The sequence below is a fragment of the Mastigoproctus giganteus genome, chromosome 1, assembly GCF_048544385.1.
Source record: "Mastigoproctus giganteus isolate SK-2022 chromosome 1, ASM4854438v1, whole genome shotgun sequence".
Lineage (NCBI taxonomy): Eukaryota > Metazoa > Arthropoda > Arachnida > Uropygi > Thelyphonidae > Mastigoproctus > Mastigoproctus giganteus.
The window spans coordinates 142,118,374-143,196,429 of NC_143575.1; the positions used below are offsets into that span (position 1 = coordinate 142,118,374).

The 1,078,056-nt window shown below is 38.1% G+C and overlaps 5 protein-coding genes across 7 annotated transcripts in view; 2 read left to right on the plus strand and 3 right to left on the minus strand.

The window, feature by feature from the left end:
• Nucleotides 1-2,538: 2,538 nt before the first annotated feature.
• LOC150091168 (integrin alpha-PS1-like) lies at nucleotides 2,539-555,534 on the minus strand. Its single transcript, XM_090388878.1, has 26 exons — nucleotides 555,344-555,534; nucleotides 341,297-341,424; nucleotides 325,641-325,720; nucleotides 298,910-299,092; nucleotides 289,473-289,623; nucleotides 277,509-277,713; nucleotides 267,437-267,521; nucleotides 254,792-254,891; nucleotides 241,434-241,522; nucleotides 232,680-232,822; nucleotides 223,194-223,295; nucleotides 207,115-207,346; nucleotides 177,058-177,207; nucleotides 156,400-156,479; nucleotides 134,871-135,018; nucleotides 134,382-134,462; nucleotides 112,986-113,065; nucleotides 109,343-109,423; nucleotides 108,798-108,900; nucleotides 100,906-101,025; nucleotides 97,844-97,903; nucleotides 67,969-68,094; nucleotides 44,743-44,862; nucleotides 22,249-22,350; nucleotides 9,534-9,659; nucleotides 2,539-2,610 (listed from the first exon to the last, which is right to left on the minus strand). Exons 1-26 carry the CDS (start codon nucleotides 555,532-555,534, stop codon nucleotides 2,539-2,541), a joined length of 3,138 nt encoding a protein of 1,045 aa, XP_090245004.1.
• A 50,841-nt stretch (nucleotides 555,535-606,375) lies between these two features.
• On the plus strand, nucleotides 606,376-748,246 carry Blos1 (biogenesis of lysosome-related organelles complex 1 subunit 1). The gene is made up of 5 exons (XM_090382424.1): nucleotides 606,376-606,588; nucleotides 653,825-653,897; nucleotides 687,100-687,232; nucleotides 742,457-742,541; nucleotides 747,927-748,246. Exons 1-5 carry the CDS (start codon nucleotides 606,522-606,524, stop codon nucleotides 747,938-747,940), a joined length of 372 nt encoding a protein of 123 aa, XP_090238550.1. The 5' UTR covers nucleotides 606,376-606,521; the 3' UTR covers nucleotides 747,941-748,246.
• Nucleotides 748,247-766,122: 17,876 nt separating this feature from the next.
• On the plus strand, nucleotides 766,123-767,576 carry LOC150091170 (zinc finger MYM-type protein 1-like). Its single transcript, XM_090389080.1, has 2 exons — nucleotides 766,123-766,797; nucleotides 767,280-767,576. The coding sequence occupies exons 1-2, from the start codon at nucleotides 766,123-766,125 to the stop codon at nucleotides 767,574-767,576; spliced, it is 972 nt and encodes a 323-aa protein (XP_090245206.1).
• Nucleotides 767,577-789,667: 22,091 nt separating this feature from the next.
• Pym (partner of Y14 and mago) lies at nucleotides 789,668-958,015 on the minus strand. Of its 3 annotated transcripts, none has more exons than XM_090382435.1 (3): nucleotides 957,923-958,015; nucleotides 825,093-825,186; nucleotides 789,668-790,343 (listed from the first exon to the last, which is right to left on the minus strand). In XM_090382435.1, exons 1-3 carry the CDS (start codon nucleotides 957,969-957,971, stop codon nucleotides 789,875-789,877), a joined length of 612 nt encoding a protein of 203 aa, XP_090238561.1. In that variant the 5' UTR covers nucleotides 957,972-958,015; the 3' UTR covers nucleotides 789,668-789,874. The 3 variants fall into 3 exon arrangements, with proteins under 3 accessions (XP_090238561.1, XP_090238569.1, XP_090238578.1); XM_090382443.1 differs by having other exon boundaries at nucleotides 957,821-957,960; XM_090382452.1 differs by lacking the exons at nucleotides 825,093-825,186; nucleotides 957,923-958,015 and adding an exon at nucleotides 798,419-798,560.
• Nucleotides 958,016-975,049: 17,034 nt separating this feature from the next.
• LOC150091172 (ribosome biogenesis protein WDR12 homolog) overlaps nucleotides 975,050-1,078,056 on the minus strand; it is a 257,271-nt gene continuing 154,264 nt past the window's right edge. The window contains exons 9-13 of the mRNA XM_090382466.1: nucleotides 1,061,040-1,061,180; nucleotides 1,037,885-1,037,990; nucleotides 1,010,316-1,010,448; nucleotides 998,500-998,623; nucleotides 975,050-975,206 (exon numbers count right to left, since the gene is read on the minus strand). Of these exons, the coding sequence (XP_090238592.1) occupies nucleotides 998,500-998,623; nucleotides 1,010,316-1,010,448; nucleotides 1,037,885-1,037,990; nucleotides 1,061,040-1,061,180 (504 nt within the window). The 3' untranslated portion in view covers nucleotides 975,050-975,206. The remainder of the gene's footprint in view (nucleotides 975,207-998,499; nucleotides 998,624-1,010,315; nucleotides 1,010,449-1,037,884; nucleotides 1,037,991-1,061,039; nucleotides 1,061,181-1,078,056) is intronic.

The window sequence follows — 1,078,056 nt, forward strand, 5'->3', positions numbered from 1 at the left end:
TTACTTTTGTTGATATTATATGCTTATATGTCATTTCCATTAAACCTGGAGTACCATTAATTATTTATCAATGATATTGATGAAGGTATATCAGGCTAAGCCTCAAAGTTTTCAGATGATACAAAGGTTGGCAGGGTTGTTAATGACAGCAATGGCAGTGTGTTACTGCAACAGGATCTAGAAAATTTGGGCAGATGGGCTGAGAAGTGGCAACTGAAGTTTAACATTGACAAATGTAAAGTACTGCATAAGGGTAGAAGTAACCCCAGAGAAATGTACTAACTATGTGGTACTACATTTAAGGTGATAGAAAATGAAAAATACATGGGAGTAATTGTGCAGCCAGATATAAGTTTTCTGAGCAATTCAGACAGGCGGCTATGGCAGGTCATGGGGTTTTGTCAATGATATAGAGGAATTTTGCTAACAGGGAAAAGGAGCTGATTGTCCCTCTGTATAAGGCAATGGTCAGGCCACACCTTGAGTACTGCGTACAGGTCTGGAGGCCTCATTTTAGGAAGGATGTAGATTTGCTTCAGCATATACATAGAAGGGTAACAAGACTGGTGATGGGAATGAAGGGATCCTCTTACCAAGAGAGGCTTGAGTTCAGAAAATTGCAGCGGCTGAAGATTAGGCACCTGCGAGGTGATCTGATTGGGGTGTATAAGGCCTTGAATGGGTTGAGCACGCTGAATTCTGATGGGATTCTTCCACTTTTTCAGATTACGAACCTAAGGGGGCATAAATTCAAATTGAAGAAAGACAGATGTAGAATAGATGTGCGGAAATTTGCCTTTAGCCAGTGGGTGGTGAATTGCTGGACAAACTTCCATCTGTCATGGAAGTTGATAGGTTAAATAAATTTAAGGAGGAACTGGACAAACATTTAGAGGGAACTGTTTGTAAATTTTTTTTTTTTTTGGCTGATGCTGCATAAGCTCATACACTTTCTTTCTTGCATCACATGCCACTACTACTACAAATTATCCACATGAATTGTAAATTGAGCTATAATCATTATTACCTCACAATTATGCAGTATTAACAGATTGCAACATGTGCATAAATATAAACAAAGTCTGACATTTTTATTAAGCAGTTCTAAAAAATATATCGCCTGTAACAACAACCTTGCATATTTTTGCTTTTGATTTTCCATACAGCAAACTCTACTTGAAAGAGAAACAGTGTGCCAAATTTTAAAAGGTTTGAAGTAGAAAACATAAATTCAGACTTGACTACTATATGCTTCAAGGGAGATTTAAACCAAAATCGAGAGTCCAGTTTTTGTGAATATTTTTTTAATGAGAAGCATTAAAAAAAAAAAAAAAAAAAACTTACTGAATAAGGAAAATTAAGTGAAAAGCATGATTTGCCACATACACCCATATGAAAAACAACAACAAAAATAAAAAAAAACTCTGAAAGACATGGCAGCAAAGAACTTTCACCGGATATACTGAGCACCTCATACTATGAAGAGCTACAAAATATTATTGCACAAGCAGGGCACAGCATCACTCCATATGGAACAATGGGCACTGGAGCACTGTTTTTCATTTAAATCAATCCAATAGCAAGGCAACTTGTGGTGAAGTGCCTCCACAATATGGAGATTTATGCACTAAACAGCAAACCAATTTTGCTCATTCCTACATACACAATAAGGTTATGCCTTACTTCTACATGTGAAATTGAATATCTGAAAAAATCTCCAGCCATCTTGCACTCTTTAGGATTGTAGTAGTAGTGGCATGTGATGCAAGAAAACAAGTCAAAAATGAAAGTCAAAGAAAGCAAGTCAAGCAGCCAAAAAAAAAAATTACAAAACAATTCCTTCTAAATGTTTGTCCAATTCCTCCTTAAATTTATTTAACCTATCAACTTTCACAATGACAGATGGAAGTTTGTTCCAGCAATTAATCACCCGCTGGCTAAAGGCAAATTTCTGCACATCTATTCTATGTCAGCATATTAGCTTCCTCACAACAACCCTGCTCACATACTGGGATTCAAATGAGAATCTTTGGAACACTTCCACACTAATGCTATGATTCTTGTGCTGCATTTTTATTCAAAAATCAGATTTCATGGAGTACTAAGTTTTAGAAGGTCACCACTTAAAAACCATAAAATATGCTCCCTAAATTCAAGCAAGCATTCAACTATAAGATGTCTGTATTAGTAGTTTATGCTGTAAAAGGTACATAATTCTAAATAGAAGAAAACTTGAATTTAGATATGAATTAAGTATTTCACCAATTCAGCTGCAGACATTGACTGGTTTGTTGCAGTGAGAGGATTTTTTTTTGGTCAATCAATAGGAAAATAAATTTATATCAGAATATTCCAACTAATGCCAAGAAATTTATTCTATCTCCAAACCGTATAGTTTTAAAATATATTCAAATTGTTAACAAATTATATATTCACAGTTTAAAATACTTAACACTAAGTTATATGTAGCCACTAACCCTACCCTATTTACATTCAAAATACACATATAAACCTCAATTATGTATGTATCCTAAAGCTTCAGTATTCTTTTTCTGTATCACTATTGGCTGTAAGCATGTAGCCTGGCTTCTTTCTTTTGAAAAATCCACACTACAGAGGAGGGGAAAAAAAAAAAAAGATTAACATTAAAAATGCTAAGCACCATTATGACAAAAATCCTCTAATCTATAAATATGCTGCAACCAGTTTTCCCAAAAACTAATAGAATTAAAGCTTGCTTTTTCTTTTCTTTTTTTTTGGATGCTCATAGACATATTATTAATTGACTGATCCCACATTCTTCACTACTGCCTGCAGAAACTGTGTTATTGAGTCTAATAACCCCAACAGCTACATCATTGTGTTATTGAGACTAATAACCCCAATAGCTACATCATTGTGTTATTGAGACTAATAACCCCAATAGCTACATCATTGTGTTATTGAGACTAATAACCCCAATAACCCTACTATCAAAAGATCAAAAGTACAAAATTTCATAAAAAAATTTCTGTGAATGTTGCAAAAAGGTAATTTTATTCAATGATAACTGTTTACATCCTTCAATATAATCTCCTTCTTCAACTATGCACCCATTCCATCATGCCTGTGACATATCAAAACATACTTGGAAGTCTTATTTTGTGAATGATTTTAGGCAGTCTGCTTAAAATCAATCATTCTAGGTTTTTCTGCAATAACCTTGGACACATTAGTGATGAATACAAATGTTTTCATCAAGATATTGCTACAATGGTGAAGTAGTATCAAGGAAAATGGAAGCATAGAGGGAAAAAATATATATATAAAAAAAAATAACACCATTTGTCAGAATACTTGTTAAAATTTCATTACGAATTTCAATCAAGATAAATAAAAAAACAGAGCTATGATGCTCAATGAGTTTTACATTTGTACATTAATATATAGAAATAAAGAGGAATTTACCTCAATGCTTTTTTTTTTTTTTTTTTAGAATACTTCAACATGACACACTACTCAATTCAATCGGATGTAAAATTATTTCTTAATGGCTTCCTTCCCTAATGCTCTGACGTATCTGTGAACGATAGCTAAGGTCCCCCAACCTGATCACCAACAAACAACTCTGAGTGCCAGAAGACATTATGTCTAATAGTAAAATCATTAAATGAGTTAAAATAATTCAAACCAATTTTGAACAACTCCCTTCTTAAAGCAGACCGGGGCTTTTCAATAGTGTCTTCCTAAAGACACTGTTGAAAAGCCCGTTAAATTCGTTTATTACAAAGTTTTGTTAGTATGTATTACAAAATTCTTTTTCACCCTGTGAGAAATAAATATTGTCATTTTGCATGTTTAATACAAATCTTGGCAGAGCAATCCGATTATTGTCTCCAGCCACCTGGCTCTCTACTTCCTGAAGGATGGCACTGACTTGTTAGAAATTAGTTTTGTGTAAACAAAAGCAGTTTATGGTAGCTACAACATCAAGTGCACTCTGAAGAACATCTTTCTGAAGGATGAGTTGTTAAATTACCAAAAGAATAAAAAGTTTTTCTAAGTTGTTTATGTGCACTCCCTCGCTCTCCACAGTAATAAACATCTGTTGCAATTGTTACCCCAGTTCAAAGAGTCTTTTGCTATCGTATAAACAGCAATCTATTTTTATTGCCATTTTATCTGAACTGATGTCTTTTTCAGAACTTGTGTCTTTGAATTAATTTAAAATTTGTTTATATTAAATTTTATCTAGCAGTGTTATGGCAACAAAATGTAGATGAACAGAACTAAGCCTGAAATTAAACTAAAAATTATACAAGAGGCTGATAGGATGGAAAGAAGCAAAACGGACATTGCAAAGGAATACAACATCCCTTTACCTACTTTATCTACAATACCAAGAAAGACTTGAAGAAGTGCATGACACTGGAGCAGCAATGAAAAACAGGAAACAAATATGTGGTGCAAAACACAAGGAGCTTGAAACAAAACTTTGAGTGGTACCAACAAATGCGTGCATCTAATTTGCCAATACCACGTCCAATTTTGCAAGAAAAGGCAAATTATCTAGCTCAGCAACATGGAATTAGTGACTTCAAATGCAACAGTGGCTGGCTCAAAAGATTTAAAGACAGAAATAACTTGGTTTCACGAAATGTTTGCGGTGAATCTGGATTAGTCGACAAAGAAAAGGCTACAGACTGGCTGTGTTCTGTACAGTCCATCCTTGAAAAATATGAGGCAAAAGATATTTTTAATCTTGACGAGACAGATTTATTTTATAATTTGTTGCCAAACAAAACATCTGCTGTTTGAGGAGTCTCGTCATGGTGGAAAATTTAGTAAACAAAGACTCACTGTTCTGTTATGCTGCAATTCAGATGGCAGTACAAAACTACGCCCACTTGTGATTGGTAAGTTTAACAAGCCAAGATGTTTTAAAGCAGTTAACCAACTTCCCTATGATTAGGAGGCCAACAGAAGTGCTTGGCTTATGGTCAAAATTTTTCAGTCTTGGTTATCAAAACTGGACAGAAGAATGGCTTCAAAAAAAAGGAACATTTGATGATTCTAGACTGTTGTACAGCACATTTTGCCAGGACAAATATACGGCTGTTGTTTTTACCCACCCAGTACCACCAGTTTAATGCAACCACTGGATCAAGGCATTATTTATAACCTCAAGAGCATATAGAGCCACCTGATAAGGTACTTGATCCACAACATAGGAGGGAACAATTTGCAGCCAAACTGTAATGTTTTGGATGCTATCTGTAATTTTGTTATTGCTTGGAAAAGTATTACATCACGTGTAATAATCAACTGCTTCAGAGTGACTTTGGAGAGAACATCATCGAAAAACATGGTCCAGCAGATGAATGTGATAGCAACAGTGAGGAATGGAGGAATTTCAAGGAGCATATGGATTTTGTTGGCAAATTTGAAGAGTTTGTGAAGGTGGATGATGAAGTTGCTACCACTGCAACGTCAACACCAGAAGAGCTGCTGGGTACCAAACAAAACGATGATGTTTTTGTTACCAGTGACAGCGAAAGTGAAGAAGCACACATATTACCATCTAAAAAAAGATGCCTAAAATGTATTGCACATAATAGAGAATGTGTTGGCCTGCAGTAATGTTGATAAAGAAACAACTATGGCATTTGATAACATCTGTGCTATAGTTAAAAATGCATATAGGACAAAAATTGTGCAAACAACATTGGATTCTTTCTTTAAATTAGATTAATTTATTAAAAAGTTAATGGTTTGTATGTCTCCTTTTATATTAAGATTGTAACTCTTTTTACTGTGATACTAAAATATTGTATATATCAAAATATATACTGTACAATATTTTAATTTCCGTTAATATTGCTTTTCTCTTAGTTTATCTTACAAATAAAATAAAATCTTTAAAAAATATGTTACTCCTATTACTGTATTGTTAGACAAGGCTTTTGTTTTTATTTTTATTATTTTATTTTATTAATTTATTTTTGATATTATTATGATTTATTATTATCCTTAGATATACAGTATGTACCAAAAAAAACCAAAAAAAACAGTAAAGTTTTGACACTTTTGGCACCTCGTTACTACAAACCTCATTATTACAAAATGTGAAAATTGAGGTCCCTTGAACTTTGTATTAACGAGATTCCACTGTATTAAGAATTTCAGTAAACTTAACTTGCATTTTTCTAAATCTGTGGGTGATCAGCATACAACTTGTCGAAAAGAGAGCAGTCAGGTTAATTACCCTTCTCCTATAAAGCTAAAAATGTTGTTTTTAACCCTGCACAACCACTATATCCCAGGAGTTCAAAACTAATCATTCTAATGCTGAATAAAATCATCAAATGTATTCATCAGCCACGAGTTTGAACGACAGTCACTGCAAATGCATGCGCTAATGCACTCTCGTGTTTTACCTTTCGTGTTTTCAAATCATACAGGTTACAATAACCTTTCGTATTTGGGGTTATTATTAAAAAAAAATTTAACTCCACTGCAAACAACTTTATTCCTCCACCATCCATAATTTGTATTTGGGAATGCTTAAATGAAATCAGCAGGTGTTAACCCTCCCTCTCCTAAAAAAAAATTTCCTTTGTTCCAGTATTTGTAATGGTAGTAAGTTTTTAGTTACTGGTTTTATTTTCATTTAAGCAGAAATCTATTTAAGCAAAATTTTCACATAATTGGAAATAATGCTCCAATATGAATACTTTCTTGTGAAAAGTTAGTGTCAACTCCTTATACAACTGAACAGGGAAAGCTTAAAACACATACCAACATGAATTCAGCCCATGTGAGTCTACAATAGGTGCTGCCATCTTTCAGACTACTTTTTAACCTGCCATATATTCATATATACATATACACAGGTCGACTATCACTAATCTGGCAGCGTTGGGACCTGTGGGGCGCTGGATTAGTGATTTTGCCGGATCACCGATGGTTATTTTAACACATACAGTTTACCCAACAGCTAACCACCTCCTCCAACCTTTAATTAAAACGTTGACTGCCAAGCCAGTTTAAGAAAAAATTCTCCAGGGGCCAAAAATTATTTAGCAAATAATTTGATTAGTAATTCTAAAATAAATATTGTAATGTCAGTGTTGCTGTTGTTTTGCTTAAAATATATATAAAAAAGAGACTTTTTTTTTATGTTGCATATATGTGGCCGATGTGGCCACATATATGGTTACTTTATTTCTTGAGAAGCCGTGTTGGCCACATACGTGTGATGCTATTACGGCATACATATAAAGGTCAATAAAACTAATTGAGATAAAATAAACTCTCAAACTTCACAATAAGTTTGTCAGTATTGCAGAGATTTTGTGAAAACAAGTTTGTTAGCGCACTGTATTATCCATCATATTGTGTTGTGTTTTTCTGCAAGTTTGTACAAGTGTGTTGTTAAAAAAAAAAAAAAAAAAAATCTAAAAAAGGAATGGCTAAAAGAAAATTAGTAAAATAAGAGGAACTGAGAGAAATTGCTGGAATTTACAATTGAGCACAGTTAAACTTCTCACAGGAGACACCGCTGTCGAGTTTTTTCAGAAGTTTAACTTTATCTGTTATGAACAATGTATGGTGTTTGCTCTTTACTTACTTTATGCGTTGGAACCAGGGCTGGGGCTAAATGTGAGCAGGTTATAATAATAAATGCAGAAAAAACAATTGGGAATGGCTTGCCAGTGTTTACGAGTTCACGCCAATAGCTAATGCTGCAACCACTGCCAACAAAACAGTAGTGGCAGGTCGGTGCACTGACCCAGGAAATTTCAAATTACGTTTGCGGAAATTATGTCCGAATTAGTGGTGGAGCCAGATTACTGGTGGCCGGATTAGTGATGGTCGGTGTGTTGTTGTTGTTGTTGTTTGGTTTTTAAGAGCATTAGCAACTAAGGCCATATTGCTCCGGGGATATGCGGAGGTCATTCCCTGACCTTTCTGCACCTTCCGTATTTGGTGTCATGGGCACGAACCCCCATCTAACCAAGAAGCGTGTGCTAAGCACTGCTGCTCCTGCCCACCTGGCTACGGAGGCGCCAAGGTCGGTGTGTGTGTGTGTGTGTGTGTGTGTGTGTGTGTGTGTGTGTGTGTGTGTGTGTGTGTGTGTGTGTGTGTGTGTGTGCGTGCGTGTGTGTGTGTGTGCGTGTGTGTGCGTGTGTGTGTAAACAACAGCACTTTAACCAACAATGGGAAAATATAATTACTAAATACACTGAGTGATCACTAAACTATGACCACTCCTATGAAAACTGAATGCGACCCGTTGACCACGTGAGGTACGAGAGTGCGGAGTTAGTCGACCTACATAGCATAGTTAAGATGTCAGTGGTTCAGTAGGTAGTAAAATTCCGAGCACGATGAGTAAAAGGAAGGATTTATCGGACTTTGATAAAGGAGAGATTGTGGAAGCTCAATGAGGTGATGCCTCGATTTCCCAAACGGCTGAACTGGTGGGGTGTTTGAGAGCTGCTGAAGTTAAAGTGTACCAGGACTGGCATCAAAATGGTCAAACAACGACCCAATGGCAAAACTGCAAAGGTCAGCGAAGGTTTAATGCTAGAGATAAGAGCTGGGTCTGATGAATTGTACAGGCAAACAAGCGCAGCACTGTTGAAGAGTTGACTACCCAATACAACATGGACCAACCCGGAACAATATCTGGCATAACCATATATGGGCTATACCAGCAGATGACCACTACGGCATTCTCTCCTAACCAAGGTTCATCGGCATAAAAGACTTGCCTGGTGCAAAGAGCATGCAAGTTGGACATTAGAAGACTGGAAGAAAGTGTGCTGGTTGGATTAGTCACGTTATTTGCTCCACACCGTGGATGGGTATGGATTTGGTGTCAACAACATGAGGCTCTTGATCCATCATGCATGGCATCAAAAGTGCAGGCCAGTGGAGGCAGTTGTATGGTGTGGGGCATGTTTCACTGGCAGGAACTTGGACCCCAGGTGCATGTGAAACAATGTATCAGTGGTCTCCGCTATTGTCAACTGCTTGCTGACTTGTGTACACCCTGCTAGGTTACACTTTTTCCCGAATGGTAATGGTGTCTTCCAAGATGACAATGCACAGAGCCATCGGGCACTTGTTGCAAAGGAATGGTTTGAGGAACACAGTTCTGACTTCCAGCATATCAATTTGGCCTCCAAACTCCCTCCGATATCAATCCCATAGAGCACCGATATCAATCCCATAGAGCTTCTAACATCTTGTTGAATTAATGCCACGTCGGATAGCTGCTGTACTGAGGGCAAAAGGACAAAGTATTAGGTAGGTAGTCATAATTCAGTCACTCAGGGTAAATCACGTTAACTTGATGTTAATGTCCTGCCATACAGATTTGTTATGACATCAATCAAAAAAAAAAAAAAAAAAAAACGTGAAATAATGTCTGTATTATTATTATCCAGTGTCAAAACATAAGCCCTGCTTCTTGTAAGTAATAAACATTGACAAGTACAATAAGAGCTAAAAGTTAATTACAATAAATTTTATAGGTAATTACTTACTTTCCAAAGAATTAAAATTAAGATAATCAAAAGTAGCACTCCAGCACAAACAGACAAAATAATTATCCACAGAGGTACTCCTTCTGGTGCTTTGGTGGGGATGTCAGGATAAGCCTTTGTTTCTGCCTGTAAAATCAATTAGCATTACTACAAATCATTTTTGGAACAAGAGATTCAAATAGACAACACATTTAAATAGACAGAATATTGCAGTTAAAGAAAGCAGATGCACTTTTTTGACTCTCAGATTCCTTCATTTGCTTAATTTCTGTAGTACTGTAAATTTAATTTCTAAAATTTAGTAAAAGTTATTTTCTATAAAAATAACTTTACAAAATTAATTCTTACTTTTCATAAAGTTAATTCTTGAAAGTATTTTCTCTTTGCAAGTTTAAATTCTTAAATTCAATAGTAGCTTAATTTTTTTGTTATCTACTTAATTTCTGTAATATTTTTAAAATTTAATTACTAAAATATTATCCAAATTTAATTCTGTAATATTGTGAAATTCTTAAAAATTTATTAATATAAATTCTTAAAAATAAGAATCATAAGTTAAATTCTTCTCATAAGTAAATTCTTACCTTAATAAGGGTTTGCTAGAAGATCCACTTTGCTTCATCACAGGACATTACGACTTAGATGTAAATGGCTGTGGGCAATCCCCTGTGCATCACAAGATCATTACTTGCAGTATGTATTTAAAGCTTGATCTAATAGATAATTCTAGTTCAACTGATGAATGTTTTCTATGTACTTGATGTATCAATCTAAAACTAACTTCGCACACTGCTAGATTAAAAAAATCACTGAAGAAGCAGGCAGATATCCTAGGTAATGTACTCCTAATTCTGAACTCTGGTGAAAATGATCAAGCATAGATTGCTCTTGTTCAAAGGACAGTTTTACTGGGTTATTCTATCGTTGGGGATATGAACATTATTTTTTATAAGAAAGATAGGTGGACTAAAACTAGGGTATGTTTGAACTAAAATTTAAGTTACCAGTTGGCTGTCAATTTTAAGGGGGTTGAAGAGCATTATTATTTATGTAGAAAATAATAACATTAAACTGGCAGTGGTTGCATAAAGTGACAAATAACACTCTTGTACATTAAACAGTGATTCAAGGTTAATAGCTGAACTCTCAGTACTAACGTGTTAGAGGCGCAACAAAAATAGCACCAAATCAATATTGGTGCTGATGTGCCTATGCATGGTGCAGTTTCTTGTGTCTCGCAGTGAGCATTGGTAGTACCTGAAATAGCTGTTGACTGCCATTGCCTAAATGAGCTAATGTCCAGTGTACAGTTTAGTATTAGTAATGGCCATGTGGTGCGGAAGCCTATGGCTTATGCTGCACCAACCAAAAAAATAAAATAATAAAATAATAATAATAAATAAATAAAAAATAATAATAAAATAACATAAAATAAAATAATAAGAATAAAAACAAATTAATAATAATAAAAATTAATAAGAGAAAAGGAAATAGACAACCTATGCATTTCCCTCCTCCCTTAGGTGACCAGCTGATCTTTGCATTTCCCCAGACTATCGGCCTCTACCACCCATGTAGGTAACTCATTCCAGTAATTTATAACTCGCTGGCTAAAATAAAACTTGCTGCAATTCAGTCTAAACATCTCCCCCTGTAACTTGAAATTATGGCCCCTAGTTCTAGAATCATTTATAACTGTGAAAATTTTATCCTTATTCATTTTGGTTATGCCTCTCAGAGCCTTCAACACCTCAATAAAGTCTCCTCTAAGGTGCCTAGTTTCCAATCTCTGCAACCCACATATTCAAAGTCTTTCCTCATATGGACGCCCTTTTGCTGATCTCACCAGGCAAGTTACCCGTCTTTTGACCCTTTCAAGAAGAACAATATCTTTCTTTAGGTGTGGTCTCCATACTTGAACATAGTATTCCAAGTGTGGTCTAACAATAACCTTATAGAATGGGATTATGTCTTTATCCCTACTAGTGATTGTTCAATAGGACACCATGGGGCCCTCCTTGCAACCAGTCTACAATGCGCAGAGAAATTCATATCTGACCATTTCTTCATACCCAAGTCCCCTTCCTCCACTACTGGCTTTAGTTCAACTCTGCCAAGTGTATAAGTTATTTTGGGGTTACTGTTCCCCAGGTGCAATACTTTACACTTTGTGGATTAAAGCATAGCTGCCATTTTTCTGACCATCTCTGAAGTCTATCTAGGTCATTCTGAAGAAGCTCTGCTTGGCAGCAATCATTAACTACTCTACCAATTGATGCCATTTATGAAAATCAAAAATGACAATGGTCCTAATACTGATCCTTGGGAAACCTCACTTCTTAAATCAACCCAATCTGAGGAATAACGATTCATTATAATCCCTCTGCCTCCTACCCTGAGGCCACCCTACTATCCATCTAAGGATTTTCCCTGTGATTCCAACCTGTTCCAGCTTATAAAGTAACCACTCATGTGGGACTGAGGCAAATGCTTTGCTGAAATCCAAATAAACAACATCGAAATTATTCCCTAAGTCCAGCTCTTGAGTGACCTTGTCAAAATAGCTAACCAGATTAGTTAAACATGATTTTCCCATTACAAAACCATGCTGAGTATCCTTCAGAATTCCATTTCTATCTAAGTGGTCCTGAATTCCACCCTTGTTTGTAGTCTTCATTATTTTCTCTACTACTGAAGTTAGACTAACCGGCTGGTAATTTCCCACTTCACTCTTAGAACCACCCTTATGTATGGGAGATACATTGGAACTTTTCCAATCCAACGGAATCACTCCCAAGTCCAGTGATGCTCTCATAATTAGCCTCACTTGCCGTCTCCCTTAAGATTATAGGGTAATCTTAAGGAAGATTACAAATGCTATCAACCTCAGGAGCCTTACTGGCCTGTAGGCTTGAATGTTTTTTCATTAAATAAATATGTGAAATTTCAACATCATTAATTAAATTTTTTTCCAACTTCACTCCCAGAATTTCTCATTGACGTGAAGGGTCTTTCAAGACCAGGGTATGTCTGCCAGGGGCAAAGGTTGATGACGTTTTAGAGCAGATATCATCTTTTAAGGGAACAAAAGGATATTGTTGTACACATTGGCAGTAATGATATTAAGAGTAGGAGACTGCCGGAATTACTTAACAAGTACAAGTCACTGTGAATTAAGGTTGAATTTGAAAGTGTCTGCAATTCTGCCCAGGCACGATAGGAGGGAGTATATGATGAGAGCCTTGTCGATCAATTCGGCCCTGGAGAGATTGTGCAAGGCTCAAGGGGTAGAATTTTTCTCAGCCTGGTCTGTGCTTGTTAACAGGAGAGACTGCTTCTACAGGGATGGGATACACTTAAATAGAAAGGGTGCAAGAATATTTGCTGATGCTATCGAGGCAGAGTTAGATGGGCCGGAAAACTATCCTGGCGGTTTTACAGACTAATAGATTAATAGTAGGTGCTGGCAGAGGTAAAAGTGATTCTTGCACTACTTCCATTGAAATGCAATTGAGCAGCAGCCTGGAAAGCAAGGTAATGGGGATTTCCAAGACTGCTGGGAATCATAGTGGAACAAGTAAATATGGGCTGTGTTAGGGTAACTAAGAGTAGAAACAGGTGCGTATACACCAATGCTAGGAGTATAGTTAATAAATTCAATGAGTTTGAAGTGCTAGTCAAGACATAAAAGGCAGATATTGTTGGGATATCAGAGACATGGTGTCACACAGACATAGGCAGTGCAGAACTGGAATTTGGGGAGTGCAATGTGTACAGAAAGGAAAGACAGGACAGAAAGGGAGGAGGGGTTATGCTGTTAGTTAAGAAACACAAAATATAAGGAAGTGCATCCAATTGATGTTGGTGGACAATGCAATGTTAAGACTGTTTGGTGTGACATAGGCACTGGGAAAGGAAAAATGAGAGTAGGTGTGTTATAGGCCAAATGAATTTGATGAGTATAATTAGCAATTGTGCAGAGAAATAGAGTGGGCCAGTAAATCAGAGTGTCTTATAATGGGGGATTTTAATTTCCCAGAGATTGACTGGAATTTGTGGGTTGGTCACTCACACACCAGCAAGGCTTTTGTGGATTTATTGGATGTTTGTTTTCTATAGCAGCATGTTCAGGAGGCAACTAGAGGGAGTAATACTCTTGATCTGATTATCAGTAGTGATTCTTAATGCATCAAGAATCTGCAGATTAAGGAACCACTAGGTGGCAGTGATCACAGTGTGCTGAAGTGGGATTTACTCAAAGAGGTAACTACCATCAAGGGTGGTAGGTAGTAGTGGCATGCGATGCAAGAAAGCAAGTGTATGAGCTTATGCAGCATCAGCCAAAAAAAAAAAAAAATAAAAATAAACCATAACCCCCAAATGTCTGTACAGTTCCTCCTTAAATTTATTCAACCTATCAACTTCTACGACAGATGGAAGTTTGTTCCAGCAATTAGCCACCCACTGGCTAAAGGCAAATTTCCGCACATCTATTCTACATCTGTCCTTTCTTAATTTGAATTTATGCCCCCTTAGGTTCGTAATCTGAACAAGTGGAAGGATCCCATCAGAATTCAGCGTGCTCAACCCATTCAAGGCCTTATACACCTCAATCAGATCACCGCACAGGTGCCTTGTCTCCAGTCACTGCAATTAACAGAACTTAAGCCTCTCTTGGTAAGAGGATCCTTCAATCCCTTCACCAATCATGTACAGAGAAGGGCAATCTTGTTGCCCTTCTCTGTACATGCTCAAGCAAATCTACATCCTTCCTAAAATGAGGCCTCCAGACCTGTACGCAGTACTCAAGGCATAGTCTGACCATTGCCTTATACAGAGGGACAATCACCTCCTTTTCCCTGCTAGAAAAATTCCTATATATCATTGACAAAACCCCATGACAACCTGTCTGCATTGCTCAGAAAACTTCATATCTGACTGAACAATTACTCCCAGGTCTTTTTCATTTTCTACCACCTTAAGTGTAGTACCACACAGTGGGTATGTTTCTCTGGGGTTACTTCTACTCATATGCAGTACTTTGCATTTATCAAGGTTAAACTTCAGTTGCCACTTCTTAGCCCATCTGCCCAAATTATCTAGATCCTGTTGCAGTAGCACACTGCCATTACTGTCATTAACAACCCTGCCAACCTTTGTATCATCTGCAAACTTCGACATTAAGCCTAATATACCTTCATCAATATCATTGATAAATATACAAAACAACAGTGGACTCAACACAGAACCCTGTGGGACTCCACTAATAACATTAGTCCACGAAGAGCAGCACCCATTGATTACCACCCTCTGTCTTCTCCCACTTAACCATCCTTTTATCCATTGTAGCAACTTACCTTTAATACCATTCTGCTCCAATTTGTACAATAGTCTTCCATGCGCAACAGTGTCAAAAGCTTTCCTGAAATCCAAATATATGACATCAAAATTATTTTTTTGCATCGAGTTCCTTTGTAACCGCATCATAATATCCTATCAAATTTGTCAGACAAGTCTTTCCCTTAACAAACCCATGCTGTGTCTGAATTATTGCTGCAGTCTTGTCTAGATGATCTGCAATGTATCTTTAACCAGTGACTCTATTATTTTACCCGGAACAGAAGTTAAATTAACTGGTCTATAATTACTCGTGTCACCCTTCAATCCCCCCTTTGTGAATTGGGGGATACATCTGCACATCTCTAGTCCATGGGAACCTCCCCTGAGTCCAAGGATGCTCTCATAATTATGGCTAAGGGTTTGCTTAGTTGCTTTGCCACCTCCTTTAATATAACTGGATAGATCCCATCCACCCCAGGTGCTTTTCTTATGTTTAACTTCAACAATTTCTCCTCCACTTTGCTCTCTGTTATTACAAAATCATTAAGTATCCTGCTACAAATTGATAACCTTCTGCCATTTTCAAACCTTAATAATTCCTCATGTGTGAATGTAGAAGCAAAATACTCATTCAGTTTGTTTGCTATCAACAGTCAAACCATCAATGTCAAGTGGACCAATCAGATTCATCCCCTTCCTTTTAGAGTTTATATAAGTAAAGAAATCTTTGCTGTTTTTCTTAGCATCTTTTGCCAAGGATTTCTCGTAACCTGCCTTCGCCTGCCTAACCTCCCTTGTGACCTGATTACAGATAGCTTATATCTGCCATAGGCTTCTGAGTCACTTGATAATTTATATGCATCCCATGCATTTTTCTTCTCTGTTACGAGTCTCATTAGTTCATTTGATAACCATTTAGGCCTAAACATTGAACAATATTTCTTAATAGGTATGAAAATTTTAGTAGCATCCATGATTAATTCCTTGAATGCTTCCCACTTAGAATTTACTGTTGGTAACATCGTCAGTTGATCCCACTGTACAGAATTTAAAAACGTTCTGAGACCACTGTACTCACCTTTATGGAAGCAAAAACCCTTTCCTTTACCAGGGGTAACTCTGATGGTAATTAAATCTTTTAGTAAATCCCACATCAGTACACTGTGATCACTGCCACCTAGTGGTTCCTTTATGTGCAAATTCTTAATACACGAATGATCACTGCTGATAACCAGATCAAGAGTATTACTCTCTCTGGTTGCCTCTCGAACATGCTGCTGCTGCAGAAAACAATCATCCAATAAATCCACAAAAGTCTGACTAGTGTGTGAGTGACCAACTCACAAGTTCCAGTCAATATCTGGGAAGTTAAAATCCCCCATTATAAGACATTCCGATTTACTAGCCCACTCTATTTTTCTCTGTACAATTGTTCATTGTACTCATTCGAGTCATTAGGCCTATAACACTCTTATTTTTGATTTTATGTTTTTCTTAATTAACAGCATAACACCTCCTCCCTTTCTATCCTGTCTGTCCTTTCTGTACAAATTGTACTCCCCAAATTCTAGTTCTGCATTCCTTATATCTGTGTGACACGATGTCTCTGCTATCCCAACAATATCCGCCTTTGATGTCTTAACCAGCACTTCAAATTCATCAAATTTATTTACTATACTTCTAGCATTGGTATGCATGCAAGCATACATGCTCCTATTCCTATTCCTAGTTACCCTAACACATCCCATATACCCACCTATTTCACAATGACTACCATCCATCCCTGAAACCCCCAACACCCCTCGCTCCAGGTCACTACTTATTCTAATAGAAGTTGTGCAAGAATCACCTTCCCCTCTGCCTGCGGCTACTGTTAAACTATTAATCCTTGTATCCCCCCAAACTAGCAGTTTTCCGACCCACCTAACACTGCCTCGATAGCATCAGCAAATATTCTTACACCCTTTCTATTTAAGTGTATCCCATCCCTGTAGAAGCAGTCTCTCCTGTTAACAAGTACAGACCAGGCTGAAAAAAATTCTATCCCTTGAGCCTTGCACAATCTTTCCAGGGCTGAATTGATCGACAAGGCTCTCACCATATACTCCTTTCTATCGTGTCTGGGCAGAATTGCGGACACTTTGAAATTCAACCCCAATTCCCGGCTTTTTTTCAACAGTGACCTGTACTTCTTAAGTAATTCTGCCGGTCTCCTACTCTTAATATCATTAGTGCCAATGTGTACAACTATATCATCTTTTGTGCCCTAAAAAGATGATATCCGCTCTACAACGTCATCAACCTTTGCCAATGGCAGACATACCCTGGTCCTGTTCAACCTTAAGTTAAGGGTTTTTGCTTTCGTAAAGGTGACTACATTGGTCTGAGACAGTATTTAAATTCTATATGGTGGGGACCAACTGATGATGTTACCAGCAGCAAATTCAAAATGGGAAGAATTCAAAGAATTAATCTTGGAAGCTACTAGGCTTTTCATACCGACAAAGAAATATTGTTCAAGATTTAGGCCTAAATGGAGGTCAGATGAACTAATTGGGCATGTGACAGAGAAGAAAAGTGCATGGGATACATATAAATTATCATGTGACACAGAAGCCTACGAGAGATATAAGCTGGTCTGTAACGAAGTTACAAAGGAGGTTACGCAGGCGAAGGCAGATTACGAGAAATATTTTGGCAAAGGATGCAAAGAAAAACAGCAAAGAGTTCTTTACTTATGTAAACTCTAGAAGGAAGGGGATGAATCAGACTGGTCCACTTGATACTGATGGTTCAACTGTTGATGATCCTGCTCAGGTTGCTAACAAACTAAATGAATATTTTGTATATCTACATTCACACATGAGGAGTTATTCAGGGAGGGGAATGCCAGAGGTGTATTCAACTCTGGCAGTAAGCTAGATAATCTTGTGATAACTGAGAGTAAAATGGAGGAGAAATTGTTGAAGATAAACATAGGAAAGGCACCTGGGGTGGATGGAATCTATCCAGTTATATTAAAGGAGGTGGCAAAGGAAGTAAGCAAACCCTTAGCCATAATTATGAGAGCTTCACTGGACTCAGGGGAGGTACCCATGGACTGGGGATGTGCAAATGTGACCCCAATCCACAAAGGAGGATCAAAGTGATGTTAGTTTAACTTCTGTTCCAGGAAAATTAATGGAGGCACTAGTTAAAGAAGCATTGCAGGATCATCTAGACAAGACTTCAGTTATAGCTCGGACACAGCATGGATTTGTTAAGGGGAAGTCTTGTCTGACTAATTTGATTGGATACTATGATGTAGTCACAAAGGAACTGGATGCAAAGAATAACTCTAATGTCATATATTTGGATCTTAGAAAGGGCCTTTGATACTGTTGCACATGGTAGACTGCTGCACAAATTGGAGCAGTGTGGCATTGGAGGCAAATTGCTTCTATGGATAAAGGGTTGTTATTTGGTTTTTAGGAGCATTAGCAACTAAGGCCATATTGCTCCAGGATATGCGGTGGTCATTCCTTGACCTTTCCGCATACTCCGTATTTGGTGGTGACGGGCTCGAACCCCGGTCTAATCAAGAAGCATGTGCTACGCACTGCTGCTCCTTCCCACCTGGCTACGGAGGCGCCCTGGATAAAGGGATGGTGGAGTGGGAGAAGACAGAGTGGTAATCAATGGACACTGCTCTTCGTGGACTAATGTTATTAGTGGAGTCCCTCTGAGTTCAGTGTTGGTCCATTGTTGTTTTCTGTATTTATAAATGATATTGATGATGGTATGTCAGGCTTAATGTCCAAGTTTGCAGACGATACGAAGGTTAGCAGGGTTGTTAATGACACCAATGACAGTCCACTTCTGCAACAGGATCTAGAAAAGTTGAGCAGATGGGCTGAGAGATGGCTAATGAAGTTTAAAATTGACAAAGGTAAAGTACTACATATGGGAAGCAGCAACCCCAGAGTGACGTATCAACTCTGTGGTACTATGCTGACAGTGATAGAGAATGAAAAGGACCTGGGGGTAATTGTGCAGGCAGATATGAAGTTTTCTGAGCAGTGCAGACCGTCTGCAAGAGTAGCTCATGGTATCTTGTTAATGATATACAGGAATTTTTCTATCCGGGATAAGGAAGTGATTATCCCCTTGTATAAGGCAATGGTCAGACCACACCTTGAGTACTGTATACAGGTCTGGAGGCCTCATTTTAAGAAGGATGTAGAGCTGTTGAAACGAGTACAGAGAAGGGCAACAAGATTAGTGACAGAACAAAAGGTTGCTCTTATGAAGAAAGGCATAAGTTTTGCAAATTGCAGTGTCTGGAGACTAGGCACCTGCGAGGTGATCTGATTGAGGTGTATAAAGCCTTGAATGGTTTGAGCATGCTGAATGCTGAAGAGACTCTTGCTCTTGCTCAGAATAATCGCCTGGGAGGGCATAAATTCAAATTGAGGAAAGATGGTTTTAGGATAGATGTGCGGAAGTTTGCCTTTAGCCAGCGGGTGGTTGATTGCTGGAACAAACTTCCATCTGTTGTTGTAGAAATTGATTGCTTAAATAGATTCAAGGCAGAACTTGACAAACATTTGGAGCGAGGGGATGGGTGAAATAAGTTTTTTTTTTTTTTTTTTTTGCTGATGTTGTATAAGCTTGCTTTCTTGCATCATGTGCCAATGCTAATGCTAATACAAATGAACAGATGGAACAGACATGTAGGGACACTCATTCCAATGCTTCGACACATAAGCTGTTCACAGAATCACACAATGAATGATGCAGGACAATAACATTGGGATCAATATGATGTTACAGGCGTTTGTCTACGCACAGTAGCAAATTTAGATCAGTCTGCGCCCTGTGACATAGAGTTTCACTCGCTGTCAATGTCTATTCCTATAAAATTTTGTGTATTTGTATATATATATTTCATCTTTTTGGTGCCCAAAAATACTGGAAGCTCTAGACACTTGCCCACTGATTATACAGCTGCATATTAGAAATCCTAATAACAAAAACATTCAGTACATACAGCTTTTCTGATAAGCATGAGATTACTAAAAATAGAAGCCCTCAATACAATTTCAGAGAATTAAAAATGCAAATCAAAATTTCACACATTTCCAATTAGAATATTACAAAAACACAAAGTGGGTGAATGGACGTTTGATAAAGGGGAAACTTTTGATCAAATATGGATACAATTAAGTTAAAGAATTTTCATAAAGCAGCTCAGCACCATTAATGTTTGCAAAGCTATATATCTTCTGCCATTAAACTTGCAATGCTTGGAAGAACTCAAATTGATCTGATTTTTTTTTTTTTTTTTTTTAATTTTATTATCCAATATGGTATCAGAAGTAAGAAGAAAATTTTAAAGTTCCCCATTGTCCACTATTTCTGGCATTTTATCCCAAAGAGTAATTGGTATACTTTGTCCACAAAGCATCTACCACCATTACTGTTGTGTTGTAAAGTTAGATGATTTTATAAGCCTGAAAAATGTGAAAGTGACTAATAGTTCCATGTTTATATAATCTAGCAGAAATTTCATTAAAAAAAAAGTTAAGGTTTTTTGAGAATTAATAATTATTGTGTTGTATAAAATAACATTTTTGAATTTTTCATTAAAAAATTAAAAAATATTATATTTAATAAGTACTGCAATCCATTAGTAAAAGGGCAAGCACTGATACATCCAAAAGGATTTTAAAAAAAAATAATAAATAAATCAAATAATCAGAACTAAAAGGAAATTTTGGGGTCAGTCAGCCAAGCTCCACTTTTTTTTTTTTTTTTTTTTTATTCTAAACTCTAGTGTTAACAATTACTGCTTTCCCTGCTAAGGTCATCAAAATGCACTACCTTTTACAGTGTTTCAAGTATTTCTTCCATGCTTCTCATTTCATTTTAGTATTATCTAATTCTGGCTTATGCTTTTAACCTTATGTTGTAATAATGAATTTTCAGTTTTAACCACACCCCCTAATAATGCTCTTATCTTCCTCTCTCAGAATGCAATGCACATTAACTCTGTTTTCCCTGTGGTTTGCATGACTTGACATGCAAGAAACACTCGATCTTACTGAAGTTGCGATAACACCGACAGCTGGAATTCTGTGGGTTATTATGGTGAAATGGGTTTACACTTCCATAAAATCTTCAATCATATAAAAAAATTAATTTTCAGATCTTCTCTATATTCCTATTTTTAAAGCTTTGTAACTCGTTACTCCATTCTCACTTGCGCGTATCGTGTTACTTGCAATTTGTGTGTGCCGTATTCTTTGTTATTGATTGCTTATCTTTTTACAGTTTTAAATTTAACTCCACCCACAAATGTCAGTGAATAGAAATGTCAACTAGTTAATATGTACATATTATAGTACGTATTAATTATTCCGATTATCACGTATATTCTTCCGATTTTCACGTATCATTTAGTTTTTTAATTGATAAGGTAATTAAATTTGTGCTTAATTTTATATATGCTTTGATTTTATAGCCTGTGGATAATATTCCTCCTATTTTCGCTAATTAGAATCGCTGTTTAATAGAATTAAAATTCAATTCACAAACGCGATCACAATGACCGGTGCTTACTGCACACCATATAGTGAACGGTACTTTACTATGGTGACTTCATCGTAACGTGATTTGATTGTACAGTGAACCAATTGTAAAGGGGGGGGGGGGTACATTGTATTTTTAACTATTTACGTGAAACTTTGGATAATTGGGGCAGCCACTTAATCGGGCCAAAATGCACTAGTCCCAATGTGTCCCAAATAACTGGAATGGACTGTATTTGGTAGGACAAATAAAGATTTATTTATTTATTATTAACATATTATATATGAACTAGGCAACTATGAACACAAGAAATGTGATAACCATTGGTATGCTAAAAAAATGCCCATTGGTCAAAATTCAAAAATGGAGTGGCAAATCCATAACATAGAAAAGCAATGCTTTCAACTCAGAGGGAGTTTAAAACTAGCTTTGACTAGTTATTGGAAGAAGTCACTCTTCTTTACCTAGCGAAAGAAGAGCGACTGCAGAGTTACATATGTACCAAACTAGTATTCTGCAAATTATGAAATGATGATCATAATTTGCAGGTGTATTTAAGTTATGGTGCCAAAATTAACTGGGGGAGAAAACCAGAGAAGTTTCCAGTGTACATATATAAAATAAATACACAACTTAATTACTTCATTGTTTGTAAATTAGTAGTTCTTGTACCTACTAAAAACTCAAACTGTAATAAGTGTAGCACCAACAAAAGATTGATGGTTTCAGAGGTATAAAATGAGATTTTTTTTTTTTACATTTTAACTTAAAAATATTATATTACACATTAGTACTAAATACTTACAAATGCAAAGTCATTTTCTTTATCCTGCCTAACATCAAAAGAAGGGTCGAAATTTATATGAGCCCGTGATTTAACAACAACCAGCTCAACAGTCGCATAATTCTAAATGAAATGAAACACAGATTATTTTGTATGATAATTATAGCTTACAAATTAAATGTAAAAAAATTAATTCTACATAAAAATGAATGGTGTTTTTTTGTTTTCTTCAATATACTGTATATATATATATTTAAAATATAAGTCTGACACTGCGTTTTGGGCTATGCTCATGCATATTGTGTTACAAAAATAATATTCATTTCAAAAAATATTTTCACAAAGGAATAAAGAATGAAAAATTTTTTTTTTAAATATAACATGTAATTAGCATTAGCATTACTAGAGGCATATGATGCAAGGCTTATGCGGCATCAGCCGGGGGAAAAAAAAAAAAAAAAAAAAAAAAGCACTTCTCATTTCACCTATCCATTTGCTCCAAACGTTTGTCTAGTTCTGCCTTGAATTTATTTAAGCTGTCAACTTCTACAACAACAACATATGGAAGTCTGTTCCAGCAATCAACCACCCACTGGCTAAAGGCAAATTTCCACACATCTATTCTACAACTGTCTTTCCTCAATTTGAATTTATGTCCGTTCAGGTGATTAATCTGGGCAAGAGGAAGAATCCCATTAGCACTGAGCTTGCTAAACCATTCAAGGCCTTATACACACCTCAATCAGATCACCTCGCTGGTGATCTGATTGAGGATCTGATCTTCAGACACTATAACTTGCAAAACTTAAGCCTTTCTTCGTAAGAGCAACCTTTTGGTTCATTCACTAATCTTGTTGCCCTTCTCTGTATTTGTTCCAGCAGCTCTACATCCTTCCCAAAATGAGGCCTCCAGACTTGTAATACAGTACTCAAGGTGTGGCCTGACCATTGCCGTATATGAGGGGATAATCACCTCCTTATCACTGCTAGAAAAATTCCTGTATATCATTAACAAGACACCATGAGCTACTCTTGCAGACCATCTGCACTGCTCAGAAAACTTCATATCTGACTGAACAATTACACTCAGGTCTTTTTCATTCTCTACCACCCTGGATGTAGTACCACACAGCTGATATGTTTCTCTTGGGTAACTACTACCCATATGTAGTCCTTTACATTTGTCAATGTTAAATTTCAGTTGTCACCTCTCAGTCCATCTGCTCAACTTTTCTAGATCCAGTTGCAGTAGCATACTGTCATTAGTGTCATTAACAACCCTGCCAACCTTCATATCATCTGCAAACTTAGACATTAGGCCTGATATACCTTCTTCGATATCATTGATAAATAGAAAAAAACAACAATGGACCCAACACCAAACCCTGGAGGACTCCATTAATAACATTAGTCCACGAAGAGCAGTATCCATTGATTACCACTCTCTGTCATCTCCCACTCAACCATCCCTTTATCCATTGCAGTAACTTGCCCTTAATACCAGACCACTCTAATTTGTATAGCAGTCTTCCATGTGGAAGAGTATCACAAGCCTTCCTAAGATCCAAGTATATGATATCAAAATTATTCTTTGCATCCAGTTCCTTTGTGACCACATCATAGTATCCAATCAAATTGGTCAGACAAGACTTCCCCTTAACAAAACCATGCTGTGTCTCAACTATTACTGCAGTCTTGTCCAGGTGATCCTGTATCACGTCTTTAATCAGTGACTCCATTATTTTCCTCAGAACAGAAGTTAAACTAATGGGTCTATAATTATTTGTGACCCTTTGCATCTCCTTTGTGAATTGGGAATACATTTCCACATCTCCAGTCCATGGGTACCTCCCCTGAGTCCAAATAAGCTCTCATAATTATGGCTAAGGGTTTGCTTACTTCCTTTGCTGCCTCCTTTAATATAACTGGATAGATCCAATCCACCAGAAGTGCCTCTCTTATATTTACTTTCAACAATTTCTGCTCCACTTTGTTCTCAGTTATTACAAAATCATTTAGCTCACTGCCAAAGTTTAATACGCCTCTGGCATTCCCCATCCTGAATAACTCCTAATGTGTAAATGTTGATGCAAAATACTCATTCAGTTTGTTAGCTGAACAAACAGTTGAACCATCAATATCAAATGGACGAAATTTGATTCATCCCCCTTCCTTTGAGAGTTTACATAAGTAAAGAACTCTGCTGTTTTTCTTTGCATCCTTTGACAAAGATTTCCCACAACCTTTTGCCTGCCTATCCTCCTTTCTGACTTGATTACAAACCAGTTTATATCTACCATAGGCTTCTGTGCCAGCTGTTAATTTATATGTATCCTATGCATTTTTCTTCTCTGCCACGTTTCATTAGTTTATCTGACATCCATTAGTTGGTATGAAAAGCCTAGTATCTTCCAAGATTAATGGAATTTTAATGCTTTGACTGCTTCCCATTTTGAATTTGCTGTTGGTAACATCATCAGTTGGTACCACTGTGTAGAATTTAAAAACTATCTCAGGCCACCATAGTCACCTTTACAAAAGCAAAAACTCTTCCCTTTACCCCCTATGGTAGTTACCTCTTTGAGAAAATCATCAGCACACTGTGATCACTGCCACTTAGTGGTTTCTTTATCTAAAGATTCTTAATGCATGAAGGATCACTACTGATAATCAGATCAAGCGTATTACTCCCTCTGGTTGCCTCCCGAACATGCTGCTGTAGAAAACAATCATCCAATAAATCCACAAAGGCCTTACTAGTGTGTGAATGACCAACCCACATGTTTCAGTCTATATCTGGAAAATTAAAATTCCCCATTATGAGACAATCTGATTTACTGACCCAATTTATTTCTCTGTACAGTTGTTGATTATACTCATCAGAGTCATTAGGCCTATAACACACTCCTACTCTCAATTTTGCTTTCCCAGTGCTTATGTCACACCAAACTGACTCAACACTGCACTGTCCACCCATGTCAACTGGTTGCACTTCCTTAGATTTTATGTGTTCTTAACTAATAGCATAACCCCTCCTCCCTTTCTATCCTTTCTGTACATATTGTACTCCCCAAATTCCAATTCTGCATTCTTTATATCTGTGTGACACCATGTCTCTAATATCCCAACAATATTTTCCTTTAATGTTTTGACCAACACCTCAAATTCATCAAATTTATTTACTAAACTCCTAGCATTGTGTACATGCAAGTATACATGCACCTGTTCTTATTCTTAGCTACCCCAACACAGCCCATGTATTTACTTGTTCTGTGATGATTCCCAGCAGTCTCTGAAATCCCCCCACACCTTGCTTTCCAGGCTGCAACTCATTCCAAGCAATGAAAGAATCACTTTCGCCTCTGCTAGCAGCTATTGTTAATCTTTAAGTCCATGTATGCCCCCCAAGCTAGCAGTTTCTGACCAACCTAACACTGCCTCGATAGCAACAGCAAATATTCTTGCACCCTTTCTATTTAAGTGTACCTCAACCCTGTAGAAGCAGTCTCTCCTGTTAACAAGCAGAGATGAGGCTGAGAAAAATTATTCTACCCCACGAGCCTTGCACAGTCTCTCCAGGGCTGAATTGATTGACAAGGCTCTCATAATATACACCCCCTATCATTAATATACCAACAATAGCAAAGCTTCATTGTTAAATTCTCATATGGAAAGATTAAAAAAGGAAATCAAAAAACTAGCAAAGCTTCATTGTTAAATTCTCATATGGAAAGATTAAAAAAGGAAATCAAAAAACTAGGGAACTATATAAAAGACATCACTACTTTTGAAATGCATTTCAAATAAGACTTTTGCATTTTGACTTAAAATCTAAAACTGGGGATTAAAAATGAAAGGAAAAACCCAAGGCATTGAGATTAACAAATTGCAGTGGCAAGAAGAGAACTATTCTTTTCAGAAATCCATAAAGTTATACACACAAAGAGGAATAACCTATCATATCCTTCACATAAATGGATGATCACATAAACATGGTAAGCTTGTCTCTAATTAGTTAAGAGAAATTTCACTCTGTCCAGACAAAAGATTCCTGAAACTCCTACTGATTCCTGAATCAAGCATTCAGTGTATGTTTGTGTCTATTTTCTGATTTATTTAATTAAATAGCCTGCATAAAGCAAATTATTAAATAGCCTGCATAAAGCAAAACATATATTCATTACTTAATTTAATTAGGGTTTTAGCATTTATAAAATTTCAGTATGTGAGCTATATTCCAAGAATGTATTGAAATCCTGCATGCCCCATCATGCTTCAAAGCTGTACATAGTAATATGCCTATGTATTAGAAACATCCAAGTGGCCACATCTAACCAATGTCAAACCCATATATTTAACAATTCACCTGACAACTAATCAAATAGAATGCATTGTTTACGTTGTTTATATGTTGCTAGGGTTTTTAAACGTTTACGTTGCTAGGGTTTTTAAACAAAGAATCAATTTTCGAATATGAAGAAAAAACTAGTTTTAAATTTATTCAGTATTTTTAAATATATCCCCGATTTTAGTTGCAAGAAGTGAACTATAATACAGTAAAGAAACTATTTGACTGTAATTCTGGAGTGGATTTGTCTTGCATAGTAAGATAGTTAAGTTATAACTTCATTTATTGCAGAGGGGTAAGTACTTGCATGCACAAAACAGATTTGTTTAAACTAAATAGGCAATATGAACTGTTATATAAAGAGCTGACCAGAAAGAGTGGGGTTTCTAAAAATACACATAACAAGGGATGTGCTTTGTTTGATGATGCTCAAATTTTAAAAATGTATACTATTATTGATTTCAACTTCAAGGGTGTACTTTAATCTGGGATTGAAAGCATTCAACTCCAGTAAATGTATTAAGTCAGAAGCTGGGTTCCCTCTAAGGCCTATAAGCTGTGTGCCAGTGCAGCCATTCAGTTTTGGAAGTGCCATGCAAGTATACATGCACCCTAAATTTTTAGGGTGCACACTACAAGTGAATGCAATTGAACATGGCCACACTCCTGGGTCAGCCTGCCAAAGACTCCTTCTCACGAAGGTTTGATTTGATTTGATTTGGATTTTATTGGCGCATTAGCAACTAAGGCTATAATGCGCCAAGACCAGGTAATATATAAAAATTTAACATCTCAGTGACCTAATTAATTAGGCCACCATGTCCAGATATATAATAACAAATATATAAAAAGATAAATCAATGAAAGAAATAACAATAACATATAAATTTTAAATACGATTAAAAACCTTTATTGATTTCAAAAAGCTAAAAATAGCAGACACATTATCATTGTCGGATAAAATCTGACTGAGTGTATACGGCTCAGTCAGATGGTTAAAAGCGGTAAAACGGATATTGCTAAAATCTGGACAGTCAACTAAAATGTGTCTGATGGATAAAATTGTGCCACAGAACTCACACATAGGAGGGTCATCAGCCCTCAGCAAAAAAGAATGAGTCAAATGACTATGTCCTATGCAGGTCCAGGCAAGAACAACTTCTTCCTTACGATTCCTGCGCAGACTAGACTGCGACGGTTCAATTACAGGCCTTATACGATATAATTTATTCGTAGTCTGTCTATTCCACGAATCCTGCCATTGGGAGTGTATATTTTGATGTATTATTTGCCTGTAGTCTGTATAGGGGACTGACAGGCAGCAGTTATTATTGGGAATTGCAGATTTGGCTTCTGTGTCAGCCAAATCATTTCCCCTAATCCCGACGTGGCTAGGAATCCAGCAGAAGCGGATATCATATTCACGTTCCCGAAGGAAGTGAATCTTCTGCTGAATGCTAGACAGAACTGGATGAGGATTATATCTCACAGTTATTAAAGCCTGTAACACGCTGAGAGAATCGCAATATAAAATGAACCATTGGTATAGGCATTTACTAATGTGATCCAAGGCTAACTCTATAGCATGCAGCTCTGCAGTAAATATGCTGCATTCAGAGGAAATCTGCTCCGATGTAGTGGTGTCTGTAAAGACAGCAGCAGATCTCACATACGATTCCGACTTCGAATCGTCTGTGTAAACTGGCGCGAAGTCAAAATGTTCAGCTTGGTGTGCTGAATAAAGCTGCAGGTAGACAGATGGAGTGTCCGACTTTCCCTAATTTCTAAGGGACAAGTCACATGTTGGAACATGAGCATGCCAGGGTGGAAGGGGTTGCTTTGGTGTTTGGTCAACCTTGTCTACCTTGATATTAAGTTCTTTGAGTAGCTCTTGGAGACGAATACCAAAAGGACGATTGGCAGTCTTATGGGTGTCTCACGAAGGACACGCAGGTTTCTATTACTGGAATATAAATCATGCTTTATATCTGTTAGGAACTATATGCACAAAGCAACTTGGAATAAGAACAACAACAACAACACAAACAATTCAAAGAAATTACACCTCAAGGAAAATATACCTCCTAACCCTGACTGATAAGAGGTCACATTGTCTTGCTATCAAGTAAAGCATGTATGAGAGGCATATAATAAAAATTATTTTCTAAATTTTCACTCTGTGGTTTATAAAATTTGTCAAAAATGTCAAGAATGGTTTTCTTAACATTCATACAGCTAATTTTTTTATTTGTAAAATCTATTTAATCTAACACCCAGCATAACATATGCCATATTTCTGATTATGGCATAAATAGTTTAATCTAGATTCTTCAGTCTTCACCATTCTTGTTTAGCAGTGATATAATTCTACGGCAGTCACTTGTGGGATATATGCATACGTCTCTATTTGCAGGTGGTTCCCCATGTTCTCCAACAGATATTGCAGCAACCTCTGTTTTGGACGTAAGTGCATTGTATTGTCTCTTATCTAAGTCCAGGTCTTCTATAAATGCCATGCTCACATTCATTGCTGGATTGGCCTGAGTTATTTAATGCATTTTTTTATATGACTCAGCAAATGAGTTGACTTGTTGCAGCATCTCGTCCAATTGTTGCCTTACTTCGGCCATACACCTTTGGTTTGATTGTTTTTCAAGCCATTTTGTTGTTGCTTCAGCAGAATCGAAAATATAAAATTGTCCATATCCTGGCTTATTTGCCTTGTTTGGATATAGCGGTGAGACCAAATGGTAAATCTGGCCATGTATTCTAAAACAGTATGGATCATTTCCAGGTGGTGACTTAATCTCTGCGCTCATTGATGCAAATTAAAATAATACACCTTCATTGCATATTTTTAGTTTATGTTATAATGTTAAAAGTACTATATTTCGCAATATTTTGTTTCTATGATTTTGTACTAGATATATAAACATAAACTTATCTGGTTTTCTAATTTCTTTGTAGTTATATGTACTTTATTTGTAGTTTATATAGAATTAAATTCTCTGTAGATATAAAGTTTCTTTTTCTTTGACATTTTTGTTTTGTTATATTCATTGTATTATTTAAATTATTTTATTAATAAATATATGCAAATCGTAGATCATTGGAATGGTAATTTTTATAGTTTGTTGTTTGGTTTTTAGGAGCATTAGCAACTAAGGCCATATTGCTCCGGGATATGCGGTGGTCATTCCCTGACTTTTCCGTATCCTCCGTATTTGGTGATGATGGGCTCGAACCCCGGTCTAATCAAGAAGTGTGTGCTATGCACTGCTGCTCTTTCCCACCTGACTACAGAGGCACCATAATTTTTATAAATTCATAAAGATTGCAGAGGCATAGCAAGGGGGTGCAGAGGGGGGAATTACTCCTGGACACTGAGCTTTAGGGGTGCACACTGAAGAAATCATCTATCACAATCAGGGGTGCCAGGAAGACATGTTGCCCCTAGGCATCGACAACCCTAGCTATGCTATTGAAAGATTGACTACCTGTATATAATGGGGGCATACTTACAACACTTTTGCCTCAGGTGTTGGATTGCCTAGTTCCAGCTCTGGTGGGCAGACCCATAACTAATTCCTACTGCATTTGCAATGAAATGAATTGTCACACTGAAGAAATCATCTATCACAATCAGGGGTGCCAGGAAGACATGTTGCCCCTAGGCGTCGACAACCCTAGCTATGCTATTGAAAGATTGACTACCTGTATATAATGGGGGCATACTTATAACACTTTTGCCCCAGGTGTTGGATTGCCTAGTTCCAGCTCTGGTGGGCAGACCCATAACTAATTCCTACTGCATTTGCGATGAAATGAATTGTCACAGGTCTGACACTCAGAACCAGCTGCTCAACCTTTGCAACCGTCTCACTGTCTCTGTGGATGTTGATGGCCTTCCTTCCCTTGGCTTGTCAAAGCCACTTGTATGACCGCACTGGAACTCCCATTTCCACTTTTTTACAGTGTCATAGGATGGACAATTCTGCCCATACACAGCTTTGATTTCTTCGTCAATTTCCTGAGCTTTCTTGCCCTGCAAATGCAGGAACTTGATACATTGCTCAATACTCCACTTTGTCAACCATAGCATCCTTCCTAAGATTCCGGGATCCACCTCTGGTGTACAATCACTTACGGGAATGAAATTTCACATTAGTTATTGAATATATAGACGACTTGTATTAAAAATGGCATCTTGCTACTGATGTGGTATCTAGGTCAGGATACAAACTTTTTGATACCCCCCCTCATACTTATTCAGTTTTTCAGCAACCAGAACAGGATCATCAATACTTATGGCAATCATACCTAGCCAAAGAAAGTGGTTCCCCCCCTCCTTCCTAATAATAACTTGAACAAAGAATACTTTTCTACTTTTCTTCACATTCTCAGCCAAAGAATTCTTGTAATCTGATTTAGACTGCCTAACCCCCTTCGTAACTGATAAGTGACTGCAGACTAGTTTATACTTAATGTATGTTTATGTGTCTCCTGATAATTTATAATCATTCTATGCATTTTTTTCTCTGTCGCTAATCTCATATGGCAGTTTCACATCTCTCACTTCCTAATATGATCAGGGGCAGAGTAGCAGGCAAGTTCATAGGTAGTAGTCACCTCAGTGTCACAGCCATCTGTGTTTTTGAATATCTTATTGGGACATACAAAGTTCAGGGGACAGCTTGCTGGTCATATTATTAAGGGCAAGCAGGCAAGAGTATAAATTCATCCCTTAATATGAATTCTCCACCTAAATCACATGAACTACTACAGAAGGAGCCCTCTTAATTGACTTGCTAGATTATATGATACTCCTTCACAACAGAAACAGATAGATATGAAGAACAGAATGTCAAGAAATGAACCATTCACACACTTTGTATGCCACAATAAATTATTTTAATAAATGAGCATTATGTTACAAACCCTTTATCATGTTCTTGTTCACATGCACAATGAGTCAGAACAAGGATTACAAATTGGCCTTTTTTAAACTTCTGATGCCATCTCATATGAGGAATCTCCAATCCAGCATCTTTTATTGTTCTCTCTTCAGTCTCCCCCCCCCCACCACCACAATTAAAATTCCTATCACTATATGCCTGGTGCACTGAGATCATATTCTGCCAATTTTGATTCTTTAGTGTTCTCTTTGGCCACTTACTTGTTGTGTTCATCTATGTACTATACTTTGCAGCATTTTCCTCCGTAGGCCTCCGTAGTCGAGTGGGCAGGAGTGGGAGTGCAGTAGCACACGCTCTTTGAGTAGACTGGGGTTCAAGCCCCTGACTGCTGAATACGGTCGATCCGCCAACCCGCACTGGACCACCATGGTAGATTATGGTCCATTTCCCTCAGCATGAATTGTTGAGGAGGCTTCCATCCTGCAGTGGGTTGATAATGGCTGCACTTTACTTTTTACTTTTTTTTTTTTTTATGATGTCTATTACCCTCTAGACTTGGATCTCTGAACCAGCACCCAATCTTATTATAGGTGCTACATCTTATTTTATAAACTTATTAACTAAGAGCATAACTCCCCCCCTCCTGTCCTATCTATACACACTCCCCATATTCAAATTCTGCATCTCTTATGTCTGAGTGACACCATGTCTCCAGTACAGTATCTGTATTTAATGACTTAACCAGTGGTTCAAATTCATCAAATTTATTTACTATACTCCTATAATTAGTGTACATACAAGTACAAATGCCACTTCTTATAATCTTAGTAATCTAATACAGATACCTAATAAAGTAACCTAATATATTTGCTTGTTCCATGAGGAAGGCCCCCATCTGTGGCATGCCCTGAAACTCAACACCTTGCTTTTCAGGCTGCTGGATGTTCCAATAGAAGCATTGCAAGATTTTTCCCAGCATTAGTCATTTTGTCTTCCAGTTCTTGTAAAGCCAACATCAGATTAACTTGTGGATCAACAAGTATGCCACATATCACTTTTGCATCAGGCAATTCTGGAAACAAACTATATATATGCTTGAAGGTATCAACCTTGAGGAGCCAATACTTAAAAATGTTTGACCAGTCCCTGCTTGATATAGAATGATGAAAAGAATCTTTAATATGAGCAGAATGCACAACAATAATTGATGAGTTTATATTCCAATTGCATTGTGAAGCGAAACAGCTTTCAAACTTTTGCTTGAAAAGTCTACAAAAAGATGCCACTTTCTGGACTGTGACAAAGACCAATATTTTCATACTCTTCAATCAAAGCAACACAAAAGCACATTGATTCTGCAAAAGTATAAAACCAAGAAAAAGTGATATCTTCTTTTCCTGTATGTTGAAGTCTTACAGATTCATTAGTTCCATTTTTGATTTGAAAACATCTATGGCAGTACCTACTACATTTTCGGACTGAAGTAAAACCAAATGGCAACAAAATTTTCTTACAGAAATGACGCAAATGATGTCACTTCCTATTAGGTGGCTGTTAGATTTTAAATGACACAAATGACTTCACTTCCTAAATGGGGCTAACAATGCTAACTCAGTCACTAATGTTGATTCGGCAGAGTAAGTAGCGGGTGTGAGAATAAAATGTTGCATCATTCATACTAACATATGGAAATGACATCACTTCCTAAATGATGCTAACTCAGTCACTATTTGTTAGAGTAAACCGTGGGTAGTAATATTATGCAGGAATAAATCGAGTTTTGATTTATTCTATATCTATTTCAAAGAAGCTTCTCATATTGACAAAAGAAAGAGTTCAAAAATAGAGAATGAAAAAATGCAGACTTCAATAAAATCTACTTCTCAAGATTTTGATCAACATCAACCTTCTAAGTAGCAGGAAAGATGTTTCGTCAACATTGTTCATAACTTTGGTGGCTATTAGATTTTAATAGCTGTTCAAGTAAACTGCTTAAAAATTTAATCAGTTTTAATTCAAGAACGCAACAATAAAACAATCACTTGCAGTAGTTTTTGTTATGATGTCATACTAGTCTACAAATGGATTTCGCTAACTATTGAATTGTAAAAATACCAAATCTAATTTCAGTTAATAACTTATAAGAGTATTTCAAAGATGACTAAACTCAAGATGAGCAAAATCAAGATAAGTATGCAAGAATAAAAGCTTCGAAGCCACTGAAGAAACCTCTCACGTCAACAAAAGATCAAGTTTAAAAACATAGAGAATGAAAAGAAATGCAGAGTTTAATAAAATCTGCTTCTCAAGGTTTTGATCAACATCACCCTTCTACATCGACTTCTCATCAAGAATCTGGACTGTCAACATCATGAAATTATATTCAAGAATTCCTTGAAGATTTCGATCCAGAAGATTTGAGTTCAAATGAATTACCTGAGGATTTTCAACTGATTCCTGAAACAGAGAATACTGCAACAACCAGCTTCGATTACATCATCCAAATAGAAACAAAATCATAAAACAAAATAGAATCAAAATCACGTAGAGTGTCTACAACAGGCTGAACTGCCTGTTGTAGACCCTCCACAAGTTTCAACAGTAATTGAGCATGAAATCATTTACAAGAACATCAAACATGACTGTAAGTCCTATAAAGAATTTGAACGACAATTTCTGATAAATACATTTGGAGCTGTTTGTGATATCTGTGATGAAAATGTGCACTCCAGGAAGGTACCCATTACTTCTAGAATTTCCACCCGCAGATGTAACGACTATGAAGGCTTGTAATACTTGTCAAGCATCTCTCAAAAATTATTCCATTCCAATGTTTACGAAGAGCAATGGTTTCGTTTATCCTGCTATTCCACCTTATCTGCCTTGATTGGATTTAGTGACTGAGCAACTCATTTCTCCTCGTACCATTCATGCAAATTAGAAGACTAAGACATGGTTTCGGCCAATACGGAATTTTAGGCCAAATTATAAATGTTCCTGTAAATGTTAATTCAATGGTCAATCATTTGTCCCAGAGAATGGACGATGATTATTGCATTAACATTCATATAAAATGTAATAAAATTCACAAATCAAGTTATGTAATGGACTTGGTTTGTAAACGAGATGTATGGGTTTGGTTAAAGTATCTACTTACAACTCCTTTGTATTGTCTGTATGGTATCAAGATTGACAAAGCATTCTTCGATGAAGATATGGAACACAATGATGCTCCTACACATGATGAAATGAGTGAAGTACCTATTGAAGAAAGCTAACCTAACGACTGGACTGAGAAACGCTACATCCACTCTTGCACTTCAAGCTGAAATGACCAGGTTGTTGCGTAGTCCTCTACTTACCATGCAAGATACTTTATATGAGTTCATCAGTAAACAACAAGATCTAAGATATCATGAGAGAAAATCATACTCATGTTGTTACTTCTCATATGGAAGTGATTTATCGACAAACTGTTGGAAAATCAGTGAATGTTAGACCAGTTGGAGACATTTGTGCGGCTGAATGCCTTCTTCCTGACAGTCAAATGATATTGTTGGTAGTCATTTACATTTCAACTAACCGAAAGATTGAACACATCATTGAATTCATCCATTTCATTTTATTTCCTTAATGATTGAAGGAGCTGCACTGCACAATTCATTTGAACAATTTTCTCACAAACAATGCAACCAAATACCAATGATACTTAGTAGAGATTTCAACATTTTAATTTGCAAATACTCAATCCAAACATTCGCATAGAAAATAAATTTGGACTAATGTTAAATGCTTCTAGATCTGTATTGACTGCTAATCGTGGAACTATAATTGATGCTGTGTTTCAAAGACATTTACACTCTTTATAATCTCAAGTGTGCGTATCATATTTTAGTTGTCACAAACCCATTATAAGTAAATTAACTACTGAACATGTATTGCAACCCCAAATTGATAAAACTGTTGAAAAAAAAAAAATTCTTTACAATGTTAAACATGTTCAGATTCTTTTCATTCCTAAAACCCTTTAACCTCATCCAAGCCAAGGATGTTTTCACATAAAATAAAAATCTTTTGTACGTACAGGGTACACACACTGCTTTCTTTGTATTCGCTACCCTTAGGCGTTCGAAGATAGGCTTCATATGCAATGCAAAACTTGGTGGCATCAACAATGTTATGCTTTACCTGATTCAGACCATCAGCTGCATTTTTGGAAACATACTATATGACATGAAGATACAATACTTTAACAAAGTAGTTGACCAGATTCAGCTTGATATAGAGTGGTGGAAGCAAGACTTTGTAGAAGAACCAAGGGATGGTTTACCACACTCTGTGCACCAGGCTAGAACTCAATTCTAGCAGATCATTCCCCTTCTCTTACAGGGCTGATGTACCATCTTGCATCTGCCTCCAAGAGGCAGAGGAAAGCAAAGAAACTTAGTGAAGCCTTGGACACCCAGGAGGAATTCAAACATCTTGAAGTCCCTACAACACATCCCACTTATACTGGTCACAGTTAATCTTTTCTAACATAGTTCATTTCCCTACCATTTATACTAATCATAGTTAATCTTGCTTCACACAAAATAATATTTTTAGTAATCATACCATGCACAGATGAGCTGATTAAAATTAGCATTCAAAGCAAGAAATGTGCTTTTAATGCCTAAACTTACAATTAATGTTTAGGCAGGAATACTCACAATACTTTAGGAGCTACAGCAAAAACTCTTAAGAGCACCTCCTATTAACATTTTTAGTGCAAGATTTATCTCAGATATTTGAAGCAGTGCCATTATCAATACATACAACAAACCATATGGGTTTATTTATACATGGTAGAGATCTTAATAATTTTATCGGAAATGTGAAGCAATTTTTGAATGCTCACTACAACAGCTCAAATTTAGTGTTAGCATTAGTAGTGGCATGTGTTGCGAGGAAGCAAGGTTATGCAGTATCAGGAAAAAAAAAAAAAACTTGCTATTTCACCTATCCATTCACTCCAAAAGTTTGTCCAGTTCTTCCTTGAATTTATTTAAGCTATCAGCTTCCACAAGAAGCTGATAGCTTCTTGGGAAGTACCTGGGAGTAATTGTGCAGTCAGATATGAAGTTTTCTGAGCAATGCAGACAGGCTGCCAGGGAAGGTCATGGAGTTTTGTCAATGATATATAGGAATTTTGCTATCAGGGAAAAGGAGGTGATTGTCCCTCTGTATAAGGCAATGGTCAGGCCACGCCTTGAGTACTGCGTACAGGTCTGGAGGCCTCATTTTGGAGGCCTCCAGACTGGTCTGGAGGCCTCAACAAGATTGGCGAGGGGAATGAAGGGATCCTCTTACCAAGAGAGGCTTAAGTTCTGCAAATTGCAGTGGATGGAGACTAGGCACCTGTGTGGTGATCTGATTGAGGTGTATAAGGCCTTGAATGGGTTGAGCACGCTGAATTCTGATGGGATCCTTCCACTTGTTCAGATTACGAACCTAAGGGGGCATAAATTCAAATTAAGAAAGGACAGATGTAGAATAGATGTGCGGAAATTTGCCTTTAGCCAGCGGGTGGTTAATTGCTGGAATAAACTTCCATCTGTCATTGTGGAAGTTGATAGGTTGAATAAATTTAAGGAGGAACTGGACAGGCATTTGGAGGAAATGGTGTGATTTTTTTTTTTTTTTTGGCTGATGCTGCATAAGTTCATACACTTGCTTTCTTGCATCACATTCCACTACTACTACTACTACAACAACAGACAGAAGTTTGTTCCAGCAATCCACCTACTGGCTAAAGGCAAATTTCTGCATGTCTATTCTGTAATCAGTTTTACTCAATTTGAATTTATGCTCCTTCACATGCATAATCTGAGCAAGATGAAGAATCCCTTCAGCATTGAGCTTGCTCAAATGATTCAAAGCCTAAACACCTCATCAGATCACCTCACGGGGTGCCTAGTCTCCAGACACTACAATTTGCAGAGCTGAATCCTTTTTTGGTAAGAGCACCCCTTTGTTCCCCCTCAACAATCTCACTGCCCTTCTCTGTACTCGTTCCAGCAGCTCTACTTTCTTCTTAAAATAAGGCCTCCAGACTTGTATGCAGTACTCAAGGTGTGGCGTCACCATTGCTTTATTACAAAGGAATAATCACCTCCTTATTCCTGTATATCATTGACAAAAAGGCATGAGTTGTCCTGGCAGCCTGTCTGCACTGATCAGACAGTTTTATATCTGATTGCACAGTTATCCCCAGGTCTTTTTCATTCTTGACTACTCTGAGTGTAGCACCGCACAGTTGGTATTTTATTCTGGGGTTACTGCTACCCACATGCAGTACTTTGCATTTGTCAATGTTGAACTTCAGTTGCCACTTCTCAATCCATCTGCTTAACTTTTCTAGATCCTGTTGCAATAGCGTACTGTCTTTAACAATCCTGCCAACCTTCATATCATCTGCAGACTTAGCCATTAACCCTGATATACCTTCATCAATATCATTGAGAAATACATAAAACCAACAATGGGCCCAACACCAAACCCTGGGGTATTCTACTAATAACATTAGTCCACAAAGAGCAATGTCCATTGATTACCACTCTGTCTTCTCCTACTGAACCATCCCTTTATCCATAGCAGCATCTTGCCCTTAATGCCATACTGCTCCAATTTGCACAGAAGTCTTATGTGAAACAGTATAAAAAGCTTTTCTGAAATCCAACTATATGATATCAAAATTATTTTTTACATCCAGTTCCTTTGGGACCAATCATAGTATCCAATAAAATTGGTCAGACAAGATTTCCCCTTAACAAACACATGCTATGTCTGAACTATAACTGTAGTGTTGTCTAGATTATCCTGATTATTTCTTTAATCGGTGACTCCATTATTTTCCCTGGAACAGAAGTTAAATTAACAGGTGTATAATTACTTGTGTCACCCTTTGATACCCCCCCCTTGGTGAATTGGGATACGCTTGCACTTCTCCAGTCCGTGGGAACTCCCCTGAATCCAAAGATGCTCTCATAATTATGGCTGTTGGTTTGCTTACTTCCTTTGCTGCCTCCATTAATATAATTGAATACATCCCATCCACCCAAGGTGCCTTTCTTATGTTTAAGTTCAACAATTTTTCTTCTACTTTCCTGTCAGTTATTACAAAATAATTTAACTCCCTGTTAGGGTTTAATAAACTTCCAGCCTCCACCCTAGAGAATTCCTCATGTGTGAATGTAGATGCAAAATACTCATTCAGTTTGTCAGCTGCCTGAGCAGGATCATCAACTGTCGAACCACTGATGTTAAGTGAACCAATCTGATTCATCCACTTCCTTCTTGAGTTGACATAAGTAAGGAAGTCTTTGTTGCTAAAGATTTCTTGTAACCTGCCTTCACTTGCCTAACCTCCTTTGTGACTTTTTACAGACTACCTAATATCAACCATATGCTTCTCTGTCACCTGAATTTATATGTAACCCATGCATTTTTCTTCTTTGCCATGAGTCTCATTAGTTTATCTGACATCCACTTAGGCCTAAACCTCAAACAGTATTTCTTAGTTGGTATATAAAGCCTAGTGGCTTCCATGTTTAATTTCTTGAATGCTTCCCATTTAGAATTTGCTGTTGGTAACATCATTTGGTTCCATTGTAAAAAATTTAAAAACTGTCTGAAAAAAAAAACCCACTGCAGTCCAATTTATGAAAGCAATTCCACTTCCCTTTATGCCTGATGGTAGTTACATCTTTAAGTAAATCCCACATCAATACACTGTGATCCCTGCCATCTAGTGGTTCTTTTATCTGCAGATTCTTAATTAATAAATGAATGTTGGTTACATCAGTAATTTAAATTAATTTGAACAGTGTTTAAATTCCCAAATTCCTCATGTGTGAATGTAGATGCAAAATACTCATTCAGTTTGTCAGCTACCTGAGCAGGATTATCAACAATCGAACCACAGATGTCAAGTGAACCAATTTGATTCATCCTCTTCCTTCTTGTGTTTAAAATATTCATGCATTCTTAATGCATGAATAATCACTACTGATAATCAGATCAAGAGTATTAATCCCTCTGGTGGCCTCTAGAACATGCTGTTGTAGAAAACAACCATACAATAAGTCCACGAAAGTCTTTCTGGCCAACTATTTCCTATACAGTTTTTCATTGTATTCATCAGAGTCATTAGGCTTATAATATACTCCTACTCTCAGTTTTGCTTTCCCAGCACTTACGTCACACCAAAATGACTCAACATTGCACTGGCCACCCATATCAACCTGATGCATTCATGACATCATAATCCCATTATACAAGGCTATTGTTAGACGACACTTGGAATACTGTATTGAAGTATGGAGACCACATCTAAAAAAGGACTGAGCTTCTTGGAAGTATCCAAAAACAGGTAACTCGCCTGGTGAGATTAGCAAAAGAGTATCCATATGAGGAAAGACTTTGAATATGTGGGTTGCACAGCTTGGAAACTAGGCACACCTTAGAGAAGACTTGATTAGGGTGTTTGCCTCTGAGAGATAAAAGTAAAATCAACGAGGACCAAATTTTCACAGTTGTAAATGATTCTAGAACTACGGGTCATAAATGCAAGTTATGAGGGGGGGGGGGGATGTTTAAACTGAATTGCAGGAAGTTTTATTTTAGTCAGTGAGTTATAGATTACTGGAATTAGTTACCTACATGGATTGTAGAGGCTGACAGTTTGGGGAAATTCAGAGGTCAGCTGCACCTATTGCCTATTTCCTTTTTTTTATTATTTATTTTTAATCTTAAAACTTTTTTTTTTAAAAGGTTTTGTTTTAAAACTTTCTTTTAAAACTTAAAATTTTAAAAACTTTTATTATTAATGATTATTTATTTTATTTAATTATTTTTCCTTCTTTATTTTTTTTAAGTTAAATGTTTTTTTTTTATCGGCGTTATTCTTAAAAATTTTGTTACGAAACACCATCGTGTGAAAAGCGTTACGAAAATTTATTCCACTTTAATTTATCTTCTACTGGACCAAATTTAATGAAATTTTGTACATAGCTTCATCTTAGCTCTATACTAGATGAAAAACTTTCAAACCTCTGAAATTGCATTTTTTTTCCAGGATAGTGGAAAATATGAACATGTGATCAAGGAACTTTTCTCACGTAATAAACAGGATAATGTTAGTTAGTTAGTTATTTTAGGAGCATTAGCAACTAAGGCCATATTGCTCCGGGAATATGCAGTGGTCATTCCCTGACCTTTCCGCATCCTCCGTATTTGGTGGTGACGGGCTCGAACCCCGGTCTAATCAAGAAGCATGTGCTACGCACTGCTGCTCCTTCCCACCTGGCTACAGAGGCGCCTGTACAGGATAATGTGGACATATATCATATCGTTGGAAAGCTAAGGAATTTAGAAACAAAAAAAAAAAAACTTTAGGAAACTAGGAAATGTGTTAATTCAAAAAATGCATCTGGTTTCAAGTCGCCTGGTATTTTCAGATCGAATGTAATTTTTTTCTTTACAATTAAACTCTGAAGCTGGAAAAGAGTTCTGCACATTTATGAATACATTCTTCAACTTGGACATGTCATCAGACATAATGGAACAACTATAGATGGTGTATTTAATCGTGAACTGAAATCTCTTCAATGTAAAAATTATATATCCTACTTTAGCCATCACAGACCAATACTTTCAGTAACTGATATGTAATTATTATTAATAAAATAAAAACATTGTTATATTATTATCCATCAATTTTATTAATGTAGGAAAATTAAAACATTTTTAATGCCTGCCAATGACTCTTAAATGTAAAACACATTAAATATGCTAGCAGCGGGGGCACATTATGAACCTGGTACAGATTTTTTTTTTTTTTTGCTGGTGCAGCATAAGCCTTAGGCTTCCTTGCATCATATGGCCATTCATCAAGTTTAAGCTATAGGTATTATGCTACACCACTACGTTTGCAAATTCTAAATAGTTATAATAGATAATAAATTTATCTATCTATCACCAACCTACATTATTCAAACTCTTGAGTAACCTATTCACAATACTATATCTATGCCAAATCACCAATAACTAAAAGCTCTAAGAATATTAATATCATTCGTTACTGACTAGACGATAAAGTGAGGTTATTAAAGCATATATGCATTGCCATAAATTTTAGTTTATAAGCCTCTTCTAATACTTCCCCTGTGGGTCCGTAGATCAATTCCAGGGATTCCAAGAAACAGCGATCAACCATACATATATACAGTATATGGTTGACCACCATATAAAGATATATATTATATGCATATGTTATATATAATATAACATATACCCCTATATATAATATATGCATATATTATATATAGGGGTCCACAAACTTTTTTTTTTTTTTTTTTTTTGATGGGGTCCATAGATCATAGGTTTGGGAACCACTGTTTTATATCAATATTAAAACAATGGTGGCAAAATTGTAACGTTCTTATAGATACAACACAATGCTAGCAGAAGTCAACTGTGGTTTTTTTAAGAAATTACAAAGGCCAAGTAAAGAACAAATACACCAAATTAATCAGGGAATTACAAATAAATACTACACTACTAATTTCAAATCAAAATTTAGAGAAAGAAAAAACAACTTCAAATCATTAAATAAAGTTCCACTTAGCAGCTCTCAAAAAAAAAAAAAAAAAAAAAAGGCTAGTTGGTAGCCTTGTCAGCAGATGATTTCCAAAATGGAATGGTTTCAGGGCCTCTGAAATCATCCAATATTATACTATCAGACTTTTCCCTGTGAGGACAGAAGTAGAGACTAGTTTACTTGCACAGAATGAATATGTGGAATATGATTTGGCATACATTTAATTGAAACATTTGCAACAATACAAGATATGTCTTGAGATTTTGAGTAGAATTCTTGGTGCCAAAGGGCTCAGCTAAACACTGAAACATATGGAAAACAATATGATAATCTTTTGTAAAGATTTAGATGCTGCTGAAAACAAATTAAACGTGCTCCTCACATAGTATACTTGTCTAATTTAATCTTACCCTAACCAACCATAACCAAAAGCATCTTGCTAACAAAATGTTGGTGACCATCTGCTTATAATTAAGAATTAACTTATATGTATATATCAACACATACACATTACAGGCACGCCAGTACACACACACACACAATCTTCCATAAATCCATAAAGTATCCAGACACATTCACACTGATGATGCCACTGTCATTCATTTCAATGGCATCAGCCCCCCCTCCAACTGCTATGACCCACTCTTACCCTCCTGCCAGGCTTTTCACCAAATGGAGTGCAGCAGGTATAGTCCTCCATTCCTCCAGCAGAACAGTGACTGGCTGAGTAACCAAAGTGGAACATGCTGGTGTGGCCCTCACCCAACATTCCAGTTCATCCCATTGGTGTTCAAATTGACTCTCTCCACCAGCCATTTCAACTTTTCTACTTTCAAGAAGCATCCCATACTTGCCAATCTAATTGGAATAGAGTTTAGCAAGAAACGTGTCGCTCCAAAGATCTGATATCCACTGCTCTATGGATCACTTCAGTTGTATTCTACAAATAATTTTTTCTTACAACAAGATGCCATGATCTAAAACTGCTGATCTAAAGTATAGATAACTTTTCCTTTAGCTTCTTTCTCTACACATCCAAAATCAGCATCAATTAGAGCAGAAATGAGTGGTCAGACACTAACATTTTCACACATCATTTCAACTTACTTTAATCAATTTGCAAAAACTTCCTTTATTGTCAAGGACATTTTAATATCACTATAAATGACAATATTTTTTTACCAGAGGCATATAGTGCATATTTTATGTACTTAATGAGGCACAAGCAAATTTCCTGGGAGCCTTGAGATACTATTGATTAATACCAGACATGAAATATACCAGTATCTTCTGCAAGATTACGAACTCCAAAACTGCAACAATAAATACTGATTTTGTAGTAAGAATCTAGCACTGTTAAAACTTAAAACAGAAAAGGAATAGTGTTTTGTGAATAGTTGCGAAAGTACGTATAACAGCAGTAATGATTTAAAGATAAACTATTCCAACAATTTATACATCTTGATAAATATTTTAATAAATAAACATCACATTACCACCTCTTTAACAGGTTCTCACTCCTATGCATGTGTCCATATAAAGAAAAAATGTAGTAAAAGGCTTGTAATGTGATGTATGTTGACGAAGGATTTGTAACATGGTGTGGGGATATATGCCAAGGGATTTCCATCAGATAACACCATCCCATGATATACATACCCACATTGTGACACTAATTGTCACAGCTCTGAATTCCAGTAACCAGTATTTACTAGACTATCAATAGACATTTGATGCAGTCACTGCCAAGTATGAAAATATCTCATTATTCTCAAACCACTTTTGCCCAATTATCTGGACAAATTATTTGAGAAAAACCACTTTTTTCGTTGAGAAAAAAAGTGAGCTTCTATGTTTTAACCTCCTGAAAACTATTTTTGCATAATTTTTTTCTAATTATTCTGTCAGTAATCTCACTCTAACACATTTCTAATATTTTGTTTGTTTTAAGAAGTTTCCTCACACCTTGTAGGGACACTTGTTTTTTCATCTTGAGGTGTTATTTCCCTGTGTAGCAGTTGAACCTCAATTTTTTTGTTCTTTCTTCATATATATGATTCACCTCATAAAATATAATTGATTTTTCTATGCTTAGAAGGTGACCAGTCAATTCTTTTAATTACCTTTGATGTCATTTTATCAACTTAAAAGAAATAGTTGAAATATTTTATGAATTTTACATCCTGGTAGTATCACATATAACTAATCAAACAATAATGCATCACATAAATGTAAACAATGTCTGATTGAACATTGGGAATGACAAAACACAAGCAGGCAGGATAACATAGATGTAATGGTTACCAGCCATGCATACCACAAATGTAAATTAGTAATAATAGCTGTAAATATTGACCTTAAATATATTTACACTGTATATAATTAATATTTGTCAATTAAAAAATATGAAACAATCAAAAAGTCAGAAGAATGTTTAATTATAGAATAAAGGAAGTGTCCAATGTTAAATTCATTAACACACACACAGAGAGAAAGAGAGAGAGAGAGAGAGAGAGAGAGAGAGAGAGAGAGAGAGAGAGAGAGAAATGTGGAACTTTTGAGTGAGTGAGAGAGATATTGCATACAGAGATCAAAATTTATCGCTCACTCACTTCTATAAAAGTGTTATTCCATAGTCGGGCAAATATCTTGATTATTCCAGCACGTTCTCTTTCTAAGGATGGAAAGAAACAACTGAAGCGGAAGCAAAGAGCAGTGCCATCTTCACAATCCTGACAGAAAAACAAAACAAGGTAATATGTGAGGAAATGTTCATAATGACATGAATGCACATGCAAACCTGATAATTATAAATTAAAATTTTCTGAATAAAACTGTTTTGTTCTTTGGCATCAAAGTAAGAGTGGAAAACCTTTATTAACATTTATGAATGAGTATTTTATCCTTCAGTCTCACTATTTACAAATTACTTTTCTCATTTTGACATACATTATGCATTGTCCATCCATAACAGTATAGATAACCCGTGCTTAACACTACATTGCAACATCAAGTTATATCACTATAACTATTATATTCCAAATTAATTAGAAATGGCAAATACACACACACACACACACACACACACACACACACACACACACACACACACACACACACACACACACAGTCGATTCCGGTTATTTGGGACACATTGGGACTAGTGCATTTTGGCCCCATTAAGCGGCCGCCCCAATTATCTGAAGTTTCACATAAATAGTTAAAAATACAATGTACCCCCCCTTTACAACTGATTCACTGTACAATCAAATCACGTTACAATGGAGTCACCATAGTAAAGTACCGTTCATTATACGATGTGCAGTAAGTGCCGGTCATTGTGATCACGTTTGTGAATTGAATTTTAATTCTATTAAACAGCGATTCTAATTAGTGAAAATAGGAGGAATATTATCCACAGGCTATAAAAGCAAACATATATTAAGCACAAATTTACCCTTTATTACCTTACCAATTAAAAAATTAAATGATACGTGAAAATTGGAAGAATATACGTGATAATCGGAATAATTAATACGCACTGTAATATGTACATACTAACTAAACTAAACTAGTTGACATTTCTGTTCACCAACATTTGTGGGTGGGGGTTAAAATTTAAAACAGTAAAAAGATAAGCAATCAATAACAAAGAACACGGTACACACAAATTGCAAGTAACACGATACGTGCAAGTGAGAACAGAGTAACAAATTACAAAGCTTTACAAATAGGAATGAAGAGATCTGAAAATTATTTTTTTTTATATGATTGAAGATTCCATAGAAGTGTAAACACATTTTACAATAATAACCCACAGAATTCCAGCTGTCGGTATTAGCGCAAATTCAATAAGATCGAGTTTACTATCAGTTTATGATAGATTTCACTAACAGAAAAGCCCAATAAACAGGTGACTGCTAATTGTTTTTATTGTTTTATGGTTGTGACCTCCAGAATTTTGACTGAACCACGTGGTACCGTCGGAGACAATCGTAGGGTAATCTTCAATGCTGTGGTCTCCTGCCCCGATTAAACGGCATGCTGTCCCAATTAAGCGAAGGAAACCCTGGCTATTTTCTCGATTGGTTTCTGTTTTTTAAGATTTGCCCCAAATAAACAGCTGCCCCGATTAACCAGTAGCCCAAATAACCGGAATCTACTGTATTTATTTATTTTTTTTCCTTTTTTATTTTTATGGTAACCCTAAACATGAAAGGTATGAGAACCAACAGTAGTATTTTAACATTAATTTTATCTCTTTTCTTGATTTTGGGATAAACACAAATCAAGTGGTGCCATTAAGAGTTTAACAGAGTAGTCACACTGACATATAACTCAGGGGCTCATATCTGGTGAGTATAGGCTTGACACATCTAGGGTCCTGAGCTGGATATCATCATTCTTCTCTTTCTTGGTGATTCCCTTTTACTCTTTTTCCTCTCTCTCTCTCAAGGTAACTCAAAAAAAAAAATTATTATTATTTTTTTTGGCTGGTGCAGCAAAAGCCTCAAGCTTTCCTTTCACCATATGGATAAATATAATAATAACATACACAGATAATGATATCTAGAGGTTATCTAATCACTATGGCACATGTATAAGGTTTGAGTAATGTTTTTAACCAGTTAAATACATGAAGTAATAAATGGCCCTAGTCATACCAAAATGTTAAGTATACACACAGATTTTCTTTAACAATGGCAAATCAAGAAATGCAAGTAGATCACAGAAAATTATGAATGTCCAAAGAAGATATCCTACACTTAAGAATAAAAATCAAAGTATTCTGAGGGGTATCTGCTTAAGTCATTGGTAAAAATTAGTGAATGCAGGCATGCCACTTTCTTGGCTAACAGGAGCATGATGCAACCATAAAATTACTTCATCAAAGTTTCTTGTGACGACCCACTAACTGGTTAAAATAAAAATTATATATACATAAGATAAAACAGAAATAAAATAAGATAAAAGCATTAAAATACAAGATAAAAGAGTTAAAATATATATAATAAAAGCGTTAAAATACATAGATAGTAGCTTTCAAAGCGGAGTGCCTCTTCATCAGCTAGTGTGTGAATGGTGTACTTCAGTATATATTAATGGTTACAATAGAACAAGTCAGCTGGGCATGATCATGTATCACAAGTCTGGTGTCGGTAAAGCAGAATTATGTACACGTGATGATCGCCAGTGCTCATAGCATTGCAATACAGTACATTCTATAATAGGGTGTAAGTGTACTCCCCTCATCCGATTCATAGTACTATTACTGGTGGCTATGTGTAGCGCTTCAAGCCATGAGCGCTGGCGGTAATCACGTGAACAGTCGACGATTTCAATATCCCTTTGGGGATCAAGATTATGCTGCTCAACCCAATAATGTTCAGCGACTGCGGAGCATTCAAAATTAGCGGTTCGCAGAGCCACCTCATGCTCAGAAACCAGATTTTTTAATCTTCTACCAGACTCACCTACATAATGCCCCCCACAATCCGGAGACATAATACGGTAAACAGAACCATTCCATAGGAAAGAAGGAACTGGTGTTTTCACCTTAGAAATAGTAGATTGTAATTTCCTCCCCAGAAATTGCACACATTGTATATGATGGTGATGCAAAATCTAACAAGACGTTCCAATACACCCGGATAATAGGGGATGTAGGCGGTAGAGATAAACTGATTGACGTGACGCGGGTTAGATTTCGTAACAAATTCATGAGCCTGAAGCTCACATCTAGCTAGAACATGAGGTGGATAGCCGCAATTTGAAAGCTCTGCCCTAATTTTAGAAATCTCCAACTGCCTGTCACCAGCCGAACTAGAGTGCATCCAAGCACGGGAGAATAAGGTGCGAGCAGTGCTATGTAAATGACCAGGGGTGTGCACAGAGCCATAATTGGTAAATTATGCCTGTGCACATTGGCTTCCTAAAAATGGAAGTTACTAAACGTGAATCCACACGCTGGACTATCACATCCAAAAAAGAAAGGGTATTATCAGCCTCTAGTTCAATCGTAAACTGAATGACAAGCAACAGGGAATTGAGATATTGCAGCAGCGCAGATTCTGATCCCCAGGGTACAATTGCAAAAATATTGTCAACATAACAACACCAGAGGGTGATAGGAATAGGTAAGTTCATGAAAATCTGACTCTCAAGTTCCTCCATGGCGATATTGGCCACAACAGGACTAACAGGGGCACCCATAGCTGTGCCCTGTATTTGGTGGAACAGAGAGTCATTGAAAATGATCACGCCCCCTGTTAAACACAGATTGAGAGCAGTACAAATATCATCTGTAGAGAGTGAGGTTCTATTTCCCAATGTGGTATCCCTGCTCAAAAGACGTCTCCCGCAGGCAATAACCTGTTGTACAGGAACAGAAGTGAACAGAGAAACCACATCAAAGGAGACCATAACGTCGCTCTCAGAAATAATAAAATCTTTAATAATACGCAGAAAATGCGTACTACTAGAAACAGTGTAAACAGTTTTCCCAACAAGGGGTGCTAATAACTTGGCAACATGTTTAGAAAGTTCATACGTAGGGGTATGACAACAAGAAACAATGGGTTGTAAACGAACATCACGTTTATGGATCTTTGGAAGTCCATAAAACTGCGGTAGTCGACAACCTGTCGCATGAAGCTTCCAGTGGACGTTCTTGGTAATCTTATTGGCTAAAAACCAAGAATGCACAAGTTTATTAACTTGGATTCCAACTTCTCCAGCACTTTCACAGGGGAGTCTTGCACAGTTTCATAAACCTCCCGATCCTGTAATAGAGCGAGGGATTTACGAATATACTCCGACTTGTTCAGGACAACAGTGTGCCACCCCTTATCTGCAGGCAAAACTACAATAGTGCCATTTTTGCACAAAAAAGAAAGAGCTTCCCGTTGACATCGTTTGAGGTTATAGTAACAGGCTGGATGTGCTGCAAAATCGAAGCTGTTTTAAAGTGAATTACGTTAGCAGTCTCTTCAGGTAGCTTGTTGAGAGATGCTTTTACACCCATAGCTAAATGTGTAATGGGAGGTTTACAAGGAAGGACCTCAAACTTCATGCTGAGGGTCAAGAGATCATGTTGCTCCTTAGATAATTGTTTGCTACTCAAGTTCAAAACAAACTGCAAGTTATCTCCGATATGTGTGCTAGCAGTATATGTTTCTTGTAATAAAGCATTAAATTTATTCTGCTGACGTACACGATACGCTTCAGTCACACGCATGGCTTGGGAACACAAAACATGAACCACTGTAGAAAATATAGGTAGAGGGACCAAACCTCTTAATTCTTGCATGAGCCTGGATTTGTTCATGATGATCCTTTTCAATTCTTGATGAAGGGTGTGGAAGCATCTTTCGACAAGCTACCTGAAGAGACTGCTAATGTAATTCTGCAGCTTCGATTTTGCAGCCCATCCAGCCTGTTACTAATAACCTCAGACGATGTCAATGGGACATCGTCTGAGGTTGTGCAAAGATGTCAATGGGACATCGTCTGACGATGTGCAAAGATGGCACTATTGTAGTTTTGCTTGCAGATAAGGGGTGGTGCACTGTTGTCCTGGACAAGTCTGAGTATATTCGTAAATCCCTCTCTCTATTACAGGATCAGGAGGTAGTCCCGCTAGCTAAAGGCAAATTTCTGCACATCTATTCTACAGCTGTCCTTCACAATTTGAATTTATGCCCCCTTAGTTTTGTAATCTAAGAAAGTGGAAGAATACAATCAGAATTCAGCATGCTCAACCCATTCAAGGCCTTATACATCTCAATCAGATCACCTTGCAGGTGCCTAGTCTCTAGCCACTGCAATTTGCAGACCTTAAGCCTCTCTTGGTAAAAGGATCCCTTCATTCCCCTCACCAATCTTGTTGCCCTTCACTGTACATGCTCAAGCAAATCTACATTCTTCCTAAAATGAGGCCTCCAGACCTGTATGCAGTACTCAAGGCAGGGCCTGACCATTGCCTTATACAAATGGATAATCACCTCCTTTTCCATGCTAGCAAAATTCTTGTATATCACTGACAAAACCCCATGACCTGCTCTTGCAGCTACAGAAAACACCATATCTGACTGCACAATTACTCCCAGGTCTTTTTCATTTTCTACCACCCTAAGTTTAGTACCACACAGTTGGTATGTTCCTCTGGAGTTACATCTACCTATATGCAGTACTTTGCATTTTTCAATGCCACTTCTCAGCCCAATCTGCTGAACTTTTCTAGATCCTGTTGCAGTAGTACACTGCCATTAGTGTCATTAACAACCCTGCCAACATTTGTATCATATGCAAACTTCGACACTAAGCCTGATATACCTTCATTGATATATTATTGATAAATATACAAAACAACAGTGCGCCCAACACCGAAACCCTGTGGAACTCCACTAATAACATTAGCCCAGGAAGAGCAGTGTCTATTGATTACCACCCTCTGTCTTCTCCCACTCAACCACCCTTTCATCCACTGTAGCAACTTACCCTTAATACCATTCTGCTCCAATTTGTACAGTAGTCTTCCATGCGCAACAGTGTCAAAAGCTTTCCTGAAATCCAAGTATATGATATCAAAATTATTTTTTGCACCCAGTTCCTTTGTAACCACATCATAGCATCCAATAAAATTTGTCAGAACAGACTTTCCCTTAACAAATCCATGCTGTGTCTGAATTATTGCTGCAGTCTTGTCTAGACGATCCTGCAATGCATCTTTAACCAGTGACCCCATTATTTTACCCGGAACAAAAGTTAAACTAACTGGTCTGTAATTACTCCTGTCACCCTTCGATCCCCCTTTGTAAATTGGGGATACATTTGCACATCTCCAGTCTGTGGGGACCTCCCCTGAGTCCAAGGATGCTCTCATTATTATGGCTAAGAGTTTGCTTGGTTCCTTTGCCACCTCCTTTAATATAACTGGATGGATCCCATCCATCCCAGGTGCCTTTCTTATATTTAACTTCAACAATTTCTCCTCCACTTTTCTCTCAGTTATTACAAAATCACTAAGCACCCTACTACAATTTGATAACCTTCTGGCATTTTCCTTCCTTTATAATGCCTGATGTGTGAATGTAGATGCAAAATACTTATTCAGTTTATCAGCTACCTTAGCATGATCATAAACAGTAAACCCACCTGTTAAGTGGTCCAATCTGATTCATCCCTTTCCTTCTAGAGTTTACATAAGTAAAGAACTCTTTGCCATTTTTTTTATTTTATTTTTTTATTTTTTTTGCATCCTTTATCAAGGGTTTATCGTAATATGCCTTCGCTTGCCTAATCTCTTTTGTGTCTTGATTACAGACTAGCTTATATCTGTCATAGGCTTCTGTGTTGCCTGATAATTTATATGCATCCCATGCATTTTTCTTCTCTGCCACAAGTCTCATTAGTTCATTTGACAACCATTTATGCTTAACCTTGAACAATATAGGTATGAAACGTCTAGTAGCTTGCACGATTAATTCCTTGAATGCTTCCCACTTAGAATTTGCTGTTGGTAACTTCATCAGTTGGTCCCACTGTACAGAATTTAAAAACTGTCTGAGACCACCTTTACAGAAGCAAAAACCCTTTCCTTTACCCCTGATGATAATTATATCTCTAAGTAAATCCCACATCAGTACACTGTGATTACTGCCACCTAGTGGTTCCTTTATCTGCAAATTCTTAATACACAAATGATTACTGCTGATTACCAGATCAAGAGTATAACCCTCTCTGGTTGCCTCTCGAACATACTGCTGCAGAAAACAATCATCCAATAAATCCGGAAAAGTCTTGCTAGTGTGCAAGTGACCAACCCACAAGTTCCAGTCAATATCTGGGAAGTTAAAATCCTCCATTATAAGAAATTCCGATTTACAAGCCCACTATTTCTCTGTACAATTGTTCATTGTACTCATTCGAGTCATTAGGCCTATAACACACTCCTACTCTTATTTTTGCTTTCCCAGTGCTTATGTCACACCAAACTGACTCAACATTGCACTGTTCATCTATGTCAATTGGATGTACTTCCTTTGATTTTATGTTTTTCTTAATTGCAGCATAACCCCTCCTCCCTTCCTATACACAGGTATCTAGAGGATTACTAACATTAGTTGTGTTGTTTGGATTGTCTAGTATTTTGGTAGGTAAATGCACAAGTCATCATGGATGGTGAAGAGAGTGAGAAAGAGATGCACTGTATAAGGTTCTATGCAACTATCAATCAGAAAGAAAGACCAAGTCTGGCAAGGTATAAAAGCTACCAGCAAGAGCCCTCCGTCCACCCCAAGAACTCTGTCCTATGCCCTATATTTATGGAATTGTGTTTTGGAACAGTTTCTGAACTCAGATATATATGCTGTGGTTGTCTATGCCAATGACCTTTTAGCTCTTGTAAAACCTACTCTAGAAAAGTGATTAAAGAAAGGCTGTGATTTTTAAGTTCTCAGAGCAGTTTATGGACCCTCAAATAACTAATAATATCAGCTAAGAAAACTGTTATGATGCTAGTCAATGGCAAATTTAGTAAGACCCAGCATCTCACTGTTAGAAATACAAGAAGCCATAGCATATGTCAGCAAGACCAAGTATCTAAAGTGTCATCTTTGTTGAAAGGCTGACATTTCTTGGAACAAATCAAATATCTTAAGGATAAAGAGTTAAGAAAATCCTTTTACAAGAGAGAATGATGGAGTTTAGTGAGGTCCCAGAGGGGAGCCCTGGGATTAATATATGAATGTGTCTTTTGACCAGTAATCACTTTTGCTGCCAATGCTTAACAAAGAGTGGGAAAACAGCAGTGTTCCCCACTCTGTGCATGTTGCTGAGTATCACCAGAGTATTAAGAAAAAAAATCAAAAAGTAGTTATGTGGATTTAGCATTATATGTGGGCTTCATATGCTCAAGGGTGAAATGATAAGAATTTGAACTAGAATATGGCAAAATCATGAATTCAACTCATGATTCAACTCACAACTCTTCCTTCCTGATTCAACTCAGGAAGGAAGGGTTGTTTTTATTTCTTCATTATGGTTAAAGCCAAACTCTGTGTGTGTGTGTGTGTGTGTGTGTGTGTGTGTGTGTGTGTGTGTGTGTGTGTGTGTGTGTGTGTGTGTGTGTGTGTGTGTGTGTGTGTGTGTGTGTGCACACTATGGATGTTTAAATGGAGCATGAGCTGCAGTGGCTGTAGGTCTATTCATGGGACTTGTGCCAAAAAAATTGGCAAATGTAGTAAAGTAACCATTTTATTTTGATTACAGAAACCTGCTCAGAATTGATGATTTACTCCAATTTCTTTTAGAAAACAGAAATATTCATTAATGTTTATATCAGTGCCAATAATATGCTGTAGTGTCATCAGTTCTCGAAGATTAGCCAGAATCAAAGGAATGAAGTTCTGTCCTGTTGACAGTAGCAAACTGTCAATACGATTATATTTGACTGTTAGATGTGAAGAACAGCATGGACAGAGAGGAGGATCACTGCCTGTGAGTAAGTGGAGGTAAATCCAATAGCATACCCTATTTTTGCTTTTTCACACACAACTTCCTCTCATTACACTGTCTGAATGTGGAGTGGCAAATTTTTGGATCCTTTTCAACTGATAAAGCTTATTATTGGTTTGAATGTGACACAGCTCTTTCCACTGTGCAAGGCATGCTGTTTGTATAATGAGATTAATTACAGTCAGAGGCTGGAATAGGGACTGAGGTTACTTCTAAAAGTTGATAGATTTTTAGTAGTTTTATCAGCCAATTCATTCCCCCTTATACTGGAATGCATTAGGATCCAACAAAAGTCATTGAGAAGCAAGTAAGCTAATTGTGCCCAGTATGCCTACCATGAATACTGGGCACAATTAATTAACAACTGATGGGTTAACATGTTTTTTTGCAATATTGGCATAGGTACGTTTGGGCATACTGGGCACAATTAGCTTACTTGCTTCTGAATAACTGACTTTTCAACTGTATATTTTACAAATTTTTTTCTCACTTTTCGATATCTCACATTTAGAGTATTCAAGATGATCACCTTTGCAGTTGGAGTTGATTATTTCTGTCATTGAACAATCATTTAATGTGATTGGAGGAGGCACAGTTGGACAAACTGGGCTTCTTCTGCATGTTGTTTTAGAGTGACTTTTGGCACTTATAACATCAAGAGATTAGGAATGTAGCAGTACACATGACAAAAATAGATAACCTAGTTTTACTGACAAGGATAAGTGTTTGGGGTATAGAAGGTAAGAATAACATTCCTGGTAGGTGTAAGTTTATTATCTTTTATAATTATAATTCATTTGACTTCAATTGTTGACTTCAGAGTTCTGTTCCTGAAGCAAGTTAATTCTTCCTCTATGACATTCAACAGATGCTAGATATAACACTCTTACTTGTCATTATACAGGAGATATGGAATTTCAGCAAAGTTTGTAAGTGATAAGTTTCTTAGAATGACTGTGGTTTATAGTTTCCAATAGAAGATATCTTAATTGAAGTCACTTGAACATCTTAAGAGATCCTGCAATATTTTAGAGGTGTTTCTGTATAAATAAAGGAGATGATAGCAACTTAGCCTCAGGTAACACTGCTAGTAATAGTGTTGAGTTGAAATGAAATGCAAAAGTTGCATAGGTCATTAGTAAATTGCAGAAACCTTAGCATCGTGGCCAGCTGGATCTCTACAACTAGAAAATTTAAGACAGCTGGAGTTGTTAATATTAATATTAAAATCAAAAAGAAAAATTCTCACTGTTAGGAGACTAGAGAAAGCAGAGTTTCAAAGAAAGGAAGTTAGAGTTTCAAGCAATTAGTAGAGTGAAAAATGATAGAGGAATCAGGCAAATTTTACAGAATGGGGTAAATAGATTTTAAGCCAGAGTAGATTCAAAATTACACGGAATATCAGAGCAGTCACATGCACAAGTACAATTGAAGCAAAAGGAATCACAGAGTGAATAATTATGACAAAGATGAGTTTATTGTGGTGATTAGGGTAAATGATAATTTAAATTCTGTCACTGAGTGAGACTTGGCACATTGTGAAAAGAATTAAGAAGTTTCAGTAGTATTAGTAAGACCAAATAATGCAAGAAAGTGAACTTTTTCTGCATCAGTCAAAAATAAACATTTATACTATTTCCATTCCCACAAGAAATCATGTAATTGCACTTTAAACTTAGCCAGACTCACTGCTTCCATCACATTGTAAGGCAATTTACTAGAATTTTTTGTCAACTCACTGCCCAAAAGTGAACTTATGCTATCCAATCTTCTGTTATTCTCTGAGATTTTATATTTGTGTCAAGTTCATGTCTCACCTACAAGGGAGAACAGACCTTCCTCATTCAAATTACTAAATCCCTTCCAAGCCTTACACACTTTAATTACATCTCTCCTCGGATGTCTACTTGGTAAAATTTTGCAGTCCACACCTTTTATGGCATTCTTCATGTGTGTCAATTTGCTCTTATAATTAATCTGGTCACCCTTTTCTAAGCCCTCTCCAAAAGCTGCTTTTTTTTTTTTTTTTTTTTTTTTTTTTAAAAGGTGGTCTCTGGAAATGAAGGCACCAAAAAGATACCTTTTTTTGTTAGGTTTAGATTTTTTCATGGATCAATTTGTTCTATTTATTTAACTATTCATAATGCAGGGGCTTAGAGGGGAACAGGTAGCCTGTGTGTTATCAGACACTCAGCCTAAAACACAAGTCCGGTTGGCATGCCTCCCTAAAATCCACCCATGCACACCTTCTCAATGGTAAGCCCTGTTACGTCACTTAGGTGGCAACAAACGTGTAGAGTGGTTCTCTTCAAGATGCCTGGTCAGCAGGAAGAGGAAAAAACCAAACCCTCCAGCATATGACAGCACGACAAAATAAATGGCCCTCAGTCACCAGCAGCTTTCACTCTCCCTCTTACGGCAGCAAGAGGATCAGAGTGGAAGCAGAGGGTGCTAAGAATCTCTGGGTACGACGAGGCTGCCATGCACGGAAACTGAACTTGGCCTGTTAAAACGTAAGATCACTCATCAGTGAAGACAGGATATTAGAGCTGGAAAAGGAATTAGAAAATGTGAATTGGAATATCATCAGTTTGGCTGAAACAAGAAGAAATGAATCACTTATAAGTTTATCAAGTGGAAATCTGGTGTACACCAATGGAAACGGTGAAAGGAGTGAAGGTGGAGTTGGGTTTCTGGTCCATAAAGATTTTAAAAACAACATTTTGGAATTCAAAAGTACATCACCAAGGGTGTCAAGACTAATACTCAAGATTTCTAAGAGGTACAAGCTAAAGATTATAATGATTTATGCACCAACATCGAGCCATGATGATGAAGAGGTTGAAGAAATGTACACCGAAATTGAGAGTCTTCTAGATGAGCAGAAATCCCACTACACTATTATTATGGGGGACTTCAATGCTAAGGTTGGAAAAAGACAAAACAGTGCAGAAAGAGGAACTATAGGAAATTTTGGAACTGGTGAAAGAAATGAAAGAGGTGAAAGACTTGTGGAATTTACAGAATCTCAAGGAATGTCAGTAATGAACACTTTTTTCAAGAAAAGGGTGAACAGAAAGTGGACATGGAAGAGTCCAAATGGATTAACAACTAATGAAATCGACTTCATCCTCACTAACAGAAGATATATTGTGAATGATGTTGCCGTCCTGAATAAGGTAAATGTTGGAAGTGATCACAGAATTGTAAGATGTACACTTGATATAGATGTAGGAAAGGAAAGGAAAAAACTGACTCCAGTAAATAATACAAAGGTCTTTGAGATAACAGAAGAGGAGAAAAAGCAGAACGTACTGGAACTTAAAAACAAGTTTGAGCTTCTGCTGACTGCTCAGGACCAAGATATCAACAAGGAATATTAAAACTTTCTGAAAGTGATAAAGCCCAAAAAAGCTATAGGAAAAAAGAAATCCAAAGAAGAAAAAATTAGTCAAGAAACACTTGTCATGATGAACTGAAGACGACAAACGAAAAGCAAGAAAAACACTGACAGGGAGAAAATTGAGTATACTGAGTTATGCAAAGCCAATTAGAAAGAGACTCAGAGAGGACATAGGAAGATTTAATACAAGAAAAGTAGAACAAGCATTAAGGGAAAACAAAGGATTTAAATTAGCAGCCATGAGCAGTAATACAGAAAGACAAATGATACTGAAACTGAAGAATAGCGATGGTGTACTTATAAACAGCAGAGAAGGCATAATTCAAATAGAAGAAGACTACTATAGAGAATTATACAAGGAGCAGGGGAATGATGCCAGCAGTGTGGAAGATGGATTGCAAAGTAGCAACACATACGACATACCCGATATTCTTCCTGATGAGGTAGAACATGCATTGAAGAAAATGAAGGATCAGAAAGCCCCGGAGGAAGATGAAGTTACTGTAGAGTTGTTAAAATTGGAAGCTTCCTCCCAATTTTAACAACTCTACAGACACAACACAAAAACTGGCAAGGCTCTTCACAAAGTGCATTAGAAAAGGTGTGATGCCTAAATACTGGAATAATGCAATCATAGTTTTGCTGCATAAGAAAGGAGATAAATCAGAAATTGGAAATTATAGACCAATTAGCTTGTTATCCCACATCTACAAGTTGTTCACAAGGGTCATTACAAACAGATTAGAAAGAATACTTGATGAGAATCAACCGAAAGAGCAAGCTGGCTTTAGGACAGGATTCTCAACTATGGATCATCTTCACGTAATATCACAGCTAATGGAGAAAGCAAATGAATATAAAACACCATTATGTCTGGCATTTGTGGATTATGAAAAGGCATTTGACTGCATACAGCATAAGGCAATGTTTCGGGCACTGCAAAGAGAAGGCATAGATACCCCATATATTATGATTTTGAAAAAAATATACGAGAGTGCTACCTCCTTTATTAGACTAGACAAAGACAGTAGGAAATTTAAAATCGAGAAAGGAGTTCAACAAGGAGACACAATATCTCCGAAGCTGTTTACTGCTGCCCTTGAGGAAGCTTTCAGAAGATTAGACTGGTCGCAGAAAAGAGTCAATGTGAACGGAGTGTGTACCTAAACCATTTATGATTTGCAGATGACATTGTGGTCATAAGCCACGATTCCAAAGAATTAGAGGAAAATCTTAATCAGTTATGCACAGTTAGTAAGGATTTTCGACTAAAGATGAATATGGCTAAAACAAAAGTAATGATGAAATAAGTATGCCACAGAAAGGGAAATAATGATTGAAGGAGCAGTAATTGAAAAGGTGGAGTCATATACTTATCTGGGACAAGTTATTAGCTGTAATAATGATAAATGGCTGGAAATCCAGAGAAGAATAAATTTTGGATGGATAGCATTCAGGAAATATAGTCACATACTGAAGAGCAATATCCCAGTTTGTCTGAAACGTAAAATAATGAACCAATGTATACTCCCCACCATACTTATGGAGGTGAAACTGAAACTTGGGCACTCACCAAAAGAATGGAAGAGAAGCTGAGAACTACACAGCGAAGAATGGAATGAATTATATTGGGAATCAGACTGTTAGATAAGAAGAGAAACACATGGATCAGGCAGCAAACTCAAGGGTCATTACAAACAAGTAAAGGACATTCTTATCAAAACTAAAGAACTAAAATGGTCTTGGGCAGGACACATAGCTCGAAGACATGATGACAGATGGACTAAGAAAATAACAGAATGGTATCCAAGAGGAACTAGAAGAAAACCTGGGTCATTACAAACAGATTAGAAAGAATACCTGATGAGACAAAGGCGGAGATGGATAGGTGAAATTCATGAGTTTGTGGGTAGTAAATGGATGGCCAGTGCTCAAAACAGAAGGAACTCGAAAGTTGCTGGAGAGGTCTTCATCCTTCAGTGGATTGAAAATGGCTGATGATGATGATGATGAATGCAGTGAGTACACAAGGTAAAAGTAGTAGTAGTGGAAACATGTATGAATCAACGAAATTTTTGGGTATGGCATACACAGAGCAAGAATTAGTTTAGAAATGGAAGAATTTACCTCTATAAATGTCTTGTAGAACACTTCAGTACTGATATTCTCCGTAGTTGAAAACTATACAAATAGATTACATGTATTTCACTCTCTCGTAGACAAAATCAATGATCCAATGCACCACGGAATTGGAGACCCATGGACCAAAAGCCAGACCCCAAAATACACCGAATCACCAATCCTAATCTTTGAGCAAGAGAATACAATATGTCCATAATTTAAATGCTTTGAAGTCAAATAAATAAATAATGAATCCATATTTTTAATACTTTAAAAGCTAATATTAAAACAAAAAACATTAAGAGACTAAAGAATTTTGTTACTTAAGTCTCTTTAGTTACTTTAGTCTCTTAATGTTTTAGAAGATTCTTAAATGTCTTTTTATGTTTTAATATTAGTTTTTAAAGTATTAAACATATGGATTCATTATTTATTTATTTGGCTTCAAAGCATTTAAATTGTTTTTAAATACAGACATATTGTATTCTCTCGCTCAAAGATTAGGGTTGGTGATTCAATGTATTTTGGGATCAGCTTTGGTCTACAGGTCTCCGATTCCATGGTGCATTGGATCACTGATTTTGTTTACGAGGGAGTTGTTGTTATTTGGTTTTTAGGAGCATTAGCAACTAAGGCCCTATTGCTCCTGGGGTATGTGGTGGTCATTCCCTGACCTTTCCGCATCCTCCGTATTTGGTGGTCGCAGGCTCTAACCCCGGTCTAATCAAGAAGCGTGTGCTACGCACTGCTGCTCCTGCCCACCTGGCTACAGAGGCACCACTACGAGGGAGTGGAATACATGTAATCTATTTGTATAGTTATTCAACTATGGAGAGTATCAGCGCTGAAGTGTTCTACAAGACATCATAGAGGTAATTCTTCCAATTCTAAACTAATTTATTTGTGACATAGAACATATTGAGCCTTTGCTGCTCCATTATTTATTAATTAAATACAGAGCAAGAATATACCCATTCCGTAACATAATGAGGCTTTGATGGTGATTCTTGCTTATACACTACTCAAATTTCATCCAGTAACTAGCTGGCAGAGTAGATGCAGCAATATTTATATATTAACTCATCTGGATGCCTCTTAAAAGATATCAACAGATCCAGTTGACTATCTGGCTGGCCTGCAAAAACAGTTTTAAAGCTGTAAAATGTAAGAAATATTGATTCTCGCCATGATACCTATTATAATCTCAAAACACATTTTGAGGTTATAATAGAAGGAAGCTTAAAGAGATGGAGGATTGTCAGATCCTCCATCTCTTTAAGCTTCCTTCTATTATAACCTCATTGTTAAAATTTTACTGAAATATAGGTATATTAATCATTTTTTGAATCAAGTTACTTTGTAAGAATGCCATAGTAAATAATCAAATTGGTCAGACAAGATATCCCCTTAACAAATCATGGTGTGATTTCTGCATAGCAGCATTCCTATCAAGATGTATTTCTTCTTTAATCAGCCTCCCATCAACGTGCACTGTTGCTCAACTTGCACATGGGGGGGGGGGTATACCCAGAGTTATGAACAATCCAATCATTACAAAAGTACGAGTAGAGGATGTCATTGCTGTAGAATGACTGTATGTTGCAGAAATTTATATTCAGACCTGTATGCAGTGCTCTAAATGTGGCCAAACAGTTGCCTTATGCAACAGTACTATTACACCCTTGTCCCTGCTGGCAAAATTCCTATATATCAATGATAGAACTCCAATAGCACTTGTAGCAACCTGTCTGTACTGCCAAAAAACTTCATGTTTAACCATAAGATTATCCTTAGATCTTTTTCATTCTCCACTACCTTGAGTAAAGTGTTAACCAATTGGTATGTTCCTCTGAAATTACTACAACCCAAATGAATTTATCAATGTTACACTTAATTAAAATTATCTTACAGTTATCAATGTTAAATTCCAAATGCCAATTCTTGGCCAATCTTCCTAATTTACCTCGCTCTTGTTGCAAAAGCTTACCCTCATTCCAGTCATTAACCATCTTTCCAACTTTTTTGTATCACAATAAACTTAGATATTAACCTTGATATGACTTCATCGATATCATTAATAAGTGTTGTAAACAATAATGGACCCAACACTGAACCCTGAGGATGACCCATTAATAACACCAATCCAAGGAGAGCAGTGGCCTTTAATAACCACACTCTGTCTCCTTTATCAGCCATCTCTTTATACATAGCAGTAACTTGCCCTCTAATGCCACATTGCTCCAATTTGTATAGCAGTCTTTAATGTGGAACAGTATTATCCAGTTCTTTACTAAAATCTTTAAATTTTACTGAAATCTAGGTATATTAATAATTTTTTTGAATCAAGTTAGTTTGTAAGAAAGCCATAGTAAATAATCAAATTGGTCAGAGAAGATCTCCCCTTAACAAATCATGGTGTGATTTCTGTATAGCAGCATTCCTGTCAAGATTTATTTCTTCTTTAACCATTTACTCTACTACTTTCTCTGGAAAAGAGGTGAAGCTTGCAAGTCTATAATCTTGCTTTGCCCTTTAATCCACCTTTGTGAATAGGGAGAAATATTTGTGGAGATTCTTAGCCAATTCAAGGATGCTGTCATAATTTTAGTTCAAAGTTTCTTACCTTTTCTGCTGCTTCTTTCAACATAATTGGATAGATCCCATCAGCTCCAAGTGCCTCATTTACATTTGGCTTCAGCAATTTCTCATCTACTCTCCTCTCAGTTATCACAAAATAATTTAGTTACCAGTTAGAATTTGGTATTGTTTTGGTATATTCATCATGAACAACTTCTTCAGGAGAGAATGCAGATGCAAAATATTTTTTTTGTCAGCAACCTAAAAGGATTGTCAATAGTTCTAGTATTTATATCTTTGCTACTTTTCTTCATATTCTTCACTCAGAAAATGACTTCTTTTCTGCCTTAGCTTGCCTCCCCCAACTAAGTGACCTGACTACAGACTAATTTATATTTACATGTAGGCTGTTTCCCCTAATAATTTATAATTATCCCATACTTTGTTCTTCTCTATTACTAGTCTAATCAGTTTATCTGACATTTATTTAAGTCTAAATCCACTTGATACAAAGTGTTGTATAAAAATAACATTTCACTCTCACAACTAAACCCCAAATCCTTGGAGTGGGAGGTTGGGTCTAAATGGTGAAAGATGAGGAACCAGAATAGAGTGGACAGGAAAATTTGAAGTGGGCAGATGGCTAGAAGTGAAGGTAACAATGGCTTGTACTGCATAGCATGGGTGGATCATCATCATCATCATCATCAGTCATTTTCAATCCACTGCAGGATGAAGGCCTCTCCAGCAACTTTCCAGTTCCTTCTGTTTTGAGCACTGGCCATCCATTTACTACACCAAAAACTCATGAATTTCATCTATCCATCTCCGCCTTTGTCTTCCAGGTTTTCTTCTAGCTCCTCTTGGGTACCATTCTGTTATTTTCTTAGTCCATCATATCTTCGAGCTATGTGTCCTGCCCAAGACCATTTTAGTTCTTTAGTTTTGATAAGAATGTCCTTTACTTGAGTTTGCTGCCTAATCCATGTGTTTCTCTTCTTATCTAACAGTCTGATTCCCAATATAATTCATTCCATTCTTCGCTGTTTAGTTCTCAGCTTTTCTTCCATTCTTTTGGTGAGTGCCCAAGTTTCACTTCCATAAGTCATGGTGGGGAGTATACATTGATTCATTATTTTACGTTTCAGACAAACTGGGATATTGCTCTTCAGTATGTGACTATATTTCCTGAATGCTATCCATTCAAAATTTATTCTTCTCTTGACTTCCAGCCATTTATCATTATTACAGCTAATAACTTGTCCCAGATAAGTATATGACTCCACCTTTTCAATTACTGCTCCTTCAATCATTATTTCCCTTTCTGTGGCATACATGTTCATCATTACTTTTGTTTAAGCCATATTCATCTTTAGTCCAAAATCCTTACTAACTGTGCATAACTGATTAAGATTTTCCTCTAATTCTTTGGGATCGTGGCTTATAACCACAATGTCATCTGCAAATCGTAAATGGTTTAGGTACTCTCCGTTCACATTGACTCCTTTCTGCGACCAGTCTAATCTTCTGAAAGCTTTCTCAAGGGCAGCAGTAAACAGCTTCAGAGATATTGTCTCCTTGTCGAACTCCTTTCTCGATTTTAAATTTGCTACTGTCTTTGTCTAGTCTAATAAAGGAGGTAGAACTCTCATATATTTTCTTCAAAATCATAATATATGGGGTATCTATGCCTTGATCCATAGTTGAGAATCCTGTCCTAAAGCCAGCTTGCTCTTTCGGTTGATTCTCATCAAGTATTCTTTCTAATCTGTTTGTAATGACCCTTGTGAACAACTTGTAGATGTGGGATAACAAGCTAATTGGTCTATAATTTCCAATTTCTGATTTATCTCCTTTCTTATGCAGCAAAACTATGATTGCATTATTCCAGTATTTAGGCATCACACCTTTTCTAATGCACTTTGTGAAGAGCCTTGCCAGTTTTTGTGTTATGTCTCTTCCTCCCAATTTTAACAACTCTACAGTAACTTTATCTTCCCCCAGGGCGTTCCGATTCTTCATTTTCTTCAATGCATGTTCTACCTCATCAGGAAGAATATCGGGTATGTCGTATGTGTTGCTACTTTGCAATCCATCTTCCCCACTGCTGGTATCATTCCCTCGCTCCTTGTATAATTCTCTATAGTAGTCTTCTGCTATTTGAATTATGCCTTCTTTGCTGTTTATAAGTACACCATCGCTATTCTTCAGTTTTAGTATCATTTATCTTTCTGTATTACTGCTCATGGCTGCTGATTTAAATCCTTTGTTTTCCCTTAATGCTTGTTCTAATTTTCTTGTGTTAAATCTTCTTATGTCCTCTCTGAGTCTCTTTCTAATGGCTTTGCATAACTCAGTATACTCAATTTTCTCCCTGTCAGTGTTTTTCTTGCTCTTCACTTGTCGTCTTCAGTTCATCATGACAAGTGTTTCTTGACTAATTTTTTCTTCTTTGGATTTCTGTTTCTCTATAGGTTTCTTGGGCTTTATCACTTTCAGAAAGTTCAAATATTCCTCGTCGATATCTTAGTCCTGAGCAGTCTGCAGAAGCTCAAACTTGTTCTTAAGTTACAGTACATACTGCTTTTTCTCCTTCTCTGTTATCTCAAAGACCTTTGTATTATTTACTCGAGTCAGTTTTTTTCCTTTCCTTTCCTACATCTATATCAAGTGTACATCTTATAATTCTGTGATCACTTCCAACATTTACCTTATTCAGGATGGTAACATCATTCACAATATATCTTCTGTTAGTAAGGATGAATTCGATTTCATTAGTTGTTAATCCATTTGAACTCTTCCATGTCCACTTTCTGTTCACCGTTTTCTTGAAAAAAGTGTTCATTACTGACAGTCCTTGAGATTCTGCAAATTCCTCAAGTCTTTCACCTCTTTTATTTCTTTCACCAATTCCAAAATTTCCTATAGTTCCCCTTTCTGCACTGTTTTGTCTTTTTCCAACCTTAGCATTGAAGTCCCCCATAATAATAGTGTAGTGGGTTTTCTGCTCATCTAGAAGACTCAATTTCGGTGTACATTTCTTCAACCTCTTCATCATCATGGCTCGATGTTGGTGCATAAATCATTATAATCTTTAGCTTGTACCTCTTAGAAATCTTGAGTATTAGTCTTGAAACCCTTGGTGATGTACTTTTGAATTCCAAAATGTTGCTTTTAAAATCTTTATGGACCAGAAACCCATGGGTTTCTGGCATGGGTGGATACAAGATTTAAAAAAAAAAAAAAAAAAAGTGAGCTGCCACAGACTTAATGACTTAGGAAAGTCACTAGCACTAGACAATTAAAGGCCTGGTTAATGTCACAAATCTGTAAGATAAAATTGCTTATTATAATCATTTTTTAAATTGGTTGTATTTGTAATTATTTTTTTAACCTGGTTATCTGATTTTAGCTTGTTAGTTAGTTATTTTGTTATTTTGGTTTTTAAGAAACATTAGCCACTAAGGCCACACTGCTCCGGGGATATGCGGTGGTCATTCCCTGACCTTTCCGCATCCTACGTATTTGGTGGTCATGGGCTCGAACCCCGGTCTAATCAAGAAGCGTGTGCTATGCCCTGCTGCTCCTGCCCATGGAGGTGCCATTCTGATTTTAGCATCATCATCATTCTCATTTTAGCATGCAAGAAAGCAAGCTTATGCAGCATCAGCCAAAAAAAACGCTCCCATCTCACCCCTCTGTTCGTTCGAAATACCTGTCCAGCCGAGCCTTAAATTTATTTAGGCTATCAACTTCCACAACAATGGATGGAAGTCTGTTCCACCAACCAACAACCCACTGGCTAAAGGCAAATTTCCACACATCTATCCTACATCTGTCTTTCCTCAATTTGAATTTATGCCCTCTCAGGTGATCATTCTGAGCATGAGGAAGAATCTCATCAGCATTGAGCATGCTCAAACCATTCAAGGCTTTATACACCTCTATCAAATCACCTTGCCAGTGTCTAGTCTCCAGACACTGTAATTTGCAAAACTTAAACCTTTCTTCGTAAGAGCAACTCTTTGTTCCATTCACTAATCTTGTTGCCCTTCAATGTACTCGTTCTTGCAGCTCTACATCCTTCTTGAAATGAGGCCTCCAGACCTGTATACAGTACTCAAGGTGTGGCCTGACCATTGCCTTATACAAGGGAATAATCACCTCCTTATCCCTGCTAGAAAAATTCCTGTATATCATTGATAAGACACCATGAGCTACTCTTGCAACCCGTCTGCACTGCTCAGAAAACTTCATATCTGCCGGCACAATTACCCCCAGGTCCTTTTCATGCTCTACCACTGTCAGTGTAGTACCACAGAGTTGATATGTTGCTCTGGAGTTACTGTTTCCCATATATAGTACTTTACATTTGTCAATGTTAAAATTCATTTGCCACCTCTCAGGCCATCTGCTCAACCTTTCCAGATATGCTGCTGCAACAGATCCTGTTGCAGCAGCATAGGGGCAGTAGTGTCCTTAACAACTCTGCCAACCTTTGTATCGTCTGCAAACTTGAACATTAAGCTTGATATACCATCATCAATATCATTTATAAATACAGAAAACAACAATGGACCCAACACTGAACCCTGAGGGACTCCACTAATAACATTAGTCCACAATGAGCAGTGTCCATTGATTATCGCTCTCTGTCTTCTCCCCCTTCAACCATCCCTTTATCCATAGCAGCAATTTGCCTCCAATGCCACACTGCTCCAATTTGTGCAGTGGTCTTCCAAGTGCAACAGAATCAAAAGCCTTTCTAAGATCCAAATATATAATATCAAAGTTATTCCCTGCATCCAGTTCTTTTGTGACTGCATCATAGTATCCAATCAAATTGGTTAGGCAAAACTTTCCCTTAACAAAACCATGCTGTGTCCAAGCTATAACTGAAGTCTTGTCTAGATGATCCTTGCAGTGCTTCTTTAACCAGTGCCTCCATTAATTTTCCTGGAACAGAAGTTAAACTCACAGGGCTACAATTACTTCTGTCAGCCTTTGATCCTTCTTTGTGAATTGGGGTCACATTTGCACATCTCCAGTCTACCTCCCCTGAATCCAAAGAAGCTCTCATAATTATGACTAAGGGTTTGCTTACTTTCTTTGCTGTCTCCTTTAATATAACTGGATAGATCCCATCCACCCCAGGTGCTCTTTTTATGTTTATCCTCAACAATTTCTCCTCCACTTTCCTCTTAGTTATTACAAAACCATCTAGCTCACTTCAAGAGTTTACTTCACCTCTGGCATCCCCTTCCTGAATAACTCCTCATTTGTGAATGTAGATGCAAAATACTCATTTAGTTTATTAGCCACCTGAGCAGGATCCTCAACTGTTGAACCATCAATATCCAGTGGACCAATCTGATTCATCCCTTTCCTTCTAGAGTTTACCTAGTTAAAGAACTCATTTCTGTTTTTCTTTGCATCCTTTGCCAAGGATTTCATATAATCTGCCCTTTCCTGCCTAATCTCCTTTGTGACTTGGTTACAGACCAGCTTATATCTATTATAGGCTTCCATGTCACTCGTTAATTTATATGTATCCCATGCATTTTTCTTCTGTCATATGTCTCATTAGTTCATCTGACATCCATTTAGGCCTAAACCTTGAACAATATTTCTAAGTTGGTATGTAAAGCCTAGTAGCTTCTAAGATAAATTCTTTGAATGCTTCCCATTTTGAATTTGCTGTTGGTAAGCTCATCAGTTTTGTCCCACTGTATAGAATTTAAATACTGTCTCAGACCATCGTAGTTGCCTTTACGGAAGTAAAAACCCTTCCCTTTACCCTTGATGGTAGTTACCTCTTTGAGTAAATCCCACTTCAGCACACTGTAATCACTGCCACCTAGTAGTTCCTTTATCTGCACATTCTTAATGCATGAAGAATCACTACTGATAATAAGATCAAGAGTATTACTCTCTCTAGTTGCCTCCCGAACATACTGATGTAGAAAACAATCATCCAATAAATCCACAAAAGCCTTGCTAGTGTGTGAGTGACCAACCCATAAATTCCAGTCAATATCTGGGAAATTTATCTTGTATTACACTGTTAAATTAAATGTTATTGTGCATGGTATGAATAAATTAAGTGATGAAATAGTAAGAGAAGAGAAGAAAAAAATGATTCCAGTTATATTTTTTTAAAATAATATGACTAAATAATTTTAAATAAACATTAATGACTATATGTATTTATTTATTTTACCAAGGTAACTCCATGGTACATCTTTCCATCTATTCGAAGTTCTTGGGGAGCTACCTCTCGCTTTCGCCTCTGATATGCAGTGTGTTCCAAAGAAAGTGGGCCATCTGACTGACGTTCTCTTCGGCGCTAAATGATAATGAACATAAAAAAGGTACAGGAAGATATCACACATCACTAATCAGACAAAATTTGGTAATTTGAGCATAAAAGTGATAATTCATAATTATGCATTAATGTCTGTACTGCAAAGCAAATACAATTAAACTTGCCTAGAACCTGTTTTTTTTTAAAACACAACAGCATATATTGCATAAGCACCTATTGTCTTTGCCATGTCCATCTGTCTATCACAGAGGGACTCTCAGTGGATAGATTTTAATGAAATTTTAATATGTACTTGGTTCATATAGAAAGACTTGTCAAGCCAGTACAAATTTCATTAAAATCAGACGAGCAGAAACCTAGCAGTTATTTTTACAACTGAAGAAGAGCATCTTCCATCCGAAAGCTATCGTGATTTATTACTTTTATTTTTGTTTTATTTTAATTTGTTCCAAGTTTATTAAAGGAATTTTACTTCAATCTGTTTTTATTTTATCCATTTTTCTAAGTGATACTGCATTATTGTATTTAATTTTCAATGCTAAATATATACAAATCTAGACAATTAAATCTAAACCAACTAGAATGGAAAGAAAAAGATAAATCCATTCATCCACATGGCCATCTCTCTGCTACTCATCAGGAGCTTTGAAGGGATAATATCCAAAAAAATGAATGGCTCATGCATTTCCGTTTCTGTCGTACCAATAACAAGTTTACTAATTTTAATCAATTTCATATTTAGTAAAGCCAAAAATATGTTTTATCATCATATTTTGAGACCAAATATTAATTTTTACTTTTAACAAATAATTGGTATTTACAACAAACTAGAATTGGAACCAAAAGCTATACAGGTATTATGTAATCAAGTCGCAAAGGAGGTTAGGTAGGCAAAGGCCGATTATGAGACATCTTTGGCAAAAGATGCAAAGGAAGACAGCAAAGACTTCTTTACTTATATAAATTCTAGAAGGAAGGGAATGAATCAGATTGGTCCACCTGATACTGATGGTTCAATATCAAGTGGACATAATGATCCTGCTTGGGTGGGTGAAAAACTGAATAAGTATTTTGTATCTACATTCACACAAGAGAAATTCTCTAGGGAAGTGGTGGCCAGTTATCAAACTCTAACAGGGAGCTAAATGATTTTATAATAACTGAGAGGAGAGTAGAAGAAAAATTGTTGAAGTTAACCATAAGAAAGCAACTGGGGTGGATGGGATCTAACCAGTTATAATTAAGGGAAACAGCAAATGAAGTAAGTAAACCATCAGCCATAATTATGAGAGCATCCTTGGATTCAGGGGTGGTCCTCATGGACTGCAGAAGTGCAAATGTATCCCCAATTCACAAAGGGGATCAAAGGGTGACATGAGTAAGTACAGACCTGTTAGTTTAACTTCTGTTCCAGGGAAATAAATGAAGTCACTGGTTAAAGAAGCAATGCAGGATCATCTCGACAAGACTACAAATATATCTTGGACACAGCATGGGTTTGTTAAGGGGAAATCTTCCCTGACCAATTTGATTGGATACTATGATGCAGTCATAAAGGAACTGGATGCAGGATTTCAGGAAAGCTCTTGATACTGTTGCACATAAAAGACTGCTGTACAAATTGGAGCAGTATGGCATTTAGGGGGAGTTCCTATAATGGATGAAAGAATGGCTGAGTGCAAGAGGACAGAGAGTGGTAATCAATGTACACTGCTCTTTATGGACTAATATTATTAGTGGATCCCACAGGTTCGGTGTTGGGACCATTGTTGTTTTCTATAATTGTAAATGATATTGATGAAGGTATATCAAGCTTAATGTCCGAGTTTGCAGATGATACAAAGGTTGGCAGGGCTGTTAATGATTGTAATGAGGGTACGCTATTGCAACAGGATCTAGAAAAGTTTGGCAATTGGGCTGAGAGGTGGCAACTGAAATTTAACATTGACAAATGCAAAGTACTGCATATGGCTAGCGGTACCCCAGAGTAACATACCAACTGTGCAGTACAGAGTACAGAGTATTTTTGGGTCTAATGGCACCAGGAATTTACCCCATCTCCACGTATGTTCTTTGTATAGAGGACAAAGCCCAACGGTTTAAAAGTGTGTGGGTCATGTGTTGTGTAATATGTTGTGTCCCTTGTTCATCTGGCTTGTTAGCCGACAGGCCCTTGATGGGACCTGATGTTTACGTACTCCACCACATGGAGGCCAGCCAGGTTTTCCCTTAAAGTTTGCTCTGGAAAGTCCTGTCACATACTTTCCTGAGATTTCAGTGGCTAGGACCAAAAAAAAAAAAAATTCTTCTTTTCTTTTGGGCATAGTTGGGATGGTATATTATATGCTGTTTAAAGGGGCTATAAGGGATATGCGCTGGAAGTGATAAGATTTCCTAATAGGTTGGGCATGAATTTTGGTGTTTTAAATTTGGACGTGTGGGGCAGGTGCTGTGTAAGGGGAGGCAGAAGACTAGGGGTTGGAAATTGGAAGTAAGGGGTTGATAGGGAAGATGACCCCTGTTGAAATAGTGGGGCATGCCCACGCCACAACACCAGAAGAGAAAGAGAGGTGGCAGGAGGGGGAGGAGACAGCAGGCCATCCCCCCTACCAGGGTAAGAGGAGTAAAAAGCAGGCTAGGCAGTGTCTAGTCAAGGCACTATATTACTGTATGGCATCATAAGATGCAATCTTCACCTTTGTGTTAGACCAGTGGAGGTCCGAGTCCAAGTTGCAATCTTCATCTTTGCGTTAGTCCAGTGGAGGTCCAAGTCCAGAAGTCAGATCCAGTTCATCACGTTCATGTGTTGTATCTACTTCAGGTGGTCATTAGTTCAGAGTTTTGCAGTCATTTCAGGTAATCATGTTTGTGTTTTCATAGGTTAGTGATGATGTGGCAGGGATCTTTGTCTTTCAAAGAGTTTGTGGAAAAAGATGGTGAAAGCCTGGTAATTATCTTCTTCTTGCAATATAGCAAGGAGTTGATGCGTGTGTATAGCTGACATCTGAGGTCTTCATAGTTGTCACAGTCATGGATAAGGTGTTCCCAGGTTTCCTCCTGCCTGCAGTTATAGCTTGTGTTGTCAGAGATTCTCAGCTCATGGAGTTTCCCCCCTGAAGGAGCCGTGTCCTGTAAGAAGGAAGGCGGTGTGCAAGCCAAGGGAAAACCAGGACGGGGAGATAGGATATACCCTGCTGACATCAGGTATAAATTTTTTGGTGACTTGCCCTTTTGGTAAGATTCCATCTATTTTGCCAGATAGATTGCAGATGTTCCATTAACCTCTTATTTTCTGAGGATTTGCTTTTCTGTGCATCTGTTGTGTAGTCTAGATAAGTTGTGGTTCTTCCTTTTGAATGTTGGTGCAGCAGCCCACAATCTCCAGGTCCAGGGGAAGGAAGCCTGCCAGGACCTGGAGTGAATGGGTGCTCACCGTGCAGCAGGCTCTAGTTGTTGTCAATAGTATGGATCGGTGGATCGACTCCAGCTTTTTCTTGTTGACTGCTGTGTTTGCTTTCTGATACCAGGCGCCTGCACCATGGGCCAGGATAGGGATGAAGAGAGCTTTGTATAGAAGGGAGAGCACCCTCTTCTTTAGTCCTCAGTCTCTCCTGGTGATTTTGGTTATCAGGGCCGAGAGCCTCCTTGTTTTGGTTCTGAGGTAATAGAGATGAGATGTGAAGTTCAAGTTTCGGTCTAGTATTATTCCTAAATATTTTAGTTCCTGTTTGAGTTTGATGATCACTCCATTTATTTTGATTAGTGGAGGTCTACCAGGGTCAAGAGTACCCCTGAGGAGTATTGAGTTGGGTTTTTCAGTTGAGATCATTAGAATATTCCTCTGGGCCCAATCCTGTAGCATGATTGCCTATGGCCTCCAGTTCAGCCCTGCTGTCTGCTTGAAGCATCATAATCAGATCATCAGCATATGCCTGGGGAGTACTACACTCAGGGGAGTCAAGAATGAAAATGATCTGGAGTAATTGTGCAGTCAGATATAAAGTTTTCAGAGTGGTGATGACAGGCAGCCAGAGCAGCTCATGGGGTCTTGTTAATGATATACAGAAATTTGCTAGCAGAGATGAGGTGATTATCCCCTTGTATAAGGCAATGGCCAAGCCACACCACGCCTATAGTACTGCATACAGGTGTTAAGGCCTTATTTTGGTAAGGATGCAAAGCTGCTGCAATGAGTACAGAGAAAGGCAACAAGATTGAGTATGAGGCTTTGAATGGTTTGAGTAAGTTGAATGAATGCTGATGGAATTCTTTCTATTGCTCAGATTATGCATGTACTTGAGGGGGCATAAATTCCAGTTGAGGAAAGTCAGTTATAGAACTGATGTGTGGAAATTTGCCTTTAGCCAGCAAGTGGTTGACTGCTGGAACAAGCTTCCATCTGTCATTGTGGAGGTTGATAGTTTAAATAGATTCAAGAAAAAACTGGACACACATTTGGAGTGAACGAATAAGTAAAATGTGAATGGTTTTGTTTTTGTTTTTTTTAGCTGATGCTGTATAAGCCTGCTTTCTTGCATCATATGCCAATACTAATGCTAATGCCAATAAAACATTCACATTTTAAACTAAGCTTGTGACAAGTTGCAATATGCTATGACACTATAATTTTAAGGTACAGTTAGCCCCCAAACTTTTTGATCATACCTCACATGTTCTAAATTATTTATTTATTTATTTTTTTATGAAAAGCCCAAACACAAGAGGTATTAGACTTATAATACTTAGTACTGTGCATGGGCTGAAGGTTGAGAAGATGAAAGAAGATATTTGTTGATATTAGACTTGAACTTCTGTAGATTGTAATTTTCAGGAATTACATATAAAGGAAGGCTTTTCCAGAAAACAGAATATTCTTTAATAAAAGTGTCTTGCTTATATTTTTATGTCAAGATTATGTAAAAAATTAGAGAAGTGGGGGGGGGAGATCTACAGTTAACTCCTTTGTTGCTTGGGAGAGGTAACAATTTTTGAATTGTCAAATCACAACCATAGCATGAGACCAAAATTCATAATTTAATACAAGGCTGTGCAAGATCAGGGAAAGCCACAATTCACTAATCATGCCTTTTTTTGGAGCCTTATAATTTGCCAATTATATGAGGCATGATCAAAATGTTCAGGGACTGAATCAATATTTAGGAAATGATAAAGCCTACTGGTTATTCAGGTGTATCTCCTTCAAAGTAGGTGAACGTGGCAAACTGTTACCATGCAATAATCTGGTAGATGATATTTTACTACTCTAATTTAGAAATGGTAAGTTAAAGGCAATTTTCTGAACAGACTTTGCACACTTTGTGCATATTTTTATGTAAGACTTGTGAACAGATGCACATCCCTGTAGTAAGTAATTAACCCTACAGTTACTATTGAAACTGTCTATATAAAGTCACAATAATTAGTCTGACCCCTTCTAGATTAAATAAAAATTATTAATTTTTTTAAATTTTTGGGCCAGTAACACCCACTAAACTGCCATATTATTTGTACAAAAAAACAAGCAAATGTATCCTAACAGAACAACAAATATTTCATCCCATAAATCAACGTTATCAGTCCATTATAGGGTATATGTTTTCCCAAACCAAAGTTAATTTCCAATGCATTACAGGGTTTAAAGTCATCTTGTCCGGAGGTTGTATATATGTCAATAGTTATTCCACTGGGCATAAGTTGGTGGTTGTGCTATAGAAAGTCCTTATGCCAGTCCTTGCTCCATAGGATAACATTATAAGTTCGTATTAAAATTACACCATTAATTAATTAAAAAATTAGCCATTAATCTATTGAAAAAATTGCCTCCAAATTGCCATTTCTAATTTAGAGTGGCAAACATTTAAATTAATATTATCTACCAGATTATCGTAGAGTAATAGTTCCACCAGGTGGCACCCTTGAAAAAAAATAAACAAATAATATAATCAGTGGCAAACTGAGAGTTGCTCTCTTTTCTTGCCAGGTGCCACACAGTGTGGTTTCCAAAATATCTGGTAAATACTGCATTTTACTGAACTATATAAGTATTTTTGAATTATCTGATGCATACCTGTAAAGCTTGGGATTCCAATTCCAGTTTGCATAAACACCAATTATATGTTAAAAGTAAAAATTAACACTCAGTCTCAAAATATAATCATAAAATTTATATTTTTGGCCATACTAAATATGAAATTAATTAAAATCAGAAAAACTGTTATTGGCACAACAGAAACGTGTAAGCATGAGCCATCCATCTTGTTTGGCTATCTATCCATTCAAAGCTCTTGATGAGTAGCAGAGAGATAGCCATGTGGATGAATGGATTTTTCTTACCTTTCATTTTGTAAATTCTAGGTAGTTTAGATTTAAGCTTCCAGACTAGGATATATTTAGCATCGGTGATTAAGTTCTTTTTTAAACATATGCATATATGTTGCAACTAAAAATAATAAAATTGTTAGTCAAACACCATTAGGCTAAAAATGTCTGAAATGCAACCATATTATATCTACATCCGCTCCACAAAGTCTGATTCATAATAAATTATATAAGATTCAATAAAAATGAATAAAGTCAAATCATATGCAAATAATGTATAATTGTTAATTGTACCAATAGCATTAATGCCAAATATCAATAGTAGATTCCTAACAATCCATAATAAATAGGTTTATTTTTTTGTAATAATAAAAAATAATAATCGGTTACGTTAGAACAAGAAACTAAAGTTTTATTAAGTGTTCATTAAAGTTATAATCTTAGGAATCAAGACAACTATATTTACTTTTCTTTTCAATTAATCACAGAAAAGAAAAAAAAAAAAATTCAATTAATTTTAAGAAAAAAAAATAGAATGTGCCTGGAAGTTAGGTAATGTAATGCATAGCCTTCCTCCATTCATATAAATGAAAGTATATTTCATGAATTACACTAGAATGAAAAGTCAGTTATGATTTCACAGCCCTCGTTCCACCCCACTCACAAAAATGAGCATAAATGAAAGTATGCTTTTGTGTTAATCAATAAGAAAAATGTGGACTGCTACCAAATTTAACAAATATTCCGTTGGTCCCCTAGCATGGTTCTAAGTTCACTTCTGATTTCATAGTACTCCCCCTCCAGTTTCCCTACAGAAATATCACTATAAATTTGGAACAGGAGTTCTGATCCATTTCAAGATTTCAATGTTTACTTAGAATATTTTAAGAATCTTTGTAACAAATTTTCATATTGATGGAATTGACTTATTTTGTTAAAAAATCATGAATTATTACTATTTGTTAATGAGTTAGAAATGTAATGCACTGCATACACTACTAACTTGGTTTATACGTAATTATCATTATAAAGTAGATCTGATATAGGTCCAATTATTCATTATCTTGCAAGGCAATTAATAATTTATCAGTCTTGCAGTTAGTTTTAGCAACTTTAAAAAAAAAGAAAAACTTACTGGTATTCTTTAATCAGAAAATTTCAAGAATAAGCATAATTAACACATAATAAATGATCCTGATATGTCTTAAATATCCCAAATAACCAACTTTAATTTTGACTTTAAACAAAAAAGCCTACCATTAATTAATTCAATGATTAGATCTTTCTGTTCAGTGGTGATAAAAAAAAATATATATGAAAAATTACATAAAACCACTAAAATACCTTAATCCTTTCAGCAAGGAGGGAGATTTCTGCCCATGGACTGGCTCTGTGGAGTTTGTTCATGGAATTCCAAAGTTTTGTAAAATGAAAATTTTGTGCATAAATGCTTTTAAATCAATTTGTTCTTATTTTGATTTGATTATCTAACATTATTGTGAAACGGTCAACAATCAAATCAGAATTTAAAAAATATATAATTTTAATAAAAAGTAACTCTTTTTTTATATCACTTGATTCACCTTCACCAACATCTATATCTGAATATGACAGAATTTCAGCTTTTGGCCACGAAAAAGTGAAAAACAATGGCCAACAGGCAGAATCTCCTCCTCCTTTCATGCCACTGTCTATTAAAATTATTTCTACTATTACCTGAAAAAAACAGGTAGGAGAATTTCAAAAAAGATTAAGACAATTCACACATTATTTGAAATGATCTGTGAAACATAAAAGGTGATTTTTAATTACATTCAGATAAATTTAAGGTTCTATATCTAAAATCAAGGGGGTAAAAAATTCCTATAAACATATGATCACAAATGCTTTGTTAGCAACCTATGCCAATATATATTAGCATTTGTATTAGTAGAGGCATATGATGCAAGAAAGCAAGCTTATGCAGCATCAGCCAAAAAAAAAAAAAAAAACACTTCCATTTCACCCCTCCTTTCGTTACAAATACCTATCCAGCTGAGCCTTAAATTTATTTAGGCTATCAACTTCCACAACACGGGATGGAAGTCTGCTCCACCAACCAACAACCCACTGGCTAAAGACAAATTTCCACACATCTATCCTACATCTGTCTTTCCTCAATATGAATTTATGCCCTCTCAGCTGATTATTCTGAGCAAGAGGAAGAATCTATCAGCATTGAGCCTGCTCAAACCATTCAAGACTTTATACTCGCCAGTGCCTAGTCTCCAGACACTGTAATTTGCAAAACTTAAGCCTTTCTTTGTAAGAGCAACCCTCCAGACCTATACACAGTACTCAAGGTGTAGCCTGGCCATTGCCTTATACAAGGGAATAATCACCTCCTTATCCCTGCTAGAAAAAATCCTGTATATCATTGACAAGACACCATGAACTACTCTTGCAGCCCGTCTGCACTGCTCAGAGAACTTCATATCTGCCTGCACAATTACCCCCAGGTCCTTTTCATACTCTACCACTGTCAGTGTAGTACCACAGAATTGATACATTGTTCTGGGGTTGCTGTTTCCCATATGTAGTACTTTACATTTGTCAATGCTAAACTTCATTTGCCACCTCTCAGCCCATCTGCTCAATCTTTCCAGATCCTGTTGCATCAGCAGCATAGCGTCACTAGTGTTCTTAAAACCCTGCCAATCTTTGTATCGCTATGCTACTGACGCTATGCTGCTGCAACAGATCCTGTTGCAGCAGCATAGTGTCAGTAGTGGCCTTAACAACTCTGCCAACCTTTGTATCGTCTGTAAACTTGGACATTAAGCTTGATATACCATCATCAATATCATTTATAAATACAGAAAACAACAATGGACCCAACACTGAACCCTGAGGGACTCCACTAATAACATTAGTCCATGATGAGCAGTGTCCATTGATTACCACTCTCTGTCTTCTCCCCCTCAACCATCCTTTTATCCATAGCAGCAATTTGCCTCCAATGCCACACTCCTCCAATTTGTGCAGCAGTCTTCCAAGTGCAACAGAATCAAATGCCTTTCTAAGATCCAAATATATAATATCAAAGTTATTCCCTGCATCGAGTTCTTTTGTGACTGCATTATAGTATCCAATCAAATTGGTCAGGCAAGACTTTCCCTTAACAAAATCATGCTGTGTCCGAGCTATAACTGAAGTCTTGTCTAGATGATCCTGCAGTGCTTCTTTAACCAGTGCCTCCATTAATTTTCCTGGAACCGAAGTTAAACTCACAGGTCTATAATTACTTGTGTCAGCCTTTGATCCTCCTTTGTGAATAGGGGTCACATTTGCACATCTCCAGTCTATGGGTACCTCTCCTGAATCCAAGGAAGCTCTCATAATTATGGCTAAGGGTTTACTTACCTCCTTTGCTGCCTCCTTTAATATAACTGGATAGATCGCATCCACCCCAGGTGCCTTTCTTGTGTTTGTTTATCTTCAACAATTTCTCCTCCACTTTACTCTCAGTTATTACAAGATTATCTAGCTTACTGCCAGAGTTGAATACACCTCTGGCATTCCCCTCACTGAACAACTCCTCATGTGTGAATGTCGATGCAAAATATTCATTTAGTTTGTTAGCTACATGAGCAGGATCATCAACAGTTGAACCATCGATATCAAGTGGACCAATCTGATTCATCCCCTTCCTTCTAGAGTTTACATAAGTAGAGAACTCTTTGCTGTTTTTCTTTGCATCCCTTGCCAAAGAATTCTCATAATCTGCCTTCATCTGCCTAACCTCCTTTGTAACTTGGTTACAGATCAGCTTATATCTATCATACGCTTCTGTGTCACATGTTAATTTATATGTATCCCATGCATTTTTTTCTCAGCCATATGTCTCATTAGTTCATCCAACATCCATTTAGACCTAAAGCTTAAACAATATTTCTTAGTTGGTATGTAAAACCTAGTAGTTTCCAAGATAAGTTCTTTGAATGCTTCCCATTTTGAGTTTGCTGTTGGTAACATCATCAGTTGGTCCCACTGTATAGAATTTAAATACTGTCTCAGACCATCGTAGTCGCCTTCATGAAAGCAAAAATCCTTCCCTTTACCCCTGATGGTAGTTACCTCTTTGAGTAAATCCCACTTCAGCACACTGTGATCACTACCACCTAGTGGTTCCTTTATCTGCAGATTCTTAATGCATGAAGAATCTCTATTGATAATCAGATCTAGAGTATTACTCCCTCTAGTTGCCTCCCGAACATGCTGATGTAGAAAACAATCATCCAATAAATCCACAAAAGCCTTGCTAGTGTGTGAGTGACCAACCCACAAATTATAGTCAATATCTGGGAAATTAAAATCCCCCATTATAAGACTCTCTTATTTACTGGCCCACTCTATTTCCCTGTACAGTTTATTATTATACTCATTAAGCTTATAACACACTTCTACTCTCAATTTTGATCTTTGGTTTATGTCACACCAAACTGATTCGACACTGCACTGTCTAGCGACGTCGACTGGCTTCACTTCCTTGGATGTGTTTCTTTACTAATAGCATAACCCCTCCTCCCTTCCTATCCTGTCTATCCTTTCTGTACACATTATACTCCCCAAATTCCAGTTCTGCATTCCTTATATCTGTGTGACACCACGTCTAATCGTAATATGCTTTAATCTGATAATGGGTATATTCCCACTGACACCATTTAAATGCTAATTTGTTTTAATGATTTTTTATCTTTACTAAAATTAAGAGATCAAAAGAATGGTTCCATTTGGGGGATTAAAAAAAACTGTCACAAAATAAGATTAAAAACAAATTTAAAATTAATATTTAATTTATTAAGAAAAGCTATAAAAAGCTTGCCAATATAAGATATGGAAATGTCATCTTTATACAGAAAAACTAATGAAATGAAGTCAGTTAATCCTAAATTTGGACATAATTCATATAAATTTTATGTAAGCATTTCATAAAATTTTTAAACACAAAATAGCTGTTTCCATTAATATCAGGCTTAACAAGAAATTAAAAGAATTAACTATTTTAAAATACAAACATGAATAAGAGCTTAGAAAACATATGAAGAGATAGATAAAATTATGCACCCAAATTTAGCCAGTTTGAGATTGATGATGTATAGGGTAGCTTTGGGAATTCAAGTAAAGGCAGTGATTCACTGGAACATTTTCTGGATAACTGGAACTAATTATGGCATACTACAGAATAAACCAGATATGAAAAGATAAAAGTCTAGTTGGCAAAACATTCCTTGAATTTTACATTTAAGTCAGTAAATGCCCAGCCAAAACATGACCAGAGTAACGTGTCACAAAGTATGAAACTAAATCAAAGATCAGATTTAAAATTTTCCTGCATAGACAAAAGGATGGATCATGATATTACTGGTAGATGACAATTATAAAAGTAAATTGTGACTGGTTGGTGATTAAGATAAAAACCAAGTGGAACAGAAAATTTCTTGTTAAAACATATCCATTTAGATTAAAATAAATAATAAAAGAGGCTGAGATCTGAGATAGTGCAGCTTTAGTTTTGCTTCGGTGTGCTACAGAATGACTCAAATAATGGATAAGCAGTTACACCATGTAGCTTGTAACCTCCAGAAGTACTACCATCCTTTTCTTGTGGAGTACAAATACATGGGAGGGGAGTGGAGGAGCAATTGCACGAACAATAAGGGGAGCCTCAGGGGTAATGAAAGATGAAAAACCTGAAAACAAATGAATTGGTATGTGCCAAGTAAAGTCAGCTGCTCATCCATCATTATACCGTATTTGGTCAGTCACTCCATGGAATCATGATTGTCCTCACTAAGCCAGCTCTCTATTCTGGATTTCATTCTTCAAAGATCCACATGAAAGTTTAATTAGTAGGAGTATTTTAAAAAGGCATTATTGAGGTAAGAAAAGGGATATAAATGTTTTTATGATCGAATTTGCATCTTGTGTGCTTGGGTGTTGAAATATATTCAAGTCAGTGGAAGTTTTCCATATTTTATCAGAAAGTGTGTAGTATAAAGAAAAAAAGAAAAATCAGAGATCCTGATATATTTATATTTCCAACAAAGTTCTGATGTAATAGCTATTCCATAAACTTAGTTAAATGACTGATGTACTATTTTTCTTTTTCTTTTAATAAGCACCCCAAGCATGAGAGGTAATAGAACCTATACTACTTAGTACTGTGCATAGGGTGAAGATTGAGAAGATAACAGAAGACACTTGTTGACAGACTTGAATTTCTGTAGATTGCAATTTGAAGGAAATATGTATGAAGGGAGATTGTTCCAGAAAACAGAAGTTGAATGAATAAATGAGGAAGAAGAAAGTGGTTCTGTGAGTTTAAAGTTGGACAGTAAGGATGTTGACTAGTTGCAGCACTTGTTCTGACTGGTTTGAGAGAGAGTGAGGGAGAGAGAGAGAGAGAGAGAGAGAGAGAGAGAGAGAGAGAGAGAGAGAGAGAGTGAGAGAGAGAGAGAGAGAGAATTATAGAAGACAATTTGGAAGAACAGTGCCCATGGAAGTATCCACAGAAAAGGCATGCAGCAGAAACAGAATGTCTATGAAACAGAGTGGAAAGACTTTGTTGAAGATGAGTCATTGGTTAACCTAATTGCCCTCTTGATTGGAATCTAGAAGTCTGAGAAGTTCTGGGGACACTGAACCAGGTGTGGGAACAATAATCCATGGTAGGGCAGGTTTGCAATTTGTACAGTGAACAGCTGTTTGAAAGAAAAGTAACACTGAGAGCAAAAGAGAAAACCCAGTTTTTTAGATGAAGAGGAAGCAATATGTATCATATGCTTAAGTCAAGAAAGATTAGAAGTAAGTTAATAATCCCCAATAAAAATATGTGATCTTGTCTAGAAATCAGTGTCACCAAAGACAAGCATATGAGCAGAAGAATCCTTTTTGCAAGATACAAGACAGGACTGAGTTTTAGAAAGATTGAAATCAACTAAGTTATTTTTGCCCCACTGGAGAATTAGTTGGAGATCAGCATTTAAGGAATTGGTAGAGGATATTTGAGAAGTTAAAGCTGTTTGAGCAGGACAAGGTTTCTCAAACTGGAAGGTGGAATGCAATGTGCTATTATCAGCAAAACTATGGATAGGATTTCTGGTCAATGGCAGGTCATTAATATACAAGAGGAAAAGAGTGGGAGAAAAAACCGAACCTGGGAATACCAGCATTAGTGGAAAAGTTAGAACAGAAAGCCATCTACTATTACCTGCAATGAATGATCAGAGAGAAAATTGGATATTCCAAAAAACAACTGAAAAACTATAAAACAGAAGCTTATTTAGAAGACCTTCATGCTGAACATGATCAAAAGCCTTTGAAATGTCAAGAGCAACTGCATCAGTTTGTTTCACCAAACTTGTTCCATGAATTTATCCATAGGTGGGTAACAAAAGCCAGAATATTGCCAGAAGAATGACAAGGACATGATCCATACTGGCAATCATTGATCAGATGGAAGATTTCTAGATAGTTAGAGGTGTCGATTATTGATTTCTCCATTACTATAGAAAGAGAAGAAGTAATGCAATGGTACAATAATTGCATGGGAGAGATTTGTCATCCTTTTCAGGAACTGGCTGGATATGAACAAATTTCCAAGCAGCAGGGAAAATACCTGCAGAATAAGAAAGTGAAAAAAAGCAATACAGAAAGGGGTAAGTTCAGAAGTGCAGGTTTTGAGAACAAGCAGAGAAATACCATCAGGACCTGGAGCTTTCTTAGCATCAAGATTTTTCAAAATTCTTCTGACATCCTTGTGACTGAAAACCACAGAAGGCACTGAATGGGGTGTACTGGGAATGGTAGGAGATGGTTTACCAAGATCACCAAAACATGAGTTAGAAGAAAAGTAGAATGTTAGCAGGTCAGATTTATTTTTGGCTGAAGTGGCAATAGAACCATCTGGTTTTGACAGAGTTGGGAATAGAGATGGCAGTTGCGGCCAGTAGCTTTGGCAAGAGACCAGAGTGCTCGACTAATGTTTGGAAAAGAAGCAAGTTTTCTACACTTGGCCTGATTGAAATTAGTTTGAACTCAATAATAACTGCTTTACAATTGTTGTGAGTTTTGGTGTAGGCATAAAATAAAGATGGAGATTTGCATACAAGCCAATTGCAATATTAGCATTAGCAAGAGCATATGATGCAAGAAAACAAGTTTATATAGCATCAGCCCAAACCCACCCCCCTCTCATTTCACTCATCCACCCACTCCAAATGTTTGTCTAGTTCTCCCTTCAATCTGTTTAAGCTATCCAATTCTACAACAACAGATGGAAATTTGTTCCAGCAATCAACCATCCGCTGGCTAAAGGCAAACTTCCGTACATCTATCATACAACTGTCTTTCCTCAATTTGAATTTATGCCTTCTCAGGCGATTCTTCTGAGCAAGAGGAAGAACCTCATCAGCATTAGCATGCTCAAACCATTCAAGGCTTTATACACCTCAATCAGATCACCTCGCAGGTGCCTAGTCTCCAGACACTGCAATTTGCAAAACTTAAGCCTTTCTTCATAAGAGTAATCCTTTGTTCCATTCACTAATCTTGTTGCCCTTCTCTGTACTTGTTGAACAGCTCAACATACTTCTTAAAATGAGGCCTCCAGACCTGTATACAGTACTCAAGGTGTGGCCTGACCATTGCCTTATACAAGGGGATAATATACAACATTCTGGCCGACCGGGCTAGCCGGGTGGGTAAAGTTGTTGTTATTTGGTTTTTAGGAGCATTAGCAACTAAGGCCATATTGCTCCGGAATATGCGGTGGTCATTCCCTGACCTTTCCGCATCCTCCGTATTTGGTGGTGACGGGCTCGAACCCCGGTCTAATCAAGAAGCTTGTGCTACGCACTGCTGCTCCTTCGGTGGGTAAAGTGCCTGCCTGGCAAACCAAAGGTTGCGGGTTCGAATCCCGCCTCGGGCTTGAATAAAAGTACTGCAAAAACCTTGGGAGGTGCATTATGGCCACAGAAGCCGATGCAGCAACAACTACCTACAATATTCTTATCTTGAATAGCATTAGCACATTTATTGGAAAACTAAGGTTTAGATAAAGGACAAGGTTTTAAGGTGGCATGTGGAATAAAGGATTTCATCCCTACAAAAATAATTTCACTGACATGATATGAGAAGATTTGAAATAGTAATCTGACCAAGGAAAACAAGAAAAGAAATCTCGTAGATCATCACATTTTATTCTTGTAATACCACACAACAAGAGGTTGAGAATGGCCATGAGAGAAAGGCTCCATTGTAAAAGAGGCTATCACCAAGTTGTGATCTGAGGTACCTAGAGGACCACTCATCTTGACAATATACTTAGAAGAGTTGTTTGTGAGAAAAAGATAAAGCGTGTTGGCTGTGTGGTTAGGATTATCTGGTATTCTGGCAGGTAAATGTACAATCACTAAATGACTAGAAAATGGAAGCCACCTGGAGCTGTGAACATTACAATCACCAAGGAAAATTACATCACTGTTAGGAAAGTTGGATTGGAGAGAATCAAGTTTAAAAGAGGAAGTCAAAGAGTTCCAAGTGACTGGTGGAGTTGGTGAACGACAGAGGCAATGACAGAATGTGGTACAGAGATTTAAGCCAAAGAAGAGTAAAAAGAGAAGATTCCAAATTACTGTCTCTGACAGGGATCAGAGCAGACTGATCACCTTTTGCTTCAAAGGTGATGCACAAGTATCACCTTTGAAGCAAAAGGAATCATACAGCAAATAATTTGGACAACCGACATGGGCAGAGTGGTTGAATCAACTGATAACTGGGATTCTATCAGAAAGAGTACATGGGGTTTGGCAGAATGTAAGTGGAAATGGACATCACTGAGATTGGAACTGAGACTATGCACATGAAGTGTTTGGGAGGTTTAGATCTTTTCACAGATAAGTTTGTTCTATTAGTTTGAGAATTCATGATGTATTCAGTAAGAAAAGGTGGGGGGGGGGGGCATGCTGTATGAAGTAATGAAATTCTTGGTTATGGCATACACATGGCAAGAATCAAGAATATACCCAGCTCCTTGATGTAATGTGGCGTAGACAATTTCCCCAGGCATACACACTACTCTCACTCCTCCGAGTTACTATCTGACAGAGTATAGGCAATGAGATTATACACTACTTGATCCGGAAGCCTCTTAGAGAGTTAACAATAGGTTTAGTCAGGTGGACGATCTAGCTATCAGTCTGTGGACACCATTTTAGAGCTGCTGGAAGTGAACGCGCCTCTATTACGCTCGGAGACCAATATAATAATAATATTAAGACAAGATCTTGCCAGGATGTCCAAAATAACCTCTACACATATCGATCATACTGCATATGATAGAAGAGACTGGGGGGGGTGCTGGAACTTTGCTTTGGAGACTAAAGCAAAGTAGTGGTACTGCACTGGTTAATGAGAGTCACCTACCAATAGCATTGCCTGGTAACTCAGAGGAACAGCATTCCTCCATGTGGTGTGGGCACCACACCTCAATCCCTGATTATGTTGGTTTGCACCTGGGTGGTCACTTCCAGTATACTTATTTCAGGATTTGTACATTAGGATTACTTATGTGAAAATTTTGTTTCAGATGTTTTTCTGCCTCCAGGAAAAATAAAACAGGAGGAAGTATGTGTTGAATTTATTCAGAAGACATTTTACCAGTCTATACTTGCATAAATTAAATTAATTGGAGAGAGTAGTTTGTGTAGGCACAAGATATTTAAAGAGGGTTTTTGCTATGGCATTTGAATGTAACCCTCCTGTTACTGTGGTATACATTCAAATTTTTACAGCTAGGTTAATGTTAGTTTCCAGATTGGGTATGGTAATGATGTTGGTTTAGAGATTTTTAACACTGCTACAGATATGAATGAATGAATGCCTAATTCTTTATAGTGAAAGTAAAATCTTGGGTATACAGCTATTTTTTTTGTCTCTCCCCTCCCATTTGTGAGGATGCTTCACTTGATTATTTAATTAATTTTCTTTTCTAGTGCTACTGTTCAGGGTATCACTTTGCCTTGGTTTTCGGGTCAAAAACAAGTAATAAACATGGGAAAGCCATTCGCATATTTAGTGCAAAATACATTAATCAATAGATTGTGCTTTTTTTTCTAGTGGATTTGTTACCTACCTTCCCTCCCTATTAGCGATACTCTCTATGGCAGCATTTCCCAAACTGTGTTTCGTGAGATGTAAACAAGTGTTCTGGGAAAAATGATGTTGGTTTAGAAATTTTAAAATATAAATAAATTTTGCATATTTGTAGCATACACTACGTTTGTATCATTATAATATTTAACATAATTTTTTTCGGTTATTAATATACTGGATAGCCTAATAATCAAATAAGCCACTGAACACTTTATTTTGGCAGGTTTTGCATAAAAGTAATGACACCTACGAAAAAGTAGCAATGTGGTGATCTAGTATGCAATGTAGCCTGGAGTACACAGGTTGAAGGAGAGGACGAAGTGAATCGATATCATAACTAAACTCACTTCTCAAAAATTTTTTTTTTGATAAGCATTAGTATTTTGAAATATTATTGTTAAAATATGGTCATGGAATTTTGGTTTAAAAAAGGAACTTTAAAACAAGAAGTAAAGTACTTCGAGTAGTGCAACTGTGGTCAATGAAAATGAACAGAATACTGTCACACTTCAAAGTGAGGATGAACAATTGCAGCCTTTTGTTCCCCAAAAATCCGAAGTGAAAAAACAGGAACCAACTAATAAAAGACCAAAACCAAAGTATGATGACAGTTATTTGAATTTAGGCTTTACGTGTGTTGGAAATAAAGATGCTCCTGATGCACAGTGCATCAAATGCAATAAAATATTAGCAAAGAATTCTTTGGCTCCCGCTAAACTTATGTTTCGTAAGTGTTCTGTGAATATGTTGTGAGATGAAAAATGTTTCATGACTAAAAAAAACTTTCGGAAACCCTGCTCTATGGCCACCTATACAGTTACAGTTAATAAGCAAGAAAAAAAAAAAAAGTTAATAATCCCATCTACTTTTTCTGACAGAATCTCAGTTATCAGTTGATTCAACCACTGCTCATCTCAGTTGCCCAAATTATTCACTGTATGATTCCTTTTGCCTCAAAGGTGGTACTTGTGCATATATCTGTTCCGATATTCCCTGTCAGAGACTTGGTAATTTGGAATCCCCTCTTTTCGATAGTCTCTGGCTTAAAATCCCTCTACCTCATTCTGTCAAATTCAACTGTTGTCTCTACCGTTTTCCCAATTCCACTATTCACTTGGAAATCTTTGATTTTCTCTCTTTGCAACTTGACTTTCTCCAGTGCACCTTTCCTAACAGTTAGGTAATATTCCTTAGTGATTTTAATGCTCACAACTGCAGCTGTCACACACACCCATCTGGTAGAGGTGCTGAGGCTTTTGCAATTACTAATGACCATGCACAGATTGTTCATTTACCTATCAGAATACCGGATAATCCTAGCCATATAGCCACCATGCTTGATCTTTTTCTCACAAACAACCCTTCTAAGTACACGGTCAAAGTGAGTGGTCCTTTAGGCACCTCAGATCACAACTTGGTGGTTCTCTCTTTTCCAATGGAGTCTTTATCTCATGGCTATTCCCAACCTCATGTTGTTTGGTATTAAAAGAATGCAAAATGGGATGACCCGCGAGATTTCTTTTCTTCTTTTCCTTAGTCGGATTACTGTTTCAAAACTTGTGATATCAAAGTTTGCTCAGATCGTATCAGTGAAATTATTCTTGTAAGAATTGAATCCTTTATTCTGTATACCACTTTCAAATCTTGTCCTTTACTTAAACCTTAGATTCCCAATAAATGTGCTAAGGCTGTTCAAGAGAAGAATGATGCATATCATAATTGGCTTGTTTCCAATTCTTTAGTTTCATTTTCTGCCTACACCAGAGCTCGCAACAATTGTAAAGCAGTTATAGTAGTAGTGGCATGTGATGCAAGAAAGCAAGTGTATGAACTTATGCAGCATCATCCGGAAAAAAAAAAAAAAAAAAAAACACACACCATTCCCTCCAAATGCCTGTCCAGTTCCTCCTTAAATTTATTTAATCTCTCAACTTCCACAATGACAGATGAAAGTTTGTTCCAGCAATTAACAACCCGCTGGTTAAAGGCAAATTTCTGCACATCTATTCTACATCTGTCTTTTCTTAATTTGAATTTATGCCCCCTTAGGTTCGTAATCTAAACAAGTGGAAGGATCCCATCAGAATTCAGCATGCTCAACCCATTTGAGGCCTTATACACCTCAATCAGATCACTGCGCAGGTGCCTAGTCTCCAGCCACTGCAATTTGCAGAACTTATGCCTCTCTTGGGAAGAGGATCCCTTCATTCCACACACCAATCTTGTTGCCCTTCTCTGTACATGCCCAAGTAAATCTACATCCTTCCTAAAATGAGGCCTCCAGACCTGCATGCAATAGTCAAGGCGTGGCCTGACCATTGCCTTATACAGAGGGACAATCACCTCCTTTTCCCTGCTAGCAAAATTCCTATATCATTGAAAAAACCCCATGACCTGCCCTGGCAGCCTGTCTGCATTGCTCAGAAAACTTCATATCTGACTGCACAATTTCATTTTCTACCACCTTAAATGTAGTACCACACAGCTGGTATGTTTCTCTGGGGTTACTTTTACCCATACGCAGTACTTTGCATTTGTCAATGTTAAACTTCAGTTGTTACTTCTTAGCCCATCTGCCCAAATTTTCTAGATCCTCTTGCAGTAGCACACTGCCATTACTGTCATTAACAACCCTGCCAACCTTTGTATCATCTGCAAACTTCAACGCTAAGCCTGATATACCTTCATCAATATCATTGATAAATATACAAAACAACAGTGGACCCAACACCGAACCCTGTGGGACTCCACTAATAACAGTAGTCCACGAAGAGCAGCACCCAGTGATTACCACCCTCTGTCTTCTCCTACTCAACCATCCTTTTATCCATTGTAGCAACTTACCCTAAATTCCATTCTGCTCCAATTTGTACAGTTGTCTTCCATGCGCAACAGTGTCAAAAGCTATTAATCAGTCCAAACTAGATTTTGAACAGGCTAAGAGTAGAAAACTTGCTTCTTGCACTAATGGTAGCTGAGCATTCTGGTCTCTTAGCAAAGCTATTGGCCGCAACTTTTGCCCATCTCTGCTCCCACCTCTGTCAAAACCATATGGTTCTATTGTCACTTCAGCCAAGGATAAAGCTGACCCGCTAGGGTCCCATTTTTCTTCCAACCTGTGTATTAATGATCTTGGTAAAACACCTCTCACCATTCCCAGCACACTCCATTCAATGCCTCCTGTGGTCTTCTATCAAAAGGATGTCAGAAGGATTTTGATGAATCTTGATGCTAAGAAAACTCCTGGAACTTATGATATTTCTCCACTTGTTCTCAAAACCTGCACTCCTGAACTTACTCCTTTTCTTTGCCACCTTTTTCACTTTCTTATTCCAAAGGTGTTTTTCCTTCTGCTCAGAAATTTGCTCATATCCAGCCAGTTCCTAAAAAGGGTGACAAATCACTCCCATCCAATTATCGTCCCAATACAATTCCTTCTACTCTTTCTTAAATAATGGATAAATCAATAATTAATTTATCCATTATTTATAATGGATAAATTAATTATTGTAATTATCCATTTATAAATAATGGATAAATAATGGATAAATTATCCATTATTTATCCATTATTTATAAATCAATAATGGATCATTGATCAGACAGAAACCTTCTGTCTGATCAACGATCGCTACTATGGATTCTGCCAGTGTTGATCCACTTGTGATATTCTGGCTTCTGTTACCCATTTATTGACAAATTCAATGGAAAAGTTCAGTGAAACACAAGCAGTTGCTCTTGATATATCAAAGGCTTTCGATTATGTTTGGCATAAAGGTCTTCTAAACGAGCTTCCATCTTATGGTTTTCCAACTGTTTTTTGTAATTGGTTATCCAGTTTTTCTCTCTCTGACTGCTCACTGACGGTAATGATAGATGGCTCTGTCTTCTAACTTCTCCACTAAGGCTGGTGTCCCGCAAGGTTCAGTTCCTCCCCCTTACCTTTTCCTCTTGTATATTATTGACCTTCTTCCATTGACTAGAAATCCTATTCACAGTTTTGCTGATGATAGCACATTCTATTCCACTTTCCAGTTTGAGAAACCTTGCCCTGCTCAATGAGCTTCAATTTCTCGAATATTCACTACCAATTCCTTAAATGCTGATTTGAAGGTAATTCTACAGTGGGGTAAATACAACTTAGTTGATTTCAATCCTTCTAAAACTCAGTCCTGTATCATATCTTGCAAAAACGATTCTTCTGCTCCTATGCTTATCTTTGGTGACACTTTGATTTCTAGGCAAGATGATATATCTCTTTTGGGGATTACCCTGACTCTAATCTCTCTTGGCACAAGCACATTATAAATATTGCTTCCTCTACATCTACAAAACTTGGTTTTCTCTTTCACTCTCTGCGTTACATTTCTTCCAAACAGCTGTTCACTCTGTACAAATCGCAAATCCACCCTACCATGGAATATTATTCCCACATTAGCATTAGTAGAGGCATGCGATGCAAGAAAGCAAGCTTATGCAGCATCAGCCAAAAAAAGAAAACCACTCCCATTTCACCCCTCCGTTCATTCGAAATACCTGTCCAGCTGAGCCTTAAATTTATTTAGGATATCAACTTCACAACAAGGGATGGAAGTCTGTTCCACCAACCAACAACCCACTGGCTAAAGGCAAATTTCCACACATCTATTCTACATCTGTCTTTCCTCAATTTGAATTTATGCCCTCTCAGGTGATTGTTCTGAGCAAGAGGAAGAATCCCATCAGCATTGAGCATGCTCAAACCATTCAAGGCTTTATACACCTCTATCAGATCACCTCGCCGGTGTCTAGGTTTGGAGGCCTAAATGAGGCCACCAGACCTGTATACAGTACTCTAGGTGTGGTCTGACCATTGCCTCATACAAGGGAATAATCACCTCCTTATCCCTCCTGGAAAAATTCCTGTATATCATTGACAAGACACCATGAGCTACTCTTGCAGCCCTTCTGCACTGCTCATAAAACTTCATATCTGCCTGCACAATTATCCCTAGGTCCTTTTCATTCTCTACCACTGTCAGTGTATTACCACAGAATTGATACGTTGCTCTGGGGTTACTGTTTCCCATATGTAGTATTTTACATTTTTCAATGTTACACTTACATTTGTCAATGTTAAACTTCACATCTAGGGCGATGCCCCCAAACCCTCTCTCAGGCTTCTAGATTCCATTCAGAAGAGGACAGTTAGGTTAATTAGTGACTTATCTCTAACAGTCTCTCTCCACTCTGTCTCATAGATGTACTGTTTCTGCTGCATGCCTTTTCTACATATACTTCCATGGGCACTGTTCTGAATTGTCTTCTATAATTCCAGCTCCCTCTCTCTCTGTTTCAAAACAGTCCAAACACATGCCACCACCAGCCAACATCGATTTACTGTCCAACTTCAAACTCACAGAACCAACTTTTCATCTTTCTTGTTTATTCATTCAACTGCCATTTTCTGGAACAACCTACCTTCATACGTATTTCCTGAAAATTACAGTCTACAGAAGTTAAAGTCTAATGTCAACAAATATCTTCTTTTGTCTTCCTAACCTCCAACCCACACATGATACTAAGTACTATAGGTTCTAATATATCTCGTGTTTGGGGTTTTCGTAAAAAATAAATAAGCAAGAGGGGGATGCCAAGAATTTATATTATCTCAGCTTTGTCAAAACCATGGTGGTCTCTTTCTTTGTCATTGTTATTTACAGAAAAATATTAGTTCAACTTTCAATGTTGTGCAACCTGCTCCTTTATTGCTTCTGATAAAAAATTACTTCTGTATTCACAGTTCTGTACTAAACATATACTTAGTAATAGTATTCATCATATAGTGCAAGGAAGCCACAGGCTTTTGCTACACTAGCAAAAAAAAACTCCAAGTAGATAAGAAAACACGAATTATGTGCTTCTCTCCTCACATAGTTAACTATCCAGGTGACCATTGAATTTATTCAAACTGTCAGCCTCAACTCTTGTAAAGGCAACTTGTTCCAGCAATCAATGATTCACTGGCTAAAAGAAAACTTCCTACAATCTAGTCTAAACCTCTTCCCCCATAATTTCAACTTACAGCTCCTGGTTCTGGAATTATTTACAGCAGGAAAAATTCCACCTTCATCCATTTAACCAACTCCTCTCAGAACCTTATAAATCTCAATCAGGTCGCATCTGAAATACCTGGTTGCCAAGCTCTGGAGCCCACATAATTATTATTATTATTATTATTAGCCATATGGTTGCAAGGAAGCTTGAGGCTTATGCTGCACCAGCCAAAAAAAAAAAAAAATTCTGAATAACCCTGAGAGAGAGAGAGAGAGAGAGAGAGAGAGAGAGAGAGAGAGAGAAAACAAGAGTCAGAACTAGAAGGGAATCACAAGAAAGAGAAGAATGATGATATCCAGCTCAGAACCTGGGTGTGTCAAGCCCATACTCACCAAATGTGAGCCCCTGGGGTTAGCATTAGCATTAGTAGAGGCATTTGATGCAAGAAAGCAAGCTTATGCAGCATCAGCCAAAAAAAAAAAAAAAAAAAAAAAACACTTCCACTTCACCCATCTGTTCATTCCAAATGCCTGTCCAGCTGAGCCTTAAACTTATTTAGGCTATCAACTTCCACGACAAGGGATGGAAGTCTGTTCCACCAACCAACCACCCGCTGGCTAAAGGCAAATTTCCGCACATCTATCCTACATCTGTCTTTCCTCAATTTGAATTTATGCCCTCTCAGGTGATTATTCTGAGCGAGAGGAAGAATCCCATCAGCATTGATCATGCTCAAACCATTCAAGGCTTTATACACCTCTATCAGATCACCTCGCTGGTGCCTAGTCTCCAGACACTGTAATTTGCAAAACTTAAGCCTTTCTTCCAGTCACTAATCTTGTTGCCCTTCTCTGTACTCGTTCCAGCAGCTCTACATCCTTCTTGAAATGAGGCCTCCAGACCTGTATACAGTACTCTAGGTGTGGCCTGACCATTGCCTTATACAAGGGAACAATCACCTCCTTATCCCTGCTAGAAAAATTCCTATATATCACTGACAATACACCATGAGCTACTCTTGCAGCCCGTCTGCACTGCTCAGAGAACTTCATATCTGCCTGCACAACCACCCCCAGGTCCCTTTCATTCCCTACCACTGTCAGTGTAGTACCACAGAGTTGATACGTTGCTCTGGGATTGCTGTTTCCCATGTGTAGTACTTTACATTTGTCAATGTTATACTTCATTTGCCACCTCTCAGCCCATCTGCTCAACCTTTCCAGATCCTGTTGCAGCAGCATAGTGTCAGTAGTGTCCTTGACAACCCTGCCTACCTTTGTATCGTCTGCAAACTTCGACATTAAGCTTGATATACCGTCATCAATATCATTTATGAATACAGAAAACAATAATGGATCCAACACTGAACCCTGAGGGACTCCACTAATAACATTAGTCCACGACGAACAGTGTCCATTGATTACCACTCTCTGTCTTCTCCCCCTCAGCCACCCCTTTATCCACAGCAGCAATTTGCCTCCAATGCCACACTGCTCCAATTTGTGCAGCAGTCTTCCATGTGCAACAGTATCAAAAGCCTTTCTAAGATCCAAGTATATAATATCAAAGTTATTCCCTGCATCCAGTTCCTTTGTGACTGCATCATAGTATCCAATCAAATTGGTCAGGCAAGAATTCCCCTTAACAAAACCATGCTGTGTCCGAGCTATAGCTGAAGTCTTGTCTAAATGATCCTGAAGTGCTTCTTTAACTAGTGCCTCCATTAATTTTCCTGGAAGAAGTTAAACTCACAGGTCTATAATTACTTGTGTCAGCCTTTGATCCTCCTTTGTGAATTGGGGTCACATTTGCACATCTCCAGTCTGTGGGTACCTCCCCTGAGTCCAAGGAAGCTCTCATAATTATGGCTAAGGGTTTGCTTACTTCCTTTACTGCCTCCTTTAATATAACTGGATAGATCCCATCCACCCCAGAGTTGGAGTCATCCAGTTGCCCTTTTACTGATTTTACCACACTCAGTTCTTCTAAACAGATTCTTGGCCTTCTCTTTAGATCAAGAGTTGAAAATTCATCATATATTTGTTGCATAGCTGCCAACCTCTCACTTTCAGAAAGGTAGAAAGTGTACGATTTTTATTATAAAAAAGCAGGAAGAAAAGCAATATATATATATATATATATATATATATATATATATATATATATACACTGTCATTAAACATTAACATAAGTTAAATTATAATAAAGTGAATAAATAAATAAATAATTAAGCATTCACTAGAGGCAGCGACATGCAATTCCTCCATATGAAGCTGAAATACATCCAATATTTTAAATTAAATAAAATAAAACATAAGCCAGTAGTATGGCAAAAACTGTAGAGCAAAAATTAACATAAAAATAACCCAAATAAACAAACGAACGAAAAGAAAGAATAGATATAAATAGTAGCCCAGAAACCCTTGTATAATTTTGAACTTTAAATCCAATTAACAAAAACTATACAAAATTTAGGATAATGCCAATTACGTTAGCGGTACCCCCCCTGAGAGGTACCAGTTCTGAAAGACGTGAAATATCACCAAAAGAGGGTTAAAGAAACTACCAAACGATAACAAAATCAAAATAAATTAAAATAAAATAGACTGACCATCATGCCCCATATCGACAGAGGACCATGAGGCCATGGTATCGCTGCATTTCAATCGCTATATAAATCGTCGCCGTGGTGAAAAGATCGAATTACCAATTCATCCTCCCTCCTCTGATCGATCCACCAATGCAGAGGATTTGCACGGCGGTGGTCCTTATGCAGCGAAAAATAAATTATAGAACAGACAGCACTCTAGAGCAGAGCCACACCACTGACACACTGTAAGCTGAATCAGCTTTTATAGAAGAAAAAAGGAAAATAGATGGCGGCACAGGTGTTGCTAAATTAGCACATCGACCCATTACTATTGAATTATATTAAGTGTTGACGAAAGTTAAATTATAATAAAATGAATAAATAATTAAGCATTCATTAGAGGCAGCAACTTGCAATTCCTCCATATGAAGCCGAAATATATACTATCATTAAACATTAACATAAGTTAAATTATAATAAAGTGAACAAATAAATAAATAATTAAGCATTCATTAGAGGCAGCGACATGCAATTCCTCCATTGAAGCTGAAATACATCCAATATTTTAAATTTATTCATTTTATAATAATTTAACTTTCGTCAACACTTAATATAATTCAATAGTAATGGGTCGATATGCTAATTTAGCAACACCTGTGCCGCCATCTATTTTCCTTTTTTCTTCTATATAAGCTGATTCAGCTTACAGTATGTCAGTGGTGTGGCTCTGCTCTAGAGTGCTGTCTGTTCTATAATTTATTTTTCGCTGCATAAGGACCACCGCCGTGCAAATACTCTGCATTGGTGGATCGATCGGAGGAGGGAGGGTGAATTGGTAATTCGATCTTTTCACCATGGCGACGATTTGTATAGCGATTGAAATGCAGCGATTCCATGACCATTATTGGCCTCGTGGTCCTCTGTCGATATGGGGCATGATGGTCAGGCTATTTTATTTTAATTTATTTGGATTTTGTTATCGTTTGGTAGTTCCTTTAACCCTCTTTTGGTGATATTTCACGTCTTTCGGAACTGGTACCTTTCGGGGGGGTACAGCTAAATTAATATGTAATTGGCATTATCCTAAATTTTGTATAGTTTTTGTTAATTGGATTTAAAGTTCGAAATTATACAAGGGTTTCTGGGCTCCTATTTATATCTATTCTTTCTTTTCGTTCGTTTGTTTATTTGGGTTATTTTTATGTTAATTTTCGCTCTACAGTTTTTGCCATACTACTGGCTTATGTTTTATTTTATTTTATTTAAAATATTGGAGATATATATTTTTTTTTTTTTTTTTTTGTTAAATATAGACTTTGGACTGGAAATTAATTTTTTCACTGACAACATGCAATTTTTTATTGATTAACACTTAAGTATTTTTAAAGTAATATATCATGTTCATAAGGATGGCATTTCATATATAAAGAGGTTTTGCAGATTTATAAATATACAGCATGGTCACATACCAGTATAACTCTGTGAATTTTTTTTTTTTATAGTTAACAATTCTATGGTCAAACTTAACTCTAAATTACCATATGCATAGTAGCAACAGTTAAAATTATAAAAAAAACAAAACAAAAACATTCATAATATAAACGATCATACCATAATTTATACTTCTGTAACATAACTATGAATTTAGATGCCAATGGAAATATCACAAATGCACCTTTCTTTTCATAAATGCAATAATGTAATTATACTATAAACTTTATTAAATTATTGTCCATAAATAACATGATACTTTTATGTAAAAGTGGCAGGTTTTTATCATCGATCATAATACTAATGATGGTTGTCACATTTTGAAAATTAAGTTACAGATTCAATTATTCTCATTCGAATTCTTTCAGCACTTATAATGAATCAGCACCTTTTGCAATAGCCACCCTTGCCATAGCCTTGTTATGCCTCTTATCTGTAATATGGAACACATCATTTTGCAAATACCACATACTTTATGCACAGAATAGAATGCAACTGGCAGCCAATTTCTTAACTAGAGATGTAAAATAAAATCAAGTATAAATTCACGGATTCAAAAAAATTCTGAATTTAATTGGGAAGCCATAGTTTTTTTTACTTTTTTATGAAAAACTTGGAAGAAAAACTATATTAGGATGGTGAGCACAGGAAAGAGAAAATCAATCTACAACTCTCTCTCTCTCTCTCTCTCTCTCTCTCTCTCTCTCTCTCTCTCTCTCTCTCTCTCTCTCTCTCTGTGTGTGTGTGTGTGTGTGTGTGTGTGTTCACCTACACAAAATCAGAAGAACTTGTAACACTACTTTTTAAGCTTATGCAGATGACATATTAATAATCAACTATTTAACTGCTACATTCAGTTTGATATCTCACCCTGCAGCTGACGTCTACTGATAAATCTGGGAGATAATTAATTAATTATAAATGTTTTGTTAATTAATACAAAGACTGAGACAGAGTGTTAAGTCTGTCTCAGTCTTTGTATGCTTCCATCAATGACACTATAATCTAATCCTTGAGGTTATGTAAAGATTTATACAAAGTTGGGAGCTAAAGGTCAGCCATAAATATTTCTCATCTTTTACAAGAAATATTTACAACTGACCTTTCATTTTGAAATACTACATTTTGAAGTATGTACCTGGGTTTTTAAAGTGAATCTCATACTAAAGGGTTTGTTAGTATGGAATTCTGGATCATGTAATAGTTGAATGATGAAATGACGTTGTCATATGCAATGCTGTTGTTATTTGGTTTTTAGGAGCATTAGCAACTAAGGCCATATTGCTCCGGGGATATGCGGTGGTTGCTTCCTGACCTTTCTGCATTCTCTGTATTTGGTGGTCATGGGCTCGAACCCCGGTCTAATCAAGAAGCGTGTGCTATGCACTGCTGCTCCTGCCCACCTGGCTACGGAGGCAATGTCTAGGCCCAAGTTAGGAATAAAGCTGGTAATGGTTTCGGGAACTTGTGTCAGTGAAATCAACAAGCATCAACAAGCTTCAGTTGTGGAAGACAGTGTCTCAATCTGGAAAATAATTAAATTGGCCAGGGAATTTCGTTGGTATGTGTGCGTGCATGTTTTTACACTCCTGTATTAGTATCCAAGCTGAAAAGAATGTAGAAATTAGACTTTTTTTTTTTTTTACATAACTTTATATTAGATTATGGATGATTATACCCTACAGAAGACAGACTAAAATTAATTAGCAATATATTACTACTGATTTAAAACAGGAATCTTCCACCTTTCTTCATTTATAAGCCCTCATATACCACGCCTCCTTCCAATAAATACCGTTATGTGAAAACTTGCAGCAGTTACAACACCTCAGAAGCTGCAAACAGGGACTCGCATGTGGTGAGTATGGGCTTGGCACACCTAGGGTCCTGAGCTGAATATCATCATCCTTCTCTCTCTCTCTCTCTCTCTCTCTCTCTCTCTCTCTCTCTCTCTCTCTCTCGTGCAGGGTAACTCTCAGGCTTATGCTGCACCAGCCAAAAAAACATTGCACCTATGTCTAATAATAATAACTCAATTCGTAAAAAATTCCAAATTATAGCATGAATTAAAAAAAAAAATGGTATGCAAAATAAAAATAAGATGATATATAAAATAAGTGAAATTTCTATCAAATGTTACCTCTAATTGTAATGGATTAACATCACCAGGAGTCATTCGACAATATCCATTACCAACTACCTAAAATGAATAAAAATAATGTATCAATAAATTTAGTTTAATTATAGCAACTGTATAATAATTAATCATTCTCAAAGCAGTATTATATAACATTTATATCCCATATTGCTTTTATTTTCCCGGATGTAATAATATCTGTTTTGAGGAAAAATTATTTTATTTATAAAGAATAGATGGTCAAGATATGGTCAATATATAATAGGGAATCAAGTTGGAGTCTGTGATACTGTTTACATCTGTCTAATTTCCACATTTTGGAGTCCACTAACAGTAGAGCACCTCATTTCTCACTCATTGTGGAGAGGTTTGAAGAGCTACAGGTTCAAATCCTGTTGGTGACTAGAGAAATTCTGATAGACCTTTTCAATCAAGGCTCCAGTTAATTAATCTCGGGTGGTGGAAGCAGGGGTTTCCCTGCAAGTTATTCTAGTTATTTCAGCCTCCAAAATGCAAATAATCAGCTCATGAACAGAAATATATAGACATAATATACACACACAGTGTAACATGGCTTTTGATTCTAATGTACTAATATAAACAATAATAGCTGCATTTTAAAGAAATGGTATTAGAGAAAAAGAGATATTAAAAATAGTATTTCTTTAAAATAAAATATCTGCATTTGAAACAAACTGCAGTTTGTGAATAAGGTACGAAGTGGCAGTCCACATTGCTCTGTAGTGGATTGGATCAAACTATTAAAGGATGGAATTTCTAGCAGAGCAATAGACTTGACAACCATAGTCTAGTTTGGATTGGACAAATTCTTGGCAAAGGTACAATAATGTGCTTCTCTTTATTCCCCAATAATTAGAGCAGATAGCACAGAGCACATTTAGAACTTTTGTGCATTTTGTCCTTAGCTAAAAAAAATGTTGGAGAAAAGTCAACTTTTGATCAAAAATGAGTCCTAGAAAACCCCAGGGGCTCACATCTGGTAAGTATGGGCTTAGCACACCCAGGGTCCTGAGCTGGATATCATCATTATTCTCTCTTTTGGTGATTCTCTCTCTCTTTCTCTCTCATCCCCCCCCCCAGGGTACTCAAATTTTTTTTGGCAGGTGCAGCATAAGCCTCATGCTTCCTTGTACCATATGGCTAATAATAATAATAAATACATTTTTGTCCAACACCGAATTTGAGTTGAGGGCCAGGGTGAAGATTCCATTTCTTGCAAAAATGCATACAGATGGTCTTATGAGATGAAAACATGAACCCAATGACCAGGAAGAAAGGTGGTTGATAGCTTGTTACAGTTGTTATTCAATAACTCTCATATTAATAACAGCTCCCAACAGAGATAATTCAAGAAACCAGAAACAATTCAAAACTAACCTCTCCAGACTTGAGCAAATGAAAGCATCCTTAGATTCAGGGGAAGCCCCCATGGACTGGAGATGTACAAATGTATTCACAATTCACAACGGGGGGGGGGGGGTTCAAAAGGTGACGCAAATAATTATAGAGCCGTTAGTTTAACTTCTGTTCTGGGGAAAATAATGGAGTCACTGATTAAAGAAGTGATGCAGGATTACCTAGACAAGACTGCAGTAATTGTTCAGACACAGCATGGGTTGTTAAGGACAAGTCTTGTCTGACCAATTTGATTGGATACTACAATGTGGTCACAAAGGAACTGGATACTAAAAATTTGATATCATATACTTGGATTTCAGGAAAGCTTTTGATACTGTTGCACATGGAAGACTGCTGTACAAATTGGAGCAGTTTGGTATTAAGGGCAAGTTGCTGCAATGGATAAAGGGATGGTTGAGTGGGAGATGGCAGAGAGTGGTAATAAATGGACACTGCTTTACTTGGACTAATGCTATTAGTGGAGTCCACCAGGGTTCAGTGCTGGGCCCATTGTTGTTTTGTGCATTTATCAATGATATTGATGAAGGTATATCAGGCTTAATGTCCAAGTTTGCAGACGATACAAAGGTTGGCAGGGTTGTTAATGATAGTAAAGACAGTATGCAACAGGATCTAGAAATGCTAGGCAGATGGGCTGAGAAGTGGCAACTGAAGTTTAACATTGAGAAATGCAAGGTACTATATATGGGTAGCAATAACCGAAGAAAAACCTACCAACTGTGTGGTACTATACTCAGGGAAGTGGAAAGTGATAAAGACCTGGGAGTAATTGTGCAGTCAAATATGAAGTTTGTTGAGCAGTGCAGACAGGCTCCCAGGGTAGGTCATGGAGTCTTGTCAATGATAAATAGAATTTTGCTAGCAGGGACAGGGAGGTGATTATCCCGTTGTAAAGGCAATGGTCAGGCCACATCTAGAGTATTGTGTACATGTCTGAAGGCCTCATTTTAGGAAGGATGTAGAGTTGCTACAAAGAAGGGCAACAAGATTGGTGAGGGGAACACAGGGGTGCTCTTACCAAGAAAGGCTAAAGTTTTGAAATTGCAGTGACTGGAAAGTAGGAACCTGCAAGGTGATCTGATTGGGGTGTATAAGGCCTTGAATGGGTTGAGCAAGCTGAATGCTGATGGGATTCTTCCTCTTGCTCAGATTAAGAACCTGAGGGGGCATAGATTCAAATTGAGGAAAAACAGTTATAGAATAGATGTGTGGAAGTTTGCCTTTAGCCAGCAGGTAGTTGATTGCTGGAACAGACTTCCATCTATTGTTGTGGTTGATAGCCTAAATAAATTTAAGGCTCAGCTGGACAGGTATTTGGAACAAAAGGAGGGGTGAAATGGAAGTGTGTGTTTTTTTTTTTTTTTTTGGCTGATGCTGTATCAGCTTGCTTTTTTGCATCATATGCCTCAACTAATGCTGATGACAAATTATAAATGATAATTACTGTGTTTGTTCACTACTTTATTTCCTCCATACTAAATTATCTGTCTACCATAAAAATTTATTCAACAAATGATTCAAACATTTCATTCAATGATTGAATGATTCAATCAATAAATCATTCAATTAATTATTATTAATTAATTAATTTATATATTTATATATATATATATATTTTTTTTTACCTTAGGTGTTTCTGCCATGTAGAGGAGCCATTTGCCATGCGTATATGTATTAGCTTCTTCAAGTGGCCAATCAATCACAACTTCCACATTCTTTGCTAACCAAGGACCATGGTTAATAACCTAAAAAAAAAAAAAAAAACCAATCAGTTGTTCAATACTCCTCTTAGAAAACCCAATAAATATGTATAAATGAAAGTGGAAAAATTAATGAATTTTTAATTCATGATTCTAGGAAAGTTGTATACATTCAGAAGAGTTTATCATTTTGGGACTCACATATGAAACTGGGCACACGTTTTTACACCATGAATTTGTGGTAACATGAGATTCATACATTTGAAGTATTCATGATATATGCATTCATGTTGGTATTCATGCTGTATACTAACTATGGAAAGCAAATACAGTACATTTTTAAATAGAGGATATTAAAATTACTGCTCATTATAAACTAGTAATGTTAAATTTTACTTGATAACCTCTAATTTAATTAATCTATTCAGTGCAACTCATCCTCTACAAAGTCACTTTTGCACTATGTTCTTACGTCACAGAATGAATAAAAAAAACATAAAACAATACACATTTTATATTACAGGTAAATATATCTGAAACTAAAATAAAGTTTTTACAAATTTGTACGACTAATCACAAAGATATCTTCAACAGTAAATAAACTACATATACCTAATAATACAGAATTTTTCTACGTAAACTAAAACAATGCACAAATATACACAGGAGAGATTGCTTCTACAGGGATGGGATACAATTAAATAGAAAGGGTGCAAGAATATTTACGGATGCTATCGAGGCAGTGTTAGGTGGGTCGGAGTACTGCTAGCTTTGGGGGGATACACAGACTAATAGAACAGGAGATTTCAGAGACTGCTGGGAGTCATTGCAGTACAAGGAAACACATTGGTTGTGTTAGGGTAGCTAAGAATAGGAATAGGTGCATGTATACTTACGTGTACACCAATGCTAGGAATTTGGTAAATAAATTTGATGAATTTGAGATGTTGGTCAAAACATCAAAGGCAAATATTGTTGGGATATCAGAGACGTGGTGTCACACAGATATAAGGAATGCAGAACTGGAATTTGGGGAGTGCAATGTGTATAGGAAGGATAGATAGGATAGGAAGGGAGGAGGGGTTATGCTGTTAGTTAAGAAACACATAAACATCAAACTAAATGAGTATTTAGCATCTACATTCACACATGAGGAGTTATTCAGGGAGGGGAATGCCATAGGTGAACTAAACTCTAGCAGTGAGCTAGGTGATTTTGTAATAACTGAGAGGAAAGTGGAAGAGTAATTGTTGAAGATAAACATAAGAAAGGCACCTGGGCTGGATGGGATCTATCCAGTTATATTAAAAGAGGCAGCAAAGGAAGTAAGAAAACCCTTAGCCATAATGATGAGAGCTTCCTTGGACTCAGGGGAGATACACATGGACTGGAGAAGTGCAAATGAGACCCCAATTCACAAAGGAAGATCAAAGGCTGACACAAGTAATTATAGACCTGTTAGTTTAACTTCTGTTCCAGGAAAATTAATGGAGGCACTGGTTAAAGAAGCACTGCAGGATCATCTAGACAAGACTTCAGTTATAGATTAGACAGCATGGGTTTGTTAAGGGGGAAGTCTTGTCTGACCAATTTGATTGGATACTATGATGCAAAAAATAATTTGGATCTTAGAAAGGCTTTTGATACTGTTGCACATGGAAGACTGCTGCACAATTTGGAACAGTGTGGCACTGGAGGCAAATTGCTTCTATGGATAAAGGGATGGTTGAGTGGGAGAAGACAGAGTGGTAATCAATGGAAGCTGCTCTTCGTTGACTAATGTTATTAGTGGAGTCCCCCAGGGCTCAGTGTTGGGTCCATTGTTGTTTTCTGTATTCATTAATGATATTGATGATGGTATATCAGGCTTAATGTCCAACAATACGAAGATTGGCAGGGTTGTTAATGATACCAATGACAGTACACTGCTGCAACAGGATCTAGAAAGGTTGAGCAGATGGGTTGAGAGGTGACAACTGAAGTTTAACATTGACAAATGTAAAGTACTGCATGTGGGAAGCAGTAATCCCAGAGTAATGTATAAACTGTGTGGTACTACACTGACAGTGGTAGAGAGTAAAAAGACCTGGGGGTAATTGTGCAGGCAGATCTGAAGTTTTCTGAGCAGTGCAGACGATCTGCAAGAGTAGCATGAGATCATGGTGTCTTGCCAATAATATACAGGAATTTTTCTAGCAGGGATAAGTAGGTGATTATTCCCTTGTATAAGGCAATGGTCAGGCCACATCTTGAGTACTGTATACAGGTCTGGAGGTCTCATTTTAAGAAGGATGTAGAGCTGTTGGAACAAGTACAGAGAAGGGCAACATGATTAGTGAATGAAACAAAGGGTTGCTCTTACAAAGAAAGGCTTTAATTTTTCAAATTACAGTGTCTGTAGACTAGGGACCTGCAAGGTGATCTGATTGAACTGTATAATTTCCTGAATGGTTTGAGCATGCTTAATACTGATGGGATTCTTGCTCTTGTTCAAAGTAATTGCCTGAGAGAGCATAAATTTAAATTGAGGGAAGACAGTGTAGGATAGATGTATGGAAGTTTTCCTTTATCGAGGGGTGTGTTGATGCTGGAACAAACTTCAATCTGTTGTTGTAGAAGTTGATGGCTTAAACAGAACTAGACAAACATTTGGAGTGAGTGGACTGGTGAAATGAGAAGGGGGTGTGTGTGTTGTTGTTGTTGTTTTTTTTTTTTTTTTTTTTTGGCTGATGCTATATAACTTTACTTTCTTGCATCATGTGCCCTTGCTAATGTATCCGGATGGAGGAGGCACTCAAGAATAAGCTTTATGCAAATAATCGTTTGTTTGTTTGGAAATTTTTTTAGGCTCATTGGCATCTATAGCCATAGCGCACCATGCAAACAATTCACATATACCATGTTGAAAGTATTAAAATGCTGAGAACTATATTTGCACCATTCAGGAACATATTCTTCATAGGATTGCACACCAAACATACTAAAAAGAATGAAAGCATTTCTGCAGAACTCTGTTAAAATTTTAGATCTGTTACAATTTTAATGAAATTCTGTACTCATTTTAATAAAATTTTGCATTTGTAGGTATTTAAAACTGAGTGCATAATAATGGGATAACTCACTATTTTCATGATTTTAATGTGCACATGATTGTGCATGCACACACATGATTTTAGCATATTTTTCAAAATTACCAAGTCATAGTTTAATTGGCTATACTTTTATCTGGCTTCATCTGGTTGTTTTTTTTTTTATATTTGGTCAATTCATGCAAGAAATATTTATGGATTTGGACATTAATAGTTTCAAGGCAAAGGTTTCAAGTAAGTAATGATTGATAGTTGTACTCTGTTTCCTGGAACAGAAAGGAATTTTTGTAATTATAATAATTTCAATTATCTGACCAAGTTCTGATCAGTTGTTCAAGATTAATGATGTGTCTACCCACACACCATGATGGCTACCCAGAGAATCTGTGGAAACTAATCTCTACCTCAATTTTTTTTAGTACAGTAATTGTTATTATACAGTATGTAGTGCATATCTTTCTCTCCATTGTACTCACATAATACTGCACAGCAATGAGATTTAAAGAAATAATTTTTGGAATCACTTACAAAAGTACATATAGCTTGCTGAGGTGATCTTGTTTCTAATTTGCTGCATGAGAAGTTCTTCTCATGCTTTTTTTTTACTTCTGACTTCACAGAGTATATCAAAGCTGAGTGAACAAGAGCGAGAGTGCAGTGGCACATGAGTGGACCATGGACCATGGTTCAAGTCCATGATTTCTAAATATGATTAATGATTGTATTCAATATTTATTGAAAACTCCTCTGACCTGGTGGTCATGCTAGAGTATAAACAAGAAAGAAAATACAATTGGACCTCTATATAACGAAATCGATTGTTCCCTTGAAAAAATTCGCTATACAGAAATTTCGTTATAAAGAAATATGACCTTTTCAACAATGAAAAATACTGTAAATTCAGAAATATAATAAAAGATGGGAAATAAGTGTTTGAATAAATTTTCTAACATTTTAAAACAATTTATTAATACATACATATTAAGAAATGACTACTTACATGATGCCCACAATTTATTAGCACACTTTTAAGAATTATGTCGTAAAATATTTGGTTATTTTTTGTTATACACTGGATTTCTACTGTACACTGTTCATAAAAATGTTCACATTTGTTTAAACTTTAAACACTCAAATATATTTTCTGTTACATTTTCTTCCCACTGAAGGCCTCAATGCAAAGTTTCAAATGCTGTCAACATTTGTTTGGAAGGTTTAATATTGCTCTCATTTTTAACCAACTCATCATCAATATTGTCACTAGTTCTTTAAATACTCTCCAAAATGTTGGAGTCACTTGGATATTCAGCTACTATGACTTCATTATCAACTCCTAAAAATTCGTCAAAACAATTTCTCCACTGATCAAATCTAAATTGGAACTCTTCCCCTAGATTTCTTAATGTCTTCTAGTAGTTCATCCCTCTCATCTCTGTTAATTAGCATTTTAGCAAAACCTGCTTTTGTGAAACAATTCTTAATCATTGTTTCCATCACATCTTAACTCCATGCTTTTGCCAACTCTGATATGCACATCCACAAATCTATAACAGAATCTATAGGTTGGTTGATTGGTTTCTATTCACAGTATAATTTTTTTCAGTATGCACCTTTGGTGGTGCATTTTCAAATTCTTAATAATGCCTTAGTTCATTGGCTCCAATCAAGATGAATTATTCAAAAGGAAGAAAACAAGCTTCACACTTGTAATTTTCGAAATTACTGAGTGAAGGTGGGCAGGAGCAGTTGTCGACAATCAACATGATTTTTCTGTTTTCTTTCATCATCTTTTTATCGAAATTTAAAATCCACTGCTCAAACGTTTTTCGTCATTCAAGGTTTTTTTGTTGTAGTTCAACTCTAACAACTTTACTCCTTTGAAACATCAGATTGTTTACTTTTACCTATTACCAAAAGCTTCAGTTTTTCATTTGCAACCAAGAGTGTCATTCTCTCCTTACTATTTTTACCACCTAAACGTTTATCACCTTTAAAAGTTGGTGTCTTTGTTCAGCAAACATTTAAAAATTACACGTTTCATCAACTTGTCTTTGGACTCGTAGTCCTCCATAATTTTTTTTCAAAACTGTTTCTTTTCAATGAGTATAGTCTTCTTCGATTGCAACTCCACTTTTGTCAGTAATAACTTTTTCGAGTAAGCCGTGATGCTCTTTAAATTTGTCCATCCAACCAGAACTGGCTTGTAATGTTTAATGCCCCAGAAAAGGTGCATAATACATAGCCTTTTCTTTTATTAATACCCTCAATATCAGTGTTTTGATCTCAAATCAACTTCATCCACTTAAAACCTGCTTCATCTACATCTTCCCAAAGGCATAATTTTGCACTCTTCTAACTAGGTCCCATTTCCTCAAACAGTTTGAGAGTTGAAACAGGGTTTTTCAGAATGGTTGACACACTACTAGCAGGGACATCAAATTTAAAGCAATTTCTTTTTTTTTCTTTAACGCCGTAATCTACACTACAAAGCATTTCCACTTTTTCACACTACACCCAAGGATTTCCTCTTAGACACTGTAAGGTTACTTGCACAGCAATTAAAAAAAGCTGAAATTAGGGACTACTTGTAGCTACCACTTAAACAGAAACAGGTGAAATTTAGCGAAAGTGGGGATGACTCATTTCTTCAAAACAACAGATGAATTTCCGAGATAAATGAAAATCACTCTCTCCTAATACTCTGATAGGCTGCTTAAGGTAGAAAATAGGTTGAAAACAAGCCAATGCCCGCATCGGGAACATGCCTTAATCTTTGCCAATGGCTATGGACAGCTGACTATTTGGATTCTCGGCATAGTAGTGTATAAGTTGTATAGGTTTTACAGCTGACCCACTGCTGGGCAAAGGCCTCTCCCAAACTTCCATCTTTTTCTATTCCACGCCATGGTTGGCCAGTTTCCTCCTGCAGGGTTTTACAGGCACCATTAAATTGTAAAATGTTTTAGCTCTTAACTCATGGAATTAAAGCCTTTAGCTATTAAAAGCTAAAAGGATCAATGCTTAATCCTTTTAGGTATTAATTCGTGCTTTCTACAGCATCATCTTTTTGCCTAGAGGCCAGAGGTGTGAACAACGCGTACCCAGGTCTCTCAAAATCAGTTCATTATATGGAAATTTTCTTCATTATTCGGAAACTATTTTCAATGTAATGACCACGGGGAAATCAAAAAAAGTTTGCTACATAGAAAATTTTGCTTTATAGAAGTTTGTTAAAGAGAGGTCCGACTGTATTTCATTTGGTAGTAGCTTACTAGCATAGACCCAAAGCCTTTCAAACTAGCCCTTCGGCAGGTATGATAATATGCAGCTCTGTCAGATGAAATCCTTCTTTATTCATTGTGAAGGTATTCACAATATGAGATATAACTTAAACGATGCCGCTTCTGCATATTTTTGCTAATTCAGAGTTTAGCTGTGTACTAATATGATGCATTTGCACTAACTTGTATGTTGTCTAAATCTCTCGCAGCCTGAGGCTGAAGCCCTTAACATATTTCAGTCTTAATTTATATTATACACCATCAGGCATCTCTCATATTGTGGAGTTATACTTCATAACTGTTTTGTCATCATTGCATCACTAGGCGCCTCCGTAGCCAGGTGGGCAGGAGCAGCAATGCATAGTACATGCTTCTTGATTAGACAAATTTGAATTAGCAAAAATATGCAAAAGCGGCATTGTTTAAGTTATATCTCATATTGTGAATACCTTCACAACGAGTTGCCCTGATATTGCACTACTTCGAATAAGTAACGCTTCACCAAGGAGAAGACTGTTGTTACTTATGTAGAAGCATAGTACATGCTTCTTGACTGTTGTTACTTATGTAGAAGCATAGTACATGCTTCTTGATGTTGTTGTTGTTATTTGGTTTTTAGGAGCATTAGCAACTAAGGCCATATTGCTCCGGGATATGCGGTGGTCATTCCCTGAATGACCTTTCCGCATCCTCCGTATTTGGTGGTGACGGGCTCGAACCCCGGTCTAATCAAGAAGCGTGTGCTATGCACTGCTGCTCCTTCCCACCTGGCTACGGAGGCGCCTCATGCTTCTTGATTAGACTGGGGTTTGAGCCCGTGACCACCAAATATGGAGGATGCGGAAAAGTCAGGGAATGACTACCGCATATCCCTGGAGAATATGGCCTTAGTTGCTAATGCTCCTAAAAACCAAATAACAACAACAACATCAAGAAGCATGTACTATGCTTCTACATAAGTAACAACAGCTAATGCTCCTAAAAACCAAATAACAAACAAACAAACATTGCCTCACTAGAGTAACTACTCACCTTCCGAAGAAGGGCCAAATAGTCCCGAAATGGTGCCATCTGGGTGGTGGTGGTATCCGCTGAGAATAAGTAACAACAGTCTTCTCCTTTGGTGAAGCGTTACTTATTCGAAGTAGTGCAATATCAGGGCAACTCATTGTGAAGGTATTCACAATATGAGATATAACTTAAACAATGCCGCTTTTGCATATTTTTGCTAATTCAGAGTTTAGCTACATACTAATATGATGCATTTGCACTAACCTATACATTGTCTAAATCTCTTGAAGCCTGAGGCTAAAGCCCTTAACATATTTCAGTGTAAAAATTTGTGTAAAAATAATAATCTTGTGTAAAGTATTACAATCGATATTCTAGGATAAAATAAAATAACATATTAAAAAATAAATCTAAATGCATTACAACAGTAAAATACCTCATACGTATGAACCACTTCACTTCCTACATCTTCTTGAAATTTAATATCACTTGTGACCTTCAGATCTCCTCCATAAAATACTTGTTCTGGACTTGATGCTCTGAAGATAAAAAAAAAACACACAAATTAAATCACCACATTAAAAACATCACCAACAATTACTGAAAAAAATAAATAATAAAATGTAAAAAAAAAAAACACAATTCCAGTAGTTACGGTTAATTGAAACAAAGGTAAAATAATCAGTCACTAAAATTATAAAACAGCTAATGCTATTTAGCCTTTTCAAAATTATGAAAAAGGCTGATTTTGTGTTTTCTTGTCCATATTCTTGTAGCTGACAAGATTTAAACTGTCTAGTAAATACAATAGTCCTAATGTTTGTAGCAGAAAAAAATTTACTTTACCACATTTGCTAAACTGATGCTACGAGAGTACTGGCACGAGGCCTAAGAATTTTGATCTTGTGGAAACGGACAAGTTATTTGGAAATTTTTAGCCCATTTTTGATTAATTAACATGAAAATTCTAAATAAACTTACCCTCTTATTTCTACCTCTGCTACTCTAACTATTTTAACTGTAATTGATGTGTCTTCTTGAGGTGTAATTTCCTTGCTGGTCCTACATTTACAACAGAAATAAATGTTATACTTCACATTAAAAAAAAAAAACTCAAATTAACTAATATTTTCTCAAATCTTTTCAAATTAATTTCTTCAATTTTAATGAAAAAACGTGCCTCAGAAAAACAAAAATTTCAATAATACATTTTGCCCATAATAATAATTAAAGTTTTTATTTTACCTGCTTAATTTTTATTCTGTATTTATTCTTATTTTTTCATTTAAGATAACCTGATTATATAAACATGGGAACTATATAATTAATTAAACAAGAAAACATTTTTATCTTCATTCTGATCTTTAATCTTTACTCTTTTATCTGAAATCTTTACTCTGAAATCTATCTAGCATCCTCTAATCATGTTGTGTTTAAAAAAAAAATTCATAAAAATTAGACAATAATACTATCTGCCACAGCAGATTGTGAAAAGAAAATTAGTGGGAGAGCTCTTTGCTTCCACAAAGAGAAGAAACTTTCACTATAACTGAATTCCACAATCATTCTCACACACTTTAGTACTTATTGATATCTTGTCGTGGAGCATATATGAATTGATGGAAAAATCAGTTATTGCAAGGTGCAGGATCTAATGGAATATAAAGTTTTTATTTTGGTACATAATAAAAAACTTTTGTAGTTTAAAGCAGAAAAATCACACCATAATCTTTTAAAACAGACCTTACATATAAGAAAATTAGTAGTAATTGAATATTTACTGCCACAAATTCTGTTGCTAGTTCATTAAGGATCTAGTCTTTAACTCAAAATTTCTTTTCTCTTTTCACTTCCAATGAAAAGCAATAAGTTTTTGGCTTCTGAGACAAAATTTGTTGTGTGGTTCTAATACTGCTACCCAGTGAAATACACATCAGATCCATTTACCTGTATGTTGTATAGTGCTGAAGTCTGCTTGTAACTCAAAAGGCAAATCTTAACGGGCTGTCTGTTGAATATCTGATAAAATCGATATATACATTCACTGAATTATTCATCATCACTACCCATTACAGCAGCACTACATTCTTTCTAAAATGAGGTCTGTCTGCAGATCTGCATGTAGTATTCAAGATGTGGCATGACAATTGCATTATACAATGGGATAGTTACCTCCCTTATCCCTGCTAGCAAAATTCCTATATATCATTAATAAAACCCCATGAGCTGTTTTGACAGTCTGTCCATGCTGCTTGGAGAACTTCATACCAAAATGCACAATTATACCCAGATCCTTTTCATTTTCCATTACCCTGAGGGTAGTAACCACACAGTTGATACGTTACTCTGGGATTACTGCCACCCTTATGTAGTACCTTGCATTTCTGAATGTTAATCTTCAATTGCAATTTCTCAACCCACCTGCCTAATTTTACTAGATCTTGTTGCAGCAGCATATTTTCATTAATGTCATTAACCACCCTGCTAACCTTTGTATAATCTGCAAACTTAGACATTAAGCCTGATATATCCTCATCAATATCATTAATAAATACAGAAAACAACAATAGGCCCAACACCAAACCCTGTGGACTCCACTAATATCATTACTCCACAAAGAGCAGTCTCTCTCTCTCTCTCTCTCTCTCTCTCTCTCTCTCTCTCTCTCTTTCTCTCTCTCTCTCTCTCATATGAAGGTGGAAAAACCAAAGAAACAAAGTCTTTGTTTCTTTGGTTTTTCCACCTTCATATCGTTCTACTTATTTCTGTAAGGTCATCCATGATCTGTATGTATTACTTTGTCAACATAATTTTGTACTGGCTAACTTTATTCTAAATTATATTCAAAATTTATACTAGATTTACCACGTGGTTTTTTCGCACGTGTATCCTGACATACAGAACATGTCGGAAACAGAAGTAAGAACATTGCTGTCTTTTTCATTATTTTGGTGGATGACCTCTGAAGAAGACACTAAAATTATGAATGACACCGCAATGCTATTTCCACCTTGGTCGTCTCTTCAAAATTCCATTTGGTTTATTTATTTTTTCCTTTGTTATATTTATTTTAATTTCGTTTCCTATCTCCCCCCCCCCCTTTTTCGGTCAACACATATATCGCTCCCAGGATACACCGTATTTTCATTAGTCTAATTCTAAGAATAAATATCTACTTACTATATTTTACACTAATAATAATAATCCCTTATATATATATATATATAACATTTATCATGAATTCTAGAATGATCTGAAACAGCTCTCACTGACTGAGAGCTTCCAAACCATCGCCATTCCTGAATTATGCTGAGCCTCCCCTTCCTTCCTTTCTCCCCTCCCTCTGCACCACATCAGATCAGTAAAATTTAAATTATTATTTTAATGGCACTGGACCTTGTTTCTTACATCCATTTGTGCATTTGTCTGTAGAAGTGTAGGCTATTTTGCATGTTGTGCAGACTGAAAACTGCACCATAACTCATGAGGAAAGCACTACTCCCTCTAGCTGAGATCAGTTAACTAGACTTAACTGAAGACTATAGAAATTCCTCTAGTCATCAATGGGAATCAAACCCATACCTCTCCAAACTAGTGGCAGATGGCAATGAATTGAATTACAAGAGAATCACATATTCTCTTCTCATTGCAAGGGAATGAACAAGAATATTCCTGCATCACAACTATTCTAGAGAACTTTACAACCAGTAGTCTGATATTTAAAGCATAATGAAATGTGATCAAATGACAATGATTTGCATACGTAAAAGTAAGCATTATTTTTGTACATGATGGCGAAAAGTGAATACTATGTTTGAAAATGGCAGAGAACAAATGCTATACAAAAATAAAAACACTGCAGAACTGTATAATGAATGTCCCACTGTATGAACAAGTTCTGTGATAATCATGAGTGAACAATGTACTATGTGAATTTTTTTGTAGAATGCTTTGAACTGTAGTGATAATGTAATTTTTATTATTCACATTTTTGTAAACACAAAATTCATTTCTCCCACATTACATAAAGATTCATATGAAACACTGTTTCAGTGCTATTTCATTTCTTGCATGCTACTCTTACTTCAATTAACTAGGGTTGTTTATTTTATTTTTTTATTTATTTTTGGTATTTCAATACAAGGAGCACCACAATCAAGTATGTCTCCAACTGCTGCATTATAAGTTTTTAATTGTCTCCAGGGAACTTTAATCCTAATAGGTTGAGACCATTTATAGCTGCTAAACCTAAACAGACTAGTATATAAACTGTCATATTTATAAAATGAATAGACAAGCTGTAGAAATATGCTAAAGAATACACAAAGTTTACATTGGAACCACTGGAACTGATTAAAGCGTAAATATGATATAGCATAAATGTGACCTCACATTTACAGTGTCATATTGTTACAGTTTCCAACAATACAACAAATCCAACTTCACAGTATGACACCCAGAAGCATTTTAGCTTTGATCGTTATTAATTATAGGTAAGATCATTCAGTAAGATCATTCTGTTTTATTTAATGATTATTTTTCATATGATTGATATAGGTGTAATAACTAAAAATGATATTCTATAGCTTTTAAACTATTTATTTCCATATTTTAATATACTTACGTATTTGCTTTCATGCTGAACTTCAAGATGCTCTCTTCATCTGTTACTGCTCTAGGATTAAGCCGAATTTGAACTTCAATCTAAAACCAAAATTTCTGCATATAAATAAAGTAATTTTTTTTATAAGCCTAGAAATACAACTCCTATCTAATGCAATTCTATTAAGTTATTTATACCATGTGTACACCATATCCAAATATTTCATTACTTCATACAGCATGTCCTCCCCCACCTTTTCTTACCGAATACATCAAATTGTCAAACTAATAGAGCAAACTTATTTATGAAAAGATCTAAACCTCTCGAACATTTCCTTGTTCATTTTACAAATAAACGTGGTCTTTGTTCTAATCTCAATGGTGTCCATTTCCACTTAGTCTCCCAAACCTCATGTACTTTTCCTGACAGAATTTCAATTATCGGTTGATTCAACCACTTCTCATCTCAGTTTCCGAATTATTCGCTGTATCATTCCTTTCGCTTCAAAGATGGTACTTGTGCATATGTCTACTCTGATATTCCCTGTCAGAGATTTAGTAATTTGGATTTTTCTCTTTTCGATCTTATCTGGCTTAAAATTTCTCTACAACATTCTGTCAAATTCATCTGTTGCCTCTATCGTTCTCACAACTCAACTAATCACTTGGAACTCTTTGACTTCCATTTTTTAAAACTTTACTTTCTCTGGTCCAACTTTACTTGTCACTTGACAGCGAGTTAATTTTCCTTGGTGATTTCAAGGTTCACAATTCCAGCTGGCTTCCGTTTTCCAGTCATATGGACCCAGCTGGTTGAGATGCCGAGATTTTTGCAATTACTAATGACCGCACTCAAATTGTTCATTTACCTAACAGAATACCAGACAAACCTAACCATACAGCCAACATGCTTGATGTTGGCTGTGTGGTTATTGGTAAAGTGTATTGGGTTTAAACCCAGTACACTTTACATGCATAGTAAAAATACAGTACACAATTGTAAAAAAGCTATGTACAATTTAAAAATGTTGTGCAGATGATTTCCTTTGGTACACTTTATCTGGAATGTTTTGGTGCAACATATAGCAGTATGTCTACCAACACACATTTGTTCCAGAAACCTTCATAGCAATTTTCCATTGATTTAATGTCTTGATGAAATTATTCCCCCCTCACCTGCTGGTCACTCACTATGACAAGGTTTTTGGGAAAGGAGTCTAAATATAAATGCAAGAAATGAAGTTTCAGTGACATGACATCCTATTTCTTTATCATAGGGTGATATAAAGAAATAAAATTAAATAGGATGACATATGATATCATATTTCTTTATATATATCGAGCGGTTCATGAAGTCCAGCTTTGTGCAGGAGACCTGTGGTTACCCAAAAGTTTCCACAAAGCCATTTGAATGCCTGCCATACTTTTCATTTTATATTGATGCATTTTTCAAAGGTTTCATCCTCCAGCAGCTCTCTGATTTGAGGACCCACAAAGATTCCCCTCTTTCATTTTTTAGCACTGATCTTTAAAAATTTCACACTTAAATAACGAAATCCTCTCAAATTCATTTTGTCTATATACTTTCACAATAACACTTCATTAGGCCAAGCATAATGTGAAGAGGCAAAAGGAATATCTTCACTGACTCCACTAATAGTACAGGTAACCCTCATATATCACGGTAGTTTGGTTCCTACAAAATCTCGTGTAATATGAAAGTGTTTTACGGGACTAAGAACCAGTACAAAAAAGGGATGTTACATTCCAAAAGCTAACAAAAACACACCATTTTTTTTTATAACTATCAGAAACTTAATTTTTATAGTAGTAATAACTTAATATTTTAACTTTATTTTTATAATAGTAGTAACTTAAATAGTAATAACTGAACAAATGTCTTGCCTTACAAACTGTAATACTTATATGTGAGAATGTATGTTCATTTAATTTTCTTCCTCTTCATCGCTGCTAAGCACAATCTCTTCTGCAACGTCTAGATTTTGTGTACCTTCTGCTCTCTTTAAAAGTCACAAACTGCACTCTTCGAAGTCACATTTTTTTATGGTCTCAAATAATCACAAGTTCAATAGAGCAGAATCTAACCCAAGGATCTCCCAACAAAATACAGTGGACCCCTGCTTCAAATGATACGCGAAAATTGGAAGAATATTTTCCATTTAGCAAAACATTTATTAATATGTACTGTAATATGTACATACTAACTAATCGATATTTCTGTTCACTGACTTTTTTTTTTTTTTTTTGTGTTGTTGCTGTTGTAAAATTTAAAACAGTAAAAATGATAAGCAATTAATAACAAAGAACACTGCATGCACAAGTTGCAACAAACACAATACACACATGTGAGATATGGAGTAATGAGTTTCTGAAAATGTATTTGTTTTTTCTGTGATTGGAAGGAAAAACACATTTCACCATAGTAATGTGAAAACCCACAGAATTCCAGCTATCAGTATCTATAGCAAATGCAAGAAGATCAAGTTTAATACCCGTTTATAATTGATTGCACTAACAGAAAAGCCCAATAAATCAGAAACTGCAAATTGTTTTTATTGCTTTATGATAGTGAACTCCAGAAATGTGCTTTAGAAAAATACCATGAAGACGATAACAACTAGCGAGTCAACAGCAGGGATTCACAAAAAGGAATGGAAACATTGAAAATTACATCTAACATAATAGCAGGGTTTTCCCAGCACAAAAGCTCAAAAATACCGTGTTATGCGAGATTTCCCACAATTCTCAAACCGTGTTAGAGAGAAACCTTGTTATATAAATACAGTGTTGTAATAGTAATACAATGCATGGGATGCAAGAAAGCAAGTGCATGAGCTTATGTAACATCAGCCAAAAAAAAAAATTCACACAACCATTCTCTCTAAAAGTTGGTCCAGTTCCTCCTTGAATTTATTTAACCTATCAACTTCCACAATGACAGATGGAAGTTTGTTCCAGCAATTAACCATCTGCTGGCTAAAGGCAAATTTCTGCACATCTATTCTATAACTGTCTATCCTCAATTTGAATTTATGCCCCCTTAGGTTCGTAATCTGAGAAAGTGAAAGAAACCCATCAGAATTCAGCATGCTCAACCCATTCAAGGCCTTATACACCTCAATCAGATCATCTCACAGGAGCCTAGTCTCCAGCTCTTAAGTTCTGCAATTTGCAGAACTTAAGCCTCTCTTGGTAATAGGATCCCTTCATTCCCCTCACCAATCTGGTAGCCCTTCTCTGTACATGCTCAAACAAATCTACATCCTTCCTAAAATGAGGCCTCCAGACCTGTATGCAGTACTCAAGGCATGGCCTGACCATTGCCTTATATAAAGGGATAATCACCTTTTCCCTGCTAGCAAAATTCCTCTATATCATTGACAAAACCACATGACCTGCTCTTGCAGCCTGTCTGCATTGCTCAGAAAACTTCATATCTAACTGCACAATTACCCCCAAATCTTTTTCATTCTCCACTTCCCTCCAAGGGCTGTTCAATAAAAAATTATATTCAATAATTTTTTATTGAACAGTCCTTGGAGGTAAGTGAAGTATGGTTGTTTATGAAAAATTTATAATTTTTCATAAACAACCATACTGCTTGCTATTTCTAGTTGAGCTGGAGAGTTAGCAGCCATGAAGCATAAGAAAACTTTTTAATTTTTTCCAGGTTCTATGTTAAAAAAAGTAACAGTGCATGGAAAATAAGAGTACAATGATTTTCTTATTTTTCATAGAATTGCAGCTTGGTTCCTTTGGTAGCTTGTTTGGCAAATCATGTGTAGCACCCTTTATATTACGAACTTTTTCAAAGTTCATAATATTGCGAGATAAGATCATCGTATAACAGTAAGGCAATTGGCAGAGATGTTGAGAATATAACACACACAGTATTCTCCATGACCATTCGCATGTGACATGTATTGGTTCAAGAATACTCACATCTGAGCTACAGCAAGTTCACATGGAAGTTTGTCAGGAGCTGCAAAGGATGGTTACTTAAGATGGTGAGATTCTGCACAAGGTAGTAATGGTGAATGAGATATGATGGCATCATTTAAACTCAGAGTAAGCAACAAAACTATGGAAATCTACATCGCCAACACTGAAAAAAATCAAAAGTTTTGGCTTCTGCAGGAAAGGTTATGGTCATTTTTTTTAACATTCAAGGAATGGTTTAACAGCACGTTGTGCATCATCACATCATATGACTGTTACAGCACATTACTACAGTACTGTACTGCACACTTTGCAGCATCATATTCATCTTGAACAACTGCCACTCCAGGCATAGTTGGGTGGATGCTGCATCATGACAATGTGAGACCTCACATTCCTCATACTATGTTGGAGTACTTAGTTAGCATTAATGTGAAATGTTTTCCTCATCCACTTTACATCCTTGACCTTGTACGCTTTTATTCTTTTTTTTTTTTTTTCTTTTTTTTTATTTGCAAAGTTAAAGCAGCTGTGAGGAAAATGTTTCCAGTCTTCAAGCTGTAAAGACATTGGAGACAATTCTCAAATACCTCCACTGTTTTTGAAGAATGACAGAAAGGTTGGAGTAAGAGCATTTGAAAATATGGATAATTAATAAATAAAATAAATAATTAATTGTGAAAAAAAAATTATAACCATTCTTTACTGAACAGCCCTCATAGTATTCTACACTTTCAAAGCATGGCAACAAATGTTTCAGTAATTCATTGGAACAATTCATAATATAATAGATTCAAATTATTATCACAGGCAGGTGAAATTTTCATTCTTCTACAAAAAAGGTGCTTAGTTTTAAAAAGCAAATTTCGAATTTTAATTGATTTGCTTTCCTCAGAACAGTTTAACATTACTGTTTATATTGTAACACAGGTGAGTGATAATTGTAACAATGTTTCTATTACTTCAATATTTAATTACGATTCTAGAACTATTGTAGAAAAAGTAACACTAAATACACTACAAACATAATGCACAAAGTAATCTGAAAATTGGGTTTATACATGACAAGGTACAATTCCAAAATACCAAATAAAATACCTGAATACCAAAATACCCTAACAATGCCTAGTGGACTAGCACCGTAAGCATGAAAGCTTTATAATGGTTCAGAAGAATAGTAGGGTTTTAATTGTAATAAATAAGTATTTTAAAGGTTTTAATCACTTTTTGGCATATATCTTTTGTATTTAGCTAAGGATATAACTAATTTAACACTGTGATTGTTACGGTATACCGTAACATGATAGCGTATATCTTGAACTTGATAGCTAAGATATAACATAAAATTATATAGCGAAATACATATTACTGCATTAGCTTAGTATAGTATTATATAGTCAAGTATAGTATAGTAAATTAACCAAATTTATTAACCTTATTAATTTTCATTGTTAATTAATTATATGGTATTTAAATGGAAATCATTCTCCAGACTAGAGCAGCAAAGCAACATGCACAAAGAAGTGCGAGTGCTGTGGCTTGGGGAAAACTAAAGGGGGTGATTCTCTAATGCATCACATTGATATAGATGAACAATGCACTGTTGAGTCAGTTTGGTGCGGCATAAATACGCATGAAGTGGAGCATTGAAATGAATACATACATCATGCAAGCATACTATGAAATAATCAGGTTAGAGACCGATATGACAATGTACAGATCGCGACTACATACCAAGTGGTTAGAACGATACCCAGATATTCAGATCACCGAAGAGCGATTAGCAGACCAAAGAAGGACCATCGTCATGAAGAACCTAATGGCTCCTGCCATCTTGGAAACAATCAAGCAGGATGTCAGCGATCTGCCACAAAACACAAAGAATATGGTCAATATGGAACCAGAGGAGGAATAGCTAAGCTGTACTGGGACCGCACCATAATAATGGATAGGACAATCCCACACAACAGACTGGACATAACCCTTGTGGACAAGAACGAAAAGGCTACCTACCTGACTGACATAGCGGTACTCAACACTGGCAACCTGCAGAAAACCCATGGGGAAAAAATCGGGAAGTACACGAACCTAAGACAGGAGATCAAAGAGATGTGGCATATGCAACAAGTAACGACCATCCTGATCATCGTGTCAACCACAGGTATGGTGCCAAAGACCATACATAACAGCCTAGCAGCAATATATCTCCAGGCGAACACCTGTTTGTTATTTGGTTTTTTAGGAGCATTAGCAACTAAGGCCATATTGCTCCGGGATATGCGGTGGTCATTCCCTGACCTTTCCGCATCCTCTGTATTTGGTGGTGACGGGCTCGAAGCCCGGTCTAATCAAGAAGCGTGTGCTACTCACTGCTGCTCCTTCCCACCTGGCTACGAAGGCGCCAATAGCAAACACCTACAAAGAACTCCAGGAAGTGGAAATCCTGAACATCTATAGGATAGTCGGAGAGTTCCTCGACCAACGGTAACACCAGACATAACAACAACAACAACCTTGTGTACTTGGTAGCAATACCCTTCACAAGGGTATTTCTCCCTGATTGGTGGAACCCCCAATCAGGGAGAAATAATATATGAGCAATAATAATAATAATAATAATAATAATAATAAAAGGATGGTTGTGTGGGAGAAGACAGTGTGGTACTCAATGGACACTGCTCTTCATGTCTTAATGTTATTAGTGGAGTCCCCCAGGTTTCAGTGTTGGGCCCATTGTGATTTTCTATTTTTATCAATGATATTGTTGAAGCTATATCAGCGTTAATGTCTAAGTTTGCAGGCAATACAAAGATTGGTAGAGTTGTTAATGACAGTAATGATAGTACACTACTGCAACAGGATCTGGAAAAGTTGAGCAGATGGGCTGAGAGGTGACAACTGAAGTATAACATTGACAAATGTAAAGTACTTCATATGGGTAGCAGTAACCCCAGAGTAACATACCAACTAGGTGGTACTACACTCAGGGTAGTGGAGAATGAAAAGGACCTGGTTGTAATTGTGCAGTCAGATATGTAGTTTTCTGAGCAGCGCAGACGGGCTGCAGACCAGCTCATGGGATCTTGTCAATTATATACAGGAATTTTGCTAGCATGGATAAAGAGGTGATTGTCCCTTTATATAAGGTGATTGTCCCTTTATATAGGGCCACACCTTGAGTACTGCATATAGGTCTAGAGGCCTCATTTTACGAAGGATGTAGAGCATCCTTCCTAAAATGAGGTGTGACCAATGTGCTGGAACAAGTACACAGAAGGGCAACAAGATTGGTGAGTGGAACAAAGGGTTTCTGTTACCAAGAAAGGCATTAGTTCTGAAAACTGCAGCATCTGGAGACTAGGCACCTGCAAGGTGATCTCATTGAGATGTATAAGGCCTTGAATTGTTTGAGCAAGCTGAATGCTGGTGAGATTCTTCCTCTTGCTCAGAATAATCACCTGAGGGGACATAAATTCAAATTGAGGAAAGGCAATTGTTGAATAGATGTGCGGAAATTTGCCTTTAGCCAGCGGGTGGTTGATAGTTGGAACACGCTGTTGTAGTGGAGGTCAACAACTTTAAATAAGTTCAATGCAGAACTAAACAAACATTTAGAGTGAACAAATGGATCAAATGGCAATTTTTTTTTTTTGGCTGATGCTATAAGCTTGCTTTCTTGCATCATATGCCTTTACTAATACTCATGCTAATCAAAAGAAAAAAGAAATCATAAAAATAAGAGAAAAACTGAAGTTACACTTTCTATCAGCAGCGGAAGTACATGGCTCCACTTCCAGAGACATGCCTTCACACCTACCAAAAGAAGTGCCACTTCCAGCACAAATGAAATCAAATAAAGACAGGGAACATACGGGCTCCCTTCTTTGGAGGAACTCAAGACTTGACCACTGTCTAGCAAAAGATCGATGAATGTCCATATATGATCCCAATACAGAATGAAAAGTAACAAAAACTAAACTCAAAAACATGACACATTCCATGGCCATCAACCCTCTATAGCAGGGGTCGGCAAGCTGTGGCTCTTTGAGCATGTAACTGCAGCTCTATAACTTTTAGCCCACATGAAGCACAATTTGAAGTGGAGTTAGAGGACTTAAAAATCAAGGACATGTGGAATGCAAGACTAAAATGCTTTAAAACTGAAATTGAGGATGTAAAGAGGCAAAAAAAGGCTGCACTTCTACACAAATTTGTGGCAATAGATGAGTTGAAAAAGCAAGACCAAATTGTTTTTTTATGCGTGGAGTAGCTTACCGGACACATATATAAATTTGAAATATTTGTGTTTGGACTTCTCTCAGTTTTTGGTTCGATGAATTTCTGTGGGCAAATATTTTTGAACATGAACTATATTAAAAATAAATCAAGAAACCGTCTGAACAATGCGAGTCTCTCAGCATGGGTAAAGATGAAAATTGCAACATACTCGCCTGATGTTGAGACACTCGCTCAAGAAGTTCAGCAGTAAAAGTCACATTAATTCGTACCTAATTGGTTGTTTGTTACGTTTTTTTCACTATTGATAAATAATATTTCAAATAAAACACCTTACCACTCTATTCCATTTCTTAAAAATCTACCCCCAATCTCTCCTCCCAGCTTGAGCTGAGGTGTGGTTCTTCAGATTCTCTTTTTTTTTTTTTTTTTTTTTTTTAATTAGATCAAAAATGACTCTTCACTCAAAAAAGGTTGCTGACTACTGCTCTATAGTTTAAACAAATGCATCAAACAAATTGCTAATTTAAACATTTATCCATCTAATTTAACAGGTATAAACCAGGTGGAAATATGCAAATCAACCCTAAAAACAAATCATAATAAAATTCCATTTCATAAAAATGAAATAGTGTACCTAATAAAGTAGCCACTTAGTGTACGTTAGATTTTTGAATTTAGTTCATTTACTATCTTTTTTTCTGTATTCAGATCATATAGGAACGTTCATTGATCTTTAGCTGAACTGTGACCAATGACTTAAATGCAATCAGCCTCATTTTAATCAGCTCTAGCCTGGCAATGTACGGAATGCCCCTTGTGCAAGATGAAGAGAACTGTAATGTATGGATCAAGCCAATGTAAGGAACATGGTCTAGCAGAGCTGTAGATCACAGAGCCATAGTCTAGACATGACCATATTAATATATGATACAAATGCAGTAGCATGTAACAGTCAGCTCCCCATGTTGTGACAGATAGTACACTTAAGATAAGGCAAGTAATCTGGAGCTCTTTTATATGTTCGAGGAAGGCAAGTTTTTGGTCAAGAATCACACCAAGAAAGCAGACAGTGGGATAATTTGATTTTCTCAGTGAAGTTCTGAGTCTGAAGGTAGGATGTGCTTCCTACAAAAGTGTATCCCGACAGTCTTTTGTGGCAAAAACCATTGTTTTGGGGCCACCCACTTCACAATTTTGTAGATTGCATCCTGCAACTGTCTTTCTACCATTTGCATATTAGGCGAATTACAGGAGATACTTAAGTCATACAGTGTAGTGGACACCATTTAAGGTAGATCCTGTGTTATTAAGTTAGCATTAGTAGAGGCATACAATGCAAGAAAGCAAGCTTATGCAGCATCAGCCAAAAGAAAAAAAAAAAAAGAAACCGCTCCCATTTCATCCCTCTGTTCATTCCAAATACCTGTCCAGTTCAGCCTTAAATTTATTTAGGCTATCAACTTCCACAACAAAAGATGGAAGTCTGTTCCACCAATCAACTACCCGCTGGCTAAAGGCAAACTTTCACAGATCTATCCTACAACTGTCTTTCCTCAATTTGAATTTATGCCCTCTCAGGTGATTATTCTGAGCAAGAGAAAGAATCCAATCAGCATTGAACATGCTCAAACCATTCAAGGCTTCATACACCTCAATCAGATCACCTCGCAGGTACCTAGTCTCAAAACACTGTAATCTGCAAAACTTAAGCCTTTCTTCATAAGAGCAACCCTTTGTTCCAGTCACTAATCTTGTTGCCTTTCTCTATACTCTTTCCAACAGCTCTACATCCTTCTTAAAATGAGTCCTCCAGACCTGTATACAGTACTCAAGATGTGGCCTGACCATTGCCTTCTACAAGGGAATAATCACCTCCTTATCACTACTAGAAAAATTCCTGTAAATCATTGACAAGACATCATGAGCTACACTTGCAGACCATCTGCACTGCTAAGAAAACTTCACATCTGCCTGCACAATTACTCCCAGGTCCTTTTCATTCTCTAAATTCATTATTATATTAAATAGGGTGAAATTTAGTACTGAAACTTGTGGAATCCCTTCTTCCAGAATAAAATTGGAAGGCTGTTGAATCTACAAAGAAAACAGATTAAATTGGAAGGTTGTTGACTCTAACTTGAAATGAGCAATGATGGAGGAAGTTTGATAAACTCTGTCAGTACAAACTTATTAACATTTGACCTTGAACTTAAGTCTTAACACTAATATGCAGAAGCTGCCTCTTATGCTTGGCAATCTTTCTTTATTTCTTTTGCCCCTTTTAATTTTCTTTATAAATTATTCTTTATTTAATGTGGTTGGTTGTTGTGAGCTGATTTCCTTCACATGGCTCATGCTGCCATTTATTTCCTGTTTACTTCTGATTTCTCATTTTAGACTTCACTCTCTTGTCTGTAGCTTGAACTGCTGTTGGGTAACTGCTTAAATTACTCTTCATTTCTTTAATGCATAAGGGCAACTGTTCTGCAGGTCTATTGTATAGGGAGGCTGACATTAGTTCGTCAGTTGCTGTTCATTAAGTAGATTTGTATAATTTTTGTACATTATATAATTATTATACTTTATTTTGTATAATAATGTTTAATACGCAGTAATTTCCACAACCATTGTTTTTTTGTGGCCTTCTGATAAGAGACTTAATGGTCAGCTGTTCTCTTTGGTTGTTTCATTTATGTTTCTCATTGATAGTTTACTATAACATTATCATGATATTCACATTATTTGGATGGTGTTATCAAGCAGGCTCTGGTCTAAATTTATTCTTTATTGGCTTTTAAATTTATGGTATATTTGCCATTTATTTAAAATATTCAAAATTCTTGGTACGCATTCTTTCCACATTATTCTTTTTCTCTATTTTTCCTTCATCTTTCTTTTGTTTTTCTAATTGGTTTTAGTCTTATTTGCTTTTTGCAGTGCTTTTCCTTTTTACTGTCTCACTTTAACTTAATTTACATTGTGTTCTAGGCAACATTTTGTTGGACATGCTAAAGCTGCCTTCTTATGTTTGCAATTCTTTCTTTATTTACTTTTTTTTTTCTCCTTTTCAATTTTACTTTTAATCTAATTTGCATTATATATCTTGTGTACATTTACCTTTTATTTAAATATTTGAAATTTGATACATTTTCTTTCCGTCCACTATACTTTCTAAATTTTTTTTCTTATTTTACTTCTGCCATAGTTTAAATACTTTCTTTGTCTAACTCCTTGATACAGGTGGCCCCGTTTAATGCCGATGATTTGTTCCAGAAAAACAGAGTGCTAAGTGAGTGCCGCATTCCCATAAGATAACACATGTATTTGTGAATTTCAGTCGGTGCCATAGGATATTTCCTAATCAATAATAAACGGTAGTGAAAAGATGCACAAATGTCGGTCAAAATATTTACTATTCAAATATTTGTACATATAAAATATTCTGCATTAGCATTACTAGAGGTATATGATGCAAGAAAGCAAACTTATGCAGCATCAACCAAGCCAAAAAAAAAAAAAAAAAAAAAAAAAAAACACACTCCCATTTCACCCCTCCATTCATTCCAAGTACCTGTCCAGCTCAACCTTAAATTTATTTAGGCTATCAACTTCCACAACAAAGAATAGAAGACTGTTCCACCAACCAACCACTCTCTAGCTAAATTTTTCTTCAGATCATCATATAGGCTAATCTCTCTCTCTCTCTCTCTCTCTCTCTCTCTCTCTCTCTTTTTTTTTTTTTTTTTTGTAATATTTAACTTAACTGAATTCTGAAGATAATTGAAATATTATCTTCAATAAAATTAGTTAGTCTCTCCATTTCAATCCTAATAGCCGGCCTAGCTCTAGTTACTTGCAGTGGAACAGCTGCCTTTCCTGCTGCTAAAATTAATTCTTTATAATTGTTCTTACAGTTACAATTGCCAGTCCTAAATTATGGCAAACATCCGCTTGTCATTGACCAGAATCGATTCGCTTCAAAACGTCTAATTTAATTTTAAAATTCAGTCTTTTTCTTACATTTGTAATCTTCATATTGTATCCAGACGTTTTTTCATTCTTATCTGCCATTATTAACTCTTCGAAAATGTAACCGCGTTGGTTGCATTAATTATGATACAACGTTCGAGTAAACTGTCCATTACGCACAATGTCTAATACTGTACTGAGTGATGACTAGACTTCGGATAAATGTATATAACCAGTGGTGAGCTGTAAATATTTTAACAATGGGCTCGCAGTTTTTCCAACTTTCTACCCAATAAATTTGATCGGTCACAGAAGTGACATCATCCGCAGCTTCCACTAGAGGAGCTTCCTGTGCTCGCACTACTAGTAGTGTGATTAGAGCACGTGACGCGTTTTTCATGACCGTTATATTATCTGGAGTCAGAGGTGGATTTAGGGGAGTGGACAGATGCGGCTTATTACCCCCTTAACCATGAGTATAAGTGAATGTGTAAAACATTCCTAGGTCTATCTAAAAAAAAAATAAATAAATAAAAACCTGGTCCTCATGCATCGCCTTACGATGATAACTGGATATGGTGTCTGGAGTTCTAACTTTTTAGAATTTTTGAACAGTATGACGTCACAGTCATGTTTCCTGAAGTTACTACTGCAGTAAGTATAGTTGCAACAATACAAATATTTGTCAACAATTTCTTTTTTCATCTAGCATTTTCGTTACATTCCATTGTTAGGTTCCCCTAACAGTTGCATATGTCGCTTCAACTACAATATCGGTACATCAATCGGTGCTGTTTTACAGAAATATTTAGATACGTTGCACTCACAAATATACACGAGTGACACGAGTAATTACAGACCAGTTAGTTTAACTTCTGTCCCGGGTAAAATAATGGAGTCGCTGGTTAAAAATGCATTGCAGGATCATCTAGACAAGACTGCAGCAATAATTCAGACACAGCATGGATTTGTTAAGGGAAAGTCTTGTCTGACAAATTTGATAGGATATTATGATGCGTTTACAAAGGAACTGGATGCAAAAAATAATTTTGATATCATATATTTGGATTTCAGGAAAGCTTTTGATACTGTTGCGCATGGAAGACTATTGTACAAATTGGAGCAGAATGGTATTAAGGGTAAGTTGCTACAATGGATAAAAGGATGGTTAAGTGCGAGAAGACAGAGGGTGGTAATCAATGGGTGCTGCTCTTCTTGGACTAATGTTATTAGTGGAGTCCCACAGGGTTCGGTGTTGGGTCCACTGTTGTTTTGTATATTTATCAATGATATTGATGAAGGTATATCAGGCTTAATGTCGAAGTTTGCAGATGATACAAAGGTTGGCAGGGTTGTTAATGACAGTAATGGCAGTGTGCTACTGCAACAGGATCTAGATCAGTGTTTCCCAACCTTTTTTTTACCATGCCCCACCTAAGTCTTTCTAAAATTCTGATGCCCCCTATGTAACATTGGGAAACACCGATATACATATTTTTTATATTCAAAAATTGAATTATTTCCTAAATGAAGCCTAATTACAACTTGTTCAGGACACAAAACTTAGGTTTTAGGAAGAAATCATTAGGAAATTATTAAGAAAAAAACAGTAAGTAAATTTTCAAAACATATAATGGACAACTAAAATTCAAGTACAAAATAATTTATATGAAAGATTTTTTTATAATATTTTAATTTTTAGTAATTATTATTTAATTGTTTAATAATTTCAACATTCCATGTGAAGTCACTTCTAGATGAGTGCACTAAATTTAGTGAGACCCTTGTGCTTGATGCTTGCCGCAGAGAGATTTTATATTGGGCTCCAATTTAGTCAGCTTCAGTCTCAAGTCTCCCCGTTTTGTGATATCCAGTCGATTTCTTTTCTTTAGGAACAAATCATTTATGGCACTAAATCCACATTCAGCAAAATATGAAGATGGAAACGGTAACAATAGCTCTCTTGCAAAGTTGGTTGAATTTGGGTATTTAATTTCTGTTTCATCACAAAGCCATGCCATCGCTCCTTTTATATTGAATAAAGTTTTAACTGACTCATCATTTTGCATTTCTGAGAGTTCTTCTTGGTACTGCATTGATACATCAGACAAATCCACTAACATTGGTTGCATCATCCAGGTTGGAAAATCAATTTGTTTTAAATCAGAAAACCTTTCTTTTAAATCAGCGGACAGAATTTTCAGATGATCGACAATAACAAGTACAGCGGTATCAGTCACTTCACATTTTTGCAGCCAACGAAACTGTTCAAAATTTTTGTTACAAATATATTTTTGACATAATTCAATAAATGTAATGAAACCAAATATCTTTGCTTTTGCATCGACGAGAGTTTTATTTGTTCCTTGAAGTTGTTTATTTAATATATTTAGTTTTTCAAAGATATCGGCTAAATAACTCACAAATGCTTTACCATCGACCGTTAACAGATGCTTCATTTCAGGTTTGTCACTTAAAAAGTCACTAATAGTATCAAATAGTTCCATGAATCTTTTCAAGCAGTTCCCTTTCGAGAGCCACCTTACTTCAGTGTGAAGTAAAAGTCTCACATGGTCTCCATTTTGTTCTTCACAAAAAAGCTTGAAGAGACGCTCACATTTGGCATTAGCTTTAATAGCATTGACACATTTTATAACTGATTTTAGTACTTCATGAAGAACAGGCGAAATATTTTTAGCTACCAAGTTTTCCCTATGAATAACACAATGCACAAGAAGCATTTCTGGATTCTCATCTTTCATCAATTTTAAGCAGCCATTTTTCTTGCCCATCATATTAGGAGCACCATCTGAAGCGCAAGATGTTATATTTTTCATTGGTATATTATTGTCATCTAAGTAATTTTTTAGCTTATTATATATATCTTTGGAGGTAGTGGTGCTCTCTAATGATTTACAGAATAACATTTCTTCAGCAAAATTACCTTTATCAATATATCTCACATAAGTTATCAGTACGGCTTCACTGTCTCTCAAAGTTGATTCATCCATTTGCACTGAGAATTTTCTTGTTTTCAGCTTTCCAACAAGTTGTATTTCAATATCTTCACTCATTTCATCTATTCTTCTGCTAACAGTATTGTTATTGAGTGGCATAGCTTTCACGTCTTTGTCATCTTTTTCCAGAACTGTTTTAAGAAATGCTGATATTGATGGTTTGATTAAATTCTCTCCTATAGTATGATTTTTCCCAGATTTAGCAATGAGTAAAGAAATTTCATAACTAGCCTCAAGAGTACGATTGACAGTTGCAGTATGAGCAATAAACAGAGACTTTAATGTTGCTCTTTTTTCAAAATTCTTCTTTAAAGTTTGAAAGTAATCTAAATCTGAATTTACATGAGCATTATGTTTCGCCTTCAAATGCGCCTCAAGACGACCTCGCTTCATTGATTCGTTGGTCAAGCATTGTTGGCATAAAAGACAAAAAGGTGACCTTTGATCGTGGATAGCGGGTATGAAACCAAATTTTAAGTATTCCTCTGAATACTGACGAACTTTTTTTTTACTTGCACTACTCATTTTACTGCGCAACTGAAAGAAATAAATATAAGATAAATCAAAAACTAAAAATAAACTATGCATTAAAGTTAATTTAATTTTATTTTAATATATCAAAATTAATTATTAGTACGCTTTTTGAATGAATAAATCACACGAATTACTGAATTCGGGCTATTAAATCTGTGGTCTCTGTGAACAAGCAGATAAGTCTAATTTGTCAAAAATGAGATAAGTGCACTATAATAAAGTATTTATTATTTACTATTATGTGACATGCAGCTATCTTCGTTATTGTAGTTTTAGCGTGAGTAATAAATATTTGTATATTCGAATATATGCGTGTTTATATGAGAGTGTGAAGTTTATTTTTCCTCTCCTGCAAATTCGAGTTTTTGGACTTATTTGCTTATTTACTGAGACCACAGAAATACATATATGACAAATACATACCATTGTATATCACGGTTCTTCATTAATAATAATTCTGTGCGTGGACAAAGTAATTTTTATTTTAATCTGAGATCGTCAAACCTATCCAAATGTACAGTCACGATGCCCAAACGAGCGTTTGTATGAAAGGAATTACCTATTTCATATAACATGCTGAGTTTGCGGTAGGCTACAGTAGACAACCACTTTGCTTGCACATTGCATATGCCATAAGCAATCGTCCAATACAGTATGTACTATTCCTTCACTAGGCATAGTAAGCAATACTCTCCGAGCAAACTGTAGTTGATATTACTCCAAACTTTCAAGTGCAGCTCTATAGAAAGTACAACATTTAACGAATGCTTATTTAAAATTGAGATACCAACAATTCTTCTTTTGTACAAGTTAAATCATAGTAGGCGGTTGTTTTAAACTCTAGACGAGCAATTTTTGAATTGCCCCCCTGAACAATCAAATTGCCCCCATGTGGGGCGTGGGACCCACGTTGGGAAACACTGATCTAGATAATTTGGGCAGATGGGCTAAGAAGTGGCAACTGAAGTTTAACCTTGACAAATGCAAAGTACTGCATATGGGTAGAAGTAACCCCAGAGAAACGTACCAACTCTGTGGTACTACACTTAAGGTCGTAGAAAATGAAAAAGACCTGGGAGTAATTGTGCAGGCAGATATGAAGTTTTCTGAGCAATGCAGACAGGCTGCCAGGGAAGATCATAGGGTTTTGTCAATGATATATAGGAATTTTGCTAGCAGGGAAAAGGAAGTGATTATCCCTCTGTATAAGGCAATGGTCAGGCCATGCCTTGAGTACTGCGTACAGGTCTGGAGGCCTCATTTTAGGAAGGATGTAGATTTACTTGAGCGTGTACAGAGAAGGGCAACAAGATTGGTGAGGGGAATGAAGGGATCCTCTTACCAAGAGAGGCTTAAGTTCTGCAAATTCCAGTGGCTGGAGACTAGGCACCTGCGCGGTGGTCTGATTGAGGTATATAAGGCCTTGTATGGGTTGAGCACGCTGAATTCTGATGGGATCCTTCCACTTGTTCAGATTACAAACCTAAGGGGGCATAAATTCAAATTAAGAAAGGACAGGTGTAGAATAGATGTGCGGAAATTTGCCTTTAGATAGTGGGTGGTTAATTGCTGGAACAAACTTCCATCTGTCGTTGTGGAAGTTGATAGGTTTAATAAATTTAAGGAGGAACTGGACAGGCATTTGGAGGGAATGGTGTGATTTTTTTTTTTTTTTTTTGCTGATGCTGCATAAGCTCATAGATTTGCTTTCTTGCATCACATGCCACTACTACTACTACTACTTTAGTTACCATAAATCCATTGTATCTTATCTTCCAGAAATTATGAAAATCTGCGAATGATCAATAAAATATTTACAATAAAAAAATCTCTTTTATTTCGTAATCGATATGTACAAATCAAAATATCTAAAAGAAACATGAAGGATGTTTCGCATAAACCATCTACAACTAGGGAAATATTTTTTTTCATGATAAAATTTTAATATTGTGAATAAAAAATAACGAAATATTTCCCGTATCACAAATAACATAAAAACTATCACAAAACATTCCACAATATAAAAACAAATATTACGTAAAAAAACAAACTTTCTAGAAAAAGTACACAAAAAAAAAAAAATCACTGATTACATGAAAAAAAATTATTTTACAAATATTCAAGAAAAATTTATTCTAAACATTGCCATATAAAATTTACTTCTTAATTAATATTTGTTGTCGATCTTCTGCTTTGCTCAATAGCAATGATTACAGAGGAATGATTTGACGTGATCCAGTTCAAATTGAAGCAATGGTTTTCCATACAAACCCAGGTGGACTTACATCTGGTGAGTATGGGCTTGGCACGCCCAGGATCCTGAGCTGCATATCATCACTGTTCTCTTTCTTGGTGATTTCCTTCTACGTTTGCCTCTCTCTATCTTAGGGTAACTCGGGAATTTTTTTTTTTTTTTTTTTTTTTGGCTGGTGCAGCATAAGCCTCAGGCTTCCTTACACCATATAGCTAATAATAATAATAATAATTTAGATGTTGTTGTTGTTATTTGGTTTTTAGGAGCATTAGCAACTAAGGCCATATTGCTCCGGGAATATGCGGTGGTCATTCCCTGACCTTTCCGCATCCTCTGTATTTGGTGGTGACAGGCTCGAACCCCGGTCTAATCAAGACGCGTGTGCTACGCACTGCTGCTCCTTCCCACCTGGCTACAGAGGCACCATAATTTAGATGTATGGTCATCATAATCTGCAACATGTTTAATTGTCGTAATATTATTCATTACGCTGAAAGCTGAAATCAGCTTCAGAACTGCTAATCGCAATGGTTTCAAAGATATTTCTGGCTTTTTCTTAATTGAAAAGGTAATTTCACTCGATTTTAAAGATAGACTGTCTTCGACAAAATCTCTAAAATCATTAATTTTTATTTCATATTTTATCAGAAAACTAAAATTTCTTATTTGGTTTTCACCATCTTGCCACCGAGACGAAATTTCTTTCACATTGAAGGATTTCGGGTAGCATATGTTTAAAATTTCTTTCAATGGTATCATTATTTTCTTTATTTAATTTAAAATCATCCTGTTGCATTAATAACTTAGCCTTTAAGGATAAAATAATGAATGTAATAACTTGTCACGAGGTAATTTTTTTACTTTCGATTCCTTCAAATTCTTTCCACTTCAACTCAATTTTAGCTTCATAATTTCCTTCAGAATTTTTCAAATTAGCAATAGCATTGATAGTTCAAATAATTAATTTATACGCACAGAATCACAATGGTAAAACATTGTGATTCTGTAAAGCTTCTGAAAGGTAACAGAGCTCCTGCAGGATGTCGATCATTAGTGCTAAATGGTTAAGAAATTCCAAATTAAAAGTCGATTTAATAATGCAGAATATTTAACTTCTGATTCAAAATGTTTGCACAAAGCGGGATAATTCCTCCAATCCACAACTACTGTCTGCAAGCTACAATCTACTCATCGTGGCCCGAACACCCGACCGATCTTTATAGTTTCCACATAAAGTTCTTTAGCAATCATCCTTAATTCGCACTAGTTTTGGAGATTGGTGATATAATGCTAATTATTGCCTGTATGCCATTATATTTTAGAACATTTTCTACATAGTGAAAAAAAAAAAAAAAAAAAACCGACAAAAGTTTCCAAATCTGCCAACATTTCATCTTCGTAAAGTTTATACAATATTTTAGTTGCCACAATTCCCCCCACCCTATGTTCCTACTGCCACTATTTCTTTGAATAATGTGCAAAATGTCGGAATCGCACGGGTATTCAGCTACGGTGACCAAGTAAACATAGACAGGAGAAATTTAGTGGAAGACATGGATCACTCACTTCTCCGAAAAACATATGCCCGTTTGTCGGAATAAAGAGGAACCACAACACAGGTTGACCAGAGCTATAATCCGTGTCGAGAATCTTCTTAATCCTCTGACTGGCTATGGAAAGCATATTGACTAGCATGACTTCTCGGTATTGACTGCATAGGTTTTACGGACACCACTAACATTGTGAAACAGCAAATCCCTTTCACCCTCAATTCGTACTTTCTAATTATCTAAAGTCCAGAGGCGAGAACAATGCATACAAAGTTGTCTCTCCTAATCCGTTCGTTACATGGAAATTCTTTGTTCAACAGAAACCATTTTAAATGTAATTACGAAGGGGAATCAAAAAAAAATTCGCTATAAATAAGTTCGCTAAACAGAGGTCCGACTGTAATTAAATCAAAAATGAAGCAATTTTTAAATACATAACCGATCAATTTCCCCATTAAAATGCTGGGAATGGGGCCCTGCTCGCCCCACCATAGTTTCGGCTCTGGATACTCAATAACTGCATTCAGGATTTTATTTGTAAAATAAATGATCGTCTCAACAATGGGCTCGCAAATTTTCAAAAAAAAATAACAATGGGCTCTCGCGAGCCCACTATAGCTCACCACTGTATATAAAGCAAATATTACAAGCAATATACTTGATCATTTTTTTAAAATGTTGATCTCGGAACTACATAACAAGTCACTGTACTGCAATTAAATTAGCGTGCGAGAAAATTTCACTGAGCATGGGAAAATTTCGCTTAGTCGACGTGGGAAAGGTTTTAATGCTGTTTTGCTATTCATTTTCAAGCTATAGACTCCATCAATTGAAATGATTTTGTTAAATATGCCAATCTGTAAAAGAGTGTTATAGCAATTTATGACAGCGTTATAGTCAGATACGGTTATAATATAAGAACAGCGTTATAGTGAACCAGCATAAAGCGAACAGTGTTATACTGAGGGCCTGCTGTACTTTGCTTTTTCTCTTTGCTTTCCCATTCTGCCTACCTCCTAAGTTTATTTTTTTACTTATGCAGCCTTTTGATGTTTGCCAATATTTCTTTATTTCTCCAACCCTTTTGTTATTCTTCAGAATCTACTAATTTTAATGTTTAGGTGTGTGTGTGTGTGTGTGTGTGTGTGTGTGTGTGTGTATGTGTGTGTGTGTGTTTAACATATTCATATAATAAAAAGCAGAAATATATGTGCATGAACATGTTTAAAATTTCACACACTTAATGGTCTTTTAAACTGAAAAATGGAAGAAACTTGCAGATTGGTGTTTATATTTTATGTCACAAAGATTTTTTTAGAATTAATTTTTTTAAATAAAATGTAAAAACAGTATTTTTTAAACTTTTTTATTAAAAAAAATCATGTAATAAAGTATTGCAATCCATTATGAAAAGATGAAATACTGTTATGTAGAAGCAGAATTTAAAAAAAAAAACATTGTTAAAATTCAAAATAATTTGTTTTCCATAAATCCAGAAGAAAGTTGGTTAACTGTCAAATGACTTGCCACTGTGTTTGCCACAAATGGGACACCACCAATGCTGGGTTAAATAAACCCCTCATCATATATGTGTGTGTTAATTTTTAATAAATTCTTCTTTCTTTGTAATGCAATCAATAACAAATTATTTTTTTCCTACCTAGTGCGCTTTCCAATTACCTATGTCCTTCAAGCAGAATATTTAACTTGGTTATAACCAAAGATAAGCAATATGCTTCTATTGCTACTGTTACTAAATAATTTGCAAAATAACTTTCAAAATAAATTACTAAATAACTTGTTAACTTGCAAAAAATCCTGATTATATTATAAAAATTATTTACTGTATAAAAATTAATGAAAATAACAGTATTGGTAGCAGAAAATGAACTTACTTCACCATTCTTGAATGGATTACCCAATTCACATGACACAACTGTTTTATTAAAAGGAGAACACTCCACTGTATCACCTTTCTGTGTATATAGAAAAATGGCATATTTTATCATTAATACATTTCTTAAACATGTTAATATTAAAAATAAGAAACACTTTAATTAGATAAATCTTAATTGTATTTTCAAACATATATTGAATTTCTTATTTTTCTTGAAGATTATCATTCAAGTAATATTATCTAGATTCTAGAAGGTATTATCCATCACCAAAATACTGGTATTTTTATCTCATCTTAATAAGATAATAAATGAAATTTAACTGACATTAAAAGATATCATAGGAATTAAAATAATTAATTCCAGTAGAGATACACTTAACAAAACAATGAATACTGTGTTTACTATTAACTATGGTGGACTTAACACATTGTCCCAATAGAATTTTCACAGAAAAATGAAAAAAAAAAAAAGCTTTAATTTACTTACCACAACTGTTCTTCCCACATAGCTAAGACTAATAGGATGATTAATATAAAGCATGGCATCATAAGCAGGCTCTTTACTATTTGTAACTTTTATTGACAGAACCACTTGTTTCTCTCCTAAATATAATACTGGTTTATTATCTTCATCTCTGTTAAACAGAAGAAATGATCTGTGTTAAATTCTGTAGTAACTAAAATAATAGTAGTTCTGAAACTGTCATGTCAAATATAATGTTCAGAGCAACCAAAACATTGTGATGCAATAAAAATGGTGCACTGAAGTATAAATTTTTAAATTAAATAGTTGTAATTTAATGAAGGCTGTAGATATCAACCATCTAACACAGAACTAACCCTCCCACACCCAACACAATGTGGACAGCAGCAGCAACATTACATAAGGAGTATCTTTCCATAAAGATCTGTCAACTATTATATAATAAATTTTTTTGCTGATATAATATGCACCAAGTAATATCTATTAAAGGTAAGTGGGCAAATGGAATAGATTTCACTCTGTTTAGTGGTGTAAACACCAAAAATCACCACATCTGGACAACCAAACTCATGCTGCACACCTCAAGACATGAAGGTGATCCTGCAAGGACTTTCCTCAAGATAATTTCTTCAAAGAAATTTCCTTCTCCTTATCCTGCAGGTTGTCACATAATTGCCAAACCTAAAACCCAAGGAGGTTACAAAGAAATATGGTTAGAGCTTTGTCAATTAATGCTAGACCTGATCTCTGCAAGGCTTATGGGGGATTTTTTTGCATTTCCTTCTGTTAACTGGTGCAATTAACAGAAGGAAATTGTTCAGTGATGATAATTAAAAGGAAAAGTGCAATTAAATAGGCATTCGAATTACTAGCAGACAGAAACCAGAAGGAAAACTTACATCACTATTTTTTTTTTTTTTATGTAAACCCCAAACACAAGAGGTGTTAGAACCAATAGTACTTAGTACCATGCTTGGTTTGGAGGTTGAGAAGACGAAAGAAGATATTTGTTGACATTGGACTTGAACTTCTGTAGACTGTAATTTTCAGGAAATATGTATGAATGAAGGTTGTTCCAGAAAACGGCAGTTGAATGAATAAACGAGGAATATGAAAAGTTGGTTCTGTGAGTTTGAAGTTGGACAGTAAATGAATGTTGGCTGGTGGCGGCACGTGTTCGGACTATTTTGAAATAGAGAGCAGGAATTATAGAAGCCAATTCAGAAGAACAGTGCCCGTGAAAGCATCTGTAGAAGAGGCATGCAGCAGAAACAGTATGTCTATGAGACAGCGAGTGGAGAGACCCTGTTAGAGATGAATCATTAATTAACCTAACTGCCCTCTTCTGAATGGAATCAAGAAGCCTGAGAGAGGTTTTGGGGGCACTACCCCAGATGTGGGAACAACATTCCATGGCAGGGCAGATTTGCGATTTATACAGAGTGAGCAGCTGTTTGGAAGAAAAGTAACACTGAGAGCGAAAGAGAAAACCGAGTTTTTAAGATGCAGAGGAAGCAATATTTGTAATGTGCTTGTGCCAAGAGAGATTAGAAGTCAGGGTAATCCCCAAAAGAGATATATCATTTTGCCCAGAAATCAGAGTGTCACTAAACATAAGCATAGGAGCAGAAGAATCCTTTTTTGTGAGATATAAGACAAGACTGAGTTTTAGAAGGGTTGAAATCAACTAAGTTGTCTTTGCCCCACTGGAGAATTACCTGAAGATCGGCATTTAAGGAATTGGTAGCTGATTTTCGAGAAGTTGAAGCTGATTGAACAGTGCAAGGTTTCTCAAAATGGAAAGTGGAATGCAATGTGCTATCATCGGCAAAACTATGGATAGGATTTCCAGTCAATAGAAGAAGGTCATTGATATACAAGAGGAAAAGAGTGGGGAAAAGAACTGACCCTTGGGGGACACCGGCATTAGCGGAGAAGTTAGAAGACAGAGAGCCATCTACCATCACACTCAGTGAGCGATCAGAGACAAAACTGGATAACCAATTACTAAAAACAGTTGGCAAACCATAAGATGGAATCTTGTTTTAGAAGATCTTTATGCCAAACACGATCGAAAGCCTTTGAGATGTCAAGAGCAACTACTTGTGTTTCACTGAACCTTTCCATTGAATTAGTCCATAAATGGGTAACATAAGCCAGAACATCATGAGTGGATCGACACTGATGGAATCCATACTGGCGATCATTGATCAGATGGAAGGTTTCTAGGTAGTTTAAGAGTTGGCGGTTAATTGATTTCAACATTACTTTAGAAAAAGTAGAAGTAATTGCAATGGAACGATAATTGGATAGGAGGGATTTGTCACATTTTTAGGAACTGGCTGGATAGCAAATTTCCAAGCAGAAGGAAAAACACCTTTGGAATAAGAGAGTGAAAAAAGGAAGCAAAGAATAGGAGTAAGTTCAGGAGCACAGGTTTTGAGAACAAGTGGAGAAATGCCATCGGGACCTGAAGCTTTCTTAGCATCAAGATTCATCAAAATTCTTCTGACATCCTTTTGACGGAAGACCACAGGAGGCATTGAATGGAGCATGTTGGGAATGGTGGGAGGTGTTTTACCAAGATCATTAATATATGAGTTGGAAGAAAAATGGGATGCTAGCAGGTCAGCTTTATCCTTGGCTGAAGTGACAACAGAACCATCTGGTTTGGACAGAGGTGGGAGCAGAGATGGGCAAAAGTTGCAGCCAATAGCTTTGGCAAGGGGCCAGAATGCTCGGCTACCATTAGGGCAAGAAGCAAGTTTTCTACTCTTAGCCTGTTCAAACTCTAGTTTGGACTGATTAATAACTGCTTTACAATTGGTGCAAGCTTTGGTGTAGGCAGAAAATGAAACTGAAATATTAGAAACAAACCAATTATGATATGCAACATTCTTCTCTTGAACAGCCTTAGCACATTTATTGGAAAACCAAGGTTTAGATAAAGGACGAGATTTTAAAGTGGAATGTGGGATAAAAGATTCCATTCCTGCAAGAATAATTTCACTGACACGATCTGATCAAATGTTGACATCAGAAGTTTTGAAACAGTAATCCGACCAAGGAAAAGAAGAAATGAAATCTCGTAGGTCATCCCATTTTGCATTCTTGTAATGCTAAACAATACGAGGTTGGGAACAGCCATGAGATAAAGGCTCCATTGGAGAAGAGACAATCACCAAGTTGTGATCTGAAGTGCCTGAAGAACCTCTCACTTTGACCGTGTACTTAGAAGGGTTGTTTGTGAGAAAAAGATCAAGTATTGGCTGTATGATTAGGATTGTCCGGTATTCTTGTAGGTAAATGGAAGCCAGTTGGAGTTGTGAATATTAAAATCACCAAGGAAAATTACCTCACTGTTAGGAAAATTGGAAAGAAAGAAAGTCAAGTTGCAAAGAGAGGAAGTCGAAGAGCTCCAAGTGATTAGTAAAGTTGGGAGAACGGTAGAGACAACAGATAAATTTTACACAATGAGGTAGAGAGATTTTAAGCCAGAGAACATCAAAGAGAGTAGATTCCAAATTGCCAAGTCTCTGACAGGGAATATCAGAACGGACATATGCACAAGTACCAACTTTGAAGCGAAAGGAATCATACAGCAAATAATTTGGGCATCTGAGATGAGCAGTAGTTGAATCAACTGATAACTGAGATTCTGTCAGAAAAAGTATGGGGTTTGGCAGACTGCAAGTAGAAATGGACATCGTTGAGATTAGAATTGAGACCACGTATATTTGTGAAGTGAATTAGGAAGTGCTTGGGAGGTTTAGATCTTTTCGCAGATAAGCTTGCTCTATTAGTTTGACAATTCATGGTGTATTCAATAGTAAGAAAAAGTAGGTGGGACATGCTGTATGAAGTAATGAAATTTTTGGATATGGCATACACATGGTAAGAATATACCCAGATTCTTGACATAACGTGGTCTCGACAATGCTCCCCGCATACACACTACTCGGACTCCCTTCAGTCACTATCTGGCAGAGTAGAGGTAGCAAGATTATACACTTGCTGATCCAGAAGCCTCCTAGAGAGTTACCAGTAGGTTCGGTCTGGTGTACTAACTAGTGGCCGGCCTGCGAGCACTGTTTTAGAGCTGTACCCTCGAAATGTAAGGAATATTGGATCTCGCCACGATGTTCATCATAACCTCAAAAGTCATCAATCATACTGCACGATGGAAGAGATAGGGAAGGGTTGACCAGAACTTAGCTCTAGAGACTAAACATGGGTTCCACCACTTCAAGCCTCTAATAAGCAAAGTGGTGGTATTGGACCGGTTGACGAGAGTCGTCTACCACCTAGTACTGCCTGGTAACATAGAGGGGCGGCATTCCTCCATATGGTGTGGGGGCCACACCTCGACCCCTGCTTACATTGGTTCACACCTGGGTGGTCACCCACCATGTACTTGTGCATGGAGGTTATACCCAGGATTTCTAACAGTCCCACCATCGTGTAAGTGCAAGCAGAGGATTTGGCTGTCACAGACCATCCGGACTTCACCGAAATTGGGTCCACTTGATTTGAGTGTCACCCTAATATCATTTCCATCAGCGTTTTAGACTCCCAGGTAGCAAGTGCAGCTTGTCTGGCATATCTGAGAGAATGTCTGTGACATCTGATGAATTAAAAAGTAGAGGTTGACAATATGATGACTGCAGATGCTGCAGGTTATGTATACATTTTTAAAATACTTATTGCATAAGTAAAACCGATTACAGTCATGCCTCTCAAATTTGGCAACCTTAAATGTGATCCTTACTAGGTATTGGAATTATTGCATAATTCCAATACCTAGTAAAACTAAAATTATTTGCCATTTTAATATATGCCAAACACAGTTGATGAAATAATGTCAGAGATTTCAGTCAGTCAGTTTGCCAGTGTCCTGTTGTCAGAGTTTCTGTAACAGTGCAACGTAAGTAGATTATGACCAGTGTTTTCTTTTCAAAACTCTGATCCACTTGAGTGTTTTTTGTTTTGTTTTTTTATTGGAGGCACATTTAAGGAAAAATATAAATGGACAAAAGTTGCTCTTCCTATCTTGTTTGCAAACACAAACATTTAAACATATAGTGTTCAGTTGATGGATCATGTTTGCTTAATATTTTATGTATGAATTGCAACATCCAGAAACTGAGTATCTGTTACTAATTACAAATGCTTCATTAATCTTGTTCACAAATTCTGATACACAAATATGAGAAATTGAAGAAGGGGGGGTTGATGCCCTGAAAGAAATTAAGTTGAGAGACCCATGAAGCACTTAACTTTTCAACTCAATACCGAGAGCTTATACTTTTGCAACACACCACACAGTAGCATCCCCAAAGGCAGAAAATATTCATCTCACGGGAAGTAGCTATTGTTAGGGAAACAAGAAATATATTATCCAAAAAAAGATAGGTTGAATGGGATCAGGACATGTCTGCCAGTGGCAGGAGTTGGTGATGTGGAACAGTTGTCGACTTTTGGGGGCACAAAAGGTGATACTGTTTTTTTTTTTTTTTTTCCATTTTGGTACTAATTATTTAAGAATAGGCAATCTGAGGATTTACTTAGCAGGTATAGGGCTGTATTGAGAAAAAGCCACAAGTTAGAATTAAAATTGAGTGTCTGGAATTTTGCTCAAATATGATACAACGGAGTGAATGGCAAGAGCCTTGTTATCAGTTTGATCCTTGAGAGAATATGCAAGGCTCTTGGGGTAGAATTTTTTTCAGCATAAACTATGCTTTTTAACAGGAGAGACTTTCTGGAATGGGATACACTTAAATAGAAGGGGTGTAAGAATATTTGCTGATGTTATCGAGATAGTGTTAAGTGGGTGGGAAAACTTGCTAAGCTAGGGAATACACAAACTACAAACTAATGGATTAACCGTAGCCACAAGCAGAGGTGAAACTGCTTCTCGTGCTGCTTGTATTGGGACATGCAGCATCCTTAAAAAACAAAATGCTTGTACACTAATGGGTAAAGGGAAGGGTTTTTACTTTCGTAAAGGTGACTACAGTGTTCTCAGATTTCTTACATTCTATACAGTGGGACCAACTGATGATGTTACCAACAGCAAATTCAAAATGGGAAGCATTAAAGGAAGTAATCTTGGAAGCTACTATGCTTTTTGTTCCAAATAAGAAATATTGCTATAGGTTTAGGCCCAAATGGATGTCAAATCAACTAATGAGACTTGTGGCAGAAAAGAAAAATGCATGAGATGTATATAAATTATCAGGTGACACAGAAGCCTAAGATGGATATAAGCTAATCTGTAATCAATCAAGTCACAAAGAAGATTAGGCAAGCGAAGGCAGATTATGAAAAATCTTTGGCAAAGGATGCAAAGAAAAACAGCAAAGTTTTCTTTACTTATATAAACTCTAAAAGGGAGGGAATGAATCAGATTAGTTCACTTTATATCAATGGTTTGACTGTAGATGATCATTCTCAGATAGCTGCCAAAATAAATGAGTATTTTGCATATACAGCCACTTTCCAACTTAGGTAATACTCGGCTTACGGAAATTCGACTTTACGTAAGTTTTTTGCCAGCTGGTGTAAACTTAAAAAAAATCATGGAAATGTATTTTGCATCCTGTAGGAATAAATGGGGGTATCGTGAAAATATTTCATAATGTGAACCCAATAACACATATATTTTTTTTTTTGGTAATTCGTTGCAAGACCTCGGAAGTTGAAATTTTATATATAACTAAGCTATTTATCTCTCTAAAATGTCATTTATAAAATGGACGCTACACTTTCATCATTCTCATATGTTCCGTTACAAGACTCAATTCTGAATGCCTTTCTGATATTTTTCTAAAACATTTCTGGAGATCCCTACCATAAAACAATAAAAACAATTTGCACTTTCTAGTTTATTGGGCTTTTCTGTAAATGCATCTAATTATAAAAGGGTAGTAAGGAGAAGAGGGAAAGATGTTTATAAAAATCGTAACAGAGAGCTAAATGATTTTGTAATAACTGAGAGAAAAGTGGAGGAGAGAGAAATTGTTGAAGTTAAACATTAGAAAGGCAACTGGGGTGGATGGGATCTATCCAGTTATATTAAAGGAGGTGGTAAAGGAAGTGAGCAAACCCTTAGTCATAATTATGAGAGCATCCTAAGACCCAGGGGAAGTCTCCACGGACTGGAGATGTGCAACGTATCTCTAATTCACAAAAGGGGGGGGGGGATTCAAAGGGTGACACGAGTAATTACAGACCTGTTAATTTAACTTCTGTTCCAGGGAAAATAATGGAGTCACTGGTTAAACAAGCATTGCAGGATCATCTAGACAAGACTGCAGTACTAATTCAGATAGAGCGTGGGTTTGTTAAGGGGAAGTTATCTTGTCTGACCAATTTGGTTGGATACTATGACGTGGTCACAAAGGAACTGCATGCAAAAAATTTTTATATCATATACTTGGATTTCTGCACCAACATCGAGTCATGATGATGAAGACGTTGAAGAAATGTACACCGAAATTGAGAGTCTTTTACATGAACAGAAAACTCACTACACTATCATTATGGAGGACTTCAATGCTAAGGTTGGAAAGAGACAAAACAGCGCAGAAAGGGGAACTATAGGAAATTTTGGAATTGGTGAAAGAAATGAAAGAGGTGAAAGACGTGGAATTTGCAGAATCTAGAGGAATGTCTGTAGTGAACACTTTTTTTAAGAAAAGGGTGAACAGAAAGTGGACATGGAAGAGCCAAAATGGATTAACAACTAATGAAATCAACTTCATCCTCACTAACAGAAGATATATCATGAATGATGTTACCGTCCTAAACAGGGTGAATGTTGGAAGTGATCACAGAATGGTAAGATGCACACTTGATATAGATGTAAGAAAAGAAAGGAAAAAACTGACTCGAGTAAATAATACAAACATCTTTGAGATAACAGAAGAGGATTAAAAGCAGTATGTACTGGAACTTAAGAACAAGTTTGAGCTTCTGCAGACTGTTCAGCACCAAGATATTGACGAGGAATATTACAACTTTCTTAAAGTGATAAAGCCCAAGAAACCTATAGATAAAAAAAATCCAAAGAAGAAAAAAATCAGTCAAGAAACACTTGTCATGATGAACCGGACGACAAATGAAGAGTAAGAAAAACACTGAAAGGGAGAAAATTAAGTATACTGAGTTATGCAAAGCCATTAGAAAGAGACTCAGAGAGGACATAAGAAAATTTAACACAAGAAAAGTAGAACAAGCATTAAGGGAAAACAAAGGATTTAAATCAGCAGTCTTGAGCAGTAATACGGAAAGACAAATGATACTGAAACTGAAGAATAGCGATGGTGTACTTATGAATAGCAGAGAAGGCATAATTCAAATAGCAGAATACTACTATAAAGAGTTATACATGGAGTGAGGGAATGATGCCAGCAGTGGGGAAGATGGACTGCAAATTAGTAACATATATAACATACCTGATATTCTTCCTGATGAGGTAGAACATGTGTTTAAGAAAATAAAGAATCAGAAAGCTCCGGGGGAAGATGAAGTTACTGTAGAGTTGTTAAAATTGGGAGGAAGAGACATGACATAAAAACTGGCAAGACGCTTCACAAAATGCATTAGAAAAGGTGTGGTGCCAAAGGAGTGGAATAATGCAATCATAGTTTTGCTGCATAAGAAAGGAGATAAATCAGAAAATGGAAATTATAGACCAATTAGCATGTTATCCCACATCTACAAGTTGTTCACAAGGGTCATTACTAACAGATTAGAAAGAATACTTGATGAGAATCAACCGAAAGAGCAAGCTGGCTTTCGGACAGGATTCTCAACTATGGATCACCTTCACGTAATGTCACAGCTAATGGAGAAAGCAAACGAATATAAAATACCATTATGTCTGGCATCTGTGGATTATGAAAAGGCATTTGACTCCATACACCATAAGGCACTGGAAAGACAAGGCATAGATACCCCATATATTATGATTGTGAAGAAAATATATGAGAATGCTACCTCCTTTATTAGACTAGACAAAGACAGTAATAAATTTAAAATTGAGAAAGGAGTCCGACAAGGAGACACAATATCTCCGAAGTTGTTTACTGCTGCCCTTGAGGAAGCTTTCAGAAGATTAGACTGGTCACAGAAAGGAGTCAATGTGAATGGAGAGTACTAAATCATTTACAATTTGCAGATGACATTGTGTTCATAAGCCACGATTCCAAAGAATTAGAGGAAAATCTTAATCAGTTATGCACAGTTAGTAAGGATTTTGGACTAAAGATGAATACGGCTAAAAACAAAAGTAAGGATTAATATGTCATAGGAAGGGATATAATAATCGAAGGAGCAGAAATTGAAAATGTGGATTAATATACTTATCTTGGACAAGTCATTAGCTGTAACAATGATAAATGGATGGAAGTCAAGAGAAGAATAAATTTTGCATGGATAGCATTCAGGAAATATAGTCACATACTGAGCAGCAATAGCCCAATTTGTCGGAAACGTAAAATAATGAACCAATGTATACTCCCCACCATGACTTATGGAAGTGAAACTTGGGCACTCACCAAAAGAATGGAAGAGAAGCTGAGAACTACACAGTGAAGAATGGAATGAATTATATTGGGAATCAGACTGTTAGATAAGAAGAGAAACATATGGATTAGGCAGAAAATTCAAGTAAAGGACATTCTTCTCAAAACTAAAGAACTAAAATGGTCTTGGGCAGGATGCATAGCTTGAAGACATGATGACAGATGGACTAAGAAAATAACAGAATGGTACCCAAGAGGAGCTAAGAGAAAACCTGGAAGACAACAATGGAGATAGACAGATGAAATTCATGAGTTTGTGGGTAGTAAATGGATGGTCATTGCACAAAACAGAAGGAACTGGAAAGTTGCTGTAGAGGCCTTCATACTGCAGTGGATTGAAAATTGCTGATGACGATGACTTGGATTTCAGGAAAGCTTTTGATACTGTTGCACATGGAAAACTCCTGTACAAAATGGAGCAGTATGGCAATAAGGGCCAGTTGCTATAATGGATAAAAGGATGGCTGAGTGGGATAAGACAGGGTGGTAATCAATGGACACTGCTCTTCGTGTACTAATATTATTAGTGGAGTCCCCCCCCGGGGTTCAGTGTTGGGCCATTGTTGTTTTGTATATTTATGAATGATATTGATGAAAGTATATCAAACTTATTGTCAAAGTTTGCAGATGATACAAAGGTTGGCAGGGTTGTTAATAACAGTAATGACAGTATGCTGCCGAAACAGGATCTGGCGAAGTTGGGCAGATGGTTGAAGAAGTGGCAACTGAAGTTTAACATTGACAAATACAAAGTACTGCATATGGGTAGCAGTAACCCCAGAGAAACCCCAAGTTGGTGATGTTACACTGAGGGTAGTGTAGAATGAAAGAGAGCTGGGGGTAATTGTGCAGTCAGATATGAAGTTTTCTGAGCAGTGTAGACAGGCTGCCAGGTCATGGGGTCTTGTCAATGATATACAGGAATTTTGCGAGCAGGGATACCCACCTCTTTTAAAAGAGGTGAGGTATCCCATTGTAAAACCTCACCTCTAGGACTGTGTTATCACACAAAGAGAAAGAATGTCATCTGATTCCAGTACCATCGTATTTGAGAACAGAAGTAAAGAAGAGGTTCAGTGAGTTTTTAGTTAAGTACTGTGTAACCAGTACTTAACAGGCCATATCTTAGTACTGAGTACAAGTCTGGAACCCCCATTTTAGGAAGGATGGGGAGTTGCTAGAACAAGTACAGAGAAGGGAAACAAGACTGGTGAGGGGAACAAACGTGTGCACTTATGAAGAAAGGCTTAAGTTCCGTAAATTGCAGCATCTGGGTACTAGGCACCTGCGAGCTGATCTGATTGAGGTGTATAATGCCTTGAATGGATTAAGCAGGCTTAATGCTGATGGGATTCTTCCTCTTGCTCAGATTACAAACCTGAGGGGGCATAAACTGAAATTGCGAAAAGACAAGTGTCAAACAGATGTTCAGAAATTTGCCTTTAGCCAGTGGGTAGTTGATTGCTGGAACAAACAACAAACTTCCATCTGTTGTTGAGGAAGTTGATAGCTTAAATAAATTCAAGGCAGAACTAGACAAAAATTTGGAACTAATGGATGGGTGAAATGGGAAGGATTTTTTTTTTTTTTTTTTTTTAGCTAATGCTGTATAAGCTTTCTTTCTTACATCATATGTCTCCGCTAATGCTAAATACTGTGATAAGTGACTTAGGTTTTAAAAACTAGTCTGACAAAATATTATTCAAAATGACCAATCAACTAATCAATCAAGACTTTCAACATTTCAATTTAATGAATTTCTTTCATTAAACATTGTAAAACCTCACCTCTAGGACTGTGTTATCACACAAAGAGAAACACTGTCATCTGATTCCAGTACCATCGTATTTGAGAACAGAAGTAAAAATAAAGAAGAGGATCAGTGAGTTTTTAGTTAAGTACTGTGCAACCAGTAACTGGCTAGTTGATATGTGTGTGTTCAGACTGGTTTAGATACATTTATGCCAAGAAGGGTTAGAAGGTAATCCAAAAAGAGGAATATGTTCGTATCCATTCATCACAGGAATGGAAATATCATTCCTGTGATCAAGACATATGGTCGAAAAGCCCTGTCAGCTTCAGGTAGGGAAGTGGTTCTTGCAGTAATCATTTTACATTAATTTTATATTCATTTTAATTTCTGGAGAGTGTCATATGGAAATGTTCTACGTACCATATTGAGGTAAATTTCTCGTATTTTTCTACAAATAGATACACCTATATACATCTTCAATAACGTTTTAATACTTTTTTTTTTTCCCTTTATAGGAAGTAACACTGGAGTTTAGAAGAATTTAAATTAAATATGTTCTATGCCTACAGTGAAGAATTACTTGGAGATTACTATTTAAGGAACTGGTTATCGATATTCAAATATCAAATATCAGTTGTCATTTGTCAAGGGCAAGATTTGTCAAATTGAAAGTGAAATTTGATACATTTTTTTGATTTGAATTCATTTCACAATAGATGGAAAATCCATCTTTTATTTGTCTCACAACAAATGGAGAAGAATGTGGCAAGTTGGCAACTATGCAAGAGGAAGGTATATCCAGATTTATTCCTTCTTAGAACCTTAAAAAAAGGGAGGGCAATATAAGCAAAAAAGTGGCAATATAAAACACTTTGTTTTAAATGAGAGCACTCTTTAAAAACGCATGGCATTTTATAGACTAGTCATGTAACCAGAAGAAAAGAGTGCTAAAAGCAGGACAGAGTTAAATGAAAGTGTTATAAATGGGAGTTTACTGTACTTTTAAACTTTAATTTTCATTTCAACTTACTTGACTTAAACAATTTTATTATTTTTGAACTGATGACAGTTTGTCTGATGTCACTTGCCCTTTCTCCAGTACAAGTACAAGTTTTGACTAAAACAGTAAGAAATAATATGAATGGTTCTAGGAAGCTCTACATAAATGGAGAACATATAGGAGAAAGTGGCAGCTTTATATATTTAAGCATACACATAAATTCATAAGTAAATAGGAGAAAAAGAAATAGTATCCAGTATTTTTAGTAGATTGAATAAAATGTGGCAAAACAAAGCAAATGCATCTAAAAATGAAAATAAAGCTGTTTAATACTCTAACCTGCTGTGCAAAACTTAAGGACCAGTCAGGTTTTCACGTGTAGCTTCTCATATGAGTGGTCTGGATATGGGAAAAGCATACCAAAGGACTCTCGTGAGGTACAGAAATGATGAAGGAAACAACACTGACACAACAACGGAAACAAAACTGTACAAAGGGTCTTTATTCAAAAATGGCAACGTAGCACTGGCTGCCATGATACAGATGCATCACTGCCAAAAGGCACATCCATAGCCAGGTGGGAAGGAGCAGCAGTGCGTAGCACATGCTTCTTGATTAGACTGGGGTTCGAGCCCGTCACCACCAAATACGGAGGATGCGGAAAGGTCAGGGAATTACCACCACATATTCACGGAGCAATATGGCCTTAGTTGCTAATGCTCCTTAAAAATAACAATAACAATCACTGCCAAAGATGGAACAAAGGGAAGAGGTGGTCCTCAGTAGAAGATATGGCCACCCCTAATGTCCATGCAGGCTTTGCACCGCCTGTCCATATACTTTTTTTTTTTTTTTTTTTTTTTTTTTTAATGAAAACCCCATACACGAAAGGTATCAAAACCTAACTTAGTACCGTGCATGGGTTGAAGGAGAAGTATGGGGGGGAAGGGGATGCCGGAAACTTTGCTCTAGAGACTAAACATGGGTTTCACCACTTCAAGCCTCCAATAAGCAAAGAGGTGATATTTCACCGGTTGATGAAAGTCATCTACCACTTAGGACAATGTTGCTGATAAGTTCTTGCAGCAAAATTGTCGATTGCTCTGTCAGCGCCATCTTCAGCTTGTGAACATTTTCTGGTGGATGTGGACGTGCCACTAGGCATCTCCCCAGAATGTCCCATATATGTTCGATGGGATTTAGATCGGTGGAACGGGCAGGCCAATCCATACAAACAATGTCCTCACTTTCTAAAAACATATCAACAGCTGCAGAGCGATAGGGTGTGGCGTTAGCATCCATAAACACAAATTTGGGGCCAATGGCACCTCGGAACAGATGCACATGGGGAAGGATTACCTCAGTACAGTAGCATGCACCGATTACAGTACTGCCTTCCAATATCTGGAGTTGTGTATGTCCATCCAAGATAGCGTCTCCCCCAGACGAGAACACCTCGACTGCCATATCGATCCCTTTCAGTGATATTCGCGGGGGTGATACCGTATGCCAACCTCTTGCCAGATTAGCTAACATCCAGAATCGCTGCTGAGACTGAATCTACTCTCATCAGTAAAGAGAACCTTACCCCATTGCACTGCTGTCCAGTCCTTGTGTTTGATGCACCACTGTAAACGCTGTCTACAATGGGCAGGTGTTAAAGGGACACAGCGTACTGGCCGTCAGCCAAACAGTCCACCTTTGTGGAGTCGCCTGGCCACAGTAAACTGCGATATCCTGCATCCTGTCTCCTGTGCAGCTGGTTTGCAATGGATCCTGCTGTCTGGTGTTGGTCTTTATTGGCCTGTAGGAGTATATAGCAGTCATCATTGGGCATTGATTTTTGTGGACAACCACCACTGGTCCTTCGAACAGCTATACCTGTCATTCTGAAGGCCGACCACGCACATGAGACGATGCTATGGGCAATACCAAACTCTGCAACCACACTCTTCGCACTTTGACCTTCTTCGAGCTTCCCAATTATTCAACCCTGGGTAAAGTCATCCAGATGTTGTCTACTGGCTATTTCATTGCCTGTAGCACTATATGAAACCAATCGAATGTCTGTAACAATCATGCTTACCATTAGGTAATTTGCACATAATTGCTGAACTGCTGCTTTTATGTGAGCCCTCTCATTACAATTCAAATTGTGCCATCTGAGTGGGGTATCCGCTGAGAATAAATAACAATAGTCTTCTCCACTGGTGAAGTGTTATTTATTCGAGGTAGTACAATACCATGGCAACTCGTTGTGAAGGTAGTCACAATATGAGATATAACCAAAACAATGCCAATTTAATTAATTAATTTAACTACTTTGGTAGATAGCTATGTTAAAATGATGCATTTGCACTAACCTACGTATTAGTCATTTTACCTCGTAGCATGAGGCCTTTGCCCTTAAATACTTTATAGAATATTAAATTATCATTAAATAGATTAAAGGGTTCCATAGTACACTATGGAAATGTTTATCCAGATACCTACTATCCAGAAGTTCCAAAGAACTGGCTAATTAGGCACTAGCATTAGAATATAAGTTGTCGACCCCCCCCCCATTATGACAGATGGAAGTTTGTTCCAACCATCAACCATCCGCTGGCTAAAGGCAAATATCCGCACATCTATTCTACAATTGTCTTTCCTCAATTTGAATTTGTTATTCTTCAGGTTACACAACCGAGCAAGAGGAAGAAATCCATCAGCACTGAGCTTGCTCAAACCACTCAAGGCCTTATATACCTCAATTAGATAACCTCACAGGTGCCTAATCTCCAGACACTGCAATTTGCATTACTTAAGTTTTCTTGGTAACAGACGCCCTTTGTTCCACACACCAAGCTCATTCCCTTGTCTGTACTCGTTTCAGCAACTCTACATCACTAAAATGAGGCCTCCAGAGTTGTATGCAGTATTCAAGGTGTGGCTTGACCATTGTCTTATACAAGGGGACAATCACCTCCTTATCTCTGCTAGCAAAATTCCTGTATATCATTGACAAGATCTCATGAGCTACTCTTGCAGCACATCTACACTGCTCAGAAAACTTCATATCAGACTGCACAATTACCCCAGGTCCTTTTCATTCTCCACTACCCAGGGCATTACCACCCAGTTGGTACATTACTCTGGTGTTACTGCTACCCATATGCCTACTTTACATTTGTCAATGTTAAACTTTGGTTGCCACCTCTCAGCCCATCTGCACAACTTTTCCAGATCAAGTTGCAGTAGTGTACTATCATTACTGTCATTAACTACACTGCCAACCTTCGTGTTGTCTGCAAACTTAGCCATTAACCCTGATATACCTTCATCAATATCATTATAAAATACAGAAAACAACAATGGGCCCAACACCGAACCCTGGAGGATTACACTAATAACATTAGTACATGAAGAGCAGTGTCCATTGATACACTCTGTCTTTTCCACCTCAACCATCCTTTTATCCATTGTAGCAACTTGCCCTTAATGCCATATTGCTACAATTTGTACAGTGGTCTTCCATGTGCAACAGTATCAAAAGCTTTCCTAAAATCAAAGTATATGATATCAAAATTATTTTCTGCATCCAGTTCCTTCGTGACCACATCATAGTACCCAGTCAAATTTGTCAGACAGGATTTCCCCTTAACAAATCCATGCTGTGTCTGAACTATAACTGCAGTCTTATCTAGATGATCCTGCATTGCTTATTTTACCAGCATCTCCATTAATTTCCCTGGAACAGAAGTTAAAATAACAGGTCTGTAGTTACTTGTGTGTCGCCCTTTGATCCTGCTTTGTGAATTGGGGTCACATTTGCACATCTCCAGTCCATGGGTACCTCCCCTGAGTCCAAGGAAGCTCTCATAATTATGGCTAAGGGTTTACTTACTTCCTTTGCTGCCTCCTTTAATATAACTAGATAGATCCCCTCCAACCCAGGTGCTTTTCTTATGTTTATCTTCAACAATTTCTCTTCCACTTTGCTCTTAGTTATTACAAAATCACTGCCAGAGTTTAATTCACCTATGGCATTCTGCTCCCTGAATAACTCCTCATGTGTGAATGTAGATGTAAAATACTAATTTATTTTGTTAGCTACCTAAGCAAGATCATCAACAGTTGAACCATCTATATCAAGTGGACCAATCTGATTCATCCCCTTCCCCCTCAGTTTTTGACTTTGTCATGTGAAGGAAAAGATTCCCTCAATTCTTCCCTGCATGTCTTCATGAATTTCTTTTGGCAAATTCTCTTTAAATTATGGTATTCAATGACTAAAATGTGCTCGATTCTCTCACCAGTCATTCTCTCACCAGTCATCTTCATTCACCTTCAACACTTCAACGTCCTAGGGAAAGAATAATATGGTTATAAACCTGAAATTTTCTACAAACATACAAGTCACAGCACAGACTAGCAATATTGTCATTCATGAAAACCTTTGCAATCTATAATGGGCTAAAAACCTTTCAACTCCCCCCCCCCCCCACACCTAGTTGGCTTTGCATTAGTAACACCCCCCCTTGTGTAGGAATGAACTGGTCTGTAATGCTGGTGAGGGGTGAAAGCTAGGAACAACTGATATAAGATTATAGTTCACACATGTGGTGATCAGTTTTTGAGCATCTGTGAGGAAGAATAGGTCAGCATCGAGATCCTTCTAATCTAATTTTAAATGTGGAATGATTGCAGGGGCAAGACATGCAGATTCCAGTACCTTGACAACAACCAACACTGAGTGCTCCAGTTCTGTTCTGTCATGAGTCTACTGTGACTAGCTGATCAGCGGTTGAACAACCAGCCAAAGGTCACATAGTATATAGTGTTTAGGATCAAGTGGCATCAGTGGTTTCCCACAACTGCACGATCAGTGCTCATGTGTTGAATACAGTATCCTGTGAAGGCCAAATGGTGTAAGTGAAATGTGGTTTATGTATCGTAGTGTACGGTTATGTTGTTCATCTGGCCTCTTAACCTAGGGTCCATGGAACACCACCAACCCCTAGTTACTGTACCAGGTGTGGGGGAGCCGGGCCAGGACGTAGGGAGATAATGCTCTGGCTAGGCATCCCCCAGTCACCTGTGCTTTCTGGATCAGCCCAAGTAAAATAAAATGCAAGTGAGGGAGATAGTTTAAGGGGGAGGGTTAAAGCAGGTAGGAAAACAGGAAGACAAAGGAAGGGAATGGAGAGATGAAATACCCCTGGGTTGGGGGACCCCACAATGCCATTTGAAATCCCACATCCAGAGCAGATTTCAGCAACACCTGACCACCACAACAAGGTGTGAGGTCCTACCATTACAGGTTACAGAGATCGTGCACCCCAAAGGGGGGGGATACCAACAACATCCATACAGCATCCAGTGTTTGCCAGAGAGATGGAGGAAATGAAATCTCATGCTGCAAAGGAAGCACCAGTAAATTCCATACTGGAAGACCAGTATCAGCATGAAGATGAAACCCACATCCTTGGAAGAGAGCACCAGCAGGAAATCCTGTGAGTATTCTGGAGCAATGGTGAGGACGATTCTTCCTGAGGTGCGAGCAGAAATCAGGTATTATCAGGATATGAGGTCAAGAAATTTCATTTCTTTGGAGATGAAGATTTGTTCTTCTAATGACAAAAGTGGCCTGGAGAAAACAAGAGACTTTTTTTTGTATTGAAGAATTCCTCACCACGATGAAGAGAATGGAGTTCAGAAAGTATGACACTTCTAAGTGGATAGTAGCGATGGCAGCTGTAGAGAACATGTTCCCAATCTTTGGGGGAAGCCAGAAGAGCAGAGAGGATTCTCTGGGAGTCCCAGTTTGATGAACTTAGAATTTAGAGAGCCATGTCCTGTAATTAGATATGTAGTATAAAAGACTGGTGAGTACCACAGTGGAGGGTATGGGTAGGTAATGGAGGCATTTGGAAGAAGCTTCTCAGTAACACTGCCTTTCATAGATGAATTCCAGCCGGTTTGCCAGTATTGCAGAAGGTGATTAGATATTTTCTTCTTTTCCCACTTGTAGCTGTGTGCTAGATCTAGATTATAGTCATGGCCAGGAGAATGTGCCTCTGAATAGAATCCAGTCTGCACTTATTTCTGGCAATAAGAGTCCAGTGATACCATATGCTGGCACCATAATACGCTGCAAGGAAGAAAATGGGGTATACGAGAGACAAGGTAGTAGTAGTAGTAGCAGTGCCATTTGATGCAAGAAAGCAAGTGTATGAGCTTATGCAGCATCATCCAAAAAAAAAAAAAACACACCATTCCTTCCAAATGCCTGTCCAGTTCCTCCTTAAATTTATTCAATCTATCAACTTCCACAACGACAGATGGAAGTTTGTTCCAGCAATTAACCACCCACTGGCTAAAGGCAAATTTCCGCACATCTAATCTACATCTGTCTTTTCTTAATTTGAATTTATGCCCCCCTTAGGTTCGTAATCTGAACAAGTAGAAGGATCCCATCAGAATTCAGAACCCATTCAAAGCCTTATATACCTCAAAGTGCAGCATTTGAGTCCCTAGTTGCACTCAGAAATTCTAGTTATTAATGATATGTATTTTCTAGTAAAGATCCGTTCAAACACCTTTAAATCATTTGCTAATTCACAGTCATCATCATTATCATTAATGCAGATTCTCAGAGATGATCCTAATAAAACAACTGTTTACCTTCCTAAACTGTATAAGTATATATCATAAAATATAACACCTATTACAATAAAATCAGTATTTCGTACTAACCATTTGAAAGACACAATATGGTCCTGGCAGCCTATATGTCGTAAAACTCCATCAAAACAACGAATGTATTTTCTAATCTTGGCTGCCCAGGTGGACATGGGTAAAAACTCAGCTTGGCATCGAAATGATTCTCAATTACTTGATTTCATTGACTAATTTAATGGGCGAGCTATCCAGCTTGATGGTTGGTGCTGCTCTGGTGGGACTGTGGGAGCCTTTGATTACAATGGCTTGGGTTTTTTTCTGGGGATATATGCAGTGTGTGTGTGTGTAGGTCAGACCAATCTTTGATTTGGTGTAAGGCACACTCGATCTTGCTTCAAGAAGGGCACAGCTGTTTACTCCTATCAGCATAAAGTGTAAAGTGTTTAGGGTCTAACGGCACCAAGGGTTTACCCATCTCCATGTTGTGTGCATTGTTTGCGAGACAGTACTCTGTCAAGGCCACAGATTTCAAAAAATACAAGGGTTTTGTTTTGTAGTGTAGTGTCGTGGTATGTAATTTCTCTGACCATTTAGCCATTGAGCCCCTATATGGACCCACCATTACCACACTTTCCAACGAGGAAGCCGGTCAGGTACCCAGTAGATTTTTCTTCAGTACTCTGGCAGGCCCTGCCACCTACCACCTGGTTTCCAAGAATTTCAATTAAGCCTCACAACATCACACTGGTATGAAATATTTAAAAAATGTAACAGTCTTTGTATCTTGGCAGTTGCTGGTGAAAAAAAGCATCAGCTGATTATGAAGCAGCAGAAGCATATTTGGATGAATTTTCGAAATTAACTGATGAGGTAAAGTTGTCTGCAGAACAGATGTATAATGCTGATGAGACTTCTTTAATTGGAGGTATAGTCCAAGAAAAACTATTGTTGCACCAGAAGAATCAATACCCAATGGGTTCATGGAATATGAAGACAGGTTAATAGTGTGTGCAAATGCTGCAGAATTACATAAAACCAATTGCTTGTTATTAGCAAAGGCAATAATCCAAGAGCTTTGAAAGGTGGTACAGTCTTACCAGTTATTTACAGGTCAAACATATGAGCATGAATAACCAGAGGAATCTTCCTTGACTGGTTTGACAACCATTTTGTTCCATAGGCAAAGGCACATTGCATGTCTGCTGGGCTTCCAAGTGACAGCAAGATAAATGTTAAATCTTGATAACTGGCCAGCACACCCTGCTGCTGAGCTCCTTATCAAAGATAATGTATTTGCAATGTATTTGCCACCTAACTATATGAATCTGATTCAGCCAAAGAATCAAGGAATACTGAGGTCATTCAAGTGCATCTATAAGGATGAATTCTTGCATAAAACGCTCACAGAATGTAATAAAGGAATAAAGAAATTTCAAAGAGATTTTAATATCAAGGATGCAATACGGATTGCTACAAAAGCCTGGGATAGGGTGCTAAAGTCACTTCGAAACACAGTTGGCCTTTATCTACAAACAACATCAATGTTTTTTGATAAAGAAGAAACTGATTTTACTGGATTTAGGATATCTAAAGATAAGAAAATTGTTGCTGACTTGAACTATATAGAGTTTTCAAGCCCTGAAGTTCAGCTGTTGGATGAAGATGTAGTGGAACAGTGCCTCCATATTGATGATCATGTTCCAGTTATCCTTCAGCTTGCAGATAGTGAAATATATGATATGGTAATGAACAAAAATAAAGATAAGTGATGATAATGAGAACAGTGCTACTGTTGAAGAAAGAAGCTATGTTGACAGAATGATAAGCCATACAGAAGAACCGATTCCAGGAATGAAGCAGAGAAGTTTTACTACAGAGCATCACATAATCTCTCACTCTGGCACCTCTGTAGCCAGGAGCAGCAGTGCACAGCACACGCTTCTTGATTAGACTGGGGTTCAAGCCCATGACCACCAAATAATATGGAAAGGTGAAGGAATGACCACCTCATATCCCTGGAGCAATATGGCCTTAATTGCTAATGCTCCTAAAAACGAAATAACAAACAACAATAACAATAACAATCTCTCTCTCTCTCTCTCTCTCTCTCTCTCTCTCTCTCAAATTCAGGAATTGCTTATAAAAGAAAGACCAAAACATCTAAAATGCTACACAGGCAAACCTGTACAGCATTTATTCCTGAGCCCCAGCTATCAACTACAACTTTCTCAATCAGTCAAAATATTTCTGAAGATATCCCCTCTGATGTGAATGAACTTAGGATACATTCATTTTGGAAGCAGAACAATGGAATAAATATATATTAGTTATAAATATTTAATTTTTTTATTTACCTGAATTTTTTCTTGTGTTTTGCACATTTTAAGCTTGGCTATCCAAAATTTGGAAAACCCCCATATCCAGCAACCCCCATGTCCCAGTTAAAAGGTTCTATAGTTTATATTATTAAAATGTGTAATATCTACACAAAATAATCATCATAATAATGTTCAGCTTTAATATTACCTTGCCAAGCTGATATCTGCTATAACCTCTAGGTCACTTTCACAAACTTCATTAGCACCACAGTCCTTTAAAAATTTTACCTGTAACAGATTAAACCAAAAAAAAAAAAAAATCAGCACTGGCCATTAGACTTTTTACATACAAGTCGCTAATTTGATTTGAGAATAGAATAATTTAAGTTCATGAGACATTAAAACAAATTTCTGCTGAAGAGGAGGGGAGACATTAATCAAGGAACTAAAACTGCTATTTATGAATGTATAACAGGAGTGAAGTTACACGAGTTACAAAGATTCTATATACCTGAAGTAAAAAAGCAAGGTGCTCTCAGAATAATGTGAACTGTTGACTAAAAATAATACTTTGTATTAACAAGAAGTAAAAAAAATTAATAAAAACTCACAAATAGCATATGAATATCTAAGGATTTTAATACTTTAGATCTTTCAAGAAATGTGTGCACTGTCTGTTTTTTCCTACAACAGCTATATAGGCAGTTATGCTTGGCTTTAGTAGAAAAATACCAACAATCCCTAGACACAATTCTTTAATTTCCAAAGAATTAAAGGTAAGATAATAAAAGTTCAAAATGCCTTTAAATTTACTTATAATATTTAAATAATATTTTCCTTTCTTTTTCTTCTATTTTTTTTCTCTGTTTAGCAATGCTTGCTCCCAAAACTAAAATGTTCTTGTTTATACTCTGGCACAACCACCAGGTCAGTGAAGTTTACAGTAAATTATAAATACAAACATTAATCGTATTTAGCAGTTACGGGCTTGAACCCCGGTTCACTCAAAGAGTGCGTGCTACTGCACTCGAACTCCTGACCACTCAGCTAACACTGTGAGAAATTTTAAAACCTGCAAAGTAGACTTTCTAATACTTCTTAAAATTATTGGCAATTACACTTTTTTTTATCATTTTTTGTTTAAAATTAATAATGCAGTTACTATTTTTATCTGATAAAGTGAAATGGTTTCTTACCTGGTCTCAGAAATTGCTCAAAAACTAGAGTCAAATTAGGAAAGAATTCTGCAGCCACTGTTCACCATTTATCACATTGATATAAGAAGTACACTATTTAATATTCTTACATAAAAGAATATTATTCTTTTCATATAATATAGTATTCTTTACATAAGTATTTTGGTAAAGCTCTGGATCTTGGGTACTAAGTCCATATTTCGACAAACAGACTAGAACAAAGTAGTGATTGGCAGGTGCCAATCACTACATTCCCTGCCCACTGTCCTCCTGGGTTGATATGCCTAGGGTGTTTTTCCCCCCACTTGCCGCTGTTTTTAAATTGGGAACTCACCGATTTTAAAACAGTGGGATCAGGAGATAAACACCCTACCTAAGCTAAGCACCCCCCCTTTAGGAAGCGAAACAATCGGAAAGAAAACACCTTCACAATAATCACCCAATCACAGAACTTGACCATACGATCACTCCGGTTCTACGCCCACACCCACTGCGCGGAGACAAGTGATACCCAAATAATGGAAATTAGCCAGTATTTCATATAGTATAGTATTCTTCATAGAGTAATCTTATATAAAAGAGTATGATTAACATTAGAAGTGTTTTTACTGTTAGTGTTTTTACTTAATACAAACATGATTTTATAATGTAACTGTATAACAATAAGTAATGTAATTTTATAGTATAATGCATACTATGCATTATACTATAAAATTATACTATAAAATTACCACATAACCCAGGATAGAAGACAGAGAGTGCTAATCAATGGACACTGCTCATCATGGACTAATGTTATTAGTGGAGTCCCTCAGGGTTCAGTGTTGGGTCCATTATTGTTTTCTGTATTTATAAATGATATTGATGATGGTATATCAAGCTTAATGTCCAAGTTTGCAGACGATACGAAGGTTAGCAGGGTTGTCAAGGACACTACTGACACTATGCTTCTGCAACAGGATCTGGAAAGGTTGAGCAGAGGGGCTGAGAGGTGGCAAATGAAGATTAACATTGACAAATGTTAAGTACTACATATGGGAAACAGCAACCCCAGAGCAACATATCAACTCTGTGGTACTACACTGACAGTGGTAGAGAATGAAAGGGACATGGGGGTGGTTGTGCAGGCAGATATGAAATTCTCTGAGCAGTGCAGACAGGCTGCAAGAGTAGCTTATGGTGTATTGTCAATGATATATAGGAATTTTTCTAGCAGGGATAAGGAGGTGATTATTCCCTTGTATAAGGCAATGGTCAGGCCACACCTAGAGTACTGTATACAGGTCTGGAGGCCTCATTTCAAGAAGGATGTAGAGCTGCTGGAACGAGTACAGAGAAGGGCAACAAGATTAGTGAATGGAACAAAGGGGTGCTCTTAGGAAGAAAGGCTTAAGTTTTGCAAATTACAGTGTCTGGAGACTAGGCACCAGCGAGGTGATCTGATAGAGGTGTATAAAGCCTTGAATGGTTTGAACATGCTCAATGCTGATGGGATTCTTCCTCTTGCTCAGAATAATCACCTGAGAGAGCATAAATTCAAATTGAGGGAAGACAGATGTGGGATAGACATGTGGAAATTTGCCTTTAGCCAGTGGGTGGTTGGTTGATGGAACAGACTTCCATCCCTTGTAATGGAAGTTGATAGCCTAAATAAGTTTAAGGCTCAACTGGACAGGTATTTCGAACGAACAGAGGGGTGAAGTGGAAGTGGGTTTTTTTTTTTTTTTTGGCTGATGCTGCATAAGCTTGCTTTCTTGCATCAAAATGCCTCTACTAATGCTAATTCTAGTGTAGTGTTATTATTATATTTACATATCTTAGTTTAGTATGGTATTTTTAATTGAAATTTAAGCTAAAATCATGCCTCAGATTAGAGCAGCAAAGCAAATAGCTCAAAATAGCAGGAATGCTTTGGCTCAAAGGTAAAACTGCCAAAGGCAGTTCTTCTGCAAATTATGGCTTTATACAATGTGCTACTTGTTGCTTATTTGCAAACCTCTGTTGCAACGCACAATGGCGTGTGCTGCAAGAGTGCTAGGAGGTTCAGGAGCAATTGAGAGGTTCTGACGGTTGAACATAAGACCTTAAAGAAATTAAAATGAGGGTCTCATCAGCTGGACAGTTCAACACTAGAATTCTCACTGTTGCATTAGATAACACAGTGGCATCCCTCAAGGCAGCTGGTCCAAGTGGATGTAGCTGTTGTCAGGGAAACAGGAAATATACTGTAAAAAAAAAAAAAAAGGATAACTGGAATGGGATGAGACTATGTCTGCTAGAGGCAAAAGTTAATTTTGTTGTAGAACGTTTCTTACCTTTTAAGAGCATAAAGGTGATATTGTTGTTACATTGATAGCTTAAGATCATCAAGAATATATACAAATGGTGCCTATGCTTAATGATCTGAAGAATAGGCAAGCTAAGGATTTCCTTAACAGAACAATAACAATTTTTTGTTACACCAAAGCTCGCAACAATTGTAAAGCAGTTATTAATCAGTCCAAACTAGAGTTTGAACAGGCTAAGAGTAGAAAACTTGCTTCTTGCCCTAATGGTAGCCGAGCATTCTGGTCTCTTGCCAAAGCTATTGGCTGCAACTTTTGCCCATCTCTGCTCCCACCTCTGTCCAAACCAGATGGTCCTGTTGTCACTTCAGCCAAGGATAAAGCTGACCTGCTAGCATCCCATTTTTCTTCCAGCTCATGTATTAATGATCTTGGTAAAACACCTCCCACCATTCCTAACATGGTCCACTCAATGCCTCCTGTGGTCTTCTATCACAAGGATGTCAGAAGGATTTTGACGAATCTTGATGCTAAGAAAGCTCCAGGTCCTGATGGTATTTCTCCACTTGTTCTCAAAACCTGTGCTCCTGAACTTACTCCTATTCTTTGCCACCTTTGTTCACTTTCTTATTCCAAAGGTGTTTTTCCTTCTGCTTGGAAATTTGCTCATATCCAGCCAGTTGCTAAAAAGGGTGACAAATTCCTCCCATCCAATTATGATCCCATTGCAATTACTTCTACTCTTTCTAAAGTAATTTAGAAATCAATTAACCGCCAACTCTTAAACTACCTAGAAACTTTCCGTCTGATCAACGATCGCCAGTATGGATTCCATCAGTGTCGATCCCCTGGTGATATTCTGGCTTATATTACCCATTTATGGACTAATTCAATGAAAAGGTTCGGTGAGACACAAGTAGTTGCTCTTGACATCTCAAAGGCTTTTGATCGTGTTTGGCATAAAGGTCTTCTAAACAAGCTTCCATCTTATGGTTTGCCAACTGTTTTTAGTAATTGGTTATCCAGTTTTCTCTGTGATCGCTCACTGAGGGTGATGGTAGATGGATCTCTGCCTTCTAACTTCTCCACTATTGCCGGTGTCCCCCCAAGGTTCAGTTCTTTCCCCCACTCTTTTCCTCTTGTATATCAATGACCTTCTTCCATTGACTGGAAATCCTATCCATAGTTTTGCCGATGATAGCACATTGCATTCAACTTTCCATTTTGAGAATCAGCTTGAACTTCTCGAAAATCTGTTACCAATTCCTTAAATGCCGATCTTCAGGTAATTCTCCAGTGGGGCAAAGACAACTTAGTTCATTTCAACCCTTCTAAAACTCAGTCTTGTCTTATATCTCGCAAAAAGGATTCTTCTGCTCCTATGCTTATCTTTAGTGACAATCCGATTTCTAGGCAAAATGATATATTTCTTTTGGGGATTACCCTGACTTCTAATCTCTCTTGGCACAAGCACATTACAAATATTGCTTCCTCTGCATCTAAAAAACTTGGTGTTCCCTTTCGCTCTCGGCGTTACTTTTCTTCCAAACAGCTGCTACTCTGTATAAATCGCAAATCCGCCCTGCCATGGAATATTATTCCCACATTGGGGTGGTGCCCCCAAAACCTCTCTCAGGCTTCTTGATTCCATTCAGAAGAGGGCGGTCAGGTTGGTTAATGATTCATCTCTAACAGAGTCTCTCCACTCGCTTTCTCATAGACGCACTGTTTCTGCTGCATGCCTCTTCTACAGATACTTCCATGGGCACTGTTCTTCTGAATTGGCTTTTATAATTCCCGCTCTCTCTTGCAAAACAGTCCGAACACGTGCCCCCACCAGCCAACATCCATTTGCTGTCCAACTTCAGACTCACAGAACCAACTTTTCATCTTCCTCATTTATTCATTCAACTGCCGTTTTCTGGAACAACCTTTCTTCATATGTATTTCCTGAAAATTACAGTCTACAGAAGTTCAAGTCCAATGTCAACTCATATCTTCTTTCGTCTTCTCAACCTCCAACCCAAGCACGGTACTAAGTACTATAGGTTCTAATACATCTCGTGTTTGGGGTTCACATAAAAAAAAAAAAAAAAAAAAAGGCCACATAACTTGGCAGTAGACTGCCATAGGCAATCAGACTCAAGGAGTAATGATCTCAGTAAATACATGTAGGATGCAGTTGATTAAAGAACTAAATTTGGATTTTCCATGTAGTTCCTTAATTCCTTAAGTTCCTTAAATTCAAAACAAGCAAAGCACTTTATTAAATCCAAAGGAAAAACAAGAAGACTTTTCTCACATGAAGATTAATTTACCTAGGGTAATAATCTTGCATGGCCTGTTTAGCATTCCTTGAACCAGAAGTTATTTTCCTTGAGGAGTGCATTAACTTTTCTTTTTTTCAGCTTTATTGTTGGAAGTTTAACAGTGCAACAACAGCAGAGATCAGTGTGTCAGTTCAATCTGGTAATTTTGAATGAGTACTTATCTGTTGATAAGTACTCATTCCGCTTCTCTAGGCATTTCTAAACATCATCTTTAAATAGGCTTATCTGAGGTTGCCAATGTTCTATTAATCCAGTTAAACATTTACTCAGAAGACACACCATAGTGTAACACAAGCTTCAAAATCACTTTCACTTTAATGACATGCATTAATTGAAACTGTTTCAATTTATCTTTACTTTCTGCAAGTCTTTGCAGGAAACATCCACTGAACATTCAACCACTTTCAGAGGAACATATGCAGCCTCCCCTTTTTAACCAAATTAATTATGACAAAGCATATTACCACCAAGGAGTACTATTAATACTCATGCCATACAGTTTTTTTTAAAGGACTCCTACAGACTTTACCGAATTTTTTTATTTCTTCGTTCGTAGAACGAAAAAAATTTCCATATAACGACTGCACTACGAGACTTAACTGGGTACACATCGTTCGCATGGCCTCCAAGCAAGCAATAGTGCTGTTATACGCTCGAATTAAAAGATAAAGAGATTACCATCTGCAACTCAGTAGGACCCGTAAAACCTATCTGACTACCTATCCCACATACCAAGAAGTTGAGCTGGTCAACTACTTTCTGTGTATCCATAGCCAGTGGGCAGACCAAGGCTCTCGTCAACCTTCTATTGTAAGCACCCTGTTAGGGATTTAGAAGAGAGTGGTTTTCTTTTATCCGGACAAGCGGTCATCTGTTGTTTCGTGGAAGTGAAACGGCACCGTTTCAAAGCTATTGGCCTATCATAGAGCACAATATGAGATACAGAGGAAATGTTGCCTCCCACACTACTATCGTAGTTTTTTCTTAAGAGTTATCTATGGTGTATACACACCAATATTATATAGATATAAAACTCTTACTCTTAACATATTATGCCTTGTTGCATTTAGTTATTTTAAATTATTTCACTTCATACTTTTATTGCTAACAAATTAATAAATTCATTCTGAATTTCTGGAGATAAATAATTAGTGTGGTGTTTAATATGCAATTCCAGAGCATTTTTCATACCAACGTCAAATTGGCTGACAAATTTTTATCAAGTTTAAAAATACGCCACAATTTTTTTTTCTTCGGTATTGATATTACTAGCATGTCCATGAAATGCCAAATTATTTTCAGCAAAGAGCAATATTATTTTCAATATATGACGCCATTTCAAAATTTCACTTCTTAGTGCTGTTGTGCAGCATCATCAATTAGTCCAACTTTTTTGGAAGAATCTTTTCTAATAATTTCCATTTTGTGAAATTGTTTATGTTGTACTGAATTCTCATGAAAAAGAACGTTTGGGTTTAGATGTTTTCAATCCATCTGAGCTGCAAAATGGAACATTATTTGTGACAGATACAAATAAGAGGCACTGAAAACAATACATTGCATCTTTGTTTTTGCACTAAAATAACCATTTCCTCTCTTTTTTTTTTCAATACCTTCATTTTTGAAATTATTGAAACATCGACAATTAGTGACAAAATACATAATTAAGACTATATGTTCGGGATTGTGTAGCACCATAAAAGATCTGTTTTTGTGGGTATTAAAGTTCCATGTGGTCGGTCATTAAAATTCAGACTTACATGTTCTATGTTAATATTAACATATTGTCCACACTTTCTAATTTATTTAAAAGAACTTCAACTGTTTGAACTTTTTCTTGGACTTCCATTTCAGCGGCATCATCATTTATTTCATTTTCATTTGAATCACTTTCAGGTTTGGAGTGGCATATTGTAATCCAGTTTTGTAAACTAGCAGAATGTTTTTTCTAATTTCCTCTTTATGCAGTCTTTCTACACAGAACTGATGTCCACTTTTTTCCTTTGGTGGCATGTTTAAAATTAATTTGGCCTTTACTGTTTTATTGTTAACAGGAGAGACTGCTTCTACAGGGATGGGATACACTTAAATAGAAAGGGTTCAAGAATATTTGCTGATGCTACCGAGGCAATGTTAGGTGGGTCGGAAAACTGTTAGCTTGGGGGGATACAAGGACTAATAGATTAACAGTAGCCACTGGCAGAGGTGAAAGTGATTCTTGCACTGCTTCTACTGGAATGAACAGCAGCCTGGAAAACAAGATGCAGGGTATTTCAGAGACTGCTGGGAGTCATTGCGGTACAAGTAAACACATGGGTTGTGTTAGATTACCTAAGAATAGGAACAGGTGCATGTATACTTGCATGTAAACCAATGCTAGGAGTTTGGTAAATAAATTTCATGAATTTGAGATGTTGGTCAAAACATCAAAGGCAGATATTGTTGGGATATCAGAGACGTGGTGTCACACAGATATAAGAAATGCGGAACTGGAATTTGGGGAGTACAATGTGTACAGGATGTATAGACAAGATGGGAAGAGAGGAGGAGTTATACTATTAGTTAAGAAACACAAAATCCAAGGAAGTGAAGCCAGTCGACATTGCTGGACAGTGCAGTGTCAAGTCAGTTTGGCATGGCATAAGCATTGGGAGATCAAAATTGAGAGTAGGAGTGTGTTATAGGCCTAATGACTGATGATTATAATAAGGAACTGTTCAGGGAAATAGAGTGGGCCAGTAAATCAGAGAGTCTTATAATGGGGGATTTTAATTTCCCAGATATTGACTGGAATTTGTGGGTTGGTCATTCACACACTAGCAAGGCTTTTGTGGATTTATTGGATGATTGTTTTCTACATAAAGCATGTTCGGGAGGCAATTAGAGGGAGTAATACTCTTGTTCTGATTATCAGTAGTGATTCTTCATGCATTAAGAATCTGCAGATAAAGGAACCACTAGGTGGCAGTGATCACAGTGTGCTGAAGTGTGATTTACTCAAAGAGGTAACTACCATCAGGTAAAAGGAAGGGTTTTTGCTTTCGTAAAGGTGACTACGGTGGTCTGAGACAGTATTTAAAAATTCTATACGGTGTGGACCAACTGATGATGTTACCAACAGCAAATTCAAAATGGGAAGCATTCAAAGAATTTATTTTGGAAGCTACTAGGCTTTACATACCAACTAAGAAATACTGTTCAAGGTTTAGGCCTAAATGGATGTCAGATGAACTAATGAGACATGTGGCACAGAAGAAAAATGCACGGGGGATATATATAAATTAATGGGTGACATGGAACCCTATGATAGATAAAAGCTGGGAAAAGGATGCAAAGAAAAACGACAAAGTTCTTTACCTATGTAAACTCTAGAAGGAAAGGGGTGAATCAGATGGGTCCACTGGGTATTGATGGTTCAACTGTTGATGACCCTGCTCAGGTGGCTAACAAACTAAATGAGTATTTTGCATCGACATTCACACATGAGGAGTTATTCAGGGAGGGGAATGCCGGAGGTGAGTTAAACTCTGGCAGTGAGCTGGATGATTTTGTAATAACTGAGAGGAAATTGATGAAGAAATTGTTGAAGATAAACATAAAAAAGGCACCCGGAGTGGACGGAATCTATCCAGTTATATTAAAGGAGGCAGCAAAGCAAGTAAGCAAACCCTTAGCCAAAATTATGAGAGCTTATTTGGACTCAGGGGAGTTCCCATGGACTGGAGATGCGGAAATGTGACCCCAATTCACAAAGGAAGATCAAAGGCTGACACAAGTAATTATAGACCTGTTAGTTTAACTTCTGTTCCAGGAAAATTAATGGAGGCACTGGTTAAAGAAGCACTGCAAGATCATCTAGACAAGACTTCAGTTATAGTTCGGACACAGCATGGTTTTGTTAAGGGAAAGTCTTGCCTGACCAATTTGATTGGATACTATGATGTGGTCACAAAGGAACTGGATACAGGGAATAACTTTGATATCATATATTTGGATCTTAGAAAGGCTTTTGATACTGTTGCGCATGGAAGACTGCTGCACAAATTGGAGCAGTGTGGCATTGGAGGCAAATTGCTGCTATGGATAAAGGGATGGTTGAGTGGGAGAAGACAGAGAGTGGTAATCAATGGACACTGCTCATTGTGGACTAATGTTATTAGTGGAGTCTCTCAGGGTTCAGTATTGGGTCCATTGTTGTTTTCTGTATTTATAAATGATATTGATGATCGTATATCAAGCTTAATGTCCAAGTTTACAGACAATACGAAGGTTGGCAGGGTTGTTAAGGACACTAATGACGGTACGCTGCTGCAACAGGATCTAGAAAAGTTGAGCAGATGGGCTGAGAGGTGGCAAATGAAGATTTAACATTGACAAATGTAAAGTACTACATATGGGAAGCAGCAACCCCAGAGTGACGTATCAACTCTGTCTCTGTAGTACTACACTGACAGTGGTAGAGAATGAAAAGGACCTGGGGGTAATTGTGCAGGCAGATATGAAGTTTTCTGAGCAGTGCAGACGGTCTGCAAGAGTAGCTCATAGTGCCCTGTCAATGATATACAGGAATTTTTCTAGCAGGGATAAGGAGGTGATTATCCCCTTATATAAGGCAATGGTCAGACCACACCTAGAGTACTGTAAACAGGTCTGGAGGCCTCATTTTATGAAGGATGTAGAGCTGTTGGAATGAGTACAGTGAAAGGCAACAAGATTAGCGAATGGAACAAAGGGTTGTTCTTACGAAGAAAGGCTTAAATTTTGCAAATTACAGTGTCTGGAGACTAGGCACCTGCAAGGTGATCTGATTGAGGTGTATAAAGCCTTGAATGGTTTGAGCATTGTTCAATGCTGATGGAATTCTTACTCTTGCTCAGAATAACCAGTTGAGAGGGCATAAATTCAAATTGAGGAAAGACAGATGTAGGATATATGTGCGGAAGTTTGCCTTTAGCCAGCGGGTGGTTGGTTGGTGGAACAGACTTCCATCTTTTGTTGTGTGAAGTTGATAGTCTAAATAAATTTAAGGCTGAGCTGGACAGGTACTTGTAACAAATGGAGGGGTGAAATGGGAGTGTTTTTTTTTTTTTTTTGGCTGATGCTGCATAAGCTTGCTTTCTTGCATCATATGCCTCTACTAATGCTAATTAAATTATAAATCACAATACTCATGATTACCTGTGTATATAGCAATCACAAAAACACAATAACTTATTCAGTTTGTACACAATGCGTGAATTGCGACCTACTATGCATTTGATCATGCACTGATGAAGCGATCGAATTGATCTATGATGCTATGCAGTATGTACTCAAATGTAAGTATGCATGCAGGCTTGAATTGCCATGTGAAAATTAATTTTCAATTTCCCTGTCTTGCCATCTTGATTCGACATCATTGAGGGGAGCCATTTCGTCAGCTAGCCTCGGGTGTCGAAAAAGCTTGGCACTGTACTGATGTGGCCTGTCAGTGGCGCCCTTCTGTCGGTGCCCTTGGCACCTGCCCCAATGCCAAGGTGTTCCTATTCCACTGAATACCAGTATTAATTCCAAAATTGTTCCTTGTATAATTACATTCCAACAACTGGTACTGAGACTTTTTTTTTTTTTATGTCACAAAAATGTCAAAGGTTATATGCCATACTAACAGCAATCTGCTCTCAATTTGAGGATTTTTTTGTTGTTAGAGGATGTCAAATCATCACAGTAGGATATAGCTTGGAATAACAATAATTTGATTGTTACAGGAATCTATAACAATCAAACACGGCACTTTTTTAAAAGTTCTTCCTATCTCTTCTATTGTGTCTGTTCAACTTTATTAAAAATGGCTGCTATTTTTGTTCTTCCACATCCATGTTTTTCATTACTTCAATATCATGTAACATTCCTCCATCTAACCAGTGTACTCATTACACAGTGTGATGAGTACAGCTTAGATGATTATATTCTATGATAAATGATGTGAATAAGCATTTAGTGGTATGGTACTATCTTCTTCATTTTGAAATGCAAGATTGTTTTTGTATTTTTTTCTAAGAACACACTATTCTTATTGCTTATTTTTTTGCATGTTTGATTGTGTCATGTTTCCCACTGTCTGAAACCGAAAATTTCCCCCCAACATACAGTAGATGGAATTTTTCAGAAAAGGTAAAATAAAGAAACTTGTTACCTTTCTCAGATTTTATAATATATGGAAAATTTTAGGTATTTATCCTTAAGCACTATTTCGTTATATTTCTCTGGCACCTTTTTGGTTTCCTTTTTGGTTTCCAATCACACATAAAAAGAAAATATAGTTTAACATTCCAGCATATCTAAAATTCTTTCTTTAATGTGCATAGAATGCACAAAAAGAAATGTCAGACAGACACATATTTCCACATACAGTAAAAGACCTGCTATCCATCTTTCATCCACCCATCTGAAAAGCTCATGTAACCAGCATATTTTAAAAACTGCATACTAATCTAGCAGTAGTTGTGCTTATTTGTGCTTTTATTTATAGTTTTCTCCACTACTGTAAAACTGTGGATTAAAATCTAGCATTTAATACCTGTGCCTGCTAGGAGCACAAATGATCACTAAGAACAGTTAAACTTTATTTAATAAGGTAAATACTTGAATCTACAGTTTTAGATTTAAGGAAGCAGTCATTTACCAGAGCCTGTTATATTTAAACTGTTCTCTGCAGAGACTGATGCTCTCTTCTTAGTAATTCTTAGTAATTTAGTATTCTGTTTCAGGAGAGAACAGCAATCATTATAAATATGTACAGTGTGTTGCACTTCTAGGTAAGATAAGGCATTGAATATGTAACAGGATTTTCTATATTCACACAGGTAAATTTATAGAAAGCATTTTTGTGCAGGGCTTTTCAAGCTTAATAAATAGCATACAATGGGAGTGTACCACCACTTTAGGTGGTACACTCACATCGGTTTGTGTTCTAATGGTTGCTCAGATCCTGCTCAGAGAGTTGCATGATGTTCTGATGGAACATCCTGCAACTAACTGAGCTTATGACGGTTTCTTTTATATTTATAAGTTTCATTGCTTTTCTTGTCTCTTGTTATGAGATGAAAATGCTGTAATTTTTTTAGTTCACTGCACCGCATTGAGCACATGCAAGAGCACCAGGACAGGCCACCTGTCTATATTTTTGGCAGTTAAGATATCTTGGGGGGGGGGGGAGATTCAGTATGTATGGCCTTATGGGGCATTGCAAGTATATAACTATAATGAAACTGGGAAACACTGGTGATTTAAAAGTAAAGATGACGTTCCTAGTGGGGATTAGATTCCCATCTCTAAGCACAAATATTCATTTTACAGCTGTCACTCTTTGTGGCTTTAGTTCAGAACAGATTTCTTCAAACATTTCAAGATCCTATTCAGAAACCATGAGATAGATAAATTTAGTGTTGTATGGGGACTATTATAATTGGAATTCTTCAAACAGCACTGACTCAAGACACAATATGGCCCCAGCAGCCTATGTGTCGGTAAACTCAACAACAACAGCACTGACTCAAAGGAGCTCTTCTATATGCTATAAGTTTTTGTTTCTATCAGGATATCACCAGAACACAGCCAATTTAAAAAAAAAAAAAAAAATTGACTAATCCTTCCAGACCCTTCTTTAAAAAAAAAAAAAAAAAAAAAAAAGAGAGAGAGAGACATTTTTCCTGTGAATTTTTTGCTGGTAGAATGAATATTAGGAGGATGATGTAGATCCTGAAATTGGTGTTCTGGAAATATCAGGACAAAAATACAACATTTACGACATCAGCTGCTTCTTAAAGATCTTATTTTTTTTTTAGTGCTCAAGCAAGGAATCCACAAGGAAGCCTCCCTCCACTACCCAGCAAACAATAAATATGTGAGATGCTAAGGCTAAGCACCATATCCACACTTCACCAGTCTGAATCCTATCACTTAGAACATGAGGGTAGGCCATGACCTCATTGCGACTGACTCTTGCAGGTGAACCCACTAGCCAACTGATTCTGAGTGAGCCATCCCAAAACCACCTGTCTTGTTAGGAATTAAGCTGAATCCCCTCAACCACTAAGAGCATCCCTTTAAGTTTCCATGGATCGGGGTATGCAACAAACACTCAAGATCACTATAGTGTTTGCCTTGAAACCAGCCAGTAGGCATTAGATTCTAGTCATTCAAAATTGGAGGATCTCTCATAAGTACAGGCACCAATGTTGAGAGAAACAAACTGGTCTGTATAGCACTTTTCTTAAGTGATAGTGTAGTAAATTTTTTGCCACTGTAAATACATGCTGCACACCATCTTATTCATGAAAACTCTATTGGTATTAGTGACTCAGTACTAATTATAACCACACAACATTCTTACTTCACACTGATACTACATAGTACAAGGCAATTTAGGGAAAATGTTGTGAGTTTGATTGAATTTGAAAGAGTCTGCAATTCTGCCAAGACATGAGAGGGAAGAATACATGTTGAGAAGGAGTACTTTTCACCCCTGAAGAGAATACACAAGGCTCATAGAATAAAATTTTTCTTGGCATGGTTGTGTTTGTTAACAGAAGGGATTGTTTTTACAGGGATGGGATATACTTAAATAAAAGGGGGGGGGGGTGCAAGAATATTTGTTTGTGTTATTGAGGCAGTGATAGGTGGGTTGGAAAACTGATAGCATGGTGGGATACACACACTAACAGATTAACCAGGCTGGGGCATAGGTGGATGATTCTTGCACTATTCCTATCAGAAAATGCAGCAGCCTGGAAAGCAAGGTGTTGGGGATTTCAGGCACTGCTGTGGGTCATCATGGAACAAGTAAATACATGGGCTAAGGATAACTAAGAGTAAGACCACGTGATTGTATACCTGCATGTACACTAATGCTAAGATCACTGTAAATAAATTTGATGAATTTGAAGTACTGATTAAATCATCAAATTCATACATTGTGGGGATAGCAGAGACTTTCCAGATGTTGACTGGAACTTCGGGGTTGGCCTCTCACACACTAGCAAGACTTTTGTGGATTTCTTGGATGACTGTTTCCTATGGCAGCAAATCCTGTAAAAGTAAAAAGAGGAAGTAATACTGTTGATTTGGTTATGAGCAGTGATTCTTCGTGCATTAAGAATCTGCAGGTAAAGCCCACTGGGTGGTGGCAATCATAGTTTACTAATGTGAAATTTAATTAAAAACATAACTACTGTCAAGGGTTAAGGGAAAGGCATATGTTTCTGTAAGAGTGACTGCAGTGGCCTCAGACAGTTTTTAAATTCTATACAGTGGGACCAAGTTATGATATTACCAACAGCAAATTCTAAATGGGAATCATCCAGGAAAGTAACCATACAAGCTACTAAGCTTTTCATACCAACGAAGAAATACTGTTCAGGGCTTAGACCTAAATGGGTGTTAGATGAACTATTGATGACAGAGAGCAAAAGTGCATGGGATGCATATAAATTGATTCAGAAAATTATGGTGGATATAAATTAATCCATAATCAAGTTATCACAAAGTAGGTTAGACAAGCTAAGGCAGATTCTGTGAAGTCTCTGGCAAAGAAAAGCAACAAAGACATCTATGCTTATATTGGCATTAGCATTAGTAGAGGCATTTGATGCAAGAAAGCAAGCTTATGCAGCATCAGCCAAAAAAAAATAATAATAAATAAATAAAAAATAAATAAATAAATAATAACCACTTCCACTTCACCCCTCTGTTCGTTCGAAATACCTGTCCAGCTGAGCCTTAAACTTATTTAGGCTATCAACTTCCACAACAAGGGATGGAAGTCTATTCCACCAACCACCACAAACTGGCTAGAGGCAAATTTACTCACGTCTATCCTACACCTGTCTTTTCTCAATTTGAATTTATGCCCTCTCAGGTGATTATTCTGAGCAAGAGGAAGAATCCCATCAGCATTGAGCATGCTCAAACCATTCAAGGCTTTATACACCTCTATCAGATCACCTCGCCTGTGCCTAGTCTCCAGACACTGTAATTTGCAAAACTTAAGCCTTTCTTCGTAAAAGCACCCCTTTGTTCCATTCACTAATCTTGTTGCCCTTCTCTGTACTCGTTCCAGCATCTCTACATCCTTCTTGAAATGAGGCCTCCAGACCTGTATACAGTACTCTAGGTGTGGTCTGACCATTGCCTTATACAAGGGAATAATCACCTCCTTATCCCTGCTAGAAAAATTCCTATATATCATCGACAATACACCATGAGCTACTCTTGCAGCCTGTCTGCATTGCTGAGAAAACTTCATATCTGCCTGCACAACCACCCCCAGGTCCCTTTCATTCTCTACCACTGTCAGTGTAGTACCACAGAGTTGATACGTTGCTCTGGGGTTGCTGTTTCCCATATGTAGTACTTTACATTTGTCAATGTTAAACTTCATTTGCCACCTCTCAGCCCATCTGCTCAACCTTTCCAGATCCTTTTGCAGTAAAATAGTGTCAGTAGTGTCCTTGACAACCCTGACAACTTTCGTATCGTCTGCAAACTTGGACGTTAAGCTTGATATACCATCATCAATATCATTTATAAATACAGAAAACAATAATGGACTCAATACTGAACCCTGAGGGACTCCACTAATAACATTAGTCCATGATGAGCAGTGTCCATTGATTACCACTCTCTGTCTTCTCCCCCTCAACCAACCCTTTATCCATAGCAGCAATTTGCCTCCAATGCCACACTGCTCCAATTTGTGCAGCAGTCTTCCATGTGCAACAGTATCAAAAGCCTTTCTAAGATCCAAGTATATAATATCAAAGTTATTCCCTGCATCCAGTTCTTTTGTGACTGCATCATAGTATCCAATCAAATTGGTCAGGCAAGACTTCCCCTTAACAAAACCATACTGTGTCTGAGCTATGACTGAAGTCTTGTCTCTTTAACCAGTGCCTCCATTAATTTTACAGGAACAGAAGTTTAACTAACAAGTCTATAATTACTTCTGTCTCCCTTTGATCCTCCTTTGTGAATTGTTGTCACATTTGCACATCTCCAGTCCATGGGTACTTCCCCTGAGTCCAAGGGGAAGTACCCATGGACTCATAATTATGGCTAAGGGTTTGCTTACTTCCTTTCCTGCCTCCTTTAATATAACTGGATAGATCACATCCACCCCAGGTGCCTTTCTTGTATTTATCTTCAACAATTTCTCCTCCACTTTACTCTCAGTTATTACAAGATTCTCTGGCTTACTGCCTGAGTTGAATACACCTCTGGCATTCCCCTCACTGAATAACTCCTCATGTGTGAATGTCGATGCAAAATATTCATTGTTTGTTAGCTACCTGAGCAGGACCATCAACAGTTGACCCATCGATATCAAGTGGACCAATCTGATTCATCCCCTTCCTTCTAGAGTTTACATAAGTAAAGAACTCTTTGCTGTTTTTCTTTGCATCCTTTGCCAAAGATTTCTCGTAATCTGCCTTCGCCTGCCTAACCTCCTTTGTAACTTGGTTACAGATCAACTTGTATCTATCATAGGCTTCTGTGTCACTTGTTAATTTGTATGTATCCCATGCATTTTTCTTCTCTGCCATATGTCTCATTAGTTCATCTGACAACCACTTAGGCCTAAACCTTGAACAATATTTCTTAGTTGGTACGTAAAGCCTAGTAGCATCCAAGATAAGTTCTTTGAATGCTTCCCATCTTGAAATTGCTGTTGGTAACATCAGTTGGTCCCACTGTATAGAATTTAAATACTGTCTCAGTCCATCGTAGTCGCCTTTACGAATTTACCCCTAATGGTAGTTACCTCTTTAAGTAAATCCCACTTCAGCACACTGTGATCACTGCCACCTAGTGGTTCATTTATCTGCAGATTCTTAATGCATGAAGAATCACTACTGATAATCAAATCAAGAGTATTACTCTCTCTAGTTGCCTCCCGAACATGCTGATGTAGAAAACAATCATCCAATAAATCCACAAAAGCCTTGCTAGTGTGTGAGTACCAGCCCCCAAATTCCAGTCAATATCTGGGAAATTAAAATCCCCCATTATAAGACTCTCTGATTTACTGGCCCACACTATTTCCCCGTACAGTTTCTTATTATACTCATCAGAGTCATTAGGCCTATAGCACACTCCTACTCTCAATTTTGATCTCCCAATGCTTATGTCACACCAAACTGACTCGACACTGCACTGTCCAGAAATGTCGACTGGCTTCACTTCCTCGGATTTTATGCATTTCTTAACTAATAGCATAACCCCTCCTCCCTTCCTATCCTGTCTATCCTTTCTGTAGACATTGTACTCCCCAAATTCTAGTTCTGCATTCCTTATATCTGTGTGACACCATGTCTCTGAAATCCCCACAATATCTGCCTTTGATGTTTTGAGCAATACCTCAAATTCATCAAATTTATTTACTAATCTCCTAGCATTGGTGTACACGCAAGTATACATGCACCTGTTCTTTTTCTTAGCTACCCTAACACAACCTTATGTGTTTATTTGTACCCCAATGATTCCCAGCAGTCTCTGAACTATCCTGCATCTTATTTTCCAGGCTGTGGCTCATTCCAATAGAAGCAGTGCAAGAATCACTTTCACCTCTGCCAGTGGCTACTGTTAATCTATTAGTCCTTGTATCCCCCCAATCTAGCAGTTTTCCGACCCACCTAACACTGCCTCAATAACATCAGCAAACATTCTTGCACCCTTTCTATTAGTGCCAACCTGTACAACTATATCACCTTTTGTGCCCTTAAAAGATGATATCCGCTGTAGATGACGTCTACAACGTCATCAACCTTTGTCCCTGGCAGACATACCCTGGTCCTGTTCCACCTATCCTTTTTACAAAGGATGTTTCCTGTTTCCCTGACAATAGAGTCACCAAAAACTACTAGTTCCTTTGCGACTAGCGCATTCTGCCTTGGGGGCTGCCGCTGTGTTGCACGATGACCGAGTGCAAGCTCTGGCATTGGTGTGGGCAGCTGAGAGTTTGATGGGCCCCTCACTTTTAATGCTTCGAGGGCATCCACCCTGTCCTTCAAGCTCTCATATAGGCCCATAACAATGCTGAGTTGTCGCCTGATTTCCTTACACTCCTTGCATCGCGCGCACACACAAAGACATCCCCCATGGCAGTATCATGTCCCGTACCTGACTGCTCCACAAACATCAAGCAATTATGCATTTTAATAGGCTGTGATTCAGAGGGCAACTGCCCCCTCCCTCAGTTCTCCCCTGAGCCACAGCACTCCCATTAGCTTGAGCCTTTTGCTTTGCTGCTCTGGTCAGAGTCATGATTTCGATTTAATTTCAATAAAATTTCAATTTCAGTACAAAATTAAAACCCTAAACTTATATCTCAACACAGTTATAACTCTATATTTATGTTTCAGTATCGAGTGTTATACTACGAAATCCCTTTATATAACTTCCGTATCAAGTTAAGTATTAATTATTTATTTTTTACTAATTATTTATGTTACGTAACCCAAGTCGTTATATGTATAGTTAAAAGTACAATTTAAGTGACAATGAAGTTCAACAAGATTAATTATCTGATTAATTGACAATATTATGTACTATACTATATTATGCTATCTATTTCGAGATATTTTGTATCACGTAGCAATGGCGGCTATTTACGAATGGTAAACACGTGGATTTGATACCCTTTCCGATACTAAGTAATACCTACAAAATCTCTATCTAAGTTACTTTAATCTAAGTATCGTAAATACGAATATAAAACTACTCTAGAAAATAAGTTAACCTAAGCCAATTTAACCTAATAAAACAGAAAATAAATCAGAAAAAACTTCTCTGTTCCAGGAGCGGTAAAAGTACTACACTGGTGTGCAAAATTTAAGGACCAGTCAAGTTTTCACCTGTAGCTTCTCATAGGAGTGGCCTGAATATCGGAAAAGCACACCAAAAGAACCTCGTGAGGTACAGAAATGATGAAGGAAACAACACTGACAAAACAACAGAAACAAAATGGTACAGAGGGACTTTATTCAAAAATGGCAATATAGCACTGGCTGACATGATACAGATGCCTCACTGCCAAAGATGGAACAAAAGGAATAGGAAGTCCTCAGTAGGAGATATGGCCACCCCTAATGTCGATGCAGGCTTTCCACCTCCTTTCCATACTTAGAACAATGTTGTTGATAAGTTCTTATGGTAACATTGCCCATTCCTCTGTCAGCACCATCTTCAGCTGGTGAACATTTTCTGGTGGGTGTGGACATGCTGCTAGGCATCTCCCCAGAGCGTCCCAATTGTGTTTTATGAGATTTAGATCTGGGGAATGGGCAAGCAAATCCATACGAACAATGTCCTCACTTTCCAAAGCATATCAACTGCTGCAGTGCGATGGGGTGTGACATTTTCATCCATAAACACGAAATCGGGGCCAATGGCACCTCAGAACAGACACACACGGGGAAGGATTACCTCAGTACATTAGCGTGCACTAGTTACAGTGCTGTCTTCCAGTATCTAGAGTTGTGTACGTCCATCCAAGATAACGCCTCCCCAGACGAGAATACCTCGACCGCCATATCGATCCCTTTCAGTGATGTTTGCGGGGTGATACCGTGTGCCAACCTCTCGCCAGATTAGCTGACATCCAGCATCGCTGGTGAGCCTGAATCTACTCTTATCAGTAAAGAATACCTTAAGTAAAGATTTTGTGATTCTAACCTTTATAAATAGTGATCCTTAAGTTTTGCACACCAGTGTAGTATGCCTGCTAAGTCTCAGGGCATTGAGAAAGGAAGAGAATGAGCTTATATAATCTAACCCAACCTAAACAAACAAGTCAGTGGTGAATCCCAACTAGAAATGTGCAATATCTCAAAAATGATTCACTTAAGGACCCATGTTCACTAGGCTTTTTTTGCATATTATAGTCTGTACAGTTCACCTTTAAATTTTTGACCATCAACTTTTGAAACACCCTGCACACACACACTTTTTAATATCTCATATAATTCGGAATATTACTATTTTTATATACATAAAACAGTACAAGAAATATCCATACCTCAAATACTTTAGATGCCTCCTGCTGATTAAGAATAGGAAATCTATTGATATCAGGAAGATGAAGTCCTGGTTTTGGCAATGATGGTAGTTTTTGAATTAAAGAATATGTTAATTTAAATTTGACTGGATTTTGTATATCTGATTTATCCTAGAATGATAAAAAAGAAAAAAAAAAACAACATACTTGGTTCTTTCTGCTTTCGATTATGGGCTTGTTAATTTACTCTACTAAGGCATTTTCATTAAACATTTTCAGTAATAGAAAAGGAGCAAAATATCGATTAACAATAGCAATACAATATATACAATAATTTTATAAAATTCACATATCAAGATTTCTAGTTACAGGATTACAGCAGTCAATTTTATTTTTGATATTGCTTTGACTAATGATTCTTTTACAGGCTTAAATGCAAGTTATGAATCTATTCAAATATTAATGCATTTTTAATGAATATTATTTAATATATTTTAATTAGAACATACTAAAATTTTATAAACGATTATAATATACAAATCTAATAACTGACCTGTTACAAAGAAAAATACGGATATATTAAAAATATAGGATGGAAACAGAAATTAACCTATTCCCTTTCGCTTTTAATTTCACTAAAAGTAACTTTTTGTTATTTTGCCTGTTACAAGTAATCAATATGAACTTGAAATTTGAAGAAGAATGAATGAGCAACAGTTATTCAGTGCTATTTTTAAAACAGAAATGGCATAGTTGCTGCACAAAGAGTATTTCAATACAAATTGAATATTCAACAGATACCAAAAAAAAAAAAAAATCAGAAAGGATGCATTTCCAAATATCTCAATTATGGTTCTCTGGCAAACAAGGTCTGCCACAAAAAAATTAAATTCTGGACTTCAACAGGAAGAATTCTAATATATCCAAGGTGTCTAAGAGTGGTAAACAAATAATACATTATGTCAGCACACTGGAATTTTTACATTCGCTTTTGGGAACTTGCTGATAGCAACAATCAGAGAAGCAACAAAAGAAATATTTAGGGAAGCAGCAAAGGAAGTAAGCAAACCCTTAGCCATAATTATTAGATCATCCTTGGATTCAGGGGCAGTCTCCACAGACTGGAGTTGAGCAAATGTATCCCAAATCACAAAGGGGATATCAAAGGATGGTATAAGTCTTGCTGGTTTAACTTCTGTTCCAGGGAAAATAATACAGTCACTGGTTAAAGAAGCAATGCACCTAGACAAGAATGCAGTTATAATTCAGACACACCATTAGCATTAGTAGAGGCATATGATGCAAGAAAGCAAGGTTATGCAGCATCAGCAAAAAAAAAAAAAAAAAACTTCCACTTTTCCCTCCATTCATTCAAAATACCTGTCCAGCTGAGCCTTAAATTTATTAGGCTATCAACTTCCAAAAAAATGGTTGGAAGTCTGTTCCACCAACCAACTATCCGCTGGCTAAAGGCAAATTTGTGCACATCTATCCTACATCTGTTTTTCCTCAATTTGAATTTATGCCCTCTCAGGTGATTATTCTGAGCAAGAGGCAGAATCCCATCAGCACTGAGCATGCTCAAACCATTCAAGGGTTTATACACCTCTATCAGATCACCTCACCGGTGCCTAGTCTCCAGACACTGTAATTTGCAAAACTTACGCCTTTCTTCGTAAGAGCAACAATTTGTTCCATTCACAAATCTTGTTGCCCTTCTCTGTACTCGTTCCAGCAGCTCTACATCCTTCTTGAAATGAGGCCTCCAGACCTGTATACAGTACTCAAGATGTGTCCTGACCATTGCCTTATACAAGGGAATAATCACCTCCTCATCCCTACTAGAAAAAATCCTGTTTATCATTGACAAGACACCATGAGCTACTCTTGCAGCCCGTCTGCACTGCTCAGAGAATTTCATATCTGCCTGCACAATTACCCCCAGGTCCTTTTCATTCTCAACCACTGTCAGGGTAGTACCACACAGTTGATATGTTGCTCTGGGGTTGCTGTTTCCCATATGTAGTACTTTACATTTGTCAATGTTAAACTTCATTTGCCACCTTTCAGCCCATCTGCTCAACCTTTCCAGATCCTGTTGTAGCAGCATAGTGTCAGTAGCGTCCATAACAACCCTGCCAACTTTTGTATCGTCTGCAAGCTTGGACATTAAGCTTGATATACCATCATCAATACTATTTATAAATACAGAACACAATAATGGACCCAACACTGAACCCTGAGGGACTCCACTAATAACATTAGTCCATGATGAGCAGTGTCCATTGATTACCACTCTCTGTCTTCTCCCCTTCAACCACCCCTTTATCCATAGCAGCAATTTGCCTCCAATGCCACACTGCTCCAACTCGTGCAGCAGTCTTCCATGTGCAACAGTATCAAAAGCCTTTCTAAGATCCAAGTATATAATATCAAAGTTATTCCCTGCATCCAGTTCTTTTGTGACTGCATCATAGTATCCAATCAAATTGGTCAGGCAAGACTTCCCCTTAACAAAACCATGCTGTGTCCGAGCTATAACTGAAATCTTGTCTAGATGATCCTGCAGTGCTTCTTTAACTAGTGCCTCCATTAATTTTCCTGGAACAGAAGTTAAACTCACAGGTCTATAATTACTTGTGTCAGCCTTTGATCCTCCTTTGTGAATTGGGGTCACATTTGCACATCTCCAGTCCATGGGTACCTCACCTGAGTCCAAATAAGCTCTCATAATTATTTGCTGCCTCCTTTAATATATCTAGATAGATGTAAGATGGATAGAGAAATTGTTGAAGATGTTTATCTTCAACAATTTCTCCTTCACTTTCCTCTCAGTTATTACAAAATCATCCAGCTCACTGCCAGAGTTTAACTCACCTCTGGCATTGCCCCCCCTCGCTGAATAACTCCTCATGTGTGAATGTCGATGCAAAATATTCATTTAGTTTGTTAGCTACCTGAGCAGGATCATCAACAGTTGAACCATCGATATGAAGCGGACCAATCTGATTCATCCCCTTCCTTCTAGAGTTTACATAAGTAAAGAACTCTTAGCTGTTTTTCATTGCATCCCTTGCCAAAGATTTCTCATAATCTGCCTTCGCCTGCGTAACCTCCTTTGTAACTTCGTTACAGATCAACTTATATCTATCATAGGCTTCTGTGTCACATGTTAATTTATATGTATCCCATGCATTTTTCTTCTCTGCCATAGGTCTCATTAGTTCATCTCACATTCATTTAATCTTAAACCTTGAACAATATTTCTTAGTTGGTATGTAAAGCCTAGTAGCTTCCAAGATACGTTCTTTGCATGTTTCCCATTTTGAATTTGCTGTTGGTAACATCATCAGTTGGTCCCACAGTATAGAATTTAAATACTGTCTCAGACCATCGTAGTTGCCTTTATGAAAGCAAAAACCGTTCCTTTTACCTGATGGTAGTTACCTCTTTGAGTAAATCCCACTTCAGCACACTGTGATCACTGCTACCTAGTGGTTCCTCTATCTGCAGATTCTTAATGCATGAAGAATCACTACTGATTGTTGTTGTTATTTGGTTTTTAGGAGCATTAGCAACTAAGGCCATATTGCTCCAGGATATGTGGTGGTCATTCCCTGACCTTTACGCATCGTCCATATTTGGTGGTGATGGGCCCGAACTCCGGTCTAATCAAGAAGCGCGTGCTACGCACTGCTGCTCCTTCAAACCTGGCTACGGAGGCACCTCACTACTGATAATCAAATCAAGAGTATTAGTCCCTCTAGTTGCCTCCCGAACATGCTGATGTAGAAAACAATCATCCAATAAATCCATAAAAGCCTTGCTAGTGTGTGAGTGACCAACCCACAAATTCCAGTCAATATCTGGGAAATTAAAATCCCCCACTATAAGACTCTGATTTACTGGCCCACTCTATTTCCCTGTACAGTTTCTTATTATACTCATCAGAGTCATTAGACCTACAGCACACTCCTACTCTCAATTTTTATCTCCCAATGCTTATGTCACACCAAACTGACTCGACACTGCACTGTCCAGCGATGTCAACTGGCTTCACTTCTTTGGATATTATGTGTTTCTTAACTAGTAGCATAACTCCTCCTCCTTTCCTATCCTGTCTATCCTTTCTGTAGATGTTGTACTCCCCAAATTCCAGTTCTGCATTCCTTATATCTGTGTGACACCACGTCTCTGATATCCCAACAATATCCGCCTTTGAAGCTTTGAGCAATACCTTAAATACATCAAATTTATTTACCAATCTCCTAGCATTGGTGTACACGCAAGTATACATGCACCTGTTCTTTTTCTTAGCTACCGTAACACAACCCATGTGTTTACTTCTACCGCAATGACTCCCAGCAGTCTCTGAAATATCTTGCATCTTGTTTTCCAGGCTTCTGCTCATTCCAATAGAAGCAGTGCAAGAATCACTTTCACCTCTGCCAGTGGCTACTTTTAATCTATTATTCCTTGTATCACCACCCAAGCTAGCAGTTTTCCGACCCACCTAACACTGCCTTGGTAGCATCAGCAAATATTCTTGCACCCTTTCGATCAATTCGGCCCTGGAAAGATTGTGCAAGGCTCAAGGGGTAGAATTTTTTTCAGTCTGGTTTGTACTTGTTAACATGAGAGACTGTTTCTACAGAGATGGGATTTAAGTGTATCCCATCCCTGTAGAAACAGTCTCTCATGTTAACAAGTACAGACCAGGCTGAAAAAAATTCTACCCCTTGAGCCCTGCACAATCTTTCCAGGGCTGAATTGATCGACAAGGCTCTCATCATATACTCGCTCCTATCATGTCTAGGCAGAATTGCAGACACTTTCAAATTCAAACCTAATTCACAGCTTTTTTTCAACAGTGATCTGTACTTGTTAAGTAATTCTGCCGGTCTCCTTAATTTCTTAATTTCATTAGTGCCAACGTGTACAACTATATCACCTTTTGTGCCCTTAAACATGGGTCTGTTAATGGGAAATCTTGCCTATCCAATCTGATTGGATACTATGATGTGGTCATAAAGGAAATGGATGCAAAAAATAATTTTGATATCATATACTTGGATTTCAGGAAAGATTTTGTTACTGTTGCACATGGAAGACTAATGTACAAATTAGAGCAGTATGGCATTAGGGGCAAGTAGCTACAATGGACAAAGGGAGATGGTTGATGAGTGGAAGAAGCCAGAGAGTTGTAATCAATGAACACTGCTCTTCATGGACTAATGCTACTAGTAGAGTCCCCCAGGTTTTGCTTTTGGGGCCATTGTTGTTTTCTATATTTATCAATGATGATGACGGTTTATCAGGATGTCCAAGTTTGCAGATGATACAAAGGTTCGAAGGGTTGCTAACGACTGAAATGATGGTACGCTGCTGCAACAGGATCTAGAAAAGTTGGGCAGATGGGCTGAGATGGGGGGGCAACTGAAGTTTAACATTGACAAATCAAAGTACTGCATATGGGTAGCAGTAACCCCAGAGTAACATACCAAATGTGCAATACTACACTCAGGGTAGAGCAGAATGAAAAAGACCTGAGGTAACTGTGCAATCAGATATGAAGTTTACAGAGCAGCTCATGGGGTCTCGTCAATGATATACAGGAACTTTGCTAGCAGCGATAAGGAGGTAATTATTCCCTTGTATAAGGCAATGGTCAGGCCACACCTTTTGTACTGCCTGGAGGCCTTATTTTAGGAAGGAGGTAGAGCTGCTGGAACAAGTAAAGAGAAGGGCAACAAAGGGGTGCTCTTACCAAGAAAGGCACAAACTGCAGCATCTGGAGACTAAGCACCTGCGAGGTGATCTGATTGAGGTGTATAAGGTTTTGAATGGTTTCAGCAAGCTCAATGCTAATGGGATTCTTCCTCTTGCTCAGTTGCACATTTGAAGGGACACAAATTCAACTTGAGGAAAGACAGCAGAATAGATGTTTAGAAATTTGCCTTTAGGCAGCAAGTGGTTGATTGTTGGAACAAACTTCCATCTGTTGTGGTGGAAGTTGATAGCTTAAATAGATTCAAGAAGAACTGGACAAACGTTTGGAAAGGGAAAGGTCTTCTTTTTTTTTTTTTTTTTTTTTGGCTGACACTGTATAAGCTTGCTTTCCTGCATCATATGCCACTGCTAATAAGTTTATTTTGTTGAGTATTATGAACAATAAAGCTCATTTCTATCTATCTGTCTATATCAATATAAATTTTAAATATATAATTATATTGATGATATATTTATAATTATTTATAAAAATAAATAATTAATTTATAAAACAAAAAACAGACTTTGAGCTGCAGGAAATCCCGATGCAGTTAAAAAAATATTCTTTGCATTCCTAGTGGGTGATGGTGTTATATGGACAATTTGCTAATGAGATTATCATTCCTTATTTCTCCCAAACTGATGGTGTTGCTCTTATTGTAGAAAGAAATGGATAGCACCAAATGATTCAATATTTCTTTTTCCCAGCTGTCAGAGATAAAGGAAGCTAACCAATTATGGAATTCAGCAAGATGATGACACCAATTATATCACTGATCTTTAAAAGGCAGATTTCCAGATCACTAATCAAGACTTTAAATAAGTCATTACCTTCACAGGCTATTTCCATTAAGAGAACTTCAGTTTATTAAACCACAGTTACTCTGAAATAATTACCTTTATAAACAGCATCATGTTTAGGAACCCATACCAGTCAGTTGATCACAAGCACAATTCCTCTTGGTGGTTGAGAAGCACCGGAAAGTACATAGCCAAGTGGTCATGGGAAAGTGTGCAATAGCACGTGCTCTTTGAGTAGACTGGGGTTCAAGCCATTAATACAAAAGAGTAATGTTTGTATTGATGATTTATTGTAAACTCCACTGACCTGGTGGTCATGCCAGAGTATAAATAAGAAAGGATAAGTCATGAGAGACAAACTGTCCCACCCAATTAGAGAGACCACGTAACCTATACTATCCTCGAACAAGAATATTAAACCCCAAGATAGGGGGAAAAAAAAGCAAACCAAAAAACTAAATAAAACAAAAAAAAATTCATTATAAATTTATATTCTGTTGCTGAAAGAATGCATCTATATCGCTACCCATATTTATATTATTTGTCTTATCTTTAAGTTTTCCTGGATCTGCTATTCAAAGCTAGCTCCATATCAAATTGCTTTTTGAGTAGTGCTAAGTGGAACTTTCTTTATTACTTAAAAATTCTGCTTTAATTTAGTAGTATGGTTATTATCACATTTTATTATCTGATTAAACTGGTGAATTTGTTTTTTACTTGGCCTTCGAAGTTGCTTAAAAGGCCCAAGTTGACTTCTCCCATCATTGCATTGTATCAATATAAAAATGTTCAAATGCAACCACCATTGATACAATCTTAATATAGGAATTACAGGAAAGCTACCTGGTAGTTTTCTGTGTAGTTTTGTAGGAAAGCAATAATATTAGAACTTACTAGAATTAGGACCATAAATAGGACTATAATTTAAAACAGCATACTGCATGAATTTTTTTTTTCTTTTTTATGAAAACCCCAAATACGAAAGGATTTAGAACCTATAGTGCTTATTACCGTGCATGGGTTGGAGGTTGAGAATGCAAAAGAAGATATTTGTTGACATTAGACTTGAACTTCTGTAGACTGTAATTTTCAGGAAATATGTATGAAGGAATGTTGTTCCAGAAAAATGGCAGTTTAACAAATAAACGAGGAAGATGAAAAGATGGTCCTGTGAGCTTGAATTTGGACAGTAAAATAATTTTGCCTGGTGGCAGCACGTGTTTGGACTGTTTTAAAAGAGAGAGCTGGAATTATAGAAGTCAATTCAGAAGAACAGTGCCCATGGAAGCATCAGTAGAAAAGGCATGCAGCAAAAACAGTACATCTATGAGACAGAGAATGGAGAGACTGTTATAGATGAGTCATTAATAGCCCTAATAGCCCTCTTCTGAATGGAATCTAGAAGCCCGAGAGAGGTTTTGGTGGCAACGCCCCAGATGTGGGAACAATATTCCATGGTAGGGTAGATTTATGATTTGTACAGAGTGAACAGCTGTTTGGAAGAAAAGTAATGCCAAGAGCAAAAGAGAAAACCAAGTTTTTTAGATGCAGAGGAAGCAAAATTTGTAACGTACTTGTGCCAAAAGAGATTAGAAGTCAGGGTAATCCCCAAAAGAGATATATCAATGTTGCCTAGAAATTGGAGTGTCACCAAAGATAAGCACAGGAGAAGAAGAAGAATCCTTTTTGCAAGACACAAGACAGGACTAAGTTTTAGAAGGATTAAAATAAACTAAGTTGTCTTTGCCTTACTTGAGAATTACCTAGAGATCAGCATTTAAGGATTGGTGGCAGATATTCGAGATGTTGAAGCTGATTGAGCAGGGTGAGATTTCTCACATTGGAAAGTGGAATGTAATGTGTTATCATCAGTAAAACTATGGATAGGATTTCCAGTCAATGGAAGGAGGTCATTAATATACAAAAAGAAAAGAGTTAGGGGAAAGAACTGAACCTTGGGGGACACCAGAATTAGTGGAGAAGTTAGAGTACAGAGAGCTATCTACCATCATCCTCAGTGAGGGTTCATGAAGAAAACTGGATAACCAATTACAAAAAACAGTTAGCAAACCATAAGATGGAAGCTTGTTTAGAAGAGCTTTATGCCAAACATGATCAAAAGCCTTTGAGATGTCAAGTGCAACTGCTTGTGTTTCACCAAACCTTTCCATTGAATTTGTCCATAAATGAATAACATAAGCCAGAATATCACCAATGGATCAACACTGACAATCCATACTGGCGATCATTGATCAGACGGATGATTTCCAAACAGTTTAAGAGTTGGTGGTTAATTGATTTCTCCATTACTTTAAAAAGAGTAGAAGTAATTGCAACAGGATGATAATTGGATGGGAATGATTTGTCACCCTTTTTAGGGACTGGCTGGATATGAGCAAATTTCCAAGCAGAAGGAGAACAAGCAGAATAAGAAAGTGAAAAAAGGCTGTAAAGAATAGGAGTAAATTCAGAAGCACAGGTTTTGAGAACAAGTGGAGAAATACAACCAGAACCTGGAGCTTTCTTAGCATCAAGATTCATCAAAATTCTTCTGACATCCTTTTGATGGAAGAGCACAGGAGGCATTGTATGGAGCGTGTTTGGAATGGTGGGAGGTGTTTTACCAAGATCATTAATACATCAATAAGCAGGATTAGAGTAACATTATTATTTTAGTATCTCTTGTGTGCTGATTTAAATTAAATTTAGCAAAATCATGCCTTAAACTACAAAGCAAAGAGCTCAAAGTAGTGTGACTTTGGTTTGGAGAAGAACTGCCCTCAGCCGTTCTCCTCCTATGAATTGGGATCACAATATGTATTATTTATTCCCTACTTGCAAAGCCACCTTTAGCAGGACATGATACAATCACAGCGAATGACTGTGTGCATTCACCGCAAAGAGCATAAAGAGGTTAAGGTGGAAATTCAGCATTCTGATGAGCTTATATGAGGGCTTGAAGAATAGAGTAGATGCCCTCAAAGAATTAACAAAAGGGGGAAATCAAGCACTTGGCCCAACAATAGAGCCCATATGCCAGCATCAGACAACAAAATCCACCACAGCAAAGGTCCTTGGTCTCACAATAAGTAGCTATACTTGACGAACTGGTTGTTAGGGAAACAGGAAATATATTGTTCAAAAAAAGAAAGGTGGAATTGTCTGCCAAAGGTTAAAAGTTGTTGACATAGAACAGAAATAATCTTTTAAGGGAACAAAAGTGATACTGTTGTATAGTTTGGTACTTGTGATATTAAGAGTAGATCTAAAGCAAGGTGTCAGGGATTTCAAACACCACATAAATACTTGGAAAATAAAAATAGGAGTAGAAATGTGTGTTATAGGCCTAATGATTGTGATGAGTATAATGAACAACTATATGATCATACAGAGTGGGCCAGTGAATCAGACTGTAGTAGAATAATGGGTGATTTTAAATTTCTAGATGACTGGAACTTGTGGGTTAATCACCCACACAACAGCAAGACATTTGTGGACTTACTGGATAACTATTTTCTACACCAACATGTTAGACAGCAACAAGAGAAAGCAATACTCTTAATATGATTATCAGCAGTGATACATCATGCATTAATAATCACATAAAAGAACTGCTAGGTGCCAGTGATCACAATGTCTTCGTGTGGAATTTATTTAACATGTTTGCTAATTCCTCACGCAAATATGTAGCATCAGATTTTTAATTCACTTGGAGGGAAAAACACCTCTAATCTTAGAACTTTTTCTTCCAGTATGATAGAAGAAACACTAGATATTTTTGCCAAGCAACCTTGACCAGAGGCAGAATTAATTTGGTCTTAGTGAGAAGAAAGTCCAAAAATGCCTTTGCACTTTCCAATTTAGACTGACTCAATCCTGGGTCAAAAAGGTCATCAGAAATGCTGGCAGCAAAAGTGTTAAAACTGTTAAGGACAGTGGTGAGCTATAGTGGGCTCACAAGAGCCCATTGTAATTTTTTTTTTGAAAATTTGCAAGCCCATTGTTGAAACAGTAATTTTTTTTTACAAATAAAATCCTGAATGCAATTATTGAATATCCAGAGCTGAAACTATGGTGGGGCAAGCAGTGCCCCACCCCCAGCAATGGTGCAATCGATCAGTTATGTATTTTAAAATTGCTTCATTTTTGATTTAATTACAGTTGGACTGCCGTTTAACCAACTTCTTTATAGCGATTTTTTTTTGAATTCTCCTTGGTAATTACATTTAAAATAGTTTTCATTAATATAACAAACCGATTAGGAGAGACAACTTTGTATGCATTGTTCTCACCTCTGGCCTTTAGGCAGCTTAAGTAATTAGAAAGCACGAATTAAGGGTGAAAAGGATTACCGTTTCAAATTGTTAGTAGTGTCCGTAAAACCTAGGCAGTCGCATACCAAGAAGTCGCACTAGTCAATATGCTTTCCATACCAGTCAGAGGATTAAGAAGATTCCCAACACGAATAATAGCCTCTGGTCAACCTGTGCTGTGGTTCCCCTTTAGTCCAACAAAGAGGCATATGTTTTTCGGAGAAGTAAGTGATCCACACCTTCCAGTAAATTTCTCCTGTCTATGTTTATATGGTCACAGTATCTGAATATCCGTGTGATTCTGACATTTCACAACATTTAAAGAACTAGTGACAGTAGCAAAGTAGGGGGGAGGGGTTTGAGGCAACTAAGATATTGTATAAACTTTACGAAGATGAAATGTTAGATTTTGAAACTTCATCGAGGCTTGCAATGTGTAGAAAATGTTCTAAAATATAATGGCATAAAGAAAATAATAAAAAAAAACTGTATGCATTATATTATCAATCTCCAAAAAACCAACTTGAATTAAGGATGATTGATAAAAAAACTTGATGTGGAAACTATAAAGATTGGTCGTGTGTTTGGGTCATGATGAGCAGCTCGTAGCTTGCAGACGGCAATTGCAGGTGGGAGAAATTATCCCGCTTTGTGCATAAATTCTGAATCAGAAGTTAAATATTCCAGATTATTAAATCAACTTTAACCATTTAGCTCTAATGATTGATATCCTGCAGGATGCTCTCTTACCTTTCAGAAGCTTTAGAATCACTATGGTAAAAGCAGATAAATTACTTATTCAAACTATCAAATGCTATTGCTAATTTGAAAAATTCTGAAGGAAATTATGAAGCTAAAATTGAGAGCATGTTGAAGTGGAAAGAATTTGAAGGAATCAAAATTGAAAGTAAGAACACATTTAAAAAATTACCTCGTGACAAGTTATTAAATGCATTGTTTAATGCAACAGAGGAATTTTAAATTAAAGAAAGAAAATAATGATACCATTGAAAGAAATTTTAAACATATGCTACCCGAAATTGTGGAATATGAAAGAATTTTATCTTGGTAGCAAGATGGTGAAAACTGAATAAGAAATTTAAGTTTTCTGATAAAATGTGAAATAAAAATTAATGATTTTAGAGATTTTGTCAAAGACAGTTTATCTTTAAAATCGACTGAAATTCCCTTTTCAATTAAGAAAGCCAGAAATATCTTTGAGGCCATTGCGATTAGTAGGGCTGAAGCTGAGTGAGCTTTAGCGTAATAAATAATATTGTGTGAATGACTGAATAAATTAACGAATAATGTTGAAAATTAAACACGTTGCAGATAATGATAACCATACATTTAAATGGAAAACCATTGCTTCGATTTGATCCGGATCGTTATGTCAAATGATTCCTCTGTAAACATTGCTCAGCTATTGAGCAAAGCAGAAGATTGACAACAAATATTAATAAAGAAGTAAATTGTATATGGCAATTTTTAGGATAAATTTTTCTTGAATATTTGTGTAATAATTTTTTTTCATGTAATCTGCGATTTTTGTATACTTTTCTAGAATAGTTTGCTTTTTTTATGTAACATTTGTTTTTATATTGTGGAATGTTTTGTGATAGTTTTTATGTTATTTGTGATATGGGAAATATGTCATATTATTATGACATACTCGCAATATTAAAATTTTATCATGAAAAAAATGTATACATTATATTCCCCTAGTTGTTAAAAAAAAGGATGAATAAAAAAGTTGCGCGTGTGCTGAGCACGCGTGGTAGATGGTTTATGTGAAACATCCTTCTCGTTTCTTTTAGGCATTTTGATTTCTATTTATATACAGGGGATCCTCATTATAAGAGGATAATTGGTTCTAGAAAATTCCACTTAAAAGGAATCCACTCAAAACGGGGACAAATTTTCGTAATGTTTATTATTTAAATAATAACTAAATGCAACTAGGCATAAAATTTTAAGATTCTATATCTATATAATATTGGTGTAGATACACCATAGACAACTCTTAAAGAAAAACTATGATAGTAGTGTAAAAAGCATCATTTCATCTGTATCTCATATTGGGCTCATCTTTCACAACGAGTTGCCCATGTATTGCACTACCTCAAATAAGTAATGCTTCACTAATAGAGAAGACTATTGTTACTTATTCTCGGTGGGCACCACCACCACCCAGACGTCACCATTTGAAAGCTAGTTGGCTTTTCATTGGAGGGTGAGCAGGTACCCTGGTATTGCAAGTGAAACATTACTTATTCTAGGTAGTGCAATACATGGGCAGCTTTGCAGAAGCGACTACAGTAGTCTTAGAGAGTTTTTAATTCCATGCATTGTGACCAAATGATATTACCAACAGCAAATCCTAAAGAATAAGTGATATGGTGTATCTACATCGATATTATACAGTAATGTTTATTATGTACTTGTACATAGTAAAAAATGGATGAAGGAACCAAAAAATGAGAAAATAATTTTATTAGACATTTTTTATTATATGTTACATGATGTAAGGTTGAGTAAAGTTTATTGAAGTTACACTATTTTTCAGTTGTACGAATAAAGAATGAATCCAGAGTTCGTGTTTTTCAGATAAAATTGTGTCGTAGCATTTAGTTATGTCTTTAACTTCGCACTTAACATTTATTGCATGATCACGAATAAGGTCATTCTCACAAAAAATATTCATATGCTTCTCCAATTTTCTCAAAGGAAAAAGCTTTAATTTTCAAATCCTTGTAACTGTGGGGACTTGGATACTGGGAACCCACTGTGTATTGATTACAAAATAAAAGATCTTTTTTATCGTAAATATTTTATTGATCATTCACAAATTTTTATAATAAATCCATTGCATCTTGTCTTCCAGATATGAATTTATCTTCCAGATAAATTCATAGCATACACAGGTGACAGGGGCACCTAACAATGGAATGTAATGAAAATGCGATACGAAAAAAAAAAAAAATCGTTGACAAATATTTATATTGTTGCAGTCACATGATAAACACTTGTATTGTTACAGTCATATGACAAGTACTTGTATTGTTGCAATCATACATACTGCAGTAGTAACTTCAGGAAGTATGATTGTGGCATCATACTATTCAAAAATTCTAAAAAGTTATAATTCCAGACACTATCATATCCAGGTACCATCATAAGGGGAGGCATGACGACCAGGTTATTAAGTTTTTTTTTTAGATAGACCTAGGAACATTATACACATACACTTATATGCATGGTTAAGAGGGTAATAAGCCCAATCTGTCCCCCCCCCCCCCGGTGGAAGCAGTGGACGACGTCACTTCCGTGACTGATCAAATTTACTCGTTAGAAGGTTGGAAAAACTGCGAGCCCATTCTGAAAATATTCACAGCTCACCACTGGTTAAGGGCAAAGGGAAGGTCTTCTAGCTTTGTAGAAGCGACTACAGTAGTCTTAGAGAGTTTTTAATTCCATGCATTGGGACCAAATGATATTACCAACAGCAAATCCTAAATAGGAAGCATTCAGGGAAGTAACTGTAAAAGCTACTAACTTTTGCATAGTAACTAAGACATACTGTTTCTCTGCCAAGCATCTCATTAGTTCATCTGATCCAAATGAACTAATGATCAGATGAACTAATGAGATGAACTAATGAGACAATCTTGTGTGGCAGAGAAAACTGCACAGGATTCTTAAAAATTATCAGGTGATACAGAAACCTACATTAGATATAAATTAATGTGCAGTCAAGTCACAAAAGAGGTTATTCAAGATATGGAAGATGACAAGAAGTCTGGCAAAGAAAAGCAACAAAGACTACTTTACATAGGTTAATGCTAGAAGGAACAGGTTGCATCACATTGATCCACTAGATACGAATGGTTTAACTGTTGATGAGCCTGCTCAGGTTGCTGACAATCTGAATAGGTATTTTGCATCTACATTCACACATTAAGAATTAGCATTAGCATTAGTAGAGGCATATGATGCAAGAAAGCAAGCTTATTCAGCATCAGCCAAAAAAAAAAAAAAAAACAACCACTACTCCTATTTCACCCCTCCATTCGTTCGAAATACCTGTCCAGCTGAGCCTTAAATTTGTTTAGGCTATCAACTTCAACAACAAGCGATGGGAGCCTATTCCACAAACCAACTGCCCGCTGGCTAAAGGCAAATTTCCGCACATCTATCCGACATCCGTCCTTCCTCAATTTGAATTTATGCCCTCTCAGGTCTGAGCAAGAGGAAGTATCCCATCGGCATTGAGCATGCTCAAGCCATTCAAAGCCTTATACACCTCTATCAGATCACCTCGCCGATGCCTAGTCTCCAGGCTCTGTAATTTGCAAAACTTAAGCCTTTCTTCATAAGAGCAACCCTTTGTTCCATTCACTAATCTTGTTGCCCTTCACTGTACTCGTTCCAGCAGCTCTACATCCTTCTTGAAATGAGGCCTCCAGACCTGTACACAGTACTCAAGGTGTGGCCTGACCAATGCCTTATACAAGGGAATAATCACATCCCTGTCCCTGCTAGAAAAATTCCTGTATATCACTGCAAGACACCATGAGCTACTCTTGCAGCTCGTCTGCACTGCTCAGAGAACTTCATATCTGCCTGCACAATTACCCCCAGGTCCTTTTCATTCTCTACCACTGTCAGCGTAGTACCACAGAGTTGATACGTTGATCTGCGGTTACTGTTTCCCATATATAGTACTTTACATTTGTCAATGTTAAACTTCATTTGCCACCTCTCAGCCCATCTGCTCAACCTTTCCAGATCCTGTTGCAGCAGCATAGTATCAGTAGTGTCCTTAACAACCCTGCCAACCTTGGTATCATCTGCAAACTTGGACATTAAGCCTCATACACCATCATCAATATCATTTATAAATACAGAAAACAACAATGGACCCAACACTGAACCCTGATGAACTCCACTAATAACATTAGTCCACGTTGAGCAGTGTCCATTGATTACCACTCTCTGTCTTCTGCCACTCAACCATCTCTTTATCCATAGCAGCAATTTGCCTCCAATGCCACACTTCTCCAATTTGTGCAGCAGTCTTCCATGCGCAACAGTATCAAAAGCCTTTCTAAGATCCAAATATATAATATCAAAGTTATTCCCTGCATCCAGTTCTTTTGTGACTACATCATAGTATCCAATCAAATTGGTCAGACAAGACCTGCCCTTAACAAAACCATGCTGTGTCTGAGCTATAACTGAATTCTTGTCCAGATGATCCTGCAGTGCTTCTTTAACCAGTGCCTCCATTAATTTTCCTGGAACTGAAGTTAAACTAACAGGTCTATAATTACTTGTGTCAGCCTTTGATCCTCCTTTGTGAATTGGGGTTACATTTGCACATCTCCAGTCCATGGGTACCTCCCCTGAGTCCAAAGAAGCTCTCATAATTATGGCTAGAGGTTTGCTTACTTCCTTTGCTGCCTCCTTTAATATAACTGGATAGATCCCATCCACCCCGGGTGCCTTTTTTATGTTTATCCTCAACAATTTCTCCTCCACTTTCCTCTCAGTTATTAGAAAATCATCTAGCTCACTGCCAATGTTTACTTCACCTACGACATTCCCCTTCCTGAATAACTCCTCATGTGTGAATGTAGATGCAAAATACTCATTTAGATTGTTAGCCACCTGAGCTGGATCCTCAACTGTTGAACCATCAACATCCAGTTGACCAATCAGATTCATCCCTTTCCTTCTTGAGTTTAAATAGGTAAAGAACTCTTTTCTGTTTTTCTTTGCATCCTTTGCCAAGGATTTCTCATAATCTGCCTTTGCCTGCCTAATCTCCTTTGTGACTTGGTTACAGACCAACTTATATCTATCATAGGCTTCCATGTCACCCATTAATTTGTATGTATCCCATGCATTTTTCTTCTCTGCCATATGTCTCATTAGTTCATCTGACACCCATTTAGGCCTGAACCTTGAACAATATTTCTTGGTTGGTATGTAAAGCCTGGTAGCTTCCAAGATTACTTCCTTGAATGCTTCCCATTTTGAATTTGCTGTTGGTAACATCATCAGTTGGTCCCACTGTATAGAATTTAAATACTGTCTCAGACCATCATAGTCGCCTTTACGAAAGCAATAACCCTTCCCTTTACCTCTGATGGTAGTTACCTCCTTGAGTAAATCCCACTTCAGCACACTGTGATCACTGCCACCCAGTGGTTCCTTTATCTGCAGATTCCTAATGCATGAAGAATCACTACTGATAATCAGATCAAGAGTATTACTCCCTCTAGTTGCCTCCCGAACATGCTGGTGTAGAAAACAATCATCCAATAAATCCACAAAAGCCTTGCTAGTTGTGTGAGTGACCAACCCACAAATTCCAGTCAATATCTGGGAAATTAAAATCCCCCATTATACAAACTCTCTGATTTACTGGCCCATTCTATTTCTCTGTACAGTATCTTATTATACTCATCAGAGTCATTAGGCTTATAGCACACTCCTACTCTCAATTTTGATTTACCTATGCTTATGTCACACCAAACTGACTCGAAACTGCCCTGTCCATCAATGTCGACTGGCTTCACTTCCTTGGATTTTATGTGTTTTTTTAACTAATAGCATAACCCCTCCTCCCCTCCTGTCCTGTCTATCCTTTCTATACACATTGTACTCCCCAAATTCCAGTTCTGCATTCCTTATATCTGTGTGACACCACGTCTCTGATATCCCAACAATATCTGCCTTTGATGTTTTGAGCAATACCTCAAATTCATCAAATTTATTTACTAAACTCCTAGCATTGGTGTACACACAAGTATACATGCACCTGTTTCTATTCTTAGCTACCCTAACACAACCCATGTATTTACTTGTACCCCAATGACTTCCAGCAGTCTCTGAAATATCCTGCATCTTGTTTTTCAGGCTTCTGCTCATTCCAATAGAAGCAGTGCAAGAATCTCTTTCACCTCTGCCAGTGGCTACTGTTAATCCATTAGTCTTTGTCTCCCCTCAAGCTAGCAGTTTTCCGACCCACCTAACACTGCCTTGATAGCATCAGCAAATATTCTTGCACCCTTTCTATTTAAGTGTATCCCATCCCTGTAGAAGCAATCTCTCCTGTTAACAAGTACAGACCAGGCTGAAAAAAATTCTACCCCTTGAGCCTTGCACAATCTTTTTTTTTTTAGGGATGGAAATACCGGACGTTTATCAAATTCTAACACGGAACTTAATGATTTTATGATAATTAAGAGGAAAGTGGAAGAGAAACTGTTGAAGACACTAAAAAAAAAGACAACTGAGGTGGATGAGATACAACCAACTATATTAAGGGAGACAGAAAATAAGCAATCAGCCATAATTATGAGAGTATTCTTGAATTTGGGAAAGTTCCCTATGGTGTGGAGATGTGTAATGTATCCCTAATTATCAAATGGGGAGGAGATCAATGGGTGAAATAATTAATTACAGACCTGTAGCTTGACTTCTGTTCCAGAGAAATTATTAGAGTCGGTTGTTGAAGAAATATTGAAGGATCATCTAGATTGGAATGCAGTTATATTGCAGTAATGCAACATGGATTTGTTAAGGGACAATCTTGTCTGAAAATCTGATTGGATACTTCTCCAATCAGGGCACAGTAACAAAGGAACTGGATGCAAAAAATAATTATGACATCATAAACTTAGATTTCAGAAAAGCTTTTGATACTGCTGTACAAATTGGAGTAGAGTGGCATTAAGGGCAAGTTACCACTATGGATAAAGGGATAGTTGAGTGCAATAAGGCAATGAGTAATTACCAATGGGCACTGCTCTTCTTAGAGTAATCTAATTAGAAGAGTTACACAGGGCTCAGTGATTAGTCCATTTTTGTTTTCTATATTTATTTATGATACTGATGAAAGCATATCTAACTAAACATCTAAGTTAGTAGTCAGAAGGTAGGAAGGGTGGATGACACTAATCAAGTTATACTACTGCAACAATATTTAGAAAAATTAGGCAGATGGCTAAGTGGCAACTGAAGTTGCCACTAGAGATGTCAAACCAGTTATAACTAAAACTGGTTAACCAGTTATTTGAGCAGATTTATAACTATTCACTAACCGGTTATTTCCTTTTTTTGGTGCGTTATAAAATTTTTGATAACATAATTTCCTGAAAGAGTGCATATTTTATGTTATACTGTCGTTCAATGCTACAAACATCACTGTCATGTTTCAATACCTTTTAAGAGATAACAAATAAAAAACAAGTAATTGAATGACAGCAAATATTTATACATAAAAATTTATCTAAAATCGTTTCTTTGTTTTATATTTATAAAGATATATGATATGATTTGTTTTTATTGTATGACAGTGGTGTTGTTTTATTATCAAGTACGTAATAAATTCATTATATATTTTGACTGCAGTGAATTTGTTTGGATATCGCAACAAGATCATTTATTAGTCCATGATTATTTTCCGTTTAATTTTTTTGGAACAGTGTCAATTTATATCAGTCTTATATTTTATTACATTATTTTATTTAAAATTATTTTACAGGTTTTTCAAGATGAATTCAAAGAAATCAGAAGTATGGAATTATTTTAAAAAACTGATCAGCATTCTGCTCGCTGTTATAAATGTTCCGTCACTATACAGTGCAAGGGAGGTTCCACAACAGGACTGTGAAATCATCTACTCAAACACTACATTATCGCAACAAGCGATAAAACTAAGTACTATAGGTTTTGAAAAACCTATAGTACTTAGTACCATGCATGGGTTGAAGGAAAAGTATGGGGGGGAGGGGGATTCCGGAAACTTTGCTCTAGAGACTAAACATGGGTTTCACCACTTCAAGCCTCCAATAAGCAAAGTGGTGGTATTTCACCGGTTGATGAAAGTCATCTACCACCTATGGGACACTTGTTGCGTCGTATGAGTCTTGTACGATGCAGTAACTGTCCCATATGATCCAGAAAAATGCATTTGCTAATTCTGCATAGTATGGAGGTAAGACCAGGCCGGATTAAAACAATTTGTTTTAGGGGAAGCTATAAAGACGATTATATGTGCTCAGGGTGGGGCAATCGTCCTCATCACTTCCTTCTAATTCTGCCACTGAGGTGAACAAAATGTCCTTGAAAAATCCATGGAACGTTATATGGTTGTACAGGTAGTTTGAATTAATTAAAAGAAAAATTAAATAAATCAGTAATGGGCAGACAGATGAGCCGATAGTTTTTTTTTTATTTATTTATTTTTTTTTTGGCTGATGCTGTATAAGCTTGTTTCTTTACATCAGTTGTTCCCAAACTGCTGAGATCTACAGACCCTTCCAAAAATTAAAAAAAAGTTTACAGACCCCTTCAAAAATTTCAAAAAGTTTGCAGACCCCTATATATTATTATTATCTATATGGTGCAAGGAAGCCTAAGGTTTATGCTGCACCAGCCAAAAAGAAAAAAAAAAAAAAAAAATTCTGAATTTCCCTGAGAGAGAGAGAGAGAGAGAGAGAGAGAGAGAGAGAGAGAGAGAGAGAGAGAGAGAGAGAGAGAGAGTCAGAAGTAGAAGGGAATCACCAAGAAAGAGAAGAATGATGATATATGTGTGTACTGTATATATGTATGAACGCTGGGTTTTCTGAAAGAAAATTCAAAGTTTTATGTTTAAAATAACTCAACTTTATGATTTTTACGAAAATATATAATAACTTTATTTATAAATTTGCTATACGTACATACAACGAATAATTTGACCACTTCCAGAGGGTCCTTTTTGCAGACCCCCAGGAACCAGGTGCTCCCCTGACAACAAGTTAAAAGCTGGATTTCGTCTGTAATAGCACAAATGTTGATTTAAAGTTTTTGATACTGTTGCACATGGAAGACTGCTGCACAAATTGGAGCAGTGTGGCATTGGAGGCAAATTGCTGCTGTGGATAAAGGGGTGGTTAAGGGGGAGAAGACAGAGAGTGGTAATCAATGGACACTGCTCATCGTGGACTAATGTTATTAGTGGAGTCCCTCAGGGTTCAGTATTGGGTCCATTATTGTTTTCTGTATTTATAAATGATATTGATGATGGTATATCAAGCTTAATGTCCAAGTTTGCCGACGATACGAAGGTTGGCAGGGTTGTCAAGAACACTACTGACACTATGCTACTGCAACAGGATCTGGAAAGGTTGAGCAGATGGGCTGAGAGGTGGCAAATGAAGTTTAACATTGACAAATGTAAAGTACTACATATGGGAAACAGCAACCCCAGAGCAACGTATCAACTCTGTGGTACTACACTGACAGTGGTAGAGAATGAAAGGGACCTGGGGGTGGTTGTGCAGGCAGATATAAAGTTTTCTGAGCAGTGCAGACGGGCTGCAAGAGTAGCTCATGGTGTATTGTCGATGATATATATGAATTTTTCTAGCAGGGATAAGGAGGTGATTATTCCCTTGTATAAGGCAATGGTCAGACCACACCTAGAGTACTGTATACAGGTCTGGAGGCCTCATTTCAAGAAGGATGTAGAGATGCTGGAACGGGTACAGAGAAGGGCAACGAGATTAGTGAATGGAACAAAGGGGTGCTCTTACGAAGAAAGGCTTAAGTTTTGCAAATTGCAGTGTCTGGAGACTAGGCACCGGCGAGGTGATCTGATAGAGGTGTATAAAGCCTTGAATGGTTTGAGCATGCTCAATGCTGATGGGATTCTTCCTCTTGCTCAGAATAATCACCTGAGAAGGCATAAATTAAAATTGAGAAAAGACAGATGTAGGATAGACGTGAGGAAATTTGCCTTTAGCCAGCGGGTGGTTGGTTGGTGGAAGTTGATAGCCTAAATAAGTTTAAGGCTCAGCTGGACAGGTATTTCGAACGAACAGAAGGGTGAAGTGGAAGTGGTTATTTTTTTTTATTTATTTATTATTTTTTTTATTTTATTATATATATATTTTTTGGCTGATGCTGCATAAGCTTGCTTTCTTGCATCAAATGCCTCTACTAATGCTAATGCTAATTACATTTGGAGACTACAATGCTACTCCTGACTCTGCAAAGAAACAAAAAATTGAAAGCGGTTCTATATTGACATATATAAAACGCAAAAGTTTAGGCAAACTATTATCTGAATGTGTGGTGAAAGATAATTTTTCAATTAGTGCAATAACTAATTCTAAAGCTGTTCACAAATTTATCGTGAAAAGGGACTATGAAATGCCACAGAGTCAAGCAACAGTAAGAAAGTTAACCATTTAATTTTGTAAGGAGGTAAAATCAAAACAGAAAGATGAATTCATAAAGTTAATTAACAATAATGTCAAATTTTCCATTACAGTTGATGAATAGACTAGTGTTACTATGAAGTGTTATCTTAATGTGACTGTACACCTAGAAAAAAGTAATTATAATGTGGGACTGATTTACATAAAAGGTAGTTGCAATGCCCACACACTAAAGATACTGTCAAGAATAAACTACAAGAATTCGGCACTGAGTTTGAAAATGACATTGTTGCATCTACAATTAAAGGTGCAAAGGTGATGCAAAAGTATGGCTTGTTAACTGGAGTTGAGAACCAGTTATGTTATAGTCACGCTATTCACTTAGCTGTTCTTGACATTTTTTATCAAAAGAAAAAGGAATCACTTGACGAAGAGGTTAATGAAGATGAATCTGATGACATATCCGATTCTGATGATGACTAACAATTAGAAAATAATTCAGATTTTCGTATCAGAATAATGATGGATTGGAGTTAACAGAAAATTTAAATACAGTTGTAATGCGTTCCCGAGCACTTGAAAATTTTTAAAAATTCAAGTGTGAAAAATTCAATTCTTCAAAAATATATAATTGAAGAAAAGGGGAAAGGATTGTCATTACTTCTAGATGTGAAAACTAGATGGAATTCATTAATTCCAACATTTGAAAGATTAGTTCTTGTTAAAAATTGTATTAAAAAAGCTCTACAGGGACAAAATCATGTATATTACGAGAGTGATTTCAAATCTATAGAATTATTAATAAAAATTTTATAACCGAATTAGGTGTAGTTTTAATTAGCAAAAAAATGATGACATTGATGACTGCAGAAGGTATTTTAAAATTAATGTTTGAAAAACTTGAAGAAATAGACAATGATTTAAGTATCAAAATGTTAGAAACATTAAAAAATAAAGTTTTCAAACGCAGGAATAAAAAATTAATATTCCTAATGAAATTTTTACAAACCTGCCTAAAAATAATCAAGATGATCTAAGCTATGTTCAAAAGTCACTTTTATATCCATTTGCAAAAACATTAATTATGAGACTATTTCCTAATAAAGATACAAGTCTTTCTGAAAATGTTACTATGATGGATAGTACCAAAACAAATAGTAACACTGATATAATTATGTCACTTGTCGATGAATTAAGAGCAACTATTGCCGGCTGTTTTAAGTCCAATAATTGTTCAAAAACTGATGACATTCAAAAAAGAAATGTAATTCTTTGAAAGTATGGGACAATGCACAAAAACTTTGGAAAATCTTCATAATGCTCTATTAACAGTAAAGCCAACTTCCACTGCTACAGAACGAATTTTTTCTAAATGCTCCGCTATACAAACTAAGATTAGAAATAGAATTAATCCCGAACTTTTAGATGCACTTGTTTACTTAAAGTACTACTTTTTGAAAAAATAAAAATTTTCAAACTTTATATTGTTTGTTTTAATAATTATTTAATAAGCAATAAATGTGATTAAAAAAAGAAATATTTTTACTTACTTTTTTATATTATCGATTTGTTTATGTTATTAATAAAAAAATTGCAATTGTCAGTGGCATTTTGTTGTACTACTTCCTATAAGCAAAAAAATACGTCCGTTAACTGGTTATCTAGTGCAAAAACAATCGGATAACCGGTTATTAAAAAACTCCGGTTATTTGACATCCCTAGTTGCCACTTCTTAACCATGACAAATTTAAGGAATTGCATATGGGCAGAAGTAATCCCAGAATAACATACCAACTGTGTGGTACTACATTCAGGGTAGTGGAGAAAACAAAGGACCTGTGAGTAATCGTGCAGTCAGATATGATGTTCTCAGAGTAGTGCAAACAAGCTGCTAGGACAGCTCATGGATTTTTGTCAATGGATATACATAAATTTTGCCAGCAAGGACAAGGAGATGATAATACAAAGTAGACCACAACATGAGTACTGCATACAGTTCTGGAAGCCTCATTTTGGAAAGGTCGGGGATCTGTTGAGACAGGTCCAGAGAGGAGCAGTCAGAGTAGTGAGGGGGACCACAATGGTGCTCTCAAGAAGAAAGGCTTCAGTTTCTACAAATTGTCACACAGGAGACTAGGCACCTGTAAGGAAATCTGATTGAGGTGTTTAAGGCTTTGAATGGATTGAGTAAGCTAAATGCTGATAGCATCCTTCCACTTGCTCAGACAACACATGAGGGGGAATAAGTTTAAATTTATTAAGTCTGGTTGCAGGAGAAATGTGCAGAAATATGTTTGCCAGCTGGTAGTTGCGTGTTGCTTGAAAAACTTGCATCTGGTGCTATGAAATTCAGCAGTCTGAAGAAATTCAAAGAACTAAACAATACATTTGAGAGGATGGACAGGTGATGTTGGAATTTTTTTTTTCCTTTTTTTTTTTTGCTGATGCCATATAAGCTCGCTTTCTTGAATCATTTGCCATTGCTAATACTAATATGTATTCAACAATGTACACAAGTCTTGGATGTGTCATATTACATTAATACTTTAGTAATAATCAATGTACTATTAGAATATATGTTTGAATAAACTGCTTCATATAAAGTTTCCTGTAAGTCTTGCTCCAATTTTGGTATCCCTTTACACTTTTATTTTTATAGAATGAAAAAATTTGTTAATTTTGAAGTATTTTTTTTCCTTTTTGGATTGAGTACTGCTTTTGATTTTGAAAGATAAAGTTCAGTCTGGAAAAACAGAAGCAGCAGCCTGTGTCTATAAAAGTGCCAGAAGCTTTTATAAATTTGATCATTCTATACTTATTAAAAAATAATATTAGCACATAAAGAACCCCTTAGAACCCTTGAAATCCTAGAAGATTAGAAGACAGACTTTGGAAACTAAAGACAAAAAGTTATTATTTGGTATAAGTAGAATGTTCAATACACTGTATAGTACAGAAGAATCCAGTACTTAACTAGGTTCTGTACTGGATTCGGAACACGGCATTGATATTTCAAATATCAACAAATCAATCAATATCAAAATAATTAAATGTTCCACTCTCCTTGAGAAACTCCAGACACAAAGGTATTTTTTGATAAAAATAGAATGCTCAAGATGTTGTACAGAAAAATCCAATAGAAAAACTGAACTTGTCATTGGCATTTCAAAAATTAACTTAATGTCATATCTTACCAAGAAAATATTCCACATTCCCCCTCACATACACATACCGAAAACCCTTCTTTGCACACTCATACACTAAATAAATGAAGGTGATCCTATTTGAAAACAGGTTTTGCCACATGAAAACAGAAATCAGCATTAACAAATAACTTTTTCTGATGAGGCAATGTCTTATTTGAGTTCAGTTAGTATAAGCTGACCCAGTTAACCCAGCTTACTAAAGCATACCAATTGTTATATCAAAGGGAGACCTTATGATTGGGATAACATTACTATTTGATTCTTGGCAAATAGTAATGGAATTACTATTTGCCAAAGTCACCATGGAATGCTGGTGTTCCTTGACGAAGCTACTTAAGAGTAATCCCAGCAGTGGCCTAACTAGTAGTAGTAGTGGCATGTGATGCAAGAACGCAAGTGTATGAGCTTACGCAGCATCAGCCAAAAAAAAAAAAAAAATCACACCATTCCCTCCAAATGCCTATCCAGTTCCTCCTTAAATTTATTCAACCTATCAACTTCCACAACGACAGATGGAAGTTTGTTTCTACATCTGTCCTTTCTTAATTTGAATTTATGCTCCCTTAGGTTCATAATCTGAACAAGTGTAAGGATCTAATCAGAATTCAGCGTGCTGAACCCATTCAAGCCATTATACACCTCAATCAGATCACCACGCAGGTGCCAAGTCTCCAGCCACTGCAATTTGCAGAACTTAAGCCTCTCTTGGTAAGAGGATCCCTTTATTCCCCTCACTAATCTTGTTGCCCTTCTCTGTACATGCTCAAATAAATCTACATCCTTCCTAAAATGAGGCCTTCAGACCTGTACACAGTGACCTGACCATTCCCTTATACAGAGGGATAATCACCTCCTTCTCCCTGCTAGAAAAATTCCTATATATATCATTGACAAAACCCCATGACCTGCCCTGGCAGCCTGTCTGCATTGCTCAGAAAACTTCATATCTGACTGCACAATTACTCCCAGGTCTTTTTCATTTTCTACCATCTTAAGTGTAGTACCATACAGTTGGTACGTTTCTCTGGGGTTACTTCTACCCATATGCAGTACTTTGCATTTGTCAAGGTTAAACTTTAGTTGCCACATCTTAGCCCATCTGCCCAAATTATCTAGATCCTGTTGCAGTAGCACACTGTCATTACTGTCAATAACAACCCTGCCAACCTTTGTATCATCTGCAAACTTCAACATTAAGCCTGATATACCTTTATCAATATCATCGATAAATATACAAAACAACAGTGGACCCAACACCGAACTCTGTGGACTCCACTAATAACATTAGTCCATGAACAGCAGCACCCATTAATTACCACCCTCTGTCTTCTCCCACTTAACCATCCTTTTATCCATTGTAGCAACTTACCCTTAATACCATTCTGCTCCAATTTGTACAATAGTCTTCCATGTGCAACAGTGTCAAAAGCTTTCCTGAAATAAAAATATATGATATCAAAATTATTTTTTGCATCTAGTTCCTTTCTAACCACATCATAATAACCAATCAAATTTTTCAGACAAGACCTTCCCTTAACAAACCCATGCTGTGTCTGAATTATTGATGCAGTCTTGTCTAGATGATCCTGCAATACATCTTTAACCAGTGACTCCATTATTTTACCCGGAACAGAAGTTAAACTAACTGGTCTGTAATTACTCGTGTCACCCTTCGATCCCCCCTTTGTGAATTGGGGATACATTTGCACATCTCCAGTCCGCGGGAACCTCCCCTGAGTCCAAGGATGCTCTCATAATTATGGCTAAGGGTTTGCTTAGTTGCTTTGCCGTCTCCTTTAATATAACTGGATAGATCCCATCCACCCCAGGTGCTTTTCTTATGTTTAACTTCAACAATTTCTCCTCCACTTTGATCTCAGTTATTGCAAAATCATTAAGTATCCTGCTAAAATTTGATAACCTTCTGCCATTTTCAAACCTTATTTCCTCATGTGTAAATGTAGATGCAAAATACTCATTGTTTGTTTGCTATCTGAGCAGGCTCATCAACAGTCGAACCAACGATGTCAAGTGGACCAATCAGATTCATCCCCTTCCTTTTAGAGTTTATATAAGTAAAGAAATCCTTGCTGTTTTTCTTAGCATCTTTTGCCAAGGATTTCTCGTAATCTTCCTTCGCCGGCCTAACCTCCTTTGTGACCTGATTACAGACTAGCTTATATCTGCCATAGGCTTCTGAGTCACTTGATAATTTATATGCATCCCATGCATTTTTCTTCTCTGTTACGAGTCTCATTAGATAACCATTTAGGCCTAAACCTTAAACAATATTTCTTAATAGGTATGAAACTTTTAGTAGTTTCCACGATTAATTCCTTGAATGCTTCCCACTTAGAATTTACTGCTGGTAACATCATCAGTTGATCCCACTGTACAGAATTTGAAAACTGTCGGAGACCACTGTACTCACCTTTACGGAAGCAAAAACCCTTTCCTTTACACCTTGCTGGTATTAAATCTTTAAGTAAATCCCACATCAGCACACTGTGATCACTGCCACCTAGTGGTTCCTTTATCTGCAAATTCTTAATTCACGAATGATCACTGCTGATAACCAGATCAAGAGTATTACTTTCTCTGGTTGCCTCTCGAACATGCTGCTGCAGAAAACAATCATCCAATAAATCCACAAAAGTCTGAATAGTGTGTGAGTGCCCAACCCACAAGTTCCAGTCAATATCTGGGAAGTTAAAATCCCCCATTATAAGACATTCCGATTTACTAGCCCACTCTATTTCTCTGTACAATTGTTCATTGTACTCATTCAAGTCATTAGGCTTATAACACACTCCTACTCTTATTTTTGCTTTCGCAGTGCTTATGTCACACCATTAGTGCCAACATATACAACTGGATGCACTTCTTTTGATTTTATGTTTTTCTTAATGAACAGCATAACACCTCCTCCCTTTCTATCCTTTCTGTACACATTGTACTCCCCAAATTCCAGTTCAGCATTCCTTATATCTGTGTGACACCACGTCTCTGCTATCCCAACAATATCCGCCTTTGATGTCTTGACCAACACTTCAAATTCATCAAATTTATTTACTATACTTCTAACATTGGTATACAGGCAAGCATACATGCTCCTAGCACTCCTACTCCTAGTTACCCTAACACATCCCATATACCCACCTATTTCAGGATGACTGCCATCCGTCCCTGAAACCCCCAACATCCCTCGCTCCAGGTTGCTACTTATTCTAATAGAAGTTGTGCAAGAATCACCTTCACCTCTGCCTGTGGCTACTGTTAAACTATTACACCTTGTATCCCCCCCAACCTATCAGTTTTCCGACCCACCTAACACTGCCTTGATAGCATAAGCAAATATTCTTGCACCCTTTCTATTTAAGTGTATCCCATCCCTGTAGAAGCAGTCTCTCCTGTTAACAAGTACAGTCCAGGCTGAAAAAAATTCTATCCCTTCAGCCTTGCACAACGTCTCCAGGGCCGAATTGATCAACAAGGCTCTCATCATATACTCCCTTCTATCGTGTCTGGGCAGAATTGCAGACACTTTCAAATTCTTAATATCATTAGTGCCAACGTGTACAACTATATCACCTTTTGTGCCCTTAAAAGATGATATCCGCTCTACAACGTCATCAACCTTTGCCCCTGGCAGACATACCCTTGTCCTGTTCCACCTATCCTTTTTACAAAGCATGTTTCCCGTTTCCTGACAATAGCGTCACCAACAACTACTAGTTCCTGTGGGACCAGCGCATTCTGCCTTGGGGGTTGCCGCTGTGTTGCATGATGACCAAGTGCAAGCTCTGGTGTTGATGTGGGCAGCTGAGAGCCTGATGGGCCCCTCAATTTAGATCTTTCAAGGGCATCCACCCTGTCCTTCAAACTCTCATATAGGCCCATAACAACGCTGAGTTGTCGCCTGATTTTCTTACACTCCTTACATCGTGAGCACACAAAGACATTCCCCATGGCAATATCATGTTCCGTTCCAGAGAGTTCAGCAAACATTTCACAAGCTGCACATTTTTTTAGGCTGCGATGCATTGGAGAATTGCCCCCCTCAGTTCTCCCCCGAGTCACAGCACTTCTGCCACTTTGTGCCCGTTGCTTTGCTGCTCTAGTTTGGGGCATGCTATTTTAAATTAATAAGATCAATAAATTAAATTAATTAAATGTCAATACTATGCTATCTAATAGAAACAGTGAAGCATATTACTCTATATAATTATATGTTAGAGCTATCTAGCTACCTCAAATAAAAATTTGAATTCCCTACCTCTATATACAAAAACAATGACTGTAAGATTCGAAATAACAGTTTTACCTATATTAAGTATTAATCCACAAAAACTCTTTATATAAATTAAAATAAAAATAACCAGCGTAACTATAACTATAAGACTATGTATTAAGTACAATATAAAATAACAATTATGTAAATAAAAAGGCAAACACTTATCATTTTTTCGGAGCCTGTAACTCACAGCTGTAATTTTTAAAGAGAGTCAGCGCCCTCTCTATGGAGCTTTGTTTTTGTGCAATCTGTTGTTACAGAGTGGCATAACTTTAGCGTTTTTTTTTTTTTTTTTTTTTTGTTCTATTATATGCTCTAAAATATAACACTAAAACATCTGACTTATCTATTCGGTCAATATGTCTTAGCCGAAACATAACATAAGACTTCCAAAACATCCTCTACTTACACCACATAAGACATGTAAATAAATTATTTGTTACTTTCTATAAAAAAGGATAGTGCCTCAAAAATATTACCTTCAAATAAACCAGTTCAGTTGAACAATGTGTATCGGACATTTGAAACCTTTTCACTTCCAATTTTCTGTCTACAATGTGAGGAGTATCCGAGTTAAGCGATGAATTAAACCTGACCCGTGAATATTTTCTGCCAGTAAACGTCTCTGCTTCAATTCTATACTGGAGTCGAATAATTGCATCCTGTGTTATAAACTTGGAAATAAACTGAAAACATGCCTTGAAAGAGAAACTGAAAACAAAAAAAAAAAAAAAAACAATACGTCAATAAAAATTTCATAAAAGCATAAAAAAAAGCTAGTAACATAACTATTACTTTTATATATACAAGTTATTTAATGTACAGAATGCATTATGTTTCAGGCATATTAGCAAATACATTTATGATTTATAACAAAATAAAAAGAAATGACTTATGTGTGAATCAAGAACGTCTGTGCATCCACCATATACGGCTATACTGTAGTTGCTAGATTTTGTTGGTCAGATTTTAATGAAATTTGAAATCATTCTAAAACAGCTAAATATAAAATTTTATAAAAATCCATCCACTGAGAATCAAGTCATTAGTGGATGGATGGATGGATGGATGGATGGATGGATAAGAAATAATAATTGCAGATTTCTATTTATTCCTTTCTATTGAAATTTGGGATGGCATGGAAAATCTTTACAAAAGAGCTAAACATAAAATTTCATGGAATTCCATCAACTGGGAGTCAAGTTATTACATGCACACAGATGTTCAAAGAAATATTAATTGCCAGATTTTTATTAGTCCTATTTTAATGAAATTTGAGATGGTTCAACAAACCTTTTTAATAGAGACAAAGATAATTTTTTTCTTTTGAAAATCCATCCACTAGGATGTCTAGTTATTATATGTGGATGGATTCACATGGTAAAAATAACGGGCTTTACAAATATATATTCCTAAAAAAAAGAATATACACAGTGCATCAATTAAATAACGAGACTGACGCTACTACAAAAAAAAGAATAACACTAATGGCAAAGTAAGGTTATATATTTTCGAAGTAATCACCTCCAATGTGTACACACTCTACATCTTTCGTATTTTTAAAACACTTCTGGAATTTCTCTTCTGGTACCACTTTCAGCTGGTCGGTCACTGCAGCCTTCATTCTGGGGAATGAAAAATAATCTGTAGAAGCCAAATCTGAAGAATATGAGGGGTGTTTGATGACTGGAATCGAAACTCAACGAATGCGGTACAAAACGGGAACAAATTTTTATTTTACCCAGATTGTTAGAATTTCTCATGCAATTCTTTATTGCTACCAATCATCTCAGCAAACAACCTCGTTGAAATTGATCTGTCTTCAGTCAATTTTTTTAACCATTGTGACAATCTCTGGTGTTTGAACAGAGATTGGTCAGCCAGGGTGGGGATCATCCTCTAACGACTCACGTCCTTTACAAAAATGAGAAAACCATTCAAACACTCTTGGTAGAGACAAACATTCATCAGCATAAACTTTTTTTAAATTGCCAAAAGTTTCCGTAGCACTTTTTCCCAATTTACAATAAAATTTGCTAACTGCACTTTTTTGTTCATTTTTCAATTTTCTGATGACATGCACAAAACTATTACTCTTTCCATCATAAATCACCAACTACTGACTGGATTCATTGGAAATAGCACACTCTACCAGATCTAATCATGTACTATTTTGGCTTCTTATATTAATACTAAATGCAGAGCATATGCAGTCTCGTTATTTAATTGGCGCACTGTGCATATCAATAAAAATTTCATGAAAGCACGACAAAACTAGTACTATTTTATATCAAAGTACTATTTTATATCAAATTAATTTGACAACATCTTTATTCACTTTTAATGATATATGATAATAGTGTTAATGGTAGTCACAGACTGGCAGCATAATATTCAAAATAAAAACAATATTCAAAACAGGAGCTTCAATGAGCATATGGAAAATTTCATAATGTCAATCTGAAGTAAAGTGCATACTAACTTCATCACTACTTAGTTCGTTAAATCTATGAGGTGAATCATGTACAGTTGCAAGCATCAAGTATATCAGCTTATATCACATTCTATGGCATGACAAAACTTTTTCAGAATCATGCAAAATTAAACTTTCCATTACAAGATGTCTGCCAATCCATTTTTGCCATTCCTACCAGCTACTAGCAATCCCTATTCTCAGTAGCTGATAGAAATATCAAAAACAAAAGGAAGAAATCCAAAACAAAGAAACAAAAGAGAGAAAAGGGATCAACCAAATCAAATAGCTCTCTTCAACAAGCAGACAGTTGAGACAGGCAAAATTGAAACCAGCAGTGGGTCTTTCAGAGTTAAAGCTAAAGTAACTGATTAGCATTAGCCTTAGTAAAGGCACATGATGCAAGAAGGCAAGCTTATATAGCATCAGCCAAAAAAAAAAAAGAAAACCTTCTCATTTCACCCATCCACTCGCTCCAAATGTTTGTCTAGTTCTGCCTTGAACCTATTTAAACTATCAACTTCTATGACAGATGGAGGCTTCTTCCACCCACCAGCTAAAGGCAAACTTCTGCACATCTATCCTACAACTGTCTTTCCTCAATTTGAATTTATGCCCTCTCAGGCGATTATTCTGAGCAAGAGGAAGAATCCCAGCAGTCTCTGAAATATCCTGCATCTTGTTTTCCAGGCTTCTGCTCATTCCAATAGAAGCAGTGCAAGAATCACTTTCACCTTCTGATATAAGGAATGCCGAACTGGAATTTGGGGAGTACAATGTGTACAGAAAGGATAGACAGGATAGGAAGGGAGGAGGTGTTATGCTGTTAATTAAGAAAAACATAAAATCAAAAGAAGTGCATCCAGTTGATATAGATGAACAGTGCACTGTTGAGTCAGTTTAGTGTGACATAAGCACTGCGAAAGCAAAAATAAGAGTAGGAGTGTGTTATAGGCCTAATGACTCGAATGAGTACAATGAACAATTGTACAGAGAAATAGAGTGGGCTAGTAAATCGGAATGTCTTATAATGGGGGATTTCAACTTCCCAGATATTGACTGGAACTTGTGGGTTGGGCACTCACACACTAGTCAGACATTTGTGGATTTATTGGATGATTGTTTTCTGGAGCAGCATGTTCGAGAGGCAACCAGAGAAAGTAATACTCTTGATATGGTTATCAGCAGTGATCATTCATGTATTAGGAATTTGCAGATAAAAGAACCACTAGGTGGCAGTGATCACAGTGTACTGACGTGGGATTTACTTAAAGATTTAATTACCATCAGGGGTAAAGGAAAGGGTTTTTGCTTCCGTAAAGGCGAGTACAGTGGTCTCCGACAGTTTTTAAATTCTGTACAGTGGAATCAACTGATGATGTTACCAACAGTAAATTCTAAGTCGGAAGCATTCAAGGAATTAATCGTGGATGCTACTAAAAGTTTCATACCTATTAAGAAATATTGTTCAAGGTTTAGGCCTAAATGGTTGTCAAATGAACTAATGAGACTCATACCAGAGAAGAAAAATGCATGGGATGCATACAAATTAACACGTGACACAGAAGCCTATGAGAGCTACAAGTTGATCTGTAACCAAGTTACAAAGGAGGTTAGGCAGGCGAAGGCAGATTACGAGAAATCCTTGGCAAAAGATGCTAAGAAAAACAGCAAGGATTTCTTTACATATATAGTTATAGTTATTACCCAGTTTATTAACAAAAACGCGTCCCGAAAGCTACTGGTTTTATCTTATTATAATTTGTTTTTGTAAATAAACTGGGTAATAACTATAACTATATATGTATTTGTGAACTATGGACCCCAGTACTCCAGGCCCATTCGTTACCAAGGATTTCTTTACTTATATAAACTCTAAAAGGAAGGGGATGAATCTGATTGGTCCACTTGACATCGATGGTTCGACTGTTGATGATCCTGCTCAGATAGCAAACAAACTGAATGAGTATTTTGCATCTACATTCACACGTGAGGAATTATTAAGGTTTGAAAATGGCAGAAGGTTATCAAATTGTAGCAGGATACTTAATGATTTTGTAATAACTGAGAGCAAAGTGGAAGAGAAACTGTTGAAGTTAAATGTAAGAAAAGTACCTGGGGTGGATGGGATCTATCCAGTTATATTAAACGAGGCGGCAAAGCAACTAAGCAAACCCTTAGCCATAATTATGAGAGCATCCTTGGACTCAGGTGAGGTTCCCACGGACTGGAGATGTGCAAATGTATCCCCAATTCACAAAGGGAGATCGAAGGGTGATGATACGGGTAATTACAGACCAGTTAGTTTAACTTCTGTTCCGGGTAAAATAATGGAGTCGCTGGTTAAAGATGCATTGCAGGATCATCTAGACAAGACTGCAGCAATAATTCAGACACAGCATGGGTTTGTTAAGGGAAAGTCTTGTCTGAAAATTTGATAGGATATTATGATGTGGTTACAGAGGAACTGGATGCAAAAAATAATTTTGATATCATATATTTGGATTTCAGGAAAGCTTTTGACACTGTTGCGCATGGAAGACTATTGTACAAATTGGAGCAGAATGGTATTAAGGGTAAGTTGCTACAATGGATAAAAGGATGGTTAAGTCGGAGAAGACAGAGGGTGGTAATCAATGGGTGCTGCTCTTCTTGGACTAATGTTATTAGTGGAGTCCCACAGGGTTCAGTGTTGGGTCCACTGTTGTTTTGTATATTTATCAATGATATTGATGAAGGTATATCAGGCTTAGTGTCGAAGTTTGCTTTTTTGTTTTGTTTTGTTCTTATTGGCGCATTAGCTGCGGAGGCTATAATGCGCCAAAGACCAGGTCGTATATAAAAAAATTTTTAAACTTTCAGTGACCTACATAGTTAGGTCACTATGTCAAGATGTATAACATATGTATAAAAGAAAAATGTAAATTTTATATAAGATCAAAAATGTTTATTGACTTTAAAAAGGTAAAAATAGCAGACACATGGTCATTGTCAGATAAAATCTGACTGAGTGTATACGGCTCAGTCAGATGATTAAAAGCGGTAAAACGGATATTGCTAAAATCTGGACAATCAATTAAAATGTGTCTAAAAGTTAAAATTGAGCCACACGACTCACACATAGGAGGGTCATCAGCCCTCAGCAAAAATGAATGTGTCAAATGACTATGTCCCATGCGGGTCCGGGCAAGAACAACTTCCTCCTTACGATTCACGCGCAGACTAGACTGCCACGGTTCAATTACAGGCTTTATACGATATAGTTTATTTCCAGTCTGTCTATTCCACGAGTCCTGCCATTGGGAGTGTATCTTCTGCTGTATTGTTTGCCTGTAGTCTGTATAGGGGACTGACAGGCAGCGATTGTTATTGGGGATTGCTGATTTGGCTGCGGTGTCAGCCAAATCATTTCCCTTAATCCCAACGTGGCTCGGAATCCAGCAGAAGCGGATATCATATTCACGTTCCCGGAGGAAGTGAATCTTCTGCTGAATGCAAGACAGAACCGGATGAGGATTATACCTCACAGATGTTAAAGCCTGTAACACACTGAGAGAGTCAGAATATAAAATGAACCATTGGTGTTGGCATTCACTAATGTGTTCCAAGGCTAACTCTATAGTGTGCAGCTCTGCAGTAAAGATACTGCATTCAGAGGGAATCTGCTCCGATGTAGTGCTGTCTGTAAAGACAGCAGCAGATCCCACATATAATTCCGACTTCGAACCGTCTGTGTAGACTGGCGCGAAGTCAGAATGTTCAGCTCGGTGTGCTGAATGAAGCTGCAGGTAGACAGACGATGGAGTGTCCGACTTTCCCCTATTCCTAAGGGACAAGTCACATGCCGGGAAATGAGCATGCCAGGGTGGAAGGGGTTGCTTCGGTGTTTGGGCAACCTTGTCTACCTTGATATTAAGTTCTTTGAGTAGCTCTTGGAGACGAATACCAAAAGGTCGGTTGGCAGTCTTACGGGTGTTGTACAAATTTTCCCATCGTGGCTCAAAAACGGATAGCCACGTAGGATGGTCTGGCAGGGATTTCAATTTTAAAGCATAGTTTAGAGACAACTGCTTACGTCGAAGCGATAACGGCGGTTCGTTTGCTTCGACATATAAGCTCTGGACTGGAGATGTTCGATATGCTCCAATAGCGGTACGGAGAGCCAAATGATGGACAGGATCCAGCCAACGAAGTACACTGTCTCTGGCCGAATTGTAAACCAGGGACCCATAATCTAGTCTGGATCGCACAAGTGCACGGTAAATGCGAAGAAGGGTACATCGGTCTGCTCCCCAAGATGTAGAGGAGAGCAAGCGGAGAATATTCAGCCCTCTTGTGCACTTTGTGCGGAGTTGACGGATATGATCCAGAAAGGTCAACTTTTTGTCAAATATGAGTCCCAAGAATTTTGTGTCTGGTGCTACTGGAATAGCATTTTGTCCGAGCCTTAATTCAGGTTCAGGATGAAGATTACGCTTGCGACAAAAATGTACGCAAACGGTCTTCTCCGGCGAGAACCTGAAGCCATTAACAAGTGCCCAGGAATTGAGATGATCAATGGCTTTCTGCAGTTGTCTTTCAATAACCCTCATGTTGCATGACTGACAAAATATGCTAAAGTCATCAACATAGAGGGCACTGTTTACAGTTGGAGGAAGTTGTTCTATGATGGAATTTATTTTGATGGCGAAAAGCGTGACACTTAATACTGATCCTTGTGGTACTCCCTCTTCTTGGCTGAAGGAACGAGAGAGTGAGGATCCCACACGAACTTGGAAAGATCGATTGGCTAAAAAGTGTTTAATAAAAATGGGGAGTTGCCCCCTAAGACCAAGGCTATGCAGATCTTTTAAAATGCCAAATCTCCAAGTTGTGTCATACGCTTTCTCCATATCAAAGAACACCGACACCAAGTGTTCGCGTTTTAGGAAAGCATCCCGGATGGATGTTTCCAATCTAATAAGATGGTCCAAAGTGGACCGGTTCCTTCGGAAGCCGCACTGGATGTTGGAGAGAAGGTCATTTGATTCTAAGTACCATATTAAACGAGAATTAACCATTCTCTCCAGGATTTTGCACAGACAGCTAGTCAGAGCAATAGGACGATAATTGGTGGTGACTTTTGGATCCTTTCCTGGCTTAGGAAAAGCAAGGACGATTGCCTTCCGCCAGGAGTCCGGAAACTGCCCTTCAATAAAGATTCTGTTATATAGAAGGAGCAGATAATCCATAGATTTTGGTGAAAGACGTTTAATCATTTCATAATGGATGCCATCTGGTCCAACAGCACTTGCATTAGAAAGAGTGAGGGCTCTCTTCAATTCCTGCATAGTGAATGCCCCGTTGTAGGGATAGAGGCCCTTGGACTTGAAATTAAGTGCCTGCTTTTCGATTTTATGTTTCAGGACCAGAAACTCTGGGGAATACGAAGATGTTGCGGAGATGTTAGAGAATGTTTCCCCAAGAGCATTGGCTATTGCAGTTGGATCTGCAATAGCGCATCCATTATAATCTAGGATTGAAGAAGGGTGGGATGTATATTTTCCCTTCATTTTCCGGATTTTATCCCAGACTATCTTAGAATTGGTAGCCTGGTTAATAGATGATGTAAAACGGATTCATGATTCCTTTTGACTCTATCGGCGAATGTAGCGTGCTTTGGCTCGTGCACGCTTGAAGGCTATTAGATTAACAGTGGTAGGATATCGACGGAATATCCCCCACGCTTTGTTTTGAGCCTTTTTTGCTGCTGTGCATTGTGAATTCCACCAAGGTTTGGGAAATGGTGGAAACCGGGCAGATGTTTTTGGAACAGCATTCGCAGCTGCTTGGACAATGATTTCTGTGATGTACATTACTGCGTCATTGATAGGCTCCTGACTGACTGTACTCAGGTCAAAATTTGCCTGATGTTCGAAGGCATTCCAGTCAGCCTGATCAAACTTCCACCGTGGTAACCTAAAAGGAAGACATGGTCTCCCACTGTGTAACAAGGTTATCACAGGGAAGTGATCACTTCCGTATGGATTCTCCTCCACTTCCCAAGTGAGTGAAGGGAGTAGAGAAGGGGAGCAGATAGAGAGATCAATGGCAGAAAAAATACGGGTAGGCATGTGGAAGAAGGTGTTTGTTCCAGTATTTAAAAGGGAAAGGGCATTGTCATTGAGCATACGCTCTATGACCCGTCCCCTTCCAGTGATGTTAGCACTACCCCACAGGGTGTTATGTCCATTAAAATCCCCAAGAAGTAAGAAAGGGGGAGGCAACTGCGTTACAAGATCATCAAGGTCTTCCTGGGAGATGTCAGTCCCAGGTGGCAAATAAATAGAGCAGACCGTTAATAGAAATCCCACTGTAAGGCGAATTGCAACAGCCTCTAGGCTGGTTGTAATTAGCAAGGGCTGAACTGGGGTCTGATTATTCACAAGGATAGCCACTCCTCCATGAGCAGGACCATCCGCAATTCTATCCTTACGAAAGATTGTGATGTTATGCATGGTGGGATCATCATTTGCCTTTAGATAAGTCTCCTGCAAGCAAAAGCAAACTGGCTCGTGCTTTTGCAGGAGGGCCTTGATGTCATCTGTATTTCGCCGGAATCCACGACAATTCCATTGTAGGAATTTAGCCATTATTTTGGCTTGGTGGGTCCATCAGGCGGCTTCCGAGGTGCTGAGGGCTTACTTTTATCAGTCTTGGCTTTATCTTTTTTGGGGAAGAATGGATGCTGTCCCGTGTCCATTTCTTCCTCCGCAAAGAGTTCCAAGACTGATTCATCCTGTACCTCCTTGTTCTCTACATCCATTCTTTCTGTTGTTACTTGAGGCTCTTTACCACTTGGTTTTGGTAGTGGTGGAGCACTAGGAGGTACGGATATAGGAGTGGCAACTGACTGTGTTTTTTTGGTGGGCTTTTGAGAACTCAATAAATAGCGTGCAATTGGGGTGAATGACTCTTTTGGTGGTATAGTCATCTCAGTTTGTGTCCCGATAGTGCACTTAGCAGAAACCTTCTGGGCATATGAAGGTTTCCCGCTATTTACTGGTTGGATACGTTTTCTGGCCTCTGGGTAGGAGATATTCAGCTCTGTTTTCAGTTTTTGTATTTCTTTTTCATCCTTCCACCGCTGGCATGCTCTAGAGTAGGCGGGATGTTCTTCTTGGCAATTGACACAGATAGGTTTTGGAGCTGAGCGTTCCTTGCTCTCGTGGTCTTTAACACCACATCGAGCACAGGCAGGATTACCACGACAAGATGTTTGTGAGTGGCCGTATTTTTGGCATCTAAAGCACCGCAGTGGGTTTGGGATATAAATCCTCACTGGGCAGTTTAGATAGCCTGCCTTGATGGAACTTGGAGGCCGTGCGGTGTTAAACGTTAGGATGAGAACTCGGGTAGGGACGAGATTCCCATCCTTTCTCATTGATATTCTTTTGACAGCTGTCACTCCTTGTTCTTTTAATTCAGAGCAGATCTCTTCTTCAGAAACATGAAGAAGGTCCCACTCTGATATGACACCACGTGAAGAATTTAGAGTTTTGTGAGGGGTTACGATGATAGGTATTCCCCCTATGGATGTAGACTTTATGATTTTTCCGCTTGCTTGGTGGTAGAAGCTTCGACCAAAAGGTCGCCAGAACGCAGTCTTTTTACAGTTTTAGGTGAACCTGCCAACCCTTCTAATCCTTTCTGGATAAAGAAGGGTGACATCTTCCCAATGGACTGCTCTCCGGTGGAATGGAGAATGAGGAAAAGCGGTGTCACTGATGATGATGGTGTATCCTCAGTCCTGGCTCTTTTTGCAGAGGTGTTTTCTGCGTCTTCATTTCGATTAGGTAGGGGCCTTGTTGGGACCCCAGAAGAAAGGGGATTTAAATTACTCATATGAGTAAAGAGAAAATGTCTGATGCCTAAGTACCTCACCCACCACGGAGCCCTACGAGGGGACGCCAACTCGTGAACTAGCAGGTACTGCGTACACGAATGGGACGCCGAGTTCGCTTAGAGCACCATACCCACGTTACCAATAAGTCTTTATCCCGTCCCAGGACCATAGGGAGGGAGACTTATTGGAACGCAGTTGACCCTAGCAGTATAATACCACCCGCCGATTGATCCCAGTCGAGCCGGTCCGGGACCACCTGTCTCGTCGAAGCAGGGGCCAAAGTGGTGTATTAAGGCTGGGCCCCTCAACCACCAGGATCCCCCTTTCCGCTTCCACGGGTCGCGGCGCACGGCTGCACACGCCGGATTCCAATGTTGTAACCCTGGAACCAAGGTATGGGCATTGGATCCCAGTGATGCTAATCTGGAAAACCAGCAGCATCACTGGGAGGTCCCCTCACCACGTATAGGTGCCCACGTTGAGGGGTCGAAGTTTGCAGATGATACGAAGGTTGGCAGGGTTGTTAATGACAGTAATGGCAGTGTACTACTGCAACAGGATCTAGATAATTTGGGCAGATGGGCTAAGAAGTGGCAACTGAAGTTTAACCTTGACAAATGCAAAGTACTGCATATGGGTAGAAGTAACCCCAGAGAAACGTACCAACTGTGTGGTACTACACTTAAGGTGGTAGAAAATGAAAAAGACCTGGGAGTAATTGTGCAGGCAGATATGAAGTTTTCTGAGCAATGCAGACAGGCTGCCAGGGCAGGTCATGGGGTTTTGTCAATGATATATAGGAATTTTGCTAGCAGGGAAAAGGAGGTGATTATCCCTCTGTATAAGGCAATGGTCAGGCCACGCCTTGAGTACTGCGTACAGGTCTGGAGGCCTCTTTTTAGGAAGGATGTAGATTTACTTGAGCATGTACAGAGAATGGCAACAAGATTGGTGAGGAGAATGAAGGGATCCTCTTATCAAGAGAGGCTTAAGTTCTGCAAATTGCAGTGGCTGGAGACTAGGCACCTGCGCGGTGATCTGATTGAGGTGTATAAGGCCTTGAATGGGTTCAGCACGCTGAATTCTGCTCAGATTACGAACCTAAGGGGGCATAAATTCAAATTAAGAAAAGACAGATGTAGATTAGATGCGCGGAAATTTGCCTTTAGCCAGCGGGTGGTTAATTGCTGGAACAAACTTCCATCTGTCGTTGTGGAAGTTGATAGGTTTAATAAATTTAAGGAGGAACTGAACAGGCATTTGGAGGGAATGGTGTGATTTTTTTTTTTTTTTTTTTTGGCTGATGCTGCATAAGCTCTTACATTTGCTTTCTTGCATCACATGCCACTACTACTAGTACTACCTCTGCCAGTGGCTACTGTTAATCTATTAGTCCTTGTATCCCCCCAAGCTAGCAGTTTTCCGACCCACTTAACACTGCCTTGATAGCATAAGCAAATATTCTTGCACCCTTTCTATTTAAGTGTATCTCATCCCTGTAGAAGCAGTATCTCCTGTTAACAAGTACAGACCAGGCTGAAAAAAATTCTACCCCTTGAGACTTGCACAATCTTTCCAGGGCCGAATTGATCGACAAGGCTCTCATCATATACTCCCTCCTATCGTGTCTGGGCAGAATTGCAGATACCTTCAAATTCAACCCTAATTCACAGCTTTTTTTCAACAGTGACCTGTACTTGTTAAGTAATTCTGCCGGTCTCCTACTCTTAATATCATTAGTGCCAACGTGTACAAGTATATCACCTTTTGTGCCCTTAAACATGGGTCTGTTAATGGGAAATCTTGCCTATCCAATCTGATTGGATACTATGATGTGGTCACAAAGGAAATGAATGCAAAAAATAATTTTGATATCATATACTTTGATTTCAGGAAAGCTTTTGTTACTGTTGCACATGGAAGACTAATGTACAAATTAGAGCAGTATAGCATTAAGGGCAAGTTGCTACAATGGATAAAGGGATTGTTGATTGGTAGAAGCCAGAGAGTTGTAATCAATGAACACTGCTCTTCATGGACTAATGCTACTAGTAGAGTCCCCCAGGTTTTGCTTTTGGGGCCATTGTTGTTTTCTATATTTATCAATGATATTGATAATGGTTTATCAGGATTAATGTCCAAGTTTGCAGATGATACAAAGGTTGGCAGGATTGCTAACGACTGAAATGATGGTACACTGCTGCAACAGGATCTAGAAAAGTTGGGCAGATGGGCTGAGATGGGGGGGGGCAACTGAAGTTTAACATTGACAAATGCAAAGTACTGCATATGGGTAGCAGTAACCCCAGAGTAACGTACCAAATGTGCAATACTACACTCAGGGTAGAGGAGAATGAAAAAGACCTGAGGTAACTGTGCAATCAGATATGAAGTTTACAGAGCAGCTCATGGAGTCTCGTCAATGATATACAGGAATTTTGCTAGCAGGGATAAGGAGGTGATTATTTCCTTGTATAATGCAATGAAATAATTGTATAATGCAATGGTCAGGCCACACGTTTTGTACTGCATACAGGCCTGGAGGCCTTATTTTAGGAAGGAGATAGAGCTGCTGGAACAAGTAAAGAGAAGGGCAACAAAGGGGCGCTCTTACCAAGAAAGGCACAAACTGCAGCATCTGGAGACTAGGCATCTGCGAGGTGATCTGACTGAGGTGTATAAGGTTTTGAATGGTTTGAGCAAGCTCAATGCTAATGGGATTCTTCCTCTTGCTCAGTTGCACATTTGAAGGGACACAAATTCAACTTAAGGAAAGACAGTAGAATAGATGTTTAGAAATTTGCCTTTAACCAGCAAGTGGTTGATTGTTGGAACAAACTTCCACCTGTTGTGGTGGAAGTTGATAGCTTAAATAGATTCAAGAAGAACTGGACAAACCTTTGGAAAGGGGAAGGTCTTTTTTTTTCTTTGGGCTGGCCATAGTGACTGTGTCACTATGGCCAGCCCAAAGATTGGAACTACATTTATGGTTGCCACAGCTACAAGGATCGCTGATGCACACTTTTTACTGAAACACACGATATCCCTCAAGGACACGAATATATCTACATCAATGATGCACATCACTACAAACCTCTTGTTTTGCACAGGTTATATTTAGCATTAGCATAGGCACATGATGCAAGAAAGCAAGCTTATGCAGCATCAGCCAAATCAGAGAAAATCCCTGCTCACTCACCCAGAAAACCAAAACAACGTAGGCTTATTGAAAAGTTCCTTGATCTGCCTCACCTAATTGTACACTTACCAGACTATCCTCATCCCTGGACCTAACACCCACTGACTTAACTTTGGACTTACACCTACTGGACTGACCACACACCCGGATGTGGCACCAACTGGATTGGTCTTATCTCCGGACTTGTTTTCTTACTCCAAGAATTCACAACCGCAAACCTTTGTGACCCTGTTTCCCAGGAAGGGATGTTGCAAACCCAGTCCCAGGAAAGGGTAGATCTGTGGCTTAAATTCACACAAATGCCAAAGGCAACCACACCCAGCACCTCAGCTGTATGGCTTTTCTTCCCCTTCCCTGGGGTTATTCCATTTTCCCTGGTGGAGCATATGTTTCACCTTTAACTAGGGGCTGCCTTCATCTACACCCCTTCCCTCCTACTTTCACTCCCCCCTCTTCTTGGGTGATGCTCTGTACTAAAAAAACCTAACTTTTTTTTTTCATTTTTTTTTTTTTAAACTTGGTTTCTATTCAGGAAGCTCAGATGACCCTGGCAGAGACTAGCCAAAGAATAATGGGCAGCCTGGCTTACCTCCTAGCAGTGTATATGGGCAACGCTGTATTCCACCAACAGCCCTGCGGCCAAAAGCCAGAACATAACACTTTTTCTGACTTTTTACAGTGTCACAGTATTTCTTCACAAGAGTAATTATGGCGCAAATGTGAGAAACCACTGGTGGTGCCTGACCCCATAAACAGTATGTAGACTGTATGGATTTCTACAGGCTTTTTCACTCAGGCTGTAGTTGGCTGATCTCAGCCAAAGGAAATAGGGTTTTCCCCCATGAGTTAAAATAAGTTTAAAATATTTCCCCACAAGTTAAAAACTTAATGGAATTATCAGAATTCAAATTGGATTGTATTTTAATTGCAATATTAAACTATACTGTAACTCCTTGTGATACTGCAGATTTTTATTCATTCTTGAAGTAAACATTCATTGATTCTGTATTCTAATATATGAATTTCATCACAAAAAAAAAAGTTCATTTTGAAAAAGCATTAAAGTTCAAAGAATTGTGCCAAACTTCCTATGTGTTTTGCACATCACTGTCACTCAATTTGTTCATAAATGATGGTCAAAATGGTTTGAAGCTCACATTGATTTTAATGTCTATATATCATAGACTTTGAAAACTCTGAATTCTGAGAATCACTTATGGAGGGCCTTCTTGACTGATCATGAAATGTTATAACTTCTGCAAAGATAAACCAAGATTAGCCAAGGCCATCCTGACCTTGGCTTATCTCATGGCAGCTGACTTTTGAGTTTTAAAAAGCAAGGAATCAGGTAACTGTAAGCATTACCTGCACCACAAATCTGAGGATGTGGTTAACTGAAAAAATTAAAAATATGCCTTCTGCTGTTCCTCTGTTGTGGTGAGAACTGTTCAACTATACTGACAATTGCTATTTCTGAATGATAAAAATATCAGAGATGTCAACAAAAAGCAAGCACAGCATCAAATGTCCTAAAATATCATCTGCAATAAGGTCTCTTCTATAATGATCTGCCAATACCAGATTCACCCCAAAAAAATCATGGGATAAAGAAAGCAATGGTAAATATAGTGAGGATTCTTATGTTGCCAACTTTGCTGGACCATCTACTTCAACGTATTTGGAAAAGCAGTACCAAAGTCATACTGTCATTAATGGGAAATTACAGAATGGTTTATAAGAAAAAAAAAAAACTGTAAGTGGCAAACATTTCTAAGAAAACAGAATATACACAAAATATTAAATGTTTGATTAAAGTATTTTAAAATGAACAAGATGGATATTAGCATATAGGCATTACTGTATGATATTAGAAATTGGCAATTCATTAAGTTGTAACGAATATAAATTTCAGTATATATTTTTCACTGGAAACATGAACAAAACAACTTTGGTATTTCTAGAAGAATCAGTGGATCAATTTCCTTTATAATCTACAAGTTTTTGCCTCAGTAAGTATAAAAAAATTTTTTTTTTTTTTTTTTGTTGGCCAGTGTCACTAGAAGGGATGGGCAGGCAATAAGACTTTTTTTTTTTTTTTTTTTTTATTGTTGATAATGCTGTATAAGCTCACTTCCTTGCATCAGTTACCACTATCCATGGGCTGTATGCAATGTATCAGAAATGAAAAATGGAAATAAATGTAATAAACACCCAAGCTATTCTTGGGTGTTTATTATGATGCTATTTGTTAACAAAAATATGAAAAATTGCAGATTTTTTTTTTTTTTTTTGAAATATGAAAAAGATGAAGAAAAACTTTTGCAAAGGAGTGGAGAAAAATTACTTTGTGAACTATACTGTAATGGTAAAATAGATCAATTAACAACTCACCAATTGTACACCAGAGAGACTCTTCCATGATGTGAGACCCAGAGAATACAATGGTTGGATGCACTGCCATGAACAAAGAACACGTGATCCTGCATTTTTCTTTTGTTCGATAAATAATAGATTTCTGGAATTTTCGATGGAGAAATTAGAGGAAACACTTGTTGACAGCTATTGGAAGTTTCAGCTGTGGATTGAATAGATAAAGAGCGTAGCATTGTTGAAGTGGTGTGGGGAGTCAAGGGCCCCATGCACCTGCTTCTGGTTATAAACACACACAGAAACTAAATTCAAAATGAAATATAACAGAAAATATGACAATTTATTTGACATACCCTGTGCAATGAGGTTATTATTTTGGCCTATCTGATAAACCCCACTGTGGAAGGGAAGTATATAAATGAATGCTTAACTAAAAAAAACAGTATTAATATCAAAACCTTGCCAGCAATTAGATTATTATACACAGTTTTAATTAATGTGAAGTTTATATAAACTAATTCAAATACAAATTAAATTCAGCACAACAGTGTTAATGAATGGATTAACAATGCTGTTTGTATTTTATTAGCGCATCAGCAACTGAGGCTATAATGCAATTAACAATGCTTACCATACATTAGGCGAATTATCCTTTTCACAGGTTTTTGCATCTGGATCAATATTAGTATGAGTTCCATCAACTGAAGTAATAATATCTAGTACTGGCCGAGATCTGAAATGAAAACACACATTTTCATTTTGTGAACTATATGTTTCACAAAATATGCTCCAATTCAATAACTTTGTTGGATGATGAATAAACAGAAATGGTTATAACTTGCTTTAAAACAAATAAATATGCATTGATAATATTGAGGACTACCCTGCAATTCTAGGCATTTGGCAACAAGTAGAATTTCAACTATCATAAGACAGAACAAACTTTCCTTAACCACAAATAACATTGCCAAAAGGCAATGTCTCTCATTTATTTAATGTATAAGATGCTGCTGGGACAGTGTTTTTGAGAGTTGTTTGTCCTCTCATCAGATAGCATCTAGTGTCTAATTAGCAAATAAACTATCAACTTTTTATATATATAAAAAAGCAGGTAAATTTCAGTTGCCATGCAGGGTGCAGCTAGGCAGTCTCTTAAACAGGCATTGATGGCAGTTTATTAAATAGACTTTGCCTACTTGTGAACTGCCAACTTTAATGTAGCCTCTACCACCAAAAGCTTCTGCATTTATGTTATATGAGGCTCAGGTTAAATTTATACACTTCAATTTTAATGCATATTACATATTAACTGGAAGTAGTGTTAGCATTAGCATTAGTAGAGGATATGATGCAAGAAAGCAAGCTTATATAGCATCAGACAAAAAAAAAAAAAAATCCTTTCCCATTTCGCCATTCACTCCAAATGCTTGTCTGGTTCTGCCTTGAACTGATTTAAGTTTTTGACCTACACTAGGACAGATGGAAGTTTGTTCCAACTATCAACCACCCACTGGCTAAAGGCAAATTTTAGTACATCAATTCTACAACTGTCTTTCCTCAATTTGAATTTATGTCCCCTCAGGTGAGTAATCTGAGCAACAGGAAGAATCCCATTAGCACTGAGCTTGCTCAAACTATTCAAAGCCTTATACACCTCAATTAGATCACCTCGTAGGTGCCTAGTCTACAGACACTGCAACTTGCAGAATTTAAGCATTCTTGGAAACAGTAACCCTTTGTTCCACTTGCAAATCTCATTGCCCTTCCTTGTACTTGTTCCAGCAGCTCCACATCCTTCCTAAAATGAGGCCTCCAGACCTGTATGTAGTACTCAAAATGTGGCCTGACCATTGCCTTATACAAGGGGACAATCATCTCATTATCCCTGCTAGCAAAATTCCTGCACATCATTGACAAGACACCATGAGCTACTCTTGCAGCCTGTCAGCACTGCTCAGAAAACTTCATATCTGACTGCACAATTACCCCAGGTTCTTTTCATTTTCCACTATCCTGAGTGCAGAACCACCCAGTTGTTACATTACTCTGAGGTCACTACTACCCACATGCGGTACTTTGCATTTGTCAATGTAAAACTTCAGATGCCACCTCTCAGTCCATCTGCTCAACTTTTCCAGATCCTGTTGCAGTAGTGTACTATCATTACTCTCTTTAACAACCCTGCCAACTTTGTATCATCTGCAAACTTAGCGATTAACCCTGATATACCTTCATCAATATCATTGATAAATAGAGAAAACAACAATCAGCCCAACAGCAAACCCTGGGAAACTCCACTAATAACATCAGTTCAAGAAGAGCAGTGTCCATTTATTACCACTCCTGACTTCTCCCACTCAACCATCCTTTTATCCATTGTAGCAACTTGCCCTGAATGCAATTCTGCTCTAAGTGGTTTTCCATGTGCAACAGTGTCAATAGCTTTCCTAAAATCGAAGTATAAGATATCAAAATTATTTTTTGCATCCAGTTCCTTTGTGACCACATCATAGTATCTTATCAAATTTGTCAGAAAAGACTTCCCCTTATCCGATGCCGTGTCTGAACTATAACTGCAGTCTTGTCTGGATGATCCTGCATTGCATCTTTAACCAGTGACTCCATTATTTTCCCTGGAACAGAAGTTAAACTAACAGGTCTGTAATTACTTGTGTCATCCTTTGATCCCCTTTTTGAAAATGGAATACGTTTGTACATCTCCAGTCCATAGGGACCTATCCTGATTCGAGGGAAAGCTTTCATATGTATGGCTAAGGATTTGCTTACTTCCTTTAATATAACGGGATAGATTCCATCCACCCCAGGTACCTTTCTTATGTTCAATTTCGACAATTAATCCTCCACTTTTCTCTCAGTTATTACAAAATCATTTAGCTCCCTGACAGAGATTGATAAGCTTCTAGCCTCCACTTTCCTACAGACTTCCTCATTTGTGACTGTATATGCAAAATACTCATTCAGTTTGTCAGCTACCTCAGCAGGTTCATCAACAATCGATCCGTCAATGTCAAATGGACCAATCTGATTCATCCCCTTCCTTCTAGAGTTTACATAAGAAGTCTCTTTACTGTTTTCCTTTGCATAATTTGCCAAAGATTTCTCGTAATCTGCCTTTGTTTGCCTAATGTCCTTTGCGACTTGATTACAGACTATCTTATATCTACCATAGGCATATGTGTCTCCTGATAATTTATATGCATCCATGCATTTTTCTTCTCTGCCACTAGTCTCATTAGTTCATCTGCAATCCATTTAGGCCTAAACCTTGAACAGTATTTCTCAATTGGTATGAAAAGCCTAGTAACTTCCAAGATTACTCACTTGAATGCAGAGACGGACTGGTTATAAGACTTACAGGGTAAACCCCAGTGGGCTGGGAGACCAGAGGCCGATGTGGTTTTGGCCATAAACACTAGTATGAAGCTACCACAAGTTTTCCCCAATAAGAATTTTTGACCCAGTCCACCTCTGCTTGAATGCTTTCCATTTAGAATTTGCTGTTGGTTACATCATCAGTTGGTCCTACATCAGTTGTCCTAGTATATATAATATTCTATACACAGTATAACCCAGATAAGAAGTTTTCCAAGGGACTGGAGGTTTAGAACTTCTTATGAGGGAAAACATCTTAGAAGAGAAAATGACCTAAGGGTATGGGATATTACCTACACAAACAAAAATGAAAAGATACACATACATAAATCAAAGATGATTTTTAAGTACTATTTCAGAATTTATAAATATTTTACTCTGCCTATGGGGAAACATTTTTAAACTGAGGGTTTCTAATTGCTTAGCATTCTGTTCATTAAAATCATTACCAAGTTAGAAGAATGAGTTCCTTTAAAGTTTCAGCATACCTTAAAAGGTCACAATTACAATAAGACAGAGCAAAAATTCCACTAAGTAATTCAGAACTGCTCACAACCATTAGAACTTAACGCTTAACGTGGTCTACGTATCCAATTATGGATATCAATGAAAACAACTGCAATATGTCATTTCCATTATATCAAAATATTTATACTAAAAAGGTTTTAGCATAGAAAGCCTCAGACTATGGAAAATTCAATAATCAAATAAGTCCGTGCCAAGCATCATTTTAGTTCACAATAAACCATTGATGTAGGTGAAATGACTTAGATTACAAACATAATATAATTAATTATATTTAACATAATTAATAACATAACATAATTAATTATAATTAAATAATAAATTAATAGAATCATGACTCAGACCAGAGCAGCAAAGCAAAAGGCTCAAGCTAATGGAAGTGCTGTGGCTCAGAGCAGAACTGAGGGGGGCAGTTGTCCTCTGACTCACAGCCTTATAAAATGCACTGTTTGCTTGATGTTTGCAGAGCAATCGGGTACGGGACATGATACTGCCAAGGGGGATGTCTTTGTGTGTGTGCGCGATGCAAGGAGTGTATCGATATCAGGCAACAACTCGGCGTTCTTGTGGGCCTATATGAGAGCTTGAAGGACAGGGTGGATGCCCTCGAAGAAACTAAATTGAGGGGCCCATCAAGCTCTCAGCTGCCCACATCAACGCCAGAGCTTACACTTGGGCATCGCGTGACACAGAGACAACCCCCAAGGCAGAATGCGCTGGTCCAGAAGGAACTAGTAGTTGTTGGTGACTCTATTGTCAGGGAAACGGGGAACATGCTTTGTAAAAAAGATAGGTGGAACAGGACCAGGGTATGTCTGCCAGGGGCAAAGGTTGATGACGTTGTACAGCGAATATCATCTTTTAAGGGCACAAAAGGTGATATAGTTGTACACGTTGGCACTAATAATATTAAGAGTAGGAGACCGGCAGAATTACTTAACAAGTACAGGTCACTGTTGAACAAAAGCCGAGAATTAGGGTTGAATTTGAAAGTGTCTGCAATTCTGCCCAGACACGATAGGAGGGAGTATATGATGAGAGCCTTGTCGATCAATTCGGCCCTGGAAAGATTCTGCAAGGCTCAAGGGGTAGAATTTTTTTCAGCCTGGACTGTACTTGTTAACAGGAGAGATTGCTTCTACAGGGATGGGATACACTTAAATAGAACGGGTGCAAGAATATTTGCTGATGCTATCGAGGCAGTGTTAGGTGGGTCGGAAAACTGCTAGCTTGGGGGGAGACAAAGACCAATAGATTGACAGTAGCCACTGGCAGAGGTGAAAGAGATTCTTGCACTGCTTCTATTAGAATGAGCAGAAGCCTGAAAAACAAGATGCATGGTATTTCAGAGACTGCTGGGAGCCATTGCGGTACAAGTAAACACATGGGTTGTGTTAGGGTAGCTAAGAACAGAAACAGGTGCAGGTATACTTGCGTGTACACCAATGCTAGGAGTTTAGTAAATAAATTTGATGAATTTGAGGTATTGCTCAAAACATCAAAGGCAGATATTGTTGGGATATCAGAGACGTGGTGTCACACAGATATAAGGGATGCAAAAACTGCAATTTGGGGAGTACAACGTCTACAGAAAGGATAGACAGGATAGGAAGGGGGGAGGGGTTATGCTATTAGTTAAGAAACACATAAAAACCAAGGAAGTGAAGCCAGTCGACATCGCTGGACAGTGCAGTGTTGAGTCAGTTTGGTGTGACATAAGCACTGGGAGATCAAAATTGAGAGTAGGAGTGTGCTATAGGCCTAATGACTCTGATGAGTATAATAAGGAACTGTACAGGGAAATAGAGTTGACCAGTAAATCAGAGAGTCTTATAATGGGAGATTTTAATTTCCCAGATATTGACTGGAATTTGGGGGATGGTTACTCACACACTAGCAGGGCTTTTGTGGATTTATTGGATGATTGTTTTCTACACCAGCATGTTCGGGAGGCAACTAGAGGGAGTAATACTCTTGATTTGATTATCAGCAGTGATTCTTCATGCATTAAGAATCTGCAGATAAATGAACCATTAGGTGGCAGTAATCACAGTGTGCTGAAATGGGATTTACTCAAAGAGGTAACTACGATTAGGGGTAAAGGGAAGGGTTATTGCTTCTGTAAAGGCGACTACGATGGACTGGGACAGTATTTAAATTCTATACAGTGGGACCAACTGATGATGTTACCAACAGCAAATTCAAAATGGAAAGCATTCAAAGACAATTCAAAGAAAGCATTCTTGGAAGCTACTAGGCTTTACATACCAACTAAGAAATATTGTTCAAGGTTTAGGCCAAAATGGATATCAGAGGAACTAATGAGGCATATGGCAGAGAAGAAAAATGCATGGGATACTTACAAATTAACACATGACACAGAAGCCTATGATAGATACAAGTTGATATGCAACCAAGTTACAAAGGAGGTTAGGCAGGCGAAGGCAGATTACGAGAAATCCTTGGCAAGGGATGCAAAGAAAAACAGCAAAGAGTTCTTTACTTATGTAAACCTCTAGAAGGAAGGGGATGAATCAGATTGGTCCACTTGATATTGATGGGTCAACTGTTGATGATCCTGCTCAGGTAGCTAACAAACTAAATGAATATTTTGCATCGATATTCAGACATGAGGAGTTATTCAACAAGGGGAATGCCAGAGGTGTATTCAACTCTAGCAGTAAGCTACAGAATCTTGAAATAACTGGGAGTAAAGTGGAGGAGGAACTGTTGAAGATAAACACAAGAAAGGCACCTGGGGTGGATGGGATCGATCCAGTTATATTAAAGGAGGCAGCAAAGGAAGTAAGCAAACCCTTAGCCATAATTATGAGAGCTTCCTTGGACTCAGGGGAGGCACCCATAGACTGGAAATGTGCAAATGTGACCCCAATTCACAAAGGAGGATCAAAGGCTGACACAAGTAATTATAGACCTGTGAGCTTAACTTCTGTTCCAGGAAAATTAATGGAGGCACTGGTTAAAGAAGCACTGCAGGATCATTTAGACAAGACTTCAGTTATAGCTCAGACACAGCATGGTTTTGTTAAGGGGAAGTCTTGCCTGACCAACTTGATTGGATACTATGATGCAAGTCACAAAAGAACTGGATGCAGGGAATAACTTTGATATTATATACTTGGATCTTTAGAAAGGCTTTTGATACTGTTGCACATGGAAGACTGCTACACAAATTGGAGCAGTGTGACATTGGAGGCAAATTGCTGCTATGGATAAAGGGGTGGTTGAGGGGGAGAAGACAGAGAGTGGTAATCAATGGACACTGCTCATCATGGACTAATGTTATTAGTGGAGTCCCTCAGGGCTCAGTGTTGGGTCCATTATTGTTTTCTGTATTTATAAATGATATTGATGATGGTATATCAAGCTTAATGTCCAAGTTTGCAGATGATACAAAGGTTGGCAGGGTTGTCAAGGACACTACTGACACTATGCTGCTGCAACAGGATCTGGAAAGGTTGAGCAGATGGGCTGAGAGGTGGCAAATGAAGTTTAACATTGACAAATGTAAAGTACTACACATGGGAAACAGCAACCCCAGAGCAACGTATCAACTCTGTGGTACTACACTGACAGTGGTAGAGAATGAAAGGGACCTGGGGGTGGTTGTGCAGGCAGATATGAAGTTTTCTCAGCAGTGCAGACAGGCTGCAAGAGTAGCTCATGGTGTATTGTCGATGATATATAGGAATTTTTCTAGCAGGGATAAGGAGGTGATTATTCCCTTGTATAAGGCAATGGTCAGACCACACCTAGAGTACTGTATACAGGTCTGGAGGCCTCATTTCAAGAAGGATTTGGAGCTGCTGGAACGAGTACAGAGTAGGGCAACAAGATTAGTGAATGGAACAAAGGTGTGCTCTTACAAAGAAAGGCTTAAGTTTTGCAAATTACAGTGTCTTAAGACTAGGCACCAGCGAGGTGATCTGATAGAGGTGTATAAAGCCTTGAATGGTTTAAGCATGCTCAATGCTGATGGGATTCTTCCTCTAGCTCAGAAAAATCACCTGAGAGGGCATAAATTCAAATTGAGGAAAGACAGATGTAGGATAGACGTGCGGAAATTTGCCTTTAGCCAGCAGGTGGTTGGTTGGTGGAACAGACTTCCATCCCTTGTGGTGGAGGTTGATAGCCTAAATAAGTTTAAGGCTCAGCTGGACAGGTATTTTGAATGAAAAGAGGGGTGAAGTGAAAGTGGTTTTTTTTTTTTTTTTTTTTGGCTGATGCTGCATAAGCTTGCTTTCTTGCATCAAATGCCTCTACTAATGCTAATGCTAAATGCATTGTTTCTGTTATATCTCATATTGTGAATGCTTTTATGAGTTGCCCTGATATTGTACTACCTCCAAAAAGCAACATTTCGCCAATGGAGAAGACTAATGTTAGTTATTCGTGATGGATACCACCACCCTGAGGTAGTGGGGTATATTTCGTGGTACCACCACCCATGGGTGGTGAGCTGGTGGTATCCACCGAGAATAAGTAACATTAGGTCTCCATTGTCAAAGTGTTGCTTATTGAAGGCAGTGCAATCTTAGGGGAACTCTTTGTGAAGGCATTCACAATATGAGATACTGTACATGTATATCGAAAAAACTTCTTAAGTGGGAAAATAATACATTACAACATATAGAGTTGAAATTGGGACTTAAGAAACCAAACCTAGTAGAGGGGAAAACTTCTTATGCTGGAATTTCTTATCTGGGTTCTACTGTATAATAATGTAAATAGTCTAAATAGGTCCTGATATTCTAAAAATGATCAGAAATACTGCTTCAAACCTATTGTAATTTTGCTTCATGACTTAACATATTCTGGAATATTTTTCCAATCACATATCCTGGGTAAAAAAAAAAAAAAAAAAAATTTAAGTGAAATGCAATTAGCATGCCACTGCTTTCCACTTATTGCATTGCAGCCACAAGGCATAAAATGCAATTAAGAGATTTTTTTTTTCAGAGTATGAAAGAAATTCTTTTTTTTATTTTACATTATATCATTTTCTGAATCTATAGTAAAAACATTTTTTCTGCAGCTGACACTATTTTTCTCCAAATTTACATTTATTACCAAAAATGTCACAATTTGTTATGGTACTTGTGCTTAATACTCATTCTCCAGGATCTATGGATAACAATTCAAACCATTTTCTTCACATTAACATTTTAAATGAGATGAGCTTATTTAAGCTTTAAATGGTAGTCCTTGCTTGATTCAATTGTATTAACATGTGATAGGCCATGGTGTTTCAAAATATATTCCACAAAGAAAGAGACAAAGCATGGAATAACAATCAATATGTTGTCTAAAATAAAAAATTTAATTTTCAAAAATCAAGTGATGCTGATCACTTTCTTCAACAGCAGAGGAACCATTCACAAGGAATTTGTTCCATCAAGTAAGACAATGACAAGTTTTGGATTATTTGGTTAAGACTTCAAGTAATGCAATCAAGTTTAAGAAAAGGGAGCTGTTTCATGCAGCATAACAAGGTTAAGCCTCATTCTGCGCTCATTGTCAAGGAAGTTTTAGCAAAACAGATTGTGGGGCCAAAACCTACCTATTCCTCTGATCTATTTTCCCTAAGCTACTTTTCCGGAAAATTCACTCCACTCTAAAATAGCAACAATTAATATAGAGGGCTTTAAAAGAAATATGACAAATAAACTGGTGGAAGACATTCAACTGCATTTATTAAATAAATGTTTCTATCAGCTCTGAGTAATCTCACATGTGCTGCTTGAGGGATTACTTAAAAAAAAAAAAAAATTTTTTTTTGAACTCTAGAATCTAGTTTTCTTTCATTTCCAAAATTTAACTGTCAAACCTATAATTTAAGATAGATTTCACACACATTGTTTGAAATTAAATACTAGCTGAACTATGTCAAAATGCAGTCCACTTGTATTAATTATTGGCTAGTATTAATTATTTACAAATATTAATTATTGGCACAAGATGTTGATATATTACAGGGAAAAGGTTACTGGTCTACACAGAACAATCACTTCAAACGTAATAATTCAGTAACATGTACACCCTGAAATTTTACCTAAAATACCTTTTCGGAAGTATACTACTTGATCATTTCCCAATTAGCCAATAACAATTTTTATCATTATAATAATTTCTATATTCAATATTAAACATATATTGTAAATTTTATATAAATATATACCTAAGTAAAATTACAGCATCACTCTCATAGGCTCCAACTAACAGATCAGAATATCCATTGTTATCCATATCCATTCCTCCAGATAAAGAGTACCCAAAGGTAGATAACTGTTGTGGCCAAGGAACATCTTCACTTCGAATTATCTGAATTTAGATTTTAAACAAAATAAAAATAAGTTTCTTGACCTCTGCTCACTTGTAAAAATAAATAAACCTTAATAATTTATGTTAGAATCAGAAATTGTTCACTAATAAATAACTATATAGTATCGGTGTAAATACACCATAGTTAACCCATAAATTGGAACTACGTAAGTAGCATAGAAGGCATCATTTTAATTGTATCTCATATTGTGGTTGCCTTCAGAACGAGATAGCGGTATTGCACTACTTCAAATAAATAATGCTTCTCTAGTAGAGAAGACTACTGTTATTTATTTTCAGAGGATACCACCATCCAGACAACTGTTTCGAGGCTATTGGGCTTCATCATCAGTGGGCGGGCAGGTACCCTGGTAATAACAACATGCCATCACGGTTGCGAAGTTATATCCACAATATGAGAGATGCCAAAGGGTGATGGTAAAAATGTAATTTGAAAATGAAATGCACTAGGCATAATTCTTATGGGTTTTTATTAACTATGGTGTATTTACACACACCGATACTATATAGTTAATTACCAAAATCCATAAGAATTATGCCTAGTGCATTTTTCAAATTACATTTTTACCAACACCCTTTGGCATCTCTCATACTGCAGATATAACTTCACAACCGTGATGGCATGTTGTATTACCAGGGTACCTGCCCGCCCACTGATGATGAAGCCCAATAGCCTTGAAACAATCGTCTGGGTGGTGGTATCCTCTGAAAATAAATAACAGTAGTCTTCTCTACTAGAGAAGCGTTATTTATTTGAAGTAGTGCAATACCACTATCATTTTTCAAATTACATTTTTACCAACACCCTTTGACATCTCTCATACTGCAGATATAACTTCACAACCGTGATGGCATGTTGTATTACCAGGGTACCTGCCCGCCCATTGATGATGAAGCCCAATAGCCTCGAAACAATCGTCTGGGTGGTGGTGGTATCCTCTGAAAATAAATAACAGTAGTCTTCTCTACTAGAGAAGCGTTATTTATTTGAAGTAGTGCAATACCGCTATCTTGTTGTGAAGGCAACCACAATATGAGATACAATTAAAACAATGCCTTCTATGCTACTTACTTAGTATATAGTTAATTACCAAAACCCATAAGAATTATGCCTAGTGCATTTCATTTTCAAACTAATAAATAAGAAAAGACAATTATGTTAGATTTCTTTTGTACTATCAATACAACATATATCAGAAGTTTAACATACATCGTATTTGTAGTAACGCCCTAGTCATCTTAAGTGAAGTCTATTGTTTGTCAAAAATTCCTTGAAAACCCAAGTCCTCAAAACAATTTGTTTCAAAGCAAAGACCAGTCACCTCCCCACTCACTGGTCAGCTAAACTGGTAATGGGAGTTGGGGGGATATTTCAGGCCTCCCGCTCATTCTAATTTTTTTTTTTTTTGTTTTTTTTCTGTTCCTACAGATTATATTTTGCCCATCCTGCTAACACAATGAAATGTTGATATCTGTGGCTAATACTGCACTGAACGGTATTGCTTATTTTAGTTCTGACACATTTTGCGTACAGAATGAACGACTGATGGAGTCAGTATTAGTATTGGTAAATGACTAGCATCCCAATGTGATTCAACCCCTTAATTCTGGGGTTTATTTAAGTAAAGAAGTCTTTGCTGCTTTTCTTGCCTGAGACTTCTCACAATCTGCCTTAGTTTCCTAACCTCCTTTTAATAACCAAGACAACTAAGGATGGAGAGAAGGAGTTTTCAGAAAAAAAGCACTTGATCAAGCAATGGTCAGGCCACACCTAGAGTACTGTATACAGGTCTGGAGGCCTCATTTCAAGAAGGACGTAGAGCTGCTGGAATGAGTACAGAGAAGGGCAACAAGATTAGTGAATGGAACAAAGGGGTGCTCTTACGAAGAAAGGTTTAAGTTTTGCAAATTACAGTGTCTGGAGACTAGGCACCAGCGAGGTGATCTGATAGAGTTGTATAAAGCCTTGAATGGTTTGAGCGTGCTCAATGCTGATGGGATTCTTCCTCTTGCTCAGAATAATCACCTGAGAGGGCATTCAAATTGACGAAAGACAGATGTAGGATAGACATGCAGAAATTTGCCTTTAGCCAGCGGGTGGTTGGTTGGTGGAACAGACTTCCACCCCTTGTCGTGGAAGTTGATAGCCTAAATAAGTTTAAGGCTCAGCTAGACAGGTATTTCGAACAAACAGAGGGGTGAAGTGGAAGTGGTTTTTTTTTTTTTTTTTTTTGGCTGATGCTGCATAAGCTTGCTTTCTTGCATCGAATGCCTGTATTAATGCTAAATTTTTAATGGTAATACTTGTCCAATTTTAACTCAAACTTAAATTTTAGCAGAAATATGACATAAATGTTCAGAAAAAAATAGCCTAGACCATAAAATAAGTAATATAGACCCCTTGTGCTACTGTTTAACTGAAATGCTCTGTATACCATGACCTTTTGTGAAAGTATCCTATGACTTCCCAAAGCTATTGCAAATTGAATGGTTGTGGATCTCTACTCTATTAGAGCTCATTCTTCTTCATCCCACAGGTGCTTAAGTGGATTGAGATTTGGTGACTGAATTCACTCTCATATTTCTGAAACCAGTTGCACAATTCTGTTCTTGTAACATAGCTAATTATTCTGTTAGAATAACTCATTTGCAGATGGCTACACTGCAGCCATGAAAGGATGCATCTGATCAAAAAAAAAAAAAAAAATTCCAGAACACTTTAACATTCAAACATGCTTCACTGGTACCAAGGAATGAATGTGCACCATGAAAACACTCCCCACACTACCCTCAACACCATACTGCACTGTTGACACCTGACAGAATGAATCCATGGACTTAGTGCTGTTTTTTGCCATATTCTTGTCCTCTGATAATAAGAACTGGATTCATCAGATCAGGCCACTTTTTTCCCAGTCACACTGTTTGGCATTAATGTTTTTGAGCTTAGTGAAACTGTACCTTGTTTTTTGCTGACAGGAGAGGAACCAAGTCTTATTCTAGTCCCTTTTTTTTTTTTATATGAAAAGTTCTTTAGTTTCATGTACGGGCTGAAGAAAGCTGATGTTGGTCTTAAATTTCATTAGAATTGATATCTCTACCGCTTAATTACATTATGATTATGTATTATATTGATCATGTAGTGTTATGATATTTAAAGTACAGGCAACACCCGTATAACACAATACTTCTACAACACAGTTTTGCTCTAACATGGTTTGGGAATCTTATAACACAGTATTTTTGATCTTTTGTGCTGAGAAAACCCTGCTATTATGTTAGATCTAATTTTCATCGTTTCAATTCCGTTTTGTGAATCCCCACTGTTGATCACTAGTCGTTATCCCCTTTGTGATATTTTTCTGTAGGTCATGACCATAAAACAATGAAAACAATTTGCAGTTTCCAGTTTATTGTTCTTTTCTGTTAGTGTAGTCAATTATAAATGGGTAGTAAAGTCTATCTTCTTGCATTTTCTATAGCACCGATAGCTGGAATTCTGTGGCTTTTCACATTATTATGGAGAAATGTGTTTCCCCTTCCATGAAATATTCAATCATATAAAAAATATGAATAAATTTTCAGAAACTCATTACTCGTTATTTCACTTGTGCGTATTGTGCTTCTTGCAACTTCTGCGTTCTGTGTTCTTTGTTATTAATTGCTTATTTTTACTGTTTTTTTTTTTTTTTTCATTGCAAAATTTAAAAAAGTCAGTGAACAGAAATATCAATTAGTTAGTATGTACATATTACAGTAAGTATTAATTAAGCTATGAACGTAAGCATACATTTATTTTTATTTTGCTAACTGTAAAATATTCTTACGATTTTCACATATCATTTAACTTTGTTAATTGGTAAGGTAATACAGTTAAATTTGTGCTTTATATCTAAGTGGGGGTCCATTGTATTTTGTTGGGAGATCCCTGGGTTAGGTTCTGTGCTACTGAACTTGTGCTTGTTTGAGACCATAAAAAAATTGACTTCGAAGCGTGCAGATTGTGACTTTTAAAGAGAGCCGAAGGTACACGAAATCTAGATGCTGCAGAAGAGGAAGGAAATTAAATGAACGTACATTATCTGACATATAAGTATCACAGTTTGTAAGGTAAGACGTTTCTTCAATTATTACAATTTAAGTTACTACTATTATAAAAACAATAGTTAAAATATTAAGTTATTACAACTATAAAAATTAAGTTTCCAATAGTTATAAAAAAAATGGTGTATTTTTGTTAGGTTTTGGAACGAACCCCCCCTCCCCCCTTTGAACTGGTTCTTATTCTCTTATAAGATGATTTTTCATTACACGAGATTTTGTAGGAATCAAACTACCATGTTATACGAGGATCATCTGTATATTAAATTGGATGTTTTAAATTTCTACATATATAATGTTGGAATGATGCTGTTTTTTTTTTTACTTAAATAAATAGAATAAAAGAAAATAACAAAAATAGTATTTCTGTTCAAAATAGTGTGCTATTTTTATACAAAGAAAAGATATCTTTAAAACCATATTATGAATATTAGTGATGTAATTACTTATTAATAATTTAATTTAATTCTTTGAAGAAAATGAACTGGAATTCGCACATATTTAAGAAAAATTATATTTAATTCACTTTCTTTGTGCAAATACATATTTCTTAAAATATAACTGCTATAAATGAAACACTATAGTAGTTATAATTTCTTAATTTCATAACTACAATGCTATTTATACATTATTTTGTGAAACATATTTTTTAAATGATATTGATAAACAAAAGGTGGGTAGCAACCTAAAGAAACTGCTGTTAAAAAGTAATTTAATTACCCTCTTCCACTGCTACACCCAAGAAATATTATTTTATTCATGTTTAGCTATATGAAAAACAACAGCATAAAAAAAAGGCTTCAATCAATAATACATTTAATTCGATTGATCGTGAATGTAGACTGTTATACAATATTGAAAAATCGTTGCGGTGATAATTTAATACAATCTAAAATAAGTGAGTATTTTAAATTATAATCATATCACAAAGTGTTATGTTTAATTAATATGTATGTTCATTAAGCTATGTACGTAAGAATAAATTTATTTTTTATTTTGCTAACCTGTGGATTCTTTTGATTTTCACTTATCATTTAATTAGTAATAAACTTCTGGTAAGAAAGTATAAATTTGTGCTTTATATCTTTATTTTTATAGCCTGTGGATAATATTTGTCAATTTTTGCTTATTAGAATCAACATTTATTAAAATCAAATTTCAATTTGCAAACGTGATCGCTATAACTGGTGCTTACTGTGTCCATCTATCCATATATATATATACACACACACACACACACACATTCACCCCCCCCCACCATTACTAAATAATGTTACGAGTGGTATAAATCCCACCTTTTTCTTTTCGGATAAATCAAATCTTTAGTAATTGATAAATTAAGTATTAGTCTGGTTTCCCTAATTGCTGATATTTATTTTGTCGCGTTAAAATTCATAAAATTTGCAATACCATCAACAAAGATAGAAACCAGTAAAATCAAACAAATATTATTCAAAATTAGAATTAAGATATTAAATATCTTCTAAAGACCCAGCCCACTCGTAACCTTGCTTAGGAGAATGCCATGTACAGTACAGTGCAGCGGTAAAAGTTTCCGCTGTAAGGTCAAGAAAAGTCAAGGAAAGTGTCTTCCCTTGTAAACACACAAGCGCTCCAGATGCTACAGCAGGGGAAAAATTGTCTTCCCCACATAAACAACAAGATACCTTGAGCTCTTTCTCAATGATTGTGATATTGGATAACATTTTCGCTTGCCCAAAGATGGTCAAAAGTAACATCAGCGTCAGCAACGCCTTCTTAGCAACCGAGAAAATCATGACGTACCTAGGGTTTGTTGCTCGTTAAGTGATTCAGAAGAAGAGTCAACAGATTCTTTGACCATGACATGATACTCGGACCACCTAAGATTTTTGGCCTTGGAACTAGAGCATCCAATGAGACAAGCGATGGAAAAATAATGCAAAAGGGTTTGACCCTGATATAAAAGCAGAGAGTAATAATATAGAGGGGTAATAAGAGATAGGATATAGATAGAAAAGAGAATAGATGAGAATAATAAGGAGTGTGAAGATTTAGAATTAAAGAAATTAGAGAGTTCAAGAGAGAGAAGAATTAAAATAGTTCGACTTAGAAGATTAAAAGAGTCGCAATTTTTGGTTATAGTGAAAAAACGCTATCTAGTAAAAACTGCGCCAGTGCAAATTGTATTGAGGGAATCAAGTAATTTACAGCCAGCATAAACAAGCAGAGGGAAACGCCCCGAGAAGGAGGAAGTTTGAAGCAAGCAAGGGAAAAGATACAGGAGAACGGTAAGCTGAAATGTTTCATCATGTATGTATGAGAACGAGAGATTGTTTAAATGGAATATTACGGTGACGCAGTTTTAAAAGATGATTCCTTTCTAAGTTGATTTCTTTCTATGTTTTTATGTATGTTACACATGAGTTGTATTATATGTCGCGGTACAGTAGTATAGGTACCATGTATATTAATTGGTTAACATAAAGCTTTGATAATCCAATGTATGTACTTAAAATATTAAATGTCTTAAATGCTAAACGTTCACAAATATTAAATGTTTAAAATATTAAAATGTCTGGAATATTAACTGTTTTAAAGTTAAATAGAGGAGCAAAGGGTGAAAGAGATGTTGGTATCCAGTTTATATTTAACAAGGGCAAATAGCCAAATATATATATGTTTTATGGATATTATAGATTGTTATATTAACTGCATGGCCCTTGTAAGAGGAATGTAACTATAAGGAATCATGGAAATGTTAAAGCAGTATAATACTAAAAAGGTTTAAATGAAATTGCAATAACTTTTAATTTTAATAAGAAGATGAATGCTATGAGAGCGAGAGTCAGGTATATATGTGTATTTTTCTTTTGTAATGTGTTTATATATATTAGTAACAAATGATTGTTTTGTTACCAATACTGCCTCGTTGCTGTCCTCAGACCACATCAGTAATCACCTGGGGTTGATTAAGTTCAATTAAAACTATTGCGCTAGGGAAAAAATAATAATTAATTAAATTCTTCCTTAGTACACAACGCAAAACAGGTTCAAACCGCGATATAATAGAAAAATGGGTTATCAATTTCATCTGTTTGTTCAGGGTATACGAAACCTGGTTCTAAACAAAGCAACAAGGCACACAGATAGAACCATAACTATGTTGGGGGAGGTTATTGGTTAAGGAGGAAAATTTAATTATGTAGATGCAACTTAATAATAAGCCTTTATAGCAGTCACAGCTTCTCGTAATAGAAGACGCTATTTCTTCTTCACACCACAATAAATGGTTGCCGGATCATCTATCCCCATACATATTATCCTCACATATAAACCCCCAACATTTTTGTTGCCGTGACCTCCAACAATAACACCAGCTTTCAGTAGCACTTTAGCATTAGGAGAGACATATGAGGCAAGAAAGCAAGCTGATATAACATTATCAAAAAAAATAAAAATAAAAAATAACCTTCCCATTTTACCCATTCCAAATGTTTGTCTAGTTCAGCCTTAAATTCATTCAAGCTATCAATCTCCACAACAACAGATGGAAGTCTGTTCCAGCAATCAACTACCCACTGGCTAAAGGCAAACTTCTGCACATCTATTCTACAACTGTCTTTCCTCAATTTGAATCTATGTCCCCTCAGGTTCTTAGTCTTAGCAAGTGGAAGCATCCAGTCAGCATTGAGCCTGCTCAAATTGAGGCCTTATACACCTCAATCATGTCACCTCGTGAGTGCCTACTCTCCAGATGCTGCAACTTGTAGAACTTAAGCCTTTCTCATAAGTGCACCCCTTTGTTCCTCTCACCAATCATGTTGCCCTTCTCTGTACTCATTCTAGCAACTCTACATCCTTCCAAAAATGAAACCTCAAGACCTGTATGCAATACTCAAGGTGTGGTCTGACCATTGCCTTACACAAAGGGATAATCCCCTCCTTGTCTCTGCTAGCAAAATTCTTATATATCATTGAAAAAACTCCATTAGCTACTCTGGCTACCCATCTGCACTGCTCAGAGAACTTCATATCTGACTGCAAAATTATCCCGTTTTTTCATTCTCTACCTCCCTGAGTGTAGTACCACACAGTTGGTACATTTCTCTTGGGTTACTGCAACCCATATGCAGTACTTTGCATTTGTCAATGTTAAACTTCAGTTACCACTTCTCAGCCCATCTGCCTAACTTTTCTAGATCCTGTTGCAGTAGCAAACTGTCTTAAGTGTTATTAATAACCCTTCCAACCTTTGTATCATTTGCAAACTTGGACATTAAGCCTGATATACCTTCATCGATATCATTGATAAATAACAAAAAAAAAAAAAGGGCCCAGCACCGAACCCTGGGGTACTCCACTAATAACATTAGTCCACATAGAGCAGTGTCCATTTATTACCACTCCCTGCCATCTCCCACTCAAACATCCCTTTATCCATTGCAGAAACTTGCCCTTAATGCCATACCACTCCAATCTGTATAGCAGTCTTCCATGTACCACTTACCTGGGAAGGTTCTTTAATAACTCCTTTATCTGATCCAAGATAAATATATACTGTACCCTTTTCTTCATATGGAGCACCAATGGCTAAATCTGAAAGTAACAAGAGAAAAAAATTGTTTTATGTTCTCTAAGAGAAATCTAAAATTTTCCATAAAAAAAAAATAGAAAGCAATTTTTTCCCCACTTACAGATTACTATATGATAATAGCAAATCTACAGTGGCAGACAAAAAACTGCATAACCTTTAAAAAAAAAAAGTAACATTTGTAGTGAAAGGTATTGTAGGTGCATCAGTGACTTGACCATATTGCGTTGTACATGTTCGTCTCGAAACTGCATGTGCAGTGTTGTTGATTTGTCTCTTTGCTGTACGAAAAACACAAATTCCCGGGAGAAAAAGAGCATGCAACACTCGTTTGAAACAGCCTAACTCAGCCACGTTGTAAAAAGAGCCCATAAAATTTCCTCACATCATTAGCACGATTTGAACTCAGCTTTTAACACACAGTGTGGGAAGGATGGTGCTTATACAGTGACAGACAAAAAAAAAAACTATATCACCTTAAAAAAAGTAACATGTGTAGTAAAACGTATAAGATATTATTTAATTACAGTCATTTTGTTTGTCGCAAAGCAAAATGGTATTGCATCAGATAGAGCTTCTATTGCAGACAGTAATTGCAAGGTATTGCATCAGATAGAGCTTCTATTGCAGACAGTAATTGCAAGGTATTGCATCAGCTATTTCTATAAATACGGCATTGGAAGGGTACACACGCTCATTAGTATCCTGTTTTACAGAGGTGTAAGCATGGCTCCATACGTTCAGTTGACACCAAGGAAAAAAAGTGTAGCTGTTGATCTGTCCCAGGAACGGTTTTCTATGCCTGCTATCGCTGATAAAATAGGCTGCCACCAGTCAACAGTATCCCGGGTTCTGAAATTAAAGTGTGAAACTGGTGATGTGAAGAGAAGACCTGGATCAGGCCGTAAGAAAGTGACTACGCCTTCCCAAGATCGATATTTGAAATGGATATGCTTTCATAATTGCCATGCTAGTGCTCCTGATCTAAAACTGGACTTTGAGATAGCCTCTGGTGTTGAAACAAGTGCAATGAACCATCCAAAGACGGCTTACGGAATGTGATCTGCATGCCTATCAGGCCCAAAAAGAAGCCTTTGTTGACCCAACAAATGAGGAAGAAGCGACTTGCTTGAGCTAAAACACGTTTCATGGACAAAAGAGCAATGGGACACAAGTCATCTTTTCTGACGAATCTAAATTCAACCTGCATGGCTCGGATGGGAAGCGACGTCAGAAGACAAAAATTAGAGGCATACCATCCTGACTGCATAACACCAACTGTAAAGTTACCTAGAAGTTGGTTGGTTGGTTGGTTGGTTGTTGGGTTTTATTGGCGCATTAGCAACTAAGGCTATAATGTGCCAAAACCATACCTAGAGGTCAAATGGTCTGGAGATGCATAACAAGCAAAGGGGTGAGGCAAATTAAGTTTATTAATGGAACGGTAAATGCAGAAACTTACATTGCTATCTTCTAAGAGTGCCTGAAACCTGTTATTAAGAATCACACACAGAACGTACAAAATTGCATTTTTCAACAGGACTCATCACCTTGCCACACAGAAGAATTGGTAAGTTTTATGCTATTTAGATTTAATGATGAGTTTGTTTTCTTGTCTCACAAGGCTTAAAGGTCTAACACTGTAATGCCAGAAATGCTGGCATTACAGTGTTAGACTGGCCTGGCGACAGTGCAGGTTTGAATCCTACTGAAAATTGCTGGCATATAATATTGTCTAAAATGGCTCAGTTTGTTTGTTTGTTAGGAGCATTAGCAACTAAGGCCATGTTGCTCCGGGATATGCGGTGGTCATTCCCTGACCTTACCGCATCCTCCGTATTTGGTGGTGACGGGCTCGAACCCCGGTCTAATCAAGAAGCGTGTGCTGCGCACTGCTGCTCCTTCCCACCTGGCTACCGAGGCGCCAAAAATGGCTCAGAAGAAGCCAACAAGTAAGATTCAGCTGCAGGAGAGCAGTGTAAGGGTGTAGTACCACAAAATTGGACAACTCTATGCCAGTTCGTTGCAAGGCTGCAATTGCAGCTCGAGGAGGAACAACAAAATACTGAGGACTTATTTTGCTGATTTACAGTACATAATACTATTATGTTAACTTGTCATTTCAGTTTGTACATGTAAATGGAATAAAATGTATGTTTGGTTGTCATGATTTTTCATATTTCCATTAATTATGCAGTTTACCCTTTGTGAAGATATTTATTGCAATTAGGTATATCAGGCGGAGTCTTTTTATTGGATTTCATTCACAGAGAAATATAACCCATCTAACAAATGCATTTCGAACATTTCTGCAATCCATAATGCAGCACAAACACATTATTTGCAAAATTCACAAGTGATGCAGTTTTTTGTCTGCCACTGTATATGTTAGAGGATCCTCTCTGTAATAGAATGATTTTTCCATGTGACTCATTTGGAGAGAGGGAGAGGTCTGGGTTTGAGTCCCATCATAGACTGGAGGAATTTTAAAAGGTTTCTTCAATCAGGACTGCAGTTAACTAATCTCAAGTGGAGGGATAGGGTTTTTCCTCAAAAGTTATTTTGAGTTTTTCAGCTTGAGGAATCTGACAAATACATGCAAATTGGCCTGGAAAACATACAGGTATAACAGACATGGCATGATATGATCTAAATCAATGAATCTAATCCTTTCACTGTGTTTATCAGAGACTGCTCCCGAGTTTTTAGGAAAAAAATCTAAATGGGAATGGAGGAAATGAAGCTTTAATGACATGTTGCATCAGAGCTCTCTGTGCATTAAAATTAGCTAATTCACAATTTCACTGTAATTTGGTGATTTCTCATCATCTAAAAAGTTCTAGCAGATGTTTTCGAATGCCATTCAGGTTCTTATTTCTGTAGCATTTAATTTTTAGTAAATTCCTCATCTTGATATAGCACTTTGATTTGAGGACCCAAAAAAATTCCCTCTTATCTTGGCTTCACTGATTCCAGGAAACTTTTGCCTCAAACAGGAAAATCCTTCTCTTTTTTGTCCATCGCCTTCAATTTTTTTCCCTTAAACCTAGCTTGATGTGCAATGGAGGTAAATAGATTTTTGACTTATCCACCAAGGGGGGGGGGAGATATACTACATTTTTCTGCCCTGGTGTACTTTCTGAATGGTCTGGCGATTTAGTGGCCCTGTAGTGGCTGTTGTTGTTGTTATTTGGTTTTTAGGAGCATTAGCAACTAAGGCCATAATTGCTCCAGGGATATGCAGTGGTCATTCCCTGACTTTTCCGCATCCTCCATATTTGGTGGTCATGGGCTCGAACCCCGGTCTAATCAAGAAGCGTGTGCTGAGCACTGCTGCTCCTGCCCACCTGGCTATGGAGGCACCCCTGCAGTGGCAATCCTTTGCTTAGCTGTCCCACTTGCATAAAAAAAAACAGCAGTATTAGCATTAGCAGAGGCATATGATGCAAGAAAGCAAGCTTGTTCAACATCAGCCAAAAAAAAAAAAAAAAAACCACTACCCCCATTTCACCCCTCCGTTCGTTCGAAATACCTGTCCAGCTGAGCCTTAAATTTGTTTACGCTATCAACTTCAACAACAAGTGATGGAAGTCTATTCCACAAACCAACTGCCCGCTGGCTAAAGGCAAATTTCCGCACATCTATCCGACATCCGTCCTTCCTCAGTTTGAATTTATGCCCTCTCAGGTGATTATTCTGAGCAAGAGGAAGAATCCCATCAGCATTGAGCATGCTCAAGCCATTCAAAGCCTTATACACCTCTATCAGATCACCTCGCCGATGCCTAGTCTCCAGACTCTGTAATTTGCAAAACTTAAGCCTTTCTTCGTAAGAGCAACCCTTTGTTCCATTCACTAATCTTGTTGCCCTTCTCTGTACTCGTTCCAGCAGCTCTACATCCTTCTTGAAATGAGGCCTCCAGACCTGTATACAGTACTCAAGGTGTGGCCTGACCAATGCCTTATACAAGGGAATAATCACATCCCTATCCCTGCTAGACAAATTCTTGTATATCATTGACAAGACACCATGAGCTACTCTTGCAGCTCGTCTGCACTGCTCAGAGAACTTCATATCTGCCTGCACAATTACCCCCAGGTCCTTTTCATTCTCTACCACTGTCAGCGTAGTACCACAGAGTTGATACGTTGATCTTGGGTTACTGTTTCCCATATGTAGTACTTTACATTTGTCAATGTTAAACTTCATTTGCCACCTCTAGGCCCATCTGCTAAACCTTTCCAGATCCTGTTGCAGCAGCATAGCATCAGTAGTGTCCTTAACAACCCTGCCAACCTTTGTATCGTCTGCAAACTTGGACATTAAGCTTGATATACGATCATCAATATCATTTATAAATACAGAAAACAACAATGGACCCAACACTGAACCCTGAGGAACTCCACTAATAACATTAGTCCACGTTGAGCAGTGTCCATTGATTACCACTCTCTGTCTTCTGCCCCTCAACCATCCCTTTATCCATAGCAGCAATTTGCCTCCAATGCCACACTGCTCCAATTTGTGCAGCAGTCTTCCATGTGCAACAGTATCAAAAGCCTTTCTAAGATCCAAGTATATAATATCAAAGTTATTCCCTGCATCCAGTTCTTTTGTGACTACATCATAGTATCCAATAAAATTGGTCAGACAAGACCTGCCCTTAACAAAACCATGCTGTGTCTGAGCTATAACTGAATTCTTGTCTAGATGATCCTGCAGTGCTTCTTTAACCAGCGCCTCCATTAATTTTCCTGGAACCGAAGTTAAACTAACAGGTCTATAATTACTTGTGTCAGCCTTTGATCCTCCTTTGTGAATTGGGGTTACATTTGCACATCTCCAGTCTATGGGTACCTCCCCTGAATCCAAACAAGCTCTCATAATTATGACTAGGGGTTTGCTTACTTCCTTTGCTGCCTCCTTTAATATAACTGGATAGATCCCATCCACCCCGGGTGCCTTTTTTATGTTTATCCTCAACAATTTCTACTCCACTTTCCTCTCAGTTATTAGAAAATCATCTAGCTCACTGCCAATGTTTACTTCACCTACGACATTCCCCTTCCTGAATAACTCCTCATGTGTGAATTTAGATGCAAAATACTCGTTTAGATTGTTAGCCACCTGAGCAGGATCCTCAACTGTTGACCCATCAACATCCAGTGGACCAATCTGATTCATCCCTTTCCTTCTTGAGTTTAAATAGGTAAAGAACTCTTTTCTGTTTTTCTTTGCATCCTTTGCCAAGGATTTCTCATAATCTGCCTTTGCCTGCCTAATCTCCTTTGTGACTTGGTTACAGACCAACTTATATCTATCATAGGCTTCCATGTCACCCATGAATTTGTATGTATCCCATGCATTTTTCTTCTCTGCCATATGTCTCATTAGTTCATCTGACAACCATTTAGGCCTGAACCTTGAACAATATTTCTTGGTTGGTATGTAAAGCCTGGTAGCTTCCAAGATTAGTTCCTTGAATGCTTCCTATTTTGAATTTGCTGTTGGTAACATCATCAGTTGGTTTCACTGTATAGAATTTAAGTACTGTCTCAGACCATCATAGTCGCCTTTACGAAAGCAAAAACCCTTCCCTTTACCTCTGATGGTAGTTACCTCCTTGAGTAAATCCCACTTCAGCACACTGTGATCACTGCCACCTAGTGGTTCATTTATCTGCAGATTCTTAATGCATGAAGAATCACTACTGATAATCAGATCAAGAGTATTACTCCCTCTAGTTGCCTCCCGAACATGCTGGTGTAGAAAACAATCTTCCAATAAATCCACAAAAGCCTTGCTAGTGTGTGAGTGACCAACCCACAAATTCCAGTCAATATCTGGGAAATTAAAATCCCCCAGAGAGTAAATCAGACTCTCTGATTTACTGGCCCATTCTATTTCCCTGTACAGTATCTTATTATACTCATCAGAGTCATTAGGCCTATAGCACACTCCTGCTCTCAATTTTGGTTTACTTATGCATATGTCACACCAAACTGACTCGACACTGCTCTGTCCATCGATGTCGACTGGCTTCACTTCCTTGGATTTTAGGTGTTTCTTAACTAATAGCATAACCCCTCCTCCCTTCCTATCCTGTCTATCCTTTCTGTAGATGTTGTACTCCCCAAATTCTAGTTCTGCATTCCTTATATCTGTGTGACACCACGTCTCTGATATCCCAACAATATCTGCCTTTGATGTTTTGAGCAATACCTCAAATTCATCAAATTTATTTACTAAACTCCTAGCATTGGTGTACACACAAGTATACATGCACCTGTTTCTATTCTTAGCTACCCTAACACAACCCATGTATTTACTTGTACCCCAATGACTTCCAGCAGTCTCTGAAATATCCTGCATCTTGTTTTTCAGGCTTCTGCTCATTCCAATAGAAGCAGTGCAAGAATCTCTTTCACCTCTGCCAGTGGCTACTGTTAATCTATTAGTCTTTGTCTCCCCCCAGGCTAGCAGTTTTTCGACCCACCTAGCACTGCCTCGATAGCATCAGCAAATATTCTTGCACCCTTTCTATTTAAGTGTATCCCATCCCTGTAGAAGCAATCTCTCCTGTTAACAAGTACAGTCCAGGCTGAAAAAAATTCTACCCCTTGAGCCTTGCACAATCTTTCCAGGGCCGAATTGATCGATAAGGTATTTAGTGTGTTCACCTTATAAACCCAGTCAGCAAAGCTACCACTTTTTGGTCAGCACAGATATTCCGTTTGTATTCTTGATAGCATATTTTTTGCAAAAGAACCTGTAGGTTCTTGTACTTTACCTTCATGCGAAATGCATGGGCCAATTGTATAGATGGATACTTATTTCCATTATGAAGCAACACTGCTTTCAAACTGACCTTGGATGAATCAATGAAAAGTCTCAATGCTTGGGGACATGCTACAGATGTAACTCTTTCATTAATTCCTGGACATTGTTAAAATAAACCAAAGCATTACCCATGGAATAATAATTTATTACATTAGATTGCTCTCCCTATAAAAAGACACCTTGATAACTTTTTCAAGAAGTTTCCACTGTTGAAGCCATGATCCTAGTAATCGAGCCTTGGGTTTGGAAAGGTCCAAATCTCTGATCAAACCGTTCAAAATTCTGCCTGAGTGATTAGATGTGGCTTTGCAGTATCAAGAGTTGAAAAGTCTGGATCTGTACTTGTTCTGGGTTCTGCATCTTCTAGAGACTCCTTTTCTGATCTTGAATCAGAGTCGAGTCTAAGTTTCTGGTGGTTTGACACATGGCATCTGGTGGTTTGGCACTAGCCATAGAGCAGAAAGTATGTTTGGATAATCTACTTTATGCTTTGAATTCCCAGAAAAACCAGAAATATTGATCATGCAAAAGTAACAACCATTTGTCGTTTTGAGGTTCCTGCCATATCACTCAAACAGCAAAAGGCATCGATTTATGACTACCTCTAAGCCAGCCTCTTAATGTCCTTGAATTATTTGGAAAAAAGATTTGGGAGTTTAAAAAAAAAAGACGTCTTTAGAAGGAACAAATATTGTTGGAACAGTGTAATTTGTACATATTTCTTATACAGATATCAATGCTGTATATTAATGATTTTTTGTGTGTCATAAAAATGTTTATGTCCTTTTAATTTGGTTCACTTATAACTTATCTAACCCTTTTCAAGAGAATTTTTTTTTTAAATACAGTTTTTTTTTAGCAAATGAGTATTTTGATTAATGAAATCTCAATTATGGAAGTCATTTAATTATACCTAACACTAGTTTTACATGCATATACTTGCAACATTTACACTATAAGTCAACAAAATTATTTGTAACAAAAATTTGGGGAGAAACAGAACTACTTGTTTTGCAAAAAAACAGAACAAAATAAACAGGACAAAAAATATTCAGTCTCTCAACTTTATATCAAAAAGACAATGATTTATTGTCTTTTTGCAATGAAAACAAAAACAATGAATTTTTCTTAGATGTAGTAAGGACATGACTTTTAATGTTTCAATAATTAATCTAATAATACAAATTAGTTTAAATAGATAAAAACCCACAACAAATAATTCAACTTCCATATAAGTTTATTTCATTTTCATTTCACAACTTTCATTTTTTTAGTGAAATTTTGAAGTAAGAAAACAGAAAATCAGTCTTTCTTTTTGCAGGTTTCTTTGCATGCTTTCATAATTTCTATCACAGTTGGTGTAAATTTGTTAACTTCAAAAGCATTCTGCAATACCTTTTGTTAAACTGTTATTAACCTCATCTAATAGGTTATCTGATGTACAAACTTGAACTTCTTTGCATCATTTTAACTTAATTTCAAGAACTGAAATTCCACCCTTGTATTTTGCAATTTTACACTTATCACTTTTTTGCCTTTGTTTCCAAACTGCTTCTTTCTCAGTTTTCTTTTCATTCCAAGTTAGTTATTATAGTCTTTATACAGAGTGTTGCTATCAAAAGGCACCAGGAATTATCTTGCTTATTTTTAGAATTAGGTTTTGTTATCTAGAGCTTTTTTGTCATATTCGGGCTGAAATTTGTGAATTTGTTGTTAAAATTGAACTAGGCTAATGAGACTATTTTACAATTTATAATTACAATTTTTCCTAACAGACTGCTTCTCTTTCAATGGGAAAATTGTTTCCCATTTTCACTTTAGTCTAAGAGCATCATCTCTGTACTTCTGAAATGAAAGTAAACCAATTTTGTTTGAAGATAAAACAAACAATGGTTGCATGTGGTGTTTCTTCCTCTCTATACTCATATTTGGCAGTTTGTGTCATGTCACTGCACACTGTGACTGTCATATTATTATTATTTCTTCTTCTTCACATAAATGGGGTAGTTTGCAGTGAGATATGAGGTTCTCTGAGCAGTGTGAACAGGCTGCCAGGAATTCAATGATATAAAGGAATTTTGCTAGCAGGAATAAGGAGGAGATTATCCTGTTGTAAAGGCAATGTTGTTTATCATAGAAGAGGAAACTATAAAGTCTTAACATCCTTCACACAGAAAGTACTCGAAATGCACAGAACTATCCAAAGAATGGCAATTCAGCCCACCAGCAATTAACCAATAGTTAAAATTGCCCACATCCCCCACCATACCCAGATGATGGCTTAAAAACTGTCAGGATAGCAGTATTCTGCACCCTGACAGAAACCTGACATGACAAAACCGGATTGACCCCAAGACTACCCCTGCCATGTGTAGGAACCTGAGACCCTACACCAAATAATTACTTATTTAAGGGAGGGAGATGTAGAAGCAGCTAGGGAAGCAGATTAGCTGAAAAATATCAGTAAGATAGTAGCAAGGGGATGCAATGTAGAATGAATGAGAATGAAAGACAGAATGAACAGGCTGGGCACTGAGTGAAAGAGTGAATTAGGAATTATGAAAAAAGTGAATAAATGTCAGTTTTGGTGAAAGAAAGAATGACCCAGCACAAGGGAAAGAGAGAGAGAGAGAGAGATTGAATGAGTGTTATGGTGAATGGGAATGAGTGGAAGAGCAAATGTAACTGGCTGAAAGAATACAAAGTTAATAATAACTTACACTACTTTATATATACTAACAAACATTTACTAACAACACAAACACTATCACTGCATTTTCCCCTGGCCTGCAAAAAACTTGCAGCTTGGCCTGCACCACAACTGAAGAATAACAGTAAGTTGAGGTGCCCAGAGAGTGTAAAGTGTGTTAGTTGTCTGATGGCACCAGGAGTTTCCCCCATCTCCGTGTTGTATTCTTTGTGAGTCATACAGAATTCTGTGGAGGCCAGAGATTTAAAAAGTGTGTGGGGAGTGGTCTGTTGTGTAGTGTTATGTTCTGTTGTTTCTCTGACCATTTAGCTGTTGGGCCCCCTTATTGGGACCCACCGTTGCCCACACTTTGCCATGAAGAGGCAAGTCAGGCACCCAGTAATTTATTTAACTACTCTGGCAGGCTCCACCACCTAATTTCCAAGGATTTCAGTGGCAAGGCTGGAAAAAAAAAAAAAAAAAGGGGGGGGGGCCAGGTTACACTAGAATTTGGCCGAAAGAGATTTACAAGAAAGCAGTAGAATTTAGACGTTGATTAGAATTTGGCGGTCTTCAGTCAACCCCCTTCTCTCACTAAACTGATCAAGTACACCCCTTAACAATGCCGCCAAATTCTAATCAACGTCTAAATTCTACTGCTTTCTTGTAAATCTCTTTCGGCCAAATTCTAGTGTAACTCCCCCCTCCACCTTTTTTTTCCAGCCTTGCCACTGAAATCCTTGGAAATTAGGTGGTGGAGCCTGCCAGAGTACTTAAATAAATTACTGGGTGGCTGACTTGCCTCTTCATGGCAAAGTGTGGGCAACAGTGGGTCACAATAGGGGGGCCTAACAGCTAAATGGTCAGAGGAAAGAACAGAAACAACTGGAGGGAGGAGACAGGTCTCTGTCTCCTCCCTCCCCTGCCTGGGGATGGGGTTTTAAAGGGAACCGGGTTAGAGTACCGAATTCAGATTGCCAATGGTGTGTCAGCAGCAAAGCCGCAGAATGTCTTCGTCAGCGTGATGGTTGTCATGTCCAAGTAGTGTCGAATCTGGTAGGAAGGTTAAGCTGCCCTTCCTGCTCCGGGGGTGGGATATGTTAGCTGGCAGTGGGGAACCCACCAGGCAAAGGGGTGGGGAGAGACACACATTTACTTCATTCATAATCTGCATTCCCGCTCTACTTGCATTCTATTTTTTTTTAATATACTTTTTTTTCTTCTGAGTTTCATACATATATATATATATCCTCACACTCATTCAGCAGTGCAGAAAGCAAGAGTCAAGCAAATGAAATGAATGCCAGAATGATGAATGAGAGTGTAACTGTGTGAGAAAAAGAACACAAACCATAAATGTTACAGTTAAGTTTCAACCCTAGTTTCAATCATTTATATTCTTACTTATTTAACTATTATGCATTAGTATTAAATTTACATTACACACCACTGCATATGTGTGAGAAAAAAGATGAATGAGTGAGTGAAGGGAAAAAAAAAAAAAAAAATATATATATATATATATACAGGGTGTCTCAAAAATATTGGTACAAACGTTTAGAGGAGGTAGGTAACATCTAAAGGAATGTGAATCGCATAGGAACCCATAACTGGAAACATCACAGGAAAGTAAGGATTTACTTTCCCATGGTAGGATTTATCGGACTTTGATAAAGGACAGATTGTGGGTGCTCCACGAGCTGGTGCCTCAATTTCCCAAACAGCTGAATTGGTGGGGTGTTCAAGAGCCACCGTAGTTAAAGTGTACCAGGACTGGAGTCAAAATGGTCAAACAACGACCAAAAGGCAAAAATTGCAAAGGTCAGCAAAAGGTTGATGTTAGAGGTGAGCACCGGGTCCGACGACTCGTACAAGTGAATAGGCACAGCACTGTTAAAGAGTTGACTACCCAATACAACATGGGCCAACCTAGACAACAATATCTGGCATGACCATACGTCGCATGCTCACATGTATGGGCTATACCAGCAGACGACTCCTGTAGCATCCTCTCCTAACTAAGGTTCATTGGCGTAAAAGACTTGTCTCATGCAAAGAGCATGCAAGTTGGATGTTAGAAGACTGGAAGAAGTTGTGCTGGTCAGATGAGTCACGTTATTTACTCCACACCATGGATGGTAGTGTATGGATGTGGCGTCAACAACATGAGGCTCTTGATCCATCATGCATGGTATCAAAAGTGGAGGTGGTTGCCAGGTGTGGGGCATGTTTCACTGGCAGGAACTTGGACCCCTGGTGCATGTGGAATAGCATATCAGTGGTCTTCGCTATCGTCAACTGCTTGCTGTCTGTGTACACCCCCCTATGTTACACTTTTTCCCGAATGGTGATGGTGTCTTCCAAGATGACAATGCGCCGAGTCTAATAGGAATGATTTGCGGAACACAGTTCTGACTTCCAGCATATCGATTGGCCTCCGAACTTCCCCCAATATCAATCTCATAGAGCACTTGTGGGACACTATGGAAAGGCATATCAGGTAGCTGGATACACCAATCACCTCCATATCTGCATTGCTGACCGCATTACACACAGCTTGGTTGGCCATACCTCCCAAATGCTTCTGACATCTTGTTGAATCAATGCCATGTCGGAGAGCTGCTGTACTGAGGGCAAAAGGAAACATACAAAGTATCAAGTAGGTGGTCGTAATTCAGTGATTATTCAGCATATAATCCAATTTTAACATCAAATTCAAATATTTTAGCCCAAATGTGATAATAACGGTCCAAACAACAAATATTCTAAATCTAAAAGTAAGTAAGATAGATCCCATTGCCTTTTAATTCAACATCCTGTATACATGCTGTACAAAGCTTTACAATTGCTTAGTAGAGGAACAGGTTCTGGATAATTTAACTTATTCCTAAAAGTATCACTAACTTTCATTTCAATTTCTTACTTTCAATTGCAGCTATATAATGTCATATTATGTGTGCTTTAACTTATTCCTAAAATTTTATTCCTAGAATTTAACTTATTCCTAAAAGTATCACTAACTTTCATTTCAATTTCTTACTTCAAATTTCAGCTATATAATGTCATATTATGTGTGCTATATCATAGGACAATGCAACGCATTTATAACCCTGTCTACTGTTACATATTTTGACTTCCAGTTGAAGGTTTATTATTTGGGGGGGGGGGAGAAACAGTCCAATGCTGATCAATTCTTTTATGCTTCATTTCATCTATTTACAGAAGCTTCCACTCATCCATTAGTGAACCAACTTCAATATCCAACAACTAATTTTAGGATATCTCTTAAACTTCTATAGTTACACCTTTAATGAAGTATTTTTGCTGATAAATACTTCAGGAAGTGATCCCATCCTATTATTTTCTTCCTAATAATGACTTTCTGTTGCAACTATGTTTTGGACACCAAAAGCATTACATTACAACGATCTGGTCCAGTCCTTTAGCACTTAAGTCTTAAGGTCCAGTCTTAAGTTATTTTCACAAATTAATTTTCTTTCTCCATTCATTCCTACTGCAATTTTCCTGCTTTTAAAAGGCTCTACAAACCTTGTTTCATTGTTGGGAATTCTAATTTGGAGCTTTCAAATGGTTAGCAAGTGATATATTCACTCAGTCATGGGGATTGAACAACAGAAGTACATAAGTTGAAAAGATACTTTTTAATCAAAATTTAACATTCCATAAATAACTCTTAAGTTAAAATTAATATATCATTAGAAAACTGTGTGCTAAACTTTATTACCTATAAATCCATCTTGATTAAGGTCACCTGAACTTGCCATGGCAAAACCAAATCTTGATTCTGGTTTTCCTGTGAGTTTCATTGGTTGTGAACTAAATCCCTAAATAATAAAATAATCCCTAAACTAAATTCCTCAATGTAAAATTACTGAAAGAAACAAAAATATTTTTAAAATTATTCCATGAAAAAATATATATATATATTAAAATTACAGTCTTACCTCTCTTTCACAAACTTCCATAGAATTTTTCATGTCACAAACTTTTTGATTTCCCCTTGGTAATACATTGAAAATAGTTTCCGTATAATGAACTGATTGAGAGACCAGGGCATGCATTGTTCGCACCTCTGGACTTTAGGCAGTAGAGCTGATGCTGTAGAAGCATGAATTAAGAGCTAAAATGGAAAGATGGAAGGTTTTGGGAGAGGCCTTTGCCCAGCAGTGGCCTCTTTGGGAGAGGCCTTTGCCCAGTAGTGACCAGCGCAACTTCTCAGTACTGAGAAGTCATGCTGGTCAACTGATATCTATGTGTTGATAGCCATTGGCAAAGATTAAGGCATATTCCCAATGCGGGCATTGGCTCTGGTCAACCTATTTTCTACCGTAAGCATCCTATTAGAGAATTAGGAGAGAGCGATTTTCCTTTATCCCGAAAATTCCTCTGTTGTTTCGAAGAAATGAGTCATCCACACTTTCACTAAATTTCACCCATCTCTGTTTACATGGTAGGTACAAGTGGTCCCTAAATCAGTTTTGTTTTAGCTGCTGTGCATGTAACCTCACAGTGTCTAAAAAGAAATCCTCGAGTGTAGTGTGAAAAAGTGGAAGTGCTTAATAGTGCAGATAGGGGCGTAAAAAAAAAGGAAAGAAAAATTGCTTTAAAATTTGATATTCCTGCCAGTAGTGTGTTAACCATTCTGAAAAACTGTTTTGATTTTCAAACTGTTTGTGGAAATGGGACCCAGTTGGAAGTGTGCAAAATTATGCCTGTATGAAGATGAAGCAGTTTTTAAGCGGATAAAGTTGATTCAAGACCAAAACGTGTCGATATCAGGGCCATTAATAAAAGCAAAGGCAATGAAGCATGTATCTTTTCTGGGGCATAAAACATTCCAAGCCAGTTCTGGTTGGGTGGACAAATTTAAACAGCAGCATGGCTTACCCGAAAAAGTTATTTCTGATGAAAGTGGAGTTTCAATTAAAGAAGACTATACCTAATGGAAAGAAACAGTTTTGAAAAAAAAAAAAAAAAATTTTGAACAGTGGATTTTAAATTTTGATGATAGAAAAAAAACAGAAAAATCATACTGACTGTCAAACAACTGCCATGTCCACCTTCACTCGATAATTTCAAAACTTACAAGTGAGAAGCTTGTTTTCTTCCTTCTGAATACCTCGTCTAAACTGCAGCCAATGATTTTAAAATGCACTACTGAAGGCACATACCAAAAAAAACTATACTGAGAATAGAAACCAACCAACCTGTAGATTCTGTTATAGATTTGCAGATGTGCATATCAGAGTTGGCGAAAGTGTGGAGTCAAGATGTGAAATGATTAAGAATTGTTTGCAAAAGCAGGTTTATTAAAATGCCAATAACAGCGATGAGAGGGATGAACTACTACAAGACACTGAGCAGTCTTGGGAATAACTTCAAGTGAGAAGTTTGATCAGTAGAGAAATTGTTCTTGACAAATTTTTAGGAGTTGATAATGATTTCATAGTAGCTGAATATCCGAGTGACTCCAACATTTTGGAGGATATTTAAAGAATTAGTGACAATATCAACAATGAGTTGGATGAAAATGAGGGCAACAGCAATATTAAACCTTCCAAATGCTGCCAACAAGAAATGTTGGCAGCATTTAAACCTTTGCATCAAGGCTTTCAGTGGGAGGAAATTTTAACAGAAAATATATTTTAGTGTTTAAACAAATGTGAACATTTTTATGAATGGTGCACAGTAGAATCCAGTGTACAACAAAAAATAACCAAATATTTCACAACATAATTCTTAAAAGTGTACTAATATATTGTTGTGCATCATATAGGTAGCCATTTCTTAATTTTCATCTTATTGGATTTCTCCATTGTATCAATGGTTATCCTGTACCTAGTTTATTTATTTATTTATTTCTGTTATATTTTGTTCCTCCATTCTTTTCTGTCCTCCCAGTCCCCGTTCTTCAATTTCCTTTTTTCCATAGCTGCCCTCACTCCCTCCCTCCATTCATGATCGTCTTCCTCTCTTTTTCCTTCTAGGAGGTATCCATTCTATTGCTTTTTTTGGTATCCTCTCTTCCTCCATTCTTTCTTATGATGTTTTTTTGAACGTCCATTGCTTTTCTTATATCTTCATTCCTGACTCTTTCCAATTTAGATCTTCAGACCAGTCTTCTCCAAAAATCCATCTCGACAGCTAATAATTTCTTCTTTTGCCTTTCCTTTATAGTCCAAACCTCAGATCCATATAGTAAGATACTTTGGAAAATTGCATTATATATTAATCATTTGGTTTTTGGAAATATGTATTAATACACATATTAAGAAATGTGTATTAATACACATTTCTTGATATGTATGTATGTATTAATAAAATAATTGTTTTAAAATGTTAGAAAATTTATTCATTCCCACTTTTTTCTGATTTATTTCCCATCTTTTACTGTATTTCTGAATTTATAGTAGTTTTCACTGTTAAAAAGGTCTTATTTTTTTATAACAAAATTTCTGTTTAATGAATTTTTTCAGAGGAACAGCCGATTCGTTATACAGAGGTCTGACTGTATATATGCTACCATTTCCTTGGCATTTTTCTTTGTTATTTAAATAAACAGGATCAGCACTTAACTAAGAAATAATATCAACAAATATTATTAGGCACATCAATAAGTTGAAAATAGTACAATGTCCATCACCTAAGTTTTAATAGGTAGATATAGCAGCTGATTGATAAGTCAAGGTGGTATATCAATTGTCCTGTGAAGAAATAAAAAAACAAGGCCACCTTGGACAGATACATGTGTCAAGATCCTCTTGACACATTTTTTATATTCTGGAAAGTTATTTGCAACCAACTTGCCACTTTACAGTCCCAATTAGGCATTTTCAAAAATGCACATATCAGAAATTACAGTTTTCATTTCAAAGATGAAATTTTTGGAGAGGTGATTTCTACCAGTTTTTAAATTAGTTCAGGTTGATATATTCAAATGATTTTTTCTATAAATACTGTGATTTTAATTTATTTATTTGAACTCAATGTAAAATTACTGATAAAATTTGATTTCTTGCTGAACTTTTGGAAACCAATGTTTTTCTGACTATATATTAATTATGTAAACAAAATTATTTTCAATATTGTTTATTCTGACAATCAACCACCCACTGGCTGAAGGAAAACTACCACACATCTATCCTACAACCATCCTTCCTCAACTTAAATTTATGCCACCCTCATGTGCATGTCATCTCAGAGAGAGAGTGAAGGATGCCATACATATTCAACTTACTCAAGCCATTCAAGACCTTAAACACCTCAATTAGATCACCCCACAGGCACCTAAGTATGCAGAAGCTGCAAATTGAGGAACTGACGCCTTTCTGGGTAATGATACCTTCTTGTTCCCTTCACAAATCTGATTTCCCTTCTCTGCACACATTCCAGCAGATCTACAAAAGTGAGGCCCAAATACCTGTATACAATACACAAGATGTAGCCTAACCATGGCCTTGAAAAGAGGGATAATCACCTTCTTATTCTGGTACATCATTGACATAAATTCATGAGCTGCTTTGGCAGCATTAGCATTAGCATTAGTAGAGGCATTTGATGCAAGAAAGCAAGCTTATGCAGCATCAGCCAAAAAAAAAAAAAAAAAAACCACTTCCACTTCACCCCTCTGTTCGTTCAAAATACCTGTCCAGCTGAGCCTTAAACTTATTTAGGCTATCAACCTCCACCACAAGGGATGGAAGTCTGTTCCACCAACCAACCACCCGCTGGCTAAAGGCAAATTTCTGCACGTCTATCCTACATCTGTCTTTCCTCAATTTGAATTTATGCCCTCTCAGGTGATTTTTCTGAGCTAGAGGAAGAATCCCATCAGCATTGAGCATGCTTAAACCATTCAAGGCTTTATACACCTCTATCAGATCACCTCGCTGGTGCCTAGTCTCCAGACACTGTAATTTGCAAAACTTAAGCCTTTCTTTGTAAGAGCACCCCTTTGTTCCATTCACTAATCTTGTTGCCCCTCTCTGTACTCGTTCCAGCAGCTCTACATCCTTCTTGAAATGAGGCCTCCAGACCTGTATACAGTACTCTAGGTGTGGCCTGACCATCGCCTTATACAATGGAATAATCACCTCCTTATCCCTGCTGGAAAAATTCCTGTATATCATTGACAATACTCCATGAGCTACTCTTGCAGCCCGTCTGCACTGCTCAGAGAACTTCATATCTGCCTGCACAACCACCCCCAAGTCCCTTTCATGCTCTACCACTGTCAGTGTAGTACCACAGAGTTGATACATTGCTCTGGGGTTGCTGTTTCCCCATGTGTAGTACTTTACATTTGTCAATGTTAAACTTCATTTGCCACCTCTCAGCCCATCTGCTCAACCTTTCCAGATCCTGTTGCAGCAGCATAGTGTCAGTAGTGTCCTTGACAACCCTGCCAACCTTTGTATCGTCTGCAAACTTGGACATTAAGCCCGATATACCATCATCAATATCATTTATAAATACAGAAAACAATAATGGACCCAACACTGAGCCCTGAGGGACTCCACTAATAACATCAGTCCACGATGAGCAGTGTCCATTGATTACCACTCTCTGTCTTCTCCCCCTCAACCACCCCTTTATCCATAGCAGCAATTTGCCTCCAATGTCACACTGCTCCAATTTGTGTAGCAGTCTTCCATGTGCAACAGTATCAAAAGCCTTTCTAAGATCCAAGTATATAATATCAAAGTTATTCCCTGCATCCAGTTCTTTTGTGACTGCATCATAGTATCCAATCAAGTTGGTCAGGCAAGACTTCCCCTTAACAAAACCATGCTGTGTCTGAGCTATAACTGAAGTCTTGTCTAAATGATCCTGCAGTGCTTCTTTAACCAGTGCCTCCATTACTTTTCCTGGAACAGAAGTTAGGCTCACAGGTCTATAATTACTTGTGTCAGCCTTTGATCCTCCTTTGTGAATTGGGGTCACATTTGCACATTTCCAGTCTATGGGTACCTCCCCTGAGTCCAAGGAAGCTCTCATAATTATGGCTAAGGGTTTGCTTACTTCCTTTGCTGCCTCCTTTAACATAACTGGATAGATCCCATCCACCCCGGGTGCCTTTCTTGTCTTTATCTTCAACAGTTTCTCCTCCACTTTACTCCCAGTTATTTCAAGATTCTGTAGCTTACTGCTAGAGTTGAATACACCTCTGGCATTCCCCTCGCTGAATAACTCCTCATGTGTGAATGTCGATGCAAAATATTCATTTAGTTTGTTAGCTACCTGAGCAGAATCATCAACACTTGACCCATCAATATCAAGTGGACCAATCTGATTCATCCCCTTCCTTCTAGAGTTTACATAAGTAAAGAACTCTTTGCTGTTTTTCTTTGCATCCCTTGCCAAGGATTTCTCGTAATCTGCCTTCGCCTGCCTAACCTCCTTTGTAACTTGGTTGCATATCAACTTGTATCTATCATAGGCTTCTGTGTCATGTGTTAATTTGTATGTATCCCATGCATTTTTCTTCTCTGCCATATGCCTCATTAGTTCATCTGACATCCATTTTGGCCTAAACCTTGAACAATATTTCTTAGTTGGTATGTAAAGCCTAGTAGCTTCCAAGATAAGTTCTTTGAATGCTTCCCATTTTGAATTTGCTGTTGGTAACATCATCAGTTGGTCCCACTGTATAGAATTTAAATACTGTCTCAGTCCATCGTAGTCGCCTTTACGGAAGCAATAACCCTTCCCTTTACCCCTAATGGTAGTTACCTCTTTGAGTAAATCCCACTTCAGCACACTGTGATCACTGCCACCTAGTGGTTCATTTATCTGCAGATTCTTAATGCATGAAGAATCACTGCTGATAATCAAATCAAGAGTATTACTCCCTCTAGTTGCCTCCCGAACATGCTGATGTAGAAAACAATCATCCAATAAATCCACAAAAGCCCTGCTAGTGTGTGAGTAACCAGCCCCCAAATTCCAGTCAATATCTGGGAAATTAAAATCTCCCATTATAAGACTCTCTGATTTACTGGCCCACTCTATTTCCCTGTACAGTTCCTTATTATACTCATCAGAGTCATTAGGCCTATAGCACACTCCTACTCTCAATTTTGATCTGCCAATGCTTATGTCACACCAAACTGACTCCACACTGCACTGTCCAGCAATGTCGACTGTCTTCACTTCCTTGGTTTTTATGTGTTTCTTAACTAATAGCATAACCCCTCCCCCCTTCCTATCCTGTCTATCCTTTCTGTAGACGTTGTACTCCCCAAATTGCAGTTCTGCATCCCTTATATCTGTGTGACACCACGTCTCTGATATCCCAACAATATCTGCCTTCGATGTTTTGAGCAATACCTCAAATTCATTTACTAAACTCCTAGCATTGGTGTACACGCAAGTATACCTGCACCTGTTTCTATTCTTAGCTACCCTAACACAACCCATGTGTTTACTTGTACCGCAATGGCTCCCAGCAGTCTCTGAAATACCATGCATCTTGTTTTTCAGTCTTCTGCTCATTCTAATAGAAGCAGTGCAAGAATCTCTTTCACCTCTGCCAGTGGCTACTGTCAATCTATTGGTCTTTGTCTCCCCCCAAGCTAGCAGTTTTCCGACCCACCTAACACTGCCTCGATAGCATCAGCAAATATTCTTGCACCCTTTCTATTTAAGTGTATCCCATCCCTGTAGAAGTAATCTCTCCTGTTAACAAGTACAGTCCAGGCTGAAAAAAATTCTACCCCTTGAGCCTTGCACAATCTTTCCAGGGCCGAATTGATCGACAAGGCCCTCATCATATACTCCCTCCTATCGTGTCTGGGCAGAATTGCAGACACTTTCAAATTCAACCCTAATTCTCGGCTTTTGTTCAACAGTGACCTGTACTTGTTAAGTAATTCTGCCGGTCTCCTACTCTTAATATTATTAGTGCCAACGTGTACAACTATATCACCTTTTGTGCCCTTAAAAGATGATATTCGCTCTACAACGTCATCAACCTTTGCCCCTGGCAGACATACCCTGGTCCTGTTCCACCTATCTTTTTTACAAAGCATGTTCCCCGTTTCCCTGACAATAGAGTCACCAACAACTACTAGTTCCTTCGGGACCAGCGCATTCTGCCTTAGGGGTTGTCTCTGTGTCCCGCGATGCCCAAGTGCAAGCTCTGGCGTTGATGTGGGCAGCTGAGAGCTTGATGGGCCCCTCAATTTAGTTTCTTCGAGGGCATCCACCCTGTCCTTCAAGCTCTCATATAGGCCCATAAGAACGCCGAGTTGTTGCCTGATATCGATACACTCCTTGCATCGCGCACACACAAAGACATCCCCCTTGGCAGTATCATGTCCCGTACCCGATTGCTCTGCAAACATCAAGCAAACAGTGCATTTTATAAGGCTGTGAGTCAGAGGACAACTGCCCCCCTCAGTTCTGCTCTGAGCCACAGAACTTCCATTAGCTTGAGCCTTTTGCTTTGCTGCTCTGGTCTGAGTCATGATTCTATTAATTTATTAATTAATTATGTTATGTTATTAATTATACGTTTGTAATCTAAGTCGTTATATGTATTTATTTAAACGTACAATTTAACTGCTAACGAAGTTCAACTAACGCTATCTAGTACGGTATATAACCTACGGTATATCTAGGATGGTATCACAATGGCGGGAAGTTACTAACGGTAGCGGTAGTTACGAACACGTGGAAACCCTTACCGATACTTTTACAAGGCTGAGTAAAGAATAACTACACCAAATTAATCAAAAAATCACAAAATAATGTTATACTACTAAATTTAAATCAAAAGTTTTAGAAAAAACAATAATTTAAAATCAATAAATAAGAAAAATCCACTTAGCGGCTTTGAACACGACCGTCACTAGTAGCCTCGTCAGCAGATATAATGTAGTGCAGCATGTCTGCACTACTCAGAGAATTTCATATCTGACTGCCCAATTACTCCCAGCTCTTTTTCATTTTCCACTACTCTGACTGTAGTACCACAAACTTGATATGTTACTCTGGGATTGATATTATATACATATCAATCCCAGAGTAACAGACAAATGTAATGTACTGATTGATATCAGTACATTACATTTGTCTATAACCTTCGACTGCCATTTCTCAACCCATTGACCCAATTTTACTAGATCTTGTTGCAGTAGCTCAACCTGATTACTGTCATTAACCATCCTGCCAACAATTATATCATCTGCAAACTTTGACATTAAGCCTGATATACCTTCATCAATATCATTAATAAATATTGAAAACAACAATGGGACCTGCACTGAACCCTGAGGAACTCCACTGATAACATTAGTCCACAAAGAGCAGCACCCATTGATAACTACTCTGTCTTCTTAACTATCCTTTTATCCATAGCAGTAACCTGTCCTTAAAGCCACACTGCTCCAGTTTATACAGAAATCTTTTAAGTACAACAGTATCAAAAGCCTTCCTGAAATCCAAGTACTGGGTGGTTATAAAATAAGTTTCCCTATTCAGGAGACCCTAGTGTCAAAACAGTTGGAGTTACCACTGTGAAAATCAATGGGTATGTCATTTAGGGTATGGGGAAACGATTTGTAGAAGAAAAAATATTAGTTGAAATGTCCACCACCAGGAGGGAACGGCACTACACATATGTAAAATTTGTCATTTACTTCAAGACATGCTGCTTACGCAAATGACATCCTAGTTAGATAAAAGCAGAAAGGCCAGTGTCACTGCCAATAACTATTATGGCTCTTACAAAAAATGAACATGCTCTTTTAGTAAAACTGTTCTACCAGAATAATAGTAACACTAATGCAGCACTACGTGAATATTGGAAACTTAAAGGTTTGTGTAAAGGACCTTTGGCGTCAGTGGGGCTTCAAAAACAAATAAAGAAATATGAAGCGACCGGGGAGTTAAGTGTAATTCCAAGCAGGGGACGACCATGTATTGGAACGGAAGTAGTGGATGAAGTGGCGGTTGCAATGGTCAGAATGTGAAACACTACCAGTCAGTAGTGCCAGAGGTGTGTCAAGAGACTTGAACCTTCCTTGGTCTACTGTACATAAAGTGCTTTGAATAATTTTACGCTGGTTCCATTACAAGATAAATATAGTGCAAGAACTAAAGTTTTGTGATCAGCAACAATGAACAGACTTTGCTCTACGATTTCTGGCTCATATGGAACTTAACAATACATGGGCTCCAATGACCTTGTGGTCTGATGAGGCACATTTCATTCTTCATGGGGCTGTAAATGCACAAAACTGCCGAATATGGGGAACTTCTCGTCCATCTGCTGTGCATAAAAGCCAATACGTTAGTATGGTGTGGATTCACAGCAGAGTTTATAATCGGACCATTTTTCTTTGAAGAGTCTACACCTCATGTCCCCATAAGGTGTATGGTAACTAGTGCACAGTACTGCACTCTTCTAAGAGATCATATTATTGTCTAATAATATGATTAAATTAAATTAAATTAAAATCTAATCCTAAGTCAGCAAGAATGTTGCATTCAACATTCAGAAATGACCGCATCATTTCTAGACGTCTAGAGACTTTCCGCAATTCTGGCCATCCCGATCATCAGATCTCAATTCCTGCAATTTCTAGCTGTGGGGGATACCTGAAAGATGGAGTTTACCGTGGTGGCATACAGACGTTTGTCGATTTGAAAGCAAGCATTAAACAGCATGTAGCCAACATCCCCAATGAGATTCTACGTGAAACTGTGTCACACACAGTCCTCCATTTTCAGAATGTCATCTCAAGTGAAGGAAAGCACATAGAACAATATCTGTAGATTTCTAAATTCTGATATTAAAATCTAATCCTAAGTTAAGTATTCCATCTCATGTTTACAGTGCCAGTTTCTCTCCTTGTGGCAAAAATTTTAACTAATTTTTTTCTTCTAAAAATTGCTTCCCCATACCCTAAATGACAAACCCACCGATTTTCACAGTGCAATCTCTAACCGTTTTGACACTAGGGTTACCTGAATATGGAAACTTATTTTATAACCATCCAGTATATTATATCAAAATTATTTTTTTCATCTAGTTCCTTCATCACTGCATTACAGTGACATATCAGACTGATTAGACAAGACCACCTCTTAACAAATCCATCCTGTGACTGCAGCATAATTGCATTCCTGTCCAGATGATCTTACATTATTTCTTTAACCAGTGACTCCATTATATTATTTTCCCTGGACCAGATGTTAAGCTAATAAGTCTGTTATTATTCATATATCACCTTTTGTTTCCCTTTATGAATTGGAATACATTTGCAAATCTGCAGTACGTGGCAACCACCCTTGTATCCAAAGATGCCCTCATAATTATGGCTAACAGCTTGCTTACCTCCTTTGCTGCCTCTCTTAATATGATTGGATAGATCCTATCCACTCCAGGTGCCTTTTTTATGTTCAGCTTCAATAACTTTCCTTTCAGTTATCACAAAGTCTTTTAGCTCCCTATTGGAGTTTGATAAACTTTTGGATCCCCTTACTAAAGAATTTCTCATCAATACCTATTCAATTTGTCAGCAACCTGAGCAGGGTCAGACAGTTAACCCATTGACATCAAGTGGCACAATGTGATTCAATCCCTTCCTTCTACTGCTAATGTAAGCATAGAAGTCTTTGCTAATTTTCTTTGCATTCTTTGCCAGACACTTCCCATAACCTGCCTTAGCTTGCCTAAGGCAGATTATGGGAAGTGTCTTTGTGACTTGATTACAGACTAATTTCTATCTACCACAGGCTTCAGAATTACCTGTCCATTTATTTGCATACCATGCAATTTTCTTCCCCACCACCTGTCTCAATAGTTCATCTGACATCTATTTAGGTCTAAGTCCTAAACAGTATTTCTTCATTGTTATGAAAAACCTAGTAGCATCTATGATTACTTCTAAAAGTGCTTCTCATTTAGAATTTGCTGTTGGCAACATCATCAGTTGGTCCCAATGCATAAAATTCAAAAACTGAGACCACGGTAGTCACCCTTAAGAAAGAAAAGGCCTTCTCTTTACCACTGACAGTACTTATGTCTTTAATTAAATTCTGCATTAGTACACTGTGATCGCTGCCACTCAGTGGATCTTTTATCTACAGATTCTTAATGGATGTAGAATCACTGCTGATAACCAAATCAAGAGTACTGCTTCCTCTTGTTGCCTTTCTAATATGCTGCTGCTGCTGTAGAAAACAGTCAACCAAGAAATCTACAAAACTCGTGCTAGTTTGAGAGTGACCAACCCACAAATTCCAGTCAACATCTGGAAATTTAAAATCGCCCATTATAAAACATTTAATTTACTGGCCTACTCTATTTCTCTGTATAGCTGTTTGGTACACTCATCACAGTCACTAGGCCTCTCTTAGTCCTACTCCTTACTCCTTCTCTCAATCCAGTGCTTATATCACACCAAACTGACTCAGCATTGCACTGGTCACTCACGTCGACTGGATGAACTGCCTTAGATTTAATATGCTTCTCAACTAAAAGGATAACCTCTCCTGTTCTGTTTGTCCTTTCTGTATACATTATACTCCCCGTATTCAAATTCAGCATCATTCATATCTGAGTGACACCATATCTCTGCAATGTCTGTATTTTGATGACAAAATCAGTACTTCAAATTCATCAAGTTTATTTACAGTGCTTCTGGCATTAGTATACATGCAAGTATACATGCACATGTTCTTACTCTTAGTTACCCTTACACAGCTCATATACTGACTTGTTCCATGACCCACAGCAGGGCCTGGAATTCTCAACAGCTTGCTTTCCAGGCTGCTGAATTTTCCAACAGAATGCAGTGCGAGAATCACCTTCACCTCTGCCTGCAGCTTGGGTTATTCTATTGGAATGTGTAACCATTCCCCCCCCCAAGCTAGCAGTTTTCTGACCTACCTATCACTGCCTCAATAACATCAGCAAATATTCTTGCATCCCTTCTATTTAAGTGTATCCCATCCCTGTAAAAACAGATCTTCTGTTAACAATGGTAATGCAGTCTACTACCAAAAAAAGTTTAAAATGGATTTTTTAGATGCTTGACATTCACAAAAAAAAAGACTTTTTTTTCATTGTTAACAATGAAACATTTATTATTGAATAAAATTAATTATTTGCAACATTCAGACTCTCTCTGAACAAACCTTGTAATATTAAGAAGCCACCATGTAACTAACATATAAAATCCAGCTACTTGTTAAAAAGGTTACTATATGAAAGCATGATAATATATACAGCATAATAGTTGTATATATTATCATGCGACATAATATATACAACATAATAAACAAATGTGAAAAAAAATTTTTCATGAAATATGAAATTTAAATTTACAAAATCCAGGTAAGCAGAAAGTTTTAGTCTTACTATTTGTGAATTTTGGTAAATATAAACTGCTCCGCCTTTCCCTTTTTCATAATAAAATGGTGATCCAACAATTAGATCCAAAAACCTGAAATTAAATATTGCACAAATTGTACTATTAGTTGAAACAGTATGAATTGAAAGTGTACATCTTCCTATTATAAATAATTTTATATTTATTAATTATAAAATAATAAGGCATCTTATTTAACCCTTTCAGAAGTGACTTTGCTGACTGTGCTTGAGGCCCAGGTAATGAATTTGTTGCAGGCTCCGTAAAACGAAATTTTTTTTGTTGAATTTTGAAATTTTGTAAAAAAAAAAAAAAAAAAAAAATTTTAAATTGGTACATAATTCCTTTAAATTATTAATTTATTCTTAATTTGATTTACTGTTCAACATTAAGTAAAATTGTCAAAAATCAAATCAATTTTTAAAAACTTTATAAAGGAAATAATTATATATAAAATCCACCATTACTTTTTTTTGATACAGTAATATCTGTTACAACCTCATATAAATTACAATATCTGTAATTTATTTTTATTATTATTATTAGCCATTATGATGCAAGGAAGCCTGAGGCTTATGCTGCACCAGCAAAGAAAATTTCCTGAGTTACCCTGAGAGAGAGAGAGAGAGAGAGAGAGAGAGAGAGAGAGAGAGAGAGAGAGAGAGAGAGAGAGAGAGAGAGAGAGAGAGAGAGGAAGGAATCACCAAGAAAGAGAAGAATGATGATATCCAACTCAGGACCATGGGTTTGCCAAGCCTCATACTCACCAGATGTGAGCCCCTGCAGTTATGTATCACTTGATTCAACTTTATCTGCATCTGAATTCCAAATGTATTAAAATTTGGCTTTGTAAGCACAAATTGAGCAACTGAGTTCAACAGGTATGATCTCTACCTAACAATAAGAGAGATGACAGTATGTAATGAAAAAATTTCAAAAAACAATTAGTACATTAACAGATACACTGAAGCAACCTTCAAAATGTATATCTGTGTATGTTCTCTCCAGAGCTTACACATAAACACATTGATGTATACATGAACTCCTGAAAGAGTAAATACAAAATTTAAGAATATTTTCTGGTTTAGTGTTAACAGGGATGCACAGTTTTATGGTATGATATTATTAGTTAACCAGCTTCATACAATATTCAGAATATAATTTGGAACTACATGTTTTTTATGAAAAAATTATCTTATAAAGAGCTATAATAACTGCAAATACAGTAAACACTATTCCAAATGTATACAATAAAAGGCAAATTAAATGAAGTGAAATAAAAATATATATATATATCTGCTATAACAAAGTATGCCTCAGTTATCAGAACTACAGGTTACGAAAATTATGCCTATGAAGATTCTAATAGTTCTATTAAACACTCTACATGCCTAGAAGAGTTTGTAATAGAAATAATAACAATGCAATTTATTTTTAAAATGCAGTTTTCATAACAAAATGCAATTATTTGTTAATTGCTAGTATAAATTTTACAATTTTCTCAATGGAAGTCAAAACCCAATTTCTCTTGGATTACTATTTTAATTTTCATGACAAGAAAATATATAATGTAATTTTGCAACTGCCAGTAGCATGAACTCATCTTATTCAGATTAGTTTTCCTAGATCTAAGAAACTATTGTACAGTAACTTCTATCAACAAAACTGGAAGAGAAATACTGAATGAATTCCTCATCCAAACGATGTATTATTACCATGAAATAATATATTGTCTAAACAACTGTAATTAAGAATAAATAAATAAATTTTTTAAAAATAATAAATAAAAAAATATATATATATATACATGCACAGAGTTGGCTTTGCATTAGCAACATTCCTTTATGTATAAATGAACTGGTCTGTGATGCTGGGGAAGGCTCAAAGTCAGGAACAGCTAATATTCCAGGGTAATTCAGAATTTTTTTTTTTGGCTGGTGCAGCATAAGCCTCAGGCTTCCTTGCACCATATGGCTAATAATAATAATAATATAAGATTGTGGTTTGCAAATATGAATACTCCGGTTATATGGTGTCATGCATATACAGTGACTGGCTCAACGGCAGTCAAACAACCAGCGAAAGGTCACATGTGGGACAGCCATGTGTGGATGATGCCCTTGATGAGCATAGTTTGTCTCATCTTGTAATACAGCAGTCATAAAACCCAGTGGCTCAGCTAACCACCCTGTACAATGTAGAAATAGCAAAACCAGTATCCAAATGGACTATGCACCGGACATTTGCTCATACAGGCTAGGGCAATGATGACTGCCACAGGTATCCATACTCACTGCAAGACACAAGAAATTGTGCCTTGCATGGGCACATCAGCACTAACACTGGACCGCCGACAAGGAAACTGGAAGTCTGTTGCCTGGTCTGATGAATCCTGTTTCTAAATGTATCATGCTGATGGGCATATCAGCATTTGGGAAAATGCAAAGAGGCCATAGCAACTGGATGCACTGTTGATGTTCAGTAGTACAGAGGCAGGCAATGGTTTGGGGATTGTTTTCATGGCATGACCTGGATCATCTGATTGCTCCGGGAATATGCGGTGGTCATTCCCTTGACCTTTCTGCATCCTCTGTATTTGGTGGTGACGGGCTTGAACCCCGGTCTAATCATATTTATCAATGATATTGATGAAGGTATATCAGGCTTAATGTCAAAGTTTGCAGATGATACAAAGGTTGGCAGGGTTGTTAATGACAGTAATGGCAGTGTGCAACTGCAACAGGATCAAGAAAATTTTGGTAGATGGGCTGAGAAGTGGCAACTGAAGCTTAACGTTGACAAATGCAAAGTACTACATATGGGTAGAAGTAACCCCAGAGGAACATGCCAACTGTGTGGTACTACACTTAGGGTGGTAGAAAATGAAAAAGACCTGGGGAGCAATTGTGCAGTCAGATATGAAGTTTTCTGAGCAATGCAGACAGGCTGGGTCTGCAGTGCAAGAGCAGGTCATGGGGTTTTATCAATGATATACAGGAATTTTGGTAGCGGGGAAAAGGAGGTGATTATCCCTTTGTATAAAGCAATGGTCAGGCCATGCCTTGAATACTACATACAGATCTGGAGGCCTCATTTTAGGAAGGATGTAGATTTGCTTGAGCGAGTATAGAGAAGGCAACAAGATTGGTCAGGGGAACAAAAGGGTGGTCTTACCAAGAAAGGCATAAGTTCTGCAAATTGCAGTGTCTGGAGGTGATTTGAATGAGGTGTACAAGGCCTTGAATGGGTTGAGCAGGCTCAATTCTGATGGGATTCTTGCACAGATTACAAACCTGAGGGGGCATAAATTCAAATTGAAGACAGACAGTTATAGAACAGATGTGGGAAATTTGCCTTTAGCCAGCGGGTAATTGATTGCTGGAACAAACTTCCATCTGTCATTGTGGAAGTTGATAGATTAAATAAATTCAAGGAGGAACTGGAGAAACATTTAGAGGGAATAGATGTGTGAAATGTTTTTTTTTTTTTTTTTTTTGGATGATGCTACATAAGCTTGCTTTCTTGCATAACATACCTCTATTACTACTATTATTACCAAACATTCTCTTTCTTGTTTGCTCAAATTCAGGTTCAATTTCTAATTCAAATGCCAATTTTTTTGCATAGTCTATAACAGTTTTTCCCAACTTTTTTCAAATATGGGCCAGTTTTATCTTTGAGATAAAAGCCATGGATCACTTTTATATTTGAAGTAGAAGCAACACAGGCCATAAAAAAAGGAACTAATATGCAAATATATTAATAACTATTCTTTAAATACAATGATATTTAAAACTGTCTTTCCTCAATTTAAAGTGAGGAAAGGCAGTTAGCTATAGAATAGATTGTGGAAATTTGCCTTTAGCCAGCAGGTTGTTGATTGCTGGAACAAACTTCCATCTGTCTTGTGGAAGTTGATAGCTTAAATAAATTCAAACTAGAGAAACATTTAGAGGGAATGGATGTGTGAAATGTGTTTTCTTTTTCTTTTTTTTTTGCTGATGCTACTTAAGCTTTCTTTCTTGCGTCATAATGCTAATATGTAGTTGCGCTTATTACATGATATACTTTAGTTTGTTATAGGTATATCTACATTTCCCATCAATTTTAATAGGATGATTACCTACTGCAAAAAAGCTGTTTTACTGTTAAGTCCCACAGACCACTTTTACTTAAACAGATCACAGATGGGGAAACACTGGTCTAAAAAGGCATTTGATTGATTCTGAAAACAGGGAGACAAGTGTGCGACATATTCAAACTGATATCTTAGGGGGTTTGCTTGTAATGGTTATCTGGCTGAAAATGTCATACAAAACAATTAGGCAGTAGCTAAAGTTTGCTTTAAGAGATTTTTTTCAACAATCAAATAAGAGTTTTTTTTCAACATTCAAAAATTCAAATCCTAAGTTCCTACAATGAAATCCTTGTTTCAACTGTTGATTGAGAATAATTGATTTTTTTCCCTTCTTTTGCTGCTCTTTCAAATTTTGACACTCCCCTAAATTTTGGCACCCTGAGCCAATGTCGCATTATCTCAACCCATAAGCCAACCTTACCACTGAGTGCTTAGGTCATGGAGGCCTTCTGGCTTGGACAGCAGAGTAACAATGTGAAATCCACTCCTAAAAAAGCTGTTTTGCTGTTAAGTCCCACAGACCACTTTTACTTAAACAGATCACAGATGGGGAAACACTGGTCTAAAAAGGCATTTGATTGATTCTGAAAACAGGGAGACAAGTGTGCGACATATTCAAACTGATATCTTAGGGGGTTTGCTTGTAATGGTTATCTGGCTGAAAATGTCATACCAAACAATCAGGCATTAGCTAAAGTTTGCTTTAAGAGTTTTTTTTCAACATTCAAAAATTCAAATCCTAAGTTCCTACAATGAAATCCTTGTTTCAACTGTTGATTGAGAATAATTGATTTTTTTCCCTTCTTTTGCTGCTCTTTCAAATTTTGACACTCCCCTAAATTTTGGCACCCTGAGCCAATGTCACATTATCTCAACCCATAAGCCAACCTTACCACTGAGTGCTTAGGTCATGGAGGCCCTCTAGCTTGGGCAGCAGAGTAACAATGTGAAATCCACTCCTTCCCCCCTGCTGCTTCATATGAGATTATATAAAGAGTCTGGTGGATGAAACCAAAGTTCCAAATATCACAGCACTGCAGCAACAAACAGAACGTGGACATGAAATAATCAGTCTCATTTCAGAAATGTTTGAGCATGTAACAGAAATCACTAATTTGATGAGTAAAAAAAAAAAAAAAAAAAAAAACACGTAACAAGTATCCAACAAATGCTTTCAAATGCAAGGATGTTATAAATAACAGTTATTGTAAAATCAATATTTAAATCCTTCAAAATTAAGAGCTGTCAATGTTTGTAATGCCTTCTTTTTTTGGACCCTAGAATATATCAGAATTCTTTGCTCATACTTTTAAAACATTCTATTAAAAGTTTAGTCAGAATTATCTAGTCAGAATTAGCAGCTTGAGCAGATAAAAAAATTAAAACTAAGATGATAACATGAATCAAAATGAGAAATAAAATAGGAAAAAAAAAAAAATTTCCCAAGTTCCTATGCAACAACTTTCCTCTCATACTGACCATTCTCAATGCTATTTAACTCTAATGATCCTACAAGAACTGACATACTCGATCAAGTAAGAGAGATGGCTGCTACCACTAAAACAGCTCTATTTATGACAGTATTCTTATATTATAACTTCATTCCCTGCACAGAATTGATCATATTCACTTTTTTGGAAAATTTCAGAACTTAGGCTGAATTTTCAAAGCAAGCCATGAAATCCAAATTCACCAATTTCTAGTCCCTTAGAAACCTAGAAAATAATCTTAATGATCTTTAAGCCTAAACTATGTCATTTAAATATCACTACTGTGTAATACATATGATTTGAATATAATTGTTATGTTTATGTTGTATTAAAATTAATGACTTTTTAAATGAATGAATAAATGCATAAATACAATTGTCATCTACAGCAGCATAATTTTTTTTTTTTTTTTTTTTTTTTATGAAAACCCCAAACAGGAGAGGTATTAGAACCTATAGTACTTAGTACCGTGCTTGGGTTGGAGGTTGAGAAGATGAAAGCAGATATTTGTTGCCATTAGATTTGAACTGCTGTAGACTAATTTTCAGGAAATACATATGAAGGAAGGTTGTTCCACAAAACGGCAGTTGAATGAAAAGACGAGGAAGATGAAAAGTTGGTTCTGTGAGTTTGAAGTTGGACAGTAAATGGATGTTGGCTGGTGGCGGCATGTGTTTGGACTGTTTTGAAAGAGAGAGTGGGAATTATAGAAGCCAATTCAGAAGAACAGTGCCCATGGAAGCATCTGTAGAAAAGGCATGCAGCATAAACAGTACATCTATGAGACAGTGAGTGGAGAGACTGTTAGAGAGGAGTCATTAATTAACCTATCTGCTCTCTTCTGAAGAATCTAGAAGCCTGAGAGAGGTTTGGGGGCATTGCCCCAGATGTGGGAACAATATTCCATGGCAGGGCGGATTTGCGATTTATATAGGGTGAGCAGCTGTTTGGAAGAAAAGTAACGCCGACAGCAAAAGAGAAAACCAAGTTTTTTAGATGTAGAGGAAGCAATATTTGTAATGTGCTTGTGCCAAGAGAGATTAGAAGTCAGGGTAATCCCCAAAAAAGATATATCATTTTGCCTAGAAATCGGAGTGTCACTAAAGATAAGCATAGGAGCAGAAGAATCCTTTTTTGCGAGATATAAGACAAGACTGAGTTTTAGAAGGGTTGAAATCAACTAAGTTGTCTTTGCCCCACTGGAGAATTACATGAAGATCGGCATTTAAGGAATTGGTAGCAGATTTTCGAGAAGTTGAAGCTGATCAAGCAGGACAAGGTTTCTCAAAATGGAAAGTTGAATGCAATGTGCTATCATCGGCAAAACTATGGATAGGATTTCCAGTCAATGAAAGAAGGTCATTGATATACAAGAGGAAAAGAGCGGGGGAAAGAACTGAACCTTGGGGAACACCAGCATTAGTGGAGAAGTTAGAAGACAGAGCCATCTACCATCATCCTCAGTGAGTGATCAGAGAGAAAACTGGATAACCAGTTACAAAAAAAACAGTTGGCAAACCATAAGATGGAAGCTTGTTTAGAAGACCTTTATGCCAAACACGATCAAAAGCCTTTGAGATGTCAGGAGTAACTGCTTGTCTTTCACCAAACTTTTCCATTGGATTTGTCCATAAATGAGTAACATAAGCCAGAATATCACCAGTGGATTGACACTAACGGAATCCATACTGGCGATTGTTGATCAGACGGAAGGTTTCTAGGTAGTTTAAGATTTGGTGGTTAAGTGATTTCTCCATTACTTTAGAAAGAGTAGAAGTAATTGCAATAGGATGATAATTGGATGGGAGGGATTTGTCAACTTTTTTGGAACTGGCTGGATATGAGCAAATTTCCAAGCAGAAGGAAAAACACCTTTGGAATATGAAAGTGAAAAAAGATGGCAAAGAACAGGAGTAAGTTCAGGAACACACAGGATTTGAGAACAAGTGGAGAAATACCATCAGGACCTGGAGCTTTCTTTGCATCAAGATTCGTCAAAATCCTTCTGACATCCTTTTGACGAAAGACCACAGGAAGCATTGAATGGAGCGTGTTGGGAATGGTGGGAGGTGTTTAACCGAGATCATTAATACAAGAGTTGGAAGAAAAATGGGATGCTAGCAGGTCAGCTTTATCCTTGGCTGAAGTGACAACAGAAACATCTGGTTTTGACAGAGGTGGGAGCAGAGATGGGCAAAGGTTGCGGCCAATAGCTTTGGCAAGAGACCAGAATGCTTGGCTACCATTAGGGCAAGAAGCAAGTTTTCTACTCTTAGCCTGTTCAAACTCTAGTTTGGACTGATTAATAACTGCTTTACAATTGTTGCGATCTTTGGTGTAGGTAGAAAATGAAACTGAAGAATTGGAAACAAGCCAATTACAATATGCAACACTCTTGAATGGCCTTAGCACATTTATTGGAAAACCAAGGTTTAGATAAAGGACGAGATTTTAAAGTGGAGTGTGGAATAAAGGATTCCGTTCCTACAAGAATAATATCACTGACACGATCAAAGCAAACGTTGATATCAGAAGTTTTGAAACAGTAATCCGACAAAGAAAAAGAAATCTCGCAGGTCATCCCATTTTGCATTCTTGTAATGCCAAACAATACGAGGTTGAGGAAGGGACAATCACCAAGTTTTGATCTCAGGTGCCTAAAGGACCACTCACTTTGACCATGTACCTAGAAGGGTTTTTTGTGAGAAAAAGATCAAGCGTGTTGGCTGTATGGTTAGGATTATCCAGTATCCTTGTAGTTAAATGAACAATCTGTGCAAGGTCATTAGTAATTGCAAAAGCCTCAGCATCTTGACCAGCTCGGTCGGTGTGACTAGAAAATGGAAGCCAGATGGAGTTATGAACATTAAAATCACCATTGAATACCTCACTGTTAGAAAAGTTGGACTAGAGAAAGTCAAGTTGCAAAGAGAGGAAGTCAAAGAGCTCCGAGTGATTAGTGGAGTTGGGAGAATGGTAGAGACAACAGATGAATTTGACACAATGAGGTAGAGAGATTTTAAGCCAGAGAAGATCGAATAGAGGAGATTCCAAATTACAAGGTCTCTGACAGGGAATATCAGAACGGACATATGCACAAGTACCACCTTTGAGGTGAAAGGAATCATACAGTGAATAATTTGGGCAACTGAGATGAGTAGTTGCATCAACTGATAACTGAGATTCTGTCAGAAAAAGTACATGGGGTTTGGAAGACTGCAAGTGAAAATGGATGTCGTTGAGATTAGAATTGAGACCACGTATATTTGTAAAATGAACTAGGAAGTGTTTGGAAGGTTTAGATTTTTTTGCAGATAAGCTTACTCTATTAGTTTGACAATTCAATAATAAGAAAAAGTGGGGGGAGGGACATGTTGTATGAAGTAATGAAATTTTTGGATATGGCATACACATGGTAAGAATATACCCAGATCCTTGACATAACGTGTCCTCGACAATGCCCAATGCATATACACTACTCGAACTCCCACCAGTCACTATCTGGCAGAGTAGAGGTAGCAAGATTAAATAGGTCGGAAGACTATTGTTACTAACTAGCGGCCAGCTTGTGAACACCGTTTTATAGCAGTACCTTTAAATGTAAGGAAGATTGGATCTCGCCATGATGTTCATCATAACCTCAAAAGTCATCAGTCATACTGCATGATGGTAGAGGTGGGGAAGGGTTGACTGGAACCCTTAGATCTGGAGACTAAACATGGGTTCCACCACTTGAAGCCTCCAATAAGCAAAGTGGTGCTATTGCACTGGTTGATGAGAGTCATCTACCACCTAGTATTGCCTGGTAACACAGAGGGGCAGCATTCCTCCATGTGGTGTAGGCACCACACCTTGACCCTTGCTTATGTTGGTTCACACCTGGGTGGTCACCCACAGTGTGCTTGCGCATGGAGGTTATACCCAGCATTTCTAACAGTCCCACCATCATAAAAGTGCTAGCAGAGGATTTGGCAAACACAGACCGTCCAGACTTCACCAAACTTGGATCCACTTGACTTGAATGTCACCTGAATATCAGTTACATCAGCGTTTTAGACTCCCAGGTAGCAAGTACAGCTTGTCTTGGTTATCTGAGAGAGTGTCTGTGACAACCTCAAGGACCCATGGGGATCTTATGGTATACTGTTAATGTGGCATTATTACTAGCTAAACCTATGCATTTCTTGTGAACCTTCTTTCCTCTAACAAATTTCTGTAATGTTAAATGATACAATCTAACTCATTTCAGCCTGACACGAAATATTCATAAACAATTTTATTAAAATGGTCTTACCACTAAAGGATATTTAGTTGTTTGTTTACTTAAGATAAACTGATTTTTAAAGTAAACTAAGACAGACACTGATTGAAATAACAATATAATTGTTATTAACTTGAAGTCAGATAACATTTGTTGTTAACAATTTTACTTACCCATCACTATTACAGTCCATAGATGCAAGAGAGTATCCAAAGGATGAAGCAAACTGTTCACCATTTAAAATTAGTTGCACATCAAAAGTTGTTCCAGTTTTCATTTTAGTAAAGAAAACTACCTGTCCAGTTCCATTAGCTCTAGGAGCACCTCCAACATAACTTGTTACCTCACCAAAAAACTTGCCTGATGTTACTGACATACCTATAGAATTACAAAGATTAAATATTTTAGCTAATGATTACAACAGAGGGCAATTTAAAATTAATTAACAAAAAAGTACTAATTATTTTAATTAACAATAGTTTGTTTAAATTCAAATTAGCACCTTTTCAATTTTATACTTGGATAAAATAATTTTTATATAAAATTTAATTTCAGTATTCTAATTTTTATCAATTTTTATACTCTACATTTGAAATACTCTCTTGCATCAGCCAGAATGACAGGATCACTCAAGGGACTAGGTGCTGGTCACAAAAGAAGTCACTATTGTTGGTGACTTTTGTCGGGGGAAACAGGGAAATATATCAAGCATAGATAGAAATAAAGTGATAGTAATGGTTCATTTTCTTTGACATAGAGGCTCTGGACAGATGTTTTTTCTTGGCATAGGAAAGTAAAAATTATTGCCGTATGCCAGGAATCTGGAAACTGCTCTTCTAGAAGGATTCTATTGTACAGAGAGAACACAGTCTGTGGATTCTGCTAACAAATGTTTAATGATCTCATAACGGATAAGATTATAAAGAGCCAATTATAAAGTTGAGAATCCTTAGATTTGAATTTGAAGTTAATTAGCTTCTTTTCATTTTTCTCTTTCAAGACTAGGAACTCTGGGAAATAAGATGTTGAAGACAGTAGAAAAAGCCTCCCCAAGAACAAAGGCTATTGCAGTTGTCTGCAATTACACATCCATTATGTTCCAGGACTGATGAAGTGTAAGATGTGTATTTTTCCTTCATTTTCTGCATTTTGTCTGAGACAGCCTTAGTGCTGGCTGACTAGGTAATAGAAGACAAAGTGGATCCACTATTCCTTTTGATTCTGACAGCAAATATTGCATGCTTTGGTGCATGCACATTTAAAGGTTAAGAGATTAAACATAGTAGGATACTTCCATATAAGTTCTCCTCCCCCTCTCAGGTAAGTGGAAGGAGAGAAGGGGAAACATATAGAAAGATCAATAGCAAAAACTGTATGGTAGGCATAAGGTTATTTGTTATTTATTTGGTTTTAGGAGCATTAGCAACTAAGGCCATATTGCTCCGGGATATGCGGTGGTCATTCCCTGACCTTTCCGCATCCTCCGTATTTGGTGGTGACTGGCTCGAACCCCAGTCTAATCAAGAAGCGTGTGCTATGCACTGCTGCTCCTTCCCACCTGGCTACAGAGGCGCCGCCAGTAGGCAAAGGAAAAAGGTGTTAGTTCCCATATTTAGTATGGAAGGTTCATTGTCAGTGGGCATATAGTCTATGGCCCATCCCCTTCCATTAATATTGGTAGATATTAATGAAATGGGATGTGCACTACCCTATCCATTAACAACACAACTCCTTCCATTAATATTGGCACTAACCTATAGGGTACCACCAATACTGATGGAAGGAGTTGTGTCAGGTAAAAAAAAAAACCTGACACATCACATCCCCTCCAATATTTATCTAGTTCTTCCTTGAATTTATTCAAACCACCCACGACCACAGATGGAATTTGTTACAACAATCAACTATCCACTGGCTGAAGGCAACACACACACACACACACACACACACACACACACACACACACACACACACACACACACACACACACTTATCCTGCAATCATCCTTGATCAATTTGAATTTAAGTCCCTTCATGATGTGTAGTCTCATCAAGAAGAATGCTATCAGCATTGAGGTTGCTCATATTCAAAGCCTTAAACACCCCAATCACTCACCTCACAAGTGCCTAAGCTTTCAGAAACACTTAAATTTGCAGAATTGAAGCTTTTGTTGGTAAGACCACTGTTTCATTTTTTTTTTTTTTTTTTTTTATTTCGTATGATGTGATCAATACACGAAGGAACCAGTTTTTCTTGCTTCCTTTGTGTATCGTGGCTGGAATATCCAACCAAATGGTTGGGTTGGCACCATCATGATATCCAGCCGGAGGCGGGAATCAAACCCACGACCTTTGGGTTGCCAGGCAGGCACTTTACCTACCCGGCTAGCCCAGTCGGCACTGTTTCATTCATTTCACCAATCTTGTTGTCCTTCTCTACATCCATTCCAGCAGATCTACATCCTTCCTAAGTGAGGCCTTCAGATCTGTATGCAGTACTCAACATATGATCTAACCATTGCCTTGTACAATAGGATAATCACCTTATTCCTGCAGACATAGTTTGGTATATCATTGATAAAACTTATCATTGATATTACAGTCCTGGCAGCCTATCTGCACTGCTTCTGAGCAGTGAAAATAGGCTGCCAGAATTGCCTATTTACCTGCTTCTGAGCAGTGTAAATAGGCAATTCTGAGCAGTTCTCTGGAACTTCATATATGACTGCACAATTATGTCCAAATCTTTTTCATTTACCACTACACTGAGTGCAGTACCACATAGTTGGTAAATTAATCAGGGATTACTACCACCCACATACAGTACCTTGCATTTGTCAATATTAAACAACTTCCTTTTCTCAACCCATCAACCTAATTTTTTTAAATCTTACTATAATAGCTTACCCTGATTACTGTAATTAACCAACCTGCAAACCTTTGTATCATCTGCAAATTTGTACGTTAAGCCTAATACCGATGCACTTTCATCAATATCATTAATAAATATTTAAAACAATAATGGGCCCAGCACTGAACACTGGGGAACTCCACTAATAATATTAGTCCATGAAAAGTAGTGCCCATTAATAACCACTCTGTCTTCTCCCACCCAACCATCCCTTTATTCAGAGAGTGACTTGCCCTTAATGCCACACTGCTTCAATTTATATAGCAGTCTTTTATGTACAACAGTATTGAAAGCTTTCCTGCAAACCAAGTATAAAATATCCAAATTATTTTTTGCATCCATTTCCTTTGTTACTGAATCACAGAATCCAATTAGACTGGTCAGACAAGATCATCCCTTAACAAATCCATGCTGTGACTACAGTATAATTCATTCCCATCTGATGGTCCTGCATTATTTCTTTAACCAGAAACTCTTATGCATAATTTTCTATGGAACAGAAGTTAAGCCTACAGGTCTGTAATTATTCATTTCACCTTTTGACTTGCCCCCCCCCCCCCCTTGTGAACTGGGGGATACCTTCAGGATATCTCCAATCCATTGGGACCTCTCCTAAATCCAAAGATGCTCTCATAATTATGGCTAAGGATTAGCTTCCTTTGTTGCCTGACCTTAATATAATTAGATAGATTACATCCAGACCAAGCTCCTTTTTTTTATGTTAAGCTACAATTTCTCTTCCACTTTCCTCTCAGTGATCACAAAATCATTTAGCTCCCTGTTAGATTTTGATTAACTCCGGTATTCCTCTCCCTAAAGAATTCCTCATGCATGAGGCAAAATACCTTTTCAGCTTGTCAGCAACCTGAGCAGGATCATCAACAGTTAAACCATCAACAAGTAGACCAATGTGATTCAACCTCTTCTTTCAAACATTAATTTAAGTAAGGAAGTTTTTGCTTCTTTTCTCTGTGTTCTTTTCCAAACACTTCTCTTAATCTTACTTAGCTTGGCTAACCTGCTTTGTAACTTGATTACAGACTAGTTTGTATCTACAATAGGCTTTATGTCAAGTAATAATTTACATGCATCCCATGCAATTTTCTTCTCTACCCCAAGTCTCATCAGTTCATCTGACATCCATTTAAATCTAAGCCTGGAATGGTATTTCTTAGTTGGTATGAAAAGCCTAGTAGCTTCTACGATTAATTCTTTGAACGTTTCCCATTTAGAATTTTCTGATGGTAACACCATCAGTTGGTCCCACTGTAGAGAATTTAAAAACTGTTTAAGACCAATGTAGTCAACCTTTACAAAAACAAAAGTCCTTCCCTTTACCCTTGACAGTAGTTATGTCTTTAAGTAAATTCTATATCAGGACATTGTGATCACTGTCTTGCGGGGGGGGGGGGTTTAAAAGCAGAATTTTAATGCATGACGAATCAATGATGATAATGAGATCAAGAGTATTGCTTTGTCTTGTTGCCTGACCTGCTGCTGTACAATATAGTCATCCAATAAATCCACAAAAGTCAGGCTAGTGTGCAAGTGACCAACGTGAGAGTTCCAATTAATACATGGAAATTTAAAATTCCCCATTATAAGACATTCTGATTTACTGAGCCACTATTTCTCTGTATAGTTATTTGTTATACTCATTACAGTCATTAAGCCTATAGCACTTCTACTCTCATTTTTGTTTTCCCTGTGCTTATGTCATACCAAACTGACTCAACATTGCACTGGCCACCTGCGTCAACTGGATGCATTGCCTTAGATTTAATATGCTACTTAACTAAGACCTCTTCCCCCTCCTGTCCTGTCCTGTCTGTCCTTTCTGTACATTTTGTTTTACAGAGTTTCTGTATTTCATTACAGTGACACTAGGTGGAGATGGACATTAGTCTGTGAGCCACCATAGAATACACATACATGTACATTTTGTTCAGTGAAACTGGTCAATCCACTCAAAAATTTATTGGAGATGCTCTCTTCGTGGTCAATAAAAAGCAGATGCTTTGGTTTTATCCATCCATGACAACTTCATTCATCTTGATGGGCCATGGATCACTAAAGGACAAATTATTAAAGTTAGGTTTGGAGAATAATCCCAAATGCTTCTGTGGTAAATGGGAAGATTGGAAACATGTGTTGTATTGTACTGCGTATGAAGAGTTTAGAAATAAACTCTATATTGTTGTTCCTGACATCTGCGAGGACAATGTAAATCTTTTGATAATGAGATTTTTGTTTTAGAGCTTTGCTCTTTGTTTTAGAGCTTTGCAAAGATTCTCAGACTTGGCCTTTAGAAAAAGACTTGCTCTACTGAGAACTATTTTGGATTAAAAAAAAAATAAATAAATCTCTGTTTGGACACTGCACTGTATTGGCACGAATCTGAGTGAGATTCAATGTAATTGCATATTTTGTGTACTGGCTGTTATATTTAACAGTTTCTTGATGTATATAGTTTTATTATATTGTTAGGTATAGTTTTATTAATAATTAATTTGTAAGTGGACTTTTGGATTGACTGTTGTGGTGAGAGCAAACAAAAGGCTTCTTTGACAGTAGCCATTCCTTCTTGGCCCTCCCCTTCATCTGGATTAAACTTGTCGGGCTGTCAATAGTGTCAGAATATTTTTCTGGTCTTTCTAGACCAGAATCTGTTGTAAAAACATACAGTAAACACTTATGTGAATGTTAGTGATAAATAAAATAATTTCAAAATTTTGAGCTTTTTTTTGGGCTAGCCTTTGCATGGCTATAGCTAGCTCTCTAATTAGTCTATAATCATGGTATTGCTACCATGAATAAATTACTTATTTCTGAATAATTTTGGTGCCCCCTGGTGAATACATTCTGAACTGCAGAAATCACTATTTCGCAAATATTTTCTTGAAGGTTTTTTTTTTTTTTTGACTGTTGATACTGTTTTCAGGATATTAAACCCACTTCAGTCAAAATTTTGGCCTTCAGAATTGGTTTAACTTGAGTGAAATTGATTTGATTTTACTCTTGCTTTTGTGATGAGACTGTTTGCTCCCACTGCATAATTGCTTTTTAATTGTAAAGAAATTGTACAGAAACGTTTTAAAAGATTTAATGTTTACATATACACCTTTAATTGGGTTACACTGATTCCTTGTAAACACTTAGTCAGTGTTAGTTTGAACTAACACAGACAAACTGTGTTAGTTCAAACTGTATTGCATGATACCTTTGTAAGTTTAACATAAGGTTACCTGTGCCATTGCAGGGTCAGCATTATATCTAGATAATTCGGTAAATTATACTATTTAGCAGTTATAACTAATATGATTAAACTATAATCATATTAGTTAAAACTATAACAATCATATTAGTAATCATATTAGTTAAAACTATAATTAGTTTTAACTAATATGATTACTATAATTGCAGTTTTAACTAATATGATTACTATAATTACAGTTTTAACTAATAATAAGTTAGGTTTAGATATCAGTGTGAAAATCCCAAATAACCCTCTTCAGAAGTATATACTAAATATGAGATTTGGATTGGTGTATAGAAATTATGTTTGTAAATATTTATTATTGTTGTACACAAATTTAATTATTTCTAAATTGGTAACTTCATTAAGGTTATCTTTAATAGAGTTAGGAATTCTAATCTAAGTATATATAAATACCACTAGTCTTGGTTGTTTTTTTTTTCCCCATGGGTTGGGCAACCTATGGAAAACAATGCATCCATTGTTATTGCACTAGATAATAGAATAAGGCTCCATGTATTTCTACATTAAGATAGTGTGGTATTCAGGACTGGGCAACCTGAGTACAGCTTCAATGTATCCTTTGGTTTTGCACTACCTCCAGTGGATGCAATAAAAGAAAGTAAACAGGTCTGGCTCCACATGCAGAGAACGGGCACTGGGCAGCAGTTGTCCAGGTGATGGCTGCTCTCTGGTGGAAAAGAGGCCTGACACTAACAACACATACTACAGAACATTCATTAACACTGCATATACATTCATTAACCACACATCAGGCCCATTTTACAGAGTTTCTGTATTTAATCACAATGATACCAGGTGGAAATTAGTCTGGGAATCACCACAGATAGGGTACACAAATACATGTACATATTGTTCTACCCATATTCAAATTCTGCATCCCTTATGTCTAAGTGACACCATGTCTCTGATATCCCCACAATTGGTCTCCATTTGATAAATTCAGTACAGTAATACCCCGACTTACGCTACCCCGACTTACGCGAACTCGGAGTTACGCGATTCTTGATTTTTTCGTTTGGCAACGCTGCCGCCCATTATCTTCAAGGTCGTTTTTCATATGTTATCGATATACGGTGCGACGGCGGAGAATGAGAGCGAAAGATGAACAAAATTCAACTTTGCTGCTTTTATGTTTTTTATATCAGTGAAGGGGAAACCCATTTCACCATAATAACGTAAAAACCAACACAATTCCAGCTATCGGTATAATCGCAAATGCAATTAGATCGAGTTTACTACCAGTTTATAACAGATTTCACTAGCAGAAACGCAACTGGATTTTTATTGTTTTATGGTAGTAACCCCTAGAAATGTGAGGTGTTAATAGTGTATCTCTGCCTTTATGGTGTTGTTTATTCAGTTGCTACATGGGCGCAGCTTTGTTTATGCGTATCAAGCGTGCCTCCTCGTTTTGTAATTGTGCTTTATTCCCTAAAAATGAGTAAAATAATTAAAAGGTGTGAAAAGGAAGCGTCCTGGTGAAGACACTGCAGATTCAGAGAGAAAAAGAAAAGCAATTATCGATAAACAGAGGTGGACTGGATCAAAAATTCTTACCCGGGAAAATTTATAGTGGCCTCATACTATGGTTTATGGCCAAAATCACACTGGCCCACCAGGGTTTCCCCGGTAAGGCTTATGGCCAGTCCGCCTCTGTCGATAGAGAAAAAATATAAAATTGTGAAACGCTTTGAGCGAAATGAAAGACCATGTGATATTGCACGTGCTACAGGCCTAAACGAAGCAACGGCGAAAAGCACATGACAATTGCAAACTTGACAGGTTGAAAATTGAAAAGGGCTCAATTGTAAAGGGCTTAAAAATTTTAGAAAACAGTGACTCCAACGAAGAACGCGTTATAGCTACAAAGCAAGAAATAAAAAAATTATTAGCTTGCTACGAAGAAATTCTGCGTGAAAAAAAGAACGCGCTGTGTCGTCAGACGAATTTGTTAGATTTTATGAAGCCATCGACATCGAAATAACTTTTTAACGTAAGTCATTTGTTTTTTAATACATATTTTGTATTAATATGTATAAAGAACTGCAATTTTATTAATATTTTTCTTCTAAACTAGTGTTTTTGTTAGTCCTTGGTCCCAATTAAGCAAAATTTATATGTATTTATATGCAAAGTTGTACCCCGACTTACGCGAATTCGACTTACGCGATTTTCGTCGGACCCACCTATCGCGTAACTTCGGGGTATTACTGTACTTAAAATTCATTTACTTTGCTCCTAGCATTACTGTACATACAAGAATATATGCCCCTGTCCTTACCTTTAGTTGTTCTGACACAGCCCACCTATTTACTCGTTCCATGATGAGCACAGTAGGGCTTGAAATCCCTGACACCATGCTTTCCAGGCTTCTGAATGTTCCAATAGAAGCAGTGCAAGAATTATTTTTGCCTCTGCCTGCAGCTCTAGTTAGCAAATATTGTTAAACACCTTTTATATTTAAATACATTTCATACCTATAAAAACAGTCTCTCCTTGTGACTCAGTGTAGTCTGTGCTTGTAAACAAGCACAGACTACACTGAGAAAAATTATACCCCATGAGCCTTGCATTTTCTCTCCAGGGCTGAATTGATTGAGAAGGTACTCAACATGTATTCCCTGGCATCATGTTTTGGCAGAATTGCAGACACTTTAAAATTCAATCCTAACTCTAGACTTTTTCCCAACATTGTCCTGTACTTGTTAAGTCCTCAGATCTCCTACTCTTAACATCATTAGTGTCAACATGTACAACAATATCACCTTTTGTGGACTTTAAAGATAATATCTGCTCTACGTCATCCACTTTTTCCCCTGGCAGACACTCTCTGATCCAAAAGAAGACATCGATGTCACGAATTTTAAGTATCGGGCCTTCAAACAAGTGACAAAAGAAGGGAATGGACTAAAAGTTATTCATGAACACATACAAACTATATATGGTGATGCTGTCCCTTTTGAATACCAAATAAAATTTTGATATAAGAAGTTTTATATCAAAATTTTAAGAAGTTTAAATGGGTTCAATAATCCACAGATGATCAATTTAAGTGACAACTCTAGAAAAATGCAAAAAAAAAAAAAAAAAAAAAAAGATGAACTAGTTATGCAGGATAGAGTACTGAAGTGTCTATGACTTCCAGATAATATAATATTTCTTGAGAGGTCAGTACTGACCATCCTTCACAAACACTTTGCCATGCTAAAAGTCAATTCTCACTGGGTGCCAAGAATGCTCACACCGCTTCATAAAGAGTGCAAGAAGTAGACCCACAAAAGTTTCTTGCAAGAACTATAACTGATGATGAAATGTGGCTTCATCACTGCGATCCAGAAACACTGTGGTCCAAGCAATGGAAACACCACAGTGCCCAAAAAATTCATGATTCAACTCAATGGGGAGATTATGGTCATGATTTTTTTGGGAAATGGAAAGAAATCTTTTGATAGACTACATGCCACATGGGAAAGCAATCACTGGAGATGCCTATGGCGTTGCTTTCAAAAATTTAAGATGGGGGGGGAGAGAAAGTGACCCAAGTTTTTTGCTACTTCACAAAAATACTCCTATATACGCTAGTCTAAAGCAATTGCTGCTCTGAGAGACCAAGAATTCCAGGCATTAATCCACCAATGCTACAGTCCAGACCTGTCCCCCCAGTGATTATTTCCTCTTAAAGTCTGAAGAAACACCTACATGAGCACCAGTTTAAGTGATGGCAATCCCAAGAAAGTTGTAAATGTACATTTATGGTTTCAACTTTCTTTTCTTTTTTTTTTCTTGAGATCTGACCTTCTCTCTGTTGCAGTTCCTCTGTCACTTCTGTTCTTTCTTCGCTATGTCTCTTTTTTATTTTAATTTGCTGACATTCTTTCTGTGGGTTAATAATAAGTTAGGATTACTACTTAGTGTGTGATTAAGATTACTCAGTTAGATTAAAGCAAATGGCCCACCTGCATGCGGCAGGGATGAAACCAGAAATTTCGATGTTACTACAGTCAGTCCTCGTATAGCACGATAGTTGTGTTCCTAGAAACCCTCGTGCAATGCAAAATCGTGCAATATAAACAACAGGCCCTATGGGAAAAATAGGGTTAGGTGCCGACCACCCAAGATTGAACACACATTTGTAACCAAAACATTACCAAACACAATAAATAATCGTAATAAAATACTTACGTATTTTATTACAACTATTACGTAATAAAATATTGCTAATGCTTTTGCTTCTATCATAAGCAAACCTGTTTTTTATTTGGTTTTCGATCCAAACAGATGACAGTCGTTCCATCTCTTCCAATTCTTTGTGTCTTAATCTAATGGATTTTAATTACACTTTGAGTTGTTCCTGCTATGAAAGTTTTTTTTATTTTCTCTGCATTCTTTGCAATTCCCGGCGTTGCCTCATTTAGGTCTGTAGCACGTGCAATATCACATGGTCTTTCATTTCGCTCAAAGCGTTTCACAATTTCATATTTTCCTCTATCGACAGAGGCGGACTGGCCATAAGCCTTACCGGGAAAACCCCGGTGGGCCGGAGGCCGGTGTGATTTTGGCCATCAGCCATAGTATGAGGCCACTACAAATTTTCCCGGGTAAGAATTTTTGACCCAGTCTGTCTCTGTTTATCGATATTGCTTTTCTTTTTCTCTCTGAATCTGCAGTGTCGTCACCAGGACACTTCCTTTTCACACCTTTTAGTATTTTACTCATTTCTAGGGAATAAAGCACAATTACAAAAGGAGGAGGCACGCTTGATACACGTAAACAAAGCTGCGCACGTGTAGCAACTGAATAAACAACACCGTAAAGGCAGAGATACACTATTAACACCTCACATTTTACTAAAGCACATTTCTATGGGTTACTACCATAAAACAATAAAAACAATTTCCAGTTGCATTTCTGCTAGTGAAATCTGTTATAAACTGGTAGTAAACTCAATCTAATTGCATTCGCGATTATACCGATAGCTGGAATTGTGTTGGTTTTTAAGTTATTATGGTGAAATATGTTTCCCCTTCACTGATGTAAAAAACATAAATACATTTTCAGAATCTTCTCTTCATTCCTATTGTGTTGCGTTCAGTTGGGGTGATTCCGGTCCGACTGCCATTTCTTGTAAACACAAAGGCGAATCGTGCATAAGCAAATTTGGTTCGTGTTATATAAGATATCGTTCCCCTATTTATAAATTGTGTATGATCGAATTTGTGTAATGTAAACACGTGTTGTTATTGTTTTTTTAGGATCATTAGCAACTAAGGCCATATTGCTCCGTGGATATGCGGTGGTCATTCCCTGACCTTTCCGCATCCTCCGTATTTGGTGGTGACGGGCTTGAACCCCAGTCTAATCAAGAAGCGTGTGCTACGCACTGCTGCTCCTTCCCACCTGGCTACGGAGGCGCGTAAACACATGTTATACGAGGACTGACTGTACTATCACCTGGCACTACTCTAAGGCAGCCATTTCACAACACTGATATTCGCTTTACCAAAGACTTCCTATTTTATCAGGTAATTCCTTTTTGTCCTCAAAATGGAGGAAATGTATTTAACTCAAGGGGAATAGATGTTATGCTATGCTCTTTCTTTATTACTGAGGTAGATAACTTTTTTGAGTGGCCCTTATAAATAAAATAAAAACAATGCAAACTTGTAAATGGATAATGCATTACACTGTATGAACTTAATTATACATACCCTTAAGTATGTCATAAAAGGTCCAAGATCTCCTGTGATTTTCAAAATTAGAAATTATTAGAAGAAATGAGCAATTACAGTGAGAAAATGTATTTATTTTACCCATTTCTTTTAATAATTTTTCCAATTCATCTTTAATTCTTTAGAATTCTTGTGCAAGTGCTTAAGGGTTTAAGCCTAAAGAATATTTCTGGTCTTTAGCTAAAACTGGCATAAGCCTGCAATATAACATACCTACCTAAATAACTATATTTATCCACTGGTGATTTATCTACTAATGGTCCCATATACCATGCCTTGTCATCTTTCAAAGTATAAGGAATGCTGTTTGTAAAAATTGTCCCTCTCCAAGTATAGGGCCCAGGTGTGCCAATTACTATGCTGTTATCCTAAAAGTATTTAAATAATTGTAAACAAATACTTTTCATATGAACTTAATAAACAACATAAAGAGATTACTATGTGAAAAAATTAAATATTTCATAATAATTCAACATTTTAAATCCAATACTAAGCTACAATACACAAAAATAGTTAAGCACATCATCATTTGTAACTATGCATATAATGAAAAATCACCAATAGCTAGCTATTTTGCATTAGATAGCCCCAGAGTGTAACTGTCATCTGTTTTACACAGTATGTATCCTGCAAATATCATCATTCTACTCTTCCATGGGTTGAGTCCCTTTTTGGATATCAATTTCCATTGTTGCCAGTCTCTTGAATCTCTCATCATTTGTCAATAACTCTGGAAGCCTAGACATTGGAGCCATTCTCTTTTGGATTCTCCTGGTGGTCTCTTATCTCCAATTCTTCCTGTCAATACTACATATGGCAGCCTTTGTGTTTCAACTGATTCACATGTCCAAACCAGTGCAGTTGTTTCTTTTTTTTTTTTTTGCAGATTAGTTCTATTATGCTGCATTCGAAATTTGGATCTTTTACTTTTTTCATTAGTTTTGTGTTCTCTCCAATTTGTTTTATTAATTTTCCTTAGGAATTTCATTTCAAATGCCATTATCAATTGCCTTTCTTTCTTATTCTCCATGTCTCTGATCCATAAGTTGCTGTGGGTATTGATGACAGTTTTGTATAGTTTAATTTTTAGACTTTGACATTTTATTGCTCTTCCATATGTTTTTGAGTTTGTTCATCCGATGTTCTGTGATTAATTTGGTTAATATTACTTATGTTTCCAGTTATTAAAAAGCTTGAGTATACAAATTTCTGTACTTGTTCTATCTGTTGATTTTGGACATTAAGTCTTCTGTTTTTTTCCCCAATTTGCATTACTTTGTTTTTATTTATATTAATATTTATTCCATAAGTGATGCTTATTTTATTGATGTTTGTTAATATTGCTTTGAGTTGTTCCTTGGTTTTCTGTAAATATCACATCATTATCTTCGTATTTTTTTATGTGGTTTATATTTTTACCATTTATTATTGCACCTCTTTTTCTTTAATTGATTTCATTAATTCCTCTAGGTAGATATTAAATAGGTATGGGGATAAAGGATATCCCTGCATGACTCCGTTCTCTATTTCAAATTTCTCTGTTTTCAAGTTGTTGAATTTTACCATTGCTTTGTATTTTTGTAGTAATTATTTACAAACACTAGTATTTCTTGATCTAGTGGTATTTTTTGTAGTTGTTTCATTAAATATTCTCTGTTTATAGTGGCGGATTTCTGCACAGGCACACGCCTGGGGCCTCTTAAATCGAGGGGGCCTCAAATCTTAGATCTCAAAAAAAAAAAAAAAATTGTTTCATTTAAAATTTTTTACACTCATCTTTATTACCGTTACTGAATAAAACTATAATTTAATATCAGAAGTTAGCAAAAAATATGTGTGAATATCCCCACATATTTTATGAAATATCTATGCGAACTAAGTGAATCTGAAGTAGAATACATATTATCATTAATGCTAGATTTTATGTATTAATTTTATGTATTAATGTTAGATTTGGGAGGGATGGTAGTTGTGTCATTTTTTCATTTAAACATTAGTTAAAATATGTATGAAAGAATTGTGCAACCAAAATGATTAAAACCACAACACCAAATCTAGAGCACGTGGTATAGTAAAAACGTGCACGTAGAATGCACACTGTAGTGGTACCGAAAATATTTAGAGGGGGGGGACCTCAAAATTGAATTGCGCCTGGGGCCTCTCAAGTGCTAAATCTGCCACTTGTCTGTTTAGAGTCAAATGCCTGCTTGAAATCAATAAAGCACAGATACAGAGGTTTCTTCTGATTCCAATACTTTTTGCAATGATGTTTAATGTGACTATTTGGTCTACCGTTGATCTGTCTTTTCTAAATCCTGCTTATTCTTCCCCTATTGTTTCTTCATATATTGTAAGTATCCTATTTTGTAAGATCCTTATATTTTATATATATGGTTCAAAAGAGTAATGGTCTATAATTCTGACAATTTTCTTTATCTCCTTTCCTGTGTAAAGGTACTATTATTCCACTTTTTCAGTCTTCTTGTATATCCCCCCGTAAATAAAATTAGATTGAAGAATTAATATCTATGTAATATCAGTGTGGATACACCATAGATAACTCTTATGAAATTACAATGGTAGTTTGTGTGGGAGGCATTGAAGAATTGTGCGAGATGTTTTAATGTTGCTTAGCATCCAAATTTCCATAAATCTGCTTTGATATTATCATTTCCAGGTACATGGTCATTCTTCATTTGGCTAATTGCCTTCTGAATTTCTTATGTTATTGAGGGTGCTTTATCTCTCCTATTATCTAAGGTAAGAATTTTTTCTTTACCCTTTAAACAGAGTTTGATAATATTCTTGCCACATTTTATTAATTTCTTGCATGTTTCTGGTTTTTATTTTTCATTGTCAGTATTTTGAAGGGGTATGTTTTAGAGAGTTCCTTTACAATCCGGTAAGTTATTTTAGAGTCTGACATTTATTTGCTTCTTCACACAACTTTGCTTTATCTTCCGACCATTTGCTTTTAGCGGCTTTACATAGGTTGTCTATTTTATTTTTTTGAACCATTATATTTTTATTTTTTTTTTTATTATTATTTTTTTTCTTTGATATTTTCTTAGTTTAGGAGGCTTTTCATTTGTCTTTTTTCCATCCATTTGTCTAAAATTTCTGTAGTGATCTGAGGATTATTCAGTTTAGTTTCTAAGGTTTCTGAAGCTGCATCTTTAATCGTTTTAGTTTTATCCCATATATTTTGCACAAATGATGTATAGTTTATATCATTCAATTTTTCTTGTAGTATTTTCCGATAAATTTCCTTTATTTTGTCGTCTTCAAATTTTGATGTATTTAATGTTGCTCCATTGTTCTTTGGCTTCGTATTTTTAAATTTCCGTTTTAACTATTGCTGCTAGCAGTTCGTGGACAGCATCAAAATTTGTGTTTCTTAGAGTTTTAATGTTTTGAATAGATAATTTCTAATTATTATTTATTAAGATGTAATCTATGCAATTTTTTGTATTTCCATCTGTCTGGTGATGCCCATGTATATTTATGTTGAAATCTTGTAGAACAGTGTGTTGGTGATAAATAGTTTCCTGCAGATATATGATTTAAAAATGGCATCACAAGTGGAAAGTTGTACTAAGTTGGAGATAAGGGCATTTATAAAATTTCTGGATATAAAAGAGACAAAACTCATTGAAATTCATGTAGAACAGGTACTATGTGGCAAGAACTGTTTATCACAAAGGAGAATGTATGAAATGGAGTCTATATAATCCACAATCTGGAAAATTCAGCACTGTCATGCCAGGCAGCATTTCTGTTGTTGAAAAACTTATTCGTGGAAAGAGTTGCATTAAGCTAAAAGATGTAGATCCAGTACTCATAACAAGTGAAGAACTCATGAGTACTGGATCTCCATCATACTGTGCATAACAACCTGAAATTTGGTAAAGCATATGCAACATGGGTCTCCTACTGACAACTTACAAATGACCTGAAATAACATTGAGCTGACCTGAGCACTATGCTGGCTCAGTAGGAAGTTTTAGGGGGATGATTTCCTAACATAAAGTAGCTGGAAATGAGCATAGGCATTACTTTCATACTGAAAGAAAGTGAGTCAGTAACGAGTAGCATCATTCCAGACCACAAAGCTGAAGAAATTGGGAGCCATGACATGTGCAGAAAACTGATGCTAACCACATTTGGGACAAAATGGAGTTATATTAAAAAGTACATGAATTAGAGGACAACTGCCAGCATTTCATACAACAATATGCACACAAAGAATCTAAAGCTATTGAGGCTAATCGCAGTTGAAGACAGTTGTTAACAGCATAGCAATACCCATCTTCAACAGTGCCCATACAACTGGACACTAATCTGCATTTTGATGTAATACACTCTCCTTATTCCCCTCCCCTGACTTTGGCTCTAAGTAACTGTCTTCTTTATGACCCATTCGGTGATTGATGCTGTCAAAATAGCTAAACAACTAGTTAAGATTTTCCCTTTACAAGCCAATGCTATGTTTCCCTCAGAATACCAATTCCATAAATATTTTCGTGTATTGCATTCTTGCTCATCACTTCAATGATCTTTCCTATCACTAAAATCAGACTAACCTGTCTACAGTCACTCTGCTCTTTTATGTATTTCAATTACACTGGCACTTCTCCAAGCCAAAGGAGTCTCAGCTGAGTCCATAAAGAAGACCAACGACTCTGCCCCATAATTAATCTCAATGGTTTAGTGCACTCTCTCACCCTCTCTCAAAAATTACTACGTATATGCCATCAAGTTCAGGATCCTTACTTACCTTTAGGCATCTGTAATTTCATACTTCTCAGCTTAATTCATAAAGTCCCTTACCATGAAGTTTTTTCCCTATAAAAATCAACAGGAAGTACCTGTTTAATTCAATTCTGCAACATTTGCTTTATAGCTGTTGTAAGCTTCGGCATTATTTTATTTATTTATTTTTTTAATCACTGTGTAACAATCCTGTGTGTTTTTTTTTTTTTTTCTCTCTCTATTAAAGTGGCCAGCTTCTTATTTGTAGCATGAGGCGAGTACTACCATGATAAGCTCCTCATATATTTTCTTAATGATATATATACACATTTGTGGCTCCTGTACTTCAACTAATAATGTATCTGGTTCATCCGTAATGATCAAATCAGTATTAGTAGATTTAAATTTATGCCTCCCATGTGCATTGCCTGAAAAAGAGGAAGAGTGCCATCAGCATTTAGCTTATTCAATCCATTCAAAGCCTTAAATACCTCAATCAGATCTCCTTGCATGTGCATAGTTTCCGGATACTGCAATTTGCAGAACTGAAGCCTTTCCTGGGTAAGAGTACTTAGTAGCTTCTACATCTACAACTAGAATATTCTTGCCTGTAGTACTTTCCTTAACATGCTGATATAAACAATTATCTAGTTGATTTTAAAATTTTGTCACCCTCCATAGTACTTGTAACTAATAGTGTCCTCTGAAATACTTGTAACTGCTTCTAGTGCATGAAAGATGCAAGCTTAGCTATTAATGGGCTGTGCATATTTAGTGGAAGTATATGGGTTCCATCATTTAACAAGCAAGCCAGTATAGTGATGCTATCACAACTAGTACTCATCATGCAATATTTTTTCATTCAACTCATCAATGGGAGTGCTACTGAGCCCAATTCAACAAGAGAAATTAAAATGGCCATTAGAATTGCATCTGTGTGAATTTTAGTATTCCTGCAGTATGGTCTTGAATTGCAATCTGAGTATGTTATAATGGGAAAAGTATTATAAAAATCAGATACTAGCAGAGTGATATGCAAAATGTAGTCTCTACATGCTCATTATAACTGAATTTTGTAGTGGCACTTTCCAATATTCACTTAAAAGTTTAGTTTCAGCTTTGATTTATAACACGACTTGTGTTGAAAGTGAAGTAAAGTGAATAATTAATAAATTAAAAATAGAATGAATTAAGCATCAATGAAATTAATAATTAAATGAAAATTAATTTTGAGTAGGTCATTTAAAGTCAGTGTCAAAATAAAGAACAACATTAAAATTGAGATTTTTTACAGCATTTCTTACATTTACTCCAAAAATATTGAATATTGATAGTTAGCTGAATGCTCATCTGATTAAATGACTTTTTTTTGATACTTCGGCTGGAGAAATTAAATTCCATCACGACCAAAAGAGATTTTTAGCCTTTATTTCACCAGTAACAGTGGCAACAATTTTAGATTAAAAATGTGGCCATTTCATATTTTATTATTAATCACATGTCATGAGCTTATAAAAGTACTGACCATAAAACAAAATGTAAGTTAACCTTATTTTCATGCAGATTTATAATAAAACCAAAGAAATTTTAAATTCTATATTGAACCATTATGTGAATTTTAATGTTTATTTTTAAATGATCTTCATTTATTTCAGAATTAAAACAAATGGGCTAAAAAATTAACAAAAATAGAGATCAATAGGGTGACATTAGTAATTATAGAATTTTAGGTTTAAAATTAAATTCTGTAATTCTGTCTATCCCACTTTTCATTTACTATCTCATTTTTATTAAATAGTAATGCTGGTGAAGGATTGTTGCTATGGAAATTTCTTGCAAAATATAAAGACCATATTGCACCTATTAACATACGATGACTCCTATGAGAACAGTCAGAAGAGGTCATGCAGTTGAAAAGTTATGTCATTACATATGATATAGCAGAATGATAAAATTCTTGTAGGTCTCAGAGAAAACTGAATGCAGAGCATTGGGCATTGTTGATAAGACAATTCAGTAAGTATATGCTTTACTGTGAGTAGTGTTATGAATCAATCAATTTCTGTAAGAAGAAAAAGGTGGGTAAGATGAGTATTATCTATTCAGGTTCTTGCAAGGATTACTTCCTCTTTTTTATTTGTACAGAAACAACAGGTCCATAATTGTGTTCAGATTTAAATTGAAAGTGCCTGTTATACATTTTCCATAGAAATGTTCACTGCCTTTGCACATTACCCATATATTGCATCTGCAATCAGTGACAACAGAACCATCTGGTTTGGATAGAGGTGGGAGCAGAGATGGGCAAAAGTTTCGGCTAATAGCTTAGGCAAGAGACCAGAATGCTCGGCTACCATTAGGGCAAGAAGCAAGTTTTCTACTCTTAGCCTGTTCAAACTCTAGTTTGGACCGATTAATAACTGCTTTACAATTGTTGCGAGCTTTGGTGTAGGCAGAAAATGAAACTGAAGAATCAGAAACAAGCCAATTTGGAAAACCAAGGTTTAGATAGTGGACGAGATTTTAAAGTGGAGTGTGGGATAAAGGATTCCATTCCTGCAAGAATAATTTCACTGACACGATCTAAGCAAACGTTGACATCAGAAGTTTTGAAACAGTAATCCGACCATGGAAAAGAAGAAAAGAAGTCTCACAGGTCATCCCATTTTGCATTCTTGTAATGCCAAACAACAAGAGGTTGAGAATAGCCATGAGATAAAGGTTGCATTGGAGAAGAGACAATCACCAAGTTGTGATCTGAAGTGCCTAAAGGACCTCTCACTTCGACTGTGTACTTAGAATGGCTGTTTGTGAGAAAAAGATCAAGCATATTGGCTGTATGATTAGGATTGTCCGGTATTCTTGTAGGTAAATGAACAATTTGTGCTAGGTCATTAGTAATTGCAAAAGCCTCAGCATCTCGCCCTGCTGGGTCGGTGTGACTAGAAAACGGAAGCCAGCTGGAGTTTTGAACATTAAAATCACCAAGGAAAATTACCTCACTCTTAGGAAAGTTGGACTGGAGAATGATAGAGACAACAGATGAATTCGACACAATGAGGTAGAGAGATTTTAAGCCAGAGAAGATCAAAGAGAGGAGATTCCAAATTGCTAAGTCTCTGACAGGGAATATCAGAACGGACATATGCACAAGTACCACCTTTGAGGTGAAAGGAATCATATAGCGAATAATTTGGGCATCTGAGATGAGTAGTAGTTGAATCAACTGATAACTGAGATTCTGTCAGAAAAAGTACATGGGGTTTGGCAGACTGCAAGTGGAAATGGACATCGTTGAGATTAGAATTGAGACCACATATATTTGTGATATGAATTAGGAAATACTAATTTCTTTAATTTAACAATATACAATAGTTTGTTTAAAAGCACCTTTAAATATTCACTTTAATTCAAATTAGTTTCTCCTCCACTTTGCTCTCCATTATTACAAAATCATTTAGCTCCCTATTAGAGTTTAGTATACTTCTTTCCTCCCCTTCCTTACAGAATTCCTCATTGTGAATGTATATGTAAAATATTCATTCAGTTTGTCAGATATTTAAGCAGGATCATCAACCATCAAACCATCAATATCAAGTAGACCAATCTGATATATTCCCTTCCTTTTTGAGTTTACATAAGTAACGAAGCCTTTTTATACAAATTAGCTTCCTTTGCTGCCTCCTTTAATATAACTGGATAGATCCATTCCCCCCCCCCCCAGGTGCCTTCCTTATGGTTAACTTCAACAATTTCTCCTCCACTTTGCTCTCAGTTATTACAAAATCACTTAGCTCCCTGTTAGAGTTTGATAAACTTTTGGCATTCCCCTCCTTGAATAACTCCTCATGTGTGAATGTAGATGCAAAATACTCATTCAGCTTATCAGCTACCTGAGCATAATCATCAATAGTCAACCCATCTTTCTGGAGTTCACATAAGTAAAGAACTCTTTGCTGTTTTTCTTTGCATCCTTTGCCAAAGATTTCTCGTAATCTGCCTTTGCCTGCCTAAACTCCATTGTGACTTGATTACAGACTAGCTTATATCTGCCATATGCTGCTGTGTCATCTGATACTTTATATGCATCCCATACATTTTTATTCTCTGCCATGAGCCTCATTAATTCATCTGACATGCATTTAGGCCTAAACCTTGAACAGCATTTTTTAGTTAGAATGAAAAGCCTAGTAGCCTCCAAAATTAAGTCCCTGAAGGCTTCCCATTTAGTATTCAATGTTGGTAACATTATAAGTTGATCCCATTGTACAGAATTTAAAAACTGTCTGAGACCCCTGTAGTCACCTTTACAAAAGCAAAAGCCCTTCCCTTTAGCCTTGATGGTAGTTACATCTTTAAGGCTAAAGGGTTCTTGAAACTCATCAGGAGTTATGCTTTCAGATTTACTTTGAGTTCTCAAAGTACTTTTGAGATTATCAATTTATTATAGTAAATGCACTTCCATAAATAATGTGCTGCTCAGAGAGAAACTAATTTGCAGTATACAGTATTAATCAGGCAACAAGGAATGATCAGTTAAATAATCAACAAGATGAATGTCACATTATCACCTATTCCTGCAGATTTTGGTTTTATATCCTTCTGCATATACTATATATGTGCTTACCACTTTCTTTGGTTTACTGTGCAGCATAATTAAAAATTTTTATGCTTTTATAAGAGCAAAAATAAGAGAATTAAAAAGTAGACAGTGGTTTCACATAATGATCTTTTTAGTAATACAGCAATATGCAATGTGTAAATATAACTGTAAAAAAAAGAAAGGGTTAAACTTTATGAAAAATATATATTTAAACAAAAATTTTAAAAAATATGGGGTCAACTTCTATGCCATAATACAGAGTAGCTATATTTTCTAGAGTAAACTAATGCAATAAATACCTCAGCTATATCACCACTTGTACCAGCCTGGCAATAACCAAACTGCTCGTGGGCTTTGTTCACAGGGCGATTCAAACATGGTTCCCAAAGGCGATGATACTGCAAATCTTGCTTTAGGGAATAGCAAAGACCCTCACCCCACTGAAAATCTGGACCTTTAATAATATAACGATGAGCACAAGCCTAAAATTAAGCAACAGTAATTAACATTAACATATATAGCAAGAAAAAATTAAAACAACCTTGATATCATAAGGTAGTAAGGTTGTTTTCAATGTATTTTATTAAATACATTTAAAATGGTTTTAAATGAAAACAAAATTGCTCAATGATTAATGCAATATTCATCTACTTTACATTTATCTCTCTCTCTCTCTCTCTCTCTCTCTCTCTCTCTCTCTCTCTCTCTCTCTCTCTCTCTCTCTCTCTCAGTAATACAGGAAACCTGCAACTCTAACAAGGGTCTGTATAACATCTCACATACTCTTTGTGGCAAAAGACCTTTAGTTCACTTTGGAATGCTATTTAAATTTTTCTGATATCAAGACTAATTTTATCAATCTTATGGAATAATTTTATCAATTTCTTAGTGTATTTTGTACATAAATTATGCAGTCCACTATTTTCCCCGTTATATTTTACCATTTTTTTTATTTATTATTTTTATACATTGAGACTTTATATTACAGCATAGCACCCAACCATCAAAAAAATAAATAATATAAGTTTAAGCATACATTTCACTGATTTATATGCACCTCTTTATACAACTACTATTACAACTATTCCTAAATTTTGGCAATGAAAAGAATGACAAGGACAAAACAAGAACAGAAAATTTGTGTTCTATTCTTGAATTATGGTTAAATACAATATTAATGTGATTTACATGTTAAGTACTATTTTTGTGAAGCATGATTTACCAGTAACAACACATGCATGCACACTTTTTTTAGCCAGATTTAAGTTAAACTATTCTTACAGACAATCTATTATGCTAAACCAAAGTTAATTTAGCATAATATATTTTGTATTAACCCAGCACTACATGCATGGGCTCTGTCAGGTGCCTGGTGCAAAAAAGGTTTTGCACATTAATTGTTGGTTCAAGATTAAGTTCTAAAAATTTCTCTACATTTCTAAATACAGTTCTAGTTCTACTCAAGTTGTTTTTGAAATTTATTATTTCAAAAACAACTTGAGTTGTTTTTGAAATAATAAATTAATAGTGTGAAATTAATAGCCAGATTAATAGTGTGAAAGAACTTGCTGGAATCTGTGGTCCATTTTTGTAACTTTCCATGGTTTGCAAGCATGCAGCACCTCACAGGTACAACATATTTTTATTTTGCAACAAATGATTGCCATTCTAATTCAAGGTTACCCATCAGTTACACTCTATCTTATAAATATAACATCTCAGGAAGGACATTTCAGAACTTTTGAAGAATAATTACCTGAAAACGTGAGTGCGAAGTCTCAATAGGGTTTGTTCCTACAACTCTTCTTGTAATTATTTTTGTATAGAATTTTATGAGGTTTGTGAAGGAAATAAGTACTATACTCCATTTATTCAGTTTTTGTTTTATGCCCAGATCATATAAAAATGTGATGCTCTTAAGTGTTTTAAAAAACTTCAGAAAAGAAAATCATACTTTTGTTTATATTTTATATTGTAATATTTCTAGTTTTTTATATATTTTTCAGCATATATCAATAAATATTTTGTTTAAAAAAAAATCATGAGTGCTTTTGTAGCCAAACAAAATACTCAACATTTTTTTTTTTATTATTATTATTTCTGCCAGAATTCTAAGCTGTAAAAAGTGTGCACATGTAATTTTGAAATACTGTGTGTTCAACTGTTTAACAATTTTATCAAGTTGAAAACAGACAGAAATGAAAAAAATATATATATATATATTTTTTTCTTTCTTTCTTTTATTTTTATGTATATAACATAAAAGTAGAAATATGTTGTGCATATGTAAGTAATTTTGAAATTTTGCACACAATGATTTTTCCAACTCAAAAATGGAAGTGCCTAATAATTTAATATTTATATATACTTATAGTTTTCTTTATTTTCACTAGAATGAATAACAGTTATTTCATATTTATGTTTATATATGTATTATAAGCAGAAATATGTTTGCATGTGTAATTTCAACATTTCATCCATTTAATAATTTTATCAACTCTAAAATGGAAGAACTTACGTTTTGTGTTTATACTTCAAATTCATGATTTACTAATATTTACGTTTATACTATATTAATTTAAGTTTCATGCTCTTATTGCTTTTATAAATTGGATAATAAAAATAATCAGTGTAAAAAAAAAAAAAAAAAGATTTTTAAATTTAAAAATATCTTAATTAAAAAAATAAAAAGTTACCTACAATAATTAATGTAATCCATTCACAAGAGGTCAAGCATATAATGCAAGTAGACTTTAAAAATCAAAACGTTTTTCCAGAAATAAAAAAATAAAACTTGAATATAACATCAAGTCCAGTGTGCTTTTTTTTTTTTTTGTTATATTAGATTAAGCATAAAAACACAGAAACCTCAAATGATCAAATTATAGGTTAATGAATATCAGAAAGTCTCAATTAAATGTTCATGTTACCTAATTCAAGAATTATAAGCTGAACTCAATTACCATTTGAACTGTTTGAAGTCACATCCAGTCCCCGGTTTGAAACAGCTGTAGCTAAAAATAGTGTCACAACACTTCTGTCAATACCAAGTTTGACCAAAGGTGAATTCCCATCTGCCCACAACCACCCCTCCTCAGGAATTAGAATATTACTAACAGCAAATGATGCAAGAAAACAAGCTAATATAATATCGATCAAAAAAAAAACTTCCCACGTCACCTGTCCATTCCTTCTAACAATTGAAAGTTCGTTCCAACAATTAAATCACTCTGCTAGCTGAAAGCAAATTTCCACACATCTATCCTGCAATCATCCTTCCCAGTTTACAGTCTTCTATAGTCTGAGCAAGACTCACAGACATTCTCTCAGATATGCCAGACAAGCTGTACTTGCTACCTGGGAGTCTAAAACGCTGATGGAACTGATATTCGAGTGACACTCAAGTCAAGTGGACCCAATTTCGGCAAAATCCGAACGGTCTGTGACAGCCAAATCCTCTGCTTGCACCTTCACAATGGTGGGACTGTTAGTAATCCTGGGTATAATCTCCATGCACAAGTACATGGTGGGTGACCACCCAGGTGTGAACCAACGTAAGCAGGGATCGAGGTGTGGCACCCACACCACATGGAGGAACGTCGCCCCTCTATGTTACCAGGCAGTACTAGGTGGTAGATGACTCTCATCAACCGGTGAAATACCACCACTTTGTTTATTGGAGGCTTCAGGTGGTGGAACCCATGTTTAGTCTCTAGAGCTAAGTTCCGGTCAACCCTTCCCTATCTCTTCCATCATGCAGTATGATTGATGACTTTTGAGGTTATGATGAACGTCGTGGCAAGATCCAATATTCCTTACATTTCGAGGGTACAGCTCTAAAACGGTGTTCGCAGGCCGGCCGCTAGTTAGTACACCGGACCGAACCTATTGGTAACTCTCCAGGAGGCTTCCGGATCAGCTAGTGCTATAATCTTGCTACCTCTACTCTGCCAGATAGTGACTGGAGGGAGTCCGAGTAGTGTGTATGGGGGAGCATTGTCAAGGCCACGTTATGTCAAGGATCTGGGTATATTCTAACCACGTGTACGCCATATCCAAAAATTTCATTACTTCACACAGCATGTCCCACCCACTTTTTCTTACTATTGAATACACAATGAATTGTCAAACTAATAGAGCAAGCTTATCTGCGAAAAGATCTAAACCTCCCAAGGACTTCCTAATTCATTTCCCAAATATATGTGGTCTCAATTCTAATCTCAACGATGTCCATTTCCACTTGCAGTCTCCCAAACCCCATGTACTTTTTCTGACAGAATGTCAGTTATCAGTTGATTCAACTACTGCTCATCTCAGATGCCCAAATTATTCGCTGTATGATTCCTTTCGCCTCAAAGGTGGTACTTGTGCATATTTCCATTCTGATATTCCCTGTCAGAGACCTTGTAATTTGGAATCTCCTCTATTCGATCTTCTCTGGCTTAAAATCTCTCTACCTCATTGTGTCAAATTCATCTGCTGTCTCTATCATTCTCCCAACTCCACTAATCACTTGGAGCTCTTTGACTTCCTCTCTTTGCAACTTCTCCATTCGAACTTTCCTAACAGTGAGGTAATTTTCCTTGGTGATTTTAATGTTCACAACTCCAGCTGGCTTCCGTTTTATAGTCACACCGACCCAGAAGGTCGAGATGCTGAGGCTTTTGCAATTACTAATGACCTAGCACAAATTGTTCATTTACCTACAAGAATACCGGACAATCCTAATCATACAGCCAATATGCTTGATCTTTTTCTCACAAACAGCCATTCTAAGTACACAGTCAAAGTGAGAGGTCCTTTAGGCACTTCAGATCACAACTTGGTGATTGTCTCTTCTCCAATGGAACCTTTATCTCATGGCTCGTGTTGTTTGGCATTACAAGAATGCAAAATGGGATGACCTGCGAGACTTCTTTTCTTCTTTTCCTTGGTCGGATTACTGTTTCAAAACTTCTGATGTCAACGTTTGCTCAGATCGTGTCAGTGAAATTATTCTTGCAGGAATGGAATCCTTTATCCCACACTCCACTTTAAAATCTCGTCCATTATCTAAACCTTGGTTTTCCAATAAATGTGCTAAGGCCATTCAAGAGAAGAATGTTGCATATCGTAATTGGCTTATTTCTAATTCTTCAGTTTCATTTTCTGCCTACACCAAAGCTCGCAACAATTGTAAAGCAGTTATTAATCAGTCCAAACTAGAGTTTGAACAGGCTAAGAGTAGAAAACTTGCTTCTTGCCCTAATGGTAGCCGAGCATTCTGGTCTCTTGCCAAAGCTATTGGCCGCAACTTTTGCCCATCTCTGCTCCCACCTCTGTCCAAACCAGATGGTTCTGTTGTCACTTTAGCCAAGGATAAAGCTGACCTGCTAGCTTCCCATTTTTCTTCCAGCTCATGTATTAATGATCTTGGTAAAACACCTTCCACCATTCCCAACACGCTCCATTCAATGCCTCCTGTGGTCTTCCGTCAAAAGCATATCAGAAAGATTTTGATGACTCTTGATGCTAAGAAAGCTCCAGGTCCTGATGGTATTTCTCCACTTGTTCTCAAAACCTGTGCTCCTGAACTTACTCCTATTCTTTGCCGCCTTTTTTCACTTTCTTATTCCAAAGGTGTTTTTCCTTCTGCTTGGAAATTTGCTCATATCCAGCCAGTTCCTAAAAAGGATGACAAATCCCTCCCATCCAATTATCGTCCCATTGCAATTACTTCTATTCTTTCTAAAGTAATGGAGAAATCGATTAACCACCAACTCTTAAACTACCTAGAAACCTTCGGTCTGATCAATGATCGCCAGTATGGATTGCGTCAGGGTCGATCCCCTGGTGATATTCTGGCTTATGTTACCCATTTATGGACTAATTCAATGGAAAGGTTCGGTGAAACACAAGTAGTTGCTCTTGACATCTCAAAGGCTTTTGATCGTGTTTGGCATAAAGGTCTTCTACACAAACTTCCATCTTATGGTTTGCCAACCTTTTTTTAGTAATTGGTTATCCAGTTTTCTCTCTGATCGCTCACTGAGTGTGATGGTAGATGGCTCTCTGTCTTCTAACGTCTCCACTAATGCCGGTGTCCCCCAAGGGTCAGTTCTTTTCCCCACTCTTTTCCTCTTGTATATCAATGACCTTCTTTCATTGACTGGAAATCCTATCCATAGTTTTGCCGATGATAGCACATTGCATTCAACTTTCCATTTTGAGAAACCTTGTCCTGCTCGATCAGCTTCAACTTCTCGAAAATCTGGTATGAATTCCTTAAATGCCAATCTTCACGTAATTCTCCAGTGGGGCAAAGACAACTTAGTTGATTTCAACCCTTCTAAAACTCAGTCTTGTCTTATATCTCGCAAAAAAGGATTCTTCTGCTCCTATGCTTATCTTTAGTGACACTCCGATTTCTAGGCAAAATGATATATCTCTTTTGGGGATTACCCTGACTTCTAATCTCTCTTGGCACAAGCACATTACAAATATTGCTTCCTCTACATCTAAAAAACTTGGTTTTCTCTTTCGCTCTCGGTGTTACTTTTCTTCCAAACAGCTGCTCACTCTATATAAATCGCAAATCTTCCCTGCCATGGAATATTGTTCCCACATCTGGGGTGGTGCCCCCAAAACCTCTCTCAGGCTTCTTGATTCCATTCAGAAGAGGGCAGTTAGGTTAATTAATGATTCATCTCTAACAGAGTCTCTCCACTCGCTTTCTCATAGACGTACTGTTTCTGCTGCATGCCTCTTCTACAGATAATTCCATGGGCACTGTTCTTCTGAATTGGCTTCTATAATTCCCGCTCTCTCTTTCAAAGCAGTCCGAACACGTGCCACCACCAGCCAACATCCATTTACTGTCCAACTTCAAACCCACAGAACCAACTTTTCATCTTCCTCATTTATTCATTCAACTGCCGTTTTCTGGAACAACCTTCCTTCATACGTATTTCCTGAAAATTACAATCTACAGAAGTTCAAGTCCAATGTCAACCAATATCTTCTTTCATCTTCTCAACCTCCAACCCAAGCACGGTACTAAGTACTATAGGTTCTAATACCTCTCGTGTTTGGGGTTCACATAAAAAAAAAAAAAAAAAAGAGAAAGAATGCCATCAGTATTGAGCTTACTCAGTCCACTCAAGGCCTTAAAACACCTCAATCGGATCTCTTCACAGGTTCCTAGTCTCTAAATGTCGCAATTTACAGAACTGAATGCTTTCTTGGTAGACTTTTGTAGCACTCTCTTGTACCCATCACCAATCCCATTGCCGTTCTCTACCCAATTCCAACAGCTCCACACTTCCTAAAATAAGGTCTCCAAGAACTGTATACAGTCAGCAAGATGTAGCCTAACCATTTTACAAAGGGATTTCCTGCTAGCAAAATTCCTGTTTATCATTAACATAAATCCATGAGCTGTCTTGGTAGCCTGTCAGCACTGCTCAGAGAACTTCATATCTAACTGCACAATAGTGAACAACACTAAGTGAAAATTTATTCCAATAATCAAACTACTCCTGAGCTAAAAGAAAATTTCTGCATGTCTATTGTGCCATCATCCTTTTTTAATAAAAGGATATGTTGATTTGTGTTATCTGAAAAAGAATAAAGATGGTATCAACATTTATGAGGGGAGGGGTTCAAAAAGCCTGAGTATAAAAAGGTAGTAGTAGTATAGTATTAATTTCTGTACTTAATGTATAACACTGCAATTTCAATATCATTTTTTTAATTACAGGTCCTGAAGTTAACAAAGTGGTATGAGTGAGGAAAGATGGACAAAAATCACTCGCCAGCAGTTATCCAATATTTGAGTCAAAGGCAATTCATGAGGATATGGTTAAAACATTGGGGGAGGATTCTGCTTCCTATTCCATGATTAAGAAATAGGCAGCAATGTTTAAAAATGAGGGAAGGAGAATCTGAAAAATGACCCACACTGTGGAAGACTAGTAATATCCATCACTCCAGAAGTTGTTGGCAATGTGCATGAGCTGGTGATGAATGATCGACAAATTAGAGTTCAGTACATTTCCAGCATCCTTGGGCATCTATTCTGAATGTGTGTACCACAAAATAACGGAGGTTCTCACTATGAAAGAGGTCCTAAAGTCCTAAAGTTTTAACAGCAGATCAAAAACATGCAAAAGCTGTCAAGTCAAATAAACATTTACACTGTTTTCAAGTAGATCCAGCTAATTTCTTTTGTTTGTGACCATAGATAAGATATGGATCCATCACTTTCAGTCAGAAACAAAGGCGCAGTCAAAACAGTGGAAGCACGGCTCTTCTCCTCCTCTAAAGAAAACCAAGTCAATTCCTTCTGTCATCATGATGGCATCATTTTTTTTTTTTGGATGCTGATGGAATGTTGCTGGTGGATTACATTCAAAAAGACCAAAGAGTCAGAGGGGCAAATTATGTAGACTTTGTGAGGTTATTCCAAGGAAAACCCAACAAAGGAGTATTGTTTTACCAGGAAAACATGCCTCCTCACAAGTCTGTCATTGCCATGACTGCACGAGTGTGGCTTTGAAATCTTGGACCATCCCCCATTTCACCAGATCTAGCACCATCAGACTTTCCGTTATTTCCTAATTTGAAAAATTACTTTGTTGACATCCATTTTTGCACCAAGAACTGCAGCAGATACATTCCTGATACATGTCACTGCTGCAGCAGATACATTCCTGGAGGCCCAAGAGAAAACTTTCTTCACAGATGGACTCAATGCATTGCAGCATTGGTGGCAAAAGTGTATTGACTTCAAAGGGGATTATGTTCAAAAGTAACATGTTACCAGACTCCCCAAATAAACCCCCATACTCGTAGCACAAACTTTTCAGATGCCCCTCATAGTTTACTTAACCCTTTTAAAGGCTTGATTAGTAAAGAAGTTGTGTTCTATTTCAGTGGAAGTACAAAAATTGTAAAAGGGGTGCTACTCTGCATTATGAGTTTTCTGTCTTTACTGTCTGGGAACACAGTAGTACCCTCCAGCAAAAGAGGATGTTATATTTTTCTGTCTTTATTCTGTTTACTTGTTGCTCTTCTCTGCATCCTTTCCCCAGGTCCATGTCCTTCCAAAAATGAGGTTGCCAAACCTACATATATTCCAGATGTAGATGAACCATTCCTTTATATAATGGGATAATCGTCTCTTTATCCCCCACTGGCAGAGTTCCTTTTACACATTAAGCTGGAGTAAGCATTAAATGGAACAAGTTGTTGAACATTATCTCAAATAAAATTACTTTACTTTTAAATGAATATTTAAAATGTCAATAAACCTATCCTTGATAGGTTAGACAGGGGCAAATCACAAGTATACAATGTCAAAATTATTTTTTGCATCCAGTTCCTTTGTAACTGTGTCAATAGTAGTTAATCAGATCTTGCATAAACAATCTGTGCTTTGATTGTTGTATAAATAAATTCCTGTCAAGATGATCTCTAGCACAGAAGTCACACTTACAGGTCTGTAATTACTTGCTTTACCTCATAGTTTACTTAACTTTGTTTACTTAACCTCTTTCTTTGTGGATAGAGGATACATTTGCACATCTCCAATCTCCAACCTGTAGTGACCTCCCCCTGATAATTATAGCTAAAAGTTTTCATAGCTCTTTTGCTGCCTCCCTTAATATATGAATATTAATTAAACTAATTGTTTTAATTTATACATTTTCCTTCTATATTAGCATTTCTCAACCTTTTTTATGTGGAGGATCTAAATTAATTTTTCATAACCCAATGTGCTCATACTTAAAAAAATCATTCAAGGTCATGTGACGTGCCATTCGCATGCCAACTAATAGTATCATTAAAAAACAAGAACTTTGTCTATTTCACTTTCAGCTTTTTGCCTATCATCATTTTCCTTTATAAGCAGGCATTATTAGGCTTTCAGCAATGTACAACTTCATTGTTTTTCGTGCAACTAACTCAGCTAGTAAATAGCTTGCTTCTTTTTTTTAATATCAATCACTTCTCTTCCTGCTTTACTCATACTTTTCTTTAATGATTAATTCATTTTCACTCATCTCCTTCACTGACACACCTTCTTTTCATATACTTCAACATTTTTCAATCTTAATCAGCCATATGAAAATACTGTTACATGGATTGGATTTTAAATACACAAAATGAACTGGTTTCAGTAAAAATGCCAATCACAAAACTGAACAATGAATACAAATCTAAAAACAGTGATAGACCATAATGTGTGCTAAACACCACTTGTGAAATCATTCCTAAGAATATATAAATCACTCAGTGTTATTTATTTATTTTCTTTTATTTTTTATTTTTTTAGGCGCATTAGCAACTAAGGCCATATTGCTACGCGGATATGCGGTGGTCATTCCCTGGCCTTTCCGCATCCTCCGTATTTGGTGGTCACAGGCTCAAACCCTAGTCTAATCAAGAAGCGTGTGCTACGCACTGCTGCTCCTGCCCACCTGGCTATGGAGGTGCCATCACTATCACTAAGATTTGTGGAAGTGCACTGTCTACTCAAAATGACTAAAATTCAAAGAATTCTGGGTAGCAGTCAGCAGGTAAAAACAGATTCTCAGAACTTTACCTGACCCTGCAGATATGAACATCACTTCGAGGAGTGTTTATGGTGCTGCTGTTTTTCTCTTGACAGCACAGGGCTCACCTTGCTGTTGCCACTAATAAAGCAGCTCTGTAATGATACAAAATGAATACAGACACAATGTATCTAAATATAACCTTAAATATGAACTGACCAAATCCAAACAAAGAGGCAAGCACACAAATTTCTCCAGTACTGCAAACTGTTAGACAAAAATTCCTGTGATATTTGAAGAAATATTTTGGAATTTTTCATGGGATTTCAAAATTTTTATTTATTTATTCCACTATTTCACAGAACCCTCAGATGATTCTATGTAGAACTCTGGCTGAAGAAAAACTGCTCTATATTAATAAAAAAAAAAAAATTTCCTATGGAGTTCATTCACCCACTATTCCTTATGAGCTATCCTACATGTACATAGCATGGATGCTTATGCAATGACTCATGATTTGGTACCTGAACATCAATGCTAGGTGACATATTCACTTTATTTGTTCTTGTGATTTGGAGATTTCAAACAATTTTTATCAATTTCAAACCAACTTCTGACTATTACAAACAAAATTAAAAATGGATCATAAAAATACCATTGCGCTAAATGCAAGAGGAAGTAGAAGGAAGCCATCAAACTGAACATAAAGAAAAAGGTCACAAATGTGTGAAAACAGTGTTGCAACACTTAGATAGAACACAAGGTGGGGAGAGGGAACAAAATGTTTTCCCTGTGCTTCTTCTCTGGACATTACATTTTATTGACTGTATTGCTTGTTTATTCAGTAAAATGAGCCAGACATTTCATTGCTATAATTTTTGTTTCTTTTGTTACAGAGCTGAATATCATTCCATTATCAAATTCCTGGTTTTGCAAGACAAATAGCCAAGGACTATCCACGAAGAGAGGGTCTATGGTGTATGGGAGATATCTGTCCATTGCATAACACTGTGGAGACAGTTTCAAGTGCAGCTGGGAGAGCATCCATGATGAAGAAAGAAGTGGGTGGCCATCCATATCTCACACCGCTTAATTCAGGGAGAAAAATGAACAGCTGATCCTCAATGACCACCATATAACAATTAAACGGATAGTTGCTGACACTGGGATAAGCTATGCATCGGTGGAGAGTATAATTCATGATTTGAATATGAAATAAGGTCTCAGCATGATGGATTCCTCACTTGCTCATGTCTTCAGAAAGAAGAAAGGCAGGCCTTCTCTGCTGAATTGTCGCCATATGTGACAGTAATCTTGACCTGTGTTTTTCCCAAATGGCAACTATGGATACATCACTTTGACCTGGAAACAAAACATATTTAAAACAATGGAAACATCCATCATCATCATCACCACCACCAACTCCCAAAAAGGCCAGAGTGCAACCATCTGCAGGGAAGGTGTTGCTGTCAGTTTTCTGAAATGAGATGGGCATTTTCTGATGAATTACCTAGAGGAGAGTACCAACCATCAATGCACATTACTACAGCTACTTAATGAAGCAATGACATGAGGCAATTAAGGAAGAGTGATGTGGAATGCTCAGCAAAGGTGTGCTGTCACTTCACGACAATGCACAAACAAACCACAAGCACTAATCCTGCCTGGAAGTGAGGACTTCATATCTTGCCACACCCACCTTATTCCCCTGATTATATACACCTTCAGACTTCCTCTTTTCATAGTTGAAATCATTTTTTATATGGAAAGCTTTTTTTTTTTTTTTTTTTTGCAATGCAGAGGTAATTTTTTGTAACAAAAACAGTTTCAAAAGCAAAATGAGACATTTTACAAATTAGCATAAGTGCCACAAACAGTGGGAAAAATGGGTCACTTTGAGTGGTGATTACATAAAGAAGAGTAATTATATGTTTCAAATCTCAACCTTCCAGGACACAAAGAACATGCATCCTAGAAGGTAGAGATATAACTACGGTACAATATATAACTAACTACTATAACTACGTACATACATATATATACATATATTCCAGTCGACATCGCTGGACAGTGCAGTGTGGAGTCAGTTTGGTGTGACATAAACATTGGGAGATCAAAATTGAGAGTAGGAGTGTGCTATAGGCCTAATGACTCTGATGAGTATAATAAGGAACTGTACAGGGAAATAGAGTGGGCCAGTAAATCAGAGTGTCTTATAATGGGAGATTTTAATTTCCCAGATATTGACTGGAATTTGGGGGCTGGTTACTCACACACTAACAGGGCTTTTGTGGATTTATTGGATGATTGTTTTCTACATCAGCATGTTCGGGAGGCAACTAGAGGGAGTAATACTCTTGATTTGATTATCAGCAGTGATTCTTCATGCATTAAGAATCTGCAGATAAATGAACCACTAGGTGGCAGTGATCACAGTATGCTGAAGTAGGATTTACTCAAAGAGGTAAGTACCATGAGGGGTAAAGGGAAGGGTTATTGCTTCCGTAAAGGCAACTACGATGGACTGAGACAGTATTTAAATTCTATACAGTGGGACCAACTGATGATGTTACCAACAGCAAATTCAAAATGGGAAGCATTCAAAGAACTTATCTTGGAAGCTACTAGGCTTTACATACCAACTAAGAAATATTGTTCAAGGTTTAGGCCAAAATGGATGTCAGATGAACTAATGAGGCATATGGCAGAGAAGAAAAATGCATGGGATACATACAAATTAACACATGACACAGAAGCCTATGATAGATACAAGTTGATATGCAACCAAGTTACAAAGGAGGTTAGGCAGGCGAAGGCAGATTACGAGAAATCCTTGGCAAGGGATGCAAAGAAAAACAGCAAAGAGTTCTTTACTTATGTAAACTCTAGAAGGAAGGGGATGAATCAGATTGGTCCACTTGATATTGATGGGTCAAGTGTTGATGATCCTGCTCAGGTAGCTAACAAACTAAATGAATATTTTGCATCGACATTCACACATGAGGAGTTATTCAGCGAGGGGAATGCCAGAGGTGTATTCAACTCTAGCAGTAAGCTACAGAATCTTGAAATAACTGGGAGTAAAGTGGAGGAGAAACTGTTGAAGATAAACACAAGAAAGGCACCCGGGGTGGATGGGATCTATCCAGTTATATTAAAGGAGGCAGCAAAGGAAGTAAGCAAACCCTTAGCCATAATTATGAGAGCTTCCTTGGACTCAGGGGAGGTACCCATAGACTGGAAATGTGCAAATGTGACTCCAATTCACAAAGGAGGATCAAAGGCTGACACAAGTAATTATAGACCTGTGAGCTTAACTTCTGTTCCAGGAAAATTAATGGAGGCACTGGTTAAAGAAGCACTGCAGGATCATTTAGACAAGACTTCAGTTATAGCTCAGACACAGCATGGTTTTGTTAAGGGGAAGTCTTGCCTGACCAACTTGATTGGATACTATGATGCAGTCACAAAAGAACTGGATGCAGGGAATAACTTTGATATTATATACTTGGATCTTAGAAAGGCTTTTGATACTGTTGCACATGGAAGACTGCTACACAAATTGGAGCAGTGTGACATTGGAGGCAAATTGCTGCTATGGATAAAGGGGTGGTTGAGGGGGAGAAGACAGAGAGTGGTAATCAATGGACACTGCTCATCGTGGACTGATGTTATTAGTGGAGTCCCTCAGGGCTCAGTGTTGGGTCCATTATTGTTTTCTGTATTTATAAATGATATTGATAATGGTATATCGGGCTTAATGTCCGAGTTTGCAGACGATACAAAGGTTGGCAGGGTTGTCAAGGACACTACTGACACTATGCTGCTGCAACAGGATCTGGAAAGGTTGAGCAGATGGGCTGAGAGGTGGCAAATGAAGTTTAACATTGACAAATGTAAAGTACTACACATGGGAAACAGCAACCCCAGAGCAACGTATCAACTCTGTGGTACTACACTGACAGTGATAGAGAATGAAAGGGACTTGGGGGGTGGTTGTGCAGGCAGATATGAAGTTCTCTGAGCAGTGCAGACGGGCTGCAAGAGTAGCTCATGGAGTATTGTCAATGATATACAGGAATTTTTCCAGCAGGGATAAGGAGGTGATTATTCCATTGTATAAGGCGATGGTCAGGCCACACCTAGAATACTGTATACAGGTCTGGAGGCCTCATTTCAAGAAGGATGTAGAGCTGCTGGAACGAGTACAGAGAAGGGCAACAAGATTAGTGAATGGAACAAAGGGGTGCTCTTACGAAGAAAGGCTTAAGTTTTGCAAATTACAGTGTCTGGAGACTAGGCACCAGCGAGGTGATCTGATAGAGGTGTATAAAGCCTTGAATGGTTTAAGCATGCTCAATGCTGATGGGATTCTTCCTCTAGCTCAGAAAAATCACCTGAGAGGGCATAAATTCAAATTGAGGAAAGACAGATGTAGGATAGACGTGCGGAAATTTGCCTTTAGCCAGCGGGTGGTTGATTGGTGGAACAGACTTCCATCCCTTGTGGTGGAGGTTGATAGCCTAAATAAGTTTAAGGCTCAGCTGGACAGGTAGTTTGAACGAACAGAGGGGTGAAATGGAAGTGGGGTTTTTTTTTTTTTTTTTGGCTGATGCTGCATAAGCTTGCTTTCTTGCATCAAATGCCTCTACTAATGCTAATGCTATATATTTACAGTATTTTTATAATATTAAAATATGTGTTTGTATGTTATGCTATTATGTAGCATTTTGGGGATTTTTTTAGATTTTCTTTTTCTTACATTAGTATTACATTAGCCTTATATAATTCTCATTTAACAAATAGTATTCTAGAACCAAGTAATTTGTCATAGCAGGATTTACTTGTAACTGGATATATTCTATCAGCCTAAGGTGCCTTATTGGGTCAGGGAAAAAACTTTTTGATATCCAACCATAGATGTGCCAGCTGTTAAAGATTACTGCTGCAAGGTGAAGAAACTGGGATTAAAAGCATTGCTACTTCTCAATGATGCTCATGGATATCCTATCTCAATCCTAATGAGAAGATTGAGTTTTTATCTCTAACAACAACTCCAACCTATAGCTGATAGATAAAGGAGCTGTCACTACCTTCAAAATACATCTGAGGAGAGTATTCACAAAGGCAATTTCCAAAATTGGTGAAAAATATGCATAATCCTTAGGGAAATTCTGGAGAAAAGTCACTGTCCTAGATGTGGTGAAGATTATGAGATGTGTAGAAGCTCATGGCAAGAACAATGAAAATGGAGTATAAAAAAAATGCATTGAGCTTTCATGAATGAATTACAAAATGTTGAACCTAATCAAGAAGCAGCAGTGTCAGAAGGAGTAGCAATGGCTAAACAACTGAACTTAGAATTTAAATTTTAGGATGTGGAAAAATTGTACAATTCTTCTGCTCAAGAATTGGGGAAATTATGATAATATGGAACTGTAAAAGGAGAGTCACTGCAAAGGCTTAATTTGCACTCTCACAACCAAGGGCCAAGAGATTAAATGAAGCATGTGTGTTTGTGGAGCAAGCCAAAGGCTCATTTGAAAGGGTTGACACTGATTTGAGAGGAGAATGAAGGTTTGCAATGCAATTGATCAACAAATAGTGTTACCAATGAATATTATGAAAAAGGAAGGTCAGACAAAAGACCCTGAACCCTATCCTCTGGCGATTCATATCTTACTATAAAAAACACATTATTTCATCATCAAACAGATATTAAACTTGAAATACCTACATCAATATCAATAAAAACCATACAGAACCTCACTCATAACATTAGTCCATGAAAAGCAGTAACCATTTCTAACTACTGTCTCCTACCACATAAAGATCTTTCATCCATTGTGGTAAACTTGCTCCTAATGCTACTTTGCTTGAATATTATTATTATTTTTAGCCATATGGTGCAAGGAAGCCTGAGGCTTATGCTGCACCAGCCAAAAAAAATTCCCGAGTAACCCTGAGAGAGAGAGAGAGAGAGATTGACAGAAGTGGAAAGGAATCACCAAGAAAGAGAAGAATGATGATATCCAGCTCAGGACCCTGGGTGGGTGTGCCAAGCCCATACTCATCAGATGTGAGCCCCTGGGGTTTTTGGTTTGGTTTGTTTGGATTTTTTTGGTGCATTAGCAACAACGGCTATAATGCGCCAAGACTAGGTTATATTTAAAAAATTTTAAATTCTCGGTGACCTAATTAGTAAGGCCACCATGTCCAGATATATAATAACAAAGATATAAAAAATAAATCAATAAAGAAGTAACAATAGCATAAATTAAATATAATTAAAAACTTTTATTAATTTAAAATAGCTAAAAACAGCAGACACGTTGTCATTGTCGGATAAGATCTGACTGAGTGTATATGGCTCAGTCAGATGATTAAAAGCGGTAAAACGGATATTGCTAAAATCTGGACATTCAACTAAAATATGTCTTATTGTTAAAATTGTGCCACAGGACTCACACATAGGAGGGCCATCAGCCCTCAGCAGAAACGAATGAGTTAAATGACTGTGTCCTATGCGGGTCCGGGCAAGAACAACTTCCTCCTTACGATTCCTGCGCAGACTAGACTGCCACGGTTCAATTACAGGCTTTATACAATATAATTTATTCCCAGTCTGTCTATTCCACAAGTCCTGCCATTGGGAATATATCTTTTGGTGTATTATTTGCCTGTAGTCTGTATAGGGGACTGACAGGCAGCGGTTATTATTGGGAATTGCTGATTTGGCTGCGGTGTCAGCCAAATCATTTCCCCTAATCCCAAGGTGGCTGGGAATCCAGCAGAAGCGGATGTCATATTTGTGTTCATGGAGAACGTGAATCTTCTGCTGAATGCTACACAGAACTGGATGAGGATTATACCTCACAGATATTAAAGCCTGTAACATGCTAAGAGAGTCGGAATATAAAATGAACCGTTGGTATTGGCATTTACTAATATGATCCAAGGATAACTCTACAGCGTGCAGCTCTGCAGTAAATATGCTGCATTCAGAGGGAATCTGCTCTGATATAGTCCTGTCTGTAAAGACAGCAGCAGATCCCACATATGATTCTGACTTCGAACCGTCTGTGTAGACTGGCGCAAAGTCGGAATATTCAGTTCGGTGTGCTGAATGAAGCTGCAGGTAGACACATGATGGAGTGTCCGACTTTGCCCAGTTTCTAAGCGACAAGTCGCATGCCGGAACACGAGCATGCCAGGGTGAAAAGGGTTGCTTTGATGTTTGGGCAACCTTGTCTACCTTGATATTAAGTTCATTGAGTAGCCCTTGGAGACGAATACCAAAAGGACGATTGGCAGTCTTACGGGTATTGTACAAGTTTTCCCATCGTGGCTCAAAAACGAAGGGCCACGTAGGATGGTCTAGCAGGGATTTCAGTTTTAAAGCGTACTTTAAAGACAACTGCTTACGTTGAAACAATAACGGTGGTTCGTTTGCTTCGACGTATAAACTCTGGACAGGAGATGTTCGAAATGCTCCAGTAGCGATACGTATAGCCTGATGATGGACAGGATCCAGCCATCGAAGTACACTGTCTCTGGTTGAAGAATATACTTGGGACCCATAATCTAATTTGGATCGCACAAGTGCACAGTAAAGCCGTAGAAGGGTGCATCGGTCTGCACCCCAAGTTAAGGAGGAGAGCGAGCAGAGCATATTGAGGGCTCTTGTGCACTTTGTGCGGAGTTGGCGAATATGATCCAAAAAGGTCAATTTTTTATCGAATATGAGTCCCAAGAAATTTGTGTTCGCTGCTACTGGAATAGCATTTTGTCCGAGCCTTAATTCTGGGTCAGGATGAAGATTACGCTTGCGACAAAAGTGTATGCAAACGGTCTTCTCCGGCGAGAACCTGAAGCCATTAGCAAGTGCCCAGGAATTCAGACTATCAATGGCTTTCTGCAGTTGTCTTTCAATAACCCTCATGTTGCACGACTGGCAAAAAATGCTAAAGTCATCAACATAGAGGGCACTGTTTACAGTTGGAGGAAGTTGTTCTGTGATGGAATTTATTTTTATGGCAAAAAGCGTGACACGTAATACTGATCCTTGTGGTACTCCCTCCTCTTGGCTAAAGGAGCGTGAGAGTGAGGATCCCACACGAACTTGGAACGATCGATCGGCTAAAAAGTTTTGAATAAAAAAGGGCAGATGCCCTCTTAGGCCTAGGCTATGCAAGTCTTTTAAAATGCCAAATCTCCAAGTTGTGTCATACGCTTTTTCCATGTCAAAGAACACCGACACCAAGTGTTCGCGTTTTAGGAAAGCATCCCGGATGGATGCTTCCATTCTAATAAGATGGTCCAATGTGGACCGGTTCCTTCGGAAGCCGCACTGGATGTTGGAGAGAAGGTCATTTGATTCGAGATACCATATTAACCATTCTCTCCAGGATTTTGCACAGACAGCTAGTCAGAGCAATAGGATGATAATTGGTGGTGACTTTTTGATCCTTTCCTGGTTTAGGGAAGGCAAGAACGATTGCCTTTCGCCAGGAGTCCGGAAACTGCCCTTCAGTAAAGATTCTGTTATACAGAAGGAGAAGACAATCCATAGATTTTGGTGAAAGATGTTTAATCATGTCATAATGGATGCCATCTGGTCCAACAGCACTTGCTTTGGAAAGAGCGAGGGCTCTTTTCAGTTTCTGAATAGTAAAATCCCCGTTGTAGGGATAGAGGCCCTTGGACTTAAAATTAAGTGCTTCTCTTTCCAGTTTATGTTTCAGGACCAGGAACTCTGGGGAGTACGAGGATGTTGCGGAGATGTTAGAGAATGTTTCCCCAAGAGCATTGGCTACTGCAGTTGGATCTGCAATAGCGCATCCATTATAATCTAGGATTGAAGAAGGGTGGGATGTATATTTTCCCTTCATTTTCCGGATTTTATCCCAGACTACCTTAGAGTTGGTAGACTGGTTAATAGATGATGTAAAACGGATCCACGATTCCTTTTGACTCTGACGACGGATGTAGCGTGCTTTGGCTCGTGCATGTTTGAAGGCTATAAGGTTGTTCGTGGTAGGATATCGGTGGAATATCCCCCACGCTTTGTTTTGAGCCTTTTTTGCTGCTGTGCATTGTGAATTCCACCAAGGTTTGGGAAATGGTGGAAACCGGGCAGATGTTTTTGGAACAGCATTCGCAGCTGCTTGGACAATATTTTCTGTGATGTACTTAACTGCATCATTGATAGGCTCTTGACTGACTGTGCTAAGATCAAAATTTTCCTGATGTTGGTAGGCAGTCCAGTCAGCCTGATCAATCTTCCACTGTGGTAACCTGAAGGGAAGACATGGTCTCCCACTGTGTAACGAGGTTATCACAGGGAAGTGATCACTTCCGTATGGATTCTCCTCCACTTCCCAAGTGAGTGAAGGGAGTAGAGAAGGGGAGCAGATAGAGAGATCAATGGCAGAAAAAGTACGGGTAGGCATGTAGAAGAAAGTGTTTGTTCCAGTATTTAGAAGGGAAAGATCATTGTCATTGAGCATACACTCTATGACTCTTCCCCTTCCGTTGATGTTAGCACTACCCCACAGGGTGTTATGTCCGTTAAAATCCCTGAGAAATAAGAAAGGGGGAGGCAGCTGCGTTAGAAGATCATCAAGGTCTGCCTGGGAGATGTCAGTCCCAGGTAGCAAATAAATGGAGCACACAGTTAATAAAAATCCCACTGAAAGGCGAATTGCAACAGCCTCTATGCTGGTTGTAATTAGCAAGGGCTGCACTGGGGTCTGGTTTCCCACAAGGATGGCCACTCCTCCATGAGCAGGACCATCCGCAATTCTATCCTTACGAAAAATTGTGGTGTTATGCATTGTGGGATCATCATTTGCCTTTAGGTAAGTCTCCTGCATACACTCTATGACTCTTCCCCTTCCGTTGATGTTAGCACTACCCCACAGGGTGTTATGTCCGTTAAAATCCCTGAGAAATAAGAAAGGGGGAGGCAGCTGCGTTAGAAGATCATCAAGGTCTGCCTGGGAGATGTCAGTCCCAGGTAGCAAATAAATGGAGCACACAGTTAATAAAAATCCCACTGAAAGGCGAATTGCAACAGCCTCTATGCTGGTTGTAATTAGCAAGGGCTGCACTGGGGTCTGGTTTCCCACAAGGATGGCCACTCCTCCATGAGCAGGACCATCCGCAATTCTATCCTTACGAAAAATTGTGGTGTTATGCATTGTGGGATCATCATTTGCCTTTAGGTAAGTCTCCTGCAAGCAAAAGCAAACTGGCTCGTGCTTTTGCAGGAGGGCCTTGATGTCATCAGTATTTTGCCAGAATCCACGACAATTCCACTGTAGGAATTTAGCCATTATTTTGGCTTGGTGGGTCCATCAGACGGCTTCCGAGGTGCTGAGGGCTTACTTTTATCAGTCTTGGGTTTATCTTTTTTGGGGAAGAATGGACGCTGTCCTGTGTCCATTTCCTCCTCCGCAAAGAGTTCCAAGACTGAATCTTCGGGTACCTCCTTCTGCTCGACATCAATGTTTACTTGGGTAGTAGGGGAGACTTCCCCTTTCTTATTCTTTTCTTTCATAATTACCTTTGTTATTTGTGGAGCATTAGGAGGTACCGATATAGGAGTGGCAGCTGATTGGGCCTTCTGTGCAGGTTTTTGAGAACTTAAGAGATAACAAGCGATGGGAGTGAAAGACTCCTTTGGAGAAATGGTCATGTCCGTCTGAGTTCCGACGGAACATCTCCCTGCTACCTTCTGGGCGTAGGTAGGTCTGTTGATATTCAGGGGTTTGACCGATTTCCTTGCCTCCTGGTATGATATGTTTAGCTCTGCCTTCAGCCGTTGAATTTCTTTTTCTTCTTTCCACCTCTGGCATGCTCGTGAGTAGGCTGGGTGTTCGCCTTCACAGTAATACAGGTGGGTTTTGCGGCTGAACATGCTGTTGTTTCGTGGTCCTTTGCACCACATCGAGCACATGCAAGGACTCCACGGCAGGCCATTTGAGAGTGTCCATACTTCTGGCATTTAAAGCACAGTAAAGGGTTGGGAATGTATGGACGCACTGAACAATTGATGTATCCAGGTTTAATCTCGTCAGGAGGTTTAGGAGAGTTAGAAGTCAGGATAACGCTCCTGGTTTTAACAATTTTTCCATCCCTTCGCGCAGTAATTCTCTTGACGGCAATTACTCCTTGGGGTTTTAATTCGGAGCAGATTTCCTCCTCGGTTACGTCGAGAAGGTCCCACTCCGAAATGACACCTCTCGATGAATTGAGTGTTCTGTGTGGTGTCACTGTTATAGGTATTCCTCCGATTGATGTTACTCGGAGGAGATGTTCTGATTGCCTGTCATTTTTTGATTCAATCAAGAGATCCCCAGAACGAAGCCTCTTAACTGATTTGGGTGAACCTGCTAACCCGTCTAACCCTTTTTGAATAAAAAAGGGCGACATTTTACCAATCGGTTTTTCACCGGTGGAGTGTATTATTAGGAACCTTGGAACAGGCCCAGATGGTACTTCCGTTCACTGCCTCTTTTTAGCAATAATGCTATCTGGATCTTTCTCTATGCTTTCAGATAGGGACCGGGTTGGGGCCCCTGAAGAAATAAGTTTATCAGGATTCATATAGGTTTTTAAATTGTTCAGTGCCCGGGCTCCCCCCACCCACCACGGAGCCCAAAGGGATGCCCACTACCCAGCATGCAATAAATGCGCTCGGGAGTGGGACGCCAGGGCTACCCAGACACTATACCCGCACCGCCGCCAGCCTGAATCCTGTCCCTCGGACCATGAGGGTAGGGGCGTGGCATTGTCACGGTTGACCCTTGCAAGCGAGCCTACTAGCCGACTGATCCTAGCCGGGCCTTCCAGGACCACCCGTCTTGTCAAAGCAGGGGCCAAAGTGGTGTATTGAAGCTGGGCCCCTCAACCACCATCCGAATTTCCACGGGTCGCAGCGCACGGCAAACACGCTGGATTCCATTGATGTAAGCCTGGAACCTGGGCTGTGGGCGTTGGATCCCAGTGATGCTAGTCTGGAAGTCCAGCAGCGTCACTGGGAGGTCCCCTCACCGCGTACAGGTGCCCACGTCGAGGGGCCCCTGGGGTTAAATATATATATAAAATAATGGTTCATGTGGGACTGTATCAAAAGCTTTACTGAAATCTAAGTAAAGCAACTGACTGTAAAGCATATTTTCATTCTATGAAAATATGCTTTACAGTCAGTTGTGAACATTATCTATGACACTGGGGAGGATCATCTTTCATCAGAAGAAAAGTGTGTTGGGTATGTATGCCCCATATATATCCAATCACTGCTTTAAAACTAGAAAAACAATATACAGTACACACACACACACACACACACACACACACACACACACACACACATATATATATATACTGCATTCTACTGAGAAACTGAATAATTTGGTAGGATTACTGCAGCTGTCACATCTATCTGCTTTAGGGTAGTCAGTGTACAAATGCACATAAGTTGAGAGTGTTGCATTAAATATGCAGAATGTAACTTTCCATTATATGAATTCTATATAACAATCAGGTAAGCTGATTTTCAATGGTGGATGGGATATGGAATCATTTTGGAAGATACTGTCCATGTTTATTTCTCATTACACAGATAATCACTTTTAGTCGATTACTGGCTGGTTTGCAAACATTTGATTTATTTCTATATAACATTTCACAACTTGAATTATGCATATATTGCTATGTTGGATGATTGGAAAGGCTTTAATTTTTTTTCAGCATAATTCAGAAGGGAAAAAAAAAATATATATATATATATATATATATATATATATATATTGTCTGCGAAGATTACAAGAAGGTTTGTGGGTTTCAGTTTATAATCTTTGTACTGGTGACTTTCAAAAGGCTTTGGAGATAATGCCCAAAGCACTAAGTTCACTCTTTAAGCTACCTTTGCAAAAAGGAGTCATATGCACATCTCCAATTCATAGAAACTTCAAGCTGAATCCAAGTAAGCTCTCATAATAGCTAAAAGATTTACTTCTTTTGATGCTTCTTACAATATAACTTGGATAGATTATGAAGTTCTGGTGCCTTGTTCATTTTATATTGTAATAACATTGTTTCTAGTCCTTTTTCGATTATCAGTAAAATCATTTAACTCCAACTGGTATTAGATACAGTACTGGCATCTGCAAGTTTAAAAACTTCCTTGCATGTGGATGCAAAATATTTATTTTGCATCCACATGATTATTAATATTGTTACTGGGTAACAATATTAATAATCAGTCAATAATAAAAAGAATCAACTGACTGGTCCAACTGCTGGTTGATTATTTTCCTTTTACTGCTTAACCATAAAGAATTCCTTAATACTGTTCTTTGCACTCTAAACTAAGGACTTCTCATAAACTATCCTAGCCCCTTGTTTAACCCTTGAGGAACTTTATTACAGATCAATCTATATTTACTGTAGGATTCAATGTCTCCTGGAAATTTATAATTATCTCCATGCATCTGTCTACTCTGCCACAAAGGTCATCAGTTCTTTGGATATCTGTTTCGGTCTGAACCTTTAACATCATCTTTTTGTTGATATAAAAAGCTTCGCAGCTTCAGAATAAATTCCTGGATCATTTCCATTTGTTTAAATTACCCACTGAAAAAGACCCCTGAAAATAACTTAGAAGATGGCTAATTATCTCTGTAATCCTCCCCCCCCCCCACGAAAACAAACACTTGCCCTTTCCTCTGAAAGTAGTTATTTATTTAAACAGCCACATTAATACCTTATGCTCACTCCTTGCCAATAGTCCCTTTATTTGAAGACCTTATCACAGAGTACAGAGCACTGCAACCATAACATTGAACAATGGAGTCAAGTTCTGTTCCCTAGCAAGCCAAAATTCAGACCAAATAATGATATCAACCATTCAAGATATGGACAGCTGGGGAATAATGATGCGTGGAGTTATCATCGTTAATGACACATGCCCCTCCAAATCATTGGGAGAAAAACCTTGACTGCCCAATGATAGATGAAAGCTTAGAGCCTTAGTGTAATTAGTACTAAATTCCTTTTTGTGAACAATAAACACACTTTTCCATCGGACTCAGTTGATCAATGAATTTCTCAAAATTTAAGCTATCCAGAGAACAGGATGGCCTGCCAGACAATTCCCACAACCAAGTCCTAAAGAATATGCCTGGGATACTTTGGGGAGGCAAATTAAAAGCTGCTATCCTACATGAGCTAAAACCTATCCTCAAGGAGAAACAGGTTTTATTCTTTTATTCCAAATAAAGTTTTTGGCAGAAAAAGGGTGATCTGAAAGTTATATGGCAGTGAGGGATGATCACATACCCTGTTAATTCCTTAAGTAACCCTTCATTCAATATATAAAATTTATATTATTTTCGCTAGTTGATTAATATTCTTTCATGACATCCAACATTATGTTTGGTGGGTTATGCAAGTTATTAATTCAAGACATTTATAAATTAATAACTCAAAAGTGCTCATCTAAAATTGCTGAACCACTAGATATACTGCTCTCAAATCCAGTACCACCCAATCCTAGAAGGAGCCAGATTTTAAAGAGTTTACTGCATGTGCAAAAATCAAGGGGTTGCACATTTTTAGACATATCTCATCACCATCTGTTGATGTGATGTGGCAAATCCTGTGGGCTTGCTATTACTGTGCTACCAAATCAACAAAATTTTAATGATAAATAATTATTTTTTTGAATGTAATATAATCTGAAATACTAAGTTTGTATTAGATGACAGAGTAAACCTACTGTTATTGGTCAAATTCATATAGATATTAAATTCTGCTCTGTTTAGAGAGAATGTAATTGTCTACAATTATATATATTTACAGTCAGGCTTAGTGGTAGGTTTAATACACAGACATTCAAACATGTAAATTTGCATCCTTCAGTTCTTTCAATTCCATATTACATGTTGTAACAACAAAAAACAGTAAATTTATTTATATGGAAAATATCAATTTGTGGATTCAGAGCCTGCACCATATCCTTTAAGACCTGGCGCTGCTATTTTTAAGAGGCCCTCATCTCATTTGATCTTACTCTTTAACTAACTGATGAATGAAATAATTCTAAATATTTGTTATAATATCACAGAGATAAAAAAGAAAGAAGAACTAAACAGAAAAAGCAAAATAAATGCACATAAAATATAAACTTGATTTTGTATGGCCTAGTTGCACATGCCTAATGTTGGATTCAGTCAGATAGCTATTGGTAGGATGACAGCAGACTAGTTTCAAGCCGAGGTCAGCACGGCATTAATTAAGATAGAAGCCTGGAAGTGGCTGCATCCAGGATCCAGTGCTTAGAGACAAAAAATTGAATAATATCAATGGAGTCCTTATATGTAGTGATACAGTGGCAAAATATTACTGGGAGCTTTTCGCGTAAGACACCAATTTCTTGTTTGCATACAAGCACAAGTCTTCATGTGGCCTGGCTTGAGGCTGCCAAAGCCTTAAAATCATGTGTGTCAAGAATGACAATTTCAGAGTTACAGCAAGGACAGAGAAATGTCTTGAAAGCAAATTTATGCCAGCTAAGGGTTAAAACATCACAGGCATCATCAACCCTAACATATGTTCCACTAGATGATTTTCTGTGGCAGGCTAGTGTTGTTCATACACCTGCCCAAGTGGTGTATGTGAAGGTTTTTAATGGTGCAATGAAAAAAAAAAAAAAAAAATGCTGCATATGGGTAGCAGTAACCCCACAGTAACATATCAACTGTACAGTACTACAGTGGAGAATGAAAAAGATATGGGGATAACTGTGCAGTCAGATATGCAGTTAAGGTGTGGCTTGACCATTGCCCCATCAATGGAAAGCAACCAACGTTGCTTTCCATTGATGTTTGATATAGCAAAGGACAGCTTCAACTGCTGTAAACATGAATCATTTAACTAATTTTCTGAGTGTTGCTTTGTTTACTGTGCTTTTATTTTATTTTAATCTACAAGATTTTATTCTTTATTATAGATTTCACAACAGATCTTGGAATACTGAGGCTAAGATAACTGGTTTTCGTTGCCTTATGGCAGAATTCGTATTAATTCTCACCATTTATGTAGGCTGGACTTTTTTTTTGAACCGCAAAATGAAACTGGACAGAATTAGTTATATAAATGCTTTCAATTTAAATACAAAACTAAAGAATCTATTACTAAAACATCCATCCCACTGGAAGTGGCTGTGTTGTCCAAATAACAAAGCTACAATTCATATCTTTTCAGTTGAAATTTTCATTCAAATGAATCAATTATTACAAAAACTTTTGCCTATCTGATGGTCAGGCTATTTAAATTATCAAGAAGGTAACTCAAAGTCCACAAAGCATCTAACATATGTTCTAAACAATCTGTTGTGCTGGTTGAAATTTTTCCAATGAGTATTTTCATCATGTAATATCATCTTAACCTGAATTTAACCATAAAAACTATGACTTTAAAAGCCTACCATTGCAAATCCACCTGGACCTTGACTTTTGACAGTAACCCCAAGCCACTGGTCATCTCTTAAACCACCATCTGGAGGTTCTATAGATAAATAAATATATTTTTATGCAAATTAATTATTCTGATATGAACTGCTTAAATTATTATATGAAATATCCACTGTTTCTATGCTATTTTTAAAAAAAATAACTGATTTTTTACATACATCCTTGTATCAGTAACACACAAACATTAGCACAGCATGAGATGAATGTAAAGTCACACAACTTAAATAACACATTTTTTTAACTATAGGAATTTGTGAAACATATATAATTTAATTTATCAAAACACATCACATTTTCATCTGCTGATAAGGATTGTAATAGTTTATCATGGTACAGTCACAAAGACATTCACAGAAACACCTTAATGCAGTTAGAAGCAGAAATTGACACAGATGTGCACTACACTATTTCCTATAGGCATATTATTAGTTCTCTTTTCTTCAAGGAAACCATAACTACAAGCTGTTACCAACAACTTATCACACTGTTTATTTCTTTCCTGTAGGTGTAACATATAAAAGAAAATTTATCACTTTCTTTGCTTTTTTTTTTTTTTTTTTCCCACTGTGTGCTATTATAAAATGTCACAATGTAGATTTTTAAAAGAAAGAGGAAAGGAAATAACTAATTAAAAATTAGTGTTCTTAATGCAAATTTTATCTCATGTAATAACACCACCAGACAAGACGAGAATGATGACTATAACAGGTTGTGATCTCAAATAGTACAATATATATTCATTTTACTATTTGAGATCAAATGATTAGAAGCAGTTAGAAGCAGAAATTGACACAGATGTGCACTACACTATTTCCTATAGGCATATTATTAGTTCTCTTTTCTTCAAGGAAACCATAACTACAAGCTGTTACCAACAACTTATCACACTGTTTATTTCTTTCCTTGAAGAGATTGAGTGAGAATGTTCTAACAAGATAACACAACAGCCCATACTGCTAATGAAACAATGACAATACTATACAATTTCACTGGAGACATACAATTTCAAGGACTGATTGATTTATGAGTTCTTGGCGCAAGAGTTACTGTGGCTAAAATGTGCCACAATTTCGACGATCTATGACTACATCAATTTTCTAGAACTTATCCTTACCCCCACGCATTAGAACATGGAACCAGCAATGACAATCACAAAACATATTTTGGTCAATCATGGTGCATAAAAAAAGTCTGTATATAAAACAACCAAAGTATTTCACCAAAAATCAACATCAAAGTTTTAATAGATATTAAACAATTCATCTGTATATTAAACTTATTCTACCTTCTTACTACTATTTGTAAGAAAAAAAAAAAAAAGACACATTTTTGAAAAATTGATAGACCTTGTTTATTTTTATTTTGTTACCTTGTTTATTTTAAAAGTAGCTCATAAGGCTGTGACTACCAACCACTGCACTGCACTGTGTTCTTCCTTGGACAAAAACAGTTCACAGAAGTCACTGGAATTATGATTTTGGTTTACTTGGAGTTCTCAAAAAGTAAGGTTTCAACATGTCAGTTTCTCTAGCAAATATGCTTCCATGTTGAGGCAATGTTTATCAAGAGACCAATTTAACCATACTAAACAAATATCAAAGAATGGCTCAATAACATAATCAAAGCCACCCATGTGCATTAATTGTGTTACCGTATAATTAAAGTGCAATATCATATTATCATGTATGCCTGTAGGTGTAACATATAAAAGAAAATTTATCACTTTCTTTGCTTTTTTTTTTTTTTTTCCCACTGTGTGCTATTATAAAATGTCACAATGTAGATTTTTAAAAGAAAGAGGAAAGGAAATAACTAATTAAAAATTAGTGTTCTTAATGCAAATTTTATCTCATGTAATAACACCACCAGACAAGACGAGAATGATGACTATAACAGGTTGTGATCTCAAACAGTACAATATATATATTCATTTTACTATTTGAGATCAAATGATTAAGTGCAAATTTAAGGTAAAACACACAAGTTAAATAATACACTGAAATATGGCGCCTCCGTAGCCAGGTGGGAGGGAGCAGCAGTGCATAGCACACGCTTCTTGATTAGACTGGGGTTTGAGCCTGTGACCACCAAATACGGAGGATTAGGAAAGGTCAGGGAATGACCACCACAATCCCGGAATAGCCTTAGTTGCTAATGCTCCTAAAAATCAAATAAACTGAAATATATAATATTTTTCTTATATAAAGCTGTTCCTCTACCTGTAGCATCATATGATCCTGAGATCTCCCACAGGATAGGGGCTTCTCTTACAAACTGTATATGTAGAGCACATTATTCTTAAATTATAAGAAGAAACCTCATACATTTTTTAGTAGGACTGTAATTCTCTCAACACTCAATCGTGGGTGAATATATTATTATATGAACCCACCCCACATGCTTAGTCTTAAATAAGTCAAATTAAAATAGCTAATAATTAAAATCATCATGCATCCAATTCTCAAATCACACCAAGTGAATTGAGAAGAGTCATGGAAAGTCTTGATGCGCTTGGTGTGATATGAGAATTGAATGCACGATGATTTTAATTTGATTTATTTAAGACTAAGCATGTAGGGTGGGTTCATATAATAATACATTCACCAGCGACTGAGTGTCGAGAGAATTACAGTCCTACTAAAAAGGTATGAGGTTTCCTTTAATAATTTAAGATTATAATAATAGGACTATATATATATATATATATATATATATATATATATATATATATATATATATATATATATATAAAATATGTGATATATAGTATGTTGATAATCATTAATATATGAAATTTATGGGCTAGTGCCACTGCAGTGGCAATATATACACTACATCCATTATGTAATTTATATACACAGTGATTAAATATATGTATTAGTTTATGGGAAAGAGTATCATAAAAGGCATACCTAGATAAATCTATGAAGAATGTGTAGATAAAGTATATTATATAGATACAAAGGATAATATACATAAAATATAATACACAAAAACTTATTGCTGTATACCTAAAATTTGGATGACTTCTTCTGGGATCAAGTTCCCAAACTGAAAGGAAAAATTTGGGTAGTTGACCTTGAAAAAAAATCACCCAAATTGTAGGAATACAGAAGTAAGTTTTTGTATATATTATCCTTTGTGTCTATGTATCATACGTTCTACAAAAGGGGCTCACATCTGGTGAGTATGGGCTTGGCATACCAAGGGTCATTATTCTTCTCTTTCTTTCTGATTCCCTTCTGCACTCTCTCTCTCTCTCTCTCTCTCTCTCTCTCTCTCTCTCTCAGGGTAACTCAGAAAATTTTTTTTTTTTTTTGGCTGGTGCAGCTTAAGCCTCAGGCTTCCTCGCACCATATGGCTAATAATAATAAATTGCAGCATCTGGAGATTAGGCACCTGTGGTGATCTGATTGAGGTGTGTAAGGCCTTGAATGGTTTGAGCAAGCTCAGTGGTGATGGGATTCTTTCCCTTGCTCAGATTGCACAACTGAGGGGGCATAAATTCAAATTGAGGAAAGATGGTTGCAGAATAGATGTGCGGATTTTTGCCTTTAGCCATCAGGTGGTTGTTTGCTGGAACAAACTTCCATCTGTCATTGTGGAAGTTGAGAGCTTACATAAATTCAAGGAAAACCTAAAACTTTTGGAGTGAACGGATGAGTGAAATGAGAAGTTTTTTTTGGCTGATTCTGTATAAGCATGCTTTTTTGCATCATATGCCTCTACTAATGCCAATAATTTACCTATGTGTTCTCCATGGATTTATCTAGGTAGGTATGTCTTTCGATACTCTTCCCCATAAACTAATACATATATTTAACAAAACTGTGTGTGTGTGTGTGTGTGTGTGTGTGTGTGTGTGTGTGTGTGTGTGTGTGTGTGTGTGTGTGTGTGTGTGTGTGTCAAAATCTCATGCACTTCTATAATATCCACATAAAAATATAACAGGAGAAAATTTCTAACACTCTACAAAAGCACCTACCTTAAACTGAAGGTGTTCAAAGTGAACTTTCACATATTTCTACACATTCACACAGATATAAATCAAGTCAGCCTGGCTGGCATGATAACAATGACCACCAGCTGAGCTTCCACTGGTAATAGCTTCACCTAATTTATGAGGAGTAATCTTCACAAGCATCATTTTTATTGCTTCCTAGAGCAAGTCTAGAGGTGTGAGATCAGAGGAACATAAAAGCTAAATTTTCTTTAGAATCACTTCATTAACAAACATGTCACAGAGCAACCTCACAGACATACTAAACAATAAGCACAGCAACAATGCCCTGCTTGAAACACAGTGCACCACCTCTGTAATCAAGGCTTTAAATGAGCCATGACCTTCACAGACTATTTCCATTAAGATACTACAATTTAAGTTGCTGTTACTCTATGATAAATACTTACTTACTCACTCCATGGTGCTACAATCTTGTAGAACCTTGGCCTCCTCAACGATTTTTTTCCAGCTGTCTCTTCACTGGCCATTGTTCTCTACTGTCTCACCCTTAGCTGTCGTAGGATGTTCTCTATGTTGTCCACCCACCTCCTTGATCTTTCTCTCATTCTTCTTCCTCCCGGTTACCCTTCCATTGTTTTCCTTGGCCATCTGTTTTCCTCTATTCGTATCACGTGGCCTGCCCATCTAAGTCTTGAGCTCTTTATCACTCCCACTATATTCGGTTCTCCATACAATTCCTTCAGCTCTTGGTTTGTCCTTATTTTCCACTCTTTCCCCAACTTTTAGAGGGCCAAGGATTTTCCTTAATATCTTCCTTTCCCACACATTTAAAGATTTTTCATCCTTTTTATTAAGCACCCATGTTTCACTAGCATAAGTCACGATAGGTCGTACCAGTTTTATACATACTAATTTCATTCTTCTAGAGAGAAACTTTGATCGAAAGTGTTTCTGCAGGGAAAAGTAGCATCTATTACTAGCATTGAGACAAGCTTGAATTTCTGGGGTGTTACTATTGTCATGTTGAATCATAGCGCCCAGATATTTGAAGGATTCTGTTCTATTGAAACTATGCTTCGCTGTTTGCCAGATCTGTTGGATATTTTGTCTCTCCTTCCTACTTATAATCATAAACTTTGTTTAATTTTCATTTACCTTCAACCCAACCCTTTCTGCTTCTTTCTCAAACTCTTCAAAAGCTGTCCTCAGAATATGTGGGTTTCTGGAAGTCATCACTACATCATCTGCATAGGCTAAGTGCTGGTAGAGTCTGTTATATATGATCTGATTGAAGGTAGCTGATACTTTCCTCATAACCCTCTTCAACACCAAGTTAAAAAGGGCCCCTCTGTCTCAGCCCTCTCCTCACTTCGAAAGACTCAGAGATTCCCTTGCACTTGCTTCTTTCCAGCATGATCTTCGTCAAACTTAAAGCTTTTTTGGTATGCCCAGGCTTCCCATCGTTTCCAACAGCTCCAATCTATCCACACTATCATATGCCATGCTGAAATCAATAAAGAGATGGTGCAGATCTATATTACATTCATAGCACTTCTCCAAGATCTGTCTGAAGGTGAAAATATGGTCAACAGTCGACCTCCCTGCACGGAACTCACTTTGATATTCACCAACTATTCCTTCTGCTAGACTTGCTATTCTTCTACTCAGGATGAAGGATAAAATCTTATATGTTGTACTAAGCAGGACAACCCCTCTGTAGTTACTACACATTAGTTTATCTCCCTTCTTGTGGATTGGGATGATTACCACTTCTTCTGGTCATTTGGCAATTCTTCTCTTTCCCATATGTCCGATATAAGCTGATGTAATTTTTGGATCAGTTTCTCATCACCTGCCTTTATGAGTTCTGCTGGGATGTTATCTTCTCTGGGTGCTTTGTTATTTTTAGCCTTTTGGACTGCATCCTGTACCTATTTTATTGTTGGGCCGAAGATACTGTCAACATTATCTGTTTCTTCTTAATCTTCTACAATTTCTTCTGGGCATGCCTGTTCTTTATTAAGTAAGGAATTAAAATGCTTCTTCCAAACTTCTGTGATCTCCACTACTACCCCCACTATTACTCCTTTCTTATTCTTACACAGGTTAAGACGGGGCTGGAAACCTTTTTTTTCGTTTCCTACTTCTTTATAGAATTTCCTGATCTGCCCTCTGTCGTGTTCTTCTTGCATTTTTTCTACTCTTTTCTTTTCCCATTCTCTTTTCTTTTGTCTACACATTGACTTTGCCTCGGCTCTTTTGACCCTGTAATCCTCAGTATTCTTTCTAGTTCCTCTCCGTAACATTTTCTGCCTGGCTTGGTTCGTTCTTCCAGGATCTTCTCACAGTCCTGATCGAACCAGCCATTTCTTTTTTAATTTTTTTTTTTGTTCCACTCCAAGTGCCTCTTCTTGCTGCTACGCTCAGTGCTTCCTTAATATCGGCGCCTCCATAGCCAAGTGGGCAGGAGCAGTAGTGCGCAGCACACGCTTCTTGATTATACTGGGGTTCGAGCCCATGCCCACCAAATACGGAGGTTGCGGAAAGGTCAGGGAATGACCACTGCATATCCCCAGAGCAATATGGCCTTAGTTACTAATGCTCCTAAAAACCAAATAACAAACAAACATCCTTAATATCTTCCCAATTTTTATTGATGGGCTCACCATCCTGTTGTTGGTGTTTCTCCAATTGTTCCTCGACTTACATTCTAAATCTTTCTCTAATATCTTCATCTTCTTTAAGCTTACCTTTTTGATACCTTTTCTTTGTTGTCTCTCCTTTCCCTCTATATACATTTGAGAACCTATTTCACAGATGGCAATGTACCATAAAATGGTCCGAATTGCAATCCGCCCCCCCATAACTCCTCACGTCCATTACATCTGTAGTATGACAGGTATTAATAATCTACGTGATCTATTTGACAATGTGATCTATCGTCATGTGATGTAATGAGGATGTGATCTATTTGACTATGTGTGACACCGTCAGGTGATATCCAAGTTTCTTTGTGGACATTCTTATGTGGAAAATTTGTGCTACTAATGCTCGAGCCTTTCCCTCCTGTAAAGTCTATTAGCCTTTCCCCATTTTCATTACTTGTTTCATATAACAAGTAATGAAATGTAAGCTTACATGAAATGCTTCATGTAAGCTGTTTCTTCCTATAGTTGGTATGTGCACTTTCTCTCTCCCTATTTTGACACTGAGGCCTTATCTAACGTTCTCTCCGGTACTTCGTAAAATGCATCCTTTGCTTCATCCTCTGCATCTTCTGTCGGATGCATGTACACTGATCATGAATGTGTTAAAAAAAACCTCTAAGCCTTAGCGTACATATTCTTTTATTGCACTGTAACTCATCATTCGTGCTTTAGTGTCCTTCTTAATCATAAAGCCTGTCCCCAGAATGTTGTCTCTGCTTCCACTATTTATTAGGGTGTACTCTCGGAGATCTATAATTTCTAAGTTTCCCCATCTTATCTCTTGTAATGCTGCTACACTTATGTTATATCTCTTCAATTCTTTCTCCAATTTCATTCCTGTTCCTGGTTGGTACAAACTTCAGACATTCCACGTAGCTACAAAAATCTCTTTAATCCTTTTGGCATGCTTGGGTCGAATTCCATTTGAGACTTGCTTGAAGTTTCGCAACGTTATGTTTGTTTTCTGGGGTGGGGTTGTTAGCTCCTCTAAATGTCTAGAGATACCCTGGAGGACCAAGGTATCTCTCAGTCTGAGTCATCACCTGTAACCTGATCGGCATGGGAGGCCCTGCTGGTAGTAAGACTACCACCGTTTTAGCTCACAGGATCATTTGGCCACACAAGCCCCACCACTACGACAAAGTGGAGATACCTTCAGGGGGCCATGATAATTACCTAATAAGATTTAAAACTGACCGGCCAGGGTCAATCATTCTCTTATGACATTATCCCCCTTTTCTTACTTGTCTGGACATCCTGATCACCAAGAGGGGTTGTGCACATGATCAAGGGGTCAGTATAAGTTCTGAAACATGAAGCTCTTTAAAAAGCCAATTATTGCACAGAGTAACAGTAGTTTAAATAAGTTGTAGTTCTCTTAACAACAGATCATCATTCAACTGCCCAGTAAAGTAGTAAAGAATTAAACACAGGAGTATTTGAAATGACTCACAGGAGGACATCAGAAAAGAATATAGTAATTTCATAGTTATGTAGATGCCTGTTTTCATAAGAATAATTGTTTTATAGATAATAAAAAAAAATTACATAAAACAAAAAAAAAAAAAAAAAAAAACTACAGACTTTTTTGGTATTTGAACCAGCCAATTTGACATGTGTACTACTGTACTTTTGCTTGACCACCAGCTACATCAGGCCCTCCAAGAAATACAAAATGCTAGGTGCAAAAATAATGCTCACATCCTATATGGACTTGAGGAAACCACTAGCAACATCACCAATATCACTCGGGAAGACTTCACTTGTATGCGTATCTTTGAAAAAAAAAAAAAAAAAACATGTAGATGCTTGTTTTCATGAGGGTTTTTTTTTTTTTTTTTTTTAGAAAAAACAAATGAAACTAGACTTTTTTAGTCTAGTTTGTCTTGATGTCTCAGAATTTTCCATCGAGACATCAAAGCTTTGTTGATCCCTAATAATCCTCCTTTACACCCCTCAATACTCTGCAGCTATAACTGTAATATCTGTTCCTGGCATTAACACCTAACACAACTGCTTTGATTCAGCTGATTGTAATGGTGATTTTGGAGAATGAGCAGGATAAAGTTAAAGATGTCACAGGACAAAAGACCCTCGCTACATCAAAGAACTTTGTCCTCTATGAACAAAACCCTCTGGCAAAGATGTGGATTTTGAATCTGAGTGGGTTCAAGACCAGTGACTACAAGATGTTATTGAAGACCTAGTCCCACTGAAAATGACATCACCGAGTGGTTGGACACCAAGAAGAATCATGGGTAACAGACTGCCAAGGTGTTATTAATGGTAGTGAAGGAGGGGAAGAGAAAACTGTCATCAAGCCAAAGATCAGAGTCAGTGTGTGTGTGTGTGTGTGTGTGTGTGTGTGTGTGTGTGTGTGTGTGTGTGTGTGTATACGCACATAAACTTCATAGGTCTATCTTCGGAACCTAAAATGCAGCCTTATTACCACTCACTAAAGATCATCAGTAAAATAGTTATTCAGAGGCAGTATCAGAAAAACAACTTTTTAAAGCCTGCACTTTTGCAAGATACACATCCACAGAGAATGCCAGGAAACCAGTATTTTTCCTCATAATCACACCCATTGGCATGGCAAGATGATAGACATCAGTATGAGGTCACTGAACCTCCAGCAAAAATAATTGAGAGTTCAAACTCTGAATAAACTTTAGTCAGAGTTGTTACTGCCACTTTATAACATGCCAAAATTTCAAGTTCTTCTACTGCACTACTAATATTATATTTTATTGCACTGGGAAATGCAGTAAAATATAGTATTACAATGTTTGTTTTTTTACTTCACAGTAAAACAGTTTCTCATAACGTTCTAGTGCCTTCATAAAATATATAAATTTCTTTTGAGTTTAACTGAGTACTGTACTTGGATTTAGTAGACAACAGAAAGTGATAACCATTGATCAAAAGCCAGAGTAGCCACCATTAATGACCCACAGAGTACACTGAGAGTTAAAACAAAACGTAAGAGTAAATCACAAAGGTATCCTTAATGAGTTGACAGAACTGAAATAAGTGCAGGACCAATGATCATCAAAAACACTCCATAGAATAGGTTATTCTGGTTCCAGCAATGCATGTAACCACTTACCTCCTTTTTTTTTTTATTCAATATTGCTATACATGTCACATGATAATGTATTTCAAAATGTCGAGAGAAAAGAATTATTTCATACTCCACACACATATTTTCATATTCTGGTTTTTTTTTTTTTTTTAAATTGGCAGGATATCCATCAGATCCTTTAACAAGCAGGGAAATAAATTACATATTTCATAAAATGACTATCTGAATCCACAGTATAGAGTTTATTTTGTCAGAAATACGTATTTTAAAATTGTGAATTGCTTCTCTGCAATTGCCATCTAATTATCTGACATTCTATCTTATAAAGTTCTTCATGTACATTTCTAAAGCAAGTCGCATACTGGAGCTGCATATGATAAAGAATATAATAAAATGGATATAAGACACTTTTGTATATATATATATATATATATATTGGGATATTAAGTTTCAATTCTTCATTTGTGCAAGCCAATTCTTGTGCTATTTCCCATATTGCTATATGAGTTTTTGCTTTTGAAAAGTGCTCAGAAAAGTTTAATTTTAAACCCAAAGTTAATCCCACATCAAGGTAGAGTGTCAACTTTTTCATAATGACTCTACAGATAATTTTTTTTGTTGTTGTTCTTGTTATTATTATTTGTAATAGTCAATTGTACTGTTTTGTAATAATCCATATTTGTGCTAACATGAGAAACAACCAGTTGCAGGGGTCCTGTATTATTACATGGCTTCTCTAACTGGATAGGTGGAATAGGACTAGGGTATGTCCCTAGTCCCTGGCAAGAACATCCATTTGTTTCCCTCGCCAATCTTTACCACCCTTCTCTGCACATGCTCCAGCAGCACTACCACATCCTTCCTAAAATGAGGTCTCCAGACCTGTATGCAACACTCAAGATATGGACTGACCATTGTCCTGTACAATGGAAAAATTACCTCCCTCTCCCCACCAGAAAAATTCCTCTATATCACCGTTAATTGTTGAAGCTAATCATAAAAAAGGCACCTAGTGTCAATGGGAACTATCCATATATTAAAGCAGGCAGCGAAAGAGATATAAACATTTAAGCCATAATTATGAGAGTCCACAGGGACCTCACTTGGAGTAAAAGTTGGGCCTACAGACTGGTGATGTGCAAATGTATCCTGAATTGACAAAGGCAAATCAAAGGGTGATATAAATAATTACTGGCCTGTTCACACTTGTCTTCTGTTTTAGAGAAAATAATGGAGTCACAATTAAAGAAGTTGTGCAGGACTATCCAGAGAGGAATACAGTTATACTGCAGTCATAGCATAGATTTATTAAGGGAAAGTGTACCTTGTCTGACCAATCTGATTGGACACTATGATGAAGTAACAAAAGGAACTGATGAAAAAAATTATTTTTAATAAATAATATTTTTTAAATCACATACTTAGATTTCAGAAATGCTTTTGACTTTATTCCATATAAAAGATTACAGCACAAATTAAAACAGTGTATCATAATTATTATTATTAGCTATATGGTGCAAGGAAGGCTGAGGCTTATGCTGCACCAGCCAAAAAAAAAAAATTCCCGAGTTACCCTGAGAGACAGAGAGAGAGAGAGAGATAGAGAGAGAGAGAGAGAGAGAGAGAGAGAGAGAGAGAGAGAGAGAGAGAGAGAGAGAGAGAAAAAAAAAAAAGAGAATCATGATGATATCCAGCTCAGAACCCTGGGTGTGCCAAGCCCATACTCACTAGATGTGAGCTAGGGATAGAAAGATGGTTAAATGGGTGAAGGCAGAGTGGTTACCAATGGGCATCACTCTTCTTGAACTATTGTTATAAGTGGAGTTCCAGGGTATTAGGACATGATTCTGTGTGCTAACTTTTTGATGTTACTTTTAGTGCTAATTCTAAAAATCCAAATCGTTTTTACCTATCATGTAACAGTGTTTTTTTTTTTTTTTGTATACACACATGGTATGCATACTACTTCCTTTGTGACTGACAGGAGCCGACCGGGCTAGCCGGGTGGGTAAAGTGCTTGCCTGGCAACCCAAAGGTCGCGGGTTCGATTCCCGCCCCAGGCTTGGATCAAAGTACTGCAAAAACCGTGGGAGGTGCATTATGGCCACAGAAGCCTATGCACCAACAACTACCAAGAAAAAAAAAAAAAAAAAAAAAGTGACTGACAGGTATTGATGTGCCCAGACTTGTTCAGACCTACAGGTCAGGTAGCTGTATAAACTTGATGTTTCTTCTGCATTCAGTAGTTTTCTGGTGTAGTCATCACAATTTTTATATTCTGTCTTTTGATGACGACAACTCATAGGTTGTGATAAAACAATGGCAGAATATAAAATCATTTATGAAAAATATATGCTTAAATATCTTGAAATTAAATTACATGACCAAAATTAAAGTTGCCCCCCCCCCATAAAGTGTACCATACATGTGTGGAGGGCTTACAACTGCAGAAATCTGGTAAAAATGAAAGTCGTGACATTTGCCATTTCCCATTGTGCAGTGGGTACCTCAGGATCGACCATATTAATGACTGCTATTTTATTCCATAATGTAGCAGGTTATAAAACTAGTACCACCTCCACCAGCTGTTCATTTACATTAGCATTAGCATTAGTAGAGGCATTTGATGCAAGAAAGCAAGCTTATGCAGCATCAGCCAAAAAAGAAAAAAAAAAAAAAACCCACTTCCACTTCACCCCTCTGTTCGTTCAAAATACCTGTCCAGCTGAGCCTTAAACTTATTTAGGCTATCAACCTCCACCACAAGGGATGGAAGTCTGTTCCACCAACCAACCACCCGCTGGCTAAAGGCAAATTTCCGCACGTCTATCCTACATCTGTCTTTCCTCAATTTGAATTTATGCCTTCTCAGGTGATTTTTCTGAGCTAGAGGAAGAATCCCATCAGCATTGAGCATGCTTAAACCATTCAAGGCTTTATACACCTCTATCAGATCACCTCGCTGGTGCCTAGTCTCCAGACACTGTAATTTGCAAAACTTAAGCCTTTCTTCGTAAGAGCCCCCCTTTGTTCCATTCACTAATCTTGTTGCCCTTCTCTGTACTCGTTCCAGCAGCTCTACATCCTTCTTGAAATGAGGTCTCCAGACCTGTATACAGTACTCTAGGTGTGGCCTGACCATCGCCTTATACAATGGAATAATCACCTCCTTATCCCTGCTGGAAAAATTCCTGTATATCATTGACAATACTCCATGAGCTACTCTTGCAGCCCATCTGCACTGCTCAGAGAACTTCATATCTGCCTGCACAACCACCCCCAAGTCCCTTTCATTCTCTATCACTGTCAGTGTAGTACCACAGAGTTGATACGTTGCTCTGGGGTTGCTGTTTCCCATGTGTAGTACTTTACATTTATCAATGTTAAACTTCATTTGCCACCTCTCAGCCCATCTGCTCAACCTTTCCAGATCCTGTTGCAGCAGCATAGTGTCAGTAGTGTCCTTGACAACCCTGCCAACCTTTGTATCGTCTGCAAACTTGGACATTAAGCCCGATATACCATCATCAATACCATTTATAAATACAGAAAACAATAATGGACCCAACACTGAGCCCTGAGGGACTCCACTAATAACATCAGTCCACGATGAGCAGTGTCCATTGATTACCACTCTCTGTCTTCTCCCCATCAACCACCCCTTTATCCATAGCAGCAATTTGCCTCCAATGTCACACTGCTCCAATTTGTGTAGCAGTCTTCCATGTGCAACAGTATCAAAAGCCTTTCTAAGATCCAAGTATATAATATCAAAGTTATTCCCTGCATCCAGTTCTTTTGTGACTGCATCATAGTATCCAATCAAGTTGGTCAGGCAAGACTTCCCCTTAACAAAACCATGCTGTGTCTGAGCTATAACTGAAGTCTTGTCTAAATGATCCTGCAGTGCTTCTTTAACCAGTGCCTCCATTAACTTTCCTGGAACAGAAGTTAAGCTCACAGGTCTATAATTACTTGTGTCAGCCTTTGATCCTCCTTTGTGAATTGGGGTCACATTTGCACATTTCCAGTCTATGGGTACCTCCCCTGAGTCCAAGGAAGCTCTCATAATTATGGCTAAGGGTTTGCTTACTTCCTTTGCTGCCTCCTTTAATATAACTGGATAGATCCCATCCACCCTGGGTGCCTTTCTTGTGTTTATCTTCAACAGTTTCTCCTCCACTTTACTCCCAGTTATTTCAAGATTCTGTAGCTTACTGCTAGAGTTGAATACACCTCTGGCATTCCCCTCGCTGAATAACTCCTCATGTGTGAATGTCGATGCAAAATATTCATTTAGTTTGTTAGCTACCTGAGCAGGATCATCAACACTTGACCCATCAATATCAAGTGGACCAATCTGATTCATCCCCTTCCTTCTAGAGTTTACATAAGTAAAGAACTCTTTGCTGTTTTTCTTTGCATCCCTTGCCAAGGATTTCTCGTAATCTGCCTTCGCCTGCCTAACCTCCTTTGTAACTTGGTTGCATATCAACTTGTATCTATCATAGGCTTCTGTGTCATGTGTTAATTTGTATGTATCCCATGCATTTTTCTTCTCTGCCATATGCCTCATTAGTTCATCTGACATCCATTTTGGCCTAAACCTTGAACAATATTTCTTAGTTGGTATGTAAAGCCTAGTAGCTTCCAAGATAAGTTCTTTGAATGCTTCCCATTTTGAATTTGCTGTTGGTAACATCATCAGTTGGTCCCACTGTATAGAATTTAAATACTGTCTCAGTCCATCGTAGTCGCCTTTACGGAAGCAATAACCCTTCCCTTTACCCCTAATGGTAGTTACCTCTTTGATACATATGCCATTAGATGTGATCTAGAGGATTATATAAACTATTGTGACAAAGAAATCACAACTCTAGATCACTGTTGTTTACACGATGTAAACTTAACTATCTCATGAGGGATTTAAATCTACCTCAAAATGTTTGGTAGAACTTTCAGGTTCAAGATTGAAATCCATGAATCTCCTGGCCCTAGAAACAATCTTTTCATAGCAAACACTGTGAAAAAGAATTGGCTCCCTTTTTTCCAAAAAGGCTCAATGATACATTGTAACAACATTCCAGCTGGTATGAACTTTGTTGGAATTTTCTATCAACCAGAGTGAAGGCTATTTATTGATTCCTTGTAGCAGCACATCAAAGGAGTTCTCCTTCAAAATGGAAACAAATATGCATCCATTCCTATTGCACATTCAGAACACTAGAAGGAAATTGTGAAAATGTTAGGCTCGTTGGAAAAAATTTATTACAAGGATCGTGGTTGATTAGTGTATGGAGAGTTAAATTATTGGTCTGATACTTGGCCAACAACTCTGTTGCACTAAAATGCCTTGCTTTCTCTGAGAGGGAGATAATAGAGCAAGAAATAAACGTTGGGAAAGGAAAGTGTGGTTAACAAGGCAGTCTTTGATACCAGGTTCAAAGAACATGAAAGACGAGCCACTAATAAACTGAAACAAATATTGTTACCACCTCTGAATACAAAGCTAGGTTTAAAGAAACGGTTCATCCAAGCCCTGAATAAAAAAGGAAACTGTTTTGAGTATGTTTGCTCTAGATTCCCCTTGCTTGCATACAAAAAGAAAGGAGGAGAGAGAAAATTTAATATGGCCGGGGACCTATTTCATCCTTAATCCGATCCTGGGCTGGTACCAATAATTATGCTTTAATGAATCAATGACCCCATTCATTGTATCCATGTTGCATCAAGAGCTGACACAAATGATTTTTTTTTTTTTTTTTCAAGTGAAAACTACATAAATTTGTTAAGTTCCTAGTTTTTCAACATTACATAAATACATACTAAACACAGATAAAAAGCACTATTAACCTGCTTCTGGGTCAAACCTTAGCTGCTCACAGTCTTGCACTTCTGTAGATATTCGGCATCGGTACACTGCACCTGATTTATTTCTTGGTAAATCTAAGGGTATGGCTTTAGGAGCTCCTACCAACAATCTGAAAAAGAGTAATCACTTTAATATTATCTTTTAATATTTTTAATAAATAATTAAATACCTTTCAATAAATAATAATCTTTTAATATTTAACTTTAATATTTTATATATTTTTGCAATTAAATATTTAAAGTAGGTTCCCAGCATCGGGGAGTATCAATACCTCCTGGAGTTTGAAGGGACAGTATGCAGTATTAATAATGACTTGAGGTTAAGTAGTACATGGTCTAAGCCAGAACAGAAATTTACAAGGTATAGCAAAGAATTTTAAGACTCTCCACCTGCCCATCTGTATTGTAACTGTTTTTGATAGTGGCCCAACTCATTGAAGTTTTTGTTGCTATCAGTTTTGCAACATATCAACGTCTTGGTTCACCTTATGCCAGTGTATTATGTCTATACATGTGTGGTTCATGGGTAGATTCACATGTTGTGCAGACTGAAAAAGGCAGAATAACCCAGAAGCAAACCCTATTCCCTCAATGGAGATCTACTAGGTACAGCTATAACTGAGGTGACCTTTAAGAATACCACCAATCTCTTAAGAGGATTCAAACCCAGAGCAATGAGTTTCAAGTTACAAAATCATTTGTAATTCATTATACAATCACAGTTTTAAGTGTTAGACCAATGGATGGACTACCTGGGCAGCTAGGAGTAGTTGTTGCTAGGGCCAATTGCATTTGTAGCATTTCTGAAAATTTGTTTTTTATATGATTTAAGATTTCAGTGAAGGGGAACACATTTCACCACAATAACATAAAAACCCACACAATTGCAGTTATCGGTATTATCGCAAATGCAATAAGATCGAGTTTCCTACCCATTTATTATTATTATTAGCCATATGGTGCAAGGAAGCCTGAGGCTTATGCTGCACCAGCCAAAAAAAAAAAAAAAACAAACAATTCCCGCATTACCCTGAGAGAGAGAGAGAGAGAGAGAGAGAGAGAGAGAGTGTGTCAGAAGTAGAAGGGAATCACCAAGAAAGCAAGAAGAGAAGAATGATGATATCCAGCTCAGGATCCTGGGTTTGCCAAGCCCATACTCACCAGATGTGAGCCCCTGGGGTAATTAGATGCACTAATAGAAAAGCCCAATAAACCAGAAAGTGAAAATTGTTTTTACTGTTTTATGGTCGTGACCTCCAGAAACTTGCTTTAGAAAAATATCACAAAAGGCATTCAAAATTCATTTTTATAATGGGAACATATGATAACGATGAAAGGATAGTGCAATTTCCATTATAAATATGATCTTTTGGAGAGAAAAATAGCTTAGTAATATAGTGAAATTTTCAACTTCCAAGGACTTGGAACGAATTACAAAAAAAAAAAAAAAAAAAAAACACCAATGTGCTATTGGATTCACATTACGATATTTTCACGATACCTCCAGTTATTCCTACGGGATGTAAAATATGCCTCCAAGATTTTTTTAAGTTTGCACCAGCCGGCAAAAACTTTGTAAAGTCGAATTTCTGTAAGTTGAGTATTACTTAAGTCGGAGAGTTCCTGTACAGTGAGATTATGGCATCCCCACAAGCAAATATATAATAAATTATCATTAGGACACTATAGGACTTCTTTTCCACTTGTCTATACTACTTTGAGAACTTCATGCCCGAAGGTATTTCTCAGTGTCATTCAAGAAAATCAAAAACAACAGCCTCCAGTACTGATCCACGGACAACCCCACTTCTTACACACTGACTCAATCAAAAGTAACCATTAATCACAGCCCTCTACCTCCTGCCCTGCAATCCATCTAATAATTTTTCCTGCAATTCCAACATGTTCCAGCTTTTACAGAGTCCTTCCTGCAGTACTGAGTCAAATGTTTTGCTGAAATCCAAATAAACAATGCTGAAATTATTTCTTACACCCAGCTCCTGAGCTACTCCGTCAAATTAGCTTACCAGGTCAACCATGTTGTGTTTCCTTCTCAATTCTTTTTGTATCCAAATGATCCTGTACTGCACTCTTGATCACTGATTCCATAATTTTTCCTACCACTGAAGGCAGTAATTACTACTCACTTTACTCTCTGAATCACCTTTAAGTAATGTAAATACATTGGCAATACTATAATCCAAGAGAATTTCTCCCAAGTCCAGAAAGACAAGACCCTCATAATTCATCTTGATAGTTCCCAATGCAGTCTCTTGCTGCCTGTCAAAATAAAAAAAAAATAAATAAATAAAATATGTGCCATCAATTCCATTCTTCGGTCCCAAAGAGGAACTCATTCCTCTGAGCTACACATTCTCAATAGTGGCCTGACTCATGAACCCTATATTTTTGGAATAAGTTGCCTCCATATATAGCTGAGGCTGACAGTTTTGGTAAATTCAAAACTCAGCTGGATATTTACCTATATGAAGAGAGGAATATACAATTAGTTTAATTTTTTTTTATTTTTTATATATTTTTTTTTTAAATTTTATTATTACTTTTATTTTTCGTTCATTATTTTATTTACTGTATTTATTATTTTTTTTTTGGCTGGTGCAACAAAAGCTTGTGGCATCCTTGTACTATACGGCTAATACTAATTAGCATTAGCATTAGTAGAGGCATTTGATGCAAGAAAGCAAGCTTATACAGCATCAGCCAAAAAAAAAAAAAAAAAAAAACCACTTCCACTTCACCCCTCTGTTCGTTCAAAATACCTGTCCAGCTGAGCCTTAAACTTATTTAGGCTATCAACCTCCACCACAAGGGATGGAAGTCTGTTCCACCAACCAACCACCCGCTGGCTAAAGGCAAATTTCCGAACGTCTATCCTACATCTGTCTTTCCTCAATTTGAATTTATGCCCTCTCAGGTGATTTTTCTGAGCTAGAGGAAGAATCCCATCAGCATTGAGCATGCTTAAACCATTCAAGGCTTTATACACCTCTATCAGATCACCTCGCTGGTGCCTAGTCTCCAGACACTGTAATTTGCAAAACTTAAGCCTTTCTTCGTAAGAGCCCCCCCTTTGTTCCATTCACTAATCTTGTTGCCCTTCTCTGTACTCGTTCCAGCAGCTCTACATCCTTCTTGAAATGAGGCCTCCAGACCTGTATACAGTACTCTAGGTGTGGCCTGACCATCGCCTTATACAATGGAATAATCACCTCCTTATCCCTGCTGGAAAAATTCCTGTATATCATTGACAATACTCCATGAGCTACTCTTGCAGCCCGTCTGCACTGCTCAGAGAACTTCATATCTGCCTGCACAACCACCCCCAAGTCCCTTTCATTCTCTACCACTGTCAGTGTAGTACCACAGAGTTGATACGTTGCTCTGGGGTTGCTGTTTCCCATGTGTAGTACTTTACATTTGTCAATGTTAAACTTCATTTGCCACCTCTCAGCCCATCTGCTCAACCTTTCCAGATCCTGTTGCAGCAGCATAGTGTCAGTAGTGTCAGCATAGTGTCAGCAGCATAGTGACAACCCTGCCAAGGGTTGTCAAGGACACTAATAACCCGTTCTTAAAGTGAAACAATGTAGAAAAGTAATTTATAATCAAATAACCTAAGAACAGTGAATCCATTTCTGGAGATATATCTCCAGAATATCTGGAATAGAATCCATAGAATACCTGGTGAAATTCTATTGATAAAGGGATGGTTGAATGGTATTGGTATTTCTGGCACAAGAGCTACTAGGGCCATATTGCACCTATAACAGTATGGAGGTGAGACATGGTGATTATAGAATCATGTCAGAGGCTATCATATAGCTGTATCCCTTTTAGGAAGCAGAAAAAATCTGGAAGATATGCATCATTGCCTATAATGTGACGAAGTGTTAAAGGTTCTTGAAGATTTTGTAAAATACTGAATGAGGCTTTTCAGGCATCAGTGTATAGCATACAATCAACGAGAATGTGTTTGATTGTGAGAAGAGAGCTGCAGTATGTACACTTTGGAGGATCGTCTCCTGTGAGTAGATAAAGATGGGTGAGGTGACTGGACAATTCTCACTCTCGCGATAGGAGGACTTCTTCTTCCTTTTCTGTTTACACGGAAACTGGAGGCCCATAACTGTGGTTCAGATTTTATTTGAAGGAGCTTGTTCTGCAGTTGAGCTTGCCATAGAAATGTCCACTGTTCCTTACATACGTGTCTTATACAGGATCTGTAGTCATCTGTCGATATTATATTGGATGATTGTTTTGCTGCATAATCCGCTTTTTCATTCCCTGATATTCCAGTGTGGCCTGTGATCCAACAAAAGATGACTACTTGCTGGTGTTCATGGATATGCATCAGCTGAGTTTTTATTGTTGTTATTACAGGATGTGTTGGCAAGGAAGAATTTTGCAAGGCTAAAAGTGCACTCTGAGTCTGTATATATTACACTTTTTTGAATGGACAGATGGAGAATGTTCTAAGTCAAGGTTGATGGCACATAATTCTGCTGTATAACTGCTACATTCTGTGGGCAGGGAAACAGAGATGGTGTTATATAGGTAAGACAGCTGCAGCCCCAACTCCACTTTCAGACTTTGATCCATCGGTGTACACTTTTGTAAAATGTCGATAAGTTTGTGTGTAAGCAGTATGGAGTTGCTGTATAATTGATATTTGCAAGTGAATGTTTTCCCCAGTTTAGGAAATAGCTGTCACAGGATGCTTTAATAGAAGACCATGGAAGATCTGCACTGTTTGAATCTTGGAGAACTTTGTCAAGATGTATATTCTAGGTCTGTGATAATGCCTGCAATCTGATGCCGGTAGGTTGAACTGCTCTAGGTTTATTTCTATAGTGCATTGAGAACTGTGGATCATTAAGTATTGGCCTAATGGGGTGAGTAGTTAAGACTTTGAATTTTGGCCGCATAATTCAGGAGTAACATCTTTCTCCTGAGTCTGAGGATAGGTTCATGGACTTCAATATAAAGACTTTGTACTGGCAACGTTCTGTAAACACCTACAGCAATCCTGAAGGCAGAATGTTGAATAGGGGGAAACCATGCTAGCATGCTTTCCCTAGCAGAATCATACACTGGGGCACCATAATCAAGGCGAGATCTGATTAGGGCTTTATACAAGTGAAGTAAGGTGTAACAATCTGCACCCCATGATGTAGAAGAGAACTCTTAGTAAGTTCATTTTTTTCTGGCAAACAGTCCATAGATGTTTAATGTGTTCTGAAAAGTTCAATTTATTGTCAAAAATCACACCAAGAAGACGAATGCTGTTCACAACAGTGATATGTTGGTTTCTTAAGTGTATTTCAGGATCTGGGTGCATTTTTCATTTGTTACAAAAATGAATGACACTTGATTTCTAATAAGACAGTCAGTAACCATTCTGTGCCATCCATAGTTCGATATTATTAATTGATGTTTGTAATTGCCTCTCAATAAAGCTCATATTTTGCGAACTGCAAGAGACAGTCAGGTCATCAGCATAAAAGGTATGAATTCACTGTATTGGGAATAATTTTAGTCATTTGGTTTATTCTTATTGCAAACAAGGTTGCACTAAGAATAGAACCCTGAGGGACTCCTTCTTGTATACATGTTTTGGAAAGGACTTGCCGATAGCGAACTTCAAAAGGTCCTCTGCTGTAGGAAATTCTGTATGAAGTAAGGTAAGTGACCTCTCAGATCCAGGGAATGAAGATCTCTCAGGATACCAAAACACTAAGTGGTGTCAAAGGCTTTCTCTATATCGAGACATGCCATGACGAGATGTTTATTTTGAATAAATGCATTCCTAATATTTGTTTCTGCTTTGATCATGAGATACAGGGATGATCGGTTTTTCCTGAAACCGAATTGATTATTGGATATCATGTTTTGGGAATCAAGGTACCATGTTAGTCGACGGTGTATTATTTTTTCTAGGGTTTTACTTAAGCAGTTGGTGAGAGAAATGGGTCTATAATTATTAGGAATAGAGAGATCTTTCCCTGGTTTGGATATTGCCAGTACAAAAGAGTGATGCCAGAAACTGGGGAATGAATGTTCTACAAAGATGCTATTATAGAATGTCAGTAGCGAAGATAGTGATTTATTATCTAGATGTTGTAGCATTATGTAGTATATTCCATCAGGGCCAGCAGCACTGTTCTTTGCAGTGGATAGAGCCTCTTGAAGTTCTAGAATAGTGAGTGGTTGATTGTACCATAGAAAGGATTTGGTTCTGAAATTCAGATGGGATTTTTCAGCTGAAGTCTTAATCTTCTGAAATGATGGTTCGTATGCCGTTGATTCAGATAACTGTGAAAATAATGTGCCTAGGGCATCTGCAATCTCTGCAGGAGTAGACAGTTCCAGCCCATTCCAGGTGATAAGTGGGGACGACACGGGGGGGGGGATTTTCCATTTAATTGCCTGAATTTTTTCCATATAATTCTTACATCATTATTTTTATTAATTTCAGTTGTGAATCGAAACCAAGAATCTTTTTTGCTTTCTTCCTAATATGGCAGGCCTTAGCTCTAAGTTTCTTGTAGTTTATAAGGTTCACAGTGGTAGATATTTGTGGAATAAACTCCACACACGGTTTTTTCTTTTTTGCATTCTTATTGGCCTCATTCCACCAATAGTTTCTGGTTCTACGGATGCCTGACTGTGATTGTGGGATGGCAGTAGATGCAGCTACTAGGATCTGTTTTGTAATATGGTTGGCAGCTTTGTCAATTGGATGATATTCAATGGCCCTGATTGTCGAAGGACACATGTGAAGCGTACTTTGTCCAATCCGCTTTGGAAAATTTCCATTTTGTGCTGGTTTCTGAAGTTATACAGTATGAAGTTTGTATTTTACAGATTACTGGGTATGATTAAAGAGGCCTGTGCACTCTGGATTCATTATTATCAAAACTAAAATTACTCAATACTAGGGAAGAGGATCGGAGAGCAGATGGATAGGTCTATTGCAGAGACCGTTCCTGTTGGGAGGTGGAGATAAGTTGGTGAGACAGTATTTAATATGGTTAGATTTTGTCTGTCGACAAGCATTTCAATGAGTTGTCCTCATGCGTCTGTATTGGGAGATCTCCACAATGTATTGTGTCCATTGAAGTCGCCCAATAAACAGAAAGGGGTTGGCAACTGCAGAATGAGATCTTCAAGTTCTTGAAAAGTACAAGGATAACTGGGTGGCAGGTAGATAGAAACCAGTGTTAGGCTAATGCCAATCGCTATTCACACGGCAACAGCTTCAATGGCTGTTTGTAGCGGAATGCATTTACAAGGGACTCGTGAGTCCACGAGTATGGCTACCCCTCCATGAGCATTAGTGGTTGCAGGTCTGTCTTGGCGAAAGAGAGTATAATTTTTTTATCGAGGGAGACAACTGAGGTGTTAAATATGTCTCCTGTAAGCAGATTCCAATTGGATTATGGTGAATCATTTCATGGATGTCATCAATATTGCTGCAAAAGCCTCTGCAGTTCCATTGTACAATGTTTTTCATTGTTTGGATTTAAATGGAGAAGCTGTCTGTCTGCTTTTTGGAAATCTGTTTCAGGCGGTCGACCTTCATTTTCTCTCTCTTTGAAAAAACAGGTCTAGTATCTATTTCGTCTTCTGGATGGATTTCCAGAATGGTTTCATTTTCTTCTTGATTGTGAGTCCCATTTGTGTCCATAGCGAAAGAAGATTCAGCATGCTGCTTGTTAACGGGATCAGAATTTTCTCTTTGTGCAGGTCTTACGGAAGTTGCAGGAGCAACAGGTGGTATCGTGACTGGCATGTTACTAGATCTGTTTGAAGTCTGTTGCTTTAAGGACTGTGGTACAGAAGAGAGTATAGATCGAGCCCATTCAGAAATAGAGATGCTTGGTGGTATTGATATATCAGTCTGAACAGATATTGTATGAAATCTTTTGGCAGCATCAGCATATGTATGTTTCGACATCAGTTGCTGTATTTGTTTTCTTGCTTCTGAAAATGAGACTGTTTTTTTTTTCTATCTTGTACTTCTGGATTTTATTTTCATACTTCCACTGGTCACATGTTTTAGAGAAGGCTGGGTGGTTGCCTTTACAATTAGGTGCAGAGTGAGGACTGTGATTTACTATCAGATTGGGCATGCTCCTCCAAGCCACAGTTAGGGCACATAGCATCACCTTGACAGACTGTTTGGGAGTGTCCGAATTTCTGACATTTATAACATCTTAATGGATTTGGAATATATGGGCGAATGCGGCAGTTCAGATACCCAGCTTTCACCGATGAAGGTAGGTTTGGTGAACTAAATGTCAGTATGATGATGCTGCGAGTTGGGATAAGTTCGCCATCTTTCTTCAGCATAATTCTTTTCGCCTGTGTGACCTTCTAATCTTGCAATTCATTTAAAATTTCCTCCTCTCAGACATTCATCAGGTCCCATTCTGAGATGACACCTTTGGAGGTATTGAGTGTAGCATGTGGTGACACCTTGACTGGAATTCCACTGAATGTAGCAAGGTTCAGAAAGGACTCAGAGTGTTTGGAGATGGTGGTCAACCAGTAGGTCGCCAGATTTAAGACGTTTCACCATTTTCGAGGAACCTGCTACACTTTCCAGACATTTCTGTATGAGAAATGGCAATAGTTTGCCTATGGCCTGATTTGTTAAAGAATGCAAGATCAGGAAACTTGGATGTTCTACTCTGCAAGCATCCGTCGTCAGTCTCTTTCTGTTGGTTGTGTCATCATCGGGTTGGTGCAAATCCATTGAATTAGGATTTGCTGTCTGGATCGGGGGATAGTTGTCGAAATCCATGTTTTGCTCCTTTTGGCCCTGGAGGTTTGCTTTACCACCCAGGTTTCCGGCCCCACCACGGGGAGGCAGGTTGTTGTTGTTTGGTTTTTAGGAGCATTAGCAACTAAGGCCATATTGCTCCAGGGATATGCGGTAGTCATTCCCTGACCTTTCCGCATCCTCTGTATTTAGTGGTCACGGGCTCGAACCCTGGTCTAATCAAGAAGTATGTGCTACGCACTGCTGCTCCTACCCACCTGGCTACGGAGACGCCGGGGAGGCAGGAGCAGTGTCACGAGGTGACCAAGCAGCTGAGTTAGTAAGTTAGTACTAATAGAAAAATAAACAGAAAGGTGGATTTCTTTTCTGGGCCTCTGCCTACTTCTTGAAATGCAAAAGAGCTACTCAGATATAGAAATGAAGAAAATGGTGTTTGAAACTAAAAATAGAAACTGTTTGCTTAAATGCTCTTTTAGAAAACGCTTTCTGAAATGCACTAGAATCGCTTGGCACCTGGGGCCTGGTTGAATGGGAGAAGATAGTTGTTATCAATGGATGGTGCTCCTCTTGCACAAATGTTATTGGAAAAGTATCCAAAAAGTTCAGTGCTGAGCCCATTATTGTTTTCAATATTTATTAACATGTTAACTGCCAAGCTAGTTTAAGGAAAATTTACCCTTGGAGAAAAAAATATGTAGTAAATAATTTGATTAGTAATTCTAAAATAAATATTTTAGAATTACTAATCAAATTATTTACTACATATTTACTACATATACAAATTTTACAATTACAAAATTATATAGATTTGTTGTGTCAACAAAGCATTCTCCAGAAATGGCTGATGAACCATCCACAAGTAGAGGAAGATGAAAAGCCCAGAATGTAATCATCAGCCTTTCATGTGTTTGGTGTTTTGGTCAACACCACAAATCTATATAATTTTGTAATTGTAAAATTCGTATAATAAATAATCAGCAGTTACTTGCTGATTTCTTCTCAAAACATCATGCAAATTTCATCAGAGGTATCACCAGAGGCCATGTTTCAAAAATAATGTCAATTCCCAACAATTGCCAGTGCTATACAGCTGAGCAACTCTGACTGAAACAGAGGGTGTCAACCATATATGTCCGATGCAGCACCTAATGGTGTCAGACATATCAGAGCCAGAACTAGGAATTCTACACCTGGGGCAAAAATGTTATAAGTATGCCCCCATTATATGCAGGTAGTCAATCTTTCAGTAGCATAGCTAGGGTAGTCAAAGGCCAGGGGCAACATGTCTTTCTGGCACCCCTGAAGCTGAGTGGGTGCACCCCCCTTGCTACGCCTCTGTAATCTTTATGAATTAATAAAAATTACTATTGCAATGATCTACAATTTATATATATTTATTAATAAAATAATTTAAATAATACAATGAATATAACAAAACAAAAATATCAAAGAAAAAGAAACTTACATATATTCATTTATATTTACAGAGAATTTAATTCTATGTAAACTATGAAGAAAGTACACATAACGACAAAGAAATTAGAAAACCAGATAGTTTATATATCTAATATAAAATCATATAAACAAAATATTGCAAAATATAATACTATTAACATTATAACAAACTAAAAATATGCAATGAAGGTGTATTATTTTAATTGAATTTTTCTCGCTTTGAAGGACCTTTCACAAGAAGCTACTGTTACAGGCAGGGTAAGAAAAATTCATAGCGCTATTTCTATATTTAGATAAGATTCTATTAGACATTACTCACGAACAAATTGGAGAAGTTGTAAAGGGATTATGGATTTTATATCCTGAGTTTTCAAATATCTGTTGAAATATCAACAGATATATTTCTTCCAGTGGTTAGCACCGGAGGACAAACCAAAGAACTCAGAGGTGTGACGTCACAAAACAGGCTATACTTTATAGAAGTTTGTAATTGGATTTCTCTGTTATTTTCGAAATTTGTAAAACACATTTCCTCCCTGATATTTTTTTATAACAAGTGATTATAAATCCCGAATTTTTAATTTTTTTCACTCTCACAAAAATATCTGGAATCATAAGTAACACATACAAAGATAATGCAGTATTTCTTTTAATAAAATTTTTATTTTTATTTTAAACGAAAAACACTAGTTGACCAGAAGCTATTATCCGTGTCGGGAATACGCCTTAATCTTTTGACTGGCTATAGAAAGCAGTTGACTAGCATGACTTCTCGGTATGTGGGATAGGTGGCTGCATACATCTTACATTCCACTTACATTATGGAATGGTAATCCCTTTAACCCTTAATTTGTGCTTTCTAATTGCTTAAATTGCCTAAATTCCACCTCTGTCTTAAATGAAGACAGAGGTGGAAACAAAGCATACACAGTTAAGTCTCTTGTAATCTGTCCATTATATGGAAATTTTCTTCATTCTACAGAAACTTTTAACAGTAACCAAAAGAAATTCAAAAAATTTGCTATAAAGAAGTTCGTTAAATACAGGTTCAACTGTAATTAAATCAAAAATTAAGCAATTTAAAAATATATAACTGGTCGGATGTGCCCTTAAAATGCTGCACCTTGGACTGGCGCCCCACCCTAGTTCTGGGCTCTGAGACATACAGCTGACGTGGCCATCAGCATTTCAACTAATGAAGACATATTAGGCCTAATGTCTAACTTTGCAAATAATACAAAGGTTGGAGGGTGGTAAATGACAGTAATCAAGGTGAGATAAACAAGATCTAGAAAAATTAGGTAGATAGGCTGAGAAATGGCAATGGAAGTTTAACATTGACAAATGCAAGATACTTTGTATGGGTAGCAGTAATCCCAGATTAATGTACCAACTGTGTAGTATACACTCTGGTTGGGAAGATGGAAAAAGATGTAGGGATAATTGTGTAGTCAGTAAAGCCCACAGGGTTTTCCCAATGATATATACATGAATTTGGTCAGTAGGGATAAGGAGTTGAGCAGGCAACTTGTGTAGTCGAGACCCGCTAATTTTAGCAGGTCTCAGACTACACAAGTTGTCTGCCCAACATGTCTAATAAAGTTGAGACTTTAGGATTTCCATAATGTTTTTTTACATTATATAGGGATAAGGAGATGATTAGGCCACATCCTGAGTACTGCATATAGGTCTGGAAGTCACATTTCCAGAAGGATGTGGATGCACTGGAGGAGGTGCAGAGAAGAGCAACAAGGTTAGTATGTGGGGGGGGGACAAAAGGGCATTATTACCAGGAAAGACTTCAGTCCTACAAATTTCAGCATCTGCTGACCAAATATCTCTGAGGAGATTTCACTAGGGTGTCTTAGGCTCTGAATGGATTAAGTAAGCTCAATGCTGATCAAATCCTTCCTCTTGCTCAGACTCTACAAAGTTTAAATAGATGTGTATAAATTGGACTTCAGCCAGCAAATAGTGGGTAGTTTGAATAAATTCTAGAAAGAATTAGATTGTGAAATCGGATGGACATGTGATATGAGAAGTGTTGGGATTTTTTTTTTTTTTTTTTTTGCTGATTCTGTATAAGCTTGCTTTCTTGCATCATATGACATTATTAATACCATATGCAAGTGAAAAATTTTATCAGTGAAGTAAATTATTTTGGAAACTATATAAATATTAAAGGAAGAATGAATAAACACTATCCCATGATTCCATAATTCTTATGACAGTCCAGGGGCAAATTTATAAGTCTGCAGGCTCAGGACAAAATAGCTGTACTGATCTTGGTGTAAATAACCATACACAGTATCCTACAGAGGCGTAGCGAGTCAAAAAAATAAAAATAAATAAAAATCTGATAATGATAAATCACTAATTTGAGGTGATTTTTTCTTTTGTTTAAAATATATATTTTTTTTAAAATACACCACATGCTACAGTCATTATATATATATAATGACTGTAGCATGTGCTGTAATTTAAAACTGCTTATATGCATTTAATCAAAAAACAATCTAATTAATGCAACAGAATCTGGGTGAGAATTTCTCATGGGCACACCATACCACCATGGAAAAAAAAAGGAAGCTATTAATTCCTCAATTACACACACACACACACACACACACACACACACACACACATATATATATATATATATATGGTGTCCCAGGAGGAAAGGTCAATATTCTAGGAAGTGAAAGGATAGGTCATTTTAGGCAAAAAAGTTCATATAAACATGTGCCCTATCCCGAATAGTTTCCGAGATAGAGCTACTTTAATGTACATTTGTTTTGAAATTGGCGTGCAATATTTCCTTCCCTCCCATCAGACTGCGGCATTTGATTGTCAGTTGCTAGCCATCAGTTGATTAGGGGACAGTGCCACACGTCTCAAATTTTGTCATTGTTAAATGTCAATCATGAAGTGCTTCCATCAATACTATTTACTGATAAACCACGTGAAGCCACGTTTACCCAGAATGGAATCAACAAAACGTAACGTAACACTCATCGATGGTCGCATGAGAATCCACATGATACAGCAGAAACAAATTTCCAAGTTCGTTTCTCAATCAATGTGTGGTGCGGTATGATCAAAAACCTGCTGTAGGTCCCATTATTTTATAACACCGAATGAATCTCTCTCAAAAAAGAAAAAAGAAAAAAAAAAAAAAAAGAAAAAAAAAAAAAATAAAAAAAAAAAACATGGTGTGCTATGTACTTTCAGCATGATAGGGCCCCTTCCCATTCTACCAGATGTGTGCAACATCTGGACCGAATTTTCCCTAATCGGTGGATTGGTCGTGGTGATGCCATTAACCGGCCACCAAGATCTCCAGACCTAACCCCATTAGATTTTTGTTTATGTGGTTGGATGAAGAGTGAAGTGTACAGAAGAAAGGTGGATACAAGAGATGATCTGTAAGCTCGCATAATGAATGCTGTTGCCCATATAAATGAACGTGAAGATACACTTAGACAAGCAACATGCCATGTTCTCATGAGAGTAGAAAAATGCATCAAAATTGATGGTGGCATTTTTGAAAATTTATTATAAACTGTTCCAAATTTGTCATTTGAAAAATAAATATTCAAACCTCTATCTCAAAAACCATTCGGGATAAGGCACGTCTATATGAACTTTTTTTTGCTTAAAATGACCTATCCTTTCACCTCCTGGAATACTGACCAGGAAATTTAGTGCGCAGTTGCACCCTTCATGATCTGTGGTGTGATAGTAAATCGCTGTGGGCAACCATTCGTGTGCCTTTAGTAATGCTAATATGGGCTTGGCACACCCAGGGTCCTGAGCTGGATATCATCATTCTTCTCTTTCTTGGTGATTTCTCTCTCTCTCTCTCTCTCTCTCTCTCTCTCTCGTTTTTTTTAATAGTAAAATGAAAGCATGCTAAATTAGTTTTGTTAAAGAAAATAACTAACTCAGCAATAAAACAATCAAAATGTAGTCAAATTTTCCATTGATTCCAGATTTTTATGTAGTATACAAAAAAAAAAAAAAAAATTATTAGTGACTATGATTAGCAGCTAAATGATGCATTTCATAGGATGCCAGGCCTCAAATAATAAATAAATAAAGGAAAAGAATTAAATAAAAATTTAAACCAAAGTCAAAACGAGTTTAATTCATTAAATCAAAACCTAAACAGAGTTCAAATTAGTCAAAGTGACAAGATGTAGATTTATGGAGTTAAGGTCAAATAAGTAATAACTGAAAATATAATGGCCAGACATTGGCTAAAATGCAACCTAGAAGGAGATGAAGATGACAGTCATGTGTGCCAGTTGCAATAAACATTAATAAATTAAGAATTTTATATACATACTACTGGGTTCTGGTGGATGATAATAAAAGGTTTCAGCAGAGTGAGACAGGTGCACTGGTGTTACTGTACTGAAACCTGCTATTATTACTCACCTGAACCCAGCAGTGTGTATATAAGATGCTTTATTTATTAATGTTTATTGTAACTGGAACACATGACTGTTTTATTAATCTCCTTCTAAGCTGCATTTTAGTCAATGTCTGGCCATTATATTATAAAAGCCATTCAAAATATTTAATAGTTATTGAATTATTATTATAACCTCAGGGGCTCACATCTGGTGAGTATGGGTTTGGCACACTCAGGTCCTGAGCTGGATATCATCATTCTTTTTCTTGGCGATTCCTTTCTACTCTCTCTCTCTCTCTCTCAGGGTAATTCAGAATTTTTTTTTTCTGGCTGGTGCAGTATAAGCCTCAGGCTTCCTTGCACCATATGGATAATATATATATATATATATATATATATATATATATATATATAGTCATTTAAATATATTATTATTAAATTACTATATAAAAGTAAACTACCATATGTATACTTCCGAAATGAATGTAAAGTATAAGAAGGGAGAAAGGGGGGAGAAAAAAGATAGGGGGAAAGGTAGGGGATTAAAACAGTAGAGTTTGAACTAGGGAAGGAGAAAACCGCTCCGTTTGGCATTATCACACGGCTATCATAACCGTTAAGTTCGCCGATATCTTTACTTATGTTAATACTGTATTTCCTTATTCTGCCGTCTTTTATGGCGGTTTTTTTTTTTTAAATTGTATTGGAATAATAATTAGTTTTGAGTATTTCATACTAATAATCGGCCGATTCGATATATTGTCCACTGCAATAACAAAACTGTAGAAAATTCTCAACGAACTCTTCGCAATGTTCCGGACTGTTTCTAGGTGGCTGGTGGCTCCACTTTCTATGCGTTTTAATATGTAAAAGGAATTAACATTATCGCTTATGAGAGTGCGCACTCTGTATCTTACTACTCTGTTAACACATCTATTAGGTGGAGGCACTAAGTAGTAAGATTGCTTATTACTCTGTGGGTGGAGGTAGTTAAAGTCTTTTTATTTCATTACTCAAGATACTTGAATAAAATAAAGCGAAATCATATCCTCCTGAAACGTTTGTTAAAATTGGATTTATCCTATATTATAATTAAGGGTCCTTCAAAACTCTTTTGGCGCCTGTCGCCAAAAACTACTTTTGCACAGTTTGCAAATAACTAAAGACTGGCCAGGATTATTTAACAAATTTTCAAAAAACATTTTTAATCTAGGATACTGCGCGCACTCGGAAACAGTTCAGAGTCTGGTTCCTTGCACAGAGTAGTACTACTCTGTGGTTACTGAGACGGTGCATACACATTGATTTATGTTAGAGCGCGCGCACAAGATCGCAACTTAAATGCAACTTGCTCTATTCTGAAAACAACGAAAAATAGAAAATTAGTACTTAATCACAGAGACACCGAATAAATTTATCTGTACTTTAACAGTCATCTTTCGCTGGGCCGTTTTAACGAATGGGTGTACCAGGCGGACGCCAGTGGCCTCTGCCTACTGGGGCCTCACTTAGGGTTGGGAAAAGAGACCCAGAAAAAAATTAAAACAAAATTTAAATAAAGTTGATGTTGGAACAACATCAACTTTATTACCCTACACTCCATGGAGAGCGACAGGCGTATACAATATTCCTCTAGGCCAGCGTTTCCCAAATGGGGTCAGGTATATCAATTCTAGAGATACGCGAAACATTCAGAAGGCATCAAGTAATGTGAGTTTATTTTCTTAAAAAATATACTGATAGAATAGGCGAATTTTGTTACAGAACATTATTTTCGATACGATTAGTACACATATTTCAAATTATTCGTTTTATGTATAGCAAATTGATTACAAATAAAGTTATTATTATATATCTGTATAAAAATAAGAATAAAGTTGAGTTGTTTCGCACATAAAACTTTGAATTTTCTTTTCAGAAAACCCAGTGTTTATACATACACAAACATACACACACACATACACATACAGTGGCGGATCCAGGAAAAAATGACAGTAGGGGCACCATTTTGTGCACCAGAATGGCAATCACATTAGCATCAGTGTTCCTTGTTGTTGTTGTTTGTTATTTGGTTTTTAGCAACTAAGGCCATATTGCTCCGGGGATATGAGGTGGTCATTCCCTGACCTTTCTGCATCCTCCGTATTTGGTGGTCACAAGGCTCGAGCCCCGATCTAATCAAGAAGCGTGTGCTACGCACTGCTGCTCCTGCCCACCTGGCTCCGGAGGCGCATCATCAGTGTTGCCAACTTGTCAGATGAAAATAGCTGAGCCACAATGCAAAAATAGATAAAATCTTATGTTAACAATGAAAAAAAAATTTTTTTTGTAGCTAAAGGGAATTTAAACGATTGGTGTATATTTTCTGAAAAACGACAGGGGGAGCAAGTGCCACAATGCCCCTACCCTGAATCCGCCACTGCATATAATATAAGTAAAGTGTGTTGATATCTAGCGGCATCAGGGGTTTTCCCCCATCTCCGCGTTGCTTACATTGTGGGTGGGCCAGTTCACTGGGAATGCTAGAGATTTAACAGTGTGTGTGGGTATTTTGTATAAGTGTTGGGTATCGTGTACCCGTTGTTCATCTCATCATTTAGCCGCTGGACCCCGACTAAGGCCCCAAGTCGCCCAACTTCGTCCAACTTTTTCCGCGCGGAAACGACCAGGCACACCCAGCAGACTTGATTTACTCTGGCAGGTCCTGCCACCTAGTTTCCTGAGATTTCAGTAGATAGGACCTAAAAAAAAAAAAAAAAGGGTGTGTGTGTGTGTGTGTGTGTGCGCGCGCGAACATTGTGAATTGAGCGGGGGTGGCCTCATTTGAATTTAGAAAGGCCGAAAGATAATTTTGACATACATGTATTCAGGTGTGTGTGTGTGTGTGTGTGTGTGTGTGTGATGAAAACCCAAAACACCAGAGGTATCGGAATCCATAGTACTTAGAACTGTGCTTGGGTTGGAGGTTGAGAAGATGAAAGAAATATATTTGTTAACATTAGACTCGAACTTCTGTAGACTGTAATTTTCAGGAAATACGTATGAAGGAAGGTTGTTCCAGAAAACGGCAGTTGAATGAATAAACCGAGGAAGATGAAAAGTTGGTTCTGTGAGTTAGAAGTTGGACAGTAAATGGATGTTGGCTGGTGGCGGCACGTATTCGGACTGTTTTGAAAGAGAGGGCGGGAATTATAGAAGCCAATTCAGAAGAACGGTGTCCATGGAAGTATCTGTAGAAAAGGCATGCAGTAGAAACAGTACGTCCATGAGACAGCAAGTGGAGAGACTCTGTTAGAGAGGAGTCATTAATTAACCTAACTGCCCTCTTCTGAATGGAATCTAGGAGCCTGAGAGAGGTTTTGGGGGCACCACCCCAGATGTGGGAACAATATTCCATGGTAGGCGGATTTACGATTTGTACAGAGTGAATAACTATTTGGAAGAAAAGTAACGTCGAGAGCGAAAGAGAAAACCAAGTTTTTTTAGATGCAGAGGAAGCAATATTTGTAATGTGCTTGTGCCAAGAGAGATTAGAAGTCATGGTAATCCCCAAGAGAGATATATCATTTTGCCTAGAAATCGGAATGTCACCAAAGATAAGCATAGGAGTGTGGAGTACACTTGCGTCAGGGGTAGAGAGGGAAGGAAGACTGAAGGTAGAAGTATGGGACGATAGAGTAGGCGACCCGAGTTGATCAGTGAGGCAAGACCATGCCTCACCAGAGGGAGGAAGATAGAGGTAACCCCCCCCTCACCTCCAACATAAAACAAAGGAAAATCTAGCTAAAGTGCCCGACTCAGATCGCCGTATGACACTGTCAGCAGGGCTTCTGGCTATAGGTGGCTGCTACCAATGGTTTGTCTATCCGGTGGATCTGGGTATTCTCCTTGGCGTTGTATGCTTCTAGCGCGATGTATGCCCAAAGGGATGCGCCAGTTACAGGTAATGACTCATGGCATACATACAGGCAGTGGTGGGATTCAGCTGGTTCGCGCGAACCTGTTTCTAAAATTTCCCCAGTTCGCCGAACCGATCCCTAAAGGTCGTTTCACACCGAACGCCATGCGAGCTACGCTACTTTTGGTCTCTGTTTGGTCTTTCTTTTTTACCTTGAAAATGGGGAGTAAGGTGATAGAGAACTGGATTTTAAAATTTTTGATTCCCACCACTGCACATAGAGGTCCGCAAACTTTTTATTTTTTTTATTTTTGAAGGGTCCGTAAATCTCAGTAGTTTGGGAACTGCTGCTCTAGGCAGAAGGCAAGGGGTAAAAGAAACAAAACCAAAATCTGCAGGCATAGCAGACGACGTGACATCGCTGTCAACATACACAGAAACTTAATTAGCATTAGTAGAGACACATGATGCAAGAAAGCAAGCTTATATAGCATCAGCCAAAAGAAAAAAAAAAACATTTCACACAACCATTCGATCTAAAAGATTGTCCAGTTCTTCCTTGAATTTATGTAAGCTATCAACTTCCACAACGACAAATGGATGTTTGTTCCAACAATCAACTACCCACTGGCTAAATGCAAATTTCCAAACATCTATTCTACAACCGTCTTTCTTCAATTTCAATTTATGCCCCCTCAGGTTCGTAATCTGAGAAGGTAGAATCCCATCAGCATTGAGCCTGCTCAACCCTTTCAAGGCCTTATACACCAGACCTGTACGCAGTACAAGGAATGGCCTGACTATTGCCTTAAACAAAAGAACAGTGGCGGCGCGTGACTCTTATATTGGGGATGCTTATACACTTCAGTCAGATCACCTCGCAGGTGCCTAGTCTTCAGACGATGCAATTCGCAAAATTTAAGCCTTTCTTGGTAAGAGCACCACCTTCGTTCTCCTCACCAATCTTGTTGCTCTTCTCTGTACTCGTTCTAGCAACTCTACATCCTTCCTAAAATGGGGCATCCAGACGTGTACGTAGTACAAGGAATGGCCTGACCATTGCCTTAAACAAAAGAACAGTGGCGGCGCGTGACTCTTATGTATGGGGGTGCTGTTTTATAATATTACAAAACATTAACTGGACACTTACCATTAACGGCCTTGGGGGTAATATTGAAATATTATTTTAAAATAAAAATCCATTTTTCGGTTTTTATTGTTCGAAAATAGATTAATAACTTTTTCATTCAAGTTTGGTGGACTGTTCAAATCGGCACTGCTCGGTTCGCAGTTCCTTTGCCTCGTTTTCTCACCTCTGAAAAATGCGTATTGGCAACCAGCCAACTAGGCATTAATTGAACCAATGAGACCAAAATGTGGAACTGCATATAGCACAGTTCCGCCTACGGTTAAACTTCAACGTTGAATACGATTTCGTGTTTTTATTCGTTTATTATTGGAAATAGAGGATGAGTATACTATATGCGGGACTTGTTAATAAAAAATATTCATTGCGTTGCATTGTCCTTCACAAAATTTGATATACAGTGGCGGACAAAAAACTGCATCTCCGTAAAAAAAAAAGTGACATTTGTAGTGAAAAGTATAAGATATTGTTTGATTACAGTCATTTTGTTTGTCGTATAGCAAACACAATAAAGGGCCCGATACACAATACATTGTGTATCGGGCCCTTTGTTATTACTTAAAAAAAGGCATAGTGGTTTCTTTCATGAATATTACATCTGATGTCACTATAGAGATAGCTAAAGCTAAGAAAAATGTTCTAACACAGTTGATTGGTATGTGACAACAGAGATGGGATCTTAGTGTAACTGGGGAGGTGACTAGATTGTTTATTCCAACAGTTAAATTTACTTATGATAGTAACAACAAATGTTTTTTTCCTTCTACGGTAACATCGTTTATTTTAACTGGCCATGGGTCATTGAATTTTAAACTACATTACTTTGGTCTAGTCAGCTCTCCTTTATGCACTTGCGGTCAACCTGAGACTTGGAGTCATTTATTATATGATTGTAGTTTGTATGTTCAATTTAGAGAAAGGCTAAAAGTGAAGATTGGTAATTTAGTTAGAGGCTGTGAAAGTGATCTTATTGCTAATCAGGATAAATTTCAAGCACTACAAGAGTTCTGTGTAACTGTTTTTCAACGGAGAAGACATTGGAATAATCTAATGATTACTAATTAAGATTTGGTTATATACATTTTGATTATTTGTGTGTTTTTTTTTTTTTAGTTTGTTTATATTATGTGTGTGCGTGTGTATATATATATATGTATTTTATTTTTTATTTATTTATTTATTTTTATTTTTATTTTATTTTATTTTTTTTTTTTTGCTGGCTCTCAGGTGTGGGCAGCCTGGGAGCGGGATTGCTGGCACCCACCGGTATAGCACTACTTCCGGTGGGTGCGGGATTTTTGTGCATGAGGCACTTAAAATAGAAGACCAGGCCCAGCACCAAGTGAATATGGGCGGCCATTAGGGTCTCTTCGCCACCGTGGAGCGGCTGTGCAGGTGACAGCTGTTCCCTGGTGGCGAAGAGACCTTCCATACAGGTCTGCACAAAGTCAGCTTTATCAGGTGGAGATAGACGGAAGTCTAGGTGCCACCTTAGACATAATAATAATAATGTCGTATAGCAAAGATATTGCGTCAGATAACGCTTCTATTGCATCAGACGGTAATTTCAAGGTATTGCATCAGCCATTTCTTTAAATACGGCATTGGAAGGGTACACACGCTCATTAGTATCCTGTTTTGCGGAGGTGTAAGCATGGCTCCATATGTTCAGTTGACACCAAAATTAAAGTAAGAAAAAAAGTGTAGCTGTTGCTCTGTCCCAGGAAAAGCTTTCTACGCGTGCTATCCTGATAAAATAGGCTGCCACCAGTCAACAGTATCCCGGGTGCTGAAATTAAAGCGTGAAACCGGCGATGTGAAGAGCCGACATGGATCACGCCATAAGAGAGTGACTAGGTCTTCCCAAGATCAATATTTGAAACAGCTATGCCTTCATAGTCGCCATGTTAGTGCCCCTGATCTAAAACTGGACTTTGAGATGGCCTCTGGTGTTGAAACAAGTGCACGAACTATCCAAAGACGGCTTTCGGAATGTGGTCTGCATGTCTATCGGCCCAAGAAAAAGCCTTTGTTGACCCAACAAATGGGGAAAAGAAACTTAGGTTTAAATTTTTATTTAATTCTTTTCCTTTATTTATTTATTATTTGAGGCCTGGCATCCTATGAAATGTACCATTTAGCTGCTAATCATAGCCACTAATAAATCTTTCTTTTTTTTTTTTTTGTATACTACGCAAAGATACAAAGAATCTGGAATCTATGAAAAATTTGGAAGACAATTATTTGTGACTAAATTTTGACTGTTTTATTGCTGTTGGTTATTTTCTTTACCAAAACTAATTGACCCCACGGGCTCACATCTGGTGAGTATGGGCTTGGCGCACCCAGGGTCCTGAGCTGGATATCACCACTCTTCTGTTTCTTGGTGATTCCCTTCTACTTCTCTCTCTCTCGGATTTTTTTTTTTTTTTTTTTTTTTTGGCTGGTGCAGCATAAGCCTCAGGCTTCCTTGCACTATATGGCTAGTAATAATAATAATAATTTAGCGTGCTTTTATTTAGATAACTATTTATTTGAGTGAACATTACAACAAAAAAAGACAAACAAATTTAAATTCCTTTAATTTATGAAGTTTTTCATTACCTATGAAAGATATTTGAATTACATGTAGTCTTCTGTAAATTGAAACAGTAATATCATCACATGAATTGTCCTGTAATATATATATATATATATATATATATATATATAATAAAAGCATGTTGATTTAAGTCATAAAATTTAAAGCAAAACTAGAATTTATTTAATTTTTTTTTTCCATAAGATTATGTTGCTATGTTCTTGCCATATATTTTTACACTGGAAATAGTAGTCTTGGACAAAAAGAACAAACTATTATATCATATATCCATATATGTATTATGTCTGTAAACTGCGTGGGTTCTCCAGTCGACCTGCCCGTTTTGCTGGACGAAAACCCCCAATTCTGGGGGGGGGGGCTTACAGTAGATGGGGACCTTGCCATCTACGCTTGACACCAGCCACGAGTGACAAAAGCCCATTAAAGTTTCCTGCGTCATTGACAGGATTTGAACCCGGACCAGTATTGAATCCAGAGCGTTTGCACCGGGGGGGGGGAGTTAACTTCAGGGGGATACATGTAGTATATATTTTTTATTATTATTTAAAATTTACAACATATGTATATGTTACAAACAAATCTGTATATTTATATACAATATATATATATATATGCACACACACATACATACATACACACACACACACACACACATATATATATATATATACAGATTATGCATATTTATGAATGTTATAATAAGAGAGCATTAGAATATGAGAAAACAAAATAAGAAACAAAAGGAAATATTTATTATTTAACATCTAAATACTAATAGTCAGTTCGCAAAAACCACATTACTGACAATAATCACAGTTTAATATGAAAATCACCGATTAAAATTTGAACATGAACAATAATCAAACATGAACAATAATATTATTCTTCTTTGCATGTGTATCAATCATTTATTAATTTTTCCAACAACTCATTCCTGTCCTCAGCTTATCGTCATGAAATCTTGCAATATTACAGTACAGATGCAAATATAATAAAAAAGTTATAAAATGTATTGTTTATAAGCTGCGACCAAACCGTCTTGTTTGCTGTATACAAAGGAAGAATTAGCCACATGCAGACTCTCGGTGTGAAAAAAAAAACAAACAAACAAAAAAAGGAATGTGAAAACCATAAAGCGAAACTGCTGACGATTGAATTAGTGGCTGCAGACTCCCATGAAAGCCGCGGAACACTTTATAATTACAATAGCATCTGTCAGTAACAAATTCAGGCGAACCTATTCGCGGCCTGCATCTTGTTTGCGATATACAAACAATAGTCACAAGTATACAGTTTGTGTGAAAATAAAAGGAACCTGAAAACCATAAAAACGAAAATGCAGACACTTGAAATAGTGGCGTTTAGTTACAATTTGTGCAGCCAGAAATATTGCCCATTTAATTATTTTGAAAATTTCGTGTCTTGAATTTTAGTGATTTATTTTCGCCGTCTACCACTTAACAAGTACCACACTTAGTTGATGATTTTTCGCGTTGTTTATTTAACATAATTTTTTTGAATTCGTGTTTTATAAAATAAAAATTACTATTTTTTAGCGGTGTGTGTGTGGGGGGGGGGGTTATTCCACCGGTCACAACCCCGACGGACCTTTTCCACCCAGTGCGGGGAGGACGGTGACGATATGACTGTACTGCACGCGCAGACTAAGTCTTGAACAGAACAAATTACGATATTAGGATCCCCCGTGAATGATTACCTCTACCCATATATTCATTTTGTGTGTAAATTGCGTGTGTTCTCTGGTCGATTTGCTGGACGAAAACCCCCATTTCTGGAGGGGGGGGAACCTTGCTATCTACGGCTACGACCGACTAACTCAGCCACGGAGTGAAAAAAGCCCACTAAAGTTGCTCGTGTCATCGTCGTGATTCCAACCGGGGCATTTTCGGACGATGTGAGTAGGACGGTAACGATACCACTGTACTACCGCGCAGACTGTAGTCTTGGACAGGGATATTCACATCAATTGCGTTTAAATTTATTGGTTGCTTTTCTCCCTAATCTGCAGTTTCATTTCCGAGTATTCCACAATCATCTGGGATTCAGCAGAATACCAGTGCATATTTTTTTGTCTTTTAGCTGGATCAGTTTGGATCTGATTTGTTTGAGCAGAGGATACTAATTGTGTGTTTCATTCTGCTGTGCAATTTGCAATTTCATTCTGCTGTGTGCTGGTTTGAGAACCTAGGTGATTAAGAGCTAGGTAGATGGCAAAACGTTCTTCAAAGAAATTGCTCAAATCTGTTGGTAGAGAAGCCGTAACAGAGAAAACTGCTGCCGCATCAATTTTTCCCTTAGGTTTTTAACCATCAGTGTACAATTTGTTCTATATTTAAGCTTTCCAGAGAATGCTTATCCCAATTGCTGGTGACGCAATACCTCTACATGCACAGCACAGTAGTATCGTTACCGTTCCCCCCCACACCGGGTGGAAAACACCCAGATTAGAATCCCGTCGATGACGCGAGGAACCCGTCTTGGCCTCCTTCACTAAGTGGCCGAGTTAATCGGTCTCAGGCGTAGATACAAAGATTTTCTCCGCCCCTCCCCCCCCTAAAAAAATAATAAATAAAGTAGACAGGGTTATTCATCAAGAAAAGACAAATCGACCAGAAAACACAAGCAATTTACAAAAACAATGCACATGGGTAATTGGATTAAAATTTCAGGTGACCCTAATATAATAGTTATCCCACTAACTAAAATAACTATCACCTTTAACCATAATTGTTAATTTTTCATCCATAATTGTTACCTTTAGCATTAGCAAGGGCACATGATGCAAGAAAGCAAGCTTATATAGCGTCAGCCAAAATAAATAAAAAATAAAAAAAATCGTACGCGCACATACCCTCATTTCACCCATCCACTCACTCCAAATGTTTGTCTAGTTCTACCTTAAATCTGTTTAAGCTACCAACTTCTACAACGACAGATAGAAGTTTGTTCCAGCAATTAACCACGCGCTGGCTAAAGGCAAACTTCCGCACATCTATCCTACAACTGTCTTTCCTCAATTTGAATTTATACCCTCTCAGACGATTATTCTGAGCAAAAGAAAGAATCCCATCAGCATTGAGCATGCTCAAACCATTCAAGGCTTTATACACCTCAATCAGATCACCTCGCAGGTGCCTAGTCTCCACACACTGTAATTTGCAAAACTTAAGCCTTTCTTCGTAAAAGCAACCCTTCGTTCCGTTTACTAATCTTGTTGCCCTTCTCTGTACTTGTTGAACAGCTCTACATCCTTCTTTAAATGAGGCCTCCAGACCTGTATACAGTACTCAAGGTGTGGCCTGACCATTGCCTTATACAAGGGGATAATCACATCCTTATCCCTGCAAGAAAAATTCCTGTGTATCATTGACAAAACACCATGAGCTACTTCTTGCAGACCGTTGCACTGCTCAGAAAACTTCATATCTGCCTGCACAATTACCCCCAGGTCCTTTTCATTCTCTACCACTGTCAGTGTAGTACCACACAGTTGATACTTTACTCTGGGGGTTACTGCTTTCCATGTGCAGTCCTTTACATTTGTCAATGTTAAACTTCAGTTGCCACCTCTCAGCCCATCTGCTCAACTTTTCTAGATCCTGTCGCTGCAGCGTACTGTCATTAACAACCCTGCCGACCTTCGTAACCTTTGCAAAACGTGGACATTAGCATTAGCATTAGTAGAGGCATATGATGCAAGAAAGCAAGCTTATTCAGCATCAGCCAAAAAAAAACCCCACTCCCATTTCACCCCTCTATTCGTTCGAAATACCTGTCCAGTTGAGCTTTAAATTTGTTTAGGCTATCAACTTCAACAACAAGTGATGGAAGTCGGTTCCACCAACCAACCACCCGCTGGCCAAAGGCAAATTTCCGCACATCTATCCGACATCCGTCCTTCCTCAATTTGAATTTATGCCCTCTGAGGTGATTATTCTGAGCAAGATGAAGAATCCCATTGGCATTGAGCATGCTCAAACCATTCAAAGCCTTATACACCTCTATCAGATCACCTCGCCGGTGCCTAGTCTCCAGACTCTGTAATTTGCAAAACTTAAGCCTTTCTTCGTAAGAGCAACCCTTTGTTCCATTCACTAATCTTGTTGCCCTTCTCTGTACTCGTTCCAGCATCTCTACATCCTTCTTGAAATGAGGCCTCCAGACCTGTATACAGTACTCAAGATGTGGCCTAACCATTGCCTTATACAAGGGAATAATCACCTCCTTATCCCTGCTAGAAAAATTCCTGTATATCATTGACAAGACACCATGAGCTACTCTTGCAGCTCGTCTGCACTGCTCAGAGAACTTCATATCTGCCTGCACAATTACCCCCAGGTCCTTTTCATTCTCCACCACTGTCAGTGTAGTACCGCAGAGTTGATACGTTGCTCTGGGATTACTGTTTCCCATATGTAGTACTTTACATTTGTCAATGTTAAACTTCATTTGCCACCTCTCAGCCCATCTGTTCAACCTTTCCAGATCCTGTTGCAGCAGCATAGCGTCAGTAGTGTCCTTAACGACCCTGCCAACCTTTGTATCATCTGCAAACTTGGACATTAAACTTGATATCCCATCATCAATATCATTCATAAACACCGATATATGAATACAGAAAACAACAATGAACCCTGGAGGAATCCATTAATAACATTAGTCCATTGTCTGTAGTCCAGTGGTAGTCCATTGATTACCACTCTGTCTTCTCCTGCTGGACCATCCCTTTATCCATAGCAGCAGACTTGCTTGGGCTAAAACACATGTTTCGTGGATAAGAGAGCAATGGGACACCGTCAAAAATTTTCTGACAAATCGAAATTAAACCTGCAATTTTTTTTTTTTATTATAATTAGTGGGTTTGGTTTTTTTTTTTTTTTTTTTGCGGATTCTATGGCTTCCCCCCCCCCCATTCGCCGGTTTGTCATCTTGTGGTGAGGTAAGCGCCATCGCCGGCCGTTTGTGTGTAGTTGGAATATGTGAAGGTGTGATTTTTTTTTTTTTTTTTTTATTGTTGCTATGTTGAGTGGCCGACGTCAGGCGATTGCCTCCTGTCTCAACAGCTCTGGTTGCACAGAGGCAGGCCAGATTCATTTTTTAGCTCCTGCTGGGCGTCCCCAGAACTGATGGTCTGGGGAAGCCCGTGGAAATATAGGAAAGGAGAGTGGATGTATAGCAGGGAGAAGATAGGGAGGGGGGGACTGGGGATACAGTGATAGAAAGATTGGGATTACAATTAGAGGCATCCCCATAGAAGTAGGAAAGAGGAGTTGTTAGTTAAAGCGATAGAGTACAGCACTTGACAGAAGGTCCAGGAATCCCACCCTCAGTAGGGATCAGCAGGCAGCAAAGATCCCACCCCTCAGTAGGGGTTGCAGCCAAGCAAAGATTCCACCCCAGGTGGGGTCAGCAATAAAGATTTCACCCCTTGGTAGGGAACAGCAGCTTAGATCCTGCACCAGGCAGTGGTCGGCACAGAGGATCAGGGTCTGCAGTGTTTTCTGCCAAGGTGTGGTTCTGTAGGCCAAGTGAAGTGTCCATCACTGAATATCACTATGAATGAAGTTAGGTAAGTCACGGTTGAAGGATTGGTCCCATTAATGTGTCTCAATCTGATCTTGTTAGAGTTTACATGTCAAGATGTCATTAGTGCTGTCCTTGAATAATAGTTGTCATACGCTTGAAGAGGGCATTAGCATACCTGCAGAAGACTGCATAGTTAGAATGATTTGCAATTAATTCCGGTCTTCATCTTGGGTGTAGCAGCCAGTCTCAATTTCAGGTTGTGTCTGGATGTTCACGTACAGGTGGCAGTCATACATCAGGTGGCCCCAAGATTCCCTGTTTCCGCAGGTGCAATCTGGGGTATGCTGCAGAGTTTTTCATTGAAGCTACCATGGCTCGTTAACAAGAATAGGGCATGGAGCCCTGGAGCGAACCATTTAGTGTGGTTTTTGCTGTTCTCAGCTACCTCTGGTAGGAATTTACTGGTAATTGTTCCGTGCTGTGTATTGTTCGATTTCTCCTGCCACCTGGAGACTAACAGCATTCTTATTCTATTCAGATCTTGTTTAGCAGGAATGGTGAGGTATATCTGGATGTTGTGAGCATTTTCCTGGATGTTCCTTTTGCGGAGAAATTTTATCTGGTGATAAACAACTTCCATATCAGGGGGAATCTTGCCGGTAAGGATCTGGAGTGTAAAGGTGGAGGTTGTTCTGCAGGTGCTGGTAATTGCTAGGAGGGCAACCCTTTGAGCCTGTAGTAGTTGATTTCTCAAAGCCTGTATGTTGACTCTGTGCGGCTGGGAAGCGATATGTCAGAAGACGAAAATCGGAGGCATACCATCCTGACTGCATAACACCGACTGTAAAGTTCCCTGCCGGTCAGATGGTTTGGGGATGCATAACAAGCAAGGGGATAGGGCCAGTTAAGTTTATTGACGGAACAGTGAACGCAGAAACCTACACTGCTATCGTGGAGGTTTGTTTGTTTGTTATTTGGTTTTTAGGAGCATTAGCAAGGCCATATTGCTCCGGGGATATGCGGTAGTCATTCCCTGACTTTTCCGCATCTTCCGTATTTGGTGGTCACAGGCTCGAACCCCGGTCTAATCAAGAAGCGTGTGCCACGCAATGCTGCTCCTGCCCACCTTGCTAAGGAAGCGCCCTATCTTGGAGGAGCCTGAAACCCCTTATTAGGGATCACCACACAGACGTCCAAAACTGCATTTTTCAACAGGACTCAGCACCTTTCCACACAGCAAAATTGATGTTTTATGCTATTTAGATTTAATAAATAATGAGTCTGTCTTCTTGTCTCAAAACATACTCACCAATGTTTATCCTCGTTTTTCTCCATTAAGATGCAGTCATACCTCAGAAATGCTGGCATTACGGTGTTGGACTGGCCAGGCAACAGTCTACATTTGAACCCTATTGAAAATTGCTGGTACATAAGGTCGCTTAAAATTGCTCAGAAGAAGCTAACAAGTAAGATTCAGCTGTAGGAGAGCATTGTAAGGGTGTGTGTGTGTGTGTGTGTGTGTGTGGTACCACGAAATTGGGCAACGTATATCCAGAAGTTGATTAACTCTATGCCAGATCGTTGCAAGGCAGTAATTGCAGCTCGAGGAGGAACAACAAAATATTGAGGACTTATTATCTGATTTATAGTAAATAATACTATTACGTTTCAGTTTATACACGTAAATGCAATAAAATGTATGTTTGGTTGTCCCGATTTCCATTTTTTCTCATATTTCCATTAATTACGCATTTTACCCTTTGGGAAGATATTTATGGCAATTAGGTATATCAGGTGGAGTCTTTTTACTGGATTTCATTCACAGAGATCCCATCTAACAAATGCATTTCGAACATTTCTGCAACCCACAATGCAGTGTAAAACATTTGCAAAATTCACATGTGATGCAGTTTTTTTGTCCACCGCTGTAACTCCGTTGACCGTATATTTAGATTTAAAAAGCTGGAGGTGCTGCCCCTCCACTTCCAGTTTTTTAAACCAACGAGCCGCCCCTACAAAGAATAATCACCTTCTCCCTACTAACAAAACTCCTATATATCCTTGACAAAATCCCACGACCTGCTGCTCTGGCCGCAGTGCTCAGATTTAATGACACCTATGGCCATGTATCGGAAACGCTTTTTTTCCCTTCTTCCCCCCCCCGTAATTTATATTTCTGAATCAATTACAACATTAAATCAAATTGAGGCAATAGGATGATTGCAGATCTATGCGCGGAAGTTTGTCTCAAGCCAGAGAGAGTAGCTGATTGTTGGAAAACTTCCGTCTGTTGTTGAGGAAGTGGGAGTTTTTTTTTTTTTTTGGCTGATGCTTGCATCCTTTTCCACTACTAATACCAGATAACGACTGTCACTTTTTTTATTATTATAATTTATCTTCAATTTTCAGCATACGCACGGTATTAAAGTACTATAGCAGTGTTTCCCAGCCTTTTTCGAGTCGCGACCCCCTTTTATAATAGCAAGTAACCTGCGACCACGGCCACATTTGCATAAAAAGGCATTTTTAATAGGGTAAAGAAAACACATTAAAAATTGATTTTTAAGAATACAATTCTAACTTATTATTTAATTAACCTAAATTTAACGCGATGGTTGTACTTGCATCTGGGCAACCGGCTTCAAAATTCGCGGTTGACGCCAGGTTGTTAAAGCCAACCTGGCGTCATCCTCAACATTCAAATCTGTTTCTTGCCTTTGCTAAAATCCACTCTAGCGGAGATATGTAGAGGCAAATGGAAGTAAAACTCGGATGGCAAGCATGATGACATTTGGATATGACTGATACACCAGAACTGAGTCAGCAATTTTTCATAAAACAAATTACGTGCCGAGGTATCGTTCCGCAGATCTAAGAATTCATCCTGTACTTCATCGGGAATGCTGGCTACATTCAGGGAGGCAGAGAATGGGTTTCGTACCAGTGCAGCTTCTTCTGTAATCTCAGGTAAGTACCACTGAAATTCCTTTTCAAGAGATTCAAGGTGCCCAGTAATTTCCTCCCTTCTGATTCTCATCCAGTTCACCTTCAGATTCTTCTACCACACTGCAGAGTTTTTCAAACATGGCAATGTTTCCGAGATTTACTTTCCGACGCCAGTTTTGCAGCTTGTTTACAAATGCCTGAAGATTGTCATGAAATTGGATAATGTGTGTTTCCTTTCCCTGAAGTTTCAGGTTCAGTTTATTTAGCTGGTCTGAAATGTCTGCTAAGTAAGCAACTCTTTTCTTCCAAGCTTCATCATTAAAGTAAGCCCCAAGGTCATGTTTCCCTTGCACTTCCAGGAACAACTTGATTTCATCTTTCAACTTAAAGACACGATTGACAACATTTCATTTCGACAACCAGCGTACAGCAGTGTAGAAAAGAAGAACCTCGTGATCAGAATTCATGTCTTTACAGAATTCTTTAAACAGACGGGTGTTGAGGATTTGATGTAATTCACAATTTTGATCAGAGAATCAAGTATCTCTTTCAGAGGAGCTGGAAGAGTCTAACTGGCAAGAGCATATCGGTGAATCATGCAGTGAATGCCCTTTGCTTGTGCAGAAAGTTCTTTCGCTTTTGTCTGAAAGCCCGTCTTTGACCCTAGCACAGCTGGTGCTTCATCTGCACAAACCCCACAGACGTTTTTCCACAGTAGTCCTTCAGTTTCAAAAAAGGTATTTATCTTCTTCATAATACCTCCACCTTTTGTAGTAGTTTCAAGTGCACTACAAAACAGGAACTCTTCTTTGATGTCATCTGAATGAATATATTTCACGAAGACAAGTCCGTTTATTCATCAACTTGAAAAGAAAAACAATGGAGAGACTGATTTCATTCAAACCTGCTCTTTCACGTCTACGGACATATCTAAAATGCGCCTCTCAATAACGTTATTAGATAGAGATATTTGTCGCATCTTTATCTCGCTGGCTTCCCCAAGAATTAACTTAATCTTCAACATGCCGGGTTTGATGACCGTTTCTCCAATCGTGTAAATTTTTTTTTTTTTTTTTTTGTTTGGCAATTTCCAACGAGACTTCATATGATTCTTACACTGCTGCTGTGCTCTGTTGCTGAAAACTTCCTGTAGGATCAAGTCTCTGAGGTCTGAGACCAGTTTCATGGCGTCGAATCCTTTTCAGTATGTTCTGAATGCTTTGTCTCTCTAAGTGATGTTTCAGTTTTGAAGGTTTCATAGATTCAGCACCGAGAACGACATTGCACAAAACACACTGTGGCTTCTCTATGCCATTGCTGATCAAGGTGGTAAAGCCAAATTTTAGATAGTCTTCTGAATATTTACGTTTTTTCTCCATGAGTACGGATTTAGTATGGACTGATGACAACCTACTGATGCTCTTTAAATTTTAGAAAGTGCAAGCAGTAGCTAACCCACATTCGACAACGAGTGGCTGGTTTCTATCACGGAGCCAACTAAAGGTGGTTGACTATTGGCGAACTAAGTTCGCGCCAGTTTGCATTAGACGGCCCATCGCGGACATTATTGAATTACATCATTGCAAACATGGCGACGTCAGCAAAACATACGGGGTGAACTTCAACTGCGTTAAGAGAGAAACTCACCTTCAATCGACGGTCCGTATTCGACAGTCTTATTCACACATCGAGACACCGATTAAAATTGAATTTTGATATTGAATTTTGCATCATAGTGAATATTTTTTTCAGTTATTATTTGTAACATAGAATTTTATTCTAATGATAACACTGCATTTGTATATTTTATTTTTAGGGAGTAATCAAGGTCCTCCGCGGTGGAAATTTGAAAAAAATATTAAAGGCCCGCCATAGCAAATAATTAAAATAATATAAAATGTTTAATATGTATGAACACGGCGGGCTTTTAATATTTCTTAAGTATCCGCTGCGGTGGACCTGGAGTCACTTACTTTCATTCATCAAAAATTAGTGTTACAGCCACTAGCAAAATATTGCAGTGTAGCTATATTGAAATAAGTGTTGAAAACCTTCGTGGTGAAATTTCCTATAAAAATAACTGCAACTAAAAGTAACCGCGGCGATCCCCAAGGGGGTCGCAAAGTGTTTTCTGAGGAGTTGGGAACCCGGGTACTATAGGTTCTAATACCTTTCGTGTTTGGAGTTTTCATTAAAAAAAAAAAAAAAAAAAAAAGATATTTTCCACTCTGCACCTACAATAAATCGATGCCTGCAGCCAGGGCCACATTCGCCATACCCTGGTTACGCCTTTGAAAATCCGTCAGATTAAATGGAATTTCTGCTACTGTTATCAATGTTAATCGCATCAATATTCAAGGGCTTGCCTATACTCTCATCGAGGCAAGAGTCCATACATCCCAACCAACGGTTCTTTGCAACAGTAGAGTGGATAGCCTGCCTCCTTGTAAGAGGGACAGGAACTGTCCAGCGGCTCTCCTCTGTTCTGCCGTTCGATGGGATCTTCATTGGTTATTATTGCTCTATTTTCATGCTGATGCCTGGGTGCTCTTTATCTTTGTGTAGAATCATTAGGTCACTTGCCTTGTGTTCTTTCAGACCTCAACCACCCAACCTTATAGGAGCCTTAATTAATTGACTCCTGGATATCCCAGAAGTGAGAAGGTTATTCTGACATCAAGAACCCCCTTCCTTTGGTCTGGACCTCTTCCTAAATGGCTATTCTGTAGGTCAACACTGATCACATGCTTTTTCACTTTCTATCTTTTCCTCAATCCACTCATGGATTTCCTTAACCCTTCTGAAGGGTTCCCTCCATACTATAGGCCTCTATGGTATACTTTCGCAGAGAGATTCCTCTGCTAATATCCCTGTCTTCCTCTTTTATCTAAACTCTTCCATTCTCAAGGGTTTGCCTATACTCTCATCGAGGGAAGAGTCCATGCATCCCAACCAGCGGTTCTTTGCAACAGTAGAATGGATGGCCTGCCTCCTTGTGAGAGGGACAGGAACTATCCAGCAGCTCTCCTGGTGACTGCAGTTAGATGGCTGCTAAGAGGCAAGTCACTACACTAAGCACAAAACAGTCACAATTGGCTTAGCAACGTCCATGGTGAGCTTTGCTGTAAATAAAGAATGTTTTATGTGCAGATATGCAGGCATCCAGATATTAATGGTAGGGGTGTGTGTGTGTGTGTGTGTTCAATGTCACAATAGTAAGCTGAAGAAAGGCAAAGAACAACATGTTGAATTATTTTCAACTCTATGTTACTAAGTTTGAAATAATTCAACGCACGGAGTTTTCAGCCTATACAGACAGAGAGAGAAGTTTTTCCATGAATTTGGCAGAAAAGTTAATTTCAAATGGTACAGAACAATAAATGGGGCTGAAATTTTGCAGAAAAAGCCAGGCTCCAAATTCCACAGGTCTTACAGGAGAATAATAAATAAAAATTTCTATTTATTGTCTAGACGACAAAGATCAAAGAATTTACAAATTCATCGCGACTACACACATATGAATTATAATGACGCTGCTCATTTTGACGCAATCAAAATGAGCAGCGCAATTTTTTTGTTAGAGCGTGCGGACTCGAACCTGCAGTCTCCTTACTTGTAATTATTAATAATTAATAATGATATTATTATTATTTTAATGTTCCCTGTGCGTTACCCAAATTCGTATGTCTGTGTATTGTGTCCGCAGGAGTGCGCATTCACGGGCCGATTTGCATGTGGTGCGGGCTGAAAAGTCTCGAATAAATCACGGGAAACCCTACTCCAGTGGTTTTCAACCGGGATGCCGCGGCATCTTAGGCTGCCGCAACAACATTCCAGGGGTGCCACGTATTTTGGGTTTAAGTTACTTATTATTGTTTAATTTATGTTTATTCCATTATAAAAAGGTGTACAGTATCTTTTTAATTATGTGGTGATCTATAATTGATGTTTACTTAGTGCCTCTATATAAAGAATAAAATTATATACTGTGTGTGTGTGTGTGTGTGTGTGTGTATATATATATATATATATAGAAAAAATTTGTATTATGAAATGTAATTTTTATAATTATATTAGATATCATATGACATATACGTATATATATATATATATATATATATATATATATATATATATATATATATATATATATATATAGATAGAGAGTAGGGGTGCCGCAATATAAAATAAATTACTTTAGGGGTGCCGTTATTAAGAAAAAAAAAGGATGAAAACCACTGCCCTACTCCCTCCACCTGAGATCGGCTAACTACAGTCTATATTGAAGAGAACTTTAAAAATTCCACCAGTGTCGACGGAACTCGAAACAAGACATCTTCAAACGAGTGACAAGTGGTCAAACTACTAACTACACTGTCAGAAGGACAACTGCAAATGGTAATAAAACATCAGAAGGGCACAGAAAAAGAAAACATATGGAAATCGTCAAGACTTCATCCTAAATACATATAACGACTTAGATTTTACAAACGTAACATAATTAATTAATACATAACTTGATACGGAAGTTATATAAACGGAACTCGTAGATAATACTCGATACTGAAAAATAAATATATAGCGTTATAACTGTGTTGGGATGTAATTTTGAACTGAAATTGAAATTTTATTGAAATTAAATCGAAATCATGACAAAGACCAGAGCAGCAAAGCAAAAGACTCAAGCTAATGGGAGTACTGTGGCTCAGGGGAGAACAGAGGGGGGGGAAGTTGCCCCTGAATCACAGCCTTTTAAAATGCATTGCTTGCTTGATGTTTGTGGATCAATCGGATACGGGACATGATATGCCAAGGGGGATGTCTTTGTGTGTGCGCGATGTAAGGAGTGTAAAGAAATCAGACGCAAACTCAGCGTTGTTAGGACCTATATGAGAGCTTGAAGGACAGGGTGGATGACCTCGAAGATCTAAATTGAGGGGCCCATCAAGCTTTCAGCTGCCCACATCAACGCCAGAGCTTGCACTTGGTTATCACGCAACACAGCGGCAACCCCCAAGGCAGAATGCGCTGGTCCCACAGGAACTAGTAGTGGTTGGTGACTATTGTCAGGGAAACGGGGAACATGGTAGCTAAAAAGGATAGGTGGAAGAGGACCAGGGTATGTCTGCCAGAGGCAAAGGTTGAGGACGTTGTAGAGCGGATATCATCTTTCAAGGGCACAAAAGGTGATACAGTTGTACACGTTGGCACTAATGATATTAAGAGTAGGAGACAAGTACAGGTCACGGTTGAAAAAAAGCCGTGAATTAGGGTTGAATTTGAAAGTGTCTGCAATTCTGGCCAGACACGATAGGAGGGAGTATATGATGAGAGCCCTGTCGATCAATTCGGCCCTGGAAAGATTGTGCAAGGCTCAAGGGATATGCAGGGTATTTCAGAGACTGCTGGGAGTTATTGCCGTACAAGTAAACACATGGGTTGTGTTAGGGTAGCTAAGAATAGGAACAGGTGCATATATACTTGCGTGTACACCAATGCTAGGAGTTTAGTAAATAAATTTGATGAATTTGAGGTATTGCTCAAAACATCAAAGGCAGATATTGTGGGGATTTCAGAGACGTGGTGTCACACAGATAGAAGGAATGCAGAACTGGAATTTGGGGAGTACAGCGTCTACAGAAAGGATAGACAGGATAGGAAGGGAGGAGGGGTTATGCTATTAGTTAAGAAACACATAAAATCCAAGGAAGTGAAGCCAGTCGTCATCGCTGGACAGTGCAGTGTCAAGTCAGTTTGGTGTGACATAAACATTGGGAAATCAAAATTGAGAGTAGGAGTGTGCTATAGGACTAATTACTCTGATGAGTATAATAAGAAACTGTACAGTGAAATAGAGTAGGCCAGTAAATCACAGAGTCTTATAATGGGGGATTTTAATTTCCCAGATATTGATTGGAATTTGTGGGTTGGTCACTCACACACTGGCAAGGCTTTTGTGGATTTATTGGATGATTGTTTTCTACATCAGCATGTTCGGGAGGCAACTAGAGGGAGTAATACTCTTGATGTGATTATCAGTAGTGATTCCTCATGCATTAAGAATCTGCAGATAAAAGAACCACTAGGTGGCAGTGATCACAGTGTGCTGAAGTGGGATTTACTCAGATGTAACTACCATCATGGGTCAAGGGAAGAGTTTTTGCTTTCGTAAAGGCGGCTACGATGGTCTGAGAGAGTATTTAAATTCTATACGGTGGGACCATCTGAAGATGTTACCAACATCAAATTCAAAATGGGAAGCATTCAAAGAACTTATCTTGGAAGCTCCTAGGCTTTACATACCAAATAAGAAATATTGTTTAAGGTTTAGGCCTAAATGGATGTCAGATCAACTAATGAGACATATGGCAGAGAAGAAAAATGCATGGGATACATACAAATTAACACATGACACAGAAGCCTATGATAGATACAAGTTGATATGCAACCAAGTTACAAAGGAGGTTAGGCAGGCGAAGGCAGATTACGAGAAATCCTTGGCAAGGGATGCAAAGAAAAACAGCAAAGAGTTCTTTACTTATGTAAACTCTAGAAGGAAGGGGATGAATCAGATTGGTCCACTTGATATTGATGGGTCAAGTGTTGATGATCCTGCTCAGGTAGCTAACAAACTAAATGAATATTTTGCATCGACATTCACACATGAGGAGTTATTCAGCGAGGGGAATGCCAGAGGTGTATTCAACTCTAGCAGTAAGCTACAGAATCTTGAAATAACTGGGAGTAAAGTGGAGGAGAAACTGTTGAAGATAAACACAAGAAAGGCACCCGGGGTGGATGGGATCTATCCAGTTATATTAAAGGAGGCAGCAAAGGAAGTAAGCAAACCCTTAGCCATAATTATGAGAGCTTCCTTGGACTCAGGGGAGGTACCCATAGACTGGAAATGTGCAAATGTGACCCCAATTCACAAAGGAGGATCAAAGGCTGACACAAGTAATTATAGACCTGTGAGCTTAACTTCTGTTCCAGGAAAGTTAATGGAGGCACTGGTTAAAGAAGCACTGCAGGATCATTTAGACAAGACTTCAGTTATAGCTCAGACACAGCATGGTTTTGTTAAGGGGAAGTCTTGCCTGACCAACTTGATTGGATACTATGATGCAGTCACAAAAGAACTGGATGCAGGGAATAACTTTGATATTATATACTTGGATCTTAGAAAGGCTTTTGATACTGTTGCACATGGAAGACTGCTACACAAATTGGAGCAGTGTGACATTGGAGGCAAACTGCTGCTATGGATAAAGGGGTGGTTGAGGGGGAGAAGACAGAGAGTGGTAATCAATGGACACTGCTCATCGTGGACTGATGTTATTAGTGGAGTCCCTCAGGGCTCAGTGTTGGGTCCATTATTGTTTTCTGTATTTATAAATGATATTGATGATGGTATATCGGGCTTAATGTCCAAGTTTGCAGACGATACAAAGGTTGGCAGGGTTGTCAAGGACACTACTGACACTATGCTGCTGCAACAGGATCTGGAAAGGTTGAGCAGATGGGCTGAGAGGTGGCAAATGAAGTTTAACATTGACAAATGTAAATTACTACATATGGGGAAACAGTAACCCCAGAGCAACGTATGAACTCTGTGGTAGAGAATGAAAAGGACCTGGGGGTAATTGTGCAGGCAGATATGAAGTTTTCTGACCAGTGCAGACGGGCTGCAAGAGTAGCTCATGATGTCTTGTCAATGATATACAGGAATTTTTCTAGCAGGGATAAGGAGGTGATTATTCCCTTGTATAAGGCAATGGTCAGGCCACACCTTGAACACTGTATACAGGTCTGGAGGCCGCATTTCAAGAAGGATGTAGAGCTGCTGGAACGAGTACAGAGAAGGGCAACAAGATTAGTGAATGGAACAAAGGGTTGCTCTTACGAAGAAAAGCTTAAGTTTTGCAAATTACAGTGTCTGGAGACTAGGCACCGGCGAGGTGATAGAGGTGTATAAAACCTTGAATGGTTTGAGCATGCTCAATGCCGATGGGATCCTTCCTCAGAATAATCACCTGAGAGGGCATAAATTCAAATTGAGGAAAGACAGATGTAGGATAGATGTGCGGAAATTTGCCTTTAGCCAGCGGGTAGTTGGTTGGTGGAACAGACTTCCATCCCTTGTTGTGGAAGTTGATAGCCTAAATAAATTTAAGGCTCAGCTGGACAGGTATTTCGAACGAACGGAGGGGTGAAATGGAAGTGTTTTTTTTTTTTTTTTTTTTGACTGATGCTGCATAAGCTTGCCTTCTTGCATCATATGCCTCTACTAATGCTAAATGTGCGTGCGCGCGGGACACACATTTACACTTCATCCTAAATGTGTGTGCTGCAAATTGCTTGACCACTCGACCATGATATGCAGATTTTATGCTTTTGTATAAAATTTTATATCATAAAATCACTGCTTGCTCTCCCCCTCCCTGGAAGCTCTACAAAATAAAATAAAAAAATATATATCTCTCGAGAATTTTAAATATACCCTCGGCGTAAGAAATCACTATCAGCAGTGTTTGCCTATGCGCCAAGCAGTGAAATACGATTCGTGGCCTATGCACAAACAAGAAAGGACAAATAAACAAACAATTTCACATTTTCTTTTAACTAAATTATGACAAATGCTCCTTTTCTTTCTGAATCCTAAATATTTTTTTTAGCATTTTCTTAAGTTGTTAAGCTGAGCAGTGGAAATTTAGTTGTACAATACAATGACTAATACACGGCTCCCTTTGTAAAGTGAATCAGCTAAAAGCTCAATTTCTTGGCTGAACGTATCTTAACTGACTCATCAACACAATATAACAGGGTTTTTAACTTTGCCAATTCTGTGAATAAACCAAGTATTTCTGAAGCTGACCTAAGTACTTAGTAACGCATTAGCTGTTTAATGAGAAACACCGAAAATCCCAAAGAAACGGTTAACAGCAATAAGCATACACTCATTTTAAAATACATTCATTAAATTTAAAAAAAAAAAAAAATTATATTTTGATATATACATTTATTCCTTTTGGGAAGTTGTTTGAATACTGTACTAGAATTCAGTTGTACAACACATTACAGAGGGTTTTGTTTTTTTTTTTGTTTTTTTATGTGTGTGAGAGGAATATAAAAAAAATTCGAATGATCACGATTAATGTTTTTTTTTTGACAAAAATGTCTTTTCTGAAGAGAAGTGTGTAAAGTGTTTGGGGTCAAACGGTACCAGGGGTTTCCCCCATCTCCGCGTAGTTTACATTGTCAGGTGATACAATACGCTGTAAAGGCCAGAGATTTAAAACTTTGTGGATAATGTTTAAGTGTGGTGTTGTGTATCGTTGTTCCTGAAGAAAAGTGTGTGGAGAACTGCCACGATTATTTTCAAGAATCCTCTGCGCCATAAGTGCACCAATAGCTGAAAGCCGAACGCCTGGTTCGCCGTTGTTGTGGAAGAACAAATTCACGAAAAGTGATCGTTTTTTTTTTTTTTTTTTTTAAATCGTATGATGTGAACAATACACGAAGGAACCAGTTTTTTCCTGCTTCGTTCGTGTATCGTGGCCGTGAGATCCAACCGGATAGTGCGGCGCCACCGTGATATCCAAGCCCGAGGCGGGATTCGAACCCGCGACCTTTGGGCTGCCAGGCAGGCACTTTACCCACCCGGCTAGCCCGATCGGCTAAGTCATCAGTAATGCTTCAGATCAGTACTCCGCAACCTTTTCCTTCCCAAAGCGCACACTTCAATGCTCTTCCGAGTTTCGCGGCAGATTATATAAATATCTATGTTGTCGTCATGTAAATGAAGGAAGGTTGTTGTTGTTTGAGAGCTATTGGCTCAAGAGCAGCTTAGACTATAATGCGCCTAGTCTAGGTTAGAGAGTTTCATATTTCGACATTTTTCATTTTTCTTGATGTTCTTTAGAAGGAAGCCAAGATTGTTTTATAATTACATAGCTTTTTCGTAAATGTTATACTATTAGTTTTTATATGTTTTGGTAGTATCCGATTAACTTAAGGAACAAGAAAACTTCGTTAATATTTGGCCGGTCATCTAAAATTGTTTTTAAGTATTAGGTTGTTTTGTGCATTCATTATTGTTTGAAAGGCTCTTATACGTTCTCTGTTAAATCTTGGACAGTTCACCATGAAGTGATGTACAGTGAGCAGAACTCACTGTACTGAACTCACTGTATTGGCACTGAGGAGGGTTTTCATCTCTGAGTAGGTAAGAATGAGTCATATAGGTATGTCTGATTCGCAATCGAGCAAGGATCACTTCTTCGTGTCTGTCGAATCGGCTGCTAGTAGTCCGTGGTCAAAGTGTTTGTTTAATTACAGGAAGTTTGTTGTTAGTTTGATCTTGCCAGCGTTGTTGCTATTGCTTTGGTGGATTAATGACTTATAATCGGTATATGATATTGAGCGAAAGGCGTAGTCAGAGGTAGCAGCTTCTCTTGCCGTTTTGTCAGCTCTTTCATTTCCAGTTATTCCTGTGTGGCCTGGGATCTAGCAAAATCTGATCTTGTGATTACTTTGTAACAGTTTTGATACACTGAATATTGGATCTGTTGTAAAAGTGGGTGTGTGTTGTTATTAGCATTCTGTAAGGCAATGACAGACCTAAGCGAGTCAGTGAAAATTATGCCGACTGCTATCTGTTTATGTTTAATTTTGTTTACGGCCGTCAAAATGGCTTGTAATGCGGCTGTAAAGACACTACATTCTTTTGGGAGTTGTTGGGTAACAGTACAGTCTTCGAAGTGAATCGCAGCTCCTATACAGGTTTCTGTTTTTGACCTATCTGTGTATATGAAAGTGTGATGTTCATATTGTTCTTTGTATGCTGCATCTAGCTGCTGGTAGTTTGTTCTCGGGAGAGGTAGTGCTAAGCACGTACTCCTGAGGTACGCCCTCTTCTTCGGTGAAGACTTTTGAAAGAGCATTCAGCAACCTAACTTGAAATGACCTGTGGCATAAGAAATTTTGAATATATTTAGGAAGATAAATAAATGTCCACGTAATACAAAGTGATATAGGTTTTGGATAATTTCATAACACCATTGTAAGCTTTTTCTATATCGAAACAGAACATTACATGATGATCTTTTCGGATAAATATATTCCGCACCCTGTTTTCTAATTTGATAAGTAAATCTAGTGTCGAACGATTTTTCCTGAAACCATGCTGTGCTGGATTGAGAAGGTTATTTCTGTTCAAAAACCATGTTAGACGAGCATTGATAATTTTCTCCATAATTTTTCCCAGGCAACTTGTTAGAGCTATTGGACGGTAGTTGCGTGGGTCAGAGAGGTCTTTTCCCGGTTTTGGGAAAGCAAGAATTATTGCATGACGCCAACTGTCTGGAAATTGGTTTTCTAGGAAGATTCTGTTATATAGTTCTAGTACTGCCATTTGGGATGGATCATCGAGTTGCTTTAACGTCATATAGTGAATTTGGTCTGGTCCTACAGCACTTTGCTTTGTCTGTGATAGAGCATGTTTCAATTCATAGAATGTTAAAAAGGTAGGTTGTACGCTTCATCATTTCTTGTGGAAAAATTCAGTTTGTCTTTCTATTCTTGCCTTATATATTTGAAAACTGGGAGTATATGAGGTGGTCGCTGATATTCTGGCAAAGGTTTCGCCCAGTGCATTTGCTATTTCTGACGGCTCTGCAGTGACTTGTCCATTCCAGTTTAGGATGGGAGTTCGAGTAATCTGGTATTTGTCATTCATTTTGTTAATTTTATTCCAGACAGTTTTAGATGGTGTGGAACTTGTTAATGCAGATGCAAATTTTATCCAGGATGCTTTTCTACTGGCTCGCCTAATATATCTGGCTCTTGCCCATGTCCTCTTGAACGATACGAGGTTCTCTAAAGTTGTATATCTTTGAAAATAATTCCAGGATTTGTTTCGCTCTTTCTTAGCCTTCGCACATCCTGCATTCCACCATGATTTTGGATGTGTTGGAAAGTGAGAGGATGTTTTTGGGATAGAGTTTAAACAGCTTGAATTATTTTATTTGTTATATATTGTACTGCTGCATCTAACGGTTTTTGCTTGATAAGTAAACATTTAGTTTTGCAAATAATTTATAAGTTTCCCAATCATTTATTCTTTTTAGTTTCCATCTGGGAGTTTTACGTGACTTGCATGTGGTTCCTAATGCATGGTGATGATTACTGGGTAGTGATCACTGCTGAGAGGATCATTGTGCACTGACTAATCAAGTATTGGAAATAGTATTGGAGAACATACAGACATACAGGTCTATAGCTGTAGTATTTCCTGATGGAAGATGTGTATATGTGCCGTCGTTCAACAAAGTAAAATCATTCTCGTCTATCATTTTTTCAATTTGTTTTTCTCTCCGATCTGCAGTTGTGTTACTCCACACAGGGTTATGCCCGTTGAGGTCGCCTAGTAACTGCCTTACTGTGTCTTCTAAGTCCTGTTGTAATAAATCTTGGTTTGATGGAACATAAATTGTTATTACAGTTATGAGGGATCTAGTGGCTATGCGTACTGCAACTGCTTCAAGGGTTGTGTTTAGTGGGACAATCTGGGAAGGAATGCGAGAATTTACTAGTATTGCCACACCACCATGGGTTGTGCCGCCTGTTACTCTGTCATTTCGATATGCTGTATAGTTCTTTATTAAGGTAGAGTCTTGAGGTCTGAGGTGGGTTTCTTGTAAGCAAAGACATAGCTGTGTATACTGTGCAATCAGATCGTATATATCACCTATGTTAGTGCGGGGTCCGCTACAGTTCCACCAGATTATGGTTTTCATTATTTGGTTTTGGGGAAAAAAAAAAAACCACACACACGGCCATGGCGCTTCCTCACCACAAGATGACAAAGCGGCAAATGGGGGGGAGGGGGGGGTGTAACCCTAGAATCCACAAAAAAAAAAAAAAAACACTAATAATAATAAATTTGGTTTTGGGAGGTTTTCGGACTGTTTCCTAGATGCTGTTTTAAATCTTTCACACGTTGGTTTTTCCTTTTTGGGGAAATATGATTTTCCGATATCCATCTCTTCTTCCGCGAAAATCTCTGATATTGATTCGTCTGCTTGGTTGGTCGCTTCTGTCTCCATTTGTTCAGTTGACTACGTTTTCCTTGAGGAGCTTTCGTTTCTGAGTATTTTACATCGGGAGGCACGGAAAGTGGTGTGTTGGTGAGTTTCTCTTGATATTCTGGCTGGGATGTTGTAAGTAGTGCTCGTGCCCAGTCTGAGACGGACTTCTATGGAGGAATTGTAAAATCTGTTTGGGTTTCTATTGTACGCCGATTCGTTATGACCTGTGTATAGGAAGGTCTGTTTAAAGTAATCGGGAGTACAGTTCTCTTCTTGGTATGTGACAATGTTCCACTTTATACCGTTGAATCTGCTTTTCTCTTTTCCAATATTCACAATTCTTGGAATAGGCAGAATGGTCACCCTTGCAGTTTGGACATTTCGGTTTCTCGGCTGAACCGTTCTGATTGCTGTGCTTCTGAGACCCGCAGTTGGAACAGATGGCAACACCACGGCATGCCATTTGTGAATGACCATACTTTTGGCATTTAAAGCAGCGGAGAGGATTCGGAATGTATGGTTTGATGTTACAGTTTAGATATCTGGCCTTCACAGATGTAGGTGGTTTAGGAATGTTAAACGTCAGTATGATATTTCTGGTTGGAGTAAGTGTCCCAACAAATGTTTTCATTTGAAGCAGTCTTTCTGCATGTTTGGCATTTGCTGTCTCGATCAGAATGTCGCCTCATTTTAGTCGCTTAACATTTTTTGGTGTTCCAGCCACACTTTCTAAACATTTCTGGATAACAAATGGCGATAGTTTTCCTAATGGCGTAGAATGAAAGACAAAAGTAGGTGCATTAAGTGGTGTCATGTCCTTTTTTTTGCCTTTTAGTTGCAATAGTCTCATTGTCCTCATTTTTCCGACTCAAAGGAGTCAGATCTTTGGGATCCGTGGTTGTAATGTTTGAGTCTCATGTTTGCTCCTTTTGGCCATGGGAGTGAGAGCTTTTCCTCCCAGGTTTCCGGCCCTGCCACGGGAGGCAGGAGCGGTGCCACATAGTGACCAAGCAGAAGTAGATTAGTGGTTAGCAGGACTAGAATATAAATAAAAGAAAGGCGTCTTTCCTTTCTTAGGAACCTTTACACCAGCGATTTCTAAATTGGGAGGCGCGGACTAGTGCAAAAGAAGGGGCGAAAAGTTTAACAGAAATGCAATTTTCATAACATAACATATTATGAATCAACAGGGCTTACCTTTATTTTAGATATAGGAAGCTTCTTTTCCAACTCTCCAATTGGACAGGAGAGTTGGAAAAGAAGCTTCCTATATCTAAAATAAAGGTAAGCCCTGTTGATTCATAATATAATAGAATATAGGAAATATCGAGCACTTAATAGCTCTCTAGTATCAAATAACATAACATATATAAATAAAAAAATATATACCTGTACATATAAACTTTCATAACATTAAATTTTATAACCTATTTTTTAAAGCATTTACCGCCGCCTATCTCACTCTAACTTCGATATAAACATTTATTTGGAAAAAAAAATATTATATTTTGCTGAAATGGATCGATGAATTATGATTGATATGATATAATGTAATATATATAATTTAGTGCGAACTATGTATGACATATAGGTAGATTGCATAGTGTAGCATTAGCTGCATGGTTGAAAATATGGTTTCAGCGTTGTGCGATTGTGTTTTTTATTTACTTACTGATAATAATCGTTAGTAATTTAGAAGTTGTAGTTACAGATTCTTATTATTTCATGTAGTATTTATAATTATTGTATTAACATATTAAAAATAAGAAATTGCACAATTATAGATGCTTTACTTCAAGGGAGGCACCGGGAAATTTTTACAGGTCAAGGGAGGCGTGGGCTCGAAAGTTTGAGAACCGCTGCTTTGCACTGATAATTTTCAGCAACTATATGTATATACAATAGAGAATTAACTTTAAACTCTAGATATATATAACACACTCTTTCACTTTAGGAATCGCTCTATAATCGCAGAGAAATCGCCTGATCACTAGAAACGCTTGGCAATCGAGGCTTGATGAAGGAAAGTTGTTCCTTCATTTACAAGCTTCGATCTTATGGTTTGCCAATTGTTTTTTGTAATTTTTCTCTCTTACTGAGAGTGATGGTAGATGGCTCTATCTTCGAACTTCTCCACTAATGCTGGTGATCCCCAAGGTTCAGTTCTTTTCCTCTTCTATATTTAATGACCTCCTTCCATTGACCGGAAATCCTATCCATATTTTTGCTGATGATAGCACATTGCATTCCACTTTGAGAAACCTCGCCCTGCTCAATCAGCTTCAACTTCTCGAATATCCGCTACCGATTCCTTAAATGCCGATCTCCAGGTAATTCTCCAGTGGGGCAAAGACAACTTAGTTGATTTAAATCCTTCTAAAACTCAGTCTTGTCTTATATCTCGCAAAAAAGGATTCTTATCTTTGGTGACACTTCGATTTCTAGGCAAGATGATACGTCTCTTCTGGAGATTACCATGACTTCTAATCTCTCTTGGCACAAGCACATTACAAATATTGCTTCCTCTGCTTTCAAAAAACTTGGTTTTCTCTTTCGCTTTCGGCGTTACTTTTCTTTCAAACAGCTATTCACTCTGTACAAATCACAAATCCGTCCTACCATGGAATATTGTTCCCACATCTGGGGCGGTGCCCCCAAAACCTCTCTCAGGCTTCTAGATTCCATTCAGAAGAGGGCGATTAGGTTAATTAATGACTCATTTCTAACAGAGTCTCTCCACTCGCTGTCTCAGACGTACTGTTTCTGCCGAATGCCTCCTCTACAGATATTTCCATGGGCACTGTTCTTCTGAATTGGCTTCTATAATTCACGCTCTTTCAAAACAGTCCAAACACGTGCCACCACCAGCCAACATCCATTTACTGTCCAACTTCAAACTCACAGAACCAACTTTATCTTCCTCGTTTCTTCATTCAACTGCCGTTTTCTGGAACAACCTTCCTTCGTACGTATTTCCTGAAAATTACAGTCTACAGAAGTTCAAGTCTAATGTAAAAAAATATCTTCTTTCGTCTTCTCAACCTCCAACCCATGCACGGTGCTAAGTACTATAGGTTCTAATACCTCTCGTATTTTGGGATTTTTCATTAAAAAAAAAAATTATTTAAAAATCTCTTACTGCATAATAGGTTTTTACGTAACAAATAGAACCCCAGGGGCTCACATCTGGTGAGCATGGGCTGGATATCATCATTTTTCTCTTTCTTGGCGATTCCTCTCTCTCTCTCTCTCTCTCTCTCTCTCTCTCTCAGAATTTTTTTTCTTTTTTTTTTTTTTTTTTTTTTTTTGCTGGTGCAGCATAAGCCTCAGGCTTCCTTGCACCATATGGCCAATAATATATTACTAGTAATATTATCAAGCAAAAACTGTTTTGTAGAATCAACTGAAGTGAGAGTAGAAGAGGAAAAAAAAGCAACTGGTATAATATTAACCAAAAAAATTTATTTATTTTCGCAGATATAAAAGTGTGTCACTAATGTGAGACATTTGAACCTGTTTTAAACGAACATTAATAATATTATTTGTTTCTATATGAGAGAGAGAGAGAGAGAGAGAGAGAGAGAGAGAGAGAGAGAGAGAGAGAGAGAGAGAGAGAGAGAGAGAGAGTGTTCATGATCCAGTAAACAGGATATTTTTTCGGGTTTTTTTATTTATTTATTTTTTTTTTTATCAACATTAATGTTGAATGGCTGAATTCGAAGATGTATGTAGTTAAAAATGGTAGTAAAAATATTAATAGCGTAATCGGATATTGGAGGATACTCTTCATTAACATCAATCCAAAAAAAAAAACATCCAAAGTGATTTCAACAAACTTAATTTGTCGAGTTCTATCGTTCTTCAAATCAGCAAATTTCTCTTTCATTTTTAGGGAAAGCATTTCGACAGAAATTTTGACAGATGGTGCATAGGAATTGCCAATCCAATCATACTGTTTCGCTTTCGTTGATGGAAAATAATGAAAAATATAGCATGTTCAAACGTTTTTCAGCAAAATCTAATATTTCTGATCTTGCATCTGGTGTGATAGCTTCATTTTTGTGACTACATTTCTAATGATCCAAGTTTAAAATTTTTGTGCCAAAGTTCTAGTTTTATCCTTAAACCCCTTTAATTTGTCCAAACACATTAAAAGATTTTATTCAGAGCCTTGCATTTTTTTTATTAAATTCATTAAGAGATACTCAGATACGTCTCCTATGTAAGCAAGTTTAGCCAACCAAAAGTTATTTTCAAGGATTTTAAAAAAATGAGGCTCGTTATAATTTAAAAATTGTTTGATTTCATTACGAAGCTCGTATAATCAAGACAAAACTTCCTGCAGGAAACCCAGCAAACTTCTGTGTGGAAAAGTAAGTAATGATGTTCTGATCCCAATCCTTTACAAAGTGCTTCGAATAAGCGAATGTTAGTGGCCCTTGATTTCAGAGAATTAACAATTTTGATACATTCAATCAAAGTCGTACCAAGGTGCTCTGGAATGGTTTTTGCCATTAATGCTTCACGATGGAAGAAATGGGTTACACCTTTTTACTCACCACACAATACCTTTTATTTTCACCGTCATAGTGCCATCGGTGCAAACACTTTTCTTAGTATAATCCACATAATCGTCGTCCTCCACATCATTATTACAGCCTGCGTCTCCTTATCAGGTTTATCCATCGCAAAGTTATTCTCCGGCCCCATTCAGTTCAGAACCCATACAATCAATTAGGGATTATTCCTAAACCAACTCCATTTCTCCAAGCAACATCACTATATCCTCTGAAAATAGTAGAGAATCAGCGGATCTTTTTTCTTTATATTAGTTGTACAGTACTTGTATTTATAAAAGAATAATTTTGAAAGGGTTATTGCATTACTTACATTAATGTTAAAGCCAACGTTTCTGCAGGAGGTATTGCAAGTCTCATCTTTGTATCTTCTGCCTTGATTACAGCAGAGTCTTGCTGGTAGTGCATCGAAAGACTTTATACTCATTCAGAAATAGTTGAAAAATTTTGCTTTGTTATTTCTTAAATCTATAAACAGAGATGAAAATGCATCCTTCAGAACACGTGTGCTAACAAGAGGATGAACTATCTCCTCTTTTCTTAAAAGATAACCTATTCACCAAAAAAGCAAATAGAATGATTTTGATTTTTTTTTTACAGTACACTTCCATGATTTAAAACATCACTTCCGTGATTTAACGATGACTAAGACCACAATTTGACCCAAAGACCGAGAGATTCGAATACTTGAGTTCAGGAACGTTCGGTCCCGGGCTGACAGATGCAAAAAGAACGCTCCGTGTTCTTTTGTTGCTCGTCGCTGTGTTTGCGTGTGCACCTGCTACCGAACGTCACCGCCGCTCGTGTGCACAGAGGCTAACAAGACTCTAACAAGGCGTGCCACTACTGTGCATTCCAGTAGTGGCACGCCAACCAAGAGTTGACTATCCCTGCTTTATACCTTCGATTGTGATTCATGCATGCTTTTTTTACGGTCCAGAAACTCCTATGTCATACCCAAGTCACGTCACCAATAACATACAATGTTTTCCAAAAGGTAAAGTTCTTTCAATCCTTTCTCCAAAAATTCTGTCTCAACAAAGTCTCGTCACCAATTATTTATTTACAAACTTCTCACCTACACGGCACGCAGTCCCTAGATATGGTGAGAACGCTGAGAATCAATACAAAACTAGTATTAAAATATCTACAAAATTTGGATTAACAAAACAGAGTAAAGGGCAGTTTCTTATATATAGACGGTTGAAGTGTAAAATCAATATTGTGATTATTCAATACCTGAAGGAAACGGAACAGAGAACTTCCAAGTAAGTGTTGACAGGCAGTGAGAAATTAATTTTATAGAGAGAAATCAAGCGGGGTATAATGAAAGGTATTTGTTCGAGAACAGATGGAGCATCGAAAATAGAATATTATGATGTAGACAAAACGAGATCCATGGAGTTGTCGTCTGGAGTGAAGAGGAACATTCTGAAGTGACGACAAAGAGCTCCACAGTTTCGACCGTGCAAGGCAAGGCGATTTCGAAAGCATAAGAATTTAATGAATTTAATTTGAATTCTCTCAAGTCTGTGAGAAAGATATTCCTGTTGTGGGGACCAAATAATATCACAATAATCAAAAATGAAATATAAACTGCTTGTAGATAGAGAACAATTATAACTCTGTCACTCTTGAAAATCGAGGAAGAACGCTTAATAATCCAAGAAATTTGGAAGTCTGAGATATTACGCGATATATATTGGGAAGAGGAATGAAGATCAGATCGGACACCTAAATAAGTGAATGTATCAGTACTTGCAATTAGCTTATTAAATAGCTTTATAATGTTTGCTGGAAAGAATCTTCATAGACTATCCAACTGTGTAAATGCAGCCCTGAGTTGCCGTTCCTTATCTGCAGCTCGTCTTTGGTTTATTCCGAGTCTTATTGTCCGCTGTTGGACTTTTGGTGAATCCAGCCGACCCGTTAAGAGCTGAGCAAGCGCCATTATATTTTTTGCTGTGATGATTTGTCTCCAGGGTGTGACCTCTAAGTTGGAGTGTGATATAGCTCTTGAGATGGTAAAGGGCTTAGTTGAAATTCTGTTTAGCCACCTCAAGAGCCAGTATTCAAGCCCAAGGAAAGCCTCGATACTGCTTTCAGGACCTGAAGACCAGATTTACGACGCGTACAGGGGAATTGGGATAACACATCTGTTGATATATTGCCTCATTAAACTGGGATCTCTAATGCCTATGAGTTCCTGCCTAGTTATCCAGAGCGCCGCATACGTTTTCTTACGAATGTATGAAAAGTGCGGAAAGAAGTTCAGCCCTTCGTCCCATATGAGTCCGAGGTAAAGGTGTGACTGAGCCTTTTGGACAAGGATGTCGTTCACATATATTTCTATTTTGTCCGAATTTATTTTATTTGTGAAGATCATTTGCGCAGTCTTGTTTTCATTTAAGTGTAGCCCGATACAGTTTAGATATTTTTGGAAATACTTTTGCAGCCAAGTGGATTCAGCGCTTGCTGAATCCACTTGGTCAAAAGTCAGCAGTTGGATGATGATGATGTCATCTGCATATGTGATAAATTGTTTCCTGTTTAGAGCTAAGAAGGGTTCTAGCACTATAGCAAAAAAATGCGGCTGACAAGACGCCACCTTGTGGAACTCCTTTATCAACCAGGTACGTAGCGCATGTTTCCGTTTGTTACTGTAATTTGTCTGCGCTGAACAGTGTTCTTTAAAAAATGGAGGATTTCCCGCAATGAGGAAGTAGTCTCACAGAATAACTGTGAGAGCTGGGATAGATATATTGTCATATGTTGTTGTTGTTGTTGTTTGGTTTTTAGGAGCATTAGCAACTAAGGCCATATTGCTCCGGGATATGCGGTGGTCATTCCCTGACCTTTCCGCATCCTTCATATTTGGTGGCGACGGGCTCGAACCCCGGTCTAATCAAGAAGCATGTGCTATGCACTGCTGCTCCTTCCCACCTGGCTACGGAGGCGCCATATTGTCATATGCGGCTGCCACATCTAAAAAAAACGAGATCCAGTTGCTGCTTGTTATTTAGCGCTTGCTGAATCCTTAGCAGTGTTCCCTTGAGGTTGGTGATGGTCGATCTCTGAAGAAGTACTGAGTGCAGGTATTCAGGTCTATGTTTAAAGCAATGTTGGATGATGATGTCCAGGATTGATTTTTCGAAGATTTTTTGAAAAGAACATCCGAATCCGACAGCGATTGGTTTTAAGTCATTTATAGATTTAGGAATTTTTTTTTATTTTGGGGATAGGTTTTTTACGTAGTAGCTTTTCCACAGCTTCGGGAAAGCCTCTTCATTCATTATTCTCCTTAATATATGTAATAATATATCGATGATGTAACAGCTACAGATTTTAATCATAAATGGTGGGAATTTATCTGGCTCAACTGTTACTTTTATTTGGGAGGCTGTTGATTGCTCTTTTTAAATTGTCTCTGCTAATACTGATTTCCTTCAATTCTTCATTGTTAGTCACGATCGGGCTAGTGTTGATAGTTTCCTTAATTCTCATGATCACGTCTTGCATCCTGTTAATGTAATGTTTGTTTCGCTGTTAATTTGATTATCCTTAAGTGGTGTTCCGAGCGTGGCTTCAGTCCATTCCTTAAAGGCCTTCTCCGTCATTTTATGCATGGAGCTTTTTTTTTTTTTTTTTTTATTAACCATTCTTTTACCTTTTCTTTTAGTTTTGCTTTAGCCTATGTGTGTCTGTTTCTTCCCCTTCAAGAAACGTGCCCTTTCATGTTTGTACCGGATGTGATCCTCTGGAGGCCCAGTTCTTTTCCATTTCCTATACATGTTATTTTCATTGTCATTTGGTAGGGAAGGGCTCACTAACGTTGGGTTCCCGTATCCATGACATTCCCTGCACGGCAATGGGCAGCATTCACGTGACTGTGGCTTCAGCAGAAAACAAAACCCGATTCAAGAAACTAATGTCGTCATCATTTCGATTAATGCAAAGTTGTACGATTTAGGAATCACTGAAAAATCTACTTGCCATTGTGGCGAAAGGGAATCATGGGAACATATTATGCACAACTGTAAGGAATATAACGATCTAAGAGTTGAATTGGAATATCGGGTGAGTAATCTCAATCTTATGGCAGAAGGCTGCGAGACGATTCTACTTGAAAAACAGAGCTTCTTGGTTTTCCAGGCCTTTGTAACTGCTATATTTGTTTGGTGGGTGGAAGAGACTTCTCTCTCTCTGGAAGCCTTGGATTGGTAATGTGGTATGTAGTGCTGGACTACGTGAAGTTCTGTACAATCGTTCTGAATTTTGGTAGAGGCATGAGTCCACTGCGACTCCAGATCCTTGTGCTGGCAGTTCTGTTCTCGGCAGCTCCTTGTGCTGTTGACCTTCCTAAACGGAGTTCCTGGTACTGAAAGACTGAGCAGATGTAGCTCTTTGCGTTGAAGTTGGGACTTTTGTCTGATATTCAACTATATTTATTTATTTAATTTTTATGTAATTTGATTATTTTCAGTTTTTTCTTATGTATCTGTTTTGGTCATGGCAGTCTTTCCCTCCCTGTACTTTGGCGAACAGGGAATATATTAAAGTACTGCTAAATTATGTGTAAATGACATGGGGGTTGCCATTAGGTTAACTGAGACAGCTCTAATTAATAAAAATAATAATAATTTCCGAGAAAAGAACCACACATTCAGCTGGTTTAATTTCAAGTTTCAGTTGAATTTTGTAAGCATGAAGCTTCAGTTCCTTACATAACTTTTTTGGATAATTAATTTAGAAGTAATTCGGCTACTTATGTCGCTGCTCTGTCAGAATCATAGCATTTAGTAGTCATAGTGCAGCGGACTGATATATACAAGCGCTTGCATCGTCAAAGCTCATTATAAAAAAAAAAAAAAAAAAAAAAAAAATACTATAGAGCCGTGGTGCTCAATGCTAATTTCGCCATTATATTAATCGTAATAATTCAATAACATCCGCTCATGCCATTAAAACATGAATTACGAATTCAGAAAGCCAGTTCTACACTAAAGAAGACTCCTCCGAGGGGGAAAAAATGGAAGGGCGCATATACGTCCGCAAGAAAACATAAGAAAACATCAGCGTTGTCAGTACTCTCGAACAGAGTCCATGGCATTCTCTGCACGTGGACATGCAGTTTTGTTAACTATTTCACACAGGAGTTCGACACATTTTGTATCGACTTAAATTTACACACCTACAAAATCCAGGGGCAGTTCACGCATTAAAAAGAGATGGCCATTACGTTAGCCACTCCAAGTTTTGTCTCTTCTAACGAAAAGATTCGCAATTTTTTTTCACTGATGGAGTACATTTCCCCCCCCCCCCACCCCCATATTTCCGGGTTTGTTAATAAGCAAAACTGTTGCTTTTGGACGAGAGAGAACCTTCATCTACTGCACCATGACCTTTATACAATGTCATGGTTAGAGTATGGCGTCTTATTGTCCATTCCTTCTTCCAGGATGTGAATGAAATATGGCTTCTGCTGGCTACGTCCACACGATCGAGGGGCCCCGGGTGCCAAGCGTTTCCGTGGCTAAGCGATTCTTGCGTGTGTATAAAGCGTTTTTCCTCCAAGTGACAGAGTTTTCCTTGTTTTTCTCTTAGAATTAATTTTCTGTTAAGTAGCTCTACTTACTTAAAAACACTAAGAAGAGAGCCCAGAAGAAGGCAAGTACCTTTTTCTTTAATTTAGCTAGCCGTACTAACTCTAAGCTTGGCCACCAAGCGGCACTGCTCCTGACCCCCCGTGGCGGGGCCGGTAACCTGGGTGGTAAAGGCAAACCCCCCAGGGCAAAAAAGGAGCAATCATGGATAAAAATCATTATCCAAACTTAGAGCCTTTGAGCTCAAGAGTGGAAGATTCTAACCCTGACCATGACTCAAGTCAACCTAAAAGACTGCGAAGAGAAGCAGAATGTCATGACGATTGCTCAAACTTCCTGGTGATTCATTCCCTGTCTGCCCAACCTGTGGGTAAGTTGTCACCATTCTTAATTCAGAAAATCTTGGAGTCAATTGCTGGATCACCAAAAATGGTTAAAAGATTGCAATCCGGAGACCTTCTGATAGAAACAGCCACCTCTAAACATTCTGAACGGCTGTTAAAAACAACAACATTTGGTGGGTTGACAGTAGAAATTACTCCCCACAAAACACTAAATTCATCAAAAGGTGTCATCAGCGAGTGGGACCTAATTACAGTCTCCGAAGAAGAACTACTCCAAGAACTGAGCAGTCAGAAAGTAGTAAATGTAAAACGGATCATGACGAAAAAAGATGGAAATCTTACTCCAACAAGATCCATCATTCTGACATTTAGCACTCCAGACTTACCATCCTGTATTAAAGCTGGTTATTTAAACTGCCGGATTCGGCCATACATCCCGAATCCTGTTCGTTGCTTTAAATGTCAGAAATACGGCCATTCCCAGCAGGCTTGTCGCGGGGAAGCCACATGTCCCATCTGTGGCTCTAAAGATCACACCCAAGCGGATTGTTCAGTAAAAACTCCTGTTTGTCCAAACTGCAAAGGAAGCCATCCAGCCTTTTCCAAAACTTGTGAGCTATGGATAACAGGAAAGAAAATACAAAAATACAAAATTGAAAATAAAGTCACGTTTCCTGAGGCACGTAGACAAGTTATGTCGACCATGCCTAGTGGTCGTTCTTATGCAGCTCGAACTAGAAACTTTGTTTCTACTGCAGCTCAAACGGATGTATCAGTTCCGCCTAACACCTCTCTAGCGAATTGGCTTAAATTTACACTTTCAACCTCTAAAAAAGATAATCCTCATAATCCTCCAAAAAAAACTAGCGAAGCCACAAATACTCCAATCAGTATCCCTACTCATACCCCATTGGTCTCGATTGAAAAAGAACAATTAAAATCTCACTCAGTCTCAAAAAAATGGAAGCGCCTACCAATAATATGGATGTAGATGAGCTGCTACGTAATGAGGAGCCCATTCTAGAACTCCATGCAGATGACACCATGGATATTGGACGCCCCACATTCCCAAAAAAAGACCGGAAAAAATGTCCCACGAACAAAAAACAGTCAGACGAATCATCCTCAGCTAAATCTAAATAATGTATAACATCATACAATGGAACTGCAGAGGACTAAGTAGTCATTCTGATGACTTAAGGGATTTACTAGCTCAATTCAATCCCATAGGTGTATGCCTACAGGAAACTTTCTTGTCACCCCAAATTTCACCAAAATTCTCAAATTATGTGATATACAGGCGAGATAAGAGTTCAAACTGTGCTGCTCGTGGCGGAGTAGCTATTCTTGTTAACTCTGACATTCCATCCAGGCCGATCCAATTGAGAACCACTCTAGAAGTTGTCGCAGCTCGTATTGCAGTTGGTATTTCAGTTACCATTGTTTCCATCTACATTTCACCATCTCTACCACTTCCTCATTCAGAACTTGACAGCCTGATTTCACAACTCCCAACTCCAATTTGTCTCTTTGGTGACTAATGGACATCATCCATTGTGGGGGTCTGCTACAATGGATAGAAGAGGCAAATTAATGAAGGAATTCATGAACAATAATGGTCTTAATTTATTAAATTCTGGATCTCCTACTTACATACACCTAGCAACAGGATCTGTTTCTGCAATAGACTTATCAATTTGTTCACCCTCTGTCTTTCCAATCATGACATGGTCAGTATTAACTGATCCCTTTAATCACTTTCCAATTATTTGCTCACTACAAACAAGAGTAACTCCGAATCCTGTTCAACGATCCAACTGGCAGTTTAAAAAGGCAAATTGGGAAGGATATTCTGCCCAAATACTCTTAGACAGATGTTATGTTCAAAGACAACATATTGATGAAGTAAATACTTATATAACCAATCAGATTTTCACTGCAGCTAATGCTTCCATTCCAAAATCCACGCCTTATCACAAACACAGAAATAACTGGTGGAATACAGATTGTTTAATTGCCAAACAGGAAAAAAACCGTGCTTGGAATAATTTCCGCAAGTATCCCACCACTAGTAACCTAATTTCTTATAAAAGACTCAAAGCGAAAGCTAGACAAGTTAGGCGGAAAGCAAAACGGGATTCATGGATTGCTTTTGCCTCAACCATTACCAAAGATACGGATACACGGGTCATCTGGAAAAGAATACAGGCATTAAATGGCAAATTTTCTCGGCTGTCCTCTCCGATACTTCATTGGAGAGGGAAAGACATTTCTACTCCTGAAGAAGTTGCAAATGCATTAGCAGAATCATTTGCAAAAATCTCAGCTTCTGCCACCTATGCGTCCACCTTTCAGAACATCAAAGCAGGTGCAGAACGGTATAAAATCAACTTCTTCAAGCGCCGCTCACTGTCGTACAACCAACCATTTACATTAATAGAACTGCAAGAATCATTAAACAGATCTTCCAATAGCGCTGCAGGACCAGATGGAGTTCACTACATTATGCTAAAGCATTTACTTGATGAAGACTTGAGAACTCTTAATTTTTTATAATCGGATCTTCACTGAAAATGCCTATCCTTCTTCATGGCGCCATTCGTTCGTTATCGCCTTACCAAAACCAGGAAAAGATCCTTCCTGTGTTGAAAATTACAGGCCAATATCTCTTACGAGCTGCATGGGAAAAATTTTCGAAAGGATGGTTCATACTAGACTCACCTACATCCTGGAGTCAGAGAATCTCCTTCCAGAACAACAATATGGCTTTCGGAAAAACAGATCAACATTGGACGTGCTTATCAAAGCCGAATCTCATATCCGCAATGCCTTTGTCATGAAACAACATCTAGTCATGGTCAATTTAGATCTTGAAAAGGCATTTGATACAACATGGCGCCATGGTATTATTAGGGACCTTTACCATCTGGGGCTTCGGGGCCATTTTCCGAAAATAATTCAAAATTTCCTGCAATTGCGCTCTTTTCAAGTCCGATACAAAAACATCCTCTCTACATCTCACATTCAGGAAGAGGGAGTCCCACAGGGATCAATACTCAGTCCAACACTGTTTTCAATCAGAGTTAGTAGTATGACACGAGATATCCCAAAAACTGTTCAAACGTATATGTATGCAGATGACCTTACCATTTCCTGTCAATCTCAAAGTATGAATACCATTGAACGGCAGCTACAACTTGCCATAACCAAAATAGAAACCTGGACTTCACTGAACGGTTACAGACTGTCAGAAAGGAAATGCACTGTCACACACTTTTGCAAGAAGCGAACTCTCCATCCCGAACCTGAACTGCAAATAAACAATACTCCAATCCCGCTTGTTAATACCGTTAAATTTCTTGGACTACTATTAGACCGCAAACTAAATTTCCAAGCTCACATCACTTATTTGAGAACTACTTGTTTAAGGCATTTGAATATACTTCGTTCTGTCTCATCTATGTCATGGGGAGCTGATCGGTGTACTTTGCTGCATCTCTATAGAAGTTTAATCACGACTAGATTATGGTTGTCCAGTGTATGACTCTGCCAGGAGCACTACTTTAAAACAGCTAAATATGATCCATCACAGTGCTCTGAGAACTGCGCTGGGAGCTTTCAGGACTTCTCCGATCCAAAGTCTATATATTGAAGCGCATGATCCCTCATTACACCTGCGTAGAAAAACACTACTGCTTCACTACGCTGCTAAGATCCAGAGTCTACCATCGCACCCAAGTTGGGAGTATCTCTATAATACTCGTTGGGATGTCTTCTATGAGAGCAAACAAAATGAAAATAGACCCGCCTCTCTCAGGATCAAAGAACTTGTTCAGACTTGGAATATCAATTTAAATGAAATTTTCCAAGACAACTACACCTGTTGCTCCTTGGACATATGTGTCTGTCTTTCAAGATACATACTTCCTCCAGTGGGGGAAAAATATACCTTCCTGCAATATCAGACAGTTACATTCAGCTCATGCTACGGACAACCATGCCTGTAAAATTTATACGGATGGTTCAAAAACTGAGAGTATGGTAGGTGCTGCGGCAGTTTTTCCTTTATTTACAAGTTCAGCCACACTACCGCTTGCTTGCAGCGTCTTCACAGCCGAATTATATGCCATTAAGTTAGCGCTTAGTAAGATAATTGAGCTTTCCATCTCATCTGCCATAATTTACACAGATTCTCTTAGTGCTGTCGCCATAAGGAAGAATTCCTCGATTTCTCACCCTACATTGAAACAGATTCATTCCCAGCTATTCGCTTGCAGTGTGTCCAATCAGTCAATCAGTTTTTGCTGGATCCCTGGCCATTCAGGCATTCCGGGAAATGAAAGTGCTGATTTTGCCGCTAAACATCCCCAACCCACTCTCTCACAACATCATCAGGTTCCTTTCTCTGATTTTAAGTCGGTCATACGCAAAGCCTGCTATGATAAATGGTCACAGACCTGGAAAAGTGACCCTAGCAATAAACTTTATCAGATTAAAGAAGATCCAAAGCTGTGGCTGTCTGGCTTCCGAAGAAATAGACGAGAGGAAGTGGTACTGGCAAGACTCAGAATTGGACACACTCACCATACTCATCTCTTCCTATTATTGGGGGAAAGTCCACCGCAGTGCTCATCCTGTCAGACGCAGCTTACAGTCCGTCATTTCCTGGTTGATTGTCCCTTACATTCAACAACCCGATCAAACACTTTTCAGTCACTCTCTACATTGAATATATCACCTGATTTATCTCGCTTCTTAGGAAATGAAGCAAATATTGAAGAACTTTTATTATATCTAAAACATATTGGTTTGTACAGAAGCATATAATTTAATCTCTCTAACAATACGCTTTTGTGAATTAACGATGAAGAGACACAATTTGGCCGTAGTAGCCCTTGTGTCATTAAACCGAACAACAACAACACGATCGAGGCGTTTCTGGAATAAGAATTAACCCTGTTTCCTCCAGTTAATGAAGACCCACGGTTGCGGCAAGCAGAGGCAACTTCTCCACCGATGAATACTGTAAGACAGCCATTTCCCCATTTATATTACTCTTCAGGAATACATTCCTTAGCTAGCAAGGTCGCCTAATATCACAGCACGAGTTTTTTTTTTTTTTTTTTTTTTGCTGGGGCTATTTGGAAAGCAAGGCTTGCATTATTCGTCCCCACGGTGTGGCCAAGTTTAAACTTCTAATAATGAGAATCGCAGTAGAAATGCCGAACCATGTAATGGGCAATATGTGCTTAAAATTAAGGCAGTCTGCGTTGAGGTAAAGGTCTCCGTGAAAACGTAGTCTTAAAAAAAATAATAAATAAATAAATTAAACAAAACAAAATAAAGTGCGTTTTCTGTAACTTTGAGTTTGGCATGTTTATCATTTCTTTTTGTGTAAAAAATTTCAACGAGTGGGTTTTTATAATCGCCCATTTCTCGACTGCACTCCGTATTTTTTGCACGAGCTTTGTACCCCTGTCACCAAATAATGAATCTGAGAGGGCAAATTTTTTTATGACCTAACTGCTAGAGTAATCATAACATATCAGAGGCTGCTTCTACCCTGATATCTTAGAGAATAATGTGGCAGGGCCTCACGGATCACTTATCCTTTCGTAAGGGTACTAGGGAATGCGGAGTAAGCATTTAGCTCCATCTGTCTGAAGGCACCGTTAGAACAACTTAGTACGTACACTTACTATGTCAATCATGCGAGAGCACGACTATGGGGCGTTGGCAATGACAGTGCAGTTAGTCATGCTTGGAAATATACGTTGAGAGAGAGAGAGATGCTAAAAACTAACAATAAATTAGCAATTTAATTGATCTATACCAAAACCAGCAGAAAGTGATTCAGCCACATTTCGATATAATGGAAACCGAAAATTGTAACGGAAAAACCTTTCGCCGCAGAAGGCATTCTCAGGGAGAATGCGGATATATTGTCATAAAAGCGGGATCTGTTTGGGGTGGGGGGGAGGGTGAAGCGATGTAATGAATATATATATTTTTTTTTTTTTCGAAGAATCTCACCTTACGCTAAATAAGTGTCCTAAATGGAAAATCAAGTAATGAAGAGTCATCGGAAAGATTAGTGTTCCGACTATCTCTCTTCTCCCCCCCCCTCCGCATACATCCCTCTCATGAAGTAAAATTCCTTCCCGACCCTCGAAGATTTTTTTTTATACTGCATACAAGCCTAACCATCTGATTATGGCCTATCCATTTAAGTTTATCTAACTGATAAAAATCGCAAAATTCACCAAAAAAAAAAAAAAAACCTGAATCTGTGAGGATTAATTATCATAATTTCTGCTCAGCCGACAATCAAGAAGTCAATCATTACACTTATATACACTGAATTATGACCACCTAATTTGAAGAAAATATATGAGAACGCTATCTCCTTTATCAGACTAGACAAAGACAGTAGCAAATTTAAAATTGAGAAAGGAGTTCGACAAGGAGCCACTATCTCCTAAGTTGTTTACTGCTGCCCTTGAAGCTTTCAGAAGATCGGATTGGTCGCAGAAAGGAGTCAACATGAATGGAGAGTAGCTAAACCATTTACGATTTGCAGATGACATTGTAATCATAAGCCATGACCCCGAAGAATTAGAGGAAAATCTATCAGTTATGCAGAATTAGCAAGGATTTGGGACTAAAGATGTATATAGCTAAAACAAAAGTAATGACGAACAAGTATGCCACATAACGGGATATATTTATTGAAGGAGAAGTAATTGAAAAGGTGGATTCATATACTTATCTGGGACAAGTCATTAGCTGTAATAATGATAAATGGTTGGAAGTCAAGAGAAGAATAAAATTTTGGATGGATAGCATTCAGGAAATATAGTCATATACTGAGGAGCAATATCCCAATTTGTTTGAAACGTAAAGTAATGAACCAATGTATACTCCCCAACATGACTTATGGAACTTCGGCACTCACCAAAAGAATGGAAGAGAAGCTGAAAACTACACAGCGAAGAATGGAACGAATTATATTGGGAATCAGACTGTTGGATAAAAAAAGAAACCCATGGATTAGGCAGAAAATTTAAGTAAAAGACATTCTTATCAAAACTAAAGAAGTGAAATGGACTTGGGCAGGAACACTTAGATCGAAGACATGACAGATGAACTAAGAAAATAACATAAAGGTAAGCGTAAAGTGTGTTAGTTGTCTGATGGCACCAGGGGGTTTACCCCATCTCCGCATTGTTTTCTTTGTGAGTGACACAGACCTCTATGGAGGCCAGAGATTTAAAAAAAGTGTGTGCGGAGTGGTCTATTGTGTAGCGTTATGTTCTGTTGTTTCTCTGACCATTTAGCCGTTGAGCCCCTATTGGGACCCACCAACATAATGGTACTAAGAGGAGCTAAAAGAAAACCTAGAAGACAACAACGGAGATGGACAGATGAAATTCAAGAGTTCATGGGCAATAAATGGATAGCCATTGCACAAAACAGAAGGTACTGGAAAGTTGCTGGAGAGACTTTCATCCTGCAGTAGATTGAAAATGGCTGATGATGATAAATTAATACCATGTCGGCAACTGTTCGCACTGATAATTCGCTTAGGCATTAACTTCACTAGTGTTAAGACGTCCGTGAGAATCTGCAACATGCTGACTTGCAAGGCTTTCCACAGTTTTTTTGATTTGGTAGTTGTTGGCGCATCGGCTTCTGTGGCCATATTGCACCTCCCAAGGTTTTTGCAGTACTTTGATCCAAGCCCGAGGCGCGAATCGACCTTTGGGTTGCCGGGCAGGTACTTTACCCACTCGGCTAGCCCGGTCGGCTCAACTCATAGCTTTGTTCTTGTTGGTCCAAGGAAACTTGGGCTCACGTGATTTATCACTGCCCAAACTACAATGACCAAAGATCAACAATAAAATCTCATTATAATTTTGGTGAAGGAAATGAAACTATTCTCGTGGAAAACAGAAGAATCCTTTCAGACATTCCAAAGATTTGCATTAGAAGTAGTTACAAAAAAAAAAAAAAAAAAAAAAATAGATGTTGGCTGCTCCACACCCTGCTTCTTCAATTCTCGGATCGCAAATACACCTATGCCATTTACAGCTATCTCTTAAACTTCCGACCAATACTTTATGTGTATGTTAACTGTTAAACAGGCTTATATGCAGAATTCTCAATGATTTGTAAACACGGAAGAAAACTCATGCTGATATTCTGCGTACCTATCATTGTTATTAAAATTAAATAAATCGATCCACTACTGAGTATTGGGCACTCAGAATGAAGGGTCCGTAGTCAGGAATGGTCATTAGCGTAATATCTCAAATAGAGATCTGTTTTATGGTAATTGAAAAAGTTTCTAGTACCCCGGCTTGGCCTAAACCTGAGGAACTAATGAAAACGTTGTCTATTTGAGTCTTTCCAGTTGTTGTGAATGACAAGAGTGGGAGAAGCGACTCCGACTTCTTCCTGCTTGATTTGATTTTGATTTTTGTGGCGCAAAAACAGCAAGGTTATAGTGCGCCATGGAAAACTTCTTCCTGCAAAACCGACTGGCAGGTGAGGGTCGTGCAAGACTCCGCACAGGCACCTCCCCACCACCGCCGCCTCAACACTGGCTCTCTGAGTACCTTATTGCCGGGACAACTCCAGCTGTTGTTATTTGGTTTTTGGGAGCATTAGCAACTAAGGCCATATTGCTCCGGGGATATGCGGTGGTTATTCCTTGACCTTTCCGCATCCTCCGTATTTGGTGGTCACGGGCTCGAACCCCGGTCTAATCAAGAAGCGTGTGCTACGCACTGCTGCTCCTGCCCACCTGGCTACGGAGGCGCCGCAACACAACTCCAGCTTTGAAAATTGTTAAAAAATACTTCTCGTCGCAAAATTCATAAATGGCCTTTATAGAATTATTAACTAACTATTTAGCAACCTTTTTGTCACACCAAAAGAAGAGTTACTTAGCACAAAGAATCGCGCTATCGAAGTGCAATAATTTTTTTTTTTTTTTTAAATTTTAACACAAAAAATATGATAGATTTCAATCGGAATAGTTTTTAAGCATCGAATAACGCATAGCTAATGTGATTTTTAATTGTTTAGCTCCATTAGCGACGGAAATAGACGGTGGGACACGAAAATTACTCACATTTTCCTGTCTGGCGCTGCCATTTTTAAATTTAAAAATGTTTTAAAATTATATTTTAAACCTACTCGTTGAGCTCTTTCCAACGGTGTATAATAAGCTATAGGTTGTCGACGACATTTTTTGTCCCTACCACATTTTACCCCAATTTCTCAGACAAATTTTTGTCAACAACGATCAATATGGCGTTATGTTGGCCCACATGATGTACAGACCCATGCAAAATTTCGAGGCAATAGGTTGAGTGGTTCCAGAGATACGATGCTGTGACAGATGGATGGGCGGGCAGACAACCGAGTGACATAAGGATCCTTCGTTAGACTACGGACCCTAAGAAATAGGTCTACTTACCTTACAGGGGAAGTACCAAGATAGATACTTCAGCTAGATATTTCTCTTTTTCCAGAACTGATTTCAATGTGGCCTGAACAAGGATTATTTACGATAAGGACGCACCTTTCTGGACTACCTGATTGGACTTGAGCAGCGGCACTTAACTGACGATACGGACTTTTTCTTCTTCCGTGTATCGGACATTTTATTTTCTGTTTCTCTACAGTCCCTTAATGGGCAAAAATTGTGGCCTCAAGAGGCGAACTCTTTTGCTGGTATCCAGGATTTATGTGTCCTGTGGTAGGGGATCGCTGCCACTCACTGGTTTCTTCCTGTGGGTGCGGGATTATTTTATTTTTCTTATATATAAATTTTTTTTTGTTTATTTATTGCTTTTACTAATTTATTTAGTTTCTTTCTCCTATCCTACATTTTTTAGTTTATTTTAACTATTTTATTCGTATTTTTCCTCCGGCTTCTTCACTCTTGTGCAGAGGTAGAATCTTTCACTTTGATTGGACCTCGATTGTACGGAAATGTTGGCACCTAAGGACTTTCAAAACTGCTTGTGGGTGCGGATTTTTATTATCCCCCCCCCCTCTCTTGCTGGCCTCTTTCCCTTCGCCCGAGGCAGGATTTTGCTAGTGCCTGGGTTTGGGGCTCCCTGGGTACGGAATCTTAGTATTCCACTAGACTTGCACCCCATCAGTGGATATAGGATGCTTTCCCCCCCCCCCCCCCCCCACCCTCTCTCTCTCTCTCTCTCGAATGATCCCAAACTCGTTTGGGCATTCAATGTGAGTTAGTCGAGGTCCGCCACAGTACGTGCATTGGCGCCTCCGTAGCCAGATGGGAAGGAGTAGTGCGTAGCATACGCTTCTTAATTAGACCGGGGTTCGAGCCCGTCACCACCAAATACGGAGGATGCGGAAAGGTCAGTGAATGACCACCGCATATCCCAGAGCAATATGGCCTTAGTTGCTAATGCTCCTTAAAAAAAAACCAAATAACATAACAGTACATGCGTAGATGTGGCCCACCTCCCCGTGGTGTAGACGGATGTTGGGCAGGCTTTCCAGGTGATCGCCTTCCTGGTGACAAAGTGGCCAGAAACAATTAAACAACATAACACCATACACATTGCACAAACATAACATTACACACATTTCTGGCCTTTTGCAGAGTTCTGTATTCAACACAATGCACTAAGGCGGAGTTGAACTAACGTTCAGGAGCCGTCCCACGTAAGATACTATACAAAAAAAAAAAAATAAATAAATAATACACACACACTGCGAACAAATGCGGCATAGTCCATTATGGATCGGGTGGTCATAATTCAGTGACCATAATTCATTAGCATCTACGCTATGTGCATAATCATACAAGTTTGTGTTCAAGGGCCGATTTACATGTTATACAGGCTGAAAAATCAGGAAAACTCAAGAAGAACCCTATTACTCTCTTCGCGTGAGATCGAATAACTACATGTCTGATGAAGCGGCTTTTTTTAGAATTTCTTCAGTCTTCGTCGGGATTCGAACCCAGACTGACTTGTCAAAACGAGCGACAAATAGCAAATTACTGCAGTAAATAAATTTCCGTCTATATTCTAGAGTGCAGAGGCCAGAAACGTTTATCAATATCGTTGTAACTGTTCTATTGCAGCCGATTCACCAGCGCAACTACTAATGGGCTGTGCCCATTTTGTGGTATAGTAAGGGCCGGTAGAAAAGTCAGAAATAATATCTGCTTTTGATAAGATGAGCAAGAGGTTCGATACACTATGCCTTTGTAGCACCTGAAAGAAACCGCCCAAAGAACTGACATCTACAATTTGGCTTAAAAGGATGAAAGTATTTTTTTCTCAAATTTAATTTTTGCGTCTCAGAAGAGAATTCTCATTGGAGAAACAGTTTTTGGATTTTTATTGGAAGCTTTTGCACGTTGAACAAACAAACAGAGCAATCGAAGCAGATTCATCTATCACGGCTGATAGACAAATCAAATTATTTATCTTTGGGCTATTGCAGACGAACTATACCGCTGCAGTTTATGATCTGAATTTTGTTGCAGAATAACTGCCATTAACTGCATGGGAGTTTCACATCTTGGCGGGGAAGACCAACTCGTGGTGGTTAGATTTCAGCAACATGAAACTGCAGCTAATATCTACCACTGCCAGTTCCCTTTTCCCGCATTTCGTATGTTGTATCAAGATCTTCAAAATTCGACCGACCGGCGTAGGCTTATAAATTGGGAAGTTGGGGGGGGGGGGATCATATAGATCGAAAAAGCTATGGAAATCTTCATACGTCGATGCAACTGTGAGATCCGTTACGTGGGGAAAGAGCACAAAAAATCCAGCTGATGGAGGGGGTGTCAGAATTTCCTCCTGATTAATACAGCATGTCTTTTAAAGCTTATGCTGGCCAAATTTGCGAAAGAAATCAGTACACGTCACTGTAATCTGTAACACAGCTTGTTGCTCTGTGTAAATAATTAATTGATTGTAATATGTATTTCTGGATTGCACAATATAAGCAGGTTGTAACATGTATCACCCTCCTGGTTGAGTGGTCTATAAGGGATGGATACCATTATTTATTGGTTCATTAAATTGATTTTATGAAAAATGTCTGCTAGTAAATCCCCCCTTACTCCCCGAGTATATTTAATAGAAAATTACAGTCAATAATAGTACTCAAAGAGAAATGCAAGTTTCGTGCACAAAAAAAAATTACAAATCTGTAGAATGTAAGGAAAGTAGATGATTATGGTAACCTTGAAAAAAATGAATGAGCTTTTAAAGCCGTCCTTGATAAAGCATAAATGATAGTTTACAAGTATGTTCTTTTCTCGAACTTAGAGAAGCCTACTACAAAAATGATATACTGTACAGTAGATCGCTCAACAGTACAGCCAAGTATGGTCTGATGATGGATTCCAGCAAGTTGCCGGTGTTCATTTACAAAATGCCATCCAGAAATCTAAGTCAGAAACAGTCCCTTCATTTTCGGCTGCCTTAAGTTGTCGATCACTGTTTTTCTTTCTTTTGAAAGTTGTGAACACTACCTAGGCGTCGCCCTGAATTTACTATGCGAAGCATTGCTTCCAATAACGCACTGCTTCCAAAAGCACTTCCCTATAATAACAGCAGGTTAGGCCTTACGGCAAGGTTTTTGGGTACCAAGTTCATTTAACTATGCGAGGCCAGGTGTAAAATGACTGCTCTGTGCTGGCAACAGTACAGCCAAGTATGGTCTGATGATTGATTCCAGCAAGGTTTCCGAAACGTCACCTAATTATATAGTACATTTAGTCAATAAGGCTAAATAAACCAACTTGGAAGAAAAAAAAAAAAAAAACAACACGTGGTTACTTAGAGAGAAAATTTATATAGTTATTCATTTAAATATTAGATTTTTCAAAACATAAAAGAAACAGTTTTCACCTGAAACGTGTTTTCACCTGAAAAGGTAACGTATTCAAACATAAAATCTTAAAAACTATGCTTTCATTACGAACACGTGGACAATCCAAAGACATTCACACGAATGGTATAAACATATATACGTTGTCAGGAATCGCCATGTGCAGTGAAATTTCATCTGCAGCACTGATCTCTCTCCCTCCGATTCGGTTACCTAACTACTAGAGAAATAAATTGCATTAAATATTTTTTAATGAATTAAAAGAAATATAAAACAGAAAAAAAATCTTAAATCTTAAGAATATAAAAATGTATTTCTGTTGGTTCCTTCAGAACAAACTGAAACTGCCTGTGACGAAATTTTAAGACCTCTGTCGGAAGCAGCGTAAACTAATAGTTCTGAAGAGTCATCAATTACTAATATATACCAGGAACGAACATCCTACTTGGGATTCACGCGTCAGCCATTATGTGGCCGACGCGTGCATGATAGCCTCTATCTTGTAGTCAGTCACGCACAACGCACACAAGCAATGAATAAATTCTGTTCAGAATCGGTTACTACAGCCCTCTCAACTAACCACGTGCCGTTGGCACTTGCAATGCTTTAGTCCCCTTATCGCGATACGGCAATGACAAACAAGGAGGGAATGGCCAGTATGACGGATGGTGCCAAATAATCCCGGAATGCGACAGATGGAGGCATAACAGAAGATTGACGTCACGGTCGCAGCATGTCTGCCACGCTTGTGAACTTCATTTACTTAGTGATTACGGAAGCTAAAATATACGCAGAGAGGTCGAGCAAGATGTTACCAAATGGGGTAAGATTAGCATTGGCATTAGTAGAGGCACACGATGCAAGAAAGCAAGCTTATACAGCATCAGCCGAAAAAAAAAAAAAAAAAAAAAAACCATCCCATTTCACTGATCCATTCATTCGAAATGTCTGTCTAGTTCTGCCTTGAATTTATTTAAGCTATCACGTTCCACAACAGACTGAAGTTTGTTCCAGCAATCACCTACCCGCTGGCTAAAGGCAAACTTCCGCACATCTATTCTATAACTGTCTTTCCTCATTTTGAATCTATGCCCCCCCCCCCCCTCAGGTTTGTAATCTGAGCAAGAGGAAGAATCTCATCAGCATTAAGCCTGCTCAATCCATTCAAGGCCTTATACACCTCAATCGGATCGCCTTGCGGGTGCCTCGTCTCCAGAAGCTGCAAATTGCATGACTTAAGCCTTTCTTCATAAGAGCACCCCTTTGTTCCCTTCACCAGTCTTGTTGCCCTTCTCTGTACTCGTTCTAGCAATTCTACATCCTTCCTAAAATGAGGCACCTTGAGTACGCAGTACTCAAGGTGCCTCATTTCCCCTTGTCAATGGTCAGGCCACACCTTGAGTACGCAGTACTCAAGGTGTGGCCTGACCATTGACAAGGGGATAATCACCTCCTTATCCCTGCTCGCAAAATTCATGTATATCATTGACAAGACTCCATGACCTACTCTGGCAGCCTGTCTGCACTGCTCAGAAAACTTATCTGATTGCCCAATTTACCTGTTTGCGAAGGAAAACCTCACGACCAAAGTATGATTAGCTTAACAGAAGGCAGGAAATTTTCCAAACAGCGTTCGCTAGATTCGAACCCAGGTCCTTTCCCTCAATGCACGTTACCCTAGCGCTTTTGAACCGCACAAGCATTCCGTTTTAGTTAGAGATTATATCACTACGAAGAATAATCTCACAGTAATTTCAGCCTTTTAATCTTTCGTGCACGAGTTGAATACAACATAAGTTTTGTTTTTATACAGTATCTTAGATGTGTTATTAGAAATGGCACAATTCAGTGTTTCAAAGTTATAAAATATGAGGTATTTCTTCCAAATTTATAACTGCGTGATCGATCTTGGAAGGAAATTAAGGTGTTCGTTTCTGCTTCCAACATTTGCTTAGAGAAGTACTACGTAAGATCAGTTTATCTCAAAGCAATTTTGTTTTTAGAGATAAACTGCTCAAATTTTTTCAAGGTATATTTTTACTCATCAATTATTATTTTATCAAAAGTTTTAGCTGAAGTACAGTTAGCTTGATTCATACTCTTCGGTATGAATCAAGCTACTTTTTGGCCGTCCAGTGAGGTTTTTTTTTTTAAATTAGAAATATTATAACTGTAAAAAGTTACTTTTATAATTTGAAAATCTTTTGGCTTCATGTAATATTTATAAGTTAAGAAAATACACTGTTGCCACGTGAAATATTTAATTAATTTACTGGTATGCAAATACGAATCGACGCAATTATATCGGAACTTAAATATGTTAAATTTAGTCCCAATAACTAAAAAAAAAAAACTTAAGTTTCGGATTTCTAGAGTTAAATACCCCTGGCCTTTTGGCCGTAAGAGTCAAATTGCTAATTATTGTATGTTTATATACATTTTAAGTATTTCTGGCAATAAAAACATAACCAAAGACTGATTTTATCATATCAGTCTTCGACTTGGGGTTTTATGAAATATACGTACAAAAAAGAGACATTAATACCGGTTGAAAGTACATAAAATCAACATTCTAAATTAGTGATTTAGAATTGAAATAATGAAATTGAATATAATTGTAACTTAAGTCATTGATAGTGGAATTATAATTTTTATAAAAACACTATCTCCAGTCTGTTTATTTTTAAAGTAGCTCACATGGTGGAAAAGGTTTCCGCCCCTTTGCTTACAAGTTACTGAGGGAAATTTTGCAGAGTCAATATGATGGAGAAAAAATGAACATGTCGCGAAAGTTTCTTAACATCCATATCCCTTTATAGCTTTGGTTTCAAATTCGTTTGTGAGAACTGGTAGTATATTTAAAGTGTAGGCAGTCATTTCATTTTATCTTTCTGTCCATGGACATGCAAGTAACTTTTTATCACAGGTTTTATACTAATTTCTGTAAAAGCTTTTTCTTCTTTAAAAGGATACGCTTTTAAGGAATATTACTGCACAAGATAGAAGGGGTGAAAAATTTAGAAACTTCTTAACTTTATAATACTGAGCAATATCTTAAATTGCACACGTGATTTAAGTTTCGAGACATTCATATAATTTATGGCTTATATATAAAAAACACGGCATCATTTGTTGAAAATACATTGGCGCACAACGAAAAAAAAAAAAAAAAAAAAAAAAGGAATCACCAAGAAAGAGAAGAATGATGATATTCAGCTCAGGACTTTGGGGATGCCAAGCCCATACTCACCAGATGTGGGTTTCGAAACTTATAAGCACAATTTACAATGTAAGTCATATAGCTAAAGGCCAGGATAGCCGAGTGGTTAACACAGAGCTTCATAAGTATACGCGCTTTGAGTCAACGTGGTTCAAGCTCGCGCTACTGCTAAACGCAGTACTGGTGTTCCCTCTTTCTCCCATGGACTTCTCTAAGTCCATGGGAGAAAGAGGGAACCGAGACGACCATGGACTTCTAAGTCCATGGTCGTCCAGGAGTATAAACAAAAAAAAAAAAAAAAAATTATATTTATTATAAGGTTAAGTAGTTTCTATCATTTTTCTTATACTTTGTGCAGTATAAAAGTTATACTGCAGAAAATATACATCTTTTAAGGATGATATAAAGCTACTTCGTATACTTTATCTTCCTTTAAGGAGTATTCTTTAATCGCGATGCCAAAGTTTTCCATACAATTAAAATGTTCTTGACCTACTAATAAGAATAATATTTATCCTGGGTTACTTCTGGCTGTTAATTTTGAAATCTTCCGCATTCTTCACAAAGTGTTTACCCAGTGAACAGTTGGAGATACAGCAAGAGGACAAAACGGAGCTACAGCTAAATATGGTTTCCGTCCCATATTTAACGTCTAAGTTAAAGCGGAACAAAAAAAAAAAAAAAAAAAAAAATTCTCGTTCTCCAACTAAGTTTTTAGTTCAATACTGTTTCCAGTCTTCCTGTTCTTTTTTTTAACATACGATCACACGATGTTAAATGACTTTCTTACTAGTTTGAATTCCTGCTACTTTCGTAGTAGTTTGAATTCATGCAAATAACATGCTAACGCATATTTGCGTTAGCACGTTATTGAGGTATTTTCTTCTCCATGATTGATTAACGAGTTCTCATACCAAACTCCATATTCTTGTTTTAGTCCGACAAAAAAAATAATCCTCCTTTGGTGAGGCGGGTCTTGATTCCGACTCCCATGTTACAATCTGCGCATCATCAGCTAGGGCTGTATCGCGGCAGGGTGTGGTGCTTGTTCACAGGTTGTGTGGGCTGAAAACCAAGAGTAACGGGGGGGGGGGGACGCTACTCCCTACTCAAACTTCAAGAATTTCTCCAGTCTCCGAATCCATACCTCTGAGGTTTGGGTTCAAATGAGAAGTGTCAATAATTTAATTGTTACATACAGTCCTTCGTGTGAACAATAGACCATGTAACCCCGGCCACAATTAGAGCTGTCTGGAGTGCGAGCTAATGGAGAAAATACAACCAAATTTGGCAGGTATGTTCTTCGGAAGATATGGAAGAGAATTACAAAGATATGGAAGAGAAGAACAAAATTAGTTCCAAAAATCACCACCAGGAGAAAAGTTCTGCTGTGAACGATTAGCACGTTGCAAGTTTGTGTATCTGACTACAAAACGGATGACAATGTTACAGTACATCGCTGTTAACCCTAGTACGGTAACATTACTGGTGTGCCCTGTTCCGAATGGATTCGTCAATCGCTGATCGCTACATGTGCCTCCATAGGTCACCTTTTTAGTCTAGCACAGATTTTCCCAACCTGTCATCCGCGTAACTTATGAAAGCAGTCCGCGGACTTGACAATAAGAGTTCTTTTGCAGTAGGCAACAGTTCAGTTAACAGTGATGAAAAAAATACCTATGACAACCTGATGTACGAGTACTGTACAATACCTATGTGAAGTTTGACTATATATCGTTGTACATAAATTTTCATACTGTCACTTACCCACCCAAGAGCTATCTTATTTTCCCATGTGTATTATGTCAATAATTTGCGTGTATTCTCTGCTCGATTTGCCTGCTTTGCTGGATGAAAAATCCCAGTTTCCGGGGATGGGGAAGAACTTTACTGTCCACACCCGGACCGACTAACTCAGCCAGGGAGCGAAATAGGTTTTATTAAAGTTATTCGCATAATTGACTGGATTCGAACCTGAACTTTTCCACCAGGTGCGGTGAGCATATCATTATACAGCAGAATATCAAATTCGGAATGCTCGGAACCCGGCACATACCGAATTTTTGAAGGTTACACAGATAGGCAAAGTATTCGAGAATAATTCGCTCTTTTATTAGATAACGCAGTAGCTCTGATCCCTATAATGTACAGAGAAAGAGTCGCCAGAATTAAACCAAAATATTAACCTATACTACCGGATTGGTCCGGTGAGTAAAGTACTTTGCCGAAAATATAAAGGTTACGGTTCGAATGCTATCTCCGGTATAGGTGTTGTATTGTCCAAAATTTTTAAATATGAGGGATAAATAGTGCGATGTGATTTCAGTCATCGAATCTCTCTAAAAATAAAATACTGACTACCGTACTATACTGTAAACTAGTATTGAATATCTCCCATAATTAATAATATGTTGAAAATACGGATAGAATAAGAAAAATGCAAAACAGAAAGAACTGGTTTCTGGAAATCACTAATGGAACATAATGCATTTATTCGACATCGGAAAGTCCGGCCAGCCTTTTTTTTTTTTCCTCTAAGCTTTTACAGTCGACCTCCCTCGGAAAATTATTCAAAAAGTAACTGATTTTTTGAGGTTTTACTATATTTAAAAATGGTTATTGTCTGCATTTATAGCATAATATTTTCTGCGGTCCGTGGCTTCTATCTCAATATCGAGGTCTAGTAGGGCGAATTTTCTTGAAAAAAAAAAAAAAAACACACACGATAACGAAGGTAGCTGTGAAACCATACTACAGGAATCCTCTTACTTGCGTGTAAGGTCACAATATTAATGTGTAATCTGTGTATAATGTGGCTTCATGGCTACCTTCGTTATAGTTTTTTTTTTTTTTTGGTACGAATGTAGGCAGACTTGAGTTACCATGGAACTTTAGAGAAAACTTCAGTCGAGTTTCTCCATCACCTGCTTCAAAATGGTGCTTGCCCGGAGAACCGCAAAAGCATACGCAACACCTTCCATACTGTTGCATACGGGATATCCAGCCGTCTTACTGGCACAAGTGGACCGCTTCTGCTTTTTGGTACCGATACCAAAAAACACCACTGTCCGCAGATATTTCTATTGTAATATCGATACCCTTACCCCAATTCACAGGGTCTGCATCCTCTTGTCTTCACTCCCAGACTCCCTATTTCTTCGAACGGTGCAATCACCACACTGTGTCATGGTGCTTGCAACGTCCGTAGTCCCAAATCACTGCTCTGCTACAGCGCAATTGCTTCCATTCTGGTAGCAGAACTTCTCAGTAAAAGCACGCTCTGAAAAGACGAGATGTATTGTACTAACGCTTCGGTGTCCTCATTTGTTGCATCTTACGCCTTTCTGCAGTATTTATACGCAAGCACAGTGAGGTGATCAAATCGTTCAAGCACAACTTTCCCTCGGATGGTTATATAAGGAACTAATTTTGTTTTGCGTTTCATCTTAATTCTATTTCACATCCATGGAAAAGCACACTTTGCTAAATCTAGTTGCATTTTTTCCATTAGATCGCATTCCAGACAACTCCAAATAGAGATACTTTAATTGGGACCACCCGGTATTTTTCGTAATAGCGTGCGTACTGGAACGCAAAATAAAACATTCCTTTTCAAACAAAAGTAGTTATTAACCAAGTTAGTTATTCGTTAAAAAGGCCATGGACTACATATCTATTGCATTTTAAAACTTAAGTGATCTTATTAAAAGGTATGTTGACTACTTAATACAACAGTGGTAACCAAAGAGGCATTTCAGAATGCATAACTTGTTGTGCATCGTAGTGGATGGCGGTATCGTATCCGTGAACTAGTTGCCAGCAGAAAACAAGAAAGTCAGTTACAAGGTATTCTTGTATTGATTGCCTTGTAACTGACTTTCTTGTTTTCTGCTGGCAACTAGTTCACGGAACAAGAAAGTCAGTTACAGTTGGTTCAGTAATACCAACAGTGGACAGTAAAGGATTGGAAAAAAAGCTGTCTGCTCTGACAAATCCTGTTCCCATTGTTTCACGCTGATAGGACTAAAATAGTGAAAACAGTACGAGTACATGAACCTACAAGGTGTCAACAATGCGGGATGGTGGCGGTGGCGGCGGCAGTGTAATGTTGTGAGTGTTTCTTGCCCCCCCCCCCCTTCTTCAATGTCAAAGGTTATCTGAAAATTGTTTCCGGCCATGTGCATCCTTTCACGGCTGTAGTGTATCCATCCGCAAATATTCTCTTTCAAAAGGATAATACAAAATGTCAAAAAAAAAAAAAAAAATAGAATTGTACAGAATTTTTTCCATGAACATGAGATAATAAAGAAAAGAAAATTCAGCCTACTATAATGCCTCTCGAGTCAGCAAATCTAATTCAAAACTCAGCACCTGCGGGACGAGATAGAACTAGCTCTTCACAGTAGATGTTCGCAACTACCCAATTTGCAACAACTGTGGTAAACAGCTGAGTCAACGTGCACCAGCAAAAGCATGTTCTTTGACATGCTTTTGTACCATGCCCTGATGAATCCAGGCTGTTCTGGCTAAAGGGATCTAATCACTATTAGACAAGTGTGCCTAATAAAGTGGCTACTCAACGTGTGTGAAAATAACATAATACGGTCCGTCTTAATCTCAATTTGTTCTTGCTTCGGACTTTATTTTTTATTATTATTTCCTTTCTTATATTAAGGAAATCTCAAACGCTTAAGAGTGTTGAACCTACAGCACGCCAGTTCAGTGGATTGGTGCATTGGGAAGCTGGAGAAATATAGTTAGGGAAGGACGTTTAACGTGGTTGTTTTCCATGAGAAAAAAAAAAATAATAATCGTATAATAACCACTCTTTAACCACGTGAGATAACATAGTTTATTAAACTTATAGCCAAAATCACAGGTGACGTTAATTTTAGGTGACGTTTCAGGCAGCTTTCCTCTGCCTATCATCACACCATACATAGGCTGTTAGAGGGAGAAAATAAAGACAATTTGAGAACATTGTAATTAATTACTAATTGTGAATTTTAAGAAATCCAAGCTAAGGGACTTTTTAATGGTATTTTCTTTCTTATATTACGGTCTCAGGCCTGCGACCAACTAACTCAACACCAAGTGGAAAAAGGTAGGAAAACTTCCTGAATACCTTCTGCTGGATTCGAACCCAGGCCCTTCCACTCGACGAACAAGCACGCTACAACTGCGATACGTGGACCACACGAACAGCGAACGTAAGTCAACTTTATATGCTTTTCAATTTCCCCGTAATAGTGGGATCGTTGTAGGTAAGCGAATCATCATCGTGAGATGCTTACAAGCAATTTAAAATTGCGAAACTCAAATATTATTAATTAAAATATGCCAATTATTTTACTTTTAGGTTATGTAATTATAACAATTTATGATAAACACTGAAAATGTCAAACTTCTTGAATACGTGCACGGAATCTTTTCATCATAATCGATTATATCTTTTGTATGTTTGTGTGTCACAAACTTATTATTTCAAAAGAGGGTTAATTCATATCAACAATCATGAAATTGTTGATGTGAATCTTGATATTTGTTCGAAATCCCGCTTTGATGTTCGCATTTTTATTTATGCGATTTTGGTTGAGTTCGTGTGTAGCCTTTACAACCAACCACTGCCCTGCATGGGGAGATATATATACAGTGTTGCCAAAAATGTGGTTTTGCACGAATTGCGTATGATTATCAAAAGGAGACAAGCAGACGTTCATGAATGTCCTTCGTACTTTTATATTAAATCGTTGCAGTAACACAGATTTCTGCAAGATTGTACACCAGACTTGAAATACCGTACAGTATACAGGGCAGCTGAAATATTTTCTTACCTAAATCGGGGAGAAATAATCCTGAAACTGATTATGATATGTAATTGGGGGGGGGGACTGAAATTAAAATATTCTTACTTCTAAAACTGAAAAAAAAAAAAAAAAATCATCGCACCTTTTGTGAGGTCGGGGATGTATTCCCAATATGTCCTCGTTTAAAAATCGGAAAAATGGATGAATCATTAATGCGAAATATTTTCTAAAATACAAAAATATGTGTTATTACTTGTCGTTTTGGGGTGGTATTAGTGTAAAGTGTGTTCGTTGTCAGATGGCACCAGGGGTTTCTCCCATCTCCGCGTTGTGCAGTCTGTGCAGGCCAGATTTAAAAAGTGTGTGGGGAGTGGAAGGATGTGAACTGTTGTGCACCGTTGGGTGGTATTAGTAGTGGCAAATGCAGAGAAGAAAACTTACACTCATGAGCCAAAATATTACGAATACCTGCCTAAAAGTGTTAGGCCACCATTCGCCGTGATAACCGCTTACACCCGGCGTGGCATGACTCCACGAGAACGGAGAAGTGTTCTCGGCTATCCTGGACCAGCTGGACAGAAGGACGTCCCGAAGTTCGGCACTGCCGTAGATTGACGAATGCTGCGTTCCACCGCATCCCACAAATGCTCGATGTGGTTGACGTTGAGGGAATTTGGCGGCCAAGGGAGCATAAAAATGCTTGGACATGATCCTAGAACCATTCCTGCACAATGTGAGTCTTTTGATACGTTGTCTTGCTTAAAACTTCCAGTGCCATCTCGATACACGGTCACCACGTAGGGCAAACTTTGGTTCAAAACAATGTGGAAGTGAGGATGTGTTCAGTGGAGATGAGGGGCCAGTGATGTCCATGAAAACATCCCAAGCCATGATACCATCGTCGCTGGCCAACTGTGCAGTCTGGTTGCACAGTTGCATGATATTCAAGTATTATTAATAAAAAGCTTGCCGGCGTAGCCTAGTGTTCAGGCGCGCGGGTGCATTAGTACACGTGCCTTGAGCGACAAGGGTTCAAGCCCATGACTGCTGAATACGGTGCTGTTTCTTGAATTCTGTCTAGCTTGTGAACTCCTCTGACCGTTATTTTACATTTCATAACAGCACAGCAAGATAACATTTCTCATGAAAATTGACTGAAACCCTGAAAACTTAAACAGCGAAAGATATAAATAATATTACGTGGAATGTTTATAATTCTACGAGAAAACTTCAGTAAGTTTTACAGTTTTCCTGCAAGGAACAGTTAATGCTTATCATCAACTCCAAGAACATTTTATAAATATACAGTGACTCTTACTAATATAAAATAACACGAATACAATATAACACTAGGTGGCAGATGACTCTCAACCGGTGCAATACCACCACTTTGCTTATTAGCCTTTAAATGGTGAAACCCATGTTTAGTCTCTAGAGAAAAGTTTCCGGCATCCTCCAATCTCCCTCAACCCATGCACGGTACTATTAGTACTAATGCTAAATTTGTACCACTACATACAATACTAATAATATGTGGTAGATACTCATTAACCGGTGGAATACCACCACTTTGCTTATTGGAGACTTGAAATGGTGAAACCTATTTTAGTCACCAGAACAAAGTTTCCGGCATTCCTTCCTCCCTCCTCATCTCCTTCAACCCATGAACGGTACCAAGTACTTTGGGTTTTGATACCTTTCATGTTTGGAGTTTTCATAAAAAAGAAAGAAAAAAACCACACGGGTACACATACATAAAAATTGAATTCTTATCTGCTGTCTGGCTCTTGCTTGCCCATGCTACCAAAACCTTGTTGTACATACTGGCAAGAGGTACTGCCAGTTTCCACATTTAATCCTATAATGGAACTAGCATTATAGGATATACTTTGACAGCACCTCTTTCCACTATGCACAACAGGTTTCGGTAGCATCGGCAAACAGGAGCCAAACAGCAGGTAAGAATTTAATTTTTATGTATGTATACCGTATGTATTTATCTCAATCTATAGTACAATCCTGTGTAATCCTAATGTAATTTTAACCATAAAAATTCACACAATTAGTAATTAAATACAAATGTTCCCAAAATTGTCTTTATTTTCTCCCCTAACAGCCAATGTATGGTCTGATGACAGGCAGCGGTAAGATGCTTGATTTTAGAACAGAATTAAATGAATCAGAACAGACACTGATCAATTTATACACAGATCGATGAACTTTACCTGCTGGAACAGTTTGTTTATTCTAATTTGTAATACGTTATATAATGATTCTGGAATTTAACTGTCAAAAAAATATGTGTGTGTGTGTATATATATATATATATAAAAAACTTACTAACTTGCGTCTATGTTAACTGGCTGTTCTTATAACAAACCTATGGCAATCACTAACTTTATAATGAACTCTATAAATAACTTTTTCATTAATATGACACGGCACTGTACAATATACATACATCCTCTAGTCAAGTACTGTTTAGGGGCAAAACTAATATTTTACACAGCTATAAATAAATAGAAAGAAATAATACTGTAACATTAAAATCGCTTTCAATTTTAAAGTACACGGTAATCATTGGTTTTTCATAATAATTAATAGAATGATTAATAATTAATAGATGGTTACTTATAGTTGGAAGAGCAGAACGAAGTCACTTATTATGGAACTGGTTTTCAATTTGTCCGGAATTTCCGTGAACAAAAGAAATTCAATGACAAAAAGTTATTTTGAAGTAGGCACAATGGTTTACTTGTTTATTTTTGTGTGGGAGAAGAGATTAATTCCCATATATGGGTTATAATTATGCAAAGTATTCCAAATCTTTCATCTGGATATTTACATAATGAATTAACCCCATATTTTCATAAACCTACCAAAAACTTGTCGTCTGGCCTTGCGATAATCGCGGAAAATTAAGCACAAATTTGCATCGGGGTAATTTTGTTTTGTCTACAGCGGTTATTCCCCTCTGCATACTATTCATTTGATTAAAATGTTGGTCCATCTCTTTCCGGAGGAAAGTGCGGGTTCAAATTCAATAAGATAGTCGTATACTATATATAGATATGCTGGTGGTCAAAATTAGACTTATGTTGAGATCCTTACAGATCAGACCATTCGGTGGTGGGGAGAGTGCATACGTTGGGCAGAAGACTAAAGAAGAAGACAAAAAAAAAAAAAAAAACTTATCAAACATTCCACCAGGTGGCGTATCACCGCAAGTTACAGGTTAACTGCTCGCTGCCATAACTTTTAGCCGAGTAAAAGTTGAAACCAAATTACTGTATACTACACAGAGGACGGTGGGTCTCATTTGAGACCCAACGGCTAAAAGACCAGATGAAGTCGTACGATAACGTATGTTTGTATGCATATGGTTTTTTGGAAGGAGGCGAATTAACCGTACAAAACATTACACACCACAATATCCATACACTTTTACACCTCTGGCCTCTACAGTGTTCTGTATCACACCACAATGTATACTAGGCGGAGATTGGGGGGGGAACCCCTGGTGCCGTTAGACCCTAAACACACTATACACAGAGGATCATGCATGCATGCATGTCATAATGTCACTTATATCATACGCGATATTCACCTTCAAATGTGCTAACTTCAAATGTGTAATCAGATTCAGACACGATGAGGCCCTAAGCCAAAGCATCATACTGCCAACGTAATGTTCATCGCTCGCTCTACTGTTGGGTAAATTTCCAAAAACGTCTCTTAACCCTTTGCTCGGAATACATGACCCCAGAAGAGAATGCATTTATTTTTCTTAAATAAAGCACACATTTCAGTAGCACGCTTATAATTCCTATAAATGTTAAAAATCGGATGCATAGGTTGATATGTTATTACACACAACATTTTAAATCCCATGTGCACTGAGTAGCCTAATGGAGGAACTGGATTACATTTGAATTCAAACACCCTTTTTGCTGTCGTTGTTCACAATAAGTGACGTGAAAAATGATATACTGAAGCCTCGAGCTAAGAACAAAGCATCAGTATATAGTCTATAAATTATATGTATGCTATGGTTGCTTTGGGTTAGAAGTATTACCGAACATACTGTTAACTTCCTAGCGTAAAAATAAATTGTAAATATAACGCTAAAAATACAGGTAAACACACATAAGGCCAGCTCTAATGCAGTAGTGAACGAGTTCAGGTTGTCCTTGGTTCGAGTTCACGTGACCACTAAATACGTTTAATAATATACTTGCCAAAATGGTTAGCTGTAAATGCCATTTACCTACGTGGTCGTTTCACAAAAGCAAAGCATTAAAAAAAAGGGGGGGGGGAAGTAGCAGAAGTCGTACGATAACGTATGTTTGTATGCATATGGTTTTTTGGAAGGAGGCGAATTAACTTTACTCTGCATCCAGAAATAACTGAGTTTAATTTCTCTTCATTTTTGAACTTTCATCTATATACGATAAAGTCGGGACCTTTTCTGACGCAATAGCTTGTTTGCAACATGTGGTTGTCATTCTAGTAAGATCCTGGAAGCAGGGGGGGAAAAAATCGTTAAGCATTTCTGGATGAGGTCCGGCTGATTGTGATAAAAAGAAAGAGTTTGTAATCTCTTGAAGAGATTTTCTTAAAAGCTCTATAACATGTCCCTTTAAAACGGGACATGCAATAAGCATATAACATGTCCCGTTTTAAAGCTCTGGGACATGTTATATGCTTATTACTAATAGATTAGTATGAATATTGGAAATTCAGTAGTTGCTTTCTTTAGCATTTTCCGAGTCACGTGTTATAAACCTCAGTTAAAAAATGCAGCCAATGTGTACTTTAAACATCCATTGCATTCAAAATTAATAAAGGCAAATGTACCTTTAGTGATTTTATTCTCTCATCTAGTATTTGAAGGCTTAGATTTGTGTTCGTTGCATTACACTCTTATTACAAATCAAGAGTTTGTGTGCCTTGCGTAAATAAAAGAAGTTCTAACGGGAAGCATGATCTCTGTGAAGTAGATAAAAATGCTTAAATCACTAGGCGAAAAGATGTTGCATGTTAAATGAATATCTGTATAGCTCTCGAGAGTTTAGCACGTTATGCATTTTGCTTAGCACACAATTATTGTGAAGTAGGTCTTACTTCAGCTAATGTCGACGTAATTTAAGCATTTCGCCTGATGCACATTAACACATGATCTGTAATAAGTACTGTCGGAACATAGCGTTTTTAGTAATTGCTTGTTAAATAAGCAAAGTACGATATGCATAAAGGGAAATACCTCTAATTTAATGGAGACTCAAAAAAATTCACAATAAATTTCGGTGGCTTTTCTTCCTCAAGAAAATATTCCTTCAATATTTCCAAAAGTTTGAATACTCGGTCGATCTCCTGGTATAAACTTAATCAGCGAGTTTTTGAATATATTTTATATACTCCTATGTTATATCTAAAGAAAACAATAAGTATTATATCTAAATAAAACAATATCAAAATTACAAAAAGTTTGACGAACTAATAATGGAAATAACATGGCATCCTCGATCAATAGCTATTGCAAGACGGATTGTCTCGCCACAAAGAATTCGCCTTTTAGCCAGCACAAAGGTGCACTGCAGGATGGTACAATGAGTGCACTCAAAATCTGTACCACTAAGAACACTTATAGATACGTCTCTTAGCGGTTATTCTAAACAGCTCAACTCATATAAACTCAATCCAATTCTTGGACGAAGTTGCGACCAATTGCAAATTTCCTGAAAATTAATCTTTAGTACATCGAAAGCTACATAAAAACACTCACTGCGTTTCTCCTTCTTTGCAGCTTCAAATGTTAGAAAGGTAGCAATATAACCTCATTCTTCATTTCGGTGAAACGTTAACTAACCTGACCTTAGCATTATTCACCGGTTCATACCCATGCAAACATCATTCTCATCTTAGGAAGTAACAAGGATTTGAGGAATAAAGCCTCACTATTAAAGAACTTTAAAAAATATATGCAGTGGTAACCTATTTCATATATGGAATTTTCCGATATCAGAAATTAAGTTATCTGCCGATTTATTTTCCATCCATTTCACTCATTAAAAAAAAAAAAAAAAAAAAAAAAAAAAGAGAGCAGAAAGTACTAAAAATTAACTATCAAAAGCATAAATTCCAGAAGAATAAATGCAAAATTATCTTAAAAGTACGTTGGTTTTGAAAGGAAAAGCAAGTATAGCTTTAATGTGCGATGAATTATTTGTTTATGGAACTTTCAAGCAACATAGCATTCTAGATGAGCCTGAGTTGTCATTTCCACTCGCAATCCATTCCCTTAGAGACTTCATAAGTGAAATCCAGGAAGTGCCGGACTACGAATCATCGCCAAAGAGGATGACTGGAGTGAGGAAGTTATAGCTCTAACAATAAACAAAACTTCCTGTTGGTCTTTACACAAGAGCCAGTTTTACAGGGGTATGAGTCACAAGAAAAAGAAGAGGCTGCCTATTTTTAGAGAGGAGTTAAAAATATGTTTCTAATTGTATAGCTGCCTCAGTCTTCAAACCCTACACAACAAAAAAAAGTGAGGCATACATAAGCAAAACACCTCATTGTATTTAGAAGTACTACCAAACAACTAGAAGAGAATAGATTAATCAAACTCGTGCCTTTCTCCTGCTTTCTTTATCCTAAATACACCCAAGCAATTTGCTCCTTACTCAAGTTGGCTGTGGTACCCACATTAGATATTAAGTAACACAGCATGAACGCTGCATGACCGGCTAACTAGCATGTCAGAACATGAGATTGCTGAGACAAGCACCTAAACTGTCGTAAAAGCACATGTGATACTTGGTGTAACTCGGGCACTTTCCTGGCTCAGATCCAACGAATTAAAAAATAATAAAAAGAAAACTAATCCAAGTTTTTACGTTTGAAACCTAAAACATGTGCTGATAATTCAACAGGTGGAAAGTAAAGTAGTTTATAAGGCCAGAAATATACACTGGCGGTCCAAAATATAGGTTCCAATTATGAAATCTGAGATATCAAAAATATATATACTTTCTGGAATTATGTCAAATATTCAGATTTGTAAATAAATGTCAAAATTTCATGAGTCATAGTTAGAGACCATGACTACAGAAGACAGCCCTGCGTAATTCATGCGTTTAATAGAGAATGCGATCAATCTGATAGCTCCAACGAATTGAAATAATAAAAAAGGGAAAAAAAAAACTCATCCAAGTTGACGTTCTAAAACCTTAAAAACATGTAATAACTCTCAACCAATTATGCTGTTTACAAAAACTCAGCCGACCGGCCTAGGAACATTAAGGTTTAAAATAACGAGACTTTAATGCATAAAGCCTTCCATTAGCTTTTAAATTTGGTTTAAGCACAGTTTTCATTTAACAACTTATGCATAGCAGAGGGCAGACTTCGCTTATGTTTTTGCTTACAGCTCACAAACTGACGAGACAAGATGTAATATCGAATACTTCATCAAGTAAAAAAAAAAAAAAAAAAAAAAAAATTATCAGCGTGCTTAAAATTTTAGATTGATTTAAAATATTCAAAATTATTTGCCAAGAAGTTTGACGGACTGTATAAACTTGTAAAATGACCAGCACTTCCCTTCACTTTTGCACGAAACTGTTAAGATTCTCCCTTAATTGCAGCAATCTAACTGCCTGCTCCATTAAATGCTCATATTAAACGCAAAATTTTGTAACGCGAGTGATAAAAGATAACACATTAAAATGCTCGTAGCACAGGCAATTTTTCATTGATTTTTCCCCCCTGTCAAGTCTAATGTTAGCTTCCTAACATGAAAGTAGTGAGGAGTTCCTATTTTTAATTTCGTAATCGAAATAGTTGCGCATGCTCATTTTTCACATCCGCGACTATGATATTTAGTATTTCTAGAAGACGGCTGATGTTAGTTAAATTAAGATTTAAGCTGTTTGTAAATAAATTTTATTTACTCAGTTTAAATAAATAAAATATTTTTAACGAGGAGCTAGTACGAATCATTCGGAAATAAATGAAGCTGCAGAACGACGATAGCCTACGCAAAAATATATAAACTAGTAACTGTGAAGAAATTAAAGAAATTTTAATGAGGAGATATAATTAGCATTTTGAGATGCCTAAAAAATTATTCTGAGTATAAAAGTTATGACAAAAATTTAGTCGTCATTCTAAACTTAAAAAGCATCGGAGAATGCAATTAAATCTTAGAATTAGCAATATTATTATTTACAATTTATTATTATGGATGCAGGATATTTCTTAGGATATACAGAAACTTACAAATGGCTGTTTTATTTTTAAAGCAAAATAAAAGATTTTGCTCGTCATCGAGTAAGCGCTTTTGCATTTTCTATCAATTAAAGTTTAATTAAAAATTTGAGAAAACACAGTTAACCCACCCCCACCAAGATTAAGAATACAGGAAGAGAACTTTGCATGATGTTGGATGATAGTGTTGAAATGTGCTTGTGTGGAAGTGAGGGTATCATTTTATATGCCGTTATATTCAGTATCGAAGCGTCATCAATTATGAATACCAATCACCCGATTATGAAGACTATATTTCAGCCTTCATAATTCAAACAAATCAAAATACGTGTTCATTAGCGTCATAATTTGTCTAGATTTCGGGACTCGCTGGTGTATAAAATGCGCTGCATAGCCCAAACTACTCACCCACTTCTGTTATATAGAACATGGGATTGGGTTGGGGGCCGGGATTTTTTTTTTTTTTCTGTTTGCTCCCAGGCAGTCACAGTCCCATATAGGTTTAGAACTATACGGCAACGTAACTCGTATTTGAGTGCCTTCGTAAAAAATCAAATCCGCAGCAAAGTGCAGGTCTTACTACAAGTCCTAAGCGATTAAGGCATAGCCGAGTAGCTGTGGAGGGCCTTAATCGGTGTTGCAACGGCGTGGTTACTGGTTTCAAAAGTGAAAATTAAAGGAAAAAAAAAAAAATAATAAAAATATATATATATATATATATATATATATATATATATATATATATATATATATATATATATATATATATACACACACATATACATACACACACACACTGTATAATAATAATATATTTTCCTCTGGGACAGCCAATTCAGAGGAGTTAATATTTTCATTTAATGAACTAAAGTATAAGTTACTTTTCTTAATAATACCATCTGAAATAATGCATAAATCGCATATACAAAATAAGTGTTAATCTGCCTTGTAATTTTGTTTTAGTTCATTTACTGCGTAGCATTTTATGCTTCGTTTGATAAGAAACCATAAAAATGAACTGACTCAAAGCTATTCATCTGTTATCTAACATAAGGATTTAAAATATATTTTTTTAGATACTAAATGACAAATATTCAATACACACCTTAAATATTTCTTCACGATTTAAGAAATCAAATTTTTTGGGGAGCATTTTTTAATAGGTTTTTGACGCGAGTCACTTTCTAGAATTTTTATTCTTATTTTAAAGCAAATTTTAAGTGGATTGCATAAATGTGGTAGCCTGTTCCATACCTTAGGCTTGCTAGGTCTTGGACACTCGCCGACGCCAGCGATGCATTTCGTGTGCATGAAGCAAGCGAGCATCAAAGTTCTTGTGAGGTCAGTGGTGCAACTCGATGACTGCAATCCAACACCCGTAACTTCAACCAACAGTGACTATATTGTGTTCGTTCGTTTCTCTCTCAGGAATGTTAAGGATCCAAGCGGTAAGATTTTTTTCGTCCTGATCTTAAATCAAAGTAACTTTTATTTGCGCAAAATGAAAAATAGCTGAGGGGGTTTGAGAGAGAAAAGGAATCACATAAGTACACACTAGTGACATGTCAAGTTATGTAATGTTTGGTCCTCAAACATTGGCAATGATTTTTTTTTTCCCCCGGACCTCAAAACAATAAAGACGTGGTACTTACAGAACCAGAGAGCTAAGTGCAGTTGTCTGGAAAGTTCAGATTAAATGAAAATACGTAGAATTACACGCAGATGCGTTTAAAGCTTCATGTGCTTGCATTAAGATATAAAAGTGGAAATTTTTTTTTTTTTTTAACATAGTAAATCGAAGATAATTTTAAAAAAGGAATTTGAAGGTGGTTGGGCTTGAAGCACATCATTGGCTAAGACCATACTGCGCCGTTCTATATTATGTCTCTATATTCCATGGGCAGGTTTTCATGAAAACCTGCCCATGGAATATAGAGTCTGAATAACTCAAAAGTCCCTTCTGAATAACTCAAAAGGGACCTTATTTCCTCCTTCAGGGATGGCTAACTACAGCTCTCAGTGAAGAGGACTTTTAAGAACGGAATAATCGAATTCTTCAGTACTTAACCTTAAACATTCAAATGGCCTGTTTCCTATCCCCTGAATAAATCTCAGGAATAGGCAAACAGGCTCACTAAAACTGAAAAAACCGGAATTAGTACACGCCGAGTATTCATAGCTGTAAAAATAATCAACGAGTTACAGAGCACCTAAAAACTCAGTAGATACTTATGTGTTTATTATATTAAAGTGTTCATTTTAGACCTCCATGACAAAATGGTAGAACACGAGGGAAAGTCCAGCACTCGACCAAGTACTTCAACATCATTATCGAGAAAACAGTTATGCTTTATGAATAGATTTCTGCGGTTCAGGGCTATTAAATGTCTCATAAACACGCGCCACAGTTTCCTTAATAAGCAGAGTGAGTTACCGTACAACATTGCCTATAATTTGTGTATTGTACTTGAAAAGGAAAAGGGAGAGAAAGAGACGCCAAAGCGGAGCACGACGACATCCCTGTAACTAACCTTTGTAACTGCCCACTTGTATTTTGAAGGCTTTCGTAATCTCACGAGGTTTCTAAGTACCTTTCTGTAGATAGTGGGGGGCCTTTGTTTGTCCGGCGTTATTATTAAAGTCAAAACAGCGGCCTCTAGCGACAGTTTAAATGTGTGACGTTTGCAAAGAAAATGACATCCCCACCACAAAAGCTAGCGAGGCAGGGAAGGTAGAAAAGCATGGAGAAGACAGATCCGTTCAGCAACAGCAGTGTTAATTGTGCCCTGCAGTTATTATTGGGTATTGGGGGGGGGGGAGTCAGATTATCCCAAGCTGTCTACACGGAAATGACTAAGTGAGGGTAATTTCAGTTCGCGCTACTTCTCCAAACAGGCTCCGGGAGCACGGATGGCGGGAGCAATCTCCACTCTGTTTCTCCCCTCCCTCTGCAATGTATATTGCAGAAGGTTTTGAAGAGGGGAAGAAAGTAGACTAATGAACGCTTCATGCCTCCTTTAATCAAGTCTCTACCACAGAACGGACATGAGATCAAAGTTCATTGTCGAAGGGGCACAATAAACGCTGACGTCAAAACAAAGGAACGAAAATGTTCAAGGTAGCGAGAAATCTGCAAAGCTTTTAAAGAGAACATTAGAGATACAATATAGAATAAAATACAGGAGCAATAAACAGTAATTCCAAATTTAAAGTGTTTTACACAGTTGTAAGTGGATTACATTGGAACTCTGCCAGTATCGTGCGGAATAATTCATTCTGAAGCAAATTCACGATAACGTTATGAGACTGTTCAACTGAACAACTTCAATTTAATACTCATTCTCACTTTATATAAAATGATACAATTGGTACTAAGAAGAGTTCTTTCCAAGGCACTCACTGCAGCTTCGGCGATGAAATGGATGCAAGGATTGCTTAAACAGATAATTTAAGTATGTATCCAGTGAAAAATTTACTAAGTATCTTAAATGCCAGTGTAATATATCTACAACTGAATGCACAGGATGACAGTATTATATAATTAATACTACTCATATACCATGTGAAATAATATATATCTATTAAGCTAATCAATCGCCTAAACCGTTATACAATTGAAGTGATTTAATAAACTATATTATTTATTTCACGTGGTATATGAGTGCTATTAATTATAGTAATAATCTTAATGGAAAACAACGACGTAACGTCCTTCCCTAACGATATTACATTTCTGAGAGGTTTTTTTTTTTTTTTTAAATCAAAACCCAAAACAAGAAACAATAGTGCTTAGAATCGTGCGTGGGTTAAGAAGACTGAAGATATTTGTTGACATCAGATTTGGATTTCCGTAGACTAATTTTCAGGAAATAGATGTTCAGGGAAATTGCTCCAGAAAACAGAAATGGAAGGGATAAACCAGAAAGGGGGGAAAAAAGTCTGGTTCCATGATTTTGAAGTTGGAGAGTTGTTTTTTTTTTTTTTTTTTTTTTTTGTTATTTGATTTTTAGGAGCATTAGCAACTAAGGCCATATTGCTCCGGGGATATACGGTGGTCATTTCCTGACCTTTCCGCATCCTCCGTATTTGGTGGTCACGGGCTCGAACCCCGGTCTAATCAAGAAGCGTGTGCTACGCACTGCTGCTTCTGCCCACCTGGCTACGGAGGCGCCGAAGTTGGAGAGTAAATGGATGCTGACCGATTGCGGAACGTGTTCGGACTGGTATCGAAGAGCGTGGGGGGGGGGATTACAGAAACCAATTCAGAAGAGCAGTGCCCATGGAAGTAGCTATAGAAAAGGCATGCAACAGAAACAACTTCTATGAGACAGAAAGAGACTTTGTACGATGTCATTAATTAACCTGACTGCCTTCTTTTGAATAATCTAGAAGACAGAGGTTATGGGGGGCACTGCTCCAAATGTGGTAACAATATTTCATGGTAAGGCGGGTTTGAGATTTGTACAGAGTGAGCAGCTATTTAGAAAAAATAAAAATAAAAAAGTAACGCCGTGAGCAAAAGAGAAAACCAAGTTTTTTAGATGCAGAGGAAACAATATTTGTCATGTGCTTATGCACAAGAAAGATTAAAAGTCAGGGTAATCCCTAATAGAGATATGTGATGTCTAGAAATCTGAGTGCCGTCGAAGATAAGCACAGGAGCAGAAGAATCCTTTTTACGAGATATAAGATAGGACTGAGCTTTATAGGGATTTGAAATTAACTAATTTATCTTTGCCTCACTGGAGAATTACCTGGAGACCAGCATTTAAGGATTTAGTTGGTCACTTTCGAGAAGTTGAAGCTGTTTGTGTAGGGCAAGGTTTCTCAAACTGGAAAATGCAACGTACTAATCAGCAAAACTATGGATAGGGTTTCCAGTCAGAGTAAGAAGATAATATACAAGAGGAAAAGAGTGGGAGAAAGAACTGAGAACCTTGGGGAATATCAGCAGTAGTGGAGAAGTTTGAAGACAGAGAGTCATCTATTATCACCCGCTGTAAGCGGTCAAAGAGGAAACTAGATACCATTTGCAAAAAATATTCGACAATACATAAGATGGAAGCTTGTTTAGAAGACCTTTATGTCAAACGCGATCAAGCGACTTAGAAATGTCAAGAGCAACTGCTTGAGTTTCACTAGACTTTTCCATTGAATTTGTCCATAGATGGATAACGTAATCCAAAATGTCACCAGTAGATGGACACTGAAGGAATCCATATTGATGATCGTTGATAAGATGGAAAGTTAAGAGTTTATGATTAAGCAGTTAATGGATTTCTCCATTACTCTGGAAAGAGAGGCAAGTGCAATGGGACGATAAGTGGATGGAAGGTATTTGTTACCTTTTTAAGAACTGGATAGATATGAGCAATTTCCAAGATGAAGGAATAAGAAAGTGCAAAAAGGCGATACAGAACAGAAATTAGCTCAGGAGCACTAGCTTCGAGAACAAGTTGAGAAATACTATCAGCACCTGGAGCTTTCTGGCATCAAGATTGTTTAAAATTCTTCTGACAACCTGTTAATGGAAAAGCACAGGAGGTATTGAGTTAAGTGTTCTGGGAATGTAAGAGATGGTTTACCCAGATCTTCAACACAAGAATTAGAAGAAAAGTAGGATGCTAGTTATCTTTAATTTTATTTTATCTTTAGTTGAGGAGGTAATAGAACCAAGTATTAACAGAGGCAGGAGTACAGATGCAAAAATTTGAGGCTTTGGTAAGAGACCAGAATGCTGGAGTACCTTTGGACAAGAAGCAAGTTTTTCACTCTTGGCCTGTTCAAAATCTAGTTTGGACTGATTAATAACTGCTTTAAATTGTTGCGAGCTTTAATGTAGGCAAAAAATGAACGTGGAGATTTGAATGCTTGCCAAATGAAATATACATTCTTTTTCTAGAATGATAGTAGTAGCAGAGGCATGTGATGAAAGAAAGCAAGCGTATGTAGCATCAGCCAAAAAAAAAAAAAAAGAAAAACACATCCATTCCCTCTAAAAGATGTCTAAGCATACTTTTTTGGAAAACCAAGGTTTAGATAAAGGATGATATTTTAAGATGGTGTGTGGAATATAGGATTTCAATCCCTACGAGAATAATTTCACTGACACGATCTGAGCACGAGTTGACATCAGAAGATTTGAAACAGTAAACCGACCAAGGGAAAAAAAGAAAACTTGCAGATCATCCCATTTTGCATTCTTGTAATGCCAAACAACACGAGGTTGAGATTGACTACGAGAGAAAGGCACCATTGGAGAAGAAACCATTACCAAGCTGATCTGAGGTGCCTAGGGGACCATTCACCTCTACCGTGTACTTAGAAGGGTTGTTCGTGAGAGTGTTGGGCGTGTTGTTAGGATTGTCTAGTATTGTGGCAGGTAAATGAATAATCTGTGCAGAGTTATTAGTAATTGTAAGACCTCAGCATCTCGACCAGCTGGGTCCGTGTGACTATAAAACAGAAGCCAGCTGGAATTGTGAACATCAAAATCAGCAAGGAAAAATCTCACTGTTACGTATGTTGTACTGGAGAAAGTTGAGTTTCAAAGAAAAAAGTCAAGGAGTTCCAAACGATTAAGTGAAATTGGAAGTTCGACAGGGGCAAGAGATGAATTTGACAGAATGGGGTAGAGAGATTTTAAGCCAGAAAATATCAAAAGAGGTTTCAAATTACTAAATCTTTGACAGGAAACATCAGAACGGACGTATGAGCAAATATCACCTTTAAAGCGAAATAAATCATACAGAGATTAGGACATGTTTGGAAATGAGAGCATGAGCCTGAAATGATGTTGGCAGTACCATTGTAACGTTTGTAACGGTGGCAGTGGTACCGTGTAACCCACGATAACATCAAGGGTAGCTGGAGTGGCTCCTAGCCAAGAAAGCATGCAGTCTGTGCACGCACGAGGTGGCCGCTAGTACTGTTCACATTGCATGAGCGCATAAAAGCGCGGCGCTCTTAAATTAAATAGGATGGTATTCCTGTCGAAATACACATGGCATAATTACTTCTGCAGTCTGAGCTGCTAATCTGTAGTGTTTCTACACGAATCTAGATTTCAAACTTGTCTTTTCCATCTGCTAAAATTCAAGCAGAAACTGGAAGCCCACAACTGATTCCAAGAGGATCTCTTAATTGTTGCGTAATGAAATTAAGAAATATGAATGGTTTGAAAGGTTCTTCTGGATGCTATTACAGGAATCGTGTTTTTTTTTTTTTTATTCTGTTTCTGATAAAGATTGTCATTGATAATGAAAAAAAATTTTTTTTTTTTCATTAACATGTTTAATTTGTATACATCACTACTACTTTGTAACAATGAATTTCCGAAATGGATCAAGGATTAATGGAACAGTCACTGGAGAGCAAGAAAAGGGCGCTATCCGGCCTAACGAATCCCAGTTCCATCACAAGTGAAAGGACCATGGATGGAGATCATGTATGCGACATTTTTACAGGAACCCCTGAACGACTGCGCCTACTTTAACGCTGCCTTAGGCCAGATTTGTCACATTATCAAAATAGCACCAACACAATCGTTATAAAATAATAACAACGACAATAATAAATGAAATTTATTACAAGTATTTGAAAATTATTCTCTAATCTTTGACCTACTAGACAACTCGATCCAGAATAAGTAGTCGGCGTCTGATATCATTAATAGTCTTGTTTTGGTAAAGAGTAGCTATGAGGTGACCTAGTACTTCTCACAGTGTGTATTGTACTGTCTTAAAGCGCTTTTCTTTGAAGGGTTTTTCACCTTGTGAAACAAATCTCCAAGTCACAAGGAAAAATATCTCAATATGGGTAGAGTCATAAGGACTCATATACGGATAACAGTGTGTGTAGAGGGTGAGGGTATTCAAAGATTTTCCACCATTGCAATAACGCCTTTACAGTACTAGCCATATGACACATTTTGTGCTGTCCTGAAAGATGGCTGGAGCTGTTGCCACTGAGGCACTTTCGTCGTCGTATACAAAGCAATACAACGTGCTTTTTGAAAAGCATGAAACATTCCTTGTCTTTCGTTCCGTGCTACTTCAGTCTTTATCCAAGTACTGATCTTGCTTTGTAAACATCGCTCAGAGCACCTCCAGTACCCACTTACACTTACCCGTCCACTACCGAACTGCTATTCTGGGATATTATCACATTTCCAACTTATGCCAAATATATGAAACTGCAAAATTGTCTTGTCACCTTTTATGAGTTGCCTGTGCCACGTCATTCATGCTCAGGAGTAGGTGTACATGACAGTATCTACTGTCCTCCTGGAAGTAGCCATCGCTACTTCCAGAAGGACAACATGTCAATCATGAGGCACATCTCACTCAGGAGCACGATTGAACGCTACTTGCCTGGCTCATACAATCGATCGAATCTCAACCCAATCGAGCATTTGTGGGATTATATCAGAAGAGGGATCAAACATATGAACCCACTTACGTTCGCCATCCAGTAAGAACCATTATTCAACTTGCGTTGAGAAACTTGCGTCGGAAAGTTCATGCTAAGGAGAAACTACAGCTGTTGTGGACCAAAACTGCAATTTCTTACAGTTGTTTCTGGAATTGTTCTGCAGAACAACCGCAAGTTTCTAGCAATTGTTGTGCAATTCAACACCCTGCTGCTGAGCTCCTTATCTATGCAATACTAAGATAGTGTCAATAAAAATACAATCGGTAGTGTTCCTACTGTGTGTTTTTATTAAAGATCAAATAAAAGTTTTTTTCTAACTACCCATCTAATAATATCAAGACAGAGGGAGACGTCATACCATGTTTAAAAACTTAAGAGAAATACGCATATGAAGCAAAAATTTCTGGCTCTATCTATCTCCTATCCAGATCAAAAATGTTTATCTGGATAGGAGTAAAAAAAATTCCGTGCGATATTTAGAAGGAAATAATTTTTTTTTGTGTTCATTAATTGGAATATTTTTTCCAATTAATATGTTTCTCGATACTCGCTGATTCTTCGCTTAGCGCAATCTAAATGCCCAAACCAGTTTGAAAGGCAAAGCGATGAGCATCAATCAAATAGCTATCTCTAACGAGATGAGAAACAAAGACTGCATGCAAAGTTTAAGTAAAAAGAGAATCTGAATGAAAATGCAACGTTTTCATTTAATTTCATTTCTGTGACTTAGTCAAGTTAAGTCAGGCTATTTTTTAGCACCATACTCTCAAAACAGAATTCTTGACCCGACGTCACCGAACCTCAGATTCTGAACTTTTTTTTTTTCCCCTTTTGTTTATTACATACGCATCTTAAACACCTTTATACTTCGCTCTTTTCTTTGACACTTAAACGCGACCAATGAAGGAATATTGACATAATCGAAAGCTCCTAACAATACAGAAATTTCGTTCTAATAATAAATTAATAAGTTATCTAAATAACTTATTAATTAAACTGATATTCCGTTTAATTTTTCTTATGTCTGAAATGTCTTATGACCTGAAGATATTTTAAATTTTTACTCGTTTTATTCGTATTTTATATTTTACTTTATATATATATATATACTAACTAACTTTTCATTAAAGATTATTTCGCCTGAAAGTTTTTATAAAATCTTTTAGGCGAAATAACAATGTTATATTACATTCAATCTAAGAGATTACGTTAATTTGTGTACTGATCATCAGGAACATGTTCCGAATTTGAACTAACGATTTATCAAACAAGCAAGTAATCATTTGCGAAAATTCTTTTCGAAATTTATTTTCTAAAATACTCTCACATCTAACAGAAAAAAAAAAAAAAAAAAACAATAAATAACTACAATTCCATATTTAGGAGAAAATAAAATGTCTGCCATTCGTTCTCTACGATATAGGCCATCTCGTCATACAGTAGCTAATTTGGTGGATGGCTGACTGGATTTATATATTTCAGGTGACATTAACTGGAGAATAATTATATATAGGTGTTTATTACACGGCAGTATAGGCACCAAATTCCAGCCATTACACACATCGCTGAAAAAAAAATTTCAGCATCAAATGATCTTCCAAAGCGAACCAAACATGGGCACGTGCCAGTTTCCCGGTCAGACGCCCTAGTGTGCTGGACATGCACCTGCCTCTAGCAGTCTGTCAACACGAAATGTGGTAGCGACAAACAGGAGGAGAAGGATGGAAGTGGGACCACAGTTCCTACTGACCGAAAACATCCTGCTCTTAATGGTAATGTTTTGACTTGAGGACATGTGTTGAATGGAAGTTAATATATTGGCTCGCTATTCGACCGCCCACTATGTAAAGGTAAATAAACTAAGCAAGGAAAAGGCGGTGGACACATTAACGGAAAAGGTTCCAACCCTCTTTTAAACATTAACTTCCCTGGATTCAGAAGATGTCTACTCAACAAATAATCTTTTATTGTCTGCTCAGTTGCCCAGCAGATATCATGTGCTATTAAACGTGAAAAGAGGCACTTATTAATATAGCACTAGTACTGATAGACAAATATTCGTTCACATGCAAGTAACGGTCAAAACCATCGAACTTAACCGTAGCAATCAGTGTTTTCAATTATAACGGCCATCTTCAAAAACACTTAACTCAACTACAATTGAATTTTATCACTGGAGGGGGCAAAAAAGAGCGACAGCGAGAATCGAACCTTAGCACACAAGAAAAATACAAATGTCTGTCTTCGGCTACTATCTCATATGAAAATATGTACTAAATTGTTATTACTCTTACATAGTTTGCCGATTTCCCGTTAATTAGGGACTTTAGGAAATTAAATTTGCGATTTGTTAATTTTGCAGATATTAAAAAAATACCTTTAATTTGTTACTATATATGTGGTACATGCCACATATATAGTGGTTGCTCTATACTTTGCCTGATTTGCACACCAACAAAATTTAAATTTTTAAATTAACAGTATATTAAAATCCTCAATTTTTTCCTAATATATTCTGTTTAATATGTTTATATTGTCTGTTTTAAATATACACCACCACTCATATTTTGCTGTTCATATGAACAAGACTAATTGGAAATACAGTACTTTATTATTAGTAGTAGTAGTAGCACGTGAATTTTAAAACTTTCAAAAGAAGTATTCTTGTAAGTGCATTCGCTTTCAAATACCCTAACTCCAAAGATTCTCATTGTATTTGTACAGACTGAAGAGATAGCAGTAATAGGGCGTGCACCTAAGACTCACTGAAAGCTTCCCCTGATCTTTCAAGTGCTGCAGCCATTTAGGCTGATGTTTACCACTTGATTTAAAAGCATCGTTTGACGATTTTAATCTGGTTATAATGTGCACAAAAAAGCCCATTAGAACCTGATAGAAGGTGACAGTTTGAAGCCCTTCATAGAAACAAGGAACCTCTTCGAACAAAGTGGGTCACAAACACTCTGAGGACTTCTACGTACGCCGCTTTTTTTGGAATTTAACATGCGTATTTGGAAAAGTCTTAAGCAGGCCACCGTTTTAAGAAAGTGTGGAACTTGACGAAACAGACTCCAGTGGCTTACGGTACTGGTTCTGAAAGTGAAGTGGCCACATGGCTTCTTCTGAAGTAATCCAAATATTGTTCTAGTGAGGAAGTGAAAGGGACTTCCATTGATTAAATATCACCCCCCGTGCCCCTTCTACTGCAGGCATAAAATCCTTCCACACCAGCTGGCCAATCACTATTTATAGTCAGATATCGGGTATTTAAGCGATGATAGGAGAGTATGTCAAATACCTAGTGGATGGGCTATAAATATTGTCATACAGTAAAGAGTAGTACGGAATGAGTACTAGTAGAAGACAACGAATATGAAGAAAGGCTGTCTTAATACACATCCACTGAATTGGGTAAGACTAGTTTCCATAGGAAAGCGGAAATGCAACCACCTTCCAACACCGCCACGGTGTGAAAAAAATCCTATAAAACTACAGCGATTCGTACTCAGGTGTTTTACGACTGCTACCTTCCAAATTAAGATGATAAATTGTCATTTGCATTTTATTTAGCGATGGATTTTTTGTTGCAGGAAATCCAGAGAAAATTCTGAAATTTGTGTAAGAGCCACTAAAACTGACAAATTATATCGAAATTGAGTGACAGACACTGAATGGAACCGTCGTAAACTCGCAAGGACAACAACGCCCAGCCGTAGCCTAGTGGTTAGGTACTTGGGTGCAAGTACACGTACCTTCAGTGACCGGGGTTCAAGCCTGTAACTACTGAATACGGTGCTGTTTCTCGTATTCAATCTATCATGCGAACTCCTGACCGTTTGGTCATCCCGGAGTATAAACAGAAAATTTATTTATTTTTATAAAGTAAAAATGGAGAAAATGCCATGCTCGTGAGTCGAAATATTTTGCAGAGTCCACAAAAAATAATCAAAAGAGACATTCAAATAAACTTCAGATCATGAAATATTACGAATAAAAAAAAATGTGTACGTTTATTTTTGGAAACATGCTTAAGGAAGGGGTAATGCGTTTGACTGAATATAAAAATGGAATAGCTGAGGAATCATTCAACCAAAATAGTGACCGTTCGTTTCTAAAAATTGTAGGTTTCCACAAGGTGCATACGATTACATATAATAGGGATTTACTGTAATCGTACTATATATAATTATACATTCTCAGTTTATAAAGTAAGCGTGCTTTCTCTTACTGACTGGAATAATTTTTAAAGTTCTCTTCGATGGAGACTGTAGTTAGCCAATCTCCGGAGAGAGTACGATTTCCTCCCGGTGAGTTAGTAATAGTACTGGCAGAATGATACACGGAAGCAAGGATTACACATCACCAGAAAAAAAAATAATAATAATAAAATAACTTAATTTACTCATTCCTTCCAATAATTTGTTCACACCTTCCTTAAATTTATTCAAACTAGCCCCTCCATAACACTAGGTGGACGTTTATTCCAACAATTGATTACTCTTTGGCTGAATTCAAAATTTCCGCACATCTACCACCATCCTTTCCACTTAAATTTATGTTCCCTTGTGTGTTTCATCTCAGAAAGAGTAAATATTTCCTCATTATTTAGTTTATCTAGACTTTTTAAAGCCTTATATACTTCATCTTGCTGCTCGTCTCGGCACCATTTGCAACAGATCTATATCCTTCTTAGAAGGAGGTTTACAAACCTGTATGTAGTATTCCAGATATGGCCTAACCACTGCCTTATACAATGGTATAATCAGTTCGTCAACTCTGGCAAAGTTCTGTATATCTGTACACAGAAACAGACTATTGGAAACTCAAAATATATACATCAATATCATTAAAAACAGTAAGGAGCCCAAATACCGACCCCATTATATTTGCTCATTGACAGAACTCCATGAACTGTTCCAGCAGCTTGTTTGCACTGCTGAGAGAATTTCATGTCGGACTGTACAATTACTCCTAGATCTTTTTTTGTTCCGTATTATCAACCAAATGCAATACTTTGCTGCATTTTCATTACTTTTAAACCTCAATTGTCATTTTACAGTCCATCTGTTTAGTTTAACCTACTCCTCTCTTGAAATAGCACACCATGATTATTTTCATTAACCACTTTTTATCATCGGCAAACTTAGACATAAAACTCGAAATACAATCGGTCATTAGAAACAGTATGAGGACCAGCACCGCCCCCATGAAGAGCAGTGGTCATTTATAACCATACTTTGTCTCATTGCACTTAACTATTCCTTTATCCATAGTAGTAAGTTCCTCCTAATACCATAACAATCATACGTATTATGTGGTACAGTATCAAAGGCCTTACTGATATCTAAGTAATTGAGATCAAAATTATTCTCTGCATTCAGTTCCTTTGTGACAACCTCATAGTAGCTAATCAGATGAAGCAAGCATGATCTCCCTTTAACAAATCCACACTGCGATTGCTTTATGGCTCCAAGGTGATCATTCATTATTTCTTTCAGTAATGATTCCATTATTTTCCCTGGCACAGGAATTGAACTGACAGATCTATGATTACCCACTTCACCCTTGTGAACAGGCTGATACATTTGCGCATTTCCAAAGCACAGATACTTTTCTCTGAATATAAATATTCTCTCATTATTAGGCCCGATGTTCAGCTACCTCTTAGCTACTCTTAATATAATTGCAGAGCACGTTGTACGTCTTATCTTGTGCACCTCAAAAATGTCTTCAAGTTGTGATTTCCAGGATCTAAAAGTGTGCATTGGGTTCCTTGTCTGAAGGAGAGTCCATTCAGAGTACTTTTGTGTCAAAGTTCGTAGGGGTATTGAAGTTGTGTTTTCTTTAATTTCGCTTTGTCGTTCTTGCTCACGTTGGAACGGCCGTTAAAATACTACTCCTACATAGGATGAATTTTCCAATTGATATTGCTGCTGTATCGCACTGTAGAATATTGATTTTATTACACCTTTGTACAATACGGCTAAGTTTATGGGATCGCGCAGTTGTTTGGGAAATCTTTAGACTTGTATATTCTGGCAACTTAACTTTAACTGTTTTGATCATGAAATTAAGTAATATTCTAACCGCCATTGTTTCTTCCACGTGAAGAACAAAGACCTTTGTTTGAACGCCATCTTGTCCTGTTATCGCTGGGTGACCATGTGTCTTAAGCAGTGGGTACTTGATTATTGATAGCGACTGTATAAATATTGAATTGATTCCCATGATGATATAATATACATTTTGGTCTGAAAACCATTAAGTATTGATTGACTGATTGCACTGTTAGTTAGCATAAGAAACGCTTTAAGTTTCACATCTGTCTAGTTACAAACTCTGACTGGACAAAACCGTTGGAAGATGTAATATAATGATTTTTCCCAGCGCCCACTGGAGAGGGTAGTGGGAAACGCAAATTCTACTGCACGACCTTACTGATATAACCTGACGTGAAAAAGGGAATTCTGGGTGCCTTGATCTGTGCGCTCTGCCAACTTACACCATCGCCCAATTGGCTTTTCATCCCTGATTTTGTAACTGCTCTTCCCCGTCATGATTACGGTGGAAAGTTCATCTATCACCAGTCAGGACTAACCAGAAGCACACCACAGCCCCATACAACACCCCCCCCCAAAAAAAGAGTGTGTACTCAACCGCAAAAAGGAAAAGACGCGCAGTGATTATCACTCTCAGGTAGAAGCCCAAGAGTCCCGCTCCCCAGCCCTGTCGAGACCCCGTGTGGTGTTGCATGTTTGACATGTGTACCCTGACACTTCTAGACAGGCCTGAATAGCATTAACAAATATTTTTTCGCACCTCTTCTATTCGAGCGTATCCGATCACTATGAAAGTTTTTCAGCCGGCACAACATATCTGCTAGTGGACGCAGATTTCTACAAAACTATGTTGATATGAGCGGCAAGCTCCCCCACCTTTAAAATTATAATTTGAATTTATAATTGCCCCCGCCCCCTACATGTTACGCAGCTGAAACCTATCTATTATAGCCGCACCGTTCAATATGAGGGACAACATAGTAGCGGCATCGTTCCTCACATTTTATATCTTTGGATTCCAAATGAACTGAAAGTTTTTTTTTTTTTTTTTTCGTTTGATATACGAAAATTAAAGTGATAACTGAATGACAGCTACGAAAGAGAATTATCGACTAGACAGAAAAGTGCTCTGATGGAGCACAAAACATAACTGTCAAGGTGATCTTTGAATTTCCCCAAGCTCTCAATCTGATGGCTTGAAGAATAGTGTCTGCCAACGGAAGTAACTTATTTCAGTATTTAACAACTCACTGGCTAAAATAAAACCTGCAATGCAATCTAAATATTTTCCCCTAAACTTGAATTTATGGCTCTAGTTATGGAATCATTCATAACAGAAAATTTCGTCTTCAATCATTTTACTGTCCCCTCTCGGAGCCTTATAGACTTCAATCAGGTCCCCCATAAAATGTACCGAGCTGCCAGACTCCGTAGTCCACCTGTTCCAGTGATATGATTTATCACTGGAGACATCACTAGATATGATATGTCTCTCTTCATACTGATGCCCTTTTGCAGAGCTCACCAAGCGAGTTGCCCGTTTTTGTACCATGTCAAGAAGTCGATGTTTTTTTTTTTTTTTTTTTAAAGGTGTGGTCTCCATACCTAAAAAACCGTATTCCAAGTGAGGTTTTACAACCGCTTTATACAGCGGGATTATGACCTCCCTATCTCTTCCGCATATATTCGATAAATCATCATCTACTGTATATTCTATAGGACACTATGGTTGTTGTTGAAGGGTTTAGGAGTATTAGAGGCCATATTGCTCCGTGTATATTGTCTAAAAATTGGGTGTGTTCTATCGTCGAATTTCTGTTTGATGGACAAAAAAAAGCAGAGTTTCCGGGAGAAAAACCATGCTACCCTCGTCTGAGACCGACTAACTGAGTCAGTTGTGAAGAAGGCCCATAAAAATTCCTCCCGTCATTGATAAGACTCGAATTCAGTCTTTTCCACCCAGTGTGGGAAGCACTGTGCGACCCAAGGGGGCAGATATCCTTTTCCGCCTGTTTGCACTGCACAGAAAACTTCACGTCGACCTATAATAACCAGTTAATCTTTCTTGGCTGTTTCTGATTCAACTCCACCACTGATGGCCAAGTTATAGGCCCCCATGTTATCTTCAAATACTTTAAAACTCCCGTTATAACATTTCCATTTATAGCTCTATCCTGCTTATAACGCTCTTTTCTTCTGATCCCCTCTCCCTGTAAATTTCATCAATCAAAAGTCGATGCCTATGTTCTCATATTTCATGTAGCTGGAATTCCAGTTTTAATTTGGGCAAGTTGGGAAAGGGGGTTCATCTCCTAGCTACGTCACTGAATACTTCCAATTGGCAAGCTATTCAAGCCACACAGTCATCATATCATCTCCCGAAGAATTCATTGAGGCCATTGCAACTTTAACCATGAAGTTATATGCACTGCTAATAATAAGTCACTGCGAGTTTTCATTTCAACAGCCTACTAAACTCACGAAATATGCGTCGAAGAGTTGAGAAATCAAGAGAACCCACCAAGTTTTTCATGAAGTAAAGCTATGACAATAATTACAAAGGAACTTCGCTTTTTCAAGATACAAGTAGAAAATATCCCATATTTGGAGAATTTGGCGCAGGGATCTGTGACCCATGAACACTTGTAATCAACCAAGATGGTGTGTCACACCATATAAGTTAGTATGTGTCCTCTCAACTTGAAACTTCTAAATGTAAACAAAATCATTACACAGCTCAAGTTTCAATTTTCACTGACGAGCTGACAGATAAATACCACGCACGTTTATTTGGAAAAAGTACTTTTAAAAAGTACTTTTTAATTTTAGCCGCAGTTCGTTTGAACTCATCACAATTGTTAAATTTCCCTTTTATTTCTCCCTCTTTCCTGCCCACAATTCAACATTTTTCGAACGTTTTTAATGAGGAAGAAACGTTTATCATCAACTACACCTGTACCCGTCTGGTACTCGGAAAAAATAAATTAAAAATAAATAAAATTAGGCGCGTGTAGGCGTATGCTGACGGCACAGTCTCTAAGAGGAAGAACAGCTACGTCGACTTACATCACACACTCACGGAAGAACATTCCCGCTTGTAGTTCGGCCTTGAGGAAGTACCTCGTGTTGTTTTATCTGCTGGTCGTGCATGGCTGCTCCTAAATGGGATACAGCTGAAGTTTGGGCGAGGGAATGTAATTAGCGACACAGATTTAACTCTTCTCCTTATATGAACTATGAAAATGTTACCGCTAAAAAATTAAACAGCATAACTAATTAATGAATGAAAAGAAATATTAACTTTACAATGGATACGCTACAGGACTACAAAGCGTGATTTCTCCACTCGTGCTGTAGATGCGCTTATCGTCTCTATTGTATTCGTATCAATACCACATGCGTCCTCGACTGTTTTCTGTACTGCAGTTCATAATCACGGTTTGCATATGGTGACTGACTTGTTTCACAGCTGGATGTTCTTTCATCTACTGAGTTTTGAAAATATTTTTATTTAGCTTATTTTTGCTTATGGACAACAGCGCATTAATTATTAAGGGCAGCTGGCGATGCCGGATTTACATAGTCTGGAATCCCTGGCTGACATATTTTAGAGGACCTAAAAATAAGGCTGCGGGGTAATTGTACCAATAATAATTTCATTGTCTCGAGGCCATGGACTCTTTGTATTCGGAATTGGTAGCTGACTTCGTATACGAGGAAGTTATTGGAAAACAAAGGAGAGGAGAAAATGATTATTATTCTCGACAACGTCACAAATCAATTCTTCATATTTCCTTCATATTTTATTCATGCAAATAGACCTGAGAACGCATACTTATGACGTAATAGATAGTGTTCACCCGTCTGGTTAGAGTGTATACTCATTGCCAAACCCCCCCCCCTGCCCGTTTTCTTCCCTATGAAAGGAAGCCTGTGGTTCTAGAGTAAACTGGCAGGGCTCATGAAAATAATTAATTGCCTGGTAACAATGCTCTTCTTGATGCAGCAAGCAGGTATGAGTTTTACATGTGCATCAATGAACACGCAATCTATCCTGGAATAAATTTCCCATTACTCGTAATTTTAAACGGGTATAAAAAATAGATTAATAAAAAAAATTAAAGTGTTAAAAAATATTTTAAACCAATTTAACATTATATTATTATTATGAGGCTAAACTTCAGAAAAAGCCTCTTCCCCACGGACCACTGCTTCGCGCCGATTGGTTGCTAATCCACGCTTTTGCGTTAGAATGAATGCTGTTCTGCAAGTGAGTATAGTCGGCAGGAGTACGATAGACAGGCCAGTAATTGACCCGAGTTTAATTTGCTGCAATGGTGAGTTAACAGTGGGGTAGCCAGGGTAGGGTCAGCAGGTACATTGTAACCCCCTGACGCCGAAATCTGGAATTGTGGCGCTTTTTAGCGTTAGGCAATTGGTGCCTTTTTTTGTGAATGTACCTGCCGACAAAAAAAAAAAAAATTCTGGCTACGCTACTGCTAATAATAATAATAAAAAAAGGTTATGTTAGTTTATGCCACCAAATTCGGATACCGTTTTTAGTGAAAAACAGTATCCGAATATGGTTAGCATGCAGTTTTTGTCGCTTGAATTCGTACCGAATTTAGTGGCGTAATCTAACCGTACCTTTTTTGTCACTAATGGAAATGAAAGTGTTAAGAAAACTACTACAAATGAAGGTCAGGTTTACCGGGTTGTCTATCGTATTTCTGCCAGCTCTACTCGTCATATAGTTTTCTAGCAAAGTGCATTTACTTAGGCAAAAGCGTGGTGCCAATCAGCGCAAAGCAAGATCTAACCATCACGATTTAAATACATGGTAAATGAAAGTTTAAAAACGTGAGTTGTATGAAAATATACACATTTGTGACTGAGTTTAATTTTAAAATGTACGTTGTGGACAATTTTCATTTATCATGTATACAAATCAAAATGATCACATTTTCAAATCGATAAAAAACTAAAAATCGACTAAAAGTACTGTAAAATTGTTAAAATAAGAATAGTGGTGCGTCATTTTAGATTAAACGGGCCATGTAATGGAAACAATACATAAAGAGCAATATTTGTTAGCAAATTGTGCATTCAAGACTGATATGCATGTATATAGAAGGAAAATAACTTCACTTCTGTTGAGGAATGTTGTAAAAATTGGCTTCAAGACTACTCCTGATACAGTGCCATAATCTTGAAATTGCTACTTGGGCACTTTTAAGGCGTACCTCACGTTACGACTCTCTTGACATTATCTTGTCGGGAGCCATTCACAGCTTCAAATCTTTTAAACGTCAAAGTTGTATTCTATAGAAAAAGAAATGATAATGAGAGGCGCTCTGCATAATTAGATTAGAAATAAGTGGCGCTGTCACAGTGCGCACTTTTTATAGACTTCTTGATTTACATGTTCCGGACAGAGCTTACATCAGAACTTAAAATCTCATTCTGGCAACGCCATCAGATACCATATAAATTATAACACGAGTCAAATTTCTTGCAAAAATTTACACATTTTGAGAAAATTGGTTATAATTTAGCTTTTGGACACACACACATATATATATATATATTTTTTTTTTTTGTTTCTGCTAAGTAATGTCCACTTTCAATCATTAATTGGGATGTGTATAGAGTCACTATTCCTATGATGAAAAATTACCCAAGTAGACAGATAAACATGATAAATAAGTTATTGCGTTTAAATTACATGTTACGTTGCTACACAATTCTCTTTCGCACTGATGGCATCGTTACCAGGCACAATGATGGATAAATTTTCGGTTTAGGCTCCAGAATAGACATTCAGACCCTGAGGAGTTGACCATCGCAGTGATTTACCGCTATGAATCATTTATACAACACGAATAATTGCTCACTTATTACTGTGCAGCACGTATTTGTGGCGTCATACAAGCACAAACTGGCGCGTGTGGAATTTTACCTGCACACTATCATATCAGCTTCAAGAGAGGAAATGGCATCTTCAGCAGGGGGGCCCTGCACTAATTTCTTTGATCTTCCTTTATTGCGATAACAGTTCTAATGTAGAGCACGTATTTCCTGTCCCTCTTTCTAGAAACGCACACAGTGATAAGTGCACTTCTTCTAATAGAAAGCTGTGGTTAAATGCCTCTACCACGATGCATCTGGGAAACAAATTATGCTTGATGGTATAGTTGACCATTTTCGTGCAGTTATATCCAAGGTGAAGTAGGTCTCATTCGGGTAAAGATACGCCGGCGAATTGGAAAAGAAACAGTTAACTAGGCGCGTGTATCAATTTATAAAGCAGGTTTAAAAGGGCGAAAGTAAATCCAGATGCACTTCATTCCGTAAGTTATGAAAAAACGAGAGGCTCTCATACGCTACCACTTATGGCTGCAGACAGTTCGGCAAGAAGTGTTGCAATGAATTTTCTTTTTCTTTCTCTTGTAGTAGTGACGTAATGAAAGACGTCTGTACAATGAAAGATGCTATTCGCACAAGGATATGTATGAAAGGGATTGTTAATTAAATTTAACAGTAGAAAAGTAAGGGGGAATAACTCCAGCTGTCTTTAAAATACGTTACATAAAAAATAAATAAACGATTAATCGCGAGATGTAGCAGACTGAGTGGGAAGCAAAATGGCAAGTTTTAACACACAATCAAAACATCATTTACGCAAGGACATTCATAAGTGTGTAACCGTTGAACCCTTTAGTTGGTGAATCAGCGAAGGGTATGGGAAGAATGAATGACGTAGGACGAGCTTACGTACTGAATGCACTGTAACAGTATTAGACGTTGATGATAAGCGCTTACATTCCGAAATCCCTGAATCTTGGAAAATGAAACAAGGAGAGATTTTGGAGCAACGCTCGCGTGAAGTATAAAATAGGCCACGGAATGAGGTTAAACATGAATATGTCCCGATAGCAGTGGAAAGAGAAGGCCATTATGAATAGTGCAATGTAATACAGTACTCCATCACAGATTGTTTATTGTTGAAGCGAACTACTGTGCTCAAGTGGATTACTAATGCAGCTTTTATCAGCAGTCCGCTTCAAGTCAAGGCAATAAGAAATCTTTCAAATGTAGTTCTGTAACGAGCATAAAAGTAATGTAGTATTAGCAATTTACTGACTTTTCTTCGAGGACTTTACTACTGACTTTACTGACTTTTCTTCTTTCTTTCTTTTCTTTTTTTTCTGTTATTATTGTATAAATCACGCAGTTCGTAACAAACAGGTGAATGGAAAATTCATTCAGCAAGGTTAAATGTTTCTCCCACAATTTAATAGTTTATAAACGATTTCCTTATTTAAAAAAAAAAATGTAATGAACAGAACAAAGAGCATTTACTTAGTGGTCACCGCAACTCCCACGAGAAGATCGTTTTGACTCGACAACTAGAAGGGAAAGGTGGTCATGTGGTCCAATTTTTTCCCCCTCGTATACCTTCAGTGTTCGTCGAGGTGAGCTGGAAGTGACTTGGACAAGAAAAAAAAAAAAAAAAAAAAACATATTTGATCAGCCCAAGTTTGTTAAATAATCAAACCCATTTGAAATTGGTGTAGAATACTGAGGATCTCGCGCACTTTCAACAAAGTTCAGTTCAAAAAATTTCAAACGTGTTATGTTGTCGTGTATGCTGGCCAGAGTGTCGCGCTAGGTGACGTGGGTGCCGAAGTTCCCTTAAGTGGCGCCCAGAATTATTAAGGGGCTAAAACTGAAACGGGACCAGTCCCATACGTTATATACATCAGACACAATGAGAATGGCTTGCCAGTTGCAACTATTGTATGTCAGTAGCCCAAACCGAACACAAAAATATTATATTGCATTTTTATTGAATTTTCTCATTTCAAAATGTCCCTCATAGTATAAATGAAACACTTCATCCGTATTTTCTTCTAATCCTATGGAGCAAATTCCACGAAAAGTAAAAATGAAAAATTGGACTCATTCTGTTTATACTCCCGACGACCAATGGGTCAAGAATTTACATTGCTTTAACATCGAAAACAGTCGTTAACCGTGTTTAGCAGTCATATAAGCTTGTGATCCACCCAGATGCGTGTGCTATACATTCCCCAGCTTGAACAAGCAACTATGTCGGGCCTTCCTGATTTAGCAAAAAGAACATAGCACTAAGGAACATGTCACATAATTCTTGTAACAGCTGAATAATCAGGAAAGCTTCTTAAATAAAGTTGTATTAAGGAATAAAAATAATACAAATTAAGAGTTTAAAAGTGCTAAACACGGTTAACGACTGTTTTCGATGTTAAAGCAATGTAAATTCTTGACCCATTGGTCGTCAGGAGTATAAACAGAATGAGTCCAATTTTTCATTTTTACTTTTCGTGGAATTTGCTCCATAGGATTAGAAGAAAATACGGATACTATGATGCAGTCACAAAAGAACTGGATGCAGGGAATAGCTTTCATATTATATACTTGGATCTTAGAAAGGCTTTTGATACTGTTGCACATGGAAGACTGCTACACAAATTGGAGCAGTGTGACATTGGAGGCAAATTGCTGCTATGGATAAAAGGGTGGTTGAGGGGGAGAAGACAGAGAGTGGTAATCAATGGACACTGCTCATCGTGGACTAATGTTATTAGTGGAGTCCCTCAGGGCTCAGTGTTGGGTCCATTATTGTTTTCTGTATTTATAAATGATATTGATGATGGTATATCAAGCTTAATGTCCAAGTTTGATACAAAGGTTGGCAGGGTTGTCAAGGACACTACTGACACTATGCTGCTGCAACAGGATCTGGAAAGGTTGAGCAGATGGGCTGAGAGGCGGCAAATGAAGTTTAACTTTGACAAATGTAAAGTACTACACATGGGAAACAGCAACCCCAGAGCAACGTATCAACTCTGTGGTACTACACTGACAGTGGTAGAGAATGAAAGGGACTTGGGGGTGGTTGTGCAGGCTGATATGAAGTTCTCTGAGCAGTGCAGACGGGCTGCAAGAGTAGCTCATGGAGTATTGTCAATGATATACAGGAATTTTTCCAGCAGGGATAAGGAGGTGATTATTCCATTGTATAAGGCAATGGTCAGGCCACACCTAGAGTACTGTATACAGGTCTGGAGGCCTCGTTTCAAGAAGGATGTAGAGCTGCTGGAACGAGTACAGAGAAGGGCAACAAGATTAGTGAATGGAACAAAGGGTTGCTCTTACGAAGAAAGGCTTAAGTTTTGCAAATTACAGTGTCTGGAGACTAGGCACCAGCGAGGTGATCTGATAGAGGTGTATAAAGCCTTGAATGGGTTGAGCATACTCAATGCTGATGGGATTCTTCCTCTAGCTCAGAATAATCACCTGAGAGGGTGATAAATTCAAATTGAGGAAAGACAGATGTAGGATAGACGTGCGGAAATTTGCCTTTAGCCAGCGGGTGGTTGGTTGGTGGAACAGACTTCCATCCCTTGTCGTGGAGGTTGATAGCCTAAATAAGTTTAAGGCTCAGCTGGACAGGTATTTTGAACAAACAGAGGGGTGAAGTGGAAGTGGTTTTTTTTTTTTTTTTTTGGCTGATGCTGCATAAGCTTGCTTTCTTGCATCAAATGCCTGTACTAATGCTAAAGTACAAATATTTAAATTAAAACTCATGAAATTAGAAAATAACTGGCAAAAAATTCATTAGAAGTGACGAAACAAGTATAGAATATAGTTTTCTAAGCGAGGTGTTCCTTTATCAATTCAGTTTTTAACAGTTGATAAATTATTTTCTTCTTTTTTTTTTTCTTTAACCGGTTTATCTAAATGTTATGAGTTAACTTAATATTTTTATACTTTTAGCTCTCTTCATTTTGTTTATTTTTATTCCTTAATTGCTTATTTTATATTAGCTTTCATGAATAGTCGACTGCTGCAAGAATATTTATGTCTAATTTATTTTCTAATAGCAGAGAGACTACAAACACTTCCAGGAGTAAAGGGAGCAGCGAACGAAACCAAGCAAAACAATACGGCGAGTTGCCAGCTTTTCTCCACTTCTCTCCAACTTTGTTTTGTGTTCTATTCCCAGTCTCCCGCACCAACAAGCTGGAAAGAACTTAAACAGAATATTAAATTAAATGATTGTGCTTTGCAGAACTAGCTGCGATAAAACCTTTACATTCATTGAGAAAAAATAGCCGAAATTCGAAATGGGGGCGTACACAGGAAACAGCTAAAACTGTGCGTTGAGTAATAACGAACACATTTCGAAAACTGAACTAAGACTTCGTTTAAATTTAATTTAATATTCGTAATTCAAGGCGTCTAACAAAGATGCTTTGCTCATCAAATTATCAGTCACATCAGAACATATCGTATATAATGTGAGTAGTTTATTTTGATATCGCAGCATAAGTATTGATAGAACTCAATTTCGTCATTATATATATCCAGTTTATTTTATCTTCCCGCCATTTCTACAGTATATCTTGAAAATTAAGAGGCATCCTGCTATCCATTTGTGTGTGTGAACTCATAACATAACAAATAATTCATTGGTGTTATATTTTTTTTTTTTTTTTTTTTTTTAGTTGAAAAAGAAAGGAAGGAATACATTAAGTGGCGCTAGTAACTAACTGCAAAGATATTACAGATAAACGAATGACACTTACACAACTTAGGGGAGCTGAATGAGTAACGCGAGTTAATGACGAATCTAGGAAACTGACTAAGAATGGGATGGCAGTTCGGCATCCACTTTCTACATGCGGGGAAGATTGCCAAGAAGCTAACACGAAGGAAACACTATTATTAAAAGTTGGTTCATCTTGTTTATACTAGTTGTTATTACGAGATTTTCTCTCGTCTCACAGTTATCTAAGACCATTTAGTTAATCTTAGATATATCTTCATTGTTATTTCATAATTCATTATTAATAATAATTACGAGTGTTCGTAAGTCAAAGATTCCGAAAATGAAATGGAAGAATTAATTTCATGGAACTGGACTGCCCTATGTTCTGCTATTCTTTAGTGGGGGAAGAAAGGCAGTTCATACAGCTTTAACCATTGATATTTATAGCCAAATAAATTCACACAAGCCATTTAGGATCGTGCGAAATCCCAGGGAAACCATTCAAGTCCATGCTGAAGAATATAGTTCAGAATTTATTCCAGACGCCATTTCATGACCAAAATAACTCAGTTTGCTCGCTGGACGCAGGACAGACTCACGTAGAGCCCAAGATACTTGACTCCCTTCTCAAAACGCTTGTTGTTTACTTCAAACCGAGTGTACCTCCTTCAAGATGTGGCAGCCCGACTACCTCAGGTGTTCCCCAGGTGCCCCATTACCTCGCAGCTAGGAAAGCGACGACCTCAATACTCGGTATTTTTATAGTCTCCCTTAACGTGGGTGTTCCAATTAGACTCGTAGCCATTTACGGTCGAAGGCTGTTAGCTGTGCACTTGCTAATGGCCCCCTCAACTTATGAGCGCGCATTAGCTGGATGAATACCACTTGATCGCATGCATTACATTTTAGAATTCTTATTAAAACCAGTTCTGGCAGGTGATTATAATTGCTTGGGTCTTGTGCCAGATGTCCTCCCTGCTGTTTTTATTTTTCGCTTAACGTTACGCTCTGACTCGAGAATTATATCTCCTTGTTTAGGAACTGCTGAGAAAGATGGGGGAAGAGCGGGCTAGAGAGAGAGAGAGAGAGAGTAACGGGATTACTTTACACCATTGGTACACTACTAATGAGCTGAACCACACATTACATTAATGCCCATCGACCGCTTATTCTTTTGTGGTTCAAAATTGAATTGCAAGCCCAGTATCGCATTTTTCTAGTACAAATGCAAATTACTTTTGATGGTAGTGGTGGGGAGGGAGATAAGAGTATTTAACAAAGGCGTTTAGAATCACTTAGTATCAAAGATAATAAGTGATTTTCAATTAATAACGAGTAACTTAAATTATTAACAGTAATTAAGCATTTCTAGATAATGTGTTAAACTAAACGAAACAAGTTTTAAAATACTGTAATACGAGCAGCAAAAATATCAGGTTAGCGAACAGCAAGAGTCACTGTGGAAAGAGCTGGACTTGGCTAACAACTCATATCAAAATGTCATTAATATCTTGAAAATTAAGAGGCATCCTGCTATCCATTTGTGTGTGTGAACTCATAACAAATAAAGACCTTGTTTACGCCTCATCTGTATACACTGTGTATTCTATAGTTAATAAACATCATCCACACCTTCAATTCGAAAATATGAGATTGCTACATAAGCACTAGATCGTATGATTTGTAATAGATTAATATAAGAGTTCCCTAGATCAATCTGAAGAAACCCTCAATATTGGTAAAGTGGTGGGATGATCCCGATATAAGTTTTTTTTTTTTTTTTATGTAAGGCTATTTGTTAAGGCGAACAAAATATGTGGAATCTAAAGCCGGATATCGAAAAATTCAAATTCCCTTCCCATTTATAATGATGCTGATTTATAAAACTGAGGATATTAAAGTTTAATTTTTCTGCTACCTATTAACTATACAGTAGTTATTTAAAAATTTATTTGATGTATCGTGTTCGACCTGGTGATAACGTGAAATTATCTTTAGCGGGGAAGATACCACAAAATTTAAAATATCATCTGTTCCATTTTCAAATGTTACAGGTATATCCTATTGTCAACTCTTCGGTTAATTTTCAGGAGTTACTATAAGATTTGGAAGATGAATATTAGAAGCCAATATTTATTTGGTCAAATTCAAGCACAATCTGAAATAGATAATTAAGTCACATCGTCAGAGCAATCAGAGGATAAACCTTGTTTTCATTATTAATATTACGAAGTCAAAACTTATCATAAAGTATTGAAATCTCAGCGATGACCGTGTGCCCAAAATAGATTAAAAAAAAAGTATATTCCAAAAAATATACGGCACTTATTTCTTGACGGTTCCTCCACAATATCGTAGTCCAAGACTAATGGTACGAAATTTCATTGCATGAAAAAAAAAACACAGGCAGGGGCAGGTCCACGTACGAGTTAAAGTGCTATAGTCTTCCACCTCTCATGAACAAAAATAACGTGGTTTTTTTTTTTTTTTTTACTACTACGTGAAGTCTAATAGTATTCTAAATGTAGTCTCTAGAATACTACATTAGTACCCCCCCTCCTCGATTTTAGCAGATCCCAGAATCATTAAAACACTGGACCGTTTGATTTTATATTATTCTTTAGTATTATAGATTAATATAAAATTTAGCCAAACGTCTCAATTAAAAAATTGTATAGAAGTTTGCGCCGTGGAAAACAGCTTTTTGAATTCTTACTCTGTTAAATGCATGTGCAGTCAAATAATTATACATAAACGGTCGGGAAGACATGCCTCTTATTTTTCTAAGTAACAGGCATTTCAACGCAACTGGTCTAATCACTGAACTAAAATATTTGAGGGGGGGAAGCTTGCTTTTTTGAAGTCTATGAAACTAAATACGCGCAATCATAGTCAACTATAAAAAAAAAAAAGTAAGTGAAAATAATAATACAGCTAAGTGTCCTCGCCCAGGCGGGACCGTTAGACTTGTCTTCCCCTCTGTTTTGTACAGTCATGCGCTGAGGAGTAAGGTGTAAGAACAGGTAATTTGATCAGCGCAAACTGAACAATAGTGGTGAAACCCGATTCTATTTTTTCGTAGTCTTTGTGAGTAAAGTTCCAGCTAGTCCTTCCACGGTAATATAAACAACGGTAATGGTACACTTCCGCTGAACTGCACAGAGTGACGAGACAAAACCTAACCTCCACCACAGCCCGATAAAGATAATCGTGTTCACAGATAACGTTCCCCCGCCGCTATTTATTAAAGGATAACGGAGTTTTACTTTGCCTGCATACGTTCAGTTGCTGTTCTGAACTGTACACATGGGAAGCTCGTGGTCAAACCACGTGCATATCCCCACTTGGGGGTATCCTTTGTTCCTCACCGGAGAGTTTCGTGTGCCTTGTACGCTTTGACCTCCCCGTGAGCGAGGCCAGTAGGTTGAGCGGACCATTAACGCTGGGCTCATTGCCAAGAGCAATTCTCAACAAAGTTGAGATTTGTCTGGGTTTTGTGGCTGAGGAGAGTGAGAGAGAGATCAGTGCATGACTCAGATAGTATCTATTCTTAGTCCATTAGCGTGAACTTTCCTGTCGGCAGTGATTCCTGCTCATTCAGGTGAAGCGAATAACGGATGCGATGCTTCTCTTTTTATATTTTTTGTCTTTTAATTGGTTCGCCTGTTTGCTTTCTCAGCACTAAGCGTCACGCTAAAGCGCCTTTCCTTTCATTTCAACACTTTTCCACCATTCCTGAACTAACTGCAACTCTCGGAATGGCTGTGTTCTCTCCATTTTTTTTTTTTTTTTTTTTATTGGGTACATTACACTTTACTGTTATATGAAGGAAACTTCGTTTTTCTTTTGTTTTGTTGAGCCTTTTGTTTTTCTTATTTTCCATTTTTAATTTATTTCTTTGTGATTATCTTTTCCATATGTTAGTTTCCGTATACAGTAGAAACTCAGTTACTCAAAACAGAACTAAAAGGGAAACCGGGGGAGGGAAAGGAAAATATACATTAATTTTCGTTTATTAGATACACGTTACGTACTGCACATGTTTACAGAGCTTTAAAATAATTGCCGATGTTTTGCTGCTTGAAAGATGTCTTTTTTTTTTTCTTTTTTATTGCCTGCAATACAGTGGGCCCCAACGTCCGATGGTAATTCGTTCCACAAAACCCATTGCATGTTGAAACCAATAATACATTGATTCCCTGTGATTCGTTCCCCAACAACACATAAAATAGGTATTTCTTATATGTTATACTTCATTTTTACATTTAAAATGAGTTTTTTTTTAAGATTTAATACATAGTTGTAAAACATTTTAAAATAAAAAACAAACAATAAATTAGCATTTACTTTAGACTTGAAGTACAGAGCTGATGAAATCAATGGTGGCGTAGTGGTGGTGGGACAATCAAGCGTCGGGTGTCTTTTGCTTCTTCCTGAAGTAAGAAATTACTTCGTCTTCCATTTTGCCCATCATGAGTTCGAGTTCAGTGTTTTCAATGTCGGGGTGTGTTTTTTACTTCTCTTAAATACTCCCAACAAGAAATGACAGTCTTCAACTCTTCAGTTGACACTTTTTGGGTGTCTTTTTCTTCCTCTCCAGTGTCACTCTCCGAAATTTTCTACAACTCTTGTAGCTCCTCTATTGTTAGCTCACTCCCATTACGTCAATAAGGTCCTCCAGATTCTCTTTGCCAAGCTTGTCAAGGCACCATCATCTTAAAATCCGTCAACGTTATTGATAATTAAACGCCAGATGTTTTTCCAGGCTGAATTTAAGCACCTTGTGGAAACATCATTCCAACAACTTACAAATCAGCCTCTCACAATCCAGCATGTTGAACTTCGACCTCAAATTCTTTGAAGGCGACAGCATTTTCACCAGAGGTTGCTGCAAAGCAACTTGCGAACATTTTCGTGGTGTAGATTTTCTTGAAGTTTGCAATCATTTGCTGGCCCATTGGTTGAAGGAGTGGTGTTGGGTGGCAAAATGACTTGAACAAAATCAAATTGTCTCAGGAGATTAAACAAGTTTGGGATCATGGCCTGGCGCATTATCCACCAAGAGCAATGCCTTTATAGGAAGCTTATTTTTCTCAAGATAAAACTTCACTGAAGGACAGAAAACTTCAAGCTCCCATTCATTGAAGACATCGTGAAACCCAAGCCTTGTTACTGCGCCAAAATACTCCCAGCATGCCTTTGTCGACCTTTTGTTGTTTAAATACTCTGAGGGTATTAGAGTGATACACAAGCAAAGGTTTCAGCTTAAAATCTCAAGAGGCATTGGCACCTAACAAGAGAGAGAGTGAGCCTATGTTTCATAGGCTTATGCCCAGGTAAACTAGCCTCACCCTTAGTGATGTACGTTCTCCTGGGCATTCGCTTCCAGAAGAAGCCAGTTTTGTCAGTGTTAAAAATCTGCTGGTGAAGATAACCCTCCTGATCAACAAACTCAATTTCAGTTTTATAGAAATTTCAACAAATTCAGTTTTAAAAAGGTCTCAGCTGCTTTTTTTTTTTTTAAATCAGCAAGGGATGCCCCCCCCCCTCCATGCCTTTCAACACTTTTGATATTCGCCCTTTTTTTGAAGAGCGCGAACCAGCCTGTGACGGCTTTAAAGTCTTCAAAGTGCACAGCACTGCTACTGGTTGATGGAGCTTTAAGTTTCAGATCGTCAGAGATCTGAAACAATATAAATTGACTGTTACAAATTTTTATTTGCAGTAACTTTTGCAATAATGAAGCTTATAGGCTTTAATATATGTTAAAAGTAAAACTCAAAATCCATTACTACCAGTTCTTACTATTAAATACAAGCAGCTCCTAACGTATTCGACAAGACTAGTTTTCCTAGTGAAAACAAGCAACCACTGCGCCTGCTGGTAAAAACCAGAATCCAAAGCGCAACTCCTAGTATTTACTGACACTTTTAGTAAACACTAGTTCTTACCACATACCTTTTAGTAAATAGTAGTTCTTTCGAAATTTCAGTTAACGAAAACCACAAGAACACTATAAAATGTAATAGAGGAATGGTTAAACTTTAGTACCAGACCCTTACCCATGGATCTTTGCGAAAGCAAATGATGGCAAATCACCACGATTTTGTGTTAGAGTGAATTAGTGTTAGAAGTTCTGGAAGGGAGTAGAACCGACAGGAATACAATAGACAGGTTGGGAAAGCTCACCTTCGTTTGTAATAGGGGTTTTAAGACATTTCTATTAGTCAAAATGGGCCAGGTTGGTTTATCCGTCCCGAATTTGGTGACGTAACTAACCTACCCTTTTTGTACTAGCAGAACATGAAAGTCTATTAAATTAGCCTTCTTGAGGTTTCCGCCAACTGAAGTTTCGAAGGAATGAGTTTTCACTAAAAAGTATGCGACAAGTTTTTACTAAAAATGTCAGTAAATACTAGGCGTTCCACTTTGGATTCTGTTTTACCAGCAGATGCAGTGGTTTCTAGTTCTTACTAGTTTAGCAGAATGCGTTAAGGGCTTCTTGTTTTAATTAGGAAGAAATGGCAGTAATGGATTTCGGGTTTTAACTGTAACATACACATGCATATATATCATATTAGAGGGGTTGACATAATAAAGTTATGGAAAAAACGAAGTAAAGTACAGTATTCTTCGCTTCATTCACGATCCGTTCTCAAACAGCAGTTATTGTAGGCGCATCATTGACTTGACCATATTGCGATGTACAAGTTTGTCTGTAAACTGCATCTGCAATGTCGTTGATTTGTCTGTTTCCTGTACGAAAAACACGAATTCCCGGGAGGAAAAAAAGCATGCAACACTCGTCTGAAACAGCCGAACTCAGCCACGTTGTAAAAAGGGCCTGTAAAAATTCCTCACATCATTAGCAGGATGCGAACTCTGCTTTTTACATCCGGTATGGGAAGGACAGTACTTATACAGTGGCGGACAAAAAGAAAACTGCATCACCTTAAAAAAAAAAAGTACCATTTGTAGTGAAACGTATAAGATATCGTTTGATTACAGTCATTCTGTTTATCGCAAAGCAAAAAGGTATTGCGTCAGATAGCGCTTCTATTGCAGGCAGTAATTGCAAGGTATTGCAACAGCTATTTCTACAGGGTGTTTCTGTTAAACGTTTCAGAACTTGTAAGAGGGGTAGGGTACATCCTGGCAACTCGAAATCATATAGCAATGTGGGGTCGGAAATGCTTTCCTGAAGCGGTGTTGTACACAGAAGCACCATAAAGAAAAGAGACCGTAAGTGAGAAATCGTTTTAATAATACATGAAAAGAAGCAAAAGGTACATGGATTAAAGTAAGTGTTCGAAGTTTCTTCCACGGGCTACAATGCACGCCTCACATCTCCGACGCATGGACATCCGAACATTCTGGAATACTCCAGGCGAATTTCGAATTTCTTCGGCAGCTACTGCGATTCTTGCAACCAGCTCCTCAGCATTGTCAACAGGGGTGTCATAAACTAGCGATTTCATATGACCCCAGAAATAAAAATCAAGACATGATAGGTCGGGTGAGCGATCAGGCCAACGCACGGGACCACCACGTCCGATCCACTGTTGACCAAATGTGACATCTCCGCTATAATGGGCAGGGGCTCCTTCGTGTTGGAACCACATTGTCTGTTGCGTCGATGCAGAAATCTGTTCATCTCTCAAAAGTTGTGGCAATACTTGCTGCAGAAAGATCAAGTAGATAGGTCCGGTTAGACGACACGGTAACAGGTAAGGTCCGATGAGGTGATCTCCCATAATACCGGCCCATACATTGCCCGAAAATCGAATCTGCTGCACGACGTCGCATTGCATGCGGGTTCTCGACCGCCCAGATATGGTCGTTATGCGTGTTGAAAATTCCTTCCCTTGTGAAGGATGCCTCATCGGAAAACAACACTTCAGCACGAAAAAGGGGATTTGTAGCACATTTTCCAAGGTACCACTGTGCGAAAGCAATACGAGGTGCATAATCCTCCGGTTGCTGTGTCTGGACACGCTGCACGTGAAACGGATGCATGCCTTGTTCTCGGAGAATCCTCCAGACGCTGCAATGGGAAACCCCGACTGCGTTTGCTAGACTTCGTGTACTCGTTCTTGGATTCCCCTGTACATGCTGCAGCACATTCTGTTCGACGGCTGGAGTCCGTGCTGTTCTTACCCTGTCCCTGTCAGCTCTTTCAAATGAACCTCTCTCAGCTAACCTCTGGTGCAGTCTTGCAAAGAAATTATGACTGGGAATACGCCTCGTCGGATATCGTTCCGCGTACAAACGCTGTGCGGCTGGCCCACTACAATTTGCAGCCCCGTACGCCAAATGCATATCGGCTAACTCTGCGTTCGTGTAATCATCCATCCTACTAACTTGGCGTTCTTGTTCAAGAAATTCGAAATTCGCCTGGAGTATTCCAGAATGTTCGGATGTCCATGCGTCGGAGATGTGAGGCGTGCATTGTAGCCCGTGGAAGAAACTTCGAACACTTACTTTAATCCATGTACCTTTTGCTTCTTTTCATGTATTATTAAAACGATTTCTCACTTACGGTCTCTTTTCTTTATGGTGCTTCTGTGTAAAACACCGCTTCAGGAAAGCATTTCCGACCCCACATTGCTATATGATTTCGAGTTGTCAGGATGTACCGTACCCCTCTTAGAAGTTCTGAAACGTTTAACTGAAACACCCTGTATAAATACGGCGTTGGAAGGGTATAAACGCTCATTAGTATTCTGTTTTGCAGAGGTGTAAGCTGGTTCAGTTGACACCAAGAACAAATGTGTAGCTGTTGCTCTGTCCCAGGAAGGGCTTTCTACGCGCGTGCTACCGCCGATAAAATAGGCTGCCACCAGTCCACAGTGTCCCGGATACTGAAATTAAAGCGTGAAACCGGTTATGTGAAGAGAGTGACTATGCCTCCCCCAAGATCCATATTTGAAACCGCTATGCCTTCGTAATCGCCATGCTGGTGCTCCTGATCTAAAACTGCACTTTGAGATGGCCTCTGGTGTTGAAACAAGTGCGCGAACTGTGTCCAAAGACGGCTTTCGGAATGTGGTGTGCATTCCGAAAGAATGCCTTTGTTGACCAAACAAATGAAGAAGCAGCGACGTGTTTGGGCTAAAACGCATGTTTCATAGACAAAAGAGCAATGGGACACCGTCATCTTTTCTGACGAATCGAAATTCAGCCTGCATGGTTCGGATGGGAAGCGATATGTCAGATGACGAAAATCGGAGGCATACCATCCTGACTGCATAACACCGACTGTAAAGTTCCCCGCCGGTCAGTGGGTTTTTTTTTTTTTTTTTTTTTATTTTCAGTTAGTTTTTGGCGCATCGACTTCTGTGGCCATATTGCACCTCCCAAGGTTTTTGCAGTACTTTGATCCAAGCCCGAGGCGGGATTCGAACCAGCGACCTTTGGGTTGCCAGGCAGGCACTTTACCTACCCGGCCAGCGGTCAGATGATTTGGGGATGCATAACAAGCAAAGGGGCGGGACGATTTAAGTTTATTAACGGAACGGTGAACGCAGAAACCTATACTGCTATTTTATCTTGGAGGAGTGCCTGAAATCTGTTATTAGGGCTCACCACACAGATGTTCAAAACTGCATTTTTCTACAGGAATCAGCACCTTGCCACACACCAAAATTAAGTTTTATGCTATTTAGATTTAATGATGAGTTTGTCTTCTTGTCTCACAAGGTTTAAAACAACCTTACACCAATGTTTTCCCACGTTTTTCTCCCTTAAGCTGCAGTCATACCTTAGAAATGCTGGCATTACAGTTGGACTGGCCTGGCAATAGTCCACATTTGAACCCTATTGAAAATTGCTGGTACATAATGTCGTCTAAAATGGCTCAGAAAAAGCTAACAAGTAAGATTCGGCTGTAGGAGAGCATTTTAAGGGTATGTGTGGTACAACGAAATTGGGCAACCGTATATCCAGAAGTTGATCCAGATTGTTGCAAGGCTGTAATTGCAGCTCAGGAGGAACAACAAAATATTTTACTGATTTTCAGTACATAATACTATTACGTTAACTTGTCATTTCAGTTTGTACAAGTAAATACAATGAAATGTATGCTTGGTTGTCATGATAGTATTTGCATGATTTCCATTAATCACGAATTTTACCCTTTAGGAAGATATTTATGGGAATTAGGTATATCTGGTGGAGGCTTTTAATTGGATTTCATTCACAGAGAATATATCTCATCTAGCAAATGCATTTCGAACATTTATGCAACCCACAATGCAGCGCAAAACACTTTATTTGCAAAATTCACAAGTGATGCAGTTTTTTTGTCTGCCGCTGTATGTACTATGCTACCGCGAGGATCAGAGATCGAAAGGTATCAGAGGGCAAGAAGAGATCACTCTAGGAGTCAAAATGCCACAGCAATCCTAGAGCGGTACACAGATCAGAGCTGTATCATCAAAAATACACAAAAGAGACATACCTGGGAAACTTTGTTACAACGAGTAGCAACGCAGATCTCTGGGGGTCGTGTGTACAGGCTGGAAACCGCAAATACCATCCTGGGGAAATCTTCTCTTCTATCCAAGACGGACAAATTGTAGAAACTACATCCTGGAAAGAGTCCGTGAATAGGATCCTTGATGCCACTGTTCACCAAGACGACACCAGCCAGGAGACAATAACGCAAACAACCATGAGAGTCAACCATCTCACTCACAGAGGACAATTGAAGACTTTTACCAGAGATGAGACTGAAGAGGCCATAATGTCAAGCAAGGCTGACATTGATGGAATTCAGGTAGAATCCTCAAACAAACCTGGAAGGTGATTTCCCCTGTTCTTGAAAATCTCTACAATACATGTCTACAGGAGGGCACCTTCCCTCAGACATGGAAGAATGCACTACTCAAAACCTTGATTAAAATCCCTACCAAGCCTGCACTAGAATCAAGCTCGTATTGACCTATCGCCCTGCTGCCAATTTTAAACAATGTTCTTGAGAAAATGATGGCACACGGAATACTGACCTATTACCATCACAAACATCTTGCATCCCCTCAATCAGTACAGGTTTATTAAATGGCACTCTGCAGAAGATGCGATGACAGCTACAGTCTCCACAGTGACAAACAACGCCAAGAAGTACTTTCTTGCCATCCTTGTTGATTTAAAAGAGGCTTTTGATTCTTTATGGTGGCAAAATGCCCTGGAGAGACTCAGGGAGGCTGAAGTCTCGAAACCGCTTTATCAGCTACTTCTTCTACTGAAGACTTCTTGACAGATCTAACCAATTGTTCATAGGCCTGTTACTAGAAGCTGCCCGCAGGGGTTCATCCTGGGGGGGGCCACGTTGGACCATGATATTTGATACCTGGCTGGGAAAAGAATACCCAAACACCACATTCCTGGCGTCATGTGACCTTATGCTGGTAGAGAGAAATTCCAGAGACCAAATAGAACAACAAATCAATGCAATCATGACAGACTTCCAAGACTACATTACTCATCATAAAATACAGATTTCCCCAAACAAGAGTACAGAAGCTCATCAAGGGGAAATTGGACTCGGAAAGACCGCCCACTATTAGGTACAATGGCCAATCCATTCAAAGCGTAGCCAACACAAAATACCTTGGAATAATTTTTGATCTCAGACTCTTTCCTCCAACATGCCAAGTATGTCAAAGAAAAAGTCAAGGCGTATATAAGAAGCAGTGGGGCCTTAAACCCCAGAACCCTAAATTTATATTACAAATGTATTGTGCTACCAAAATCCAAATTATTTAGGGTCACCCGGTAATTTCTTACATTAATCCGTATTTGTCTCTAAATTTCGCGTGTTCTTCTCTGGTCGATTTGCCTGTTTTGCTGGACGAAAATAATTCCAGTTTCTGGGGGAGGAAAACTTGCTATCTACACCTGAGACCGACTAACTCAGCCACGGAGTGAAAAAAGCCCATTAAAGTTCCTCGCGTCATCGATGGGATTCAATCCCGGGTTTTTTCTACCCAATGTGGGGAGGACGGTGAAGATACCACTGTGCTAACCGCGCAGACTGTATTTGTGCTACAAATAGTAACATACGGAGCAGGGGGGGGGGGCACAGAATCAACACACAGGCTGTGAAAAATCAAGTACTACAGGCCTAAAGAACTTCCCTCCTAGCAATGACCAGGACCTGCAGAACAACCTCCACCTTTGCACTCCAGGTGCTTACCTGCAAGATTCCCCCTTGTTATGGAAGTTGCTTATCACCAGATAAAAGTTTCTCTGTAAAAGGGAGCGTACAAGACAATGCTCACAGCATCCAGATAGACCTCAACGTAACTGCTAAAGAAAGATCTGACTAGAATAAAAATGCTGTTAGTCCCCAGATGGCAGGAGAATAGAACAACACACACCACTCACCCGTAAATTCTTACCAGTAGTAACAGACAACTGCAAAAACTGCACTAAATGATTCACTCCAGGGCTTCATGCCCTCTTGTTGACGGGCCATGGTAGCTTCAATGAAAAACAGCATGGGCTTTACAGACACCCCAGATTGCATCTGCAGAAATAGGAAATCCTAGAACCACCTGCTGTGTGACTGTCACCTATACATGGACATCCGGACAAATCAATATGGAGACTGGCTGCTACACCCAAGATCAAGCACCGGAATTAACCGCAAAATAAGCTAACTATGCAGCCTTCTGCAGGTTTGCATAATGCCCTCTTCAAGCATAGGTCAGCTATTACCAGAGAATAGCGCCAACGACATCCTGACACGCAAACACCAACAAAGGTCAAATTGATCAGACAAACATTAACCAGATAAATCCTCCGACGGTGACCTACCTAACCGTACTTAATGAAGAAATCGAACAAACTTGACACGTAGACACGTATAGTATCTATGTAGGATGGCACCTGAACGAAAGTTCAACTCGGCCTTTGTACACCGATGGTTACAGAGCACTGTAACAGGCCAGAAATGTGTGTAATATTATGTTCGTGCAATGTGTGTGTGTGTTGTTTAGTAGTTTCTGGCCGTTTTGTCACCAGGCAGGCGATCACTTGCAAAGCCTGCCCAGTGTCTGTCTACACCATGGGGAGGTAGCCCACAACTACTCATGTACCATGGCCAACCTCAACAGTCACGCACTGAATGTCCAAAGAGTTTGAAGCCATTCAAAAGAATGGCGCGCGCGCGCACGCACGCACACACTCCCAGGACAGCAGAAGACGAAGAAATAAGGAAGAGAATAGCATAGAGTAAAAAAATAAAAAAAAGAATAAATAAAAATAAAATAAAAAAAATATAAAGAAAATCAAATAAAACAAAAGAAAAATAAAATCTTTATCCATGCAGTGCTGCCCAAAGTAGTCCACAAAGAGAAAAGGTGTCCAGTCAAACAGAAGTAGTAGTCATTCAAACAAGATCAGCAGGAACAAGTTCTAGATATAATTCTGTTAATCTGGAGTGGTATCAGAAGTCTCTGGTTGATGACGGTATCACCGAGCAGAGGAAGGATTTAGTTGCAAAGAGTCTTGGATAAAGGATGAGTCAGAAAAGTGCAGCATCTGTTAAAACCTTTGCGTGTTCTTGAAAACTACAACAATTTTGTATATGAGTCATCAGGACGACAGACGAGGCAACAGGCTGTATTACGGTTTATGATGTGTTTTCAGTTTGATTTCTTGAATTAACATTGAGGTTGAAAGCCTTCCTGCAATTAAAAGCAGCATTGCAGAAGGTTTAAAGGGCCTGGAAATTGTTGACAGAAATGAGTATCTTCTCACCTCCGGAACACAAGTTTGGTACTGTTGCCTTAAGAGACAATCTTAAGTCCTCGTAAATGGAGCATTCAAAAAGTACGTGAGGAGAGTCTTCCGGTAGCCCACATCGACAGGAGACTATATTAGAAAGTCTGAATTGGTAGAGTTTTGCGTTAAGCGAACCATTTCCAGTTAGTATGTAGGAGGTAAACGGTGAGGGTGAAAACCATTTTCTGGTGGATGATGAAAGTAGTGCAGTTACGTCGGGAACGAATTTTTTGGTGATAGCTTCTTTTTCGGTAGAATTCCATCTATTCTGCCAGGTGTTCACTAACAAATTCCAGCATCTGGTTCGCTCAGTTTTGGGATCAGCCTGAGGGTTAACAATGATTCCCTGAAATTCCGTAGAAATGCCCCTGCGGATGTAAAAGTAAAGCCATCTAAACACAATAGGCAGGTCAAGTGCCTACAAGAGTCTGTAGAGCTGGAGTTGATACTGTTCGGCAAACGTGAAGTAGGCTAAGGAGAAAACAACGTTGAATAGTGGATAACTTAGTTTGTACAGTTTTAAGTGCAGTATGTCTAAACGAAATGCTGGCAGCATAGGTTGTAATTGGGATTATGGCAGCATTATAAAATAGATGTAGGGTTTTAGTGTTCAATCCCCAGTCTTGTCTGGTAATTTGGAGCAGCATTGCGGTAAAACTCTTAACTTTGACGGACAGATGTTGAATACGTGCAGTAAAGGAAAAGCGGTCGTCGATGATGACTCTTAAAAATTTGGTGCTTCGGACAAGTGGAAGTATCGAACAAACTTGCATGAGATCCAACTACTGCAAAACAAACTGTACTGCAGAACTTAACCAAAGAAGTCCTCACCTGTGACCATTTCCAGAAACATCGCCTCTATAGATCTCTTGCTGGTCATACCTCCTGGACATATCCTCAAGGGTGAGTAACTCAACTTTGTTTTCCTTCCCCATTTGACCTGTGACTTTAATTCCAAGGACGGTCACCTCAGTATAATAAGGAACATCGATCGACCCCCCACCTCCGTCTTATGGAGTGATTTTCACCTCTAGTGGAGAGCATTACTGACCCCAGACTGAGGTGGGATCTTCTTGCTAATCTCCACCCGGGGGTGGGATATCTTCATCCATAGTGATATCCACTGATGGACACTTCACTTCGCCTACAGAATCACACCCTGATCTTCCCGGGGTATCCTCTCTGCTACCCCTGCCTGGGGGGAATCTTCCACGCTGACCCCTACTGAGGGGTGGGATTCTTGTACTCCGTGTCTAGCGCTCTATCCCTTTAACTAGCGACTCCTATGGGGTTGCCTTAACTATCCTCTCCATCTTTCTATCAGTAATCCCCTTCTCTCTACTATAGATCCATTATTTTATTATATCCATGTGATATATATTATATTCATGTGATAGTTTTGTTCCTTCCACATAAATACTGAATGTGTCAGTTTCATAGTGTTCAAAAAAACCGGGTAAAACATTTTGTCAAAAAAAAAAAAAAATAATAAATAAAAAATTGGTTAATCGAAATTTCAGATTACTTAAATTCTGCTGTAATGCACTTCCTTTGATAGGATGCATTCCTGCTAAGGTAAAGAAATCATTCGGGGCCTTCCCAATTGGTTCTTGATGGTACAACGGCCCTTGTGCTATCCCATTGCTGATCTGACATACCTGCTTTTACAGCCTCATACCGAATAAACCGAGAAAAATCATCAACTGTAATTCAATCAGGTGGATAGGATCATTTCACAGTCCAATCAGTTGGACAATGAAATGGGATTCACCCTCATTTTGTTATAACAATGTTATAAACGTTTAGAGAAACGTGTGGAGCGGGGAGTTTTCCCTTCTGTGTTGAGGCCAGGGTGCATGAGTTTTTTTGGTTTTTTTTTTTTAGCTGTGAGTTATGGTTGAAAAGGATTTCGTATCTATAAGAAATTTGATAGAACTTGTCAAGTAAATAAGGATACTACTAAATCGGCTGGTATCTATGCTTCATATTTAAATAGAACCATCTACTTGGTTCTGTTTAAACATTGATGCAAATGAGGAGGAAGTACGCAATTTGCAGACAGTATACATGGAGCAATATGGCCTACTCGCTGATGCTCCTAAAAACCCTACTAGAACAACAGGAGTTAGTAAAGGTGGGTACAATTTGTAGATAAAAAGTTGTTGCCAACGGCTTCAGAACGAAATCGGAAAGCACAATGCAACCTTTGAATCTTGCGTTTTTTTTTTTTTTTTTTTCATTTTTATAAAGACCGGAATTTAGTTTAAGTTGCACATAAACATTAAGTGTTGACTTTTAAAAGCTTTTTACGCCCATTCAGATAAATAACTTAGTACCATAAATTGAACAGATAATTAATTCATAAATATAGGACCACTTCAATTATCTGTCAAGCGGAATTTCAAATTCAACTTATGGTGAATTTGATTTTGATTTCATAGTGCCGTTAGAAATGTCGCATTATTTTATTAGTGAAGAAGAAATTTAGAATGAGTGTGTGAGGCTGAATACGAAACTTCGCTCCATTCAGTATTAGTGCACTGCAAACGCTATAAAGAAAATTAAGAGCAGTAAGATGCTCAGTTTGCAGTGATAAGTTATCAGCCTCCTGAATGTGGGAGCATAAGTCAAATCTTAGAAGACGCACTTCTTTCTTAACACTTAAATTTCAGTTGTGATAAGGAGGGGGAAGGACATGAAAATTTACGAATACTGTACTCAATGCAAGAACCAGTTTAATATGGTCCTAGTATTTTCCGCGTTACATGTCATAAAGCATTCACATCACACTGACATTCTTTCAAACTAGAACCTACATTACCATTTAAAAACGTTTATTTCGAGCCGAGCTAGAAAATTAAAAAAAAAAAAAAAAAAAAAGTTTTTAATTAATTGAAAAGGATTTAAATGTGCAGTGTTAAAAAAAAATATAAAATACAGACTGTCGACTGTCCGGGACGGATTAAGCGTGGGCCATATAAGCCAAAGGAAGTGGGTCTCCACTGCCCACGGAAATGTAAACCGGATAACAAAAGGAGGGAAAAACACGTGGTATCCGCTACAGGTGCTTGCTTACTTACATCTTATAATATTCCTTGAATTTCTCAGGAGCCTCAACCTCACCTTTGCTTTCTGCCTACTAGCTCATTGAGCTCATTGTAGTCATACTTCAGTAAAGTTTCAGTTTCTCTGCTTTACGGTTAATGTCAATATTCTCTGCACTTAATTTTAAATTCTTTCTATTTAAGAAATTGAGTTCATCAATAAATAGGAATAAAAAGGTGATAAAATGTCAACTCAACTATATGAAACAACACAGACGCCGTTCTCGCTGACAAGATGAATAATTTGAAATTTGCGTAGTACCTCGCAGAAGACAAACCACAGGAAATGCAAACTTGATTGTTTTCCCTTTTTTTTTTTTCAAAAATTATGTACGTATTTTAAATTTTATGTCAGATCTTCTCGCGTTGTGGTATAAACCTCGGTTTATACTTTTATAAATATAAATACAGTGTGCATTAAATAAAATTACTATGTTGTTGTGGAAGGTGATAGCTGAAATACATTCAAGGAAGAACTGGACAAACTATTGGAGATGAACAGGTGAAATAGGGGGGTCTCCCCCCCCTTTTTTTTGGCTGATGCTGTATGAACTTGCTTTCTTGGATCACTTGCCACTACTAATGCTAATAGACATATTTATTTATTCATTCATTCCTTTTAGTTTTGCGGAGGCTCGATTTTCCGCTACGCCACTGGTTAGAGATCAAGATCAGTGTCAATATTTTCTGATGCACTCGCCTCGTGGTTGGAGGTTTTAGGCCCAGATTGCGTATTTTTGTCACTCAAGGTTTGTGGACTTAACCTCTTTATCTCTGAACTTGGCACCGCTTTCCATAGATCAACATCATGAAAGCAAAGCCTGTTTGCCTCTCGCCCTTCCCTGTTTGCCTTCTTCGTATCACCATTTAAACAAATGTGTGCGTTCTCAACATTCTCTTAACTATATGCGAAGCGTTAAACATAAGGATCAAACTTTACACGTTCCTCCTTATCAATTATCGTTTCTTCTTAATTATGAGTAAGAAATTCGGGGATTAAGTATCTTGTAATTTCTTTTTTTTTCAAAGAATGGCATTAATAAAACCGCGTAAATTATAAAGTGAATTGTATTGTGTACAAAAGGCGAGTTCGGCAGATTAGCAAGCCAAAATTCCACACACCAATTACTGAACTGGAGACTTTTCTGGATTCCGTGTTCGATCTTGTCAGTAGGAGTTATAAAAGCATCTCTGTGGGCTTGTTGTAACTGATATTAGACCAAGTCAAGAAAGAATGAAAGAACAATATATACACAGGAGCGGCTCGTCCATATAGGCGAACTAAGCAGCCTCTTAGGGCGTCAAAATTAGGACAAAAATTTAAATAAAGTAAAAAATTAATTAAAATAAAAGGAGATAAAAACAAAATAGTGAACATATCACTATTTCAATTCCCATTGGCGTGCAAAGGGAAATCCATTTCTGAGAATTTATTATGTGCAAAATGTTTTTATTTACTGCAAAAATGACAATTTAGTGAAATTATTTTATTTTATTATTATTTTTTTATTTTGTGACGTGTAGTTAAGATAATCCACTCTGCAGTTATGGTAACACAACTCAGCAAAGCATTTCCCAGTTTATCAAAAACTTCAGCTTACATCTATCCTCTAGATCACGCAAATTGTCTGTCCAACATGTCTAGTATAAAGCATTATCAAGGGCACATGATGCAAGAAAGCAAGCCTATATAGCATCAGCAAAAAAAAAAAAAACACACCTTTCTTATTTCACTCATCCACTCGCTCCAATGTTTGTCCAGTTCTGCCTTGAATCTGTTTAAGCTATCAACTTCTACAACGACAGATGGAAGTTTATTCCACCTACCAACCACCCGCTAGCTAAATGCAAACTTCCGCACATCTATCCTACAACTGTCTTTCCTCAATTTGAATTTATGCTCTCTCAGGCGATTATTCTGAGCAAGAGGAAGAAAGCATTTCTTCGTAAGAGCAACCCTTTGTTCCATTCACTAATCTTGTTGCCCTTCTCTGTACTCGTTCCAACAGCTCTACATCCTTAAAATGAGGCCTCCAGACCTGTATACAGTACTCAAGGTGTGGCCTGACCATTGCCTTATACAAGGGGATAATCACCTCTTCATCCCTGCTAGAAATATTCCTGTATATCATTGACCATGAGCTACTCTTGCAGACCGTATGCACTGCTCAGAAAACTTCATATCTGCCTGCACAATTACCCCCAGTTCCTTTTCACTCTCTACCACTGTCACTGTAATACCACACAGTTGATACGTTAATCTGGGGTTACTGCTTCCCATATGCAGCACTTCATAATTCGTGTTTGGAACCACGAACTATCAGTTGATTATCTTCAGAAATTAATCTTGTCAATACCTCGACGGTGTGCTGCTGTCATTAGGGACAGAGGCGGTTCAACTAAATATTAGTTTGCACCTGGTGAACTTTTCACTGTTTTCCATTTAAAATGTTAAACTGAAGCAAATTGAGGGCTTCTGATAACATTTTGGAATATTTTGAGCACCTGTCAAATATTATTTACTTTGCTTTAACTATTAATAAATATATCTTTTGTTTATATTTCTATTTGTGATGCTAATCATTAAATGTAACATACCATCGCGAAAAAGGATTAGAATTGTGAAACTCCTAGATGATGCACTTTCTTTGAGCATCAGTGTAAATTTATTACTCGTATTATTACTAGAACTGTATACAGCGCACTGCTGGGTCGACAGTGAGCTGTATACAGTTGACCCAAGAGTGGATCAACTTAAAATCAAACTAGTAAAATAAAATCAGAATAGAGGGGGGGGGGGAATAAAATGAAGAAAAAGAACAAAAAGGACAAAAACGGCAAATACGCCGATATATACACTGGTCAACACCAAAAATGTTTCTGGCTTTAAAATAGTCAATTCTTCTTAATTTCAACATGAGAAAAACGAATATAACATTTTAAACTCTTAGTTAGCTCTCGGTTCCACGATATAGCCCCTCTTATGATTTAGGGGAATATTGGTGAATACAGTACTAGGGAATTTTGGAGTCTAGAGAATTGGTAACACTGAAACAGGAACCAATATGCCATGCTTGATTTTTTTTTTTTTTTTTTTTTTTTGTATTTCTGTGTTTACCTTGCAAGTGATGTTATGAATGATGTTAATTTTTTTTTTCCCAGGTTAATGGACAAAAGTGACGTAGAAAGCCAGGATGCCACGTAAATGTGTTAAGAGTGTTGACAATTTTTGCTATGTGTATGGTGATATGACATTTTCCACTCAGAAACGCCAATTGACTCACTGTGAAGACAGCCTACTACCATTATTTTGGCTGTAAGGTCTAAGACAAACCCTGGGCACCTCTTATTTGCTACAACACATGTGCTATAAATCTCCGTAGATGGTTGAATAACAAAAGACGTTCAATGCCTTTTGCCATCCCAATGATTTGGAGTGAGCCTTCAAATCATGTAAATGACTTATTTCTGCATGGTGCCTTCAGCATAGCATGTCAAAAAAGAGGAAGTGAACTGTGGAATATCCCAACATCCCGTAAGCTATCCGACCAGTGGCACATGGGGATGGTCTGCCTGTACCTCACCCTCCAGAAGACTACAGTAAGCAGCAACTGAGCGAGCATTGCCATTTGTTTTTAGGCGCATCATCAAAATAGGCCGTATAGCGGCAGTGTATATTTAAGGGGCCGATTTGCGCGTTGTGTTGGCTGAAAAACCAGGAATAACTCACGTGGCAACCCAACCACATCGGTTAACTACAATCCCGACTGAAAAGGCTTTCAGAAAATCCAATCTGTGAAGGGACTTCCAGACCTCCAAACGAAAGATGTGGCGAAACCATTATACCGTCAGGTGGATGACTGAGCATTCCGAGTTAAAATATGTGGCATGAAAATGTTTCATAAACAGTTGCAGACTACAATTTTCTTTTAAGTAGAATTAAATTCGTTTTAATTTCAACTCTATTCAATTCAAACATTAACTTATTTTTAACGATCTTCGTTGTTAACAACACGTAAATGTTGTTACTAGCAAAATATTTGTTATTAATTTTCACTTCACTCTTATGTAACCTTAAGCCCTTTAAGACGGCTACTTACTCATAAAATGTAGTAAAACCTAATTAAAATACCAAATTCTTTATCTGACAACAGCATAAATCACGTTTATATGGTTTTGTTTTGTTTTTTTTTTGTGTTGTTGAAAACGTGAAGTCCCATCGATATACAGTACTTCCCGATTGGGTAAGTTCTTTCCCCTCCCAGGGCCTCGGAACAAAATCACGAGTTATTTGTAGGAATAGCACAGAATTTACAAATTTGCCGTTTATAAAATTAGCAATTAGAACGAAATTTCAAGCACTACTAGAATACAAATGCACACAAAGCCACTGTATATTACCGGAGGCATGTAGCGACACAGTTTCTGTTGAAGCCTAAATATGGTTGACAACGTTAATATACATATTACCCATACTTAGTGCAGAACTGACTATACTGTGCTTAACCTAGCGTTCTGACCTTAAATAGCCATGAACGACTGTTCTGTCCTGTCCTGTCAAGCTGTATATAACAAATGAAATCAAATTCTCTAATTAACTGCAGATTAACCTTCTGGATTAATGCGTTATAATACTGTAAATACCGTTTTAGCGAACGTTTTTTTACTGTCCTAATTTAAAATCCTGTGCGATTTAATTTAGCTAGCCAACAATCCCTTACACGTTCACAGTTGTTTCCTTTGAAGTCCCATTATTTATCTCTACTGACCAGCCACGCTCATTATTGGGAATTCGGTAATTTATTTTATGTTCTGTAAAGCGATTTAATTATTGTTAATTCTAATCTCGATTGGAAAAATAAAATTACGAGCACCGGTGTAATACGGTATTTTGATATTGGTCAATTTTCCGAATTGACTTTTCGTATAGAATTTTAAATTTCGCTACCTACAGAAGAATTGTTGAAACACTTATGATGTCACTTACACTTCCATATAAAGCTAGATGTCGACGAATCTATCGCTACACACCTCACTCGTTCCACGTAGGCGTTGCAATCTACAGGTGTGTAGGTTTAATAAACCAGGTTTCTTGTCTCACCATTATTCTTACTCTTTTATCATTCCTGTTTTATTTTCCTCTTCTTCCCACGCACGAGAAGCACCTTTCGAAGTGCACTGTTAGGAATTTATGCGGAAGTTGGGAGTCACAAATCGTTATTTTTCGAATGTAAATCGTATAAAAAAAAATTACGCTCACGATGTAAAATTCAACGAGAAAGGAGAGTACAGTGTTAATCAATGTTTTAAAAATCAATTATTAATTTTTAAAAGAAAAACTTTACCGAAAGATAAACTACCAAATGGAATTCACGTACTTGTACAACCGAAGAGATGGATGGATGAAGAATGTATCAAGGATTGGTTTGTAAAAGTTTGGCCCAAGAGTCCTGGTGGACACTGCTTAAAAATGCACTACTAGTATGGGATCAGTTTAGAGCAGAGGATTGAAAACATCAAACAACTGGCCGAAATGATGAACATAGAATTGGCGGTAATTCCGGGTGGCTTTAATTCCCAGTTATAGCCGTTAGATATCAGCATCAGTAAGCCATTCAAGAATAACATTTGGGAGCAATGGAGTAAATGGATGATAGAGGGGGAACCGTGATATGACGCCTACGGGAAGAACGAAACGTCCATCAGTAGCACAAGCGTGTGAATGGGTGCTGAAGTTATGGCATGATGTTAAGACTGAAATTGTGGTCAGGTCCTTTAAAAAATGTGGTATAAGTGATGCAATGGATGGTACTGAAGATCATTTATTGTATGAGAATGACAACGATACTAGTGAAGAGAATAATGATGATCAAGTCAGTAATGAATCTGAAGTTGAATAATATTAAAATAATAAGAGTAATAATCCTATACCTTTCCATATTGGCTTTTATTTTTTATTGAATTTTAAATTTCCATTGAATTAACAATACATTTTTTTCAAAATGTTTTTTTCATAAAAATTACCGTTCCAAAATTAGGCTGCGTCTTCCACCCACAGCATCTCATAAGCTGACAAAAATACGGTAATTATTTATTTATTTTTTTTTTTTTACTACGAAGAGTTTTTGTCAGTTGATTAATTTACAGTAACATCCTGCCCACGCTTACTCATAACACTTGACTATTTTTCGCCTTCAACCTCAACAAGTTGGCCGCCTTTCTAGTCCCATGTTTCAACATACCGGAGCAGAAAGCTAGTTGGTGTGTGGGGGGAGTTAATCGAGTAGGACAGCGTCCCACAGATTTTTGTCTGCTAATAACTAACATAGCAGAGCATATTTTTATTTATTTTTTTGCCTTCAGGCACCTGGTATTTCCTTCTCGGGTCAAGTGGAAGGGGTTTGACTCGCTCGTGTGACTTACATAGGAGTGACGCTACTCCAGACCTCAGGTGCATAATAGGTAGCAGCTCATTTACTGTCTGACCTTAGGGAACTGAGGCCTGCTTGTCGCGTCCTGTTTAACAGACCGGCTAGATACAGTCTATGCGAAACAGTGAAAACATGGAAGCTAGGGACCACGAGATGCTCAAGTTTCAACAGATGATGCAGTTCTCGAATCATCATGCTGACAAAAGTAATAATTCCACAAAAAGAGAAGGGAAGGTAATAAATTCACCTTTCCTTCTCGAATTTATTTCAATTTTTTAAACCGGAAAATAAGATTGGTGTATAAATTCATTGGATATATTTGAAAGAGGTACAGATCAAATATTTGCATTAAATGTATACACGCATTGCTAAAAACAAAAATACTGTTTGCACGAAATTGACTGACTAAATATTAACAGCACAAACGCGTGAAGTGCACAGTAAAAAAAAAAATAAATAAAAATAATAATAATAAGAAGAAACGTATCATCCTCTGTGCTGTAAATGGATAAAAATAAGAGTTTTAAACATTGTTAGTTATCAGGATTGGCGAAAGAGAGTGAATAATATTTAGAATTCTCATTCAAAGTTTTGCAAGCAGTTATTCTTTGCTTTTCGTACTGTAACCTTGTAATGTTTGCAAGAGATAAAATACTTTATGTTGTGTGAAGTTTATGAGATTAGTATCGCTATTCGCAAAAAAAAAAAAAAAAAGCAAGGAAGCAAACTCAGACATCAGCCAAAAAAAAAAAAAAAAACACATCGCTTTTTTCTCCCCTCTAATAATTTGGCTAACAACTTATTCAAACTACCCATTTCCTGAAAGAATTGCCGTGCATTATCCTGCAACCCTCCTTCCTTAATTTAAATTTAAGCCCCTTTGTGTGCTGTTTGATCAAGAGTAAGGATGCCATAACATTGACAAAATCCCATGAGCTCTCCTGGCACCTGTCTGCACTGTACAGAGAACTTCATGTGGGACTGCACAATTACCCTAGGTCTTTTTTAATCCCCATTACCCTGAGTGGTACAACAGCATCTAACTTACTCAACCCATTCAAAGCTTAAATACCTCAATGAGATCTACTCGTAGGTTTCTTGGTACGAACATCCTTTTATTCCTAATTTGGATGCCCTTCTCTGCGCCCATTCCAAAAGATCCAAATCCTTCCTCAAATGAGGCAACCTAGACCTATGCAATACCCAATATATATATATATATATATATATTTATTTATTTTTGTATTGCATAACCATTTCCAAGGAGATAATCACTTTATCCTGCATATCATTGACAAAACCCCATGAGCTGTCCTGGAAGCTTGTCTGCACTGTTCAGAGAACTTAAATAAAATAAATTTTCTGTTTATACTCCAAACGGTCAGAGGAGTTCTCAAGATAGAGAGAATAGCACCGTATTGTAGTAGTCACGGGCTTGAACCCGTGTCATTCAAGGCACGTGTACTTATGCACCCGCGTGGCTGACCACTTGGCCATGTTGGACTGCACATTCACCCCCCCCCCAAGCTGACCAATCAGCTTGGTCAGACAAATTCGCCCCTTAACCAATCCATCTGATTGCCGTATAGTTCCATTGCTCTCTAGCTGGTTCTGCATTACTTCTTTAACCAGTGACTCCATTATTTTCCCTGGAACAGAAGTCAAGCTAACAGGTGTTTAGTTACTGATGTCGCCCTTTGATCCCTTTTGCGAAGTGGGGTATACACTTCGCCCTTCTCCAATCCACAGCGACCTCTACTAAATCCAAGTTTTTCTCATAATTATGGCAGCAGATCTGCTACCTCTTCTGTTTCTTTAAATATAACTGGATAAATCCTGACAACCCCAAGTGCCTTACTTTTGGCTTCAAAAAGTTTTCTATCGCTTCTCACTTATCACAAAATCATTTAGCTCGAATCATAAGTTGGCATAGATGCAAAATATTGATTCAGTTTGTCAGCAGCCAGAACAGGAACATGAATAGTTATATCATTCATATCTAGTGGACCAGTGTGATTCCTTTCCTTCTAGTGTTAACAAAGAATTTTGCTACTTTCCTCTGCATTTTTAGCCAAAGTAAGATAAAAAAACAAAAAAAAAACAACACCATCTACCTTAGCTTGCCTAACCCTTTTAGTGACTTGATTGCAGACTAGTTTATACTTTCTGTAAGTTTTTGTGTCTTCTGTTAATATATCATCGTCCCAAGCATTTCTGTGCTTTAGTTTCATCAGTCCATCTGACTTCCGTTTAGATCTAAACCTTGAACAATGTCTATTAATTAGTATAAAAAGCTTGGCAGCTTGTATGATTTCTTTCCTGTATGATCCCATTTGTAATTGGCATTTGATAACGTCATCAGTTGGGCCCCCGCTGAAGGGAATTTATAAATTGTATAAAACCTATAGTCGCCTTTACGAAAGGCAAAATCCCTTCCCTTCGCCCTTGATAGTACTTATATCTTTAACTAGATCCCACATCAACATACTTGATGTGGGATCTAGTTAAAGTTTCGTTATAATCATTACAGTCGTTTGGTTTTTAACTTTATTATCCTCATTTTTATTTTTTTCAGAACTTATGTCATATCAAACTGACTGAATCTTGTACTGGACACCCACGTCAACCTGGGCGCACTGCTTTAGATCAACTACCGAAAGGTGAACAAGCAAAATTACTCACGTAGAGAACTATAATGAAAGCGTATGTTGTCAGCAAAAAATGATTAACCCTATACAAGGATTTTTTTTAAAAAAACTTGGATGACTAACTAGCTAAATAAGATAGTACAAAGAAATCTAGCAATACAACAAAACAAATTAAGAAATTCATCAATCAAGCCAGTCTACTAGTTATTACAGGAGATAACTTCCAAAAACGGTTTCAATATACTCAATAAGTAACCAGGCTACTAATTATACAGGTTACAGTAATTAGATGTCCATGAATAAGTGGAACAGTCCCAGATTTCGATCCCTTGCTCGGCGAAGTGATTAGTCCAAATCCACATTTGACTCAGTTATTTCGTTCCATGTTTTCGAACATGACCGAATCTGTTGGTTCAAGTTAGCAACTGGAAGTGTGTGCTGGCAAACTTAGGAAAGCTCTTCGAGAGACTTTTGGCCTCAAAGCTTCAAAAAATGCTAGAAGAAAAAAATAACTGTTCTAAATTTCAGTTTGGCTTTAAAAAGGGCAAATCAACTGAGGAAGCAATAACTGACTTCTTTTGCACAAAACTCTGTATCTAATTGGCATTTTGTATGTCCTAGTATGTCCTAGCCGCGTTTGTGGACTTCGAGGGCACTTTCGACTCGTTGTGGTGGAAGAGCGCCCTCGGATCTTTGAGGTCTGCAAATTGCGACGATTATGTCTACAAAGCCTTACGGTCTTATTTTTGTGAACGTTCAATCAAGGTAAGTGCTAAGCATCTTACTAAGAATTCTCAGGTTTCCAGAGGATGCCCCAGGGGTCGGTGTTGGGGGGGCCTCTCCTCTGGAATGCAGTCCTGGATCAATGGCTCTTGAGAACGCATCACAATGTACTCAAAATTGCTTACGCTGATGACGTGGTGGTGGCTGTCGAAGGAAAGTCAAGAAAAATCCTTGAAGAGAAGATGCAACCTATTATCGATGATTTGTTATCCTGAACCAATACTAACAAATTAAAAATTTCTCAAAGCAAGACAAACTTTGACTTTCGGCAAACATTTTAATTATACCTAGGATCCTACTCAATGATGGACAGATACCTTATGTACTTGAAATAGCTAGGTGTTCTATTAGATGAAGGATGGCTTTTGTTTCTAATTTAAAGAGCAAAATTCGGAATTTTACTGCATCAGTGGTCAGGATCTCCACGAAAGATTGGGGCCTGACTACGAAAACTTTATTATTATACTATAAAACAGTTTTCTTGTCTGTGGTAACCTATGCAGCTGCTTCCAGGTATAGGTAACCTGGGAGCGGGATTGCTGGCACCCACCGGTATTGCACTACCTCCAGTGGGTGCGGGATCTGTGCAAAAAAAAAAAAAAAAAAAAAAAAAGCACTTACAGATGATAACTCATAACATCAAACACTTAACTTTTTCAGGTTCGCTATACAGAGTTTCGGTACGATCACAGAGGACAAAGGTGGAGATGGGCATTTGCCAAGGAGCCACCCCGAAACGAGAGAGAGAGAGAGAGAGAGAGAGAGATTTGAGAATGTGTGTATATATAAATCATGTATATAAATTTGTGTATTTATCTTGGGAATGTACATAAAATTTATGTGTGTAAATAAATGAAAAAATGAATGAAAATGTAGGCTCAGTCTACATGCATCCACCCAAACTACTTCTATGAATGTAGAAACAGTAAAATGCATAACTGATAAAATATAATATGGACACTTTCAAACAGTTTTATATAGAATTAAAATATTACTACTCTAATAGAATATCAATAACATTCTATTAGTCTTAAGAGTGTTGTAATCTTAAGGGTCATGAGAAAGTTTTGCAAATTCACGATTATGATAAATAATTATTTATTAATATATATATATTTGGTTATAATCAAACTCTTCACGCAATCTGAACAAAAGGGCATTCGGTATTCTAGTTACCGGAACGTCAACGTTTTCGTTAATTTTTCACTTCAATAAGACTGTGGGATTCTGTAACTTACTATCAGCCAGAGAATTTCACCGTTACCATTTTACAAGGTATATTATTATTAAACTCTCTCGTATGTGCCAATTACAATAGCCGTGATAATGTCCTTCACCACATGTCTGGTCCAGAACAACTTAATGATATATGTTGCTGACATAGTTGTAATTCGCGTTGTTCTTGACTGTCTGCTTTTGAGTTTCGTGGGCGTATTGAAATTGCACACGAATGTAAGTTGTTAATCCTGGAGTGGAGTTCGGTGGCGCCACCAAGAAGTTCGGTTTGGAGAAAATATAAAACACATTAATTGAAGATTAACTTAGTTTAAAAGCAGTGTTAATACTAACACTTAGTGAAACTGGAGAGAGACCGTATTTAGAATGACATTAACCCACCCTCCCTCCATCTTTTCTTAAAAGATGTTCGGAATGAATACTGGTTCCGCTTTAATGTTATATATTACGCTGCTCTCTGCACATGTTTGCCTGAAGAACATTTTCAGTTTCGTAATTGTTTCGAGCTATTACAGGAAAATGAAGTAAAACGTTTACTTTTTTTTTTTTTTTTTTAAAATCTCCCTTCACCAGTGAGCGTTGCAGAATCTTACAAATGCAGTGATGTCAACCCGCCAGCCAATTCGCACCAGTTGGTTAAATCTTCGTTTGAATTGAATTTTGGACGGGGAGAAGATTACAAGATATTACTGTTGATAACAGTAATATATTTAATTTTTGAGGAATAGTTGTTATACTCTCTAGGTGAGAATTTTGAGCTAGAGAGTCTGAGTTAAGATGCTTTTTTGGACTTGATGGAAATAATTAATGGAACAATTAACGTAAAACAATTAATGGAAATCCATTAATTGTTTTACACTGACACGAATTAGTTAAATATCTATTCCCATTTTCGCTTTTTTCTTGTAGAAGCAGTCATTAAATCATAGTTTAATTTTACTATGACAATCAAGTTAGATATCAGTGTTAAAAGTTCTGCGAGTTACAGATTGCCAATTCGTCCGTTACTCTTGAATGCATCACAAATGAGGTGTAGTCCTATAAAGTACTTAAAACAGAGCCAGTCTTTATTTTATCACGTAACAGAGTTGATCCATTTGAGATCGTTTCTTAGCAGAATAATCCCTCTGAAAAGCTTGTAATTTCTCCCAAATGGTCACAAGTTCCGATGGAGATTTGGATATTGGTTATTTTGCAAGAAGTAGATCTAGCGGAGAAATAGTAGTTATCGTGATGGAACTACTATTTCTCCGCCTAGATCTACATCAATATCACAAGATTTTTTGCATTCGTTTTCAGACTGTTTCATCCAGGTTCTGCTGCTGCTGCTGAGCATCTACAGTACTGGACCATTCGAATTTGTTTCGGTAACTAGTAACGGGCTCTTGAAAAATATAATCATATATTGAAGCTTAACATTAGAACAAGAGGCAGAGATAATGGCTGATCATTTACTGCATATACCATGCATATAATCCATTTTCTTTTCGCACAGTACGCAAATGACTTTTTCATTATTGGAGTTCAAGAAATACAAACGTAGCACTTAACCAAATCCGAATAGAGGTAGGTGGGTGTGTGTGACGGAACACCGAAATCGCTGGAAATAAACAAAATTGGCAAGACAAAATAATAAATATATTAATTTCCTTTTATGAAATTATCCAATTTCAAGATGTCCAAATGACAGAAGCCATTATTTTGACATACCTCTAGAGTCACAAAATTGTGCTTAGTCCCACAACAGTGCCTAGATAAGCCCCGTTTTATCTACCCGAGTAGCAGACTTCTTCAATCGTCGGAACACCTTATATGTTAATGATAAAAGTAATGGAGAGAGAGAGAGGGTAATAGAAAAAGAAATAAAAAAAGGAATGAGGGAATGAAATAAATCACAGTATATACGAAATAAATTCTAAAAAAAATATTGTATCTTAGACACACGCACACACATTACGTATGGTATATAAGATACCATACTTGTCATGCCGTAGCCTGGTGGTCAGGCGCGCGTGTGCATAAGTACACGTCCCTTGAGTGATCGGGGTTCAAGCCCGCGACTGCTGAATACGGTGCTGTTTCTTGTATTCTTGTGAACTCCCCTGACCGTTTTGGTCGTCCCGGAGTATAAACAGAAATTTTAATTTAATTTCATTTCATTCGGAACTGCAGCAAAACAAGATTTCGGCACCTGAGAGGCACTATAATTTGACCTCTCCCGTTGACCTTTTATCCCTTGAAAAATGCACACCACTCCTCAAGTGTTGTACCCGAGGTGGTTACCTCATATATGGCTTGTGTAGAGTACTTTCAAAGTTCATCACGTATGTGTTTATTAACGAACAACTTAATTCTTCATTTTTCGATTACAGAAATATGCCCCTACGTAGAGAATATGCATTAACGTTAAAAGGAATTTAGATTGTTTCCTTTTTGGCACTACGCAATCCGAGTCCCGAGGGAAAAAAATACGAAGATTGATGGGATGTTACGACTACGCTCGTGCATACTTGAGCACTGCGTTCAAAACGAAACGAGAGTAAAATCAAATTCCGGTAATCTGAAAAACTGAGTATCGCCACGACGTTCATTGCTACGACAAATTTTATATCGGACCAACGAGCAAAAAAAACAGATATGCCGCTTTATTTCTACACAAGCCAGTTATGCAATTCGAGTGTCAACTTCCAATGGGAGCAATGACACGAACCTTCAGTATCTTTCAAAGGTTTGGCACTCCGCCAAGAGCGCGTACCTGGTATTTATATGGCCGTCCCTTATTTAACAATGGGGATCGGTAGGACCTTGACCACCGGAAATAGCAGAACTGAAATGACCCGAGAAGATAAGATTACTTACGTGTAGCAGCGCATGTAACGAGGTTTCACGTCTGCAAATCTGTGTTCACATCTTAAGTTGGCTTACAAGATCGAGCAGATTGCAAATAAAAGGGGAGGGCAAGACAGAGAAGAAATAAAATATTTTTACTGCGCTTTAAGGGGCCAGTTTAAGAAACGAGCGAGATATGTATTTTCGATACATCACAACCGAAAAAGTTTTTTATTTTTATTTATTTATTTTTTCGATTATTGATAATGTATTTATAATGTTGTATTTTTAATAATTATTAATACGCATAATTAACCACTCTTTCACCACGTGGAGTTTTTAATATATTTTATTAAGCATAGCCTAAACTAATATATACAATAGTGTGATGTTTCGGATATCTCGCCGATACTCATCATCAGACTGTGCTGCTGTGCCCTCAGACCCGAAGAGAAATGGGCCATGTATTAATAATTCTTAATGGATAACAACCCCGTAACGTCCTTCCCCAAACTATATTAAGGGTGTATTTTACTTTGTTCCGGGGAAGTACGGGAGAAAGTCTGAATAAATTCTTTGTTCCCATTAGTAGATATTGCTGCTGGAATATAGCAGTATCAGCAGAAAATGGACACATTTTAGAAGCAACAAAATGAAACAAAACCATCCAAATAAAAGATTTAACTATTGTGAAATTCGAACACCTGCTTTCCCATCATTTTTTTTTTTTTTTTAGTATATCTGTTTATTAAAAAGGGTTTAGGGACTGAAAGTCCTAGACTATGGGAAATTTAAACGTTCTTGTTTATACTCCGGCGCAACCACCAGATCTGTGGAGTTTACAATAAATCAAACATTTATTATTTTTTTTTTATAATGCTCTCGACTGCCCAACTCAATGTTAGAGCTTACTCTTGTGTATCAGACAACACAGGGGCAATCTTCAAGGCAGAATGCGCTGGTTCCACAGGAGCTAGTTATTGTCAAGGAAACTTTATGTGCAAGAAAGATAAGTGGAATAGAACCAGGATGTGTCTGCCACGGGCAAAAGGAGATGACGTTGTAGAGAAGATAACTTTTAAGGGCACAAAAGACGATATTGTTGTACACAATGGCACTAATGATATTAAGAATAAGAAATTTAAGGACTGAACAAGTACGAGACAATGTTAGCAAAAAGTAGCGAGTTAGGATTGAATTTGAAAGTGTCTACAATTTTGCCCAGACACGATAGGAGGGAATATATCTTGAGAGCCTTGTCAATCAGTTTGGCCCTAGAGAATGTGCAAGACTCAGAGGGTAGTCTTTCCCAGTGTGGTCCGTGCTTGTTAACAGGAGTGTTTTTACAGGATGGGATACACGTGAATAGAAAGGATGCAAGAATATTTGCTGATGCTATCGAGGCAGTGTTAGGTCGGTCGAAAGCCTGCTAGCTTCGGGGGGGAGGGGGCGATTACACAGACTATTGGTACACACAGCAGCCTGGAAAGCAAGGTGTCTGGGATTTCAGGCCCTGCTGTGGGTCATCATGGAACAAATGAATACATGGGCTGTGTTAGGGTAACTAAGAGTAAGAACATGTGCATGTATACTTGCATGTACACTAATTCCAGGAGCATCGTAAATAAATTAAGTACTGATTAAGTCGTCAAATGCAGACATTGGAGGAATAGCGGATAGGTGGTTTCACTCAGACATAAGTGATGCTTAATTTGAATATGGGGAGTACAATGTATACAAGAAAGACAGGAGCGGTTATGCTCTTAGTTAAGAAGAATATTAAATCTAAAGCAGTGCATCCAGTCGACTTGGGTGACGAGTGCAATGCTGAGTCAATTTGGTGTGATATAAGCACTGGGGAAAAAAAATTGGGAGTGTGTTTTATAACTGTGATGGGTATGCCAAACAGCTATATAGAGAAACAGAATGGGCCCGCGTATCAGAATGTCTCATAATGAGGAATTTTAATTGTTGATGTTGACTGGAATTTGTGATTGGTCACTCACACAAACTAGCAAGACTTGTGGATTTCTTGGATGACTGTTTTCTACAGTATGTTAGAGAGATAACAAGCGGAAGCATCACTCCTGATCTGGTTTTCAGAAGTGATTCTTCATGCATTAAGAATCTGCAAGTAAAAGACCCACTGGGTGGCAGCATCTCAGTGTATTAATATGGGATTTAATTAAAGACATCACTACTGTCAAGGGTAGGGAAAGGCTTTTGCTTTCGTAAGGGTGACTACAGTGATCTCTGACAGTTTAAGTTCTATACAGTGAGACCAACTTATGATGTTACTAACAGCAACTTGCTAAATGGATAGTATACAGGGAAGTAATCAAAGAAGCTACTATCCTTTTCATACCAACGAAGAAATACTGTTCAAGGCTTATCGACTTAAATGGATGTCAGATGAACTACTGAGACACGTGGCAGAGAAGAAAAGGATGCATATAAATTATCAGGTGATACAGAAGCCTATGGTAGATATAAATTAGTCTGTAATCAAGTCAAAAAGAGGGTTAGGCAAGCTAAGGCAGATTATTAGAAGCCTCTGGCAAAGAAAACAGCAAAAGCTTCCATGCTTATATTAACAGTAGAAGAAAGGGATTGAATCACATCGGGCCACTTTATGTTTAAGGATTAACTGTTGATGACTCTGTTGAGGTTGCAGTTAAATTGAATAGGTATTTTGCATCAACATTCACACACGAGTTTTTTTAGGTTAGGAGATGCCAGAAGTATATCAAACTGTAACGATAAGATAAATGACTTTGTGATAACTGAAAGGAAAGTGGAAGAGTAATTGATCGTGTGACCGTGACCTTTTTTAATGATCATATTGCAAAGACAGCTGTCACTGAAGAAGAAAATGCCACCACGAACCGCTTGACTCCATTATGTATGCCGACCGGGCTAGCCGAGTGGGTAAAGTACCCGCCCGGCAACCCAAAGGTCGCGGGTTCGATTCCCACCTCGGGCTTGGATCAAAGTACTGCAAAAACCTTGGGAGGTGCAATATGGCCACAGAAGCCGATGCGCCAACAACTACCAAATCAACAAAAAAAAAAAAAAAAACATTATGTATATATTTACAAATCTGAAATAAACAAAAGTAGGCTTCAGTGCTTCAAATAACAGTTTACCTACACACCATGCCCCTCAAGGAATATCTAACGTCTAAAAGATTTTTTTTAATGTTCTGAAACTTCATGAACCACGTATTCAGTGTGTGTGTGTGTGTGTGATATATATATATATATATATTTTTTTTTTTTTTTTTTATTTATTTATTTTTTTTTTTTTTTCATGATTTGTAAAATTTGGCGCCCCTTAAAGAACGGCGTCCTGCTAGTCCGTGCCTTAATCCGGCACAGAATTTCACAGACTGAATTCAGACAGCGAGGCAATAACAGAGAGCTCTGTTAGCAAACTTGTTGCAAAGTTTGGGAAAACAGCGTCCACTGAGGATAAACCACGCAGTTAACTTTCGAGAAGTGCCACTGATGACACAGCCTTGGCTATCGTCACTCATTTATGCAATATTTAAATCCCTGGGAAGGTTATTCTCTGCGACAAGAGCATCGAAAAGTAGCATTCACCGCATCCATTTTTCCCTATAATTCCAGACTCCTTGGACACCCTGTATAAATAGAAACAAAAGTTCAATATCCAAGTACCACATGATCAGTGGGGTTACGTAGTTAAAAGTTAAATGGATGTCCAGCATATGCTTGCTTGGGGGGGGGGGGGATGTACAGAACCATATTCAAAGACAAAATAAGATATGCATTCTTAATTTTGAATTAATTTTTATATAGAAAAAAGGATCGATGGCGCTTTACTGAGAACAGACAAGTGTTTTTTTTTTTAGATTGTAAAATTAAAATTTAATTCGAATAGAGGTTTATTGCAACTTTCACTTCATATATAAATTTACTTTTACAATAATGGTAGATTCAGATATAGAAAAACCGAAAACAGTTTTAATACGACTCCAGGGAAATATTATAAAATGAAACAAATAATGCGCGCTAAATTAAGAAAAAGAAGCATAAAAAAAAGGATAAAAGCACATTGTTGGAAAGGAGAGTTCTAATCAAAAGTAAGAAATAAGAATTTTAAAAAGATTTAACTTGTGTAATTTGGATCCAGTTAAGTTATAATTATCCTATAGTCATAACAAAAAAGGCACTTTTTATGACAACTTATATGCTTAGCACCACTTCACTATTATTACGCTTGTAAAATATATGTTCATATTAAATCCTTGAGATAACTGAAACCAACCGACAGATCAAACTACTCAGAATTCCCTGGGGAATGAAGTGGGCCTATGGCCCAAGTCAGCCATCACTGGAGGAGATTAATAATTTCAACTTCTATTTTATTTTAAAAAGAAGATTTGTATGATCTTGTGGAGATCACTATTCAATTAATAGTTACTGCATTATAAATAAAAGAAATTACAAATTAATCTTCCACAGCGAAAAGCAGGATCACGTTAAGGGGCGTGCAATGAGGTAGATCATTATTGTTGATGTTACCTCAATACACTGTTTTTAGCTAAAAGATTCAGTACGCATTTCACTAACTTTTTTTTTTTTTAAACACGATTCTTTTGAAAGAGCAATTACGCTTTTCGCTATAAGCATGAAGCAATGCGTGGTAATCAAATAGAACAATGAGTCAAAATTTTAATTCAAATGGGAGATTACCGAGGGGGGGGGGGATTATTCGTCCTTACCAGGCCAGTTGAACGAAGAGAAACACGTGAAATTCATTTCCCCATTAGGTTATCGTTTTACTGACGCCCTATTTTTAGAACGACATCAATTAAATCTATCCAAGGTTCGACAAAAAAAAAAAAAAAAAAAAAAAAATCTGCATCACAGGCTGTTCACTATTAGGGGCAAAAAACATCCTGAGAGCCACTAAAGCGTTGGACTTTCGTAAGCAACCTTCTGTTTTTTAAATTAAAGACCTCTTGGACATGGTCCCTGCGATCAACGACGAAAAGTTACGTTATGTGAGGCGAAGAATCTTCCATATGCGCCGTGATGTTTCATTAAGCTAGGTAACGCCCGCCAAGTTTTACCCTCCCAGAAAAGGGAAGGACACCGCCCAGACTAGTTCTAGAGTTAGAGCGTGACCATGCAGCCGAGTAACAAGACTTTGAGGAGAATTTACGGATGGTAGGTCATCAGGTCGTACACAAGAGACGGGAACTACTGCCATGTTTCTTTGCTCTGTCTTCCTCTTCACTTCAAAAACTGCACCTGTGAAGGTTCAGTAGCTATAAAAGAGGTATGATGCCAGGTTGAGAGGGGAGCCGAATTCAGGATACTTTTAGGAATTAGTAATCAAACTTTTCCAGTCATTCGATTCATTTCCGGAGATTCTAAACTCTTAAAACTCGCACCCTCTTTCTAGAGTCACATGAAATAGGTTATCCACGAGAGGTATCAGTGTCAGCCGCACGATATTTAAAAGAAATAATAAAATTATATGTAGAGCGTATTACGTCCCATGATTTACGTTTGATCATAATTTATCCTATTTTCTAACAAATAAACTAACCATAAATGTAATACTGTGCACCAAAACAAATGAAAATACGAGTATACACCGAAGAAAATACGAATGCAGCGAAATTTTGATACAAATGAATTTATAAATCTCCATTTCTTATCTAACAGTGAGGCCCATCAATTGCAAATAAAAAGTGAAGTCCCTTACGTACGTTGTTTTATTATGCATGTTTATTTCCGATTTGTAAATATGTATTTACGTTTCGTGGTATTTTCTTACCACTTCTTCGGTGACTGTCAAGACAGTAACTAAGGGTTTTTATTATTATGGAATTCTTAAAAATTCCAGTAGAATTAATTTATAAAAATTTTTTCTAAATCAAACTCAGAGCTAATTAGAAGAATTTTATTTAAGTTTTTTTTTTTTATAAAAGTAAATAATATTAACTAGGAGGCTCGCCCCCTGCTCGCTAACCCACGCACACGCTTTTCTACGTGAAATTTAGAGGTATGACGGAGTAAGTCAAATCATTTCTACGTAAAAGAAACCTGTCGAAACGCACTGATTGATATCTAATCAGGAAATAATCTATGTAATTATTTATTTGTGCATTTCTAGTGGCGTAATTGTCCCGCCCACTTGACCTGCATCCCTCTTCTCCCATTGGCTACCCCACCCCCACCACGCGGCATTCAAGGTGGGATAAATATCACAATGTAATTATTTTCCTGCGTTTACAGAAGTCACTTAAGAAAAGGCCTTTTACTTCAGGCTCCATAATGCATGAAGAATACTGTTGCATCCGAAAAAGCAGGAATAAAATATTAAACTAAAATATTTACAAAATACTTCATTAAATGATGCTTTTTTTTTTTTTTTTTTTTTTGTAGTTGTTGGCGCATCGGCTTCTGTGGCCATAATTCACCTCCCAAGATTTTTGCAGTACTTTGATCCAAGCCCGAGGCGGGATTCGAACCCGCGACCTTTGGGTTGCCAGGCAGGCACTTTACCGGCAATAAATGATGCAGGGCGTGGTCATGTATTAGACAGTGAAGTATGTGCACGTGGTTGGTGAACGTTATGGAGGCAGTTGTCTTTCAATGGAGAACAATGTATTTACCTGCGCATTTGTAGTGACGTAATTGCCCCGCCCTCTTCTTCCATTGGCACGAATAAATATCACTAGGAAGAAAAAAACTTTTTTAATGTACAGATAGATAACTAGACACATAACCAGCTGTCTTTGCGCTATCAGTGTCACAAACTAGTTTACTTGTTTATGGATGAAATACGTATGCTCTGGATTTACTTAATCTCATTGCCGGGTGGTTTGGTAGACACGAATCTAAAGGACTATCTATATAGTCTATACTAGATTTACTTGTGCACTGTGGGTACAATTACTGCAGGTATCGGCTTAGTAGATAATGGGGGAGGTTATTACACATTTATGGATTAAAAATATTATTTTTTTTATTATTATGGACAGTGGCGGATCCAGAAAAAAAATGACAGGAGGGACACCATTTATGACATGGGGGGCACTATTTGTGCACAAACAAGGCACAAAATAATGCACAGAACAAAACAAATACCACGCTCAAACGTAATGTCACTGGCGAACACAGGCACACAGCTCAACTCTGAATTAATTACTTTTAAGTAGACATTACGCACGACCAAACTGCGTGACGCCTCGAACTAGAATGGCGATCACATCAGCATCAGTGTTGCCAACTGTAGTCAGTTGAAAATAGCTCAGCCACAACGCAAAAATAGATAAAATCCTTAACAATGAAAAAAATAATAATACATTTTTGGAGCTAAAGGGAATTTAAACGATTGGTATATATATTCTCCGAAAAACGACAGGGAGGCACGTTCCTCGGTGCCCCTACCCTGAATCTGCCTATGATTATGGAAAAAATAATAAATTGGAATTTAAAATAAAACAGAATAAGAAGATTTAATTAATAAACCGAATTATATAGTTGGAAAACTTTACCAGTCAAGATCTTTTGTGTCTAGGATGGTTGTAGGAATTGATTTAGGTCGTAGTGCACTCCTTATTTGGTGGGGGGGGGGGGGTATTTGCGGTTAAGAAGTTTACTTATTTTTTATTGGGTTAGGACTATTCTTAAAGATGTGTATGTAGCTATTTTCGATCCGAATTCCTTTGTTTGCGGTTAATGTTATCTGTGGCTCCTACCAGAAAGGTTTCTTTGTAGAATCTACGGTTATGGTATGTCTGTGGCCAGTACTATTGATTCGGAAAATTCCAATTTGTGGTCCTCTGTCCATGGGGGGAAAATTCCAATTTGTGGTCCTCTGTCCTCTGTCTATGGAAAGCCGAGTCTGAATTTGTTACTCTGCCTTTTTTTGATGTTCTTCTTGCTTCCTCTACCTTCCTCCATCAACCCCTAGACATTTCATTCTCAACTTAGATTTGTTGATACGTGAAGATTACTTATATTTCAAAAATAGCAGGTATAAACAAAACAAGGTCTAAGCATGGACAACCACCCTCCCCATTACTGGCAGTGAATTTTATTTTACGAACTCTTTTGAAATCAAGGCCATAGAAAAAAAATGCCTTAAAACCAAAGTTTGGATTAGATATGTAGATGTCCTTACCATTTGACCACATGGCATTGTGGAAGTCAACTTTTATTTACATATCAATAGCAGGCATCCACACATCTCGTTCAAAATCGAATTAAAAGAAAATAAACTACCGTTCCTATACCTACTTCTAAGCAGAACCGACACCACCACAACAACACAAATTTATAGAAATCCTACCGACACAGGATCTATTCTCCGATTCTGGTCCAGCCGCACCTTAAACAAAAAAACAGGTATCCTGAAGGGCTTCGTCCTTAAGGCCTGCCGTCGCTTCAAGGGCCAAGCTCTAAGAGACGAAGCCTTCCAGATAAAACATTTTTAGAAACTGTAGCTATCCACAAAAAAACTCATATCGAAAACGATAAAATGCACTATAGAAAAGTTCTCCAACAATGCACCCAACGATCCTGACGAAGATAAAATAATTCATCACCAACCCCTATGCATCACGTATCAGCGAAGAAACAGATAAGTACAAAAAAACTACAAGATTAAAAGACACTCATTTACTCTTTTAAATGCTTTTTTCCAAATCCAAAAATCGAAATTCTTATTAATTTCCATATTTCTTACCATCAAAATTCTCATTATTCGTATCTCATCTCTCTTCCAACATCACCTTTGCTGCATGCGATATCAATCTAATGGCTCAGAAATCCTCATATGATTGCATTCTTTTTGCTTTTCATTGGAATCATAATAGTAGCCATAAAATCATCTGATCGTTTTTCTTTATCAATACCTATCTAAATAATTTTGGTAATTCCCTTATTCCTATATTTATTTATTTCAATCAGATTCCCATCACTAACTATTTCTATTGGTATCGCGCCAATTCCAACTCCCTTTACCTCCATTTCCCTTAATGAGGCTCTACTCTTAATGGCTGGACCCCATCCATCCTTATTCGGCCCATATTAATAATCTCAACCTTATCCTTTCTTCCACCTCTCCCATATAAAGTCTTTGTATATTCAGTACGGCATCTTTATCTTTTAGTAACTGCCCATCACCAACCTTAATTACATTCTGTCTCGGTCCATTCTTTGATTCTTTTAAAAACTTTATCCTTTCAAACATTAAATTATATCTTTTTGACCATTCCTCTTTCTTCATCTGCTCTCATTCTCAACCTATTATTATACTCCACATTTCCTTTATGCTATGATCTTCTTTCATCCATTTCCCTGATCAATTCCCCTGTCATTCCCAATTTTGTAGCTCTAGTTCCTATTACTTTCTCACTGACCTTAATAACCATTCCTTATTGGCAGCTCAGCGTTCTATCCTATCACTTTTCCTTGCAAAATGTTCCTTATTCTATCCGTTACCTTTCTTTGTCCTCTCAATTCTCTTAAACTTTATTCTTACACCCTTAATTGTTGTCAATTCCTGGAAATGGAGACGAATTTTTCATCCGTTATATAATGCAGTTGGTATCTTCCCACATTCCCTGGAATTTTAAGTATAACGCCTCCTTCAATAATTCTGAGCCATGTATCGATTTATTTCCCCTCCCAAATTCAACAAGTTTCTTCTTTCTCCAGTTCCACCTTCATAATCCAGTCTCCCACACAACTCCTACTACTGCATTCCAATCCCCCATCACTACCACAATTCTTTTTCCTCTATATTAATTATTTCTTCTAATTTCTCACTTTCCGTCTGCTTCCGCTTCATCATAATCTGATATTGACATGTATACCTGCCACCACCACATCTAAGTTCTGCTTTTATCTTCGTCATTATTCCATTAGTAATAACAACCACTGCCATGCATTACCTTACTTGTCCATTCAATACTATTGCAGCATCATTTCTTCTCGCAGCATCACCGGAATATAAACTCTGAAATCTTGATTTCAAAGATTCCTTCTCCTCTCCAATCGCACCCTAACGTTTTTTTTTTTTAATTCCCTATTTTCTCCCATAGTCCTCGCTCTCCAAGTTCTTATTCTACTTCCTGTCCCTATCTTCTTACAACTTTGAGCCTCCTCAGTAACGTTAATTGCTTTCTGTCTCGGTCCATTCTTAAATTATTTTAAAAACTTTACCCTGTAACCGATGTGAGCTCAGCTTTATATGTGAATCACCTGAATTGGTACTGTTTGCATCATTACTACTTGCGAAATAATGTTGAGAAAAATAAAAATATTGTGCTTAGATATGTAATGTTAAGTGGTGGCCAACCTTCTTAGGGCGAGTGCAATATAAAAAAAAAATACAATCTGCAAAGAGTGTCACTGCCGCTTATATATATATATATATATATATATTAATAATGCTATTTTTAATATAAATGTTTACCCGCTTGAAGTAATTAATAGCTGCAACAAATGAATAAATAATTTGAAATTAATACCAGATTATTTATTTGTTGATTAGCTAAATAGCAAATTACATTATATTTTCGGTTTGTTCGATTAACAAATCGACATCTCAGTATAGAAAAACTCCTTTTCTCAAAAAAGTGCGTACCAAAACTTCAAGTAATTGATAGTCATGAAGCGAGATTTGTATAGCAGTAATTCTCCGTAGGCGAGTGGTTAGGAACGAGAGTGCAGTAGTACACGCTACTTGAGTAGCCTGTGTGGTTCAAGCCCCGACTGCTAAACACGGTTGATCTGCCAACCCGCACTGGACCAGCGTGGCAAATTATGGTTCATTTCCCTCAACATGAGAGGCGCCTCCGTAGCCAGGTGGGAAGGAGCAGCAGTGCGTAGCACACACTTCTTGATTAGACCGGGGTTCGAGCCCGTCACCACCAAATACGGAGGATGCGGAAAGGTCAGGGAATGACCACCGCATATCCCGGAGCAATATGGCCTTAGTTGCTAATGCTCCTAAAAACCAAACAACCTCAACATGAATCGTTGAGGAGGCTTCCATCATGCAGTGGGTTGATAATGGCTGCAGTTTACCTTTTGCTTCCTAAGGGGTATACAGAACGGGTTATCCCAGTGGTTCCTAAACTTTTCGGCCAACCCCTTCTTATTACCATAAACTCATCCTCGGTACTCCTACCATACTCTTCAAAATAAATAAAAAGCATTATTCAGACAAGCGGTTTTCAAGAATTCAAAATAACAAATTCGAAATAACAATTAATTGCACATTTATTCAAAATCCAATTAAAAAACTTTATTTGATTAATTGAACAAAATGAATGAACTTTATCCAGTGATAAGAGCTTTTCAATGTCTGATAGTCATTTAGCAGGAGTCTTATATACCACATTTAGTAACCACTCTGACTTCACTGTTCAGTAAATTCGTATTGTGATGGATGGGCTAGAAGTGAAACCAGTTTCCCAATATCTCGCTTAGAGTCACTTAGCAGGACTCTTAAATCACCATTTTAGTAATCTGGAATCTATTTCTTTGCTTGGAGAGAAGTTGGATGATTTCACTAAAACTATTGCAGCATAAAATATTTATATATAACTACTTAGCAAACATGCACAAAACTGGTGAATCGTCAATAAGCGATTGAATGGGCCCATATCCTGCAGTGCCCCTGTCTCCCACCTCCCCCCAGGGGCAGTATCGCCCACTTTGGGAACCACAGGGATTAATTTCAGTTCAGTAAGTCCTGAAAGGGGATTAGAGTTACTGTTCTAAATACATAGCAGTTTTCCATGGTGGAAGGAACAGTGGAGAGAAATGCCTGTAAACCCTTTCCAGACATTCGCCGAAAATTTAGTGTAGATCTGACTTGTCCAGCAATGCCCGAACATATGAAACATGCTTTCATTTTATAGTTTGTAGAAAGTAAGTGCAAAAATTTTTTAGAGTATTCAAGAATACAAAACAAGAAAAAAAAAAGAAAGTGGTCTTAACGTGTACCCAAATCTGAACGCGTACGGATGATAGTCGTTTGAATTGGGTAAAAAAAAAAACAAAAACGATATGGGATTTGACCGCTAAAAAATAAAAATAAGAGTACGTAGTATGAATAAACTTCGTACTGTTATTTTTAATAGATGGTAACAGCAAGAACTTCTAAAGGACTTTTTAGACGGTGGCCGAGCTAATTGGTGTCGGTAAAAATAGGCATACTGATATACACAATTTACAGGCACATTATACTTGGTGCATTCTGGAAGTTCTGTTTAAATTCAGGACATTTGGTTTTATGAGAATCACATATTTTCAGCTAAAGCAGAAAAAAGTTCATTTTGATGTTCACAGTTATCAAAATTTAGTTACTTAACAGGAGTTATTTTCAGAGAAGTCATACAGTTTCAAAGGTAATTCACAAACAAAACTAGTATTCGAAAACTAGATATCTCCTAGCTAGATTAGCGATATCTTATCTCTATGCCATAGATTGTTCGAACTGACGAAAGGAGAACCTCCCGTGTTGTTTTAATCATAACAACAAAAAGTTTAACTTGTGCATAGAACAGAAGTGAAGTTTATAAATTTGTTGATCAATATCATCAATATTCGCTGATCAATATTCCGCGGTGTGATAGAATATCAATATTCTATGACACCGCGGAAGAACTTTTACCTGTGACCACAACTTCAGAGTAACAGCTATTTATACATATGGCAAGCGCACGACTAAGTCAACTGTTTTCTTTAATTCATTGGCTCAACTGTAAAGACATTTACTCGTATATTCTTCTGGAATACTTAAAACTGCTCTCGGAAAGTGGCTGAGGCACTTCTAAAGATCGCTGACCTTAACTGTCGCTTCTGTAACATACATTCCAGCCATCTTCAGAACGATAACCGGTTGAGGTACTTTAAAAAAAGGTTGGGGAGGGATGGGGGAAACGTCGTAAAAAAAAACTCAACCACTTATGTTTCACCAGTGCACACTACTATCGAAAAGGACCAGACATGACAAAGAAGACTTTTAATAGGTAAAAAAAAAAAAAAAAAAGTCACTCGGCCATTATAATTTATTCTCCCTCGCCAACCTTACAAGTCAGATTTACTTTTAAAGGATGTCATTGCTTTCCCCTGTAATTTAAAGGCTCGAATACCCAATTTTATTCATTCAACTCATTCGTGAGCTGTCATTTACTAGCTACGTATCAGATAATAAATTCGCTGCGAAGAGTTCCGAAGACCTCTGGTTTATTTCTGCAGACTTATTGACAATATTCGCATATTTCCTTACAAAGGCCACCTTCTGTGTATAACATTAAAAAAAATAAATAAAAAAATAAGCTCGCGAGAACTTCTCCCCCCCCCCTTTTTTTTGTTACCTGAGGAAGTTATTTTGATTGCATGACTTTCGTATACGTATTCGGTAATGAAGCTCAACGTGTCAAAAGGAGAGTTCGCGATCAAGGTCAAACATGCGTTTGACAGATTAATGCTAAAATATATAAAAACAAGCACACGGTGCCTCACAAAAGTTAGAAGAGCGCAAAAACGCCACCAATGACAGCACTACTTTTCCAAAAGCGGTGGCAGAATTTTATTCGTGGTCATTTGTGTTCCGTTAATTACATCTGAATTTTTTTAATGAAGAGACGTGTTAAACGTGCTCGAGATTTTGAAATGTGTAATTCAAAAGAACCGCGTCAAGTTGTTTTAAGCGTAGTAAAACAGTTTCGGGAACACTTGTTACGAACAGCCTTTGACGAGGCTATCTTTATAAATAGCATAAACGTGCGGCCAGATGAGTGGTGCTGTCGCCACCTGTCCTCATGACAGTTTATGGCCAAGAATCAAATGCCTGCGTTTCCTCCAGATTCACCCCCCACCAACCTACCATTATTCTTCAGATCTTTTTCCCAAAGATGAAATTAAAACTCAAAAGAAAAGACAATTATATCTTTGGAATTGCAGCAAAAATCAGCACACACACACACGCCCCTTTCAATAATAACACAATCGCAGGGCTCAGTGTGGAAGTTCCCAGAGGAGAGGAGTATACTTTGCAAGAAACATGACGCGATGCAAAATTGGGCAAGTTAAACGATTTTCTATTTTTAAATACATAATTACGTTCAGGCCCACCTCAAGCTATGAAAGCTATAATAACTCACTGTACATTATTTTTTGATATGCGAGTATATTACATGGTATTACCCAAAAGTTCGAGAATGTATTTAAAAATAATTCTGATCGATTCTTTTTTCATTATTCATGATGTTTCAATTCTACACAAATGACAGGATTCAGTTTAATTTCTTTAGCAGAAGGGTCAGCGGCATCGTAGCGAGATTAAAAAAAAAAAAAAAAAAAACCATGGAGTGTTCGATTGTACAGAATATAAAGTCAATAGAATAAGTGTTCCATTCGTACAGTAATCGATGTAGTTGTTCATTTCTCGGGTCCTATACGCTCGTCTCCGAGTATAAACAGAAAATGTATTTATTTATTTTTAAATTGTACTTTGGTACCGTAAATTACAGTTCTGGAAGATAGCAGTAAACTGTGATATCAAATAACTACCGAATTTTAACTGCTATTGAATTTACTGCTGTTTGAACATACATATTTTGAGTGGTACCACGATATAACGTGTCGTAAGCAACACGACACGTTATATCATAGTCACGAACCCATTTCTATCATAATGAACATTTACTAATACAATAATTATGTAAAAGTTTTTTTTTTTTATGTACACCTACCTAGGTTAGGAGTACTTGTATACGTTTTCAAAAATTTTAGCAACTAAAGATCTGCAATAGTTTTTTTTTAGAAAATTTCCTGTAGTGTAAAGCAATGTTTTGTTTTACGCTACAGGAAATTGTAAAAGAAATAATCAGTGGAAAAGTCTTTTACAGTTGCAGCTGTATAAATCCGAATTCGAGTCGCCACCTTTTCACTCTTTGACCTAAAGAGAGAATTCATTGCATACCTGGTTTCTGCGCAACGCGACGCTGTCACCCCTCTCGCTAGTGGAAGAATCCACCGATTGGCAGGTATATAGGTACACTGCATACAAAAACGGTAATTTGATGTCATTATGGATAAACGTCGTGAGTTAACTGAATTTGAAAGAGGAATGATAATGGATGCCCGACGCATCGGTCATACTATCGCAGATGTGGTACAGAAATTGCACTGTCCCCGTTCGACAGTATCAAGAGTGTATCGGGAATACGCCATTTCCGGAATCACATCTCATCGTGGGCAGCGCTGTGGGCGAAGAAAGCTGGTGGAAGAACATGGCCGTCGACGTCTGTCTCGCATTGTTTCAGCCAACCCGAGAGCGACTGTGGAACAAATCACCGCTGACTTCAATGAGGGAAGTGCCAGAAATATCTCCACCAAGACCATCAGGAGATCATTAGCCACAATAGGTTATGAGAGCCGCCGACCCTCCAGAGTCCCATTGCTAATACCAGGACACAGGACTCTACACCTCAACTGGGCGAAAGAACATTGGCATTGGACCTTGGATGATTGGAGACGGGTCTCCTTGTCCGACGAGTCCCGTTCCAGTTATTTCGAGCGGACAGGAGGGTGCGTATCCGGCGGAAACCGCATGAAGCTATGCACCCATCATGTCAACAAGGAACTGTTCAGGCAGGTGGACGGTCGGTAATGGTCTGGGGCTTGTTCAACTGGCACACGTTGGGATGTCCAGTGCGTCTAGACTCATCCCTGAACGGTCCAAGTTAAGTGTCCATCCTTGCAGACCATCTGCATCCCTTCATGGTCATCATGCACCCACAGGGCAATGGACACTTCCAGAAGGACAATGCATCTCCCTACAGAGCCGTGGTGATAGTTATGAGTCATGGTTCGAAGAGCATTCCGCAGATTTTACCACCATGGAATGGCCTCCCCGTTCACCTGACATGAACCCTGTGAAGCATCTTTGGGAAGCTGTGGAAAGGTCCTTTCGAGCTTTGGATCCTCCATCCAGGAATGTGATGGAATTATGACAGCCGTGCAGTAAGCATGGATAGAAATACCTGTGAATAATTTCGTGAACTAGTGGATTCAATGTGCCGTGTGACTGCCCTTATCCCGGGCGAAAGGTGGGCTTACCCGTTACTAGGTAAGTATCCCAAGATTTCTGTCCACTCCGTGTACAGAGATACAGTACAGGAAGAGAGGGATTTAGGAGTAACGATACAGTCGGACATGAAGTCCTCAGAGCAGTGTAGTCAGGCAAAAAGGAAATTCCTGGTATTTTATCGATGATTCATCGAATATTTACTTGTAGAAATAAGGAGGTCATACTACCACTGTATAACGTAATTGTAAGATCGCACTTGGAATACTGTGTTCAAGTACAGAGAGCACACCACACCACAGAAAAAAAAAAAAAAAAAAAAGAACTTTTGGGGACGAAACGTGGGCAACTCGCCTTGTGAGATCGGCAGAAGGGCGTCCATATAAGGAAAGTCTTCGTATATGTAGGCTATAGAGCTTGGAAACTAGGAATCTCTGGGAAAGTTGAAGGAGGTATAAGGCTCTGATAGTAGCAAAGTAAAATGAATGAGGGTGAAATTTTCACTGTTATGATTTCAGAACTAGGGGCCATAAACTGAAATGACAAGGAAAGAGGCTTAGACTGGATTGCAGGACTTTTTTTTTTTTAGCCAAGGAGTTACTAATTACTGGGAAAAGTAACCTCTATGGGTGGAGGAGGCTGACAGCTTATTTGCTTGCGAAAATTCAAATCGTTAGTATTATTATTGTATTTTTTTTTTTTTTTTTCCTCTGCCTGTGCAGCAAAAGCCTCAAGCTTCCTTGTGTCATATGGCAAATACTAAAACGGCCGAAAAAGTGCTCTTCAGGGAACTGGCACTTTTCATCCAAGAAAATCTTTGGAAGCACCCCATCACTGTGGCCCCTCAACAAACAACTTTTTTTTTTTTTTTTGTTCCCAAACTTTGTCCTTTGAGAGGGGACAGTTTTGCAACGACTGAGGAAATTATTCACAGCGCGACATAGAACAGCATTCCGTGTGAACCCTGATTGAGCAGGAATGGTTCCAAGATCATGTCCAAGCATTTCCTGTACTTCCACGGGCGCAAAATTCCTTCAACATCAATTCCATCGAAAATTTGTGGAATGCAGCGTTCGCAGTCCACGACAGTGCCTCGCTCTGTTGCCGACCACCGAGAAGTCCTTCTGACCAGCTGGTCCAGGATACCTGAGGACACTTTTGGCGGTCTCGTGAACTCGATGCTACGCATGCTGGTTGCAATCTGTTATCACGGCAAAAGACGACCCAAAGCGCAGGGCTGTAGTGGTGGGTATATCCTCTGGATTTTTTTTTAGGTGAATAGCGTATACCCTCTAGTTTTTGAAAAACAAACATTAAAATATTTACTGAAAATTAAAAAATATATTTATTAGAATTTGATTATTAGGCAATATATATAAGTAAATATGGCGCATGTAAATACACACAGATACACGCCGTATACAGTCTGGAATTCGATTAATAAGCACAGTTTACTCTCTGCATACGTAACATTCAGAGTATACCTTCTGCTAAATTTACGACTACAGCACTGCCAATATGCTGTTAGGTAGGTGATCATAATGTTTTGGTTCATGAGTGTATCTCGGATACTATCTGTTGGGGGTTTTCGCGTAAAACTGCCTCGAGCGTATCGAGATTAGTCCAGAAACTAAATAACATCCAACTAACAGCGATCCTGCAGAAAACAGTTCATTGAGCCGGGAGACCAATAGAGGCTGATCTGACTTGTGCAGAGTAGCAATAAAAGCTGGTCGGTCAGTCAAATAACAAATAAAAAGTGGCATTTCAGAACGCACAACATTTCATACCTTGTCACAGATGGAGTATCGCAGTTAACGATCGAACAGGGTTCCACTCCTCTCAGCAAAAAACAAGGTGGGATTATGGGCTCAGGAACACCAACACTGGAGTATAGGGAAAACGTTACCTGGTCTGATGAATCCTGGTTTTGCTATTTCACGCTGATTGGAGGACCAGAATATGACGAAAACAGCATACACCCTTGGATCTATCCTGTCAGATGTAAACAGTAGTGGTTGGTAGTGGCGGTGTAACGGGTGAAGAGTGTTTGTGGTGCACATCAGGTTGAGCTACTGCAACGAGATCTAGGAAAATTGGGTCGATGGGCTGAGAAATGGCAGTTGAAGTTTTAACATTGACAAATGCATATTACTGCATATGGGTAGCAGTATTCCCTGAGTAACTTATCAACTGTATGGTAGTGCACTCAGAGTAGTGGAGAATGAAAAAGACCTAGGGGTAATTGTGCAGTCAGACATGCTGACATGATAGCTCATAGGGGTTTTGTAATCAATCTTTGCTAGCAGGGATAAGGAGGTGATTATCCCTTTGTATTAAGGTCCTGGTTAGGCCGCATTTTGAGTACTATATACAGGTCTGGAGGCCTCACTTTGGGAAAAATGTAGAGCTGCTGGTGCAGGTCTACAGAGAAGAGCAACCAGATTGTTGAAGGGAGCAAACTCTTACTTATAAAAGAGGTTCAGTTCTGCAAATTGCAGTGTCTTATAAAAGAGGTTCAGTTCTGCAAATTGCAGTGTCTCGAGAGCTTTGAATGGGTTAAGTAAGCCGAATGTTAATAGTATTCTTCCACTTGCTAAGACTACATATATGAAGTGGCATAAATTGAAGTTGAAGGATGGTTGCAGGATAGATGTGCATAAGTTTGCCTTCAGTCAGTGGGTGGTTGATTGTTGGAACAGGCTTCCATTCGTTGATGTGGAAATGTATAAATTGAATAAATTCAAGGGAGAACTAAACAGATTTTGAGGATACGGTTGGGTGGTTTTTTTTTTTTTTTTGTGGCTGATGCTATATAAGCTTTTTTTTCTGCATCATTTGTCATTACTACTGCTTACTCGGATATGGTATGCAATAACAAGGAATGGCCTACCTTTTCCTGCAGCGTGCCAAATGTGTCGAGGGTGCGTTACGTGCCACCTAGGATCATATCCAAAAGCTACCGGAACGAATAATACCCCTGCTACCGAGTTGCACTACCAAATGTTTTGCTAACTACGAAAAGAAATCACTGTACACGCTAAGGGATTGAAAATTTTAAAAAATAATAATAAAGCGTAGGTTTACAAATTAAATTTTAACATGGATTAACGATAAAATGTTTGTCCTTAGTCTATTTCATGAGCACACTAACGCCTCACGTGAGTTAAATTAACGCTTAAAGGGTGGTGGACATGAACAGTGAGTTCCCGTCATGTTGAAACCGGGTTATAATTTGACAATTAAAATGGAATTTATATTCATTTCTGATTTTTCACGTTTTGTTTCCCCCCAACATCGGTAAGTGTGTCAGGATTGGCCACCCCTGAAATAATAATACACAAGATACGGGGTCTTACGGTCTCAGCAAATACGCTATCACATCTATCGGTAAGCTTAATACTTTTGTATAATAATAATAACAACAACTGAATACTTTATCATTTTGTGGTATGGCTACCAAAAAATAAATACGGAAACAAGTAATAGAGCAGCCTCCGAAGAATGATGGAGAACAGCGCCCACTTTTGCCACTACACAATTTCCATTAATGGTAAATGAGGTGCGGCCGAGTCAACAGGAAAAAGGTCTAGTACGAAAAACTGGAACATGCTTTGAGTTCATTTATCACATAATAGCCGATGGGACTACCTCAGGCATAAGGTGATGTCAAATTTATAAATATGCGTGCTTTTATGAGACCTCAATGGTTACAGCTATTTTCTACGTAGACCATCCATTTATTTCTACTTGGTTAGTCACTTTTAATATCCATTCATTTTACTAATCAATTAAGCTTTGTGTCGCGCTACAAATGCTACGATTTCGATGTTTTCTCTGAAATCATAGCTTATGGTGGTATTGTCACATGCTACTGAGCGAAATTGCAGTTTGTGACAGTACTGAAAACAAGAAATATTTCGCCGCAGAGCAGGAAGGTTAATAATTATCTGCGGCTTGGATTTTTTTTTTTTTTTTATATAGCGAAAAAAATTAACTGACGAATGCTCATTACCTAATGGATCGAATACTGAACAATAATTATTTCCATAGGGTTTTAAATATCGTTAAAGCATGAATATAATGTAATCCAACAAACATCACGAAGAACACTGTTATCTGGATGTTCAACCGGTAAATTACTTATGCTTAATTAAATGAAAGCGCTAATATTATATTGGAGTTCACTAATCCATACTTCTGGATTAGACCTATCGGAAATAAGAGGGAGGAAAAACCAATTTTGTCCTCCCCTTCTCGGCACCAGTAATAATTAAGCAAGCCTTTGCCAAACGAACTCTCAGCAGGAAGTAAACAGCTAAAGTAGAAGAGGAGATTATTATCTATAGTTAAGAACCAATAAAACAAGAATCCTCATCCCCTTTTCACAAAGACAATGCGATTAAGTCTTAAACACTGCCGCAGACAAAAAAAAAAAAAAAAAAAACGAACGCTATCTCACAGCCAAACTAATAACAGCATGCTAATACAGCAATTAAGGTTCTTCATGACAAGGTACTATTCTGTAACTGAAGCACCAGTTATCTTAACTATTAAAATAAAATGATAAAGATTTGTCCTGGAAGAGAAATGCAGAGTGAAACGCGGCAGGGCCTTCGATTGAAAAGTGCAAACAACGGTTTCAACTCCCCTTTTCCTGGCAACAATGACCGTATAGCCACAATGTTTTGCACCTGTTACCCGTGAAATCTAGGACCATCATCCTTAGAGTTCGGTTCTTTTGCACTTCTGGAGGTCCAGTATAGCCCTTAGAATTCTCGTGCATAGGTAGCAGAATCGTATCTTTCCAAGCGTAACCTTAGTAGCTGCATTAGTATGCTACGGTATATTTTTTATTTCCCCCTACAATAGTTAAGGTTTTTTTTTGTTTTTTATTTCCGGATACAGGGTATAAACATAAACATTGAACACAAATACATTAAATAATATCTTATAAGTTAAGTCCCATTGTATTCTTAAGGACAAAACAGCAATGTTACTTTTAATGCGTCAGAACCGTGGTTTCATTCAGTGCAATATTAAAAACATGGTCCTATTAGTTCTGATTATTTTCGTATTAGCATCAGTAGGTGAAAATAGTTTGTCTAAATTTTATTCAAATTTTACACACCTATACAAAACTTTTCACATCCATCCTTTTTCAATTTAAATTTATATCCTTCTTCCGAGCAAGAGTTAGCATGGCATCCGCTTTTAATTTACTCAATCTATTTAAAGTAGTAAACACTTCAATCAGGTCTCCTAGTAGGTGCCCAGTTTCCGGACGCAGTCATTTGAAATCTGTTATGGAAACAGAATCATCTTGTGTCTCGACTAATATTGTTGCTCTTATCTGTACTCGTTCCAAGAGATTCACATGCTTCCTGAAATGAAGCTCACAGACCCATACGCAGTACTTAAGATAAGGCATAACCGTTGTCGTATAGAACGAAACAATAATCTAATTGTCCCTGCCGGCAAAATTCCTGAATATCATAAACAGAACCCCATCAGCTGCCCTAGCAGCTAATCTATGCTACTTTGAAAACTTCATATCAGAATCCATAATTGATGCCGCCAACTCTGACCAAATATAACTTTATAAACATAAATAAAATAAAATTACAAATAAATAAGTAAAATCGACTGTAAACTGTAGTATAATTTAAAATACCATAAATAATATGAATTCATATCAAATCATATAAAAACTTAAAAAAAAAAATACTATACATTAAAAGCGTTAAACCCGTACTATTATGAAACTTTGTAAAATTCTATGCATTAAAAGCGTTAAATCCGTACTACTGTAAAACTGAAGCTTTCGGCAGCATCTGCTGCCTTAAGTAGCGCTGCATCAACAATTCATTATAAAGCACTAAGACTTGCCAAGCAGACCCAGGATGTACTATGGTACCTGCGCATACTCCGTTTCCCTTATATCAGCACCGAAAGTGGCATGGAGCTGTACTCTCATCCCTATCCAGGATAACGGTCTCAAACATTAATCCTACAACCCTTATCCCTATTCAAGCTATGATCACCCATGGAACAAATCCTTAGGCTCTCCAGCCACTTCCGGTTCCAGAAACCCTCTACCTTATCAGGTATGTTCCGACACGGCCGGCCCAGAGACATTAGCCAACCTAAGCGCCCTACTATGCTCTCCCGGTCTATCGCGTAATCTGCGCTTAGTCGCAACTACGTAAATTTACATTCATATCAGAATGTAAAGTTACCCCCAGGTCAATTTCCCCCTCTACTACCACCAAATCGGTAATTCTGGGATTAAAATAAATTTTCCGTTTATATTCGGAACCGTATTCAGCAGTCACTGGCTTAAACCCGGGTCACTCAAGGCACGTGTACTTATACACCCGCGCGCCTGACCACTAGGCTACGGATTAGTGCTTCTCATATGCAGTACACGCATTTTTCATTATTAAAGCTCCATTGCCAGGTCTCAGCCCATCTGGTTAATTTTCCAGGTCTTGTCACAGTATCATACCCTGATATCAGCCATTAACCATCCTACTATGCTTTGTATGATCTGCAAACATTGATATTAAACTTGATGTCTTCATCAATATCGTTAATACGTATTGAAAACAAAGGATCTGGGGGACTTAACTAATAAAGTTAGTCCAAGAAGAGCAGTGCCTATTAATTATAACTCGCTGCTTTTTGCTGCTAATGCCACAGTGATCCAGTCCGTATAGTAGTCTCATGCAGAACAGTATCAATCGCTTTTCTGAAATGTAAGTAGTACAGTATATGATGTCAATTTTTTTACATCTAGTTCCTTTGTTATTACTTCGTAATAGCCAATCAAATTCGTCAGACAAGATCTTCCCTTAACGAGTCCATGCTGTTATTGCCGTATAACTGTATTTGTCAAGATGATCCTACATTACTTCTTGGATCGCCGACTATTTTCCCTAGAAAAAGAATTCAAGCTTACAGATCTATAATAGCTCACTTCTTCCTTTGATTCCGAATTTATGAATAGGGGAAACATTTGTACATATCTAATACAATAGGGATCTCCACTGAATCCAAGAATGATTTCATAATAATGGCTAAAGGTTTGTTACTTTTAATACAATTGGACAGAGTCCAGTTCTAGGAGATTTATGTACTTTTATCCTCAACAATTTCTCTTCCAGCTTTCAGAAAGCTGAGATCGCGCTTAATTTCCTCCAGCTCTTTGCACCGCACACACCTCCTTTGGCTTTATCATATCCTGTTCCTGATATGATCGCAAACACTGAACACATTCTGTAAAGCTGTGATTCATAGAACTGCCCTAGTAAATCAGTTCTCCCCGGAGCCACGGAGCCCTCCTACTTTGAGATCTTTGCTTTGATGATTTAATGTTATAAACTTAGTTTACAACCCTAGGAAAAACGCTTCTACTATAATAAATAAAATACACTCATACGGAAGTACAAAATACAATATGAAATAGTGATATGAAAATGAATGCGAAATATCGATGCAAATAACACTCGCAATGAAAACCTCTTATTCCACCTCTCGGTTTTAAGCAATTTCGGAGGTCAAGTAATAAGCAATTTCACCTATATTATCAAATAAACAAATATTAACTGCACTACTAATTTCAAAACAAAAAGATAACAAAAACCCAATAAGTTTTAAGTTATAATACGTCAACTTAGTGGTTTAAATAATTGGGCACAGTCAGCGTGGTTAGCCTCGTTATTTTTCAAAAAAAAAAAAAAAAAAAAAAAAATACATTATAATCACATGTAATGCAATTTTGGAGTTTTAGAAAAGTGGGTTTGTTATTTGGAGCATTAGCAACTAAGGCCATATTGCTCCGGGGATATGTGGTGGTCATTCCCTGACCTTTCCGCATCCTCCGTATTTGGAGGTCACGGGTTCGAACCCCGGTTTAATCAAGAAGCGTGTGCTACGCATTGCTGCTCCTGCCCACTGAGACGCCTAGAAAAGTGGGATATTTCTTAATTGTAATCAGCAAAATATGACGAACCAATATTTTGGTTCGTCATATTTTGACGAAGACACCAATCCGTCAACGTTAAATATATTAATTTATTAACGTTGACGGATTAGTTTAATCCCTATTTAAAACATTTAAGTGTCACTTCTAGTTACGAATACAAATAAATAGACAAAAACAATCCATTTAATCTACGGCTCAAAAATATGACGCGTGCTTCCTAGCAAATAAAACTTGACTCTATGCCACGCTCCTATCTTTGTTTGGTTTGTCCTCTCCCATTCACTGGCTTCTGTGCCCTCCTCTGCAATATATAGGGGTACACTTGACATTAACTATTCATTCCCACGTCCCTCTGCAAACTCCCGAGTGCTGTCTTTCTTGTGAGGCACGCGACTTTTTGATGGGCTTTTAGTTCGTAAGCACGGACTTCCTGCCCAAAGAATTTAACGTCGTCCAGCACTCCCATACTCCATAAATATTTTTAGCCACTTCTTGTAACTTTTAAGGCTAATTATTGGAGACAGTAAGGAAACAACAACACGTTAAACCAAGAGGGAAAAAAATAGACTATCATAATTTGTGCTTGCTAACCATAATAAAAGTTCAGAAACATATGAAGATGACATATTATGAGTTTGTTTTAAACAATCTGCGTATATAGAAAGAAATTCATTTGATATTAAGAACATGAACAATTTTCTACTTATTGAACACCATACTGATATTCTACTCAGAAATTATCTTGAACTTGAAAAAAAAAAAAAAAAAAAACCCCTCCCGGAGAATCGATTATATTATTCCTTTAAACCATGGAAATATGAAATTATTCATCATCATCTGCTATCTGAAGTTTATTTAGTTACTTATTATATGTATTGTTTTTTTTTGTTCGGAGCAGTTCCCCCCCCCCCCCCCTTTGTTTCTTCGTTCGATTCACTTCGCTCTACAGACACTGACAGCTTATTGTTAAGCTGGCTGTAACTTGTATCGTCTTCCTTGCTCACAAAGGAATTGGCTGAATCTTCAGCAGACTTTTTTAGAATCACCGGAATAAGTGAATCCTGCTATATATTTAAAAATCTGAGACTGCCGGGAGAGATGTTTAGAAGCTGGCAAGTGGTCGTATTCCTTTAATTGAAAAACAACTTGGCAGAACCTGGATAACGGTATTTGTCAGAAAGTTGAACATTATGCTCTCACTGAGAATAGAGTATTCTTCGGAGAACGGAATGAAACCACAGGATTGAAAATCGAACGCAGTGAAGAGTGCGAATTTTATTTTATATCAACTATTGCGTGGAAATATCCCTCGCAATCCTATATATATAAATAAATGTAATTTAAAGTCAAAGTTACAGTTGATGGAAAAATACAAATAAAAAAATGAATAAGCGAGGTATGACAAATGCACCAAAAGCGCAATGCATCAGTAAGGGATACAGAAGCATGTAAGAATAGATAAGTCTGATAAAGTTTGCATAGATGAAGACGAAAATTACAAAGTGCCAAGGAAAAATAGTAGAATTATGGGCTGAATTGCAAAGCCAATTTGGAGGTGAAGGAACTGTAAAGTAAAATTATTAATACCAAATGATTAAAACTTATGACTAAAATGATTAAAACGGAATGATTACTCATCATATATTTATGGACTGTTTTGAATAATAAAATATATTTATCACAGATTCACTGTACAACTGCATATTTCAAGATAGACGCAACCGCACAGAAATGTTTGAAAATAGCATTTTTTTTTTTTAGAATTTAATCGATTTAAAACTAAATATAAATAAACAACAAATAAAAAAAAAAAAACTTTAATGCTACGTGATGTGATTGTTAGGAAATTGTAATTTAGATCGCATTAGACAAAAAAAAAAAAAAGTTGAAACTGCTCTGTTAATACAAACCTCGAATCAACAAGAAACGAACTTAAAGGATACGTGGGTCGCAATTATTTTTTTAACTGTTTGTGCTGAAAAAGCGTGGAATAACAACAACAATACAGCAAAAATGTATCTCTGACAACCAGAATCGATAATATAAAACTTGCCTACGATCACTTATTCTGGTAATAAATAGTGTTTCTGGGAATGAGGTCAGAAAAGTTGACAAGGCAGAGATAAACAATAGTAGTTACTCAAAACAGCTGTTTTCAACCTTTTTTTAATAACGGCATCCCTAAGTCATTTATTTTATTTTGCGGCACCCCTACTCAATTTTCTGCCTGTTAGATCGGATTTTGTGTGTGTGTGTGTGTGTATATATATATATATATATATATATATAGTATATAATAATTTTATTCTTTATATAGAGGTACTAAGTAAACATCAATTATAGATCAGCACAAAATTTAAAAAAAAAGGTACTGTACACCTTTTTATAATGAAATAAACATATACATTTTTTAAAAAAATAATAAGTAAGTAACTTAAACCCAAATTATGTGGCACCCCTGGAATGTTGTTGCGGCACCCTAAGGTGCCGCGGTACCCCGGTTGAAAACCACTGCTCTAGAACCACGCTCACTCAAATGCGAATACCTCTGCATACGCTACTGTACCCTCCTATTTAGCTATCCAAAAGTATCCGCTATTAACACGGTGACTATTACATTACTTCCCCAACTGAAAGTAAATGCCTTATCTGACTAATTTTAAATACAGTTGCTTTAAGAATAACGTCTATCTCCACTGATACTTAAAAGTTAAGGTAAAAACTAGGGCTTGCAAACCGGTTTTATAAACCGGTTAAATCCGGTTTTCATATTGAGTTGTTAAAACCGAAACCGAGCTTCTAAAACTGGATTCGAATATTTTTTTAGTTAGCCCTCGAATATAGTTTTTTGTTATGCACATTTTCTTTTGTTTGTTCGTTTATCTGGATCATTCAACTGCTTTATGTTTTAAACATGTTTTATTTTATTTTATTTTAAGGTACGAATCTCATGGGCAAGTGGCCCAAATCTAGGAGGGGTACCTTTTATCTTCCCACCTGTATCTTTTGAAACTTGCCTTGTTTACTCTTCATTCAGTGCTTGCGGGAGTGACGCATAGTATTGTGCCTTTGTTATCTTCAATATTTTTATTTAAAATTGCCGGTGATACAAATTCCTACTAATTAATATTTATTACTCTTAATATGTCTAAGATAAAATCAAATGTATGGAATTATTTTGCTCGAAAAAGCAAAGATGAAGCACAATGTTCGAAATGTCAGAAGATAATGAAGTCGTCTGGAGGATCTACATCATCTTTGATGTTGCATTTAAAGAAAATGCATCAGATTGACATTAAACAAGATAACAGTGTACCTTCCGTAAAAATGGTAAGAACATTAGAAAACTTTATCGTTAAAAAATCTATGGAATAAGAGATTTCAAAATTAGCTGCTTTAGATGGATTTTCTTTTACTTCAATTGCCAAGAGTGAGTTTATACAATCAAGCCTTCACCTTCAGAGAAATAAATACGATAAATTACCACCAGCCTCAGTGAATGGAATTAAAAATATGGTTCTGAATTATTAAAAACTAAGAAAGAAGAACTCATTCAGCATTTCAAAAATTCATTGGTTTCGGGTGCACGGTATTCATTGACTCTAGACGAATATACGTCTATACAAAATAAAAAGGTATATGAATATAAATGTGCATTCAAAAGACAATCATTGGTCGTTAGGTCTTATTGAGATTAATGGTTCACTTGATAGCAGAACTGAGCAAATTGTGAATGGACACTTGAAGGAATTTGGTTAAAACTTGGATGAGGATATTGTTGCCTGCACCACCGATGGAGCAGCAATGATGATTAAGTTTGGCAGGAAAATTACGCCTAATCATCAACAATGTATAGCCCATTGTATACATCTGTCAGTTACAGATGTACTTTATGGAAACGCAATCAATTATGGTGCGACAGTCTCTGAGTCTCCCAAAGACAATGAAGGAAAAAAATGAAAATAATGAAGGAAGTAGTGATGATGAAGAAGTTGAAGAAAGACAGCAAGGCATGCTTTATCAAACCGACTTTACCGATGAGCTCATTTATTTCTTCAATCCGATGGCCAATATTGCACAAACTATTAACAAAGTCAGAAAAATTTGCAAGCTTTTTCGAAAATCGCCTACCAAAAATGACATATTACAAAATTTTGTTAAAGCAAAATTTAATGGGAAAGAATATAAACTTACATTAGATTGCAAGACTAGATGGGATAGCACATTCTATATGATTGAGAGACTTTTGAAATTGAAAAATTGCATTCCAAATGCTCTATGTGCAGTACTGTCAACTGAAGCTGTGTCTGACGATGACTGGAAAACACTTGAATTGCTATGTGAAACTTTGCGACCAGTTGAAATGATTCTGAAGGCTATAACCTCAGAAGATACAGACTTACTTAAAGCAGAGTCTTCAATAGAATTTCTGCTTGCTAAGCTTGATACAGCAGAAACCCCATTTGCTTTAAAGTTTCACCAAAGCCTTTTGCAGCGTTACAATGCAAGACGAAATTGCCAAACTGTGGCTTTGCTGAGCTATCTACACAACCCCAAAAAGTTTGGGAAAGAAGATTCAGGTTCAAGAACTTTTGATTTTCCAAGTAAGCAAGTTTTGAAAAAGCATGCTGAAGAGATTTATCAGAGATTATTTGCAAAACATTCCGAAGGAGTCTTAGCGTTGAATGAAGAAACTGAAAATAAACGAACTTTTCTTCTTTTAGAAGAAAACAAAGACTCATCTAGTTCCGATGTCGGAGATACACTCATGCGAGAGTATGATAGTGATTATTACTGATATAGTGATTATTAGAGAGTATGATATGAAAGAGATTAACTGAAGAGCCTTCAAAATATCCGAGTGAATTGGAAATCAGCAAAGAATTTAAAATTTCGGAGGCAACTAGCAGCAGAAGTGAAAAGCTGGAGAAAGTTTATAGAGCACTGCTGACCATTAAACCAACAAGTGTCCAATTTGAGAGAGTGTTTTCGATCACTGGTCTCTTTAACAAAAAATAAGGTCAAGTCTATCAGGAAAAATGCTTAATATACTGTGTTTTTTAAAGGGCCATTTTCAGAAAAAAGCTGAGCAATAAATAGTAAAGTAATTTCCCCAAGCTGTTTATTTTTTATTTATTTATTATTATTATAGGGCTTATTATTTTTTTGTATAATCTCAAACTGGTTACCTTTTTGGAGCATTTTAATTTTTTTATTTTTTTTACTATAAAAGATGATAGATTTGTTTAAAGATTTGATTACGATTTGTACAATCAACCCAAGATAAAATAAATACTTGTGTTATAAGCTTTTAATTATTTTCCCTAAGTCTGAGAAAATCGGTTTTAAAACCGGTTTTAAGAAAAAGCTTGGGTTAAACTCGGTTTTGAAATTTCTCGGTTTTATGCAAGCCCTAGTAAAAACATAAGTCAAAATCTTTTTATGACAATGTAGAATATATGTGCGAAAATTTGCCTTTAGCAAGCGAGTGGTTGATTGCTGGAACGAACTATCATCTATCATTGTGGAAGTTGATAGCTTAAATAAATTCAAGGAAGAACTGGACAAACATTGGAGCGAGTGGATGGAGAGGTGAATGGGAAGCGAGTTTTTTTTTTTTTTTTTTTGGCTGATACTGCATAAGCTGCCTTCTTGCATCATATGCCCCTGCTAATGGTAACGTTAGACGGTTTGAGAGATATTCTTTAATTTCTTTGTAATCCACAAACTGGAAAATTTCAATCTGAAATTACAATTATGCCGATGAATTGAAGAGCGGCCAAAATGGTGGCATTGATAATCGATGAAAATACTTAATTATGCGTGTAATCTACACGTGCAATAATACAACTGAGTGACATCGCCTACTCATTTTGAGAGCGAGACTCAATTCGTTCTAGAGGTGGAGGTGTCAATTCTTATTCTTGTGATGAGTTGATGCAAGCTCAGCGAGATTTGAGAGGGACTAACTGGAAACTCCTGTCCAAGACATGCTTTACTACAGGGCTGCAAAATTACCTCGGGGGGGGGGAGATATTTCCCGAAGACGAGGGAAAATTAACCGTACCAGTCTAATAAAATAATGTGGACATTTTTGTATATGTATAGGGAGGCACCTAGAACGTCTCAGCTCAGCCTCGTGTCTCTGTGAAGAGCAGAATCAACTGTAAATGGGCCAGAAGTGTTGATGTAGGTTTGTGTGCATTCTGTTGTGTTTTGTTGTTATGTTCTGGCCTCTTGGCTACCCAGAAACATCAATCCTGTACAGACGATTCTGGGTACTCATCCACACCACGGGAAGGTGGGCCAGTTCCAGTAATGTCTTAAAAGAGACTCTGACCCACCTAATGATGCTAAAAGGTGGGCCAGGATTCTCTGGGGCCCATTCCAGAGGAAAAGAACCGTCTAATAAAAAGAGAGAAGACATCAGCATTTTAGACAAGTACGAGTACAGGGTCCCCCCCCCCTATCCGCGGTCTCAGTTACCTGTGGTGAAAAAATATTAAATGGAAAATTCCAGAAATAAACAATTCATAAATTTTAAATTGCGTCCCATTCTGAGTAGAGTGATGAAATCCCGCGCCGTCCCGCTCCGTCCCACCCGGGACGTGAATCATCCCTTTGTCCAGCGTATCCACGCTGTATAAGCTACCCGCCCGGTAGTCACTTGGTAGCAGTCTCGGTTATCAGATCGACTTTCGCGGTATCGCAGTGCTTGTGTTCAAGTAACCCTTATTTTACTTAATAATGACCCCGAAGCGCAGGAGTAGTGATGCTGGCAATTCGGATATGCCAAAGAGAAGCCGTAATTGCTTCCTTAAAGTGCTTCCTTTAAGTGAAAAGGTGAAAGTTCGACTTAATAAGGAAAGAAAAAAATCGTATGCTGAGGTTGCTAAGATCTACGGTAAGAACGAATTTTCTATCCGTGAAATTGTGAAGGAAAAAAATTCGTGATAGTTTTGCTGTCGCACCTCAAACTGCAAAAGTTACGGCCACAGGGCGTGATAAGGGCTTAGTTAAGACGGAAATGGCATTAAATTTGTTAATCTCTTACTGTGCCTAATTTATAAATTAAACTTTATCATAGATATGTATGTATAGGAAAAAACATAGTATACGTATATAGGGTTCGATACTATCCGCGGTTTCAGGCATCCACTGGGGGTCTTGGTAGTATCTCCCGCGGATAAAGGGGGACTACTAATTAAAATTAGCAATTAGTGCAAGGAAGCCACGGGCTTTTGCTGTGCCTTGATTGCACTATATAGCTAATTATAATTACTCATAGAAAGAAAAAAAAAATCCCGGGTAAGAAAAAAAACATCGTGCGCTTCCCTCCTCATGTAGGTAACCATTCAGTTTGAATTTCTTCAACCTGTCAGACTTAAATACCTTGCATAGGCAGGCAATCTGTTCCAGTAACCAACTCGCTGGCTTAAAGAAAACTTCTTATCTAGTCTAAACATCATCCCTTGTAATTTGAATTTACATGTCTCTTAGTTCTGGAATTCTTTATAAGAGTGAAAATTTCGCCTTCACTCATTTTACTAATCCCTCTGAGAGGCTTATAAAGCTCAATCGGGTCCCACTCGTAAATGCCTGGTTGTCAAGCTCTGTAGCCACACGTCTTCCTCATCCAGTCGCCCTTTTGCCAATCTCACCTTGCAAGTTGCCCGTATTTTTATCCTTTCAAGAAGCTCAATGTCTTTTTTTCAGATGAGGTCTAAATACTTGGAAATAATAAACAAAATAAATTCTGTTTATACTCCGGGACAACTAAACGGTCAGAGGAGTTCACAAGATAGACAGAATACAAGAAACAGCATCGTATTCAGCAATCACGGGCTTGAATCCCGGTCACTCAAGGCACGTGTACTTCTGCACCCACGTGCCTGACCACTCGGCTACGGCGGCCATAGCATTCCAAATATGGTCTTACAATTGTCTTATACAGTGAAACGGGACTATGACATCCCTATCTACAGTATATTGTTCGATAAATCGGAGATGGGAGAACATGCTCTTTCCTGGCTGACTTTTTTTTTACACTACTCAGAAAACTTCATATCTATCCATATCGTAACTCCCACATCCCTGTCTTCCTCTATCGTTTTAATTCAACACCACCAAGTGAGTAAATTATTTTGGCGTTGCTGTTCCCCAAATATAATACCCAGCATATTTCTGCATTAAAATATAGCTGCCACTTTTCAGACCATTCCTGAAGCCTGTTCAAGTCATCCTTATTTATTATTATTATTTTTTATTTTATTTTATTATTATTTTTTTTGTATGTTTGCGTTGTTGTTCTAGCAATCCATCCTGGATTGGGACTTCCCTGGGCCGGGATAATCGTTCTCTTTACTCCTTCCCTCTCTTCATCTTATACAAGTTTTTCTTTCCTCCCTGCGAAATTCGTTCCCCAGGGAGGAGGGCGTGCAGATAGTAGGGGAGGCCTTGCCCTCCTTCTGCTAGGGAGGAGTACTTGGAGGAAGTCGTCCAGGTGATCACTGCTTCCAGGTAGCCAAAAGGCCAAAACACAACATCACGCTACAGAACACACACATAAGCTCACAAACACAGATTTTCTTTCCTATCACTTTCTCTCGTGCGGGATGAAAAACATTCTCTCTTTCTCTCTCTCTCTCTCGCCTTCCTTTTCATTTATCTTCATCCATCATTGGGTATTCCTATGTGGATTGGAAAAAAATTATTCTTATTTATTTATTCATTTTTTATTTATTATTATTTTTTTACACGATACACACTGGCCTTACCTTGACAGTCTGTAAAAACTGAACAGAGCAACGAGGCGGAGAGGAACTTCTGTTCTAGGTGCTGCCCATACAAAAACACAAAAATTAAAAAAAAATAAATAAAAAAGTCATCCTGAAGGAGCACTGCTTGGCACTGGTCATTAATGAACCTCCCAAATCATTACGTCGTCTGCAAATTTTGACATCACACACATCCCTTTGTCGATGTCGTTTATGAATATCGAAGAACTGATCCTTGAGGAGACCGCACTTCTGACAATATGCCAATCTGAAGATTATCCATTAATCATCCCCCCCCCTCTGCCTTTTGCCCTGTAGCTATCCTCTAATCTTTCCAGTAATCCCAACAGGTTCCGGCTCATACAGTAAACTCATGAAGGAACGATTCAAATAACTTGCTAAAATTCAAATAAACTATAGGCTCTTGCCCATATCCATATAGGCTGTTGCCTTTGCTGAAGATCCGATCTTCATCCTTCGTGCTAACTGAAAGGCAGAATAAGAAAATCGTGCGAATGCTATCCTAAATAAACTCTGTGGGTTAACATACACAAACTTGCTATTTCAGGCAAGAATACGAAATCTATCTGTTTAAAAGGTTCCACCAATCCTCAACAGCCTCCAGTATATCAAGGTTACTGGAACTTTCTTCAAGACGTTGCCAGGAATCAAATATCTCGGAATCATCCTAGATACGATGCTAACAATTCCTACCTCATCTAAACTAAAATAAATTTAAATAAATATATTTTCTATTTATACTCCAGGACGACCATACTGTTAGAGGAGTTCACAAGATAGAGCAAATACAAGAAACAGTATCGTATTCAGCAGTCACGGGATTGATTGAACCCCGGTCACTCAAAGTAAGTGCATTTATGTATCCTAGTGCCTGCTCACTCGGCTATGGCGGCCACCTGGCTACTAAAATTAGAAACTATGCGGCGATGATCACCCGTATATGCAGAACAGACTGGGGGTCTTAAGCAGAGGAAGTTGACAACGACAACCAACTACAAGCTGTTCTTACCTATCATATGTTATGGTGCCAGTGCTTGGTGCAACCAGATCGCATTAACCTGTAATAAAAAGCTTGATTCTATACAGAGAATAACCCTCCTCACCATTACGCGAGCATGCTGTACTAATAGTAAGCCCGCCCGCAAAGTCCTTGCTGGCTTCCCCCTCTCCACCTTGACGTCTTACAGAGACGTCTATTCCAAAGTCTAAAGAAATATATCCTAGCTGAAATCTCTGGCTTCTCACTAGACCTATCAAATGATCACAAGCAAGAGCACAAAAGAATCAAGTGTGTGGCGCACTATCGCCATAGATGCCGATGTGCCTAATAAATCCTCAAACAAACAAACAGAAGTGTGCTGAAAAGGACAGGAGTATTGGGACGAAACCACCAAAGGAGTCATTACAAACAATATTTATATCAAAAGGTAGCCATGACAAGCCAAAAGCGTCCTCTATATCATTTTTGAACTAATTGGCCATGGCTAGTTCCCCTGAGGACAGACCACGCGTATACCAATGCCGTACCTATTAAAATCTCAGAATTCGCCTCATCACAAATATTACTGATAATCCTAGGAATCAAGAACACCTCTAGCTGACAACACTACTATCACGCCCTTACCTCGTTGGCACACAAGCTGTTTTTGAACGCAGTAAAATTAGACTTCAAAATGATCTTCATACCACTGCTGTTCCCTGACTATCTTCCAAGTTGGATAGTCTCTCAAACTCAGTAACTTTAATAGACACCCTTGTATCAACACTGCTGACATTGTAATCCTCCAGTGCGGGGACTAACACAGGGACTTCTCCATATGTCCCGGCGTTTGCCCGCCAATTTTTTTTTCTTTTGTGTCTTCACCTAGCGTCCAGGTGAAGAATCTTCCCTATCGTTCAGCTGCTACTTCCACCCTCTCTTTTTCCCCACCATTCGTGATTGAGTTTTCGCGGTGTTTTGTTTTTTTCAATGAATTTTTTTTAAATCCTCGAATACGTCCCAGAATTTTTTTTTTTTTTTTTTTTTTTTGCATATAATTTTGAAGCTCTGCATAATTATAAAGACTTGGATGGCACTCGCTCAGAATTACTCCTATTGTTGTGTGTTTACTTTTGTTTATCATATTACAACAGTCATGATATGACCTCCAAAAATGATACAAGTACGACCTGGTGAGAGACCTCTACTTGCCTGCCAAATTGATTACTAGGTGTAATTTATTAACAATTTCAGTCCCAGAAGATTAGATAGGAAATGAGATCCGTAAGTTTTTCCGTGCGGTAAAAGCTGCTCATTACAAAACAAAATTGCGCTTTACGTTGTAAACGTTTCCCAAATCAGACAAGCTAATTTAGTATCTAAAAGAGGCAATCGTTTTGCAAACTGATTGAATATTTACAATTTCTTCTATTCATGAAATGCAATTAACAGATTGGGAATATTTCCCTTTAGAACATCAGAGATTCATTAGATAACTACGTGTAATACTCCTCAACATCCATCCTTGTTACAAGTTAAATGTCTGTAAGTACTAAGAAATTTGACCTATTTCATTAAGTGGGTTAGACCTCACCTAAGAAATACAGGAATCCCTCGCCAACCGCGATGGATACATTCCCGTAAAGCATTGCGGTTGGAAATACTAAGATCTCGTAGAAAATAGTGGAGTTCGGGGGGGGGGGGGAGACAATGAATGCGCCAATGTTGTATGTCATTTATTTGTGTGTGTGTGTGTGTGTGTGTGTGTGTGTGCGCGTGCGCACACACACACACAAATAAATCACTACGTACTGTATTTTACATTAATATAATACACAAAAAAAAGACGGTTTACAAATTACTTCTTAAGTAAACTTCGTTTGATACTGCGAAACAACCTTCAAAGCTTTCTGGGAAAACGAGTCTAAAATACGACTGTCAAAAATACGAAAATCTACAATAGAGCAAATTCTGAAAGCTTCTATATATATTACTGACGAGTATTACTGAAGTAGACTACAGTAATTCTAAAACTTGGTTCTGGTACCTTGCGACTTTCTTCTAATTTGCGGCAAGATTAGGGGGAAAAAAAAACACCATTGAATTTAACAATTACTTTTTAAGTATATCGCGAATACTCTTAACTCCAAGTGTGACTCACTGATACAGAGTTAGAATACCGTACCCTACCCACTAAATCCACCTCTATAATCTAGCGAAGATGCGAGTTATTTTGTTTAAAGAGACTGGGTTCAATCACGTGTGTGTGTGTGTGTGCGCGCGCACTTCAAACCTAACATATAATTTATAGTTTAGCATTAGTAGAGGCACACGATGCATTAAGCCTCATATACCATCATCAATATCATTTATAAATACAGGCAACAATGGACCCAACACTGAACCCTGAGGGAATCCACTAATAACATTAGTCCACGAAGAGCAGTGTCCATTGATTACCACTCCGTCTTCTCCCACTCAACCATCCCTTTATCCATAGCAGCAATTTGCCTCCAATGCCACACTGCTCCAATTTGGGCAGCAGTCTTCCATTGGCAACAGTGTCAAAAGCCTTTCTAAGATCCAGGTATATGGCATCAAAATTATTTTTTGCATCCAGTTACTTTGTGACCACATCGTAGTATCCAATCAAACTGGTCAGACAAGACTTCCCCTTAACAAAACCATGCTGTGTCCGAGCTATAACTGAAGTCTTGTCTAGATGATGCTGCAGTGCTTCTTTAACCATGCCTCCATTAATTTCCCTGGAACAGAAGTTAAACTAACCGGTCTATAATTACTTGTGTTGCCCTTTGATCCTCCTTTGTGAATTTGGGTCAGATTTACACATCTCCAGTCCATGGGTACCTCCCCTGAGTCCAAAGAAGCTCTCATAATTATGGCTAAGGGTTTGCTTACTTCCTTTGCTGCCTCCTTTAATATAACTGGATAGATACCATCCACCCCTGGTGCCTTTTTCAATTCCTACTATTAGTTCACACTCTCCCTATATATATTTATATATCTTGTTCAAATTTTCAATCGTTAATAAAATACTTTTTATTCATCCACTCAAGTTCAAATAATTTTTTTTAAACTTGTAGTGGATGACACTTGATGTTAATACAGTTTTTTCAAATATTAATTCATTAATTAAATTTTAGTTTTATATGGGAGAAAAAAATCTCTTATATAAGATATTTAGCAGGATATAAATTTAAGAATAAATACCGTCAGTGGCGAAGCGTGTAGATCGCTGGAAAAAAATTTCTTCCAGATTCTTTTTTCATTCTGGGTTCTAGTCTGAGTCAAGGAGGGAACAAAATGGAAAATGAAACATGTGAATAAGAATAATAGTCCAACACCATATATAGAAAGGAAAATTGCAAGGAAATTCGCTTTCTATTTTGCCACTTAATATTGTGATTCTGTCATATGTATATATATATTTATATTAATTGTAATTATTTAATAAAAAGTAACTAAAATAAAATTTTTCTTTGTTGACCTAAGTAGGAATTGACTTTAATTTTTTTTTTTTTATATTACTTGTTTATGTTTATCTTCAACGATTTCTCCTCCTTTTTCCTCTCAGTTATTACAAAATCATCTAGCTCATTGCCAGAGTTTAACTCACCTCTGGCATCCCCCTCCCCCGAAAATCTCCTCATGGGTGAATGTAGATGCAAAATACTCATTTAGTTTGTTAGCTACCTGAGCAGGATCATGAACAGTTGAACCATCAATATCCAATGGACCAATCTGATTCATCCCTTTCCTTCTAGAGTTTACATCAATAAAGAACTCTTTTCTGTTTTTCTTTGCATCCTTTGCCAAAGATTTCTCATAATCTGCCTTTGCCTGCCTAATCTCCTTTGTGACTTGTTTACAGACCAGCTTATATCTATCATAGGCTTCCATGGCACCCACTAATTTATATGTATCCCATGCATTTTTCTTCTCCACATAACTCTCGCTAGCTGTTATTTTGCCACTTTGCTGATAAATTTTAATATAATTTTAGATGATTTGGACCTAGCTAAACTAGCAGATACAGACAGCCTTTGCGAATTACTGACTAGATGTATAATAATGGCGCTAGTCCTCGTCAACATACCATTCAATGTAACCTAATATCAGTAATTGGCCTCGTCATAATGTTATTTTATTATTAATTATTTGTTTATTTATAGGGTATAACTATAAATAAACACATTAAACCAATTCAGGCTAAGTTTTTGGCCTCAACGCTCACGGGACATACTTTACAATTAGTAGAGGCATATGATGCAAGAAAGCAAGCTTATATAGCATCAGCCAAAAAAAACCAGGATCACGGCTCGCAGCACGTGTTACCGTAGGAGCATAGACATTATCCTCCACACGTGCATGGAGACCGGTCTGTCTTTGCTGGTGTTCATAAAACCAGTCCTAACAATTTGTAATACTTTTATTTAAAATAATTCTGTTATTTGTATTGATAAGCCTGATTTCCTTTGGTTTCCATAAAGTTTCATTTAAATAAATTTATTAGACTAAGGCGCATTTAGGGCTAGAGCCTCAAGCTGCGAACAAATTTAGACTATGTATATAAAGTGCTTAGCATCATAATACACAGCCATTTCTGAATAAACAGAAAATTTTTAAGGTGGCATCGTTTTAGGTTATATCTCATATTGTGAATACCTTCACAACTACCCACTCACTGACGAAGGGCCAAATAGCCCTGAAACAGTGCTGTCTGGGTGGTGGTACCTATCTGAGAATAAGTAACACTAGTCTTCTCCTTAGGTGAAGCGTTACTTATTCGAAGTAGTGCAATATCATGGCAACTCGTTGTGAAGGTATTCACAATATGAGATATAACCTAAAACGATGCCACCTTAAAAATTTTCTGTTTATTCAGAAATGGCTGTGTATTATGATGCTAAGCACTTTATATACATAGTATAAATTTATTATTCAGCATAACTTGATTTTGTAAAAAAAACAAAACAAAAACAGACGGTTGGTTATGCTTTCTCCAATTTGATGCTCTCATCTCTCTTTTAAAGGGCTTTTTTCAATATTCTCAAAATTCCTATTACTTTTTTTTTTTTTTTAATTCATCACATACTCAATGACTGCTATATACCTTACTGAAATACCAGGAAACCATCTCCTGGGCACAGCTTATGCTTTTCTCTTCTCTTTAAGTCTTTATATTCTAATTTTCATACGGCATGAATTATTTGAGGATGATTTGGGCACAATTTTTAGTTTACTTCTTCCTCGCTTCACCTGTTTTAGCCTCAGCTTATTACTTACCCTCTTATTACACCCCCCCCACCATCATATATATTGTTTTGTCTGCTATCTGTTATTCTACTAGTAATAACAAATTGTTAATAAATTATTACTTTTCTCACTAATTCTTCGTCTATCTTTAAGTCTTGCGGTTACTAAGCAAACAGCAATGAGACATATTTTGCTGTCACATTATATTTGAGTGTCATTTGTTTTGTTCTGTGTATTATTTTGTGTACAAACATCCCCCTGTCCTTTCTGGATCTGCCACTTATAGTTTAGGACACTTACTTTTCCTTTCAGCATTATTAACCAGCCTACAAGTATTTCTTATGCTTGGCACTAATATCTGTTATTGGCATTCTTGGCTTCCACTCTAAGGTGCACAGTTTTACAATTTTGAGATATACAGTATATATATACTTAAATGGTATTTTTATGTACTATAAAGGAATAAGCTGTCAATTTTCAGATTGGTGCTGTAGATATGTGGCGTTAATGCTATTGTAATAGTTATCAATTAAACAGTCTGCTGTCAAAACCACTTTTCGACCATGAAATCGAAGATTTTTCTCGACGATGTGGGCAATTTGACAAGAGCTGATGAAGTTACTCAACGTCGATGTAGTTGGAGGATACGTCCAGCGGTGCCTACAACCTATCGCACTATATGCATCACCAATCTGGTCTTCCCCGACGTCGTACATACAGATTCCTGGCAGTCTGAGTACTAGGTAATGCGATGGAGGAACAGGGTCACGGGCAACACATTCACCATCTCCAGGGCTGTTTTATATATATATACTAACCTAAATATCACTCCATGGAAAGTTCACATAGCAACCAAGAATATTCTTCTTCTTCTTCTGTCCCAGATGCTAACCAGTCTGAATGATGCCCCCAGTCTTCATGGAAGTATCTCTACTCCACGTGCTGGACGCAGTAATGGCAACTCCTACTTACCGTTGCATTCTACACTGTTCGACCTCTGCTGTCTGAAGAACTTCTTTCCGAACAACGCAGTCACCCTTTTTAATTCATTGGCATTAGACCCTGTGAAATACTCTGAAGACAAGGAGTACAGGGTGAAGAGCCTCTCTGAAGCGCACAGCTTGCTTGAACTATAGAAGTATAAAGAAGCTTGAACTAGAAAGAAGCCAAGAACTTGAACTTTATAAAGACGATAGAATGACCAGCATAAAATAACTGTTGGACATCTACTTTTATATAATACAGTGAATAATTACCTCTTAATTTTGTCGATAATTGCATTCTTTAAATAATAATGTAAATGATTTGCACCGTTTTAAGTAATTGCACTTTTGCAAATATTGTAAACATGTTTTTGAAAAATTGCTATTCCTGCATTTTTGTACACCCTTCTTGCCGGCAGGCTGTGTAAAAGCAAACACTTGCTATAATAATAAACGGATTTAATAATAATAATAATAATAATACGTACATTGATTAGGGCATGAGCCTATTTATTTTTGGATTTATGTTTGTTGTATAATTTATATTTTGGATGGAAGACGATTTCGGGCATTGAGCATATATATCAGATAATTTAAAATGCACACAGATTTATATGAACTAATTGTAATGGGTCGTGGCCAGGGACACCACAAAATAAGTGTTTCTAAACGTATTCAGTGTCTCATATGCTCTCAAGAGTTCAGTATAGAGAAGAAAATCATGCTGTACAAATCATGGAAGTATATAACTACGAAAGAGGTTATCTCCAGGTGTTCCATGGGAAGTGTAGGCGAGTTAGAAAGGTTAAAACTGCAGTGATACAAGTGTCGTAAAAAAAATTGTTTTGTAGATCACGGTCATATGTTTACATATGGATACAAACTAAAATCAGTTGGTGCGATTCTGGAGTATTCTGAATACCTATTCTAGGACTGCATCACCCTTTTTATTTAAAAGAAAAACAAGTTGTGTTTCAGAACCTTGTTTTTATTAAGGGAATTCGCAGTAATAACTACCTGTTTTTCCAGTTGGGACTTCATGAAGAATGATATGGACTCTTCGCAGGTGAGTGCGTATCTAATAAAAATGAATAAATACGTGTTATTCTTCATAAGTGTTTCAGGTGGGATACTTTCCTCTCATATCTTAAATGGATAAGTTGCTATATCCCTTATTTTCTTAAAATGGAGTATATGCCATGTTTGTAGAATATGAGTTACTTAAACAATGTGGGGGGGGGGGATTTCAGTACGAAAGAGCCAAAAGTGCAACATTTCCATTTCGAGATTAAGTTTCTTTCCTACCTCTTGCTGTTATTCAGGACACCCACACAAAAATGAAGTTAAGGGCGAACTGCTGAATGCGTCATTCTCCAAACACCCTTCGGTGAAAAAAAGGCGTGGGTAACTTTATCCGAATTTCCACCCGTAGTCTCTCTTTGGCGCATGTCCGAGGTGCTGCTCAGATAAAACCCTCTCTCTTCACAACATTACCTATAACAGATGCCAGTCAAAGGTGGACGCCAGTTATAATTGCCTGGGTAAACAGAGCAGTTCCGAGAGATGGGTGGTGTTCCCTAAAACGTTTTTCCTTCCCACCTATCTCGCAACAATTTCTGATTAAGAGGAGGTCTACGGGAGTTAGTTGATTGGCGTTGTTGCGGACACTGGCTCATTTAAAAGAAGTACTGATATGTAACAATAGTCTTATTTGCACATGATTCCTAATACAGTCAACGCTATTTACAGTGAGCTGCACCCACACCCCAAGGGAAGAACAAAAACTGTTGTTCACAATGATAGTTTATAAAATCAGTAAAAGAAGTCAACATTTAATAAATAAATCTTTATTTGTCCTACCAGATATAAGTATAGTAGACAAAAAGTGACAAATTCCATTCAGGGCAGTAAATGCCAGAGGATTGACAATATAATAAAATATAAAAAAAAAATAGCTAAAATATAAAATGAATAGATTTAAGTTACATTTTTTCTAGAATCCTGGCACCTGTAGTCCAAATTGTACAGTTTTAACAACACAGCCGATGAAATACAGTATACTATACGAGATATACATTTGATCACATATGCACATACTTGAGTACACACAATTGTTCACATAAACGCACGCAACTGTTAGGCAACAGTAGGCTTATATATGATGCGACCGACTGTTCGGATCATCTGTAAAATTTTCAAGGTCAATTCCAATATGTAATAAGCTCTGAATAAACTCCAACGCCCTGGCTAGTACAGTATAAACCTATTGGCCATCTTCAGTCGGTTGGCTTTCATCTTCAGGAGTTTCGTGCCTATTAAGACACATGGCGGGATGTGCCACTCACATAGCTTACATGGTGATGATATCACGCCAGTCATCATCTTTATTGATGTTATCAATTGTGACGTTACTTGGACATGACTGTTGCTGCTAGCTCACGAGCACAGATCGAAGAAAAAGCCAACCACGCGATAGGAATTTTGCAAAACTGGGCTACAATCCATTACCTGCGGATTTCGCCAAATAAGACCTGCTCAGTACTCCTGAAGGGCAGACTCGACCTTGCCAGACCACCGCAAGTGAAAATCCAAAGCACCACAATAAAACTTGCTACAGAAATCAAATATCTCGGAATCATCATAGACAAAAATCTGTCTTTCCAGCCACATCTAAAGTACATTAAACAAAAGATACGGAAATATTCTGCACTGGTCGCAAGAGTGACCAGGAGGGACTGGGGGCTAAACAAGCGGACCCTGTCCCTCTACTACAAATCTACCTTCATCCCGGTCATCACATATGCTTCACCAGTTTGGTACAAAAAGCTAACCACAGTGGTAAATAGTAGAACCTTGGACAGTATCCAGCGGTTAATAATTCTGACAATCACATGAGCTGTTTCGACGGTCAGCACGCACACACTCCAGGTTCTGGCGGGAGTCCTCTCGCTGGATTTGGAAATCATTAGATGCGCCCTGACATATAATATGGCAAAAGAAATACCGTGTACTATCCTGAATTATACGTCGGACCTTGTCAACAACAGGAAACTTGAAAAAAAACCAGACTGCTCAACCACCTCTCATAGGAATGGCAGGATCGGTGGACAGAGTCCACTAAAGGAGAAGTCACCAAGAAGTTCCTCCCGACCATAAAACCCCCGAGTTGGTTCCACGTCACCTTCCTGCTCACCGGGCATGGGTCATTTAATGCAAAACTGTCTACCTACCGAATCACTGAGGATCCCCGTTGCCTCTATGGCCGCGAGTAGACATGGCAACATCCCATGTATGACTGCGACCACTATGAGGACCTGCGATGTATGCTCACCACTGCTATCACATACTTCCCACAGACATGGAACAGCACCTTCTCGACTCGGAACATGAATACAAAGCCCTTAGACTCGGAATATGAATACAAAGCCCTTACCACCTTTGCACAGAAACTCTTCGTTAGAGGGGCACTTATAGCAAACCATCATGCACAGCACCCAGAAGCTGACTGGAGAAAACTGGAATATGCAAGAAAACCGTATCAAAATAACCTACAACCACGAACAATGATAGTCATCTAGCCAGTCATTCACGAGGGAACTGACAACCAGGAAGACCTACGTCTTAACCAGACAAACTGACAGGACTTGACATGAACTGGATACAAATTATTCACCCTGGATCACTAGTTGGATGGCTACACCAAATGGCCAACGCACGAACTAAGTGCAAAGGAAAATGATACCAGGATCCAAGGCAGCATCCTCATAACATGTGCACTGCGACCTAAACAGGTTACATAACCAACCACAGGACGAGACTTGCCTCATGTATAACCTTACGACTGGATTTGACTCCTACATTGGACATGATCACCAACGAAGATCCGGTTCAGATTGCTTGGACTCTTCACGTGCTCTCTCTAATGCCAATGCCTGATGGGGATCTGTACCTTTCCCCTGGTGGGGAGGAGGAGACAGTCTTGTCTCCTCCCACTCCCTTGCCAACCATTATTCTTCTTCTAGTGGGGCACGGGCCTGCCTCGCTGAACATCCTGGGGTCACCCTCTCTATCATCCCCATACTTCTGTCTTTTCCCTCCAGCCTTCAATCTCCCCCCCCACTCTGCCTAATACGCCAGCGTATACCCCGCTCAAACGGCAAACACTTAATTTCGTCCAAATTAAACTGCATAAACCTCATTTGGTTTTTCTAATTCCAGCGCTCACCCTTACAGAGGTTTTTTTTTAGGCCCCAGTCACTGAAATCTCTGGAAACTAGGTGGCAAGGCTTGACAGAGTAAAATTCCAACTACTGTGTACCTAGTTTGCCTCCACGTGGCCAAGTGTGGGCAACATTGGGCCTCAGCGGCTAAACGGCCATATGAACAACGATACGCAACACTATGCATTTACAAAATCCACATATTTTTAAATCTCTGGCCTTCCCAGCGAACTGGTACACCTACAATGAAAGCAACGCGGACTTGGGGAAACCCCTGGTGCCGTTTGACATCAGTACACTTTACACTTGGACATGACTAAACCTACTTTCTTGCACATCCTTGCCTTTTGACTGTGTGCCAAGTAGCGATCAATACTAGACTCTCTTATCTGGTATCTTTTGACTACCATTCCCTTCCCCCACTCGCCTAGTGGAGTAAACTCCACCGAATAATTCTGAGGACGCCTTCCTCTACGACCCAATATTTCTTACTATTCCCCCCCCCCACTTGACTTTCATATTCTCCAATCTCTATCTGTTTTATATATATATGTCCTGTCACTGAATGCTCAGGCAATTAGGTGGCAGAACTTGCCAGAGAATAATGGGCAGCCTGGCTTACCTCCTAGCGGTGTGTAACGGCAACGTGGAGTCCCATTAGGGGTTCTGCGGCCAAAAGCCAGCCCACAACAGAACCCAACATAACACTTCTCATATACAACACACAATACTTTTGTCTAGCTTTTACAGAATAATGTATACTTCACAAGAATACTTATGGCGCAGTTGTGGAAATTACCGGTGGCGTTCCCTCCCCAAACACTATGTCGTTATCAATCATTTCCAAGCGATGTAAACGCTGTAGTTTAAGATGTTCTGCAAGTTTCATGGTCCTTAACTGATGGGAGAGATGGTGTTTATTGTTTGCCAACTTCAGAAGCCAGAATTCGGTAGAAGATATTCTCCTAGTGAGTAGGAGTGGCTGATGTCCACAATTCCGCGCCATACAATATGGCCGAATATCCTGCAGTTCTTATATACCGTGAGGTTGTAGTTTATGTAATTTACTAATACAATGTAATATAAATAAATTGTCATTCAGAATAATACAGTATTAAAAAAGAAAACGAAGATATTTTAAAAACAAACACACACACACACACACACACCCCTAGACAGGAGACTTCGTTTCAGATTAAAATAATCTATCAAAATGCTCTATATCAATGGCAGAGCATGTTTTAAAGAGAATTATGGAGGAGCATGATAATAGTTAATTCACTTCTGCAATTAGGGCACTCAGGAGCGAGAGGGAAAAAAAAAAAAAAAAATATATATATATATATACACACACACACAAATTCTAATCCTTCAAGGATTCTTCTTGCTCAACCACAATACGTTCCGCTTCTTCACCACTACAAATTTTAGGTTCCATTTCGCCTGCAATGAGTTCCTCTTCATTCATGCACATCCTCAAACGGAATGCATCAACTTCGACGTAGTCTTCAAAACGTTTCCCTCTGTTTAGGTGATGATGTACCTCCTCAAAAGTTTTTCACTATTATCGGTCTGTTCATTGGGATTAACAGAGGAAGCAGCCTGCAAGGCTTCATTCGATGCATCATTCAAGGAGACATAACTACATTGCCTGCAACACGTTGATTCCGCATTGTTTGTTTTCGAACCACAGCACGATTTTGTTTAAGAGCATCTCGGTAGTGTTTCTTCTGAACACTGGTCACTTGATCAAGTTGAAGAGCGGATGTCATAGGTACTCAGTGATTTCGCGTAGCCCATTCACGTGGCAACAAGGGATGGAGTTATCCACAAATAGCAAAATTGTACTTTTCTCCCCGCTCAGTTGCGATCTAAGCCTGATCCATTCTTCGTAGATTTCTGATGATATCCAAGCCTTTTGGTTTGCTTTATATACAGTCGTCAATGTTTTCAAACCTTTAAAACATCGAAGTTTCTGGACTTTCCCAATGATTAGAGAGGAAGCTTCTCTGTTCTAGAAATGTTAGCCACTAGGAGAAACCCCCCCCCCTTTTTTTTTTAATTTTTTTTTTTTTTTTTTTTTATAAACAGCTACATTTCTCACTTTTAAATGTAAGCGTTTCATCACGTAAATTTAAATTTAAAAAAAATGTCCAGTTTCTTTGCTCTGGTCGTATTGTCAACAAAATATTTTTTAAATAATTTTCCTTCCATTCCTTCTTAACTTCAGTGAGCAGTATTTTTGTCGCACACTTTCTCGACGAGTCTTAAATTTAAGACTTTAATCTCCAAGATTCATCATATGCACAAACCATTCGGCCTTCGTTTTTTAAAGATTTTCGTCTACGGAAACGTGTTTTGTGGCATTATCATTAGCCATTCAAAGACACCGTTTCAAGATCTCGATACTTGAACTTTCGTGCTGATTTCTCCCAGTGCAGTAGATTTCTCTAAGCTTTCACTGTGTTTCGATCTTCCAGAATGGTAACAGTGTACTTGAGGAATTCTGAACCGCTTAACGATTGGCACTATCAGCACACACATATCGGTATAATGTGCTGGGACGTTAAAATTTGTTGCTATAAAGAGCTTTGATTGCATTTAGAAGAATAATTCAAATTAAATTATTATTTAATGGCACTGGAGATTGTCGCCATTTGCGAGCTGGAAAACACAGAATAACTCGGGAAAAAAGTGAATTATTCCCCTCGGCGTGAGATCAGTTAACTACAGCTTCGAGGAGAAATTTGGGAATTCCCTCCGTCGTCAAGAAATAAAACCCAAATCTCACAAAACCACTGCCAAAGGCGATGTTTCGTGTCAACTGAGTTGCCACGGAGGACATATCAGAAGAATGTCTTAGTTGACCTATAATAATACTGTATATACATCCGCATCAGTTCTACGCCCTCCTTTCCACTAAGGAATACAAAGACTTTAAAAATATTTCTTGACTGAATGTCTAAGAGTATGAATGAGGTAGTTTATGCATGGGTATGGCACTTCCATCATTTCAACTACCCAGGTAGTACGAATGCATCGTTTATTCATATCTCATATTGTGAACATCTTCACAACGAGTTGCCTAGGTATTGCACTATTACCTTCTCTAAGAGAGAGAAGTGTTACTTATTCTAAGTAGTGCAATACCTAGGCAACTCAATGTATCAAGTATAACTCCACAACATATTGCAGAGTTATATTATTATTAGCCATATGGTGCAAGGAAGCCTGAGGCTTATGCTACACCAGCCAAAAAAATTCCCGAGTTACCCTGAGAGAGAGAGAGAGAGAGAGAGAGAGAGAGAGAGAGACAAAAGAAGTTGAAAAGAATCGCCAAGAAAGAGAAGAATGATTATATCCAGATCAGGACCCTGTGTGTGATAAGCCCATATTCACCAGATGTGAGCCCCTTCATAACTGGGTTGTCACTATTGCTACAGAGTACCTGCCCGCCCACCCACCCACCGATGAGCCAACCAGCTTCGAAATGGTGCCGTCTGGGTGGTGGTACCCATCTGAGAATAAGTAACAGTAGTCTTTCTACCAGAAAAGTGTTACTTATTCGAAGTAGTGCAATACGTTGTGAAGCAACGAGTTGTGCAACTCGCTGTGAAGGTGTTCACAATATGAGATATGAATAAACGATGCATTCATACTACCTGGGTAGTAGAAATGATGGAAGTGCCATACCCATGCATAAACTACCTCTTTAATATAAAGACTTCTTGTGATTCGTCCATATTCATCTGATAAAAGTATTCTGAGGAAGCAGGTTCTCATCGAAAACTCCTTTTGGACTTTGCAGTCTTCCTCTGACTCTCGTCGAAAATCGCTATACATCCGAAATCCTCCCATCAGTGGGGCCTCTAAGGGGGAGAGGAAAGAGAAACCCCCATTAGTGAAGGATCAACTGTTTACGGTTTAATTATCACTGTTCCTTTAATCAAACACTAGCAGCAGATTTAAAGTTTTATTTGAGTAATGTGAATGTAATCTTGGGTTTCACCAAATGGATCCTAAACAATATTCGAGCTTAAGGGCCACATAGTCCTAAGTTCACCATTCAATATCGCGACTCATTAAATAGTTTTTCCCCTGTGTCCCAAGACGCGACAATTTCTTACCAGAATGCAGTGAAGCATGGAATATCACCATAAGTACAGAATTGGTACAAAGTTTACCAGAATACTAAGTCCACGTAGTACAAAGAAATAGGAACCTTCAAGATTGCGTCGAAACTGTCTCTTGAAATTCGCATACGGATAGATATTGTTCAGAGAAAACACTCAGAAAACAAAAATAAATAAAAATATTCCTGCCAATACAACTGTAAGACACACACAGGGTCGGATTAAGGATGAAATAGGCCCTCAGCCACACTTAAATTTTAATGAAGGAATGTTGTTCGAGATCAATTCAAGAATTGATCTCTAACAACATTCCTTTATTAAAAGTTTTTGGATGACGAAGAAAAAAAAAAAAAAACCCTTGCTTATAGAGTTTTATTCATCCATACATTGAGATATTTTCCGTCATCTGTAAAATCTATTAATATTAGAAATTATCACTACTTTAGAAAACATTTACACTGAAAATGAGGTCCCTCTTTGTGTCTGGCCCCTGGCCATAGCGTTAACGCGCCCCTGCAGACACACAGATTCAAATACAGTAGACTCTCGATTTCCCGGGATAGATGGTAAAAAAGCAAATCCCGGATAATCGATTTCCCGGTTAATCCAAAAATACAAAAGTCTCTGACATACGTAAGAGATACGTTCCAGGACTTCTTACTTCGTCGAGTTTTACGTAACTCGGGAATGACTAATAACACATTGCTACTCTATTATTATTGACAAATCTGAATTCCGCGCGATACTTGTTAATGTTTGACCATTTTCATACATCCTTATTAGTTTAATTTTCTGATCCAAATCGATCGCTTTCCTTTTGTTGATAGATTTACTAGTAGCGCTGTCACTTATTCTCTTAGTTGGCACCATGATAACGGTCAAAATGAAATTTTCTGAAAAGAACTTCACAGGGTTAAGGGGGAAACGCTATCGCGAACTCACATTTTGCTAAAGCACATTTCTGGAGGTCACTGCCATTAAACAATTTGCACCTTCGGGTTACTGGGCTTTATTCTTGCATCTAATTATAAACGGATAGTAAACTCGATCTTATTGCATTTGCGATAATACCGAAATTCTGTGGGTTTTTACGTTATTATGGTGAAATGTGTCCCCTTCAGTCATATAAAAAATAAACCATAAATAAAAATAAATGTAAGAATCTTTCCTCGCTTGTTACTCCGAATCTCGCTTGTGCGTGCCGTGATTGTCGTTATTGATTGCTTATTTTGTTTATTTATTATTTTTGTTAGTTTTAAATTTTACAATCCTAAAAAAAAAAAAGAAATTGAGTGAAAAAAAAGAAATTACGTAAAACCGTAGTTTCGTAAGTCGGGGACTTGCTGTATCGAAAAATGTTCAGCAACCTACGTATAAATATGGCGATAGATATACAGTAAAACGAAAAAAAACTTACAACGCACTATACGCGTGTAGTGCGTTTTAAGATTTTTTGCGATGTCGATTTTAAGTCCAATAGCTTTCCTACATTTTTTAGGATGTTGCGTATGGTTTGGTCACCAACATTATAATGTTGGTGACCAAACCATACGCAACAGATGCACCGTTTTCAAACTTTTGAATAATTTCAAGTTTTAGTTTAACTGAAAACGCAACTCTTTTGCGTTTACACATCATTTTCGCGATTTCTGAACGAACAAAAAAAAAAAAATTTAATATAAAAAAAATTCTGACATCCCTGACATGAATAACGAAACAAAGTTTGTCCTTTTGCGCTGCAACGGAACACAAACAATCGAAGCGATGCACTAAAACAAACTAAACATTTGGTCTCTTTTTTTTTTTTTTTTTCTTCTTTTTTTTTGAGCGGAGAGTGTGAAGACAGCGGGGGTTGCAAAAAAAAAAAAAAAAAAAAAAAAAAAATAGGTACACTAATCTCCCAATGGCGACTTATAATGCCGCTTGTTGCTTATTTACGACTTGCAAAACATCTGTTTATACCTATTCTAGTTATTACTTGAATTTTGATTTTTTTTTTTTTTTTTTAATTTGGAGCCTTGAAGTGTCCCGGTTAATCGAGAGTCTGCTGTATGTATAATGCGTTTCGTTTATAGTGCGTTTCATTTGCTCTTGGTTATTACGTATAACCAAGTACTTTATTTATATTATGTTCGTCTCTCAACAAGTGAACCTATACAACGACAAATCGAGCGACACTTATAGTCGCGCTTGCTCGCTCACTCTAGAACAGTTCTCGTATCGGCAGCTAATTTTTGAAAACCTATCTTTTCCGGTAAACTTTTAAAAAATATTTTTGTATATTATCTTCTCATTACAGTATCCACTACTTTACGAAGTTTCACAATGGCAGATCAAACTACTTCCTGTCTAGAGTTCGCTTGGAGCCTCGCCTATGACCCATAAACATGTCAGACTATCAGTATGAGTTCGAAACGGTGGTGCTAATACTTGTATTATGGGTGCTGTCATCTTGAAACAAGGTGGCAGGTCTCAATAAAGTCACTCCAGTCAGGATACTCTAGGACCGAATATATGTTCGGGCTGTTATCCCGATTGGTTTCCTGCGATAATCGACTATGAATTACAGGAAACAGGTGGTATTTCACCAGCTAGTAGTCATTATAACTCTTAACGTTTGCAGACACTTGACCCAACGACCTTTAACTCTGTTGATCATCAGAAACCTTTTGGATATTTAAGTTCACTCACACATATGACCTTTGTCTTTCACCTACCTTTGTTCTAATTGAGTGGATATATAAGCAAGGGTTTGTGACCCCTTCGTTCAAATTTTCGTGGAGCAATCGGTACCATTCTATAAGCGGCCACGGGATCCAAAATATATATTTCCCCCCGTCTTTAAGCCCGCCACTAACGAAACTCAGAAATACAATGAAAAAAAAATTAGTCGTTCACGTGGTTTCATCAAGAAGAAAGAACAGAAAAGTGCAATCCTAGGAATGAGAACATGGCTCTAAATCAAGAGGGAATTTTAAAATTATAATTCATCGTTCATCACATCAAGGGTAAGGTGTACACCAATTGATTCGTACACCCAGTAGAGAAACGGGTTTTTCTCCTTTTTGCTCTTTAATTTTGTTCCTATATTTACTTCTGGGTAAGCCATAACAAACAAATTTTAGACATAGCAACACTATCGAGAAACGAGTTCTGTTTGAAACCAGTAATTTAACTAATAACACGTACACAAATTTTCTTTATTGCTTCTAACAAAGAACAGGTAACAGTATTAAAATGACCATTATCGATTCTTATATTATGACCCTTTTCGAGCTTGGGCAGGTATTCGTAGCTTTCATCCCTAAAATAAGACTGAACTCTTTCCTGTAGTTACGAAAATCCACAGAACAAAAATAAAGAGAAGAACAATAAATTGTTTGTTTGTGTAAGTTTATTTCATTTTTAAGTTTCTATTAATGTGACGGGAGACATCACTCGTAATTTACGTACTCAGAAGGTCCTGTTAAAATGGAATACCGTCATCCAGGCAGCAGTTATTAAGAAATGCACCATCGCTGGAATCTCTTCCTGCAGTGGTATGGGATGACGTTTCCTTGTTTGCATCCCGTTGCTTAAAACTCCAAGCTCTCCTATATTAAAATATAATTGACTGTTTAAATCATTTGTTTAAAATCAGCGAAACGTAGCTGAGAGTTAAAATATACTTGTCACAAAAATTAAGGATGGCATTATAATATTTTAAACAATACCGGAAATGTGAACTTCGAATCGTACACATCACGCACAGTGATTACGATCGCTGTCCTTCCATACCGTATGGAAAAAGCAAGTGATTCACGATCGTGCACTGGATCCTAAACGGCAGAGGATCCAGTGCACGATCTGGGCGCTAAACGGCAGAGTGACTGGGAAAAACAGGGTGTATATGTAGAGATGTAAGTCTCTTTAACCTACACGCTAATAAAAGGTGGAGAAAACCTTAAGAGTTAGCGGAAAGGATAGTAAGAAACCAAAGTTGACTCCAAAAGAAAGGAAATAGAGCTACATTCCTTACTCATGCTCACTCAGTGCAAGGCCAGTTCTGGCTGCCCACTCATCCCTGGAAAAAACCCGAGAAAGCCGTTTCGGGCCACAATATGAGATGCCAACTGGTGTTTAGTAGTTTAACACTAATTGGCATTTCTCATATTGTGGAATTTTTCACAACTGGGTTGTTAGCTGTTATACCATCGTCAGTGTACCCACCAACCGATGAAGAGCCAAACAGCAATCAAACGGCCGTCTGTGCGGTGATATCCACTGAGAATATGTAATGTTTTTTTTTTATCGGGGAAGCGTCTTTATTCGAAGTATAACCGAATAGGCAATTCGTTGTGTAAGGGTATTCACAATATGAGATGTAATGAAGAGATGCAACTATAAATTCGGTTAATTTACTGAGTATAGACACGATGCATTTGCACTAACTTATGTCTGTAAAATTATTCCGCAGTTTAAGGCCCTAAATATTTATTAAGTATACACTAGACGATTATTATTTGTACCAGCATTTTAGAGAAAATACTAGGGATAAGAATATTCTAGACCCTTTTCATTACTCCCGAATCAGATGACATCATTAGGCATACAGTACAGCAACCACTGGCAGGTAGAAATCACGCAGTCGTTAGTTGGAAGATGAAAGACGTTGCACTAGTTAAAAGAACAGGTTTTAATTTCAGGAAAATGGAATACGACATATATTAATTGGGTGGATTGCAAGGGGAGGGTGAATACATTTGAATTATGTAAAACCTTTATAGTAATAATGAGAGAAGCCATGAAAGCATATACACTGAGTGATTACCGAATTCTTACCACCTACTTAGCACTTCGTACATCCTCCTTTTGCCCTCAGTAGCAGCTATCCGACGTGGCATTGATTCAACAAAATGTCGAAAGCGTTCGGCAAGTATGGCCAAACGCAGTTAGCAATGCAGGTATGGAGGTTATTGGTGTATTCAGACGCCTGATATGGCCTTCCATAGTGTCCCACAAGTGCTCTATGGGATTGATATCGGGTCAGTTCGGAGGCCAATCGACATTCTGAAAGTCAGAACTGGGTTCCTCAAACCATTCCTGCCCGATGGTTCCAGCGCATTGTCATCTTGGAAGACATCGCCATTCGGGAAAAAGTGTAACATAGCGGGGTGTACACAGTCAGCAAGCAGTTGAAGATAGCGGAGACCACTGATACGTTGTTCCACGTGCACCGGGGGTCCAAGTTCCTGCCAGTGAAACATGCCCCATACCATACAACCGCCTCCACTGGCCTTTACTTTTGACACCATGCATGATGAATCAAGAGCCTCATGTTGTTTACGCCAAATCAGTACACGACTATCGGACGGTGTGGAGTAAATAACATGACTCATCTAGCCAACACACCTTCTTCCAATCTTCTAACTTGCATGCTCTTTGCACCAGGCGAGTCTACGCCGATGAACCTTGGTTAGGAGATGATGCCGTAGGAGTCGTCTGCTGGCATAGCCCATACGAACGAACGTGCGCCACATGGTCATGCCAGATATTTTTCCGGGTTGGCCCATGTTGTATTGGGTAGTCAACTCTTCAACATCGCTGCGCCTATTCGCATCGTCGGACCCGACGCTCACCTCTAACATCAACCTTTCGCTGACCTTTGCAGTTTTGCCGTCGGGTCGTTGTTTGACCATTTTGACGCCAGTCCTGGTACACTAACTATGGCGGCTCTCGAACACCCCACCAGTTCAGTCGTTTGGGAAATCCAGGCACCAGCTCGTCGAGCTCCCACAATCTGTCCTGCATCAAAGTCCAATAAATCCTTCCTTTAACCAATCACGCTCGGAATTTTACTACCTACTGAACCACTGACACCTTATCTATGCTATGTAGGTCGACTAACTCCGCATCTCACGTGATCAACGGGTCGCATTCAGTTTTCATAGGGGTGGTCATAATTCAGTGTATACCATTAAGCAAATATAGCAAGAGGAGGATGTCTAGATGGAAGAATAAGGAGCTGGCCAATCTATTAGAGCAGAAAAAGATAGCATGAGAAAGTTAGAGCCATGAAAAGCACTGAAGCCTACGAGAGCTATAAGTTCATCTGTAATAGCACCATAATCAAGATTAGTTACGGCAAAGGCAATATATGAGAAAGCACTGGCTAAGAGAGCAAAAATAGGAAGGAGTTTTTCATGCATGTGAATACGAAGGAAAAAAGCAATCAGATGGACCCCTTCTGTAATGGGCGTGGGGAAAGTCAGATAATCCAGATGATGTTACTAATGATTTCAATAGGTGCTTCGCATCGGTCTTTACTGACCAAAGACCCTTCTGAGGAGAGGCTGTGCGAGTATGAAATTAGTGATTTCGAAATTACGAACTACTGTTTATTAGAAAAACTTTCGAGCCTAAAAGGCAAATAAAGGTCCAGAGAGTTGATGGAATATATCCAGTAATTTTGTGGAAGACAGCCAGAGAATGTATTGAACCACTGAGTTCAATTATGAAGGCATAATTGGATTAGGGAGAGATTCCCTTGGATAGGAGCAGAGCTAACGTATTACTATACATAAAAGCAGTTCTAAGGATAAATTCGGTAACTATCCACCAGTTAGGCAGACTTCAATGGTTGGAAAATCATGGAGGCAAAGATTAAAGTGCAATCTAGGTACAGTTAGATAGAAATGGCATTTTGAAGGACACAACGTAGTTCTGTTAAGGGGAAAATAATGTTCAAATAACCTAGTAAGCTATTCTGACACCGTTACTAATGAGCTAGATGTGGGGAACAATTTCGACAGTTTATTTGGATTTTAGCAAGGCATTTGAATCGTTGCCTCATGAGAATTTACTATATAAGCTAGGATACTGAAAAAGATTCTCAGCTGGATTAGAGAGGGTGGCTGCATGGCAGAAGACAGAAAGTTTGATTAATGAATATTCTTCAGATTGGTGTAATGTAAAAAATGGGATGCCAAAGGATCGGTTCTTGGACCGCTGTTGTTTTTGATATTCATAAACGACATCGACGAAGGGACAAAGGGCGTGTGTGTGATATGCCAAAATTTGCAGAGACTACATAAAGATTGGGAGAGTCGTTAAGGGTCAGTGTCCAGCAGTGCTCCAGGATGACTTGAAAAGTGGCAGCTATGTTTTAATGCAGGCTCTTACAATTGGGGAACATCAGCCCCAAAATAACTTATCCACTTGGTGGGATTAAATTAAAAACGGTTGAAGAAGAAAGGGATTTGGGAGTTATGATACAGGCCGATATGAAGTTCTCTGAGCAGCGTAGGGCGACCAGGAAATCCCATGGTGTCCTTCGATTGGATTAATCGAACAGTCTGTAGAGATAGTGAAGTCATAATCCCAGTGTATAAGGCAATTGTAAGACCACATTTGGAATACTGTTTACAAGCATGTAGACTTCATCTAAAAAAAAAATACAAAAATTAGCTTCTTGAAAGGGTCCAAAGACGAACAAATCGCAGAGTGACATCGGAAAAGGGCGACGGTACAAGGAAGGCTTCGATTATGTGGCAACCAGAGTTTGGTTACATTTTGAGGGAAGACAACCAGGCACCTTCTGAGGAGACCTGATTGAGGTTTATAAGGCTTTGCGAGTGTCTAGTAAGATGAATGGAGGCCGAATTTTCACTATTATAAAGAATTCCAGACCATAAATTCAAATTCATAGTTGTAATAGATTAGATTGTAGGAAGTTTCTTTTAGCCAGCGAGTTGTTGATTATTGGAACTAGAAACCTCGGCAGGTAATTGAGGCCGAAAGTTTGAAGAAACGCAAAGATCAACTGGATTGGATAGTTAACTACGTAAGGAGGAAAGCGCATAATTTGTTTTTGATTAACTAAATATTTTTTTCCTGGCCAGTTCAGCAAAAACCTGTGGCTTTCTTGCGCTATATGGCTAATGCTAATATTGATTTACGAAGTCGGTTCAAGAAACTAATAGAAGACATTTCCAGGGATGTCAGAATTAAAATCACTTTCTGAATTTTTGTACACATTTGTAACATGTTTACCAATATGTTAATACTGACGATTAAATGTACAGTGCTCAAAAATATTGGAAACTGTAAATGCAAATATTTTATTTTATATTGATGCTTCATTTATTTTAATTATAGAAATGTTAACAATTTAATTTTAAATACAGTAAATCTTGAAAACCAAGTAACGCACGCGGATGACTTTCTTTGTCCTAATTCCTTCAACGTTGCAGGAGAAAAAGTGCGAATTTCCAATTTATTCACGGTCTCTGTTGTTGTAATACCTGTACTGTTTCAGAACAGCACAAGTTCATTTCTTTCTAAGGTAACACCACGATCTCCCAAAAAGCATAACAAACAAAAAGGGGGAATAAAGTTGTTATTCTCCCTATTCCAATGGAAAATAGTTTTCCATCAAGCCTCATCATACATACCCTTAATTGCTTTGACACAAAAAAATAAAAAATAATAAAAAAATAACCCACTCCATACAGCCAAATCTGGATTTAGTCGAATAAGCTTTTATTAAGAACTTCCATACGAAATTTTATCAAAATATGTTTCATCAATCCAGTTTCAAAGACAAAATGAAATTCTTTGGACTTTGTCGTTTCTTATGCTGGTTCATTTAAATGCAGCTCCTGAAGATTAGTTCAACTCAGCTTATCCAGATGACTGAAACAGTATCAATTAGCTTATGTATAGGCATATTATAGTTATGAATAAGTTCGATTGCATAATCCATTAACACCGCATACCAAAATATGGTAACCCACATAATAGATTCAATTATAATAACAAACTGTAATTGTAATGACAAGTGAAAAACACATTATGTGGTAGCAGCTTTTAAGTAAGGTGTTGTTCTGGGCAAACAAGATAATGGAAATGATTTATTTATTTATTATTATTTTTTTTTTTAACTCTGTCAACCTTTTCAACTGTGAGAGGTTCATTTAAATTTCAACATGCGATTCAGACAGTTTATAGTTTTCTTCACTTTGAACTTCCTAAAGACCAGCTTACACGGAAAAGTTACAAATACAGTACTGGAAGAGTCCTTGACTGCCTAAAGAAAGTTACTTTAACCTACAGGTGAATAAGGAGCACAGATTGAAACACTTCTTAGAATTAAACCATTCTACCGCAGCATTCCAGCTAATCGCTGTCCATCAACTTCAGAAACAGGTTCATTTAAATGGGTGGGGGGAGAGAAGCCGACACGGAATTTCGCTAGTCCAAACGCAATTATTTACTCACATAAGAGCACAACCAATTCAATACAGACCACAAAACCCCATTCTCACAGGGAAATTTTAAACTACAATTTAAAATTCCTTAAATTTTACTTCTCTATCTCTTAAAGTGCAGAGGTCTTCAATTGAAGCTAAAAGACAAACATTTATCTTCTACACGATATTACTTGTTGGATAAGAAGGGAAAAAAAAAAAAAAGACAAAAGTAAATCCTATCACCGAAAACTGTTTTATTCACAGTCTTCGAAAGTCATATTCAAAAACTGAAGGCATATATTATTTCAGTGGTGTCCAACCTTTTCGCGTACAGGGGGCCATATTGAAAGTAAGATTTGTTTCGCGGGCCGCACTGAGTGATTCGAGAAAAATAATAGTGCGTTACATTTTCAATGAAGTGTACTGTGCATACCCTTTTGCGCAGCCACCAAGATCAAGCAGAAGGCGTGCGTATTGGAGTCCGGGAACATTTCGATAGTACCTCGTATATACAGACGCTTCTGGACCGGCATGCGCATATTTGACACAAATCAGATAAAAGAAAGAATTGACGACACCAACACATGGCTTCGTAACTTCAACACTCACGCCACGAGGTGCGCCTCAGTCTTTTAAATTCGTTTGTTTCCACTTATTTTAAGGTCGAATGTACACTGTTCTTGAAATAATTAAGAAAATTTAAAATGCTGTTTTAGTTCACTTTCCGCGCTGGCCAAAATTTTTTCGCTTTTATTCATTCTCCATCTCCCTAATTCCACTCAAACAAATACACATTTAATATTAAGTTGTGTAAAAATAAATGAATGAAATAAATTTAAAAAAACAAAAAAAAACTATTACATGATATATCGTAATAAAACCATGACTCAATTTACATAATGCATTATGAATGAAGCAAAGAAAAGAATTTCATTCGTGTTATTTATATCAGGAGTGTCAAATTTTTTTATAGTAAATATTTTTATTTGTTTATAAATCGCGAAAATGATGGGTAAGTGTTCTATAATTCAAATGAATTTGCCATCCGTTGTCAATCCGCCCAATTCACAGATGCCTTAAACTGTCAAAGTCCTCTCTTCAAATTAAAATCCATGCCTTTACCTTTAACTACTGCAACATCTTTCAACTCACAATTGCATGATCACTTCCTGACAGTGGTTCTGTACTTTAAGCCCTGCGATGTCATCTGATTCGTTAGTAATGATGAGATGAAGAATAGTCTCACCTCTAGTACTTTCTCTAATATGCTGGTACAAATAATAATAATCTAGTTTATTTTTAAAAATATTTCCTCATGGTGAGTTTCCATCCCAATTATTCCAATCAATCAATCAATCTGGGGCAGATTAAAGTCTGCCAATAATAAGACACTCACGCTTGCTTGCCCATTCCATCCGCATTGTAAAGACTCTCGTTATATTCTTCACAATCTTCTGGTCTGTAGATTACTCCCATTCTCATTGTTCCTTTGCTTCCAACTAACTCGCACCACACAGATTTTATACTGGCAGATGTAACTTCAGACTCAGCAAAAGCTCTTTTCGCGCTCAAGCTGTTTTTGACAAGAAGCATGACCCCTCCACCCCTTCTCTCTCCCCTATCTTTCCTAAATACATTATACATACTGTATAATATATTTAGGAAGTAATTAGTGGAACTCATCTCCAATTTCCGATGGGGGCACCATTTCTGTTGTCCCTATTATAATAGCCTTAATCAGGAGTTAAAATTCGGCTATTTTATTGACAACACTCCTGATATTTCTGTAGACACAGGCAAGACTAAGTAATCTTTATAATTTACTACCCTAACAAAACCCTTTATGTTATTTAGGTTTGTACCCCAAGCTCTATCTTCCCCCGCATTTCAAAGATTGCTACCCTCATAAAATGTTATGAACGTCGGCTGTTGTGGCAACAAACAATTCACGAGGTGAATGCAAGCATTACTTTGACCCATATCATCAGATAAACGCGGATCTAAATTACCCTTCTCCCCACCTAACTAACAGTGTCAGTAACTAATCAACTCAGTAATTTGCATTCTGAATTCAGTAATGAAATAGATGCAACTGAATAATAAAACACAGAGCAAATAGCTACGAAAATACACTGATAAAAACAATTTGCAGAATCACTGCCCAGTCTATCAGACAATCCGCCGTATCGATATCCATTAAGACAGCACACGTTCACACACTGACGTGCAGATGCAAGTTCTCTTACAAATATGGGCTGAGAACACAAAACTGCTGGGGTGCAACCTTTCGATAAATACTCTACCATGTTGCAAACGCACCTCATTAGAAAACTATAGTTACCAAAGACAACATTTATTAATTTAAAGTAGTGAAACATCTGAAGATGTCATCTCAAAGAGATTTGCTCAAGTTTACCGCTTGGAGAATCCTAGGAAAATTGGAGGAGTAAAGAGGAAGTTACAAAACTAAGTTGTGGCATGCCTTGGTGTGATCATCAGTGGGTCGTGAAATCGGGTGCGAGAAATCCAGACAGTTCGTAGACTTGGTCAGGGTAGGAGACAATTTTTTGGATTGTCTAAAAATAATCTTTTATTGCACAAATCGGATATGTATTAATTTATATTACACCTTTCCATTGGTAAAAGGAAAGGTGTAATATAAAATAGATTAACAATCTTAAAAAAAAAAAGTAAATTATAGTTAAAGAACAGATGTGATATTTACATCACATATAATTATAAAAAATATACACAAAAATCAATTCCAGTTAACAACTACCGAAGCGTGCAATCATAATGCGCAGCGGAAGTATCCAGTTGCATGTTTCACAACGTAGCCGAGATTATCGATCTTAAATGCAAACCCAATCTTCCGATCACTATTAGTTTTTTTCGTCACACCTCACCAATTGGAGTGGAGAAGCATGGGCACTCATTTTGGTGGGCAACAACTTTAGGTTTCGTCACTAGGATATTTAACGTGCTCGAAATAGCATTTATGTCGTCCACAATTGTGACAAAAATTGTTCGTACAAATTTACGGTACTTTGCTTCTGATATGTCATTTTCCAATAAATCCACATGTATTGTTCTCTCTGGAGTTGCTTTGAATATAATTTGTTTGTACAAGAAATTTAATCAAATAAAATAATCAAACTTCATAAAATAGGATACCCTATTAAACCTATTGTTTCTTACAGAAACACAGCTTTTGCATCGCTCGCGGCGTATCTTTACAACATTATTAAATCTTTGCGTTTAACATTCAAGTTTAGTCTAAAGAATTCAGAGATGTTATTCGACCAATTAAAAGAAAAAACGCTAAATGGAGATGACGAATTATTCTCTTTAGATGTCGTTTCCTTGTACACCAACGTACATGTAAAATATGCCCTTGACGTAATATGGGACCTTATCAATGATCAGACAAGCTATTTAAAGATGTCAAATTTACCCAGAAATGAAATATTTTATTTGATTAAATTTCTTGTATAAACCAATTATATTAATTTCCAAGATAAAATTTACAAGCAGATATTCGGGTTACCAATGGGACTTAGCTTGAGTGGATTGGTGGCTAAAATTTATCTAAATAAGATCGAGCAGGTATACTTAACGCCGCATCTCCCTAATATAACGTTCTACGGTAGATAACTTAATAATTACTAATAAATATATAGTACAGAAGATCCTGGATACATTTAACATTCAATTTAAGTTCACTCTAGAAATGGAAATCCCGCATCACAAATCAATAAATTTTACTTTAACCAGAATTAATGAAAACATATTTTTGAAAATTTATAGGAAGTCAACGAATTTTTGCACCGTTCAGGCTACCACCTTTTACATATAAAAGGAGTATTGTTTTTAACCAGTTTCATAATACATATAGCTCTACTCAAGAATCCTTATTGGATAAGCTCAAGGAACTGACAAAAAGATTTTTTAAATAGGGGTTATTCATTAGGCACCATTATGCAGATTAGTCAACAGGCGAAATATAAATTAGAAAAATAAACAAACATTTTATTAAAGTTCCGTAGATACAACATTGGTATAGACAATTTATTAACATATTTAAGAACACTGAATTTAAGATTGTTCCACAACCCATGAGTAAGCTCCATACTATCTAGAAATATAGGTCATATGTAGTTCCTACCATGGAAGCTCACAATATTTCTTGTGGTGGATGCAATTCTACTTATATTGGCTCGACCCAAAATTTACTTTCGGTAGGGATACAGCAGCATTTGGCATCAGGTAGAACAAGCAGGAGGGTGCATCTGAGCTTGCGTTTCATGCAGTCATTGATGGACATGTTTCTTTTTTAATGAATCCAAGGTTCTTAATAAACAGCGTGAATTTTTAAATTATTAATTGCCGAAACATTAGGAATGAGATTAAATGTTAATTCTATTGATATACTCAGACCTTATAATATTTCGGACTCGTGGATTCTTACGCGCATGCATGAATAGCAATTCATACATTGGTTTATATAAATAATCTCGTATCAGGTGTCGTTAATTTGATATAAAACTGGCGGATTATTTGAGAATCACTTTTGTACTTCTTGTGAACACGGTAACAAACCAACTAAGGTGGTCTCTTAAAAAGAAGTTAATAACGATTTTAAAGTTTAACTTATGTGTGAATTAATTTATTAGTGTTGTCGTTTTTAGAATTTCGCGACAATGTGTTTTTCAATTCTCATGATGGCTTGTGGTGTTGGTTGGTTTTTGGAGGTTGGTGGCCGCTGTCTTTCCGATTCCCTTGACGTGATATGAGAGTTGAATACATGCTTATTTTAATTAATAGTTATTTTAACTTGATTCATTTATGACAATACACGGGGGGGTAAGTTCATATTATAATCATTCGCGATTGAGTGTTGAGAGATTAACAGTCCTCAAAGGTAGGAGGTTTTCACCTATAATTTAAGATTATAATAATAAGACTTATTGGGCTTCACAGTTCCTTTTGATTTGAATTAGTAATACACGATTTATATACAAGATATATTTACATATAATTATATGCTCTGTACATATCATTAAACGTGTGTGTGTATATATATAAAGTGTGTTCTTTAATCAGGGTAGATCCCAGGCATAAGCCCAACTTTACCTTGAGAACTTGTAAATATATAGTCTTTACAAAGCAGTCCTGGAAAAGTATGTTGAATTACCTGCGTCTGATTTTACTGTAGCGCAATTCGCGCATGAAATCCCGCACCCACTGGAGGTAGTACAATAACTCCAGTGGGTGCGTTCTGAAATGCATTTCTCTGTCAGCCCTGGTTGTACTCTGCTGTTAATTGAGAGATCATGAGCCGTCTATCTTGGACAGCACATGCCAATCGCCGTTCATCTCGACTGTCAATCCAGTGATGGTCTCCCTGTCCCAGCACGTTGAGTGGTTGTCCCTCTTCGGACCACTCTCTCCACAGCTTCACTAACGGTGGCCCTCGAACAGCCACCAATACCTGCAATTGCTGAGATGCTGTTCCCCACCTTTCTAGGACTGCAAATCATTCCCTGTTCGAACTCTGTCAGGTCCTTCTGTTTCCCTACTGCTGGCTTCATAGTGATGAACTGACAGGTACAACTCGTGCCGTCACTATACTGTATATGCTTCGCCGGTCGGTGATGTCACTAAGTAATGTGGGATGCGTCCACTCGTGGAGATAGGGGTGGTCAAAGTTTTTGGCTCATGAATGTATATATTCACTCTCACACAAACAGTCCAGTCAAAACATTGATCATGTTCCTTGTCCAAACGAAGTACTTCATCGATATGGGCAAGGGAGATGATCTGACGGACTTCGCAAAAGCAGAGATTGTCGGCTACCGGTTGAACGGTGCCAATATTATAGAGGTATGCTGAGGGTCTAACGACTCCTGGGATTTCTCCCATCTTTGCGAATGTTCTATGTATCGGTGACAGTACACTGTCAAAGCCAGAGGTTTAAAAGTGTGTGGGTCATGTGTAGTTTATATGTTGTGCCCATTGTTTATCCGGCTTATTGGCCACTAGACTCTTAATGGGACCCAACACTGCCCACACCTCGCCACATGGAGGCTAGCCGGGTGTTACCAGTGAGTCAATTGTACTGTGGCAGGTCTTGCCGCTTACTTTCCTGGGATTTAGTGGCTAGGACCTAAAATAAAATTGGAACGAGCGCGGTTGATTTTAGTTCAGTTACATTAAAGCGCTAATATTGGGTTTGACGCTGAAGGCCTGTTTCTGAAGTGCCTAAAAGGTCGGGCGAGTTTTTTTTTTTTTTTTGTGTGTATTTTAAATTTGGACGTGTAGGGCTGTGCAAGAGAAAGTGCTGGGAGGAGAAAGTGAAGCCTAGGGGTGAAATAGGAAGACGAGGGTCGATAGGGTAGGCGACCCCTATTATTCAGGAAGGCATGCGCATGCCCCACCAGAGGGAAGGAATGGTACAGAGACTGCGAATTTTGTGGCTGTTCGCGGAGTGCTTCAGTAAGGCCTTTAAGAGGGAGTGAACGGATAGTGGAGAGAGCAGCAGTCGCTGAGCAAATGGTGGACGTCCGCGTCTCCTCGATGGTCGTGGTGAAAGTAGGCTGTCACTCATTGTGTTAACCGATAGACAGAAAAATTGTGGAACAGCTGACATTGGACGTGAATGAGGGGTCAATTAGCGGTGTTTTAAGACCACGATCCAACACACCCTCCTACGTGTGGGCTACCGGCGTAGGTGCCCGGTCAAGACACCACGAGTAGGGCCAACCATCGCCAACGACTACTAAAGTTTGGATCTGAACCGAGTCATCGGACCATTGACGACCTTTCCGATGAATCACATTTTCCCCCCTATGCCGTGCGGCTGGTAGATAGAAGGTACCGCATAAAGGATCACTCTGATGCCCTGGTCCAACAGAAATTGATAGATGGCGACAGTGTTTTGGTACTGGGGGGGGGAATGTTTTCCTGGGAACCTCTTGGAGCCCTAAGGCCTCCAAACTACACACACAATGCTAAAACTGCTTATCCATTGTGGCTTTTATGTTCCTAATATGATATGAGATATATTTAGTATAGGACCTCACTCTAAATGTGTTACCTGGCCAATGAGCCCATATGCACTAAACCAAAATCCAATTTAAAAGAAAACCAAGCCTTTTAGTACATTATAAGAGTAGAAAATCTCCTTATTCAAATAGCATTTGAACATTCTGGTCTCTTGGCAAAGCTATTGGCCACAACTTTTGCATGTCTCTGTTCCCACCTCTGTCAACACCAGATGGTTCTATTGACACTTCAGTCAAAGATAAAGTTGACCTGCTAGCATCCTACTTTTCTTCCAACCTGTGTATTGATGATCACAGTAAACCTACTCCTACCATTCCCAGTACTCTCCATTCAATGCCTCCTGTGGGTTTCTGTCAAAAAGGGTAAAAAGATTTTGAACAATCATGATGCTCAGAGAGCACCAGGTCCTGACGGTATTTCTCCACTTGTTCTCAAAATCTGTTCTCCTGAACTTACTCCTCTTCTGTGTTGCCTTTTTCGCTTTCTTATTTCAGAGGTGTTTTCTCTTCTGCTTGAAAATTTGCTCATATCCAAATCCCTCCCATCCAATTATTGTCCCATTGCACTTTCTTCTACTCTTTTTAAAGTAATGGAGAAATCAATTAATGCCAACTTTTTAACTGTCTAGAAACTTTCCATCAGTTGTCGATCCACTGATGATATACCCATCTATGGCCAAATTCAATGGAAAAGTTTGGTAAAACTCAACCAGTTGCTCTTGACATTTCAAAAGATTTTGATCTTGTTTAGCATAAAGGTTATTCTAAATAAGCCTCCATCTTATGGTTTGAAAACTTTTTTAATTGGCTATCCAGTTTTCGCTCTAACAATATTCCATGGTTGGGCAGATCTGCAACTTGTACAGAATGAACAGCTATTTGGAAGAAAAGCAGTGCCAAGAGCGAAAGAGAGAGAAAGTTTTTTAGATGCAGAAGAAGCAACATTTGCAATGTTCCTACGCCAAGAGAGAGGAAGGTGACGGTAGATGGCTCACTCTATGCTGGTGTCCCCTAAGGCTTAGTTCTTTCTCCCCCTCTTTTCATCTTGTACATTAATGATCTTCTTCCATTGACAGGAAATCCTACCAATAGTTTTGGTGATGATAGCACATTGCATTCCACCTTCCAGTTTGAGAAACCTTGCCGTGCACAATCAGCCTCAATTTCTTAAATATCCACTACCAATACCTGATCTCCATGTAATTCTCCAGTGGAACAAATAGAATTTGGTTGATGATAATCTTCTAAAACTCAGCCTGTCTTACTACATCTCACAAAAAGGATACTTCTGATCCTATGCTTACCTTCGATGACACTCTGATTTCTAGGCAAGATCATATATCTGTACTGGGGATTACCCTTTTTTTCTAATCTCTCTTGGCATAAGAACACCACAAACATTGCCTCCTCTGCATTCAAAAACTGGGCTTTCTCTTTCGCTCTTGGCACCAAGAGCGAAAGAGAAAGTTTTCTTCCAAACAGCCACCCACCCTGTACAAGCTGCAAATGTGCCCCACCATGGAATATTGTTGGCACATCTGGGACGGTACACCTAAAACTTCTCTCAGGCTTCTAGATTCAATTCAAAAGAGTGTAGTAGGGTTAATTAATGAATCAAATCTAAGAAAGTCTCATAGGCATTCTCTTTCTGCTTCATGTCTTTTCTATAGATATTTCCATAGGCACTGTTCTTCTGAATTGGCTTCAGTAATTCCCACTCACTTTTCCAAAGTAGTCCAAATACATGCCACAACCAATCAACATCCTTTTACTGTCCATCTTCAAACTCACAGAATCAACTTTTCTTCTTCATTTATTCTTTCAACTTCTGTTTTCTGAAACAACTCTTATACATATTTCCCGAAAATTGCAATCATCACTAATTGGTCACCTTCGGGACCAGAGGGGTGACGAACTAATGAAATAGACCATTAGTGAGGGAGTAAATAAAAAGAATTTGTAACTGTAAAAAACTAAATTATTTATTTAGATTAAATTTTAATACATATACAGTAATTTTAAAAAATTACATACATGTATATTTAAGAAACACTTAACTTAAAAAAATTACATTATTCATATAATTTAATTTATATAATAATAATTTAATTTATAAATCATAAGATTTTTTTAAACAAATAAATTGTATTTTCGTTTGTTTTTTAATATTATTATCTGTTTATTTCTCTTTCGAGACACCTATAGACAGCACGTGGCTAGAGGGTGTGGTTACATTATATCAGTATTTACAAGAACTTATTTACAATATTTGGAGATGAAAATAATATTGTCGGTGTTTTTTAGTAGCCAAGTTATAAATTTGTCGTAGTAAAATTATTTTGGCATTTCTGCTTCTTGACATTCATACCAATTGATTATATTTGTCAGGGATTGACTGGCTTCCTTATGGGAAATGGTAGATTTTGTGGGCCTGTCGTCTTCATCTACTACTTCAGTAGATCCCGCAGAAACATAGGAGACAACTTCATCATCCGTAAAAATTTCGTAACCTACATCCGTTGCGTCTATATCGTAACAATTTTTGACATAGTCTTCATTTAAGTTTTTGAATATTGGCAAGGATCTGCAAATTTCTATTAAAACTGATGGTGTGAGACCAGAATCTTCTTGTTCTGCAGAGTCAGGTTGTACTGTTTGAGATGGCCGGAGCTTATTCCAGGCAGATTTTAGCGTCTTTTCAGAAAGACTTTGCACACACATCAGCTGCATTATAGGTAGCATCCTGTATAGTATATTCCTTCCAGAACTGTTCTACCTCTAAGTCGTTTTCACATAGTGCCAAGTTCTGTAAAAATAATTTTCTATACCGCCTCTTAAAACTCACTATAATGCCCTGGTCCATTGGCTGTAATAGGCTAGTTGTATTAGCTGGAAGAAATATGCAATTAATGTTGTTATGGGATGAAAATTCTTCTAAATCGTCATGGGGATGGGCAGGGGCATTGTTCATTATCAAAAGGGCTTTTTCTGGGAGGGTTTTTATTTTAAGGTAAGAAAGAATTTGGGGAAAAAAATTCTTCTGTAAACTATTGCTTAAATTTCTTTGTTCATCCAGGCATTATTTTGGGCATAATATTTTACAGGCAGTAAATTATAATTCATGTTCTTAAAAGCACGTGGTTTTTTTGCCTAATGTCATTTTGTGGCCCCCACTAGCATTGGAACAAACAAGAATTGTTAAACGCTCTTTCCTTACCTTAAATCCTGGGGCTGAAGATTCTGACCCAGATACCAGTGTGTTTTGAGGAAGTGCTTTCCAGTATAATCTGACTTGTCACAATTATACACCTGTTCCGCGCACAATCCAAGATCACTAATACGGGCACTTAAGTTTTTCGCGATAATGCACTAGGATTTCCCTGTTAGCACTCATTTTCTCTCCTTCAATCCGTAGTTGCCGCATACTGTGCCGCTCCTTAAACCTATGGAGCCAACCTTGACTTGCTTTAAAATTTGGGTCATCTTTCAATTTTTGATTCACTTGAACGCCTTTTCGATGATAATTGGTTCACTTAACGGGCATAATATTGGGAGCGCTGCTGAGCGAACCATATACACATGGCTTCGTCCAATTTGTCGAGTGTCGCTGTAGTTAGCTTTTTTCTTTTCGAAACGTTTCCATCAGCAGCCTCTGTTTTGCATATAAATTCTTCGATTTTGTCCCCATTCTTTTTTATATTATTAATCGTGGTACGTGGGGCACCATACATTTCCAAGAGTTTTGATGCACTTTCACCTTTACGAAGACGTTGTAAAATTTCATATTTTTTCGGCAATTCCAGACTTTTGAGTAAGTTTAGCAGACATGACTTAAGTCACTCGAACACACTTAGAAACTTGAAATTAAGGACTGTGACCGCGAACAGCTCAAACGGAATACATACCGACTAAAAACTAAGTCACAGTGGAAGGGGGGGGGGAGGAAGAACTTCTACGAATTAGCTCTAAACAGCCAGCTACGAAACGATCACCTTTGTTTTCTGTTTACTATTCGGGAAGGACGGATACTATTTTACTGAGATATGTGTTTGAATCAGTATCTTTCAATTGAGTTCTGAGGAACACGGTAATGACTTTGTTCCCTGTTATTTTCTTTCCCGCCCGCTTCCTACTCTATTATAAATATGCATTAGATTTGAGAATCAAAAATATTCCAGAAAAAAAAAAAAAAAAAAAAAAAACTGGTCCTCCCAAAGCGACCAATTATAGAGGGAGACAATTTAGTGAGGTTCTACTGTGTTTCGAAAATCAATTAAAGTAATACTTGAAATAAAATAATTTAAAGTATATCTAGTTTCATATAAAAATTTTGCTGAGCGCGTCTTATGAAAACACAAGAACATGACAATAAAACCTTTTATTAAAAATTAAATAAATATATAAAATTATAAAAACCTGTCATTTAGCCCTTCAGTAGTGGAAAACATCTTTCGAATGCCTTCGGTTTCCATTCCCAACCTCGAGGAGGCACGCCAGTTACTGTCCCAACATCTGAAATCGCGTATTTCAACATATGGATAAATAATTTAAAAATTTCTCGACTAAAAAATAACTGCGGTAAACTGTTTGTATCCACAGAAGTGCATCTCTCTAGAGTTGTGCCCGCAAATCTACACAGTTTGGACAATGGAGCATGACATCACACACCAGTTTCCATCTCTCTGCAGGAACACAAACCGGAAAAGACCACGCCAAGCTGTCATAGCCTAGACATCAATCCCTAATGTGACTTTTTTTTTTTAATCCATTGTGGCTGATTAGGTACATACCTTCATGGGGATTGTTTTCCCGGATGGCACAGCAGGATAGTGCATCCAGCCACGTAGCCGGTATTGTTCAAAAGTGGTTTGTTAAACTAGAAAGTGACTTCCAGTTATGCCTCTTGCAACGTTCAGAAGCCTTATAGCGTCCATGCCTCGCTCTGTGGCTGAGGTACTGGTGGAAAGTAGATGGTCAATGTTTTGACTGGACAGTATGCACTTGAAATTTCGATCTCAAAGATCGAAAAAAAAATTACGAAATAAATTTGACGAAATTCTGAAAAGATTGAAGCTGATCTCCAGATTATGGGTACATCTTATCACCGCGTTGCGGGCATGACCAAATTCGGGACGGATTCAATCAAAAAAAAAGTGTGGGTTGTTTTTTTTTTTTTTTTTTTTTTAAGACTCATTTTTGGCTAATGAAAAACAAAAATGTTAGGTTAGTGTACGCCAGTAATTCGGAACGGATTCATGCAAAAGAAAACAATTCCTCCGAAAGCGTACCCATAATCTGGAGTACAACCAAAATTGAAATAAAACAGTACACGTTCCCTCGCCTTCCCAAAAACAGGTGCACCCGGGGTGGGATGGTTCCACATTTTGGGAACTCCTAGGCTAGAAGTATTTCCTGTATTTACTAGAAGTATGATCTTTAGAAACTGGAAGTCTTGACCATACTTTCTCCAGCCACGGCTAGAGATAAGAACACCGCCGTTACATCTAGTATACCCAGAGGCAGATTTAACGGCGGGCGCACCGGACGCGCGCCCTGGGCCTCGACTTCTGAAGGGCCCACGCTAAATCCCAACAAATTACTTGAACTAATATGTTCAACTATTAGTTCAAAACCTTGATTATTATTATGCTATTATTAATTATATTATACATATATTATATTCAAATTTTATTGGAAATAACATTAATGGTACATAATATTTTTTATTTATTTAAAAAAAATGGTTAACATGTATTTTTATTTTCCCTGTCTTTTTTTTTAAGGGGCCCAATATTTTCTTCTGCGCCCGGGGTCTCAACCGACCTTAATCCGCTACTGAGTATACCTTCGGACTAGACAGCGGATTTTAGACACTTTCCGCAAAAAACTTACTGGTCTGTAAAACACAGTAATATCTTTATTGCGAGATATAGTAACAGTTGGATTGCACTTCAGGAGGCTTAGGAAATAGTAGGGTGAATTTCTAGGTAATCTATGTTCGACTTGAAACAACAGCTCGTCACAGTGTCGTTCTTTTTTCCAAAAAATCTCAACCTCTTATTTTCTATTCGTTCTATAATAAGTCTGCGTCTTTATTTCCTCGTTCGTAATCCTCTCTAACCTAGAAATTCTAACACTCCGACTCAGTAGTCCATGTCTAAGGCCTTAAGCTTCTTTTTGTCCCCTCTTTCAGTGTCCACACCTCACATCCGTAGCAAAGTACCTATTCCACTAACGACTGTCCGATATATTTTTAGTCTTGTTGTCCCACCATATAGAGTTGAGGGCACTAAAAATCTTCCTACTTCGATGAATTCGTGTGTTAGCTTCCTCTGCCCCCAATCCTTCCTTAGTTAATGTACGTCAGATTTTTGCAAAAAGAATTTTTCAGATAAACTGTTTGGATATTTTGCTAATGAACAGACAAGTCATAGTAACGGCGGAAAACAGATTTTATGGATGGTATATAAAGTAATACTGTTTTTTAAAATGCATGTTAACTATGCACATTTGTTCCGAACAGCGCAGTTAATTCCATTCACTCGAAACAGAAAAGTGAATCGACCCATAAAGGATTATATAAAAAAAAGGGGGCATTGAGCAGGGTTACCAGAAAAAAAGTACAAAACATTAAACGTTTATGTGAAATGTCATGTATTTGTGTTTTCGCGTTTTTTTTTTTTTAAATACTTGCCTAATTATATAAGGCCGATAGGAAAAATGTATGAAATAGCGACAGACACTACAGAAGGAACTACGATCAGCACCTTCCACAAATAATAAAATTATTATTGGTGGTGGTAGGTACCACACACACACACAGGTTTAATATTCGTGGTACCACGAATAATCAAACCTCCAATATAAAACCAATCAATAGTAATATCGAGTCTTTAACCATCTTTAAATGGTTTATTTAAAAAAAAACAGGCATTTTCATCCAGGAAAACAGGCAAATCAACCAGAGCAGCAATTTAACAGAAATACTGCTGGGCAGATGAGCTACTCTCGTGTAGCACTTAACTTAAGTTTTCGTTTGTACTTTAAATAATTTGCTATTTAAACTGCATGTACAATACATGTCAAGAGTATTTAATATACTCTTAACACGAATTTAATATATTTGTTAAATATATTAAATACAGTACAAAAAAGTTAAATATTTCATTCTTACCATTTTATTTTCAAAAATGGCAGTGCCTTATGAAGTCGTGGGAAAGTTCGTAAAATCGAGATGAGTTCGTAATTCGGATGTCAGTTTGTTTAAGAAAATTTCCTAAATCGGGTGCTCACTGTACTCTAAATGCAAAGCTATTTTAAAATGGAGATTCGAGTTCAAGTTTCCTTATTTTGCATATGATCAAAAAAAGGAATAACCATTTATTTATTATTATTATTTTTTTTTTACTATGTACATTGTGTATACAAGTTATACTGCAATTGGGAATACTAACTCGCTTATCCTGCTGCAAACACTAGACTTGCACGCCGCTAGCTATTAGGGCAGGTAAACGCCAATGTAATTGCAACACAGTGGTAGCTAGGCGTGGGGGGGGTAAGGGGAGTGGAAATGTATGGCCAACACGTTTTACATAGCGCCGTATATGTCCTGGGTGCGGCAGAAAGTACTGTGGCATTTGTGCTGTAAACCTCAGACTTTAGTTGACTAAAGGTATGTGAACTAATCCGATGTATTTTTGTCACATGTTAACCACTTTCCGACACTTGTAAGTTTAATCAAATGTTCTGAAGTGAGTTTTAAATCTTCTTCAAGAGGAGTTTCCATTTACAATGGGTTTCCTCAGCCTACAAATTATTTCTTGTTAGGAATTTTTTGCCGCCATAAAGTGCGGTTCAAGGTGTCTTGGTCGGTTAAGATTATTATATTTAAAGCGTGGTCGGGTTTTAAATCTAATAATCCAATAGCGAACAAACCAAAACGTGATTAAAAATAAAACAGCATATAGAAAATCCAGAGATTTGTAAATTACTTCAAGATTCTTAGCGGAAGATAAAAAAAGGAGGAATTCTAGAAGTTCGAATAAACACAGTTTAAGTAGCTGGATATATTTAGGTAAACAATGAAGACATTTTTAAAATATTTATATATAATGAAATATGATTTTAAAAGAGAAGACTGCAGCAAGGTGCCTGGGGTCGTGGTCGGGGCCGAAAATATCAGTACAGTTGAGACGGTGCCAGACCGATTACCGAGGTGTTTTCAAATAGGAAAGGAGGCAGCATTTATTTATTGTTTGTATCACTGCACTCAAGTCCTGACACGGCCCCGAGTTTCCCGTAGATACAAAAGCGTCGATGCTATTTATCTGGTTCCGAAGATGTTTTATTTTCAATGCACACGTGCGAAATTAATAATTAAAAAACACCTCAGGAAATCATGATCATGGACAGATATCAAATATGAAGTATAGAGAAAAGAGTAATAATGCTGGATTTAATGCGAAGGCCTTCGAGCAAATATGTCAAAAAAATCTTACGTCACTATAAGAAAATTTTTAAAAATTAAGGTATTGTAAAAGAACGTAAACAATTAAATGAATCGCCGATATCAGAACTGTTGATATATATGTATATATATCCCGTTTTTGAAACGGGAAGAACCTCATCCGGGGTGGGGAAAATGATGCATTATCGCAATCCTTTTTTTCACTCAAAAACCAAAACGAATATGAAAGTTATTGAGAAGGGGCAAAAACATTTACTTACACATTTTCTACCACAGTGTTGTTCCGTAGAACCTGGTGCTCCGCAACAGAATATCCAAAATAAGACTCGGCGTCACCCAATTTAATAACGGACAATCTAGGTTCAAGGTTAAAGCCATACGTCCAAGTAGCAAAAAACACTAATTTTATAGAAATTAAAGTGCATCTTTCGAAATGAAACATCTCCGGCATCTACTAGCGCAAACACGCCGCACTTGTATACACACACTCACACGTACTGTCACTTCTTCAGTTTGAATGCTGGAGCCACGAGCTACTAACGCCAACTGCTTTACCACGCCACATACACAGGAACTCACACAAGCGACTTCTAGCGAGAATAATGAGCACTGTTGGCCGGATTAATACAATTGTTATTCAGAACATAAACGAGACAATAAGATGCAAGAGACAATGAAGGGGAGAGGGATCCAGAAGGAAAGATAAACCGGAAGCGCATTTTACGTAACGAAAATAAAATTAAACTCTAGCGTAATGATTGATTTAACAAATGAAAACTATTATTCTCCATCACTTAAAATAATCTTTAATCAATGAATTAAATATGCATTGTCTGATAAAAACGAAATATGAAAAATAATAAAAATAATAATTACATTCTTACTCTTCCTAATTGGAAAGAAACTGAAAAATCCGAGAAAATAATATACATAGAAAATTGCGGATATAAAAAATGCACTTTTCAATCTTTTTGGCCTAGTTTGAACTTGCTTTGAAAAAAGTAAATTGCTTATGAATCACCAATTGCCGTCGGTGGCTGGATCTGGACAAAGAATTAAAAAAGAAATTTCAAAAATTATAATTGATAATTTAAACATGTGAGAAAAGGATTTATTATTTTTCTTTTTCTTGCCTCCCCCCCCCCCAGGTAATGAGAGATGAGGGCCTGCTTTTCCGGAAAAGTGGGCGTAAGTATGGGCAGCTATTAGCTCTAAATTCTCAAAATTTGCTTATTTTTATTTATTGCTACATTGTGTATCCGACTTCAGATCTGTCATGCAGAGCTATAAGCCCTCTAAACCAGCGTTTTCCAAATTGTGTTCCGTGAGATGTGAACAAATGTTCCGCGAAAAATCTTAATTAATAATTAAAAAAAATAAAATAAATTTTGCATATTTGTAGCGTACACCGCTTTTGTATCATAATATTTAACATAATTTTTTCGGTTATTAATATACTGGCTATTAACATAATATGGTTATTAATATTATAATAAACTAATAATCAACAGACAGGGGAACACTTTATTTTGCATAGAGAAGTATGCGTTGAAGTAATGACATCTACGAAAAAGTAGCAATGTAGTAGTCTAATAAGCCATGTAGTGGTCTAATATGCCTAGTATGCGACTTAGCCTGGAGTACATGGGTTGAAGGAGAGGGAGAAGCGAACCGATATCATAACTAAACTCACTTCCTCGTATAAATTTTTTTGATAATTATTAGTATTTCGAAATATTATAATTAAAATGTGACCATGGATTTGTGGTTCAAAAAAGGAACTTTAAAACGAGAAGCAAGTACTGTACTTCTAGTAGTGCGTAGTCAATGAAAATGAACACACTATTGTCACACTTCAAAGTGAGGATGAACAATCGCAGTTTTCGTTCCTCAAAAATCCGAAGTGAAAAAACAGGAACCAACTAATAAAAGACCAAAACCAAAGTATGATGACAGTTAGTTGAATTTCGGCTTTACGTGTCTTGTAAATAAAGACGCTCCTGATGCAGTGCGTCGAATGCAATGAAATATTAGCAAACCATTTTTTGGCTTCCGCTAAACTTGTGTTTCCTAAGTGTTCCGTGAATACGTTGTGAGATGAAAAGTGTTCCGTGACTAAAAAAGTTTGGGAAACGCTGCTCTAGACTAGTTTCTTAATCGCTGCTCCGTGTAGCACCGGTACACCACGCGCACTCATCACTCGGGAGTTCCGTGCAAAGGAATCATCTTTTTACATAATTTAAGAGTATTGCATGTGTAGAGTTAGATGTTTTTAGTTCATTTTCAGGAAAAGTGGTGTTCGTCTTTACGCTAATATAATATTTATACATTGCAGGAGGGGGGAGAATATATATATATATAAATTATTTTAATTTTATTATTATTTTATTTAAAAAATAATTTAAAAATTATTTTTAATTTATTCTACATGAGGGGTAACAAGACGATATGCTAATACTGCCATCTATATCCTGTTTTGTTTTTTATATATATATATATATATATATATATATATATATATATATATATATATATATATATATATATATTCTAGTTTAACACTGGCTTTTCAGTGATATGGTGTTGTCATGTGTGTGCAAGGATCTATTCTTTATAATTTTTCACTGCATAAGGGCCACCATTATTCAAATCCATTGTATTGCGGTTCGATTGGTGTGTCGGTTGGATAATATATGGATTTGTCTAATGATCGAAATGTAGCGATTTCCTGACCGTTATTGGCCTTGTGGTCCGCCGTCGAGATTGGTCAAAATGGTCCGTCTATTTTATTTTTATTTTGTTCGTCAATTGTAGTTAGTTTTTGTAGTTAGTTTTAGTGATATTTCACATAATTTGGACCTGGTGTCCAAATTATGACCTGGATTTCGTCTGGGCGTCACCAAATTTCAATGAATTGGCATATTCTAAAATTCTGTTAATTGGTATTGTATATTTCGGCTTTTTTCTAAATTGTTTTAGGAGCGGTCCTTCTGCAATACCCTTTGTCTTGATTCCGCTCCCTTTATTTTATTATTATATCCGTTTATTTTATTTTACGCCCTAACGTGCTACTGGCAAATGCTTCATTTATATATATATATATATATATATATATACAGTATATAGTCCTGGCGTTCCGTCTAAACTTGTGGGAGGCAGGGTTTTCTCTAGTTTATTTATTTCCCCTATTCCTTAGTTTTACCATCAATGGTAATTGTTTTAGCACAACAGCTTCCCTCAAGCATAAGGTCCACAAGCTACCTGACTGCGTTAAAATATCAAAATTTTCAGCAGGTGAGGGATTTTCCCATTTTATTACAAATAAAAATAATATTATCTAGGGGTTTCGCCCCCTGCTCACCAACCCGCACCCTTTTCTACGTAATATGTAGAGGTAGGACGGAGTAAGTCAAATCTTTTCTACGTAAAAGACACCTGTCAAAACGGCTTGATCGATATCTAATCTAATATATAAAAGAAAATAGAAAGTGTAAGAAAAAAACTATAAAAAATAAAATTGTGTGAATGAAAGTTATTATGAATTGCATATCTTAGCCTCTTCACTGGACAGAATGATGGCTATGCAGGCCCCCAGAGGCCTCATGGTTATCCAAGCTGGCGCCGTGTTGTAGCTTTTCCTAGCTAGCATGGTGTGGGATGCTGACACTGGCCATTAGGGTAACCCCCAGGCCAGTGTGGGACAGAGCTGCAAAAAGCACTCCACCATAAACTCTTTCCCTATGTTCAATTATTACTACCACCTGGGATGGTTGAGTCTCCTTCCCCCACCCTGAATGGCTCCTACCCCCTTTTGCGGGATGGCTCGCCCCACCACCCACTTTCAACTCCCACCCTCTGGACCAGGATGGGCATCCTGTACCAGGTGTCCCCTTACTGTCTCCTCTTTCAAATCAGGCGAGTGCCTAAATTATTTCACCCTCTGTTCTTTGCCCCTTCCTATCTCCCCATTATCTCTTTTCCAATATATATATATATATATATATATATATATATATATATATATATATATATATATTTCTTTTTTTTTTTTGTGCTCTCCTTGGATGCCCTTTCTTCTCTCCTAATGTGTCCTGGCCCACCTTCCTGGGGTGGTGATGGAAACTGGATATGTTAGTGGCTCTCCACAGGTCCCCAGGCTAAATGGCCAGAGGAACAACACAACCCACACTAATACTTCACAAAACACACACACCCTGGCCTTATTGTATTCTATACACAGTAAAAACGCGGATGGGCGAGACCCTCGGGCCGCCAGGCAAAAAACTCAATGTCACTATGATCGATATCTAATCAAGAAATGACCTATGTAATTATTTACCTGTTCATTTGTAGTGCGCTGAATTCTCAAGGTGGAATAAATATCACAATGTAATTATTTACCTGCGTTTACATAGGTCACTTAGGAAAAGGCCTTTTGCTTCAGGTTCCATAATGCAAGAGGAATATTGTTGCATCTAAAAGAGCAGGAGTAAAATATTTAACTGAAATATTTATAACCTATAGAAATATTTAAAATTTTTACAAAATACTAAACTATTTACAAATATACAATATTCATTAATATACAAAAAACGTTACAATGGAACATCAAATGTTAGACAAGGAAGCACGTGCACGAGGTTGAACGTTATGGAAGCAGTTGTCAATAATTAATTGCATTTGCAGTGACGTAATTGCCTCGTGCTCTTCTCCCATTGGCTCGAATAAATATCACTAGGAGGAAAACTTTTTTTTAATGTATACAGAGATATTTGAGCTGTCTGTTTCTCATGAGCAATAACACATTTAGTAAAAAAAAAAAAAAGTAATTTATTATACAAAACTACTTACAAGTATATACATAACCAGTATTCATTTTTCTCATTTAATCTGTTAATGCATAATACAAGCTATCATATCCATGAAATTTCTTCTAGTTAACACTATCAACTCTCTCCCCCTCCAGCTAGAACTTAATTCAATCTTAAACACTTCCACATATTTCTTTTAATCAGCAATATCAATTCTCTTCACAGCAATCCATACGCTATATTAATTACTGTCGTATATAAGCACCTGTCTTGTCCAGTTCTCCTTAATACTGTACTAACAATTCCATCTATCTCCTAATTTAGCAACATCAATCTTCTTTACAACTTCAACCAATACACAAACTCAATACTAAACATTTCCTTATATTTCTCGTAGCTTCTTCAACTTTACTCTAAAATAATCTACAACTTTATCTAAGCACTCTTTCCAATACAACACGCTTCAGAGGACTTAAGTTCCTTATCTTTCAGGTCGGGTTTCTTTGTGCAGTTCCTTCCACAGAATGTGGTGAAGTCTCCCTTCTTAGTTGAAGTCTGCCATATAGCTCTTCCAGTACAGAAACTCCCGGACTTACATAAGGGTTGCGTTCCGCGGAACGTTACGTAAGTAGGAATTTCCCCCATGCTTGTGCATCACTCGCAACTGTGCTTGCTGAATTGATTGAATCAAAACATAAAACGTACATGTAGATAGAATTATTTATTGTATTTATTCAATTTTTTATCTCATGTGCAGGAAAAATTACAAAAACGTGCAGTTTAAAAAAAATTCAAAATTATAAAATTACAAAAAAAAAGGAGACAGGCATAACGTCAGTCAGTTTTACCTCTCGAGCATTGTGCCAGAATCGACGTCTTCAACTGTTAAGTACACCGCTGCGGATGTTGAGAGCTGTGGAGATTTAGAAGAGGTCGGCCACTCAACCTTACGAAAGAACATATCAATGGGATGACTGGAATGTGGCTTTTTTCCTTTCATCATATTTTCTTTGTAGCAAGCATATCATTCACCCCTCTGTTAACTTTTAACAATCGTTCGCTGTCAGGATCCATCTCCTCAAACCCTCGCCATTGCCGATGCAATTTCGCGAAATTGCCATCTCTCTGGTGATGAAGCGTCTCGGCTTCTCATTTGGTTCATTTTGAGCTTCGTCAGCATTTTCTTCTTTCACTATCACTGCCAATAAGTTCTTTGTTAGATAATTCCTTCTCTTCTTCCTCTATAGATGGCGTGGTAAATATTGTAAGATTGCCAAGTCTCTTAACGTAAAATTTTTCTCATCGTCTACTGAAGACAATGCCCGAGCAAATGTTGTGCGCAAATAGTATGCTTTTAAATGCGAAATAACACCCTGATCCATAGGTTGGATGAGTGAAGTCATGTTTCGCGGTAGAAATATGATTCTCACGTTCGAATTGAAAATAATTCTAGATTCGTAGGATGTCCAGGAGCATTATCTAATAGAAGCAAAATCTTGAAAGGAACGTCGTTGTCTTTACAATATTTTTAAACCTGGGGAATGAAGCAGCATTTAAACCAATCCTCAAAAAGATTGTTATCCGTGCTCTCTGGTTCGATCGGAAATGCACGGGTAGGGTGGCTTTATTGATGCCTTTAAATGCACGAGGATTTCCAGATTGGTTCACAAGCAGTGGTTTTAATCTTTTTGAACACATCACAATTTTCTCTGCAGCTGCAGAATCGCCACTTGCGACTTCACCAGATACTTGAACGTTGTGGAAACCAGCGCGATACTTGAATCTATTAACCCCCCCCCCCCTTGCTTGCCAAGAACCGGGGTTCGCCGTACTTATCCTTAATACTGTATATTTATAAATACTTGTTGCCTTTGCTTGGATGGTCATTACATTCAGGTGCACTCGCTTCTGAATCCGATTTTCCATCCATATTATTAACGGCTGTTCCATCTTCCATATAGCACCTGAACGCTGTTTTGTGATCAACAGATCTTAAGGCGCCTCCGTAGCCAGGTGAGAAGGAGCAGCAATGCGTAGCACACGCTTCTTGATTAGACCGGGGTTCGAGCCCCTCACCACCAAATACGGAGATTGCGGAAAGGTCAGGGAATGACCACCGCATATCCCCGGAGCAATATGGCCTTAGTTGCTAATGCTCCTAAAAACGAAATAACAAGAACAGATCTTAATTGCGTTGATCCTTCGACATGTTCTTTTATACACGCACTGTCCTTTAAAATAGTGTTCACTTTGAAGCAGCGAGACCTAATTCCGTGCAATACAAACTTTGTCCTGCTTCGTACTTAATCATTTTCATCTTCATTTATAAATCAATTTTGTTTCGTTTCCTGGCACTACCACCACTTGTACTTGTCTTTGGTTGCTTTCCCTTCATCATTGTAATACGTAAATAGGAATGAAGAGAAGTTTCTGAAAATTTGTTTTTTATATAATTGAAGATTTCAGTGAAGGGGAACACATTTCACCGTAATAGTGAAAAACCTACACCATTGCTGTTATCGGTATTATCGCAAATGCAATAAGATCGAGTTTACTACCCGTTTATAATTAGATGCACAAACGGAAAAGCCCAATAAAGTGCAAATTGTTTAATGGTCGTGACCTCCAGATCTGCTTTAGAAAAATATCTAAAGCTCGTGTAATGCTTTAGAAAAATATCACAAAGACGTTCAAAATTGATATAACGGGAACAACTTCCATTATTGATTATGCGTAGTAATTTTAGAGAGATGAAAAGCTTAGTAACAGCGAAATTTGCAACGTCCCAGGACTTCGAACTAATTAAAAAAAAAAAAAAAAAAGCAATGTGTTATTGGGTTCACATTACGATATTTCACATTACGATATTTCCAAGAATTTTTTTAAGTTTGCACCGGCCTGCAAAAACTTAAATAAAGTCTAATTTCCGTAAGTCGAGTATTTCGTAAGTCGGGAAGTTCCTGTACTGTTCTATTTCGGATACAATTCTCTGTTAATACTGAAGGAAATTACCATAGTAGTAGTTGGAGCCAGGGGCACTATCTGACTCGTCTGTTGGATTAACTTCTTGTACAGGAACATGTCCGACGACAGATAAGCTAAACTTTCCCTAGTAACATTACTGCTTAAGGAGAAACTGGACAAGACAGGTACCACTTTACTTTACTCTTTTCGATACTTTCTCTCTTAACAAACTTCTTTCCCCCCACATATGCTACAAAAATAGCCTCTGTAGTGCACGGCGAAACTCTTCACTACATAACTGGACTCTTCCAGGACTGTACCCCCCCCAACTGAACCTAGAACTACAACAGCAAGAACAACCACAACCCTCCAACTTTTGACGCGAATACTTCATTTATTTTCTCCTCATTCACTTATCTCCGCCTATCTAATTTAAACCTAATCCAATCACGATGTTATTCTTTAAACTCACTCTTCTCATACGTCAGAAACTGAAATTCTGACGTATGAGAAGATTCCGAAATTTTTCCCGCACAGCGGAACACGGTGATCTTTTACTTCTAGATCACTTGTTCACAATACCTTTGAACTGCACTATACCGACGCCCTCCCCAAAATGCACTGTGTTGCGTCGTCAAGTAGCGATGCGATAGAGGGATTAACTATTGTTCCGAAGCTTTTAATTTTAACCCTTCCGCATCTGACCATACCATTGTTTATCATAATCCTTAGGCGCCCTACCATTTGACTTCTCCCACTAATGAAATATTTCCTTAATGATATTTTCTTTATTCCTTAAGTGCTTTACTTCCACACGCTTTTCTTACTAAGAGAAATATATTTGTAAGATTTTTGTCTAAGAAACTAGGGAATATTTTGTCGTGCTCTCTGGTCTATTAAAGGTTGGGGAAATACTGCTCTATAATGATAATGCATATAATCGAATAACTTCCATTATTGATTATGCGTAGTAATTGATTATGATCAGTATTGAGAGATTTCAAATGGTGGGGGAGGGCTATAGAATCGCAATTAATCTTAAAAGCTTCCAAGAAACCAACGAAACACATTTTTGAAAGTTTGCTCTCATTTTCCTCTTGAGTAATGCTCCGTGTCCCGAAATCAAAATAAATTCCTCATAGGGGTGAGAAAGTGCTAGATGTTATCAAATTAGAATCGATTTTAAAATCTTGCGAAGGGGGGAAAAAAAAAAGATGATATTCTGAAAACCTGGTGTCACATGGGGTTTTTTTTGTAATGCCCGAACATTTGAAACATACTTCGATTTATATGCAATCAGATACCAGTTAAGAAAACTGATTAATCCTTCACTCTTCGATCCACAGAAATGCTGCTTTGCAGCATCCATCTTTCCTTGGGATGCCCTAAACCGATGTCATCCACAGCTCAGGCTGCACTTTCTTACCTGCTGGCTGAATTCCATTGCTCGATCTGCAACGTCAAAAACTGTGTCAATTTCTCGCAGGAGCAAAGCATGGTGAAACCAACAGTTCAGCCCCGAATTTCAGAATCAGCAAAGGCTTCATGCAAAATGGAAAGCCACATCAGACCCAATAGACAGGATAGCATACTCAAGAACCCGTGCTCAGTTTAACAGAAGTAAATCTAAAGCCAAGAAAGCCTACATTGATAAAACACCCAAGGTAGGGAAGACACCGTTTAAGGCAGGACATGATGATTTCCCCCAACAAATTAATCCGATCGAATGTCTTGACTACATTACAAGGTTCGAGCCCAAGTCTGCGTCAGACCGTAAGAACCTTCACAACAGTTGTCAGCGAGATACCCTCACATCAATCATCATTACAAAAGGAGAGCTCATCCGGGCCGTCAATAGTATCCCTCCAACATCATGAGCTGGATTTGGATCCCACAATTTATCCTTGAAAGCGAAAGTGTTTTCATCATAGATGCGCTTCTAGGAATCCTAAATGGAATTCTCCAACTCAGTTTCCCAACAGCCTGGAACCAATATATAGTTCGGGAAATTCCAAAAACACGTGGAGCTACCTCATTAGCACAGTTCAGGCCAATTATGAAAGCGTCATACATCCTCAAAGTTATGGAGAAGTGCCTTCTTTCCATCTTAACCAACGAGGTTCTCCCATGCAATTCACAATGCATCTATTATGCACTGAAACGCAGGTTCACTGTCACCAACCTGCTGGCAACCACTAACACCATTCTGGAGGTTCTACAAGACGGGGAGGAGATGGCAATTGTGTATCTAGATATCCAGTCTGCCTTCGACTGCATTGACGCCCAGCCCCTCCTTCAGCTATGTGAGGCGGGATACCAGATTAAAGGAAATATCCTTGGATTCTTAAAGTCGCTTTTTACAACCAAGGTTCTTCACCTGACGGTGAATAAAAAATCCTTCACTGGGAAAGTCAGTGTAGGTGTTCCCCAGGGTGGAGTTCTGTCTGGGCTCATTTTTACTGCTGCCATCCACCCATTCCTGTGTCAGGAAATAAATTTTCTCAGTTATGCAGATGATTTCAAGCACCTTTATCGGATCCATGGGACTGACCAACCTGAGACTACTTCCGACACCATCAATACCATCTTCCGACACAGCCTAAAAGCTCTTGTTACGTACTTAGTACAGTTCTCTCTCTCCAGATTAACCCAAATAAATCTGCACAAATGGCGTTCTCACTCAAATCATACCCAACTCAACTAAACCTGAAAATCCGTGGAACCTCCATCCCTCCAGTAACCAAGCACAGAGATCTCGGGATCATCTTTGACTCTAAGCTCGGCTTTAAACACCATATGGCAGATATTCACTACAAGGTCTGCCGGTCCAGATGGCTTGCCAAACAACACCTCCTTCATGTCACAGAGTCTCAGTACACCATTCAATATATTTATCGGTTTCTTCAACCAGTCATTACCTACGGATCTGAAACCTGGGCGTCGGCAGCAAAAACCACTCTAAAAGCCATCTCATCTGATGAGTACGGTGGGTGCTCTTCAAGCACAAGCTTCCACCCCTCACACATACTTCAGAAATGACCAAACTTCTAAACTACAGAAAAGTCTCAGAACGGATCTTCACCCTCCGCTTACTCGTCACCATTAAAATGATATCGGGTGAAATGAACACGCCAAGTTTTTGGCAGATTTGTAGTTGGAGAATCCCCCCCGAGACCCTTAAGGGCCCTCCCTTCTTTACAATCCTTGGCGTGGAGGCTCAGGAAGGGCGACAGATTCCTGCCAATGAAGATGCTTCAAAACGTCCAAGATATGGATGCTGACTACAAGAAATTCATTGAGGACAAAGCCTACGGAAGACGTATCATCAGTGAGCAGCTCTCATATTTTTAAACGAGTGACTGTCACTATTTTTCCTTGATTGGTTTGTTGATATTGTAAAAAAAAAAAAAAAAAAAAAAAAATCTGTTTTCATGTGTTTACAACTTATTTTTTTGTTGTTACAGTTTTAGTTCGATCCTAGGTAAACCCCTAGCATTTTTTGCTGTTATCAGGCATACATGTAAAATTTACTTATTTTCGCTGGTTGCAATAAGGATATTATATATCTAAATTCCATCGAACACGTATGGGACGTTCTAGGGAGACGCCTAGCGGCACATCCACAGCCACCAGAAAATCTTCACCAGATGAAGATGGTGCTGACAGAGGAGTGGACGATGTTATCGCAAGAACTTATCAGCATCATTGTTCTCAGTTTGGACAGGCGGTGCAAAGCCTGCATCGACATTAAGGGTGGCCATATCTCCTACTGAGGACCACCTCTTCCCTTTGTTCCATCTTTGGCAGTGATGTATCTGTATCATGGCAGCCAGTGCTGTGTTGCCATTTTTGAATAAAGTCCCTCTGTACCATTTTGTTTCCTTGTTGTGTCGGTGTTGTTTCCTTCTTCATTTCTGTACCTCACGAGGTTCCTTTGGTATGCTTTTCCCATATCCAGGCCACTCCTATGAGAAGCTACAGGTGAAAACCTGATTGGTCCTTAAATTTTGCATATCAGTGTAATATAATGTTGGTATCCAAACTGAGTTAAATATTTAAGTGATTAAAAGCCAATTTGAATTTGAATAAAATTCTAAACAGGTTAGTTTATGTATGTAGTGCACTCCTTTTCAGGTGCGTTCGAATTTTTCTGAAATTAATTGAAATGTTTATTTTTCTGTAATTAATAAAATTGCGAAGTAAATACAGTCGTCCACTTATCAATTAATTGTAGTAATTATTTATTAATAATTATATAATTATTAATAAATAGTTTTATCTTTTTAAACTTAGCTGTTCAGGTTAAGTGCGACTGTATAATATTTATTACTCTTCTTCCATATACTTTTAAGTCTCTCTCTCTCTCTCTCTCTCTCTCTCTCTCTCTCTCTCTATATATATATATATATATATATATATATATATATATATATAATATACACAGGTAGTTCTCGACTTTACGAGTTAAATCGTTCCTAGCGCGCGCTCGTAAAGCGGGAATTTATTTCCCATAGACATAAGGTTAATAATAGGGGTTACGTTCTCAACAGTGAAATTAGTTTGTTTAAACAATAATTGATTTATCGAAAGAAATGAAAACGTAGCCTGTAAAGTCAAGCAAATTATAATAATACAGAAATTATTTATGACTTACAAATGTTGAAGAATGTTTATTCTTCATCATCGACTAAATGCACACTCGTTGATCACTCATTATTGGCTCGGCACTCGTTGGTTTGTTGCACAACGAGTCGTATTCTTCAGAAATGTTTCAAGAGGCGTTTGTTTCCAAGATAATCTTCTCCTTTAATTATAAATTTCACGATTGCGTGCCTAAGCATTTTTTTTTAACGGCCCATACAAATTGCAACAAGTACGATTCGCGTGGAGTAACAAGTTTACGAAACTTAAAATGAAAGGAATGAAGGGAAGATTTAGAAAAATTGTTTTTTTATTTGATTGAAGATTTCAGTAAAGGGGAAACACATTTCACCATAATAACGTAAAAAATCACACACATTCCAATAACGTAAAAAACCACATACATTCCAATAACGTAAAAAACCACATACATTCCAATAACGTAAAAAACCACATACATTCCAGCTATCGGTATTTTCGCAAATGCAAGAAGATCGAGTTTACTACCCGTTTATAATTGCTTACTGTAACAGAAAAGCCCAATAAACCGGAAAGTGCAAGTTGTTTTTATTGTTTTTTGGTCGTGACCTCCAGAAATATTTCGTGCTTTAGAAAAATATCACAAAGGCTTTCAAAATTGGTTCTTATAACGGAACATATGATAACGATGAAAGGGTAGAGTATTTTAATGATTTGATTTGGTAACTAATTTTTTTTTTTTTTTTTTTTTTTTTTACAATTTACAAACCACGCTCATGACCTTTTATATGGCCTCCGTAGCCAGGTGGGAAGGAGCAGCAGTGCGTAGCACACGCTTCTTGATTAGACCGGGATTCGAGCCCGTCACCACCAAATACGGAGGATGCGGAAAGGTCAGGGAATGACTACCGCATATCCCGGAGCATTAGCAACTTAGTTGCTAATGCTCCTAAAAACCAAACAAACAACACAGAGATAAATAGCTTAGTTGTAAAGCGAAATTTTCATCTTCTGAAATCTTGAAACAAATTACCAAAAAACAGTGTTTATTGGGTTCACATTGCGATATTTTAACGATACGATGGTGTCTCTGGAACTGATTAATATCGTAAAGCGGGATACACTGTATTGTATATCTACGCACGTGGTTTGGAATGCGGTATTTATGAATGTTTAGCATTCATTTTTGCAATTAATGTTCATATTTTCGATTTTGTTGATACTTGGGGGGAAAAAACTCGTAAACCCAGGAACTCGTAAAACGAGAACTGCCTGTGTGTGTGTGTGTGTGTGTGTGTATATATATATATATATATATATATATATATGTGTGTGTGTGTGTGTGTATGTATTTAAGAGGTGTTCCCGGAATTTGAGTGTTGCTCGGGAACAATGTCTAGTACAGTACGGAATTGGGATGCGTCGGGCTGGATAGAGCCATTGAATATTTATGCGCAGTTCTTTGGCTGTGTGTTTCGCGTTGTTTGCGATTGTTGAGATGGCTGATGTGAGAGAGCAACGTGCTGGCATCAAAGTTTTGCTTCCTTCTTAATGATACAGCAGCAGCAGAAACCCATAAGAAGTTGAAACAAGCTTTTGGTGACAATCCTTTAGGCCAGAGCAGACCTGTTTCTAGTTTAAACGTTTTAAAAACGGTCGAATGTCGGTTGATGACGACGATCGCTCTGGGCGTCCATCATTGAGCACTACCCCGGAAAATGTCGCAAAAGTTCGGGAGACGATCCGTGAAGACCGCAGGCGAACCATCCACGACATTTGTGGCTTTGTAGGACTATCGTACCAGTGTTACCAGTGATCAGAAATTCCTTTCTACGGTCGTCACTGGTAACAAAAGTTGGGTATATGGGTAAGACCCAGAAACCAAGCAACAGTCAACCCATTGGAAGAGCCCATCTTGACCCCAACCGGAGAAAGCCTGACAAGTGAGGAGCAATGTGAAGTCCATTCTGATCTGTTTTTTGGACATTGACGGGATTATCCATAAGGAATTCCTCCCTCCTGGCCAGACCGTCATCCCAAAATTCTACTGCGATCCTCAGGTGGTTAAGCCATCAGGCGGAATTGTTCAGAGAAGTGGCTCACAAAGAATTTGGTGCTTCGTCATGACAACGTGCCGGCCCACCATCCCTTGCTGTGGTGCAGTTTTTGCCAACAACATGACAATCGTCCCCCCCACCATCCTTATTCGCGAGACTTAGTCCCTTGAGACTTCTTCCTCTTCCCAAGAATGAAAATCAAGCTGAAGGGTCGCAGATTTGACAGCGAAAAGGACATCCAAACCGAACTGCAGGCGGTGCTGAACACTATAACGAAGGACTTTCAGAATGCATTAAAATCATGGGAGAAGCGCTGGGATTGATGTTTACACTCTCAAGGGGACTACTTCGAACTTGACTGTGGCAAATAAGACCCAGGGTGAGTAATTTATTTTAAAAATACATTTCGGGAATTTTTGAGTAGCACCCCATGCAACTGGAAGAAGATCCCTCCTGCCTCTGAGGCGGTTTAGAGAGTTGGCAGCATCTCATGTATGACTGCCAGCTCTACGAGGACCTCCAATCCACTCTTATCACAAGATTGACTTACATCCACCGGGATCAGGAGCATCACCTACTGGACAGCGAACAGGAATACAGGGCCTTCTCTCGCTTCGCACATGACCTCTTTGCAAGGCGAAGAACCCTCTTGGCCATACTGCAATAGTACAAATGCGGATTCATGACAATTCTATAAATGAACAACTACCAGATTAGACATCCATACACATCTGAACCACTTTACTGAATATCCAAGCGGAACTTCACTGCCAAGAGTTTTGGAGATTCCAAACTGGGCTCCCTTGCTCGGCATACTTTCACTCACTGACATCCCTACCCCCATTCATCTAGTGGAGTTTCACTCCACTCATTTTTTTTTTTTTTATTTTTATTTTTTTTCATCTTTTATTTATCTTATTTTATTATTATTTATTTATCTCTCTATTCATTAAAAATGTTTTTTCCTAGTGATATTTATTCGAGCCAATGGGGGAAGAGGGTGAGGCAATTATGTCAGTATAAATGCAATTAATTATTGAAAAATGCCTCCATAACGTTCACGAACCTCATGTACGTGCTTCACAGTCTAACCTTTGATGTTCCATTGTAACGTTTTGTATATTAATGAATACAGCTGTACTGTATATTTGTAAATAGTTTAGCATTTTGTAAATATTTTAAATATTTGTATAGTTTATAAATATTTCAGTTAAATATTTTAGTCCTGCTCTTTCAGATTCAACAATATTCCTCATGCATTATGGAACCCGAAGCAAAAGGCCTTTGGCTAAAATTTATTATTTGGGTATCGCTTTTCTCTGCGCAGTGGGCATGATCGTAGAATGGAGTGTTTGTACGGTCGAGTTCTGTGATTGGGTGATTATTGTGAATGCGTTTTGTTCCTGATTGTTTTGTGTCGTCGAGTAGGGGAAGTGATTAGCTTAGGTAAGGTTGTTTATCCCCCCATCCCGCTGTTTTAAAATCGGAAAATAAAACGAGTTCCCGATTTTAAAACAGAAGCAAGTGGGGGGGATAAACAGTGAGTGGCATCTGCCAATCACTGCTTTCTCCCTGACTTTTAGTTGAAGTATGGAGTGGTACCCAAGATCTGAATTTTACCAGGCCTTTTCCTAAGTGACCGATGTAAACCAAGTAAATAATTACATAATGATATTTATTCTACCTTGAGACTGCTGCACACTACAAATGCACAGGTAAATAATTACATAGGTCATTTCCTAATTAGATATCGATCATAGTGACATAACGATTTTTGCCTGGCCGCACCGGGGTCTCCCACAACTCCACGTTTTTACTCTGTGTAGAATACAGTACTCTACATAGGCCAGGGTATGTGTGGGGGGGGAGGTTGTGTTGTTCCTCTGGCCACTTAGCCTGGGGCCTGTGGAGAGAGACACTAACACCCCCCGTTTTGGTCACTACCCCGGGGGAGGCGGGCCAGGCCACATTAGGAGAGAAGTAAGCTCTGGCAAAGTAGACATCCAAGGAGAGCCCAAAAAATATATATATATATATTGGAAAGGAAATAATGGGGAGATAGGAAGAGGGTGGGATAAAAGGGGTAGAAACAGAGGGAGCAGTAGTTGAAGCACCCACCTGATTTGAAAGGGGAGACAGTAAGGGAATCGCTGGTACAAGGTGTCCATCCTAGTACACAGGGTGCGAGTTGAAAGTGGGTGGTGGGGTGAGCCACCAGGCAAAAGGGAGGCAGGGGCCACCCAGGGTTGAGAAGGGATTGGGGAAGGAGACTCTACCACCCCAGATGGTAGAAATAAAATAACACAGGGAACGAGATCCCTATTGTGGAGCATTCTTTTTGCAGCTCTGTCCCACACTGGCCTGTGGATTACCCAAATGGCCAGTGTCAGCATCCACCATGCTAGCTAGGAAAAACTACAGCATGGTTCGCCAAACAGTTAGTACAATTGTGAACGCTAAGGAGAAAGTGTTGAAGGAAATTAAAAGTGCTACACCAGCGAACACCAAAGTTATAAGAAAACGTGATAGCCTTATTGCTGACATGGAAAAACTTTTACTGATGTGGATTGAAGATCAAACCTGTCACAACGTGCCTTTAAGCCGAGCTATTATCCAGGACAAGGCCCTAAGCCTCTTCAATGCTATGAAGGCTGAGAGAGGTGAGGAAGCTGCTGAGGATAAATTCGAAGCTAGCCAGAGGCTAGTTTAATAGGTTTAAGGAAAGAAGCCATTTCCACAACATCAAAGTGCAGGGTGAAGCAGCTAATGCTGATACAGTAGCTACAGAAAGTTATCGATGTGAGCTTTCTAAGATCATCGAAGATGGTGGATATACTAAGCAGCAGATTTTCAACGTGGACGAAACGGCCTTATATTGGAAGAAGATGAGGTCTAGAACTTTTATTGCTGAAGAGGAGAAGTCAATGCCTGGCTTGAAAACTGCAAAAGACAGGCTAACTCTTGTTAGGGGCTAATGAAGCTGGTGACTTCAAGTTAAAACCTAGGATAATGTATCACTCAGAAAATCCTAGGGTCCTAAATAACTATGCAAAAGCTAGCCTCCCTGCTTATAAATCTAATTCAAAATCTTGGATGACTGGCGATCTTTTCTCAAATTAGTTCAAGGAGTATTTTAAGCCTACAGTTGAGATTTATTGCAAGGAAAAGAAAATTCCTTTTAAGATTTTTCTTCTTGTAGACAATGTCCCCGGCCATTCTAGAGCTGTATTTGGTTTGTACAATGAGATAAATGTTCTTTTTCTACCTGCAAATACAACTTCATTGCCACAGCCTATGGATCACGGTGTAATTGCAGCGTTTAAATCGTATTACTTAAGAAGAACTTTTGCTATGGCTATAAATGCCTTAGACAGTGATACAGTAGCTGGGCATAAACAAAATAAATTAAAAGCATTTTGGAAAGGCTTCACGATTTTGGATGGTATAAAAACTATTAGAGATACATGGGAGGGAAGTTAAAGAAACAACATTGAAAGGTGCTTGGAAGAAGCTAATTCCCACACTTATGGACGCTTTTGAAGGCTTTGAGAATTCAGTGAAGGAAGTCACTACAAATGTGGAAATGGCAAGGGAATTAGAATTGGAAGTCGAGCCTAAGGATGTGGCAGAATTGCTTGTCTCTCATGATGATAGCCTAACGGACGAAGATCTTCTTCTGATTGAAGAGCAAAGAAGGATGTTTCACGAAGAGGAGTGCCATCCTGATGATATCCTGCTATCCGTAGAGAAATGACCACCGAGGAATTGGAAGAAGCTATCAACCGTATAGAAACGGGGATGGTAGCTTTTGAGAAGATTGATAAAAATTTCGAAAGAAGTTCTAAAGTGAATGCAAGACTTCTAGACGACATTGCATGCCAAAAAGAAATTCTACGGGAAAGGAGACGGAAAGTTCATTGTTTTCCTACTTTAAGAAAGTACAATTGCAACCTTAGACAGCAACAGCTAGCCTTGAAGAATCTTCAACGTCAACAGCAACACAAATCCCTGCATGAGATTCAACAAAGTTTCCATTGTCAAAACGAATAAGATTCGTTGATGTTTAAACGATGAAAATGTGCCATCTCCTTCATTCTTCTTACAATAAATATATTCATTTTTCAAATTTACATTCGTCAGTCACTATAAGCTAAGGGCGAAAATATTAACGTAAGCAATGTGTGTGTACTGTATATTCATTTTATTTTTGTATCGATTTTTTAGGCCTAATGTATGATAATGTAAACGTCTTATTATGCTTTTATATACATTCGCAAGTGTAAAGTGTGTATATAGGGTCAAAAGGCACCAGGGGATTTCCCCCATCTCCGCTATATACATTGGCAAGTGAAAAAAAGGCTATGTTCTACTTTTCGGCGATTTTCGCTTTTCGCATGGGGTCTGGAACCTAACCCGCCGTATGAGTGGGGCCCTACTGTATTGTATTACATTAAACAATAATATGATAAATTATCATTCATTCATTACAGATATTAATAATTTATTACAGAATAATTCAGTGGTTGTGGTGATTTTGTCACGTAACATCAGTCACGTGGGGAGCTCTATTATCATCCAATTTAAAAATTTATTTTTGTCCTTGCGCACTACTTTTTTCTTTATAATAGGTGTGCCTGGTAATATATTCGGAGACATGATTATACAGCTTTTATGGTTCTGACACAAAAAGCGCCGTCATAAACAAATGAATTGTTTGATGGTCATCCGATAGAAAGCGCTACTTAGTACTGTATTTCACTTACATTGAAAAGGCAATAAAGATGTGGGATCTTTATTTCGTTAAAATAGGACCAATGGAAATCTGGCAATTATTATTTGATATTTTTCTCGTCCTCATCATAATAATTCGACATACAATGGATGGCTTTTTATGAAATTTTACTTTTGGGCCTTTTCGAAAGATTTGTTGAAATGTTGGATCTTTCCATTCGTTAAAATCAGAACAATATATCCTCACGAAATTTTATATTTCTCTCTTTTAGGACGATTTAGAGAGCGCTCCCAAATTTCAACGGAAATTTGTTAGAAATCCGACAGTTGTAATTTATTTTTGTTCATACGCATCACATAGGCCAGTGGTCTCCAAACTTTTTCGGTTGTGCACCCTTAAAAGGACTAGCGAGCACCGCGGGAAAAAAATATGTAAGTTTAATATATTTTTTTATTTATAAATCATTTACGTGAAAGACATTATATCTAAAATCACATATAATTTTACAGATCACAAATTAAAAAATTCAAAACAAAATTAAATTGAAGTTCAAATATAAAATGATAAAAAATCATTAATGTAACAAGTGTAGTAAATTTAATGCGATACTAATTGTTTTATTTATAATATTTTACATGATTATATATTAGTGTGGAAAACAGCCCTCACAATTTTGAGGATTATCTCGCGCTCCCCACTTTGGAGACCACTGATATAAGCTATGCAATACCGTATTTGGAGCTGAAGGACTGATATTATGTTTGTTGCTTGCGCTGGTTGGAAATATAAATGGAAAATATGGGGATGCGCAGAAACGAAAAGGTGTTTTTTTTTTTTTTTTTGCTTTTTTGTTAATGCGTCTGAAATGTGGTGTAAATGATAACTGCGTAGTACACAGTTATTATGTACAGTACTTATTACTAGTAGTACGCAGTGCGTACATTAACTAACTTGTTACACATCAACTTCACACATTCCTAAGGACAGCAATCCACTCACTGAAACAGGCATGCAAGAAGTTAGTTATTTGGTTTTTAGGAGCATTGGCAACTAAGGCCATATTGCTCCGGGATATGCGGTGGTCATTCCTGACCTTTCCGCATCCTTCGTATTTGGTGGTGACGGGCTCGAACTCCGGTCTAATCAAGAAGCGTGTGCTACGCACTGCTGCTCCTTCCCACCTGGCTACGGAGGCGCCTTACAAGAATGGGTAAACCGAAACATGCTAGAATTATTTGTATTCATTCTATAAACTAATGATAGATTTCAGATTGATGTGCTTAGATTTTTACTATTCTCCAAAATAAGGGGGCATATGGGAAGAAGTAACCCCAGAGAAACGTATCAACTGTGTGATACTACACTTAGGGTGGTAGAAAATGAAAAAGACTGGGAGTAATTGTGCAGTCAGATATGATGTTTTCTGAGCGGTGCAGACAGACTGCCAGAGCAGGTCATTGGGTGTTGTCAATGATATACAAGAATTTTGCTAGTATGGAAAACGAGAGGATTATCCCTTTGTATAAGCAATGGTCAGGCCACGCCTTAAGTACAGGATACAGGTCTCGAGTCCTCATTTAAGGAAGGATGTAGAGTAGCTCGAGCGAGTACAGAGAAGGGCAACGAGATTGGTGAGTGGAACAAAGGGTTGCTGTTACCAAGAAAGCAGAGGCGGGCGCGCGCCCTTGGCCCCGACTTCTGAAGGGCCCACGCAAAACCCCAACAAATTAGTTGAACTAATATGTTCAACTATTAGTTCAAAACTTTGTGATTATTATTATGCTATTATTAATTATATTATACATATATTATATTCAAATTTTATTGGAAATAAAACATTAATAGTACATAATATTTTTTATTTATTTAAAAAAATGGTTAACATGTATTTTTATTTTCCCTGTCTCTCATTTTTTTAAGGGGCCCAATATTTTCTTCTGCACTCGGGGCCTCAACCGACCTTAATCCGCTACTGAAAGGCTTAAGTTCTGCAAACTGCAGCGTCTGGAGACTAGGCTCCTGCGAGGTAATCTGATTGAGGTGTATGAGGCCTTGAATGGGTTGAGCAGGCTCAATGCTGATGTGATTCTTCCTCTTGCTTAGATTACAAACCGGAGGGGGCATAAATTGAAATTGAGGAAAGACAGTTGTAGAATAGATGTGCGGAAATTTGCCTTTAGCCAGCGGGTAGTTAATTGCGAGAACAAACTTCCATCTTTATTTAAGCTATCAACTTCCACATCTGTCGTTGTGGAAGTTGATAGCTTAAATAAATTCAGTGAGTAATTGGACAAACTATTAGAGGGAATAAATGTGTGAAATGTTTTTTTTTTTTTGGCTGATGCTACATAAGCTTGCTTTAACTAGATCGCATTTTACTAAGGCAAAAAAAAAAGAAAAAAAAAGTACTGTATATGTAAGTCCAACAGGAAACTTAGGAAGACGCTAAGTTTTGTTCAAGTGTTACTTTATGAGATACTGTTATTTTTAAAGACCACGTCCAGTACAGCAATGATTTACAAAACATTTTAACCACTGAATGATGTTCAGCATCTTTCAATTGAATTTTATTCATCATTGAGGATGTAGTGATTGTCTTTCAATTTTGATTGTTCAAACAATTCACATACACATTAGCATAATGGGGAGAAAAGTTGCTAAAAAACATTTTGCAATGTATGACACTGCAAATATATAAAACAGTGATTCGGTAGAACCCGAATCATAATCACCACATCCAATACTGTCGTTGTTTACATCTCAAATTATTTTATTTCAGGGCTATCAAAAGCAAGCAATAGGCTCTAGAAGAAATAGCCTCACTGAGGCCGTCTTTCACTCCACCCAATCATCCTTTCTGTAACTCATGGCACAGTGAGTCTCTTGCTCAATGTTTAGGATGAGCGTTGCTGATCACCTGTCCCACTCCGTCTCCCTCTCCCATTCAGTGCCACTATTTAGTTTATAATTTGTACATTCAATAGTAAATTCTAACAGTTATTTGTTTTGTTCTCAGAACTAAAATTACCTACAGTAATTTATTTCATGGCAACATGTCGCATTGTAAAAGAATGAATGTGGGTAATTATGCATGAATGAAATGATTGGATGATTACACAACGAACAGGAATTGGACTCTAAAATCGGAACTGTTACAAAAATGATGACGAGATCGGAATAAAATAAACACATGATTGAGCAGTGAATAAGGAAGCCGCACTCTGAAATCAGAATCGAAATGAGAGAGGTCGCGTGAAGGATTGTTGTGCTCCAGATCGTGGGTCTAAATTACTTAGACTACTGACCCACACTAGATCTGAAATCGCACAGAAAATATGAATTAGGGTAAGTAAAACTTCGGTGTTCATCATCATCATCATCATCATCATCAGCCATTTTCAATCCACTGCAGGATGAAGGCCTCTCCTGTAACTTTCCAGTTCCTTCTGTTTTGAGCACTGGCCATCCATTTACTACTCGAAAACTCATGAATTTCATCAATCCATCTCCGCCTTTGTCTTCCAGGTTTTCTTCTAGCTCCTCTTGGGTACCATTCTGTTATTTTCTTAGTCCATCTGTCATCATGTCTTCGAGCTATGTGTCCTGCCCAAGACCATTTTAGTTCTTTAGTTTTGATAAGAATGTCCTTTACTTGAGTTTGCTGCCTAATCCATGTGTTTCTCTTCTTATCTAACAGTCTGATTCCCAATATGATTCGTTCTATTCTTCGCTGTGTAGTTCTCAGCTTCTCTTCCATTCTTTTGGTGAGTGCCCAAGTTTCACTTCCATAAGTCATGGTGGGGAGTATACATTGATTCATTATTTTACGTTTCAGACAAACTGGGATATTGCTCTTCAGTATGTGACTATATTTCCTGAATGCTATCCATCCAAAATTTATTCTTCTCTTGACTTCCAGCCATTTATCATTATTACAGCTAATAACTTGTCCCAGATAAGTATATGACTCCACCTTTTCAATTACTGCTCCTTCAATCATTATTTCCCTTTCCGTGGCATACTTTCTCATCATTACTTTTGTTTTAGCCATATTCATCTTTAGTCCAAAATCCTTACTAACTGTGCATAACTGATTAAGATTTTCCTCTAATTCTTTGGGATCGTGGCTTATGACCACAATGTCATTTGCAAATCGTAAATGGTTTAGGTACTCTCCGTTCACATTGACTCCTTTCTGCGACCAGTCTAATCTTCTGAAAGCTTCCTCAAGGGCAGCAGTAAACAGCTTCGGAGATATTGTCTCCTTGTCGAACTCCTTTCTCGATTTTAAATTTGCTACTGTCTTTGTCTAGTCTAATAAAGGATGTAGCACTCTTATATATTTTCTTCAAAATCATAATATATGGAGTATCTATGCCTTGTCTTTCCAGTGCCCGAAACATTGCCTTATGCTGTATGGAGTCAAATGCCATTTCATAATCCACAAATGCCAGGCATAATGGTGTTTTATATTCATTTGCTTTCTCCATCAGCTGTGATATTACGTGAAGGTGATCCATAGTTGAGAATCCTGTCCTAAAGCCAGCTTGCTCTTTCGGTTGATTCTCACTTCGGTGTTACTTACTCTAATTAGGTAAGGGGCTTAGAGGGGAACAGGGATTCTGTGTGTTATCAGACATTCAGTCTAAAACACTGACGGATCCGATATCTTTCTATCTCAGAAGATTTAGGAGAAGACCGGTTGGCCTGCCTTCCTAAAATCCACTCATGCACACTTTCTCGATGGTAAGCCCTATTACGTCACTTAGGTGGCAACGAACGTGTAGAGTGGTTCTCTACAAGACGCCTGGTCAGCGTTAAGAGGAAAAGACCAAACCCGACAGCACGGCGAAACAAATGGCCCTCAGTCCCCAGTGGCTTTCATTCCCCCTCTTACTGCAGCGATTAGTTAATTTTTTTTTTTTTTTTTTTTTTTTTATAGGTCCTAGCCGCCGAAATCTCAGGAAACTACACGGCAGGACCTGCCAGAGTAAATGACTCTACTCGGTTCCTGGTCTGCCTCCATGGGGCGAAAGTGAGGCAACGTTGGGCCTCAGCAGGGGTCCAGCGGCTAAACGACCAGATGAACTACTGTACACGACATCGCACAGATACAAAGCCCACACACTTTTAAATCTCTGGCATTTCCCAGTGAACTGGTACACCCACAATGAAAGCAACGCGGAGATGGGGGAAATCCCTGGTGCTGTTAGACATCAATACACTTTCACTTTCTTACTGCAGCGAGACGATCAGAGTAGAAGCAGAGGGTGCTAAGAATCTCTGGGTACGACCAGGCTGCCATGCACAGAAACTGAACTTGGCTTGTTACAACGTAAGTTAGTCTGCGCAGGTAGCACAGTGGTATCGTCACCGTCCTTCCCACACGGGGTGGAAAAAGGCCTGGGTTCGAATTCCGTCGATGACGCGAAGAATGTAATGGGCTTTTTTCACTCCGTTGCTGAGTTTGTCGTTCTCAGGCGTAGATAGCAAGGTTTTTCCCCCAAAAACTGGGAGTTTTCGTCCAGCAAACAGAATCGACCATAGAACACACGCAATTAATATACACAGACACAGCACGGCAGATGAATTTAATTATTCCGGTGGCCTAAATATGATAGTTTGGTTTGTTTTTTTTTTTACAACGTTAGATCGCTCATTGGCGAAGATAGGATATTAGAGCTGGAAAAGTAATTAGAAAATGTGAATGGGAATATCATCGGTTTGGCTGAAACAAGAAGAAGAATTGAATCACTTATAAGTTTATCAAGTGGAAATCTGCTGTACACCAATGGAAACAGTGAAAGGAGTGAAAATGGAGTTGGGTTTCTGGTCCATTTTGGAATTCAAAAGTACATCAAGGGTGTGACGTTACTACTCAGGATTTCCAAGAGGTACAAGCTAAAGTTTATAACGATTTATGCACCAACATCGAGCCATGATGATGAAGAGGTTGAAGAAATGTACACCGAAATTGAGAGCCTTCTAGATGAGCAGAAAACCCACTACACTATCATTATGGGGGACTTCAATGCTAAGGTTGGAAAGAGACAAAACAGCACAGAAAGGGGAACTATAGGAAATTTTGGAATTGGTGAAAGATATAAAAGAGGTGAAAGACTTGTGGAATTTGCAGAATCTCGAGGAATATCAGTAATGAACACAGTTTTCAATAAGAGGGTGAACAGAAAATGGACAGGAAAGAGCCTAAATGAATTAATTAATAACTAATGAAATCGACTTCATCCTCACTAACAGAAGATATATTGTGAATGATGCTACTGTCTTGAACAGTAGCATCATTGTAAGAAGCACACATGATATAGATGAAAGGAAAAAACTGACTCGAGTAAATAATACGAAGGTCTTTGAGATAACAGAAGAGGAGAAAAAGCAGTATGTACTGGAATTTAAGAACTTTGAGCTCCTGCAGACCAAGATATCGACGAGGAATATTACAACTTTCTGAAAGCGAAGTTCAAGAAACCTATAGGTAAAAAGAAATTCAAACAAGAAAAAATTAGTCAAGAAACACTTGTCATGATGAACCGAAGACGACAAATGAAGATCAAGATAAACACTGACAAGGAGAAAATTGAGTACGCTGAGTTATGCAAAGCGATTAGAAAGAGACTCATAGAGGATATAAGAAGATTTATACAAGGAACGAGGGAACGCTGCCAAGGATCGCAAATTAGTAACACATACGGCATACCCGATATCCTCCCTGATGAGGTAGAACATGCGTTGAAGAATCAGAAAGCCCATGGGAAGATGAAGTTACTGTAGAGTTGTTAAAATTGGGAAGAGAGATATGACACAAACTGGAAAGACTCTTCACAAAATACATTAGGAAAGGAGTGGAAGGAGCGGAATAATGCAATCATAGGTTTGCTGCATAAGAAAGGAGATAAATTGGAAATTATAGATCAATTCGCTAGTTATCCCATATCTAAAAGTTGTTCACAAGGGTCATTACTATTAATTAGAAAGAATACATGATTAGAATGAACCGAAAGAGCAAGCTGGCTTTAGGACAGGATTCTCAATTATGGATCACCTTCATGTAATATCACAGCTATGGAGAAAGCAAATGAATATAAAACACCATTATGCCTGGCATTTGTGGATTATGAAAAGGCATTTGACTCCATACAGCATAAGGCAATGTTTCAGGCACTGGAAAGACAAGGCATAGATACCCCATATATTATGATTTTGAAGAAAATATATGAGAACGCTACCTCCTTTATTAGACTACACAAAGACAGTAGGAAATTTAAAATCAAGAAAGGAGTTCGACAAGGAGACACGATATCTCCGAAGTTGTTTACTGCCCTTGAGTAAGCTTTCAGAAGATTACACTGGTCGCAGAGAGGAGTCAATATGAATGGAGAATACCTAAACCATTTAAGATTTACAGGATGACATTGTGGTCATAAGCCACGATCCCACAGAATTTGAGCAAAATCTTATTCAGTTATGCAGAGTTAGTAAGGATTGCGGACTAAAGATGAATAAGGCTAAAACAAAAGTAATGATGAACAAGTATGCCACAGAAAGGGATATAACGATTGAAGGATCAGTAATTGAAAAGGTGGAGTCATATACTTATCTGGGACAGATCATTAGTTGTAATAATAATAAATGGCTGGAAGTCAAGAGAAGAATAAATTTTGGATGGAAAGCATTCAGGAAATATCGTCACATACTCAGGAGCAATATCCCAATTTGTCTGAAATTTAAAATAATGAACCAATGTATACTCCCCACCATGACTTATGGAAGTGAAACTTGGGCACTCACCAAAAGAATGGAAGAGAAGCTGAGAACTACACAGCGAAGAATGGAACGAATTATATTGGGAATCGGACTGTTAGATAAGAAGAGAAACACATGTATTAGGCAGCAAACTCAAGTAAAGGACATTCTTATCAAAACTAATGAACTAAAATGGTCTTGGGGAGAACACATAGCTCGAAAACATGATGACAGATGGATTAAGAAAATAACAGAATGGTACCCAAGCGGAGCTAGAAGAAAACCCTGAAGACAACGACGGAGATGGACAGATGAAATTCATGAGTTTGTGGGTAGTAAATGGATGGCTATTGTACAAAACAGAAGGAACTGGAAAGTTGCTGGAGAGGCCTCATCCTGCACTGGATTGAAAATGGCTGATGATGATGGTGAACATTTTGGTAGACCAGGGTACTGAGAGCTCTTGTTCTGCAGATGCAAAAGTTCCAATCATGGGTAACAGTGCGACAAGTTGCAGGGCACAAAAATGTTAGACGTACAACAAAGTGTAAAAATAAGCAATAGATTGAGCCGGTGCTTGTGGCGCGTGGCTATTAAGTATTCACTATTGTATTCTTATAATTTTCAGCTGATGTTTTCATAATAAAATAAACAAATTTTAGATGATAGTGTAATGGGCTCGTAACATTTTTAATAATGTTCATAGTATAGAACAAACAAAAGAGGTCAATCATTCTCGTTTTTAATAAAAAATTTTATTTATTTTAATTTTAAATATTGAACTCCGGATGGCACCCCCAAATGATTAGGCACCCTTGGGCGATGCATAAGCCGTTAGCGGAACCATTCTTGTGAGAATATGCTGTCCTGGTATAACTTCACGGAAATGATATTGTGCCATTGCCATTTCCACCAGCCCATATAGAGAAGAACCTGCAAATTATTATCTGTAAATTGTGCGCGTTCTTTGATCGGTTTGCCTGCTTGCTGGACGAAAAAAAAAAACCCGAGTTTCGGCGAGTGAGATGCTACCCTTGCTGGAGACCGATTAACAAAGCCATGGTGCGAAAAAACCCATAATTTCCTTCAGTGATTGTCAGCATTGGATTGCAGCCCAGCCTTCTTCAATACTGGGTGGGAGAACAGTAATTATAACCAATATGCTATCCACGAAAATAAAGCTACATATCAGTGAAAAGGAAGGACTCCCAAAGAAATATACGCCCAACAGACATGTAGTGCAAAAACGACCTTACGCAGATCCACGACCTTCCTCAGCACCATCTCTGTATAGGAAAGCCTCGACACTCCGTCGACAACGAAGCGCGAACAAATGCGTTGTGGTTATTCGTTTTTGAGGAGGAACTCAGTCCATGTTGGCCCATTTTGTATTATATCTGTACACTTACTGGACTATCCTTATCCCTAGACCCGACACCCACTGTATACACTTATCTCTGGACTTGACATTTACTGGATTCATCACACATCCGGGTGTGGCATCTACTGGATTGACGCTGTCTCCGGACTTGTTTTTTACTCAAGGAATTGACAACCACAAACTTTTGCTGACCCTGTTCCCCAGGTGGGATGATGCTAACCCAGTTCCTGAACTGGATAGGATCCGTGGCTTAAATCAACACCAATACCAAAGGCGATCACGTACAGAACCCCCGCTGAGCGAATTTTCTTCCCCTTCCCCTTTTGTTTGGTGGAGCTTATGCCTCATCTTTAACTAGGGGGGGGCTGCCTTCAACTATATCCTCTCACTTTTACTTTCACCCCTCCCTTCTTGTGTTATATTCAGTACTCTCCCACTCTACCGCTCTTTTTTTTTCTTTCTTTTTTTAGTAGCTCAACCAGAGAATAATGGGCAGCCTGGCTTACCTATGGTATATGCAACGTAGGATCCACCTACGGCCAAAAGCCAGAATACAACACAACAGTTTACATACACAACACTTTTCTGGCTTTTACACTGAGTGAACAGAAATCATGGGATACCTAGCTAGGCCCACCTCTCGCCCGGATAAGTGCAGTCACACGATGAGGCATTGAGTTCACTAGTTCACGGAAGTGGTCCACAGGTATTTACATCCATGCTTGCTGCACCACTTTCCATAATTCCGTCGCATTCCTGGGTGCAGGATCAAAGCTCGAACGGACCTTTCCACAGCATCCCAAAGATGCTCCACAGGGTTCATGTCCGTTGAACGGGAAGGCCATTCCATGGTGGTAAAATCTGCGGAATGCTCTTCGAACCATGTGCTAGACACCACGGCTCTGTGGAGAGATGCATTGTCCTGCTGGAAGAGTCCATTGCCCTGTGGGTGCACGATGATCAAGAAACAATACAGATGGTCTGCTAGGATGGACACCTAACCTAGACCATTCAGAGATGCGTCTAGACATACCAGAGGTCCCAACGTGTGGCAGTTGAACCTGCCCTAGGCCATTACCGACCGTCCACCTGCCTGAACAGTTCCTTGTTGACATGACGGGTGCATAGCTTCGTGCGGTTCCCGCCGGATACGCATCCTCCCGTCCGCTTGAAATAACTGAAAATGGAACTCATCGGACCAGGAGACCCATCTCCAATCATCCAAGGTCCAGCGCCGATGTTCTTTCGCCCAGTCGGGGTGTAGAGTCCTGTGTCGTGGTGTTAGCAATGGGACTTTGGAAGGTCGGTGGCTCCCATAACCAATGCGGCTAATGGTCGCCTGATGGTCTTGGTGGAGATGTTTCTGGCACCTCCCTCATTGAAGTCGGCGGCGATTTGTACCACTGTCGCTCTCGGGTTGGCTGAAACAATGCGAGGCTGACGTCGATGGCAATGTTCTTCCACCCTAAGCGCTGTCCATGATATGTTATTCCGGAAATGGTGTATTCCCGATACACTCTTGATACTGTCGAACGGGTATAGTGCAATTTCTGCACCACCTCTGCGACAGAGTGACCCATGCGCTAGGCATCCACTATCATCCCTCTTTCAAATCTGTTAACTCACGACGTTTATCCACATTGACGTCGAATTACCGTCTAGGTGAATGCAGTGTACCTTTATACCAGTCAAGCGGTGGATTCGTCCACTAGCAAGAGGAGACAGCGTCGCATTTCCCAGGAACGACGTATCCAATTAATTCTGTCATTTCAGTGTATACTAATGTAGAAGTATAGTAAACAAATTTGAGAATTTCAGGTATTAGTTATTTCATCAAATGCAGACATTGCAGAGATATTTGTGGAATGGGGCCACTCTGAAATGTCCCTACAATGCAGGATTTTTAAATGGCGAGTAGAAAGTATCCAAAAAGAAATACTCTCATATTAGGACAACCCGATAACAGTCTCATTTGCCCAGGTAATACACCTATAAATTGCATGCGTTTTCTGATCAATTAACCTGTTTTGCCGGGGAAAAAAACCTTGCTCTCTCCACTGAAGACTGACTAATTCAGCCACTAAGGGAAACAGCACATAAAAGTTAGTATTGGACACATAGTGCAAGAAGCCACAAGCTTTTGGCGCACCAAGCAAAAAAATAAAAAAGTAGATAATATAAAATTATGCCTTCCCTACTCATGCAGGAGGGAAGGCATATTTTCTTCCCTATCCAGTTGGCCTTTGAATTTCTTCACTCACCTGCTTCTACAACCTGAGGAAGCAACTTGTTCCAGTAGTCAATAACTCGATGGCTAAATGAAAACTTCTGGTCTAAACCTATTTTGAATTTATGGCCCCTAGTTCTAAAATTATTTATAATAGTTAAAATTCGGCTAAACCATCTTAGAATATTATAGTTCTCAACCATGTCCCTTCTAAGGTGCCTGGTTGCCAAGCTCTGAAGCCCACATAATTTCGTTGTATGGTTGTCCCTTTTCGATCTCACCATCGGAGTTGCCCGTCTTTGGATCTTTTCAAGAAGATCAGTCTTTTTTCCGGATGAGACCTCCACACTCGGACACAGTATTCCAAAAGTTTAAAATTGCCTAGTACAGTGGGATTATGATCTCCCTTTTTTCTACAGGATATTGTTCCATAAATCATTGATAGTACAGAATGAGTTTCCTGGTCACATGTTTAAACTGCTCAGAAAAGTTCATATCTGCACGTATTATAACTCTCAGATCCTTTCTTCCTGTACCTCTAATGTTTTTAATGCATGCAACCCCCTAGTGTACAAGTTATTTTAGGGTTGCTATTTTCCAAGTGTAAGTGTGTGTTGTTGTCTTACGGCACCAGGGGTTCCCCCATCTCCGCGTTGCTTTCATTGTGGTGAACCAGTTCACTGGGAAATGCCAGAGATTTAAAAGTGTGTGGGAATTGTTCATGTGTTGTGTTCTGTACCGTTGTTCATCTGGTCATTTAGCCGTATGACCCCTATTGAGGCCCAACGTTGTCCCATTTACGCCCCGTGGAGGCAGACTATTCTCCAAGTGTAGGATCTTACAATTTAATGCATTAAAACACAGTGGCCACTTTTTGATCATCTTTCACGCCTGTTCATGTCATCCCGAAAGAGCGCTGCTTAGCACTGATCATTAACGACTCTCCCAACCTTTGCATCCACAGAAGATTTGGACATTACATCCTTTATCCCTTCGTAGATGTCGTTTATGAAAATCAGAAACAAATGTGTGCCAAGAAATTATTCCTGGGGCCGCCCCATTCATGAGGGACTGAGTCAAGTGCCTTGATAAAATCTAAATAAACTATGTCGAAATTGTTCTCTATATCCAGCTCATGTTGATTAGGGCAATTCTGGGAGGGGGTTGGTCAATGCATTCTGGGAGGGGACCTTACATTAAATATATATACAGGGTGATTCACTACCATTGCGACAAACTTGCAGGAGGTGTAGGGGGCACAAAGTCGAATCGGAATCACATAGCATTGCAGGGTCCGAAATGCCTTTGTCATGCAGTAGAGGACCTTGAATGGGAGGTCGCGTGAACAGCGATCCCGCTGGAAGTGAGCATTTGCAAACCGTTTCTGTTGAAGAAACCAAGTATCAAAAGTCCTCCGGAGTGGTTAATCCGCAGGCTCCAATGATTGGACGCGTTGCAGATGGTATGAACTCATTTGGTTTGTTGACAGTATCCTCATACAGTGGATGGGGAAATACCCAATCGTTGGCCTATCGCTCGAGTACTCGTACTCGGATTGCCTTCTGCAAGACGTACGACATTCTCCTCAATGTCTGGCGTCCTCGTCGTTCGCTCTCGATTCATGGTACCTCTCGTGAAACAACCAGTCTCACGTAACCTTCTGGGCACACGTGCGAAAATCGTATGATGAGGAGCACGCCTGTGCGGGAAACGTTCCTGGTACAAGCGCAGAGCGGCGCGCTCGTTACAGTCCTCAGCTCCATATGCAAGGTGTATGTCGGCCAGTTCAACGTTTGAATACTCGTCCATCCTACTGCCTCGGGAACCGGTTCGCAAATGCTGACTTCCAGCGGGATCGCTGTTCACGCGACCTCCCGTTCAACGTTCTCTACCGCATGACGAAGGCAATTCGAACCCTGCAATGCTATGTGATTCCGATTCGTCTTGCGCCCCCTACACCTCCTGCAAGTTTGTCGCACTGGTAGTGAATCACGCTGTGTATATATATATATATATATATATATATATATATATATATATATATATAAATATTTTTTTTTTTTTTTTTTTCTCTATGAAAGTTGTGCATAGTGCGTGGCTCCATCCTTGGCACTGATTGAAATTATTAAATATTTCGAACAAATATTTCACTTGTACTTACTTTAATTCCAAAGTGTATACTCCAATGTGTTTGAAAGAAATATGAAGTTTAAACATAATAGCCCTTCAATGTTTAATTTTAACTTAGTAGAATTTTTCTAAAGAATAATTAAATTTTAAAGTGTATATTTAAACGCAATGTGGTGTTAAAAATTATTAAGTGTGCTTCTGAAATATTTTACCTTATACTTTACACTCCAATGTGTTTGAAAATTAATGATTGAAGTTTTAATTTTTCCCTGTAAAGTTTAAGATGAATGTTGATTTAGTAAAATTTCCAATGTAAAACTTGATACTTGAAATTAGACAGTGATATATGAAGTTAAGTTTAACTCGATTTAATTAAAATTAACTGCTAAATTAAGTAATTCATTTAGCAGTTAATTTTAAGTTATTTAATCAATATTAATTGAAGTAGTTATTTAATTGTAATCCTAAAATAAGGAACTCCTGACATTTTACATTCCTAGCATTTTACAAAAATAATTTATTGAAATATAAAACTGTACATTAAGGGGAATTTCCCCAATTAATCATTTGTTACATTCAGGGTTTGACTTGTACATCTCTGGAGCTTCTCCAAGAGCACATTGTACAGTTTGCTGATGGCTCTCAGTATAGGTATGAACATCGGGCCAATGAACCATTACAACCTTAACAGTCTCGTTATATGTGAATATGAAAAAGAATAATGTGTTAGATACTAGTAGTAGTAGTAGTGGGATGTGATGTAAAAAAGCAAGTGTATGAGCTTATGCAGCATCAGCCAAAAAAAAAAAAAAATAATAATAATAAAAAAAAATCACACCATTCCCTCCAAATGCCTGTCCAGTTCCTCCATAAATTTATTCAACCTATCAACTTCCACAACTACAGATGAAAGTTTGTTCCAACAATTAACCACCCGCTGGCTAAAGGCAAATTTCCGCACATCTATTCTACATCTGTCTTTTCTTAATTTGAATTTATGCCCACTTAGGTTCGTAATCTGAACTAGTGGAAGGATCCCATCAGAATTCAGCGTGCTCAACCTATTCAAGGCCTTATACACCTCAAGCAGATCACCGCGCAGGTACCTAGTCTCCAGCCACTGCAATTTGCAGAACTCAAGCCTCTCTTGGTAAGAGGATCCCTTCATTCCCCTCACCAATCTTGTTGCCCTTCTCTGTATTTTTTTTTTTATGTCCACGTTGAAGTAAATCTACATCCTTCCTAAAATGAGGCCTCCAGACCTGTACGCAGTACTCAAGGCGTGGCCTGACCATTGCCTTATACATAGGGACAATCACCTCCTTCCCCCTGCTAGCAAAATTCCTATATATCATTGACAAAACCCCATGACCTGCCCTGGCAGCCTGTCTGCATTGCTCAGAAAACTTCATATCTGACTGCACAATTACTCCCAGGTCTTTTTCATTTTCTACCATCTTATGTGTAGTACCACACAGTTGGTTACTGGGGTTACTTCTACCCATATGCAGTACTTTGCATTTGTCAAGATTAAACATCAGTTGCCACTTCTTAGCCCATCTGCCCAAATTATCTAGATCCTGTTGCAGTAGCACACTGCCATTACTGTCATTAACAACCCTGCCAACCTTTGTATAATCTGCAAACTTCGACATTAAGCCTGATATACCTTCATCAATATCATTGATAAATATACAAAACAACAGTGGACCTAACACCGAACCCTGTGGGACACCACTAATAACATTATCCACGAAGAGCAGCACCCATTGATTACCACCCTCTGTCTTCTCCCACTTAACCATCCTTTTATCCATTGTAGCAACTTACCCTTAATACCATTCTGCTCCAATTTGTACAATAGTCTTCCATGCGCAACAGTGTCAAAAGCTTTCCTGAAATCCAAATATATGATATCAAAATTATTTTTTGCATCCAGTCCTTTTGTAACCACATCATAATATCCTATCAAATTTGTCAGACAAGACTTTCCCTTAACAAACCCATGCTGTGTCTGAATTATTGCTGCAGTCTTGTCTAGATGATCCTGCAATGCATCTTTAACCAGTGACTCCATTATTTTACCCAGAACAGAAGTTAAACTAACTGGTCTGTAATTACTCGTGTCACCCTTCGATCCCCCTTTGTGAATTGGGGATACATTTGCACATCTCCAGTCCGTTGGAACCTCCCCTGAGTCCAAGGATGCTCTCATAATTATGGCTAAGGGTTTGCTTAGTTGCTTTGCCGCCTCCTTTAATATAACTGGATAGATCCCATCCACCCCAGGTGCTTTTCTTATGTTTAACTTCGACAATTTCCCCTCCACTTTGCTTTCAGTTATTACAAAATCATTAAGTATTCTGCTACAATTTGATAACCTTCTGCCATTTTCAAACCTTAATAATTCCTCACGTGTGAATGTAGATGCGAAATACTCATTCAGTTTGTTTGCTATCGGAGCAGGATCATCAACAGTCGAACCAACGATGTCAAGTGGACCAATCAGATTCATCCCCTTCCTTTTAGAGTTTATATCAGTAAAGAAATCGTTGCTGTTTTTCTCAGCATCTTTTGCCAAGGATTTCTCGTAATCTGCCTTCGCCTGCCTAACCTCCTTTGTGACCTGATTACAGACTAGCTTATATCTGCCATAGGCTTCTAAGTCGCTTGATGATTTATATGCATCCCATGCATTTTTCTTCTCTGTTACGAGTCTCATTAGTTCATTTGACAACCATTTAGGCCTAAACCTTGAACAATATTTCTTAATAGGTATGAAACTTTTAGTAGCATCCACGATTAATTCCTTGAATGCTTCCCACTTAGAATTTACTGTTGGTAACATCGTTAGTTGATCCCACTGTACAGAATTTAAAAACTGTCGGAGACCACTGTACTCGCCTTTACGGAAGTAAAAACGCTTTCCTTAACCTCTGATGGTAATTAAATCTTTAAGTAAATCCCACGTCAGTACACTGTGATCACTGCCACCTAGTGGTTCTTTTACTGCAAATTCCTAATACACGAATGATCACTGCTGATAACCAGATCAAGAGTATTACTTTCTCTGGTTGCCTCTCGAACATGCTGCTGCAGAAAACAATCATCCAGTAAATCCACAAAAGTCTGACTAGTGTGTGAGTGACCAGTCCACATGTTCCAGTCAATATCTGGGAAGTTAAAATCCCCCATTATAAGACATTCCGATTTACTAGCCCACTCGATCTCTCTGTACAATTGTTCATTGTACTCATTCGAGTCATTAGGCCTATAACACACTCTTACTCTTATTTTTGCTTTCGCAGTGCTTATGTCACACCAAACTGACTCAACAGTGCACTGTTCATCTATATCAACTGGATGCACTTCTTTTGATTTTATGTTTTTCTTAATTAACAGCATTACACCTCCTCCCTTTCTATCCTGTCTATCCTTTCTGTACATATTGTACTCCCCAAATTCCAGTTGAACATTCCTTATATCTGCTCCTACATGCTCCTACTCCTATTCCTAGTTACCCTAGCACATCCCATATACCCACCTATTTCAGGATGACTGCCATCTGTCCCTGAAACCCCCAACACCCCACGCTCCAGGTCGTTACTAATTCTAATAGAAGTTGTGCAAAAATCACCTTCACCTCTGCCTACGGCTACTGTGAAACTATTAGTCCTTGTATCCCCCAAGCTATCAGTTTTCCGACCCACCTAACACTGCCTCGATAGCATCAGCAAATATTCTTGCACTCTTTCTATTTAAGTGTATCCCATCCCTAGAGAAGCAGTCTCTCCTGTTAACAAGTACAGTCCAGGCTGAAAAAAATTCTACCCCTTGAGCCTTGCACAATCTTTCCAGGGCCGAATTGATCGACATGGCTCTCATCATATACTCCCTTCTATCGTGTCTTGGCAGAATTGCAGACACTTTCAAATTCAACCCTAATTCTCCGCTTTTGTTCAACAGTGACCTGTACTTGTAAAGTAATTCTGCCGGTCTCCTACTCCTAATATCATTAGTACCAACGTGTACAATTATATCACCTTTTGTGCCCTTAAAAGATGATATCCGCTCTACAACGTCATCAACCCTTGCCCCTGGCAGTCATACCCTGGTATTGTTCCACCTATCCTTTTTACAACGCATGTTTCCCGTTTCCCTGACAATCGTCTCCAACAACTACTAGTTCCTGAGGGACCAGCGCATTCTGCCTTGGGGGTTGCCGCTGTGTTGCGTGACGACCAAGTGCAAGCTCTGGCGTTGATGTGGGCAGCTGAGAGCCTGATGGGCCCCTCAATTTAGATCTTTCGAGGGCATCCACCCTGTACTTCAAACTCTCATATAGGCCCATAACAACGCTGATTTGTCGCCTGATTTCCTTACACGCTTTACATCGCGCACACACAAAGACATCCCCCATGGCAATATCATGTTCCGTTTCAGAGAGTTCGGCAAACATTTCACAAGTCGCACATTTTTTGAGGCTCTGATGCTTTGGAGAATTGCCCCCCTCAGTTCTCCCCCGAGTCACAGCACTCTTGCCACTTTGTGCCCGTTGCTTTGCTGCTCTAGTTTGGGGCATGATACTTTAAATTAATAAAATCAATAAATTAAATTAATTAAATGTCAATACTATGCTATCTAATAGAAACAGTGAAGCGTATTACTCTATAAATTATACGTTAGAGCTACTTAACTACCTCAATTAAAAATTTGAATTCCCTACCACTATATACAAAAACAATGGCTGCAAGATTCGAACGAAATAACGGTTTTACGTATATTAATTATTACGTCTATCTACAAAAACTGTTTATCTAAATTAAAATAAAAATAACCAGCGTAACTATAAGACTACGTATTAAGTACAATATAAAATAACAATTATGTAAATAAAAAGGCAAACACTTATCGTTTTTTTCGGAGCCTGCAAATGACAGCTGTAATTTTTAAAGAGAGTCAGCGCCCTGGGTGTGCCATGATCACCGTATTAGTAGTAGTAGTGGCACATGATGCAAGAAAGCAAGTGTAGGAACTTATGCAGCATCAGCCAAAAAAAAAAAAAAAAAAATCACACTATTCCCTCCAAATGCCTGTCCAGTTCCTCCTTAAATTTATTTAACCTATCAACTTCCACAACGACAGATGGAAGTTTGTTCCAGCAATTAACCACCCGCTGGCTAAAGGCAAATTTCCGCACATCTATTCTACATCTGTCCTTGCTTAATTTGAACTTATGTCCCCGTAGGTTGGTAATCTGAACAAGTGGAAGGATCCCATCAGAATTCAGCGTGCTCAACCCATTCAAGGCCTAATAGACCTCAATCAGAGCACCGCGCAGGTGCGTAGTCTCCAGCCACTGCAATTTGCAGAACTTAAGCCTCTCTTGGTAAGAGAATCCCTTCATTCCCCTCACCAATCGTGTTGCTCTTCTCTGTACACGCTCAAGCAAATCTACATCCTTCCTAAAATGAGGCCTCCAGACCTGTACGCAGTACTCAAGGCGTGGCCTGACCATTGCCTTATACAGAGGGACAATCACCTCCTTTTCCCTGCTAGCAAAATTCCTATATATCATTGACAAAACCCCATGACCCGCCCTAGCAGCCTGTCTGCACTGCTCAGAAAACTTCATATCTGACTGCACAATTACTCCCAGGTCTTTTTCATTTTCTACCACCTTAAGTGTAGTACCACACAGTTGGTACGTTTCTCTGGGGTTACTTCTACCCATATGCAGTACTTTGCATTTGTCAAGGTTGAACTTCAGTTGCCACTTCTTAGCCCATCTGCCCAAATTATCTAGATCCTGTTGCAGTAGCACACTGCCATTATTGTCATTAACAACCCTGCCAACCTTTGTGTCATCTGCAAACTTCGACATTAAGCGTGATATACCTTCATCAATATCATTGATAAATACACAAAACAACAGTGGACCCAACACCGAACCCTGTGGGACTCCACTAATAACATTAGTCCACGAAGAGCAGCACCCATTGATTACCACCCTCTGTCTTCTCCCACTTAACCATCCTTTCATCCATTGTAGCAACTTACCCTTAATACCATTCTGCTCCAATTTGTACAGTAGTCTTCCATGCGCAACAGTGTCAAAAGCTTTCCTGAAATCCAAGTATATGATATCAAAATTATTTTTTGCATTCAGTTCCTTTGTGACCACATCATAATAACCAATCAAATTTGTCAGAAAAGACTTTCCCTTAACAAACCCATGCTGTGTTTGAATTATTGCTGCAGTCTTGTCTAGATGATCCTGCAATGCATCTTTAACCAGCGACTCCATTATTTTACCCGGAACAGAAGTTAAACTAACTGGTCTGTGATTACTCGTGTCACCCTTCGATCCACCTTTGTGAATTGGGGACACATTTGCACATCTCCAGTCCGTGGGAACCTCCCCTGAGTCCAAGGATGCTCTCATAATTATGGCTAAGGGTTTGCTTAGTTGCTTTGCCGCCTCCTTTAAAATAACTGGATAGATCCCATCCACCCCAGGTGCCTTTCTTGTGTTTAACTTCAACAATTTCTCCTCCACTTTGCTCTCAGTTATTACAAAATCATTAAGCACACTGCTACAATTTGATAACCTTCTTCCATTTTCAAATTGTAATAATTCCTCACGTGTGAATGTAGATGCAAAATACTCATTCAGTTTATTTGCTATCTGAGCAGGATCATCAACAGTCGAACCATCGATGTCAAGTGGACCAATCAGATTCACCCCATTCCTTTTAGAGTTTATATAAGTAAAGAAATCCTTGCTGTTTTTCTTAGCATCTTTTGCCAAAGATTTCTCGTAATCTGCCTTCGCCTGCCGAACCTCCTTTGTGACCTGATTAGACTAGCTTATATCTGCCACAGGCTTCTGCGTCACCTGATAATTTATATGCATCCCATGCATTTTTCTTCTCTGTCACGAGTCTCATTAGTTCATTTGATAACCATTTAGGCCTAAACCTTGAACGATATTTCTTAATCGGTATATAAAGTCTAGTAGCTTCCACGATTAATTCTTTGAATGCTTCCCACTTGGAATTTACTGTTTGTAACATCGTCAGTTGATCCCACTGCACAGAATCCAAAAACTGTCTGAGACCACTGTACTCCCCTTTACGGAAGCAAAAACCCTTTCCTTTACCCCTGACGGTAGTTACCTCTTTGAGTAAATCCCACTTCAGCACACTGTGATCACTGCCACCTAGTGGTTCCTTTATCTGCAAATTCTTAATACAAGAATGATCACTGCTGATAACCAGATCAAGAGTGTTACTTTCTCTGGTTGCCTCTCGAACATGCTGCTGCAGAAAACAATCATCCAATAAATCCACAAGTCTGACTAGTGTGTGAGTGCCCAACCCACAAGTTCCAGTCAATATCTGCGAAGTTAAAATCTCCCATTATAAGACATTCTGATTTACTGGCCCACTCTGTCTCTGTACAATTGTTCATTGTACTCATTCAAGTCATTAGGCCTATAACACACTCCTACTCTTATTTTTGCTTTTGCAGTGCTTGTCACACCAAACTGACTCAACAGAGCACTGTTCATCTTTATTAACTGGGTGCACTTCCTTTGATTTTATGTTTTTCTTAATTAACAGCATAACACCCCCTCCCTTTCTGTCCTGTCTGTCCTTTCTGTACACATTTTACTCCCCAAATTCCAGTTCTGCATTCCTTATATCTTTGTGACACCACGTCTCTGCTATCCCAACAATATCCGCCTTTGATGTCTTGACCAACACTTCAAATTCATCAAATTTATTTACTATACTTCTAGCATTGGTATACATGCAAGCATACATGCTCCTATGCCTATTCCTTGTTACCCTAACACATCCCATATACCCAACTAATCCATGATGACTGCCATCCGTCCCTGAAACCCCCAACACCCCTCGCTCCAGGTCGCTTCTTATTCTAATAGAAGTTGTGCAAGAATCACCTTCACCTCTGCCTGCGGTTACTGTTAAACTATTAGTCTTTGTATCCCCCCAAACTAGCAGTTTTCCGACCCACCTAACACACTCTCGATAGCATCAGCAAATATTCTTGCACCCTTTCTATTTAAGTGTCTCCCATCCCTGTAGAAGCAATCTCTCCTGTTAACAAGTACAGTCCAGTCTGAAAAAAATTCAACCCCTTGAGCCTTGCACAATCTTTCCAGGGCCGAATTGATCGACAAGGCTCTCATCATGTACTCCCTCCTATCGTGTCTGGGCAGAATTGCAGACACTTTCAAATTCAACCCTCTTTCACGGCTTTTTTTCAACAGTGACCTGTACTTGTTGAGTAATTCCGCCGGTCTCCTACTCTTAATATCATTAGTGCCAACGTGTACAACTATATCACCTTTTGTGCCCTTGAAAGATGATATCCGCTCTACAACGTCATCAACCTTTGCCCCTGGCAGAAATACCCTGGTCCTGTTCCACCTATCCTTTTTACAAAGGATGTTCCCCGTTTCCCTGACAATGTATTGTGGAGAGTTTCAGTGGTATTGATGCATTATAAAAACATACAGTTAACCCAAACGTATTGTGCTGACTTATGTGCCACAAAAACCACAAAATTAAACTAAACTGCAAAATTAACTGTGGAGCCATCTACCAAACAAAATAAAAACTAAACCAACAAATTAATATAAATATACTCAGAAATTACCTGTGGCGTCATCTACCCAACAAAACGCAATCCTTTTCACCAAACTGCTCACCATATTGATTTTTACTGCCATATTGTCTGTCATTATTATTATTATCATTATTATTATTATTATAATGGACATATGGTGCGATGCAAGGAATCCCGAGGCTTATGCTGCATCAGCCAAAAAAAAAAAAAAAAAAAATTTTGAATTACCCGGGGAGGGAGGGAGGGAGGGAGGGAGGGAGGAAGAGAGAGAGAGAGAGAGAGAGAGAGAGAGAGAGAGAGAAGTAGAAGGGAATCACCAAGAAAGAGAAGAATGATGATGTCCAGCTCAGGACCCTGGGTGTGCCAAGCCCATACTCACCAGATGTAAGTCCCTGGGGTTATGCCTATTGTTGACCAGAATTGTGACCAGGGATGTGTTTCACTCTAAGTGGAATAAAATCCCCCCCCCGGCCAAGCAAAAAATTTTAATTTTTATTTTAATATTCGTTCAAAGACCTCGGTCGTTGAAATTTTCGCCACATTTTTTGCTTAATTTTAAGAAAATTTTCTTCTTACTGCACTCTTTAGGGACCATATAATCAGCTTACACAATGCTGTAATTATAAAATACGAATTCAATAAATTTATGTCAAATAAACACAACACTAAAAATCATATCAATTAAGTGTGTTACTCTTTAGGTGGTACACGGCGAAAATACATCTCTAAAATCCAAAAGCCAGGCAATATTTCTGGCTGCACAAATTGTAACTAAAATCTACTATTTCAAACGTCGACATTTTCATTTTATGGTCTGCACGGGTAGAACAGTGGTATTGTCACTCCCTTTCCACACCTGGTGGAAAAGACCTGGGTTCGAATCCCGTCGATGATGCGAGGAACTTTAATGGGCTTTTTTCACTCCGTGGCTTTGGTCTCAGGCGTAGATAGCAAGGTTTTTTTCCAGAAACTGGGGTTTTTCGTCCAGCAAACAGACAAATCGACCATAGAACACACGCAATTAACAGACATAAGACACAGCACGGCAGACGAATTTAATTATTCGGGTGGTCTAAATATAATATAATAAAAATTAAAAAATTTATTTTTATTATATTATATTTGAAATCACTCTATTGGTCACCCTGAGCCGATTTCAATGACTGAACTATCTGGAGTTTGTTCTCAACTTTTTGGACAGGAAATCTGTTCTCATTGTCTCCCATGTAAACGCGGTCATCACTCTGACACAGCTCCATCTCTAATGCTCAAGGCCACTTGTTGGAGGACTTCATTGTCTCACACAACCTTATAGCACATAATCTATCGGCGCCTCCGTAGCCAGGTGGGAAGGAGCAGCAGTGCATAGCACACACTTCTTGATTAAACCGGGGTTCGAGCCCGTCACCACCAAATACGGAGGATGCGGAAAGGTCAGGGAATGACCACCGCACCGGAGCAATATGGCCTTAGTTGCTAATGCTCCTAAAAACCAAATAACAACAACAACAACAACATAATCTATCACAGCAATATTTCACATATAGTAGCTCTATAGGAGAGTCCAACATCGATGTCACAGTAACGACCAGTGACCTCAGTACCCGTATCCACGACTGGAGGACAATCTCAGACTGGATTCTCAGTGACCATAGAGTAATTACCTTCTACATGGTGACACACTTCCTCTCGGGCCCCAAGATAGCTGGCCATTGTGAGGTTCTCAATCAAGGATGTCGTTTGGCAGACGTTTGATGACTCTTTTACCAGGGATTTTGCCTCACACAATCCTAACCACTTTAATTCATCTGCTGCTAATGAGTTGGTCGACCTACTTCAGCGAGCACAAATAAAGGCCTCGTATAAGACAGCAAGGAAAAAGTCGATCCGTTTCACTGTTTGCTCATGGTGGTGTAATGAGTTAGCAACGATGCGTAAAGAGGTCCATGGTCCATCGAGCGCGACGGGTTTATCAGGGCTATTGCAACTGGTACTACTCTGAGTGGCAAGATTTACACAGTAGTTACATTGTCAAAAAGAATGAATACACAAAAGCCATTTCCACCAAGAAGAGAGCAACCTGGACTAAATTTGTTAATGACTCTGGGAATTCCAATCTATGGGGCCTTCTTTATAATATAGCAGGGGAGAAAACATACATGCCTGATACCTTTTGGCACAGTTACAACCGAAACTGCAGAGATCTCGAACTGGACTGACACAATTAATCGAATACTACACACATTGTTTCCTGAGGATGATTCAGCAGGGGATGTATTCGAGCTTCAGCTATGCGATGTCCAACAAAACCTATGACACTAAGTGACACCAACCCCTATGACACCAACATCTCATCATTGATTAACTGTCGGAAATGATGAATAGGATCAATCCCAAAAAACCTTGGGATGGATCTAATACAATGTTTTTATTCTGCGCATCTTCAAGCTTAGACCTCTATATTTACAATTACTATACGATAAATGCCTGGTAGAGGGAGTATTTCCCAAAATTTGGAAAGTAGCTCTCCTTTGGCTCATCAGGAAACCTAATAAACCCCCGGATGTCTCCCGTTTCCTCAGACCTCTTTCCCTCCTGCCAAATCTCGTGAAAATATTGGAAAGACTCATGACACTAAGAATCATGCAGTTGTTCTGTGAACAATACTTAAATAAAATAAATTTTCTGTTTATACTCCGGGACGACCAAACGGTCAGAGGAGTTCACAAGATAGACAGAATACAAGAAACAGCACCGTATTCAGTAGTCACGGGCTTGAACCCCGGTCACTCGAGGCACGTGTACTTATGCACCCGCGCGCCTGACCACTAGGCCGGCGGCATCCTCCCCAGCACAAGAGTATGGTTTTATACCTGGGCGCTCTTCCTAGGAGGGTACTATTTGACTTGGTCCTCCACATAGAAAATTCTACATCCAAATATGAACTGGCGATCTTTGTTGGTTTCGAGGGCGCCTTTGACACTGTTTGGTGGGACAGTGCATTGGCCCGCCTCCGCTAGGCTCAATGCTCCCTCCAGCTATATCACCTCTTTAGAAATTATTTCATAGAGTGTGAGATTGTAGTTCAATACAGCTGCCTGCAGGTAACCAGACTGACCTCTCGAGGGTGCCTACAATGTATGTCCTAGGGCTTCTTGTCTGGAATATGGTCCTCCACAGCTGGCTCACGAAACCCTTGGATGATTGTAAAATAGTGGCTTTCGCAGATCAACTCACTATCGTTGTTCCTGGAAAATCCTGCTTTGCTTGTAAAGCAAATCGTATCCTATCCGATTTCAACTCCTGGACGATGCTCAACAAACTACGAATCAATCCGAATAAAACAAAAACGATTCTCTTGAAATCCAAACTAGATCTCAGACGCCCGCCACAATTTCAGATCTCTGAAAAGCAGCTCTCGATTGTAACACAGACGAAGGTCCTGGGGATGATTATTGATCACAAACTGAGCTTCCATGAACATCCTATGTCCTTAGGGACCAAGACTAAAAGATTCTCAGCGGAGATTCATTAGAATTTCTGCTGAGATTCTCACGGATTCATTAGAGTTTCCAGAAGTGACTGGGGGCTCTCAAATAAAACTCTGTTCTTATACTGCATGGCGGTCATTTTGCTCATTGTGACATATGCGACTGGATCGTGGTTTCATAGAGTGAAGATAGTCAAAATGAGAGACAAGCTTAACTGCATCAGCAAAACATGCTTTTGTCCGCTCATAGAATTTGCCGGACAGTGTCCATAGCTGCCATTCAAATGATCGCCAGAACATTACCCATGGAATTTTGCATCATCTATCGAGGTCTAGACTTCAGGATCAAGAAGAAAATTCCAACTAAAATCCTTGAAATTGAACTGGATCTAAAAACCAACCCCAAAGCCGAAAGACTCAGGTGCTATAATGAAGCGCATTATAGCCTCAGTTGCTGATGCGCCAATAAAACCCAAAGCTATAATGAACTAATAAACATTTGGCAGACCAGATGGGATACCTCTGAAACAGGCACCGTCATATTTCAGAGTATTCCATTTCAGAAGAATTTTTTTTAGAAAATTCCTTCCAGAGATCTCGTTTTCGGCAACAAAAACTGTTAAGTCCTGGCTGTCGCTGAACTTGGAATCCTCCTTCTTGGTCATTGAACATGTCTCTCTCAACGAGAAGCTTTTTCAGCTAGGATTGTCTACAACAGATAGCTATATCTGCAGAGAAAAGGAGAACTGGAAGCTTCTCCTTCTTGAATGTCCACTGTACAAAGACATAAGAAGAACACAGGCAGTACCAAACATCACTGAGCACCAATCGGACCTCCTACTTCAAACACCAGAAAATCTTTTAGCACTGCAGACTTATGCCGCACAGGTCTTCAAGCGTAGAAGGCGAACCCATGCTAATTCAAGACACGTTAGAAATACTCATGCAACGAACTGAAAGTGCGCAGTAAATTTTTTTAAAACTTATTATTATTTATATTTTCTACCCGTATTGTTATTTTATTTTATTTATTTATTTTTGTCGTGTTCTGCCTGGAGTTAGTTAATCTTGCTCAGCGTTTTTTTTTTTCAAATGCCCGAAATTAATTTTTTTATTTACTTATTTATTTTTTTAAAATTATTATTTATTTTTGCTTAATTTGCCATTTAGATAAGGCCTTATTGAAATTTATTATTTATTTATTTTTATTAATTACTTTTTTTTAATCAGCACCATTAGGTTTTTTTATTATTATGTATTATTTTTTATTATTATTTTTTCCCCCTCTTTCATAGCCTGCACCACTAGTGTTTTTTTCCTTCCCTCTCCCCCTCTAGAATTGGTCCCCAGAGGATTCTCGCCCACCTTCTGGCAACACTAGGTGGGTCAGTCTCTTTTGAGACAGTACGTGTTTTACTTGGACTGGCTCACCTTCCTGTGGCATGGACGAGTACCCAGAATCACCTGTCCAGGTGATTGTCCGCACGCACTGCGGTATCGTCGCCGTCCTCCTCACACCGGGTGGAAAATTCCCGGGTTTGAATCCCGTCGATGATGCGAAGAACTTTAATGGTCTTTTTTCACTCCGTGGCTGAGTTAGTCGTTCTCAGGCGTAGATAGCAAGGTTCCCCCCCCTCCCCCAGAAACTCTGGAATTTTTTCGTCCTGCAAAACAGGCAAATCGACCAGAGAACAGACTCAATTTACAGACATAATACATATACGGGCATATGTAAGAAATTATGGGTGGCCGTAATATAATAATTTGAATTTTGTCCAGGTGATTGATGCTTCTGTGTAGCCAAGTGGCCAGACACAACAACAACAACAGAACACACACAAACCTACACTAAACACATTTCTGGCCCTTTTACAGTGATTTTGTTCTCCACAGAGAAACGAGGAGGTATTGAACAGACGTTTTAGGTGCCGCCTATTACATATACACATGTCCACAATCTGCTTTTAATAATGAGAAAAACACTAATCAATACATCGTTATCGACTTCTACTGCCACTACCGATAACCCGCATGATCTTTTACAGAGAATGCAGGGAGAAGCTGCGGTAGCGGGAAACGCGTTTTCCCGGTAAGTTTACCGAAGTTTTCCGTTGTTCTCGTGTTGGCTTTCTTTACCTTAGCCGAATTGATTTGATTGAAGCCGAATTTGAAGCTGAATAATTCCAAAAAAAAAAAAAAAATAAAAATAAAAAATAAATAATAATAATATAATTATAATTATGTTTTTATTCAAAAGAGAAAAAGAACAAAGCTACACATGTACAAAAGGAGACATTTATATTGGCGTTAGTTGGAAAACTCCAAATCACTTTTTGGGCCTATATGTTAGTAATATCCCTAGCCTATAGCTAGGAATATAACAAATTTAACGTTGTGGTACAGCGTATAAAAATTCGATATATATATATATATATTTTTTTTTTCCAGGATAAACAAAATAAGAAAAAAAAACTATCATCGTTTTAACTCCAGGGGTTCACATCTGGTGAGTATGGGATTAGCACACCCTTGGTCCTGAGCTGGATGTCACCATTCTTTTTTCTTTTGTTGATTCCCTCTTACTTTTCTCTCTTTCTCTCTCTCTCTCTCTCTTTCTCTCTCAGGGTACTCAAATGTTTTTTTTTTTGGCTAGTGCAGCATAAGACCCAGGCTTCCTTGCACCATATGGCTAATAATAATAATAATCTAGCAAGGAAATACTAGTTGATCGAAGAAAGTGTACCGTACTACAAGTACGAACCCCAGGCAGTACTAGAGACCCTAACCCACAAGCTGTACTGGGACCGCGCCATAATAACGGATAGGACAATCCCGCACAACAGACCTGACATAATTCTTGTGGATAAGAAGGAAAAGGCTACCTATCTGATTGAAATAGTGGAACCCAACATTGGCATCCTGCAGAAAACCCATGGGGAAAAAATCAGGAAGTACACGAACCTAAGACAGGAGATCAAAGATATGTGGCATATGCAACAAGTAACAACCATCACGATCATAGTGTCAACCATAGGTATGGTGCCAAAGACCCCACATAACAGCCTAGGAACATTAGGTCTCCCAGTGAACACCTACAAGGAACTCCAGAAAGTCGCAATCCTGAACACCTGTAGGATAGTCAGAGTTCCTCGACCAACAGTAACACCTGACATAACAACAACCATCTTGTGTACTTGGTAGCAATACCCGTCACAAGGTGGAACCCCCAATAAGGGAGAAATAATAATATAAAAATAACAATTATAATATTATGAGAAAACAAAAAAGACCCAGGCTTCCTTGCACCATATGGCTAATAATAATAATAATCTAGCAAGGAAATACTAGTTGATCGAAGAAAGTGTACCGTACTACAAGTATGAACCCCAGGCAGTACTAGAGACCCTAACCCACAAGCTGTACTGGGACCGCGCCATAATAACGGATAGGACAATCCCGCACAACAGACCTGACATAATTCTTGTGGATAAGAAGGAAAAGGCTACCTATCTGATTGAAATAGTGGAACCCAACATTGGCATCCTGCAGAAAACCCATGGGGAAAAAATCAGGAAGTACACGAACCTAAGACAGGAGATCAAAGATATGTGGCATATGCAACAAGTAACAACCATCACGATCATAGTGTCAACCATAGGTATGGTGCCAAAGACCCCACATAACAGCCTAGGAACATTAGGTCTCCCAGTGAACACCTACAAGGAACTCCAGAAAGTCGCAATCCTGAACACCTGTAGGATAGTCAGAGTTCCTCGACCAACAGTAACACCTGACATAACAACAACCATCTTGTGTACTTGGTAGCAATACCCGTCACAAGGTGGAACCCCCAATAAGGGAGAAATAATAATATAAAAATAACAATTATAATATTATGAGAAAACAAAAAAGACCCAGGCTTCCTTGCACCATATGGCTAATAATAATAATAATCTAGCAAGGAAATACTAGTTGATCGAAGAAAGTGTACCGTACTACAAGTACGAACCCCAGGCAGTACTAGAGACCCTAACCCACAAGCTGTACTGGGACCGCGCCATAATAACGGATAGGACAATCCCGCACAACAGACCTGACATAATTCTTGTGGATAAGAAGGAAAAGGCTACCTATCTGATTGAAATAGTGGAACCCAACATTGGCATCCTGCAGAAAACCCATGGGGAAAAAATCAGGAAGTACACGAACCTAAGACAGGAGATCAAAGATATGTGGCATATGCAACAAGTAACAACCATCACGATCATAGTGTCAACCATAGGTATGGTGCCAAAGACCCCACATAACAGCCTAGGAACATTAGGTCTCCCAGTGAACACCTACAAGGAACTCCAGAAAGTCGCAATCCTGAACACCTGTAGGATAGTCAGAGTTCCTCGACCAACAGTAACACCTGACATAACAACAACCATCTTGTGTACTTGGTAGCAATACCCGTCACAAGGTGGAACCCCCAATAAGGGAGAAATAATAATATAAAAATAACAATTATAATATTATGAGAAAACAAAAAAAAAAGTACCGGTATTTATTTTTTAACACTTCAATACTAACAGTATACGATCAGTTCACAAAAATTACATTACTGACAATAATAGTTTAATGATATAGTTTAAATATATTTAAATATATAAAATATTTAAATATATAAAAATATTTAAATTTAATTATAAATTTAAATATATTTAAATATAGTTTAATGATGTCAAAATCACAAATTAAAATTTACAAAAAATCATACAAATTGTAATCAAACGTTTAAGTCCAATCTTAATATACTATCATGTATGTTAGTGCAAATTCATCATTTTAACATAGCTATCTATCAAAGTAGTTGAATTAATTAATTAATTAAATTAAATTAATTAATTAATTACATTGGCACCGTTTTGGTTATATCTCACATTGTGAATGCCTTCACAGCGAGTTGCCATGGTATTGTACTACCTCGAATAAATAACACTTCACCACTGGAGAAGACTATTGTTATTTATTCTCGGCGGATACCACCACCCAGATGGCACCGTTTTGAAATATGGTATGGGATAAAGTTCTCGGTTATCCTCATACTATCCCTATTAGACTTAGAAAAGAGATAAAGATGTAGGAAGGTGATAGTAGGAGAGGTAGAGGAAGGAAATGCCGTAGAAGGAAGAAAGGGACAGTTGCTCCTTCAACTCACACTCAAATCTCATATATTCCTCGAATAGGCAACGCTTCCCCAGTAGAGAAGACTGTTGTTACCTATTCGAGGAAACTCAGTGGCCATTAGTCCCCCAGACGGCACCGTTTCCAAGCTTGTTGGCTTCTCTTCGATGGGTGGGCAGGTACCCTGGTGTTGCAATAGTGACAACCCAGTTATGAACTATAACTTCACAATGTGAGAGATGCCTGATGGTGTGTAGTGATATAGAAAGTGTTTAAAGGCAAAGGCCTCATGCTACGAGGTAGAATGACTATCATGTAGGTTATCAAATTAAATTATTATATTAGGGTTACCCGTAAATGATTACATTAACCCGTATTCGTGTCTGTAAATTGCCTGTGTTCTCTGGTCGATTTGCCTGTTTTGCTGGACGAAAAAAACCCCAGTTTCTGAGGTAAAAACCTTGCTGTCTACGCCTGAGACCGACTAATTCAGCCACGGAGTGAAAAAAGCCCACTAAAGTTCCTCGCGTCATCGACGGATTCGAACCCGGGCCTTTTCCACACGGTGTGGGGAGGACGGTGACGATACCACTGTGCTACCCACTCAGACATCATGTAGGTTATTGCAAATGCATCACCAGGGTACCTGCCCACCCACAGAAGAGAAGCCAACAAGCTTTGAAACGGTGCCGTCTGGGTGATGGTATCCGCCGAGAATAAATAACAATAGTCTTCTCCACTGGTGAAATGTTATTTATTTGAGGTAGTACAATACCATGGCAACTCGTTGTGAAGGCATTCACAATATGAGATATAACCAAAACGGTACCAATGTAATTAATTAATTAATTAATTAAATTAAATTAAATTAATTAATTCAACTACTTTGGTAGATACCTATGTTACAATGAACCCACAAAAAACTATCATGTAGGTCAGTGCAGTGCATTTGCACTAATCTACATGATAGTCATTCTACCTCGTAGCATGAGGCCTTTGCCCCTACACGCTTTATAGTCTAAATCTTAATATACTTAAATACTGTAATATTAATAATTACACTTATTAAATAACCTTAATCATAACACTTAAATAATTTTAATAATAATACTTAAATAATCTTCATAATAATTCTTAAATAATCTTAAGTACTTTATTATAATAATAATAAGAAAATTGGATATTTTTTCCTGTTATCGTGATTTGGTAATTCTCTCGTAATGAATTCTATTTTTTGATAGTAGAATTGGAGCTGTCTGCTATTTATTTTAAGAGGGCGTTTGTTGCAAAAAATCATGTAACGTTATTTGTAATATTTTGTCTCTCCTTTTCATTACGTTAAGTTAAAGTAATTGCTAAATCGATGCTTGTTGTTCTAATGGGGTGTTAAATACGTGTGTTATTTTGTTTTGTGTATTTCTCTTGTAGCGATATTCATATGAAGATGTTGTCGAGCTTAGTTAAAGAGCACCAGCAACGACAAACTGCCCGAAGGGAAGAACAAGGTATTGTAATAGCATAATTGTTTCTATTCTGATTATTATTAGCCATATGGTGCAATGAAGCCTGAGGCTTATGGGCTTATGCTGCACCAGCAAAAAAAAAAAAAAAATCCCGCGTTACCCTGAGGGAGGGAGAGTCAGAAGTAGAAGGGAATCACCAAGATGCAAGAAAGAGAAGCATGATGATAATAATAATTATTATTATTATTAGTAGCCATATGGTACAAGGAAGCCTGAGGCTTATGCTGCACCAGCCAAAAAAAAAAAAAAAAAAATTCCCGCGTTACTCCCCTGTGTGTGTGTGTGTGTGAGTGAGAGAGAGAGAGAGAGAAGTAGAAAGGCATCACCAAGAAAGAGAAGAATGATGATATCCAGCTCAAGACCCTGGGTTTGTCAAGGGTAATCATATATTGTTCTGAACATATATTTAGGTAGTTACTTCTGTCAATCCCTTCAAAACTTTTGGTGTCAGGTAATTCACTTTCGATTGAAAGACGCCAACAACAAACCTGTCACTTATAAGTCACAAACAACGCAGTATATTTTCCTCCAAAGACTCCTGGAACACATAGGCATAGTAGTTTTCCGTTTTCTATGTAAGCACATTTTATATGAATATTTTTTTAGACTGGCTATATAAAGGACGCTACGCATAAATGGGTTAATAACAAAAACGAACAAGGACACCTCTCCCCCACTTCATTTTTCCATCTTTGTAATATGCCTTTTAAATTAAAACACTTTGCTATGACTTCTTCCCATCCTGTATTTGTATAACCGTTTTAGTTGGCTAAAGCACTCTGTATTGCCTTGATGCAATAAACTGATATCGATCAACTGATTTAAATATATTCGAACTGCCCACCTCAAAATCAGCCGGAAATTTATTTAAACAATCGATTGCCTATGGCTAAAAAGTAAATTTCTGCTCATCTATGCTGCAACTAGGATGGTCCCAGGATTTTATACAGGGGCTAAAGTAGGGCTCAGGGAAATCATTATGCATTAATCAGGTTTAACAAAAAAAAAAAAAATTAACTGCAGCCATTATCAATCCACTGCAAGATGGAAGCTTCCTCAATGATTCATATTGAGGAAATGGACCATAATCTGCCATGCTGGTCCAGTGTGGGTTGGCAGATTGGCTGACCAGGCTAGCCGTGTGGATAAAGTGCCTGCCTGGCAACCAAAAGGTCGTGGGTTTGAATCCCATCTCAGGCTTGGATCAGAGTAGTGCAAAAAAAAAAAAAACCTTGGGAGGTGCATTATGGCCACAGAAGCTGATGCGCCAACAACTAACAAAAAAAAAAAAAAAAAAAAAAGTTGGCAGATTGACTGTATTTAGGAGTCAGGGGCTTGAACCCTGGTCTACTCAATTAGCATATACTACTGCACTCCCGCTCCTGCTCACTCGGCTACAGAGGCAGCAGTAATTAATTCCTTATTTTGATTATAAGGAGTGACTACAGCCCTTTAATTTCTACATGGGATGCCCCCTGTTTGCCACCATCCTCTTACAGCTAGTCCTGAGGGAGGGGGGATTAGGGGTCTACGGTACACAGCGTACCTCAGGTCTTAATATTACATTTTGTAAGTAATTTCATTGATTTTTAAATGAGCAGCAAAAAAAAAAACCTTATGAACTTAATAACACATGGTTTTATTTAAAATTTTTTTTATATTGCTGATTTATTATGTTACAATTGACAATATGAAAAATTATAGAATTCTTAAAATACCATGATTGTTAGACTAAATTCCAAATAGCAAATGCTTAATGTACGGTACTCACCTTATACAATCTGCAATAGTTATTAGGGTGAATTGATGGCTAAATTTTGGATTGAATAATTTAAATTAATAAATTAAAAAGCAAATTCAAAAATAAATAAATTTAATTTGACGGAATTTAAAATAAGCGCAAGGAGGCAGGAGTGCACAACTCTGTCCCTGGTTGTCATGAAGGATAATTAATTAAAAAACTCTGAGTAATATAAAACTGATAAGGCCAATAGTCATAACGACGGACTTTCATTTAGTTAAAAATGTCTTCAGTTGGCAGTGTATAGTATAAGGTGAGTACCATACATTAAGCATTTGCTATTTGGAATTTAGTTACAATTGACTTGATTTTTAATATTCATATCAACATGTTGGCATACACACAAACAGATACATAAAAACAAAGGGGGGGTGCCATCATGTACTTTGCACTGGGGTCCACATTAGCTTTGGACTTTCTAATACCACAGATTTATTATATAGGTTCATTTCAATTAGCAATTACTCTGTGGCTTAAAGCAAATTTCCACATATCTATCAAACAGCAGTTCCCTTCAATTTAAATTTTTATTCAAGTATATAGTATATCTTTGTGAAGTGGTTCAGGTGGGTATAATGTTGCTATGAGAATGCCACCTGATTTAAGATTTTTATTAAGCTGTTGTTAGTTTAAAAAAAAAAAAAAAAAGGTGACTTAAAAGTAATTATGCAGGCATACTTTATGAATATAGCAACATTGGCCCAGTGTTTATGCTGAATAGATTTTTTTTTTTTTGTCTGTTAAAACATACACTTCTATAATTAAATGTCAAAAGTTACTTTTAGCTTTGTGGAATTTTGTGAATCCTGCTTTTGCAGTCTTCTGTTTTGACTTGCATTTATCATTGAGAATAGTAAGTACAGTATATCTTTTAGTTTGTGATCTGTTTTCATATCTCCCCTCCTTCATCATTTATAGAAAATGGCGGATCATATCTTGGTAGAATTACAAACACAAGAACATTTTATACTTTCTTGCAACTTTTTCCAGCTTCATCTTGTATTTCTTGACCATGTCATCAGTTTATTTATATTTTTTGGTCATTAGTACCACAAAGATCACTGCACCCTTTAGCTGTAATTTGATGGTGGGGGAACTGACAAGTGCCCATTCCCTTATTAATTTCTAGAAATTGTTTTGGGCTAGTTTTGAAATGTGCTTGAACAATGCCAGTATTTTTTTTTTTTTTTTTAATGGAGTGCAATACTTGTTTAATATAAATTCAAGTTTTGAAAAATTTATTAAACATTGTGTTGTTTCACACCTTTTTGTTTTTTGAAAAAACAAAATAATTCTGCTGCAGATAAAAAAAAAAAAAAACATTTTAGACATAAAAGGCTTTTCAATGTGCAGAATTTCACATGTCTCTATATTTATTTATTTTTTCTACTTGTGTATATAAATATTATTAAAAACATTTGATACTGTTAGTTACTTCCATTTTCAGGTTTATTTCCAAATTTCTTTCAGATTTGGCATGCTTCATGACCTGTTGAATTTGAAATTATGTATGCCGTCTCCCACTGAGTAGCCATTTTGAGAGAATATGGTTTTGTGTTATTTTTTACTCTGAAACAAAATCTTTCAACCACAACTGGGTAAGACAGTAGATATTAATTGAACTATACTGCTCAACAAAATTATCAGAACAAAATATTTTTCATGAATATTTTATTGTGAACAGTGTCACAGAAGGCAAATATTTGATATAACAGACCTGGCATGCAAATTGTGGGTATCCAATAGAAATCAATCAATCAACCACCTTACAGAGCTGCAAATTATTCATGCCTATAAAAATACGGGTTGTGACCACATCACTTCATTCCTGTTTATAATCTTGCTCAGTGGGATAGCCACATCTCCAGTACTCAGGATGGCAAGTCATCGTCATTTAGATGATTCTTTGAGATGGCAGGCTGTTGGATGACCTGAAGCTGGGCAGGCAGAGGTGGCACATTGGCTTAATGTGCCATGCAGTGTCTCGTCTTGGCATTATGGAAGCCATTTCAGGAGATGGGAACCATTACAAGGTGAGTTGGCCAAGGTTGCCTGAGGGCTACGTTAAACATAGCCCTCAGGCAACGGCACCTCTGTAGCCAGGTGGGAAGGAGCAGCAGTGCGTAGCACATGCTTCTTGATTAGACCGGGGTTCGAGCCCGTCACCACCAAATACAGAGGATGCAGAAAGGTCAGGGAATGACCACCGGAGTAATATGGCCTTAGTTGCTAATGCTCCTAAAAACCAAATAACAAAACAAGCCCTCAGGCAACCTTGTCTTGCTACTAGAGCCAGACCGTTTTCAGGCTCTAGTAGCAAGACAACCTATGATGTTCTGTCATCAACTGTTTCTAGAGGCTGCTGAGGCCACAGGTGAAAGCATTTCCAACCAGACTGTGTTAAGAAGGCTAGTGGTTTGCATTCCATTAACCCGAAACCACCACAGAGCTTGTCAAAACTGGTGCCATGAACATGTGACTTGGAGAGCTGACAAATGGATTCTAGACATTATTTCATCTGAAGACAATGAGGAATGCGGTATCATCCTTCCAACATTAGAGAAAAGGACACTCAGGGGAGGTAGTGTTCTCGTGTAGGGCAGAATAATGATCAACAGCTGTGGCCACCTTCATGTTTTTGATAGGGGTACAGTAGCTTTGCAAAGGTACTGAGAACAGATACTTGAAACCTATGTGAGACTTTAGGGGTGCAGTTGGCCCAGATTTTCTTTTCATATATGACAATGCCACTGCACATAAAGCTCAAGTGGTGGAGGAATTTCATGAAAGGAAAGAAATCTAACAGCTGCCGTGGCCAGCACAATCACCAGACTTAAATCCATTCGAACATGTATGAGACATCCTTGGGCATTGCATTGCATGCCGACAGCCAACTCCTCGGTCACTAGGTGGGCTAAGGTCTGTGCTTGTGAAAAAATGGGATTTGTTTCCACAGAATCTTACAGACACCCTTATACCAAGCATAGTTCACTGTTGTCAGGCCCGTTTAACTGTCGGAGGGGATCATACACTGTAATGATGTCATGTGACCATATTTTAGCATCTTTTATCGACATTCTGTAATGTGCTTTTTTTGGCATTCTTATACAACCCCCAATAAATGTTCCTTATACCTGTCCAAAGTTTCTTGCTGTCTTCTCATTTCATTGTTATTCTATGGTACACCACAGTTTCTACATGTTCTGTTAATTTTGTCCAGCAGTGTAGTAGAAGGAAAACAGTTAACCTGAAAAGTTAATGCTTGTGTGGTTCCATGTCACTCTTCAAGCAAAAGTTAAATAGGTGCCAAAACAGTGGTAGGGCATTTAAGATTCTCATGCACAACTACTGTATGAAATGCCATAAGAAAATAACTACAGCTTTTGTAGTAAACGTTTGACAGCATTTAAGAAGATGTTAATAACTAAAAATCTGAATCATGCCTATAAAAACATGGGTTGTGACCACATCACTTCATTCCTGTTTTTAAGCTTGCGTTTTTAAGTGGGATAGCCACACCTCCAGTACTCAGGATGGCTAGTCATCATCATTTAGATGATTCTTTGAGATGGCAGGCTGTTGGATGACCTGAAGCTGGGCAGGCAGAGGTGGCACATTGGCTTAATGTGTCATGCAGTGTTGTCTCGGTGAATGGAAGCAGTTTTAGGAGACAGGAACCATTACAAGATGAGTTGGCCAAGGTTGCACGAGGGCTATGTCAAACAGAACAGGCTTATCTGGTTCTAGTAGAAAGACAACTAACTTATGTGATGTTCATATAGATACCGCAAGAACATTTGTTTTTGAGGGGCACTTATGAAGTGCCCTGCCACCACTGTTAAGTTACTGAACAGTAACTGATTATTCATATCATAGGCTTTGGAAATAAAATCATACCTTTTCCCTCGCAGTTTTCTCTAAATCAGCGTTTCCCAAACTGTGTTCTGCAGAATACTAGTGTTTCTTGAGATGTGAACAAGGGTTCCATGAAAAATCGTAATTAATAAAATAAATAACTTTTGCATATCTGTAGGATTTTGAATAAGATCTCCAAAATCGAAACTGGATTTTGAAGAGTAGCCAACTTGCTTTTTGTCTAAATGGTAGTTGAGCATTCTGGTCTCTTGCCAAAGCTGTTGACTGCAACTTTTGTCCATCTGTACTTCCACCTCTCTTAAAACCTGTTCTAATGCCTCCTCAGCTGAAGATGAAGTAGATTATTAGATCCTGCTTATCCTTTAAATCTTGTATTGATGATCTAGTACACACCATTCAGTGCCTCCTGTGGTCAAAGGAATGTCAGAAGAATTTTCAACAGTCCAGTCAAGTAATGGCATTTTTCCACTTTTTCTCTTAAAACTTGGTTTCTGATTTGCTCCTGTTCTGTATCTCCTAGGGCTTACAATACTGGTCAAAATCTTAATACCGGTATTTTGGTATTTTTAATTTATGATACTGGAATACCAGTATTCCAAAAACAAACGTTTTTCTCAATAAATTTTGATGACCATTAGGTGCAATAAAGTAAGGAAAAAAACAAGTACTGTAATTACTTGAATTATTCATGTTTTAAATAAACTTTTATCGCAATAATAAATATTCTGAAAAAAATCATTAAAATACAGTTATTCTAAAAACAAAAAAATACATATTGTTACTGCAAAGTTTAGTTATGTTTAAGCATCCACACTATCTGTCTGAATAAAGGGAGCTTTTAAGTAACATAAGCAATCAATAGTATGATCGTTTAAAATGGATATAATTTTCGTACATACAATATTTTATTAGCGGCAGAAAACGCCCCTTCGGATTCTATTCTGGTACTATTGTACTGAGATAATCATAGATGATCTCAGTCCATATTTTCTAGGCTTTGAACTTTTTTTAGCAAAAATAGTTAAAAGTATTTGATTAATTTCAGACTCAAGTTCATCTTTTAAAATCTCACTGGAGTCAGGCAATTTCTTATTTTGGAAAGAATTTGTGGAACACTGATGTTCTGTTCCATGTTGGTTGTCCATGGTTGAATTATGTTCATTTTCTGAAGGAGAAAGACGTTTTATTAAGCGAACTATAATTTTCACTATAGTAGCTTTACTGAGTCTGGGAGAGAGCAAAGAGTGGGAATAAGGAATGAAGAAGAGAGCAAAGAGTGGGAATAAGGAATGAAGAAGAGAGCAAAGAGTGGGAATAAGGAATGAAGAAGAGAGCAAAGAGTGCAGTTAAGGAATTCTTCACATATAAATGCAAAGAACAGAGGGACAAATCAGATTGGACTCATGTAATGGACGCTGGATAGTATTAGATAACATTGCTGAAGTTGCAGATGAACTCAACAGATACTTTGCATCGATATTTACATTAAAAAAAACCCTTTGTGTCAATGAGATATCATGGAAGTGAAGTTGAAAAAAATGTAATTAATGATGTTGAAATTTCAAATGATTATTTAATGAGAACTTTTGCACCTACAGGTGAGTAAGGCTCCTGTGGTTGATGGCATATACCCTATAATCTTAAAGAAGGTGGCAAGTGAGTGCATTGAACCATTAAGGCTAGTTATGAGAGCATCACTGGACAGGAGAGATTCCGCTGAATTGGTGTAAATTGGAACATAAAGGCAGTTCTAGGAGTGTAACGGGAAATTACCGACTGGCCAGTCTAACTTCAGTAGTAGGGAAAATCGTAGAAGCAATGAACAAGGTGGAATTCAGGATCATTTAAATGGAAATGGAATTCTGTAGGATACACAGCATGGTTCTCTAAAGGGAAAATCATGTTTAACAAATCTGGTTAGCCATTTTGACAGGTCACTTGTGAGCTGGATTTAGGTGACTCAGTCCCACATGAGTGGTGACTTTATAAGTTGGAGGCTGGAATCATAGGGAAAATCCTTAGATGGATAGCACGATGGCTTGAGGGCACCAGGCAGAGTGTTGCGATAAATGGTTATTCCTCAGATTAGGTTAATGTAAGTAGTGGGGTTCCCCAAGGATCAGTATTGGGACCAGTGTTGTTTTTGATTATCTTAAACTGACATCTATGAAGGGATGGAGGGCATGAGGTGTAAACTTGCAGATGATGTAAAGATCAGTAGAGTAGTTAATGATTGCTGCCAAGCAGAGCTTCTTCAGAATGACCTAGATAGACTTCTGGGATGGTCAGAAAAGTGGCAGCTATGCTTTAATTCAGCAAAATGCAAGGTCTTACACCTGGGGAGCAGCAACCCCAAAATAACTTATACACTAAGTCGGTAGCGGAGGAACGGGATTTGGGAGTTAAGATAGGGTCAGACGTGAAGTTGTCCAAGAATTATGGACAGGTTGCAATGTTGCATGGTGTTTCTATCAATGATTTATCGAACATTTGCCTAGTAGAGATAACGACATCATAATCACATACAGGTGATTTTATAACCTTAATGTGATTAAATTATAAACAATTATTTTTTTAAAATATTAAGTACCGAAAAACCGGTATTTTTGTATCAATACTGGTATTTTAATACCCGGAAAAAATTTACCAGTATCCCCGGTATTTGAGATTTCGGGATCCTGGTATTACAAGCCCTAGTACTCTTTCTTAGTCTAGTTTTTCCTTCTGCTTGAAAGCTGTTTATATCCAGCCAGTTATAAAAATGGTGAGAAACCCCTCCCATCCACTTATTGTCCCATTGCACTCACTTTTGCTCTTTCCAAAGTAATGAAAGAATCTATTAACTGTCAACTCCTGTTCTATATCAGCCTTCTGTCTGGTTAATGATTGCCAATATTGGCTCAGCGTTGATTTACTGGTGATATATTGGTTTTTGTTACCCACTGTTTACAAACTTAAGGGAAAAGTTTGAAACTCAAGCAGTCGCTCTGGACTACCAAGAATTTCGATCATGTTTGGTATATAAAGGTCTTCTAAGAAAAAAAAAATCAATATCATCTTATGGATTGCCAACTGTTTTTTGCACACCAGTTATCCAGATTTTCTCTCTCTCTCACTGCTCTTTGCAGGTGAGAGAGATTAGGCAAGCTAAGGCAGATTAGATGGTAGATCCTTCTAACTTCTTCACTAATGCTGTTTCCTATTCGTCTATTCTTCCTCTTGCACATTAATGATCGCTTCCACTGAGTGGAAGGTGTAACCATTGATTTTGCTGATGATATCATGTTGCATTCCACCTTCCAGTTTTGCAAAACCTTGCCCTTTATAAACAGCTTCAACTTCTCAGATATCCATCACCAATTCCTTAAATACTGATATACAGGAAATTTTCCAATGGATTGCCAACTTAGTTATTTTCAATCGTACACTGGTGTGCAAAACTTGAGGACCACTCAGGTTTTCACCTGTAGCTTCTCATAGGAGTGGCCTGGATATGGGAAAAGCATACCAAAGGAACCTCGTGAGGTACAGAAATGAAGGAAACAACACCAACACAATGGAAACAAAACAATACAGAGGGACTTTATTCAAAAATAGCAACATAGCACTGGCTGCCATGATACAGATGCATCACTGCCAAAGAGGTGAAACAAAGGAAAGAGGTGGTCCTCAGTAGGAGATATGGCCACTCCTAATGCCGATGCAGGCTTTGCACCACCTGTCCATACTTCGAACAATGTTGTTGATAAGTTCTTGCAGTAACATCGTCCATTCCTCTGTCAGCGCCATCTTCAGTTGGTGAACATTTTCTGGTGGGTGCGGATGTGCCACTAGGTATCTCCCCAGAGCGTCCCATATGTGTTCGATGGGATTTAGATTGGCAGAACAGGCAGGCCAATCCATACAAAAAATGTCCTCACTTTCCAAAAGCATATCAACAGCTGCAGTGCGAAGGGGGTGTGGCGTTATCGTCCATAAACATAACTCGGTGCCATGACACCTCGGAACAGACGCACACAGGGAAGGATTACCTCAGTACAGTAGCATGCACTGGTTACTGTTCCGCATTCCAGAGTTGTGTAAGTCCATCCAAGATAACGCCTCCTCAGATGAGAACACCTCGACTGCCATATCAATCCCTTTCAGTGATGTTTGCATGGTGATACCGTGTGCCAACCTCTCACCAGATTAGCTGATGTCCAGAATTGCTGCTGAGACTGAATCTACTGTCATCAGTAAAGAGTACCTTACCCATTGCGCTGCTGTCCAGTCCTTGTGTTTGATGCACCACTAAACGGTGTCGCTGATGGGCAGGTGTTAAAAGAGACACAGCGTACTGCCCGTTGGGCAAACAGTCCACCTTTGTGGAGTCGCCTAGTCAAAGTAAACCGCGATATCCTGCATCCTGTGCAGCTGGTTTGCAATGGATCCCATGTCTGGTGTTGGTCCCTCTTGGCCTGTAGGAGTATATAGCGGTCATCATTGGGCGTTGTTTTTCGTGGACGACCACCACTGGTTCTTCGAAGAGCTGTACCTGTCATTCTGAAGGCTGACCACACACGTGAGATGATGCTATGGGTGATACTGAACTCTGAAGCCACACTCCTTGCACTTCAACTTTCGTTGCGCTTCCCAATTATTCGACCCTGGGTAAAGTCATCCAGATGTTGTCTACTGGCCATTTCGTTGTCTGTAGCACTGTATGAAACCAATCGAATGTCTGTAACAATTATGCTCACCATTCGGTAATTTGCACATAACTGCTACTTTTATCTGTTTATGTGATTCAACACGATTCAAATTTTTGCATGTGCACCAACTTTTTATTTATTTTTTATTTTTTTATGTGAACCCCAAACACGAGAGGTATTAGAACCTATAGTACTTACTACCGTGCTTGGGTTGGAGGTTGAGAAGACGAAAGAAGATATTTGTTGACATTGGATTTGAACTTCTGAAGATTGTAATTTTCAGGAAATACGTATGAAGGAAGGTTGTTCCAGAAAACGGCAGTTGAATGAATAAATGAGCAAGATAAAAAGTTGGTTCTGTGGGTTTGAAGTTGGACAGTAAATGGATGTTGGCTGGTGGCGGCATGTGTTCGGACTGTTTTGAAAGAGAGCGTGGGAATTATAGAAGCCAATTCAGAAGAACACTGCTCGTGGAAGTATCTGTAGAAGAGGCATGCAGCAGAAACAGTACGTCTATGAGAAAGTGAGTGGAGAGACTCTGTTAGAGATGAATCATTAATTAACCTAACTGCCCTCTTCTAAATGGAATCAAGAAGCCTGAGAGAGGTTTTGGTGGCACCACCCCAGATGTGGGAACAATATTCCATGGCAGGGCGGATTTGCGATTTATACAGAGTGAGCAGCTGTTTGGAAGAAAAGTAACTCCGAGAGCGAAAGAGAAAACCAAGTTTTTTAGATGCAGAGGAAGCAAAATATTTGTAATGTGCTTGTGCCAAGAGAGATTAGAAGTCAGGTTAATCCCCAAAAGAGATATATCATTTTGCCTAGAAATCGGAGTGTCACTAAAGATAAGCATAGGAGCAGAAGAATCCTTTTTGCGAGATTAGCATTAGTAGAGGCATTTGATGCAAGAAAGCAAGCTTATGCAGCATCAGCCAAAAAAAAAAAAAAAATTACCACTTCCACTTCACCCCTTTGTTCGTTCGAAATACCTGTCCAGCTGAGCCTTAAACTTATTTAGGCTATCGAAGTCTGTTCCACCAACCAACCACCCGCTGGCTAAAGGCAAATTTCCTCACTTCTATCCTACATCTGTCTTTCCTCAATTTGAATTTATGCCCTCTCAGGTGATTATTCTGAGCAAGAGGAAGAATCCCATTAGCATTGAGCATGCTCAAACCATTCAAGGCTTTATACACCTCTATCAGATCACCTCGCTGGTGCCTAGTCTCCAGACACTGTAATTTCCAAAACTTAAGCCTTTCTTCGTAAGAGCACCCCTTTGTTCCATTCACTAATCTTGTTGCCCTTCTCTGTACTCGTTCCAGCATCTCTACATCCTTCTTGAAATGAGGCCTCCAGACCTGTATACAGTACTCTAGGTGTGTCCTGACCAATGCCTTATACAAGGGAATAATCACCTCCTTATCCCTGCTAGAAAAATTCCTATATATCATTGACAATACACCATGAGCTACTCTTGCCGCCCGTCTGCACTGCTCAGAGAACTTCATATCTGCCTGCACAACCACCCTTTCATTCTCTACTATATGTTTCCCATATGTAGTACTTTACATTTGTCTATGTTAAACTTCATTTGCCACCTCTCCATCTGCTCAACCTTTCCAGATCCTGTTGCAGTAGCATAGTGTCAGTAGTGTCGTTAACATCCCTGCCAACCTTCGTATCATCTGCAAACTTGGACATTAAGCTTGTCAATTGATAAGCATATCAATATCATTTATAAATACAGAAAACAATAATGGACCCAATAGTGAACCCTGAGGGACTCCACTAATACCATTAGTCCGCGATGAGCAGTGTCCATTGAGCAGTGTCCATTACCACTCTCTGTCTTCTCCCCATCAACCACCCCTTTATCCATAGCAGCAATTTGCCTCCAATGCCACGCTGCTCCAATTTGTGCAGTAGTCTTCCATGTGTAACAGTATCAAAAGCCTTTCTAAGATCCAAGTATATAATATCAAGGTTATTCCCTGCATCCAGTTCTTTTTTTTTTGACTGCATCATAGTATCCAATCAAATTGGTCAGGCAAGACTTCCCCTTAACAAAACCATGCTGTGTCTGAGCTATAACTGAAGTCTTGTCTAGATGATCCTGCAGTGCTTCTTTAACCAGTGCCTCCGTTAATTTTCCGGGAACGGAAGTTAAACTAACAGGTCTATAATTACTTGTGACACCCTTTGATCCTCCTTTGTGAATTGGGGTCACATTTGAACATCTCCAGTCCATGGGTACTTCCCCTGAGTCCAAGGAAGCTGTCATAATTATGGCTAAGGGTTTGCTTACTTCCTTTGCTGCCTCCTTTGAAAGAACTGGATAGATCCCATCCACTCCAGGTGCCTTTCTTGTGTTTATCTTCAACAATTTCTCCTCCACTTTGCTCTCAGTTATTATAAGATTCTCTAGCTTACTGCCAGAGTTGAATACACCTCTGGCATTCCCCTCGCTGAATAACTCCTCATGTGTGAATGTCGATGCAAAATATTCATTTACTTTGTTAACCACCTGAGCAGGATCAATAACAGTTCCCATCAGTATCAAGTGGACCAATCTGATTCATCCCCTTCCTTCTAGAGTTTACATAAGTAAAGAACTCTTTGCTGTTTTTCTTTGCATCCCTTGCCAAAGATTTCTCGTAATCTGCCTGTACAGGTTCTTATTATATTCATCAGAGTCATTAGGCCTATAGCACACTCCTACTCACTCCTACTCTCAATTTTGATCTCCCAATGCTTATGTCACACCAAACTGACTCGACACTGCACTGTCCAGCAATGTTGACTGGCTTCACTTCCTTGGATTTTATGTATTTCTTAACTAATAGCATAACCTCTCCTCCCTTCCTATCCTGTCTATCCTTTCTGTAGACATTGTACTCCCCAAATTCCAGTTCTGCATTCCTTATATCTGTGTGACACTACGTCTCTGAAATCCCCACAATATCTGCCTTTGATGTTTTGAGCAATACCTCAAATTCATCAAATTTATTTACTAAACTCCCAGCATTTGTGTACACGCAAGTATACATGCACCTGTTCTTTTTCTTAGCTACCCTAACACAACCTATGTGTTTATTTGTACCCCAATGATTCCCAGCAGTCTCTGAAATATCCTGCATCTTATTTTCCAGGCTGCGGCTCATTCCAGTAGAAGCAGTGCAAGAACCACTTTCACCTCTACCAGTGGCTACTGTTAATCTATTAGTCCTTGTATCCCCCCAATCTAGCAGTTTTCCGACCGACCTAACACTGCCTCGATAGCATCAGCAAACATACTTGCACCCTTTCTATTTAAGTGTATCTCATCCCTGTAGAAGCAGTCTCTCCTGTTAACAAGTACAGACCAGGCTGAAAAAAATTCTACTCTTTGAGCCTTGCACAATCTTTCCAGGGCCGAATTGATCGACAGGACTCATCATATACTCCCTCCTATTGTGTCTGGGCAGAATTGCAGACACTTTCAAATTCAACCCTAATTCACGACTTTTTTTCAACAGTGACCTATACTTAAGTAATTCCGCCGGTCTCCTACTCTTCTTCATTCACACATGAGGAGTTATTCAGGAAGGGGATGCCATAGATGAAGTAAACACTGGCAGTGAGCTTGATGATCTTGTAATAATTGAGAGTAAAGTGGAGGAGAAATTGTTGAAGATAAATACAAGAAAGGCACCTGGGGTGGATGGGATCTATCCAGTTATATTAAAGGAGGCAGCAAAGGAAGTAAGCAAACCGTTAGCCATAATTATGAGAGCTTCCTTGGACTCTGGGGAGGTACCCACAGACTGGAGATGTGCAAATGTAACCACATGATACAAGTAATTATAGACCTGTGAGTTTAACTTCTGTTCCAGGAAAATTAATGGAAGCACTGCAGGATAATCTTGACAAGAATTCAGTTATAGCTCAGACACAGCATGGTTTTGTTAAGAGAAGGTCTTGCCTGACCAATTTGATTGGATACTATGATGTAGTCACAAATTAATTGGATGCAGGGAATAACTTTGATATTATATATTTGGATCTTAGAAAGGCTTTTGATACTGTTGCACATGGAAGACTGCTGCACAAATTGGATCAGTGTGGCATTGGTGGCAAATTGTTGCTATGGATAAAGGGATGGTTGAGTGGCAGAAGACAGAGTGGTAATTAATGGGAACTGCTCATCGTGGACTAAAGTTATTAGTGGAGTCCCTCAGGGTTCAGTGTTGGTTCCATTGTTGTTTTCTGTATTTATAAATAATATTGATGATGGTATATCAAGCTTAATGTCTAAGTTTGCAGACGATACAAAGGTTGGCAGGGTTGTTAAGGATGCTACTGACACTATGCTGCTGCAACAGGATCTGGAAAGGTTGAGCAGATGGGCTGAGAGGTGGCAAATGAAGTTTAACATTGACAAATGTAAAGTACTACATATGGGGAAACAGCAACCCCAGAGCAACGTATCAACTCTGTGGTACTACACTGACAGTGGTAGAGAATGAAAAGGACCTGGGGGTATTTTGCAGGCAGATATGAAGTTCTCTGAGCAGTGCGGATGGGCTGCAAGAGTAGCTCATGGTGTCTTATCAATGATATACAGGAATTTTTCTAGCAGGGATAGGGAGGTGATTATTCCCTTGTATAAGGCAATGGTCAGGCCGCACCTTGAGTACTGTTTACAGGTCTTGATGCCTCATTTCAAGAAGGATATAGAGCTGCTGGAACGAGTACAGAGAAGGGCAACAAGATTAGTGAATGGAACAAAGGGTTGCTACTATGAAGAAAGGCTTAGGTTTTGCAAATTACAGTGTCTGGAGACTAGGCACCGGCGAGGTGATCTGATTGAGTTGTATAAAGCCTTGAATGGTTTGAGCATGCTCAATGCTGATGGAATTTTTTCCTCCTGCTCAGAATGATCATTTGAGAGGGCATAAATTCAAATTGAGGAAAGACAGATGTAGGATAGATGTGCGGAAATTTGCCTTTAGCCAGCGGGTAGTTGGTTGGTGGAACAGAATTCCATTCCTTGTTGTGGAAGTTGATAGCCTAAATAAATTTAAGGCTCAGCTGGACAGGTATTTCGAACGAACGGAGGGGTGAAGTGGAAGCTTTTTTATGTTTTTTTTTTTTTTTGGCTGATGCTGCATAAGCTTGCTTTCTTGCTCATATGCCTCTACTAATGCTAATTAGCTATAACCGCACTAATGGGGGAGCCCGTGGCTGTACCGTTAACCTGCTTATGCATGATATTACCAAAAATCATGGTGATGCTTGAGAGGGATAGTTCTATACCTTTACAAATATCTTCTAAGTTTAATTGTGTTCTACTATTCAAGGTGGTATCATTCTGTAATGCCATGTGTGCACAAAGTACCCCATGGTCACTAGGAATACACATAAAACATCGAAGGATATCATAGTTTCATTTTCTTCTATGGGCTGACTTCTTATGAAGCGCACAAAATCTTTATTATCTTTGAAGCTGAATTCAGAAGTTCCTACTAATGGAGACAGTATTTTGGCCAGGAACTATAGAACTATATAAATGAACTAGGAACTATGTAAATATAAATGAACTAGGAACTATATAAATGAAACTATTGGTCTAAGTGGTACACCCACTTTGTTTATTTTTGGTAAGCCGTAAAATCTCAGTATCTGGCTCCGTGTAGCGTGTAATGTCCAATACTGCTCTTTGGAAATTTTGTTGGACTTTTTTGCCAACTCTGAACCATTCTATTTACCTGACATTCCAAATTCATCAATGGGCTTTTTTGAATGACCTTATAAGTTGTTTGATCATTCAATAGATCTAACGCTTTACTTAGATATGGCCGACTGGGCTAGCCGGGTGGGTAAAGTGCCTGCCTGGCAACCCAAAGGTCGCGGGTTCGAATCCCGCCTCGGGCTTGGATCACAGTACTGCAAAAACCTTGGGAGGTGTATTATGGCCACAGAAGCCGATGCGTCAACAACTAAATAAAAAAAAAAAAAAAAAACCTTAGATATGCTTCTTTATCAAGGACCACTATTAGCCTACCTTTGTTCGCTGGTAAGACTACAATACTGTCATCTTGTTTGAGGCTCCTAAGTGCTAATTTCTGTTTCACACTAAGATTAGCGGGGGCTCTCTTGGCTTGACTCAGAATGGCTGCTATTTTAACTCGAATTTCATTTGCTCTATCTTCGGGCAACTTATTTATCGCTCTTTCCGCACCGATCGCTATTTCTGCAATGGGTATTTTTGGCGGAATCATAGCAAATTTTGGCCCTAAATTTAGGACCAAAATTTGCACCAGTTTGCACCAGCCAGCAAAAACTGACGTAAAGTCGAATTTCCGTAGGTCTAGTATTACCAATAGGGAATATATGTATTTTAGTGCAATTGCATCATTTATACACAGCTAAATATAGATTAGCGAATTTGCAATAGCGGCATCGTTTAAGTTACATCTCATATTGTGAATACCTTCACGATGAGTTGCCATGACATTGCACTACTTCGAATAAGTAATGCTTTACTCGAAGGAGAAGACTGTTGTTACTTATTCTCAGTGGATACCACCACCCAGATGGCACCGTTTCAGGGCTATTTGTCCCTTCTTCAAGTAACAACAGTCTTCTCCTTCACGTGAAACGTTACTTATTCAAAGTAGTGCAATGTCATGGCAACTCGTCGTGAAGGTATTCACAATATGAGATGTAGCTTAAACGATGCTGCTATTGCAAATTTGCTAATCTATATTTAGTTGTGTATAAATGATGCAATTCCACTAAAATGCACATAGTCTAATCTCTTTTGCAGCCTGAGGCTTTAAGCCCTAATGCAATAGGGAATATTAATAATTTCCCTATTGGTATGATGTTAACACACACAATCTGATAATTTGTTAGACAAATATAGTACCATGCTGAAGAAATGCCACGAGTTAGGTCAAAATGTATGTCTGTCTGCAATTGTACCCAAGCACGATAGGAGGGATTATATGCTAAAAGCCTTGTGGATTAACTCAAGACTTTGAAGAACTGCAAGGCTTTTGGAGGTAAACTTTTATTAGCTAGATCTGCACTTGTAGCTAGAAGGAATGTGTTTTGTAGAGATGGGATACATTTAAGCAAAGGTGGTGCAAGGGACTTTTCCAGTATTATTGAGGATTAGTTAAGGGTTCAGGGGAAACTGCTAATTTCGGGGACAAGGGTAATATACAGGGTGTCTCAAAAATATTGGTACAAACGTTTAGGGGAGGTAGGTAACATCTAAAGGAATGTGAATCGCATAGGAACACATAACCGGAAATGTCACCGTATGTCGGTACACGGCGTTGTTCATCAGTTCGCGAGAGGGAAAATTTCTGGTTTACTCATTCAAGCAGTAGTCGCCACACGAAGAGCATGCATCGATATACGAACTGTGAGCTGGCAGACATGCACCTAGTGTATGGATTAGCAGAGGGCAATGGACGTGCTGCTCAACGAATTTATGGAGAATGCTTCCCAGACAGACAGACAGACATGTACCGGACCACTGTTTGTTTGCATGTGTGCATCAAAATTTGTGCGATTATGGGTCATTTAGAGGTAACAGGAGTATTGCGGGCAGACCACGTTTGATGCAAACTCCCGCCATGGAAGAAAGTGTGTTGAATGCCGTCCAGAATAATCCTACTACCAGCACACGTGCCACTGCCTCTGTCTTAGGAGTGTCTCGTTGCAGTGTACAGAGTGTCTGGCATGACGGTTCCTTACACCCCTTTCATCTCCAAAGGGTTCAGTTACTGCTCCCCAAGATCATTCTGCACGTGTGGCTTTTGTGCAGTAGTTTCTCCAAGAAAGTGTTCAAGACTTGAATTTTCCAGCCTATGTTTTGTTCACGGATGAGGCTTATTTCACACGGGAAGGTTTATTCAATCAGCACAATGCTCATGTGTGGACTCACGACAACCCACACGGTGTGCATCCCCATGCGGCACAACATCGCTTCGCATTAAATGTGTGGGCAGGTATGGTCGGTGACTGCTTAGTCGACCCATACCTGTTACCATCCCGCATGAACTCCACTAAATATCGGATCTTTCTTGAACAAGTTCTACCAGGGTTACTTGATGATGTTCCAGCAAATGTGAGATGCAACATTTGGTTTCAACATGACGGGACACCTGCCCGTTATGGAAGGTGTGTTCGTGACCATTTGAACAGGCGTTTTGGGTGTCGATGGATTGGCTGTGGTGGACCTGTTGCCTGGCCTCCCACGCTCACCTGATTTATTGAGCCTTGATTTCTTTCTGTGGGGGCGCCCTCAAATCTATTGTGTATGAATCGCCTGTGGAGACGGAAATGAATCTCGTGGCGAGACTCGTCTGTGCTGCTGCTACTGTCAAAGAAACTCCAGGCGTGTTCGACCATGTCTGCCAATCCATGCTGCGTTGGTGTCACGCATGCATCACGTCTCATGGTGGAACCTTTGAGCATCTGTTGTAACATCATGAAATGCATCCATCTAGTACTCCATTGTTAATATTATGTCAAATAAATGTTTGCCACTAATTACTGTCTTGTGTCATTTCTGCTTCTTGTGCCTCTGCTACTACTTTCCCACAACGTTTCTGGTTATGGGTTCCTATGCGATTCACATTCCATTAGATGTTACCTACCTCCCCTAAACGTTTGTACCACTATTTTTGAGGCACCCTGTAGATACTTGTTTATATGATGATATCGGTCAAAATAATGCTTGCACATACCTCAAGAGTTCTTGCAACAGATTATATTAGCAAGATATTCTGAGAGCAATAACATTTCAAATGAGTGGGTAGCTAATGCCGGGGAAGCCAGCTTAAATAACTTCAAGGGGGTGTCAGGATAGTTACCGTATTTCCCTATGTATAAGACGCACCTTAATTTTGGGACCTGAAATTTGAAAAAAAATGTATTACATAGTTATTGAACTCAAGTTTTATTCATACAACTCATCACTGTCAAAACTCCCATCCATTAGCTTGTCCTCATCTGTGTCTGATGATGAATCAATGTCTTCATATACTGTCTCTTCCTCAGTTCCATCTATGTTATTTGAAATGCCACACTTCTTAAATGACTTGACAACGATCTCAATCTTGATATTATCCAAGGATCTTTTCACCCAGGTACAAACTTCTCCCATAGTTGGTTTCTTCACTCTTCCTACTGGTGTCAAATTGTCCCCAGAAGACTTCATCCATTGGTTCCATTCGTCTCTCATGGCAGCTTTGAAGGATTTGTTAATGTTGACATCAAGTGGTTGGAGCTGGGATGTCAAGGTATGACGGCATGTTTTGTTTTTTGCTCTGCAGCAATCTTCTTTGTATTTTTTGTTATGTGCCCTGAACTGATCAAGCACCAATAGGGCAGGTTTGCGTAAGAGCCCACCTGATCTCCTGCACCAAACTTTCTCAAACCAGATCTTCATCCCATCCTGATCCATCCAACCCTTGTCATGAACGTGGACAATCAATCCTCGAGGAATGTCTTCTTTTGGCATTGTTTTGTGTTTGAAAATCAGCATAGGAGGCAGCTTGGTTCCTTCGGCACAACAAGCTAGAACAACTGTATAATGGTTCTTTTCATGTCCACTTGTCTTCACAGTTACAGTTTTCACCCCCTTCTTATCAACTGTTCTGTTACTTGGGACATCAAATTGAAGGGGGACTTCGTCCATATTTGCAATCTGTCCAAACTCAAACTGATGTCTTCCGAAATTGAATGACAAAAAGGATGAAATTCAAGGACCTTCTGCTCATAGCTTTCAGGCATCTTTTGGGCAATTCTGGTGCGTGTATGCATGCTTAGTCCATTTCGTTTCATGAACCTGAAGCACCAATTATGTCCTCCTTTGAAATCAGTTACTTCTTTTTCATCAGCAATTCTTCTTGCCTTATGCTGAGGGCGCCTCCGTAGCCAAGTGGGAAGAAGCAGCAGTGCATAGCACATGCTTCTTGATTAGACCAGGATTCGCGCACATCGCCACCAAATACGGAGGATGTGGAAAGGTCAGGGAATGACCACCGCATATCCTGGAGCAATATGGCCTTAGTTGCTAATGCTCCTAAAAACCAAATAACTAACTAACTAACTAGAATCATGCTGAACCATCTTTGTGGACACAGGAATTCCAATTTCCCTTTGCTCCTCAATGCATATCTTCAATTCCCTCTCTAAATCAGGCCATTTTGCTGATTTTCCTCTCATGGCCTTCTGCTGTGGCGTTTTCAGTAGGGTTTCTTCTTCCTATAGCCAGTCTCGGATTGTTTTCTCAGTTGGAGGAGGACCAAACTTACATTCAGCAGCACGATTTCCATTCACTTTTGCAAACTGGATCACTTTTAACTTGAATTCAGCACTGTACGAAAATCTTTTCTGAGCCATTTTTGGGCAGAACGTGGCAAAACGTAACCTAATATTACCGGTAACAAGTGCGAAACAATGAGCGCAAAGACAACGAGCACGAAAAAGCGGGAAATGCAAGTAAAAAAAATCTACAACCACTCTATAAGATGCACCCAGTTTTTAGACCCGAAATTTTTCGAAAAAAGGTGTGTCTTATACATGGGGAAATACGGTAACTATACAAGAACACCAAGTCTTAATTGTTTATACAATAATGTCAGAAGTGTCATAAAAAATAAGTGAAATCAAACTGCTGGTTAGGACATGTAACACTGACATAATAGGGCTTATGGAAATGTGGTACCACCTGGAAATAGGGGATGATGAGTTTCAGTATTATTATTAGCCATATGGTGCAAGGAAGCCTGAGTCTTATGCTGCACCAGCCAAAAAAAATTTCCAAGTTACCCTGGGAGAGAGAGGGGGGGGGAGAGAAGTAGAACGGAATTGCCAAGAAAGAGAAGAACAATGATATCCAGCTCAGGACCCTGGGTGTGCCAAGCCCATACTCACCAGATGTGAGCCCCTGCAGTATGGCATGTACAATGTATTTAGGAAGGATAGGGCAGATGAATGGGTGATGGGATCAAAAACCATCCTGAGTGTGACAACAGTTTTTCCAGATTCAGATGTTTTGCATACTAGTATGATGTGAGATAGTTGGAAGCAAAGGTGTAATGAGTGAGAGTAATCTACAGGCCAGTGATTGTGAAGATTATGATGAGAGCCTCTACATGTGAATGGAATGGGCAAGTAAGCGTGAATGGCTTATTATGGGTGATTTTAATTTGCTTCTGATTGGAGCAAATGGGAAGGAAACTACATGGGAGATAAAATTTTTAAATCAACCAAGCGATTGTTATTTGTATCAGCATGTCGGAGGAAAGTACCAGGGAAAAGAATATTCTAGACCTGATGACCCATGAACCAGATGACATAATAGGGCTGACAGTACAGGAACCAGTAGCAGGAAGTGATCACAGAGTTCTATTCTACGGTGGATGATGAAGAGAGAGGTAGCAGCAGTAGTTAAGGCAAAGGAATGGGTTATAATTTCAGGAAAGGAAATTACGATGGCTTAAGGTGCTACATGGCCTCTATTACTTGGGTAGATATCATTATTAAAAAAATATTCCATGAGGAGGATTCCTTCTTCTTCTTCAAGATGAGTGTTTCCATTTACAGTGGGTTTCCTCAGCCTACAAGTTATGTCTTGTTAGGAATTTTTTCCCGCCATAAAGTGCGGTTCAAGGTGCTTGGCCGGTTAAGCCTCGGGCTGTCATGCACTCCTGTACTCCATCCATCCATGTCCTCCTAGGTCTTCCTCTTCTCCTTCTTCCAGGAGATATCCATTCCAGGATAGCCTTTGGATATCTGTTTTCTTGCATCTGTTTTACATGTCCATACCATGTTAGATGCTTTTCTTTGATGGTGTCAATAATATTCTTTTTCACTTCCATTTTTTCCTTTATGTCTTCATTCCGTTTTCTGTCTCTTCTAGAAGTTCCTGCTAAGCATCTCCAAAAATCCATTTCTGTGGACAGCAATTTGTTTTCCGCTCGCCGATTCAATGTCCATGTTTCTGCTCCATACAATAGAAGACTTTGTACAACCGTTTGAAATATGTTTCTTTGTTTTTTTTAGGATATTTTTGCTCCACAGAACAGAGTTTAACATGCCGATAGCCTTTCTGCCGTCTGTAATTCTCTTATTGATCTCTGCTTGGGATGATCCATCACTTTGTAAGATTGATCCCAAATATTTGAATTTATCGACTTGTTTGATTTTAAAACGTGCAATATTTAGAACGTGTCCTGGCCCTGAAGACAACATTTCAGTCTTGCTAAAATTGATTTTTAGACCCCATTGTTTATATTCCTCAAACAATTGACGACATGCATATGCATCTTCTAAGTCTTGTTCTATCACCACCTGATCATCTGCAAAAAGTAAATTGTGAATATAGGTGTTCTTATTAATCGGCAATCCAATTTTATTACATTTTTTTGACCAAGATCTTAGGCAGATGTCGATATAAATTTTGAAAAGTGTTGGTGTCATGCAACAACCTTGTAATAAGCCTTTTGAAGTGTGGAATTCAGGTGACAAAGCTGATCCCACTTTAATTCTGCATCTATTATTCCTGTAAATTGCCTTAATAATGTTAATCAGTTGTCCATCAATATTTGTCTCTTTCAGTGCTTCCCATAAGAGTTTTCTTGGAACACTGTCATATGCCTTTTCAAGGTCAATGAAAATCATAAAGATTTTTTTTCCTTTTGATTGGCATTTTTCAAGGATCTGTCATACTGTTGAGATATGATCTATACATGACCTCCCAGCTGAAAAACCACTTTGTTCTTCTGATACCTCGATTTGGGCTTCTAAATGGTTCCTGATCCATTTTACAAGGATCTTTAACAGCGGGTTCAGGACGCATATTCTTCTGTAATTTGAACAGCTTTTCCGATCGCCCTTCTTATAAATTGATGTAATATATCCTGTTATCATTTCTTTCGATATTTCTTCTCCTCTCAATATACTATTTAACAGTTTTTGTATCAGAACAGCCACTCCTCTTCCTCCATATTTCAGAAGTTCCATATAAACTCCTCCAGGTCCAGGTGATTTGCCATTCCTTCCTTCCTTTAGCAGGAGTTCCACTTCCCTAACTGAAACTTTTAAGCCAGAGTCTTCTACACCAAAATCCTCCATCGTCTTGAACTCTTCCCGGTTTTCTTTTAAAATTCCTTCGTAGCACTCCGTCCAGTCTTTCAAAGGTATTAATTGCAAACCAGCATTGTGTTTATTCTGTTTTCTCAAGTCTTTAAGGACCTTCCATGATTCCGATGATTGCTTGAAGCCCAATTTGCTATTAATAGTTGCGCATTTCCTTTCCCATTCTTCATTTTTCGCTTCTACTACCAACCGATTGGCTATTTTATTTTTTTCAACATAAATGTTCCTATATGCATCATTCCTATCACCAGCCATTTCTGATATGAAAGTTTACTTTCTCTGTAATCCAGGTCTTTTTTGGTCCTTGGCTCTTCTTTTTGCCTAGGATTTCATGAGCTATTTTTTTAACAGTATTTTTTAAATATTCGTAGATTTCTTCAGTATTACCTTTTATCTCTATGTTAATTGCAGCATCCAGTCTCTGGGTGAAGTTGTTTCTAATGCTGTCGTCCTGGAGTAGGTCAATGTTAAATTGATCCACTTGTAGCATTTCTCCTTCCCTGCATTGTTGGTTGTCCACACATATTTTCTTAATCCAGTTCCACCTCAGTGTTGTTTTAACAAGAAAATGGTCAGATTCACATTCAGCTCCTCTATAAACTCTGACATCTTTCAATACATATGTCCCTGAATGTTTTGAAATAATGTAATCTATAACTGATCTAATTTGTCTTGTCTCCTGCGACCAAGTATATTTATGGGGGATTCCAAGTTGGATAAATAATGAAGTTGCCAGATTACTTCAGCAGAAAAAGACTGCATGGAAAATTTAGAGCAATAAAAAGTACTGAAGCCTATGTCAGCTATAAATGATCTGTAATAGTGCCACAGAAAAGGTTAGACTGACAAAGGCAGATTATGAATAATTGCTGGCAAAGAGAGCAAAGTGTGGGAATAAGGAATTCTTTATATATATAAATGCAAAGAAGAGAAGGACCCTTGTGTAATGAATGTAGGATAGTATTAGATACTCCAGCTGATGTTGCAGATGAACTCAACAGTTACTTTGCATCGATATTTACAGAAGAAAAACCCTTTATATCAATGAGAAATTATGGAAGCGAAGTTTGAAAAATATGTAATTAATGATATTGAAATTTCACATTATTTAATGAAAAAACTTTCGCACCTACAGGTGAGTAAGGCTCCTGTGGTTGATGGCATATACCCTATAATTTTAAGGGAAGTGGCAAGTGAATTCATTGAACTATTAAGTCTAATTATGTGAGTATCACTGGATTCAGGAGAGATTCTGTTGGATTGGAAAAGTGCCAATGTATCAGCAATACATAAAGGCAGTTAGTTCTAAGAATGTAGTGTGAAATTATCGACCGGGCAGTCTAACTTCAGTAGTAGGGTAAATCGTGGAGGCAATGAGCAAATTCAGGATCATTTACAGCACATTCAAAATGGGAAGCATTCAAAGAATTAATCTTGGAAGCTACTAGGCTTTTCATACCAACTAAGAAATATTGTTCAAGATTTACGCCCAAATGAATGTCAGATGATCCAATTAGACATGTGGCAGAGAATTTAAGTACAGGAAACATCTACCTTCTTAAGGGAGATGTTTCCTGTACTTAAATAGAGCCTATGTCTGATTACATGTAAATTTAAGGCATGTTGGAAGTTTGAAGGTAGAGCGTGCCTCTTTTGCTGTTCAAGATAAGTCTAGATTTGACTGATTTAAAACTGGCAACAAAGAACTCTGAAGAGAGTCTTATTCCCTTAAGGCTATTTTGGCCTGAATAGTTGTGAATGTTTGCATTTCCCCTTGCCCAGAAGAACATGTCTTTGTTTATAGATTTGCCTGCTTGGCTTATTGAACATTTCAGTTTGAAAATTTGTGCTATTCTTTCTGCTGTCTTTAATGCTCTTAATTTAGTCCAAGTTATTAACTTTTCCTCTAAGAGCAGAAAATACTTGATCTGTTATTCATGAATCTTAACCAATTCCTCCTCCTATTATAGCTGGAAATTCCCTTTTGTCTCTGACTACCTTCCCATCTTTCTAGTCTTGCCTAACTTAAAAATTACAAGCCCTTTTTACCTCAAGCCAGGAATAATGGGCTGTGTTAGGGTAACTAAGAGTAAGAACAGGTGCATGTATACAGTACTTGCATGTACACCAATGCTAGGAGTATAGTAAATAAATTTGATGAATTTGAAGTGCTGATCAAGGCATCAAAGGCAGATATTGTTCGGATATCAGAGACATGGTCACACACCATGTCTCTGATATCCGAACAGATATAAGCAGTGCAGAATTGGAATTTGGGGAGTACAATGTGTATAGAAAGGACAGGGTGGGAAGGGAGGAGGGGTTATACTGTTAGTTAAGAAACACATAAAATCTATCTAAGGCGCCTCCATAGCCAGGTGGGAAGGAGCAGTAGTGCGTAGCACATGCTTCTTGATTAGACCGGGGTTCGAGCCCGTCACCACCAAATACAGAGATGCGGAAAGGTCAGGGAATGACCACTGCATATCCCGGAGCAATATGGCCTTAGTTGCTAATGCTCCTAAAAAAAAAACAAAAAAAAACATAAAATCTAACCAAGTGCATCCAGTTGACATGGGTGGACAGTGCGATGTTGAGTCTGTTTGGTGTGACATAAACACTGGGAAAGGGAAAATGAGAGTAGGAGTGTGTTATAGGCCTAATGACTCTGATGTGTATAACGAACAATTGTGCAGAGAAATAGAGTTGGCCAGTAAATCAGAATGTTTTGTAATGGGGGATTTTAACTTTCCAGATATTGACTGGAATTTGTTGGTTGGTCCTTCGCATGCTAGCAAAACTTTTGTGTATTTATTGGAGGATTGTTTTCTACAGCAGCATATTTGAGGGGCAACCAGAGGGGGTAATACCCTTGATCCGATTATCAGCAGTGAGGACGCATGCATTAAGAACTTGCAGATAAAGGAACCCCTAGGTAGACAGTGATCACAGTCTACTGATGTGGGATTTCACAACATAGGGAAGGGTTTTTGTTTTTGGAAATGTGACTGCAGTGGTCTCAGGCAGTTTTTTGAATTCTATACAGTGGGATCAACTGATGATGTTAAAAACAGCGAATTCTAAATGGGAGGCCTTCAGGGAATTAATTTTGTAAGCTACTAGGCTTTTCATACCAACTAAGAAATACTGTTCAAGATTTAGGCCTAAATAGATGTCAGATGAACTAATGAGGCTCGTGGCAGAGAAGAAAATGCATGGGATACATATAAATTAACAGGTGACACAGAAGGCAGATATAAGCTAGTCTGTAATCAAGTCACAAACAGTGAGCTAAATGATATTGTAATAAAGCAGAGTGAAGTGGAGAAGAAATCGTTGAAGTTAAACACAAAAAAGGCACCTTGAGCAGATGGAATCTATCGAGTTATATTGAAGGAGGCAGCGAGGGAAGTAAGCAAACCCTTGGCCATAATTATGAGAGCATTCTTAGATTCATTGGAGGTCTGCATTGACTGGAGATGTGCAAATGTATCTCCAATTCACAAAGGGGGTTCAAAGGGTGATGCAAATAATTATAGACCTCTTAGTTTAACTTTCTGTTCTGGGGAAAATAATGGAGTCACTCGTTAAAGATATGATGCAAGATCACCTAGACAAGACTGCAGTAATAGTTTAGACACAGCATGAGTTTGTCAAAGGGAAGTCTTGTCTGACCAATTTGATTGGATACTACGATGTAGTCACAAAGGAACTAAATGCAAAAAATAATTTTGATATCATATACTTGGATTTCAGAAAAGCTTTTGATACTGTTGCACATGGAAGAATGCTGTACAAATTGGAGCGGTGTGGCATTAAGGGCAAGTTGCTGCAATGGATAAAGGGATGGTTGAGTGGGAGATGGCAGAAAGTGGTAATCAATGGACACTGCTCTACGTGGACTAATGTTATTAGTGGAGTATCCCAGGATTTGTTGCTGGGCCCATTATTGTTTTGTGTATTTATTAATGATATCGATGAAGGTATATTAGGCTTATGTCCAAGTTTGCAGATGATACAAAGGTTGGCACTGTTGTTAACGGTAGTAAAGACAGTATGCTAGCTACTGCAACAGGATCTAGAAAAGTTAGATAGATGGGCTGAGAAGTGGCAACTGAAGTTTAATTTTGACAAATGCAAAGTACTGCATATGGGTAACACAAACCCAAGAGAAATATATCGACTGTGTGGTAATATACTCAGGTAGGTGGAGAATGAAAAAGACCTGAGGGTAATTGTGCAGCCGGATATGAAGTTCTCTGTGCAGTGCAGAAGGGCTGCCAGAGCAGGTCATGGAGTTTTGTCAATGATATATAGGAATTTTGCTAGCAGAGATAAGGAGATGATTATATCTTTGTATAAGGCAATTGTCAGGTCATACCTTGAGTACTGTGTACAGGTCTGGAGACCTCATTCTAGAAAGGATGTAGAGTTGCTAGAATGAGTACAGAGAAGGGCAGCAAGGTTGGTGAGAGGAACAAAGGGGTTCTCTTACCAAGAAAGGCTTAAGTTCTTCAAATTGCAGTGCCTGGAGAGTAAGCACCTGCGAGGTGATCTAATTGAGCAGGCTCAATGCTGATGGAATACTTCCACTTACTGAGATTAAGAACCTGAGGAGGCATTGATTCTAGCCAGTGGGTAGTTGATTGCTGGAACAGACTTCCACCTGTTGTTGCGTAAGTTGATGGCTTAAATAAATTTAAGCTGAACTAGACAAACATATTTGGAGTGACTGGATGGGTGAAATGGGAAGGGTTTTTTTTTTGGGCTGATGCTGTATAAGCTTGCTTTCTTGCATCATATGCTTCAGCTAATGCTAATAACATATAATCCTGCTGTAAAAAAAAAAAAAACTTTTTCTCTGAAATTCTGAAATTCCAGTTGCAATAGCACTATAACTTCTTTGCATTTTCCTTGCACAAATGCTTGCTTTTTGCCCTCCATTTATCATCTTATTCTCTACTATCATAATGGTTAATTTGCATTATGACTACTGCTTCAAAGGTGACTCGCATCCCAACAACTTCCAAATACTGGTGGAATGATGAGCTGAGTGCTGACTTTCCTTATAAGTTGAAGTGCTTTAAGGGCGAAAAAAAGAAGTATATAAATGGCAGTTATGGACCCCATGTACCTTAACTGTCATCTATATACTCATAGCAACTCAGTTTCTTAAATGAAGGAAAATTTCTGAATTGTTAATCCAATCTTTCTGTAAAAAGATTTCCTCCTTTGAGATCATTCATTTCCCTCTACATTTTTACATGTTTAAGAACTTTTTAGAGTTTAAATGTCAAGGAAAGTGACAGTCCTTATTTTTCTAATCTCTCTCTCTCTCTCTCTCTCTCTCTCTCTCTCTCTCTCTCTCTCTCTCTCTCTCTCTAGTCCCTTACCACTAATCCTTTTTGTGGGAGTCTTGTAACTTTCCTTTAATACTTCTGATCTGAAAAGTATTGTTAATTATCAGGCCCATTAATATCATTAATGATATTAATGTATTATTAGGCCCATTAATATCATTAATGGGCCTAATAATACAACCCCAGGGGCTTTGGCACACCCAGGGTCCTGAGCTGGATATCATCATTCTTCTCTTTCTTGGTGATTTCCTTCTACTTTTGACTCTCCCTCTCTCACAGGCTATCTCAGAAACTTTTTTTCAGCTGGTGCAGCATAAGCCTTAGCCTTCCTTGCACCATACGGCTAATAATAATAATAATAACTAGGGGCTTCACCCCCTGCTTGCTTTGTTTGCCAACCACCGTGCACACTTTTCTATGTAAAAGGACACACCTTTCATAACGCACTGGTCGATATCTAATCGGGAAATAACCTATGTAATTATTTACCTGTGCATTTGTAGTGCACAGCATTCTCAAGGTCGATTAAATATCATAGTAAAATTCCAGAATGGTGTACCCCCAACATGGCTGCAAGAAAAACAGTGGGAAAGCAGTGATTGACAAGTTGCCTCCCATATTTCAATAAACGGACAGGAACAAAGCAGTGATTGGCAGATGTCACTGCTTTCACTGCATACACTGTCCTCCTAGGTTGATATGCCTAGGGTGTTTTTCCCCACATTTGCATCTGTTTTTAAATTGGGAACTCATTTTCCCATTTTAAAACAGCAGGATGGACCCTACATAAGCTAAGCCCCCCCCCCTCCTTGACAACACAAAACAATCAGAAAAGCAAGGTGCCTTCACCTGTCAATTATTTCGGTCTTCCTCGCTTTCATCGAAGTACCTGCTGGTGTATACTATACTGGACTTCAGCCAATATCACTATGTAATTAATTACCTGCGTTTACATAAGTCATGTAGGAAAAGGCTTCCAAAATTAAAGAGGGTTCCATAATACATGAGGAATATTGTTGCATCCGAAAGAGCAGGACTGAAATATTTACAAACTATACAAATGTTTAAAATATATACAAAATACTAAACTACAATATTTACAAATATTGTAGTTTAGTAATTTGTATATATTTTAAATATTTGTAAATCCCACTCCAGCACACTGTGATCACTGCCACCTAGTGATTCCTTTATCTGCAGATTCTTAATGCATGAAGAATCACAACTGATAATCAGATCAAGAGTATTAACAAAAAAATGTTACAATGGAACATCAAATGTTAGACAGCAAATCATGTGCACAAGGTTGGTAAACGTTATGGAGGCAGTTGTTAATTATTAACTGCATTTGTAGTGACGTAATTGCCTCGCCCTCTTCTCCCATTGGCTCGAATAAATATCACTAGGAGAAAAACTTTTTTAATGTATAGATAGATAATATTTCTCTGTTATAAAATCTTACTTGTGCATATTTTGGAATCATTAGTGCTTCTGTTTAGCAGGTGTAACTGGAAAATATTTTCTCTGTGTGATTACTTTATCTTTCCCCATTCCTGAAGTCTCTTTTAAAAGACTGGAAATCTATTAGCATATCCTCTTCATTGTTAAATTGTTTCAAAGCCATATTCTGCCTCTTGTGAGCTCACAGATTCTGTCCCCTCCTTTCTCTCAATTTGGAACGTTGTTGAATGAATGACGGGCACAGACTTTTAATAACACTTTATTTATTATATACACCATAAGAGATTCAATGGATCACTAATTAGAATTTCTTGATTAGTTTGGGGACTTTCTAAGGAAACTTTATCACTATATTACAATGCTACAAGTTTTAGCCGAGGCATTATCATTAAACTCCTACAACAATGCTAGAAGTTTGTTCGGGAGGCAATTAGAGGGAGTAATACTCTTGATCTGATTATCAGTTGCGATTCTTCATGCATTAAGAATCTGTAGATAAAGGAACCACTAGGTGGCAGTGATCACAGTGCGCTGGAGTGGGATTTACTCAAAGAGGTAACTACCATCAGGGGTAAAAGGTAGGGTTTTTGCTTTCGTAAAGGCGACTACGGTGGTCTGAGACAGTATTTAAATTCTATACGGCGGGAGCAACTGATGATGTTACCAACAGCAAATTCAAAATGGGAAGCATTCAAAGAATTTATCTTGGAAGCTACTAGGCTTTACATAAACAACTAAGAAATATTGTTCAAGGTTTAGGCCTAAATGGATGTCAGATGAACTAATGAGACATATGGCAGAGAAGAAAAATGCATGGGATACATATAAAGTAATCGGTGACATGGAAGCCTATGATAGATATAAGCTGGTCTGTAACCAAGACACAAAGGAGATTAGGCAGGCAAAAGCAGATTATGAGAAATCCTTGGCAAAGGATGCAAAGAAAAACAACAGAGTTCTTTACCTATGTAAGAAGGAAAGGAAATCTGATTCATCCCTTTCCTTCTAGGAAAGGGATGAATCAGATTGGTCCACTGGATATTGATGGTTCAACTGTTGATGATCCTGCTCAGGTGGCTAACAAATTAAATGAGTATTTTTCATCTATATTCACCCATGAGGAGTTATTCAGGGAGGGGAATGCCAGAGGTGAGTTAAACTCTGGCAGTGAGCTAGATGATTTTGTAATAACTGATAGGAAAGTGGAGGAGAAATTGTTGAAGATAAACATAAAAAAAAGCACCCGCCTTGGACGGGATCTATCCAGTTATATTAAAAGAGGCAGCAAAGGAAGTAAGCTAACCCTTAGCCATAATTATGAGAGCTTCTTTGGACTCAGAGGAGGTACCCATGGACTGGAGATATGCAAATGTGACCCCAATTCACAAAGGAGGATCAGAGGGCGACACAAGTAATTATAGACCTATTAGTTTAATTTCTGTTCTAGGAAAATTAATGGAGGCACTGGTTAAAGAAGCACTGCAGGATCATCTAGACAAGACTTCAGTTATAACTTGGACACAGCATGGTTTTGTGAAGGGAAAGTCTTGCCTGACCAATTTGATTGGATACTATGATGTGGTCACAAAGGAACTGGATGCAAGAAATAACTTTGATATCATATATTTGGATCTTAGAAAGGCTTTTGATACTGTTGCACATGGAAGACTGCTGAACAAATTGGAGCAGTGTGGCATTGGAGGCAAATTGCTGCTATGGATAAAGGAATGGTTGAGTTGGAGAAGACAGAGTAGTAATCAATGGTCACTGCTCATCGTAGACTAATGTTATTAGTGGAGTCCCACAGGATTCAGTGTTGTGTCCATTGTTGTTTTCTGTATTTATAAATGATATTGATGATGGTATATTAAGCTTAATGTTCAAGTTTGCAGACGATATGAAGGTTGGCAGGGTTGTTAAGGACACTAATAACAGTATGCTGCTGCAACAGGATCTTGAAAAGTTGAGCAGATGGGCTGAGAGGTGTCAAATGAAGTTTAAGACAAATGTAAAGTACTACATATGGGAAGCAGCAACCCCAGAGTGATCTATCAACTCTGTGGTATTACACTGACAGTCGTAGAGAACGAGAAGGACCTGGGGGTAATTGTGCAGGCAGATATGAAGTTTTCTGAGCAGTGCAGACGGTCTGCAAGAGTAACTCAGTGTCTTGTCAATGATATACAGGAATTTTTCTAGCAGGGATAAGGAGGTGATTATCCCCTTGTATAAGGCAATGGTCAGGCCATACCTTGAGTACTGTATACAGGTCTGGTGACCTCATTTTAAGAAGGATATAGAGCTGTTGGAACAAGTACAGAGAAGGGCAACAAAATTAGTGACTGGAACAAAGGGTTGCTCTTACAAATTTTACGAAGAATGTAGAACTTCTGGAATGGATACAGAGGATGGCAACAAGATTGGTGAGGGGAACAAGGGTTGCTGTTATCAATAAAGGCTTAAGTACTTCAAATTGCAGCATCTTTAGACTAGGCACCTCCAAGGTGATCTGATTGAGGTGTATAAGGCCTTCGGTGGTTTCTGCACAAGTTTAAATTTTGCAAATTACTGTGTCTGGAAACAAGGCACCTGATCTGATTGAGACGAGGTGATCTGATTGAGGTGTATAATGCCTTGAATGTTTGAGCATGCTCAGTGCTGATGGAATTCTTCCTCTTGCTCAGAATAATCATCTCAGAGGGCATAAATTCAAATTGAGGAAAGACAGATGTAGGATAGATGTGCAGATGTTTGCCTTTAGCCAGCAGGTAGTTGGTTGGTAGAACAGACTTCCATCCTTTCTTGTGGAAGTTGATAGCCTAAATAAATTTAAGGCTGAGCTGGACAGGTATTTGGAACGAATGGAGGGGTGAAATGGGAACTTTTTTTTTTTTTGGATGATGCCGCATAACCTTGCTTTTTTGCATCATATGCCTCTACTAATGCTAATATTACAATGCTACAAGTTTTAGTTGAGGCATTATCATTAAACTACACTTTGTAGATAAAGGATTGTGTTACCACATATACAGAAAGAAAATACCTACACATTTTTTGGAATTCAAATTAATCTAAATGATGTTGCTGAAGAAAAGAGAAAAATGCTGGAATGAATGGCTAAACATCTGGAAAACAAGGTGAGATACCTCCAACACTGAACTTGATACTAGACATTTCATCATTAAGGTCACTTTCATAACTAAAAAAAAAAAAAAAAAAAAAAAAGAAATTCCATATGAGTCTTCAGACCTCATTCCTGATTTCTGTACATGGGTTTATTAATGTCAGACTTTTTCAGTAAGGCCTTAAAACTCTAATTTCTGTATTTTTGAAAGCAAGAAGGATTAAAGATGTATCCTATTTCATTGTGGGGATCACTATAAGCTTTTTTTTTTTTTTTTTTTCTTCATTAAACAACTTCACCTAGAAACAAACAAACATTTTCTTGTTGGCTGTAACTCATTTGCAGGACTTTGCATCTAAAGTCTTCTCCCATCAAAGATCACTTCAATTAATTGATACAAATGTTTCTAACTTGTTTAGTTACTTTCAATTTACAGATCAGAGTGCTATTACTTTCTTGGATTACACTTTGCATGGATATTTCTGAACTCTAATTGTGGTAATAACTATAACTGAGTTGTAGTTATTAACTCACTCAGTTGTATTTATCCCTGGAGCAGACTTTTGAGACTCTTGACTTAATAGCTTTACTGGCAGTAAAGTGGCTAGAAAGAACACAATAAAATACACACTGAAAAAAACATAGCACCACAAATTTCTGGATATTTTACAGAGTTTTTAACCACACAGAATTATGTTGAGTTGAAATGATGTTCAGGAGCCACATTATATAAGGCACAGCACATGTCCACATTTCTTTCGCATTCACATGAAACAAAAAGGTGTATCTACTATTATTAACATTCTACAAACTACCTATCATGTATTTGATGCTATAAACTGCAAGGGTTAACTTAACTTCCTTTACCATGCCATCTTCATTTGACACGGTTTGTTCAACAGTGTTATTTCACCTGTTGAAACAAAATTATGCAATACAAAATAATCTGCTCTTTTTCATACAGGAATCCTACCTCCACAGAACCCTTCTTTTACAGACAAATGAGAACTCTTAATAAAAGATACTATCTTTTAATAAGAGACACTATCATGGTGGTACCAACAGCAAATTCTAAATGGGAAGCATTCAAGGAATTAATCTTGAAAGCTACTAGGCTTTTCATGTCAACTAAGAAATATTGTTCAAGATTTAGGCCTAAATGGATGTCAGATGAACTAAGGAGACTCATAGCAGAGAAGAAAAATGTACGGGATGCACATAAATTATCAGGTAACACAGAAGCCTGTGGTAGATATAAGCTACTCTGTAATCAAGTCACAAAGGAGATTAGGCAAGCAAAGACTTAAGAGACATCTCTGGCAAAGAAAAACAGCACAGACTTCTTTACTTATGTAAACTCTAGAAGGAATGGGATGAATCAGTTTTGGTCCATTTGATATCGATGAATTGACTGTTGGTGATCCTGCTCGGGTAGCTGACAAACTGAATGAGTATTAAACAAGTATTAGTTATATTAAAGGAGGCAGCAAAGGAGGTAAGCAACCCATTAGCCATAATTATGAAAGCATCCTTGGACTCACGGGAGGTTCTCATGGACTGGAGATGTGAAAATGTATTCACAAAGGATGATATGAGTAATTATGACCTGTTAGTTTAACTTCTGTTCGTGGGAAATTAATGGAGTCGCTGGACTGTGTATATATTAAGTGCAATAGCATCATTAATACACAGCCATTTCTGAATAAACAGAATATTTATAAGGCGGCATCGTTTTAAGTTATATCTCATATTGTGAATACCTTCACAACGAGTTGCCATGATATTGTACTACTTCGAATAAGTAACGCTTCACCTAAGGAGAAGACTAATGTTACTTATTCTCAGATAGGTACCACCACCCAGATGGCACCGTTTCAGGGCTATTTGGCCCTTCTTCGGTGGGTGGGTAGGTGCCCAAGTGATGCAATGATGGCAAAACAGTTAGGAAGTAAAACTCCACAATATGAGAGATGCCTGATGTGTATGATGTATTTAGACTAAGATGCATTTAGGGCTAAAGCCTCAAGCTTGTTGTGAAGGTATTCACAATATGAGATATAACTTAAAATGATGCCGCCTTATAAATATTCTGTTTATTCAAAAATGGCTGTGTATTAATGATGCTATTGCACTTAATATATACATAGTCCAAATTTTCTCGCAGCTTGAGGCCTTTAGCCCTAAATGCATCTTAGTCTGGAGTCACTGGTTAAAGAAGCATTGCAGGATCATATAGACAGACTGCAGTTATAGTTCAGACACAGCATGGGTTAGTTAAGGAGAAGTTTTGTTTGACCAGTTTGATTTGATATTATGATGTGGTCACAAAGGAATTGGATACAAAAAAAGAATTTTGATATCATATACTTGGACTTTGGGAAAGCTTTTGATACTGTTTCACATGGTAGACTACTGTACAAATTGAAGCAATATGGCATTAAGGACAAGTTGCTGCTATGGATAAAGGGATGGTTGAGTGGGAGAAGACAGTGTTAATCAATGGACACTGCTCTTTGTGGACTAATATTATTGGTGAATTCCGCCAGGGTTTGTTGTTGGGCCTATTGTTTTCTATATCTTCTTCATCAATGATATTGATTGATGAAGGGATATCAGGCTTAATGTTCAAGTTTGCAAAGAATACAAATGTTGGCAGCATTGTTAATGACAGTATGCTACTGCAGCAGGATCTAGAAAAGTTTGGCCAATGGGCTGAGAAGTGGTAACTGAAGTATAATATTGACAATTGCAAAGTACTGCACATGGTTAGCAATACCCCCAGAGTGATGTACCAATGTGCAGTACAACACTCAGGGGTCGTTAAGAATGAAAAAGACCTGGTGTAATTGTACAGTCAGACATTAAGTTTTCTGAGTATTGCAGATAGGCTACCTGAGTAGCTCATGGGGTCATGTCAATGATATACAGCAGGAGTGGCCAACTTAATATGTGATGTGATCTACTTTTTTCCTTCAAAATGCGCCGCTATCTACCATTTCAAAAATTTCATTGCACAAGGTGTACAAAATCAAGGGATGACTATATATTTAAAATTCGTTGTGATCGACCAAAATTAAATCTGCGATCGACTCATTGGCCATCCCTGATATACAGGAACTTTGCTAGCAGGGATAAGGGGGTGATTATCCATCTGTATAAGGCAATGGTCAGGCCACAACTTTAATGTTGTACACAGATCTGAATACCTCATTTTAGGAAGAATGTAGAGCTGTGGAATGGATACAGAGGAGGGCAACAAGATTGGTGAGGGGAACAAGGGTTGCTGTTATCAGTAAAGGCTTAAATACTTCAAATTGCAGCATCTTTAGACTGGACACCTTCAAGGTGATCTGATTGAGGTGTACAAAGCCTTCGGTGGTTTCAGCAAGCTCAGTGTTGATGGGATTAGGATTGGCAGAGGCATATGACGCAAGAAAGCAAGACAGCATCAGCCAAAAAAAACCAAAAAAAAAACTCCTTGTTTCACCCATCCATTCACTGCAAAAGTTTGTCTAGTTCAACCTTGAATTTATTTAAGCTGTCAACTTCTACGACAGCAGATGGAAGTTTGTTTCAGCAATCAACCACCCATTAAAATTGGCTAAAGGCAAATTTCTGCATATCTATTCTACAACTGTCTTTCCTCAATTTGAATTTATGTCCTCATGTGTGGAATCTGAGCAAGAGGAAGAATCCCATCAACAGTGAGCTTGCTCAAACTTGTATAGTAATCTTCCATGTACAACAATATCAAAAGCTTTCCTGAAATTCAAGTATATGATATCAAAATTATTTTTTTCAAATTAGTCAGACAAGACTTTCCCCTTGACTAACCCATGCTTTGTCTGAACTATAACTGCAGTGTTTCTTTAACCAATTACTCCATTATTTTCCCCACAACAGAAGCTGGCAGGTCTGTAATTACTCATGTCACCCTTTGAATCTCCCCCTTTGTGAATTGGGGATACATTTGCACATCTTCAGTCTGTGGATGCTCTCATAATTATGGCTAAAGGTTTGCTTTGATAACCCAATAATATCTGTCTTTGATATCTTGACCAGCACTTCAAATTCAAAGGTTTGCAGGGTAGTTAATGACAGTCGTCAGGGTGAGCTTCTGTTAAAAAATCCAGGAAAATTGGTACAGTTGGTTGAGCAATGGTAGTTGAAGTTTAACATTGATAAATGCAAGGTACTGCATATATGTACCGGTGTAACTTATCATTTGTGTGGTACTACACTCAGGGTAGTGGAAAATGATAAAGACCTGGAGGTAATGTGTAGTCAGACATGAAATTCTCTGATCAGTGTCAACATGCTGCCAAGACAGCTCATGCGTGGTTTTGTCAGTAATATACAAAAACTTTATCAGGGATAAGGAGGTGTTATCCCTTTGTATAAGGCCATGGTTAGGTCTATTCTTGAGTACTATATACAGGTCTGGAGGCTTTGCTTTAGGAAGGATGTAGATCTGCTGGAACAGATGCTGAGAAAGGCAACCAGACTAGTGAAGGGAACAGAAGGGTGCTCTTTCATGGAAAAGCTTCAGTTCTGCAAATTGCAACTTCTCGAGACCAGGCATCTGCTGAGAGATTTGACTGAGGCATTTAAAGCTTTGAATGGATTTTAATGGCATTCTTCCAATTTCTGAGACTACACACACACACATGAGGGGACATAAATTCAAGTTGAGCGACCTTTGCAGGATCGATACGCAGAAGTTTGCCTTCAGCCAGCAGGTGGTTGATTGTTGGAACAGGCTTCCATCTGTTGTATGGATGGGTGAACTGTGTGTTGTTTTTTTGTTTCTTTGCTGATACTATATAAGCCTGCTTTCTTGCATTATTTGGCATTTTCTGCTACTACAGTATAAAATTAAAATAAAGAGCAGAACTAAATGAACTAAAAAGTAGGTGGAGGATCTTAATACACCACTATGTGAAATGCAAAAAAAAATGACTTAAAATTAAATGACTTAATTGTGTACATTGCTGGAAAGTTTGATTATTATAGCTGAACTATGCAAATTTGAAAAAATATGTTGTAACCATAATTAAAATGCCAAAATTTATATGGAAATTTTTCTTAACTGACTTAATTGTGATGTAAATAGCTGAGTTGTTATTTTTGATGATGCATGTGTACTCGGGACAAATTCTTGTGGGTGCTCCCATAGCAGTGAATTTTCTGAATTCAGGTGGGCTACGTGTAATGTTTTTATGGTGGTTGTGTTGTGTGGAGAGTGTGAAATTTATGGTGGTTGTGTGCTATGGAGTGTGTGAAAATTTAAGTTTCATAAAATTTAATACTTTTTTACACAACTTTAAATATTAATTTGTACTTGATTGTCTAATTTTAGAGTGAAATGATGGTCAGTAATCAAATCAGAATTATGAAAAAATATTGTTACTTTTTTAATATTTAGTAATATTTTCAGTCTCTCTATTTATATGATTTAGTTTCATCGATTTGTAGATCAAAATTCCTGAGAATTTATTCAGTTTTGGTTTTTTGTACACCCAGTTTCGATCGATTCATACTAACAGATATGAATTTTTATTCTGATTTTCACAAGTTTTCACAAGCTGTTTTCTTGTAATCATATACTGTACTATAAATTGTTTACAGTTACTGGGAAACACAAATAACTTAGGGCAACACTTATTGGGAGAGTTCTAAAAATTTGTGCATAAATGGACACATTATCTGAAATGACCTTGAAACATGTGCAGTGTTTGAAGGGATTAAATAGTCCTTGACTTGGACTTTATGTGAATATGTCCACCAAAATGCAACTCCAGTTAGCTGTTTTTCATCAACAGCATTTTCCCTGTCATTTTACAAGTTATGGTATTATTTCTACAATATGCCACTTTATTTATTAATGAGCATGTTAAGTGCAGTTAAAAATGATCTAATTGTGATTTTGAAATTGCCTTAAAAGTAAATTTTTAATGCATACTTATTCTGTTTAGTAAAATTCTTGTGCATGCTTTAATTTTGCAACCCAAGCTATGAAGGATTATTTTGTGCAGTTCTCAGTTATTAAGTTTTGACCACCCATGTAATAAAGCAATAAGCTGAAGTAGAATTATTATATTTTTTTGTATTAGTTAAATTTTAAATGTACTGAACTTTACAGCAGTATGGTCCCAAAATCCCTGTTCGCTGTATGATCAAATCGCTTTATGATGGACTCTCCATAATAAATTACCTTTCACTATACAGGGTGTTTCAGTTAAACGTTTCAGAACTTCTAAGAGGGGTAGGGTACATCCTGACAACTCGAAATCATATAGCAATGTGGGGTCGGAAATGCTTTCCTGAAGCGGTGTTGTACACAGAAACACCATAAAGAAAAAGAGACCGTAAGTGAGAAATCGTTTTAATAATACATGAAAAGAAGCAAAAGGTACATGGATTAAAGTAAGTGTTCGAAGTTTCTTCCACGGGCTACAATGCACGCCTCACATCTCCGACGCATGGACATCCGAACATTCTGAATACTCCAGGCGAATTTCGAATTTCTTCGGCAGCTACTGCGATTCTTGCAACCAGCTCCTCAGCATTGTCAACAGGGGTGTCATAAACTAGCGATTTCATATGACCCCAGAAATAAAAATCAAGACATGATAGGCCGGGTGACCGAGCAGGCCAACGCACGGGACCACCACGTCCGATCCACTGTTGACCAAATGTGACATCCAGGTAGTTACGAACATCTCCGCTATAATGGGCAGGGGCTCCATCGTGTTGGAACCACATTGTCTGTTGCGTCGATGCAGAAATCTGTTCATCTCTCAAAAGTTGTGGCAATACTTGTTGCAGAAAGATCAAGTAGATAGGTCCGGCTAGACGACACGGTAACAGGTAAGGTCCGATGAGGTGATCTCCCATAATCCCGGCCCATACATTGACCAAAAATCGAATCTGTGCTGCACGACGTCGTATTGCATGCGGGTTCTCGACCGCCCAGATATGGTCGTTATGCGTGTTGAAAATTCCTTCCCTTGTGAAGGAATTTTCACGGTCATATGAAATCGCTAGTTTATGACACCCCTGTTGACAATGCTGAGGAGCTGGTTGTAAGAATCGCAGTAGCTGCCGAAGAAATTTGAAATTCGCCTGGAGTATTCCAGAATGTTCGGATGTCCGTGCGTCGGAGATGTGAGGCGTGCATTGTAGCCCGTGGAAGAAACTTCGAACACTTACTTTAATCCATGTACCTTTTGCTTCTTTTCGTATATTATTAAAACAATTTCTCACTTACGGTCTCTTTTCTTTATGGTGCTTCTGTGTACAACACCGCTTCAGGAAAGCATTTCCGACCCCATATTGCTATATGATTTCGAGTTGTCAGGATGTACCCTACCCCTCTTAGAAGTTCTGAAACGTTTAACTGAAACACCCTGTATGATATTTAGTAAGCACTGGTCATTGTGATCATGTTTGTGAATCAAATTTTAATGCCCTTAATCGGCAATTGTAATAAGCAAAAATAGGTGGAATATTATTCACAGGCTAGAAAAGTAAAACTATAAAGCAAAAATGTGCATTTTTATTACCTTATCAATTAACAAAATTGAATGATACATGAAAATTGGATGAATATTTTCCACAGATTAACAAAATAAAAATAAATTTACACTGATATACATAGCTTAATTAATACTGTAATATATACTTATAACTAATTGATATTTTCTTATTCATTGATACATATACAGGCATACCTCGAATAACGAATTGGATGCGTTCCACGAAATTACTTCGTTAAGCGAAACTTCGTTTTCAGAGGTAAAAATACTATGGCCAGAATAGGGATACGTTCCTACGTAAAGAAAATGAAAAGCTTTTTTTTCGAACAAAGAAAAGTTTTATTAAATAAACAGTCAACTTACATACAAAGTGAAATCACATTTTAAAATAAGAGTCTAAAGTTGTTGTTTATGCTCTTTTTCTCTTTCATTTAACAATTGCCTATACGGAGTTATTGCATTTAACACTGATCGCTTAATTATAACACTTCATCCTAAATCAGGATCATTTTCACTAAAAAAATTTAAAACGTTTTCAATGTCATTTAAGCACCTTTTTAAATCTTTGGTTGTTAACACTTTTTCGGCAGGAACTTCTTTAACCTCGTCTTCATTATCTTTGTCTTCGTTGCTAACAAGGTTTTCTAAATCTTCCACTGAAAAACCATCATCTTCTGCATTCAATAAATTTCTAACATCCTCTTCATCGACATTTTCGAAACCTATTGATTGAGCCATCTGGATAACTTCATTTTTAATTTCTTGGATGTTATTTTCTTCTTCTAGTACAACTTCTGGCCATATTTTGCGCCAAACTCCATTTAAGTATTTCTTAGAGATTTCTTTCCAAGAACTATCAATGGTTTCAATTGCGTTTTTAATGGTGTAGTTTTTCCAAAAAGTTTTAACTGTCATTTCCTCTTTATCCTCTAGTTCAGTTAAACTGCTTAATGTTCGACGCAGATAATAAGCTTTAAATGATGCTATTACTCCCTGATCCAATGGTTGAATCAGGGAAGTTGTGTTTGCTGGAAGAAACACAACTTTGACAGGAATGCATGTGTCCAACGTGTTAAGATCAGTAGGATGTCCCGGAGCATTGTCTAACAACAAAAGAGCTTTTTCTTCAAAGTTGTTTTTTTTTTGACAATACCGTTTTACTTCAGGACAAAAGTGGTTAACAAACCAATCAGTAAATAACTCCTTGGTAACCCACGCTTTTCTATTTGCTTTCCATATTACAGGTAAATTCATTTTTATGTTACCTTTTAATGCCCTCAGATTTTCTGAATGGTAAACTAATAACAATTTTAATTTATAATCGCCAGAGGCATTTGATCCAAAGAGTAACGTTAAACGGTCTTTGGCTGCTTTGAACCCAGCAGCTGATTTTTCTTCAATAGAAATGAAGCTTTTTGTTCGTGGCCGTTTCCAGAACAAACTGCTTTCGTCAACATTGAACACTAAATTTGGAAAATTTTGACGTTCAATGATTTCCTTTAGTTTTTCTGGAAACTTATTTGCAGCTTCTCCTGTTAATTTTACACTATGAATCCTGACCCGTTTTTTAAATTTCTCGAACCAACCACGAGAAGCTCCAAAGGTTTCCGTAATTTCTTCAGTTTGTTTAGATTTCAGGTGATTGAACTGGAATATATTTTTTTTTATGTTAAATGGGGCTTGAAATTGCCGACTTCGTTATATCGAAGCTTCGTTATCAGAGGTAACGTTAACCGAGGTATGCCTGTATATATTTTTTTGTGTAAAATTTAAAACAGTACAAAAGATAAGCAATCAATAACAAAGATTGCTTAAAAAATAGGAAGGAAGAGAAGATTCTGACAGTTTATTTATGCTTTTTATGTGATTGAGGATTTCATGGAAGAGGAGACATTTCACCATAATGAATTCCAGCTATCGGTATTATCACAAATGCAATAAGATCGAGTTTACTACGCATTTATAATAGATACGATTATAATAAACATTGAAAGGGTAGGGCATTTTAATGATTTGAATTAATTTATTTTGAAATTTAATTGTATAAAGTGGCTAATTCTCCTAATGCCCTTGTAGGTTCACAGTTATTAGTAGTAGTGGCATGTGATGCAAGAAAGCAAGTGTATGAGCTTATGCCAAAAAAAAAAAAAAAAAAAAACACACTATTCCCTCCAAATGCCTGTCCAGTTCCTCCTTAAATTTATTTACCCTATCAACGTCCACAACAACAGATGGAAGTTTGTTCCAGCAATTAACCACCCGCTGGCTAAAGGCAAATTTCCGCACATCTATTCTACATCTGTCTTTTCTTAATTTGAATTTATGCCTCCTCAGGTTCATAATCTCAACAAGTGGAAGGATCCCATCAGAATTTAGCATGCTCAACCCATTCAAGGCCTTATACACCTCAATCAGATCACTGTGCAGGTGCCTAGTCTCCAGCCACTGCAATTTGCAGAACTTAAGCCTCTCTTGGTGAAAGGATCCCTTCATTCCACTCACCAATCTTGTTGCCCTTCTCTGTACACGCTCAAGCAAATCTACATCCTTCCTAAAATGAGGCCTCCAGACCTGTACGCAGTGCTCAAGGCGTGGCCTGACCATTGCGTTATACAGACGGACAATCACCTCTTTTTCCCTGCTAGCAAAATTCCTATATATCATTAACAAAACCCTATGACCTGCCCTGGCAGCCTGTCTGCATTGCTCAGAAAACTTCATATCTGACTGCACAATTACTCCCAGGTTTTTTAATTTCTACCACATTAAGTGTAGTACCACACAGTTGGTACATTTCTCTGGGGTTACTTCTACCCATATGCAGTACTTTGCATTTGTCAAGGTTAAACTTCAGTTGCCACTTCTTAGCCCATCTGCCCAAATTATCTAGATCCTGTTGCAGTAGCGCACTGCCATTACTGTCATTAACAACCCTGCCAACCTTTGTATTATCTGCAAACTTCGACACTAAGCCTGATATACCTTCATCAATATCATTGATAAATATACAAAACAGAGGACCCGACACTGAACCCTATGGGACTCCACTAATAACATTAGGCCATGAAGAGCAACATCCACTTGTCCCACTCAACCATCCTTTTATCCAATGTGGCAACTTACCCTTAATACCATTCTGCTCCAATTTGTACAATAGTCTTTCATGCGCAACAGTGTCAAAAGCTTTCCTGAAATCCAAATATATGATATCAAAATAATTTTTTGCAAAATTAGGTTTGCTGTCCTCCCCACACAGGGTGGAAAAGACCTGAGTTCGAGTCCCGTCGATGATGTGAGGAATTTTTATGGGCCTGTTTCACAACGTGACTGAGTTGTGAAACAGGATGATTTTTAGCATGATTTTTTTCTCCCGGAAACTTGGGATTTTCATCCAGCAAACAGAAAATTGACTTCAGAACATATGCAATTTACAGACAATATACAAGGAGCAATATGGCCTTAATCTCTGATGCTCCTAAATTCTGCTAACCAGTGATAGATAATGTTAACTGGTGCCTGCTTACACCGATGAGCCAAAACATTACAAGAAGTGAGTCGTTATTCAAATTGAAGCAACTGCAGGTAAACTACAGCACATGTGCGGGTTAGGACATGGTATAAAAAACACCTGATACTGAGCTCCATTAATTAGTGTTACATCTTGTTCTTCAGATGGGAAAGGCAGCGGACTTAAGTGAGTTTGAAAAAGGCCAAATTGTAATAGCCAGATGACTGGGTCATAGCATATCCGAAATGGCATGGCTGGTGGGATGCTCACAGTCAGCCATGGTTAGTACTTACTGAAAGTGGTCTAAGGAGGGGGAACCCACGAACCGCCAACGAGGTGTTAGATGACCGTGGCTCATTGATGTTCGAGGTGTGCGAAGGCTCTCTTGGTTGGTACATGGCAACAGAAGGGGGGGTGCAACTTGCCAATAATTGGAATGCTGGTGACGGGAGTAATGTCACAACACACAGTACATCGAACCCTGCTGAAAATGGGACTGCGTGGCCACAGGCCGCTCCTAGTGCCCATGCTAACCAAAGTTCACTGGCAACAGAGCCTACAATGGACACGCGAGCATCGAAATTGGACATTGAGTCATTGGAAGAAGGTCATCTGGTCCGTTGAATCACATTTCCTGTTGCACCATATGGACGGCTGGGTATGTGTGCATTGTTTACCTGGGGAAGTGATTGCTCCTGGATGCACTGTGGGATGAAACCAAGCCGGTGGCAGTGGTATCATGCTTTGGGCGATGTTCTGTTGGGATACTGTGGGTCTAGTCATCCATGTGCCAGGCACTCTGACGTCTACCACCTACTTAAACATCATTGCTGACCAGGTATACCCCCCTTCTTGGCAATGATCTTCTCCTCTGGCGGTGCCATCTTTCAGTAGGATAATGTGCCATGCCACACTACCCAGATTGTTCAAGACTGGTTCGTGGAATATGAGGAAGACCCACGTATTGCCCTGGACATCAATCCCATCTAGCATCTGTTTGTGTTGGAACAGCAACTCCGGTCTGCGGCATCTCAACCTTACAGGAGTTAAAGGATCTGCTAGTTACATGTTGGTACCAGATACCACAAGACACATTTAGAAATCTTGTAGCGTCTATGCCTTGCTGGGTACGAGCTGTTTTGACTGCACGTGGAGGACCAACATCATAGTAGGTAGGTGGTCATAATGTTTTGGCTCATCAGTGTATTTCACTTTACAATGTTCTTGCAATTGTCCTCAACTGGACCACATGGTCATTTCTCTCACCAGTAGCAGTGTCTGAAATTGTTGGCTTTGTGTTTTGTTTTTGCATCCTTTAGTTGAAGTGATTTTTTTTTTTTGTGTTGTGTTATTTGACATAAATTTATATAAAAATAATACAATTTCTATTATAAAAATGACCTTTTAGAGAGATAAATAACTTAGTTATATAGCTAAATTTCCAACTTCTGAGGTCTTGAAACTAATTAACAAAAAAAAATGTTATTGGGTTCACATTACGATATTTTCACAATACAATGGCCTCTGGAACTGATTAATATTGTAAAGTGGGGGGTCCACTGTAGTTAGATTTCAGAAACACTTTTGATAGTGTTGTGCTTGAAAGACTGCTATACAGGTTGGATAAATGTGGCATTAGAGCCAAGTTATTGCTATGTAAAAAGGTTGAGTGGTAGAAGGAAATGAGTGGTTATTAATGGGCACTGCTCTCCTTTAACTAATATTATTAGTTGAGTCCCTCAGGGTCCTTTGTTTTCCATATGTATTAACAATATTGACGGAAACATCAAATTAGCCAGATACTTCAGAAGTGGCAATAGAAGCTTAACATTGACAAATGCAGGGTACTTCTTATGGGTAGCAGTAATCTCAGATTAACTTCCCAACTGTGTAGTACCACTTTCAAGGTAGTGGAGAATGAACAAGATCTAGGGCTAATTTGTGAAGATATGAAGGTCTCTGACCAGTGCAAACAGGCTGCCAGGATAACCCATGGGATTTTGTTAATGATATACAGGAATTTTACCAATAACTTAACCTCAGCTTTAGTGGTTTTGGCCACATCCTGAGTACAGGACACAGGTTGAAAGGCCCATTTGCAGAAGGATGTGGACCTGTTGGAGTGAGTGCAGAGAATCTTAAGATTAGCAAGGGGGAACAGAATGGTGCTCCTACCAGGAAAGGCTTCAGTGCTATAAATTGCAGCAGCTGGAGACTAGACACTTGCAAGGAGATCTGACCGAGGTGTTTAAGGCTCCGAATGGATTGAGTAGGCTCAATGCTGATGAAATAGCTATGCACATGTGGGTGCATAAATTCCAATTGAGGAAGGATTGGCAGGATAGATATGTGGAAGCTTGTCTTCAGCCATAAGGTAGTAGTTGATTGTTGAAACAAACTTCTATTTGGTGCTGTACAAGTAGGTAATTTGAATAAATTCAAGGGAACTAGACAAACTATTAAGAGGGATGGATCAGTGATATAGGGAGTTTTTTTTTTTTTTCTTTTGCTGATGCTGTACTAGCATGCTTTCTTGCATCACTTCCCACTACTAATATTAATCTTTGTTTTAAGTGGTAACTGAAGTAATATTTTTGGTTGTGTATTAATTTCCTTTGAAATCACTTAAATATTTAGTTGTTTATTACTACTCATTGACAGTAATTTTTTCATGTTTTTAATCTTTCAGAGAAGAAAAGAAAAGAAGCAGTTATTGCTGCTAATAACTTAACCTCAGCTTTAGTGGATCACTTGAATGTTGGGTATGTAACAGAAACTATAAATATGGGCTGTTGGTGGTGGCGGGGTTAACATTGTATAAACTGTACATTCAAAGAATTTTTGAAGTCCTGGAAATGGATAAATTTTTGAAAAATTTTGCTCTTTTTACTTTAACATCAAATTGTTCAGTAAATAATTTTAATAGTTCTAGTTACGTTTGTTAGCTAAGGATTTAGTAAGTTATGACTTAATTCATAATGCCTGTTTTGTTTAAGTGATTGTGGCAAATATCTCTTAATTTGTAGTGTAGTGCATTAGTGGTAATTGTTATGTTTTAATTGTAGTAAATAAGTAGTTAGGTTTTATTCATGCAGGTTGACACAATTTTCTGTTTTCAACAAAGAAAATAGAAGATACAACAAATTCGATAATGTAATATAGATATATATTTAATAATGTAAACTTGATAGCATATTGTCAACCAACTTTTAACTACCTTAAGCCATCTTGGCAGGGTCTAGTGCCTTGGGGGGGGTTGTGAGTTAGTGTTACAATGCAATTATAACACTAACAATTATTATGCAATAATAACACTACCCTGTGTATAGTGTTATTATTGCATTTAAGTATAGAACTTTAATGTAATACTCTCAATTGATTTGAATTAAAATCATGCCTCAGCTCAAAGTAGCAGAAATGCTGTGTCTTGGGGAAGAACTTGGGGGGGGGAGGTGTTTCCTCCAAATCATGATCTCACAAAATATGACTTGTTTGTTTGCAATCTGTATGGAATGGGACAAGTTATAGCTGAGGGGGCGGTCTTTGTGTGATGTAAAGTGTCAGGATATTAGACATCAACTCAGCATTGTTATGGGCATTTTTTGAGAGCTTGAAGGATTTAAATTGGGGGAGCCCATCAAGCTCTCACCTGCCCACCTCAACGCAAGAGCTTATACTTAGTGTCAGGCAACACAGTGACAACACCCGAATTCAGTAAATAATGGTCCCATGTCGGTGGCTCTGTTTGTCAAGGAAATATTGTACAAAAAAAGGATAGGTGGGGTAGGAAGGGTATGTCTGTCAGGGGATAAAAGTTGATGATATTCTGAAGCAGATATCACCTTTTAAGGGCACAAAGGGTGGTGTACATGTTGGCACTATTTTCATTAAGAGTTCTGAGGACATTAGCATTAGTAGAGGCATATGATGCAAGAAAACAAGCTTATATAGCATCAGCCAAAAAAAAAAAAAAAAAAAACCTTCCCATCCATTCGCTCCAAAAGTTTGTCCACTTCTTGAATTTATTTTTAGCTATCAATTTCCACAATGACAATATGGAAGTTTGTTCCAGCAATCAACTACTTGCTGGCTAAAGGCAAATTTCTGCACATCTATTTGACAACTGTCTTTCCTCAATTTCAGTTTATGCCCCTCAGGTTTGTAATCTGAGCAAGAGGAAGAATCCCATCAGCATTCAAGGCCTTATACACCTCAATCAGATCACCTCGCAGGTGCATAGTCTCCAGACACTGCAATTTGCAGAACTTAAGCCTTTCTTCATAAGAGCACCCTTTTGTTCCCTTCACTAGTCTTGTTGCCCTTCTCTGTACTCTTTCTTGTAACTCTACATCCTTCCTAAAATGAGGCTTGCAGACCTGTGCACAGTACTCCAGGTGTGGCCTGACCATTGCCTTATAGGGCAATGTTGAGAAAAAGTTCACATCCATAAGCACTAGGAAAACAATTGAGAGTAGAAAACATCTTAGCCATAATCTGTAGATGTATGCTATAAGCCTAATAACTGTGAAGAGTATAATTAGCTATGGACACATAGAGTGAGCCAGTAAATCAGTTTGTCCTATAAAGCTGTATGTAAAAATTTCCAGACATTGATTGGAACTTGTAAGTTGGTCACCTGCACAGTAGCAAGAGGTCTGTATATTTATTGAATGACTTTCCCACATGAGCATGTCAGAGAGGCAATGAGAGAAAGCAATACCTCGATTTGATTATTAGCAGTGACCCTTCATGCATTTAGAATCTGTAGATGAAAGACAAACTAAATAGCATTGATCATAGTGTAATGATGTGGGATTTACTTATACATAACTACTGTCAAGAGGAAAGGCTTTTGTAACGGTGACTACAGTGGTCTCTCTACCTGCAGCTTTATTCAGCACACCGAGCTGAATATTCTGACTTCGCGCCAGTTTACACAGACGGCTCGAAGTCGGAATCATATGTGGGATCTGCTGCTGTCTTTACAGACAGCATTACATCAGAGCAGATTCCCTCTGAATGCAGCATATTTACTGCAGAGCTGCTCGCTATAGAGTTAGCCTTGGATCACATTAGTAAATGCGAATACCAACGGTTCATTTTGTATACCGACGCTCTCAGCGTGTTACAGGCTTTAATATCTGTGAGATATAATTCTCATCCAGTTCTGTCTAGCATTCAGCAGAAGATTCACTTCCTCCGAGAACGTGAATATGATATCCGCTTCTGCTGGATTCCCAGCCACATTGGGATTAAGGGAAATGATTTGGCTGACAATGCAGCCAAATCAGCAGTTCCCAATAATAATCGCTGCCTGTCAGTCCCTTATACAGACTGCAGGCGAATAATACACGAAAAGATACACTCCCAATGGCAGGATTCGTGGAATAGACAGACTGCGAATAAATTATATCTTATAAAGCCTTTAATTGAACCGTGGCAGTCTAGTCTGCGCAGGAATCGTAAAGAGGAAGTTGTTCTCGCCCGGACCCGCATAGGACATAGTCATTTGACTCATTCGTTTTTGCTGAGGGCTGATGACCCTCCTATGTGTGAGTCCTGTGGCACAATTTTATCAATTAGACACATTTTAGTTGACTGTCCAGATTTTAGCAATATCCGTTTTACCGCTTTTAGCCATCTGACTGAGCCGTATACACTCAGTCAGATTTTATCTGACAATGACAATGTGTCTGCTATTTTTAGCTTTTTGAAAGCAATAAACGTTTTTAATCGTATTTAAAATTCATGTTATTATTATTTCGTTTATTGATTTATCATTGTAATTAGATCTGGACACGGTGGCCTAATTAATTAGGTCACTGAGATGTTAAATTTTTATATATTACCTGGTCTTGGCGCATTATAGCCTTAGATGCTAATGCGCCAATAAAACCAAACCAAACCAAACCAAACAGTGGTCTCAGATGGTTTTTAAATTCTATTCAGTAGGAAGCAGTCAGGGATTTTATTATTAATGGGAAGCAGTCAGGGATTTTATTCTAAATGGGACGCATTCAGGAATGTAATCCTAGTTGGCTACTTGAAGCTACTAGACTTTTATACAACTAAGAGATACTGTTCAAGGCTCTGAACTAAATTTCATATATACAGCTGACACATGTCGAGGAGAACGTGTGGGTTGCATAAAAAAATTATCTACTGATACAAAAAAAAAAAAAGAGTGCTTAGTGTAGAGGCTATCCACTTACATTAAGGGAGGCAGCAAAGGAAGTAAGCTAACCCTTAGCCATAATTATGAGAGCATCATTAGATTCAGGAGAGAGAGAGAAAGAGAGAGATCTCTGTGGACTGGAGATGTGCATATATATCCCCAATTCACAAAGGGTGACATGTGTAATTACAGAGCTGTTAGGTTAACTTCTATTCCAGAGAAAATAATGGAGTCTCTGGTTAAAGAAGTAATGCAGGATCATCTGGACAGCAATGCGCTTACATTACAGTCACAGCATGGATTTGTTAAGGGGCAGTCTTGTCTGACTTATCTGATTGGATATTGTGATATAGTTACAAAGCAACTGGATGCAAAAAATAAATGCTATCCATTTACAGGTAGGCCCTGACTTACACCAGGATTACATTCCACCTCCTCAGGGTAATTATCTGAAGCGGCGTAAATCGAAGAAGAATTATAATGTATTTAAATGAGATAGATTCCTTCACTTCGAAAATTGAACCATAAAATTTAATGTGTTTTTTATATTAAATTTGTGGTTATTTTATAATTATGAGATATAAATAATATTTAGAGATAAAATTTAAGTAATAAAATAAAAATTTAACTTAGTGCTTCATTCCTGTAGAGCCATCTTTGGAGTATATAATAATGTCACTGCCCCCCATTGATGTTCTTTGACAATGGCGTAATGGGATAGGACTGATGGCCAAAGTACTTTGGCCTTAGAAAAGAACTGCAGCAATGACGTCTGGTGAGTCTTTCTCTCTTCTAACATATTGTAGTAGGGCTTCAGTATGTTAGTAACAGCTCTTTGGATGGAAGAGCTGTGTTCCCAGTCTGGGTCATTATCACATAGAATTTCACAGCCTGTTTGCATTTGTACCAAAGCTGATTGAAGTGTCTTTACAATGAAGATCCTAATTGGCACAGTCTCTTGCTCTTCCTCTTCCTCCACAGAATCCTGTTTAGCCAGTTGTGCAGCCAGCTCCTCCAAGTCCTTTGAAAGAGGCTCACCATGGCTTTGCGGCAACTCACTGACATCATCATTGTCAACCTTGTCAAGGCCAACATCCTCAGCCATTAGAATTACATCTTCAGTCACTGCTGGAACTGGCTCAAACTCAAAGTATGACACTGCATCAGGCGTCAATTTTCTCCAAACACCATTCATGCATGATTGCAACACTTCTTACCAGGCTGCAGCAATGTTACTTATGGCCTTAAGGACGTTGTAGGATCTCCAGTAGTCCCTCACAGTCATTGAGTTAGATGCCTGCACTGCCTCAATAATCCCTTTGAAGGTCATATGTAAATAGTACATCTTGAAGGTAACAATAATGCCCTGATCAATTGGCTGCAACAGTGAGGTGGTGTTGGGTGACAAATAAATGACCTTCACATTCAGAACGTTGTTAGGGATATCTTCAAAGTTGGCTGGATGTACTGGAGCATTGCTGAGTACTAAAACAATGTTTTTGGGTAAGTTTTTATGCCACCTTGGGACAAAAGTATGAAGTGTGCCATTCACCAAAAAGGGTCTGGTCACCCATGCCTTCTTATTAGAGTGCCAGAAAACAGGAAATAGTCTTCACAGTGCCCTTCATAACACGTGGATTCTCTGATTGGGACACCAATGTCGGCTTTAACTTAAAAGTGTCCGATGCATTATCACCCAGAAGTAATGTAAGCCAATCTTTTCTAGCTTTAAAACTAGGGGCAGACCTCTCTTCACAGGCTATGTAAGTCCTACCAGGCATCTTCTTCCAGTACAGCCTTGTTTCATCAACATTAAAGATCACGTCTGGGGTGTAGCAGCTTTCATCCATTAACTTTTAGAATATGGGAGAATATTGCTCAGCACCTGCAGTGTCGGTGCTAGCTGCCTCACCAGTAATTTTCACATTGTGAATCCTTGCCCACTTTTTGAACTGGGAAAACCAGTCCCTGCAAACTGAAAATGATTCAGTCCCTCTCAATTCCTCATTAATTTCATTGAATAAGCTCCTAGCTTCGTCCATAACTACTGCTGGTGTTACAGGAATGTTATTTTGGTTCATATCATCTATCCACAGCACTAATAACTTTCTCATTGTCTCACTCCTTCAATAAGTTGTTCTAGAAACTCTTACATTAACAATTCCTGTATATGATTGCTTGACCTTCTCAGCATTATTTATAATGGTTGTAACAATAGAAGGTGCTTCCTGTATATGACTTCTTGACCTTCTCAGCATTATTTATAATGGTTGTAACAATAGGTGCTAAATTTAAGATGTTCCACACCTCCGAACACTGCTTACCAGATTCCGTATGACGAATAATGTCCATTTTCACTTCAATCGTTAGAGATTTATGGCTTTTTTTTTTTAACATGTGCAGGCACAGAGTCACCACTATGCTTAGAAGACATGGTATTTAAAATAATAAGGCACTAATGAACACCGGAAATTATTAAAATTTAAGGCACAGCTCGCAACACGTGCACACTGGTGGGACATCGACACTAGCACCATCTAGATACCCACTTTCTGTGCTGCATTTACTCTTGTGTTTTCAAATTTTCTTTATATATATATATATATATATATATATATATTTTTTTTTTTTTTTTTAATTGTTATTTTAAAAAGAGCATTAATATGAAACAGCGTAAATTGAAGCATTGTAAAGCGGGGCCTACCTGTCAGGCAACACAGTGTTGCCTGACAGGTAGGACTTTGGAGAACCTTTTTATAGTGTTGTACATAAAAGAGTGCTGTACAAATCGGAGCAATGTGGCATTAAGGGCAAGTTACTACTCTGGATTAAGGGATAGGTGAGTGAGAGAAGGCAGTGGTTATTAATGGATACTGCTCTTAATGGACTAATATTATTGGTGGATTTACCCAGGGTTCAGTGCTGGGCCAATTGTTTTCCATATATATGATATTGATGAAGGTATATCAGGTTTAATGTTTGCAGATGATACAAAAGCTGACAGGATGATTAATGACAGTAATGGAGGTACTTCTGCTGCATCAAGATCTATAAAAATTAGGCAGGTGGGCTGAGAAATGGGAATTGAAGTTTTGATGTTGACAAATGTGTAGTACTGCATATGTGTAGCAGTGCTACACTCGGGGAAGTAGAAAATGAAGAGTATTTGGGGGTAATTGTGGAGTCTGATATGAAGTTCTCTGAGCAGTGGAGATAGGCTGCAGGACAGCTCATGGGTTTTGTCAGTGATATACAGGATTTTTCCTATCATAGATAAGGAGGTGATTAGCCCATTATATAAGGCAGTAGTCAGGCCACATCTTGAGTACTGCATACAGGTGTGGAGGCCCGCTTCAGGAAGGATATAGAGCTGCTGGAAATGGGTACAGAGAAGTTCAATGAGATTGGTGAGGGGGGAGGTGGCAAAGGTGTGCTCTTACCAAAGAAAGGTTTCAGTTCTGCAAATTGCAGTGTCTGGAGACTAGGCACCTGCAAGGTGATCTTATTGAAGTGTTTAGGGCTTTGAATGGATTGAGGAAGGATGGTTGTAGGATAGATGTGTGGAGATTTGCCTTCAACCGGTGGGTGGTTGATTGTTGGAATAAACTTCCATTTGGTTTTGTGGAAGTGGGCTGTTTGATAAATAAATTCAAGGAGAACTAGGCATTGTTGGAGATGTGGACAGGTGATGTGAGAGGGTTTTTATTGGCTAATGCTTTATAAGCTTGCTTTCTTGCATTATATACTACTACTACTAATAATAAAGTAGGTAAACAAGCTTCTATGTTATGATGTCCAGATAGATTGGGAAATCATTTATATCAGACATGTCAAACTCAGCAATGCATACTGGCCAGATGTTTTGTTTAGTGTGGGATTCAATTTTTTCTGGATGTTAATGCAGCTAATTTTATAGTTTTATTAATGTATAATGTACATATAAATTGCCAATAAATATATTATGTAATATTAATGTAACTATTCATTTGCTGAGAAAAAAAAATCAAGTGTTCTAATTACATCCTATGTTGCTGCTATGTTTTTTTTTTTTTTTTTTTTTGCATCATAGATGGAATGGCCCTTTTGAGAAATCTGTTAGGGTTACCTGATTACTTGTTTATGTCTTGGATAAATTGATTTAATGTCCTTCATAGGTGTCCTTCCATGCTTCAAAGGTTGCTATGCTTCCACCCTTCCCCACTCCAATCCATTTGTTGTTTGGTGGCAGAAAACAGTTTTTGTGTTGATGTAATTCATTTAGTTGGAAGTTGACCATGTGTACTGTTAGGAATTACGAAGGTCTTGAAGGGATCTTTGTCTAGGCAATAGTCTAAAGAATGGCACCCAAAATGTGCCTTTTTGGATTCAAATTTAACCAGGCCCTTTAGGGTTGGTATCCATACAACAGAAAGACATATTTGTTAATGTGCTTCAGCTTGTGGATTTTTTCTTATTTTATGTGAGCAAAGGTCTCAACTTGTCTCCCAATGCATTATTACCAAGGAGCAAGGTTAGGCAATCTTTAAGCTGCTTTAAAATGTGGCATTGCTTTATTTTTTACTCTTTTTAGTAATGTATGTACAGTCAGGCATTCTTTTCCAAAATAAGACAGTCAAATTGACATTGAATGCTTGCTCTATCAAATAATTACTGTCCTTGATTACATTAGTCTTTAGTTTTGGAAACTCTTGTGCCACTTCTGCATTAGTACAAGCAGCATCACTACTCACTTTTTTGTTATGCAGATATGTGCAGACTTCAATTGGTTGAACCACATTGACAGCTTCTCTGTTTCACTTCTTTACATTCAAGTGTCTGTAACCACTTCAAGTCTTTTCCTTGATTGGCTGAAGGCTAAGTTGGTAATGCATCACTGATTTTGATTCCCAATTCACAGGCAATGACTTCTGCATCTCTGCTATTACACCAGAATGTTCTTTAGTAATGACAGTGTTCTTCATAGGTGCGGTACTTTTCATTTGTTCCTTAATCTTATGATCTCTGGTGTTCACTGTCTGCTAAATTATATTTTTAAATGTGATTTTATTTTTGTAGCTCTAGTACTTTCACATTGTTTCTTGACCATCATTACAATGGTAAAATCTGTATATAAGTATAGTGCGAAAGCATCAGTAATACCTAGCCAAATCTGAATGAACAGAATATTAGCAAAGTGGCATCATTTTAAGTTATATCTCATATTGTGAATACCTTCACAACGAGTTGCCATGATATTGCACTACTTCGAATAAGAAACACTTCACCTGAGGAGAAGACTAATGTTACTTATTCTCAGGTATTCACAATATGAGATATAACTTATAATGATCCCGCTTTGCTAATATTCTGTTCATTCAGATTTGGCTATGTATTATTGATGCTTTTGCACTATACTTATACACATAAAATCCAAGGAAGTGAAGCCAGTGGACATCGCTGGACAGTGCAGTGTCGAGTCAGTTTAGTGTGACATAAGCATTGGGAGATCAAAATTGAGAGTAGGAGTGTGCTATAGGCCTAATGACTCTGATGAGTATAATAAGAAACTGTACAGGGAAATAGTGGGTCAGTAAATCAGAGAGTCTTATAATGGGAGATTTTAATTTCCCAGATATTGACTGGAATTTGTGGGTTGGTCACTCACACACTAGCAAGGCTTTTGTGCATTTATTGGATGCTTGTTTTCTACATCAGCATGTTCGGGAGGCAACTAGAGGGAGTAATATACTTGATCTGATTATCAGTAGTGATTCTTCATGCATTGAGAATCTGCAGATAAAGGAACCACTAGGTGTCAGTGATCATAGTGTGCTGAAGTGGGATTTACTCAAAGACGTAACTACCATCAGGGGTAAAAGGAAGGGTTATTGCTTTCGTAAAGGCAATGGTCTGGGACAGTATTTAAATTCTATACAGTGGGACTAACTGTTGATGTTACCAACAGCAAATTCAAAATGGGAAGCATTCAAAGAACTTATCTTGGAAGCTACTAGGCTTTACATACCAACTAAGAAATATTGTTCAAGGTTTAGGCCTAAATGGATGTCAGATGAACTGATGAGGCATATGGCAGAGAAGAAACATGCATGGGATACATACAAATTAACACATGACACAGAAGCCTATGATAGATACAAGTTGATCTGTAACCAAGTTACAAAGGAGGTTAGGCAGGCGAAGGCAGATTACGAGAAATCTTTGGCAAGGGATGCAAAGAAAAATAGCAAAGAGTTCTTTACTTATGTAAACTCTAGAAGGAAGGGGATGAATCAGATTGGTCCACTCGATATCGATGGGTCAACTGTTGATGATCCTGCTCAGGTAGCTAACAAACTAAATGAATATTTTGCATCGACATTCGCACATGAGGAGTTATTTAACGAGGGGAATGCCAGAGGTGTATTCAACTCTAGCAGTAAGCTAGAGAAACTTGTAATAACTGAGAGTAAAGTGGAGGAGAAATTGTTGAAGATAAACACAAGAAAGGCACCCGGGGTGGATGGGATCTATCCTGTTATATTAAAGGAGGCAGCAGAGGAAGTAAGCAAACCCTTAGCCATAATTATGAGAGCTTCCTTGGACTCAGGGGAGCTACCCACAGACTGGAGATGTGCAAATGTGACCCCAATTCACAAAGGAGGATCAAAGGCTGACAAAAGTAATTATAGACCTGTGAGTTTAACTTCTGTTCCAGGAAAATTAATGGAGGCACTAGTTAAAGAAACACTGCAGGATCATTTAGACAAGACTTCAGTTATAGCTCGGACACAGCATGGTTTTGTTAAGGGGAAGTTTTGCCTGACCAATTTGATTGGATACTATGATGCAGTCACAAAGGAACTGGATGCAGGGAATAACTTTGATATTATATACTTGGATCTTAGAAAGGCTTCTGATACTGTTGCACATGGAAGACTGCTGCACAAATTGGAGCAGTGTGACATTGGAGGCAAATTGCTGCTGTGGATAAAGGGGTGGCTGAGGGGGAGATGACAGAGAGTGGTAATCAATGGACACTGCTCGTTGTGGACTAATGTTATTAGTGGAGTCCCTCAGGGCTCAGTGTTGGGTCCATTATTGTTTTCTGTATTCATAAATGATATTGATGATGGTATATCAAGCTTAATGTCGAAGTTTGCAGACGATACAAAGGTAGTCAGGGTTGTCAAGGACACTACTGACACTATGCTGCTGCAACAGGATCTGGAAAGGTTGAGCAGATGGGCTGAGAGGTGGCAAATGAAGTTTAACATTGACAAATGTCAAGTACTACACATGGGAAACAGCAACCCCAGAGCAACGTATCAACTCTGTGGTACTACACTGACAGTGGTAGAGAATGAAAAGGACCTGGGGGTAATTGTGCAGGCAGATATGAAGTTCTCTGAACAGTGCAGACGGGCTGCAAGAGTAGCTCATTGTGTCTTATCAATGATTATATTAATAAGTTAGGTGGATGCCCTCCTTCGAGGGCATCCACCCTGTCCTTCAAGCTCTCATATAGGCCCATAAGAACGCTGAGTTGTTGCCTGATTTCGATACACTCCTTGCATCGTGCACACACAAAGACATCCCCTCATGGCAATATCATGTCCCGTACCTGAATGCTCCACAAACATCATTCAAGCTGTGCATTTTAAGAGGCTGTGATTCAGAAGGCAACTGCCCCCCCCCCCCTCAGTTCTCCTCTGAGCCACAGCACTTCCATTAGCTTGAGCCTTTTGTTTTGCTGCTCTGGTCTGAGTCATGATTTCTTTTAATTTAAATAAAATTTCAATTTCAGTTTATAATCCTAACTTATCTCCCAACACAGTTATAACGGGATATATATTTCTTAGTGTCAAGTATTAATTATCTCCGAGTTCCCTTTATATAACTTCCATATCAGTTATGTATTAATTAATTATGTTACGTTTGTAATCTAAGTCGGTATATGTATTTAGTTAAAAGTACAATTTAAATGCAAACGAAGTTCAACAAGTTTAATAGATTTTACCGATCACTGAAAATATTATAACCTATACTATACTAACGCTATCTAGGTTCGATATATAACGATCGTATGCCAAAGAAAAAGGCGGGAAGTTACGAACTATGGACACTTAAGTATTAATTAACTTTCAAATCTCGCTGTCTCAATTCAGAATAAACTAACGATCCTTACTAGGTCTATATAAGCTGATCTGTAACCAAGTCACAAACGAGGTTAGGCAGGCAAAGGCAGATTATGAGAAATCTTTGGCAAAGGATACAAAGAAAAACAACAAAGAGTTCTTTACTTATGTAAACTCTAGAAGGAAGGAGATGAATCAGATTGGTCCACTTGATATCGATGGTTCAACTGTTGATGATCCTGCTCAGGTAGCTAACAAACTAAATGAATATTTTGCTTCGACATTCACACACGAGGAGTTATTTAGCGAGGGGAATGCCAGAGGTGTATTCAACTCTGGCAGTAAGCTAGATAATCTTGTAATAACTGAGAGTAAAGTGGAGGAGAAATTGTTGAAGATAAACACAAGAAAGGCACCTGGGGTGGATGGGATCTATTCAGTTATATTAAAGGAGGCAGCAAAGGAAGTAATAAAACCCTTAGCCATAATTATGAGAGCTTCCTTGGACTCAGGGGAGGTACCCATAGACTGGAGATGTGCAAATGTGACCCCAATTCACAAAGGAGGATCAACGGCTGACACAAGTAATTATAGACCTGTGAGTTTAACTTCTGTTCAAGGATAATTAATGGAGGCACTGGTTAAAGAAGCACTGCAGGATCATCTAGACAAAACTTCAGTTATAGCCCGGACACAGCATGGTTTTGTTAAGGGGAAGTCTTGCCTGACCAATTTGATTGGATACTATGATGCAGTCACAAAATAGCAGTATGACCCTTTCGTGTCCACCGGCAACCTCCAAAAACACTAATTTTCGTTTCACACTTTTCTCTCTAACAGTATCCCAACACCCAAAAATCAGTCAGCCTGATGCCGTTTTTAATTTGACACGAACACTGGACGTCCACTCATTTCCTGTTTTGGCTCCAACGGTGTCATAGATCAAAGGAGGCACCTCGCATAATTCCACTTCACGTCTTATTGTTCTTCCTTAAGTAACCCTTTCATGCCCGTTCTGAAATGGCATCCCTTTACTTAGTCCTGCTGTTCCCATTTGCTCTCTCATATTATTTGAATTACTTGTTTAGCACTTTGCTACTATTCTCGATTCTCACACTTAAACTGTCCCATCACTAAATCTAACGTTCTTCTAACTATCCCATCTGTCATAAACTGTCCCATCACTAAATCTAATGTTCTTCTAACGTTAAATCTAACTTTAACATTATTTCTAGCAAAACAATTATTTTTATTTTAAATTTGTAGGATTTTACATCTTACATTGTCAAGTAGGCAAGCTTATAGCTTACACTGCTTACTAGTGCCTACCGCTTACTTCAAATAAACGGTGTCCAGTTATTTTTATTATGGCTCATTTCGAGGAAATGCAAAAAACAATTGAATTTATGTGCCTATAAAAGATTTCCGGAAAGTGATTTAACTTATATTTATTTAGTAAACTTTGCCGATACTTACCAGTGAAGAAACGAAGCACTTGAACAGTACACTTCACCGAGCGAATGACTATTTAATATTCAACTATACTGTACTATACATAACTTCAAATGTCAAACGGTGAGAGTTACAGTAAGCTAACACGCTTTAGAGGGGCTAGACTTGCACTCCCATTCCGACGTTGCCACATTATTTGCATAATTGACAAATGACAAAGTATATTTTGATTTTACCGACAGAGGCGATAGAAGACAGAGCCGTATTTACTGTCATTTAAAACATTGATATTTGATATTTTATTCAAATCCAATAGTGTTGAAAACCAACGATTTAAACTTTATCTAGGTATGAAAAAATTTTGTATAATTTATTTTTTCTTAAATTTTTAATTTAAATTGTTTAATTTTTTTTGACTGCTAAGGGGCCCTTTGATTGAACGGGGCCCTAGGCTGCAGCCCATAATCATCATCATCATCAGCCATTTTCAATCCACTGCAGGATGCAGCCCATAAAGACCATGCCTAAATTCGCCCCTGATTGCAATGGCAGAAAACAAGTAGAGGGGATAAGCTGATTCATGAAAAACTTGCATTAAGACCTAAGAAATGCACATGAGAGCAGGAACAGGCTTTAATGCACTGAAAAAAAAAAATTGCTAATGCCAGATCACAAAGAGTAGAGAGAGAGCAGGTTTGTGCCAGAATGAGCCAGTGGGTAAAGATTTTCTTGACAGTTGATCATCTTTAGTAATGAAGATTTTCTTCATTACTAAAGATCACCTTCAGTAATGATGCTCTCAGCCCACTGGAAACCCAACAGATGTTTCAGTTAAACCAAATACATCTTTTTGCTGACACTGGGCCAAAATTATATTAACTGTTTCTAAAAAAGAAACAAATGGTAAATGAAACTGATAACACTTCAGTTGGCATCTCATCTGATGCTATCTCAACCATCCATGAAGCAGCAAAAGCCAAAATTGAATTAGAATTATTGAAAACTGAATGAAATGGAAAGTGCAATTGCATATTGGCAGCATGGAAGTCTATCTTTACTCAGACAATGATGCAGTGCTAGAATTACATGCAAATGATGTGAGATGAAACAGGATACTGACCTTTTCTTAGAAAGGGCAAGTGAAAACTGGACTGGCTGAAGTGTACCACTTGCAAGAAAATCAGTTGGATAAATCTTTCTCAACCAAACTCAAATAATGAATAAAATTATCCAGGGGAACTGCAGAGGCCTGCAGAATAATTTAGATAACCTCGGTGCTTTTCTCATGCAAATTAATCCAGTAGGTGTATGCCTATAGAAAACTTCCATAAGTTTATTTCAAAATTCCAAAGTCCTTACTGTGTATGGGTAAGATAGGGGTTAAGACTCCTGCTTGCAGAGGGTTGCAGTTGTGGTTAAATCTGTCATGTCTTTTAGACTTAATAAACTACAATCAACTACTTAGTCATGGTAGTTTGGATTGCAATAGGAATAACCATGACACATTTATATTCCATCATCTTATCCTTGCTCTCAGACAGAACTTGACGGTTTTCTCATACAGATCCCATATCATGGCTGTCTACTTGATGATTTCATTGGTAACCATCCATTATGGGGATCTTCAACTATAGATAAGAGACCAGTTACCTGAGAAATTCCTTGACAGCTAACCTAACTTAAATTCTGGCTCTCCAACTGTTATTCAACTACCAGTGGGTACTACCTTAGCCAAATGCTTGTCCATGTGTTCAGCACCTTTCCCTGGGCATTGGATGGTCAGTACTGAATGATCCATTTCCCCATCTGTTCAGTTCAAACACAGATTGTCTCATATCCTGCAGGATGAACAAAGACTGGAATAACTACTTTTGTCCTACTCAACAACTAGTATATACATTAATCAGCAGTTTGAAGATACAACTCAAGGTGTACCATAACTAACACACCTGTGTGTGTGTGTTAGTTATGGTACACCAAAACCAGTGGTTGAATGTAGATTGCTCCAAAGCCAAACCAAGAAAATCATCATTCTCAATGTAACTCTGATTATCTTTGCATTAACTGTCAACAAAAATACTGACCCTAAACTTATATGGAAAAAGATACAATTTCTGAATAGGAAATTTCTACCACTGCAATCTCCAATCATATGATGGAATGGGCATGATCTGTTCTCTTCTACTGAAATCACAAATGCTTTAGTAGAATTCTATAAAATTTTTGCCTCATTCTCTTACGAAGGTCTTCCTTTTCAGCACATTAAAACTGAATGAGGAATATTATAAAGTTCAAATCTCTCACTTCCATAGTCAATCTCTTATCTGTTAATAAAATATATATTAATAATAATAGATAAAAATATTTATTATTGCTCTTATATTATTTCTCCCCTGACTGGGGGGGGGTTCCCATCCGTGATGGGTATTGTTATCAAGTACACAGGGTGTTATTATTATTATATTGTTATTATTATTATCATCAACATCAGTAGAAGTAATAGTGGCAAACGATATAAGGAAGCAAGCTTATACAACATAAGCAGAAGAAAAAAAAACTTTATCCACCTCATCCATTAATCTCTCTAATAATGTCTAATTCTTCCTTAAATTTATTTAAACTACCCATTTCCACAACACACACTGGTAATTTGTTCCGACAATCATCTCTGGCTGAAAGGAAATTTTTGCATATTTATCCTGCAATGATCATTCCTTAATTTGAATTTGTGTCTCCACTCAGACTACGTGAGGAGGACGGATTCCATCAGTATTGAGCATACTTGATCCACTGATTGATTGAGGCTTAAAATCTGATTTAGGCTTAAAAACTTCAATCAGATTTCATTGCAGGTACTCCAGTTTCCAAAACTGAACCCATTTCTTGATAATAGTACCTTTTTATTCCCCTTATTAATCCTCACTGTTCCTCTCTGAACCCATTCCAGCAGATCCATGTCCTTCTTAAAATGAGGCTTCCTGTTCTGTATGCAGTACTCAAGATGCGGCCGTAAGCATTGCCTTATACAATGGGATAATCACCTCCTTGTCCCTACTGGCAAAATTCCTGTATATCATTGAAAAAATCTCTTGTGCTGTCCTGACAGCCTGTCTGCACTGCTCAGAGCTTCATGTTTGACTGCACAATTATCCTCATGACTTCATTCTCTACTAACCTGAATGTGGAGGCGCCTCCGTAGCCAGGTGGGAAGGAGCAGCAGTGCGTAGCACACGCTTCTTGATTAGACCGGGGTTCGAGCCCGTCACCACCAAATACGGAGGATGTGGAAAGGTCAGGGAATGACCACCGCATATTCCCGGAGCAATATGGCCTTAGTTGCTAATGCTCCTAAAAACCAAACAACATAACACATAACAACCTGAATGTAGTACCACATTCAGAAATCCAGAATTACTGCTACCCATATGAAGTATCTTGCATTTGTCAATGTTAAAACTTCAATTACCACTTCTCAGCCCATCTGTTCAATTTTTATAGGTCCTGTTATTGTTCATCCTCTGAACCTTTGTGTTATCTGCAAACTTAGACATTAAACCTGATATGTCTTCATCAGTATCATTATTATATATTGAAAACAATGGGTTTTGTGCTGAAACTTTGGGGGTCCACTAATAATGTTAGTCCAAGAAGAGATGTGCCCTTTGATAACCAATGTCTTTTCTCACTCAACCATTCCTTTGTTTTATCCATAGTAGAAAATTCCTCCTGGTGCCACACTGCTTCAATTTGTACAGTGGTCTTCGATATTAAAAGCTTTCCTGAAATCCAAATATATGATATCAGAATTATGTTTTTCACCCTGTTCCTTTTTTTGCTGCATCAACATATCCAATCAACTTGGTCAGAAAAGAACCCCCGTCCTTTTCACAAAACCATTCTTTGACTGCATTCCTGTCTAGATGGTCCCGCATTTCTTTAACCAGTGAACTTCATTATTTGCATTTAGAAGAAGAAGAAGCTCTAACTTATTAATATAATCATGTTTATCTAGTATTATCTATATCTAGTATCTCCTTTATCTGCCCTCTGTATAGTAATGTCCTTATTTCCCCACAGTTTTCGTAAAGCTGAACTGTCATGTGTATTCAATTTAGGAAGTCGTGTTTCTTTTATGTTATTCACTACTTGGTTAACTTGTTGAATAAATACATCTTTTTGTGGAATATTACGAAGTCCAAATTCAATATCAATTACGCATTGTTTTTTTTTTTTTTTTTTTTTTTGCAAAAAACAGTGCGTAATTGATATTGAATTGTTTTTTGCAAAAAACAATTCAATATCCTGGCAACCCGAGTTCCTGTAGGAAAGTATTGTTTCCTACAGGAACTCAGCATTTTCATCCTTAGCCACACATGTATATAACATTATAAAACCCTTTAAACAGGTAATACAATTTGGGATTAAGAACTACGATACATTATTTAATAATCTTAAAGACTGTAGACTCGGCGACAATGACAATTTATTCTCACTAGATGTGTCAGATACCTCCATTTATCATGAAGTAGACCCGGCACTGTTTACCAATTTGGTCAATCAATACAATAAAACGTTAACCACGTATCGAAAAAACGACTACATTACTATGGTTCAGTTAAAGGAATTGAAGTCCAGAACATGCAATATTCCTGCACTTTTCGGTCAGGTAAAATTACACAAGACTGGATTTCCTATTCGACCTATTGTTTCCTACAGGAACTCGGCATTTTCATCCTTAGCCACACATGTATATAACATTATAAAACTCTTCAGACAGGTAATACAATTTGGGATTAAGAACTATGATACATTATTTAATAATCTTAAAGACTGTAGACTCGGCGACAATGACAATTTATTCTCACTAGATATTACCTCGTTATATACGAATGTAAACGTTGAATACACATTAGATATTATTTGGGATATGTTAAATAAAGACGACACCGATTAATTATACAAAGCTACCTATTAAGGAAATTTTTCACTTAATTAAACTGTTAGTTGAGGCCAACTACATCACCTTTCAAGACAAGGTGTACAAACAAATTTTTGGATTGCCAATGGGTTTGAGCCCGAGTGGCTTAATGTCAGAGATCTATCTCTCAATGATTGAGCATATACATTTGACACCTTTTCGACCCCGTATCACATACTATGGGAGGTATTTAGACGATGTTCTAGTTATTACCGATAGTAGTACTATCCAAGACATTTTACATTCGTTTAATAATATTCATTCTAGACTCAAATTTACATTGGAAAGGGAGGATACAGATACAAAGTCATTAAACTTTCTAAATTTCACGCTTATCCGAGACTCGAATAAAATACAATTTAGTATCTATCGAAAACCTACAAACACCGGTATGCTTCTACATTATAATAGCTATCACCTGTTCACCTACAAAAGATCGATTATCTTTAATCAATTTCTAAATGCCTATAAATATTCAACGACAGAATCTGCTTTGGATTCAGAAATACAAATATTAACTAGCAGATTCTTAAACAGGGGTTATTCCATTACCACAATAAACCGAATTAGGGTACAGGCTAAGGATAGGATACAAAATACTACACCAATCAACAATAGTAATATCAAAAAATACTTTATTTCTGTCCCATATGTTGAACAGTGGCACAAACAGCTTAACAGATTCTTTAAAGATACCGAATTTAAAATTGTAGCTAGGCCAATACGGAAATTACATACCATACTGAACATTCGCTCGGTTCTTTCCGCATTCGCAACACAAATTAATGATCTGGTATACAACATTTCTTGCGGTGATTGCGACTCGTCTTACCAAGGTTCGACGCGATTTTCTCTTAATATTCGTGTAAATCAACATGAAGCCTCAGTTCATGCTTCTCGTTCAGCAGCGTCAGAATTAGCCTTTCATGCCATTAACGAAAAGCATACTTTTTTATTTAACGAGGCCAAAATACTTAACGTTCAACGTAATTATACACAACTATTAATTGCAGAAACCGTTGAAATTAAATTACACGAGAATTCTGTTAATGTTCGCGGCCATATTTGATCTCCGATGCGTGGACCTTTACACGCATGTGCAAAGACAAATAATCACTATTTAAGTGTCAGGTTAACCCGATTCGGTAATTTTCATTCCTGTGATCACGACATACGGTAGAAAAGCATTGTCAGCTTCAGGAAGGAAAATTGTTTTGAATATTTTTGTTAAATTCTTTTAATTGCGTTAATTTGATTTTTAATTGTTTTAAATTGATTTGAATTGTGTTAAATTGATTATTTAATTATTTATATTTTACTCTAATGTACCGGTAAGTTGTCGATTTTTTTCCGTTTTAATTTCTGGAGGGTATCATACGGAAGTGTTCTACGTACTATATTGAGTTAAACTCCTCTTATTATCTTACTAATATTATTATCAACGTAGAACATATTGAGTATTACAGCTCTGATTCATACTATCGGGAGTCTGCTAACGAGGCTAGTAGGGGCCAGACGTGTTCAAAGCCGCTAAGTGGATTTTTCTTATTTATTGATTTGAAATTATTGTTTTTCTAAAACTTTTGATTTAAATTTAGTAGTATAGCATTATCTTGTGATTTTCTGATTAATTTGGTGTATTTATTCTTTACTCGGCCTTGCAATTGCATAAAAGTATCGGTAAGGGTATCCATGTGTTACAAGTTGCAACTCTGCTGAACGAGAAGTTTTTTAGCCATATTTAGCAGCTTATTGAATATTTTTTGCATCAAATTGTTTTTTGTGAGTGGCTTGTAGACCTAGTAAGGATCGTTAGTTTATTCTGAATTGAGACAGCGAGATTTGAAAGTTAATTAATACTTAAGTGTCCATAGTTCGTAACTTCCTGCCTTTGTCTTTGGCATACGATCGTTATATATCGAACCTAGATAGCGTTAGTATAGTATAGGTTATAATATTTTCAGTGATTGGTAAAATCTATTAAACTTGTTGAACTTCGTTGGCATTTAAATTGTACTTTTAACTAAATACATATAACGACTTAGATTACAAACGTAACATAATTAATTAATACATAACTGATATGGAAGTTATATAAAGGGAACTCGGAGATAATTAATACTTGACACTAAAAAATATATATCCCGTTATAACTGTGTTGGGAGATAAGTTAGGGTTATAAACTGAAATTGAAATTTTATTTAAATTAAAAGAAATCATGACTCAGACCAGAGCAGCAAAACAAAAGGCTCAAGCTAATGGAAGTGCTGTGGCTCAAAGGAGAACTGAGGGGGGCAGTTGCCTTCTGAATCACAGTCTTCTAAAATGCACAGCTTGCATGATGTTTGTGGAGCATTCAGGTACGGGACATGATATTGCCATGGGGGGATGTCTTTGTGTGTGCACGATGCAAGGAGTGTATCGAAATCAGGCAACAACTCAGCGTTCTTATGGGCCTATATGAGAGCTTGAAGGACAGGGTGGATGCCCTCTAAGGAACTAAATTGAGGGGCCCATCAAGCTCTCAGCTGCCCACATCAACGCCAGAGCTTGCACTTGGTCATCGCGCAACACAGCGGCAACCCCAAGGCAGAATGCGCTGGTCCCAAAGGAACTAGTAGTTGTTGGTGACTCTATTGTCAGGGAAATGGGGAACATGTTTTGTAAAAAGGATAGGTGGAACAGGACCAGGGTATGTCTGCCAGGGCAAAGGTTGATGACGTTGTAGAGCAGGTATCATCTTTTAAGGGCACAAAAGGTGATATAGTTGTACACGTTGGCACTAATGATATCAAGAGTAGGAGACCGGCAGAATTGCTTAACAAGTACAGGTCACTGTTGAAAAAAAGCCGTGAAATAGGGTTGAATTTTTGCTGATGCTATCGAGGCAGTGTTAGGTGGGTCGGAAAACTGCTAGCTTGGGGGGAGACAAAGAAGAATAGATTAACAGTAGCCACTGGCAGAGGTGAAAGAGATTCTTGCACTGCTTCTATTGGAATGAGCAGAAGCCTGAAAAACAAGATGCAGGATATTTCAGAGACTGCTGGGAGTCATTGCGGTACAAGTAAACACATGGGTTGTGTTAGGGTAGCTAAGAATAGAAATAGGTGCATGTATACTTGCGTGTACACCAATGCTAGAAGTTTAGTAAATAAATTTGATGAATTTGAGGTATTGCTCAAAATATCAAAGGCAGATATTGTTGGGATATCAGAGACGTGGTGTCACACAGATATAAGGAATGCAGAACTGGAATTTGGGGAGTACAACGTCTACAGAAAGGATAGGAAGGGGGGAGGGGTTATGCTATTAGTTAAGAAATACAATAAAATCCAAGGAAGTGAAGCCAGTGGACATCGCTGGACAGTGCAGTGTCGAGTCAGTTTGGTGTGACATAAGCATTGGGAGATCAAAATTGAGAGTAGGAGTGTGCTATAGGCCTAATGACTCTGATGAGTATAATAAGAAACTGTACAGGGAAATAGAGTGGGATAGTAAATCAGAGAGTCTTATAATGGGAGATTTTAATTTCCCAAATATTGACTGGAATTTGGGGGCTGGTCACTCACACAGTAGCAAGGCTTTTGTGGATTTATTGGATGATTGTTTTCTACATCAGCATGTTCGGGAGGCAACTAGAGGGAAGAATACTCTTGATTTGATTATCAGCAGTGATTCTTCATGCATTAAGAATCTGCAGATAAATGAACCACTAGGTGGCAGTGATCAGTGTGCTGAAGTGGGATTTACACAAATAGATAACTACCATTAGGGGTGAAGGGAAGGGTTATTGCTTTCGTAAAGGCGACTACGATGGACTGAGACAGTATTTAAATTCTATACAGTGGGACCAACTGATGATGTTACCAACAGCAAATGCAAAATGGGAAGCATTCAAAGAACTTATCTTGGAAGCTACTAGGCTTTACATACCAACTAAGAAATATTGTTGAAGGTTTATACCTAAATGGATGTCAGATGAACTGATGAGGCATATGGCAGAGAAGAAACATGCATGGGATACATACAAATTAACATATGGCAGAGAAGAAACATGAATGGGATACATACAAATTAACACATGACACAGTAGCCTATGATAGATACAAGTTGATCTGTAACCAAGTTACAAAGGAGGTTAGACAGGCGAAGGCAGATTACAAGAAATCTTTGGCAAGGGATGCAAAGAAAACCAGCAAAGAGTTCTTTACTTATGTAAAGTCTAGAAGGAAGGGGATGAATCAGATTGGACCACTTGATATCAATGGGTCAACTGTTGATGATCCTGCTCAGGTAGCTAACAAACTAAATGAATATTTTGCATCGACATTCACACATGAGGAGTTATTTAGCGAGGGGAAAGCCAGAGGTGTATTCAACTCTAGCAGTAAGCTAGAGAATCTTGTAATAACTGAGAGTAAAGTGGTGGAGAAATTGTTGAAGATAAACACAAGAAAGGCACCTGGGGTGGATGGGATCTATCCAGTTATATTAAAGGAGGCAGCAGAGGAAGTAAGCAAACCCTTAGCCATAATTATGAGAGCTTCCTTGGACTCAGGGGAGCTACCCACAGACTGGAGATGTGCAAATGTGACCCCAATTCACAAAGGAGGATCAAAGGCTGACAAAAGTAATTATAGACCTGTGAGTTTAACTTCTGTTCCAGGAAAATTAATGGAGGCATTAGTTAAAGAAGCAGTGCAGGATCATTTAGACAAGACTTCAGTTATAGCTCGGACACAGCATGGTTTTGTTAAGGGGAAGTTTTGCCTGACCAATTTGATTGGATACTATGATGCAGTCACAAAGGAACTGGATGCAGGGAATAACTTTGATATTATATACTTGGATCTTAGAAAGGCTTTTGATACTGTTGCACATGGAAGACTGCTGCACAAATTGGAGCAGTGGACATGGAGGCAAATTGCTGCTGTGGATAAAGGGGTGACTGAGGGGGAGAAGACAGAGTGTGGTAATCAATGGACACTGCTCGTTGTGGACTAATGTTATTAGTGGAGTCCCTCAGGGCTGGGTCCATTATTGTTTTCTGTATTCATAAATGATATTGATGATGGTATATCAAGCTTAATGTCGAAGTTTGCAGACGATACAAAGGTAGTCAGGGTTGTCAAGGACACTACTGACACTATGCTGCTGCAACAGGATCTGGAAAGGTTGAGCAGATGGGCTGAGAGGTGGCAAATGAAGTTAAACATTGACAAATGTAAAGTACTACACATGGGAAACAGCAACCCCAGAGTAACGTATCAATCTGTGGTGCTGCACTGACAGTGGTAGAGAATGAAAGGGACCTGGGGGTGGTTGTGCAGGCAGATATGAAGTTCTCTGAGCTGTGCAGACAGGCTGCAAGAGTAGCCCATGGTGTATTGTCAATGATATATAGGAATTTTTCTAGCAGGGATATGGAGGTGATTATTCCCTTGTATAAGGCAATGGTCAGGCCACACCTAGAGTACTGTATACAGGTCTGGAGGCCTCATTTCAAGAAGGATGTAGAGCTGCTGGAACGAGTACAGAGAAGGGCAACAAGATTAGTGAATGGAACAAAGGGGTGCCCCTACGAAGAAAGGCTTAAGTTTTGGAAATTACAGTGTCTGGAGACTAGGCACCAGCGAGGTGATATGATAGAGGTGTATAAAGCCTTGAATGGTTTGAGCATGATTGCTCAATGCTGATGGGGTTCTTCCTCTCGCTCAGAATAATCACCTGAGAAGGCATAAATTCAAATTGAGGAAAGACAGATGTAGGATAGACGTGCGGAAATTTGCCTTTAGCCAGCGGGTGGTTGGTTGGTGGAAGAGACTTCCATCCCTTGTCATGGAAGTTGATAGCCTAAATAAGTTTAAGGCTCAGCTGGACAGGTATTTTGAACGAACAGAGGGGTGAAGTGGAAGTGTTTTTTTTTTTTTTTTTTTTTCGCTGATGCTGCATAAGCTTGCTTTCTTGCATCAAATGCCTCTACTAATGCTAATCTAACGTACATGGACTCTGTGGAGGCCAGAGATGTAAAAAGTGTTTTATGTGAGTTTGCATAGTGTACTGTTGTGGTGCGTTGTAACTCTGGCCGTTGGGCCACTAGTCGGACTTCCCGCTGCCCATCCACTGTCCTGAGGAGGTAGGCCAGGTATAGAGGAATCGGCAGTACTCTGGCAGGCCTGGCCACCTAATTTCCTAAAATTTCAGTGGGGCCTTAAAACAAAAAAAAAAAAAAAGTAGAGGAGGGGTTTAGACTGAAGAATGGGGAGGGGAAAAGATAGAAATATGGGGATGAAAGGGAAGGCATCCCCAGCAGCATAGCAATGGAGACAAGCTCCACCAGGTGAAAAGGGGGTGCAAAGTGGTCCCCACTAGGGTGTTGGGATCGACCTTGCCAGTTGGTGTTTTCATATTCCTGTTCCTAGAATACAAGTTCAGAGTCAGTAGTCTATCAATCAATGTCAGGTCCATCAGCTATATTTTATGTTCGGAATCCTCTCTGGGTGGGCAAGTCATGGCCTTATTTTGTGTCCTTAATTTCAATAAGCATCAAGAGTTGTCTTATTTGTTAGGTGGATTGACATTGCAAACTGTTTGTAGATTACAGTGGTGGCTATATAAGTTTCTATCCCACAAAGTATGAGATGTCAGCCAGTTTTGTTGTTATCCTGGTATTTTCATTTCTTACTCAAGTTTACTGGGTTTGCACGTCATAGTCGTGTGTTGGCATTTTTCTGTGATCAGCACCTGAAGTATTGTTACCCCTCTTTCAATGAGGGCTCTTCTCCTAGTGAAGAGGTTCTGTGAAAAGTCAGAGAAGGCCTGGTTTTTCTTCTCCACTATCCAAAAGATGAAGCTCTTGATCCCTCGGAAGGAAGGTAATTTTGGTAATGAGTTGCAAACACAAGTCATCATAGAGTGGGCAATCATGCAGAATGTGCTGCCAGCTCTCTAGGCCACCACAGGAGCACATAGGATCTTCAATGCCTATAGCACAGATCTTGGCCTTGATTGCTCCATGTTCTGTTAAGAGGTAGGAGGTGTATAATCCAGGCGCAAACCATGGGGGAAGTTTGGGGTAAACTTTACATTTTTCCGGGATGAAGGAATCATACAGTGAATAATTTGGACAATTGAGATGAGCAGTGGTTGAATCAACTGATAACTGAGATTCTAATTGTAAACAAGTGTTCAAAGCAAATATTTAAAAATTTAGAGGGAACCAGCCAAAAAATTTATTTTCTGAAATTTGGATTCACAACTTGATAAAATTTGAATCAAGTGATGTGTAAGTAGGTTAGGGGGTATTGTGCTAAGAAAATTTTTTTTTTTTTTTTTTTTTGCCAGTGTAAAAAAAAAAAAAAAAAATTCTCTTTCATAAATACAAATTAGTATTAGAATCATTTACGTACCAAGTTTTCAATTAAAGAAACTGATAAACAAATTCTGGATGAGAAACCTATAAACAAAAAAAAGAATACCTGCTGATGAGGCTGTTATGTTTCCTACTTTTCTGTTTTTTTCTGTTTCCTGCTTTTTTGGAGGTACAACTTTTTCGGGAGCTTAAGTGGAACTTAAATTAGTAGTTTAGTTACTATTTGTGATCCTCTGCTTAATAGTTGAATTTGTTTGAACTTTAATTACATAACAGTTCGACAGGTGTGTTAAATCGTAGTGTGTTATGGTGGCCATTTTTGGTCCACAAAAAGTGAAGAAATCGACAGTTTTTGTATTCAAGGAATGTGATTATTTTCAATAGGGATCATTAGACTTCTTTTCAGAGAAAAGAATTTTGTCATTGGAGTAGGACTTTAGTCAGCTGATATTACTGCTGGTGTAAAAATTGTTAAAATGCTTTGCGGTGAAGTGCCATTTTGGCAATGGTTTTCTTTTCGCTTGCGTGTATGCGTGCGTGCTCTGTTTCCTGCATTTACATGATTGGCTGCAGATATGTATATACACAAGTGTGTATGTATTTGTTCGTAGTCCCAACAAAATAGTGTGGGTGTATATTTTTGGTGTGTGTGTGTGTGTGTGTATATATTTTTGGTGTGTGTGTGCATGCACGCACACTTGTCTAGACTACAAATTTGTAACTAATTAAACCTATTGCTAAATGGTAGAGCAACATGGAGGTATATGTCCTTGGTCCTATGACAAAAGGAAGGGGGGGGGACTCTACAAGCATGATCTCGTTGAGACATATGAAAACTCTACAGCTGTCTTTTTTTTTAGAGAAAAACAAGGGTGAGCTCTTTCAAAGGACAGCAATAGAAGCCAACAGCTGAAATATGTTACCTTCCCCAGTGAATAAAGCTCCTTAGAACAAGTACTCCTATATACGAACAGTTGCTAACAACTTGGAACAAGTGCTCCTACCTAAGAATAGTTGCCGACAACAATTAATGTAAATTCCTTTTTTCCTCAGAGTAAAAAAGTCCCCAGAACAACATCTCAGCATCTGCAGACATTTAATTTCAAATGATTCTTGTATTTATATTAGGGTGCCTACACATTGCACAAGCAAGCGTGAGTGTCAGAGCGACATTTTACTTCATGTTAGTTTGTTTGTAGAGCCTTCACATTGCCAGTGAGCGAGCTACAGAGCGATGTCGCTAATTCTCGTGCAAGAAATGTTTTGCCCATGCATGCTGAACTGCCCGTCCCTGCCTTCTGTAACTGTAGATCTTGTGAAGGATGTCAAAATTAAACAAAAATTTTAATAAGTGAGTGTTTTAGGCACTTATGCTTTTAAGCAGTGCTTTTTTTGGGACGGTATGCAACAGTACAGTGTACCAGCATCTTTATTAACAGTGACATGTGATTTTTGGATGCAGTACACTTCGAAATTTGTATTATTCCGTAAATTTTTTTCACATGTTTACTTACTATTCAAATAAGCTTAAAATTATTTAACTAAATTTGCATTTTTTACTGTCTATTTTTAAGATATTTTCTATATAAAACTGTATAACCATTTTTATAGTTATAAATTACTCAGTCGCGCCTCCGTTTAACGAAGTTTTTTTATAGAGAATTATTTTGAATTCCCATTGGAAGTTACATTTAAAATAGTTTCCGTTGAATGAAGAAAATTTTCATATAGCGAACGGATTAGGAGAGAATTAACTCAGTACGCACTGTTTGCATTTCTGGCCTTCAGGCAATTTAGGCAGTTAGTGCTGCTGCACGCATTAAGAGAGCTAAAGCATTCTACAACTTAGTGGTACCTGGTAAAACCTATCCGACCACCTGTCCCACATATGGAGGAGTCGCGCTAGTCAAGAGTGAGCAGATCAATGCAGATCCCAATGGGCTCTGGCCCACCTTCTACTGCAGTGGTGGCTGACCGGGCTAGGGTAAAGTGCCTGCCTGGCAACTCAAAGGTCGCGGGTTCGAATCCCGCCTCGGGCTTGGATCAAAGTACTGCAAAAACCTTGGGAGGCGCATTATGGCCACAGAAGTCGATGCGCCAACAACTACCAAAAAAAAAAAAAACTGCAGTGGTGTCCAACCTTTTCCCATACAGGGGCTGTATTCAAAAATATTCAGTTTATTCAGTTAGATTTCTTTAGTGTGTTACATTATCCATATCTTGTTGCATGTAAAAATAAAATTGAAAATATTCAAAAATTTTATTAAGTACAATCACAATTACATTTACTGAACAAAACATATACAGTGAAACTTCTCCTAACGGACATCTCTCTACAATGGACATTTTCAAATTCCCCAACCCTCCTCTATTGGTTTTAACATGTTTTCAGCTTCTGTCTAGCGGACATTCTCTGTAACGGATGCTTACAGGCAATCTGTACTGTTTCGTTTAGATTAGCACTTAATTTGATCTCCAAATAACGGACAGCGCGCGAGCTCACGGCCCTTTTTCTAGGAACGTTTCTTCCACGTATTGCCTCAATCGTGTGTTTATTTTCTATTTCCGATTCTCTGAATTTTATCAAGGTTTACGTCGCGGTTCTAAACCCTTTTTCAAGAATTTTAAGGCACGTGTAAAACTTCTGATGAATTCGGTGTGTGCAGGGGGGGGGAAATTTTGTCGGCCTTTCGTCTTTTGTTCAGTGTCGTGTGAAGTGCACAATGTCTTCTCGTAAACATTTAACTTTAAAAAAAAAAAGTCTAACTCATTAATGCGTATGATCGGCAAAAAAAATAGTGTTCGCAATCTCGCTGCAAAATTCAAAATCGAGAAGATGCAGGTAAGCGACATCCTAAAGAAAATGAATGAACTGCTCAAACAATTTTGGCAACACTTAAATGATCAGGTTCAAAAATCATTCCCGAAAACTGTTGGACTTCAAATTTGTCGTGCACGTGCTAAAAAAATTCCCATTAATGGGCCTAAGATTAGGGAAAAGGCTTTGGAGGTTGAGAAATCTATGGGAGTAAATGAGTTCAAAGCTTCTGTGGAATGGCTAGACAAGTTCAAAACTCGGCATAAAATTTCTTGGAAAACCGTAAGTGGTGAAGGTGGATCTCTTGATACTGGGGTTGTGACAGAGTGGACCGTCAAATTGGAAGATTTATGTCGTGATTTTGAAGCTAAGGATATTTACAACTGTGACGAAACAGGGTTGTTTTTTAAAGCTCTTCCTGAAAAAACAATGAGTCTAAAAAACGAAAAGTGCCAGGGCGGAAAAATTTCTAAGGAACGCTTGACTGTACTATTGTGTACAAATATGCTGGGAGACTTTGAACAACCTCTTGTTATAGGAAAACCACAAAATCCTCGTTGTTTCAAGGGCATAAAGTTGAATCTTTTGAATGTTGACTGGAAGTCTAATAAAAAAGCGTGGATGACACGAGATATCATGAGCGAATGGATAAATCACTTTAACCAAAACATGATTTGTCAAAACAGAAAAATTATTCTTTTCATGGGTAATGCTGCATCTCACCCACACATTGAATTGTCCAACATTCAAATCGTTTTTCTGCCACCAAACACATCTGCAGTGTCAGCCCTTGGATCAAGGGATAATAAAAAATTTTAAACTTCTCTACAGAAAACTGGTTTAAGACATCTCATTGCAAACATGAACAATGTAACATATGCGAGTGATCTTGCAAAGAAAATCAGCATCCTAGATGCGATTCAATGAATTTCCTCTTCAGTAAACGCAATTAGAAAACAAACTGTCGTGAACTGTTTTGTAAAGTCTGGCTTCTCAAACGCAAAAATTGAAGTTGTGAACAGCAATGTGGAGCACCAAGAAGAACAAGAACTTCAACATCTATTGATAATGTACGATACTTCAGCTACAAGTGACCCTGGCTACAAAGATATAGACTCGAACCTCACTACAGAAGATGGTGCTCTAGATATCAACGACATTATCATCGATATTTTTCAAGAAGTTCCTCATGAGGATGAAGAAATGGAAGGAGGTCATTCTGTCGAAGAACATTAACGAAGAACCACTGATGAAAATAGAAGAAGCGCTCATACAAATCAATCGTTTAAAAATTTTTTCCGCTGCTGAAGAAGATACTAAAGGACTTTCGATGGTTTCTTCACTCCAGACAAATGTTGAAAACAAAATTATCAGCCGGTAGAATGTGCAGAAGAAAATAAGTGATTACTGTATGTATATTTCTTAAGATAAAGTCATAATATGCATAGCACAATTGTATGTATATTATTTACAAAAATATTGTGCAAAATCTGTATTTAATTTAATTTTACATTAAACGTTTAATGATTTTTCTTTATCTCTTGTGTATGTAATTGTATATTATTTACAAAAATATTGTTCAAAATCTGTATATATTTTAATTTAATTTTACATTAAACGTTTAACGATTTTTCTTTCTTTCTTTTTTTTTTCTCCCTCAGACTTCTTGTTAGCGGACACTTCTCTCTAACGGACAGATTTTCGTTCCCCATGGCTGTCCGTTAAGGGGAAGTTTCACTGTAATGAGAAAAATTTTTTGATAAATAACAAAATTTAAAATGCTGTTTTAGTTCACTTTCCTCGCGGGCCGTAGGTTTGGACACCTTTTTGAATCAATAGTAAGCACCCGTTCGAGAATTAGAAAAGTTATTTTCTTTTATCCTGACAAATAATTATCTGTTGTTTCGCGGAAATGCATTATCCACATTTTTTTCCATCTCTGTTTACCCGGTCACAGTACCTGAATATCCAAATGACACCGACATTTCGGACAGTTTCAAAAAAAAAAGAAATAATTTAAATTTAAGAACTAGTGACAATACCGATGATGAGAGAAGGAAAACTAGGACAACAAAGGTATTAATCCATTTAAACACGAATTGTTGGCATTTGGTGAAAGTCAAGTTAGAAAATTGTCGATTAGTTTACAGTTAAATGAAAGAGATGCAATAAATGAAAGAGATACCTAATTGATAAGGTTTCAGAAGAATTGAAGCATTTGATGAACACTGAGTATGATACCAATTTCATCGACTGAATGTGAACAAGGATTTTCACAAATGAATCTGATCGCCAGTCCAACCAGCGCTTCGTTGATGACAAAAACAGTTTCTTCACTACTGTTTCTTAAAATTGTATGCCCACCGCTGACCCGCTTCGATCCAGCAAAATATGTCGTGGCTGCTTCGGAAACGTCATTCAACAACTGACGCACAAAGAGGAAGAAAAGAAGTTGGCATAGGACAGGGGTCGGCAACCTGCAGCTCACGAGCCATGCACCTCTTTTAACCTGTAACTGCAGCTCTTTAACTTTACAGCTCATATGAAGCACAGTTTGAAATGGAGTTAGAGGACTTAAAAATCAAGGACATGTGGAGTGCAAGACTAAAATGCCTTAAAATTGAAATTGAGGATTTGGAGAGGCAAAAGGCTGCCCTTGCAGTTCTACACAAGTGGACGGCGATAGGCGACTTTAAAATGCAGACCAAATTGTGTTTGATGCTTAGAGTAGCTTACTGGACCCATATATAAAAATTGGAAAATATTTGCGTTTGGACTTCTCTCAGTTTTTGGTTTTGACATATTTCTGTGGGCAAATATTTTTGAACATGAACTATATTAAAAATAAATCAAGAAACCGTCGTCTGAACAATGCGAGCATGTTTAAAGCTCAGTATGTTTAATTACGACATACTCGCATGATGTTGAGAGACACTTGCTCAAGAAGTTCATCAGAAAAAGTCACATTAATTTGTACCTAATTGGATGTTTGTTCCGTTTTTTCAGTATTAATAAATAATATTTCAAAATATATATATATATATATTTTTAATAAACACCTTCCCAATCTATTCCTTTTCATAAAAAACTCTTCCCCCCCCAGCTTGAGCTAAGGTGTGGCTCTTCGGACTCTTTTTTTTTATAATTAGATCAAAAATGGCTCTTCACTCAAAAAAGGTTGCTGACTCCTAGCATAGAGTGTTTGGATGAGAACTTCATAAAAATTTGGAATATTCTACAAAAACTTTATTATGAAATTATTTTTACTTATTTTACTCACATTTTATTTTTTTATATACTTGAATAATAAATTTATGCTTAATAAACTGTGTATTAATGCTTAATTTGTTGTTCTTATTCTGAAAACTAAAGTAACAATCTATCTTCAAACAGGCCTATGGGGCTGGGAAATTCCATACTGCAATAATTACACTCAAACACCAGCCAAGTGATTAAAAATTTTAAAATAAAATAAAATAAAATACAAAAATAAAATATAATAAAATACTACTTAAGAATGTGTAACTGCAGTAACAGTACACTGTTGAAGGAGACAGCAGTCTCCGAAAGCTTCGGTATTTTAGTAAATTTTAACGATTTTAGCATTGTTTTTAATTGTTTTATCATAACTTATTTTATTTTATTGTAATAGTTTAGTCTCCCGATATTTGTATCATAGTATTTTATTTTTGTATTTTATTTTATAGTAAAATTTTAATCGCTTGGCTGGTGTTTGAGTGTAATTATTGCGGTAAAGTAACAATATCAGGAAAAAATAATTTTCAGAATACTTTTCATATCCTTTTAATTTTCAATTATTCCTGATAGCAAAGAATGATTACCGGCACTTTTTTTTTTACAAAAAAAGCACTGCTTTTAAGTAAAGCACCTACATATCTTTTTCCTGCCCATCCATCCACATACAGCAACTTGTCTCCTAGTTGTTGTAATAATAATAATAATATGTCAACTTATTATTATTCGTGTTTTATTTATAATAGTAGAATTAGTATTTTTCTATTTTTTTATCTATTTATTTTTATTAATAGTATTATTTAATAGTAAAATATATCCTATATTTTATTATTATTAATACAATCTGAATTTCTTGTTTTCCCTTACAAACAAGTGTCTAGAATGCTCAAGGAGTAATGATTTATGGATTAGTGTATTGGAAAGCATGTGGAGAGGAGATAACCCCGTAATGGGTTTAGGATCCTTTTCTCTCAATGTTTTTTTATTTATTTTATTTTATTTTTTTTTGCCAGATCCATAAATTTATTTCTTAGACTAAGTTTGCATATTTTTTCTTCAGTTTTAATGAAATTTGGATAGGCTCCAGTTTTTTAAGCCACATCTAAAATTAGAAGTCAGTTGTTGCATGAAAAAAGCAGAGAACAAATTAAATTTCCTTTATTTTGAATATGATTAAAAAACTTATTCTTTAATAGGTGAATACAATTTATTGTTCAAAATTCTATCCCCAAAATTTTTCAGAATTTGCAGACAGCTCTGGTTCCAAGAATTGCTTGCTTAGCAATGTGAAGGCACACTGAAATACTTGTTGCTAACTTGGTCTGTTGCGTACTCACTTGCTTGACAATTTTTAAGCACCGGTACTGTGAGAAGCCCCCTGAAGCATTGGCCTTGGTGGTCTTCTGTGTAATAGGGAACTGCAAGCTGTAACAGCAAAAGTTGACCCATTCCATGAACAAAGAATAAAAATTTATCTTTGCAAAGAAAATAAACTTATCTATTGCGGTCAGTGGTGAAAGCTATCAACAGTAAAATGATGTGCACACTTTATACCTCCCTCTGGGGAGAGACCTCCCTTTGGAACAGAAAACATCCAAAACAAGTGGTAAATGATAAAATTAAAACGTGACCAGTGAATATTTGGGATGCATAAGAGACATGAAGATATCAGATATTTACAATATATTCTATTAAAGCAATAGGCACCTCTGAATGATATTTTAAAATCAACTCAAAAAGGAAGAGATAAGAATTAGATTGAACACAATTTTTATTATAATCTGTTGTATTTTGTTGCAGAGTCGCTCAAGCATATTTGAATCAGAAAAGACTGGATTCAGAAGCCAAACAATTGCACGCCAATGCCACACATTTTTCTAAACAGACAGCTCAATGGCTGCATCTCGTAGAGAATTTTAATCAGGCATTAAAGGTTAGTTTCTGATTATTAGATAAAAACTATATTGATAAGATATATAGTGATTTTTTTAAATTTGCTATTGTCTTTTGTCTAGTCTAATAAAGGAGGTGGCGTTCTCGTGTATTTCTTCAAAATCATAATGTATGCGGTGTCTATGCCTTGCCTTTCTAGTGCCTGAAACATTGTCTTATGTACGGAGTCAAATGCCTTTTCATAATCCGCAAATGCCAGGCATAATGGTGTTTTATATTCATTTGCTTTCTCCATTAGCTGCGATATTATGTGAAGGTGATCCATAGTTGAGAATCCTGTCCTAAAGCGTGATTGCTCTTTCGGTTGATTTTCATCAAGTATTCTTTCTAATTTGTTAGTAACGACCCTTATGAACAACTTGTAGATGTGGGACAACAAGCTAATTGGTCTGTAATTTCCAATTTCTGATTTATCTCCTTTCTTATACAGCAAAATTATGATTGCATTATTCCACTCCTTAGGTGTCACACCTTTCCTAATGTATTTTGTGAAGTCTTGCCAGTTTCTGTGTCGTGGTGCTTCCTCCCAATTTTAACAACTCTACAGTAACTTCATCTTTACCTGGGGCTTTCTGATTCTTCATTTTCTTCAATGCATGTTCTACCTCATTAGGAAGGATATCAGGTACGTTGTATGTGTTTTTAATGTGTGATTCATCTTCCCCACTGCTTGCATAATTTCCTCGCTCCTTATATAATTCTTGAAAGTAGTTTTCTGCTATTTGAATTATGCCTTCTCTGTTATTTATAAGTACACCATCTCTATTCTTCAGTTTCAGTATCATTTGTGTTTCTGTATTACTGCTCATGACTACTGATATATGTCCTTTGCTTTCCCTTAATGCTTGTTCTACTTTTCTCTGAGTCTCTTTCTAATGGCTTTGCGTAACTCAGTACACTGAATTTTGTCCTTGTCGGTGTTTATCTTGCTCTTCATTTGTCATCTTCGATTCATCATGACAAATGTTTCCTGATTAATTTTTCTTCTTTGGATTTCTTTTTTACCTATAGGTTTCTTGGGCTTTATCACTTTCAGAAAATTGTTGTTTTCCTTGTCAATATCTTGGTCCTGAAAGGTCTGCAGAAACCCCCAATTTGAGACATTCTGATTTGCTAGCTCACTATTTCAGTGTCTCCGTAGCCAGGTGTGCAGGAGCAGCAGTGCGTAGCACAATCTTCTTGATTAGACCGGGGTTCAAACCCATGACCACCAAATACAGAGGTTGCGGAAAGGTCAGGTACTGCATATCCCTGGAGCAATATGGCCTTAGTTGCTAATGCTCCTAAAAACCAAATAACAAACAAACACTATTTCTCTGTATATCTGTTTGGTATACTCATCACAGCCATTAGGCCTATAACAAAATCCTACTCTCAATTTTGTTTTCCCAGTGCTTATATCACACTAAACTGACTCAACATTGCACTCATCACCCAAGTCAACTGGATGCACTGCCATAGATTTAATTTTCTTCTTAACTAAGAGTATAACCCCTCCACCTCTCTTGTCCTTCCTGTATGTATTGTACTCCCTATATTCAAATTCAGCATCACTTATGTCTGAGTGACACCATGTCTCTGCTCTTCAAACAATTTCTGCATTTGACGAAATAATCAGTACTTCAAATTCATCAAATTTATTTACAATACTTCTAGCATTAGCATACATTCAAGTATACATGCACATATTCTTACTCTTAGTTACCCTAACACATTTCCCTAAATACTTCTAGCATTAGTGTACATTCAAGTATACATGCACATGTTCTTACTCTTAGTTACCCTAACACAGCTCATGTATTCATTTGTTCCATGATGGCCATCCACAGCAGGGCCTGAAATCCTAGACACCTTGCTTTCCAGGCTGCTGCATGTACCAATAGTAGTAATGCAAGAATCACTTTCACCTCTGCCTGTGGCTCTAATGAAACTATTAGTCTTTGTATGCCACCTATCACTGACTCAATAGCATCTGCAAATATTCTTGCACCCCTTCTATTCAATTGTAGCCTATCCCTGTAAAATGTTTTCCTGTTAACAAGCCCAGATCATGCTGTGAAAAATTCTACGCCGTGAGCCTTGCACATTCTCTCCAGGGCCAAATTGATTGAAAAGGCTCTCAACATTGGTGACTCTATTGTCAGGGAAACGGGGAACATGCTTTGTAAAAAAGGATAGGTGGAATAGGACCAGCTGCCAGGGGCAAAGGTTGATGACGTTGTAGAGAGGATATCATCTTTTAAGGGCACAAAAGGTGATATAGTTGTACACGTTGGCACAAATGATATTAAGAATAGGAGACCGGCGGAATTACTTAGCAATTACAGGTCACTGTTGAAAAAAAGCCGTGAATTAGGGTTGAATTTGAAAGTGTCTGCAATTCTGCCCAGACACGATAGGAGGGAGTATATGATGAGAGCCTTGTCGATCAATTCGGCCCTGGAGGGATTGTGCAAGGCTCAAGGGGTAGAATTTTTTTCAGCCTGGACTGTACTTGTTAACAGGAGAGATTGCTTCTACAGGGATGGGATACACATAAATAGAAAGGGTGCAAGAATTTTTGCTGATGCTGTCGAGGCAGTGTTAGGTGGGTCGGAAAACTGCTAGTTGGGGGTGATACAAGGACTAATAGATTAACAGTAGCCACTGGCAGAGGTGGAAGTGATTCTTGCACTGCTTCTATTGAAATGAGCAGAAGCCTGAAAAACAAGATGCAGGATATTTCAGAGACTGCTGGGAGTCATTGCGGTACAAGTAAACACATGGGTTGTGTTAGGGTAGCTAAGAATAGAAACAGATGCATGTATACCTGCGTGTACACCAATGCTAGGAGTTTGGTAAATAAATTTGATGAATTTAAGGTATTGCTCAAAACATCAAAGGCAGATATTGTTGGGATATCAGAGACGTGGTGTCACACAGATATAAGTAACGCGGAACTGGAATTTGGGGAATACAATGTGTATAGAAAGGATAGACAGGAGGGGAGGAGGGGTTAAGCTATTAATTAAGAAACACATAAAGTCCGAGGAAGTGAAGCCAGTCGACATCGATGGATAGGGCAGTGTCGAGTCAGTTTGGTGTGACATAAGCATAGGGAAATAAAAATTGAGAGTAGGAGTGTGCTATAGGCCTAATGACTCTGATGAGTATAATAAGATATTGTACAGGGAAATAGAGTGGGCCAGTAAATCAGAGAGTCTTATAATGGGGGATTTTAATTTCCCAAATATTGACTGGAATTTGGGGGCTGGTCACTCACACACTAGCAAGGCTTTTGTGGATTTATTGGATGATTGTTTTCTACATCAGCATGTTCGTGAGGCAACAAGAGGGAGCAATACCCTTGATCTGATTATCAGTAGTGATTCTTCATGCATTAAGAATCTGCAGATAAATGAACCACTAGGTGGCAGTGATCACAGTGTGTTGAAGTGGGATTTACTCAAGGAGGTAACTACCATCAGAGGTAAAGGGAAGGGTTTTTGTTTTCGTAAAGGCGACTATGATGGACTGAGACAGTATTTAAATTCTATACAGTGGGACCAACTGATGACGTTACCAACGGCAAACTCAAAATGGGAAGCATTCAAGGAACTAATATTGGAGGCTACCAGGCTTTACATACCAACTAAGAAATATTGTTCAAGGTTTAGGCCTAAATGGTTGTCAGATGAACTAATGAGACATGTGGCAGAGAAGAAAAATGCATGGGTTACATACAAATTAATGGGTGACATGGAAGCCTATGATAGATATAAGTTGGTCTGTAACCAAGTCACAAAGGAGATTAGGCAGGCAAAGGCAGACTACGAAAAATCCTTGGCAAAGGAAGCAAAGAAAAACAGAAAAGAGTTCTTTACATATTTAAACTCAAGAAGGAAAGGGATGAATCAGATTGGTCCACTGGATATTGATGGTTCAATAGTTGAGGATCCTGCTCAGGTGGCTAACAATCTAAATGAGTATTTTGCATCTACATTCACGCATGAGGAGTTATTCAGGAAGGAGAATGATGTAGGTAAAGTAAACATTGGCAGTAAGCTGGATGATTTTGTAATAACTGAGAGGAAAGTGGAGGAGAGATTGTTGAGGATAAACATAAAAAAGGCACCTGGGGTGGATGGGATCTATCCAGTTATATTAAAGGAGGCAGCAAAGGAAGTAAGCAAACCCCTAGCCATAATTATGAGAGCTTCTTTGGACTCAGGGGAGGTACCCATAGACTGGAGATGTGCAAATGTAACCCCAATTCACAAAGGAGGATCAAAGGCTGACACAAGTAAATATAGACCTGTTAGTTTAACTTCTGTTCCAGGTAAATTAATGGAGGCACTGGTTAAAGAAGCACTGCAGGATCATCTAGACAAGAATTCAGTTATATCTCAGACGCAGCATGGTTTTGTTAAGGGCAGGTCTTGCCTGACCAATTTGATTGGATACTATGATGTAGTCACAAAAGAACTGGATGCAGGGAATAACTTTGATATTATATATTTGGATCTTAGAAAGGCTTTTGATACTGTTGCACATGGAAGACTGCTGCACAAATTGGAGCAGTGTGGCATTGGAGGCAAATTGCTGCTATGGATAAGGGGATGGTTGAGTGGCAGAAGACAGAGTGGTAATCAATGGACACTGCTCAACGTGGACTAATGTTATTAGTGGAGTTCCTCAGGGTTCAGTGTTGGGTCCGTTGTTGTTTTCGGTGTTTATGAATGATATTGATGATGGGATATCAAGTTTAATGTCCAAGTTTACAGATGATACAAAGGTTGGCAGGGTTGTTAAGGACACTACTGACACTATGCTGCTGCAACAGGATCTGGAAAGGTTGAACAGATGGGCTGAGAGGTGGCAAATGAAGTTTAACATTAACAAATGTAAAGTACTACATATGGGAAACAGTAACCCCAGAGCAACGTATCAACTCTGCGGTACTTCACTGACAGTGGTGGAGAATGAAAAGGACCTGGGGGTAATTGTGCAGGCAGATGTGAAGTTCTCTGAGCAGTGCAGACGAACTGCAAGAGTAGCTCATGGTGTCTTGTCAATGATATACAGGAATTTTTCTAGCAGGGATAAGGAGGTGATTATTCCCTTGTATAAGGCAATGGTTAGGCCACATCTTGAGTACTGTATACAGGTCTGGAGGCCTCATTTCAAGAAGGATGTAGAGCTGCTGGAACGGGTACAGAGAAGGGCAACAAGATTAGTGAATGGAACAAAGGGTTGCTCTTACGAAGAAAGGCTTACAAAGAAAGAAAAGTTTTGCAAATTACAGAGTCTGGAGACTAGGCACCGGCGAGGTGATCTGATAGAGGTGTATAAGGCCTTGAATGGTTTGAGCATGCTCAATGCCAATGGGATTCTTCATCTTGCTCAGAATAATCACATCAGAGGGCATAAATTCAAATTGAGGAAGGACGGATGTCGGATAGATGTGCGGAAATTTAGTGAATGGAACAAAGAGTTGCTCTTACGAAGAAAGGCTTAAGTTTTGCAAATTACAGAGTCTGGAGACTAGTTGGTGGAACGGGTGGTTGGTTGGTGGAACTGACTTCCATCACTTGTTGTTGAAGTTGATAGCCTAAACAAATTTAAAGCAGCTCAACTGGACAGGTATTTCGAACGAACGGAGGGGTGAAATGGGAGTGGTGTGTGTGTTTTTTTTTTTTTTTTTTTTTGGCTGATGCTGAATAAGCTTGCTTTCTTGCATCATATGCCTCTACTAATGCTAACATACTCCCTCCTATCGTGTCTGGGCAGAATTGCAGACACTTTCAAATTTAATCCTAACACATGACTTTTGCCAACATTGCCCTTGTTAAGTCCTCAAATCTCTTGCTCTTAATATCATTAGTTCTAATGTGTATTACAGTATCACCTTTCTTTTGTGCCCTTAAAATATATCTGCTCTACAATGTAGTCTACTTTTACCCATTGCAGACATACCCCTGGTCCTATTCCACCTGTCCTTCGTGAACAACATATTTCCCATTTTCATGACAGTAGTCACCAACAATTGTTATTTGGTTTTTAGGAGCATTAGCAACTAAGGCCATATTGCTCCGGGGATATGCAGTACCTGACCTTTCCGCATCCTCCGTATTTGGTAGTCACAGGCTCGAACCCTGGTCTAATCAAGAAGCATGTGCTATGCACTGTTGCTCCTGCCCACTTGGCTACGGAGGCGCCTAATTCCTGTAGGACCAGTGCATTCTACCTTGTAGATTGCTGCTGTGTTGTCTGATGCACAAGAGTGAGCTCTGGCATTGAGTTGGGCAGCTGAGAGCTTGACGGGGCCTCCCATTTTAATTTATTTGAGGGCATCTACCCTACCCTACATTTGACTTTGACTTTTCCCGAGTTGTCTGCCAATTTATGATCCAACATGCTCATTCGCTTTGCAGTGAGACAAGTTTTCATTAGCTTGTGTTTTTGCAGTTTGCCAGAAAAATGACAGCCAAAAGAATCGAACAACAAATCATCCTCAAATTTTTAACAAAACCAAGGAAAACATCTATTGAAAATTGAGTTGTTACCTCTAGTTTATGGGGAAGGTACTATGTCAAGAGCTCACATTTTTGAATGCCATAAAAGATATTTTAAAAGGCAGAGAGAATGTAGATGATGAAGACCAGACTTTCTGGTATCCACAGAAACTGGAAAATGAAAATGTTGACCGGCTAAGGATGTTGATTAGAAGTGATCGTTGTTTAATCATTAGAATGGTTGCATCAGAACTTGGTATGGACAAAGGAACAGGCAAATTTTAACTGAAAATTTAGGCATGAGAAAAGTGTGTGTGTGCCAAAAATTTTGAATGAGGATCAACAAATGAGAAGACTCCAAGTTTGTGAAGATGTTTTGAAAAATATTGAAGAAGATCAGACTTTCTGAGTACTGTAATTACTTGCGATGAAAGTTGGCTCTTCCAGTATGACCGAAAAACTAAATGATGGTCATTGAAATGGAAGACAAAACAATCCACCAGACCAAAAAAAAAAAAAACACAATGTCAAAAACGAAAACCCATGCTTTTTGTTTTCTTCGATATTAAAGGAATTATTATTGCTGAATATGTCCCACCAAATCAGACTGTCAATCAAACTTACCACCTAAAAGTGCTTACAAGGCTGCATGAAGAAATATGAAGGAAACAATACTTTTGTGGATGGTTGGATGCACCCTCAAGGCATACAATACATTCTGTTCTTCAGTTTATGGCCAAAAAATAAATCCTGTGTGTGTGTGTGTGAACATGCACTGTATTCACTAGACCTAGTTACTTGTGAATTTTTTTTCTCTTTTCTAAACTGAAATGTGTAGTTAAGAGAACCAATTTTCAGTCCACTAAAGATATTTAGAAAAAAAAAAGGCTGAAGTGTTAAAAGGACTTACAGAAGATGACTTCTAGAAATGTTTCTCTGCTTGGAAGAAACTTATGGAAAAGTGTGTTTAAGCTCAAGGCAATTATTTTGAGGGAGATAACCTTGTAAGGTATGATATATTTCATTATATTTATTTTATTGTAATGATCTTGTTATTTAATAGCCACACCTTGTATAAGTAATGAATGAAGGCAGGGAAGGAAAAATTCCCACTCCTCCCTTCCTTTTTTTATTTTTCTAACATTGCTGTTCTAATAGTCAATTGGTCACCCTAGTGGCACTGCCTTCAAATGCTAGGGCTGGCAGAAAAGTTCTCTCACTAGGGACCAAAAGCAGAGGACACTGGACTCTATCAACACACCATGTCATGGTTCCGTCTCACCTGACAAGACAACAGGATGGTCAGAAACCTTCTCTTGGTAAACAGCAAAAGGACATGGGTGCCACTGTAGCCAGGTGGGAAGGAGGATCAACGTGCCACTGTAGCCAGGTGGGAAGGAGCAGCAGTGCGTAGCACATTCTTCTTTATTAGACCAGGGTTCGAACCCATCATCACCAAATACGGAGGATGTGGAAAGGTCAGGGAATGACCACCGCATTTCCCGGATCAATATGGCCTTAGTTGCTAATGCTCCTAAAAACCAAATAACAAACTAACAAACAAGCCTAAACAACTGGTTACACTTTCTCATCCAATATTCACTAACTGAAAAGCTGATTAGCAGCCATTCTCCCTTTTTAATCCAGAAATGCTTAGAAAATGCTGCTAGTCCACCAAAAAATGGTCTGATGACTTAAATCAGGGGACCTGCTTGCTGAAACCACACATCACAGCACTCTGAACTACTTCTCAAAATGACCACATTTGGAAGAACACCCATAAAAGTGGCTTCATGCTACACTAAAGACAAGTAAAGGAGTCAATCACAGCTGAATGGGATCTAATGAATGCTACTGATCTGTAGTGGTTTTTTTTTTTTTTTGATTTGGTAGTTGTTGGCGCATCGGCTTCTGTGGCCATATTGCACCTCCCAAGGTTTTTGCAGTACTTTGATCCAAGCCCGAGGCGGGAATCGAACCCGCGACCTTTGGGTTGCCGGGCAGGTACTTTACCCACTCGGCTAGCCCGGTCGGCATCTGTAGTGGGAATATCTTATAGAAACAAACCTTACTGTAAATTAGCAGTGGAAAATGGTGCAGGAAAGCAAACTTTAAGAGCATCAACCAAAAAAAACCCACCTCCCATTTCATCTATTTATTCCCTCCAATAGTTTGTCTAGTTTTTCCTTGAATTTATCTGAACTATCAACTACCCACTGACTAAAGGCAAGCTTGCACACATGTTCTGCAACCCTCCCTCAATTTGAATTTGTGCTGCCGCGTGTGTGGTCTGAGGAAGAATCCCATCAGCATTGAGTTGTTCAATCTATTCAAAGCCTTAAACACCTCAGTCAGATCACCTTATAGGTGCCTAGTCTCCAGATGCTGCAGTTTGAGGAACTGAAGCCTTTCTTGTTAAGTGCATCCCTTTTATCCGCTTGCCAACTTTTTTGTCATTCTCTGTGCTCATTCCAGCAGTTCTAAAACAAGGCTTCCAGACCCATATGTAGTATTCAAAGTGTGGCCTGACCACTGCCTTATACAATGGGGTAATCATCTCCTTATCTGCTAGAAAAATTCATGTATATCATTGACAAAACCCCATGAGCTGTCCTGGTAGCTTGTCTGCATTTCTCGGGAAACTTCACATGTGACTGCACAGTTACCCCGAGGTCTTTCATTATCCACTACTTTGATTGTAGTACCACACAGTTGGTATGTTACTTTGAGGTTACTCCTACCCATATGCAGTACTTAACATTTATCAATGTTTAACTTCAGTTGCATTTCTCAGCCCACTGCCTAACCTTTCTAGATCCTGTTGCAGTAGCATATTGTCATTAACCACCCTGCTAGCCTTTGTATCATCTGTAAACTTGAATAATACACTTGATATGCCTTCATCAATATCATTGATAAATGTAGAAAACAACGATGGGTCCAACACTAAGTCCTGGAGGACTCCATTAATAACATTAGTCCACAAAGAGCAGTGTCAATTTCCACTCTGTCTTCTTCCACCCAACCATCCCTTTATCCATAGCAGCAACTTGCCCTTTGTACAACAGTCTTATGTACAACAGTATCAAAAGCTTTCCCGAAATTCAAGTATATGATCTCAGAATTATTTTATCTGGTTCCTTTGTGACCACTGTATAGCATCCAATCAAATTGGTTAAACAAGATTTCCCCTTAACAAACCCATGCTGTGTATGACGTATAATTGCAGCCTTGTCTAGATGATTCTGCATTACTTCTTTTACCAGTGACTCCATTATTAGTGATTCCTAGAACAGAAGTTAAACTAACAGGTCTATAATTACTCGTCAGCAATTTGATCCCTCTTGTGAATTGGTGATTCATATGCACATCTCCAGTCTGCAGCATCCTCCCATGAATCCAAGAATGCTCTCACAATTATGTGAAAGTGTTTGCTTACTTCCTTCACTGTCTCCCTTAATATAATTTAATAGATCCCATCCACCTCAAGTGCTTTTCTTATGTTTAACTTCAACAATCTCTCTTCCACTTTCCTCTCAGTTATTACAAAATCATTTAGCTCCTGTTAGAGTTTGATAAACACCGGCAAACCCTGGCGTAAAATATTCTTGTGAATCTAGATGTAAAATACTCAGTTTTTCAGCAACCCGAACAGAATCATGAACTATCAAATCATCAATATCGAGTTGACCAATTTGATTCAACCCCTTCCTTCTAGTGTTTACATAAGTAAAGAAGCTTTTGTTGTATTTCATTGCATCCTTCACCATAGATTTCTCGTAATCTGCCTTCGCTTGTCTGACCTCTTTTGTGACTTTATTACAGACTAGTTTATATCCACCATAGGCTTCTGTGTCGTCTAATTTATATGCATCCCGTGCACTTCTCTGTTACGAATTTCATCAGTTCATATGACATCCATTTAGGCTTATACCTTGAACAGTTGAAATGCAAAGTATGCAACAATGTCTTTTCAAATTTGAAATTTCCTAGGTAAAATCCTAGTTAAGTTAATGTTTGAAAGTAAACTCTACTAATAGAAAACTAGTAAACAGTCATATGGTTGTATTTTAATATTGAATGATGTAGTTTTCAATGAAATTTATTTTATAGTGTACTGTGGTCTTTACAAAAATCTGCTTTTTCTGAAAAATTTCCTGTTTTTTGCAACAAAATTTCTTTGCATCCTTCGCCATAGATTTCTTGCAATCTGCCTTTGCTTGCCTGACTTCCTTCGTGACTTGATTACAGACTAATTTATATCTATGATAGGCTTCTGTTTGGCCAATAATTTGTATGCAACCCATCCACTTTTCTTCTCTGCTACTAGTTTCATCAGTTTATCTGACATCCATTTTGGCCTAAACCTTGAAGAGTATTTCTTAGGTGGTATGAAAAGCCTAGTATGATCAGTTCCTTCTATGATTAATTCTTTGAACATGTTCCATTTAGAATTTGCCAACAAATTCACTTTTCGTCCCACTGTACAGAATTTAAAAATTGTCTGAGACTACTGTAGTCACCTTTACGGAAGCAAACTCCCCTTCCCTTGATGGTAGTTGCATCTTTAAATAAATCTCAGATCAATACACTGTGATTACTGCCACCCAGTTCTTTTATCTGTAGATTCATAATGAATGAATGACTGCTGATAATCAGATCAAGAGTATTACTTCCTCTTGTTGCCTTTAACATGCTGCAACAAAAAAAATAAAAAAAAACAGGCATCCATAAATCCATGAAAGTCTTGCTAGTCTGTGAGTGATGAACCCACAAGTTGCAGTCAATATCTGGAAAGTTAAAATCCCTCATTATAAAACATTCTGGTTTATTGGCCCATTATATTTTTCTGATAGTATATAACAGAGCTATGGTGCTCAATACGTTCTACGTTGATATCAATATTTGTAGAAGAATAAGAGAAATTTACCTCATTATGATACGCAGCACACTTTTGTATGATACTCTTGAAATTAAAATGAATAAGAGATTTTTTCGTTTTAATTTCTGGAGCATATCATATGGAAGTGATTTACGCATCATTTTGAGGTAAATTTCTCTTATTCTTCTACAAATATTCTATTTTTCTGTACAGCTGTTTGTTGTACTCATTGGAGTCATTAGGCCTATAACACCCTCCTCTCATTTTTGATTTCCCTGTGCTTATGTCACACCAAACTCTCTCAACATTGCAATGGATACACTTCCTTAGATTTTGTGCTTCTTAACTACAAGCATAACTCCTACCTCCTCATATCCAATCTGTCCTTTCTGTATGCATTGTACTCTCTATATTCAAATTCTGCATCCCTTATATCTGAGTGACACCATGTCTCTGAAATCCTAACAAAGTCTTCATTTTGTCTTGACCAGCACTTCAAATTCATCAAGTTTATTTATTATACAGGTCGACCGTCACTAATCCGGCAGCATTGGGACCTATGGGGTGCCAGATTAGTGAGTTTGCCAGATCACCAGTGGTTATTTTAGCACATACAGTTTACCCAACAGCTAACCACCTCATCCTACCTTTAACACGTTGGCTGTCAAGCTAGTTTAGGAAAAAAATTTCCCAGGGGCCAAAAAATATTTAGCAAATAATTTGATTAGTAATTCTAAAATAAATATTATAATGTCAATGTTGTAATCTTTTCGCTTAAAATATCAAAAGAAGGTGGCTTTTTTTTTATGTTGCATATATGTGGCTGACGTGGCCCAGTAGGTTACTTTATTTCTTGAGAAGCCATGGCCACATACATGTGACGCTATTACGGCATACATATGAAGGTCATTTGTGATTAGTTTATTGCATGTGTGGCAATAAAACTAATTGCGATAAAATAAACTCTCAAATGTCGCAATAAGTTTGTCAGTACTGTTTAGAGATTTTGTGAAAACAAGTTCGTTAGCGCGCTGTTTTATCCATCATATTATCCCAGCGGCTCGCATCTGGTGAGTATCAGCATGACATACCCAGGGTCCTGAGCTGGATATCATTATTCTTCTCTTTCTTGGTGATTCCATTCTACTTTTGACTCTCTCTCTCTCTCTCTCTCTCTCTCTCTCTCTCTCTCTCTCTCTCTCTCTCTCTCTCTCTCTCTCTCTCTCTCTCAGGGTAACTTGGGATTTTTTTTTTTTTTTTTGGTTGGTGCAGCATAAGCTTCAGGCTTCCTTGCACCATATAGCTAATAATAATAATAATATTGTGTTGTAAAAAAAAAAAAAAAAAATCTAAAAAGGAATGGCTAAAACAAAATTGGTAAAATAAGAGGAACTGAGAGAAATTGGTGGAATTTACAATTAAGCAGAGTTAAACTTCTCACAGACACACCGCTGTTGAGTTTTTTCAGAAGTTCAACTTTATCTGTTATGGACAATGTATGGTGTTTCGCTTTACACCACGAGAGGCACTTCCTTTATGCATTGGAACCATGGCTGGGGCTAAATGTGAGTAGGTTATAATAATAAATGCAGAAAAACAAGTGGGAATGGCTTGCCAGTGTTTGAGTTCGTGCCAACAGCTGATGCTGCAACCGACGCCACCAAAACATTAGCGGCAAGTCGGTGCACTGACCCGGGAAATTTGAAATTATGTTTGAGGAAATTATGTCCGAATTAATGGTCGAACCAGATTAGTGATGGTTCACCTATACTCTTACCATGGTGTACATTCAAGTATATATGCACCTGTCCTTACTCTTAGTTACTCTAACCCAGCTCATGTATTTACTTGTTTCATGATTTTTGGAAAATGTTTGATACTGTTGCACATGGAAGACTGCTATACAAATTGGAGCAGTATGGCATTAAGGACAAGTTGCTACAATGGATAAAAGGATGGTTGAGTGGGAGAAGACAGAGAGTGGGGTCAATGGGTACTGCTCTACGTGGACTAATGTTATTAGTGGTGTCCCTCGGGGTTCAAAGTTTGGCCCTTCGTTTTGTATATTTTTAAATGATATTGATGAAGGTATATATCAAGCTTAATGTCAAAGTTTGCAGATGATACACAGGTTGGCAGGGTTGTTAATAACAGTAATGACAGTATGCTGCTTCAACAGGATCTGGAAAAGTTGGGTAGATGGACTGAGAAGTGGCAACTGAAGATTAACATTGACAAATGCAAAGTACTGCATATGAGTAGCAGTAATCCCAGAGAAATGTCCCAACTATGTGGTGTTACACTCAGGGTAGTGGAGAATGAAAGAGACCTTGGGATAATTGTGCAGTCAGATATCGTTTTCTGAGCAGTGCAGACAGACTGCCAGAGTAGGTCATACGGTGTTGTCAATGATATACGGGAATTTTGCGAGCAGTGATAAGGAGGCGATTAACCCCTTGTATAAGGCAATGGTCAGGCCACACCTTGAGTACTGTATACAAGTCTGGAGGCCTCATTTCAAGAAGGATGTAGAGCTGTTGGAACGAGTACAGAGAAGGGCAACAAGATTAGTGAATGGAACAAAGGGTTGCTCTTATGAAGAAAGGCTTAAGTTTTGCAAATTACAGTGTCTGGAGACTAAGCACCTGCAAGGCAATCTGATTGTGGTGTATAAGGCCTTGAATGGATTGAGCAGGCTTAATGCTGATGGGACTTTTCCTCTTGCTCAGATTGCAAACCTGAGGGGGCATAGATTCAAACTGAGGAAAGACAGTTGAAGAATAGATGTGTGCAAGTTTGCCTTTAGCCAGCAGGTAGTTGATTGCTGGAATAAACTTCCATCTGTTGTTGTGGAAGTTGATAGCTTAAATAAATTCAAGGCAGAACTAGACAAACATTTGGAATGTATGGATCAGTGAAATGGGAATGGTTTTTTTGGCTGATGCTTTATAAGCTTGCCTTCTTGCATTATGTGCCTTTGCTAATGATAATTCGCAGCAGTTCTGGAAATCTCTAGCACCTTGCTTTAGAGGCTGCTGCTCATTCCAAAGGAAGCAGTTCAAGAATCACTTTTTCCTCTGCCTGTTTTTGATGTTAATTTATTAGTCTGTGTATCCCCCCCCCAAGCCAGCAATTTTCCATCCCACCTAACATTGCATCAATATCATTAGCAAAATATTTTCCACCCTTTCTATTGAAATGTAGGCTCTCTTTGTTTTCAACATTGCCCTGTACCTGTACCGGTAGCAGCAGTCTCTCCGGTTAACAAGCACGGAACATTCTGAGAAAAATGCTACCCCATGAGCCTTGCATAATCTCTCCAAGCCCAAATTGATTGACAAGGCTCTCATCCTATTGTGTCTGGGCAGAATTGCAGACACTTTCAAGTTTATCTCTAACTTTTGACTTTGTTTTCAACATTGCCCTGTACTTTAGCATTAGCAGTCCTTGAGGTTGTCACAGACATTCTTTCAGATACGAAGAGGGTTCCAAGTTGGATGAATAGTGAAGTTGCCACATTACTTGAGCAGAAAATGCTCAAGTAATGTGGCAACGTAAGGTGGCATGGAAAGGTTACAGAGCAATAAAAAGTACTGAAGCCTATAACAGCTACAAGGTGATGTGTAATAGAGCCACAGAAAAGGTTCGACAGGCAAAGGCAATTTATGAGAAATCACTAGCAAACAGAGTAAAGGGGGGGGGGGGGATAAAGAATTCTTCACATATATAAATGCCAAGAAGAGCAGGACAAACCAGATCGACCTTTATATAAGGGAAAGGGGATAGTATTAAATACACCAGCTGCCGTTGCAGATAAACTCAACAGTTATTTTGCATCGATATTTACAAATGAAAAGCCTTTTGTGGCAATGGGAAATTGTGGGAGCGAAGTTAAAAAATATGTAATTAATGATATTGTAATTGCGCAAGATTATTTATTGAAAAAACTTTCGAGCCTACAGACCAGTAAGGCTCCTGGAGTTGATGGAATATACCCTATAATCTTAAGGGAGGCGGCAAGCGAGTGCATTGAACCATTGAGGCTAATTATGCGAGCATCACTAGACTCTGGGGCGATTCCCTTGGATTGGAAAGTGCAAATGTATCTCCCATACATAAGGGTGGCTCTAAAAGTGAAGTGGAAATTATTGACCTGTCAGTCTGACTTCAGTAGTAGGGAAAATCATGGAGGCAATGATCAAGGGTGGAATTCAGGATCATTTGGATCGAATTGAAATTCTCAAGGATACTCAGCATGGTTTTGTAAAGGCTAAATTATGTTTAACAAATCTGGTTCACTTTTTCGAAAGGGTCACTTACAAGCTGGATTTAGGGAATAATTTCGACATTGTTTATTTAGATTTCAGCAAAGCTTTTGACTCAGTCCCACATGAGCGGTTGCTTTATAAGCTGGAACAGGTTGGAATCACTGGAAAATCCTTAGATGGATAGAAGGATGGCTTCAGGGCAGGAGGCAGAGGGTTGTGATAAATGGCTATTCATCAGATTGGGTTGATGTAAGAAGTGGGGTTCCCCAAGGATCAGTATTAGGACCACTGTTGTTTTTAATTTTCATAAACGACATTGATGAAGGGATAGACGGCGTGGTGTCTAAATTTGCAGATGATGTTAAAATTGGTAGAGTAGTTAATGATCACTGTGAAGCTGAGCTTCTTCAGAGAGACCTAGATAGACTTCAGGAATGGTCAGAAAAATGGCAGCTATGCTTTAATCGAACAAAGTATAAGGTATTACACCTGGGAAACAGTAATCCCAAAATAACTTATTCACTTGGTGGAGTTCAACTAAACCCAGTACTGGAGGAAAGGGACTTGGGTGTTACGATACGGTCAGACATGAAATTCTCTGCGCATTGTAAACAGGTTGCAAGGAAGGCCCATGGTGTCCTATCGATGATCTATCAAACTTTTGCAAGTAGATATAGGGACGTGATAATCCCATTATATAAGGCTTGTGTTAGACCACACTTGGAATACTGTGTTCAAGTATGGAGACTGCACCTAAAGAAAGACATCGAGCTTCTTGAAAGGGTGCAAAGAAGGGTAACTTGCCTGGTGAGATCGGCAAAAGGGCGTCCTTATGAAGAAAGACTTCGAATATGTGGGTTGCAGAGTTTGGAAACGAGACACCTTAGAGGAAATTTGGTTGAGGTGTTTAAGGCTCTGAGAGGCATCAGTAAAATGAATGAGGACGAAATTTTCAAGATTATAAATGATGCTAGAACTAGGGGACATAAATTCAATTTATGGGGGGAAATGTTTAGATTGGACTGCAGGAAGTTTTATTTTATCTAGCGAGTTATAAATTACTGGAATAAGTTGCCTTCGTGGGTGGTAGAGGCCGACAGTTTGGGGAAATTCAAAGGTCATCTGGATAGTACTTTCGGGTAAGGGAAGCACATAAGATGATAGGTTTAATTTCCTTTTTTTTTTTATTAATTATTATTATTTATTTATTATTATTATTTTTTTGTTTTTATCGTTGTTTTGTTCGGATTTTTTTTTTTTTTTGCTGGTGCAGCATAAGCCATAGGCTTTCTTGCACCATGCGGCCATTACTAATGCTAATACTAATACGCCAGACAAGCTGCACTTGCTACCTGGGATATTCGGGTAGCAAGTGCAGCTTGTCTGATGGAACTGATATTCGGGTGACACTCAAGTGAAGTGGACCCAATTTCGGAGAAGTCCGGATGGTCTGTGACAGCCAAATCCTCTGCTTGCACCTTCACGATGATGGGATTGTTAGTAATCCTGGGTATAACCTCCATGCACAATACATGGTGGGTGACCACCCAGGTGTGAACCAATGTAAGCAGGGGTCGACATTCCTCCATGTGGTGTGGTGTGGCACCCACACCACACCACATGGAGGAATGTCGCCCCTGTATGTTACCAGGCAGTACCACCTGGTAACATACAGGCATACCACCTGCTGTTGATGACTCATCAACCGGTGCAATACCACCACTTTGCTTATTGGAGGCTTGAAGTGGTGGAACCCATGTTTAGTCTCTAGAGCTAAGTTCCGGTCAACCCTTCCCAATCTTTTCCATCATGCAGTATGATTGATGACTTTTGAGGTTATGATGAACATCGTGGACAGATCCAATATTCCTTACATTTCGAGGGTACAGCTCTAAAACTGTGTTCACAGGCCGGCCGCTAGGAGGCTTCCGGATCAGCTAGTGTATAATCTTGCTACCTCTACTCTGCCAGATAGTGACTGGAGGGAGTCCGAGTAGTGTGTATGCGGGGAGCATTGTCGAGGCTATGTTATGTCAAGGATCTGGGTATATTCTTTCCATGTGTATGCCATATCCAAAAATTTCATTACTTCATACAGCATGTCTCACCCAATTTTTCTTACTATTGAATACACCACAAATTGGTGTATTCAATAGAGCAAGCTTATCTGCGAAAAGATCTAAACCTACCAAGCGCTTCCTAATTCATTTCACAAATATACGTGGTCTCAATTCTAATCTCAGTGATGTCCATTTCCACTTGCAGTCTTCCAAACCCCATGTACTTTTTCTGACAGAATCTCAGTTATCGGTTGATTCAACTACTGCTCAACTCAGATGCTCAAATTATTCGCTGTATGATTCCTTTCGCCTCAAAGGTGGTACTTGTGCATATATCCATTCTGATATTCCCTGTCAGAGACTTGGCAATTTGGAATCTACTCCCTTTGATCTTCTCTGGCTTAAAATCTCTCTACCTCATTGTGTAAAATTCATCTGTTGTCTCTACCGTTCTCCCAACTCCACTAATCACTTGGAGCTTTTTGACTTCCTCTCTTTGCAACTTGACTTTCTCCAGTCCAACTTTCCTAACAGTGAGGTAATTTTCCTTGGCGATTTTAATGTTCACAACTCCAGCTGGCTTCCATTTCCTAGTCACACCGACCCAGCAGGTCGAGATGCTGAGGCTTTTGCAATTACTAATGACCTTGCACAGATTGTTCATTTAGCATTAGCATTAGCATTAGTAGAGGCATTTGATGCAAGAAAGCAAGCTTATGCAGCATCAGCCAAAAAAAAAAAAAAAAAAAAAAAGTAACATAAATAAATAAAAATAACCACTTCCACTTCACCCCTCTGTTCGTTCGAAATACCTGTCCAGCTGAGCCTTAAACTTATTTAGGCTATCAACTTCCACGACAAGGGATGGAAGTCTGTTCCACCCACCAACCACCCGCTGGCTAAAGGCAAATTTCCGCACATCTATCCTACATCTGTCTTTCCTCAATTTGAATTTATGCCCTCTCAGGTGATTTTTCTGAGCTAGAGGAAGAATCCCATCAGCATTGAGCATGCTCAAACCATTCAAGGCTTTGTACACCTCTATCAGATCACCCCGCTGGTGCCTAGTTTCCAGACACTGTAATTTGCAAAACTTAAGCCTTTCTTCGTAAGAGAACCCCTTTGTCCCATTCACCAATCTAGTTGCCCTTCTCTGTACTCGTTCCAGCAGCTCTACATCCTTCCTGAAAGGAGGCCTCCAGGCCTGTATACAGTACTCTAGGTGTGTCCTGACCATTGCCTTATACAAGGGAATAATCACCTCCTTATCCCTGCTAGAAAAATTCCTATATATCATTGACAATACACCATGAGCTACTCTTGCAGCTCGTCTGCACTGCTCAGAGAACTTCATATCTGCCTGCACCACCACCCCCAGGTCCCTTTCATTCTCTACCACTGTCAGTGTAGTACCACAGAGTTGATACGTTGCTCTGGGGTTGCTGTTTCCCATATGTAGTACTTTACATTTGTCAATGTTAAACTTCATTTGCCACCTCGAAGCCCATCTGCTCAACCTTTCCAAATCCTGTTGCAGCAGCATAGTGTCAGTAGTGTCCTTGACAACCCTGCCAACCTTCGTATCGTCTGCAAACTTGGACATTAAGCCTGATATACCATCATCAATATCATTTATAAATACAGAAAACAATAAAGGCCCCAATACTGAACCCTGAGGGACTCCACTAATAACATTAGTCCACGATGAGCAGTGTCCATTGATTACCACTCTCTGTCTTCTCCTCCTCAACCACCCCTTTATCCATAGCAGCAACTTGCCTCCAATGCCACACTGCTCCAATTTGTGCAGCAGTCTTCCATGTGCAACAGTATCAAAAGCCTTTCTAAGATCCAAGTATATAATATCAAAGTTATTCCCTGCATCCAGTTCTTTTGTGACTGCATCATAGTATCCAATCAAATTGGTCAGGCAAGACTTCCCCTTAACAAAACCATGCTGTGTCCTAGCTATAACTGAAGTCTTGTCTAGATGATCCTGCAGTGCTTCTTTCACCAGTGCCTCCATTAATTTTCCGGGAACAGAAGTTAAACTCACAGGTCTATAATTACTTGTGTCAGCCTTTGATCCCCCCTTTGTGAATTGGGGTCACATTTGCACATCTCCAGTCAATGGGTACCTCCCCTGAGTCCAAGGAAGCTCTCATAATTATGGCTAAGGGTTTGCTTACCTCCTTTGCTGCCTCCTTTAATATAACTGGATAGATCCCATCCACCCCAGGTGCCTTTCTTGTGTTTATCTTCAACAATTTCTCCTCCACTTTGCTCTCAGTTATTACAAGATTCTCTAGCTTACTGCTAGAGTTGAATACACCTCTGGCATTCCCCTCGCTGAATAACTCCTCATGTGTGAATGTCGATGCAAAATATTCATTTAGTTTGTTAGCTACCCGAGCAGGGTCATCAACAGTTGACCCATCGATCTCAAGTGGACCAATCTGATTCATCCCCTTCCTTCTAGAGTTTACATAAGTAAAGAACTCTTTGCTGTTTTTCTTCGCATCCCTTGCCAAGGATCTCTCGTAATCTGCCTTCGCCTGCCTAACCTCCTTTGTAACTTGGTTACAGATCAACTTGTATCTATCATAGGCATCCGTGTCACGTGTTAATTTGTATGTATCCCATGCATTTTTCTTCTCTGCCACATGCCTCATTAGTTCATCTGACAACCATTTAGGCCTAAACCTTGAACAATATTTCTTAGTTGGTATGTAAAGCCTAGTAGCTTCCACGATAAGTTCTTTGAATGCTTCCCATTTTGAATTTGCTGTTGGCAATATCATCAGTTGATCCCACTGTATAGAATTTAAATACTGTCTCAGTCCATTGTAGTCGCCTTTACGAAAGCAATACCCCTTCCCTTTACCCCTAATGGTAGTTACCTCTTTGAGTAACTCCCACTTCAGCACACTGTGATCACTGCCACCAAGTGGTTCATTTATCTGCAGATTCTTAATGCATGAAGAATCACTACTGATAATCAAATCAAGAGTATTACTCCCTCTAGTTGCCTCCCGAACATGCTGATGTAGAAAACAATCATCCAGTAAATCCACAAAAGCCTTGCTACTGTGTGAGTGACCAGCCCCCAAATTCCAGTCAATATCTGGGAAATTAAAATCCCCCATTATAAGACTCTCTGATTTACTGGCCCACTCTATTTCTCCGAACAGTTTCTTATTATACTCATCAGAGTCATTAGGCCTATAGCACACTCCTACTCTCAATTTTGATCTCCCAATGCTTATGTCACACCAAACTGACTCGACACTGCACTGTCCAGCGATGTCGACTGGCTTCACTTCCTTGGATTTTATGTGTTTCTTAATTAATAGCATAACCCCTCCTCCCTTCCTATCCTGTCTATCCTTTCTGTACACATTGTACTCCCCAAATTCCAGTTCTGCATTTCTTATATCTGTGTGACACCACGTCTCTGAAATCCCCACAATATCTGCCTTTGATGTTTTGAGCAATACCTCAAATTCATCAAATTTATTTACTAAACTCCTAGCATTGGTGTACACACAAGTATACATGCACCTGTTCTTTTTCTTAGCTACCCTAACACAACCCATGTGTTTACTTGTACCCCAATGATTCCCAGCAGTCTCTGAAATATCCTGCATCTTATTTTCCAGGCTGCGGCTCATTCCAATAGAAGCAGTGCAAGAATCACTTTCACCTCTGCCAGTGGCTACTGTTAATCTATTAGTCCTTGTATCCCCCCAATCTAGCAGTTTTCCGACCCACCTAACATTGCCTCGATAGCATCAGCAAACATTCTTGCACCCTTTCTATTTAAGTGTATCCCATCCCTGTAGAAGCAGTCTCTCCTGTTAACAAGTACAGACCAGGCTGAAAAAAATTCTACCCCTTGAGCCCTGCACAATCTTTCCAGGGCCGAATTGATTGACAGGGCTCTCATCATATACTCCCTCCTATCGTGTCTGGGCAGAATTGCAGACACTTTCAATTTCAACCCTAATTCACGGCTTTTTTTCATCAGTGACCTGTACTTGTCAAGTAATTCCGCCGGTCTCCTACTCTTAATGTCATTAGTGTCATCACTACTCTTAATGTCATTTACCCACAAGAATACTGGACAATCCTAATCATACAGCCAACACGCTTGATCTTTTTCTCACAAACAACCCTTCTAAGTACACGGTCATCTTCTCCAATGGAGCCATTATCCCATGGCTATTATCCCATGGAGCCATTATCCCATGGACAATCCTAATCATACAGCCAACACGCTTGATCTTTTTCTCACAAACAACCCTTCTAAGTACACGGTCATCTTCTCCAATGGAGCCATTATCCCATGGCTATTTCCAACCTCGTGCTGTTTAGCATTACAAGAATGCAAAATGGGATGACCTGCGAGATTTCTTTTCTTCTTTTCCTTGGTCGGATTACTGTTTCAAAACTTCTGATGTCAACGTGTGCTCAGATCGTGTCGGTGAAATTATTCTTGCAGGAATGAAATCCTTTATCCCACACTCCACTTTAAAATCTCGTCCTTTATCTAAACCTTGGTTTTCCAATAAATGTGCTAAGGCTGTTCAAGAGAAGAATGTTGCATATCGTAATTGGCTTGTTTCTAATTCTTCAGTTTCATTTTATGCCTACACCAAAGCTCGCAATAATTGTAAAGCAGTTATTAATCAGTCCAAACTAGAGTTTGAATAGGCTAAGAGTAGAAAACTTGCTTCTTGCCCTAATGGTAGCCGAGCATTCTGGTCCTTTGCCAAAGGTATTGGCCACAACTTTTGCCCCTCTCTGTTCCCACCTCTGTCCAAACCAGATGGTTCTGTTGTCACTTCAGCCAAGGATAAAGCTGACCTGCTAGCATCCCATTTTTCTTCCAACTCATATATTAATGATCTTGGTAAAACACCTCCCACCATTCCCAACATGCTCCATTCAATGCCTCCTGTGGTCTTCCGTCAAAAGGATGTCAGAAGGATTTTGACAAATCTTGATGCTAAGAAAGCTTCAGGTCCCGATGGCATTTCTCCACTTGTTCTCAAAACCTGTGCTCCTGAACTTACTCCTAATCTTTGCCACCTTTTTCACTTTCTAATTCCAAAAGTGTTTTTCCTTCTGCTTGGAAATTTGCTCATATCCAGCCAGTTCCTAAAAAGGATGAAAAATCCCTCCCATCCAATTATCGTCCCATTGCAATTACTTCTACTCTTTCTAAAGTAATGGAGAAATCAATTAACCGCCAACTCTTAAACTACCTAGAAACCTTCCATCTGATCAACGATCGCCAGTATGGATTCCGTCAGTGTTGATCCACTGGTGATATTCTGGCTTATATTACCCATTTATGGACTAATTCAATGGAAAGGTTTGGTGAAACACAAGTAGTTGCTCTTGACATCTCAAAGGCTTTCGATCGTGTTTGGCATAAAGGTCTTCTAAACAAGCTTCCATCTTATGGTTTGCCAACTATTTTTAGTAATTGGTTATCCAGTTTTCTCTCTGATCGCTCACTGAGGGTAATGGTAGATGGCTCTCTGTCTTCTAACTTCTCCACTAATGCCGGTGTTCCCCAAGGTTCAGTTCTTTCCCCCACTCTTTTCCTCTTGTATATCAATGACCTTCTTCCATTGACTGGAAATCCTATCCATAGCTTTGCCGATGATAGCACATTGCATTCAACTTTCCATTTTGAGAAACCTTGTCCTGCTCAATCAGCTTCAACTTCTCGAAAATCTGCTACCAATTCCTTAAATGCCGATCTTCAGGTAATTCTCTAGTGGGGCAGACAACTTAGTTAATTTCAACCATTCTAGAACTCAGTCTTGTCTTATATCTCGCAAAAAGGATTCTTCTTCTGCTCCTATGCTTATCTTTAGTGACACTCCGATTTCTAGGCAAAATGATATATCTCTTTTGGGGATTACCCTGACTTCTAATCTCTCTTGGCACAAGCACAAGCACATTACAAATATTGCTTCCTCTGCATCTAAAAAACTTGGTTTTCTCTTTCGCTCTTGGTGTTACTTTTCTCCCAAACAGCTGCTCACTCTGTATAAATCGTAAATCCGCCCTGCCATGGAATATTGTTCCTACATCTGGGGTGGTGCCCCCAAAACCTCTCTCAGGTTTCTAGATTCCATTCAGAAGAGGGCAGTTAGGTTAATTAATGACTCCTCTCTAACAGAGTCTCTCCACTCGCTTTCTCATAGACGCACTGTTTCTGCTGCATGCCTCTTCTACAGATACTTCCGTGGGCACTGTTCTTCTGAATTGGCTTCTATAATTCCCGCTCTCTCTTTCAAAACAGTCCGAACACGTGCCGCCACCAGCCAACATCCATTTACTGTCCAACTTCAAACCCACAGAACCAACTTTTCATCTTCCTCATTTATTCATTCAACTGGCGTTTTCTGGAACAACCTCCCATCATACGTATTTCCTGAAAATTACAATCTACAGAAGTTCAAGTCCAATGTCAACAAATATCTTCTTTCATCTTCTCAACCGCCAACCCAAGCACGGTACTAAGTACTATAGGTTCTAATACCTCTCGTGATTGGGGTTCACATAAAAAAAAAAAAAAAAATTTTTTTTGGATTTTTTTTTTTATATGACTGAAGATTTCAGTTAAGGGGACACACATTTCACCATAATAACGTAAAAAACCACAGAATTCCAGCTATCGATATCATCGCAAATGCAATAAGATTGGGTTGACTACCTGTTTATAATAGATTGCGCTAACAGAAAAGCCCAATAACACAGTAAGTGAAAATTGTTTTTATTGTTTTTGTTGCCCTCCAGAAATGTGCTTTAGTAAAATGTGGGCTCGCACGGGATGATAATAGTGAGTTTACCTTAACCCTGTGAAGTTATTTTCAGAAATTTTCATTTTGACCATTATCATGGTGCCGACTAAGAGAATAAGTGACAGCGCTACTAGTACATCTACCAACAAAAGGAAAGCAATTGATTTGGATCAGAAAAGTAAACTAATAAGAATGTATGAAAATGGTCAAACTAACAAATATCGCGCTGAATTCAGATATTGTCAATAATAATATAGTAGCAATATGTTTCTAGTCATTCCCGAGTTGCGTAAAACCATACGAAGTAAGAAGTCCTGGAACGTATCTCTTATGTATGTCGGGGACTTCTGTAATTTTTGGATTAACTGGGAAATCGATTTGTTTTTACCATCTATCCTGGAAAATCGAGTCTACTGTATATGAATCCACCTTTTCAATTTCTACTCCTTCAATGATTTCTGTGGCTTACTTGTTCATCATTATTTTTGTTTTAGCCATATTCATCTTAATCCGAAATCCTTACTGCACTGTTTAAGGTTTTCCTCTAATTCTTTGGGATTATGGGTCATGATCACAATGTCATCTGCAAATTGCAAATGGTTTAGGTATGCTTCATTCACATACTCCTTTCTGTGACCAGTCCAATCTTCTGAAAGCTTCCTCAAGGGCATCAGTAAACAACTTCAGAGATAGTGTCCTTATTAAACTCTTTTCTCAATTTTATATTTTAAAATTGACAAACCTTTCTGCAGTCCACTCTAAACCTCCTACCCCCCCCTCGCAATTTGAATTTATGGACCTCAGTTCTGGAATGATAACAGCAGAGGTTTTGCCTCATTCGCTTTCTTCTCCTTTCAGAGTCTTATACACCTCAGTTAGATCTTTCCTTGGTTCCTAGTTACCAAGTTCATGAACTTGGTAACTAGGAACTTGATCTGTACATGAACATAGTATTTGAAGGGTAATCTTACAATTGCCTTATACAGTGGAATCGTGAACTCTTTCTTTCCAATCAAATGTTTGCTTAATCAACTATAGGATTCCATAGGCCTTCCTTGCCACCTGTTAAAACTTTCGAGAATTTCATGTCTGGTCATTGCAGGTTCGAAACAGTCATAATTTGGCAAGATTGAGTTAATTGAACTTTTGTAATTATTATTTAGCGCCAATAAATAAAGAATATTGTCTAATATTTTTGTGGAAAGAGGTGTTTAATATTACTGTAATTTTAAGAAAGAAATTAGTGTCCTTTCTATTCCATCCAGAATGTTATTAACGTTACCCTGACATCCCTATAAAATCAGAGGGGTGCATAAGCCTTAAACAGGTTGCCTTTTGCCCTGGTGTTGAATAAAATGGAAAAAGGACCATCTTGGTTGACATATGTTTTGAACTGATATAGAACAGTCTTCATTGAATGGATTGGTGAATACTGAATTGTTCGATTTGACAATCACCCACATTAGTTTCAGGAAAGTCCTCTATTCATTCTCCAAAACCGAGTTTTTTTTTTTATTAGCCATATGGTGCAAGGAAGCCTGAGGCTTATGCTGCACCAGCCAAAAAAAAAAAAAAAAAAAATTCCTGCGTTACCCTGAGAGAGAGAGAGAGAGAGAGAGAGAGAGAAGTAGAAGGGAATCACCAAGAAAGAGAAGAATGATGATATCCAGCTCAGGACACTGAGTTTGCCAAGCCCATACTCTTTTTTGATTTCATATCCTGTAATGTCAGAATAAGAAAGGTGTCTCCAGTTGACGTATAAGTTTAAATGTGATGGTTCGGTGATCTGATGTTGGCCAAGCTGCTTGGACATGCCAGTTTGTTATTTTATGGGATGTTGGAGGCTGTAGTAGAATAACATCGATATTTGATTACCATAGGGTAAAACTAAAGATGAATGGGTTGAGAACTGCATTTATTGAGAACTGCAAATGTCGTGGTAGCAAGGAAGTCCTCCAGTTCTTGACCATTGTGAGTCCCTGCATGATCCCCAGTTAGGCCATGCCATAGTCTGGACTGACAGTTTGCATCCTTGCTACGAGTATTCTCTGACCTGGTAATGTTATGAGAGTTGTTTGAGGATAGTAAATAGTTGGAGTAATGCTTTCTCCTGGCCTGCAGTAAAACAGAATGACATAAATAGAGCCAAGGTGACTATTAACTTGGCACTTGCTGTAAAGCAGGTGCATAAAGAGTTTACTTTTGTCACAGTGAGTGTTTTGTTTCTTTGTTTCAGACAGGACTAAAGCCTTCCAGTCTTAGTCAGAGATAGTTTCCACCATTCTGAAGGACTGAGATAACCCTTGACCGCATTAATCTGACTCCCGGACGGTGAGGATATTTATTAGCATTAGCATTAGTAGAGGCATTTGATGCAAGAAAGCAAGCTTATGCAGCATCAGCCAAAAAAAAAAAAAAAAAAAAAAAAAAACACTTCCACTTCACCCCTCTGTTCGTTCAAAATACCTGTCCAGCTGAGCCTTAAACTTATTTAGGCTATCAACCTCCACCACAAGGGATGGAAGTCTGTTCCACCAACCAACCACCCGCTGGCTAAAGGCAAATTTCCGCACGTCTATCCTACATCTGTCTTTCCTCAATTTGAATTTATGCCCTCTCAGGTGATTTTTCTGAGCTAGAGGAAGAATCCCATCAGCATTGAGCATGCTTAAACCATTCAAGGCTTTATACACCTCTATCAGATCACCTCGCTGGTGCCTAGTCTCCAGACACTGTAATTTGCAAAACTTAAGCCTTTCTTCGTAAGAGCACCCCTTTGTTCCATTCACTAATCTTGTTGCCCTTCTCTGTACTCGTTCCAGCAGCTCTACATCCTTCTTGAAATGAGGTCTCCAGACCTGTATACAGTACTCTAGGTGTGGCCTGACCATCGCCTTATACAATGGAATAATCACCTCCTTATCCCTGCTGGAAAAATTCCTGTATATCATTGACAATACTCCATGAGCTACTCTTGCAGCCCGTCTGCACTGCTCAGAGAACTTCATATCTGCCTGCACAACCACCCCCAAGTCCCTTTCATTCTCTACCACTGTCAGTGTAGTACCACAGAGTTGATACGTTGCTCTGGGGTTGCTGTTTCCCATGTGTAGTACTTTACATTTATCAATGTTAAACTTCATTTGCCACCTCTCAGCCCATCTGCTCAACCTTTCCAGATCCTGTTGCAGCAGCATAGTGTCAGTAGTGTCCTTGACAACCCTGCCAACCTTTGTATCGTCTGCAAACTTGGACATTAAGCCAGATATACCATCATCAATATCATTTATAAATACAGAAAACAATAATGGACCCAACACTGAGCCCTGAGGGACTCCACTAATAACATCAGTCCACGATGAGCAGTGTCCATTGATTACCACTCTCTGTCTTCTCCCCCTCAACCACCCCTTTATCCATAGCAGCAATTTGCCTCCAATGTCACACTGCTCCAATTTGTGTAGCAGTCTTCCATGTGCAACAGTATCAAAAGCCTTTCTAAGATCCAAGTATATAATATCAAAGTTATTCCCTGCATCCAGTTCTTTTGTGACTGCATCATAGTATCCAATCAAGTTGGTCAGGCAAGACTTCCCCTTAACAAAACCATGCTGTGTCTGAGCTATAACTGAAGTCTTGTCTAAATGATCCTGCAGTGCTTCTTTAACCAGTGCCTCCATTAATTTTCCTGGAACAGAAGTTAAGCTCACAGGTCTATAATTACTTGTGTCAGCCTTTGATCCTCCTTTGTGAATTGGGGTCACATTTGCACATTTCCAGTCTATGGGTACCTCCCCTGAGTCCAAGGAAGCTCTCATAATTATGGCTAAGGGTTTGCTTACTTCCTTTGCTGCCTCCTTTAATATAACTGGATAGATCCCATCCACCCCGGGTGCCTTTCTTGTGTTTATCTTCAACAGTTTCTCCTCCACTTTACTCCCAGTTATTTCAAGATTCTGTAGCTTACTGCTAGAGTTGAATACACCTCTGGCATTCCCCTCGCTGAATAACTCCTCATGTGTGAATGTCGATGCAAAATATTCATTTAGTTTGTTAGCTACCTGAGCAGGATCATCAACACTTGACCCATCAATATCAAGTGGACCAATCTGATTCATCCCCTTCCTTCTAGAGTTTACATAAGTAAAGAACTCTTTGCTGTTTTTCTTTGCATCCCTTGCCAAGGATTTCTCGTAATCTGCCTTCGCCTGCCTAACCTCCTTTGTAACTTGGTTGCATATCAACTTGTATCTATCATAGGCTTCTGTGTCATGTGTTAATTTGTATGTATCCCATGCATTTTTCTTCTCTGCCATATGCCTCATTAGTTCATCTGACATCCATTTTGGCCTAAACCCTGAACAATATTTCTTAGTTGGTATGTAAAGCCTAGTAGCTTCCAAGATAAGTTCTTTGAATGCTTCCCATTTTGAATTTGCTGTTGGTAACATCATCAGTTGGTCCCACTGTATAGAATTTAAATACTGTCTCAGTCCATCGTAGTCGCCTTTACGGAAGCAATAACCCTTCCCTTTACCCCTAATGGTAGTTACCTCTTTGAGTAAATCCCACTTCAGCACACTGTAATCACTGCCACCTAGTGGTTCATTTATCTGCAGATTCTTAATGCATGAAGAATCACTGCTGATAATCAAATCAAGAGTATTACTCCCTCTAGTTGCCTCCCGAACATGCTGATGTAGAAAACAATCATCCAATAAATCCACAAAAGTCCTGCTAGTGTGTGTAACCAGCCCCCAAATTCCAGTCAATATCTGGGAAATTAAAATCTCCCATTATAAGACACTCTGATTTACTGGCCCACTCTATTTCCCTGTACAGTTCCTTATTATACTCATCAGAGTCATTAGGCCTATAGCTCACTCCTACTCTCAATTTTGATCTCCCAATGTTTATGTCACACCAAACTGACTCCACACTGCACTGTCCAGCGATGTCGACTGGCTTCACTTCCTTGGTTTTTATGTGTTTCTTAACTAATAACATAACCCCTCCTCCCTTCCTATCCTGTCTATCCTTTCTGTAGACGTTGTACTCCCCAAATTGCAGTTCTGCATCCCTTATATCTGTGTGACACCACGTCTCTGATATCCCAACAATATCTGCCTTCGATGTTTTGAGCAATACCTCAAATTCATCAAATTTATTTACTAAACTCCTAGCATTGGTGTACACGCAAGTATACCTGCACCTGTTTCTATTCTTAGCTACCCTAACACAACCCATGTGTTTACTTGTACCGCAATGGCTCCCAGCAGTCTCTGAAATACCATACATCTTGTTTTTCAGGCTTCTGCTCATTCTAATAGAAGCAATGCAAGAATCTCTTTCACCTCTGCCAGTGGCTACTGTCAATCTATTGGTCTTTGTCTCCCCCCAAGCTAGCAGTTTTCCGACCCACCTAACACTGCCTCGATAGCATCAGCAAATATTCTTGCACCCTTTCTATTTAAGTGTATCCCATCCCTGTAGAAGCAATCTCTCCTGTTAACAAGTACAGTCCAGGCTGAAAAAAATTCTACCCCTTGAGCCTTGCACAATCTTTCCAGGGCCGAATTGATACACCTCTTATACACCTCAGTTAGCTTTCTTTGTTTATCCTGAAGGATAAACAAAGAAAGACCCACAGCTGTTATAGGAACCAATGCTTGGACTCCAGATTCACTGACTTTACAAAACCTGCAATTTTTGGCTATTGGTGTATTTGAAAGGCCATGTTTACAGAGGTAGTCCACACTTATTTATAGTCTTTAAATAATAGCATTTGAAGTGAGGCCACCTCTATTGTTCCTACTTGCCTGCAGAAAGACTACAGGCAACTAGGAACAATAAAAAATGCACTGCTGAACATTGTCTTGTTCAGCGATCTTTTAGAGCCATTTTTTCCCCCTTTTTTATTTAAACCCCTATTAAGCATGTAAAGTGTTTGGCAATATCTTTCCTTATTTATATTATGACTTTCCTCTAAAATATGGACCTAACTTGGGCCTTCTCCATTTTGAAGCACCGTAGCCATAATTTCTGATCTATTAATTTAAGGTTCTTTCCCTTTAATGGAAATGACAGCATATGTTCCTTCCATATGCTGTCATTAGAATAAGGTTGTAATGGAAGACCCAGATCCCATCACCTGTTACCAGGCCTTTTTTAAAAAAAAAAAAAAAAAAAAAATCTTCTTGAAGGCTATACTGCACTCCTGCCACACTTCTTGGCAGATCTCCTGCCTTGGGAATTTCATTCCTCTTGTTAACAGCTTGAGTAACCATTTGTAGCATATTTTCTTATTAGATTAATACACTTCTCTCTGAACATCTCAGTGCTTTCATTGTTGCATATGTGGTTATTTCCCTACCTTTTTTGAACTACAGGTGACCCCCGCTTAACGCTGATCATTCGTTCCGGAAAAACAGAGCGCTAAGTGAATCCGCGCTAAGCGAGCGCCGGTCGGTGCCATAGCATATTTCCTAATCAATAATAAACGGTAGTGAAAAGAAGCACAAATGTCGGTCAAAATATTTAATATTCAAATATTTGTACATATAAAATATTCTGCATTACATACGTATATAATTATGTGGAAACTACTTATGTATCAAAAGTAGGCCCCGAGTGCCAAGCGATAGTGACAAGCGATTTTCTTCCTGCGAATATATAGTGATCTCCCAAAGTGTTATAGTTTTGATTCTTTTCTAGCGTCACCTGTTCTTTTGTTTACTTGAAGAGGTTCTGTACTTTAAAGGACAAAAGTAAGAACCGAGAGAGGAAATCTACCTTTCTTTTTTATTCTATATATTCATTACTAACCCTTTATTTACTTCAACAACCGCTTGGTCACTGGTGGCACCGCTCCTGCCTCCACGTGGCGGGGCCAGTAATCTGGGGGATAAGACAACCCCCAGGGCTAAAAGGAGCAGAAATGGAAACAAGTGACTTTCCATGCTTAGAGCCGAAGAGCTCTCAAGCAAATGACATTCATGACACTGACCATGACTCTTCTCTATCGAAGAGAATGAAGAAAGACATTGGCAGACAGGAATTACCAGCATTCCTAATAATACATTCTCTGTCAACACAACCTGTGGGCAAGCTCTCCCCCTTTATCATTCAGAGATGCCTCGAACATGCCGCAGGTTCACCAAGTGAAACGTCTCCAATCAGGAGATTTATTAATAGAGACCACCAATCCTCGACACTCTGAACTATTATTAAGTTTGACATCTTTGAGTGGAATCCCAGTTCAAATCACACCACATAACACCCTCAATTCTTCAAAGGGAGTGATCACTGAATGGGATCTATTAAACGTTCCTGAAGATGAGATAGCCCAGGAACTTAAAGAACAAAAAGTCATTCAGGCAAAGAGGATCATGATCCGAAAAGATGGCAATTTAGTTCCTACCCGGAGTATAATATTACCTTTCAGTTCTCCAAACCTACCAGCTTCAGTCAAGGCAGGATATTTAAACTGTCGCGTTCGGCCATATATTCCGAACCCCCTAAGATGTTTTAAATGCCAGAAATTTGGCCATTCCCAGACAGCATGCCGTGGAGATGCAACATGTGCAAACTGTGGATGTAAAACTCACACACAAACAGAATGTAAAACACCAACCCCACAGTGTCCAAATTGCAAGGGCAGCCATCCGGCATACTCCAAAGACTACGACCTCTGGAAGTTGGGGAAAAAGATACAAAAGTATAAAGTTGAAAATAAAGTTTCCTACCAAGAGGCAAGAAAACAAATAAGATTAAATAATCCAAAATGCACTTATGCCTCTGCTGCTTATAGTCACCAGTCAATAGCATGTCAGACAGAAGTGTCCATCCCTCCAGATACATCGATCTCAGACTGGGCTCGATCAGTCCTCTCGGTCCAAAATACATCAAAGGCAGTCGATCAATGCAGTAATACGCCACTGACAGTTCCATCCCAGAGACTTCCACATTGCCAAGCAGCGGAAAAATTAGATCCAGTTGAGGTGAAGCAATCTCACCCCTCAAGCATGGACACCGATGATACCACCAACTCAGAAGATCTGCTTGAAATACATGCAGATGATGATATGGAAGAAAACAATGACTCAAGACGCCCAAATTTTTCAAGAAAAGAAAAATCAAAACACGAGAGATATAAACAAGCCTCTCACAAAAAGCAAACAGACTCCTCTTCTGCTCACAAAACCAAATAATGGAACAAATCTTACAATGGAATTGCAGAGGTTTTCGCAGCAATATTGATGACATCTATGAACTAATTAACCGTTACAATCCTGCTGCTATATGCTTGCAAGAGACAAATCTAACAACAAAAATATCTGTTTCAGTCAAAAACTATACTATCTTCAGAAAAGATCGATCTGAAACTAACAGCCCCCCCATGGAGGAGTAGCTATACTAGTGGAATCAGGAGTCCCCTCCAGGCACATTCCATTACAAACACCATTAGAAGCTGTTGCTACCCGTATAGTAATCGGTATCACACTGACACTAGCCTCAGTTTATCTTCCGCCGAATCAATCATGTACAATTCAGCAACTGTTAAATCTAATTTCCCAATTACCACCTCCTGTTTGTTTACTAGGAGATTTTAATGGGCATCATCCATTATGGGGATCTCTGGTCTCAGACGGGCGTGGCGAACTCATTGAAATGTTACTTGACCGAGAAAATTTGACACTACTGAATAATGGCTTACCGACATATATCCATTTACCTACTGGGTCAACCAGTGCAATAGATCTCTCAATTTGCTCTCCGATCCTCTTCCCAACTATAGAGTGGGCAGTACATGACAATCCTCTAAATAGTGACCACTATCCGCTGATCTGTAGTATTCAAACCACCCATTCCAAACAAACTGAAACAAAAACAAAATGGAAATTTTCCAAAGCAAACTGGACGAAATTTACTAGTCATGTATCTTTTGATGATGACACCATAGTCTTCTGCTATTGACACTGTCACCTATCATATCACAATGCAGATACTAACAGCAGCAAAAGCCGCCATCCCACAGTCTCAAATAAGAAACCATCGGCATACCAATCACTGGTGGAATGGCGATTGTAATAAAGCGAAGAGAGAAAAAAACAAAGCATGGAACACCTTCCGCAAACATCCCACCACTGCCAACCTTATTAACTTCAAGAGACTGAGAGCCAAAGCTCGTTATATCCGGCGGAAGGCGAAAAAAGACTCGTAGATAAAATTTGCCTCCTCAATCAACAAAGATACTGATACCCGAATAATCTGGGAAAAAATAAAGAAACTAAATGGTAAATATCATAAGTTGCCTTCTCCTATTATTAATTGAAATGGAAAGGAGATCTCATCTGTTGATGAAATTGCCAATGCCCTAGGAACGGTGTTCTGTGAGTTGTCCGCCTCAACTGCATATCAACCATCTTTTCAAAAAATCAAAGCTGAAACTGAGAAAAGGAAACTAGACTTCAAAACTGCATGTCATTTTACCTATAACCAACCACTCACAATATCTGAACTGAAAGAATCTATATATACCTCAAGAAACAGCTCTCCTGGCCCTGATGGAATCTACAATATAATGATTCAACACCTCAATCAGAAATCACTAATTTCATTGCTAAACTTTTACAATAGAATATTCTCAGAACATATATTCCCTACTTCCTGGAGACATTCTTATGTAATAGCCATACCTAAACCTGGAAAAGACCATTCGATTCCTAACAACTATAGACCAATTTCTCTAACCAGCTGCCTGAGTAAGACTTTGGAAAAAATGGTTCACCATCGACTCACCTGGTACCTTGAATCCGAAAACATAATCAGTAATAATCAGTTTGGCTTTCGGAAGAATAGATCTTCCCTAGACCTCATGACCAAAGCCGAATCCAACATAAGAAATGCATTCATCAGAAATCAACATCTCGTCATGATATGCCTTGATATAGAGAAGGCCTTTGATACCACGTGGCGCTACGGTATCCTAAGAGATCTCCATTCCATTCATATGAGAGGCCATTTACCATATTTTATTCAAAGCTTCCTTCAGCACAGATCTTTCCAAGTGAGGTACCGGCAGGTTTTATCTCAAACATACATTCAAGAAGAAGGAGTCCCACAAGGCTCTGTTCTTAGTGCCACTCTGTTTGCAATACGAATAAACAACATCACAAACAGCATTCCAAATACCGTTGACTCGTATCTCTATGCAGATGATCTTACCATATCCTGTCATTCCCAGAATATGAACTATATTAAGAGGCATCTACAAATATCCATTAATAACATTGAATTATGGATTGCGCAAAATGGATACAAACTGTCAAGCCACAAATCTACAGCTATACATTTCTGCACGAAACGCGCAATGCATCCTGAACCCGAGTTGCACTTGGCTGATCATCCACTACCAATTGTGAACAGTATTCGCCTTGTAGGGCTAATTTTTGATAAGAAGTTAAACTTCCAGGAGCACATCAAGTATCTAAGAACCACTTGCACAAAGAAAATGAATATACTCCGGGTCATCTCCAGTACATCTTGGGGCGCCGATCGTTATACCCTGCTCCACTTATATAAATCTCTAATTAGATCTCGGTTAGACTACGGAGCACCTGTTTATGACTCAGCTAGGGAGAGCACCTTGGCCCGTCTTGCACCCATCCAACATTCTTCTCTTAGGATAGCCCTAGGTGCATATAGGACATCACCAGTTCAAAGTCTTTATGTTGAGGCTCACGAACCTCCACTTAGCATCAGAAGAAAGATGTTGCTGATAAACTACTCAGCTAAAATTAAAAGTCTGCCTACTCATCCGGTTTGGCCACTGTTGCATAACCCTCAATTGAAAACCCATTATACAAATAAACCTAGAACAATTCGACCTTCTGGTATCAGACTGCAGAATCTAACAGAAAGCTGGAATATTCAGCTTGATAATATCATCAGAGAAAAAAAAGATCCGGATCCCCCGTGGACTAACTTCACCCTTTCTTCTGATGAATACTTTGAGCAATGGGGTAAAGGCTCTAAAGCAGATATTAACATCCAACAACTACATGTTGCTCACTCACAAAAGTACCCACACTTTACCAAGATCTATACTGATGGTTCGAAGTCTGACAGTCGAGTGGGTGCAGCTGCCGTCTTCCCTAATACAACTGTCTCAATTTCACTTCCAACCGAATGCAGCAGCTACACTGCTGAACTCCATGCCATTAAGCTTGCTCTGGAAAACATCTCGCTAATGTCAATAAATAAAAGTATCATATATACTGATTCACGGAGTGCTGTTCTAGCTTTGAAAAGGACTTCCCCACCTAAAAATCCTTTATTAAAGTTCATAAAACATAAGCTGATGCATCTTTATGAGCATCAGAAAACTGTTATCTTTTCATGGATCCCTGGCCACAGTGGTATTCCAGGAAACGAATGTGCAGACAGTGCTGCTAAGTATCCTTCCATCATATCCTCAACAGATAACCTAGTCCCATATCCTGATTATAGACATAACATACGGAGAACATCTATGGAACAGTGGACACTTCTGTGGAAAATGCAAACCAATAACAAGCTATTCCAAATAAAAACTGAACCACAATTATGGACTTCTAGCCTTCGGAAAAATAGAAAAGAAGAAGTAATCTTAGCCAGAACTCGTATAGGTCACACTCACCTCACACATCTCTATCTGCTTACAGGAAATGATCCTCCTCAGTGTGCACACTGCTCGCAACCACTTACAGTAAAACATATACTCCTTGAATGTAACTTGTTCAGCAATGCCTGACGAATGTCTTTTAGTTTCATTTCAGATCTACAGCAACCTCTCTCTGAATAGCATAATAGGTAAAGAAGCAAATCTCTCTGAATTCTTTTTGTATATAAAACAAATAAAAATGTATGACCATTTCTAACTGCCCACCGTGCAGTTATCATAAGTAACTCAATTAATTTAGGAGGCGCAATATGGCCTAAGTAGCTCTTGCGCCAGAAAACAACATAACAACAACATCAGTATCAAAAGTAAACTTAAAATTCCAATTAAAATAATGAATTTAATTGATTTAATTTAATTGATGGATTTAATCATGAAAAATGTGTGGATTTTGAGTTGAACTTTGTCCCTCTTCCAAATAAACTAAAAGGGATATTAATTTTAAATCTCCCGCAGCGTTACCACCCAACATTAAAGTCAACCGATTCTTCACCACTTTTAAACCAGTCATGTTTTTTCTTCTTTCAATATTAAACTTCTTTTAGGCATTCGTTTCCACAAAAGTCCTGCTTCATCTATGTTAAAAATTTGTTGAGAAGTATAACACATAATACTCCTCTTCAATAATTTTAAGTTCTTTTTTGAAAGTTTCAGCTCCTTGATCTGCACTTGCAGCTTCTCCCTGGATTTTAAATATTTTAAATCTATTCTACCAGCCCTTAGCAGTTTTAAATAGTTCCACATTTTTTTTAGGCGAGTTTTCTTTAGATCATCATATTGGCTAATCTCGTTTTTTCTTTTTAATATTTAACTTAACTGAATTCTGCATTGGAATATTATCTTCAATAAAATTAGTCTTTCCATTTCAATCCTAATAGCTGGCCTAGCCCTAGTTGCTTGCAGTGGAACAGCTATCTTTCCCTGGCGCCTCCGTAGCCAGGTGGGAAGGAGCAGCAGTGCGTAGCACACGCTTCTTGATTAGACCGGGGTTCGAGCCCGTCACCACCAAATACAGAGGATGCGGAAAGGTCAGGGAATGACCACCGCATATCCCGGAGCAATATGGCCTTAGTTGCTAATGCTCCTAAAAACCAAAATAACAATAACAATAGCTATCTTTCCCGCTGTTAAAATTAATTCTTTATTTTTATTATAATCGTTTAAAAAATTTTTTTAAGACTGCGTGTGCGCGTGTAGTGTGTAGACAAGTGATTTGTATGCTCTTCAACTTTTTAAAAATTTAAATGGTTTCTTCCCGTTTATCAAATCTAAACTTATACTAATAGATGCCTTATTGGATGTTCATCTCGTCCCTCAACTTATATTATGCAGATTATCATCAGGTAACCTTTTATTTAAAAATTTTCCTATATGATATGTGTAAAAATACTCTGTCGGCTGCAGTGTGACACAAGGTCAAAGTTCTCAGATACAAAGACTTTATAGTCAACGGCAGGAAAACTCCTATTTTTGCAGGCATTAAGAGTGTCAACCTACCTCCCTGCTAATAGCCTTACTTGAGGTTGTGGTGATCTTCCGATCTGAAGGTGATTATTAAAGGAACACAACAGTTTATTCTGTCAATCGCAGCGGCCTTGTTTCCAATGCATTTTTCGGGAACAATTTCCTATACTCTAGCAGTGATTAACATTTATTAATTTGATTGCTTGCTGAACTATTTTACATAGTAAACTAACTGTGCTGTGTGTTAAATTATGCTAATTTAGATTAGTTATGGCCCTGAACATTAATTTGAATATGCAAATTCGCTACGCCCCTGGCGGTTTCAATAGGACCTATTGGAAAATTGGTAGATTTTGGTAGGGCTAAAGTATAACAGCCCAAATATACCATTGATTGCTAATCTTTTGGCTACATACTCCTTATTTTCAAACTGAGACGTGATAACTGTTTTAAATGAATGCAAGAGAAAGCTCCAGTTCCCCAAGTGAGGAGGAACCCGATCCAGGATGCCTCCCTCCACAGACCACTGCTCTTAACACCCCACTGAAGAGTGGCTATCTGTCACTAAAGAAAAAGAAAGGTAACAAGAAGTGCAAGGAAGCAAAGATGGCCTGTGCCACACTTTGTGCAGAACAACCAGTACAGGATGAGGGGCATGTCAAACCTTTGGTAATTGATCAAGGTCCAGTTGATACGCCCCCTCGTGATTTGGTATCAAAAGAGGCCATGGCCTCAGCATCAGCCATTGCCACTGTTCCTGCTGCAGTTTCTCCATCTGCCACAGCTGCTGCATCTGCAGCCCCTGCTCTTCTCATAGCTCCTGCTCCTCAACTGCCAGCCAAAAGCACCACCCAAGTTCAAACTCCAACAGCCCTTGCAAATGCCATTGCAGCTGGGCTAAAACCCTCTACGAGATTGGGAATTCCCCCACCCAGCACTGAAATTGAGAGGGGACCCATGATTGGGCCAGTGTCCCTACACCAAACAATCTCATTGCTCCACGGACATCTAATTGCATTCCTAAACAACGACTCAAATAGATTTACGAAAGTAGCTGGGAACCACATCCAGGAACTTTGGTCCAGCCTGCAGTCCATAACAACTGAGCTGCTAATAGACAATGAAAGGCTAAAAGCAATAAATGATGAGCTCAGAACAAAAACCTCACTGCTGGAGAAAGTGATAAACACCTTTACTAAACTTCCAGCTTCTATCGACCATGAATGTGTAGCTGCCAAGAATCCCACCACCTCTGGACTTCCCATTGGAACCACATCCTATGCTGGAGCTGTCAAATCTGGCATACCTAGTTCTTCCACCCAAGTCAAAGTGAGGACCCTACAGCCCCAGCCTGCAGAGAAGAGACAACAGCATCTCCTTCTACGAGCAAGCGAAAACTCGGAATTAAAAACAAGCAGTGAGGTGAAAGAGTTGATACAGAACACCATCAGAATGAAATATAAGAACCTAAAGATAAAGTCCCTCCGGCCAATCAGAAATAAAGGAGTGCTGCTGGAAACAGCTACCCAAGAGGACCTGAGGTCCATTTCAGCCAACTGCTCTCTGTCCACAGCTGGAGTCGCCATAGTCGCCAAAACTATCCAATCCATCCATCATAGTGTATGACATACCTAAGGAACTGACAAACGAAGAGGTGCTAGAAGATCTGTTCCATAAGAACCTAGTAGACTATGGGTTTACATGGAATGAAGTGAAGACAGAGACTACCTTTAGATTCAACACCAAATCTAAGTCTAGTGCTACTGAACATAGAGTAATCAGCTTCAGTCCACGAATCTTTAAGCACATTCTCTCTTCAGATAGAATTTATTTAGGCTGCCAAGCCCACAGATTCCGCCAGTTCACAATAGTTACAAAATGCTTCCTCTGCCTTGGCTATGGGCATACCTCCCAGAGCTGTACCCATAATTCCCCATCTTGTGGTCATGTGCATGTGGAGTGTCCGCATCATGAGGAAGAGCCCAGCTGTGTAAATTGCAAGAGGCGCCGCCACCCCCATAACCACTCAGTCTGGGATACAGCATGCCCGGAATATCAGAAGGCTCTAGAACTCGTACGGCTAAGGACTGCTGATGAATAGCCCCAATCCCATTCCTACAAGAACCAGAGGACGGTCTCCCCGGAATACTTCCTTTCCTCCAATGGATACAGTTGCCATGGACACACCCAGCCACCAATGCTTCAAAGTCATGCAAATCAATGGGCACAGGTCTCGTGCCGTTGCTGATGAGATTCGTCTGGCTGCTGAGTTGTATGCAGTGGATGTGATCGCAATCCAGGAGCCTTATGCTGCTAAAAACCATTCCAACCACACATCCAAAATCACCGGCTTCTCAATGCACACTCGAGTAATCCAGCCTATCTTGGAGGACCCAAAGACTTGCATCGTCGTTCTAAACAAGGATTTGGATGTCCTCGTAATACATGGCCTCTGCAATCAGCTTGCCACTTGTGTGCAGATCACATATGCCACACAGTCATTCTACCTGCTGTCCCTGTATTGTCCCCCTTCTGCTGATTTTAACAACTCACTTAACTTCCTGGAATATGCTCTTGACTTCCTCGGCTCAAAATCTCTCCTAGTTGCCTCTGATGTTAATGCCAAGTCTGAGTTCTGGTTTTGCCCTACTGCTGATGCCCGTGGATCACTTCTGGAGGACCTTGTCCTGAATAGAAACCTAACAATACACAATCAACCCAGTTCCTACACCACATACAGCAGCTCTACAGGAGAATCAAACATTGATATCACCATCTCCACTAGGGACATTGACCCCCTGGTCTCTGACTGGAAGGTTATCCCAGACTGGACCCTCAGCGACCACAGAGTCATACTTTTCCTCATAAACTTAACCCCTCTGAAAAAAGACAACCAGATAAGACTGCCTGCACTTGTGAGGTTCTCCACCAGAAATGTCGACTGGCAATTCTTTGAACGTTCTATTAAAGGAGACTTCCCTGAAAGTGAGCGAAATCCCAATGAATCCATGCAAGCCAATGAACTGGTAACTGCTCTCCAGCAAGCAATCCTCAAAGCATCCTATAAATCCGCCAAAAAGAAAATATTCCGACCTATTGTCTCCACTTGGTGAACCAATGATCTCACTAGACTTCGGAGAGTGGCAATGCGAGCACAACGTTACTACCAGCGGCACCGGGACTGGGCACCCCCAGAAGTCGAACGGCTCTACAGTGACTACATCCAAAAGAAAAATGACTATATTAAAGCCATAGCAGCCAGGAAAAAAGCAACCTGGGTGAGCTTTGTTAAGGAAACTGGAAATTCCAACCCCTGGGGTTTAGTGTATAAAATAACAAGAGATAAATCCTTCACCCCTGAAATTTTTAACACTGTACAGGCTAACTCCCAGGAAACCTCCAACTGGTTTGATTCAGCCAACATAATCCTTGACAGGTTGTTTCCTCCAGATGATGTTGCTGAGGATCTCCCAGAGCATACAGCAATTAGAAGAGCAAATCGAAACTACGCCACAGAAAGCACAACGGATCCTTTCACCCTGGAAGAGCTGAATGCAGTATTACAGAAAATAAACCCAAACAAATGCCCTGGCCTAGACCAGATAGAGTATACCTTCATCTTTCGTCTGTTTAAACTAAGGCCGCTATACCTCCTCCTGTTGTACAATAAATGCCTCCAGGGAGGTATCTTTCCCAACGACTGGAAAACTGCTCTTCTGCGCCTGATAAAGAAACCACACAAGCCACCTTCAGATCCTCACTCCTTCCGTCCCATTGCACTCTTGGCAAATCTCGGGAAAATTCTCGAGCATCTTATGGCCCTAAGAGTCTCGGCGCTTTTCCAGGCGAAAAATCTAATCTCTCCACATCAATATGGCTTCACACCAGGACGCTCCTCTGAAGAGGCCCTTTTTGACCTGGTATTACATATCGAAAACTCCGAAGCTAAGTTTGAATTGGCAATCTTTGTCGATTTTGAGGGAGCATTCGACACTGTCTGGTGGGACAGCGCTTTGAAGCGTCTCCGGTCTGCCTCCTGTTCCCATCAATTATATAAACTTTTCCTTAGCTACTTCTCCGAAAGAACTGTTATCCTAAAATCTAAGTATCAACATGTCCTCAGGCCTGTCTCTCGGGGATGCCCCAAGGGGTCGGTTTTGGGGCCTGTGGTGTGGAATATGGTTCTACAGAATTGGCTCTCCCGTTCTTTTGAGAACACCAAAGTTGTTGCCTTTGCCGATGACCTTACCATCATTGTGTCTGGAAAATCTAGGAGTGCCATTGAACATAATGCCAATCTGGTCCTGTCTGATCTCTCCTCCTGGGCAGCATTGAACAAACTCCACATTAACCCAAATAAAACCAAAATGATGCTCTTTAAGCACAAGCTAGATCTCAGGCGTCCACCACAGGTTAAAATCTCTGGAATCCGGCTACCCATAGTTACTGAAGCTACCATTCTTGGAGTGGTAATTGATCACAAACTGAGCTTCCTGCCACACCTCACCCATCTCAGATCAAAAGTCAAGAAGCTCTCTGGCTCCATTATTCGTATCTTCAGGAATGACTGGGGCCTTTCCAAGAGGACACTTCGTCTGTACTATAAAGCAGTCTTCCTTCCAATTGTCACATATGCAGCCGGTGCCTGGTTTCACCGAGTTGGCTTGGTCAAGATGAGAAACAGATTGAGTTCCATCCAACGTACAATGCTACTGGCTACCCTGAGAGTTTGCAGAACAGTTTCTATAGCAGCCATCCAAGTCGTAGCTGGAACTCTTCCTCTGGATTTGTATGCTGCTTACAGAGGACTAGTATTTAGAATCAAAATCATCATTCTTCTCTTTCTTTGTGATTCCTTTCTACTTCTCTCTCTCAAGGTAACTCGGGAATTTTTTTTTTTTTTTTGGCTGGTGCAGCATAAGCCTCAGGCTTCCTTGCACCATATAGCTATAATAATAATAATAAAAACAGCATCCCCACTAAGTTCCTTGACATCGAGCTTGATCTTGATACTGACCCAAAAGCTGAGAAAGCCAGATGCTACAACGAGTTAGTGAACATCTGGCAGACCCGATGGGATACATCCCAGGTTGGAGTGGTTACTAGAAGATTCCTTCCTGATGTAACCTTTACATCCTCTAAAATGGTCCAATCCTGGCTTTCCCTCACCATGGAGACTTCCTTCCTAGTTACTGGACATGGCTCTCTTAATGAAAAATTGCACCAACTAGGCCTCTGCACGACTGACCTGTGCTACTGTGGAGCCAAGGAAAACTGGAGGCACCTCCTTTTTGACTGTATTCTGTACGAAGACTTGAGACAAGATTTAGTGACCACCATCCCAATATCAGAAAACCAATTAGACCAGTTACTCCAAACCCCTGAACGTTTATTTGCTCTTCACAACTTTGCTATGGAAGTCTTTTCTCGAAGGAGGAGATCATATAGAGTGGTCAACACCCCTGGCATAGTGTTAGGGTCGGGCGCCACCTGTGGTTTCCCACATCTGCGCCATATGTACACTGTGAAGAAATACAGAACACTGTAAATGCTAGAAAAAGTGTAGTGTGTTGAATGTATAGTTTTGTGTTGGGTTCTGTTGTGTGTCCTGGCATTTGGCCGCAGGGCCCCTGGTGGAACCCCACGTTGCCCGCACACACACACCACTAGGAGGTAGCCAGGCTGCCCATTATTCTCTGGCAGGTCTCCGTCAGGGTCGCCTGAGCTTTCTGAACGGAGACCAATTAAAAAAAAAATAAAATAATAATAAAAAATAAATAAATAAATAAAAAAAAAGATAAAATAAAAAAATAAATAAATAAAATAAAAAAATAATAAAAAAATAAAATAATAAATAAATAAAAAAAATAATAATAAAAATAAAATTAAAAAAAATAAATTAAATTAAAAAAAATAATAATAAAAAAAAACCGATAATAATAGAAAATAATAATAAAAAAATACATATAATAAAAAAATAAAAAATAAAAAAATAATAATAAAAAAATTAATAATAAAAAATAATAATAAAATAAAATAAGTAAATAAATAATAAAAATAAATAAAAAATAAGGTAGAGTGTGGCAATACAGGGTGTATGGAAGAGTAAGGGGATGTAGGTAAGGGCATCCCGTAAATTGACAGTGGAGCATATGCCCCACCAGGAGAAAAGGGGAGGGGATAACTCTAGAAGGGTAGAAAAACCACTCAGCGAGAGTGCTGAGTGTGACTTATATTTTGCGGTGGAGTGGCCAAGACCACTGGAGCCTACCAAACCATATGGAAAGTTAGCAGGTAATCCTACTTTGGATGTTCCAGGGTTAGCAAGTCGATGCTGGTAAAACAGTCAAGTACAGATTTTTTATTTCAAGTTAGTGTAAGTCCTTTACAGGTTTCTATCCCTGGCTTGAGTTGGTTGTAGAGTCCTGTGCCTAGAAAAGAGGTTCTGTGCGTACTCAGTTAATGATTTATAATATTGTTCTTCAGAAATTAGCAGGTGCTCCTGTCCTTGAGGTGTGTGTTGTAGCCTGGTGTACAGTGTTCCTCGAAGATCGTTATAAATTGGGCAGTTATAAAGAAGATGGTCCCAATCTTCAATTTCTCCACATGTACAGTAGGGGTTATTGATGATTCCCAAGGTAGTCAACTTATGATTTATAGAACTGTGTCCAGTTATAATATATGTACAGTAGAGGCCAGGAGAGAACCAAGGCGGCGACTTTGGATAAACTAGTTTGACATCCGGGATGAATTTCTTAGTTATCAGGCCCTTGTCCGTCTCCTCCCATCTTGTCTGCCAGATTTGTAGTAGCATGGCAGCTAGTTTTTTCTTTTCTTGCTTGCAGTCAGTGCGGGTGTCGATGGTATGTCCAAAGATGGTAGCTGGGATTCCCCGCGACAGGCAGTAGTGCAATCCTCGACGGATAACCTCCAAGTCAAGGGGGAGGACACCTGCAAGAACCTGTAGGGCCGGAGAACTTACTGTGCAACAGGCCCTGGTAATGGCAAGCAGTATACTTCGCTGAATTGTTTCCAGTTTGCATTTATTGCGTTGTTTCCAGTTTGCATTTATTGCGAACAATTATTGCTCTATGGTACCAAATCCCGCATCCGTATGTAATAACAGAGAGGAATATAGCTTTATACAGGAGTTTGAGTGTTCTCCGGTGGCAAGTAAATGTTCTCATTTACTTGCCACCTTTTACAAAAACACATGTCCACATGACCCCAGTCACACCTGCTTACTCGGACGATTAAGGCTGCATAATTTCTGATTTTTACTTGAAGGTATGAGAGATGCGGGAAGAAGGAGAGCTTTGAATCCAGGATGATACCCAGGTGTTTTAGGGAAGTTACCAGCTTGATGGTTTTTCCTTGTACCTTGATCTGAGGTGGCCTTGATATTTGTAGGGTGCCTTTGAGAAGTATGGATTGTGTCTTCTGTGGAGAAATCCGGAGCTTGTGTAGAGTTGCCCAGTCCTGTAAGATCTGTAGTGCCTGATTTCCAGCGGCCTCGAGAGCTGCTCTGGTGTCCGCTGCGATGGAGATAGTAATATCATCTGCGAATGCTTGGATAGTAACAGGGCCCAGATCCAGACCAAGTAACTCATCAAGGACGATGTTCCAGAGGAACGGGCCGAGGACCGAACCTGTGGGCAGCCTCTGTAGATAGATTTGGTGAGCTTCTGGTATGGTGAGGAGATGGTGATCTTCCTGTTGGAAAGGTAACTTTCTATACACCTGTATAAGTTGGCTGGTATGCGTGCCAGTCTTAGCCTGCGAAGAATGCTTGGCCACCAGAGCATGTCAAAGGCCCCAGCAAAGTCAATGGTTATGAGGAGAAAGTACTTGTAATTAGTGTTGGCTGCAGCTTGGGTTATTTGGTAGAGAGCATCCTCTGTGCAGCATCCTGGCCGAAATCCATACTGTGAATTGGATTGTAGGCCAGCTTCTGTGTAGTGTGTTAGGAGTCTGGTATGGAGGAGGCATTCAAGTAGTTTGCTCAATGTGGACAAGAGGGCAATGGGGCGGTATGAGTTAGGCTGTTCTGGAGGCTTCGATGGATTTTTCAGTATTAACTTTAATTCAGCTATTTTCCAGCTTTCTGGGAAGGATCCCTGGGTTAGGCATTTATTGAACAGGTTAAGCAGAAATTGGGGATTTACCTGGGCGACCTTTTTTAGTATTTCTGGTTCAATGCGATCTAGTTCTGGGGATTTTTTATCCTTCATTTTGCCAAGGGCTTGCTGCAGTTCTTCAGTGTTAAATTCTTCCTCCACAGAGTCAATGTGGTAATTGTCATTATCTAGACAAATTTGCTGCTGTTGTGTTGTGAGATGATCGGCGTCGCTGATAAAGAAAGTATCCAAGATATTCATCATGGATTACTCCCATGACGTTGTCATGATTCCTTGTGGTGTTATTATTGTGGAATGGACTACTACTCCTCTTGGCAATTTGTTGGTAGTAACTCGGTACACCAGTCCCCAAGGGTCCGAGTTACCAGTGGTGGTAACCAGCCGCTCCCATGTAGTTCTTTTTCGCTGCCTGATCATGGAAGTGTATTGGTTCCTGGTCCTCTTGTAGTCTTCACGAAGGGCTTCCACATCAGTAGCTGGCCAAGAGGTGCGAGCTCTCTGAAAAGCTTTCCTCTTGTTATGAACAGTCCAGCGTAGACGTCGAGTTCCTGAGACCACCATGGTACAGCACTTGGAAGAGGTTTTTTCTTGGGCATAGATTGATTGCAGGAGATTGATTGATGTTAGTTACAAGCTTTTGATGCTGCTCGGGATTCAAGGAGAGGATATTAGAAGGGTGATCCATGATTGTTGACTGGAGAGAAGTGGTGAACAGCTCCCAATTGGCTTTGCTAATGGCATAGCGGTTGATGTCATAGTGCGGAGTAGGAGTTGATTCTATATTTCTTGTGAGGCTGTATGTAATTGCTCTATGGTCGGAGGTGGTCCAGGCTTCATTTACTTGCCACCCCGACACCTTACTTGAGATTGATCTTGTAGCAATTGTTATGTCTATTGTAGACTCCCACATAGTACTGGAGAATGTTGGGAGGTTATTGGGCCCGTTTATTATATTAAATGGTGAGGTGGCTAGAAAGTCTTCCAAAAGCCGCCCATTATGGCAACCAGGTCGGTCAGCTGTGAGGCTGTGCCAAGCAGGAGAACGGCAGTTAACATCTGCCCCCAGGATGATTTTAGCGTTAGGTAGAGTAGTGGTAACAGTTCTTAGGTAGTCAATAGCTGGGCCGATGTTTTGATTGGGTCTACAATAGAGTGATATTAAATAGAAGGCACCTAAGGGACCAATTACATGGGCACACACTGCCCAACCTGTGCAGAGAGAAGAGATTTTGGTGACCATTATGTTCGGGTTCCGGATGACTATGGCAGCCCAGGGAGTATCTTCATCTGCTTGAATTATTTTATATGTGAGAGGATAGCCTCTAACTTTTTTGGAGTGGGTGTATGGTTCTTGCAGTAGTGATATATCAATGTTTTCTTCATCTGCCTTTTTTCTTATTTCCGCTGCTACTGCATGTGCTCGCTGAGCATTAAGTTGCATAAATTTAATAACACTGTTATTGAATGGCTTAGGCCTCGCTACCATAGTCGGTCTTCAGTTGTTGGTTTCGCTTTGATGTAAATAGGACATTTGTTGTCCCTGATCGAATGGGATGCATCCAGTTTTACTGCTTTGCAGTTTGCGCATGTCGGAGCAGATGATTTGTTTGGGCAACTGCTATAATGATGCCCTTTTTGGAAACAATGCCCACAGGTAGGATCCGTCAGTGTGCATGTGTGGGTGGTGTGCCCAAAACGACAGCATCTGAAGCATTTAGGAACAGCCACATGTTCCTTGAAGCGGTGGCTGCTCCAACCAATAAAGATCCTGTCTTGAAGTTTTAGCTGGTTCCACGCTTGTGGAGAGAGATCCACTACCCAATTGCAAAGGTTGGGAGACTTTGACTTGGTGCAGTATTTTGGTTTTATGTGCTCCTTGTCTCTCTTTTCTTGGGTTGAGTCTCGAATGTTCCTGTGTAAAATTTCGTCAGCGATGCTGTCTGGAGTAATTTCCCTGTCCAAGTCAAAAATAAGAATTGATGGACCTTTCTTTTTGGGGTATTCTGCTGTTAGACCGAGGGAACTAATTCTAGGATTAGAAATTATTGCATGGGCCTCTTGTTTTGTTGCAGTCTCAATTATGACACCAGTGTTTCTGGCATTGGGCCTGAAGTGGATTAGACAATGGTGTTTTTTTTTTTTTTTTTTCCCTCTCCTGCTCCTCCTTGCATTCTGTTTGGAGTCAGCCACTCCACAATTACTTTTATTATATATATATATATATGTGTGTATATATATATATTTTTTTATTATTATTATTTTTCTTTATTTTTTTATTATTTATTTTTTATTTATTTATTTTTAATTTTTTATTTTTTATTATTTTTTTTTTAAATTTTTTTTTTTCCCCTTCACGGGTGGTTTTTTTTTTTTTTTTTCTTTTTCTTTCTTTTTGTCTGCCCCTCTGGAATGGGCCCCCAGAGGATCCTGACCTACCTGCTGGCAACATCATGTGGGTCAGAGTCTCTTTTGAGACAGTACGTGCATTACTGGGACTGGCCGACCTTCCCGTGGTGTGGACGAGTACCCAGAATCATCTGTCCAGGTGATTGATGCTTCTGGGTAGCCAAGTGGCCAGACATAACAACAGAACACACACATAATACACACAAACCTACGTCACACACATCTGGCCCAATTGTAGTGACACTGTTCTTCACAGAGATACGAGGCGGAGTTGAACAGATGTTCTAGGTGCCACCCTTTACAAAAACACATGTCCATATGATAATTTATATGCATCCCATTCATTTTTCTTCTTTGCCACGAACCTCGTTAATTCATCTAACATCCATTTAGGCTGTTCAAACCTTGAACAGTATTTCTTATTTGGAATGAAAAACCTAGTAGCCTCCAAGATTAAGTCCATGAAGGCTTCCCATTTAGAATTCAACATTGGTAACATCATCAGTTGATCCCACTCTACAGAATTTAAAAACTGTCTGAGACCCCTGTAGTCACCTTTACGAAAGCAAAAGCCCTTACCTTAGAATGAATAGAGGTAGTTACATCTTGAAGTAATTCCCATATCAGTACATTGTGATCACTGTCACCCAGTGGTTCCTTTATCTGCAAATTCTTAATGAATGAATAAAAGTGTTGATAATCAGATCAAGAGTATTGCTCCCTCTGGTTGCCTCTTGAACATGCTACAGTAGAAAACTAAGGTACAGGGAAATAAATACCCCCCCCCCCGACACAACTTAGATTTGGTTTCCTCACGAAGCTTAACCATCAGTCCCTTTCTTTCATTCCTACGGATAGGAGAGCCATAAAAAGTCATAGAGGAAATATTTTTTGATAAAGAGTAAATAATATTTTTTGAAGATGAAGGAATAAAGGGAGGGGGTTAAACTGCAACTTGTCTATGACTATCTCAGTACAAAGCACCAACCAGCACAGAATAAATAAATCCAAAAAAGTCTTGCTAATGTGCGAGTGACCAACTCACAAGTTCCAGTCAATATCTGGAAAGTTAAAATCCACCATTATAAGGCATTCTGATTTACTGGCCCACTCTATTTCTCTGCACAATTGTTCATTGTACTCAGGGCTGTGCTGTAGATTTTCTCAGTATGATGCAAGTCTTCGAAATGCCGCCCCTTAATGGTTCAAATTGTATTTTGATTTCGCTGCTTGTGCCGCCTGATGCGGCCACCTCTCTCTATCATAGCACGGCACGGCTCTGATTGTACTCATCAGGGTCATTAGGCCTATAACACATTCCTACTCTCATTTTCCCTTTCCCAGTGTTTGTCACACCTAGGGCTTACAATACCGAGATTCCAGGATAGCTCTTTTTTTTTTTTTTTTTCTTTTTTTTTCCCGTATTCAAATCCTGGTATCGATACAAAAATGCCGGTTTTTCGGTACTAATTTAAAAAATAATTATCCATGAATTATTCACATAAAGGTTATAAAATCGACAAGAATAAGTCATTAATACTGCTGAATTTGCAAATGAGGGATTGTTATACACAGTACAAATGCAATGGAAACCTGAAAATGTCATGAAACTGTAAGACAAAAATCTTAAAAATATATTTCTCTTAGTAAGTATTGTGTGTGTCGAAGTAAAGTACGTAAGGAATAACAAAAACATTATTACGGAAATATTTCCATTAGTGGGAGTATGCCTGGTAGTGCAATTAAAGAATATGGTGAACAGTGGTATGGCAGGTGCAGAAGGGTTAAAATTAAAAGCTTCTGAACAATAGTTTAATCCCTCTCTTACACTGCTATTCGAGGATGTGCCACTTAGTGCATTTCAGGAAAGGGTGTCGGTATGGAGGAGTTCAAAGGTATTGTGAACAGGTGATCTTGAGGTAAAAGATGAAAGTGGTTTGTTGTGTGGGAAAAATATTCTGTTTATCCCACCAAAGGAAAAAGAGTGAGTTTAAAGAATAACACTGTGATTGGGTCAGGTTTAAATTAGATAGGGGGGAGATAGGTAAATGAGTGCAAACCGCTCTACCCTTTACCAATGAGAGGTGCACATAAGCCTGCTTATAAAAAAGTAGTACAAGGGGCGATTGTAACTTGCAATCAATTCAATAAATAAATAAGCTGCTCGCACCAAAAGAGGGGTTTGTGGTTGTTGTTCAGAGGGGTTGCAGACTTCCAGGGTTCAGTTCGGGTCCAGTTCTTGGAGTGTCCAGCTATATAGTGAAGCGTTCTGCCGGGCATGTTCCTGTGCTAGAAGTTAATCCGGAAGTTGAATAACAAGCCAGTCAGATAGTGCCCTGGCTTCTACTACTGCCTGTGGTAATTTCCTTCAGTATTAACAGAGAACTGTTCTCGAAATCCCGAAATAAGACAGTACTGGAAGAGTTATACAGCAGAGATGCAGGGTTCAACTAAGAAGAGAGACAGAGACATCACCACACTCCATGGAAGTAACCCATACAAAGGAATCCCACTCTGAAAGAGAAGGAAGGTAAGTCTTCTGAACCGTGTTATATTGAAAAGGGTGCTTAGATAAAACTAATAAAGTAAGGATGAAGCTGAAGAAATTACGAGTATGGTTGAGTTGAGTTGAGTTTGTATTGAGTTGGTTTATTGGTTGAAGTTGTAACGAAAATTGATATTGCTAAATTAAGAGAGATTACATGGAATTGTTAGCATGAAGTTAGCGACTTATGGATTGCTGTTATGAAAAGAATTGATATTGGTGATTAAGAGAAATATGAGGAAGTGATTAAGATTGAATTAGTTTAGTGTTTGAAGCTGTAGAGAGAGAGAGAGTTGAGATTGTTAATTGAGAGAAATTTTATGGAAATGATAGCATGTATTAACAGATTAAATGAGAAAAATGAATAGATTAGATGTAAATGAACACCAGTTATGTATTGTAAGTAGATTTCTATGAAAAATAACTTTTGTTTTATATTTGTGTCATTGCTCTTGAGAAACTGACAGCTCACATATATACGATATATAATATATGTACTCGTGTTGGGTGGGATATCCCTCAGCTCCTGTAAATTCTCCTTTTTTAACGCAGTCAGGTAACTTGTGGGGCTTAGTGCTTGAGGGGAGCTGCTCTATAAAAATCATAACAATTTCCACTGACAGCGATACTAAGGTATAGGGAAATAAAAATTAATAAATAAATAAATAACCCCCCCACACACACACACACACACACACACACAACTTAGATTTGGTTTCTTCACGAAGCTTAACCATCAGTCCCTTTCTTTCATTCCTACGGATATAGAGCCATAAAATGTCATAGAGGAAATATTTTTTTATTTTTTGATAAAGAGTAAATAATATTTTTTGAAGATGAAGGAATAAAGGGAGGGGGTTAAACTGCAACTTGTCTATGACTATCTCAGTACAAAGCACCAACCAGCACAGAATCCAAAAGGAAGTTTGCCAATTAAATATGTACCAAAATTAGATCCAGTTTAAACCATAACACTATTGAGTTTCTTAAGAGCTCACTTTATTTGGACAGGTAGTGTGGATGCTTATTTTTTTATTTTTAGAATAACTGTATGTTTAATAATTTTTGCTAGAATATTTATTATTGTAATAAAAGTTTGATTTAAAACGTGAATTCAAGTAATTACTTGTTTTTTCTTTACTTTATTGCACCTAATTGTCATCAACATTTATTGCAAAAAATGTTTTTTTTTTTGGAATACCGGTATCCTGGTTTCATAAAATAAAAATACTGAAATACCAGTATTAAGATTTTGATCGGTATTGTGAGCCCTAGTCACACCAAACTGACTCAACATTGCACTGTCCTACCCATGTCAATTGGATGCACTTTGTTAGATTTTATGTATTTCTTAACTAACAGCATAACCCCTCCTCCCTTTCTATCCTTTCTGTACACATTGTACTCCCAAATTCCAATTTTGCACTGCTTATATCTGTGTGACACCATGTCTCTGATATCCCAACAACATCTGCCTTTGATGTCATGACTAGCACTTCAAGCTCATCAAGTTTATTAACTATACTCCTAGCATTGGTGTACATGCAAGTATGCATACACCTATATCAATACCTGTTTCTACTCTTAGTTACCCTAACACAGCCCATGTATTTATTAGTTCCACTATGATGCCCAACAGTCCTGGAAATCTCCATTCCCTTGCTTTCCTTGTTTTTAGTGACATTCTTGGTTTTTATAAAAATATCCTGTTTTAGTACAAAAATCTCCTGTTTTTCTCTTGCCTGATCTCTAGCTTTTTGAAAGTCAAAGTTGGCAGTTTTGTGTATGCTGGATTAGTAGATCCTCAATTGGTATTTCTTCCTTCATTGTTTATATAGAGCTGAGCTTAATGAAAAATTTAAGGTTTTGATCAAAGAAATTGACAGTTTAAAGGAAACTATTAAAGAAAATAAATTTCATAATTCAAGTTATGCAAAACTCAAGAGAACTGCTTGTTGGACCACAAATTAGAAAACCGTTATAACAGTAACAAGCTGCGTGGCACTCTCTTAAATCTTTAGTTCATAGCTTTTTAGGTAATAAAAAAGAAATAACAAGTGGTGAAGAACTTTTTGCATAACCATAAACTATAAAAATTGGTAATTTTTTTTTTTTTTTTTTTTTTAGTAACACCATGTGTTACTAAAAATGTACATATAAAATAAGGTTTTGACTAAAATTGTGCACTGATCATGTAAATGACAAGCAAAAAGTTGCATGCACAGTTCTTGCATTTTTATTCAAGGAGTGGAGGCATTCATATATTATGCAGACTCTGTACTCTTACATTATACAGTGGGGCCTCAACTTACGATGACATCGACATCCGATATTCTCAGGAACCGATATACCTTCCATACGATTGTTTAAGGACCGATGATATTTGCAGGTACCAATGGCTTTCCGATATAGCTGGAACGATACACGGGCGGAAATTTTCAGACGAGTGAAGCACGGAACATTACTCATATGATTGTTCTCAACCAATTACATCTTTTTTATTGTTCAATGCGTGGGGCACGGAACATCACTCATGTGATTGTTTCAGTACTATGACGATCTGAAACTTCATCTGAAAGCTACATCAACCAGTGGCAGTACTGTGTGCTTTGAAGACTTTAAAGCCTGCAGAGGCTGGTTCAAGTGTTTCAAAAAAAAAAGGCGAATATCAAAAGTGTTGAAAGGCATGGGGAGGCATCTAGTATAGATACCTCCCCATTTATCAGCTGATAAAAAAGCAGCTGAGACCTTTAAAATTGAATTCCAAGAGTTTATTAATCAGGAGGGTTATCTTCCCCAGCAGGTTTTTAACATTGACAAAACCGGCCGAGGCTAGTTTACCTGGGCATAAGCCTATGAAAGATAGGCTTACTCTCCTGTTGGGTGCCAATGCCTCTTGAAATTTTAAGCTGAAGTCTTTGCTTGTGTATCACTCTAACACCCTCAGGGTATTTAAACAACACAGGCATGCTTGGAACGTTTTGGTGCAGTAACAAGAAGGCCTGGACTACAGGATATGTCTTCAATGAATGAGAGCTTGACATTTTCTGTCCTTCAGTGAAGAGTTATCTTGAGAAAAATAAGATTCCTGTGAAGGCACTGCTCCTGCTGGATAATGCACCAGGCCCTGATCCCAACCTTGTTTGATCTCTTGAGGCACAATTTGACTTTGTTCAAGTCAAATTTTTGCCACCCAACATCACTCCTCTTCTTCAACCGACGGACCAGCGAGTGATTGCAAACTTCAAGAAAATCTATACCATGAAAATGTTCGCAAGTTGTTTTGCAAAGATTTTTGGAGGTCGAAGTTCAACATGCTGGATTGTGTGAGGCTGATTGTAAATTCTTGGAATGATGTTTCTACCAGGTGCTTAAATTCAGCTTTGAAAAACATCTGGCCTTTAATTATCCATAACGTTGACAGATTTGAAGATGATGGTGCTTTGACAAATGATATAATCACTCTTGGTAAATCAATAGGTCTGGAGGTTAGCGAAGAGGATGTGGAGGACCTTATTGATGCTCATGGCCTTGAGCTAACAACAGAGGAGCTACAAGAGTTGGAGAAATTTATGAAGAGTGACACTGGAATGGAAGAGGAAGAAAAAAAAACACCCAAAAAGTGTCAGGTGAAGACTGTCATTTCTTGTTGGGAGCATTTTAGAGAAGTGGTAAAAAACACCCTGACATTGAAAACACTGAACTCATGATGTGTAAAATGAAAGACAAAATAATTTCTTACTTCAGGAAGCTACAAAAAAGTCGTAAAAAGCAGTCCACTTTTGACCGTTTCTTTGCCAGTAGCAACAAGATTGAAAAGACACCTGGTACTTGATATAGTCCAGCCACCATTGATTTCATCAGCTCTTCACTTCAAGTTTAAGGTTAATGCTAATTTATTGTTTGTTTTTTGTTTTAAGATGTTTTATGATTATTAAATCTTTATAAAACACAATTTTTTAATCTAAAAATGAAGTATAACATGTAAGAAATACCTATTTCGTGGGGAAGGAATTACAGGAAATCAATGTATTATTGGTTTAAACTTACAATATTTTCAACATACAATGGGTGTGGAACGAATTACCATCGGATGTTGAGACCTCACTGTATATAAATATTAAGACAAAAGTAGCTAAAAATTCAATGAAATAAATAAGTGCAGTTTTGCATCTTATTTGCAAAGACAGTCCTTTGTGGGTGAATCCCACCTTTCTTGTAACAATTTTCCATTACATTTATATCCTGATGGCACCATTCCATTATATTTACATCTTTATTTAATTGTACTTTAAGTGACATCTAGAAAAATGTTAGCTCGTGTAACTTTTTATTATTCAGCATTTTTGGTGAATTAAATATTTTCATTGAAACTGTTTACTAGATTTCTAATCTTCATTTCAGGAAATAGGAGATGTGGAAAATTGGGCCAAGAGTATTGAATCTGATATGAGAACTATATCTAGTGCTCTAGAATATGCATATAAAGGTAATATGCTTTACTCCTTTATTTCGAATACCCTCTTATTTTTTCAAGTAAGTAGATATAAAATTGTCCTTTTTGAAAACCGACACTGAAATTTTTAAATAAATTTTTTAAAAGTAGGTTTGAAATTATAAAGTGTAAATTTAGTAGAAATAAAACTTAAACACTTTGGTCCAGGCCTAAACCAATATTGATGATTGTTTAGCTGATGAAGTTGGTAACAGTAGATTGCATGAGATGGATATAAATTAGCAAGGACACTGAACTCTATAATAACTATAAATTAATCTATAGTAAGTTATGTATAAGGTAGATTTTGAAAAGGCATTAGCAAAGGACAATAATTAACAATTTTTCCCCTATGTGAACATGGGGCGAAAAAAAGGATCCACATTGGTCTACCTTCTATCACTGTTTCAGGGGGATATTCAAGTAGCACATATTGAGTGAGTCAGTTTGGGGAAGTCCATGGACCTGGTGTGCTATAAATATATTTAATTAATATTAATAAATTTAACTTTAACTTAGTATTTATCTTGGCGGTATTAATAGAAAAATACTGTAGAATTTGCAGGGGTATTTCAATGCATCAATTGTTTTATTTCGATCATGGTGATACTTTCTGCTCTCAGTGAAGATACCTTTTGTTCAATTTGGAGATATTGTCTCCAAGCTGAACAAAAGATATCTTTTTAAATCATATAGCAGCACTAGAATAGGCGAATCCACTACATATTTAAAAATCTGAGAATTTAATGTACATAAACAATTTTTATAGGTGGATTTTTATTTCAGCTATTGCATTGCAATATCCTTGCAAATCCTATAATATTGTACTGTGTAGGGGCAAATCTGGCCCTATTCTGGTTAAAAGTAGTTAAAGGTGAATGTAACAACTGTTTTATATGGAAGTTTTACTTCCATGCAGCACTTGGCTACACTTAGATGAAATACACTATTCACGTCAGCATATGTTTATTAATAGACACCACCTGCCAGCTATGAGAAGCCAATAAACTTTGAAACAGATGTCTTGGCAGTGTCTCAGATTCTTAAATGTGTAGTGGCTTCACCTATTTTGTGATGCTATGCAACTTAAAGGTATTAGCAACTTAGAGCAGAACCACGGATAACAGTACTTGTTCTGCAGGTTGAACATAAGTCTAAGCCTTAGTGCAGAGTGCTCAGTGCTTGGTCTTCAGTGAGAATAGAATGTCTATACATGATGAAAACTTAATGCAGGCAAATCATATGAATTTTGATTTGAATTTAAGAAAGAAACTCAGTTATATATAAAATGTAAGTATAAAAATGAAGAATTTTTTTTTTCTTTATTAATATAGAATGGTAATAATTGCCCACACTAAATTTTTTTTTTGGGTTGGGTTGGCTGTGAGCTGGAGGTGGCCCAAGGGACATTAATTGAAAAGCATTGTCTTAAGTGGATAGCTGATCAATTATATAAAGTTTTTGTATCAATATTTACATTGAGCAGTTCACCAGTATTATTGCCTCATGTAAGTTATTGAAATGTAAATGACTATGTGATAACTGAAAAATAGTAGTAGAGAAATTTTCATGCTTGAATGTGAAAAAGAAAGGAGAAGCTATTGATGTGGTATAAAGGAAGAAAGCAAGTTATCAGGGAAGATTTTCAAATCTTTCTCTTGTAATATTTTCATGTTTTGACTCAGGCTAGATCCAGCAGATTTCTCCAGTTTAGAAAAGGTGAGCTATAAAGATCATCCCTTTGGCAAGGAATCTGTTCTATAGGATTTAGCAAAAGGATCATCTGGCCAGAAGTGGAATTATGTGTGAAATACAGCATGGATTTGTTAAAGAGAAATCATGTCTAATTAATCAGATAAGCTGTTGTGAGGTTGACAGAGAGAAATGATGAAAAGAATCATTTTTTGATATAGTGTATCCAGAATAGTATGGCTTTCAGTAATTGTCCCATGTGAACATGATTTGTATATGTTGGAACAATGTGGTATTGTTGGGAAAGTATTACAGCCTATAAAAGGTTGGTTAAGTGATAGCAGACAAAAGGAAGTTATAAACGGTACTGCTCTGGCTGTATAGAATAGGATTCCACAAGGTTCAGTACTCTGTTCCATTGTAATATTTGATGTTATAATACTTAATGTTGGCTTAATCTATGCAGTTATTAAAAATAGGAATTTAAATTAGGGATTTTTCTGGTCAGTTGTTGACAGTGTGCTACTGTCACACACTTTAGCAGTAGATCAAATAGTTGATGTACATTGGCTCATGTAATAAATCAATTGCCAGTAATGAAGAATTTATAAATTTCAGAGCAACAAGGCTCAATAAATTCTACGTTATATATATATCACTTAACAAAAGAATAAGAGGCATTACCTCTATATTGACTGTAGAACGCTTTGACGCAAACACTCTCCGAAATTCAAATGAATATAATAACTAACTTAAATGAATTCTCCGCACCCGAAGAAACAATGATCCAACACACCCGGAATCGAAGGTCTAGGAGCCCTTCTAGCGATCCACGCAGTCAACGAAGGTCATACCTTCTTGTTTAATGAAGTGAAAATCTTCAACATTCAGCATAATTACACGAAATTATTAAGCAAAACACTTGAAATTAAATTGCATCAAAATTCGATAAATCTGTGTTGTCCCTGTCCTATTTCAGACCTTTGGTCCTTAATACCCATGCACAAAGGTAACAACTAATCTCTCTACTTTAAATTCAGTTATTCATTCCGTGCCTTACTATCCTGTGATCAAGAAAGCCTATGTCGAAAAGCCTTGTCCGCTTCAAGAAAGTAAAAAAATTATTTTATATCATTTTCACACTCATTTTATCAATTGACAAAATGTCTTCTTTAGCTCATGGATGTTTATTGGTGGATTGATCTGTTTTGGTGTCAAGATACAATGGATTTATGATAACTAAATGTCTCTGGAAAACAGCATTGATTGAGGTACCCGACCTTGTAGGTGAAATTGAGGGAGGATTAGTTTTTAGAGTTAAATCGAACATTTTTTTGCAGGAAAGTAATTAAAGGTTTAGTTTCTTCCAATCTGAAGTTAACATTGAAATCGCTGCTCACGATTAAATAATTATGATTAAAACTAATGAAAAACTTAATTGATGATTATACAATTTAATGATTATAGACCGATGAGCCAAAACATTATGACCACCTACCTAATATGATGTTGGTCCTCCCTGTGCAGCCAAAACAGCTTGTACCCGGCGAGGCATGGATGCTACAAGATTTCTAAATGTGTCGTATGGTATCTGGTACCAACACGTAACCAGCAGATCCTTTAACTCCTGTAAGGTCCGTGGTTGAGACGCCTCAGATCGGAGTTGCCATTCCAACACAAACCACAGATGCTCAATGGGATTCATGTCTGGAGAATGTGGAGGCCAGGGCAATACCTGGAGATCTTCCTCATGTCTCGAACCAGTCTCGAACAATCCGGGTGGTGTGGCATGGTGCATTATCCTGCTGAAAGACGGCACTGCCAGAGAGGAAGACCATTACCACAAAAGGGTGCCTGGTCAGCAATGATGTTTAGGTAGGTGTTAGACGTCAGACTGCCTGGCAGATGGATGACTGGACCCAGGGTATCCCAGCAGAACATCGCCCAAAGCATGACACCACTGCCACCATCAGCTTGTTTTCATCCCATGGTGCATCCAGGTGCCATCACTTCCCCAGGTAAACGATGCACACGTACACGGCCGTCCACATGGTGCAACAGGAAACGTGATTCATCGGACAAGACAACCTTCTTCCAATCACTCAAGGATCAGTTTCGATGCTCGCGTGCCCATTGCAGGTGTACTGTGTACATTGCACAGTACAGGGGAATGCAGGAGGTACTGTGTGTTGTGACACATTATTCCTGTCACCAGCATTCCAATTACCAGCTAGTTGCACCACAGTTTGTTTGTTTGTTTGTTATTTGATTTTTAGGAGCATTAGCAACTAAGGCCATATTGCTCTGGGATATGCGGTGGTCATTCCCTGACCTTTCCGCATCCTCCGTATTTGGTGGTGATGGGCTCGAACCCCGGTCTAATCAAGAAGCGTGTGCTACGCACTGCTGCTCCTTCCCACCTGGCTACGGAGGCGCCGCTTGCACCACAGTTGCCCCTGTTGCCACGTACCATCTGGGAGAGCTTTCACTCACCTCGAGCATTGATGAGTCGTGGTCGTTCAACACCTCACTGGCAATTTGTGGGTTCCCCTCCTCGGACCACTTTTGGTAGGTACTAACCACGGCTGACTGTGAGCATCCCACCAGCTGTGCCATTTCGGATATGCTCTGACCCTAAATTTACGCTTGCATGCATAGCTTAATTAATACACACTGTATTATGTACATATTAATTACTTGATATTTCTGTTCACTGACATTTTTGATGGGGGGGGGGTTAAAATTTAAAACAGTAAAAAAGATAAGCAATCAATAACAAAGAACATGGCACACACATAAATTGCAAGTAACACGTTACTCACAAGTGAGAATGTAGTAACAAGTTAACAAGCTCAAAAGGTAGGAATGAAGAGAAGATTCTGAAAATTTGTTTTTTATATGATTGAAAATTTCACGGAAGGGGGAACACATTTCACCATAACCTGAAAACCCACAGAATTGCAGCTATCGGTATTATTGCAAATTCAATAAGGTCGAGTTTACTATTCATTTATAATAGATTGCACTAACAGAAAATCCTAATAAACAGGGGACCGCTAGTCGTTTTTATTGTTTTATGGTTGTGACCTCCAGAAATCTGACCGAACAACGTGGTATGGTCGGAGACAATCGTAGGCTAATCTCGAGTGCTGCAGTCTCCTGCCCCAATTAAACGGCAGGTTGTTCCAATTAAGCAAAGTAAACCCTGGCTATTTTCTCAATTGGGTTCTGTTCTTTAAGATTTGTCCCAAATAAATGGCTGCCCTGATTAACCGGTGGCCCAAATAACTGGAATCCACTGTATATACAAATCAAAATACCTAAAAGAAACATGAAGGAATTTCCATGCGTGCTCAGCACACATGCTTTTTTCTGCCACTGTAGGTCAGTTAATGTTGGAAGTAATATTGTTATATTAATGTGAAGATTAGAAGACTGTGCACTTTCCTTTTTTTTTTTTTCAAGTTTAATTTTAGATTAGTTCGTAGATTTTTCAGTCATATCAAACTATTTAATATACTGTACAATTGATAGATGATTTCTTGAACAGTGCAATATTTGAATTTTTATGGCTATTTGGTGTGTTAATAAGAAAACAGGGTAAATGAAATATGATTAGATTCCTTAATTCTGTTATTGTAATCGTATTTAAATTTTATTCATGTTTTCAAACATTGTTTCTTTCAGAAAGCAAAGCATAACCTGGAACAAAATAGAGGGTAAAGAAAGCACATTGAACCTATTGATATATCCAGGATTTTCATATTTTCTTATAATTGGGATATTGTTAAAGTAGGATATAACTGTTACCTGTTTGGAGTTATTTAGCATGCTTATGCCATTTACAGGCAGATTTACATATACTGGGTATATATTTCAAATGTGGTGACTCTGTAAATTTTATCTGAACAGGACATTTATTTTCTGTCTCTCTGTCTCTGTATGTAATTTGAAATACATTTTTTTAAAATCTATCTTTAAATCAATTGCGGCTTACTTCAATATTTTCTTATGAAACCCTTCAATTCTGATTCTCACTATTATAGTGAGAATCAGAATTGAAGGGTTTCATAAGAAAATATTGAGGTAAGCCTCTTCAATTATTTTAATTATTTATAACGTCAAACAAATTGAACTTTGTTCTTCTTATGTAATTTTAAATAAACTTTTTACACAATTTAAGTTATTTTGAATTAAACTGCCCTCTTGTTTTCAGGAGAAAACAAAGTAGAAATATTTTAATTCAATAAATTCTCTATTCTATTTGTTATCCATCCCCCGATTTTTTTTTTTTTTTTTTAATAATAATAATATTAATACTAGTGTCATACCTCCATGGAAATTGAGTTGATAAAGAAATGTTTAGCTTTGAAAGCTGCTTTTTAATTTAATGGTTCTGTTATATTTTATAGTACTCCATTATTGGTTACTAAATTGAAGTAAATGTTTCAGAGACATCTACAGACAGCAACTATGAATTTGTATCTAAACATATACTGTCCGTTTATTTTTCTTACTATTCTCATTATGCTTATTAAATTATTTGCAATAACAGGATATGAACACGTGTGAGTTAAGTGATTCATTTTATTACAATTCGTACACTAGTTGGATATGCTTGTAGAAAGCCTGGTTATTTTAATTGCTCCAAGTTGTAAAGAGTGAGTTTGCAACTTTAACAAATTGTTAAAAAAAAAAAAAAAAAAAAAAATCAGCGAAAATAATGTCACTACAGGAAAATCTCTCCTGTGTTATGAAAATTAATGGTACACATGTAATCTGTTTAGACACATTTAAAAAAATGTCTTTAAAAAAAAGTAAAACTTTTCACGAGTAAGTACAACATGTAACATCTTTTTTTTTAAAAAAATATTTCAATTTGTGCTTTCAAGTTTTTGATAGTGACCTGGCACAGGATTTTCTACATCTGGTATAATTAAAGCAATCCCAAAATCTAAAGGTTATTCCTTTGGCCACTATTAAAAATTTATGAGGTTTATCAATTTTAATTCCAATTGCCCATTGGTGAAATGCTTACCAGTGGACAATATGACAAAGCTTCTGAATTAAACTGCATCTGAGCTTATGTTCAGATGCAGCCTGATTTGATAATGTATATATTTATCACTGGTAATCTGTTTATGGGTGGGATGCATTTGTATGTTAAAACTGTTAAAATTTATTCAGTAATTGCTTGCTGCATATAATTATTGCACAGCCTGAGAAACAGCTGAACTCTAGTCAGGGGGCCACAATCACTACCATGAACTTATTGAAGCCTTTGAACTATAGATAGATGGGCTTATAAATGTAATGCTAAAAGAAAAGACTATAAAACATTCAAACTAGTATAAATTAACATATACAGGCAATCTCCCGTATAACATGGTACTTCTACAACACAGGTTTGCTCTAACACGATTGATAAATTGCAGAAATCCTCGCACAACACGGTGCTTATATAACATGGTTCTTTTGTGTGGAATAAACCCTGCTATTATGTTGGATGTAATTTTTCAACATTTCCATTCTTTCTTTGTGAATTCCTGCTGTTGACTCGCTAGTCGTTTGCAAAAGAAATTATTGGGCAAATCCCAGTGTTAGGTTCTGTACTTGTTTGAGACCATAAAAAACTGAGACTTTGAATCGTGCAGTTTGTGACTTGTAAGGTTTTTATTTGAAATATCTGTTTTTAATTGATCGCTTATAAATTTTTTTCGGGTATGTTTACTAAACTTTGTTCTTAAGAACCATATTGGAAAAATTTCTTTGTTGTGAATTAAATTCCAGCCCTAAATTATGCCTAAGGAACTTAAGCATAATTTGGGTAACTGCCGATTTGTTTAAAGAATAGTTTTTAAATTGTTTTGTGGCAGCTGTAAAAAACTATTTAAAGTGGAAAAATCTAGATTTAAAAGTTTTATTACTATTGGATAATGCGCCAGACCATCCAAAAGATTTAATTCATCCAAAATGTTGAAGTAACGTTCCTACCACCTAATACAACTTCTTTCATTCAGTCATTAGACAAGTTATATCCACCTTTAAATCTCATTACATCAGAAAATCGTTACAATGGATTTTGAAAAATGGATTCTGAATCTATTGAAGTGATGCGGGCATGGAAACATTTCTGAATTGTGGAGTGTATCGGAATCAAAGCTTTATTTCTCAAAGAACTAAAACCGTCAGGACATGCGTGTTGGTAAAAAGTATGGCCAGAGTCAGTTCATTCAGAAAATATGGTCCAACTGACAGAAAACAGAATTGGTGTGATGGCTTAACTTGCTAAGTCAGTAGGAGGGAGAAGGTTTTGGCGATATGACTACTGAAGATGTTCAAGAATTACTGATAGAAAAAGAGGCTGGCAGAGTGGATTTCATGGAAATGGCATCGAAGGTAAACCAAATCAGTTCAGAGGATGATAGCACAAATGAAAATTCTGAAGTTCCAAATTTTACACTAAAAACCATACAGGAAGGCATAAACTTAGCTGAGCAATTAGAATCTTATTTTTTGAATGCAGATCCTTCAACTGAAAGGAACACAGAGTTCAAAAGGGAGCTTCAAAAATGCATAGCTCCATACCATGAGATTTACAAAGATCTATCAAGCAAAAGCAAACAATCCCAGACTACTGATTTTTTAAAGAGAGCAGAAGATACACGAAATCTTGATGCTGCAGAAGAAAGTTCTAAAGGTGAAGATATTCTGCAACAGAGAAAACGTTCTCCTTTGATTGCGCTTATAGCAAAGAAGAGGAAGAAAGTTAAATGAACGTACATTATCTGAGATATTTATCACAGTTTGTAAAACATTTGTTGAGTTATTACTATTTTTAATAAAAATTGTTTCCCATAGTTATAAAAAAATTATGTATTTTTGTTAGCTTCTGGAACATAACCCCTTTTTGTACTGGTTCTTAGACTGTATAACATGGTTTTGCAGTACATGAGATTTTATAAGGAACCTAACTACCGTGTTATACGAGGGTTGCTTGTTTAGGTGTGTTATCATTGCAAACTAAGTATACAGTTCTATTCAAAGTAAGTGTACTGTTTCATTTTATATTTTTATTTTGATGCTAAATATCCTGAAAAATAAGCCTGTTTCACAGCTTATTTATTGTATTCATTCTGTAAATTAGTTGTAAAATGGCTGCTTTTAAAATAGAGCATATAAGATGTGCCAAGGCCAAGGAATGACATGTGGCTGGATGGGTCGTTTTGAAACTATCCTGGAAAAAACCACCGGATTCATATTTTTTATGTGAATGTATTCATGTAAAAAAACATGAATCTATATATCACACAAATGGGAAAAGTGACAACTCCAAAAATTCAGTTTTTCAGGGGAGGGAAAAAGGCATATCAACTGTGGGCATTGATGATAAGTTAGGAAAACCTTCCACTATAAAAAAGCTTGTTATACCTTTCTAAAAAACTTTGTAAATATTATTTCAAAACTTGTTACTGTTGCTACCATAGAAGCCCCACAAGGGCATTACTTTGAGTTGTCTTTTCTTGCTTGTTATTTTTTTATTTTTTTTCTTGTGATAATTTGAAAAATAGGAAAAGTATGGAAAAATTAACGTTTCAAAATACTTTAGACAAAAGTAGTGTATTAGATATATAACCATAATTATGGGATCAAAACTTGAACAGAAAAGTTAATTGTACATTAATTTCAGAAAATTGAACTTTAAATACTTCGGAGAAAAATTGTTTTAAATATTCAAGTTTAAGCTTTGAATGCTGAAGTGTAAAAGTCTTCATAACTTATTGGAATATGATTGCCATTGATGAGGTCCATAATGTCAGATGACTTTTCATCAGATATTTGTATTTTTTTTTTTTTTTTTTTTTTTTTTCGGGGTATACTGGTTTCATGTGAAATGTTTTGCATTGCAAAGGCTTGATGTCTCTTGTTATTAGCAACTATTTTTTTGTACTCCTCTTGCTCATACACTGCTTTGATGAAAATGCTCTGGTGTTCTTTTTTTTCACTCCATCTTGATGTCTCCCATTTTGACATTTTCATTGTCGTCTGTCTTCCAGAAATTGCTTCCATAATGCTGCTGCCAAAGTTCTTTAAAATCAATGAAGTTGTTGTGGGTCATTTCAGTTACTTTATAGGGATTTCTTATTCTTTCATTACATGTATTAATGCAAAGTACAGCCAAGGAATGTAAAGGTTCCCCCCCCCCCTTTTAAAGGCATTTCTTGATCACAGAATGTGCGTTACCCCCCTCATTCTGTGTATATCCTGTAATCAGGAACATGTTATGCTATTTGGTTTTTTAGGAGCATTAGCAACTAAGGCCCTATTGCTCCGGGGATATGTGTGGTCATTCCCTGACCTTTCCGCATCCTCCATATTTGGTGGATCATGGGCTCGAACCCTGGTCTAATCAAGAAGCGTGTGCTACGCACTGCTGCTCCTGGCTACAGAGGCTCAGGAACTTGTGAGCAATGGACTTAATATTATTTAACGTTGATATTGCATGCATGTACATGGCAACAGTGAATTCCATTTGCTGCCCACAGCAATTGTCAGTAGATGATCTCAAGATGATTGCTATTGTTCTTATATATACGTATATGTACAAGTCTATTTCTATGGCTCCCCCACTTACCTTCACCCTTATGCCAAAAAAAAAAAACAGCACTTCATCATTTTTAAGCTCTGAAACTATAAAGTTATAGCTGTTTAATTTAGATTTGTAATAGAAAACAGAAACAGAAGGCATTTTCTGCTTGAAGGTCATAACAAGTGACTATACAATTTTCATTTGCCTTTTTTTCTTATCTTTTTCTACTTGGAATAATCGCTTTTCTTTTTGATGTTCATTATATTTTACTTTTGAGGCTTCTTTATCCTCGTTTTCAGCACTGTTGTAGGCCATACATAGTTCATACGGGTCCTTCTTTGGTACAAAGAATGAAATGTTGAACTCCCGATTAGTATACGCTGCTAAAGATGCATGGCAGCTGTGGAAAACAATGCATGGCAGCTGTAGAAAACTATTTTTTCCACAGCTGCCATGTAAATGTAAATCAGCTAAAGTTTTGCCTCCCTCAATAACTTCTCAATATATTGCAGGATTGTGCTTACATGTTTGCCTCCCAAGTCTTTGTTCAGAAAACCCATTCAGTTTTTGCTAAAAAGTTCTTATTTGTTGGTTGTTTATGTCAAACATTGCTTTAAAAATTTTTTACGCAATTTAAGTCTTTTTCCATCAAATTCAAAGTGGAAAGAGTTGTTCAGACATTGATTACTTCCTGGTCACGGTATCGCTTCCTTTGGTAGCGATAAGAAGGTGCTACTTTTCCATATTCTTTGCTACAAAATCACGCTGTCTTTCAACATTTAAGTCCCCAGTACTTTTCAAATATTTTACGTCTAATTTCTTCTATTTACAATGAACATTTGATTCTACATTTCTGGACTCATCCTTCGTTCTCTAAATTCCTTTTGGTAGAAGATGATGAAATGTATGTTTTCCCAGAATTTCAGAGAAGGCTAGTTTTCCTTTTTTTCCCATTGATCTGATTTTGCAATTCATAAAGATTAAATGGTCCTACAGAATTTAAGGCAAATGCACTAAGTGGCTTAAGAATTTCAGTTTATATCATGGCATTAACTGTCCAGCCAGTACTAGGGCATTTGCAACATAAATTTCAAGTATTTAATGAAGGAGAATTTAAAAAAGAAAATTGGGAAACTAATTTTTTTTTTTTTTTGGAAATTTTTACCTCAAAAAACTAACATCAAAGGAGTCAACAGGACCTGTGCACAAAATGAGATAAGAAAGAATAACAATTGCAATATGCTAACGATTCCATGGCCCATAGATTGCATTATTTATATATTGTCAAGTTAAAAAAAAAAAAAAAAAAAGTTGCTTCAAAGGTGTGGTGGGTCTAGTTGTATAAAATATTCAATGAAATGCTTGGATAGATAAAGTTGGAGGAATAGTAATGACCATCTTTATATGCAAAAATTAAAAAAATATATCAAATATGCTTGTAAAAAAAACATTTGTTGATGTTAAAAAAATACTCAATCTCATGTACAAAGATGTTTTAAATGAGGCAGATGAACTTTTTTTATCTTCTAATGTTAGCTCTATCCTTCAACCAAGGAGAGAACTAACAGGAGGTAAAACACAATGTGATCAAGGAGTGATTGGTATTCAAACAGTTTATCAAAATGAAATTTTTCTATGTCCCTTGTGGGTAGTACAGTGGTTATAGTCATTGTCCTCCCATATAGGGTAAAAAAATACTGAGATTGAATTCCATCAGTGGTATGTTGAATTCTTTATGGACTTTTTTCACAACACTGAATTAGTTGAAACTAATATGGCCAAGTTAATTGCTCTGTCTCAGCATGATCTTTCTCTCAAAAAGTCAGATTTTTCATCCAGCAAACAAAACAGCAATTATAACAATTACAGTGAGTATACACTGATGTCTCACAGCCTTGGTTACTTTGGCACTTAACACAAACATGGTTGTTTTGCAAGATATGATTAACGCTTTTATTGTATTTACTTTTTATTGAGGTAGTTGAGAAGGGCATCATCCAGATCCACCCAGTTTCCAATTCTTGGAATATTTAATGAATGTGCACAATTGGCTTTTTTCTAATGCTCAGGTTATCAATTTCTGACTGAAGATGAACTTGTACCACACATTACTGTTGAGGAGCAAGAACAAGAGTTAGGTGAGGAAGAAACTGATCTTGCACACTGAAGAATTCTCAGCTTTTGAAACTAGATAGAAGAGTTTGAAGTGTAAGAAGAATATTATTTAACTATAGTGCCATTGTAAGAATACTTCATTGTTTTACTGTTAAGGTTAGTTCACTTCAGACAAAGAAATATTATTGATGAATACTTTATGTAATAGTATCATACACCATTGTTTGTTAAATATATTTCCTTGTAAAACAAATGCTGTTATATGCTCCTATATATTAATGAACTTAGTTCATTTTCAGTAGTATTACTTATGGCCCTGATACAGTAGTATCAGGGCTGCTGCATGTGGGTAGGCGAGGTAGGCATTGCTTACGGGCAACAGTTCAGGAGGGTGCCAAAATTATTTTTGACATTGATTTCTGACTTGTTATTGTTTACTAGTATTCAACATTTAGGGCGGCAAGTCTTATTTCTCCTACTGTTGGCACATAGGTTGCATCATTACTTGGTAGTATGTAACTGCATGCCATTAAAAGACAAAATCACAATCATTAAGAGAATTAAAATTCATAAACATGTCTTGTGTAACTCAATTTTTAAATGTAAATTATTGTATGCATAAAATTGTGTATACATATACTGTAAATATTGCACTTATTAAAATTCATGGTATGTAATTAAAAAATATAAATTGGCATATAAATAAACATGTAGTTGTCATAATATTTTTCATTGTCTGATTAAGTGGAAAAATTGTTTATCCAGAAAGGATAGAGCATTCATTATTCAGGACAATCAGTGTTGTACTAGATATCCTTCTCTTCTGTATTAATGTTGCCCATATTATTTTGATTATCGTAGTTAAGATATTTTTTTTTTTTTTTTTTACCTTCTTGTTCTGAAATATATAGCTCTCCTTGTTCCTTAGTTCTCCGTTTTCTGAAATGTCAAAAGTAGGCACTTGCAAGATGGATCTGTTGAGTAAGCTAAATGTTGATGGCATCCTTACTCTTGCTCAGACAACACATAAAGAAGTATAAATTTAAATTGAGGAAGGATACTTGCATAGATGTGGTGAAAGTTTCAGCAAGAGGGTAGATGGTGGGAACAAATATCCATCTGGTATTGTGGAAGTGGTATTTTGAATAAATTTAAGGAAAATGAAGGCAAATTATTAGAGAGGATAGACAGATGTGGGAAGTTTTTTTTTTTTTTTTTTTACTGATGCTTTCTTCCTTGCATCATTTACCAATATGAAAACAATTTACCACCCTCCTAATTATCTAATAACATGATTAGCCAATAATTCTCTAATAGGGATTGATTTATCCCTAAATATTTATTATATTCTTACTTTTCTAAAACTGCTTTTTTAACTTCTTGGTTCCATCACTGCTTTCTGAATTTCCTGTCTTCATGACTCATGTCTTTTTTGCAGTTTGCACTAAAATTCTCTTTATTTTTTGCTTTCCTTCATCTAAAGTCAATATTAACATCAGGAATCCCAAGCAGGTTTGTACATTTAATGGCTTTTGGCAAATATAAAAGCTTTTTCATTTTTATTTTTTTTATGCAAGGGGTGGTCAATAAGTATTTACCTTCATCCCTAGAGATACCTGAGTTCAGGATTTGAAACTTGGCTGGCAATTTCATCCTTCTCTATGTGGCTACTTTCTAGAGCTACATATTTTTCCCATCTCTGGATAAGCTGTTTCAGATCTCTTGAGTAAAACTCCTCACTTTGAGCCGAAAAACTAGGTTTCCACTTCATTACTACTTCCTCAATAGTCTGAAATCTGTGGCCCCATTGTGGTTTCTTCATTTTAGGAAAGAGGACAAAGATGAGGTTGGAAGAATAAGGGATTGCTGCACATTTTCAAAAACACACTTGATTACAAAGTTCACTGTGAGGAGAGTAGCCTTGTGTACAGGAACATTTTTGAGGAGTTAAACACCTTTGAACAGCTTTCCATGTCTCTTAATTTTAGACTGTACCAGTTTTATAAATGCTCGTTTTATTGCTTTTAATCATCTTACTGAGCCATATACACTCAGCCAGATTTTAACAGACAACAAAAATGTGTCAGCTGTTTTTAGATTTTTAAAATTAATAAGCCTTTTTTTTTTCCCCTCTAAGCCCCTTAGAGGGGCTTAGAGGGGAACAGATATCCTGTGTATTATCAGACACTCAGCCTAAAACACTGATGGATCCAATATCTCTCTATTACAGAAGATTTAGGAGAAGTCCGGTTGGCCTGCCTCCCTAAAATCCACTCATGCACACCTTCTCGAAGCCGACCGGGCTAGCCGAGTGGGTAAAGTACCTGCCCGGCAACCCAAAGGTCGCGGGTTCGATTCCCGCCTCGGGCTTGGATCAAAGTACTGCAAAAACCTTGGGAGGTGCAATATGGCCACAGAAGCCGATGCGCCAATAACTACCAAATCAAAAAAAAAAAAAAAAACACCTTCTCGATGGTAAGCCCTGTTACGTCACTTAGGTGGCAACGAACGTGTAGAGTGGTTCTCTTCAAGACGCCTGGTCAGCGTGAAGAGGAAAAGACCAAACCCTCCAGCATATGAGAGCACAACAATACAAATGGCCCTCAGTCCCCAGCAGCTTTCACTCTCCCTCTTATGGCAGCGAGAGGATCAGAGTGGAAGCAGAGGGTGCTAAGAATCCCTGAGTATGACCAGGCTGCCATGCACGGAAACTGAACTTGGCCTGTTATAACGTACGATCACTCATCGGTGAAGACAGGATATTAGAGCTGGAAAAGGAATTAGAAAATGTGAGTTGGAATATCATTGGTTTGGCTGAAACAAGAAGAAGAAATGAATCACTTATAAGTTTATCAAGTGGAAATCTGCTGTACACCAATGGAAACAGTGAAAGGAGTGAAGGTGGAGTTGGGTTTCTGGTCCATAAAGATTTTAAAAACAACATTTTGGAATTCAAAAGTACATCACCAAGGGTGTCAAGGCTAATACTCAAGATTTCTAAGAGGTTGAAGATATGTACACTGAAATTGAGTCTTCTAGATGAGCAGAAAACCCACTACACTATTATTATGGGGAACTTCAATGCTAAGGTTGGAAAAGGGCAAAACAGCACAGAAAGAGGAACTATAGGAAATTTTGGAATTGGTGAAAGAAATAAAAGAGGTGAAAGACTTGTGGAATTTGCAGAATCTCAAGGACTGTCAGTAATGAACACTTTTTTCAAGAAAAGGGGTGAACAGAAAGTGGACATGGAAGAGCCCAAATGGATTAACAACTAATGAAATCAACTTCATCCTCACTAACAGAAGATATATTGTGAATGAAGTTACCGTCCTGAATAAGGTAAATGTTGGAAGTGATCACAGAATGGTTAGATGTACACTTGATATAGATGTAGGAAAGGAAAAAACTGACTCGAGTAAATAATACAAAGGTCTTTGAGATAACTGAGGAGGAGAAAAAGCAGTATGTACTGGAACTTAAGAACAAGTTTGAGCTTCTGCAGACTGCTCAGGACCAAGATATCGACGAGGAATATTACAACTTTCTGAAAGTGATAAAGCCCAAGAAACCTATAGGGAAACAGAAATCCAAAGAAGAAAAAATTAGTCAAGAAACACTTGTCATGATGAACCGAAGACGACAAATGAAGAACCAGAAAAACACTGACAGGGAGAAAATTGAATGGTTTATGCTCTTAGTTAAGAAACACAAAATCTGAGGAAGTGCAGCCAGTTGACATGGGTGGACAGTGCAGTGTTGAGTCAGTTTGGTGTGACATAAACACTGGGAAAGGGAAAATAAAACTAGGAATGTGTTATAGGCTTAATGACTCTGATGAGTACAACGAAGAATTGTGCAGAGAAATAGTGGCCCAGTAAATGAGAATGTCTTGTAATGGGGGATTTTAACTTTTCAGATATTGACTGGAACTTGTGGATTGGTCACTCACACAATAGCAAGACTTTTGTGGATTTATTGGAGGGTTGTTTTCAACAGCAACATGTTCGAGGGGCAACCAGAGGGAGTAATACTCTTGATCTGATTATCAGCAGTGATGACACTGCATTAGGAATTTGCAGATAAAGCAACCCCCAGGTGACAGTAATCACAGTCTACTGATGGTGGGATATACTTAAAAGATATAACTACCATCAAGGGTAAAGGTAAGGGTTGTTGTTTTGTAAAGGTGACTACAGTGGTCTCAGGCAGTTTTCGAATTCTATACAATAGGATCAACTGATGATGTTAAAAACAGTGAATTCTAAATGGAAAGCCTTCAAGGAATTGATCTTGGAAGCTACTAGGCTTTTTATACCAACTAAGAAATAATGTTCAAGATTTAGGACTAAATGGATGTCAGATGAACTAATGAGGCTTGTGGCAGAGAAGAAAAATGCATGAGATGCATATAAATTAGCAGGTGACACACTTGATTACCGACTAGCTTATATCTGCCTATGGCAGATATAAGCTAGTCTGTAATCAAGTCACAAAGGAGGTTAGGCAAGAGAAGGCTGATTACGAGAAATCCTTGGCAAAGGATGCAAATAAAAATGACTTCTTTACTTATGTAAACTCTAGAAGGGGATGAATCAGATTGATCCACTCGATGTTGGTGGTTCGACTGTTGATGATTCTGTTCAGATAGCTGACAAACTGATTGAGTATTTTGCATCTACATTCACACAAGGAATTCTGTAAGGAACAGGAGGACAGAAGCTTACTAAACACTAGGAAGCTAAATGATTTTGTAATAACTTAGTCAGAGGAGGTCCCCATGCACTGGAGATGTGCAAATGTATCCCCAATTCACAAATGGGGTTCAAAGGGTGATGCAAATAATTATAGACCTGTTAGTTTAACTTCTGTTCTGGGCAAAATAATGGTCACTACTTAAAGAGGTGATGCAGGATTACCTAGACATGACTGCAATTAATAGTTCAGACACAGCATGGGTTTGTTGAGGGGAAGTCTTGTCTGACCAATTTGATTTGATACTACCCAAGAGAAACATACCAACTGTGTGGTACTACACTCAGGGAGGTGGAGAATGAAAGAGACCTGGGGGTAATTGTGCAGTCGGTTATGAAGTTCTCTGAGTAGTACAGGTGGGCTGCCAGGGCAGGTCATAGAGTTTTGTCAATGATATATAGGAATTTTGCTAGCAGAGACAAGGAGGTGATTATACCTTTGTACAAGGCAATGGTCAGGCCATACCTTGAGTACTGCATACAGGTCTGGAGGCGTCATTTTAAGAAGGATGTAGAGTTGCTAGAACGAGTACAAGATTGGTGAGAGGAACAAAGGGATTCTCTTACCAGCAGAAACTTAAATACTATCAGTTGCAGCATCTGGAGACTAGGCACCTGAAAGGTGATCTGAATGAGGTGTACAAGACCTTGAATGTTTTGAGCAGGCTCAATGCTGATGGGATACTTCCACTTGCTGAGATTAAGAACCTGAGGGGTATAGATTCAAATCGGCGAAAGACAGTTGTAGAATAGTTGTGCGGAAGTTTGCTTTTAGCCAGTGGGTAGTTGATTTCTGGAACAGCATCTGTTGTTATGGAAGTTGATAGCTTAAATAAACTTAAGGCTGAACTAGACAAACATTTGGAGTGACCAGATGGGTGAAATGGGAAGGTTTTTTCTTTTGGCTAATGCTCTATAAGCTTGCTTTCTTGCATCATATGCCTCAACTAATGCTACTGTTAGCTTCATTAGTTTCCCACCAAGTAACAGATGTGTCACTGTTTAATTTACTATTTTTATCTGAACACTGACAGCTTCAGTTGTTGCAGAAAGCTCAGTGGAATAAACATAAACAACTGTCATGCAGAGTTGACTGTATTTATGATTAGGCATAATTTTTGTTTGTGATTATTTCGAGTTATGTTCTTTTTGAAAAGAGGAAAGATCTTTTACACTGTTTTGATCTACAACGTAATTTTTATCATTTCAAATTTTTAGTGTTTGATGGGTGAAAATGTATAGCAATACACATTCACATTTAATATTGAAACCAGCTAGCATTTGATTCCTGAAAATAATATGTATGGGACTACAACACTGTATGGGACCCAGTGGAGAACAACATGTAGGTAGGTTTTAGTAATACATACACCCGCACACCAATGTGAGAATTAAAAAAAAAAGTAGACATGCAATCCAGGAAAGACCAAACTGACTCTAATCAGATTATTGAAACCACCAACGAAATGGTTTATGCCCAACTGTCTTAATGTTGGAACTGGCATGCCTCAAATCAATGATGTGCTCGAAACGAATGACTTACTGTATGCAAAGATGAAGAACTGGATGTAGTGCCTAATCAGAGCAGTGATGTCAGTTGAAAACGATAAGCCAAGACCAGTTATTTTTCTAGATTATTTTGCAGGTATCTATACAAATTTAATTCATTCAATTTAGCCCAGGTCCTAATTACACCACTGTTTAGTATAAATTTACAAAATTAATGTAAACTACAAGGAAAGAATGGAAGACTGACAGATAGTTACAGTAAAGATGCCGAGAAATGCTGGTCAGCCATACTTAGCAAATTTTATAACTAAAAAATTGGTAAAGGGCAGAGAACTGAAATCACCTTGCTCAGAAAAATGTAAGCTGAAATGTTACACAAAATTCATGACTGATGAGCAATGCCTTATTTTTAACAGCTATTGGCAGATGGGGAATCTTCAGAGCAGAAGGATTTCATTGCTGGAGGCATGTCAAAAGTTGCTCCAAGATAGTTATGTGATGGAAAGAAGTAACAGACCACCAAACCATGCTTTCCATTTTGAAACAGACATGTCAGAGTTTGTTGTTTTTTAAAAACACATCGGATATTATTGACAGAGCAATTCATACAGTGCTGGAAAGGAAAGTTGAAGTGCCTGGTAATATTGAAGAAGACCAACATAGAAAGCACGGCAACTATAAGCATATTGATGAAAAAATTAAAGCAGGAGTTTGCATGCATATTAGTTCGATCCCTAAACACCTGTGCACATTCCATTCAGGAGTTCATAGATGAAAGCAAAACAGTAGCTTAGATTTATAGTGATTATGTTGATAAATGTTCGAAAGACATTTCTCCTCACGCCAATTACATAGCGTTTTATTGTATTTTTACAGATGGGTTTAATTTGTTGTTCTTTAAGCCAAAGAAAGAATAATGTTGAATAGTGTATAGCATACATCAATGCTTCTGGTGAAGAACAAAGAAACTAAAATTAAAATACGACAAGCATTAAATTAAAAAAGACTTTGGTCACAATGAAAAGAAAAATTATTAAGAGAATACCGGAAGCAATACTGTAGTTGCTTGATATCTTTAGGCTGGGTTTCAATATCCAAAAGGCAATATCTCCCTATTCTATTACAAATTGAATTTAAATGTTTTGAATCTGATGATTTTCAGTTTGAAAACAACTGATGTAACATGTTTTATTTGGCACGAAGAAGTAGAAAGAGGCTTTAACGAAATCGGTACCTGCATCTTTTGAAAGAAAAAGCAACAGCGTGAATTCAATCACCCACAGGTATTTCAATTACCGGGTGCACCCAAAACAAAAGTGATAGTGCTCACTGATTGATAGAGAAGTAAAATGCACATTAAAGAGAGGTCCAATTTATACTACAGATCAGTTTATTTCAATTGTTTGAGCTGCAAAGACAGGCAGACTGTGGAAATGTCTTACCAGAACTTCTTTGACATCAAGCATCTTGAACGTGGTTCTCTCAAACATGGTTGCGAGTTGTTTTAAGCTTATGAAGAATGAGTTCATGAAATAAAGATTCTTAAAGTAATAAAAAAGCACCTATTGTCATTCTTCTATAAATCCTCCTACTGGGCAGAAGAATTACAGATTAAATGGAGTAAAGCGAGAACCGGTATCAGTAATGTTGTTGCAGATCTTCGAATCAGCAAACCTCAGCTAAATGAGAAGAAAAAGCTCACTTGCTATATTATTAAATGTACTTTTTAATTATTTGTTCATTAATAAGTGAAACTCAGTTTGTAAACTTTTTTTTCTACGTTTTTTAATTCCAATTACAATTATGTCATGTCATTACTCAGTTATTTGCATTTTTTCCTTTTATAAAAATAAATTTTCTTTTCCAATCAAAATGTATTTTTTAGTTCATTACCACTACCGTGTCAATTCAAAAAATATTACAACTACATTTTCAGGTTGCAATGATCATAATCTATTGATGTGATATTTACTTAAACATGAACTACTGTCAATGGCAAAGTGGACTTTTGGTTTTCGTACAGGTTAATGCAAGGGTCTCAGACAGTTTTCGAATTCTGTAATGTGGAATCAAGTGATGATGATACTAACATTGATAGTGCAGTTCTAAATGGGAAGCATTCAGGGAAATTAATCATAGTTCTAGGCTTTTTATACAACTCAAAAATACAGTACACAGCATCTACATAAATTATCGGGTGATACAAATGCTTGTAGTAGATACAAACCAGCCTGCAATCAAATCGCATAGAAGGTTGGGCAAAGTAATGCAGTAAACACTAGAAGAATCATACTGGTCCACTAGATAAGAATATTTTAACTGGTGATGATCCTGCTCAAGTTGCCAATAAACTGAACAGATATGTTGCATCAATATATTCACACAAGGAATTTTTTAGGGATGTTGATCAGAATTGTATCAAATTCTAACAGGGAGCTAAATGGTTTTGTGACAATAGAGGAAAGTGGAAGAGAAATTGCTGAAGTTCAACATAAAAAAAAGGTACCTGGGGATGAACGGGATCAATCCAATTATAGAGGTAACAAAAGTAAGCAAATCTAAACAACAGACATCCAGAAATCAAACGTGCTTGGTAGTATGCCTTTCAGTTAGGAAATTATTCAGTTAAAGGCATTAGAAATTTCCAGCCATTTGGGTTTACCTTTGTGGCAAGCACCAGCTAGTACAGAGGATTTACATAATGAAGAGGCCTTGCACTTTGATGAAAAATAACATTAGTATAAAGGTTACCAGATTTCTCCAAAAAGTTCATTTCTTGCTAATGTCAAGTTATTGTGCTATGTAAGGCACAACTAAGTAAGTGCTCTAAAATTTTAGTTAATAGAGGATTTTTGTGGCTTATATAAAGCAAATATGTTATCTTATTTCTTTTATTTTCAAATAATGAAATATATGATGGGCAAAATTTTTTTACACACCTCTTGTATACATGGAGAACAATTATGGTAGAAAGATTTATCTCTTTTAGGCAAATCAAATTTACCTAAAATTTGGAATGAATTCAAAACTATTATCAAGTATTACCTGCTGCAATCATAATGCTGTTCTTTAAACAAAGTTGATCGATATGAGGGTAATACTTCGTTTTCAGTGAGACTGATCACAATAATACTTAATGCCATGCATGACATTCCAGCTGACTTAGATAAAATTACCAAGGTTTATTTGTTAAGGTTTGTTAACACAGGGCCGTGCCGTGCTATGATACAGAGAGGCGGCCACATCAGGCAGCACCATAAGGGGCGGCATAAGCAGCGAAATCAAAATACAATTTGAACCATTCAATAATTAAAAATCTTTACGCAACGCTTTTCTATATTGGTCTATGTTATTCCGATATTGATGTATACGATTTATGATTTATTGCATGCCTCTGCCTAAGCGCTTTCGGTTTCTGGTGCAGGTGCATCGTTGACCGAGCACTCACCAAAAGACTTTTGATCTGACAGTGCGAAGCTATTAGTTTTGTTTGTAATATACCGCGTGGCCACTCCTAAAAGCTGAGGCGGCAATTATCACAAAAGACAATTGCACGTGTTATGTGTTGATAGTTCTGCTTTAAGCTTACAATTATTGACAATATTTGATTTTAATGTTAGTTTGTCTCGAGAAGTGGCAAGTGGCTGTGCTGTGTTTAAATCAGTAAATCAGATATATAATATATCTGTATCAGTATAATATTTTTGCATTTATACTAATTCAGTTTTTGTGTTTAAAAAGTATATCAGGTAAGAGAATTATTGTTTTTTACAGCAATTGTAGTTACTTATTATCATTGAAAATTATTATGTTATGACAATAGGGACTCGAATTAAAAAGTAGCATTTGCTTGGACTGGGTATATCTCAGGTGCAGAACGTGTGCCTGTGTGTGATAGATAGATAGTTATTGGGCTACTTTTGCGTTCTGTGTATGATAGAGAGAGAGAGTTGCTTAGGAAATAATTGCATTTGCCTACTTTTGCGTTCATTATTTATTGCTCTATTTTTACCAAATTCATATACGTTGAAGTGGAGACAATACAATAACAAGTTAAAGAAAGGCATATATCAAAATGGCTGCATATATCAAAATGAGCTGACAATTTGACAGATATTCGTTATCTATTTATTATGTTCTGTTACCTACAAATCTTACTAGCTTTGCAACTCATTTCTATCGTTATTTTATCTACCCTATTTTAATAGCATAAGCATCATCATATTTAATCATTTTCAATGACGACCCCCCCCTCCCTCTCCGGTTGTATCTTTGCAAAGGACTGAATTTTTATTTAATATTTTTATTACAGTATGGAACAGAAAAGGAAAAAAATTGTCTGGAAGTCAATATAAAAAGAAACGCTTAAAGAAAGAAGAACAAGGAAGCAAGCTATGTTATGAAGAAATTCTTAGTACAAAAGTCCTATTTAGATGAGCCATCCACATCAACAGCGACTGCTTTGGATTTGGCAAATAAAAACTCAGTGCCGCCCCAATCACTTCCAGAAGAAGTTGTTGAAGAGGGCCAAAAAAAAATAACACCATCAGAAGTTCATCAAGAGCCGGGTAGCAGTGGCAGCCAGCAGATATTAAACGAAATTCCTTCTGATCCTGCATTATGGAATGCTTTCTGCATGTCATCTGAAACTCGTCAAATACTGGTTGAGAGGGGTCCACATCAAATTAAAGAATTCGAGTTTCCTATTAATAAAGGAAGGCGTAGATTTTTGCCCTCACATTATTTGAAAGTGTTGAGCAATGGTGAAATCATTGAGAGAAGTTGGTTGATTTACTCTGTTACAAATGATGCCATTTTTTGCTTTTGTTGTATGTTATTTGATAATTCGTCTGCTATTAGTGACTAGCCCAAAAAAGGCTATTCTGACTGGGGAAATCTTATAAGAGCCCTCACAATGCACGAAAAGTCTGTAAATCACAGAAATGCTTTTAGAGCATGGAAAGAATTGGACATTCGATTAAAGCAGAAAAAAACTATTGACGCTGAATATCAACGAATTATGGATATGGAAATTCAGCATTGGAGAGGAGTTCTAAAAAGAATTATGTCAATAATTAGACTATTGGCCTCACAATGCTTAGCTTTTCGTGGAACAACTGAACATTTGTTTCAGCCTAATAACGGAAACTTCCTAAAGTTGGTAGAATTGCTTTCTGAGTTTGATCCAGTTATGGAAGAACATATCAGGAAAGTTCAACGCAAGTCTGATAAATGGTCTGTGATTTATCTAAGCAGTAATATACAAGATGAATTGATAAATTTGATGGGAAATGTAATTTTAAACAAAATTGTCGAAATAACAAAAATCACTAAATATTTTTCGATAATCGCCGATTGTACCCCAGACGTAAGTCATATTGAACAGCTCTCATTAACAATAAGAGTTGTCGCTTTTAACTCCATTCAAAATAAATATGAAATTGAAGAATTCTTTATTGGTTTTTTTGAAGCTAGTGATTCAACCGGAGAGGGTTTGACAGAACTTATTCTGACACATTTGGAAAAGTTAGGTTTTGAGTTAAAGTGGCTTAGAGGACAAGGCTATGACAATGGAGCTAATATGAAAGGAGTAAGAAAGGGTGTACAAAATAGAATACTTGAAAAATACCCAAGGGCGTTTTATGTGCCCTACGCATGTCATTCTTTAAACCTAGTTGTGAATGATGCAGCGTCTCTTCTACAGAAACAACTTTTTTTTCTATTGTACAAGAACTTTACATTTTTTTTTTCTGGTTCTACAAAGTGTTGGGAAGTGCTAAAAAAATATGTTTCACAATTAACTCTAAAACCATTGAGTGCTACTAGGTGGTCAAACAGAGTAGATGCGTTAAAACCTTTACGATTTCAACTTTGCAAAATCTATGATGCATTATTCCAAATAATAGAAGACGTCAATAGAGATGAGAAACTAAAGTTAAAGCAAGAGGGTTAGCAAAAATTATTAAAAATTACAAGTTTATATGCGGTGTAATTCTCTGACATGATATTTTATTTGAAATAAATTCAGTCTCGAAGCTATTGCAATCTGTAACTATAAATTTGTCAGATTAGGTAAGGATGTTATCAAAAACCATACAAAAAGTGAAAAGTTATAGTCAATCTGGATATGATCAGATGAAAATTGCTGCTAATGAGACTGCAGAGAATCTTGAATCAGAATTTCCTGCCGAAACTGAAGTTAGAGCCAGAAGGAAAAAGCATCAAGTTGACTTTGAAGAAGCTGTCGATGAACCCTTAACAGAGGAGAATAAATTTAAAATGAACTTTTTCAATTATATTCTGGACATTACCCTTAATGAACGATTCGTGCTTCTGGAAACCCATAGCAAAAATTTTCAGTTCTTATGACATTTTAAAACTCAAGGATATAGATAACAAAACGCTAGAAAATTATTGTACCAGTCTCCAGTTAATACTTTCGGTCGAAAATGAATCGGATATAAATGCAAATGATCTTCAAGAAGAATTACATGATGTGTCCCGAATGCTACCATATTCTATGAAACCTTTGGATGTTTTAAATTATTTGTGCCAAAATAACTTAATTACTTTGTATCCGAATACTGTTGTAGCTCTGAGAATTTTATTAACACTCACTGTCTCTGTAGCTAGTGGGGGAAAGAAGTTTTTTCAAATTAAAATTAATAAAACACTACTTAATAAGTTCAATAAGCCAAACAAAACTTAGAAATCTGTCATTAATTTCTATTGAATCTACATTGGCTGCCACTCTAGACTACACATCTCTAATTAACGAATTTGTTAAAGTTAGAAGGGTAAAACTGTAGTAGATTGTTTAGTTGATATCATTATTTTAAAGTAGTTTATATTTTCAAAATAAAAATAGTATTCATACATTTTGTGCAGTTTTTTTTTAAAATCACAATCGAAGGTTATTTTAAAGAAAAAACATTTAAGGGGCGACATTTCGAAGACTTGTATCATACTGAGAAAATCTACCGCACGGCCCTGTGTTAACATTGTTATTTTTCAACTGAAACTTTATCATTAAAATTGTTTGAAACTAGTAAAACATTCTCAGAGGCAAAAATAAAGTTCCAATTGAAACCATAAAGGCTATAAAAACATCCATATATAGATATATATAGATTAAACTTCAATCAAATATGTTAAGACAGAAAAATGGAAAATAAAAATTAGGATAGCAAACAGTAGTGGCTGCTGTGCATAATCTACTACATGCTGCTTATAATGAAATATGATAGATAAATCAATTGCCAGTAGCATGGCAAACCAGTAGAGCAAATAGTAAATTAAAACCATACATAATAAAATAAAGGGGGAGATGAAGAAAACAGTATTGTAGAAGGGATGCTTCAAATTTATTTGGAAAATTCTGAAATATACAGTACCAATTAACAGAATCATAAAATTCTGTTAATTGGTACTGTATATTTCGGAATTTTCCAAATAAATTTAAAGTATTCCTTCTACAATACTCTTTTTCTTCAACCCTCTCATTTTATTTTATTATGTATGGTTGGTTTTAATTTACTATTCGCTGTACTGGTTTGCCATGCAATTTATTTATATATATATAAATACCCTATCAAAAAACAAACTCAGACACCAATGTGCTTCTCCTACAGTATTCCACTAAGGTATGTGTTTGCATTATTCTATTTACCCATTGATACGAGCAAGAACATGTGGGTAGTTAAATTTTATGTAATATACAGTATGCAGTTTTTAGTGAAATCATCAGATTAACCACATAAAAAACAAGCATATCATTAAAGCAAGGATTACTGTATTTGTATAATTTCATATTGTAAAAATACTCAGGTGGCACTGTAAATCAATTTATTTTACATCATCTCATACAAGAAAAACATGATAATTGTATATGAATGAGAAGATGGTACTTCTTTCATTCAGCAAATAATCCCCAATTTCATCAACATTAAAAAATGTTGAAATAATTTTCTTTTTGTTAGTTTCAAAAAAAAAATCAAGACCATAGTTAACCTTACATTATTTGCTGTCTCTCCAACTTTGACATGCAGTGAAACAACAAGTGTTGATGCAGGAATGAATAAACTCTAGTTTGCATCATCAGTCATGCATGAAATTTGTTATCTGGACTAAAAGGTGTTGAGTGTACCCGAGATTGTAAATATGGCTAGGGAATGATTAAAGAAATGCCAACAGCATTTGAAAGAAACTATGAAAGTTTTGCAAGGTGTAGAAAGTCAAAGGATTCACTATCACAAACTACATTTTAACAATCTTGACTCGTGTTGATATGCAGCAAATTAGTATCTTATTCAACTGTGCAATTTAGGCAGCACTAAGTTGGATTTTCACATTTTTTAAATGTGAAATCCAGCTTATAAATTTTAAATAAATGTGAAACTTTTCAGATTTTCACGTTTATTAAAATTATGTACAGTGCACACGCTATTTATAATTATATGGATATAATTTTATCACTTTTAATCAAATGTATGCTAATTACATTTTCTGTAATCAATGCTTCAGTTTGTTACTGCTTTTTTGCCATATCACAGCTTAAGCATGTGCAATGGAGGTGATTATGTAACATCCTGATTTGTTCTTAAAATCTGATACATTGTCTCAGTGCCGTGTTTTTTTTTTTTTTTTTTTTTGTACAGTTTGTATGATTGTCAGTTTCTTTACTCCATGAAAGAAAGTACTGTGTTTGTACTCTTACCAATATGACTGTTTTACAGTAGAGTATTAATCCTTTTCTAATTACTGATTTTAATATTTTCTTTGTCTTGAATGGATTTCCAGGAACATGATTATTTCATTTATTGATAACTTTCTCAAAAAAATAGTGAACAATCAAATTAAAATATTTTGTACTGTTTGATTCTAACGTTTTCTTTCTATATACTTCCACCATTTTATGTATACATCTCCATTCTGCATCAATAAGCATCACTTGAACATCTGCATTTCCTTGGTTATTGTTACAATGTTCAACAAAAATATTCTTTGAATTTGTTTCCTTTCTTAAAATAGGCAACCTTTACTAAATTTGGGTCGAGAAAAACGAATATGAATTGAGAAATTTTTTATTAGCTGTAGTTTTTGAGATACAATACTTTCGCTATTGTCTAAGAATATAGTAATTTCAATAGTAATCAGAGTGAAAAGTAATATTAAAACAATCTCATATTTACATTTCCTTGATACAACATAAATCACAGTTATTTTTAATTAAAATGTAAAAACACAGGAACCTACTTTATCAAAATGTGGCCAATTCATGACAGCGCCTTCTTTTCGCTTATTCCACTTCCTGAGTATCTCTTGTTACTGTCCAACAGTAGTCAGCAAACATAGAAGCATTCCACCTACCCTGAAATGTCTTGGTGGAATCGCTCACCATGCTCGTCACTCACTGCATCATAGTTGTCAGGTAAGAAGTCCAAATGAGAGTTGAGAAAGTGGATTTTCAGTGACGTGTTGCAGCCTAATTGATGATACTTTTCTAGGAGGTTGTTCACAAACTCAACAGTTTCCAGCTCTTCGGTTTCCCAGGAAGTCATGCACAACACTTTTAAAGGTTTCCCAAGCTGCATTCTCATTATCCTGGAGGACTCTCTAAGTTTTCATCCTTTAAAAGTTTATGAATTTGTGGACGAGGAAGAATTCCTTCCTTACCATCACTGCCCCGAGTGCCAAGCGATCTTTCTAGTGCGATTTTCCTAGGGCAAGTACTAGTGCTTTAATAATCCCTCCCCCGCTTGCAATGTTACTGCTATCACTAGCAAAGTACTGCTCTCTTCTGCTGATCGCTTGGTAACTGGTTGGCACCGCTGCTGCCTCCACGTGGCGGGGTCGGTAACCTGGGAGAAGGAATTCCCTCTTCCAGGGCTAAATGGAGCAGCAATGGATTGCAATGCATATCCATTGCTAGAGCCCACGGGCTCCAGACCTGTGAACTCTGATTCAGAGCATGACTTACATCGTCCGAAGAGACTACAGACTGAAAAACAAACTACAGACATGCCAGCATTTCTCATAATGCATTCCCTATCCCCACACAACCTGTTGGCAAGCTATCGCCTTTTCTAATACAGAAATGTTTAGAATCAGTTGTTGGATCTCCCAAAATGGTTAAACGTCTCCAATCTGGAGACCTTCTAATTGAAGCTTCTAAGCTAAGTCGCTCAGAAAAATTGTTAAAATTAACAACTTTTAACAATATTCCTGTGTCAGTAACAGCCCATAACACTCTGAACACCTCTAAAGGAGTTATCAGCGAATGGGACTTATTAAATGTGTCTGAGTAAGAGATCATTCAAGAGCTTAGTGAACAAAAAGTGACTCATGCACAGAGAATTATGACAAAAAAAGATGGCAACCTATTACCAACCAGGTCCATTATTTTGACATTCAGTACTCCGAATCTCCCATCTTCTGTAAAAGCAGGTTACTTAAACTGCAAGATTCGACCCTACATCCCGAATCCCATTCGCTGCTTTAAGTGCCAGAAGTACAGCCATTCTCAGATGGCATGCCGAGGCGATGCTGTGTGCCCTATTTGCGGCTCCAAGGAGCATTCCCAAGGAGACTGTACACTTCCACTCCCACTTGCCCAAACTGTAAAGGAAGCCATCCTGCATTTTCTAAACCATGTGACCTTTGGAAAACGGAAAAATATCCAGAAGTATAAAGTGGAGCATAAGTCACATACCCTGAATCAAGAAAGAAAATAATGCTAACCATGCCTAGCCGATCATATGCATCGGTCACAAAAAATAGTCACTCAGCTGCAACCAAACAGATGTCTCCATCGAACCGAATATTTCCTTTACCACCTGGGCCAAAACTGTGCTAACTTACAATAAGAAAACTACAGTCAGTGAGACCAGCAACACCCAAATCAGCATCCCAACTGATGCTATCTTAACCTTGCCTGAAACAACAAAATCAGCTACTATTGAAAACCAGAAAAAATTGAAACCACGCATTAGCAACATGGAAATGGAGGTTCAGTCAGAGGATGAAGAGACAGTACTAGTTACATGCTAATGATACCATGGATACAGGATGCCCAACCTTTCCCAGAAATGAAAAATCAAAACTAAGGAGACAGAAACCTCAGAAAAATCTTCCTCAAATAAATTAGCATTAGCAGAGGCATATGATGCAAGAAAGAAAGCTTATGCAGCATCAGCCAAAAAAAAAAAAAAAAAAAAAAAAAAACCCTTCCATTTCACCCCTCCGTTCGTTCGAAATACCTGTCCAGCTGAGCCTTAAATTTATTTAGGCTATCAACTTCCACAACAAGGGAAGGAAGTCTGTTCCACCAACCAACTACCCACTGGCTAAAGGCAAATTTCCGCACATCTATCCTACATCTGACTTTCCTCAATTTGAATTTATGCCCTCTCAGGTGATTATTCTGAGCAAGAGGCAGTATCCCATCAGCATTGAGCATGCTCAAACCATTCAAGGCTTTGAACACCTCTATCAGATCACCTCGCCGGTGCGGTCTCCAGATACTGTAATTTGCAAAACTTAAGCCTTTCTTCGTAAGAGCAACCCTTCGTTCCGTTCACTAACCTTGTTGCCCTTCTCTATACTCGTTCAAGCAGCTCTACATCCTTCTTGAAATGAGGCCTCCAGACCTGTATACAGTACTCAAGGTGCGGCCTGACCATTGCCTTATACAAGGGAATAATCACCTCCCTATCCCTGCTAGAAAAATTCCTGTATATCATTGATAAGACACGAGCTATTCTTGCAGCCCGTCTGCACTTCTCAGAGAACTTCATATCTGCCTGCACAATTACCCCCAGGTCCTTATTCTCTACCACTGTCAGTGTAGTACCACAGAGTTGATACGTTGCTCTGGGGTTGCTGTTTCCCAGATGTAGTACTTTACATTTGTCAATGTTAAACTTCATTTGCCACCTCTCAGCCCATCTGCTCAACCTTTCCAGATCCTGTAGCAGCAAGAGTAGCATCCTTAACAACCCTGCCAACCTTTGTATCGTCTGCAAACTTGGACATTAAGCTTGATATACCATCATCAATATTATTTATAAATACAGAAAACAACAATGGACCCAACACTGAACCCTGAGGGACTCCACTAATAACATTAGTCCACGATGAGCAGTGTCCATTAATTACCACTCTGTCTTCTGCCACTCAACCATCCCTTTATCCATAGCAACAATTTGCCACCAATGCCACACTGCTCCAATTTGTGCAGCAGTCTTCCATGTGCAACAGTATCAAAAGCCTTCCTAAGATCCAAATATATAATATCAAAGTTATTCCTGCATCCAATTCTTTTGCGACTACATCATAGTATCCAATCAAATTGGTCAGGCACGACCTCCCCTTAACAAAACCATGCTGTGTCTGAGCTATAACTGAATTCTTGTCAAGATGATCCTGCAGTGCTTCTTTAACCAGTGCTTCCATTAATTTTCTTGGAACAGAAGCTAAACTCACAGGTCTATAATTACTTGTGTCAGCCGTTGATCCTCCTTTGTGAATTGGGGTCACATTTGCACATCTCCAGTCTGTGGGTACCTCCCCTGAGTCCAAGGAAGCTCTCATAATTATGGCTAACGGATTGCTTACTTCCTTTGCTGCCTCCTTTAACATAACTGGATAGATCCCATCCACTCCAGGTGCCTTTCTTGTATTTATCTTCAACAATTTCTCCTCCACTTTACTCTCAATTATTACAAGATCATCTAGCTCACTGCCAGTGTTTACTTCATCTATGGCATTCCCCTTCCTGAATAACTCCTCACGTGTGAATGCAGATGCAAAATATTGATTTAGTTTGTTAGCTACCTGAGCAGGATCATGAACAGTTGAACCATCGATATCAAGTGGACCAATCTGATTCATCCCCTTCCTTCTAGAGTTTATACATAAGTAAAGAAGTCCTTGCTGTTTTTCTTTGCATCCCTTGCCAAAGATTTCTCGTAATCTGCCTTCGCCTGCCTAACCTCCTTTGTAACTTGGTTACAGATCAACTTATATCTATCATAGGCTTCTGTGTCACATGTTAATTTATGTATTCCATGCATTTTTCTTCTCTGCCATATGTCTCATTAGTTCATCTGACATCCATTTAGGCCTGAACCTTGAACAATATTTCTTAGTTGGTATGTAAAGCCTAGTAGCTTCCAAGATAAGTTCTTTGAATGCTTCCCATTTTGAGTTTGCTGTTGGTAACATCATCAGTTAGTCCCACTGTATAGAATTTAAATACTGTCTCAGACCATCGTAGTCGCCTTTACAAAAGCAATAACCCTTCCCTTTACCCCTGATTGTAGTTACCTCCTTGAGTAAATCCCACTTCAGCACACTGTGATCACTGCCACCTAGTGGTTCCTGTATTTGCAGATTCTTAATGCATGAAGAATCATTACTGATAATCAAATCAAGAGTATTGCTCCCTCTAGTTTCCTCCCGAACATGCTGATTTAGAAAACAATCATCCAATAAATCCACAAAAGCCTCCAACCCACAAATTCCAGTCAATATCTAGGAAATTAAAATCCCCCATTATAAGACTCTCTAATTTACTGGCCCACTCTATTTCCCTGTACAGTTTCTTATTATACTCATCAGAGTCATTAATCCTATAGCATACTCCTACTCTCAATTTTGATCTCCCAATGCTTATGTCACACCAAACTGACTCGACACTGCACTGTCCAGCGATGTCCACTGGCTTCACTTCCTTGGATTTTATGCGTTTAACTAATAGCATAACCCCTCCTCCTTTCCTATCCCTGTAGACGTTGTACTCCCCAAATTCCAGTTCTGCATTACTTATATCTGTGTGACACCACGTCTCTGATATCCCAACAATATCCGCCTTTGATGCTTTGAGCAATACCTCAAATTCATCAAATTTATTTACCAAACTCCTAGCATTGGTGTACACGCAAGTATACATGCACCTGTTCTTTTTCTTAGCTACCCTAACACAACCCATGTGTTTACTTGTACCCCAATGACTCCCAGCAGTCTCTGAAATATCCTGCATCTTATTTTCCAAGCTGCTGCTCATTCCAATAGCAGTGCAAGAATCACTTTCACCTCTGCCAGTGGCTACTGTTAATCTATTAGTCCTTGTATCCCCCCAATCTAGCAGTTTTCCGACCCACCTAACACTGCCTCGATAACATCCGCAAACATTCTTGCACCCTTTCTATTTAAGTGTAGAAGCAGTCTCTCCCGTTCAATTTCTGAGATTCCTGTGCAATCTCAGAAATCCAACAAATGAATAAATTCCTTCAGTGGAATTGTAGAGGATTACACAGTAATATAGATGACTTGAATGATTTACTCATACAAACTAAAGCAATAGGTGTATGTTTACAAGAAACCTTTTTATCACCACAAGTTTCTCTGAAAATTAAAAATTATATTATGTTTAGGCGAGACAGGGATTCTGACACTCCTGCTCGTGGTGGGGTGGCTATTCTTATCAAAACTAACATACTGTCAAGACATCTCCAACTACAAACCTCTTTAGAAGTTGTAGCGGTTCGGATAGCAATAGTAATGTCTTTAACCCTTGCATCCATTTATATCCCACCACACAACTGCCACCTCCAGTCTGTTTAATTGGCGATTTCAATGGTCACCATCCATTGTGGGGATCTTCCACTGTGGATAGGAGAGGCCAATTAATAGAAATATTCCTGGATAACCACAACCTGACTCTGTTAAATTCTGGCTCTCCAACTCATATCCAACTACCTACAGGTACTACATCAACCATAGACTTATCCATATGTTCAGCATCTCTTTTTCCAAGCATGGAATGGTTACTGCTAAATGATCCATTCCACAGTGACCATTTTCCTATCATCAGTTCAATTCAAACAAAGACGGTGTCATGTCCTAAAGGCCGTACTTCTTGGAACTTTCATAAAGCAGACTGGAAAAACTATTCAACTTGTGTTCTACTTGACAAACTATATGTACAACAAAAACATTGATGACGTAACTGATCGCATTACAATCCATATATTATCTGCAGCAGAAATTTCCATTCCAAAATCTGATCAGCTCAACCATGTACACCAAAATCAGTGGTAGAATGAAGAATGCTCCAAAGCGAAATGAGAAAAAAACCGTGCCTGGAACCAGTTTCGCAAATTTCCAACTACCGCCAACCTAATGATGTAGGTAAAGTAAACATTGGCAGTGAGCTGGATGATTTTGTAATAACTGAGAGGAAAGTGGAGGAGAGATTGTTGAGGATAAACATAAAAAAGGCACCTGGGGTGGATGGGATCTATCCAGTTATATTAAAGGAGGCAGCAAAGGAAGTATGCAAACCCCTGCCATAATTATGAGAGCTTCTTTGGACTCAGGGGAGGTACCCATAGACTGGAGATGTGCAAATGTAACCCCAATTCACAAAGATGGATCAAAGGCTGACACAAGTAATTATAGACCTGTTAGTTTAACTTCTGTTCCAGGTAAATTAATGGAGGCACTGGTTAAAGAAGCACTGCAGGATCATCTAGACAAGAATTCAGTTATAGCTCAGACGCAGCATGGTTTTGTTAAGGGCAGGTCTTGCCTGACCAATTTGATTGGATACTATGATGTAGTCACAAAAGAACTGGATGCAGGGAATAACTTTGATATTATATATTTGGATCTTAGAAAGGCTTTTGATACTGTTGCACATGGAAGACTGCTGCACAAATTGGAGCAGTGTGGCATTGGAGGCAAATTGCTACTATGGATAAGGGGATGGTTGAGTGGCAGAAGACAGAGAGTGGTAATCAATGGACACTGCTCAACGTGGACTAATGTTATTAGTGGAGTTCCTCAAGGTTCAGTGTTGGGTCCGTTGTTGTTTTCGGTGTTTATGAATGATATTGATGATGGGATATCAAGTTTAATGTCCAAGTTTGCAGATGATACAAAGGTTGGCAGGGTCGTTAAGGACACTACTGACGCTATGCTGCTGCAACAGGATCTGGAAAGGTTGAACAGATGGGCTGAGAGGTGGCAAATGAAGTTTAACATTGACAAATGTAAAGTACTACATATGGGAAACAGTAACCCCAGAGCAACGTATCAACTCTGCGGTACTGCACTGACAGTGGTGGAGAATGAAAAGGACCTGGGGGTAATTGTGCAGGGAGATATGAAGTTCTCTGAGCAGTGCAGACGAGCTGCAAGAGTAGCTCATGGTGTCTTGTCAATGATATACAGGAATTTTTCTAGCAGGGATAAGGAGGTGATTATTCCCTTGTATAAGGCAATGGTTAGGCCACATCTTGAGTACTGTATACAGGTCTGGAGGCCTCATTTCAAGAAGGATGTAGAGCTGCTGGAACGGGTACAGAGAAGGGCAACAAGATTAGTAAATGGAACAAAGGGTTGCTCTTACGAAGAAAGGCTTAAGTTTTGCAAATTACAGAGTCTGGAGACTAGGCACCGGCGAGGTGATCTGATAGAGGTGTATAAGGCCTTGAATGGTTTGAGCATGCTCAATGCCAATGGGATTCTTCATCTTTCTCAGAATAATCACCTCAGAGGGCATAAATTCAAATTGAGGAAGGACGGATGTCGGATAGATGTGCGGAAATTTGCCTTTGGCCAGCGGGTGGTTGGTTGGTGGAACCGACTTCCATCACTTGTTGTTGAAGTTGATAGCCTAAACAAATTTAAAGCTCAACTGGACAGGTATTTCGAACGAACGGAGGGGTGAAATGGGAGTGGGTTTTTTTTTTTTTTTTTGGCTGATGCTGAATAAGCTTGCTTTCTTGCATCGTATGCCTCTACTAATGCTAATGCTAATTATGTACAAAAAACTCAGAGACAAAGCAAGACATTAGGAAGACAGCAAAACATGACTCCTGGATTAAATTTGCCTCAACTATTAACAAAAATACTGACACTCGAATCATTTGGAAAAAAATTCAAGCTCTCAATGGGAAATTTCTACTGCTGCAATCTCTGATAATACAATGCAATGGGCAGGACTTATCCTCTCCTACTAACATTGCAAATGCTTTAGCCGAATCTTTTTATAACATTTCTGCTTGTTCCTCTTATGTGATCTTTCAATGTAGTAAAACTGATTCAGAACGTCATAAGTTTAATTTCGCAACTAGACTTTCACTTCCGTATAACCAGCTGTTTACTCTATATGAACTGAGAGGATCTTTGAGCAAATCTCTGAACAGCGCAGCAGGACCAGCCGGCATTCACTACAGTATGCTGAAACATCTGTGTGAAGCCGATCTTGGCACACTATTACTCTTTTATAACTGGATCTTCTCTGAAAATACGTATCCTCTGTCATGGCATCATTCCTATATTTGTGCTATTCCAAAACCAGGCAAAGATCCTTCTCTTGTTGAGAATTACAGACCAATATCATTGGCAAGCTGTTTGGGCAAAATCTTTGAAAGGATGGTACATAAGAGGCTCACCTGGAATCTAGACTCCGAAAATCCCCTTTCTGATCACCAATATGGCTTCCGTAAAAACAGGTCCACCCTAGATGTACTTGTAAAAATTGAATCCAACATTTGTAATGCCTTCGTCAGAAGGCAACATTTAGTTTGTTTGTTATTCGGTTTTTAGGAGCATTAGCAACTAAGGCCATATTGCTCCGGGATATGCGGTGGTCATTCCCTGACCTTTCCACATCCTCCATATTTGGTGGTGACGGGCTCGAACCCCGGTCTAATCAAGAAGCGTGTGCTACGCACTGCTGTTTCTTCCTACCTGGCTATGGAGGCGCCACAACATCTAGTGATGGTCAACCTGGATATTCATAAAGCATTTGACACCACATGGCATCATGGTATTATTAAAGATATGCACCAGTTGAGGCTGAGAGGACATCCCCCTTTAATAATTCAGAACTTTTTAAAATTGCATACATTTCAGGTCCGATATAAAAACATGCTGTCAACATCTCACATTCAAGAAGAGGATGTCCCACAGGGTTCCATATTGAGTCCAACCCTATTTGTGATTACGATCAACAATATTTTGGAAGAACTTCCAAAATCGATTGAAGTATACATGTATGCTGACGATCTCACCATATCCTGCCAATCGCAAAGCATGAATACTATCGAAAGACAGCTACAAATTTCTTTAATGAGAATTCAATCCTGGACCTTACGAAATGGATATCATCTCTCTGAACAGAAAACCACTACCACTCATTTTTGCATACTTCGGTCACTTCATCCTGATCCAGAGCTAAAGATAAATAACACGCCAGTTCCTTTTTGCTCACACTGTCCGTTTCCTTGGCCTGATACAAGACAGGAAACTGAACTTTCACGCACATGTAGCCTATCTTTGAACCATCTGCTTGAAGAAATTAAACATCCACCGGTGTGTGTCATCCATGTCATGGGGTGCTGATCGTCATACCCTCATCCACCTTTATAGAGCTCTCATCAGGTCTCACTTGGACTGTGGCTCTCCAGTATATGATTCAGCGAGGAAAATTACTTTAGAATGACTAAACACCATCCAGAACTGTGCTTTGAGAGTCGCTCTAGGCGCATTCAGAACCTCCCCGGTTCAGAGCCTGTACATCGAAGCTCATGAACCTCCCTTACATCTTTGCAGAAAAACATTACTTCTGATGTATGCTGCAAAAATCCATAGTCTGCCCTCTCATTCTTGTTGGAGATGTCTCTACAATACTGAATGCAAGTCATTTTACATCAGTAAACCTAATAAAAACCGACCTGCTCCACTTAGTATTAGTATTAGTAACGGCCGCATGGTGCAAGAAAGCCTATGGCTTATGCTGCACAGGCCAAAAAAAAAAAAAAAAATCCGAACAAAACAATGATAAAAACAAAAAAAAAAAAATAATTAAAATAAATAACTAAATAATAATAATTAATAAATAAATAAAAAAATATATAATAAAATATAAATAAAAAGGAAATTACACTTAGATTTAAGGAACTGGCTCAATCATGGAACATAGAAATCAGCAATATAAAAACACCACCAGATCCACCCTGGAAAAATATCTGTGCAATATATGATGACTACTTTCAACAGTGGGGAAAGAACACGCTGTCTTCTTCCAATATCACACAGTTACATGCAACTTACACTCTTTCTAATTCAAATGCATGTGAAATCTATACAGATGGATCAAAAACCGAGACCCAAGTAGGTGCTGCTGCAATCTTCCCATCATTTAGCACTTCTGTCTCATTGCCAATAGAATACAGTATCTCCACTTCTGAGCTCTATGCTATAAACTTAGCTCTGGATCACATTATTGAACATCTAATTCTGTCTGCTTTAATATACACTGACTCTCTTAGTGCTGTCTCTGCCATAAATTCTAATACCAACTCCTCTCACCCTGTAATAAAACAGATTCATTCTAAGTTACTTGCCTGTAAGGAACTGAACCAAACTGTGACATTCTGCTGGATCTCAGGACATTCTGGAATAGCTGGCAATGAAAGAGCAGATCATGCAGCCAAAAAAACCAGAAACCACTATTTTGCAGACTTTTCAAGTTCCATATACAGATTACAAACACATTATCCATAAAGCATGTTATAACGGCTGGTCATTAATCTGGAAAGATTATCCAGGAAATAAACTCTACCAAATAAAACTGGAACCAAAGCTGTGGCACTCCAGCTTCCGAAAAAACAGGCGAGATGAAATAATTTTAGGAAGGCTAAGGATTGGGCATACTCACCTGTATCTATTAACTAATGACAGTGCTCCCCAATGTACATCATGTCAAGTACAACTGACCATTCGCCATTTGTTAGCGGACTGTCCTCACTTTCAAAATATCCGCTTAAACACCTTTAAATCAATAGCTAATACACAGTCATCAATAAATTTATTACAGATTCTGGGAGATGATTCTAATGAAAAAGAACTATTTACTTTCCTAAATCGTATAGGAATATATCATAAAATATAGTTATCACAATTAGACACAATATGGCCCTAGCAGCCTATGTGTTGTTAAATTCAACAACAACCACCACCTTGCCATCACTCAACTGGAAATTGTCCTCTCAGGTACTTCAGAGCTTCTCCATCTTGGTTCATTCCCTTAACAAAGTTCTTCATGAGTCCTAGTTTGATGTGTAAAGGGGGCAGAAGAATTTTGCTTCAATCAACCAGAGGATTGTGCTGGACATTTTTTTTTCCCTTAAGAGGCCAGACTTTCTTTTGTAGTGTGAGGACCTAGCTCGACTATCCCGCTCACACAGGAAACAGCAGTGCTTCATGTATCCCAACTGCATGCCCAGCAGTATTGCAATCACCTTCAGATCTCTTCTCCACAGAGCTGCCATTGGTGGTCTTTGTACTTCATTGCTTCCAGAATTAATTTCATATTCTCATGTCTCCTTCATGTGGACAGCATGGCCTAGGGAACTGAAGGAAGAGCATTGCCATTGTGGAGCAAAACAGCTTTTATACTTAGCTTTGATGTCTATGAATAGCTCCAGTCCTGTGGATTGTGCTCCACATTCAAAGCTGTCATCAAACTACTGACATCACAGCAGGCAACAAGGTTGTTTTCACTTTTAAAATATGGAGTTAAAGCATTCTGCCTGCTCCTGTACATGGACACCTTGATATTTGGTTGCAGAAGATTCCACTGTTGGAGCCTTGATCCCAGAAGCTCTGCTTTATCTTTCGATAGATCTAGGTCTCGAATTAGATCACTTAGTTCACCCTGAGTGATTTTGTATGACTCACTTGGTGACTCAGGTTCTGGCACAAAATCAGAATCCTGTGATGTTGAAGGCCCAGGTTGACCATCATTCCTCACACTGTCCCCATCTTCATCAGACTCCAGACTTCTGGAGAATGAGCTACAGGTAGACCATCCCCATGTGCCACTGGTCAGATAGCTGACGGAATGTTGGGGTATTCCACAGTCCACTTCCTTTTTTTTGACATGCCATGCTGAAGAGAAAGCACCAAGCAGAAATAATAGTCATTTACATGATTTGAAGGCTCCCTTCAAATCATTGGGATGGCAAAAGCTATTGAACTTTTTTTTTTTTTTTTTTGTTATTCAACCATCCACGGAGATTTACAGCACGTGTGTTGCAGCAAATATGAGGTGCCCAGGGTTTGTCTTCGACCCCTACCTTACAGCCAAAATAATGGTAGTAGGCTGTCTGCACAAATGAAGTAAATTGGCGTTTCTGAGTGGAAAATGTCACATCACCACACACACAACAAAAATTGTCAACACTCTTAACACATTTATGTGGCATCCTGGCTTTTTATGTAATTTTTGTCCATAAACCTGAAAAAAAAAATAATTAAAAAGAAATTAACATCACTTGCAAGGTAAATAATACAAAGAAATAAAATGGCATATCAGTTCCTGTTTTAGTGTTACCAACCTATCTATTCTCTAGACCCCAAAATTCAGTAGTACCCTAAATCATAAGAGGGGTTATTTCGTGGAACCGAGAGCTAAGAGTTTTAAATGCCGAAATTAAAAAGAATTGACTATTTTCAAGCCAGAAAAATTTTTGGTGTTAACCAGATCAATTAAGCTGTATCCCAAAGTGATCACAATAAGCATCAGCCATTGTATTAAACTTTAAGTAAAATAAAGTGAAAATAACTATTAGAAAAGTGAAGCAGCAATAATGGTTCTTTTAAAACAGTTTTGATTGACATTCATTAGAACAGAACTTTGCACTACAATGAAATTGTTCAAGGTTTGCCAGAGATTATCTGAATTTTCCCATAAAATTTTATTAAGAAAAATAAAGACAAAAACATATATAAAGGAAGATTATCTTCTGAACCCCATTTTGTCAGAACTGACAAGGTCTTGCTGATTAGTGAAAACTGAAAGGCTCAGTGGTTATTTCAATAACTACAAAGCCCTGCCATTAACCTGGGTTGAGAAGCTGTGACTCTATACCAATGAAAACTTCATTCACTGGGTTTTTCTTATCATGGCATGGCATGGCATGACCATTCTAATCAACAGAAGTAGTACATGTGACCAAGGAACTGGCACAGGTTTCAGAAGGTTATGCTACTAACAAATGTATTAGTCCATATATTCTTTGTTTTTGCTTAATCAAAGAATGAAAGATAGGTAACTAACTCCCAGAATTAAGTACCCCAGAACTATTGTGGGGCAAAAAAACCTATGATTAAATAAATAAACAGATAATGTCATAGAAGAGTGAGATGTAAGAACTAGCCTGTACAGAAAATTGGAAATAATCTTTATGTGGAGGATCAGAATTACCATTAGCACATGATGCAAGAAAGCAAGCTTTCTTGCATCCAGAAGTGAATATGTTGGTGAGAATTTACTGTACCATGGACGTGATAGTGAATTGTGCAAGCTTTGTAAACGAGAGAGAGGAAGAAAAAAAAAAAACAGGTTAAGTATGACCACATGAGAATTCACAGTAGTATGCCTCCTGATGAAGGGTTAACTCATGATTCCCTCCAACTTTTTTTTGTCTATCATACCAAAGGCATGTTCTTTTGCCTGTTTATTGGTGTCTGAAGGAAATGTTTTTTCACACTCTCCACCTTACAGAGTTGTAGTTCACAAAAAATAAAAAAATATATTTTTTTATTAAATCAGCATGTCAGTTGCTTAGTAACTACCTGTCGTAAGGAGCAACCCATCAGCAGTTGCTTCTATTCAAACTACAGAAATTAATGTGAATATGACCAACGTTTTGCTTCATAGTTTCATTGCAGTATACTTAATAATATACAGCAAACTTGGCATATAAACTATGTTTACTGTTTGTTGAATAAAGAAAGAGAACTGTTCCTTTTTACAGAAAACGGTTGTTTAATTTTTGTCAACATTTACATTATTCATAATGAACATGGCTCTACTTCCATATCTGATAAATTGAAAAATATTTTTATACATTTTTATTTTAATAAATTCATAATATAGTAGAACAGAATAAATGCTAAGGTATTAATTTTGAGTCCATTTTAAAAACAGTGCAGGCATGATGGGGGCTGTTCTTCACAGTCTGCAATATGCTGTCACCTTGACTTTGGTTGCTTTCTCTGCAGTATATTCATTCTCTGTGGTTTGTTGCAGATAAATGAATATACAGGGAGTTCCGTGTTTACGAGTTTTTTTTTCCCTAAGTATCAAAAAAATTGAAAATACGAACATTAAACATTCATAAATACCGAATTTCAAACCACGTGCGTAGCTGTACAATAAAGCACACCCCGCTTTACGATATTAATCATTACCAATTCAAATTATTAAAATGCATTACAATAAATTTCATTGTAATGCATTTTAATGCTTTCATCGTTATAAGAATCAATTTTGAATGCCTTTGTGATATTTTTCTAAAATATTTCTGGAGATTACTACCAGAAAACAATATAAACAATTTGCACTTTCCGGTTTATTGGGCTTTTCTGTTAGCGTAATCTATTATATAAACGGGTAGTAAACTCTATCTCATTGCATTTACGATCCCAATAACTGGAATTCTGTGGGTTTTTAGGTTACGGTATAATGAGTTCCCCTTCAGAATCTTTTCTTAATTCCTTTTTTTTCCCTTCTTCATAAACTTGTTACTCCCCACGAATCGTGTTGCAAAAACCATCAATGCACGCTAAGTGGAAGTATGACTTGCAATTTGTGCATGCCATTAAAAAATGCTTATGCATGCTATTGTGAAATTTATAAAGAAAAGAGAAGAGATTATCTTGGAAACAAACCCTTCTTGAAGCATTTCTGAAGATGACGACTCCTTGTGCAACAAACCAACGAGTGTGCATTTAGTCAATGATGATGAATAAACATTAACATTTTTAAGTCAAATAATTTAAAAATTATAAATTTTTTAAAACAAATAATTTCTTTAAATTATAATTTGCTTGATTTTACAGGCTATGTTTTCATTTATTTGAATAAATCAATTATTGTTTAAACAAACTAATTAGCTAATTATATTGTTGGGAACGTAACCCCTGGTTTTAACATTGTCTATGGGAAATAAATTCCTGCTTTACGAGAGTGCGCCAGGAATGAATTAACTCGTAAAGTCGGGTACGACCTGTATTACAGAATGTACTTTTTTTTATTTCTTGGATACAATGAATTTTTGTACATATGACAATGCTTTTGGGAAAGCACTATCATCTTCATTCAAAAGTTGTTTTATGATACCTTCTGAAAACTGAAAAACTGTCAGCTTAGAACTGGAGCTGAACTATTTGTGTATTACACAAGAATTTACTAAGGCTATTCCAAAGAGCATCTCTTGCAAGTTTTCTGTCCCACTTCAGTCTTTACAAGGCATTGGTAAGATGGCATCTGGTCAGACAGATCAACATTTTTTTTTTTTTTTTGGTAATGCTGTAGCAGACCACATCAGCTTTTTTTTCACCAGTTCTTTATGCTTCATACTTTCACTTAGCATGCATTGATGGTTTTTGCAAGTGGTTACAGTTACTGGTTGCTTACCTGTCCATTTTGTTATTTTTACTTCCCTAGTCTAATTTCCTCCACAACCTTGCACAACTTTTTCTGGTAGGCTGGGTTAATAAGAATTAACAATTCCTATTTAAAGAATACGTTTTCATTAATATGAAAAGAATACATACGTTAATTTATGTATTTGTTTTTCTTTCGGTTTTGTCTTGATGATAGATACCCAAAGCATGATCCGAAATGTGAACATTAGTTCAATATTATGTAGTACATTCAGTGCCTCTACCAGCCTGATGATTAAAAATAGGACATTATCCAAAAGGTATAGGAAAATACAGGAAAAAATACAGAAACTTATAAGAAATAAACAAATGAATGTTTTAAAAACAAAACTGCCCATACTTTACTGTATAATCTATATTATTGCATTGATTAGGATCAAAATTTGAAAATTACAGGAATGAGGGCACAAAAAAAAAAAAAAAATAAATAAATAAATAACAAGCACTACCAAAAAGCATAGTGAACATGCTTGTTTATATAAAAAAGTTAAAATATTTCTACTTTTGGTAATGATTATATTTAATTTAACAATAAACCACTTTTTTTTTTTAAAAAACTTGCTAAGCGCTCTGCAATTCAGGTTTTAGAGCATAGGGCCTGCCAAGGCCAAGTGGCTTATTCTGGCATTTGGTTTATATATATATATATATATATATATATATATATATATATATATATATATATATAAGCCAAGTGGCTTATTCTGGCATTTGGTTTATATATATATATATATATATAAGCCAAGTGGCTTATTCTGGCATTTGGTTTATATATATATATATATATATATATTTTTTTTTTTTTTTTAATTCTATTTTTTATTATTTTTATATTCTATTTTATTTACAAATTCTTCACTCTCCTTGTCTTCTCTGCATTACCTGCAGAGAAGACAAGGCAGTCTCAGCTAGCAGTGTGTTCTTTAGTAAGTGCTATCCAAAATATCTTTTTCATTTCAGTACAGTCATCCTTTGTATACCTATTTTATATAATTAGCCCTTTATTATGGCATAATATGAAGTGGCAATAGAACTGGTGATCCACTGGTGATATTCTGGCTTATGTTACGCATCTATGGACAAATTCAATGGAAAAGTTTGGTGAAACTTGAGCAGTTACTCTTGACATTTCAAAGGCATTTCTTGACATTTTTGTTCATGTTTGGCATGAAGGTCTTCTAAATAAGCTTCCATCTTATGGTTTGCCAACTATTTTTTGTAATTGGGTATCCAGTATTCTCTCTGACTGCTCACTGCAAGTGGTGGTAGATGGCTCTGACTTCTCCAGTAATGCTGGTAATCACCACAGTTCAGTTCTTTTTTCCTCTTGTATATTAATAACCTTCCATTGACCAGAAATCCTATCCATACCACAAGTTTAGACAAATACACCAACCATTTAAATAAACTGATTTAATGATAAAATAATACTGAATAGTATACTGAAATGATACAGTAATACAATAAAAATTAAAAGTTTTATTGCTTTTAAATTAAAAATTTTTAATGTATTTTAAATTCATCAGTTCATTTTTATTTGTTTTAAAGTAAATCAGTTTTTGGTAAATTATCATTTTACAGTTTTTATTGTATCATTTTTATTGTATCATTTCAGTATTATTTTATCATTAAATCAGTTTATTTAAATGGTTGGTGTATTTGTCTAAACTTGTGGTATGTATAACCCCAACCTTAGAGGCCTTTTTGCAGATAATCCTATCCATACTTTTTCTGATGATAGCACATTGCATTCCAGCTTCCAGTTTGAGAAACCTTGCCCTGCACAATCAGCTTGTACTTCTTGAATATCCATTACCAGTTCCTTAAATGCCGATCTCCAGTGGGGAAAAGATAACTTAGTTTATTTTAATCCTTCTTAAACTCTATCCTCTCTCATATCTCACAAAAAAGGATTCTTCTGCTCTTATGCTTATCTTCGATGACACTCCAATTTCTAGGCAAGATCATATATCCCTATTGGGGATTACCCTGACTTCTAATCTCTCTTGGCATAAGCACATTACAAATATTGATTCCTCTGCATCTAAAAAACTGGATTTTGTCTTTTTCTCTTGGCATTACTTTTCTTCCAAACAGGTGTTTACTCTGTACAAATCACTAATCCACCCTACTATGGAATATTGTTCCCACATCTGAGGCGAACCCTCAAAACCTCTTGGCACACTATGATCTCCATTGTCACAACAACAACAACAACAACAATCCAAAACCTCTCTCAGGCTTCTAGATTCCATTCAGAAGAGGGCAGTTAGGTTAATTAATGACTCACCTCTGAGTCTCTTCACTCTTGGTGTCATAGATGTTCTGTTTCTGCTGGATGCCTTTTCTGTCGATACTTTCATAAGCACTGTTCTTCCGAATTGGCTTTTATAATTCCTGCTCTCTCTTCCAAAGCAATCTGAACATGTGCTGCAACCAGTTACCATCCTTTTACTGTCCAGCCTCAAATTCACAGAACCAACTTGTTTCTTCCTCATTTATTCATTCAACTTCTGTTTTCTGGAACAACCTTCCTTCATATGTATTTCCTGAAAATTACAATCTACAGAAGTTCAAGTCTAATGTCAACAAATATCTTCTTTCATCATCTCTAACCTTTAACACATGTGCGGCACTAAGTACTATAAGTTCTATGCAAGAAAATGATCCTTGTAATGTCAGAAGCACATTAATAAGCTTTAGCTTTTCAGTCCTTAATTGATATCTAAGGTTATCTCTCTCTCTCTCTCTCTCTCTCTCTCTCTCTTGTCGGGCTTTCAGATATACTCTTCCTTCCATAAACCCCTTTAAAATCACCATAAGCAAAGATTTAGACATATTTTCAAAATAAACAGAATAGTATGATACACAAAGTATGTATCATACTAAAAAAATAATGGCAATCAGAATGCCATTGATGACAAACCTGCTGTTCATTATGTTATGACAATATGGAATATTTATTTGAAATTATGTGATTACAGGTGTAATTACTGAGAAACACAACTTCTACACAATGTTAATTCAGGCCTCCCTTCATATTTTATCTATTCAAATACCCCCTCCGATACTGTTGCTTGGAAGCTTTTATTAGGTGTGTGAAATTAATATTAATACTACTGGACTAGAATACTAATATAATTTTTCTCTAAATTAGATTATTCACTTGAGGTATGTTACAAAAGAGGAAAATATTTAAATTTTTTGTTACATAATGTACTGAGAAAAACCAATTTTCAGTAGTGTTAAGGATATAACACTGACCACAATTTATTTTCTATGTTTAGTAACCATAGAAACATAGTGCTCTTTTAAAAAATGATCAGTTATTATTATTGGCTATATGGTACAAGGAAGCCTGAGGCTTATGCAAAAAAAATTCCCAAGTTATCCTGAGAGAGAAGTAGAAGGGAAATCACCAAGAAAGAGAATGATGATGATATCCAGCTCAGCACCCTGGGTGTACCAAGCCCATATTCACTAGATGTGAGAGTTATTCTTTATTTAATAAAAAGGATAGATGTCAAATGATATTAATGTAAAGAAAAATAGTATTAAACCATATGCAAAGTCTGTTTATTGGAACAGTTACATGAGAAAAAAAGTAACCACCATAACATAGATACTTAACTTGTGATGATTATCTTGTTCTCTTGTAATTGTTCCTATAAAAATACTTAGCATTTGTATGTGGTTTAATACTGTTTTTCTTTAAATTAATATCATTTGGCATGGGTCACGTATTGTTCCCTTTTTCAAATAATTAATGGATAGATGCAAGGCTTTTATTTCAAGAATACCTGCTAATTCCTGTTTTAGTGTATTAAATACTAATTTCAGAAATATGACAAACATTAGATGAAGACAAATGGTTCAGTATTTATTTCTACTTTACAAAAAGGTAGAAATGAAAGAATTGTAACTCCCCCCCCCCCACCTATGGATGTTAATGCCAATACCTCAGATGTCCATGATTTGTAAAAATGAGTGTCCTTTCCACACAGTAAATCAAAAATGGTAATGCTTAAAACCTATATGTATTATATCTGAGGATTACTTCCTGAGAACACAGAGTACAAGAAAACACGATTGAGTGACATGTATACTTTACAAAAATGTAAAAACCATGACACACTTTTCTACTTCTCAAGCTCCAGTTCCAGCTCCTCTATTTCAGCTTCTATCTCCTCTTTACGAGCAATTTTTTCAAGCTGATCTTTTTCTGGATTCAACAGTTGCCCAGAATCAATTTTTTGTTTTAATGATTCAATTTCTCTTAATTTCTTCCTCAAATTTTTTATCCTTTTTGCAGGGTCTGAGCTGATTGGTTGAGCACCTTTCTTATTGGTTACAGAAGTCTGATTACTATCAGAAGAAATGTTAATTTTTTCCACCCCTTCAACTAATTCTTGTTCTTTCTGTTGGGCTTGCTTCTTTTTCTTTTTTTTCTTGGAAGACTTTGAAGGGACTTCAAGATTCCCCAATCCTGGAATAGTTTTAGTAGTTGTAGAATTTCTAGCCTCCAAAGCTTGTGCCACTTCATCTGCATTCAGTCCTGGTGGTAGACCTGTTTTACTTTTGGCCCACTGCTTACCTTTGCTTTCATATCTAAAAAAAAAAAAAAAAAACATTAATTAATATATATATATATATATATATATATATATATATATACACACACACACACACACATATATATAACAAATAAAACTATCTATAATTAGAGCAAAATGCAATTACAGGTGAAACAGGCTCAGGGTCCAAAGAATCACTGCGATATAACCGAGATCGCGTTAGAAAATTCTAGCCATTTTTCGGCATTCAAACTTCATATGTACGTATCAACTTCGCTTATATCTTTTTCTGCATGATAATTGCAATACTACGTCTAAGAAAAATCACACAAAAGAATAATGGAAATAATATGTAATTGTTGTTTCAATCTTTTATTGATGCACTGTACAATAAAGTTTTAAAATACGAATATTCATGTTGTTAAATATACATAAACCTGATAAACACACACTTTGCGTCACAAAAACAAATCAATACTCAAAAAAATTTCTTTTCCACTTGGTTTTATTGACTGTTACATTCGTGTTTTGAAATTAACAAACGGTCAAAAAATGTGGGTAAAAAAGAAAACAACGCACTTTGTGTTCTTTCAACTACCGAGAAGACATTAGCAAACAAACTTTTGCACATTTTAGTCATTACTTTCAAGTCTTTCATTTTTTTTAAAAAAACTGAATCAGGGGTTGACTGTTTCATTGCATCTGTTTCTTTTTAACAATTTCAATACTGTGTTTTAACTGTAAAATTGAAAGGGAATCGGTTAGTCTTTACAAGCTGGTATCCTTTCTGAGTGATCGTTATGTATAGCAGTGAATGACATGTCTAGCCCGCTATGGTTAGTCTTTAAGGGTGTTTATTGCTGCTGTTTTAAAATCGGAAACTTGTTTTCCACTTTTTAAAAACAGCGGCAAGATGGGGATAAACACCCTAACTAAGACTAACCATAGCAGGCTAGGCATGGCAGTCACTGCTACTCGCAATGATCAATTGGAAGGGGTATATTGTAAAGATTAACCAGAGAATCTACATTTTCTGTTTCAAGAAATTTAAGTCCAGTTTGCAAACCAGTGATGCCTCAACAAGTAAAGTTACAAGTCGTCTATTATTATTCTTGTAGAAATCAAAGGATAATGCATATTGCGGATTTGTGTTAAACTGAAAATATCGCCATGTGTTTGTTCACAAGGAATCCAAAATGTTGATCTTCAGTGACTAAAAACATGTTTTAACTAGCAAAAAATGGGAGCCATGCTTGCAGTGCTTTTAAGTGTTTCAGCCGTATTTATCACATATGGTATAAAAGATGCTATTTATTCTTTTAAATAGATTATCTAACACTGTAATATATGTAATCATACTTCAACAATTTAATTCATAATTTCTATATTTATACAAATATATATATCAGTGTTTTTCAAATTGGATGCAAGAAGCAAGGCATAATAATAGCATTACACATATTCCATTTTTTTCACTCGTTTAATCTACTCCCAAATATGAATGTCCTTTCTGCGCCACAATGAAAATCCTTTGTGTAATTCTAACAGACAAACTGTTAGTTTCAACCTTTCCAAATGCATGCTGCAGACATAAAAAGAAGGGGAAAAAAAAAACCAATGAAATACATTTTTATAGTTTATGTTATCACATTTTTGCTTTATCGTGGTTTACATGTGCAATGACAGTAATTATGCAACATCCTGATTTGTTCTTGTACTCCAGTGGTTTTCAACCGAGTTGCCGTAACAACATTCTTGGGGTGCCATGTAATTTTGGTTTAAGTTACTGAAAGTTATTATTATTTTATTGAAATTTATACATTTATTTCATTATATTATAAAAAGGTGTATGGTATCCACTGTACCGTACCTTTTTAATTTTGTGGTGATCTATGATTGACCTTTATTTAGTACCTTTATATAAAGAGTAAAATTATTATATAGGTATATATTAAAAGGTTGAAAACCACTGTTAGGTATTTCTTTTGGTCTAGGGGTGCCGTGAAAAAATTACCGGGACACTAAGGGCTCTGTGAACCGAGAAAGTTCGGGAACCTCTGTTATGACACATTGTGTGGCTAGTTACGGATTTTTTTTTTTTTTTTTTGCTTGTACAGTTCGAATGGTTGTCAGTGTCATTACTCCATGAAAGAAAGTACTCAAAAATTGTATATTTTAAGTTTTAAATTTCGGTGAGCAATTACTTTTTATTGACACCAAGAACACCCACAAGAACCATGGAACTTAAACACTTGATAAATTTCAATAATTACTTTTTGTTTTCTTGTTTGGTTTATAAAGTTCCATAGAATATAAAAAGAAACAAATTTTTTTACATAATTCTATCAATAAAAGTCTTATTTCATTGTACATTCCCTCTAACAATTTATCTAATAATTCACACTACCCACTTCCAGACTACCATATGAAAGTTTGTTACTCTGTGGCTGAAAGAAAATTTTCACAAATTTATCCTGCAGCCATCCCTTTTAAATTTATGTTCCCTTAAGCTCATTGTCTGAGAAAGAGTAAAGATGCCACCAGTGGCTTATCCAGGTATCACTGTAAGTGGGGAGGGGCATGGCATTTTTTAGATAGACCTAGGAACACTTATATAGCACAAAAATAATGTTTTATTGATTATCTTTATTTGAATATTACGAAAGCATGTGAATAATAATATGTATTAATCACAAAATATGACAATAATATATTATTTCCAATCATTTAGCAATATGGCACAGAACAAACAAGATTATGAAATATAAGAATTATACAAGGAAAGAATAATTGATGTACATGCAGCGGCAGATTTACAGTGAAGCTAATAAAGCTGAAGCTTCAGGACCCTTCACTTGCACGGGGCCCCTTCGAGGTCATGGGAAGGGCCCTAGCAATATGTTCCCATGGTCATATGTTTTTGTAAAATTTGCAAAAGTAAGATATTTTAGCCACAATCAATTAACACCACTGTCTCTTTCCACTCTGACTTCCCCCCCACCCTCCACACACTCTTGTCGGGTGGCGTCAGGAGAATATTTTGCAAGGTGGTGCATTGAGAATAAATTTTTTTCACCAAATTTTCAAATACATGCAATATTTTAATTAAGTCAAGTTTGACTGATTAGTTTATGTTACATAGAGCCAATGTTTCATGATTGGTGGGAGAAAGTACTTGTATTTTGAAAGAAAGAATTTGTTATTGTTTTAATGTTTGAATAAATTAATGAAAATATAAAAAATTGTGTATTACATCGAAAGCAGAAGTTAAGCTCACAGGTCTATAATTACTTGTGTCAGCCTTTGATCCTCCTTTGTGAATTGGGGTCACATTTGCACATTTCCAGTCTATGGGTACCTCCCCTGAGTCCAAGGAAGCTCTCATAATTATGGCTAAGGGTTTGCTTACTTCCTTTGCTGCCTCCTTTAATATAACTGGATAGATCCCATCCACCCCGGGTGCCTTTCTTGTGTTTATCTTCAACAGTTTCTCCTCCACTTTACTCCCAGTTATTTCAAGATTCTGTAGCTTACTGCTAGAGTTGAATACACCTCTGGCATTCCCCTTGCTGAATAACTCCTCATGTGTGAATGTTGATGCAAAATATTCATTTAGTTTGTTAGCTACCTGAGCAGGATCATCAACAGTTGACCCATCAATATCAAGTGGACCAATCTGATTCATCCCCTTCCTTCTAGAGTTTACATAAGTAAAGAACTCTTTGCTGTTTTTCTTTGCATCCCTTGCCAAGGATTTCTCGTAATCTGCCTTCGCCTGCCTAACCTCCTTTGTAACTTGGTTGCATATCAACTTGTATCTATCATAGGCTTCTGTGTCATGTGTTAATTTGTATGTATCCCATGCATTTTTCTTCTCTGCCATATGCCTCATTAGTTCATCTGACATCCATTTTGGCCTAAACCCTGAACAATATTTCTTAGTTGGTATGTAAAGCCTAGTAGCTTCCAAGATAAGTTCTTTGAATGCTTCCCATTTTGAATTTGCTGTTGGTAACATCATCAGTTGGTCCCACTGTATAGAATTTAAATACTGTCTCAGTCCATCGTAGTCGCCTTTACGGAAGCAATAACCCTTCCCTTTACCCCTAATGGTAGTTACCTCTTTGAGTAAATCCCACTTCAGCACACTGTGATCACTGCCACCTAGTGGTTCATTTATCTGCAGATTCTTAATGCATGAAGAATCACTGCTGATAATCAAATCAAGAGTATTACTCCCTCTAGTTGCCTCCCAAACATGCTGATGTAGAAAACAATCATCCAATAAATCCACAAAAGCCCTGCTAGTGCGTGAGTAACCAGCCCCCAAATTCCAGTCAATATCTGGGAAATTAAAATCTCCCATTATAAGACTCTCTGATTTACTGGCCCACTCTATTTCCCTGTACAGTTCCTTATTATACTCATCAGAGTCATTAGGCCTATAGCACACTCCTACTCTCAATTTTGATCTCCCAATGCTTATGTCACACCAAACTGACTCAACACTGCACTGTCCAGCGATGTCGACTGGCTTCACTTCCTTGGTTTTTATGTGTTTCTTAACTAATAGCATAACCTCTCCCCCCTTCCTATCCTGTCTATCCTTTCTGTAGACGTTTTACTCCTCAAATTGCAGTTCTGCATCCCTTATATCTGTGTGACACCACGTCTCTGATATCCCAACAATATCTGCCTTTGATGTTTTGAGCAATACCTCAAATTCATCAAATTTATTTACTAAACTCCTAGCATTGGTGTACACACAAGTATACCTGCACCTGTTTCTATTCTTAGCTACCCTAACACAACCCATGTGTTTACTTGTACCGCAATGGCTCCCAGCAGTCTCTGAAATACCATGCATCTTGTTTTTCAGGCTTCTGCTCATTCTAATAGAAGCAGTGCAAGAACTCTTTCACCTCTGCCAGTGGCTACTGTCAATCTATTGGTCTTTGTCTCCCCCAAGCTAGCAGTTTTCCGACCCACCTAACACTGCCTCGATAGCATCAGCAAATATTCTTGCACCCTTTCTATTTAAGTGTATCCCATCCCTGTAGAAGCAATCTCTCCTGTTAACAAGTACAGTCCAGGCTGAAAAAAATTCTACCCCTTGAGCCTTGCACAATCTTTCCAGGGCCGAATTGATCGACAAGGCTCTCATCATATACTCCCTCCTATCGTGTCTGGGCAGAATTGCAGCCACTTTCAAATTCAACCCTAATTCTCGGCTTTTGTTCAGCAGTTACCTGTACTTGTTAAGTAATTCTGCCGGTCTCCTACTCTTAATATTATTAGTGCCAACGTGTACAACTATATCACCTTTTGTGCCCTTAAAAGATGATATTCGCTCTACAACGTCATCAACCTTTGCCCCTGGCAGACATACCCTGGTCCTGTTCCACCTATCGTTTTTACAAAGCATGTTCCCCGTTTCCCTGACAATAGAGTCACCAACAACTACTAGTTCCTTCGGGACCAGCGCATTCTGCCTTGGGGTTTGCCTCTGTGCCACGCGATGCCCAAGTGCAAGCTCTGGCGTTGATGTGGGCAGCTGAGAGCTTGATGGGCCCCTCAATTTAGTTTCTTCGAGGGCATCCACCCTGTCCTTCAAGCTCTCATATAGGCCCACAAGAATGCCGAGTTGTTGCCTGATATCGATACACTCCTTGCATCGCGCACACACAAAGGCATCCCCCATGGCAGTATCATGTCCCGTACCCGATTGCTCTGCAAACATCAAGCAAACAGTGCATTTTATAAGGCTGTGAGTCAGAGGACAACTGCCCCCCCTCAGTTCTGCTCTGAGCCACAGCACTTCCATTAGCTTGAGCCTTTTGCTTTGCTGTTCTGGTCTGAGTCATGATTCTATTAATTTATTAATTAATTATAATTAATTATGTTATGTTATTAATTATGTTAAATATAATTAATTATATTACGTTTGTAATCTAAGTCGTTTTATGTATTTATTTAAACGTACAATTTAACTGCTAACGAAGTTCAACTAACGCTATCGTATCACAATGGCGGGAAATTTACGAACAGTAGCGGAGTTGAAACACGTGGAAACCCTTACCGATACTTTTATGCAATTACAAGGCCGAGTAAAGAATAAATATACCAAATTAATCAGAAAATCGCAAAATAACGTTATACTACTAAATTTAAATCAAAAGTTTTAGAAAAACAATAATTTCAAATCAATAAATAAGAAAAATCCACTTAGCGACTTTGAACATGACTGTCTCTAGTAGCCTCGTCAGCAGACTCCAATATATTGCATGAACCAATCATATATTGCATGAACAACAAAATAAAGCAAAATCATCAACGTAGAAGGCATTGTTTACCGTAGGTGGAAGTTGTTCTGTAATAGAGTTTATTTAGATTGCAAAAAGCGTGACTCTTAGAATGGATCCTTGTGGGACTCCCTCCTTCTGACAAAATACCCGAGAGAGTGTGGATCCTAAACAGATTTGAAATTGGCAATTTAAGAGAAAGTTTTTAATAAAAAAGAGGTAAGGTTATCCCTAAGACCAAAGTTATAGAGGCCTTTAGATATGCTAAATCGATATTCTATATCATAGGATTTTTCAATATCAAAGAAAACTGCTACCAAATGCTTGGATTTAATAAAAGCGTCATGAATGTATGTTTCAAGTAGGTTTAAATGATCCAAAGTGGTTCTGTTTCTTCAGAAGTCGCACTGTGAAAGCAGACCATTTGTTTCTAAATAATATACCAGGGAGAATTAACCATTCTTTTCAGGACCTTGCACAAACAGCTTTTCAGAGCAATAGGACAATAGTTACTTGGATTTCTATGATCCTTTCCTGGTTTTGGGAAGGCAAGAACGATTGCCTTTCCCCAGGAATCCGGAAATTGTTTATTAAGAAAAATTCTATTAAATAAAATTAAAAGGTGATCCGTAGATTATGGTGAGTGGTGTTTTATCATTTCGTACTGGATGTCATCTGTCCCGACAGCACTTGCACACATGAGAAATAGTGCTAAATTTAACTCTCCCTAGGCTTGTTATATGGTTCAAGCCCTTTTTGAAAAGTTTAATGGATATTTCTCTTTCAAGGCCAAAAACTGTGAGGGGAATAATGTTATTGCAGAGGGTTTTGCAAAAGTTTCCCCCTCAACTGCAGTTCGATCAGCAATTGGAAATCCATTGTCCTCAAGGATTGCTGAAAGGCTTCGTGGATATTTCCCCTTCATTTTCCAGATCTTATCACATATTACTTTTGAGCTAGCTGCCTGAGTACATGTTTAAATTATATTAAATTTTCAGTCATGGAATACCCCCCAAACTTTGTTTTGTGCTTTTTTCGCTGCTGCGCATTCTGAATTCCACCAAGGTTTGGGAAATAGTGGGAACCGGCTGGATGTTCTTGGGATTGCAATTTCAGTTGCATGGACAATCGTTTGTGTGACATACATGACTGCATCATTGATGGGCTCCTGACTGACTGTAGTGATGTCAAGATTTGCCAGATGTTGAAAGGCATTCCAGTCAGCCTGATCAATCTTCCACTATGGTAAACTAAATGGCAGACACGGTCTACCACTAGTTAGGGTGGTTATCACGGGGAAGTGATCAATTCCATATGGGTTTTCTTCCACTCCCAAGTAAGTGAAGGAAGGAAGGAGAGAAGGGGAGCAGATAGAAAGATCAATGGCAGAGAATGTACAGGTAGGCACGTGGAAGAAGGTGTTTATTCCCATATTTAGGCGGGAGAGGTCATTGTCAGTGAGCATATGCTCTATGACTCATCCTCTTCCACTAATGTTAGCACTACCCCACAGAGTGTTATGTCCATTGAAATCCCCAAGAATTAAACAAGGGGAAGGCAACTGCATGATAAAATTTCAAAATCAATACCAAGCATCCGTCTTGTGCTTCCTTCAGGATTCAGATTGATGGGCCTAATTACCAACAATACCTCAATGCTGAATACTGGCACAGAGGTCTGTTGGTAATGCCATACTATGGGACACTAAAGGCCAAGTGTCCCATAGTATGGCATTACCATACTATGGGACACTTATCAAGCCCGAACCCCATTCCACAACAATGCATAACTACGCCAGCATAGCTACCTGTCCTCTCTAGTGGAGTCTCCCAAATTATATCCGAGAGCGGGTGCAACTTGTGGATGTCTAACATGGAGATGACGAGCGAACATTGGACCGGTCACATTCCAGTTAGAATATCCAGTAAGAGGGTACATCGAACGTGACATCGATCCTGGAACGAGATTTCAGATCATTATATGAAAAGCAAATACTGTTCCAAGAGTAATCTCATCATAGTACAACCTTCTGTCAAAGTAAACATTTGATGTTTCCTACAAAACATCAGGAGTGTCAAAAACAAACTGGATGGCCTACTTGATTTGCCTTCCTGCAAATCAAGAGTACGACTTGGTCATTCTGATTGAAACGTGGCTCAGAGATGAAATGGAAATTACTGCCTTCACCTCAAATCTTGGCTAACCTCAAATCTTGGCTATCACACACTGGCTGCTAACAGAATTGGAAGACGAGCTGGCAATGTAGCAATCTGTCAAAGGAGTTCACTCCCCTGATTAAGGCATCCACTTATCCATTAGGTGACATAGAAGCTGTTCTTGGAATCTACCGAATTGCTGGATTGTCGATCTCTGTGTGTGCCATTTATTTCCCTCCACCGGTTTTCTGAGGGTTCTGTCCTTAATCTGACAGCATGGCTATCATCCACAATCAATCATCGGCAAAAGCTCATCATCCTCAGAGACTTTAACCTTCCACTGCCAGCCACAAAGAAGCTCCTAGATACACTGTCAGTGAACATGTCGGAAATGGGGATTGGTCTTATTCATGTTCCTCCCTCACATGGCGATGCCACCCTGCAGCGCACCTTCTCAAACTGTTACAATAGTAAAGGAAACCCTGACCATAACTAAGAATTTCCTCCCGTCTGATCACGTTCCGATTGCTGCTATGATATCTCTGCAGGCACATAAGGATGAACATACACAATTACAAACACTGTCAGGAGAGTATACAATCCAAAATACATCAACATTGGAAAAGTTACTACCCTTTTCCAACTTTACCAATGGAACATACTAACTGAGCTTAACATAAATGAGGCTGCCTACTGCCTTTCGAGATGGATGGAATTCGTTGCAAGGTCTGCAATGTCCAAAACTTGCCTCCTCAGTCCCCACTCAAAGCCATGGTGGAATGACCTCCTGACTAAGGCCTTTAAGGAAAAACAGGCAGCCCATGCCTCCTACAAGAAGTTGCCTTCACGAGAGTCATATGCCAAATTTTCCAAAGAAAGGATGGATTTCCAGAAGAGTAAACAATTTGCTATTGACAATTTCATGAACGGCCGACTATCCAGGGTAAACGTGTGTGGTCCACAAGTCATACTTGCACCCCTCTATCTTTGGATGTTCAGGAATGGTGTGAGTATGTGCTGCATTTTAAGCGAGATCACCGTGTGTCCGAAGCATATCCTTGGAACGAAGCGTTTAATGTTTCTTCACCTTCTAGTAATACAGAAATTTCCGAAGAACAGCTAATAAAAATAATAAATTCACTACCTGACAAGCCCACCATAGGAACTGACGCAATACCTCTTTTTAGTCTAAAAATTGCTTCTTATTTCATCAGCAAAGAACTCACTCAACTCTACAACAAAGTACTCAAATCTGCACAGGTGCCTTCAAGCTGGTTATCATACAGAGTCGTGGCAGTTCCGAAGAAGCCTGGTGCAAAAAGAAAGGCTAACTTCAGGCCAATATCAATGGCCTCTCCCTTCCTGAAATGCCTCGAGAAGTGCATCTATAACGATGTAGCACTCACAATCTTTGCACATAGGCCAGAACATACCCATTATGCCATGCCTAATAGATCTACTGTAACCTGCCTACAGTCATTATCACAGAAAATACTTCACACCTGGAATGACAACAAAGATCTTCACACCATTTTTCTGGACATGAAATCTGCTTTCAACTCAGTCCAAATAACACCCCTTCTTGCTTTACTTGAGATCTAGTAATTTGCTATCTAGGAGAATGCTTCACTTCAAAGGCAATGGCATTACAGTCACTAAAAGCGTCAAAGTAGGGATCCCACAAGGTGTTTCTCTCTTAGCCTTGCTATTTGCAGCAATATTCGTTCTACTAATGGATCAAATTCCAGCTTTCCTATCGTATGCTGATGATATTGTATGCTACTTTCCATGCAAATGCCATGTTGGTGATTCACAAGAAAGACAAACCTCCTCTGAATCTGTAAACAGCTACCTAAATACATTCTGTAAGTATGCCAAATTTTTTGGCCTGTCAGTCAATCCAGAGAAGTCAAACTATCTCATCTTTATGCCAAGTCGGATGACTTCTGCTGATACTGCATCTTCTCTACTTCCAGAATTGGCAGGAAATGTTCTGACTCCCATAGACAGTGTCAAATTCCTAGGAGTAATCCTTGATGCCAACCTCACCTATAAAAAACAAATCCAAGCTCAGTATTCCAAAATTTATCTGAAAATTTATAATATGCAAAACGCACAATAAGCAAATAATCAAGAAATACCTTGCAACTTACTTCTGTAGTATGCTCTCCTATGCCATGGAAGTTTGGCCGGCGGCACCACCCACCAGCCTCAGGAAACTATGGGGCCTCAAATTCTGGGTGCTGAAGTGGCCCAACTTGTGGTCGCACCAGATCTACACATCTAAATCTACTCTCTGCTGCAACCTGCAATATATACCCATAGTCCACAGAGCCCATGTGCTAAAAATAAAGTCATTCCTACATCTGTGCTCAACTAAGCAGGATCACATCAACATCTGGAACACGGTTGGTTGGCGTTTGCCAGGCAGACATCTCCGTAGTATCCCCTCTTTGTGCTCAAGGCTCCAGCAGTTACAGAATTTCAAGAGACACTTCCCAAATGCGACTCTGGACACAACTCGTTCAACATTGACATCGACCTGTGGACTATAGACAAGGCATATCGTGATGGCATCTTGTCCTATCTTGCTGTTTGTAAAAGACATTTATATAAGTGCCGATCTTAGTTAGTTAACCGATGTCATTTCATGTTCTGCTCAACTTGTAGTCCTTTTTCGCTGTAATTACTACTTCATTTTTACATTTTGATTATCTTTGTTTTTATCTATTAATTATTATTTAGTTATTATTATTATTTTATTTATTTATTTTTTTTTCCTATTATAAAACAAAATCAATCGTATAAAATTTATGTTAATAAAGAATCTTATTATTATTATAAGATCATCAAGGTGTTTCTGAGGAATGTCAATCCCAGGTGGCAAATAAACAGAGCAGACAGTTTTTAATAAGAACCCCACTGTAAGGCGAACTGCTACAGCCTCAATGCTAGTTGTAAGTTGCAAAGGCTGAAATGAGATCTGGTTGCCTGTGAGGATTGCGACTCCTCCATGAGCAGGACCATCCACAATTCTATCCTTATGGATGATGGTAATGTTATGCATGGCGGGGTCATCATTTGACTTTAAATAAGTCTCCTGTATGTAAAAGCAAGCTGGTTTGTGCTTTTGCAGAAGTGCCTTGATGTCATCAGTATTTTACCGAAATCCACGGCAATTCCACTGTAGGAATTTAGCCATTATTTGGGCTTGGTGGGTCCATCAGGCAGCTTCCGAGGTGCTGAGGGCTTAATTTTGTCAGTCTTGGATTTACTTTTCATGGGGAAGTATGAATGCTGTCCTGTGTCCATTTCTTCCTCCACAAAGAGTTCCAAGACTAACTCATCATGTACCTCCTTGGTTTTGACATGCATTATTTCTTGCCCTGAAGTGGGCAGTTCAGTTTTCTGTGACGTTAATTTAGTGCTTGCTGTTGGTAATGCTGGAGCATAGGAGATACCGAAATTGGAGTGGCAGCTGACTGATTTTTGGGTGGGCTTTAGTGAACTCAATAAATGCCGAGCAATGGGAGTAGAGTCCCTTGGGGGGGACAGTCATATCAGTTTGGGTCCCAATGGTACTCTTAGCAGAAACTTTCTGGGCGTATGAAGGCTTCCCGCTGTTTACTGGTTGGATGCGTTTTCTGGCCTCTGGTAGGAGATATTCAGCTCCGTTTTTAATTTTTGAATCTCTTTTTCATCCTTCCCCTGCTAACATACTCGAGAGTATGCAGGGTGATTTCCTAGGCAGTTAGTACAATTTGGCTTAGGAGCTAGACATTCCTTTCTCTCGTGATCTTTGGCACCACATCGAGCACAGGCAGGGTTATCACGACAAGCAGTTTGTGAGTGGCCATACTTTTGACATCTAAAACACCTCAGTGGGTTTGGAACGTACATCCTCACAGGGCAATTTAGATAGCCTGCCTTGATGGCACTTAGTGGCAGTGGGGTGTTGAATGCAAGGATGAGAAACTCAGGTAGGGACGAGATTCCCATCCTTTCGCATGGATATTTGCTTGACAGCAGTCACTCCTTGTTCTTTTAATTCAGAGAAGACCTCTTCTTCAGAAATGGGACGATCCCACTCTGATATGACACCTTGTGATGAGTTCAGAGTTTTGTTAGGGGTTATGATAATGGGTATTCCCCCCTATAGATGTGGCTATCAAAATTTTTTCAGCATGCATTGTATTTGATGCTGAGACTAATACCTCCAGAATGCAGCCGTTTTACGGATTTAGGTGCTTCTGCCATCCCTTCTAATCCTTTATGGATAAAGGGTGACATTTTCCCAATTGACTGCTCTCTGGTGGAATAGAGAAAACGAGGAAAAGAGGTGTCACAGATGGTGTTTATCTTCAGTTCTGGCTCTTTTAACAGAATTTGTGTCATTATAATCTGATGATCGATTAGATAGGGGCCTTGTTGGGGCCCCAGAAGAAATATAGAGGGATTTAAATTACTCATGAGAGTAAGATAAAAATTTCTGATGCCCTAAGTACCTCACCACGGAGCCCTACGAGGGGGACACTCACTCGTGAACTAGCAAATACTGCATACACGATGCCAAGTTCGCTTAGGTGCACCATACCCACATTTCCAATAAGCCTTGATCCTGTCCCAGAACCAAAGGGAGGGAAACTTATTGGAATGCATTTGACCCTAGCAGTAAGAACCACCCACCGATTGATCCCAGTTGGGCCAGTCCGGGACCACCTGTCTTGTTGAAGCAGGGGCCGAAGCGGTGTATTAAGGCTGGGCCCCTCAACCACAAGATCCCCCTTTCCAAATTTCTATGGGTCACAACGCACGGCTGCACACAGCAGATTCCAATGATGTAACCCTGGAACCAAGGTATGGGCATTAGATCCCAGTGATGCTATTCTGGAAGACCAGCAGCATCACTGACAGGTGCCCACATCGAGGGGTTCAAGAGGCAACCAGAGGGAGTAATTGATATGATTATCACCAGTGATTATTCACGGATCAAGTTAATCTGCATATAAAGGAACCACTGGGTGGCAGAGTTCACAGTGTGCTGATGTGGGATTTACTGAAAGATATAACTACCATCATGGATAAAGGGAAAGGTTTTTGCTTTCGTAAAGGTGACTAAAATGGTCTCAGACAGTTTTTAAATTCTAATTCTATACATTGCGATCAACTGATGAAGGGGCTTAGAGGGGAACAGGTATCCTGTGTGTTATCAGACACTCAGCCTAAAACACTGATGGATCCAATATCTCTCTATTACAGAAGATTTAGGAGAAGTCCGGTTGGCCTGCCTCCCTAAAATCCACTCATGCACACCTTCTCGATGGTAAGCCCTGTTACGTCACTTAGGTGGCAACGAACGTGTAGAGTGGTTCTCTTCAAGACGCCTGGTCAGCGTGAAGAGGAAAAGACTAAACCCTCCAGCATGAGAGCACAACAATACAAATGGCCCTCAGTCCCCAGCAGCTTTCACTCTCCCTCTTACGGCAGCAAGAGGATCAGAGTGGAAGCAGAGGGTGCTAAGAATCTCTGGGTACGACCAGGCTGCCATGCACGGAAACTGAACTTGGCCTGTTATAACGTATGATCACTCATCGGTGAAGACAGGATATTAGAGCTGGAAAAGGAATTAGAAAATGTGAATTGCATTCATCATCGGTTTGGCTGAAACAAGAAGAAGAAGAAATGAATCACTTATAAGTTTATCAAGTGGAAATCTGCTGTACACCAATGGAAACAGTGAAAGGAGTGAAGGTGGAGTTGGGTTTCTGGTCCATAAAGATTTTAAAAACAACATTTTGGAATTCAAAAGTACATCACCAAGGGTGTCAAGGCTAATACTCAAGATTTCTAAGAGGTACAAGCTAAAGATTATAATGATTTATGCACCAACATCGAGCCATGATGATGAAGAGGTTGAAGAAATGTACACCGAAATTGAGTCTTCTAGATGAGCAGAAAACCCACTACACTATTATTATGGGGGACTTCAATGCTAAGGTTGGAAAAAGGCAAAACAGCGCAGAAAGAGGAACTATAGGAAATTTTGGAATTGGTGAAAGAAATAAAAGAGGTGAAAGACTTGTGGAATTTGCAGAATCTCAAGGACTGTCAGTAATGAACACTTTTTTCAAGAAAAGGGTGAACAGAAAGTGGACATGGAAGAGTCCAAATGGATTAACAACTAATGAAATCGACTTCAACCTCACTAACAGAAGATATATTGTGAATGATGTTACCGTCCTAAATAAGGTAAATGTTGGAAGTGATCACAGAATGGTAAGATGTACACTTGATATAGATGTAGGAAAGGAAAGGAAAAAACTGACTCGAGTAAATAATACAAAGGTCTTTGAGATAACAGAGGAGGAGAAAATGCAGTATGTACTGGAACTTAAAAACAAGTTTGAGCTTCTTCAGACTGCTCAGGACCAAGATATCGACAAGGAATACTACAACTTTCTGAAAGTGATAAAGCCCAAGAAACCTATAGGGAAACAGAAATCCAAAGAAGAAAATATTAGTCAAGAAACACTTGTCATGATGAACCGAAGACAAATGAAGAGCAAGAAAAACACTGACAGGGAGAAAATTGAGTATACTGAGTTATGCAAAGCCATTAGAAAGAGACTCAGAGAGGACATAAGAAGATTTAATACAAGAAAAGTAGAACAAGCATTAAGGGAAAACAAAGGATTAAATCAGCAGCCATGAGCAGTAATACAGAAAGACAAATGATACTTGAACTGAAGAATAGCGATGGTGTACTTATAAACAGCAGAGAAGGCATAATTCAAATAGCAGAAGACTACTATAGAGAATTATACAAGGAGCGAGGGAATGATACCAGCAGTGGGGAAGATGGATTGCAAAGTAGCAACACATACGACATACCCGATATTCTTCCTGATGAGGTAGAACATGCATTGAAGAAAATGAAGAATTGGAAAGCCCCGGGGGAAGATAAAGTTACTGTAGAGTTGTTAAAATTGGGAGGAAGAGACATAACACAAAAACTGGCAAAGGCTCTTCACAAAGTGCATTAGAAAAGGTGTGACGCCTAAGCAGTGGAATAATGCAATCATAGTTTTGCTGCATAAGAAAGGAGATAAATCAGAAATTGGAAATTATAGACCAATTAGCTTGTTATCCCACATCACAAGGGTCATTACTAACAGATTAGAAAGAATACTTGATGAGAATCAACCGAAAGATCAAGCTGGCTTTAGGACAGGTTTCTCAACTATGGATCACCTTCATGTAATATCACAGCTAATGGAGAAAGCAAATGAATATAAAACACCATTATGCCTGGCATTTGTGGATTATGAAAAGGCATTTGACTCCATACAGCATAAGGCAATGTTTCGGGCATTGGAAAGACAAGGCATAGATACCCCATATATTATGATTTTGAAGAAAATATATGAGAGTGCTACCTCCTTTATTAGACTAGACAAAGACAGTAGCAAATTTAAAATCGAGAAAGGAGACACAATATCTCCGAAGCTGTTTACTGCTGCCCTTGAGGAAGCTTTCAGAAGATTAGACTGGTCGCAGAAAGGAGTCAATGTGATCGGAGAGTACCTAAACCATTTACGATTTGCAGATGACATTGTGGTCATAAGCCACGATCCCAAAGAATTAGAGGAAAATCTTAATCAGTTATGCACAGTTAGTAAGGATTTTGGACTAAAGATGAATATGGATAAAACAAAAGTAATGATGAACAAGTATGCCAGGGAAAGGGAAATAATGATTGAAGGAGCTGTAATTGAAAAGGTGGAGTCATATACATATCTGGGACAAGTTATTAGCTGTAATAATGATAAATGGCTGGAAGTCAAGAGAAGAATAAATTTTGGATGGATAGCATTCAGGAAATATAGTCACATACTGAAGAGCAATATCCCAGTTTGTCTGAAACGTAAAATAATGAATCAATGTATACTCCCCACCATGACTTATGGAAGTGAAACTTGGGCACTCACCAAAAGAATGGAAGAGAAGCTGAGAACTACACAGCGAAGAATGGAACGAATTATATTGGGAATCAGATTGTTAGATAAAAAGAGAAACACATGGATTAGGCAGCAAACTCAAATAAAGGACATTCTTATCAAAACTAAAGAACTAAAATGGTCTTGGGCAGGACACATAGCTTGAAGACATGATGTTGTTGTTATTTGGTTTTTAGGAGCATTAGCAACTAAGGCCATATTGCTCCGGGATATGCGGTGGTCATTCCCTGAATGACCTTTCCGCATCCTCCGTATTTGGTGGTGACGGGCTTGAACCCCGGTCTAATCAAGAAGCGTGTGCTACGCACTGCTGCTCCTTCCCACCTGGCTACGGAGGCGCCATTGAAGACATGACAGATGGACTAAGAAAATAACAGAATGGTACCCAAGAGGAGCTAGAAGAAAACCTGGAAGACAAAGGCGGAGATGGATAGATGAAATTCATGAGTAGTAAATGGATGGCCAGTGCTCAAAACAGAAGGAACTGGAAAGTTGCTGGAGAGGCCTTCATCCTGCAGTGGATTGAAAATGGCTGATGATGATGACAGCAAATTCTAAATGGGAAGCATCAAGGAATTAATCTTGGAAATTACTATAATATCAAAGGCAGATTACAAGAAATCTTTGACAAAGTATGCAAAGAAAAGCAGTAAAGAGGATGAATCAGATGGGCCCACTTGATATTGATAGTTCTATTGTTGATGATTCTGCTCAGGTAGCTGACAAATTGAATGAGTATTTTGCATCTACATTCACACATGAGGAATTCTGTAGGGAAGTGGAGAAGAAATTGAAATTAAACATAAGAAAGACACCTGGGGTGGAGGGGATCTATCCAGTTATATTAAAGGAGGAGGCAGCAAAGGAAGGTAAGCAGGCCCTTGGCTATGATTATGAGGTCATCCTTGGACTCAGGAGAAGTCCCCATGGACTGGAGATGTGCAAATGTATCCCCAATTCACAAAGTGGGATTGAAAGGTGATACGAGTTATTACAGACTTGTTAGTTTAACTTCTGTTCCGGGTAAAATAATGGAGTCACTGGTTAAAGAAGCACTGCAGGATCATCTAGACAAGGCTGCAGTCATAGTTGAGATACAGCATGGTTTTGTTAAGGGGAAGTCTTGTCTGATCGATTTGATTGGATACTATGCTGAGGTCACAAAGGAACTGGATAGAAAAAAAAAAAGTTTTGATATCATATACTTGGATTTTAGGAAAGCTTCTGATGCTGTTGCACATAGAAGACTACTGTACAAGTTCGAGCAGTATGACATTAAGTTTAAGTTGCTGCTATGAATAAAGGGATGGTTGAGCAGGAGAAGACAGACCCCTGAGTGGTGTCCCTCAGGGGTCCATATTGGACCCATCGTTATTTTCTGTATTTATTAATGAAAGTATATCAGGCTTAATGTCCAAGTTTTTAGGTGATACGAAGGTTGGTAGGGTTGTTAATGACGGTAAGGACAATATGCTACTGCAACAGGATCTGGAAAAGTTGAGCAGATGGGTAGCAGTAACCTCAGATTAACATACCAACTGTACGGTACTACACTCGGGTAGTGGAGAATGAAAAAGACCTGGGAGTAAATGTGCAATCAGATATGAAGTTTTCTGAGCAGTGCAGACAGGCTACAAGAGTAGCTCATGGAGTCTTGTCAATGATATATAGAAATTTTACTAGCAGGGTTAAGGAGGTGATTGTCCCCTTGCATAAGGCAATGGTCAGCCCCTCACCTCGAGTACAGCATACAGGTCTGGAGGTCTCATTTTAGGAAAGATGTAGAGCTGCTGGAATAAATACAGAGAAGTGCAACAAGATTAGTGAGTGGAATAAAGGTTTTCTGTTACCAGGAAAGGCTTAAGTTCTGCAAATTGCAGCATCTGGAGAATAGACAACTGCAAGGTGTTCTGTTGAGGTGTTTAAGGCCTTGAATGGTTTGAGCAGGCTCAATGCTGATGGGATTCTTCCTCTTGCTCAGATTTCACACCTAAGGGGGGCATAAATTCTAATTGAGGAAAGACAGTTGTAGAATAGATGTGTGGAAATTTGCCTTTAGGCAGCGGATAGTTGATTGCTGGAACAAACTTCCATCTGTCGTGGAAGTTGACAGCTTAAATAAATTCAATGCTGCACTAGGCAAACTTTTGGAGTGAATTGGATGGGTGAAACAGGAAAGTTTTTTTTTTTTTTTTTTTTGGCTGATGCTAAATAAGCTTGCTTTCTTGCATCATATACCTCTACTAATGCTAATTCAACAGGCAGCTGTTCGACACTTTTAAAACAACTATACGATTTACTTATCCCTATAACTAACATTTTCATCTTAACTGTTCTCATCGTGTTGCATGTTAAAAGAATTCTGTCTTTGATCTTCTTTCCTGCAGACAGGAATTTTTATAAATCATGCAATGGTCTGGGGTAGTATTGTAGTACAACCCTGTTTCATCTGTATTAAAAATGTCTTCAGGATTATAAGTGCTTATCACAGTTTACTAAGAGGTTTTCATCCATTTGTCAGTTGCAGAACTATCGGAATCCTGCTTTTTCTCTGTGAATTTTTTTTTGTAAACAATATCATGCCCTGTCATCCATCCAGTGCCTTAAACTCTTCATGTAGTTTTTCTGCAAAATCATTAGCTTTTTGAAGAATGCTACGATTGATTGGTGCATTCAACGAGCTGGTCTTTTTAAACCAAATGAACAGAGCTTCATCTGTTTGGTATTTCCCTTCATGCTTCCTTTTACTGATTTCACTAATCACATTTGTGCTTAATGTGTGATGAGATTTTAATAATTTTGATAAAGATGACGGGCGCTCCTAATTTTACTGGTGCTTTCCTTTGAGACATTGTTTAAGTTTAATTTTTCATATGTTTCTATAATTAGTAACTTAACTTTTACACTCAAATTCACTCACATTTTTTTGGGTAGTAAAATTAAAAACAGTGAAAAATTAAGCGTCTATCAATAGCAAAGCACGTGGCACACACAAATCGGAACTAACACAACACGCACAAATGAGATATGGAGTAAAACATTTATGAAGTTTAGAGCAGATTCTGAAAATTTATTTACGGTATTGTATGTTTTTATGATTTAAGATTTCAGTGAAGGGGAAACAACATTTCACCATAATAATCCATAGGATTCAGCTATCAGTATTATCGCAAATGCAATAAGATTGAGTTTATTACCTGTTTATAATAGATTGCACTAACAGAAAAGCCCAATAAACCGGAAACTGCAAATTGTTTTTGTTTTATGGTTGTGACCTCCAAAAATGTGCTTTAGAAAAATATCACAGAGGTGTTAAAAATTGATTCTTATAACCGAAGATGCAATTCTAATAAATGATGAAAGTGTAGCGCAATTTACTGATTTGAATCAGTTCTTTGAAATTTGATTCTATAAAGCAGCTGATTCTAATACCAGTGATTATTATAACCATCGCTTACTGTACCTCTGTCTTCATGTTTCTATTTCTTATATATGAAGATTGCATGTATTGATGCGTGTGTGTGTAATGTTTTATTTACAAATTATAATCTGCCAAATTATATTACACGTACCATTAGCAGCATTTCCAAATGAACAATATGGAATGCACTTTTCCTGGCTTCTTCAGCAGGAAAATAACTATGTTAAATTTTCATTTAAAGACAGCATAAAACAATATAATACCTGACTATATTTCATCTATTTTCTTTACACACAACCAAGTTTGAACTTTGTTTCACGCTCAACTATACATTTAACAGCTCAGTAAAAAAACAGATCCTTTTTACACATTTAAAGTTTTTTCTCTATTTGTTCCAGTCTCAGCACCGATGTAATCAGTTTAAGCCACTCATGTTACTAAGCCAAGTGTGCTTTCTTTTAGCCTACAAGTATGCAATTTTTTTTAGTGTAATAATCACAATAATAATGGATTAAATCTGCCCCTTTACAATAGCATTAAGTATAAATATTACGATTTTTTATAGTTTAGCAATATTTCTTTATATACAATTATCATACATGCCTTTAACATTAGGCTTTCTTTCATTTATGAAATGAGCATTTAGCAATGTTTTGCCAGTTTGCTTTCTTGTAGGCAAAATTGTTCTCAAGAAATTATTAACGACTAACGTATATTCAACTGACAATGCATTCATTCTACAGTAGCTAATAAGAAGGCATGGGTATGTGTCAGGTGTTTAAGGAGTAGTTTACTAATAATTTTTTCAAGGAGGTCAAGTGTAAGCTAGCCTTGGAATGTTAGTGAAGTGCAAGACTTGCATTCATGCTTCTAAAATCTAAAGCACCTTGATATTATCAACACAGTATTGATGCTTAACTCCTATGCAACCCCACTGATCTAGCCACTTGAACAAGGGATTACTGTTACATTCAAGGTGTATTATCCCAGGAAGATTTTCTTCCAGCTTCTGGATGGAAGAGACAACTTTGCAAATCTGGGCAGTAAATCAACCATTTGGGAGGGGAATAATCTTACACTGTGAGGAATGCTGTAAAGAGCATTCCAAAGTGAGGTCATATACCATGTGCTTAGAAATTCTTGTGGAAGGACTGTGACTTTAAAGGATTCCTTATGTTTTCAAATAACAGCGTATCAGGTTGTTGAAATAGGGTGAAAGGTGAATGAAGAGGGCTTCTCTGGTCTTTATGAAGCAGATGTTATAGAACTGATACATTTTGACAAAATGACTGACATGACTACTCAAGGATGGGAAGAATAAGATTATATGGCTGTCCTAGAAATCAAAGACATTATAGACAGTTTTAAGTTCAGATTAACAATATTCTTGCAGCCTATAAGGAGATTCGTGCCAAAAATCAAAACAGACCACTGTGATGCAATTCCTACAGCCCTACTTCACTACTATTCCATCTGCTCTGCTGGGATCTCTAGCCTCTATCACACCCTCACCACTGCCGGTTCTATCTGATAAGGACAGCCTTCGTGATGTTACACTCCAACATCATCCACAATGTAAATCTCTACCACCACCTCCTCTCATCTCATCTCATCCACCCAAGCCAATGTGCCTTTTATTGGTAAATAGCGTTCTTAGATAATTATTCAAAAGCTCACGTTATCTGCTATTTTATAAAAACATATTATATTGATTTTGTTTTAAATGCAATAAAACTGAGTGTAGAACACATCCTTATTTAATTCTTTGTTATATGCAATTTCCATTTATGAGAGGGTTTTCAAAGAATGCAACTAATTCATATATCAAGACCCCCCCCCCCACTGTACTTGTTCATTTACTTTGTCTTGTAAATTTTTTTTTTTTTTTTTTTTAATGTCACTTTTCTCTCTATATCACTTTTTGTCACTTTTCTCTCTTGTGTCTTCACAAGATAACAATACTGCATTAAAAATACATTTAATTTCTGAATTTCTTTTTTCTGCACAAATTGTATGGAAAAAAGAAATAGTAATTGCTAAATTTCTGATTGTCTGATTTTAGTGAAATTTGGGATAGTTCAATAAATCTCTCTAACAGAACCGAATATAAAATTTCATGAAAATTCATCCACTGGTCGCTGAGATGTTACATGTGAATGGACAGATAATAGGTGCTTATGAGTATAGAAAATAGGGACGCTTCATTTTTACAAACACAAAAAAAAAAAAAAAAAAAACCAAATGCTCTAAAATCACTTCCATTTTTCCTTAAAATTGTTTATTTCTCTAGAGTAATGAACAAAATTAGAAAAATAAAATTATTTACACTTTTAATGAAATAATGTGTTTTAAGTTCAATTTTGTGATGAGTAAAGATAATATCAGAGTAAAGATAATAACAGATGGAAACATTATTTAACAAGCAACTGAATTTAAATATTTAAGAAACAGGATTTCAAAATTAAATTTCTCAGACCACTATTGGGATTAACAAGACTAGATCATCAAAGAAACAGATATAAGAGAAAGACTAAATGCCTCCAACATAATAGAATAAATATAAAATTATCAGTTAAAATGCAGAGAGAGAGAATGAGTAGGGAGAAACTACCAAAATCAGCAATGAATTACAAACCTACTGGAAAAAGAAACAGAGGGGGGTGTCCAAGAAAGACGGATCAAACAGTTCTTTGAAGAGAGTTAATGGTACAGGTTTCATAAGCCTAAAATACACGAAGTTCAATTTTTAATTAAAACCTCTAATATACGTTAATTTTATATATCCTTCTCTATAGGATCAATCCTCTAATCTACAGTAACTTTACCACTGCACACATACACACACACACAGCTGATAAAATACTTCTCTTACCACCAAAGAACTGTAAACATTCTTATCACTACTTAAACACTTAATTCTTCATACCCCCTATGCTATTATCAGTAAGTAAAGTAAGTAAAGGTAAATAACGGTGATAATAAATAGTAATAATGTAATGTAGTAGTATTGTAGTAATACTACTACATTACATTATTACTATTGTAGTAATGACAAATGATGCAAGAAAGCAAGCTTATATAGCATCAGCCAAAAAAACCACCACCACTTCACCTATCCGTATAACCTCCAAGAAATTGTCTAGTTCTCCCTTGAATTTAGTCAACCCATTCACTTCCACAACAACAGATGGAAGCCTGTTCCTACAATTAACCACTGCTGGCCAAAGCAAACTTCTGCATATCTATCCTGCAATTTATGCCCCTTTGTGTGTAGTTTCAGCAAGTGGAAGAACACCATTAACAGGCGCCTCCGTAGCCAGGTGGGAAGGAGCAGCAGCAGTGCGTAGCACACGCTTCTTGATTAGACCGGGGTTCGAGCCCATCACCACCAAATACGGAGAATGCGGAAAGGTCAGGGAATGACCACCGCATATCCCGGAGCAATATGGCCTTAGTTGCTAATGCTCCTAAAAAAACCAAATAACAAACAACACCATTAACAGAATACCAAAGCTTTAAAATAACAGAATACCAAGGCTTTAAAACACCTAAGTGAGATCTTCCCACAGGTACCCAAGTCTCAAGATGCTGCAATTTGTAGGACTGAAGCCTTTCTAGGTAGGAGCACCTGGAACTTCACAGAACATTTTTTTAAACTTTCAATTAAAATTTATTTTAATCTTCTCAGAATAACACTGAGAAGAAAACAAATTGCTGTGCATGTTTAATTGACTGATTTCTTCAGGAGAGGATAGACAATCAGCCTATGAGAGGCAGAATGTTATTTTATTGTTGAACAGTCTTGGTGTGAGTGCTGAACGAATGAGGATCAGAAGATGTCAAGAGAGAAAGAAAGAACAGACTATATAATGCAAAACGACACTGCAGTATAATTATTTGGAGAGCCATTGGATAGGACACGAAAACAACTCTCACGTTTGTGGATGGCAGTACGACAGCCCATTATTATGTTAAAAATGTTGCAACAGAATAAAGCCTGGACACATATTGCCAAGTTACCAGGTTGGCTTTTCAAGATATCAATGTCCTCTTATGACCTGCAAAGACCTGTTTCCATTTGGGACATGATTATGGGGAGGGGGGGCTTACCTCAAATTCAATAACTGTACTTTCATTCTCTCAGTTCAGAGCTAAAGTGGAACAAGCCTCGAATTACATAGCACAAGATGACATCCAACGCCTCTTTGATTAAATGCATACCAGAGTCGGAGCCTGTATTAAACAACATTTGGAAGGGATCACATCTGATATTAATTTTCAACAATATCAACGAAAATTGTTATATCTGAAATAAAACATTACAATTTTAAAATTTAATCATTTATTCCTATGATCCTTCAGCATTATCACCAATTGTTCAAACTGGATCAATTTTTTCATGGTGTTCTGGTCTCTCTGCCATCTCATGGCAGAGAAGAAATTTGCATGGGAAGCATATATATTATCAGGTGATACAGAAGCCTATGATAGATATAAACTATTCTGTAATCAGGTAACAAAGGAGGTTAGGCAAGCATAGGCAGATTACAAGAAATCTTTGGCAAAGGATGCAAAGAAAAACAGCAAAGACTTCTTTACTTATGCAAACACTAGAAGGAAGGGGATGAATCAAATTGGTCCACTTGATATCGATGGTTTGACTGTTGAAGCACATTCAGACATCGGGAACATTTTTTAGGTATGAAGTAAATTCATACATGAGGAAATATTTAGGAAAAAAGTGGATGACAGAAGTTTATCAAATTCTACCAGGAAGCGAAATGGTTTTGTAATAACTGAGAGGAAAGTGGAACAAAAATTGTTAAAGTTAAACACAAGAAAGGCACTTCGGGTGATAGGATTTTTTTCCAAATATATTTAGGGAGGCAGCAAACCCTTAGCCATAATTATGAGAGCATCCTTGGATCCAGGGAAAATCCTTGTGGACTGGTGATGTGCAGATGTATCCCCAAAGGGGAGATCAAAGAGTAACACGAGTAATTACAGACCTGTTGGACCAGGGAAAATAATGGAGTCACTGGTTAAAGAAAGAAGCATTGCAGGACCAGCTGGACAAGAATGCAATTATACTGTATTCACAGCATAGACCTGTAAAGGAGTGGTCAGGTCTAACCAATCTGATAGGTTACTATGATGCAATGACCAAGGAACTAGATGAAAAAAATAATTTTGATATATACTAGGATTTCCTGCCCACTCGGCTACGGAGGATGGCCTTCGTAGCCGAGTGGGCAGGAGCGGGAGAGGAGTAGCACATGCTCTTTGAGTAGACCAGGGATCAAGCCCAACTGCTGAATACGGTCGATCTGCCAACCCGCACTGGACCAGCGTGGCAGATTATGGTCCATTTCCCTCAACATGAATTGTTGAGGAGGCTTCCATCCTGCAGTGGGTTGATAATGGATGCACTTTACGTTTTTTTTTACTTTTACTAGGTTTCAGATTTCAGAAGGCTTTTGATATTGTTGCACATAAAAGAGTGCTGTATAAACTGGAGCAATGTGGCATTAAAGGCAAGTTACTGCTATGGATAAAGGGATGGTTAAATGGAAGAAGACAGAGTGTTTATCAATGAGCACTACTCTTCGTGAACTAATGTTGGTAGTGAAGTTTCCCAGTGTTCAGCCCATTGTTTTCTATATTTATCAGTGATATTGATGAAGTGATATTGAATTCGGCCCTGGAAAGATTGTGCAAGGCTCAAGGGGTAGAATTTTTTTTCAGCCTGGACTGTACTTGTTAACAGGAGAGATTGCTTCTACAGGGATGGGATACACTTAAATAGAAAGGGTGCAAGAATATTTGCTGATGCTATCGAGGCAGTGTTAGGTGGGTCGGAAAACTGCTAGCTTGGGGGGAGACAAAGACCAATAGATTGACAGTAGCCACTGGCAGAGGTGAAAGAGATTCTTGCACTGCTTCTATTAGAATGAGCAGAAGCCTGGAAAACAAGATGCATGGTATTTCAGAGACTGCCGGGAGCCATTGCGGTACAAGTAAACACATGGGTTGTGTTAGGGTAGCTAAGAATAGAAACAGGTGCAGGTATACTTGCGTGTACACCAATGCTAGGAGTTTAGTAAATAAATTTGATGAATTTGAGGTATTGCTCAAAACATCAAAGGCAGATATTGTTGGGATATCAGAGACGTGGTGTCACACAGATATAAGGGATGCAGAACTGCAATTTGGGGAGTACGTCTACAGAAAGGATAGACAGGATAGGAAGGGGGGAGGGGTTATGCTATTAGTTAAGAAACACATAAAAACCAAGGAAGTGAAGCCAGTCGACATCGCCGGACAGTGCAGTGTTGAGTCAGTTTGGTGTGACATAAGCATTGGGAGATCAAAATTGAGAGTAGGAGTGTGCTATAGGCCTAATGACTCTGATGAGTATAATAAGGAACTGTACAGGGAAATAGAGTGGGCCAGTAAATCAGAGAGTCTTATAATGGGAGATTTTAATTTCCCAGATATTGACTGAAATTTGGGGGCTGGTTACTCACACACTAGCAGGGCTTTTGTGGATTTATTGGATGATTGTTTTCTACATCAGCATGTTCGGGAGGCAACTAGAGGGAGTAATACTCTTGATTTGATTATCAGCAGTGATTCTTCATGCATTAAGAATCTGCAGATAAATGAACCACTAGGTGGCAGTGATCACAGTGTGCTGAAGTGGGATTTACTCAAAGAGGTAACTACCATTAGGGGTAAAGGGAAGGGTTATTGCTTCCGTAAAGGCGACTACGATGGACTGAGACAGTATTTAAATTCTATACAGTGGGACCAACTGATGATGTTACCAACAGCAAATTCAAAATGGGAAGCATTCAAAGAACTTATCTTGGAAGCTACTAGGCTTTACATACCAACTAAGAAATATTGTTCAAGGTTTAGGCCAAAATGGATGTCAGATGAACTAATGAGGCATATGGCAGAGAAGAAAAATGCATGGGATACTTACAAATTAACATATGACACAGAAGCCTATGATAGATACAAGTTGATATGCAACCAAGTTACAAACGAGGTTAGGCAGGCAAAGGCAGATTACGAGAAATCCTTGGCAAGGGATGCAAAGAGTTCTTTACTTATGTTAACTCTAGAAGGCAGGGGATGAATCAGATTGGTCCACTTGATATTGATGGATCAACTGTTGATGATCCTGCTCAGGTAGCTAATAAACTAAATGAATATTTTGCATCGACATTCACACATGAGGAGTTATTCAGCAAGGGGAATGCCAGAGGTGTATTCAACTCTAGCAGTAAGCTACAGAATCTTGAAATAACTGGGAGTAAAGTGGAGGAGAAACTGTTGAAGATAAACACAAGAAAGGCACCCGGGGTGGATGGGCTCTATCCAGTTATATTAAAGGAGGCAGCAAAGGAAGTAAGCAAACACTTAGCCATAATTATGAGAGCTTCCTTGGACTCAGGGGAGGTACCCATAGACTGGAAATGTGCAAATGTGACCCCAATTCACAAAGGAGGATCAAAGGCTGACACAAGTAATTATAGACCTGTGAGCTTAACTTCTGTTCCAGGAAAATTAATGGAGGCACTGGTTAAAGAAGCACTGCAGGATCATTTAGACAAGACTTCAGTTATAACTCAGACACAGCATGGTTTTGTTAAGGGGAAGTCTTGCCTGACCAACTTGATTGGATATTATGATGCAGTCACAAAAGAACTGGATGCAGGGAATAACTTTGATATTATATACTTGGATCTTAGAAAGGCTTTTGATACTGTTGCACATGGAAGACTGCTACACAAATTGGAGCAGTGTGACATTGGAGGCAAATTGCTGCTATGGATAAAGGGGTGGTTGAGGGGGAGAAGACAGAGAGTGGTAATCAATGGACACTGCTCATCTTGGACTAATGTTATTAGTGGAGTCCCTCAGGGCTCAGTGTTGGGTCCATTATTGTTTTCTGTATTTATAAATGATATTGATGATGGTATATAAAGCTTAATGTCCAAGTTTGCAGATGATACAAAGGTTGGTAGGGTTGTCAAGGACACTACTGACACTATGCTGCTGCAACAGGATCTGGAAAGGTTGAGCAGATGGGCTGAGAGGTGGCAAATGAAGTTTAACATTGACAAATGTAAAGTACTACACATGGGAAACAGCAACCCCAGAGCAACGTATCAACTCTGTGGTACTACACTGACAGTGGTAGAGAATGAAAGGGACTTGGGGGTGGTTGTGCAGGCAGATATGAAGTTCTCTGAGCAGTGCAGACGGGCTGCAAGAGTAGCTCATGGAGTATTGTCAATGATATACAGGAATTTTTCCAGCAGGGATAAGGAGGTGATTATTCCATTGCATAAGGCAATGGTCAGGCCACACCTAGAGTACTGTATACAGGTCTGGAGGCCTCATTTCAAGAAGGATGTAGAGCTGCTGGAACGAGTACAGAGAAGGGAACAAGATTAGTGAATGGAACAAAGGGGTGCTCTTACGAAGAAAGGCTTAAGTTTTGCAAATTACAGTGTCTGGAGACTAGGCACCAGCGAGGTGATCTGATAGAGGTGTATAAAGCCTTGAATGGTTTAAGCATGCTCAATGGGATTCTTCCTCTAGCTCAGAAAAATCACCTGAGAGGGCATAAATTCAAATTGAGATAAGACAGATGTAGGATAGACGTGAGGAAATTTGCCTTTAGCCAGCGGGTGGTTGGTTGGTGGAACAGACTTCCATCCCTTGTGGTGGAGGTTGATAGCCTAAGTAAGTTTAAGGCTCAGCTGGACAGGTATTTGGAACGAACAGAGGGGTGAAGTGGAAGTGGGTTTTTTTTTTTTTTTTTTTTTTGGCTGATGCTGCATAAGCTTGCTTTCTTGCATTAAATGCCTCTACTAAATGCTAAATGTCCAAGTTTGTAGATGATACAAAGGTTGGCATGTTAGTTAATGATGGTATGCTACTGCAATGGGATCTAGAAGAGTTAGGCAGATGGGCTGAGAAATAGCAACTGAAGTTTATGGGAAGCAGTAACTCCAGAGTAATGCAAAATGAAAAAGACCTTGTGGGAGGGGGGGTAATTGTGCAGCAGTCAGATATGAAGTTCTCTGAGCATGCTGATGTAGACACGCTGCCAGGACAGCTCATGGAGTTTGGTCAGGGCAATACAGGGTGAGGCCTCATTTTAGGAAGTAGACCTGCTGGAATGAGTAGAGAGCAGGGCAAAGAGATTGATTAGGGGAACAAAGCAGTGCTCTTACCAAGAAAGGCTGTAGATCTGCAAATTGCAGAATCTGGAGACTAAGTCTATGTGATGTGATCTGATTGAGGTGTATAAGATTTTGGATGAGCAAGCTCAATTTTCTTAAAAATTTCTTCAAATTCCTTTAAAAGGGGAGTTAGATGAATCTTTCCTGCTCAGACTACACATTAGGGAGCATAAATTCAAACTGAGGAATGACAGTTGCAAAACAGATGTGTAGGAGTTTGCCTTTAGCCAGCACATGGTTGATTGCTGGAACAATCTTCCATCTGTTGTGGAAGCTGATAGCTTAAATAAATTCAAGGAAGAACTAGACACTGTTGGAGGAAATGGATTGGTGAGATGAAAAGTGTTTTTTTTTTTTTTTTGGCTGATGCTGTATAAGCTTGCTTTTTTGCACCATTTGCCAATACTAATGCTAATCCTATTTCCATTACTGCATTTCTTTTTTTTCTTTTTTTTTTTGGAGAAAATAAACAACTACTGCAGGGATAGACTGACTTCACTTGACACCAGGAAGACTCAATTTTGGACTTTTTTTTTTTTGTGGTAACAAACTACCCAATTTTTTTTTTTGTGGTAACATTTGAAGACTCAATTTTTTTTTTTGTGGTAACATTTGTAGTTTGTGGTAACAAACTACAAATGTTACTCGTTCCAGCAGCAATTGATACCTATCCTACTCTGTTTGGTACTTTTGGTACTAAGGTAAAACCAGATGAATTCCTATAAGCACATGTGTATATAAACTTTTATTTTTGGTAATTGGATGTATATAAATCTTAAAAGTATACAGTCAGGACAAGTCCATCCTCATAAAGGGTGAGTGTTTAGGGGAGGCAGTGTTCAGGTTAAAGACACATTTGATGATCATCCTTATAAAACCATACGGTATCATCATCTAGTTCAAGTAGAGAATTTTCAGTTGCCCAAGCAAAAAAACTAATACTTGCATCCACAATGACAGCAACCTTATCCTTTCCATTTCTTCCCTTTCTCTCTCATGAGTTCATCTACTGCAGTCATAAAATGGAGAAGTTATAAGTCACAAACATAAATAAATATGTTAGCACATCAGTGGGGTCGTGTACTCAGAGTTCAGTACTTTTAAACCCTTCTGTAAATGGATTTGGGGACTTCTGTTACTACTACTTAAAGACATTGATATTCTGTAATTTCCGTCTTCACCCACCCTTTGCTATATGCCAGGCTAAATGCCTGTAGATCACACAGCTATAAGCAGAAATTTGTTGCAAAAAACAGGAGATTTATCAGAAAAAGCAGATTTTTGTAAAGACCACAGCGCACTATAAATTAAATTTAATTTTAAAAATGCACTTTTATATTAAAATACAGCCATATGACTGTTTACCAGTTTACATAAATAAACTGGTAAACTGTTAGTATAGTTTACTTTCAAACATTAACTTATCTAGGATTTCACCTAGGAAATATCAAATTTGAAAAGATATTGTTGCATACTTTGCATCTCAACTGATGAATTCATGACAGAGAGGTGCGAGAAATCTATGGCAAAGGATGGCAAAAAAAAAAAAAAAAAAAAAAAAAAATAGTTCTTTACTTATGTAAACACAAGGAAGGGGATGAATCAAATTGGTCAACTCGATATTGATGGTTGTACTCAGGTTGCTGAAAAACTGAATGAGTATTTTGCATCTACATCCTTACATTAGGAATTCTTTAGGAAAGGGGATAGTTTGTCAAACTATAACAGGGAACTAAATGATTTTGTGTTAACTGAGAAAAGTGGAAGAAAAATTGTTGAAATTAAACAAAAGAAAGGCACCTAGGTTGGATGGGATCTAGCCAATTATATTGCGGGAGTCAGCGAAGGAAATAAGCAAACCCTTAGCCATAATTATGAAAGCATCCTTGGATTCAGGAGAGATTCCTGCAGACTGGAGATGTGTGAATGTATTCTCAATCCACAAAGAGGGATCACAGGGTAACACGAGTTATTACAAACCTGATAGTTTAACTTCAGTTCCAGGGAAAGGAATGGTGTCACTGGTAAAAGAAATAATACAGGATCATCTAGATAAGGCCATAATTATACTTCAGAAATAGCATGAGTTTGTTAATTGGAAATCTTATTTGACCAATTTGATTGGTTACTACAATGTGATCACAAAGGAACTGGATGCAAAAAATAATTTTTATATAATATACTTGGATTTCAGGAAAGCTTTTAATACTTTTGTACATAAAAGACTGCTGTAAAAATTGGAGCAGTGTGGCATTAAGAGCAAGTTCCTGTATGGATAAAGGGATGGCTAGGTGGGAGAAGACAGAGAGTGGTAATCAGTGGACATTGCTTTGTGGACTAATGTTATTAGTGAAGTAGAACACTGAATCCTGGTGGGGGATTCCTCCCCACCAGGGTTAAGTGTTGGGCACATTGTTTCCTATATTTATCAATGATATTGATGAAGGCATATCAGGCCTTGTGTTAAGGTTTGTAGATGATACACAGGTTGGCAGGGTGATTGATGACGGTATGCTACTTCAATGGGATCTAGAAGGGTTAGGCAGATGGGCTGAGAAACGGCAACCGAAGTTTAGCATTGACAAATGCAGAGTACTGCTTATGAGTAGCAGTAACCCCAGAATAATGTACCAACTATGTAGTACTACACTAAGGGTAGTTGAAAATGAAAGACTTGGGGGGGGGGGAGATAATTGTGCAGTCATGAAGTTTGGTCAGGGTAATACAGGGTAATGGTCCACCTTGAGTACTGTATTTAGGTCTGGAGACCTCATTTTAGGAAGTATGTAGATCTGTTTGAATGAGTAGAGAGAAGGGCAATGAGACTGGTGAGCGGAACAAAGGGGTACTCTTACCAAGAAAGGCCACAGTTCTGCGTATTGCATCATTTGGACACTAGGCACCTACCAGGTGATCTGACTGAGGTGTTTAAGGCTTTGAATGTACTGAGAAAGCTCAGTGCTGATGGGATTCTTTCTCAGACTACACACAAGGAGGCACAAATTCAAACTGAGGAAGGACAGTTGCAGAATAGACGCATGGAAGTTTTACCTTTATCCAGTGGGTGGTTGTTTGCTGGAACACACTTCGATCTGTTGTTGTGGAAGTTGCTAGTTTTAATAAATTCAAGGAAGAACTAAAACTATTGGAGGGAATTAATAGGTGTTATTTTATTTATTTTATTTTTTTTTGGGCTGATTCTGTACAGGCTTGCCTTCTTGCATCATTTGCCAGTGCTAATGAGAAAGAAATGTTAAATCAAAGTTTTGTTTATAACAATGGAACTGCTATTGAAAATTGGATTCAACTGCATTTCCAAAATAGACCTAGAATTAAGGTTTTTTTCATGTGATTAAATGTCCTCTGATATTTAGCACTGCTATGATGAATTATCAATATAACAAATTATCCCAAGAACAACATGCAATAATTTATTATATTTCATGCTTCCTTATGCACTTTTCCATTTTGACTGAGAACCACTGTACATAAATTCCGTCTTCTTTTATAACTCTCTTCGGTTCTTACACTGAAAATGACACAGAACTGATGTTGCAATACAATTTAGACATCTATTTCTTTATCAACACTAAGAAGTACTTTAAAATGTGTCTACAAAAAATTTCAAATTTGAAAACAATGCACTGCCAACTGATGAAATTTGTGCCACCTCAGCCTTTAGAAGAATATCATTTTTCAGTGCAACTTTCACACATTACATGCAGCAATAAAGTACTTCCTCACTGAACAAAAGAACATAATCTTCTCTTATTTTAGACTCTCTATGACCTTGGCAGTAGAAATGCATATGACAAGAATCATTCTTCTGATTTAGTATGCTATGGTAATCAACATCCAAAATGGAAGTGGAAGATTTAAAAACTACTGGTATAATAAATTTACACATAACATCCTTCAAAATGTCTAGAAGTAATTACTTCAATACATCGATGTGAGATATGCCGGATTGAAGAGATATGTTCATATTTTCAAATGTGCTGTTTCAAATAAAATTTAAAAGAAACAAAACTGCTTTATTCAAGCCAGAAGAGAGGAACACGAACAGACTTTCTGCAGGAGTGAGGATAACATGCCTAGAATTATCAGCTTTGCTTGACCGTTCAGGATTGATTTCACCAGAAATTTGTGATTCAGAACTTCAATTTGTTTTCTTTTGAATTTTATTTTGGGTCATGAACAGAATTTGGTTACGAATCAGCAGCATTCATTCTTGATTGCCTGTACTTTTCTATCTGGTAACTCTGAAAATGCTCATATGGCTTTTCTCATCACTTCTAACCTCTTCTTTAAATAGCCTTGTCAAAGGTCACCCACAAACAAAGCTTTTTGCTTTTGCTTGTCCACTCCAACTGCATGAGGAAGGATTCATAATCTTCTTGTACAACATATCCCAACTCTCATTTTTCCTTTTCTTACAACTATCTCACCGCATAAATTCTATAGTGGCATGTATAATATGTTTAGATTCATTCATTCATTCAGATAAGTTCTGAAATTGGAATGCTTCTGTTAAGAGGTGTGACCCTGCATCCCTTGGCAATATTTCCAAAATACATTATATATGGCATAGTCCCTTATTTCTGATACCAAGTTTGAATTCAGTCATCCTAACCATGAGTTCAAACTCAACCATTTTATTAAATACACTCATATATTACTGCAGACACAATTTAGACTAAGTATTCTTGTGTTGTTTACTATCCTGCCATATCCTTTGAATTAAAGATTATTGCTCTACCATTAGTTTCCCATTCAATCAAAACACTGCTACCTTTCACACATCTTTCCAATACTGGAAGGATCTTTGGCTTTTTCCACCTCAATAGAACTCGTGAGATGTGTGCAAGTGTTACCTTGCCCTAAATCACAAGAAAAATGCTCCTAGCATCTCTCCTGCCAACTACCTGTTTCCCTGAATTTTCAAGGTTATGTCAATGGCAAAGGCCCTTGGCATCACCTTTGTTCAAATGTATTTCATCTCTACAAAGTAGATTCCTTCTTGCTACAAGGGTGGACAAAATGATAAAAATTTTCCCCAAGGCAGACAGCTCCTCCCATCATTCTTGGGCAGAAGAACTTCAGACACAAACACACTGATCTAACTTGCAGTATAGTTGGAGAAGGACGTTACATGGTGGTTTTCCATGGAATCTAGATTTCTATGATGACCACTCTTATACCCTGTGAATACTAAGACAGTTTCTTTAGCTATTAAATAAATCACTGTACATTAAGGTAACATTCCAAGAACCTTTCCAGAATGCATTCTCAGACCATACATAGCCTATTGCCAGCCTCTTGCTTGCTGAATGTTTCAATTCTAACTGCACATTCTCTTATCCTCATTTCAAAATACAATTTTGTTTGGATCTGTAAGTAAATGTGTTGATGGCCTTACCAAACTGAACAGAGATTTTCCTAGGAAGATTGGTTTCTTCCACACTAGTAAAATGCAGAAATGGGCATGGTAAATTAATACCTGTTTATTATACATGAGTCATTCTATATTTTAGCCTGATAGATAACAAATATGCACCATATCAGTGTAAGATTTTAATATATTAGTATTTATTAAGATGGTTATTTTAGAAATTTTACTTACAAAGGCATCTCATCTTGTGGGATATAGCCTTCTTTTACTCTTCTTGCCTTTCTCCATGTTCCATCTGGCCTCTGAGTTGCAGGAATAAAAGTTCCTGAAATTGGTAAAGTAAGACTCAAAGATATATACAGTCGAATCTCGTTAATACAAAGTTCAAGGGACCTAAAATTTCACGTTTTGTAATAACAAGGTTTGCAGTAATGAGGTCCCCCAAAAGTGTCAAAATTTTACCTTTTTATTTGCACATACTATATATATCTAAGAATAATAAATAAATAAAAAATTAATTAATTTAAATTAACAAATTAAAATTATAAAAATAATAAAAAACTAAAGCATTTTTTAAGTTTCCTTTTCAACTTTTGGCTCCTTTCAGTCGAAGAATCTGCATTAAAAAAATAAGGTTCTAATTGCTCGGCTAACTTTGTGCCTTACCATATGCTTTTTTAGTGTACAATTTGGAAGTTCAGAATTTTCACCTGCTCTATCATCCTCTGAATTGATTTGGTTTACGTCTGATGCCATTTCTACGAAATCCACTTTGCCAGCCTCTTTCTACCAGTAATTCTTGAACGTCTTCAGTAACATATTTTTTTTTTAGCAGCACCAGCAACTAAGGCCATGTTGCTCTGTGTATATAAACTGCTTTTGTTCCGAGGTTAATTTTCTGTTTTGTTGGATGAAAAACCTGAGTGTCCGGGAGAAAAAAAACCACGCTACCCTTGCCTGAGACTGTAACTCAGCCACGTTGTGAAAAAGACTCCTAAAAATTCCTTCCATCATCAACAGAATTTGAACTCAGGTCTTTTCCACACAGTGCAGGGGTGACAGCAATTCTACCAACTTCAGTAGTCATATCATCAAAACCTTCCCCTCCTACCAACTTACCAAGTTCTACTACCACACCAATTCCGTTTTCTACTGGTTCGACCATATTTCCTGAATGAACTGACTCTGGCCATACATTTTTCCAACACGCATTTAATGTTGACAGTTTTACCTCTTTGAGTGTAAAGCAGATACAGTCCACAATCGAAAAAGTTTCCACACCTGCATCACTTCATAGATTCAGAATCAGTTTTTTCCTAAATCCATTGTAACGATTTTCTGATGTAATGCGTTTTAAAGGTAGATTAATTCCTTGATCTAATGGTTGAATTAAAGTTGTATTAGACTGTAGGAACATTACTTCAACATTTGGATAGCTTTGCACGTTATCCAATAGTAATAAAACTTTGAAATTTAGATTTTTCCACAAGTTCAACAAACACACGTTTAATAGCACAGAAACTAACATGGGGATCTCCCAACAAAACAAAATACGGGGATTTCCCAATAATTTTTTTTTTTTTTTTTTTTTCGCATAACAGACTAGAACGTCAACAACAGGGATTCACAAAAAAAATGGAAATGTTTGAAAAATTACATCCAACATAATAGCAGGGTTTTCCCCACACAAATGCTCAAAAATACCGTGTTATGCAAGGTTTTCCGCAATTCTCTAACAGTGTTAAAGCGAAAGCGTGTTATATAAATACCATGTTGTTCAGGGATTGCCACAATTTTTCAATCGTGTTAGAGCAAAACTGTGTTGTAGAAGTACTGTGTTATACGTGAGTTGCCTGTAATAGGAATAGTACACTCTAAAGATTTTATTTTATTGTAAGATAAACTAAGAGAAAAGCAATTAACAGAAATGAAAATATTGTACAGTATATATTTTGATGTATACAATATTTTAGTATTACAGTAAAAAGAATTAATCTTAATATAAAAGGAGACATACAATCCATTAACTTTCTGATGAATTAATCTAATTTAAAGAAAGAATCCAATGTTCTTTGCACAGTTTTTGTTGTATATGCATTTTTAACTGCAGCACAGGCATTATCAAATGCAATAGTTGTTTCTTTATCAACGGTACTGCAGACCAACACATGCTCAATACATTTTGGGCATCTTTTTTAGATGGCAGTGTGTGCACTTCTTCACTTTTGCTGCTGCTGGTAACAAAAACATCATCACTTTGCTTGGTGCTTAGCAGCTTTTCTGGTGTTGTGTAGCTGTGATAAAAACTACATCATATACCTTCACAAACTCATCAAATTTGCCAACAAAATCCATATTGTCCTTCAAATTCCTCCATTCCTCAATGTTGCTGGTTGGTTGGATTGGATATTTTACTGGCACATCAGCTTCTATGGCTATAATGCGCCACTCAATGTTGCTACCACATTTGTCTGCTGGGCCATGTTTTTCAATGATATTACCTCCAAAGCCACTCTTTCCGTAATCTTGATGCAATAACAAGATTACAGATAGCATCCAAGACATTCCAACTTAGCTGCAAATTGTTCCCTCTCTCCTATGTTGAGGATCAAGCCTTATCAGGCAGGCTCTATATGCTTGCTCTCTAGTGGTTATAAATAATGCCTTGATCCAGTGGCTGCATAAATGGTAATGGAAGATTAAAATCAACAGTCGTATATTTGTTAAGTGTCTCAGCACTAAAGTTAAATGATCTAGAATCGTCAAAATGTTCCTTTTTTCTGAAGCCATTCTTCAGTCCACTTTTGCTAACCAAGACTGAAAAATTCTGACCGTAAGCCAAGCACTTCTAATACCCTCATAATCACAGGGAGGTTGGTTAACTTCTTTAAATATCTTGGCTTGGAAAAACTTACCAATCAGGTGGGCATAGTCTTGTATTGCCATTTGAATTGCAGCATAACAGAACAGTGATTCTTTGTTTACTTAATTTTCCATTATGACAAGACTCCGCGAACAGCAGATTATAACATAAACCTGTCTTGTCGAGATTAAAAATATCCTTTGCCTCATATTTTTAAAGAGTGGACTGTACAGAAAACAACCAGTCTGTAGCCTTTTTTTTTTTTTTTTTTTGTCGACTAATCCAGACTGGCTGCAAACATTTTACGAAACTAAGTTATTCCTATCTTTAAATCTTTGGAGCCAGCCACTGCTGCATTTGAAGTTGCTTTTCTTGCAAAATCGAACCTGATATTGGCAAATTAGATGCACGTATTTGTTGGTACCACTCAAAGTTTTGTTTCAAGCTCCTCGTGTTTTGAACTAGGAATTCATTTCCAGTTTTTTATCCCTGCTCCAGTGTCTAGCACTTCAAGTTTTTTTTTGGTTTTTCAGTGTTGTAGATAAAGTAGGTAAAGGGATGTTGTATTCCTTTGCAATGTCCATTTTGTTAAGTTCAATCCTATAAGCCTCTTGTATAATTTTCTGTTTAATTTCCAGGCTTAATTCTGTCAATTTTATGTTTTGTAACCATCACACTATCACATGAGATTTAATATGTACAAACTTTAAATTAAGTTTAATTTAAAGACAAGTTCCAATAAAAAGACATCAGCTCATATAAAATGGCACAAAAAAATATTACTGTATGCTGTAGCAAAAGACTCTTTGAACTAGCATAACAATTGCAACTGACCTTAATCCCGTGGAAAGCAAGGGAGAATATGTTAACAACTTAGAAAAACTGTTTTTATTCTTTCGTTAATTTAACATCTCATCTTTAACGATGTTTTTCAGAGTGCACATGTTGTAGCTACCATAAACTGGTTTTGTTTACACAAAAATAATTTCTAACAAGTCAGCACCATCCTTCGGGAAGCAGGAAACCGGGTGGCCAGAGGCAGTAATAATCATACAGCTGTACCAAGATTTGTATTAAATGTACAAAATAACAATATTTATTTCTTATGGGGTGAAAACAAACTTTGTAATACATATTAACTGAATTTTGTAATAAATGAATATATTTACATAGAAAAGCCTATCCTAGTGATCTCACACAGATTGTTCATTTACCTACCAGAATAGATGACTTTCATCAACCGGTGAAATATCACCACTTTGCTCATTGGAGGCTTGGTGCTGAAACCCATGTTTAGTCTCTAGAGCAAAGTTTCCGGCATCCCCCTCCCCCCATACTTCTCCTTCAACCCATGCACGGTACTAAGTACTATAGGTTTTGATACCTTTCGTGTTTGGGGTTTATATATAAAAAAAAAAAAAAATACCAGAACACTTCATGTTTTTCACAAATGACCCGTATGCTGTTAATATGTATTTGTCCTATATAAACTATAATATTATTTATAACAGTTATTTTAAAAAAAGACAGGAAGACTACTTTTACTCTATATAATTTTCTTTAGATTTCACTAGTTTTCAAATTTGTTCTCCTTCCGAAGATTTTAATAATTTTTAAATTATATGAAAAAGTTATTACATGAATTACACGTTATAGTTTTTTTTGCCATAAGTCCGGCTTCTAAATTTTCTAATAAAAGACGTTATCCCTCTTTCTGCCAAGCAGTTTTCATCAATCTGAAAACTCTTTCTGATGAAGCATTTGAATGTGGAATGCTTACAATTTGAGACAAATTATTTGTCTCCGAAAATTTTGAAAAAAAAATTGCAGTCATTTTTTTTTTTTTTTATCAACACGCATTTTCTTTTCTTCATTACTCGGTGACGATGTAATTTAAAACAACAAAGAGAAAAATGATTTTTCTCAATTCTCATTTTTCTCTTGTTACTAGAATTAATTTTTAATACATCTGTTGGATTACAATAAGAATAAATTAAAAATATGTAAAGTGAATAAATTAACAGTTTTTTCCTCTCCTTTCAGGAAAAATTATGTTATTATCGGGAAGCGGATGGTTGGCCACCCTGCTCCAGTCTAACATTCATAGGAGTGAATGTAATTTTCCTTGGTGATTTCATTGTTGCACAACACCAACTGGCTTCCTTTTCTAGTCACATGGACCCAGCCGGTAGAGATGCTGAGGCCTTAGAAATTACTACTGACCTCACACAGATTGTTTATTTACCTACCTGAATACCAGACAATCCTGACCACAGAGCCAAAACATTTCATGTTTTTTGCAAACGCCCCTTCTAAGTACACGGCAAAGTGAGTGGTCCTCCGAACACATTCAGATCACAACTTCGTGATAGTCTGTTCTCCAATAGAGCCTTTCTCTCATGGCCATCTTAACCTAGAGTTGTTTGGCATTACAAGAATGCAAAATAGGATGATCTGTGAGATTTCTTTTCTTTGGTCAGATTACTGTTTCAAATCTTCAGAATCTTTCATCTATACAAGATGTTATTCTTGTATAGATGAAATATTTTGCCATTGTAGAGGTGACTACAGGGGTCTCAGACAGTTTTTAAATTCTGTACAGTGGGATCAAACTGATGATGTTACCAATATTGAATTCTAAATGAGAAGCCTTCGGAGACTTAATTTTGGAGACTACTAGGCTTTTCATTCCAACAAAGAAATACCATTCAAGGTTTCGGCCTAAATGGATGTCAGACAATTTAATGAGGCTCGTGGCAGAGAAGAAAAATGTATGGGATGCATATAAAGTATCAGGTGACACATAAGCCTATGGCAGACAGCCAAGGATGCATAGAGTTCTTTACTTAAGTAAACTCTAGAAGGAAAGGGATAAATCAGATTGGACCACTTAACATAGATGGTTTGACTATTGATGATCATGCTCAGTTAGCTGATAACCTGAATGAATATTTTGCATCTACATTCACACATGAGTTATTCAATGAGGGGAATACCAGGAGTTTATCAAACTAACAGGGAGCTGAGAGATGTTGTAATAACTGAGAGCAAAGTGGAGGAGAAATTGTTGAAGTTAAACGTAAGGAAGGCACGTGGGGTGCACAGGATCTATCCAGTTATATTAAAGGAGGCAGCAAAGGAAATAAGCAAACCCTTAGCCACAATTATGAGAGCTTCCTTGGACTCAGGGGAGGTTTCCATGGACTGGAGGTGTGCAAATGTATCACCAAGGGGGTTCAAAAGGTGACACAAGTAACTACAGACCTGTTAGTTTATCTTGTGTTCTGGGGAAAATAATGGAATCACTGGTTAAAGAACATGCAGGATCGTCTAGACAAGACTGCAGTAATAATTAAGACACAGCATGAGTTTGTTTAAGGGAGATCTTGTCTGACCAATTTGATTGAATACTATGATGTGGGGCGCCTCCGTAGCCAGGTGGGAAGGAGCATCAGTGCGTAGCACACGCTTCTTGATTAGACCGGGGTTCAAGCCTGTCACCACCAAATACAGAGGATGCGAAAAGGTCAGGGAATGACCACCGCATATCCCCGGAGCAATATGGCCTTAGTTGCTAATGCTCCTGAAAACCAAATAACAAACAACTATGATGTGGTCACAAAAGAACTGAATGCCAAAAATAATTCTGATATCATATATTTGGATTTCAGGAAAGCTTTTGATACTGTTGCACAGGGAAGACTGCTGTACAAATTGCAGAGGTATGGCATTAAGGGTAAGTTGCTACAATGGATAAAGGGATGGTTGAGTGGGAAACGACAGAGAGTGGTAATCAATGAACACTGCACTTCGTGGACAAATGTTATTAGTGGGGTTCCCAGGGTTTGGTGTTGGACCCATTGTTGTTTTGTATATTTATCAATGATATTGATGAAGGTATATCAGGAATAATGTCCAAGTTTGTGGATGATACAAAGGTTGATAGGGTCGTTAACAACAGTAAAGACAGTATGCTACTCCAAATGGATTTAGACAAGTTGGAAAAATGGGCTGAGAAGTGGCAACTGAAGTTTAACATTGACAAATGCAAAGTACTGCATATAGGTAGCAATAACCCAAGAGAAATGTAACAACTATGTGGTACTACACTCAGGGAAGTGGAAAGTGAAAAAGACCTGGGGGTAATTTTGCAGTCAGATATTAAGTTTGCTGACAGTGCAGACGGGCTGCCAGGGCAGGTCATGGAGTCTTGTCAATGATATATAGGAATTTTGCTAGCAGGGACAGGGAGGTGATTATCCCGTTGTACAAGGCAATGGTCAGGCCACACCTAGAGTATTGTGTACAGGTCTCGAAGCCTCATTTTAGGAAGGATGTAGAGTTGCTAGAATGAGTACAAAGAAGGGTAACAAGATTGGTGAGGGGAACAAATAGGTGCTCTTACCAAGAAAGGCGTAAGTTCTACAAATTGCAGCACCTGGAAAGTAGGCACCTGTGAGGCGATCTGATTGAGGTGTATAAGGCCTTGAATGGATTGAGCAAGCTGAATGCTGATGGGATTCTTCCTCTTGCTCAGATTAAGAACCTGAAGGGGCACAGTTCAAACTGAGGAAAGACAGTTGTATAGTAGATGTGCGGAAATTTGCCTTTAGCCAGCAGGTAGTTGATTGGTGGAAGATGTCCATCTTTTGTTGTAGAAGTTGACAGCCTAAATAAATTTAAGGCTGAGCTGGACAGGCATTTGGAACGAATGGAGGGGTGGAACGGGAGGGTTTTTTTTTTTTTTTTTTTTTTAATGCTAATGCTTTTATTCACACAATCCACCTTAAAATCTCTTCCTTTATCTAGACCAGCATTTCCCAAATGGTGTTCTGGGAAACACTAGTGTTCCATGAGATGTGAACAAATGTTCAATGAAAAATCGTAATTAATCATTTTAAAAAATACCAAATAAAATTTGCATATCTGTAGTGTACACCACTTTTATATCATTATAATTTTTATTCATAATTTTTTTTCGGTTATTAATATACTGGCATAGACTAATAATTAATCAAATAGACGATGGAACACTATTTTGGCAGGCTTTTGCATAGAGAAGTATGCTTAGAGGTAATGACAACTATCAAAAAGTAGCAATGTATTGATCTAATATACTATGCATATGCATTTTAGCCTGGAGTACACAGGTTGAAGGAGAGGGGGAACCAATATCATAACTAAACTCACTTCCTTGTATAAATTTTTTTTGATAATTATCAGTATTTTGAAATATTATTATTAAAATAAATGCCCATGGATTTCTAGTTGAAAAAGGAACTTTAAAACGAGAAGCAAATACATCTCGTTTTACACCGAACCCTAGTGGAACCGCACAGGGTTCGGTGCTGGGTCCTCTATTGTTTTGTATACAGTAAATCCCCGCTATTCGCGGGGGTTACGTTCCTGTGAAATGTTGTGAATACTGAAAACGTGAATACTGAGTTATGGCTCCCATAATAATAAAGGGGTTCCGTTCCAAAGTATGAAATATATAAGAAAAACTAGTCTAAAATTTTGTCTACGTATGTATTATATGTGCCTTCATAATATGACTATGTACATAGACAGTACATAGTGAAATGCAAGCATATGGCATCGAAATGAAAATAAGAAACAATTTAATATTAAATCTAATATTTATTAGAAATTTCAAACCAGTGCCTTTGCCAGCAAAAAAACTTATCCCGCCAGTGCTAACACCAGTTTCGCTAAAGTGCTGATAAAGGAGTTTTGCCTTTTCACGAACGGAACCCCTTTATTATTATGGGAGCCATAACTCAGTATTCACAACATTTCACAGGAACTTAACGGAATTTTATTTTGAGTTTGGTCTTCTATCCACAGATTTAAAGCTTTTTCCATTTTTTCTAATTTAACATCACGAGTTACAGAGCAAATTTTTGAAACAATTAGCATGTTTTCACGGACACTACGGCGGACTTTTTCTTCCGATTTTTTAATTGACCGTACCGTTGACTCATTGATTTTATAATGTTTTGCCACTGAGGAGACACTTTCACCATTAGAAATTTTGACTAATAACTCAATTTTATTTGCTAATGTCATCACCTTCTTTGATATTATCACATTTCCCTTGTTATTCATAGCCATATTTTTGTACGGATTAGAAAGAACTTGTCCACAATAAAGTCACTTTCTTCCGTTAACACACTCAAAAAAGTCTGTTTTACACTGCAAAACGGTAAATTTATCACTTTTGTAAGCATATAAATTTATAAATTGATAAATTTATTCAATTTATAAACATATTTTAAAAGCAAATGACGAAACGTTCCATGGCAAGCGCATAACACATACTGAACAAGGATTAGCGAGAAATATCCACGCTTGCGATTTTGTCACCCCTCTCCCCCCCACTGAGCGCTGTTTTGACCGGGAAAGATAACTTTAGCCACGCCCATGTTTTTTTAGGGCAGAAAATGTTCCCAGAGCTTTAAAATTCACATTTTTTTAGGTTTCATTTTATATTAAATCAGCTATTGTGAATACAGATACCATGAATAGCGGGGGTTTACTGTATTTATCAATGATATTGATGAAGGTATATCAGGCTTAGTGTCGGAGTTTGCAGATGATACAATGGTTGGCATGGTTGTTAATGACACAAGTGTGCTACTGCAACAGGATCTAGATAATTTGGGCAGATGGGATAAGAAGTGGCAACTGAAGTTTAACCTTGACAAATGCAAAGTACTGCATATGGGTAGAAGTAACCCCAGAGAACCGTACCAACTCTGTGGTACTACACTTAAGGTAATAGAAAATGAAAAAGACCTGGGAGTAATTGTACAGTCAAATATGAAGTTTTCTGAGCAATGCAGACAGGCTGCCAGGACAGGTCATGGGGTATTTTGACCATATTGCACCTCCCAAAGTTTTTTGCAGTACTTTGATCCAAGCCCGAGGCGGGAATCGAACCCGCGACCTTTGGGTTGCCGGGCAGGTACTTTACCCACTCGGCTAGCCCGGTCGGCGGGTGTATAGAGAAGGGCAACAAGATTGGTGTGGGGAATGAAGGGATCCTCTTACCAAGAGAGGCTTACGTTCTGCAAACTGCAGCGGCTGGAGACTAGGCACCTGCGTGGTGATCTGATTGAAGTCTATAAGGCCTTGAATGGGTTGAGCACGCTGAATTCTGATAGGATCCTTCCACTTGTTCAGATTATGAACCTAAGGGGGCATAAATTCAAATTAAGTAAAGACAGATGTAGAATAGATGTGCGGAAATTTGCCTTTAGCCAGTGGGTGGTTAATTGCTGGAACAAACTTCCATCCGTCGTTGTGGAAGTTGATAGGTTAAATAAATTTAAGGAGGAACTGGACAGGCATTTGGAGGGAATGGTATGATTTTTTTTTTTTTTTTTTTGGCTGATGCTGCATAAGCTCATACACTTGCTTTCTTGCATCACATGCCACTACTACTACTACTTCTAGTATTGCAACTGTGGTTGATGAAAACGAATACAATATTGTCCCACTTCAAAGTGAGGATAAACAATCGCAGCTTTTTGTTCCCAAAAAAATCGAAGCGAAAAAACAGGAACTCATAAAAGACCAAAACAAAAGTATGATGACAGTTATTTGAATTTCAGCTTTACATGTGTTGGAAATAAAGATGCTCCTGATGCACAGTGCATATGTAATAAAATATTAGCAAACGGTTCTTTGGCTCCCACTAAACTTGTGTTTCGTTAAGTTTTCTGTAAATATATTGTGAGATGAAAAGTATTCCGTGACTAAAATGTTTCGGGAAATGTTGATCTAGACTTTGGCTTTCCAATAAATGTGCTAAGGCTGCTCAAGATAAGAATGATGCATATTGCAACTGGCTTGTATTGAAATCTCCAGGTTCATTTTCTGTCTTCACCAAAGTTCGCAACAATTATAAAGCAGTTATTAATCAGACCAAACTAGATTTCGAACAAGATAAGAGAAGAAAAACTTGCTTCTTGTCCAAATGGCTGTTGAACATTCTGGACTCTTGTCAACGCAAGTGGCCACAACTTTTGCCCATCTCTATTCCCACCTCTGTCAAAACCAGATGGTTCTAATACCACTTCAGCCAAAGAGAAAGCTGACCTGCTAGCATCTTACTTTTCTTCTAACTTGTATATTGGTGATCTTGACAAACCACTTCCTACTGTTCTCGGTACACTCCATTCAAAGCCTCCTATGATGTTCCATCAAAAGGAAGTCAGGGTTTTTAACAATCTTGTTGCTAAGAAAGCTCTAGTTCCTGATGGTATTTCTCCACTTGTTCTCAAAACCTGTGTTCCTGAACTTATTCTTGTTCTGTGTCACCTTTTTAACTTTCTTATTCCATATCCAGCGAGTTCCTAAAAAGGGTGACAAATCCACAAACACCATTAGGTGACTGATCCTTGGCAAATCATCCCCACAATGTTCTGTAAAAAGGTAAACTTATTAAAATTTGTCTGTAGCATTCTGGAATGACATTTTGTGAAAACTTCAATTCAACTTCAAGATGAAGCTTGTAACAACTGTACACAAATGATTTTATTGGAAAAAATCCGAAACCTCCTTATGGACTACCACCTTATAATGGTGAGGAGGTTTGAGTACCTCCTAGTAAGCCCACCCTAGCCAAATAGGTAGAAGGATACAGTGAGATGAATTGTGGTTAGGCAGGCGAAGGCAGATTACGAGAAATCCTTGGCAAAAGATGCTAAGAAAAACAGCAAGGATTTCTTTATTTATATAAACTCTAAAAGGAATCTGATTGGTCCACTTGACATCAATGGTTCGACTGTTGATGATCCTGCTCAGATAGCAAACAAACTGAATGAGTATTTTGCATCTACATTCACACATGAGGAATTATTAAGGTTTGAAAATGGCAAAAGGTTATCAAATTGTAGCAGGATACTTAATGATTTTGTAATAACTGAGACCAAAGTGGAGGAGAAATTGTTGCAGTTAAACATAAGAAAGGCACCTGGGGTGTATGGGATCTATCCAGTTATATTAAGGGAGACGGCAAACCAACTAAGCAAACCTTTAGCCATAATTATGAGAGCATCATTGGACTCAGGGGAGTTTCCCACGGACTGGAGATGTGCAAATGTATCCCCAATTCACAAAGGGGGATCGAAGGGGGACACGAGTAATTACAGACCAGTTAGTTTAACTTCTGTTCCGTGTAAAATAATGGAGTCACTGGTTAAAGATGCATTGCAGGATCATCTAGACAAGACTGCAGCAATAATTCAGACACAGCATGGGTTTGTTAAGGGAAAGTCTTGTCTGACAAATTTGATAGGATATTATGATGTCGTTACAAAGGAACTGGATGCAAAAAATAATTTTGATATCATATATTTGGATTTCAGGAAAGCTTTTGACACTGTTGCACATGGAAGACTATTGTACAGATTGGAGCAGAATGGTATTAAGGGTAAGTTGCTACAATGGATAAAAGGATGGTTAAGTGGGAGAAGACAGAGGGTGGTAATCAATGGGTGCTGCTCTTCGTGGACTAATGTTATTAGTGGAGTCCCACAGGGTTCGGTGTTGGGTCCACTGTTGTTTTGTATATTTATCAATGATATTGATGAAGGTATATCAGGCTTAATGTCGAAATTTGCAGATGATACAAAGGTTGGCAGGGTTGTTAATGACAGTAATGGCAGTGTGCTACTGCAACAGGATCTAGATAATTTGGGCAGATGGGCTAAGAAGTGGCAACTGAAGTTTAACCTTGACAAATGCAAAGTACTACATATGGGTAGAAGTAACCCCAGAGAAACGTACCAACTGTGTGGTACTACACTTAAGGTGGTAGAAAATGAAAAAGACCTGGGAGTAATTGTGCAGTCAGATATGAAGTTTTCTGAGCAATGCAGACAGGCTGCCAGGGCAAGTCATGGGGTTTTGTCAATGATATATAGGAATTTTGCTAGCAGGGAAAAGGAGGTGATTATCCCTCTGTATAAGGCAATGGTCAGGCCACGCCTTGAGTACTGCGTACAGATCTGGAGGCCTCACTTTAGGAAGGATGTAGATTTACTTGAGCGTGTACAGAGAAGGGCAACAAGATTGGTGAGGGGAATGAAGGGATCCTCTTACCAAGAGATGCTTAAGTTCTGCAAATTGCAGTGGCTGGAGACTAGGCACTTGTGCAGTGATCTGATTGAGGTGTATAGGGCCTTGAATGGGTCGAGCACGCTGAATTCTGATGGGATCCTTCCACTTGTTCAGATTACGAATCTAAGGGGGCATAAATTCAAATTAAGAAAGGACAGATGTAGAATAGATGTGCGGAAATTTGCCTTTAGCCAGCGGGTGGTTAATTGCTGGAACAAACTTCCATCTGTCGTTGTGGAAGTTGATAGACTGAATAAATTTAAGGAGGAACTGGACAGGCATTTTTAGGGAATGGTGTGATTTTTTTTTTTTTTTTTTTTTTGGCTGATGCTGCATGAGCTCATACACTTGCTTTCTTGCATCACATGCCACTACTAATACTACTACTATTGCAGTTGAAAAGGACTGGCAACTTTAATGTTAAATGTAAAATTAAAATGCTAAGAGAAAATTATAGGATAGAAACTGAACTGACAATAGGTAATTCACTAGGAAGAGATTAGGGGAAAGTCAATAAGAAGAAAGAAATAATAATTGTGGGAAAGGTCTATAATGGAAAAGAAGAAATACTGGGAGAATCGGAAAACTGAGTGGGGTACAGAAAATTGGAAGGGCTGCTAAAGGAGTATGGATTTTAATATGTGAATCTTTGAAAAAACAGAGGGGAAAACCTAAAGAAGGGGTCAATACATTCTATAATCACTTACAAGATTTAACTAATAAGATAATTGATAAGAATAAATTAGTAATAATAGACTGAACAAGAAATAAAATAATATCAGGAATTTGTCAATGGTTTAACGAGCACACAGTGAACCAAACTGAAAATAAATTATTATAATTTTGTACAATAGAATTAACAATACTTTTTTAAACAAAGAAAAACATAAAATTACATGGAAAAATAATTTTGACGTTACATCCTTTATGTTTTCTGGACAAAAGACAAAGGTTGTAAAGATCAATACCATTAGTTGATATTACAAAAGATTATAACTTAGTAGTAGGAACATTTAGATTTAAACAATCCGTTAAGAAAAAGCAAAAAAATAAACAATGAAAAATAAACAAAATTCAAAATTAGATTGAGAGAATATTTAGATGTTGTTGTTATGGAGGCTTAATGGCACATAAGCTGCTATGGCTATAATGTGCCTATTCACTTATTATTCACTGCTGAAAAAAAGCCGTGAATTAGGGTTGAACTTGAAAGTGTCTGCAATTCTGCCCAGACACGATAGGAGGGAGTATATGATGAGAGCCTTGTCGATCAATTCGGCCCTGGAGGGATTGTGCAAGGCTCAAGGGGTAGAATTTTTTTCAGCCTGGACTGTACTTGTTAACAGGAGAGATTGCTTCTACAGGGATGGGATACACCCTTTCTATTTAAGAATTTTTGCTGATGCTGTCGAGGCAGTGTTAGGTGGGTCGGAAAACTGCTAGTTGGGGGGAATACAAGGACTAATAGATTAACAGTAGCCACTGGCAGAGGTGGAAGTGATTCTTGCACTGCTTCTATTGAAATGAGCAGAAGTCTGAAAAACAAGATGCAGGATATTTCAGAGACTGCTGGTAGTCATTGCGTTACAAGTAAACACATGGGTTGTGTTAGGGTAGCTAAGAATAGAAACAGGTGCATGTATACCTGCGTGTACACCAATGCTAGGAGTTTGGTAAATAAATTTGATGAATTTGAGGTATTGCTCAAAACATCAAAGGCAGATATTGTTGGGATATCAGAGACGTGGTGTCACACAGATATAAGTAATGCGGAACTGGAATTTGGGGAATACAATGTGTATAGAAAGGATAGACAGGACAGGAGGGGAGGAGGGGTTATGCTATTAATTAAGAAACACATAAAGTCCAAGGAAGTGAAGCCAGTCGACATCGATGGACAGGGCAGTGCCGAATCAGTTTGGTGTGACATAAGCATAGGGAAATCAAAATTGAGAGTAGGAGTGTGCTATAGGCCTAATGACTCTGATGAGTATAATAAGATATTGTACAGGGAAATAGAGTGGGCCAGTAAATCAGAGAGTCTTATAATGGGGGATTTTAATTTCCCAGATATTGACTGGAATTTGTGGGTTGGTCACTCGCACACTAGCAAGGCTTTTGTGGATTTATTGGATGATTGTTTTCTACACCAGCATGTTCGTGAGGCAACAAGAGGGAGCAATACTCTTGATCTGATTATCAGTAGTGACTCTTCATGCATTAAGAACCTGCAGATAAATGAACCACTAGGTGGCAGTGATCACAGTGTGTTGAAGTGGGATTTACTCAAGGAGGTAACTACCATCAGAGGTAAAGGGAAGGGTTTTTGTTTTCGTAAAGGCGACTATGATGGTCTGAGACAGTATTTAAATTCTATACAGTGGGACCAACTGATGATGTTACCAACAGCAAACTCAAAATGGGAAGCATTCAAGGAACTAATCTTGGAGGCTACCAGGCTTTACATACCAACTAAGAAATATTGTTCAAGGTTTAGGCCTAAATGGTTGTCAGATGAACTAATGAGACATGTGGCAGAGAAGAAAAATGCATGGGATACATATAAATTAATGGGTGACATGGAAGCCTATGATAGATATAAGTTGGTCTGTAACCAAGTCACAAAGGAGATTAGGCAGGCAAAGGCAGACTACGAAAAATCCTTGGCAAAGGATGCAAAGAAAAACAGAAAAGAGTTCTTTACATACTTGAACTCGAGAAGGAAAGGGATGAATCAGATTGGTCCACTGGATATTGATGGTTCAACAGTTGAGGATCCTGCTCAGGTGGCTAACAATCTAAACGAGTATTTTGCATCTACATTCACGCATGAGGAGTTATTCAGGAAGGAGAATGATGTAGGTAAAGTAAACAATGGCAGTGAGCTGGATGATTTTGTAATAACTGAGAGGAAAGTGGAGGAGAGATTGTTGAGGATAAACATAAAAAAGGCACCTGGGGTGGATGGGATCTATCCAGTTATATTAAAGGAGGCAGCAAAGGAAGTATGCAAACCCCTAGCCATAATTATGAGAGCTTCTTTGGACTCAGGGGAGGTACCCAGTCTATGGGTACCTCCCCTGAGTCCAAATGTGCAAATGTAACCCCAATTCACAAAGGAGGATCAAAGGCTGACACAAGTAATTATAGACCTGTTAGTTTAACTTCTGTTCCAGGTAAATTAATGGAGGCACTGGTTAAAGAAGCACTGCAGGATCATCTAGACAAGAATTCAGTTATAGCTCAGACGCAGCATGGTTTTGTTAAGGGCAGGTCTTGCCTGACCAATTTGATTGGATACTATGATGTAGTCACAAAAGAACTGGATGCAGGGAATAACTTTGATATTATATATTTGGATCTTAGAAAGGCTTTTGATACTGTTGCACATGGAAGACTGCTGCACAAATTGGAGCAGTGTGGCATTGGAGGCAAATTGCTGCTATGGATAAGGGGATGGTTGAGTGGCAGAAGACAGAGAGTGGTAATCAATGGACACTGCTCAACGTGGACTAATGTTATTAGTGGAGTTCCTCAAGGTTCAGTGTTGGGTCCGTTGTTGTTTTCGGTGTTTATGAATGATATTGATGATGGGATATCAAGTTTAATGTCCAAGTTTGCAGATGATACAAAGGTTGGCAGGGTCGTCAAGGACACTACTGACGCTATGCTGCTGCAACAGGATCTGGAAAGGTTGAACAGATGGGCTGAGAGGTGGCAAATGAAGTTTAACATTGACAAATGTAAAGTACTGCATATGGGAAACAGTAACCCCAGAGCAACGTATCAACTCTGCGGTACCACACTGACAGTGGTGGAGAATGAAAAGGACCTGGGGGTAATTGTGCAGGGAGATATGAAGTTCTCTGAGCAGTGCAGACGAGCTGCAAGAGTAGCTCATGGTGTCTTGTCAATGATATACAGGAATTTTTCTAGCAGGGATAAGGAGGTGATTATTCCCTTGTATAAGGCAATGGTTAGGCCACATCTTGAGTACTGTATACAGGTCTGGAGGCCTCATTTCAAGAAGGATGTAGAGCTGCTGGAACGGGTACAGAGAAGGGCAACAAGATTAGTAAATTGAACAAAGGGTTGCTCTTACGAAGAAAGGCTTAAGTTTTGCAAATTACAGAGTCTGGAGACTAGGCACCGGCGAGGTGATCTGATAGAGGTGTATAAGGCCTTGAATGGTTTGAGCATGCTCAATGCCAATGGGATTCTTCATCTTTCTCAGAATAATCACCTCAGAGGGCATAAATTCAAATTGAGGAAGGACGGATGTCGGATAGATGTGCGGAAATTTGCCTTTGGCCAGCGGGTGGTTGGTTGGTGGAACCGACTTCCATCACTTGTTGTTGAAGTTGATAGCCTAAACAAATTTAAAGCTCAACTGGACAGGTATTTCGAACGAACGGAGGGGTGAAATGGGAGAGGGTTTTTTTTTTTTTTTTTTGGGCTGATGCTGAATAAGCTTGCTTTCTTGCATCGTATGCCTCTACTAATGCTAATGCTAATGCTATTTTAAGAGATGAGGAATTTCCATAAAATCAAAAGGAAATCAGAAATTATTAAAAAGTCCAGTTTGCTTGAGGAAGTCAAAAAATTCAGAAATATTTGCCTTATCACCAATGAGATTTTCAAGAGTTATTGGTTTATGAAGATTTATCAGTGAGATCAAGGATGAAGCTCTGTGTTGTTTATAGTAGGGGCAGCCAATGAGAATATGTCTCACAGTCAAATTGTTAGAGCAATGTGTGCACTGTGGTGGATCGTCTCCTGTGAGTAAAAAAAAAATGTGTCAGATGAGTATGACCTATTCTTGCCCTTGAAAGGACTACTTCTTCTCGTCTTGATGTACGGACACTGGAGCGCCAAATTTTCGGATCTTGTTTAAACTGAAAGAGTTTATTATTAGTCTGAGAGTGCCAGAGTGCTGTCCATTGTGATAGGCAAGCAGCATGAACGGTTAGTGCATAATCTGATGCTGGAACAGGGATATTATTGTTATTGTTATTTGGTTTTTTTTTAGGAGCATTAGCAACTAAGGCCATATTGCTCCGGGAAATGCGGTGGTCATTCCCTGACCTTTCCTCATTCTCCGTATTTGGTAGTGACGGGCTCGAACCCCAGTCTAATCAAGAAGCGTGTGCTACGCACTGCTGCTCCTTCCCACCTGGCTACGGAGGCGCCACAGGGATATTGGTTAAATCTAAAGTAGTTGGATTTTTTGCAGCTTTATCGGCCAGTTCATTGCCTAAAATACCGGAATGGGCTGGAATCCAACAAAAAGTGACCAGTTGGTGGCATTTTTTGATTTGTAGTAACAAGCTTCTGATTTCATCTAGAATAGGGTGAACTTTATCTGCGGAATTACTTAGCGACGTGATTGAGCTGAGGGAATCAGTGTAAATAACAGATTTTAAAGTACAGTCAGAATAGAGATTTTGTAAAGCTAGTTTTATTGCATATAATTCAGCAGAAAAGATACTAAATTCTGATGGAAGGGATACTGATACAACTGTATTTGGAAACACTGCAGCTGCTCCAACATTTGAATTAGATTTAGAGCCATCTGTATAAATTTGGTAGAAATCAATATATCTTTGAATGTGAACATCATGAATTTGTTTGACATTTGTTCCTTGCAAAGTATTCTTTCTCCACTGGCAGAGGTAAGTGTCACATGTTGGAAGAGGAGGAGGCGCCCATGGTGGTTGAGTATAAGTTGCTACCTGGTGTATGGAATGGATGGAAATATTCCAAACCTGCGCCAGTTCAAGAAGGCGAAGTCCAGCTGGTTTTACTATGCTGGATTTGTTTCTGTATAGGTTTTCTAACGGTGGGTTTAAAAGGTATAACTGAACAGGATGAGAGGCACAACTTTGTATCTTGACAGCATATTTCAGTAACAATGTTTTCCTGCGTAGAGTTAGTGGGGGCTCATGAGCATCTGGGTTTGTTTCTGTATAGGTTTTCTAACGGTGGGTTTAAAAGGTATAACTGAACAGGATGAGAGACACAACTTTGTATCTTTACAGCATATTTCAGTAACAATGTTTTCCTGCGTAGAGTTAGTGGGGGCTCATGAGCATCTGGGTTTGTTTCTGTATAGGTTTTCTAACGGTGGGTTTAAAAGGTATAACTGAACAGGATGAGAGGCACAACTTTGTATGTTGACAGCATATTTCAGTAACAACGTTTTCCTGCGTAGAGTTAGTGGGGGCTCATGAGCATCTGGGTTTGTTTCTGTATAGGTTTTCTAACGGTGGGTTTAAAAGGTATAACTGAACAGGATGAGAGACACAACTTTGTATCTTTACAGCATATTTCAGTAACAATGTTTTCCTGCGTAGAGTTAGTGGGGGCTCATGAGCATCTGGGTTTGTTTCTGTATAGGTTTTCTAACGGTGGGTTTAAAAGGTATAACTGAACAGGATGAGAGGCACAACTTTGTATCTTGACAGCATATTTCAGTAACAATGTTTTCCTGCGTAGAGTTAGTGGGGGCTCATGAGCATCAATGTAGAGACTATGTGCTGGCGACGTTCTGAATGCACCAATTGCAATTCTCAAAGTACTGTGTTGAATGGGGTCAAGCCAGCGTAATGCACTCTTTCTGGCAGAGTCATAGATAGGAGCACCATAATCGAGACAGGATCTGATTAATGCCTTGTACAACCGAAGCAGGAAGGTACGACTGCACCCCACGTTTGGGCGGATAAAGCTCTGAGTATGTTTAACTTTTTTAGACATGAAGTCCATACATTTTTAATATGATCTAGGAAATTTAATTTGTGGTCAAAGATTAATCCTAGAAATCTGATGTTAGTATCGATTGGGATGGAGACATTGGAAATTTGAAGTTCAGGATCCGGGTGAAGTTTTCGTTGTCTACAAAAATGGATTGCAATTGTTTTTTGCTGAGAGAGTCGGTAGCCGTTGAGGTTGGCCCATTGTTGTATTTTATTTAGTGAAATTTGAAGCTGTCTTTCAATAGATCTCATGTTTTGGGAATGGCAGGAGATGGAAAGGTCATCTGTATAAAGATAAGTTTCAATTGTGTTTGGAAGATGTTTAGTGATGGAATCAATTCTAATGGCAAAAAGAGTGGCACTCAATACTGATCCCTGTGGAACACCTTCTTCCTGGATGAAAGTTGAAGAGAGGGCATGTTGGTATCAAACTTGAAATGATCTAGTATGTAGAAAGTTCTTAATAAATATAGGAAGGTTGCCACGTAGTCCGAGAAAGTAAAGATCACTAAGTATACCATGCCGCCAGGTAGTATCAAAAGCCTTCTCTATGTCTATTGAAACCATTACTAGATGTTCATGTTTTACAAAAGCATTACGGATGGCAAATTCAGCTTTGACCATAAGATCTACACATGACCTGTTTTGACGAAAGCCATATTGACTATGGCTCATTAGCTGTTCTGACTCAATAATCTAAACGAGTCTTCTGTGGTTAATTTTCTCAAGGATTTTGCTGTAGAGTGATGCCAAGAAGCTGGAAAAACATTTTCTAAAAATATGCGATTGTAAAAGGGTAGGAGGAGGCGCAAAGCTTTGTCATAAAGATATTGTAGCATGACATAATAAATCCCATCTGGCCCAGCAGCACCATTGCGGGCTGTTCTAATGACATGTAACAGTTCAGAATATTGCAGAGGTTTGTTGTATGGGAGAAGACGGGGAGTTTCAAAATTAATACCATGCTTTTCTTTAGTGTTTTTAATTCGTTGGAATGAGGTAGTATAGGCTGATGTTGCTGAGATTTCTGCAAAAGTATTGCCCAAAGCATTGGCTATATCTACAGGATTAGATAGATCTTTCCCATTCCAGGAGAGGATTGGAGAAGGTATGGTAGGAAACTTACCAGACAGCTGTCTAATTTTTTTCCATATTATTTTGGGATCAGTATTTCTGTGGAAACTGGATGCAAAACAGGTCCAGGATTCTTTCTTTGCTTGCTTTTGTATGAAGCGTGCTTTTGCCCTTAATTTCTTATAATTAATGAGATTGACTGTGCTCGGACACTGCCGAAACAAATTCCAGGCTTTATTTTTTGCTTTCTTTGCTGTGGTGCATTTGTCATTTCACCAGTAATTATAATGCTTTCGGCCCGGCCGATTTGATAGTGGTATCGTGTCTTTAGCCACATTTAGAAGATATGACGTGATGTATTCTGTCACATTATCAATATGGTGGAGGCGGATTTTTTCCTCATCAAGGTCGATTGATGACTGAAATTTTTCCCAGTCTGCTCAGACAAATTTCCACTTTCTGCAGGGTTGAATTGAAGGAGTCTTTGCTATCAGAAAGTTGCATACTATTGGGAAGTGGTCACTGCCCATGGGATCGTTTATTACATACCACTCTATGGTTGAGACTAGTACTGGTGAACAAATTGAGAGATATATTGCTGAGGTGTGTCCTGCTGGGAGCTGTACGTGTGTCGGTGCACCTGTATTAAGTATAGCGAGATTTAGTGCCTCCAAAAAGCTTTCAATTAGTCGGCCTCGTCTATCCAATTTAGGAGAGCCCCATAATGGGTGGTGTCCATTAAAGTCTCCTAATATACAAATAGGTGGAGGTATCTGTATAAAGAGGTCTTCAAGATCTTTTAAAGAATAAGTATGGTTTGGTGGTAGGTAGATTGAGACAAGTGTTACTGCACTATGGAGAGTTATACGAACAGCAACAGCTTCTATTTCAGTTCGAAGTGGGATATGTTTAGTTGGGATCTTTGAATTTACTAGGATTGCCACATGGGCAGCATTAGCAGTATTTCGATCTCTTCGATAAAGGCAATAATTCTTTATCGAAGGAGAAATTTGTGAGGTTAGTTAAGTTTCCTGTAAACAAAAGGCAACCGGAGAATACTGGTTAATTAGGTATTGAATATCGTCTGTGTTGGAACGAAAGCCTCTGCAGTTCCATTGTAAGATGTTGTGGTTCATTTTGGTTTAGTTGAGGATGATTCATCTGACTGTTTTTTGTTTGAGGAGGATTTTTTCCTCCTCAAAAGTAGGGTGTCCGGTATCCATAGTGTCATTTGCGTGAAGTTCTAGTATGGGTTCTTCATGATCTGGATTTACATCTACTTCCATACTACTGGCGTATGATTCAGGTTTATTGTTGTCTTTAGTAGTTTTTCTTTGTTATGCAGTACTGTCCTAGTCTCAATTGGGAATTTTTCTGTGTCATTTGAGACTGTCACGGTATCATTTGGGATACTAATTGGGGTGTTGGTCACGTTGCTGGTTTTAGTTTTAGAATTTTATTTTCCAGTGGTTGATAAGGTTGCTTTAACCCAATTAGCTAGCGAGACGTTGGGCGGTATTGACACATCTGTTTGAATTGCAGTTGTATGAAAACTTCGGGTTCGAGAGGCATAAGATGGACTTGGCATGGTCAACATTATTTGTCTGCGTGCCTCAGGATGTGACTTTATGTTCTACTTTGTATTTTTGGATATTCCTACCTGTTTTCCACATTTCACATGATTTAGAAAAGGCGGGGTGATTGCCTTTGCAGTTGGAGCAGATGGGAATTGCGGCTGGACAATCTGCCTGCGTATGATCCTTTGCTCCACAAATAGGACAGATGGCGTCACCTCTGCATGCCTGCTGTGAATGGCAATATTTCTGGCATTTATAACAGCGAAGAGGATTCGGAATGTATAGACGAATTCGGCAGTTTAAATATCCAGCTTTTACTGAGGATGGCAAATCAGGAGTACTAAAAGTTAAAATGATGGAACGAGTTGGAATGAGATTTCCATCTTTTTTTGTCATTATTCTTTTAGTGCTGATTACCTTTTGATTGCTAAGTTCTTGTACTAATTCATCCTCAGACACAGTAATTAAGTCCCATTCTGTGATGACACCTTTTGATGAATTTAAGGTATTGTGGGGAGTAACAGATACTGGCAACCCACCAAATGTCGTTGTCTTTAATAGCCACTCCGAATGTTTGGTGGTGGCTGTTTCAATCAGGAGATCTATGGATTGTAGTCTCTTTACCATTTTTGGTGATCCTGCAATAGATTCTAGATGTCTTTGAATCACGAATGGAGATAACTTACCCACAGGCTGCGTAGACAGAGTGTATCACCAAAAAATTGGGAACAGTGTGTTTCTGTTCGAAGCCTTTTGGGTTGGCTATTTTCCTTGTCTTCATGACAATATTCTTGCCTTGCACTTGAAGGCTCTAAGGGTGGAAAATTTGTAGAATCCATGATGGCTCCTTTTGGCCCTGGGGGATTATCTTTTCCACCCAGGTTACCGGCCCCGCCACAGGGAGGCAGGAGCAGTGCCACAAGGTGACCAAGCGACTGAGTTAGTAATTAGTATTTATAGAAAAAAAACAAAAAAAAACAGAAAGGTGGATTCCCTTTCTGGGCCTTTCCCTACTTTTTGTAGAGCAAAAGTGCTACTCTGATATACAAAGAAAATCAAGAAAACGGTTTTTGTAACAAAAAATAGAATCTGTTTGCTCAAATACTCTTTGTAGAAATCGCTTTTAGAAATGCACTAGAAATTGCTTGGCACCCGGGGCCAGAATATTCAGAATTAAAAAAAAATAGGATATGAAAATCAGTCAATAGAAGAAAAATGGATAAGGATTAAAACTTGTATAAATAAAACAAACTAGGAGAATGGAATATAAAAAAGAATGAAAAATGGACTGTAATATACAAAAGAAGTAAAAACAACTAAATGCACAAGGCATAATACGTTAAGAGTAAGAGTTTAATATCTATATAATATCAGTGTAGATACACCATAGGTAATTCTTAAGAAACTACGATGGTAGTGCGGGAGGCATCATTTGCTCTGTATCTCATATTGGGCTCTTCCTTCACAACAAGTTGCCATGGTATTGCACTACCTCGAATAAGTAATGCTTCACTAATAGAGAAGACTATTGTTACTTATTCTCAGTGAGTACCACCACCCAGAGAGCACCGTTTAAAAGCTATTGGCCTGTCATATTAGAAGAGTTATCTATATAGTTATATATATTCTTAAGAGTTATCTGTGGTGTATCTACACCGATATTATACAGTAATACCCCGAAGTTACGCGATAGGTGGGTCCGACGAAAATCGCGTAAGTCGAATTCGCGTAAGTCGGGGTACAACTTTGCATATAAATACATATAAATTTTGCTTAATTGGGACCAACGACTAACAAAAACACTAGTTTAGAAGAAAAATATTAATAAAATTGCAGTTCTTTATACATATTAATACAAAATATGTATTAAAAAAGCAAATGACTTACGTAAAAAAGTTATTTCGATGTCGATGGCTTCATAAAATCTAACAAATTCGTCTGACGACACAGCGCCTTCTTTTTTTCACGCAGAATTTCGTCGTAGCAAGCTAATAATTTTTTTATTCCTTGCTTTGTAGCTATAACGCGTTCTTCGTTGGAGTCTATGTTTTCTAAAATTTTTAAGCCCTTTACAATTGAGCCCTTTTCAATTTTCAACCTGTCAAGTTTGCAATTGTCATGTGCTTTTCGCCGTTGCTTCATTTAGGCCTGTAGCACGTGCAATATCACATTGTCTTTCATTTCACTCAAAGCGTTTCACAATTTCATATTTTTTCTCTATCGACAGAGGCGGACTGGCCATAAGCCTTACCGGGGAAACCCCGGTGGGCCAGTGTGATTTTGGCCATAAACCATAGTATGAGGCCACTATAAATTTTCCCGGGTAAGAATTTTTGATCCAGTCCGCCTCTGTTTATCGATAATTGCTTTTCTTTTTCTCTCTGAATCTGCAGTGTCTTCACCAGGACGCTTCCTTTTCACACCTTTTAATTAAGTATTTTACTCATTTTTAGGGAATAAAGCACAATTACAAAACGAGGAGGCACGCTTGATACGCATAAACAAAGCTGCGCGCATGTAGCAACTGAATAAACAACACCATAAAGGCACAGATACACTATTAACACCTCACATTTCTAGGGGTTACTACTATAAAACAATAAAAATCCAGTTGCGTTTCTGCTAGTGAAATCTGTTATTAACTGGTAGTAAACTCGATCTAATTGCATTTGCGATTATACCGATAGCTGGAATTGTGTTGGTTTTTACGTTATTATGGTGAAATGTGTTTCCCCTTCACTGATATAAAAAACATAAAAGCAGCAAAGTTGAATTTTGTTCATCTTTCGCTCTCATTCTCCGCCGTCGCACCGTATATCGATAACATATGAAAAACGACCTTGAAGATAGTGGGCGGCAGCGTTGCCAAACGAAAAAAAATCAAGAACCGCGTAACTCCGAGTTCGCGTAAGTCGGGGTAGCGTAAGTCGGGGTATTACTGTATACACAAAAGAAGTAAAAGACTCTTGGCTAAGATCAAAGCTAAAGTATTTCAGAAACATTCATCAAATAAAACAGCTGCACAGAATATGAATCTCATACCAAGACTATAAGGAGATTTGAGAACCAATGAAGAAATTAAAAATAAAACAAAAGTACTAGGACAGATTAAAAGAGTTAGAGAACATGGTTTTTTTGTTTTTTTTAACAAAGCACAAAGGAAAATTTGAATAACATGGAATCTACAAAAAAGAATTAACTGAATATGTTAAAATAATAACCATAGATTAAGTTACATAGGTAAATTATTTTAAAAAAATCTTTTGGAATGACTGTTTATATGACACAGTGCTATTTTCTTTTTACTCGAAACACCTAACAAGAAAAATCCTAATAAAATTGTTTTTCAATTGTAATAGAATACTAATTCCTCCAATTAGTATTCTATTGTAACAGGAAAACTAAAAATTAAGAAAACCACAGATAAAGATAACGAGTTACTTAAGGTAAATAACCAGTTGCTAGAATATGGAAGAGCATTAGTATTAGTAGAGGCATATATGATGCAAGAAAGCAAGCTTATGCAGCATCAGCCAAAAAAAAAAAAAAAAACCACTCCCATTTCACCCCTCCGTTCATTCGAAATACCTGTCCGGCTGAGCCTTAAATTTATTTAGGCTATCAACTTCCACAACAAGGGATGGAAGTCTGTTCCAACTACCTGCTGGCTAAAGGCAAATTTCCGCACATCTGTCTTTCCTCAATTTGAATTTATGCCCTCTCAGGTGATTATTCTGAGCAAGAGGAAGAATCCCATCAGCATTGAGCATGCTCAAACCATTCAAGGCTTTATACACCTCTATCAGATCACCTCGCCGGTGCCTGGTCTCCAGACACTGTAATTTGCAAAACTTAAGCCTTTCTTCGTAAGAGAGAAGCTAACTACAGAATTAATAGAAATACAAAGTGAGTGGTGAAAAAAACATAATGCCAGTATATAAAAAAAAGGAGAAATGATTGTAGAAAATTATAGGGACATCAATTTATTAAACATGTCACTGAAACTGTATACAAAGGTAATATCAGAAAAATTATATAAAATTATAGATTTAAGCCATGAATAGCATGGATTTGGGGAAAACAGGCCATGCAGAGATGCATTATTTGTGATATTATTATTATTATTAGCTATATGGTACAAGGCAAGGAAGCCTGAGGCTTATGCTGCACCAGCCAAAAAAAAAAAAAAAATCCCGAATTACCCTGGAAGAGAGAGAAGTAGAAGGGAATCACCAAGAAAGAGAAGAATGATGATATCCAGCTCAGGATCCTGGGTATGCCAAGCTCATGCTCACGAGACAAACATTGGAACGTAGCAGAAAAATGTGTTCTGGATTTACAAAACTTCTTGATAAGAGTTAAAATAAAGATGAAATAAAAATTTTAAAGCTACACAAAATTCCTCAACGATTAATAGAAGTAAACACACACACAATCAAAACAGATGAAGGAAATATAGGAGAAAGAGCTAACTAAAGGAATATGACGAGGAGACTCATCAAGTCCAACTCTCTTTGCCTTAGTGAAGTAAATAAAGGAATTAGAGTGGGGGAAAAATAATAATAAAAATATTAAATGTAATATGCTATGCAGCTGATGCAATACTAATGGCAGAAAGTGAAAACTACAGTTGGACCTCCATATAACGAAATTGATCGTTTGCTTGAAAAAATTCGTTATATAAAAATTGTTATAAAGAAATATGACCTTTTCAACAATTAAAAATTCTGTCATTCAACATTCAGAAATACAGAAAAATATGGGAAATAAATCAAAAATAAGTGAGAATGAATAAATTTTCTAACATTTTAAAACAATTAATCAATACACACATATTAAGAAATGACTACTTACATGATGCACACAATATATTAGTATACTTTTAAGAATTATTTTGTAAAATATTTGATTATTTTTTGTCGTATGGATTTTACTGTAGACTGTTCATAAAAATGTTCGCTTTTATTTAAGCACTCAAATATATTTTCTGGCACATTTTCTTCACACCGAATGCAAAGTTTCAAATGCTGTCAACATTTCATGTTTGGAAGGTTTAATATTGCCCTCATATTCATCCAACTCATCGTCGATATTGTCACTAGTTCTTTGAATACTCTCCAAAATGTTGGAGTCACTTGGATATTCAGCTACTATGAAAAGAATCAACTTCTGAAAATTCTTCATGAACAATTTCTCCACTGATCAAACCTCTCGCTTGGAGTTCTTCCCAAGATTGCTCAATGTCTTGTAGCAGTTCATCCCTCTCATTGCTGTTAATTGGCATTTTAGCAAAACTTGCTTTTGTGAAACAATTCTTAATAGTTTTCCCGTCACATCTTGACTGCACACTTTTGTCAACTCTGATATGCACATTCGCAAATCTAAAACAGTTGGCTGGTTTCTATTCTCAGTATAATTTTTTTTCAGTATGTGCCTTCAGGTAGTGAATTTTCAAATTCTTGATAATGCCTTAGTCCATTGGCTGCAGTTTAGACGAAGTAATCAGAGGGAAGAAAACAATATTCACACTTGTAAGTTTCAAAATTTACTGAGTGCAGATGGGCAGTTGTCGACAATCAAAGTTATTTTTCTGTTTCTTTCGTCATCTCGCTATCGAAATTTAAAATCCACTGTTCAAAAATTTCACTTGTCATCCAAGCTTTTTTGTTGTAATCTAACTCGAACAACTTTACTCCTTTGGTAATAGGCAAAAGCTTCAGTTTTTCATTACCAGTTGTATTTGCACCAACCAAGATCCACTCCTTACTATTTTTACTACTTACACATTTATCAATGTCATGTTCGGCAAACATTTAAAAAATAAGACCTGTTTCATCAATGTTGAATATGTCTTTGGGCTCGTAGTCCTCCATAATTTTTTTCAAAACTGTTTCTTTCCAATGGGTACAGTCTTCTTCAATTACAATCCCACTTTCACTAGAAATAGCCTTTTCGAGTAAGTCATGGCACTTTTTAAATTTGTCCAGCCAACCAGAACTGACTTGGAATGTTTTATGCCCAAAAAAAGATAGTATGCCATAGCCTTTTCTTTTATTAATGGCCCTGATATTGACATGTTTTGGTCTCGAATCAACTCCGCCCACTTAAAAACAGCTTCATCTAGGCGTAACTTCACACAGGCGTAATTTTGCACGCTTCCAATTGGGTCTCGTTTCCTCAAACAGTTTGAGAATCGAAACAGTTTTTCAGAATAGTTGACACACTACTGGCAGGGATACCAAATTTTAAAGTTTTTTTTTTTTTTTTTTTTTTTTAACACTCCTATCTACACTAATTAAGCACTTCCACTACACTCAAGGATTTCCACTTAGACACTGTAAGGTTACTTGCATAGCAGCTAAAACAAAACTGATTTAGGCACCACTTGTACAAAAAGATCTAAAAAGATTGGATTCAGGCGAGTGGTAGATGTTACATTTAGTGGTTTTGAGCATTTTGAAAACAATATCATAAGCTGTTATTATAAATTTATTTATATATATAGGGTTTTGTAATTTTGTAATTACTGAACATTTTCTGTGTTTAAAACATTTCTCCTACATTTAATATGATTGTACAGAAAAATAACGCTTTAAACAGCCAGAAATACTGGTATACCAACCAATTAGAATTATTTACATCATATTAGATTGATAAATCTTCTCTTGCGAATTCACCTAGCAAGCTTTTTATTATTAGTAGTGGTGGTGGAAAATTTAATTATTATTATTAGTAGTGGAAAATAATGCAAGAACGTAAGCTTATGCAGCACCAACCAAAAAAAAAAAAAAAAAAAGTTCCCAATTCACCTGTGGAATTCACCCCGTAGTTCACATTTCACCTAGTTCTTCCCTGAATTTATTCAAACTACCCACTTCTACACCCAGTGGGTGTTTGTTCCAACAATCAACCACCCTCTGGCTCAAGACTAATTTCTGCATATCTGATCTGCAACCTGCTGTCCTCAATTTGAATTTATGCCCTGTCACGTCAGTAGTCTAAAGCAAGAGGAAGGATTCCATCAGCACCAAACTTTTGATTCTAGCAGAAATTCCAGCATACTTGTTTCTTTGATTGCCTGAATTACCGGCAATTAATTGTGTAATTTCGAAATTGTGCAGTCGTTGTTTCTTTAAAGAATCAATGAATCGGTAAATATTTGGGAATAAAGTAGCACAAGTTTCCTGAAATCCCCCTGTGCCACCCCTCCACGCCATTGTTGGTACGTTGCTGATCATTCAGTGTTCATGTGTAAATATTCCACAATTCGATGGCAAAAATGGGTAATTGCCGGCCTCTCCGTTGTCTTCTTCCAATATATGTATCTTCAAAGTAGTTTGCAATCACCATAGCTTCAATGGGGAAGTCATCAGCTTCAACTAAATCTTCAAATGCTTGAATAACGTTAGCAGGAGGAATAAATGCCAATGCGGAATCATTCGGATCCAACAAGCAAATTCGTGGTCTTGTTTGTATCGGGCTTTTAAACCTTCATTCTGTACCTTTCGCCAAACACTTTGGGAAAGATGAAAAAAAAAAATGGTATTTACAATACCAGGAAATTCTTGTTGGAAGGCTTGCATGGCACTTTGTTCAAAATCTGTAATAAGTCGCTGGGGTTGGAGACCCGGTTGTAGATTTTTAACTTCTTGAAGCAACTTGATGTATGCGGCACGTTTTTGTTTGGCAGAAGCATGTAGACCACTGGAATAACTGCATTGAATCGAACCACATGAATTGTATAAAGCTGCTGGGAATGCGTGGGTACCGTGCTAAAAGTTCCATCAGAAAACCACTCCTAGCTATATGCCAATAACTGAAGATTGTTACTAGTGGAAAAAATAAGCATGCGACCCGGGAGCAGTTCGTCCTGAAAATCATACATCAAAAACTGTTGTACATTGCCATCAATAATAATTTCTTGATAATTTTGCTGAATTACTAGATCCTGGAGATTGCTCGGTAAAGCAGGAGCATCATTGTTGCATCAAACATGACGAATGGTTTGTTTAAGTGAATCCATTTTAGGAAGTAATGGCATGACATTGGCATGAGCCTCTGCAATTACTGATGCAACAATTTGCTGTGGCTGTTCGTTCGTGGTTGTTGCATGTTGCCGTATTTGACCAATCAATTGCAATGCTTCCGACCTTGCAGCGTGAGCTGCATGGTTATGTTTAGTTACGACTTTCACAACTGGGCCTTCCAAACAATCTGTCCAAACATGCCCGTTGCAAGTGGAACATTTTTCACAAACCCAGATTCCATGTTGTTCACCTACAGTTCTCTTTGAAAACACGCAAATGTGGTTGTCATCATCTACCAATTTTATTTTGCCTCTTATTGACGGAACACTTTTTGCCACTGTACACACAGGATTAATCAATCAAGATGCAAAAATAATATGCAGATACTGCACTGCCTGCAACGCTCAGCTTGTTCACGAGATGCACAGCCGATAATGAGGCGGCAAAAACAGCAAATACGTGCTGTCCACTGCGCCAGGAGAGCCAGATGCAGGAACTTTTATTGTTTGAATTTAGACAAATCAGAACAAGGTTCACTTGTTACTGAAAAGACTCCTATAAGATTAGTCACTGTTTCCTCCCCCCCCCCACGTCCATCAAACAGCCACGTGACTATCACCCTCGTGGTCGAGTATCTATTCTTTCCACTGTGAAAGGATTAACAGTTCCAGTTAATCCTTTCACAATGGAAAGAGAACCCTAAAGACATACAAAAGGGGAGAAATTAGTTTAAAAGCTACGTGACAATTTGTACACGAATGTAATTTTGAAAATTTCTTCGGAAATGTTAGAGTTATCGGAAGTTCAGTTTGAGTAATCAAGAGAGTTTAACATTGAATTTCCACTAAAGGGCTGGGACTTCGATAAAAATTCGAGTTATCGAGAGTTGACTGTATTTACATTTTTGTAACCTACTCATTAACTACTGGGGCGAAATGCGAGGGGCCAATTTTCCGTAAAGCATTCTTACCATGTGCATGCTATATCCAAAAATTTCATTACTTCATACAGCATGTACTCCTTATGATTTCATACTATTGAATACACCATGAATTGTCAAACTAATAGAGCAAACTTATCTGAGAAAAGATCTAAACACTTCTAGTTTATTTCACAAATATACGTGGTCTCAATTCTAATCTCAATGATGTCCATTTCCACTTAGTCTGCCAAACCCCATATACTTTTTCTGACAGAATCTCAGTTATCAGTTGATTCAACCATGCCCAAATTATTTGCTGTACGATTCCTTTCAAAGGTGGTACTTGTACATATGTCCATTCTGATATTCTCTGTCAGAGACCTGGAATCTCCTCTTTTCAATCTTCTCTGGTTTAAAATCTCTCTACCTCATTCTGTCAAATCCATCTGTTGTCTCTACTGTCCTGCCAACTACACTAATCACTTGGAATTCTTTGACTTTCTGTCTTTGCAACTTGACTTTCTCCAATCAAACTTTCCTAACAGCGAGGTAATTTTCCTTGGTGATTTTAATGTTCACAACTCCAGCTGGATTCCGTTTTCTAGTCACACAGACCCAGCTGGTTGAGATGCTGAGGCTTTTGCAATTACTAATGACCTCTCACAGATTGTTCATTTACCTAACAGAATACCGGACAATACTAACCATACAGCCAACATGCTCGATCTTTTTCTCACAAACAACTCTTCTAAGTACACGGTCAAAGTGAGTCCTTTAAGCACCTCAGATCACAAGCTGGTGATTGTCTCTTCTCGAATGGAGACTTTATCTCATGGCTATTCCCAACCTAGTGTTGTTTGGCATTACAAGAATGCAAAATGGAATAGGTGCATGTATACTTGCATGTATACCAATGCTAGAAGTATAGTAAATAAATTTGATGAATTTGAAGTGTTGGTCAAGACATCAAAGGCAGATATTGTTGGGATATCAGAGACATGGTGTCACACTGATATAAGGAATGCCGAACTGGAATTTGGGGAGTATAATGTGTACAGAAAGGATAGACAGGATAGGAAGGGAGGAGGTGTTATGCTGTTAATTAAGAAAAAACATAAAATCAAAAGAAGTGCATCCAGTTGATATAGATGAACAGTGCACTGTTGAGTCAGTTTGGTGTGACATAAGCACTGCGAAAGCAAAAATAAGAGTAGGAGTGTGTTATAGGCCTAATGATTTGAATGAGTACAATGAACAATTGTACAGAGAAATAGAGTGGGCTAATAAATCGGAATGTCATATAATGGGGGATTTTAACTTCCCAGATATTGACTGGAACTTGTGGGTTGGGCACTCACACACTAATCAGACTTTTGTGGATTTATTGGATGATTGTTTTCTGCAGCAGCATGTTCGAGAGGCAACCAGAGAAAGTAATACTCTTGATCTGGTTATCAGCAGTGATCATTCATGTATTAGGAATTTGCAGATAAAAGAACCACTAGGTAGCAGTGATCACAGTGTACTGACGTGGGATTTACTTAAAGATTTAATTACCATCAGGGGTTAAGGAAAGGGTTTTTGCTTCCGTAAAGGCGAGTACAGTGGTCTCCGACAGTTTTTAAATTCTGTACAGTGGGATCAACTGACGATGTTACCAACAGTAAATTCTAAGTGGGAAGCATTCAAGGAATTAATCGTGGATGCTACTAAAAGTTTCATACCTATTAAGAAATATTGTTCAAGGTTTAGGCCTAAATGGTTGTCAAATGAACTAATGAGACTCGTAACAGAGAAGAAAAATGCATGGGATGCATATAAATTATTAAGCGACTCAGAAGCCTATGGCAGATATAAGTTAATCTGTTATCAGGTCACAAAGGAGGTTCGGCAGGCGAAGGCAGATTACGAGAAATCCTTGGCAAAAGATGCTAAGAAAAACAGCAAGGATTTCTTTACTTATATAAACTCTAAAAGGAAGGGGATGAATCTGATTGGTCCACTTGACATCGATGATTCGACTGTTGATGATCCTGCTCAGATAGCAAACAAACTGAATGAGTATTTTGCATCTACATTCACACGTGAGGAATTATTAAGGTTTGAAAATGGCAGAAGGTTATCAAATTGTAGCAGGATTACAAAATCATACTTAATGATTTTGTAATAACTGAGAGCAAAGTGGAAGAGAAACTGTTGAAGTTAAATGTAGGAAAAGCACCTGGGGTGGATGGGATCTATCCAATTATATTAAAGGAGGCGGCAAAGCAACTAAGCAAACCCTTAGCCATAATTATGAGAGCATCCTTGGACTCAGGGGAGGTTCCCACGGACTGGAGATGTGCAAATATATCCCCAATTTACAAAGGGGGATCGAAGGGTGACACGAGTAATTACACACCAGTTAGCTTAACTTCTGTTCCGGATAAAATAATGGAGTCACTGGTTAAAGATGCATTGCAGGATCATCTAGACAAGATTGCAGCAATAATTCAGACACAGCATGGGTTTGTTAAGGGAAAGTCTTGTCTGACAAATTTGATAGGATATTATGATGTGGTTACAAAGGAACTGGATGCAAAAAATAATTTTAATATCATATATTTGGATTTCAGGAAAGCTTTTGACACTGTTGCGCATGGAAGACTATTGTACAAATTGGAGCAGAATGGTATTAAGGGTAAGTTGCTACAATGGATAAAAGGATGGTTAAGTGCGAGAAGACAAAGGGTGGTAATCAATGGGTGCTGTTCTTCTTGGACTAATGTAATTAGTGGAGTCCCCCAGGATTTGGTGTTGGGTCCACTGTTGTTTTGTATATTTATCAATGATATTGATGAAGGTATATCACGCTTAGTGTCGAAGTTTGCAGATGATACAAAGGTTGGCAGGGTTGTTAATGACAGTAATGGCAGTGTGCTACTGCAACAGGATCTAGATAATTTGGGCAGATGGGCTAAGAAGTGGCAACTGAAGTTTTAACCTTGACAAATGCAAAGTACTGCATATGGGTAGAAGTAACCCCAGAGAAACGTATCAACTGTGTGGTACTACACTTAAGGTGGTAGAAAATGAAAAAGACCTGGGAGTAATTGTGCAGGCAGATATGAAGTTTTCTGAGCAATGCAGACAGGCTGCCAGGGCAGATCATGGGGTTTTGTCAATGATATATAGGAATTTTGCTACCAGGGAAAAGGAGGTGATTATCCCTCTGTATAAGGCAATGGTCAGGCCATGCCTTGAGTACTGCGTACAGGTCTGGAGGCCTCATTTTAGGAAGGATGTAGATTTACTTGAGCGTGTACAGAGAAGGGCAACAAGATTGGTGAGGGGAATGAAGGGATCCTCTTATCAAGAGAGGCTTAAGTTCTGCAAATTGCAGTGGCTGGAGACTAGGCACCTGCGCGGTGATCTGATTGAGGTGTATAAGGCCTTGAATGGGTTCAGCACACTGAATTCGGATGGGATCCTTCCACTAGTCCAGATTACGAACCTAAGGGGGCATAAATTCAAATTAAGAAACGACAGATGTAGAACAGATGTGCGGAAATTTGCCTTTAGCCAGCGGGTGGTTAATTGCTGGAACAAACTTCCATCTGTCGTTGTGGAAGTTGATAGGTTGAATAAATTTAAGGAGGAACTGGACAGGCATTTGGAGGGAATGGTGTGATTTTTTTTTTTTTTTTTTTGGCTGATGCTGCATAAGCTCATACATTTGCTTTCTTGCATCACATGCCACTACTACTACTACCTGTGAGATTTCTTTTCTTCTTTTACTTGGTCAGATTACTGTTTCAAAACTTCTGATGTCAACGTTTGCTCAGATCATGTCAGTGAAATTATTCTTGTAGGAATGGGTCCTTTATTCGACATTCCACCTTAAAATCTCGTCCTTTATCTAAACCTTCGTTTTCCAATAAATGAGCTAAGACTGTTCAAGAGAAGAACGTTGCATATCGTAATTGGCTTGTTTCCAATTCTTCAGTTTCATTTTCTGCCTACACCAGAGCTCACAACAATTGTAAAGCAGTTATTAATCAGTCCCAACTAGAACAGGCCAAGAGTAGAAAACTTGATTCTTGTCCTAATGGTAGCCGAGCATTCTGGTCTCTTGCCAAAGCTATTGGCCGCAACCTTTGCCCATCTCTGCTCCCACCTCTCTCTAAACCAGATGGTTCTATTGTCACTTCAGCCAAGGATAAAGCTGACCTGCTAGCATCCCATTTTTCTTCCAACTCATGTATTAATGATCTTGGTAAAACACCTCCCACCATTCCCAGCACGCTCCATTCAATGCCTCCTGTGGTCATCATTCAAAAGGATGTCATTAGGATTTTGACGAATCTTGATGCTAAGAAAGCCCTGGGTCCTGATAGTATTTCTCCACTTGTTCTCAAAATATGTGCTCTGAACTTACCCCTGTTCTTTACCACCTTTTTTCACTTTCTTATTCCAAAGGCGTTTTTCCTTCTGTTTGGACATCCAGTTCCTAAAAAGAGTGACAAATCCCTCCCATCCACTTATCATCCCACTGCAATTACTTCTAATCTTTTTAAAATAATTGAGAAATCAATTAACTGCCAACTCAAACTACCTAGAAACTTTCCGTCTGATCAATGATCGCCAATATGGATTCTGTCAGTGTCGATCCACTGGTGATAATCTGGCTTATGTTACTCATTTGTGGACAAATTCAATGGAAAAGTTCGGTGAAACACAAGCAGTTGCTCTTGACATCTCAAAGGCTTTCGATCATGTTTGGCATAAAGGTCTTCTAAACAAGCTTCCATCTTATGGTTTGCCAACTGTTTTTTTTTTGTAATTGGTTATCGAGTTTTCTGTCTGATCGCTCACTGAGGGTGATGGTAGATGTTTCTCTGTCTTTAACTTCTCCACTAATGCGGGAGCTACCCAAGGTTCAGTTCTTTTCCCCCATTATTTTCCTCTTGTATATTAATTACCTTCTTCCATTGACTGAAAATCCTATCCATAGTTTTGCTGATGATAGAACATTGCATTCCACTTTCCAGTTGGAGAAACCTCTCCCCTGCTCAATCAGTTTCAACTTCTCGAATATCCACTACCAGTTTCTTAAATTCCGATCTCCAGATAATTCTCCAGTGGGGCAAAGACAACTTAATTGATTTCAATCCTTCTAAAACTCAGTCCTGTCTTATATTTTGTAAAAAGGATTCTTCTGCTCATATGCAAAATAAATATCTTTTTTGGGGATTACCCTGACTTCTAATCTCTCTTGGCACAAGCACATTAAAAATATTGCTTCTTCTGCATCTAAAAAACTTGGTTTTCTCTTTTCGCTCTCGGCATTACTTTTCTTCCAAACAGCTGTTCACTCTGTACAAATCGCGAATCCGCCCTACCATGGAATATTGTTCCCACATCTGGTGCGGTGCCCCCGAAACCTCTCTCAGGCTTCTAGATTTCATTCAGAAGAGGGCAGTTAGGTTAATTAATGACTCATCTCTAACAGAGTCTCTCCACTCTCTGTCTCATAGACGTTCTGTTTCTGCTGCATGCCTTTTCCACAGATACTTCCATCTGCACTCTTCTTCTGAATTGGCTTCTATAATTCCCATTTTCTCTTTCAATACAGTCCAAACAGTGCCTCCATAGCCAGGTGGGAAGGAGCAGCAGTGCATAGCACACGCTTCTTGATTAGACCGGAGTTCGAGCCCGTCACCACTAAATACGGAGGATGCGGAAAGGTCAAGGGAATGACCACTGCATATTCCCGGAGCAATATGGCCTTAGTTGCTATTGCCATTGATAAATATTAAAAACTAAATAACAAACAACAGTCCAAACAAGTGCCTCAACCAGCTAACACCCATTTACTGTCCAACTTCAAACTCAAAGAATCAGCTTTTCATCTTCCTCGTTTATTTGTTCAACTGCCGTTTTCTGGAACAACCTTCCTTCATATGTAATTCCTGAAAATTACAGTCAAGTTCAAGTCAAATGTCAACAAATATCTTCTTTCATCTTCTCAACCTCCAATTCATGCATGGTACTAAGTACTATAGGTTCTAATATTTCTTGTGTTTGGGGTTTTCACAAAAAAAAAAGGGGGGGGGGGCTTCCAGGTCTGTACGCAGTTACTCAAAGATGTAGCCAAACTATTACCTTTATACAATAGGATAATCACCTCCTTATCCCTGCTGGCAAAATCCCTCTATATGATTTACAAAATCCCATGAGCTATCCTGACAGCCTGTCTACACTCTCAGAGAACCTCACATGTGACTGTACAATTATACCCAGATCTTTTTCATTCTCCACTCCCATGGGTGAGGTACCAACATAGCTGGCATGTTAATATGGGGGAATTACTGTACTCCATATGAATTGGCACACTTAATATTGGCAAATACCTTGCATTTACCAATATTAAAAACTCCAGTTTGTTCCATCAGCCTATCTATCTAATTTGTCTAGATATTGTTGCTGTAGCATACTGATTATTGCTATTAACTACCCTGAGAACCTTCATATCACCTGCAAAAATAAACATTAAGCTTGATAGGCCTTCACCAATATCATTAATAAATATAGAAAACAAATAGGTTCAGCACTGAACCCCACTGAACTATGCTAATAATATTAGTCCAAGAAGAGAAGTGCTCATTAATAACAACTGTTCTCTTCCACCCAAACATCACTTTATCTGTAGAAGCAATAGACCCTTAATACCACACTACTATAATTTAGATAGCAGTCTTTTATGTAGTAGTAATGGGAAATGACAAGAAAGCAAGCTTATATAGTATCAGCAAAAAAAAAAAAAAAAAACAGTTCACACATCTGAACGCTCCAAGAATTTGCCTATTTCTCCCTTGAATTCATTCAACCCATTCACTTCCACAACAACAGATGGAAGCCTGTTCCAACAATCAGCTACCCACTGGCTGAAGGAAACTCTGGTTGCCTTTCCTAAAGTGAGGCCTCTATACCTGTATACAGTACTCAAGGTGCAGCCTAACCATGGCCTTATACAAAGAGATAGTCACCTCCTCATCCCTGTTAACAAAGTTTATATATATCATTGGCACAACCCATGAGCTGTCCTGTCAGCATGTCTGCACTACTCAGAGAATTTCATGTTTGACTGTACAATTACCTCCAGCTCTTTTTCATTTTCCACTACCCTGAGTATAGTACCACACAGTTGAAAAGTTACTCTGGGGTTACTGCTATCTATGTGCAGTACCTTGCATTTGTCAGTGGTGAACTTCAGCTGCTATTTCTCAGCCCATCAACCCAATTTTCTTATATCTTGTTGCAGTATCTTACCTGTCATTAACCACCCTGACAACCTTTGTGTCATCTGCAAACTTAGATATTAAGCCTGATACATCTTCATCAATATCATTCATAAATATTGAAAACAATAATGGACCCAGCACTGAACCCTGGGTAACTCCACTAATAACATTAGTCCATGAAGAGCAGTGCCCATTGATAACCACTCTGCCTTCTTCCACTTAACCATCCCTTTATCCATATCAGTAAATCACCCTTAATACCAACATTGTGCCAGTTTGTACAGCAGTATTTTATGTTCAACAGTAACAAAAGCCTTACTGAAATCTAAGTATATGATGACAAAATTATTTTTTGCATCCAGTTCCTTGGTCTCTGCATCATAGTAACCTATCAGATTGGTTAGACAACACTGCCCCTCGATGAATCCATCCTGTGGTTGCAGTATAATTGCATGCCTGTCCAAATGGTCACCATTCCATTATTTTCCCTGGAACAAACATTAAGTAACAGGTCTGTAATTACTCACATTGCCTTTTGATCCCCCTTTATGAATAGGGAATATATTTGCACTTCTCCAGTCCATAGAAACCTCCCCTGAATCCAAGGATTCCTTCATAATTATAGCTAAGGGTTTGCTTTCCTCCTGTGCTGCCTCCCTTCTCTGCCATTTGTCTCAATAGTTCATCTGACATCCATTTAGGTTTAAGTCTAGAACAGATTACTTCCCAATTAGAATTTGCTGTTGGTAACATCATTAGTTTTTGGTGCCACTGCACACAATTTAAAAACTTATTACAAACAAATTATGTCTTTTATAGTCTATGTTTTAAATTAAATTTTTAATATAGTCTTTAATGCATAACAGTATTAAAAGATTTTCTGAAATCCAAGTATATGATGTCTAAATTATTTTTTGCATCCAGTTCCTTTGTTACTTTGTCAGTATCCAATCAGACTGGTAGGGCAAAATTGCCCTCTAACAAATCCATGCTGTGACTGCAGTATAACTGCATTCCTATCTAGATGATTCTGCATTACTTCTTTACCCAGTACCTCCATTATTTATCCTGGAACAGAAGTCAAGATAACTAGTCTATAATTACTCATGTCTTTCTTTGATTTTCCTCCCAACCCACTTCTGAATCAGGGATACATTTGCATATCTCTAGTCCATAGGGACTTCTCCCCTGAATCCAAGTGTGATCTCATAATCATGGTTAAAGGTTTGCTTGCCTCTTTTGCTACCTCCTGGACAGATCCTTTCCACCTCAGGTGCTTTTTATATGCATAGGAGTTTCAACAATTTCTCCTCTGCATTCCTCTCAGTTATCACAAAATTATTCAGCTTCCTGCCAGAATGACTCACTTCTAGCAAACGTCACTAAAAAATTCCTCATGTGTGAATGTAGATGCAGGATACCAATTACTTGTTGGTCTGTAATTTGAACAGGATCATCAACAGTTAATCCATTCATATTTAATAGACCAAAATGTAATTTAACCCCTTCCTTCCACTGTTTACATATGTAAAGAAATCTTTGTTGCTTTTCTTTGCCAGAGACTTCTTGCAATCTGCCTTATCTTGCCTAACCTTATTTGTGACTTGATTGCTGACTAACTTATATCTAATGTATGCATCTGTATCACCTGATAATTTATATGCATCCCATACAATTTGTTCACTGCCACATGTCTCATCAGATCATTTGCCATCCATTTAGGTCCATGCTTTTAACCGTCTCTCAGTTGGTATAAAACCTAGTAGTTTCCAGGATAACACCCCAAATGCTTCCCATTTAGAAATTGCTGTTGGTAATTTATCAGTTGGCCATATCACTAGGCATATATCACTATGCATTTGCCAAGTCAGGAAAACCCCCAAATTCCAACTAACGATTGCCCTATAGCTCTGACTAGTTTGCTTGTGCAAAAAGTTTTAAAGAATGGTCAATGCTTGTCATATAGTTGAGTTTCAGGTGATCCATAAATTTTGATAATAAGTTTTTAATCATTTCATAATGAATATCATCTGGTCTAGTGGCAATGTCTTGGTTATGGTTCAAACTACTTATAAAGCACTTTAAATTCTTTTCACTATTCTGTTTCAGGAACAGAAGCTCTGGGGGAGTAAGATGCTGCAGATACATTAACATTTTTTAGAGTAGAGGCTGGTACCAGCAGGCTACATTTGATTTCCACCTTCATAATGTGGGTTGTATGACTAATGGATTCAAAAAATGCATGATACATTTATTATATGAGTGTTATTATCAGTTTTATAATTATTTTATTTTGATGTAGAATATTAATAACCACAATTAAATTTTTTTCTTTAAAAAAGATACAAAGAAAAAGAAAATATTACCTGCTGCCAGGGCCAGCCACAAAATTTGTGGAGCCCTGTTCAAGAATTACTTGTGGTACCTGGGGTCTGTTCAAAACTTATACGGGGTGTGTTTGTAATATTGATTTTTTAATTTTTTTTAATTTTACAATAACTAAGAAAAATTAAATAATTGTATATTATGCTGAACAAAAATTTTAAATATGAATAATATTTAATACATTAATCAACATCATTGTTTAACAGTTGCAGTCATTACTTATTTCCTCACCTCTAGAAGTTATAAACCATACAGATATTATTGAAAGCGAGTATAATATAAAAATTACATTTTTAAATAGCGTCCTATTTTTGATATCAAATGAAACATACACATTGAGAATGAAGTTTATGCTCTACTTCTAGCAATTTTCAAGTCGATTCATGCAAGCATTCTTGGAGTGATGATAATGTGGTAACTAGACATTAAGTTGGCGGTAGGCTCATTGATAGAAATGCAGAAAAGACACAGATGATATTATTATTTAGACCACTTTGGCATGGGGGCTGTGTTCAACAGAACCAGTTGAACATGCTTGTGGCCGGTCCTGCCTGCGAGCAGCATATTGCTCAGTCACATATATCATGAGCAGTAGTAAGTAAAGGTGTGGAGTAGTAATTCCCATTAATAAAAAAATAAAAAATAAAAGTTACATAGTATAATTTTTTTTTTTTTTTTTTTTTAACATTACATTTTCATAATTTCAAAGAAGTATTTCAGAAACTAGGCATATATCACTATGAAAAATGCTTGAATGTATTTGCTCCTTTGCACCTGCAATTGCTGCTACATAAATGCCTTCTGTAGGTGCAAATGGCCAAATACATTCAAACATTTTTCACAGTGATATACACCTAGTTTTTGTGGCAGAGAAAGCTATCATGAGCAGGATAATGAAATCAAAGAATGAAGCCTCTGTCAATAAGTCTGGACAAGTGGCTATTATGAATTTAGAGTTAAAAATAATTTGGGCAAAAAAAACAAAGGAGGCATCTGCATTAAAATAAAAATAAAAAAATTGTTTTTAATGCAAATTTATTATATTATTACAAATAGTACCTCAAAAAATATGATAAATTCATGTTTAACATGCTAAGAAACAATTCCTTAAAATACTAGCGTAAGTTAGTGCAATTGCATCTTTTCTGTACGTAGCCAACTACTTTAGTTATAAATTGGCGTCATTAAGTATATCTCATATTGTGAATACCTTCACGAGTTTCCATGATATTGCACTACCTCGAATAAGTAACGCTTCACCATAGGAGAAGATTACTGTTACTTATTCTCAGCGGATACCATAACCCATATGGCACCATTTCAGAGCTTATTGGCTCCTATCAGTGGGTGGGCAGATACCCCAGTGTTGCAATGATGACAACTCAGTTGTGAAGTATAACTCCACAATATGAGAGATGCCTGATGGTGTGGAGTAATTTAGATTACAGAATAGTTTAGGCTAAAGCCTCAGGTTACATAGGGAGATAACTAATTCATTGAAGAGGCCTCTGGAGTCAGGAACTCCATGATTCATCTATGATGCTACTAAAACACTGACTCAAATATATAAAATGCCTTAATTAAACAAAAAATAAAAATACATATACTGACTGTATAAACTGTATATTAAAATAAAATTAAAATGAAATAAAATGGTATATAACAAGAATAAAATGCAATAAAATATAAAATTAAAAGTGCTATAAAGATGTTCACTAAAAATCACTAAAACAGGAGTTTCAGCCACCTTCATCAACAATAATTATTGCTGATTATTGTTGATGAAGGTGGCCGCTGCTGCAGAAAGCTCCTGTTTTAGTGGTTTTTTTGTGATTTTTAACATATTTTAGCACTTTTAATTTTATATTTTATTGCATTTTATTCTTGTTATATACCATTTTATTTAATTTTAATTTTATTTTAATATAGTCAGTATGTGTATTTTTATTTTAATAAAGGCATTTTATGGATTTGAGTCAGTGTTTTAGTAGCATCATAGATGAATCATGGAGTTAACTAGTGGACAAGTTAGCGAAATTTCATCATTTCTGTACGTAGCCAACTACTTAAGTAGTTATAAATTGGCATCATTAAGTATATCTCATATTGTGAATACTTACAACAATGAGTTGCCATGACATTGCACTACCTTGAATAAGTACCGCTTCACCACAGAACTGTTTTGGTCCTATGGTGAAGTGTAAGCACCGTTTCGGAGCTTATTCCGAAACAGTGTTGTATGGGTAATGGTATTCGCTGAGAATAAGTAACAATAGTCTTCTCCTATGGTGAAATGCTACTTATTTGAGGTAGTGCAATATCATGGCAACTTGTTGCTAGTTAGTGCAACCCTACATAACCTGAGGATTTAGCCCTAAACTATTCTGTTTCTTAAAATACTTGCTTCAGTTGCAAGAGGAATACATCATAGAAATTTAATATAATTTTTTCATTATTTAGAGCTTTTTTTTGCTAAGTGTAGCAGAGAGCAAAGCAAAACTGAAAAGCTTTCTTGCTCAATTAAGTTAATATAAACAACTCTACTATTATACTCATGAGAGTGGATCACATTTTCAGGAAGCATATGTCACTATTTAGTGAAATTCAAGAAATAGTCTTGAGTTCATTCACTACTTTTTTTTTTTTTTTTTTTTTTTTGTAGTTGTTGGTGCATTGGCTTCTGTGGCCATAATGCACCTCCCAAGGTTTTTGCAGTACTTTGATCCAAGCCCGAGGCGGGATTCGAACCCCCGACCTTTGGGTTGCCAGGTAGGCACTTTACCCACCCGGCTAGCCCGGTCAGCTCATTCACTAATAAACATTATTAATAAATTTATTTAGTCATATATAGGGTGTAATCACTAGTTATACATTCAAGTTCCTCCATTCCAATTTGTCATTCGATAGAAAGTAGCTGTCCCCTTTTCAACAAATTAGCATGTGATGATGTAGCCTATGAAGCAACAAATTTGCATCCCCCCAAAAAGAGTACTATTGAAATTAAAGAAAAATAAGTTAAATGGGACTGCAATACTACATAGGAACTAGACAGTACTATATACAGAAAATACACATTATAGAAACAATGTTAATAGCTAAGGAAACATTTAAACTGACAGCAATACTTTTTTTTTTTTTAGTTGTTGGCGCATCGGCTTCTGTGGCCATAATGCACCTCCCAAGGTTTTTACAGTACTGTGATCCAAGCCTGAGGCGGGATTCGAACCCGCAACCTTTGGGTTGCCAGGCAGGCACTTTACCCACCCGGCGACAGCAATACAGTAAAGAACAGGAAACATTCATTTAAGAAAGGAGTTCAATGGAATTTTGCCTATATTCCTTCAGTTTTATGAAAATGAAAGAACAGGCAAAATCTAAAACTACAGAAAACCTCAGTTATTCAGACTAATGGTGGCGGTGGTGGTGGTGATTGGGGGGAATAAGGGTACAAATTACTGAAAAGTGCAAAATATAAAATTAGCATTAGCAGAGGCATATGATGTAAGAAAGCACGCTTATACAGCATCAGCCCAAAAAAAAAAAAAAAAAAAAACCTTCCCATTTCATCCATCCATCCATTCACTCCAAAACTTTGTCCAGTTCTTCCTTGAATTTATTTAAGCTATCAATTTGCACAACAACAGATGGAAGTTTGTTCAGGCAATCAACCACCCACAGGCTAAAGCCATTCCGCACATTTCTTCTATAACCTCGATTTGAATTTATGTCCCCTCAGATATGTAATCTGAGCAAGAGACAGAATCTCATCAGCACTGAACTTGCTCATACCATTCAAGGCTTTAACACCTCGCTCACATCACTTCCCATGTCATTAGTCTCCAGACGGATGCAATTTGCAGAATTTAAGCCTTTCTTGGTAAGAGCAATACTTTGTATCCCTCAACAATCTCGCCCCTTTCTCTGTAAACCAGTTAGCTATCTGTTTGAATTCCAGTTGAAAGATAGCTTCAGGTGCGAAAGATATGTAATTTTAGGTTCTACTTTTAATTTTGAATTTTCCTTCCCGTTTTCCACATGACTTAGAAAAGACAGGATGGCTTCCTTTGGGTGGGGCAATGTGAATTGAAGCTAAGCAAGCTTCAATTCACATTGCCACACATTGATCATATACATTGTGTATGATCCTTCAATCCACAAATAGGGCAGATGGCACCATCTCTGGATGCTGAGAATGGCCATATTTCTGGCATTTAAAAAAATGATGGGGATTTGAAATGCAAGGCCAAATCTCGCAGTTTAAATAGCCAGAATGATGGATCGAGTTGGAATGAGATTTCCCATCTTTTTTAGTCGTTATTTGTTTTGCATTGATTACCTTTTGATTGCTAAGTTCCTGAACCAATTCCTCCTCAGGCACTGTAAGTAGGTCCTATTCTGGAATGCCCCTTTTGATGAATTTAAGGTATTGTGGAAACTAATAGATACTGGCAGCCCACCAAATGTCATTGTCTTTAATAACCACTCAACGTTGAGAGGTGGCCGTTTCACCCAGGAGGTCTCCATATGGTAGTCACTTCATTTTTGGTGATCCAACAATAGAATCCAAATATTTTCGGATCATAAATGGTGATAAATTTCCCACAGGCTGGGTGGAGTGCACCACCAGAAAGTTGGGTATGTTCAGGACACTGATTCTCTTCAAAACCTTTTAGGTTGAGTAGAGTCATTATGAGGTGATTCTGGTCTTGAGTATGAAGGCTCTAAGAGGTTGGAAAATTGTTAGAATCCACGAGGGCTCCTTTTGGCCCTGGAGCCAAATGAAGTTTATCTTTACCATCCAAGTTAACGGCCCTGCCACATGGAGGCAGGAGCACCGCCGCTAGAGTGATCAAGTGGTATAAAAGTTAATGTGTTAGTTTTAAGGGAAGAAAAAAGAAAGGTGGTATTTGTTTCTGAAACTTACAATTTGTAAGAATAAGTTAATTAATTACTTGGAATGTGAGAAAGACTTTTCCCAAATTAACAAGAACTGTCATAGCGAAAAAAACTATAAATAGCTCAGAGAATCACTTGATCACAGTAATGCTTGGGACCAGGGGGACCCCCCAAATGTGTAGTGTATAGGTTTACTATGATTTTGAGAGTGAAGACATTGGCTTGGGAAGCTAACTGAAATGTTATTTTTGCTTCTTGGGCTACCAAGAAACACAGAAGAAAGAACCATGGCATTAACTATAGCACAGATTATTAGGTATTAGTATTGGCCATATGGTGCAAGGAAGCTTAAGGCTTATGCTGTACCAGCAAAAAAATAAATAAAATAATAATAAAATAAATAAAAATAATAAAAATAAAATTAAACAAATAATTAATAAATAATAATAAGAGAAAAGGAAATAAACAACCTATGCATTTCCCTCCTCGCTTAGGTAACTATCCAGCTGATCTTTGAATTTCCCCAAACTGTCAGCCTCCACCACTCATGTAGGTAACGTATTCCAGCAATTTATAACTCACTGGCTAAAATTTTCTGCAGTCCAATCTAAACATCTTTCCCAGTATTTTGAATTTATGACCACTAGTTCTAGAATAATTTATAACTGTGAAAATTTCATCCTCATTCATTTTACTATTTTAATATAAAAATAAAAAATGTTTACTTCTGTAGCAGATTAGGCCAATTGTTTCTGATACAGTGGAATATATCCAAACTAACTGGGAAATGACTAAAAATTGATTTTGATGGTTTCTTGATGATAGCATTACACACACACACACACACACACACACACTATATTTGTTACAACAAAATAATACATTATACTTTATTACAACAAAATAATCCTATTTATTACAGATTTTTAGGCATGTGCTATTGATATGTGGCATTAATGCCATTCTTACAGTTAATAATTATACAGATATAAAAAAACTGCAGGCATTATCAATCCACTGCAGGACGGAAACCTCCTCAACAATTCATGCTAACGGATATGATGTGAGTTAATTCCTTTGTATTAGACCCTATATAATTTATTATAGGATCCAAATTTTGTGGAGTGGATGCATTTCGGGCATTTTTAGCAAAACTGTGAACTACCTACCATTTATGCCTAGGTTTAAAAAAGACTAAATCACCAATGCTAAATATATATATTACATACAGTGGCGGACAAAAAAACTGCATCGCTTAAAAAAAAAAAAGTAACATTTGTAGTGAAACACATAAGATATTGTTTGATTACAGTCATTTTGTTTGTTGCAAAGCAAAGGTATTGCATCTGATAATGCTTCTATTGCATCAGACAGTAATTGAAAGGTATTACGTCAGCCATTTCTATAAATACAGCATTGGAAAGGCATACATGCTCATCAGTATCCTGTTTTGCGGAAGTGTAAAGTAAGCATGGCTCCATACAGTTGACACCAAGAAAAAAAAGTGTAGCTGTTGCTCTGTCCCAGGAAGGGCTTTCTATGCGTGCTAACGCTGATCAAATAGGCTGCCACCAGTCAACAGTATCCCGGGTGCTGAAATTAAAGTGTGAAACCGGTGGTGTGAAGAGAAGACCTGGATCAAGCCGTAACAGAGTGACTACACCTTCCCAAAATCGATATTTGAAATGGCTATGCCTTCGTAATCACCATGCTAGTGCTCCTGATCTAAAACTGGATTTTGAGATAGCCTCCGGTGTTGAAAAAAGTGCAGGAACTATCCAAAGACGGCTTTTGGAATGTGGTCAGCATGCCTATAGGCCCAAGAAGTTTTTGTTGACCCAACAAATGAGGAAGCCACACAGCAAAATTGGTAAGTTTTATGCTATTTAGATTTAATGATGAGTTAATCTTCGTGTATCACAAGGCTTAAAACACCAATGTTTTAAGTGCAGTTTAAGGGAGAAAAATGAGGGAAAACATTGGTGAAAACACTGAAATGCTGGCATTACAGTGTTTGATCTTCGTGTATCACAAGGCTTAAAACACCAATGTTTTAAGTGCAGTTTAAGGGAGAAAAATGAGGGAAAACATTGGTGAAAACACTGAAATGCTGGCATTACAGTGTTTGATGGCTCGGCAACAGTCCAGATTTGAGCCCCATTGAAAATTGCCGGTCCATAATGTTGTCTAAAATTGCTCAGAAGAAGCCAATAAGTAAGATTCAGCTGCAGGAGAGCACTGTAAGGGTGCGGTACCACAAAATTGGGCAACTGTATATCCAGAAGTTAACTCTATAACAGATTGTTGCAAGGCTGCAGTTGCAGCTCAAGAAGAAACAACAAAATATTGAGGAACTTATTTTGCTGATTTACTGTACATAATACTATTACGTTAACTTGTCATTTCAGTTTGTACATGTAAATGTAATAAAATGTATGTTTGGTTGTCATGATTGCCATTTGCATGTTTTCTCATATTTCCATTAATTACAAATTTTACCCTTTGGGAAGATATTTATGGCAATTAGGTATATCAGGTGGAGTCTTTTTATTTGACTTCATTCACAGAGATATATATCCCATCTAACAAATGCATTTTGAACATTTCTGCTACTTAGAATGCAGTGCAAAACACATTATTTGCAACAAAATTCACAAGTGATGAAGTTTTTTTGTCCGCCGCTGTATATTATTATTATATATATGGTACAAGGAAGCCTGAGGCTTATGCTGCACCAGCCAAAAATAATTCCCGCTGAGAGAGAGAGAGAGAGAGAGACAGACAGAGACACAGAGAGAGAGAGAGAGAGAGAGAGAGAAGGAATCACCAAGAAACAGAAAAATGATAATATCCAGCCCAGTCCCCTGGACGTGCCAAGCCCATACTCATATATATATATATATATATATGAACATTTTCAAATTCCCCAACTCTCCTCTATTGGTTTTAACGTGTTTTCAGCTTCTGTCTAGTGGACATTCTCTGTAACGGACACGGACAGGCAATCTGCACTGTTTCATTTAGATTAGCACTTAATTTGATCTCCCCATAACAGACAGCGGGCGAGCTCACGGCCCTTTTTCTAGGAACTTTACTTCCATGCATTGCCGCAATTGTGTGTTTATTTTCTATTTCCGATTCTCTGAATTTTATCAAGGTTTATGTCGCGGTTCTAAACCCTTTTTCAAGAATTTCAAGGCACGTGTAAAACTTCTGATGAATTCGGTGTGTGCATGGGGGGGTTTGGTCGGCCAACCCCCCCCTAAAATAGTGTTCGCAATCTCGCTGCAAAATTCAAAATTGGGAAGACTCAGGTAAGCGACATCCTAAAGAAAAAAAAATTAACTGCTCAAACAATTTTGGCAACACAGAAATGATCATGTTCAAAAATCATTCCCGAAAACTGTTGGACTTCAAACTGACAATGTCACGTATGAGTGGTTTTGTGGCGCACGTGCTAAAAAAATTCCCATTAATGGGCCTATTATTAGGGAAAAGGGTTTGGAGGTTGAGAAATCTATGGGAGTAAATGAGTTCAACGCTTCTGTGGGATGGCTAGACAAATTCAAAACTTTGCATAAAATTTCTTGGAAAACCATAAGTGGTAAAGGTGGATCTGTTGATACTGGGGTTGTAACAGAGTGGACCGTCAAATTGGAAGATTTATGTTGTGATTTTGAAGCTAAGGATATTTACAACTGTGACGAAGCTCTTCCTGAAAAAACAATGAGTCTAAAAAACAAAAAGTGCCAGGGCGGAAAAATTTCTAAGGAACGCTTATATCGTGTACAAATATGACTCTTGTTATAGGAATATGTAGACTCTTAGTATTAGTAACGGCCGCATGGTGCAAGAAAGCCTATGGCTTATGCTGCACCAGCCAAAAAAAAAAAAAAATCCGATCAAAACAATGATAAAAACAAAAAATAAATAAATAACTAAATAAAAAAAATAAAATAAAAAATAAATAAAAAGGAAATTAAACCTATCATCCTATGCGCTTCCCTTACCCGAAAGTACTATCCAGATGACCTTTGAATTTCCCCAAACTGTCGGCCTCTACCACCCATGAAGGCAACTTATTCCAGTAATTTATAACTCGCTGGCTAAAATAAAACTTCCTGCAGTACAATCTAAACATTTCCCCCCGTAACTTGAATCCATGTCCCCTAGTTCTAGCATCATTTATAATCTTGAAAATTTTGTCCTCATTCATTTTACTGATGCCTCTCAGAGCCTTAAACACCTCAATCAAATCTCCTCTAAGGTGTCTAGTTTCCAAACTCTGCAACCCACATATTCGAAGTCTTTCTTCATAAGGACGCCCCTTTGCCGTTCTCACCAGGCGAGTTACCCTTCTTTGCACCCTTTCAAGAAGCTCCATGTCTTTCTTCAGGTGCGGTCTCCATACTTGAACACAGTATTCCAAGTGTGGTCTAACATAAGCCTTATATAATGGGATTATCACGTCCCTATCTCTACTTGCAAAAGTTCGATAGATCATCGATAGGACACCATGGGCCTTCCTTGCAACCTGTTTACAATGCTCAGAGAATTTCATGTCTGACCGTATCGTAACACCCAAGTCCCTTTCCTCCAGTACTGGCTTTAGTTGAACTCCACCAAGTGAATAAGTTTTTTTGGGATTACTGTTTCCCAGGTGTAATACCTTACACTTTGTTGGATTAAAGCACAGCTGCCATTTTTCTGACCATTCCTGAAGTCTATCTAGGTCTCTCTGAAGAAGCTCAGCTTGACAGTGATCATTAACTACTCTCCCAATTTTAACATCATCTGCAAATTTAGACATCACGCCCTCTATCCCTTCATCAATGTCGTTTATGAAAATTAAAAACAACAGTGGTCCTAATACTGATCCTTGGGGAACCCCACTTCTTACATCAACCCAATCTGAGGAATAGCCATTTATCACAACCCTCTGCCTCCTGCCCTGAAGCCATCCTTCTATCCATCTAAGGATTTTCCCAGTGATTCCAACCTGTTCCAGCTTATAAAGCAACCCCTCATGTGGGACTGAGTCAAAAGCTTTGCTGAAATCTAAATAAACAATGTCGAAATTATTCCCTAAATCCAGCTCGTGAGTGACCCTTTCGAAATAGCGAACCAGATTTGTTAAACATGATTTTCCCTTTACGAAACCATGCTGAGTATCCTTGAGAATTTCAATTCGATCCAAATGATCCTGAATTCCACCCTTGATCATTGCCTCCATGATTTTCCCTACTACTGAAGTCAGACTGACAGGTCGATAATTTCCAACTTCACTTTTAGAGCCACCCTTATGTATGGGAGATACATTTGCACTTTTCCAATCCAAGGGAATCTCCCCAGAGTCTAATGATGCTCGCATAATTAGCCTCAATGGTTCAATGCACTCGCTTGCTGCCTCTCTTAAGATTATAGGGTATATTCCATCAACTCCAGGAGCTTTACTGGTCTGTAGGCTCGAAAGTTTTTTCATTAAATAATCTTGCGAAATTTCAATATCATTAATTACATATTTTTTAACTTCGCTCCCACAATTTCCCTTTGCCACAAAAGGCTTTTCATTTGTAAATATCGATGCAAAATAACTGTTGAGTTCATCTGCAACGGCAGCTGGTGTATTTATTACTATCCCCTTTCCCTTACGTAAAGGTCCGATCTGGTTTGTCCTGCTCTTCTTGGCATTTATATATGTGAAGAATTCTTTATCCCCCCTCTTTGCTCTGTTTGCTAGTGATTTCTCATAAACTGCCTTTGCCTGTCGAACCTTTTCTGTGGCTCTATTACAGATCACCTTGTAGCTGTTATAGGCTTCAGTACTTTTTATTGTTCTGTAACCTTTCCATGCCACCTTTTTCTGCTCAAGTAATGCGGCAACTTCACTAGTCATCCAACTTGGAACCCTCCTCGTGGAGTATTTTTTTAATGGTATATACGCATTCAAGGCATCTGTGATTAATGTTTTAAAAGCGTACCACAGTTCAATTGTATTCATTCTCTGCGCGATATCTCCCCAGTTAATAGAGGCCATGTAGTACCTTAAGGCATCGTAATTTTCTTTTCTGAAATTAAAACCCATTCCTTTGCCTTTTACTTCTGCTACCTCTCTCATCATCATCCACCGTAGAACTCCGTGATCACTTCCTGCTACTGGTTCCTCTACTGTCAGCCCTGTTATGTCATCTGATTCATGGGTGATGATGAGGTCTAGGATATTCTTTTCTCTAGTACTTTCCCTGACATGTTGATACAAATAACAGTCATCTAGTTGATTTAAAAATTTTGTTCCCCATGTCGAGTTTCCTTCCCATTTATTCCAATCAATTAGAGGCAAATTGAAATCACCCATAATAAGGCATTGACGCTTACTTGCCCATTCCATTTGCATGTAGAGGCTTTTGTCATAATCTTCACAATCACCTGGTCTGTAGATTCGGTGGGGTAATGCTTCTGATAAGAAGCATTACCCCATCACCCCTTCTATCTACTCTATCCTTCCTAAATACATTATACAAGCCGTACTGAAACTCATCATCCCCAATTTCCGGGTGGCACCACGTCTCTGTAAGCCCTATTATGTCCGCGTTACTTGTTTTAACCAGCAGTTCGAATTCGCTCATTTTATTGACGACACTTCTAACGTTACTGTATAAACAATTAAGATTTACTGTTCTTGTATATTTAACAACCCTAACACAACCCTTGAAGTTTTTTAGGCTCTCTTCCCTGATATTAGCTACCCGCGCACGTGAAACGTCTTTGCCCCCAGAACATCTAGATAATACGTCCAGTTGGGGTAACAGATAAGAACTCTTAAGGTATGTGCAAGAGTTACATTGACCAATATTATCAGATAAACGCATGTCAGTATTACCCACATCCCCCCTAACTAGCAGTTTCCCTGAACCTTTAAGGTATCCTCAATAATACTGGCAAAAACTTTTGCACCACCTTTGTTTAAGTGTATCCCGTCTCTACAAAACAAATTCCTTCTACCTACAAGTGTGGGCCATGCTGATAGAAATTTACCCCCTAAAGCCTTGCAGATTCCTTCAAGTCTTGAGTTAATCCACAAGGCTCTTAACATATAATCCCTCCTATCGTGTCTGGGCAGAATTGCAGACACATAGACATTATGGCCTAGCTCGCGACATTTCCTCAGCATGGTCCTGTATTTTTCCAACAAATCGTCAGATCGTGTACGTTTAATGTCATTTGTCCCCACATGAATAATAATATTTTCTTTACCCCCTTTAAAATCTGACAGTCTGTTGGTGACATCATCAATAGTTGCTCCCGGCAGACATACCCTGGTTCTCCTCCACCTATCTTTATTACAAAAAATATTCCGCGTTTCCCTGACAATGGAGTCTCCTAATAAAACAATGTCCTTTTTAACCAGAGTAGTTTGCACTTGGTTTTTCTGTTTTGAGGCTCGAATCGGGTGTGCATCACTTGGTAGATTGCTGGAGTTTTGAGTCCCTGACGAGCTCCCAGATGCATTATTTTCGAGGGCAAGCACTCGTTTTTTCAGGGACTCAAATTGTTCCATCAGTGCACCAAATTGTAATTTAAGATCGGTGCACTCCTTACATCGATCACAAAGAAAAGAATCCCCAGGTGAGGTAGGATTAGTCACCAGGTCGACCTTGGAAAACATTCCACAGGTTCCACAACGGATTAAATCATGACTCACCCGTAAACCGCCATCTGCTATTTCCGTGTGAGTCACGATACCCTGTGACGTGTTTAAGGCAGATCTCGTAACTACCATTATAAAATTAAATAAATATCAATGAAAGTAACTTTAAAAAATTATATCTATAATATTATTAAAATCAAACAGTTACAGGAAAACCTATAACAAAATAATCCAACAATATCTAAATAAATCAAATATTTAAAAGCACTATCCAAAAGTAAACCACTTAACTGAGGAGCCCTGTCTAAGCGCGTCCGCTCACCTCGAATGCCCCTCGCGAATGGATAAGTCACTTTAACCAGAACACGATTCGTCAAAACAGAAAAATTATTCTTTTCATGGATAATGCTGCATCTCACCCGCACATTGAATTGTCCAACATTCAAATCGTTTTTCTGCCACCAAAGAACTGCAGAGTGTCACCCCTTGGATCAAGGGACAATAAAAAATTTTAAACTTCACTACAGAAAACGTCTTTTAAGACATCTCATTGCAAACATGAACGATGTAACATGTGCGAGTGACCTTGCAAAGAAAATCAGCATCCTAGATGTGATTCAATGGATTTCCTCTTCAGAAAAACGCAATTAGAAAACAAACTGTCATGAACTGTTTTGTAAAGTCTGGCTTCTCAAATGCAAAAATTTAAGTTGAGAACAGCAGTGTGGAGCAACAAGAAGAACAAGCACTTCAACATCTATTGATAATGTACGATACTTCAGCTACAAGTGACCCTGGCTACAAAGATATAGACTCAAACCTCACTACAGAAGATGGTGCTCTAGATATCAATGATATTATCATCGATATTGTTCAAGAAGTTCCTCATGAGGAAGAAGAAATGGAAGGAGGTCATTCTGTCGAAGAACATTAACGACGAACCACTGATGAAAATAGAAGAAGCGCTCGTACAAATCAATCGTTTAAAAATGTTTTTCGCCGCTGAAGAAGATACTAAAGGACTTTCGATGGTTTCTTCACTCCAAACAAATGTTGAAAACAAAATTATCAAAAGTTGTTTGTTGTTTGGTTGGGTTTTAGGAGCATTAGCAACTAAGGCCATATTGCTCCGGGATATGCGGTGGTCATTCCTTGACCTTTCCGCATTCTCCGTATTTGGTGGTGACGGGCTCGAACCCCGGTCTAATCAAGAAGCGTGTGCTGCGCACTGCTGCTCCTTCCCGCCTGGCTACGGAGGTGCTGTCTTATCAGCCGGAAGAAGGTGCAGAAGAAAATAAGTGATTACTGTATGTATTTTTCTTAAGATAAAGTCATAATATGCATAGCACAATTGTATATATATTATTTACAAAAATATTGTGCAAAATCTGTATATAATTTAATTTTACATTAAACGTTTTGACGATTTTTATTTATCTCTTGTGTATGTAATTGTATATTATTTACAAAAATATTGTTCAAAATCTGTATATATTTTAATTTAATTTTACATTAAACATTTAACGATTTTCTTTCTTTCTTTTTTTTTCTCCCTCAGACTTCTTGTTAGCGGACACTTCTCTCTAACGGACAAATTCTCGTTCCCCATGGCTGTCAGTTAAAGGGAAGTTTCAATGTATATATATATATATATATATACACACACACACATATACATACACACAGTGGATTCCATTTATTTGGGACAAAGCTTAAAGAACGTAACCCAATCGAGAAAATAGTCAGTTTTTACTTCATTTATTTGGGACAACATGCCGTTTAATCAGGGCAGGAGACCGCAGCACTGGAGATTACCCTACGATTGTCTCCAACCGTACCTCATTGTTCGGTTGGATTTCTGGAGGTCACAACCATAAAACAATAAAAACAATTAACAATCACCTGTTTAGTGGGCTTTTCTGTTAGTGAAATCTATCATAAACTGATAGTAAATTCAATTTTATTGAATTTGCAATAATAACGACAGCTGGAATTCTGCAGGATTATGGTGAAATGTGTTTACACTTCATGGAATCTTCAATCATATAAAAAAATTAATTTTCAGAATCTTCTCTTCATTCCTGTTTTTAAAGCTTCGTAACTCTTTACTCTGTTCTCACTTGCGCGTATCGTGTTATTTGCAAGTTGTGTGTGCCATGTCCTTTGTTATTGATTAATTATTTTTTTACTGTTTTAAATTTTAACCCCCACCTACAAATGTCAGTGAACAGAAATGTCAACTAGTTAGAATGTACATATTACAGTAGGTATTAATTATTCCAATTATCACATATATTCTTTCAATTTTCACGTATCATTTAATTTTTTAATTGGTAAAGTAATAAAGGGTAAATTTGTGGTTAATATATCTTTACTTTTATAGCCTGTGGATAATATTCCTAATATTTTCGCTAATTAGAATTGCTGTTTAATAGAATTAAAATTCAATTCACAAATGTTATCACAATAACCGGCGCTTACTACACCTTGTATAGTGAATGGTACTTTACTATGGCAAGTCCATTGTAACGTGATTTGATTGTACAGTGACCAATTATAAAGCGGGGGTACACCGTATTTTTAACTACAGGTGACCCCCGCTTAACGCTGATAATTCGTTCTGGAAAAACAGAGCGCCAAGTGAATCACACTAAGCACTGCATTCCCTTAAGGTAACATATGTATTTGCGAGTTAGCATTAGCATTAGCAAGCTTATGCAGCATCAGCCAAAAAAAAAAAAAAACCCCACTTCCACTTCACCCCTCTGTTCGTTCAAAATACCTGTCCAGCTGAGCCTTAAACTTATTTAGGCTATCAACCTCCACGACAAGGGATGGAAGTCTGTTCCACCAACCAACCACCCGCTGGCTAAAGGCAAATTTCAGCACGTCTATCCTACATCTGTCTTTCCTCAATTTGAATTTATGCCCTCTCAGGTGATTATTCTGAGCTAGAGGAAGAATCCCATCAGCATTGAGTATGCTCAACCCATTCAAGGCTTTATACACCTCTATCAGATCACCTCGCTGGTGCCTAGTCTCCAGACACTGTAATTTGCAAAACTTAAGCCTTTCTTCGTAAGAGCAACCCTTTGTTCCATTCACTAATCTTGTTGCTCTTCTCTGTACTCGTTCCAGCAGCTCTACATCCTACTTGAAATGAGGCCTCCAGACCTGTATACAGTACTCTAGGTGTGGCCTGACCATCGCCTTATACAATGGAATAATCACCTCCTTATCCCTGCTGGAAAAATTCCTGTATATCATTGACAATACTCCATGAGCTACTCTTGCAGCCCGTCTGCACTGCTCAGAGAACTTCATATCTGCCTGCACAACCACCCCCAAGTCTCTTTCATTCTCTACCACTGTCAGTGTAGTACCACAGAGTTGATACGTTGCTCTGGGGTTGCTGTTTCCCATGTGTAGTACTTTACATTTGTCAATGTTAAACTTCATTTGCCACCTCTCAGCCCATCTGCTCAACCTTTCCAGATCCTGTTGCAGCAGCATAGTGTCAGTAGTGTCATTGACAACCCTGCCAACCTTTGTATCGTCTGCAAACCTGGACATTAAGCCCGATATACCATCATCAATATCATTTATAAATACAGAAAACAACAATGGACCCAACACTGAGCCCTGAGGGACTCCACTAATAACATCAGTCCACGATGAGCAGTGTCCATTGATTACCACTCTCTGTCTTCTCCCCCTCAACCACCCCTTTATCCATAGCAGCAATTTGCCTCCAATGTCACACTGCTCCAATTTGTGTAGCAGTCTTCCATGTGCAACAGTATCAAAAGCCTTTCTAAGATCCAAGTATATAATATCAAAGTTATTCCCTGCATCCAGTTCTTTTGTGACTGCATCATAGTATCCAATCAAGTTGGTCAGGCAAGAATTCCCCTTAACAAAACCATGCTGTATCTGAGCTATAACTGAAGTCTTGTCTAAATGATCCTGCAGTGCTTCTTTAACCAGTGCCTCCATTAATTTTCCTGGAACAGAAGTTAAGCTCACAGGTCTATAATTACTTGTGTCAGCCTTTGATCCTCCTTTGTGAATTGGGGTCACATTTGCACATTTCCAGTCTATGGGTACCTCCCCTGAGTCCAAGGAAGCTCTCATAATTATGGCTAAGGGTTTGCTTACTTCCTTTGCTGCCTCCTTTAATATAACTGGATAGATCCCATCCACCCCGGGTGCCTTTCTTGTGTTTATCTTCAACAGTTTCTCCTCCACTTTACTCCCAGTTATTTCAAGATTCTGTAGCTTACTGCTAGAGTTGAATACACCTCTGGCATTCCCCTCGCTGAATAACTCCTCATGTGTGAATGTCGATGCAAAATATTCATTTAGTTTGTTAGCTACCTGAGCAGGATCATCAACACTTGACCCATCAATATCAAGTGGACCAATCTGATTCATCCCCTTCCTTCTAGAGTTTACATAAGTAAAGAACTCTTTGCTGTTTTTCTTTGCATCCCTTGCCAAGGATTTCTCGTAATCTGCCTTCGCCTTCCTAACCTCCTTTGTAACTTGGTTGCATATCAACTTGTATCTATCATAGGCTTCTGTGTCATGTGTTAATTTGTATGTATCCCATGCATTTTTCTTCTCTGCCATATGCCTCATTAGTTCATCTGACATCCATTTTGGCCTAAACCTTGAACAATATTTCTTAGTTGGTATGTAAAGCCTAGTAGCTTCCAAGATAAGTTCTTTGAATGCTTCCCATTTTGAATTTGCTGTTGGTAACATCATCAGTTGGTCCCACTGTATAGAATTTAAATACTGTCTCAATCCATCGTAGTCGCCTTTACGGAAGCAATAACCCTTCCCTTTACCCCTAATGGTAGTTACCTCTTTGAGTAAATCCCACTTCAGCACACTGTGATCACTGCCACCTAGTGGTTCATTTATCTGCAGATTCTTAATGCATGAAGAATCACTGCTGATAATCAAATCAAGAGTATTACTCCCTCTAGTTGCCTCCCGAACATGCTGATGTAGAAAACAATCATCCAATAAATCCACAAAAGTCCTGCTAGTGTGTGAGTAACCAGCCCCCAAATTCCAGTCAATATCTGGGAAATTAAAATCTCCCATTATAAGACACTCTGATTTACTGGCCCACTCTATTTCCCTGTACAGTTCCTTATTATACTCATCAGAGTCATTAGGCCTATAGCACACTCCTACTCTCAATTTTGATCTCCCAATGTTTATGTCACACCAAACTGACTCCACACTGCACTGTCCAGCGATGTCGACTGGCTTCACTTCCTTGGTTTTTATGTGTTTCTTAACTAATAACATAACCCCTCCTCCCTTCCTATCCTGTCTATCCTTTCTGTAGACGTTGTACTCCCCAAATTGCAGTTCTGCATCCCTTATATCTGTGTGACACCACGTCTCTGATATCCCAACAATATCTGCCTTCGATGTTTTGAGCAATACCTCAAATTCATCAAATTTATTTACTAATCTCCTAGCATTGGTGTACACGCAAGTATACCTGCACCTGTTTCTATTCTTAGCTACCCTAACACAACCCATGTGTTTACTTGTACCGTAATGGCTCCCAGCAGTCTCTGAAATACCATGCATCTTGTTTTTCAGGCTTCTGCTCATTCTAATAGAAGCAGTGCAAGAATCTCTTTCACCTCTGCCAGTGGCTACTGTCAATCTATTGGTCTTTGTCTCCCCCCAAGCTAGCAGTTTTCCGACCCACCTAACACTGCCTCGATAGCATCAGCAAATATTCTTGCACCCTTTCTATTTAAGTGTATCCCATCCCTGTAGAAGCAATCTCTCCTGTTAACAAGTACAGTCCAGGCTGAAAAAAATTCTACCCCTTGAGCCTTGCACAATCTTTCCAGGGCCGAATTGATCGACAAGGCTCTCATCCTATACTCCCTCCTATCGTGTCTGGGCAGAATTGCAGACACTTTCAAATTCAACCCTAATTCTCGGCTTTTGTTCAACAGTGACCTGTACTTGTTAAGTAATTCTGCCGGTCTCCTACTCTTAATATTATTAGTGCCAACGTGTACAACTATATCACCTTTTGTGCCCTTAAAAGATGATATTCGCTCTACAACGTCATCAACCTTTGCCCCTGGCAGACATACCCTGGTACTGTTCACCTATCTTTTTTACAAAGCATGTTCCCCGTTTCCCTGACAATAGAGTCACCAACAACTACTAGTTCCTTCGGGACCAGCACATTCTGCCTTAGGGGTTGCCTCTGTGTCACGCGGTGGTCGTTGCAATAGGATATTTCCTAATCAATAATAAAAGGTAGGGAAAAGATGCACAAATATTGGTCAAAATAATTAATATTCAAATATTTGTACATATAAAATATTCTGCATTACATATGTATATAATTATGCATCAAAACTAAACTTTAAATTCCAATTAAAATCATGAATTTAATCATGAAAAATGTGCCGATTTTGGGTTGTACTTTGGCCCTCTTCCTAGTAAACTAAAAGGGGTTTTAATTTTTAGGCGAGCTTTCTTCGGTTTATCATCATACAGGCTAATCTCTCTCTCTCTCTCTTTTTTTTTTTTATAATATTTAACTTAACTGAATTCTGCATTGGATATTATCTTCAATACAATTAGTTAAAGTCACCATTTCAATTCTAATAGCCAGCCTAGCCCTAGTTGCTTGCAGTGGAACAGCTGTCTTTCCAGCTGCTAAAATTAATTCTTTATTTTTTATAATTGTTCTTATAGTTAAACTTGCAAGTCCTAAATTATGGCACACATCTGCTTGTCGTTCACCAGAATTGATTTGCTTCAAAATGTCTAATTTAATTTTCAAATTCAGTCTTTTTCTTACATTTATATTCTTTATACTGCATCCAGACGTTGCTTTTTCATTCTTATTCGCCATTATTAACTCTTTGAAAATGTAACTGCGTTGGTTGCATTAATTATGATACAATATTCGAGCAAACTGTCCGTTATGCACAATGTCTAATACTCTACTGAGTGATGACTATACTTCGGATATATGCATATATTACAAGCAATTGTAATAATTGTAATTTGATCATATTTTAAAATGTTGATCTCAGAACTACGTAACAAGTCACTCTACTACAATTAAATTAGCATGTGAGAAAATTTCACTGAGCGTGGGAAAATTTCTCAAGTTGGCATGGGAAGCGTTTTAATGCTGTTTTGCTATTCATTTTCAAGCTATCGGCTCCATCAAATTTTTTTTTTTTTTTTTTATGAGAACCCCAAACACGAGAGGTATTAGAACCTATAGTACTTGGTACCGTGCTTGGGTTGGAGGTTGAAAAGACGAAAGAAGATATTTGTTAACATTGGACTTGAACTTCTGTAGATTGTAATTTTCAGGAAATACGTATGAAGGAAGGTTGTTCCAGAAAACGGCAGTTGATTGAATAAATGAGGAAGATGAAAAGTTGGTTCTCTGGGTTTGAAGCTGGACAGTAAATGGATGTTGACTGGTGGCGGCACGTGTTCGGACTGTTTTGAAAGAGAGCGGGAATTATATAAGCCAATTCAGAAGAACAGTGCCCATGGAAGTATCTGTAGAAGAGGCATGCAGCAGAAACAGTACGTCTATGAGAAAGCGAGTGGAGAGACTCTGTTAGAGATGAATCATTAATTAACCTAACTGCCCTCTTCTGAATGGAATCAAGAAGCCTGAGAGAGGTTTTGGGGGCACCACCCCAGATGTGGGAACAATATTCCATGGCAGGGCGGATTTGCGATTTATACAGTGAGCAGCTGTTTGGAAGAAAAGTAACGCCGAGAGCAAAAGAGAAAACCAAGTCTTTTAGATGCAGAGGAAGCAATATTTGTAATGTGCTTGTGCCAAGAGAGATTAGAAGTCAGGGTAATCTCCAAAAGAGATATTTCATTTTGCCTAAAAATCGGAGTGTCACTAAAGATAAGCATAGGAGCAGAAGCATCCTTTTTGTGAGATATAAGACAAGACTGAGTTTTAGAAGGGTTGAAATCAACTAAGTTGTCTTTGCCCCACTGGAGAATTACCTGAAGATCAGCGTTTAAGGAATTGGCAGCAGATTTTCGAAAACTTGAAGCTGATTGAGCAGGACAAGGTTTCTCAAAATGGAAAGTTGAATGCAATGTGCTATCATCGGCAAAACTATGGATAGGATTTCCAGTCAATGGAAGAAGGTCATTGATATACAAGAGGAAGAGAGTGGGGGAAAGAACTGAACCTTGGGGGACACCGGCATTAGTGGAGAAGTTAGAAGACAGAGAGCCATCTACCATCACCCTCAGTGAGCGATCAGAGAGAAATGTGGATAACCAAATACTAAAAACAGTTGGCAAACCATAAGATGGAAGCTTGTTTAGAAGACCTTTATGCCAAACACGATCAAAAGCCTTTGAGATGTCAAGAGCAACTACTTGTGTTTCACCGAACCTTTCCATTGAATTAGTCCATAAATGGGTAACATAAGCCAGAATATCACCAGTGGATCGACACTGACGGAATCCATACTGGCGATCGTTGATCAGACGGAAGGTTTCTAGGTAGTTTAAGAGTTGGCGGTTAATTGATTTCTCCATTACTTTAGAAAGAGTAGAAGTAATTGCAATGGGACGATAATTGGATGGGAGGGATTTGTCACCCTTTTTAGGAACTGGCTGGATATGAGCAAATTTCCAAGCAGAAGGAAAAACACCTTTGGAATAAGAAAGTGAAAAAAGGTGACAAAGAATGGGAGTAAGTTCAGGAGCACAGGTTTTGAGAACAAGTGGAGAAATACCATCAGGACCTGGAGCTTTCTTAGCATCAAGATTCATCAAAATGCTTCTGATATCCTTTTGACGGAAGACCACAGAAGGCATGAATGGAGTGTGTTAGGAATGGTGGGAGGTGTTTTACCAAGATCATTAATACATGAGCTGGAAGAATAATGGGATGCTAGCAGGTCAGCTTTATCCTTGGCTGAAGTGACAACAGAACCATCAGGTTTGGACAGAGGTGGGAGCAGAGATGGACAAAAGTTGCGGCCAATAGCTTTGGCAAGAGACCAGAATGCTTGGCTACCATTAGGGCAGGAAGCAAGTTTTCTACTCTTAGCCTGTTCAAACTCTAGTTTGGACTGATTAATAACTGCTTTACAATTGTCGCGAGCTTTGGTGTAGGCAGAAAATGAAACTGAAGAATTAGAGACAAGCCAATTACGATATGCAACATTCTTCTCTTGGACAGCCTTAGCACATTTGTTGGAGAACCAAGGTTTAGATAAAGGACGAGATTTTAAAGTGGAGTGTGGGATAAAGGATTCCATTCCTGCAAGAATAATTTCACTGACACGATCTGAGCAAACGTTGACATCAGAAGTTTTGAAACAGTAATCAGACCAAGGAAAAGAAGACTCGCAGGTCATCCCATTTTGCATTCTTGTAATGCCAAACAATACGAGGTTGGGAATAGCCATGAGATAAAGGTTCCATTGGAGAAGAGACAATCACCAAGTTGTGATCTGAAGTGCCTAAAGGACCTCTCACTTCGACCTTGTACTTAGAAGGGTTGTTTGTGAGAAAAAGATCAAGCGTATTGGCTGTATGATTAGGATTGTCCGGTATTCTTGTAGGTAAATGAACAATCTGTGCTAGGTCGTTAGTAATTGCAAAAGCCTCAGCATCTCGACCTGCTGGGTCGGTGTAACTAGAAAACGGAAGCCAGCTGGAGTTGTGAACGTTAAAATCACCAAGGAAAATTACCTCACTGTTAGGAAAGTTGGACTGGAGAAAGTCAAGTTGCAAAGAGAGGAAGTCAAAGAGCTCCAAGTGATTAGTGGAGTTGGGAGAATGGTAGAGACAACAGATGAATTTGACACAATGAGGTAGAGAGATTTTAAGCCAGAGAAGATCAAAGAGAGGAGATTCCAAATTGCAAAGTCTCTGACAGGGAATATCAGAACGGACATATGCACAAGTACCACCTTTGAGGCGAAAGGAATCATACAGCAAATAATTTGGACATCTGAGATGAGCAGTAGTGGAATCAACTGATAACTGTGATTCAGTCAGAAAAAGTACATGGGGTTTGGAAACTGCAAGTGGAAATGGACATCGTTGAGATTGGAATTGAGACCACGTATATTTGTGAAATGAATTAAGAAGTCCTTGGGAGGTTTAAGTCTTTTCGCAGATAAGCTTGCTCTATTATTTTGACAATTCACGGTATATTCAATAGTAAGAAAAAGTGGGTGGGACATGCTGTATGAAGTAATGAAATTTTTGGATATGGCGTACATGTGGTAAGAATATACCCAGATCCTTGACATAACGTGGCCTCGACCATGCTCCCCGCATACACACTACTCGGACTCCCTCCAGTCACTATCTGGCAGAGTAGAGGTAGCAAGATTATACACTAGCTGATCCGGAAGCCTCCTAGAGTTACCAATAGGTTTGGTCCGGTGTACTATCTAGCGGCCGGCCTGCGAACACCGTTTTAGAGCTGTACCCTCGAAATGTAAGGAATATTGGATCTCGCCACGACATTCATCATAACCTCAAAAATCAATCATACTGCATGATGCAAGAGATAGGGAAGGGTTGGCCAGAACTTAGCTCTAGAGACTAAACATGGGTTCCACCACTTCAAGCCTCCAATAAGCAAAGTGGTGGTATTTCACCGGGTGATGAGAGTCATCTACCACCTAGTACTGCCTGGTAACATAGAGGGGCGGCGTTCCTCCATGTGGTGTGGGCGCCACACCTCGACCCCTGCTTACATTGGTTCACACCCTGGGTGGTCACCCACCATGTACTTGTGCATGGAGGTTATACCCAGGATTACTAAAAGTCCCACCGTCGTGAAGGTGCAAGCAATTAAAATGATTTCATTAAATATGCCAAAAATGCAATCTGTAAAAGAGCATTAGTGATTTCTGACAGCACTATAGTCAGATACAGGTTATAATATAAGAACAGCATTATAGCAAAGCAGCGTAAAGCGAACCGCATTATAACGAGGGCCTGCTATATTTACACGAAACTTCGCATAATTGGGGCAGCCGCTTAATCGGACCAAAATGCACTAGTCTCGATGTGTCCCAAATAAGCAGAATTGACTGTGTATGTGTATATATATATATATATATATATATATATAATAATAATATGTAATCAACTCCAAAATCTCAACTAACTAGAATTAATAAAAAAAAAAAAAAAAAAAAAAAAGAGAGAAAAGAAAAAGTCCATTCAGAGAAGAGAAAAAGTCCATATATATATATATATATATATATATATATATATATATATAGTCTAATAAAATACAGAATTTACCTTATACCTCTGGAAACCAACAATACATGTGACAACTAGCAAGAAAAGAGAGTGTGTTGTGCGTCAAGGGCAAATTGTTACCCTGCAATAATCTGTAGATATTGATTTAAATTAAAGCTAAATGTTTGCCACTCTAATTTTGAAACAGTAAGTAAAGGCAATTTTTGAATAGATTAAGGTGCAATTTTAATACAAACTTATTATATTATCCATTGGACAAAGATTGATATAACCTTTCTACACCATAACTTCCAACTTATGCTCAATGGGATAACTATTTACATACATACAATCTCCGAACAAGATGACCTCCAACCCCACAGTGCATCAGAAAAATACTTTAGTGGTTTGAAAAAAAACATACTAAAATGGACTGATGTTGACTAGTGCTGATTAATCCAGTTATATGCCAGTTAAATGGTATTACCAGCCCAAAAATTTTTAAAAGTTAAAAATTTTTATTTAATCTAGAAGAGGGGGGGGTCAGACTAATTATTGTGATTTTATACAGTTTCAATATTAACTGTAGGGTTAAATACTATACTCTGTAAAGAAATGGACTTGGATATTAGTCAATGAGCATCTTACATTTATTGCTTAGTTGTAGCCAGTTATTTCTGGCTTCTTTTGTTTGTCATTCTATACAGTTGTAAACTGCTGTAAAGATTGTTATGAAAGCTGCACATTCTGATGTTGGAAAACGTGGTAGTTCTCTTTCAAAGTCAAGTTCAGGAAGTGAAATGATGTGCAGCAATATTTTGTAAAAACAAAAGAGACCGTTATTACCAGTAAACCAAGTAAGGGAAAGAACAGCCACGCTTACCAATGTCAGTTATTCCACAATAACAATCATTGTTAAAGAAAGAAAACCTTTCTGTACACCTAGAGAAAAAAGTAACCAGGGGCAAATTACAATGACACCAAATATGATTTTGATTTGTTAGTAATTCGGCAACGTATCCATAGTTTGTATTGTGCAGGTGAAATTCCAGCTCTTCATTCCCTATGTTCTAATTTAAAAGAAAAGACAGATTTTACAGGATGTGGTGAATTGTTAAAGTTGATAGTAAAGAAACTTGGATTTCAATAATTTCAAGTTACCAAAGTAAAGCTCTTTTAGAAAGAAATGACTTGTAATAATGCCACCAAGGGATTCTTCAGGAAGCAAAGATGAAGATTCTCTTCCACTGTCACATTGACGTTATCAAATATAAAAGGTCCTTTTCAGGCACATCAAACATTGATAAAGAACAACCAAGTCAAATTCTATCCACACTATGTCTGCCAGGGGCAAAGGTGGATGACGTTGTAGAGCGAATATCATCTTTTAAGGGCACAAAAGGTGATATAGTTGTACACGTTGGCACTAATAATATTAAGAGTAGGAGATCGGCAGAATTACTTAACAAGTACAGGTCACTGTTGAACAAAAGCCGAGAATTAGGGTTGAATTTGAAAGTGTCTGCAATTCTGCCCAGACACGATAGGAGGCAGTATATGATGAGAGCCTTGTCGATCAATTCGGCCCTGGAAAGATTGTGCAAGGCTCAAGGGGTAGAATTTTTTTCAGCCTGGACTGTACTTGTTAACAGGAGAGATTGCTTCTACAGGGATGGGATACACTTAAATAGAAAGGGTGCAAGAATATTTGCTGATGCTATCGAGGCAGTGTTAGGTGGGTCGGTAAACTGCTAGCTTGGGGGGAGACAAAGACCAATAGATTGACAGTAGCCACTGGCAGAGGTGAAAGAGATTCTTGCACTGCTTCTATTAGAATGAGCAGAAGCCTGAAAAACAAGATGCATGGTATTTCAGAGACTGCTGGGAGCCATTGCGGTACAAGTAAACACATGGGTTGTGTTAGGGTAGCTAAGAATAGAAACAGGTGCAGGTATACTTGCGTGTACACCAATGCTAGGAGTTTAGTAAATAAATTTGATGAATTTGAGGTATTGCTCAAAACATCGAAGGCAGATATTGTTGGGATATCAGAGACTTGGTGTCACACAGATATAAGGGATGCAGAACTGCAATTTGGGGAGTACAACGTCTACAGAAAGGATAGACAGGATAGGAAGGGAGGAGGGGTTATGCTATTAGTTAAGAAACACATAAAAACTAAGGAAGTGAAGCCAGTCGACATCGCTGGACAGTGCAGTGTGGAGTCAGTTTGGTGTGACATAAACATTGGGAGATCAAAATTGAGAGTAGGAGTGTGCTATAGGCCTAATGACTCTGATGAGTATAATAAGGAACTGTACAGGGAAATAGAGTGGGCCAGTAAATCAGAGTGTCTTATAATGGGAGATTTTAATTTCCCAGATATTGACTGGAATTTGGGGGCTGGTTACTCACACACTAGCAGGACTTTTGTGGATTTATTGGATGATTGTTTTCTACATCAGCACGTTCGGGAGGCAACTAGAGGGAGTAATACTCTTGATTTGATTATCAGCAGTGATTCTTCATGCATTAAGAATCTGCAGATAAATGAACCACTAGGTGGCAGTGATCACAGTGTGCTGAAGTGGGATTTACTCAAAGAGGTAACTACCATTAGGGGTAAAGGGAAGGGTTATTGCTTCCGTAAAGGCGACTACGATGGACTGAGACAGTATTTAAATTCTATACAGTGGGACCAACTGATGATGTTACCAACAGCAAATTCAAAATGGGAAGCATTCAAAGAACTTATCTTGGAAGCTACTAGGCTTTACATACCAACTAAGAAATATTGTTCAAGGTTTAGGCCAAAATGGATGTCAGATGAACTAATGAGGCATATGGCAGAGAAGAAAAATGCATGGGATACATACAAATTAACACATGACACAGAAGCCTATGATAGATACAAGTTGATATGCAACCAAGTTACAAAGGAGGTTAGGCAGGCGAAGGCAGATTACGAGAAATCCTTGGCAAGGGATGCAAAGAAAAACAGCAAAGGTTTCTTTACTTATGTAAACTCCAGAAGGAAGGGGATGAATCAGATTGGTCCACTTGATATTGATGGGTGAACTGTTGATGATCCTGCTCAGGTAGCTAACAAACTAAATGAATATTTTGCATCGACATTCACACATGAGGAGTTATTCAGCAAGGGGAATGCCAGAGGTGTATTCAACTCTAGCAGTAAGCTACAGAATCTTGAAATAACTGGGAGTAAAGTGGAGGAGAAACTGTTGAAGATAAACACAAGAAAGGCACCCGGGGTGGATGGGATCTATCCAGTTATATTAAAAGAGGCAGCAAAGGAAGTAAGCAAACCCTTAGCCATAATTATGAGAGCTTCCTTGGACTCAGGGGAGGTACCCATAGACTGGAAATGTGCAAATGTGACCCCAATTCACAAAGGAGGATCAAAGGCTGACACAAGTAATTATAGACCTGTGAGTTTAACTTCTGTTCCAGGAAAATTAATGGAGGCACTGGTTAAAGAAGCACTGCAGGATCATTTAGACAAGACTTCAGTTATAGCTCAGACACAGCATGGTTTTGTTAAGGGGAGGTCTTGCCTGACCAACTTGATTGGATACTATGATGCAGTCACAAAAGAACTGGATGCAGGGAATAACTTTGATATTATATACTTGGATCTTAGAAAGGCTTTTGATACTGTTGCACATGGAAGACTGCTACACAAATTGGAGCAGTGTGACATTGGAGGCAAATTGCTGCTATGGATAAAGGGGCGGTTGAGGGGGAGAAGACAGAGAGTGGTAATCAATGGACACTGCTCATCGTGGACTGATGTTATTAGTGGAGTCCCTCAGGGCTCAGTGTTGGGTCCATTATTGTTTTCTGTATTTATAAATGATATTGATGATGGTACATCGGGCTTAATGTCCAAGTTTGCAGACGATACAAAGGTTGGCAGGGTTGTCAAGGACACTACTGACACTATGCTGCTGCAACAGGATCTGGAAAGGTTGAGCAGATGGGCTGAGAGGTGGCAAATGAAGTTTAACATTGACAAATGTAAAGTACTACACATGGGAAACAGCAACCCCAGAGCAACGTATCAACTCTGTGGTACTACACTGACAGTGGTAGAGAATGAAAGGAACTTGGGGGTGGTTGTGCAGGCAGATATGAAGTTCTCTGAGCAGTGCAGACGGGCTGCAAGAGTAGCTCATGGAGTATTGTCAATGATATACAGGAATTTTTCCAGCAGGGATAAGGAGGTGATTATTCCATTGTATAAGGCGATGGTCAGGCCACACCTAGAGTACTGTATACAGGTCTGGAGGCCTCATTTCAAGAAGGATGTAGAGCTGCTGGAACAAGTACAGAGAAGGGCAACAAGATTAGTGAATGGAACAAAGGGGTGCTCTTACGAAGAAAGGCTTAAGTTTTGCAAATTACAGTGTCTGGAGACTAGGCACCAGCGAGGTGATCTGATAGAGGTGTATAAAGCCTTGAATGGTTTAAGCATGCTCAATGCTGATGGGATTCTTCCTCTAGCTCAGAAAAATCACCTAAGAGGGCATAAATTCAAATTGAGGAAAGACAGATGTAGGATAGACGTGCGGAAATTTGCCTTTAGCCAGCGGGTGGTTGGTTGGTGGAACAGACTTCCATCCCTTGTGGTGGAGGTTGATAGCCTAAATAAGTTTAAGGCTCAGCTGGACAGGTATTTTGAACGAACAGAGGGGTGAAGTGGAAGTGGGTTTTTTTTTGGCTGATGCTGCATAAGCTTGCTTTCTTGCATCAAATGCCTCTACTAATGCTAACGCTAATGCACACAGCATAATAAAACAAATACACTACTAGCCTATTCACAATACTTAGTAAATAAGCATGCTATATAAATTACAGCTGATCATATCAAATAATAATAATAACAACATAACATGCAAATACACTGAGAAATAAGTCTTAATTCAAATTTTCACAAAAATTATAAAAAATCTATTTTTATGCTGCCGATGATTGTGAAGTGATATTAAAATAATTGTCCGACACATAAAATAGATACAAAAAGAAGTACATTTACTTCAAATTTTATAAATATAAAATGTGTGAATTCGTTAAAATCAATGCCTAATAAAAATGTTTGCAGTACTTTATAAAATATGCAGAAAATTTGTGGTGCCATCTTATGTGAAATTATGAAAATGAAATTCATGATCTCCTGACATAAGCAAAAAATGGTGATACCATTAATGAGTTTTAACTTTCCAGATATTGACTGGAACTTGATGGTTGGTGTCTCACACACTAGCAAGATCTTTTGTGGATTAATTAGATGACTATTTATTACAGCAGCATGTTAGAGAGGCAACAAGAGACAGCAATCTGATTATCAGCAGTGATTCTTCATGCATTAATAATCTGCTGAAAAGAGAATCATTAGGTGGCAGCAATCACAGTGTATTGATGTGGGATTTACTTAAAGATGTCATCATCAGCCATTATCAATCCACTACAGGATGAAGGCCTCTCCAACCATTTTCTAGTTCCTTCTTGTTTTGTGCAATAGCCATCCATTTACTATCCGCAAACTTATGAATTTCATCTGTCCATCTCAGTCATTGTCTTCCAGGTTTTCTTCTAGCTCCTCTTGGGTACCATTCTGTTATTCTCTTAGTCCATCTGTCATAATGTCTTCGAGCTATGTGTCCTGCCCAAGACCATTTTAGTTCTTTAGTTTTGATAAGAATGTCCTTTACTTGAGTTTGCTGCCTAATCCATGTGTTTCTCTTCTTATCTAAAAGTCTGATTCCAATATAATTCGTTCCATTCTTCGCTGTGTAGTTCTCAGCGTCTCTTCCATTCTTTTCGTGAGTGCCCAAGTTTCACTTCAATAAGTCATGGTGGGGAGTATACATTGCTTCATTATTTTACATTTCAGACAAATTGGGATATTGCTCCTCAGTATGTGACTACACTTCCTAAATGCTATCCATCCAAAATTTATTCTTCTCTTGACTTCCAGCCATTTATCATTATTACAGCTAATCACTTGTCCCAGATAAGTAAATGACTCCAACTTTTCAATTACTGCTCCTTCAATCATTATATCCCTTTCTATGGCATACTTGTTCATCATTACTTTTGTTTAAGCCATATTCATCTTTAGTCCAAAATTCTTACTAACTCTGCATAACTGATTAAGACTTTCCTCTAATTCTTTGGGATCGTGGCTGATGACCACAATATCATCTGCAAATCGAAAATGTTTTAGATACTATCCATTCACACTGACTCCATTCTGCGACCAGTCTAATCTTCTGAAAGCTTTCTCAAGGGCAGCAGTAAACAACTTCAGAGATTGTGTCTCCTTCGAACTCCTTTCTTAATTTTAAATTTGCTACTATCTTTGTGTAGTCTAATAAAGGAGGTCGCATTCTCAGATATTTTGTTCAATATCATTACGTATGGGGTTATCTATGCCTTGTCTTTCCAGTGCCCGAAACATTGCCTTATGCTATATGGAGTCAAATGCCTTTTCATAATCCACAAATGCCAGGCATAATGGTGTTTTATATTCATTTTCTTTCTCAATTAGCTGTGACATTACGTGAAGGTGATCCATAGTTGAGAATCCTGTCCTAAAGCCAGCTTGCTGTTTCGGTTGATTCTCATCAAGTATTCTTTCTAATCTGTTAGTAATGACCCTTGTGAACAACTTGTAGATGTGGGATAACAAGCTAATTGGTCTATAATTTCCAATTTCTGATTTATCTCCTTTCTTATGCAGCAAAACTATGATTGCATTATTCTTTGTGAAGAGCCTTGCCAGTTTTTGTTATGTCTCTTCCTCCCAATTTTAACAACTCTACAGTAACTTCATCTTCCCCTGGGGCTTTCTGATTCTTCATTTTCTTCAATGCATGTTCTATCTCATCAGGAAGAATATCGTGTATGTTGTATGTGTTGCTACTTTGCAATCCATCTTCCCCACTGCAGGCATCATTCCCCTGCTCCTTGTATATTTCTCTGTAGTAGTCTTCTGCTATTTGAATTATGCCTTCTCTGCTGTTTATAAGTACACCATCGCTATTCTTCAGTTTCAGTATCATTTGTCTTTCTGTATTACTGCTCATGGCTGCTGATTTAAGTCCTTTGTTTTCCATTAATGCTTGTTCTACTTTTCTTGTGTTAAATCTTTTTATGTCCTCTATGAGTCTCTTTCTAATGGCTTTGCATAACTCAATATACTCAATTTTCTCCTTGTCAGTTTATCTTGTTCTTCAATTGTTGTCTTCGGTTTGCCATGACAAATGTTTCTTAACTAATTTTTTCTTCTTTGGATTTCTTTTTTACCTATAGGTTTCTTTGGCTTTATCACTTTCAGAAAGTTGTAATATTCCTCTTCAATATCTTGGTCCTGAGTTGTCTGCAGAAGCTCAAACTTGTTCTTAAGTTCCAGTATATACTGATTTTTCTCCTCTTCTGTTATCTCAAAGACCGTATTATTTACTCAAGTCAGTTTTTTTCCTTTCTTTTCTTACATCTATATCAAGTGTGCATCTTACCATTCTGTGATTACTTACAACATTTACCTTGTTCAGGACAGTAACATCATTCATGATATATCTTCTGTTAGCGAGGATGAAGTCTATTTCATTAGTTGTTAATCCATTTGGACTCTTCCCTGTCCACTTTCTGTTCATTTTTTTCTTGAAAAAAGTGTTCATTACTGACATTCCTTGAGATTCTGCAAATTCCACAAGTCTTTCAACCTCTTTCATTTCTTTCACCAATTCCAAAATTTCTTATAGTTCCCCCTTCTGCACTGTTTTGTCTCTTTCCAACTTTAAGTCCCCTATATTGATAGTGTAGTGAGTTTTCTGTTCATCTAGAAGACTCAATTTCGGTGTACATTTCTTCAACCTCTTCATCATCATGGCTTGATGTTGGTGCATAAATCATTATAACCTTTAGCTTATACCTCTTAGAAATCCTGAGTAGTAGTAGTCTTGACACCCTTAGTGATATACTTTTGAATTCCAAAATGTTGTTTTTTATATCTTTATGGACCAGAAAGCCAACTCCACCTTCGCTCCTTTCACTGTTTCCATTGGTGTACAGCAGATTTCCACTTGATAAACTTATGAGTCATTTCTTTTTCTTGTTTCAGCCAAACCGATGATATTCCAATTCAGATTTTCTAATTCCTTTTCCAGCTCTAATATCCTGTCTTCACCGATAAGCGATCTTACCCTGGGTTACTGCTACCCATATGCTCAACTTTTCTAGATCCTGTTGTAGTAGTGTAATGTCATTAACAACCCTGACAGCCTTCGTATCGTCTGAAAACTTCAACATTAACCCTGATATACCCTCATTAATATCATTGATAAATACAGAAAACAACAAAGAACCCAACACCAAACCCTGGGGGATTTCACTAATAACATTATTCCACGAAGAGCAGTGTCCATTGATTACCACTCTGTCTTCTTCCACTCACCCATCCCTTTATCCCTAGCAGTATCTTGCCCTTAATGCCACACTGCTCCAATTTGTAAGTAGTCTTCCATGTGCAACAGTATTAAAAGCTTTCCTAAAATCCAAGTATATGACATTAAGATAATTTTTTGCATCCAATTCCATTGTGACTATATCATAGTATCCAATCAATTTGTCAGACAACACTTTCCTTTAACAAACCCATTCTGTGTCTAAACTATAACTGCAGTCTTGTCTAGATGATACTGCAGCACTTCTTTAAAAAGTCTATTATTTTCCCCATAACAGAAGTTAAACTAACAGGTCTGTAATTACTCGTGTGGCCCTTTTGATTTCCCCCCTTCGTGAATTGGGGATACATTTGCACATCTCCAGTCCATGGGGACCTTTCCTGAATCCAAGGAAGCTTTCATAATTATGGCTAAGGGTTTGCATACTTCCTTTAATACAGGTCGACCATCACTAATCCGGCAATCTGGTTCCACCACTATTTCAGACATAATTTCCGCGAACATAATTTCAAATTTTCCCGGTAGGTGCACCGACCTGCCGCTACTGTTTTGGTGATGTTGGTTGAAGCATCAGCTGTTGGCCAAACTCATAAACACTGGCAAGCCATTCCCACTTGTTTTTCTGCATTTATTATTATAACCTGCTCACATTTAGCCCCAGCCATGGTTCCAATGCATAAAGGAAGTGCCTCTCGTGGTGTAAAGAACAAAAAACCTTACATTGTCCATAACAGATAAAGTTGAACTTCTTAAACTCGACAGCGGTGTGTCTGTGAGAAATTTAACTTTGCATAATTGCCAATTCCAGCAATTTCTCTCAGTGCCTCTTATTTTAGTAATTTTCTTTTAGCCATTCCTTTTTAGATTTTTTTTTTTTACAACACACTTGCACTTGCGGAAAAACACAACACAATGTGATGGATAATACAGTGTGCTGACGAACTTATTTTCACAAAATCTCTAACAATACTGAAACTTATTGCGACATTTGAGAGTTTATTTTATCACATGCAATAAACTAATCACAAATTTATACACATGCAATAAACTAATCACAAACAAATCTCATATGTATGCCGTAATAGCATCATACGCATGTGGCTGACATGGCTTTTCAAAATTTAACCTACTGGGCCACGTCGGCCACATATATGCAACATAAAAATATTTTTTATATTTTAAGCGAAAAAATGACAACACTGACATTACAATATTTATTTTAGAATTACTAATCAAATTATTTGCTAAATATTTTTTGGCCCCTGGGGAATATTTTTCTTATAAACTAGCTTGGCAGTCAACATGTTGAAGGTAGGATGAGGTAGTTAGCTGTTGGGTAAATTTTATGTGCTAAAATAACCACCAGTGATCTGGCAAACTCATTAATCCGGCACCCTGTCTCAACGCTGCCAGATTAGTGATGGTCGAGATCCCATCCACCCCAGGTGACTTTCTTACCTTTAACTTTAACAATTTCCCATCCACTTTGCTCTCAGTTATTACAAAATCATTTAGCTCCCTGCTAGAGTTTGATAAGCTTCTCGGCCTTCCCTTCCCTACAGACTTTCTCATGTATGAATGTAGATGCAAAATACTCATTGTTTGTATGCTACCTGAGCAGGATCATCAACAATTGAACCATCGATATCAAGGGAACCAATCTGATTCATCCTCTTCAGTTTAGAGTAAAGAAGAAAAACAGCAAAGACTTCTTTACATAAGTAAAGAAGTCTTTGCTGTTTTTCTTTGCATTGCATCTCATTACACTGGACCTCTTGAAAGGGTCTAGTGGATGAGCAAATTTACTGGTCAGTTAGACATTCAACTCCTTGGGAGGAAGATGATTTAGATTTATAAGGCTTTTGGAGGAACAAAATGAATAGTAGCAGGATTTCCACACTGAAATGTAGGATACACAAACCAGAGAATTACTAATATGAACTCCTGGGGAAAACTAACTGGAATAAACTACCTCCCTGAGTAGTAGTCTAGGCTGACAAGTCTGACAAAATTTAAGTATTAATTTGATAAAAAACTGTGTTTTCTAGTAAGGACAGATTTAACATAAGCAAAATTAGCCTTGCTATCCAAGGGGTGCATCTTGACAATAAAAATCTATAATTATGTATTTTTTGGCCTCATTGCACACTTTGGCTTAGTGCTGAAGTGTGCACAGGGATTTAAGTTTAGTGTAATATTTTTAATTGTATTGAAACTGAATCGAAATCATGCCTCAGACCAGAGCAGCAAAGCAAAAGGCCTAAGGTAGTGGGAGTTCTGTGGCTCAGGGGAGAACTGGGAGGGGGGGGTTGTCCTTTGAATCACAGTCTTTTGAAATGTACTGCTTGTTTGATATTTGTGGACTATCAGGAAAGGGACATGATATTGCCAAGGGGGATCTCTTTGTGTGTGCTCGATGTAGTGTCAAGAAGTTAATCACCAACTCAGTGTTGTTATGAGCCTTTATGAGAGCTTGAAGAACAGGATGGATGCCCTCAAAGAAATTAAATTGGGGAACGGAACAAGCTCTCAGCTGCCCACTTCAATTTGTCCCTGGACAAATTGAAGTGGGCAGCTGAGATGGTCTGTGCTTGTTAAGAGGAGAGACTTTTCACAGGGAGGGAATAAACATAAATAGAAAGGGCACAAGAATATTTGCTGATGCTATCGAGGCAGTGTTAGGTGGGTCAGAAAACTACTAGCTTGAGGGTTTTCACAGACTAAAAATTATAGTTTGGTGAGTACAACATGTACAGGAAGGATAGACAGGAAGGAAGGGAGGAGGGGTATGCTGTTAGTTAAAAAAACAAACCTAAGGAAGTGCATCCAGTTGACATGGGTGGACAGTGCAATGTTGAATCTGTTTGGTGTGACATAAGCACTGAGAAAGCAAAATTGAGAGGAGTGTGTTCTAGCCCTAATCACTCTGATGAGTATAATGAACAACAGTACAGAGAAATAGAGTGGGCCAGTACATCAGATTGTCTTATAATGGGGGATTTTAACTTCCCAGATATTGAATGGAACTTGTGGATTGGTCACTTGCACACTAGTAAGGCTTTTGTGGATTTACTGGATGATTGTTTTCTACAATAGCATGTTTCAGAGGCAACCAGAGGGAGTAATACTCTCGATCTGATTATCAGTAGTGATTCTTCATTCTTTAAGAATCTGCAAATAAAGTAACCACTACATGGCAGTGATCACAGTGTGCCAAAGTGGAATTTATTCAAAGAACTACCATCATCGGGGTAAAGGAAAGGGTTTTTTGCTTTTGTAAAGATGACTAAGTCTTTGGCAAAGGATGCACAGAAAACCAGCAAAAAGGTCTTTATTGATGTAAACTCTAGAAGGAAGGGGGATGAATCAGATTGGTCCACTTGATAACAATGGCTTGACAGTTGAGGCTCCTGCTCAGGTAGCTGACAAACTGAATGAATATTTTGCATCTACATTCACACATGAGGAGTTATTCAGGGAGGGGAATGCCAGAAGTTTATCAAACTCTGGCAGGGAGCAAAATGATTTTGTAATAACTGAGAGCTAAGTGGAGGAGAAAATGTTGACGTTAAACATAAGAAAGGCATCAAGGGTGGACTGGATCTATACAGTTATATTAAAGGAGGCAGCAAAGGAAGTAAGCAAACCCTCGGCCATAGTTACAACAGCTTTCTTGGACTCAGGGGAGGTCCCCATGGACTGGAGTGCAAATGTGACCCCAATTCACAAAGGAGGATCAAAGGGTGGAGTCTAGGAAAGTTTATCGCCAGCAATTCACCGCCACGTCAGTTTATCGCATTTCCCAGTCTAGAAGCAATGAGATGTGTTTGGTCAAATCATAAAAAGTTATTTTTTATTTAAGTTTCTGCCTTAAGCTATGATTAGCATATTTTTGGAATTCTATGAACTATGAGGGAATAGTACAGAATAGGTATTTCTTGCATGTTATACTTGCATGTTTTACATTAAAAATGAGTTTTTTTTTTATAAAGATTACTTAATAAATAGTCATAAAACATCTTAAAATAAAAAACAAACAAAAAACAGACAAAGTGGAGAGCTGATTAAATCAATGGTGGCGTAGTGGTGGTGGTGGTGGGACTATATCAAGCATCATGTGTCTTTTCAGTCTTTTGTTGCTACTGCAAAGAAACTGTCCATATGGACTGATTTTGATGACTTTTTTGTAGCTTCTTGAAGTCCAGTGTCACTCTGTAATTTTCTCCAACTCTTGTAGCTCCTCTGTTGTTAGCTCACACCTATGAGCATCAATAAACTCCTCCACATCCTCTTCGCCAACCTCTAGACCCACTGATTTACTAAGAGTGACAATATAATTTGTCAACGTTATGAATAATTAAAGGCCAGATTTTTTCCAGGCTGAATTTAAACACCTGGTGGAAACATCATTCCAAGAACTTACAATCAGCCTCACACAGTACAGCATGTTGAACTTTGACCTCCAAAAATCTTTGAGGGTGAGAGCACTTTCACCAGAGGCTGCTGCAAAGCAACTTGCAAACAGTTTTGTGGTGTAGATTTTCTTGAAGTTTGCAATCACTTGCTGGTTTGGGTGGCAAAAATTTGACTTGAACAAAGTCAAATTGTACCTGAAGAGATTGAACAAGGTGGTTGGGTTCATGGCCTGGCACATTATCCAGCAGGAGTAGTGCCTTCACAGGAAGCTTATTTTTCTCAAGATAACTCTTCGCTGAACCTCCAGGGGCTCACATCTGGTGAGTATGGGCTTGGCACACCCAGGGTCCTGAGCTGGATATCATCATTCTTCTCTTTCTTGGTGATTCCTTTCTACTTCTCTCTCTGGCTCTCAGGGTAATAGGGAATTTTTTTTTTTTTTTTTTGGCTGGTGCAGCATAAGCCTCAGGCTTCCTTGCACCATATGGCTAATAATAATAATAAGGACAGAAAACTTCAAGCTCCCATTTATTGAAAACATATCCTGTAAGACAGGCCTTCTTGTTACTACACCAAAACACTCCCAGCATGCATTTGTCGACCTTTTGTTGTTTAAATACTATGGATGTATTAGAGTGATACACAAGCAAAGACTTAAGCTTAAAATCTCAAGAGGCACTGACATCCAACAGAAGAGTGAGCCTACCTTTCAAAGGCTTATGTCCAGGTAAACTAGCCTCATCCTTAGTGATGTATGTGTTCCTGGGCATTCACTTTCAGAAGAAGCTGATTTTGTAAATGTTAAAAATCTGCTGAGGAAGATAACACCCCTGATAAACTAACTCTTGGAATTCAATTTTAAAGGTCTCAGCTGCTTTATCAGCACTGGATGCCTCCCCATGCCTTTCAACACTTTTGATATTCACCCTTTTTTTTTTTTTTGAAGTGCTCGAACCAGCCACTGCTGGCTTTATAGTCTTCAAAGTGCACAGCACTGCCACTGGTTGATGGAGCTTGAAGTTTCAGATTGATTGATTGATTTGATTTTTATGGCGCAAAAACAGCAGGGTTATAGTGCGCCAGGAAAATGTTAAAATATAAAAAGGTAAGACTGGTAACTTGTAAAAATCTTACGTCGCCTAAAAATACATAAAATCATATAAATAAATAAAATTAGTACAATGATAAAAGCAAATTGTATATTTCATATGAGTGTATACATATTGATCAACTTTAAAAATTTAAAAACTGCTGACACATTGTCGTTGTCATTTAAAATCTGACTGAGTGTATACGGCTCAGTCAGATGGGTAAAAGCAGTAAAACGAGCATTTATAAAACTGGAACAATCACATAAAATGTGTTGGACGGTTAAAATGGTGTTGCATTGCTCACACATAGGAGGGTCATCAGCCCTTAGCATAAAGGAGTGTGTTAAATGACAGTGTCCTATGCGGAGCCGAGCAAGAACAACTTCCTCCTTGCGATCCCTGCGTGAGCTGGACCACCAAGGATGGATCACAGGCTTAATTCGACACAGCTTGTTCGTAGTAACCAGGCGATGCCACGAATCCTGCCACTCAGAGTGCAGGTTACTATGGATCACTTGCCTGTAGTCTGTATAGGGGACTAACAGGTCAAGATTATCCATCAGGGCTGCCGATTTGGCTGCATTGTCAGCCAAATCATTTCCTCTAATCACGATGTGACTGGGGATCCAGCAGAAGCGGATATCGAATCCGGTTGTATAGAGATTGTATATTATCTGCTGAATTCGGAACAGGGTTGGGTGATTAGTGCATGACACCGCTGATAAAGCCTGCAGTGCACTCATTGAATCAGCATATATAATAACACCGTTGGTATCGGTGTTTTCTTATGTGATCTAGAGTTAGCTCTATGGCATGCAGCTCTGCAGTGTAAATGCTGCAGTCAACGGGTATCTGCTCTGATATGGTTTTATCTGGAAAAACAGCAGCAGATCCCACATACGATTCTGACTTCGAGCCGTCTGTGTAAACTGGCAAGAAGTCAGAATGTTCTGCACGGTGTTGTGAATAGAGCTGAAGGTAGACAGAGGCTGGAGTATTAGACTTCGTCGCAAGTTTGAGCGAGAAGTCACGTGCTGGTGTTTGTGCATGCCAGGGTGGAAGGGGCTCCTTTGGTGATTGGGCAACCTTGTCTACCGACATGTTAAGCTTATTGGGTAGCTCTTGAACACGAATGCCGAATGGCCGATTGGCAGTACGTCGTGTGTCATAAAGATTTTCCCATCGTGGCTCAAAAACGGATGTCCACGTGGGATGGTGTGGTAGGGACTTCAGCTTGAAGGCATATTGCAGAGACAACTGCATTCGCCGAAGTGACAAAGATGGTTCATTTGCTTCGGCATACAGACTTTGGACGGGCGAAGTTCTAAAAGCACCAGTAGCAATACGGATGGCTTGGTGATGGACGGGGTCAAGCCAACGAACAGCGCTATTTCTGGCAGATGAATAGATCTGAGACCCATAATCCAATTTTGAGCGTATTAATGCACGGTATAAGCGGAGTAGAGTGCATCGGTCTGCACCCCAAGAGGTAGAAGAAAGAGAGCGGAGAATGTTAAGCCCTCTCGTGCACTTTGTGCGTAGGTGACGAATATGTTGGACAAATGTAAGCTTTTTGTCAAAAATGAGTCCCAGGAATTTCGTCTCTGATAAGACTGGAATGGTGCTTTGTCCAAGTCGTAATTCAGGCTCAGGGTGGAGGTTACGTTTGCGGAAAAATGGACGCAAACGGTCTTCTCTGGTGAGAACCTGAAACCATTGGCCGTGGCCCAGGAGTTAAGATGGTCAATAGCTTCTTGCAGTTGTCTCTCAATAACCCTCATATTGCATGATTGAGAAAATATACTGAAGTCATCGACGTAGAGTGCATTGTTTATAGTTGGAGGAAGTTGTTCGGAAATAGAGTTTATTTTAATGGCAAAAAGCGTGACACTTAAGACAGATCCTTGTGGTACCCCCTCCTCTTGGCAAAAGGGCCGCGAAAGGGAGGATCCTACACGAACTTGGAAATAACGGCAGGATAAAAAATTTTTAATAAAAACGGGAAGGTGACCTCTTAGACCGAGATTGTAAAGGTCTTTTAAAATACCAAATCTCCAAGTTGTGTCGTACGCTTTTTCCATGGCAAAGAAGATGGACACCAAATGTTCTCTTTTTAGGAAAGCATCTCGGATAGATGTTTCCAGTCTAACTAAGTGGTCCAATGTGGACCTATTTCTTCGGAAGCCGCACTGAAAGCGGGAGAGAAGGTCATTCGATTCTAAATACCATAAGAGCCGAGAATTGACCATTCTCTCCAATATTTTGCACAGACAGCTGGTCAGAGCAATAGGACGATAGTTTTTTGGATATTTAGGATCCTTTCCTGGCTTAGCAAAAGCAAGAATAGTTGCCTTGCGCCAGGTTTCCGGAAAGTGCTCTTTGAGGAAGATTCTGTTGTACAGGAAGAGCAGACGGTCCATGGATTCTGGTGAAAGATGTTTGATCATTTCATAATGGATGTTGGCTAGTCCAACAGCGGTAGCCTTTGTACGGGCGAGTGCTGTTTTCAGCTCATGGATATTAAATGGTCCATTGTATGGGTGGGAGCCCTTCGATGTGAATTTAAGGGCCTGTTTTTCAGCGTTGCGCTTTAGGACCAGAAACTCTGGTGAGTAAGATGATGTTGCAGAGATGTTACAAAATGTTTCCCCAAGAGCATTGGCTATTGCAGTAGAGTCTGCAATAGTACATCCATTATATTCAAGGACCGATGAGGGGTGTGCTGTGTATTTTCCCTTCATTTTCCGGATTTTTTCCCAGACCACCTTAGTGCTGGTCGTCTGGGTAATGGATGATGTGAAACAGATCCACGATTCCTTTTGACTCTGACGGCGGATGTAGCGTGCTTTGGCTCGTGCATGTTTAAATGCTAATAGGTTGACCGTGGTAGGATATCGTCGAAATATCCCCCACGCTTTGTTTTGAGCCTTTTTAGCTGCTGTGCATTCTGGATTCCACCATGGTTTTGGAAAGGGAGGAAACCGCGTGGATGTCTTTGGAATCGCAGTTGCAGCTGCATGGACAATATTTTCTGTTATGTACGTAACTGCATCATTGATAGGCTCCTGACTGACTGCAGAGTTGTCAAACTTTGCCAGGTGTTGAAAGGCACTCCAGTCAGCCTGATCAAACTTCCACCGCGGTAACCTGACAGGAAGACAAGGTCTCCCAGTAATTAATGTGGTTATCACGGGGAAGTGATCACTTCCATACGGGTTCATTTCTACCTCCCAATTAAGCGAAGGGAGAAGAGAAGGCGAGCTGATAGAAAGATCAATGGCAGAAAACGTACGGGTAGGCATGTGGAAAAAGGTGTTTGTTCCCACATTAAGAAGGCAGAGGTCATTGTCAGTGAGCATATGCTCTATGACTCTTCCCCTGCTATTAATGCTAGCACTACCCCACAGGATGTTATGTCCATTAAAGTCCCCAAGAAGTAGGAAAGAGGGAGGCAACTGCATTACGAGATCATCAAGGTCTTTCTGGCAGATGTCAGTCCCAGGTGGCAAATAAAGAGAGCAGACAGTTAATAAGAACCCCACCGTAAGGCGAATTGCTACAGCCTCAATGCTAGTTGTAAGCTGCAAAGGCTGAAATGGGATCTGGTTGCCGATGAGGATTGCGACTCCTCCGTGTGCAGGACCATCCACAATTCTATCCTTACGAATGATGGTAATGTTATTCATAGTGGGGTCGTCATTTGCCTTTAAATAAGTCTCCTGTATGCAAAAGCAAGCTGGTTTGTGCTTTTGCAGGAGTGCCTTGATGTCATCAGTATTTTGCCGGAATCCACGACAGTTCCACTGTAGGAATTGAGCCATTATTTTGGCTTGGTGGGTCCATCAGGCGGCTTCCGAGGTGCTGAGGGCTTAATTTTGTCAGTCTTGGATTTATCTTTCCTGGGGAAGTATGGATGCTGTCCTGTGTCCATTTCTTCCTCAGCAAAGAGTTCCAAAACTGACTCATCGTGTACCTCCTTCTGCTCGACATCCATGTTTTCCTGGGTACTAGGTGTTACTTCCCCTTTCTTATTCTTTTCTTTTGCTTTTGTTACTTGTGGAGCATTAGAAGGTACCGATATAAGAGTGGCAGCTAATTGGTCCTTCTGTGCAGGTTTTTGGGAGCTTAAAAGATAACGTGCAATGGGAGTAAATGATTCTTTTGGGGGTACGGACATGTCCGTCTGAGTCCCAATCGAACACCTTCCTGCTACCTTCTGGGCGTAGGTAGGTTTTTTGATGTTAAGAGGTTTCACTGCTTTTCTTGCCTCCTGGTACGATATGTTTAGCTCTGCCTTCAGCCGTTGAATTTCTTTTTCTTCTTTTCACCTCTGGCATGCCCTTGAATAGGCCGGATGTTCTCCCTCACAGTTAATGCAGGTGGGTTTAGTGGCTGAACATGCTGTTGTTTCGTGGTCCTTTGCACCGCACTGGGCGCATGCAAGGACTCCACGGCAGGCCATTTGTGAATGTCCATACTTCTGACATTTAAAACACCGTAAAGGGTTCGGAATGTATGGACGTACTGGACAGTTGATGTATCCAGCTTTAATCTCATCAGGAGGTTTGGGAGAGTTAAAAGTCAGGATAACACTCCTGGTTTTAACAATTTTCCCATCCCTTTGCACAGTGATTCTCTTGACGGCAGTAACTCCCTGTGGTTTTAGTTCGGAGCAGATTTCCTCCTCGGTGACGTCGAGAAGGTCCCACTCCGAAATGACACCTCTCGATGAATTTAGTGTTCTGTGTGGTGTCACTGTTATGGGTATACCTCCGATTGATGTTACTCTGAGTAGATGTTCAGACTGCCTGTCATTTTTTGTTTCAATCAAGAGGTCCCCAGAACGGAGCCTCTTAACTGACTTGGGTGTACCTACTAACCCATCCAACCCTTTTTGTATAAAAAAGGGTGACATTTTACCAATCGGTGTTTCGTTGGTGGAATGCATTATTAAGAACATTGGGACAGGCCCTGATGGTAGTTCGGTTCGCTGCCTCTTTGTAGCAATAATGCTATCTGCCTCTCCGTCGTTATTTTCAGATAGGGACCGGGTTGGGGCCCCTGAAGGAATATGTTTATCAGGATTCATGAAGTTTTTTATATGGTTCAGTGCCCGGGCTCCCCACCCACCACGGAGCCCAAAGGGACGCCCACTACCCGGCATGCAATAAATGCGCTCGGGAGTGGGACGCCAGGGCTACCCAGACACTATACCCGCACCGCCGCCAGCCTGAATCCTGTCCCTCGGACCATGAGGGTAGGGGCGTGGCATTGACACAGTTGACCCTCGAAGGCGAGCCTACTAGCCGATTGATCCTAGCCGGGCCTTCCAGGACCACCCGTCTTGTCGAAGCAGGGGCCAAAGTGGTGTATTGAAGCTGGGCCCCTCAACCACCAGGATCCCCCTTTCCGAATTTCCACGGGTCGCAGCGCACGGCAAACACGCCGGATTCCATTGATGTAAGCCTGGAACCTGGGCTGTGGGCGTTGGATCCCAGTGATGCTAGTCTGGAAGTCCAGCAGCGTCACTGGGAGGTCCCCTCACCACGTACAGGGGTGAAGTTTCAGATCATCATAGATCTGAAACAATTGTATGAGTGATGTTCTGCACGCCACACAATGAACAATATCAAAGACACTAATTGGTTGAGAACAATCGTACGAGTGATGTTCCGTGGGGCACACGACTGAAAATTTCCACCCATGTATCATTCCAACTATATCAGAAAGCCATCGGTACCTGTGAATATCATCGATCCTTAAAATAAAAGATCATATCGATGGTATATTGGTTCCTGAGAATATATTGGATGTCGATGTCATAAGTAGAGGCCCTACGATATATTTATTTTGAACTTACTTAATTGTTTTACATGGTTTCAACTATAAACCACACTTTTTTCTTTTTTTTAAGTAAACAGAAATAAACAAACACAAGTACAGCAGACTCTCAATTAACCAGGACATTTCAAGACTCCAAAGTAGGAAGGAAGAGAGAGAGAGAGAGAGAGAGAGAGAGAGAGAGAGAGAGAGAAGAAAAAAAAAGAAAAAAAAATCCACCAGAAATCATAAAATTCAAGTAATAACTAGAATAGGTATAAACAGATATTTTACAAGTCGTAAATAAACGACAATAGAAGCGGCATTATAAGTCATGATTGATAGATGAACCAATTACCCTGCAACTCCCGCTGTCTTCACATCCTCCACTCAAATAAACAACAGAAAGAGAACAAATGTTTAGTTTGTTTTAGTGCATCACGTGGATTGCTGTGTTCCATAGTACTGCAAAAAGAAAAATTTCTTTCGTTATTTAAGTCAGGAGTGATTCAGTTGATTTTTTTATAGTAATTTTTTTGTTCAGAAATTGCGAAAATGACAGGTAAACGTAAAAGAGTTGCTTTCACAATTGAGCAAAAAACTTCAAATTATTGAAAAGTTTGTAAACGGTGCATCCATTAAATCTTTAAAGAACCATCATAATGTTGGTGACCAAACCATACACGACAATGTAAAAAATAAAGGGAAGCTATTAGATTTTGCAGGCACGTCTGATAGCATTCAAGGCATGACTAAGAGAAAAAAGATGACACTGTCTATATATGAGGATCTCGACAAGGCAATGGTGTTTAGCCAACAAAGAGCAGAAAGCATTCCTGTCTCTGGGGTAGTTTGCGCAGCAAAGGCAAAATATTTTTTCGACAAATTAAAACGCAGGGTGATTTTAACGCATCTTCTGGGTGGTTGACGCGGTTTAAACAGAGGCATGGCATTCGTCAGATTTCCATTCAAGGTGAAAAACTAAGTAGTGATGCACTGGCCGCCCAAGATTTCACCAATGAGTTTCAAAAATTTATTGAAACCAATAAACCATCGTAAATTTCAAATTTACGATGCCGCTGAATCAAATTTACGATGCCGATGAAACAGGATTGTACCGGAAATGTTTTCCAACAAAAACTTTGGCTTATGAAATTGAGGTAAAAGCTCCAGGACATAAAATGCAAAAGCAAAGATTTTCAGTTCTTTGTTGTGCAAATTCTGCCGGGTCTCATTCTTTGAAACTGCGTAACTGGAACAGCAAAAAAACCACAGGCTTTCTCGAGTATTGTAATATCAAAATTACCTGTCGATTACTACAACAATAAGTCAGCCTGGATAGACAGGGAGATATTTTCCAGTTGGTTTAAAACTAAATTTGTGCCTCCAGTGTGCCAACATCTGGCGTCACTGGAGGCACAAATATTGGCACAGAAAGCTGTCCTGCTATTAGATAACGCATCAAGTCATCCTAATAAAGAAATTCTAAAATCAGATGATGAAAATTTGGTCGTCAAATATTTACCTCCCAACATGACAGCTTTAATACAACTTATGGATCAATGTGTCATCCAACAAATGAAAGCAGTTTATCGCAGAAAATTCTCTCTCATGTTAGGGGAAGAAAATGATTGTGAATTATTGACATTTTGGAAAAACCTGACTGTACTGGATGCGATTTACAAAATTTCAACAGCATGGAATTCAATAAAAAGCATAACCTTAAAGAGGTCTTGGCATAAAATTTTACAGGGAAACGAAGGATTCTTGGGATTTGATGATAACTGTGAAGATCTGGTATCAGAAATGTTACGAAATTTGAAACAAATTGAGGGGTGCGGGGATGTCGATGAGCAATCAATTTATGACTGGCTTAATTCTGACAAAGATTTAGCTGGCCATGAAGTACTAAATGATGAAGAAATTTTATATAAAGTAGCAGCTATTACACCACCACTAAATAATGATAGTGAACCTGAAAAAGAGAAAGAAGAGTTGATATTGCCACAAAAAATTAGCCATAGTGTTGCTTTAAGCCACGCAGAAGCACTTCTTGACTACCTGGAGCAGCAAGACGATAGTGTTCTATCGGAAAAACTGGTTTTAAGAAATATTCGAAGCCCCATTTGTGAAAAAGTTGCAAAAGGAAAAAAAAACAATCTTCAATACTTTCTTATTTCTTTAAGTGAACTGATTTTCACTGATCTCTTTCTATTTTTTGTAAAATTAAAATATAATTTTAAAACAAAACGTGTTTTTAAGATATCAATAGACTTTTTAAGTTAAAACAAAATTTGTAAAAAATATTGTGAAAATTATTATGCACCACCATCAGCAGACTTTGGCACCCAAGTAATGCAAGGTAAGTTTTTTTCGTTTTTTATCCATCAGCATATTTTTAGGTACATTCCTGAACATTTTTTGATATTTTTGGATTAACCAGGAAATCGATTATCCGGGATTTGTTTTTTACCATCTATCCTGGAAAATCGAGAGTCTACTGTAATTGCAAACAAATAAGAGTATAATGAATCTTGGGAAGGTTTAGTTTTTAAAATATGTAATGTTGAATTTTTCTTTGAACCATGTGAGACTCTTTTTTCCGTGGCGAGATCTCTCATTCTCTTTAACAGCAGTATCTCTGTAGAACTGATTTCAGACTATTACTAACACCATGCCATTGCAGTTTCTAGTACAGTGAAAATGCATTAAACGGCAGGAGTAATATTTCAGCATAACAACCAGTGCACTAAAAGTAGATACTGTAATTTTAGGGGAGGGGGAGTGATGGTGGTTCGGATAGCCGACGTTCCACTGTACTTTGCAAAATTCTGAGCGGCACGCGAGGGTAGTTTTTTTTTTAAAGATTTAGTCAATTTTGGCACACACCCTTTAAAAAGATTCGCCACCCATCCTAGGATGTCTGCCTAAGCTCACTACTCCTTCCTAAGCCCAATGACACGTTACTTTTATCGTATGCTTAATATTACTTATAATATAATTTCTACTACTTGAATAGTTTTGTAATCATTCTAAGTCATTTTGCCACTTCTATTCTTGACTAGGCCTCATTACAACGGTTCTCCTGACAGGATCCTGCCCACTGCAATTCCCTTATAATTCCATTCTTGCCCAGAATAATACTGTATTACTTTGGACAGCAATGGAATCCTGTATAAAATCCTTAATTAAAGACTCCATAATCTTCTCTGGTAATTGGGATTATAGTCAGACAATCTCAGGTGGAGGAGGCAGGGTTTTTCAGCCAGCACAAAATGCAAATCTGCCCCTGAACGCATTTGTACAGACATAATACACTGCTGCAACATGGTCTAAAATGCTGATGCATTAAAAACCAACAATATGTCACAGCAGAGAGAGAGAGAGAGAGAGAGAGAGAGAGAGAGAGAGAGAGAGAAAACTATGAAAAAGAAATCTAGAAATCTTTATTGTGTCTGATATGTCATATGACGTACCGTACTGTGTTTAATTAATTTTGAACAATACTCCTAAGAACTATTTGTATCATTTTTAAATGGCTACAAATGACAAGTAAAAAACTGAAATTTTAGGAAGGAGTGTGGAGTGTTTATTCTGTTTTAATTCAATTTGAGGCTGTTATGATTGTAACATAGAAATCGGAGATTTATGATATAGTCCTTGTTATTGTTTCCAGTTTTATCCATCTTTAGCCAAAATATCTGTAAAAGTGTGTTCACAGGCTGATCTGCATGTGTTGCAGGTTAAAAACTAATATAAATTCGGGGGGGGGGGGGGGGGGGGGGGAAAGGTTGCTATTCCATTTATCTGAAATTGGCTAACTACAGCCCAGACTGATGAGACCCTTTAGGAATTCTTCCAGTCTCCAACAGGATGAAAAATCCAGATCTCCCAAAACAAGTTATGAAACCATCATTCTGTCAATTAAAAACACTGCAACTGAAATCAAATACAAATTGTTCACTTTCAACATAATGAATATATACCTTTACACCGAATTCAAATATGGATAATATTAGCTTTTAAACTTCCAATTATCATTTGTGGATATTTTAACATGCCGTCATCATATAAGCACATGAATTTTAGGACCAACAATTAGAAACATTTCATTTGCATAATTAATAATTTTCCAACTAGAAGCTGACTCACACACTGGATTTATTTTAGGAGGTACATTCAAAACTTCCCAGTCATGAGTTCATAGCCTGGGGCCTGTGGCATACATATTCCTGGATCAATGTGGGAAGTGGTCCTGGCTCAACTGATGGTTCTTCTCTCTGTTTCTGATGTGGGGAGTGTACCAGTCTCAAATTGGGGCTTGGTGCCTTGCGAGATGAAAGTGAATCACCGAAGAAGTGCATGGATGCCCTAGAGACAAATAAAACAGGAGACTCGTCAGAGACTAGTATCTAGTGACCTGTAAAGTGATGTGTTCCTGATCTAGGCCTCAGGATGGAACAGTCAGGTGTATGCTGCTCTGGTTCAGGAATTAGTTTTATTGGGAATTTCCAATGGCAGGAAAATGGGTAACTTTTTTGTAATAATAAATAATAAATGGTGGACTGGAATCAGAGCATGTCTGGCAAGAGCAACAATGGTCATGTTACCATAAGAATGTCAGTTTTTAAGGGGAAGTAAGGAGAGCACTTTTATTCATGTGATACTGATGATTTGTTGGATAAATATAGAATCATGAAAAAATTGCTGTGAGTTATGTCAGATTATTTATGTGTCTGTAATTCAATAGGAGGGACTATATGCTGAAAGTTCTATGGATTGACTCAAGACTTGGGGGACTCTAGGATTTTTGAGGGAAAATTTTTAACCTTTCAGCCTGCCTTAGTAGGTAGATGGAATACGTTTGGGCAAGGGTCTTTGCCAATAAAGACTGATTATGGAGGTCACTGGTTGGGAGAGCATGAAGGGTGAACACACAGATTTTCAAGGATGTGAATGCAAAGAGGAAAAGCATGAACAAGATTGGGCCCTTCTTTGATGGGTGCAGGAAAGCCTTAGATAACCCTGCTTGATGAGACTTTTCACAGTGAGGAGAGGCTTGATGGCACATGACCAGTAATTCTCAGGGAGTGCACTGAACTTCGATGTTGATTGTTAGGGCACTGCTGGACTAGGGAAGGATTCCTTTGCATTGGAGATGTATTAATGCATCATATCACCACTATACAAAAGCATTCTATGAGTGGAGTGGATGGCTGCTGACCATTCAGTCTGACTTCATTGATAGGAGAGATCATGGAGGTGATGATCAAGAATAATACAGGAACATTTGGACAGAAATGGAATTCTGAAGGAAATGCAGCATGGTTTTGTAACATCATGCTTAACTAATCTGGTGAGCTGTTTTTACAGAGTTAGCCAGGTCAGAAAATTATTTTGATATTGTTTATTTGGATTTTAATGAAGAATTTGACCGAGTCCCGTGCAAGAGGTTATTGTACAATCTGGAACATGTTGGAATTACGGGTGGAATTCTTAGATGGACTGCAGAGTGGCTGAAGGGCAGGGGGTTGTGATTAATGGCTACTATTCAGATTGTGCTAAGATTAGAAATGGGGCTCCCCTTCAAGGATTCTGCTGGGACCACTATTGTTTTTGATTTTTTTTTTTTTTTACCAAGCAGCACTCCTGAATGACCTAGATAGGTTTCAGGATGGTCAAAAGATTAGCAGTTGTGTTTTAATGCAAAATGCCACAAAGTTCTTCATATAGGCAGAAAGGATGGCCCATAGTGACCTATCAATAATTTATCAAATGTTTTCTTGTAGAGATCAGGAAGTTGTAATCTGGCTGTATGTGGCGGCTGTGGGACAACACACTTGTAGCACTGCATCCAAGTGTGGGGACTGCACCTAGGAAAATGAAATGGGCTCCTTGAAAGGTTCCAAAGACCAACAATTCTACCTGGTGAGGGCTGAAGAAGGGTACTTAATTCAGACCTATAAGGCTCTGAGAGGGAAGAGTAAAATGAATGATTGCAAAATTTACTATAGTAAATGATTTCAGACCTGAAAGCCATAAATTGATATTATGGAGGAAGAGGCTTACAGTGGATTGCAGGAATCTGCTCACAGCTTGAGAGAATTCAAAGGTCAGCTGGATAATTATCTATAGGAAGAGAGAAACACACAGGTAGTAATTTTTATTTAATTTCATTTATTTATTTTTTATTTTTCACTGGTGCTACAGCACAACCCGGGGCTTTCTTGCACTATATGGCCAATAGTTTAACTGAAACTCGACAACAGTACTAACAAGTTGACCAAAACCAGCATACTGCCTTGCACATAGATTTTTTAAAGAATATCTAATTTAAAACTAAAGTAACTCCTAACATTTACTAGCACACATTCTGAAATAACTTTCAATTAACCCTATATATTGCTTAAACCCATACATGAGTATCTCCTCCTCCTGCAAGAACACTCCTATTCTGTATTTACTGAGTTTGGGCAATCAGTATTCCAACATAGGCACCCTCCCTAATTTGACGTCCATAGAACTGGACAAACGTGTCCTGAGCTGAAAATTTCAAAAGTCATATTACATGCTATCTCCTCTGTCTACTGGACTAAACTGTAGCAGAAATGACAAGGGTGCACTGCAAGGCTTCTATTTTCAATGAGTCTGAGTGGGCATCTCAGCCCAGGGGGATTCAACCTTTTACTCCCTTGCCTACCTCCCTTATCAGGAGGACACCTTATTTCCTTGTCCATCCTACTTTCTCCCCACTTTTGCTTCACCTCTTAAACTATCTCCCTTATGCTCACTTTTTTTTTTTTTTTTAACTTGGTCTCTGTCAGGAAGCCCAGGCAACCCTGGCAGAGACTAGCCAGAAATTGATGGACTGCCTGCCTGGCTCACCTCCCTGAGATGGTTGCAGGCAACACGGAGTCCCACTGGGAGCCTTGTAGCCAAGAAGCCAGAACAACACAACACAACACACTATACTACACAAACCACATACATGTCCGTCGGATATGTTATTGTTCGGTGAGTCGATAGATATCATTTTTATAGTGAATTCCTCTGGCATTGTGGAATTATGAACATATTTAGATTTTGCTTTGTCCCACTAACAATATGCCTGTTCATAATGGCCACGGTGTATAGGTCCTGCCATTGATTTTAGTCATTTCTTCTTCAGTGAAATTTAAATGTTATTTGAAGAGAACAGTATCAAAATGTGCTTACCTCTTAGATTAACTGATTTCATGTTGCTAACTGGTAAAATTCTGAATTAGTGAAATTGCTAGACAGATATTTTGGGGGATACATAATCAGGTCAAAATAAATATGCTATTGATTGGGTAGCCATTGCTTCTTCCCTGATGTAAAGAACAAAGGCCTTTGCCACCAATGATAGGTCATGTGACCTCCAAAGACTACAGCCACTGGCCTTTTCTTGCTAGCACCAGGTATTTTAAATACAACTGCTTTTTAATAAAAATATGAATTATTGATTGACAGTACAATATTCTGAGTATAATAATTGATTATATGAAAATGTGTTTATCGCGTGACAAAAATATCCAAGATTAATTGGCAGAATTTGTTGTTGAATAATTAACTTGAATTACCATGTCACTTCTTTCCACGTGGTTTGATGAGACCCTTCCCTTCATTCCCCACTGACTGGAGCACCATGGTACGGAATTAGTCTGAACTTAGAAATTCATGAGATCTTCCTGGAAATCAGTAGACTGTGCACAGTGCTAAAAAAAAAAAAAAAAAAAAACATTTTCATCCCAATTGCCTAGTGTTACTCTACCATGAACTCAAGAGAAGAATCAAGCTCTTCCGCCTGCAAGGACTCAGACCAGCCCAATCCCCATACTTCAAAGTTGGGAGGGAAATCAAAGAGAAAGATGACTAAGAGGAGGTCTAGAGTGGGGCCTCTTTCTCCCTCTAATAATCCCTTGACAAGAGAGAGAGAGCGCAAGAAACAGCAGATCTTATGCTGCTCAACCGGACAGTCCATCACGTGTGAACTGGATGTTACCATGTCCACACCAGTGGCTGCTTCCATCCTGGAGTCCCTTGCTAATGCTCCACCCACATTAACTCCAGCTTTTCAGCCCCCACCCATAACACCAGCTCCCTCTGCCACTCCAGTCCAGCATACACTGTCTGCTGAAAATGGACCATTGGACAGATATGTGCAGGCCTCCCCTGCTACTCCAGCTCCTACTTCCATGCTTGCCAGAGTTACATGCCGAGACTGGGGGCTAAAAAGGCACACCCTGGCAATCCTCTATAAAGCAGCAATCATCCTAGCAATCACATATGTGTCTGGCACATGGTTCCACAAGGCCTTAACCGGGGTAAATCGCCGACAGCTCAAAATTATACATACCCATCATATTGACCCTCACCCGAGCATGCAAAACCACACACTGCAAGTGATTACAGGGGCTCTCCCCTTGACCTTGAGGTTACCTGAACACGCATGCTGCAGCAGCTTGAACGGGGAAAGGTTGCAACATATCTGGACCACACAACAGATCTGACAAGCAATTGGAAAGCTGAGAAGAACAAGCTTCAAATCTATCTGCGATCAATCTGGCAACAGTGCTGGACAAACTCTGACAAGGGGGAAGTCACGCGAAAGTTCCTTCCAAGTCTGGAGCAAGTGTACCCTATATTTCCAACATGGTTTTGCTCCGGACTGCATGTCACCTACCTCCTTACAGGACATGGAGCGATTCGTCACAAGCTTCAATACCTTGGAATCACAAACAACCCTGCATGTGCTTCTGGCTCCCCTGAGACCTGGGATCACCAGATGCATGAGTGTAAATTGTATGAGGACCTACATGCCCAGCTGATCATGCAAGTGCGTTGCAACCTTAAAGACCAGGAGCACCTACAAAGCCTTAACTGAATTTGCTCAGAGCCTACAGGCTAGACCAGGGGTCGCTGACCTATGGCGCACGGGCCGGATCTGGCCCACCAGATGATTTCATCCAGCCCGAAAGACTATTTTATCCACCTCATGAAATTTATTCTAAAGAAATCTTTTTTGGTTGCTACATATCGTATACAAGGATATTTTTAATCAAAATATAATGTAAATGCGTCCAAATATAATTTTGTAACATTGTTGAACTCTGTGTGCTTCTACTTGGCAGCAGTGTTTCTTGCAATGTCGGAAATCCCAACAGTGCGAGTGCTCAAGGCTATAAGTTTATAGCCTCTAGTATTTCCGGCTAACACGAGTTGTCAAAAAGTGAAATAATAAAGTTAAAATAAGCGACTGTTAAAACAATTGCTAAACACTAATCTAAATATTAATCAAGTATTAGTGAAAGAATTGTATACAATGCATTCTTTGCAGTTTGCAATGTAAAGACGAGTACGCATATTAATCTTTCTCCTGGTCAGCTATTCTCATTCAGACCGTAGTCGTCGGGCTGCTGCACCGATTACCATGTGCACAATTTATTAGTGCTATTTGTATAAATGCATATTATTTTTAATTTTATTTAACTTTGAATTTGAAATTTTAGCAAATCAAGATGTCAAGGAAAAGAAAAATTGATTCCGAATGTTGTGTCTTCAATGAACTTTGGTCGATTAATTATTTTTTTATAAGGGACAATAACCGATGTACCTGCCTTATATGTAAGGAAGCAGTGTCTGTGTTGAAAGAATATAATTTGCAACGGCATTATACGACAAAACATGCCTCAACTTAAGATAAACTTCAAGGAGAGTTGCAAAACAAGAAATTACAAGAGCTGAGCTTTGATTTCAAGAGGCAACAACAACAGATGACATGTTTCACTAATCAGAATTTAAATTTAATTAGAGCTAGTTTGCGAGCATCTCAAATCATTGCTGAAGAAGGGAGGGCTTTTACTGATGGCGAGTTTGTGAAAAGAGTGTGCCTATCAATTGCAGAAGAAATATGCCCTGATCAAGTTAAGCACTTCGCTGCTATAAGTTTATCAGCGTCAACTTTAGCAAGAAGAATCAAAGACTTGTCTGCTAATGTTAAAGATCAGCTGAAACAAAAAGTTACAGATTTTATAAATTTTTCGATTGCAACTGATGAAAGTGAAGATATTACCAACACAGCACAGTTACTCATTTACATACGCGGTATATATCAAAATTTTGAAGTCACAGAAGAACTGGCTGCACTTGAAAGCTTGAAGAATAGAACCTCTGGTGAAAATATATTTTATAGCATATCAAAAGTGTTTGAAGACCTGCAGCTTGATTGGGAATTGTTGATAGCAATTACGATCGATGGTGCAAAGAATATGGTTAGAAAAAATATTGGTTTCATCAGCCATTGAGTCGCGGTAATGATTGAGTCGATTTTTTCAACTCAGAACCGAAATAGACATATTCATGAACGAAAAATTAAAACCAGTCCCAGAATTAAGACTCTAAATGGGTATGGGAACTTGCATTTTTAACAGATATTTGTGAACATTTGAATACATTGAATAAAAAATTTCAAAGTCGCGATCTACTTGTAAATGACTTGTTCTACAATATTAAAACATTTCAGACAAAATTAGAATTATTTAAAAATCAAATTGAACAAAATAATTTTTCCATTTTTTGTGTTGTGAAAGTTTATATAATAATATGCCCAATTATGATTTTTCTACCGACAATTTTGTCCAAAATCTTGAATTATTGATGGAAGCATTTGTTGATTTTGAAAACAATAGAAAATTATTTACATTATTTCAGAATCCATTTGACGTAAATGTTTCACAAATAGATAAAGATCTACAATTAGAAATCACAGATCTTCAAAGTAACGATAACCTGAAAACATTATTGAAAAATGAAACATTAATTAACTTTTATAAAACTTTGACAGAAAATGAATTTCCAGAATTAAAAAAATTAGCAAGAAGAATAATTTCTATTTTTGGTAGCACTTACCTATGTGAACAAATATATTCAAAAATGAAATATATAAAATCCAAACATCGATCAAGAATGACAGAAGAAAATATTTGCAAGACTTTTTAAGCTTGGGAACTTCTACTATTAAAGCTAACATTTCAATTATTGCTATATCAAAACAACTACAAACATCTCATTGATTTGCTATTTCTGTAATATCAAATGTGATTATAATAATAATAATTATTGTGATTTTTAATATGACTATGTCTTTATTTACAAAAAATATCCCTTGTTTATAATTTTTTTTATCTTGTATACCGGGTGAAGTCGCTAAAATTGCAATTTTTGGTTTACAGTGTTTTTAGTCGTCAAAGTTGCACCGACTCCAGCCCGCCATTTTTTATGAATTTTCTATGTGGCCCACTGATGAAAAAGGTTGGGGTCCCCAACCTTTTTTAATTGTGCTAGACGACTAACCCTTCCACTGCCTGCAAACCACGAACAATAAGGACAAATGTACTCCACGCACCCCGAACCTGAAAGCTCCATGATCAGGTGGAAACTTATAATTCCATCAATACCAGATTACTGGGGTAGGACCATTAAATATCCCAACTCATCACCAATTATAACCGAATGGAACACATATCACAGGAAGAGTATGGGGGAGAACCTCCCAATTCTACCCCAGTTGATAACACTGGATATCACAGCAGAACTGGAACTCACCTCAACCATACTCAATTCCTTTCCACCGCAAATTGACTCATGGATGGGACATGGCTCCCAAGGGCAACCTTCAAACAAAAGAGCAAGCACAGCCTCCGTGCACAATATACCGCCCGGACTTGCATTCTGCTTGACAGTTCCATTCTCCCAAACAACAATGAATCTGCCCTAATGGTGAATAAATCCTACTCTTCCAAATATCCATGGATGGGACATGGATCCCACGAGTGACTACTCAACAAATTGCTGCATGAACTGCACTGTATTGACTTCGACTTATTGATCCTACATTTCCAGTATAAAATGGACCTGGACTTGCTTCTTGAATACTCAATCCTGACCTACAGACGGAGAATACACCAAAAACGGCGAGCAGCCCTCTACACATTATCCTATGGACGCTAAATTTTATCTGGACGGGTCCCAGTTCCAGTGAGCGACCTCCAAATTGGCAGCCAAACTTGGCTCACACGGACATCAGAGAAGAGGAGTTAAATCCTAGAAGAGACTCAATCCTACTGGTCTATACCAAATGCCACATGGACAAATCGCAGTCTCTGCACGCAGCGCCGTATTGGCGATCTGAGCCAGCTCCCTTGCCTGGCTCACCTTTTCCACCCCTCCCCGGCAGGTGGGGAAGTGGATGGTTCTGCCGTAATTATTGTTATTTGGTTTTTAGGAGCATTAGCAACTAAGGCCATATTGCTCCAGAATATGTGGTGGTCATTCCCTGACCTGTCCGCATCCTCCGTATTTGGTGGTGACGGGCTTGAACCCCGGTCTAATCAAGAATATGTGCTACGCACTGCTGCTCCTTCCCACCTGGCTATGGAGGCGCCGGTTCTGCCGTATCCCCCCCCCAAATGTTCCACCCCATTCTTACTCTCTGGTGGGGCATGGGCATGCCCACTGTAAACTGGAGCTGTCTTCTCTATTGGCTCCATGTCTCTGCCTTCCTCTTCCCAGTCTTCAATCTATCCCCCCACTCTACCTGCACGCAAGTGAATGCCCCACACAATCTAAATTAAACTAGCTAAAATCACTTTCGGCCACTGCTTTTGCCACCACAAAAATATATATATATATATATATATTTTTTTTTTTTTTCCATACAGAGGTGCGATGGTTGAGTCGCGGTAATGTGTTAAAACGATTTTTTCAACTCAGAACCGAAATAGACATATTCATGAACGAAAAATTAAAACCAGTCCCAGCATATCCATACACTTTTGAATCTCTGGCATTTCCAGTAAACTGGCACATCCATCAAGATGCAAGCAACGCGGAGATGGGGGAACCCCTGGTGCCCCTTGACACCAAACACACTTTACACTTTACCAACAGCCCAACAACTCCCAATTTTCCTCAGAAGAGGAAAATTATAAAGCCTTTACATCTTTCACACAGAAAGTATTCGAAATGTGCAGAACAATCCAAAGAATGGCAATTCAGCCCCCAGCAATTAAACAATAATCAATACCCAAGGGTTCACATCTGGTGAGTATGGGTTTGGCACAACCAGGGTCCTGAGCTGGATATCATCATTCTTCCCTTTCTTGGTGATTCCTTTCTCTCTCTCTCAGGGTAACTGGGAAATTTTTTTGGCTGGTGCAGCATAAGCCTTAGGCTTCCTTGCACCATATGGCTTATAATAATAATAATAATAAATTAAAATTGCCCAAGTTTCCCACCACGCCCAGACGATGACTTAAAAACTGTCAGGATAGGAGTATCCTGACATGACAAAACCCCCCAGGACTACCCTGCCATGTGTAGAAACCTGGGCCCACACCAAATAACTATGTAGGGGAGGGAGATGTTATTATTTTATTTATTATTGTTATTATTTGTTTTTTTTTTAGGAGCATTAGCAACTAAGGCCATATTGCTCCGGGGATATGCGGTGGTCATTTCCTGACCTTTCCACATCCTCCGTATTTGGTGGGCACGGGCTCGAACCCCGGTCTAATCAAGAAGCGTGTGCTACGCACTGCTGCTCCTGCCCACCTGGCTATGGAGGCACCTCTAGGGAGATGTACAGGCAGCCAGGGAAGCAGATTAGCTGAAAAATATCAGTAAGCTGGTAGCAAGGGGATGCAATATAGAATGAAAGATGAATGAATGAATAGGTTGAGCACTGAGTGAACTATGAATTATGGTAAAAGGGAAGAAATGGCAGTTTTGGTGAGAGAAAGAGTGACCCAGCATGAGGTAAAGAGAGAGTGAATGGGAATGAGTGGAAAAGCAAATGTAATTGGCCAAAAGAATACAAACTTAAAAATAACATACACTACTTTATATATGATATCGGTGTTTAGATACACCATAGATAACTCTTAAGAAACTACAAAGTAGTTGTTGGCGGCATCATTTGCTCTTCCTCATATTGTGCTCTGCCTTCACGACGAGTTGCCATGATATTGCACTACCTCGAATAAGTAACGCTTCACTGATAGAGAAGACTATTGTTACTTATTCTCAGTTGAGTACCACCACCCAGACAGCACTGTTTCATGGCTATTGGCCAATCATCAGTGGGTGGGCAGGTACCCATGAAACAGTGCTGTCTGGGTGGTGGTGCTCAACTGAGAATAAGTAATAGTCTTCTCTATCAGTGAAGCGTTACTTATTCGAGGTAGTGCAATATCATGGCAACTCGTTGTGAAGGCAGAGCACAATATGAGAAAGAGCAAATGATGCCGCCAACAACTACTTTGTAGTTTCTTAAGAGTTATCTATGGTGTATCTAAACACGGATATCATATATAGATACCAAACTCTTAAAGTATTATGCCTTGTGCATTTATTTATTTTAAATATTGACATCTACACCTATTGGCATCTCTCATATTGTGTGATTAACTTCACAACTGGGTCGTCATGTCTGCAATACCAGGATACCTGCCCACCCACTGATGATTGGCCAATAGCCATGAAACAGTGCTGTCTGGGTGGTGGTACTCAACTGAGAAAAAGTAACAATAGTCTTCTCTATCAGTGAAGCGTTACTTATTCGAGGTAGTGCAATATCATGGCAACTCGTCGTGAAGGCAGAGCACAATATGAGAAAGAGCAAATGATGCCGCCAACAACTACTATGTAGTTTCTTAAGAGTTATCTATGGTGTATCTAAACACCGATATCATATATAGATACCAAACTCTTAAAGTATTATGCCTTGTGCATTTATTTATTTTAAATATTGACTACTTTATATATACTAACAAACATTTACTAACCACATAAACACTATCACTGCATTCTCCCCTGGCCTGCAAAAAAAAAAAAAAAACTTGCGGCTAGGCCTGCACCACAACTGAAGAATAACAGTAAGTTGAGGTGTCCAGAGAGTGCAGTGCAGTGCAGAAAGCAAGAGTCGAATAAATGAAATGAGAGCTAGAAGAATGCATGAATGAAAGTGTGTGTGAGAAAAAGAACACAAACCATAAATGCTAAGGTTAAGTACACACTAACCCTAGGTTTAATTAGTATTTAAATTTACATTACACATCATTGCATCCTCCTCTGATGTGTGAGAAAAAGATGAGCGTGAGTGAAAAAGTATATATATAAATAAAACTTGGGGGAAAAAAAAAATTATAAAATAAGAAAAAAAGTAATAAAAAAAAAAAAATGCAAGTAGAGTGAGAATGCAGATTATGAATGAAGTAAATGTGTGTCTCTCCCATCCCTTCGCCTGGTGGGTTCCCGCTGCCAGCTAACATATCCCACCCCCAGAGCAGGATGGGCAGCTTGACCACCGTAGTGGTACATGGATAATGCATTAATGCATCTGGGTTGGGAGCCTCAGATCAGGAAGCTATATGTCTGATCTGTGGTTACTCAACATGTACCACTACGGTGGTTTTTTTTTTTTTTTTCCCTTGGTTCTTGGGTTTGGGCGGCCTGAGACCAGGAATGCTGGCACCCAACAGTATTGCACTTTTTCTGTTGGGTGCGAGATTGTGCTTTGGCACTAAAGATTACAATAGTAGAAGCAGGTCCGGCTCCACGTGCCGGGGACGGGCATCAGTTAGCAGCTGTGGATGTCAGCTGCTTCCTGATGGCAAAGTGACCTGACATTAACAACACACTAAACACACAAACACTTCTTTAATACAACTTTAACCTTTCCTATACAAAATTTAGCTATTATTTTTAGATCACTGTTTAAAATTGAATCCATCTCAAAATTTTCTTGTTTTGAATATTCTATTTCTTAGCTATAATTGAGGCCCACTTTACAGTTTTTCTGTTATTTAAATGAATTAGGTGGAGATGGGTACATGCCTAGGTACCACCCCGACACTGTGTATACACACACACACACACACACACACACACACACACACACACACACACACACACACACACACACACACACACACACCTCCCTGCCTTCCCCCCATACTTTGCCTGGTGGAGCTCATCTCCACTAACCTCTTTAGGGATGCCTACTCTATCATTCCTGTTCTTCTATCTGTTTCCCCCCCAGTCTTCAGTCTCCCCCCTCTTTCTTTCACTAAACCGACCAAATACACCCCTCAACAATGCTGCCAAATTCTAATTAACATTTAATATTCTTAATTCACAATTGCATTTGTGAAAAAATCATAGGTGGTAGATGACCCTCATCGACCGGTGCAATACTACCACTTTGCTTATTGGAGGCTTGAAGTGGTGAAACCCATGTTTACTCTCTAGAGCAAAGTTTCCGGCATCCCCCTCCCCCCCATACTTCTCCTTCAACCCATGCACGGTACTAAGTACTATAAGTTTTCATACCATTCGTGTTTGGGGTTTTCATAAAAAAAAAAAAAAAAAAAACAGTGTCGACCCATGCACTGCAAGTGATTACATGGGCTCTCCCCCTCGACCTTGAAGTTACCCGAACAAGCATGCTGCAGCAGCTTGGATGGGGAAAGGTTACAACATACCTGGACCACACAACAGATCCAACAAGCAATCAGAAAGCCGAGAAGAACAAGCTTCAAATCTACCTGTGATCAATTTGGCAACAGTGCTGGACAAACTCTGACAAGGAGGAAGTCATGCGAAAGTTCCTTCCAAATCTGGAACAAGTGTACCCAAAATTGGTTTTGCCCCGGACAGCATGTCAGCAGGACAGCACATGTCACAAGCTTCATCTCCTTGGAATCACAAGCAACCCTGCATATGCCTGTGGCTCCCCCGAGACTTGGGATCACCAGATGCATAAATGTGAACTGTATGATGACGTACCTGCCCAGCTGATCATGCAAGTGTGTTGCAACCATTAAGACCAGGAGCACCACCTGCTGGAAGATGAGACAACCTACAAAGCCTTAACTAAATTTCCTCAGAGCCTATACGCTAGACGACTAACCCCTTCACTGCCTGCTAACCAGGAACAACAAGGACAAATGTAGTACTCCATGCACGCAGAACCCAAAAGCTCCATGATCAAGTGGAAACTTATAATTCCGTCAATACCAGACTACTGGGTTAGGACCATAAAATATCCCAACTCATCATCAATTTTAACCAAACGGAACACGTTTCACAGGAAGAGTATGGGGGAGAACCTCCCAATTCTACCCCAGTGGATAACGCTGGACATCATCAACCACACTCAATTCCCTTCCACCGCAAATTGACTCATGGACGGAACATAGCTCCCAAGGGCAACCTCCAAAAAGCAAGCATAGCCTCTGTGCACAATATATGACTCAGACTTGCATTCTGCTTGACAGCTCCATTCTCCCAAACAACAACGGAATTCGCCCTAATGGCGAATAAATCCTAGTCTTCCAAATATCCATGGACGGGACATGGGTCCCACGAGCGACTACTTAACAAATTGCTGCATTGACTGCACTGTATTGACTTGGACTTATCGATCCTACATTTCCAGAATCAAATAAACCTGGACTTGCTTCTTGAATACTCAATTCTGACCTACAGACGGAGTATACGCCAAAAGCAACAAGCAGCTCCCTACACATTATCCTATGGATGCTAAAATCTGATTTAACTGGATGGGTCCCAGCTCCAATGAGTGACCTCCAAATAGGCAGCCAAACTTGGCTCAAACAGACATTAGAGAAGAGGAGTTAAATCCGGGAAGAGACTCAATCCTACTGGTTTATACCAAATGCCACATGGACAAATCGCAGTCTCTGCACGCAGCACCCTATTGGAGACCTGAGCCAGCTCCCTTCTCTGGTTCACCTTTTCCACTGCTCCCTGGTGAGTGGAGGAGGTGTCGGTTCCACCGTCTCCCTCCTTGCTACCCCCATTCTTACTCTCTGGTGGGGCACAGGCAGCCCCCACTGTAAACTGGAGCTGTCTTTTCTATCAGCTCCATGTCTCTGCCCCCCCCAGTCTTCAGTCTCCCCCACACTCTACAGAGAATGCCCCTCTGGCCTTTACAGTGAACTGTTGCACCCACAATGAAAGCAATGCAGAGATGGAGGAAACCCCTGGTGCCGTTTGACACTAAATACACTTTACTGATAAAAATACTCTGCCCTACTTGAGAGGGTTGCCCGCAGGGACTGGGGCCTGCAAAGGAGAACCCTCAAATTATTCTACAAAACTGTCTTCCTGCCTACCATTACGTACCCTGCTGGCATTTGGTACCACAAGGCCAACACCGCCGTTAACAGAAGAAAATTGGAAACCAAGCAGCGGTACATTCTACTCACAATCTTAGGAGCTTGCAACACCATAAGCACACATATACTCCAGGCCCTAATGGGGGCTCTTCCCCTCGACCTCGAGATTGCCTACCGTGGTCTAGTATACCAACTCTTCAAAGGATGAGGAGCTACCCACTTGGACTTCATTCTGGATTCTGCCAACGACTCCAAATCAGAACGTAAACATCTCTCCATATATCTCCAGCAAGTTTGGCGAAACCACTGGGCAAGCATCAAGCAAGGGTGAAATTACTAAAAAATTTATACCCAATGTACAACTAGTATTCTCAAATTATCCACCATGGCTCTCTCCCAGACTCCTTTTTACCTATCTGCTAACTGGACACGGCGCTATAAGAGACAAACTCCAAGGATTAGGACTTAGCGACACCTCCTCATGCCATTGTGGCCAACGGGAAACATGGAGACACAATGTATAATTGCCAACTGTATGAAGGAAGACCTCTGCTGCTGACTCATAACCAACACCCAACTAATATTACAAGACCAGGAGAACCTCCTACTAACTCTAACTGAAGAAGACACCTACAATGCTTTCACCCCAGGTCGCACAAGATCTCTGCACAAGAAGAAAGATGTTCCCACAACTGTAAAGAGTCTACCCAGCATGAACTATGGCAAACCATGGCATGGACCTGAATCCCGAATGGTATAAACTGCCTGCAAACAGACTACACCACCGACAGCTTCAAATGTAGTGAGTACAAGAAGCAAGAAATGAAGACGATATGGATGGGACTAGTCCTATGAATGACTACTAAATAAATTGAACCTTTGAATACCTTGGTCGGGATACCGTCCCATCAGTGATCTTCCACCGACTGATGACACAAGCCATGTTGGAGTTCTGAGCCGGCAGCCTTGCCTGGCCCACTTTTCCTTCCCTTTTCCTCCCTGGGGGAGTAGACAGTCCTCCTGTTTCCTCCACTCCTCACCAACCCCACAAATACACCACACAAAGGACATGGGGCATGCCCCACCAAAATCTGCAGTCGTCTTGCCTGTTGACTCCAATATTTCTGTCTATCTCCCCACCCCCAGCCTTCAGTCTCTCTCCCCCACTATCTGTGTGCAAATGAATGCCCCACACTTTCCAAACCTAATTACATTCATCTAAATTACATTCGCCCATTAATATTTCCGGCCTTTCAAATCCTAATGTTATCCCCACTACGCGATTATTCTCTTTTTTTTTTTTTTTTAGGTCCTAGCTGCCAAAATCTAGGGAAATTAAGCGGAAGAATCTGCCAGAGTAAATCTTAGTCTACTGGTGTTTCCTGGTCTGCTTCCACTTGGCAAAAGTGGGGCGACGTTGGGCCCCAGCAGAGTTCCAGCAGCTAAACGACCAGAAGAACAACGGTACATGACACTACACAAATACAATATCCGCACGCCTTTAAATCTCTGGCATTTCCAGTGAACTGGTACACCCACAATGAAAACAATGTTGAGATGGGGGGGGGGGAACTCCTGGTGCCATTTGATCCTAAACACATTTTACTGATAAAAATACTGCGCTGGATCAGGTCTCGGTACTTTGAATCAAGCTGGAAAATATAATCAAAGACAATAACAATAGGATCACTACAGCCGTCAGGGGAGACATAGTAATCCTTTGGAACAAAGTAGAAACCATCTTAATGAAAGAACACCTTCAACAAGAAAAGACAAAAACTAAGCTTGAAGCCTTTATGGAAAAGAGAGAAAAGCAAATGTCACAGCACTGTCTCTCTTACTCTGCTGCGCTGAGAATACCTGTCTCTCCCTCGGCAGATGTAGCACAAACAAAAAAGAAACCACCTATCCAGAGGCCAAATTTGGTCATCCTAAGACCGAAGGAGAGTGAACCAGCACCACAAGTGAGGAAATTAAAACTAAAATAATGGAATCAATAAAAGACGACTTGAAGAAAACACAAATCAAGTCAATAAGGAAGATAAGTATGGGTATAGCGACAGAAACTGAGACGAGAGAAGAAATACAAGGAATAATAGGGAATCCTAAAATTGTGACTTTAGGCTTACTGCAGAGCTGCTGAAGAGGACCAAACTGCCATTATTTTTGATGTTGGAAAGGATATTACCCACCAACAGATCTATACAAGGAACCTTCAGGATCTGCTCCCCAACCAAAACCCACAGAAGTCAGTAATTCCAAAATATGCGACCAAGCCTAAAGACAGAAACGCCAATAACTGAATTGTGGAGTTCTCCACGGAGGCCTGGCGAGCAATAAAAACCCAAGTGAGAATATACATCGAGTGGAGCTATCATTGCTTCGGGGAACATGTCGTCATTTCCAAATGCTTTAATTCCTGCAGGTTCGGCCACACTTCTTACACTTGTGCTCAAACAACAACAACATGCAGCCACTGCTCCGAAAAGTGGCACGACTGTAATAGCTGTCCAAACAAGTCCAAAGAACCTGTCTGTGCAAACTGCAAGGCAGTGAAAATGAACAGCAATCATTCCATAAGAGATCCTAAGTGCCAGTTGTATATAAAAGCCAAGAGTATCTACCAGAGTAGGACCGATTATGGAAAATAAGCCAAAACAGTTCAATACCATGGGAATCAAAATCCTTCAGCACAACCCACAACGGGTCAGAGCAGTGGCTGACCAGCTCAGAGTGAAAGCTGACGAGGAAAATGCCGATATACTTATAGTCCAGAGAAGTATTCCCACGCAAAACAGGTCGAGGAGTACCCTTTGGCTTACAAAACCATTCAGTGTGATGAAGACACCCCCCCCCCCAGGTGGCAGTGCTCATCAGGAATCCTAATATTACAGCCACCAAAGTGATACAGTTATGTACAACCTGGGCAGATTGCGCCCATGTAATCACACCCATTGGATCCTTCTACGTGGTCTCCTTATATTTTAGACCGGGGGTAGAAATCACTTTTGCCATAAACTACCTTCAACACCTCTTGGATGCCCTTCCAAACCAGAAGGTCATCGTCAGGGCAGATGTCAATTGCCACTCGCCTGCCTGGCATAGTGCAACCGAAGACGGGAGAGGAACAAATAACTGCCAGCTCTTGGAAAACTTCCTTGCAGGGTCATCCCTAGCCATACTCAACCATCCGCACCAACTCCCCACCTTCTGCAATACGCTCTGGGAGGCAATGATTGACATCTCCCTTGCATCCACCAATGCCGCTGCCCACATCTCCAACTGGAGGGTAGAAAACTCCTGGACAACCTCCGATCACCGTGTCATCACAATGAAAAATCTCCAGGACACTAACCAGAACTCTGATCCCAATTCAACTGTACAACCGGTATGCACTAAACTGGAATCTGTTTGCTGAGAAGCTCCTCACAGCAGTAAATGCTGGACAGCAAGGCCTGGTGCTGGAAGAGGATATGAACCTCCTTCAATTGATGATTATGGAACTCATCACCAAAGTCAGCAAGATAGCAATTAAAAAGAAAATTTCATCCCCATGGGCAGTGCTCTGGTGGAATCGGGATCTGCAGTCACTGCGGAAGGAGATAATCGTGAGCAGGAAAGAATTTCAAAGAGCCCAGCGCTCTTCGCTGGAAGTTGAAGTAGAAGCGATGACAGCATTAAAAGGTTGGCAGAAACCTGTATACACATGCGATCAGAAGAAGCAAATGAAACTTCTGGGAGCAACTTGCCTCAAAAATGGGAAACACAGACTCCTGGGAGGGTAGTATACAAAATTACCACCAATGCAGACCAGTGAATAATCTAGAAATATTATGACCACCACAGACATTCAGAGCAAGGTAACAGTAACTTTTTGCACTCAAGATGCTGGACATACTTTCATGTTTCTTTCAGTTGCATGAAGTAGAGGACTTGTAGGGAATTACTTTTCTTCTTTTGTCTGTGCAGAAAAACTGCTTTTAAACTGTATTTTTAAGTATCAGTAAATATATATCATTCATTAGGATTGTGTTTAATGCCCAGATTGTTCAGAAGACCACTAATATATCTTTACTGAAACACATGCAGTCTTCCATGACAAAAAATATTTGCTATTTGTATGTGGAAATACAGGGTGTCTCAAAACTATTGGTACAAACGTTTAGGGGAGGTAGGTAACACCTAAAGGAATGCGAATCGCATAGGAACCCATAACTGGAAACGTCACGGGAAAGTAGTAGCAGAGGATGACACAAGACAGTAATTAATGGAAAACATTTATTTGACATAATATTAACAATGGAGTACTAGATCGATGCATTTCATGATGTTACAACAGATGCTTGAAGGTTCCACCATGAGACGCGATGCATGTGTGACACCGACGCAGCATGGATTGGCGGACACGGTCGAACGCACCTGGAGTTTCTTTGACAGTAGCAGCAGTGCAGACGAGTCTCGCCACGAGATCCATTTCAGTCTCCACAGGTGATTCATACACGATAGATTTGAGGGCCCCCACAGAAAGAAATCAAGGCTCAATAAATCAGGTGACTGTGGGGGCTAGGCAACGGGTCCACCACAGCCAATCCATCAATGCCCAAAACGCTTGTTCAAATGGTCATGAACACACCTTCCATAATAGGCAGGCACCCCGTCATGTTGAAACCAAATGTCACACCTTGCATTTGCTGGAACATCGTCAAGTGGTAGAACTTGTTCAAGAAAGATCCGATATTTAGCAGAGTTCATGAGGGATAGTAACAGGTATGGGCCGACTAAGCAGTCACCGACCATACCTGCCCACACATTTATTGTGAAGCGATGTTGTGCCGCATGGGGGCACACACTATGTGGGTTGTCGTGAGCTCACACACGAGCATTGTGCTGATTGAATAAATCTTCCCAAGTGAAATAAGCCCCATCCGTGAACAAAACATAGGCTGGAAAATTCAAGTCCACTGAGAAAACCACTTCCAAATGAAATAAGCCCCATCCGTGAACAAAACATAGGCTGGAAAATTCAAGTCCACTGCGAAGAAACCACTGCGAAAAAGCCACACGTGCAGGATGATCTTGGGGAAGCAGTAACTAAACCCTTTGGAGATGAAAGGGGTGTAAGGAATCGTCGTGCCAGACACGCTGTACACTGCAACGAGACACTCCTAAGGCAGAGGCAACGGCACGTGTGCTGCTAGTAGGATTATTTTAGACGACATTCAACACACTTTCTTCCATGGTGGGAGTTCACGTCAAACATGGTCTGCCTGCATTACTCCTGTTACCTCTAAATGACCCATAATCGCACAAATTTTGATGCACACGTGCAAACAAACAGTGGTCTGGTACATGTCTGTCTGTCTGGGAAGCATTCTCCATAAATTCATTGAGCAGCGCGTCCATTGCCCTCTGCTAATCCATACACTATGTGCATGTCTGCCAGCTCACAGTTCATATATTGATGAAAGCTCTTCGTGCAGTGACTACTACGCCGTCTACCGACTTACGGTGACGTTTCCGGTTATGGGTTACTATGCGATTCACATTCCTTTAGATGTTACCTACCTCCCCTAAACGTTTGTACCAATACTTTTTTTGTGACACCCTATATAGTTAGAATAAATGACACATATAGTGGCAGAAATAGAAAAATAAAATGGTGGAACTTGAAAGGAGACAAGAGGCATTTAAAGAGAGTAGATGCAATTTGGGTGTGTTCCAGCAGTTTAACCAAAGGGGATTATAATTTGAGGTATCTGGCAGAGAAAAGTTTTGTTCAAAATGTGTTTAAATTTAATTTCTATACATTTTAAATCTTTTCAGTAAATTTGTAAATTTTATTTCAGTAATTTCAATTTAAATTCTTTAACATATTCTAAATTTTAATTTTGTAAGTTCAAATTTTACCTAAATAATGGTAGTCACAAGATCAACTTTCAATACAAAGTCCAGGGCCATCATGACCCAGATGGAAATGCCAGCAGGCATTTCCAGGGTGTCATGCCTTTGTTACTTGTATACTGACCTTAGAATACCTGCTGTGGCAAGTATTCTGAGGTTGACAAACCAAGCTCAACTGGCGATTCTTTTCTTTGCATCCAATGTGAGGAGCGTACTGATCTCAAATTAAAGCTTGGTGAATTATGAGAAGATTCTGATTCACTGAAGAAACAAGGGCTTAACCTAGAAACAGATTTAACTAGAAGTTCATTGGGAACTGAAGAATCTTGTGACATGGAAAGTGATGCACCTCTGATTCGGGTGCCAGAACAGAAGTCAAGTACATACCACTTTAGTTGAAGCAGATTTAGATATATTGAGAGAATCTGTTGTCAGGGAAATGGGTACTATTTTTTGTAATAAAGATGGTTGGACCAGAACCAGGGTATGTTTGGCAGAAGCAACTTTGGGGGGAGGGGGGGTAAAGAAATCATTATTATTCAGCAGGTGGGGGACTAAAAATATTAAACAAACACGAGCTGATGATTTGTTGGTTAAATATAGAACCATGCTGAAAAAATGCTGCAAGTTGAGGCAACGATGTGTATGTGTCTGCAATTCTGCCCAGACACAATCACAATAGGAGGGATTACGAGGAGCAGTACAAAGGTAATGCCTCCTATTTTTTCCCTTAGAAAATTTAATTCCTACAACTACGCCTTTTACATCAATTAATCCTCAATCATTAATAAACACTTATTTTTACAAAAAAGTCACCATTTTCTATGCACTTCTGCCACTTCTGAGTCAGACACTATTCCAATCCTGTAAAAGTCCTTACTCCTGCTCCATAGGGCTTCACAAACACTGTGCTTGAGCTGGTCATCGTCTGCAAAATGGGTTGCATGGAGTGCATCCTTCAGCAGGCTGAAGAGGTGATAGCCAGAAGGTGCAAGATCCAGGCTATGAGAGGGGAGAGGTAAAGTGCACCCCAGTTTTGCAATGGACTCCATCATGTGAAGACTGGTTGGGGTCTTGCACCACCACGGAGAAGAACCCCATTAAGGTTTTTGTCTGGCCAAACTCTATGGATGTGCGCTTTCAACTTTAACGTTTCCACATATCAATCTGAGTTGGTTGTGGAGCCATGCTCCAAGAAGTCCACAAGCATGATCCCAATCTTTGTCAATAAACACTGTCGCCATGATTTTACGAACAGAAGGCTGTCTTTTGAACTTCTTGCACGATGAATTTTGATGGTCCCTCTCTTCATTTCAGGGTCACAAGGGTGGACCCAGGTTTCATCACCTATGACTATGCATGGAAGAAAAATTTCTTCTTCACTCCCGTAGCACTGGAGAAGTTCCATACAGTTGACTTTCTGGGCTTCTTTGTGTTTGCGTGTCAGCATTTTCTGGAACCACCAGACGCAAACATTGTTGTAGCCTAGTTCCTTTATGAAAGTTTCCCTATACCTACTGCACCACACAATATGTGTTGTGATGCGGCGGTCCTCTCTGATCAGCACGTTGATCCAGCCCTTGTCTGTTGTCACTGATGTTACTGGCTGGTCGCTTCAGGGCTTGCCAACAATGTCGCTTTCCCCACTCTTAAAATGTTTAACTGTACTCACAACTGTACCATATTATCACCATAAACATTGAGTTGCGTATGGATCTTGATAGGCATCGCGTCACTTCTTCCTTGGTAAGAACTTATATCACTACTCTTTGCTTAATACGTATATCCTTAACACTAACCATTTTGAATTATCCGTGAACTATCCATTCACAGCACCACTCAGTATGATGAAACTAGAGACTTCTAGTGACCACTCATCATTGACACGGAAATGATCTACAGTGCAACATGTAGCAAATCAAAAAATTAGGAGGCATTACTTTCGGTCCTCATATATGCTGAAAGCCTTGTGGATTAACTCAAGACTTGAGGGACTATGCAAGGCTCTAAGGAAAGGGGAGGGGGAATTTTTATCAAGATGGCCTGCACTTATACTTGTACATTTTGTAAAATGGTATTCATTTGAACAAAGATTGTGAAAGGAAACTGATAATTAGGGGAAAAGGGAAATTTATACATGCACTTATCTGATGATATAGGTCAAAGTGATGCTCGCACATGTCTCAAGAATTCTTGTTTTTGCCGCAACAGCTGATACAGCAAGGTTTTTGCGGGATGGCAACATTTTAAATGAGTTGAAAGATAAAAACTAGGGAAACAAGCCTAAAAACTTCAAGGGGTGTGTCAGGGTAGTAAACTATAGCAGAACACTTAGTCTAAACTGTGTCTACAGTAATGTCAGGAGTGATGCCAATAAAATAGGTGAATTCGAACTCCTGATTAGGACAACTAATGTTAACATAACAAGGCTAAAAGAAACAGTGCCATCAGGAAATTCAGGATGATGATGCCATTATGGTATGCATTATGGAAAAATAAGGGAAGCCAGGCAAGATGGTGTGGTCATCCTTCTTATCAAAATAATGCCTGAGTGTGAAAAGAGTTTTTGCAGTCAAGTTTTGCCTGTCAGAATAGAATCTGTATGGTGTGATAAGCATTGGAAGCAAAGGTATAGTGAGAGTGGGAGTAATCTACAGATCAGAAGATTGTGATGAGTATCTACATGCAGACAGAATGGGCAAGCTAGTGTAAATATCTTATTAAGGGTCACTTCAATCTTCCCTTAACTGATTGGAATAAGTGAGTGCTCACCATGGGGAACAAAGTTTTTAAATAAAGTGGATGATTACTATTTGTACCTGCTTGTCAGAGAAAATACTAGGGGTAAGGATATTCTGCACCTCATTACTCACTAATCAGATGACATTACAGGGCTCACAGAACAGGAGGCATTGGCAGGAAGTGATCACACAGTTATTAGATGGAAGATGAAGAAAGATGTAGTAATTAAAGGTAAAGGCATGGGTTTTAATTTAGAAAAGGATACTATGACAGTTTAAGGTGCCACATGACATCTATTAATTGGGCAGACTGCAGAAGGATGAAGAATACATTAGAATTATGGTATACCTTTAAAGCAATAATCAGGGAAGCCACAAACGCACATAGAGTAGTGTCAATAATCTGAACTAATTGGGACTGGGGACAGTTAGGACTTCCAATTTGTTTTATTTTCGAACTTATCAATAATACTGTTCTGGAGACTAAAGAACAAAACAAATGGGACTTTCTGCCACAATAACACTTATGTATAGGCCTTTAACAAGAATAATTACTTTTTTTTTTCTGCACCATTTTCGAACTTCATTTCTTTGCTCTCTCTCTCTCTCTTTTCAGCAAGAGTAGTCGAGTTGGACAGCATTCAGTTTGCTGCCCGTACCAAGCCATCAAAGTCTATAGTGCGGTGAATGCCTCAGCATGCACCTGAGACCCAATGTTGATGTAATTTTCTTCATCGTTTTCCTTGTCTGTGTCGTTTTCAGGAGCTCCAGTTTCTTTTTTTCATTCACAGTTTCATTTTTATTTAAAACAGGAAACAGGATATTGTAGCATCAATATCATTTTCCAGACATGTCCTTGCATCACCTGCATCGCAATCTTCAAACCCAGGGATTGACTGAAATAAGTTGATCATCTCATTGGTATTTGTCCCTCTTCTCCTTCAGTTTGATTTTGCTCATCTTGTATGGTTTCTTCTGCAATAAGCCACAGTTTTTCCCAAGCATTTTTAAAATTCTGCACAGTGAGTGATTCCCACACATCCACAAACAGGTGGCAGCTGTCTTTGAGACTGCACTACGTTAGTGGACATGTAACAGTTTCAATGTTTACTCATCAAAAAAGCTACGAAGAATCGTTGCTTTTGTGTAGATTCTCTTCCACTTTTAAAGTAAAGTTTGCTTTAGTGACGAGGTCATGTTTGGAAGAAACGTGACCTCGTATCCAGAATCTATTTTGTTTAATATTTCCACTGAAGGATGTGATGGCACATTGTGTAGAATAAGCAAGACCTTGCCTATTTTGCCTTCTTGTTCACGATACTGTTTGACACTTGGAATAAAATCGTTGGTAAACTCTTCTGAGTTCATCTGTGCAATTTTTTTTTTTTTTTTTTTTTGCACTTTATAACTCACAGGGAGGCAGGAGTCATTTTTAAAACAGGATTTCTTTGAATTCCTATCAACATCAATGGCAAAGCATAAGTCCCATTGGTATTAGCACATATCATAGCTGCAACTCATTCTTTACTCACTTTAAACCTGGGAGCAACTGTTTCACGGCAACATGCAAGAGATTTTTGAGGAAATGACTTCCAGTTTATTCCAGTCTCACCGGCATTGCATACGTCATCTTGGAATATCCTTCACTTTTCATAAGATTGATAAACTTTTTTTTAAAATGATTCTGCTGTAGCAAAATCATAAGTTAAAATTTCCCCTTCGATATGAAGTTTTCTAATGACGTGCCATGATTTAAAGTTTTTTTTAGTCAGCCTGTACTGGCTTTAAAATCTGAAGGACCATCTAATTTTTTGTTAAAATCCAGCATATTTTCACACAACAAAGATCTAGTAAAGGGTTCTCCTAAACTTCATCTCTGTGTGAACCACAAATAAACAGAATCTTCGAGGGATACGTCATTAGGTGTTCTCATAGTTTTTCTTTTGTCCACCGACAAGGAAAAAATTTTAAAGTTAAAATTCTTTCCTCATAAAATTTTGCTAACGAAGACCTGGTTTCTCCCTTTGAAAGTCTGTTTAAAATCTCGATTTTCACTTCCATTGTTAAAAATTTCTGCTTCCTTTATTTCAGTTTGCTGCATATTAATATACTGCTTTTTCACAAACTTGTATATTGTATGTATATTAATTAAAGCTATATACGTAAGCGTAAATTTATTTTAGTTTTGCTAACCTGTGAATAATATTCTTCCGATTTTCACATATTTCAATTTTGTTAATTGGTAAGGTAATAAAAGTGTAAATTTGTGGTTTATATTTCAATTTTTATAACCTATGGATAATATTCTTCCAATTTTTGCTTATTAGAATTGCCATTTAATAGAATCAAAATTGAATTCACAAACACGATCACAATAACAAAGCATGCAATTATACTGCAATCACAGCATAAATTTGTTAAGGGATGGTCTCATCTAACCAATCCGATAGATTACTATGATATAGTGACCAAGGAAGTGGATGCAAAAAATAATTTGACATCATACTTGATTTCAGGAAGGCTATACTGTTGCACATAAAAGACTGCTGTAAAATTGGAGCAATGTGGCGTTAAGGGCAAGTTACTGCTATGGATAAAGGGGTGGTTAAGTAGAAGGAGACAGAGTAGTTATCAATGGGCACTGCTTTAGTGGACTAATGTTATCAGTGGAGTTCCCCAGGGTTCAGTGCAGGTCCATTGTTATTTTCAGTATTTATCTATGATACTGATGAAGGTAGTAGTAGCAGTAACGGCATGTGATGCAAGAAAGCAAATGTATGAGCTTATGCAGCATCAGCCAAAAAAAAAAAAAAAAAAAAAAAATCACACCATTCCCTCCAAATGCCTGTCCAGTTCCTCCTTAAATTTATTCAACCTATCAACTTCCACAACGACTGATGGAAGTTTGTTCCAGCAACTAACCACCCGCTGGCTAAAGGCAAATTTCCGCACATCTATTCTTCATCTGTCCTTTCGTAATTTGAATTTATGCCCCCTTAGGTTCGTAATCTGAACAAGTGGAAGGATCTCATCAGAATTCAGCGTGCTGAACCCATTCAAGGCCTTATACACCTCAATCAGATCACCACGCAGGTGCCTAGTCTCCAGCCACTGCAATTTGCAGAACTTAAGCCTCTCTTGATAAGAGGATCCCTTCATTCCCCTCACCAATCTTGTTGCCCTTCTCTGTACACGCTCAAGTAAATCTACATCCTTCCTAAAATGAGGCCTCCAGACCTGTACACAGTACTCAAGGCGTGGCCTGACCATTGCCTTATACAGAGGGATAATCACCTCCTTTTCCCTGCTAGCAAAATTCCTATATATCATTGACAAAACCCCATGACCTGCCCTGGCAGCCTGTTTGCATTGCTCAGAAAACTTCATATCTGCCTGCACAATTACTCCCAGGTCTTTTTCATTTTCTACCACCTTAAGTGTAGTACCACACAGTTGGTACGTTTCTCTGGGGTTACTTCTACCCATATGCAGTACTTTGCATTTGTCAAGGTTAAACTTCAGTTGCCACTTCTTAGCCCATCTGCCCAAATTATCTAGATCCTGTTGCAGTAGCACACTGCCATTGCTGTCATTAACAACCCTGCCAACCTTTGTATCATCTGCAAACTTCGACATTAAGCCTGATATACCTTCATCAATATCATTGATAAATATACAAAACAATGGGTATATCAGGCTTAATGTCAAAGTTTGCAGATGACAGAAAGGTTGGCAGGGTGGTTAACAACAGTGATCAGGGTGAGCTGCTGCAACAAGATCTAGGAAAATTGAGTCGATGGGCTGAGAAATGGCAGTTGAAGTTTAACATTGACAAATGCAAGGTACTGAATATGAGTTTTGATTTTGATTTGATTTTTAATTGCACATTGGCAGCTAAGGCCATAAGCCAGGTAATCTAAGGATGTAGATTACTGGAACGAGTGTAGAGAAGGGCAACCAGACTGGTGAAGGGAACAAAAGGGTGCTCCTACCTAGAAAGGCTTTAGTTCTGCAAACTGCAGATTCTCGAGACTAAGCACCTGCAGGGAGATCTGACTGAGGTGTTTAAGTTGAGGAAGGATGATTGCAGGATAGATGTGCAGAAGTTTGCCTACAGCCAACAGATGGTTGATCATTGGAACAGAGTTCCATCTGTTGCTGTGGAAGTTTGGTTGGTTTGGTTTGGTTTTATTGGCGCATTAGCAACTAAGGCTATAATGCGCCAAGACCAGGTTATTTATAAAAAAATTTTTTTAATTTTCAGTGACCTAATTAGTTAGGTCACTATGTCAAAAGGTATAACAAATATATAAAGGAAAAAAGTAAAAATTTTATATACAAGTAAAAATATTTATTGTTTTTAAAAAGCTAAAAACAGCAGACACATTGTCATTGTCAGATAAAATCTGACTGAGTGTATACGGCTCAGTCAGATGGTTAAAAGCGGTAAAACGGATATTGCTAAAATCTGGACATTCAATTAAAATGTGTCTAATTGATAAAATTGTGCCACAGGACTCACACATAGGAGGGTCATCAGCCCTCAGCAAAAAAGAATGAGTCAAATGACTATGTCCTATGCGGGTCCGGGGAAGAACAACTTCCTCCTTACGATTCCTGCACAGACTAGACTGCCACGGTTCAATTACAGGCTTTATACGATACAGTTTATTCCCAGTCTGTCCATTCCACAAATCCTGCCATTGGGAATGTACCTTCTGCTGTATTGTTTGCCTGTAGTCTGTATAGGTGACTGACAGACAGCGATTATTATTGGGGACTGCTGATTTGGCTGCGGTGTCAGCCAAATCATTTCCCCTAATCCCAATGTGGCTGGGAATCCAGCAGAAGTGGATATCATATTCACGTCCAAGGAGGAAGTGAATCTTCTGCTGAATACTAGACAGAACTGGATGAAGATTATATCTTACAGATATTAAAGCCTGTAACACGCTGAGAGAATCGGAATATAAAATGAACCGTTGGTATTGACATTCACTAATGTGATCCAAGGCTAACTCTATAGCACGCAGCTATGCAGTAAATATACTGCAATTCAGAGGGGATCTGCTCTGATGTAGACCTGTCTGTAAAGACAGCAGCGGATCCCACATATGATTCTGACTTCGAGCCATCTGTGTAAACTGGCGCGAAGTCAGAATGTTCAGCTCGGTGTGCTGAATAAAGCTGCAGGTAGACCGATGATGGAGTGTCCGACTTTCCCCAATTTCTAAGGGACAAGTCACATGCCGAGACATGAGCATGCCAGGGTGGAAAGGGTTGCTTTGGGTGTTTGGGCAACCTTGTCTACCTTGATATTAAGTTCTTTGAGTAGCTCTTGGAGATGAATACCAAAAGGACGATTGGCAGTCTTACGGGTATTGTATAAATTTTCCCATCGTGGCTCAAAAACGAATGGCCACGTAGGATGGTCTGGCAGGGATTTCAGTTTTAAAGCGTACTTTAAAGACAACTGCTTACGTCGAAGCGATAACGGTGGTTCGTTTGCTTCGACGTATAAGCTCTGGACAGGAGATGTGCGATATGCTCCAGTAGCAATACGTAGGGCCTGATGATGGACGGGGTCCAGCCACCGCAGGACACTGTCTCTGGCTGAGGAATATACCTGGGACCCATAATCTAGTTTGGATCGCACAAGTGCACGGTAAAGCCGAAGAAGGGTACATCGGTCTGCTCCCCAAGATGTAGAGGAGAGCGAGCGGAGAATATTAAGCCCACGTGTGCACTTTGTGCGGAGTTGACGAATATGATCCAAAAAGGTTAATTTTTTATCGAATATGAGTCCCAAGAATTTTGTGTTCGCTGCTACTGGAATAGCATTTTGTCCAAGCCTTAATTCAGGTTCAGGATGAAGATTACGCTTGCGACAAAAGTGTACGCAAACGGTCTTCTCCGGCGAGAACCTGAAGCCATTAGCAAGTGCCCAGGAATTCAGACTATCAATGGCTTTCTGCAGTTGCCTTTCAATAACCCTCATGTTGCACGATTGGCAAAAAATGCTAAAGTCATCAACATAGAGGGCACTGTTTACAGTTGGAGGAAGTTGTTCTGTGATGGAATTTATTTTGATGGCAAAAAGCGTGACACTTAATACTGATCCTTGTGGTACTCCCTCCTCTTGGCTAAAGGAGCGAGAGAGTGAGGATCCCACACGAACTTGGAACGATCGATTGGCTAAAAAGTTTTGAATAAAAAAGGGCAGATGCCCTTTTAGGCCTAGGCTACGTAAATCTTTTAAAATGCCAAATCTCCAAGTTGTGTCATATGCTTTCTCCATGTCAAAGAACACCGACACCAAGTGTTCGCGTTTTAGGAAAGCATCCCGGATGGATGCTTCCAATCTAATAAGATGGTCCAAAGTGGACCGGTTCCTTCGGAAGCCGCACTGGATGCTGGAGAGAAGGTCATTTGATTCTAAATACCATATTAAACGAGAATTGACCATTCTCTCCAGGATTTTGCAGAGACAGCTAGTCAGAGCAATAGGACGATAATTGGTGGTGACCTTTGGATCCTTTCCTGGCTTAGGAAAGGCAAGAACGATTGCCTTTCGCCAGGAATCCAGAAACTGCCCTTCAGTAAAGATTCTGTTATACAGAAGGAGCAGACAATCCATAGATTTTGGTGAAAGATGTTTAATCATTTCATAATGGATGCCATCTGGTCCAACAGCACTTGCTTTGGAAAGAGTGAGGGCTCTTTTCAGTTCCTCTATAGTAAATGCCCCGTTGTAGGGATAGAGGCCCTTAGTCTTAAAATTAAGTGCTTGTTTTTCTAGTTTATGTTTCAGGACCAGGAACTCTGGGGAATACAAAGATGTTGCAGAGATGCTAGAGAATGTTTCCCCAAGAGAATTAGCTATTGCAGTTGGATCTGCAATAGCGCATCCATTATAATCTAGGATTGAAGAAGGGTGGGATGTATATTTCCCCTTCATTTTCCGGATTTTATCCCAGACTACCTTAGAGTTGGTAGACTGGTTAATAGATGGTGTAAAACGGATCCACGATTCCTTTTGACTCTGACGACGGATGAAGCGTGCTTTGGCTCGTGCACGTTTGAAGGCTATAAGGTTGTTCGTGGTAGGATATCGGCGAAATATCCCCCACGCTCTGTTTTGAGCCTTTTTTGCTGCTGTGCATTGTGAATTCCACCAAGGTTTGGGAAATGGTGGAAACCGGGCTGATGTTTTTGGGACAGCATTAGCAGCTGCTTGGACGATGATTTCTGTGATGTACTTTACTGCGTCATTGATCGGCTCCCGACTGACTGTACTGAGGTCGAAATTTGCCTGATGTTGGAAAGCATTCCAGTCACCGTGATCAAACTTCCACCGTGGTAACCTAAAAGGAAGACATGGTCTCCCACTGTGTAACAAGGTTATCACAGGGAAGTGATCACTTCCGTATGGATTCTCCTCCACTTCCCAGGTGAGTGAAGGGAGTAGAGAAGGGGAGCAGATAGAGAGATCAATGGCAGAAAAGGTACGGGTAGGCATGTGGAAGAAGGTGTTTGTTCCAGTATTTAGAAGGGAAAGGTCATTGTCATTGAGCATACGCTCTATGACTCGTCCCCTTCCGTTGATGTTAGCACTACCCCACAGGGTGTTATGTCCGTTAAAATCCCCAAGAAGTAAAAAAGGGGGAGGTAGCTGCGTTAGAAGATCATCAAGGTCTTCCTGGGAGATGTCAGTCCCAGGTGGCAAATAGATATAGCAGACGGTTAATAAAAATCCCACTGTAAGGCGAATTGCAACAGCTTCTAAGCTAGTTGTAATTAGCAAAGGTTGCACTGGGGTCTGGTTACCCACAAGGATAGCCACTCCCCCATTTACAGAGCCATCCGCAATTCTATCCTTTCAAAAAACTGTGATGTTGTGCATGGTGGGATCATCATTTGCCTTTAGATATGTCTCCTGCAAGCAAAAGCAAACTGGCTCGTGCTTTTGCAGGAGGGCCTTGATGTCATCAATATTTCGCCAGAATCCACGACAATTCCATTGTAGGAATTTAGCCATTATTTTGGCTTGGTGGGTCCATCAGGCGGCTTCCGAGGTGCTGAGGGCTTACTTTTATCAGTCTTGGGTTTGTCTTTTTTGGGAAAGAATGGACGCTGTCCCGTGTCCTTTTCCTCCTCGCAAAGAGTTCCAAAACTGAATCTTCGGGTACCTCCTTCTGCTCCACATCCATCTTTTCTTGGGTACTAGGGGAGGACTTCCCTTTCTTATTCTTTTCTTTCATAATTATCTTTGTTAATTGTGGAGCATTAGGAGGTACCGATATAGGAGTGGCAGCTGATTGGTCCTTTTGTGCAGGTTTTTGAGAACTTAAGAGATACCGCGCGATGGGAGTGAAAGACTCCTTTGGAGGAAATGGTCATGTCCGTCTGAGTTCCGACGGAAAATCTCCCTGCTACCTTCTGGGCGTAGGTAGGTTTTGTTGATATTCAGGGGTTTGACCGATTTCCTTGCCTCCTGGTATGATATATTAGCTCTGCCTTCAGCAGTTGAATTTCTTTTTCTTCTTTCCACCTCTGACATGCTCGTGAGTAGCCGGGTGTTCGCCTTCATCAGTTAATACAGGTGGGTTTTGCGGCTGGACATGCTGTTGTTTCGTGGTCCTTTGCACCGCATCGAGCGCATGCAAGGACTCCACGGCAGGCATTTGAGAATGTCCATACTTCTGGCATTTAAAACACCGTAAAGGGTTTGGAAGTCTATGACGCACTGAACAGTTGATGTATCCAGCTTTAATCTCATAAGGAGGTTTAGGAGAGTTAAAAGTCAGGATAACGCTCCTGGTTTTAATAATTTTTCCATCCCTTCGCGCAGTAATTCTCTTGACGGCAACAACTCCCTGTGGTTTAATTCAGAGCAGATTTCCTCCTCGGTTACGTCAAGAAGGTCACACTCCGAAATGACACCTCTCGATGAATTGAGTGTTCTGTGTGGTGTCACTGTTATAGGGATTCCTCCGATTGATGTTACTCGGAGTAGATGTTCGGACTGCTCTGTCATTTTTGTTTCAATCAAAAGGTCCCCAGAACGGAGCCTCTTAACTGACTTTCGTGAACCTGCTAACCCATCCAACCCTTTTTTGGATAAAGAAGGGTGACATTTTTCCAAACGGTGTTTTTCACTTGTTGAGTGTATAATTAGGAACCTTGGAACAGACCCTGATGAAATTTCTGTTCGCTGCCTCTTTGTAGCTATAATGCTATCTGAATCAATGTCAATGTTTTCAGATAGGGACCGGGTTGGGGCCCCCTGAAGAAGTAAGTTTATCAGGATTCATGAAGTTTTTTATATGGTTCAGTGCCCGGGCTCCCCACCCACCACGGAGCCCAAAGGGGACGCCCACTACCCGGCATGCAATAAATGCGCTCGGGAGTGGGACGCCAGGGCTCCAGACACTATACCCGCACCGCCGCCAGCCTGAATCCTGTCCCTCGACCATGAGGGTAGGGGCGGTGCATTGACACGGTTGACCCTCGCAGGCGAGCCTACTAGCCGATTGATCCTAGCCGGGCCTTCCAGGACCACCCGTCGTCGAAGCAGGGGCCAAAGTGGTGTATTGAAGCTGGGCCCCTCAACCACCAGGATCCCCCTTTCCGAATTTACACGGTCGCAGCGCACGGCAAACATGCCGGATTCCATTGATGTAAGCCTGGAACCTGGGCTCTGGGCGTTTGGATCCCAGTGATGCTAGTCTGAAGTCCAGCAGCGTCATCTGGAGGTCACCTCACCACGTACAGGTGCCCACGTCGAGGGGTGCTGTGGACGTGGATGGGTTAAATAATTCAAGGGAGAACTAGACAAATTCTTGGAGGTTATGGGTGGTTGAACTGTGTAGAGGTTTTTTTTTTTTTTTTTTTTTAGCTGATGCTATATAAGCAAAGCTTATATAGCATCAGCCAAATATAAAAAATAGAAGACAGAATCGCTATGCAGAAAAGGAAGAACGGTAGAAAATATGTCAAGAAGAAATCTAACAAGAACTTGTGAAAATGGGAAGAAATAAAGGATCAGAGAGCTTACCAGTAGAGGTCATGAAAATGTTAGAGAAGGAAGAAATCAGTTAGTGGCTTACATACTTCTTCAATAGTGATGAAACGAGGATAATACAGGATGTATAGAGAAGAAATGAGATTATGCTTATCTCATTATCTACAAAAGAAAAGAAGATATACTTTTCTGCAGTAACTATCAGGGTATCAAGTTAAGTAGTAGGACACTAAAGATATATGAAAGGATAATTGATAGGAGGATTAAAGGAAGAGTCTAGTGCCAAAACACTGATTTCGATTTATCCAAGAAGAAATGCAATGGCTACAGCGTGAGCACTGAGAAGAATAATGGAGAAAAACAACTGATTATACATAGCATTCTTGACTCAGAAAAAGCATATGAGAATCCCAAGAGAAATCTGGTGAGTGATGAAAAAGGAGGTGGGGCATGATACTAGAGCAGTAATGGTCAGGTATGGATGGCAGTCAGACAAGGATCCATATGCCTTTAGGAAAATCCTGTTATTCTGACATTGCAGTTGGACTACACAAACGATTGGTGTAAGCCCATACCAGTTCCTTTTATTAGCTCAGGGAGCACAGCAACTATGGGAAGTAGCACTTTATGAATAAGTAAAGCTTCCCCAGTAGAGAATAGAGAATACAAAAACAATGCTAATGCACTAACTTATACGACAGTAAACTCTTCATACAGTCTGAGGCTTTTTAGCCCTTAATCCTAAATGTATTAAACTAAACCCCCACCTGGCATCTCTCATATTGTGAAATTAATTCCTACCTGGGTTGTCAGCTGTGATACCACCAGGTACCTATCCACTCATTGATCAGGGGTCAAATAGCCCTAAAACAGCGATCTATATTACATTATTCTTACTCTTCTCTACTGGGGAAGCATTACTTATTTGAAGTATAAAGAGACAAACTCACTGTGAAGGAATTCCCAATAAGAAATGTTATGTAATGATGCAACTGCACAACAACTTCGGTTGGTTAACATAAATCCTAATGTATTAACAATGTTCTGTTAATACACCAGCATGACCACTAGGTCAGAGGAGTTTACAATTAACCCATTTTGACAATGAATACATCATCACCTATATTTAGCAGTTTACATAGGCTGCAGGCATGGGCCACTCCACTCAAACGAGTGCTGCTACACTCACACATCACTGTATATATCAGAAATGTTTCAGAGGAAGTGCAGTAAAGCACGACAAAGGAGAACCAGACAAGAGAGACAGAATGAACTAATTCAGGTAGGCAGAGGGAAAAAATCAAAAGAGTTTAAATAATTCAGATCAGCAAAAGGGAGTCGAGAAGGGACAGAAAAAAAAAGTCAGAGCCAAGCAAGCGCGGGGGATGAGTAAAGTGGTGGGAAGTGACAGGACTTATGTGATAATAAAAATACCAGCAAGATTGAATTGCATAAAACAATGAGAATATTGAGATGGATATATGAAGTGATCAGAAAAGATGAGATTAGGAATGAGTATGAGGGAAGAATGGGAATGGCACCCACTCAGGATTAATTACAGGAAAACACATTAAGATGATACTGGACACATGCAGAAGAGAAATGATTACATTAGAAACTAGAATGAAGAAATGGAAATTTTTTCATTCTAATTGTATGAAATCAAGTATTGAGGTGGCCAATCCAGTTGTAACATTTCTATAAATATCTTAATTCATAACATATAGTATAAAGGATTAATTTTACTAGTTTAATTTTTGGAATTAAGAACCATTATACCCACCCCTTCAATTAATTAGTAGAGGGGAACTTCCTGAGGCTTTTTAGCCCTCAATCCAAACCCAATTTATACATCACAGTTCTAAAACTCAGCTCAGATTGGGGCTCAGTCTAGTTCCCCCCCCCCCACCAACATACCTTGTTTCCAATTTCTATAACCCACACTTTTGTAGTCTTCTTATACTATATGGTCAACCTCCCCCTCCCCCATTATCTCTTTGAATATTTTAAAGCTTACCTTTGCATAAAATGCAGCCTCCAAAACCAGAAAAAATAATATTCCAAATGCAGTCCCATCAAGATTTCTTTATTATTTATTCTCTCTAATAACAAAAAGCTATTAAAATTATGGTAACATAACATGCCATGTTTCATAATATTTAGCAGAATCCACACAAAGTAGTGTTTTCCAAAGTTTGCAAGTATTATTCAAAACATGCAGAAGAAAATTTTAATTAAAATGTAATTCTATTGGTATAATTAAATCATTCATATATCAGAAGATACTGATCCAGTTGCAACTTAACCCTGCAGCTGTGGTGTCCCTAAATGTTACAAAAATGGTAGGGCTACACTTAACAGATGTAAACTTTCATTTTAATTTTGGGAAAACATCAGTTGTTTTAATTCTGCTTCGAATTTTACCATATTTCATTTTTTATTGATGGATTGCAATATTTATTTTTTTTTTTTTTGTTTTAGTTTTTAGTGGAAAAAAAAATAAATAAATAAAATTAGCACCCTTGTTTGCCTGGACTGAAAAACATATTGAAATAAATCTTGATTTATATCAGTATGCTTTTCAGTCCAGACAAGCAAAGTTGCTTTTTCAAAGTTGCTTTACATACACTTTACTAATACAGTGAAAAAGATAGAGTAAAATATACAGAATAGAAACTATACAGGGTGTTTCAAAGTGATGGTCAATAATTTAATGGTGAACTGTACCAACTACAATATGCAAAAAAAAAAAGCCTAGTAAACATGGGTCCTTAAGTGAATCGTTTTTGAGATATTGCACATTTCTAGTTGGGATCCACCACTGACAAGGTGAACTGTACAGAGTTGGGCTCCACCACTGACTTGTTTAGGTTATTGTTTGTTTAGGTTATGCTCATTCTCTCCCCTCTCTCAATGCTCTGAGACATAGCAGGCATACTAGTACTTGTCAAAGGACAGTCAACATGGAAAGAGGTACAGATGCAAGGACAGCATTTTGAACATCTTTTGTAACATGTAACATCTGTAAAATCCTGTGGTGTTGAAACCAAAAATTAAAAATGTATTATCTTATGTTTAATAAAACCACCCTTAGCAAAGGATTCACAGCTTTTTGCTAAAATAGTGCTCCCATAGTAAAGTGGTGAATCTTAACAGAAAATGTGCATTATCTCGAAAATGATTCATTTGCGGCCCGATGTTCAATGGGACTTTTTTGTTTATTTTAGTTTGTACTTTTCACCTTTAAATTACTGACCATTTTTTAAACACTCTGTATAAAGAATAGAGGTGCCTCCGTAGCCATGTGGGCAGGAACAGCAGTGCGTAGCACATGCTTCTTGATTAGACCGGGGTTTGAGACCATGACCACCAAATATGGAGGATGTGGAAAGGTCAGGAAATGACCACCCCATATCCCTGGAGCAATATGGCCTTAGTTGCTAATGCTCCTAAAAACCAAATAACAACAACAAAGAATAGAAGCAAAAACATGGATAGAAATAAAAATACAAAATACTAAAAGTGATAAAAACAAAATATAATAACAAAAAAATAACCGAAATAGCAAAATGCAGTAGACTTTCAAGAATAACGGCACTTTCGGGAATTCAAGGTGCCGTTATTTAGACTTTTCCATTATCTAGAAACTTTTATTTTTAATATATTTAATGCAGAAATGAGGCTAAATAAGAAACAGAGATTAAGATTGCAATTTCATTAATCGCACATAAAAAATATAATCATGTCGACAATTCAATGTTATATCTTGCCGTTAATATACTCCTACCTACGACATGTTCTGTTTTCTTTATTATATCAAATTTAGTCTGCGCAGTGGTGTTATCATCATTCTCCCCCACCGGGTAGGAAAAGACCCGGGTTCGAATTCCATCAATGATGCGAGGAACTTTTATGGGCTTTTTTCACTCCGTGGCTGAGTTAGTCGGCCTCAGGCATAGATAGCAAGGTTCCCCCCCCCCAGAAATTGGAGTTTTTTATCCAGCAAAACAGTCAAATCGACCAGAGAACACACGCAATTTACAGACACAATATGGGAACATGAATTAACTTTCCAGGTGACCCTAATATAATAGTTTGGTTATATCAAGTTTGTCACTAAGCTTTAATGTTGTTCTTCATTTCTTCTCTGTATGAGGTTTATTAACTTTAGGAGCAAGTGAGGGGGTTTTTTAATTTTAAATAAATGTAAAACAGCAGTATAATTTGTGATATCTGCAGAATTCACTTTCAAAACAGCAAACATAAACAAATACAGTGATTATATGACTTGCCGTTTTCTTTTTCATTTGCGGTGTATGTAAACATCCGATCTCAATGTGCTGTTAGCTTGAATATTTTGTTATTTGGGGTGCCATTATTTTGACATTCTACTGTAAAACAAAATAACTGAGAAGCTTTTTGAGCAATGTGCACCTTTATCAACTTTGAATATAAGTAGTATCTGGTGAGTATGGGCTTGGCACACCCAGGGTCCTGAGCTGGATATCATCATTCTCTTTCTTGGTGATACCTCTCTCTCTCTCTCTCTCTCTCTCTCTCTCTCTCTCTCTCTCTCAGAGTAACTTGGAAATTTTTTTGGCTGGTGCAGCATAAGCCTCAGGCTTACTTGCACCATATAGCTAATAATAATAATAATAAAATAACAATCATCATTCTAATACAGAACAAGAGAACATGTCACATGTGCTCTAACAGACCAACACAGATCATGAAGGGGGAAAAATTAAGGGGACAAAACATTAGCTATCAGACTCTGCAGAAGAATGATGTACATTAGCTATATCATAATTTTGCCATCGTTCACAAGGCTGTAAAATAACTGCTTCCATAATAGGGTGTATGTGTATTCCACAACTTCAATTAACGTTGCAACCACCTCAGTTATATGGAGTGCTTCAAACCAGGAGTGATGCAAAGAATCATGTGTGTGGTACTGTAACATTTGAAAATTGAGTTTTATAATTAACATGCTGATCATTCACACCAAACAGTGTCTTCCATTTTACAGTTTTAAAAACCATTAAACACACAAAAATTTAAACAAGAGCATAAGCATATATTTCTTTATTATGTGTATAAATTGTTTTAACGACATTAAAAAATATATAACATTTTAGAAACCATTATTTGGTTCATTTTCCAAATTTTTCAGAACTGTTCCAATTCTATAAAAATGGTCCCAGTTCTTTACCATAGATAGTCTATTTTACTATTCTTTATGCTCACAGAAAAAAAAAACATTTGCCTCCACAACAAGTACATTGCTCTACTTTCAAACAAATGGCCTCGCTAAAAGGTTAATCTCCAATTTATTAATTTATGGAAAACAAGAAGCTTAAATCAGACAGACTGCTTTACTTCATAAAGTGGTCTCTATCTAATTTATGATTGTTATTTGGATAACTAGAAGCATTTTAGGATATGATTCTCTAAATGTACTCATACACTCTGATTGAAGAGATCAGCCAAAAGTAATACATCTTTTGTAAATCACATAATTAATAATAATAATAAAGGAGGGAAGAAGACACAATATGTAACTTAATTTAGCAAAACATCTAGTCATTTGAATAGAAATGACAGAGGCAAATATGACTGAAACAAACAAGACAAAACATCCAACACACTGCAAAACAGAAACACTTATGTTATTAAAAAATCCTCTGCACAAAAAACATCAAGAGTATATTTTATGTTGCAAAATCATTATTTCATATAAACATTAATATATCACTTTAAGACATTTCTTAAGCTAGACTGAAGGTAACACAAATAGCCAGCAGCAAACGTGAGAAATATTTCACAGAACTAGTGAGATACGCTACTGCCAGTGAAAAAAATGGAAACAAATATGGTGGTGCTGTATCCAAGTGTACTCACACATAGCAATTGAAGAGATCAGCCAAAAAAAAAAAAGTAATATCTTTTACCAACTACATTAATAATAATAAAAATAATAATAATAATAAAGGAGAGAAGAATACACAGTATTTAACTTAGATCTAAACATCTGAACAGAATTGACTGAAGGAAACATGAAACCAACACAAAAGACAAAACATCCGACAGACTGCATAACAGAAACACTTGTTATGAAAAATAAACCTCTGCACAAAAACACCTCAAGAGTAAATTTGTGAAATCATAAAATATGAAATGATTTCACAAAATAAAGCAACAAATATGGTGGTGCTGTATCTAATAGGTGTTTTCAAGTAATAATCTAGCAAAACGATAAAAAACAAAACAATTCAAAAGACATATTGAGTAAAAATTTAGCTTATTGCCAACCAACAATCAATGTAGGCTTGTTATTTTCGATATGGACCTCATAAATCCACTGATGCTGGGTTAAATTTCAATTTCACCGCATCAACTTCACAACCTGGGGAAGCGTTTATTCCAAATGCAAACTTCTTAGAGTCCAGTCTTTTAGTTTTCTCCAATAGTTTATATACACAGTGTGCCAATTAAATAACGAAACTGATGCTACTACAAAAAAAGAATAACACTAATGGCAAAGTAAGGTTATCTATTTCTGAAGTAATCACCTCTGATGTATACACACTGTTCACATCTTTTATACAAGCTTTGAAAACACTTCTGGAATTCCTCTTCTGGTTCCACTTTCAGCTGGTCAGTCACTGCAGCCTGGATGTCCTCTCATCCTGTATCCCGTTCCTTTCATGGCTGTTTTCATTTTGGGGAACAAAAAGTAATCTGCGGGAGGTGTTCGATGACTGCAATCGATTTTTTTTTTTGCCAAAAATTGCTTGATGTGTTCGAACAGAGATCGGTCAGGGATCATCCTCTAATGACTCATATCCTTTACGAAAACAAGGAAACCATTCACTCTTGGTTGAGACAAACATTCATCAGCATAAACTTTTTTTTAAATTGTCAAAAGTTTCCATAGCACTTTTTCCCAATTCACAATAAAATTTGATAACTGCTCTTTGCTCCATTTTCAATTTTCTGTCATGCACAAAACTACTATTATTCTTTCCATCATAAATCACAAACTACTGACCAGTCAAGCTTCAAATTCCACTCGTTGGAAAGAGCACACTCTAGCAGATCTAATCATGTACTATTTTAGCCTCTTACGTTAATACTAAAACACAGAGCACATGCAGTCTTGTTATTTAATTGGCACACTGTGTGTGTGCCAGTTAAATAAGATATATATATATATACACACTATAATTTTTGCATCCCATTTCAATTTTAAAATTCCACCTTGTTCAAATCCCCCCCCATGCATCATATACCTTAATCTGATGCCCCTCCAAGATGCCTTGATTCCAAGCTCATTGTAATCACATTGAAATCTACACATTGTAATCTCTTCCTATATTGTTATCTCCTTTTCCCCTGCTATTCTCACAAGACAAATCACCTGTCTTGGAATATTTTGAAGCCAGGCTTTCTTTAAATTGTAGCCTGCAAACTAAAATATAATATTCTGAATGTATCTAATAGGTGTTTTCAAGTAATAATCTAGCAAAACGATAAAAAACAAAACAAATCAAAAGATGAGATACGTCTGCGCTGTTTCTGAAGGATGGCAGGGCATGCTACTGCAACACAAACTAGAAAATCTAGGCAGATGGGCTGAGAAATGGCAATTGAAGTTTAACATCGACAAATGCACCACAGCACAGACAAGCTGCCAGAAGACAGCTCATTGAATTTTGTTGATAAATATACAGTAAGTAGTATCACCTACTTATACAACAAAATGATAATTTCCTTCTCCCTGTATGAGCTGATTCTGTTTTTGCTAAAAGAGAATGAATTATTTATTAATAAATACAAGCGTATTCAGATAAGGTTTTTATTATCATATAAAATGATGTAGTATGCAATACTATAAGGCTGTAACAAAAGAAATGGATGTGAAAAATAATTTTTACATTGTATACTTTTATTTCAAAAAAGCTATTCACACTGCTGCACTTAAGGGACTGGAATACAAACTGGAGCAGTGAGGAATTAAAGGCACATAAATGCGATGGATAAATGGGATGATTCAGTAGGAGAAGACGGGGTAGTTATGAACAGGCATTGCTCTTTATGGACCAATGTCATTAGTGGGATTCCACAGGGTTCATTGTTGTTTTCTGTACTTATTAATGATTCAGATGAAAACATATCACGTTTTATGTCTAAGTTTACATATGATATGAAGGATGGCAGGGCATGCTACTGCAACACAAACTAGAAAATTTAGGCAGATGGGCTGAGAAATGTCAATTGAAGTTTAACATTAACAAATGCACCACAGCACAGACAAGCTGCCAGGAGACAGCTCATTGAATTTTGTTGAAGAATATACGGGAATGCTACCTGTAAGGATAAGGAGGTAATTATCACATTGTACATGGAGTGGACAGAAATCACAGGACACCTACCTAGTAATGGGTAGACCCACCTTTCGCCCAGATAATGGCAATCAACATGGAGAAGCATTGAGTCCTCTAGTCACAAAAGCAATCCACAGGTTTTTCCATCCATGCTTGCTGCACCACTGTCCATAATTCCGTCATACTCCTGGGTGGGGGATCCAAAGCTCCAATGGACCTTTCCACAGCATCCCAAAGATGCTCGACAGGATTCATGACCAGTGAATGGGGAGGTCATTCTACGGTGGTAAAGTCTGCAGAATGCTCTTCAAACCATGTTCTAGTCACCACGGCTCTATGGGGAGGTACACTGTCCTGCTGGCACAGTCCATTGCCCTGTGGGTGCTCGATGACCATGAAGGGATGCAGATGGTCTGCAAGGATGGATACTTAACCTGAACCGTTCAGAGATGTGTCTAGATGTACCAGAGATCCAAACGTGTGCCAGTTGAGACCCTTAGCGACCACAGACCATTAGCAACCACCCACCTGCCTGAACAGTTCCTTGTTGACATGACGTGTGCATAGCTTCATGTGGTTTCCACCAGATACGCACCTTCCCATCAGCTGGAAATGGGACTCATCAGACCAGGGGACCAGTCTCCAATCATCCAAAGCCCAGTGTCGATGTTCTTTCGCACAATTCAGGCATATAGTCCTGTGTCGTGGTGTTAGCAATGGGACTCTGGTGGATCAATGGCTCCCATAACCTATTGATTGCCTGATGGGCTTGGTGGAGATGCTAAATCTTCATCTAATGTTGTTGTTGTTATTTGGTTTTTAGGAGTATTAGCAACTAAGGCATACTGCTCTGGGGATATGCGGTGGTCATTCCCTGACCTTTCCGCATCCTACGTATTTGGTGGTCATGGGCTCGAACCCCGGTCTAGAAGCGTGTGCTAGGCACTGCAACTCCTGCCCACCTGGCTACGGAGGCTCCTCTTCATCTAATGAACAGTCACTGTAGGATCATTAGATCTTGTTGCCTCTGAGTTGATTATTCTCCTTTAACCTCCTCTGAGAAGATGACTTTTCTTTCCAGGCTACTGACCATGTCATGGTGAATCTGGAAGAACTGTGCTGAAAGGTGACCAAACAGCTGGGTGAAGTTATGTTGGTTGGTTAATTAGCTTGATTTTTTCTAATTGCAATGTTAGCATAATTAGGAAAAAGGTAATGCTATTAGCAAAAGCCAAGGGGTTCTTGCACCAAACAGCTAATACTAATTACAAAAAAAGCAATAGAAAGGTGACTTTCCTCTCTGAGCCTGTGCCTACTTCTTGTGCAAGAGGGCTACTCTAGATTTCAAAGTAAAGACATCCTATATTTATACACACACACACACACACACATACAAAAAAGACATCTATGAAGATCATTCTGAATCCTTGGTATCTGAAAGCCACCTTTTTTGTTTTAATAAAATAATTAATTTATAACTTTTTTTACTTAACTGAAAACCAACAACAACAATAATAATGTTTTTATATTTTGTGAAATTTATGGCTATTCATCCCCTGAATTTAAACTTTGATGCTCATGTGGCATCTGCCAGATACCACATGAGCATCTTATATTTTGTCACCCGCATGTTTAGTTTTTGCAAAACCAACATAAAGCTCTATGGCAAAATTTCAATAAGTGAATGAGTGGTTTTAATGGTGCATGAGCAACTAGGGTGGAAAAATTAGACCAAGTCTCATTATTGTCTCATAGATGCCACATATGAGTATGGGAGCTGAGTACAAGAATCACACAGGCATCTGTTAAACATAAAAAAAAAAAAAAAAAAAAAAAAAAAACCATGTGGCATCAGTGAGACCTCAGTGAGTCCAAAGAGAAAAAAAAAATTAAAAGTTTCTACTAATATTTTTTCTGAATATCATTTATTTTTGTTGAGTATTATAATCAACAGAAGTAAAAAACTTCAAGGAAAAAAAAAAATTCAACAAAATGGAATGCTTATAATACTGTAATACACCTCATGCCTATTATGTGTTATTTTTATTATATGTATATTTGTCTTTTAATTAAATTTTTTAAAGTTTTTTTCCAATTAGGCATTCTAAGACATTTTGCAAACTGTGTAAAATTAAATTAAAATTGTTTTAATTTTTATTTAATTCTGATTCCAACATATTAAAAACATATTTCACTTCATGCTTTCTTCATAAAACTGAAGATAAGCTCAATCATAGTATTAGAATGTGGAAATGATAGAATGAATTGGTTAATTTAATAAATGATTAGGTATCAATCAATGAAAGATGTACAGGCATTTTCATTGTGAGGCCATAATGGTGTGGCAAGCATTTGCAAATTAGGCTATTCTACAGAAATTGGGTTTGTAATCTAATGTCAACATGGCTGTGGTCCTGAGGATACCAGAAGATACCGCGGGCGTAATTAGCGTACCACCAAGACTAACAGTGGGGGGGTGACTGTTTGGTTAACAGTGGGGGGGCAGTTCGCGAATAGCGCGGGGGGGCCCAAACTTTGTAGTTTCGCAACTGAATGGTGTGATGATATATCATCTGTACTGGAGCAAACATGACGAAGTTGGGAACTCCTGTGCTAGCATGGTGTTTATATTTTTTGCTTTTTTTTCTTTTTCTTCTTAGTTTTATTATAACACATGGACCTGGCTAATTGTTATATTCGACAAACAGTACCATATTCAGAAAATGTCCCTCTAGGATTGAGTATCGGAGGATATTTTTATGAAAGTTTTACTCTCCTTTTTTCCCCCATCACTTCAACAAAAAGATTGCTTCATCCTCGAAATGTAATGGTTACTGTACAGTAACCATTACATTTCGAGGATAGGCGTTAATTAAATATTAAATGTGTGTGTGGGGGGGGGGGGTTAAATTACAAAACAGAAACCCGGTGCGATGTTAGTAGCAAGTAATATGATAATTAAATACAAAAATACATTAACATGTTGCAGCGTAACATTACAAATCAAAATGCACAGCACAAAATTAGTACGAAAACATACCACAAGTAGCCATATGCTGCTCTATAAATTTTGGAGATTCCATCTACCTACTGAGTTTAACACTACTGAGTTATCATGCAAAACAACATCAAAGCACATTACCTGCTTCCCCAGTCACATATTGTGACGCCATACTTAACCTTTCTGCCATCTAGTTGACAAGTTGAGCTTCATTTTTTATCCCGCTATGTTTTTTTTTAATAAGATGTAAATTTGAAAGATCTGTTATTATTATTATTATTAGCCATATAGTGCAAGGAAGCCTGAGGCTTATGCTGCACCACCAAAAAATAAAATAAAATTCCGAGTTACCCTGAGAGAGAGAGAGGTACAAAGGAATCACCAAGAGACAGAGAAGAATGATAATGATATCCAGCTCAGAACCCTAGGTGTGCCAAGCCTAGTGGCTTTATATTCAGTCTCTATAAGAGATTTAGCAAAATAACCATAAAGCAAATTCGGCCAGTAAGAAGTGGATTATGGTTTATTTGTTTGAAATTGTTGTTCTAGAACACAAGGGGCAGTTTGAGAATCGTATGGAATCCCAGAATCTGTATTTCTGTCTCCGCGACACCACCACATTCATCATAAGTTTTTTGTGGCCAATGAAAACCAGAACTCAATTACCCCAAGGACTCACATCTGGTGAGTATGGGCTTGACACACCCAGGGTCCTGAGCTGGATATTATCATTCTTCTCTTTCTTGGTGATTCCCTTCTACTTCTGACTCTTGTTTTCGCCTTGGCCTTCCTTGCACCATATGGCTAATAATAATAATAATACAATACAAAACAATTTTATTTTATCAAGAGAATTTGTTTACAATAAAAGAATACAATACAATAAATACAATACAATGTTTATAATAATAATAAGTGAAGAACATCCTCAAGGGAGACAGCGCACACTGCAAACATGAGACCAGAAATCAGAGAATAGGAGAACACTCGGACCCAATGAAGCAGAACCTCCTCGCACTCAGCAAGAGACCTCTGGGACCTCTCTTGTCGATGAGGATCAAACAACCTTCTACAGGAAACTGGGTGAACATGTAAAAGCAGGAAACGGACCACCCGAGAAGATGATGATCGAAGAGTTCTGGGGAAATATCTGGAACAGTTAAGTAGTAGTAGTGGCATGTGATGCAAGCAAGCAAGTGTATGAGCGTATGCAGCATCAGCCAAAAAAAAATCACACCATTCCCTCCATGCCTGTACAGTTCCTCATTAAATTTATTCAACCTATCAACTTCCACAACGACAGTTGGAAGTTCGTTCCAGCAATTAACCACCCGCTGGCTAAAGGCAAATTTCCGCACATCTATTCTACATGTCTTTTCTTAATTTGAATTTATGCCCCCTTAGGTTCGTAATCTGAACAAGTGGAAGGATCCCATCAGAATTCAGGGTACTCAATCCATTCAAGACCTTATACACCTCAATCAGATCAACGCGCGGGTGCCTAGTCTCCAGCCGCTGCAATTTGCAGAACTTAAGCCTCTCTTGGTAAGAGGATCCCTTCATTCCCCACACCAATCTTGTTGCCCTTCTCTATACACGCTCGAGCAAATCGACATCCTTCCTAAAATGAGGCCTCCAGACCTGTACGCAGTACTCAAGGCGTTACCTGACCATTGCTTAACACAGAGGGACAATGACCTCCTTTTCCCTGATAGCAAAATTCCTATATATCATTGACCAAACGACGAAGTAAGACATAACAGCAGAGTACCCTGGATAGAAGTAGAATGGAAGAAAACGAAGGACATACAAGAGATGAGAGAGTGAGAGATTCGAGAAGAAGAAGTAAAACAGTCGATCAGGAACACCCACAACTGGCGAATCCCGGGAATTGATAACATCCACAACTACTGGTACAAGAAGCTCACCTGCACACACACAAGCACCTAGCAGAGCAGTTCACTCGAATGATAAGCAACTCGGAGACAATTCCGAAGTTTCTCACTGAAGGAGTCACATATCTGAAGCCTAAAGATGAAGATACAAGAAACCCGGCGAAATACAGGCCAATCACATGCCGCCCAACGATGTACAAGATCCTGACCAGCTGAATAACTAAGAAGATATCAGACCACTTAGAGAGTCAAAACATAATGGCTGGGGAGCAGAAAGGATGCAAGTGGAGGAGCAAAGGATGCAAAGAGCAATTAACAATAGATGCTGCAGTTATGGAGCAAGCCTACAAGAAGCACCGCAAAATATACACGGCCTACATCGATTACTGCAAGGCCTTTGACTCCGTACCTCATAGCGAAATGGAGTACCACCATTAAGGTCGAGAACATCACAACCAGGCCAATCACCATTAGAAGAGGAATCTTTCAGGGAGATGCTCTAAACCCACTATGGTTCTGTCTAGCTCTCAACCCGCTGTCCACCATGATCAACGGCAGCAAGTAGGGATAACCTATGGATATAAAGAAGGAAGAAAGAACCTTTACATCCGCACCCACCTGATTTACAGGGATGACATCAAGCTGTACGTGGCAGCAGAGAAGCAACTCCAGCAATTACTCCGGATCACCGAAGAATTCAGCAAGGACATCAGGATGGAATTTGGTCTTGAAAAAGCAAGACCCAAACACTGCACCAGGGAAAATTGGTTGGCTGAAACTACCAGCTGCTGACTGGTAAGGAGATCGAAGTTATTACAGAAGGAGAGACCTACAAATATCTAGGGATGATGCAGGCTGAGCAGTTAGAGCACAAGGAAATCAAGAAGTGCCTGATCGAAAAATATCATCAAAGACTCAGAAGCCTGCTGAAAGCAAAATTGAACTGCGGAAACACAGTTAAAGGAATAAACACTTATGCAGCTCCAGTACTAACATACACATTCGGTGTCATAGATTGGACCTAACCCCGACATAGAAGATGTCATACGAAAGACAAGGATGACCAAGAGTCGCCAACACCACCCGACATCAGCAGTGGAGAGAATAACAATACCTCGGAAAGAAGGAGGAAAGGGGCCTGATGGACCTGACAGAACAACAGAAAAAAGCAATAGTTAACCTGAAAGATTACTTTGAGAACAACACAGTACCACTCCACGAGGCCATAAGGAAGATAGATAGGTGGTATAGGTGGTATTCAAGGTGGTATTCAAGTAAACGGTAATTCCCCACTCAACCTCGCTTAGGTTGAGTGGGGAAACCCCTCCCGCCCAGACAGTACAAGAAACTATGTTAGAAAGATGGGCAAAGAAGACACTCCATGGCAGACACTACAATGACCTCCATCGAGATCACATCGACACCATTGCTTCCCATGCATGGCTCACAAGCGGGACGCTCTTCCCCAAGACTAAAGGATTCATGCTGGCCATCCAAGACCAGGTAATCAACACAAGAAACTATAGAAAATACATCGCAAAAGAGACTGGAATGTCAGATGACACATGTCGACGATTCCACCTGGCCTCAGAAACGATTCAACACATCACTGCAAGGTGATCAACCAGACTGAGTACACTCATAGACACGACCAGATAGCCAGGATAATACATCAGAAGCTAGCGAGGAAATACCAGTTGACCAAAGATAGTGTACCATACTACAAGTACGAACCCCAGGCAGTACTAGAGATCCGAACCCACAAGCTGTACTGGGATCGCGCCATTACAACGGAGAAGACCATCCCGCACAACAGACCGGACATAACCCTTGTAGACAAGATGAAAAAGGCTACCTACCTGATTGACTTAGCGGTTCCAAACACTAGCAATGTCCAGAAAACCCATGAGGAAAAAATTAGGAAGTACACGAACTTGAGACATGAGATCAAGGAGATGTGGCATATGCAAGAAGTATCAACCATCCCAATCATCATGTCAACCACCGGTATGGTACCAAAGACTCTACATAGCAGTCTAGTAGCAATAGGTCTCCCAGAGAACACCTACAAGGAACTCCAGAAAGTCGCAATTCTGAACACCTGTGTCAGAGATTTCCTCGACCGACAGTAACACCAGACATTAGAACCACCCTGTGTATTTGGTAGCAGTACCCGTCACAGAGTGGAACCCCCTAATCAGGGAGAAATAATATAAGAGCAACAAAAATAATCATAATAATAATAATAATAATGACTGTAGTCAACGATTTCAATTAGCCATCAAATAATCGAGAATTACAATTTTCCTCCTTCCTATATAATATATAATTAGCATTAGCATTAGCATTAGCAAGAGCACATGATGCAAGAAAGCAAGCTTATAAAACATCAACCAAAAAAAAAAAAAAAACACACACACTCCCATATCATTTCACCCATCCACTTGCTCCAAATGTTTGTCTAGTGCAGCCTTGAATCTGTTTAAGATATCAACTTCTACGACAGATGGAAGTTTGTTCCAGCAATCAACACCACCCGTTGGCTAAAGTGGGTGGTTGATTCCTTTCAGCTTTCTATCAGACTATTAATTAATAAACTCTTCCCCTCCTAATATTGGGCAATCAATTTTTATTGATATGTTTACTTATAGTTATCAGGTCGATTTTCATACGTTGACTTTCTACTACCCTTTTCAACGAGTCAATTTTTTTTACCACTTCACCAAATTCACTCACTACAGTTTTATCCAGAGATCTAAACTATCAATGCTGCAGCTGTAAAATTAGAAGACGGTTTACTCCATGAATGTTAAGAAAAGCAAAGCGAGCACTGAAAGGACACAATTCATAGGAAAAACTTGTTTCCTGGGCAACGCGACATGGGTCATCGGCTGGTGGACGAACCCACCACTTGGCAGGTACAGTAAATAGGTACACAGCATCACTGTATTCAAGTAAACGGTAATTCGATGTATGTATGGATAAACGCCGTTAGTTAACACACTTTGAAAGAGGAATTAGCATTAGGAGTGTCATATGATGCATAAAAGCAAGCAAAGCTTCAGGCAAAAAAAAAAAAAAAAACTTCACATTTGACCCATCCATTCACTCCAAATGTGTGGCTAGTTCTTCTCCCTTGAACTTCTTTAAGTTGCTGACCTACCACTACAACAGATGGAAGTTTGTTCCAACTATCAACTACCTGATGGCTAAAAGCGAATTTCCAAACATCTATTCTAAAATTGTATTTCTTCAATTTGAATTTTTGTCCTGTCAGGTGGGTAATCTGATAAAATACTCATTCACTTTATCAGCTACCTCAGCAGGTTCATCAAAAATCGAACTATCGATGTCAAGGGAACCAATCAGGTTCATACCCTTCCTTCTAGAGTTTACATAAGTAATCTGCCTTCACTTGCCTAATGTCCTTTGTGACTTGATTACAGACTACCTTATATCTACCTTAGGCATCTGTGTCTCATGATGATTTATATTCGTCCCATGCATTCCTTGCCACTAGTCTCATTAGGTCATCTAAAACCAAATTAAGTCTAAATCTTGAAAAACTATTTCTTAGTTGGTATGAAATGATTAGCAGCTTCCAAAATTAATTCCTTGAATGCTTTCCATCTAGATTTTGCCGTTGGTAACGTCAGGATGATAATCGGCACACGACGCATGGGTCACTCTATCGCAGAAGTGGTACAGAAATTGCACTATCCCCGATCGATAGTATCAAGAGTGTATCAGGAATGCACCATTTCTGGAATAACATCTTATCGTGGATAGTGCTGTAGGCAGAGAAAAGTGGTGGATGAACATGGCCGTCGACGTCTATCACTCATTGCTTCAGCCAACCGGAGAGCGACAGTGACACTAATCACCGCCGACTTCAACGAGAGAGGTGAAAGAAACGTGTCCAACAAGACTATCAGGTGGTCACTAGTGGCAATAGTATTAGTATTAGTAGAGGCATATGATGCAAGAAGGCAAGCTTATGCAGCATCAGCCAAAAAATAAATAGGTTTTGGGAGCCGTCAACCCACCATAGTCCCATTGCTAACACCACGACACGAAACTATACGCCTCAACAGTGCGAAAGAACGTCAGGTCTACTGGTCCAATGAGTCCCGTTTCCAGTTATAACGAGCGGACGAGGGGGTGCGAATCTTGCGGAAACGGCACGAAGCTATGCACCCATCATGTCAACAAGAAACTGTTCAGGCAGGTCGTTAATGGTCTGGGGCGTGTTCAACTGACAAACGTTTGGACCTCTGGTACGTCTAGACGCATCTCTGAACGATCCAGGTTACGTGTTCATCTTCGCAAACCATCTGCATTCCTTCATAGCCATCCTGCATCCAGGGCAATGGAACCTTCCAGAAGGGAAGAATGATCATATCCGCTCAGGACCCTGGGTATGCCAAGTCCATTCTCACCAGATGTGAGCCCCTGGGAAGAACGTGGTTTGAAGAGCATTTTGCAGATTTTACCACCAGGGAATGGCCTCCACGTTTAACAGACATTAACCCTGTCGAACATCTTTGGGATGCTGTGGAAAGGTCCGTTGCAGATTTCGTTCTTCCACCCAGTTATGCAAAAGATTTATGGACAGTGGATAACTACATTCATGTAAAATCATGAATGTAGTTATAACTCAAATTATATGACCGATGCACTCCTGGAAATTATATCCTATGCAATTATACCCCAAATTATATGAGCAATGCATTCCAGGAACTTGATATTAAGTTCAATGGCTTCATCTTGTGCAAGGCGAAAACTCACGAACTCAATTAATATCAAAGAAGTACATTTGTGAAAATGATATCTCAGAAGCATTTTTTTTTATAATAAAGTGTAATATAGTAACACGGCAAAATCAGCAATTTGAATTTACTGCATTTCTATGATAAACCCCAGGGGCTCACATCTGATGAGTATGGGATTGGCACACCCAGGGTCCTCAGCTGGATATCGTCATTCTTCTCTTTCTTGGCGATTATTTTCTACTTCTCTCTCTCTCTCTCTCTCTCTCTCTCTCTCACACACACAGACACACAGACACACACACACACACACACACACAGGGTGACTCTGGAATTTTTTTCGGCTGGTGCAGCATGAGCCTCAGGCTTCCTTCCACCATATGTCTAATAATAATAACATAACAAAACAGAATAAAATAACAAGAGTTCAGCAATGTCAAATATCATTTTAAAAATTTAAAAAACTGGGTCTAATGAGGTCTTTACCACCTAGATTTAATATTTCTTAGTGAGTATGTAGAGATTGAAACTGTGGTCAATGTTATTCTGTCAGATTACAAGGTATTGTAATTTGTCTGAAATCTAAGCACAACTGAAATCAGTCAGTTGTGCTTAGATTTCAACTTATAACTTGAAAAAATATGCTGGAATACCTTCTTCAGCAAAGATTTTCCAGGCCACTTGATAAATTTGGAAGTAACAAATTAAAAATTAAGCATATTATCTGAGGATTTTTTCTCTTTAATATTCCAAAAATGACCAAAATCAGCTTTCTTTAAGGATTCTTCCAATAATAAATATCGACCTTGGTTTTACTAATCACTAAAGGAATATGTGAAATAATTACTTAAATAACATTTGGAAGTTTACATAAAATTCAGAGCAGTGCTAAAGGACTCGACTCGAAAAAGATGATTCAACAGTCATACTAATTTTACTCAAAAGAAAGCTTAGCTTTATTTTATTTTTAACATAAATAACAGTATCATAAATAATGTGAAGGGTATAGTGAATGCAGCACTTTAAATATTTAGATGACATCTCCACTCCAAAAATTTGGATCGCATATAGCATTGGTAAAGGCACATGATGCAAGAAAGGAAGCTTATAAAGTATCAACAAAAAAAAAAAAACACTTCTCATTTCACCCATCCACTCGTTCCAAATGTTTGTCTAATCCTGCCTTGAATCTATTTAAGCTACCAAATTCTGCGACAGATGGAAGTTTGTTCCAGCAATCAACTACCCGTTGGCTAAAGGCAAACTTCTACAAATCTATACCACAACTGTCTTTCCTCAATTTGAATTTGTCCTCTCAGGCGATTATTCTGAGCAAGAGGAAGACTCCCATCAGCATTGAGCATGCTCAAACCATTCAAGGCTTTATACACCTCAATCAGATCATTTCGCGGGTGCCTAGTCTCCAGATACTGTAATTTGCAAAACTTAGTCGTTTCTTCGTAAGAGCAACATTTTGTTCCCTTCACTAATCTTGCTGCCCTTCTTGTACTCCTTCCAGCAGCTCTAGATCCTTCTTAAAATGAGGCCTCCAGACCTGTATACAGTACTCAAATTGTGGCCTGACCATTGCCTTATATAATCACCTCCTTATTCCTGCTAGAAAAATTAATTTCTGTATATCATTGACAAGTCACCATAAGCTACTCTTGCAGACCGTCTGCACTGCTCAGAAAACTTCATACCTTCCTGCACAATTACCCCCAGGTCCTTTTCATTTCCAACCACTGTCTGTGTAGTCCCACACATTTGATGCGTTACTCTGGGATTACTTCTTCTCATATGCAGTAGTAGTAGTAGTGGCATGTGATACAAGAAAGCAAATGTATGAGCTTATGCAGCATCAGCCAAAAAAAAAAAAAAAAAAAATCACACCATTCCCTCCAAATGCCTGTCCAGTTCCTCCTTAAATTTATTCAATCTATCAACTTCCACAATGACAGATGGAAGTTTGTTTCAGCAATTAACCACCCGCTGGCTAAAGGCAAATTTCCGCGCATCTATTCTTCATCTGTCCTTTCGTAATTTGAATTTATGCCCCCTTAGGTTTGTAATCTGAACAAGTGGAAGGATGCCATCAGAATTCAGCGTGCTGAACCCATTCAAGGCCTTATACACCTCAATCAGATCACCGCGCAGGTGCCTAGTCTCCAGCCACTGCAATTTGCAGAACTTAAGCCTCTCTTGATAAGAGGATCCCTTCATTCCCCTCACCAATCTTGTTGCCCTTCTCTGTACACGCTCAAGTAAATCTACATCCTTCCTAAAATGAGGCCTCCAGACCTGTACGCAGTACTCAAGGCGTGGCCTGACCATTGCCTTATACAGAGGGATAATCACCTCCTTTTCCCTGGTAGCAAAATTCCTATATATCATTGACAAAACCCCATGACCTGCCCTGGCAGCCTGTCTGCATTGCTCAGAAAACTTCATATCTGACTGCACAATTACTCCCAGATCTTTTTCATTTTCCACCACCTTAAGTGTAGTACCACACAGTTGGTACGTTTCTCTGGGGTTACTTCTACCCATATGTAGTACTTTGCATTTGTCAAGGTTAAACTTCAGTTGCCACTTCTTAGCCCATCTGCCCAAATTATCTAGATCCTGTTGCAGTAGCACACTGCCATTACTGTCATTAACAACCCTGCCAACCTTTGTATCATCTGCAAATTTCGACATTAAGCCTGATATACTTTCATCAATATCATTGATAAATATACAAAACAACAGTGGTTCTAACACCGAACCCTGTGGGACTCTACTAATAACATTAGTCCAAGAAGAGCAGCACCCATTGATTACCACCCTGTCTTCTCGCACTTAACCATCCTTTTATCCATTGTAGCAACTTACCCTTCATACCATTCTGCTCCAATTTGTACAAGTCTTCCATGCGCAACAGTGTCAAAAACTTTCCTGAAATCCAAATATATGATATTAAAATTATTTTTTGCATCCAGTTCCTTTGTAACCACATCATAATATCCTATCAAATTTGTCAGACAAGACTTTCCCTTAACAAACCCATGCTCTGTCTGAATTATTGCTGCAGTCCTGTCTAGATGATCCTGCAATGCAACTTTAACCAGCGACTCCATTATTTTACCCGGAACAGAAGTTAAACTAACTGGTCTGTAATTACTCGTGTCACCCTTCGATCCCCCTTTGTGAATTGGGGATATATTTGCACATCTCCAGTCCGTGGGAACCTCCCCTGAGTCCAAGGATGCTCTTATAATTATGGCTAAGGGTTTGCTTAGTTGCTTTGCCGCCTCCTTTCCACCCCAGGTGCTTTTCTTACGTATTTTGCATTTGTCAATGTTAAACTTCAGTAGCTGTCCCTCTGTCCATTTGCCCAACTTCCGTGTCACGTGTTAATTTATATTTGTAAAATATAGAGATCTACTCGTACCTGTTGATAGGAAATTTCTTCAGTCAGAAGCTCACATGAAATCGATCCAATTAATACATTATGTGAAACGACTAAATTTATAACAAGATCTTATGATTTTTAAAATTGTTAATATTTTTAACAATTTCTTAAAAACTAATCTTGTCTTCAATTGCCATTATCCACTTACTGCCAAAAGGAAGAGCAAGCCTAGCCAATGTACATCAACTCACACAAAACTAAACCAACCAGCAATAATAGACTGGAAACTGAAGACAATCGTGAAATTTACTTAAAATATTTTTGACTAAACTTCTTTATAAGGGACTAGGTTATTTTGGTATGATCCGTGCTCACAAGAAGGAAAGTGGCACACTTAACAATATCCTCCCTCTTATACAATAAGATAAAATTAAAATTAGCGTTCCGCGACCAGATTATTTTTGTTAATCAATGTAAATATTATTTACACACGCGCGTAAAGGTCCACGAGTCCAAAATAGTGTATGATCTATGCACATTCCTGTTGTGCATTAATTAATCTTGCTTTGGTTCTCATGGATGGCATGAAAGGAAAGTTCAGACACACCTGTCCTTTTTTGCCCTCACAGATGCATGGTGTTGTTGAATTCGCATCGAAAGATAATTTTGGGTGGAACCAATGTAAAAAAAGTTACATTCCCCACATGCAATGCTATAGACTTTGTTCGTGCCATACCAACGATTGTAGTTGTCTTCCTCAACTTCAATACCACGTGGAGTTTACTAATCGGCTGTGCAAGAATTTTAAATTCTGTATTTTTAAATATATTAATAAATTGTTTATACCACTGTTGTACATAAGGAACTTTAATAAAGTATTTTTGTGTAGTGTTCTCACTACGTGAAATTCATTCTGATTTTTGTTTCGCCTTTTGTTGAATAATCTCAGTTATACTGGGTATATACGCTCAATGTATATGCCCTGTTCAAAAATCTTATACAGAGTTCCCTAAGTTCATCACTAAGAGATTCCTGTGTCCAACTATATCTGTATGCATTATAAAATTGGTTGAAAATGATACTTCTTTTATAAGTAAAAGGGTGATATCTCAATTAATGTAAAAAATTTCCTGTTTGTTGGTTTCCGGTATATTTTAAATTGCACGTTATCGTTGACCCTTGTTAACGTAAAGTTAAGAAAATCTATAGATTTCTCCTGCTCTAAAGTGAATTTAAGTCTGGTATGAACATTGTTTAAAGAATCCATGAGATTAATTACAATATCTTTTTGAAAAATAACGACATTCAGGCCTAAACCTTCAACATTTTTTAGTTGGTATGAAAAGCCTAGTAGCTTACAAGATTAATTCTTTGAATGTTTCCAATTTTGAATTTGCTGTTGGTGGGATAAAACATCATCAGTTGGTCCCACAGTATAGAATTTAAAGTCTCAGACCACCATGTCATCTTTACGAAAGCAAAAACCCCTCCCTTTACCCCTTTGAGTAAATCACACTTCAGCACACTGTGATCACTGTCACCTAGTAGTTCCTTTACCTGCAGATTCTTAATGCATGAAGAATCACTACTGATAATCAGATACTCCCTCTAGTAACCTCCCAAACATGCTGCTGTAGAAAACAATCATGCAATAATTCTACAAAAGCCTTACCTAATGTGCGAGTGACCAACCCAGATTCCAGCCAATATCTGAGAAATTAAAATCCCATTACAAGACAGATTTACTGGCCCACTATTTCTCTGAACAGTTGTTTAATAGGCCTATATCGCACTGATACTGTAAATTTTGCTTTCCCAGTGCTTGTCACACCAAACTGACTCAACACTGCACTGTCCAGTCATGTCGACAGGCTGTACTTCCTTGGATTTTTTCTGAATAGCATAACCTCTCCTTCCTTCCTGTACACCTCAAATTCCAGTTCTGCATTCCTTATATCTGTGTGACACATCTCTGACATACCAACAATATCCTTTGATGTTTTGACCAGCACCTCAATTATATTTACCAAACTCCAAGCATTGGTATTAGGAAGTATAGATGCACTTGTTCCTGTTCTTAGCTACCCTAGCACTGCCGATGTATTTTCTTGTTCCGCAATGACTCCCAGGAGTCTTTGGAATCCACTGCACCGTTTTCCTGGCTGCTACTCATTCCAATAGAAGCAGTGCAAGAATCGCTTTCACCTCTGCCAACATCTACCGTCAATTTATCAGTCCGTGTATTCCCCCCCAAGCCAGCTGTTTTCTGACCCACCAAATACTGCCTTGATAGCATCAGCAAATATTCTTGCCCCCTATTTAAGTGTATCCCATCCCTGTAGAAGCAGTTAACAAGCAGACCAGGCTGGGGAAAATTTTACCCCTTGAGCCTTGCACAATAACTCCAAGGCTGAATTGTAGACACTGAAATTGAACCCATGACATAACCATGTTTCTCTAATTATAATAGTTATTTTTTTATATGGACATAGTATCAGTATTGAAAAATTATACTTCCCACCAACCAGAAATTGTAAGTTTTACTGCAAACTAAAATACATAAATTAGATAAAACTGATAAAAACAGATGTATTTACAATAAATATGAAATGATGGTTAAAATATGACTAAAATGGAAGTTAAAATAATAATAAAATATAATAGTAATAAAAGTGCTAAAAACTGTAGTTTTCGGAGACGACAGACTTTTCTCAACAGTGTGCTTCTACTGTACGACAACATCCTTAAATAGCAGGCTCACGGCACTCGTCACATGGTTCCACAGGAATATGGTTGGAATTTCCCACAGAAGCAGAAGCACACTGTTGAGAAAGGAGTCTGTCGTCTCCGAAAGCTAGTTTTTAGCACGTTTATTACTATTATATTTTATTATTTTAACTTACATTTTAGTCATATTTTAACCGTCATTTCATATTTATTGTAAATACATCTGTTTTTATCAGTTTTATCTAATTTATGTATTTTAGTTTGCAGTAAGACTTACAATTTCTGGTTGGTGTGAAGTATAATTTTCCAAAATGAATTTTCCCAACCTCGTAGGCTTGTTTAGAGACATAGTATCAGTAATAGCAAATGACGATGTAAGGAAGTAAGCTTATACAGCAAACATATGTGTATAGCCCCTTTATATAAGTAATCTTATATAAGGGGGGCTACACACACATCCCTCTAATAATATGTATAATTCTTCCTTAAATTTTCAGACTACCCACTCCAACAACATCAGTTGAAAGACTGCTCCATAAATCACTCTCTCTGGCTGAAAGCAAATTCCCATATCAGTCCGACAACATTCCTTTTTCAATTTAAGTTTATATCTTCTTATGCATGTTGTTTGATAAAGAGTAAGGATGGTACCAAATCAGTTAGTTTACTCAATCCATTTAAAGCCTTAGACCCTTTAATCAGGTCTCCTTGCAGGTACTTAGTTTCCAAGCACTGAAATTTGTGGAACTGAAGTTTTCATGGTAAGAGTATCCTTAACTAATCTTATTATTTTTCTCTGCACCAGTTCCAACAGATCCACATCCACCTCAAAATGAGGGTTTCAGATCTGTGTGGCTTAAATCACCTTGTCCCTGCTAGCAAAATTCTCATATATCATTAGCATTAGTAGAGGCATTTGATGCAAGAAAGCAAGCTTATGCAGCATCAGCCAAAAAAAAAAATAAAAATAAAAAATAACCACTTCCACTTCACCCCTCTGTTCATTCAAAATACCTGTCCAGCTGAGCCTTAAACTTATTTAGGCTATCAACTTCCACGACAAGGGATGGAAGTCTATTCCAGCAACCAACCACCCGCTGGCTAAAGGCAAATTTCCTCACGTCTATCCTACATCTGTCTTTCCTCAATTTGAATTTATGCCCTCTCAGGTGATTATTCTGAGCAAGAGGAAGAATCCCATCAGCATTGAGTATGCTCAAACCATTCAAGGCTTTATACACCTCTATCAGATCACCTCGCTTGGTGCCTAGTCTCCAGACACTGTAATTTGTAAAACTTAAGCCTTTCTTCGTAAGAGCACCCCTTTGTTCCATTCACTAATCTTGTTGCCCTTCTCTGTACTCGTTCCAGCATCTCTACATCCTTCTTAAAATGAGGCCTCCAGACCTGTATACAGTACTCTAGGTGCGGTCTGACCATTGCCTTATACAAGGGAATAATCACCTCCTTATCCCTGCTAGAAAAATTCCTATATATCATCGACAATACACCATGAGCTACTCTTGCAGCCCGTCTGCACTGCTCAGAAAACTTCATATCTGCCTGCACAACCACCCCCAGGTCCCTTTCATTCTCTACCACTGTCAGTGTAGTACCACAGAGTTGATACGTTGCTCTGGGGTTGCTGTTTCCCATATATAGCACTTTACATTTGTCAATGTTAAACTTCATTTGCACCTCTCAGCCCATTTGCTCAACCTTTCCAGATACTGTTGCAGTAGCATAGTGTCAGTAGTGTCCTTGACAACCCTGTCAACCTTTGTATCGTCTGCAAACTTGGACATTAAGCTTGATATGCCATCATCAATATCATTTATAAATACAGAAAACAACAATGGACCCAACACTGAACGCTGAGGGACTCCACTAATAACATTAGTCCACGATGAGCAGTGTCCATTAATTACCACTCTGTCTTCTCCCCCTCAACCACCCCTTTATCCATAGCAGCAATTTGCCTCCAATGCCACACTGCTCCAATTTGTGCAGCAGTCTTCCATGTGCAACAGTATCAAAAGCCTTTCTAAGATCCAAGTATATAATATCAAAGTTATTCCTTGCATCCAGTTCTTTTGTGACTGCATCATAGTATCCAATCAAATTGGTCAGGCAAGACTTCCCCTTAACAAAACCATGCTGTGTCTGAGCTATAACTGAAGTCTTGTCTAAATGATCCTGCAGTGCTTCTTTAACCAGTGCCTCCATTAAATTTCCAGGAACAGAAGTTAAACTAACAGGTCTATAATTACTTGTGTCGCCCTTTGATCCTCCTTTGTGAATTGGGGTCACATTTGCACATCTCCAGTCCATGGGTACTTCCCCTGAGTCCAAGGAAGCTCTCATAATCATGGCTAAGGGTTTGCTTACTTCCTGTGCTGCTTCCTTTAATATAACTAGATAGATCCCATCCACCCCAGGTGCCTTTCTTGTATTTATCTTCAACAATTTCTCCTCCACTTTACTCTGTTATTACAAGATTCTCTAGCTTACTGCCAGAGTTGAATACACCTCTGACATTCCCCTCACTGACAGAGCACTATGACATGTCTTAGCAGCCTGCATATACTGCTCAGGGAACTTCCATGTTGGACTGTAATACATTATCCCTAGGTTTCTTTTGTTCTCCATGTGTAACAGTACCAACATTTGGTGGTAATGGATTCAGTACCACCAAAGTGGATGCTGTCATTAACATCCAGATCCAAATTACAAAATTTTGTAATTTGGATCTGGAAAGAAAAAATAATAATTAATAAATTATGAAAAGTAGAAATTGTAAATACCTACCTACATATGAAGTTAATCAAAACTATTTGTTAAGAATTTTCATGTGGTATAATAGTGTTATTTTATTATTATACAGGGTGTCTCAAAAATATTGGTACACACGTTTAGGGGAGGTAGGTAACATCTAAAGGAATGTGAATCGCATAGGAACCCATAACCGGAAACGTCACAGGAAAGTAGTAGCAGAGGCACAAGAAGCAGAAATGACACAAGACAGTAATTAGTGGCAAACATTTATTTGACATAATATTAACAATGACGTACGTACGAGATGGATGCATTTCATGATGTTACAACAGATGCTCAAAGGTTCCACCATGAGACGTGATGCATGCGTGACACCGACGCAGCATGGATGGGCGGACACACCTGGAGTTTCTTGGACAGTAGCAGCAGCGCAGATGAATCTCGCCACGAGATCCATTTCCGTCTCCACAGGCGATTCATACACAATAGATTTGAGGGCCACCCACAGAAAGAAAATCAAGGCTCGATAAATCAGGTGAGCGTGGGGGCCAGGGTCTACCATGGCCAATCCATCGACGCCCAAAATGCCTATTCAAATGGTCACAAACACACCTTCCATAATGGGGAGGCACCCCGTCATGTTGAAACCAAATGTTGCAACTCACATTTGCTGGAACATCGTCAAGTAACCCTGGTAGAATTTGTTCAAGAAAGATCCGATATTTAGCGAAGTTCATGCGGGATGGTAACAGGTATGGGCCAACTAAGCAGTCACCGACCATACCTGCCCACACATTTATTGCGAAGCGATGTTGTGTCGCATGGGGGTGCACACAGTGTGGGACCTCTGCTAATCCATACACTAGGCGCATATCTGCCAGCTCACAGTTCGTATATCGATGCATGTTCTTCGTGCGGCGACTACTGCTTGAATGAGTAAACCAGAAATTTTTCCCTCTCGTGAACTGATGAACAGTGCCGTGTACCGACTTACAGTGACGTTTCCGATTATGGGTTCCTATGCGATTCACATTCCTTTAGATGTTACCTAACTCCCCTAAACGTTTGTACCAATATTTTTGAGACACCCTGTATGTATAAATTTTACTGAACTGCTACTCCTTAGCCCATTGTTCCAATTTTTCTAGATCTATTATTTCCATTGCTCCCCTCCCCATTATGTTTGTATATCCCATTTTATTTTTAAACTGAATGTTCATGACCGGCCCTTGCTTTCTTATATTTTAATGTATTCTGTCATTCAATTAGTATTATCTGCATTTGGTGCAGACCTGTCAATTGGCTGGGTTGATGTTCAAATTCATATTTTGTTACTTTTCATTATTAATACTATGAGGGTTGTGGCCATGGCATACATAACATAAGTTTGTTACTTCTTTTTATGTTTGGATTGTACAGGGACATTTGTTGACATTTCGCTGTATAGTCGCCAACAACTGAAATACTTTCCTTTCTTAAGGGACTTTCCAATGTCTCTCTAAAGAGATAGTGCTAGTGATTTTCCTGGTTTTGTTAATTTTATTTTTAGACAGTGGCACTCGTACTTTACTAAAGGTGAGTGTTGCTTTATACTTTTCTTATTTTACGATTTTATTTTAACAATGGGGAATCATGGAAGATAGCAATACAGCACCTTGCAAAGAATAACTAACTGTACCATTACCTTCATGTTTTCACAATAATTTTGTAATTATTTTCAATAAAAACCACTTCAATATTTTACATCAAATGACCGCTGTTTGGGTGTGTGATATTTACATGCAAAATTTTATTTCTTTTTGGCGTTCAATGTATTCACAAATTAGGCTCCTGTTATCTGATAATCCTTTATAGCACCAAAGAACCTAAGTAAAATAAGAAAAAAAAAAAAAAAAAAAAAAAAACCTTAAATATATGATATGTGAGTTCTAAATATTGATAAAATTACATTTAAATAGTATAATGTCATTTACTTAGGAAACAATCAATAATAAATGCATGGAAAAATAAGTAACATATTATTAACATTCTTGTTTAATTAGTAAAAACAACTAAAATAAATTTTTATTCTTGGGCCAGTTTGCCTTAATCTTAGATCAGATCAAATCAAATCAAATGAACTGTCTACTATGCTTAAAAGAAAAAAGAAAAAAAATCATGGTGTTTGCTTTCAAAAGAAAGAAATTACACAACCACATAAAAAAACATGTCAACAAATTTCTTCATTTTTTTTTTCTCCATTTGATACTACACATCATTTTTAAGAAGTTTCTGGCTGGTTAGGATGGATTTGTCAAAACAAAAAAGTAAGGAACAGAAGTGGAAATCATTACTTTCACCTATGTATTTAATTGGATTGTCAATATAGGGATTTGTTTTGTTTGTTTTTGCTAGTTTTCATTCTCTGAGTACAATTATCCATTTCGATGCTTGCATCCAGCGGCATGATTCAAAATGGCACTGCATATGTATCTCTTTTCGCTGTATATATGCAAACGTTGTACCATAAGGAAGATGATTATGATACTTTTATGATACATGAATGCAGAAGTAAATTATAAGGTGGTTAATGTACATTTAGAACTGGTTACAGTAAAGGACAATTTACATTGTCCTTTGTGATAAACAGTTCTCATGGGCTGCAAAGTTTAAAAATGGAGTCCACGATCTAGAATAGCTTGTTAGACCTGGCCAGGCTTTTTCACACTGGAAAACAAGTTCTCCTTTCTAACTACTTTGTCCATATTTTCTTTGGTTTTTTTTCACTATCAGTTGTCTTCAATTAATAGATTTTTCTATCGCACGCTGTATATTTTTTCTTTAGATTTCACGGGACATTGTTCTTATGTTAATAGTTCTGTTTTAATTTAGCTCTTTAGCTGTCTATATGTTTTTCTTTAGTTCCTCTGCTGTGTCAACCGTAAATTATATGTCTGCTTCATATATCCTCTCCTATATCCATCATTTTACTTATATCACTACTTGGTTTATTCTAAATTTATGCCCTCCTTATTTCTCTTAATTTGCTTTATTAATTTTACTTTGCTATGGCATGTACTTTATGTTGGAAACAGAGGACACTATACTGTTGATTTTTCATGCAATTCTAGAGGCTAACATTTGAGGATTTGATCTGTATTGTTCCATATGTGGAACATTAAACGGCATATATACGGAGTGAACAGACAATGCCAACTAGGCCAATAGAAATTGGTGTGAACTCATCCACAAGACAAATAATCATGATTGTCATGACATGGTGACTGGATGGAACCAGCCACCAAACAGAGAATACCAACCAATGACTCTGACCTCGCAAAATTGAGACACCCACTGGACGGGGCTTATCCAAAGAGAGACAGCTAGGGAGTAACACCGGAAATGACAGTAATCCATCCAGAGGTAAAACTTGCCTCACACTGAAATGGACACTGGATGGGGGGGGGGGGGGGGGCTTCCCCATGAGAGACAGCCATACTTGCGACGAACCCCATGAGACTCAAACACTGGACCCAACAATTACAGACTGGACCTCAAAACACTTAACTAAACACTGGACTGGACTCTGATCACGACTGTGACTGCAGGACCACAGTTTGGCGACTGGGCACCTGGCCTGGCTTACTTTTCTCCCCACCACAGTGGGGGAGGGGACAGTCCTTGTCTCCCCCCTCTTTCTTCTCCTGGTGGGGCATTGGCATAACCCACTGACCAGCCTTGGGGTTGCCCTCTCCTTTGTTCCCATACTTCTGACTTTCTCTCCTAGCCTCCAGTCTCTCCCCCCCCCCCCTCTACTATCTGTACACCAGCACATACCCCACACAATGGAAATTAGCATCAAAATTCAAACCACTCATGAACCTTTTGGCCTTGCAAAATTCTAGCACACACACCCCACTTTGTTTTTTTCCCTTCCTATAGGTCCTAGCCACTGAAATCTCAGGAAATTAGGTGGCAGGGCCAGCAAGAGTAAAAATTTCAAATTATGGGTACCCGGTCTGCCTCCATGAGGTGAAGAGCGGGGAACATTGGGTCCCAGCAGGGGTCCAGCAGCTAAGTGACCAGAAGAACAACGATACATAACACTACACTTACAAAACCCATACACTTTTAAATCTCTGACCTTTTACAGTAAACTGTTACACCGACAATGAAAGCTATGTGGAGATTGGGGAAACCCCTCGTGCCGTTTGACATCAATATACTTTACTCTCTACATGATTGAAGGAGAAATACATTTAATCATAATAATGTAAAATCCCACAGAATTCCAGCTGTTGGTATTACTGAAAATGCAACAAAATCATGTTTACTACCCGTTTATAATTAGATTGCGGTAACAGAAAAGCCCAATAAACCAGAAAGTGCAAATTGTTTTTTGGTCGTGACCTCTAGAAATGTGCTTTAGAAAAAGCATTCAAATATCACAAAAGCATTCAAAACTGATTCTTATAACTAAACATAGCAATAAATAGTGTGTTTGTCCTGTTACTTTTGAATCGACTTCCTCATTCGGGAACTCCCTTCATCAGTTATCCTACGTTAGCTGTTGAGACAGAATCTTTTTCTGTTTCGCGCAACGCAAAGCGTTTTAATTGGTAAGCATTGCTTTTTCTGATTTAATATTTCTTGTCTACATAAAATGTGTGTTTAATTAGTGCCTAAAATGAAGAAAGCTACAACAAAAAAAAATTTTAAATTTAGAGGAAAAATTAAAATCGTTAAGGAGTTAGAAAATCGCAAAAAGGTTGTGACATTGGCCAAGATACATAGCTTAAATGAATCTAACATTCAACGAATTAGGGAAATGCTTAGAAAATTAAAAGTTCAGTTACCTGTTCCACATCATTGGCTGCAAAAAGCACTACAAAAGTGAGAAATTAGTTAACCTATTACTGCCTTACTCATATGAGAATGCTAATACAAAATGTTATTATTTTGAAACTGTCGCAATTCCATGAAATATTTCTCTATATTGTTTATCTATAAATATCAGGAAATGATTCATATACCACCGCCAGATGTCTTCAGTACCGATTTTGTAACCGTTGCAAGAGGCCGATTTATTTTTCTAGTGACTCATGGAAGTTATCAAAATTTTTTTTTTAATACAAAGTGTTTTTTAATTGTCTTTGTTTTACAAGCAAATGCAGAGACACAATATATGCTGTAAGTAAGAACAAAAATTTCATTTATTACATTTTTTTCTATTTATATCTTACCATCCTCAAACGGGGAAGGTTACACGTTACTGTATATAAATTTTATTTTTGTTTATAGTGAATCATAAACTGGGCAATAATGGAACCAAAGATTTTTTTATGGCAAGAAGAAATACACCAGACTTGAAGCTGTTGAAGATGATGCAAATCAAGAATCTAATAATAATGAGGTTTTTGAAATTTGCACATTACCTCCAAATTTGGACGAGTTGGCAGATTGTGAAGAGCTCGACAAAGATGTTTTAATGACTTAAAAGATTTGTCCCCACCCAAAATATTCGAAAAACATTTTAGTGATGAAATTATAGACTATATATGTGAATAAACGATAATATATGCTCGACAAAAAACAATCATGAATTCTACTATCGGCAGGATATCACAACCTTCCTCAAGAAAGAATGTATTGGTCGCTGGACGAGGACTTGGGTGTCTCATGCATTTATAATGCCACGTAAAGAGATTGATATATGGAAATAAAGAGATTTGAACATCTTGCCAATAATGATGAAATTGAAATTGTCAAGATAGAATGGACAAAGTTAGGCCAATAATGAATATGCTCATAAAACAATTTTGCCAGTGGGGTTTTGTTCACAAGGATGTTAATGGTGAAGTATTTTGGAAATAATCCAGTCAAACAATTTATCAAGGGGGAACCAGTGAGGTTCAGTTAAAAAATTTGGATGATAAGTAGTTCTTCTGGGTATTGCTACGCTTTTGATATCTATTGCGGAAAAGCAACTAATACCTGTAGATGCAAGAGTGGTTATTGATTTATTGAAACACGTGTCAGATCCATCAAACCGAGTAGTTTTCTTTGACAATTATTTTACAACATACTCGATGATATTTTTGAAAAAGAAAATAAGAGCTATGGTTCCCATAGCTCTGTGAGGGACAGAGTTCAACACTATTATGGCATCTAAAATGGGGGGAAAAAATGGAAAGAGGTACTTATGACTATAGGTTTGATGTCATCAACTGCATATTATGTATAAAATGGAAAGACAACAATGTACATTCTATTTTTACCAATTATGATTTTGTTCAACCATTACAATACGTAAAATGTTTGTCAAAAACTGCAAAAGCTAAGGTCAATGTAGAACAACCTGCATCATTTGCCTCATACAATAATGGCCAAAAGAACAACGGTACACAACATTACACATATATATGATCCATACACTTTTAAATGGATGGCATAGATACCCATAACCAATGTATATCTTTGTACAGGAGATGTAAGAGGCAAGAAATGGTGGTGTGTCCTGTTTACATACATGTTAGATGTTAGAAGTTGCACCAAATGACAGCAGAGATAAAAATGAATCAATTATATTTTTATCGAAACATTGTCAATTAGATTTCTGTCGAAACAAGGATGTCTGTTTTTCTAAAAAAAAATAAATATATTTTCTTTGAAATTTTGGTACTGTTTGTTTCCTCAACTTATAATCTCACCATAATATTGAGCAAATAAGTTCTGTTAGGTAGTTTTTTTCATAGGCGTTAATGGGATAAGTAAAGTGTAAAGGGAAAACACCTTTTGTCAAAAGGGGTTCCCCCCCCCCATCTCCACGTTGCTTTCATTGTGGGTGTAACAGTTCACTGTAAAAGTCAGAGATTTAAAAGTTATGTGTACCGTTGTTCTTTTGGCCATTTAGCCGCTGGGGTGTCGATGTTGGGTCCCATTTAGCCAATGGGACCCAACATTGCCCACACTTCGCCTCGTGGAGGCAGACCAGGTACCCAGTAGTCATGTAAAAAAAAAAAAAAAAGGAAAAAAAGGGGGGAGGGAGGGAGGGGGGAATATGCTAGAATTGAAAAGCCAAATATCGTTGATCGCAGCTCAGTTTTACGTGATTAAATTTAGACGTGTGGGACGCACGCTGATATATAGGTAGAGTTAGGGGAGGAGACTGAAGGCTGGGTGGAAAGACAGAGAAGATGCCCCCCCCCCCGATGGTCAGTGAGGCATGCCCATGCATTACCAGGAGAAAAAAGGAGCAGCAGGGAGGGGAAGACAGTTGCCTCTCCCTGCTTGCCAGGGAGTGTGAATTAAAGTGAGCCAGACTAGGGCCCCGGTTCAATTGCACATTGGTGCATTGTCAACAAGATTCATTGTTCTACGTTGGTAGTTGGTCTGAATCTTGTGGTTGTCACATCAGGTCAAATGTCATAGGGTCTCGTTCTTGTGCGATGGTCTCATCTGTCCCAGGTTTCCAAGCTGCAAAAGATAGATTAACTCTTTTGTTATGTGGCAATGCAGAGGGTGACTTAAGTGTAAACCGCTTCTAATTTATATGTCACAAAATCCTTATGCTTTTAAAGGAATATCAAAACGCTCCTTACTAGTTCATTGGAAATCGAGCAAAAAAGCCTGGATGACAGCTAAAATTTTCGAGGATTGGTTTTTAAATTGTTTTTGCATCGAAACAAAAAGATATTGCCTGAAGAACATAGCATTCCAAATCTTGCTCATTCTTGACAATGCACCCAGTCATCCTGCACATTTGTCTGATCTGTTCCAGCGAATACAAGTTCGTTAATTCAGCTGATGGACCAAGGTGTTATAGCTTCCTTTAAACTTTATTACCTAAGATCTTTTATACAATTTGTAGAAGCTACTGATGGAATAGGCAGTCTTTCAATTCAAGATTATTGGCAGAATTATAACATTCTTGATGCTGTAAAAAATACTGAATTTGCATGGGGTGAAGTTAAGAACTCAACAATGAATGCAGTATGGAAAAAGCTGTAGCCACAAAGCTGCACCAAAGAAGCCACGGTTGAAATTCTGGAAGTAGATGAGATTGTGAGAATTGGTAAAGTGATTAGCGGAGAGGAATTTGAAGAACTGGAACCAGCAGATATCAGAGAAGTCCTCGAATCTCATAGAGAACAATTATCAGTGCATGATTTTTTTTGCAATGTGAGGAAGATAGCAAAAATGATAAAAACGAAGAAGATGCACACAAAAATTTGACCACGAAGAGACTAACTGAGTTTTTAAGACTTGCAAATCAGCTTAGCCAAGAATCTCTGGATATGGATCCTAATTTGGAGAGGAGTTTAAATTTTTGCAGAACTTCATCATTAGCTTTAGTTCCTTATGAAGAGATTTATAAAGAAAAACAGCATGCTTCTAAGCAAACAATTTTAACTAATTTTTTTTCAAAAAGTGCGGGATACTGTTGCAAGTTTATCACAGGAAAACAGCAACAAAGAAGCAATGAATTTAGATTAAAAATCTAGAGGTCAGTATTAACAAGATTAATTTTATGGACATGTCTCTAATTTTTTTCTTACTGAATGAAGACAATTTTATTTGCACATTTTTCTTGTGTACAGGTATGGAACCCTCATTATGTCATATAAACTGTTTCATACTGCGGGGTCTTTTACCGGATGGCTGTACACACACACACACACACACACACACACACACACACACACACACACACACACACACACACACACGAACCCGGATAAGAAGTTTTCCAAGGGACTGACTGGAGGTTTAGAACTTCTTACAAGAGAAAACTTCTTAGAAGGGAAAATAACCTAAGGGTATGAAATATTAACTACACAAATAAAAATGAAAAGATACACATACATAAATTAAAGATCATTTTTAAGTACTATTTCAGAATTTAATAAGTATTTTACTATGGGAAACATTTTTAAACTGAGGATTTCTAATTGCTTAATATTCTTCTCATTCAGCCCCTTAACAATTTGGAAGAATGAGCTCCTTTGGAGTTTCAACATACCTTAAAAGGTCACAATTACAATAAGACAGAGCAACAACCCACTAAGTAATTCAGAACTGTTCACAACCACCAGAATGTAGCGGCAAATGCTTCACATGGTCGACACTACTCAATTATGGGTATTGATGAAAACAACTGCAATGTCACATCCATTATATCAAAATGTTTATATTAAAAAGTGTTTTAGGGCTAAACGCTTCAGATTACTGAAAATTCATTAACTGAACAAGTTAATGCATAACTTAATTTTAGTTTGTAGAAAATCACCGAAATAGGTGAAATGGCATCGTTTTTGTTACATCTCGTATTGTGAATGCCTTCACAACGAGTTGCCCCGATATTGAACTACCTCGAATAAGGTAGTTTGATATCGCTTCAACAGTGGATTCTTGGCGGATCCAACCACCCAGGAGTGGTGGCATCTGCCGAGAATAAGTAAATTAGTCTTCTTCACTGGTGAAGCGTTGCTTATTTGGGCTAGTGCAATATCAGGGCAACTCATTGTGAAAGCATTCACAATACGAGATGTAACAAAAACGATGCCATTTCACCTACTTTGGTGATTTACTACGAACTAACATGATGCTATGCACTAACCTGTTCGATTACCAAAATGTTTATATTGTTTTATATTTTTTTAATATAAAAATAAAGAATTCCTATATTTAAAAATGTATTAAGTGGGAAAACGTCATTAAAATAATACACCGTGTATTCTTCACCATGAACTTTTTACTTGGGAAACTTCTTACGTGGGAAAATAATACATTACAGTATATAGAACTGAAATTGGGAATTTAGAAACCAAACCTAGTACAGGAGAAAACTTCTGTGGAATTTCTTATCCGGGTTCTACTGTATGTACACACACCCACACACACACCACAGCTCCTTATAGCGACGCTCTTTTTAATGTCCCAACACATTATAATGTCCTAAGTGGTTGGTCCTCAATTTCTCATTAACTTAATGGTATTTTACATTCAGTATAACGACATTAAAAATAAAAGAATTTCTCAATAACAACCATAAATTTCTACCTCTTAATCTGAATTTTTAATTTTTTATTAAAATATTCGCATTTAAAAATGACAGAATGCTTCAAACATATTGAAGTAATTGATGAGCATGCAGCCTGACCATGAGAAATCATTTAAGATATCCCATGTTCTTTTCTTGCAGTGCAGTAATGAAATGAACATTTGCTCGAAGTTAATTTCATTAGGTAGAGTGCATGTTTATCGGTTTGGCTTCAAGAAAGAGGATAGCTTTGCCAATTGCAGATAAAATTAGGATTCTGAAAGCTGATGATAATGGTGTGCATTCTAAGACTGACATTGCCAAACATTTCGGTATTCTTAAGAGTACTCTGTTCACTATTCTGAAAGATTGGAAAAAGACAAAGTTTAGAGAAATCTGCTGTACCAGGTAGGATCTGAGCATGAAAAGCTCAAAAGTATCTGGATCTTGAAAGGGTACTTTTCGAATGGCTAATTATGATATGTGCAAAAATGTTTCCATAGATGGTAATCTTCTAAAAGCTAAGGCTGAATCGTTTGTGCATTGAATGGATATTGTAGAATTTACAAGTTCAGATGGATGTTCCAGAAATTTGACTTGTCATGTGCTGTCTTTCAAAAAAGTGTGAGGTGAAATGGACATTAACACTACAAAAGAATCGAAGGAAAATCATTTAAAAAATGTTTTGCTGACATGCGACCACAATGACATCTCCAATACCGATGAAACTGCACTCTTTTTTAAAAATTTCTCCCAGATGAAACACTTACATTTAAAGACTAGAAATGTAGTGGCAGAAAAAAGGCAAAACAATGGATTACGGTTCTCATAGCAGCAAACATGTCTGGTACAGAGAAGCTTCCTCTTTTAATCAATGGGAAAGCCTAGTAGCCTAGATTCTTTAAAGGTTTGAAGACGTTACTGACTATGTATTGAGCAAACCAAAAGGCATGGATGACATCACAAATCTACAAAGAATGGATCAGAAACTTAGATCGCAGGATGAATGAGAAGAATAGAAAAATTTTGCTGTTTGTGGATAATTGCATCCCTCATTGTCAAGTAAATAACCAAAGTGCAATCACTGTCTAATACTTGCCGCCAAATATGTCAGTTTTTCAGCAACTCGATCAAGGTGCAATCCAACGTTTTAAGAAAATCACCAAAGAACACTATTAAACAAAACTGTGATATGTCTTGAAAGCAAAATTGACATCATGTGGGCAATGTATTTATGTGTTTTGGCATGGAATAAAGTTCACGAAAAAGTGATCGCTAACTGCTTCAAACATGGCGAATTTACTGCCTTGAATAATGCAATGTGAAATTTTGCATGTTTCTTCCTCTATTAATTGCGAAGAACAGTCTAATAATATTTGAGCATATGCATCATCACCTAAACTTACAGGAAAACCGGATCTTCAAAGTTTATGCAAAAGTAGATGCGGACATTGAATGTTTCAGGATATGCACAAATGAAGAGGAACCTACTGTAAGTGAATAAGAAGTTTTAGCGAAAGATGTACTCATCAAAGATTTGTACTTGATTTTTTAAAGTGTAGCCCAACTGCAAAAGTTGGGCTACACTTGAAATAACTGCTATTGCGCACCTTCATAATCCTCTTTTAAAACATGCTCTACCATTGAAACAGCATGTTTTGACAAGATTATTTTAAAGAAACAAACAATTCTCTTGATAAGTATGTATCATATGTAATGAAATTTACAATGATAATTTTCTTTAGTACATATGATAAATAAGATTATACTATATTGTATTAGTAGAATTATATTAAATGTTCAAAGCTTTTACTTGTTTTGTTGCTGGTTTTATGAATGATCAATATAATGACCATTTTTCTCATTCTCCTGGGAGGGAGAGTGACATAAAGCTTTGACTGCACAAACATATACACAAAGGGCAAGTTAGAATTATGTATACACACTTCAACAATCCAAAATTTGTGAATCTGATAACAAATTTAAATACTTTTATTTAACAGCTGAATTGTGTGTTTTCTTCTATTTAAAAGAAAAAAACTCATTTAAGATGTCAAAACATCCTTTCTTCAACAGGCCTAATACAAAAGTGCATAAGTCAGTTGAAATTATGCATGACTCATGGTGTATAGCTATCCACAGATCCTCAAATGGTGTGTTACTCTTTGATGTCTTCCCCCCCCACTATGTCTTATGATATTGTGTACAGTTCCATGTTCTTGAAATTTATCATGCACGATGAACCTCTATAACATTTTCAAATTTACAGTACCATTTAAGAATTGCCTTTATCTAGTTAAAACTAATTGCATGTTCTCCATAATTTCTATGGGTTTCAGCCAATCTGAAAAAAGAAATAATATAAATCAGTCAATCTAATTCACAAATTATGGATTATTAAGGTGTGTATACATAATTTTTACTCGCCCTGTATATAAAGCAATCTTATTTTAGATGTTCAGAAATTAAATGAACATGTGTCAAGGCAGTAACCATAATAAAATTAGCATAGCTTTTATTTAGTTTTTGATTTTTATTATTGAGGTTCAGGTGGGTAAAAGTTGCAGGTTTCAGTACACTGAGACACCAGTGCACCTGCCTCAGTGTAAGGAACAATTTGTGAAAATTGCCAACAACTCCAGGTGGTTTTGTTAGCATTCAATTATCACCTTATTATATTAAAATAATAATTATATGTAAAATATATGAAATGTATAAGTACTCCATGCTCCAACCAGCACCAAGCAGCTAAGCTAAAAGGGTATATCTATATGTATTTTATAGACTGTGTTAACTGATATCGAATAAAAGAATATAAAATAAAATAACAGTGGAATAAAATAAAACAACATAAAAACTAAACTAGATAAAAAACTATATTTTCTATACTAAATAAAAGTAAAATCTTCATAATATGTATACCTTTAAAGAGAAGTCATATGTAACCATCTAATACCTGGAAAATTAAACTGTAACATTAGATTTATGCTTTGTCCACCGTTAGGTGTAAGGAACAATTACAAAACCCTATCAGTTAATACTGGAAAACTAAAAGAGGGAAACCAGCTCTATCTATGTAACAACCTTCAATTTTCCAAGTGCATGGAGCCCTTTTGCAGGCATATCATCATCACCGATAATCTAAACATTGCAAAAGGACTCAAAACTTAAAAAAATTTATGAATTTTTATGGTTTAAATTTAACAAACATGTGGCCAGAAATAAATTATATTGCAACACAATTTTTTTTTTTGTATGAAAACCCCAAACATGAAAGGTATCAAAACTACAGTACTTAGTACCATGCATGGGTTGATGGAGATGGGATGCTGGAAGCTTTGCTCTGGTGACTAACATAGGTTTCAACACATCAAGCCTCCAATAAGCAAAGTGGTGGTATTGCACTGGTTGATGAGAGTCATCTACCACCTATAATTTTGTACATTTTTGTTTTAAACTTGCATACAAACTCAACACTCCATTTGAAGCATCTCAAATGTGGGTCAACTATCACCATATTCAAAGCTATTTGCAGACAAATCGACATTCAAGGTCACAAAAACAAAGAAAAAAGCATTATATGTAGTGGTCACTGGAGTCAAATTAAAGACTGGCAACATAATTTCATAATTACAAATACTGGCAAAGCAGCCAATAACTTTTCCATGTTATACAAAAAATTTTATTCTATTTTGATATGAGACCTTCTTTCCTTCCTGTATATGACTGCAAAATTTCACACACAACCACTCAGATTTAGATTTATTACCAGTAGCAAAAACAGCAGCTGCTAAAACCCTGGCAAATGATTTGTCATTATTCTTAGCAATGTTTTAAGAAAAATACAAGGATTATCACAGTAATAAAACTGTTCTTGGATATGTAAATTCTAATAATGAGATTTACGTAGCGTAGTTAGTTATTTCATGCCCATGTTTCATTCAACATTAAAAGAAGTACCACTGCTATTAATTCAGTTTCACTAAAATACTTTTATTCAACTTAATATATACTTAACTACCATTCTATCTACAAATTGAAATACTTCTTCCATAAAACATGGTAATAACACTGTGGCTTCTTCAAAATATAGTATATACTATGTACACATAGTACATACTATATTTTGAAGTACGATGTACTACTTTGACTGATGATTTTACTTAAATTTATTTATTTGTTTTTATTTTCAGTTTAGGTATTACAGTTTTAGTATGATTAGTGGCATATAATGTTAGAAAGGAAGCCTTCATCTGAAGAAAAAAAAAAACCTTCCCATTTCATCCATCCATTCGCTCCAATAGTTTGTTTAGTTTTCCTTGAATTTTTTAAGCTATCAACTTCCACAACAACAGATAGAAGTTTGTTCCAGCAATCAACCATACATTGACTAGAGGCAAACTTCCATACATCTTTTCTGTAACTATGCTTCCTCAATTTGAATTTGTCCCCACTCATGTGGCTGGTCTGAGCAAGATGAAGAATCACACCAGAATTGAGCTTGCTCAATCCACTCAAAGCCTCGTAACCTCAGTCACCTCGTAAATGCCTAGTCTCCACATGCTGCAATTTCTAGAACTTATAGCCTTCCTCAAGTAAGAGCACCCCTTTGTTAACCTCACCAATCTAGATGCCCATCTCAGTACTTAGGCCAGCAACTCTACATTGTTCCTAAAATGAAGCCTCCAGTTTAACTTCAAGAAGTATCTTCTTTCATCTTCTCACCCTTGAACCCATGCATGGTACTAAGTACTATAGGTTCTAATACCTCTGGTGTTTGGGGTTTTCATTAATTAAAAAAAAAAAAAAAAAATCATTTAAACTATGCACATGAAATTTTAATATTCACTGAAATGTATATCTCCAAACTGTTTGGATCACTAGGTACACTATGAACTCTATTGTAACAAAAATTTTTATTGAAATTTATGATCCCAGAACAGAGAAGACATTCAAAATGAGAATTTGAAAATACTACAGAACCTTTCAAAACTATCAAGGAGGATTTATATTTTATAGTTGTTACTATTATAGCCAACTCTTTAGATATTACACCGAACAACAAACTTTGGATCATATCTTGTTACAGGCATGAAAGTAAGTTTACTTTATATATATATATTTTTGGGGTGCTAAACACGGAAAATAGTGCTTAAAATGGCAGGTTCGCTCTTGTTTTAAAAAAAAGTAGTTTTTTATATTTACACAAGGTATTTTTTTATATATATAGCAGTAAGATGTAGCTATGAACATACCAGTATCAAACACGGGCCCTTTTCGCCTTTCACTTGTATTCAGCTTCGGGAGCATCCCTTTTCACTATCCAATAATAATTGGGTAATACGGTGTCACTCCATTTGCTTTTGTATCTTTGTTCCTTTGCTGTGATGTCTTGATGGAAGCACTCACCGTGTTTGTCGCTGATGGCACCATAGTTTGGTGGAAAGAATGTGAGTGCACGAAATGCCTCTTCAATGACATGTTGCACCCCAGGTGTTTGTAAGAAGTAACAAGATCTTTCACAAGCTGCCTGTAGTTGCCAGCTTTTAAAATTTCTTATAAAAATAGTAGAAACATTTCGAAAGGCTTTCCATGCTGATTTCTTGCTATCACTAAAGACGCATTCGAACTGTTCATTTTTTAAAAGTTACCTTATTTGTGGACCGTGAAAACGTCTGCCTTAATCTATTCTGTACTAAGTCTTGGGAATTTCTCTTGTAATTATGTGAATGCAGGACCGTTCACTTCCAAAGCCTTCAAAATTTTTTCACGAGCCCCAATTTGATGTGGAGTGGATGAAACAAAACTTAATTTGGATTCATCAGAGGCTCAAGTGCTACATTCTTCATTCCAGGTGTTAATGATTTCTGTTGAGGCCAACTCCCCTTCTCATAGTGCATATTCTTGGCACGACTATCCCACTCACAGAGAAAGCAACAATACTCAGTGTAATTCTTTTGTAGTCCTAGTAAAATGGCAATTACCTTTATATCACCACATATCTGCCACTTATACTTCTGATAGTGTATACCTAAAAGATGTTCTCTGTGTTTGTGTATGTTTCTTTTTTGTGGCTGGTATACGCAAGAGGTATTGAAGGCAGAATATTTCCATTGGCTAACCGGCTATAAATAGTTAAGCATCTATAAATAGTTGCCATTCTTTGGAAAAGTGCCTCATGTTCATTGCTGCCATTACACCATTAACTCCTTACAAACAGTGAGTTCACCTTCCGTTTGAAAGAATTTATCATAGTTTTTATCTAGAATGCGAAATGCTGTCACTTTCACAGAATGATCTAAAAGATTCTACTGTTGTAGTCTCAAGGCCAAAAGCTCTGCCTTATTCTTTGTCAGTTGGATATGTAAAAGAGATCCCTAGCTGGATATGAGATCCCTGATGAGGTCATTAAGCTCACTTTTTGTGATCTTATGTGGCTCAGGATAAAGGTTTGGATAAAATGGTGGATCACTCGATATAGATGGCTGCTGTACTTCTTCATGTATATCAAGTTGATGTTCATCAGTCTTCATTATCAGAGTGTACAGAAAAACAGTTGGGCAGTTCAGAAATAGGTAGTACAGGTGACCCCCCCCCCCGTGCTTAACGCTAATAATTCGTTCCAGAAAAACAGAGTGCTAAGTGAATCCGCGCTAAGCGAGCGCCGCATTCCCATAAGGTAACATATGTATTTGTAAGTTGCGGTCAGTGCCATAGGATATTTCCTAATCAATAATAAACAGTAGGGAAAAGATGCACAAATGTCAGTCAAAATATTTAATATTCAAATATTTGTATATATAAAATATTCTGCGTTACATACGCATATAATTATGTGGTAACTACTTACATATCAAAATTAAACTTAAAATTCCAATTAAAATCATGAATTTAATCATGAAAAATGTGTAGATTTTGGGTTGAACTTTGGCCCTCTTCTAAATAAACTAAAAGGGTATTAATTTTAAATCCCCTGCAGCGTTACCACCCAACAATAGTCACCCGATCCTTCGCCGCTTTGAAACCTGGCATGTTTTTTCTTCTTTCAATATGAAACTTCTTTTAGGCATTCGTTTCCACAAAAGTCCTGCTTCATCTATGTTATAAACTTGTTGAGAAGTATAACACACAATACCCCTCTTCAATAATTTTAACAAGTTATTTTTTGAGGAGCCGATCAAGTTTCGGCTCCTTGAGCTGCACCTGCGGCTTCTCCCTAGATTTTAAATCTATTCAACCAGCCCTTACTGGTTTAAATGGTTCCACATTTTTTTTTTTTAGGTGAGTTTTCTTCAGATCATCATATTAGCTAATCGCTCTCTCTCTTTTTTATAATATTTAACTTAACTGAATTCTGCATTGGATATTATCTTCAATAAAATTAGTTAACGTCTTTCCATTTCAATCCTAATAGCCGGCCTAGCCCTAGTTGCTTGCAGTGGAACAGATACCTTTCCCACTGCTAAAATTAATTCTTTATTTTTTTATAATTGTTCTTACAGTTAAACTTGCAAGTCCTAAATTATGGCACACATCCGCTTGTCATTGACCGGAATTGATTCGCTTCAAAACGTCTAATTTAATTTTCAAATTCAGTCTTTTTCATACATTTATAGTCTTCATACTGCGCCCAGACGTTGCTTTTTCATTCTTATTGGCCATTATTAACTCTAAGAAAATTTAACCGCGTTGGTTGCATTAATTACGATACAATGTAAACTGTCCATTATGCACGACGTCTAATATTGTACTGAGTGATGACTAGACTTCGAATAAATGCATATAATGCAAATATTACAAGCAATATACTTGATCATTTTTTAAAATGTTGATTTTGGAACTACATAACAAGTCACTGTACTGCAATTAAATTACTGTGCGAGAAAATTTCACTGAGCATGGGAAAATTTCTCAAGTCGCATGGGAAACGTTTTAATTTTTTTTTTTTTTTTTTTTATGTGAACCCCAAACACGAGAGGTATTAGAACCTATAGTACTTAGTACCGTGCTTGGGTTGGAGGTTGAGAAGACGAAAGAAGATATTTGTTGACATTGGACTTGAACTTCTGTAGATTGTAATTTTCAGGAAATACGTATGAAGGAAGGTTGTTCCAGAAAACGGCAGTTGAATGAATAAATGAGGAAGATGAAAAGTTGGTTCTGTGGGTTTGAAGTTGGACAGTAAATGGATGATGGCTGGTGGCGGCACGTGTTCGGACTGTTTTGAAAGAGAGAGCGGGAATTATAGAAGCCAATTCAGAAGAACAGTGCCCATGGAAATATCTGTAGAAGAGGCATGCAGCAGAAACAGTACGTCTATGAGAAAGCGAGTGGAGAGACTCCGTTAGAGATGAATCATTAATTAACCTAACTGCCCTCTTCTGAATGGAATCAAGAAGCCTGAGAGAGGTTTTGGGGGCACCACCCCAAATGTGGGAACAATATTCCATGGCAGGGCGGATTTGCGATTTATACAGAGTGAGCAGCTGTTTGGAAGAAAAGTAACGCTGAGAGCGAAAGAGAAAACCAAGTTTTTTAGATGCAGAGGAAGCAATATTTGTAATGTGCTTGTGCCAAGAGAGATTAGAAGTCAGGGTAATCCCCAAAAGAGATATATCCTTTTGCCTAGAAATTGGAGTGTCACTAAAGATAAGCATAGGAGCAGAAGAATCCTTTTTGCGAGATATAAGACAAGACTGAGTTTTAGAAGGGTTGAAATCAACTAAGTTGTCTTTGCCCCACTGGAGAATTACCTGAAGATCGGCATTTAAGGAATTGGTAGCAGATTTTCGAGAAGTTGAAGCTGATTGAGCAGGGCAAGGTTTCTCAAAATGGAAAAAAACTATGGATAGGATTTCCAGTCAATAGAAGAAGGTCATTGATATACAAGAGGAAAAGAGTGGGGGAAAGAACTGAACCTTGGGGGACACCGGCATTAGTGGAGAAGTTAGAAGACAGAGAGCCATCTACCATCACCCTCAGTGAGCGATCAGAGAGAAAACTGGATAACCAATTACTAAAAACAGTTGGCAAACCATAAGATGGAAGCTTGTTTAGAAGACCTTTATGCCAAACACGATCGAAAGCCTTTGAGATGTCAAGAGCAACTGCTTGTGTTTCACCGAACCTTTCCATTGAAGTAGTCCATAAATGGGTAACATAAGCCAGAATATCACCAGTGGATCGACACCGACGGAATCCATACTGGCGATCGTTGATCAGACGGAAGGTTTCTAGGTAGTTTAAGAGTTGGCGGTTAATTGATTTCTCCATTACTTTAGAAAGAGTAGAAGTAATTGCAATGGGACGATAATTGGATGGGAGGGATTTGTCACCCTTTTTAGGAACTGGCTGGATATGAGCAAATTTCCAAGCAGAAGGAAAAACACCTTTGGAATAAGAAAGTGAAAAAAGGCGGCAAAGAATAGGAGTAAGTTCAGGAGCACAGATTTTGAGAACAAGTGGAGAAATACCATCAGGACCTGGAGCTTTCTTAGCATCAAGATTCATCAAAATCCTTCTGATATCCTTTTGACGGAAGACCACAGGAGGCATTGAATGGACCGTGTTGGGAATGGTGGGAGGTGTTTTACCAAGTTCATTAATACATGAGCTGGAAGAAAAATGGGATGCTAGCAGGTCAGCTTTATCCTTGGCTGAAGTGACAACAGAACCATCTGGTTTGGACAGAGGTGGAAGCAGAGATGGGCAAAAGTTGCGGCCAATAACTTTGGCAAGAGACCAGAATGCTCGGCTACCATTAGGGCAAGAAGCAAGTTTTCTACTCTTAGCCTGTTCAAACTCTAGTTTGGACTGATCAATAACTGCTTTACAATTGTTGCGAGCTTTGGTGTAGGCAGAAAATGAAACTGAAGAATTAGAAACAAGCCAATTACGATATGCAACATTCTTCTCTTGAACAGCCTTAGCACATTTATTGGAAAACCAAGGTTTAGATAAAGGACGAGATTTTAAAGTGGAGTGTGGGATAAAGGATTCCATTCCTGCAAGAATAATTTCACTGACACGATCTGAGCAAACGTTGACATCAGGAGTTTTGAAACAGTAATCTGACCAAGGAAAAGAAGAAAAGAAGTCTCGCAGGTCATCCCATTTTGCATTCTTGTAATGCCAAACAACACGAGGTTGGGAATAGCCATGAGATAAAGGTTCCATTGGAGAAGAGACAATCACCAAGTTGTGATCTGAAGTGCCTAAAGGACCTCTCACTTCGACCGTGTACTTAGAAGGGTTGTTTGTGAGAAAAAGATCAAGCGTATTGGCTGTATGATTCGGATTGTCCGGTATTCTTGTAGGTAAATGAACAATCTGTGCTAGGTCATTAGTAATTGCAAAAGCCTCAGCATCTCGACCTGCTGGGTCGGTGTGACTAGAAAACGGAAGCCAGCTGGAGTTGTGAACATTAAAATCACCAAGGAAAATTACCTCACTGTTAGGAAAGTTGGACTGGAGAAAGTCAAGTTGCAACGAGAGGAAGTCAAAGAGCTCCAAGTGATTAGTGGAGTTGGGAGAACGGTAGAGACAACAGATGAATTTGACACAATGAGGTAGAGAGATTTTAAGCCAGAGAAGATCAAAGAGAGGAGATTCCAAATTGCCAAGTCTCTGACAGGGAATATCAGAACGGACATATGCACAAGTACCACCTTTGAGGCGAAAGGAATCATACAGCGAATAATTTGGGCATCTGAGATGAACAGTAGTTGAATCAACCGATAACTGAGATTCTGTCAGAAAAAGTACATGGGGTTTGGCAGACTGCAAGTGGAAATGGACATCGTTGAGATTAGAATTGAGACCACGTATATTTGTGAAATGAATTAGGAAATCCTTGGGAGGTTTAGATCTTTTCGCAGATAAGCTTGTTCTATTAGTTTGACAATTCATGGTGTATTCAATAGTAAGAAAAAGTGGGTGGGACATGCTGTATGAAGTAATGAAATTTTTGGATATGGCGTACATGTGGGAAGAATATACCCAGATCCTTGACATAACGTGGCCTCGACAATGCTCCCCGCATACACACTACTCGGACTCCCTCCAGTCACTATCTGGCAGAGTAGAGGTAGCAAGATTATACACTAGCTGATCCGGAAGCCTCCTAGAGAGTTACCAATAGGTTCGGTCCGGTGTACTAACTAGCGGCCGGCCTGCGAAAACCGTTTTAGAGCTGTACCCTCGAAATGTAAGGAATATTGGATCTCGCCACAACGTTCATCATAACCTCAAGAGTCATCAATCATACTGCATGATGGAAGAGATAGGGAAGGGTTGACCGGAACTTAGCTCTAGAGACTAAACATGGGTTCCACCACTTCAAGCCTCCAATAAGCAAAGTGGTGGTATTTCACCGGTTGATGGAGTCATCTACCACCTAGTACTGCCTGGTAACATAGAGGGGCGGCATTCCTCCATGTGGTGTGGGCGCCACACCTCGACCCCTGCTTACGTTGGTTCACACCTGGGTGGTCACCCACCATGTGCTTGTGCATGGAGGTTATACCCAGGATTACTAACAGTCCCACCATCGTGAAGGTGCAAGCAGAGGATTTGGTTGTCACAGACCGTCCAGACTTCGCCGAAATTGGGTCCACTTGACTTGAGTGTCACCCGAATATCAGTTCCATCAGCGTTTTAGACTCCCAGGTAGCAAGTACAGCTTGTCTGGCATATCTGAGAGAATGTCTGTGACAACCTCAAGGACGTAATGCTGTTTTGCTATTCATTTTCAAGCTATCGATCCATCAAATGAAACGATTTTGTTAAATATGCCAAAAATGCAATCTGTAAAAGAGCTTTATAGTCAGATAAGGGTTATAATATAAGAACAGCATTATAGCGAATCAGCGTAAAGCGAACCGCGTTATAATGGGGGCCTGCTGTACTTCCCTGTGAGGAATGGGACGAACTGTAGATGGTATATTTGGGTATTTTACTGTCCACTTTTTCTTCATTGTCATCCCTACATACATAACAGTCTGTGACGTGATTTGCTGGCTCCCTCCATATCTTGGGTGCCGTGAAAGACATAAACCACCCCTTTTGATTCACCCATGCATTGAGTTTTGATGAATAGGTAGTGCACATGTGTGGAGCCCAGATCTTGTTCTGGTTGCTTACTTTACACCCTGAGTATAAGAAGTAGGCATATTTTATGGCTCGAGTTAAGGGACGCTTTTTTTGAAGCTAATGTGACTTCCACACACGTAACAGAAGTCATCCAGACTATTCACACAATTAAGGGGCATATTAATCTTGCACAACATAAATACTGCACAAAAAGTAGAAATCTCACAGAGAACAACCGTTACCTTTTTATAATGAAATAAATACATAAATTTTAAAAAATAAGTAACTTTAACTCAAATTACATGACAATGCTGGAATGTTGTTCTATAGCCGTATTTGAGGATTGCCACAACAGAGTTAAAGATGCATTTGAGGCAACAACAACTTATCATGTGATGAAGAGTGAGGCAACAGCTGCCGATCACGTGATAAGAGCGTGGCGGTACTGAAACTGCGGTGTTGCCATGCATTTTGCTGAGAGCCATAGTTGATAATGTCGAATTACTCGCTGATATGAGATCCCAACTGTAATTCGATGACAAGACTCAAGCAACAAGTTTTAATGTGATTTTCGTGTTCAGCAGCATAAAACTAGTCAAGATTGGGTATTTTTGTTTTCGTAGCATTTTACGTGCTGACCAGTGTTATTATAGCCACCTTAAAAGAAAACTGTTTTTTTTTTTTTTTAAACCAATAGTTCTGATTATTGGTTTTAAAGTCTTGATTATTCAAATATTTCAATATTTTTATTTTGTGTACATGTTTTGCATTTGCTTTCACTGTAACACATATTTAGGCAACCTCTAATAGAGAATTGCAGTGTATATTGATTTTGCCACAATCTTGTTGATGTCATGCAGATGAATTGTTACATAAAACATGGGAGAAAATAGAAAGGAAAAAAAAAAAAAAAAGTTGGGAGCTGTTAACTGAAAATTGGGAAGCAAGGCAGAGAGAAAGAAAAACAAGTTATTTAATGTATGCAGCTCATTACATTTTAGGCACACTTGATTGGTTTTCTTTCTAATAGTTTTATGTTCTCTAAATTTAGCCACTCAATTTAAGTACAACATTATAATGCAGTAGTTTTCAACTGGCATGCCAGAACAACATTCCAGCATTGTCACATAATTTGAATTTAAGTTACTTATTTTTTAAAATTTATGTATTTATTTCATTATAAAAAGGTATATCCTTATCTTACCTATGTGAGTTAGGATTTTCTGTGCTTATCATTATAAAAACTAACAAGAGGAAAAGACTACAAATGATTGAGGAAGAAATGAGAGATGTCTCCCTAGTATTCCACCTGTAATGATGTTTTTCCACTATAAGTGGGATAGCATCATTACAGGTGGATCCCTCCACCATTTGGGGGTCTATTTTTCCTATTGTATCAATATTTGGGTTGATAATGATAATTTTTCAGTTTTTTTTTTTTTTTTTTTGCACCTTTCATGAAGAAATGGTACTTAATATGTCATTTGAAAATCTGCACAGTTAAATATATTATGCTTGCATTTCTGGCACCTTCAACCACGTTTTGTATGCCATTAAAAAGAATAGAAAAATTTTAAAAAGATTTTATTAAATTACATTAACATACTTTGACACTGATGCCATGTTGAACACATCAATATTTGCACATTTCACACTGGTAGCTTTTAAGAGCATTACTATGAAATAGTACAATTATATAATATAAAATAAAATGTTCTCAAAAACAAATTATCCCCTTCAGTCCCCCCCAGTTGGTGTGACACAGAGAGAGAGAGAGAGAGAGAGAGAGAGAGAGAGAGAGAGAGAGAGAGAGAGAGAGAGAGAGAGAGAGATTAAGGAGTACAAATGCCATGATCAACAGCTAGACAGCAAGGTGTAAAGAGTGGCTTTCCTACCTTCAAGGTTTCAAGTTAAATTTGAAATAAACAAATGTTACCTGCACTTGGAATGATTTCTATTAAGTAAACAAACCGCACCATAAATGATTCCAGGAATTTTACGTTATGGAGGGTTATGTCCATATTTTCTTATTGGAACCTTAAAAAAAGTGATATAAGCGGGAAAGTGTTTTAAATGGTTGTGCTACAGATGGAAAAAAAAAAAAAAAAAAACTGAATCACTTCATTGGACTGATGATGGTGTGCCAGAAAAAGCATTAAAAGAGGGAGAGCACTATACACAGAAATTTACTGTATTAAAATAATTAATTGTATGTATTTTGGAAACAATTTTTGTTTAGATTAAACATGGGGGTTTGTAGAGACTGTACTAGCTTTTTGAGTACTTTGTAGGTATAAGCTCTTACATATTTTAGGCCCAAGACAAGCATGAATAGTAATTTAATGGGCTGCTTAGTCATAAATTTTAGTTTTAAAATGATATTCAGTAAGATTATAATACTAATCTTATGTATCATACACACTGTTTTTTTATTGTTAAGGTCCGGAATATTCAAATGCATTTAACTAATTTTGTTTTCATTAAATAATGTAATGAAACACTTTTATACCACATGATCAGTTCAAGGTTAGTTTATAAAGCACTTGTGACCTGATTCCACTAAATTTGAAAGAGAAGTGATTTCGGCACCCTTGCTAAATCGTATGATCAGACCAAAGCATCTTCCTATTTTTTTAAAATTCATTTCGTATTTTACTTTTGCCTCCATAATATCAGTTTAATATCATTTTGCAATTTTTTCATTAAATTCTTTAAATTAATTTTCTTATTTTTAATTGTGTTAAATTGATTTTTAATTATTTGTTACTCTAATGTAAGATTTTCGATTTTTTTGTTTTAATTTCTGGAGAGTATCATACAGAAGTGTTCTACGTACTATATTGAGGTAAACTTCTCTTACTTCTCTTACAAGTAAATCCCTTACTGAGGAAACATGGTGTTTATCCTTTTCATCACAATTATGTTGGTAGTTCCATGGAGACAGAATGTACAAAAATAAAATAAATATAAAATTCATGGATTTCACCTTAATGTGTTAAACAAGGAAACCAATGGTAATGGAAATCTTTTGAAATTAATATACTTACCTAAACAGTATATACATTGACATGCTTGTCTGCACTGCCACTTATTAAATATCTGGGGAGTGACCAGTCAACACAAAAGATATAATCTTCATGGCCAAACATATCATTTATTGGAGCCTTTACACTGAAATATATATATTTTAAATACCCACAATTAAATTTTGCTTAAATTTATATTAATTAACAAAATATTTAGCATGTAACAGTGATTAGAATGCTAGATGAATTTCAATTAGCACAACTTATTTCTAGGATTGACATAAAGACCAAATTGTATTTATCAAAAAGCTTAATAAAAATAATTATCTTAAATGAATTTGATATGTTTAGTTTAAGAGTTCAACCAGTAGATCAGCAGCTAGACTACAATATGACAAAAATTTTAAAGGATTAAGTAAACTGTAACAATAAATTTAATTAGTAATTAACAAGCAGAAACCACATTCCTTATGGTTTCTGCTTGTTATGGGCCAATATGCCATTCAGCTCAACACAAAAACATCACAACCCTATATCATACTATGCAAACACACAATACTTCAATGATTGGCTTTGCCTGGTACAGTATTAATATAGTATTGATATTGAATATTGTTCAAGGTTTAGGGCTAAATGGATGTCACATGAACTAATGAGACATACGGCAGAGAAGAAAAATGCACGGGATACATATAAATTAATAATTAAAATAACTAAATGCACAAGGCATAATACATTAAGAGTTTAATATCTATATAATATCGGTGTGTAGATACACCATAGACAACTCTTAAAAAACTACAAAGTAGTTGTTGTGGGCATCATTTGATCTTTCTCATATTGTGCCCTGCCTTCACGACGAGTTGCCATGATAGTCTTCTCTATTAGTGAAGCGTTACTTATTCGAGGTAGTGCATTATCATGGCAACTCGTCGTGAAGGCAGAGCACAATATGAGAAAGAGAGCAAATGATGCCCACAACAACTACTTTGTAGTTTTTTAAGAGTTGTCTATGGTGTATCTACACACTATTATATATAAATTAATGGGTGACATGGAAGTCTATGATAGATATAAGCTGGTCTGTAATCAAGTCACAAAGGAGAATAGGCAAAGGATGCAAAGAAAAACAACAAAGAGTTCTTTACCTATGTAAACTCTAGAAGGAAAGGGATGAATCAGATTGGTCCACTGGATACTGATGGTTCAACTGTTGATGATCCTGCTCAGGTGGCTAACAAACTAAAGGAGTATTTTGCATCTACATTCACCCATGAAGAGTTATTCAGGGAGGGGACAGCCAGAGGTGAGTTAAACTCTGGCAGTGAGCTAGATGATTTTGTAATAACTGAGAGGAAAGTGGAGGAGAAATTGTTGAAGATAAACATAAAAAAGGCACCCGGGATGGATGGGATCTATCCAGTTATATTAAAGGAGGCAGCAAAGGAAGTAAGCAAACTCTTAGCCATAATTATGAGATCTTCTTTGGACTCAGGGGAGGACCCAGGGACCGGAGATGTGCAAATATGACCCCAATTCACAAAGGAGGATCAAAGGGCAACACCAGTAATTATAGACCTGTTAGTTTAACTTCTGTTCCAGGAGAATTAATGGAGGCACTGGTTAAAGAAACACTGCAGGATTATCTAGACAAAACTTCAGTTATAGCTCGGACACAGCATGGTTTTGTTAAGGGAAAGTCTTGGGTACTATGATGTGGTCACAAAGGAACTGGATACAGGGAATAACTCTGATATCATATATTTGATTCTTAGAAAGGCTTTTGATACTGCTGCACATGGAAGACTGCTGAACAAATCGGAGCAGTGTGGAACTGGAGGCAAATTGATGCTATGGATAAAGGGATGGTTGAGTGGGAGAAGAGAGAGTGGTAATTAATGGACACTGCTCATCGTGAACTAACGTTATTAGTGGAGTCCCCCAGGGTTCGGTGTTGGGGCCATTATTGTTTTCTGTATTTATAAATGTTATTGATGATGGTATATCAAGCTTAATGTCCAAGTTTGCAGACGATACGAAGGTTGGCAGGGTTGTTAAGGACACTAATGACAGTACGCTGCTGCAACAGGATCTAGAAAAGTTGAGCAGATGGGCTGAGGTGGCAAATGAAGTTTAACATTGACAAATCTAAAGTACTACATATGGGAAACAGTAACCCCAGAGTGACGTATCAACGCTGTGGTACTACACTGACAGTGGTAGAGAACGAAAAGAACCTGGGGGCAATTGTGCAAGTAGATATGAAGTTTTCTGAGCAGTGTAGATGGTCTGCAAGAGTAGCTCATAGTGTCTTGTCAATAATATACAGTAATTTTTCTAGCAGGGATATGGAGGTGATTATTTCCTTGTATAAGGCAATGGTCAGGCCACTCCTTGAGCACTGTATACAGGTCTGGAGGCCTCATTTTAAGAAGGATGTAGAGTTGTTGGAATGAGTACAGAGAAGGGCAACAAGATTAGTGAATGGAACAATGAGTTTCTCTTACGAAGAAAGGCATAAATTTTGCAAATTACAGTATCTGGAGACTAGGTACCTGCGAGGTGATCTGATTGAGTGTATAAAGCCTTGAATGGTTTGAGCATGCTCAATGCTGATGGGATTCTTCCTCTTGCTCAGAATAATCACCTGAGAGGGCATAAATTCAAATTGAGGAAAGACAGATGTAGGATAGATGTGCGGAAGTTTGCCTTTAGCCAGCGGGTAGTTGGTTCGTGGAACACACTTCCATTTTTTGTTGTGGAAGTTGATAGCCGACAGGTATTTGGAATGAATGGAGGGGTGAAATGGGAGCGTTTTTTTTTTTTTTTTTTTTTTTGGCTGATGCTGCATAAGCTTGTTTTCTTGCATCGTATGCCTTTACTAATGCTAATGATACACAGTGAAATGACTGCAATTTGATGGGGTCACTCACATAAAAAAAATAATAAATAAACAAAAAGACCTTTCTGTATACACATATTCAAATCCATATCCCTTATGTCTAAGCAGCACCATGTTTCTAATAGTCAATTTTCTACATTTGATGGCTTAATCAATACTTAAAATTCATCAAATTTGTGTGCTATGCTCCCAGCATTGGTAGCATACAACATATACTTGCACAAGCAACTATATGTTGTATGCTAGTTTTTGATCTTAGTAACCCTAACAATGGCTAAATATGTGCTTGTCCCATGAGAATCCACAGCTTGCCCAGTAATCCCCAACACATTTTTCTTTTCTTTCCAGACTGATGCAATTTCCCAAAAGAATCAGTTTTTCAACCCAACTACAGCAAATATTACTGCACCAAGTGTATCCCATAATTCCCATAAAAATGCTCTCTCCTGTTAACAAGCACAGATAAAAATCTGTCTCACACTAATAACAATACTAATAGACATTGCAATAGTACCCTTCACAACCACCAGGCCAGATTTTAACAGTTTATGTTCAGAATGTGAAAGAAGAGAAAATGAATAATTATAATAATAATAACTAGGGGGCTTTGCCCCTGCTCGCTGCACTCGCTTCTTTTGATAAAGTAAAATAAAATACAGAAGCTTTCAACACTGTCTCTCTCTCTTCCTCTGCTATGAATACATAAACATTTACATATGGAAATCAAGCAAGTACTGCATGGTCATGTTAGATCAGAGGTTCCCAAACTTTCTTGGTTCACAGCGCCCTTACTGTCCCAGTAATTTTTTCACAGCACCCCTAGGCCAAAATAAATACCTAACACAGTGGTTTTCGACCTTTTAATATATACCTATGCAATAATTCTATTCTTTATACAGAGGTATTAAATAAAGATCAATTATAGATTACCACAAAATTAAAAAGATAAGATACAATGGATATTGTACTTTACCCATTTATAATGAAATAAGTATATAAATTTCAAACAAATAATAATAACTAAGTAATTTAAACCCAAATTACATGGCACCACAAGAATGTTGTTGCGGCAACCCGGTTGAAAACCACTGTGTTAGATAAACATAGCGCATGACCACATTTAAACAGAAGCTTGTTTTACCACAGTAAAACAAGCTTCTGTTACGTATTACCACGTAACCCACATCTCTCTTCTCTCACTGGCCGAATAATATCACTTGGAGGAAAATTATTTTAATGTGTAGAAAGATAAGCCATGACACAGAGAGAGAGAGAAAGAGAGACAAATACATGGGATAATGATGATGATGCAGGCCCACTAGTTAAAACACACGGGGATCAAGGCCCCCTCTCACCGAAAAATACCATCAGAGACTATCTCTTAGTCTCTGCTAAAATCAAAGCTGAATGGTGGGAATGTGGTAACAGCCATAAATACTTATGCAGTCCCAGTACTAACATACTCCTTTGGGATTATAGATTGCACCAAACTGAGCTGGAGGAGATTATGAGATCGACCAGGACAATGATGACCAAGTGGTGCCAACACCACCTGAAGTCGGCCATTGAGAAACTAACCACAGCACATAAAGACAGAGTGAAGGGATTGACTGACCTCATTGAACAAGAGAAGGCGATTAAGAGCCTGCAGGATTACTTCCAGGAAAAAAAAGACCAATCTACCAAGCCATGTAGACAAACAGAACACATCACTCAACCTCAACAAGGGGACCACACTCAACACAGACAAGAAACAAAACAGAAAGAAGGGCAAAAAAGACACTCCATGGTGGACACTACAATGACCTCTATCAAGACTACATAGATAAGATGGCCCCTAATGCCTGACTCACGAATGGAAGGTTATTCCCGAGAATGAAGGATTCATGCTCCCCAAGCAAGACTAGGTAATCAACACTAGTAACTACAGGAAATACATTGCCCAGAACCCTGAACTAACAGATGACATACATTGACGATGTCTACTGACCCCAGAAACAATCCAGCACATCATCATGGCATGATTATCACCCAGACGTAGTATACTCACAGACATGATCAGGTGGGCAGGATAATACATCAGAAACTAATAAAAAATTACCGGCTCATTAAAGAAAGTTTGCCATATTACAAATATGAGCTTCAGACCATACTACAGAGCTCTACTCACAGGTGACACTGGGATCATGCCATCATAATGGACAAGTTGATCCCACACAACAGACCAGACATAACCCTCAATGACCAGAAGGAAATGGCTACCTACCTGATCGACATAGCAGTGCCCAACACCAGCAACCTCCAGAAAATATACGACGAAAACATCAGGAAGTACTCAGACCCAAGACAGGAAGTCAAAGATAAGTGGAACATGGAACAAGTAATGACCATTCCAATCATCTTGTCAACCACCAGCATGGTGCCAAAGAGCCTCCACAAGAATCTAGCAAAAATAGGCCTCCCAGAGAACATTTACAGGGAACTCCAGAATGCATCAATCCCAAACACCTATAGGATAGTAAGATAGGTCCTCAACCAACAACAATAATAATAAAACCGGACACAACAAACCACAAATCCCATAAAGGAGAAAAAGTTTTATTATAGTAATAATAATAATAATAATAATAATTATTATTATTAATAACTTCCACCTGGTACCAGTACCCATCGTGGGATGGGAAAACCATTAGGAGAAAAGATAATGATATAAGTGGCACTGCCCAGTGGTTATCAAGACAGACCACCAATGTGATGGACCAGAGTTTGAATACCAATGTGAGAGAAAAAAATAAAATAAAATAAAAAATAAATCAGTCAGCTACTGAGTGCTGGGCACTCAGAATGAAGGGTCTGTAGTTACGAATGGTTGTCAGTGTAGTACTTCAAATAGAGAGCTTTATGGTAACTGAAATAAAGTTTCTAGTACCCCAGCTTGGCCTAAAACTGAGGAACTAATGAAAACATTGTCTTTCTAGTTGTGAATGACAAGGGTGGGAGAAGCGACTGGCAGGTGAGGGCTGTGCAAGGCTCTGTGCAAGAGAGACTGACCATAGCCTAAAAATGAAAAACAAAAGCAGGAGTAAAAAAAGTAATCCCAGTTACTTTTGTTGTAGAGGGAGCAATATCTGTGATGTGCTTAATCCAAGGGAAATAAGAAGCCAGGGTGATTCCAAAACAGATATGTGATCTTGTTTAAAAATCTAAGTGTCATTGATCTTTAATCCTGAATTTTAGAATTAAAGTAAACTAAGATTTTTTGCTTGCCTCATTGGAGAATACCTGGAGATGATATTTAAGAAACTGCTAGCAGCCATTCAAATGTTTAAACTGTTTGTGAAGGGAAAGGGTTATTCAGCAAAGCTATGGATAAGATTTCCAGACAATGGAAGAAGGTCATTAATATGCGAGGGGTGATCATTTAATTCTCACATTGGCGCAAGATCTTATCATAACTGTCATCATCCGAATCTGTGGATTTCTCCTTCCTGAAATGCTCTCCTTTGAACATTACACAATTTTGCCACCATTGGACACACGCATTAAATGCTTCTTGCAAGCCATTTTTCGAAAGATTACAAAGTGCTTCGGTTGTGGCTCTGCAAGCATTGTTGTCAGATGCGAAACACTTGCCTTTCAGAGCTTTCTTTGGACACGGGAATATGAAGAAATCACATGGGCTAAATTCGGAAAAATAATGGGAATGTGGCAGAACCTTGGCACCCATGCAGGGCTCAATGGCTGCATAATATTAGCCGTGTGGGGCTTGGCATTGTCATGATGGAGAAACCACTTCACACCAGAAAGTTCTTGGTGTTTCTCACAAATCACATGGCATAGTTTGACTTCAGAGTATGTTTTCTTATTCATAGTTATTCCACAAAGCACAAAATGTAACAAGCATGCTTTTTATGTCAAAAAATACATGTACGAATGGGAAGCTCGAAATTTCTTAAATCTTGGTGAATCGGAATGCTTCCACTCATGACTGTTGTTTTGTTTCTGGATGATAACGAAAAATCCAAGTTTCATTACAAGTCACTATTCGATTTAAGAAGTTTTCACCCTGTGTTTAAAAATTATCAAGAATTTCTTTGCACAAGTCTACTCATTGCTGTTTTTGTTCTGAAGTCAAATTGTGTGGAATCCAGAGGGTACAGATTCGCAACATTTTCAGGTAATCTTTTGCACAATATTGTGAGCTCTACCGTATGAAATAGACATTCAAACAGCTAATTCATGAAGTGTAATTCACCTGGAGTTGTCGAGGAGGAAGGCTGATCTGGTCGTGGGTCATTTAAACATGGCTATTCTACCAAGACACTCATTACCACGTGCTTCATTCATCTCTTTAACTGTTTCCGATGTATTTAAGCCCCATCTGACACAATAAACGAATCACATACTGCTGTTCAATCTGTATGTCCAGCATGATACTTGCTTCAAAATTGCTTGTCAGTGACAAGCAGCTAAAAAAAACTCTTCATGCAACACTGGCTCGACAAGTACTGGCATCCACACACAGAATCTGCTCAGTAGCGATCAGAGAGAGGGCCTTTAGCGGCAATTATGGAACATTTGAGTGGTAAACATAAAATCTTGCACCAGTCCATAAATTAAATGATCACCACTTGTACAAGAGCAAAAGAGTGAGGGAAGACCTGAACCTTGTGGAACACCAGCATTAGTGAAGATAGTTAGAAGATAGAAAGCCATCTATCAAAGAAAGAAGATAGAAAGCCATTATATCAAAGAACTGGGTATATTCTGGGCATACACAAAAATTTCATTACTTCACGCAACATGCCCTACCATCTTTTCTTACTACTGAATACACCATGATTAGTAATAGAACAAACTTACACCGATGAGCCAAAACATTATGACCACTTACCTAATATGATGTTGGTAGTCCACGTGCAGCCAAAACAGCTTGTACCCAGTGAGGCATGGATGCTACAAGGTTTCTAAATGTGCTTGTGGTATCTGGTACCAGCACGTAACCAGCAGATCGGAGTTGCTGTTCCTACACAAACCACTGATGCTCGATGTGATTGATGTTTGGGTAATTTGGAGGCCAGGGCAATACCTGGAAGTCTTCTTCATATTCTGTGAACCAGTCTCGAACAATCTGAGCGGTGTGGCATGGTGCATTATCCTGCTGAAAGACAGCACTGTCAGAGGGGAAGACTGTTGCCATGAAAGGGTGTACTTGGTCAGCAATCATGTTTAGGTAGGTGATAGATGTCAGAGTGCTCGGCACATGGATGACTGAACCCAGCAGAACATCACCCAAAGCACTTTTGTCCCACGGTGCATCTAGGTGCCATCACTTCCCCAGGTAAATGACACACACGCACGCACGCACACGACCGTCCACGTGGTGCAACAGGAAACGTGATTCATCGGACCAGATGACCTTCCAATCACTCAAGGTCCAGTTTCGATGCTCGCATGCCCATTGTAGGCACTGTCGCTGGTGAACCGTGGTTAGCATGGGCACTCGGAGCGGCTACGCAGCCCCATTTTCAGCAGGGTTCATGTGTTGTGACACATTACTCCCGTCACCAGCATTCCAATTACCAGCGAGCTGCACCACAGTCGTCCTTCTGTTGTCACGTACCATCCGGGAGAGCCTTTGCTCACCTCAAGCATTGACGAGCTATGGTCGTCCAGCACCTTGCCAACAGTTCGTGGGTTTTCCCTCCTTGGACCACTTTCAGTAGGTACTAACCATGGCTGACCGTGAGCACCCCCACAAGCTGTGCCATTTTGGATATGCTCTGACCCAGCTGTCTGGCTATTACAATTTGGCCTTTGTCAAACTTGCTTAAGTCCACCGCCTTTCCCATCTGAAGAACAAGAGTAACACTGATTAACGGAGCTCAGTATCAGTATTTTTTATACCGTGTCCCAAACCGCACATGCTGTAGTTCACTTGCAGTTGCTTCAATTTTCATAACAACTTGCTGGTCATAATGTTTTGGCTCATCGGCGTATCTGTGAAAAGATCTAAACCTCCCAAATGCTTCTCATTCATTTCGCAAATATAAGTGGTCTCAGATCCAATCTCAATGATGTCCATCTACACTTACAGTCTGCCAAACTCTGAACTTTTTCTGACAGAATCCCAATTATCGGTTGATATAATCAGTGCTCATCTGAATTGCCCTAATTGTTCGCTGTACTGGTATTTTGCACATGTTCGATTTGTATTCATTGTCAGAGACTTAATAATTTGGAATCTCCTCTTTTTGATCTTCTCTAGCTTAAAATTTCTCTATCCCATTCTGTCACCTCTATTGATCTCCCAATTCCACTAATCACTTGGAACTCTGACTTCCTTTCTTTGAAGCTCAACTTTCTCCAGCCCAACTTTCCTAACAGTGAGGTAATTTTCCTTTGTGATTTTAATGTTCATAACTCCAGCTGGCTTAAGTTGTCTAAGACACGGACTCACCTCGTTGAGATGCAGAGGCTTCTGCAATTACTAATGACCTCACACAGATTGTTCCTTTACCAACTAAAATACCAGACAATTCTAATCTCACACCCAACACTCTTGACTCTTGATCTTTTTCTCACAGACAACCATTTTAAGTTCACAGTCAAGGTTAGTGGTCCTCTAGGAACCCAAGATAACAAATTGGTGATGGTCTCTTCTACAACGGAACCATTACTTCATGGCCATTATCAGCCTTGTGTTGTTTGGCAGAGGATTTCTATTCTTCTTTTCCCTGGTTGGATTACTGTTTTAAATCTTCTGATGTAAACATTTGCTCAGATCATGTCAGTGAAATTGTTTCTTGCAAGGATGTAATCTTTTATTTCACATCCAACTTAAAATCTTGTCCTATATCTAAACGTTGGTTTTCAAATAAATGTGTTAAGGTTGTTCAAGATAAGAATGTTACATATTGCAATTGGCTCACATCCAAATCTCCAGATTCATTTTCTGCCTACAACAAAGCTTGCAGCAATTGTAAAGCAGTTATTAACCAGTCCAAACTAGATTCTGAACAGGCTAAAAGTATAAAACTTGCTTCTTGCTCAAATGGCAGTTAAGCATTCTGGTCAAAGGCCACAACTTTTGCCCATCATTAGTACTCCCGCTTCTGTCAAAACCTGATGTTTCTATTGTCAAGTCAGTTAAAGATAAAGCTGACTAGCTAGCATCCTACTTTTCTTGTAAGTCTTCATTCTCCAACTTATTGATGATGATCTTGGGAAATCGCCTCCTACCATTTACAGTACACTCCACTTAATGCCTTCTGTGGTCCTACATCAAAAAGATAAACTTTGAACGGTCTTGATGCCAAGAAAGCTCCAGATCCTGTTGGTATTTCTCCACTTGTTCTTCAAATCTGTGCTACTGAGTTTACTTTTTCTTACTCCTGCCCTGTGTTACCAGTTTAATTTTCTTATTTCACTGGTGTTTTTCCTTCTGCTTAGATATTTGCTCATATCCAGCTAGTTTCTAAAAAAGGTAACATATCCCCTCCATCCAATTTTCATTCCATTGCATCCACTTCTACTCTTTCTAAAGTATTGGAGAAATCCATTAGGCACCAACTTCTAAAATATCTTGAAACCTTTCATCTGATCAATGATTGCCAATATGGATTATATCAGTGTCAATCCGCTGTTGATATACTTGCTTATGTTACCCACCTATAGACACATTCAACAGAAGAGACTGGTGAATTGATTGATTTGGTTTTTAATAACGCATTGGTCAAGAAGTTGCTGTTCACATTTCAAAAGCTTTTGATTGTGCTTGGCATAAAGGTCTTCTGAATGAGCTTTCCTCTTATAGACCAATGACTGTTTCTTGTAATTGGGTCCTTCTCCACTAATCCTGGTGTTACCCCCAAGATTCTATTCTTTCTTCCACTCTTTTTCTCTTGTACACCGATTCAATGACCTTCAATGAGCGATAACACATTGCATTCCAACTTCGAGTTACAGAAACTTTTCCCTGCACAAACAGCTTCATCTTATTGAATATCCACTACCAATTCCTCAAGTGCTGACCTCCAGGTAATTCTCCAATGGGGCAAAGATAATTCTCTATGGGGATTACCCTGACTTCTAATCTTTCTTGGCATAAGCATATCACAAATATTGCTTTCTTTACATCTAAAAAACTGGATTTTTCTCTTTTGCTCTCGGCATTACTTTTCTTCTAAGCAGCTACTCATTCAGTACAAATTTCAAATCTGTCCTACTATACCTCACATCTGGGATGGTGCCTCTGTAACCTGTCACAGGCCTCTAGACTCCATTCAAAAGAGGGCAGTTTAGTTATCTAACAACTCATTGCTCACAATGTCTCTCCACTCTATGCCTCATATATGTTCTGTTTCTGTTGCATGTCTTTTCCACAGCCACTGCTCTTCTGAATTGACTTCTATATCTACTTCCGCCAAAACACACCTTTCTCTTCCAAACCAGTCTGAACGTTTGCCACAAGCAATCAACATCCATTTACTGCCCTACTTCAAACTCAGCAAACCAACCTTTCTTTTTCTTCATTTATCGTTTCAACTTCCATTTTCTGGAACAAATGCACATATTTCCCAAAAATTACAATCTACAGAAATTCGAGAAAATTTTTTTTTTTTTTAATGAAAAAAAAAAAAAAAAACCCACACCCAACTGTGAAGAAGGGCATCCTTGGGGGGAGGGGAGTAAGTAAAAAAATTGGTTTAATATTGATAATGATTTTAAGTTTTTCCTATATATACTAACAAGTATCCCATACTTTACTATGTAAAATGTATTAAATTCCAAGTGAAACTTATTTTGATATAACCAATGATGGGAAAGAGGGTTAAAGAATATTGTATGCAGAATGTAAGAAAAAAATTACATGTGAATAATATAAAATGTATAGTCAAATTTATGATTACCTTTAAAACAGAAAAAAATTTACCTTCTTATGTCCCATAATTTCAGAACTTTATCATCAGATCCTGATATAAAGTGATATTCATCCACTGGAGACCAGTGTACTGATCTCACCCAGAGAGAATGGGAAGTGAATGCACATTTCACAAGCGTACCATCTAGACAAATTGTAAGAAAAATTAACTGAACAAAATCAAAATTTTAAGGTTAAATAGAACTTTAAATTATAATATGTCTAAATTACCACTGTTATACCACATGGAGTTTTAATATGCAGTCGATTCCGGTTATTTGAGACACATCGGGACTAGTGCATTTTGGCCTGATTAAGTGGCTGCCCCAATTATCTGAAGTTTCATGTAAATAGTTAAAAATGCAGTGGATCACAATTACAATTGGTTCTCTGTACAATGTGTAGTAAGCACTGGTTGCTGTAATCACGTTTGTGAATTGAATTTTAATTCTATTAAAGAGCGATTCTAATTAGCGAAAATAGGAGGAATAATATCTACAGGCCATAAAAGTAAAGATATATTAAGCACAAATTTGCCCTTTATTATCCTGCACAAACAGCGTTTGTGCAGGATAATGATTATTACCGCTGTTTGTGCAGTTACCTTACCAATTGAAAAATTAAATGATACGTGAAATATCGGAAGAATATACGTGATAATCGGAATAATTAATATGTACTGTAATATGTACATACTAACTAGTTGACATTTCTGTTCACTGACATTTGTGGGTGGGGGTTAAAATTTAAAATAGTAAAAAGATAAGCAATCAATAACAAAGAACACAACATACACAAATTGCAAGTAACACAATACGTGCAAGTGAAAATGGAGTAACAAGTTATGAAGCTTTAAAAATAGGAATGAAGAGAAGATTCTGAAAATTAACTTTTTTATATGACTGAAGATGCCATGGAAGTGTAAACACATTTCACCATAATAACCGACAGAATTCAGGCTTTCGGTATTATCGTAAATTCGATAAGACTGAGTTTACTATCAGTTTATGATAGATTGCACTAACAGAAAAGCCCAATAAACAGGTGACTGCTAATTGTTTTTGTTTTATGGTTGTGACCTCCAGGAATCTGACCAAACCATGTGGTACATTCAGAGACAATCGTAGGGTAATCTACAGTGCTGTGGTCTCCTTTCCCGATTAAACAGCATGTTGTCCCAATTAAGCAAAGTTAACCCTGGCTATTTTCTCAATTGGGTTCTGTTTTTTAAGATTTGCCCCAAATAAACAGCTGCCCCGATTAACTGGTGGACCAAATAGCCGGAACCCACTGTATTTTTTTTAGGTGTTACCAAACTAATATACATTGAGTAACATTTCAGGTATCTTGCTGAAACCCATCATCAGACTTTGCTGCTGACCGAATCCTCCTGCTGGGCACTTGGACCTAAATGGTTAATTTTAACTAAAGATGTTAAATAGAACAATATGAGAATATTATGTTGCAATAAGCAACCAAATAAGAATAGAATTTCTGTACTTATTTGTAATATGGGTAAATCAAAAAGTTCTATAAATGGAACATAGCCAATCAAAAAGTCGTAAGTGTAATATAGAAAATGTTATAACAGAATGTTGCATGGCTAGCATATAACAATTTTCAGCAAACTGGCATGTGTGTGTGTGTGTGGTTAAAGATCATTATAACAGAAATGTGCAGCCAAACGTGCTATGAGCAGCAATCAAATATTGGAAAAGGGTAAACTTAATGCCAACTGATTCTAGAGAGAGGCATGGTTGACACTCTGGGTGACATAGCTCCATCATATGCCACAGTTAAAAAATGGACATAAAATGGGCAGACAACCATGTGAAGGTACACCCCCATGTCAGCTGATCAAAAACAGTCATGACTAAGGAACTGATCAAACAAATCACTGCATTATACAGTGATGAATGATCCAAAAAATTTGAGAAAACACAAGAACTATCCTGGAAGTGCAATGTATATTGATGGAATAATTAGACATGAAAAAATTATCACCAAGATGGGTCTTCTGTAACTCTGATCAAAAAGGAATGAAAATAAAAATTTCAAACACACTTCTAACGAAGTTTAATAAGGATCCTGACTTTTCCTTGTAGGCAATCTCTTGCTACAGTGGAAAGGGCAGATCAGTTTGATTCTGAAAAAAGAGAACTATTTAAACGTGGAAGCATCAAATTTGCTGGTCAAAACAATGGGCTCAAAGTAGCAGGAGTGCTGTGGTTCAGTGGGGGGGGGGAGTTCATAGTTCAGTTGGAAATGTTAGTAGAGAAGAGCAACAAATTTCGAGAGGGGGAATCCAAAGGGGCTCTTACCAGAAAAGGCTTCAGTTCTTCAAACTGCAGTGTCTAGAGACTAGGCACCTGTAAAGTGATCTGATTGAGGTATTTAAGGCTTTGAATGGATTGAGGAAGCATAATACTAATGGCATTTTTCCTCTTGCTCCAACTACAAATGAGGGGGGCATAAATTTAAATAAAGTAAGGATGATTGCGGGACTGATGTGCAGAAGTTTACCTTCAGCCAGCGGGTGGTTGATTGTTGAAACAAACTTTCATCTGTTGTGGTGGAAGTGGGTAAACTGAATAAATTCAAGGAAGATTTTTTTGGGTGATGATTTATAAACTTGCTCTCTTGCATCATTTGCCAATACTAAGTGTTTGAAGCAGGCAAACAATCATGCAATCATTATAGAAGTTTAGACCAGAAATTGCAATTTTAGAGGAGAGGAATGTAGAGAAGGAGAAAATTGCATCACTATGTGTTGTTTTGTTAGAACAATGCATAAATTTCATGATGACATGGCTGCCACTCACAAGGCTAGATTTCAAATTGTTGCTTGTCCAACTTTTTCACTAATTTTTCCCAGTAATTTTTCATTGCCTTGGTTAATGGAGCACTTGCATGGACAAAAATATCAGAATGGTGGCAATGTGCAAGAATGTGGAAAATGATTATTAGTTATTAATGGTTATTAGTTGCTACTACATTGGGATTAGAATTTTTTGATTACTCCACTGTATGTCACAAAGCTAACTTAAAAAATTCAATACTGAATATTAAATATTCATGATAATAACAATAAGAATACATTTAACATATCATTTTAATATAAACCAGTCCTCGTTCAAGTTACAAAGGAGGTAAGACACATTAGGCATATTAAAGAAGATTACCTCTTTCTTTATGTTAACAGTAGGAGGGAGTAGTTGAATTACATTGTTCAACTTCATATTGATTGTTTAACATTTGATGCTTATACTGCTCAGGCTGCTGAAAATCTGAATAGATTTTATTAGCCAAAATTATGAGAGCATATTGGGATTCAAGAAAGGTCCCTAGACCTTTCTTGAATGCAAATATACCCCGATTACATAAAGGGGATCAAAAGGTGACATTACAGTAATTACAGATCTATTCCAGGAAAAATACCGGAGAAAAATATTGGTTAAAGAAGTAATGCAAGATCATCTAGACAGGAATGCAGTTATATTGCAGTCATAGCATGGATTTGTTAAGGGGCAATTTTGTCTAACCAAGCTGATTGGATGCTATTATACAGTAACAAAGGAAAACCAGAAGTAAAAAAAGTAATTTTGACATCATATACTTAAGATTCCAGAGGAGCTTTTAATACTGTTACACATAAAAGACTGCTATACAAATTTGAGCAGTGTGGCATTAAATGCAAGTTGGAATGGATGAGTGGGAGAAGACATTGTGGTTATCAATGGGTCCTGCTCTTCTTGGACTAATGTTATTAGCAGAATCTTCCAAGGTTCAGTGCCAGGCCCACTGTTGTTTTCTATATTTATTAATGATATAAGTGTGAAATTAATCACAGTTATAAGGGTATACTAGTGCAAAAGATCTAGACAAATTAGCTTCCTTTGCTGCCTCCTTTAATATAACTGGATAGATCCCATCCACCCCAGGTGCTTTCCGTATGCTTAACTTCAACAATTTCTCCTCCACTTTGTCAGTTATTACAAAATCACTTAGCTCCCTGTTAGAGTTTGATAAACTTCTGGCATTCCCCTCATTGAATAACTCCTCATGTGTGAATAATGCAGATGCAAAATACTCATTCAGTTTATTAACTACCTGAGCATAATCATCAATAGTCAATCCATCTATGTTAAGTGGTCCAATCTGATTCATCCCTTCCCTTCTAGAGTTTACATAAGTAAAGAATTCTTTGCTGTTTTTCTTTGCATCCTCTGCCAAAGATTTCTCGTAATCTACCTTCCCCTGCCTAACCTCCTTTGTGATTTGATTACAGACCAGCTTATATCTGCCATAGGCTTCTGGTCACCTGATAATTTATATGCATCCCATACATTTTTCTTCTCTGCCACGAGCCTCATTAATTCATCTGACGTCCATTTAGGCCTAAACCTTAAACAGTATTTCTTAGTTGGAATGAAAAGCCTAGTAGCCTCAAAGATTAAGTCCCTGAAGGCTTCTCATTTAGAATTCAACGTTGGTAACATGATCAGTTGATCCCACTGTATAGAGTTTAAAAACTGTTTGAGACCCCTGTAGTCACCTTAACAAAGCAAAAGCCATTCCCTTTAGTCTTGATGGTAGTTACATCTTTAAGTAATTCCCATATCAGTACACTGTGATCACTGTCACCCAGTGGTTCCTTTATCTGCAAATTCTTAATGCATGAATAATCTTTGCTGATAATCAGATCAAGAATATTTCTCCCTCTGGTTGCCTCTCGAACATGCTGCTGTAGAAAACAGTCATCCAATAAATCCAAAAAAGTCTTGCTAGTGTGTGAGTGACCAACCCACAAGTTCCAGTCAATATCTGGAAAGTTAAAATCCCCCATTATCAGACATTCTGATTTACTGGCTCACTCTATTTCTCTGCACAACTGCTCATTATACTCATCAAATTCATTAGGCCTATAATACACCAAACAGACTCAACATTGCATTGTCCACCAACATCAATTGGATGTACTTCTTTAGGTTTCATGTGTTTCTTGACTAACAGTATAACTCATGCTCCCTTCCTGTCTGTTCTTCTGTTCACATTGTACTCCCAAATTTCAATTCTGCACTGCTTATATCTGTGTGACACTATGTCTCTGATATCCCAAGAATATCTTTCATGTCTTGACGAGCACTTCAAGCTCATCAAATTTATTAACTATACTCCTAGTATTGGTGTACATGCAAGTATACATGCACCTGTTTCTACCCTTAGTTATCCTAACACAGCCCATGTATTTATTTGTTCCATTATGACTCCTGGAAATCTCCACTGCCTTGCTTTCCATAGCACTGCTCATTCCAATAGAAGCAGTGCAAGAATCACTTTTACCTTTGCCTGCGGCCACTGTTAACCTTTTAGTCTGTGTACCCCCCCCAAGCTAGCAGTTTTCCAACCCACATAAACACTGCCTCGATAGCAAGAGCATATATTGTTGCACCCTTTCTATTTAAGTGTACCCCATTCCTGTAGAAGCAATCTCTCATGTCAACAAGCACAGACCAGGCTGAAAAAAATTCTACCCCTTGAGCCTTGCACAATCTCTCCAGGGCCGAATTGATCGACAAGGCTCTCATCATATACTCCCTCCTATCGTGTCTGGGAAGAACTGCAGACACTTTCATATTCAACCCTAACTCGCGACTTTTTTTCAATGTTGACCTGGTACTTGTTGAGTAAATGTGCAGATCTCTTACTCTTAATGTCATTTGTTCCAGTCAATATCTGGAAAGTTAAAATTCCCCATTATCAGACATTAATCACCTTTTGTGCCCTTAAAAGATGATATCTGCTCTACAATGTCATCAACTTTTGCCCCTGACAGACATATCCTGGTCCTGTTCCACCTATCCTTCTTGCATAGTATATTCCCCATCTCCCTGACAATAGAGTCACCCACAATAACTAGTTCCTTTGGGACCAGCGCATTCTGCCTTGGAGATTGCATTTGAGTTACCTGATGCACAGGAGTCAGCTCTGCCTTTGAGCTGGGCAGCTGAGCACTTGATCAGCCCCTCATATTAATTTCTTCAAGGGCATTTACCCTACACCTCAAGCTCTCATAGATGTCCATCAGAATGCTGAGTTGGTGCCTAATTTCTTGACACTCTAGGCATCTAGCATGCACAAAGACATACTCCTTGGCACATTTCGCACATTTTTCGAGACTGATGCATTGGAGAATTGCCCCCCTTCGTTTCTCTCCCAAGTCACAGCAATCTCACTAGTCTGTGATCTTTGCTTCACAGCTCTAGTCTGGGTCATGATTTTAATTTAAATACAGTTTAATTAACAATGGAATTTAATAAGATTAATGAACATTTTTGATTAATTGATAACACTATACTAAGCTAAGAGATTCCTAATACAGTGCTTCATATTACGCTATCAGTTCGAGATATATACGGTGCACTATTTCTTATCGATTGCAATATGGTAGCTAGTTCAACAACATTAGCACCAACACCGGGAGTTGCAACTTCCAAAAATCACTAGTTAAATTCAAAATAAGAAGCTAACGAATGCTACTAAGCCTATTTATCTTTGTAAAACACAATGCAGTATGTTAATTAATGAAGAATACGGTAAAAGTATCAAAATACTTATCCCTTTACAACAGCCAAAAATCCACCGACTGTTCTCTTCCATGACCAGAGTGCCCTCCATTTAGGCACTTGAGAAAATCTGATTGATATGTTTAAGGCCTTGACTAGATTGAGTAAGCTTAATGCTGAGGGAATCCTTTCCCTGCTCAGACTATTCACATGAGGGGGCATAATTCAAACTGAGGAAGGATAGAATGGTTGCATGTCAGATGCGTGTAAATTTTCCTTCAGTCAGCAGGTGGTTGATTGTTGGATCAAACTCCCATCTGGTGTTATTAAGGTGGACAGTTAGAATAAATAGAAGGAAGAACTAAAACTGTTAGAGGGATGGAGAGGTGAAATGGGAAGTGTTGACTGGCTTTTTTTTTTTTTTTTTGCATCATTTGCCACTATTACTACTAATAATAAATGTGAGTTTGTTCTACTATGAGAATTAAGATCACTGTGCTATCATTGCAATTTAAACCCTGCTGCCCATAAAAACAGATGAAAGGAAGATAGACATAATTTTACTGACGCCATTAATAGCAAATAGTTTTTTTTGTAACTTGGAATTTCTCTCTTTTAGTGTTATTTTTTATTCAGCGAATTTTATAACTTAGTGTGAATTGCTCTTGTAAATTACAGGTATGTGAGTGGTCATTCAAGTGAGCTGGTGACAGCAGTTTCATGTCAGTTTAGAACAGTTGAAATTGAGAGAGAGAGAGAGAGAGAGAGAGAGAGAGAGAGAGAGAGAGAGAGAGAGAGAGAGACGTAGTATGGATACAGCAACAAGGGTTTTGCCATTTCTAGCTGTATAATTTGTCAGTTACATGACTATTGGGAGGGGGAAAAAAACTACGGATGAGCTACCAAAATCTTAACTGGTTCCATATAAAATGTTCTCATTTAAGAGACATAACACAGATATAAAGGCACAAAACATACAGTATGTAGTTTTTGTACCTTTCTCCATAAGACGTGGCAATGCATTAAGCCATTTGCTTAATTATAGGCATTTAAAATATGTACATTTGAAATGAAGAAGATATAAAGAAGAGATGTATGAGTAAGCAAAACATAATAACATTAAGAAAGATGTCTATCATTCTTATGAAATATTACATGTGAACTATTTAGATTAGTAAAAATAAAAATTGCAATATTAAATGCAATGTATACAATGCAATAAACAATATTTTAAAGAATATTAGTGACTCCTGTTAGTAATATAATAAAGTAAAAGTTTGTCTCGCATCAGCATGAACTTTAATGCTTATTGCAGACTGGAGCAAATAAGAAGTGCACCAGCATAGCAACACAACTCTTGACTCTATGTTATAGAACTTTCTCTCAAACTTTCTGAGCCTACACCTCCCTTGACCTGTAAAATTTTCCCGGTGCCTGCCTTGAAGTAAAGCATCTATAATTGTGCAATTTCTTATTTTTAATATGTTAATACAATAATTATTAATACTACCTGAAATAATAAGCATCTGTAAATTACGTTAGTAATTTAGAACTACAACTTCTAAATTACTAACGATTATTATCGGTAATAATTGTTAAGTAATCACGCCAAAAACAATAAAAAACACAATCGCACCCCGCTGAAACCATATTTTCAACCATGCAGCTAATGCTATACAGTACTATGCAATCTACCTATATATGTCATACATAGTATGCACTAAATTATATATATTACATTGCATCATATCAATCATAATTCATCAATCCATTTCAGCAAAATACATTTTTCCCCCAAATAAATGTTTATCTCATGTTTATATCGAAGTTAGAGTGAGATAGGTGGCAGTAAATGCTTTAAAAAATAGGTTATAAAATTTAATGTTATGTTATGAAAGTTTATTTATATGTATATATTTTTTTTATATATATATATATATATATGCTATGTTATGAAAATTACATTTCTGTTAAACTTTTTGCGCCTCCTTTTGCACTAGTCCGCGCCTCCCAGTTTGGAAATCGCTGTTATAGAAACAGCTCTTTAACTACTAGAAATTCATGTTCCTTTGTATTTGAAGTTTATTTTGTACACTGTATTATTTTCTGCACCATTTTATAAGATTAAGATTATTCAGCTTTGTGATCATGTTATAACATTTCTTTGCATAAAATTTTTTAACAACTGATTTGCATGAACCTAGGTGATAATCGACTCCAGCTTATCACTAGAAGAGGTGTACTGAATAGTGATCTTGGGCCATCTACTTGTGCTTTACTATCAACCACAGCAATAATGCAGTAAAAATGAAACTCTACAACCTTTGTTATTATGTGCAAGAAATTGATAAAGATTGTACATACCTTGTATAATTATTCCTTAAAAGAATAGTTTTATTCATTATTAATGTCCAACATGAGTTTTATTTTTTCTCTCTCTCTGAACCACATCAAGCCATTGATATTCTGTCTGATCCTATATTAGTAATGCAATTAGAATTGACATTACAGTACATAAAGACATTTGCTGTGACTATTTATTGTCATTTGTTTCCAAATGGAACTGTTATTTATATTTTAACCACTGGTGCCATACTTTCACTAATAACCTATTTACTGATGTAAATAGGTTTGGTTGTTAGCGATTAATATTCACTGAAATGTGTTTCTCCAAAACTGTTCAACTGCCAGGTATACCTCTCTAAAATCTGGAAAATTTTAAAACCCTGCACTGCTCAATTCCCAAGGATGCCAGAGTTTATTGTATAAAGAGATAATCAAGAAAAAACAAGGAAATGAAACAGTATGACAGCTACATAGCAAAATCAGCTAAGTTTCGAATTATGAACCATGGCTCAAACACACTATATTTTCATTCGAACATCGCTCCACTCACAAATTTGTTTCTCAGTCACACAAGGCCTAACTTCAAATAAAGCTTTGACAATGCACATGGAATGCAGATTCCCTGTGCATTTCCAGAAAGGAATGCAAACGGCAATTTGCTGAATATCACATGTTCAATATTATCATTATAACTAGCTCTAGTGATGCATTCTAAACAGCATCTCAATAAAGTTACAGCAAAAGTCCACTATGGTGAGAAATAGCAATTTCCGAAAAAGAACTTATTATAATACACCTTCACCAAATTATTAAAAATAACAGATTAAAAATTGTATAAGTGCTGAACAATAACAATCTTTGTTGCACTCAAATAACAGGATTATAAAAAAATTGAATGGCAAATGACTAAAAAACGTTTTTTAGTCAGTTTGTCACGGTATTATAAGACTACTATAATTTCACTATAACAGGATTATATATATATATATATAAAAAAAAAAAAACCCAGTTTATATGGAATCCTAAATACAAATGTTTAATAATATAGGTATATACCTATCCACCCGAATAACTATCATCTCAAAATGTACCTTATTACTATGATGAAAATATATAACTATGAAAGAATTTTATAAATTATCTTGCTTTTTCAAGTGCACAGTTAACTTTGAAACAAATTACAGCAGTTAAAACTAATGATGGCAACTGTCTCACAAAAGTGAAATAGAAAGGGAGATAGGAGTATTTTCAACAATGTGTTTTTGCCACACACCAAATTCATTCCAATCATAAATTTGCAATAGCAGTGGAAAATGATGCAAGAAAGCAAGCTTATACAGCATCATACAAAAAAAAAAGCAACACCTTCCACTTCACCTATCCACCCCCTTCCAATACTTTGTCTAGTTCTTCCCTGAATTTATTTAAACTATCAACTTCCAAAACAACACATGGAAGTTTGTTCCAGCAATCAACCACCAGCTGGCTAAAGGCAAACTTCTGCAATTGTTAATCATCGATTTGAATTTGTGCCCACTCATGTGTGTGGTCTGAGCAAGAGGAAGAACCCCATCACCACTAATTTTGCTCAATCTATTCAAAGCCTTAAACATCTCAATCAGATCACCTCGCAGGTACATAGCCTCTGGATACAGCATTTTACGGAACTGAAGACTTTCTTGGGAAGAGCACCCATTTGTTCTGCTCACCAATCCTGTTGCCCTTCTCTATACTCATTCCAGCAGCTCCAAATCTTTCCTAAAATGAGGTCTCCAGACCTGTAAGCAGTACTCAAGATGTGGCCTGACCATTGCCTTATACAATGGGATAATTACCTCCATCCCTGCCAGCAAAAGCCCTGTATATCATTCACAAAATCTCATGAACTGTTCCGGCAGATTTTCTACATTGCACAGAGAACTTCATATCTGACTGCACAATTACCATCACGTCTTTTTCATTTATTACTAACCAGAGTGTAGTACCACACAGTTGGTATGTTACTCTGAGTTACTGCTACCCATATGCAGTACTTTGTATTTATCAATGTTCAATGTCAAACTTCAGTTTCCATTTCTTAGCTCATGTGATTAATTTTTCTAGATCCTGCCGAATATATTAATGTCATTAATTTCTACCCTGCCAACCTTGTGTATTATCTGCAAACTTGGACAGGCCTGATATGCCTTCATCTATATCATTGATAAATATAGAAAACAACAATGGGCCCAACACTGAACCCCGGGGACTCCACAAATAACATTAGTCCACAAAGAGCAATGTCCATGATTATCACTCTGTCTTCTCCCACTCAACCACCCCTTTATCTATAATATCAACTTGTCCTTAATTCCAAAATGCTCAACTTGTACAGCAGTCTTTTATGTGCAACAATATCAAAATTATTTTTTTGCATCCAGTTCCTTTGTGACCACATCGCAGTTTGGTTTGGATTTTATTGGCGCATTAGCAACTAAGGCTATAATGTGCTGACAACATCACAGTAACCAATCAAACTGGCCAAACAAGATTTCCCCGTAACAAACCCATGCCTTCTTCGAAGTATAATTGTGGCCTTTTCTAGATAATTGTGCATTACTTAATTTATCAATAACTCCATATTTCCTTGGAACAGGAGCTAAACTAACAGGTCTGCAATTACTTGTGTCACCCTTTGTGAATCAGGATACATTCACACATCTCCAATCCAAAAGGACCTCCTCTGAATCCAAGGGTGCCCTCATAATTATGGCTGAGGGCTTGCTTACTTCCATCGCTACCTCTCTTAATTTAAATGGATAGATCCCATCCACTAGAGATGCCTTTCTTATGATTAACTTCAACAGTTTCTCTTCCACTTTCCTCTCAGTTGTTACTGAATCATTTAGCTCCATGTTAGAGCTTGATAAACATCTGGCATCCCCTGCCCTAAAGAAATACTCATGTGTGAATGTAGGTGCAAAATACTCATTCAGATTGTCAGCAACCTGAGCAGGATCATCATCAGCCATTTTCAATCCACTGCAGGATGAAGGCCTTGTCCTTCATCCTGCAGTGGATTGAAAATTTACTTTTACATGCAATCTTGTTGCATGTAAAAGTAAAACTGAAAATATTCAATTACATTTAACCGAACAAAACATTTAATGAAAAAAATTTTTGATAATTAACAAAATTTAAAATGCTGTTTCAGTTCTTTCCAGGCGGGTTGGACACCACCGTGAATCAACTGTAAGCGCCCCATTCGAGAATTAGAAGAGCCTGATTTTCTTTTACTCCGACAAATAGTCATCTGTAGTTTGGCTGAAGTGCGTTATCGACATTTTTTCATAAATTTTCCCCATCTCTGTTTACATGGTCACAGTCCCTGAATATCTGAATGACACCGACATTTCGGACAGTTTCAAAAAAAAAAAATTCAAATTTAAGAACTAGTGACAATACCGATGGCGAGAGAAGGAAAACGAGGACAATTAAGGTATTAAACATTCTAAGCATGAAATGTTGGCATTTGGTAAAAATGAAGTTAGAAAATTGTCAATTAGGTTACAGTTAAATGCAATTCGTGGATTTCAGGAATACCTAATTGAAAAGATGGTTTCGGAAGAATTGAAGCATTTGATGGATGCTCTGAGTACGATACCAATTTCATCAAGTGAATGTGAACGGGGATTTTCACGAATGAATCTGATCGCCAGCCCAACCAGAGCTTTGTTGATGACAAAAACAGTTTCCTAAAATTGTAGACCCACCGCTGACACATTTCGAACCAGCAAAATATGCTGATTCGTGGCTGCTTCGGAAATGTCATATAGCAAGAAACACAAAGAGGAAGAAAAAAGGCAGCAAGGGTGTCGGATGAGAACTTAATAAAAATTCAGAATATTCTACAAAAACTTTTATGAAATTATTTTTACTTATGTTATTTAGTTTTACTTATTATTTTTAGGGTCCACAGTCTAACGAAGGACCCTTATAATGTCACTCGGTTGTCCGCCTGTCACAGCATTGTATCTCTGGAACCACTCAACCTATTGACCTGAAATTTTGCATGGGTTTGTACATCATGTGAGCCATGATGTCCCCCCACCCCCATTTCTCAAAATCTGTTTGAGAAATGGGGGTGGGGAGACAATGTAATTTTCCCCAGGAAAATGTAATTTTCGTGTCCCCACACCTCTGTTTCCATCACTAATGGAGCTAAAATTTTAAAAATCACATTAGCTATGTGTTATTCGATGCTTATCAAGAGAAAACTATTCCGATTCAAATCTACCATTTACTTTTTGTGTTAAAATTTAAAAAAAAAAAAAACAATTTTTTATTGCACTTTGATAGCACGCTTGTTTGAACTAAGTAACTCTCCTTTTTGGCGACAAAACGGTTGCTAAATAGTTAGTTAATAATTCTATAAAGGTCATTTATAATTTTTGGGACAAGAAGTATTTTTTAACAATTTTCAAAGCTGGAGATGTCCCGACAATGAGGTACTCAGAGTCAGTGTTGAGGCAGCAGTGCTGGGGAAGCGCTGGCGAGGAGTCTTGCACGGCCCTCACCTGCCAGTCTCCTTTCCCCCAAGATTCTAATCGCTTCTCCAGGAAGAAGTCGGAGTTGCTTCTCCCACCCTTGCCATTCACAATAACCGGAAAGACTCATTTTTTTTCTTTTTCTTTTTTTATGTAAACCCCAAACACGAGAGGTATTAGAACCTATAGTACTTAGTAGCGTGCATGGGTTGGAGGTTGAGAAGATGAAAGAAGATATTTGTTGACATTGGACTTGAACTTCTGTAGACTGTAATTTGCAGGAAATACATATGAAGGAAGGTTGTTCCAGAAAACGACAGTTGAATGAATAAAAGAGGAAGATGAAAAGTTGGTTCTGTGAGTTTAAAGTTGGACAGTACATGGATGTTGGCGGCACGTGTTCGAACTGTTTTGAAAGAGAGAGAGAGAGAGGGAATTATAGAAGCCAATTCAGAAGAACAGAGCCCGTGGAAGTATCTGAAGAAGAGGCATGCAGCAGAAACAGTACATCTATGAGACAGCAAGTGGAGAGACTCTGTTAGAGATGAATCATTAATTAACCTAAGTGTCCTCTTCTGAATGGAATCAAGCAGCCTGAGAGAGGTTTTGGGGGCACCACCCCAGATATGGGAACAATATTCCATGGCAGCGCAGATTTGCGATTTATACAGAGTGACCAGCTGTTTGGAAGAAAAGTAACGGCGAGGGCGAAAGAGAAAACCAAGTTTTTTAGATGCAGAGGAAGCAATATTTGTAATGTGCTTGTGCCAAGAGAGATTAGAAATCAGGGTAATCCTCAAAAGAGATATATCATTTTGTCTAGAAATCGGAGTGTCACTAAAGATAACATAGGAGCAGAAGAATCCTTTTTGCGAGATATAAGACAAGACTGAGTTTTAGAAGGGTTGAAATCAACTAAGTTGTCTTTGCCCCACTGGAGAATTACCTGAAGATCGGTATTAAAGAATTAGTAGCAGATTTTCGAGAAGTTGAAGCTGATTAAACAGGGCAAGGTTTCTCAAAATGAAAAGTGGAATGCAATGTGCTATCATTGGCAAAACTATGAATATGATTTCCAGTAAATGGAAGGTCATTAATATACACGAGGAAAAGAACTAAACCTTGGGGAACACCGACATTAGTGGAAAAGTTAGAAGACAGAGACTCATCTACCATCACCCTCAGTGAGTGATCAGAGAGAAAACTGGATAACCAATTACAAAAAACAGTTGGAAAACCATAAGGTGGAAGCTTGTTTAGACCTTTATGCCAAACACAATCGAAAGCCTTTGAGATGTCAAGAGCAACTACTTGTGTTTCACTGAACCTTTCCATTGAATTAGTCCATAAATGGGTAACATAAGCCAGAACATCACCAGTGGATGAACACTGAAGGAATCCATACTGGCAATCGTTGATCAGACGGGAAGTTTCTAGGTAGTTTAAGAGTTGGCAGTTAATTGCTTTCTCCATTACTTTAGAAAGAGTAGAAGTAATTGCAATGGGACAATAATTGGATGGGAGGGATCTGTCACCCTTTCTCGGAACTGGCTGGATATGGACAAATTTCCTAGCAGAAGGAAAGACACCTTTGGAATAAGAAAGTGAAAAAAGGCGGCAAAGAATGGGAGTAAGTTCAGGAGCACAGGTTTTGAGAATAAGTGGAGAAACACCATCGGGAACTGGAGCTTTCTTAGCATCAAGATTTGTCAAAATCCTTCTGACATCCTTTTGACGGATGACCACAGGAGGCATTGAATGGAGCATGTTGGGAATGGTGGGAGGTGTTTTACCAAGATCATTAATATATGAGTTGGAAGTAAAATGGGATGCTAGCAGGTCAGCTTTATCTTTGGCTGAATCAACAACAGAACCATCTGGTTTGTACAGAGGTGGGAGCAGAGATGGGCAAAAGTTGCGGCCAATAGCTTTGGCAAGGGACCAGAATGCTTGGCTACCATTAGGGCAAGAAGCAAGTTTTCTATTCTTAGCCTGTTCAAACTCTAGTTTGGACTGATTAATAACTGCTTTACAATTGTTGCAAGCTTTGGTGTAGGCAGAAAATGAAACTGAAGAATTAGAAACAAGCCAATTATGATATGCTACATTCTTCTCTTGAACAGCCTTAGCACATTTATCGCAAAACCAAGGTTTAGATAAAGGATGAGATTTGAAAGTGGAGTGTGGAATAAAGGATTCCATTCCAGCAAGAATAATTTCACTGAGACGATAAAAAAAAACGTTGACATTAGAAGTTTTTAAATAGTAATCTGACCAAGGAAAAGAAGAAAAGAAATCTTGCAGGTCATCCCATTTTGCATTCTTGTAATGCCAAACAACACAAGGTTGGGAATAGGCATGAGATAAAGGCCCCATTGGAGAAGAGACAATCACCAAGTTGTGATCTGAAGTGCCTAAAGGACCTCTCACTTCGACCGTGTACTTAGAAGGGTTGTTTGTGAGAAAAAGATCAAGCATATTGGCTGTATGATTAAGATTGTCCGGTATTCTTGTAGGAAAATGAACAATCTGTGCAAGGTCATTAGTAATTGACCAGCTGGGTCAATGTGACTAGTAAACGGAAGCCAGCTGGAGTTGTGAACATTAAAATCACCAAGGAAAATTACCTCACTGTTAGGAAAGTTGGACTGGAGAAAGTCAAGTTGCAAAGACAGTAAGTCAAAAAGCTCCAAGTGATTAGTGGAGTTGGGAGAACGGTAGAGACAACAGATGAATTTTACACAATGAGGTAGAGAGATTTTAAGCCAGAGAAGATTAAAGAGAGTAGATTCCAAATTGCCAAGTCTCTGACAGGGAATATCAAAACGGACATATGCACAAGTACCACCTACAGGTAGTTCACAATTTGTTTGTGAACTACCTGTGCCAAGCTTGTTGCCACTGGGACAATAATTTAGAGTGTATAAACTGCCTGTAGTCTGTACAGGGGACTAACAAGCTACAAATATTCTGGGATTGCACTGATCTGGCTGCAGTGCAACATCTACTAGATCATTACCCCCAACCCAACGTAGCTAGGAACCTGACAGAAGCCGATATCAAATGAGATTCCTGAAGAGAATATATAAGTTCTGCTAATTCACTGGATAGGACTGGATGAGGATTATATCACATTACTGAAAGAGCCTGTAATGCACTTAAAGAATCTGCGTATGGCATACACCTTTGATAATTGTTAGTTTTAATGTGGTCCAATGACAGATATAGCATACAACTCTGCGGTGTATATACTTCACTTGTGGGGAACCTTCTTAGATACTGTACTCTCTGGGAAGACTGTAGTGGATCCCAAAATTGATTCTGATTTCAAGTCACCAGTGAAGAATGGCAGGAAATCAGAGTAAGCAGATCAACGGGCAGCACAGAGTTGTAGGCAGACAGACTGAGAATCACCCATTATTAATGGAGAAGTTACATGGTGGAAAATGAGCATGGGTGGAAGGAGTTGCCTTGGTGATTGGGCAACATTATCTACCAAGATATTAAAGCTCTCTTAATATCTTGGTAGATAATGGTATTCATGCCCAAGAGCTATAATAGCTTTTGGTTGTTGTTGTTATTTGGTTTTTAGGAGCATTAGCAACTAAGGCCATATTGCTCCAGGGATATGCGGTGGTCATTTCCTGACCTTTCTGCATCCTCCGTATTTGGTGGTCACGGACTCGAATCCTGGTCTAATCAAGAAGATTGTGCTATGCATTGCTGCTCCTGCTCACCTGGCTACGGAGGCGACAATATCTTTTGGACACGAATACCAAAAGGTACAGTTGGCAGTCTGACATGTGTTATAGAGATTTTCCTATCATAGCTTGCAAACAGATGTCTATGAAGGCTATTCTGGATATGTGTTGATCCAAATGCTAGAGGTGATGTGGATAGCTGGATGGTGAACTGGGTCTAGCCATCAGAGTGCACTGTTTCCAGCCTTATCCTGAAAAACCCCACTAAACCCCAGGACATGCCAGGCTCATACAGGCCTATCGCTCTGCTGTCGATGCTGAGCAAGCTCGTTGAGCGACTCACTTACCACACAATTGAAAACCGTTACCAGAATGCTCGATTGATGTCAAGAAACCAATTTGGTTTCAGGAGGGGATGCTCCACCACTGATGCCTTCGAGAGGATCATTGATGCAGTCAGAAACTGTAATAGGAAATATTTCCTCCTCATCTCAATTGACTTAGCTGGAGCCTTTGACACCCTCTGGTGGCCCAGCGTTCTGGCCAGGCTCCGACGGGCTGAAATCCCATAAAATCTATTTCACTGCATGAAATCTTACCTGGAAAACCGAAGAATCACTGTCAGCACTCCCTTTATCTCTGTATCCAGACCGGTTTACAGGGGCTGCCCCCAGGGATCCGTTCTGGGGCCGCTCCTCTGGAATCTGGTGCTTGATGAGTTTTTAAACCTGGATGTTCCAAATGTCATTACACAGGCATACGCTGATGATCTGATTATGATGCTTCAAGCAGACAGCAGGGCTCAACTGGAGGCCATAGGCAATCATGCCACACAGATGCTACAGGATTGGGCCAAGAGGAATCTTCTAACAATCTCAATCGAAAAAACAAACTCAATACTCCTCAGGGGTGCCCTTGACCCTGGTAGACCTCCACTAATCAAAATAAATGGAGCGACCATCAAACTCAAACAGGAACTAAAATACTTAGGAATAACACTAGACCGAAACTTGAACTTCACATCTCATCTCTGTTATCTCAGAACGAAAACAAGAAGGCTCTCGGCCCTGATAACCAAAATCACCAGGAGGGACTGGGGACTAAAGAAGAGGGCCCTCTCTCTTCTATACAAAGCCCTCTTCATCCCTATCCTTTCCTATGGTGCAGGTGCCTGATATCAGAAAGCAAACACAGCAGTCAACAAGAAAAAGCTGGAGTCGATCCACAGATCCATACTTTTGACAACAACTAGAGCCTGCTGCACGGTGAGCACCCATGCACTCCAGGTCCTGGCGGGCTTCCTTCCCTTGGACCTGGAGATTGTGCGCTGTGGGCTGCTACACCAACATTCGAAAGGAAGAACCACAACTTATCTAGGTTACACAACAGATCCACAAAAAAGCAAATCCTCAGAAAATAAGAGGTTAACGGAACACCTGCAATCTATCTGGCAAAATAGATGGAATCTTACCACAAAAGGGCAAGTCACCAAAAAATTTATACCCGATGTCAGCAGGGTATATCCTATTTCCCCGTCCTGGTTTTCCCCTGGCTTGCACACCACCTTCCTTCTTACGGGACATGGCTCCTTCAGAGGAAAACTCCACGAGCTGGGAATCTCTGACAACCCAAGCTGTAACTGCGGTCAGGAGGAAACATGGGAATATCTTATCCATGACTATGACAACTACGAGGACCTCAGATGTCAGCTATATACACGCATCAACTCCTTGCTAAAAAACCTAGAAGAAATAATATTGCAAGAAGATAATTACCGGGCTTTCACCGTCTTTGCCCGCGAACTCTTTGAAAGACAAAGATCCCTGCCACATATCACTAACCTATGAAAGACTGCGAAACTCTGAACTAGTGACCACCTGAGGCAGATACAACACATGAGCGTGACGAACTGGACCTGACTTCTGGACTTGGACCACCACTGAACCAATGCAAAGACGAAGATTGCAACTTGGACTCGGACCTTGAAGATTACATCTTATGATGCCATACAGCCATATAGTGCCCTGGCTCTGTCTAGCCTGCTTTTTACTCCTCTTTCCCTAGCAAGGGGGGAGGGGACGCCTGCTGTCTCCTCCCCCCCTCCTGCCACCCCTCTTTCTCCTCTGGTGGGGCATGGGCATGCCCCACTATTTCAACAGGGGTCATCTTCCCTATAGACCCCTTACTTCCAATTTCCAACCCCCCCAGTCTTCCACCTCCCCTCCTATCTCTTTCTCTTTACAACAGCGCTTGCCCCACACGTACAAATTTAAAACCCAAAATTCATGCCCGACCCATTAGGAAATATTATTACCTCCAGCACTTATCCCGTATAGCCCCTCTAAGTTGCGTATAATGTACCATCTGTGCCCAAAAGAAAAGAAGAATTATTATTTTAATGATTTTTTTTTTATTATTATTTTATTTTCTATTTTTTTTTTATTTTTTTATTATTATTATTATTATTATTATTATTTTATTATTATTATTATTTTTTTTTTATTTATTTTTTTTTAGGTCCTAGCCACTGAAATCTCAGGAAAATAGGTGGTAGGACCTGCCAGAGCAAACTATAAGGGAACACCTGGCTGGCCTCCACGTGGCGGAGTACGTAAACGACAGGTCCCATCTGGGGCCTGGCGGCTAACAAGCCAGAGGAACAACGGGCACAACATATTACACAATACAAAGGGTACCAGGAAAGTTTTGCAATATGATGCAACAATGAATCACAGGAAGCTGCTTGTTGCTGCATGTTGAGACATGTTCATACGTGCATAGTAGCCGCCGCGCCAAGTTGATGGGCTCAGTTATTCATTAGTAGTGAGAGTGTAAAGTGCTTGTGATGGCATCGTGGTCACGAAATGAGATAAGGACAGTTTTGCGGTATAATTTCGTGCGTGGTTTAACCATAGACCAGTGCTTAGAAGAAATGACTCTTGCACTAGATGATGATTGTCCACATCGTACAACGATATTCAGGTGGTATAGAGAATTCCAAAGGGGAAATTTCACTCTGGAGGATTCTGAGAGGCCGGGAAGGCCACGAACGTCAGTTACGGAGGAAAACGTTACTGCTGTGAGGAAAATGCTTGACGAAAACAGGCGAGTGACCTACCAACAGATAGAGGATACGTTGGGCCTAAATGCACCAGCAATTCGTTCGATTCTGCAAGATCATTTGCATGTGAAGAAACTTTGTTCTCTATGGGTGCCGCATCAACTGACTGGAGAGCAGATGACACGACGTGTGACTTGGTGCCGAGAGATGTTAAAAAAGTTTGATAAGGGACAATCTCGGTATGTGAACAACATCGTGACAGGTGACGAGACTTGGCTGTACTATTACGATCTGCCGACCAAGGCTCAAAACAAAGTTTGGGTCTTTGATGATGACGACACACCCGTAATTGTCAGAAAATCCCGATCTGTAAAGAAGAAAATGATAGCTGTATTTTTCAAATCGAGTGGAATTGTGGAACGTGTCATTTTGGACACGCAGAAGACAGTCACAGCTAAGTGGTATACTGAACAATGCCTGCCTAAAGTCATTGGACCTATGAAGAACCTGCGGCCAAAATCAAGAATGGACACCTGGTACCTCCATCACGATAATGCTAGAGCTCACCGCGCCAAAGCCTGCACCGAATATTTGACCACGACAGGACTGAAACTTCTCGAGCACCCTCCCTACAGTCGAGACCTTGCTCCCTGCGACTTTGCACTGTTCCCACATGTGAAAATGAAGCTAAAAGGGAGGAGGTTTTCCAGTGGAGGACCTTCTACGGGCTTGGGGCAACGAGTGTGCTTTACTCCCTAGTGAAACTTGGCAGAACTGGTTTAAAGATTGGTTTCGGAGGATGGAGAGGTGTATTTGAATGTAGAGGAAATTACTTTGAAAAAATTAAATAAACAAAGCTGTATTGCAAAACTTTCCTAGTACCCTTTGTACATGATCCACACACTTTTAAACCTCTGGCCTTGACAGCGTACTGTCCTCGATACAAAGAACATACGCGGAGATGGGGTAAATCCCTGGTGCCGTTAGACCTAAAAAATACTCTGTACTCTGTTTCCAGCAGATGCACACACCTGGGACCCGTAATCTAATTTATATCAGAGAAGTGCATGATAGAAGTGGAGTAAAATGCAGCGGTCTGCTCTCCAATTATTCGGTGAGACAGCATGTAAGAGGTTCATTCCCCTGGTGCACTTTTTCTGAAGTGCCCCCAAAATTTTGCACATTTGAAGGCTATTAGATTATCTGTAGTGGGATAATAAGAAATATCCCTTATGCATTGTTTTAAGCCTTTCTTGCTGCTGTACTTTTGGCATTCCACTATGGTTTTGGAAATGGTGGAAACCGAGTCAATGTCTTCAGAATTGCAATTGCTGCTACCTGGACAATACTTTCTGAAATGTATTTAACTACATCATTAATTGGCTCCTTGCTGACTGTGGTTGTACTAACCCTCGTAAGATGTTTGAAGAATTCCAGTCAGTGTGATCGACTTCTACCATGGTATCCTTAATGATTAGCATGGTCTCTCACTGAAAAGAGCAGATATCATGGGGAGAAAATTGCCTCCAATACAGATTGTCTTCAACCTCTCATATACACAAAAGGGGAGCATACAGAGAGACTGATCGCAGTACATGTACAGATAAGCATGTGGAAGGTGTTACTACCCAAATTAGAAGGGCTAGGGCATTTTTTTTTTTTTTTTTTTTGAGTAAATGCTCAACAGTCCAATCTCTTCCACTGATGTCAGCTTTACCCAACTGAAATCCTCTAGTAATACACAAGGAGATGGAAACCGCTTAATGGGATCATCAAAATATGCCTGGGGTATATCATTCCCAGGTGGCAAATAGATGTTGAATCTGTCTTTATGAATAACCGATCACTTATGCAAGTAAGAGTTCCTCATTTGCCTTTAAATACGTCTCCTGTAAGCAAAAGCAGGTTGGCTGATCTTACACAGGAGGGCCTTGATGTCATCACCATTTAGATTTGCTGGGTCCATCTGACAGCTTCTGAAGGGTTTGGGGACTTTGTTTAACCTGGATTTATCTTTCTTTGGAAAGAAAGGATGCTGTCCTGTGTCCATTTCTTCTTCTTCTTCTTCTGCTCAGAGTTCCTTCGAGGACTGAGTTGTCTGGAACCTCCTTAATCTCTATATCCATTATTTCCTGTACTGCAGGTAGCCCATCCAGTTTTTTTTGGCTTTTCTTCACTATGTTGTTTTGGTAGTGGTGGAGTATTAAGAGATACTGATATTGGGGTGGCAACCGACTGTGTTTTTTGGGTGTGCTTTTGTGAGCTTAATAAATAGCTTGCAATGGGGTTGAATTACTCTATTGATGGAACAGTCATTTCAGTTTGCATCCCAATGTAGTGCTTCTGTGCAACTTTTTCAGCATATGTTGACTTACTGATATCTACTGGGACTTCACTGCTTTCCTTGCCTCCTGATAGGATACGTTCGGCTCTGCCTTAAGTCTGTTTCTCTTTTTCCTCCTTCCACCACTAGCATGTTTGAGTATGCAAGGCAGTTGATGCACATGTTTTGTAGCTGAACATTCCACGATTTCATGATCCATTGCCTCACACTGAGCAGGTACCATGACAGGCCATTTGTGAATGTCTGTATTTTTGACACTTTAAACATCTTAATGGATTTGGTAAGGCCTTATTGGGCAGTGCAGATATCCAGCCATGATGGAATTAGGAAATGTTAGTGAGTTGAAAGATTTGCATCCCTATGCACAAATATTCTCTTTACAACTCCTTGTGGTTTAAGTTCAGAACAGATTTTCTTCCTCTGACACTCTCACAAGCTCCCATTCAAGGATCACACCACAAGATGAAAGCAATTTCTTATGAGGGCTAACTGTAATCAGAATTCCCCCGATGCAGGTAAAATTCCGATTTTGTCTTCTACTAAAATATCACTGAATCGCAGCTATTTCAGTGACCCTTCCGAATAAAGAAGGATGACCTCTTCCTGATGGATTTTCAGTAGTGTAATGTGTAATATGTTCGGCTCTGCCTTAAGTCTGTATCTCATTTTCCTCCTTTCACCAAAGGCATTCTCCTTGGCAGTTGATGCACATGTTTTATAACTGAACATCCCACGATTTCATGATCCACAAAGCATGGTGTAAGTCTTGGTGTTTCTTCTATTCTGGCCATTTTACTGCATAATATTAACAACCCTGAACAATAAATTTTTGGTCATATCTTGTTAAGGGCAGGAGTAAGTGTACTTTATAGATTATGGGGTGATAAATACAGAAATAAAGTTTAAAATGGCAGAGTGGCTCTTCTTTTGAATAAAGCAGTTTTTCCTATTTATATAAGGTATTTTTATTTATATGGCAGTAAGACGTAGCTACAAACATGCCTGTATCAAACACGGAACCTTTTTGCCTTTTGCTTGTATTCAGCTTTGGGATCATCCCTTTTCACCATCCAATAATAACTGGCTAACATGGTGTCAATCCATTTGCTTCTGTATCTTTGTTCCATAGCTGCGATGTCTCGATGGAAGCACTCACCATGTTTTTCGCTGACAGCACCAGAGTTGGGCAGGAAGAATGTCGAGTGCAAGAAATGCATCTTCAATGACATGTTGCACCCCACTTTTTCCTAAGAAGTAATGAAAGCTTCCACAAGCTGCTTGTAGTTATCGACTTCATTTCTTAGAAAAACAGTAAAAACATTTTGAAAGGCTTTCAGTGCTGATTTCTCGCTTTCACTAAAGATGCATTCGAACTGACCATCTTTGAAAAGTTGCCTTATTTCTATTCTGTACTAAGTCTTGGGAATTTCTTTTGCAAGTATGTGAATGCAGCACCGTTCACTTCCAAAGCCTTCGTGAAATTTTTCATGAGCCACAGTTTCATGTGGAATGGTGGAAGCAAAACTTTATTTGGATCTACATGAGGTTCAAGTGCTACGTTTTTCATTCCAGTTGTTAATTTTCGTCAGGCCAACTCTTCTTCTCATAGTGCATATCCTTGGCACAACTATCCCACTCACAGAGAAAGCAACAATACTTAGTGTAGCCTTTCTGTAGTCCTAATAAAATGGCGATTACCTTTAAACCACCACATATCTGCCACTCATACTTCTGATAGTTATATTGAGGTAAACTCCTCTTATTATTTTACAAACTTCTGATAGTGTACACCTGTTGTTGTTGTTGTTTGTTATTTGGTTTTTAGGAGCATTAGCAACTAAGGCCATATTGCTCCGGGGTTATGCGTTGGTCATTCCCTGACCTTTCCGCATCCTCCGTATTTGGTGGTGACCCGCTCGAATCCCGGTCTAATCAAGAAGCGTGTGCTACACACTACTGCTCCTTCCCACCTGGCTATGAAGGCGCCATAGTGTACACCTAAGAGGATGTGATCCATATTTGCGTGTTTCTTTTTGGTGGACAGTATACACAAGAGGTATTGAAGGCAGCATATTTCCACTGTGTTATTACACACAGTCTTAAGGCTAACCTTAGAAGTGTCTATAAATAGTTGCCATTCTACCATTAGGCCATCAACATCCTTAAAAACAGTGAGTTCGCCATCTGTTTGATAGAATTTATATTTATAATCTTTATTTTGAGTACAAAACAATGTTACTTTTACAGAATGATCTGGAAGATTCCACTGTTGTAGCCTTAAGGTCAAAAGCTCGGCCTAATTTTTCAGATTGAGATCCCTGATGAGGGATCTCATTAAGCTCACTTTTCGTGATCTTATGTGGTTCAGAAGGATAAAGGTTTGGACAAAATGGTGAATCCCTCGATGTAGACGGCTGATGTACTTCTTCGTGTATATCAAGTTGATGTTCAGTGTCTTTATTATCAGAGTATTCAGAAAATCAGTTGGGTGGTTCAGAAATAGGCAGTACTTCCATATCAGGCATGGGATGAATTGCAGATGGTATATTTGGGTATGTCACTGTCCACTCTTTCTTCGTTGTCATCCCTGCAGAAGTAACACCATACAGAAGTAACAGTCTGTGACGTGATTTGTTGGTTCCCTCCATATCACGGGTGCTGCGAAAGGCATAAAACGTCCCTTTTGATTCGCCCACGCATTGAGTTTTGATGAACAGGTAGTAGTGCAGCATATGTGTGGAGTCCAGATCTTGTTCTGGTTGCCTACTTTACACCCAAGGTGCAAGAAGTAGGCCTTTTTTATGGCTCAAGTTAAGTAACTCTTTCTTGAAGCTAACGTGACTCTCCACATATGTAGCAGAAGTATTCTGGACTATTCACACAATTATGGGGCATATTAATCTTGCACAACACAAATACTGCACAAAAAGTAGGAATCTCCCAGAGAACAAATTACCCAGTACCAAGCAATATTTGAGGATTACTGCAACAGAGTTGAAGATGCATTTGAGGTGACAACAACTTATCACGTGGTGCAGAACAAGATGACAGTTGCCAATCACATGATAAGAGCATGGTGGTACCATGCGTTTTGCTGAGAACTGCAGTTGATAACGTAGAGTAACTCACCAATATGAGATCCCATCTGTAATTCGAAAACAAGTGCCAACTGACAAATTTTAATGTGATTTTCATGTTCAGCAGCATAAAATTAGTCAATATTGGATATTTTCAGTATACATACCATTTTACGTGTTGACCAGTGCTATATTAGAGCTGGTAGGGACCGCGTGCTACAGTTCCAGAAGAAAAATTTTATCAAGATTCATTTGCCCAAATGGGATCTATTTTGGCAAGCAATAAATGTGCTTGGGAGTGGGAAGCCATGGCTACCCAAACGCCTTACCTGCATGTCTACCAGCCTGAATCCTGTCTCTCGTATTATGAGAGCAGGGGTACGCATCAAAACAGTTGACCCTTGCAGGAGAGCCCACTAGCCGACTGATCCCGGTGAGCCATCCTAGGACCACTTGTCTTGTCAAAGCAGGGACCGAAGTGGGTGTTGAAACTGGGGCACCCCTCAATCGCCAGGATCCCACTTTCTGAGTTTCCAGAAGTTGCAGTGCATGGTAAACATGTCAGATTCCTACATCGATAGTCTGGAATGTAGGCTGTGGGCATTGGAACCTAGTGATTCTAATCTGCAGTTGAGCAGCATCACTATGAGGTATCCTTACCACATACAGATGCTCACATTAAGGGGAATTTCCAAGGCCAAGTAAGACAATTTGACCTGCTTCTTCATACAAATGCAAATAATAACAGCAAAAGTCAAATACCAAAATATTTCTGCTTTTAGACTGCCTAAAAACAGAAGTGTGGAAAGTTGAAGTAGCCTTCTGTATAAGCACATCAAGAAATGAGAATGCACTGTGTCATAAAAAATAGGCTTCACTAGGCAAAACTCTAGACAGTGGCACAGAGAAGTCAATGTGTCGATCAGGTTAAGCCACCTGCCAAAGTTCATTCTGACAGCTTGGGGAGGGGTAATAAATTAATATTAAACATTGGTTCTATGTTGAAGCTTGATAACACCCCCCCAAATTATAAGGAGTCTGCCAATCAGGTCTTTTGAATTTCTGAGAGTGAGGATTGGCTGTGAGAGATTTCTATAAAGGTAGGAAGGAGAATAGCCTATTTCATGACTGCCTCTTTGGATGCTGTTGATATGGGGCAGGTTGAAAGACTAGATTTGTGAGCTTTTAGATTCCCCCCCCCCCACCAAGTTGATATGCTTATAAAGAACTGGAAAGCCTAGATGTGTTTATAAAGATGCTTATCAAAGAGTTAAGCAGCTGCTTCGGGGCTACTTCTGTGTGGCATTCAAGGGCCTAGGTCAAGTCTGCTTAGAAGGGATCTGATATGTAGAAATGTCCATTAAGTGGCTCCAGTGCATATTCAGTCTCATTGAGGATCAAAGTTTCCTACTCCATTTTGTTAATGTAAATGGAGTGGTCATTTTCTAGTGACTTTATGAGCTTCAATTTTCAGGATACAGACTGCATCTCTAATTAGAGATGTTATTCGATTCCAGTTGATTCAAGTAATGATGTAAAGAATAGCATGGATGACACTCTCCATAGACGTAGCACCTGGTATCATGTTAAGTGAAATGTTCAGGTGGGGCAATACTAATAGGAACTGAAACAAGCCGAGGACCTTTTTACTAAGACCTGGTATTCCGTTGTGAATAGTTAGAGCTTTTAATTTCAGTCTTCAATTGTGTTTATGTTTAATCATTCCAAATTTTGTGTGTCCTGTGTGTATCTGTTCAGCTAAATTCAATATTAACTATTTATTGTTTTCTTTGTAATCTTCTTAGAGTAAGCTCCATCTTCTTGTCTGTTACAAATGCAGAACTGTGTTCCCTCCCATATAAACAATTATAACAGTAACTATGGAAGGCCGCAAACTTTAGGTTTAATTTAACATTGAAAAAATTTACTAATTAAAAATTTAAAAAATTCAGGAACAGACCTTTTGTTCTTGGATCCCACAATCTGATATGCCTATCTGAAGATCCAGAAAGAATACAGCGAGAAAGAGGAGAATAAGATATTCCAAAAAAGGCTTGAGAACCATTCTAAACATATCAAAAAAAGAAAAAAAAAAAAGAGAGAATTTCATCACTTAATGCCTTGATTAATTAATGAACTAAACAGTGAAATGAAAATCTGTTTACAATGGGTGGTTTTGGACAAGATAAAATCTAGTACTCTAAACAACTTTAGCAATGTTTGCTTTTATTAAAACTAAATTAAACATAATCCTTATGAAGATATTGAAGTTAATGAGCAGATTTATGTCAACTTTTATTTATCTTTTGAATTTCAAGATTGCCAAACTGATAAAATCATATAAAATTCAAGAATTCTCTTATTCTTACACATACAGAGAAATTATGCTGGTTGGTTGTTTAGGAATTTTCATTAAACTACTCACACATAATATGGGCTGAAAAGGAAATTATATTAAACAAAGATGAAAAAAAAAGATGAATGAGAACAACTGAGTTGTTATTCTTATAAAGATGCCTCAAAAAAAAAAAAAAAAAAAAAAGGAGTTGGGCAGGTGCTTTCAGGCTTCTTTTTCTTCCTTGGATCAGACTTTAGCATTAGCATTAGCAGAGGCATATGATGCAAGAAAGCAAGCTTATTCAGCATCAGCCAAAAAAACAAAAAAACGAAAAAAAAAAAAGCACAACCACTACTCCCATTTCACCCCTCCGTTCGTTCGAAATACCTGTCCAGCTGAGCCTTAAATTTGTTTAGGCTATCAACTTCAACAACAAGTGATGGAAGTCTATTCCACAAACCAACTGCCCGCTGGCTAAAGGCAAATTTCCGCACATCTATCCGACATCCGTCCTTCCTCAATTTGAATTTATGCCCTTTCAGGTGATTATTCTGAGCAAGAGGAAGAATCCCATCGGCATTGAGCATGCTCAAGCCATTCAAAGCCTTATACACCTCTATCAGATCACCTCGCTGATGCCTAGTCTCCAGACTGTAATTTGCAAAACTTAGGCCTTTCTTCGTAAGAGCAACCCTTTGTTCCATTCACTAATCTTGTTGCCCTTCTCTGCACTCGTTCCAGCAGCTCTACATCCTTCTTGAAATGAGGTCTCCAGACCTGTATACAGTACTCAAGGTGTGGCCTGACCAATGCCTTATACAAGGGAATAATCACATCCCTATCCCTGCTAGAAAAATTCCTGTATATCATTGACAAGACACCATGAGCTACTCTTGCAGCTCGTCTGCACTGCTCAGAGAACTTCATATCTGCCTGCACAATTACCCCCAGGTCCTTTTCATTCTCTACCACTGTCAGTGTAGTACCACAGAGTTGATACGTTGATCTGGGGTTACTGTTTCCCATATGTAGTACTTTACATTTGTCAATGTTAAACTTCATTTGCCACCTCTCAGCCCATCTGCTCAACCTTTCCAGATCCTGTTGCAGCAGCATAGTGTCAGTAGTGTCCTTGACAACCCTGCCAACCTTTGTATCGTCTGCAAACTTGGACATTAAGCCCGATGTACCATCATCAATATCATTTATAAATACAGAAAACAATAATGGACCCAACACTGAGCCCTGAGGGACTCCACTAATAACATCAGTCCACGATGAGCAGTGTCCATTGATTACCACTCTCTGTCTTCTCCCCCTCAACCGCCCCTTTATCCATAGCAGCAATTTGCCTCCAATGTCACACTGCTCCAATTTGTGTAGCAGTCTTCCATGTGCAACAGTATCAAAAGCCTTTCTAAGATCCAAGTATATAATATCAAAGTTATTCCCTGCATCCAGTTCTTTTGTGACTGCATCATAGTATCCAATCAAGTTGGTCAGGCAAGACCTCCCCTTAACAAAACCATGCTGTGTCTGAGCTATAACTGAAGTCTTGTCTAAATGATCCTGAAGTGCTTCTTTAACCAGTGCCTCCATTAATTTTCCTGGAACAGAAGTTAAACTCACAGGTCTATAATTACTTGTGTCAGCCTTTGATCCTCCTTTGTGAATTGGGGTCACATTTGCACATTTCCAGTCTATGGGTACCTCCCCTGAGTCCAAGGAAGCTCTCATAATTATGGCTAAGGGTTTGCTTACTTCCTTTGCTGCCTCTTTTAATATAACTGGATAGATCCCATCCACCCCGGGTGCCTTTCTTGTGGTTATCTTCAACAGTTTCTCCTCCACTTTCCTCTCAGTTATTAGAAAATCATCTAGCTCACTGCCAATGTTTACTTATTCATGGACCTTGGATAAGTCTGATATGGTGCAGGGAATCTGGTAGGTGACAACATCTATTATCTGCAAAAAGATCTAACACTCCCAAACATTCCCTCGTTCATTTCAAAAATATACGTGGTCTCAGTTCTACTCTCAATGATTTCCATCCCCATATACTTTTTTTGACAGAATCTGCTTTATTGGTTGATTCAACCACTGCTCACCTCAGCTGACTGAATTATTCACTTTATGATTCCTTTTGCTTCAAAGGTGGTACTTGTGTATATGCCTGCTCTGAAACTTAGTACTTTGGAATCTCCACTTTCCATCTCTGGCTTAAAATCTCTCTACCACATTCTGTCGTCAAATTCACCTATTTCCTCTATCATTCTCCAAACTTAATTAATCACTTTGAACTCTTTGAAATTTGACTTTCTCCAGTACAACTTTCCTAATAGTGGGGTAATTTTCCTTGGTGATTTTAATGTTCACAACTACAGCTTCTGTTTTCTAGTCACATAAACCCAGCTGGTAGAGGTGTTAAGGCTTTTGCAATTACTAATGACTTTGCACAGATTGTTCATTTAAATACCAGACAATCCTAACCACACAGCAAACAAACTTGATCTTTTTTTCACAAAAATGCCTTCTACATACACAGTCGAAGTGCCCGGTCTTCTAGGCATGTTAGATCACAATTTGGTGATGGTCTCTTCTCCAATGGAGACCTTCTCTTGTGTCCATCTTAACCTCGCATTGTTTGGTAGAGGCATTAAAGAATGCAAAATGGGATGATCTGTGAGATTTTTCTTCTTTTCTTTGGTTGGATTACTGTTTCAAATCTTCTGATGTCAGCATTTGCTCAGACTGTTCAGTGAAATTATTCTTGTAGGGATGAAATCCTTTATTCCACACTCCACCTTAAAATCTCATCCTTTATCTAAATCCTGGTTTTCCAATATGTGTGCCAAAGCTGTTCAAGAAAGAATGTTGCATATCACAACTGGCTTGACTCCAAATCTCCACGTTCATTTTCTGTCTAAACTAAAGCTTGCAACAATTATAAAGAAGTTATTAATCAGTCCATATAGATTTCTCTCAGGCTAAGAGCAGAAAACTTGCTTCTTGTCCAAATGGTACTCGAGCATTCTGGTCTCAAACCAAAGCTTTTGGCTACAACTTTTGCCCAACTCTACCAAAACCAGATGGTTATATTGCCACTTCAGCCAAAGATAAAGTTTACCTGCTAGCATCTTACTTTTCTTCCAACTTTTGTATTGATGATCTTGGTAAACCACCTCCTGCAATTCCCAGTACATGCCATTCAATGCCTCCCAGAGTCTTCTGTCAAAAGGATGTCAGAAGGAATTTGTACAATCTATGCTAAGAAAGCTCCAGGGTCCTGATGGCATTTCCCCACTTGTTCTCAAAACCCGTGCTGCTGAACTTACTCCTGTTCTTTGCCACCTTTTTTCACTTTCTTATTCCAAAGGTGTTTTTCCTTCTGCTTGGAAATTTGCTCATATCCAGCCAGTTCCTAAATAGTGTGACAAATCTCTCCCATTCAATTATTGTCCCAATGCACTTACTTCTATTTGTTCTAAAGTAATGGAGAAATCAATTAACCACCAGCTCTTAAACTATCTAGAAACCTTTCATCTACTCAATGATCACCAGTATGGATTCTGTCAGTGTCGATTCACTGGTGATATTCCAGCCATGTTACTCATCTGTGGGCAAATTCAATGGAAAAGTCTGGGTGAAACTCAAGTAGTTGCTTTTGAAATTTCCAAGGCTTTGGATTGTATTTGGCATAAAGGTCACAGAACACTTGTTCACATCTGACAGAACACAAGTTTAGGAAACACTGGTCTAGATGATCCTGCAGTGCTTCTTTAACCAGTGACTCCATTATGAGTTGATGATTAAACATCAACTCATAACAGTGTGCTCGAATGGTATAAGCAGTTTAAAGGTGGATGTGACAATTCTGAGAGGCTTGTAGTTGCCCACTTCTTGGGCATCCATGAACCTCTTGATATGAGGACAGAGTTGCAAAAGTTTGGAAAAATATTGAAAACAATCCATCATTTGATCCTCAGAATGATGGCTGGAAAGTTGTATATGAATAAGGAAACAATCTGTCAAGTTCTGCATGAAGATTTAGGGAAAATGACAGACTGCCCAAAATATTTGCTGTGCAGCCTCATGGATGAACAGAAACAATGAAAAATGTCATCATACGAAGAATTCATCCAGACAATCTTAATTTCCTCGAATATTGCCACTGGAGATGAGTGTTGGGTGTTTCAGTATGACCCAGAAACAAAATGGTAGAGCAAGCAGTGGACTTCAAATTCATCAAGGCCCAAAACGTTTCGTTTTTACAGAAGTCCACGATCAAGACAATGCTGATCATATTTTAGGGTGTGATTCACAAGGAATTTGTTCCTGAAGGAGAGAGAGTCAATGCTGCATTCTACATATAGGTGCTTCAAAGATTATTGAAGCACATTTCCCAAGTGAGGCCACTACTTTGGGAGAAAGGCAGCTAGTTCTGGCTGCACGGCAGTTCCTTGATCATTCCACACCTTTTGTGAACACATTTCTGATAAAACACGGCACTGTACAGCTCAACAATCCACTCTACTCTGCAGAACTAGCACCAGCATGACATGCATGTAGAAATGTATAGTATCTTACGTGGGCACCAGAACATCAGTTCGACTTCGCCTTGGTGCATCGTGAGGAATAATACAGAACTCTGTAAAATGCCAGAAATGTGTGTAGTGTTATGTTTGTGCAGTGTGTGTGTGTGTGTGTGTGTGTGTGTGTGTGTGTGTGTCATTGTTGTGTTGTTTAGCTGTTTCTAGCTATTTTGTCACCAGGAAGGTGATAACCTGGAAAGCCTGCCTATCTCCCCAGGATGTAGTCCAACTACATCCTGGGGAGACAGGCCACAACTATGCATGTACCATGGCTGCCCTCGAAAACCTCTGTTTTACAGTTCTTACTACTCGAACATCAGAGCAAAAAATCAAAATAAAATAACATAAAATCCTGTATCCACTAGAAGGAGTGCTAGACCAGTGGGTACCAGCAAATAACCCAGTATCCAAGGCAGCCTAAACCCAAGGTACCAAACAAAAATAAATAAAATAAAATAAATAATAAATTAATGAATCAAAAATGTAAAATCCTGCACCACAGGAAGTGAAAGGCAAAAACCTATGAGTGCCAGCAAAATAAATAAATAAAAATATAATAAAAAGATAAAAGTACACTAGAAAACAAACAAACAGACAAAAGAGTATATATATGCCTGCATAGCAGAGTGGTCAGAAGCAGGAGTGCAATAACATATTCTCCTTCAGTAGCAGACTCCACTAAGAAGGCAAGGAGGTGTCCCATAGTTGAGTGAGAAGGCATTTCCAGCAATCAAAGGTATGGTGAGCAAATTCTTGCAGGAACTGGAAATTTTCTCTGGTGCTCAGAAGTCCAGTTCAGTTCCAGGGACAGTGACACCAGTGGAGAGAAGTTGAAGATCTAGATTCTGATGAAAGTAGTACAGAATATGTTCTCAGTCTTCTGGGGCACCACAAACAGAGTGACAATTCAAGAAGGTTGAAAGCTGCCATTTTTGCATTAAGAGAACTATGACCAGAGAGTAAGTATAAAATGTATAGACCAAGGTGTAACCATTTCTGAGTGGACTCTAACAGGGCAGAGGTGATATTAAGAATAAACTTTAAAGTAACAAGACCCTTCAAAGTAGCAAACCATCTGTCTTGCCACAGATCAAGCAACAGACAGCTGTTAAGGACCTGCAAGGCAGGATTGCCATCCAAGTTTAGCCTGGATTGAAACCTTCTTAACATGCCAGAACCAGGGGGACACACAACAGGAACAAATTGATAAACACACAGCTTACAATACAACCATAAGGAGCAAGAGTTAAGACCCCCAAGACTAGTTGGATGCAGAAATGAGAAAGTAAATTTTTTGACTTTCTCTGAAAGACATTCCAAGTGTTTAGTTAATGTAAGCTTACTATTAATGATTAGACCAAGAAATTTTATGGAATAAACCATGGACAATGATTTGTTTTGAAGTTTTACAACAAGTGGCTTTAAAATATTTAAGTGAACCCTTAACAAGGATCATCCAACATCTGGTGTTGTGGAGAAGGTAGCTTCAATAAAGTTAAGGAAGAGTTATGAGGTGGGTTATTTTTTATTTTTTTTTGCTGATGTATATAGGCTTATTTCCTTGCATCGTTTTCCAATAATAATAAAACAAAAACAGTATCAATTTTCTACCCTTTAAGACACACCTCAGGCATCTTTCGTATGGCCGACAGAACTTGCTAAAATCTGACATTAAACTCTTGTCATTCATAGTGAGAATGAAGAATAAGAATTAGCATGCACTGGAACTCAACAAGTAATAAGTAGAGGTTGCTTAGATGTCAGGACAAAGCAAGCTTTATTTGGGAAACTTTTTAAGGAATGTTTAAATGGAGAAAATGAGATACACAGTAACTGCTTCTTCCTTCTTCATTTGATACCATGATCAGAAACAAATTTCTCACATGTAGAAGGCATTTCAAACGATCTGAGTGAAGTTGTGCTAGTAATATTTCTACAATTACAAGAGCAGTTTGGGAAAGAGTAACCTTTAGGAAGCAATTTCTGAAGTCATTCCTGAAGAAATTTTTCATCTGGGCTATATTCATTTGTGATAGCTATCCAAGTGCCAATGAACTTTCTTCTAGAAGAACATATGCTTTTAAAGATGTAAGATTCATAAACCCTGTAAATTGTGAATTGTCATATTAAAACCAGAAGAAATACTGATTTTACTTTTTCTTCCTTTTTTTTTTTAAATGAAACCCCAAAACACGAAATGTATTAGGACCTGTAGTACTTAGTACAATGCATGTAGTGAAGGTTAAGAAAGAACATATTTTCATATTAGACCAGAGTTTCTGAAGATTATATCTGGAAAATATATAATGGAAGGATGGTCCAAAGAAAAGAAGTAGAAAGTATAAATGAGGAAGAGAAAAGCTGATTCTATGAGTGTGGAGTTGGACAGTTAATAGATGCTAACTGATTGAAGTATGTGTTTTGACAAGTTTGGAAGAGAGTGGGAAAATTGGAGATGCCAATTCAGAAGTGCCCATGGAAGCAGCTAAAAAAAAAAAGCATGGAGCAGAAATTCAATGTCTATCAGACAAGTTGAGAGAATGTTAAGAGATGGTTCATTAATTAATTTGAGTGATCATTTTTAAATAGAATCTAGATGCTTAACAGAGGTTTTGGGGCATGCAAGATAAGAGAAAAATATTCTGAGGTACTAACCAGTCACTGCTGTTTACCATTAACAGTGAGTGGTCAGAGAGAAAACTCGATGCCCAATTACAAAGTGCAGTCAGCAGGTCATAGGATGGGAGCTTATTTACAAGGCTTTTGTGCAAAATCAAAATCCTTAAAAATGTCAAGAGAAAGCAGTTGAATTTCAAAATTTTCCCTCCAATCAATTTGTCTAACAATAAGTAACACAAACCAATATATCATCAGTGGATCAACACTGACCGATTCCATAACTGGAAGGGGTGGGGAGGATTTGTCACCCATTTTAGGAACTGGCTGGTGTCAGCAACTTTCCAAGCATGAGGAAAAACAATAGCGAAATAAGAAAATGTTAAAATGCAACACAGAAGAGGAATAGGAGCACAAGCTTTGCGAACAAGTGGAGAAATTAGGACCGGGATCTTTCTTGGTATTCAAATTGCTCAGAATTCTTCCATATTTTTAACTTCTGTCAGAAAACATGGGAAGCACCGAGTGAAATGTACTGGATAGGAGGTGATTTACCAAGATTGTAAATACAAGGGCTAAAATAAATGTAGGATGCTAGTAAGTTAGTTGGCTTTAGATGAGGATCCAATTGAACTATCAGTTTGTAACAGAGAAAGGAAGTATATGTAGAGAGAATGTATGGCCAACAGCTTTGACCAGAGACCAGAATGCTACACTACTATTTTTACAAAAAGTAAGATTGCATTTGAAAGGCATTTGCTTTTAGGAATAATAGCTGATCAGAAACTGGCCTTCCTGCAACACTTTAACAGTTAAAAACCAATAAATTATGCCTTTGTAATGACAACAAAGCAGTGTGTGTGAACGTATTAGTTGAATTTGCAATAGACAGTAGTGTAAAATCACTATTGCTCAACTGGAAAGGGGTATGGGTTTGAATCTCATCATATACTGGAGGACTTTTTTAAAGGCCGCTTCACTTCAACTAAAGCTATAATCTGCCAAATTTAGATTTGGATACATGTATCAGAAATTGTAAGAGATTTATGACAAGGTGCAATACCAGCTCAAACAAATTATATGAGATACCTCCTGCACTGAAATTTCTAGATACATTTTGTATATAGTAGACAGAAGATAGTGTGGCGGCCTTACTCCAATTTTTAATGGAGAAATCGCATGAGGGAAGCCAAGCATGCCAGAGTGGAAGTCGTTGCCTTGGTGACTCAGCAACATTGTCAACCTTGATGCTAAGCTCTCTGAGCAGCTTTGGACCCGGACACCAAAGGGATGGTTGGCAGTGTGATAGTGTTGTAGAACGTTGACCATAGTGGCTCAAAAACATATAGGGTTGTCTATTCTGTTTTATTTTATGAAAAGCCCACACATGAGAGGTATTAGAACCTATAGTACTTAGTACAGTGCTTGGGTTGGAGGTTGAGAAGACGAAAGAAGATATTTGTTGACATTAGACTTGAACTTCTGTAGACTGCAATTTTCAGGAAATACGTATGAAGGAAGGTTGTTCCAGAAAACAGCAGTTGAATGAATAAATGAGGAAGATGAAAAGTTGGAATTTACCATATACAGTTGTGCCCCTGTATCCACTGATTCAGTTATTCGAGGTTAACCAAAAGTTATTCATGGTTAACCTTTCTGAAAAAAAAAGAAAAAACTTAACACGTACTACTCGTGTGTCCAATACGATGCTTCCCTTTATTTTTTACAATGTCACATATGGTTTGGTCATCAACATTATAATGGTTCTTTAGCGATTTAACAGATACACAGTTTTCAAACTTTTGAATAATTTCAAGTTTTTGTTTAATTTGAAAGCACAACTCTTGTGTTTGCCCATCATTTCACTAATAAAAAAAAAAAAAATTCCGACATCCCTGACATAAATAACGAAACAAAATTTGTAATTTTGCAGTTTGACGGAACACAATCGACGTGATGCACTAAATCAAACTAAACATTTGGTCTCTTTTTTTTCCCCCTTTAAAGCGGTAGGGGTGAAGACAGCACGGGTTTCAAGATAATAGGTACACTAACCTCCCAATGATGGGAGGTTAGTATAATGCCAGTTCTTGTCGCTTTATTTACAACTTGCAACATATCTGTTTATACCTATTCTAGTTATTACTTGAATTTTATGATTTCTGGTTGATTTTTTTTTTTTTTTTAATTTTGAGTCACACTTTATTATATGTATGTATGTACAAAAATATCATGTTATATATGGGGTCAGCAGGTGTTCGCTTATATCTGCGGTTTCAGCCATCCATGGTAGGTCTTGGAACGTATCCCCCACAGATACATGAAAGTCTCAGAACTGATATATTCAGTTTCTATATATAATCAGCTTTTAATAGAGGAGAATGGAATTTACCCATATTTATGCTTTTCTTCATGAATCATGGTACAAAAGTTTGTTTGTTTTGGTTTTAATGACGCATCAGCAACTAGAGCTATAATGTGCCAAAACCATGTCCCATACAAGACAACACTGAAAACTGCAGCAACATAATGACTTACGTCACGGTAATTTAAAAACCTAAAAACAGTTGAGACACATTGTCATTGTCAGATAAAATCTGAGTGTATAAGGCCTATAAAAAAAAAAAAAAAAGCAGATAGATTGTGATTGTCATATAAAATCTAACTGAGTGTATAAGGCTCAGTCATCTAGGTAAAAACATTAAAATACAGAAAACGTTGCTGTCTATATCATGGACATTTGGTTAAAATATGATGAATGGTTAAAAATGTATCACAATCCTCATACACAGGAGAGTCATCTGCCCTCCTCAAGAATACATGCATAAGATGACTATGTCCTATGCATAGACGAGCTAGAGCAACATCCTCTTTATGGTTCCTGTGCAGACTCAACGACCAATGTTGGATAACAGGCTTTATCTGATATAGCTTGTTTGTGACCTATTCATGGAAGGCTGTTGCCATTGGGAGAGTAATGCAGAGTGTATTGGCTGCCTGTAGTGTGTGTAAGGGACTAACATTGAAATTACTGTTGTTTATCTTTGGAATAAGAAAGTGAAAAAAGGTAGCAAAGAACAAAAGTAATTTCAGGAGCACAGGTTTTGAGAACAAGTGAAGAAATACCATCAGGACCAGGAGCTTTCTTTGCATCAAGATTCGTCAAAATCCTACTGACTTCCTCTTGATGGAAGAACACAGGAGGCATTGAATGGTGGGAGGTGTTTTACCAAGATCAATAATACATGAGTTGGAAGAAAAATGGGATGCTTGCAGGTCAGCTTTATCCTTAGCTGAAGTGACAATAGAACCATCTGGCTTTGAGAGAGATGGGAGCACAGATGGGCAAAAGCTGTGGCCAATAGCTTTGGCAAGAGACCAGAATGCTCGGCTTCCATTAGGGCAAGAAGTAAGTTTTCTACTCTTAGCGTGTTCAAAATCTAGTTTGGAATGATTAATAACTGCTTTACAATTGTTGCGAGCTTTGGTATTTAATTTCAGCCTACCAAAGGTAGGCTGAAATTAAAACTAAACAATTGGAAACTAGCTAATTACAATATTCAACATTCTCCTGAACAGCCTTAGCAAATTTATTGGAAAACCCAGGTTTAGATAAAGGACGAGATTTTAAAGTGGATTGTGGAATAAAGGATTCCATTCCTACAAGAATAATTTCACTGACACGATCTGAGCAAACGTTGACATCAGAAGTTTTGAAACAGTAATCCAACCAAGGAAAAGAAGAAAAGAAATCTCACAGGTCATCCCATTTTGCATTCTTGTAATGCTAAACAGCACGAGGTTGGGAATAGCCATGGGATAAAGGCTCCATTGAAAAAGAGACAATCACCAAGTTGTGATCTGAAGTGCCTAAAGGACCTCTCACTTCGACCGTGTACTTAGAAGAGTTGTTTGTGAGAAAAAGATCAAGCATGTTGGCTGAATGATTAGGATTGTCCAGTATTCTTGTGGGTAAATGAACAATCTGTGCAAGGTCATTAGTAATTGAAAAAGTTTCAGCACCTCGACCAGCTGGGTAGGTGTGACTAGAAAACGGAAGCCAGCTGGAGTTGTGAACATTAAAATCGCCAAGGAAAATTACCTCATTGTTAAGAAAGTTGGACTGGAGAAAGTCAAGTTACAAAGAGAGGAAGTCAAAGATATCCAAGTCATTAGTGGAGTTGGGAGAACGGTAAAGACGACAGAATGAGGTAGAGAGATTTTAAGCTAGAGAAGATTGAAAAGAGGAGATTCGAAATTACCAAGTCTCTGAAAGGGAATATCGGAACGGACATATGCACAAGTACCACCTTTGAGGTGAAAGAATCATACAGCGAATAATTTGGGCAACTGAGATGAGCAGTAGTTGAATTAAACAATAACTCAGATTCTGTCAGAAAAAGTAAATCATTGAGATTAGAACTGAGACCACATATTTGTGAAATGGACTAGGAAGTGTTTGGGAGGTTTAGATCTTTTTGCAGATAAGCTAACTCTATTAGCTTGACAATTCATGGTGTATTCAATAATAAGAAAAAGTGGGGGGGGACATGCTGTATGAAGTAATGAAATTTTTGGATATGGCGTACACATGGTAAGAATATGCCCAGATCCTTGACAATGCTCCCCCCAGACACACTACTCTGACTCCCTCTAGTCACTATCTGGCAGAGTAGAGGTAGCAAGATTATACATCAGCTGATCCGGAAGCCTCCTTGAGAGTTACTAACAGGTTTGGTCCGGTGTTTTACTAACTATTGGCTAGTCTGCAAACATCGTTTTAGACCTGTACCCTCGAAATGTAAGGAAGATTGGATTTCACCATGATGTTCATGATAACCTCAAAAGTCATCAGTCATACTGCATGATGGAAGAGGTGGGGAAGGGTTGACCGGAATTCAGTTCTGGAGACTAAACATGGGCTCCACCACTTCAAGCCTCCAATAAGTAAAGTGGTGGTATTGCACCGGTTGATGAGAGTCATCTACCACCTAGTATTGCCTGGTAACACAGAGGGGTGGCATTCCTCCATGTGGTGTGGGAGCCACACCTCGATCCCTGCTTATGTTGGTTCACACCTGGGTGGTCACGCATAGTGTGCTTGTGCATGGTTATACCCAGGATTACTAACAGTCCCACCATCGTGAAGGTGCAAGCAGAGGATTTGGCAGTCACAGACCATCCGGACTTTGCCAAAATTGGGTCCACTTGACTCGAATATCAGTTCCATAAGTGTTTTAGACTCCCAGGTAGCAATTACAGCTTGTTTGTTTGTTTGTTTATGGGTTTTATGGTGCAAGGGCAGCAAGCCCATAATATATAGCTTCTCTGGCATATCTGAGAGAATGTCTGTGACAACTTCTGGCAGGGATTTCAATTTAAAAGTATATTTTAGAGAAAACTGCTTTCGCCGCTGGGACAGAGGCAGTTCGTCTGCTTCGGGATATAAATTCTGGTCAGGTGATGCTCTAAAAGCTCCGGTAGCAATGCGGATGGCTTGATGATGAACTGGTTCTAGCCATCATAGTGTGCTGTTTCTTGCTGATGCGTACACTTGGGATCTGTAATCTAATTTGGAATGGACAAGTGCACGATACAGGTGGAGTAAGGTGCAGCGGTCTGCTCCCCAATTATTGGAGGGGATCGCGCACAGGAGGCTCAATCCCCTTGTGCACTTTGTCCGTAGTTGATGGATATGTGGCAGAAATGTCAACTTCATATTAAATATGAGCCCAAAGAACTTTGTGTTGGGTGCTACTGGAATGATAGCTTGAGTTCTGGTTCAGGGTGATGATTCCTTTTGCATCAAAAGTGTATGCAGACGGTCTTCTGTGGAGAGAACCCGAAACTGTTAGCCATTGTCCAAGATTTGATGTGGTTAATGGCATGCTACAATTGTCTTTGCAGATGGAGGAAGTTGTTCAGTAACAGAGTTTACTTCGATGGCACTTAGAACTGATCCTTGTGGAACTCCCTCTTCTTGGCAAATTGGCTGAGAGGGCGGATCCTACACAAACTTGGAAAGACCGGTTAGAGAGGAAGTTTTTAATAAAGATGGAAATGTCCCCTAAGGCCAAAGTTATATATATATTCCGTATTAAGATTAAGATTCCGTATCTCCAAGCTGTGTCATACGCTTTTTCCATATCAAAGAAAACTGACATTTGGTGCTATGTTTCTGGAAAGCATCACGTGTAGATGTTTCCAGTTGGATTAAATGGTTGAGTGTTGACCTGTTCCTTCGGAAGCCACACTGTGTCCTGGAAAGGATGTCATTAGCTTCTAAATACCACATAAGGAGAGCGTTGGCCATCCTTTCCAGGACTTTGAACAAGCAGCTGGTCAGAGCAATAGAACGGTAATTTTTTGATCCTTTCCTGGTTTTGGAAAGGCAATGACGGTTGCCGTATGCCACGAGTCCGAAAAATGCTCTTCAGCATAGGTTCTATTATGGAGACAGAGCAAGAGATCAATGGATTCTGATGAAAGATATTTAGTCAACTCATAATGGACGTCATCTGGCCCAACGGCACTTGCCTTGGATGGGGAGAGCACCGCTTTCAGCTCCCACTGTGTAAAAGGCTGATTGTATTCCTCACTGTCATTTGAAGTTAGCCTCAGTTGCTGTTTTTCTTATCTTTGTTTGAGAGCCAGGAACTCTGGGGTTTTGGATTTTTCTGAAGACAGTTTAGCATGTCTCCACAAGACTGTTTGTGATTGCAGATAAGTCTGCAATTGTACATCCATTATGTTCAAGGATCAATGAACGGTGTGATGTGTATTTGCCCTTCATTGTGCAAAATTTGTCCCAGATGGCTATGGGATTGGCAACCTGTGAGAGTGAAGATGCCTATTGGATACAAGTTTCCTTTTGTCTATGACGTCTGATGTAATGTGCTTTGGTGGCACAGGCACGTTTGAAGGCTATTAAATTATCTCTGGCGGGGTGCCGAAAAAATATTCCCCATGCTTTGTTTTGAGCCTTCCTAGCTGCTGTGCATTCTTCATTTCACCATGGTTTTGGAAAAGGTGGAAAACGGGTCGATGTCCTTGGAATTGCAACTGCCACTGCTTGGACGATACTTTCTGTGATGTGTTTTACTGTCTCGTTAATTGGCTCCTGCCTGACTGTGGTGGTATTAAACATGGCCAAATGTCTAAAGGGATCCCAGTCTGCATGATCGATCTTCCACTGTGGCATCCTAGACAGGTGGCCCTGTCTCCCACTGAAAATGGTGGATAGCATGAGGAAATGATCTCTGCCATCAAAGTTTCCTTCAACCTCCCACGTACACACAAGCAGGAGGGAAGCAGAGCAGATGGAAAGATCAATGGCAGTACATGTGCGGGTAGCCATGCGAAAAAAGGTATTAGACCTCACATTTAGAAGGGCCAGATCATTATCATCAAGCAATGACTCGATAATTCGACCTCCTCTATTGATGTGAAAACTACCACACGGAGTTTTATGTAAATTGAAATCCCCTAATAATAGAAAAGTGGTTGGCAGTTGCTTAATGAGATCAGCAAGGTCTGCCTGGGGGATGTCATTCCCAGGTGGCAAATAGATGGGACAAACTGTTAGGAGGAACCCAACTGTAATATGAACTGCGACAGCCTCTAGGGTGGTGGTAAATGGTATAACTTGAAAGGGGGTGTGGTTAGCCATAAGAATGGCAACTCCTCTGTGGGCAGGTCCATCCCTAGCTCTGTCTTTGAGAATAACTGAACAGTTATGCAAGTAAGGATCCTCATTTGCCTTAAAATATGTCTCTTGTAAGCAAAAGCAAGTTGGCTCATGCTTACTCGGGAGAGCCTTGATGTCATCACTATTTCTACGGAAGCCACGGCAATTCTATTGTAGACATTTAAATGTGCACAGGTTGCGGTGCACGGCTGAACACGCTGGATTCCAGTGATGCTAATCGGGAAGACTAGCAGTATCACTGGGAGGTCCCCTCACCATGTACAGGTGCCCATGTCGAGGGGGGTACTAAAGTGGATGTGGATATGATACAAAAGAGTAAGCCTCACAAATTCACGCTTCTTCTCTTTTTATGTATGTATTTCAATTTTAATTAATCAGAATGGATGTATTTCATAACCAAGAATTTAATGACAAAATTCTGTACTTCTTTCAGAATAGTTTTACAACCATTTTGTAAAACCATTCTGAAATATTCATAAAAAACCATTAAAAAGGAAATATTAAATGCAAATAAAAGCAGTGAAGAATTAAGAATGAAATGACAATACAAGACCTTTACTCAACAGAAAATTCCCAATTTCTTCAAAAAAGATAATGTGATGCGGGAAGGACTCCCTATATGTAATTAAATTTACAGTTATTAATGCTTAACATGTTATTTAAAGTTTGTTTAAAAAATGCATTATTCATGTTCTATTTGATTTTAACTCTGTATTCAATTTTGCTTGCTTACAATATAAATATCTAATAAAATTTTCATTTTCTTTTCAGCATATTTGTGTCCTAAATACCATCTAAATGATCTGAATGTTTATAGCTCTGTTTTATTTTTATGAAAAAATTACTTACAATCCTTTACAATTTGAAAATATTTATATAATTCTATTTCTATAATTCTGTTTTCTTTCCCATGATTTCATCAAAAGTAATCCATATGCACTTAAAATCATGAAATTTTCCTTGACTGATTAGATTTGTTAAGCTCAGTTTCCTGCATTTTTTTTGGTTTTAACCAGAAGTAGTTTTATTTGCAAATATCAACAGTTTCATATTTCATACATTTATACGGGTTGTATGATTAGTGTTGCTAGAAGTCCCAATACATGTAAACAGACGGATTGATTGATTGATCTGATTTTTATGGAGCAAAAACAGCAGGGTTATAGTGCGCCAGGAAAATGTTAAAATATAAAAAGGTAAGACTGGTAACTTGTAAAAATCTTACGTCGCCTAAAAATACATAAAATCATATAAATAAATAAAATCAGTACAATGATAAAAGCAAATTGTATATTTCATATGAGTGTATACATATTGATCAACTTTAAAAATTTAAAAACTGCTGACACATTGTCGTTGTCATTTAAAATCTGACTGAGTGTATACGGCTCAGTCAGATGGGTAAAAGCAGTAAAACGAGCATTTATAAAACTGGAACAATCACATAAAACGTGTTGGACGGTTAAAATGGTGTCGCATTGCTCACACATAGGAGGGTCATCAGCCCTCAGCAAAAAGGAGTGTGTTAAATGACAGTGTCCTATGCGGAGCCGAGCAAGAACCACTTCCTCCTTGCGATCCCTGCGTAAGCTGGACTGCCAAGGATGGCTCACAGGCTTAATTCGACACAGCTTGTTCGTAGTAACCAGGCGATGCCACGAATCATGCCACTCAGAATGCAGGTTACTATGGATCACTTGCCTGTAGTCTGTATAGGGGACTAACAGGTCAAGATTATCCATCAGGGCTGCCGATTTGGCTGCATTGTCAGCCAAATCATTTCCTCTAATCCCGATGTGACTGGGGATCCAGCAGAAGCGGATATCGAATCCAGTTGTATAGAGATTGTATATTATCTGCTGAATTCGGGACAGGGTTGGGTGATTAGTGCGTGACACCGCTGATAAAGCCTGCAGTGCACTCATTGAATCGGCATATATAATACACCGTTGGTATCGGTGTTTTCTTATGTGATCTAGAGTTAGCTCTATGGCATGCAGCTCTGCAGTGTAAATGCTGCAGTCAACGGGTATCTGCTCTGATATGGTTTTATCTGGAAAAACAGCAGCAGATCCCACATACGATTCTGATTTCGAGCCGTCTGTGTAAACTGGCAAGAAGTCAGAATGTTCTGCACGGTGTTGTGAATAGAGCTGAAGGTAGACAGAGGCTGGAGTATTAGACTTCGTCGCAAGTTTGAGCGAGAAGTCACGTGCTGGTGTTTGTGCATGCCAGGGTGGAAGGGGCTCCTTTGGTGATTGAGCAACCTTGTCTACCGACATGTTAAGCTTATTGAGTAGCTCTTGAACACGAATGCCGAATGGCCGATTGGCAGTACGTCGTGTGTTATAAAGATTTTCCCATCGTGGCTCAAAAACGGATGTCCACGTGGGATGGTGTGGTAGGGACTTCAGCTTGAAGGCATATTGCAGAGACAACTGCATTCGCCGAAGCGATAAAGATGGTTCATTTGCTTCGGCATACAGACTTTGGACGGGCAAAGTTCTAAAAGCACCAGTAGCAATACGGATGGCTTGGTGATGGACGGGGTCAAGCCAACGAACAGCGCTATTTCTGGCAGATGAATAGACCTGAGACCCATAATCCAATTTTCAGCGTATTAGCGCACGGTATAAGCGGAGTAGAGTGCATCGGTCTACACCCCAAGATTTAGAAGAAAGAGAGCGGAGCATGTTAAGCCCTCTCGTGCACTTTGTGCGTAGGTGACGAATATGTTGGACAAATGTAAGCTTTTTGTCAAAAATGAGTCCCAGGAATTTCGTCTCTGATAAGACTGGAATGGTGCTTTGTCCAAGTCGTAATTCAGGCTCAGGGTGGAGGTTACGTTTGCGGAAAAAATGGACGCAAACGGTCTTCTCCGGTGAGAACCTGAAACCATTGGCCGTAGCCCAGGAGTTAAGACGGTCAATAGCTTGTTGCAGTTGTCTCTCAATAACCCTCATATTGCATGATTGAGAAAATATACTGAAGTCATCGACGTAGAGTGCACTGTTTATAGTTGGAGGAAGTTGTTCGGAAATAGAGTTTATTTTAATGGCAAAAAGCGTGACACTTAAGACAGATCCTTGTGGTAGCCCCTCCTCTTGGCAAAAGGGCTGCGAAAGGGAGGATCCTACACGAACTTGGAAATAACGGCAGGATAAAAAATTTTTAATAAAAACGGGAAGGTGACCTCTTAGACCGAGATTGTAAAGGTCTTTTAAAATACCAAATCTCCAAGTTGTGTCGTACGCTTTTTCCATGGCAAAGAAGATGGACACCAAATGTTCTCTTTTTAGGAAAGCATCTCGGATAGATGTTTCCAGTCTAACTAAGTGGTCCAATGTGGACCTATTTCTTCGGAAGCCGCACTGAAAGTGGGAGAGAAGGTCATTCAATTCTAAATACCATAAGAGCCGAGCATTGACCATTCTCTCCAATATTTTGCACAGACAGCTGGTCAGAGCAATAGGACGATAGTTTTTTGGATATTTAGGATCCTTTCCTGGCTTAGCAAAAGCAAGAATAGTTGCCTTGCGCCAGGTTTCTGGAAAGTGCTCTTTGAGGAAGATTCTGTTGTACAGGAAGAGCAGACGGTCCATGGATTCTGGTGAAAGATGTTTGATCATTTCATAATGGATGTTGGCTAGTCCAACAGCGGTAGCCTTTGTACGGGCGAGTGCTGTTTTCAGCTCATGGATATTAAATGGCCCATTGTATGGGTGGGAGCCCTTCAATGTGAATTTAAGGGCCTGTTTTTCAGCGTTGCGCTTTAAGACCAGAAACTCTGGGGAGTAAGATGATGTTGCAGAGATGTTACAAAATGTTTCCCCAAGAGCATTGGCTATTGCAGTAGAGTCTGCAATAGTACATCCATTATATTCAAGGACCGATGAGGAGTGTGCTGTGTATTTTCCCTTCATTTTCCGGATTTTTTCAGAGACCACCTTAGTGCTGGTCGTCTGGGTAATGGATGATGTGAAACGGATCCACGATTCCTTTTGACTCTGACGGCAAATGTAGCGTGCTTTGGCTCGTGCACGTTTAAATGCTAATAGGTTGACCGTGGTAGGATATCGTCGAAATATCCCCTACGCTTTGTTTTGAGCCTTTTTAGCTGCTGTGCATTCTGGATTCCACCATGGTTTTGGAAAGGGAGGAAACCGCGTGGATGTCTTTGGAATTGCAGTTGCAGCTGCATGGACAATATTTTCTGTTATGTACGTAACTGCATCATTGATAGGCTCCTGACTGACTGCAGAGTTGTCAAACTTTGCCAGGTGTTGAAAGGCACTCCAGTCAGCCTGATCAAACTTCCACCGCGGTAACCTGACAGGAAGACAAGGTCTCCCAGTAATTAATGTGGTTATCACGGGGAAGTGATCACTTCCATACGGGTTCATTTCTACCTCCCAAGTAAGCAAAGGGAGAAGAGAAGGCGAGCTGATAGAAAGATCAATGGCAGAAAACGTACGGGTAGGCATGTGGAAAAAGGTGTTTGTTCCCACATTAAGAAGGCAGAGGTCATTGTCAATGAGCATACGCTCTATGACTCTTCCCCTTCTATTAATGCTAGCACTACCCCACAGGATGTTATGTCCATTCAAGTCCCCAAGAAGTAGGAAAGGGGGAGGCAACTGCATTACGAGATCATCAAGGTCTTTCTGGCAGATGTCAGTCCCAGGTGGCAAATAAAGAGAGCAGACAGTTAATAAGAATCCCACCGTAAGGCGAATTGCTACAGCCTCAATGCTAGTTGTAAGCTGCAAAGGCTGAAATGGGATCTGGTTGCCGATGAGGATTGCGACTCCTCCGTGTGCAGGACCATCCACAATTCTATCCTTATGAATGATGGTAATGTTATGCATAGTGGGGTCGTCATTTGCCTTTAAATAAGTCTCCTGTATGCAAAAGCAAGCTGGTTTGTGCTTTTGCAGGAGTGCCTTGATGTCATCAGTATTTTGCCAGAATCCACGACAGTTCCACTGTAGGAATGTAGCCATTATTTTGGCTTGGTAGGTCCATCAGGCGGCTTCCGAGGTGCTGAGGGCTTACCTTTTTCAGTTCTGGCCTTCTCCTTCCTGGGGAAGTACGGACGCTGTCCAGTGTCCATTTCCTCCTCAGCAAAGAGCTCCAAAACTGAGGCTTCTAGTACCTCCTTCTGCTCGACATCCATGTTTTCTTGGATACTAGGTGGTATTTCACCTTTCTTATTCTTTTCTTTTGTATTTGCTTTTGTTATTTGTGGAGCATTAGGAGATACCGATATAGGAGTGGCAGCTGATTGGTCCTTCTGTGCAGGTTTTTGGGAGCTTAAAAGGTAACGTGCGATGGGAGTAAATGATTCTTTTGGAGGGACGGACATGTCCGTCTGAGTCCCAATCGAACACCTCCCTGCTACCTTCTGGGCGTAGGTAGGTTTTTTGATGTTAAGAGGTTTCACTGCTTTCCTTGCCTCCTGGTACGATATGTTTAGCTCTGCCTTCAGCCGTTGAATTTCTTTTTCTTCTTTCCACCTCTGGCATGCTCGTGAGTAGGCCGGGTGTTCGCCTTCACAGTTAATGCAGGTGGGTTTCTTAACTGAATATGCTGTTGTTTCGTGGTCCTTTGCACCACATCGAGCGCATGGACTCCATGCGGCAGGCCATTTGAGAATGTCTATATTTCTGACATTTAAAACACCGTAAAGGGTTCGGAACATATGGACGCACTGGACAGTTGATGTAGCCAGCTTTAATCTCATCAGGAGGTTTGGGAGAGTTAAAAGTCAGGATAACACTCCTGATTTTAACAATTTTTCCATCCCTTCGCGCAGTGATTCTCTTGACGGCAGTAACTCCCTGTGGTTTTAATTCGGAGCAGATTTCCTCCTCGGTGACGTCGAGAAGGTCCCACTCCGAAATGACACCTCTCGATGAATTTAGTATTCTGTGTGGTGTCACTGTTATGGGTATACCTCCGATTGATGTTACTCGGAGTAGATGTTCAGACTGCCTGTCATTTTTTGTTTCAATCAAGAGGTCCCCAGAACGGAGCCTCTTAACTGACTTGGGTGTACCTGCTAACCCGTCCAACCCTTTTTGTATAAAAAAGGGCGACATTTTACCAATCGGTGTTTTGTTGGTGGAATGCATTATTAAGAACCTTGGGACAGGCCCTGATGGTAGTTCGGTTCGCTGCCTCTTTGTAGCAATAATGCTATCTGCCTCTCCGTCATTATTTTCAGATAGGGACCGGGTTGGGGCCCCTGAAGGAATATGTTTATCAGGATTCATGAAGTTTTATAAAGTGTTCAGTGCCCGGGCTCCCCACTCACCACGGAGCCCAAAGGGACGCCCACTACCTAGCATGCAATAAATGCGCTCGGGAGCGGAACGCCAGGGCTACCCAGATACTATACCCGCACCGCTGCCAGCCTGAATCCTGTCCCTCGGACCATGAGGGTAGGGGCGTGGCATTGACATGGTTGACCCTCGCAGGCGAGCCTACTAGCCGATTGATCCTAGCCGGGCCTTCCAGGACCACCCGTCTTGTCGAAGCAGGGGCCAAAGTGGTGTATTGAAGCTGGGGCCCTCAACCACCAGGATCCCCCTTTCCGAATTTCCACGGGTCGCAGCGCACGGCAAACACGCCGGATTCCATTGATGTAAGCCTGGAACCTGGGCTGTGGGTGTTGGATCCCAGTGATGCTAGTCTGGAAGTCCAGCAGCGTCACTGGGAGGTCCCCTCACCACGTACAGGTGCCCACGTCGAGGGATAAACAGACGGAAATATAGATTGAATTGGTAGAGAAACAATCTCGTCTTTGTACAGTAATTGGGTATTTACACTTTATACATGTGCATAACAACAGAAAATATCGACTCTTCTTTCTAGAAGTCATTCATTGTCTTCCAGCTTTGAACATCCCGAATACCATTGCTGTATATAAAAATTAACACAGAATCATAAAGAATTTTTATACTTTTCCAATTAATGATACTGACTGAAAGTGAATGCCATACTGAATGAACATTAAAATTCATTCATAATTTTAACAACTTAAATAATTTAAGTTTTTCTTATTTTAGTGTATCCTGTACACTAGGATATCTACTAGAGAGAGAGAGAGAGAGAGAGAGAGAGAGAGAGAGAGAGAGAGAGAGAGAGATAGAAATAATGGGTTCCCACATCTATTTAATCAACTCTATTTAAAACATTAATCTTACTAACAGCAGTGACCGGCGAAGGTAAAGAAAGCCTTCATTATTGGTGTTATCGGTCAGGAGTAGAAATTGAATCCCATGGGAGATTGAAACCTTCCTGAAGTGGAGGAGGTAACCTGACCTTTTTTCTTTAGAATCACAGGTGGACTAGAAGATAAATTGTTTATCAAGAAAAAAAAAAAGGTGAAGGAAGCTCACACGAGAAGCATGGCAAACTTCGAAAAAGTTTACTGTGAAACTATTACGAACATTTTTTACGATGCCAGAACTTCCAATATGACTGTTCGTGATTCAATTAGTGATTCTAAAGAAAAAAGGTCAGGTTTACCCCCCCCCCCCCAAATTTCGGGAGGGTTTCAAGATCACATGGGATTCAACTTCTACTCCAGACCAATAACACCCACTGTCTGTTTACTGAGAGAGCAACAATACAAATGCTGTTATGGCAAGGTACTTTTACCAGTAAATTTCATTGAACTTTTGCATGCTTCTCGTGCAGGCTTTCTTTACCTTAGCCCAGTGACCTTATTAGGTTTTTCATCAAAATACATATATTCACTGAAATTTTCTCTACGTGAGGAACAAATGTGAGTTGCTTTTCAAGTGTAGAGGGCCTATGTCAAAATTATATTATTTGCCAAAATAGAGATATGTACCAATTGTGATTTCAATCCTCCCAGTTCAATATCCCATATGCGAAGAGAATTATCCAATGATGCTGAACAAATTTCATTACTGTCTATCCACTGCACTCCAAGTACTGCATCACAATGGCCAGCTAATGTCATTAAGGGAAACTAAAAAGTGTGGGAGAAGAAAAAAAAGAAACTTTATTAATATTAGTCATGGAAAATTTTTTATTAATTTTCAATTTAATAAAAAATAATAAATATTAGTTAGCAACTTTATTTATATATGGAACTCAACTAAAAATCTGCAATGATATGCCTGAAATGGACAAATAACAAAGGTGCTAAAAAATGGAAGTCAATTAAAAATTACTAATAAAGTCAGATTGATCTAAATACTGCATAGTTTAGTCTAGCTCTAAATCATATCACTACCAGTATTACATCCTAAGTCCTTATATATTCATTACACATTTATATAGTACTCATGTACAGTAGTAAATCTAATGGGCCAAGGGGTAGCCTGAATTGATGAAAAATCCAAATTATAATTATATCAATATAAATATTTGCAACACAATCCACCCACATTTATAAATATTACGTCTTTAATATTCAACAATCCAGTCTTCTAGTATTACATGTTTATGAGACAAGTTTTTTTGAAAGCATGTTTCTTGCTCGTTCTTCAGTAAAAGTAATTGGATCAATTCTAAGGGCATTGAAAACTTTCCAAGGAACATGTCAAACTCTAATCTTAACAATATCCATTTCATCAGTTGATTCAACCACTGCTAATCTCAGTTACCCAAATTATTCACTGTATGATTCCTTTCGCCTCAAAGGTGGTACTTGTGCATATATCCGTTCCGATATTCCCTGTCAAAGACTTGGTAATTTCAACTCTCCACTTTTCCATCTTCTCTGGCTTAAAATCGCTCTACCACATTGTGCCAAATTCATCTATTGTCTTTACTGCTCTCCCAACTCCACTAATCACTTGAAGCTCTTTTACTTCCTCTCTTTGCAACTTGACTTTCTCCAGTCCAACTTTCCTAACAGTGAGGTAATTTTCCTTGGTGATTTTAATCTTCACAATTCGAGCTGGCTTCAGTTTTCTTGTCACACCGACCCAGCTGGTAGAGATACTGAGGCTTTTGCAATTACTAATGACCTTGCACAGGTTGTTCATTTACCTACAAGAATACTGGACAATCCTAACCATGCAGCCAACACGCCTGATCTTTTTATCACAAACAACCCTTCTAAGTACACGGTCGAAGTGAGTGGTCTTTTAGGCACCTCAGATCACAACTTGGCGATTGTCTCTTCTCCAATGGAGCCTTTATCTCATGACTATTCTCAACGTCGTATTGTTTGGCATTACAAGAATGCAAAATGGGATGACCTGCGAGATTTTTCTTTTCCTTGGTTGGATTACTGTTTCAAAACTTCTGATGTCAACATTTGCTCAGATCGTGTCAGTTGTTGTTTTTGGTTTTTAGGAGCATTAGCAACTAAGGCCATATTGCTCTGGGGATATGCAGTGGTCATTCCCTGACCTTTCTGCACCCTCCGTTTTTGGTGGTCACAGGCTTCAACGGCAGTCTAATCAAGAAGCTGGTGCTACTCACTGCTGCTTCCGCCCATCTGGCTACGAAGGCAGCCAGATTGTGTCAGTGAAATTATTCTTGTAGGAATGAAATCCTTTATTCCACACTCCACTTTAAAACCTCATCCTTTATCTAAACCTTGGTTTACCAATAAATGTGCTAAGGCTGTTCAAGAGAAGAACGTTGCATATCATAACTGGCTTGTTTTCAAATCTTCAGATTCATTTTCTGCCTACACCAAAGCTCGCAACAATTGTAAAGCAGTTATTAATCAGTCCAAAATAGATTTTGAACAGGCTAAGAGTAGAAAACTTGCTTCTTGCCCTAATGGTAGCTGAGCATTCTGGTCTCTTGTCAATGCTATTGGCTGCAACTTTTGCCCATCTTTGCTCCCACCTCTGTCAAAACCAGACTGTTCTATTTTCACTTCAGCCAAGAATAAAGCTGACCTGCTAGCATCCCATTTTACTTCCAACTCATATATTAATAATCTTGGTAAAACACCTCCCACCATTCCCAACACGCTCCATTCAATGCCTCCTGTGGTCTTCCGTCAAAAGGATGCCAGAAGGATTTTGACGAATCTTGATGTTACGAAAGCTCCTGGTCCTGATGGTATTTCCCCGCTTGTTCTCAAAACCTGTGCTCCTCAACTTACTCCTCTTCTTTGCCACCTTTTTTCACTTTTTTATTCCAAAGGTGTTTTTCCTTCTGCTTGGAAATTTGCTCTTATCCAGCTAGTTCCTAAAAAGGGTGACAAATCCCTCCCATTCAATTATCGTCCCATTGCAATTACTTCTACTCTTTCTAAAGTAATGGAGAAATCAATTAACTGCCAACTCTTAAACTACCCAGAAACCTTCCTCCCGATCAGTGATCGCCAGTATTGATTCCGTCAGGGTCGATCCTCTGGTGATATTCTGGCTTATGTTACCCATTTATGGACAAATTCAATGGAAAGGTTCGGGGAAACACAAGCAAGCAGTTGCTCTTGACATCTCAAAGGCTTTCGATCATGTTTGGCATAAAGGTCTCCTAAACAAGCTTCCATCTTATGGTTTGCCAAAAGTTTTCTGTAACTGGTTACCCAGTTTTCTCTCTGATCACTCACTGAGGGTGATGGTAGATGGCTCTCTGTCTTCTAACTTTTCCACTAATGCTGATGTCCCCCAAGGTTCAGTTCTTCCCCCCACTCTTTTCATCTTGTATATTAATGACCTTCTTCCATTGACTGGAAATCCTATCCATAGCTTTACCAATGATAGCACATTGCATTCCACTTTCCATTTTGAGAAACCTTTCCCTGTTCAATCAACTTCAACTTCTTGAATATTCGCTAACAATTCCTTAAATGCCGATCTCCAGGTAATTCTCCATTGGGGCAAAGACATCTTAGCTGATTTCAATCCTTCTAAAACTCAGCCTTGTCTTATATCTGGCAAAAAGGATTCTTCTGCTCCTCTGCTTATCTTTGGTGACACTCCAATTTCTGGGCAAAATGATATATCTCTTTTTGGGGATTACCCTGACTTCTAATCTCTCTTGGCACAAACACGTTACAAATATTGCTTCCTCTGCATCCAAAAACTTGGTTTTCTCTTTCGCTCTGGCCATTACTTTTCTTCCAAACAGCTGTTCACTCTGTACAAATCGCAAATGTGCCCTACCTTGGAATATTGTTCCCACATCTGTGGCGGTGTCCCCAATACCTCTCTCAGGCTTCTAGATTCCATTCAGAAGAGGGCAGTTAGGTTAATTAATGACCCCTGTCTAACAGAGTCTCTCCACTCGCTTTCTCATAGATGTACTGTTTCTGCTGCATGCCTTGTCTACAGATACTTCCATGGGAACTGTTCTTCTAAATTGGCTTCATAATTCCTGCTCTCTCTTTTAAAACAGTCCGAACGTGTGCTGCCACCAGCCAACATCCATTTACTGTCCAACTTCAAACTCACAGAACCAACTTTATCTTCCTCGTTTATTCATTCAACTGCCGTTTTCTGGAACAACCTTCCTTTGTATTTATTTCCTGAAAATTACAGTCTACAGAAGTTAAAGTCTAATGTCAACAAATATCTTCTTTCATCTTCTCAACCTTCAACCCAAGCACGGTACTAAGTACTATAGGTTCTAGTACCTCTCGTGTTTGGGGTTTTCATATAAAAAAAAAAAAAAAAACCCCGAAAGGATGACTTCTCCTCTTGACAGATGCTAGCTCTTCTGAAGGTTAGCAGCAATTTCAATAAGCTGAATGTCTGGTATTTTAAAATAATTCTTAGGAATAAGATGGTTGGTTGGTTGTTGTACGGTTTTAGGCAAATCAGCAACTTAAGCCATATTGTGCATATACATGTTTGTAAATTGCACGTGTTCTGTGGTCGATTTGCTGTTTGCTGAAGGAAAATCCGAGTTTCTAGCGGCTAAAACTATGCAACCCTCACTCATGATCGACTAACTCAGCTATGTCATTAAAAATACCCATAAAAATTCTTCGCATCAATGACAGGATTTGAAATCAGTTCTTTTCCATCAAGTATAGGGAGGACATAATTATACCAACTGATATATGGTTGAAGAACACATGGAAAAATAAGATACACAGCAGGTAAATGTATACCATCCTATTCTGATTATGTCCAGAAAAATTATATTTAGTTACGCATAACCAACTAGTTCTTTCTGCATCCTAAATATGGTATCTAGCGAATTGTAATTGTTGAATTCTACTTTATTACAGTATGCTGGTGCTGGGCTGTGGGCAAACAAATGTTCGACTACTGTCAGGTGTATTAGCTCTACAAAAAATTTTAAAAGCAAGCATCCAATAGCCATAGTCCAAAACCAATTTGGTGTCTTTTGGCTGGTTTTTTTTTTTTTTTTTTTGAATATAGGTATATTTTCCATATTGATGATATGGTGCTTGTGGACAATTTTCACTGAAAAATGCTCAATAGGACATATTCAGTATTTAAACAGAACAGATTTTACCACAAAGGAAAGTAGTTTGGGTCCACTGTAGCTTTGTTGGGTTATCTGTTAATAACTTTCAAGGGTTGGGTTTTTGTTAGTACATTTTCATCCATCCTAAGCCTTATGTCATGGGTGAACTTGCTTGGGTTAGGATTCTTCGGCACACTTGTAATTGCCTTCTTTGAGTGGCACTTGATATCAGATTGATAGGATTGCCCTCTTCGAGTGGGCAATCCTCTCCAGCTGATATTTATGGAATGCTTTCCTCTCCAATTGATATTTATGGAGTGCTTTCCTCTTCAGTCTAATGAATTCAGCTTTGTTTTATCATTACTACAGTACATTTACATCTGCATTCTTAGTCATCACCTGCAACTTTTTGTTTGTGCACAAAAGACATGTTTTCGAGTTCAGTGGGTGCTACTTTAATTGGTTTAAGCATCAGACTTGTCCAGTCAAAAGTTGCAGATTGAATACTGCATACAGGTCTGGATGCCTCATTTCAATAAAGGTACAAATCTCTTACAATGGGTGCATATTAGACAAGAGAACATTAGAGCCATATTAGACAAGAGAACATTAGCAACTAAGGCTATAATGTGCCAAAAACAGGTCACAAAAAAGTGAAACTTTCAGTGACCAAATGGATTAGGTCGCTAACTCAAGATATATATAATAAAACATGTATAAAATGTTTAAGACATAGATCGACAAAAAGTAACAATAAAAAGATAAATTTTTAAATGAGAGTATAAAGGGTTACTGATTTTAAAAATCTAAAAACAACAGACACATGGTCATTGTCAGACAATATCTGGCTGAGCGTATAAGGCACAGCCAGATAACTAAAAGTGGTAAAATATAAATCATGTTCGTGTCTAAAACGTGGATACTTGGTTACAATGCGGCAAATAGTTGAAACGGTGCCACAGTTCTCGTACATAGGAGAGTCATCTGCCCTCAGCAGAAATGCATGTGTAAGATTACTGTGTCCTATGTGGAGGTGAGCTAAAACAACTTCCTCTCTGCAGACTAGACTACCAGTGTTGGATTACAGGCTTTATCTGATATAGCTTGTTTGTGACCTGCTCATGCTAAGATTGTTGCCATTGGGAGAATAATTTATCACGTATTAGCTCCTGTAGTCTGTATAGGGGACTAACAGGCACAGAGTGTTCTGGGGTTCTGGTGATCTGGCCACGGCATCTGCCAGTTTATTACCATTGATCTCAATGTGGCTTGGGATCCAGCAGAAACAAGGTTGAAAGAACACTCAGAAAGAGAGTGTAATGACTGCTGGATCCTGGTCAGGAATGGATGAGGGTTATACCTCATTACCAATAAAGCCAGCGGTATACTTAGAGAGTCAGTACACACCATACATCTTTGGTACTTGTGAGTTTTAATGTGGTCCAAGGCTAATTGTATAGCATACAACTCAGCTTTATATATGCTACATTCATGGGAAATCATCCCAGATATACTGTGATCTGGAAAGATGCAGCAGATCTGACAGATGACTCTGAGCCATCAGTAAAGACAGGAAGAAGTCAAGGTACTAGGTAGCATAGAGTTGTTGGTAGACAGATGGTGGGGTGGTGGCCTTACCCCAATTTTTGATGGAAGGCAAGCATGCCAGGACGGAAGTAGTTGCCTTGGTGACTGAGCAACATTGTCTACCCTAATGCTGCGCTCTCTGAGCAGCTCTTGGACACAGATACCAAATGGACGGCTGACAGTCTGACGGGTATTATTAAGAGTTTCCCATTGTGGCTCAAAAACAAATGTCCACATAGGGTTGTCTGGCAGGGATTTCAATTTACAAGTATATTTTAGTGACAACTGCTTTTGCTGTAGGGACAGTGGCGGTTCACCTGCTTTGACGTATAAACTCTGGACAGGGAAAGTTTTAAATGCAACCAGTAGTAATATGGATGACTTAGTGGTGAATTGGGTCTAGCCACCATAGTACGCTGTTCCCACCCCAATGCGTATACTTGGGACCCGTAGTCTAATTTAAATCAGACAAGTGCAGCGGTCTGCACCCCAGTTATTGGAGGAGATAGCACGTAGGAGATTCAATCTCCTTGTGCACTTTGTCCACAGTTGGTGGAAATGTCAACTTCCTATCGAATAGGCCCAAGAATTTCGTCTCAGCTGCTACTGGAATGATGTTTTGTCTGAGCTTGAGTCCTGGTTCAGGATGAAGGTTCCATTCGCGACAAAAGTGTATGCACACAGTCTTCTGAGGCAAGAACCTGAAACTATTAGCCACTGCCCAAGATTTGACATGATCAGCAGCATGCTGCAATTGTCTTTCGATAACCCTCATGTTGCACGACTGACAGAAGATGGTAAATTCATCAACGAAGAGGGCACTGTTTACAGTTGGAGGAAGTTGTTCAGTAATAGAATTAACTTTGATAGCAAACAGCGTAACACTCAGGACTGACCCTTGGGGGGTACTTCCTCCTCTTGACAAAAAGATTGAGAGAGAACAGAACCTACATGAACTTGGAATGAGCGGTTCATTAATTTTTTTAATAAAAAGGGGTAGATGTCTTCTAAGACCCAGATCATGGATATCCTTTAAAATTCCAAATCTCCAAGCCACTGTCATACACTTTTTCCATATCAAAGAAAATTGAGGAAATTTTCTTTGATATGGAAAGCATCTGAGGAAAGATGCTTTCCGTATTTGAGGAAAGCATCTCGGATAGGTGTTTCCAGTCTATAAGATAGTAGAGTGTTGACCTATTCCTTCGGAAACCACATTGCACTTTGGAAAGAATGCCATTTGTTTCTAAATACCACATAAGACGGGCATTCACCATCCTTTCCAGTATCTAGCACATACAGCTTGTCAGAGCAATCAGATGGTAATTATTCGGAAATTTTGGATCGTTTTATGGCTTTGGAAAGGCAAGCCCAATTGCCTTATGCCAGGAGTCCGGAAATTCATCTTGAAGATACACTCTGTTGTACAAACAGAGCAGTTGATCAATGGATTCACATGAAAGATGTTTAGTCATCTCATAATGGATGTCGTCTGGCCTGACGGCACTCACCTGGGATAGTGGTAATACCATTTTCCATTCTGTGAAGGGTCGATTGTATTTTTCACGGTTATCTGATGACAACTTCAAATGCTGCTTTTCAGCAGTTTGTTTAAGGGCCAGAAACTCAGGGGGGTAATATGTTTTAGCAGACACTTTAGCAAATAGCTCTCCTAGAGTATTTGCAATTGCAGTTGGGTCTGCAACTGCACATTCATCATACTCCAGGATCGATGAAGGGTGTGATGTGTATCTGCTCTTCATTTTCTGGACTTTATCCCACACAAGTTTGGGTGATGAAGCCTGGTTAATGGAAGATATGAAGTGGATTCAAGATTCCTTCTGACTCTGGCGTCTTATGTAATGTGCTTTGTCACATGCACATTTGAAGGCTATTAAATTATATGTGGTGGGGTAATAACAAAATATTCCCCATGCTTTGCTTTGAGTCTTTCTAGCTGCTGTACATTCTCCATTCCACCATGACTTTGGAAAAACGTGGAAATCTGGACGATGTCCTTGGGATTGCAACTGCTGCTGCCTGTGCATTACTGCCTCATTTATTTAATTGGCCCTCAGCCGACTGTTGTGGTATTGAACATTGCCAAGTGTATAAAAGCATTCCAGTCGGCGTGACTGATCTTCCAACGTGATATCCTCGACTGGTGGCATTGTCTCCCAATAGAAATGGTGGATAACATGGGGAAGTGATTGCTACCATAAAGGTTTTCTTCAACCTCCCATGTACACAAAGGCAGGAGGGAAGCAGAGCAGATGAAAAATTCAATGGCAGTAAACATATGGGTAGCCAAGTGGAAAAAGGTGTTAGATCCCACATTTAGACGGGCCAGATCATTATTTTCAAGCAATCCCTCGATAATCCGACCACTTCTATTTATGTCAGAACTAACCTACACAGTATTATGTCCATTGAAATCCCCTAATAATAGAAAAGGGGTAGTAATTGCTTAATGAGATCATCTCATAATGGATCAAGGTCTGCCTGGGGATGTCGTTCCAGGTGGCAAATAGATGGAGCAGACAGTCAAGAGGAACCCTACTGTAAGACGAGCTGCTACCGCCTCTAGGTTAGTGCTAAGTGGCATAGCTTGAAAGAGGGGGGGGGGATCACCCACAAGGATGGCGACCAACTCCGTGCAAGTCCATCCCCAGCTCTGTCATTGCAAATAACTGAACAGTTAAGTAAGTAAGGATCCTCATTTGCCTTTAAATATGTCTCCTGTAAACAAAAGCAAGTTGGCTCATGCTTACTCAGGAGAGCCTTGATGTCATCACTATTTTTACGGAAGCTGGTTATTCATGGTGCAGGCTTCTCAGACTGCATAGTTCATATGCCCATCAGTATTAATATATAGGAGAACCTGGCTGCCATTTCTCCATTCTTTTTGAAGCATTTATTCTTTCAAAAAAATAAAGAAAAAAGGTTAATTTTTAAGCAATGTTATCTTCTGGTTTATGCAGTTTCACACATTCAAAATTTAATTTTGGTCATCACACCTACTGTCAGTCATATTCTGCCTTGTGAAACTGTAATGTCATCCATAGTCTCTCCCTTCAACATAGTGTACTCTATATTGTACTATAAACATACAAACAGCTATCAGGAATATTACTTTTTTGTTAGCTGTTGGCACTTGTACATGAGCATGCAGTGTCAGTCGAGATTAAAATACTAGAAGTTTTGAAGTCACTCCACACTTGTAAATTTGCCATTGTTTAAACAGGCCTAAATATTTTTTTTTAGTCCTGTTCATATGTGTGCACCGTGAAGGCTGACCAGATGCCTCATTCACGCATGAGGAGTTATTCAGGAAGGAGAATGATGTAGGTAAAGTAAACATTGGCAGTGAGCTGGATGATTTTGTAATAACTGAGAGGAAAGTGGAGGAGAGATTGTTGAGGATAAACATAAAAAAGGCACCTGGGGTGGATGGGATCTATCCAGTTATATTAAAGGAGGCAGCAAAGGAAGTAAGCAAACCCCTAGCCATAATTATGAGAGCTTCTTTGGACTCAGGGGAGGTACCCATAGACTGGAGATGTGCAAACGTAACCCCAATTCACAAAGGAGGATCAAAGGCTGACACAAGTAATTATAGACCTGTTAGTTTAACTTCTGTTCCAGGTAAGTTAATGGAGGCACTGGTTAAAGAAGCATTGCAGGATCATCTAGACAAGAATTCAGTTATAGCTCAGACGCAGCATGGTTTTGTTAAGGGCAGGTCTTGTCTGAAATATGTCTCCTGTAAACAAAAGCAAGTTGGCTCATGCTTACTCAGGAGAGCCTTGATGTCATCACTATTTTTACGGAAGCTGGTTATTCATGGTGCAGGCTTCTCAGACTGCATAGTTTGATTTGCAAACTGTGCAACTCAGACTGCATAGTTTGCAATTTGATTGGATACTATGATGTAGTCACAAAAGAACTGGATGCAGGGAATAACTTTGATATTATATATTTGGATCTTAGAAAGGCTTTTGATACTGTTGCACATGGAAGACTGCTGCACAAATTGGAACAGTGTGGCATTGGAGGCAAATTGCTGCTATGGATAAGGGGATGGTTCAGTGGCAGAAGACAGAGAGTGGTAATCAATGGACACTGCTCAACGAGGACTAATGTTATTAGTGGAGTTCCTCAGGGTTCGTGTTGGGTCCGTTGTTGTTTTCGGTGTTTATGAATGATATTGATGATGGGATATCAAGTTTAATGTCCAAGTTTGCAGATGATACAAAGGTTGGCAGGGTTGTTAAGGACACTACTGACGCTATGTTGCTGCAACAGGATCTGGAAAGGTTGAACAGATGGGCTGAGAGGTGGCAAATGAAGTTTAACATTGACAAATGTAAAGTACTACATATGGGAAACAGTAACCGCAGAGCAACGTATCAATCTGCGGTACTACACTGACAGTGGTGGAGAATGAAAAGGACCTGGGGGTAATTGTGCAGGCAGATATGAAGTTCTCTGAGCAGTGCAGACGAGCTGCAAGAGTAGCTCATGGTGTCTTGTCAATGATATACAGGAATGTTTCTAGTAGGGATAAGGAGGTGATTATTCCCTTGTATAAGGCAATGGTCAGGCCACTCCTTGAGCGCTGTATACAGGTCTGGAGGCCTCATTTTAAGAAGGATGTAGAGTTGTTGGAACGAGTACAGAGAAGGGCAACAAGATTAGTGAATGGAACAAAGGGTTGCTCTTACGAAGAAAGAGCTTAAGTTTTGCAAATTAAATAAATAAATAAATAAATTTTCTGTTTATACTCCGGCACGACAACCAAGTCAGTAGAGTTTACAATAAATCGTCAATACAAATATTTATCGTATTTTAGTAGTCACGGGCTTGAACCCCGGTCCACTCAAGGAACGCGTGCTATGCACTCTCGCTCCTGACCACTGGGCTACGTCAGGCCTACAGTGTCTGGAGACTAGGCAACTGCGAGGTGATCTGATAGAGGTGTATAAAGCCTTGACTGGTTTGAGCACGCTCAATGCTGATGGAATTCCTCGTCTTGCTCAGAATAAACACCTGAGAGGGCATAAATTCAAATTGAGGAAAGACAGATGTAGGATAAATGTGTGTAAGTTTGCCTTTAGCCAGCGAGTAGTTGGTTGGTGGAACAGACTTCCACCTTTGTTGTGGAAGTTGATAGCCTAAATAAGTTTAAGGCTGGGCTGGACAGGTATTTCGAACGAACAGAGGAGTGAAATGGGAGTGGGGTTTTTTTTTTTTTTTTTGGCTGATGCTGAATAAGCTTGCTTTCTTGCATCATATGCCTCTACTAATGCTAATGCCTTGTTTATCCAGAATTTGTGTCCAAAAATTATTTTTTGGAAAGCACAAATGTCCCAGTTTTCTGAAATTTAAAATATAATGGTTTACCTATTTGTTTATCATCTTTGCATAAATTCGTTTTCAGTTTTAAACAAGATCTCCTAAATATCACTTTATAAAAGGCATTTGCATTTCTAGTGCTAGCAAAACTAGTTATACAAATGAGCTCCAAGAGTTGATATTTAAAAAAAAAATAAAGATGGCAGTTGGGCATATATATTTTGCTTCCTTCTCTTCTATCAGTGAGTGATTTATTGGTGAGTGATTTTGATTGTAATTGTTGTGGCAACTTGCAAGGCACCCTATTGTGAACTAAAAGGTGTAATTGCGCACACACACAGTTTATTCTGAATCCAGACAGCGAGATTTTGGAAGTTAATACTTAAGTGTCCATAGATTTACTGTTCCTAACTTGCCGCCATTGTTATACGATACATTATAACCCGAACTAGATAGCGTTAGCTTAGTATAGTATAGTATATAATATTATCAATTAATCAGTAAAATTCATTAATCTTTTTAACTAAATTAAATTGTACTTTTTAACTAAATACATAACGACATAGATTTTAGAAACATAACATAATTAATTAATATAACTTGATACGGAAGTTATATATCGGAAATGGGAGATAATACTCGAAACTGAAAAAAAAAAATATATATATATATATATATAAATAGCTTTATAACGGCATTGGGATACAAGTTTAGGGTTATAATTTTGTACTGGAATTGAAAAATTTTATTGAAATTGAACAGAAACCATGACTTAGACCAGAGCAGCAAAGCAAAAGGCTCAAGCTAATGGGAGTGCTGTCGCTCAGGGGAGCTGTTTCCCTCTGAATCACAGCCTTTAATGCACTGCTTGCTTGATGTTTGTGGAGCAATCAGGTATGGGACATGGTATTGCCAAGGGCACGATGTAAGGAGTGTGAGGAAATGAGGTGACAACTCAGCATTGTTATGGGCCTATATGAGAGCTTGAAAGACAGGGTGGATGCCCTCGAAGGATGTAAATTGAGTGGGCCCATCAAGCTCTCAGCTGCCCACATCAATGCCAGAGCATGCACTGGATCATCATGGAACACAGCGGCAATCCCCAGGGCAGAATGTGCTGGTCCCACATGAACTAGTAGTTGTTGGTGACTCTATTGTCAGGGAAACGGGGAACATGGTATGTAAAAAGGATATGTGGAACAGGACCAGGGTATGTCTGCCAGGGGCAAAGGTTGATGCCGTAGAGCAGATACCTTTTAAGGGCACAAAAGGTGATATTGTTGTACATGTTGGCACTTAAGAGTACGAGACTAGTGGAATTACTTAACAAGTACAGGTCACTGTCGAAAAAAAGGCGCGAATTAGGGTTGAATTTGAAAGTGTCTGCAATTCTGTCCAGACACAATAGGGGGGAGTATATGATGAGAGCCTTGTCGATCAATTCGGCCATGGAAAGATTGTGCAAGGCTCAAGGGGTAGAATTTTTTTCAGCCTGGTGTGTACTTGTTAATAGGAGAGACTGCTTCTACAGGGATGGGATTAGGCAGATTATGACAAATCTTTGGCAAAGGATGCAAAGAAAAACAGCAAAGAGTTCTTTAGCTATGTAAACTCTAGAAGGAAAGGGATGAATCAGATTGGTCCACTGGATATTGATGGTTCAACTATTGATGATCCTGCTCAGGTGGCTAACAAACTAAATGAGTATTTTGCATCTACATTCACACATGAGAAGTTATTTAGGAAGGGGAATGGCAGAGTTCAACTGATCACTCGCGGTGAGCTAGATGATTTTGTAATAACTGAGGGGAAAGTGGAGGAGAAATTGTTGAAGATAAACATAAAAAAGGCACTTGGGGTGGAAGGGATCTATCCAGTTATATTAAATGAGGCAGCAATGGAAGTAAGCAAACCCTTAGCCATAATTATGAGAGCTTCTTTGGACTCAGGGGAGGTACCCATGGACTGGAGATGTGCAAATGTGACCCCAATTCACAAAGGAGGATCAAATGGTGACACAAGTAATTATAGATCTGTTAGTTTAACTTCTGTTCCAGGAAAATTAATGGAGGCACTGGTAAAAGAAGCACTGCAGGATCATCTAGACAAGACTTCAGTTATAGCTCGGACACAGAATGGTTTTGTTAAGGGGAAAGTCTTGCCTGACCAATTTGATTGGATACTATGATGTGGTCACAAAGGAACTGGATGCAGGGAATAATTTTGATATCATATATTTGGATCTTAAAAAGGCTTTTGATACCGTTGCACATGGAAGACTGCTGACCAAATTGGAGCAGTGTGGCATTAGAGGCAAATTGCTGCTATGGATAAAGGGATGGTTGAGTGGGAGAAGACAGAAAGTGGTAATCAATGGTCACTGCTCATCGTAGACAAATGTTATTAGTGGAGTACCGCAGGATTCAGTGTTGGGTCCATTGTTGTTTTCTGTATTTATAAATGATATTGATGATGGTATATCAAGGTTCAAGTTTACAGATGATACAAAGGTTGGCAGGTTGTTAAGGACACTAATGACAGTATGCTGCTGCAACAGGATCTAGAAAAGTTGAGCAGATGGGTTGAGAGGTGGCAAATGAAGTTTAACATTGACAAATGTAAAGTACTACATATGGGAAGCAGTAACCCCAGAGTAACGTATCAACTTTGTGGTACTACACTGACAGTGGTCGAGAACGAAAAGGACCTTGGGGTAATTGTGCAGGCAGATATGAAGTTTTCTGAGCAGTGCAGACGGTCTGCAAGAGTAGCTCATGATGTCTTGTCAATGATATACAGGAATGTTTCTAGTAGGGATAAGGAGGTGATTATTCCCTTGTATAAGGCAATGGTCAGGCCACTCCTTGAGCGCTGTATACAGGTCTGGAGGCCTCATTTTAAGAAGGATGTAGAGTTGTTGGAACGAGTACAGAGAAGGGCAACAAGATTAGTGAATGGAACAAAGGGTTGCTCTTACGAAGAAAGGCTTAAGTTTTGCAAATTACAGTGTCTGGAGACTAGGCAACTGCGAGGTGATCTGATAGAGGTGTATAAAGCCTTGACTGGTTTGAGCATGCTCAATGCTGATGGAATTCCTCGTCTTGCTCAGAATAAACACCTGAGAGGGCATAAATTCAAATTGAGGAAAGACAGATGTAGGATAAATGTGTGTAAGTTTGCCTTTAGCCAGCGAGTAGTTGGTTAATGGAACAGACTTCCACCTTTGTTGTGGAAGTTGATAGCCTAAATAAGTTTAAGGCTGGGCTGGACAGGTATTTGGAACAAACGGAGAGGTGAAATGGGAGAGGTTTTTTTTTTTTTTTTTTTTTGGCTGATGCTGCATAAGCTTGCTTTCTTGCATCATGTGCCTCTACTAATGCTAATTTGTACAATTAATTTTGAGCACAGATAAAATTTTAGCTTTATGATCTAAATACAGTGAACAATCTGTGTTTTGTGGTGGAACAACAATGTTCATTGTACACTTTCCGTTGATCTAGCTCAATGATGCAATGTTATTTTTATTTCTAGATCATTGTACTTTTTGCAATTTGAGAATTCTGCACTTTAGAAGATGAAACATATAAAAAGTTACCAAAATATTCGCTTGATAGTTAAATTTACAGCAAGTAACTGATAGAATATTAAAATTTTTTGAAGTGCTGAATGCATTTTTTTTTTTTTTTTTTTTGATTGTAGAAGGAAATCTGCCAAAATTTATTGTAAAACTCAGATATAAGGAATGTAGAATTTGAATATGGGGAGTAGAATGTGTACAGAAAGGACATGAGGTATAGGTAGAGACTTTGGGAGATCCAAAACATGATCTCCTGAGCTTGTCAGGGAGAGACCTAAGAAAGAGAGATCCCTGCAAGTTTTTATTGGAAAGGGAGCATAGGGATGATAGTTGAGTGTTGGGAAAGGAGGAATTGGGTGAAGATAAGAAAGGTAGATGAGAGGAAGACTACTTTATACCTGGAAATTATAAGTTAGGGATGGGGGAGGGAACTGTTAAGAGCAGAGAAAAGGTTCAGCGTGGTAGAGTCCACTAAGTGAAAAGTTTGGGTAGGGAAAGGATAATGGCATTAAGGAGGAATAAAGGCATAGTATTAGAATGCCCCTATATGGGATGCGGAGATTGCACTGTGGGTGCACAGCGCTTCTCTGTTAAATCTCACACTGGCCAGGCCAGCTGAAGCTAGTATAAGCAGATCCCATGCCATGCATATGAACAAGGAGGCATAATGACAGCAAGGTGGGGGATGGATTTCCTGATAGGTTACACCCAATGCAGTCTAATTGGGTGAGCCTGTCAGAACAACACACACACACACACACACACACCACACACACACACACACACACACACACACACGTAATCAGTCCACTTATGCACCTCACATACACCAGCTCACTTTTTTTAGACATATATCTAGGGGACAGATGAATTTTCAGCACATAGGACTACATTCTCTCACATTCATTTTTCCTGCATTTATTGTCGTTCACAGACAGATAGGTGCAACTAAATAGGAACAACTATCAGAGTAAATTGTTTTTCTTTTTCTCTTTATATATGTGTCACAAGCATATGTGTCTCAATCACTGCATGGTTTACACAAGTGACCTAACTTCCACACATGTTTAAACTTAACCTACAGGAAGCATTTTTTTATTTATATATATATAAAAATATTCAGGGTACAACATTTAACACTTACAGGACAGTCTCATGCATTTCCCATATTTGCACACTTACCCATTCATCACAGTACCCTGAACAAGACAGTGCGCGCACGCACGCACACACACACACACACACAGTTTACATCCCCCCCAACAGGTTAAGTGGACTCATTTCCCATTCAGCACAGGACGTATAATGGCATAAATTCACACATTTTCATACTAACATACATACACATGCATACAGCAGTGCAGACAGTCATACACACATCATTTTTTTATAAATATATAAATACATTCAAGGTGCAACATTTAACATTTACAGGTACATTCATTCATGCATTCCCCATATTCACACACCCATTCATCACAATAGCCTGAATAGGACAACACACACACACAGAGTTTAAATCCCTGTCCCACCACAGATAAAGTGGACTCATTTCCCATAAGAAGTTTTTGAACAGTACAGTCAGACTGCCAGGAGGGATAAGGGGGTGATTATCCCAATGGTGAGGCTATATCTTGAGTACTGCATACAGGTTTGCAAGCCTCATTTTAGAAAACTCTTAAATAAGGTGGAATGTGAGCACAGTAGAGCAACGAGTTTGGCAAGAGGATCCAAAGGGTTCTCTAAATAGGAAAAGCTTCAGTTCTTCAGAGTCTAGAGAATGTCTGGATGGTTGTAGGATAGATGTGTGTAGGTTTGCCTTCAGCCATCAAGTGGCTGATTGTCAAAGCAAACTTCATCTGTTGTTGTGGAGGTGGTTATTTTGAATAAATTCAAGGAAGAACTAGACAAATTATTGGAGAGCATAGACAGGTGATGTAAGGTTTTTATGGGGGGCATGCTTTATAAGCTT

Coding starts and splice junctions, on each gene's coding strand:
- LOC150091168 (XM_090388878.1), bottom strand. CDS start 555,534: ATGCCGGAGATGTTTCATTTCGAAAGATGCACTTTAATTTCTATAAAA. Junction 109,424..112,985: donor TTCAGCATGAAAGCAAATAC/GTAAGTATATTA, acceptor TTGTAAATGTAG/GACCAGCAAGGAAATTACAC. Junction 22,351..44,742: donor GGAATAACACTTTTATAGAA/GTGAGTGAGCGA, acceptor CATTTCATTTAG/AATTATGCGACTGTTGAGCT.
- Blos1 (XM_090382424.1), top strand. CDS start 606,522: ATGAAGATGTTGTCGAGCTTAGTTAAAGAGCACCAGCAACGACAAACT. Junction 653,898..687,099: donor GTGGATCACTTGAATGTTGG/GTATGTAACAGA, acceptor ATTTTGTTGCAG/AGTCGCTCAAGCATATTTGA. Junction 687,233..742,456: donor ATTTTAATCAGGCATTAAAG/GTTAGTTTCTGA, acceptor TCTTCATTTCAG/GAAATAGGAGATGTGGAAAA.
- LOC150091170 (XM_090389080.1), top strand. CDS start 766,123: ATGCACGAAAAGTCTGTAAATCACAGAAATGCTTTTAGAGCATGGAAA. Junction 766,798..767,279: donor ATGGAGCTAATATGAAAGGA/GTAAGAAAGGGT, acceptor TTGTCAGATTAG/GTAAGGATGTTATCAAAAAC.
- Pym (XM_090382435.1), bottom strand. CDS start 957,971: ATGGCAGAAAGGTTAAGTATGGCGTCACAATATGTGACTGGGGAAGCA. Junction 825,187..957,922: donor ATATGTGACTGGGGAAGCAG/GTAATGTGCTTT, acceptor TACCAATTTCAG/GAACTTTTATTCCTGCAACT. Junction 790,344..825,092: donor CCACAAGATGAGATGCCTTT/GTAAGTAAAATT, acceptor TTTTTTTTTTAG/ATATGAAAGCAAAGGTAAGC.